Here is a 1,016,183-nt window from a genome sequence, read left to right as displayed (position 1 = left end):
TAAATGATAAAGGCGGGCGGGGGCGGGGGGGGGAATCCCATGAACATAGAAGGGAGATAAGTGAAACAGAGGAAGGGAATTGGGGGAGGGAGGAGGCAGGGGACAAGGGAGGAAATGCAGAATGAAATTGACCAAATTATGCTGTGTACGTACATGAATATAGCACAGTAAACTCCACCTTTATGGGTGTCTATCAATCACTGGCTAAAACGAAAAACAATAAGTAAATGGAAGAAAACCCTTAAAGTCAGGGGAAGGGAAGAGGGCAGGGAAAGGGGAAGCCCCAGGATGGTGATGGAGCATGAGTATGTCAAAATGAACCCACTGTGATGTGGAGCTGTAATGCACCAGTAAAAACATTTCTCACCATACAAGGAGGAGAAAAGATCAGAAACATTCTAAATAAGAAGACAGAGGTACAACATCTTTAAAGTACTGAAACAACTGTCAGCCTGGAATCCTAAACCCAGTGTGCAAGCTGATTTTATGTGTCAACTTGACCGGGCTGAGGGATGTCCAGATAGAAGATAAAGGGTTTCTGGGTGTGTCCATGAGGGTGTTTCTGGAAGAGATTAGCATTCAAGTCAGTGGGCTGAGTAATGATCTGCCCTCTCCAAAGTGGATGGACACCATCCAGTCCACTGAGGGCCATTCTGAAGAGAACAGCGAGACAAGGAAGAATGAATTCTGTCTCTTTTGTGAGCTGGGGCTTCCATCTTCTGCCTGCAGGCATCAGAGCTACTGTTTCAGGATTTATACCAGCAGCTCTCCCTCTCACCTTCCCCCAGTTCTCTGGCCTTTGGCCTCAAACAGGAATTGCACTGTTTCTTAGGCTTTTGAACTCAGACTGAATGACATCACCAGATTTCCCTTTTCTCCAACTTGCAAATGTCATGACATGGAACTGCTTGTCCTCCATAGTCTCATGAGCCAATTCTCATAAGCAATGTCCTCTTATATATATATTTTATGTATCTTATATCTCTATATCTATCAATCATCTATCTGCCTATCCTATTGGTTCTGTTTCTCAGGAGAAACCTAATACACCCAGTATAAATATCTTTTTAAAACTGGCCAGGCATGATGGCATACACCTGTAATCCCAGTGGCTTGGGAGACTGAGGCAGAAGGATCCCGAGTTCCCAGCCTCAGCAATGGTGAGGCACTAAGCAACTCAGCGAGACCCTGTCTCAAAATACAAAATAGGGCTGGGTATGTGGCTCAGCGGCCAAGTGCCCTTGAGTTCAATCCTTGATACCAAAAAAAAAAAAGGAAGGTGAAAAATAAACAGACTTTTTCACAATTAGAAAAGTTGAAAGAACTCATCACTAGCAGATCACATGCTTAAGGAAGTCTTCTAGACAGAAGAAAAATGATTCCAGGTGAAATGAATCTACACAAGGAATGAAGAATACTGAAAATGGTGACTATATGGACAAATATGCCCCTTCTGGCTGGTCTAAAGGCAAAGGCTCCTACCATGAATCATGTCTTAAGACTGGGAAAGGAAAGGAGGGAAGAAGGGAACAGGAGAAGAGAGAAGCAAAAGAAAACCTGCTAACGTGTCCTCAGGTCCCACAGCCTCGTGGCCAACAGTGGCCTGCAGAGGCAGAAGTCCCAATGCTCACAAGCTTATCAGGGATGGGGTTTTTTCCAGAAAAATTAATTTCTTCTCAAACAGGAGCAAATAATCACATCAGAACAGAGTTCTGCTCCAGCTCAGGTTTGGGATAATTGTCTTTCTTCCATTAGAAACAAAATAACTTGCTCAAACCTTATCAAATCATTTCACTAAGGCAGAGGTCTTCAAACATTTCCTGACATGAAAATCACCTGGAGGCCTTGCTAGGCACTTCCAACTCTGCCTTGGGTTCCAGCAGATGCAGCAAATGCTGATGTTGAATGTGACCACAGTTACTATGTAGTCAGGCACCAGAACACAAGGGTTCTGCTTCCACAGAAAAGGTACTGACGGGAAAGTAGACACAACAGAAGGTACCAGCCTAGTTCCTGCAAGCACACAATAGATAATACACACAAAACCAGCTGTCCTCGTCACAGCACATGGTTGTGAGTGGTCACAGATAGTGTGGTCATCCCTCACACGATTAACAGTGTAGCCAAGATGGTCACAAAAGGGAAAGTGCAACTTTTGTTCACCCTACCTCAGTCTTTTTCTTATTGTCCATCTTTACCGGATGACAGTCATCTAGTTTCTCAGTTACCTCTTTCTGCTTCTGCCTTCACCCGCACTTCCATTTCTTTTAATCAAGGCTTTCTCTGAGTAATCAGGCCCCTCATCCTGCAAAATAAGCTGGTGCTAATGGAAGAAATTTCCTATAGCCTACATAGCCCTATTCCCCTGCTGGGCAAATTCATTGTCTCCTTGGAGGGACAACTCCAACAGTGTTTCTTCTTTTGAGTGTGAAATTGTCTATTGACCCATCAGCAAGAGAGAGTGGGGCGGGGAGCTAAATATAATCAGGTACCTCATAAGCCTTTCTGAAAATCATTCTTCCTCTTCCGTATCTGGTTGTTATCATTCCTGATGTAGCATGGAAATGCCTTAGAATGTCTCCCAGTGTTTGCAATATCTTCTTTATATCCTCTGATAAGTTCCCTAATCAATTGATTTACTCTTTTGCCTATTTTGTATCAATTCAGTTTCCCCAAATCTTCTCAACTGTCTTTAAATAGGTCATGCTATCATTCCATTACTCCAATTACACTCCACTGTAAGCAAAATAAAAACAAAAGTTCCATTGTATATCATGTTACTTGTTTGTTGTTGAGTAGATGTTGTGTTTAGTAAAAGATGGGGCTTCCTAGTCAGTACCAATGTCTCAGGGGGTGCACACTTTGCCCACGATTCTTCTGACGTTGGACTGTGCTTTGGCAAGTCACTAAGGCCAAGCAAGGCACCTGCAGATGCCAGCCCTGAGTGCCAGTGTAGGTAGTAGTCAATGTTGTGTCCTTGTACATTTCCCGTGTAACTTGCCTTGTTCCTTCAGAAATAGTCCCCTCTCGCCCACAACTCAGATGAGACAAACTGGATTTGAAAGAGCTGGCTGCAACATTAAGCTACGAAAGCAGCAAAAAATCACACAACACAGACGAAAGTTTTTCAAATTGAGGGCGGGACAGCTCTGTGACCTTAAGGGCTGTTTTAACAAAGGAGTTTTGACAAGAATGTTCTTCACCAAATAAGCAAGGAGTGGGCTGACCTAGTCCCAGTGGGTAACGCCCAGGGCCAGGGCCAGGAGAAAGCAGACGTCTTTGCCACAGCCCAGACAGCGTGCCATGCCAGACCAACACCCCCATGGCTCCAGGCCTGAGGATGAGAGGATGCTTCATATAGCTCCGGGGGTGGCCCCCCACAGTCCCCTGGGAACACTGCCCTGGGATCTACTTGATAAGCTGTGACACTAAATGGGAGTAGATTTTATTTGGCTTTCACTAATTTAGGTCCCAGTTTTTACAACGCAGTTACATATTTGGGAGTGTCTTACACACAAGACCCCCATGAAGACACTAGCATGAAAGAATTCAGTGCAGCAAAGTCTCCCCACTGTCCCCGTCTTCCTTTCTATGGGCTTCTGGATCGAGTTAGAGCATCCGTTTTGTGTCTATAAACTTCCTCATCCACTTGTTATCTCTATATATGGCCAGTCAATTGATAGCTCTCTTCCCAAACTAGTTTTTACCTTAATTATCTAGCCATTTTGTTTCCATCTTCTGGACCATAGAGTCAGCCCATCTGGCACAGACCACAGCCTTTTCTGTCTTCCTTGAAACTTCCCGAAGCTCAGCACATTGTGCCAATTGGCTTGGTCCTTCTGTGAGGGAAGGTGGAATCGAAGGCAGAGCCCAGCATTCAACCTAATTTCAGGTTCTGATGGCATTGCCACCCTTGGCCTACAAGTAGTCTTTGTTTCTTACTGCAAATCCTGCCAGAGTTGTTTCCTTTTAGCAGAGGCTTGCCCTTGATCTCAGTTGACACAGCCATCCCTTAGAACAGTGGAGAACCAGTATTTGCATTGCCACGTCCTTGTGAATGTAACAGTTTGGATTTTTCCTTGAAGTGCCCCTCTTATTTTATTTTTAAATATTTTTTTAGTTGTAGATGGACTCAGTGTCTTTTTATTTTATTTATTTATTTTTTTGTAGGTGGTACCAAGGATCGAACCCAGCGCCTCACGCATGCGAGGCAAGTGCTCAACCACTGAGCCACAGCCCCGGCCCCCTTGTTATTTTAATTGGGTCAGTTTCTGGGTCATTGCTCTGGAATGTTCAATGTTTAATCCAAAAGTCTATTAGAAGCCTTGTTGCTATGGCTGAAGGCCCCAGACTTTCCACCATGAGCCTTTCCAACTAAGAGAGGTCTAACTAGATAGAAAGCAGTTGTTTTTCTAAGGCTACACATTAGTCTGTGTCCCCTGGAATTCCTTACATTAAAATCCGACCTCTGGCTGATGCACCATTCCTGACCCCATAGGGATCAACCTCAGTTTAAGATCCAAAATCCACAGTGAGTAATGCCACTAAAGAAAATTCTGGGAATGACAGGGTCAGCTATTTTAATTGTCCTGTATCAATCAGAGTTTCATCAGAAAATGAATTATTCTGATTGATACAATTCAGCATATGGAAATTATTACAGGATTAGCTCTTCTGTAGTGTGGGACTTGGTGGAGAAGTCTAAAAATGCTGTTTTTTCTGTGTCTTAGGGAAACAGAATTGCTATAAATTGCTGCAGATCATGGGGCTAGCAGTCAGGGATGGAAGAGGAAACCATTCCAAGGAAACAAAACAGGCTCAGAGTAAAGGGAACAAGCAGATGTGCCCATAACATTTGAGATTTGCTATGAACCAGTAACTGCTATATGTATTTGATGGCCTCCTTTTTAAACAGGAGTGTCCTTTGTGATTATCTTATCCCTGTCTTGCCATTGAATGTTGGCTGGGAGTAAGGTTGGCAGATAACTCTTTTTAGTTACAAGTTTCTGGATCAAGAGGAGCCATCCTGGAAGGGAACCTAAAGACCCTAAGGACCCCCATCCCTGCCTGAACCTGGTGATAAAGAGGTCCTACACTTCAAACCAGAGTCTAATTTCACAGTGTAGGAGAGTTTGGGAGGAGGAGGTAAGCACATAGTGCATGTGGATAGAAGGCAAACAGCCGTGGCAGTGGTGGTACTCTTCAGCTCTCATCAAGATATGAACTCTACTTCCTCTCTTCTTAAACCTGGGCTCTCATTGTATCTTTCTTCCACCAATAGAATGAGAGAAAAGTGATGCATGATGGTGGGGGCTAGTCTCAAGAGGTCTTGCAGCTTCTGTATTTGCCCTTGGAGTGCTCTCTGGAACTGCCATGCTGAGGAAACACCAGGAGAGAGAAGCCCCGCCATCACAGTGGACGTGACTCACCTAAGTGCAGTCAGCTGAGTGAGCCCAGGCACGACCTGAAGGACCACCCCATCCACTCATGAATTATGAACATCAGCCAGTGGCTTTTGCTTTAACCCTCTGGGTTTGGAGCTGGTGTTTTCAAAAGATGGTGCCCACATTATGTACCATCTGCATGCTCATCTTACGGTGGTACCAATGCTCCTTCCAACTGGTGTGGCATCTACATCCCTTTCCCTTGAACCCAAGTGGACTTTTTTGACAATCTCAGCTAACAGAGTTTGGCAGAAGTGACACTATATGGCCTTCTAGGCTGTCATAAAAATATTTTCACTTCTGCCTGTTTTCTGGGGGTTTCTATAAGATACCATGCCTTGAGAAAAGCAAGCCACACCCGGAGGCCACATACAGGTGTGCTGCAGGAGGTGGCCCAGCTGAGGTCCTAGCAGACAGCCAACATCAGCTGGTGGTGGTAAATGACTGCAGCCCACAGCCCACATGCTGCCAGGTTGGTGCCACATGAGCCAAGATGAACTGCCCTGCCACACCCTGTCCACCTTGAATATTGTGAGCACAATAAGTGGTATTGTTTCAGTGAACTAAGTTTGCAAAGGTTCTTGTGTAGCAAGAATATAATAAGGATTATATTAGCCATGGATGGATACAAAGGCCTGTAGAAATCCTGCAAGTCACAGTACTATGGCTTCCTTAAGCCTTTACACTTTCTCTTTATTTCTGTCACCACTATTTTCATTTTCCAGATCTATGAAGATGATGAGTTCATGGGAGTAAATTAACAGTAATGGAAAGCAACCTAACACACTCTGTAGCATGTGCAATTTAAATCTGTTTCTCAGTAAAATTATCAATCACTACAAATCTTGATCACTCAAGGGCACTTAGAAACATCTTTATTCCCAGAGGTACAGAAGGCTTTGCACTGTACAAAGCTACTTTTATTTGAGCATGACAGATCAATATAGAAACTATGTAGTTAATTAACTGTGGAAAAAATGTTTAGCAGGTACATTACCCTCTATTTTTTCCTCAAACCTGACTTTCGGTGGCATAGAATAGAACAAGACACTGCTTGGTAGGGCTCCTCTTGGTTACACTGTTGCGATATGTCTTATCCCCTTCATACCCATGAGTTGTATCTGCTTAAACATATTTCATGGTATTTTATTGATACACACTTCACATACTGTAAAAAATCAACATTTAAAAATGTTCTAACAATTGGTTTTTTGGCATATTCATCAGGTTGTACTGACATTACTACTATCTAATTGCAGAATACTTACTCCAAAAATAAACCCCTTACACATTAGCAGGCACTCCCCATCCCTCCCCATGCCCAGTCCCTGGAAACCATGAATCTACTTTCTGTCTATGAATTTACCTACCCTGTTCATTTCATATGACAAGCTCGCTCAATGTGTGGCCTTTTGTGCCTGAATTCTTTCATTCAGCCTGATGTTCTCACAGTTCATGTACTGTAACATCATGAAAACCTCAGTCCTTTCTATGGTCAAATAGTATTCCACTGTATACGGATACCTCATCATTCAAAATAGCCACTTTTGGGGTAGGGAAAAAAAAAAAGTATTCAGGCAGTCCAGCATTTACCACCAGGAGGAGGTGAAGAGCATCAGACTCCTGCTCTTCTCAAAAAGCAGGCAGCACCAAACATTTACCACCAGGGGGAGCAGAAGAGCACCAGCGATTCCGGTTCCCCTCAAATTCCTCACCAGCCCAGCATTTCTTCTGAGAGTTGATTTTGTAGCCTCTCCTTCGGTTTTAGTTGTTATTTCTGGAAAAAACAACTAGAATAATCAGATGCTGGGGATGGAATCCAGGGCATGATGCGTGCTAGGCAAGCACCTTAATACTAAGCTATGCCCCTGGCCCATGTAACTACTTTTAACCTAAATACAAAACAGGAGAGGGATTCTCCAAAGAATGTTGCTATTTGTGAACAGCAGACCATCAAGGGTGGCACATATGTCAGAGTGGACTGGGGCAGATTCAGAGACTGGGAAAGAGGGAGTTTTAAAGACCAAGTGAGCAGGAGCATCACATCAGACTCTGAGAAAAAAAAAAAAAAAAAAAAAAACTTTGGCCAGAATAATGAATAACAAGAGCAGCATTATTCACTAAATTCATTATCACTCATATATGCATTATTATAACTGTTGGTCCAAGTGTGGACAGACAGTTGCAGTACTTTCTGTGTAAGGTTTCAGTGGTCTTTTTGCAAGCTTATGGTTCTGGTAGAGATTTTTGTGCTACTATCAGGCGCTCAGCTATGTGAACCTTTCCTTCCTGACCTCTGGCTTTGTTTATTTTTACTTGGTTTACTTTTGTTTTGTTGGGGTTGACACAGGACCCCATCTTGATTCCGAAGCCTTTGTGTTCCTTTCACATAGCCCTTCGTGGCCTGATTTCCTGGAATGAAAACACCTTCTTTATGTACTTGACCTAGGGCTGCTCTGGTTTGAGCATGTTCACCCCTGATTCCTTAAGTGGTTTGTAGCTTTCCTACTTCCTGGAGAATTTAAGAAAGGCAAACAAACCATTCCTCTTCCATGCTTCTCTTGTCAAAAACAGAGAAGTGGCAGTGGTGCTGTCCCTTGAGCTTTTGTGACACCAGTTTTTCTTGTCACTTGGGTGTGCACACTGTCATGGCTTTATTGCTGACAATGTCACTAGACTGAGGAATTCAAGCCTCATAGACTTTATCTACTCCCTACTGTTACCAAAAGCTCAGTCCTTGTCCCTGATGCTAATCCAATAACTAGGATGTGTTTTTTAGGAAAGAGAATTTTTATTGCTTTGCTCACAAAGAAGAAACCAAGAGGACACCTGTTCTGATATCCTATCCTTGCACACCAAGGGCAGGGCCCTTACCATCCCCAACTTAGACTATTCTGACTCCTTACCATGCAACTGCATAAATGCCTGTACACACAGAATCTCTTCCTTCTGCTTTACCTCTGACAGACCAACTCTAGCTGCAAGATTGTAAAATAATCCAGAAAAGTCACTTGTAATGGTCAATTTGAATAGTCAGCTTGATTGAATTAAGAGATTCCAAGGATTGAGAAGTTTATAGGTGTGTTAGTGAGGGTGTCTAGGAATGATTGGCATGTGGGATGGACAGCTGAAATGGAGACCCTCCCTAAGTGTGGGCAGCACTGTCCAAAAGGATGTTGGCTTGGATGGAACAGAAGTTGGAAGAACAAGGAAGAAGCAGGAGATGCAAAGCTCAATTCTTCTTGAATCAGCGTTTGATTGCTCTGCAATTTTCTGAGGATATCAGCTTCACTTCTTCACTCTGGAAAGTGGACTCTGCCAGTGATTCTCTAGAAGCCTTTGATCTCAGACTAGGGTAGCACTGTTGGTCCCTCCTGTTCTGGGGCTTCAGCCTCCTAGACGGCACAACTACTGGATCTTCCAGCTCTCCAGCCTGCAGACAGCCACTGCGGACTATCCAGCTTCTGGTTGCATGAGCCAACCTGATAAATCCCCTTTTTATAATTATACTTCCTATTGATTCTGTTCCTCTAGGGAACCCTGACTAGTACAACATTCAAAGGCCAGATTGTTTTCCAGTACTTCTTTCTCTTAGACAGGTTTATACCAATAGGTGGCCCATTCATCCAAGATATATCTTCCCAAGGGACTATCAGTAACTTCAATATATCATGGCCCATGTCTTAAAGGGCCAGTTACAGATAAGACAGGGGTGGGGGGATAAATAGAGAAAGAAGAAAGAAAAGAAAGAAAGCAGAAAACACACGGATAACCAGAGAGGACCCCCAATCCATGGCTGACAGATGGGAACCTACAAAATAGAGAGACCTGCTCATACAGAATTTCTTCCACCTACTTTGTCTCTGACAGATCAACTCCAACTGCAAGATTGTATAATAATTCAGAAAGCCATTCAAAGGTCAGATCATTAAAGTAGAACATCATCTTTTTCTAAGGCTTATACCTATAGGTGGCCCTTCTTCCACTTACTTTACCTCTGGCAGACCAACTCCTAATTCAAGATTGTACCAAAAAAGAGGCCTCTCTCTGTCTATTGAGAGATGGCCTTTGTTTGTCAGCTCTGACAAATAAACTCTCATGTGTATCTCTAAAAAAGAAAAGAAAAGAAAAGATTGTACAAAAAAAGAAAGAAAAGAAACACAGGGAAAGACAACCAGAGAGAATACCCGAAATCATGGACATTAGATAGAAACCTTTAAAACAGGTCAGCCAATATCTTTCCCAAGAGACTACCTATAGGATCAACACAATATTGACCATATCTTAAAAGGGACAGCAACAGATTGTCCTAATACCAACATATGAGAACCCAGTGTAAAGGTAAAATTTCTAAGCTGATTCTAAGCCGCAAAGCCTGAGTTAAAGTGTAAAAGACCGGGCATTGTAAAGTTTCTAAACTGCAAGGCCTGGGCTGGGGATGTGGCTCAAGCGGTAGTGCGCTCGCCTGGCATGCGTGCGGCCCGGGTTCGATCCTCAGCACCACATACAAACAAAGATGTTGTGTCCGCCGAGAACTAAAAAATAAATATTAAAAAAATTCTCTCTCACTCTCTCTTTCCTCTCTCACTCTCTCTTAAAAAAAAAATTTAAAAAAATAAAAATAAACTGCAAGGCCTGGGTTAAACAGTAAAAGACTAGATATTGTTAAAATTCCTCTGCTACCCCCAAAACCTGTAATCCCTGTAGCTGTTAAGACAATACTGGAACTGCCCAGTAAATATTTCCACTGACTCCCTGGTTGTCTAATAACCTGGGATTCTGTGTAGTTTGTCACATAGTTATTTAGGACCTAAACCAATCAGTTTGAATGTGTACCCCACTTAGAAGTGACCAATTACCCCTGCCCAGCCTGTTCCCGCCAATGAATGTACTAATCATGTCTCAGAGTTGTTGTGCAATTTTCCTGCGCCTCATGATGATTTGTTCTGATGTATGCGAAGCCCTCCACCCTCCCCAAAAAGTGTACTTAAGCTCTGCTTGGCCTTTGCTCTGGGCTCTGGGCTATTTTCCCTTCGTGAGTGAGCCTAGAGCCTCAGCGCGCTGAATTAAGATCCTTCTCTTCATTAAAAATCCCCTTATGCATGTTACATGAAGCTGGTCTCTTGTGGTCTCTTCCTCCGACGCTTCGCCGGACCCTTACACTAGAACTGACCAGAAGGGAGGATGTGGCTCAGTGGTTAAGGACTTCTGGGTTCAATCCCTAGTAACTATATATGTGTGTGTGTGTGTGTGGCACAATAGAAAAGCAAATTGGTCAGTATGGGCCATTATTTATGGTAAAAATATATTCAGACTTCTTACTCTAAAGTAAGAAAAAAATAATAGTTTTTTCAACCTATAAAAGATAGTATATGGCTGTTACACATGGTAAGTGCTGTGGAAATATGCAAATCTGCAAGAGTTAACAGAATAAGAGGTATCAGGAGTGTCCAGACAAGGGATAAAGGCCAACCAGGTAGGTCAGTATGGATAGCATTTAAGATGAGATTTGAGCATAATGTACAGTGGAAGGAAGTGAGAGACTTAGCCAAGCTGGTATCCAGGAAAAGGTAGTGGCACCCAGAAGGAAGGGGAGAGCAGAGCAGGAGCTTGCTGGGCATGCTGAAGGGACCTCAGGAGGCCAGTATGCCTGGCTGGGTATTATCCAGAGCTCGGCCCTTGTCCCTGGTGCTCATCTAATAACAAGAACATAGTTTTAAGAAAAGGGAAAATAAGTTTTGTTGCTTTCCTAGCAAAGGAGACACACAAGGAGTCCTGTCCCAGAGGCTGAGAGTCTGTCCATCACCCGGAGCAGGGGGTTTTGAAGTGGCAATTCAAAGCCCAGAATCCCCACACTGTGTGGAGTCTGACTTGGTTCCTGCAGTGGGTGTGTGCTCAAGGACAGGTCACTCTGCCTAGGATGGGGAAGAAAGATAATCTGTTTTCTCCAAAGTTAGGGAGGGGGAGAGAGAGGAAGAGAAAGAAACATGTCTATTTTAAAATTAGTCTCAGTGGCAGAGCTGCAAGGGCTCCTTCCAAAGCACAAGTGGACACTGTTCCAGGGCAAATGATGGGGAGGAAAAGGAAATGAGGTCAAAGCAGAGGGGTGCCAGAGCACATGGGGGAGTGCTTCTCAAACTGAACTCCCAGCACAAGGCCCAGCTTTTCACCTTCCCGAGCTTCCAGGTGACCTGAGGGACAGTTCTAAATTAACATACATGTGTATCTCTCTCAATGCTGAAGAATTTCAGAAGAGATATACAAACAATGGAACAGGATGTTTGCCCCAAATCTGTCTCCTTTCTGGAGCAAGATTTGAAGTTGAGAAGCAATTTACACTTCAAAGGGTGCTGGCACCTGGAAGGTTTGCATCAGAAATCGGTACTTCAGGGACAGCTAGTATAAGCACTTCAGCTATCTCTTAGGTCAATATTAGTGTCTTAAGGACGTTAAAGTGAATTTTCATTCCCTCTGCTTTCTGATTGTCATGTCTGAACAGCCTTCCTCCTCCATACCCCTCCACCATGAAGTGCCTCACCTCAACCCCATCTATGGAGTCAGCTGATCATGCACTGAACCTCCGAAACCAGTAATATAAATAAATGTGTTTAAAGAATTTATCAGAAGTCCTATGTTTTACGGAACAGACAGATAAGGATGGTGGGAACATGAGGCTAAGAGAATAATTCTCTATAATGGCTCACTGTGCTGACCCCTACACGCTTCATTGACTAAGAAGCAATTTACCTTCAGCCCTGACCAGCCTAAGTGGAATATCATATTCCTCAGCAAACTACCTATTCTCTGTGGGAGAAATGCAGGCCCATGATAATTTTGATAAGAGGAACCTAGGTTACCCAGAAGGAGGAGACTTTTGTAACAGATCCTGAACTCTGGGAGATAAGCATAGTTTCTCCTAACTATAACTTCTGTAAGAATGTATGGTTAAGAATCCAATTATAACCAGTCAGCATGGGCCAAGTGACCTAGAATTGCATGACAGTGGGGACTTAAAAGTGTTAGACCAGGACGCAAGAAAAGACCACTGACTCCAATTAAAATCAAATTAAAGCAAGCTTATTATTTCGACCGGCCGGACTGCCTTTTCCTCCCAAAACGGCAGGAACAAGACAGCCGCCCCAGCTTTCCTACAGCCCAGCTTTATAGCCCAGAAAGTTACACAAAAGGGGGGTTACAGATAACAGGACTCTGACAAGCATCACACTAATGGTAGTTTACATTTTTTGCTGGCCCCAACATCAGAATTTATGAAGCCCATTAGAGCCTCAGAGAGGGTCGTTGTCTGGCCAGGGAAGGCCAATATTTATGAGGTGTCACTAAAGTTTCAGAGAGGGCTGCTATCTGGTCAGAGAGCCAGGCATGGGTGAGTTCAAGGCACGGGCAGGCATTCCAAGCAGGCTCAGAATTTGCAGTAATTTATAGTAAAGCCGAAATTAGCTTTTCATGGCTTTGTGGTGAGAGGGCTCCCAATTTAATAAAAGATCAGGTTGGGTTTATCAAAAAGTCTGATGTCACTCTGCTGTCAGTCAAAAGTCAAGAGATAGACTTTGGTGGGACTTTGAAACTTCTTTGGGACCCCCAATAAAACTGGAGGGTGGGAGAGTCACATTGTCCCTCTCCTCTCTGAGTGGTCTTGTAAGGGACCAGCGAACAACGGAGGAAGAGACCATCAAGAGACCTACTCATGCAACAGCAAAAGGGGGTTTATTGCAGATCCAGCGCACTGGGGCTCTGTGCTCACTCAAGAAGGGAGAGCGACCAAGAGCCCCGAGCAGGGGTTAAGCAGTGCTTAAGTACACTTTTTGGGGAGGGCGGGGGCTTTGTGTACATCAGAGCAAATCATCATGAGGCGCGGGAAAATTGAACAACAACTCTCAAACATGATTAGTCCATTCATTGGCGGGAACAGGTCGGGCGGGGGTGATAGGTCAGTCCTAAAGCGGGGTACACATTCAAACTGATTGGTTTAGGCCCTGAGGTGCCTATGTGCTGAGCTGCACTGGGCCCAAGTTGTTAAACAACTAAGTGGTCAGGAGGAATTCCTACACATATCTAATGGGCAGTCCCGGGAATTGTCTTAACAGCTACAGGAATTTCAGGTTCTGTGTGCAGTTCAGAAACTTTACAATACCTGGTCCTTTACATTTTAACTCAGGCTTTGCAGCTTAGAAGCTTTACAATACCTGGTCCTTTACATTTTAACTTCAGTTTCTTTTACCCTTTCAGTCTTACCCTCTCCCTTTCGAGTGTCCCCTTCCCTTTTCCTCTCTCTTCAATAAACTCATGCCTATTACTCTGAGAGACGTATCTGAAATCCTTATGACTTTTGATCGCAAGAATTGGGGTTTGGAGAGGGGGTCTTTGCAGTCCTCAGTTTCTTAGAATGCCCCAGCTTCATAAAACAAGGAGAAACCACCCAGCTGAAACTCGGAAACTGGCATGGGATCTCGATAAAGGCAACTGAACCCAATGGAGCTCTGCCACTGAGCCACACCCCAGCCCTGTACTTATTTAGGGTTACTTCTGGACAGGGGACAGAATTAGCTATTTGTTTCCCTTTGATCTGAAGACATCATGCAGTCCTTTCTTTTTTTATTATTTATTAAAAAATTTTTTTTATTGGCTGTTCAAAACCTTACAAAGCTCTTGACATATCATATTTCATGCATTAGCTTCAAGTGAGTTATGAACTCCCATTTTTACCCCAAATACAGATTGCAGAATCACATCGGTTACACATCCACATTTTACATAATGCCATACTAGTAACTGTTGTATTCTGCTACTTTTCCCATCCTCTACTATCCCCCCTCCCCTCCCCTCCCATCTTCTCTTTCTATCCCAGAATTGCATGGAAATGGAGAGAGACCCTCATTCTTATACAAAATTACATATAAGAGGTTGTGAGGGGAATTGGAAAATAAACAAGGAGAGAAATGAATTACAGTAGATGCAGTCCTTTCTTATCCATCGCAAATCTTTCCAGCTACTGCTACCGGCCAGCGGGGACGTGAAAGTCCTACACTCGAAATAACTCGGGCCGGGCCGCCAAGCCGTAGCCGCGCCGACCGCCACTGGGCACCGTGAAGACGTTGGGTGGCCTGGTGCCACGCAGTTTCACAACCTCTACGTAAGCCCACTTCGTTCTCCTAACACCCTAAGCAGGCACCGCCAACGTCAGGAACAGCACTACCGCTTCTCTCGGGTCTCCTTTCCGAAGCCCCGCGACCCTGGTCTGTCAGTCTCCGATCTGCAGGTCCCGGGACCTCTGACAGCCTCCGCGCGGTCCGCGAAAGCGATTGGCCCGCGTAGCACAGCCAATCGGTGGCGCGGGGCGGGGCGTCGCCTTCCGAAGGTTCCCGCCCCGCTCCACGCTCCTTTTCTCCGCCCCGCCCCTCGCTACTGGATCTGTTGGAGGCCACCGGTGGCCATTTTGGGTTCGGGCGGAAAAGAAATTAAAAGTGTACGGTGAAGAAACTGAAATTTTAAATCAAGACAAACGCCCATTCAATCCGAAACGTGATAGAGGTGATCTCTCCACGTGACATAACCAACTTAGCTGCGGAGGGCCGTGATGGAAACGTAGGGCCGTCCTGGCGCCCACACTCAAGATGGCAGCGGCCTGAGAGTCACCTGTGCGGCGCTCTACCTCGGTTCCGGGTTCGTTCGCCTCAGTGGTGGCGTCGGTGGGGGCGAAGGCTGGCATTCGGGCCGTTTCCGGGCCCGTCTCTGTGGTGTCCGAGAGACCCAACCCCGGAAGGCTGTGGCGTGGGGGCCGCGGCCGCACGGGGAGCGAGGGCGGTTGGTGTCGGCAGCAGCGAAGGGTCGGAGCCGGGGCCGGGCGCCTCCTCCCCGCCGCCCTCCGCAGGTAAGCGGGAGCCTGGCCGGGTGGGGCTGCCGTCGCCGGGGCGCGGCGCGGAGGGCAGGCCGGGACCGAGCCCGGGCGGCGGCGGCAGCGGCTCCGTGCTGGGGCGGAGTCGAGGCTTCCCGAGGTGAGGAGGTGGCGCCGCCGGTCCCCGGAGCCGCGTCCCGCGGGTGTGAGGCCCGCCTGCGCCTCCGCCTGGGCGCTCCGGCCGAGGCTGGCCCTGGGCCCCCCGAACTGGGCGCTAATGGCGTGTGGGTGCCGGGAGCGCGCCGGCAACAGGTCCGGCGAGGCCGGCCCGGAGGCGGGGGCCGCGGTGCCCGGGCACTCGCTGCGAGCCATTGCCATTGCCACCTTTAAGCTCCGGCCTCTGGGACCTGGTAACCTCGGTTAGTTGCTGGCAAGGACCTGGAGAGAAACGTTCCCCGGGGGAAGCCGGTTTCTTGGTGGGGTGTAGGAGCTGCCCAGTGACCTGGAGGAGGGCTTCCCCGATCCACAGGTGGCCACCCGGAAACCTGAGTGCCGGCCCAGCCAGCCAGAGGAGGAAGACGGGCACGCAGGGCTTCCCTGGGAAGATGACGGAGGGGCAAGTGAGACCGGAGACCCCACCTTTCAGCGCAGAGTGGAGATGACAAATTTTGCAAAATATCTGTCATGTGGTGTTAGGCTATCCTTTTCTACCTTCTCATGTCTTATAATCTCAAAGCTTACAGGCAGTATTTTGTGTTTTTCCTGCAAACAAGAAAAAAATCATCTACGTGTTATATATCTTACTTTCAGTAAGTTGATTTTAGCTGAGTTATTTTTAAAGGTATTTATAGTAGTAGTACCTGTGCTGTGCCTCTTTGGACAAGTCGTTTCAAGAGTTAGAATACTTCTTCAAGCCATTCTCAGATAGCAGTGGTCGGTTTGAACTGTATGTAGGCTTTAACTACTACACTGTCCGTCTGACACTGATGGTATTTGTCATTATTACCCATGCTTTCAGAAAAGTAAAATGGCAGATTTTCTCTCAAGTTCCTCGAGAAATTAGTGCACCCTCTTTTAACTTGCAAGTGATGTTTCTTAGGGTCTTGGACCTAAAACACATGGCTATAAAAAATTGCTGGTTTTAATCTCTTCTTTAACACTTTCATAATTTTAATCAATTATAGTGGTATTCATGGTATTAAATCAAGGCTTAATAAGTGAAGTGTAAAGCCCTGAATCGTGGTAATCATCCTATCTCTTTAGGGACTAATATTAAACAGCATGATTTTCTGCCAAGAGGACATTGATTTACTTGCAGTTCCTTATTCTCAGTTTTTCCTTTATTGTGTATTGAGGTTGAAAGGCTAAATTTTTTGGCTGGAGAGAAGGCAATTATGTTTGCTTCAGATAAACAGTTTCAAAGTGGCACTTCTGTAACCTTCCTCTAGTTTAATTAGTTTTTCAGGCAGCATTTTAAAGAGAAGTAGAGTTTTCTTCTTATGAAATGGCAGTTGGTTTCAAAGAACCTGGACCCACGTGGGCTATTTGAGGGAATGGAGCTGATTGTAGGGTATCAGTTAGGCAGTGAGGGAAGTGAACTTGAAACTGGGGTCCTGTAGCCTTGAGCTGGAGTATGCTAAGTGCCCCTAAAACATGACCATGCTCTTCTCCCAGTTTTTGTAGTCCTGCTGCCAACCACCTACTTCTGTCCTTGCCAAGTTTCTGCTTTCAGGTGGCCTTGGCTTGCCCCAGTCCCAGCCCACCTCATGGCATCCTTCACCTTTAGCTATGCTACTCTTAGATAGAAAGCTCTCTTTAAGTTCAGGTTCTTGGGGGAGTTAGTGATCTGAGCACTTCATCTCTTCATTCAGGCCTGGGTCCTACAGAAGGCTCATCTATGAATTGACTGCCCTTTGGCCCATAGTTGCCACTGGACCCATTAACTGTGCCCAGAAAAGGGGAGGGTGCAAGAACCTAGTGTCCAGCTCAGCTTCCCTATTCTGCAGGAGGTGGTCACACCTGAGCAGCACCCCCACATTTCCGTAATAGCAGAATTCACCTCACTTCTCTCTAGTACCTGTCATCCAAGTAGACAGGTGACTGTCGCCTGCGGTTGAGGTATGGCATTTTTAGCATTGTTTTTACTTCTTGTTCTTAGGATAAGTTGTTAGGTGGGTAGGAACACAGTGGATTTATTACAAAGCAGAATTAGTTCTGACATTCAGAAACATGCTTGGATTTTGAATGTTTAATTTAGATAGGTTTAGTCCTTGTACTTACTGTGATTCTTATATAATGGTGTATGTACTTCAGGTTCTGTGGTCGATATGTGTTGAGAGCATTACATGGATAACTTAGAAATTGTTGGATGAACCTCAGCAAGGTAGAAAAAAATCCAGGTAGAGTCTATGTATAATCATTATTTGGTTTACATGTTCCCCCAAATTATAGATTTTTAACAGAAATATTTACAATTTTTGTGGAATTTTTGGCTGTGCTATTTAGAACTAGCAATTTGCTTGCCACATGACTAGAATTAGAATTCTTTTATTTTTAAATTTTTTCGTATTATGGTAAAGCCAGAACTAAAAACTGATTTCACAAATATTCCAGACATTTGTTGTTTGGCCTACACAGGTTTAAAAAAAATTTATTTTTTGAGCAACATTGAATAATATTGAAATTCCCCTCAAAATATCTGATTCTCAGTTTCTCATCATAAGTGGTTGAGCTGAGCTTTGTGAAAGCTATTGCCTTCAGAATGCCAACTTCTCACAGTAGTTGCCAGTGCGCTCATAGTAGGCCCTTTGCTGCTCCACCATCCCTGCTGCACTCCTGGTACCTCTTGCAACTGTGAATTTGTATCTCTGATGTAAAGAATGACATGTTCATATTATAGAAGATTTGGGAGGTCTCTTGTGTTTATGTATGTATGTATGTATTTTAAAGAAATTGTATTGAAGTATAATCATATAGAAGAGACTGAACATAACAAGATTTTAGAAGTTTTGACATTTGTCATCACCCTTTGGTATGTTTATAATCAAAATACTGAATATATCTACCCCGCACAAGTTTCCTCACACACCTTTGTTCCTCTGTGACCCCTCTCTAGGCAACCACTTACCTGTTTTCTGTGATGAAGCAGTTTGCATTTTCAAGAATTTTATGTGTGTGTGTTTTAGCTTTTGTGATTATATATTTTGCCATTTCTCCTTTTTTTAAGCATAACTTTAAAGAGTTGTGAGACTGTACTTTTTCTTTATTGTAATTTGTGTTTCTTCAATGAGTTATGTTTTCTTTCCCATTATTCTACTGCTCTTTTAATCTTTTCCTTGTTTCTATGACGTACTGTTAATGCTTTGTATTTTGTTTTCCTTTATAGTTACATATTAGACATACAGAAGTTCTATTGTTTTTGAATAACCAAGTTTTACAACATTTCCTTTGTGAGGCAGGATTGTAAGTTGATTAGAAATATGAGTTACCTTGTTTTATTTTTTGGTTGCTTTCCTAACTAACTGAAAGTTCCTGTATGATGGGGGGTTTGGGTGAGTATGATAATTGCATGTAACTGGTAGGTGATGTACATTTTCTCTGGATTTGTTCGGTGTTCATTAACAAGCATTGTTGTTAACTTGCTGAGCAGTTAACCATTTCTGTTGTCAAATGTGCTAGTTACAAGGTTGCAGAAACAGTTTGGCTGTTTCTGGAGACCTTGAACAGCTCTGCTCCCATTGCAGATAGAATTCATATTTGCCATTGTTTTGTCTTCTTTTAGTTCCCTTTGGCTTTGAAGAGGAGCTGCAGAACGGCCTTGCTGCCTAAGGGATGGGATCAGAGAACAGTGCTTTAAAGAGCTATACGCTGAAAGAGCCACCATTTACTTTGCCCTCTGGACTTGCTGTTTATCCTGCTGTGCTGCAAGATGGCAAATTTGCTTCAGTTTTTGTATATAAAAGAGAAAATGAAGACAAAGTTAATAAAGCTGCCAAGGTACCTTAATAGGTGATGGCTTGATAGTTAGTGCTTTTTACTATCTTGTGTTCTGTTTTTTAAAAATGAAATTAATAGAGATCAAAGGAGGTAAGGCATAAGGAATAATATCATTGATGGTCTGTATCAACATAGTTATCCTTATTTTGTGGGTTTATTTCCAACAGATGCCATAACTGAACCCAAACCTCATAAAACTCCTTGCAGTGGTTTCTGTCATCATAGCTAATTTTTTTAATGAGAAAAGAAAATGATTTTTCATGGCTTATCTAAGAGGGAATTAATCTAGTTTAGCAAAAATGCTGTAAGCATTGTCATATTAATTAGTTTGTTGATGAAGAGCTTGAAAATAAAATATTTTAGGAACTTTGTCATGTTTTTCTTTTCCTGAGACATTGTGATGTCCCAGAGAAGAGTTTTACACTGGTGTGTTGAAAGAAAGAATGTTGGCCCTTGGCTCTAGTTCTTGCTGAGGGACCTTGGACAGGTTGCTAACTCTGGAGGCTTTAGTTTCCTCCTTAGGAAGAAGGTTCTTGTTTATACCTAGTCAGAGCTGCTCCCGGCTGAGGGGCCAGTGCGCTGGCATGCTGTCTGAGCACTGTCAGGGGCCCTCACGTCTTACAGGAAATAGTTCTAGGGCTGGGGTTGTAGCTCAGAGGTAGAGGACTTGCCTCACATGCTCAAGGCTCTGGGTTCAATCTCCAGTACCACCAAAAAAAGAAGAAAAAGAGATATAAGAAACAATTCTACCTTAGATTGGAATATCATTTAATGAAATAAAATAATCTCAAGTCTTTCATAATTAGAGAAAAGAAAGATGTTAGTTGATATTTCCTTGCCCTTTGGCAGACTTAATTTTATCTTTAGAAGTTTATAAAAGAAAAAATACAGTGGTATTCTTTAATTAATTCTTGAGTGTTTAATATGTCAGGAGTATACCGTGAGTCACTTTTTTATATCAATTAATGTGAAACATGGATACCTATTTTATATAGCTCTTTAAATAATTTTTAGTTTTTTAATGGTTATAAAAGGTTGTATTAGTAATATAATTTTGGCATTTTATTGGTCATAATAATTATTTGATTTTGTGTCTTAGGTTAAGTGTGAAATGAACAGTTATAAGATAGTTCCCTAGGAAAAAGACATGTGTAACAGTCTTTTCATTCCCTCATTTACTCGTGCATTTCTTCATTCACACATGCATGCTATGCTGGGATTAAACCCAGGGCCTCACACAGGCTAGGCAAGTGCTCCACCCCCGGGCTACACCCCTAGCCCAGAATACATTTTCTTGTAATATTATGTGGTAAAAAAGTATAGCTAGTTCTTTTGCTGGGTAATTTTGCCTTTTGGTAAAGCCACTTTTTTCTCTTTTATCTATCCCATCTGAGAATTGTTAATAATTTGTTGATTGTAATTTTGCAAAAGAGACAATTTAAAAAGATAATAATTGGTTAATGTCTAACATACCTCTTGTGTTTTCTTCTAATAAGATTATCCTCCCCCCCCACTGTCCCCCAATCCAGTACTGGGAATTGAACCCATGGGTGCTCGGTCACTCAGCTACATCCCCAGCCCTTTTTATTTTTTTGTTTTGGAACAGGATCTCACTAGTTTGCCCAGGCTTGACTCGAACTTGCCCTCCTCCTGCCTCAGCCTCCTGAGTTGCTGGGATGACAGGTGTGTGCCACAGCACCCAGCTGTTTTTAATTTTTTTTTAAATAGCTTAATTGATCATATCTAGTCAGATACTAGAATTTATAATTTATAATATTTGTTTTTTCCTTCAGACTATATGATTTTTAAAAATCATATCCGGCATATGTACCCTGAAAGTCAAGTAAACCAGAACATCAATTTTTTTTTAAATATATATTTTTTAGTTTTCTATAGATCTTTATTTTCTTTATTTATATGCGCTGCTGAGAATCTAACCAGTGCCTCACACATGCCAGGCAAGTGTGCTACCACTGACCCTCAACCCTAGCCCCAGATCATAAAATTTTTAAAGGGAAAACACCGAAGATCTACTCTGTAGCTTTGAAACTCAAACTTGAATCACGGAAATTTGAAATGGCAACAAAGTGATAAGGAAGTTACATTGTCAGAATTCTATTTCTGATTACCCACAAACTAGGTCACAGTACTTGAGACATATATAACAGTCAGTATATTAGGTTTTAGGAGTGTGATGTCCTTGATATCTGAAATTTTGAAGCAGTTAGTTATCTCAACTCTCACCAGTCTTTGAGTTCTTCATCCTGCCTTTGAAAGTTATGATGACTCTTTTAAGCAGATAGTGTTTTCCTTGGCAAATATTATTGGGTAGTATTGTTCTTTCTTTACTATTATAAATTCAAAAAATGATACAGATAGTCAACTGTTATAAATAGATAAATATATAACTGTGTGTTTGTGGGTGTATGTAACTGAAATGCAAGTAGAGCTCTGGTCACAAACCAATATGAAAATATTTAGGCCCGTAAGATCTCATTTGGTCTTGAATTCCTCAGCTGTCATTAATAGTGCTTACTGGTGATTATGACTCATTTCTAACAGCCTGTTAAGAATGATAAATTCTCAGTCAGAATTTGGTTACGGTTGTTTGTTATAATCAAAGTGCTTAGTTAAGGCTTTGTGGTAAAAACAACTCCTCAGTCTTCATACAGGAATCACATATCTGGGCATAAGTATGTAGCTGTCATCCAAGTACATGATTTGGTGTTCTGGGAGACACTGAAGGGCTCTGGCTGCATAGTGGAAGGGTTTGTTGAAGTATTGGAGAGCCTGCACTGTGTGGGCGTGACCAGCTGTGTCTGCCGTTGGGCAGGTGGTCTCTTCCTCACATCGACAGGCTCCTTCTCTCCCTTTCCCTTTTCCCTTATAGGCCTTTCTTACACTATTTACAACATCCAATTCATTGTAAACCAACTTGCCATGTAGTTAACAGTTACAGAGGGTATCTCTTCCCCTCTCATGATCAGATCCTGGTGTTCTCACAGGGCTCCTGCTCAGTGTCCATTCAGAACTTAAGACGTATTTGCCTGTTCCTTAGGTATGATGCAGCCATCAGACAGAATTAGGCATATCCTGGTTCCCACCATGCTTCCCAGACCTGACTTTCTTGCTGTTTCTCCTCTGACGCTTGTAGTCATCCACATTTCTACCCAGACTAATTCTTTATCCATTTTTTATGTTTCCTGAATTTTATTCCTAGTTTATGACCTAACCTTCAGACATGGTACACAAAGACAGACTCTCTCTACATCTTTGTCCCAGATGTGCATCTTTAGGGAAGAAGGAATAGTATTTTTTTCTGAAAGATTATTACTCTCCAGTTTAGTCATCTTAGCTGTTTCGTTATATTTATTTAACGGTGTGAAAGTGTAGATTTTTTTCCTGTTTTAAAGTGTGAAGGTAGATGTAAGCTATAGATAAGAACATTGAGTCAGTTAACTTTATGTAGTTCTCAAAATGATGTAGCAAATCAAGAGCAGAACAACAGTGGAAAGTTAAGCCTCTAAGGCTTGAATTAATTTCCTAGATGGTTGGGTCTTTAGTGATTCCTGAAAACGGGAGTAGTTTATATTCAGGGCTAGACTCTCACACTGAGGAGCTCTGAATGGATGGACATAGGTAAGTACAGATAGCACAGATGTTGGGAGTTGTATCCATTAGTAAGTGACCTTGCTCAGCTGTGTGCTTTAGAGGTGAGCGCCTGGAACAGGGAATAAATCCAACTGGAATCCTAACTCTGGGGCACATGCATTCAAGACATTCAACAAGTTACCTCCACCAGAACAAGAGCCATTGATTTGCTCAATTGGGGTCACTGAGAAAATAACCAAGTTGCCCTCCCCAGGTGCAGCCTGTTCCCCTTGTTCTTAGAAGCAGCAGAAGATTAACCCAAGAAACATTGTGATTTGATTAGCTGCTGGTCCTTCCTGTGAATCTGCATGGTTTTGCAGAATATTGACTGTATTCAAGGGCAGTGACAGATGAGGTTCTTGCTAAGTGTCTTGTTCAGAATCATGCAGTGCGTCATTTCTTCCTCTTTTCTTTTATTATAAACAAGCAGGAACTCACTTTGGAGCAAGAATTTTTCTGGAGTATTTAGGGTAAAAAAAAAAAAAATTAGCAGAAGCAAAAGTGAAAATCAGGTGGCCACTTATTAACTATTCCCTGTTAACACTGAACCAGGCGGCTCCTACTGTCTATCAAGTCTATCCTGAGTGCTAAAAGGAGAACGAAAGAAGGGACCTGAAATCAAAGAAAGTGATCAGAGCTCTAAGACAAAACTGAATGAAGAATTTATCTTGAGCAGCCAAAAAGGAAATATTTCATGTTTGGTTAAAAAATTATTTGAAATGATTCTTAAAATGAAAATGTGGGGCTGGGGTTGTGGCTCAGCGGTGGAGCGCTCACCTTGCACATGCGAGGCCCTGGGTTCAATTCTCAGCACCACCAAAACAAATAAATAAAACAAAAGTATTTTTTAAAAAATGAAAATGTGGTGACTGGGCATGGTGGTGCATGCCAGTGGCTGGAGAGGCTGAGGCAGGAGGATCACAAGTTCAAAGCCAGCCTCAGCAACTTAGTAAGACGCTGCCTCAAAATAAAAAAATCAAAATGGCTGGGAATGTGAGTCAGTGGCTAAGCGCCCTCATGTCAATCCCTGGTACCAAAAAAAAAAAAAAAGTGAGATGTGTGTGTGTGATTTTACATACAAACTAGCTCCAAATATAACTCTTAGGATGTTCTCTTCAGCTAACCACACTCATTTGACCAACTGGCTAGCACCAATTTTGGCTTATCTGCATGTCTACTATCTTCTTTTTGCATATGTGTGAATTGTTTTAAATGCACACAATGGCTCATATACCTCTAACCTCAGCAACTCAGGAGGCGAGGCATGAGCTTCTCAAGTTCGAAGCCAGCCTCAGCAACAGTGAGACCCTGGCTCAAAACAGAAAATAAAAAAGACAGGGATATAGCTCAGTAGTTGAGTTCCCTTGGGTTCAATCCCCAGTACCCCCCAGATAAAATAAATGAATAAAATGAAAATTAAAATATTAGAGAATCCAACATGCTCAGAAGATTCCTCTGTGGAAGAAGTTTATAATAGGTTGAGCCACTGATAGAAAAATTGTAGCAAGGCTGGGTTATGGACTCTGATGCTGTCCTCCTTTCAAGGAGGTATTTAGAACATTCAGTATCAACTACTTATTTGTGAAAATGAAACCTAGTGTTAAATTGAAGGTTATGCTCTCAGTGAAATCCTCCTTTCCATCTCCTCCCAATCTAATGACCGGCTTCCAAGATTTCCCCCCTGTGACCTGAGGCTAGTACAGGGTAGACCTCAGAGCTTGAAGGTCATAGCATTTCAGCAGCTTATGTTTTGCTGTAAATAAATGATAAGTTATTACCTGGGGTGAGAATATTAGACTGGGGAACTCTTTAATTAAGTAATTCTCATAAAATATGCATAGGGATTTTCCCAACGGGGCTGTAAAAGGGCCAACCAGAGAAGGAGAGACCCTACAGATTTAATTGACCCAGCCCCTGTGTTCAGAAACAGAAATGGCTTATGCTTGTCAGGAAGGTGTGTTCACTGTCTCTGCTAAGGAAAGAGGTGAGGGAGGGGAGGATCTCATACTGAGGACTTCTCAAAATGGGGTTCCTGCTTGAGGTATTGTGCAACATTGCAGTTGTGGAGAAAAAGCACTGGGAATATCTAAGTCTTTTGGTACTTCTGTTTTGTGTTTTACAGTATATGTAGTTCATGTAGAATATGAAAAAAATACATAGTATGTAGACCAGGCATGTTGGCACATAACCTACCATCCCAGAAACTCGGGAGACTGAGGCAGGAGGATCTCAAGGACAGCCTCAGCAGCTCAAAAAGGACTAGGTATGTGGCTAAAGTGCCCTTGGCTTCAATCCTCAGTATAAACAGCAACAACAAACTAGTATACATATATAAGGTACTTAACTGACATTATTTATTGGTGAGGAGTGTGAACACAAAAATGGTAGTCACTTTTATGTATAATAAAAAAATCAAAAATTTAAAAGAGACTTTAAATATTTTAAGGGGATTAAATAGGTGATAAATAAGAAGGTGAGAACAATATTAAAATGTTTTGTAAAAGAGTCACATTTGTTAATGGTCTATAGCAGGTCTGCAAACTTTTTTTTTTTTTAGGTGCTGGGGATTGAACTCGGGCATTTAACCACTGACTCACATTCCCAGCTCCTCCTTTTGTTTTTTATTTTGAGACATTAGGTTGCTGAGGCTAGCCTCAAACTTGTGGTCCTCTTGCCTTAGCCTCAGGAGTTGCTAGGAATATAGGTGTACACCACCATGCCCAGCTGGGGTCAGCAGACTTGAGCTCAGGAGGTTTTTACGTTTTTAAGAGACCGTATGGTCTTCACTGAACTTCTTAACTCTGTAAATTAAGTATCTGGCCACATTTATGTTTTCAGCCACTATTTTTTTAATGTTCCAACTCATTTTTCCTCTCGTTTGGAAGTTAAATTATCTGCATTAGACTTTTTTGTTCCTAATACTCTCATCATTTTTTAGAAGATACTTTTTTTTTTCTCTGTTCTTCAGATTGTTTAATATCTTCAGGCTCATTAACACTCATTCCCTTAAAAATTCATGGCATTTCCACAGTCCTTTGTATGTTGGGTACAAATGTTGGGTTGCATCCTGAATTTGCTGCATAGACTCTTGGCTCTGTTTTGACACTCTGAGGATGTAGGTATATTTGATACAGCAGGGTGTTAACCCCTTAGGTTTGGGCCTTGAGTTTTTGAACTACGCCCCTCTCACCCTTCCTGGGAATGCAAGTTCAGATCTCAGTTCTCTTCCCAGCACTTTGCTGCACCACCTCGGTTCTGTTCTGTGCCTATTGTTCAGGGATAGCCTCCTGGCACTCCAGCCTGCAGGATTCCTCTCTTGATTCTTCTGGCCAGAAGGATGGTGGGACTTTGCTGGCCGAGCCTTTGTCACCTCTGTCACGCCGCCTTCAGGGGATGCCTGCCTCTGCTGCACAGTGGCAAGAAGAGCCAGAGCTCCCAGACCAGAAGCTGGTCCCACACACATTGTCCTCCAGGCTTTTCGCCCCTCTGTTGCCTTGTGAGGGTTCCGCAATGTGTTGGGAATGTATCGCGGTACTTCCTGGGAAGGCTGGGCACAGAGGGCGGGCACTGCCCTAAGGGAAGTGCAGGTCTGTGGGGTGATTTAGCTGTTGATAAGTTGAATGGAATGAGAACAGTCTGAGATCCCCCTTGTCTTGGTGGAACTATGGGGAAGGGTAGGAGCTAGGGAGACCTGCAGGGGCGAGTGTGCGGCTTCCCTCTTCCCGCATGTGCGTGAGGCTGCTCTGGGTCCAGTCGTCGGCTCCATCAGCTCTTCTGTTTACGTTTTACAGCACTTGAAGACACTGCGTCACCCCTGCCTGCTGAGATTCCTGTCATGTACTGTGGAAGCAGATGGCATTCATCTGGTCACTGAGAGAGTGCAGCCTCTGGAAGTGGCCTTGGAAAGGCTGTCTTCTGCAGAGATTTGTTCTGGGATCTATGACATTCTGCTGGCTCTCATCTTCCTTCATGACAGAGTAAGTGACCTGTACAGTCCAGCTCAGGGGCTCTGACGGAGCCTGGGGGATGAGTGTGTAGTAGTGCTGTAAGGCATGGTATATGTGGAAGTTGTAAGACAAAGAACACGTTGAAAGGGCAAGATGGAGACGCTCCAGGTATCTGTGCAATGGGCAGCACATTCTGTCCTTGGGCAGTTATTGGTACAATTTTATTTTGAGGTTACCGTGGTCTCCCCCTAGTTTTGGACAAGTTTTTACCTGAAAACAGCCTCAGCTGGTTCCTGGTTGTGTTTTGTTTTCATTGGTACCAGGGATTGAACGCAGGGGTGCTCTGAAACTGAGGAACATCCCCAGACCTTTTGATTTTGAAATAGGTCTTGCTAAGTTGCTGAGGCTGGCCTTGAACCTTCAGTCCTCCTGCCTCAGCCTCTTTAGTTGCTGGGATTTGAGTTGTGTGCCACCATGCCTGGCTCAGTTGATGCTTGTTAAAACAAAAAGTTAATATTAGTGTTGCTGTAGACCACAATTCCTATTTGTTTTTAGGAATTTTGTGCAATTTTAAAATTTGAAGAAATGACCATTTCTTAGAGGCAGAGTTTAGACACATCCTATCCCACTTGGGTGGGACCAGTTGAGAGACAGCCTCTGAATACTGGAGTAGCCAGGCTACCTGGCCTGTGGTAACGTTTACTATTATTATGGTTCCTATGTTTATTTCTGATCTATGTCTTGACAATTTTATCGAGCTACTATTTCTTGTTTGTTTGTTTTCATCTCATACATGCTGGGCAAGTGCTCTCATTGAACCATCTTCCCAGCCCTAGAGCTATAATTCCTTAATGATGTTTGCATTCTGACACATTCAGATCTTCAGCAGTTCTCCTTAATGAAAAAACACCAGTCTTAGGTTAGAGACATTTGCGTAAGACTCATTTCAATGCATGCTTTCATTTTTTTTCTATATGGAAGACAGACTCTCCAAATATTATGTGGGATGTATAACGTCTTAAAAACATGTTTACAAGTTCATATGATAACTAACATTGTTAAGCTTCTCTGGGGAGGAACATCTTTATTGGAACAAGGCGTGCTGATAGTAGGACTGCCTGTAGGGAGAGTCCCTCTTCGGTCCTTCAGCGAATTCTCTCCAGAAGCTACTATGGTGATTTGTGTATTATTGCAGAGATATTCTTTGGGCATATAAAGCAACCATCTTTATGCTTATTTATTTTTCCTCAAATGAAAATACCATATATACTATTCTAAACTTTTCTTTATATATATTTTAGAGTGTTCTGTATAAAAATATGTACAAATTTGATCTCATGGGTAGAAAATTTAAAGAGCTTTTCCATCTACTGAAATGATTTCTGGTTGGGAAAATTCTTAAATACTCAAACCTTGTTCTCACTTTCTCCTTTTCTCTTATTTGAACTATTTTTTATAGTTTTAAAATCGACTCTTCTGTGGTCTGTGGGGCATTTCTGCTGGTCCTTCTCATTCCCTTTTCTTCTTCTTCAGGCAGAATTTTTTTAATGCTTACCGATAAGATTTCAGGTGAAGTGGATCTGGGTTCATGATAGAATGTAGGTAAGAAAGAATTTAGAGCAGAAAATGAATAAAATAACCTATGAGGGCAAAGATAAATTTTATCTTTAAAGGCACTGGTGCAAGTGAGCTAGGCCACAGGACTGGTGGATTCGTGTTAGGGACATCTGGGTCCCTATTTCCAGGTGGGGCGTGACTGGCCTGCGCTGGCTGGGTGTCTTCTCCTGCTCAGCAGGCAGGGAGGGGCCAGGAGCTCCCCAGGGCACTCTCCGCTTCTTCTGACCTCATTCCCTTGGTAGTTTCCGATATCAGTCCACAAGTGGGAAGATCTTGTCATAATCTTTTTTTGGTAACTAGTAGTTTTTTTAAAGACTTCTTCTTCAAAGTTGGAGTGGCAGTCTTCTTCCTGTTCTTTTTTTTCCAGGGACACCTCACACACAACAATGTCTGCTTATCATCTGTGTTTGTGAGTGAAGATGGGCACTGGAAGCTAGGAGGAATGGAAACTGTGTGTAAAGTTCCTCAGGCCACTCCCGAGGTAAGCCAGGTGATAGGCCTCTTTCCCCTGAGCACTGGTGGCATCCTCTGTGTGCTCTTGCCCTCGCACTGCCCCCCAGGGTCAGTGCCATGCTGGTCTGGAGACTTGAACTTTGTGGATGCCCATGTTCATGGAGTTGTAGGAAGCACTAGGGGTCATGTTCTCTTCTCGTGTTATAGATGAGGAACCTGAGAATGAGGGAGGTGAAATGGTTTTGTTCAGATGTTGTAATTAACCGCCTGCCTTTCTGCTCCTGAGCTGCAGTGCAGCACTTCCTTTGATCACGCCATTCACTGCTTCATGTTTAAATTGCCTCTGTGTGTCTGATTCTGCCCAGCAGCTGAGCCTCCTGAGGGTAGCTCCTCTGACCTTACCTTTCTACCTGCACCTGGCCGAGTGCCTGTCTCGAGTTAGGCATTCAGGGGTGCTCCTTGAACATATGCTGTGTCCAGCGACTAGAGTTGGGACTTGTGCATCTTCACTCCTGGCGGCTGGGCTGCTGCTCCTGGGGTATAGCCTGTGGTTTTATCGGACAGATCCACCTGCGGTTCTTTTTAGAACTGGACTGTTTTTCTGTTTTACTTCTTCTTTTCACCATTTGCATGTTTCTGATGGACTTACTCTGTCTATAAAAAGTGAAAACCACTCCCATCCCAATCCCCCTACTGACATGGTGGCTCAGTCTAGCTTTCAGCGTTTTCCTGCGTGCTGTCTGGTGCTCAGCTGTCTGGTGGGCACCTTCCTGGACTCTTGATCAGTCAAATGCAGTACTACCTGAGTCATCCCTCTTGGTGATGGCTGCCTTCTCTAAAGTCTCCCTCCTGTAGTTAGCATGGCAGGCAGCACACGGTCCTGTGGGTTCGTCCCACAGAAGGAGCTTCTTGGGGTGGTGCACAGGCCCTCCACGGTCTTCCCAGCCCGCCTCAGCTCCAAGCAGCACTTGGAGTGCTCCTGCTCTGCTCGCACTCTGTCACGAAGCCGGGCTGCTGCACTGGCTGTTCGCCTCACTCTCTTCTTGCTTGTTCTGCCATTCTGTTACCAGGCTGCCTTTCTTCCCCTGAACTCCCTGAAAAGTGCCAGCTCATCCAAGATCTCGCTTGAGTCTCCTCTCTGTGAATCCTTCCTCCGGGCGTTGTCCTACCCTACAAAAATCCTGTGCTTCACTTACTGAAATCCCTGATGTACCTTCTAGGCTGTGAGCATGGGGTTGGGGGCAGGGAATTTGTGGCTGTCCTTTGTATTCCTAGTGCCTTAGATGATGTTTATTGGATAAAAGCCCTTCTTTGATTAGGTGAATAAATATGCTCATTCTATAGATGTTAGTTTTGTTTCCATAGCTTATAAAGTTTCATCTGCAACAAGACTTCCACCTGATTTAGTGAAAAAGACAAGATTGATAAGCGATGTATCCTGTGCCTTTTTTTTTTTTTTTTTAAATGGGGTCTTACTGTGTTACCCAGTCTGGCCTCAAACTTATGGACTCAGGCAGTGCTCTTCCCAGCTTCCTGAGTAGTGGGCCTACAGGTGCACACTGTCACCAACAGCTGAAGAGCCTTTTACTTCTTAATGTCTATGCGGGAAGAGAAAGAAGTATTTCTAATTTCTGTATAAGGAAATCAGATGCACAGATGCCTCTCAGCAGCATGGGGTGTGTGTGAACCAGCTGGAAGGCAGGGAAAGAGGACTGACTTTTATGTTCACTAAGAATTGCTCCGTGCCAAGTACTGGTTTACATTTTTTAATCAGGAAGATTTTAAATTTGCATATTGGATATGTGACATTGATGGAAAGGTTTCATTGCTGCTGTTTCTATTGCTCATGGCTTTTATTAATAGGTTTAAAAGGTTGCTTTGCCAAATGCGTAAGAACTGCTTTTCTTGATTTATTTTTCTGTCTAGTTTCTGAGGAGTATTCAGGCAGTCAGAGACCCAGCGTCTATCCCTCCTGAAGAGATGGTAAGATGATATGCGTCGGACGTGATGAAGGCCCACTTGTGCAGCTGAGCGGGAAACTTCTCCCAGGCCTTTATTAAATTATGGATGCCTCGTGATTCCTCTAGCCTTGAGCTTCTAGGATTAATCTTACTACCACAGCCAGGGAGCCAGCTTACAGTTTTTGGCTGTATAGGTCCTGTGCTATTGTTTAGAGATGGAGTGCCCCCAGGGTGAACAGGGGATGTCACATCCAAAGCACACTGGTTTTGTACTTGACATAAGCCGTGAGGTCAGGCTAGCCCTTTCCTTTGCATCACCCCTGTCTTTGCCTCCGTCTGTCTCGCTGGCCCTTGCTTGGGATTCCAGGATGTGTACAGAGTGGTTATTAATACCCTGTTTCTGGTGAAGAAAGATTCTATTCACAGATAAATTCAAAAGCAGATGCCCTCTGTAAGTTTGTTCTTATAACCACTATAAATGACATTAATCCCTAAAGACATGTTTAGTGTGCTTTATAGGAAATACAAACCAAGTATAAACTTAATATGGACCTTAGACTTAAATCAGGTTTATTCATGGCATACACTGGTGTTTTTCAAACTGGTGATTTGTGGGTTTTAAGATAGTTTAAGGGTGTCTTGGACAGTATTTTGAAAAAATTAGAAAATAGAGTGAAAGAAATCATTACTAGGCATCTTAGTATTGTTTTGTGAAACTCGTTTTCATTATGTGTGTGTTTATATGCATACTGTGTTATGTCTGCACACTGTATTGTAAGATTGACTTTTAAATATGTTTTTGAAAGCCACAAACATGTATTATGTTGTGATCTTTTTATTTTCTTTTTGATCCTATTTCATATTTTAAAAATCTTTGATAAATTTCATTTGCTAATCATTTTTAAAATTTTTTTTCCAGTATTAAGTCCTGCTTTTTTTTATTGGTATATCTCACTTACACAGAATGGCGTGTTTCATTGTGGCATATTCACACCTACATGACCACATTACTTGATCAGTTTCACTCCTCAGTACCCCCTGCACCCTCCCCTTGCTGGGATTATAGGTGTGTGCCCCTGTGCCTAGTTTATTGTTGGTATTCTTGATGACTTCTGGAGTGAGATAAAATGTCAGTGTAGTTTTGATTGCATTTCCCTGATTGCTACAGATGATCAACATTTTTTATATGGTATACTAATAGTTTTGAAAGCTATAACTGAGTGTGTGGTACTGTGAAGTTAGATTTGAGTCTAATAAATGCAAACATGGGAGAGAGTTAGGAATTGTTTATAATGCTCTAGTTTTAAAAGTATTTATTGCTTCTAGTCTCCAGAGTTCAGCTCTCTCCCGGAGTCCCACGGACATGCCCGGGATGCCTACTCGTTTGGAACACTGGTGGAAGGCTTGCTCACAGTCTTACGTGGACAGGGTGAGTTGGAGTGAATACTGCGTCCACTGACTAAGTAAGAAAGTAATGCAGGCCTGCCCAGCGTAGAACTCAAGGGACTTCAGTCTTTGATCATAGTAAGGGACCTGTTGCTTACCATGTAATTTGTTTAGAGCAAGTATCAACAGCAATAAGGAAACAAGCTTTGCATTTCATTAGTATCAATAGTGAAAAGAATTTTAAGTAGGAAGCACTTTGAACTATACCTTTCAGTCTCCTGTGATAACCTTATTGATAATAATATTTTATGGTCTAAAGACTGTTCCTTAGTGAGCCAGCCAATAAGTAAATAAATGCCATAATGATTAAGATATAGTAGTCTGAATAATAGAGTAAGACTCAAAAATATTTTCTTGTCAGGCTTAACATTTTTTGGTCTTTCAAGAATTTTTTGGTTTATTTTTTCTTGCTGTAATTTGCCCACTGCTCTTTCCTTTGATGGCCTCCTGAGGCCCAGGCTATTAAAGGCTTGGTTTTCTGTTGTCTGTCTCCATTCTCTCACGGCATGCTCGGCGGCCTGCGTCACTCTCCAGCGAGTTTACAGAGGTGCATGCCATGCGGGGCCCCTTACTGGCCTCGGTGTCACTTGCCAAGCCTTCTGCAGTGCTGATGTCACTTCTTCTGCTAGGCTTTGGATGTCACCTCTTAGCTCTAAATCGTCCTCGTCTGAATACTTGAACAACAAGGCATCCACTGTGTTCAGGGAACTAACTACTCTCCCATGCCCCTAGCATGGGGACAGTTGTGTGCCATCGTTGGAAGAATTGAAAATAGTCATTCAGATAGTTGTGTCCTGTGGATGAGGAACCCTGGTTGAGAAAGCCCCCTCCCACCTGCTACTTACTCACTTCCTGGACCTGAGTGGAACAGCCAGGAAATGGGAGGCTTGGGAGGGGAGGCACTTGGCCTGGCTTGGCTGTGTTGGCAGGCTGGCTCTCCACGTGCCACGACCTGGGCTTGAAGCGAGCAGGAAGCGGTTCAGCGACAGCCGGGCTCTGTTTGTCTGGGCTTTTACAGGTGGCTTTGGTCTCACCAGTCTGCAGCCGTAGAGGCCCTGAGGAGGGCGAAAGCTGGACTAACTGTCGCTCTGGATTTCAGTTTCAGCGGACGTGCTCTCCAGCTTCCAGCAGACCTTGCTCTCAACTGTGCTGCATCCCATCCCTCAGTGCCGGCCGGCGCTCTGCACCTTACTGACCCACGACTTCTTCAGGTGAGGGCCTCGGCGTGTTCCACTGCTGCCGTGGCTGGGGGCCGGGAGGACCAGAGGAAGCAGTCCCTGGTGCTGCTGATTATCAGGAGGCTGACTGGTGTTCACGGGAGAAAAGAGGGAGACGTTGGATCCGTCAGGTTCCCATCAAAGACGGGAAGTTTAGAAATTCTTGGTTGCCACGGAGGTTGGGGTTCGGAAGTCCTCCCGCTTCCTCAGGCTTGGTCATGAAGAAGCCGGCCTGGGTCCGGCGGCTCCCAGCTCCAAGCCGACTGAAGCAGTTAACAGACTGGCCTCCCTGTTCTGCTGCCATCGCATGACTGATGAGAATCGGTTATTTTGAATTTTTCTTATTGGGAGGCGTGTGAGTTCATTTTTCTTTAGGCAGGAGATTTCTCTCTTCAGTAATATGTGTGGAAGAACAAGCAAGTTCGTTTAGAGGGAGCAGTACAATGTAACTTAATCGTTTTCTGGATTCAGAGGTGTTTTTGAACTTCTCTTCAAGGTTTGTTTTAATTGTATGTCCTTCATTTTTTATTTCCAAGACTGCAGAACTTACCAAGTTAGTTCCATGCTCATAGCTTTTATTAGCAAAGCTAACTTTGTTGGTTTTGAGACTTAAGTATCTTTTGTGTTTGCAGTTAGGGAGGTGGGGAGATGCAAGGGGAGGGGGAGAGTTACCCTAGGTAGTACTAGGGAGTAGAACACTAGTAAACAAGTGTATGTGTGGTTATTGGGATTCTTTGTCCTGTTTCAGAGACACTGTTCAAAACCTTTACCATTGAGTTGTTGTTTTTTTTTTTTCATTTTTTTAAATTGAGAAATACAAGAGGTATATATTCACCTTTATGAGTCTTTTAGCCACAGTATTTCCATGATTATTATTTAATGATTATTATTAGTATTTAATGATTATTAGGAATTCTTTATTTCCTTTGATATTAAAGTCCTTACAAAGAATAACCCTTCACAATAAACAGAGTCTCCCATCACTGTGTGATTAACAATATCCTGTTAAAAACCCTTCACATTAAACAGAGTCTTCCATCACTGTGTGTAATATGAGTTCTTTATTTAAAATTGCCTGTTAGCGAGGGAGAAGAAAGCCAAGAAACCAGCCCCGTGCCCAGAGTGGGGAGGTCTGTCGGGAGGCAGGGTCCTGCCCCGCCTGACGGGTGGCCTGGTTCTTGGATTTGGTTGAGACATTTGAGTGCCCTGCTCAGGAGCTGGAGTAAAAACAGTTGGCCCTCGGACACGTGTGTTTGCAAGGCTGTGATCTCCTTACACGTGGGTTCTCTGTTTGCAGGGCAGAAAGTTTTGACAGTGTGAAAAAAAACTTTACAGATGAATTTTAGCCTAGAAATGTTGAAAAAAAATCAAGAAAGAGGTGTGTCATAATGAGTATAATACACTTAGGTAATCTGTTGTCTTTTACTACCATGAAGCACACACAAATCTGTGATAAGAGTTGAAATGTGTCGAAACCTCCACACAGACCATATAATGGTGCCACTTGAGGTTGAGATGTAAGCAGCTAAAAAGATGCAGCGTTAAATCATGAAACCAACCACAGGACATACGTCCCTCCAACGACTGCATGTCACCTCCTTGTGCTGTTGCAGTGAGCCAGTGAGGTTCACCTGCCTGAAGTGACTTGTGAGATTGACCTCCATATGAGCAGTTCATCTCTACCAAATTGCGTACTATAGTAAAGGTGATCTCAACGTTCTTACGTGTTTTCACCATGTACAATACTTATGATGTAGAAAATATATGTTATTTATGCTATCACTAAGGCTTTTGGTGAATAGTGGGCTATTAGTAGTTCAGTTTGGGGGAAATCAGGAGTTATATGTGGGCTATCAGCTGCCTGGGGGTGATGCCTTAACCCTGGGCTGTTTGAAGTCAAGTGTATGAGGAAGCCAGATCTGGAGGCCCCTGGCAGTTGTGCCCACCAGGCCTGCTCTGCCTGCTGTGCTCAAGCCCTGGGCCACTGTCCACAGGGCAGATGTGAGCAACACTTCCTTGGAGCCCAGGGTCCACAGCTTTGGGGCTCTGGAAACTACATAAGAAATTGACCCTGCCTTACCAAAAAAAAAAAAAAGACTAACTTATAGCAAGAAAAACGAAAAGCTTCCTGACTTTTACAGAAATCCCACTTTTCCCAGTCAGTCCTCTTTCATGGTTTTACTTCATCAGAGGAGAATTGGGAATCAACACATATTTTGTAATGATAATGTCATTTCTTAAGGACATTTCATTTAACAATATCCTGTTAGAAAAAAACTTGGGGGATGATTGTGACTTTTAAGACCATTAAGCCTGTTAGCATATGTGCGTTTGTATCGTTTATATCCTCTTTACAGATCTCTCATGTTCTTAAAATGGTGCAGTCTTTGGTTATGGCTTCAATATTTAACATGCCTACTCTAATATTGAACTACATTATTTTTTCTTTTTGGCATTTAGAAATGATTTTCTAGAAGTTGTAAATTTCTTGAAAAGCTTAACATTGAAGAGTGAAGAGGAGAAAACTGAATTCTTCAAGTAAGTTCAGGAAGTTGAGACCTTAAATTTACTAACTTAGATTTAGTCCCTGTAATCACTTGAGGAGATCTGGAGAAGGCGAGGCTGTCATTTGGTTTATTTCAGAACATTATTGAACACTTCCTACATGCCTGGCTTTCTGCGAGCCCTGGGGGAGCAGCCTGGTGAGGGAAACAGATACCCGCCTGCTAGTGCTTGCACAGGGGGCGAGTACAGCAGGAGAGCTTGGTGGGAGCAGGTGCTCCAGGAATGCTGTTCAGATGGGGCCGCAGGAAAGCAGGCACCAGGGCAAGACCCAGGTGACTCCTGTGGGAAGCAGGCAGCTGCCCTGCTGGAGGGCAGAGTCCAAGGCCAGGCTAGGCAGGAGGCGGCTCTTGTTCATGGCAGGAGTGTCCACACACAGTCTGAGTATTGTGTGCGTCGGGCACTGGGTCCATGGAGGTGTGAGAGCATTAGGTGGACCCTGGGTGAGACCTCCCAGGAACGTAGCGAGAAGGGTGGCCGTCACACTGAAGGAGCCAGTGTCAAGGAAGGGCTTTCTAGGGATGGAAGAGAGTGAGAAGGGGATGCTGGGGCAGAGGCTGGGCGGGGTGGCCTTGGGAGGAGGTGGGGGTGAGGGTGGGTACAGCCCGCCGTCTGTGTTGGTGTGGGGGTCTGAAGGGTCAGGTGATGGTGTGGAAGTTACAGGTGTAGACACCGGGGACTCGCATGAGGGGGCTTGCTTCTAAAAAGATGGAGGAAAGGTTATCTGTTAAGGGTGGTTATGAGGAGGGATGTTATCCCTGTTGCTACCTATCTTATTTCTCAATAGAATGCTTTTATGTATGTTTTAATCAACAAGGTTAGAAATAAAAGCCTGTATTTTTGTTTACTTTGAAAACTTTAGATAATGGAATATCTTACATTTTTTAAATCTGAGAAAGTATCTGTATCTAGGAAGCCTCTGGCTATCAGGGGGTCTGGGGGACACTTTGGCCACTTATCACTTCATTATAAGGGGTAATCTGTTGCGAGAGCTCCCTAGCTTGGTGAATAGTGTGGCAGCTGGCTGGCCATGGTCACACTTACTACATGTGTCTTAGGGTCCTGGAGACTGCCCCGCTCCCCTCACCTTTCCCAGCTACCTCTGGAAGTGCACCACTTTGGTAGAAGTGGGAGGGAGGCCACGAGGAGCTGACCTGTGCAGGAGAGTTTAAAGAGTGTCGCCATTAATTTCCCAGGCTTTCCTTTGCTTTTTTGTCCTCAGATTTCTGCTGGATAGAGTCAGCTGCTTGTCAGAGGAATTAATAGCTTCGAGGTTGGTACCTCTTCTGCTGAATCAGTTGGTGTTTGCAGAGCCGGTAGCTGTCAAGAGTTTTCTTCCTCATCTGCTTGGCCCCAAAAAAGGTGAATTCTTTTTCAGCGTGGTTTTGGTGATCAATAAGTTTTGTGGCTGTTGGTCCATTTTGGAGCAGAGTGAAATTACTGAATGGTTTAGTTCAATGTTGGTTCTAAAAGTAGAGAGCATTTGTTGGCTTCTATGGATACAAAGCCCACAGGATAAACATGGAGCACCTTCCCCAAGGGTCAGGTTGATGGGTGGTAGTTACAGATGTAGACACGTGGGACTCAGGTGGGACACCTTGGGGAAGGTCTAAGGTAAGGTGTGTACCTGCAAAGAACTGTCGCGTTTGCTCTGAGTCACTTAAGCCTGCACCCTTGACTTTCCAGAGCAAACTGTTTATTTTCCATTTTCAGTGAGGAGGCTGAAAATCACTGAGCTCAGTTTACTACTTGGCTGCAGGTTTTTTCCTGAATGTGGAATGGAATTATTGCTTTGAAACGTTATAACTTTATAGAACTAAAGGGGGTAACACCTCAGGTTAGGAGTGCAATGTGAATTTTACACTACAGAATTTTTTAACTAGGATCTGCTTTAAAAATTAATTTTCTTAAACAATTTCAGTTCAACAAATTATATTAAACCCAGTGTGGTGGGAAGTTGTTTTATCTTTTTATATCTCTTATTCAGTGTCATTCCTTCAAACCTTGGATTGTCCTTCTTAGCTCTTTCATTCTGTTACTTGGTGGATCTCAGAGAGGGGTGAACCTCTGAATCACTTCATTGCTTCTTTTGAACGCTCAGGTGTTTGCCTGTTGCTCTGGGCCGGACTGAGTCAGGACATGGGCATACTGAAAGGCCCCCGATGGTCCTCAGCATTCCTGTTTGATAACTGTTCTCATCACTGCCATACTAGACCAAAGCTCTTGGCAGCACTTAACTGCTTCTAATTTTGCAAATATAATCGCCATGATATGATATGTCCCTAATCTGATCTAGTATGAGAAATTCCTCACTGATTGAACATAAATTTATCAAGTTGCTCATTCAGAATCCTGTTGAAATACAGGCTTTCTGTGTGTTGTGAAGTGTGCTCTCCACTCTTTCAGAAACATTTCCACAGTTTAACCTGGAGTGGTTTTAGGTCGATAGAAGAGCCCTTCTTTGGCGTGGGGCCTAAGAATTGAGAAGAGTACTTAGTACCTGTGTTCTGGGCTGTTTATGAACTGTGTTCAGGACTTTGCACTGAAACCATTTACTTTCTCACCTGTAACCTCCACTTTTGGGGGTAGATAATGCACGGGGAGACACGCCTTGCTTGCTCTCGCCAGCCCTGTTCCAGGCGCGGGTGATTCCCGTGCTGCTTCAGCTGTTCCAGGTTCATGAGGAGCACGTGCGGCTGGTGCTGCTGTCTCACATCGAGGCCTACGTGGAGCACTTCACTCAGGAGCAGCTCAAGAAAGTCGTCCTGCCACAGGTCAGAGACCAGGCCAGAGCCTTCCCCAGGCCATGAGAGGGAGCGGGCCAAGGGTGCTGCTCATCTGGGGGCTGGAAGGAAAAAGAGGGTTTGTGGTGTCTGCTTAGAAAGCCTTGGAGGCAGAGCTTGGTGCGAGGGTCTCCTGGAACGCTGACGGCTGAATTAAAACCGCGTTCCCTTCCCCTCGCACAGGAGGCCCTGGAGCCTGTGGCCTGTTGGCCCATCTGTTCGGCTGTACTGGGGATTGAACCAGGGTGCTGTACTGCTACCACTAGCTACACCCCTGGGCCTTTTTTTTTTTTTCCGAGACAGACTCATTAAGTTGCCAAGGCTGGCCTTGTACTTGTGCTCTTCCTGCCTCATCCTCCCAAGTAACTAGGGTTATAGGTCACAGGCCCTGTCCTTCTGTATGACATTTCCACATGGCTCTTCTAGTAAGGAAGGGGGACTTATTTCATGGCTGCTCTTGGCTAACAGAAGTCATTTATGCCACATCCTCCTGGTTAAAGTGAGTCACAGAAGTCCTTCAGTGTGGGTCGCTGGGGAGTTTGGTTACCACAGCCTAGACCTGTGTTCATAGTGCACCTGTGTGCACTACCACTCCTGGCTCATACTTGGTCTTAATGTGCGAGAAACTAATTGTTTGCTAATTTATTTTTTGGAGAAAATGAACAAGAATTATTTGGGGAACATAAACTGTGATTGTCCACAAGTTATTGTAACATAATTATTATTAGTGTAGAGAACATGAGAGTATTCCTGTCGGTGGTTTTCAGACTGCTTATCACCACCAGGGAACCTTATTATCTGCCCACCCAAGGATCCAGGCTTGTACCAATTCCCTGTCGCTGCCGTAACAGCTCACCCGGCCTGCGTGGTGACAGCCACAGCAGCGCAGCCGGCTCTTCGTCCCAGAGTCTGAAACCAGGCTGCCGGCAGGACCAAGCCTCTGCAGGCTGTGGGCGAGGAGCCTCCTCTGCCCCTTGGGCGCTGAGGTGCTCCTGGCAGTGCTCAGCAGTTGGCTTGCGGGCACATTGCTCCATCCTGCCTGTTGTCACCTAGCTGCTCTGTGTCCCAGATTTGCCTTCTGAAAAGGTCACCAATCTATCAGAAGGACACCTGACCCACTATAACTTCCTTTACAAATCACATTCTATATAGTTATGAATTTATAGGAGTGCTCTTCAACCCAGCACAAGGCTTAAAAAAAAATTAAAGATACCAATTCCATGGTGTCTCTCAAATAATTTTCCTGAGATTAACACTCTCCGTGTTCCAGGATCTGATAAGCAAGAAGGATGTTTCAGTTGTCTGTCGCTGTGTGTCACAGCACCTCCAAACATGGTACCTTAAAGCGATAATTCATTTTATCAGTCCTCTTGATTCTTTGGGTTGACAGGACTCTCCAGAGATCCCCATGATGTCAGCCACGGGCTTCAGTCATCTGGGCCCCCCAGGCTGACACACTCCGGATGGTCTGTGACGTGGGAGAGGAGGGTGAAGGCTAGGCCAGCAGGGGCTCTGGAAGCTGGACCTTTCTCTGAGTGTACGAACTCTCAGTCACAGGCCCTGTCCCTCTGTATGACATTTCCACGTGGCTCTTCTAGTAAGGAAGGGGGACTTATTTCATGGCTGCTCTTGGCTAACAGAAGTCATTTATGCCACATCCTCCTGGTTAAAGTGAGTCACAGAAGTCCTTCAGTGTGGGTCGCTGGGGAGTTTGGTTACCACAGCCTAGACCTGTGTTCATACCTGCAGGTAGCTGGAAGCTAAAGGGTGTCTGGAAGATTTCTAGCTCTGGAATAGATTTGTCCTAGGCCTTAGATTGGGCTGTGGTAGGAATGTGAGCAGGTGTTCAGCAAGCAAAAGACGACAGAAGCTCTCATGTCTGAAACACTGCTTCCGCTGCAGGAGAATGGCTGGGATGCCATTGGAGAGTTCACTTTGGTAGCAGGTGCAAGTGGACCGTGAAGGGAGATGAGCTAGGAAGCTGTTGGAATAGTCATCTGAGAGAGGGCAGGACGGGGGCAATGTGGTAGCAGACACGGAGGGCACAGAAGGTGGAGGGGCAGGACTCTGGTTCCCACTGGATGGAGAGGTGTGGGGAGGATGGGTCTGGGGCTTGGGTGATTGTGTGATCCCAGCACCAGTCTTGCGCTCAGATGCTCAGACACAGGCTCTAGTTCAGCTCTGCGGCCTGCCTGGAGAAGTGCCCAGTGTGTCGGCACTAGTCCCAGTCTTGCTAGTCCTGCTGGAAACCTGTGATCCCCTGTGCTGCAGACTTGGGGCTGGAACCCAGCACTGCTGATGCCCTCAGGCGGCCTGTCGAACCTGCCTTGTGTCTGGTCAGCAAAGATGCTTTGCAGGTCCTCCTCTTGTAGGGCAAAACCTCTCCTGTTATCTGCACATGACTGTCTTAGTTAAGATGCTTTGGATTGCAAGTAACCAAAATCCATGTTAAACCAACCAAAGTAAAAGGAATTTAGTGAAAGGACTAAATGTGAAAGGATGTTGGGCTACATAAGTGGAACCCAGTGCCACAGAACTCCCCGCTGTGTGGGCCCCACTCTTTCTTTCCTTTTGCATCTTTCACTTTTGAAAATGCTCTGAAGACCAGCTCTCATTGTCCTGGGGTGCATATGGCCAAGTCTGGTTGTCCCGTAACTTCCAGGTTACTTTCCTCATTTTAACCACAGAGGTAACCAGTTTCTCCAAATTCCAGCTTAAATTACCAGGCAAGAGGGGCTAGGGTTGTGGCTCAGTGGTAAAGTGCTCGCGTAGCACATGCGAGGCCCTAGGTTCAGTCCTCAGCAACACATAAAAATGAATGAAGGTATTATGTCCAACTACAACTAAAAAATAAATATTAAAAATATTAGCTCATTTTGGGGGCAGGTGTTATCTGTGTCATACAGATAATGTCATACAAAGATGTCCAAGGTTCCACCCCTGGATGTGTAGAGCTGGGAAGAGAGGCAAGGACCAGGAATGGACTATGAAGTGCCCAAGTTGGGTGGTTCTGAGTGTGATTGGCAGCACATGGCCAGCCTGAGTGTCAGGTTCTTCAGTGAGTTGAGTTCAGAGGTGAACAGTTAACACCTAAAATTGCTTTTGTAGCAATTTAATGGAGTAATTTTGTGTTGGTTTCTAATGTTATTTGACTTTTTTTTAATTTTATTTTTATTTAGTTTTTCAGGTGAGGCACTGGGGACTGAAGCCAGGGGTGCTTAACCACTGAGCCACATTTCCACTCCTTTTTTGATGTTTTGAGACAGGTTCTCACTAAGCCTTTAGGTCTCATTAAGTTGCCAAGCCTGGCCTCAAACTTGCAATCCTCCTGCCTCAGCTTCCTGAGTTGCTGGGATTGTAGGCGTGCAAGTATGTCTGGTTCATCCGAGCAAGCACATTCTGAGTGCAGCCCAGTTGCTTGGCTACAGAGAGGAAAGACAGATTCTGTGGTCATCTACACTCCTTTCCTCATTGCCTCATAGGTGTTACTGGGCCTGCGTGACACCAGCGATTCCATTGTGTCAATTACTCTTCATAGCCTCGCAGTGCTAGTCTCTCTCCTTGGACCAGAAGTGGTTGTGGGAGGAGAAAGAACCAAGATCTTCAAGCGTACTGCCCCAAGTTTTACTAAAACTGCTGACCTTTCCCCACAAGGTAAGAATGATTGAAAAGTCTAGCTTTTTTTTTTTAATTGGATTTTCAATGTTACACAAATAAAGCAGGAGGGTACATTCAGTTAAATGATAAAGAAGTATAAGGAAAAGGTTGTTTCCCTTTCCTGAGTCCTTGTAGGGGTGGAGGTATCTACTTTTCCTATCTTTTTTGAAGCCTACACAGGGGCATACATAGATGGATTGTACACATCCATTTACATGGCGTCTGAGGGAACCGAAACAGCACCACACATAGGGCCACAGCCTGCTTTCATGGAGGGACTCGTGTCCAGGTCAGCACATACCCGTGTGGATGATTCTTGGCCTAATAGTTCATTGAATTTAATTCACTCTCTCACCTACTGACTCATGGATAGCGCATCTATTTCTGTTTTTGTTTTGTTTTTCATTTTTTTTAACTTTATTTAATTTATTTATTCATTTTTAATGTGGTGCTGAGGATCAAACCCAGGGCCTTGCACGTGCGAGGGGAGCGCTCTACACTGAGCCCCAGCCCCAGCCCTGTTTCTGGGTCTTTGATCACCATAAGGAGTGCTACAGTAGTCACCCTGATGTGTGCGTCTTCGTGCAGTTTGGGTGTCACGGCAATAGAATGTTGTCTTAGCAGGAGACCCCTGGGGTGGAGGCATATTACATTCTAGTGGACAACATCAGTTTTCAGGAAGATCGAAGTAGTTCTTTAATACTAGACTTTTTAGTTCCTTTGATTTTTTTTTCATCTCTTGGGTGAAAATCTGTTGATTTTTAGATACTTAAAAGAACTTGGTGTCAACAACATCATTGCTTGTTACTTTGTATACCTTGAATAGGGTGGAATTATCTAGCTGTTGACGTTCTGTATCCTGAAGTATTCAGATACATGATCCAAGCTACTATGTAGTCTTAATTATTATATTTTTTAAATTTTTTATTCTAATTATACATGACGGTCGAGTGCGTTTTGACACACCATACACGATCACAATATAAAATTCCTGGTATCTAACTCCATTCTGATTGTCAGTAGATAGCATGGGATGGTTAGCAGCAAAGAGCTTCATGTAGGCCTTTGTCTAATATTGATACCAACCCAATCTTTAAAGCAACATTGGTTTCTGAAGTTTGGGGAGTTCAGTTATTCTTAGTGCTGATGAAACCAGGGTTGCTGTGGTTAAAGGGGTGCCAGGGACAAGGCCAGAGATGCTCTTGCCTCGTTGTCAGCTGTGAAATGTACATACTGAATTCAGTTGGTGGTGTTACCAATTGTTTTAACAGATTACATCAAACAGGAGAGGTTCATTTTTACATCATAGGGGCTGCGGGTATAGGATAAGACTTGGGGATATCTTGGGGCATGTTTGCACACTGGTTATGCGAGAGCGCCCACTCCTCACATCTGTCTTACAGGGTGGAGTTATCTACTATTGACATTCTGTTTCCTGAAATATTCAGGTACATGATCCAGATTACTGTGTAGTCTTTTTATCTTTCTAAATTTTATTTGTTCTAAGTAGTTATACAGGGATGCGTTTTGACACACCATACATAGTGGCATTGTGTAGTCTTAATGAAACACCAGAACAGCAGTACCAGATAAGAATCTAGAGGATAGAGAGGTGTAATCCTGGTGACTGAGTTGGGCTCCTCATTATGAGACCCAGTGAGCCCTGGCAGCAGCCCGTGTGCCCAGCTTAGTCAAGTGCAGCTCTTCTGTGCAGTGATGAGGCTGCTGAGGAGGAGACAGGTCTAGGGATACCTCTTAGACGGTACCTGCATGGTCAGACGACAGGTTAGTCGTTCTTTCTAAAAGGAAGCCATGGACCTGCTCAGAGGACACTGGGCAAGGGAAACAGGAACTTCCACAGAGGAGACAGTGGTGCCAGCAGAGGGCAGGCTGCAGGCTGGGCGTGAAGGAGCTGGGGGCTTGCCAGTCGTCGTTCATCCCAGGCCCTTCCACCCACCCTCACTTCAAGGCAGAGGAAGAACTGAACCAAGTTTTGCTACCATCTTTTTGACCAACGTCCAATCACAACATTTTGGTAAATTGTAAAAGACATTTTCTTGAAACACCTCCACCCCCTTGGTTTGGGGTTAAATATTCAGAGCATAAAATTCAACCATTTTTAAGTATATACTTTTGTAGTATTCAGTAGATTCATATTGGCTGTAACTTTTTTGCTAGGTATCCCAAAGGTTGTATTTGTTTAATGCTGGAATCCCTTCTATTCCATCAGCATTGTGGAGTGCACATAGGGGTTAGGCTATCTGTTCCACGACAGGATCGTGTCCTGGAAGGTGTTCTCTTCCATCTGTGTTAGTTAAATACACCTATTTCCTTTAACTGCTGCTCATCAAATGTGATAGATCTAAAAGAAATTTACTAGCCCTTTCATTTTTTGAGTTTTTATTTACCTTCAGATTCTCCTCTGCATGTTGGCTGCAGCCAGCACAGTCAGATCTCGCCAGCCTTGGAGAAACCTTCTAGCATATTCCCTAAGTGCTTCCTTTCTGGCAACATGCCCATCATCAGCAAGAAGTCCATACAGCAAGATTACTACAGTACTCTTTTACAGACAGGTAGAAATACTAAATTTACAGTTTCCATTGCTTGGATGAATGTTTTTTGAGAGTAAAAAAATTAAGTTTAAATTGTGAAAATTTGGTTAGTGGTCATCTCATGTTATCTCCCCAGACTTTTGGGTATGTTTCTAGCTGCCTCCTGGTTACTGGTAAGAAGAACGAGTCAACATTACTTGTATTCTTTTTTGCACCATATGCTTTATTTGGGGATTTGATGCCTCAGTGCATCTTCCAAATTGTACCAAGAATGATGGTACCCAGAGATGTTAAGGGGCATGCTAAGAAAGGGTTCTGTGGTTAAAATGTTTGGGAAAATGGTAGCAGAGTTGACACATTGCCTACGGTTTCTCAGCACCCTAACTATACTTGTAAGTTAACATGTTAGGCAAACTTATTTGAGCACACTTTGTTCAAGGTGTATGTATTTACCATCTTGACTTGGCTTAGGGTATTTGTATACTTATTTATGGACAATTATGCCGATAAGCAAGCAGTGTGTTTGGAATATTTCATCCTTGTCTAGTTTATTACATGACATGCTTCCATTGAATTAATAGTATGTAAGTACTGTACAGGAAGTGGGTAATTTGTATGGCATCTTTGGTGTTACTTGCTGCAGGATCTCTTGTTGGTTTGGTATGCATGGATAGGTCCAAGTGATCAGAGCTATAGTGTATTATGCTAATCCCACACCCCAACATATTGCCTGTTCTTACCATTTCGTGAGAATTCTTGTACATATCCTCACAGGTGATCAGTTTTCTCAGTCTGTTAAATTTCCCATGAACGGAATCTCAGATGTCAAAAGTACTTCAGGAGACAGTGAAAATTTCCCATCAGACCCTGAGAAGTCTGAGGAGTGGCCTGACTGGAATGAGCCTACGGAGCCTGAGAACCAAACCATGGGCACACAGATCTGGCCTCCAGAACCCTGTGATGCTGCTGCCGAGGAGCCCAGAAGTGGAGGGGCTGGAATAAACCTGGGAGTTGGGATCCCCGCTGCAGTACCTGTGACTTCAGGGGAGCAGACACCCATCCCTGCTTCACTGCCCCTCACTGAGGAACCTACACCTTTGAAATCAAGCCCACCCCAAAAGACCAGTTTAGCACAGAGTGACTCGGACAAAATCAAGCCACCAAAAGTGCTGTCACAAGAAAGGCCCCTTAAACTTCCATCAGAACTTGGCTTAGGAGAAGAGTTTACAATCCAAGTGAAAAGGAAGCCAGCACAAGACCCTGAGTTGGACTGGTTTGCAGACATGATCCCAGAAATTAAGCCTTCAGCCACGTTTCTTATTTTACCTGAACTGAGGACAGAAACGGATGATGTCTCACCTGGAATGCAGTTTTCCTCAAAATTTGCTGCAGCAGAAATGAATGAAGTGAGTAGTATTTTTTGGATTAAGCTGCTATTAATATTAAATCAAGGGGTTTCCCTCAGGTCCCAGTTCATAGTACCCAGCACGTTTTCCCAGTGAAAGGAAAGAAAGATTACTGTACATGGTGGTTAAAATGTTCAAGCTAAGCAAGTTGGTTCCTAGGAACAGCATTCTTTTTTCCCCAGGAGGAGGTGCCTGGGCACAGTCTTAGGCGGTCTGGTTGTCACATGAATAACCTTGTTATTTGGAAAAAAGATTAAGCAAAAAGTAGTGTTACTACTGGATTATAGGGTTGTGAAAAGTTCTTCCAGGGCTGAGGTTCTCCCGTGCTGGAACCTAAGCAGTCTTGCTTTTCAGCTTTCACTTAGCATGAAGCACGATATTCTGGCATCAAAAAACAAGTGCTGGGTCTTTAAAAGTTTCCACATGTGGATATGATTTGTTCAGTGGGTTGCTATTGGTGTGCTTTGTTGCAGGCAGAGGCTGAAGGCTGGGGAGAAGAAGGGGAGCTGAACTGGGAAGATAATAACTGGTGACAACAGGTATGAGCTGAACTTTAGGAGCAATGATTCCTTTTAAAAAAAATCAATACCTCAAAACCAGGCTGTGTGGACAAAGCCCTTTTGCAGCCTGTGCTTCCTATGCCGGGAGCTCTCTTCACAGTCTGTGCCAACTGACGTGAGACCAACCTCAAGTGCTGACTAGACGCGCGCAGAGTGGTCGGGAGGCTCAGCACAGGTTCCTGGGAGGAGGAGCCCGTGTGCATTTGACTGAGGCCAGTTTCCGTGAAGAGCAAGCGGGCGAGGCCAGGCCAAGCGGACTGCCTCTTCCAGGACAGTCCTGGAAGTCAAGACGATAAATATAAAAACCCAAACTGGTTAGCTTAATTTTGTGCCATTTCTTGAACAGTGAGAAGAATAGTCTATTATGAAAATACAACTTAAAAAAATTTAGCTATAAATTATAAATGATTTAAATTGCTACGGTCTCCTTAGGCAGCTTATTTATTTGTTTACAGTAGTCCTGAGTAAAAGGCCCTTTGTGGACCGGGGCAGTCACTGACTGTTCACGTGTATTACGTTGTACCAAAGTTCTTAATGAGAAATATCCCCCACAATCCTGTTCTCTACATGTCAATAAAGACTATTTTCACTAGATTCATCTTTACAAAAGCTGTTTTATATGTACTAGAAAATGTACAGACATAATTAAATCAGTGTTTTCATTTACAAAATGTCCTGGGAATTGAGAGAGGATCAGGCTTGGTCCTGTCTCCCGAGGATGCAGACGTTCAAGTTTCACCCTGGAGCATGCGTTTCACCTTCAAGATCCTTTCTTGCAGTGTCTCCACTTCCTCTAGAAGCCAGGCTGGAGCAGGAGCCTTCTGCAGCAGGGACTCTGTTGTCTGCAGGGCCCCTGCTGCTACTCGGAGTGCCTCCCTGTGCTCTTCTTCCAGGGGGACCTCCTGGCGGGCTCTTTTTGCACAAGGCTGGAAAGGAGAAATGTGAGACCATAATGCCCATTCTAAAACCCCTCCTCGTCACTGATCACAAGGACAGGAGGGCCCTTCACCCCACCTGGTTATCTGGAATGCTACATGAAGATGCTTTGGTTTGTCGCAGGATTCAAGATGTTAGTTACTACAAGTGTCGTGGTTTGTTGGGGGTGTACATGAGGATCCTGTCCCAAAGGGCTCCTGATGAGAAGTGCTGCCCAGATCAGTAATTCCAGCAAGTATTCTTTAGACAGAGCCGAGTCTGTCTTAGGGTCCCCCTGCCCCCACCAACACTTGTACTTAACTCGTTAAGAAAATATCAGACTTCTACAGTATCTATCACACATTGCACAGGGACAGGGATGAAGGGTGGGGCCAACAGCTTCCTGAGGAGTGTCCCAATGAATACATAAGGGTCCTATTTCTACAACAAACATAATTGCACTTCAGAAATTTCAGAGATAAAAGTTAAATGTCTTACAGACAAGTTATCACCAAAACTACTGTTAGTGATAATTGTGACTAAAACACTGATCCTATTATATGGCTTATCCTTCCAAATGTATTTACAGTGCCCAAAACAATATTCTGAATATCAACACTAGTGTTAATTTTCTGCTTTTCAGTAGGTAAATGTGATTCTTAAGACACCCCCCCAAAGTTATTAAAGAGACTGGTTTGATGAATGAGGCAGGGACTGTCTAAACACTTTAAAAGGCAAGTGGTTTCTTTTGTGGTTCAGTAACTACATTCTGGGTACAGTTTGTGAACACCTCACCCCTGACCCCCATGGTTACTACCATTGAAAGGTGTGTTTGGTACGATGTTTAAGACGTCGTTTTCTCTAGCCTTCCTGTTCAGTGTGTTGGTGACCTTTCAGGCAGAATACATGAGACTTTCCAAAGAGCAACTACCATAAAACAGGAGAATTTTACATGTCTAGATCTGATGTCTAGATCTGATTTGAAATTCAACATGAGGAAAAGCACTGAACCAAAACTACTTTGCTATATTAGTTAATAATAAGCACAGAGCTTCTTGGCGCACACTGGAAAGCAGCTCATACCTCTGAGGACGACCCCTTTGCTATTTCTGCGGTCATGTTAGCAAAGGGTTCCCAGAAAATGTCTTTTTCCTGTTTCACGCGTTCCACTTTGGCAGCTTCCGTTTCCTCCACAAACCTAGTCTGCCAAAGACCATGAAGAGCCAAGGAAACAGCAACAGATTAGCATTCTCTACTAGACGGCAAACGGTGTAATATTCAGATGATGAGGAGATCAAGTCACTTAACCTGTGGGCTCATGGGGTGTGGCTAAAAACCCCTCTACAGTGTTTTCTCTGCCCTATAGCCTTCTTTCCAAGAAAAAATGGTGGTCTGCCAACCTTAAAAAATAAGCTAAGCAGGAGCAGACTGGCAAGAGAGATGTGTTCATGGACTTAAAGTACAGCTTAGATGTAACACAAGATAGGTGTCAAATGTGAGATACGTGAAGTATGTCATACATGCAGGTAGGTGTACTTACGTATATTAAACATATAGTCTATTAAAGTAAGTGCTTATGAATAATTTTTCTTGGATTTGTGACCTTAGAATTATTTCCATTAGTACTCCCAACTATCCCTTAAATTACAACTTGGTGATAGCACCATCTTAAAGTTTTCAAAGTATATACAAACATGGGATCCCTATGATTCAAAATTTTGGTTCTAAATGTAAAAATGCCTTAAATATAATGTCACTATCTTGGCCTCAATCATTGAACAAAAGCCTAAATTATACTTAAGCTACAATAACAGATCCTCAGAGCCTATATAATTAGCTGCATCTAATTATGATTAGTAACAGCAAAGGGACCCCCACGTGTCATCTTGCTGCCTGGACTATCAATGCCACTCTGTCCCAAACTACAGAGGGACTTCAGGAGTTTCACTTCTCTCACTTGTAATATGTTCTCAATTGTTTTAAGTGCTTGGAACTGAAGTGTCTCGGAGTCCCCCCGCCCCCCCCCCATGTACTAAGACACTTTGGAGATGGGACCCAAGTCTAAAAACAAAATCCATTTATTTATATTTCATGTGAACTTTAAACATTATAGCCTGAAGTTAATTTTATGCAAGATTTTAAATGATTTTGTGTATGAAATAGTTTTATAGTATGGAGTTTTCCACTGTGGCACTCAAAAAGTATTAGATTTCGGAGTATTTTGGATTAGGACTGCTCTGAGCATTCTGAAAAATTTAAGCTAAGTTGGTTATAATTACAGTTTCAGAAAAGAAAAGGTAATTCCATAATAAGTACCTTCTCCAGAAAGGATACAACTTTGTTTCTAGTTTCTTCAGAACATAGACACTGTGGAACTATTTCTTCATGATTTGTTCCCTATTAAAAGATTAATAAACAAGATCAATTTTAAGATTATTTCAACAACTTGCAAAGACAAATGAGTTGTAAGAGCTACCTTATTAAAACTTTAAGAAAACAGTGCTATGGGATATTCAAAGCTCACAGTCGGCTGTATTGCCACAGTGCACGTCTAGTGCTGAGACTTCCCCTCTGTTCAGCCACCAGGGGAGCAGCAGCCCGGGGAGGAGTCACCTTCCCTAGGACCCAAACTAGGAGGTTTCGGTTCTTCAGCTCAGGACAGTTCAGGATGAGATGTACCATCATTCAACCCAAAAACAGTCTGGAAGACAGTGTCCGAGTTAGTCAAGCCACTGTGAAGGCCTGTCCAGGGCTCGCTAATGATTTCAGAACCTCCCACTTCTCTAGGCCTTATCTGAGATCCTGTAGAGCACACGAGTCATTTCCTCCAGCAGAAGTTTTACAACTAAGGTGCAGAGCAGCTCTGTAAATAATTTTTGGACTTTCTTTGGTGATGACTGACAAGTCTGTGTTATAAGTAATTACCTCAGCAAACTGAGTAAAAGCCTCCAAGGTATGTTGCTCTAGCAGCCAGTTCCTGTCAGCTAGCAGTAAGCCAAGAATACAAGACAAGCTGGGCAGAATTTTGTCCTAAAAAGAGAACCAAACCTTATTAAGTACAGAAAAAGAAACCCAGTAGAGTACATTCAGATGCCCACAGTTGCCAGCCTTCTAGATCCCTGTCCTTCTGAAGGTGTGTGCCCAATATGGCAGCTCACTGCACTCCTGTACTCAGTCCTTCCCATAGCGATAGCTTCCCATTTTGGATGGCTATAGGACCCAGAGCCTTTGCACTGCTTCCCTAACATGAGGCCTGCTCCCACCTGGAGGCCCACGCTTGCTGTTGCCAGTGCCCAGAAGACTCTCCCAGATGCTGTGTGGCTAGTGCCTCGCATACTTCCCTGTCACCCTCCCCCAGTGAGGACCCCTCTGACTCCCCTCAGATGGGGCCTCTGTCCCCCTTGCTTTGTTTTCCTTCACAGCATCACTTCTGTTTAACGTGCTGCCTGTCACGTCCTTGTGTGCTGCCTCAAGAGGCAGAGACTGGGGACTTGCCATTTACTAGTTCATTGTATCATCTGGGACTAAAACAACACCCGAGGGCCGGGCTGCGGCTCATTGGCCAAGCGCTTGCCTGGCACGGTGAGGCACTGGGTTCAATCCTCAGCACCACATAAGAATAAATAAATAAAATAAAGGTATTATGTCCACCTACAACTAAAACATATTAAAAAAAAAAACCTGACGACAACCACTCATTCATTTTCTTAAATGAACAAATGAATCAATCTTATCTCATAGCTTTAAATGTCCCGTGTGCTCAGAAATCCTCAAAATTTCTTCAGGCCCTGGCCTCTCCCCAGAGAACGTATCAGGCATTGAAATTTCTGGTGATAAATTTGTTCCACAGGTTCTGGCCCATGCAGGGTTCACAGCTGTGCATGAATAGAGCAGCACTTTGGGATAAGCCAGCTCAAGTGCAAATATCTTTGGATACTTTTGCCAAAAGAATTGGAAAGAAGCTGTCAACATCTACACTTGTGACTACAATGACGTGATAGAAACAGATGGCATACTGAAGTTTATTTGTGAATAAACAAGAAGTCTTTAGAAATTAATGTTTTGATGCCAAAGATTTTTAATTAACAGCATGCTTGGATTATAAAATAAAGGCCTTAATTTTGAGCTCTTTTTGTAGACTTTCTCTTGGAGGTAAGAATAAAAAAAAAAGTCAATTATCTAAAATCGCTGGAATTTCAGCAATTTTAGTCATACAGGAATAAGAAAGGGAAAACTCTCCATTTATGAGGAGCTTCTTTTGCTTTAAGGTCTGCTTTAAAACTCAGTAGGCATGCATTGCCAGGCCACTGCAGATGACCTTGTAAGTGAGCAGTCACAAGTCAGCTGTAAGTGGGAAACATTTTCTACAAGTCTTTCAAAACTAACAGGTGCCCATTCATAAATACAAAACCTAGAAAAATAACTTCTATAAATGAAAATTTTTCTAATTACACTATTGGACAGAAGGCATGAAAAAGCTTTCTGCCTTCAGAAACTGTAGCTGAGCCCAACTGGTTATGAGCATCTTCTATCTCAGACTACAGATGAACTCTCTGTATGTCTATGTACTTTTCTGAAAGAAAATGAGTTGTTCTGACAGTCACCTTCTCTTAAGATAAATGTTTCTTTCCCCTTCTTCACTGCCAGTAATCTACAAAATTTCAGAAGTCAAAAGTCCTTCATCATTAAATTCAGCAAAGTAGCAGGATACCTAATCAACGTAGCTCTCCTATCCACTAATAACAAGCTGCTGAGAGATTTTTTTTTTTTTTTTAATCAGTACAGGAACAACAGTTAACAATATTATTACCTGGACAGCTTGAGGTATAAAAAGTTTTCCTAGAGAAGATACAAAATCCAACATTGCCAAACGCACATGGTCAGGAGGCTCCAATTTAAGTAGGGAGGTCTGCAGAGTCACTACCTGTGGAAAGGAAAACCACAGCTGTGAGTGGGAGCAGCACTGTGCAGGCAGGCACCCACCTCAGAGGTTGAGAGGCCATTTCAGGATCCTGGCCACACTTCTGCCTCCCAGCCTGGGGGCAATCTCCATGTTCCCAAAAAAAGGCCACACACCAAACCTTAAAATTATTTTGTATTTTAAATTCTATTGAGAGAAGTTCACTATTTAAAGCCAAGACTTGCAAACTTTTTCTGTAAGTTAGGGCTAAACAGTTAGTACTTTAGGTTTTGCAGATAACATAATTGATACCTGTATGAACAAATACATTGGAACCTTACAACTTTTTTTGGATATTTTTTAAAGATGGGCATACATTTTTAAGATTTTCAGTAATTTTTCAAAAAGAATATTAAAACTTTCAGAACCAGCAAATTCAAATTACGAACAATGAGTCAATAATTTTACTGTATTCTCATTTTACTTTAGAAATCCATGTGATAAAATAATAAGAAGAGTACACCTACTAGTAAGTACCTAAGCTAATTTCTCTACGTACATGTCATTGACAAGAGGTGCTAAAAACAAAGCCACTGCTGGTTTCAGTTCTTTCTGTCCCACCCCACCACATTCAAAATGACATGTCATTTCTTCCATCATCTTCCTAAACAGGAAGAGTTACTTTCTAAACAGTTTTTGTTTCCCCCTGACCTGAGCTAAAGCTAACCTCTGACTTGGAGGACGGATTCTGTGCAGTATGGACTTGTTCAAAAGCCGCTAAATCGTTTCAGACAAGATGAAGGCATTCCCATCTCCCTCTGCCCAGTCTCTAAGGAAGGGCATAAGTGGAGCACCACAAGGGCCCCCTGATAGTGGCCCAGGCTCTGAGCTCCCCACCAGACGGGACGCAGCAGCACTCCTCTCCTTGGTCTGAGCTGTGTGGGGTGCCTAGGAAGAGACTGGGGTATGGGGCTCAACATGGGAATTGACTCCCAGCCTCAGGGCTTATTTTGGGCAGTTAACAGCAACCACAAAAGTTCAGACCGCTCAGTAGTGAAAAAAATGTTTCCCTTTTCCTGAGGTGACAGAGAAAAAGGCTGGGACAACTGGAGGAGGAAGGGTGAGACGTGCCTGATAAGAAGCCGGAGCCCAGACACTCATGTTCAGTTTAGCAAGGAAGGCGTGACACAAAAGCAATGAGCAGTAATGAGAAAGGACTTCCTCGGAAGTGACACTCCTTGGTCACTATTCTTACCTGACTTATGAGCTGAGGATCTAGAGTCTGAATGAAAAATCCCAACAGAGGGAGTAAAAGGCTGAATGTCTGCTGAACACAGGGCTGATCGATTACCTTAAATGAGAAAAGATGGTTTTAGTGAAGATTTCACTATGTACGTGTCATCGACAAGAGGTGCTAATAACAAAGCTTTTGCTTTCAGTTCTTTCAGTTCGACCCCACCCCATACAAAATGATGTCATCCCTTTCATCACTGTCCTAAACAGAAAGTTTAGTTTTTTAAACAGGAACGGCCCCTAGCAGTAGCAACTTTTCATTGAGCACTTATTATACAACAGGCAACAGGCTTCGTGTTTTATGTTTATTACCTCACCTATGCCAAATGATACCTCCAAGAGGAGAGTTTATCACCTTCACTTCACTATTAAACTGGGTCACAGAAAGTAAACAATTTGCTCAAGATCACCTGGCTAGGAAAAAAATCCATGATTCAATCCAAGATTCAAGTCTAAAGGAGATCTAATTAATACGAGTTTACAGTGGCAGACTCGTATGCTCCCTAGTCTTAAAATTCCATTTCTTCACAACTATTGTTTATGTCACACTATAATAAACTATATCCATCCCTAGCACAGAAAGGCTGAGTGAATATTTATTGAATGATGTGTGAGCATTGGAGGAAAGCATTGTTGAAGTTAAAAATGCTGTAGGAAGGTAATCTGACCACTGATGATGAAACAGGATCTGCAAAATCATTTCAGTTATTTCCCAGAACTATAAATGCTGTTTCCATCACTGCTACAGATCACATATTTATTTCTACCTTTGACTACAAAGAAACAGAACATACTGAGATTTTTAAATTAAGAAACTTAAGTTTCCAACCATGTGTAGGAAGTTATCATTCTGATTTTGACCTGATGGCTTAATCTTTTGGCTTTGCTAGGAAGGAGGAATACAAAGTAGCCACGCGTGCTCTTCCACCATCAAGTCAGAGCACACTCCATGCCCAGAAGATCTTATGAGAGGCCCGAGAATCAGAGGCAGACTATGTCAGCCCAAGAGAAAACAGAAACCAATAGCAGAGGAAATTTTTAAAACAGGGTCCAACAAGCCGTAAGAATAGATGGTCACTGTGACTTTACTAGATTGTTACCATAACTCCGTACACTCTCTGAAAAAGAACTGCCTGAGTGTACATGTCAGTGCTTTCAGTTTGCATCACAAGTAGCTTCTCAAGAAATTAGACATATTTTACTTTCCAGGGAAATTTTCGTCCTGTTCTCTTTTCAATATTTAAAATTTCTTCTTCCAGAAAATGATTATTTGCTTCACTTACCTGTTTAATGTTTAAAAAAGCCCAAAGCTGACTCCCAACTTCCATAATTGCAGTTTGTTGCCCAATATCCAATGTCTCACCAGCAGAATTACATACAGCAAGCAAAGCAGAGAGGACTGTGTTCTAAATTGAAGAGAAGGAGAAAGGACCCGAGTTCAGAAACCAGTTGGACTAAGGACCAGGAGCCCAATCTTTCCATTAGGATATGTGAGTTACTTAGAGCTCTTCACAGAAATCCACGCGGAGTGATGCCAAGAGCCAAATCCATCTTTCTATTTCTAGTGATTTATTTAATACAAATATGTTTTTATTAAAACTAACTTTCCTTATACACAGAAACATTTGCTTTTTATTTTTCTACATATTTTTTTTTCCTTTCAGGCTGAAAACATAACAACTTAAAACAGTACTATATTTTAAGTAATTGTTTTTTACTTTTTTGGTACCAGGGATAAACGCAGGGGTGCTTAGCCATTGAGCTACATCCCCAGCCCTTTTTAAAATTTTTTACTTTGAGACAGGGTCTCACTAAGTTGCCGAGACTGACTTTGAACTTGCAATCCTCCTTTTTCAGCCTTCCAAGCCACTGGGGTTACCAGGTGTGTGTGCACCCCTGTGCCCAGCTGAAGCTACTGTATTTTAATGAACAGGTTTGAGCAGTGGCCAGTGTGGTCAGCCTAATTTAAATTACTGTGCATTCAGTAATCTTTACAGGTTACTAGATTTTTATTGTTCCTATTATTTTAAAATTGGAGATTTCTCAGCAACCCTACATTTAATAACCAAATGTAGTACTTAGGAAGTATACTACTTGGAAGCTAAAACTTAAAACTCTCTTTTCCAGACTCACTGTTGTCTACGGGTATATTCAAATCTCCTTCTAGACAGGATGGAGCTGTTGGTGGTGTGGTGTGATGGGGGTAGGGGTGAAGGCCATATAAGAATCCAATAGTAACAATGATTGTTTAATACATTAAACAACCATACTTTACTTTATGTAATTACCATACAGCTCCTTATTTAATATTTTCCTACTTCCTTTTAAAAATAAACATGCTCAAAAACCTGCTGAACAAGTTTTGGTCATACTTTAAAGGATGATTCAATTTTAGAAAATTGGTGATTTTTCCTAATATAAAATAAAAGAATTTTTGTCTCTCTTAGAGAAAGTAGTGCACATTAAGAGACTCAGCCTCTGCCAGCCAAGCTAGCTGGGCACTATAAATTAGTTGCACATAAAATACAAATATGTGACCCACTTCCTAACTAGGTATTTACAGTTTTTCTAAAACAAAGGCATATAACAGCTTCCCTTGGATATATGTAAGTATCTTAAGTTATCATAATACTTAAGTACATTACATAGAATATCAGAACATTTACTGTCAACATGGAAGCCCATATCCTGAGAAAACCCTAAACTCTTCAAATTGTCTTTGAATGTCCTGCCGCCATCCTTCCTTGATTTTTCTCCAATTACCTTTTGCTACATGTACCAAATCTAGTCAACTTGCTTTATCTTAGTTACGTATTTTCTACTCCTTACAGTATATGAGTCTCTTTTCCTATGCGAGTTAATATACTTTTTATCTTTATAAAACATACATAGTTTTTATATTTTATAAGGGAACATTCTAAGTAGAAAGATCCATAAAGGCTCAGGGGGGCGTCATAAAATGGAAGTTGTATGTTGTTAAACCCATCTGTCTACTGCAGAGATATGTCAGCAAAAGTACCACAAATTAAGTATTGAGTTTCAACATGTCTTGAGTAACAGGGGAACACTGCCCCCAATATAATTTACACAATCCAGACGTTAAGCTTCTCAGAGATCCCTACCAACCTGAAAACCTCGCTGGGACCTAAAAGCAGAGTCTGTCTTCTTATCACCAATCTCAAGCAGAACTCAGTGAACAGCTGATGAATTAAGTGACTCATCAAAATCATCTTACCAGAGAGCTGAGCTCTCCCAGAGTGTGATTGCTGCCCAGCCACTTCTTGCACTCTGCAACACCCACTGTGGCCACTTCACGCACAGCCTGTCTCCTCAGGTCAGTAGATAACGCCTGGAAGGAAATACACTGCCACACAGGCACATTTTCTGCTTCTTTTGGAGGAAATTTTTGGACAAACTCCACCTGAAATAAATCATTAAGGAAATCAGAGTAACATCAGACAATTGGATGATGAGATGCATGAGAACCAAGAATTGATTTCCATATTTAATTCATAAAAAAGCATTTTGGGCTGGGGATGTAGCTCAGTGGTGGAGTACTTGCCTAGCATGTATGAGGCCCTGAGGTCAATGCCCAGAACCACCACCAGAATTAAAAAAAAAAAAGAAGTAAATAAATAAATAAAATATAAAAATAAAAAAGCATTTTGACTGCACAGTAACATCACTAGTAACATCACCAACGTCACCAAAACGAGCATGCATTTGTTTCCAAAATGAAAAAGTTAAATGAAGCATGACATAAACGCACTAAGAAATGTTAAATAGCATATTATTAGTCACATCAGATACTTTATCTTGTTCCTACCCATTAGATCTAGTAGTTTCCTAAATACTCCTCACCTTGTAAAGTCAAAAGTAATATTCCAGTATACCCCATGCTTACTTAGCCAGCCCTTCCAGCTCGGTACTTTCTCAACTGACCACAATAAAGAATACAGAGAAGCACATGGGTCAGCTAGCTGTGTTCCTGTTACAGGACATACCATACGGTTGCACAAGGCAAGCCACACATCTGGTCCATCCCACCACTGAGATGATAATTCAAAGAGGCATGGATTAACAAGAAGCAGTACTATTTTATTAAAATTCAGGAACCAATAGACTACATAAAAACGGGAAACATAGTTCTAAAAACAGTTAAAAATATCAGTTTGGGTGGAAAAAACAATGGTGCACTTAATTACTAAAGTGTAATTCAACTAGGAAATATATTAATGTATTTTTTAAAGAAAAGAAACAATTCAATTTATATTATCTAAAATGGTCTTATTATAGAAAACTCTTCCTACATCAAAAACTTTTTAAAAGTCCCCTAAGAGTCCCCAAATTTGATAGTGCCAGGCACAGTAGCACACGTGCCTCTAATACCAGCAACTCAGGAGGCTGAGGTAGAAGGATCCCAAGTCTGACACCAGCCTGGGCAACTTAGAGAGACCCTGTCTCCAAATAAAAAATAAAAACCCACATGGCTTCAGGGAAAGCAGAGAACTGTGCTGACTGGTGAACGGGCTCCTGTGGGAGGGAAGTACCTCATGTGGCACAGTCTGTTTTCCTCGGTGGTGAAGGCTCACCATACTAGAAATTTTCCCTTAGATGCTCAACTTATTTACTATGAAAAAATAGAAAACATCGTTCAGAACATAACATTCTAGCTCCTCAAAGTAAATTCAGAAGAACAAAGGATATAGAGCCATTTCACTGCTAAAAGCAATAAGCAGTGCTAAAAAGCAATAAGCAAAGCCATCAGTTGGTTAAAAATTTATGATTAGAAAAAAACTAATGCTCAGATCATGCTGACACTTAAATTGTGAACAAAGGAAGGGAAGAGTGAACTTAGCACTCAGCAGCTGCCCAAAGAGGATGGCAAAGATGGGGTCCTTGCCTGGTGGGGAGGGGCCATGAAGAAAAAGAGGCGCTTCAACAGCACTGACAGGTTGATGAGTTGATGGCATTCTCCAGGGCAGGATTTTATCTGGAAAAAGGCAGGAGGGAGAGAAGAGGCTGATTTAAAAGCAGACTTGTAGAAACTTTTTAAGATCTAAGGTACCAGGAAAGCTTTTATTAAAGGAAACCTGACATGAAAATCAACTGACAAGGCTCGCTATTGTAGCTCAGTGGTGAAATGCCTGCCTAGCATGTGTGGGGCACTGGGTTCAATCCTCAGCACCACATAAAAAGTAAATAAATAAAGATATTGCGCATCCATTTTCAACTAAAAATATATTAAAAAATAAATTTATTAAAAAATAAATAAAGGTATTGGTCCATTAACAACAACAAAAACAAAAACAAAATCAACTGACAAAAATCAGTATGTTTTGTGTAGGATATGTGAGAGGTTTAGTATAGTAAGATCTAGACTATCAGCCACAGAGACATACCTGTTGGCCATTATGCATATTCAGACTTCACTGGATTTAGTCTGTAGAATCCTTAAAAGGTAAACCAAGAGCTAGGTGCACTGGGGCACATCTGTAATCTCAGTGACTGGAGGGCTAAGGCATTTGAAGCCAGCAAGACCCTGTCTCAAAATGGAAAATATAAAGGGTTGGGGGGTGTAGCTCAGTGGTAGAGTGCCCCTCGTTTCAATCCCTAGTACCCCCCAAAAAAAAAAAAAAAAAAAAAAAAACCCAAGAAATATAACACAATCATTCTACAAAGAAACAAAACAAAAGGTGGATAATGGGATCACATAAGATCTTTATCAAATGCCAAAGGAAAAAAATACAACAAAAAGATCATAAGGCCACAGTCATCTCGCATGGAACACATCAAACACCTCAATTTAAAAGCAAAAAACTGTCGACATTAAAAAGGTTAAAAGAATCACTATTAAATGATTTTCTCTGTATACCCACTGACAAAATAGGACTTCTTCTCCTGAAGCATTGATTACTGTCAAACAGTCCCTCTCTCAAAGCATGCTGGCTGACAGAAGTACAGCAAGATCAAGAGTCAGTGACATCATACAGAAAAGACAGAAGGGAGAACTCCTGGCCAACAATGTTACAACCAACACTTATTTTCTATTTTGAATTCAACTTAAAATTTATTTTTAAAAAATTTCTTCGCACTTAATCTTATCTTTCTTTTCTAGAACAATTAGTGGAACTGAATTTAAAATTTCGAAAAAAAAAAGAAAATTTTTATGTAAATTACACTAATAAATAATATGTTGTTATAACATCTTTCTCAATTCACCAGCATTAATGCGGAGCAAAGAAACTGTCAAGACAATTTCACTACCAGACTGTTTTTCCTTATGCTATTCACATTCTTCAACAATGTCATATTCTCAGAGAAAACATATGCAAAGTAGATGTCTCACTCACTAGATGAGCCACAATGGTGACATGGTATGCACAGAGCTCTGCAGTCCCGTATCTGCAATACAAAACAGAAGGCTGTCATTTTTCTTCAATTATTCAGAAAAGGAAGGAGATAAACTTTCAAAAAGCACTAAATACTATGATGAAGACATCAAAACTATTTAAAGGTTGAATATACCTCATCCATGTTAGGACCAGAAGTGTTTCACTCAGGATTTTTAGTATTTACTTAGTCAAAATGAGATATTTTAGGGGTGGGACCGAAGTCTAAACAATAAGCTCATTATGTTTCATATACTCCTAGTGTGGAGGTAAAGTTATGCCATATTTTAAATAATCTTGTACATAAAACAAGGTTTCATGGTATGGCATTTTCCACTTGAGACATCATGACAGTGCTCAAAGTTTCACTGATTCAGGAGTGCTCATCCCATTTTTCTGGCTAAAGAATATCACAAAATTACTACTAAATGCTTATCTATGGGCTTGTACCAAAGAAAGAAAAGAGGAAACTTGCTTCCTATAATTTAGTGCTGTGATATCAAGTCAAACCATTTTGAGGTGCTATTAATGGACTACTACTACGGTTTTTCTATAACGTCACAATTATAGAATCATTTATTGTCAGTCACTACTAAAAAAAACCCCAAACACCAAAATGCTAAGTATTCTGTACCGAGCAAGGAAGCACCATGCATCCATTGCCAACAAGGAGGTGATCAAATTAGCACTAAGCACAGCATTCAACAGAGCAGCATCCTAATGGAAAACAAAAAGTTAGCTCATAAATATACTAAAGTGCATGATAAATTATCATTAACATTACATTTCTCCACAAGAAATCATTATCGGAATATAGTAACAGATTCTCAATGACAAAGTTTTAATTTCTAATATCACAAAGAACATATGATGACATTCCCTCAGCATTTAATAAGCACCAAATATATGTTAATCATTGGGTCAAGCCACAGAGAATCAAAACTGGTTTTACATGTGGTAATTCAATCATTAGGACCCACAAGAATTCTTTAAGTAGCATGAAATCTTTAAAGCAATGAAAATAAAATATATGCTTAGTTTTTTTCCTGCCTTTAACTACTCATACAAAATATTTAATATATGATAGCTGTACCCACTGTATAATATCTTAACTAATTCTAATCCTTCATTAAATTCTAGGAACTTTCCTAGAATTTAAAAAAAGTCTCTCTTCTAATCCAATTCTATGAAAAATAAAAAACATGCACATTATGTCTAAGGCCTATTTACTTCTTTTATGAAATTAAGTAAAATTCTATACAAGTTCTCCTCTACTCACAATGTTTTATCATACTTTCCACTCAAAATGTTTCCCAAGTATTTTAGCTATTTAATCTAAAATCTATAGGAATCGAGGATTACATTCCAAGACACCCAAGTTAAAGGATAAAATATGCAGTTGAGGGAATAATCATTAACTTTCTTCTACACTTGAATCACAATTTCAGTGAAAAGAGCAGAAGTGTAACTTCACTTGTCCCAGCAAGCAACATGCTCACCAGCTCAGGAAACAATGAGGGATGAAAGGAAGCAATGAAGGCACACAGATGAACACAAACATGCTGGTACAAGGTGACTGCCACCTCGGGTTTCCCTTTTCTCTGCACTCCCTGCAAATGAACAGGTAGAGAGAGTTCACCAGAACACTGCTCGAAACTGTGGAAAATGGCCTTGAGTAGAGATCTCCTGCAGGGAAGTCAGAACATTGAACCCAATATTAATAGCACTTATTATTTAGCAGGTAAAATAATAATATATCACAGGGAAGGTTATTTTAGCAAGGCAAGATCTCAAGAGATACAATCAGTAATAGCTGCTAATATATGTGAACATGCACACATGAAATATATTCACTGTTAGAATAAGTTACAAAAGGGATAAGAATTTTCTTGGACATGATTTTCATCATTCACCAACTTGTTTATCATTCACTGAGTTATACAAAGTCAAAGTTCCTCAGGGAACTGGAAAGAAAGCCAAATTAACTATTATAGATTTAAGAAAGAAAACAATATTATATATAATTCAGGGAGGAGCCATTTTAAGATAGAAATGGTGGAGGAAACTTTCATAAAGAATTTAAATAGCAAATTAAAAATAGGTAAAATATAAATAGGTAAAGACAACGAAGCATGTATAAAAAGGCAGACACAACTCACCACTTTGATGTGTGTGTTAGAAAGAAGGAGAGGATGAAGAGAAAAAGCAGAGGATGGCTTTGAAGGCAAAACTGAGAAGTTTTGAGCAGGAGAAAAGTAAGTTCAGAAGGGGCTGGAGAAAGGGGTAGAGAACTGGTGCATAACAATAACCCAGGGAGCAAGGCACTTTGGCCTGGGCCATGGTGTTGCTGGGAGGCGAAGGACACTGCAGTTCCCAGGAACTAACTGGGAGTGCCCCTCATTGGGCTAATTTTATATGCCCTTGTTTGCATCTACTCTACTACAGTCAGTGTTCATGGCCACTGGTCAGAAACCAAAATATTTTTAGTATCTGTTACAGATAGATATACTTTATAGCTATTTTTATAAAGTAGTTTTTCTACATAGTTACTATTAACTAGAATATCTGACATAGAAAATATTTAATTTTAAGACATTCCATATAGTAAGGTATTCTAAACTAAGAGTAATAGACAGGACTGGACAGGAACAACACATTTGCTACCTGGCTGCAGCTTCTGGGACCTGGCCTTCTGTGCACCATAGGGCCTGCACGTCTTCAGGCTGAGAGGGCAGCTTCTCCATGACAACCACCAGGAGTAGGCACTGTGGGAGCTGCAGCTCACAGGGCAAGTCTTCCAGGTGTGGAACCAAGTTACACATTAAGATCCAACAAATTGCTAACAGAATGCCCAAAATATTTTCAGCAGAAATTTGATTGTGTTACATAAAGAAATTAGAGGCATGATATTTTTAATGAGAAATGTTCAATAAAAGTAGAGAGAATTTTTTTTAGTTGTAGATGGACACACAACATCTTTTTTATTTTTATGTGGTGCTAAGGATCTAATCCAGTGCCTCACACATGTGAGGCAAGTGCTTTACCACTGAGCTACAGTCCCAGCCCCAGTAGAGGGAATTGTTTTTTTAAATTTTTTTTTTTTAAGTTGTAGTTGGACACAATACCTTTATTTTATTTAATTATTTTTTATGTGGTTCTGAGGATTGAACCCAGCACCTCACATGTGCTAGGTGAGCGCTCTACCTCTGAGCCACAACCCCAGCACCCCCAGTAGAGGGAATTTTAAATAAATAATTTTTGAATTTTATGAAAGAGGGACTACACGAGGGGAAATACCCATATCTAATATGTCATAATTAACAGGAGATGACTTAACATTAAATCTGCTTTGTAGCTTACCTGATTTATTGTCCAAAACTGCTTGTGCGAAAGGCTGGGCCGTGAGCAGCTGACTCACCAGTGTATCCAGGGTCACCAGGAAAGCCCCAGCTATTTCTTCCTGCTGTGCTTTGGAGATGCTGGCTGCATACAGGCTTGGAGGGAACTTGCTAGAAAGAACACAGCTCATTAGCAGCTACCTCCTCAATTCAGACAAAAGTACTACAAACTAAGGTTCCAGCAGTAAAAAAATGCATATTTTACATCTGTTTCTATAAAGCAGCAATATACTTGAAGTACTGAATTGATAGTAGGATGTATGAAGACCTCTGAACTAAATGTTACATAATTCTATAAAATTAAAAAGTTCATAATCTTGGAGAAATCCTTGTAAGTGCCTTTTTTCTTTTCATTTTTGTTTGTGTGTGTGTGTGCTGTGCTAAGGGTCAAACCCCCGGCTTTGTGCATGCTAGGCAAGTGCTCCACCACTAAGCTACATTCCCAGGCCTTTAGTATTGTTTTGATGCATTTTAATTCCATTTGACAAAAACAGGGTAAGTAAAAAACAAACACTAAATCAATAAGTGGAACACTGTGTGTGTGTGTGTGTGTGTATTAAAAAGATACTTCTGACAAATTCTGGCTTCATTTTATGTCTATTAAAAGTTGTTTGGGGGATGCAGCTCAGTGGTAGAGTACCTGCTAGTGTGTGTGAGGGCCTGGATTCGATTCCATATACCACAAAATAATGGGTGTGCCAGATGGAAGCTAAACTTTGAAAGCTAACTTTTAAGCTAGCACCCAGAGACAATAAAACTCTAGAAAATAGTCACTTTCTGTGATTATGTTACACAAAAATAAAAATGAACTTGAAAATATTTAGCCATTATATCTTGAGCTATATATTTTTATATCATCCTCTCTCCCCTCTCTTTTGGGACTAAACTTACATGTATGTGAGTTTAATTTATGTTATCTCAAATGTAACTATGTGCTATTCTGCCCTTTTCTGTGCTCAGTCAGGAAGTTCTACTAACTTCATTTTAAGTTTGCAGTTCCTTTCTTCTATGTTTAATCTGTAAATAAACCCACAAAATCAATTTTAATTTCAAATAAATAAAATTTCCAAAAAGTTTTTTGCCTTCGTTATTATCACATCAATTATTTATTACTTGTGTGTCACTAGTTAAGAAAGCAAACGTAAGTAAACTCACATGGAATCCACCCTTCACAAGATTCCCTCTCTACTTATTTATTTATTTTTTTACCTGTGTAACTGAAGATAAAGCTGATGCAATATGCCGCAAGAATCAGAAAGGAAAGGAAGAAATTCCTGAAATAAAATAATTTTTCAATCTTTGTAAGCAATATGACTTTCTAATACATATCTTGTCCCAAAAGCATGCAAATAAAATAAAATCCTAGATATGCCATATTTTAAAAAATGTACATGATCATAAAAAGAAAGATGAGGCTGAGCAGGTACATAAAATTCTTTACCATTACAAGTACCATCCTACTACAATTAGCAGCTATCACTTACTGAGCACCTACTATGGAACCACACTAGTACCAAATGATATTACATACAGTACTTTCAGTCTTATCAAAAAACTTACTATATATTATTATCCTCATTTTACAGAATAGAAGATTGAAGCTCAGATATCAATAACTTTATCACATAGCTAAATAAGACTGGGATTCAAGCCAAGTGTGATTCCTCTATCCATTATGACTATCTCTTAGAAACTAACAGTGTAGATAGACAGACGTGGTGTGTGCCTATAATCCCAGTGGCTCAGAAAGCTGAGGCATGAGGATCGCAAAGTTTAAAGCCAGCCTCAGAAACTTAGCAAAGTCCTAAGTAATTTAGTGAGATCCTGTCTCAAAAAATAAAAATAAAGGGCTAGGGATGTGGCTCAGGGATTAAGCACCCCTGGGTCCAATCCCTGGTATATAAAAAAGAAACTGTTATATGGAAATAAAAATGTAAGACAGGGCATAATTACAGAAAATTTTACCTTCTATTCACCAAGTGAATCTTAGATGGGTGACTGCCCCTCAAGTGCCATTGGTGCACTTCCCAAGCGTACCTCTGCCCCTGGACCCTGGAGTAAGACCCCACAAGCTGCAGGAGCCCAGCGTAAGAGGCAGATGACTACTGTGAGAGGTGACTGCCAGAGGACCAACAGAGTCCACATACAAGCAGAAAACAACACACTGGCCAGTGTGCTGGGCGTGGCCAGTATGCTGGGCAACATATTCAGTCCACTCCACCAACTCAGGTGTCACTGCCGTTCCCATGACTCCTACTCTTACAATTAAGACGGTTTCAAGTCTGGACATTTAAACTTTAACAAACTAATTTAGAAATATGTAGAAAAAATTTTTAATGGTATTTAAAGGTAAATTGAATTATTTTCTGAAAATTGATTTATGCTTATGAAAATATTTTTTTCAGATGTGAATAAAAATGATAGTGCATGGGGGTGCATGGCTATAATCCCAGCTATTTAGGAGGCTGAGGCAGGAGGATGGCAAGTCTGAGGCCAGCCTCAGCAACTTAGTGAGGTCCTAAGCAACTTAGTGAGACCATGTCTAAAATAAAAAATAAGAAGGGCTAGGGATATAGTCCAGTAGTAGAGCACCCCTGGGTTCAATCCCCCCAACTACAAACACATAACAATGATGATGGGAACAAGTTAAATAATACAACAGATATTCAATATTTAACAACTAATAACATAAAACCATTAACAACCCTTCAAAATATACTTGATAAAATAACTTCAAAAGATTAATTTTGGTAGGAATAGTAATAGCAGGACAATTTATAATTTAGTGTAGATTTTACATTTATGCATTATAAAGGAAAGAGCCTTTACCTTAGTGTAATGCAAAAGGGAGTTGGCAAAGAAACGACATAATTTAAGTGTTTTCTGGAATAATCTGTAGTCAGTATTATCCTGTTCCAGAAAAAGGACATAAGGAGTTATAATAAAAATACAAATATGTAATTAACTTATAAATGAGGTATTTTCTAAAAACACCTCTTAACAAATACAGAGAGTATAAAAATTTCCCAGGAAAACATTATTATTCTCTAATATTTTGGCAGGAGCATATAAACACACACTAAATGACAAGAGATATATTTAAGAAAATAAAATTCTACATGATTGAAAACAAATAGTAGCCTAATAGCAAAGAGGCAATCTTTCTTGTTGATTTTAAAGGGAAAGAAATTTAAATAATTTATTATTCATTGCTATACAGGAATCAAGTTAATAGTCAAAAGAAAAAGGTCACTAATATATAAAAGACATGAAAAGGCAGTTCTGAGAAAAGAAAAAACAACCAATCAATAACTAATACTGAAAAAACCCAAATGACCACCCAATCCCCATATCATGTGAGAGGGGGAAGGACGGAGGGCTATTTGATTAAAAAGCCAAAGAGGAAAGAGGTTGACAAGCACTTTCTTTTACCACTGGTGGAAGCATGAACACCACACTCTGTTCATTTTTATTAAGAGTGGAAGTGTTAAAATATCCTTTCTGGACCTATCTCATAGAAATACTGGTACTGCTATGAAATCAAAGTTCTTGATACTGTGAAAACTGAAGTGAACCAAATGTTGGCAAAAGGCTAAAGATGTTTATGGTACATTCATAAACTATAATACCATACAGTTATTAAAAAGAATAGGGTAGATATATTGTGTACAGAAAACTCTAAGATTGATGAAGAGTTTTAAGTTAGTGCCACAAAATTAAATCAAATAGATACATTATCTTCAATGTTGAGAATTATTTTATATAAAAATAACTTACCTTAATGTTAATGTTGAGTATGATTTTTTTCAATAGCAAATCCTTAATTAAACCCAATAAAATTGGAATCACATGATCCATTAATTAAATAGGATCCTTCATTTTGAACTTTACCAAAACTAACTGAAAAGTTTTCCTCAGCAGAAATAGAGTAGATGAAAATTCACCTTTTTTTTTGCTCAATTTGCACATGAATGAGTGCTATGTAAGTATAAAAGCTGAGTGATTAAAAATAAATCTACACTGACCGTAAAATGAATTTTTTTCAGCCTAGATGTCATATCCCCCCAAGAAACCGTCCATGACTTCATGATTGGGTCCCTACCTTATACTCTACTTCCATGAGCCAACTAAGATCACTCTGTTCTAGAAGCACTTAGAATTATCTATTCATCTTGCAAGCTAGACTCTTAAGTTATTTAGGGTAGAGGATGTGACTAACTTAGTACCTACTACATTTCTTGGCACATAATAAGCACTCTGGAATTACTTTATAACACCGACAACTGAATGATAAGGCAACTTATTATCAGTTTTTCTAATTTTTTCTCTCTCACTCACAGAGAAATTGTATAAGCTTTGGTTGACATCCTAGTTTTTATTTCATTACTAAATACCATACTACTATTTAAAGAGCTATTACTTTGATGTTCTTAAAAGCAAGTGAATAACACATATGCATTAGTAGTCCCACCTTGATTTACTCAACTTTTTAAAACAAAGTTTGCACCCCAATGCCAACAAAGAAGGGACAGGAAATATAAGCAAGGAAGACCATTTTCAGTGTTTTAAAATGTGTACCCATTCTTCCTTTCTTTAAATAAAATACTGATGAAGTCCAAATGCAGCAGACAATAAATCTAAGTATAGGCACCAGATATAAAAGTATGTGCTTATTTTCTGAATAATACAAATTTCTCAAATCATTACATGAACAAATGTTGAAATCACAATGGAAACTAAATTATATGTAAGGGCCTTTCAAATAAATTTCTGGCCAGATGCAGTGATGCACCTCTGTAATCCCAATGGCTTGTAGGGCTGAGAGAGGAGGACTGCAAGTTGAGAGCCAGCCTCAGCAACTCAGCAATCCTGTCTCTAGATAAAATACAAAAAGGGCTGAGGATGCGGCTCAGTGGTTAAGTGCTCCTGGGTTCAATACACGGTACCAAAAAAAGAAAAAAGAAAAACAATCACTATGGCTAAAACACTGTCTACTGAGAAGTCTAATTCAATATTTTCTTTTTGAAATTAAATCCAAGAAAATAGAGAATAAATAATAAGTACCGTATGGATTTGGGGCTATCATGGGCTGAAATGTTGAAGTCCTAACCCCTAACACCTCAGACTATATTTGAAAATACAGTCATTGCAGACTTAATCAGCCAAGACAAGGTCATGCTGGAGTAAGGTGTGTGCTTAATCCAGTGCGCCAGGTGTCTTCGTGGAGAGATGTGAGACACAGGGAAAGACATCATGGCAATGGAGGCAGAGGCTGGAGTTCTACAGCCACAAGCTGAGGAATGCCAAGGGCTGCCAGTAACACAGAAGCCAGAGAAGGGTGGACAGGTTGTCCCCTACAGCCTTTGAGAGAACCTGGCCCTGCTGCCACATCGTGGATTTCTTGCCTCTAGTACTATGAAAGAATACATTTCTGTTGTTTTTAAAAATGCCATTCAGTTGTGGTCATTTGTTGTAAGGGGCCCAGCAAATTTAGGAGCTGTGTTAGTATGCCAGATTATTTATTATTAAATCTAATGGTTTTATTTTGACATTTTGAAAGCAAGGTGCTGTGGTCTAAATATTAGTGCCCTTTCCCATGCGAATTCCCTTGTTGGAAGCTAATATACAATGGGATAGACATAGAGATGGCGTCCATGGGGAAAGAACAAGTCAAGAGGGCTCTCCTCTCACCAGCGAGATCCGGGCCCTTATAATAAAGAGGAAGGGAGCTAGCTGCCTTTTACCCCACGAGGCAGCAAGAAGCAGGACCTTTGAAGCAGAGAGCAGCCCTCACCATACACGAATCTGATCCTGGATACCTAGACTCCACAACTGTAGATACCTAGACTCCACAACTATGAGAAATAAATTTCTACTATTTTTGAATTTCCCAGCTTAAGCTAGTTTTTGTTTAGTAGTCTAAACAGATATAAGTGAAAATTACTGGAAAACTTTTGATTCCATAAACATGAATAGTGAACGACAGAGAGCACTGTTATTCAGAATACAGAGTTAATAGTAAAGAGCTGGGTCCATATCAGAGCTCTGTTTCAGCTAATGGACAGTGTGGAGCTGGCCACATTTATCAGCCCCACATCTGCAATTTAGTTTATGATTTTCTTATGTAAGACAAACATTTTACGTACATACAAATAGCACCTGCATTGGTCTCTTCTCTTGCCACTGTAAACTATGCTGGGGCTTGGGTTTTCCTCAACTCACTCCTGTCCAGGAATCTTTGCTAATTTTATTCTCCAAACACCAGCTGTGGAGTCTGCAGTGTCAATAAAAGCAAGAAGGAAATTGAAAGAGGTGGGGGGTTGGGGGTTGAAGACATACAGGGTGTAGGAGACAAAGGTGGAGAAGGGGACAACCTCCCTCCAACGGACAGGATGCCCAACCAAATAATTCCTCCTTTCAACAAGGTGAGGGGAACAAGGAAGGGCAAATGAAGGAAGTGGGAATAAAAAAGGAGGGGGAAGAAGGGCTCTAAAGGAAGGACAGGACGAGAAAAAGAGAAGAAAAAGGTCAGCTCCTTCCTGAGCCATTCCTTACTTCCTTCTTAACTCCTTCAGAACTCTCTTGAGGTAGGATTTGTCCTTCAAGATCATCCCTGTTCCAGAAGATGCTACCAGTTTGGGGACTTAGAGGAATCTGGCACCTCCACCCCCACAGCTGCTTGGCAGGGAAGAACACAACACAAAGGAAGTCCCTGTATGAGCCTGCAGGTCCACAAAGAGGGGTGTTGATATTTTAGGAGGAAATATTTATTGTCATGGTTTGGATAAGACATCCTCCAAAAGTCCTTGTGTCCATGCAGCAATGTGTGGAGCAATGACTAGACTAGGAGCTGGGACCCGATCGGTCCACCCTGGCCTGAAGGGACTGACTGGGTGGGTAACTACAAGCAGGCGGGGCAAGGCGAGAGGAGGTGGTACATGGGGACAGACCCCGGAAGGGTGCATCTTCTCTGCAGCCCCTCTCCTCCCTCTTCTCTTTCTCTGCTTCCTGATCCCACCAAGAGCAGAGTAGCTGTCCTCTGCTGGACCTCCCCCATAACGTGCTGCCTCACCTGGGGCCCAGAGCATGGAGTCAGCCATCTAAGGACTGAGACCACTCAAACTATAATTCCAACAACTGTATTACAGATGTTTAGAACTCATCTATTTCCTAAATGGTATGTCAATTTAACACTATAACTTCTTGAAATGAAACTAAACATAAGTTTATACAAGTTTTAAAAGACTGATACACATACACACCACTAATGGTTGCATGCATTGGTGAAGGAAACAGAAAGATTGTGGCTATGTGAAAAAATTCTTAACTAAAGCAGAATTAGGATTATAATTTACTCTAAATAAACACAGAATTAGAACTTGTTCTAGGGTGGAAAACAATGAAAGAATTCTGAGGCAAAGACCTTGACCACCAGTTAGTGCAGTGTGGACAAGAGGGTAAGGTGGACTCCAGAGACAAGGGCAGTCAGGATGCCAGGCAGTGTTCTGAGTGACAAGTAACTACAGTTGTGAATAACCCCACAGACCAAAAGAAGGAGTAAATCAAAACCTTTTTAGAATGATCCATTCGTCCAAATGAGACTTAGTATCTGCCAAGGGATAGAACAGTACTGCTTAAAGTGTTGTTAGATTGTACCTGCACATTTGACTGAGTCATCTGCTCAGCTAACTGCAGACAGGAGTGGAAGGAGGAAAGAATGTCTTCACACAAGCTAGTAATGACATCCTTGTGTTTTAACTGGCTCTTCAAAGCTGACTGGTGTTTAAGGCTCTGCCTAAAATGAATAAAACGAAAAGAATACAATCACAAGTAACATAGCAAGTAACTTAGGGCCATAAAAATATCTGCTTTATATAACACTTTTAAAAACCACAATGCATAATATGTATTAGAAGAGTATACCCAAGATGTGCTAACTTTATATCTGAAGCAGTTACTTGTTTTTTCTCTTTGTGTAAAATATTAACTGAGCTCTTACTATGTGGGAGGCACTCTTCTATGCCCTAGGGATAAAAAAGTAAATCAAGCTGGGCATAGTGGTGCACACCTGCCTGTAATCCCACCAGCTCATGAGGCAGGAGGATCAAGAGTTCAAAGCCAGCCTCAACAACGGTAAGGCTTTACACAACTCAGTGAGATCCCGTCTCTAAATAAAATACAAAATAGGGCTGGGGATGTGGCTCAGTGGTCAAGTGATCCTCAGTTCAATCCCTGATACCCTCCCACCCCCCCAAAAGTAGATCAAATAGATACCATCTCTGCCTTGTGTGTATAGAACTTGTGACTTGTGGTCTAGCATAAGAATATTAAATAATTGTAAATATATTTAATTATGGTTGTGATAAATGCTGAGATGGAAAAGCCAAAAGTGCTACAACAGAAAAAGCTAATCTTGGGCTGGGATTGTGGCTCAGCAGTAGAGCGCTCGCCTAGCACGGGTGGGACCCGGGTTCAATTCTCAGCACCACATAAAAATACAGGCATTGTGTTGTGTCCATCTACACCTAAAAAATAAATATATTTTTAAAAAAAGCTAATCGTATTCTTAAGGCTATCAAAGAATGTGATCATAAAGATGATACTTAAGCATAAAACTGAAAGAAAGCTGGAGTCATCAAGGTGCAGAGTGGGAGAGGGGAGCATTCTAGGCAGAGGGAAAAGCTGTGAAAGCCTGGGCCTAGAGAACTTGGTATATTTGAGGAATGAGGAGCAGGGAGACAGCAGTCTGTGAAGGAGGAAGAGTCCAGGGAGAATTAGGTATTACTTTGTACAATGGGAGAGATGTAAACAGTAGAGTGACATGACTTGATTTACTTTTTTAAAAGATCACTCTAAACGCTGAGTAAAAAGTGAACTGGAAGGGGGCAAGAGTGGCACAGACATGACGACAATGATTTTGGTGGCGATGTGGCTAACATGTTGGGCACAGTCTCAGCATTTTAAGTGATGAACTCAATACTCACTATAATTCTATCAAAAAAGTGCCACAATCGTTACATTCATTCTCAGAAGGGCCAATTAAACACATGCCCAAGGTCTCAGGAAGAAAAAGTGGTTTCAGAATGAACCCAAGGACATGCAGTATGGCTCCCAGGTGACATTCTCAACTAATACACTATTTCTTATTGGCAACTTAATGCCTTAATGATACAGAAAAGCACCTAAGACAACAAAGAATGACCCCCAACCTTTCACCTTTTATGCACATGTCTAATAGAGGTTTCAATGATGCTGACATTGTGACCATGTCTTTCCTCACTCCTACGAACCTGATGAATGTCATAGGCATTCTCCCTGAGAAACTCTTCCCAGCACTCCAGTTTCAGAAAGTCAATATTACTTTATAAATGGAAATAAGTTGGAAGAATCCAAATGTGCATAATGAAGGGATTGCAGACAGTTATAATTAGTTACTAATTTGCCCAAGCTTATAAATACTTGATAGTTGTTTAACAATAATACCTACAACCAAGTGGTTAAGGTATAGTCTGATTCAAGTCCACTGCTAGCTGACTCATTTTTCCATGTTAGAGATGGTAGCATAAATAAGTCCAAATTGGTACGGAAGCTACATATAGAATCTCTTTATTGCCAGATAGCATGGCCAGTGAACAATATACACACCACACAAAATTGTTCAAAATGCAATCTAAGAAACCATGAATAATTAGGATTTGAGATAAATGAAATATTTATAAAAACTAACAAACTTACTTAATTATAAACTTCCAAGTATTGGCATGGAATGCTTGATCCATACTGGAAATAACAGAGCAGATATCCAATAGTGTATGAATAACTACAAAGAAAGATAACAGAGCCCTTAGGATAATAAAATGTCATTTAGGGTGTTTCTCCTACATTTAAAAGTATCAACTAAACATTTCAATATTTGATTGAATTAAAATAGGTAATGCAGTTTCAAAGTAACTGTGTCAAAATAATCATTCAAAAAAGTGCCACACTTTTGACTTAATTTTTACAAACTATGGAAAATCAATTTTTAAGATTCAACTTAACCTATGACTTAAGACCAAAAACATCCAGTAGAAAAGCTGTGCCCTATTATAATTGAAATATTCTATAGACACGATTCTAATCCAAATTGACAAACTAAGAAAAGGAAATCTAACAAGGAAGGATTAAAGCTAATATACATGGTATTTGTGTAAGGTTTTTATCTGCCTATGGCAGATAATTTTATAAAACTGGCCACCACAGCTTACAATATCCATACTCTTCCACAGTAACACTAAACATTGTCCCTTGACTTGATTTAGCAAAGGAGATAATAATAAAATTGAGACAAGTAGAAATTTGCAAAGTAATTGCACACCAGGAATCGCCCTCTCTTGCTGCTCCTGGAACTCTTGTCCATCCTAAGGTGACTGAGCCTGTGTTAGTCCCTAGAATGAAGTGCCACACAGGACTTTCTCAATGCTTCTGCCTCTGCCAATAGCCAGATGTGCATGAAATTACTGACTACAAATATATCAGTGAGCTAGTTACGCTACCTGGGGCAGAAAAGGTTATCTCAGCTGATCCCTGCCTGTACTGCAGACTCACAGACTTGTGAATGATTCAAACATGGCTATTTTAAGCCAACAGATTTTTGGGGTGGTTTGTTACAGAGCAAAAGAACTTAGTACCCTACACAAAACAAGTTATGAAAATAATCTTTTTTACACAAGTTTTGAAAATAATCTTTACCCTATATATAAGACTATTGTTTTTCAAACTCTGGGTCATAATCCATTAGTGAGGGATGAAATCACTTAAGTATGTTACAATCAGCAGTTATTTAAAAATTAAATAGCATGGAGTGCATCACATATGAAACAGGAATTACTTGGTACATGTGCTTTTATATATACTGGGAAGGAATGTAAAAATACATTTTGCAAATTTCAAAATTTGTGTGATTAAAACTTTATCCAGCAAGAATTCAATTATTTTTTATGCAGAATGAGTAAAAGATCCTGAAATCACTAGAAACAATGTTGGGTCTAATATTTTAACTGACACATGCATTACTGTTATTTCACATCATCCACTATAGAGTAACTTTTCATCACTTACCTATTACCATATTCAAAATGTCATCATTCTCATCTACTGAAGGGTCCATGCAAACCATGTCCAGCAATTCCATCAACTGCTTCTGAAGAGAATAGGCCTCCTTGAAAAGAGCCTGGAGAAGGTCTGAAACAAGGTGTAAACACCCAGAATATACAGCTTCACTATTCTGATTCCAAAAATAAAAAAAATGAAAGAAAAATCAAATCATAAAAAGCTTAAGATCCATTTTACTTTAACATATACTATCAGAGATCAGAAATGTAATGCAATGCTTTTAACTTATCACACATTCATAAAACAAATATTTCAGTGATCACCCATTTTACATGTGCTTAGACAGTTGTAACAATGTGTAAGATGATTTGTGATTTTCATGATCCAGCAACTCTAGAACTAATAACATTTGAAGACAACATTAGGTCAAGTGCATGACATTTTAGCAAGTGACCACCAAAGAGAAGTATCAATGAGCTAGCAATTTTCATTTACCCAACAAACAGCAATATAAAAACTGCCTGTGCTTTACAAATTCTTGGCCAGCTTTTGTGCCTTAAAGCTGTCCCTGGAATGTAGAAATGGACCAAATAAGGGTCAACTCCCTTTCTAATAGGAAGTTCATTAAAGCGAATGATCACTGACCCACAAATGCTATATGTCAGGCAATTTCAGAATCCCTGTCACTGAGTATAACTCCTGATCATTTCTTTCTTTATAGAGAAAAAAATACATAAAATGAACACCAACAATGAACTCTCAAAAGACCATTTTTTATGTCTTCCTTTTATCCATTTACTTTGAAGCATTTGCACACACACTCTTTTTTCTAAGGAAAAGTCTATCCTAATAACCTTGGCTAAAATGCAAAACCTTATGTACAAACACTGTTTTACTCAGCCTCTTTGCCCATTGATTCTAGGCTACTTAAAGTATACACAGACCATTACTCACCTTACAATGTACAAAAGTACTTTTGATTACATGAAGGACTGAAGAGGGGAGACTCTGTATACTTTCTAGGATGATGGATTCCTGTGTGGCACAGACATGCTGAACACATCCTGTAAGAGCTCCTAAGACCTGCACCATTGTCTGGAAATAAGAAAAGAAGATTTATCCTAAGTGTATATTTTTGTGTGCAATAAAAAGGTATCAGACAGTATGCTGAATGTTAGGGATAAAACAGTAAACAGATAAAACATACTCTGTTCCTCTTCTCACAGAACTTCAATCTACCCCAGAACAATAACACTGGAACAACTGGCCAGTCACTTAGAAACCTAACCCACACTTCAAAATACACGGCAAGTATTCCACACTTGCCTCAAAACTTCAGGTATCTCGATATGTCTCCTTGTAAGAATGCAAATATTTACTCAACATAAGCTGTATAAAAAATCGAGAATTCAGTATTCCTATCTTTAAGTTCATAAACTTAAATCCAGCATTAGGCCATTAAACAAAGACTATATGGCTAATCAATATAAGCATAAAAATTTTCACTCTCCCTAAACTCCCTCTCTCTCCCTTTCTGATACATTTGACTTACCTGTAAAATATTCCTTAAAGTGTTCTGGATTTCTAAATTTTGGCTTGACAGTCCTCTGGCTTGACTGGTTAATTCACACATCATGTCATCAAATAACTTTACAGTCTGTAAAAACAAATTAGGTTATAAATGAATAGAAGAAACAAAATTCTCTAGGAAAAGAAAGACATATCTGTAAAGAAAAAAAAACACCATGATTTAATTTTGTATTAGCAACATCAACAGGGTACGTATGGTCCAGCTTAATAAAATGAACCTAATTAAATAAAAAATACATGTAAAAAGTAATTCTATAGGGGCTGGGGTTATTGCTCAGTGGTAGAGTGCTTGCCTCATGTATGTGAGGCACTGGGTTTGATCCTCAGCACACACATAAAAAGAAATAAAATAAATAAAGATATTGCGTCCATCTTAAAAAGTAATTCTACAACATAATCCCTAAAAAAAAGCCCCCCACAAAAAATAATTACTTTCTGTTTCTGTCGTTTGAGTCTACAAACAACAAAAAGTCACTTGAGGTTTATTTGAGGCATGCAAGAAACAGAAGCACTACTCCATACACTTAGAAAACGACTGCCTTGAAACACCCTCCACTTGGCACCTTACAAGGACACACTCTGGTGTGGGAATGGATTTATACTGCATCACCCAGACATCATTCACTAATATTTGAACACTCTGCCTTTTGACCAATTCAAGATCCCCTTCCTACATGAGAGGTAGCATATGTAACCTCGTTACTAGCTTAACTACCCCAATATCTTAATAATCAGATTTTTCTAAACTCTTTAAACAGCCTAAACCCTGTAAGAACAACTCAGTCAACAAGGCAATAAAGCTACAGAGGACATCGTTTCGTGCAGGTCAGTGAACTCAGATTCCTGTTTTCACCTATATAACAGCAGGAACGTTTTTGGCGGTCAGTAACAAATTCTAAAAGCTTTTCAGATGGAAAATAATCCAGTGACTATGAGTAAAAGGAATTCTGCTGATTGTCTGCTTAAAAGCCAAACTTAAAAATCCACTCCAATAAAGGCCAAGCAATCATAAATAAATCGGTTACAATCAGCACCAAAGCACCTTTAGTTCCTTCCACTTTGAGAAAAAAAGTGTGGCTACATTTTTTTCAGAGAACATCTACAGCTACAAAGTAGTAATATAGTCTGTGAGCTTAATATTTTTTCATAATTACTTGATTTTAGTTTTTTTTTTTTAAATTTCAGTTTTCCCCCCAAGACTTCTTTAATAAACTTTGGTTTCCATTTTGCCAAACACTGACATTTAACAATTATCAATAAATACTACAAAGATGATAAAGAGATTTAGCAAATTTCCATCACCCATTCCAAATTTTCATTAATAGCTTTAAAACACAAGAGTTTTTAAAGTTAACCACAATAATTTGAATTCAATTAGCAAAAGATCTATCAATCAGTAAAGGATCTGAAAATAGTTTTAATCACCTCAAGTTTACACCAATATCATCACATTTTCACATGAGCTATTTTTATTACTTATTTGTACTTCAAGTATGTTTGTCCAAACTGAGACTAGATTTTATTTTTATTTATTTATTTATTTTTTCGTACTGGGGATTGATCCCAGGGGCACTTAACCACTGAGCCACATCCCCAGTCCTTTTTATTTTGAGAAAATATCTCACCAAGTAGCTGAGGCTGGCTTTGAACTTGCAATCCTCCTGCTTCAGGCTTCTTAAGTCACTGGAATTACAGGTACATGCTACCATAGCTGGTCTGAGGCTAGATTTTAACAAGCTTTATGACATGCAGATTAATATAACAGTACTATACCTTTGGTAACACTTGAGAAAAGAACGTCTGTTCCAATGTCAGGTGGTTCATATGAGGTAAAAACATTTCTATCATAATTTTCAGGATTTCTATAAAGCAAAATAGCAACATACCTTGTAAAAACACTAAATCATGTCAGTTAATAGTCATTACTTCTTACCAAGTGTGAGAATATGTAAGTATTGCCAATCAAAGCTCTGTACAGTGTCACAATGACATATTCTATATGGAGAAACTATTAAGCATTTAATAGCAAAAGGTATCTATAACAGCAAAAAAGAAGACAAAGACAACCTATATAGGATCTGTCATTAAAATATTTTATAACATTAAAAAAGTTCACAATACTTTAAACAAGAAACTTCCAAAATAATAAATATAATCTCAATTTTAATATATACATAAATGTCCAAAGAATAAGATAGACTGACAAGAACATACAGGAAAAAGAGACAGCTTTCATCAGAATCTTAACCACTGCAGATTAGTGGATGTTTTATTATCTTTTCTGATTTTCTGCATATTACAATGTTCTACAATGAATATGTATATCTTTTATATTCAAGATAAAAAATAAATTTGCTACTTAAAAAATTAGACACAACAAAAAATACAGATCCAAAATTATAAAATTCCACAACTCAGTAAAACACAAATAAGCTAATTCAAAATCTGAGTAAACTGAGCAATCTACATATAGTCTTAACTCTAACTCCTTTAAGAGAATAAATCTTATCAAGGAAGAATGATAAAGAGATGAAAAGGAGAAAGTCAACTTTCCCCAAATGACAAATTTGTCATCACCTGGACAATCAATCGGCTTTTTATAACTCAGAAAGTACATTCTAAACAACATCAATCCTGTTAGATGCTGAAGGTTACTAAGTAGACTTATGTTTCACATAAGTCTAATGACAACACTGAAAACTGACAATGTACACATATGCATAGCAACGGATCTTTTGGCATTTATCCAAAATGGAATTTAAAACTCTAAGCATTGTAATTTGAAGGAATTTGTTCATTTTAGGTAATGGAAGGTCACAGTGGCTGTAATACAGAAAATGATTAAAGCTGAAGGGAACACAAAATTGTAAGGACACATCTATTAATATATGTGGAATTCAGACCTAATGACATCAAAGTAAATCATACAATCAAAATAATTTTACTTACCAACATGTTCAATCCAACTCTCAGAATGTTGATACATAGAGTAAAATAATTAAGGAAGATACAGTATCACAGTAATAGGACATTCGTTACTGAGAATAAGTTCAAAAAGGACCCTTCTTGGAATTTAGCAAGAATCCATGAGAGAATGAAATTAGAGACCGATTCCTGGCCTATTTTTACTTTAAAAAACTTAATGTTTATTCGGTAAACAAAAGTAATGTGAGAATACTTAAAGGAAATATCTTCAAAACTATTCAGGGATAAACTTTTCACTCCATGTGTAGTCATGAAATGCTTTTAAGATAAAAAAATATTGTTACTATATGATACACGCAGTTCTGGTTTCTAGTAAAGACATTTCTGTCTCCTCAGCATTTCTACTTTGTTGCTTGCATACCTGTCTTACCAACATTACCAGTCTGAAATACTTCTGCACATAGCAGGGGCTTACAAATATTTTACAAATACATTCATTACCTATGTTCAATACCAAAGTTAATATAACTACACTACAAACTACATTGGTTCTAGAAATGTTTTACTGTAAAAACCTAAAGATCATTAAAGAATATGCAACAAGTAACGAGGATGTCCATAACCCCATCACCTAATACAAGAATTGATTCTCTTCTGAAATCTTTGCATTTTTACAGCAAACAAAATGAAGTACAGGTACAGTCACAAACCTATTTGACTTCAGTTGGGTAGAATTTGCCTTAAGGAAAATGTCAGGTTTTTATTATTCCACAATTCATCCTAAATTATGATTATGTAAACATGCAGGTGAGGGCTGGACAATAATATGTACAATGCAAAATACGAAAACGATTATGTTGGGGTGACAGGAATATGGATTTGTTACACTTTTCTTTCGTTTGTTGTCAACAGTGAAAATACTACCTCCTACTAAAAAAATAGTGTCTGAGACTTCCAACCCTTTTGACACTTGCACTATTTTCAGCACTTTACTTAACACTTATCACAAGCCAGGCAGTTCTCAATACTGAGGAAAAAGCAGTGAGCAAACAAGTCCTGCCCCTACTTTACAGTGTAGTGAGGAAAAACAGGGCAGGGAGAAGCAAATTAAACAATTTCTATTAATGATGCTCCTCTCTAAAAAACTGAACAGGGCAGCTGGGCAGTGGCATATGCCTGTAAGCCCAGCAGCTCAGGAGGATTGTGAGTTCAAAGCCAGCCTCAGCAACAGGAAGGTGCTATGCAACTCAGTGAGATCCCTTCTGGGGATGTGGCTCAGTAGTTGAGTGCCCCTTAGTTCAATCCCTGGTATGCCCCCCTCCACCCCCCCAAAAAAACTGTACAGGGCAATGTGATAAAACTTAAACAGACTGGGTTTGGAGGATTACCTTAAACTGAGGGCTCCAAAAAAGCCCCTTTAAAGAAGTAACATCTGAACCAAGACTTGAATAAAGAAATGCCCAAAAGGCTGGAGAAGACTAGGAAGGCTCAAAGTTTCTGAAGCAGGTGAGCCGGATGTATTTGTTGACATACTGTAGTTAGCCAGTGTGAGAAAAGCGCAAGACTCAGATCATGGGAATTTAAGGTAAGTTTGGATTTTTTCCCTAATTCATTAAGAAGCCCCTGCTGGCTGGGGATGGGGGGGGCAGGTTCTTTTTTTGAAGAATGGATTTTAGGACATAAGTAGAAACAAGGAAACTATTAATAATAGTCCAAGAGGTAGAGTTTGGAGTCAGAGTGGGATACAGATAAGTGGGTTGATTCAAGATATAGTTTGTCAGAAAGAATAATTTGCTGATTAATATGAAAATAGAGAGGATTCAAGGTTTTGGTTTATAGAATCATTTACTTGGATAAGAAAGCTGCAGAAAGAACAAGTTTGAGTTTTTTGTGTAAAGTTTGAGACGCAAAGCAAGGTAGGAATATTCACTTTCAATTTACTGAATTCCCCCTAGAACCTGGAGCCTGGCTGCTCATTTTTGTTTCCCGCAAACCTGACGCCAGGCCTGCCACTCAGTCCTGAACACGGTGTTCTCCGAGGGGGAGGCTGGCAGCCCCCCGGTTGGAGCTCCGGGACGGCAATCGCGTCTCTGCACAGTGACTGAGGAAAGGCACTGGTACCTTCTGGGATCTTGCTCATGCCTCCCCGAATGACTTGTTTGTGATATTAATATTTATATTGGGCTTTAGCTGTAAAAAAAAAAAAAAAGTCATGTGTACAATGTTCCAATGATGGTCATTTCTTACTCGTTCCTTGGAACTCGTGGGGCTAGGGCTACACTGTCACTTTGTCACACTCACAACCAAGCCTCATCTGCACAGGCAGCAGCGGCCCTCGGCACTCACCGCTGACGGAGGCCAACAGCGGAGGCAGCCCTACCCAGCGAGGCCGAAAGGCCAGGGGAGAGGCCTGTCCATCCACTGACCGTCTCTCAAAGCCGTGGCCTCGCAGCCTCACTGCGTCCCCGGACCCCCGACTCACTCACCCCCGCTGCACCGCCAAGAGCGGCGGCCAGCGGCCCCGCCCACTCCGCGCGGGCCTGGGAGCCAGGGCGGACCCGGCCCGCGCCACGGCACGACGACGGCGCCCCCGCCCGGCCCTCAGCGAGGATATGAGCAGCCGAGGCAGGACCGACGGCAGCTCGCGGCGGCACTGCGCCTCGGGCCAGCCGCGCAGCTCCTCCAGCGGAGCCGCGCGCTCCTGAGACATGATGCCCGCGCCGGTTCCACCGCTCCCGCCGCCGCGCCGGAAGCCCCGGCCTCCCGGCAGCCCTTGCGAGGCGGCGCCAAAGCGGGCACCACCGAGAGCCGCGGCCGCGCGCCCGAGGAAGCCGGCCCCTCTAGGCCCCGGAGGACTCCACTCACTGGTGCGCGCTCGAGGCCCGGCCAGGCGGGCAGCGCGGCTCTCTCCGCCCCGCGACCCCCGGTCCCGCCGGCGGCCAGCGTCCCCGCGGCTAGGTCGTGGCTTTACTCGGAGCTCGGTGCTTCCGGGAGGTGAGGCCGGGAGTCCCTGGTTCGTACTCTTGGCCCCGCGGGGCCCTGTGAGTGCACGGGTGGGCTCACGTTGGCTGGACCTCGCGGGAGGTGGCCCCAGACCCTGTCACCGGTGTGCCCCCTGCGTGCCCCGTGTCACCCGTGTGCTCACCTGGGTCACCCAGGTGAGCCCGTGCGTTTTCACCTGCATGTCCCTCTGTCACTCAGGTGCTCAGGCTCCTGGTCTGGAAGAACGTGCCTGGTGAGAACCACACTTGCATGTTTTTAAAGCGATGTTCACCTTCCAGACCACAATCTTGAGCTCTTGTTTTTGTTTTTAAGGATTTTTGTTTGTTTTAATTTCAGATGGACACAGTACCTTGATTTTATTTATTTATTTATTTTTATGTGGTGCTGAGAATCGAACCCAGTACCTCACACAAGCACTCTACCTCTGAGCCACAGTCCCACCTCTTGTTTTGGTTTTAGTACCCAGGGGTGCTTAACCACTGAGTTATATTTTTTATTTTTTATTTTGAGACAGGGTATCACCAAGTTGCTGAGGCTGGCTTTGAATTTGTGATCCTCCTCCTCAGCACCCTTGTTTTTTGAGGCAGTAACAAAATGAAGTAATTCTGAAAGTTTAGGGAGTGAATAGTTTTGGTTTCAGTCAGGATCACTGAAAGACAAGTTCCTAAGCTGTCCTGTCTGAAAATCCTGGACTTTGTTCGGTGGCAGTGGCTGTTGCTGTTGCTCCTCTCTTGTTTTTACAGTTTATTTTCTTCCCCAGCTTCTGATCCTTAAGGGGTGTGTGTGTGTATCTTTTCTCAAATCTCCTTTCTCCCCCTACAGCTTTTTCAGAAAAGGCAGCTGATTATGGGGTTGTGTGTTTAATATTTCACTTTAGTGAAATGTGGCATTTTGCTTTAATAATTTTATTTATTTATTTTTCTCTAGGGCTAAATTCAAAGAGGAGCAAAGACCTCTAAAAAGTCTTTGGAAATGTGTTTGTAATGGTGTGTAAGCAGCTAAAGAGGAATTGACCCCAACAGAACTAACTGGATGATTGAGGCAGGTTTCTGTGTGTCATCAAATCTGTCCAGAAATCGAAGAATCTTCCTTTGAACTCCAGGCTGGTGTGCATTTAATAAGAGGATGACCTTTCAATTTAATTTCACTATAGAAGACCATCTGGAAAATGAATTAGCGCCTGCTGGGGATGGAGCTTTGACTCTGAATTCCTCAAAAGCATCATCAGGGTCAGTAAGTCGAAAGAGAGAACCCGAGAACAAAAAATGTTCAGAGGAGCACCTGGGGAAGCCCAAGTCAGTGGGGAATGCAGCTCCCCCTCCAGAGGCGGATCCACCCAGTGCAGCTGGGAGCTCAGAGGGCTCTGGGCCACATGACGATCGGCCTTGCTTGAGACTTGCCAAAGAGCATGCTGTGCCTAGAGATTTGAAGAAAGTGCTAGAAAATAAAGTCATAGAAATGTTGCCAGGTCTCCAGCCTGTGAACATATCAGTAGTGAAAACCACCTTGTTGAAAGAGAACTTCCCTGGAGAAAACATAGTTTCAGAAAACTTTTCTTCACACTCTGATCTGATTACAGGTGTTTATGAAGGAGGCTTAAAAATCTGGGAATGTACCTTTGACCTCCTGGCTTATTTCACAAAGGCCAACATGAAATTCGCTGGGAAAAAAGTGTTGGATCTTGGCTGTGGATCAGGGTTGCTGGGTATAACTGCACTCAAGGGAGGGGCCAGAGAAATTCATTTTCAAGATTATAACAATCTGGTGATTGAAGAAGTGACCTTACCTAATGTAGTGGCTAACTCCACTTTGGAAGAGGAAGAAAATGATATAAATGAACCAGATACAAAAAGATGCAGGAAGTCAAGGGTAGCCCAGGAGGTGTGCAAGTGCCGGTTCTTTTCTGGGGAGTGGTCTGAGTTTTGTAAGCTTGTGCTAAGCAGTGAAAAACTCTTTGTAAAATATGACCTCATTCTCACCTCAGAAACCATTTACAACCCAGACTATTATAGTGCTTTGCACCAGGCATTCCACAGACTGCTGGGTGAAAATGGGCGGGTGCTTCTGGCCAGCAAGGCACATTATTTTGGTGTTGGTGGAGGTGTTCATCTCTTCCAGAAGTTTGTAGAAGAAAGGGATATATTTGAGACTAGAATACTCAAAATAATTGATGAAGGACTAAAGAGATTCCTAATTGAAATGACTTTTAAGCAGCCCGGTTAATATTCATGGAGTCTCCTAAGTGAAATAAACAGAATGACCCCAGACTTCTGTTTTGCTATTGTTTTTTCTTGAAATTATGGTGTGTCTTTAGTTTTGTTTCTTCAAATACTAGACCAACTGTGTTAATAACATTGGATTTGCTAAGGGAGACTGAGCAAGTGTCCTTGAGCATTTGGTGAGATGACCCAGTAATCATCTTATAGGAAAGTTCTGTTTTCATTCTGTTTGCCCTTTCTGCCACCTTGGACTTTTCTTGAAGTTGTCCCCTGGAAATCCTGCCATTTCTTATCTAAAGTTTGTGAATTTCTTCCCAGTCTTTTTTAGTTTCTTGTTCACACAAAGTACCTGGTCAGATTTTTAAATGGTACACCATTTCTAAATGACACTGAAACTGAATGTTAGGATGAAGGCCTTTTATAACTAGGAAGGTTTTATTTTCATATTCATTTACCTAAGATGCTGAGCAGTTGAATTCATGTTAAAATGAGGAAACAAGAATCTGATACGAGTATAAAAGTGATACAGAGAATTTAAAATTAACCTCTTGTAGTTGAGAACTTAGGTTCTTGGTAAGAGAAACGAGAATAGCAAAAGATAATTCTTGGCGGGGGGTAGACTCCTTACTGGTTGTTCAATCCTGGTGGGAGGGGGGCAGCATTTTATTGCTTTTGTTGTTTTTAGTGCAAAAGTTTTCACATCACCTCTAAAATTGACATCTGCTATGCTATCTATAATTGTCAGTTTATTTTCTTTTTTAATCTAATCCTCACAAACTTTAAAAAAAATCCTCACATGCTTCTTTTTTCCTTTCTCTTATTAGTGCATTAGGTTGTATATGAGAGTTGGCTTTATTTTGACATAATCACACCTGCAGGAATTTTATTTACTCCATTTCAATCCCCAGTGCCTTCTCCCTCCCCTCTGCCCTCCCCCATTCCCCTTCCTCTGCTCTCTGGTCTACCTTGCATTCATTTATGATGCTTTAGAGCTGTGGTATAAATGCTTTTCACTGGTGTATTTATACATGCATGTAGTGTAATTTTGTCAAATTCATTAGGCATTTTCTCCTGTTTCCCCTCCCTCCTTCCTTCCCCTCAATTACCTGTTTCATTGATCTTCCCTCTGTCTTTACCATATCAATACCATTTTTTGTTTCTTGGAAGTACTTTAAATAATGCTACATCTTAGGTTTAATTAAATGTGGTATTTATTGGACACCTGTTGACTAGGGACTCATATAGCATCTTGCTTCATAATTATAACCTTATCAGATATATTGGTGATGACCATGACAGCTAACAGTTTTTAGCATATACTATGCGCACAGCTGTTCAGCTTTATACATAATAACATTTAATATTCCAAACAGCCCTGGATTAGGATGTAATTACTGTCCTCATTTTAGAAATAAATCAAAACTCAAAAGAATTCAGTAATTTGCTCCCAATCACATTCCTCACGTTGAACTGGAATCTCAACTGAAGCCATTGGAAATTATACTTTTCACCACCTCCTGGTTTCAACCCCATCAACGCCTGTTTTTATCACAAATATTTCTCAACATCATGTATTATTCTGAAGAGGAGGTCAGTTAAAGAAACTTGTATCAAGCCTGGTGTTGTGGTATACCCCTGTTATCCTAGTGACAGCAGGCTGAGGCAGGAGGGTCACAAGTTCAAAGCCAGCCTCAGTAACTTAGATACCATCTCAAAATAGGCTGGGTGTGTATCTCAGTGGTAAAGTGCCCCTAGTGCCATAAAGAAAAGAGTTTATATCATTAAAGAGTACACACACATCCTTAACATATATAGGGTTACATGTACTGTTTCTAACTGTGACATGAACAAAGTCATTCATAATCTCTTTGTATCCTATCAGGTAAGTGCATGGGGGCAGGCAGTGAGTGGCACACTGAGGCCACCGAAGGCAGGCAGTAGCTGGTGCTAGACCCTGAAGTGCCCTTGTTGGAAAGCCAGCTGCAATTCCAGACCCACCCGCTGGATAAGGTGGTACAAACAGGCCCGGCCAGCTGCCTGGGCCAGTTGGTCCCAAGGCAGTGAGAGAATCCTGTGATACGTAACAGGTGTTTTCAAGAGAAGCTCTCCAAGATGAATGAGCCCTCAGTAGGTCACGCGGGAGGCCTGTCCAAGAGTAGTAGAAACAGGCCATGAGCAAGGTTCTGGACACAAGTTCAGTCTTTAGAGGGGGAGTCCAGCATATGTAGAAGGTATCAAAAAGAAGCCCAGACCTTCGCAGGTAATTCTGAGGTAACAGGTCGTCCAAAGGGGATACACCTAACCAAGACAGCTGGCAGGAAGAGGACTTGGGATGTGAGTCATGCTACAAACCCAGGAGAGGGATGCTTACTTAGATTTCTTGTGCACATAATTTAATTGTTTAAGGAGATATATAGGCTAAGACAATGGGTTTTGTAGTCTAATACCTTGAGTTTAAAATTGTTTCCCATATCACAATGAATCTCATTAATGTGTATAAAGTGTGTTAATAAAAATAGATTTTTAAAGCCCTAAAATTTTTCCATTTCCCTCTTGTGAAACAGGGCTTATAATAGTATCTCCCTAACAAAATTCTTTGGAGATTACAACTTAATGTTGAGTGTCATGTATCCTATTACACATTTCCTGTGTAGAAATGAAAGTTATTACTTCCAAGAATATTTAGTCACCCTGTTTTCCTAAACAGATAGGAAGTCTTGCTCACTTTTGTGAAAAGTTAGATTTGTACCTTTATGTTTTACAAATCCCATCCCAGAACTTGGAGAAAAAACTAAGTTCCAGACTTTGCACTGCCCAGCATCAATCTCCACTCTGTCCCACCACCCACCTCCTCCCCTCCCCTCCAGTTCCTGTAGAGTCCCTTGGAAGCTGTGGCATTGCAGATGGTTAGGAATGGTGAGACGGTGGAATGAGATGGACATCGTTACCCTACATGCATGTACGAAAACACGAACGGTATAACTCTATTTTGTATGTAAAATAGAGCCACGAAAAATCCTGTTCTATATGTGTACCATGAATTGCAATGCATTCTGCTATCATGTGTAACAAACTAGAATAAATAAATAAATTTAAAATTTAAAAAATAGAATGGAGAAGGGTGTGTGCCCTGGCTGAGTTATGGAGGCACGGACACCTGCGTGCTGTGTTCTGCCTGTGGGCTCCCTAAGTTCCAGCTCACTGTCCCACAGATGGCTCTCTGCCCAGGGTTCAGACCTGGGGGTTAGGACTGTCTCTGTGCTGTCTGAGAGCCATGACTCCCTGTGCCACGTGCAGTGGCCGGTGACACACGTGTTGTAGGGCCTGCAGGTGTGTGACGGCCGCTCAGCTGGAGAATGAGCTGAGTGGAGCACCCCTGTCTTTGCTTTTCAGCACCCTCCATACGGTTTCATCCAGGTGCTTCATAAGCACTAGAAAAAGAGGACAGCAAGAGACTCTGACAACTCGAACTGGACCCTCTGCCTCCACTTCAGCCGGAGGCGCTGCCCTTGTGTGGTGTTTATGGTGGCACTGCGCTTGCATGAGGTAGGGCTCTTTTCTGAGTAAAACCACATAATAAAATTGCCCACATATTTGGGCGCAGCCCAGCAGAAAGGGTGCCCTCTGCCATGAAGGAACCATTTATTGTGGTCCAGGACGCAGCTTCTCTTCAACCAGCTTGTTGAGGGGAAGACCTGGTACATTTATCAGCACTAGATATTCCTCACGATTCCAATTTTCGCCTTTTTAAGAAACTAAAAGTGAATCCAGATAACCCTTAAAAGTAAGTTCTTCATCTACAAGGGAAGTTGTCTGAGAGAAGTATTCTCTCAGGATAAGAATTATTTCTTTGTTTGAAATAAAAAACTATAATACTGACAAACGGCTTGACGACTTAGGAATTCCTGAAGGGGCCTGGGGAGGTGGCTCAAGCGGCAGCGCGCTCGCCTGGCAGGTGCGGGGCGCTGGGTTCGATCCTCAGCACCACATACAAATAAAATAGAGATGTTGTCCACCGAAAACTAAAAAGTAAATATTAAAAAATTCTCTCTCTTGGGCTGGGGATGTGGCTCAAGCGGTAGCGCGCTCGCCTGGCATGCGTGCGGCCCAGGTTCGATCCTCAGCACCACATACCAACAAAGATGTTGTGTCCGCCGAGAACTAAAAAATAAATAAATAAATATTAAAAAATTCTCTCTCTCTCTCTTTAAAAAAAAAAAAAAGAATTCCTGAAGGGCGTGGGACGTTTGCCCCTCGCAGAGCAGGACAGTGGTTGATCCACTTGTGATCTGCAAACACGCGCTGGGGGGGGTACTGTGGCCCCCCTTGTCCCTAGCTCTTACTGGAGAGGTGGGAGGGTACCTGTGAGGTGAGCCTTTGGCTCTGTGCCTCTGAGGCCTGCACAATGCAGACAGACGCACTCTGTCTCGCCAATCCCCAGACAGTTTGCCACGCTGCTGCTGGACCATGTGGTGCCCTTAGGCTGAGAGAAGAGGTCCTTCCTCCAGGCGGAGTCAGCCCCTGGCAGGTTCAGTCTCCTCACCTCCTCGGCTCCTCTTGGTATTCCTGTGGCTTAGTTCTACAAAATTCTCATTTTCCAACTGACAGGGTATAGAAAAATGGGCAATGGGCTGGTCAACACCAAGAAAAGAACTAGAGTACTTCCTGGGCCCACCAGGCTTGGGAAGGGGCTGTAAGAGATGGTTTTTCTCCTTGTAATGATTTGGTGATCACAACAGCCTGTCCTGGGGCATCTAGCATGGTGAGGAGAACTGGGCTTTAGTTATTCTGCAGCAGGTGAATACAGGGGCCAGTATCCCCCTGGGAGCCTCCAGTGCTCACTGGACATCAGGGTGAGCACTAACTCCAATGGCTGCTGGAACCTGTCCTTTCAGCCCTATCCAAGAGTCTCAGAGCTTCTTCGGCTGTCCTGGGTGCACTACAGCAACAGCAGTAATTGCGATTCTGAAAGCCTCCAGCTCCCCCTGTAAGGGTCCGGTGAACGTCGGAGGAAGAGACCACCAAGAGATCGGCTCATGCAACAGCAAAAGGGATTTACTGAGGATCCAATCCAGCACGCTAGGGCTCCAGGCTCACTCAAGAAGGGAGAGCGGCCAAGAGCCCTGAGCAGGGGTTGAGCAGCGCTTAAGTACACTTTTTGGGGAGGGCGGGGGATTTGCATACATCAGAGCAAATCATCATGAGGCGCGGGAAAATTGAACAACAACTCTCAAACATGATTAGTCCATTCATTGGTGGGAACAGGTCAGGCGGGAGTGATAGGTCAATCCTAAGGAGGGGGGTACATTCAAACTGATTGGTTTGGGCCCTGAATGCCTACGTGCCAAACTGCACAGGGTCCAGGTTATTTAACAACTAAATGGTCAGTACCAGGCATTGTCTTAACTGCCTCAGGATCAGGTTCTGTGTGCAGTTCAGAAACTTTACAATACCTAGTCCTTTACATTTTAACTCAGACTTTCACCCCGACAGTCTGGCTGTAGCTCTAGCAATTTTCTGAGACTACTCTCAAATCCCCAGCAGGTCCCCAAAGTAAAGGTAAACTTCTGGTCCCAATAGCGTGGTCACGGATCATTCAACAGCCCAGGCACCTCTCAGATCTTTCTGATGCTGCAGAGAAGAATCTTATATGCTCATGTAGACAACAAAATGGACCACTGGGAGGTTTGAGAAATTTATTTAGTCAAAGAGATAGAAGAAACATTATCATCCTCATCCTACTTTGTCTGGTCAAAGCTTGTCTGAATTCTTTATGTGTATCTAAAATTTCTAAGAGCTCTTGGAATTCTTTACCTATTTTAGACTCAATAACATCTAGCAAATTTCTTTAATTAGATTCTGAACTTTAAGTAGCATGAAAAAGTATTCAGGTGGGGGGGTGCTTTTTAAGGGAAGAGCGTAGGGAAGTCTAGTAGAATAAAGCCTAGAATTCAAAACACAGCCAGTGGGCTCTCTAGCCCCCACTGCCCTCTCCACAGTCTCTGCCAGCTTTTTTATTATGATTGTTTCCCACTTTTCTTTTGTTTAAAGATTCTTTAACGGAGACACATTTTTCAGCCATTCTTTTTCTTCCCTGAGCTTTCCACAGAGTGAACTCTGTTTCCTGTTTTCTTAGACATCCTCAAGCTTCTCCAGGACTTTGAAAATGAGAACCATAAAGATTCTCTCATCCATGGAAAATACCTCTGAGGGACGTTTTCTAGAAAGGGTGGTCCAGATGTGCCTGACACTCTGTTCCAGTTCCTTTACCAGAAAATGCGTTAAAACCCTTATCTTAACATTAAAATAACTGCCCTCCTAACTTTCTAATGGCTTTTCATTTTCCAAAAGTGGAAAGGACGGTTTCTTCTATTACCTCCCCGCCAATCCTGGAGCAGTCTTTCATCTTGTCTATTAATGTAGTGCAGCACAAGAGCAATGATCTCACACGCAAAACCATTAGCGACTGGTTCACCCTGGTAATGTCAACATTTGCCGTCATCTCTTGCTATCATGTAGGTATTTTATTCCATTGCTTAAAAATAAGCAACAAAGCCAAATGTCAGAAGCCAAATGTAAATAATTTAGTACATAATTGGTTTAAAAGACTTCCTGAATGAGCTCACTGTTGGGTTCTACATAAACAAGCCTGTACAGTTCTGCTCTCTGGAGTATTTTAACAGCAGGAAGAATTGAGTCCCTTCTGGCAGCTACCCACTAGGTTCCAGTACCTTTGTGTTTAATTTTCCCCATACCTATAAAGCAAACAGAATTCTACCCTACTCTGAAGTCTGCGCACATTATCATTCCACAAAGGAATCACTGAGTACTTATTGTATGTAGAGAGGGTAATTTCCATTTTCAATAATTTCAGTAAAAGAAATGCCTTTCTTTTTTCTTCTTCTCCCTTTTTCTTTTCTTTTCTTTCTTTTTGGTACCGGACTGAACCCAGGGGTGCTGAACCACTAAGTTCACCCCCAGCCCTTTTTATTTTTATTTTTTTTGAGACAGGGTCTTGCTAAGTTGCATAGGGCCTCACTAAGTTACTGAGGCGGGCCTCAAAGTTGTGATCCTCCTGCTTCAGCCTCCTGAATTGCTGGGATTGCAGCACTGTGTCTGGAAGAAATGTATTTTTCATAAGAAGAGTTATGTACCAACTCAGCACACTGATGGCTGCATCTTCTTCTCCTGGACCTGTTGTAAAAGCAGAACGATGAGGAGACACATCCCAGTGGCTCATGTCTTGCCTTGCCCTTTCACCGTGACCTGAGTGCCTCCTTCCTTAATCAAGGGACTTTGTCAGAGTTATCATGTGGGGGGGGGGGGTGTCAGAGAGGAGCCAAAGGGAGACAGAACACTAGATGACTGACAGCTTAGAACTCAAGCTCAGTCATCTGGTATGAAAGAAGAGGAGAGGTGCACAAAAGCCAAACTCAATAAAACTAAGGGGACAGAGAAGGAGAGGAGAAGGAGGAAGGGGGGCGGGTAGGCAAGGTGTTATTCCTTAAAGCTGAGAGAGGGAGGAAGTGCTGGGAAAGCAAGATGGTAGAGCCCCCAGGAGAAAACTGGGCAGTCGGTGTCCAGAGGTTGCCTGGAATTCACACGCTGGCTGAGCTTTAACAAGTGACAGGGACACATTGCAGATGATGCCAGGGACAGGGTTGGCCAGAGCCCAAGGGGAAGCCTGGGGACAGCCTGAAAGGACTTGCTGTGCCCTTGCACATCACATCAGTTGGGGTTCGGGGTGGTGGGATGGCTGTGCTGCACATCGTAGGTGAGTCACCTACACCCCAGTGTTCCTGGGCAGCTCGGCCATGAGGGTCATCCTCGTGTCTGCTGATCAGACATTCTAGCACTCCAAAACTGTTCTGTAGGGGACAGACGAGGCAGGGCACTGAAGATAGCAGGAGACAGGTTCAGAGGGCACAGCTTTCGCTGTAATCAAGTAATCCCCTGAACCCCGAGTTCAGGTTGTTTCAGAACTTTATACCCAGCACTTGCAAACACCTTCTACACACCGCCATGCTGGAAAAAATGTTTGTGAAAAACTAGAAAGGGGCATCCAGCACCTGGAGTGCTGATTTCTTCCAGGCCAGTGGCCAAGTAAAATAGAGCAACAGGAAAATAGGAAGTTTACCTACATTGAACTCTTTTGTAGAGACACTTTTGCCAATAGTCCTAAAATCAATTATGGTGAAGATTTCTGGAGAAGCTTGGTTAAGATTTTCTGTGAAGGAAGGGGTGCCATTACAACTGCAGTTGGCTTATTTACACCAACTCTGCAGCGTTATCCTTTAGAGTTCTGTAGAGAAAGTCATGATTTAAAAAAAAAAATCTCCCCACAAATACATATCAACTTTCAGTCATGTGTCAGGCACAGGACTTGAGATTGGAATATAAAATAAAATGATCTGTTTTTGTGTCCTAGAGGAGCTTCTGAGCAAGGTTGGAAATAGTAACAACTACTGCACCTTTTGCAAGAATGCTGCACCTACTGCTGCTTCTCTGGCAGGGCCATCCTTTTGAGTTTCAGAGGAGGACCATGACCCTGTGTGCAGAAGGCTGAAGGGGAAGAAAATGGGTGGATGTTTGCCCAGTTTAAATCATCTGGTGAAAAGCGGTTGTGTTTTCAGACAGAAACAGAACTTAGAAAGTTGATCACAGACCCAGGAAATCCTGTCTCTCTTTTTTGACTCAGGATTTCAAGAATGAAAATGGTTTCTGATGGTAAGGGGACAGAGAAGGGGACAGATGGCCCTTAAGAAGTTTAGGTGGGGTACAGGAAAATGAGGTTGGTGAGCACTCTTCCCTCTCTCAACTGCCAACTCTGAAGGGCAGGGTCTTGTTTTATTAGGGAAATGACTGGTTTCCTTATATACATACATGCAGGCAAACAATGAAGACGGATAAGGAAAACAGCAAATAATGACAAGGTTGGGACATTGCTAAGAGAGAAGAGATGCCTTTGAAACAGGGAGGGAAGACTTCTAGAAGAGGCAACATTTGACCCCAGACTCAAATGTAAGTGGCTTTTTGTCAGACTGAAGGGGGAGTGGGCTTGGGAGGGTGGAAAGCTGAGCACTTAGGCAGGCAGAAGGACTAGCCCGTGAAAAAGCCGTGCACTCTGAGAGCGTGTTAATCGCAGTTTTGTGCAGTATTTGAGCACCTCCTGTCTGCCAGGCGCGTCTCTGGGTGCAGGGGTAGCGGAGGAGAGTCTGGAAGTGCTGCTGGAGTGTGGATAGCAGCCCAGGAGCGCGGCTCCAGGTCACCCGCTCTGGGACCTCTGTTGGATGGAAAGCTGGCTGGGCGACTGATAAGAGCTTCCCAATTAATCATTATTCTAGTTAAATATCTAACTAAATATCTTCAAAAGTTCATTTTGTTAATCTAGATTACATGCTTTGCGGTCACTTTCTTAAAAAATGGCATTGTTTTAAAATAGCCTAACACAGGTCAGTACTTCACTTTTAAATTTTATCCAGAAACATTTTCCAGGATCGAGCCCAGTGTGTTTTGAAAGCCTGTGTACATCCCAGTTTCAAGGAAGATGCTGCCTTTCCTCTCTGTCAGGCAGATAAGGAACCTCAGCACACACACGGTCTGGCCATGGAGTGTGTCTGTTTCCTGCGGGGATGTGACTGTGATGCATTTGAAGGGGACTTCAGGCTCAGGTGGTGCGCTCATTTGAGCCTAGCAGAAGGAAGGGCTGCTAAGCTTAGCGGCCCCCAGGGAAGGGCTGGAGAACTGTGGCATCTTCAGCTTAGAGTGCTGCAGCTTTCTGCTGCTCCCCAGTTGCCAGGCACATCTCAAGACCGGCACCACAGAGCAAATACACGCACCCAAGAAAGGAGCCGACAGTCGGCTGGTGACAGGGCTCTGGAGTAGGCCAAACACCTGAGCCAGGCCCTGTGTGCCTGTTTAAGTGCTGCATCTCTAGCAGATTCCCCCGTGGAAGGCTGGGTATTCATTCTGCTTACCCCAGTGAATTGTGTGTTTCATATGTAGTATTGTACATTAGCGTTTCATGTCAACCTGGGAATTTAGTCCCACTTGAAACCTCCACGATTAATTTGTGCTCCCTTTTTGTTTCCACCTTTGACCAAAACAATATTCCAACGTGGCCACTGCCAATGCTAAGTTAATTGCTTCCTTTGTTTATCTCTCCCCTGTTCACCCTGCCAAATGCTGACCCATGCGGTACATACCACCCGGGGATGGTTTCCAGAGCACCGATTTCATCCCATGTCTTCCCTGATTAAAATCTCAGCTGATTCCCATTTTCTAAGACAATCATCTCCTAAGTGAGTCTAGAAAACAACTCATTGTAAAGCAGGAAGAAAACACTAGGTCATATAATTGTATCAGTTTTCAAATTTAAAGCATAAGAGAGAAATGAATTCTTGATCTCCCAGGGCATAGGATACACCACAAGGTCAGTGCGACCTTCTAAGGCTCTGCCACGTTGACTGTCACTGTCTTTACTCACCTTGTCTCAGGACCATACAGACTGTCCACAGGGACAGGGGCTCAGGACACCATAAGGCAGTCATGAACGTGGGATGGTTGTGGAAGAGTCTCCGGGGGCTCTTGAGGAGGACTGGCTGGCGTCCGGCTGCTCCACAGCTGCCCGCCCTTGCAGGCTACTGGAGGAAGGCCCAGGTGGCCCAGAATTTTCCATGAGTGTCCTCTCAAAGATAAAGATGGAATCCCTTAGCCTGCTCTCGGTTTAGCCGAAGCTACCGTTTCCACCCTGTTTCTGGAGCTCTGCTGTCACTATTCCTCCCCAAACAATCTCTCTCTTGTTGTCAAAGGTCACTCGCCCCCGTTACCCCCACCCAGCTCCCTTTTTCTTTCTGTTTTAAACAGTCCTACATTTCATTCAAAGCCTACCTTAAACCCGAGGTCCACGAGACCCACTCTAACCTTTAATCCACCTTGAAGTCTCTTTCTTTGAACTTCTCATGAAGGTGTCTTTATAAATCTCTCACTGAGATGAAAAGCTTGACATCAGCAGGACCGTACAATTTGTCTTCTAGACCAGGAACCGTTTGAGAGTGAGACAGTTTCAATGATTTTTCCAGGATAACAGGGTAAACCAGGTCTGTTCTGGACAGACCAGCACAGGTGGCTCCTGCTGAATGCCCTCTCAGGGAGGTCCCAGCTCTTCAAAGTCCCCATGATGTACCTTAAATTCTTCTACTAACTTGTGATTTCCCTAAACAGGAGTTTAGTAGATATCTATTTACTAAAGCAATATTACCAAGGATTCATTTGCTAAGTAATATTTACTAAATAAAGTCTATCTGAAATTCAATTTTAATTGTGCCCTGTATTTATACTTACGCCTACAAGGTTCCTCAGTCCCTCAGATATTTTCTTTGATGGGTCCATCTAGACTCAAGCGAGAAATCCAGCGGCATTTAGGTGTATCAGGGCAACTGTTCATCCAGTTTCCTTGACAAGTGGATCAACTTATAGAAGGGGGACAATTGACACAGAACAATCGGATTGGAAATAAAAACATGCCTCTTTTGGGGGAGGAAATTACTTTCACCCCAACCATATTGCTGAGTGGGTTAATTGGTATGTAGGAATTTTCTCAACTTTTACATGCAAAAAATGAAAAAACAAACTAGCTCTCTAATTCAACAAAGGATAAAACATTGAACCATGGCATAGAAAAAATCCTCAAACAGCCATCATACTCTCAAATCTTGCTAAAAGTTAGGGAAGGGCTGAGATGGGAAAGCTGTTGAGAGGAAAGGAGCATCTCTGCCGTGTTTTGAGGGGGTCTCTCGGCCTCTCCACCTGGTCACATTTCCAGGGGGGTCTGGAGTGGCCGGTGTCCAGCGGAGTTTCAACTCAGGCAGGATGCAGTGTTACTCGGTAGTCAGCTGTGCCTGGATGGGACGCCCCGTTCACACCCATTCCTCAGGCAACACCTCAAGCTCTAAACCCAGAAGCCTGGCCCTTCCTCTGTGATGTCCCTTTACTGTGATTTTATGCTGATTCACGCTGCAGTCTCTTCCTAGGCACCAGTGCTTCCGAAAGGGCCCATGGCACAATTTCCCTGGGCTCCACTGGCCTGGTGTCCCTCCCCAGCACCATCTTTTCCCACAGGGCACAGATCCAAGATGCCAAGGTCATTCTGAAGCGAAAAGCAGACAGAAACTTCTCCCACCTCCTTTTCTGGACCACGTTCCATTTGCGCAAAAGCTTTTTCAGGTTTTTAAATTTTTTTCTTTTCTCTAGCACAACACCCACCGCCACCTGCTCTGGATCTATCATGAGTTCCTTGAAGATCAGACCAGGACACAAACTGGGGGAGTGTACCGTGCTGTGGCTGGCAAGACTTCCCCCATCCATCACTGAAGGGCCTTTTACAGAGTCAGACTTTCTTGAGGAGGTCAGTCCTGTACTGGATGGAATTGCCAAATAAGCTACAAATATTTCACCAGACATCCTAAAAAAGCAATCTTCTTAAATTCAATTTGAACTTCACTCTGTATTTGTGTTTGCCAATTCTGATAGACCTACTCCTAGGAGGTTCCTCAGCCCCTCACAGAAATTTTTCTTTTGGTGGGTCCAGCTAAGACTCGAGCTAGACACCCAACAGTATTTAGTTATACCAGGATAACTAGTATATCTGTATACTAGTTATCCTGGTAGATCAACTGATAGAAAGGAGGCCAAGAAGCAAGTCAAATGACAAAGGACCGTCACTTTGATCTTAATAAAGAGAGTGACCATTACTTGTCATCAATCACTGGGTAGCAATAGGCCTCCAAATCCCAAAGGGGCCCAAGACTGGAACAGTGAGAGATGAGCGAGAAGCCAGGCACAGTCCTGGAGACCAGAGGTGAATGGAGGGAGAAATGGATGGCGTCCCGTGTTGGGGCTTGGCCAAGTGACAGGAGCACCTCGGATCTGTCAGCGTGGAAGTCAGTGGTGATGTGGTAGAGTGATTGGGATGAAAGCCGAAATGCATTATATTCAAAAGAAATCGAGAAGAGGGAGCCTGGGGGCAGAAAGCACATGGAACTAGTTTGATGAGTTTTTCCATAAAAAGGAGCAGAGAGATGAAGCAACACCTGGAAGGAGAGGGGATCTGCAGGAGGGCTACTGAGGCTAGGGGACAAAACAGAAGAGGGGATGTTTGTGCACCGATGGGTCAATACAGCAAAAGGAGGAGCGAAGCGACGGCCTAGAGTTGGCAAGAGCTGATCCAACGAATTAGTGGCGCTGTGGGCCTGAGAGCCAAGCACAGAGGAGGCGTCCACGGGAAGAAGGTCGTAAAGCACAAGGTACGGGTGTGGGTGAGGCAGAGGGAGTCTGCAGAAGTTCTTCTGATGGCTTCTGTCTTCTCAGGGAGAGAGGAAACTTAATAATGAAGGCAGGGAAGGAGATTGCAAGGTCTGAGGAGAGAGCGAAAGGTGTGGGACAGTCACGTAGAAGAGTAGAAAATAAGTGGAACTTGGGGAATGTCATAGGATTGACAGAATAGAAGGGGCTGCTTGGAGTTGCTAATTACGAATTTGAAGGGACATCAGGATTTGTAGTTTTTCTTCAACAGTGACCAGCTGCAGGGGAGAAGAGCCACAGTACACAGAGTGGGATTTAATAGGACTGAACTTTGGATGAAATTCAGCAAACCATCTGTTTGTAGGGTAGCATTGGGAAATCCTTATGCCTGGACCATTTCTCCTCCCCAGTGCAAGAGAACCACACTGGAGTCCTCAGGCCCTGGAGGGTAGCACTTGGAAAAGTCCTCGCGCTGCGTGCGGGATTAGGATCCGGGATTAGGATCCAGGATTAGGGTACGGCAACTCTGAGGTGTAAGGTGTGATCCAGTGGAGATGGCCCCTCATGAGAAACCCTCCTGCTCAAATTTCTCCTCCTTAGTGCTTCATATCTTTTTGCATTTGGCTGACTTGGATAAAGATGAAAAAGTAGTTTGGCTTCTACTGGGGGGATTTTCAGTCACGGTTCAGTGTTTTGTGCCTTCCTGTATCAGAAGATTGCTGTTTCCTCAGTTTTGACTGTTGATGAGAACAGCCGTAATACCTGGTCTCTGGGGCTGTGAATATTTCCAATCTTGGATTAACCCATCAGCCACATTTACCAACTCTGTCGGCAGATCTGCTGAGAGAAGAGAGTAAGACACTTTGTTCCTGACTTAAGGCCTTAAAATATAATTGTGTAGAAAACAAATACTAAAGCCTCTGTACTTAAATGGCAAATGACAGAAGAAAGCCAGGGTCTGGATGTTTAGGACAGGCTTCCAGAGGCAGGCCCTGAGGCAGAGAAGGGCTCAACTGGGGTCAAAATGCAGTGGCCTTGAAGAAGGGAAGGGAGAATTGAGAAGAGAGGTCGCCCAGCTCAAGGGGCGGGACCACTCAGCCTGGCAGGGCCCTGCTCCTGAGAATGGTGGTTGCAGCCACGTCACAGAGTGCTGAGAGCTGCCTTTACCCCGTGACAACTGAAAGCCAGGGTGTTCCACCCTGGCTACATCCCCACGTCTTTGGTTGTTTAATTGGGGGTGGGGTGGGGATTGAACCAGAGGGGCTTTACCACGGAGCCACACCCCAGCCCTTTTTATTTAAAAATAATTTATACATTTATTTATTTATTTGGTACTGGGGACTGAAACCAGGGGTGCTTAACCACCGAGCCACATCCCCAGCCCTTTTCATTTTCCACTTTGAAGCAGGGCCCCCCCTGCTAAGTTTCTGAGGCTGGCCTTGAACTTGGACCCTCCTGCCACAGTCTCCCTTGTCATGTAATAACAGACGTGTGTGTGACTGCAACCAGTTCAGGCTACATTTTAAAGAGGGCTGGGAATAAGTACTGTTTCTACAATGCTTCTTGTGTGACTTCACTGCAATTTATAGTCTTCATCCATATTTTTTAAACATCTGTTTCCAATTTTTCAGTATCACATGGGCATTCTTATGTGTAACCCTGTGTGTATACTCATAATTATGTTGGCCAAATAGGCCAGAGTAAATAAAGATTTTTAAAGATGTCTGATCTATATTGCCCCCCAAAATCTACATGGATTATTGAAGTATGCAAGTATCTTTTTCTAGAAACATTCATAGGTCAGGATTCTTACAACTTATTGCTTAGTTTTGGGGAATAACAGGGGACTATTTTCTTGTTCAGCATGTATTTCTTTCACTGACTGTGAGGTTAATGATGTTGAACTTTCTCACATATGTATGTGGATAATTTAGACTCTTGTTTTGAATTTCTTTTTCAGTAGTTGATTTTTCTATGGGGAAAAATCATTGTTTTCTTTCTGCTTTGTAAAGGCTCTTTACATATTATGCATATGTATTTGTCACAAGTGCTACACATATTTTTCATGTTTGCCATTTACTTTTGAACTTTGTTTATGGAAAAGTTTCAATATAAATTTTTTTAAAATTTTGTAGTTATAGATGCACAGCATGCCTTATTTCATTTGTTTATTTTTATGTGGTGCTGAGGATCAAACCCAGTGCCTCATACGAGAGGCAAGTGGTCTTCCACTGAGCTACAGCCCCAGCCCCTAAAATATTAAAAAGAAAAACCCCAAAAAACAGTTTTTCAAAAACTTTTCACTTATGATAACGCACTACATTAAAAATGTTCCATCAAAAGATTAGATGAATCAAAATTCATATTTCTTTAAGTATTTAATGGTTTCTTTTCTTTTTTAAAATGTAACCTCTCTGGGACGTGAGGAAGGAGCCAAGTGTGATTTTCCAGCCTCTCCTCCTCTGATGATCTAGACCTAGCCTTTCTCTGGAATTACGCAGGTTTGTCCTGTTTTAAATCTTCATCCTTCTGAGTGTAGTTCTTATCTCTCTATTCTTTTTCTTTTCTTTTTTTTTCTGCCTGTTGCTGACTTGTATTAAATAGTTACAATCAATGTACTTTTATAGTTTTGTATCCGGCAGGCCGTGCTTTTCCTGCTTTCTTTTCAAACCTTTTCTGGGGGTCTTGGGGGTGCTGTGCTATTCATTCTTCAAACATGATTATTTTTCCCAGGTAAACTTTTTAATCATTCTGACAATTTATAACAATTCCTTTGATATTTTGCTTGATATTATGTTAAATGTGTAGATTAATATGAAGATAAATTAAAACACCTAGAATATAAATATTCTAATACTAATATATGATACATTTGCCTGTTTATCCAAGACTTTTTTTCCTAAGGAAGGGCCTTATTTATGTTTTCCAGTTTCTGCAAATGTGGTACAAATTTCTTCCGTTTATTCCTATGTATCTTCTATTCTTTTTAAAGTGTTAAAGTGAATGGAATTTTTCCACTGTATTTTTAAATTGCTAAGAGGAAGAACTATTTTGGACATTTCCTTTTTATGGTAAACTTGCCTTCTCTTGGCTTTATGACTCTTCTCTTTCCTGGAATACCTCAGATCACCCAGGGAAGCAGCCCAGAGGAGAGAAAGCTTGGGATTGGAACCACACTATTGGTTCTGCACCTTTGCCACTGTGTGGCCTTGTTCTAGCCGGGTAACTGGATCTAGCATTTGCTAGATCAAAAAACTGACCTCATGGTGTTGTTATGAGAATTAAGTGAAATAATTAATATGTGATAAATATTTACTAAAATCCAGTCCCTAGAGTGATGCAGTCCCTAGGGTGATAGAGGCTTCCTCTTCCTAAGAAAAAAAGGAATACAGTATTGAGTGAAGGTTACAAAGCAACCTTTTCTTTATTCTTTTAATTTTTCATTTGTTTTAATTAGTTATACATGATAGCAGGATGCATTTATGCACTTTGATATATCATACATAGATGGGGTAAAATTTCTTTTTTTTCTGAGTGTACATGTTGTAGATCATATTGGTCATGCAGTCATGTTGAGAGCCACTCTGGAAACACAGGCCCTTAGGTCCTGAGCAAGAGAAACTGAATAATTATTGCTCTCAACAATAACTTGGGCTTTACCTCTGCCCGGATGATGAGGCGTGGCTCTAGGATAGGTGTTACCTGGTGGGGTTGAGTTACACTCACCTGTTCCTTGGTAATCCTACCCTTTGCCCTTTTGGGGGATAGAATGTTCCATGGAACCTCCCTTTGTGTGTTCCCTATATTAGAATAAAGAATTCCAGTGGCTCTCTCTCTTTCCACCGACCCCTAAGGTCGGAGAGCCCACTGGATTTGAAAAGGTACTTCTGTGAGTTTGTGTGCTTTGTTCACCATTTTCTTAAGTTATTGGAATAGTCAGATTTGGGAACCCAGCATAGGTCGCCAGCTAGGATAGATGGTGATAAATGGAAGCACTGCTGGGATGTTTTAAGGTAATTGATAAAATGTATACAGTTAAAGTGTAGTTCTCTCTCATAAGCACGCTTTTTATGACTTATTGTGAAAGCAATATGGATTTTTTGTGTGTTTTGAAATGCTTTAGATAAGAATTTTTGAATTTATATACTGGAAATTAATGTGTAGAGAATGAAGAGAGAGAGGAGAGATTGTTTTATTTGTGGGATGTTAAAATTCCAGAAGTTCTTTGCTTCTAAAAAAATAAAGTTTTTTTTTTTTAAAGAGAGAGAGAGAGAGAGAGAGAGAGAGAGAGAGAGAGAGAGAGAGAGAGAGAGAGAATTTTTTAATGTTTATTTTTAGTTTTCAGCGGATACAACATCTTTGTTGGTATGTGGTGCTGAGGATTGAACCCGGGCCACACGCATGCCAGGCGAGCGCGCTACCGCTTGAGCCACATACCCAGCCCCAAATAAAGTATTTTTAAATTTTTTATTTGAATTTGTACTTTCTAGAATTATTTAGACAGTTTGAATTGGGCAAATAAACCTGCTGAGCCTCTCACTGCATCCTTACCAAAAATTACAACGGAGTGAGCTATAACTCAGCTGCTCTCACAGCCACTGTTGCCTGAAAAGCCACCGCTAGTTCTGCCCCTTTCAGGGCCCGTCCAGCCAAAGGCAGGCTCCCCTGGGGCCCACTGGCACCATGTCTACCACTGGGGCCCATTTGGGGAGTTTGAAAATTGTTTATTTTCATTTTTATTTTTTGGGCTTGCATGAGACAACCCACCCACAGCTCCACGACCCCGCCATTCGGAGAGCGCTGTCCCTGCCCTGATTCGCAGAGGCCGGAGCCCAGTTGCTGCCACCTGCCTGGACTCCGCAGCCCCAGAGGGATTGGCGACGCCCACGTGCCAGGGCAAGGACACGTGCAATGGAGAGGTGGCAGATGAGCCCGGTGCCTGGAGCCCAGAGCGATGTGGCCGCAAGTGACACAAGGCTGACAAGGGTTTGCAGAGACAAGGGCTCTGCCGCATTATCTAGACGGGTGATCTAGACAATTAAAACCTTTGAAACACAGACTTGTGTATAACCCAACTGACTATAAAAATTTGAACTGATTAATTCTAGGATATTTCAGCTTTCTCCCTGATTTCTTATGCTGATATGTTGGGATGACAAAAACTTACTCGCATTCCAAGGAGGTCATTATTTGCCTAGTGGTTCTAAGTGTTTAGACAAGGATTGATTTCTTAATGAATCAAATTCATACATTCTTGAACAAACAATACATACTTAAAATTAAGTAGATATTTTAAAATATTACCTACTGAAAAGAAAGATCAAAGGGAAACTCTCAGACTTCATATAGACCAAAACAAATTCAAAAAGTTCCAATTTGACACTTCTCCTTGGAGACTATATTTGATTCAAAGACATCAGTGATGATTACTACTGATTCTTACATATTGCTTCTATTTGTGGGATTTGGGAGAACATTTTATTAGAACTGGAGCACTCCAAATTAAAATCATACATTAGTTTTGAGCAATAAAAGTTACAAACTTTGTGGGAAATTCATTTGTATTATATAAATTCTCTGACTGGACCTCTAATCCATGAAACATTGAAAGACTTGTATATTGCTCCCTACATGGGAAGTAACCTTGACCATATTTTCTAAAAGACAATTAAAAGACACCTACTCAAAGGATACTATTCTGAGATGTAGAGATATTTTGAGACCTTCTCTCAGGAAGAGATTGAGGGTTCTTTTTAAATTGTCCATTTGCATGTAACATCAACATGGATCAGTTAGTCAATATACTGGAAAATTACAATGATCAATGATAGGTATCTCATTTTCATATCTAGCCTAAACTACTCTTAACAGAAAAGTCCTTAAAAAAAATCACACACTGGATAGAAAGATCAAAGGGAGCCTCTCAGACTTTATATAGACCAAAACAAATTCAAAAAGGTCCAAATACATGTATTATAATATTTCAAAATTTATGTCAAATGTCTGACCTCACCTAAAAAAAGGTATTATGCTAGTACTTAGCTAAATTTTAAGGTAAAATACCACCCAAAAGCAATTTTGGGGAGATTTATCTTAACTTATTTGTTAATAACAACATAGGGACAACCCCGATGGTCTGTCAGGAGCACAGACAACTCCCCAAAACAGGAATCCGACAGATGAACAGGATGCCCATCAAATGACTATGGTAGGTCCTTAGACAAATCCCACTGTGTTCACAGAAAGACTCAAAAAAGACAGTACGGCACCCTGGATTTATAGGGGGCCACCCATTTTCAAAAGACGAGTTTATCATCCAGTCAGCCCTAGACATTCCGAGGGACTTACAAAGGTTAACATCGCTCTAACCAAGTTTGAACATTACGCCACAGTTGAATGGAGACCAAACAAAGGAAAGGCAAACATACAGACAGACAGAGATGAAAATGCTAATCTTACCCCAAGAAAAATAAGCTTCTCGGTTAAAATTTTACTCCTCTTTTAAGTTATAAACAGATTTTGGAAGCCTCTAAACATTGAAACAGGGCCTTACTTTGAGCCCCTGTCGACAGTTTGTCACTGAAGAAAATAACCCTAAAAATAGTTACCCTAAAATATTAGACTGACAGCCATAAATAAATCAGCTCAATAGTCGATAACTTATTTTTATAAGAAATTTAACATGATAAACCTTTTCTCTAATAATGTGAGATGATGCCCTACATACATTGATATCTTTGAAATTGGTGAAGCCATAAATTATACTTAATTAATAGAGCTAATTTTACTACATTAAATAAAGTTATTAAGGATGCTTATATAACTGTTTCTTTACACACAAAGATCCCTAAAAATGCTATTGCTAGCTCAATGTCATATAAAATTCTAAATTAGATCACTGTCTTAAACAATACTATTGACTTGTTTTTAACCCATTAATATTTGAGATACTAATTCCCCATACTTGATGAACATTGGATTTGATAGCAATAATAACAGTTTTTCATTGATTGTTAAGTAAAAGATTATTCATCTTTCCATTTCATTTCTTATTAATGGTAAAAAACCAAAACATCTTTTCTATGCTTATTTAACCTGTATTTCCTATTTTGTGCAGATGTTTATATATTTCTAATGCCCCTAGTACAGGCCACAGCTCCTAAATTAAAAACTCTGTCACTAGCCTCATCCCAAATTAAGATAATTATTTATGTTAATCTAGAGCTAATTTCAAAATACAAAATTTTCATACACAACATTGTATTTTCCATTTTTGATAATTCTAGTAAAGTCAAAATCAAGTCATACAATTAATAAAGACTAAATTTCTATTTGCCATAGTCCCTTTAAATAATTTTTGTCAAAATTCAAGACCAACTAAAGATGTTAACCCTTTTCTTATTATTTAAACACTTGTACTATTGTCTATAACTTAAAATAATGATATTATGACTTATGCAAGCCTTTTATCAAATGTTAATAAAAAAGTGGGGAGACAGGACCCCATATGCACACACTAGATCTTACAAAATATTTAAATTTTTTTCTTAAATTGTAATATTGAGAAGCTTACTGTTACTAAACATGATTCAGTAGATTAAATCAGATTTCAAAGGAGAGTTTATACCTGTCATCATGAAAATGACTGAAACCTGGTAAATTTCCAGCTACAGAGTTTACAGCCATGCAACTTCACGAGCTTATCAGGTAAGTAAAAATTATGAAGAGACTCCTGTGGACCCACTTCTCATGTCCACCTTTAATGTTCCTTGCAATGTGGACTGGAAAGTCCACCCATGAAAGTAGATTAATTGTCCTGACTGTAATGGCCAGTTATACCTGTATGTCAATCCTATGGTAAACAGGCTGTCTGGGAGTATATTTTGAGAAAAAAGACAGCATATGAGAAAACTAAACCAGCCAATTATGCTGGTCTTTAGAAATTAAGACATATATCTGGATAATTATCAAAATAAAAAGATTATTGAAATAGAATTTTCCTATACAGGCCAGTTATTTACATAATACATCCACCAATGTACTGTTGCCCTAATCATTCTACACTCGAAATTGACACCTTTCCAAAGTGGATGATTGTGCAAGTGTCTTGCCAGTGTAACTTAAGGTGTCTAGAAATAGTGACTAAATCTTAGGCTGGTCTCCTAGAATTACATGAGGATGCCATAACTCCTAGAAACTTTAACCCTCAGTGAGATAGCATCCAAAAAGATGTTTGATGGTTGACTTTTGCCTCCAGAATTTCTACATTTCTGACAAACCTAAAAGACTCCTTTAATGTGAGAATTAAGAGAAAGGATGATTAATATCCTGTAACCTATAAAAAATGCAACTTGCATAATTTTATCACCAGTTGTAGTAGAGAGAAAGGTCACTGATCCTTCACCAGCCTTCCTTGTCCTATTGCCCCCTGGAATGCTGAAGTTAACAGTCAGGCCTTGAAGCAGGTGCATGCCATTAACCAGACCTAGGCAGCTCTTGATCTCATGATTCTTGAAGTGACTACTTAAAGTGTCATTCATTGTTCCTACAATTACAGCCTTTGTGGCTATGTTTCAAAACTTACAGCATGTGGATTTTCTCAATAATTTGACTTAAATTACTTTGAAGATCCTCTTAAGTGCTAATGGAAGGACTGGAACTAAGTTGAACACTCTAGAAGCCACCATAATGAATAATGCACATGAGCCCTCTGCTCTATGGTCTTAGGGAAGGCTTAAATGCCATGCTAAATATAAATACGTCTGTGTTCCTATGGCTAAACACAATGCTTCCCAATAAAATTGGGGAAAGACTAAAAATCTTCTGATGTGTGTTTGGCAGAATAATAATAATAACCTGGATTTTTCAAAGTTAAGACCTTAATCCTAAAATATATGCTGAATCTTTCTATATGATATGTTATTGAAATGATATGTTTTCTACTAATTTATTTTGTGTCTCAATAGTAGGTCATGACGACCTTGGACCAAGAATCCAAAAGATATAACTCCCCAATTGCCTGTATATATTAAGAAAGGGGGAATATGTCAGGAGCCATTCTGGAAATACACGCCCTTAGGTCCTTGAGCAAGAGATACTGAACAATCATTGCACCCTGTGATAACTTGGGCTTTACCTCTGCTCAGATAATGAGCTGAATGAAGCTCTAGGAGTAGGTGCTACCTGGTGGGGTTGAGTTACACTCACCTGTTCCTTGGTAATCCTACCCCTTTGCCCTTTTTGGGATAGAATGTTCCATGGAACCTCCCCTTGTGTGTTTCCTATATAAGAATAAAGAATTCCAGTGGCTCTCTCTCTTTCCACGGACTCCTAAGTTGGGAGAGCCCACCCAGATTTGAAAAGGTACTTCTGTGACTTTGTGTGCTTTCTTCACCATTTTCTTAAGTTATTGGAATAGTCAGATTTGGGAACCCAGGATAGGTCCATCCTAGCTGGCGATACAATCACACATATGCATAAAGAAAAATGTCTGTTTTATTATCCTTCCTATCCCCACATCCTCTCCTCTCCCTCCCCTCCCTTCACTTCCCTCTACCTAATCTAAGGTAACTCTATTCTTCTCTAGTGCCCCCCACCTTATTGTGAATCAGCATCTGCATATTAGTGAAAACATTCAGCTTTTGGTCCTTTGGGATTGGCTTTTTTTGCTTAGCATAGCATGATATTCCCCAGCTCCATCCATTTACTGGCAAATATCATAATTTCATTCTTCTTTAAAGTTGAGTAATATTCAAATTGAATAGATTTACCACATTTTATTTATCCATTCATCTATTGAAGGACACCTAGGTTGGTTCCATAGTTTATCTATTGTGAATTGAGGGGCTATAAACACTGAGCTGCATTACTGTAGTATGCTGATTTTAAGTCCTTGGGTATAAACCGAGGAGTGGGATAGCTGGGTCAAATGGTGATTCCATTCCCAGTTTTCTGAGGAATCTCCACACTGCTTTCCAAAGTGGTTGCACCAGTTTGTAGTCCCATCAGCATGTATGCGTGTGCCTTTTCCCCCACATCCTCGCCAACATTTATTGTTGCCTGTATTCTTGATGATTGCCATTCTGACAGGAGTGAGATGAAATCTTAGGGTAGTTTCAATTAGCATTTCTCTAATTGCTAGAGATGGGGAGCACTTTTTCATATGTTGGTTGATCAGTTAATTGTATTTCTTCTTTTGTGAAGTCTATTCAGTTCCTTAGCACATTTATTGATTGGGTTATTTGTTTTATTTGGTGTTAAGTTTTTTGAGTTCTTTATATATCCTAAAGATTAATGCTTTATTGGAGGTGCATGTGGTAAAGATTTTCTCCCAATCTGTAGGCTCTCTCCTCACATTATTGATTGTTTCCTTTGCTGAGAAGAAGATTTTTAATTTGAATCCATTCATTTATTGATTCTTTATTTTATTGCATGCACTTAAGGAGTCTTGTTAAAGAAGTCAGATTCTAAGCCAACATGATGAAGATTTTTCTACTTTTTCTTCTATTAGGCACAGGCTCTCTGTTCTATTGCCTAAGTCTTTGATCCACTTTGAGTTGATTTTTGTGCAGGGTGAGAGATAGAGGTTTAATTTTATTTTACTACATATGGATTTCCAGTTTTTTCAGCACCATTTGTTGAATAAGCTATCTTTTCTCCAGTGAATGTTTTTGGCATCTTTGTCTAGTGTGACATAACCATATTCATGTAGGTTGTCTCTGTGTCCTCTCTTCTGTACCATTGGCCTACAAGTCTATTTTGGTGTCAATGCCATGGTGTTTTTGTTACCACAGCTCTGTAGTATAGTTTAAGGTCTGGTATAGTGATGCCTCCTGCTTCACTTTTCTTGCTAAGGATTGTTTTAACTATTCTGGGACTCTTATTTTTCCAAATAAATTTTATGATTGGCAAAGCAACTTTTAATCTGAAATTTCGTGTCCTAAGAGAACAAATTCAAGAGCAGGGAGACTTAGGGATGGTGGCTGATAGATGAAGGGAGACCCAGAAGGTCCCAGTTGTTCAAGCTTCCCGCCTTGACCTCTGCATCTGGAATGAAGTAGGCAGCCTGCTGTTGTCCAAGCAGGGCTGTCCCCTTTTGAAATTACGCTTACATAAGATACTAAGAGTTTCATGGTGTATCAGATCATTTGAGATACAGGGACCATGATACCCCTGTGACTACGGAAGGAGCAGACGCAAAACAGAGAAAAGTTTTCTATGAAGTTTCATTTCTCTTGCACGACATTTCTTCCCAGTAATGGCTCTGGGAAGGGGAAGCCATTTGCAAACGACCAACTCTGTTTTTCATTGAAGGGTATTTCCTATTAGTCACTGACCATTGTGGCTTATAAATATGACCATTGTAAGTTTGCTGACTGCACAGCAACCCCCCAGAGCCTGGTCAGCCCTCGGTAATCTTAGGAACTAGACAGTTTTAGGAACAAAAGGTCAAGAGGTAAGGTACAGCAGCCATCAGACTGGGGAGAAGGAGCTAACACCCTTTGTCTTCCCACGTTTGACACTGAAAAAATAAATCTTGTTGAGAATTGTTTTCCCATCGCCTAGATTAGTGAAATGCAAGAGGGATCTTCTTGTCATTGACAGAGCTTTGGAAACAGTTAGCTCCAAGAACCTCAGTGGAACTTGAGCTTTCTAGATGGAGCCTCAAGTTTTCTAGTCTGAGAAGGAAGAAATTTTGCAGGATTATTTAGCCACAACCAGGGAAACACCAAAAATGTTGCACTAGATGTCAGTGTCAATGGTCACAGTTCAAATGCTGAGCACAGGATGACATCCCGTGTGTGGGACCCATTGATGTCAAAGTTAGAATAAAAATCAATTGTCTTTATGTGCAAGTTACATTTCCTCACTCTTCATCATCTACTCAACTTCCCCTAACTGGGCTTCTGTCAAAGTGCTTGCCAAAGGTGGCTTTCCTGTGCTCGCATCCACCTGTCCAGAGTTGATGTCGCTTCCTTATAGCCCACTCCCTGGCCCTGTGGGATGTGCGCCTCAGGTGCTGGAGTCCTCCCCTCCTCATTGGCTGCTGGGTCTAAATCTCCTTTGCCAATTCCTACTTCCCTGTCAACTGTACCAATGAGGCCCAGAGTTCTAGGCCTTCATTGTTACTCTTTCTTTTTTTTTTGGTACCAAGGATTGAACCCAGGGGTACTTAACCTCTAATCCACATCCCCAGCCCTTTTTATTTTTTGAGACAGAGTCCCACTAAGTTGTTTAGGGCTTCAGTAAGTTACTGAGGCTGGCCTTGAACTCGCGATCCTCCTGCCTCAGCCTCTTCAGTCATTGGGATCACGGGGCATGCACCCCTGTGCCAGGCTTCTCATTGTTTCTCATCTAACCTACTCTGAGCATCTCACTGACTGCCGTGGCTTTCCGTAGGATGCATACGTAAATGATTCTCGAGTTAGTTTCTTCATCCCTTTCCTGTCTGCTGAGCTCCACTAGCATACCATCACTTGCTGGAGATCTCCACTTGGATGTCTAATAGGCCACTCAGAATTAATCTGGCAAAATCGAGCTTGTGGTTCTTACTTTCCCTCCCAGCCTCCTTTATTTCAATGTGTAGCACCCACTCATGCACTGTTCAGGCATAAAGGTGGGATCCATTATTAGTTTTCCCCTTTCTTTACTCCCATATGTGACTCACAAGCCAATTCATTGCTTCTTCTAAAATGGATCATAAATACATGCCACTTTAATTTCTTTCTATTGCTACCATCCAAGTCCAAGATACCATGCTCTCCAACCGGACCCACCAAAATTGTCCCTAGCTTATTGAGCTCCCGCTTCTTTCAATTATTTCTTCAGAATTATCTTTTAAACATATAAACATGACATCATTTCTAGCTTAAAACTTCCCATGGTTCTCAAGCACTCTCAGCATAACACCTCATTGCCTCACCATGACCTGAGGGGCTGTACCGTCTGGCCCTCTGTGACTGCAGGCTCAGCACTTACCCTCTTCCCTCCTTGCTCACTGCACTGCAGGTGCACCTTGAACAGGCCAAACTTGCTCCCAGGGCATTCACACTAAAGGGTCTGTGCCCACGTCTTGGCTCGCGAAAGGCTTTTGATCCATATTTGTTGAATGAGTGAATAAAGAAAGGGCTGTGGCAGCTCTAAGGTGTAGCCCAGGGGTTTCCAGATGGACCTATTGGGGTAGGACTTCCTTCCTGGTCTACCTCACTGCCCGCTTCCCTCTGGATACCTCTCGGCCTTGGCTTGTGCGCCCCCCCCTTCTGGACTTGTGCACACACTGGCTCTTCTTGTTGCCTGGGCTCTCCCCTCCTCTGCATCCTTCTTTGCCTGGCTAATTCGTCCTTAAGTTTTAAGCCTTAGCTTGGACTTCACTTCCTGGTGGAGCGGGGTGGTGCTATCTGGTGATCTCATCAGGCTGCTTCCTCTTCAGAACAGAAAGCTTCAAGTCTTCATTTTAAAGCCCAAAGGTCTCCTTGTCTTCTTGGAAGTGGATGTTGCCATAAATGGCAGTACCAAGAAACGTGTTGGCCGTTTGGACTGAGACAAGGGGGTGACGATTCTTAATGAGTACATTTTAAAAGTCGCCTATTATCAAAGCAATCAAAAAACAGTTTTAGTGACTAATATAGTAATAAAAATGGAAAAGGCTGGGTTAGACAAGGTGTTTCCTATGCAAACTGATGGCTTTGGGTCCCTTGCCTCTGCCCTTGGGTCCCCCACTTTCCACTGCAGATGTTTTCTAAGGGGATTATGTTCGGGAATTGGTTGCTCATTGCCAAGTTTCATGAGCATGTTACTAAGCTGATGTCAGTTACCAGTTAAGCTGGGAAATATTCCTGAACTTGAGAACGGAAGCTCATCGTTTGTGGAGGGCGTTCCTTTCTTTAGGGTGGACAACTGAGGAGGAAAAGCCAGTAAACATCACCGTATCTACGAGTCCACTTGGATGTAATAAGTATCTTTCTTGAGTGCATTAAGTTCCCCTGTGCACAAAACTTCTACCACAAAAGACTACTTTGTAATCATCTGCCACCTACAGATTGGCGAATGCAACCTCGAACATGACTGCAATCCACTTAAAGCAGGAATCTTTTTATACTTAGGCATTTAATAAATGTTTGTTGAATCTGATTTTTTATTGGTGCATTATACTTGTATTCGGGAATTATACTTGCATTATACTTGGTGGGATTTGTTGTTACATGCACACAAATAACAATACAATTTGGCCAACATCACTCCCCAGCATCTTCCCCCTCCCTCTCACTCCCACCCCTTGGTCCTTTTTTCCTCTACTGATCTCCCATTTTTGTGGTGGGATGAATTTGTTGAATTAATAGGCTATTGAAGAAAATTAAAAGGGAACATCAACAAAGAATTTTTAATATAATATTTTTATTATAATATTAAAAGAGTGTTCTGAAATTTAAAATAGGTTAAAATCTTGGAACTGCTGGCCTTCAAAACTAAGAGCTGAACAAACCTTTATTCTTTATAAATTACGTAATCTTTGATATTTGGTTTAAGTAGCCAGGCATGGTGGCACATGCCTTTAATACCAGTGACTTGGGATGCTGAGGCAGGAGGATTGCAAGTTTGATGCCAGCCTCTGTAACTTACCAAGGCCCTAAGGGACTTAGTGAGACCCTGACTCAAAATAAAAAACAAAAAGAGGCTTGGGACGTAGCTCAGTGGTTGAACACCCCAGGTTTAATCCCCAGCAAACCTCCTGTCGTTATAGTAACAGAAAATATATAAGGCAGCTATCTACTAAATCAGGTAAACTTATCAATCTTACGGCATTAATCTTTGGGTATACATCCATTATTTTAAATTTATTTTATTGTAAAATAATTATGAATTCATAGAAAGTCGCAAAAATATATACAAAAAGTCCTGCGTCCACTTTCCCGGTTTCCTTCAAGGTAACATTTGTATAACGACAGTGCACTAGAAAACCCAGGGGGCCACATTGGTGCAATTCACAGAGCTTCCTCAGATGTCCCAGGCTCATGCTGCTGTGCACACGTGTGTGGGTTTTGTGCCATTTCATCCTCTGTGCAGTTCACACCACCAAACCACAACCACAACACAACCACACTACCACCACGCCACCACATCACAACCACAACACAACCACACCACCTTCACACTACAGCCACACCACCACCACAACACAACCACAACACCACCACAACACAACCACACCACAACCATGCCACCACCACAACACAACACAACACCACATCACCACCACAGCACAACCAACCACATCACAACACAACCACACCACACCACCACATCACTACCACAACACAACCAACCACAACCACAACATAACCACCCCATCCCACCACCACATCACCATCACAACACAACCAACCACAACCACAACACAATCACCCCACCCCACCACCACATCACCACCACAACACAACCAACCACAACCACAACACAACCACCCCACCCCACCACCACATCACCACCACAACACAACCAACCACAACTGCTGAGAGCCATTGCCAAGTAGGAATGACGCATCGTAATCCTTGCCAGCGTACCCCATGTTAAATGGACTTGCCTTGGAAATTTGCTGCGACCTTGCTTGTGTTTGAGAAAGGTGACCCTGCTCAATGACCAGGGTGGATCCAGGATTAGGGTGTATCCTGCAGGAAGTATCCCCGTCCTTGGGTTTAGGGCATGACAATAGGAGTTTTAGGGAAGTTGGAGGTTGAAGATTATTCCTGCTGGGAGTAGGGCGTGCCTGCTGCCTGAGTTCCCGCTGAGTTCTCGTGGAGAGAAAGTATTTAGGACGTGAATTGTGTGTGTAGGAGGGGGGATTGAGATTGCCCCTGAACCTGTGTGGAGGCAGTGTGAGATCGGGAATAAAGAATTGCTGTTTGAACCTACAAAGCTGTGTGGTGGCTCGTGATTCTGTGCCAAGCCGAGACATTGGCATTTGGCATATGGTGGCCCGTACGAGGGAACGAACCCGCGACCTTGGCGTTATCAGCACCAAGCTCTAACCAATCACAACACAACCACCCCCCCCCTACCACATCACCACCACAACACAACCAACCACAACCACAACACAACCGCAAAACCACACCACCACCATATCACCACCACACCACCACAACACAACCATACTACCATACACCACCACCACACCACCACCATACCACCACAACACAACCAACCACAACCACAACACAACCACACCTCCACCACACCACTACCACACCACCACACCACCACCACAACATAACCATGCCACAACCACACCACAACCACAACCACACCACCACAACCACACCAAATAGCCCTTCGCCTTAAGGCTCTGGTGCTTCCCTGCAGAACTCCACCCGCCCGATCCACTCCCATCCACAGCCCGTGACCCCTGCTCTGTGCTCCTTCTCCACGGCTCTGTCATCTGTGACATGCTGCCTGGGGGACCAGGGAGCAGGGCCACTGTGAGATGGGCAGATTGGCTTCCACTCTTTCCGCTTTCCCTGAGGTCATCTGTGTTACCACAGGGACCGTCCTCGTGCTCCTCACCACTGCTGCGCAGCACCTCCTGTGAGATCAGCTCTTTCCTCGCTGAAGTCCACTGGGAACACTGCAGGTGCTTCTGGGGACTTTATGCCCAGGGCTCCCATCAACAGACCCTCTGTACAGGTCTGTGTCCTCTCCATTCCTCTTGGATGAATGCTCAAGCGCAGTTGCTGGGCTGCCTGGTGAACACACATGTGCCTTCTTAAGAAACTGCCAAATGGTTTCCAGGCCTGCTGACCATTTCCAGTCCACCAGATTTTGGTCACACGCCTCTCTGAGCTCCAGAACTTTGCTTCCAGTCACCTCCAAGGAAAACTCACCTGAAGCTCTCCTGCCTGGCACTCAGCTCATTCGCCTCGAGCTCCTTCTCTTCCCAGCAGGCCACGCACAGTTCCTCTGCTACTTCTGTCTGGACCCCCAGAGCTGTTCAGTCCCAGGCCAGACACTGGCAGCCACCTTGGCTTCCTCTCTCAGCTCTTCCCTCATTTAGTCTGACCCTGGGATTGCCCTGTTTTATCTCCTGTCTCTGAAACAGAGGAGGAGACAGACCACCATTCTCCAGGAGTCATCGCTGTCCAGCACTCACGTAAGGATGTCCTGAGGTGGGCTATTTTGTCAAGTTGAGAGCAGGTCGTTTGCAGCATCGTATTGGGTAAGGCCCAGAGAGGTGGAACAGACTAGCTGGCCACACACAGCCAGGCCTACAGGCCAAGTGAGTGCCCATCTAGGCATGCAGAGGGAGATTGGAAAGGAAAGACCTATTCTGGATAGAGCCCTGACCTTGGAACTGGGTAGAAAGAGTAAATGAACTTTGATGCATCTAGGAAACAGCTTACCAATGTGGAGACTGTTCAGAAGCATAGTGCAGAGGGTTGGACACTGTTGGTTATGATAATTTGCAGAATGGTCTCTAGGAGTCACTAGGCATCTAGTTAATAGTTGTTCCCTAGCAGGTGAGTAGCTGAATATCTCCACTGAAGATTTCTGAAGAAGATGTTAGAGTTCCTTTTGTGATGAGCTCATGTGCTTGTTCCTGGCCGGCACTCGAGATTTGAGAGGCTTTATTGATTGACTACGCATAAATTAATGCCACCCCCCAAAGTAGGTCCTCCTTGTCTAAGGAGCAAATTATCTTTCAGTCAAATTCCAGAGACACACTTAATTCCCATCCAGTTGACATGCTGAAATAAAGACCCTGCCAGTGCTGAGAAGCAACAGGAGGAACTCGCCTCCAGAGTCAGGTGTCCTCCATTTAGTGTTCCCTGCGGATCTCCTCTTCCCTCTTCCCTTCCATCTGGGTAGCCAGCTCCACTTCCTGCGGAGCAAAACCACTGGCCCTATTGCCCTTCATATAAATGATCATTAAGAAGTTTCTTGGGTTGAAACAAACCACTAATTCCTGTCCCTAGAGACGATGCGGTGTGAGTACTTGGCATAGACGGAGGTGAGGAAACCAAACTGGAGCCCTGACAATAGGGAATATGTTCAGGAAATTCCCCATTTAAGCTCATTTCCAGCTGGCTTTGTTCAGCTGGTGCCATGGGACACTATAGAGTCCCTGAAATTGGACATTGACACTGTTATTTCCTTCATTATGAGCCAAGTTCCATCAGGTTACTGTGACTGTCCCTGGCAGTCTCAAAGGGCAAACCTCACAGGGCTCAGCCTGAGACAAGTGAGCTGGGCAGACTTCCACCCCTTGACTTCTCGCTTGGGTCCCTCTCATTTGCCCTCCATCTTTCTTCTGGCTGCTCAGGGTCAGGTTTTCACTTTGCACAGAGCAGACATGGGATGACATGGTAGTCTTCTAGAGAAACCAGCGGTCTGTGCAGCTTGGCCATCCTTGGCCACCCATCGTAAAATGATCTAGAAAGAGCATCTCTCTGTCTCTCTCACCATCTCTCTCTCTCTCACCTGCACCTGCACTGGCTTTCCGTTGCTGCAGGGTCACATTACCACAAATATAGCATCCAACAGGAGCTTATTGTCTCTCATTCTGTCGGTGGGAAGTCTGCTGCAGTCTCCCCCGGCTGAAATCAGGGTGTTGGTTGACTGGGTTCCCTTCTGTAGTCCCTAAAGAAGGATCTGTTTCCTTGGTATTTGAGTTGTTGGCAGGATTCAGTTCATCATGCTTATTGGACTGCTTTCTTAGCAGCCCTCAGAGGAGGACTTGGCCCAAGGCTACCCTCATCCCTTGCCTGTGGCCCCTTCTTTCTCATGCTTCAGATTTCTCCCCTCTTTGTTCTGTCTCATTCTTTCTAATCCAGTCATGAAAGGTGTTCTGCTTTTAAAGTCTCATGGTATTACACTGGCCCACAGGGATAATCCTAGATGATCTAGAAGCTCTAAATACATAATCCTATCAGTGTAGTTCCTTTTGCTATGAAAGGCAGTTTATTCACAAATTCCAGAGATGAGTGTGTGGTATCTTAGGAGTTCCAGTTATCGCCTACCACACTATCCAAGGAATAAGACTTTATTCATTTATTCAAAACTTGCTTTTCGTGCCTCTACTAGACGACCTGGGAGGCATTGGATACTCTGTCATGTCTCTCTAGTGTGTGGTGATGGAGAACTTGACCTTGAGCAATTTTATTGAATCTTCTCTTGAGCCCACATTGCCCACAAGGGGAAGTGGCTGGAAGAGAACCGATGACATAAGATGGCTCAGCTTCAGTGTTCACAGATAGGGACTGGGTGTGACATGAGGGTTAGTGATATGGAAGTGCTTCTCTGGGAGTTTTCTTTCAAACAGAAAGAACCTGTGTGACAATTTGCAGGGCCTGTGGTATGAGCCGTGCTGGCAGGAAAGCAGACATGCACATGGGTTTTGTTGGATAGGAGCTTATGGTTTAGCTCTGGATGTGCCCCTGCATGCAGGTCAAGACTTTTCAGGACACTATCTTGTATGATCAAAGTCAAAGCCAAGCTTCGCAGCACAGGGAGCCTGAGAAAGGCACAGCCTCATGAGCCAGGGTCCCCCTATATGTGTCAGCAGCCAGGGGAGGGGAGGGTGGGGAAGGGAGCATCTGCGTGGAAGAAAACCAAGGTGCCAGGGTGGCTCGTCCCTTGATGGGCTGTGGGTAAAGGCTGCACTTCCTTATACATCCTTTCTCTGTGGTCGGTTATCTTTCTTCCTTGAAAAAGAAAATACAGAAGTTAGATCAAAATGCTAATGTTAAAACCTGGACAATACTAAATGCTGGCGGCTGTGGAGAACAGGAGCATTCTTCTTTGCTGGAGGGCATGCAGGGTGGGGCAGCTGCTGCAGAAGGCAGCATGTAGCCCCTTACACCAAACACACTGTCCACACATGACCCAGCTCTGTGAAATCCAATCAGAGCTGTTAAAAATGTCTGCCCCCCACAAAAACCTGCCCCAAGGGGTTTGCAACAGCGTGATTCATGATTGCTGACTGGGAAGCAGTCAAGTTGGCCTTCAGCAGTGAGTGGAGAAGTAAAGTGCGGTGCATCCAGAAATGGACTATTATTCAGTGTTGTGAAGAAACGAACTCTCAAGCCGTGGAAAGACGTGGAGACACTTAAATACCTATTACCATGTGACAGGCCCCACGCTGTGTGGTTGCAACTGTCCGACATTCCGGAAAAGCAAGGCTTGGAGGCAGCAAAATGACCAGTGCTTTCCAAGGGCCAGTAGGGGAGTGGGGAAGGGGCACAGCAGGAACGGGGGCGCAGAGAATTTTTAGGGCAAATTTTAGATCCACGTTTTAACTGCTCTGCACGTTACTGCATGGTGGAGAGGTGTCATTATGCATTTGCCAAAGCCCACAAAATGTACAAAACCAAGAGTGAGCCCTCATCTGGATTCGGATGTGGAGAGCAGGGGGTGAGGGGGAGAGAATGGACACTCTCTGTACCTTATACTCCACGGTGCTGTGAACCTAAAACTTTAACAAGAAATAAAAGTACTTTTAAAAATGTGATTTCTACTAGTTTTTGAGCTCCTGATTTACTCCAAACACAAATATAGGCTTTGGTGGGCATCTCTTGTAGTCACAGTCGCCCCATGTGATAGGGTCACCGTTGTTGTTCTACAGATGAAAACGTGCTGTTATTGTGAGAGGTCCTCAAGGCCACCTGCTGATAACTGAGCATCTGGGATTGGGAGCTTGCTTATCTGGCTCCAAAGCCCAGCCTCACTTCACTGAGCTATGCCAGGGCCCCAGGTAGGCTCCAGTGGAGGTTCTTTTGTAAATACAACAGAGTGCCTGTATTTAACAATAAGGGGACACTTGATAATGGTCACTGAATTTTCAAAGAGAAAAACTGACTTAGGAAGTAAAAACATAAAAATAAAAAGAACATAGCTGAGAAAACAAGAAATAAGGAAAACCAGGAAGCTGCTGGAAACTGCTCAAAGGCAGCCACACGCAGAGCTCCCAGCTCCCCCCGCACCCCCACCGCGGGCGGGGGAACGTCCCTTCAGAACACCTCTCCCATGGGGACAAGCTGGGTGCTGGGTGGCACACCAGCAGCCAGGCTGAGGGGAGTCCACACTTGGAGGATGGAACCAGCTCAGTGTGGAAGCACGCCCCACTCTTCAGACTTCTGCTAGAGAGCAGACCAAAGCCCAGAGCATTCCAAACCTCCCTAAGGGCAGAATAGAGTCCCTGGATGGACAGAAGGCAGGGTCAGTGAGCTTGCAGTTGGTGCAGTAGGAATGACCCAGCCTGGAGAACAGAAGATGAGACACAAGAGGGGCAGAACTAAGGGGGGGGGGAGGCAGCAAACCGTTCCTACTGACCACACTCCCATTTCTACATAAACACACAGTGTGCCTGCACAGAGTCCTCGGCCTTCGGGATGAGGACATTTGGCCCAGGGCCAGGGGGTCTGCTGTTCCTGTCCTCCGTGGTGTGTGGTTCATTCCTTCACCTTTTGTGACCCGTGTTTCTAGTGCCAGCCACTGTGTTAATTGCTGCATAAAGCAATAAAGTAGACACTCTTCTCGCCAGAACATGAACCGAGTGGTATAGAAGAGACGGAGGCCAAGGGCTGCTGGTCACTGTTTTCTGAGGTCCATTGGAGGAACCGTCTGGCCACTCCCCACCCCTTACCTTAGAGAACTGGGCAGGAATTGGCCGTGGGCCATCTCGGCTCCTTCCTCCCTCCTCTCTGGGGTCTGCCTGCACACCGCTCATCTTCTGTTCTAGGCATGGGTCTGCCAGCAGGACGAAGCACAGGCTGCCCAGTGAGGTCAGCACCTGGGAGGGTCAGCCTAACCTTGGGCGGCAATGTTTAGAAGCCAGTTTGGTGAAGACCTCAGCCAGGTTCACAGAAGTGCATGTCTATACTAACAGTTATGGTGTACAGTGTTCTGTGACTTACGGGTATCACAGTTTGGGGTGTTTTTCTTTTTATCTTTTTGCTATTACAAATAGCACTGCAATAAATAAATTTTCTTTTTGTTTGTTTATTTATTTATTTATTCGTTTGTTTATTTATTTATTTATTTTTGTACTAGGGATTGAATCCGGAGGTGCTTTACCAATGACCTACATCCCCAGCCCTTTTTATTTTTATTTTGAGGGCTTTGTTATGTTGCTTAGTGCCTTGCTAAATTGCTAAAGCTGTTCTTGAAAATGGGATCTTCCTGCCTCAACCTCCTGAGTTGCTGGGATTACAGGTGTGCTCTACTGCAATCTCTAATGAATAACACACACACACACACACACACACACACACACACACTTCTACATGGGTATTTCTAAACAATGAAATAGAATTGCTGGGTTAGTGGACAAAATTCTCTCAGATATGGACAAAACGGCTACCAGAACATAGGGTAAAAATTTTGCTTCCACTAAAATTTCACAAAATATTATCTCCTCATTTGAACTATTTGCTCAGTTTTATAAAACTTGTAGGATCTGTTTAGACTTCTCCATTCATCCATATCTCAATATTGTTAGTTGATGATAAATCCCTGGGGACTGTCAACTGTTTGGGCAGTTGCTGAAACAATTGCTGAAAAAATGTATTATTTTCTACTTTCTCTTATACTATCTCCTTAATGAGGTACAGGCAACACAAAGATAACCAGTTTTCCAATTTGAGATTTTTGAAATGTGGATGTTAAAACTAAACAAGGCTTATCATTAACCAGGCAGTGTTTTTCACATCCCGAGGGTGTGTTTGTGGAGGAGGAGGATAAGAACAGAAAGGCAGTCAAGAAGGAGAAGGCCATGTACTGTCGACCTGGCACATGTCTAAACAACTAGTCTGTTACCCTGTCTTCGAGTACTTTTTCTACATAACAATGGCAACTTGCACGGGTGCAGGCTGCAGAGTTATGGGACACTCGAGAGACCAGTGAGGCACAGGGCACAGTCTTTCTGCAAATGAAGAGACCAAGTATCAGGGGCACAAATATCTTCCCAGGATCACATTGCAAGTGGCAGAACAGGGACTTAAGGGTGGTTTACCTTTCATCTTAGATGGGCTGGAAAGACATAAGGCTCCCTGTCCTCTGCCTCCATTGGCATAGGAGTAAGCCAAGCACAGGGGGAACAGAAGCTGGGGGAGGGAGTTGGTCATGACTGTTTCCGCTCAGGTGTCTGCTCTTGAACCCTCTTGTGCTGTCTGCTAAGGACCTTCCCAAGGTCTCCTCAGAGTTGGTGTGGCCACATCCACACTGGACCTGCAGGGGAGCACTGACCCTTCCATACTTGGGTGTGAGGAATAAAAGGTCGAGAGCCAATTGTTAACAGTCTTCCTGGGGCCAGTTACTGGGCTAGACTCTTCACTGTTATCTCTTTAAGACTGAATTGATATCTTCATCCCACACAAGAGGAACCTGCCAAAACTACAGTAAGAACAGAATCAACAACACATGTCTTTCTCCTTCAAGGGGCAAAGACAAGTGGCAAACTCTTTTGCATTAAAAAAATCAAACTGTTGTGGTGTGAACTGATAAATAATCAATAAGAGTGTAAGTGATGGGTTATGGATTAGTAAAAAATATAGATTATGGATATAAGATTTTCATAAGTGAGATAAGAGAATTATAAAGCAAGAACTATCACAGACAGGCCTAAGACTCCATTTTGCTGCCTTCTACAGAAAACTGTTGCAAGAGCTGTTTCTGAGAGTCTGAAATGAAAGCTATTTTCTTATGAAAAAAATTCTTTTTGTACTTTGTACCCCACAGATTGTACCCCACTCAGGACACAGCGGTGGTCATGGGGAGCTACATCTTGGGTTTGAAAGCCCTCGTGGGTTTACATGACTTTGAAGTAGATTCTCGCTCGCCCTACTGACTCCCACCCAAATTCAGGATGCAACTGTCTAGCACCTGCTTGACCCAGGACTGTGGTCAACTGAACTGCAAAGCTAATGCTTTTTTGGCTTCTGTTTATCGCTTGCTTGCTGACTGGAAAATTCCAGTCTGCCTGCAGACCACAGGTCCCACTTATTAATGCTTTAATGGCTAGCTTACATGCTGATAAGCAAGTCACTGAGTTGTGGTTTTTGTCCTTATATTCTCCTTGAACGGACCAGGAAGCTGCTGTCCTCCCACAGAGCTTGAGTCTCTGCAGTGGGTCACAGTCCTTGGCCAGGTAAATAAAGCTCTCTTTTGATTTGAAATTTGGACTTAAGAGGCTTTCTGTGGCATTTCCCCATAACAAAAACAAAGCATTGGAAATGGTAAACAAAATATTAAACAAGATTCTACCATTTTAACACAACTTCTTTGTACATAATTTTTTCCCTAGGAGCACATATTTTTCTAGAAGTTGCAGTTAGGCTATATATAAATTTTATGTTTGGCTTTTAAAATTTAACATCTCTGGACCTGATGTGATGTGCCTATAATTCCAATTACCTGGGAGGTGGAGGCAGGAGGAGTGCAAGCTTGAGGCTAGTCTCAGCAATTTGATGAGACCCTGTCTCAAAATAAAAAGTAAAAAGAACTGGGGATATAGCTCAGTGATAAAGCACCCTTGGGTCCAATCCCCAGTACCAATAAACAAATAAGTAAATAAATAGGATTTAGTACCCCAATCGTCTGCCAGGTTCCTGTAGTCTTCCTCATGGGTTAGCAGTTGCACAGTAAATGGCTTCCTAATGGGCAGTTAGGTTGTTTCCAGAGTTCGGCTGCCTAAATCAAAGTTACGGTGTGTGCCTACAGTGTTTTTCTACTATTAGATTATTTCCTGAGGATAATTTCTTAAGAATCATACTGAATAAGAAGACTGTAAACACTTTTATAGCCCTGGCCACAGGGCACCACATCATGAGGCCAAAGGACTAGATGACTCCCAGTGACACACACAAGGAAGTGTCGATTTGGACATTTTCAAAGAAACCATGCAGTTGGGCACCGCTGGCAACTTGGTGAATTAGAAACCCCGAAAGACCCTCAAGCTAAGAGGACGCAATGCAAAAATCACCCACTTGAATAAAGAACTGAGCTGACAAGAACCTGAGGAATGGGAGATCCTCCAAGGAGTCCAAACCGACACCCCCGGAAAGCCACGGAGCTTCTTCCCCTGGGTCCCTGGAGCCAGCCCACAGGAGCGCTGGTGCTGTCGCCTCCTTCCTTCCAGGTGCATCACACTGGGCATGCACAGCTCTGCGCTTGGTCACAGGTAAGAGTGGGATCTGCCAGCTCTCCCCACTGCAAGGCACCCTGCGCCCTCTGGGATGAACAGCGCATCTGCAGGCTGACGCCTCGAGACTGTGACCACGCTGCTCCTCAACCACCTTTACCCCACGTGGCAGAGCCATTAATAACACAAGCCTAGCTGAAGACCACAGTGGTGACTGACTGTTCTAGGGGTCTGTCACACCTTCTGTATTTACTGTTTGGTGTTCTCTACTTCCCCTTTGGTGGCCTTATGGATTCTTTTTGTTGATTCATAACCCATTATTTGCAAGATTGTTTCTGCCACTCCAGGTCCCAGCCATGTGGCCAGCAAGGCTGACTGCAGGCTGCCTCATGTGTCCTTTGATGAGTTCTGTGAGTTTTCAAGTACTTGCTTGCTTTTGGCACAGCAAGAAATGCCAGGCTGTTTTGTTCTTGAACTGATGGAGACCAGAATGTTGTTTCTCTTCTAGTAGTGGAGAATGTATGTGGAGAGAAAGTTCCGGCAATAGTGTGCTCACTTATACTAGGATATCACGGAAACTAGGCCTCATCAGTGGGCAAAACCAGGGCAAATGCGTCTTTAAGCTATTGAATTATGTGGTGATGGCACTCATTGCCAAGACCATAGTTCTATCTTTCTTCTTCCACAGTGAGAATCTTAGTTCCCAGGAACATGGATGCATTTATTAATTTACCCCAGCCTATCATATACTCCCCCCACAAAAGTGCTATATCAATAGCATTAACAATAAAATCCAATTCAAGATATTTGTGCAATTCCTTCTGTCCTTAGAACCAATCCCCTGAGTGTGTTCCATTGGATTATTTGGATTATTTTCATTTGGATTATTTTCTCTCTTTTCTGAGTTTATGTTATCACTTTGATCCACTGTTAGGTTCAATTATAACTTTTGGTATTCAATTTTAGGGGTTGTCTTTTTTTCTTTTCTTTTTAACAAATTTATCCTTCTTATGCTTATTTTTATAAAAATAAGCATATTCATAAACATTTTTCTTTTTTCCTCTTTGTATATCCTCTTTGGCTTCTTTTCTTTTTTTTTGTACCTGGAATGGAACAGAGGGTGCTTAACCTTTTGAGCTACATCCTCAGTTCTATTTTATTTTTGTTTTAAGAGAGGGTCTCACTAAGATGCTGAGACTGGCCTCAAACTTGCAATCCTCCTGTCTCAGACTCCTGAGTTGCTGGAATTACAGGTGAGCACCACTGTACTGATTTTGCTTTTTAAAAAATAATCAATTAATTAATAATGGGGCCGAACAGCATTTTACTATATGGATATACCATAACTTATTCAATAGTCTCCTATTTTGCCCATGTAGGTTGTTCCCAATAGTTTGCCATTAAACATCAACTCACAGTGTAAGATGAACACCTTGTACACTTTTTAACCTGAGTACATCTTCATGACAGACTCCAGAACTGAGATTCCCAGGTCCTGTACTCTTTTTCCCAGGTCCTCTCCATACAGATGGCACTGCTGCACACCCACAGCCGTGGGGTATGAAGCCCAACACTCCCCACCAGCTTTACCGAGGTCTGCTGCCCAGATTTCCAGATACCACTCTGTGGCTTGTCCTCCGATCATCTCTAACCTCCTTCCATCCACTTGCCCTTACTTTTAAAATGTTTTTACTTTGCAAGGACTTTCTTTGGTTCTGTCCCTAGGAATGGCGCAGGCTAGGAGTCTATATTTGCCTTGACCTTTTATCTTTTATTTTTTTTTAAGAGAGAGAGAGAGAGAGAGAGAGAGAGAGAGAGAGAGAGAGAGAGAGAAAGAAAGAAAGAAAGAGAGAGAGAGAGAATTTTTTAAATATTTATTTTTCAGTTTTCGGTGGACACAACATCTTTGTATGTGGTGCTGAGGATCGAACCTGGGCCGCACACATGCCAGGCGAGCGCGCTACCACTTGAGCCACATCCCCAGCCCTTGACCTTTTATCTTGACAACATTTTAAGAAAAGTTATTTATTTGGATCTGTCTGTCCAAGAAAGGAATGTTTGGCTTCATATACATAAAACACTTAACTAATAATAACAGCTGTAAAAATGATTAGTTATGAAAAATTCAGAAAATATCATGTTGGACTTTGCAAAAACAGAGCCAAATTTATTTTAGGGACCCATATTCAGCAAAACAAATCTAAAAACAAGCTTTCCTTACCTTGAACTTTTACATGGTTCTGTACAAAAGGAAAAATGAGTGTCCAAATCAGCACCAAAGGTTGTAAGATTGGTGGAAAATAACAGGATGACATTGTACATTTCTGGTCATGTAGGTGGAAGGCTGAGAGAATCCTACTCTTGTAAAAATCTGTGTTCTGATTTTTTTACCCAAAGGATCATTTATTCTGGAGGAAAACCAATGTTTACAGAAGCATATTTTAGTGGTCTCTTGGCTTATAAAGACTTGGTATTTGCAGCTTTGACTATTGGATGAACATGAAATCTGGTAATTTGTAATTTGCAGAAACTGGAATTTAAATTCTAAGCATAGCCCACAGAAAGGAAACTTACAAGTTAGTTACAATGTCTCTTTGCTGGTGCATGAGCTACTTCTCTAGGGCGCTGTTGCCCTTAATTATAGATACATATTTTATAGAGAAGGGGTGGAAGCTATGCTTTTCCATTTAGATTGTTCTCAGTATTTTGCTATTAAATTATAGGATAATGAATAACCTCATGCACATGTGTCTTCATATTGTTAGGGACTTATCAGAGAACAATACTGGCAAATATGGAGCTAGACTGATAGGAGGTCCCTCCCTACTCTGCAGGGCTTTCCAGGGCTTTTTTTTTTTTTTTTTTAACATGTGGCATGTGACTCTTCAGAAGGGAGCTCTGCTGCACGATGTTTCCGAACTTTTTTGACCTTGGTACTTTTCACTGAGCACTTCTGGAAAGCAAGAGAGTATCGATCATATCTCAGAAGTCATCACTGTGGTGCCGTTTATACAACTGAGGATTCTGGAGGGGGTTTGGCATCCATGTCACAGGAATGCCACCTGTCCTTCCTGCCACCCTCCAGAAGTCAGGTCATTCTTCCCAGAGCCTCCAGCGGGGCGTGGCTTTACCACGGGCAGCACCCACTGCTTGTTCCCCCTCACTTCCTCCAGGGCTTGTTCCCAAGGGAAGACGCTCCATAAAGAGTCTTTATAAGCCAGAGTCTGCTTTAAGATGGAGGGGTTTACTATTTCCATTCTGGGGGTCCATCAAATTCCTAGATGCCTCTGACATAGCCAGCAGTGGTCATTGGTCTCCGAAAGGTGAAGTCTAACTGGAGAATCTCCAGTCTCCTCACCTGCTATGCTGAGTGACTAAGTCAGGTGCTTCTGACCCTCTCATCTGTCTGTACTTTTCTCTTTAAATCACAGCACTATGTAAACATGTGCCCTTTTTCCAGAGAACACCCTCTTCTGCACATGCAGAAACTGCAGCTCACACAGCCAGTCCTCTGTAGTACCAGAACGTTCTGTGGGTTTTGCAGAGGTGCGTGACTGCAATGGCGAGGCTTTGTCTCTGTTCTCCACAGTTGCCCAGCAATTCAGAGAGATAGACAACTTGGTCTACTGGACAAAGAAGACCCTGGGATTAGACTTTGATGCAACTTTCTGGATATTTCAGGGGGTAGGTGGCCCATTCCTCACGACTCTGCAGCTGCCTTATTGCTCCCGCGTATTTTGCAGCAGATCTTATGGCACACAGGGCTCCAAGTATGCTCTTCACTTCCCAGAGCCCATCAAGGCTCTCTAAGGAAGGGACGCATTCCAGTTACTAGGATCACAGAGCAAGACTCCCATGACAGCCACCGTAGCCAGGCTGACTGGAGGCATCTTTTCACGAGACATGGCAATAAAGCTGAACTTTTTGAAAAGGCATTGTTCATCTCTTCCTCTCTTCCTATCTGTAAGTAGCAGAGATGAAGCCTTGCTGGCCTGGGGACATTGCCCTCTGTATTCCCGTAACACTCCCCAGGGAAGGATATGTGGAATTTTGAACTCAGTTTGCTTTCCAAAATCAACATTGTTCAACATGCAAAGGAGCCTTTGAACATCATAGGCCAAGTAAGCTGACCCCCAGAGCAGGGAAGTTCTGCTTTGAACGTTAGCCCAAATCTTCTCTGGTCCCCTCTGGACCATGCGTGCCTGTAGCTCATCGTCAGATTCATCATTTCATCACCTTGGTGCTCTGCTCCATGGTAACAGTAGCTTTTCAAACAGTGACATTGACAAACCAGGTGGAAGGGGTGCACCTGGCCAGCCTGACTGCTGCCACTGATAGAAGCCGACTGCTTGTGGGTGAGGCAGCAGAGCCAGGGTGCTGGAGCAGGCCAGGTTTGCAGGCCAGGCACAATGTCCCCTCATCTATCTCTCAGCCTCATCAGAAAATAAGTCCATTTCTTCCTTTTCTGCTAGCACAGGCCAGTTTTGATAGAAAGTCATAACCTCCTAGAGTTGGTGGTCAGCCTCAATTTACACTTCTCATAAAATTCTTAGGTGTTTTAAAAAGTATCATTTTCATTCATTTGTTTTATCTGTGCATTATAATTGTACATAATGGTGGGAATCATTATGCCATGTGTATACATGCACACGCATAATTTGATCAGTCTCATTCCCCAGGACCTTCTCTCTCTCTTCCTCCCATGATCCTCTTGCTCTACACTATTGATGCTCCTTCTATTTTATTATTAGTATTTTAAATCCTGTTTCAAAATTATATAAAAGCTCTCCTCAATGTGGCCTGGTTGTACATGGACGAAGCATAACTTGGTAGATTCACTCCCCAGTACTCCCCCAGGCTCCACTTCCTCTACTCTGTTGGCCCCTGTATTCCCGTGAGGTCCTTAAGGAGGCTCTGCATGCTCTAAGCAGGACTTCCTCCTTGAGCAGATCTTCTGTCTGGACACATGACTGTCTCTGAGTCTGGGCACCACTTCAGTGCAGCTGTGTGCCCTGGAGATGCAGTCTGTGGGCTGACCACCTCTGGCTGTCCCCTGGACGAGGCTCTGGCTGCATGCCCCCTCACTCTTTATTCCTAAGTCCACCTCGGGGTGGCAGCGACAGCTTTCCCTCTGTGGTAGGGAGAAAGTAGGGAGAAGGAGCACCATGCTTTCCTCCCAGGATGCCATGGAGCCTGATGCCTGTGATGAGGATACAGGAGCAGGGGTCCCATCTCACGTGACTCCTTTCCCTCCTGCCATCAGCACATGGCTTTGACCATTTATGAAAAGCCAGGCTGGGTCAGGGGCTGGGGAAGAAGCAAATGCCCCTGAGAAGCCGGCGTCTTGATTCCCAAATCACCAGCACCCTTCAGTCTAACTAGGGCAACGGCGACTCTGGACAGAGGCGTGGAGAGGCGGGGTGCTGGACGGGCCTCCCGCCTATGTGGGCACTTGCTGGGCTGCTGGAGCCCGCTGCAGACACTGGGAGGCTGCGGAGTCAGGGTAGGGCAGCAAAGCCGCAGGTCTCTTAAAGCAGAGGCAGAGCGACAGGCAGGAGCACACGGGGTGGCACAGAGGAGTGGGTGTGGGTCCCAGTTCTGCCACCCACAGGCTACGCAATTTTTTTTTTTTTTTAATTTGCCATGGGTCAGCCAACTTCCACGTCCTGCCCCAGAATCTCTGAAATAGTAACTGTGTGTGGTTTGCAGCCATTGACTGTGTAGTAAGTCGTTCAGGGGATGATGGAAAACAAGCAGCCCACCATGACCCACACAGCGTACATGCAGATGCTGTCACCTCTGAACTCAAGCCCTGCTCTTCCTTGTGGAGCACTTCCTCTGGCCACAGGAGTCCATCTGGAATTAACCACCCCTGCAGGGCAACCCTGCCCCAGGACTGCTCTCTTGCCCCTGCTGGGGCATTCTGAGATTTTCTGCACTGTCCCCTAGAGTTCCCTGAGAGACTGACCCCTGGTTGCCCACAGGGTGACTTGATGATCAACTCACCTTCTGTTGAATTCCTTCCCTTCCTGGTCTCATCCTCTCACACCCCTGCACTGCTTATTGGGGTCACCTCCCAAGTACACAACTGGAAGCACTTCCGTGTCTTAGGATCTGCTTCACAAACTCCCAGCCGAGGACACTAAGCTTCAGAGCTGCGGTGAGGGAGTTCTTCTTTTTGTCACTATGACCATAAGGCCTGACAAGAAAAATGTAAAGGAAGAAAAGATTATTTTGGTTCCTGGTTTCAGAAGTCTCCGTCCATAGATAGCTGACTCCATTATTCTTGGCCCCAAGGTGAGGCCAAACATCAAGGGAAAAGAACATGGCGGAGGAAAGCGGCTCAGGACATGACTTCAAGGAAGCAGAGAGAGGACACCACTCACCAGGACAAAACAGTAACCCCAAAGGCACGATCCCAGTGACTCCCATCCTCCGGCCACACCCCATTTGTCTACAGTTACCTCTACTTTTAACCACTCACTATCTGGTCACAGCTCTCTTGATCTAATCATGTCATCTGGAAACCTTGCAGTCTCACACCTGTGCACTTGGGGGGACACCTCATCTCTAAACCATAACAGTTCTACAACATTTTCTCATATGAATACTAAGGGTCACTTCCCTGCTGAGGTTTGCATTAAACAGATATGAAGTGACCAAGAGGACACAAGCTTCAGAGTCACACAGATGTGGCTTTGAATTCCAGCTCTGCTATTTAATAACTGAAAAGTTCAGGTGAGTATTCACCCTGTCTAGGTGAATAACCAAGTTTCCTTCTCTGCAAAATGGGACTCATGTCTGCCTTTCACTTTGTAAAATTTGTATGAAGCAATGTACGTCAAGTGCTTGTCTTCAGAGGCACTATGTGTGGAGCATGACATGAACTGTTTTCTAAAAACTTCATAGCTAAGAAAAATAATGAAAACTTGGGGCTAGGAATACAGCTCAGTTGGTAGAGTGGTTGCTTCCCATGCACAAGGCCCTGAGTTCAATCCCCAGCACCACTAATAACAACAACAACAACAACTTTGTCTTAAAATAGTGGGCAGCAAAGCCGCAGGTCTCTTAAGGCATAACATTGTTATGTGGTAGCTTCACAGCCAGCAGGGCTGAGGTCCAGCACCCTTGGTTCCCAGATGGGGAATTTGAGACCTGATGAGGCAAAAGAATCTTGTTCCACGTTACAGAGCTAATTAGTGCAATTGAAATCTCTTGTGCTAAATCACTGCATTTAATATTCATTGTTATCAAGTTAATCTTGCTATTTCTAAATACTTACCTAATTAAGCTATCAATGATCAGTTTTTGTTAGCAAAATTTTTTTTTTAAAGAGAGAGTGAGAGAGTGAGAGAGAGAGAGAGAGAGAGAATTTTTAATATTTATTTTTCAGTTCTCGGCGGACACAACATCTTTGTTGGTATATGGTGCTGAGGATCGAACCCGGGTCGCACACATACCAGGCGAGCGCGCTACCACTTGAGCCACATCTCCAGCCCCTAGCAAACATTTTAATTAAAGTATGTTTCCACTTACAAAGGTTATTTCAATTTCTTTTTAAATTTTTTTTATTTATTTCAGTCATCAACTAGGGAGATCTAGAAAATTCAGGATGTTCTCCTACTTCACTTCTTTGAAATCACCTATTTTTACTTTGGGGGTAAAAGTACCTGTTTTCATCATCATTTGGTGTCCTTGTAGATCTATTTGGATTTTTTTCATTTTGTTTGTGAAAGAATAAATTCAAAGTGATGCTTTAAAAAGTGACCAGGTGGACAATTCTGATGTGAGTCCTGAGAACAAGCTAATAATACTCCTTAAGGAAACTTCTGAATTACAAAATAAGCAGCACGAGGGGCCAAGGACTTTTCTGAAATCAGGGGTATTTTTTTCTCTCCTGTTAACAATTGTCAGCGGTCCATCCACATTCAGGAAAAGTCCTGTTAATTAACCTGCCCACCCGTACTTTTTCTTCCGCTCTGGGAATTCACCAGAGTTGGCTCATTTTGAAGATATTCCCATTAGTTAGTCCTTAAATCCCTACACAGAGAGCAGAAGCTTCCAGATAAGGTGCTGCCAAACAGGAAACACAAAATACAATCCAAATTCTAAGTCTCAGAATCATCCAGGAAGCTCAAGGAGAATTAATGGAATTACTGAGTCCTCTGTGAACAGAGGAGAAAAGAGAATAAATTAATAAATATACATATACACACTTGTGTCAATTTGTCAGGGACTCTTCCCTTTCTTTGTTTCCATGAATGAAAACGGAAAACAACAACTCATCCTAAATATCCCTTGTATTTACCCAGCACTGTCAAAATTCATTTCCCAAGAGTAGGATCCATGATTAACTTTAGTGAACCTCTGGTCAAAATGCTGGTACCTATGTATATTTGAGCATCCCAAATGGACTTTATCAGATATTTCCTCCAAATTAGATACTCTGGGTCTATACATCTCAAGGTGTGGTGAAGTCAGATTGCCCCATCAGAACCACCTCAAATATTCGTTTGAAGCACGAATTCCTGAGTCCTACTTGGAATGATTAAGTCAGTGTCTCTAATTATTGATCTGAAGTTGTATATGATAAATGAGATGCTCAAGTGATTCTTCTTCATACTCTAATCTGAGAACCCCACTTCTTCATTGGGTGTGGAGACCAGAGTGGGAGAGAGCTGGAGTTCCTAATCCACTCAGATGTTCATCTGTCTACAAACCCCCAGTGAGTGACTCAGCTTTCCTGAGAAATGAATTTGCAGGGACCTACACCAATTCTGCATCAAATGTACTTATGTTTTTATCAGATAAGAGCTGCCACTGTGTAATGTAGTTGTACACTGATTAGTTTTATTCCACAGTTTTCTGTGTGCAAGAATTTCATATGTTCTGCTTGTATTCTACAAATAAGATTGGGACTTGATTAGGATTCCCCCTTTACCTAAGTCTCTGCCAAGGTAACTTACATATTATCAAAGTGTATATATATATATATATATATTTTTTTTTTTTTTTGGTAGTGGTGGTGGTTTAGCAAGGCTGTAAAAAATAAGTACTTTGAAGTGACATAAACTTCCCCAGAGGAAGGAGAGCGGGAAGACCCAGGAGACAGGCTTCCTAGTCTCCCAGTGACATTGGCAGTGAGGACCCTGACACAAATCGACATCTCCATGGAGGCTCTTTCACTTGTGGTTATGGACAGAGCTACTTTCCAACAGACCCCTATCCACAGATAGCCACGGTTAAGATTCTAGCATTTGCTTGGGACCCCAATCCTCAGGCTGGCCCCCCTCCCTCCTTCAGGGGTGCCCCTTTGCCATGAAGATGAGAATGTCTGGGCCCAGGCACAGAAGCAGGGGTGGTTAACATCTCCATGTCCAATTGAAGGGCGTGGGGGGCGGGACAAGGGACTTCCAGGAAAAGGGAAGATCAAGTGGGAACCCTTGGCGCCTGGGAGGGGACAGTGCAGCTCAGGAGGCGCAATCTGGGCTGCGCCTGTGTCTGCACTTGTTCTTTTTTTCCTTTCCTCTCCCCCATGGAGGGGTGGGGAGGGATCCCCAAGAGGGAGGTTGTCCCAGGGACACTCAGCCACATCCTCAGAGCTTGGGAGACACAGTGGAACGGAGGCCCCTCTCACTGGCCTGTTTCTTGGGGGAATTTTGAATTGTGTAGAAGGCGGTTAACAGTCAACAGCTCCAGCTACTCAAGTCTCTCCCCATTAGCCCTCCCACCCCTGCCCAGGTCAGAGCCCTGGGGAGATCCTGACAGCACCAACAGGGCAGCTCAGAGTCCCTCTGTTTCCCTCCCCTGGCCCCTGCAGTCCTGGGGCCTCTCCAAGGGAGGTCAGTCTGTGGCCTGTTCAGTGACCCTGGGAGCCTGAGGAAAGCCCTGCAGCTCCCAGCACCCACTCAGGGACAGGGACATAGGAAACACTCTGGCAGAGTGCAGGATGATTGTTAGGGTGAGTGGATTTACCCCTGGTTGAAACATCTGTGTGCTAATTACCTTCCTTGCCAATCTCTTCACCCCTTTCTCCCGTCCTTCCTCTGGTACTGAATTTCTCCTGGAAGCTTCTCAGTGCAAATTTCCAACAATCATGTTGCCCTTTGGCCTTGGAGGGAACTTGCTTTTGAGTCAGGTTCCCAAGAGAGGTGCAGCTGAGGGTGCAGGGCTCCCTGCAGGCAGAGCCAGGCCTGCTTGGCCTGCACCCTTGGTACACTTTCTCCCTGTTTATGAAACTGATCGGTGCCACAATTATGTGAACAACATTACAATAAACAAAGTCTTAAAACATTTTAAAGACCTAGACTTTATGCTTTGGAATTAAAAGTCTTGCATCTTTCAACAGAAATGCAATACAAAGGAGAATTAACTTTGAGGGGTAGCACTTCTGACATCACTGTAATTTTTAGCATTGTAAATATTACCAGGAAACTTCTGGATGCCTTGGTGATTTCCTCCTGACTGGATTTGGACAGTCTCCTGTTGTTCACAGGATGTGAGCCCTGCTATAAAGGGCCCAGCAGAGGCAAAGCTCAACAGGGCTTGGCTTGGCTGATTTCACATCACAAGTGCCAGAGGATCAGGAGACAGAAGCATCCCAACACACCTGAGCAGTGTGAGCCAAGGAGCACCGCGCAGAACTGTAAGTGCAGACTCCTTTGCAAGAGCAGCCTTGGGCCATGAAACAGATTCATCAGAATAAACTGATGTGTAAACAGCCTCTGGTAAGAGATCTATGCACGCCTTAATTGTGGTGTGGTTAAAGCCTGTCTTTTCTCTTTCACCTAAATGAGGAAGATCTTAAAATTTATTCATTCATTCCAGTAGCATCTCTCAAATAAGTTGTGGCACTGGAATCCTTTATCTCAAATCTTATGCTGGTGCCTAAACACCAGGCTCAAATGACTTGAGTAATTGGCTTCCTAACATTTCCTTCTATAATTAATTTTTCTCCCCAGGAAAGAATTTCAAGTCCAATCCATCGGTGAGAAGAAGTCCTGAGGCCATGATTGCTTCACAGATTCTCTCCACTCTCACTTTTGGTAACACTGGACCAGGATTTCTCATCTCCTCCCTACTGACATTGTAGACCAGGATATTCTTTCTCGTGTGGGGCTGTCCTGTGCAGAGGGAGTTTAGCAGCATCCCTGGCCTCTTCCCGCCTGGCACTAGGGAAATTCACTTCTTAGTGTCATATTTCCATATGTGTAAAACGTTGATCAAAAATGGCCTACGTAGGCACTGTGACAATTCAATGGTACAGTAGTTTAGGTACATGTGGGGACATCTTGACAAACTTGAAGTAGGCAACAATCTGACTGCACTGTGTGATTTTATATTCCAAATATAAAATTCCAAAATATGTTATATTCGGTTGAAAAGTGCCTCTCACAGCACCTGGTGGCTCATACTAAGGGCTCAATACTGCAGAGTCACCAGCAGAATAACAAATTTGTTACGAAGGTGGGGACAACAAGCCCTGGGGGTGACTGGCCACAGAAATGATGCACAGGAAACTCTGGTTTCTTTAATATTTATTTCCTCTTCTTACTTTTGAAAAGGTGAAAAATTTTTGTCACCCCAAATCTAGAGTCTGGCATAAATAAGACAGTAAAGACCCAGAGAGCTAGAGTTAAGCCCAGGAGGACTAAACGCTGCCATTCTCTCTTGTTCCACCCCTAGTGCTCCTCATTAAAGACAGCGCGGCCTGGACTTACAATGTGTCCAGGATAAACATGACTTATGATGAGGCTAGTGCTTATTGTCAGCAAAGGTACACACACCTGGTCGCAATTCAAAACAAAGAGGAGATCGAGTACCTGAACGCCACGTTGAGCTATTCTCCAAGTTATTACTGGATCGGCATCAGAAAAGTCAATGGTGTGTGGATCTGGGTGGGGACCCAGAAGCCCCTGACCAAAGAAGCCAAGAACTGGGCTCCAGGAGAACCCAATAATAAGCAGAAAAACGAGGACTGCGTGGAGATCTACATCAAGAGACCAGAAGGTTCCGGCATGTGGAATGATGAGAGTTGCAGTAAAAGGAAGCTCGCGCTGTGCTACACAGGTAGGGAGCCACAGGCAGCCACAACCTGACGACTCACAGTGGCAGCCACTGGTCTCCACCGTGGCCACTTTGCTCTGAAAGATGTGATTTGAAAACCGGGTGTTCCTGCCAAGGCCCTCCTTTACTCCTTGGCACAGATGTAGGCAAGAACGTGTGCACATGTGTAGTGTGAGCGCACGCGGGGAGGCCACACCCCTATAGAATGCCACATAGATGCACCATGGCAACTCAGGTGCTGGTTTGCTTGTGGCAGGGGAAGAGTCTCGTGGCGTGTGCTGAGGGAGTCTCTGTGCATGGTGTTGTTGCACCCCTCCTGACACCTCCAACATTAACATCAAGTATGCGAGATGAACCTGGAGCTCAGGTTTGGCATTTTGTGAGGCACCATTAAAATCTCCGGCACCCCATAACTTAGGTGACGTCATTACATGCAGCTGATCCTAAATTGTAAGGAATTTCCCACAAGCACCACAGCATCTGTCCTCACGGCTGTGTTTCCTGCAGCTGCCTGCACCCAAGCCTCCTGCAGCGGCCATGGGGAGTGTGTAGAGACCATCAACAACTACACCTGCAGGTGCCACCCTGGCTTCAGTGGACTCGAGTGTGAGCACGGTAAGTGTGTCCTCGCCTTCTCTTCATTTGAGACAAGGCAACATCCTCCGCTCCGGCTGGTCTGGAGTCGGGCCTGCATGTCCTCCTTTCCCTGGACCCAGTCATAGCCTGTCTTCCCCATCCCCCCAACCCCCTGTCCGAAGTGAAAGCTGGCAGAACTGACTTGGGTCCCTTTTCCAGCTGTGACCTGTAAAGAACAGAAAAACCCTGAGCATGGGAGGCTGGTTTGCACTTCATCCTTTGGGACCTTCAGCTACAGTTCCTCCTGCTCCGTCAGCTGTGACAGTGGCTACCTGCCAAGCAGCATGGAGACCACCTGGTGTACATCCTCTGGGGAATGGAGTGCTCCTCTTCCCACCTGCAGAGGTAAATCTCCCTCAGAATGTAAAGGGCGTCCCCAGCTCACCCTTCTCTAACCCAGGTTTCCTTCCTACTCCTTGCAAACCCCAAGGAGTCCCCCCCCTTCCCCGAGCATCTTTAGTAAATCTTATTTACTTGGTTTGAGGGAGGAGGTTTATATTCTGTGTTTGAAGTGGGAAGTTCTGAGGTTCTGGTGACTTTCAAAGGAGACTATCATGGAAATGCAGAACCGCCCTGCAGAATCCTAATGCCCTCCCTTCTCTTCTCCCTTCCCTGTCTGCCTCGCCCTGCCTGGGACTAGCTTAAGACAAGGACCGCCAGCAGGCTCAGCATCTCCTTTTTCTGTCTCAATCTTATTTTTCTGGAGAAGAGACAAAAAAATTCCGTCCTTCTGATCCCACTCAATTTGTATGTCAGCATTGTTATTATCACAACTAGTCAAAAATCCTGACCAGTAGTCTACTTTTTATTCATTTTTGCCTTTTTATAAATGGAGACCATTTTGCACAAAGTAGAAATAGATAGGAAAAGATGGAAACATTGATAAAAACAGATAATAGCTTCATTGTGGGTGATTATGTTCCCAAGCATTGACTTTGGGATCTGCCCAAATGTGGTTTCCTCACTGTTATGGATTCCAAGTTAATAGGAAGTAAAAATAGGCTTCTGTGAAATTCATGGAGCTCTTTCAACTCCCCAGTGGTGGAGTGTGCTGCTTTGACAAATCCAGCCAATGGAACCATGGATTGTGGCCTGGGCCCTGGACGCTCCCCCTGGAACACCACATGTACATTTGGCTGTAAGGAAGGATTCGAACGAGTGGGAGCTCAGAACCTCACGTGTACCTCCTCTGGGAACTGGGATGACGAGAAGCCGCTGTGTAAAGGTAGAGTGTCCATGTTGGATGAAGTAAGCATTCTCTTTCTCAACCTACACTTGAAGTGGGCAAGCCAGCTTGCTGATATAAATGGGAACACGTGTTTCAGCTGTAACATGCGAAGCCATCCACCGGCCTCAGCATGGCTCTGTGCACTGTAGCTACTCCACAGCTGGAGAGCTCACCTTCAAGTCCTCTTGCAAATTCAGCTGCAAAGGGGGCTTCAGGCTGCTGGGACCAGCCCAGGTTGAATGCACAGCACAAGGGCAGTGGACACAGCAAACACCAGTGTGTACAGATGAGCCAGGGATTCTCTCCTTACACTTTCCATTCTAAAAGAGCAGTGATCTTCAAGCTTGTGCAGGGAAAATGAAAGCACATGTCCATTTTAACCACAGATGTCAGATTTGATGAGTGACATTCATACCTGAGACTCATGTAAAAGAACCAGGGAAAGGACTATATATAATAGCATGAGCAAATGCTTTGCTGGTTTTTAAAAATGCTATGTTAATATACTTTGTAGACAGAGGCATGGAATAGGCAGAATTCTTAGTCTAAAGAAAATCACATTAGAAAATTTAGAAAGCAGAATGAGAACATGACCTGAAGCTGAAACTCTTCTCATTCTTCCTTTCTTCTGCAACTGCTAGTATCTAGCAGTGATGGGGAAGCCCCCTGTGTGGGTCAGGTGGGAGATGCCTTTGCACACACATGAGCACTGAAACTTAACTCCAGGATATTGGAGACACGCAGATTTCTTATCAGGCACCAGCTTCCTCATAGCAAATACAGCATGGAATGGTTTCCAGGGGCAAAGAGCTGCAACCCCAAAGCCAGCTACAAGCTGGCAATATTCCTGGTGCCTTCTTCTCTTCCTTTCTTTTTGGCCATCTGCCCGCATCCAGGATCTGTAATTGCCCTCTGGACGCATAAAATCTTTCCTTTGACTTAACTTCTTTTGCATGTCAGAAGAACAGTGCTCAATTCCCAGTTAACGGCTACTGTTTAGTAGATGCCGTTATAGGTGAGGGCCTGGAACTCAAAGGAAACAGCCATCTTCCCAGTTGGTCAGGGAATAACAAGGAGTCTCTACTTTTTGGGTGTTGCTTAGTCCTAAATGAACTGGGTTGTTAAACACCAAATGGCCTGCAGTCTCTCAGTGGTATTTTCTGACCACCGTTTTGAGCCTTAGCTCTCCAGGGTGGAGCTTTATCCAGCCCAGAGTGAGGCCAGGTGGTTTGTCTTTCTAGTGCTTCTGGAGACTCCAAAATAGATCTAGCTTGTAGGTTCTCCTGGAAGCCAGGATTTTCTTTGCAGAGGAATCCAAAAGGCTCCAGTGTGGCCTCACAGGGGACTGGGACAGTGAGAGCCCACATGCAAAGATACTGTCTTTTGTTTCTACTTGGCTTTAAGACAGAAGCTATTGGGGAGCCCGGGGGTGGGGGGCTGCCTGGAGACCCCTGCAGCCACGTGGCACATGGGGCTCCACAGGGCTCACTCTTGCCTTGCAGCTGTGCAGTGCGATGCTCTCCCTGTGCCCCTGAATGGCTCTGTGAAGTGCTCTCCTTCCCCTACTGGAGAGTTCACCTACAGGTCCTCTTGCACCTTCCACTGTGACGATGGCTTTGACTTACATGGATCAGCTCAACTGGAGTGCACATCTCAGGGGCAGTGGACACACGAGGTCCCCTCCTGCCAAGGTAGGGTGAGTTCAGACTTGAGGATGCAGGTCACATGCCTCATAAGATTGTGAGCCTCAGTGGTCTCAGGGGGCTTGATTCTAATTTCCCACATGCTGAGTTGTATGTAGTGTTCATAAGTTAGGCTTGTGGTGACTTGGGCCACTTTACAAGTTTGCAGCAGATGTTTCCTAACCCCCCCACCATGTGCCTGTCATTTGCAGTGGTACAGTGTTCAAGCCTGGCAGCTCCAGGAAAGGTCAACATGAGCTGCAGTGGGGAGCCTGTGTCTGGCACTGTGTGTGAGTTTGCATGCCCTGAGGGCTGGATGCTCAATGGCTCTGCAGCTCTGACATGTGGTGCCACAGGACACTGGTCTGGGACGCTGCCTACCTGTGAAGGTAATGCATTGGTTGATGCTGGTTGCTGGGAGACCAGAGAGAAGCGAGGGAGCTGTCTTACTAGAGCAATTAAAGAAGCACTGGGCCCATATCAGAGTGGCTAAGCATCTGCACATATTTAAGCTCATGGAGATAGGAAGAAAATGGTAGATGTGGCATGTGGACGTAATGGATAGAATTCTAACAGTGGCAAAGAAGACCTGGAGGGGAAAGGAAGAGGGTGAAACAGAAAGTGTGTGTGGGGGGCGGGGGGTGGCTGAGCAAGTACAGCAGAGTGTCCTGCAGGGCAGGGTGAGGGGTGTGAAAGAGCTGGCAGGGTAGAGTTCTGCCTGGCAGAGCTGGGGCAGCCAAGGGGAGCTAAAGGGCAGGTTAGCCACCTCTGCCTCATGACTTGAACCAGATGGGGCTTCTGCTCCTGGGAAAGAGGTAATAGAAAAGGAGAAGTGGACGGACAGAAAGACTTTCAAGCCAGCTCCTCATGCCCATCCTCCCCTCTGTTGCCGCAGCTCCCCCCGAGTCCAGCACTCCCTTGGCAGCTGGACTTTCTGCTGCAGGAACCTCCCTCGTGGCACTGACGTCAGTTCTCCTCTGGCTTCTGAAATACTTTCGGAAGAAAGGTGAGGGAGCTTATGAATATACTCCAAATATGTTTTCTCATTGATGAGTTATAGTTTCTCTTATAAATTTAGACAGTTACTAGATTCTAGTAATTGTACAAACACTAATATACTGCTTTATAATTAAGCAAAAGTCTTAGGAAGAGTTCATAAAGCAACATGAAATTTGAAGTATTTTAGGAAATATAAATGTTAGCTGTGTTAACATTGCTCAACTCCAGGAGGTGCTACTTGCTTTGAATTCTGTTTTGTCTCTGGAGTTGTGCAATGGGACTGACATGATCTGTGCTCCTGGGAAGTTGGATAAATGCTTCCTTAAAAAACTATTTGGAATACAGTCTTGTTTTGGGATATTGCCTAAGGAATATGTGAACACATCTATTCACACTCATGGTTTGTTTGGCTTAAAGAGTATTGAAAAACACGTTATTTATTTATTTTTTAAATCCTGGTTATTGAACCCAGGGGATCTTAACCATATGATCTTAATCACATGCCCAGCTCTTTGTATGTTTTATTCTAAGACAGGGCCTTGCTAAATTGCTGAGGCTGGCTTTGAACTTGCAATCCTCCTGCCTCAGCCTCCTGAGTTGCTGCGACCGCAGCCATGTACCATCTCACTCGCAGAAAAATGCTAAAACTACTTCAGACATTTAAAAAATGAGAAAGTCTATGTAAAAAACAATTCCTGACTTGGCCTTGTCCTTTTATTGTTGTGCACTCTGCATTTGCCTTAGTCACCAGGTTATATTGTGTCTGGATTGGCAATGTCCTTAAAAGCCATTTGGTCTAAAGGAATTGTTTTCTTTCTCTTGCAGCAAGGAAATTTGTCCCTGCGAGGTAAGTTGCATTCTTGTACAAAGCCTTCTGTGAACCTTCTGAACATTTTCCTCTCTTCATGTGGAAACAGTGGCTTATTGCTGTTCTCACCTGTCCCTCAGCAGCTGCCAAAGCCTTGAATCCCATGGAAACCGCCAGGTGCCTCTGGACTCCATCTAAGCTCAAAGGAATCTGGTAAGACTTGCAAGTGGCATGTCATGAGGGAGCGCCTCCCTAGGCATTCTGCTCATCCTTGGGCCCCTTCCAGCCTGCATTGTCCTCAGGACCTCTCCATCTCCATGGCACTACTGGAAAGGTGTTTTGTTTCTTTGCAGGAGAGGGAAGAAACAGAGATCTGGCTTTCTTGAGCCATTTCCGTTATGAAAGACAATAATGATGGTGACAACTGACCCTTATGTGGCACTTACTGTGCCCTAGGAACTGTTCTAAGCTAGGAACTCCATGAGATAGGATGATTATTCTATTTCTCCTGACTTAGATGGAGCAGAGGAGGCAGAGAGAAGCTAAGTGACTTGCCTGAAGTCTCAAAGCTCCTAAGTGGTGTAGCAGGATTCAAGCACAGGCAGTCTGGTTCTAGAATCTGTGTTCTTAAACATCTGCTCTGCTTTGTGAGGATTTGGAAGGGTCAAGTAAAGTCCCTTGAAATACTTAAAAAAATATTATATTATTTTTGTGCAACTTTAGGTTTATGGAAAAATTGAAAAATCTTAGAGTTACCGTCATCTTGAACTAGCATGATTCATGTGATGCAATTGATGGATCAGTAGAGATGCATTATTATTAGTTAAAGTCCCCAGGTTACTTTAGTGTTCACTTGTTGTGCTTTCTGCAGGGTTTAACGAGATACGTGATCACCTGTAGCCACCATTACTGTGCCGTAAAGAATAGTTTCCCTGTTCTAACTGAACAGCACTTGATGTTGCTATTTGGGTGGCCCCATCCAGAATGCACAGTAGCCTGTGCTGGGATGTGCATTTTGTTGTCACTTACAGTATGTATTATGCTGAAGTTTTCTGGTGACATGCACATTTGCTTGCGCTTGCAGGAACACTGCATCCCGGGAACTAGACTGAACCACTGAAGACAGCAGAGGTGTCCTGCCCCCTGGCCTTCCTGGCCCATTGTCCTATGCCTTGACAGCTGGGACCATGACTTCAGTGGATTAAGTTCAGAGCCAAGTGCAGTCTTCCACCAAAAAGACTCAATCTTCTTGTTCCTATTCTCAGGACAAAGAAATTGCTGGCTAGGCTATTAGAGGAGAGGGTCTTCTTCAAAGCGAGCTGAAGAAATCAAGAGTCTGGACTCAGAATTCCTTTCCTAACTCTCCGTTGGAAGCTCTGAATCTCAGTGGAGAAACAATGTTTTCTGGCTCTGTTTCTCTTGTCCCTCACTGTGTTGCAACTGCTAGTTACAGAATTGCATTTAGAGGAGTACATTATAATTATCAATAGTTTACAGGAAACCAATTGTCCAGTGATATTTGGCTTCCAACTTGGGGGTGGGGGATACATGACAAGATTTTTAATGGCCAGAGACAACTGCACAAGAGGCTGTTGGTGGTGCGAGGTGCAAATCCTACTTAGTACTCAGTGCTAGGATCACCAAGCATGGTCCTGATCATGTCCCTGTGGGACTCAGGGCTTTTAAAGTGTTCTTAGAGGTAGTAGTCTTCCTATTTGCCTTGAATATAGTATGCTCCTCCTCAATTCTTAATTTAGAACAAGGTTTACAAGGGACTTTTGACATTTGACATTGATTGTTGACTATGATAGGGTAAATATTCCTGATCTAGGTTGCCACCTCCTTGTTTATTAACAAATTTAAATTTGCATTTGCTGTAGATTTATGTAAAACAAACATGCAAACAAGTGTGATGTTCTGAGGTTTTATTACAATTGTGTGGGACATGATGCTCTCAGGAGAGTGAAAGCTGAACACAGGGTTTGATTCTTGTTACCATAGTTTTACACAAATTATTGCTTTCCATGATGAAAGTTCCATGAGGCCAAATTTTCTGATTTGATAAAAGCATCATAAATGTATGAATTGTCAAGATCATTGTAAAGTCATGTGTAGCTAATAAAAAAAAAGCATCAACACAAACAAATGAAGGTACAATTTTGTGACTTTCTTTGTAAAAATACATGTAGACATATTGATGTGCTTTGCCCTCCTACAAGGGGGTTTGCCAAATGTCTGATGTAAATACAATTCTTTTGTATTATGTAAGATTTTAAATTCGTAGGAATTCACCATGTAAAGCACCAAGTGGATTTTTACAGTGAAAAGTGTAATGATTATTTTTAGTTGTTTTATTCTGTATATTAGTATTCCTGGAAGAGAGTGTTATGTTTCTAAGGAGAGTTTAAAATTCCTAAGGAACTTCCAGGTATCACTGACAATGAGACATTCCTGGTCAGTAAGTGCCAAAGCTGCCCACATCAAAGCTTTCCCACATTTCTTTTAACTTAGCATGTTGAAGAGGAACATTTCAAGTAAGTGCTGCCTGAATGTTGGCAGTGGTGGAGCCAGCAGTAAACGGGAGGTGTGATAAAGATGAGAAAGCAGAGGTTTCTTAAGGGGCAGAAGGACTCAGGGAAGGGGGACTATCGTGATCAGATTACATATGGAAAGAGTTATTATTTTTTTCTGAAATTGCTCAAATGTTGTAAATATTTACATATTCTGCATTAGAAATAACTGCATGAAATATAAATTTTAAATTATGACTTAGAGTAGTTTACAGTTTTAATGTGTTATTTATTTAAGGTTTTGCCAGGTTTATTATACTTGACATAGCAGTTAAAGTCTGACAATAAATATGTGCATATTTATCTCTGTATAGGCTCTTTCTTAAAACTTTAATTGCAGCTGGGTGCAGAGGTGCATACCTATAATCCTAGAGGCTCAAGAAGCCAAGGCAAGAGGAGGAGGAAGAGGATCACAAGTTCAAAGTCAGCCGCAGCCATGTAGCAATATCCTATCTCAAAATACAAATAAAGACATAAAAGGGATGGGTGTGTGGCTCAGTGGCTGAGTGCCCCCGGGGTCAATCCCTGGTATCAAAAAAGAAAAAAAATGCATCGAAATAAAATGTACAAATGAAATATGCCTCTTTAAATTTTGCAAGATCAAGCAACCAGCAGCACAATCTAACTCCAGAATATTCTATCACCCCCCAAAGAAACCTGTCCCCATTAGCAGTTTTTCCCCATTCTTCTCTTCCTCCTGTCCCTGACAACTACTAACCTGTTTTATGCACCCATGGATTTACCTATTCTGGGAACTGTGGGAAGCCATTCTAACACGTGATTGGGTGACTCCCGTTAAGGGCCTGAGGCGCTTTGGCTATGTCGAAGTTTTCCGGCCCTTTCCTGATGAGAGAGCCCATCCGTGTGGGGGTGTGCCTGACCACTGACCCTGGAGACCCAATCACTGACCCTGACCTTGGAGTGCAGCCCCCCCCAACCTTCATTGGATGGAATTCTCCCCTGAATCTCTTGTTCCCCAATAAAAGGCTAGTCCCCGGCGTGTTCGCTCTCTCTCTCCTGCTAGCCTGGAGTAATCCCTGCTGCCCTGCTGGGCGGCTAGAGGAGCGAACCAGAGAGGGGAGCCGTCTCGGACCTAGCAACAGATATAAGGTAACTGAGTCTGTGTGTTTTATTTCGATCTCTTCTAACTAACTTTATGCCTAGAACCTCATTAATGAAACCATTGCGCAGGCCGCGTGGTAGAGGGAACTTCACATTAGCAGACTCACAGGTGACCATCTGTCTGGCTTCTTCCACTTGGTGATGTCCCCAGGTCCCCCTGCTGCAGCACGCATCGGCACCTCCTCTGTGTCCTGGTGGAGTCACGTTCCATTGCAACACACGGCACACTTTGCTTCTCCACTTGTCAACCCATGTGCCTTGGGTGATCTTCTCTTTCTGGCTCTGTGACTAATATAGTTGTGAATGTGCAGGAGCATGTGTTTAGGTAAGCTTCATATTATCCATTTTTTGGGCATATTCCTAGAAATGGAATTGGGTCATATGGTAACTGTTTCATTTTTGAGGAAACAGCAAACCCTTTCCCAAAGGGCCTGCATCATTTTACAGTCCCTCCAGTGATGTACAGGAGTTATAATTTCTCCACACTCTGAATAGCACTTGCTATTGTCTATCTCTTTGATTGTCATCATCCTAGTGTGTGAGGTGGTTTACACAGAGGCCCTTGCTTCAGAACTTTATGGTATATGAAAAAAAGAATCATATCCTAAAAAATTCATTATGGCCAGAGAAATAAAGCCCCTTTTCTGAAGTCTTTGCCTGCTGCCAGTCTCAATTCTACATTGCTTATGCTAATCAGTTCATGCTCATTTAGACTTCAGACTTCATTATCTTTTAAGATTAGACCAAGAGTATTTTCTTTATTCCACCCCAAGTATATATGTTCTCTCATCTGGAGCAGTGTTACTCCACAGGCCTGCTGTATACTGAGTTGAAAAACACCTGAAGGATCTCATTGTTATCAAAGAATCAGAATATCTGAAATCTCCAAGAATATAGGGTTTAATTCTTGACCTGGTCCCTCTGGCTAAAACACTTATGGCTGACTATAAGAGTATCATAGGAAAGAACTGTTTTCCCTTGAATTTTATATTTCATGTTAGCTTAGAAGTATTATTTAAGAGAAAAAGAAAAACAGAAATATGTTCTACTAATCAGGGTGCTGAGAAAACTGGAAATCCATATGCTGCGTAATGAAATTAAACCCCTGTCTCTCACCCTGCATGAAACTCAACTCAAAGTGGATCAAGGACTTAGGCACTAGAACAGAGACCCTGCACCTAATAGAAGAAAAAGTAGGCCCAAATCGCCACCATGTTGGCTTAGGAACTGACTTCCTTAACAAGACTCCTAAAGTGCAAGAAGTAAAATCAAGAAGCAATAAATGATATGGAATCAAACTAAAAAGCATCTTCACAATAAAGGAAACAATCATGAACATGAAGAGAGAGCCTATAGAGTGGGAGAAAATCTTTACCACCTACACCTCAGATAGGGCATTAATCGCCAGGATATCTAAAGAACTCAAAAAACTTAACACCCAAAACCCAAATAATCCAATCAATAAGTGAGCTAAGGAACTGAACAGATATTTTACAGAAAAAGAAATACAATTGGTCAACAAAATATAAACAAATGTTCAACATCTGTAACAATTAGAGAAATGCAAATTAAAACTACACTGAAATTTTTTCTCACTCTAGTCAGAATGGCAATTATCAAGAATACAAGTAAAAATAAATGTTGGTGAGGATGTGGGGGAAAAGGTACACTTATACATGGCTGGTGGAACTGCAAATGGGTGCAACCAATTTGGAAAGCAGTATGGAGATTCCTTAGAAACTTGGAATGAAATCACCATTTGACCCAGTTCTCCCACTCCTCAGTTTCTACCTAAATGTGACACAGTCACATCAATGTTTATAGCAGCTTAATTCACAATAGCTAAACTATGGAACCAACCTAGGTGCCTTTCAACAGATGAATGGATAAAGAAAATGTGTTTTATATATATATATATATATAATGGAATATTACTCAGACTTAAAGAAGAATGAAATTATGGTATTTGCCAGTAAATGGATGGAGCTGGAGAATATTATGCTGCGCAAAATAAACCAACCCCAAACAATCAAAGGCAGAATGTTTTCTCCCCTATGTGGATGCTAATTCACAATAAAGGGAGGGGGGGGCTAGTGAAGAATAGAGGTACTTTGAATTAGACAGAGGGGAGTGAAGGGAGAAAAGGGGGCATGAGGATAGGAAGGATGGTAGAATGAATTGGACATCATTACCCTAGGTGCATATATATCTACACAAGTGGTGTAATTCTACATCATGTACAACCAGGAGAATGAGAAGTTATACTCCACTTATGATGCATCAAAATGCATTCTACTGTCATGTATAACTAGTTAAAACAACAACAACAAAAAGAATGTAAAAGAACGAGTGTAAAAAAGTTCATTGAGAGCCAAGAGAATACAGATACACAGTTTAAATGAAATTAGGAAGACAATGCAGGACACAGATAAGAAATTCAGCAGAGATTTTGAAAAGAACTAAGCAGAAATCCTAGAAATGAAGAGCTTAATAAATCAAATATAAAATACAGTTAAAAGCCTGAAAACAGACTAGTTTTAGCAGAAACTAAACTGCTAAACTGAACTTGAAGAACAATTTGTCCTAATATCCCAGATTTAAAAAAATAATGGTGAGATCATTCAAACTCTTTGGGACACCATTCAATGAACAGGCATCTGCATTTCTGGAATACCCAAAGCAAGGAGAAAAAAGTGAGGCTTGTGTAAAACCTGTTCAATGAAATACTAGCAGAAAATCCTTTGATCTTGGTGAAGACATGGATGTCCAAGTACTGGAGGCTTACAGGACCCCAAACAGACGTGGCCAGAATACATCTTGACCACAGCATCCCAAAGCTCTTAAAAATAGAAGACAACAAAAGTTTTATGAAATCAGCAAGAGAAAAGTGCCAAAAAGAGTATCACCAATGAGATTAAAGCAGATTTCTCAGTATAAACCCTACACGTGAGTGGGAAATGGAATGGCATGTGTGAAATCCTGAAAGAAAATAACCGCCAGTCAAGATTAGAATGTCCAGAAGGCTATGCTTCAGAAAGTGAGGGAAATAAGTCTTGCGACAAGAAAAAAGGGAGGGAATACAGGAACCCAGACCAGCTGTACGGAAGAAGTGAAAGAAAGATAGCTACCATTGTGAAAGCATGTGACAGCGTAAGTCCCACGAGAAGAGGGGACAAAAAGGAGAAATAGAAAATAGCATTATTAATAGAGTGTACCATCAAACCACAAGATGGAAGAGGAAAAAAAGATGTTTAAAGGACACAAATCCTTACGCATCAGTGACAGCCTTGAATGTAAGCGGACCAAGTTCTCCAGTTAGAAGATAGGGACTGGCTGAATTGATTGAAAATTAAAACCAAACAACACGTGGCCTACAAGAACCCACTTTACCCATAAAGACACACAGACTATAAGTGAAATGAAGGAAGTGATATTCCAAGCACATAGAAAACTAGTTACCTGAAGGCAAAAACTGTAAGAGGTAAGTAAGTCACCGTGCAATGACCATGGGATCAGTTCAACAAGATGTCATGGTTGTCCATCTACATGCACCTCATATCAGAACTCCTAGTTTTATAACAACAGTAACAGATGTGGGGAGAGATGTCCTCCAATAGAGCAATGCTGAGGTTCTTCATTGCACCAGTGGACAGATCATCCAGACAAAGAATCAGAAAGAAACTCAGAGTTAAGATGCACTCTAGACCAAATGGACCTAATGAACATCATCTCCAGAAAATGCTTAATCCTGTTGGATCTCACTGAGCTTTTAAAACAAACATTCTTTATCATTTTTTTCATAAGTACATTCAACTTTCTCTAGCAAAGGCCATGTACCGGGACACATAAGTCTTGAACCCCCCCCAAATTGACATCACATCCTATATTTTTTTCTGATCACAATGGAACAAATCTACAAGTCAATAAGAAACTAAATTTTAGAAATTATACAAATGCATAGAGACTGGACAGTACTTTTGAACAGTGAGTTTTCAAGGAAGTTGGAAGGAAGTTAAAACATTTATCAAAATAAATGATATGGAAACACAAAACACCAAAACGTGTTCAATGCAGCAAAAGTGGGAGCGGCTTTCACAAGCAAGGAGTGCAGGGCATGCAGAGCTAAAGAAAGGAGCGTGCACAAAAGAGTGCATGTGCAAGGCAGAAAGGAGGCCATGTACCCCAGGAAGCATCTCACAGGCTTAGAAAAGCAAGGACAGACCAAACTCGAAATTCACATATCAGCACAGAAATAAACAAAATAGAGACTAAAAAGAATACAAAACATCAGTGAACCAAAATGGTAGGGTTTTTCCTTTTTTCTTTTCTTTTTTAAATAAATGACAGCAGAATGCATTACTATTCATATTACACATATAGAGCATAATTTTTCATACCTCTGGTTGTATAAAAGTATGTTCACACCAATTTGTGCCTTCATACATGTACTTTGGATAATGATGATCATCACATTCCACCATCATTGCTACCCCTGCCCCCTCCCTTCCCTTCCACCCTCTTCCCTAAGGAGAGTTCTTCTACTCCTCCCTTGCTCCCCCTCCCTAACCCATTATGAGTCACCTTATATCAGAGAAGACATTTGGCATTAAATGGTAGGTTTTTTAAAAATAAAAAATACTCAACAAACCTTTAGCTAAACTATCCAAGAAAAAGAAAAAAGACACAAATAAATGAAATTAGATTTTTAAAAGGGAGACATGACAACAAAATGAAATTAAACTTCTTTCTCTCACCATGAACAATATTCAACTCAAAGTGGATCAAGGACCTAGGAATTAAACCAGAGACCTTGCTCCTAATGGAAGAAAAAGTAGGCCCAAATCTCCATCACGTCGGATTAGACCCCAAATTTCTTAATAAAACTCCTGTAGAACAAGCATTAAAACCAAGAATCAATAAATGAGTTGGATTCAAACTAAAAAACTTCTTCTCAGCAAAACAATCAGTGAGGTGAATAGAGAGCCTACAGAATGGGAGCAAATCTTTACCACAAGCACATCAGATAGAGCACTAATCTCTAGGATATATAAAGCACTCAAAAACCTTAACACCAAAAAACAAATAAATAACAACAACAACAAAAACAAACAAATAAACCAATCAATAAGTGAGCCAAGGAACTGAACAGACACTTCTCAGAAGAGGATATACAATCCATCAACAAATATATGAAAAAATGTTCAACATCTCTAGCAATTAGAGAAATGCCAATCAAAATTACTCTAAGATTTCATCTCACTCCAGTCAGAATGACAGCTATCAAGAATACAAACAATAGTAAGTGTTGATGAGGATGTGGGGGGAAAAGGCACACTCATACATTGCTGGTGGGACTGCAAATTGGTGCAGCCAATCTGGAAAACAGTGTGGAGATTCCTTGGAAAACTGGGAATGGAACCACCATTTCACCCAGCTATCCCACCCAAAGGACTTAAAAATCAGCATACTACAAGGACACAGCCACATCAATGTTTATAGCAGCACAATTCACAATAGCTAAATTGTGGAACCAACCTAGATGTCCTTCAGTAGATGAATGCATAGGGAAACGGTATATATACATAGTGTAACATTACTCAGCATTAAAAGAGAATAAAATCATGGCATTTGCAGGTAAATGGATGAAGTTGAAGAATATACTGCTAAGTGAAATTAGCCAATTCCAAAAAAAAAAACCAAACGCCGAATGTTTTCTTTGATATGAAGATGCTGACTCAAAATGGTGATGGGTATGGGGCAGGGAACTTGGGAGTAGTCGAGGAATTTTAGATAGGGTAAAGGGGAGGGAGGGGAAAGGAGAGGGCAAGGGGGTAGGAATGATGGTGGAATGAGTGAGACATCACTACCCTAAGTACATGTATAAGACACGAACGGTGGGGAAATACTTTGCATACAATCAATGACTTGAAAACTTGTGCTCTATATGTGTAATATGAAATAAACTGCATTGTGTCGTAATGCATAACGAATTAGAATAACTAATTAAATGAAAGGGAGATATGACAACTTATACCAAGAAAGGATCATTAGGAATTATTTTGAAAAATTATATACTAATACGTTGGGAAACCTAGAAGAAATGGACACATTTATGGACCCTTATGACCTGCCAAAATTGGACCATGAGGTTATTAAAAAAATTAACAAACCAGTAACAAGTAATTAGATTGAATCTCTCAACAAAGAAGAACCCAAACCAGATGACTTCACTGCTGAATTTTACCAAACTTTACAAAAGAGCTTAGGTCAATTCTTCTCAGAAAGTTCCATGTCTAATCACAATGAAGTGTTGTTTGGCCATAAAAGAAGAATAGGTTCTTGTCATTTGCAGCAAAATGCATGGAACTGGAGGATATTGTGGAAAGTGAAATAAGCCAGATATATGTTTCCCTCTCCTTTGGAGGCTAAAAAATTTGACCTGAAAGAAGAAAATGATTATCAGAGATTGAGAGGGGTGTGAAGGATGTGGACAAAGGGAGGTTGAATTTGATCAATGAACACTGTATGGCATGTACGGAAATATCACACTGAACCACATTAATGTGTACAATTAATATGTGTGATTAAAATATAAAAACTAAAAATGAGTCCCACGGTGAAATAAAAAGGAGTGGGGGGTGAGTTAACAGGTTGGGGGTCAATGGGGTAGGAATAAAGGCATCACAGTGAGATATTGAGCAACAAGCCAGCAGGAACAGGGACAGAGGTGGTGGGAGGACGTCTTGATCATGTGACTTTAGAGATGCTGAAGTCTCCTGAGGTGTCAAGGTGGAGGCTGTGCTCAGGGAGGGGTGGCTGACCTTGACTTAGAGAGTGAGGATCCTGCTGTGGGACAGGTGTTCAGTGCATGGTGCAGTCACAAATGGCTGTGGGAGGTGCTTCCAGGGACAGGAGGACCAGGAGCCAGGTGCCAAGGCCACCAGTGCATGAGGAGTTGGGGTCACCACCATGAGGACAGTGACAAGATGGCGCATCCTGGTGCGGTGAGCTTCAGAGATCCTGGGTTATTTGATTGCTGCTTCCTTTTCTTTCCAGTGTGGTGGGGAACAAAGGTGTGTAAAAGGGCCCCATCAGAAAGCAGGAGGCCCACCCTGCAGAGTGTGGAGAAAATGTCACTGTCCTGAGAGACCAGCAGGGGAGACATGTCCCCAGGAGGCAGCGGTTGCTATGGAGGAAGGTAGAGGAGGTTTGGGAGAAGTGCAGCATAGGGGTGAGCTTGCCGACTGTGAAGCAGGAGTTCCAGGGGCAGCAGGGGAGCATCTGGGAAGGACCTCGAGGCTGTGTGGAGACAGGAGTGTGGTGAACCGTCCAGGAGGTGGCCTGACCCCAGGTGCAGGGAGAGGCGCTCTGAGCCGTGTGGAGGTGTTTGGATAGGGCTGTGGAGGGGAGGCATCTGAGGAGGGGTCCCACGGTGGCCTGGAGGGAGGACTGGCTGTGGGTGGGCTGCATACCCTTCCTCCCAGGCACCTGAGGGCACTGCTGTGGGAGCTCCTTGCTGGGCGAGGAGCCAGTGAGCTGAGGCCCTCTGAGGGGCAGGCTGGGAAAGCCGGGGCGATGGTTCTTCTGTGGTCCTAGGATGCTGCTCTCAGTGGCCCCCAGAGGCTCCTCCCTCCACCCTCAGGTGGTCACTGGCCTTCCAGCAGTGGCTCCTCCCTCAGGGAGTGGTGGGTTGTCATGCCACCAGCCCCACCTGGTGGCACAGCCCAGTAAGCCCCTTCTCTTGCAGTCCTTCAAGTGGCTGCTGACAGGTGCCTGTGACTCTGCTGCCCCAGCTCCTCTCTTCAAGCTCAGTGCACACTTGGCTCGATTTCCACATTGAGCTGAAGTTTGTGTGATGAAACGCAGCCGTGATGAGGGGGACAGTCCAGCACCTCCACAGCACTGTGCGACCAGCCCCTGTCCTAGTTCCAAAGCACTTCCATGAAAAGCCCTGTCACCTGCTCCCTCAGCACCGTGGGCCTGCAGGCCAGCTTCTGCTCTGTGGCTCCTCCTGTTCCAGGTATCCCACAGAATGGACTTGTCCAGGGTGCGGCCTCCCTGCCTGGCTTCTCTCACTTAGCATGGTTTCAGCTCTGGTTCCTGTTACACCAGTGCCAGGACTGCATTCCTTGAGAGGCAGAATAACATCCCATGGCGTCACATACACGCTCTAACTCTACCCCACGTCTCTCACTGTGTTCTCAGGAAAACTGTGTTTGACAAACACAAGATCAATCCACATGATTCAAATGAACACATGAAAAATAACTTTGCTGAGATTCAAAAGCCACAGCTCTGGATGGACTCAGTGTGGGGCTAGGTTGATGTGGTCCAAGTAGCTAGAAGTCTAACTCCATATACAGAGAGAATTTAAAATGTACAGAAAAGTAAATCAACTGCGTGTGTTTGACAGTGTTGACTAAATAATCACCTCCCTCTCCAAGACATCTTTCCCCTGCAAAATTTGGTTGGGATCTAGGTCGTTCTGCCTGACAAGACCTGAATTGAAGGAAATCTCTGGGAATTTATGCAACTCTGAGGCTTGAACCAACTTGTCTGGGTGCCAGAAGACACAAATTGGCTTTCTTCAGAGAAGTCTGCATTTATGTGTGGCTTTAAAAAAATAGAAATATCTACCAAATAGAATAACAAACAAATAATAAAATCAAACAAAATACACTTTCTGGTTCAGAAGTGAAATAAGTTTTATACTTCATAAAATCCAACAAATAAAATGCATTTTATAGTTTAGAAATGTGTGGACCCCAATCCTTCCCAGGGCAGAAAGCCTAAACCCCTGGACTTCAGGGATTCACTTCAGGGGGTGCCATTCACAAGCTTCTCCACTAGGAGGCGAGCAAGGAAAGGAGGAGAAGGAACTGGATTTTGTCAAGTGAGCCAGGTAGCTCTTATTGAAGTGTGACAGACACCTTTTACTTGTTTGAAACAAACAAACAAATTAATTAATACATGAATTTATTTATTATATAAATTATGAAATTTAAATAATAATTTTGAAATAAAGTGAAGTTAGCCAATCCCTAAAAACCAATGCCAAATGTTCTCTCTGATATAAAGGGGCTGATTCATAGTGGGGTAGGGAGTCTGAACAAGAGAGGAATAGACAAACTCTAGATAGGGCAGAGGGGTGGGAGAGGAACGAAGAGGGCATGGGGTTAGAAATGATGGTGGAATGAGATGGACATTATTATCCAAAGCACATGTATGAAGACATGAATTGGTGTGAATATACTTTATGTGAACCAGATAATATACCAGAGATGTGAACAACTGTGCTCTATATGTGTAATATGAATTGTAATGCACTCTGCTGTCATATGTAAATTTAAAAAATGGTCTGAAATAGAAGTTTGAACTGTGGTATTACCAGGGCCACCTACAACAGGTAGCCAGGAGTTAGTCTAGATTTAATAAGGAGATAGAGGAGGAGGAGGAGGGAGGAGGAGGAGGAGGAGGAGGAGGAGAGGAGGAGGAGAAGAGGAGGAGAAGGAGGAGGAGGAGGAGAAGGAGGAGGAAGAGGAAGAAGACAACAGCATGAGAACAATAAAGGGCGGCAGCAGAAGGGAAGGAAGGAAGCACAGGACAAGGGAAAGAGGGAGGAAGATGGAAGTGGGAGAGGAAGCAGAATCCAACCTCAACACCTCACTGGTCCCAGGGAGAGGGGCAGAGGCCAGCTAAGGAAAGGGGTGGGGGAAGAGGTGAGAGTAGAAGAGGAGGAAGGGGAGGGAGGAGGGAGGAGGATGTGAGACTGGGTGGAGAGAGCCCTGCTGGTGACACTCAGAGCCCTCCCCTGGAGCAAGCAGGCTCCCTCCACAAGGACCCAGAGAGCCCAGGTGCTGAGTGCAGAGGCTGAAGGCTGTGGAGCCAGAGAAGGAGCCAGCAAAGCCATGGTGAGCCTTTGGCCCAGAGATTCCAGACACGCAGAAACTCTCCTGGGGCTGGAGGGGCAGGGGGCACGGGACAAGAAACAAGCCATTTCATTTTTGGTTTTTAACATGCAGAAACCAAAAATGCTCTCAGTCTCAGAATGTGATCCTAGGGTGTCAGGTGGCCGATGTCCTCCCCTGAGAGTCTCTGGTGAGAGGGAAGTGGTGCTTGGGCAGTGAAACACGGTGCTGCCAGAGAGGTGTCCTCTGCAGAAAACATGGCCCTCAGGGTTGCAGAGAACCTGGGATGCTATCATTCAGTTCTCAAAAGTTTATTTCTTATTTAAAAAAGAAAATGAACTGCTTTGCTTCTCTGGAGTCTGGTTATGTAATTCTCTTAGGTATTTGAAGCATTGACTGATCAAGATCAAGTGTGAGAAGACAGCAGTCGATCTATACACCAAAGGTCATTAAGCACCAAGGAAGACTTAACAAATATACAAATATTCAGTAATTTGACCTGATAGCTCCATAGACAAGCAGGCACAAAAATTACTGGGCTATAGAAAAGCATCAGAGCAATGATGATCAGCAATTTGAGACTGAAACATGAAATCAAAATGGAACAAAACTGCAGGAGGTTTGGGTAGATTTGGTGTGACTTTTTCTCCCTTGTCTGGGAAACCTCTGATGGGGGACAGGGTTTGTGCATTTGTGTGTTTTATCTGGAACTTTCAGAAAGTTGCAGGTACCCCACCCCTCCCAGGTGCTTTAAACCTGTCTCCAATCTAAATTGTCCTGTGTTTTATTGCAGATATTTCAAAGGAAATGTCAGAGTACACAGAGGGGCTTGTGGATCACCCAGTTGTGGATCTGGACAGTGCTCTGCTGGGGTACGTTGTGACAGCCACACATTGCTAAGCCTTTTAATTTATGTTCATTTTCTCAAACATCCACTGAGTGTGCATAGATGCAGGGAAAATTATTAGGTGGACCTCTACCAATTCCATCCCTCTGTGACCTCTCTCTTCTTCCTCAAGCCCTTGGTACTACCCCAAGAACCCCCAACCCCAATCTTGCCTGCCACAGCCTGTGCTGCAGACTCCAAATCCCGACAATCCCACAAAAGCTTTCAATTGAGAATGAATAAGGTTATCGAATAAAGCAATTTCTGCAGTTCCAGTGTGAACTCCTTCAGGGCAGGGGACTTGGTCACCTTTTTGGTCCTCCTCTCAGTGATGTTGGAAGTTTTCTGTGAGTCTCAAGATGCTCCAGCCACAGCTGGGACCTTTGCCCATGTCGGCCTTTAGGAAATCATCCCAGGATAAAATAGTAGACTATAAGTATTGGAGTTTTATGATATTATACTTCAATTCGTTTTAAATGATTGACAATCAATAAGAAAATGAAATTTGAATTTCTAAAATATGTTAGTTAAATTTCTCATAAAGGAATTTTGAGAAAAAAAAAACATTTTACAAAATAGACCTAGAAAGTCATTGCAACCATAAAAAACAATGCCACGAGGAAGATATCCCATGTTCAAGCAGAGATCTTGGTTCTGCTTCCCATCTGCTAACAACTAGGGCTCGATACTGAGTGGTCACTTACCCTCCTGGGCCCTCAGCTCCTCCTCTCTGAGTGGCAGCTCAGCCTGGAGACAAGAGCTGGGCTCTTCTCAGCTGAAACACTTGAGTAGACATGCTTCCTGCTCTGTCTTTCAGAATTCCTGGCACATCATGGAACTGACTGTTGGACCTACCACTATTCTGAACAACCCATGAACTGGGAAAGTGCTAGAAAGTTCTGTAAAGAAAGGTACACGGATTTAGTTGCCATACAAAATAAGAGAGAAATTGAGTACCTGGAGAAGACAGTGCCCTTCAACCGTTTTTACTACTGGATAGGAATCCGGAAGATAGGAAACATATGGACATGGGTGGGAACCAACAAGCCTCTCACAAAAGAAGCAGAGAACTGGGGACCTGGGGAGCCCAACAATAGGGCCAAGGAAGACTGCGTGGAGATCTACATCAAGAGGATGAGATATGGGGGCAAGTGGAACGATGAATCCTGCCACAAACCAAAGGCAGCCCTCTGCTACACAGGTGGGGGACCAGGCCACGAGGAAGACCTGAGCTAGAATAATCAGACCTACCCCATGGGAGTGCTGGGAAGGGGAGCAGGAGCTAGCTCACTCTGATCTGCTTCCTGTCCCCCAACTAGGCATGGATCAGGTCACTGCTGAGCATTTCTGGTGTGTGAAGCCGGTTCCTACACCCCACATCCATATCCCTAATTCACGTCCCATCCAGGTGCTAAGTACATTATATGGGAGGCAGGGAGGAGGAGTTTGACAGCCAGGGCCCCTGATGGAGGGCAGGAAGTGGACACCAAGAGCAGGGCTGGCTGAGAGCTGGGCTCACCTGGCCTGTGTCCTCCTTGTAAAGCAGCAGGAGCCTGGGCTGAAAGCTGCCTCCGTGACCTCCTGGCACAACACTGCACAGGCTTGTTGGGTGGCTGTCACAACAGTTCCAGCCCAGCCAGGGTTTTTCCAAGCTGTATTTTAGGATTTTATCACTGAAACATGGTTCATTTGGTTCCTCGTAAACTGGAATCTCTGCTCCTTTAGAAATTTGGACTTTTTATCTTAAGGAAGGACTCCAAGCACAGTGCAGAGGTGGGTGAGGCCCAGCCTTCATTTACCCATCATTACACTGAAAGCCAGCCATTTCAAGAGTTTCAGTGTAAGCAGCCTAAGCAACATCTCTCCAGGTGTCAGCATGTTACTCTCAGCAAGTTGACTTTAAAAGCACATGTGTCCTGGGCTGTATGCCTAGCATATTTTATAAACTGAAATTTTAGCATGTGATTTTTATGCAAAAGTGCTTTGAACATATAAATAAACCTTTCCTGCTTATTAAAATAGTGCAGATAAGCAGTTACCTATGACTAAAGAAATATCTATTAATCCTAAAAGGCAATCAATTGAGACACTGTTTCTCTGACCCTCTTAAAGCTTCTTGCACACCCGGGTCATGCAGTGGCCACGGAGAATGCGTGGAAACCATCAACAATTACACCTGTAACTGTGATGCTGGACACTATGGGCCCCAGTGTCAGTTTGGTAAGCCCCTTCACTCCTTTGCAAGTAACAAGACTCACTGTAGCTTATGATGGAAGTTGGTTGGGATGAAATGATACTAGCCATTCTGAGAAATGGGAAGTTGTGATCAGAAGTTATAGTTTTGCAAGGTGTTATCTTTCTGCAAAGATTCCACATGTCGGTGTAAGGTTCAATTCACTTCACAGGTGTTTCTGATTTCTACAAGAAACAGGTGTATATTGAGCGCTAATGTAAGGAGTCAGGAGATCGATTCCTGCTCTCAGGGAGCTCACAAGCTGATGAGCTTAATGACTTAATTAGAGTTCTTTAGTCTGAAAGAAATTGTACACTTTACCCTTAGGAGAGAGTTACCCAGAAGGCAATCTCACTTTTTTATAAAGTGATGACAGGGAAAGCCAGGAGAAAAGTTCATGATGATTCATAGCGTATGTCAGAGATGTGTAACAGCAAATTCTCCATGTTCACTTGGGCTAAGTATTTCAGGAGAAAACAATGGAAGATCTGTCAAAAAACCTTCCCTTAAAAGATTTTTGGTTAGTTAAGGGAAATCTTATCTGTTCACAATTGAGTGTGAGGGAGACAAGCTGCAGTGAGCCCAGGGCCTGGAGCTGCTGGTGAAGGAGCCCAGCCTTATCTGCAGTGAGCAGCTCCTTAGCGTCTTCCCCGGCAAGTGGGCAGTTAACCTGGAAGCACATGGTGGGCGATGGAGTGGCTCTTCCTGGTCTTTGTCAGTCACTCAGAGGCAAGGAGGTGGAAATGGAAAGGAGGGAACACCCAGGTTAAAGCCAGGCCTTGACCCTGCCACCCACTACTGAAGGAGACACGCGATACTGTGACTGATGTTGGTAGTTTCAGAATAAGTTTTAAGTGTCTGATGTATAGAATAGAAAATTATTGACAAAAGCAATATTTGTAAAGAATATGACTTAAAGCCAAAATGGATTCACATGTCAACTGACTGTAATAGATCCAACTCATTTTTCTTAATCTCTGAGCCAAGACTGCTACCTAAAATTTTACTCCTGTTCTGGAACTTTATTTTTTAAACCTTATATAAGTGTATTCACATTCCTCTATTTCAAACATTTAGGTTTTTTTTTTTTTTTTTTTGGTCTTGCTTTTCATCATGCCTTTCTTTTCTGTTTCTGTTTCAACATAACATCACTCGTCTGGGTTCCTACATAGGCAGGAATCCCAGCTCTTTCACACTATTAACTTCAACTTCCATCTTTTCCTATGGCTTTTCATGTCATGTCAAACTTTCTTACTTTTGTGGACCCACAGATTTCTCTTTGGACTGAAAAATCTGTCTTGGGCCCTCAACTCCAAATATGTGAAGGATTTCTTTGGTGATATCTAAAAGAATATCAAGTCAATTGTCCCAGCCAGCTTTCCTTTAGGCCCTCTTTATCTGCCTGTAGAGCTACCATGCTCACAGGCACTGCTGTGACAGTCTCACCTCCCCCAACATGTATGCAAGGTCATCCGTTATCAATATTCAGAAATTATGATTTTCTCCAATTTGTGTCCTGTTGTCAACTCTGTCACTGCCCACATTGTCTTTCTTCTAAATGATTGACATATTCTTCTAGATGTGATCCATACCTTTAAATTTACTTCCCTCAAATATATTGCTCATGCCTGCTAACAATTAAAAAATCATTAAATATAGCCTACATGTGTGACCATCCACCCTAATATTTGTGCTTAACACTTGTCCTACAGATGAAATCAAAGCCCCTCAAGACCTAACATAAACTTGATCTTGGTCCTCATTATATTAACAAAAAAAAGTGAAGAGTATTTAATCTGAGTTCCTATATTTCTTCCTAATCACATCAGACATCATTCTCTGTCACCTCTTTCCTTCAAGTACCATCAAAATACTTGTGTTTTTCCATTTGCCAAGTGTGTTTTTTATCATTGAATTTTCTCAAGGGTTCGTTATCATGTTTAACACGTGGCTGACACTATTGTTCATCTTCAAGACATAGTCCAGGAATCATTCCTTCCAGAAATATTTTCTTGGATAGCAAACTAGGCACATGGTTATCAAGTGGAGACCTTGGATTCACGTCCAGACACTAGGCTCTTCACCCTTCCCAACACTGTATCTTTCCTTATTGAAGTGGTCCAGTGTGAAGCATTGGAGGCGCCAGTGATGGGTACCATGATCTGTAATCACCCTTTGGGAGACTTCAGCTTCAGCTCACAGTGTGACTTTGCATGTTTTGAGGGAACAAGCTTACTTGGTCTGGATAAAATAAGTTGTGGGCCATCTGGAAACTGGTCCTCTACAGAACCAACCTGTCAAGGTGAGTAACTTCCAACTAAATACTATATCATGATAGCCCTGGGTTTACAGTCTGAGAAAATGCAGAAGAGTCTTGCTCATCTGTGCTCCATCTTCTCCATGTATTTATTCTCATTGTTTCCATGCTTGTTGAGAGTCACACTGAAAGCTTCTTTAAGATCAACAACTGCCTTATTCCTGGTTGCATCTCTGGGAATCAGGTTGTGCCTGGAATACATTAGGCACTTTTGTGTGTACCTGAATTGAATTGGACCATTTAATTTCCTTTGATTCAGACTTGTACTGAATGTGGAAAATAGAAAAATTCTCCTCATTGCCTGAAACCAATTTTCACTGAAATCTCAGGACGAGGTCAGAAGGAGAGCTCTATGTTGATCATAAGGAATAAGACATGAGACACACCACATTTTTCACAGGCCATGAAAGGGCATGAAATGTACAGGTTGTGGTTTCCAAGTCTGAATCTGATCTTCTGTTTCTGGAGAAGGTAGTCAAAAGTCAGTGAGCTAAACTTCTGCAGTGGACCTACAAGAACAGAACAGAGGGCAGGAGGATTCCTGGGGTTTTACCATGCCCCTTCCAAGAAGTCTTCTTATGCAAATCCCTGTTTGCTCTGAAATTTTGACTCCCAATACTCCAGTGTATTCAGGCTCTGGTGTGATAGTTGTTCCCCAGCCAAGGCCTTCACTCCCACTTGAACTGGTCTGGGTTTAAAATTCTCTCCCCAGATAATGCCAATGATACAATGTGAAGATTAGTGAATATTTAGGTAGGACTTCTGAAGAGCCAGGATCTGTTCTAGGGTTTTGACTTATAGTTATCAAATAACATGTAGCTCCTACCAACTCCATGAAGTCAATACACTTATCAACATTAACCATTTATACATGAAGAAACTGAGGTTGCAGGCTTTAAGTGATCTTGCTTGAAGACATAGGGTTGTCAACTGAGCTGGGATTCAAACCCAGGCAGCAGGTCCTCTTAACCCTTCCCAACACTGTCTCTTTCCTTACTGAAGTGGTCCAGTGTGAGGTTTTGGAGGCCCCAGAGCTGGGCAGCATGGACTGCACTCACCCTGTGGGAACCTTCAGCTTCAGCTCACAGTGTACCTTCAAATGCTCTGTGGGAACAAAGCTACTTGGAGATGGTAAAACAAGATGTGGCCCACTTGGAAACTGGTCATCTCCAGAACCAACCTGTCAAGGTCAGTGACTTCTGATTAGTGGCTTTGCCATTGTAGTTCTGGGGTACAGTCTGAAAAAGCCCCCCCAAAGCTCTGATCTCTTTCCATTGCTCCTCATGTTCCTTTTCCCTTCTCCCACACTCTTGAGTCCCTTTCTGTAGTTACCCATGTGTCCCAGCACTGGGAGCCTCATGGGGTCCACTGGTGACATATCTGTGACTGCATCTGCTGCACTCAGGCTCTGCCTGCAATCAGGCACTTTTCTTGTGCACCTGAACTGAATCAGGTAACAATTTTCCTTCATTTGGACTTGTACTCTTTATAGAATTAGAAAAATTCTCCTAATTCCTTGAATCTATTCTTCATTGAAATTTGAAGAGCAATATCCAAATGAAAGCTTGTATTTGACTCATAAGGAATAAGACAATATGTTGTAATTCTTGCCGGAATGGCATAGAACGTTCCAAATATGTAGCTTTTGATTTCCAAGTCTTCTTTTGGTCTTCTGTGCTAACAATCAGAGCAGAGATATAGACACATTTTCTGAGGAGGATTGTAAAAAAATTCAAAGAACTGAATTTCCTCTTAGCTTAGGAGAATAATGCAGGCTCCAGGCCAGAATGATTTCTAAACTTTATGTTCTCCCCTTCCAAGAGAACAGAATATGGAGGTGTGCTCTTTCTCAGAAACTCCAAATCCCAACACACTAAAGTACCTCAGGGGCAGAGATCTAATAGTTACTCCCAGCCACTCTGGTCTTCCCACTTATACTCATCAGGTTTAGGTTCTCTCCCCAGATAATGCCAATAGCGCCAATGTGAAGAACAGCTAACATCTAGTTAGGGCAAGCCATGTGTGTTCTAGGCGTTTCATGAAGTAATTCAGTGGCATGTGGCTCTCCCACCAGGGATTAATACAGTCATCATCTTTGTCCTTTTGTAGATGAAGACACTGAAGTTGCAGGGCTCAAGCGACCTTGCCTGAGGCACATGGTTATTACCTGGCAGAGCTGGGATTCAAATCTCAGCACAGGCCCTCTTAACCCTTCCCAACACTGTCTCTTTCCTTACTGAAGTGGTCCAGTGTGCGGCTTTGGAGGCCCCAGAGCTGGGCAGCATGGTCTGCACTCACCCTTTGAGAGTCTTTGGCTTCGGCTCACAGTGTACCTTCAAATGCTCCGAGGGAACAAAGCTACTTGGGGATGGTAAAACAAGATGTGGCCCACTTGGAAACTGGTCATCTCCAGAACCAACCTGTCAAGGTCAGTGACTTCTGACTGGAGGCTTTGCCATGGTAGTCCTGGTTCATGAGAAACGCAGAAGTCCTGCTATCTGTGTCCATGCTACTCCATGTTGCTCCATGTATTTCATTCTCATTGCCCCCACATTTCTTGAGGTCATCTACAGTTACCTATTTCCCCTGGCACTTTCTTGTGCACCTGATCAGATTGAATGATTTACTTTTCTTAGTTTGGACTTGTACTGACTGTGGAATATAGAAAAATTCTCCTTGTAGCTTGAGACCAATCTTCACTGAAGACTCAGGACGAGGTCAGAAGGAATGAAAGGGCATGAAATAGCATGAAATGTACAGGCTGTGGTTTCCAAGTCTGAATCTCATCTTTGAACCACCAGTCAGAGCAGGAAAATTGATAGTGAAGAAGGTAGTGAAAAGTCAGTGAGCTAAACTTCTGCAATGAACCTAAAGGGAATAACAGCAGAACAGAGGGCAGGAGGATTCCTGGAGTTTTACCACGCTCCTTCCAAGAAGTCTGCTTATGCAGATCCCTGTTTGCTCTGAATTTCTGACCCCCAACACTGCAGCATACTCAGGCTCTGTTTGTGATAGTTGTTCTCCAGCCAAGGCCTTCACTCCCACTTGAACTGGTCTGGGTTTAAAATTCTCTCCCCAGATAATGCCAATGATATAATGTGAAGATTAGTGAATATTTAGGTAGGACTTCTGAAGAGCCAGGATCTGTTCTAGGGTTTTGACTTATAGTTATCAAATAACATGTAGCTCCTACCAACTCCATGAAGTCAATACACTTATCATCATTAACCATTTATATATGAAGAAACTGAGGTTGCAGGCTGTAAGTGACCTTGCTTGAAAGCACAGGGTTGTCAACTGAGCTGGGATTCAAACCCAGGCAGCAGGTCCTCTTAACCCTTCCCAACACTGTCTCTTTCCTTACTGAAGTGGTCCAGTGTGAGGCTTTGAAGTCCCCAGAGCTGGGCAGCATGGACTGCACGCACCCTCTGGGAACCTTCAGCTTCAGCTCACAGTGTACCTTCAAATGCTCTGTGGGAACAAAGCTACTTGGAGATGGTAAAACAAGATGTGGCCCACTTGGAAACTGGTCCTCTCCAGAACCAACCTGTCAAGGTGAGTGACTTCTGACTGGAGGGTTTGCCATGGTAGTCCTGGGTTACAGCCTGAAAAAGCCCTGAAGAGCCTTGCTGTCCTGTGTTCCTGTTGCAGCACATGTTTTATTAACCTGCACTTGTTGAGTTCAGTTATCCATCTGCCCTGGCACTGAAGCCTTCTTAAGATCAGTGGTGTCTTATTCATGCCTGTGGGGCTCTCACTATTCCTGGAATATATCAGACACTCTCTGCACACCTGAATTAAATTGGATGATAGTTTTCCTTCATTTGGTCTTGGACTTTATTGGAAAATAAGGAACTCTAGTAATTTGAGTCTCATCTTCATTGAGTCTTAAGGGGAAGGTCAGATGGATGGCCTGCCTTTGATCACAAAGGAAGGACATCAGAAGTGCAATCCTTGCCCAAATGGCATGAAAGGGCATGAAACATGTAGCCATTGGTTTCCAAGTCTGAATTTGATCTGGGACTAACACTGAAAGCCTGGGAATTGATACAGTTTCTGGAAAGTATTGTCAAAATCCAAAGAGCTCTCCTCTGCATCTGAATTAAGGATAGTAAGAATGGAATGGACACCAGGATTATTCTAATGCCTTTTCCTTCTCTCCTAAAACATCTATTACCCTGGCCATTCTTGGTCTGAACCTCTCACTGCCAACTCTCTGGTATACTGAGCTCACATCATAGTTATTCCCCTTCCAAGCTCTTCGTTCCCACTTACTTTGGGAACGTGACTTTGAATCATCTGTCCAGATAATGCCACAGATAACAATATGAAGAAGAAACCCAACACTTAGGACTTCTTAAGAGCATTACTCTGTTCTAAGCACTTGACTTACAGAAATTGAATGATATATAGCTCCCGGACTAGCTCTATGAGGTTAATGCACTTATCATCTTTGACCTTTTATAAATGATTAAACTGACGTTGCAGGGCTTAAGTGACCTTGCTTGAGAGTACGTGGTTGAGCTGGAATTCAGATCCTGCAGCAGGTCCTCTTAACCCTTTCCAACACTGTCTCTTTCTTACTGAAGTGGTCCAGTGTGAGGCTTTGGAGGTCCCAGATCTGGGCATCATGGACTGCACTCACCCTCTGGGAACCTTCAGCTTCAGCTCACAGTGTACCTTCAAATGCTCTGTGGGAACAAAGCTACTTGGAGATGGTAAAACAAGATGTGGCCCACTTGGAAGCTGGTCATCTCCAGAACCAACCTGTCAAGGTCAGTGACTTCTGATTAGTGGCTTTGCCATTGTAGTTCTAGGGTACAGTCTGGGAAAATGCAGAACAATCTTGTGATTCCATGTTCCAGTTGCTGCATGTATCTCCTTCTCATTTATTGCCTAGGTTTTGAGTTTGGTGATCCATCCACCCTGGTTCTGAGGACTTCTTCAGATCAGCAGTGGGTGTTGTTGTTGTTTTACTTTCCCCTCCCTCCAGTCTTCCTTCCTCCTCGTCCCCGTCCCCTTCTTTTACTGATCTCCCTTTGATTTTCAAGAGATCCCCCACAATTTTCTTTTCCCTTTTCCTCTTAGCTTTCACATATGAGAGAAACCATGTGACACTTGACCTTCTGAGTTTGGCTTATTTCATTTATCATAATGTTCTGAAGTTCTATCCTTTTTCCAGCAAATGGCATTATTTCATTTTTCTTTATGTTTTATGAAATATCATTGTGTGTGTATATATGTATATATATACACACACAATGATATATGAAAATATAAGCCATATTTTCTTTATCCACTCATCCATAAGTGGAAACCTAGGTTGGGTCTTCATTTTGTTTTTGCGAATTATGCTGCTACAAACATGGGTATGCTTGTATCACACTATCGTATGCAGACATTATTAATAGGACAAGTACTGAGCAGTGGAATAGCTGGGTCATTTGGTTTCCATGTCTAGTCTTTTGAAGAAGCTTCCTACTGATTTCCATAATGGTTGTACTATTTTAGAATCCCAGCAACAGTGTAAAAGTGTTCCTTTCCCCCCACATCATCATCATCATCATCATCATCATCATCATCATCATCATCATCATTATTATTATTTACTGGGATTGAACCCAAGGGAACTTAACCAATAAGCCATATCCCTTAATTTTTTGTTTTGAGACATGGTCTCAGTAAATGGCTTAGGGGCTAAGTTGCTGTGATTCTCATGCCTCAGCCTCCTGAGCCACTAGGATTACAGGTGTGTGCCACCATCCCAGCTGTGTTTGTATTCTTGATGACTGTGATTTAAGATTCCTTTTTTTGTTTTGTTTTAATATTCTTGATGATGATGTCATAAGATGAAATATCAGTGTAGTTTTGATTTGTATTTCCCTAACTGCTAATGATGTTGAACATTTTGTCATAAATTTCTCGATCATTTGTATTTCCTCTTTTGAGAATTGTCTGTTTAGTTCAATTACCCATTTAATAATTGGGTTATTTGTTTTTCTGGTGTTAAGTTTCATGAGTTCTTTATTCTGGATATTAATACTCAATCAAAAGAGTATCTAGCAAAGATTTTCCCCATTCTATAGGTTCTCTCTTCACATTCTTCGTTGTTTCATTTGCTGTGCAGAAGTTTTAAAATTTGATGCAATCCCATTTTTTTAAGACTTGGCATTATTTTCTGAGCTTTAGGATGTCTTACTGAGAAAGCCGTTCCCTGTTCCTATATGTCTGAGTGTTGCCTCTACATTTTCTTCTAGGAGTAGTAAAGTTTCTAGTCTAATTCCTATAGGTCTTTGATTCATTTTGAGTTGATATTTTTGCAAGGTGAGAGAAAAAGATGTAGTTTAATTCTTGTTTATATGGATAACCAGTTTCCCAGCACCATTTGTTTCAGTTTGGGTGATTTCTATTGTCATATCATCATGTTTTCTGTTTCTTCTGTCAGGTGTACTATGCTCACTAAATGTGTTTTAAATTTCCAATATTTCCTGTGAATTTTCTCTTATAGTTGGCATATCACTGTCAGCATTATTCATCCTGTGTTGCATGTCGTCTACCTTGTCCTTTGGAGTCAAATAGCTTATTAATAATTATAGTTATTTTTAATTCCAAGTCCTTTACTTCAAACATGTGAACCATAACTGAATTTGGTCCTGATAATCACTTTTAAGTTGCAGACTCATTTTCTCTTGCCTTTGACATGCTTTATAATTTTTTGTTGAAAGGCAAAATCATGAGGTAAATAGTCCTTTACTATGTGTCTATTTTTATGACAGTACCATACAGTTTTGCTTTTTTTGGTTTAGAATCGCTTTGGCTATTTTGGGTCTTTTATTCTTCCAAGTGAATTTTTTCAATCCTGTGAAGACTGTCATCAGTATTTTTATGGGGATTGCATTGAATCTGTATATCACTTTTGGTAATATGGCCATTTAGCAATGTTAATCCTGCCTATCCATAAACATAGGAGGACTTTCCATCTTCTGTGTCTTCAATTTTTTCCTTCAAGTTTCTATAGTTTTCATTGTAGAGGTCTTTTGCCTCCTTGGTTAGATTTATTCCTAGGTATTTTATTGTTTTGAGTCTATTTACTGTGAATGGAATTGTTTTCCTGATTTCTTTCTCAGCAGTTTCATTGTTGGTATATAGGAAAGCTATTGATTTTTGTAGGTTGAATTTGCAGAATTTGTTTATTAAGGAGTCTTTTGGTGGACCTTTTTGGATCTTCTAAGTATAGGATCATATCATCTGCAAACAGCTATGTTTGACATTTTCCTTTCCTATTTTTATCCCTCTTATTTCCTTCTCTTGCCTAACTGCTCTGGCTAGAATTTCTAGTATATATAAATTAGAGTGGTGATAGTGGGCATCCTTGTCTCTTGGTCCAGATTTTAAAGGGAATGCTTTTGTTTTTTCCCAGTTATTATGATGTTGATTTTAAAGGGAATGCTTTTGTTTTTTCCCAGTTACTATGATGTTGATGTTACTATGATATATATCTTTTTTGATGTTGAGCGAGGTTCCTTCTATTTCTAACAGTGTTTTTTTTTTTTTTAATCATGAATCTGTGCTGAAATTTGTCAAAGGCTTTCTCTGTATATGTTGAGATGGTTAAGATTTTTTGGTCCTGAATTCTATTTATGTGATGAATTACATTTATTGATTTGCATATGTTAAACCATCCTTACATCTCTGGGGTAAAACCAACTTGATCATGATGTAAAATCTTCTGAATATCTTGTTCAATATTATTTGCTAATATTTTATTAAGGACTTTTGCATCTAAGTTAATCAAGGATATTGGTTTGTAATTCTCTTTCCTTATCTAGTGTTCTTATCTAGTTTGGGTATGAATGTTATATTGGTTTCATAGAATGAATTTGGAAGTGTCCCATTCCTTTCCATTTCATGGAATAATTTGAAGAGCATTGGCCTTAATTCTTCTTTAAAGGTCTGGTAGAAGAATCCATCTGATTATGGATTTTTCTTTTATGGAAGTTTAAAAAAATATTATACTAGTTACTGGTCTGTTTAAATTTTCTATGTCCTTTTGATTCAATTTTGACAGATTGTATGTGTCTAGAAATGTATCCTTTATTCTAGGTTTTACAATTTGTTGGAGTATAAGTTTCCAAAGTAGTCTCTAATAATCCACTGGATTTCTATGATGTCTTTGGTGATTTATTCTTTTTCATCTCTGATTTTATTAATTTAGGTATTTTTTTCTTTTTCTTTTGGTTAGTTTGTTAAGGGTTTATCAAAATTTTTTATCTTCTCAAAGAGCCAACTTTTTGTTTTGTTGATCCTTTGTGTTGTTTTTTTAATTTTCAATTTCATTGATTTAAACTCTTAATTATTTTCTTTCTTCTACTCATTTCATGATTTGTTTGTTCTTCATTTGTAAAGGGCCTTGAGTTACATTATCAGGTTATTTATTTTAGATCTTTCTAGTTTTCTTCATAGGCAATCATAGCTATAAACTTTCCTCTTAGAACTGGCTTCAGAGTATTCCAAAGGTTCTGGTATGTTGTATCATATTCTCATTCGAATCTTAGAATTTTTAAATGTCCCCTGATTTCTTCTATCACTCATTCATCATTCAAGAATGTATTGTTCAATCTCCATGTGTTTATATAATTTCTGTAGAGATTTTTGGTGTCGAATTCAAATTTCATTCCATTATGATCTGACCAGCTGTAAAAAATTATATCAATTTTTATTTGTATTTACTAAAAGTTGCTTTGTGGCATAAAATATGGTCTAGTTTGGAGATGGTTCCATGAACCACTGAGAAGAAATTGTATTTGCTCTTGTTGGATGAAATACTCTATAGATGTCTGTTATGTTCACTTGACTTATTGTATTTTTTCAGGTACAAAGTATCTTAACTGAGTTTTGACCTACCCAATGTTGAGGGAGGTGTGCTGAAATCACCAGTATTATAGTATTGTGTTCATCTGAGGCTTCAATTTGTGTAGTGTCTCTCTTATGTAATTAGTTGCACACATGTTTGGGGCATAAATATTTATTATGGTTATATTTTCTTGTTGATTGTTCCCTTTACCAGTATGAAGTGACTTTATTTGTCTCTTCTGATGAATTTTGACTTGAATTCTGCTTTATTACCATACGAGATTAGCTATTCCTGTTAGTTTTCAGGCTCCATTTACATGGTATATAAATTTCCATTTTTTCACTTTCAGACTGTGGCTGTCTTTGCATGTAAGGTGAGTCTCTTGAAAATAGCCTGGAGGATCTTGTTTTTATCTGTTCTGTCTGCCTGTGTCTTTCAATTGAAGAGTTACTGCAGAGAGATGTTTATTAATTTCTGCCATTTTGATTTATTTCTAATGTTTAATTTGGTCCTGTTTCTCATTTGCTTAGCTACTCTTCAAATGATATCTGTTGATCTTTGAGCTCTGGTGTTTGTTTTTTATTTCTTCTGTTTGTAGTATTTCTTTAAGTAGGTTCTGTAGTGCCAGCTTAGTAGTCATAAATCATTTTAGTTTCTGCTTATCTTGTAGTGTTCTTATTTCATCTTGATTTTGAAGTATGGATATAGCAATCTTGTTTGATCTTTATTTTCTTTCAGAACTTGGAACACATTTCAATACTTCCTGACTTTTAACGTTTGTACTGAGAAATCAGAAGTAATTTTGGTTGGCTTGATTCTAAATGTAACCTTAGGTTCTCTCTTGAGGCTTTAAAAATTCTATCCTTGTTCTGTACATTAGGCATTTTAATTATAATGTGTTGTGGAGAAGTTATTTTTTGATCTTGTCTATTTGGGGTTCTGAATGTGTCCTTTATCTGAATATCCATCTCACTCTCAAGGTTTGGAAAATTTTTGGTTGTTATTTCCCTGAAGAGGTTATCCATTCTATTAGCCTGTATCTCAAAACCCTCCTCAATTCCAGTGATTCTTAAGTTTGGTCTCAATATTGTCCCAGAGTTCTTATTCATTCGTAGTTACTTATTTTGCTTTCTTTAGTGTCTGAATGTTCATTTCTGGCCACTTTGTCTCCCAGTCTGAGATTCTGTCTTCACAATGGCTGACTCTATCAGAGAGACTTTCAGTTGAACATCTTATTTGATTTATTATGTCTTTCATTTCCATGGTTTCTGTTTGGTTCCTTTTCTTTCTTTTTTTTTTAAAGAGAGAGTGAGAGAGGAGAGAGAATTTTTTTTTAATATTTATTTTTTAGTTCTCGGCGGACACAACATCTTTGTTGGTATGTGGTGCTGAGGATCGAACCCGGGCCGCACGCATGCCAGGCGAGCGTGCTACCGCTTGAGCCACATCCCCAGCCCTGTTTGGTTCCTTTTCTATATCTCTGTCTCTTTATTGGATTTCTCATTCATATGCTGTACTAATTTCCTTAATTCATTCAGTTTTTTCCTGTGTTCTCTTGGAATTCATTGATCATTTTTATAATCATTCTTTAATTGATATTTCATTCATTTCATTATATTTGGGGTCAGTTGCTGGTACTATGTATGACCTTTATATGGTGTTCACCTTGTTTTTACATATTTCTTGTATGTCTGTGTTGGGTTTTATGCATCTGTTGGGATGAATTCCTCTTATACCCTTACTTTGGGGTGTGTGTGTGTGTGTGTGTGTGTGTGTGTGTGTGTGGTGTTGGGGATTGAACCCAGGGCCTTGTGCATGTGAGGCAAGAATTCTATCAACTGAGCCATATCCAAAGCCCCATATTTTTAGGATTTTTTAGGCATGTCCTTCACTTGTAGTGATGTAGAGTGATCTAGATTGGGATAGGATAATAGGTGTGGTATCCACAGACTTCGCATTAATTCTTTCTGTTTTTACTGTAGGGATAGGTGTCTGTGAGTAGGACCTGAGGGTCCACTCCTAGCAATTCCTACTTGGGGTCTGGTTATTAGTTTGTGTTTTTGTATTTTCTATTCTTTGTACTAAAGTATAGCTAAAGTTTGGATGCCATTAAATTGTGCAAAGAAGTGTGCTGTCTTTTGGCTGAGTTTTAGTTCAGCAACAGAGTCTCCACTCTGTGAACTTGTAGTCTCCCAGCACCTCATAGAATAGGGGAAACAAACAGTAGCAACAACTGATGCAATCAATATATAGCATTAAAATAAATGCTCAGTTTCTACTATGACATATACATTAATGACCACAAAAACAGGAATGATAGTGTCAGCAATTACCAACAGCAAAAATAATTAAGAACCCAAACTAGATCTAGCATTAAAGAAAGCAGAACATGTCAGGTGTGTTATCCACAGTAATGATAATTGCAACAACATGAATGGTGAGGGCAGGAGTTATATAAGCAGTAGTTACAAAAGATGGGGAAAGTCCAGTTCATTTAGAGAAAAGGAAGTGTGATAGGATGGTAGAAGAGAGTTTACATATTCAAAAAGTAACAGAGAGAATGCAGAAGAGATACAGCAGATGATGCATATCAGAATGAGGAGGAAAAAAAATAAGAAAACCAAAGTAAAGGGAGATAGAAAGAGAAAATTTTGTTCTCATATGCCCACAAACACAGCCTTCCCAGGCTTAGCCCCTGAGTGTGTTCACACCCTCCATTTCGGATTTCTGACCTGCTTCAAAAAACACACGAGTTGCCAGACCCAAAGGAAAAGTGAATTGGGCTCTGCTTTGTTTTTCTGGCTTGAAGCCCCCTGGGTACAATCTTCTCCAGGCCTGTTTCACTCATGTTCTGCTAGGCACAACCTAGGTCATGAAGTAGGCACTTGGGGGACAGTATGGCAATGCGTGCTATGACCTCCCAGTCCTGCAGCAGCAACTGCAGCATGGCCACCTCAAGGTGGCTCTTGCTTCAGCTCTTTGCCTGCTGGATGAGAAGCACAGAGCACTTTCCTAACATCAGTTTGCAGCATAGCCTCTGGAGCAGCCAAGTTCAGGCTGCTTTTCTCATCTACAGGCTTTTTCAATCCAAATCTGTGCCTGTGTTCCTCTCTGTTATCCCTCTCCTCTGCATGAACCAGCCCACTGCTGCAGCTGACTTGGCTCTAATGTGCTCCTTTATGTTCTTTGTTTAATTAATCCAAATTTCTGAGTCTCTAAGACACCATGACTGTCCAGTTTTGGAACTGGAGTTAAATCCCTACTTTGCTGAGAGGCGGTACTCCTGTACTTGCATCCTGAGCCATGGAGTAATGGGAATGCAGCTTTCCTCTAATCTACCATCTTGACTTTCCAAGATCAATAGTGTTTTCTTCATGGTTGTCTATGTGGGACTCAGATATAACTGGAATATATTAGGCACTTTCTTTTCACCTGAGTTGAATTGGAAAGTTCAATTTCCCTTCATTTGGTCTTGTACTAAGTGTGGAAAATAGAAAAATTCTCCTAATTTCTTAAGACCAATCTTTATTAAATTCTCAAGAGTAAGGTCAGAATTCTGGTTCATTTTTGATTGAAAAGGAGTGAGAAATGAGAGTTGGAATGTAATAGTTGTCCAAATGTGATGGTAAGGCCTGAAATGAGCCCACTGATTTCCAACTTTTCACTTCATCTTCTGTACTATCAATCAGAGCAGGGAAATTGATGCTCTTTTTTGAGAAGTTTGTCAAAATCCAAAGAGCTAAGCTTCTGTAACTGAGATAAGTAGAATAAAGACAGAATGGAGGCCAAGATGATTCCTGAACTTTCATCTTTTTCCTGCATTGAAGACTCAGTTTGGAGACCAGCTCTTTCTCTGACCCTCCTGCTCCCAACAGTCAAAAATACTCTGGCTGAGGTTAGAATTATTTCCCAACTAAGCTGGTAAGTCACCTTTAATGCAATTTTGGTTTTAAAAATCCAATTACTGCCAATGATGTCAAACTAGCTGATATTTAATTAGATCTTCTATGAAGCTGTGCTGAATTCTGAGTCCTTGATTTACAGTAATTGAATGGCATGTATTTCCCACACCAACTTCATGAGATTAATATAGTTATCATCGTTGACCTGTCATAGATGAAGAAATTGAAGTTTCAGACTTTAAGTGACCTTGCTTGAAGGCACTGGGTTGTCAACTGGCTGAGCTGGGATTCAAACCCAGGCAGCAGGTTCTCTTAACCCTTCCCAACACTGTCTCTTTCCTTACTGAAGTGGTCCAGTGTGAGGCTTTGGAGGCCCCAGAGCTGGGCAGCATGGACTGCACTCACCCTGTGGGAACCTTCAGCTTCAGCTCACAGTGTACCTTCAAATGCTCTGTGGGAACAAAGCTACTTGGAGATAGTAAAACAAGATGTGGCCCCCTTGGAAACTGGTCCTCTCCAGAACCCACCTGTGTAGGTGAGTAACTTTAGACTAGAGGCCTTGCATTGGTCATCCTGTGCTTATGGTTTTAGAAAATGGAGCAGAGTCATGAAGAAGTCTTTATTTACTTTTGGATCATAATTTAATATGGCATAGATTGTAATGTAATGTTTTTCTAAGGCATCATTCTAACTAACATCAAAAAAGAAACCCCCCGCAAAAGGGTTGTTTGTCTCTAAATCCAACCATCAGTGCGCAATTGGGTTACAGCAATATAATGTGGTTACGTTTTCATTTTATTTTTCTAATTGCCATGGTGTAAGCAATCAGTCTTGCTGAAGAGTTCAGTTTTGTTCCTCACCTCTTATTAATACTTGTTTTTTATATGGTGTCCTACTCAATACCAACCAATTTTCTTCACAGGGTCGGAAGTCTTTCTAGATTGTTTTATTTGGTGTGTCTTAACATATATTTTTGCTTTTCCTCTCACATGAACTACCAGGGAAGTAACACTGCTGTAAAAACACACAAAGCAAGCTGGATACAGTGGCACAGGCCTGTGATCCCAGTGGCTCGGGAGGCTGAGGCAGGAGGATGGCAAGTTCAAAGCCAGCCTCAGCAAAAGTGAGGCACTAAGCAACCCACTCAGACTCTGTCTCTAAGTAAAATACAAAATAGGCCTTGGAATGTGGCTCAGAGGCTAAGTGACCTGAGTTTAATCCCCAGTACAAATAAACCCACAAAGCAATCTCTTCATCTCTTCACATTTGAAATACCCGTAGATTATTTTTCCTTTTTAACTGCCAAGATTATCCGCACATGGAAGAATATTAGTGCTTGTCTGCATGTGGGAAGTTCTGATGACATTTTCTACATTTATCCTCCTGAAACACTGGTTTAATAGTTCAGTTCTTAAAAGAAACATCAACATCCTTTATCAAAGTCCATCTACCAAATTTTACAGAATTGGGATTGTAGAGTTGGGATGTTTTTCAAAGCTTCCTGAGTGAGCTCTACAACAGGAGAGAAGGTGGAGATTCTGCACATTTGTGAGAATACTCCAGGGTGCTGTTAGGCAAGGTGTGTGCCCTGCTGCTTCATCAGGGCTGCTGGGGCTTCACCCCCAACCTACCACTCATCATCATTCCAAGAAGATAAAGTCTGGAAGCATCACCAGAAGTAACGTCTAGAAATGGGGACTGCTATATGCCTGTGGATGGTCCCATCTTAGGTCAGATGGCTTTGGCTAAAAATCTTTGGTCAAGGGAGAAGTTCTCTGCTCCGAAGTACTATCTTGAGTTCTTCTGTTCTTTCTTTTCCATTGAAGTGATTCAGTGTGAGCCTCTGACAGCACCTGACTTGGGGTCCATGGACTGCACTCACCCCCTGGCCAACTTCAGTTTTACCTCCACGTGCACCTTCAGCTGTTCAGAGGGAACCGAGCTAATTGGGGAGAAGAGAACTGTTTGTGGATCCTCTGGAATCTGGTCCAGTCCTCATCCAATATGTCAACGTAAGTTCGCCCAATACACAGAAGACTTGAAGATGGGCTGATGGACACACAGACAGTGGGACACATCTACTAAACTTGATGCTTCATTTTGTACAATACAAGTTTGTATGCATTACTTTACTATAAAATGCTTGGCTGTCCTTGTCTTCTCCTCCAGTGACAGCCATTTCTGTTTTTCATTCTCAACACTTCCTGTCTGAACTTTTAAAATCCAACCCGCTGTCTCTGTGACTTAGCTCTTCTCCATTGTTCTCTTCCTCTGCTCTCTGACTTCTCTTCTCTGTTAGTCCCTTGAAATGCCTCCTCAGAGGTCATCCGTGACCACCTAATTCCCCAAATCATGGATTCTTCTCACTTGCCCCTCAGCTGATGTCTCCCAAGTCTGAGCAAGAGCAGGACTGTCTTCTTCACCTTCCTCTCTCCTCCACCTGACAGGTGCCAGCAACACTTGCTGGATCAAAGGCACATTAAATTAGCATATGAGAGGATGGCCATGAGGTCTGCCCCACATGCCATCTGCACAGGCTACAGAGGGCCTTCTGGGTTGGGGTCTGTTGAAGTCACTAGAGAAGCTAACCTCTGTGTGTCTAGAGTGCAGTGGGGCAGGCAGAGGAGCGGCAAGAAGGCCTCTGAGCCTCAGGTTGTCGGGTACGTTTGCTTTGCAGCCTGGCTAGCATCCATTCCCTCATCTTCCTCAAGCCAACAGGTGCCTGTTTGGTACCTCTGGGAACTTCAGCCTCTCAGCATCCTGTATTTGAGAGTCGGGTGGAGGCATTGTGTGAGTGCTCAGCAAAGCAGCTCGAGGATCAAGGGCCCCAGTTGGACCCTGTGCCAACATGGGAAGGTAGCTTCCTTCATCAGGAGGTATCCAAGGCAGGTTTCTCACATTGGAACTTTTTCAATAAAAATGAAACTGCAAATGGACTGAGTTTATATTCACAAAGGATGTGTAACTGAGTCCTTTTCCTTGTTGGGGAAGGAAGTGGAAGGAGGTGGTAGGCCTACATCACTTGATAGAACACTGCAGGTCTTGGTACATAAACTCTAGTGCTTACGATTGCACGTGTGCTTAAAGTAAAAACACTAGTAGTTTCCTTTGACAAGTTTCCCAGGTCAATCATTGGCTTCTCTTTTTCCTCAAGCTGTATCTGACTTTGTAGATCTTCTCCGTGTTTGAGGTCCAACCTTTGAACAAAGCTCAATACAATGATAACCTTTTCTTGCCAAGATTTTGTAGACATTCCCAGGAATTCTACCAAACACCCATCAGGCGACAGGGAATCTCTAGGCACTAGGCTAAAGGCTGGACCATTCTGTTTCTGTGGTAGACTCCTGGGGGGCCTTTACATGCATCCCATCTGTCAAGGCCATCAAGGGGCTGTAATGGGAAGCTAGGAAGGAAAACGTCAAGAATCAGGAGCTGCACCAAGGAAATGATGCTGTGGTCTCATATGTGCCTTACTGGCTTCTGTTTCAGAACCAGACAGTTTCTCAAAGATCAAGAAAATTCTTGTTCTTCATAATTCACTCCTCATTTCAGTGGCAGCCATAGTCACTGCATTCTCTGGGTTGGCATTTATCATTTGTGTCACTAGGCGATTAAGAAAAGGTAAGTGAATTTAACTTCATATGAAAATAAAAGAAGTATAAAGTTAAAAAGAAAGAAATAGCCTCACAGGAAATTGAGTGTATTAGATTCACTTGAAGCAGGATGCCAAGCTTAAAGTTCTAGAAACATCAGTCCCTGGAGACATGTAAATCAACCCAGGACACACCTCCATTAAAGCAGGCTGGCTGACTTGCTTTGCATTAGGCAAATTTTGAAAATGCTGTTACCTTGTAGACATCTTGCTAGGGGGATAACAACTAACTGAGATGTTTACTCTTATTTAACTGTGAGATAGGGAGGCATAATCTCTGTCCTCTAAGCACCTACATGCCTCTGATTTCAGTTTTACAGTGTCACTGGGAAGTGAACCTAACATCCACTAAGGTTTTCAGGTGCTGCTCTCAAAAGCCTGACTTCTTGAAGAGTCCCAGTCCTGTCTGTCTGTTTCTGGACTGTCCCTGGGGGAAACCCCCCATCTTCTCCCTGCTGTCTGTCACCAAGGAAGGCCACAGCTGTAACCAATAACTCCATGTGCACCGACCTCCAGCCTGAGCTGGAGAGGAGAAGGCAGAGCAGGACTGCCCTGAGCAGCTACTGTCTGCTTCCTGGTCTCAGAGTGGAAGACCAACAGAGCAGAGAGGCACACAGTGTCACTCCCTGTTGCCCCCTGCAGGGCCCACCCCTGAAGGTGGGCAAGAGTCTGCAGCAGGCCTTGGTGTTCACTGCCACATGTGGCCGACTCCCTTGGCAGAACCATTCACAGCTACAACTCACAGGCACTGGGCAGCTTTTAAGATACACCTGTTTCAAGTTCAGGGGCCATGGACAGCTTCAAAGCAAGTGCAGACCAACTCCTCTGTGCTAACTCTCTGTGGCATCAATGGGTTGACATTTAAGTTTCCCTTCCTTCCAGTAAGGCAGCATGTGTTCTGTCACTGGATGTGGGATGCCATGCACAGTGGCAATTCCAGGAATCTTCTCCTCCAGTCCCTGGTCCTGCACTCTGCTCCAATCTTTCATCCACAGTTAAGGAGATGCCAGATTCATTTTCTCACCAACCTGAAAGACATGGAGGGGGCACAACCTGGGAGGAAGAACCTCAGTAACTAAAACCTGAGAGCACTGAGCAGACACAGTGTCCTCCCTGCTGCTGTGAATTCCAGGGGACTGGATTCCGCCATCACATTCCCTCAGTTCTTGGGGAAAGAAGAGTGACAGCTGCCTGTCACCAGTGACCATTCCTTCCAAGGAGACGTCCAAGCCTGACCTCAACTGTCCTTTCTTTCTTCCTGCCTTGGGTGATGAGGGCAGAGCCAGGGGCCGGAGAACAGAGTGTTAGTTACACCTGTGCCCTGCCCTGGGATGTGCCCTGCCCTGGATGTGGAACTTTAAGGACTTTGGGGATGAAAGTCACCTTTATAAGGAGGATGCTTGTCTCCAAATTCTTAGCTTTTAGCCCGAAATTCAAAGAATAGAATCAAGGTCATGCGTTTTTCACGAGGGGTGAGCTGGCTAAGACTCTTGTATGAGTAGGTGAGAAAGGCAGTAGGATTGTTTTTTACGTTTTTTACCTGGGAGTCATTTCTGTACAAGATCTCAATCTGATAACTTGAAAACTGCATGCCCCTGCTGTGGGAATCAGTATGGGGCAAACAGGAAACAGATAACGGGCACTTAGGCTAGTTACAGTTATGCCACCAAGAGCCAGAGCCCCAGAGATCCCTGACTCTGTGGGAAGTCAGAGTTAATGCAACATGTAGATGTCTCCATTTGTGAATCTTCTACCAGGATCTCTGACTTTCATATAAGTGGCTTTCTCTTCCAAAGTTTTAACTGTAAGTTGTTTCTTTAATGTATGGAGAATATATTGCTACAGAGACAATGCTAGACATGATGGCTTGGTTTTCAGTCTAAATTCACAGAGCCTCAGCTGATGTGTTTAGAATTAGAAGTGAAAAATAATAATTGTATTCATATACAGGATGCTTCTGAGAATCTTTTAGATGGTTAGGTTCAAAAATCTGGTGAAAGGGAGCAGATGACGAGCAGCTGCCCTGAGATGTGAGCTGACAGGTGGCTGGGTATAGTGGGTGTCCCCAGCAGGCAGTTCAGCCCAGATGTCTGTGTTTGTGAGCAGCACAGTGAGGGATTGAGCCATTAGGCTCTGCATCCATAGCCTGCTGTGCCTGGGAACCTACCATGGTAGATTGAAACTGCACACCAAGCTAGAGGGGCCTTGGGTGCCTCTAGACACGTGGGGGTCCACCTAACAATTGCATAATATATTTCAAAACATAGTTTCGGGGGTGGGAATCTTCCTTTCCCCTTACTTTAAAAATTGAAATTGTCTTCTTTTTGTTGATGCCATTTCTCTTTTCTATTTTTAGGCACGAAATCTCAGATAAGGTAAGTTTTATCAGTGAGTAATTTCCATATTTGTTGATCGTTTCTCTAAGTAGAAAATGCTTCTTAAAATATTTTTTATTGTTATGGCTAGTCACATTAATTCCATGGTTAACACCATGGGAGACTCATCTAAATGAAGTTTTTAGGTAAAGTAATAAATTGCTAGCTTCTTAAAATTTGGGTGTCTTTTTTTTTTGGTGCTTATAAAGCAAAATATATGAATGTGTAAATAACTCTCTATTAGGAAGAATTATTGTGTAAAGGGAGCTTTTCCTGATTGTCCCTGATGTTTCTTTAAGTGTTAGAAGCATTGTGTTGTTTTTTTCTGTTCTGTGTGAACACACATGGAGACTTCACATGGTCACTGAGAAACACTCCATCCCACAAGCATTTATTAAGCAAATAGTATACATCACGCCTTAGGAAGAAAGTACAACCCCAGACCCCAAATTTAATATATTAAATCTTTTTTTTCTCACTTTGGAATTGAAACTCTAGTGCTTTAATTGGAGAAATATTGCAGAATGTTGAGAAGAGTTGAGGACACATGGAAATGCATGGCCCATCTGGCAGCACTGATGATGGCCAGAGATTTCAGATTTACGAGTTTAGTGGCTTGCTTTGGAATTTTAGAAAGGTGAGAGTAGGAAAAAACAACTGCGGAGATGAGACTTGGTAAGGTACTCAGTGCCCAGCTGGACAACGCAGCTGCTATTAAAATGCTGCTTGTGAGGGCTGGGGATGTAGCTCAGTTGGTAGAGTGCTTGCCTCCTATGCACAAAGCCCTGGGTTCAATCCCCAGCACCACAAACAAACAAACAAACAAACAAAAATGCTGCAAATGAAGCCAAATGATTCCTGAAGAAGCTGGTGCTTGCTCAACCACCCTACCAGCCACCAGTCATCACTGAGAAAATCTTAGCGTTCAGGGGGCTGTAGCTCAGAGTGCAGCAGAGAAGCCGGGGAGACAGGGCACCAAGGCCAGATCCAGAAGCTGTATATAAGGCACACTAGGAGCAGGGCCTCATGCTGAGCTCTGTGGGACGTCACCAGGGACACTGATGAAGTGTGTGCATCTCACATCTTGTGGGGATCACCCTGCCCAGAGTGCAGACCCAGAGGTGGGTGAGTCTGAGGCAAAAACACCAGTCTGGAGACATTTGGAGTTATGAGGTTAAAGCTCAGGGTGCCCGTTTAGAGAAACCACAGTGAGGCTGGACTCATGAGGCGACAAGAGGTAGGATCAACAGAATGTGGTGCGTAATTGGCAGAGAGACACAGAGAGAGAGAGAGAAAAGAGTCAAAGAGGCTGCCTGAGTCCGACCTGGGAACTACTGAGGGTGGTGTTTACCGCTGAGACATGAACATAAGAGAAGGAGCAATTTGGGACGTGAAGATCTCAAGCTCAGGTTTGTACATGCTGAGCTTCAGGTGTCTGAGGGTCACCCACAGCATGTTGGGTCTCTCCAGCACAAGGGGCAGGAGATATGGATTTGGGGTTCTCTCATTTCAGGAGGTGACGACCATCACAGGAGGGTGCACAGGAACCCAGGGACAGTGGGAGCGTGGGAAAGGAAGAGGACCTGGGAGAGGGTGGCAGCCAGAGGAGCATCAGTATCTAAGTCAGCTAAGGAAGGAGGAGAAGGAGACGGGCCCAACAAGGGGAGGGAGACTCGGGGGCCACAAATCTAGGGAAGAAGGAAGTGGAAATAGTCTCGATGTGGCTGGGAGAACAGCAAGGTTCCAGGGGCTATAACATGGCATCCCTGGGAGAGCGTTCCCAGTGCAGACACAAGATGAAGTCAGAGGGCAAAGGGCTGAGGAGTCACTGGGATGAGGAGGGGAGTGGAACCTGTGTTTATGCCTTTAAAGTCGGGCTCTGAAGGAGGGTTGTGGGGTAAGTGAATGGGGACATAGACCAGGGGCTCCCTTCTATTTTGGCATTGTGGTGTCTCCTACATGAAAGATGCAGTTTTCCCTCTGGTGCACCTGGAAGTATTTCTTTGTGATTAAAACCTTTTTCTGCTCCCATTTTGCCCCATACTCATCACTGTTCCTTTGTGTGTGTGTGTGTGTGTGTGTGTGTGTGTGTGTGTGTGTGTGTGCTTTTTTCTTTTGGATTGGTGCTGGTTGATTTTGGTGCTGGGGCTTTACCCCAGCTACATCCCAGCATCTCACTAAGATGCTGAGGCTGACCTTGAATTTGCTGTCCTTCTGCCTCAGCCTCCTCAGTCACTGGGATTACAGCCATGTGTCACTGTGCCCCGCAGCTCAGTCTTTTGCTACCTTCTCTGTGGGGACTCTCAAGTCCATGGAGTAAAGGACGGCTCTGGAATGATACCTGACTTGCTCAATCCTAATTCTTTGTTTCCAGTTTCAATTCAGTGTCTTGCATGTCCACACAAATTAAATACAGTAAAAGTTGACACATGTGTAACTACAGTCTCAGTTTTAATGAAGATCAAACCCCATCTCTGTCCTCCATGTATCTGAGGGGCGCTACTCACATAGAAAATTCATAAAATTGATGGTATCATTGCTTTCCAATTGCATTAAATCAAAGGGCTCTGCTCACGCTGAAGGGTCCCACTGCACTGTAGCTCACCTGTGTAAGGGAGGCCATCCTATCCAGCCACCTGCAGCCTGCCCGCCTCCTCGGCCATCTCCCTTCTCAGCTGGCCAACTTCCACACGCAGCATCTCAGCACTAGACAAAGGAGGGGACACGGTGATGGCCAGAGCTGTTTGGAAGTTGTGGGTGCCTCTGTCTCTTCCTATGAGACCCATCCACACGTCTGAGTCCCTGCTTCTCTCTGAGCACTATTGTTAACACACAAGAAGCTTCTCTGAAATGCTGGCTGCAGGTGGCATCTCCTCAGCTCTGCAGGAGAGGGACTCCCTGACTCCTGCTGAATGCCCCTTCCCCTGCCCCAGGTCTCCTACCACCTCCCGCTTCAGCCCTTAGACTCCTGGCAGCACCCGCCCTCGCCCTCCTTCTTCACTAGCTCTCACCTTGGCCAGCCAGTGGCAGTCTCCCCTCCCTGGCGTCCCTCTACAAGGTCAGTCTGTACCGGGCATTTTTGGACTTAAGTATAATCTAAACTTCTAACCCAGTTTGTTTTTTAAATTGTAATATGTTCTGATTTCTTTCCAATAAAATTGGATGCTCCTTAAAGGCAGAGATTGTGCCAGATCTCCAGAAAGTCCAGTTGGTTGCTTGACCCTCAGTAGATGTGTGTCCAAATGAATCAGAGAGAGCATCAGAAAGTGCGCCCTTGAGGGCAAGTTGCAGCCAACCTCTCTCCATGGCAAGTGATGAGACTTCACCTGATCAGGGCTAAATTCTCAGGAGAGAACAGGCCCCATCAGAACCTAGTCAGAAATACCTCCTTGCCCCATGGCCAGACCAGCCTTCCTACGACTTTGTGCTTCTTAAGAGAAGCAGCTTTGGGTAAGGATTGCACTTTCCCTTCCAGAGTCATTTCAGGTTCTGCATTACAGCAAAGGCTAGTGCCAGAGGCTCTCCATCTTGCATAGCTGCAAGGATGTGTCATCCACATTCAGGTGGCTCCTGGGGCACCCTGAAGTTGTGCAGTGCACAACCTGCACAGACTCACTGCCTGCACTGGCAGCCCTCACTCTGAGTGCTGTTCACTGGGACATCAGGGCCAAGGACCCCAGTGGAGACTGCTTTGGGGAGTAAGATGTGTGTGGTTTAGAAAGTTATCCGCAGGCGTCCATGTTTCCCCCAGTTCCTGCTCTCTGACAGCCGACGTGCCTCTTGGCTGCCTCTCTTCTCCCTCTTGACTTGGCCATTGTCCACAAGTGCCATGGAACAGACAGGAAAAATCTGCCATCACCAAGCAGCCACAACCCATGGAGGGACAGGGAAACAGGAGTGGTGGCGAAACTCCACCTCCTTTGTCCCGTGGTCCTGCTGATCTCGTGGGCTCCCAACATCTCCTGACGCATGCAGCCTCTCTGGGGGCCCTGAACAGAGTGTGGCTGGACTGAGCTTCCTCTGCATCTGGGCACGAAGCTTGTCCTAGTGCTGTTCTGCTAGTGGTGTGTCCAGTGCTGATGGATTAGCAGTAGTCGTCACCAAGGTGATGATAACAGTGTGGTCATTTAGAAACATGATTCTCTGAAACTGGTCTCAGTCGGCCTCCAAAGGCTTCAGGAGAAAGCTGCCTTTTCCTGAGAAGCCTTCAAGGGAGAGATGAGAGCCCACAGTGTGGGAGGAGCTAAGGAGTGCAAGTGTGGAAGTGAGGTGTCTGTGTAAGAAAACTTAGCTTCTGTGAGGCATGAGAAGGAAAGAAGAGAGAAAGAAAGAAATGTAGACATAGGTAAAAAGCACTGAAGGGTGGACTCAGACATTCAGAAATGAAAAACAAAACAGACTCTGGTTAAATGTGGGTCATGAAGATGTTTTAGGAAAGCCCCTCCTTTGCTGTTTTTCTTCAGTGTGAACTTACCTCTTTTATTGTCAATTTTTTTTTAGTTGTGCATGAACCTTTATTTTTATTTATTTATTTATATGCCTCCCACATGCTAGGCAAGCGCTGTACCACTGAGCTACAACTCCTGCCCCTCTTTTATTCTTAACAAAAGTATGAGTCAAGGATATGATCAAAATGCCCATGAACTCACAAAGATAAGTTAGAGACTGGAGTGGGAAAAGCTCCTGGTCTAAATGCTTTTACAAATGTGGGTTTGAATCAATTCTGACCTCTCAAAAGAAAGCAAACTCAGTTTAGTTTTGTCAGTGCTACTTTGATCAAACCCTCATGCTGGGCTGGGGTCTTGGCTCAGTGGTGGAATACTTGCCTCACACATGTAAGGCACTCGGTTTGATTCTCAGCACTGTATATAAATAAATGAAAAAAATAAAGATCCATCAACAACTAATTTTTTAAAAAATATTAAAAAAACACCCACTTGCAGATTGGCAGTCCTGGGTCAGTGCTGAGGAGCCCAGTGCTGTCTACTAGGCTCACTTGTGTAACTGTGCTGGCTACTAAGCCAGGGCATCTTCAGGGCAAGCTCATACATTAATGCACCTTCATAGTGTCTTTTCCTGTGTTTCATCTAAACTTTTGTGGAAAAATGTGAAGATCTAGCCATGATCCTCACCACCATGAGATCACTCTAACTCTTCCCATTTGGGGTCCTGGGTAAACTTGGTTCATGTCGAATAGACATGCCCAGAAACACTAGCATCCACTACCTTAATGTGTCTGTCATTTTAACCTTTTACTATGTTTGAGCTTGAAATAGAGCCCTTTATGATTCAAAGTAACTTTAAAATTAAAAGGAGCTTCTTGATAATTGCTTTTCTGCATCTGGAGTTTCCTCCTGCTGAGAATGGAAACTGAGAAGCCCAGGAAACGCATTGTGTCAAGTTTCTCATTGGCAGACCCACTGCATCTATGTATGGCCCTTTTCCTGCCTCCTGTCCCCTGGAACTCCCCTTTTCTTATGCAAGATGCTCACACACCTGAGCCCCTCCAGAGACTGAGGTTGGAGACAGACCCTCCCTATCTCAAGGCCGACTTTGAAAATGCCTATTTTTCTTCACCAAAATTTGTGATGAATTTTAGTGGAGTCCAGTGGTGGAAACTTTGTTCCCAGTAATAGTTTTTGTTAAGCATCAGGGAGAAAGAGTCCCCACCTCTGGGCCCAGCAGTCTCCATAGAGGAGACTAATGACACTTAGGAAGAAGGGGGTGGACTGCTCATGGCTAGAGGAAAGTGCAGTGGGAATTTCCGGGGAATCCCAGGAGCTGCCTGGACATCTTCCATCCCAGTTACTCCCTTCTTTACCGCTGCAGCATCAAAGGCCTGTACAGTTTTGTGGGTGAAAGAGGAAGGTTTCAGAAAACAGAGGGGTTCCAGCCTGGAGAGCCACTGTAGGGTGCCCTGAGAATTTGACCTGCACTATTAGGGCCTGAAATAAGCCCTTCACCCTCCATTGGGTAGCCATTTGGGGGCTACACCTGGGAGTGTGTATAAAATGCTGACAGCCAGATTCCCAGCTGTTTTGTCTTTTTGAGGAGAACCATGTGGTTTGATTTTGGTTTCATTTCTTGTTTTTCTCCATGATTAAAAAGGAGTTAGTATCCACTGGAACACTGAATGTCTGTACATCTAAAAGCACACTCTGATTCAGGCAGCTGTTTTGTTTGTTACTTGACAACTGACTTGAAAAAGACCAAAATGTGATGGCTGCAGCAACAGACTTATCTGCATAAATCTTCAGAGGAATATACCCCACTCCCCATTCCGGCCACTTGTCCAGGAGGAGCAAGTAGTTATGGCCTGGTCTCCCCGGTACCTTGAGCTGGTACACATACCCCTTGGTGTATAGGGCTTTCTTAGATGCAAAGAAGGAATCTCCAGCTCATAGTGAAACATTAGGAAGGACTTCCTAAAAGCAGCATATTTAACTGACCAACACTTTTGACATTTCATTAGCATGACTCTTTCTTCAGTCATCAGAAAAGCCTCAAATAAATAAATAAATAAATAAAAATAAAGCAAAACTTAATTAAAACATACCAGAGCAAACAGCCCAGGGTTCTCGAAATCTCTCTCCCTGAGATACCCAGGATAACTTTAGTATGAGCTCCTATTTTGTTTACTTTGCTTAATACACTTTTTGATTCTTATTTCTTATTCTAATTTTCAAAATTGCTTATTTTGTTTTATTTTCAAAAATGCCCTTATTAAAAAAGATTCATGTTAATGTAAAGACTCTGTTTGTCATTGCTTAAAAAATGAAATGAATGTTAATTAGCTTCCAGTGAAAACTAATTGCAAGCCTGTTTTCATTTGATTTTAATGTTCCTTCTAAAAAATTCTCTGGAAACAAACATCAGACCCTTTTTTTAATGTAGAGTAGAAAATTAGTTTATGTGGTGTTGCTTGTAGAACAACTCAGAAACTTTCCATTTATGGTTTCTGTACAAACTACCTGTGTTTTACTTTTCTAATCAGCGAAGTTTTTCACTTCTTTCTTTTATAAAATGCCCTTCAAAGTGATTAAATGTCTCTTGTGCTCTGATGATATCCAGAGCCTAGTTTGCTGCAGTTAAATGTTGTAGAATCTTTTTCACTAGAAAAAAGGACTATTTCTTTTGGCAGTGAATGTAGCTCTGTGTTTCTAATTTGATTTCATATCTGTTTACTTCTTCAGGATTTGTATTACTTTTGAATGTCTTTTATTTTCTACCTAAAAACATAGGATAGTAATGTCTTTTAATGTTTTTATTTTTGTGCATTATAATTTTACATAACGGTGGGACTCTTTGTTACATATTTGTAAATGTGCACAATATACCGATATAAATCGTTCAGTAGAATCCCCAGGTCTTCCCTATAGCTTTTCCTCCTCTCTTCCCTGGGGCCTCTCTTCCACTTTACTGGACTCCTTTCAGTTTTTTTTCATGATAGCCCACCCCAGCTTCTTTCCCTTTTTCTTCTCTAGTTCCACATGTAAGAGAAACCCTACAAACCTTGACTTTCTGAGTTGACTTATTTTGCTTAACATAATGTTCTTAAGTTCTACCCATTCTCCTGCAAATGACATAATTTCATTTTTCTTAATGACTGAATAAAGCTCCTGTGTGTGTGTGTGTGTGTGTGTGTGTGTGTGTGTGTGTGTGTGTGTGTATGTTTGCTTAGAACTGCTTTAGCTATTCTGGGTCTTTTATTCTTCCAAATGAATTTGAGGGTGGTGTTTGCTAGTTCTGTGAATACTGTTATTGCTAGGTTAATGGGGATTGCATTGAATTTGTATATTGCTTTTGGTAATATGTCAATTTAGCAATGTTAATCCTGCCTATCCATAAACATGCGAAGTTTTTCCATCTTCTTGTGTCTTCTTCAATTTCTTTCCTCAATGTTCCATGGTTTTCATTGTAGAAGTCTTTCAGTCCCTTGGTTAGACTTATTTGTAGATATTTTATTTTATTGTTTTGAGGCTATTGTGAATGGGATTGTTTTCCTGGTTTCTTTCTCAGAAGATATCATATAGGTATATAGGAAAGCTATTTATTTTTGTATGTTGATTTTGTAACCTACTTTGATGAATTTATTTATTTTGCAGTCTTTTGGTGGAGCTTTTTGGACCCTTCTAAGTATAGGATCATATCATCTGCAAACAGTGATGTTTGACATTTTCCTTTCCTATTTTTATCCTTTTTATTTCCTTCTCTTGCCTAACTGCTCTGGCTAGAATTTCTAGTAATATATAAATTGGAGTGGTGATAGTGGGCATCCTTGTCTTGGTCCAGATTTTAAAGGGATGCTTTCATTTTTTTCCAAGTTACTATGATGTTGGTTTTGGGTTTTTCATATATAGCTTTTATGATGCAGAGCTAGGTTCATCTATTCCTAGTTTTTCTTCAGTATTTTTACTGTGAATGGATGCTGAAATTTGTCAAAGGCTTTCTTTGCATATATTGAGATGACTAAGATTTTTTGGTCCTTAATTCTATTTATGTGATAGATTACATTTATTGATTTCCATAGATTAAAACATCCTCACATCTCTGGGGTAAAACCAACTTTATATGAAGTAAAATCTTAATATGTTGTTGAATACTATTTACTAATATTTTATTAAGGATTTTTGCATCTAAATTATTCAGGGATATTGGTTTGTAGTTTTCTTTCCTTGATATGTTATTATCTAGTTTGGGTATGAGTATGACACTAGCTTCATGGAATGAATTTGAAGTGTTCCATTCCTTTCCATTTTGTGGAATAATTTGAGGAGCATTGGCCTTAGTGCTACTTTATAGGTCTGGTAGAATTCAGCTGAGAATCCATCCTGTTCTTATTTTTGGAATTTTATTTTATTACTGTATATTTCATTGCTAGTTATCAACGTGTTTAATTTTTCTATGTCCTCTTGATTCAATTTTGGTAGATCATATGAGTCTAGAATTTTATCCATTTCTTCTATTTGTTGAGTATAATTTCTCAAAATGGTCCCTAATGATGCTCTAAAATTTCTGTGATGTCTGTGGTAATATTTCCTTTTTTATCTTTAATTTTATTAATTTGGGTCTTCCTCTTTTTCTTTTAGTTAGTTTGGCTAAAGCTTTATCAATCTTGTTTTTTTTTTCTTTTCAAAAAAATCTTTTTTTATTTCATAGATTCTTTGTATTATTTTTATATTCTTTCTCTTATTAATTTTAGTTCTAATTGTAAGTATTTCCTTCCTTTTTACTGGTTTTGCATTTTTTCCTTGTTTTTCTAGGGCCTTGTGATGCATCAGTAGATGGTTTTTTTTTAATTTATTTTTTTAATTTGGGATCTTCCTGATTTTTTAATGTAAATACTCATAGTTGTAAATTTATTCTTAGAACCACCTTCATAGTATCCAAGTACATCTATTATGTTGTGTCACTATTCTGTTTGATTCTAAGAGTTTTAAAATTTCTCCCCTGATTTCCTCTATCCATAATTTAAAAAATGAATTGTTCAGATTCACATGTTCATATACTTTCTGTAGCTTTGTTGTTGTTGATTTTTAATTTTATTCCATTATGATTTGATAAAATGCAAGGGATTATTTTGATTTTTTTATTTAGTAAGAGTTGCTTTATGGCTAAAAATATGATCTGTTTTGGAGATTATTCCAGGAGTAGCTGAGAAGAAAGTTAATTCAGCTGTTATTTGATCAAATATTCTGTAGATGTCTGTTAAGTCCATTTGATTTGTAATACTTTTTAGGTGAAAAGAATATTAACTGAGTTTATGTTTGGATAACTATTTATTGGTGAAAGGTATGTTGAAATCACCTAATATTATTGTACTTGGGTCTATCTGAGTCTTTAGGTTAAGTAGTGTCTGTTTTATGTAATTAGGCACACCAACATTTGAAGAATGAATATGTTCTATTGTTATATCTTCTTGTTGGATTGTTCCCTTTACCATTATAAAGTGACCTTCTATGTCTCTTTTGATTAATTTTGGCTTGAAGTCATCTTTGAGTTCAAGCTATCTATGAGTTGCCACTACTGCTTGTTTTTTTTTTAAATTGTGTTTGCACAATATATCAATTTCCATCCCTTCATTTTCAACCTTTGCCTAAAGTGAGTCTCTTACAAACAACTTAAGTTGGTTGGTTCTTGTTTTTTGGTTCATTCTACCAGCCTGTGTCTTTTAATTTGAGCATTTAGATCATTTAGAGTCATGTTATTATATAGAGATGTTTATTAATTCCTGCCATTTTGATTTATTTCTAATGTTTAATTTGGTTTTAGTTTTCATGTGCTTACTACTCTTCAAATGATATTTGTCCCTTTGCAAGATCTGGAGTTTGTTTTTGATTTTCTCATTGTGTAATATTTATTTAAGTATTTTCTGTAGTAGTGACTTAGTAGTATTCCTGGATTCTTTAAACTTTTGCTTATATTGGAAGTTTTTTTATTTCCTTTTTAATTCTAAAGGATAGGTTTGCTTGATATAACAAACTTGACACAGTTATTTTGTTTCAGAGGTTGGAGTACATCATTCTGAGTCATCCTGGACTTTAGAGCTTGTACTGAGAAATTAGCAGTAATTTTGATTGGATAGATTCTAAATGTGACCTGACATTTTTCTTCTGAGACTTAAAGTTCTGTTTTTGTTGTGTATGCTAGGAATTTAAATTATATTGTTTCATGAGTCCTTATTTTTTCGTTACTGGTGAGTGATTCCAGGAGAGTTTAACCACTGAGCCACATCCCTATCCCCTTTTTTATATTTTATTTTGAGGGTCTCACTGAATTACTTAAGGCCTTGCTAAGTTGCTGAGGTTAGCTTTGAACTTCTGATCCTCCTGCCTCAGCCTCCAGAGCCATGGGATAACAGGCATGCACCATCATGCCCAGCTGGAGTGCTTTTTGATCTTGTCTATTTAGGGTTTTGCATGCCTCCTGTGTTTGGATGTTGATTTCATTCCCAAGGTTTGGGAAACTTTCTGTTACTGTTTCCCTGAATTAACCCATTCCATTTGCCTACATTTCCAACCCTCTTGGTTACAGTGATTCTTACATTCAGTCTCTTAATATTGTCCCAGTGTTATTATATATTATGGCCATTTTGTTTATTTTCTTTTCTTTAATACTGTCTGAATGTTCCAAATCAGTCACTTTGTCTTCTGTGTGGTCTGCTGTATTAGAGAGACTTTCAACTGAACATTTTATTTGACTTATTGTACCTTTCATTTCAAAGATTTGTTTGCTTTTTCAATGTTTCTATCTCATTGCATTTCTCATTCTTAACCTGTACTAGCATCCTTAATTGAATCAGTTATTTTTATGTGTTCTGTTGGAATTCATTGATAATTTTTTTATAATAATTCTTTGAATTCTTTATCAGGTATTTCCTCCACTTAAATACCTTGGAGTCAGCTTCTGGTGAATGAAGAACTTTAGGAGGTGTTATGTTACTTTGTATTTTCATATTTCTTATATTCCTGTGATGGGTTTTGTGCATCTGTCGGAATGTGTTTCTCTTCTATGCTTAGGTGTAGACCTTTTTGGGATGCAGCTTTCTTTTGGCAAAGTGTTAAGGTATATTTTGTGTGTGTGTTGTGAAATTTTCAACGTATTTCCAAGTGGATTTTATAGTATAGTTTCCTTGCTTGTTTTTTTTTTTTTTTGGTAATGATTAGTGTATTTTGATATAGTGTGTATTGTGTCAGAGCTTGAGGATACCACTGTCCTGGTTGGTCTCACAGGAATGGGATCTTTCTTTTTGATCTGGCAATTGTGTTGTATACAGCAGGCTATGCAAGGCACACGTGTTATGATTGCTCTTCTTCAGTTAACAACTCTGTACATTCTACAAAGGAATGGTAACAGCCTGAATTGAGACTGTTCATAGGTGTGGTTTCCATAGGCTATACTAATTCTGTTTTTGCTGTATGAATAATGTCCATGAGTGGGACCTGAGTGCCCTACCAGCCATTCTTACTTGGGGCCTGGTCATTGGTTTGGGGGTTTTGTCTAACCTATTCTTTGTATTCAAGTGTCCTTGAAATTTGAGTATGGTTAATTTGTGTGGGGAATAAGGTGCTATCTCTTGGCTGGGTTTTGGGTGAAGTTCAGCAGCAAAGTCTCTACCCTTGAAACTTGTAGTGTCCCAGGAGATTCCCAGCACCTCATAGAAGGGGAAGGGACAAATAATAGCAGCAAATAACTTACAATATTAATATAAATTCCTAGTGCCTCCTATAATACCTAAACACTAATTATAACAAAACCAGGAATGGTGGGACCAGAAATTGACAGCAGAAACAATAATAGTTTTGAAATAGATCTGGCACTAGAGTGAACAGTAGGGGTCTACTATGCCATCCTCAACAACATGAATGGCAGAGCAGGACAAAAGGTCAGAATGTTCAAAATTGTGAACTGAGAGAAAGCAGAAGAGATGTAGCAAGTGATGGCTATAAAGACAGAGGAGAAAAAATAAATAGGAGGAACAAAGTAAGAAGAAAGAGAGAAAAAGAGAGAACAAGAGCATTTGGCCAGTAGAGGGATAAGAAAAGCAATTAACTGAAAAAAGAAATAATACCTCTAACCCTAAAAGACAAAACAATGAAACAAACAACAACAACAGCAAAACAAATAAAAATGATTAAAAAGGAAACTTAATAGCTATATAACTCCATAAGCAAGTCAACACAGCAACAACAAAAACAACACACACAATCTTGATCAAACATGAAATGGTTTCTGACCACCGAGGTGGTCAGAACTGTGGCAAGGATGGATGCCAGAATTGTATTTTCTGTTTTTTTTCTTGAGCTATGTACCCCTAAGAACCAGGGATGGGGGTTGTTAACCCCTTCCTCTTTTTGAATTACTCCTAAGCTGCCAGCTGGACAGGCCTGGAGCTGAGGCTGGTATAAGGTAGGACATAATGGGAAGTACTGTCACTTGGAGTGTTGTCTGGACAGACCAGATTGGTGCACTCCCAGGGTGGGGTTGCTGCAGAGTTCTAATTGAAAGGTCCTGTGGCTGGAATTTAGCTTTATTCAGGCCTCTGGGACTTTGGTGTTATCTTTTCTGCTCTGAGGAGATTAGATCAGCACAGCCCTAGGCAGGCAGATGCCAATCTCTACTGGGCATCTGGATCTCAATGGCCTCCCGAGATCTGCACTTGCAGGGCAGGGGAGTCAACCCTCAACAGGCCTCCCACATTTCAACACCCACAAGTGTGGCCTTCCCAGGCTCAGTCCCCATGTTTACATGCACCCATGAGTTCAGACCCTCTTCGGCAGCCGGACTCAAAGGGAAAGTGAATTATACTCTCCTCTGAGTCTCAGACTTCAATCCCCTGGGTCCAGTCTCTGGGCCTGCTTCACTCACTTTCTGCTAGGTACTCCCTGGCCACACGGCTGGCACCTGCCAGCACAGCATGGCAGTGTTTGCTAGGATCTCCTGGTTCCCCAGCAGCAAGCTGCAGTGTGGCCTCAAGATGGCTCCTACCTCACCTCTCCACTTGCCAATTGAGAAACAGAACACTTTTCAAATAGGAGTGCAGCCTCCAGACCAGCTAAGTTCAGGCTGCTTTTCTGTTCTACAGGTTTTTCTGTGCCCATTTTTGTTATTGTTTTCTGTTTATGGTATCCCTCCCCCTGGTGTGACTGGCAGGGCTGCCGCCGCTGGCTTGGCTCCAATGTACTCTTTCATGTCCTTTATTCAATGCGTCTGAATTTCTGGGTCTCTAAGAGTCTCTGTCCAATATTGAATTTCAATGCATTCCCTTTTTCACCCACCTCACTGAGAACTAGTACACCTGCTGCTTGGATTCTGAGCCACAGAGAGACTGGAAAGTCAAACTTCCTCTAATCAAACATCTTGAATCTCTTAAGTTTGGGAGTTTATTGTTAAAATCTTACATTAAAAGATTTTTAAGGATTGATGTATGTCTCTCTTATAGACAGGAGTCTTGAAAAATAATGAGTATTAGCCAGGTGTGGTGGTGCACACATATAATCTCAGTGATTCGGGAGGTTTGAGGCAGGAGGATTGCAAATTCAAGGCCAGCATTAGCAGGTTAGTGAGACCCTGTCTCAAAAAATAAAAAGGTCTGGGATTGCAGTTCAGTGGTAAAGAGTCCCTGGGTTTGGGGCTGAGGTTGTAGCTTAGTGGCAGAGCACTTGGTGCTGGGTTCAATCCTCAGCACCACATAAAAAATAAAATAAAGGTCTTGTGTCTTATCTCCTTATATCGCCTGTAGGCCTCACAATTCCTGGTCTCTAAACTGTATCTCACTCACCCTCTCCCTTTCTACTTCCTAACAGGGACCTTTGTTTCCAGAGGTCTTGTGGGTTGTGCTCTGGGGGCTGCGCACCTGTCTTGTAGAGCTATTTTGTACTGGGAAGTCACTATGCTGGGTTAACAGCTTCTGGGAAGAGGGGGGAATTGGGGATCATAGGTACTGCCCAGCCCATGTTCCGAACTGGGAATTGCCCCAACTAAAGATGACAACAAAGGTGACCCAAGATGGAGACGGCTGCTTTCAGCAATGGGAGTTGGGTTGGGTTGCGGGGGCTAGGCAATGGCACTGGGTGACGTGTTCAGAGATGAGCTCTGTGGTGTGCAGGGTTGTGGCTGTCGGCTGTCTTCAGTTCCTGTGCAATGTCTCCAGTGCAGGCAGGCTGCCCTACGTAGGGGACTATGGCAGTGGCCGCAGAATCCCAAGATGGAGGTGATCTGGGGAGTCCCACATTGGTAAATGGGGGTCCACACAGGAGTGGCAGCCAGAGTTCCTGTGTGTGGGTAGCAGCCGAGTATCCTGCATGGGATCAGCGTTTGGGATTCCTGTGCAGGAGGATGGCCAGGAGTCCTGTGTGGGTGCTGATTCCAGTGGTCCCGCTCAGGCACCCGGGAGCCCTGTGTAGGTGAGTAGTTGGGGGTCCTGCTCTGATGCTCAGAACTGGAGCCTTGCTCGGGAGCAGCTGTGGGGCTCCCTCTATCACTCCCAGAGAAGCAGTATTCCCAGGTCATGGAGTGACCAAGGCTCCTCCCTCTAGCCCGAAATCTTGGATCCTGGGATCTGTTTTATTGATACAATATCTAACACTTTAAAAACCCCATAGTCTGGATACAATGGTGTAAATCATGATTACTATCTTGACATACTGTCAAGGCAACTAAATCTTTTTGGTAGGTTATTAAGCTCTCTATGTAATAATAATCTTCTGTATTATTCTTGTCATTTTAGATAACATAAGCCATGTCTCTAGTTAAGGGGCAATCTTTATTCATCTGCTATCTCAAGAAGAATTTAAGGTTAAAAGTTTGGGTATAAAACATGTTCAAGACTGGCTATTTTAAAAGGGGTTTCTCAGTTATACTGTTTGCATTGCAACTTGGCTTACAAAGAACATTTAAATATATACACACATACCCATGCATACATATATGTATGTATTCTTAATTGGTAAATAAACATTGATTCTTATAGCCTGTATTACATTTTTTTCTTTTACAATTCCATGTAATGTACCTAAATTCTAAAGATGAAAATGAGAGGATTAGTTTTCTACACAATGAAATTAACCTTAGTGTGTATCAGGTCACTAGTTTACAGACAGTCTTTGATACAAATCTCTGACAGACTACTTCTAGAGACAAGTTGATTTTCTTTGATTAGATAAATATATTAGAATTAAAGAGATTATCAGTTCAAATCTACTATGCTGACTGGATTTGCTTTGTTCTTATTATTCTCTGTCTTTCAGAGCTTTTAAATATTTCAGGCTTTGTTTCCTTTAGGAACAAGTATCTGGATCCTTACACGGTGGAGTTCTATGATGGGATCTACACACCAATACAACAATAAACTGTCGCCAAGTGACATGACACCACAAGGCCGCAGGATGGAGGGATAACCCAAACAGGGGCTGAAACAGACCCCCTTTAAAACTAAAAGCAACTTTAAACAGAACTTCTTGATAACTGCTTTTTGGCATGTGGAGTTTCCTCCTGCTGAGAGTGGACACGGGAAGCCTCCGCCTAGCCCCAGGTACTAATGAAATGAACTGTGACATGTTTCTAATTATCACAGCCCAGCTGAATCTGCACATGTACATATCCGGCCCTTTGTCCCACCATCCACCTGTCCTCTGATGAAAGCTGTCTGTACACCTCAGCTGCTGCAAGATGGATCTTGGAGAAAGAATGGCCTCCTCTATCTTCCTCAAGGCTGGTTTTGAATAAAGCTGTTTTCCTTCACAGCCTTTGTTTCCCAAATTTTTGTAGAGCCAAGTAACAAGATGAGCCTCTCCAGAAATGCATACCTTAAACCAAGCATGCTCAGGAACACGCCTGCCCCTAAAGTGAGTCTCTACAGGCTCCCGGAATGGAACCCCTGCTTCTGTTCTCCAGGGAGGGCACTGCTTTGCTGAGAACTCTGGTGCTTCCTACTCATAGTGGTCATAAGTCTTTCTCCATGCTCTTGTCTTCTGCTCATGCTCTTTGGCTTTGTACTCACAAGGAGCAAATCCATAACCTTTGGATACAATTGGTTTTATGTGGATTTAGAAGAAACATGGCAGATGATGTACATGACCTGTTTTGCTTATTACTTCCAAAGCATTATGGGAACATTGTAGAGAAGTCAGTGTTTCCTTCTACAGCTCATACCCATAGCGATGGTCTCCTAGATTATCTACCCTGAGGAATACTTACTAAAGTTGAAAAATGTCATTACTCAGTTACTGAGAAAAGTAGAGGAACTAGGTGAGTGGCTGTGCTCTTTGACCTCCGTGTTCACTCTTCTACCCTTTGTATAGCACAGGTCTTGTGGCAGGTGGCCTCTGGGAGCCAGGAAGACTCCACAGCAGAGAAGAGCAAAGTGTGCATGTCTGAGTGCTGCTTCTGACCATACTGCCTTCATAGGCTAATTGTTTCCAGAGATTTAGTCTTGCTTAGAGCAATAATAAATGTTTATGCTTAAAGAAAAAGATTCCTTATTGTGAGAAAATTTAAGGTCCAGAGATTAGAGACCACTAATGAGCAGTGGCTCATTCCTACACTCTGCAGTACTCTTAAGAACTCAGTTTTGAAGACATCAGGCTTCTTCTCTTCAGCAGATGATATATGCACTGGAGATTCATGTGCAATAACACCTACAAGCAAATCAGGACCTCTGTCTCCTGAACTTTCATGGGAAGAGGAGAACTAGATTATATTTGTTTCCTTCCAGCTGTAATTCTTGATGACTGTGACTTCAAGTGTCCTCATGTCTTTGAGATTTAAGAGCAAATTAAGTGACATGGTGGCTTCACTGTACTGTGTGTCTTGGGCAAATTACCTAAGCTCTTCATGCCAGTTTCCTCCTCTAAAACAGTGGCAATGCTACAACATCCCTCACATGGAAGTTACGTGGATTAATTGTACACAGAAAGTATATACAAGAGTAAATGGAAATAGTAAGCACTTAATGTATGATAGGTACCACTGTAACTATAATAATTATCACTGTGATAATTGATTCCATCTGGGTTCTGGCTCCTAGCTGCAGTGCGGTCTTAGGAGCATCAGTCAACTGCTCTAATACTGCTTTTGACTTGAGCAAGAGTGGTCCCTGCTCAGGAGCCCATGCTTTGCAAGTCCCTGTTCTGGTCCTCCAGCTGGGCCCTTTCCTACAGTGTGGGAGGTTCATGGAAAGCTGTCTTCTATAGCCTGGGCTCTCCCTTATAGATCATGATGTTTAACCTGTCCCAGGTTTGTCTCAGAGTCTGTCTTGGCCTCTTCTGTGGTCTTCTGTGGACAGGCTGTGCCCCAGTGCATGCACCTCTGGGCCTGAGTGCCCATTTCAGGATCTGGAGAGAGCTTGGCCCTCTACACTGGTACACTGGGGTGTTTATATATGTAGAGGGCCCTTGGGTGAAGTAAAACTGGGTGGGCTGCAGCCTGGCAACCAGCTCACCCTGTGCTACTGTTTGGACTGGGGATTCCTAAATTGGAGCCCTTCCTCCAGGTCATTATGAAGGTATAGCTGTCAAGGTTGAAGACATTACTGCTCCATTCTTTGCAAATACCAGACTTAAGCTTATTTTTTACTTTCAGCTACCTCAACTGTAAGGTGCGAAGGATCATAGCTGCTTCATGCAATCTTGGTGAGGATTAAATATAACAATATGTAAAACAGTATTAGGACAATATGTTCAAGAAATTCCTATCCTCTTCTCTGGATTACTTAGACAGTAGTGACTGCTTGACTCAACTATTAACCAATTCTACTACATATGGAACTTGAACAAACTGATTATATAATTGACTGTAAAGCAAGCGTCATTACTGTTCATACAGATCAAAGCTTTCTGTATTTGTTATAAGTTAATAATAAGAAGAGTTATTTAAATTCTCACCATATTGGGCTTGGGATGTGGGTCAAGCGATAGCGCGCTCGCCCGGCATGCATGCAGCTCGGGTTCTTTTCTTAGCACCACATACAAACAAAGATGTTGTGTCCACCAAAAACAAACAACAACAACAAAAAATAAGTATTAAAACTCTCTCTTTAAAAAAAAATTCTCACCATACTTAATAATTTACAAATATTTAAATGACTCAATTTTTAAAAGCACAAAGATATCACTACAAAAATGATATGTAAAGTAATATACATTATTTAGTGTGATTTAACCATTTCACAATGTGCATGTGTTTCCAAACAACATGTTATAAATGAGAAACACATATAATTTTTCTAAAATAAAATAAATCACTTTTAAAATAACAAAGAAAAATTGAAAGGATTATAATTGATTAATCATAAAAATAGTTGGTATCAAAAATTTGGTGTGTAGCAAAAGAACAAAGAGAATTTTATAAGTCTTAACTTTTATTAGAAAAACAAAAAAAGGCTAAAAATTAAGTACTCTAAGAGAGAAAAATGATAGAATAAACATAAAGAAGTCAAAAGAATAAAGAGCAAAGTTAACAAATACAAACAAGAATCAAGAGAGGATCAACAAAGATAAAAACATAGCTAAACCTCTGCCAGACTGAATAAGAAAAAAAAAAAAGAGTAAAATATACAAAATTTATGGTACAAAATATATATCCAATGATATAGTAGGTAGTTTTTATGTATATTTTTAGCTATAGATGAACACAAATATCTTTATTTTATTTATTTATTTTTTTTATGTGGTGCTAAGGATAGAACACAGGGCCTCACACATGCAAGGCAGGCACTCAACCAGAGTACAATCCCAGCTCATAGTAGGTAATTTTTAATTAAACAACATTAACAATTTAATAAAAAATATATTTGGAAATAGCTAAAATAAATAAATCTTCCAAAAAGATTCTACTTATCGGATTTACTCCTGAAGAAATAGAAAGCCTGAAGAATCTCATAACCATTAAATATTTAGAATCTGGAGCTCAAACTCTTTCCACAAAGAAAACAATAGGTTCAGATGATTGCGCAGTATTCAAACCAAAACAGATTCTTCCAGGTAAATTTAACATTTTCTAGAGAAAGAAACAGAAAGGATACTCTACAAATATTCTGAGCCAAAAAATATTCTTGATTCAGACTAGATACTCAGCAACAAAGAAAAATTATAGTGTAATCTTACTTATTAATATATGTATAAAAATCTTAAATGTAAAATAACCCAAGCTCAGTTTAGATTTGTTACTCAAATATAACAGTGGAACTACCATTGAAAAGGTCTCTGACCATAAATAACTGTATTAACAGATTAGAAGAGAAAAAACATAATTACCTCAATACTGAAAAAAAAATTCATGGTTTTTAAAAAGGAACATTTAGCGATCCAGAAGAGGGATTTTCCTTAACCAAGAAAGAGTTCCACCCAAACACTGAAGCAAACATCACCCTTAACAGGGTCTGTGCGAATCTCTACACTCAGGAGTGACTCGGTGGGCTGACCCACCATGGCACCCAGGAAAACCCACCAGTCGGATCGCCTGCACTGGAGCAGAGTGACCCACAGCCCCAGGAGCTAGCCTCTGGGTCTATCACCATTTTCCAGGAGAAGCTGCCCATCCCCCAGGCTGCTCCTGGCCAGTGATAGGGATACTTGTGATACTAGTGCAGCCCCCTGCTCCCTGAGGGTGAGGAACTCCTCCAATGGACAAATTCAACTCCAGGATTTCCCATCTGCCTGGTCAAAACTGTCTCAGACTCTACAACAGTCTGCAGGCTTCCGAAGCCCCTCCTTGCCTCCCTCTCCTCCCATGGCAGGTGTCATGCTGGCAGCCATTCTGACAGTGGCTCCTGCTTCATGGCTTCTGCCCTTCACAGGCATTTCTCCCTGCACAGTTCTCGAGTGCCTACTCATCTTAGTTCTGTTTCTTGGAAAGCCTGACTAGCACACTGTGTTGGTCAGCTGTGACAAAATACTTGGGAAACAATTTAGAGGGGGAAGAGTTATTTTGGCTCATGGTTCAGAGGCTGCTGCCCAAGGTTATCCAGTTCCATTGCCTTGGGCCTGAGAGAAGGCAGAGCATCAGGCACAGCAAAGCTTCCCACCTTATGGAGACTGGGAAGGAGAGAGACAGAGACAGAGCAACAGAGAGTGAGCACAAGGAAGGGGCCAGGGACCCGGTAGACCCTTCCATAGCATCCCCCAGAAGCCACTTTCCTCCAACAAAGTCCCACCTCCTACAGTTTCTACCACCTCCCCAAAATGCCATCCATTTATGAGTTCATCAGTGGATCAATCTACTGCATCCAATTACGAGTCTCTCAACAGATTAACCAGAAATCTTACTGTGCAATCATTTCCCCAAACCCCCAGCTCTAAGCAGCATTGCCCTGGGGACCAAACCACAGCAGGCCTTAAATGTGACCGCTCCCCCCCAACACTGCATTAGGTTCCAGACATCTGCCAGCGCATCACCCATCAATCTCTGATCCCCGACCCTGAGTTCGAGATGCACCAGTACATGGCTTTCCTTGAATTCACTGGGTGCATCCCCCCTCCCCTGAATCTTTATTTGGGCTATTGTTACCTTCACATTCCCCAGTGTCCATCTAAGTTTAGGCCATCCCGTGAGACCCAGTTTAGGATTACATGTACTCGGGAAATTCTTCTAAATATCCAAACTGGGGCAACACTCCCTCTACCAAAATTCGGCAGCAGCCTGTGGGATTATGGTAATGACCACAACTTGTCACATAGACCTTATTCATTTATATGATTCTACTACCAGATACCATTCCTCAAGAATGGTCACAGCTAGATAATGAACTCCTGAAAACTGCTCACATCATGTGCTTAATGAATGTTAGAATTAACTCCAGTTCAAAACCTAATGCACCCTTCATGCCCTGGAAATAAAACTTGCTAACATCTTCTCTCATCCCAGCAACCTTCATTATAGGGAAGATAGAAAGAACACAGGATCAGGGTGGATCCAAACCCTCCAAGTTCCAGTAACTGCAATATCATTTTTGCTTCCTACTTTCTTCAGGAAGGCCCCTACAGAATGCCTCCCCAACATGGTTTCAACATGTAATTAGCCTGGCATTCAGAAAGCTGTTCTATATCTAGCTTCAATTTCTCTTGCTGCAGCACCCGTGTATGTTCTCTTCTTTGGGAGAACTGCTGCAGGCTGATGAGACTGGCTGACTGTCGTGGAGGGGCACCAATGCTCTAGCGACTGTTATCCCATTAGCATTCATTTCTGACCATGTTTCAGTCTTTCCAAAATTTCAACAGAAGCTGGTGGTACTGCTGAATAACTGCCCTTGGGACAGGGGCAGTAGCTGTGCTGGTTCGGGTCTGTATTCTGCCCTGCGTGGTGCCGTTCCAGGCTGTGCCACTTCCTCAGAGAGAGAGAGAGAGAGAGAGAGAGAGAGAAGGGAGGGGGCCCTCTGGCAGGCTTCCCTGAGGTTACAGGCCACCACTCCCCTTCCTGCTCTGTGGAAATGCAGTGACCAGGCCAGGCTTCCCTGCAAAAGCCCCAGCGATGCCCCAGGTTGACCCTCTCGTGTACCAACCAGGGTTCACAAACACATGAAGATGTTGCCTGTAAGTAAATCTCAGGGAAGAAACCCAGGGGACACTGTGACCTGGGTCCTGACTCATGAACCAGGCAGCAGCCACATAGAGCAGAATGGACTGGACACTTGTGCCACAGGGTGGACTTGTATAGATGGAAGATAAGCTTAGCATCAGCCTCATAATGCTGACAAGCAACACGCCAAGAAACTCATTTTCCTTAGAAGCAACTTGTTATTACCAAACATTCCTGCTCATCTGATTAGACACTGATTCACCCATTGTTCATCAACCAGAAGAGGCTCTGATTGTACTCCATGCCTGCATCCTGATGTGCCTATCCCTGCTCAGAAAGTACCTGATGGACACAATCCAACCCTGGCTGCGGGACAGAGAAGGGGCACAGGAAGTCAGTTCCTGGGCTCTGAGTCTCCTAGGTAGTGAGTGAATGCTCACTGTCTAGGTACAAAAGAAACACTAACTTTTTTACTTGGGCAATTTAATTACCCTCTTCTTCCTCATTGTATTTCTGGGTATGAGAATAGTGAACTTGGATTTTAGAAAGATTGAGTCTGAACTCAGATCATGAGTATATAGCTATGTCTCATTTTTCATGCCTTTCAAATGATCATAGGGTGACATTAGCATGGTAGCTGAATTGAGTTTACTATCACTGATTCCCCCCACCAGAAAAAGGGACCACACACAAAAATAACAACATTGCAACACAAATGAAGAGGTCTACAGTACACCTGAGAAAGGGCTCATATCAAAAGCATACAGCTCTGTTAAGTGTTTATGATCCAAACACATCGCTGTAACCAACACCCAGGTTAAGAAACAGATCCCACCCATCCCAGGGGCTTCCCTGATCCTTTCTTAGCATTTTGTTTATGGGATCATCTATCTTTGTTGTATGTAGACCATTCACCATCATCGTTGTTTAGTAACATATTGTTTTTGTAATTTTTGATCAAATATTCATTTTCAACACTCATAATTTAAAATAGATATGCACTGAGATTAAGGCGCTCTCTCTCTCTCTCTCTCTCTCTCTTTGCAGAGGTGAGGGTACTTGGGATTGATCTCAGGTGCACTCAGCCACTGAGCCACATCCCCAATCCTACTGTGCATTTTATTTAGAGACAGTGTCTCATGAGATGCTTAAAACCTCTCTTGCTGAGGCTGACTTTGAACTCTCGATCTTCCTGCCTCAGCCTCCTGAGCCGCTGGAATTACAGGCATGTGCCACTGTGCCTGGCTAAGGCTCTCTTTTTCCAATTTCCTACAGTCCCAAATGGAGTTTCCTAAAAGTTCTGCAGGGGACTCTGCTTTAGAGAGGAAGATGCTGGGTTCCCGTTAGCCCTGGGACTCAGGTTTTTCCAGAATGGGAGGCCTGGGAAAGGCCTCTTCAGTTCATCATCCAAGTCTGCCAGGTCAGTCAGCTGACTTCCCATGTAGTCCCCTAGGCGCTAAATCAGGAAAGGAGCTGCTGCCTGGCTGCTCCTGTCTCCGTGGCCAGACCAAAGCCAGGCCGAGGCCCACTGTGGCATAGTTTAAATGGTCTCTAGTGCTTCCCACTCTCTTTCTAGCTCCATCACCTGCTGTCTGTCTCCTAGGGCTTCTTAAGAGGCCAGCCTGCAATTACAGCCCTCTTCTACATCCGTAGGGATACGCCACCTACAAGTGACTTGATTCAGTGGTTTGAGAGTGTTTCCCTGTCATGTCTCACCCCGTTGGCATCTCAGAGTCAGTATGAATGAGGCCATTTTCCCAGACCCCTGGTATGCAATGTGCCTTTATTTAAGAAGTATTTGGAGACTAAATATCGTCAAAGGAGAGGACTATAAGTTGACCAACCTAGTAATATAAAGGGAATCCTAGTGATAATTGAATTTTATAGGCAATGGAATGTGAAATCCTGTTATGGTTTAGATACACAATGTCCATTGAAAAAGCTCGTGTTTTGAAGGCGTGATCCCCAATGCAGTGAATTTCAGAGGGGGGATGTTCTAGGCAGTGATCAGGAATGTAGCTTCATCAGCAGACTGATTCATTGGATGGACTAATAATTTGAATGGACTACTGCATGGTAACTGTGGACAGGTGGACATGGTGGAGGAAGAGGTCATAGGAGGCGTGTCGTTGGGGACTCTATCTTGTCCTTGGCTTCTCTCTCTCCCTGCCTCCCTCTCTGTCCCCTTCCTGGCTACCAGGAGCTGAGCAGCTTTCCAATGCCATTTCCTTCCCCCATGATGTTCCTCCTCACCTCAGGCCCAGAGCAATGGAGTTGGCTGACAACTGATTGAAAGTTTGAGGCTGTGAGCTCAAAATAAACTTTTCCTCCTCTAAGTAGTTCTTGTCAGGTTTGTTGGTGAAGAAAAGCTGATAAATACAATCCCATGCCAAAGACTGGGGTCTTCTGGTACCATCGTCATTCTTCTGCAATGTTCATGCCAGTGGGAAGAGTTAGAAACCAGGGGCTTCTGTGTGCCCCTTGACCTGGTGTATTCAAGGTCACCTTGGGGAAGCATACCTTTCCTCACTTCGGAATATTGGTTGTCTTTCCCTTTATTTAGTTTTTTGGTATTTGCCTTACGCAAAGTATATACTCAACAATGCTATTGTAATATCCACCTCTTTTAGGGATATTGGCATAGTAATGGAGGATTCTATGTGCCTCAATCCAAAGAATAAATATCAAGCTTATTGGTTGGAATAAAAATAATAGTAGGCATTATTTTACATAGCATTTGCTAAGTGCCAGGGACTATATAAACACCATAGAGGCACTAACTTGTTTAATTTTTCTATTATTCTCTTTGCATGGATGAATCATAGAAGTCTAATAATTTGCTTAAGCTCACACAGTGGGTAAGTGGCAGAATTGTAACTAAGAACCAAATCTGTCTGCCTGTGAGTTCTCAATCATTATAATATAGAGATTCTTATATTGCATTTTATATTCACTTTTCTGCATTAACAATTCTGCTTTTTACTGTTCACAGTCTTTCTTTGCTGTATCATATATTTCATTAAAATTGCAATTGCTTATACCTGCTTCTGGCGCCATATTCTTTATTATTTCACTGTGCATTGTAAACAGGTAGTTGTGTAAAATATTGTCCCAATTCATATGTAAACCTTGGGGGGAAGGCTCTTCTCAGCTCATGGCTTTGTATTTCTCTGATGTGAAGCATTAATTTTCTTTACAATTTTGTCTGTGTGATTTTAACTCATTAATCCTTGCTGTTATTCACAAATCTGAAAAGGAATTTTAAGCACTCTTCTTGGACAACATGTTTGAGGCTTCCTAGGACAAGGACATAGGAGGAGGCCATTTGGAGTGGCAAGCAGGGACCTGGCCAGGTGGGTCCTCAGGGTTCCGTTTGCTAAGGTGGAGGTAAGGTCTTGGGCCTCATTTCTGAAGTTTGCATGAATGTGTTCTCAGGACACATCTGCTTACAGAGGTTAGTTAAATTAGGAGACAGGCTAGTCGGTGGCAAATTACTTAGTTGTAGGGTGGTGTAGGGCTTTCGTGTCCACATCTCTGTAGTTACTAAAATTTAAAGTAATACATTGGAGCCAAGAAGGGAGTTGTCATTCCGCTTATTCCACAGTCTTCCCAGACATCCTGCCGCCTGAAGAAACTGCGATAGCACAGGAGGAGTCTTTTAGAGGGCAAGTGTCCCTATCATCATATCACAGCTGCCATTCTGGACTCCAGAGCCCAATGGTGTTGGCATCACCCACACACAGCACTTGGGACTGCCACTGCTCTGACGTGGGCAGCTTTGTGCCAGGTGATGTGTGTTTTGTGGTGTTGCAGGGACACCCATGGCTTTGTGGAGGCACACCAAGAAATGAACTGTGCTTTCCGTCCAGAGAGGCCAAAATCTGTCTGATCTTTTACCCAAATGGAGTCTGGGAACTTTGCCTGGTGACATGGAAAGAAAATGGGCTATGATATCACTTATCAACCTTGTATTAAAAATTGGCTGTGATATTTACTCTGTGATTTTGATAAAGCAACTTATTTAATCCTCAGTTTTATCATCTGTAAAATGACAATCACACAGCACATAATTTCTATTTTAAGGCAGTTTTTCTTACCACTCTAAGGCCCTGCAGTTTGGTATGTCATTTTTTGGTCATTGTCAAATCCTTTCCAAGAACAGTGTCTAGCCAGGACTAGGTACTCAATAAACACTGAGTTAGTAAGAAATTCACTTCCCCGATGACCTGGGATGTGGAGCAGCTCTTCACGTGCTTATTTTCTATTTTCTTATTTGATGAGGTGTATATTAAGGTCCTGGACCAATTTTTTTAATACTTTTATTCTATTTATTCATTTATATGTGGTGCTGAGGATTGAATTTTTAATGGATTCGTTTATGTTCTTATTGTTGAGATTGAAGAATTGTTTATATATTTTGGGTCATAGTTGTTTATCAGATGTGTTGTCTACAAATACTTTCTCCCAGTCTGTAGCTTAGCTTCTCATTCTCTTAACATTATCTTTCAGAGTAGTTTCAATTTTAAAAAAAATTAATGAAGTCTTGCTTATCAACTTTTTCTTTTATGGGTTAGGCCTTTGGTATTTCACCTAAAAAGTCAACACCAAACCTCAGGTGGGGTTTATCCTGTCATCTTCTCAGAGTTTTATAGTTTTGCATTTGATGTTTAGGTCTGGGTTCCATTTGAGGTAAATTTTGCAAAGCACGTCAACTCTGTGTCTAATTTTTTAAAAAAATTATGGATGTCCAGTTGTTCCAGCACCATTTGTTAAAAAGACCATCTTAGCTCCATGGAACTGCTTTTACTTTTTTGCCAGAGATAGGTTGACTGGGCTTGTGGGTCTATATCTCAGCTCTCAGGGCTGCTTCCTTTACCTGTCTATTCTTTCACCAGCACCACAAGCTTGATAAATGGAGATTTATGTAAGTCTAGAAGTCAGGTGGTATCAGTCCTCTGGCTTTGTTCCTCTCCTTCAGGGTTTTGTTGGTTTTCCTGGTGTTTGGCCCCTCCATACAATTTTGGAAAGAGTTCAAATATACTCTATTATTTGGAAGAAAATTGAATGACTAACAGTATTTTAAGTGTACATACACTTATCTTTCTTTCTTTTTCTTTTTGTGGTGTAAGGTTGAACCCAGGGCTCTGCCCATAGTAGATAAATGATCTACCACTTAATCTTACCTGTAGCTCTTGTTATTTCATTTTGAGACAGGGTCTCACAAAGTTGCCCAGGCTAGTCCTGAATTTGTGATTCTCCTACCTTGGCCTCACAAGTAGCTGGGATTACAGGAATGTACCACCACACCTAGCTTTTAGTGCACATATACTTAGGCCTACTAAATCCACTCCTACTAATTTTTCCCAGAGAAATTATGAGGCCTATATAGGCAAAGATAAATAGCCTAGGATACTTTACAACATTGTTTATAGTATTAAGAAATCATGAAGATTATGGGATCTCTTAAATAAATTGTGGTACCTTATACAACAGAACACTATGCAGCCATTATAAAGGAAGATACTGACATATTCATAAACATGAAACATGAGCATGAAAATCCTTTTTGGTGTCGAGATTTTTAAGTTCTTCTTATATTCTAGATACAAATCCTCTGCCAGACGGTGACTGGTAGATTTTCTCCCATTCTGTAGGTTTACTCTTTACACAGTTGCTTCCTTTTCTGGGCAGAATCTTTTTTAAATTTGACGCCATCCTGTTTACTGACCCTTGGTTTTATTTCCTGAGCATCAGAAGTTCTACTGAGGTGTTGCTGGCTATGTTTATACATAGGAGTGTTTCCCTTTATATACTCAAAAAAACCCAACCCATTCAATAAAAGGGCAAATGAACTAGATGGTCACTTCTCAAAAGAAGTACAAATGACCAACAATTATATGCAAAAATATTCAACATCTTTGGCCATCTGTGAAATGTAAATCAAAACAGACTGAGATTGTATCACTCTGGTTAGAATGGCAATCATCAAGAATACCAATAATAATAATGCTGGTGAAGATGTGGAGAAATAGGAACTCCTATGCACTCTTGGTAAGATTACAAATTAGTAGAGCCACTGTGAAAATCAGTATGAAGACCCCTCAGGAGATGAGCAATGGAACCACAATATGACTCAGCTACCCTCTCCTCAATATTTAATTTAAGGGTAGCATACTATAGAAATATATTCATACCTGTGCTATAGGAACACAATACACAAATCAAGCCATGAATCAGCCTAGGTGTTCATCCACAGATTAGTGGATAAAGAAAGTGTGGTATTTGGAGTTTTAGTCAGTCCAAGAAGAACTAGGCTATGTCATTTGCAGAAAATGAATGGAACTGGAGAGCATCATGTTAAGGAAGTAAGTCAGACTAGAAAGTCAAGGGTCATTCATCTTTTCCTCATATGTGGCTGCTAGGGAAGAATAAAGGGGAGGTGGGGAAGAATCTCCTAAAAATAGAAGGGAGACAGTTGGTATAGAGGAAGGGGATGGAGGGAAGGGAGGCGGGGTGAGGAAGGGGAGGACTGGGGTTTGAAATTGGTGGGATTGCGTTACGTGCACGTATGGTTATGCACCTTGAAGCCCACTTTTCTATATAAGTATAATGTACCAACCCAAAAAGAGGAGTCCTTGATATATGGCTTAGTTTTAAACTAAAGAACAAAATAAAGCCTGAAACTATTTTTTCTTGAATTGTATTTATCATTATATGAAGTTAAAAATTTGAAGGTATGCTGATGCATTAAGAATGATTCCTTAATATGTGGTTTTCATTTTTTCTTAATGCCTTTCTGTATAGAATGGATCATTTGTAAAGAAACATATTTATCCATGTTTTCATGTCAACAAGACAATTTTATTCTGAATTTTTTAAATTTAAATTAACTGATGAGTTACAAAATTTGAAATTCTTATATTAAAGGGAGACAGTTAGTATAGAGGAAGTATAGAGTTGTACTCTTTGTTATTAAATAACTACAAACCCCAGTTATAAACGAGAATGTTCCTTAAGAGGAGAAGCACAAGCGAGTCCCTCAGAGCCCGTCTCCACTGTGCCTTTTCCTGCCTCTTGATGGCTCCGAGGAAAGCGCGTCCCCAGGAGGCTACTGTTCCTCTTGGTGGCACAATGCCACCTTATCATCAGCCAGGATCACAAAGTTATTCGAGGATTTAAAAAATGGACTTGATTTGATTACTTCCACCTAAGGGACTCTATGTGTGGCTGTCTTTCCATGTCTTTATTTCATCGTCATCTATTGTTTCATATGTATTTCCAAAGATTCCCATTTTGATAACTAAGATAGTTACAACAAAGGAACAGCTTTTAAGCACATGTGTGAGACTTTAGATGTAGTTCAGGATTACCTAGCCACTGGCAGGACCCAGGGGCGCTGGGGCAGAGAGGGGCTGAGGTCTCAGTGTCTGGGCCTGTCCTTTGTGCTGGGATCTGCGTTCCTGTGTAAGAGCTCTGCGGGGCTACATCAGGATGACTCAGCCTCAGAGCAGAGAAGCTACTCAGGAAGCCACTTCCAAAACACTTCTCCAAGTCTCTTTGGATGGACTCTCTTAGTCCTTTAGTTTTGTTATATTTTTGTTCAAATTGAAAAGTTGTGGAATGGCTAACATCCCTGGGGAGGTGTGTGTGTTGGGGACAGCAGGACCTGGAGATGGCCCCTGAACACAAGGACATTTCAGGAGCTGTAGGCTGCGGTGCTTGTGAGAGGTTGTCAGTCCCACTGGGGCTGTGCAGTAGAGAACACGTGGCTGCTGGACAGAAGGCTCCTTGGAAGGAAGAGGAGCTGGAGTGGTGCATCTGATAAACTTGAATCGGCTTTAGTGAGCGTGGGAAGGGCAGAGAATATTAGAACGACAATAGTTGGATCCTGAGGTCAAGGTAGCTGCGTCCACTGAGGGACACTCATGTCAGGCATGGTGATGGAGGCAGTGGTTGTGGGTACACGGGGGATTTGGCACCCAGATGAAAGCACATGCTAGCTGTCCCAGCAGAGCTTGCAGCACTGCATGCACTTTACCCACGTCTCTGTGTCCCTTTTAGTCTTTCAGAACACACAGTTCCTAGGACTCTACAACCAGTGCAAATGTTAAAGATGAGGGGAAAAATTCTGTTCATAAGAAACTCATTGTAGTTGAATAGTAGATACACATATGCACGAAGTGTATGTGCTCGCATGTATGAGATTAGTGATGTTGGACACCTTTTCATATACCTGATGGTCATTTTCATGTGTTTGGAGAAATGTCTATTCTGTTCTGTGTTAGTCAAATTTCTATTACTATGGCAAAATACCTGAGGTAATCAACTTATAAAGAGCAGAGGTTCTCATTCCATGGTTAGTTGGTACCATTTCTTCTGGGTTTTTGGCAAGGCAGTACCTGAGGGGTTATGTGGGTGAGGAAAATCCTTATTTTGTGGAAATCAGGATATAAAGAGTATAGAAGAGATTGCTTTAGTCCCAATATTCCTTTCAAGTATACGTCACAAAACACCAGAGATTTCTTGCATAGAATACCAGACAGAAATAAAGAGAAGGGAGTAAGAAGGACTTTTCTTTCAGAAACTACTTTTCAATGAGTCTGATAACCCCTGCACATTTTGGTATATTGTAGTGTCACTGCAGATGAACTTGAATTTGAATCCCATCTTTTCCACTAATCAACTGTGTCACCTTGAACAAAATATTGAAGTCTCCAATACTCAATTTCCTTCTTAATAAAATGCATGTCATAACAATATTTGAGTCACAGGTTGGTGCAGCTAAGGCCTTCCTGATGAAATTGTTGTAAGGATTAAATGAAATATAACTTTTAAAATGCTTAGCATAGGGTCTGCTCCAATAAATGCTCAGTAATGGTAGTTCATAAATATAACAAACAGCATATCTGCTCCACTTCCTAAGTGGCTTTTAAACAGCCTACCCATGGTGTTATTTGTGAACAGGTCGCCCCATTTAACTGTTTTAGTGCTCTGGTGTAGGTGATAATCCTTCTGTGGTTATCAAAGTCTATGGTACTCAAAGGGCCCAGAACCAATGTGCTTTTGGAAGATTAAAAATACCGTTCATAATGAAAACCACTTCCTAACTCATCTACTGATTTTGGAGCATGTTATGTGGTGCATGTCTACCAATGAGCTTGCACACAAGATTCTGACTTGTTCCACTGAGCCAAGGGTCCTCTCCTGCAGCAGCCGTCTGACCAGCTCCCCTCCCACCATCAGACCATCAGACACCCTCTTGCAGGTTTCACACAAGGCCATGCGGGTGCCACCTCTGCCACTTGCTTATAATTAGCTTTTATATGCCTGTCTCTCCACTGGTCTTGGAGCTCCTTTGGGAAAGGGACTGTGTCATTCATTTTTGTGTCTCCAGAGAGTAGCTTAAGTTAGAGCATGAAGGGACTCTCACCAAAGTATGTAGGATGAACACATGCATCCTCAGGTGGGATACATGTGTGTCAACATGGAGCTGAGATCCTTTTCCATTTAAGGCGACATGGGTGGAAATTCTTGTGAAAGTTCGTGTTTATTGTTTGGGACCTTTGCCAAGCTGACTGATTTCCTTGGCTTTCCTTCCCTTGCAAAGACTGCAGAGCAGAGATAGTGAAAAGAAATGCTTAAGCATCACACCACAGACCAATTTAAATAGAATTTCTACAGGAAGAGTTGGGAGTTCATGAAGCTTGTGCAAGATATTTTCCTAAAGCCACAAGAAGAGAGCTGGCACTTTTGTCCCTCCTAAGAGGGAGGGAACATGAGGACAGGGTCAGAACTTTGGGCAAAGAGACAGAGGACCCCGCTTGTCTGGGAAGTTTTGGTATGGCCATCAAGCCATGGGGAGGCTGAATCTACCACATCTGGTTGAACTTTCCTGAGGAATTGCCTCCTCTGATCTGGTCGACAACAGACGTGCACATGAAAACACTTAGCATGGCCTGGCCCGCTCTCTCACCTCACCAGCCTGCTCCCCTGCCCTCCAGCCACTGTGGCTGTCCCTGCGCTCCAGGCTCCTCCAGTCTTGACTACCTAGAATGTTCTCTCAGGCACTGTGGCTGTCCCTGGGCTCCAGGCTCCTCCAGGTCTTGACTGACCTAGAATGTTCTCTCAGCCACTGTGGCTCTCCTTGGGCTCCAGGCTCCTCCAGGCCTTGATTGAGCTAGAATGTTCTCTCAGGCACTGTGGCTGTCCCTAGGCTCCCAGAATCCTCTAGGCCTTGACTGATCTAGAATGTTCTCTCAGGCACTGTGGCTGTCTCTAGGCTCCATGACTCCTCCAGCCCTTGACTGACCTAGAATATTCTTTTAGCCACTGTTGCTGTCCTTAGGCTCCATGAATCCTCCAGACCTTGACTGACCTAGAATGAGACGAGTGGTTTTTGGTGAGATCTTCAAAAAATCACCCGTCCTCACTCTCTTCAACAGTGGAAGCTCATAATGACTCCAGAGTTTCCCCTCAGCTCATGCAAAAGACTGCTGTGGACAGTGGTCCTTGCAGTTACTGGTAGGGTGCTGGGATGGGGACCCTTCCCTGCTGCCTGCGTGCTGGTGGCTACTGTACTAACAGTAACTTCTACGAGCTTGCACTTGCTTAGCTATTGTTTTCAGTGTCATGCAGCAGATTTTAACAGACCTATTGCTGTAGTTTGAATGTCCCCACCAAGATTCATGCTGAAATTTAACCCCCATTGTGAGGCATAGAGGTGAGATCAGTAGAGCTCTGCCCTCATAAATGGATCAATGCATTCATGGATTTGTGTATTATGGGTATCCTGGAGCAGGTTTGTTATGAAAGCCAGTTGGGCTGTCTCTTGTATAGCCCCTCTGGCCCTTGATGACCTGTGCTGCCCTGTGGTTCTGCAGAGTCCACGCTAGCAAGAAGGCCCATGACATGTGTCTCCTTTACGTTGGAACTGCTGGCCTCCAGAATTAAAAGCTGAATAATTATTCTTTATTCTTTAAAGATCACCTAGTCTTTTGCATTAAGTTATAGAAAAATAAAATTTGTAACTGTTATCAATTTTATGGCCTTAACTTTAGGATATATATATGCATGATTTTCAATGTTTCATTTATAACTAATGATGTCGTCACAGGAAGATGTAAAATATATACTGCGTCCACTTTCCCGGTTTCCTTCAAGGTAACATTTGTATAACGACAGTGCACTAGAAAACCTAGGGGGCCACATTGGTGCAATTCACAGAGCTTCCTCAGATGTCCCCAGGCTCATGCTGCTGTGCACACCTGTGTGGGTTTTGTGCCATTTCATCCTCTGTGCAGTTCACACCATCAAACCACAACCACAACACAACCACAACACCACCACACTATACCACAACACAACCACAACACAACCACACCACCACCACACAACCACAACACAACCACACCACCACCACAACACAACCACACCACCACACCACCACCACACTACCACCACACCACCACAACACAGCCACCACCACAACACAACCACATAAATGTTCACTAAGAAGTTGCCAGATGTGGTGGTGCATGCGTATAATCCTAGCAAACTGGAGGTTGAGGCGGGAGGATCACAAGCTCAAAGCCAGTCTCAACAACTTAATGAGGATAAGCAACTTTGTGAGACCCTGTCTAAATAAAAACCTTAAAAAGGCTGAAGATGTGGCTAGGTTGTTGAGTGCCCTGGGGTTCAATCTCCAATACAAGGAAAAATCAGAAGGAGGGCTGGGGTTGTGGCTCAGAGGTAGGGTGCTAGCTTAGCATGTTTGAGGCCCTGGGTTTGATCCTCAGCACCACATACAAATAAAATAAAGATATTGTGTCCACCTATAACTAAAAAAGTAAATATTTTAAAAAAGGAGAAGCAGACATAGAATGAGATGAAGACAAAGAAGAAGAAGTTTCTTGGGTTGAAACAAACCACTAATTCCTGTCCCTAGAGACGGTGCGGTATGAGTACTTGGCATAGACGGAGGTGAGGAAGCCAAACTGGAGCCCTGACAATAGGGAATATGTTCAGGAAATTCCCCATTTAAGCTCATTTCCAGCTGGCTTTGTTCAGCTGGTGCCATGGGACACTATACAGTCCCTGAAGTTGGACATTGACACTGTTATTTCCTACATTATGAGCCAAGTTCCATCAGGTTACTGTGACTGTCCCTGGCAGTCTCAAAGGGCAAACCTCACAGGGCTCAGCTGAGAAAAGTGAGCTGGGCAGATTTCCACCCCTTGACTTCTCGCTTGGGTCCCTCTCATTTGCCCTCCATCTTTCTTCTGGCTGCTCAGGGTCAGGTTTTGACTTTGCACAGAGCAGACATGGGATGACATGGTAGTCTTCTAGAGAAACCAGCGGTCTGTGCAGCTTGGCCATCCTTGGCCACCCATCGTAAAATGATCTAGAAAGAGCATCTCTCTGTCTCTCTCACCATCTCTCTCTCTCTCACCTGCACCTGCACTGGCTTTCCGTTGCTGCAGGGTCACATTACCACAAATATAGCATCCAACAGGAGCTTATTGTCTCTCATTCTGTCGGTGGGAAGTCTGCTGCAATCTCCCCCGGCTGAAATCAGTCAAGTGATGGAAGTCTGCCCTGCTCACATGTCTCAGGCTGAGTTTTGTGAGATTTTCCTCTTTGAAACTATCAGTGACAGTCACAGTAACCTGATGGAACTTGGTTCCCTGCAGAAGGGTCTGCAGGCTGTAGAGAAGGTTCCATTTCCTTGGTATTTGAGTTGTTGGCAAGATTCAGTTCATCATGCTTATTGGACTGCTTTCTTAGCAGCCCTCAGAGGAGGACTTGGCCCCATTTCCCAAGGCTTCCCTCATCCCTTGTCCTGTGGCCCCTTCTTTCATCTTTGAAGCCATTTCCAGTGGGTAGAGTCATCTTCATGCTTCAGATCTCTCCCCTCTTTGTTCTGTCTCATGGTCTCTAATCCAGTCATGAGAGGTGTTCTGCTTTTAAAGCCTCATGGGATTACCCACTGGCCCACACGGATAATCCTGGATGATCTAGAAGCTCAAAATACATAATCCTTGGAATGGGGTTGTGGCTCAGCAGTAGAGCACTCGCCTAGCACATGCGAGGCCCTGGGCTCAATCCTCAGCACCACATAAAAGTAAATAAATAAAGATATTGAGTCCAACTACAACTAAAAAATAAATATTTAAGAAAAAACACATAATCCTATCAGCATAGTTCCTTTGGCCACGAAAGGCAGCTTATTCACAAATTCCAGAGATCAGTGTTTGGGTATCTCCATGGGTTCAGTTTTTGCCTTTCACACTATCAAAAGGAATAAGAATGAATTAACTGAGACAGAATCAAAAGAGCAGTTTTCATGAACTCACAGTGTCATAGCTACTCCCTGACTGAGAACAGAAGTTCTGCAGCAGCAAATTGAAGTAGGAAGATGGTGGGAAGAAGCCAGTAGGCAACTCAGTGATCTATCATCCAGGAGAAACCGAAAAATAAACATTAGAGAATCCTAAAAGACAACAGATGGTGGCAGTGTTGGGCATGCTAAGGCTCAGTGGAGAATGGGAAGCTCTCCTCCAATGAGCCAAAATATACTCTTCCACCAAGTTTAAGGAAAACAAATGCTGATGAACACATCTGCAATCAGAACAGATAACAAATTCAGAAAAGCTGAGGTGAGCCTACCTGGGAGAAGGTTGTGGAGCTCTCTGTCTCAAGAGAGACCCCACATTTCCCAGCACAGGTGGTTGCAATAGAGAAGCACTTTAAGGGACTCTGTTTGGTCTTCTCTGAAGACTAGGAATCCCTGTTGTTTACCATTGTTTTTCAGTTTTTGCTCATGTATGTATGAGTCCCATTCTTGATATACTCACTTTTTAAATATCTAAGACCAAATAGTCACTTAGACTCTACTCTTCATTGGATTACCAGGTGCCCCGGATGTGAATTAATCTGGGCATAAGAGAGACAGGGGCTGTTTTTACAGAAACCCGGATGGCCAGTTGATCAGTTTGCAGAATAGAGAAGAGCATAAAAGCACTTTTATTTGAAAGTTGCAGTCTGATCAGGATCAGATAGAAAGTGGACATTCTCCAGGGCACCTCCCCAGACTCAGAAGGGCTGGATGACACACTGATGCATTCACACATCTCTCCAAGCACATGGCCAGGGGCTCTCAGAATGAAGGGTGAAATTCAACCCAGATGGGTCTAAAGATGGAGCAGCTGAAGGAGCTGGCCAGACTTGTACCCCGTCCCTGGACACAACAACAAAGCCATTTTTAGAGTGACGTCTCTTGGAAAGCATACAATGTTCTCTGCCCATCTATACCTATGCCCAGGAGAGGTAGCCAGTGTTTTGTCAGAACTCTATCTATTTTGTCAATTAAATATATCCTCTCTTGACAACTCTTCTACTCTCTTCCATCTCTGTTCCTACCCATCTCTTGCATCCATTTTACTTTCTCCAATTTAATTTCTGTCTCCCTTCACTCATCATTTCTTTTCTTCTTTCCTTTTTGGTTTTTCTATTTAAAACTACATCTTCCAACTCAATTTAGTGTACAAACATTAATCATTAATGTTCTTATCCTATTGCATATTATTGGTCCCTCGTGTTTCTCCTGGCTTAACACAGTTGTAGAGATCTTTGGTGTTGACATTTATAGTATATGTTGACATGTGCTTTGCTACCACTATTACTTGCAGGCACTCTTTCCTCTCAAAGAGCTATCAGGATTGAAATTAATACTTTGATTATGCTGATTGGATGTGCTGAGCTAAGATATACCCCAGTCTACCAAGATTTATTGTAAAAAGATAACCTTTCTCCCAAGTAGTCTCACAAAAAAGGAAGAGGAATACATCTCAACAGATGCACAAATCTAGGACCTCTGGAAATATGAGGAAACAGGCCAACCAAAAACTTACAACCTCTGATAACTGAATTCAAAGATAGTTACACGGATGAAATCCCAAGCAAAGAATATTAAAAAGTTGATTATTAAAACCATTAAAGAGGGGCTGGGGTGGTAGTTCAGTGGTAGAGCATGTGCTTCAAACTTGTGAGGCACTGGATTTGATCCCCAGCACCACAGGAAAATAAATAAAGACATTGTGTCCCTCTACATCTAAAAAAATATTAAAAAGTGATTAACGAACTAAAAGAAGATATGAGGACTGAATCAAGCGGGAATATACAGGTTACCAAAGAACATTTCAATAAATGGATGGAAACTCTAAAAAGGAACCAAACAGAATTCCGAAAATTAAAGAAACAATAAGTCAAATAAAAACTTATTGGAAAGACTTACTGTTTTAGTCAGCTTGTTCATTGCTGAGATCAAAAGACCTTAGATAAGAACAATTAGAGGAGGAAAAGTTTGTTGGGGACCATGGTTTCAGAGGTCTGAGTCCATAGACAGTTGGCTCCATTCCTCAGGGGTCAAGGTAAGGCAGAGCATCATGGAAGAAGAGTGGAACAGAGAAAAGCAGCTGGAGACATAGCATCAGGAAGAAAAGAGAGATTAAGCTCAGCTCACAGAAGATACATATACCAAGGGCATGACTCCCACTGAACCACCTCCTCCAGAACACCCTATTTACCTGCAGTCACCACACAGTTCATCCCCATCAGGTGATTAATGCACTGATTAGGTTAAGACTCTCATAAACCAATCATTTCAACTCTAAATCATCTTGCATGGTCTCATACATGAGCTTTTGGGGAGACACCTAATACCTAAACCATAACACTCACAAATACTTTAGGCTATGTAGAAAACACAGCTTCATGTCTTCAGGGTGAGGTATATGAACTTGAACATTTACAATGCTCAGAATACACAAGAACTCTGGAACAACATTAAGAAACCGAATTTAAGACTCATTGATGTTGAAGAGGGGACTGAGATAAATGTTAGGGGTATTGGTAAAATAATAGCAGAACATTTCCCAAATCTTGGGATCTCCAAATACAGGATCTACACAGAACCCCAAAAAAGACAGGACAAAAAAAGAACCTCTTTGCGATGCTTTAAAATTAAAATGTCTAACATACAGAAGGAGGATAGAATTTTAAAAATCTCAAGAGAAAAATGTCATGTCACATTTAGAATAAGCCAAGAGTTTACCTAAGAGTAACTTAGGCTTTCTAATCAGAAAATATAAAATACAGGTTGATAGACATGAAGTACTCCAAGCCCTGAAAAAAGTAAATGACAACCAAAATTTCTACATCCAGGACATCTATCCTTCAAAATCAAAGAAGAATTTAAAAATCTTCTGAGATAAGCATAAACTAAAATAATTGAATATCAAGTCAGCATTATAGAGAACACTTTAAGAAATACTATACACAGAAGGAACCAATAACAGTTCCTGAGAGGATAAAACTCGCTGGAAGAATAATTAAGCCAATGAGAACTAGAACTGAATTAAACTAAAGAAATAAATCATAATGGAAGGAAATAATAAATATCTCTCTATAATAATCCTGAACTTAAATGGTCTCAACTTTTCAGTTACAAGTCAGATTGGCTGAGTGAATTAAAAAACAAGACCCAACTATAGGTTGTAGGAGACTTGCCTCACAGGCAAAGACATCCAAAGGATAAAAGTGAAAGGATAGAGAAGAATATTCCATGCAACTGGATTCCAATGCAAGCAGGAGGAACTACTCTTGTATCCAACAAAGCAGATTTCAAGCAAAAATTAATCAGAAGAGACGAAGGCCACTCCATGTTAGCAAAGGGAAAAATCTAACAAGAAGATATAATGATAATAAATATTTATGCCCCAAATGTCAGTGCACCTAATTATATAAAACAAACACTTCTTGACATAAAAGCTCAGATACAACCTAACAGTTATACAGAGTAATTTCAACACATCTCTCTCACCATAACTAGGTCATTCAGGTACAAAATCAGTAGACATTTCAGATCTAAAACATACTATAAAACAAATGGACCTCACAGACATCTATAGAATATTTCATTCAACAACAGCTAATTCTTCTCTCGAACAATAGGAAGAGATGGAGCACAAAGGATTTTTAAGGCAGAGAAACTACACTGTATGATACTGTAATGGTGGATACCTGATGTTATACATTTGTTAAAACCCATAAAATGCACAAAACCAACAATGATCCTTGTGTGAACTATAGACTTTGGGTAACAATAAAGTGTCAATGTGGGTTCACTAGTGATAACACATGTACTACTCTGGTAGGGAATGTTGAGATCAGTGAGTATGCTTTGTGTTTGGCAACATGGGAACACGCTATACCTTAAGTCCAACTATTCTGTGAACCTAAACCTTTGATAAAAAATAAAAATGATTTTTAAAATGCAATTTTTACTATATTTTTAAATACTATATTTATGCCAGACATCATGACAGGCTCTGTTGGTCATCTCTTGTCATCACAGTTGTCCCATATATTAGGTTATAATTTTTGTTCCACAAATGAGAAATATGTTTCAGTGGAGACAGAGTTTCTCAAAGCCACCCAGCTAATATTGAGAACTGGAGATTCTAAACTTGATTATTGGACTTCAAAGCTCCACATGGTTTTACTACAATATAACATAATTTACTAGTAAGTTACAATACATGTTCTTTTGTAAATACAATGGGGTCAACATATGTTAACAATATGACACTTGATAATGGTCACTGAATTTGCAAAAAGGAAAACTGACTTAGGAAGTATGAAAATAAAAAGAATATAGCTGAGAAAACAAGAAATAAGGAAAGACCCAAGAAGCCCCTAGAAGCTGCTCACAGGTAGCTGCACACGGAGTTCCCATCTTCCTCTCGGGAGGAGAACTCCCCTTCAGAACAACTCTCCCACAGGGACGAGCTGGGCACGGGGGAGCACCATGGCAGTGATTCTGGAGGGGAGTTCATACTTGGAGGGTGGAACCAGCACCAACTTGGAACCAGGACCCTCTCTTCAGACTTTTGCTAGAGAGCAGGTTAACATTCAAAACCTTCCTGGGGCAGAAGAGAGTCACTGGATAGACAGAATGTGAGCTGGCACAGTAGGAATGATCCATTCTGGACAGAAAAATCAGACACAAGAGGGACAGAGCTAAAGCAGTGCAGACCTGTGGCACACAGAGCCCTGAGAAAGCACTTCACTTCCCAGAGCCCGACAAGGCTCTCGAAGGAAGGGACGCATTCCAGTTATTAGAATCTTAGAGCAAGACTCCCATGACAGCCACACTAACCAGGCTGACTGGAGGCATCTTTTTATGAGACGTGGTGATAAAGCTGAACTTCTTGAAAAGGCATTATTCATCTCTTCCTCTCTTCCTATCTGTAAGAAGCAGAGATGAAGCCTTGCTGGCTTGGGGACATTGCCCTCTGTATTCCCGTAACACTCCCCAGGGAAGGATATGTGGAATTTTGAACTCAGTTTGCTTTCCAAAATCAACATTGTTCAACATGCAAAGGAGCCTTTGAACATCACAGGCCAAGTAAGCTGACCCCCAGAGCAGGGAAATTCTGCTTTGAACGTTAGCCCAAATCTTCCCTGGTCCCCTCTGGACCATGCGTGCCTGTAGCTCATCGTCAGATTCATCATTTCATCACCTTGGTGCTCTGCTCCATGGTAACAGTAGCTTTTCAAACTGTGACATTGACAAACCAGGCGGAAGGGGTGCACCTGGCCAGCCTGACTGCTGCCACTGATAGAAGCCGACTGTGGGTGAGCCAACCCATGTACACAGGCAGGCAGAGCCAGGATGGCTGGCATGATGCCCACTCATCTATCTCTTGCCCTCATCAGAAAAGAGGTCAGTTTCCTGCTTTTGTGCTAGCATGGGGGGAGTGTTAGTAGAAGGTTATAACCTCCTATAAATAGCTATAAATGTTTTTCATAAAATTCTAATAGGTGTATATTTATATACTTTTTAAATTTTTTATATTTTGGTACTGGGAATTGACTCCAGTAAAACTCTACTACTGAACAACATCAAAAGCCCTCTTTTTAATTTTGTTTTTGAAACAGGGTCTCAAGAAGTTGCTTAGGACCTTATTAAGTTGCTAAGGCTTGTCTGCAACTTGCAATCTTCCTGTCTCCCTCTCCAGAGTTGCTGGAATTACCTGACAAATTCTACAATATTTTAAGGAGGATTATTTTCATTCATTTGTTTTATCGGTGCATTATAATTGTACATAATGGTGGGAATCATTATGCCATGTGTGAACATGCACACACAGAAATTGATCAGTCTCATTCCCAGTAACTTCTCCCTTCCTCCCCTCCCCGTGATTAGATTGCACTACTACAGTGATCTCTTTTCTACTACTATTACTACTATTTTATTTAATTAGTGCTTTAAATTTATAAGTAAAAACTCTCAATTTAGCCTGTTCGTAATGGACGAAGCATAACTTGGTAGATTCACTCCCCAGTACTCCCCCAGGCTCCACTTCCTCTACTCTGTTGGCCCCTGTATTCCTGTGAGGTCCTTAAGGAGGCTCTGCATGCTCTAAGCAGGACTTCCTCCTTGAGCAGATCTTCTGTCTGGACACATGACTGTCTCTGAGTCTGGGCACCACTTCAGTGCAGCTGTGTGCCCTGGAGATGCAGTCTGTGGGCTGACCACCTCTGGCTGTCCCCTGGACGAGGCTCTGGCTGCATGCCCCCTCACTCTTTATTCCTAAGTCCACCTCGGGGTGGCAGCGACAGCTTTCTCTCTGTGGTAGGGAGAAAGTAGGGAGAAGGAGCACCATGCTTTCCTCCCAGGATGCCATGGAGCCTGATGCCTGTGATGAGGATACAGGAGCAGGGGTCCCATCTCACGTGACTCCTTTCCCTCCTGCCATCAGCACATGGCTTTGACCATTTATGAAAAGCCAGGCTGGGTCAGGGGCTGGGGAAGAAGCAAATGCCCCTGAGAAGCCGGCGTCTTGATTCCCAAATCACCAGCACCCTTCAGTCTAACTAGGGCAACGGCGACTCTGGACAGAGGCGTGGAGAGGCGGGGTGCTGGACGGGCCTCCCGCCTATGTGGGCACTTGCTGGGCTGCTGGAGCCCGCTGCAGACACTGGGAGGCTGCGGAGTCAGGGTAGGGCAGCAAAGCCGCAGGTCTCTTAAAGCAGAGGCAGAGCGACAGGCAGGAGCACACGGGGTGGCACAGAGGAGTGGGTGTGGGTCCCAGTTCTGCCACCCACAGGCTACGCAATTTTTTTTTTTTTTTAATTTGCCATGGGTCAGCCAACTTCCACGTCCTGCCCCAGAATCTCTGAAATAGTAACTGTGTGTGGTTTGCAGCCATTGACTGTGTAGTAAGTCGTTCAGGGGATGATGGAAAACAAGCAGCCCACCATGACCCACACAGCGTACATGCAGATGCTGTCACCTCTGAACTCAAGCCCTGCTCTTCCTTGTGGAGCACTTCCTCTGGCCACAGGAGTCCATCTGGAATTAACCACCCCTGCAGGGCAACCCTGCCCCAGGACTGCTCTCTTGCCCCTGCTGGGGCATTCTGAGATTTTCTGCACTGTCCCCTAGAGTTCCCTGAGAGACTGACCCCTGGTTGCCCACAGGGTGACTTGATGATCAACTCACCTTCTGTTGAATTCCTTCCCTTCCTGGTCTCATCCTCTCACACCCCAACACTGCTTCTTGGGGTCACCTCCCAAATACACAACTGGAAGCACTTCCGTGTCTTAGGATCTGCTTCACAAACTCCCAGCCGAGGACACTAAGCTTCCAGAGCTGCGGTGAGGGAGTTCTACAACATTTTCTAATATGAAAACTAAGGGTCACTTCCCTGCTGAGATTTGCATTCAGCAGGTTTGAAGTGACCAAGAGGGCACAGGTGTCAGAATCATACAGATGTGGATTTGAATCCCAGCTCTGCCACTTAATCACTGAAAAGCTTGTCTAGGTGAATAACCCAGGTTTCCTCCTATGCACTCCTCTTTTCACTTAAAAATTTGTATGAAGAAATGTCTGTAAAGTGTCTTCAGATGACACTGATTATCATATAGATCATGATATGAACTATTCTAAAACTTCACAGCTAGGAAACATAATGAACACTTTGTCTTAAAACAGTGTTTTCTCATAGTCATTATTAGGTCCTAACATCACAGCCATCAGGACTGTAGTCAAGCAGGCTTGGCTCCTAGATGGGGAATTTGAGACTTGATGAGGCAAAACCAACCAAACAAACAAAAACAACTTGCTCCCAGAAGTCACAGAGGTAATTAGTGCAAAATAGTAATCTCTTGTGCTAAATCACTGCATTTAACTTTCATTGCTATCAGGTTAAAACAGACATTCCCAAATATAAAATGCTTGCTTATCTAAGGAGCCACATCAACTATCAAGTCATAGAGATGTAGAAAATTTAGGATATTCTTCTACTTCTCTGAAATCTCCTATTTTTACTTTGGGGGGAGAAAAATAGGGCCTCTTTTCATCACCACTTGGTATCCTTTCTGATCCATTTGGAATTGTTTCATTTTGTTTGTGAAAGAATAAATTCAAAGTGATGCTTTAAAAAGTGACCAGGTGGACAATTCTGATGTGAGTCCTGAGAACAAGCTAATAATACTCCTTAAGGAAACTTCTGAATTACAAAATAAGCAGCACGAGGGGCCAAGGACAACAAGCCAGGGGGCTTTTCTGAAATCAGGGGTATTTTTTTCTCTCCTGTTAACAATGGTCAGCGGTCCAGCCACATTCAGGAAAAGTCCTGTTAATTAACCTGCCCACCCGTACTTTTTCTTCCGCTCTGGGAATTCACCAGAGTTGGCTCATTTTGAAGATATTCCCATTAGTTAGTTCTTAAATCCCTACACAGAGAGCAGAAGCTTCCAGATAAGGTGCTGCCAAACAGGAAACACAAAATACAATCCAAATTCTAAGTCTCAGAATCATCCAGGAAGCTCAAGGAGAATTAATGGAATTACTGAGCCCTCTGTGAACAGAGGAGAAAAGAGAATGAATTAATAAATATACATATACACACTTGTGTCAATTTGTCAGGGGCTTTTCCCTTTCTTTAGTTAGAAACGATTCACTTTCCATTTGCTTGGGGACCCCAATCCTCAGGCTGGCCCCCCTCCCTCCTTCAGGGGTGCCCCTTTGCCATGAAGATGAGAATGTCTGGGCCCAGGCACAGAAGCAGGGGTGGTTAACATCTCCATGTCCAATTGAAGGGCGTGGGGGGCGGGACAAGGGACTTCCAGGAAAAGGGAAGATCAAGTGGGAACCCTTGGCGCCTGGGAGGGGACAGTGCAGCTCAGGAGGTGCAATCTGGGCTGCGCCTGTGTCTGCACTTGTTCTTTTTTTCCTTTCCTCTCCCCCATGGAGGGGTGGGGAGGGATCCCCAAGAGGGAGGTTGTCCCAGGGACACTCAGCCACATCCTCAGAGCTTGGGAGACATAGTGGAACGGAGGCCCCTCTCACTGGCCTGTTTCTTGGGGGAATTTTGAATTGTGTAGAAGGCGGTTAACAGTCAACAGCTCCAGCTACTCAAGTCTCTCCCCATTAGCCCTCCCACCCCTGCCCAGGTCAGAGCCCTGGGGAGATCCTGACAGCACCAACAGGGCAGCTCAGAGTCCCTCTGTTTCCCTCCCCTGGCCCCTGCAGTCCTGGGGCCTCTCCAAGGGAGGTCAGTCTGTGGCCTGTTCAGTGACCCTGGGAGCCTGAGGAAAGCCCTGCAGCTCCCAGCACCCACCAGGGACAGGGACATAGGAAACACTCTGGCAGAGTGCAGGATGATTGTTAGGGTGAGTGGATTTACCCCTGGTTGAAACATCTGTGTGCTAATTACCTTCCTTGCCAATCTCTTCACCCCTTTCTCCCGTCCTTCCTCTGGTACTGAATTTCTCCTGGAAGCTTCTCAGTACAAATTTCCAACAATCATGTTGCCCTTTGGCCTTGGAGGGAACTTGCTTTTAAGTCAGGTTCCCAAGAGAGGTGCAGCTGAGGGTGCAGGGCTCCCTGCAGGCAGAGCCAGGCCTGCTGGGCTTGTGCCCGCCCCTCTGTCCACTTACTGCCTGTTGCTGTTGTTGCTGCAGAAAGAACAGGGCTGGACACAGAATGAGGACTCAAAGGGTTAGAGACCAAAGTTGCCAGTCTAGGACACATGTTTGTAAATGAAATAGGAACAGATCACAATTGGGTTATCTCTATTTATACCTCCAAATTAAAGAAAGGGAAGAGATTAAATGTGTACTTAGTTATGAAAAATTCAAAAAGCAAATGGATTACCTAGGATTTTTTAAAATATTTTTTTAGTTGTAGATGGACACAATATCTTTATTTTATTTATTTATTTTTATGTGGTGCTTAGGATCAAACCCAGTGCTTCACACATGCAAGGCAAGCATTCTACAACTAAGCTACAACCTTAGCCCCTATCTAGGACTTTTTATAACCAATTTCTACATACAAAATACTTATCAGGCCCTTCACTAATATGTCAGATAAATTTTCTCTTGAGGTTTGGCTACAATGCATGTTTGACCATGCTTTTTTTTAAAAAAAAAAAAACAGAGGATGTATTCCTAATTTATTAAAAAAAAACAACCATATAGACTGTGTATGATCTCATATACCAAGACAGACTGTGTACGACTCCAGCATTGCATCCACCCCTTAAATCTGAGTCAACGCTGAGTGATTAGCTTCTACAGGTGTTGAGAAACAAAGTCATATCTAGCAATGACAAGTGGGACGCCAAGTTGGAATGACTTCTGTATCTGGAACAGAGTAGGAAGGTGGCTTTCAATCCTGGCTAACGTAGGCTTTCTGACAGAGGTTGGATCAAACTAGTGAAGGTTTTTTCCTTGTTTTAATCAGTGTATTCACTGAAATATCCCTTGTTTTTTTCTAGTTTGGTCCAGGATTGGTACCTTTGTGAACACAGAAAGCTGAAGAACACACAAGACAAGAGGAAAATGAGGCCTTTCCCACCTTGCCCCCATGTCGGCCGAGAGGCCTTTGCAGACAGCTGTTTGAAGAAGATGGATTCATAAAAGTTAACTTGACTTGAACTCTAAACCCCAGGAACATGGGAGCAGAAATAACCCACTTGCTGTCACTGTCACTTAAATTAGATAAGATGCCAGATGGGAACGGATGTGGCTGTATCCACCCAAAAGAAGTGCCACTCTGAAGAGCAGGAACGTAGGACTCTATGTACATCCCTCGCAGTGGCATTTGAACACAGATGTTGAAAATTCTGTAGGAAAAAAGAATACTGTAGAAAGAGTCATGACAAAAAGTGGAAAATGTTGAAAACAATCATGAAGGATATAAAATTTGCCTCAAAGTTTCCAGCTCAAAGGGGTCACTGTTAACATTTTGCCCCAGTTTTTATTCTTTTCAGTTCACATTTTAGGATATTTTTAAATAAAATTTGTGTCAACTAAATGTAGTTTTAAATCTTTATTTTTCCACAGACCTAACTATGAATATACAAATGTATTTCCCATGTTTCAGTTTGTGAAAACAAGGGCTGTTTCAAATATTTAAGCGGAAGGTATTACTCTAAGTAACGTAGCTGTAGCCAGTGTGCAGAACCTGAGGAGAAATGCTGCCTTTTGATGACTCCCCTGGGAGTCAGTGCACAATAAAATGTGTTAAGTTGGTGGCTGAACAAGAAAGAGAAAGTGACTGTTCATCTATTATGGATAGCTACGGATGAAAAAATTGAGGATAAAGAACCACAGACAACAGAAATCCTTAGGTAATTTGTGTTTATGAAACTGATTGGTGCCACAATTACATGAGAACCACAACGATAAATAAAGACTTAAAACATTTTAAAGACCTAGACGTTATGCTATTAGAATTAAAAGCCAGGCGGCTGTGTCCTGTTAGTAAAAGTGTATGTAAAACACAAAGGCAGGACAAGGGAGAATTAACTTCGAGGGGCAGCACTTCTGAGATCATTGTAATTTTTAGCATTGTGGATATTCCGGGAAAATTTCTGGATGTCATTGGGAATTTCCTCCTGGCTGGATTTAAACAGTCTCCTGTTGCTCACAGGATGTGAGCCCTGCTATAAAGTGCCCAGGAGAGGCGAAGCTCAACAGGACTTGGCTTGGCTGATTCACATCACAAGTGCCAGAGGATCAGGAGACAGAAGCATCCCAGCACACCTGAGCAGTGTGAGCCAAGGAGCACCGCGCAGAACTGTAAGTGCAGACTCCTTTGCAAGAGCAGCCTTGGGCCATGAAACAGATTCATCAGAATAAACTGATGTGTAAACAGCCTCTGGTAAGAGATCTGTGCACGCTTTAATTGTAATGTGGTTAAAGCCTGTCTTTTCTCTTTCACCTAAATGAGGAAGATCTTAAAATTTATTCATTCATTCCAGTAGCACCTCTCAAATAAGCTATGGCACTGGAATCCTTTATCTCAAATCTTATGCTGGTGCCTAAACACCAGGCTCAAATGACTTGAGTAATTGGCTGCCTAACGTTTCCTTCTATAATTAATTTTTCTCCCCAGGAAAGAACTTCAAGTCTAATCCATCGGTGAGAAGAATTCCTGAGGCCATGATTGCTTCACAGATTCTCTCCATTCTCACTTTTGGTAAGTCAGATTCTCTCCACTCTCACTTTCGGCAACACTGGACCAGGGTTTCTCATCACCTCCCTACTGACATTGTAGACCAGGATATTGTTCTTCGTGTGGGGCTGTCCTGTGCAGAGGGAGTTTAGCAGCATCCCTGGCCTCTTCCCGCCTGGCACTAGGGAAATTCACTTCTTAGTGTCATATTTCCATATGTGTAAAACGTTGATCAAAAATGGCCTACGTAGGTACTGTGACAATTCAATGGTACAGTAGTTTAGGTAGATGTGGGGACACCTTGACAAACTTGAAGTAGGCAACAATCTGACTGCACTGTGTGATTTTTTATTCCAAATATAAAATTCCAAAATATGTTATTTTAGGTTGAAAAGTGCCTCTCACAGCACCTGGTGGCTCATACTAAGGGCTCAATACTGCAGAGTCACCAGCAGAATAACAAATTTGTTACGAAGGTGGGGACAACAAGCCCTGGGGGTGACTGGCCACAGAAATGATGCACAGGAAACTCTGGTTTCTTTAATATTTATTTCCTCTTCTTACTTTTGAAAAGGTGAAACATTTTGTCACCCCAAATCCAGAGACTGGCATAAATATCACAGTAATGACCCAGAGAGCTAGAGTTAAGCCCAGCAGGACTAAATGCTGCCATTCTCTCTTGTTCCACCCCTAGTGCTCCTCATTAAAGACAGTGCGGCCTGGACTTACAATGTGTCCAGGAGAAGGATGACTTATGATGAGGCTAGTGCTTATTGTCAGCAAAGGTACACACACCTGGTCGCAATTCAAAACAAAGAGGAGATCGAGTACCTGAACGCCACGTTGAGCTATTCTCCAAGTTATTACTGGATCGGCATCAGAAAAGTCAATGGTGTGTGGATCTGGGTGGGGACCCAGAAGCCCCTGACTGAAGAAGCCAAGAACTGGGCTCCAGGAGAACCCAATAATAAGCAGAAAAACGAGGACTGCGTGGAGATCTACATCAAGAGACCAGAAGGTTCCGGCATGTGGAATGACGAGAGATGCAGTAAAAGGAAGCTCGCGCTGTGCTACACAGGTAGGGAGCCTCAGGCAGCCACAACCTGACGACTCACAGTGGCAGCCACTGGTCTCCACCGTGGCCACTTTGCTCTGAAAGATGTGATTTAAAAACCGGGTGTTCCTGCCAAGGCCCCCCTTTACTCCTTGGCACAGATGTAGGCAAGAACGTGTGCACATGTGTAGTGTGAGCGCACGCGGGGAGGCCACACCCCTACAGAATGCCACATAGATGCACCATGGCAACTCAGGTGCTGGTTTGCTTGTGGCAGGGGAAGAGTCTCGTGGCGTGTGCTGAGGGAGTCTCTGTGCATGGTGTTGTTGCACCCCTCCCGACACCTCCAACATTAACATCAAGTATGCGAGACGAACCTGGAGCTCAGGTTTGGCATTTTGTGAGGCACCATTAAAATCTCCGGCACCCCATAACTTAGGTGACGTCATTACATGCAGCTGATCCTAAATTGTAAGGAATTTCCCACAAGCACCACAGCATCTGTCCTCATGGCTGTGTTTCCTGCAGCTGCCTGCACCCAAGCCTCCTGCAGCGGCCATGGGGAGTGTATAGAGACCATCAACAACTACACCTGCAGGTGCCACCCTGGCTTCAGTGGACTCGAGTGTGAGCACGGTAAGTGTGTCCTCGCCTTCTCTTCACTTGAGACAAGGCACCATCCCCTGCCCCAGGTGGTCTGGAGTTGGGCCTACACGTCCTCCTTTCCCTGGACCACAATCATACGCTCTCTTCCCCATCCCCCCAACCCCCGTCGGAGGTGAAAGCTGGCAGAACTGACTTGGGTCCCTTTTCCAGCTGTGACCTGTAAAGAACAGAAAAACCCTGAGCACGGGAGGCTGGTTTGCACTTCACCCTTTGGGACCTTCAGCTACAATTCCTCCTGCTCCGTCAGCTGTGACAGTGGCTACCTGCCAAGCAGCGTGGAGACCACCCAGTGTACGTCCTCTGGGGAATGGAGTGCTCCTCTTCCCACCTGCAGAGGTAAATCTCCCTCAGAATGCACAGGACGTCCCCAGCTCACCCTCCCTGCCTCAGTTTCCCATAACCTCATCCAAACCCCCAGGGAAAGTTCTATTTGTGGTCATCTTTAGTAAATTTTGTTCTCTCAGTCAATATATGTGGTAGGTTTGGTACCTGCTACATTTTAGAGAGCCAGATATGAAGAAACCATCTTTGTTTCTACTTGGCTTTAAGACAGAAGCTATTGGGGAGCCCGGGGGGGGGGCTGCCTGGAGACCCCTGCAGCCATGTGGCACACAGGGCTCCACAGGGCTCACTCTTGCCTTCCAGCTGTGCAGTGCGATGCTCTCCCTGTGCCCCTGAATGGCTCTGTGAAGTGCTCTCCTTCCCCTACTGGAGAGTTCACCTACCGGTCCTCTTGCATCTTCCACTGTGACGATGGCTTTGACTTACATGGATCAGCTCAACTGGAGTGCACATCTCAGGGGCAGTGGACACACGAGGTCCCCTCCTGCCAAGGTAGGGTGAGTTCAGACTTGAGGGTGCAGGTCACATGCCTCATAAGATTGTGAGCCTCAGTGGTCTCAGGGGGCTTGATTCTAATTTCCCACATGCTGAGTTGTATGTAGTGTTCATAAGTTAGGCTTGTGGTGACTTGGGCCACTTTACAAGTTTGCAGCAGATGTTTCCTAACCCCCCCCCCCCATGTGCCTGTCATTTGCAGTGGTACAGTGTTCAAGCCTGGCAGCTCCAGGAAAGGTCAACATGAGCTGCAGTGGGGAGCCTGTGTCTGGCACTGTGTGTGAGTTTGCATGTCCTGAAGGCTGGATGCTCAATGGCTCTGCAGCTCTGACATGTGGTGCCACAGGACACTGGTCTGGGACGCTGCCTACCTGTGAAGGTAATGCATTGGTTGATGCTGGTTGCTGGGAGACCAGAGAGAAGCGAGGGAGCTGTCTTACTAGAGCAATTAAAGATGCACTGGGCCCATCAGAGTGGTTAAGCATCTGCACATATTTAAGCTTATGGAGATAGGAAGAAAACGGTAGATGTGGCATGTGGACGGAATGGATAGAATTCTAACAGTGGCAAAGAAGACCTGGAGGGGAAAGGAAGAGGGTGAAACAGAAAGTGTGGGGGGTGGGGGTGGGGGGGTGCTGAGCAAGTACAGCACAGTGTCCAGCAGGGCAGGGTGAGGGGTGTGAAAGAGCTGGCAGGGTAGAGTTCTGCCTGGCAGAGCTGGGGCAGCCAAGGGGAGCTGGACATGTCTAAAGGGCAGGTTAGCCACCTCTGCCTCATGACTTGAACCAGATGGGGCTTCTGCTCCTGGGAATGAGGTAATAGAAAAGGAGAAGTGGACGGACAGAAAGACTTTCAAGCCAGTTCCTCATGCCCATTCTCCCCTCTGTTGCCGCAGCTCCCCCAGAGTCCAGCACTCCCTTGGCAGCTGGACTTTCTGCTGCAGGATTCTCCCTCCTGTCATTGACATCATTTCTCCTCTGGCTTCTTAAATACTTTCGGAAGAAAGGTGAGGAAGCTTATGAATATACTTCAAAAATATTTTTGACATATTAGTTTTTTGTCATTGATGACTCGTGGTTTCTCTTTCAGACTTATACAGTAATAACAAACAGTAATGACTCCTTTATTATTAAGCAAAATCATAGGAAAGAGTTTATAAGGCAACCCAAAGTTGGAAGTGTTTTAGGAAAATAAATGTTAGTATGCTAGAATTGCTGAACTCCAGGGGTTGCTATTTGCATTGAATACTGGGTTGACTCTGGAGTTTAGTTGATTTGTGCACCCAGGGAAATGGATGAAATCTTTTCTTAAAAGATTATTTGGAGTAGAGTCTTAAATTTGGAGATACCTCCTAAGGAATACACAAACACATCTATCCAAGCTCATGATTTGTTTGTCCTACAGAATATTTTAAAAATTTTAAACTAAGTTTAGACATTTAAGAAATAAATATTTCCATGCTAAAAAATAATCCTGATTTGGGGCTTGTCATGAAATGCTGAACCTGTGACTAGTGGCTGCTGTCAGAAAGCTGCTGTGTCCTTTGATGGCTGTGCACTGTACATTTACCTTAGTAACCTGGTTGTGTTCCTGCTCTGATTGTTACAGAGTGCAGGGGCACTAAGTTTGCAAACCCTGATGATTGGGTCACATCCTGTCTGAATTTGCAATGTCCTTAAAAGCCATTTGGTCTAAAGGAATGCTTTTCTTTCTCTTGCAGCAAGGAAATTTGTCCCTGCGAGGTAAGTTGCATTCTTGTACAAAGCATTCTGTGAACCTTCTGAACATTTTCCTCTCTTCATGTGGAAACAGTGGCTTATTACTATTCCTACCTGTCCCACAGCAGCTGCCAAAGCCTTGAATCCCATGGAAACTACCAGATACCTTCAGACTTCATCTAAGCTCAAAGGAATCTGGTAAGACTTGCAAGTGGCATGTCATGAGGGAGCGCCTCCCTAGGCATTCTGCTCATCCTTGGGCCCCTTCCAGCCTGCATTGTCCTCAGGACCTCTCCATCTCCATGGCACTTACTGGAAAGTTGTTTTGTTTCTTTGCAGGAGAGGGAAGAAACAGAGATCTGGCTTTCTTGAGCCATTTCCTTTATGAAAGACAATAATGATGGTGACAACTGACCCTTATGTGGCACTTACTGTGCCCTAAGAACTGTTCTAAGCTAGGAACTCCATGAGATAGGATGATTATTCTATTTCTCCTGACTTAGATGGAGCAGAGGAGGCAGAGAGAAGCTAAGTGACTTGCGTGAAGTCTCAAAGCTCCTAAGTGGTGTAGCAGGATTCAAGCACAGGCAGTCTGGTTCTAGAATCTGTGTTCTTAAACATCTGCTCTGCTCTGTGAGGATTTGTGATGTTCAAGTGAAGTCCCCTGCAATACTTTTTCAAAAAAATTAATGTACATTTTTTGTGCAATTTTAATTTTATAGAAAAATTGAGCAGAAAATACAGAGTTCTAATATCTTACAGAGTTACCAGCATCTTGAACTAGCATGATTCAATTCATGCAATTGATGGATCAGTAGAGATGCATTATTATGAGTTAAAGTCCCCAGGTTACTTTAGTCTTCACTTGTTGTGCTTTCTGCAGGGTTTAACAGATACGTGATCACCTGTAGCCACCATTACTGTGCAGTAAAAATAGTTTCCCTGTTCTAACTGAACAGCACTTGATGTTGCTATTTGGGTGGCCCTAGCCAGAATGCACAGTCGCCTGTGCTGGGATGTGCATTTTGTTGTCACTTACAGTATGCATTATGCTGAAGTTTTCTGGTGACATGCATGTTTGCTTGCAATTACAGGAACACTGGTGCATCCCGGGAACTAGTCTGAACCACTGAAGACAGCAGAGGTGTCCTGCCCCCTGGCCTTCCTGGCCCATTGTCCTATGCCTTGACAGCTGGGACCATGACTTCAGTGGATTAAGTCCAGAGCCAAGTGCAGTCTTCCACCAAAAGACACAAAAGAGAAGAAAGTCTTCTGTTTCCTATTCTCAAGATAAAGAAAGTGCCAGCTGCTAAGGGGAGAGGATCTTCTTCAAAGCAAGCTAAAGAGACTAAGGCTCTGGACTCTCAGAATTCTTTTCTTCACTCTCTCTCTGTGGCTCTGAATCTCAGTGGAGGAACACTGTTTCCTGGCTCTGTTTCTCTTTAGCCCCTCACAGTGTTGCAACTGCTAGTTACAGAATTGCTCTCAGAGGGGAACATAATAATTATCAGTAGCTTACAGGGAACCAATTGGCCAGATATTTTTCTTCTAACTTAAGAAAATATGTATAGTTTTTAATGCCCAGAGATGTCTACACAGGAGGTTATTCGTGGTGCAAGGTGCAAATCCTATTTAATGCTCAGTTCAAGGATCACCAAACAGTCTTAATCATGTTCACTCATGTGCTTTTAAAGTGTTCTTAAAGGTTGTGCTCTTTCTACTTGCCTTGAATACAGTATGATCTTCCATAATTAACTCAGTACAAAAGTTAAAGGTACTTGAAAATTTTGTAAATGTTATTGACTATGATATGGTAAAGTTATTGATCCACCTTCTTATTTATTAACAAATTTCAATGTTATAACTGCAGTAGATTTATTTCAAATAATAACATACATGAATCAGGGTGACATTCTGAGAATTATACTACAGGTTTTTTAAAACATGGTACTATCACCAGAGTAAAAGCTGAATAGAGAGTTTTTATATTGTTACCATATTCTTTTCACCAATTTTTGCTTTCTTATGATAGCTTTTCTTATGATAAAAACTTCTAAGAGGCCCAATATTCTGATATGATAAAAGCATCAATAAAAACAAATGAAGGTACAATTTTGAGACTTTCTTTGTTTAAAAAAATTGTAGACACATTGATGTCCTTTACCTTCCTACAAAGGTGTTTGTCAGATATTATCACATAATTATTTTGTATTACATAAGGTTTCAATACATAAGAACTCATCATGTGAAGATCCAATCAGTGGATTTTCAAAGAACGAATGTCTAATGATTATTTCTTAGTTGTTTTATTCTGTATGTTAGATGTCCTGGAAGAGGGGGAAGCTTGTATGTGCGAGCATTATGTTTCTAAGGAGAGTTTAAAATTCCTAAGGAACTTCCAGGTATCACTGACAAGGAGACATTCCTGGTCAGTAAGTGCCAAAGCTGCCCACATCAAAGCTTTCCCACATTTCTTTTAACTTAGCATGTTGAAAAGGAACATTTCAAGTAAGTGCTGCCTGAATGTTGGCAGCGGCAGAGCCAGCAGTAAACAGGGAGGTGTGATAAAGATGAGAAAGCAGTGGTTCTTAAGGGGCATAAGGACTCAGGGAAGGGGGACTATTGTGATCAGATTACATATGGAAAGAGTAATTATTTTCTCTGAAATTGCTCAAATGTTGTAAATATTTATATATTCTGCATTAGAAATAACTATGATGCATAAATGTGGTTTGTTTGTGTTTTGTATCATGTTTTAAATTATGATTTAAAATATTTAACAGTTTTAAAGTATGTATTTATTTTAGCTTTTGTCAGCTTTATTATTCTGGACATGGCACTACAAAGTTTGAAAATAAATATGTGCATCTATTGTATGTGTATTATTTATCTCTGATATAGGCTCTTTCTTAAAAATTTTTATTGCATTTAAATAAAACATTTTTTTTTTTACAATATCTTTATTTTACACTTATGTGGTGTTGAGGATTGAACTCAGTGCCTCATGCATGCTAGGTGAGCACTCTACCACTGAGCCACAACCCAGCCCCTAGATAAAACTTATACACAAGAAAATATGCCTTTTTAAATTTTAAAAGATCAAGCAACCATCAACAGTATTTAACTCCAGAAAATTCTATCACCCCAAAAAGAAACATGTCCCCACTAGCAGTTGCTCCCCATTCTTCTCTTCCTCCTATCCCCAGCAACTACTAACCTAGTTTTCACCTATGGCTTTGCCTATTCTGGGAATTTCACACTAGCAGACTCACAGGTGACTGTGTGTGTCTGGCTTCTTCCACCTGGTGATGTCCCCAGGCCCCCCTGCTGCAGCATGCATCGGCACCTCCTCTGTGTCCTGGTGGAGTCATGTTCCATTGCAAGCACATGGCACACTTTGCTTCTCCACTCATCAACCCATGGGCTTTGGGTCGTTTTTCTTTTTCAAGCTGCTGTGAATAATACAGTTGTGAACATTCAAGTTCAAGTTTTAGGCTGACGTATGTCTTCAGTTCTCTTGGATATATGCCTAGAAGTTGAACTGTAGGGTCATATGGTGATGATGTTTCATTGTTGAGGACCACCAAACCCTTTTCCAAAGGGCCTACATCATGTTATAATCCCACAATCAATGCCCAAGGATTCAAATTTCTCCTCTCCCTGTTTAATACTTGCTATTGTCTATCTTCTTGACAATTAGGTATCTTGGTTCTTTGATTGGTTAATTCTTTTTCACTTTTGAGAAGTCTGCTTAAATGTCCGAGATGGGTAGCTCTCTGTATCAACTTGACTGGGGTATGGGATGCCCAGACAGCTGATGAAGCATTATTTATGTGAGAGTCTGTCAGGGTGTTTTTACAGAGATTGACATTACAATTGGTGGATTGAGAAAGCAGATTGCCTTCCCCAGTGTGGGTGGTCTCATCCAATTTGTTGAACAAGACGTTTGAGAACATGGAGGAAATGTGAGCTGGGAGATCCATCTTTTCTTACCCGTGGACATTGGCCCTTCTAGTTCCTGAGTCCTGGAGCTGGGATTGAATTATGTCACTAGGTTTCCTTGCAGATAGCAGATCATGGGAGTTCTCAGCCTCCATAATCTCATGAATTAATTCCTACAATAAATTTGTGTACACATGCGCACACACACACACACGTTGTGATTATCTGGAGAGCTCTCACTAAAACATATCCTTTATGACAACAGACACAAAAGCTTTCAAGAAAATATTACTGAATTGAATTCAACAACACATCAAATGATCATTCACCACCATCAAGTGGGTTTCATCCCAGGGATCTAAGAATGACTCAACATAAGCAATTAATAAACATTATACATCCCATCAACAGAAGAAGGATAAAAATCACATGATCTTCACAAAGGATGCAGAAAAGCATTTAATGAAATTCAACATCCTTTCAAGATAAAAGCCCTGAACACATAATGTTTGGGAAGATAATACCTAAGCAAAATAAAGGATATTTATGACAAGCCCACAGCCAACATCATACTAATGGGGAAAAGCTGAAAGAATTTTCTCTAAGATCAGAAATAAGAGAATGTGTCCACTCAAACCATTCTTATTCAATACAATACTAGAAATTATAGCCAAAATAATTAGGAGATACAAAGAAATAAAGGGAGAATGAAGGGAGTAAGTCACTTCCTTGTTTGCAGATGATAAGGGTCTAAATGTAGAAAATCCTAAAGATTCCACCAAATGACTGTTAGAACTGATAAATGAATTAGGAAAGTAGCAGGATATAAAGTCCACATAGAAAAGTCAGCAGCCTTTCCATACACCAGCAATGCATTTGCTGAGAAAGAAAACAGGAAAGAATTCCATTCATACAATAGCTGCAAAACTCTAAGAGAACACTGAGAAAGAAACTTAAGCAGGTGGAAGACCACCCTAATGAAGATCACAAAACAATGACAAATAATAGAAGAAGACATCCCAGAAAACAGGAAAGGCATCCATCCATGTTCATGGGTTGAAGGAATCGATATTGGTAAGATGTCCATGCTACCAAAAATCATTTACAGGTTCAATGTGACCCCCATCAAAATATTTCTTTCAGAACTAGTTAAAAATACTCCTAATATTCATTTCAAGCACAAAAAACCATGAATAGCAAAAAGCTATGTAGTAAAAAGAACAAAGCTGCAGGCATCACGTCTGTTTTTTTATTTCTTAATTTTTTTATTGCTCATGAAAATACAATGATCTTGACATATCATACATTTGAATCAAATGGGGTATAATTTCTCATTTTTCCAAGTGTACAGGTTGCAGAATCACATTGGTTATACAGCATTAAAGACAAACTCCAGAGCCATCGTAACCAGGACAACTCCTAAATCTCAAGAAGTAAATTCAAGAATCAATAAAATTAAAAAGCTTCTTCACAGCAAAGGAAACAATCAAAAACTCAAGGAGAGGGCCTACAGAATAGGAGAAAATTTGTGCCACTTGCACAGATAGAGCACTAATCTCCAAGATATACAAAAAACTCAAAAAACTTAACTCCAAAGAAACAAACAACCCAATAAATTAGTAAACAAAGACACTTTACAGAAGAAGAAATATGATCAGTCAACAAATATATGAAAAAGTGTTCAACATCTCTAGCAATTAGAGAAATTCAAATTAAAACCACAATGAGATTTTATCTCACTCCAGTCCAAATGACAATTGTCAAGAATACAAGTAACAATAAATGTTGGTGAGGATGTGGGGGAAAATGTACACTCGTACATTGCTGGTAGGAGTGCAAATTGGTGCAACTACTTTGGAAAGCAGTAAGATGATTCCTCAGAAAACTTGGAATGGAACCATCATTTGACCCAGCTATCCCACTTCTTGGCATATACCCAACAGATTTAAAATCAGCATACTATAGTGACGTGGCCACATCAACATTTGTAGCAGCTCAATTCACAATAGCTAAGCTATGGAACAAACCTAGCTGCCTTTCAACAAATGAATGGATAAAGAAAATGTGGTACATAAATAGGATGGAATATTACTCAGCTATAAAGAAAAGTGAAATGATGACATCTGCTGGTAAATGGATGGAGTTGGAGACTATCATGCTAAGTGAAGTAAGCCAGTCCCCCAAAACCAAATGTTCTCTCTGGTATGTGGTTGCTAACACACAATAAACTGAGAGGGAGAGGGAAGAATAGAAATTAACTGGATTAGAGAAAGGGGAATGAAAGGAAGGAAGGGGGAATGAGAATGGAAACGACAGTAGAATGAATCCAACACAACTTTCCTAAGTTCTTATATGAATACACAACCAGTGTAACTCCACATCATGTACATCCACAAAAATGCCTTCAAGCTATACATTATGTATGTATGATATACCAAAATACATTCCACTGTCATGTATAACTAAAAGAAACAAAAAAATTTGGAAAAGAGAGAGAGGAACAAATACCAAAGTAACAGAATAGAGATCTGAGAAATATACCTACTCATTTAAATCCCATTGTTTCTTGATAAAGAGGCCAAAAACACACACTGGAGCAAGAATAAACTCTTCAAGAAAGAGAGCTGGGTGAACTGATTATCCACAAGCCAAAGATTGAAAATTAACCTCTTACCTACACAAAAACAAACTAAATGGATAAAAGATTTCAATATAATTATAAAAACTTAAACTATTAAAAAATAGGTGAAACACTTCAAGAAATTGGTACAGGCAATGCCCCCCAAAAGCCCATAAAACAAAAGCAAAAAAGCAACAAATGAGATTACATCAAACTACAAAACAAAAAAACTAAAAATGAGTCCCACTGTGAAATAAAAAGGAGTGGGGGGTGAGTTAACAGGTTGGGGGTCAATGGGGTAGGAATAAAGGCATCACAGTGAGATATTGAGCAACAAGCCAGCAGGAACAGGGACAGAGGTGGTGGGAGAACGTCTTGATCATGTGACTTTAGAGATGCTGAAGTCTCCTGAGGTGTCAAGGTGGAGGCTGTGCTCAGGGAGGGGTGGCTGACCTTGACTTAGAGAGTGAGGATCCTGCTGTGGGACAGGTGTTCAGTGCATGGTGCAGTCACAAATGGCTGTGGGAGGTGCTTCCAGGGACAGGAGGACCAGGAGCCAGGTGCCAAGGCCACCAGTGCATGAGGAATTGGGGTCACCATGATGAGGACAGTGACAAGATGGCGCATCCTGGTGCGGTGAGCTTCAGAGATCCTGGGTTATTTGATTGCTGTTTCCTTTTCTTTCCAGTGTGGTGGGGAACAAAGGTGTGTAAAAGGGCCCCATCAGAAAGCAGGAGGCCCACCCTGCAGAGTGTGGAGAAAATGTCACTGTCCTGAGAGACCAGCAGGGGAGACATGTCCCCAGGAGGCAGCGGTTGCTATGGAGGAAGGTAGAGGAGGTTTGGGAGAACTGCAGCATAGGGGTGAGCTTGCCGACTGTGAAGCAGAAGTTCCAGGGGCAGCAGGGGAGCATCTGGGAAGGACCTCGAGGCTGTGTGGAGACAGGAGTGTGGTGAACCGTCCAGGAGGTGGCCTGACCCCAGGTGCAGGGAGAGGCGCTCTGAGCCGTGTGGAGGTGTTTGGATAGGGCTGTGGAGGGGAGGCATCTGAGGAGGGGACCCACGGAGGCCTGGAGGGAGGACTGGCTGTGGGTGGGCTGCATACCCTTCCTCCCAGGCACCTGAGGGGACTGCTGTGGGAGCTCCTTGCTGGGCGAGGAGCGATGGAGCTGAGGCCCTCTGAGGGGCAGGCTGGGAAAGCCGGGGCGATGGTTCTTCTGTGGTCCTAGGATGCTGCTCTCAGTGGCCCCCAGAGGCTCCTCCCTCCACCCTCAGGTGGTCACTGGCCTTCCAGCAGTGGCTCCTCCCTCAGGGAGTGGTGGGTTGTCATGCCACCAGCCCCACCTGGTGGCACAGCCCAGTAAGCCCCTTCTCTTGCAGTCCTTCAAGTGGCTGCTGACAGGTGCCTGTGACTCTGCTGCCCCAGCTCCTCTCTTCAAGCTCAGTGCACACTTGGCTCGATTTCCACATTGAGCTGAAGTTTGTGTGATGAAACGCAGCCGTGATGAGGGGGACAGTCCAGCACCTCCACAGCACTGTGCGACCAGCCCCTGTCCTAGTTCCAAAGCACTTCCATGAAAAGCCCTGTCACCTGCTCCCTCAGCACCGTGGGCCTGCAGGCCAGCTTCTGCTCTGTGGCTCCTCCTGTTCCAGGTATCCCACAGAATGGACTTGTCCAGGGTGCGGCCTCCCTGCCTGGCTTCTCTCACTTAGCATGGTTTCAGCTCTGGTTCCTGTTACACCAGTGCCAGGACTGCATTCCTTGAGAGGCAGAATAACATCCCATGGCGTCACATACACGCTCTAACTCTACCCCACGTCTCTCACTGTGTTCTCAGGAAAACTGTGTTTGACAAACACAAGATCAATCCACATGATTCAAATGAACACATGAAAAATAACTTTGCTGAGATTCAAAAGCCACAGCTCTGAATGGACTCAGTGCAGGGCTAGATTGATGTGGTCCAAGTAGCTAGAAATCTAACTCATATACAGAGAGAATTTAAAATGTACAGAAAGTAAATCAACTATTTATGTATTTAACAATGTTCACTAAATAATCACCTCTCTCTCTAAGACCCCCTTCCCAGGCCTGAACTCATGGAAAGCTCCTGATGCAACTCGGGGCCCGAACAAACCTGTCTGGCTGCCAGAGATACAAACTGGCCTTCAGAAGAGAACTCTGTGTTTGTCTGATTCAAAAGAATAGAAATGTGCATCAAACAAACAGAATAACAAAGACAAAATAAAAGACTAAGAACAAACAACAACAATAAAAAGAAAGTAAAATCTTTGCTAAAGGAAAAGAACATATGTATTTTATGACCAAAAAAAAATGTTTTAAAGTTGTCCACTCATGTTTTTGTTTAGCTGATATTTACTGAGTATCAGACCTGGAAATACTGAGGACTGATGTTATGGCTTAGATATAAGGTGTCCCCTAAAAGCTCATCTGTGAGACAATTCCAGAATTTTTAGAAGTGAAGTGATTTTATCATGAGAGGGTAATCTAATCAGGGGATTAACCCCACTACAGAGTAACTGGGCTGTAGCTATATACAGGCAGGGGTGGCTGGAGGAATAATGACACTGGTGGCATGCCTTTGAGCAGAGACCCCCCCCTCCCCTTCATGGTTTCCATGTCCTGAGATGTTTTCCTCTGACACATCTTTCTGCCATGATGTCCTACCTCACCTGGGGCCCAGAGCCATGGAGTCAGCTGACCATGGACTGATCTCTGAAACCATGAGCCAAAATAAACTTTCCGTCTCTATGTTGTTCTTGTCAGGTTCTTTAGTCACAGTGACAAAAATGTTGAGCCAAACAACTGATATCCTGAGAACCCTTACCACTGCAACACTTAAAAGCACTAGATGAATTATAATCAACTGTTGGAAATCTCAGACAAAAAGGATGAGGGAGCAGATCACGCAGGACCTCAAAGGGCAAAGCAAGGACTCAAGATTTTGCTCTGAGTGGGATAGGAAGCCCCTGGAGGGCTTTGAGCAGAAGAGGACAAGGCTTCTCATCTTCTGCCCTCTCACTCTCACCTACTCTGCCCCCATCCACCCTCTCCCCTCTAAGCTCTCCTCCACATGGCTGACCCCGTACATTGTGACATTTCATCACTGTGGGTTGGTTTGCAATAGGCTTGGCTAAGAGGCTCCTGGAAGAAACCAGGGAGTGGGAGGTGGGAGGCAAAGGGATTTCTTACCACTCTCCCTGGTTTGGAGGTACCTGCCTGCTTCCTCTACTACCACTCCTGAGGACTAGCTTTTCCTCCAGGGTTGCAGGGCTTATTAGTTCCAATAACACTATTTTTTTCTGCTTGAATCTTCAGTGCCAAGGGTAGGAAAAACTTCCACCATTAGTGAAGTGTTGGCTAGTGATGACAGGGAAAGCCAGGAGAAAAGTTCATGATGAACTGTTAACTGGTGTGGTGTAGGCCCGACTGGCTCAAGCTGCAGAGCAGCTGGAGGAGAGGACTTGGAGACCTTTGATTTTGACATTTCACAGGACTCCTCGACTCCACATTGTCCCCACTTTCACATGTCCTCAAAGTCTTGTTGGAAGCTCAGATTAGTGGTCAAGGGCATCAGGTTCAACTGACGGCCCAGTTCCAAACTCCAACTGTGTCTCTCACCAGATATATTCTGAGGTAACTTTTTTACTCTCTTTGATACTCTTTAAAATGGGAAATACTAAAGTTTCTCACAGAATACTATGTTTATAACAATTTAATAAGGTAATTAATATGGAGTACTGATGTCTATAGCCCATCATCATTATCTTTCTTAAAATGCAAATCTGATGTCATTGACTCTTCTTTTTAATTGTCTTTCATCATATGAGTTCTGACTCCATATGCAGTCTTATTTCCTTCACATTTTATACGTCAGAAATATAAAGATACTCTTGGGACCCCAAACCTCCCCAGGACAAAAAGTGATTCACTTCAGGGGGTGCCATTCACAAGCTCGTCCACTAGGTGGCAAGCAAGGAAAGGAGGAGAAGGAACTGGATTTTATCAAGCGGATCAGGCAGCTCTACTGAAGGGTGACAGACACCTTAAATTGTCTGGAATAGAATTCTGAACTGTGGCATTACAAGGACCACCTACAATGGATAGTCAGGGGTTAGTCTAGCATTAATAAGGAGAGAGAGGAGGGAGGGGGAGGAGGAGGAGGAGGAGGGAGAGGACAAGGAGGAAGAAGAGGAGGAGGAGGAAGAGGAGGAGGAGGAGGAGGAGGAAGAAGACAACAGCATGAGAACAATAAAGGGGGGCAGCAGAAGGGAAGGAAGGAAGCACAGGACAAGGGAAAGAGGGAGGAAGATGGAAGTGGGAGAGGAAGCAGAATCCAACCTCAACACCTCACTGGACCCAGGGAGAGGGGCAGAGGCCAGCTAAGGAAAGGGGGGGGGGAAGAGGTGAGAGAAGAAGAGGAGGAAGGGGAGGGAGGAGGGAGGAGGATGTGAGACTGGGTGGAGAGAGCCCTGCTGGTGACACTCAGAGCCCTCCCCTGGAGCAAGCAGGCTCCCTCCACAAGGACCCAGAGAGCCCAGGTGCTGAGTGCAGAGGCTGAAGGCTGTGGAGCCAGAGAAGGAGCCAGCAAAGCCATGGTGAGCCTTTGGCCCAGAGATTCCAGACACGCAGAAACTCTCCTGGGGCTGGAGGGGCAGGGGGCACGGGACAAGAAACAAGCCATTTCATTTTTGGTTTTTAACATGCAGAAACCAAAAATGCTCTCAGTCTCAGAATGTGATCCTAGGGTGTCAGGTGGCCAATGTCCTCCCCTGAGAGTCTCTGGTGAGAGGGAAGTGGTGCTTGGGCAGTGAAACACGGTGCTGCCAGAGAGGTGTCCTCTGCAGAAAACATGGCCCTCAGGGCTGCAGAGAACCTGGGATGCTGTCATTCAGTTCTCAAAAGTTTATTTCTTATTTAAAAAAGAAAATGAACTGCTTTGCTTCTCTGGAGTCTGGTTATGTAATTCTCTTAGGTATTTGAAGCATTGACTGATCATGATCAAGTGTGAGAAGACAGCAGTCGATCTATACACCAAAGGTCATTAAGTGCCAAGGAAGACTTAACAAATATACAAATATTCAGTAATTTGATCTGATAGCTCCATAGACAAGCAGGCACAAAAATTACTGGGCTATAGAAAAGCATCAGAGCAATGATGATCAGCAATTTGAGACTGAAACATGAAATCAAAATGGAACAAAACTGCAGGAGGTTTGGGTAGATTTGGTGTGACATTTTGTCCCTTGTCTGGGAAACCTCTGATGGGGGACAGGGTTTGTGCATTTGTGTGTTTTATCTGGAACTTTCAGAAAGTTGCAGGTACCCCACCCCTCCCAGGTGCTTTAAACCTGTCTCCAATCTAAATTGTCCTGTGTTTTATTGTAGATATTTCCAAGGAAATGTCAGAGTGTACAGAGGGGCTTGTGGATCACCAAGTTGTGGATCTGGACAGTGCTCTGCTGGGGTATGTTGTGACAGCCACACATTGCTAGGCCTTTTAATTTATGTTCATTTTCTCAAATATCCACTGAGTGTGCATAGATGCAGGGAAAATTGTTACCAATTCCATTCCTCTGTGACCTCTCTCTTCTTCCTCAAGCCCTCGGTACTTCTCCAGGAACCTCTAACCCCAATCTTGCCTGCCACAGCCTGTGCTGCAGACTCCAAATCCCGACAATCCCCAAAGAAACTTTCAATGGAAAAGGAATAAGGTTAAATAGGAAATCTGTAGTAAGACACTGCACCATTATTTAGCACTGGCTTTTCTGTTAATATGTCAGTGTACTTCAAATCAATTTCTGCAGTTCCAATGTGAACTCCTTCAGGGCAGGGGACTTAGGTCCCCTTTATGGTCCTCCTCTCAGTGATGTTACAAAGTTTCAGTGAGTCTCAAGATGCTCCAGCCATAGCTGGGACCCTTCCCCATTCCAAGTACATAAATGTCTTCTTCCTCCCTCACCTGAACTTTCGGCTTTGATCAACCAATCACATCTGACAGCATACACCTGGCCACCTGGCAACTCAGGGAGCCCAGCGTTCCTCTCATTTTTCAAGAGCCCTTTGAGTTGCCCCAACATATAGACACTATTTGCAGAGTGGCTACAGCAGCCTCTCCCATGGTAGAACAGGCATTGCAGTGGAATGGCTCCTCCCAACCAGTTCAGAGGTCACTGCAGGTGCTCTTTTCCCATTGGTCATATATGTCCTAGTTCTCTGATCATTTCTGACGTGTTTGACCAAGATTAATTACATTTCCTTTTCCCCTGACCTTCCTTTCCCAGAACCCTTGGGAGGCCGTGAGAACTGGCCCTAAGCTATGCTGGTGTTTCTCTAATATAGTCGCCCTCCCAAAGACAATTCCACGTAGGCTGAAAGCTTTGGGGGGTTTACTTTCCTAAATAGTCGAATTTCTCATAGATCCTGCCATGCTTAGAATGGTGCACATCACGGGGCGGGGTCTACTGTGTGTTTAATTTCATTCTTTCAAGGCCCTCCTATTTGAAACATCCATATGTTTATTAAACACCAACAGCCGAGTCACTCTGCATACAGAAACTGATGTGATCAATTTTACAATTCTACATAATTGAATTTGTAAATTAGCCTTTATTACTATGTGATTAGGTCTATATGTCTTGGACCACAACAAGCTTTCCCTGTTTTTTTTAAAAAAAGGTTTTTTTGGAAATGAAAGAAAGTACAGGAAAATATGTCAAGGTTCTTTCTGTCCTAATTTTGCTTCTCATTTAGGAGAAAGGAGAAAATGGGTTCATCCCAGGATAAAATAATAGACTGTAAATATTAGTTATATGATATTGGTTATATGTCATATTAACTTTAAATGATTGATAATAAAAAATGAAATTTGAATTTCTAAAATGCTAATTAAATTTCACATAAAGGAATTTTGAGAAAAAATAAACATTTTACAAAAATAGACCTAGAAAACCATTGTGTCCATATAAAACAATGCCACGAGGAAGACATCCCATGTTCAAGCAGACGTCTGGGTTCTGCTTCCCATCTGCTAACAACTAGGGCTTGATACTGAGCGGTCACTTACCCTCCTGGGCCCTCAGCTCCTCCTCTCTGAGTGGCAGCTCAGCCTGGAGACAAGAGCTGGGCTCTTCTCAGCTGAAACACTTGAGTAGACATGCTTCCTGCTCTGTCTTTCAGAATTCCTGGCACATCATGGAACTGACTGTTGGACCTACCACTATTCTGAAAAACTCATGAACTGGCAAAGTGCTAGAAACTTCTGCCAAGAAAATTACACAGATTTAGTTGCCATACAAAATAAGGGAGAAATTGAGTACCTGGAGAAGACAGTGCCCTTCAACCGTTTTTACTACTGGATAGGAATCCGGAAGATAGGAAACATATGGACATGGGTGGGAACCAACAAGCCTCTCACTGAAGAAGCAGAGAACTGGGGAACTGGGGAGCCCAACAACAAGAAATCCAAAGAGGACTGCGTGGAGATCTACATCAAGAGGACAAAAGACTCAGGCAAATGGAATGACGATGCCTGCCACAAACGAAAGGCAGCCCTCTGCTACACAGGTGGGAGACCAGGCCACGAGGAAGACCTGAGCTAGAATAATCAGACCTACCCCATGGGAGTGCTGGGAAGGGGAGCAGGAGCTAGCTCACTCTGATCTGCTTCCTGTCCCCCAACTAGGCATGGATCAGGTCACTGCTGAGCATTTCTGGTGTGTGAAGTCAGTTCCTACACCCCACATCCATACCCCTAATTCACGTCCCATCCAGGTGCTAAGTACATTATATGGGAGGCAGGGAGGAGGAGTTAGACAGCCAGGGCCCCTGATGGAGGGCAGGAAGTGGACACCAAGAGCAGGGCTGGCTGAGAGCTGGGCTCACCTGGCCTGTGTCCTCCTTGTAAAGCAGGAGCCTGGGCTGAAAGCTGCCTCCGTGACCTCCTGGCACAACACTGCACAGGCTTGTTGGGTGGCTGTCACAACAGTTCCAGCCCAGCCAGGATTTTTCCAAGCCGGATTTTAGGATTTTATCATTGAAACATGGTTCATTTGGTTCCTCGTAAACTGGAATCTCTGCTCCTTTAGAAATTTGGACTTTTTATCTTAAGGAAGGACTCCAAGCACAGTGCAGAGGTGGGTGAGGCCCAGCCTTCATTTACCCATCATTGCACTGAAAGCCAGCCATTTCAAGAGTTTCAGTGTAAGCAGCCTAAGCAACATCTCCCCAGGTGTCAGCATGTTACTCTCAGCAAGTTGACTTTAAAAGCACATGTGTCCTGGGCTGTATGCCTAGCATATTTTATAAACTGAAATTTTAGCATGTGATTTTTATGCAAAAGTGCTTTGAACATATAAATAAACCTTTTCTGCTTATTAAAATATTGTGGGATAAACAGTTACCTATGACTAAAGAAATATCTATTAATCCTAAAAGGCAATCAATTGAGACATTGTTTCTCTGACCCTCTTAAAGCTTCTTGCCAGCCTTGGTCATGCAGTGGCCACGGAGAATGCGTGGAAACCATCAACAATTACACCTGTAACTGTGATGCTGGACACTATGGGCCCCAGTGTCAGTTTGGTAAGCCCCTTCACTCCTTTGCAAGTAACAAGACTCACTGTAGCTTATGATGGAAGTTGGTTGGGACGAAATGATACTAGCCATTCTGAGAATTGGGAAGTTGTGATCAGAAGTTATGCTTTTGCAATCATTTACTGCAAAGGTTTCACAAGGCAGTGTGAAGTGGTTTTGTTTTGGTTTTGTAGTAGGGATTGACCCCAAGGACACTCTTTCACTGAGCTACATCCACAGGGTTTTGTTTGTTTGTTTGTTTGTTTAAGACAGGGTCTCTTACTGAGTTGCTGAGGGTCTTAGTAAATTGCTGAGGCTGGCTTTAAACTTGCAGTCCTCCTGCCTCTGTCTCCAGAATCTGGTATTAGAGGCTTGGGCCACCACTCCCAGAACATAAGTGTTTCTGATTACCATAAGAAACCAGGTGTGGAGTGCAAGCATTGAGCTCTACAGTAAGGGGTCAGGTGAGGGTTGATTCCTGCTCTCAGGGAGCTCACAATCTGATGCGCTTGATCTATTAATTGGAATCTAAAGTCTGAAAGAAACTGTACACTTTACCCTTAGGAGAGAGTTACCCAGAAGGCAATCTCACTTTTTTATAAAGTGATGACAGGGAAAGCCAGGAGAAAAGTTCATGATGATTCATAGCGTATGTCAGAGATGTGTAACAGCAAATTCTCCATGTTCACTTGGGCTAAGTATTTCAGGAGAACACCATGGAAGATCTGTCATAAAACCTTCCCTTAAAGGATTTTTGGTTAGTTAAGGGAAATCTTATCTGTTCACAATTGAGTGTGAGGGAGACAAGCTGCAGTGAGCCCAGGGCCTGGAGCTGCTGGTGAAGGAGCCCAGCCTTATCTGCAGTGAGCAGCTCCTTAGCGTCTTCCCCGGCAAGTGGGCAGTTAACCTGGAAGCACATGGTGGGCGATGGAGTGGCTCTTCCTGGTCTTTGTCAGTCACTCAGAGGCAAGGAGGTGGAAATGGAAAGGAGGGAACATCCAGGTTAAAGCCAGGCCTTGACCCTGCCACCCACTACTGAAGGAGACACTCGATACTGTGACTGATGTTGGTAGTTTCAGAATAAGTTTTAAGTGTCTGATGTATAGAATAGAAAATTATTGACAAAAGCAATATTTGTAAAGAATATGACTTAAAGCCAAAGTGGATTCAGATGTCAACTGACTGGAATAGATCCAACTCATTTTTCTTAATCTCTGAGCCAGGACTGGTACCTAAAATTTTACTCCTGTTCTGGAACTTTATTTTTTAAGCCTTATGTAAGTGTATTCCCATTTCCCTACTTTAAAAAATTGTAGGTTTTTGTTTTGTTTTGTTTTTGTCTTGCTTTCCATTATGCCAATCTTTCTGTTCCACTGAACATCATTCTTCGGGTTCCTACATAAGCAATAATCCCAGCTCAACTTCTGTTATTATTTCTCAACTTCTGTCTTTTTTTCCTGTGGTGCTTCTGACTCTGCATGTTCCCTTTGGTCAAATTTACTGACTTTTGTTAACCCACAAGTCTATCTGGTCTTTGAACTGAGAAATCTGTCTCTAGCCCTCAACTCCAAATATGCTAAGGATTTCTTTTGTGATGTCCAAAAGCCTATAAAGTCCACTGTCCCAGCTGGCTTCCCTTTCTGTAACTTTACCTCAGTGTGAGATAAACCATGTTCTAGAGCTGGAACATGAAACCACTGTGTACATGGACACTGTGAGACTCTCACCTCCCCCATTGTTTGATGCAAGGTAATGCACACTAATATGCAGGACTTATAAATTTCCAATATGTCTCCTGTCAACTCTTATATCATTACCCACATGTTTTTCTCCTAAATGACTGCAGTAGTCTACTAGATGAGCTCTCCAACTTTAAATTAGCTCTCCTCAAATGTACCACAGGCAGGTAGACAATTAAAAGTAATCAAACAGCACACATGTGACCATCTACCCTTATATTTGTGCCTAACATTTCTCCTACAGGATGAAATTTAAGCCTCTCAAGGCCTAGAGTAATCCTTAATATATAAGAGATCCTCGTTAAGTCCTATCTTTCTTCCTAGACTCATCTCACATCATTCTCTTCTTGCTAGTAACATCAAAATACTTGTTCTCCACTTACCAAACAGGCTTTTTATCTCACTGACTCTGCTCATGACCCTGTCTATCATTTCATAAATAGCCAACACAACAGTTCATTTTGAATACATAGTTCAGGGACCATTTCTTTCAGAAATATTTCTTTGGACTCTAAGACAGACACATGGCTATTAAATGGCAGTGGTACGAATCAAATCTATCAGGCCCTCTTAACCCTTCCCAACACTGTCTCTTCCTTACTGAAGTGGTCCAGTGTGAGGCTTTGGAGGCCCCAGAGCTGGGCAGCATGGACTGCACTCACCCTTTGGGAGCCTTCAGCTTCGGATCGCAGTGTGCCTTCAACTGCTCTGAGGGAACAAACCTAAATGGGATGGAGGAAACACACTGTGGCCCTTTGGGAAACTGGTCATCTCTAGAACCAACCTGTCATGGTGAGTAACTCCAGGTTTGGCCATGGTACTCCTGGGTTTACAGTCCGAGAAGATGTAGCAGAGACTTGCTAAGAAATCTGCATCCTCTTTAAGAGTGTGCTGTAACCTTAGATTGTGCTGTGAAGCTTTTCTAAGGGGTTATTCTTACTAAAATTAAAAATAATCCCCCCAAACAAAAATATGGTCTCTACAGTCATCTAACACTGTATAGCCTGTTTAGAGCAATACAACACAGCGATATTGTATTTTTTATTTTCCTCATTGCCATGGCATGAGCAGTCTTGCTGAGGAATAAATTTTGTTCCTCTCGTGTCAATGATATCTACTAGTTGGTGTCCTACTTAACACCAAAGAATTTTCATCCCACGATGGAATTCTTTCTTGATTTTTAAATTTGGTGTTTCCTAAGATTATCTTTATGTTTCCCATCCTTAAACTCACAGGAGAATAAGTTCTTTGAAAAACAAACCAATCTCTTCATCATTTTACATTTGAAATTAAGGGGTTTTTATTTTCCTTTTTAACTGAAAAGATTATCCGCACATGGAAGAATATTGGTGGTTGTCTGCATGTGGGAAGTTCTGATGACATTTTCTACATTTATCCTCCTGAAACACTGGTTTAATAGTTCAGTTCTTAAAAGAAACATCAACATCCTTTCTCAAAGTCCATCTACCAAATTTTATTGGATTGTAAAGTTGGGATGTTTTTCAAAGCTTCCTGGGTGAGCTCTACAACAGGAGAGAAGGTGGAGATTCTGCACATTTGTGAGAATACTCCAGGGTGCTGTTAGGCAAGGTGTGTGCCCTGCTGCTTCATCAGGGCTGCTGGGGCTTCACCCCCAACCTACCACTCATCACCATTCCAAGAAGATAAAGTCTGGAAGCATCACCAGAAGTAACGTCTAGAAATGGGGACTGCTATATGCCTGTGGATGGTCCCATCTTAGGTCAGATGGCTTTGGCTAAAAATCTTTGGTCAAGGGAGAAGTTCTCTGTTCCGAAGTACTATCTTGAGTTCTTCTGTTCTTTCTTTTCCATTGAAGTGATTCAGTGTGAGCCTCTGACAGCACCTGACTTGGGGTCCATGGACTGCACTCACCCCCTGGCCAACTTCAGTTTTACCTCCACGTGCACCTTCAGCTGCTCAGAGGGAACCGAGCTAATTGGGGAGAAGAGAACTGTTTGTGGATCCTCTGGAATCTGGTCCAGTCCTCATCCAATATGTCAACGTAAGTTCGCCCAATACACAGAAGACTTGAAGATGGGCTGATGGACACACAGGCAGTGGGACACATCTACTAAACTTGATGCTTCATTTTGTACAATACAAGTTTGTATGCATTACTTTACTATAAAATGCTTGGCTGTCCTTGTCTTCTCCTCCAGTGACAGCCATTTCTGTTTTTCATTCTCAACACTTCCTGTCTGAACTTTTAAAATCTAACCCGCTGTCTCTGTGACTTAGCTCTTCTCCATTGTTCTCTTCCTCTGCTCTCTGACTTCTCTTCTCTGTTAGTCCCTTGAAATGCCTCCTCAGAGGTCATCCATGGCCATCTAATTCCCCAAATCATGGATTCTTCTCACTTGCCCCTCAGCTGATGTCTCCCAAGTCTGAGCAAGAGCAGGACTGTCTTCTTCACCTTCCTCTCTCCTCCACCTGACAGGTGCCAGCAACACTTGCTGGATCAAAGGCACATTAAATTAGCATATGAGAGGATGGCCATGAGGTCTGCCCCACATGCCATCTGCACAGGCTACAGAGGGCCTTCTGGGTTGGGGTCTGTTGAAGTCACTAGAGAAGCTAACCTCTGTGTGTCTAGAGTGCAGTGGGGCAGGCAGAGGAGCGGCAAGAAGGCCTCTGAGCCTCAGGTTGTCGGGTACGTTTGCTTTGCAGCCTGGCTAGCATCCATTCCCTCATCTTCCTCAAGCCAACAGGTGCCTGTTTGGTACCTCTGGGAACTTCAGCCTCTCAGCATCCTGTATTTGAGAGTCGGGTGGAGGCACTGTGTGAGTGCTCAGCAAAGCAGCTCGAGGATCAAGGGCCCCAGTTGGACCCTGTGCCAACATGGGAAGGTAGCTTCCTTCATCAGGAGGTATCCAAGGCAGGTTTCTCACATTGGAACTTTTTCAATAAAAATGAAACTGCAAATGGACTGAGTTTATATTCACAAAGGATGTGTAACTGAGTCCTTTTCCTTGTTGGGGAAGGAAGTGGAAGGAGGTGGTAGGCCTACATCACTTGATAGAACACTGCAGGTCTTGGTACATAAACTCTAGTGCTTACGATTGCACGTGTGCTTAAAGTAAAAACACTAGTAGTTTCCTTTGACAAGTTTCCCAGGTCAATCATTGGCTTCTCTTTTTCCTCAAGCTGTATCTGACTTTGTAGATCTTCTCCATGTTTGAGGTCCAACCTTTGACAAAGCCATGGCCTCAATACAATGATAACTTTTTCTTGCCAAGATTTTGTAGACATTCCCAGGAATTCTACCAAACACCCATCAGGCGACAGAGAATCTCTAGGCACTAGGCTAAAGGCTGGGCCAGTCTGCTTCAGACCAACTCCTCTGTCAATCAATTGATTGATGTTTAAATTTCCCTTCTCCAGTAGACTCCTGGGGGGCTTTCCCCTGCATCAGATTTGTCATGGTCATCAAGAGGCTGTAATGGGAAGCCAGGAGGGAAAATGTCAAGAATTAGGAGCTGCACCAAGGAAATGATGCTGTGATCTCATGTGTGCCTTCCTACCTTCTGTTTCAGAATCAGACAGAAGTTTCTCCATGATAAAGGAAGGTGACTATAATCCCCTCTTCATACCTGTGGCAGTCATAGTCACTGCATTCTCTGGGTTGGCATTTATCATTTGGTTGGCAAGGCGATTAAGAAAAGGTATGTGGTTTTAAATGCTTATGAAAATAACACAGATTTAAAGAGAAAAAAGGAAAGAAAGAGGCTCACAGGAAATTGAGTGTAATAGATTCAATTGAAGCAGGATGCCAAGCTTAAAGTTCTATAGACAATCAACCCAGGACACACCTCCATTAAAGCAGGCTGACTGACTTATTTTTCATTAGGCAAATTTTGAAAATGCCTATTATATTGAAGACATCTTGCTAGGGGGATAACAACTAACTGAGATGTTTACTCTTATTTAACTGTGAGATAGGAAGGCATAATCTCTGTCCTCTAAGCACCTACATGCCTCTGATTTCAGTTTTACAGTTTCACTGAGAAGTGAACCTAACATCCACTAAGGTTTTCAGGTGCTGCTCTCAAAAGCCTGACTTCTTGAAGAGTCCCAGTCCTGTCTGTTTCTGGACTGTCCCTGGGGGAAACCCCCCATCCTCTCCCTGCTATCACCAAGGAAGGCCACAGCTGTAACCAATAACTCCATGTGCACCGACCTCCAGCCTGGGCTGGAAAGGAGAAGGCAGAGCAGGACTGCCCTGAGCAGCTACTGTCTGCTTCCTGGACTCAGAGTGGAACATCAGCAGAGCAGAGAGGCACACAGTGTCACTCCCCGTTGCCCCCTGCAGGGCCCACCCCTGAAGGTGGGCAAGAGTCTGCAGCAGGCCTTGGTGTTCACTGCCACATGTGGCCGACTCCCTTGGCAGAACCATTCACAGCTACAACTCACAGGCACTGGGCAGCTTTTAAGATACACCTGTTTCAAGTTCAGGGGCCATGGACAGCTTCAAAGCAAGTGCAGACCAACTCCTCTGTGCTAACTCTCTGTGGCATCAATGGGTTGACATTTAAGTTTCCCTTCCTTCCAGTAAGGCAGCATGTGTTCTGTCACTGGATGTGGGATGCCATGCACAGTGGCAATTCCAGGAATCTTCTCCTCCAGTCCCTGGTCCTGCACTCTGCTCCAATCTTTCATCCACAGTTAAGGAGATGCCAGATTCATTTTCTCACCAACCTGAAAGACATGGAGGGGGCACAACCTGGGAGGAAGAACCTCAGTAACTAAAACCTGAGAGCACTGAGCAGACACAGTGTCCTCCCTGCTGCTGTGAATTCCAGGGGACTGGATTCCGCCATCACATTCCCTCAGTTCTTGGGGAAAGAAGAGTGACAGCTGCCTGTCACCAGTGACCATTCCTTCCATGGAGACGTCCAAGCCTGACCTCAACTGTCCTTTCTTTCTTCCTGCCTTGGGTGATGAGGGCAGAGCCAGGGGCTGGAGAATAGAGTGTTAGTTACACCTGTGCCCTGCCCTGGGATGTGCCCTGCCCTGGATGTGGAATTTTAAGGACTTTGGGGATGAAAGTCACCTTTATAAGGAGGATGCTTGTCTCCAAATTCTTAGCTTTTAGCCAGAAATTCAAAGAATAGAATCAAGGTCATGCGTTTTTCTTGAGGGGTGAGCTGGCTAAGACTCTTGTATGAGTAGGTGAGAAAGGCAGTAGGATTGTTTTTTACGTTTTTTACCTGGGAGTCATTTCTGTACAAGATCTCAATCTGATAACTTGAAAACTGCATGCCCCTGCTGTGGGAATCAGTATGGGGCAAACAGGAAACAGATAACGGGCACTTAGGCTAGTTACAGTTATGCCACCAAGAGCCAGAGCCCCAGAGATCCCTGACTCTGTGGGAAGTCAGAGTTAATGCAACATGTAGATGTCTCCATTTGTGAATCTTCTACCAGGATCTCTGACTTTCATATAAGTGGCTTTCTCTTCTAAAGTTTTAGTTGTAAGTTGGTTCTTTAAAACATGAAGGATATTATAGAGACAATGTTATAAATGGTAGCTATGTCCCTAGCCTCAATTCACAGACCTTTAATTAATGCATTTACAAGGATAAAAGTAAAGAATAATCTCTGTGTATATATGATATTTAGTCTTCCAAGAATTTTCTAATTTTTATTGGATTCAGAAATCTGAAGATGAGGACAGATGACAATTTAGAGCATGCTGGCCAAGGAAGTGATCCCTGTCCTTCTTAGTTGGATGCTCCAAACCTTGCACTGCCCCTCCCTAGGAGTCTTGGTATCCAGACTGTAGCTCTCTTTTCCTGTACACAGGAGGGAAGGCTCCCCAAATCTGCTGTGCTTTGTAGGGCCCATCCAGACACACTGCTCCTGACACCATCATTCCTGAGAAGTCACAACCACTAGCCTCTTGGCAAAGAAGAAATAGAGGCAATGATTTTTTTTAGACCAAATCTCCAAAATCTCTTAGCAGGGATTAGGGTCAGAGGTCAGACTCCCATCCAGATATGTTCCCCAAAAGAACTAGCCTTCAGATTCATAAGACTGTTCTTTTCTCAGTTCAATTTTCCATCTGAACCAACATGCAGGGTTAGGACAGGGCATGAAACTGAACATATGGCCCCTTAGTTCCCTTTTCTTCAAATAGAAACTTTCTCAGTAGGAACAGATTTTTTGTCATCTATTGTTGATTTACTGTTCCTAAAAGAAAAAAATATATATTTCTATGAAGATAAACAAATGGAACTTGAAGTTAATTCAGACTTGATTCTCCCTGATCAAGTGAATTTGGCCCATGTCATCAGCAGGCTGATTTTGGCAGAAAGGATTTAAAGTCATAATTCCTGACACTTGAAAGGATTAAAACAGTAGGTGAGCATTGTCTGTGGTAAGCCCTGGCCTGGACGCTTTGAACCAGCATAACTGCTGCTGAGGAAGCAGCAATCATTGTCCCCCTTTTACAGATGAAGAAATTGTGGCTTACAGAGAACGAGTTCAAAACACCACGCTACACACAGGTGGCAAAATAGGGCTTGCACCTGGGTGGGGTGCCTCTAGTGTGCCAGTTTACAGCCACTGAAACGTGCAGCCCCACCCTCATGATTCTGTCTCTTCCAAGAGCTCACTGTTTCTTTTTCTTTTGCTTGATTTCCTCCAGACCCGAACTCTGTAGACCACTCATTAATTTGCTTATTTATATTCTGCTTTTTTCCAAAAGCATATAAGACAGTTGACAAAATGCATCCAACATAGCAAATAAAATCAGCTAAAAAGATTGGGAACCGAGGGTTAAGTTAGGACACAAAACTGTGTGTCATAAAATCCTATATACTTGAGAAGTGAGGATCTTGGCTCTGGCCCCAGATTTCCTTGCAGGAAATCAAAAGAAGGATCACAACCACAGTCACTGTGTCTATAGGGTAAAAAACGTCAGCTACTCAAGACACTTTGATGCAATTCCTAGTGAAAGTCTCTAGTGCATCCCACTGGGAAGAGGCTGATATACAATGGCACATATTCTTACAGTATCAGCAGCCATACCCCTTTGGGAAGAAGCCTGCTGTTTGAGAATCTGCCACGGTTTGAATTAGAGCATCAAGCCAGAGCCTCAAGTTCCTCCCATCACACATGGAGGTCCCCCTAACAAATGCATGGTAGGCCTCAACAGGCATTCGTGAGGGTTGGAACATATCCCTTCTCCCTTAGTTCAAAAAATTGAAATTGTCTACTTTTTGTTAATGCCATTTTTTCTATTTTTTTTTTTAGGCAAGAAATCTCAGAAATGGTAAGTCTTATCAATGAGAAGTTTCCATATCTGTACTCTTCTTCTCTTCAAATACTTCCTGTTATAGCTAGTCACACTGACCCCATACTAGTTATTTAAATGGAGGGGGTTTCTCACGTAAAAAATTTCCATATACAGTGCCAAATCATAGCCTCCCTTGAAATCTGTTTGGTTTTTTTTTTTTTTTTTTGGTACTAGTGCAGCAGAATGAATAAATGTATAAGTAATATTTTTTTAGGAAGGGTGTTTTCATGATCATCCCTGAAATTTCTTTAAGGGTTAAAAGCATCATGTTGTGTTTTTTCTTGTCCTATCTGAACACATATGGAGAATACATACAATCTCTGAGAAACACTCCATTCCATAAATACTTTTTGAGCAACTAATATACCCCAGACCTTAGGAAGAACATACATCCCCAGACCCCAGGGCCTCAAATGTCTAACACAAAAGGGTCGAAAATTGTGACTCTAATAAGCACTGATCTTCAGAAATGTAGAAAAAAATTGGGATCATGAATTCTAAACATAGTTTTTCCAAAGAAACAATCTATATTTTTTTTTAGTTTGGTCTTAAATCTTAAATCTTCAAATTAGAGAAACCACAGTGAGGTGAGGCTGGGTTCATGAGGTGACAAGAGGTAGGATCAATCGAATGTGGTGCGTAATTGCCAGAGAGACACAGAGAGAGAGAGAGAAAAGAGTCAAAGAGGCTGCCTGAGTCCGACCTGGGAACTACTGAGGGTGGTGTTTACCGCTGAGACATGAACATAAGAGAAGGAGCAATTTGGGACGTGAAGATCTCAAGCTCAGGTTTGTACATGCTGAGCTTCAGGTGTCTGAGGGTCACCCACAGCGTGTTGGGTCTCTCCAGCACAAGGGGCAGGAGATATGGATTTGGGGTTCTCTCATTTCAGGAGGTGACGACCATCACAGGAGGGTGCACAGGAACCCAGGGACAGTGGGAGCGTGGGAAAGGAAGAGGACCTGGGAGAGGGTGGCAGCCAGAGGAGCATCAGTATCTAAGTCAGCTAAGGAAGGAGGAGAAGGAGACGGGCCCAACAAGGGGAGGGAGACTCGAGGCCACAAATCTAGGGAAGAAGGAAGTGGAAATAGTCTCGATGTGGCTGGGAGAACAGCAAGGTTCCAGGGGCTATAACATGGCATCCCTGGGAGAGCGTTCCCAGTGCAGACACAAGATGAAGTCAGAGGGCAAAGGGCTGAGGAGTCACTGGGATGAGGAGGGGAGTAGAACCTATGTTTATGCCTTTAAAGTCGGGCTCTGAAGGAGGGTTGTGCAGCTAACTGGACAGGAACATAGCCAATGGAGAGTCTTCTCTCCTGCTTGATGACTCTATCTTGTCTTCAACTGTGTAGAAGGCATCTTGATAAGAAAGGGGTCTCTTTTGGGGGCTGGCCTCCCTATCTCTGTGGCAGGAAACCCGCAAGATGTAAAGATTTCTTTCATGCTCCCACCCACTGAGTGAAAGTTTTTTTCTGGTGCAATCTACCCAGAGCTTTTTTCTGGCCACAGGAACCACCTGTTTTAATTGCCACTGGGTGGAGCTGATCAATTCTAATTTTTTTTTTTTTTTAATGTCCGTGAGGGACAAAAAGAGTTGCTGGATGGCAGAGTATTAACATTAAGTTAATTATCAAGTTAAGCAGATTGCCATATTAGGTTTAAGGGTTCGATTATGTTTACAGTGATTCAATTAAAAGTTGTTTACTGAACACTTCATGTTGGAATAGTGCTAAGCTTGACTGAGCAACCAAGAGGAGTAATCCCTTGTCCCTAACCTCAGGGAGATTATTATTATCTAGTTGGGCAGTCAAGACAGAAATATAGAAAAAATTAGAAGAATACAAAGCATAGTATAGTAATGACTACTGAATTTTATATCTTAAAAATGAAAGACCAGTGGGCTTGGTGATCACACAAAAAACGTGTGTAGAAGGTGGAGCCTGGGTGCTTCCTGATGGACGGGTAGGCTTGGATTTATGGAGTGACTTGTGAAGACATTAAGGAGGGAAATGACATAAACAATGACATGGTGGTGTAAGCATGAGATCATGCCCAGGGCTAGTGAGTGGAGCTGGCTGGAGCCTGTGTATTATTGAGGAGCTGTGGAGGAGGGGCTGGGAGCAAAGAATGGCTCCCTGTGTTGAGTGCTTCCCCAGATATTCTAGAACGACCTCACAACTGCACAGCTGCCTTAGGACACCTTTCACTGTTCACCACAGTGACCTTGATTCATAGAATCACTGAATTTTAAATATGTAAAGAATGTTGGTAAGCATAATGTCCAAACTATTCATCACTGAGCTTATAATTAAATAACTCTCCTATAGGCCTTGAGCTAGCGACAGAGTTAAACTTTTATCAAATATTAATTCTATGTTGCTGATAGAATTACATACAAAATGAATGAATACTGCCTATAAGCCTTTGGAAAAGGTACTATTAATACCCCTGACACTAAAGAGACAGGCACAGGGAGCTATAGGCTAAGGTCACTAGTCTAAATGGCAGAACAGAGCCTGGTCTGCACCTGGGTCCAGAGGGCATGTTCTTGTGCTTCTAGAACTCGGGACTCTGGATTCCCAGGTTAAAGTTGTCAATCAAGTGGTAAGATGCCCTCCTCTTCCAGGAATGTGACATTTTTTTCACACTAAACCATTGTGTGATGGCACTGAGGAAGGGTGGGTGAAAAAGATAGGACATATTTCCAGAACAAACCTAAAGTAAAATGAAGTGATCACACTATACACTGTGCATCATTTTTAAAGTCTTGAGCTGACTCTCATAGTTCTTGGTGCACATTCCTGTTACCTTTTGGGTAGTGAATGAAGCACTCTCTGGGCATTTGTGGTTTCGATTCATGCTGGTTATTTTGGCTCTTCTGCAAACTGGTTCTGTTTGCCACCTCATTTGGTTTCTAGTGTCTAAATTCTACCTGAGTGAAAGCTACACCCAAGATACACAGGAAGATATGATGCCAACCTCAGAGGAGGGCACATGTGGGCCCATGTTTTCAGAAACATTTTTATCTCTTTTGGTGAGCAAAATTTGCAGCTGCTGAACTGTGGTTTACCCTGACAGTTCATCATGAGACCAGAGCCTCAGAATATAGCTCTCCTTTGAAAGGTGCTAAGATGTACTAAATTTGGTTTCACCCATCCTTTCCAAGAATGAGAGTTGTATCACAACAAAAATGTGGCATTTATTTCAGAAAACAAAATTGGTTAACATCTCTGTAAGGCTTATCCCACCATAATCAGGCATTTAGAGTTACCTCCATTCCCTTCCTGAGCTTTGATCTTCTCTGATTTAACTTCCCATTTGAGCATGTTGCTTTTTATCTTTCACTTCCCTGGCTTGCAATTAGCTCCAAACTCAGTGGATCTAGAGACAAGGGTTGAACCATAGGCCTTTGTCCAGGTGTGGTCGGTGAACCAGCAGCATGAGCATCACTAGGAAGCTTCTTAGAGATGCAGAACCTCAGGCCCCACACACCTACCGATCAGAGTTGATATTTTAACCTGAAAGTGAGAACTGCTGTTCTAGGACTCTTCCTGTTTGCCTTAAAATGGTCCACATCTTGCCTAAAATTTCCAGCTGACATAAGTTCCTTTTTCCTCTTCTTACCACTAATGAGTATTGACTTTTGCTACTAACATTTTAATTTTTGCAATTTTATACTCTTGTGCTTTTTTTCCAGCATGGATGACCCATACTAATCGACCCTCTGTGAAAGAAAACTCTTGAGGCACTGAAGACTCCTTGGTCCTTCCTCAAAGAGGCCTGCATGGTGGCATTCACTGTGTCCAGGATGCAGTGTTTTTCTTCAGTGCACCTGAAAAGGATTTCCACGTGTCAACAGTTCCATCTGCTCACATTTATTCCCTTATTCATCCCTGGGCTCCTATCCCCCATAGGTGTTTATATGGCTCAGTATTTTAATATCTTCTCTTTGGGGAAACCAATAAGAAAATAGGTAAAGAACTATTATGGAATAGTAAGACATCTGAGATTGTTCTTTGCTAACTCTTGTTTCAACTAAATGCTGTACCTAATGACAAATATAGCAAAAATTTTCTACATATGCAACTACGGCATCAGTTTTCTTGCAGATCAAACTTTGTCTCCTCTGTCCTCCATGTATCTGTGGGAGGACACTCCTAAGGCAAATTCATACAACTGATGTTTGATGCTTTCCAACTGCAGTAGATCAAAGGGGCTCTGCTCAAGGGGCTCTCCACTGCACTGTAGCTCACCTGTGTAAGGGAGGCCATCCTATCCAGCCACCTGCAGCCTGCCCGCCTCCTCGGCCATCTCCCTTCTCAGCTGGCCAACTTCCACACGCAGCATCTCAGCACTAGACAAAGGAGGGGACACGGTGATGGCCAGAGCTGTTTGGAAGTTGTGGGTGCCTCTGTCTCTTCCTATGAGACCCATCCACACGTCTGAGTCCCTGCTTCTCTCTGAGCACTATTGTTAACACACAAGAAGCTTCACTGAAATTCTGGCTGCAGGTGGCATCTCCTCAGCTCTGCAGGAGAGGGACTCCCTGACTCCTGCTGAATGCCCCTTCCCCTGCCCCAGGTCTCCTACCACCTCCCGCTTCAGCCCTTAGACTCCTGGCAGCACCCGCCCTCGCCCTCCTTCTTCACTAGCTCTCACCTTGGCCAGCCAGTGGCAGTCTCCCCTCCCTGGCGTCCCTCTACAAGGTCAGTCTGTACCGAGCATTTTTGGACTTAAGTATAATCTAAACTTCTAACCCAGTTTGTTTTTTAAATTGTAATATGTTCTGATTTCTTTCCAATAAAATTGGATGCTCCTTAAAGGCAGAGATTGTGCCAGATCTCCAGAAAGTCCAGTTGGTTGTTTGACCCTCAGTAGATGTGTGTCCAAATGAATCAGAGAGAGCATCAGAAAGTGCGCCCTTGAGGGCAAGTTGCAGCGAACCTCTCTCCATGGCAAGTGATGAGACTTCACGTGATCAGGGCTAAATTCTCAGGAGAGAACAGGCCCCATCAGAACCTAGTCAGAAATACCTCCTTGCCCCATGGCCAGACCAGCCTTCCTACGACTTTGTGCTTCTTAAGAGAAGCAGCTTTGGGTAAGGATTGCACTTTCCCTTCCAGAGTCATTTCAGGTTCTGCATTACAGCAAAGGCTAGTGCCAGAGGCTCTCCATCTTGCATAGCTGCAAGGATGTGTCATCCACATTCAGGTGGCTCCTGGGGCACCCTGAAGTTGTGCAGTGCACAACCTGCACAGACTCACTGCCTGCACTGGCAGCCCTCACTCTGAGTGCTGTTCACTGGGACATCAGGGCCAAGGACCCCAGTGGAGACTGCTTTGGGGAGTAAGATGTGTGTGGTTTAGAAAGTTATCCGCAGGCGTCCATGTTTCCCCCAGTTCCTGCTCTCTGATAGCTGACGTGCCTCTTGGCTGCCTCTCTTCTCCCTCTTGACTTGGCCATTGTCCACAAGTGCCATGGAACAGACAGGAAGAAAATCTGCCATCACCAAGCAGCCACAACCCATGGAGGGACAGGGAAACAGGAGTGGTTGCGAAACTCCACCTCCTTTGTCCCGTGGTCCTGCTGATCTCGTGGGCTCCCAACATCTCCTGACGCATGCAGCCTCTCTGGGGGCCCTGAACAGAGTGTGGCTGGACTGAGCTTCCTCTGCATCTGGGCACGAAGCTTGTCCTAGTGCTGTTCTGCTAGTGGTGTGTCCAGTGCTGATGGATTAGCAGTAGTCGTCACCAAGGTGATGATAACAGTGTGGTCATTTAAAAATATGATTCTCTGAAACTGGTCTCAGTCGGCCTCCAAAGGCTTCAGGAGAAAGCTGCCTTTTCCTGAGAAGCCTTCAAGGGAGAGGTGAGAGCCCACAGTGTGGGAGGAGCTAAGGAGTACAAGTGTGGAAGTGAGGTGTCTGTGTAAGAAAACTTAGCTTCTGTGAGGCATGAGAAGGAAAGAAGAGAGAAAGTAATGGAGGTAAAAAGAAAAGAAGTTGAAAAGTCGTGAGAAATTATAGAACATATGGGGCAATCTGCGCCTAGGAATAAAATTGAGAGTACGGGGTGTGATTCCGAGCACAGTATTAACCTTCTGGGAACCTTCTACACATGAAGGGGCTGGCAGTCAGGTGGCCAGCCCCTTTGGAAACTAGGTATGAAGAAAGAGCCACAAAAGTCAACATGGGGACAAAATATCTTGACTAAGAAAATATTTACATGAAAATCAACATGAAGGTAAGTATGAAAATTCTCTGGGAATTTCAACAACTTTTAGGGTTTGGGGCTTCCACAATTAGTAGTATTTAAACCCAGTGTATCTGGACTTTAGGGTGTGCAGAAGTTCTTCATGACCTCTGGGTTACAGTCCCCAGAAGCAGTCAAACCCTGGCTACGATGTTATCATCCCCAGCCAGTAAGGAACTGCTCTAAGTCCATATCCCTAGGAGGCGCCTGTGTGGTGAGCAAGTGTTGAAGGAGTAAGCAGAGGTGGCATGAAAGAGCTGTGTGTGCAATGCTAAGGGAAAAGAAAATTAAAAGTGACTCCAAATCTATTTAATTTTAATACTTTTGCCAAAATGGGTAGTTAAAAAAAATGTGTGGCCTCTTCCAACTTAAAACAAGGTAGTCCCAGAAAGCATTTGGAAAGATCAGGTTGTGTCTCTTCATCTCAGCTTCTCATTACTGGCCCCTTTATCAGGAGGACAACAGGTGATCAAAGTAGTTGTTGAGTGACAAATAACATGAGCAATTTCAGTCAGAAGAGACACTTAAGGTGTGAGATGAATTAAAACTCTAAAACACAAGAACAAACAACCAAAAACCCTTTACTATTGCAAAAAAAAAAAAAAAAAAAAGTGTTTTCGAAGCTGGTGCAGACATGGGGCAGAGCTCTTGGAGGCAGCATCCTGGGGGAGGAAAGTAAGGCCAGGTGGAGCGCACAGACACAGGAGCACTAGGTAAAAGGCAGCAAGATCCAGAGTCAAGATGGGACCCTAGAGGAAGTAGAAACCAGGAGAGTGGAGCACCTGAGCCAAAGTCTCTGAGGTCACAGACAGATGGTAGGGGTGATTAGAGCACAGCAATGTGCAGTAGCTTTGAATTCTAGCCCAACAGTTGTGGAGTTCATGCCAAGGTTTCTGGGAAAACTTGGGCGAAAGAGGGACAGGATTGTGACAATATTCTGGGAAGATTAACATGTCTGAGCATCTAGGATGAGAGAAGTGGAAGCAGGAGGGACTGATCAGTAGGTGTAATTATCCAGCATGACAATGAGGATGGGCCAGGGAGGTTCCACTGTGAAACACGGTGACGCCTTTGTTCTCTCACCAGTTGGGAGGGGTGAGGGCACAGGGAGGAGATTAAAGCATTCAGAAAGGAAGAACAAAACAAAGATTCTGGTTAAATATGGCTTATGCAAATGTTCCTTTTACAAAGATCTTCTAGGAAAGTCCCCCTTTGTTATTTTTCCTCTCCACGAACTTTTCTCCTTTATTCTTAATATAGGATCAAGTCAAGGATATGGTCAAAATGCCCATGAACAAACCAAGATAAGTTAGGTGACTAGGAATGGGAAAAGCCCCATGTCTATATGCTCTTACAAATGTGGGCTTTAATCTCTTCTGACCCCTCAAAACAAAGCAAACTGAGTTTAGTTTCATCAGTGCTACTTTGATAGAAACCTCAAGGCAGACTGGGCAGCCCTGGGTCTTTGCTGAGAGCCTAATGCCTGTCCACTGGGCTCACTTTCCACTGTGTGGTTGTGTTGGCCACGAAGCCAGACAGGCACTCAGGGCAAGCTCCTATATTAATGCATGTTCAGGCATGCTTTCTTTTGTTGGAGACACTTAAGAACTACTCTTGCTCTCCAAGGTCACTGAGCCACTCTAACTTTTTCTATTAGGCTCTTGGACTAAACTTGCCTCTTTATAATATCGAATTGAGTATGACTAGAATATTCATATGAGCCATCGTGAATATGAGTTCATCATGTGCCCTTTAGTCTTGAGCTGAGAATGACCAGAAATGTAACCAACATCTTCTCTTCTTGAACTATGATTTGAGCTAACCATGCTCAGGAACACACCTGCCCCTAAAGTGAGTCTCTACAGGCTCCCAGAATGGGACCCCCAGTGCTTCTGTTCTCCAGGGAGGGCACTGCTTTGCTGAGAATCCAATGTCTTCCTACTCATGGGGGTAGTAAGTCCTTCTCCATGCTTTTGCCTTCTGCTCATGCTCTTTGGCTTTGTACTCATAAGGAGCAAATCTATAACCTTTGGATACAACTGGTTTTACGTGGATTTAGAGGAAATAGGCAGAGTGCATGGCAGATGATGTACATGACCTGCACAGTTTTGCTTATTACTTCCAAAGCATTATGGGAACATTGTAGAGAAATCAGTTGTTTCCTTCTACAGCTCATACCCACAGCGATGGTCTCCTAGCTTATCTACCCTGAGGAATACTTACTAAAGTTGAAAAATGTCATTATCCAGTTACTGAGAAAAGTCGAGGAACTAGGTGTGTGGCTGTGCTGTTTGACCTCCATGTTCACTCTTCTACTCTTTGTATAGCACAGATCTTGTGGCAGGTGGCCTCTGGGAGCCAGGAAGACTCCACAGCAGAGAAGAGCAAAGTGTGCATTTCTGAGTGCTGCTTCTGACCATACTGCCTTCATAGGCTAATTGTTTCCAGAGATTTAGTCTTGCTTAGAGCAATAGTAAACAAATGTTTATGCTTAAAATAATATTTCTTGTCATGAGAAAACTTAAGGGTTCAGAGATTCAAAACCATTGCTTGTTCCTACACTCCACAATGCTTTTAAGAGACCAACTTGAGGGCTGGGGATGTGGCTCAAGTGGTAGCGCGCTCGTCTGGCATGCGAGCGGCCCGGGTTCGATCCTCAGCACCACATACCAACAAAGATGTTGTGTCCGCCGACAACTAAAAAATAAATATTAAAAAAATTCTCTCTCTCTCTTTTACTCTCTCTCCTCTCTCACTCTCTCTTTAAAAAAAAAAAGAGACCAACTTGAAAGTCATCAGGCTTCTCATCTTCAGTTAAAGAAAAAAATGATAGGATGAAACTAAAGAAATTTAAAAGAAAAAAGGAAGTAATAGACTTAGGAGCAGAAGTTAAATAGAAACAAGGAATAAGAGAGGATCAAAGAAGTCAAAGAAATATGCTGACCTCTGCAAGACTCAATGAAGACAAAAGAAATGTAGAACAAAAAAAATTTGTGACAGAACATATAGAGCATATAAAAGATATTTTTTAATTAAGAAAATATTAAAACAACAAAAGTATACTTGACAATAAACAACATAAATAGATTTATCAAAATTATTTTATTTATCAAAGTTACTCCTAAAGAAATAGAAAGAATGATGGTATCCTATAACAATTATAGAATTTGAATCTGGAGTTAAATATCAGGCTCAGATAATTTTACAAGTTAGTTCTACCAATATTCAAAAGCAAACAAAATGGATTTTTCCAATTTCATTTAATACTTTCTAGAGATAGAAAATGAGGAACTATTCTTCAATTTTTATGATTCAAGAATATCCTTGATCCAAAAACCAAACACTCCAATCTCATTTATGAATACATGTGAAAAATATTGAACTTAATAACTAGTAAATCAAATGTACTAGAAAATAAAAATGTAATCCATGATGCTTAGTTTAGACTTGTTTCTGGAATATAAGAGTGGGACTATTAAAAAACCTCTGACCACAATAATCATCTTAACTGATTAGAAGAGAAAAAGCGCATAATAACCTCAATATTGCCAAAAAGGAATTCATAATTTCTAAAAAGGAAAGGAACATTTAGCAATCCAGAAGAGGGATTTTCCTTAACCAAGAAAGAGTTCCACCCAAACACTGAAGCAAACATCACCCTTAACAGGGTCTGTGCGAATCTCTACACTCAGGAGTGACTCGGTGGGCTGACCCACCATGGCACCCAGGAAAACCCACCAGTCGGATCGCCTGCACTGGAGCAGAGTGACCCACAGCCCCAGGAGCTAGCCTCTGGGTCTATCACCATTTTCCAGGGGAAGCTGCCCATCCCCCAGGCTGCTCCTGGCCAGTGATAGGGACACTTGTGATGCTAGTGCAGCCCCCTGCTCCCTGAGGATGAGGAACTCCTCCAATGGACAAATTCAACTCCAGGATTTCCCATCTGCCTGGTCAAAACTGTCTCAGACTCTACAACAGTCTGCAGGCTTCCGAAGCCCCTCCTTGCCTCCCTCTCCTCCCATGGCAGGTGTCATGCTGGCAGCCATTCTGACAGTGGCTCCTGCTTCATGGCTTCTGCCCTTCACAGGCATTTCTCCCTGCACAGTTCTCGAGTGCCTACTCATCTTAATTCTGTTTCTTGGAAAGCCTGACTAGCACACTGTGTTGGTCAGCTGTGACAAAATACTTGGGAAACAACTTAGAGGGGAAGAGTTGTTTTGGCTCATGGTTCAGAGGCTGCTGCCCAAGGTCATCCAGTTCCATTGCCTTGGGCCTGAGAGAAGGCAGAGCATCAGGCACAGCAAAGCTTCCCACCTTATGGAGACTGGGAAGGAGAGAGACAGAGACAGAGCAACAGAGAGTGAGCATAAGGAAGAGGCCAGGGACCCGGTAGACCCTTCCATAGCATCCCCCAGAAGCCACTTTCCTCCAACAAAGTTGTTGAGAGCCACAGCCAAAGGGGCCCCAGCAAACTTCCACCTGCCAGCAAACTTCCAGCTGCCAGCTGATGATTGGCTCACAGCGGCCCCAGCAACATCTAGCTGATTGGATCCTCTGCGGTGATGCTCATTGGGCTGTTTCCCTGCCCTTTCAGACCACGGAGCTGCTCATTGGGGGACTTCTTTGGCTCCGCCCACATGACCCAGCCAATCGGCCTCAAGAGCAAGAGGATTGTGGGAGATGGAGAGGCTGGGGTCGGGGTGAGAGGCTTGTGGAAGCCGGTGGTGGCAGTTGGGCTCTGAGGGTTTTTTCCTGAGGAGCTGTTTTGTTTGGCGTGTGTGGTTCTAAAAATAAAGTTAGTTTCTCTTGACAAGTGGCTCCTGAATTGTGCCCAGCCAGACTGCAGCATCCTCCAACAAAGTCCCACCTCCTACAGTTTCTACCACCTCCCCAAAATGCCATCCAATTATGAGTTCATCAGTGGATCAATCTACTGCATCCAATTATGGGTCTCTCAACAGATTAACCAGAAATCTTACTGTGCAATCATTTCCCCAAACCCCCAGCTCTAAGCAGCATTGCCCTGGGGACCAAACCACAGCAGGCCTTAAATGTGACCGCTCCCCCCCAACACTGCATTAGGTTCCAGACATCTGCCAGCGCATCACCCATCAATCTCTGATCCCCGACCCTGAGTTCTAGATGCACCAGTACAGTTGGCTTTCCTTGAATTCACTGGGTGCATCCCCCCCTCCCCTGAATCTTTATTTGGGCTATTGTTACCTTCACATTCCCCAGTGTCCATCTAAGTTTAGGCCATCCCGTGAGACCCAGTTTAGGATTACATGTACTCGGGAAATTCTTCTAAATATCCAAACTGGGGCAACACTCCCTCTACCAAAATTCTGCAGCAGCCTGTGGGATTATGGTAATGACCACAACTTGTCACATAGACCTTATTCATTTATATGATTCTACTACCAGATACCATTCCTCAAGAATGGTCACAGCTAGATAATGAACTCCTGAAAACTGCTCACATCATGTGCTTAATGAATGTTAGAATTAACTCCAGTTCAAAACCTAATGCACCCTTCATGCCCTGAAAATAAAACTTGCTAACATCTTCTCTCATCCCAGCAACCTTCATTATAGGGAAGATAGAAAGAACACAGGATCAGGGTGGATCCAAACCCTCCAAGTTCCAGTAACTGCAATATCATTTTTGCTTCCTACTTTCTTCAGGAAGGCCCTACAGAATGCCTCCCCAACATGGTTTCAACATGTAATTAGCCTGGCATTCAGAAAGCTGTTCTATATCTAGCTTCAATTTCTCTTGCTGCAGCACCCGTGTATGTTCTCTTCTTTGGGAGAACTGCTGCAGGCTGATGAGACTGGCTGACTGTCGTGGAGGGGCACCAATGCTCTAGCGACTGTTATCCCATTAGCATTCATTTCTGACCATGTTTCAGTCTTTCCAAAATTTCAACAGAAGCTGGTGGTACTGCTGAATAACTGCCCTTGGGACAGGGGCAGTAGCTGTGCTGGTTCGGGTCTGTATTCTGCCCTGCGTGGTGCCGTTCCAGGCTGTGCCACTTCCTCAGAGAGAGAGAGAGAGAGAGAAGGGAGGGGGCCCTCTGGCAGGCTTCCCTGAGGTTACAGGCCACCACTCCCCTTCCTGCTCTGTGGAAATGCAGTGACCAGGCCAGGCTTCCCTGCACAAGCCCCAGCGATGCCCCAGGTTGACCCTCTCGTGTACCAACCAGGGTTCACAAACACATGAAGATGTTGCCTGTAAGTAAATCTCAGGGAAGAAACCCAGGGGACACTGTGACCTGGGTCCTGACTCATGAACCAGGCAGCAGCCACATAGAGAAGAATGGACAGGACACTTGTGCCACAGGGTGGACTTGTACAGATGGAAGATAAGCTTAGCATCAGCCTCATAATGCTGACAAGCAACACGCCAAGAAACTCATTTTCCTTAGAAGCAACTTGTTTTTACCAAACATTCCTGTTCATCTGATTAGACACTGATTCACCCATTGTTCATCAACCAGAAGAGGCTCTGTTTGTACTCCATGCCTGCATCCTGATGTGCCTATCCCTGCTCAGAAAGTACCTGATGGACACAATCCAACCCTGGCTGCGGGACAGAGATGGGGCACAGGAAGTCAGTTCCTGGGCTCTGAGTCTCCTAGATAGTGAGTGAACACTGAATAGGCTGATGGTACAAAAGGAACACTAACTTGTTCATTCAGGAGATTTACTTTAAATAATCTCCTCCCTGCTGTCACTGTATCGACTGGGCTTTAGAGAATAATGAATGTGGAGTTTAAGAAGCTTGAATCTGAACTCAGGTCAAGAGTTTATGTTTCATTTTTCATGCCTTTAAAATGAGAATAATGGGGAGATCAGGAAGATAGCTGAATTGAGTTTCCTTGCACTCCCCCTCCCACAAAGTAAACACAATAAAGAATAAACAACAATATTGCAACAGGAGTGAAGAAATATGCTAGAGAGTAGCAGGAAAGTGGTGAGACCCTAGTGGAGGTTGAAGCGAGAGATAAGAGGGAACAGGGAGAGAAGAGCAAGCTCCCTACCTCTCCCTTTCCCAGGTCATCTCAGAGCCAAGACTGAGTATTCCTAATGGGAAAAGGTAGCTACACACCCCTAGAAGTGCCCACAGCCTCTACCGTCAGCTGCACAGGAGATTGCTCAGCCCTAACAGTCCCCAGACATAGTCTGGAGTGTTGCTCAGAGTACACATGGCTGTATTGGCACAGAATAAGAGCCCACCACATAGTTCAGCCCTGTCCCTGTGACCTAAGCTGCTAAGGCTCAGCACTGTCTTGACTGTGGAATAGCTGCCTAGGGCTGGTAGTCACAGCATGCCTCCATTCCTGAGACTCAGCAACCATCCTACCATGTTCACACAGTGATGGCAGTGGCATGTCCCTTTCTGCTCAGAGCCCAGGCCCTCCATTTCTAAGTTCACACAGGGCCCCCTGCCCAACAAAGAGGTGGGCATGCACTGAAGTGAAACTAGAATAGAACCAGAAGCTTGGATGTGCCTGCACTCAGCTCAGTAGCCATCTAGCAGCAGCCCTGATTCCCTGCTGAGCTCACTATACATCCAAACAGCCTGCAACACCCCTGTGTGACTGCACCAACCCAACAGCCATCCAAGAGGGAACTCCACCCAGAAAGCCCATCCACCACACAGCAGACCAACCCATAGAGAGTAGCAGAAAAGTGTGTACCCAAATCCCACCTGGCAACCATCCAGCCAAGGAGCTTGCCATCACATTAGTGTGCCTGTGAGGGCTCAACAGCCAGCCAGTAAAGGTCCCAATCCCCCCCAGAAAGCCCACCATACACCTGGCTGGCTTGAAATGCCTTCATGTACCTGAGCACATCTCAACAGGATTCAGATGACAGTCCCTCCACCCAGTAAGCCTGCTACACAACAAGCTAACCTCAGAGTCCATGTACATCATACCCTGTCCGTCGGCCATCCAGATGGTGATTCCACCCCCAGAAAGCCTACCATCCCATCTGCAGATGCTTGTGCCCAGTTTGACAAACAGCCAGGCAGTGTCCTGCCTCCAGCAAAAACACACATAGCCACAGCCTAAGCCGCTGACAACTGCAGACACCACAGTGAAGACTGCAGCTGACAAAACTGCACAGACAAGAGTGAGAGTCTACCCACAATCAGAGCTAAATTGTCATAACCAGTCAACATGCCACACACATCCACAAGAAAAATCCTCTCCCTGTGAAGACAAAAAGTATCCCTAACATTGGAAAATCCCACTGTTTCCCTGGATGCTCAGATATCACGTAAGGATATTGGAACCATGAAAAAGCAAGAAAGTTTTCCTAGAGAACTCAATAACTCTCTAGTAACAGACCCCAAAGAAAAGGAAATTTGTGAAATTCAGGAAAAAGTATTCAAAATTGTCATCTTAAAAAGGAAACTCAGTGAGATATAAGATAGAAAAACAATTCAATGAAATCAGGGGAAAAAATTCATGACATGAATGAGTAATTCAACAGAGATATATAGCATAAAAAGAACTAAATTGAAATCATAGTTGAAGAATTCAGTGAATAAGAAAATATACAATTCAGAGCCATAATAGACTAGATAATATAGAAGACAGAATTTCTGAACTTGAAGACAATTTCTTTGAATTAATCCAATCAGGAGTGTAAAAAAATGAAGCAGTGTGAAAAAAAAATGTCTACATGATCTATTAAAGTATCCTTATGTTAACAAATTCTTGCATTATGGAAATTTCCGAAGGAGATGATGAAGAAAGGCATTGAAAGTATTTTCAGCAAAATAATATCTGAGAATTTCCTAAGTCTCAGAAGAAATGTGGACATCCAAGCAATGAATCTCAAAGAATAATAATTATACTTAACTCAACGGAGCCCTCTCCAAGGCACTTTATAATGGAGGAGTCAAAAGCCAAAGAGAGAATTCTAAAAGAAGCATAAGAAAGATGCTAAGTCATATGTAAGGGAATATTTATTAGCAGATTTCTGAGGAAAAACCTTGCAGCCCTAGAGAGAATGGAATGATATATCCAGTGCTGAAAGGAAAAAAAAAAAACTATAGCCAAGAATTATATACCCAGCAAAGCTATACTTCAGAATTTAAGAAGAAATAAAAGATACTCAGATGGCAACAACTAAACCAAATTTATAAGAAAGGCTTCAGGAAATCCAGGAAGTCTTACATCTGGAAGGCAAGGGACAATAATTACCATCATGAAAATATGCAAAAATATAAAACTCACAAGTAGCATAGATATACACTTGAGAAAGAGTAAGAAATCAAATCTTGTCACTGCAGTAAACCACCAATCCACAGTGATTAACAACAAGAGTGGAAGAAAGGAACAAAAGATAAATAAAATGACAAAAGCAAATAACAACATGACAAGGATAAGTTCCTTCACTGAAATGGATTAAATTCCTTAATGAAGAGATAGGACTACTGAATGGGTAACAAACAGGACTCAACTACATGCTGCCTACAGGAAAACTGTCTCACAGGTGTAGACACATATTGATGGAAAGTGGAAGAATGTAAAATGATATTCCACGTAAACAGAATTCAAAAGCAGGCAGGAGTGCTCACACCATATCAGATAAGGCAGACTTTAAGCAGAAAACAACAACAGCAGAACAACCATAAAGGGGCTGGGGTTATAGCTCAGTGGTGGGGCGTAGAGCACTTCACTTGTGCTTGTGAGGTACTGGGTACAATCCTAAGCACCACATAAAAAAAAAAATAAAATAAATAAAGATATTGTGTCCTCTGGGCTGGGGACGTGGCTCGAGCGGTAGCGCGCTCGCCTGGCATGCGTGCGGCCCAGGTTCGATCCTCAGCACCACATACAAACAAAGATGTTGTGTCCGCCGAGAACTAAAAAATAAATATTAAAAAATTCTCTCTCTCTCTTTTTTTAAAAAAGATATTGTGTCCATCTTTAAAAAAAACATAAAAAGAGATTAAGAGGGTCATTATATAATGATGAAAGGATCAGTTCTGCAGGAGAAAAAAGAAATTGTAAATATATATCTGTAGATACTAAAATGGGGTCACCAAAACCTATCAATCACTTACTACTATATCTAAAAGGAAAGATATATTCCAGCACAATCACAATTTGGTATTTCAACACACACGTTCATCAATGGACAGATTATCCAGACAAAAAAACCAACATAGATCTAACAGACATTTACACAACATTTCACCCACTATTTGCAGAATGCACACTTTTCTCATCAGCCCATGAAACATTCTCCAGGATAGCCCATATGTTAGGCCACAAAAAACCGTCTCAACAGAGTCAAAAACCTAAACACAGCGTGTATCTTCTCTGACTTCAACATAATAAAATTAGACATTGACCACAAGAGTAACTGGGAAAACTGCAGAAATACGTGAAATACCTAAAAAACAAGCCGTATGCCCCTGAGCAACCAATGAGCCAATGAAGAGGCTAAAAGGGAAACTAAACATGTTATTGAAACAAATGAAAATGGAGATGTTACATAGCAAAGCTACAGGATACAGCAAAAGGTGTCCCAAGAAGGAAATTTCAATCAATAAACACCTCCATCAAAAAGGAGAAAGATTTCAAATAGCCTAGAAGTCAACACAAGGAAGTGGAAAGGCCAGAATAAATCAAACAAAAAATCAGTTGAATAACAGAAATAATTAAGATCCAATCAGAAATAAACAAAATTGAGGCAAAACCCACAAAAGATCAATGAATCATCATGTATGATTTTGTCAAATGAACCCAACTATTATGTATAAATATAATGCACCAATAAAGAGAAAAAATGAGTGTCCCTTTAAATAAAAGATCAATGAATCAAAAAGTTATTTCTTTGAAAATATTAACAAAATTGACAAAGCACTGCACTAAGAAAAAAAGAGAGAAGACCTAAATACATAAAAACAAAGATAAAAACAGAGATAATGCAACTGATACAACTAGAGAAGTGCCAAAGATGATCAGGGGCTATTATGGACAAGTACATGCCAGCCCACTGGAAGACCTTGAAGGAATGCCTAAGTTCCTGAACACATACAACTCACCATGATTGAGCCATGAAGAAATAGAAACATTCACAAACCAGTAATGAGCAATGACATGGAATCAGCAATAAAAACCTACCAACAAAGAACAGCCCAGGACAGCATAGCTTAGAATTATACCAAACTTTTAAAGAAAAACTAACACCTATTCTTCTCAATTGACTCCCCCAAAAAATTGAAAGGGAAAGAATTCATTGAAAGTCATTATCCAAGACCAGCACAATCCTGATACAAAACCCAGACATGGCCACAACAAAGAAAAGAAAACCTTAGGCTAATGTCCCTGATGAACACAGATGCAAAAATCCTCAACAAAGCCAAATCCAACAAGATATGGAGAAGATTATACATCATGATAACTGGGTTTTATCAGAGGGATGCAAGGTGAGTCAACGTGCAAATCAATAAATGCGACACATCACATTCCCAGAGCAAAAGAGAAAATCCATGTGAACACCTCAGTAGATACACAAAAGGCTTTCAATAAAATTCACCATTCCTTCAGGATAAGAACTTATAGCTTCTCCAAATCTGTATGTTGCAAACCGAAAACAAGAACTGATCATTATCTCCATTTTATAGATGAGGAATTGAAGGCTCAGGAAAGTCTAATAAATTGCCCTTCCCTTCTCCACCACCAACTCCAAATATCAATTGTTGAGGATTAGAGAATGAGGTTTTGAAACCTATTTGCCTGATTCCAGAATTTGAGTTTCCCCCCACTATGTTCTCTATATCAAATACTAATACATGGTGTTTCTCCACTCATTCAACAGGTACTTATTAAATACTACAAATAGCAGATAACAAATACCTCATACTCACTGTGTAACAAGCTGGGGATGTAATGTGGAAGAAGAACAACCTGATTCTCTCTCCACCCCTACATGCAGAGAGCTTAGTGGAAAGAAAACCGTTCGGCACAGAAGATAATACACCTGGGTTTAGTGTGTGGCAGGCATTGTCCTAAGTGTTTTACACTCATCTATTTCTCAAACCAATCCCTTGAGGTAAATATTTTTATCTATATTTTACAAATGAAAAAAAACTGAGGAATAAGTGTTACTTGCTCAGGATTGCACAACTAGTCAAAGATCTGGAATTAGAATCCGGGGGTAGAGAGGTCTAGCTTCAGCACTTGTGCAAGGATCATATAAATTGTTGTTTCATGAGTGCTGTGATAAATGCTATAAAGCAAAACCACTGTGCTAAATTAAGAAACATAACATTGCATTAGTTTTTATGAAGATGTTATTGAAACAAACGAAAACATATGCATTTACAGATAGAAAGAAATCTATGATGATATATGCATACTTATATATATGCATGTGTGTTGTATGTACTTATTTACATAGCAAATATTTAACCACTATTGCCTTGAATGGCAGGATTTCAAGCAATTTTGAATTTTTTTATTTATTATATTTAATTTAAGTTATTAAAATAAAAATAATGAATTTTATCATCATAAAAAGGATAAAGGTATTTTAATTTGGGGGAAAAAGCATTATGTGCTATAAAAATAAGATTTCTATTTTTAAAAAACTTTTTAGTGGGCTGAAACAAACAAAAAAGCTAATGTCTAAAGGGGGAAAATTACAAGAAACCTTTCCATAATACTTACTTCTACAGTGAACATATAAATATTGAGAACCACATCCATAAAATTTCTAAATTTAATACTGAATAAGAGTCTTTGGGCTTCAGAAGATTTCATACTATACCAAAATTTTTGAGTGAAAATTCAGCAAATATTTAAATGATATTCACTGTCTTAAATCGAATCAGATGGATAGCAGGAAGATCCTATCATGGGTGAGGGCAAGGCCAACCAAAATCCTGACTCTCCCACTTCCCAGTTACATTAGGCTGTCTCATGGAGCTTCTGCCAGGCTTGGTATCCACCTATTACATAAGATGGAGGCAACCTCAGAACCTCAGTGTTGTGGGGAGGTTAAAGATCATCATGAGACTGTGTCACGCCTCTAAGGTACCACAGTCCAATTTCTCTTATAAAGATCTATATGACATGAGTGCTCCAGTTTATATCCCAGACCATCTCAATGCTCCCCGTTCTTTTTTCACGGGTGCATTATCACTACATAGGACACTGGGATTCACTGTTACATATTCGTACCTGTACACAAAATAACAGTATCATTTGGTCAATTTTGTTCCAAGTAAATCCCCCCCTTTTTTTTAGCAAAATGACTTGTAAGCAACATCTGGGGTCTTCCATTTATAGGTTTTGGGGACCTCCTGGCCAGCTCTGCTCATTTCAGGGTAAGAGATGAAGACAGAACAGTGGATGGGATAGTCTCCAGGGGCCCAGGGAGCAAAGCTTGGGGAAAAGAGGGAAGCCTGAAGCATCCATCCTGTAGCATATTTTACTTATTTTCAGACTATTTTCCCCTGGCAAGTTATAGACACTTTCTTCTGTATTTGGTAGGAAATAGGAACCCCCTTTCTCCTGTGGAGAAAATTGTCTTTCCCCTGTTTTCTGAGTGTTGGGAAACAGTGTATCAGGTGTTAGAGGCATAGCCTGTCTTCTTTCCAGATACAAAAAAAAATATAGGACACTTCAACTCCAAAGGGGTTGAATCAAGGAATAAATCCATGGTGTGATAAGTGGAGAATCTTAGCCAACGTTAGAACTACTTTCTGAATTCTTCACTCTAACTTCCCCGCAACTTTGCCCATTCTTAAAATGATCTATGGCTTCCTTTCCACAAAAGTAAAGCCATGATCAAGCCAGAAAGTTTAGGCAGATGGAGCAAGTCTTCCTTGTGGTATGAGAAGTTACACATCACCAGCATATAGCTATATAAGTTTTTATGACCCACACATCATGTAAGGAGCACCCGGGTTAAGAAACAGATCCCACCCACCCCAGGGGCTTCCCCTGCTGCATCTTCTGCCATTAACCACCCTGTCAAGGGCAACCCTCCCCAGATTTCCAGCAGCAACACTGATTGGTCTGCTGGCTTCTAGATTGTACCTAGGTAGACTCTTCCAGAATGTCTTCACTCTGTGGCCTGGTTTCCTTCATTCAGCATTTTATTTATGAGATTCAGCCATCTTGTTGTACGTAGATCATTCAACATCACTGCTGTGAACCACCTTGTTGTATCTGTGCTTTTAAAAAAATTTTTTTTTCCTTTTTAGTTTTTAGTACCAGGGATTGAACAACTTAACAACTGAGCCACATTCCCAGTCCATCGGCCCTTGCTCAGTCGCTGAGGCTGCCTTTGAACTTGTGATCCTCCTGCCTGAACCTCCTGAGTGGCTGGGATTACAGGTATGCACCACCAACCCTGGCTCTATATGTATTTTTTTTTTATCAGATATTCTTTTTCAACACTCATGGTTTAAAATAGATACAGACTGAGGCTAAGGCTCTCTTTTTCCAATTTCCTACAGTCCCAAATGGAGTTTCCTAAAAGTTCTGCAAGGGGACTCTGCTTTAGAGAGGAAGATGCTGGGTTCCCGTTAGCCCTGGGACTCAGGTTTTTCCAGAATGGGAGGCCTGGGAAAGGCCTCTTCAGTTCATCATCCAAGTCTGCCAGGTCAGTCAGCTGACTTCCCGTGTAGTCCTCTAGGCGCTGAATCAGGAAGGGAGCTGCTGCCTGGCTGCTCCTGTCTCCGTGGCCAGACCAAAGCCAGGCCCAGACCCACTGTGGCATAGTTTAAATGGTCTCTAGTGCCTCCCACTCTCTTTCTAGCTCCATCACCTGCTGTCTGTCTCCTAAGCTTCTTAAGAGCCCAGCCTGCGATTACGGCCCTCTTCCACATCAGTAGGGACACGCCACCTACAAGTGACTTGATTCAGTGGTTTGAGAGTGTTCCCCCCCCCCCCCCCGTCATGTCTCACCCCATTGGCATCTCAGAGTCAGTATGAATGAGGCCATTTTCCCAGACCCCTGGTATGCAATGTGCCTTTATTTAAGAAATCCTTGGAGATTAAAAGGTTTCTGAGGAGAAATTGAATGCACTTCTTATTTCTTCTTTGTAGGAAAGGTGTTTTCACCCTCTGGCTTTTTAGAACTTTTTAAATTTTCTGTACTTTAAAAATAGTATGCCTTAATAGTTTCATGACAGTGGTTTTGATCTCTAGCATTTCTTTTTGTTTCTTTTTAGAATTCCCATCGTTTGGCTTGTATTGCCCTCTGTTCTTGAAGCTGTTGACTTTATCTACTAGAACCCTTATCATATTAATCACAGTTGCCTTATGTTCCTGGTCTGGTGGTCCCAAAAGCCCTGACTCACCTGGGTCTCGTCTGGATGCTTGCTATGTCCCCTCCAGTTGTGCTGTCTTCTGGCAAGCCTTCTGATTTTTTATGGATAACAAGGTGTGATGCAGCCACTGGTTCCCATGAGGTTGCTGCTGCAATCAGCTATCTGTCTTTTTATATTAATTTTTTAATTTATATATGACAGTGGAATGCATTACAATTCATATTACACATATAGAGCACAATTTTTCATATCTCTGGGTGTATACAAAGTATATTCAAACCAATTCAGGTCTTCATACGTGTACTTTGGATAGTGATGCCAATCACATTCCACCATCATTGCTAACCCCATCCCCCTTCATTTCCCCTCCAACCCTTCTGCCCTATCTAGAGTTTGTCTCTTCCTCCCTTGTTCCCCCTCTCTACCCCACTATGAATCAGCCTCCTTATATTAGACAAAACATTCAGCATTTGGTTTTTTGGGATTGTCCAACTTCACTTAACATTATCTTCTCTAACTCCATCCAAAGTTTCTTCTCAGCAAAAGAAACAATCTGTGAGATGAATAGAGAGCCTACATCTTGGGAGCAAACTTTTACCCCTCACACATTAGATAGAGCACTAATCCCTGGGGTATATGAAGCTAAGCAACAATAAAAAAAATAACCCAATCAATAATGGGCCAAGGACCTGAACAGACACTTCTCAGAAGATGATGTACAATCAACAAATATATGAAAAAATGTCACAGTTCAAGACTGACAGGAGGATGAAGAGGCACAGCTGAACATTTTTGTCAGTCTTGAACTGTGAGGACAGCCCTTGTGCTGTGGCCTCACCTCTCCACAGTCCTGAGAAGGTCCACTCTTCAGTTTGTTCAGCTTTCACTTGTGGTTAGCAGGCACTGATGACCTCCAAGGTCTTCCATTCACTTGCTGATCCTCTCCCTTCCATGCTGTACTGCTAGCAAGTGCACAAAGTTTTCAAGATATGAAGTGGCAGGAGAGGACATCCAAAGACATTTTATGCAATGTCTTAATTTACATGTTATGACTCAAAATATAACATATTGGGTAAGCTCCATAGGAAACTAAGTAGTTGAAACTAGAAAAATGAGACTTTTGTGGTCTTTCAACTGGGCAAATTTCTTTAAGTGGCAAAGCCTGATTTGGCACTCTCATTCACTTCTGGCAGGGTTTCAAACTTATATTATTATTTGGAGGACAATTAAATAATATCTCTCAACATTTTAATTGCATATATTTGTTCGTTTCATTGGTTGATTTGTTGGGGTTGTGTTGCTAAGGATTGAACCCAGGGCCTTGCGCATGCTAGGCATGTGCTCTACCACAGCTACAGCCTCAGCTCTTTTTATTTTCTTATTTTTGAGAGGCGTTATTTCTCAGTTGCCCAAGCTAGACTCAAACTTGTGATCCTCTTGCCTCAGTCTCCTGAGGTACTACTATAGCTGCACCACTTTGACCAAAGTTAAGTGCACATATGCTTAGGCCTCTAAGTCCTAGGTAAATTATAAGACACAGATAGGCAAAGATAAACATGCTGAAACCCTTGGAAGGGTTGTTTAGGACAGCAAGAAATCACAAATATCAAGATTTTTATCAATACTGAATATTCTGAACAAATTATAGTTTATTATATACCAATATTATGTAGTCATTACAAAGGATGATAGATACCTATATTTAATAACATAAAATTATGAGCTTAATATATTGTTTAGCTTAAAAAACTAAAAAATAAAACTTAACCTATTTTCTTTAACTTTATTTGTGAATATATGAATTTTAAAATTTTGAAACCATCCTGTCATGTTAATAATGTATATCTTGGAGATATAGTAGAGGGTTGTTATTTCTTCCTTATGCTTTTCTATATAGCATGGATCTTCTATAAAAATTACATTACTTTTATATATTCATGTTAGCAATTAAGACTGTTTTCTTGTGGAAATATGGTTTTGTTAAATTGAAGGATGAGCTATAAAATTTGAAATTTTTATTTTATTAACAAAGAGTTGTACTCTTTGTTATTAAATAACTACAAACCCCAGTTATAAACGAGAACGTTCCTTAAGAGGAGAAGCACAAGTGAGTCCCTCAGAGCCCGTCTCCACTGTGCCTTTTCCTGCCTCTTGATGGCTCCGAGGAAAGCGCGTCCCCAGGAGGCTACTGTTCCTCTTGGTGGCACAATGCCACCTTATCATCAGCCAGGATCACAAAGTTATTCGAGGATTTAAAAAATGGACTTGATTTGATTACTTCCACCTAAGGGACTCTATGTGTGGCTGTCTTTCCATGTCTTTATTTCATCGTCATCTATTGTTTCATATGTATTTCCAAAGATTCCCATTTTGATAACTAAGATAGTTACAACAAAGGAACAGCTTTTAAGCACATGTGTGAGACTTTAGATGTAGTTCAGGATTACCTAGCCACTGGCAGGACCCAGGGGTGCTGGGGCAGAGAGATGCTGAGGTCTCAGTGTCTGGGCCTGTCCTTTATGCTGGGATCTGCGTTCCTGTGTAAGAGCTCTGCGGGGCTACATCAGGATGACTCAGCCTCAGAGCAGAGAAGCTACTCAGGAAGCCACTTCCAAAACACTTCTCCAAGTCTCTTTGGATGGACTCTCTTAGTCCTTTAGTTTTGTTATATTTTTGTTCAAATTGAAAAGTTGTGGAATGGCTAACATCCCTGGGGAGGTGTGTGTGTTGGGGACAGCAGAACCTGGAGATGGCCCCTGAACACAAGGACATTTCAGGAGCTGTAGGCTGCGGTGCTTGTGAGAGGTTGTCAGTCCCACTGGGGCTGTGCAGTAGAGAACACGTGGCTGCTGAACAGAAGGCTCCTTGGAAGGAAGAGGAGCTGGGGTGGTGCATCTGATAAACTTGAATCGGCTTTAGTGAGAGTGGGAAGGGCAGAGAATATTAGAACAACAATAGTTGGATCCTGAGGTCAAGGTAGCTGCGTCCACTGAGGGACACTCATGTCAGGTATGGTGATGGAGGCAGTGGTTGTGGGTACACGGGGGATTTGGCACCCAGATGAAAGCACATGCTAGCTGTCCCAGCAGAGCTTGCAGCTGCCTGCATGCACTTTACCCACGTCTCTGTGTCCCTTTTAGTCTTTCAGAACACACTACTAGGACTCTACAACCAGTGCAAATGTTAAAGATGAGGGGAAAAAATTCTGTATTCACCAAATTCATAAGAAACTCATTGTAGTTGAATAGTACATACACATTACACAAAGTGCACGTGCTGGTGTGTCGTTTGTATCAGTGTGGTCAGAGGACATACAGGATACATTTTCCCCATATTTTTATTGGTGCATTGTAGTTGTACATACATGCACATAATATAGCAATAGAATTTGGCCAATGTAACTCCTCTGCATTTCCCCCTTTCTCCCACTGTCTTGTCCCTTTCCTGTACTCTACTAATCTCCCTTTCATTTTTGTGAGACCACCACATCTTTCTTTTCCTTTGCTATGGCAGGAATTCCAAACTATTTATTAAATAAGACTAATGAGAGTGGTCATCCTTGTCTTATTCCAGATTTTTTATAAAAAATGCTCTCAAATTTCCTCATTCACTATGATGTTGGCCTTGAGATGTATATATATCTCCTTTATGATGTTGAGACAGGTTTCTACCATCCCCAGGTTCTTCAGTGATTTCATCATGAATATGTATTGAATTTTGTCAAAAGTATTCTCTGAATCTATTATTACTGAGTGAGTTTTGTCCTTAGTTCTATTTATGTGATGAATAACAGTTATTGGTTTGTGTAAGTTTAAAAATTTTTGCATTCCTGGGATAAAACTAACTTAGTCAAAAAGTACAATCCTTTTAATATATTGTTGAATATGATTTACTAATATATTTTATTTTGCATCCTAGTTCATCAGGGATATTGGTCTGCAGTTTTCTTTCCTTGATATGTCCTTCTCTGGTTTTGGTATAAGAGTGATACTGTTATGGTTTGGATATGAGGTGTCCCCCAAAAGCTCACATGTGAGACAGTGCAAGAAGGTTCAGAGGCAAATGATTGGATTATATGAATCTTAACTCAATCAGTAATTTAATCCCATGATAGGGATTAACTGAGTGGTATCTGAAATAGTAGAGTATGGCTAGAGGAGGCATGAATTGGGGTGTGGCTTTGGGTATATATTTGTATAGGGTGAGAGGCCTCTATGCTTTCTGATCACCATATAAGCCACTTCCCTCTGACACACTCTTCCCCATTGTTGTTCTTGTGACATCTGGAGCCCTGAGGAATGGAGCCAGCTGTCTATGGATTGAGACCTCTGAAACCATGAGCCCTCAAATAAACTCTTCCCTCTCTACAGTTGTGCTGGTTAGGTCATTTAGTCACAGAGCAAAAAAGCTGACTAAAACAGATGCTGATTTTATAGAATGAATTCTGAAGTGTTCCATCCTTTTATATTTCTTGACGTCATTTGAGAAGCATTGGCTTTAGTTCTTTAAGGGTCTGACAGAATTCAGCTGAGAATCCACCTGGCCCTGGGTTTTCTTTTTAGGACATTTTATTTTTTCCCCTTACTTCTTTTATATCATTTTTAGTTATTGGTCTATTTACATTTTTTGTATTATTTTAAATCAATTTTGGCAGATTATGTGTCTAGAAATGTATCAATTTCTTCTAGGTTTTTCAATTTACTGGTGTGACTGCTTTCAAAACATCCCCAATGATCCTCTAGGTTTCTATGATGTCTGTGATGATTTCTCTTTTTTCATCTCTAATTTTATTAACTTGGGTCTTTTCTATTTTGCTTTTGGTTAGTTTGGCTAAGAGCTCATCAATCTTATCTTTTTCAAATCCAAACCATTCATTTCATTGAAACTTTGTATTGTATTTTTTTCTATATTTTATTGATTTTTGGCTCTCATCTTGAGTATTTCCTTCCTTTTACTGTTTTTTTTATTTTTTATTTTTTATTTTGTTTTTTAGATCTTGTGATGCCTTGTCATCTTATCTGGGATCTTTCTGATTTTCTAAGGTAGAGACTTAAAGCTATGACTTTCCTCTTAGAGGTGCCTTCATAGTCTCCCACAGATTCTGGTATATTATATTGCTAGACTTATTTGAGTCTAAGAATTTTTAAATGTCTCCCTTTATTTCTTGTATCACCCCTTCATCATTCAAAAGTATATCTTACAATCATAATGAGTTTATATAGTTTATGTAGGGGTTTTTTGGTGTTGATTTCCAATGTCATTCCATTATGGTTTGATAAGATGCAAAGAACTGTATCAATTTTTTTTATTTGCTAAGAGTTTGGGGCCTAAAATATGGTCTATTTTAGTGTATGTTCCATGAGCAATGAAGAAGACAGTGTATTGACCTGTTGTTGGATAAAATAGTCCATAGATGTCTGTTAGATTCATTTGATTTATAATATTTTTCAGATACAAAAAGAGTCTTTACTGAATCTATGTCTAGATAAACTATCTATTGGTGAGAGAGGTCTGTTTCACCCTTTGTTATTGTACTGGGGTCTGTCTGAGGTTTTGAGTAGTGTCTCTTTCATGTAATTGTATATCATCAATTTGGGGCATAAATATTTATTATCATTGTGTCTAATTATTGAATTATCCTCTTTATAAGTCTTAGTGACCTTTTCTGTCACCTCTAATTAATTTTGGCTTGATTGTGTTTTGTCAGATATGAGAGTAGCTACTCCTGCTTGTTTTTTTCTGGCTCTATTCACATGGTATATCAATTTTCACTCTTTCACTGTAAGGTCTCTTCCAAATGACATATAGCTGGATCTTGTTTTTTAATCTGTGTGCCAGGTTATGTCTTTTTTTGCCCCATAGTTTTATTGAGAAAAAAGTAAAGTACAATAATATGCACATATTTGAAGAATGCAATTTGATCAGTTTTGACATGTACGTAACCAAAACAATCAATATAAATAGCATTTCTAGTACTTTTTTAAATTTTAAATTATGAAAACTGTGTTTCCTGCATGATTTATTACATCAGAAATCAATTATTTTAAGATTTGTAGAACCCCACTCCCACATCAACTAATTCAAAATTACACGGTGCACTTATAAATATCTCTGAGGTCAAGGAAGAAAGCACAAAAAAGTAAATAAAAAGTGCTTTGAACTAAGTGTTAATAAAAGCTTATAATATTATGATCTCTGGGATTAAACAATCCTCAAATGAACATATATAACTTAAACTACTTGTATCAGAAAGAATCTAGAATTCTTTTTAGAATCTAGAAATCTTTTCATATATTTCTTTTCCTACTCTTATTTTCAAATTAAAAAATAAGAGTAGGAAAAGAAATATATGAAATACAGAAGAAATAATACAGTGCTAAAATTTGATAAAAATCAAACAAGTCTAATAAAAAAAGCAAGAATATAAAAATTAATATCAATGGAAAATGAGCTATCAAAATAACCCTACAGATCCTAAAATATATTAAGATAATATTATAATTGTACGCCAACATATGTGATAGCTTACACAACATGGTCTTTATTACAGAAGGATTCACGTGCTGCTGAGAAGACAGTTTAGTTAGTCATTGATGAAGGAAATATTCTATCTATGTCTGAAAAATCTAAATTATTGATTGCATTATTTAGTTATATAGTTTCTTTGTTTAGTATTTGTCTGGAAGATCTATCCAGTAGTGAGAGAAGTGTAATAAAGTCACCTGGTATATTGTGTTGTGGTATATTTGATTCTTGAAATTGAGAAGAGTTTGTCTGAAGTGTATAGATGCTCCACGGTTTGGGGCATAAATATTTATGACTGATATGTTTTGTTGATGTATACTTCCCTTAAGCAGTATGAAATTTTCTTCTTTGTCCCTTCTGATTAACTTTGGCTTGAAGTCCACTTTATCTGATAGAAACCCCTGCTTGTTTAGGCAATCCACTTTCACCTTCAGTCTGTGCATGTCTTTGCCTCCTCTCTTCACTAGTTTTCACTTTTTTTTTTCATTTCATCTTCATGGAATATTTTGTTGAGAATATTCTGAAGTGCAGCCTTTCTGGTTGCAAATTCTTTAAAATTTGTTTATCGTGGAAGGTTTTTATTTCATCTTCAAATCTAATTTTGCTGGATATAGGATTCTTGGTTGGCATCCATTTTCTTTCAGAGCTTTGTATATGTTATTCCAGGACTTCCTATCATCAAGAGTCTGGGTTGAGAAATCAGCTGAGATCCAAATTGGTTTCCACCTGTACGTAATATGATATTTTTCTCTCATAGCCTTTAAAATTTTATCATTATTCTGTATGCTAGGCATTTTCATTATGTGCCTCGATATGGGTTTGTTGTAATTTTGCATTTTGGGGGGATCCTGTAAGCCTCTTGTACTTGATTTTCCATTTCATTCTTTAGGTTTGGAAAATTTTATGATATTAATTGAAAAGATTATGCATTCCTTTGGGTTGTATCTCCACACCTTCATCTATCCTGATAAATCTTAAATTTGGTCTTTGCATGTTATCCCATAATTCCTGGAAATTTTGTTCATGTTTTTTTAACATCTTCTCTCCATTGTCCACATTATTTTCAAGATTACAAATTTTGTCTTCATGCCTGAGATTCTATCTTCCAAGAGGTCTAGTCTATTGGTGATGATTTCTATTGAATTTTTAATTTGGTTTATTGTTTCCTTCATTTCAAGGATTTCTGTTTGTTTGTTTGTTTTTTTCAGAATCTCTAACTCTTTATTGAAGTGATCTTTTGCTACCTGTACTTGCTCTCTTATGTCATCCTTTACTTCACAAATCAGTTTAACTATGTACATTCTAAACTCCTTCTCTGTTCTTTCTTAATCCTTCCATTTATATTTCTCTGTTTTCTTAGAATTCACTAATCACTTTACTAATCATTATTTTGAATTCTTTGATATTTCACCCACTTCAATGTCATTGGAGTCAGTTGCTGATGAATTATAAACTTCTTCATATTTCTTACATTCCTATGTTGGATTTTATGCATCCATTGAGATTAATTTCTTTTCCACTTTCATGTGGACCTTTTTAGGGCATGATTGTCTCTTATCAATGATATGTCCTACAGTGATCTAGTTTGAGATTCCCTCACAGGTGTGGTACCCACAGTCTTTGTGCTAATTCTCTGTTTTACTGTAGGAATGGATGTCTATGAGTGGGATCTGAGGGTTCACCCCTAAGCAATCCTACCTGGGTCCTAATCATTAGATTTATGTATTTTTTTGTCTTGTTACTTCTATTAAAGGACAACAGAAGATGAGTGTTGTTAATATGTGTGTTGAGCAAGATATGCTCATTTTTGGCTCAGTTTAGTTCAGTGGCAGGGTCTCTATCCTGTGAACTTGTAGTGTCCCTGAGGATTCCCAGTACTTTTTTAATGTGGAAACAAACAATAGCAATAACAAATACAAACAATATACAGCATCAAAATAAATATCTGTTGCCTAATATGACATCTACCACTGTAATTACCACAAAGAGAGGAATGGTAGTATTATTGTTTAGATACAAAGTGTCCCAAAAAATTTCATGTATGAGATAATGGAAGAAAGTTTATAGCTTAAGTGATTGGGTTATAAAAGCTTTAATCAAATCAGTCAATTAAACCACTTGAAAGGATTAACTGAGTGGTAACTGTATGCAGGTAGGATGTGGTGGAAGAGGTGTGTCCCTGGGTGCCTGCCTTTGGAGTACATATTTTGTCACTGGTAAGTAGAGCTCTGTGTTTCCTGATGGCCATGCCCTGAGCTGCTTTCCTCTGTAATATTCTTCTGACATTAGTTCTGCTTCACCTTGGGTCAAGAGGTATGGAGTCCGCTGTCTATGGACTGAGACCACTGGAACCATGAGCCAAATAAACTTTTCCTTCTATAATTGTTCTTGTTAAACCTTTTGGTAAGAGTTATCAAAAAGTTGACTAAAACATGTGGGATTAGCAATTGTTAACAGCAAAAACAATAAATAACAGTGCATTAGATATGGCATTAAATAGTAAATGTCACCTACGTCATCTATGCCAGTAATAATTGCAACAATATGAATGGTGGGTAAAGGAGTTATATAAACAAAATAATTCTAAGAATTAATTCTGAAATTAATTCTAATTAATAATTCTTAATTAATTATAATTTAATTAATAATTCTAAATTAATAATTTTAAGAATTAATTCCAAAATATTCTAAAAATTAAAGTACAGTTCACTAAGAGAAAAGAAAATGTGATAGAAAGGTAGAAAAGAGTTCAGAATATTTTCAATATGTGAACAAAGAGAATGAAGAAGAGATGTAGCAAGTGATGATTATAAAGAGGAAAAAATAAGAAAAACAAAGTAAAGGTGGTGGGGGTGGGTTGGGATGAGAGTGACATAGACTGTTAGCAGAAGTAAGGAAAGAGAAACAAACAGGACAAAACAAAAACAAACAAACCCAGAACCACAACCCCTAAAATATAAAGCCAGAAAAATTATTACATCAAAAATGCTAAAAATGAGGAAAAATGAATGACTGGAGAGAGCTGGTATAGTCACCATTAGAGGCAAGATTTCCCTGCATACACCAAAAGAAAAAAATGTTGTTTACCAAATATTGTCAGCTCTTTAATCTTTTCTTATATTTTATCATGGGAAATGGCAGGGCAGTTAATTAGAAAGATTGTAGGAAACTGAACCAAATAACATTAAATTTGATGATTGGATAAGGACTTAAAATGAGTTGGTTCTCTTTCCCCTCCACCTTGATTTTTTTCTTCTGAATAAGGGTATTTTTCATGTTTGCTTCACATTTCCATGTTAAAAAAATACCCAGAAAATTCACCCAAACTTTTTTTTGTTTTGAAAGTGCTTTTAACCCAGTCTCAGTAACAGAAGATCATGCCAGGATGTCATTCATGTGTCCTGATGTTGATATAAGAAGTAGCTTAATTTAGTTTCACTCTTAATTTGTCTTTAGTTGCCAAAGATTTCTAGCATAGAATATCATCTAGGAAATCAAGAGAAGGGGGTCAGAAGAATTCTCTTCCAGAAAGCACTTTTTAATGAATCTGATTTAGTATATTGCAGTATCATTGCAGATGAAAGTAAATTTGAATCCTATCTTCTTCAGTAATTAGCTGTGTTATCTTGAGCAAAACTAGGAAGTTTCCAATCCTCAATTCCTTCTTAATAAAATGCACATCATAAAAATCTCTGAATAGATGGACCAGTTATGTTCATAGGATCTATCTGATGAAATTGCTGTGGATACTCAATGGGATATAGTTTTTAAATTGCTTAGCACAGGGTTGCACCCAATAAGAAGAACTCAGTAATTGTAGTTCATAAATATAATGGTATCACTGCTTGGTGGCTTTTAAACAGCCTACCCATGGTGTTATTTGTGAACAGGTCGCCCCATTTAACTGTTTTAGTGCTCTGGTGTAGGTGATAATCCTTCTGTGGTTATCAAAGTCAATGGTACTCAAAGGGCCCAGAACCAATGTGCTTTTGGAAGATTAAAAATACCGTTCATAATGAAAACCACTTCCTAACTCATCTACTGAGTTTGGAGCATGTTATGTGGTGCATGTCTACCAGTGAGCTTGCACACAAGATTCTGACTTGTTCCACTGAGCCAAGGGTCCTCTCCTGCAGCAGCCGTCTGACCAGCTCCCCTCCCACCATCAGACCATCAGACACCCTCTTGCAGGTTTCACACAAGGCCATGCGGGTGCCACCTCTGCCACTTGCTTATAATTAGCTTTTATATGCCTGTCTCTCCATTGGTCTTGGAGCTCCTTCGGGAAAGGGACTGTGTCATTCATTTTTGTGTCTCCAGAGAGTAGCTTAAGTTAGAGCATGAAGGGACTCTCACCAAAGTATGTAGGATGAACACATGCATCCTCAGGTGGGATACATGTGTGTCAACATGGAGCTGAGATCCTTTTCCATTTAAGGCGACATGGGTGGAAATTCTTGTGAAAGTTCATGTTTATTGTTTGGGACCTTTGCCAAGCTGACTGATTTCCTTGGCTTTCCTTCCCTTGCAAAGACTGCAGAGCAGAGATAGTGAAAAGAAATGCTTAAGCATCACACCACAGACTAATTTAAATAGAATTTCTACAGGAAGAGTTGGGAGTTCATGAAGCTTGTGCAAGATATTTTCCTAAAGCCACAAGAAGAGAGCTGGCACTTTTGTCCCTCCTAAGAGGGAGGGAACATGAGGACAGGGTCAGAACTTTGGGCAAAGAGACAGAGGACCCCGCTTGTCTGGGAAGTTTTGGTATGGCCATCAAGCCATGGGGAGGCTGAATCTACCACATCTGGTTGAACTTTCCTGAGGAATTGCCTCCTCTGATCTGGTCGACAACAGACGTGCACATGAAAACACTTAGCATGGCCTGGCCCGCTCTCTCACCACACCAGCCTGCTCCCCTGCCCTCCAGCCACTGTGGCTGTCCCTAGGCTCCAGGCTCCTCCAGTCTTGACTACCTAGAATGTTCTCTCAGGCACTGTGGCTGTCCCTGGGCTCCAGGCTCCTCCAGGCCTTGACTGACCTAGAATGTGCTCTCCATCGAGACTTCAGCACCAAACCACTCTCTCAGGAGCATCTTCTTAGGTTGAGTTCCTATTGTGCCATCTCACTGCAGCACAATCTTTCCTTTCTGCATTTATTTATGATGTTCTTTTTATTTACTATATGATGTTCCCCTCCCCCTAACAAAACTGATAGCTCCATGAGGATTTGTTCATTATTGAACCCCTAGGGTTAGCACAGGACCAGGAGCCCCAAAGGATTTTTCTATTTCTTGTATATGTTTATGCACCAGTGCAGTAAGATAAGTAGAATTCAGAGAGGGAGGCTGGAGGGTGCAGGGTCATTGTGTCTCCCCTGGTGTCTTCAATCTAACCAGCGACTCAGCAAGCATTTACCCAGGGCCTGTTGCCTTCTGTGAGGCACCTTAGGAGATGGACAATAGTACAGAAAAGGGTCTCTGCCCTCTGGAAATTTATAGTATAATCTGAAGAGATGAGAAAATATATTTGAACCATATATCACTGTTAATTAAATTATGTTACAATTATATTATATTTTTAAAGTTAACATAATTGGAAACAATCTAAATCATAGATTATATTTGTATGAGTAAACGGAATGCAGCCTGAATAGCTTTTAAACAAAATCAACAATTCTCCCATTCCTATTCCTAGAAATCCCTTTTTCTTTTCCTTTTGTTCTTTTTCCTTTTATTTTTTCCTTGCTTGTATTTTATGAATATGTGCATATGTGTGTACATAACTGACAAATAATAGTATATATATTTATGTTATACAAAATGATGTTTTGGTATATCTATACTTTGCAGAATGGCTAAACTAAGTGAAGTGACATATCAGTTATTTCACATACTACCTTATTTTGTGTTGAGAACAATTAAAATCTACTCTGTTACAATTTTCAAATACATAGCTCATTGTTATTAACTATAGTATAGTTCAACATATTATACAATAGATCTATTGAATTTATTCTTTCTAACTGAAATTTTGTGTCCTTTGACCCAAAGAGTCTCAACACCAGTCTCCACTTCCAGCCTCTGGTAACTTCTGTTCTACTCTCTGTTTCTGTGTGTTCAACATTTTTAAATGAACATGTAAGTGGAATCAGGCAGTATTTTCTTTCTATCCCTCAAGATATTAACATAATATCTTGAAGATTCATCCACATCATCATATTTGTCTTGTTCCTGTCTTACAGGAAAAGCTTTCAACTTTTACTGTTGAGTTTAATATTAGCAGTAAGTCTATGATATATGGTCTTTATTGTGTTGAGGTACATTCCTTCCATAATTAATTTATTGAGATTTGTTATCAAAAAACACTGCTTAATTTTCTCAAATGCTTTTTCTCTGCATCTATGAGATGATTATATGGTTTTTGCCCTTCATTTTGTTAAAGTTTTGGGTCATACTTACTAATTTGCATATGTTATACCATCCTTATATCTGGGAATAAATTGTACTGAGTCATCATGAATAATACTTTTAATGTGTTCTAAATTGAATTTGGATTACTAGTATTTTGTTGAGAATTTTTCTTCTATGTTTGTTAGGAATATTGGTCTGTAATTTTCTTTTCTTTTTTTAAAATTATTTATTTATTCTTATTTGTTATATATGATGGCAGAATGCAATTCAATTAATATTACACATATAAAGCATAATTTTTCATTTCTCTGGTTGTACCCAAAGTAGATTCACACCATTCATGTCTTCATATATGTACTTAGGGTAATGATGTCTGTCTCATTTCACTGTCTTCTTTTCTTCTTTGTATAGTGTCCTTGTTTGGTTCTGGTATTAGGATGATGGTGACCTCATAACATGAGATTGGATGTATTCTCCCCTCTCCAAATTTTTTAGAATAGTTTGAGAAGGATTGTTATTAATTATTTATGTTTTGTAGATTTCAGCATTGAAGCCATAAGATTCTGGGCTTCTCTGATTCAATCTCCTTACCTATTATTGATCTGTTGAGATGTGACGTTTCTTCATAATGACTCTTAGTGGATTGTATCTTCCTAAGAATTGATCAGTTTCTTCTAGGTTATCCAATATAATGGTTTATAATTTTTCATAGTAGTCGCTAAATAATCCTTTGTATTTCTCTGGTATCAATTATAATGTCTCTTTTTCACTTCAAGTCTTCTCTTTTTGTCATAGTCTAGCTAGTAACTTATTTATTATATCTTTAAAAAAAAACAACTCTAGTTTAACTGACCTTTTCTCTTGTTTTTCCAGTTTCTATTTTATATATTTTTGTTCTGATTTTTATTATTTCCGTCCCTCTACTAATTTTGGGCTTAATTGGTTAGATTATTTATTTGTTTTTTTTAATTTTAATAAATATGCTTCTATTTTTGTTTGTCTCAAGATACTTTTAAATTTTCCTTTAATTTATTCTTTGACCCATTCATTGGTTGTTTAGGCGCTCATTATTTAATTTTCACATATTTGTGAATTTCTCAAAATTTCTCATTGCCAAGTCTAGTTTCATACCATTGTTGTTGGAAAGATTTTCAAATTATTTCAAGCATCTCAAATTTGTTAAGACTTGTACTATGGCCTAACACATGATCTATCCTGGAGACTATTCCATGTGTATTTGAAAAGAATTTGTATTCAGCTGCTGTTGGATGGAATGTTCTGTATGTGTTTATAAGTGCCATTTACTTTAAAGGGTGGTTCAAGTCCATTGTTTCCATATTCATTTTCTGTCTGGATGATCTATCCTTTGGTGAAAGTGGAATGTTGGAGTCTTCTTCTATTTTAAAGTTATTGTTTATCTCTCTCTTCAGATATATTAATATTTACCATATATATTTAATTACATTGATGTTGGTTGCATATTGATAATTGTTACTTCCTTTTGATGAATTGACACCTTTATCATCTTGTAATTACATTCTTTGTCTCTTTTTACAGTTTTATATAGTTTCTATTTTAGCTGATATAACTATAGCTACCCCTGCTCTTTTTTTGTTGTTGTTTCCATTTGTATTGAATACCTTTATACATCCCTTCACTTTCAGTCTTATATATCATTAAAGGTGAAGGAATTCTTTTATAGGCAGAATATAGTTGGGTCTTTTTCAAATCAATTCAACAACTCTATATCTTTTGACTGGAGAATTTAATCCATTTATATCCAAGATACCTATTAAGATATAAGGGCCAAAATTTTGTCATTTAATTCATTTTTTTCTGGTTGTTTATAATTCCTTCTTCCCTAGTGGCATACTTTAATTCTTTCCTATGCTTTCATGTCACTAATCAGCATCATTTTTCTTTTAGCTTCAAGAATTCCCTTAAGCATTTTTTATAAGGTAAGTCTAGGTGATGAACTCCTTCAATTTTTATTTTCTGGAAAAACTGTTATCTCTTCTTTGTTTCAGAAGGTGAAGTATTCTTGGATGACAATTTTTTCCAGTCCTTTGACTATATAATCCCACTCTCTCCTGGCCTGATTCTACCAAAATTCACTAATAGCCTATTTTAAATTGCTTTGTATGTGATATACTTTTTTTCCTGCTTCTTGTTGCTTTCAGCTTATTCTCTTGGTCTTTGATTTTTGACAGCCTGATTATAAGTCTTGGTGTAGTCTTGCTTGAATTGAACTTGACAGAGACTTTTGAACTCCCATGCCTTAATATTTTCATATTTCCTCAGATTTAGGAAGTTTTTTAGTATTTATTTCTTTTAAATACATCTTCTGTCCCTTTCTATCTTCTTGAAATGCTAAAATGAGCATGTTAGATCTCTTGATGCTGTCCTATAAATCCTGTAGGTTTTCTTCTTTCCTTTTCATTCTTAGTGCTTAATCAAGTCTCTTGTTGAAACTTTCTATTGCATTTTTTCCACTCATTTTATTTTCACTCCAGAATCTTTTTATGCTTTCAATCTCTCCATTGAAGCTCTCATTTTGCCATTTGTTGCTTTTCTGATTTTGTAGAATTGTTTTACTTCATTCTCTTCTATGTTTCTGAGGCTCTTGAAAACAATTATTTTGCATTCTTTGTGATGTAGTCCACATCATACCTTTGGAGTCCCCTCCTGGAAAGTTATTGTGCCTTTTGGGGGTGATTTGATGATTTTTTGTTTCTTTTTGCCTTGCACTAAGCATTTGGTAGAGCAGCACCAATTCCAGACATAAGAGGTTGGCTTTAATGGAGAAACAACTTCCATTGGGCACTTAAAGAGTAGCCACAGCTTGGGGGCCAGGGGCACACGTGGGCTTGAGAAGTTGTGGCCTTGGTCTCAATCCCACAGTGGTACACACATTTGCTTCTTGACACAGGGAGGGGAGAATGTACAGCCATCTCCTTCTCTGGGGTTTTGCAGTGGATATGGCTATTTCTTTAGTGGCAAAATATGCCAGTATTACCTGGGGATTGGGCCACTGGGGGCCACCATGGCCAATCCTGTTATGTCTCTGTCTTTCTTCTTATTGCTAGCTGTGTCCAGACACTTTAGATATGCTAATCTCACCAGTGATCTTTTCTGTGTAGATATTTTCTGTTTGCTTTGCTCCATTGTGGTGCTGAAGATTTTTAAATGAGATTCTGAGACCTTCCAGTATATTCTGATTTGTGGGTAAATGTCTGATATTTTTTGTGGGGGAGATGAAGGATGATATCTTATACTCCACCATCTGACATCTTTTTGTTTTCCTCACTATAATCTAATATTATTGAACTTAAAAGCACATTATTAACAAGAACCTATCATTTTATATAACACTCTCCCTCATCCCCAATTGAATGAATGAATGTATATATGCATATATACATACAGTGATACATATATATATATACACACATTCATATATATATTTATATATGTATGTGCATATACATGCATTGATATGTATAATATGTATATTTCAATGACACAAAAAATGGCTAGAGAATAAAACTAAGAATGAGGAAAATGGAGGCAAGTTTCATATAAATATTATCTGTAATTAAATACCAATACTATATAAGGCTTTTGTTGTACTTACAGCATGGAAGGTATTGTTCCAAACACGTTAAATCATTTACACTTCAGTGTCTTTGGTGACTCCTACCCTGATGTATTCACAGGGCTGAGGAGACAGACACAGAGTGGTCAGGAGCCTGCCCAGCTCACACAGGCAGAGGAGCCAGGCAGTCTGGCTCTAGGGTCCGAATTCCTAATCCCTGCCTCGTGCTGCCTTGGAGGTTCCCATTCTTTCCTCTCCCTCAACTTCCTTTACTCATCTAAAGTCATTCTTCATGACTATTTCCTTTGTCAGCCTTTCTACTTTGACAATGTAATTAATCCTTTTTTTCCCAGTCCCTAAATATGTAGTGAAAATTCTGCCTCATAGTCCTTAATTAATCTTTACCTTCTGACTTTCTTCCAGATTTTTCCACTTTATTCCACTTTTAAATCTATAAGAGACACCTATTTGCACGCTGAGACAATCGTGGAATGAATAAAGAATATCACTTACAACTGACAACTAGAACTCCAAGAGGATACATTGAAGTTGCAGTTTTTTGACTTGCTACCAAATACTTGATAACTGATTTTGTTGTCTGAGAGCAATCTGAAAAGTAGTAATAATAACCAACATTTCTTGTATGAAATATGATATGTCAACAGCTTTGTAATGTTTTGAAGAACCAATAATAAAAAAACAACATTTCTTGAGTGCCAACTGTGTACTTGACATTATTCCAACCCCTCTCCATGCAATAACATGTTATAGGATTAAATAAAATGAAATTATTATTTAATCCTATCACAACCTTTTGAGGTAAGTTCTGTGTCATCATTCTGATTTGTATTTGGGAAAACAAAGGTGTAGAGAGGTTAAATTTGCCTAACAGTCAGAGGTGGAGACAGATGGGTCTCAAGCAAATTACCGGTTGTTCCAGCAGCCATTTGATCCAACACACTCCATGAGAAGAGTTGTTCAGGCACACATTATTTAATTTTAATAACCATTCCTCTTTTATACCTTCCCCCCCCATAAAAGAAACAGAGTTCCTGGTGAAAGAAGCAGAGTTCCTTTTAAATCCATATCTATTTTATGTCATTTAAAAACTGTTCCCAACAATCTTCTCCAAGCACCAAAAATCCCTCAGTGGATTTTTCCTTTCCTATCTAATTTTTTTTTTTGCTTCTATTTTTGCTTGGTTCCCTCAGAAGTCTACTGCAATTATAAACACTCACTGGCATTTCACAATAACTGGAATTGACACTGGGACTTTATGAATAATACAGAAGTCTCCCAAATGTATGACCTTTCGTTGAGACTCACATTGTAATCAAAGGAAACCTGCTCTGGGGATGCGGGTCTGTTCCTGCGTTGCTCAGCCTGGGATGTCCAGGAGTGAGTCACACTTGCCCCTGCCTCCAGACATCTCCATGGAAGGGGTGACCCCTGCCACTTTGGCGACTGCTAATTTACAAGCTGCCGCACTGCTCCTGCATTATCATCGTTCTGACTTCATGAGAAAGTCTATGGTAAATTTCTGGAAATCGAATAGGAAGTTGTATTTCTAAGCAGTCTGACACTGAGGGAAGGCAGCAAGACTATAAGAAGTGTGGGCTGGACAGGAGGCAGAAAGCCAGCAGAGCCGCAGAGGAGATGGTAAGTTCACTTTTCTTTTGTGTGGGAAATTGATGATTTGAAGTGGTTTGGGGCTTAATATGGGATGCAAAGGTTCAGAAGTGAGGAAAAGCAACATCCTTAAGAGTTGAGGTTGTTTCCATTTTACAAATAGAAGCCCTGCGGTTTACAAAGGCTGGGTGTTTTACCTAGGGCTGCACTGTTAGTCTTGATGTTGGGATCTCAGTCCGACCCCTGGTTTTTAGTGCTGTTCTATACACCAGAACTCACAGGGACCCTCTGGGAGTAGATCTTGGTGAACCTGCCATCTCCTTTTCCAGAATCACTCCTCTCTCTGGGATAAATGGAAGGCTGAGCAATGCCCTAGGGAAAGCCTAAACTGAATGGTTCCTAATCCTGAGTCCTTGCATTTCTTTCTCTGAGCACTAGGAGTTTTCTGGGACTGATCTGAAATCGGTTTCAATTTCTACCCCAAGAATCTATCCTGCTATATCTATAAAGTGGATATAATAATAGTATTCTGTAGTGTCACTATGAGGATTAAATAATATCATAATTAATAGCACTTAGCTCTGAGCCTGGCATATAGGTGATTAGAAAGTTTTAGCTATTATTGAAAGAAATTTTTTTGATATAGAGTGGAGTTTGGGATCTGGGGAAGATCCAAGATAAGTAGGCATTTTTGAAGTCAGAAATATTATTCTAGATATAAAAACATGTTTAGGGTAGATCCAATTTTACCCCCAATTTATTTGGGGTATCCCACATAGTCCCAGAATCCAAAGTCCTTCAGTCTGTGGCTAGGGAGGAACCAGACTGGTCTATGCTTTGGATAATTTCTATGGGACCAAAGAAGAAAGTAGTGCTTACATCTGGTCCGTCCCACTTCCCTTCTTTACTATAACACACTTTTCAATGCTCCTAATGAGGGTTTTCCACATTGGGGAAATCAGGGAAAAGAGGATGATGAAGATTCTCAAAAAGGAAGGAGCTGGAGCCTGCCCTAAGTCAGAACCACAATGACATGAAAGTGAGGATTACTCTTGTCTTATCTTTTGCATGTCCTATATCTGAATTGAACAGCTTGAAAGAGCAGCTGTTCCTCTCTCCCTTCTATTATCTTTGGTGCTCTCCTTTATTTCAAAGATGTAAACATATTGGATCAGGTATTATTTTTAGGATTCTGATAGAAGCTACAGTTCTTCCCAGATGAAAATACAAACATCACATAAAAAAACCCAACCTCTATAGACAACCACAGGAGGTTCCCAAACCTATGTGTGGATGCCAGAAGAACCCCACCACGTTGCCTTCTATGCTAAAGCTCAGAAGCTTCTCCACTAGCATCCTGCAATGAGGCTGGAACTCCAAAATGAAGAGCTGAGGAAAACAGCCCTAGACTTGCTGTACTATTTCAGCAAAGCCCTCTCTTCCTTTCCCCCACAAGCCTGTTTGGTTCTTAGGATTCAGGAACCTCAAAGTGCCTATGTAAGATCTGCATCATGTTGAGCATGGCTTTAATTAACTCCTAAGACCTGAGAAAATGAAGTGAAGGTTTATCTGGTGGGGTGATTTCAATCAGAGAGATCTAAAGAAGCTCTTGATTGGGATTTATAGTTCAGTTATCGATGTTGGTCAAGGCTTTAGTGAGCTAAGGAGCAGGTCTGAATTCCCTTTCCTCCATACCTGTTAATCACCTTAGGTCTATGGCTTCCAGTTCTTACTTTTCTTTCCATTATCATTTGTTACAATATAATGACCTGCTTCACCTTCTCTTGGACTTAGAATGTGCATCTTCAGAGTTCTGTATTATGTGGAAGTTTATTAGTGAAATCTTCAAAAATCAAAGTGACTTTACTACATAAAGGTGCTACAGAAAAAAGATCCAACCTACCTATGAAATCTTGGTTTCATAAATGACATTCGTTACATTGTTTTCTTGGTGTTTGACCCCTCTGATGGAAAACCAAAGCAGAAAGTTAGCAAAATCAAATGCAGAGCAAATCCTTCAAATTTGTTGGGGTATAGCCCAGCTATGGTCCAAAGTATATTTTAATTTTAAACTTATGTACGTTATTTTATGGTTTTTAGTGCTGTTCTATATACCAGAACTAACATTTTACCCTCTGTAATAGCAGTGAGTAGTCTAAATTAACTATGTTCTTTGTTTGATTCAAAGTGTTGATGTCCTGGGACCCTGCTGTCTTAATTATAATTTACTATTTGGCTTAGAGACAATCTATTTTCTCAGTGTATTTCATTTTCTACAGGTAAGCTGGGGCCACTAGTATCTGTGCCATACCATCACTACCACCAACAACCAGATATTAAAGCTTTGCTTCCAACAGATTATATAGATCTGCATCCTCAGTGACTCTCATATCCTCCTCCCTTTATGCATTTCCAGGGACACAGCCCAAGTCAGGCCCTCTAACTTCTACTAGGACCATTGTAATAGCCTCCTTTTTTGTAGCTCAGCCTTCCTGCTTCTAATTTATTAAAAATACCACTGTTAGATTCATCTGTTCATGACACTTCTCAGTTTAGAACCCTACAATTAGACTGCTGAAGATACTGGTATATGAGACCCACAAGATCTAGCCCTAAACTACCTTTTTAATTAACATCTAAGTCATGATCATTTTCAACATCAATCAGACCACACTGCTAATCTTATAGTCCTCCCTGTATTCTTATTGCACTTAGAATAAGATCTCATCCCCTTGTTTGGCTTCCAAAGTCTGGAGTGACCCATCAACTACCTTCTTGTGTGTTCTTCCCCCACTGCTCTCTCCACTCCAACAACACAAATGTCTCTACTTTCTCTGAACACTTCACTATGTTACTATGGTCCCATGTTACTATGGCCTTTGAATCTCCTCTTTCATTTGCCTTAATGCTCTTCTTCCTGCTTCTCACTTGGTAGGATCCCCACCCACCCACCCCGCCCTGGTCATTCTGCTATCAGAATAACCATCACTCCTCAGAGGAGGCCTGCCTTGGTCTTGTTGTCTTATGTAATCCCCTCACTCACTCTATCACATAGCCCCATTTAAATTCTCTGCCTACCACTTATTGCTTACATTTTTCACTTATTGTCCTACATTTTTCATGTTTGTTGTTTAGTACTATTGTGTATTTCTTGGGGTTTGTTTCATTGTCTATCTCCCTGAATAGAATGTACATTGAGTGTATGAGGACCTATACGTCTGTTTTCATCATTTTAGCCCTGATCCCTAGAAAAGTGTCTAATATATTTTAGGCACTTTAATCAACAGTTGTTGAAATAAATAATGGGAAAAAGTACAGTCAGTAACAAGGGTCACCTCTTTGGTATGGAGAAAGAGGTTGTTGGGCTAGCTAAGCTCCTTAGAGGTGGAGATGTAGACTTAGGGAGCTGGGCAGATGCAGATGAAGATGGTGGTCTGGACAAAAGAACAATTTGATAAGTGGTGCATTCTGTAAATTACAAAATGTTTTATTATAAATAAACTGTAGAATTTTAAGAAGGCAGGGAGTGATTGAGGAGTAATGGTAGGAAATGAGAATAGAGAAATAGGAAGAGGCAAGCATCAATAGGTCTTGCATGTGTCATCTTAAAGGGTTTGCAGGTCTTGTTTAGGGACCATGAACAACTGAAGAATTTTAAATATGAAACAATACACTCATGTTTTTGTATAGAAATAACATTCTGATTGCATTTTGGAGAAAAACATGGAGATAGCTGATTTAGAGGAAACAGAAGCCAATTAGAAGAAGACTGACCTGGTCCAGGGAAGAAATATTGACATCTATCTTAGCACATTTGTCATCAAGTGGAAGTTTAGAGAACGGCCAGGTCTCTCAACAGAAATGAAGTCATGAGGATCTGATGACAGATTGATGTGAAGGTTTCAGACAGGCAAAGTCTCTTCATCCTCCCTTTCTGCTCCCACTTGATGGAGCATTTGGGGTTTCTATGGCAGGAGATGGGGGCAGCTGGTCAGTGGTGCTGTCAGTGAGAGCAGACATCCTTTATGAGCCTCATGTGGTGCTGGAGCCTCACAACCAGTCCAGAGGGTTAGGTTGATTTTGCTCTCTCCACCTCCACTTTTAAGACTTGTTTCACTTGAATGTCCACCAGACTTCCTGAGACACACCACTTATCCCCACTTCCTAACTACATGGAGCTAAGTCCTGCTCATGAACTCTCACATGGGATGTCTGAGAGTCAGCCATCATGTCCTTGTTTCTCTCACCCTCACCTTCAAACAGAATGAGACAAGGTGTCAGTCCAATGTTTTCCAATTTAGCACATTTCCATCTTCAGCCATTCCCTTGCCAATATTCTTTTCTTTATTCATTCATCCATTAATACTTATTAACCATTCGCTCCACCATGGCTAGGGGATTCAGACCTAATCCTAGTCCTTGCTCTTGAGAAGCTCCTGCCAGCTGCTCCCTCCAGGGCTATGCTCACATGTTGGCTTTGCATTTTGATTCTGGATCTCATGTTCAGGAGATGGGTCATAAATGGAGATGCTGATTGGAGTCCTTTGACAAACAAGACCATAGGAGGCGTAAGGAAAAGAGAAGAACAGAAGAGAAATAGTGCCATGAAGGCAGGAACTCAAGGAAATATTACCTCTGCAAATGAAGGCAGAGTTGGGGTAAATTCAGAGAAGACTCAAAAAAAAAATTGCTCAAGACATTAGATAAGTATCCAGAGAAGAGCCAAGGGCAGTGCTGTAAGCAAAAGGAAGTATTCAATAGCATATATTGCTACAGAAAGGTCGTGGAAGGTAAGGGTAGATAGTCTTCATTTGGTTTGGTAATTAGAATGCTATGAAGGCATTCAAAAGAGCAGTTTGGTAGGCGGGAGGGGCAGTGGCTAGAGAGCAAAGGGGGAAACAAGGAGGTCAAGATGCTCCACTGTAAAGCAAGGAGAGAAGGCAAGACAAATCTGGGCAGATGGCCAGAAGGTCAAGGGAGGGACATTAACTCTTTCTCTACATGCGCAAAGCTGCGGTCTGCAGCGTGAACAAGTAGAGCCATGCTTGCCAGCTTTGTGGGCCACGTGGAAAACCATGAGTGCCTACTGGCCTCTGGTTCCCCTTTCCTAGGAAAGGGGAGGCAGAGGGAAAAACATTTGTTTTGCCCCCTCTTCACCTTGCAATCACTTCTAGTTCTTTCAAAAAGCAACATTAAAGATAACCAAGGTGCTTAATGAAGGTTTACACAGGCACAGGATGTTATTCTAATGACCCACTCTCAGATTTCTTTTCAGCAACTTCCAGTCTGAACCAGGCTGCCAGAGAGCATTAAAGATTAGCAAAGCACGTGGCTGCTTCTCCTTGAGAGGCATTTCCTTTTGTTTCAACACAACTTGCTTAGTAACAGGACAGAGTCTTAACTCTTTAGCACCCTTGACTCTTTTACACCTAGGAGCAAGGCCTCACAGTAAATAGGAGTTAGATTTTCCTTGGGAAGGAGGGAGTGCTTTTAGGCACACTGGTTTCAGGAAAGGATATGTGTAGAAGTAAAAAATCTGAATACAGAGTGACACTCCCCTTGCGTGTGCAGCCCTGTGAAGACTTCTTCTGCTATGGCATTTGGAATAGTATCTGGGGGTTTTGAATAGAATTATAGTACTATTAAATAGAATTATAGTAGCTGGTGATACAACAGAATCTAGAGAACACTCAGTGGATTTAAACCGCCATGAAGGGATTCACCATACTTTCTGTGCAAGTAAACATGATATTTCTCAGCATTTGATCATGGGTCCTGCACATGTCAGCTAAATAGTGTTCTGATTTATAAGAACATGAAATACTTTGATAAATACTTATCAAAACCAATATCTAGAAACCCCTAGATGGAAAGTGCTAGGCTTTTTATACATGACAAACCCACTGTGCCCTGTGTGAGTTGTATCCCTCCTGGTACCTGGCCAGGCTGTAAATCTCCCCACTTCCCGCCTACACTGTCCCCCACACCTGCATCAGCGTCACTGCAGCATGGGCTGTGGTAATTCAGAATTTTTATACAGGAGGAGTTTTAGGTGACAATTTGAATGAAAGAGTGGTAGAGTTGCAATTGTACAGCAAATGCATTGTTCTTATGGTGGTGGTGGTGATCGGGGCTCTGGAGGAACACTGGTACCCCGCTCAGCTTGGTTACCTCACACACTCTTCTACCCATAACAGCAGTGCCACATGGATTTGGAAGCCTGGAGGTTTATGAAGGTAAAGAGTGGAGCCAACAGAGCTCTTGTTCCAAAGTCAGCATCTGCTGCTGTCATTTTTGAGTGTTACTTAGATGCTCCAAGCTTATGGAACATCCAAGTTCAATATGAGGAAGCTGGAGAATATGAGCATTTCCAGAACTCATTTGTCTAAAAGCCACTTTTTAAATGTTAATAGATTAAATAAAATCTTAACAGAAGGAAGCCCATGAAAAATAATAGTTGTTACAGATCCAAGAGGAGTAGACTTATTATATATATTATTAAATATTAAACATATATACACATATGTATACTAATCATCAAATAGTATTATAGATATATGCTGAAACAGTAAACTAAGGAGATAAAATATGGGTCAATAATACAAAATAGATCATATAACAGCACAATATGTTGCTCTGTGGATCAAAGAATAGGTTAGACATTCTATGTAAGGATCAAAAAGTTCTTGCATGACTTCCTATTATTCTTTGGAATGGCATACCAGTTCTGAAAGGAATATTATTGCATAAGAATAATGACAGCCATATTCACATTTGAGTATCTTTTCCTCACATGAATATTAAAAATGTATCTTAAAAAATACTGATGGCATGAAGCTGTTACTCAATAAATACTTCTTGAATGAACAAAGAAATGAGCTCTCCTTCAGTCTTTTATAGTGCTCATCTAGAATTGCAGAGCAGTGAGAAACAAGAAGGGGGCAGAGGACTGGGACCACCCTCCCAAAGGCAACAGGACTATCTCAACATCATGATTACTAACTAAATTTTTTTGTCACATTGGTTGTATACAGATACTATAAAAAAGTTGTCTTTTCTTGTTTCAGGACAGCTGCCTAAAAGCCATCTGGATCCTGAGATCTCAGAGAGTGGTCTTTGGAGCTGCCCAACTCCTCTGGTTCGGTGCTTTGATCTCTGGTGAGGCTGACTCTTCACCTGGCCCTGAGTAATAGGGTAGAGCCCAGAGCTAAATGGGAGATGTTAAAAGCTGCAGTCATGGAACACTGCCCGAGCCCAAGTTCCTGGAGGAAAAATGCATGCACTATCATCACACCTCTGGTGGGAAAGGCACCAGAAACAACATAAATGGATACATTCACAACACTCTATACACAGGCCCACAATACTTCTAGTGACTCCCCAAAATGCTTGAAGTTTTTTAAAAAATAATTTTCTTTATAGTCAAAAGAAATGCTTTAGTACATAAAATTACTATATACATCTCTATATTGCCTAGAGTCCACTGAAGCCATGATGCAGCCCTGGCTCTGTCAGAATAAAATCTTCATAATGCCACAGCAGTGTCAGTGAGGGAGGGAAAAGTGTGCCGGCCTTCACACAGGCAGCAGAGAAACAAGGCCTTATAAACAGGAAATGGAGCCATTTCCAGTGCTGATTGCTTGCATTGTACACCTCTTCACAAGGGAACTGGCCCCTTCTGCCCCCTGAGCTCCTACAGGCTACAATAACAATGCTTTGCATCACAGCACCTGCATGTTGCTGAAGGGCAGAGTCTTACCACACTTGATATCACAAGCAATCACAAAGAAGGGCCTGTTCTAAGAAGGGATTAAGCAGACGTGGAGGAAGCAGAGTGATTTATACAACAGTAACAGCCAAGCGGAGTGGAATGAGCATGAGGTTACAAATCAGGAGACCTTCTTTCTAAACTTGGCTCTGGATCAACCTATTGTGTGTGTCACTTGTTCAATAGGTAAATTTATCAAAAGCCTATTAAGAGCTAACCTCTTTCTTGGTGCTCAGGACCCAGACCTAAAAACAAAATTGAAAAAAAAAAAAAAAAGACCACCATTAGGGATTCTCTGTCCAGCACATAGGGACCATAGCATAGCATAGCCACACAGAGAAGGAAGGTAGTGGGAGCCTAGAGGAAGAAACCCAGAGCCCATCCATGGAAGTCAAGGAAAGGTGGGGATGCAGTTTGCTGGGCATAAGAGTTCAGGATAGCCAGGATAGCAGGAAGACCCTGTGAAAAGGCTAAGAAAGTCAATGTAACAGGCAATGAGGCTGGACGTCCCAGACCACTGAGCACCTTATTTCCCATGTAAAGAAAGGGAGGATCATATTGTATACATCATTTAATTTGGGCTTGGACAAATTACCTAATATTATAAGGGTCCAGCAAAGTGTCGGAGGAAGAGACCATACAAGAGACTGGCTTCATGCAATTGGCAGAAGGGGTTTTATTGATTCAGCATGTTGAGGTTCCAGGCTCACTCAAGAAAGGAAGAGCAGCCCAGAGCCCAGAGCAGAGGTCAAGCAGAGCTTAAGTACACTTTTTGAGGAGGGCGCGGGGCTTTGCATACATCAGAACAAATCATCATGAGGCGAGGGAAAATTGAACAACAACTCTTAGACCTGATTAGTACATTCATTGGTGGGAACAGGCTGGGCAGGGGTGATTGGTCACTTCTAAGCGGGGTACACATTCAAACTGATTGGTTTTGGGGCCTGGATGCCTACATGCCAAGCTACTCAGAGCCCTTAGCTATTAAACAGCCAGAGGATCAGGAGGAATATTTACTGGGCAGTTTGGGTATTTTCCTAACAGCTACAGGGATTACAGGTTCTGGGGGTAGCAGAGGAATTCTAACAATACCTAATCTTTTACTTTTTAACCCAGGCCTTGCAGTTTAGAAACTTTACAATGCCCGGTCTTTTACACTTTAAAAGACCAAGCTTTGCGGCTTAGAATCAGCTTAGAAATTTTACCTTTACAATATGCCTCTTTCATTTTTGAAAGGAAAGGAGTAAATTAGTTGAGCTTTAAATTCTCATCCAACTCTAGCATCTTCTGATTTCAGGTCTTTAACATTAAGAATCTTCAGAAGAGTTCATTTTCCTAATCTGATTATACACATACTTTTAAATAAAATATGGAAATCACTCTTTTCCCCTAAAATAACTACATTAGACATAAAAAAGTCCTGTTTGGCATTCATCCTCTGGACAGGAATTCATCTGACTACGCACAGTGTACCTCAGACCACAGCCTGCTCTGGTTAGGGATGCTAACCTGGTCCTCGGTTCTTCTTCATTACAGAGCTAACAAACCAGAAGGAAGTGACAGCGTGGACCTATAATTACAGTATAAAAGCATACCCGTGGAATTACTCCCGGGCATTCTGCCAGAAACACTTCACAGATTTAGTGGCTATCCAGAATAAAAATGAAATTGCTCATCTCAATGAAGTCATACCCTACTACAGCTCTTACTACTGGATTGGGATCAGAAAGATCAATAACAAGTGGACCTGGGTGGGAACCAAGAAGGCTCTCACGGAGGAGGCCGAGAACTGGGCCGACAACGAGCCCAACAACAAGAGGAACAACCAGGACTGCGTGGAGATATATATCAAGAGTCTGTCGGCCCCTGGCAAATGGAATGATGAGCCCTGCGGGAAAAGAAAGCGGGCCCTGTGCTACACAGGTAGGGCCTGCATCAGTCTGGTAAAGTAAAGTGCTTTCCCTGCTGGTCCACATGACCACTGAGTCAATAGCATGGAGTCACAAAGTCAGGGTCATGAAAACGAAGAGTGAACTGGTAAAGTGCTTTATTGAGCATCTCAAAGAACACAGGCTGTTAGGAACCAAAGAGAATTCCATATCGAGCTCACCCTTGTCATTCTATGACTGATGATGTGGATGCTCAAGGGACTTGAGTTTCTTAAGATAGTGGAATATCACAGAATTAAAGGTAGGATTGGAAACCAGTCTCATACATTTTAGAGGAGTGCCAATAATTTTCAATCTCTTTTCTTATAATTTTTTGCAAGTTTTGCTGGGAAAATAGATGTTGAGGGTTGAAGAGAAGGGGAAACAGTGGCATACTGAAACAGCCAGTGGTAGCCACAACCATACATTTCCTTTGCTATGTGCAATAGTGTGAGGGAGGGCAGAGAGGGGTTAGATGGTCCCTGAGAGGCACAGCTATAACCAACATCTATTAAACACCTGGTTTTATTAGTTATTTTGCTCAGGTGTCACTTGTTCATGAACATTAGCTGCATTTCATCCTCAGGACAGCCTCATTGGTCAGGCCCTGCTATGGCTCCAATTTTGCTGATGAGGGGAAGGCTCAGTGATAATGGTCTACCAAGGTTCCACCCCAGTGGATGTTGAGGCCAGCGTCAAGCACACATTGACTTGAAAGTTGGTGTTAGTTAGATGCCTCTACATTCTTTGGTCTGCATTTTCATGAGACAATTTGGGAGCATGACTGAGGATCACAAATGCTTTATAGATTCTCTTCAACACAATATATCTTCAGGTCTGCTGGACTTTGGTGGGAAGGTGGGGGGTCAGGACAAGGAAGCAGGAACTGAAGGTAAGATTGTGTGAGTCTATTGGATCCTTGACTCTCCTGGTCCCAGAGTAAGCAGACATGCCTGAAAGTCACGTGCCCAGTGCCAGAGCTGATTCCACCTCTGTGCTATGGCTTCCTGTTTAGGGGAGCCCCTCTTGTCTGTCACAGCACAGCAGTGCTCTTCCCTGAGCAAGCATATCCAGGTGCTCTGAAGCTTCTTTGATAATCACCCAACAGATGCCATACCCCACTATATATTTTCTAAGTTCTTCAGATTTTAAGCTAACCCCCAGGACCCCTCAACAAAACACAGTACAGAATGGAATAAACAGCATAGAGTATTTCTTCTACATTTTCTTTCTTCTCATCCAAGCATTCTAGGTGAGGAAAAGCATTCGTCAATTCATTATCATGCAGTTAAATCTCATTTTATAAATTATCCATTTATATATTAATTAGCTAGTTAACAGCCATTTATGTATGGACCAGGATGGACATTACCAGGATATGTGCTCATCCTACTGCTCTCTGGGTCAGCTCTCATCCTTCCTGGGCCATGCTGTCCTAGAAGTGTCCCTTATTGGCTGGTTGTGGCTACCACTGCTGTTTCAATATGCCACTGCTTCCCCTTCTCTTCAACCCTCAACATCTATTTTCCCAGCAAAGCTTGCAAAAAATTATAAGACAGAAAAGAGATTGAAAATTATTGGCGGGCTGGGGATGTGGCTCAAGTGGTAGCGCGCTCGCCTGGCATGCGTGCGGCCCGGGTTCGATCCTCAGCACCACATACAAAGAAAGATGTTGTGTCCGCAGAGAACTAAAAAATAAATATTAAAAAATTCTCTCTCTCTCTCTCTCTCTCTCTCTCTCTCTCTCTCTCTCTCTCTCTCTCCTCCTCTAAAAAAAAAAAAAAGAAAATTATTGGCATGATGTCATTCCTCTAACTACAAAAATGGTCAATATCACTCACTGGTACAATGTCGCTTATCTAAGTTCTTTTCTAAGTGAGGTCTATTCCACCAGCATGGTGCCCTTGGTGGATGCTGCCATTGATGGGTGTTTTGTCATCAAAGAGGTAGAGGGTATAGGAGCCTTCTGTTCTCTGTGGGAGACAGATGAGAAACAGTCGTGTACTATAACAAGAACTTAGGTTTGTTGAAATAAATCTCTAAATACCAAGATTTTTTAGACCTGAGAACAATTTATTGGCGGGGGGGGGGAGAGATTGATTCACTGAATCATCATTATTGTCCTCCTGTTATTATTGTTAACCTGTCAGGAAGCCTGAATTGGGATGGAATAGAGAAAACTAGCTGGGTTTTGTTTTGTTTTGTTTATTTTCATTCTTACAGCACTGAGATTTACTCTCTAGGAAGCAAACCCTGGATGTTCTGAGATCAAGGATAGAGGCATTGCTACTGTAAGGCTCTGTTGGGGTCAAGGTCAGGTGTACAGGATGCAGGATGTGAACAGAAACTCTACCTACCAGTTGCAGCTGCTCCTGCATCTTCTCTCTACTTGGAACCCTTCCCAGGCCTCAGTGCAGCCTCACCAAACTCACTGGCTGCTGTGGGAATTTCCTCCTATAGAATCTTGCACGATTTACAGAATCATAGCCTCTCAGAGTTGAGAGGGGACATAGAGATGATCTAACATAACCCTCTACATGATAGACAGATTTCCTCCAGAAATCTACCACAAGGAGTGTCAACATGTAGCTAGGCTCAGTGCAAAGGAAAAGAACACCAGAAAACAGTCTAGCCACAGACCTTATCCCAGCTATGACCCCATTAAAAAAAAAAAAAAAAAAAACAGCACCGGTAGAAACAACACCAGTAAGAACATTCTCAGTGCCTTTGCGGTATCAGTTCTAACATGAACCTTCTACCACACGCATAGACACTTAAAGAGTTTTTTGTAGGAAAGAACCCGTGGCCCCTCTCTACTCTGTCACCTGAGGGCACAGACATCGTGAAAACAGCCATGTGTGCACTCGTGAAACGCCCTCTCTCAAGACGGTTTCCCTTAGCCATGACCAGTGTTAAACATCACATGTGGCTTCTCTGCTCCTCTACCCATGGTGTTGGACATAGATTAGAAGAATACAAAGGTTGAAGGGATCAGGCCATCACACTGGGCAAACTGGACCCAAAGAAGTAACTAGCCTCTGGTCACACAGTGAGGAGGCAGCAAGAGCCAGGACGCAGGTAGATGTGGCCCTGCCTCCCACGTGGCTCCTGTCCTCCATGCAGCAACATCTGGCCCGAGGCATGAATGCCCTTGGTTAGAAACCACAGCCCATTTTGTAGCAGGTCGAGGAGTTCCTCTGTGCACACATGTCAGGCTCGCTTGTCCCCTGTGTCCACATGCAGCAGTACCCTCCATAGGAAACACCTGATGCAGCATGAAATGGATGGTGCGTAGGGTGCCTCTCACAGGGAGCAGGCTGGCTCTCCAGCTGATGCTGGACCTCTGTTGCCTGCCTAACTCAGTCCTGCCTGAGAGAGGCCAAGCTGGCCTCATCTCCTGTGAATGCTGGCGATTCTGACCTTTCTGTATCCATGCAGCCTCCTGCCACGACATGTCCTGCAGCAAACAGGGAGACTGCATCGAGACCATCGGGAACTACACCTGCTCCTGCCACCCTGGGTTCCATGGGCCTGAGTGTGAATATGGTGAGGCTGCCACATTGTTGATATTATTTTAGCCATTGTTCTTAGGCAAAGGACAGTGCCACAAAGTAAACAACCCTGAAGACTCTCCAGCAAATAGAGACTGGTCCTAGGCCCTTCCCATTGTCTGTCTATTTCACTCAATTGGCTCTAGGCAGTCTCAGGAAAGTCACCTTATTCACAGAACATTCATTCATAAAATTTCAAAGAGGAAAAGGAAAATGATCAGGAAGTAAGACAAAGAGGGCCCTTTCAGGCTGGCTTTACTTGATTGAAATGAAAACCAGTGAAAGAATGATCATTTCCCAAGATGCAGGTGATAAAAAAGAAGACAAGGAGAGATGGGAAGCCTGTGTGGGAAGCTCAGAAAGACAGTGGATCAGGCCACACCAGTCACTACAGCTTGCAACAGGCCCAACAATGTCTGCAAGTGTACAATGAAAACACCATGTCTGTCCCCGCAGTTAGAGAGTGTGGAGAATTCGGCCTCCCTCAACACGTGTTCATGAACTGCAGCCACCCTCTGGGACACTTCTCTTTCAACTCACAGTGCACGCTCCACTGTGCTGAAGGGTACGAACTGAATGGACCCAGCCAGCTGAAGTGTTTGGCTTCTGGAATCTGGACACAGAAGCCCCCACAGTGTGTAGGTGTGTAGACGTCTTCCTTTCCATCCTCACTGTCAACTTGAAATTCAGGGATGGGGGCATGAGCTTTCTCCATTAAAAAAGGTGAGAAATAATGAAGATCTACATTAGATGGAAAACTCTAGTTATCTTTGTTATTTGTCAACCAGAGTAACAGTGACTTTGATTTTCATGGTGTCTTGTGCCTATAGAGTGATGTGGGCAATTCTTGATTCTCAGCAAAAACATTACAAAGGGACTCCTTTCCATTTGGTTATAATGTAAGCAAAGTAAAATGATGAAGATTGAGGGACAATAATTGAGCATTATTAATTTGATAACTTTAACTTGTTTCTGTAAGTGAAAAAGAAGAGATCTTTCCAAATAGCTATTGAAAGTACCATCTACCCAAGACCAGTGTGTAAGGGAGCTTCAGGACATACAGGGTGTATAAGGGTCACTGCACCCGGTCCTTGCCTTCATTGCACCTGTAGAAAAAACTGGCCAGAAGATGGAGAAGATGGCCAGACTTGCCAAAATATAACTGTCCTTCGAGCTGCTGCTGAGCTAGACTGGGTAAATCTGGCTTGGGAAAACAGTGTCAGACTAGAAAAATAAGAGGCTGATTTTACTATGGTGAAAATTAAAAGGGCTTCCCTTCCCCCAAACTCACAACCTACAACAGCTTCAGAATGGCCACATTCTTAAGGGATAGTGTCTATACTCTGAGTGGCACCAGAAGACCTACTGGAACAAATTTATAAAGACATAAGGAATAGAGGATGCTAAGTATAAAGCTTGGAACAGTGCTTGTTTTTAAGAGACTCAGGCCATGCTGAGGACAGGAGCTCTGAGTCTGGACAACAGGTCTCCTGACCTCCCACCCTCCTAGCTCCACTTCTGTGTCCAGAGACAGCCCCACCACTGCCCTCCAACTGTGGACATCATTCTCCACCTTCAGGGTCTCTTATCCTTGGTTGTTCTCTCTAGCTGTGCAGTGTCAGCACCTGGAAGCCCCTGACAACGGAACCATGGACTGCGTGCATCCACTTGCTGCCTTTGCCTATGGCTCCCGCTGTTCATTTGAGTGCCAACCTGGTTATCGAATAAGGGGCCTGGACACACTCCACTGCATTGGCCCTGGCCAGTGGACTGCGCCCTTACCAACCTGTGAAGGTAGGTTTTCCTTAGCAGCCCCCGGTGCACTCAAGAAGGTGTCATGGCACCATAGAAGGATCCAGGACTCTTAACATCAGGGTGACCTCCCTCTAGGCCCTGACTCAGAAGCAGGTTGTTCAACCTCCAGGAGCCAAGAGATGTCTCATCTGTGAAATGGAGCTAAGAATTCTAGTGCCAGACTAGAAAAATAAGAGGCTGATTTACTATGGTGAAAATTAAAAGGTCTTCCCTTTCCCCAAAGCAAGGCACTTTGTGAGGACTAAGTAAATAAAGACTATACCATGAAATAAATATAATGCATTTAGCACAGGGTTGTGCATGAGGTCAGCTTTCATTTCTGCCCCTCTTTTTCACCTTCCTGTCTCATTGGCATATACAAACTTCAGGACAAGGTCCTTATTGTGAGAAAGAGTTAGAGCAGTGGCCATTGGGACAAAGAGAAATTCCCCAACACATCTTTGGAGGCAGCATTTGGCAAAGGAGCAAAGGCTGTGTTTAAAGGAGAGCCCATGATGCAATACTAGGCAATTACATAACACCATGAAACTGCGTTCTGAGTCATTGCCTCACACCCTCGGCTTCTGAGGAGAGGGGTGGTGAGGAGTAGGATCCTGAAGGCGATTAGTGTGTTCCCAGACCTGCAGAGCCCCGCTTTGGTTCTGCTAGCCACGAGAAGTCAGGGAGATCACTTATCGTTTCTGAGCAACACTTTTCTCATCTGTAAAGCAAGAGAGAAGTCCTAGGGGACCTTTGATCCTTAAATGCCCTGATTCTGTAAACACCAGAGGTTAAAGCGGAGGGTAAAAGGATAGTCTTTATGCTCTGCCAAACCTCAGGAACTGCATGGAGATGACATTCCTCCAGGGAAGAGCATGAGGAAACATAAGAATGGAGGTCACTGGGGCCTAACTATACTCAAGAACTCACTTTGGACAGCACACCCTTGGCAACTGAAGTATATTAGGATGACATCCTGAGTTCCAGGGACAAAGCCCACTAGGGACCATTGCACTGCGACAGATCATAGTGTCAATAATAAGCTGTGCTACTTCTGTTTTTTCCTTATAAACCCAATCTTTTCCTGTATCTGCTCTTTTTAGATCCAATAAATATCTAACAAGCACCTATGATGTACCAAGCATGTTCTAGGCTCTGGGATACACCTGACTGCAACCCCAGCCTCTAGGAGACTGTGGTGTGACGCAGTGGGACGGGCTGTGGGAGCAGGTTGGAGGAGCTCTTCCCCCTAGTTAGGGTAGGCAGGGAGGCAGGTGAAGTCTAAGCTGAGACCTGAGGGCAGGTAAGAGTGAGCCAGGGAGGGAGCCTGGGAAAGGTAACTTCCCTTCTGGAAAGGGGAGGATTTGAGGTTCTGACCATCTTGACAATGTAGGTAGGAAAGAGGTAGCATCTTCCAAGTCTCTTCTGAAAAAGGACTGGGCCCTTCCGGTACCCAGTTGCAGACAATTTTTTTTCCCTTTAGCCCTTGCATGTGAGCCACTGGAGAGTCCTGACCATGGGAGCATGGAGTGCTCCCCATCCTCAAGAGCCTTTCAGTACAACTCCAGATGTAGCTTCCATTGCACGGAGGGTTTCTTGCTGAGAGGAGCTGATGTGGTTTGGTGTGCTGACTTGGGACAGTGGACAGCACCAGCCCCCATGTGTCAAGGTATTGCAACATCAAAGATTCTTTCTGTGCTTCTCAGGCATTAAAGGCATCAACATCCGCATTTAGCACTATCATTCCCTCACCACCAGGCACTGAGAGCCTACTATGTGCTTGGGCCTCTGTAGTCAGCACTAGGGTTGAAATGGCCAGCAGAGCCAGTCCTGTCATGGCTGTTCATTACAGCACAGTTAAGGTGAGGGCTGCTTTGATTGACACATATGGGGTGGGCTGAGGAGATCAGGGTTAGAGGAAAGGAACAGCGTGAACTGGTGGAGGAACAACGGTCCAGTTCTGTCATTGCTGTCAATAAGCTTGGGACTCGTTGAGTTTTCTGTAAAATGTGGATACTGCCATGCGCCTTACCTTCCCCTCTCTCTGGTGGTCAGAGGTACTGCCATCTGCCTTACCTTCCTGTCTCAGTAGTAGTTGTGAATTAATGTGTGTAAAAGCAACTTTAAAACTGCATCAGTTTTACAAATATTGAGAAAATGATACTACTTCACAGATCATGTGTCTGTGATCTAATTTGACAAAATGGTCCCCTTTTAATATTTCATGTTTTCAGTGTTCTGCTCTTACATGAGAACTGAGACAAAGAGAGGTCACTGGGGTTGTTTATTTACAAAGGACTCTCAACACAAAGTCATGTTCTGGAAATATAATATTGGCATTTCACTGCCACTTGCTGAGATTTAAGTGAATCCCCTGGGTTTATGTAGATTGTATTTTCAAAATGAGACAGAAGTTTGCAAATGGGCCTTGAAGAGATGTGTACACCCATGTTCACAGCAACATTATTTACAATAGTTACGATGTGGAAGTAAGTCAACTAAGCACTGACAGACGAAAGGATAAGCAAAATTGATATACACAGACAGTGGAATATTATTTAGCTTTGAAAAGGTAGAAAATTCTGACAAATTCTACTATGTGGATGAACTTAAGGATATCACACTAAATGAAATAAGCCAGTCCCCCTGCAACAAGTAATGCATAATTCTACTTCCATAAGTTACTTACAGTAGTCAAAATCAGAGAAAGTAGAACAATGGAGGAGAGAGGGCGAGGAGTTAACTGTTCAGTGGGCAGAGTTTCAGCTTGAGATGATGAAAGAGTTCTAGAAATTGTCAGCGTGATAATTGCACAACATTGTGAATGTGCTCATATCACTTAACTCTATGCTGTTTAAGTGGCAAAGAATGGATTTTATGTTGTATTACTTACTGCAATAAGCATTGAAAGTCAAAGGGAAAGAATGCAATGGAGGAATAGGCAGCCATGCACCATGCTGGTGAGACTTGAGGTGCTGTGAGGCGCTGCGGATGAATGGTTGGAGACAGACCCACAGAGCCTTGGTGCCTAAGAAGGATCATAAAGGATCACAGGAGACATTTCTGCCTTGAGGCATTACCTGTGTCCAATCATCCGGAACAGGCACCTGCAGAGGCAGTCTCAGTAAGCCCCTGGCAGGCATCCTAGTGTTCCCACTCGACAGTTGACAGTCGACAGTCGAGGTCTTCTGCTGCATGGCCTCGAGGACGCTACAGTCATCTATTACTGCCACTGCCACTCTGATGCTGCTGGCAGCCAAGATTTATGGAGCAGTCCCTACGACCTCATTTGGGTTGGCTCCAAGAGGTAGTTAGAGTTATTATTCACATTTTAAAGGCAAAAAAAGACAACAATAGAAGTCGTGTGTTCTCTCCCTATTTGAACATCTATTTTATATGTTAAAATCATGGTATAATTTGACCATGATGATAATTTTTCATTCATTCTGCATTTTTATTTAACATCATATAGTGAGACATTTCCCATATCTTTCCAAAGTGAAAGATGTGATTTTAGGGACCTTTAACATTCTTTTCACAAATCCACTATGATTTATTTTCAACTCCAGATTAATGGCATTTATACTTGTTTCAATATTTTGCTCTCGCAAATCTTATCTTGATAAAATGTGTCTCTGAATTAATTTTTCATTATGCATCTTGATTTCCTACTTGGCATCAATTCTTGGGTCCAAGAGTATGATAGTTCAAGCACTACTGATACATATTGCCAAAATGCTGAATAATGTGTTAGTATTCTGCTCAAAACCACTCAGGTGCACTGTAACTAAATGGCACTTTTTTCATCTTCCATGTTAAAAAGCCCAATTCAGGAATCCTCGTTCTTGGCACTAAGTGGTCAGGAACTTATGGTTGGACTCAACAAGTTCCTAGCTGCTTCTGTTCCCTGTGCCTTACTGTCTCCATTCCTCGCCCCTTAGCTGTGCAATGCCAAGACCTTCCAGCTCCCCACAGGGCCCAGGTGAACTGCTCCCACCCCTCCGGCAGCTTCAGATACCAGTCAGTCTGCAGCTTCACCTGTGAAGAAGGCTCGCTCCTGGTGGGAGAAGGCGAGCTGCGGTGCTTGGCTACTGGGCACTGGAGTGCTGCTCCCCCAGAATGCCAAGGTAAGAGCACGTCCTCCCAGCCCCTTGGAATTAAGTCATAGGCAATGTTCTTAAAAGCTGTGTTTTAGAGTTGGTAACTATGTAGAGTCCTCCTTGAAACAAGATGGAAAATCCTTTTACCCTGTAGCCTAAGGATCCCAAATGCAAATGTCTTCAGAGGCTCAGTGGATAATACAGGTGTCAGGATGTTTGGCAATAGGCCACAGGGAGCAGAATGGCCCTCGCTTACTCCTTGACAGGGCCTTTACCAGCATCTGAAGGCTCCTGTCATGAACACAGCAAACTGTACTCATAGGCTAAAAATAGTACCTGGAAAGAAAACTAGGAAGGAAAAAAAATCAGCTTCTAGGTGTTGGTCTCAAGGCTGATTTGGCATTTTCCTCCTGGGCACCATGAGGTGTAATGGTGGCTGCACTGAATAGGTATCTAGCTGCAGATATACCCCAAGATTTGCATAACAGTGGTGAAACACTCAGGATAAAGGGGAGAATTATGGAAGAGGAAGATACCACTTCAGGAACTGGAGGGTTCAGGGTTCTCAGAAGGTGTGCAGATTCAGTGTAATGCACTTGATGTTAAGAAGCCTGGGTACTTGTCATACTTTAACACCCTGATGAAATGCACTGCTCCCAGTCATCTGCAATTTGAAGGGTAGATGCTACTGCTCCCTTGCGCCTTACTCTCTCCATGCCTTCCTTTATCCTCCCCATCCATTTTCTACTCAACATATCCAATTCCTTAGTTACATTTATGGAAAACACATTTTAAAGAGAACTTTACAAAGCAAGATTTTTATTTACAAAAACTACTGAAAAATAAGAACACAGAAAAGAGAAAAATATCCTCTTAAATATCCCTACTGCCCTAAAATAGACATTCTTAACATTCTGGTGTGATTTCTTCCAATATTTTCTCCATTTACCCTGCATCATGCAATTAGTATTTTATGGTGTACATATAATTTCAACAATAAATTTGAATGGATAAAATGCAAAATATTTCTGTATTAATAGCCATGCCTTTCCCTTTGCACAGACTTTCAGTATCTAAGTGAAAGCAGGCAGATACAGGTTTTTATGAAGAGGAAACCACTTGCTATTCAGTCACAAAAGTTCACAGGTGCTAACACACACACAGCTCACTGTTGAGTTAGGCCACATATTAATGAACTAATTGATATAGAAAGGAATTTAGCAAAATTGAATGTCCTTTGTACCCAGGCACCAGAGAGTGTGGCCAGCCCCTGGAGCTGGGTCTGGAGAGTGCAGGTGGGCTGTGGCCTTGCCCCTCAGTGCTCCTCTCAGCCACAATGGGACTGGGCATGTTAGAGCCCACACAGCTTGGGGAAGAACTTGGGAGTCCCCAAGGAGGGTCACCACAGCAATTGGGACCTTCTGGGCTACCATGGGCTGTGGGCTGTGCAGGGCACAGATTTCAGCCCAGTGCTCCTCACTGCCCTCTCTGTGGGTGCTTCACAGCAGAAGGCTGCCACTCATTTGGCTTCCTGTGACCTTCCAGTTCCCTTCTGCTTTTAGTTCTTTGTTTACTCAACCCAACTCTGTCCTTTTGCGGTTGGGTGCACAAAAGTGAAATATCCCAGGAGGGCAGGGCAGGAAGGTGCCAGGAGGCCTGCAATCCGCAGGCTGTTGCAACTTCAGAGGGGCCTTACCAGAAACTCTCCCTTTTTACTGTCCCCCTCCCCACCACACCCACCCCCCTCCTCAGAAGGCAAAGCCACAGAGTGAAAATGGACTCAAGTGCCCCAGGGCCTCAAGGGCACCCCTTCCCTTTGTCCCTGCAGTGTCAGGACTTCTTTGACTTGTCTCCCCTGCCCCCCTCACATGCACATAGAACTCAGAAGACTTTTCAAAGGGCAGGAAATCATTAGGCTTTGGACGAGTTGATCAGATGAGAGGTCAAGGAATAAAGGGAAGAGAAAGGAAGAGAAGGTGCTCGAAACCACGCTTTTGGAGTCAGCGGCTGAAAAGTGGCCCTGGGACAGCCACACCACTGTCTCTACTCCAAAGCCACATGATGCTCAACCAGCACAAACAGCGAGGAAGAAACACCCACAACCGTGTGTTCTTTCAGTCTTACCTTTCAAGGTCTGCACCTTTAATCTGTGCTTTACAGCTTCCTTAATTGGTAGAGGAACACCTTGACAGCTAAATTAAGTGTTTTCACTCTTAATCCTAATAATACTTAATACTAGGAGCTATGTAATACTGTTCTCCCCATTTTAAGATATTGTGATTCAAAGAGGTCAAGTGACTTGTCAAATGAGGACTTGGGTCCTCAGCAACCCAAGCAAGACCCTAGCACCACAAACTCTATAAACTGTGGCAAAGAACTGTAAGACCTAATTTAACATTGTCCTAAGTGAACAAGCAATCAATTTTGACTGGTCATTATAGAATGAGACTGTGGGGAAGTGGTGGAATTAGCATTTGCCAGCAGCTGATGAATTATGTGCCTACTTTGTGATTTTTTATTATATTTTAAATTTAATTTTAAAGATGATTCAGTTAACTTCCTACATAGCTAAGGATATCTGCAAGGCAAAGATTATACTTTTTCCCATTTCAAAGATGAAGCAACTGAGGCTCAGAAAGGTTACTGTGCAGAGATACAATACTGATAAGTAACAGAGCCAGGGTCTGGACCCAGATTCCTCCCATCACCACGTTGGGAGAAAAGGAGAAAGCAATTTATCCTGTTTCCTTTTTCCAGTCACTGTCATTGTTTTCTGGGAAGGTCACTAGGTCTACTTCTGATGAAGGTAATCAAGGGAGCAGCACCTCCCCTCCTGTCAGGGGCCACCGAAATGCTCTGCACCACTGTCCTTCAAACACAGCACCCGCTCCCTTTTACAGTCCCTTCCAAAGCTCCTGGGGGCTGAGCATTTCAGAGCCCAAATCAAACGAAAGCTGCTGCTATTTTAGACCTCCACAAACTGAGAAAGCACCAGGAACTCAAACAATCACTTATCCATACGCTGCCCTGAGTATTCAAGGGGCAACATATGCACACGCGCGCGCACACACACACAGATTTCAGGGTGTTGAGTACTAACACAATCTCCTCCTCTGCACCCATGGTAGCCGTTACTTGCTCACCTCTGCTGAGCCCTCAGAATGGAACAATGACCTGTACCCGACCTTTTGGAGAGTCCAGTTATAAAGCCACCTGCCAGTTCATCTGTGAGGAGGGATTTTCTTTATCTGGACCTGAAAGGTTGGATTGTACTCCATCTGGACAGTGGACAGGCTCCCCGCCAAGGTGTGAAGGTATGTGCTTAGGTCTTTTCTTACCATTTTCAAATAGCAATATAGAATGGAGAATCATCGAGAATTGTTCTTGAACTAAAACAGCATGTGCTCCACAAAGCCTGGTAATCTAGTCAGTCTCATTCTCTCCCTCCAGCCCCCGAATGTTTAAATAAATTGAGTTAAACATTTCAGATTTATGAAATGTCTCATTCCTTCATAAATGATGTTGCTAGAATTCTGAAAGAAAGAGGAAAGACATTATCATTTCCATTTGGAAGATGAGAAAGAAACAGGCTCAGAGAAGTTAAGTAACCATTAGTAAATAATGAAGCTCAACTGTGTCACTGAAACTCGTTTTCTGCGAATCTTTTTCTGCTATACCAGCATTCATTCTTTCTCACACTCACCTTCACTGGGCACTGCTAAGTCCCAGACACTGAGCACACCCACGGATGGATGTGATTTTGTTCTGGCCTACCAGAACAAAATTACTATTTTATTACTCACTCCTCCCTCCATGTCTGCATGGATTGCAAACTCCTTGAGGGCAGGAGCTTGCATCCTCATCTTATGCCCCTGTAACAGCGAGACAGAAAACAATGGATGTGTGATGGACAGCCGAAGCTGACCATTTGCCAGTGAAATTCACTCAAAGCTTTACTGACAGTGAGTGGAATCCTCCAGGGCAAGGTGGAGCTTATCTATGTTCAGCTTCCCAAAGCATCTGGCTGGCTAGCATCTAGCAGGCAGGGTGCATGTTCTAAAATAGAAATGCACTGAATTTACTAGGTCACAGCTGCTGCTGAGTTTCAAAAGGCACTGTTGTTCCAATTTAGTGTTCAGTGTAGTCAAGGTAAGTAACGAGACCAGCAATAATAGTTAATATTTATTGCTTGTGTACTGCCAACTATTCATACATGAGCACTCTTAAGTTGGTTATTGTTATCCCCACTTCGAAGATGAGGAAACAGAGGCTTTGAGAGAAGAAGTAGCTGCCAAAGGCACTTAGTTAGGAAGCCTAGAGTCAGGATTCACCCAGGCCCAGTCAGACAACAGGTGTTTTTGCCACCATGCCACGCTGCCACCCAGTGGCAGGCTTCTAAATCCTGGGTCCATGGCTTAATTTACTCTTCATTACACAGGCAACAGTCCTAACCGCTGATCAGGCAGGAGAATATATCAGTAGGAATCCATTAGTATTACATAAAAAATGGCTAAAATATTATTTATTCCCCTTCATGCAATGAGTACTAATCTCCAAAGACTTATACTACCTCCCACCACACTATCATGTGGCATTAAGAAAGTCTCATCACCTCCAAAGACCTCAGTTTTCTCAATTCCAAAAGAAGAGGAATGTATGAGACCATCTTTGAGGTCTCTTCCCAGGCCATGAATTCTGCAAGGTAGGAAACATAAAATGCTACCGCCTGCTGTCCAAAAGATACACTGCAAGCCCCCTGAGGAATCTAGAATATTCTCGGGGCCAGTATTAGGGATTGAGCTCGTTCCTTCATTTCTCACTCACATTCGCTTATCTCATTGATGTTTATCACGAGCTCTATTTTACAATATTCCACTTTTAATGATGAAGGATCAAAAATCCCTAAAACAAACAAAAATCTCACAAAAGTTTCAAATCATCTATGTAACCAAATGGTTGTTAAACCTGTACTCTCTGAAGCTTATTTCCCTTCATTTCTTTCCAGTCCTCTTTCCCTTATAACAGGTGGCATTTGCCCGTCTCCTTATAGCCTTCCCCACCCTGAGTCTAGAACCAACCCTGAAAGAAACTGCATCTTCAGTCCACAATGGCTCTCAAAATTGTCTACCTTACCTGATCCTGATTCTGAGATCTGGATTTTGTACCTTATTCTCGCCTCATTCTCCAAACATATGTTCTAGATTTAGGCAAATGCTTGGTCTCCTTTCCCCACACAGCTGAGTGCTTGCATTTTTAACCCCTGGCACCATCTCAAGAGTTTCATCTCGCTGCAGAATCCTAGGATACTTCAGAGAGCCCGTTGAGGGTCACCAAGTACAGAGGGGCGCTGGGGTAGATGGAGCTCTCCAATTCTCTTTTTAGAGTGCAATGCAGGATTTCATTTTGGGGGTAGCTTTGAAATGTCTCCATCATTGTTAGAACACCAGTTCCCTGGGTTCCATACTTGGGTTCTGCCTATTTTTCCTAATTTCTTCCTGGTCCTTGCTCTCCCAGACCTAGAACCCTCTCCATGAACCTAAGTAGTCCTGAGGTTCTTCTGCCAACTCTCACAATTTGTGAGCACTTGTGTACACTTGTGTGTATCCCTGTATTACTGTCTGTGTAGCCACCTTCTTGGCACAGATGAATCTCTTCTGATCAATACACTGTTGCTGACCCCCGAACACTAGATTTGGTTCTGAACTTCTACTCCTAACATCCAGCCCCACCATGCTGAGGGACTGGTCCTGGTTCCGCTCTCAGCCCAACCTCTACCTTTATGCCTTGGCCCTGCTTATCCAATTCCTGAAATATGGCAAATGGGTACACTCCAACCTCTGTCTGGGGGCACATCTCTATCTGTTTCTTCGATCTCTTCATGGGAGTTCCCGCATTATTTATTTAATCATCTGCTTGTTTGCTTGCTTGTGTTTTAGTCTGGGGTTGGGCCCCCCTATTTTACTCAGGTTGGACTGAAACTCTTGGTCTCAATCCATCCTCCTGTGTAAGCCTCCCATGTAGGTGTGTTCCCACTGCACCCAGATATTTTTAAAGTTTGAGTTTGAGTTTAGAATAGACAACTCTATTACAATTATTATTTAAACTAGATCTTAACTCCAAGAAGTTCTTGAGGCCATATCCATTTTAAGTACAAATAAAAAAAATTAAAAAGTTAAAAAGTAAAATAAGAAATTGGCTGAACTAAAATAATATGAATCAGTATGTCTTAAGATAGTGACTGTGCAGTGAATATAATAATTCACAGAGGCACATGTCACCATGTATAGCCACTTGATGGAGTGCAGGGAAACACCGTGCAGACCCTTCACTGAAGAACTGCCTTGGAAGTCAACGAGAGGGCATTTAATGAAAGCAACTCTCATCTGTTTTCTACTCTTCTTATAGCCATTGGGATTTTGCCAATGTTTTGAAGCAAGGCCACTTCTTAAAGTCACACGCAGAGTTTATTCTCCAAGTGAGCCTCTACGCCTACATTGAGCAGCACCCTAGATAACTCCATGAATTTAATGGAGCTGTGTCTGCTGTGTGCCCACCAGATGCAAGATCTGAGTTGGGCTCCAGGTGCCTTACCAATGCTGCACTCAAACAGGAAAGCCAGAATCCTTGCATGGTTCGAGAAATCAAACCCTTGAAGCCATCTAAAGGGCTTGAGTTTGACAATGTGACTTTTACCTGAGAAGGTTCAGAGACTTCCATGGATGGAAAAGGTTGGAACGGCCACATTGGCAGAGCAAGACTGACAAAACTAAAACCAAAGCAATGATCCCTAAGTAGATTAATTCTGTAGAAATTCTCATTTTAGATGCTCAGTCACTTTATTCAATTTTTTAAAATAGTAACTTCTTGTATTCTTTTCAAATCAGAGAAAAAAACACACAACCTTATAAGAATTAGTCTAAATTAAAGTATACCCATTAACTTACTCATTTAGTCAACAAAAATTTTTAGAACTCTCTCCCATGTGCCAGGCCTTGTTTCCAGGGGCAAAGAATTAGAAGAACTTACACAGCCCCTGCTGTGCTAAAGCTCACATGGTGCATATTTCTGGGCTTAAAGATGTAATCATGGGAGATGCTGAGAAAGTTAGGTTAATGAAAATGTTCACAGATGACTTTCACCTGGAACTTACAGTAGGTATGTTTAGTAAATGTCTGGTGAGTGGAATTGATGGGCCAGACATGGAGTTGTTAATTACTACATCAGATTGTTGAATCTGAGAACCCTGGACTGACATTCACTGTTTCAAAGGATCCCTGCAATAAGGACCCACCATCTTCCAGTGCATGACCCATTACTGCAGAACACATGGACCAACATGAAAAGGCCAAAAGTCATACCCAGAGTTCTGATGCTATCCTGCAGGCACTTAAGTTAGCCAGTGTACCTGCCCAGTGAAACCCCACCCCACTCCCTTTTCCATGGAACAGCACAAAGGACTTGAAGAGGGATTTTAAAATCAGAATAGCTAAGTAAAATGAGCCTAACCGGACCAAGGATTCAAAGAAAGAACACTCAGTTTGTCAACAATTCAATATTCATTGATAAGTCATAGCTTGTCAGATAATTTAATGAGAAAAAAACAATGCTGAGAGAAAGACATAACTGCAATAATTTATGAAAACAATTTGGGGAGGAAATTGTAGTGAACAAACTAGAAATTTGTGTATTCATCCACTGGGCATGTGGTTATTGAGCACCAACTCTTGGGATCCTGCAGTAGAGACAAGAACAGGTGGTTAGGGGGTATTGGAAGCTTTCTGTACATAGAAGAGGACACAGCTGTCAGGACATGAGAGTGCATGAGTTCAAGCAGAAAGCCGATGAGTCTGAGGAGAGTGCACACTGTGTTCAGCAACAGCTGCAGAGAAGCCGTGGAGTCGGATTCTGGAGGACTGTGGGATTTTAATCAGTGGAAATGGAAAGAAATTGAGAGCAGTGTAAGCCAAGAACCAGAGCAAAATCACACCAAGTCAGGTTTGGAATGCCCAGAACTTAGCTGTCTTGAGGGGGATTCTGCACTTCCCACTGCTATGGAACCTCGGCATAAAAAATCAAGCTGGGGATTCAAATAGAGGACATGGTTTGAGGAAGAAGGTGATCGTTGCAGTTTTAGATGTACTGAATTTGAAGAGATGACAGGATATTCTAAGAGGAGTTGTCTTAGGCAGGAAGACGGTAGAAACAATCCTGGAGTGCACCCACCCAGATAGATAGTGGGAGCCAGAGGAGGCTCTGTGGTCTCCCGAGCGAGGCTGTGGACAAAGGAGGATGAAACTGTGAGCTCTCTGTGCCCTCTACATATCCTCTGCTCTGAAAGCCCACTGTCCCTCCCACTGCCCTGTGTAGTTGGAATGAGTGACCTAGCCAAACACCTGGAATACAGTAAGTGGTAAATAAATACTTGTTGAATATATGGATGGAGCACAGAACTTCTGAGTGCATTTGGTGATTGTGTAATTCTTGGCTTGGTACTCCAGCCCTCAAGTGCCCAAAACTCTTTGTCCCCCAGCAAGGCAGCCTTGACTATTCTCACACTCACAGAGAACTCGGTGTTAGCTCCCCCTGCTGTTTCTCATGTAACAAGGGCTTTGGGTTAGAGGGATCAGGCAGCGTAGAGTGCACATCTTCTGGAAGAAGGTCAGCACATCCCCCATGCTGCAAAGGTAAAAACAGATACTTGCTGGGACACTTCCATGTCGGGAGTATCCCCTACAATGATAACACACATGTGGCTCTCATAGGTGGCAGGTGCGTATTACACATCATTTGGGTTTAGCAAACACAACCCATGGGTTAAAATAACGTCTAAGGAGTGACAGGATTGTTTATGCTTATAAATAAAAGATATACTGATGCTTCTGTAGAAATCATGTTTTATACGGTATTTAGCCTCGTATTCCAAAAGGGCTTTGCTGAGCAAACCAAGTGGTGCCCATTACTTCATTGCCAAGAGTACAAGGGCTGCTGTTACCAGTCCAGTTTTGCAAATCAAGAAACTGGGGTACAGAGAAGTTAGTCATCTTCTTGCCACATAGCAAGTGGCAAAACCAGTGGCATCTCCTTTCATGTTGACCTTTGACCAGAGAACAATATCACCTCCCAGTAAAGCAGAGGAAGGCATACAACTGGCCCATGTGCGTTTAGCCTACTGAATTGCTACTTCTGCAACAACTCTTCTGCTGATTCCCTTTTCTCAAAATTGTTAACAGTGACCCTGCCCCCCCTTTCTTCTTGTGTAGGAGAATCATCTCTTCAGGGGCACTTGTAAACAATTTTCCTCTTCTGCTTTCCACACCTGAGGTTAATCACTTTAACTTCCTTACAGAAGTCAGTAGTGCCTCCCCCATGGTGAAAGGAGTGGGGGGCAGTTTCCATGTCAGCCTTAACTCTGACATGCTGCTTTTAACTGAGAGCTCTCTAAATTGAAATACCCTCTCAACACAGGTATAGCGTCAGTTTCTACCTCCAAGGTTCAATGCCCAGCCCTTGTTGCTTCTGGGCAGGGAACAATGACCTGCAGACATACTGGGGAAAACTTTGGCTTGGACACCACTTGCTACTTTGGATGCAAAGCTGGATTCACACTCACAGGAGACAGCACCCTCAAGTGCAATCCTTCAGGACAATGGACAGCAGTAACCCCAGCTTGCAGAGGTAAAGTGAAAAGCAGCAGGAGGTTCTGATGCTATCCTGCAGGCACTTAAGTTAGCCAGTGTACCTGCCCCAGCAGCCACTGCATGGGTGGAGTCCTCCATGAATTCCACACCCATCCAGTCAGCTGCACTGTGCCACACGCACATCTCTGCCCTTCCTCCTCATGATGGAGCTAATGCCCTGGTTCTCAAAGCTCTAAGGAGGAAACAAGCACAGATGTGTTAGAAACTAGAAGAATGCTAAGAATAAAACCAGCTATATGATTTGTGAAACATAAGCTACAATGTTTTTAGGTGACAGGATAAACACCTTGTATTTTCATAATAATTGGAATCTGGACAGTTACACCTATGTGATACTTCCTGGAGAGCTGTCACCCCATAAAGGAAGCTTAAAGTTTTATATCCCTTTCACCTTTACATCTCCCACAAAGCACAACACAGAGCTCTACAAATATCAGTACTGTCAATAATATTTACTTAAATTAGATATAATTCCTGAGCTTCCGTTTTCCATTCCATAAGTTAGAAAAAAGAACATGAAATTCCCTGAAAAAATAGTTTAAAGAGGATGATGGCCTCTACTTTCAAACTTCCAGCATCTACTATGGAAATAAACAAACTTCCAGTTCTAGCTGCACTGAGTGCTCATTAAGTATTTTAATAAGTACATGCTGACCTGCCAGTTAACCATTAGAGTACTAATAATAACACTTAAAAATAGTATTTTTGAGAGAAAAAAATTGCAAATAGTATTTTTGGAGGCAAAGTCAACCCCTTAGCAGATGTTTATTGGATGCTGCTGGCCCCTCCTTGTTCTTTGGCTAGCATTCTCTGAGGGGATACTTAGCATTGTGTGATATTGAAAGAGTGGGCGGGAGTGTGAAGTGGCTGATCTCCTTCTGACCTTTTCATAGCCTACTGTCTACTGGCAATGCTAGTCAGGTTACAGATGAAACCATGATCTCATTCACCATCATTCTTCTTGCTGTTTCTCCTCCTCCTTCTTTTCCTGTAGCCATCAAATGCCCAGAACTGCATATCAACAAGCCAACAGTGATGAACTGTTCCAACCCCTGGGGGAATTTCAGCTATGGGTCAACCTGCACCTTCCATTGTCCAGAGGGTCATTTACTTAATGGCTCTGCCAGAGCAGCATGCCAAGAGAATGGACACTGGTCAGCTACCACACCAACGTGCCAAGGTACACTTTTCATATGGTTTAAGAAGTCTTCTCAATATGAAAAATAAATCAGTATTTCTTCTCTCTATATCTGTCACAGTTGTCCTCCTTTCTGTCACAAGGTTTCCCCTTGCTTGATAAAGGTTTCACAATGAGTCAGAATCTCCTTGCTTTATGTAGAGCAGTGGGAATTAAATTCAGTGACTCTGTGTACATAACTGAGCACTTTCAGGGCTCAGATTTGTGAAATAAATTCCCTTGCTTACTTGTAATCTCTACTATCATATCTTGAAGTTTCAAAATATGTTAATCATGCAGATTCTGGTTTATTACCTCAGAAGAATTTTGTTTACCACTTACCTCTAGAAATATCACAGATCTTAATTATGCTCCACCTGTTTGCAAGCTTCAATTCAGCTCCAAGTTTCTCCCCTGCTTTTTCCCTAGCGCTTATTCTGATTACTTTCTGTTGCATTTCTGAATTTTTGATGGCCAAAAAAAATTCCCCATGGCTCATTTTATTTGCTCAAACTTCCATGTGTAGGCCCCTTGCATCTACAATGTCTTTCCTTTTATTAGGTCTTCTTCTGAACGCTTTGAAATTACATTTAATATTTAAGTCTTAGGAATATCATCCTGTGTGCTTCCCACTCTCTGATCATGGCTTTCTGACTTCCATATCTCCTTTCACAGCAGGCTTTCAGCACTGGCAGGTCTTTGGATGATCCAAGAACATCTTAGAGTTCTTGGGACCCTTTGAAGAGAACAACTGGCCTTTTGCACAGAGCACTTCTCATATCTTACATGTGCATGTTTTTTTTTTTTTTTTTGCAGAGGGGCCATTGACTGTCCAGGAGGCCCTGACTTACTTTGGTGGAGCTGTGGCTTCTACAATAGGTCTGGTCATGGGTGGGACACTCTTGGCTCTGCTGAGAAAGCGTCTCAGGAAGAAAGGTAAATAAGAACGAGTTTGGGGCTGGGGATGTGGCTCAAGCGGTAGCACGCTCGCCTGGCATGCGTGCGGCCCGGGTTCGATCCTCAGCACCACATACAAACAAAGATGTTGTGTCCGCCAAGAACTAAAAAATAAATATTAAAAATTCTCTCTCTCTCTCTCTCTCTCTCTCTCTCTCTCTCTCTCTCTCTCTCTCTCTCTCTCCCTCCTCTCTCACTCTCTCTTAAAAAAAAAATAAGAACGAGTTTTCTTCTTGCTTTCTTCTTTCATGTGATTTTGGATGGGGTGGTGAAGCCACCATTTCAATAGTTCATGTTTGGAAACATTTAATTAAAAGAAGGCAGAGATAACTTAGTGATCCTGAGAACTGACTGTCCAGCAAAATCACCTGGAGAAATTTACCAAATGCTGATGTTCCCACAGGGAGACTTGGGCATGAGCTTATAAATCTGAAGTTTTCAAAAGCCCTCCTTCAAAATTCTGAGAAGGCAGTTTTGCAGTTCAGCATTTGCAATCACAAAACCAAATTTTAAAATTGTCATGTCAGCTTCCTTCACTCATTCCTTTATGTGACAGTCATTTACAGTCTGTTAGGCACTGTAATGATGGTCCCTGGTATTAATTAAGGTTGTTATACCTGGTAGGTAGCCCATTCTGTGTTCCAGTGATAGGCTGCTTGTGTTTTTGTTCTCACACATGTCCCCCACTTGAGTCTGTGTGTTTGGTCAATACACACAGACTCAAGTGGGGGACATGTGTGAGAACAAAAACAGCAGCCTATCACCGGAACACAGAATGGGCTTCCTAAACCAGACTGGGGGTCAGAGAAGCTTGCTCAAGCTTAGCTTTGAAGAACAAATCGGAGGAATTTGATGAAGGGGGAAAATGGATATAGAGCTCCAGGAGAAAAAGTGGCACATGGCAAGATGTGAAAGGGAGGATACCTGGGAAAATGGTGTGTAGTTGCCAGTGTGCCTGAGTCCAGAGGGGCTTACAGAGGAGACAGGAAATGAAGTGTGAGCCTGTGGAGCAGCTGCTTTATTAGCCCCTGGCACGGGGAGCTAGGATGTCTGCATTTTCTTCTAAGAATACGTGGAGTCTGTGCAGGACTTAAGCAGGGAAGTGGCCAAAGGGATGAAGACTGTAAGGGAAATTCTTCAGCAGACAGAGAAGAATAACCTGGGAATAAAAGAGGGAACAGCCCATCTCTTTAAGAGTTAAAATTTGTCGTGACATGTGCCTGCACATGGTTACATAAACTTGTCTAATTGGGATCTTTGCTATTGCTCCTCATAGACAGTAGTGTGAAGCACCAAAGGTCAACTGAAGCTCAGATCCAGGTAACTGGAAGCAGCTATGTTGAAACCTTGGCTGATGTTGAAGCTCTCATTGCATCGAGGAGTTTCAACACCTATTCCTAACTTGCTGCCTCCTCACATTCAAAAACTACCCTTGCCATGAGCTGTTTTTCCAAAGCTCCTTCACATTCTCTCCTGTAAATGACTAAGATGAGAGACAAAGGATAATGCTCTGCTTAAAGACCATAAAGGTATACCAAGAGCTACAACCAATCCCTCCAAGCAAACTGTGTTTGATCAGATCAAGGCAGATGGCAGAGGCAAGAGCTCCTGGCAGCTAGATCCTAGTCTCCATGACCACAGGAATCATAGTATTTCCTCCTGCTTTTCCCCACCAATTCATTCTCTAGAGACATTTCTAGGTTGGAAAGGGACCACCAACCCCTTATCCTCCTGTATCTTTGATAATATACAAATTCGCCTGTTTAGGATGGGAGTTTTTTCCCCTGGTCTTATCCTAATTTGGTTTCATGCTTCTGGATATTCCATGACCAGGTAACAGGTGAATACCACAGCCACATATGAAGAGTCGACTGCCAGAGGCTGTGGTTTGGACTAAGGCCAGAAGTACCTGATCACATAAGTGACAGCGAGGGGAAACCCCCACTGCCCCGTGTGATGGGTTTGTGTGATCCCAGCTGGGATCCTCAGGATGCAGCAACAGGAGTCCCCCTAGGGTCAAGAGGCTGAAGGCCTCAGAGGCTTGAGGAGCTTTTCTTAACTGAAAAGCAAGAGGAAGAAGGTGAGAGGATTCTGGAGTTAAATACTGTGAAATATGGAATTTAGCCTAAAGTAGGTCCTCTCTCTCCGGTAGACTGCTCCCAATGCGCCTCAGAATGAGTCCACCTGAAAGTCATTCTACTGACTCTCCCCAGTCATTGCCATCACTAAAGACTGCCCTTCATCTCGCTTCTGTTTTTTTCTTTTAAACCAATCATTTGTGTTTTCCCACTTATTTCAGATGACGGGAAATGCCCCCTGAACCCTCAAAGGTGAGATGGAAATGTTCTTTGACTGAGTGGATTTTGTTAGTTTGACTTTCTGATTTGTGTCAGGAAGATCACACATAATGGCTGCCACCTTTGTATAAAAAATCTTTTGCTGTGTCCTCCTGACTATCCTGAAGTAAGATACACATATAATATATGCCGGCCACACTCCATGCTTTTAAAATCAGCAAAAGTCCTAATTCTCCTAATAAAGGAGAATAAAAGAGAAGGTGGTCATAGTAGAAACCAAATGCTAAAGCTAAGGTGCCCCAAGGCCATCAGAGCTTGTGCTACCTATAGTGTCACTAGGAAGCATCAGCTGGGGAGCTGGGCTGGTGGAATGCTGTGTCAGGGACTCAGCATCAGAGGCATGGCCAACACAGACCTGATGTTTCAAAGTAGCAAACAATCATGGTAGAGTTGCACAACCTACTGTTTGATGCTTTGTTCAATGATCTTCCCTTAATTCACGTGGCAACTGCATTGTAAAAGATGCAAGAAATGCTAAATATTTATATGTAAGTCTGTAAGTTCCAGGCTCAAAGATATCTGGCCTATATGAATGTCGAGTAGACATTCCAAAGCTGTGTGTGATGTATGACAATTCTCTTATATCTTGTACCTGTTTGGACATTTCAGCACCCTGACCCAGGCCTACTACGTCAGTAGAACTTCTGATCATTATGAAATAAAAGACACCCCTAGGGGGCAGTATCACCATTCTTTGAAAACTAATGCTAGATTATCAATTTATCAAAGCTCAGAATTTTGTAACTATTTCTTCTCACCAAGAAGGGTGTACAGCCCCTTAGAGGGCACAGCAGAAATTCTGCACATAAAACATCAACAGTAACAGAGTAAAATGCAATGCAAATTATCTAGAGCTGTTAAATAAGATCTCTAAAATTGCTTTAGCATTTTTTTTTTTCCTCTTACTACAACAGACAGAATTTCAGGGGCGGACTAGTAATGCAAAGTTTATGTAGACAATATGTGCAGGACTGTTGAGGACTAAGCATTACATGGCAAGTCATCCTTGTGTTTCTGTTCTTTAGCCACCTTGGAACATACGGAGTTTTTACAAATGCTGCATTTGACCCGAACCCTTAAGGTAAGTTAAGGGTTGATAAGTTAAGAAGATATTTTTGAAGGAATAGAATAATTTGGGAAAATGGAAGAATAAAACCTTGATTTCCTATATATAATCAAGTAATACATCTTAAGCAGGTATTGAATCTTCAGGCCATGAAGGAGATCGTATTAGCAATGGAAGGCAGGTGTGTCAGTAGAGCAACTGTAGTGAGGGAGTCATCAAGTCTTTCCATAACCTCCAGGATAGAAGTGCTCCAGCAGTATGTTCCTTACTCCAGTAATGTGACAGTATTGTTGTTGGCTGCTAGGTGTATTGATTGACACTGTGGCTGCTCCCTGACAACCTCCTCTGTTACTTGCTGGAAAAACGGGAACTGCTACCACTCTTTTCCAGAGCAGCACAGTAATAGCTGAGTTTCTTGAGGAAAGTAGCCTTGAGCAGAAAATCTGCAATCTAGAAAGAGAAGATTGTCTTGAGCCTCAGAGGAGAGATATGATGAAAGATTTCTTTTATTTTTTAAAGGAAAAATACTGATTTTTATTTCTTTTAATCTCATTTTCAGAGGCCTATCTCCCAACCTCTCAGGATCCTAGTTGGTGAACATGGAGCTTTCTGCTAAACTTGACTTAAACTGTAGCACAGTTGTGGCAGTTTTCTGTTACCCCCTGGATAAGGGCATGGACTCTCCTTTAGACCAACTCTGGATCAGAGCAGAGGACTGTGCCATGTTCTGACCTCCCCATCACCCCCTTCCTGCTCCACCTCTGCTCTTCCTCCAACACAAGCTGCTGACGCCAAGAGCAAATGTTTGTGCTGTGGTCTGTGGACTTGAACATGGCTGTCACTGGAAATACCAGCTAATCAAAGAGACCAGAGTGTTTGACTCACCAGGAGACCAGACTGGAGAAATGAAAATACCCCTTTATTTGGGGGTTAAGGAAGGCTTCTCTGCAGTGTTGGAAGCCAGGCACATCTCTGACTTCAGGAAACCCCAGCATGATCTCCCAGAACTCCAGTGGTTGCTGTCAATGAGGAGCCTTAGACCTCTGCTGCTGAGGTTTCCAGAGAAACCTGGGATGGTACCCAAGGCTATAGAAGACCAAGAATCAGAACAGGAAGCTCCATCTCACTGTAGATCTTATCAAAGGACCCAAAGACCAATTAAATGGATTTGCCCACAAATGCCATGTTCCTTTGTTTGATGTTTTGTTCAATAAGGTCTGTATACATCACTCTGTTGGCACCAGTTGTCCTAATTACAGCTCCACCTGTCAATGAGCTGGCAAATACATACATCACACTCCCTGGTCCAAGAGAAAGAGAAACAGAAAGTCTCCATTACCTTAATGTTTCACAGGAAAGAATGAATGTGTTTTACCTGTTCTTTAAATCACATGTTTAATAAATGGGTCAGTGAAAGTTATATAGTGTTTATCCAGAATTGATGCAAAAGTTAGAGAGCCAAGCACTGTAGTTGTCTTGTCATGGTGAAATGTAACCCAATGACTACATCATATAGACTGGGTACATATAAGCAAATATACAAGTTAAAATGGTAAAGCAGTCTAAAGATTACAAGGCTTTTTCAAGAATATTGATAATAACCTTGAGATTTAGGCACATGGTGCTTTAAAAAAAGTTTCTGAGTCATACTGCCTTTGGCATCCATAACTGCTTCTTGTTTGTCTATCACTAGGCTAGGTATTATATGCCACTGGTCTTTCCTGAGTCAGAATCTGCGCTTTGTGAAAGTCACTAGGGAATCCTAATGCTCTCTTGACTTTGGGAATCACTGGTTCACAAATCAAATGTACAGAAGTGTAAGACCTGGAGCACTTATAACCTAGTTGGGGTACAACAGAAACCCACACAGTATAATACAAGGTGAACAACAGAAGTGTATTATTTGAATAGTGGTGTAGGAGTTCATAAAATAGAAAAGTCAAATTTGAGTCCACCATCAGGGAGACAGGTAGAACTCTGAACTTTAAAGAATGGGCAAGCAAAAGAGGAAGGAAATTCTACATTGGTAGATAATATTAGCAAAAGGGGAAAGAGAAGACTGCGGAGGGGAGTTGCAGAGAAGCCTGGTGTCACTAAATAGTACCTCTTGGAGGTGTCAGACCACAACTTGTTGAATGAATTGAAGGCATAAAGCATATGCAGAAGCTTGGAGGCACACAGATCCAGGCACCCTGGGATGAGTCATCATGATATCTCAGATAACAGAATTCTCAGATCCTCTACCAACAGCAGAAAAAGATTTAATCACCCTATGTGAAATACATCCTTCAGGAAATATGAGGGACCCCGGAGACAGGAAAACATAATCACAGAAATAAACATGTGCTGTGTGCTTTCTAAGTGCTAGGCAATATTTTTTAATCCTTCCAACAATGCTTTCAGGAAAAACTGGTCTTAGCAACCCCATTGTGCAGATGTCAAGCCGCAGTCTGGAGAGTTGAGCCCAAGAGCACAATTAGTAAACAGAACTGAAATCTGAACTACTGATTATCTCAGCTAAGCTCTCTGCTCTGCTGTGTTCTAACCAGTAGCAAACCCTTATCAAGACAACTGTGCCTGGGTAGAAGTTGGCCAAGCGATCTATAGCAGTAGGCTTCCTCATGGACTCATTACCAATCTGAGGGTACAATATTTCTGTGCCCAGTATCAGACAAAATGCCCCTTTCCACTGGGGGTAGGAAGGCTGCAGAGTCTCAGTGTACTGGGAATTGCAGAGTCTGGTAAGCACAAACTCTGACACACGCACCATGGAAGGTGGGAGGCTACTGCTCCAGTAGCTTCAGCCAGGGAAGTGTGACCTGTGAATTCCTGGGCACTGTCCCTCCTATTGGATCCTCTAGCAAGATCTCTGCCTGCCTTTTCTTTACCTGTAGAAAAACAGTTACTAACTCTCCCTCTTGTCCCTTTCCTCACCAAGGACAGTGATCTTACCACGCCCCTGCAGGGACAAGCCCCAGGAAGCTGGGAGGGAGGGTGAGCCAGAGGCTTCAGGGGAGGAGGACACTGCCACCCACAGCCTCCCAGAGCTCACTGCAGCCAAGACAGTTCACAGTGCAGCACCAGGCACCTCAAGCTGCCAGGCAAGCCCTGCAGTCCCAGGGGGGCAGAGGGCAGGAGAAGGGAAGGAACCATGCTTCTAGGCTGCCCACACCTCTGGGTACTGGTGGTCCTGGGCAGCTGCTGGGCAGGCTGGGGGAGACACTGGGCTGACGCAGCACAGCTGAGGCAGTTCTACGTGGCAGCTCAGGGCATCAACTGGAACTACCACCCTGAGCACTCAAATCTAAGGTAATTCAGGTATGGTGTCCAGGAGGGGTAGCCAGGGTGGATAATCTAATGTTTTAGAGAATATTACTTTTATAATTCCACAGGTGTGTGTGTGTGTGTGTGTGTGTGTGTGTGTGTGTGTGTGTGTGTGTGTTTTCAGGTAAATAAGTACATTTAATCAAGTATGAAGAGCATAATAAACTTGGTGAGTGCTAATTTTGCTCCACTAACGTGGAAAATATTCAACTTGATTGTTTAGACGCTGCTTTCTTTTCGTGAGTTTGTTTTCAGTACAGTTTTGTTAGTAGTCTGATTGTCGGTTTAACATATTGATTGATTCACAAACACCAAGCTCCCTCATCTGCCTTTCCTACCAGCTCCCATTCCAGATTTTTACTAGTTCAGTATTTTTATGGCATTTCTAGTTACATATTATTTATTCCATTGTCACATAACTTCATCTCCTAAAACTAAAGTTGTGCACCTTGTACTTTATTTGAGCAGATAATTATTTTGAGCTGAATAACTACTGCCATCATTTTGTTGCTTTCTTAAAAATGACTTTTAAAACATCAGTCCATGTAAATGCGACACTTCAGTACTTTCACTCTGTCCTGCTTCATATTTGGCTTATTCATAGCTGTTCACGGTGACTCTTAATTTTTTCTCTCTTAATCACTTCCTGGAGTATGGTTTACCCTAGATATTTTGGTAAGGTTACTATTAAAAGGCATGTGTCAGTAAGAGGAGGTTTAAATAATATCAAACCATATCTTTCAGTTGCAAACTATATTTTTCCAATTGAAAAGTTAAAATGAGACTTCCTAGAAATTAACTAAATCATAGGGTCTATCCAATATTTCCAGCTAATCTTATTTTTATTTGTTTTAAATGGTAAGCCTCCTAGTGTGATCACGTTTATTTTTTAACTTAGCATCACAATTTAGATGATTGTGAAAACTGTGTTCCTCTTTTGCAATTACAGAACCAAAGCAATCTTCAAAAAAAAAAGTAATATTCTGAGAGTCTTTTCCATGTATCTCAGTAACTCTTTTTAAAAACTCCATTGTAACTAGGTTATATAAGAGGGCATTATATACTATCTTGGTCATATATACAAAGAAATTCTTTCTTTTAAAAGATAATAATTTTAAATATTGCATTTCTAGATGATTCATCCAAGTTCATGCCCACACCCTTAAGTGAACTGTTACTCCCTCAAACCTCATAGAAAATAACACTCTTTCTGACACTAATCTTGCCTGCTCATGGGTGGAACAGGAGCTCTGTCATAGCTTCCCTGTAGCATGTGGTGGTTATGCCTTGGGGTGGGGATGGATAGATGCAGGCCAAAGCATACAAACCAAAAGATCAAATGTACAATGTGAGGACCACATTGTGCTGGCAGGTCTTCCCTGGGTTAGGAAAGGAGGATGGGTCAATTGTTGACAAGGGGGCCACCTGCAGGACTTTCTCCTTTCAGAACCTCTGTCATTCCTGTGGAATATGGTACTGTAGTTATTATGATTCAGAACCCTGTTGAATGTAGAAATAAAGATTAAAATAGAGATTAACTGGGTCAAGACAGAGGAGAGGAAATGATTTTAACCACGTTGGATCCTGGCTTTGTCATATATCAACTGAATTTCCTTAGAAAGTTACTTAATCTTTCCAAGATAGTTTTTTCATTTGTTTCCAACAGGAATCTGAGTTTTACTCCTTTAGCTATCTCCAACCTCTCAAGCAGAAATAGGGTCCAACAAATCAATACAAATTTATAACATTTCCCAGTGGCTTAAAATTATAATTTGCAGGAAGTGTTTTATGAAAAATTGTATTTGACTGATCAGTTGCAAATAGCTCGCCTATTTACTTTTAAGTGACTTGATCATATTTTTAATCATTTAAAACCTAACCTAAAGTTTGAGTTCATACAATGATTTTAGGTTCCTTTTAAGAAAATTGATTCTGAGAATCATCATTAATTAGGGCATTCTAAACTTATGAAAGAATATGATCACAACATACTATTTTTGAAGAGTCCAATAATTATTTCATTAATTACACTTATTGTTCATATCTATAAAACACTGTCATTCTAGACATCTGAGGTTATGAGAGATATACTTGGTTATAAAATGAGTAGATGTTATATGCATCTTTCAAATTAATGTTTGTGTTTTGATTCCAGTTCAAATCCTTTTACAACTTTCTTTAAGAAAATAGTCTACAGAGAGTATGAAGCATATTTTAAGAAAGAAAAACCTCAATCCAGCATTTCAGGTAGGAATAAATAAATATATTTATTTATTTGCTTAATAAAAATATATATATTTATTTATTTGCTTAATCATTTATTTTAAACATAAATTTTTATGGATCATGTGTTATTTATCTGTGTCTAAAGTACCTATTTAGAATGTGTGTGTGTGTGTGTTTGTATATGTGTGTGTTTGTGTTTTTACCAGTATTGGATATATAGGATGTTGGCCCGGTGCACAGTGAGAGTGTGGGACCCCTTGCTCATGTTATTAAGAATTTTCAAAACAGTGACAGCAACGCATTAAAGCAAACAAGGATCCTTCTGATTAGGGGGTCCTTTCAAAAGGTACACATTGTATGCCCATGAAACCAGTGATGTTTTTGGTCTTGGTCAGAATAGCTAAACAAAACTTTTAGGAGTTTGACTTTTTACCCATTCATCTAACAATCCACCGTGGAGCACTGTTGGGGGCTTGGCATTGAATTAGGCACTGTGCATGCAACAGTGGACAAAGGGGGCTCAAACACATCTCCGCAGGGCTGTGGGTTGGTCTGAAAGGCAGATGTGTCTTAACAGCATGATCTTTTGTTTCAATCTGCTTTCCTGAATTCATTCAAAGGAAGTATGTATAGCTAATTCTTTGCATCTCTTTCTCATCTATATTGTTTGTTTGATCACAGAGACTAAGTGGATTAGGGGTCTAGGATCTTAATTATGGAACCACATCCCACAGAAATGAGAGAAACCATCAAAGAAGAGCTTCTTTCATTTGTGTTCCCTTGAGAATGATCCCAACACACTTCTTTAGCCAAACAGAGGCCTGTCATCTACCCACACTCAACCACCACCTCTCCAACTCATCCCAGTCTGCCCTGCCTCCTCTGATCTCCCTTAATCTTAAATCTTTCCTCAACTAGTCTTCCCTTCATTCAAAAATCAAAAACAACAAAACCAAACCATAATCAGGTAAATTCCTGAAAGGAAAGAAATCTCACCATGACCCTGATGACCTTTTCCTTTATTCTCCTTTCCTTCACCCCTTGAATGAGGAGTCTACATCATTCTCTCAGGTTCTTTTCCTTATATCCCTTCTCTACTATGGTACAATAAGATAGAGTTCATTGAAATTACTATCAAAGCAGGGTCCCTGTGACCACAAGGATGTCAGTGCCCACAACTTCTTTCCAGTTCTTTTACCATTGCCAGGATATTTAACACTATCCCTTCCCAAAGGTCTCTGTGCCTTGTTTCCCTCTGATTTCCTTTGCTTTTCCTTCTCAATGTCCCCAGTATATCTTACAACCTCAATCCTACCGCGGCTTTCACAACTATCTACCAGGGCCAGGTTCTCTCTGAAACTACGTGGTACATACCCTCTACCAGCAGAAATACCTCTGCCATCTTAAATATACCCCCAGCACCATGAACTAATTCCTACTTCCAGGGATGGTTTTGAAGATCAACTGAGCTAATAAATACACAGTAGTTATAATAATGTTAACACATATTAAGAACTCAATAACAAGTTAGCTATGTTATCATTATTGTTGCTATAGTAGTTGTTAATGTTATCTCTATTTGATTGTATATATCATTGTATTATGGCCATCTACATACCTATATTTCTTAACTCATTTATATATTCTTTGTATATGATCATTTACATATTCACTTATCCTTAAATAAATATACATCTAAATATTCTTTTCTTTTTTAACACTGTGTATTAAGAACTATGAAATTCTAGGTTCTAGGAAAATAAAAGTGGGTAAGACCTAGAGCCTGACTACCAGGAGCCAACCAGTTATTGGGGATGACCTATAATTAGAAAGGTCATGACAGAACAGAAATAAGGAAAACTATAATGAGAGATCTATAGTAGGACATCAGAGATCCATCTCCAATCTAGTAGTCATGAAAATCTTCCTATTTCTAACTTGATAGCTAAAGGGAAAAAAAAGAGAAGGATCCAAGTAGTGATTAGGGATGGAGATGCATTTTAAACCAAGGTGAAGCAGTACGTGTAAATATTCAGAAGTTAGAAGGCATGGTGTATTAGGGGAACAATAACTGGATCAGCATAAACATCAAAGGAGAAATTGACAAAACATGCAACCAGATGGGGACATGGCTGGATTGAAACCATAGAAAGGCTTTATCTTGAGGAAAATAGGAGGCTCTGAAAGGATATATACAGGAAAGACTTGGATTTGTACTTTAGAAGGAGAATGGGTGGGAGAAAGCCAAGTCCACACCAGAGAAACAAGTGATGGGACTTTGGGGTCAGTCAAGGTAAGAGGCCATCAGAGAAGCTGAGGTGGAGAAAATCAGATGATTCCAAAGATATTGAGGAGCTAAACTTGGTAATAAATTATATGTAGATAGTGAGGAAGAGAGAAGAATTATGATTGACTCAGACTCCTAATTCGAACAGCCGAACAGATATGCTGCCCTTCAATGATAAAGAAAATTTAGAAATAGGAGAAAGTTTTGAGGAAAGTCTTGGGGTTTGAGATAGCATTGGAATATCTACCTAGTGACTCAAATGAGAAGATGGTGGTTTGACCTTCAGAAGAGACATCAAGATAGATATAAATATTTGGGAGACATCAGAACCAAGATGGTAAATGAAGCTTTGAGAAAGTATGAGATCACTCATGGAGAGTTTAAGGAGAAAAGGTAAAATAATTCAAAGGAGCAACAACATTGAAGAGATGAGATCATTCTTTCCTGAAATCTGGCTTCAAATAGGAGGAGAGACAGGTTAGCTCTAGAGGAGAATTAGGGGTCTAAGGATATTTTGGAGTTTTATAAAACAGAATATAGAAATCTAATATATTAGGGAAGATTCCAATTAAAAGGGTGAGGCTAAAGACATCTGAGAGAGAATAATTCATGGAGCTAGACTTAGAAGAAGCAGGAAGTGCTGGGATTCAAAGCTTGGGCTGTCTCAGCTTTAAGAAGAAGGGCTATTGCCTTCTCTGGGGGATAGGAGGAGAAGTAGGTTGCCCATAAAGTTAGTTTGTAGCGTCGACACAAGTGAAGGATCTCCTCTGTCACAGAGCCCATTCATTTTCATTCTTCGGTTCCAAGCTTAGCATATGTAGTATATACTTTTGGACTGTTTAACGAAATTAAATTGTAGGTGGGTAAAAGGGAAAATCAGCTTGGAAACAGTCCTTAGGCCTAGAAAAGAGAGATTAGCAGGTATTTGAGGTTGTACCTTTTGTGGCTTTTGACAAGTTAACTAAATGTTTATGTCATACTGGGTGGGACATTCACTGGGTAGGACATTCACTGAGTGCCACAGTAATAGAAAGGACAGCTGCCAGCCTGCGCTTCCAAGCAATAAGAGAAGAATACTGTGATGGAAATCCTTTCAGACGATAAACTTTTACAGTAATTTTCTATTTAACCTTATTAACTATAAGTGGACCTTGAGAGTTGATGAATCAGCCTTTGGTTCATGTTTAAGTTCATTTCACTTTAAGTATTACTTTTCTGTCAACTCCTGCATATCTCAGATTGCATTTGTTTTAGGTGAACTAAGCATATTAGCATCCATTTTTATGCAATCTTTTCTTGAATTCCCAAATTTGTTTAACTATGATGCCCTGAAAAGTAGGAGTTGGTATTGTAGCTGAGACAAGGAAGCAGAGCTGGTGTGAAGGAGAACCTCAGATTTTGATTGAGAAGGTCTATATGTGAACACTGCCACTAACCATGAGTTCCCCAGCCTCCACCTGTATCATTTGTACCTTTTCTTTATTTTCTGCTCTGCTCATCTGGTAGGTATGGTTCTAGCTGACCCCTGAACAAGTCACAGTGTTGCACTTCTGCAGGGTGACCTCAGAAGTTGTTGTAATTGTGGATGGAGCAAGGCTAAAGTCCAGTGATATTTGTGGGCACTGGACAGGTGGAGGGCAAGGCTCATTATCAGAAATTTTATCACAGGCTTTAAAAGAGCTAGTGATGGGTTTCTGAATCTTTTCAAGGAAGATTATGAAATGTTTGTCTCCAAAAGAATTTTAAAATAGCTGCTCCTTGTATCATGTAATCCACTGTTCACTGGAGAGCAGGGGACTAAATTAGCTCATCTCATGCCATTCTTTCTACCTTCTCAATTCCATGAAACTGGGTACATGCTATGTTTCTTTCCCCAAGCTCCACGGTAGGCCTTTTCCCAGCAAGTTCTGGTACTGAGGGGGAAGGTGGAAAGGGCTTATGGAGGAGCTAAAGAGCAGCTCAAAAATATTCAGACATGTGTTTGCCTGCATGTATTAAGGAATCTGATTTGCATCCATGAAAACACCCTTTAGTTTTGCTTAACTCTGAAGAAGCTGGAAGGGAGCTGAATAAAATCTCCAAACCGTTCAGGTAAAATAACTTAGGAGACTTGTTCTGGGCATCTGGCATTTAAAGCCATGTGATGCCAACAAATGGATTAACCAGGCCAGGGAACCATGGCAACAAAATGTGACACAGGGTGCAATAGTACTGCCAGTACTGTTTGGCTCATGGGAAGCCAGGAAGATGGGAGTACCAGTGGGACTTCCAGGAGGAACCAAGATGGAAGGTAGCAGCCAGACAGAGGTCAGTGGTGGAGTCAGACATGCTCAGGAGCCAATAAAGCTGAAGAATTCTGGACTTTTCTAGGAAAGGGAGGGTCTGGCTTGCTCTGTGAGAAGTGGGAAAGAAAGCTTTAGCCCCAGAGTTTGAAGAGCTGAGTCCTAGTCCCAGCAATGCCACCAAATTGCTGATTTACCTTGGGCAAACCATTTACTCCTCCCTCCCAGACTTCATGAACCATCTCTAAAATGAATATGGAACTACATGACCTCCATGGTCCTGTGCAGAGCTAACATAAAGCAAATGAAAGAAAGCTTCAGGTATGGAGCAATATAAACCCCAGGAGTAGGAGTTCTTTCTCAGGAACAAGACAACAGTGCAGACAAGTGAGGGAAAGATAGGGCCTCTATATCAGAAATGATAGGTTACAGTTAACCATTGCTGCTGGAGCCAATCACTACAAATTTAGTGCCTTAAAAACAACACAAACTGGTTCACTCTCTTACAGTTACAATTCTGGAGGTCAGAAGTTCAAAATGGGTTTCACTGAGCTAAAATCCAGAGCTGTTTTACTTCTGGAGGCTCTGGAGGAAAACCATTTCCTGGCCTTTTCCAGTTACTTAAGCTGCCTGTGTATTCCTCCATCTTCCAAGTCAGCAGAGTGGCACCTTCTAACCTCCCATCTCTCTCCCTTTTGCCCTCAGCCTCCCTCATTTTGCAGAGGTTGGGACTAAACTGAAGCTTCTCACCTGCCAGTCTATAAACTACCACTGAACTGCATCCCCAGCACTCACCTTCTAAGATGCTCTTTCTCCCTCTTATAAGAACCCTGTGACTACACTGGGCCCACACCATAGCCAGAAAAACTTCTTCCTCCCAAAATGCTTATCACATGTGCAGAGTCCCTTTTGCCATACAAAGTAGCATACTAATATATCATAAGCATTAAAACATGGACCTCTCTGGGAGTGAGGGGACATTATTCTGCCTACCACATCCACCTAACAAAACAATCCCATAGTGTGTTCCATTTCAGAGAACAGCACTTTCATCCACCCAACTCCCCAAACCAAAACATCTCCATCCACAGCAACTTGATCTCCCTCACCTTCCACCCTGCTCTAGCCCATCAAGTCCTGACAAGTTAATCCCCCAAAGGATCTCTCATGTCCCTCCTTATCATCTCCACCACCATAACCTGAATGCACCTACAAACCTTTCTCAGGGAGTTTTCACACCGGTTTCTCCCAGATCATTCTCCACAAATGCAGCCAGAGATTATCCATATCTGGCCCATGTTGTATCTTGCTGCAAACTCTTTGACAGCTCTGAAAACTAGTAGGTCACAGCAAGTTTATATTGTTCTATACAGTAGTGACCACCACTACTGTCTAGAAGTCCTATAAGGCCCTGAGTAAGTGGGCCAGGGATGCAGTCTTCACCTCACCTTCCACTTTGCTCTCTTACCTCCTAAGCTTTCTATGGCCTCCTGCCAGTTATCCAAATAGGCTGAGCTTTCTGGCATCTCAAGGCCTTTGCACATGCAAATCCCACTCCATAGAAAGGCCCTGCCCATCTCTTGGCTTCTCTGCCCTTGAACTTCAGTTAGAGCATGACTCCCTCTGGAAAGTGTTTTCCAAACCTAACCCTCTCCCTGCGCAAGAGTGGACTAGATCCCCTTATCTAATACTTTTCACGATACCCTGTACTATTCTGCCATAAGGCTTACTGCATTTTATAATTACATATTTCTATAATCACTTGTTAAAATCTGTCTTTATACTGGGCATGGTGGTGCATGCCTATAATCCCAACAATTTGGAGGCTTAGGCCAGAGGATCACATGTTTGAGTACAGCTTTAATAATTTAGCAAGACCCTGTCTCAAAATAAAAACAATAAAAAGGGCTGGAGAAAAGCTCAGTGGTTGAGTGCCCTTGGGTCCAATTTCAGAATCTGTCTTTCCTACTATCTTACAAGTTCTTATAAAGGCAGGGAGTGTATCTTACTCTTCGTGCACTGCAGCAGTTCTGAAACCTGGAGGATGTGGACAATCAATATTTGTTGAATGAATGAATACAAAGTGGAGAGTGCAGGATGAAGAGGTAGTTTAAAGCTCAGCTAGATTTCTGTTTTAATGATGGCTTAGCCTCTCATTAATTGTGTAATATTGGGCAAGATATTTAAATTCTCCAAGGCTTAATTTCTTTACCTGTAAAATAAGAATTCTAATGTCTCTCTTAAAGATTTATTGTGAGGATTTAATGCAAGGGCCCAGGGTGCTTGACCGTCTGCGGGAGTGTGGAGGCTGCATGATTAACCATCACTACTGCCAGTGAATGCTGGTGGGACTCCATGACTGCTATCTGCAATTTCTAATAGGCGGAAACCAATCCCATGAGGCTTTATAGATGGCTTGATCCAGTCACTTGTCTGAAATGGGACTTCCTCTGCTTTCACTCTTCCTACCAGTTTATTCTCTTCACAGCTAGCATGGACCTTTAAAACATGTCTGCCCATCTCTGTTTCACAAAGCTCCAGTGACTTGCCATTTTATATAGAAGAAAATCCAAATTTCTTACCATACCCATGGGGCCTTGCATGATCTGCACCTCACCTCCACCTATCTTGTCTCTTCTCATTCTTCCCAGGCTGTTTTTCTCATTGTTCTTTGGATACAATCAGAAATACACTTCTGATTTAGGAATTATGAACTTGCCTCAGGGCCAGAGAGCTGTGTGAATTAGGCCTCTGGGGTCTCCTACTTCAGAGAAATATAAAGTTACCACTACTTCACATCCCTGGTGTAACTGAAAATGATCTTTCTTTTCTTGACCAAAGATAGCAGTCTTTCTGCACATATTGTGTGACACTACGTTGTGTACAATCAGAGAAATGAAAAGTTATGCTGCAATTGTGTACAATAAATTAAAAAATGCATTCTGCTGTCATGTATACCTAATTAAAATAAATTAATTAATTTAAAAAATAGCAGTCTCTAAGGAAAGGCAGTGGATCAGAGTGGGACCTGGTCAGAAAGGTCTCCCCTGCTCTCTTGACTTGCTCTGGGTCCAGCCAAGGATTCCACACCCTGTTTTGACTATATGTAGTGTAGAGTTAATGTGCTGACAGGGCCTTCTAAATTCAAGAGAAGCACATTAGCTTCAGGACCAAGAGGAATGACAACAATTGCTTCTGGAGTTTCTCTACATGTTTTTCCCACTTGGCACCACTGTCATTGATGATCCTGAAACACAAAATCTTTGTTTCCATAGGACTTCTTGGACCTACTTTATATGCTGAAGTTGGAGACATCATGAAAGTTCACTTTAAGAATAAGGCAGACAAGCCCTTAAGCATTCATCCTCAAGGGGTCAAGTACAGTAAGTTCTCAGAAGGTAAGGGCAATGGCATATTCTTATGTCATTTCAAAATTTAGAACTGGTATTATTAACTTTTGTGTTATTCTGGAAATATTCTTTTCCACAAATGGTAACTATAAAAATTGTTGCCTTTATAAGTTTCAGAAATGCAAAAATAAATAAATAAGCAAACAAACAAACAAGCAAGCTCTGGAGTCATCTAGACCTTAGGTTTTCATTAATTCTTGCTCCTTAATAGTTGGGTGGGCAAATTACCTAATCTCTCTGAATTCCAAAATGTTTATCTTAAAATGGGAATGATAATAATATGTACATTAAGTGATGGTTTAAGGTAGGGGTCAACAAACTTCTATAAAAAGGCAACTAGTAAATATGTTCAGCTTTGCAAGCCACAGATCTCTATTATAACTACTCAACTCGACATTTCGGTACAAAAGCAACCAGAAAGAATATATAAATGAACAAGCATGGCTGTTTGCCAATGAAACTTTATTTACCAAAACAGGTAGCCGACTGGGTTTGGCCATGAATTACTGACATAGTGACATAGGAATAACATAACAAAGGGGATGGCCTGGCACACAAGTAATACTCATGAGTGGTATTTGATGGTGGTGGCACTAGAAAGAGTAGTATTTGAATTTTGGACAGAGTGGTTAGAAACATAAGCTTTGAAAGAAGACTTAGGTTCAGACTTCAGATTTTTCATATTTTACAATTCTCCCCCCTCCATACATGATCCTACCTTCACAACTTCTTGGAGAAGAACTGAGTAGGAGAGTAGGAGAGTCCAAGAACTAGACTGTCAGGTGCAAATCTTGGCTTAAGACACTAATGCTGTGACTTTTGGAAAGTTACTTAAACTCTTTGTGTCTCGTCTGTAAAATGAGGATAGGAATCATACTTATCTCATACATGTTTGTTGTCATGAAATCTTAGAACAATGACTAGCATGTTTGTTGATTGCATATAGGCAATCAACAAATATTCACTATGACAGTAAAAAAGGATTTTTCAAATTGTGTGCAAATAATTTAATACCTGATAATTTGTGAGTTAGGAAATGATTTTACACCTATTATTTTTTATGTAAAGTACTGTTAAATTTATTCTTACTAAAGTGTAATAGACCACAGGTTAATGAACTACCTTCCCCACAAACTAAATCTAAAACTAAGTCCTTGGCTTGAGGAAAAACAATGAAGCATTATCTGTGAAACTGCAGCCATCTTCAAAAGCTAATTTGGCAATACTGGGAAGGGCAATGTCCACAGGATTCTCTTCTAACTTCCTAAAATCACACAGTGGCATAATAAACAACCACTTAATCTACTCTGGAGGTCTTCAGATGACTGCTTGAGGAATTCAGCAGTGCAGACCAGGAGAAAACCTCAAAATGTCAGTGTGTCCCTTGCAGGTTCTGATTCTAACAGGGGAGGAGGTACAAGTTGTGGACTTCGTTCCCCACTAGACTATTTGCACAGCAAATGGACCTTGCAACATCATCCCTCGCCTTTACCATTAATTTGCTTGTATATTCCACCCCCAGACCACAGTCTCTTACGAAAAATTACTTGAAATGCCTCAGCACTTCCACTGTATCAGATTACTGGCACTATTAGTTCCTCTGGTGCCATGAATCTAGGAGAGCCAAGTGTGGATGGGTGGAGAAAGTAAACTTTGTCTTGGAAATGAGATGTAAATCTAGTAAGTAGCCCCCTCATGGTACAAAACAAGCTTTTGTTCATTTTACTAGGCCCTCTGTGATGAAATAAGGCCTCCCCCTCTTCATGTCTCACACACCCTCACCTGTAGCCTTCCTCTGAGTTTTGAGACTTTTTTTCTCAGAAATGGGACAAACTAACCATGTGCTGTGACAGCTACATGGAAACCCCAATTCCTCTATCTCAGAGGTGAACATATGAGAGATGGATTGCAGGGGATCAAGACAGTGGGATAGGTTTGAGAAACAAACCACAACAGTCCACAGGACTAGAATGGGAACCCTTTCTGGCAGAAGAGATGACTTGTGGTTCATAATAATGCTTCCTTTAGAAATACATTTAATATGCTTTTAAATCAAGAAATAAAACATCTGTAACTGTACCTAATCATTTGCAACTTTTCTATCACTAATAGAGTTTCAATTTGAGGCTAAAATTTCAGAAACTATATGAAGCATGCACTGAAGGTGCATGGTATGGTAAAACTCATACCCTTGAGCACATTTTGTTGTTCAGTATGTTTCAAAGTTGTGTTGATCATTAGCTTTAGAACATTTGTTTCATATTAAATCTTAATATTATTCTTTCATTTAATTTATATTGACATATTTTAAATGTGTGAGTTGCCTTATTAGTATTGTACCACAAAATTAGTTTGATAATATTTAGATATCTCTTGGTAACCCAACTCTGTCAATTTAAAAAAAAAAATCCCCACTAGAGATTGTTCCTTGCATCTAAGTGTTACTAAATTCTATATGGAAACTTAATCTTCTAGGCTTTTCTAAAATATTTCAATGCTGGACATAATTAACATAATGTAGTGATTATATTTTTATTTTTCACCTAAATTTTAATTTTAGTATTATGTAGCTATTTCCTTGAAAATAGGATAAAACTTGAAACAAACTGCTGACTAGTACAAAAATTCTCAAAAATGTGAATTTCCCCTCAAAAAAGGCTTGCATGCCTCCTGCAATGGAATCAGGCTCTTTGCAAAACAGTCAGTATTTTAATTGCCCATTGCCTAAGTCATAGCTTCTAAAAGAGTGCTCTGAGTCTTTGAATGCATTGAACCATTCACAAAGTTTATTAAATGGAGAGGAAGGAGTTGTTCACAAAAATAAGTAAAGAGACAATTTAATGAATGAGCACCCTAATGGGCAACCAAAAAGGCTTTTTGGGATTTCATTTCCCCAAGCTTGTATGCACCATTTTACATTTTTAAAAAATGCTGAGAGCCTTTTGGAAAAATAATTAGTACACGTGATAAGAGCAAACAAATTTCAAAGCTGAATATGGACTGAGCAGGAAGCGAACAGAATTGAGTAGATATGAAACCAAGGACTACCCTCATGCAAAGAATTTATTCTAGCCCGAGGCTGAATAAGGACTTTTTGTGCTCTCACACAATAGCGTTCCTGCCCATTTTTCTTCTTTAGTCTTCACTTTTTCTTTCAATTCACAAAAAATGCATTTCAAAAATGTTCCATATAAATAGCTGTTTTTATTTCACACTTAATACTATATAGATTACAAATAAAAAATTAAAAGCCTCTTTATTCTAAAGGCAAAATAATTTGAAGAGAAAAAACAAAAGAACTGATAAAATTTTCCCCCAACTGTCTCATTAGTAGTCCTCACTACTTACTTACAGAATATCACCCATCTGCAAATCTGTTGTTCACCAATCATTCCATAATTCACCTTTAAAAATTAATTAAATTCATGCATTCAATCATCTGAAATTTTTCTTACATTTAACTGATATGAATGTGAAATTCTGAGTAATTTACTTTGCTCAATTATATGGATATTAATTTCTAAGATTATAATAACCTTTTCAAAATCTATATGTATATCAAAATATCATACTGTACACATTAAAAAATTTTGAAACCCAATATGTGTTTAAATAAACCTGCTGTGAACCACTGACCATTCATAAACAAGGTATCATAAAAAAAACTCAGTCATACGGCCGTACCTAGCACAAGTGCTCTGGGGCTTGAGGTAATTCCTAAATGTTTACATTGCTTGGTTCTCATTCAAACAGTGGTGTCTAATTGTAGCCTCTGCACTGAGGAGCCATACAAGAAATCTGGGGATAAGGCCCATCACAATTAGGCCACCAACACACACCCTCCTATTACCAGGCTGAGCCTGGGCACCTAGCTGTGGGCCCAAGACAGCAGATGATGATGTCATCATTGAGCTGAACCAGCGTACTGAGGATTGGTTAGGAAGTGGAGACTGTGTGGTATTTCCCCTTTGCTTTGACCTGTACTCATCTTGCTGGAGGTTATGAGTAGTCACACCCCTGGCGCTAGTTTTCATCACCTTTAGAATAGATGCATCACTGCAGTGGAACAGATGTTTGTGTCTCCCCCAAATTCATATTGAAATCCTAAACCCCAGTGTGATGGTTGAGGGGCTTGGCCTCTAGGAGGTGCTTAAGTCACAAGGGTGGCCCCTCAGGATGGGATTAGTGTCCTTACAAAAGGAACCCCAAGAACAGTTCTCCTGCCCTTTCCTGCTGGTGAGGATACAAAGAGAAAGCAGTCTGCCACCTGGAAGAGACCACCACCAGAGCCCCAATGTGCTCAATGCTGCCCTCAGGCCTCCAGCCTCCAGAAACATGGGAAGTGTGCTGTTTAGATGGACTCAGCCCAGGGTTCCTCTTCATATCAGCCCAAGGAAAGCAATCACCAATTTCACTCTTTCTCACATGTATTAAGAGAACTCGAGAACACTTAAGATATTTATCTTATCCAAAATAAAACATAGAGAAAGAGGCTGTATAAATTATAAAGCAACTGGGAAAGAAAATAGTTGGCTAAAATACAAAAGCCTATTGCCACAGGCTGTCAGAGTAATTATCAGGGGTTGGTCATCTTATATATATTTTTCGGTCCTCGTAACCCATCAAAAATAATTATTATTCCTATTATATCCAGGAAAAGGATTATGTTATCTTAAAATTCTGAATAAGAAAGCAAAAGCTAAAATAGGGCATTAAGAAACTTTCTAAGCTTCACATAATTGACAAAAGGTACAATCTCTGACCCCACAGCTCACATGCTTCTCACACAACCTAGGAGAAAGTATTGTTAATCATATAATCTCACGAATATTTAATTACAAATTGTGATGAGTGCTATTTTAAAAAGCTGTAGCACAACCAAAGATCAAGGAAGGGGGAGCTTATATTTCATCATATGTGAAAAGGATGAGTGCACATTTTTTCAGAGGAAGAAAGGTAAATTATCTCTCACCCTACAAAAAATATCATATTGTGTCCTTTAGAGAGCTTGTGAATGCAATGGAAAGAAGGCTGCTCTCTGGCATAGGAATGCCCCAAGATGTTTAAAAAGTTAGAAGGGTGCAAGCTTTGTGTTCGGACACAGCATTTTTTTTTTTTAAGCTCCATGAGGCCAGGAAGCTTTGAATCAGGGCTGGCCTGACTGACCACTGTGCAGCTCCACCCCAGCCACCTCAGGCCAGTTAGTGCACAGTCTGACCTCAGAGGGCAGCTCTCCTTATCAGTCTGTTTTTGCCCTGCTACAAAACCTCTTTTGTAACTTTTCAGAGATAAAGCTCCCTGTTTATCAGTAGAAAGTCTTCTTCACCTACTCTTTTATTTTTTTAAGGCTGAAATGTTATAACTCACAGGAAGTTACGTAAGCTTCTATCATTTCTCAGCTCCTGATAATTTTAACACTTAAATCCTATTTATCTTCAGAATGAAAGTTCAGCTTATGGTAAATATGGGTTATCAGACACTGCCAAACTGTCTTTCAGGGGTAGGAGGGAGCAACAGAGTCCAGTGTTCAGCTTACACTCTAGCACAAGGGTCACAGGCTCGGATATCCAGAGTGGCCAGGTGGGAAATTCAAAAGAACATGGGTTCAGTAGATACCGGCAATCAGAAAGTAGGAGAGCACAGCCCAGACACCAGTCCAGCCAAAGTGTATGCAGGAGTTTGAGCCTATGTTACCAGATCTTCAGGATTTGTTTTTGGTTTTGTTTGTTTGTTTGTTTCTTAATCTTGACATTGAATTTCTTGTTGCTTATTTCTTGTTGTAACACTGCAGCAACTTGGTGAGATAGTCCCATTATATCAAGTACGATTGTTGCATTGTGGGGTAGAAGCATCAATTATAGCAAGTCATCCCTGAGCTATTACCCTCAAAATCTTTTGGTGTTATTTCTTAGTGTTAGTGCAGATATCATTAAAAAAGTCATTTTAACAATATATCCCTCTTTTTGATGAAATTTTATTCTAGCTGTTTTTGACTCTTTGACATTTTATTTTAGAATGTTTTTAGTTGTAGTAGATGGCCACATATCTTTATTTGTTTATTTATTTTTATGTGGTGCTAAGGATGGGACCCAGGGTCTCACATCAGCAAGGCAAGCGCTCTAGCACTGGGCTACAGGCCTATCCCCATGGCTCTTTGACTTTGTATCTATAATTTTTACATAATTGTATTAGCACATTATAGTTATATATAATATTGGAGATCATTTGACATAATCATACATGCATGGAATATAATTTGCTCCATTGTAGTCCCCAGCACTTCTCTCTCTCCTCCCTCATGGGTCTTCCCCTACCTCTCCAATGGTTTTCCTTATATTTATTTATAATTTTTTAATTGATTTTCTGTAGATATATATAAAAGTGAATTTCACTGTAATATATTTGTATATGTACCCAGCACAATTAGATCAATTTCATTCCACTGTTCTTCCCTATTTCTATCCTTCCTCCCTCCTTCTCTACCTCCTTCCTCTATTCCACTGATCTCCCTTCCATTTTCATGGAATTTCACCCCCCCTACACACACTTTTTTCCCATATTTTGCTCTATCTTCCACGTGTGAGAGAAAACATTTGACCTTTAACTTTCTGAAGTTGGCTGGAAATCAGCATAATGATCTCCAGTTCTATCCATTTGCCAGCAAATGGATAATAATAATAATTTAATTATTCTTTATGGCTACATAAAATGTCATTGTGTGTATACCACATTTGCTTTCTTAAAATTTTTTGTTTTGTTTTGTTTTAGTATAGGGGATTGAACCCAGGAGGTACTCAACCACTGAGTCACATCCCCAGCCCTATTAAAAACATTTTGTTGTTTTTAAATTTTGAGACAGGATCTCTTTAAGTTGCTTAGGACCTCACTGAGTTGAGGCTGTTTTGAACTCATGATCCTCCTGCCTCAGCCCTCTGAGTTGCTGGAATTACAGGTATGTGCCACCGCATCCAGTCCACATTTTCTTTATTCATTCATCTTTTGACAAGTACCTGGGTTGATTTGAAACTTGGCTTCTGTGAATTGTGCTGCTATAAACACTGATGTGCCTGTACCACTCTAGTATGCTGATTTTAGTTCTTCTGAATAAATACCACAGAGCTGGGTCATATGGTAATTCTATTCCTAGTATTTTGAGGAATCTCCATTTGTTTTTCAGAATGGTTATAATAATTTGCAGTCCCGCCAACAAAGTATAAGTGTACCTTTTTCCCCAAATCCCCAACAGCATTTATTATTGTTTGTTTTCTTAATGATTGCTGTTCTAACTGCATTTCCCTGATTGCTAGGGATGTTGAACATTTTTCATATACTTGTTGGACATTTATGTTTATTCTTTTGAAAAATGTCTGTTCAGTTCTTTCACCCATTTATTGAGTTATTTGATTTTTTTCAGTGTTAAGTGTTTTGGGTTCATTATATATTCTGGATATTGATCCCCTGTCAGAGGAGTAACTGGTAAAGATTTTCTCCTATTCTGCAGGCTCTCTCTTTATGCTCTTGTTTCCTTTGCTGTGCAGAAGCCTTTTAATGTCATGCCACCCCATTTATTGATTCATGGTTTCATTTATTGAGTTTTGGGGGTCTAATAGATTAAGGAAGTCTGTCATATGCTAATATGTTGGAGTGTTGACATGTTTTCATCTAATAGTTGCAAAGTTTCTGGTCTGATTCCTAAGTGTTTCATCAATTTTGAGTTGACTTTTCTTGAGGACCTGATTCTTCTACATATGTAAATCCAGTTTTCCCAGGACTATTTGTTTAAAAGGCCATCTTTTCTCCAACATGTTTTTGGCATCTTTGTCAAGTATCAGATGCCTGTATATATGTGTTTTTCTCTGTATCTTTTATTCTATTCCTTTGGTCTTCATGTTTTTCTTGATGTCAATATCATGTTGCTTTTGTTACTATACCTCTGGTATAATTTGAGATCAGGAATTGTGGGGCCACCAGCATTTCTCTTCTTTCTTAGTATTTGTTGGCTATTCTGGGTCTTTTCATCTTCTATCTGAACTTTAGAACTGATTTTAAGTTCTGTGAAGAATGTCGTTGCTATTTTGATGAGGATTGTATTGAATCTGTACATTGTTTTTGGAAATATGGCATTTTAACTATATTAATTATTCCTAACCAACCAAGAACATGGGAGTTCTTTTAATCTTCTACAGTCTTCTTCAATTTCTTTCTTCTGTGTTCTACAGTTTTCATTATAGAGGTCTTTCATCTCCTTGGTCAGAATTTATTCCCAAGAATTTTTTGAGGTTATTTTGAATAGGATAGTTTTCCAGTTTTCTTTCTCAGCAGATTCATTATTTGGATATGGGAAAGCTATCAATTTATGATTTGTGTACATTAATCTTGTATCCTGCTAATTTTCTGAATTTGTTTATCAGCTCTGAAAGTCTTCTGGTGGAGTTTTTTTGGGTTTTCTAGATATATAATCACATTTTCAGCAAACAGAGATAATTTGACTTCTTCTTTTTCTATTTGTATCCCTTTAATTTCCTATTCTTGCTTGATTACTCTAGATAGAGTTTCAAGGACCATGATAACTAGGAGTGGTGAGAGTGGGCATCTTGTCTTGTTTCTGATTTTAGAGAAAATGCTTTCAATTTTTCTTTTCAATATGACATTGAGCTTGGCTTTGTTTATATAGATTTAGCATGTTAAGTTAAATTCCTTCTGTCTCTAGTATTCCTTCTTTCTCTAGCATTTTTGACATGAATGGGAGCTGGATTTTGTCAATGGCTTTTTCTGTATCTATGGAGATGATCATGTGATTCTGTCCTTAATTATTTTTATGTGGTGAATTATATTTATTAATTTGCATTCCTTGGATAAAACCCACTTGATCATAATTTTTGAATGCAGTTTGCCAATATTTAATTAAGGATATTTATATATATGTTCATCAGGGATACTGGTCTGTAGTTTTCTTTCCTTGATATGTTTTTGTCTGATTTTGGAATCAAGGTGATACTGGCTTCATAGAATGTATTTGGGAGTGTTTCCTTCCTTTCTATTTTATGTAATAATTTGAGGAGATTCTGTTTTTAAAAGAGAAACAAGGAATCCAGAGTCTAATATGATTATCTCCAAATTTTTAATGTTGGCATTTAATCTGCTTTAATACCATGAAATCCTAGCAAAACACATCCATGAGCTGTGATGGGGCTCTAACCCACAGGATCTTAAATCTTCAGAGTTCAATAAATATGCATGAAGCATTCTCTCCATGCTTCTCCATGTACTGTGGAAGATACAGAGATACTAGGACAAATACAAACCAGCAATATTTCTTGAGGAGCTTACACTCTGGCAATCAAAATGTATAAAATAAAAATACCTTAAAAATAATTATAATCTGGAAGGAAAATTAAATTATCACATAATATCACAAATATTTAATTACAAATTATGACAAATGCTATAAAAGAAAAACATGCAGCAGAGTTGGAGATAAGGGAAGGAGTAACCTAACATTTAAGTTGTTGTCTAAAAAATCAGCATGTATTTATCCCAAGGAAGAAAAAGAAGATGAGCACTGGAAGCAGAAGAGGTAGCATCTGCAACAACCCTGGGTCCTTGCAGATGGGGGACTGACAGGGAGCCTGAGTGACCATGGCACAGTGAACAGTGGAAGGAATCACATATGACAAGGCTGGAGAGAGAAGTGGGATAGACTTGCACATGGACTTGCGCATGGTAGAAATTCGTGCAGAAGTGATGAAGATTCAGCTACTTGGCTCTGCCATCACAGGGCTTCCATGCTGGACTCACATAGCACAGCAATGCAGATCACCTCGGGGCCAGTATGCTGAACACAGCACTGTGTGCCCGGTTCCCATACCCACCATAAGGGCCCAAACATAGGCTGACACTGTTGAAATTCTCACAGAGTTGTAAGGGGAACAGATTTTCTGAGGTGGGGGTCGGGGGAGGTACAGCTACACAGAGAATGGACAGTGCTGCAGCACAGACGTTTAAGATGGCTGTAATGAGCCTTCTCCATGTTTCAGATAAAGAAAAGGATGAGCAGATCAGAGAGAGACAGAAGATAGAAAGATACTTATCTAGAACTTTCATAGCTGCATAGATGAGGTTACCAACACATTAGACACTATGGAGGGGAATGTTCAGGAGCATTAATACATAGCAGTAGACACTATTCAAGATGAAACACAGAGATAAGAAAGAGAACAAAATGAACAGGGCATCTGTGAACTGTGGAATGATACCATGTAATCTAACATACCAAACTAGGTCCCAGACACGGTGGAGACAGGAAAAGAATTTGAAGAAATAACAGCTGAAAACTTTACAAATGTGAAAAGGACTACAAATCTGCAGATTTAAAGAGCCTTAACAAAACCATGGAAGGGAACATAAAGAAAACCACACCAAAGTGCATCACAGCCACAATGCCAAAAACTAGGGCCAAAGAGAAAATGGTCAAAGTGCTAGGAAAAAAAGGACACAAGGAGATCTGTCCATGTCAAGCAAAAAGATTCTCTCAAAATGAAGGCAAAGTAAAGACTGACTTGGACATACAAAAGCAGAGATCATTTCTCACTAGCAACCATAAAAAAAGTTAAAGGAATTTCTTTAGTGATAGAAACATTGTCTGAGTGGGATATTCAGACTCACAGAGCGTGCCGCAGTCTAGCTGGGCACAAATCATGAGCTACTCAAGCAGGAACGAACTTTATTTCCGAACTCCACCGTCACACTCCACACACGCTCCCCAGGAACCTCTCCCTGATGCCACCCACGCGGCTCCTCCAGGCACACACCACACCAATCGGAAATCCCTCCTCCGGACCTTCCCCAACCAACTCCAAAGCAGCCCCATTGCCCGACAGTAAAGGTCAAATATACAATACAATCAATCCAGCATCACAGCAATTATATATAGCTTAACTCAAATCATCATCTCAACGGCTCGCTGGCATCACCTTTCAAACATTCCCTCTGTTAAATGCCAGGTGTCATTCTGACCGGGCCGTGGCTCTCAGCAAGAGGGAATGAAAAATCTAGAAATCAGTAAATATAGAGAAGTTTTTTCTTTATTTTTAACCTCTTAAAAAGATAATTGATTATCTAAATATTAAAGCAAAAATAATAATTTATTGTGAATTCTACTGTATACATAGAAGTAAAATGGACGATAACAACATAAACACCAGAAGGCAAGAAATGGACCAGAGCACTACAGGGTCTTGTAGGTAAAGTGTCATGTCATTATTTGCAGGGAGTCTTGTTTGTTAAAGCTGTAAACTGTAGGACACTGCTAACAACAAAATGAGACCAAGGGGCCGACAGTGGGGACTTGAGAGAATCATTAAAAGCACTCAACCCAAAAGGAGGCAGGAAAGAAGGAAAATTAACAAAGAACAGACAGAAAAATAGAGCACATAGCAGGTTTTCAATCCGACAATTTACTGACATTCCAAGTGAGTGGAAAGAACACTGCAAGTAAGCTGTGAATTCTAAGATTGAATAAAATATCAAACTGTATACAGGATTCAAAAATCCACTTAATATTAGATACAAAGAGGCTAAAAGGCAACAAGTGGAAACAAAAAAAAATCTGAAAATAGCAAAAGGAGTTTTAAGAAAGAGGAAAGGAGAAGGCGGAGGACACTATCAAAGCATGATATAGGCACATATGGAAGTGTCACAGTGAACTCTCCAAATCTGCATAATTAGTATGTGCTAATAATTTTTAAATATTTGAAAGAAAAAAGAGATGAACACATGTGCTCAGTAGAACAGTTCATATCAACTAGAAAAGAAAAGTGAAAGAAATTACAAAAAATATATACCGTACCAACTAACTGTAACTGAACACAAAGCCATCTATAAAGTCATCCCATTTGTATGAGCTCATAGAGAAGCAGATGCCAGTGAAGGAAACAGGGGGCAGTTGCCTGGGCCTGGTGGGAGAGGGCACTGACTGCGAGTCACAAGGCAACTCTGGAGTGAAGGAAGCTGCCCTGCTCTATCCACTGTGCCTATAGCTATGAGCCTGTACACATCTGTCAAAACTCAGCAAATATTACACTTAAATTTGGTGAACTTTGTTATTTGCAAATTTATCTCAATAAAGATGATGAATGAAAGGGAGAGAGGGAAGGAAGGAAGGGTGTTGGGAAAAGTTGAGACAGCACAAAAGGAAGAAAGGAAGGCAAGTGAAGGAAGGAGAGTCTGGGGGAGGGAAGAAACGAAAATGAAAACATGTTTTCAAAAAGCACAATCCCTTGAGTAAGAACAGTTCACAGCGTCCTTTCCTCATCCTGAACATTTCAGTCTTGATCCTTGCCTGCCCAGAGCCATGTGCTGATGGCCTCCCCTCTACCTGAAGACAGTGATCGGGTTACTGAATCAAAGATCACAGTATCCCTAAGGAAATCCCTGCACCTGCTGCTGGTAGTGAAACTTTCACTGAATTAACGGAGGACCGCCTCCTACAGGGGAAACCGCCCAGCCCTGGGGCTATCTCAACTCTGCCCTCACCCCTTCCCTCCTCACTTGCTCCATCTCTACCACATCTTCCCTTAATTGTTGAAAGCCCCACCCAACCCTCTGGTCTTCTGCTGACTTTAAGCATCTCAGTTCCCCTTCTTCAAAAAGGAAGACCAATTTCTACATCCTCCACATCCTGCCAGAAAGGAAAGGAGAGCACATACGGGGATGTTAAGGGGTTTCTGGGTACACTTCAGGGGACAGACACACTTCCTGAGCACTAGGATGACTACACTGCTTATGGGAGCCCACCTGAGGCTCTGGGGGGAAAGTTGGAATGACCATATAACAGAGATGCATAAAGAGATTGATCAGTGCTGAGGGGGACTCCAGTTGGAAAGAAGCTAAAGATGTAGTACTTTCAGAGCCAAAAATAAACAATGTAAAGGGCCCCAAGTGTACATCCATCCCATGTTAACAGCAGCTAAATATAAGAGGACTCATCAAGCACCACAGAGAAAATATAACTTGTTCTCACACTTTGAGGTGATTTACTGACCAGAGGTATTTGAGTCTGTGATTATATTTAAATAATTGTTAGGATACCCTGGAAAATTGACTTGCTAAACCTTATCTAATTCACTAGTTACAGCTATTCTGTGGGCATAGAAGTAAGTATTGTGAATCTTTCCAAATTATAAAGTTTTACTATAGAAAGGCATATACCCTCCAGAGAGTTCATCTCAGGTTCCCAGGTTTGAGAATGATGCAAAAGTCGTCCTGTATCTGCCCAGATGTCCTCATGGCCTTCACTTCCCCAGGTGCATCTTACCCCGACCACACATCCCCTGTGGAGCAGATGGATGACGCTGTAGCTCCAGGCCAAGAATACACCTATGAGTGGCACATCGGCGAGGACAGTGGTCCCACACAGGACGACCCTCCCTGTCTCACCCACATCTACTACTCCTATGTAAATCTGATTCAGGACTTCAACTCAGGGCTGGTTGGACCCCTCCTTATCTGTAAGAAAGGTACAGATTCCACATCAGCAGATATGTTCTGGTGGTAAGGAGCTCCGTGTGGGATGCAATTTGGTACCTTGTACCTGCCTTCTGTACATCAGGCAGAGGGAGCGGGGTGGTGACCGATCATTGCTTGATAGTAGAAAACACCTACTGTTTGAGGGCCTGGACCCTACCCTGTTTATTTTAATTCTTCCTTTAGCTCAGGCTTGGATGCTCCTACCAAGTAAATGCCTCTCTGAGAGTGTATTCTGACATCATGCTTATCACACTGACCTCAGTGCTGGCCTTTCTAAAAGGGGACAGCAGCACGTATTCTGCTGAAGAGTTCTTAGAAAGAATGCAGGTGAAGGTATCTGACATGCTGGACAGAGCAGAGGCTTGGGTTGGTAATTGGTCTATAAATACATGAAACTACAGCTTCCTTTCTTATCATCAAGTTGAACACTTTGAGTAGCAGGTTTCAAACATACTCAAGCTGACTTTTTAAGAAATGTCATTGTCTAGGCTTGGGTTCTCCCTTTACCTAGGAATTCAGCCCATGTTCCCTTAAAACAAGCAAAGAGCCACAACAAACTATGCCAGGAAAAATAATGTGATGCCCTCACCATTTGCGGACACAGACATAGACCAGACCTACGCACAACTCAGTTATTCATTACACAAATACATTCTTTTCATTGCCTGTATACAGAAGATATTGTAATGGACACTGACACTTAAATTTTTTAAACTTATGAAAAGCCCCTTTTTCATTTTACCATTAGCAGCAATATTTCCTTATGTGAAAATGAATTACTCCTGATACATCCAATTCTCTAGTGGCCCATATCACATACAAACGAGATAGCTGCATTAAGCTTAGCGTGTGAGACTTTACCACCTGAGCTAAGGTAGTACGTATTGGTCTGATAAGACTCAAGGAAATGGATACTTATATAGAACAGTCCTTGATAGTCACCAAATGCTTTCTTTCTGTTCCAGGTAAAATTTACCTATAAAGCTGTCCCCCCAGACCACAAGGTGCCAAAATAAATAATGTGGCACCAGAAATTTAATAACTCTCAACTATTATTCCTTGATAAAGATGCTATTTTCAAAAATAACAACTCTTCAATTATATCCTTATGATTGTTTTCTTGCCCTAAACCCTTTGCTATCTAGAAAGCTAATGAGTCTTCAATTCAGGAGGCTACCACGTATTTTCTCTCAGGCACCCTAACTGAAGATGGGACTCAGAAGATGTTTGACAGGCAACACATACTGCTGTTTGCTGTGTTTGATGAAAGCAAGAGCTGGGCCCAGTCGTCGTCCCTGATGTACACAGTCAACGGCTATGTGAACAGGACGATGCCAGGTAACACATGAGCCATGCACTACCCAACCACTGTGGACTAGCTATACCTTGGCTCCACCACCTCCCCCAGGCACTAGGCAAGGAGGCCACTTCCTGTTTTTCAACTCCTATCAGAAAGCAACATCATCTAGTGCAGCATTTCTTAAGACTGTATCACCCTTCTTTTAAACCAGGAAAGTATAATATGAAAATTGGAAGCTAGCTAGGACAAGGACAGCCTTCTCTGGTGTGGTGCTCTGAACAGGCTTCACCTTGGCCTGTCTTCCAGAAAGACCTCCAGGGTGCCAGTTCAGTCTCCCTCAGTGAGTCTTGTGAACCTTGCTGCATTATGAACACACCTCTTCCAGGTCATTCCCCAGCAGGAATGGTCAGCAATAAAGACACTTTCAGTGAAGATGAACTAATAGGAGAAATCCCTAACATACAAATACATTATTTATTTCAAAAGTTGATGAATGAGTAATATTCAATGGCATGCAGAATGTTTTTCTTTAATTTCCATATATCAACAGACTCTGATGAGAAAGTAAAATCAGAACTACTGTTAAGTAGAAAATAACCTTAACGTCCACTGTATTCATCCATTTTCTGTTGCTGTAACAAAATACCTAAAGCTGAGTACTTCATAAATAAAAAGAGGTTTTCTTTAGCTCACAATTTTAGAAGCTAAACATCCAAGATTGAGCAGCCTCATCAGTTCAGCTTCTTGTAAGGTACATTTTGTCTGTGTCACAACATGGCAGAGAAGCAGAAAGAGAAATGGTCACATACAGGAGAGGTCAAATACACGGGTGGACTTCCTTTATAACAACTTACTCTGGTGAGAAGTAAATAGGGTCCTTCCACAGGCTTTACCTCTTAAAGGTCTCTCCTCTTCCCCACCACGACACTGAGGACCAGCCTTTAGCACATGAATCATTAGGGACATACTAACCACATCCAAACCACAGTTCTGCCCAGACCACCTCTCCTCCTTCCTTCTGGTAGAATTGATTAAGAACTAACACTCCAGGGTATATGGTAACAAGTCTGAGGACAAAATAAAAGCATTTCCCTAAAGAACACTAACTTCTGAGATGTCATTCTCTTTGTCTGAATAGCACAAATGGCTTCAGCTATAAAAAAAATAAATCATCAAGAGTTGAGGTCTAGGTATTGCTTATAAACTGAATTCTATTTCTTTTGACTCTGTTCTCCACCTGAGTTATTAAAAACACATTCTAAGACTCTGGGCATTGACTCTGAACTCCAAAATCAGGAGCTGGTAAACCTGAAGCTCAGTCAACCTTGGGAGGTTTAAGTCCACACCTCATTCTCTTCCCCATCTTAGGGTAGTCTCTACGTACTTACTTACAAAAATGGATTGACCATCTCTCTGTGTCTCGAGAGTGAAAAATTCCTGTAAACATATGCCGCCAAAAGAAAAAAAAAAAACTTGCTGGGCTCAGTATAATCCCATGACATCTCAGAAGTTAGTATTCTATAGGGAAATGCTTTTATTTTGTCCTCAGACTTGTTGACTTGTTACCATATGCCCTGGAGTGTTGGTTCTTAATCAATTCTACCAGGAAGTGAGGCAGGAAGACTGCAAGTTCAAAGCCAGGCTCAGCAACTGCAAGGTGCTAAGCAATTCAACAAGACTCTGTAAATAAAATACAAAAGAGGGCTGGGTATGTGGCTCAGTGGTTTGAGTGCCAGTTACTACCCACCCCCTGAAAAAAACAACTTGATGAGACAGAGATAATAATTTAAGTTAGAAACAAATAATTGGGGGTAAAAGGGCAAGGGAAGGGTAATACCATTAATAGAAGATTTGATGCCTATAAAACTCCCTGCCTATGGAACAGGATAAATTGAAATAATGTGATGAATGCTGATTCAGTTGCTCTTCCACATGAGCATTCCTTAGGGATGTAAGACTCCAAACAGCCTCCTACTTTCAGCTTGTACCAGTGCTGCCAGACTCCCTGCATTGTTATAGTGGTCTCCAGAACAGTACAAGCCCCTCAAAGGGTAGGAACTGATTCTCAGTCCCGTGATCTAGTGTCTGGTGATTATAGATCTGAAATTTAAAGCCCATGAGAGAGACAGAAACCAGGATTAAAATATCCTACTGAGCAAATAAGCATTTTTCCAGTTGCTGTGGAAGCAAAGAAGGAGCAAAACTAAGCTTTTGTCCTCAGTTCTCATTACTCCATCCATGAAATGCTCCCAGGGGCCCAGCATAATGAGGACATCCACAGCATTTTAAGGAGAGCCTGGGACCCAAAGTCAAACAATCAAATGTGAATGAAAAAGCAATAGAAAATCCCCCCTGTAGGCAGCACTTTGTCCCTGTCTAGGGAAGAAGAGGAAAGCTTTTGGATGCAGCCTTATTGGAGGTTCTCGTTGGATTCCTTCCAACTGAGAGCAGACTGGTGTGGCCGGCCACCCTGTCTTGCCCAGGATTCTACCAGTTCTCATACTGAGAGTCCTGGGTAAGTCAGGACAGTTGGCCACCTACTCAGCCCCCTCCGTGGCTTAATCCCTCAGCATTCCCATGTTTCTAAACTAATGTCCCCCAGCTCTGGGCTCTACTCTGACCTTGGTAACTTGCTGCTATTTACTGCAGTGGGCTATGACTGCTCCTTTTGTTGTCACTCTGTAGGACAGCACCACAACTGGAGCATCTGCTCCCCACCCCAAACTTCACAGAATGCCTGCCATAGAGCGGGTGCTTGCTGGGCATTGGGAAGTGAACTTTTACCACAAAACAGTGAACTGAATGCCTGTAGCAGCCTCTTCTCTCCTATTCTCTCAGATATAGCGGTTTGTGCCCACGATCATGTCAGCTGGCATCTGATTGGAATGAGTTCTGGGCCAGAGCTGTTCTCCATCCATTTCAATGGCCAGGTCCTGGAGCAGGGCCACCACAAGGTCTCCGTCCTCAACCTCGCCAGTGCGACATCCACTACTGCAAACATGACCATGAGCTCAGAGGGGAAGTGGATCATCTCTTCTTTCATCCCCAAACACTTCCAAGGCAAGGCACTCTTCTGACAGGCTTGCTTCCCTTGCACCAGCACCCCCTTTCACCTTTCAAGCCACCCCACTCCCCAATACACATGCCCTGGTTCCTAACAGAATTTAGATGCTCTGCTTCTAGACGTAGAAGGCTTGGGGATGAAGGAAGTGAAGGAATTGGCATAGATTTTTTTTTCAATGATGCAAAAGCTGAAGAGAGCTCTACTTCCTCGAAAGGAAAAAAAGAGGAAGGAAACAAATGCTACGGAGAGGAATTCTTTCTTGGGGGTTGTCAAATGTAGCCAAAAGGACAGACAGACACCCACAAACTATAGAGGCAACAAGGCTCCAAGAGTGCTAAAATTTTAACATAGAAACTACCCTGTAGGATGAGATGAGCACAAGCCTGACCCAGGGAGCTTGTCTGAGGAGTGCTGAGTGAATCATGCACAGCCCATATCCCAGGGGTGGCTGTGGAGAATGTCAAGGAAGTAAGGTAGGATTGTGGCATCATGCACACACAACCGCTGCTTGTTCTATCCCACATTTTTGCTTTAAAACTATTAATTGTAGGGATCATGTGTATAGAGACTAAAATCTAAGTAAATGATACCTCTATACAAATCATTTTGTTACCAAACTAATGTGTGTCAGCAACACATGCTAGGAAGAAGTACTCCATGGTATCCTTTGGTTTTCTTTTCACACTGAGCAACTAAAATTATGTTCAAAGTAACAAAATTGCCACAATATCCATGGAAGATACAGTTCCTAATAATAATATGACAAAAATAGAAATAACATTAATCAAGGATAAGCACCATTCTGTGTTATAATTTAATCTTAAATGACAATTTCATTAACTATGTACTGATGTTATCTTCATTTTTCAAAGACAAATAACAGGAAAAATAAGAATTCACAAGATCTAAATTATAGGGTTTGCTTTTACATTTTGTGATGCTGGGTGGGATAGGACACAGGGCTTCCCACATGCCGAGATTTACCACAGAGCTATACCCCAAGCCTTAGTCACAGACTTTTAAGGGCTTAGAAATTACAAGAAATCTTCCTGCTCCAGAAGAAACAAAGGGACTGTTCCCAGGTGTTTCCTCTAGCAAGGGTTGTCACTCTTACCTCCTCCCCTCCACTGCTTGGCACTCTTACTTCTGCAGGCCACAGACGGAGTTCCAAACCAAAATGCTCAGAAGTTTGGAAGCCTGAGCGTTACTTTCACTGTTATTGTTTAAATTTTCCCCAAATTCATTTTTAAAAATATGTGTTTTTGATCAACAATTTCTTTTCTCATGTTCTTTTCCTGTATTTATGTCCTACTACAGCTGGGATGCAGGCTTACATTGATGTTAAAAACTGCCCCAAAAAAACCAGGAATCCTAAGAAACTAACCCGAGACCAGAGGCGGCACATCAAGAGGTGGGAATACTTCATTGCTGCAGAGGAAGTCATCTGGGACTATGCACCTATCATACCAGCAAACATGGACAAGTGAGTGCCTGGGGTTTGTTTCACTCTGCAAAGGTTTGAGATCTGTTCTGCAGGGCCCGACATATGTGGGTGAAGTGTCACAGTGGACAGCTTTCCCTGGGGAAATGTGTGATTGTTTCCATTCAGATCTCCTTGTCAAAGTCAACCATGCATGACCCCAAACTAACTCAGGGAATTCAGCCCAGTAACAGCAATCACTGTAACAGCAGCCCCTCTATGAAAGCTTGCCGTTGCCAAGCACAGCACTCAATACTTCCTATGAGCTTTACTTCATTCAGTTCTACAAGTTAGGGACTGCTCTTGACTTTTTATAGGAGAGGGATTATGTCAGAGATATTAAGAAATCTGGATATGTGAATAGCTCTTGAGCAGTTGAGAAAGACTGAATTCAATCATCATAAGAGAAATGCAAATTAAGCCTCATTGGAATATTGTTTTTTAGCCTATTAGGCTCAGTTCATATGTCAGGCTGTGGAATATAAGTATGGTCATATATTACTGGTAGCAGAATACATTGTTAAAGCCATTCAGGAACTTGGGAAAATGTATCAAATTATAAATACATATATCGCCCTCACAGCCAGCAATCCCACTCTGGGAATTTAGCTACATAGGCCTTCCTGTTCACAGGTAGGATGATGGACATTTAGGGCATTCATTACTGTTAGCAGTAGCAAAAGATCAAAAACAACCCAACTGTCTAGCAACAGGAAGCATGTTTAATAAATTATGATATAATACAATGGAATACTGTGTATCTGCTAAAAGTCAAACAGAGAGAAAAGGATGCCAAATGTTCTCCATATGCTAATATAAAAAGTCCTAGAAGATATGTCACTAAGTTAGAGTCAAGATGTAGTACATAGGAAAAAACAGCCACCTTTTGTTAAGGGAACAGGGAGATAAGAATATTTATATTTGCAAGTAATATTTGCATAAAGATTCTGGAATTACACATATGAAATTAATATGTCAAAATTTGGGAAGCATATCAGTTTCACTGTAGTAAAATCATGGAAATATATGAGGAGGCTGATTCATAGTTGGGTAGGGAGGGGGAGCATGGGAGGAATAGATGAATTCTAGATAGGGCAGAGGGGTGGGAGGGAAAAGGAGGAGGCAGGGGATTAGCAAGGATGGTGGCATGTGATGGATATCATTATCCAAAGTACATGTATGGAGACACAAATTGGTGTCAACATACTTTATATACAACTAGAGACGTGAAAAATTGTGCTGTATAAGTGTAATAAGAATAATACATTCCACTGTCATTTATTTTTTTAAAAAATCAATAAAAAAGAAAATGAATAAATAAGTAAAATTTAAAAACAAGAAAAAAAAAGAAATTTGGCCAGATTTGCAGGTAAATGGATGAAGTCAGAGAATATAATGCTAAGAGAAGCAAGCCAATCCCAAAAAACCAAAGGCCAAATGTTTTCTTTGATATGAGGATGCTGACTCATAATGGCAATGGGGGCGGGGCATGGGAGTAGTAGAGGAACTTTAGATAGGGCAAAGGGGAGGGAGGGGAAAGGATGGGGCAAGGGGGTAGGAATGATGGTGGAATGAGTGAGACATCACTACCCTAAGTACATGTATGAAGACACGAATGGTGGGGAAATACTTTGTGTACAGTGACTTGAAAACTTGTGCTCTATATGGGTAATATGAAATGAATTGCATTCTGACATCATGTATAAGAAATTAGAAAAATAATTTAATCATAAAAAGATCCAGTTATAGAACATTAAATGATATAAATAAATCTCCAATATGTTATTCGTATAAGCCTAAAATTACCATACACTTTCATAATGGAGAACTCCAGCTTGATATAATGCTCTTTTAAAGCTTTTACCTTAAAGACTTGTATACCTGGAAGTTATGAACACGTTTAATATACAAAGAAGAGTAATAGCACCACAATTACATTGATGGTTTTATATTAACCAAGTTTAGCTTTTAAAGAAATAACATAATACAATATTCTAAAATAACAGTTGTTGTTTAATCAGTTGTTGTTTAATTTCTTTAAGATTACTTGCTCTAGGGCTGGGGTTGTGGCTCAGTGGTAGAGTGCTCACCTAGCAGGCATGAGGCACTGGGTTCGATCCTCTGCACCACATAAAAATGAAATAAAGATATTGTGTTTTCACCTACAACTAAAAAATAAATATTTTTTTAAAAGATTACTTGCTATAAAAAATTTAATAAGTTTTTATTTACTTAATATTAAAAACTTACCACAATGTTATGGGTAAAAAAAAAATTTGGCCAGGATTATATAATTAGTGACACAACTGAGATAGGAATCTCTGGGCCCCTTTGGCAATAATTAGTGTTTTTCACTGCTCAAAATAAATGCATAAAATTAATACTCTATCATGGAGCATCTGCTTTTGCCTACTAAGGCAGAAAAGAGCATCAGAGGAAAGTGCTTTATTGCTGGCCCTAAATCACTTATCCTGGTGGCTACAGAAGATGGGTGAAGGAGGTCAGTTTTGGGTCTGCACCTGAGATTGGGTGAATAGTGAGAGGGAGAGCCCAAGAGCTCAGAGAGCTATGATTAATAAAGATGGTGAAACTTCCTGGTTAGCAAAGTGCTTTGGGGGACTGAGAAGCACCTGAAAGCCAATAAGGGAATCGCAAACTGAGTGACAGGAAAGACTGAAAAATGTCCAGTGTGTCCTATCCTTTCCTGCAATGTGGCCCTTTTTCCAGGGGCATCTAAAGGTCTGCTGCCTGAGAATGACAGAAAGGTCTAATCTGGTACCTGGGACTCTACCAGTGGCGGAAGAGACCACTAAGAAGTTTCTAGTTTTCCAACAAGATAGAAGACATCAGGACCTTGCAAACTACAGAAATTTTTACAGAACTCGCATTTTAGCTAGCCCAAAAGCAGAACTTCTAAGCACAGGATTTCCCCATCTTACTGGGTCTGTACTTGAGGAAGTGGTTTAATTTTTCTCTGTTATTATTTCATTTCATTCTAAAGAAAATACAGGTCTCTGCACTTGGACAATTTCTCAAATCAAATTGGAAAATATTATAAGAAAGTTGTTTACAAACAGTATCAAGATGAGACCTTCACCAAGCGTGTAGAGAATTCCAATATCAAAGAAGAAGGAATTTTGGGCCCTATTATCAGAGCCCAGGTCAGAGATACTCTCAAAGTAAGTAACCTAAAGAACTATGAAAGAAATGAAATGGCAAAAAGAGATCACGGCATGCCTAGTTGTTTATATTTAAAAGAAAAAAGTGCTCATGCAGTTTTTAATTTAAAAATGATTAACACATTTTGCATTTATTTATAATCTTCTCAATAATTCAAAAGTCCTGGGACATATCATCAAATCACAAATGAAAAAAACAAAGAGTGAATGTATTGGGTGGAGTATAACAAGAAATCAAAGAAAACAAAGCCACAAATAAGTAAAACAAAATCCATATCATATGATCCTAAGAGACCACATGCAAATTTGGTCCTAAACTTTATGATAGCCAACTAGAAAAGGAAATACGCCAGAGGGAGACTTATGCAACCATAAAAGAACCACAGTTTTCTGATACTGAGACCTAAGAAATTCTGCCCATAGATCCTGCAAGAGAGGGGGCTGTACAATGTGGCAGACAGCATCTTTCACAAAATTCCTACAACTGTTGCAGAATGTAAACTGCTATGCAGGGTCTTTAAAATAATGTATCTCATATTTTGTCACAGTAAATACAATGGAGTAAAACCAATTCTTTAATATGGTCTAGGTATGTAGTTCTCTAAAGATTGGTCTCTGATGAAGGTAAATTGAGATATGGATTAAGAACTTGGAGTTTTCATCAGATAGTTCTTCTTAAATATTACATCATATCATTGAGATACATAAGAACTGGGCAGCAGGAAATAGAAGGTTTTAATCTTTGGCAAGATCCTAGGATATAGTAATCCACAGTTTACTGTGGATGATTTAAAGGCTTTGGTTATCAGCCATGCAGAAGATAAGAATAAGACTCTCATTGGAAGGTTAGAAGGCCTAAGTCTATGCTGTTCATTCCTAAACAGCAAAAGAACAAAAATATTCCTCACTTCTCCCCTTCCTCATTTCTGGTTCCTTCTTGGTACTCTACTAGGTATAAATATGCCTCATTGGGAATTCAAGGTCTGGCTATTTGTACCCTTCCAGAAGATGGCTTTAATGACAGTGGTCCTAGGAGATCTAGCAAGAGAGGGACCATGGCCTAGAGATGAGAAGGACCAGGTTTGAAATGAGGTGTGATCCAAACTAAAAGGAGACCAGGAACCAGGTGGAGACCAGCTTGCAGAGGGTGATACACTAGGAGGAAAAATGTAATCTCTCCCAGGCTGTCCTCTAAGGTCTTCCATTTAATATGAGTGTGAACTTCGCAAAGCCTCTTGCCACATTTCAGGAGAGGTTGTTGCTCAGATAAACAAACTAATTTTCTCCTGTGCATGTATAGGCACACGTGTGCACCTCAATAATTTTTCAAACAAAATTAGAAAATATTATAAGAAAGTCATTTACAAAGGGCACCAAGATAAGACCTCCACCAAATTCAAGGAGAATTCCATACTAAAAAAGAAAAAATTGGGGGTCCTATTATCAGAGCACATGCACACATACACGGTAAATCTGCAAAGATGACGTCCTTTATCAGTTCTCTTGAGTGACCTTAAACACTGAAGAAATAAATCTAACCTTGTAGATCGTGTTCAAAAATATGGCCAGCCGAGTCTACAGTATTTACCCTCATGGAGTGACCTTCTCTCCTTATGAAGATGAAGTCAACTCTTCCTACACCTCAGGTTGGAATCTTTCACTTCTACTGAAAGAACTAGTGGCCTCTGAGAGGCTTCTATATTTTTCTATTGCCCTCCTTGCCCTGTAGTATAACTAGTAAAGTTAATTGTTTACACACAGGGATATCCTATGAATCACACCCAAATCATTCTCACTTCAGGCAATTTGTCTGTAGTAATAACACAACATGGTAACCATTATTAATGTCATGGCGGCCCCTAGTGGAACAATACTGGATGACTACATGCTAATTCAAGTAGTGTTTCACAAATGGGAAAAAAAAAAAAAGTATCGCCCCCCCTCCCCATTATTAATTGGTTCTGATGAGAGTTAAAATATTTGTTTTTTGTTCATTATAATGAAATCATTTTCTATATGCAAACGAAACTGAAGGCACTTTCTTTCAGGTAGTCACACCATGATCAGAGCAGTTCAACCAGGAGAAACCTATACTTACAAGTGGAACATCCTAGAGCTCGATGAACCCACAGAAAATGATGCCCAGTGCTTAACAAGACCTTACTACAGTGATGTGGACGTCACAAGGGACATTGCCTCTGGGCTTATAGGACTACTTCTAATTTGTAAGAGCAGATCACTGGACAAGAGAGGCATACAGGTATTTTGTCTGTGAGGTAACCCCTCAGAAATTCTGGGAGTTTCTTCTGGATAAAACAAGCTAGATGTTCTTGCTAAATAAGTGGGTTTCCTTCTACAGAACAGTAATTTCCAGATAATTTTCTTTAGCATGTGAGTGATGACATTTACCATTTTGGTTATTATTTTTTAATTTTCTGTTTCATGTGGACTCTGACTGCACAAGGCAAAATTATAGTGTGATATCATACTTTGTCTTAGTTTCAAACCCCAAGTCTGTTAGTGAGGAAGTCACTTAGCTTTTACTAATTTCTTCATTTTATCAAATGGGCAATACCCCTGCTAAAAATTGCACAGAGAGGCTTGGGAGCTCAGTGATATATCACCTGGTAAAGTAGAAAGCTTAGCACCCAACTTTTTTCATTTCTAGAGACCCACAATAGAGTGACAGGAAAGACTCCATGAAAGCAGGTGCACTTGGAGACACCATTTCTAGTGAAGCTGTACCAGACAGTGGTCTTTCCCTGGTGAAACTTAATTACATAGAAGAATGTGATCAGAGTTGGTTTTCCAAGCTTATCTTCACTGAAAATTAATATCTCAAAGCAATAACCTAAAATTCCCACTTAGGTTTAGTAACAGTAAAAGAGGCACATCCCAAGGCATACTGAAAAAATAGATGCCTAGGAAAAATCAGAAATAGATACTTGGAAGATCCTGATATGTTAAGCAGGTGGGAAGAGGTAGGAGAAGCATGAGCCTTCCCTACTGACTCCTTCTGTTTTGGCCTCTGCTACTATTTGGAACACATGAATCAATCACACTTGAAAGGTGTTCAGTTAAGAGGTAAGAGACATGTAGCTGCGATTTTTCCTCAGGGATATTTTAGTCTCTGAATTTTAGATTCTTCTATTTGAGTTTGCTTACTAGCTTATTATTACCTCTGACAAATGCTTGGTACAAAACAGGCTCTCAGTGCCTTGAACTGAGCAGTCCCCAGGACAGCGCCCCTCTGGTGTCTGAAGAACTTGGTGTTCTAGATAGTCAGCAGGAACATTTGTCTCTGAACACAGCCCTTTCACCTTCCAGAAAGCAGCAGACATTGAGCAACAGGCTGTGTTTGCAGTGTTCGATGAGAACAAGAGCTGGTACATTGAAGACAACATCAACAAATTTTGTGAAAATCCTGATGAGGTGAAACGTGACGACCCCAAGTTCTATCAGTCCAACATCATGAGCAGTAAGTCGGGGCACTGTTTTTGTGCATCAGGTTCTAACTCCTGTGGTGGAAGTAAGCCTGTGACTAGAGGCAGAGACAGGGGTGTGAATATATGCACTGAAAAGCAGTTCTCTTATCCTTACTTCAAATTCAAGGACTTGGTGACAAAACCCTGGGGTGATAGAGTGCTTATGTAGGCACTGGGTTCAATCTTCAGTACCATGTAAGAATAAATAAATAAAAAAGGTATTGTGCCAATCTACAACTTTTATTTATTTATAAAAGAAAACCTGGGATGATGTCATTGCAGCCAAGGCTTGTTATGTTTTAAGCAAGAAGTCAAAGACTAGTCATCCTAGGCACTTCTTGGTCTCCTACTCCTAATGTGTATTTGTATGTGTGTGTGTGTGCCTGTGCATATGTATGAATACATGTGTGTGTACATGTGTGCACACGTGTGTGTGGGTAGATGTGTGTGCACATGCCCTGGGCAGTGAGGAAGGAAGCAGGGAAGGTGCTACAGGCCCTGCTCAGTGGTATTTGGGAACTTTACTCTTGTGCAGGGTGAATACTCCTTATTTAAGTATTCACCCTGCATACTTAATGCAGGGTGGAAACAAGATAGGTAATCCAAAACTGGTTTGTCAAGTCAAAATAAAGCAAAATGAGTCTGGGGACCCAAAAGTCTGGGAAAGGCAATGCATCAAGAGGTTTTAAGGGAGCAGCACAAAGTTCAGAACAGAAGGAATTCCCTGAGCTGTGGTTCAGCCATTTGCTGCACTTTCAAAGTTCACCGCCATGCCATGGGGAATCTGAGAGAACTTTCACTGAGGCAGCTAGAAGCAGACTTCTCCACAAAAGACAGGATCTCTCTTGTGCCTCAGAGTCAAGAGTCACCTTCTCTGATACTCTAACTCTGAGGATGAATTCTCCAAGGGCTGTTCACATAGCTCCAAATGACTGACAATTGGGGAATACCAGAACTGACAAGTAACATGACAAATCATTCTAAATGGAAGTTATTCTCAGCTTTCTTCACATAATTTCATTTCAGCAGTGAATGTAGACCAATGCTATCCAATAAAAATTACATATGAGTCACATATGTAATTTAAAATTTTCTGGTAGCCACATAAGAAGGAAAAGAGAAATAAGTGATATTAATTTTAATAATGTATTTTATTCAACCTACTGTATTCTAGACATTATCATCTCAAAATACAATCAATACAAAAATTAATAAGATTTTTGTCTTTGAAATCCAGCATATATTTTATTTTTATTGCACATGTTTTTCTACCAAATTTCAAGTGTCCAATAGCCACTGTAGCCAGAGGCCACCATATTGGACAGTGTAGCTATGGACCACACACAACCATCTAAAATAGGGTACAAACTAATAACATATATGTCAGTGGTTCAACATGTATGTGTTAAGTGCCCACTTGAAAGTTTGATCAGTGTCAAGCATTGTGCCAGTACTACAAGTATAGTAACAATCTAAGCAGATGTATGTCCTCTACTCATAGAAACTAGATCTTTGATTTGATTACCATGCTTAGTACTTAAGAAAAAAAGATGTTGCATAAAGCAGAAAATTATTAACTCAATACTTGAATGAAAACTGTAACTTATACAGATGAGATTAGATGACAATAAGAATGACAAAATATGCTGAACAGACTCTTTTAGGGGGACATTCATTTTTACTCAATGACCCATATTTCAAGAAGATGAATTTCTTATATTGTTATCCTAGGTAGAATTATCCTGGACAATATTCTAAATTGAACTCCAAGACAAAGCACAGTATATAAAATATCTACTATACATTTGACAAATGAATGAAAGACATTGTCTTTGTCCTGGTATCACTCACTTAGCTAACTTAGAGTAAGCTCCCCTGGGGAAGTCTACATTTGACCTTCTAGCCACATTAGACCTGGGAAATGTTATCTTGAATGACCACTGCTTTGACACAACCAGATGAATGCTGGACTTAAACAGAATGAGTTGCCTGCCCTTTGGGAGTTCTAATAGCCCTCACTCTTTCAGCTATCAACGGTTATGTGCCTGAAAGCATACCTACTCTAGGATTCTGCTTTGATGACACTGTCCAGTGGCACTTCTGCAGTGTGGGGACCCAGGATGATATTCTGACCATTCATTTCACTGGTCACTCATTCATCTATGAAAAAAGGCATGAGGATACCTTGACCCTCTTCCCTATGCGCGGAGAATCTGTGACTGTCACAATGGATAATGTTGGTGAGTAAGAGCGTGGACCCTTGGAGAGAAAGCTGACTTTGGATCTCTGGTAAGATCTGCTGAAGCTCCCCATATGCCCACCACTGGTGGGTCCATTTCCCTGACCTCTGCAGGCTATCCTTCCACTGCTTCTTCAGTTTCTATCTGGGAAGTTAATGACTTAAATAGGTTTAGTCCTTTCATTTGGGTTTCATTGATACAATCTCTGGGCCAAGTGGGAAGTAAAGACACACCACGGCAGAAGGATACAGCCTGACCCTGAGGAAGAAGCACAAATATTTCAGCCTCAGAGGAGCATTTCCTTTTATCAAAATGCACTTATCAACTTTTTAAGACTGCCATGCTACCCAGGGTCAGCAGTTATCAGATACAGTGCTTTCAAGGCTGCCTTGGGACAGCATTGGTATGTTAGATCTGACTTCCAATCCTGCTGTGCCACTCCATTTTTTATAACCTTGGACAAGTTATTTGGCCTTCCTGAGCTTCAAATTATTCATCTGAAAGACAGTGTAATAACGCCCTATAAAGCCACATCAGCCATGGGTTGTTGTCTGCACCAAGCGCCTGGCACTCCACAAGTCATGACTATTGGGAGACATCCAGGAAATCTCAAGTGTGTCAGAAATTTGTGCCATTTCAGAGACTCAAATTTGCCCTGGCCCCACCCAAATGATTTATTAGAGATGCCTAAATATGCCTTGTTTGTTGGAGTAGACCTCATCATCACCCCCTAACTCCAACTCTTAAACAAAATGCAGAGCTAACAGGATGTTAATGATATTCAAATCCATTTTATTCTTGATCCACCCCTTTGTTAATATATTCTCAAATAGTGACTCTAGCAATATCTGTGCTGAAGAGCTTTTTTCCCTCCCTAATCTCCATTAATATTTTTTAGTCTATATTCTGTTAAACAAAGGTAAGTACATATATCATGTCCTTGGATGCCACGGCAATGTTAAATTGCTTTAACATTTTTTTCTAAATATGCTATTCTCGGTTTATTTCCTATGTTATCATGACCAATAATCCAGTTCACAGACTGGCAGTGGTCCATCAACCACACTGAAGCATTCCCAGTTAAAGTTCACTGGAAAGAACTTGCTACAGTGAATCCTGGTGTTTTAATATCTTTTCCTGCACCTTCAGCCATCTCTTCTTTCTCTCTTCTAAAGGAACTTGGATGATAACTACCATGAACTCAAATCCAAGAAGCAAAAACCTAAAGCTGAGATTCAGGGATGTTAAATGTATCCGGGATGATGATGACGACTCATATGATTTCTATGAACCTATAGCACCTACAGTCATGGGTACACGCAAAATGCATGATTCTTCAGAAAATAAACAAGAAGAAGACAACCCTGACTATGATTATCAGGATAAACTGGCTTCAGAATTTGGAATCAGGTCATTCAGAAACTCATCATTGAATCAGGAAGAGGATGAGTTCAACCTTACTGCCCTTGCTTTGGAGGACAGCTCCGAGTTCATTTTCCCAAGTAGAGATACAGCTATTGGCTCAAATTCTTCTTCCCCAAGTAACGTTAGTAGGCTCATAGCTAATAACCTCACAGAACCTCAGAAAACTCTTCCTCACCCAGGAGCCACAAGAGTTGATCCTCCGAGGCGTTACCTTGTTGGCTTAGGTGAGAACTCAGTTATCAACTCTTCCATGACAGAGCATTCCAGCCCATATTCTGAAGACCCTTTAGAGGATCATCTGCAGTCAGATGTCACAGGAATAAGCCTGCTTCCACCTGGGACAAAAGGACTGAGAAGTCCAGAGAGAGACCAAGTAGCAAAGCACAGGTTCTCCTGGATGAAATTACCAGCCTACAAATTTGGGAGGCATTTAAACCATGGCAACACTTCTTCCAGAAGGAAACCCTGGAAGGAACTTCCTAGTGAGCCCTTACTCTTAAAACAAAAGAATCCATCCAAGACTTTGAATGGGAAATGGCATTTGGTTTCTGAAAAGGGTAGCTATGAAATAATACAAGACACTGATGAAGATGTGGCTGTTGGTAAGCTGCCAAACAACCCCCAGAATGTCTCAAGGATGTGGGGAGGAAGCATCCCTCCTATAGACAAACCTAACAAGCCTAGTGACCACCCAAAGTTTCCTGGAGTTAGACATAAATCCTTACAGATAAGACAAGATGGAGGAAACAGTGGGCTGAAGAAAAGACCATTTCTCATCAGAACACGAAAAAAGAAAAAGGAAGAGAAGCTTGCATACCATGTTCCTCTCTCTCCAAGAGGATTTAATCCTCTAAGAGAAAAGTCCTACAACACATTTTCAGAAAGGATATTTGATCATTCATTGTTACCCCCCAAATCCAATGAAACATCTCTTCTTGAAGAACTTAATCAGACATCCACATCTGCCAATTTTGGCTGGACAGTCTCACTTCTTGACCATAATCAAAACACTCCAAACAATACTAGCCAGACAAGCTACCATCCAGATCTTTCTCAGACAGTGACCCCAGAAGAGCACTATCACACATTTCCTATCCAAGACCCTGATGGAACACACTCTACTGCAGACCCCAGTCACAGGTCCTCTCCTCCAGAGCTCAGCCAGATGCTCGATTATGACCTGAGCCATGAGTTCCACCCTGCTGACACGGGTCACATGTCCCCTTCATTGGAACCTGAAGGCTGGCAGACAACTCTCTCTCCAGATCCCAATTACCCATTCCTCTATTCAGACCAAGGTCAGATGACCTCCTCCTCCCCAGACCTCAGCAAGACAACCCCTTCCCCAGACCTCAGCCAAATAGCTGTACCTCCAGTCCTTTATCAGATGCCCCCTTCCCCAGACCTCAGCCAGACAACACCCTCCCTAGACCTAGGCCAGAGGACCCTCTCTCCAGAACTTGGTCAGACAAGCCTGGACCCAGATGAGGGTCAGATAACTCTCTCACCAGAACTTGGTCAGATAAATCTGGACCCAGATCTGGATGGAATGACCCTCTCACCAGAACTTGGTCAGACAAACTTGGACCCATATGGGGGTCAGGTGGCCCTTTCTCCAGAACTTGGTCAGACAAACCTGGACCCAGATGAGGATCAGATAACTCTCTCACCAGAACTTGGTCAGATAAATCTGGACCCAAATGGGGGTCAGATGCCCCTTTCCCCAGGCCTCAGCCAGATGACTCTCTCTCCAGACCTGGGTCAGACAATCCATCTTCCTAAACTCAGTCCAACACTGCCTCCTCCAGATCTTGATCATACAGCTTACCCTTCTGAGTCTAACCAGTTGTTGCCTCTTTCAGAATTCAGTCAGACCTTTCCTTATCCAGACTCTGTGCACATGCCATCTCCTCTGCCATCTCCAACACTTGGTGATGCTTTTGTTTCCGAGGAATTTAATCCACTGGTTGTAGTGGGCCTGAGTGGAGATGATGGAGATTACATTGAGATCATTCCAAGGAAGGAAGTCCAAAGCATCGAAGAAGACTATGTTGAAGTCGAGTATGTCGCCTATGATGACCCTTACCAAACTGATACTAGGACAGACATCAACTCTTCCAGAAATCCTGACAGCATTGCAGCATGGTACCTCCGCAGCAACAATGGAAACAGAAAATATTATTATATTGCTGCTGAAGAAATATCCTGGGATTATTCAAAATTTGCACAAAGGTTTGACTAGTTTTCTCCTTCTATATTCTCACTCTTTAACTACTGATTTAAAAAAAAAAAGGAGTTCCAGTAGTGTGGGTAGATAATTTTGGGCAAATGACATTTATCAATATTTTGTAATATTTTCTGTGTCAATCCAAAATTAGTTTCTCTACTTTAGATATTACCTGGACAATATTAGAACAGTCACTGTGGGATGTCTATGATATTCTAGAGGTAAATAAGCCTCATCCTGTCTCCTCTTCTCTTACCATATGTGTTCTTACCCCCTCTTCTTGCTCCAGTTTCATCTATTCATAGCTATCAGCTAATCATTATGATTTAATTGAAGTTGGCTTCAAATCCAAGTTCTGATGCAGAAATCTCCTTTCTCATTTACTTGTTTACAACACAGAGTTTATAAAGGATCCATGCCCTTTCTTAAAAGATCATTTTCAACTCAGTATTGCTTAGGGTAGAAAGCCATATTTGTCTGGGCTCTATATTCTGGGATGAAGATACAAAGAGAGAAGAGAGAGGAAGAAAGGAGCAAGGCTTACTCAACTACAGATTCTCAGGGATGCCACAGGGTGACTGTGCATAAACTGTCTGGAAGTAGCTCATGACTCTTACAAAGCTACCTTTTACACCAATTAATTAAAAACAAAGTGTAATTAGAGAATGTAGACACAATGTATAGTATGACTTAGGAACATTAGCCCATTAATCTGATGCCTGTCATTTCCACATTAGAACTCTGTTTAAAATACTTTCTCCATGACTTCCTACTGAAAGGTAGCACCCATTACTCTATGGAAACAACCAGTTGTCCGAGGAGTTCTGAGGAAGACCCTGAGGGGATAGTTCTCAGGATCTGTGCAGAGTGGAAAGGGAAGGAATCAGCTCCTTCAAAATCGTGGGTCCCACTCAAGGCCTACAACCGGCTCAGAGTTTTATGGCTAAGGGGAAAAATACTGGAAAGAAGGCAGAGTAAGATTTTATGTTGATGGTTATGGAATATAACAAATATGATGGGCTTGACAGATGAGCTTTTGACTTATTTCCTTAGGCTTAGGAGATTTGAGAATCAGTGGGAAAATTTGACATCTACTGGCCCCAGACTGAGCTGATGAAAAAACATGGAGAATAATGACCTGTATTTACATTTTTAATTAAATGTTTTATGTAATGATTGTAGATTCATATGTAGTTACGAGAAACAATACAGAGAGTCCTTATATCATTTCCCTGTTTTTCCCAGTGGTAATATCTTGCAAAACTATAATCTTCCATCACAATCAATATTGTGAGGATGTAGAACATTCCATCACCTCAGACGTTCCTCTTGCTGCCTTTTTGTAGTAATGTCTCTTCCCACCACCTCCTGTCTGCTGACAATTCTATGCTGGACTCTATTCCATAATTTTTTGTCATTTTAAGAATATTACGTAAATGCAATATATAACTTTTGGAGACTGTCATTTTTCACTCAGCATAATTCTCCAGAGATTCATCCAGGTTTTTGCATGCATTGGTAGTTCATGCTATTGCTGTGTTCCATAAGATGTGCTGTGCCACAGTTTTTTGTTGTTTGTATATATTTAAGGTATAGGACATGATGTTTCTCTATATATGTAAATTTGAAATATCTCAGTCTGGCTAATTTACTTTTGCAATACCTCACATACTTACTTTTTGTGATGAGAATACTTAAAATCTACTCTTAGTGATTTTTAAGAGTACACTACACTGTTATTAACCATAGTCACCATGTTGTGCAATAGACCTCCTAAAATGAAAGTATTCTTCCCAACAAAGGAAATTGTGTATCTTTTGACCAACATCTTTCCTTCTTCAAAGTCTCTGATAACTACCATTCTATTCTCTAGTTTAATGTTTCCAGATTCCTTATATAATTGAGATCATATGGTATTTGTGTTCTGTGCTGCCTTATTTCATTTCACACAATGCCCTCCAGATTCATCCATGTTGTTGAAAATACATAATTTCCTACTTTTTAAAGTTTATGGTGCTCCATTGTGGATATATGCCATGTTGTCTTTGTCCATTCACCCACTGGTGGGCACTTAGGTTCATTCCACATCCTGGCTGTTGTGGACAGTGACTCAGTGAATGTGGAGTGCAGGGGTCTCTCCTCGTTTTCTTTGGATACATGCCTAGAAGTAGCACTGCTGGGCATGGAGTAGTTCTATTTTTAATTTTCTGAGGAACTGCTATACTGCTTTTCATATGGCTGTAAACTAATTTAACTCTATCTGTACCAACTAATTTAACTATGCCCTGTACCAACAGTGTTCAGGGTTCCTTTTTTTCCATGTCCTGTCCACACTTACCTCTTGTCTTTTTTATAAAAGACATCCTAACTGATATAAAGTGAAATCTCACTGTAGTTTTAATTTGCATTTCTTTGATTATTCGTAATGTTTAGCATTTGTCATATACCTGTTGGCCCTTTTGTATTTCTCCTTTTGAGAAAAACATATTCAGGTCCTTTGCTCATTTTCATTCAGATTATTTGGGTTTTCATTATCTCCTATTCCACAGATTGTCTCTTAAGTCTGTTGATGATTGTTTCCTTTGTCATGCACATTTTTAGTTTAATAAAATCCCATTTGTCTATTTTGCTTTTGTTACCTTTTTACAGAGTCATAGCCAAAACTGTCTTTGCCCAGACCAATGTCAAAAAGCTTCGTAGTAATGCATTTAGCAAAAGCAGCTTCAGAGAGTAGCCGCTTTCAGGGTACAAAACAATTGTCCACCCAGGCCCTTCCACAGAGGTGACCTTCTAACTCAGCTGGCCATTGTCACCTGACAGCCCAAGTTCTGCTTCTGACACTGCTTGGTGAATGACCCTGTCTGCCTTTGATATTAAAATCTATGTTAATATGTACTTATATTTGTTTATCTACTTAAGTATTTGATAAAAAAATCTCATGAATAAATCATACATAATTTACTACATATATTATAGAAATACTATAGGAGTCTACTGTATTTACTCTAATAATACAGTAACACTGTACATATAACTTTTAGGGACTGTCATTTTTTACTCAGATTCATCCAGGTTTCTATATGTAGAAATATGAGGAATTACTTGAAAGACTTGATATATTCCAAAGAATCGTAGGAAGACTTACCTAAGAAATGATATGTGAGTTGGAAGCTAGAAAATATTAAATGGCCTGCATTTTTATTTATTAATTCATCCATGAAGCATTTATTAAAGACTCTCTGTGCTAGATATCACATTCAGAAATAATTTCCTAAATTCTTTTTAACAGTGTTTAATCTCTTCTTTTAAATAAATACTATTGTTATCATTTCAGTGAAATGGACAATGAAGACACTGACGACATTCGAGAAGACACCACATATAAGAAAGTAGTTTTTCGAAAGTATCTTGATAGCACTTTTACCAAACGTGACCCTCAGGGGGAGTATGAGGAGCATCTTGGCATTCTTGGTCCTGTTATTAGAGCTGAAGTAGATGATGTCATCCAAGTAAGTCAACTTTTGAGTGCTACTAAGATCATCAGAGGAATTTCCACAAGCATCAGAGGTTGTAAAGGTGAAGGTGGTGAATGAGCTATTATTGTGATTTATTCTCCAAAATTAACAAATAATCACATTTTCTTTTCAAAGACTACTTGCTAAGCCATTTGACAAACTTTAAGAAAAAAAATTTAATGCTGAAAATAGTATAATTTGGAGGATATCACATTAATTTCTTGGTTTTCTCTTGCTTTTTATTTCTTTTTTTTAAGATATACATGTCAGTAGAGTATATTTTGACATATTGTACATATGTGGAGTACGTATAACTTATTATATTAGGATCCCATTTTTGTGGTTGTAAATGATGTGGAGTTTCAGTGATCGTGTATTCATATATGAACATAGGAAAATTATGTCTGATTCATTCTACTGTCTTTTCTATTCCCATTCCTCCTCCCTTCCCTTCATTCCCCTTTATTTAATCCAATGAACTTCTATTCCCCCCCCCATGTGTATTAGCATCTGCATATAAGAGAAAACATTTGGCCTTTGTTTTTTTGGGATTGGCTTATTTAACTTAGTATGATAGTCTCCAATTCTATACATTTACCAGCAAATGCTACAATTTCATTCATATTTTTATGGCTGAGTAACATTTCATTGTTACACTATACTTTCTATCTATCTAAAGCTAACCTATGTGAAGCTAGCATAGCAAACATATTCAGGAACAGTTCAACTGAGTTTCACAGCTATAGCAGAGGTGGCAGAGGCAATTAATAATAATCTCATGGTGTTTTCTTAAAAAAAATAGAGTGAAGTTAAAGAAAACCAGTAAGGGAAGTAAATATGTCTCTGAGCTTTCAGAAGGAAGCAAGTCCCCAGAGTATCTTCCCCATTCTGGTCATTTCTTTTAAAATCCTGTATCCAGCTACATGCCTTTAATTCTTTAATTCTTCCAACCTCTCCTGAACATTCAACCAATCAGCTGCTTCTCCAGGGCATTCCCAGTTAAACCCATTCATGCTTTGTTTATAGCACCTGCTGTCTCAGACTTGTAGCTTGGGTTCCTGTGTGTATGCCTCTCCTCGCCAGTAGCTTTTATAACGAAGTTTATCTCCCCCATCCTTCCTAACCTCTCTCAAAATAATGATGATGATGATGATGAAAAAGAAGAAGAAGAAGAAGAAGAAGAAGAAGAAGAAGAAGAAGAAGAAAGAGCCCTGAGTCTAAAATAATCTATTTTAGATCCAGAAATATAACCTTTTTATATCTATTTAAGCACTTACCAAATTTTCAGTGACTATTTGCTCCTTTTTAAAAATGCACATTGGAGAACAGGAATATGTATTAATAAGCTTTCTGTCACTGTGACAAAATACCTGAGAGGAACAACTTAAAAAAGAAAAGATTTATTTTGGCTCATGGTTTGAAGATGCAGTCCTGGGTTGCTTAGTTCCATTGCTTTTGGGCCTGAGGTGAGCAGAACATGGCAGGAGCTCATGGAAGAGCAGAGCTGCTCGCCTTATGGCAGCTGGGAAGCAGAGAGAAGGGTTGGGGCCAGGGTCCCAATATCCTTTTCAGGGGAACACCTCAGTGACCTACTGTTCTTTCTGCTGGTTCCTACCTCCTAAATACTCTACCACCTGCCAACTGTGCCACAGGATACTGACCAAGCCCTCAACACACAACCTTTGGGGAACTTCAGGATCCAAACCATAGCAGAATGCAAGGATCTTAACTACTCTAGTTGTTCCATGAAGACACAGGAGGCAATACTCTTCTCTCAAGATTAGGGGGATTTTAGTCACAAGAAACTATGGAAGGAACAGGCTAAGAGATGGTGCTGGGGCACTAAGATTCCCCACGTGGTATTTAAGATCCTCCATTATCCGGTCCTACCTGGTCCTCTTTGAGCCTCATTTTCCAAAAGATCCCACCGTTGGCCATGCACTTAAGCCATACTCAGATGCTTGCTGTCCCCCAAACTTGTCCTTCACCGCCCCCTCCTCACAGGCCTGTTTGTGCTCTTCTGGGAGCCTGAAATCTCTTTCTCCTCTTTCTCCCTCTGAGAAAAGGAGCACTACAGCACCTGCTGTCTCAGACTTGTGGCTTGGGTTCACATGTGTATGCCTCTCTCCGTCAGTAGTTTGAAAGCCTGTCACAAGCAAGGGCCTCATTTGCCTTCAGATCCCTAGAACTTATCTCTATCATTTCATTTGTTGATAATCTCAACACTGTGGCCTTGGGCCTGAGAATTCATGTTTTGTTGTTTCTGGGTAAACTATTTGAGTCCTATCTCATGGGATGATTGTGGAAGTAGATGAAATATTATAAATAAGTACTTCGCCATTGTAAGTGCTCTGATCTCACAACTGTCTAACTTGGCCTATCATGCTGACAATTTTTTTGGTTTGGATTTTTGTTAAGCTTAAGTATATTTGTGGATTGTTCTAGGTACGTTTTAAAAACTTAGCATCCAGACCATATTCTCTTCATGCCCATGGACTCTCCTATGAAAAGTCATCAGAAGGAAAGACTTATGAAGATGACTCTCCTGAGTGGTTCAAGGAGGATAATGCTATTCAGCCAAACAGCAGCTACACATATGTGTGGCATGCTACCGAGCGGTCAGGGCCCGAGAGCCCTGGCTCCGCCTGTCGGGCGTGGGCCTACTACTCTGCGGTGAACCCGGTAGGTCCTTCCATCCAAGGCTGTCACCATCCCCAGTCTTCCAGTCTGACTCTGTTATGTACAAGAATATTGGATTTCTGTCTTAAAAGTCTGCTTTTGCATGAGGACGTGGAAGGGTGTGTCAACCATCCACAGCTACCATAAAAGGGAGTGAGAAACATTGATTCCGTGAACAGGATGGAGGATTATTTAAATGGCCTGCCCCCATTAGAGTGCCTGAGTCTACAGAAAAAGTGTTTATTTGCAATTTTCTAGAGCCTTTTACTGCAGCAGTGTTCTGCTCTTTATAAAAGGACTGAAAGATTGGACTCCTTCATTTATCATTTCACAGTGTACATATAATCCCAGCAATATGTTGTACATGATAAATATATACAATTTTTTCAGATAATTTTTAAAAAGATTTCTTCATTTGAGGCACAGTAGGAAGAGCACAAACTTAGGTTTTGTGTGTGTGTGTGTGTGTGTGTGTGTGTGTGTGTGTGTGTATGTGTGTGGTCCTGGGGGTCAAGCCCAGAACATGCTACGCACATACTCTTCCACTGAACCACATTCCTAAGTCCTAGACTTAGATTTACATTCCTACTCTATCACTGTGCAACCCTAAGAAATTACTTGACCTCTCAGTCTCAGTTTCCAAAATTAAAAATGAGATAATAGTATGTAGCACTTGATAAATATTTGTTCAATGAATGAGGTTATATTTATTATCATAGAAGACAGTTGTCAGGATTAAATGAGATCCTACAGGCCAACTATTTAATATAGTACAGATGTTCAAACCTAGTACCCATTGTATTATCAAAGACATTGTTATCATCATTACTGGGATAAAAAATATAATCAGAGGAATGCAACAGAACTAAGTGAAAAGTCTCCAGGTTTATTAAGCTGATAATTAATAATTTTTAAATTCAGAGACTTTAAGAAGAGATTTCCTTTTCAATATGATTAGTTGCCCCCAAAAGAGTGAAGGCAATCCTGAGCACAGGTGAACTGTGCCATTTGGTATTCCTCTCTTCCAGGAAAAAGATGTCCACTCTGGCCTGATAGGTCCCATTCTGATCTGCCGTAAAGGAACACTTCACAAGGAGAGCAACATGCCCATGGACATGAGAGAATTTGTCTTACTCTTTATGGTCTTTGATGAAAAGAAGAGCTGGTACTATGAAAAGTCCAAAGGGTCTCAGAGACGTGAATCTTCAGAAGTAAAAAACTCCCATGAGTTTCATGGTATGGTCCTCTGACTTGAATCTGATCTCTGAATTAATCACACTGGGTCATAGTGATTCCTGCCCTTAGGTTTTCACAAGATTAGACATTAGATTTTCCGAGGAACCAGGAGTTACAGCAAAACTGAGCTCCTGAACACCTGGCAGGTGACAGGGCAGGTGAGGGAGTGCAAAGAAGGTCTGCAAGAACACACAGAGCTGCTCCAGGTAAAGGCCAGTGCACTTCAGCCACCAGCACGCATGGCAAAGGAAGGAGCATTACTCTACAATTTCAGTCATGACCTGGAAAAAGAGCAAGTATCTACACAGACGAGATGACCCTGTGTGTCTTTTCTAAAGAAGAATGTCCTATGTTCTTGCTCCAGCAGCTGTCAGGCAGCCACCATGCTGGGTAACCTGTGAGAAAGGAAATGAAGGGTGAGGAAACTAGACACAGGTAGCCAGAGGAGAGTGGCAAGAGAGCACGAGAAAGGGGTCACACTGGGAAAAGGACACCCAGAAACCCATTCAGGAATTTGGCCTGTATATTCCCAACTGAATTACAAACAGTTTTAGAGAAAGGCAGAATTTAGGATTTTGTGGCAGCTAAAAATATAAATAAATGAAGGGCAGGGGCCTGTAATTAGAAAATAATGAAGACTGATAAGCTCTGTTTTGAGAATTTGGAGAATGGAGGTATGGGGTGTAGCTCGAGATTTCTGATCTCTGAGGACCTGTGTGGGAAGTGGATCACTCAGGGTAACAAGCAAGTTGCTATTGCTTAAGGAAACAAACAAAATCCATTATATGCAACACTTCCAGCCATCCAGCAAGACTGGTGGGTCTCTCCTCCCTCTTCTACCATTCATGTGTTCAAGCTACCCTTCTTTTATCTTTTCTTGTTTTAAACCTTTCTTCTGTTTCTAGGAGAAATTTAATGATATCACCCATAAACATACTTTGAGGTAGAGACAGACAAGTAGTATGATTTACTATCTGCTCTGAAGTCCCACCGGTTAAGGATGAACTCTACTGATCATAAAAAGGCTAAAAAGTTCAAATATTAAAAAGACCCAATTAATTAGAGTGGATCGAGAGACAACCAACAAAACAGACTGAGAGCAGAGCTTTCTTTCCCTTCTCTTCCACCAGCTGTAGCCCCTCAGCCAACTGTGCTTGGTCTCAGGAACAGGAAGCACACTTTAGAAAACCATGGCCTCTAGAAAGGCACAGCCTGCAGAGTCAGACAGGGTGGTTCTTGGCTATGCCCTTGACTCACTAATTGCCCTGGAGAAACTGTTTCTTGATTTCATCTAAGAAAGTCTCAAAAGCGTCTGGAATAGCTTTAGTCCCAAGTGTGTTGCAGCAGTCTGAGTCTCTGTAATGTGGTATCCCCATGTTGGGTCACCAAGGTATTTTATAGACAGACCGCTCGAGTCCCAAGCCCCTAGATCAGTGCCTTCCTCTGCAGAATGTGCTCAGTAAATATGTGAACTGGTGACTAATGAGTGGATTCAATCAGCTCTATCGAGTATTTAATGAGTACCCATCGTGTCAGGTCTTCACTTCTGTTTCCTGATGGACAAGTTTGAAGTGCCCCTTAATCATCCCTCGAGATGCCTTTCACTCTCGTGAGCTCTATTTCTTAAACAGGAGTTAAGATGAGGGGTAAGAGATGGTGTTCTAAGGAAGTCCACAGCTGTCCCCTTACCTGATGTGATTTTAAGGATGCCAAAGGATCTCAACTCCTCCCACTCTAAAAATTCCCTTACTTGGCTCCAAGGAATTCCACAGCAATTCCTTTAATATAATAAGAGAAACTTTCCCTCTCTCTGTTCCACTTAAATGCTTGGTAGCACTAAGTTTTATTATTAAAATGTTGTGTTGTATTTGTAAGATGATCAAGTTTAGCAGGTGATTTTAAAACAGACAAACAAACACATTTCACGAAAGGGAGAGTGAATACAGCTGGAGAACCCTAGACACCCAAGCTGAGAAGAGGGCAGAGGAGCCACCACATCAAAAAGAAAATAAACACAAATGGCCATGGGTGGTGGGAACACTGAAGCTAAACTCCAACTTCCAGATTTATACTGGAACTCTCTGACTTCAGGAGGCCTCAGGGTGACAAGCTGCATGTCCCCTTACTCTCACCTCAGATTTGCATTATCTGTCCAGATTCATCTCCATTTGTTTGTGGCAAAGGGACATTTATACTATTAATGTGAAGGATAGATGAGTAAAGCAGAGAGGGAGAGGCACACTGCAGGGAAGAGTGGGGAACCTTGGAATGGGAGCTCACTGCACTCCTGGAGGCTGGTGCACAGGACAGAAGAAGGACTTGAAGGTTCTGGTTCTGTTTCAGCCTCTCACTGGTCTTAGGACACACAGGAGGGCCCTCTCTACGCCTGTGTGGGGCTAGAAATGTGGAGAAATGAGGAGGATGAGCAGTGGTATGTTGCCTCACATTTCCTTATCAAACTCCTCCTGGAGCATACAATTTTCAATTGATTGCAACTCTCTGTCATTTCAGCCATCAATGGGATGATCTACAACTTGCCTGGTCTGAGAATGTACGAGCAAGAGTGGGTGAGGTTGCACCTGCTGAACATGGGCAGTTCCCAAGACATTCACGTGGTTCACTTTCATGGCCAGACCTTGCTGGAACATGGCACTCAGAAGCACCAGTTAGGGGTCTGGCCCCTTCTGCCTGGTAAAGATCTGGGCAATGGAAGAGGTCCCTGCTAAGAAGTAGCTGGACAGGACAACCTTAGCATCCATAACTCCCCCTCCTTTTCTCCCTGTGCATCTACTACCTAAGGGGTCAGAACACAGTGTTCTGCCATAGATCCGAGGCAAAGCCACATACCAAACTGTTTACAGTGTATAAAAAAGCTAGTGTATGATGTGTGCAGCCCACACAGGCTAAATGTGTGACCCAATGTGGTTCAGCAGAGACGTTGTGTTTCTCCTGAGCTGCTGTCTGTTGAGCAGATCAGGTCTCCAGCCGATGACAATATGAACCCTAGAGGGCTGGGGCAGATGAAGCTTATTCTGTTGGGAGGGAGATTAGAAACTTATTAAGGCTCTGGATTCTTGAATTCTACTCCTGGCTCTATCTAATAGTTTTGGGTCCAGGAATCATAACCTTGTATGTAGATTTTTGGAGATAAAAGTTTTGTTTGTTTGTTAGTTAATGATTATAAAAGTTAAACCAAAACAAAGGTATTTATAGCTTTTCATATGTTGAATAATGAGAAAATGTAGATTTAAGCAAACCACAGTTTATCAGAGAAGACTTACCAATGAGTTGTTTGTAGGTATACCTGTTCAGATAGCAGATGTGTGAGCAGAACCAGTGCTGGGTGCCACTGATTCTCAAATGTCAGCAGGCATAGTAAAGACCTAGGAAGCTGGTTAAAATGCAGACAATAAAAAACAGAGGTTCTGTTCTCAGCAGTTTTGATCTTGGGTGGAATTCCCAAGCAGCCTCCCCTCCACAGAGCTGTCTGAGGAGCTAGTGAAAAGCTGTCCCTTGGCTAGCCCTTGGGTGAGGATACCATTATATGACTCTGCTTCAGATGCAGGCCCACAAATCCACACGGGCCTGGATTGGTGGGTGGAGGGGAGGAGGGGGTTCTTGTTTGTCATGCTCCATGACTGGCCAATAAATCTAGAAGGACCCACTCTATCAGGATCAGAAACAAAAGGGACTGGGTCAAACAGAAAAGAAAAGTTTCTTCTGTTTTGTTTTGGCTACCAGGGATTGAACTCAGGGGCACTTGACCACTGAGCCACATCCCCAGCCCTATTTTGTATTTCATTTAGAGACAGGGTCTCATTGAGTTGCTTAGAGCCTCACTTTTGCTGAGGCTGGCTTTGAACTCACGATCCTCCTGCCTCAGTGTCTGAGTTGCTAGGATTATAGGCGGGCGCCACTGCGCCCAGCTTACTGCTTCTGTTTTCACCAAGTATTAGCACATCAGCTGTACTTCCCAAGATTCTGAACAAGGATTGAGCAGCCAGCGTGGGCTGGGTTATCTAAACCTCCAAACTTGAATATCTGATTGGAGGCAGGAGAACTGGAGATCCCAGTTCAGTGTGTTTGAGGGGGATGACCACTGGCTACTAATTTTCACTTATAATCTGGGCACTGGCCACAAATCATATTCAACAGAATTTATGTACAATGTTAACTGGCAAAGGGTGATATTAAGTATCAGAATGAATAATCAGAGGTTGTTTAAACCTCATTCTTTCAGTGCTTTTCTGAAATAATTTTTGTAAATATCCAAATACATAAGCTTCTAAGAAAATTTGAAAACTATAAGGAAAGGGTGTTTGTTTTTATTTTCTTATTTTAAAAACAAAAAAGAGATGAAAAAGGAAGGAAAGGAACGATATTTTTGAGGCCTAATGATGAGTCAGTCACTCATGGTCACCTTGATACGTGGGACTATGAAACTTGGTTGTCCATGGATGACCTGTAACATCACATTAGATAAGTGAAAGTTGCTTTCTAGTGTGGTGTAATTCATTTTTAGTAATTTGTATGTGTGTTGTTGTTTTGATTCTGTCAGTTGCAACTTGTTTGCCTAGAGAAATGGATAACTCTCAAATTCTGTGCTTCAGCCTCTGTGATGTGGGGGTTTTAGGACCCCTGGAAAGCTGTCAATCACAATATTAACTTGTTCATCTTTGGGTGTATAATTTTGCCCTTACTTCTCTATCTGAGGTACATTTAAAACTCTTGAAATGAAAGCATCAAAACCTGGCTGGTGGCTTCTGGACACAGAAGTTGGAGAAAACCAGCGAGCTGGCATGCAAACGCCTTTTCTCATCATAGACAAAGGTACAACCCCAGAGCCACATCTTGTTCATTAGCAGGAGAGCGCCTGCTACTAGAATACTGATAACTTTTAGATTGCAAATGTTCGATCCTGATAACCCTCATGTGACAAAGGCGTATTTTGTAGCTGGAGGTGCTTTTGTTCTGGGCCAAGGTCTGATGGCACTGAAAACATGCCGAATGGTTCAGAACAAAGGCAGTCCTCTGAATTAGGGAATCATCCCTCCTCCTAATCTTTCCACCAGAAAAAATATATAAGAGATTCTCCAGGTTCCTAAAACAGAGTGGGGAAAAGGTAACAGGAATTACAAAATGATAGAGATAGTCACTGAACTTGGCATGTCAGTATTCAAGAGACTCAGTTTCCATCTGCCACCCTTCAAGCCTTCACTGACAGCTCCTGCTGAGCACCACTGTGCCATATCCAGGCCACACCCTAGCTGGCAATCTCCTCCCTGATGGTGTGTGAATAATCTGTAACTTCCAGGTCAACTTTTAAGAACACAGTCTCATGAAGGATAGTACTTAAGAGTTGTAAATAGCTTACTTTAAGAGCCAAGCAGGTAGAAATGGGTTTAAAAGCCAGCTGCATTTCAGGATTTCATTCTTTTCCTCTGGGGTGGCACTATTAAAATTAAAGCACCAGTCTTGCTAGTGCACTTTCTATTTTAAAATGAAATATATTTAAGTCCATGCCACATAAAGTAGGCAGAAATAGTTACCGACCCATCATAATATCTAGCCAAGGATCTTTTACTTTGTTGTATTTTCTAAGCAAAAACGAATCACTGTTTGGTTTTTCATAGAATGTAAGATGCCAATGGGACTAAGCACTGGTGTCATATCTGATTCACAGATCAAGGCTTCTGAGTATCTGAGTAAGTATTAACATCATAGCCTGTGAATGGCAACCCTATAATTGTGCAGTGTACACCCTGTGGAATCATACATGACCACACTGTCCACGTGTCCTTTCCAGGCTTTTTTTCTACCACAACATAACGAGACAGCTCCGTCTGGGGTGCTCATCGGGTAGTGGAAGGTACACGAGAACAGGTGCTAAAGGCCTGTTAGTTATAGTCCCCATTCATAAAGCCCCTTGCCTATGCCAAGCATTCATCGATTTAAGAAGCTTCACTGATCATTCACTTGGTCAGGGACATCTAAATTTCCTCAGGCGGCCTGAAATCCTTCCAAAATTGAGGCCTTGATCAAGAAGATGATGAGGCTCCCGTATGGGTCCCTCCTTTATTTTCCTGGTGTAGGGGCAGTCTACAGCAGCTATGCCAACAGAACAGAGAAAATACAAGCCTCACCTGTGTGAAGGAAAGGGTGGATGGTGATGGATGGCTGAGCAAACACAGGCTGAAACAAGATTTCATCACTGGGCTCTGGCTCGGTACCAGGACCTTGTCAACTGCTTGCTCTCCTAAAGGGAGCAGGTCCTGCAAGGCTCGGGTTAACTCACTTAAGAAACTGCTAGTTATTGTTATTGGTTTTTTTTTCCCCAAAAATCCAGTATAAGCTTTTTTCCTTCTTTTGAATTTAGGTTATTGGGAGCCCAAATTAGCAAGATTAAACAATGCTGGATCATATAATGCTTGGAGTGTAGAAAAAATTGCAACAGAATTTGCCTCTAAGCCTTGGATCCAGGTATGCCTTATTAACCTGATAATGTTTACTGCTATCATAAAAAAGTGACTGTGATATAATAATTCTCTTTGTTATTCTTTCAATGTTATAGAGGAAATAGCAACTAACAGAAATTATTTTCAATACTTTACATCTTCAAAATCAACCACCTAAGAATGGTTCTAATAATATCCCATTTTATAGGTGAAAAACTAAGACAGAGATTAAAAACTAACTTTCCAAAGTGTCACACAAATAGGTAGTGGTGTAAGCTGGGTTCAAGTCCAGGCACCATGTGCTCACATATGGATTGCATCTAGCCATTTTATGAATTTGCTGAGACCGTAAGAAGGTCGGCTCTGAAGAGAATTGACTGCACCATGTGCAGTTTAGGCCACGTGTGTCTCACTGACAAGGCCTTCTGCTCACGGGCATTCCTACACTGCAGGTGGACATGCAAAAGGAAGTCGTAGTCACAGGCATCCAGACCCAAGGAGCCAAACACTACCTCAAGTCCTGCTACACTACTGAGTTCCAGGTGGCTTACAGTTCTGACCAAACCAACTGGCAGATCTTCAAAGGGAACAGCACCAAGAATGTGATGGTTTGTATACACATTTCTGTCTGAATCTCAAGACTCACCCCATGGTTACTAGGACTGTGCCCTTTTTAAATAACCTTTGTGGATGCTAGAAATGTGAATGGCTTTCTAAGAGTTCTATGGAGGACATGATAGGTCTATAAGGATAAGCAGAGCTGCTGAAACTCCAAAACCCCACAAAATTTGAAAAAAAAATCCCTTTATCATCAAATAAAGCACCTAGATGTATCAGATTAGCAGACAATGTACAGCAGTGTGGAATGTCTGGTCTCATTCTTCAAGACCCTCATGCTAGAAATTGGCCACCAAGAGTTCTGATTTTATTTTGTTCTTCATTTCAATGTGCCTGAAGCAAACAGCAGGGTTATGCCAAGGATGCTCTGAGGTAGCAGGACTTTCAAGGGCACTTGGGGCCATGCCTGAGGCATGACTATCCCCAGCTGGGCACAGAGCCCTGGCTCCTGCCCGCTGCCCTGAATGACTCCTCAGAGGAAGTGACCTGAGTGCAAAGACACCAGTAACCTGTCTGCCCTTATGACACCTGTAACCTTGAATCTGCTTCATTTTATATCCTGTGTAAATCATCTACTATTTACTATTTTTCTACATTATCATTTAGCTATTTCTAATGGCTAAATTAGTTGTCATATAACAGATTAAATCATGAAAATCTTAAGTTATGGTTCTTATTAACCCACATTGGGAGGAAATCACAGACTGCAGTTGAGTCTGTAACTTACGGATTTCCGCATTTATACTCATGAGGGATATCACTGTAAAGTTGTTGTTTTTTTTTTTTTACTGCCTATTTTTGCTATCACAGTAATACCAAACTCATAGAAGAAACTGGTGAGCATGTGAAGAGATTTCTACAAATTTGTCTTAATTTTATAAGCATTTGGTAAAAATTTCCAGCAAAACCATCTGGGTCTGGGGATTTCATTTGGAGTTTTAAAATTATAAATCCAATTTCATTAATGGTTATAGTAATATTCAAATGATCTAGTTCATATTAGGTGTGTTGTGATACTTTGTTTTTAATAAATTGGCTCACTTCCTCCAGGTCCTAAGCCGCATGTAGAGGTGTTTGTAGGATAGGTCCCTTTCTAAGTCAGAGGGTCTGTACTGACAGTGCCTGTTTTCATCTCCTCAGTCTCACAATCCTAAGTCTATGGCTTCCCATTCAGCCTTGGCTGTTGTGGGTAGGGAAGGGGCCACTGTTTTTTTGTGGTGTTTGGCTTCTGTAAAACAGTTATTGTCTAAAACTTTTTGCCAGGATGCCTCTTCCTGGTACTTTGACTACAGAAAGCAGGATTTTGTTGGGTAATTTTTTGTCTGTACTCAAGGGTGTCTCCACTTTACCAACTTCTTCATCTCCAGACTGGGATATATGAGGCAAAGAGGAAACTCAAGGAGCCCACTCCATGTTGTTCCTTGGGCCCTGAGAACCCTGGTCAGTCTGTTCTTTTTTCTCCACCTTTCAGAGTCTTCTTATGTTTCTTTTATGTACAATGTCCAGGGGTTTTAGTTGTATGTAGCAGAGGAAACAAGGCAAAGTACAAATCTATTCCATCTTCCTGAAGTGGAAGTCAATTATTACTATTATTATTACTATCATCATCATCATCATTATTATTGGTTCTGAAGATTTAACCCAGATGTGCTTTAGCACTGAGCTACATCCCCAGCCTTTTTTGTTTTTTATTTTGAGACAGAGTCTCACTAAGTTGTTTAAGTCCTCACTAAGTTGCTAAAGCTGGCTTTGAACTTGTGATCCTCCTACCTCAGCCTCTGAAGTCACTGGGATTACAGGTGTGTGCCACCACACCCAGCAGAAGTCAATTATATTTTAAGATCAAATTGATTCAAATAACTCAGACCCATGAAACTTAATATTATAATACTAAGTTAGATCAAAATATTATTATAAAATTACTGAGAATTGTTACATGACTGATCTTTCCTTTGTTCTTCTAGTATTTTGATGGTAATTCAGATGCCTCTACAATAAAAGATAACAAGTTTGATCCACCTATTGTGGCTAGATATATAAGGATCTTTCCAACAAGATCCTATAACAGACCTACCCTTCGACTGGAGCTGCAAGGTTGTGAGGTCAATGGTAAGGTACAACCATGCATTATCTTCTCACTGAATCTCTAGGGCTCAAGATTGGGGGTTGTGCCTCCAATTCTAAGTAGAATTCTTAGATCTCTTCCATGAATTAGGCTTCCAGAAAAATCTCCATGATCAGAGACTCCTTTCAGGTAAACTCTTAGTGACCCACCATGGTAGGGTCCTAGGTTGAAATTAGCTCCATCAATCCATTATCATCAAGAAATACTTGAGATTCAAAGTTTGACTCTTCCAAAGTCTTCCTGGCTATACAGACTTTTATGTAATGAAAGTATCTGACCATGTTTCTAAGGTATCTTTCTGTACAATGACTGTTTTGAAATCTGTTTTCCAACTTCATAATCACATTCTATATTCTCTTTTGTACCTGTGTAGGTACTCAAGTCTTTTCTTTGTAAGCTGCTGTCTTTTAGGGGATGTAAAAAGACCACTGGTATTTTTTAAAAATCTAGATAATCACAAATAGACATAATAAAATTCTACTTCAGCTAGCAATGATGCTTAGAGTTTTATCAACTATTCTTCTCTGACTTAAAGCAGTGCTGTCCAGCATATTCCATTTCAAAGCACATAAAGAAAATAATATCATCTTCCTAACAATCTGAGCTAAACCAATAAAGCAACTGGCCCAGATTTGGCTAATCCTGACCCCACCCCAGCTGGCCCCCCAGGACTGGGGTGGAGGTGTCAGAACATAGGCACATGGGTCACTCTTGGTGGAAATTACAGCACACTCCCTAGGGACGGGTAAGGAGCGGGGACTCTTGGTGGAGAAAGCCGCTGAACCTTGGAATCATTTTCTTATCAAAGCAGATAATGGAGCAGAATACAAGTGACACTCATGAGGGATATGGATGTGGGTACTTTGCCAGTGTCCAAATAGCCCAGGATGCAACACCTCCATATAAAATACAACTTTTGTGCAGACAGGATTACTCCTTAAAACAGTTTTGTAAATCACTAGGGCTTTTTCTTTCCATTTGGTAAATGGTATAAATTGTAGATTTGTTCAGATTATACAGTCAAATTACCCTTTGACATTCAATTCTGTTAATTTATTTAAGACATTTCTTTTCTATGTAAGAAACATTACTTTGTTCTTACTTCACTTTCTTGTGTATAATTAGCATCGCAGTAGCCGTTCCTTTTACGATTTTTGTCACCCACCCCCAACTATCGATACATACCCCCCCAACACACATACACAGAAAGCAAGGTATCACTTTAAAATATGAGTACATGTTGTACTAGCAAGAACAAAGCATCCCAGGGTGGGCAATCAGTGAGGTTCACTCACTAGCTATGCTCCTTACACAGCCTGGCACCTGGGAAGTTCAAGTTACACTTTGGCAAAATTCCAAAGGATGCATAAAATGAGTCACACTCAAAGAGTTGATAGGAAAATACTAAATGGTCACTACCAAGGATTTGTTGTACTCTCTTTGTAGCGTTTGTTAGGAGAACCAGAGTGTTTTCTACATGCAGCCATGCATTGCTTAACAACAGGGATATGTTCTGAGAAATCCACCATGAGGCAGTTTTGTCTCTGCTAAAACCTCAAAGAGCATCCTTCCACAAACCTAGATGGTACGAGCCAATCACTTGATGCCATTTTGATTGCATCATGAGAAGCAGAAAAAAGATGTGTGCAGCTGCTGCCAGCACAACATGACATATTCTTTACAGTAAGCTATTTTTATTACATAGAAGGAGTACATTCTAAATAATGGTAAAAAGTGAGTACACAAGCCAGTAAATGTCACTATTATCAAATATCATGTACTGTTCACAATTGTATACACTGTACTCTTACACAATCAGCAGAACAGTCATTTATTTTGCCAGCATAACCACAAACACATGGATTACATGCTGTGTCATGAAACTGAGGGCTATGACCTCACCAAGCAACAGAAATTTTTCAGCTACATTATAACCTAATGGGACCTTCTGCACACATAATTGGCCATTAACTAAAAGGTCACCGTACAGCACATACAACACAGGGATAGTGCAGAGTACTGTCTGCCTCAAAGCAAAGACTGAAATTTCAGTCTCAATGAAGGAAGCAAGGGAATTTAAATATTTAGAACATGGTGTTTGGCATCACAGTGAGTTTAAACTCAGTTTCTAATTCTTTTGGCTGTGTTATGTTAGGCAAGTTACTGTTCTTGCTGTATTTTTGTAAAATGGAGATATTATGAACATTAAATAATACTCTTAAAGCCCAAGAGCAATGTTTAGCACAGATTCAATTTCAGTGTTGCGATCAATGTTTTTATTGTCACTTGGTTTAGAAGCTATTTCTTCTGCAGCATAAAACGCCATGCAGGAGATATTGGTGCTATATAATTCATCATGTTCCTTTTCTCTTGACAGGATGCTCCACACCTCTGGGTATGGAAAGTGGAAAGATAGAAAACAAGCAAATCACTGCTTCCTCGTTTAAAAAATCTTGGTGGGGAGATTACTGGGAGCCTTCCCTAGCCCGTCTTAATGCCCAGGGCCGTGTGAATGCCTGGCAAGCCAAGGTGATGCAGACCTTTAAAATGGAGTTGTGTTCTCCCCCATGCCCCAGAAGAAAACAATGGCCCCAGCACAGGGGGCAGCAGGAGTCTCCTCTCCTGTCTCTGCATATTAAAATCCTAGGTCTGAGACTCTAGGACATCTGCTAATCACTAGCTGTAGCTCTGACTTTCGTCTCTGTGGTTTGTGCTCTAGCCTTGACTTAAACCAGGAGGGGACAACATTTTTCTGCAAAGAGCCAGATAGAAAATACTTTAGGCTTTCTGAGCCATTCATTCTATCTTATAATACTCAACTCTGCTATCATAGCTTGAAAGCAGCCACATACATCACAAAAATGCACATGCATGATAGTGGTTTCCAGTTCCTGATTTAGACAACATTATAGTAATATAAAAAATAAAGACAGCTATCTCCCAAAGCTTTCCCAGATGATCCTTTAGACCTGTACATTGTAAACCTTGTTACTCCACCCTCCACCCCTTCAAAAAATTTGCTCTCTAATATAGCTTGTTCTTAGTCTTTGTGATTTAATGAAACCCAAAGATGAAATGCTAATTTTAAATTTTTAGTTCTGTCATTTTAAATCTGTAATTCTGGGACAGTTTCATTTAACCTTCTACTAGAATGAAATGGGTATATGCGTATACAGATATGTGTGTGTATGCGCGCACGCACGCACACATACACACACATTCTGAGACACGGTCTAGCTAAGTTGCCAAGACTCGCTTTGAACTCACCATCCTCCAGCCTTAGCCTCCTAAGCAGCTAGATTACAGGTGTGTGCCACCTGGCCCATCATAGTATTTAAACAAACTCACTTAAGGAAATACTTTCAGATAATTTAAAAATTTTCTGAAGGAAAATTAATTGCATTCATTCAGCAATTATTTACAGAGCACCAACTATATTCCTCACATTGTTGTGAATACCAGAAAATGAAACTAAATAAGTCCCTACCCTCAACCAGTAAGGTTTAAAACAATTATTGTGTAAATAATTACTGCACACTGAATAAAATACATCAATAGAAATTTATATATGTTGTGACAAAAACAAGAAGGAACAGGGAAGGCTTCTAAAAGACAATGAATCCTAAGGGTAAGACATAAAAGAAATACTCTGTGCATTTCTGAATATCTTGGTTTAAAAAAGCAAAGGCTGCAACATATTCCCTATCCATGTGTTTTTATCATTTCATAGGCTAACAACAACAAACAGTGGTTACAAATTGATCTGCTCAAAATCAAGAAGATAACTGCAATTGTAACACAGGGATGCAAGTCTCTGTCCTCTGAAATGTATGTGAAAAGCTACACCATCTACTACAGTGACCAGGGTGTGGAATGGAAACCTTACAGGCAGAAATCCTCCATAGTGGACAAGGTATCTTGGCAAGAGGAAGCATTCTGAAAACTAGGCCATGATTAGAAGGATAAAAGCATCTCACATTTTACAAATATGCACCAACTTGTACGTCTTTATGTCTTCCAAATCCTAGTTCTACTGGTGCCTGGTGTCTGAACAGGGATCAAGCACATCACCTTTTTGCCTTGACTGAGCCACTTGTGAAATAGTGAAGACAAAATACCAGGGGATGGTATAAGGCTTACTTAGTTCTGATTGAGAAAGATGGCAAAGGCCTCCAGAAAGCCTTCCACTGTGAAGTAATACCACATTAACATTGCCTTAGATATACTTGGTATTTATGACTGATTGAATGCCCCAGATTATAAAGCTTTGTATGCCATATTATTATTGAACAAACAACTATTATCCTTTCTGAGGTAGAGAATAGCTTTCTTGCAAGATTAGCTGCTCTTTTACATTCTTACATCTTAATAGGTGGTTTAAAATTCTACCAGAGGCAGCACCACCGAGATGGGCCTAGTATTCCAGGAAGGGGAATTTGTCTAAAGCCAAGATAAGAAGCTACACAGGGAGAGGGACTGAGAGCTACTTAATTCTCTTCAGGTGCTCAGCACTTATCTCTGTTAATGAATTTGTACTCATTTCTCACTTTTTAAACCCCTGGTGTCTGTTTTATTTCTCACTATATGAGGTTGTCCTCATAACAGGGTTAGTAAGCATCACTGCCATAACCAAATAGTGACTTAGCTTCTGCAGTATGTGTCAATCTTGGAGAACTTGCCAAGGATCAAAACAAAATAAAACAAACAAACAAAAACCTTACATGACAGTTTAGTTGAGAATATAGAGAATATTCTAAAAAAGATGAACAAAAATGCATGGCCATATTTTGATTTAAATGTTAGTAATAGCTAATCATTTATTGGTGTTCACTACCTGACACTACTGGCACTTGTCATGTGTACATTTTTAAATCTTCCATGTGGTATAATTTTATTATCCTCATTTTGCCAAGAGGAAATGGAAAATCAGAAAATATAACTTCTTCAAAGTCACACAGCTACAAAGGGGCTACAAGCAGAGATGGTTTTGTAGCTACTCCCCAGCACCATGTCAGATTTCACTTGACTCAGATAATTGGTGAAATGAAATCCTTTTTTTTCTTTCAATTTTTAATTATTTTATTACTGCCTCTCTATTCCCCAGGTGTGAATCCTTAAAGGAGTCTGCCTGGCTTGGGATTTCATGACTGAGGATCATCTCTGTGAGGGCATTGTTTGATGCCCTCAGTTTCAATGAAAATAAGTTTTTTAAAATGTATATGTTTTATACTAATTATACCAATATTAAAGATTTTCTTATTTTTCTTTCAGATTTTTGAAGGAAACAGTAATATCAAAGGACATGTTAAGAATTTTTTCAATCCACCAATCATTTCCAGGTTCATCCGCATCGTTCCTAAGACATGGAACCAAAGCATTGCACTTCGCCTGGAGCTCTTTGGCTGTGACATTTACTAGAGCTGATTATTTGAAAAATCAGAAGAGACTCTTTCAGACCTCCAATCATTTAGAGTGGACAGTGTGTTTTATGGCTATTTTAAATATTAACATTTTCCCATTATTTCTCTTTTCTTCTATTCTATTAGAGAATAAAATTTTATATAAGAAATTTTTATAATGCAATTCATTGTTGCCATTCAATGATTTAGTGGCTATTATTTCTACATTCATTTGAATATAGATGGGAAAATATCATGAACCAACAAAAAATGACATCTTTCACAATGATTAAAAATTCTATATAAAGAAATATTCATGTGGTTAATATGCTTCATTATAACTTTTTCAAATCCCATATGCATTAATAAAAGAAAGATTACTTTATAGACCTGGAAAACTTTCATTCTTTTGTTTTGCTTAAAAAAATAACCTATGATTTATGCACAAAGGAAAAAGGATTTTTAAAAATGGTTTGTTGCTCCTTATAGCAGAGTGAAAGACAATGTTGCCATGTGAAATGATAGAAGTCTAAAGTGCCCTGTCTTTCCTGTATGATGATGATCTGCTCCTTCTACATGAGCAAAGAAAGAAACATGATTTTAGTGTCCAACTGAACTTGTGTATCTGTCCTGGTCTCCCTTGGGACTGGCTGCAAGAATTAATGTTCAAACAGTTGTTAGACATTGTTATGGTTTGCATGTGAGGTGTCCCCCAAAAGCTCATGTGTGAGACAATGCAAGAAGGTTCAGAGGAGAAATTATTGGGTTATGAGAGTTTTAATATGATTAGTGAATTAATCCCCTGATGGGATTAACTGAGTGATAACTGAAGGTGTGTAGGATATGGTTGGAGGAGGGGGCATTGGGGGCCTGACTTTGGGGTATATATTTGGTATCTGATGAGTGGAGACTCTCTCTGCTTCCTGATGATCATGTGAGCCGCTTCCTTCCACCACACTCTTCCGACTCACCTCAAGCCCTGAAGAATGGAGCCAGCTGTCTTTGGACTGAGACCTCTGAAACCATGCACCCTCAAATAAACTTTTTCTGCTCTACAATTGTTCTAGTCAATCTTTTAGTCACACCAGCAAAAAAGCTGCCTAAAACAGACATGAAGCAAAACTAAAATAACTATGGGAGAAATAAACACGTGGCTTTGGCTTCATTCTGGCTGGCGTTGTCTTCTCACAGGTTCACCTAAGGGAAGGCTTATACCTGTAACACATTATTTAAACTGCTGGCTCAAAAGCAGCTGTTCCTGCTGTAACTGGCCCTTGGCCAGAAAGGCAAGACAAAGGCTGCAGCTGGAGTTATCAGGAAGTTCAGCTGAGTCTTCTCATCCTCTCCAAGTAGTTTCAGGTCTTCTCCTCACAACATGGCTTCCACACATGTCTTCTGATGTCTCCAACAGGGTAGGTGGACTTTTTATAGGTGGCTCAGGCTCAATAAGCAGGTGTTTGAGGATTAGGAAACAGATGCTTCCAGTATCTCGGAAGGCTGGACCCAGAACAGGTGCTGCCTCACTTCTGTTGCATTCTTTTGGTTAATGCAAGTTAACAAGAACAGGTCAGGCAAGATTCAGTGTAGGAGAAACTACTTAGGATGTGCATACCAGAAGCCATAATTCATTAGATCTTCATAAACTAACAGCGTTACCTTCAGGTGGGGTGAGCCCTGCAATGAACATGAGAACTTCAAAATCTCCCAAACACTGGCTTTCTAGTTTGTATTTCTGTTGTTTCTTTTATTTCATGATTCATGTCACTGATCCACCACAAGTGCTCTAAGTTTTTCATTTTGTTAAGAGCAAAACACAGTGTCTGAGAAGGGAGGGAGGGGTCAAGGAAGTAGGAAAGACGGTGAAATGAGATGGACATCATTATCTTAAGTTCATGTATGAAGACACGAATGGTGTTACTCTGTGTAAAACCAGAGATATGAAAAATTGTGCTCTATATGTTCAATATGAATTCTAATGCATTCTGCTGTCATATATAACAAATTAAAAATTTTAAAAAGAAAATTTTAAAAAGTGTCTGAAATTAAAGGAAATATTCCCTTTTATCTTCAGAGCTGGTCTCACAGATGTAGTCTCTGTTCATTAACACAGGGCCCATGTTCAGAAAGACCTCATACTTAGGTCAATACTGCTGTCATCCTCTTGAAATCCTTAAATTTTAAACAAGAAATCCAACATTTTAATTTTGCAACGAGCACCTCAAGTAATGAATCTGCTCTCTACTGCAGAATCAGTCAGGATTTCTCTCGATCTAGAAGCTACTGAGGCATAAAAGAGGCAATTAAAGCATATGGCATGGCATAATAGGAAGGGAAAAGATGGCAATGGGCCATAAGGTCCGATTTTGTTATTCAATATGTGAGAAAAATGAGGGCCCAAAGGTAGCAATTTGCCCAAGACTGTTTGTTGCTTAGGAGTGTCAGAGCTAAGACTGGAAACCAGAGGATCATACTGCCAGCTTCTCTTTCAGTCTCATTTCCCTCCCATAAAATGGAACTTACATTTATGATTCATGCCACCAGACAGGTAGACATGAACATTAACTAATGACTGTTAATTGAACTGGAAAACACCATTTGAGGATGAATAAAATGTTTGGGATACATCTGATTTTGAAATGAAAGACACTTCCAATTTTTATTCTTCTCTCTGAAGTTACTTAGAGGCAATTACAACTTTGTCTGCATATCCTCCACTGACATAACATACATAGCTGGTTTTATGGAAAAGAGTGAAATGACTCAGAGAGAAATCATGACTTGGGAGGAGAAATCAAGAAATAAGACCCTAAACATTATTAGTCATTCCAACTGAAAGTTGGGCAAGACAGGCTATGAGCGAATCACAAATACAAAAGGGCTTCAAGAAACATGGGGCCATTTCTTCAAGATTATTTCAGAAAATTCCAGCCTACTTTGAAAATAAGTTTGAATAAGTACCATTTTCTGAGTTTGAGACCATTATACCAATCTCAAGTAAAGCATTAGCCAAATAGTGTAGATCCTCTCAAGAGCCATGAATATTTCACCATTTGTTTCTCTGGTTATACCAAGAAGGAACACTTCACAGGCAATAGATTATGGCTGCACAATTGGCAATGCCCCAAAGCAGTGAGCCTAACACATACTTAAAAATATCTAAGAGTTCCATGATATCTTTTTTGTTTTTCATGTTTACCTCCCAATAGAGAGACAAATTGTATGGAAAATTCTGAATGACGAATTCTTCTAAGTTCTTATGTTCTTATAGCTTAGAGTAGAACAGGCAGTGAGACATAGACAAAATGACTACGTATGGAGTGACACTTACACTGTCAATGCCTGGGTAGCAGAAAGATTTTTCATACCCAGGTATTGTGCTGGGAAAGACTACAAAGCTTTAAGATTTTTCTACCTCTGACTTGTATGAACTGTCAGCACCAAAACATATGCATGTATTTTGCATTTTGGTATATAGGAAGAAAACTTAATAATTTTAAGTTTTTTCAGTTATTAAATTAAAGCAATAATTTTAATTAACTTCTCTAGATGTACTAACATTTTAATTTGTTCTTTAAAAAATATTAAGATATGCTATCTGCACAATATAGCACTATAATAAGCTTTGGAGGTGAGAATACACGAGAGAAATAAAAAGTCTTTTATTTCTCTGGTTCTTTCAGAGAAGTCTTTTATTTCTTTGACAGAGAAAAGCAGAGAATATAAGCCTACTAGCCTACTTGATTATACTCTAAGGTTTAGGTGTGGAGTGAGACTTTGAAAGCTTCTGGAGAAGATTTAATGTAGGTAACCGGAAGAGAAGAATAGATTTACACAATGGCCATTTGTGTAAACCCCAGAGGAGCAGAATGGCCTAGGGATTGATGAAAACCGAAGTATGAAAGCTTTATGCTCCAACTTGGGACCTTGTGAGCTTTTTCAAAATACCCCAATTTTCCCTATCTCTCTAACACAATCTGGTAACACACCTCCCTTTACTTCCTGTACCATGCTTATAAATCCAGAGTGTCTATAAGGTCAAAAGAAACAACAATAGCTACTTGAGTAGACCCAGCAATATTGGGATGGGTAAGAGACACCCACAAATGCAAGATACCCATAATCTGAAAGTTGTGAATGATTGATGGTGATGATGAGATTGAGAGCAGGTCGCCTTTGGAACATTATGGAAGATGATTTTGTTGAACATGATTTTAGTTTGCTTAGGGTGACTGCAGAATGGCACTGGAGTGGGGAGAAGACAGATAAATGTGTGTCATATGTGAGGAACTGACAGACAGATGAGATAATCACAAGGGATCTTTGGACAATGACAAGAGTTGAAGGTGCTTATGTAATGGTTTTATTTTGCTTTAGCACTAGTCCACATCTGAACCACTCCCAATTCATCAATTCAACTGCACTTTCACATTTTGCACTTTGGGACAGCTTCTCAATGTATTAAGGGTGATGTACAGATAAATTTGTACCCCACCTGCTTTTTATTGGCATGAACCTTGGTTACAGGTTTACTACTTTATTTATCTCAATTGTCTTGTATCAAAGTTCCTCAGGTACATTCCCATTGTGCAAACATCACCACCATCCACCATGCATTACTTTTTATTGCTACTCTATTTCCTTCCTGTAACGTGATGCTTCTCCCAGGAGGTGGTGTTTAACTGCACTTAGAGTTCTGGGGACTTGCACTCAGGTCAAGCCTTAATTATCCACTAAACAAATAATTGAATAATTTGCATGGACTTTCTTCAGTGAACTTAACTGACCTGACTATGTTTTTCTCAGGAGTACGGACAATTAACATTAGTTTACATACTGAGCCTAGACCTCATATGAGATTCAGAAAAAATATCCACACACAAATTGGAAAATTTAAATAGAATTAAGTAACATATTTCTCTACAAAAAAAAAAAGTGATTGGTTATCAATGAAGCAGTTGAAACCCAGAGAGGTGAATAATTTTAGCCAGAGACTAAACCAGAAAGAATGGTCAGAATGCTAGATTGTTGTATGCACTGTGAAAACTGTACTTCTTTGCAATGCAGCAAATAGGTCATTAAGAGTTATTAGCTAGTGATGATTGTGTGGTTTGCTATTTGCCAGGTACTATAAAGCATCCTCTCTGCCCTCTCAGCAGCCAATATTATAAATTTAAAATGCTCATATTTCCTTGGGTAGAAAGCTAATTGAAAAGTCAGTGCTCTTAGTAAAAATAAAATCCCAAATGATAACTTAGTTTTAGTATATATGAATAAATAGTATTTATCTCTCATCTCACCCCCCTAATATTTCAGGTTGCGTAAAAAATAACGTAAAATACTATTTGATAATATATGCTAAAGTAGGAGAAAAAGCAAAACTAGAGATAGAAACATAAACAAGGAGTAGAAAGAGGCCACCATGAAAATGCTTGCCATTATGTCCTTGATCTTGCTCTGAATGAACTTGGGGTCAACTGAGGATTTTTAATAGCCAATGCAGAAAGAAAAACCTTATTAGTTACATAGTACAATGTCCCCCAAAATATTCAAAAGCAGCACTCTTTCCTTGAGACTAAAATTAAAAATAAATTTCTCCCAAAGGTCCATAGAAAGAGGTCACTATGTAATGTGCACCATGCCTTTAGCAAGAGCAGATATTGTCTGTTCCCTGTGCAGCCCTCAGAAGTTGAAGACTTCCACCAAAGCACCATTCAGTAAAGCAAGTCTTCAGAGGCCACTCTTCTGTGTTCAACTGCTTGGCTCCCTGCTGGTCTAGCTATGCCAAAGGTAGACTTTCCAGGCTGTAGTGTAGTTTTCCTTCAGACCATGGCTCCTATTGTAAATACCAGATGCTCTAAGTCATGATTTTTGTAGGCATTTGGTGGCAATGAGCTCAAGCCTGTATATTCTGCAAGGTATAACAGCTACATTTTTGCAAAGCTGTTGTTTTCTTGTATCAGATTCTATTATAAGCAGTAGAAGTCAAATGTTTCAGAATGATTAATGAGGAAAATATGTAAATTGAGAAAATTATTTCCATTATCCTAACTTCTTTGCTACAAGATAGAAAAAGAGAACCATTCTATTTTGGTAGTAAATACCTCAATCTTCCATAGATAGCAACAAAGATATCAACATTCAAATGTTATATGTGTAGACATGATCTGATTCTTTTATACTTCATTTAGTACATATTAGCCATTTCTAGTAATCATCTTTCCTGAAAATGAATATAACACATTTGGAGTCTTTCAACTCAATTAATCAAATATTTATTGCTAACCATTTATAGAAACAGGAAGTTTTAGGTACAGAGCAGCATCTGACAGAGCCCTACTTATTTACAAATTTCTAATTGTTTTATTTTTAATTTTTGTTCCAATTAGTTATATGTGATAGCAGAATGATTCTAACTCATTGTATACAAATGAAGCACAACTTTTCATTTCTCTGGTTGTACATAATGCAGAGTCACACCATTTGAGCAATCATACACGTACACAGGGTAATAATGTCCATCTCATTTCACCATCTTTTCCATCCCCATACCCCCTCCTCTCCCCTCAATCCCCTCTGCCCAATCCAAAATTCTTCCATTCTTCCCTTGCCTCCCCCCCCCACCGCCCCCCGGCTTATGGATCAGCATCACATCAAATTTCTAATTGTTAAAGCTCCATTTGACTAAAACATACTATTTTCTTTTTAGTAGCTAGTTTCCTCCCACTCTCAGTACTGGGGATTGAATTTAGGGCACATTATCATTGAGCTATATCCTTGGCCCTTTTTGTTTTTTTATTTTGAGACAGGGTCTTGCTAAATTGCTCAGACTGGCCTCCAACTTTTGGTCCTCCTGCCTTGGCCTCCCAGTTGCTAGAGTCACAGATATGCATCACTGTGCCTGACCAGAGGCTAGTTTCTTAGCATTTTGTGGTTTGTTGTCATACACTCTAAATAAACAGCTTCTCCCAGATTTGAAATCATCTGGACTATACCCTAGATTATGAAACAAAATGCAATAAGCTTCCTCAAACAGGTGTTTGTTTTAGGAAGGGACCATTTATCACAGCTTGTAAACACAGTCAGGTTTATAGTTAACCTTTTTCCATCCTCCTCCCAACACATCCCTTCCCTAACATGTTACTCACTATACCTTTTCAACATTCACAAGATAAAAGGTTTTTCCCTATTTCATAGTAAGAGAACTTCTTTTGAAATAATTATGTTTGTTGTTTATTTTACCAAACTACATTTAGTCCTCCAGTGCCTAGCCACCTTTAAAGTACTTCCCTGTTTAAACTTGATGTCATGCTTTTAAAAACCCTTTCTGACAGTGTTCTGTTGTTCCTCACATCCTCAATCTACATGAACATAGAGGACATTAAGTGTGGTCTTCCAGAGCCTTCTCTAAGTCTGTATTCCACTCTACCTCAGCAGCCGGTTCCTGTGGGCAGAACCTAAGCCACAGCCTCAGAATAGGCCTACAGAATGTTGAACCCCATTTGGGCCAGAATCTCCCCCATGCCTCAGCCCTCGTCAGCCCTTAGACTCAGCCAGGCCCTCAGTTCCCTCAGGCCCTCTGCGAAATCACACCTCAGGGCTCCCTCAAGGCTTCACTTCTTTAGCTAAGCTGAGCACCCTGGGCTCATCAACCTTGCTTACAGACACTTGGGAAACTCTTGTTTCTGTCCTTTGCCCGTCTCCCCACCCCTGAGAAGTCTCCAGCCCAGCTTCCTCCTTGCCACACGGGGCTGGAGCACAGGAGACTCAGCCTGGCTGTCTCTGCACAGGGAATTGAGAAGGTCAAGGCACCTCAACTGAGACCAGTTGCTTGGGTCAATTATGTTTCTACAAATTAATATTTGATGAGAGAAATCAACACACCCTTGTTTCAGTTTATTCAGAATTTCTCAACATGTGACTCATTCACATGTGACAGTGAATGCTACTTTCAGAGGTTACAAGAGGCCGTGTGCTTTTATAAAACAGTACTTAACACATCTCCCCTAAAAGTCCAGATGCATTCTTAAAAAATAAAATAAAATAAAGCGTATCAGGAAAAAAAAAAAGTTCTTTCACTATTGGCATGGCTAAATAGTCCAGTTAGTTCTATTCTCACGTGGGTGGAAATCTGATTCCAGGACACTGAGGAGGCTGCTTGGCTGAGTCACAGATGGTGCATACAGGGCTGCCATCTCATTGGTGACTGTCTGCTCCCAGTATGCCTCTGGCAAGCTCCAGAACCTCCCTGAGAACTTCCCAAGTCCACACCCTGCATCCTGGGCCAAGTGAGTAATAGTTCTCAGAGAAAAATCCTACAACAGAGCTGAGATGGGCACCTCCATGTTAGAAGTCCACAGTCCTGAGTAAGCCCTTCCCAGCTATGCATACCTCTCACAGCTGGCTAGAAGCAGGCTGGACCCCTCCCCTTTTCTCCTCTCCTATCCAGGTAGGAGCCCAGCTGCTGCTGGCTGAGGAAGGCAGTTGTATTGATAAGAAGGGGAGTACAAACAGAATCTCATGCCCGGTCAGACTCTGCTCATCATACCCTGGATACTCAAGGTCACTGGTGTTGAGAAATGAGTCCTCTTCCAGGACACAATCTGTTGCTGCTGCTTGGCTGCAATCACCCAGCTGAATCAATAGAAAACTTCCTGGTTCTCTATTGAAAGACTTCCAAAAATCACCTAGCTCCTATCTCCACAGTACAGGAATCTGAGTGGCAAAGTATAGCCACTTATCCAGGGCACACAACCTATTTGTAAAACAACCTGAGCTAGAATTCATGGCTCCCACTTCCTAATCCAGTGCATTTTTACTACAATAAACTTCCTCCCTAGATTGGCCTGTAGAGTTGTTATGAGGTTCATAGACTCCTACCACCCAGTTGGGTGATGGGTGAAAGTCTTGTTTCTAAGAAAATCAGTTTCCTTTTCTTATTGATTCTACAGGTTATCGGTGTAAGACTTTTTTGTGAGAAGTGTTATAAGTTGGCTAGTTTTTAAACTTTCAGATGGAACTGCCACGAAGATGGCTTTTGGAGGTCCAGGAAGGTGGGAGGAAAGGGAAATTTGGGAGATGGTCCACACTGGAAGGAGATTTTTTTTGCCTTGGGCATCGACATTGAAAAATGCCAGCATTCAGTATCGGGTAGCCTCCTGAATATGGGATTCATAAAGGCTTCACTATGTCCACTGTGGCTGTACCATTCCAAATCTTCCATTGGCACTTATTCTATTCATTTTCAACAAATTTGTGCTGAGTGCTAGGACTGATATAAAGATGAATAAGACATCTGCTTCGAGGATGTTACAGACTGGTAAGGGGCAAGAGAGACAAATGTGACAGCTGTCTATATACTACTATATAAAAGGGGACAGAGGATGGAACAAGTGCCCAGGAGGTAACAGAGGAGTGGGCCAAGAGGAAATGACACCTCATTCAGTCATTCAACAAATGCAGATTGAGTGTGATCCTGCTGCCAAGCACTATTCCAGATCAGCAAGCAACTGTTGCTGTTGCAGAGTGTTTAACCTGATGTCTATTTCAGGGGATGGGAGAAGCAAGGAAGCAGGTAACATAGCAAGTAGTGATTGGTGATAAGACAAATGAAGCAGACCAGAGGACAGAGACTGGCCAGCATGGGACACACATTATTTTAAATAGGATAAAGTGATAATTAGGCAGAAATACGAAAATAGGGAGTGAGGGCATCATACACGTATGTAGGAAGAGAGTGTGCAAGGCAGAGGAACAGCAAGCACTAAGGTCCTCAGGTGGGAGTGTGCTCGCTGAATGCAAGGAATGAAGAAGCTAGTGTAGCTGGTCCAGAGTGGGAAGACGGAGAACAATGGGTCACAGTTACACTGAGGTAGAGTGAGCAGACCAAGTAGGCCTCGCAGGCTGCTTTGGTATGAATGCCCCACCAAAACTCATGCTGACATGTGATTCCTCTTGTAAAGTATTAAGAGGTGGTGATAGGTAGGACCTTTAAGAAATGATCAGGTCATGAACTCTATGCCCTCAAGTGGATTAATCCATTCATAGGGCTAATGGGTTTATGAGTTAATGAATTGTTTCAAGAGTGGTCTGTTAATAAAAGTTAGTTTGGCTCTGGCTCTTCCATGTGTCCCACTTACCACACGAGGCCCTAAGCAGCCTTGGGACTCTGTAGAGAGTCTTCACCTCAGCAGAAAGGCCCTCACCAGATACAGGCAAATGCCAGCACCATGTTCTTGGACTTCCAGAATCATAAGCTAAATCAATCTTTTTTTCTTTATAAATTACCCAGTCTGTGGTATTCAGTTACCACAATAGAAAAAGGATGAAGACACAGGCCATAGTAAAGCAGAAAAATAGCATAGCTAAGCAGAAGAATGGCATGATCTGCTTTATGCTTCATGGCTACTGTGGGGTAGACACAAAGGGAAAAGGTGGGGTCCCAAAGGGAATGAGGAAGATACTGCAGCAGCCCAGAGGGGAAATGAGGATGGCTTGGCTGAGGGTGGTAGTGGTGGAGAAGATAAGACTCCTGAAAAAATATTTTTAAAAATTCATATTAGTACAGGCTAGTAGAGAATGAGATTGTAGGGTTTATCAAAAGTCAGAAATAAGGAGTTTCTGCTTTATTCAATAGCAAAAGGGTTCTTTTTTAAAAATTTATTATTTTTAGTTGTCAGTGGATTATTTGTGTACTTACATATATATATATATATAGCTGAGAATCAAACCCAGGGCCTCACACATGCCAGGCAAGCACTCTACCACTGAGCCACAATACCAGCCCAGCCCAAGGAGTCTAATCAGAGATCAGAACTAGGGTAATATTAGGTTTGAATAAGATCATTTGAACTGTGGTACAGAGATTGGCCTGGGCTAGAGAGATACTAGAGGCAAGAAAACTACAATTGAAGCCGCCCATGGTGAAGTATGCCTGTAATCCCAACAGTGTGGGAATCTTGAAGGCAGGTGGATCACAAGTTCAAGACCAGTTTCAGAAATTTAGCAAGTCCCTAAGCAACTTAGTGAGACCCTGTCTCAAAATAAAAAATAAACAGGGCTGGGGATGTGGCTCAGCAGTTAAGTGCCCCTGCATTCAACCTCTGGTACTAAAAAGAAAAGAAAAAGTAAAAAAGGGCTGGGAATGTAGCTCAATGGTCAAATGCCTTGAGTTCAATAACCTGTACCACAAAAAGAAAAAAGAAACTAACAAATCTAATAAACGCAAGTAGAGGATTAAGGTAGTGGTTTAATTATATCTGAATTATGGTTATAACAGGTTGGTTCTTGTTGGGTATACCAACTTTTCACAGAGGATGGAATTTTTTGAGATGGGTGAGTGATGGCAGCATTCCAATTTAGGTGTCAAAGGGTGATGGAAGACAGACAGAGTCAGGAGGGAGGAATGAAGCTACACCGTGAACACTGGGAATGCTCCAGAGCACTTTCCCACAGGGACTTGTGGGTGTGGCAACGCCTCACCTGCAGGAACCAGATTCCCAGCCCCCACAGTCCAGCAGTTGATGAGTAGGCAGCCCTAATTTAGATGAGCTGCTCCATGACACAGCTAAGCTTTGGGGCAATGTCTTAATGACTACCTACAAAATTCTGGGTCAAGTATTTAAGAAACAGGGAGGAGAGTACTTGTGAGCTGAGTTAGTATTTTACTGAATAGCACAGCATAATCATTCAGTATATGATTACTGTCAGGACGCAACTTGGCTTCTGTTTGTGAAACAAGTTGTGAATATAGGGGAATTTCAGGGGGATTGAAATTCAGGGGACTACTCATTCATCATAGGAGCTCCCTGAGATTGTGGAGGGTCTTATCTTTTTTTGTATGACATTTAATGCAGTGCCTTAGGCTCCCAATGAACTCAGGTTGAGGGAATAAATGTGACCTTGAAAGATGAAGATTTTTTTGTCTTTCAGTGTTCCCTTCTATAAATTATAGGAATATGCATATTTTTACCTATTATACTTACAGGACTATAGTAAGAATACAAGTTCTAGTAAATACATTTTGAAAGGCATTCAATACTCTGTTTTCTAGGAGAACTGCTTTGTCGTGTGGTACCACTGTTCCTCCATATCTGCATGGAATTGGTTCTAGGACCTGCCATAGATAAGTCTGTGGATGCTCAAATTCCTTATATGAATGGTGTAATATTTATTTATAACCTGTGTAATTCCCTCATACTTTATTTACATAGCATTACATTGTGTTAGGTATTATAAGGAGGCTACAGATGAATTAGGTCTTATATTGTTTAGGGGAAAATGACAAGAAAGTCTGTATGTGTTCAGTACACACATGATTTTTTCCCCTGAATATTTAAAATCCACATTTGGTTGAATACATGGATGCAGAGGAGGGAGAGCAGGCCATATGCTGAGAACAAAGAAATGCTATCTGGGAGAGAGAGCACAGAGGTGGCCTGGCATAGAGGAGCAGTATGAGAGTGAGGTCTACACAATCAAACTATTTCAAGTTTGCCACTAACTCTCTAGGTGATGCTGGTAAATTGATTTACATTTCTTGGCTTCAACTTCAATATTCTTTCCAAAATAAGCACTCTATGATTACAATTATATTTTCTGAATCTCATCATCTCTACTATAGAACAAAGTTCAAACTAGGCCAACAACATTTTTCAGATTGTACCACATCACATGTCCCTTAACTTCTCAGTAACTTAAATGTCTTCCTCTGGAAAGTAATGCAACAGAAAAGCTGACCTTAATTCTTCCTTTTGCTCTAAAATTCTATATACCACTCAATAGGTATGAATCAGTGCTCTTTTCCTACCTGTACTACCCCACAGGATAAAAATGTTTCACTCCCCAATGCTTTGTAGATTCCTTCTAGCTCAGCTACCCCTGAGGTTTTACAATGAACCACTTAAGGCATCAGAATCAATTATCTACAGGGGACCATCATTCACCAAGATTCATGAAGTTTCTTCAACTTGCCAGATGCTATGCTAGAAAAACAGGAGACACTAAAACAAGGTTTATGGTATCAGTTTAGCAATTTCCTCAGGAAGATCAAATTTATAAATATCACTGAATCATTCTCTTTAATTTTTTACATTTCAGTGGCTTTCCATTACTTGATTCCCAAAGTATACATGTAGTCAATTAGATTTTGAAGATTGTTGCTTATATTAAGTCATTTATGCATCTGGAATTTGTTTTTATATGTGGTATGGGATTATTCAGATGAAAAAAATTGAGTCTGGAACATATTATTTTGCTATGCCATGTATTAAGTTATTCATCCTTTTTCCATTTAATTGAACAAAATAGCTGTCATTTATTAAATTTGCATATATAATAAGGTCTATTTATGGATTCCCTGGTCTGTTTCACTTATGTACCTATCTATTCTAATGATCTTGCCAAATTGATTTGATTTCAGGACCTTTAAATAATCTTCTGATATCCAGCGAGGCAAGTTCCCTCTCTAATCTTACTGCACAAAATTTTATTGGCTATTCTTAGACTTTTTTGTTATGCTATATAAAATTTAAGAAACTTTTGTATTCTTAATTGAATATTGTTTAGATTCAGTTGTATTAAAGTTATAGATTACCTTTTTTTAAAAGAAAAGAACATTTTTATGATGATATTTTCCCATCCAAGGACATGACCAACCATTTGTTCAACCCTTGCTTTATGAACTACATTAAGATTTACTATTTGTCTAAACACACTTTAAAATATATATATTTGAAAAAATAAAGGTTTGGAAGTTTTTTTTGTTTGTTTTTGTACCAGGGATTGAGCCACTGAGCTCTACCACTGAGCCACATCCCCAACCCTTTTTCTATTTTATTTAGGGTCTTGTTAAGTTGTTTAGGGTCTCCTTAAGTTGCTGAGGCAGGCTTTGAACTTGTGATCCTCCTTCCTCAGCCTCCTGAGCCTCTGGGATTATAGGTGTGCACCACTGTGCCCAGCCGAAATATGAAGGTTTCAATGAAGAGAAAAGATAAAGGATTTATAAAATGTAAAGGATTCTTATAAGTAGATAAGGATGAAAAGCCAAAAGAAAAATGGGCAAAGGGCTAAGTAGGCTACTTATAGAAGAGTAAATCTAAATAGCTGACAAAAACAGAAATATGTTCAAACTTACCCATAAATATTTTCAAATCTTTATACTAGGATTTCTCAACTTTTTACATTGCTTCTCATCTTGCTCAATGACATTCTGAGTAGGTAACTCTTTGTGGTGGATGTGCCTTGAGTATTGCAGGATATGCAGCAGAATCCCTGGCTTTCCCCAGTAGAAGTTGGTAGCACCCTCCCGCAAGTCATGACAATCAAAACTATCTCCAGATATTGACAAATGTCTCTGGAGGGCAAAATTCATTGCAGACTGAGAACTACTTATTTGCACCTACTAGACAAGCAAAAATGTAAAAGTCATACATCAAATTCTTCTCATCCTTCAAATATGACTTCTGACACCAGCAGTAGAAAATTCTGCTCATGTGATTAATTTTACCATAGATAAAGTAAAAACAAATACTCTCATCTGTTGCTAGTAAAAATGATAAGTTATTATAGCTTTTATGGAAATCAACAAAGCAACATCTATTAAAATGAAAAATGCTTATACTCTATCTCAGCAATTGCAGTCCTGGGAATAAATGCCATTAAAATTAAATTTAAAAGATATAGGTATATTGTGCAATGATGTTATTCGCAGTATTGTTGGCAGTGATTGAAAACTAGAAACAGAATGAATGGATTATATATGGTATATCCACATAATGGGATCTAGGCATTAAATATACTTTATTAAAGAGAATGTGCACCATAAATTATTCCTTAGTGAGAAAAACAGAAATGTGTACAACTGCATAACCTAATCTTACTTTTGTAAAACACACATCTATTACATATAAAAAGAAAAAAAATCTTCCAATATTTTATCTACCCCTTCCAAATAAGAGAACAGAGTATCTAGAATATATAAAGAACTCTTATAACTCAGTGACAAAAGACAAACCACCCAATAAAAAAGTGGGCAAAGGACTTGAATAGACATTTTTCTCAAGAAGATATACAAATAGTCAATAAATACATGAAAAGATGCTCAGCACCATCAATCATTGGGAAATGCAAATAAAAACTACGATGAGATACCATTTCATACCCATTAAGATGGCTATTTTTAAAAAAGGAAAATAAATATTGACAAGGATGTGGGAAAATAGGAACCTTTTATATATTGCTTGTAGAATGTAAAATGGTATAGTTTCTCTGCAGAACAGTTTGGCAATTCCTCAAATAAACACAGAATTGCCAATGAAACAGCAATCCTTCTCCTAGGTAAATACTCCCAAAGAACTGAAAATAGGCATTGAAACACTTGCACAGGAATGTTCACACCAGCACTATTCATAAGAGCCAAAAAGCAAGAACAACTCAAATGTCCATCAACAGATAAATCCATAAGCAAAATGTAGAGTATACACATATTACTCCACTACAATAAGGAATGAAGTACTACCACATACTACAATGTGAAGGGAACTTTGAAACATTATGCTAAACTAAAATAGCCAGACAAGAAGAGTCATATGTTGTATGAAATTTGTAAATTCATATTGATAGAAAGCACATTGTAGATTGCTAGGGGCTGGAAGGAGGGGGGACAGATACTAGTAGCTTAATGGTATGGGTTTTCTGTCCAGTTTTCATGGAAAGAGTGGTTGTAAATGTCTTGGAACTAGACAGAAAGAATGGTTCCACAATGTAGTGATACACTAATGGCACTCAGTTGCATACTTTAATATGGTTAATGGCTATTTTCATTTTATGTGAATACTACCTCAATTTAAAAATATATCCTATTTGCCTCTATATTAATTTCCTATTGCTATACAACAAATTACCACAAATTTACCATTTTAAAAAAATTATATCTCTTAACTCACAATTCTGTAGATCAGAAGTCCAGGTGGGCTTGAGTGGGTTCTCTGCTTAGTGTTCCACAGGCGAAAACTAAGATGTTGAGCAGGCCAAGCTCTTCTCCAGTTGCTCTGAGGAAGAATCCACTTCCCAGTTCATTGAGGTCTATAGCAGAACTCAGTTCCATATGGTGGTAGAACTGGGATCCCCACTTGCTTGCTAGCTGAGCGCCGGAAGCCAGTTGCAGTTGCTACAGACTGATCATGTTCTTTGGAGCACAGTCCCCCTCCAGCAGCAGCACATCAAATTCTTATCATTCTTCAAATCTCTCTGAAAACTTTGCATTTAAAGAACTCATTTATTGAATTGGGACCAGATGCAGAATCACACATTTGCCATAAAATGTTAGATAATCACAGGAATATCATTTCATCAAATTTACATGCTCCATCCCACACAAATGGATAGAGATTACACAAGGGCAAAGGCCACTAGGGTCATTTTTAGAATTCTGCCTATCATGATCTCTTACAGAAAAATAAGAAGATGACTTTTTTTCCACCCAATTCAAGAACAACTACTGTTTGGTTTATTCTTAGCATCACTTCAAAGAGGATTTGAAAGGCCTACCAGATTTATGTCCAAGAAAAATGACAGAACCAGTAGTTTACAGATTAGCATAATTCAGGTCTCCAAGTCTCAGGGAAAGGATAGAAATATGCTCTTTTGGTAGGTGGGCTTGTCTTTCTGAGGCTTCTCCTGGCCGGCCTTCCTTCCTTCCTTCCTTCCTTCCTTCCTTCCTTCCTTCCTTCCTTCCTTCCTTCCTTCCTTCCTTCCTCTCTTCCTCTTCTGGTCTCTCCAAGCAATTAATGTAAATGCAAAGCAATTGCCAACAGGACCACTGTTCTCTGGTCATAGTGAAGAGAAGCATATACTATGCAGGGGTTTAGGGGACTAGATAATTGTACTGCAGGAGATCAGTAGTTGTCAAATATGATGGTCTGAGGACCTTCATAATTGAGGACCGACCCTAAGACTTTGGTTTGGGTGGGTCTTTATCAAATTATATTTACCATACAATAAATGAAACCTGGAAAGTTTTTTAAACACAAAAGTGCACAAGCACACATTCTCTTAGTGACAATATCATTAGACATGATGTTGCTCTGGAGTGTAAAAGCAAATAAAGCCTTAGTATGATTACAAACTAGTTTTGACCTGTGTATCCTCTGAGAAGATCCCAAGGACCTTCAAGGCTTCCTGAACCATTCTTTGAAAAGATGAGAGGTATAAATACCATGGATTGTGTTTTTTTTTTTTTCATAGATTGAACAACTCGCATATTTTGGTGCATTCACATGCACAGTCACTAGTATGGTATTCCATCTGGCTTTGCTACTGATGCTCACATAAAAAGCTGGACTTCTCATAACATACCTAAAAGCAAAAGAGAAGGTCCAAAAATGTTTGCATAGGTTTCTGGCAGGATCTGTACTCTACAAATACTGCACAGGAAGAACTGCTTTACAGATGCAGCTTTGCCTGCAGTGGATGGGTAGTCAGGCTGTGCGTCAAGCAGAAAGCACCCAGGAGATGAGCGCAAGCCCTGGAGATTCCTGTCATGCTTTGTCTTTGAAAACTATGCCAAGACTCTTGTTTTGTTTTGAAATGAGATGGATCATGCCCGATTGCTTGGATGACTCAGAGTTTCCACTTTCTTCTGCACCGTAGATTACACTGTGCAGTTCAATGGTTCTCGCCACAGCTCTCGCAAACAGCGCGGCGGGGAAGCCCGCGGCCTCGGGGCTCCCGGGCGGTTCGGCGCCCAGGCTCGCTCTCCCTCACACGCTCTGGGCGGCGCGCGGCGCCCACTCGCGGCCCTGTCCCACTCGGGCGGAGGAACCCAGTTCCACACGTGGCGCTGGGGAAAAGGGCTGCCACTTCCCGCCTCTGCCCGCAGTGGTCGCCATGTCTTTCGAGGAGGACACCTATGCGGGCCTCAGAGGGACGGTGACAAATTGTGAGGGAGGTCACTCGCACCGCCTGCCGACACTGAGGCACAGGGGACGCCGAGCGGGAACTGAGCGGCCGGCAGCGCTGCCCGTTTCGCGAGCCCGCGGCCAGCCCCCTTGACGTCAGCGTCTGGCGAGGCGCCGCCGCCGACCAATCGGGGTGAAGCTGAGTGCCGGGCGCCTACCGTGATTGGCCCCGACCTGGAGGCGGCGGCGAGGGGGCGGGCGGTGGAGCCGGGCGGCCGGGAGGCTCTTCAGGACACGTGAGGGAGGCTAGGCTCCGCCCTGCGGCCGCCGGCCCGGAGCGGCTGGCCCTGCGGAGAAGAGGTGTCACTAAAGGTTGTAGGTGTCGCCACCTGGAACTCCCTCCAGTTGGCGGAGCAGAAGGAAGGGGCCGGGCCGGTCCCCTCCCCTTCCCGAATGGATGTGCCCGGCCCGGTGTCCCGGCGGGCGGCGGCGGCGGCGGCCACCATGCTCCTGCGCACAGCGCGGGTCCCTCGCGAGTGCTGGTTCTTGCCCACCGCGCTGCTCTGCGCGTACGGCTTCTTCGCCAGCCTGCGGCCCTCCGAGCCCTTCCTCACGCCCTACCTGCTGGGGCCCGACAAGAACCTGACGGAGCGGGAGGTAGGCGGGCGCGTGGCGGGCGCGAGGCGGGCGCGGGGCCGTCCCGGTCGCGGCTCCGGCGCTGTCCCGGGGCAGACGACCTGGGCCCTGCCCCTCCTCCTCTGGGTTTCCCTTCGCCCTCCGGAGTCAGAGCGAGCCCAGCCGGCGGCGGCGTGCCGCTGGCCAGTGAGGGTGGCGCAGCGGTGCGGCTTGGAGACTCTGCCCCAACTGGCCCGGCAGCCCTGCTGCGGGCTGGGACCCGGGTTTGACCGAGAGAACGCAGCAGGCTGTACTTTGGGCAAGGTGGGGGTCCGGTGAATACCCGAGGGCTGAGAGTAGGCAGCCACGGCTTTCCGAAAGGGTCTCCCTTGACCTTCCCAGCCCCTCCTTTGTTTACCGCTGATAGGATGGATGTGCACAAATAACGACAGTACAGGACAAGAATCCATCATTTTAATTTGTCGTATTTTCAGTTAGGTGTGTTTGTATCCAAAGATAGCCCTCCCCCCTTAAGTCCCATCTCCTGGGATAAAAGGAGATGGCATCACGTAAATTGGCACTTATAGTTCTTTCCTGCATTGTGAATTATTGCTTCAGATGTTAGTTTTGCTCTTCAGCTGTAGGTGAGGTGTTTGAAGGCTCTGTACCTGCTGTGATGCTCAGGGTAATTGAGAGCACATAATCCATGGTCAAGAACTTCTTGCTGGTTGATTACCCCCAGATAAGGATTTCAGAAGTGCATAATGTACTTTTTAAAAATATTTTTTTAGTTGTATATGTACACAATACCTTTATTTACTTATTTTTATGTAGTGCTGAGGATCAAACCCAGTGCTTCATACGTGCTAGGCAAGCGCTCTACTACTGACTACAAACCCAGCCAATCATAATGTATTTTAATGATGTGGTTAACTCTTAAAGTGCATCATCAGTTCCAGTATTTGGGTTTTGCATTAAGACGTATAAGATGAAAATAAGTTAAACCCAAAGTGCTACCACAGGGTCAAAATAAAGCAGATTGAACATCCTTTTCCTTGAATGCTGCAAAAGGTGTAAGCTGAGGTCTGGTGTTCTTTACCCTCCTATCAGTTGAGTGGTGGCTGGTTAGTTGTTCTTTTTTTTTTCTATCTCCCTTTCCTCCCACCCTGCCTCCCTGCTTCAGTTGCTATAAAATATTCATCTGATTTAAACCATACTCACCTCTTTTGAGTAGCAATTCAGTTACTTAGCATAACAGGTCAGAGCAAGAGGTGGCACTACAGGAGTCATTTGCTGACTGGCAGGATATAATTACTCATAGTCCAGTTTGTTGTTCCAGTGTGTCTTTTTTCCCAAGGGCACTTGAGAGAGAATTGAATCAGTGTTGAAATCCTGGATTCATTTAAGTGTCTGACATTGTTTCACCCCAGTGAGTGTAGAGATGACTTTTGCCCAACTCTACATCATCTGTTTCTCAGTCTTGTGGATATCCACACAAGGAACTGTAACAGTTATTCATCACCCATTTTAACTTTTTAAAATTTTATTTTTTTACTTGTAAATGGACACCATATTTTTATTTTTAATTGTTTATTTTTTTTATGTGGTGCTGGCACCCGAACCCAGGGCCTCACACATGTGAGGCCAGTGCTCTACTACTGAGCTACAACCCTACCCCCCATTTGAATTTTGATACTGGTTAAAATCAACAATAAAGTGGAAAGGACCATCTCTTATGAACAGAATGAATTTACAAAATTACTGCACCAACCTGAGAAGGTATGATTCTGGAGACCCCAAACAGCCACTGAATCTGAGGCATGGCCACTGAGGCAGAAGTAATTCTGCTTATGAGCAGCTGACAATTAAAGTTTCATATGAACTGCCATGTGATATGCAGTTTGTGTACCTTGCCGGAGAGAGAAGCACGTAGGGAAGGAACATGCCCCCAATGTTGATATTTGAAAGCTGATCTGTTTTGTCATGTGTTATGTGCTGTCATTATTCTGTGCTCTATCTTATCAGGAAGTTTTCTAGGGTGAACCAAATATGTTCAAGGGCATAGAAATGAAGCAGGGGTGAAAGATCCACTAAATATTTATTGCTTGTATAATAGAAACATAAGCATGCTTCTGTTATTGCATATTAGATGGGGAGGAAGGCAGGGTTTGAAAAGGAATCTAGTGATCTGGGAAGAAGGGTCCTCTGATTCTGAGGAACCTGGATTCAGAGCTGATTGTGTTGGTTATTGCAGTATGGCTCTGCTTACCCTGTGGCAAATCCCTTGATTTTTCAGATAATTAGTAACTAAAAGAGTGCTTGCTCTTAGCAATGGACAGTTAAATAAAAAATAGCACATAATTTATAAGTAAATACCAAATCACATTCAGTGACATATGTACTGAAGTTTGTGTTTCCCCAGAAGACTTCTGAAGGACCTGAACGGGTCATCTTAAGTAGAGCTACTATGACTGAAGTCCAAAAGATAGAATTTCCTCTATCTTTCCACTCTCCGAGGATTCCCCCCCCCCTTAAATTTTAGGAATAGCATAAACTTTAAAATAGTTACCACTTCATAAGTTTTAAGCAGGTTAAATTTTGACTGTGTTCTTATACTTTCAATAGAATAGTCCTTTTTTTTCTAAAAACTTTATTAACCTTATCTCTTTGTGGTATGTGGTTTGAAAGGCATTTTCTGTTTTTGATTTTTTAATCATTGTGCATATTCTTCCTGATATTCAGAGCCTACCTCCTTGATAGCATTATCTCCCACTACCTCCTTTTCCCTCTCCCCACTTCCACATAGCCAGGCTTCATTCATACTGATCTTATAGTCATAGGTCCAGCATATCCACAGACTACCATCTGTCGCGACCCCTCGCCAGCAAGGGAAACACGACACAGGATTCTTCTTTCAGCAGTTTATTCAGGACCCTTGAAGCATGATAAGAAAACAGGAAAGAGCGCGAGCGGTCGGTCTGCCCTGGCTTAAGTACCCAGCCCCACCAATGAAGTAGCACCACGACGTGGAAAAGTCTAATAGGTACAGTGCAGCGGAAGCAGGCCAGAGCCCAGCCCCACAGCCTTACAAGGAGTTGTTTACCTCTAACGACTCTAACTGCTAAAGAAGCAGAAGCAGGAAACCAGCGCCATTTTCAGAGTGCGGTCGCCAGCTCCCAACAGTTCCCCCTTTTCTAATTACAAGCAACAGGTAAAAGTAGAGGTCCTATCTCCATTGTGCAAAAGTGGCCGTAAATAATGGCACACTCCTGAGGGGCGCCTTCCCCAGGCGAGTCACCATTCCGACCGATGCCTTTTTCATGGAGGTGGGGCGTCGACATCAAACCCACATGCAATAGGACATGCTTTTCTTGGGACTCAAACCTAGAGCTCCCAAGTGCAGTGCCTTGCCTCGCATCCTGTGCTGTGTCGATCACTTGAGCATGGTGAGCCATGCTTGAGGGGATTGTCCTGCCTCCAAAGCAGCAAAGGCTTGTATGAGCATAAGATTCCGCACCCGCTGCCGCCTGCGCATACAAACCAGACACCACAGGTACAATACAATGGCAAGTACCAGGACCACAGCCAGTGCACCCATGCCTGCCCATTGTTTTGAAAAACTAAAAAATTTAGATAACCATGAGATTACATCTTTCATGGGAGCGATTTGGACACGCGTATTATTCACTCTAACAATTTCTTGTCTCAACAGCATAGTCAGGTTATCAAACTCTGCTGACCACACCCCTGTAAGCATAGCTCCCAGTTTTCTAGACAAATTAGCGGCCCTAGTCAAGTTATTGAAAGCTAAGGGAGTAATGCATAGTCCATCCATGGGCAGTAAATACCCATGAGTGAGCACTTGACTCAAAATGTCCACTTGGTCTTGTAGTAGATCTACCTGCTGGTTTAGAAGCACAATGCCACGATGTAGATGTTGATTCATCATAGTCTGAGTCTCCATGGCTGTTGCAGCAGTACCTGCAAGCTTGTTCACAGCATCTGCAGTAAGCACAGCAGTAGCGAGAGCCGCGGCGGCAGTGGCCGTCGCAACAGCAGAAGCTGCAACGGCCGCCACAATGGCTGCAGTTATACCAAGGTCTCTTTTGTTTCTTTGCAATAATACAGGCAAATTATCATCATCAATAGACACAGGTAAAGGCAAGTAGGAGGGCACACGTACTACCACAACAGAGTCCTCCAAAGAGGCATTCCAGCATTGTACAAGTCTACACGTCTGGTTAGAACAATTAAGTAAAGGAGATGAATAATTGAACATCAATAACATGAATGGGGGCCATACACACACAGGTGTTGGTGCAAACCTAAATAGGTCACTGCAATTGACTTTCACTTGCTCTTCAAAACTGCCAGCAGAAGTATTGTAAGTGTAGTTACATTTTTGAACACTACCTCCATCAATAAATCCGAGGGCATTAAGTTGTGAGCAGGCGCCCAAACGAGTGCATAATACCCAGGAGTCAAAAGGATTCGAGAAAGCAGCTTGAGTAGGATTATTATAAGTGAAATTGAACCCTAGAAAAGTAGCATTCTTGTAGGTGGTTATTAAAGGAAAGGTAAAGGTTTTGTTAGAATTAATAAACTGAGGGGTCAGTGAGCCCTGACATCCAGTCCAAGCTGGTGAACTAGTTTTTATGGCTTTACAACGGGGCAACAATGCTGGTTGTTGAGGAATAGAAGTATTGGCTCTCAATACCTTAGTAGGAAAAACACCATTGATTACAGTAGCATTACCATTTGAGCCCTGGGAACCATCACTATCAAACCAGCCCAAAGATTGATTGGTTAACATAATACAAGGTATGGAATCAGAGTAATTAACATGTACAGAGAAACATGATGTGTCAAATAATGAAACAGTAGAAAAGTTATCAATAGCTGCTACAGTATCCATAGGCAAGGTCGGCCAGTCCATGGTAGCAGAGCCATTAGTAGTGAAGAAAGATGGAAGTACACCAGCCTGAGAAGTTACGGGAAATGGATATGGCCACGTCTTTACCACCGCCCAGAGGAGTCGTTCTGCAGTCCAGACGACCTCATGTCCGATCACCATCAGGAGAAGCATCAAGCACCTCATCTTGTTCATCTTCATTCTTCCTTCCTGACGGAGCTTGAGGAACTTTCCACACGAGGCGCTCTGGCACCCACAACGGTTCCATTCGGTTCTGTGGGAAAACACAAACAGAACCTCGTGCCCATGCCAGCACGGGATCAGGCCCATACCATTGTCCAGAAAGTACATCTTTCCACTTAACGTGCCCAAAGTTCGGGGCAGGGGGCGAACAGTGCCTAGTCGCAGCAGAGCGCCCTTGGATGTCCAGATTCAAAAAATTAATAGTGAATAGAGCCAGGGAGAGGTGCTCTTTCGGGGTGTGGCCTAAGCCAATTCCCCCTTTTTGTTTTACTAACATCTCTTTTAGAGTCTTATGAGTGCGCTCTACAATACCCTGACCTTGTGGGTTGTAGGGTAAACCATGGACAAGCTGGATACCCATATGGTTGCAAAAGGAAGAAAATTGTCGTCCAGTATACGCTGGACCATTGTCCGTCTTAGTGGTCTGTGGTAATCCCCAGGCTGCCCAGGCTTCCAAGCAATGCGTGATAACATTTCCAGCCTTTTCACCAGACAAAGCAGAAGCATGGATAATGCCAGAACAAGTATCTACAGACACATGGACATATTTAAGTTTGCCAAAGTCGGGAACATGAGTGACATCCATTTGCCATATAGTTAAAGGCCGCAAACCACGAGGATTTACGCCCACAGAAGGGGGATGATGTAAAATGATACAATTAGGACAATCCAATACAATCTGCCGAGCATCAGCACGGGAGATAGTAAAGCGCTTCTGAAGTGCTCGTGCATTAATATGAAATTTACTATGAAAGTTTCTAGCTTGATCTAAGGAGGAAACAGGGAACATCCAAGAAGGACGAGTAGCAAGATCAGCTTGGGCATTGCCAGCAGAAAGAGCACCCAGTAAACCTGTGTGGGCTTGAATATGCAAAGGGTAAAAACAGGCGGAGCGATTCCAAATCAATGTTTGAAGATGGAGAAAAAGGGAAGACATTACTCCTGATGTGTGTATGGGACCCACTGCTTCCAACACCTTTAAAGCTTGAACTACATAAACAGAATCTGAGATTAAATTAAAAGGAAATGGACATTGTTCAAATACTTTTATGACAATTTGCAGCTCCACCCATTGTGGATTGCCAGGAGCAAACTGATGTTGGATAGGAGGTTGATCATTTACTACATAGGCTCCAATACCAGTTTTAGATCCATCTGTAAAGATATTTGCAGCTCCTGGGATAGGCGTAGAAGAAGTGATTTTAGGGAAAATGATAGGATGTTCTTTAACAAATGTAATAAGAGGGTGTGAAGAATAGTGATTATCTATTTCTCCTAGAAAAGAGCATCGTAATATAGCCCAATTATCCAGGTTAGCACACAAAACTTGAATTTGTTGACACGTATAAGGGACAATCACAGACGTAGGAGGAAAACTAAAAAATTGTATACTTTGTTGTATCCCTAACATAGCTAAAGAAGCAACTGCATCAGGATAATACTCAAGGGATTTTCCAGGGGATATACGTGGATGTATCCACAACAAAGGACCATCTTGCCACAAAACTCCAGTAGGTTGCCGTACAGTGGCGAGCACACATAATTGAAGAGGCTTATCCTCTTGAAGCCTGCAAAGGCTAGCATGTTGTATAGCCTTTTCCACTTTAAGCAATGCTGACCTGGCTTCCTCAGTAAGATGTCGAGGGGAAGTAAGATCTGAATCACCTTTAAGAATTTCATACAAGGGTTTTAATTTAACATTGGGAATATGCAAGTAGCCCCTAATCCAATTTATGTCACCCAATAATTTTTGAAAATTATTTAACATATGTAAATTATCAGTCCTAAGAGTTACCTTTTGGGGTGTAATAGTTTCACAAAAGATACTAGCACCAAGATAATCAATAGAGTTTCCTGTCTGTACTTTATCAGGTGAAATAAGCAAACCCTCTAATTGTAGTAAATGTACTAAATCAGTGTAAGCCACCTCCAACATAGGGAGTAACACCTGCCTTACATTCTTTAGTACATTGCTCAAAAACAAGTTGCTTAATCAAAGGCATGGCTCTATCGGGATCACCAAAGATTTTTCCCGCAGCATCCACCATCCTAGCAACAAAGTCTGAGAAAGGTTCTGTAGGGCCCTGTATAATTTTAGTCAGATTGCCAGACACTTCTCCTCTATTTGGGAGTGACTTCCATGCACGGATACAAATGTTATTAATCTGTTCATATACTTCAGGAGGATATCCCGTTTGTTGATTGGCAAACCTGCCCTGCCCCAAAAGCATATCTTTATCCCAGGCGGGGCGTCCCGCCGCATGATTTTGGGCAGCCTGCTCTACCGCGCCCTCTAGCATAAATGCTCTCCAGTCCAAATATTTGCCTGGGGAGACACAAGCGCGCACCAGACTAGCCCAATCTGAGGGGGTCATGCAAAATCTGGTAAGCCCCTCTACTTGAGTAAGAGTGAAGGCAGCATCTACACCATAAGTGCGAATGGATTCTGCCAAGGTTTTAATTATTTTAAAATCTAAAGGCTCATGGTATCTTCCCCTATTAGCGTTCTGAAAAACCGGGTACGCTAGTCCCATGTCTGTATTAACTATTCTCCAAACTTGTGTATGAAAAGTTCTCCTAGAGCTTTGGACTCCCCCACATATGGGGGCTGTGCAACAGGCACTGCATCTTCTTCTAAATTCTCAACCTCCTCTTCAGAATTAGATTTATCAAAATTAGATTTATCCCCCTTCTCACGGTAGGCTTTCATGCTTTGTGTCTCCCTTTTTTTCTTTTTCATTTTTATCTTACGTAGTTGCTGTAACAATATATCAAGGTCCTCAGAACTCTCTGAGTCGTTTGTGTCCTTGGGTGTTTTTAGTTCTGTCAAGTCTGGATAGAGCCTTCTCCTATTTTTATTTTCAGGCTCTTTTGCCTTTTCACTACTCTTACTCTTAATATTCTCTGCCACTTCACTATGTGACCCCTCAGATTTTTCCTCATGTAGTTGTTCAAGAACGGCCTGACCCTCGCCCACAGCTTCCTGGCATTTACCGTCTGCTATACATCCTCTAACCAACTTCCAAAGTGGTATAACGCCACCCTCTAAAGTACCTTGCTCATAAGCGAAATCCAGATCTCTCCCTAATTTGTCCCAGCTAGGAATCATAAGACTCCCCGAAAAAGCAAACCAAGGAGCCGCTATATCAGCTTCTCTTAAAAACATCTGCAAAGTGCTCTGCTTTACCTTAAGTCCTTTTGAACGTAGCAACCCATCCAGGGCCAACAAAATTGGGCTTGAAGAGGTAGCGCCCATAATGTTTTCAAAGCTATAAAGAAAGTGAAAGTACAAAAGCCCCGCTCTCTCTTTATCTACAGAGGAGCGTCCCGTTCTATTAGTTCCCCGCTCTCTCTTTATCTACAGAGGAGTGCCCCGCTATTTTCTTGCAGATTCCCACTTACCTGGGAAACTTTACCGGTGTACCACCCTGGCTGCTGAAAGTTCTGAATCCCGGGTTCGAGGAATATTCTTCCCCATACGGGCCACCAATTGTTGCGACCCCTCGCCAGCAAGGGAAACACGACACAGGATTCTTCTTTCAGCAGTTTATTCAGGACCCTTGAAGCATGATAAGAAAACAGGAAAGAGCGCGAGCGGTCGGTCTGCCCTGGCTTAAGTACCCAGCCCCGCCGATGAACTAGCACCACGTGGAAAAGTCTAATAGGTACAGCGCAGCGGAAGCAGGCCAGAGCCTAGCCCCACAGCCTTACAAGGAGTTGTTTACCTCTAACAACTCTAACTGCTAAAGAAGCAGAAGCAGGAAACCAGCGCCATTTTCAGGGTGCGGTCGCCAGCTCCCAACAACCATCCATTGACCTGTATTCCAACATGATCTCTGGAATAATCTTCCCATATATATCTGTTGATATCTTTTTGTAGCTTCTTTTTCATCCTTCAACATCCCCCTCAAAGCCATTTCCATCATAAATACTGTTTATATGTATGCATATTCCTCACCAGGTTCAGAACTCCTGGAGAGAGCATTTTACTTTTTTTTTTTTTTATTACCTCTAAATAGATTGAGAACAGTGTTGGCTAACAGGTGTTTATTAAATAGTTTAATTGAAACTTGATTCTAAAATAGAGTCTATATTGTTTTCCCTTAACTTTTTATATCTCAAAAGAAAGCACAAACTCTGATCCAAAGTTGCAAAAGATACTTTGAATAGAATAAAATCAATTCCCTTTGATCACATGGCATATTTTACCTGAGGTGAGAAGATGGGGCATAGACAATAAAGGTTTTTAATTTGTACAATTTTGCCTGTAGGAAGTTCCCCTTCAAGATTCAAAGTATTTATCCAAGAAGTGTTTTCTGGTGTAATAACTTCTGATGGTGTCATTGAAGAGAAAGAAAGGATAATCTCCTTTGGGAACCCAGTGGCTAAGCTCTGGAAACTGTCTGCAGTATTACAGTCTTTTATCTTGACAAATGTTCTATAAAAATACCTCAAGGGCTGATAGCAGCTTGGAAGGCTGAGGCTGGAGGATGTGTATTCAAAGCCAGCTTCAACAACTTAGTGAGGCCCTAAGCAATTTCATGAAATCCTGTCTCTAAATAAAATATTTTAAAAGGCTGGGGATGTGGTTCAGTGGTTAAGTGCCCCTGGGTTCAATACCCAGTACTGGGAGGGGACCCCTCAACTCCCAAAACCCCACTTCCATATAGATTGAAAAAGCACTTGCAGGCCTCAAGTACCCTAGGAGGCTCTGAGATCAATAATAGTTTTCTGACTGAAGAAACCAGGGGTTTCAGTGTGGTAGATTCAGAATATCTGGTTCTGAATGTCTGGTTTAGATCTTCCTTCTTCCAGTCCTCACTGTGTTGCCTGTGGATAGTTCACCTAACCTCTCTCTAAGACCAAGTTTCCTTGACTACCAAATATGGATGGTGAAAGCATTTACCCTGCAGTGCTGTTGTTTGGATCAGTTGGGGCTATTTTAGGTGAAGTGCATAGCAGGGTGTATAGTGTATCAGTGGGGACTCACTGTTAGAAATCTGGTGTTAGTGTAAGAGAGCCATTCACCAGGGATAGATGTCTCTAATAGGAGAAATGCAGGCCTATTAATTACAGTAGGCTAAAGACAACCCATCACCCACCCCTCTATGTTTTAGTTGGCATTCATTAAAAGAATAGGACTTTTATAATGAAACTTGACAGTTAATTATTTAGGGAAAACCATTATTAAAAGTTATATAATATGTCAAAGCACAATTACTGGAAGTGAAGAGGTCAATCAGTGTCCTAAAACAAAAGATGGAGTAAGGGAGCAATAGGAACTGTTTTTAATTTACTTTTTATTAACCTGCAATAATTATACATATTAATGAGGTACAATGCAGAAAAAATGTGCACATCATGCACCAATCAAACAGGGTGGTTTGCATTTCCCTCTCTTTACCATTTCTTCATATTTGGAGCCTTTGCCCACCACACTACTCCTTATTCATAAAAAGTGTGCTTGGTTATTATCCCACTGTGGTGTGGAAAGCCAGAACTTCTTCCTTCTGTGTTTTGGTACCTGTTATCCAGCCTCTTTTTATTCATCTTTCCCTCATCCTTCCCAGCATGTAACAATCTCTATTCTATATTCTTTGCACAGTTCCTGATACACAGTGGTTCAACTTAGGATTTTTTTTTTTTTTACTTTGTGATGGTACAAAAGCAATATACATTCATTTGATATCATACTCCACGTTTTTCATTTTGATCTTTTCGTGGGCTTAGCAATACATGGTGCCTTGCTCTCTAGTGATGCTGGTGGTAAATACAGCTCCCAGCTAGCCAGACAGTCACAAGGGAAAGGGGCCAATGCTGCATGTTGCTAGATGCTGCTGCTTGGTAGACTAGGTGTGCTGAGTGACTTGTACTTTCAAGTTAGAATGAGTTCATCAGAACCTAAGCCATCATAGAGGAGCACCTCTAATTACACAGCAAGTAGTAGAATTGTAATTCCAGCTGGAGCATTCTAGTTTCATGCTTGCTTTTATTTTAAATTATATTGCCATTTAAAATATGCATTAAAAAGAAAATAGCAGTAAGTTCTTGTGTACTATTCGCAGAAGGGTGATTAGCTAGAAGAAATGATTTTGAATGTTCCCATCATAATGAAATGATAAAACTTTGAGGTGATGGATAATCTAAGTATCCTGAATTGATCATTATACAGTGTGTACATTTACTGATACAACACACTGTATCCTATAAGTATGTACAATTATCTTTCAAGGAAAAAATTTAATTTTTAAAATTTGAAAAGATAGAAAAAACTACAATCTTCTTCCAAATTACAAATAAGTAAAAAAAAGACAAAAACTTGCCTATAATCCTACTATCCTGAGAGAATTGTTCTGTCAAGATGCTAGGACTGTTCATTCTCTCTACCTATTCCTTTGCTCTAAAAATTAAAATTAGAAAGATATAATTAGAGAGTAGGATCAAAGCTCCCTTGTCCTGTACTTCTTCTGAAACATTAAAGGAGCCTAGTATCTTTTTTTAAAAAAAATCAAGTAGATAGTTTGTTTTGAGGCACTTTACCATTGAGCCATATCCCCAGACCCTCCTTTTTAAAAATACTTATTTTTTAGTTGTAGTTGGACACAGCACCTCTATCTATCTATCTATCTATTTAATGTGGTGCTGAGGATCAAGCCCAGGGCTTCACATGTACTAGGTGAGTGTCTACCGCTGAGCCACAATCCCAGCCCACTCCCAGCCCTTTTTATTTTTATTTTGAGACAGGTCTTCATTAAGTTGCTGAGGCTGGCTTTGAATTTTCATTCCTCCTGACTTAGCTTCCTGGAATCACTGGGATTACAGGCATGCACCACCATGCCCAACCCAGAGCCCCATATCTTTTAAGCATGCTGGCTGTTAGAGTATAAAGATGAATGTTGGGTCTCATGTTAAAGAACCTACAAGACAGTAGTTCTAGGAAGTTTTTTTTAAAAAAATCTTGAAACCCCAAATATTTAAAGCTTCTTGAGAGGTATACAGCCATGGCTATGAACCAGTGTTATGAGTTAAATAGGGACACTGATATGAGATGGTATCAAGAGAGCTTTGAATATCAACTTCAGCAGTCTTCCTGGATAAGGAAGCCTGAAGAGCCTTGATGAAAGGGAAAGATTTTATTAAGAAAAAGATGACAGGGCTGGGGATGTGGCTCAAGCGGTAGCACGCTCGCCTGGCATGCGTGCGGCCCGGGTTTGATCCTCAGCACCACATATAAACAAAGATGTTGTGTCCGCCGATAACTGAAAAATAAATACTAAAAAAATTCTCTCTCTCTCTCTCTCTCTCTCTCTCTCTCTCTCTCTCTCTAAAAAAATAAAGTACAATAAACTGATTAATATATGTTTTTTTTAAAGAAAGAAAAAGATGACAGAGTAGAGATGGGGAAGGATATTTTGAACAGATATCTGAATTGTTATTGCCAAGGTTTCTTTGGTTGTTAATAATGTGGTATTTGAAGCATTGGTAGGTGTTTTATAAAAATAAGTTCTTTTAGTATTTCAATCACTAAGAGATTTTTATTCTCTCTTTACCAGGTCTTCAATGAAATTTATCCAGTTTGGACATACTCTTACCTGGTGCTGCTGTTTCCTGTGTTCCTTGCTACAGATTACCTCCGTTATAAACCTGTTGTTCTACTACAGGGACTCAGCCTTATTGTTACATGGTTCATGCTGCTCTATGCCCAGGGACTGCTGGCCGTTCAGTTCTTAGAATTCTTCTATGGCATCGCCACAGCCACAGAAATTGCCTATTACTCTTATATCTACAGTGTAGTGGACCTAGGAATGTACCAGAAAGTCACAAGTTACTGCCGAAGTGCCACCTTGGTGGGCTTCACAGTGGGCTCTGTCCTAGGGCAGATCCTTGTCTCAGTAGCAGGCTGGTCCCTATTCAGCTTGAATGTCATCTCTCTTACTTGTGTTTCCGTGGCTTTTGCTGTGGCCTGGTTCCTGCCCATGCCACAGAAGAGCCTCTTCTTTCACCACATTCCTTCTACCTGCCAGAGAGTAAATGGCATCAAGGTACAAAATGGTGGCATTATTTCTAACACGCCAGCTTCTAACCACCTTCCTGGGTGGGAGGACATGGAATCCAAAATCCCTCTAAATTTGGAGGAGCCTCCGCATGAGGAACTGGTAAGCTCACCCTTAAATGTTTTGTAGTTGCTGTTTTTTGAGAGCTGACTAATGGTGATAAGACAGATGGGAAACCCCCTCTTGCTAGATCTTGTTTTTGGATTTAAGTTTTGTCATGAGTGGGTTCGTTGATTCATTCGTTCATTAATTCAAGATACCATTGATTTATATTAAGAATGACAAATGTTCCCCTGGAGTGCCTGACCTCCAAAATTGAACTGACATAACATTGTATTACATGGCAGAAATGTCTTAGATGCCAGGGGCTATGTCTACTTCATCTTTCTGTCCCCAGTGTTTGATAAAGTATATAAAGCTAGCGCTCAGAAAAATCTGGCTAACAGATTAAATGATTCTGATAAATGTTCTATATCTACTTCCAGTTTCCAAATTGAAGCCCACAGTCTTTAAAGATAGAAAGTTGTTTTCCTTTTCTATGCTAAAGTATGTTACTTATTTTTCAAATGACACTTTGCCAAAGTGGGATAGTAATGAATAATGCAAAGAAAGAGAACAATTAAGATAATGGGAGATGCTAGAGGGAGGCTGCATTCTGTGTCACTCTGGAACCTGGGATTCAAGTAGTGGAAATACTGTTTTTCTGTGAGCAATTAGAGGACCCCCGACAGCTGCTTCACGCGGGAATCTCGGCCGCTGTGCTACACAGGTCTCCAGGCTTCATTGCGTGGCCTCAGCAGACTCCTGACCATCGGCTACACAAGTCCTCCAGTTGCTAGAGTAGGACCACTGGCATTAGCACTTACGAAGGACTCCAGGCTGCTGCTCCCACACAGAAAACCCTGCTGCAGCTCACGCATAGGAACTCTGGCTGCCCATTTTGAATGGACCCCCACCTACCAACAAGGGGCTTCTTTGGTTGCCTCCATCTTTAGTCACTGAAACCACTGCCACGGTCCCCTACACATAGTAGCCTGCACCTGGGAATGCTGCACTGATTCGGTGACAGCCACCAGCCACAATACTGCATGCCAGAGAGCTGCATCTCTGAACATTACACTCAAGGCCACTGCCTGGCCCCACCCAATCCCATACCCCATTGCTGAAAGTGGATGCCTCCATCTTGAGACACCTTTGTTGCCACACACTTTAGTTGGAGCCACTTCTAGCTTGGAACACTGCTGGGGATTAGAAATAATATCAAGGTACCGAAAGTCCCCAACTCACCCCACTCCCTGGCAGCCACTAACCCAGCACAGTGCTTGTAGCTATACAACCAGTCTGTAGTTTGTAAAACCTGGTCCTGAACTGCCCAATATAAAACAGCTTTCTGCTGCAGGTGCACAGCCCCCAGAGCACAGCCCACAAGACCTCTGGAAAGAAAGGTTCCTGATTGGGAAGTAGAAAGTGGTGTGTGAGATTCAGTTTAGAGACCAAATTAGAGACCAGGAATTGTATGGTCTATAGGTAATATAAGAAGATAAGACCAGGAGCCCACATCACACGAGTGGGCCCCAAAGGAGATCTTTGGGGTGCAGTATCCCACCTCCAGGAACCATGCCCCCAAGACCAATCCTCTCACCCTAATGACCTTCACCATCCTGAGGGTGGAGATGCCAGCAAACAACAGACAACCCACCTATTAGATGAGAAGGGAAGCAGAAAAGATACTGATCTCCAACAAAAACAATCCTTGTCTTTTCCTTCGAGATTTTTTTTTCTCCTGTCCTCATATCCCCAACATTTGTGAAACCAAGTACTTTTCAATAATTAGGCTACTGAGGACTGGGATACTTGAATAGAATATTACAGTGGTATTGTATCTTCTTTTATCTCCTATTTTTACTGTTTTATTTTTTTTACTTTTCTTAATATTTATATTTGGTTTTTGTACTTTACTGTCTTCCCACATAGTTGTATTTCAAAAATCACTTTTTCTCTTTTTTCCATCTACTAACCAACTTCTTAGATTCCTCTTTCATGCTTCCTAAGATCTAATAACTCTATATTTTCACCACCTACCCCTTCAGCATCTCATCCTACACCTCACCCCAGTTCATTGTCCACCATCAGAAATTGTAGACCCTTCTTGCAAATCATTTATATTGTAGATAATAATTGAATTTACCATTTCTGTATATTGACACAAACTGTTAATGTCTTAACAGCAGCTCTTTGTTTTAAGGTTGTATATTGTTTTATTGGAATCTGTTCACATTATTCTCCCCCTTAAAGGAGAGGTATTGGAAACCTGCAGGGACACTATAAGTCTATAGGGTAACACCTTGGATCCACAGTGCTAGAAGGGAAGACACACAAACAACATGAAAAAACAAGGGAAGAAGGTGCCCCCAACAAACCAAGATGAATCCATGGCCAACACAACAGAAGAAAGGATAGAGAAGGTGTTCAGGATGTACATAATTAAAATGTTCTGTAAACTAAAGGATGATACAAGAGAGCAATTACAGGCAGCAAAAGATCATTTCCATAAAGAGCTACATAAGCAAATATGGGAAGCAAAAGATTACTTCAGTAGGGAGTAGAGGTTCTGAAAAAAAGCCAAACAGAAATCCTTGAAATGAAAGAAACAACCAAATTAAAAGCTTAATAGAAAGCATCACCAACAGACTAGAACCCTTGGAAGACATGACCTCAGACAATGAAGACAAAATATATAATCTTGAATGTTGACAGTGAAGATGAAAAGAAACTGTGAGCAGAACATTTGAGAATTATGGGATAACATAAAAAGACCAAATTTAAGAATTATGGGGCTAGAGGAAGGCATAGAGTTCCAAACCAAAGGAATGAACAACCTAGTCAATGAAATAATATCTGAAAATCTTCCAAACATGAAGAATGAATTGGAAAATAAAATACAAGAGGCTTACAGGACATCACATGTATAAAATCACAACAGATCCACATCCAGGTGCATTATAATGAAAATGCTTAGCATACAGGAAAATGAGAGAATTTTAAAAGCCACAAGAGAAAGGAATCAGTTAGGATATCTGCAGTTTTTTCAACCAGACCCTGAAAACTAGAAGATCCTGGAACAACATATACCAAGTTCTGGAAGAAAATGGGTGCCAACCAAGAATCTTATGTCCAACAAAATTAAGCTTTAGATTTGATGATGAAATAAAAACCTCCCATGATAAACAAAAGTTAATTTTCTAGTTAGAACTAGAAAGCCTGTACTACAGAAAATCCTCTGTAAAATATTCTATGAGGAGGAAAAGAAAAACAACAATGAAAATTAGCAAAGGGAATTATTTCACTAAAGGAGATACTAATCAAAAGAGAAACCAAGTCAAGTTAAATATCAAAAATAAACAAATATAACCAGCAATACAAATCATGTCTCAATAATAACCCTGAATGTTAATGGCCTGAACTCACCAATCAAAAGACATAGACTGGCAGGTTGGATTTTTAAAAAGATCTAACAATATGCTGCCATCAAGAGATTCATAGGAAAAGATATCCACAGACTGAAGGTGAAAGGTTGGGAAAAATCATACCACTCACATGAACTGTGGAAGCAAGCAGGGGTTTATATCATATCAAATAAAGTAGACTTCAAGCCAAAGTTAATCAAAAGGGATAAAGAGGGACTCTACATATTGCTCAAGGGAACCATACACCAACAAGACATAACAATTATATATGCCCCAAACAATGGAGCATCTATGTTCTTCAAACAAATTCTTCTTAAGTTCAAGAGTCTAATAGACCACAATACAATCATTTTGGGTGACTTTAACACACCTCTTTCACCATTGGATAGATCTTCCAAACAAAAACTAAACAAAGAAACTATAGAACTCAATAACAATGAATAACAAACTTAAGAGACACATATGGAATATTTCATCCATCAACGAGTGAATACTCTTTCTTCTCAGCAGCACGTGGATCTAAAATAGACCCTATATTATACCACAAAGCAATTCTTAGCAAATACAAAAAGTAGAGATACTACCCTGCATTCTAATCATATTATAATGGAATAAGAAATCAATGACAAAATAAAAAATAGAAGCTACTTCAACACCTGGAGAATAAATAATATGCTATTGAATGAATAATGGGTTGCCAAAGACATCAAAGAGGAGATTAAAACATTCTTAGAGGTAAATGAGAACACGGATATAACATATTGAAATCTCTGGGATACTATGAAGGCAGTACTAAGAGGAAAGTTCATTGCATTGAGTTCACTCCTTAAAAGAAGAAAAAATCAACAAATAAATGACCTAACATTACATCTCAAAGCCCTTGAAAAAGAACATCAAATCAACACCCATAGCAGTAGAAGACAGGAAATACTTAATATCAGAGTTGAAATCAATGAAATTGAAACTAAGGAAATAACTGAAAAAAATTGACAAAACAAAAAGTTGGTTCTTTGAAAAACTAAATAAAATTGATAAACCCTTAGCGATGCTAACAAAGAGAAGGCGATAGAAAACTCAAATTACTAACATTCGTGATTATAAAGGAAGTATCATGACAACACTACAGATATACAGAAGATAATTAGAAATTATTTTGAAAATTTTACTCCAATAAAATAGAAAATATCAAAGGCATCAGTAAATTTCTAGAGTCATATGATTTGCCCAAATTGCATCAGGATGATATTTACAAGTCAAACAGATAATTTCAAGCAAGAAGATGCCATCAGAAGCCTACTAAACACAAAAAGCCCAGGACTAGATGGATACACAAGTCCTTCAAAGAACCAGTACTCCTCAAATTATCTCATGAAATAGAAAAAGAGGGAACATTTCCAAACTCATTCTATGAGGCCAGTATCACCCTAATTCCAAAACTAGACAAAGACACATCAAAGAAAGAAAACTTCAGACCAATATCTCTAATGAACATAAATGTAAAAATTCTCAATAAAATTTTGGCAAATTGAATACAAAAACATATTGAAAAGATTGTGCACCATGATCAAGTGGGATTCATCCCAGGGATGCAAGGTTGGTTCAACATACGGAAATCAATAAATGTAATTCATCACATCAAAAGACTTAAAGATAAGAATCATATGATCATCTCAATAGATGCAAAAAAAAGCATTCTGCAAAATACAGCATGCTTCATGTTCAAAACACTATAAAAACTAGGGATAACAGGAACATATCTCAACATTGTAAAAGCTATCTATGCTAAGCCCCAGGCCAACATCATTCTAAATGAAGAAAAATTGAAAGCATTCCCTCTAAAAACTGGAACAAGACAGGGATGCCCTCTTTCACCTCTTCTATTTAACATAGTTCTTGAAACTAGCATTTCTGTTCATCAGAGACAAATCCTTTGAAAAGGAAATTAGGAAAACTACCCCATTTACAATAGCTTCAACAAAACAAACAAACAAAAAAAAAACTTGGGAATCAACAAAAGAAGTGAAAGACCTCTAAAATGAAAATCACAGAATGCTAAAGAAAGAAATTAAACAAGACCTTAAGAGATGGAAAGATCTTCCTTGTTCTTGGATAGGCGGAATTAATATTGTCAAAACGACCATACTACCAAAAGCACTATACAAATTTAATGCAATTTCAATCCCAATGACATTCCTCATAGAAATAGAAAAAGCAGTCACGAAATTCATCTGGAAAAATAAGAGACTCAGAATAGCCAAAGCAATCCTTAGCAAGAAGAGTGAAGCAGGTGGCATCATAATACCAGACCTTAAACTATACTACAGAGCAATAGGAACAAAAAATAACATGGTATTTGCACCAAAATAGACTTGTAGACCAATGGTACAGAATAGAGGACACAGAGACAAACCCACATAAATACAATTATTTTGTATTAAACAAAGGCACCAAAAACATTTTTGGAGAAAGGGTTTCTTCAACAAATTGTGCTGGGAAAACTGGAAATCCATATGCAACAAAATGAAATTAAGCCCCTATATCTCCCCATGCATAAGACTCAACTCAAAGTAGATCCAGGACCTAGGAATTAAACCAGAGACCCTGCACCTAATAGAATAAAAAGTAGGTCCAAATCTTCTTGTTGGCTTAGGCCCCCACTTCCTTAATAAGACTCCTATATAGCACAAGAAATAAAATCAAGAATCAATAAATGAGATGGGTTCAAAGTAAAAAGCTGCTTCTTAGCAAAAGAAATTTTCAGTGAGGTGAATAGAGAGCCTACACAATGGGAACAAATTTTTACCACACACATTTCAGATAGAGTCCTAATCTCTAGGATATATAAAGAACTCAGAAATCTTAACACCAAAACAATAAATAACCCAATCAATAAATGACCCAAGGAACTGAATAGACACTTCTCAGAAAATGATATAGTCAGTCAACAAATATATGAAAAAATGTTCAACATCTCTAGCAATTAGAAAAATGCAAATCAAAACTACTCTAAGGTTTCATCTCACTCCAGTCAGATGGCAGGTATTAAGAATACAAACAACAGTAAATGTTGGCAAGGATGTGGGGTGAAAGGCACACTCATACATTGCTGGTGGGACTGCAAATTGGTGCAACCAATATGGAAAGCAGTATGGAGATTCCTTGGAAAACTTAGAATGGAATCACCCTTTGACCCACTCCTCGGTTTATACCCAAAGGACTTAAAAACAGCATAATATATTAACACAGCCGCATCAATGTTTATAGCAGCACAATTCACAATAGCAAACTGTGGAGCCAGCCTAGATGCCCTTTAGTAGATGAATGGATAAAGAAACTGTGGTGTATACTCACATTGGTATATTACTCAGCATTAAAGGAGAATAAAATCATGGCATTTGCAGGTAAATGGATGGAGTTGGAGAATATTATGCTAAGTGAAGTTAAGCCAATCCCCCAAAGCCAAATGCCTAATGTTTTCTCTGATATGAAAATGCTGATCCATATGGGATGGGTTGGGGGAGCATGGGAGAAATGGAGGAACTTTAGATAGGGCAAAGGGGAGGAAGGGGAAGGGAGGAGATAGGTAGGTAGGAAAGATGATGGACGTCATTACTCCAAGTACATGTATGAAGATGTACATATACACACAAAAAATGCAATAAATACTTGAAGTGCGATTATAAAGAAAGAGAGATGACATTTAAAATAATTCATCTACTCATTCTGTCTTTCCAGGAAGATGAACTGCCTCTCCAGTTTTTTTTAACCCCCTCTATCACATTATAAACTATAAGGGGCAAGTTTCATTGCATCCACACTGAATTAGTTTTAGTTTTTCTGGGACATACTTGGAAATAAGCCTATTAACATTCCAGCTTTGCATGTGGGCTCTGGCAGACTTAATACTGAGCTCTGAAAGTTGTGTAGACTAAATGAGAATAAAGAACCACCATGAACAAAGTCTGCATTGTACCTAGAGTTTACCCAGTAGTTTAAAAAATGGTCTCATATCCTTATTGAAAATTCTCTCCTTTTCCTACCCCATTCTTCATCTCAGGTTATTAGCTGGAGTTTAGGTTATTGTCACTAGGAGCCTGAGGCACCCTCTAGAGCCTGGTTGATACTCATCATGAGACTCACCCTTGATCACTAGGGAACCTACAGCCACATTTGGCCAAAATGACCAGGGATTGAATATCGATGAAATGCTGATTCCATCAGAATTTGTTAGCTGACACTGGAAAATCAACAAAGGGTTGCTGGGGGAGGCAAGTATATATAATCATTTAATAGGTCTCATATAATAGAAACAAATAAAATAACTCTTTTTGTCTGTTCCAAATGTTTTAAAATGGATTTGGCTGACTATATATACTTACGTATAATACATAAAAAATATATTTTGTTTTTTAATTTTTGCAGTGGTTGGTCTCAAACCCAAGGCTTCTTGCAGGGTAGGCGTAAGTGTATAATTTAAATATTTACAAAACCATAATTCTAAAGATTTTATAGATATTTACAGACCAAGTTTTTTGAATGTGAATAAGAAACAGGAATGATATTTTACATAGCAACCAGTATACACACATATATTTTATGTATAACAAAAAAAATCTTTGCAACATTATACTTTATACTGATACATTCCATTCTATTTATTTTTTTTATAATTCAGGTCACTGCTCACTAAATTCATATTTTACCTACTGATGAATTGTGACCTATGGTTTAAAAAATTCTGTCCTAGACCAACTTGAAATTTCTTATAGATGTGTGAAATGACATATTTTTATATGCTGAAGAGTTGTAAAATTTGGTTAGAGTTGATTCTGAGCACAGATCCTAGAACAATCAGAGCATATTAAAAGGGACTAGATCTCATCAGCCCTCTCACTGTAGAGATAAGCATTAGAATCAGAAATTAGCAATTTATGCAGAATTGCACAGATAATGCTCCTGTAATGCTCCTGAACATAATTTAAGAGCACTCATGAGATCCACTTCTCTCTATACTTTGATCCATAAAATCTTTCACGGGGCTGACACCATTGTCAGTCTGTCAGGTTGGCTATAGTGCGATGAAAATTAGGATTCAGGTCACTTCTGTGATATCCTAGGCTCTGCTGCTGATCCCATATCAGGCTGCTGTGTTGCTTGGAAGCTGTTCTGACTGGCCTGAAAATACTGCTGTTTTTCTTGGGCAAGCCTGAAGGAAAGTCAGACTGTGGATGGATACTGGAGATTGTAGACCATTTAATTAAGCCATAATTAAACAGTAAATTATAGTTGTATGAAATATTGAAGAGTGAGTAGTTTTATTTTGATTTTATAGAAAGGAAGAGTGAGGTAGGATGAGTCAAAGTGATAGTCCAGTCCACAAGTTATTTGTGAGTTCTTCTCAGAGCCTTTTGCTTTGGGGTCAAGGTTGGTAATATTGCAGAAAGAGGCATCACCAAAGCCAGTGGTTTTCTTTCATGATCAGAACTGGACTGAGGTGCTCGCCTTATAACTGGACCTGATATATTTTGAGTTCTTCATCAAAAATAATTAAGGGGGGCTGGGTTTGTGGCTCAGTGGTAGAGTGCTCACCTCACACGTGTGAGGCCCTGGGTTCAATCCTCAGCACCATATAAAAATAAATAAAATAAAGGTATTGTGTCCAACTACAAATAAAACAAATATTAAAAAATAATAACAATTTAGGGGATGAGATTGTAGCTCAGTGGTAGAGCACTTAGCTAGCATGTATTAGGCCCTAGATTCCCTTCCCACTATTCTTACACATAGTCTCTCTCTTCTCACAACACACACATGAATAATTCACACAAAACTACTACTTTAGCATATGGACTGGGATATCATTAATACTTCAGAGTTTACGTAAGATTTCTGGCAGCAGGGTGTAGTAGGTTTTGAAGATCAAGAAGTTAAGTGCAAATCCTAGTTCTAATACTTCTTGGGCAAGTTATTTAATTATGTGAGACAGTTTCCTTATTCATGTCATGTATCTATTATTTTTGAGTATTAAATGAGGCAGTAGAAAGCTCTTAAATAAGTATATCTAGTATGTACTTAGTGAATGTTAATTACTGTTATTAATGTTATCATTAGACATTGTGCCTTTACTTTAGATAGTCATTTGTGAGATTATAGAGTGAACTTCCCTACCAGGGATAAATGTAATTACTAATAAGTTTGTTTACTTATTTATTTATATAAAATAAGAAGTTTGTTTTTACAAGGAAAAAGAAGAAGTCTGTTAAATAGAAAATCCAGTCTCTGTCGTTGCCTTCTGTACAATTTCCATCAGAGTGTTTGAGCTGTTTTCTCTTGCTTCATAGGAGCCCAGGGCAGATCGTCTCCTTGTGCTGAAGGTGCTGTGGAATGACTTCTTGATCTGCTACTCTTCCCGCCCTCTACTCTGCTGGTCTGTGTGGTGGGCCCTCTCCACCTGTGGCTATTTTCAAGTTGTGAACTACACACAGGGCCTATGGGAGAAGGTGATGTCTTCTCGCCATGCTGCAATCTACAACGGTGGCGTGGAGGCCGTTTCAACCTTACTGGGCAAGTAGTGCAGGATGGCAGTAAGGGCTTAACTGGTAGTTAAGCCACTTGTGATTGGTTTTAGTCCCCCCTCCCAAATTTGAAGACCCCTTATTTTGAGTTCTGATTTATGTAGGAGAACTTAGAAGGGCTCAAGTGGTGGGGGACTATGACTGACAAACCTGAATTTTTTTATAAGCTTCAGGGAAAGCTGATAAATAATTTTCAGAATTGTTTTCTTTGTTTATCCAAGTTTCTCACTATCTTTGTTTTTATCACTTGATGTGAAATTTAAGTAGCAATATTCAATAATAGCTAATGTCACTTGAGTTTAATATGTGCTAGGTGCTATTCTAGTATCCTAATGTTCTACATATAGTAATTCAGTTTCACACCATTCCCGAGATAGATGCATTTATTATCACTATTTTACAATGGAAACCTGGTACAGTAGGTTGGTAACTTGCCTACAGTTGCATATATGGCAAGCAGTAAGATCAAGTCAAGATTTGAGCTTAGGTATAGCTTTAGAGTCTGTGCCCTTCACATTATAATTCCATTGTCTCTTTCTTATTTGTTGCCCTACTTAGACGTCATTGGAAGGTTTTATGTGATATCTGTAAACACTTATTAATGGTGCCTGGGAAAGCACTCCATATATTTTAGCTCTCAGCATCATTATCTTACCAAAAGGATAGCAGGCCCTTTCATATATACTAGATTGCACCTTGGTTTGAAGGAGACAATATGTATGCTGCACTGTTGTCAAACTAGAAACCTGGTTCTCTCTGACACTTTTCCTAAGTTAGTCTATTGTCATTTCTCAGTTGCTCCATGTTGTTTATTCCATCAAGTCCAAAATTCTCTGCCTGAGTTTCAAGGCCTCCATTAATCTTGAGCTGGCTGATTTGTAAAATTTGATAAATTAAAATATAATTTAATTTTAATTTATTGAAATGTGTTCAATAAAGTTCAATAACTAGATTATTGTCTTCTTGTTTTATAGGTGCTATTGCTGTGTTTATGGTTGGTTATATAAAAATATCCTGGTCAACTTGGGGAGAAATGACACTATCTTTGTGCTCTCTCCTGATTGCTGCTGCAGTGTATATCATGGACACTGTGGGTGATATTTGGATGTGCTATGCATCCTATGTTGTCTTCAGAACCATCTACATGTTACTCATCACAATAGCAACGTATGTATTTTGGCTTTAAAAGCAGTGTAAGGAAAATATGTGACAGAATTAAAAATTTTTTGATTGCTTCCCAAACCAAGAAATTCAGATTTGTAGTTAAAAGATAAGTGGGAGGCAGCATCATACCGTATGTGCATTATCAGTTTTTCTTTTCAGGAAGCATGTAGACAAGATTTGATTATTCCCTTTTTGTATATTCCTACTATTTTTAGATCTTTGCATGGAATTTACATTATTCAGCAACAAAATTTTTTCATTTGATTGGGAAGAGAACTGACATGGAAAGAAGGAGCTATTTCTCATAGTTAAAGATTATAATTATCCAGGAAGCAGTTCTTGTCTATTAATTCTCCTTTTACTGTTTTAAAAAAGTTTTCAGATTGCTGCAAACCTCAGCATGGAACGCTATGCCCTAGTGTTTGGTGTAAATACCTTCATTGCCCTTGTACTGCAGACTCTGCTCACGCTGATTGTGGTAGATGCCAGTGGCCTTGGCCTACAAATTGAGACTCAGGTAAGATCTCTCCTTTGGCATTAAAGATGGTCTGATGTGATCAGGGTGACAGAAGTAGAACATACTTCATGAAAACAAAGCCAAAAAACTTGTTCCTCCAGTTACCTCCTTGTCCTTAGTTCTTTTATGTGGAGGATGTTGAGATCATCATCATCTTTTAGATGAGGCCCTAGAGCATTCTTCAGTATAACTAGCCTAAAGGGACTATTTCAACTGAGACGTATTATTGATTCCTTCTGGGCTTAGTCCTTCTTTCTTTTTGTGGGGCTGGAGATCGAACTCAGGGCCTCACACATACTATGCAGATGCTCTCCCACTGACCTATAACCCCAGCTCCCTGCCCCCTTTTTAAAAAATATTTTTCTTTAGTTGTAGATGAACACAATGACTTTATTTATTTATTTTTATGTGGTATTGAGGATGGAACCCAGTGCCTCACATGCTAAGTGAATACCCTATGACTGAGCCCCAACCCCTTCTTTTTTAAAAAAAATTTTAGTTGTAGTTGGACACAATACCTTTACTTTATTTATTTATTTTATGTGGTGCTTAGGTGAGCACTCTACCATTGAGTGCAACCCCAGCCACCCCAGCCCCTTCTTAATTGATGCCTGGAATAGTATATCTCATGGTTAAGATGACATACCTCATTATCTCACAGCCCTCAACCAAATACCAATGGAATGACTTGCAGTGGACAAACAGCATTTTGATTCTTAACATGACCTATTGAGAAAACACCTGCATAGACACACAAAGACAATATGAATACCTTTGTTTGTTCAGGAATTGTATACTTGTGTATGCCTTCATGTATTGTGAACTTGTAGTTAGCATTTGCTCTGTACTTTATTACAGTAGGCAACTGAATCAAGAAGTGTCTATCCCCAGTCTCAGCCCAGCTCAGCCCAAATGATTCCTTCTCCATTATTCCCTCCATAAATGTCCCCATTATTACCTCCATAAATACTATCCAGCATTTCATATTTACATATTAGTTTTCTTAGGACACAAAGACCCAACATGTTAGCAATAATTAACTTTATTTTTTTTTTTAATTAAAGAGGTCTAAAGGAGAGATAATGATAATGGGTACTGTGCATTTAGTATCCTGTATGTGCCAGATGCTTTATATAGAATTTTCAAGGTGGTTGTCAGGAATGGATATCAAGAAATAAGTCTGAGAGATGTCAAGTGATTTAAGATCACACAATCAGTGTATGGAAGAGCTAGGATTTTAACCAGTGTCTAACCCTAAAACCTACTTTGGGATGGAGAATAGAAGAAAACTAAATTCCTGTCATCCTATTTGGTAAGGAAGAGTTACAGCCTATAACAGTTGAAGAACATATGGCTGACATTTAAAGTAGAAATTTGATAGCACATCCTTGTAGAAATGTGGATTTAAACTTGTGGAATGATAGAATTTTGTGTACTATGCTGAAACTAACTGCCATGATTAGTTAACAGGCTTCCTATTGGAAATATATCCAAATTTAAATGAAGTTGGCTCAGAGATTTAAGGCCATACTCTTATTGTGCCTTTGAACCAATTTATAAGTATTTAGTAAGTTATTTTAAGAATTAAATGATGATGATTTTGGTAAAATATAAAATCACATTATAAAGTTGCTTTAGGGAAGAGTCTTATAAAAAGTAATCCTATTACTACTGCCTTCTTCTGGAAAAGAATGGAAGTTCTTGATCTTTAGAACTTGATCTTCAGTTTGAGGATACCTACTTTTCATCACTGTGACAAGATATCTGATGGAATCAGCTTATCTGGGAAAAGCTTTATTTTTACTTTGCTGTTAGGTTTGAGGTGAAGCAGAAAAATCATGTGGAAGGGTGTGGCTGAAGAAAGCTGTTTATCTCATGGTAGCCAGAAAGCAGAGAGTAAGCCAGAAAGGAAGGGGCCAGGGACAAGAGATAGTCCCCCAGAGTACATTACCTCCCATAACCCACTCTTTTTAACTATGTCCTACCTCCTTATTTCCATCACCTCCCAGTAATGCCATCAAATTATGAATCCATCAGAGGATTAATTCACTGATGAAGTCAGAACCCCCATGATCCAATCATTTCCCAGAAGCCCTACCTCAGAATACTGTAGCCTGGGGACCAAGCCTTCAACATGTGAGCTTCTGGGGGACATTCAGATCCAAAGCATAACATAAACAAGAATAAGAATAACAAGAATAAGAATAATAGCAGCAACAACAATAAAAATAATATTATTCCTTTTATGTGTGTGTCTGTAGTACTGGGGATTAGACCCAGGGTCACAATGCTAGGTAAAGGCTCTACCACTTGAGCTACATCCCAGTGTCCACCTTTTTTTTTTTTTTCCTGAAGCAAAGTCTCATGTAATTTTCACGGTTCCCTGGAACTATCAGTCTTCCTGCCTCAACATTCTAGCTGGGATTATGAGAGTGCACCACCACATCAGCTAAAACAATATTATTAACAGCAGTAATACGCTAATAAATTTCTACATTTTATTGGCTTCTCCCAATAGACCTATGACATAGCAATTGGTATGAACTCCATTTTGTAAATGAAGAAGTCAAGGCTCAATGGTTAAGCATCTCATTCAGGGTCACAAAGCTAGTAAGGAATGAAGTCAGAATTAAGAACTGCCATGCTAGGCTGCTGCTTTGTGTCTTTAATGCCTGGCACATGGTGTAAGCATGCAATTTTTGAAGTTGTATTGAGAAACTCTGAATATACCTTTAATTATATATGATATACTCACAAACTTGAAATGAAACAGCTCATCTCTAATAATTATGCAAATTGCTACTTTTTTTCCTTTTTAGTTCCTGATCTACGCCAGTTATTTTGCATTCATTGCTGTGGTTTTCCTGGTAAATGGTGCAGTCAGTGTTATCAAGAAATACAGAAAGCAGGAAGATCAAGAATCAAGTTCTGCAGTAACTGCTTCATAATAAACTGCTGAATGGGCTGCTGCTTATGGCAAGAACTCTGCATAGCAACTGCCTGGATGTATTTAATTTTTTAAGGTTTAGGCAAATATTTATGAATATGCATATTTCATGGCTTCAAAGCAGCCACTTAACTAACACCTTATATTACTGGAGTATTATGGTCCTGTTGAGAGGAGCCAGTAGTGAAGTTTAATTTATGGATTATTTTTGAGAGCTAATTTAAGGATGACTTTTTTCTGATTCAGAAGTGAATTTGATTTTGAAAACTAAGTAAGTAATCAAAAGCAGTCAAGCAGCACATGTGTTATATACTTAATTAGCAAATGAGTTTGGTGTTGTATAGGTCACATGCACCTCTGTATCCACTAGCTGGACATTTGGCCTGGTGGGACAGGGCTTCAAAGAAGCCACACGATGTTACAAACCTTGAGAAAAATATGTCCTATCAGCACCTGCCTCTATTCAACTTCATTCTAATCTCTGAGTTACTCATTTGTTTCTACAGATGACAGTTGTTCTATCACTGGCAATATTTGCTCTGGTTTAATGTTCTGTCCTGTAAGGAGTATGTGTTCTCATTTTTAAGTTATTTTTAAAAATTCATTGTATTAATGTTTTTGGTTCCTATCTTGACCATTATGTATTTGAAAACTCTTTAGAAGTCCATTTTTTGCATTATTCATATGCTTCCCAGAGAAGCTCACTTAGAAAAGAAGACAAGTTTCAAGCTTGCTAGTAATCTAAATGAAGAGACATAATCAATAGGTTTGTTTGTCTTTTGTAATTCAGTATGAAGGACTATTAATTCCATGATGAAAAACTCATATGTGGGTTAAAGATACAACTAATCCATCTTGTTTTTTAATTCCCTTTTTTTTTCCAAAAAAAAACCAAAAACAAACAAACAAGTAAGTCTTTTTTCTTTAAAATAACTTCCTTGCATTTATAGCTTTTATATCATTTTTACTTTATATCTGAGATAAAGATGTCAGTAGGAGTTAGATTTTTCCAAGGCCTTCTTCCATAAACTGAGCCTCTTTTTAATTATTTCAGTGGGCAGGAACTAGGTTAGATTTGGTTCCTCCATTTTGTAACTTGGGTCTGCCTTTGTTTCTAAAGGCAGATCATCTTGAATATTTGTTTAAGTTAAAAGTTACTAGTGATTCCAAGTTACTTGGAAGAAAAAAGTTGTTCTGTATGTATTTAACTCTCAAGTCAATCTCCCAAGGGGCTGCTAATATTTGAGAGACATGAACACTATTTTAAAGCCAACTTTGTTGCCTTATTGTGAAAAAGAATCTAGGTACACACTTTTAGCTGACGTGTTAACTTTAAGAACAACACAGCTAAACAGCATTAATAATATTGTCAAGATTGCAAAATTGGTATGTTTGTATGATTTAAGTAGGAATCCCAGAAGCAAATGGATGGGGATAAAAAAAGATCATTTCTATTCACTTCCTTAACAATCAAGGGAAAGGAAAACAACTCTGACAATGAAGGGATGGGTAAGTGATGTCATAAAGGTAGCAACCTGCAATGTTATTTTTTGATTTTTTGCTCTGCTTCCTTTTTGCTTTATAGGGAATTGTTTATCCCCAAACAAGTAGGAAGGTAGTGTTTGAGGAATTTTATTTAATTTTGTAAATAAAATGGACTGTGGTACAATCAATTTGTTCATGTTACCAAAGCAATATTTCCCTGGTATTTAATTCACAGTTTGTGGCACCTAATCTGAGCCTTTACCTATTTAAGACAAAAATATGTTCATATCTTAGTGTGGCCATATTTGTAGAATGCTAAACCCAATGTGCTGGTTGTACTGTATACAGTTTTGCGAAGAAGCGAAAATAATTCATTGTACTTTTTATTCAAATCTGTATAGATTATAAAATTATTTTTATTAAATAAATATTTTAAAGTATATTTTCCCTTCTTAATCAAGATCATTTAAAATTTATCTTCTGCTTCAATAGGAGCTTTACATTACATATTTAAATCTTTTACTTTTTTCTAGGACAAAGTTTATATTAATCCTCCCCCTCTTCTGACCTTATAGTTAACCTTTCATCACCCTGTTAATTCTTCCATTGTTTTGTGATCTTACTCTTTCCCCTTGTTTCAGTTTTCATCATTTTTTTCTGGCACTGCACCACCAGAAAAAACAACAATCAACATTGCATTGTTGATTTTTCTTAATCTTCATCTTGGCAACTCTCATCTCTCTTTTTAAAGCATTCTTCCCTATAGAAAATGTAGACCTACACTCCCTTTTAATGTTAACCAAATTTTTTAAATAAACAAAATTATATCAGCGCAAGGGCTGAAAATATCATCTTGTTTTAAAACTCCTTAGCCTCTTTGTTCTACCCCCAAATATTCTGATATTCAGAGATGTAGCTTCTTGCCATTGGTTAAGAATCATTTATCATATCCTAGAAACCAAATCAGTTTTTTCTTTCAGTACTCACAAAAGAGTACTTTTGTTTAATATCCTATTCTAAAACCCACTGAAGGGATTCCATTGATTATCACTGAAGACTGGAAAACTGTTGTGCCAAAAACAAAAACATTTTAAAAACTGTTTTTTCTGTTCCTATAGATTCATCCTCAGTATCATATTATCTTTCAGATTATGAACCTTCTGAGCAGGGACCATGTCTTGTTTTTGTCCTTTGTTGCAAAACACATTTGGGTGCTATGTGAATACTGAATTATATAAATGGCATTTGATGAATTCAGCTATCTGCAATTATTTAAAAAGAACATCATGAAACATTAAAATGTCTATCACTGATCTCTAGTCCACCAGATGCTTTATTCAAGGTACTATGTTTGAATGATAGAAAAACATAGCCATGTGTTTGATTTATAACATCTTTCCTACAACTAACATTTTAGCATATTATACTTCAGGAAGGATATTTGTGGAAATCATCTTTGATTCCTGAAAAGGAAATTGTAATAATTCCTCTGCTTAACTTCAGTAAATAATGCTGTCAGAAGGATTTAAAATATTAGGTTTGCAATTTGGGTTTGACATGTTAGGAAAGTCATTGTTTTTATCCTCAAATTTCCTATCTGTGAGATGATACTTCAGGGTTGTTGTGAGGAAATGAGAGAACACATTTGAAATCACTGTCACCACAGGCACTAAGTAGGAGATTGGGAAGTGAACTCATTTCCCTTTACTTTGTTTACAGTTAGTTTTTAGCTAATTTCAGAATTGCACTCTCAAGTTTAGTTGCAATCAAAATGTAAATCATAAGCTTTTAAACCCACCTCCCTTCTTTTTTATTCATATTTTGAAGCACTTATGTTAATACAAAGATGAAAAAGTCATGGTTCCTGCCTCCACAGAACTTGAAATGTGTGACTGGAAAAGTTGTAGAAAGAATAACAAGACTGCAATCCAAGACAATCTGACAGGTACCATAATAATGAAAAGGCTTGGGTCAGGAAGAGAGCAAGGGCACTGGCAACATCAAAAGTGGTTCCTGAAGGAGGTGGAATTTAAGCTTGCCATGCACAGTTAGTAGGATTTTAACAAATTAGGAAAAGGTGGGGAAAGGCCCATAACTGTAAAGGTATGAGGGTCATAAAATGCGGGGCGGGAGAGTGGGTTTTATATAATAGGTAGCAAGGAATAAAGAAAGTTCTGGCAGCTGTGGACAGATTAATTTTATAGAGATACCTAAAATTGCCAGTTGAATTGCCATTGTAATTGGCTGTGTCTATGAGGAAGGACTTTGTGACTTATAGCAATGGAAACAAAAATAGGACAAGTGTCATGCTGCTAAATTAACATTATAGAATGTGCCCATATTTCACGGTGACTTAGAAAATTTAACCTACCCAAGATCACACATCTGTGAAGCAGAAAAGCCAAGATTCTGATCCCTTCTCTACTGTGAAAGCTGATAGTCACTTCCGCCCGCGAAGTCCCGCCAACGAGTCCGCAGTGGGAGAGAGCTGCGTGCGGGCAGTAGATCCCGCTCAGGAAAAAGCTCGAGCGAGGAAGAACGCCAGGCGGGAAGAGCAGTGGTCAGAGGGTGTGCGGACCGGCTCACCTAGTACGGTGGGCAGGCGGCAGACAGGAGAGGCGTGGGGTCCTGGTTGTAGGAGTGGAGTGAGAAGCGGCACAAACCCCGAGGCGGCGCTGCAGACCCTGCGCTCCGCGGGGCGGCCGCCGAGGAGCAGGTGCAGCGCCCCGCGCCTGCGCGGTAGCGTCCCCTGGTAGCCCAGTGGGGACTTCGGGCTCTGGAGAGCAGAGCCGGCCTGCGTGCTCTCTGCTGTCTGCAACTCCTCAAAAGGAAAAAAGAAAAAGAAACCCACATTGAGCCCTAGGGTGAATGTCAGATATTGGAAAGGTGGTCAGTGGCTCTCCGTGACATTCTAAATGTACAGGCCATCCATCCAAATTACCCTCCGAATTCGCTTATTACCAAATTGTCTTCCTTTAAATAAATGAATGAAATGGGGCAAGAGCCATTTGCCAAAGAAAAATCTTACCTTTTCGGGGCAAAACTTCACAGCTAAGAAAATTCATCCTTCTGCTCCCAATACTGAAATATAATAAAAACTAATTCTTAAATATTTGAACCCCTTAATTTTGCTCAATTATATGATATTGTTCCATCTTCTACCTCCTCAGCTCCTTTTGCTGTTTGTTTTTAATATTCCAAACTGCATGCATCACCATCACCATTCTGTTCCTGATGCCAGAAACCTAGAGGACCAACTTCCGGAGTCTTGGGAGCGTTGTCAAGCATGGGCCTTGAACTGTTGATCAGCACTCCCTGAGAAACGGCTACCTGGAAAGCTTTGCCACTATCTTGGGCTAAACTAGTGAAGAGACCATATGTCAGAGAAAGTGTCCCTGGTGGAAAATTGTCTAAGTGACCAACAACAGGCTTGTTTTACCTAGGATATTACAAGTAGTCTCAAATCCCTTTGGGAATATACTAAGTATATATTTAAACATATGCAATTTTATAACTGTCGATAGCTGTCAATAAATCAAAATGTACTTTCATTCAATAAATCAAAATGTACTTTCATTCCATAATGTTATTAACAGTAAAGAATACAGGTGAATATAAATATATAGGGACTATTAATTTAAAAGCATTTTTATAGCAATAGAGCCAACTAAAGAACATTTGTTAGATGTACCTGAGTCAGGTATTCTTTGCACAGCACAGGAACAGAAGACAGGGTTGATCTCCTTGTAGTCATAAATACTATTTGTATACCTTCTGTGGAGTCTTGGTAGTTTAGCTTCCCTCTTTAATTATTTTTTGCCTTTAATGTTTAATGCTTATGTATGGATAACAAGAAAGGGTAACTTTTGCTGTTATTCTGCACTGAAAAAAGCTAGACCTGCAGGATGGCTGAACGGATAGTACTTATTTGTGTTCAGCTAGATGGGTAGATATTTTCAAAGAGTAATTATCAGGTAAAGTAACATCACAATCATCAATTTCAAAAGCAAATTATGGTTGTGGCTTATTGAAAGGCTAAACTCATTTGGTTTATTTTCCATGCTAGTGTCTTTCCATTAAATTCTTCTATTACCCACTGATCACTTACAGAGTAAGCTAGAGCCCCACAGCAAAGAATCCCTTTAAACTAGGATCTGCACATAGTGCGGAACAGCTGAGCACATGAAAAAAGTGCTGAACAAATCTACTGAACACAGGAAAATGATTACACTCTAACTGCCCTAATTACTTTTGTTTTGGCTTTTTAAAAACAATATTCCCTGTATTACTGAACAACTTTTTAAATTCATAACCTATCTCATTGTTAATGTATCAGTTTCTAATACATCACAGTTGTAAAGCCCTGTGATCTGTAAATGAATAAGCATCAAAGGTAGAATGTATAGGTGCAAAATTCAGATGTTTGAATGACAAATTCAAACCTCTCATCTCTTTTAGTTCCCTTTCTTTCCAATTATCACATTCCAATTTCTGGGCAGATATTTAAGCTAATAAGAAAAAACTAAGCCAAAAGAGTATGAAAGACTCATAAGCTTTTTTTTTTAACAAATTAAGTTCTAGATAGACACAATACCTTTACTTTGTTTACTTATTTATGTAGTGCTGAGGATCAAACCCAGTGCCTCACACATGCTAGACAAGCGCTCTACCACTAAGCCACACACACAACCCCAGGCCCTCATAAGTTTTTAAATACCATTGTTTTCAAATCTTTTGCACATTTTTTTTTACAATTGGATTCTGGGTAGTTAAGGTAACTGATTTGCAAGGGATAGATGAATTCACTGATGTATTCCAAGTATATAGAATAGTGTCCAGCATGTAAGTGCTGAACAATTATTTGCTAAGTTACTTAAATTTTGACTGCTGAATCTGAATGGTTTATGTAAAATATACTATCTGGAACAGTTTTATAGGAGACATGTATGGCTATGTCTTCTCAATTCAACTTTTTTTTGTTACTCAGTTCAATATTGGCTTTTCTAAGTAAAGGCACTAAAATCACTTTTTAAAAGATCTGCTTAACTTTTCACTACTCTTATTGTACAATTATTTGTTTCTAAAATGAATGAACAATGCAGAAAATTGGGGCAGTGTCTGCTTCTGGGATCTTATTTTAAATTATATACATTCCAATTTTAGAGTATAACTAGTATTAAACAATAGAAGGAAAAATGTATAGTGCTATTTACATAAACACTGATTTTATGTTTGTAAAATACCAGTCTTTGATGAATCATAAATTTCAAATGCATTTCTACTGCCTATAACTGAAATTGCCATTTATTGACTTTAAAAATCATAAAGCCAGTCTAAATGAAAGACCCTGAATAGCAAGCAACTTTCTTTTCTTCATGTATGTGGTTTTTCCTAAATCACCTTGTTCTTACATTTCCTTAATTTTCTTCCCTTGAGCAGTCTCAGGGCTCTCATGCTAAAGGGGACAAGGAGAGGACATCAAATGACATGTGTCTATAGAGAGATGGGTATCTTGACTTGATGAATTCTAAAATTTCAGTGTGTCATTAGCAATACTTCCATCATCACTTCACATAAATCTTTCATGATACCTCTGATCATCCTCATTTACCAAAATTCTGCACTTTCCAAAATGCTTCATTTAAAAAATTTCTCTTCTCTGTAACCATCAAAATGCTAATTCCTTCCATAACTTCCACTCTCTTGATAAAGTATTAGGAGGAAATTCAGGAAAATAAGAATAATTCACTTTTTCACATAAAAATAGTTTATTAATTTTAAAATTCATTAACTATATTAATTTAGTAGCCATGTGAACTAAATAAATATGCTTTAGACACTTAGATGCCTGTATTGCTAAGTATACAGAAATGCCTAAAACAAGTCTCTATTTTTAGGAAACATGTATCTTAGTAGAAGGAATGATCCACTTTTCCAAGGACAGTGATAAATTTTTAAATAATCTTTTGGAAAGCTATTTGGTGAAAATAGTCACCATTTGGTGAGAATTTTGTATACATCATGCATGAGCTCTTGAGCTAAACATAATACTAAAGAAAAATACTCTATTTTGAAGATCAGGAAACTAGACTTAGAAATTAAAAAATATTTCACAAGTTAAACATCGGAAATAGAAACTGTATGTTAATCAGTTTTGGAAAATTAATTTTTTTATATTTTCAATTCTCCTGTTATCATTGGTCTACTCTTCATTAATTTTTTGTAAGATCTTTTTGGTTGATACATAATTCATATGCCATTCAATTCACCTTCTAGTAATCATCCACCCATTTCCCTCCAACAACTCCCCTGCTTCAGCCCAAAGCAATCACTTATCTATTTTCTGTCTCTATAGATTTGTCTATTCAAGATATTTTATATAAAGGAAATTACACAATATGTGGTCCTTTCTGACTCACTCCTTTCATATAACATCATATTTGTTATTGAGGTTCATCCATATTGTTCTATCAGTACTTCATTCCCTTAGAGGTTGCAAGTTCTTAGTTGACTTCAGAGTTCCAGAATAGTCACAGGAGAGAGATTCTGCTACTATGACCACTTCTAGGTGAGGAGATAGGTGCTACCGACTTCACCATCTTCATGGAATCCTCTTCTAGTACTTCACTCCTATTTACTGGTGTACTGCCCCTAAAGAAAAGGGAACAGTAAAACACCATGTCCCTGAATGACCCCTTTTTGTTGCCAAAATCCTAGCCAAGTTAAGAACACAAGAGAAAGTCTGTGTCAGAAAGTCCAGATACAAATCATCTTGAGGGACACTGGGAACTAGGGCAAGTTAAGTGTTATCCATAGAAAGCTACTTCCTTGCATGTTTTCCAGGACAAGTGCTCCAAGATGCTCAGACAAGCAAAGTAAGCAAGCTAATGTTCATGATGTCACTGCTTCTGCAGTCTGACATACAAAACCCTCAGGTGATGAGTGAAGAACCCAAGACACTGTGGAGAGGATCCAGTTACTTGTTCAGCCTGCTGACACTGGAAAAAGTTCCTGAGAGATACAAAGCACTACTTGGTGAAACTCTAAGGGACAAGAGGCTGCTTAGTCTGTCACCACTGAACACTTCTTGGGGCAGTCACTGATCTCTTGTAAGCTTTCTCCAATTAATCCTATGTTGCGTGCCATCTCTGAGCACTTTGTTTGGCCTTTCCAGCAATCTACCCCACTGCCCTGGCACAACTGCACTGTGAATGTGACAAATGGATATATCACATTTATTTAATCCATTTTTCATTTGATGAATATCAGGTTGTTTCCACTTTTTGATTATTAAAAACAATGCTGCTTTATCCAATTAATATTTACATAAACATCTACAAATCTGAGGTAAGTAGTCAAAGGAAAAATATTAAACTAGGATTTTGCAGCCTAGGATCTAATTCTAGCTTTGGTAGTAACTCCACATTCACTAAAGGAACCAAGACAAAAAAAATTGTTCAACTTTTAACACTAATCTTTTTTTTTTTTTTTTTTCCTTTTTCAAGTGTTTGGCCTGGGTTCTGAAGCAGTTAGAAACATTGGCTTCAATAATTATACAACAGCAAGTGCGTTCAATATTGTAATCCAGGGCTGGGGTTGTGGCTCAGAGGTAGAGTGATCGCCTTGCACGTGCCAGGCCCTGGGTTCGAGCCTCAGCACCACATTAAAAAAAAAAAATTAAAAAAATAAAGGTATGTGTCCAACTACAACTGAAAATTAAAAAAAAAAAGTGAAGAAAAGGTATTGTGACCAACTACAACTAAAAAAAAAAAAAAATTGTGATCCATTTCAACCTGAATTTTTTTTCCTTGAACTTAGTTTACTCTGTAATTTGGAGAATACCAAAAAATTCAATTTTATGTTGCTCCTCTTTGGAAAAAGTGTGCTTTCCGTCATACACAGTGATGGATATTCTATTAATGAACAATTTTAAAATAATCGGAACTTTCTAGATTGTATTGAGGAAATTCACTTCTTCACTTTCAGTTCTTATGTCTGCCTGGGAATGGATAGTTCCTAAAATCCTGTCATTTGTCACCACAATCTCAAATTCGCCTTGCTTCCTTTTTATACATAAAGACGTTAAAGGAGGATTTGAGAAAATTGTAGTTGACCATTCTGATAAACTTGAACTGGAATAAAAATCTTATTTCCTTTGTCAAACGTCTTGGGTAAATAAAATTTTGTTTTGATTCAGAAAAAAAAATGAGGGTCAAAATCAGTGAAAAACGAAACTGCTTTTTGAGATCAACGGTGAAGCAAATGACACACGGAAACGTACTTCCAGAAGGCGTCCTTATAAATTACCTGGCGGGTTACTACGCGAGGGAAAATTCACCGCTAGCGCTGACATTCTGCCAGGGGCGACTAGCGCGGAAATTCCGGGCGCAAGGCGGGACTGCAGTCTCCTAGGAAACGGCCGCGGGCTGGTCCTTTGTGTGCGCTGGGACGCGCACCTGGCGGGGGGGGGGGGATGCCGTCTGCGCCTGCGCGGGCCTCCCGCACCGCGGCGTCAGAGAGGCCCGGATGCAGGACGCGGAGACGCGCCGTTGCCATGGCATCCCCTCCTGGCCGCCGCGGAAGCGGGTGCTGGAGTCCCTTTCGCCTCGCTGTCAGAGCTCAGAAGCAGGAGGCGAGAACTCCCGCGGCCACCTCTGTGACCCCAGCCGCTGCGCCTCACACAGGCAGGAGGGGGCTGGAGGGCGAGGAGTGGGGCACGGTGCGGGACGGGTCCGCGGCGGCGGGGCAGACGCCAGGCGGGCGGGCGTCAGTGCAGCGGGACGGCGTCTGCGGGGGCCTCGGGGACCCCCGGAGCTTTTTCGCACCGCTGTACGGCCAGGTTCCGACCGCGAGAAGTGCCAGCTTCGTCCCTGGGAGGCAGGCGCCCGCAATGCTGGCTCCGGGCCGCTCTGGAGACCCGCCCCTCGGCCGTGCAGCGCGGAGGGCCGGAGGCGTCCCGGCGCGGGAGCTGGGGACCCCTGCCCAAGGGCTGTTTGTATTGTGCTCCCGCACTTATTTATTCTGCATTAAAGGCTTCCGCTTTGACGTTCTCTCAGTCCTTAGCTTTTCAACAAGCGTGCTTAGAAGGCTTCGAGGTAAGACCGCAGTCGGTGAATTCGTGACGGCTCTGACTGTCCCAGTCCCCGACTGTCACTCAACTCCGAGGCTCAGGCTCCTCACCGCGCGGGGGCTGACCGACACTCAGGAGGAGGGTTGATTTCAGTCTCTTCCTACATTTCTCTGTAAGAGAATGTAGGCTAAGTCACTTACATAGATTCTACTGTTGATAAATGCTGAAATCTAAATGTGGCCGAGATCCACAAGGAACCAAGTGTCAGGCAGTGGGTTGCCTGCGATGCGTCTCTGTTTGGCATGCTGACTGTGTACCATATGGACAGTATCGGGCATGGAGATTAAAAGAATCCTAGGGGTCGAATATCCTGTGGTGCATTAAAAAAAATAATAAGGGACTTGGCAACAAGAGTTTATGGTTTGTGTCCTTTGTTTACTTGAGGAACCGGAGTTACAGAAATAGGATTACATTTCAGATTTCATACAGCTACAGTTATTTCTCAGTTACTTCACCTATGTATGCTTTCCCCCTTTAAGTTACAATAGTAGCATTTAATAACACCTAATATGTTTGACTTATAATCATTGTATTTTTATTAATTATACCATTTCTGTTTTAGTTTAAACCTGAGTTTTCACATGGACAGGATTCTTTGTAAATAATAAAGCACAACTCCCCAAGTTTTCAGGAAACTGCTTTTGAGTTCAGAACTAGGTTTATTATAAAAATGAGGGAAAGCACTAAGGAGTCCCAAAGAAGTTTTGACCTAAAAGTAATGTCACTTAAACATTTTAATAAACTTTAGATACCTCGTCTGGAAAAGAGCTGATTATCCCAAGGCACTGTGACTGTGAAAAACACTACTATTTTTAAAATTTCAGATTATGAGTTTTACTTTATTCTACATCATTCATAGTGCCCTTTTTAAATTAGTAGGTAGGTAGACACAGCTTAAGGGATTTAGCTGGTCTTGCAGCTAGGAAGTCTTAAATAAACTTACTCTGAATATTGATTGGTTTCTCCAGGTCAAAATATTATTGCCCTGAACATCTGATTTACAAATTATGGAAGCCTTACTTTTGAATTCTTTAAGAAAGTCCATTTTGTATTTTTAGTTGAAAAGAAGTAAATATCTGGAAGGAATTATAGTACAACTAATACTTTAGAAATAATAATAATTCTCTAGTTGAACAGTTGAATAATAATTTTATATTTAATATTATCTGACAGTCCGTCCTATTTACTGTTACTGTCTTCTTGATAGTACAAGGTATGAAAGTTTTTAATGAAAATGTATTTTATATAGAATACATTTTATACTTCTATGAATCAACTTCACCAATAGTAAGAATTAGTTGATACTTATTAGAAAGCTCTGAGGGCTGGGGCTGTAGCTCAGTGGTGGATCAGCTTACCTTGCACATGTGAGGCACTGGGTGTGATCCTCAGCACCACAAAAAAAATAAAGGTATTGTGTCCATCTACAACTAAAAAAAAAAAAAAAAGGATGGAAATTGATGTACTCATTTTTATTTGAACATGAGCAAATGTAAATGGGTCAAACAAACAAAAATCATTTGCTGTGACCTGGATGGTGTTTTAATGATTGGCAGGGGATATGGAAATCCTTTTCTAATCCTCAGTCGTCTCATCTACCTTTTTAAACCTCCTTCTAAGATTAGTGTTTCAAAAATTGTAAGGTTGTTAGGAATGTTCACATATAGAAATGTTTTGCCATTTCAAGTCCCTCATTAGGGTATATGCAAATATGTTTATTTTGACATTCTATGTTAGGTGTTTATATGTCTTAATTAGCTTACCTTCAGTATTAATCTCCATACCATATTATACCTCTAAAGTAGATTTACATATACCTTATCTTTTAAAAATCTTATAGCATTTATTCTTTAACAAACAGAAAATGAATGAAAATAAAGATACTGATTCAAAAGACAGTGGAGAATATGAAGATGACTTTGAAAAGGACCTGGAATGGCTAATTAATGAAAAAGAAAAAAGTGATACCAACGTAATAGAGGTATGTATAAATTGCCAACAATATTCATAATAATTACATTAGCAAAGTGCTTTGTGATTCTTGAAGATTTTGACATATTAGCTCATCCAAACCTCACAAAAAGTTTTTGATATACTCGGACAAATAAAATTATTCCTGTTATAGAGATGAGAAAATTGAGGCATAGTTTAAATGTTACATTCTAAGGCATGGAACAACGAGGTAACGGGATTAAATAATACTTAAAATAATAATTATAAAGTTATAATTTACATTATTAAATAACAAAATCATGATTTATTGCTTTGAACATACAATTTCCATTTGCTTAGCATGTCAAATTCCTACTTTCAGGAGTGAAGTTGTGGGGTTATACTTCTAATGCCAATGAAAAATAAAAGAAATCCCTTAAAATATAATATTTAAGCTAACATTTGAAACTTTAAGACTGAATTAGCTGTTTAGAAGAAGGAAAATACAGAAAAAAGTAAAGGGTCAAAGACTGGCCATTAGATACTTCTTGGCAAAAGAGATTCATTAAATGTGGTCATATACTATTTATCAGAGATGAAGCAGGAAAATAAACCAGTTCCTGGATCATGTAGGTTCTTTCTCTCTCTCTTTATAAATATATAGTGTGTGTATTTTATATAGTATTTGTGTGTGTGTTCATGTGAGAATAAGTGGGAAGTAATGAGGAGAAGAGCTGAGACTGGGATATGAATAGGTGATTTTAGAAGGATAAAGATCAGAGTATTTAGAGAAGAACCCCGATTTAAGGGGATTAAGGAAAAGAACATGAGAAAATAAAAACAGCAGATATTACAAACTTTTCTTGGTTCCATTTTGCTTTCTTAGTGATGGAGAAGACAAATAGGGTAGATACTATTTTCAAAAGGCAACAAAATCAAAAGTGAAGATTTTCCTAAGATGGTTTTTAAAGGGAGTTTTATGAATTTGAACAGAAGAATAGTCAGAACCAGTAGAGGTAAAGATACCCAGAGTGGTAAGGTTGAACCAAGTTCTCATGACTGGAATGGTATGAGATCCAGAGCACAGGGTGATAGAATTGTCAGTGAAATATGAATAAGAAGCCCTTACATATTCCTAATCATAAAATTCACAAATAGAGAAAAATCTATTTTGATTTGTCCACATAATAAATGAACAATTTTATAAAAAATAGAACCTCATATCCTTTTTTTAGATGGTTTGCAAGAAAGAAGAGAATGCTAATGAGGAATCAAAAGAGAGTGAAACAGAAGTAGAACTCATGAAACCGCTTTCTGATCCTGACAAATCCTTGAAGGATGAGGTTTCACCAAGAAGAAATGATTTCATTTCTGTCCCAAGTATTCAGCCATTGGACCCTGTATCAGATTCAGATAGTGAAAACTCTTTCCAGGATTCCAAACTAGAAAGCCAGAAAGATCTGGAGGAGGAAGAGGATGAGGAAGTAAGGAGATACATAATGGAGAAAATTATACAAGCTAACAAGATTCTGCAGAATCAAGAACCTGTGAACTATAAAAGGGAGAGAAAACTTAAGTTTAAGGACAAGTTAGTTGATTTGGAAGTTCCTCCACTAGAAGACAATGATATGTACAAAAATTATTTTGAAAATGAAAATATGTGTGGAAAACTCTCACAGTTATATATTTCCAATGAGTTAGGATCAGAAAGTGTGCTGCTATCACTTACTGATGGAAGCTGTGAAGAGAACAAAGATAGGAAGATACTGGTAGAGAGAGATGGGAAGTTTGAACTTCTGAATTTACAAGACATTGAGAGTCAGGGTTTTTTGCCCCCCATTAATAATGCTAGTAGTACAGACAATGAACCCCAGCAGTTGTTACTCAGATCTCCCAATTCCTCTATCAATAGTGTCAAGAAAGAAGAGCCTGCAGCAAAGATTCATGCTGTCACTCACTCAACAGGAGAGCCATTGGCTTTTGTCCCTCAGCCACCACCCAACCCTAGGACTTGTCAAAACTTTGCTCCTAACTCAGACAGAAGTAAAGGAAACGGAAAATCTCATCACCGGACACAGTCTGCAAATACATCTCCAGTGACCTCAACATATTGTCTTTCCCCTCGACAGAAAGAACTCCAAAGACAGCTAGAACAAAGGAGAGAAAGGCTAAAAAAAGAGGTAAGAATACAAGTGGGAATTATATTGAAAATAGAGTATATTTCTATGATTTATAAATGCAACAAGAATTGAAATTATTGTTCAAAGTATTGGAGATTTTGCTTACTTTATTTTTTAATTGTTAAGTGTTAAGAATAAAACACAGGGGCTGGGGATGTGGTTCAAGCGGTATCGCGTTTGCCTGGCATGCGCGCAGCGCTGGGTTTGATCCTCAGCACCACATACAAATAAAGATGTTGTGTCCGCCGAAAACTAAAAAATAAAAATTCAAAAATTCAAAAAAAAAAAAAAACAAAACACAGTAGAATCATCTGAATTAGAAGAGTTTGCTATTTTGACAAAACATAAGGAAAATGCATTGGATTCTATTATTTAAAGATAATTTAATCATGGATTTGAATAATTCAGTTTGTTTAAGTGATAAAATTTTAGAACTGGAGAGGATGTAAGAACTTGTTGATGCAGCTCCATTTGATAGACAAGCCTAAGGAGGCTGAAGTTCAGCACCTTGCCCAAGCCAGTGCTGTGAATTACAGAACTATTACCTAGGCCTGACTCCCTGTGGAGCTGTTTCCTCTGTGCTCTGCTGTTTTGCTCTTGGTTGCTGTTTTATAGCTCTACACAACTGATTTCAGCATCTCCCTTCAAATTTAAATAACTCCTTTTTTATAACATCAACTGAATAATTCACATAAAAATTTACTTTGTTCTTAATCATTAAACACCTATACATGCACTATTAACTCTTTATCTTCATCACCCAGATTCAAAAATCATTTTGATTTTGGCATATTTAATTCATCTCCTCCTCTTTCCTTGGTTAAAGTATTTTAAAAGCAAGATCTAGAGAGCATGTCATGTCTTATTTTTTTACTGGTATCTTCTCTAAATGATTATGGCATTTCCTTTCATAATCACAATACTATTCATCACAAGTAATACATTTAACAATAATGTAGAACATTATAAACTGTAACATATTAACATATACCCACATAATTGTATATAAAATATATAAATTAAGACATTTATATTGCTTCTAGAGTGTGGTTTTTCCTTTTGCATAACTGCAATTTGATGGAAAATTGTATAGAAGAGCGATCTAAAGTACTCCCAAACATCATCTTTGTATTGTATCTCTATTATATAATTATAGGCTTTATAGCTTAACTTATCTAAAGTGAAATTTCTTCATTTTTCCCACTAAAAAATTTGAGGTCCTGTTTTTTAAGAAGGTGGAATTTTTAGAGGGATCCTTTCAGGGGCAGAGAATCCTGAGTTTAGATCTCAAAATATATATCTCTCCACTATGATAACTCATACAATTTTATTAATTTTTTATTAATATATTTTCACATACTTTCTACTAGGAAGAACAACGGAAACTAGAAGAAGAGAAAGAAAAGAAAAAAGAGAATGACATGGTATTTAAAGCATGGTTGCAAAAGAAAAGAGAGCAAGTTCTAGAAATGAGGAGAATTCAGCGAGCAAAGCAAATTGAAGACATGAACAGTAGAGTAAGTGAAAACCAATCTTGTTTACAAGAAGGGAGTCTGAATGTGAGACTAAGGACCCATGGAAGACATGGAAGAATAGTGAGAGGTCTGCAAAAGATGGAGCATGAGATGACTTTATAGTTAGGTTCTAAGAAACAAAAAATCAAATTATTCCTATTTTTTCAAACTTTCATAGTTGTGTGCGGTGGCACATACCAGTAATCCCAGCTATTTGGGAGGCTGAGCAGAAGGACCACCAGTTTGAGGTCAATCTGCGCAACTCAGCAAGACCTTTTCCAAGATGAAAATAAATTGGCTAGGGGTATAGCTCAGTGGTAGAGCACTTGCGTGGCTTGTGAGGCCTGGGTTCAATCCCTAGCATCTCAAGCAAACAACCAACCAACAAACAGAAATGTTCATAGCACAGAAAAACAGAAAACTACCGATTCATTTTTTAAAGATAGTATAACTTTGCTGTTCTATTGAAACAGATAAATTCTCTTTCACTCAGACAAGTAGACATATAGAAATATTATGTAAAAACTAGCAAGTTAGAGACACTGAAATATTTAAATCGTAAAAATTTTAAACAAAAAATCCAAGAGAAAGTTAAAACAATAAAAACCCATATCTTTACTACTTTAAAATAAAAAAATAAAAGGTAAAAATTGAAAATTCATTTTTCAGCTCTTCCAGATTCATCTCATAGTGATAACTATTTTTGACAATGTGATGCAAACCCATATGTTATTTGTATTTATTTATTTACTTGACCAAAATTTTATTATGCAGTTTATTTTCACTTCATCATGAATATCTTTCTAGGCCATTACATTTAGATCTCTTTTTTTCAAAGAGATACATGGTATTCCACTCTTAAATTTATTAAACCATTCCCCATTTGTCAATGTTTAGGTAGGTTCCAATATTATGCCATTAATAGTGCTCTAGTAAAGATGTACTTTCTATTGGAAAATATCTGTAATCTGTAGGAGAGTTTTTTAACAGTAGAAATGATAACTTTTGAATGTTCAGAGTGAAATTTTTGGTTAGCTATGTAAATTAACTTCAAATTGTTATTCAATTTATAGTCCCCCCCAACAGTATGTGAGAGTGAATGTTTACCATACCATCTTTTGGTCATCAAATAATAATATACATACTTCTATCTGAGTATGGATTTGCATGTTTGTGAAATAAAAATAATTATAGATATATTGGTGTCTACCAATATATGGTTTTTGGCCCAGAGCTCCTAAAACCCTTGTAATTTCATGAGCAGTAGGGGTGCTAGGTGTGTCTTTTATTCTGATATTTGGTCTTTGACTCTGGTTCCTGACAGGGAACTCTTAATCCCCTAGAAATTATCCCGAGTAATAGAAGTATCTTTTGTTCTAATGAGGTAACTTGTTGGTTCCTGGATGGGGCTGGTGAGAGAAAAACTAAGGCATGATTAGGGATTGGAACTTTCAGTTTCATACGCTAGTCATGTCAGAAGGAGAGAGAGAGGGGCTAAAGACTGAGTTAATAGTCCATCATGACTAGATGATTGTAAGGAGAGAACCAAGTGAAGGAGCTGGAGAGGAGAGGTGGCTCGACAGTAACACAGGTTGATTTGGAACAACCTGTAGAAGGGGTCCTGATGGGTCCTTCCCCGCCTATGGGCCACGGGACACCCCCTCCAGGCATGATGGACCCACCTCCCAGAACCCACAGGGATGTGAGGCCTTCTTTGACCCATGGCCACAGAGTTATGGAAATAGCTCCACAGAGTTGTGGGCCCGATTACCCAGGGATATTACCACAGACTTATTTGTTATGCTCTTTCGTGGAGTCTCACCATATTGTTTCCATCCCCGTACAGGACATCCTCCCCTGGGAATGCACCCCCCACCAAGGCCCTCTTCAGGTCCCTGCTTGTTTCCCACAGGCTGTACATAGTTCTTTTATTTCTTTGTGGCCTATGAGAATGGCTTATAATAATCTCTCAAAAGAATGTTATAAATGCACTTGATATAGCCATTTATTAAACACCCTTTGATGTATTGAGTACTTAATAGTCAAGAAAGATTGCCTTTGAAAAATTAGCCCTAATTTTGCTTTCCTAGAAAACACTTTACTATACCTTTGTACCTCAAAACTTCAGTAAGAATGAAATAAACATTCATATGTTGTTGGTTCAACAACAACAACAACAACAAAAAAACAGGTGTACTTGTGTTGGTGAGAAATGATGGCAACTGGGTTAAGGTTATAGCAGTAGAGAAAGAAAGGCATTTGAGGTATGTTTTAATGTATCAATTGAAGGAACTTGGTAATTGATTAAATAATGTGTTTGGGGGAGAAGTTATACTAATACACTACATTTTTTTTCTAAGCAGTTTGGTAGGGGATACTAATTTGGGGAAATTATCATTTTAGTTTTTAAATTGTTGAGTTTGATGTACCTACAAAAAATTCAAGTGAATATATTGTAGATTAAATAGAGAAGATTATGTAGTGATCAGGAGAGATGTTGAGACTGAAGATACAAGTGGAGAGACTAGTAATTTCAGAAATGGGATAGTTTGTGGGGATGAAAATGTGGCTATAGGCATGGGTGACAAGAGCAGAGGAGAGTTATAAGACAATAAAATCTGTGGTGGGGCTAGGGTTGTGGCTCAGTGGTAAAGTGCTTGTCTGGCATGTGTGAGGCCCTGAGTTTGGATCGTCAGCGCCCAAATAAATAAATAAATAAATAAATAAATAAATAAATAAATAAATAAATGTCTGCCAACAACTAAAAAAATATTTTTTATAAACTTGGAAATGGGATGGAGAAGACTTCTGATCCAGGAGTGATTAGAGGTGGTTACATTACCAGCTTTAATAAACACATTGGTATTAAAGGAACATTAGTTTATTTAGGGAGTAGAGGAATGCACTTTGGAAGTATGGCAGAAAATTTGTAGGTTCTATTTGAGAGAAGAGGCTGTTCCTTGGGGCAAATCAGGCTTTGCATAAGATAGGGGATTTAAGGCTAGAGCCCTCTCAGTGGGTCAGGAGGATAAGAGGATTTTGGAAGTTTTCATATCATTGAATAGGTTACAGAGAACAATCTAGCAAAGTTTATGAGGGAGGGAAGGAAGTAAGAATTGGGTAGGGAAGAATCACAGCACACTGCTGTAATGGTTTAAGAGTGTAGAAGACGAGAGGCACTTGTGTTTCCCAATCACTAATTGAGGAAAATACAGCTGTGACTGAACTGCTGACTGTTTCCAGGATGGACCTTCAGGCCTCATAATATTCAGCCTAGTAGAATTTGTGTTAGGTATTTGTAAAAATCAATGTATACTTTAGTATTCTTTTTTGTACTCTTTGTTAACAGAAATCATAACCTTGAATATCAGTTTCTGAAAACATGGGCTATATCAAACAACTTATTTCAAATAATTTTATGTAAGAATTCATCATGGTTATATATTTTCCTTTGCAATTACTATATTTAAAATTTTTTGATACATTTGCATGTCTATCTAAAAAACTGAGTTTAATGAGATTTCTGAAATATTTTAGTGAACTTCCTCCCTGCTGAAGCTTTGGTAGTTGATTAATTTGGCTTATTAAAACATTGTGATAAGTGCATTTTGTTTATTACTGCTGAGGGGCATTATGTATAATATGAGTCATAATTTCCAGAATGTATTTCCAGCATATTGTATGTAGAATGACCTTTTCTATATCAGATGAAAGAAAGATCCTGGGTGCCATTTTAGGAAAAGTAGCTAAAAATATTTTTTGGAGGAATAGCTAAAAATATCTTTCCTGCAATGAAATTTGTTTCCTTTGATCAGTAATATATACATTGTATGTGTGGGGTATATATACCTATATACTCTCTATGAGCACCTACTCCACCATTACTTCTAGTATCTTCATCACTCGAACCAAGAAGAAACCCCCATAATAGTCTTTTTGAGCTCTCCTCTTCATGACTCCTTTTTTCCTGATGCCCTGACCTAGAAATTCAACTGTTCTAAAAGCCCCAAGTTCCCATCTCTGTTTCATGAGCCCATGAGACCATTAACTGCTCTATGCCATTTCTCTCTTCCTATAATGTGGTCAGGAGAGTAAACAAGTCAGATGAACATGAGGCTGTAGCATGTATTTTTATTTCTGTCAATAATCACAACTGCTGCATATATTTTGTCTGGTTTTACAGATGATTAAGGTGGAAAGGAATCTGATGTTACTCCATTCATGGCTGGATGTAGAAATTTCAGATTCTATGGTCTTTTGCTTTTATTTCTTAATCAGTTTATCCATTAGTAATTATTTTTATTATTCATATTTAATCTTTATAATTCTTTGCTTTCATATTTCTAATATATTTATCTTCTAGTTCCCGCAATATAGAAAGTTATTTGCTATTACCTTATATATAATATTGATGATAAGACTTTTTTTAGTTGTGATTTAATTTGCTTTACATTTTAAAAGTGTAAATATTAGGGCTGGGGTTGTGGCTCAGTGCTGGAGCTGTTGCCTAGCATGTGTGAGGCTCTGGGTTTGATTCTCAGCACCACATATAAAAAAATAATAAAGTGAAAGTCCATCAATAATTTTAAAGATTTTTTTTAAAGTGTAAATTTTAATGTAATGAAAAGGAGATTCAGATTTCCTTTCAGGAAGGTGAGGGGCTTGGGATTTTTGTGCCATTTTATACCCCTTTTTTGTTTAATCTGAGGTTATCATTCCCATTATTTTAAATGAAAACTTTTGAAAATCCCTTAGAAGCAACATTTTTAAAATAGTTGGTGCTTTTTAAATAGATAATACAAACAATACAATGTAATTCAAAAGTTAAAATGTACCAAGAATTCTTTCTCCCAGCTTCCCCAGCTAATAAATTCCCCTTTTCCAGTAGTAACCAGAATTAGCAATGTTTTGTGCTTCTTTTCAGGAGTATTATCATTCATATATAAACATATGTGATATGTGGATATAAACCTAAATTCTATCCACGGATGTGTATGTAGATGGAAGTTTTCAAATCTTCCATTATGTGAATAGATCACAATTTACTTAATCATTCCCATTTGTTAACATTGCAGAAAGACCCTATTTATAAAACAGAAAAATCTAAAATTCAGTACCTTAGTCACACTGACTATATTTGAGTGCTTAACAGCCACATGTGGCTAGAGGCTACTGTATTTGGACAACACAGATACAGAACATGCCCATCATTTTATAAAGTTCTCTTGGTCCATATTATTCTATAGGAAGAGAAAAAAAATCAATGATTGATTGGATGATAGATATATCAGATTCCCCAGAAAAGTGAGAGAGAGAGAGGGGGGGGGGGAGAGGGAGAGGGAGGCCATGATAAAGGGGAAAGTAAAGAGAAAGGATGGTGTATTTATAGAGAAAGAGAGAGGGAGGAAGTTTTGGGGTATCTGGAAAAAAATATTTCAAGTAGTGTTAACAGTAAGAGCAAAGAATCTGAGAAGGGATTGTGTTTGGTATGTTCAATAAATAGCAAAAGAGTCAAAGTGAAGCTATAGCAAAGTGGCTGAAGAGCAGATTGAGTCAAGAGAAGTAGCCTATGTCCGGTAAAGTACAACCTTGTAGGGCATGGTAGGAGCTTTGGATTTTATTTTGAGATGAGAAGCCATTAGTGATTTCTGAGCATCCATGACACAATCTATTCCACATTTCAGAAGGATAATTCTGGCTGCTATGTGGAAAACAGATTGGGTAAGGTATGAAAGGCGAAGTACAAAAAGGGAAACCAATTATTAAAAGCAAAACTAGTCAATAGAAAATAATGGCATAGATTAGGGTAGCAGAATTTAGGATATACTTTGAAAGTAGCACCAACAAAATTTGCCCAAAGATTAGATTATAAGTTTTATGTTATGCTATAAATGATTTTTGAAAAAAAATATTCTGGTTTTTTTCTTACTTTATGAATCTATCATAAAATCAATAATTATGCATTGCAAAAAAGGGAAAAAATACAGCTAATTTCTCAAAGAACTAGTTGATGTAATGTATAAAGAGTTCCTAAATATCAAAAGAAAAGGATCAACACTACTAATAGACAAGTTGGCAAAGAATTTTTCTATGAAAAGGCTATGGATGTATTCTACCACACTTGGTATGAACTTTAAATATAATTTAAATGGCCTCATGTGACAAGTGGCTACTGTAGTATACAGAGCAGACACAGACTGTATAAGAGGGGGAATCTTGTTTTTGTTCATGAAACTCCATACTTATATGCCTGCCATGTAGTAAATATTTTATAAATATCTGTCAAGTAAATGAAAGAACATGGGTGCCCATCATTCCTCTCCATCCCTTAATCCTTGACTCTCTTGATCCATGATTCCTCTCCAGTTATTCCCAACCTTCCAGGTGTTCAGTAGTCACCCTTTAGATCCAGATGTCCTCTCCCTAAAGTTTGTGCATCCAAGATCTGAATTACATAAGTCTTACAAATTAGATGGGCACATACTTGCCAGTGTTGATTACAAATAAGAGAAAAGGTGAGATGGAGGAAAAGGTCTTCTTTGTCACACATCTCCTATTTGAGACAAGCATTAAATGAGTGTACCATTTCCTTTTATATTTTTAGCTAGACATCCACGTAAGTCATACTTTCCCCAAGGGTAGAGAGTTCCAAATATGTTCCTTTCCTCTCCCTTTTTTCCCCCCTAAATAAGAGCTTTTTCAACTTTGGAAAATTCTCTGAAGCTAATATCCTGATGCTGGTCCTCCATGATAGTAATTATAGTTTCAAAGATGGACTTACCAGTTAAGTACATTCTGACAGATATTTTTAAAACTTCAAAAAAGTTTGAGAGTTCAAAAAAAAAAAAAAAGGGCAGATGGCACCAGTGTTGGATCATATAGCATAAACTAGTTTTCTATTGAGCACCTTTGAAAATAGCTCCTTACACCTTAATTCCATTCACTGCCTATGCCCAGCCTTTCTTCAGTTCTTTGTTGTATGTTTATGTCTCTGTGCAAAATTTTTTTGACAGAAGGATCAATTTTGAAAATAAAACTTTTAATCTATAATCCTTGTGTGTGGGTTTAACTTTTGTTTTTTGTTCTGCAACACAATTTAGGAGCTTACAGATGCCAGGTAAGTTGTCTACCAATGAACTATATCCCTAATCCTCTCAATAAGACTTTTGAAAGAAAACAGATGGCAAGTGAGTTCAGGGTTGAATTTCCTTCAGAAGGGCAATCTGCACTGCTAATTCAAGGGTGATGTGGTCTGCATACTTGGAATGCAGGTAATGAGGTTGACACTTTTGGGAAAAATGGATGACCAGGCAATGTATTCTTGTAGGGTCCCATAGATGGGGACTCAGAAAGTAGTTTTGGTTTCTCTAAATTAATTAAACCCTGTTTAATAATCAGCAGGAAAGCAGAGATCCACAAGAAGCTTTTCGATTGTGGCTTAAGAAAAAACATGAAGAGCAGATGAAAGAAAGGAAGACAGAAGAACTAAGAAAACAAGAGGAATGCTTATTCTTCCTTAAAGGAACAGAAGGCCGTGAAAGAGCTTTTAAACAGTAAGTTCAAAGACACAGCTTTATTATTTTTTTTCTTTTTTCAGGCTAACCTACTTTCTTTCTAGTTATCTGGGTAAAACTGCATTACCTCATTAATTCTGAGAATACAGACCCAGCTTCTTAATTTTGCTAGCAAGCCTTGGGAAAAATGGGGACTAGTAAGTATTGAATCCACTTATTTGAAGTTTCATTCTTCTTTTTTCTCTCTTTTATAATCTTTTATTATAAAAGAAACAGTAAATGTGCATTGAGAAAACAGAAGCTATTTACATTCCTCACACAGAAATGATGACTGTTAGTTTTAGAATTCTATATTTTTCTCTACATGAAATTGTAAATTACTAAGTCACAGTGAATGTACTGTTGTACAGTTTGCTTATTTTATTAATGATATTATCTAATATCCAACCCTAACAATTTTTTTTCCAAAGCGATACATGAATGACTTAGAGGTAACCTGTTCAACTCATATCCAATTCAGGTTCATAGAAAACTATGATTTTTTTCTTAAGTCCATTTTATTCTAATAGTTTAGTTGTTTAGATATTTGTATCTGAAAAGAACCATATGTATGTATAAATGTATATGCTTGCTCACACGCCACATACACACTTATATACCAGCTGTATGTGTATGTAATTGTTTTGATTTTAAGTACCAAAGCACTAGATTTATTTTATTGACTAGATTATTTAGGATGCAGACTCTTCCTTGTTTTTTTGTTTTTTGTGGGGGGTACTGGAGATTGAACTTGGGGGTAATTCCACCACTGGAATAAATAAACTTCTCTTACAGTGAGTCATATCCCCAGCTCTATTTTGTACTTTATTTAGAGACAGGATCTTACTGAGTTGCTTAGGGCCTTGCTAAGTTGTTGAGGCTGCCTTTGAACTCTTGATCCTCCTGTCTCTGGGATTACAGGCCTTAACCTGTTTTGATGTGTTCATGCTTAGGCTTATTTTTCCAGTCTAAGGAAGAACTTATTTTATGCATTGAACAGCAAGAGCTGTATAATTTCCCTATCAAGAAAAGTGAGGCAATGTTTCTGAATCAAGCTAGTAGTATTTCTAACATAAGTAACATTTTAGAATATAGCTAAGTGCAAAGAACAAGTTCCTTGGGATCTAATAGTTTTTTGCTTAGAAAGCAATATTCCTAAAAAGGGTAGGACTTACAGCACTTGTAAAACATTGTTTATTACTAACAGCTAGTCTTGTTGGCAGTTTCATTATAGGACAGACTTCATTAATTAACTATGCCTTCTTGAATTTCAGGTGTAAGCCTGAATTTTTTCTCTTAATAGTTTGTGTTGTAACATTATTTCAATTGATAATTACTTTCCTAACCTTATAATGTGAAAAGTGAATTAAGGGGATGATTACCAAATATGATCTTGCCTTTTTTCTATAGATGGCTAAGAAGGAAACGCATAGAAAAAATAGCAGAGCAAGAAACTATGAAGGAGAGAACTAGACAGCTCCGACTAGAAGCAAGACGTTCTAAACAGCTACAGAACCACTTTTATAACATGCCAGATGCCAAAACTTTTCGGTTCACAGATCCTTACAGCTGAAGGTTTCTATTAAATACTTCATTTGGCAGCTGCTATCATAAAAATTTTGGATATTATTTTTTATGGCTCTTGTGTTTGGTAATACTCTAAATTATGGAAATGGTATTTATCTTTTGGTGATGTTGACAATAAATATGTTTTTTGTAACATTAAAACAAAATAAACTTCTCTACAGTGTTGAAAGGTGTTGTGCCATCTCTTAGTCTGTGAAACAAATAACATATGAACTTCATGTTTTCCTACATCTAAATGATTAACCTTTCTTCTACCTAGAAAGAACACAAGAAATGGACATATTTCATTAATTCTTACTATTGTTCACAAATTTGCAACAGAACATTTCAGAGAGGAGAAGTAACTTCTTTTTTTTTAAAAAACATTTTTTTTGAGAGAGAGAATTTTAATATTTATTATTTTTAGTTTTCAGCGGACACAACATCTTTTGTTTTGTGTGTGGTGCTGAGGATCGAACCCGGGCCGCACCGCATGCATGCCAGGCGAGCACGCTACCACTTGAGCTACATCCCCAGCCCCAAGTAACTTATTTTTTAAAAAATATTTTGTTGGTGCATTATAATGACATAATGTATTATAATTATGCATTATAATAGTGGGATTCATTGTGACATATTTGTACATGAACATAATTTGATCAATTTCATTCTCTTCAGCCTCTCCTATTCTTCCTTTCCTCCCTCCTCCAAAACTGTCTTCTGTTCTGCTGGTCTCTTTTCTGTTTTCATGATAATTATTTTTTTTTGCTTTTTTCTCTCCATTTTCCACATGAGAGGAAAGATATAACTCTTGACTTTCTGAGTAGCTTATTTTTTGTATACAGGAGTGTGATTCTGATAGCGTTGCTGGCCAACCCATTCCCGCTTTACAGCCTGTAGACAAATCGGGATTGCTTCATACCCTTCAGTCCAGCAACTCTACCCTGGGAGTGCACCGATACATTCTACTCCATCTTATTTCATACTGGTGAGAAAGGACGCTGAGAAATATTTCATCTAGCTTCAGTTAGGCCACTACAACTGGCAGCTCAGAAAGCAGCACAAAATGAGGAAGGGGTTAACAATCCCCTGTCACTGTTCTTGCTGTAGACACAGATCAAGAAGAAACAGATGGGGCTGGGGTTGTGGCTCAGCGGTAGAGCACTCGCCTCTCACGTGTGAGACACTGGGTTCAATCCTTAGCACCACATAAAAATAAATAAACAAGATATTGTGCCCATGTATAACTAAAATAAATAAATAAATAAAAGAAACAGACAGACAGACAGCTGGGTATAACCAAGACCATCCATTCTTGTCAACTATTTGGACTACTGTAGTGGAGACAATTTTGTCATTTTTATGAAGAATCATTTTCTTTTCTTGTGTGTGTGTGTATGTGAGTGTGTGTGTGTGTGTGTGAGAGAGAGAGAGAGAGAGAGAAGAAGAAAGAAGGGTAGAGAAGAGAGTTCAAGGCCCATGAAGAACAACCAATCCCAAAACTAGCAGAAGGAAGGAAATAAATGGCAGAGCTGGAATCAATGATATTGGGAATAAAAAAAATAGTACGAAGGATCAATGAAACACAAGAGTTGGTTCTTTGAAGATAAATAAGATTGATAAGAGCACTTAGTCAAACTAGCCAAAAGAAAAAAAAAGGCCCAAATTAATAAAATTAGAGATGAAAAAGGAGAAATCACTAGATATCTCAGAAATCCAATGGATCATTGGGGACTATTGAAAATTTACACTCTAATAGATTGGAAACCCAAGAAGAGATGGATATTTTCCTAGACAAATATGATATGCCAAAACTGAATTAAGAGGACAGAAAACCTAAACAGACCAATAACTAGCAATGAGATAGAAGCAGTAATAAAAAGACTTTGAAAAAAGAAAATCCCAGGACCAGATGGATTCTCACCTGAATTCTACCACACCTTTAAGAAGAACTAATGCCAATATTCCTAACATTAGTCTATGAAAGGGACAAATATTTCCAAGTTCATTCTATGAGGCCTTATCACACTCATACCAAAACTAGATAAGGACACAACAAGGAAAGAAAACAATATCCTTGATGATAAATAAATAGAAATAAGGACAACAATCACTTATTCATTTTAATGAATTCAGAGAAGGCCTATGACAAAATTCAGCACCCATTCATGATAAAAACACTGAAGAAACTAGGGATAGAAAACCTACCTCAACATTATCTGAAAAATCCAAAGCCAGCCTCACAGTAAATGGGGAAAACAAAGCATTTCCTTTAAAATATGGAACAAGTCGAGGATATCCACTCTCACCACTCCTGTTTAATATAATGCTAGAAATTCTAGCCAGAGCAATTAGGCAAAAGAAGAAAATATAAGGAATAAAAATAGGAAAAGAAGAAATGAAAGTATCATTGCAGGTATGATCTTACACCTAGATGATCCAAAGAACTCTACCAAAAGACTGATAGAGCTAATAAGCAAATTTGGTGAAGTAGAAGGTAACAAAATCAACATACAAAAATCAATAGCTTTCTTATATACCAACAATAAATCTGCTAAGAAATCAGGAAAACAATTCCATTCACAAAATAAATACATAAAATACCCAGGAATAAATCTAACCAAGGAGGGGAAACTTGTCTTCTTGAAAATCATAGAACATGAAAAAAGAAATTGAAGAAGTCTTCAGAAAATAACCTTCCATGTTCATGAACAGGCAGAATTAACATTATTAAAATGGTCATACTACCAAAAGGAGTATACAGATTCAATGCAATCCCCATCAAAATAACAATGACAGCTGGTGTGGTGATGCTTAGGAGGCCAAGGCAGGAGGATTGCAAGTTCAAAGCCCGCTTCAGCAACTTGTTGAAACCCTGTCTCGAAATACAAAATAAATATGTTGACTGGGCCTGTGTCTCAGTGGTTAAACATCCCTGGTACTTAAAAAAAAAAAAAGAAGAAAGCAAAACAAATATACAAATGAAAAAAAAAAACAATGACAGTCTGCACAGAACTATAAAAATAGTCCTAAATTTCATTTGGAAGAAAAAAAAAATCCATAAAAACACCAATGCTCTAAGCCAAAAGAGCAATGGTTGAGACACCACAATAACTGACTCCATATTATACCTCAGAGCTAGCCTAACAAAAACTGCATGGTACTGGTATAAAAACAGACACATAGACCAACTGTACAGAAAAAAAGACAGATAAACCCATATATTCCAGTTCTCTGCATGCACCAATTGGGTGTCCCATAATTCAGTTCATTCTCACACTACCTGGATATAATGCAGACCCGTGAATCAAGAGTGCAGTCTCATGAACCCCTACTTTAGATGCCAAGCAGTAGGTCTCCAGGTCAGTTTCCACAGTTATTTGCTGTAATGACAGGGGAACACTTAATGTTTTATCTCTTTTTAAGAGGCTATAGTCAGTAATAACAGATGAAAGAAATGCTTAAGCCAAAGTATAGAGGAAGGAGAGCAAAGCTTTAAGATCTTTCTGGGTGCTCCACCTCTCTCACTTCCATATGCTCAGTGATCTGGCGAACTCTTCAAACCTGTCCTTTTGGATGTTTATGGAAGGAAGCTTCCTGATGAAAGCATGGTTGATTAAATCACTGGCCCTTGGTGATCAACTCAACATTTAGGTACTCTCTTCTCCCTGGAGGTCAGGGAATAGGCCAAAAGTTTGACTCACCTGAAGTTGGAGGATTCACACCTCTCAATTAAAAGTCTACAGTGACATAAACACTGCATAATGAATAAGGGTAAATCATGAGGGTGAGTGGTATAGGATTGTTGAAAAAGAAGTTCATACATTGATGGATATTTGATTATATTTATAGATATATTTCTAATTATCCTAGCTCAAAGTTTCATTTTAATATTGACAAGCAGTGGTGAGAGTGGGCATTCCTATCTTGTTTCTGATCATAAGTGGAAAGCTTTTGTTCTTTAACAATTGAGTAGAAGGATAGCTGAGAGTTTTCTCTAAGTGCCCTTTATAAAATTCATTTTTCCTATTTTTCTGAATCTCTTTAATCTTGAGAGTATTGGGTTTTGTCATAGCGCTTTCTGTGATAAGTGAGATGATCCTGTTTTTCTCCTTTGTTCTTTTACTGTGATAATACTGCATTCATCTTCTCATATTGAACTACCACAGAATTCTTGAAATAAATCGCACTTGTTCATGGTGTATAACTAATATTGTATTGCATTTGGTTTGCTAGTATTTTGTGGAAGATTTTTTTTTCATATGTAAGCAATAATGTTGTGTAATATTCTTTCCTTCTTGTCTTTGGCTTTGTTATTAGGGGAATACTGGTTTCATAGAATGGATTAGGAAGCATTATTACCTGTTTGTTCCTTTTCTATTTTTTCTTGATAAGAAATGGTTTTAATTATTCTTTAAATGGTTGGTAGAATTTACCAGCGAAACTCTCAAGTCCTAGACACCTATTGGGTGATTTTGTTGTTTTTTTTTTTAAACAGACTTAAGTTTTTAGAGCAGTTCATAGCAAAATTGAACACAAGGCAGAGTTCTCATATACTTCTGGCACCCCTCCCCCAGACTTCTCCCTGATTAACTTCCTACACCAGTGTGGCTCCCACATTACCGATTTCCCACACCAGCATGGCGTACATCAGAATTGATGAACCTATACTAACACTTTATATCGCCCCAAATCCATAGATCAAATTAGGATTTACTCTTGGTATTGAGAACTTTTTGATTATGATTTAATCTCTTCATTTGTTACAGTATTTTCATATTTTCAATTCTTGAATCAGTCCTGGTAATTTGTTGTCATAGGAATCTTCCCATTTTGTCCAGTTTATCCTAACTGATGTACAGTTATTCCTTTTTAAAATTAAGGTTGGGAATAATGTCCCTACTTTCATTTCTAATTTTATTTATTATCTTGGTCAATCTGACTATAAACTTGTTAATTTAAAAAAAATTTTTAGTTGTACATGGGCACAATATTTTTATTTTGTTTATTTATTTTTATGTGGTGCTAAGGATTGAACCCAGGGTCTCACATGAGAGAGGCGAGTGCTCTACCGCTGAGCCACAACCCCAGCCCCTATAAACTTGTTAATTTGGGGCATCTTTTCAAAGAATAAACTTTCGATTTCTTTTTTATTTTTCTAGTCTCTGCTATGTCTCAAATGTTAATTTCCTTCCTTCTGCTAGCTTTGGGCTGTTTGTCTTTTTCTAGTTCCTTAAGATGTGATGTTAGGTTATTGAGATTTTTCTTTTTAACATTCAGCTTATTTACTATCACTGTATTATTCCTATTGACACTCTTAAACTAATAGCTGCATTAGTGTCCCACTATTTTAACACAGATAAACATAAAGTGTTTTTAAATTTTTTCTTGTGGTAAATATACATAAAGCTTACCATTTTAACCATTTTTAAATGTATAATTCAGTGGCATTAAGTACATTGACACTGTTGTGCAAATGTTGTCCATCTCAGAACCTTTCCATCATCCCAAACTGAAACTTTTGTGCCCATTAAGCCAAATTTTTTTTGTGCCCGTTAAGCCCATTCAGCACTCCCATAGTCCCTGAAAACCTCTATTCTACTTTCTGTCTCTGTAAATTTTTCTAGGGAGCTCATGTAGATAGAATCATAGTATTTGTCCTTTTGTGTCTATTTTACCTAGCATGTTTTAAAGGTTCATTTGTCTTTTGTGTATTTGTCTAGAAGTGGAATTTTAGGCCTTATGGTAATTATGTTTAATTTTTTGAGGAATTTCCATACTGTCTTCAGGAGCTGTTGCATCATTTTACGTTCCTACTGTCAAAGCACATCTTCACTAGCACTTGGTATCTTTCTTTTTTGTTCATAGCCATCCTGATGGATATGAAGTGGTAGTGATTTGTAATTCCTTAATGGTTAGGGACATTGAGAATCTTTTGATATATTTACTGACAATTTGTATCTTTTTTAGAGAACTAGCTATTTTTTTTGTGGGTTATTGGTTTTTTAGTTATCAAGTTGTAGATGCACAAAAGTTTTAAATTTTGATGAAGTTCAATTTATTTATTTTTCTTTAGTTGCCAGTGTTTCTGGCATCATAGCCAAGAAAAATCACTGCCAAATCCAATATCATGAAGATTCTACCCTAGGATTTCTTCCAAAAACTGTATATTAAGTAAACCTAAAGGAAAAGGAAAAGAAGTCGGATCTGGTGGTGCATACCTGTAATCCCAGCTACTCAAGAGGCTAAGGCAGAAGGATCCCAAGTTCAAGGCTGGCCTCTGCAACTCAGTGAGACCCTGGCTCAAAAACAAAAAAGGGTTGGGGATGCAGCTAAGTGGTGAAACACTTCTGAGTTCAATTTATGGTAGCACAAAACAACAAAACCCAAAAAGGCAAAGAATCAATTATAAATAGTAAAAGCTAGAATAGTAAATGAACTAACATACATTACTCAGGAAGTATGTGTGTGGGGGGTTGGAATAGTCACAATAAAGAGGTAGGGAAATTACTGCCACTTGAAACTATAACTCAGATGATTGACACAGAAATAATTAAATTGACATTAACATATATTTTAACCAGATTTATCTTTTAAAGATTTCTCTGACAGGCTCTTCTGCAACTTATATGTATGTGTGTGTGTGTATACACTTAAAAGGCAATAAAAGGGTACTTTATCATATATATATTAGGATTGCATTTTTTGAGTTTATACAATGTTCTAGAAAGAGTCTACCTTCACCATATACTATAAAAATCAAGTTGGATATTTGTTGTGTGTTGCCTTTGCCAAAAAGCACCGATGGTTATATTTCTTTTACATGTCAAATTGTGTCCACTTAGAATGTAGAATCCCTTGCATAAAACAATGAGAACATGTTTTGTGGAAGTACTTGTTAATTCGGCTCTAAATATTTTTTATTTTCCTAATATATAGCATTTAGTGTTTACTGTGTATTATATATATTTGTTGTCAAGGTCAATTGTTACTCATGGCTACTCTCTTCTCTCAAAGTGGAACTGGGGATCGAACATAGCACTTTGACCACATTGAGTGGGAGTTTTAAGGCTGAGAGTAAGGCCTGCCTGAGGCACATCATAAAGAGAAAGCAGCTCATTAGAAACTTTCATATAACAATGGTAAAGACAGCCATCCCTACAGGAGAGCACATTCAACATAGGAACACAGATAAAGATAACATGAAAAAACAAGGCAGTAAGAAGCCTCTAAAAGTTCAAAACTCCCCAACAACTAAATCCAGGGATAATGAAGTGTAGGGAATATCAAGGAATTCAGTTGATTACTAAAATGATCAGTACATTAAAAGAAAATATAAAGAATGCACTATGGGAGTAAATGCAGGATATGAAAGAACATTTCAATAAAGAGAGATATTCCGAGGAAAATAAACAAACCAACAAACCAGAAATCTTGGAAATGAAAAACTCTCGTTAAATGAATAAATCAGTTAAGTCTTACAAGCAGACCAGATCAATACTAGGGTTGGAGGATAGGATGCAGGAAATGGAACATACAAAGAAAAATAAACAACAAGCAGAATATGCAAAAGTTCTGGGGCAACATTAAAAGAATAAACTTAAGAATAGATGGCTTTGAGGAAGGAGACAAGATACAGACTAATGTCATGGAAACTTAGTAAGATAATAAAAAAACTCCCCAATCTTGGGAAGGACATGGATATAGAGGTATAAGAGGCATTTAGAAATTCAAATAGACACTGATTACAGATTAGGCTATAAAGCAAATCTTAGCAAATATAAACAAAAAACAATAGAAACAAAATAAACTGAAATGATATTTTGCATTTTTTTAGATCATAATGGTTGAAATGACAAGGAAAACCACAGAAACTACACAAATACATGGAGATTAAGCAATGTACTTTTGAATGATGAGTGGGTCATAGAAGAAATTAAGGGGGAAATTAACAAATACATACAATCCAACCAAGATGGAAACACAACATATGAGATTCTCTGGAATGCAAAAGTATTAAGAGAAGTTTATAGCTATAAATGTTTACATTAAAAAAAGATCTCAAATACACAACCTAATGATGCATCTTATTTATACAAACAAGAACAAAATTCACCCTAACTCTAGTGGAATGAAATAAGTAATAAAGATTAGAACTGAGATTAATGAACTAGAAACTAAAATAATACATAGGGTCAATGAAACAAAGGGTTGGCCTTTGAATAAATAATATTGATAAATCCCTAGCTAAACAAATCAAAAGACAGACGGAAAACCCAGATTAATAAAATTAACAACAAAAATAGGGCTATTACAATAAATTTTGCAACCGAAATCCAGAGGGTCATTAGGGTATATTTTTAAAATTTATCTATTAAAAAGTCTAGAAGAAATGGACAAATTTCTATACTCGTGTGACCTAAGAGAGGACAGAAACCTAAACAGACTAATTACAAGCAATGAGACTGAAGCAGTAAAATGCTTCCCATTAAAGAAAAGACCAGGACCTGATGGATTCACCAGGTCTTCAAATGCCAGTACTCCTCAAAGCATTCCATGAAACTGAAAGGGAAGATGTACTTTTAAACTCATTCTATGAAGCTCACATCACCCTCATACCCAAACTGGATAAAGATATTTCAAGGAAAGAAAACTATAGATCATAGATGCAAAAATCCTAAATAAAATATTAGCAAACTGAATTAAACTATACATTAAGAAGATTATTCACCATTATCAGGATCACTGCATTCCAGGGATGCTAGGAGGGTTCAACATATACAAATCAATAAATGTAATACACCACATGAATAGAATCACATGATCATGTCAACAGATGCAGAAAAGGCCTTCAATGAAATTCAACAACCCTTCATAATAAAAACCCAGAAAAAAACTAGGAATAGAAGTAATTTACCTCAATATCATAAAGACTATCTATAGCAAGCCTAAAGCCAATAAGAAGGCATTGCAATTTCAAGTTATACTACAAAGTCATAACAATGAAAATAGTACCATACTAGCAAAAAACTGACAATGTAAACCAGTGGAACAGACTAGAAGACACAGAGACAAACCCACACAGATATACTCATCTGAGTCTTGATAATGGTGCCAAAAAACATACCTTGGAGAAAAGACAGCCTCTTTAACAAGTGGTGTAAGGAACCCTGTATATCCCTTTAGAGAAGTATGAAACTCAATTCCTCTCATTCTGTACAAAAGTAAACTCAAAATGGATCAAAGACCTAACTATAAGACCAGAAACTTTCCAACTGTTAGAAGAAAATGTAGAGGAAATACTCCTACATACAGGCACAGGCAAAAACTTCCTGAATTAGATCTCTGTAATGTGAAATAAGAGAAAGCATAGATGATCTGGCCTCTAATTTAAAACCTTCTTCACAGCAAATGAAATAATTTTAACAGAATGAGGAGACAACTGACAGACGAGAGAAAATATTCATTAGCTACCCTTCCAACAAAGAACAAATATCCAGAATATATAAAGAGGTCCCAAAATTCAACATCAAAAAACCAAATAACCCAACAAATAAAAGGACATATGAACTGAATAGATACTACTCAAAAGAAGTACAAATGGCCAACAAATATATGAAAAAAATGTTCAACATCTTTGGTCATCAGGCAAATGCAAATCAAAACCAGATGAGTTTCCATTTTTCTCCAGTTAGAATGTGGACCTTTAAGAATACAAATAACAATAAATGTTGGTGCAGATGCATGAAAAAAGGAACTCTTTTACGTGACCTGTAGAAACATAAATCAGTAAAGCCACTATGGAAGTCAATATTTAGGTTCCTCAAAAATCTAAAAATAAATTTATCATATGATCCAGCTATACCACTCCTTGGTATTTACCCAAAAGAATTAAAGTCAGCATATTTTAAAGACACATGCATACCTATGTTTATTGCAGCACAATTCATAATAGTCAAATTATGATAGCCCTGAGTGCACATTAACAGAGAATGGGTAAAGAAAATGTGGTACATAACATATAAGAGACATGTATTCAGTGATAAAAGAGGACAAAATCTATCACATGCAGTAAAATGGATGGAACTGGAAACCATAATTTGGAGCAAAATAAGTCACCTGGAGAGAGAAGTACAGTATGTTTTCTCTCATATGTGGAAGTGAGGGAACAGAGAAACAGAGAAAAGAAGGGACTCTATGAAATGAGACCAGTAGGGTGGAGGAAGGGGATAAGGCTGAGGGAGGTATTAGGGTGTGAAGATCAATTTTTTTGTGTGTGTGTGCACAAATATGCCACAATGAAACCCACCATTCTGTATAATGAAAACACACACGCACACACATACACACTCTCACTCACACATTAGCCCCTTCACCCTTAGTATTTTTGTAAGCCTCTTTTGTAGCCTCCAAAATTACCATAAAAATGATTGAAACCTCTTCACCCTGTCTCCCAGGTATTATTTTTATGTAAGGGTTAGAAATTTTTTTCTGTAAAGAACAAACCGTCAAGGGTCTACAAGTCCTGCTGTATCTACTCTGCTGTTGTTCAAAACCAGCTTAGGCAATAGCAGATGAATGGGTATGGGGTGACGTTTGACTCATGGATTTAGTTTGTCTGCAGTAGTGCACCCAAATGAAACATTTTCTTACAGAAAATGAATAATATAAGAATGATGTAAGATGAATAATATAAGAATAATAATTTTGGGCCTCAAAGACAGGTAGAAAATCTTTTTGAGTCTTTTAGCATAAACATTGTGTTTGCCTGGATATTACCCTGTACTCTAAACATACCTACACGGTTTGCTTTCGTACCCTGAGATATTTATTAAGAAAGGATAATCTGAAGTCCAGAACATAAAATATCTTTGTAGATATATGATATGTAAAGAGGAAGTGACATTACCTTGTATTATAAGAACCCAACTCCCAAATAAAAATGACTCTTGGACAAAAAGCATCCCTCCAACATATGGAATATTAAAGGACAATAAGTTCTCCCTGGCAGTGATTGCAGCAATTGAAAGTTACATTTTCGTATCTAGTATAGGGATGAAATCGTCCAATATTTTTCTTTGTAGCAAGTAATGTGGTTGGTGAAGACTGAGAAAATAGATTATCAGATGAGCTTTCTGTACAGGTGACTGGATCCAAAATGCGTAGAACCTAAGGAAAACGAGAGGTAATATTAGACGTATGTAGTATGAACTATAAAAGCCTTTCATTTCACTGATATATGACTACCTATGAAGTTCCAGTTCACTAATATGGAATTCTTATAAAAATCACATCTGAAGGATGAATTTGAGAACTTATCCCCCCGCAACCATACATTTAACAAAAATTCCTAGTTATTATTAATTACACTGTTACATGTTTTTTTAAGAATGATAAAATTAATGCTCTTTTATGAATACTGACAGAAAAAAACAGAAAATGAGCTTACATCAATTCTACCTTGTGATGTCAATTTTTATCTTTAAGTAAATGATGTTCACTATGTCTTCTTTTAATCTTTCATTCAACTACTTAAAATCAAGATTTTGCTTTTCATTCTTTTATCAAATGCTATTTTGCAGTATGATTAGTTTTTATTTGTAAAATAAATGGCTTTTCATTTCTCTTTTTCCAACTTACATGCAATAGTTTGTGTTAACAATCATGTTTTCATTTCTTGGGTTCCATAATACTATCACTCTCCCTATTCTTCACTCTGACTTTTCCTATTTAGTCTCCTTTACTGATAATCAAAGCAGGAACTTTTGGATTGAAAATATTTCTCTAACATGTTTATAAGGATAAAGATAACACGTCTGGCTCACAGCTCTTCTATCTCTTGTTCATATTCTCCCAATAATCGTCACATGATGAATATGAGTTATGTTTCAAAGTAGGTAGGCAATGCAATTGGAAGGAAATTGTGAAAGCAACCAAAGAAAAGTCCTTCTCTCTGGAGGGTTATTCAAGAGAGCTTACAAGAATTGCTGAAGAGGCCCATTTCCCTGCTCTGATGTTGTCCAGAAGATTGTTTTATCCTTCTAAGTTACCACCACACCCACACCAGAGCTACTTTAAGAATATCCCAGCATCACTTAAAAGCCATCATTCTATTTTAGGACCTCTATTTTTCAAATAAACTGTGCTTTTTCAATTTAGTTTTTGAGATCTTTCCATTTTACGAAACCTAGTTAAATATAAGATAACATGCAAAGAAGAGAGGCTTAAAGTTACTTATAAATTTGGAGGGGAAAATAAAGTTTCCAAATACCCTATATATGTTGTTACATTATGGATCTTTAGAGAGAAACAAAATGCTTAAGAAATTCAACAGGAGACTGAGACATCAGAATGGATAGAAATGCTTCTGGATGTTAGGCTAAAAGTGACAAGGATTGATTTTTAAGCATTGTCCCTTTCAAAGATCATGCTATACATGGTGTGGAAGATGGGAAAAGGAGGTGGCATTAGGGCAGACAAGGGAAAAAGACAGAAAGGTAAATCAGTGCAATTATCTGATTAAAAAATAATAGCAACTGGCCCCTCTCCACTATGGAGGGATGTGCCTTTATTTGTCAGCTCTGACAAATAAACTCTCGTGTGTATCTCTGGGGGAAAAAAATGGCAACTTGAGGTAATGGGGCTGAAAGGTTCAAGAAATCCTAAGGAAGAAGTGTTATCAGTTTTGTTAAATGGGAAAATGTGATGGGATAAAAGACTAAGAGAACAAGGGAATCTTGATCAAGCCCTGAGAATCCCCAATATTCTGAAATAGAATGGTCAGATAAAAGAAAACACAGGAAATTGAAGCATAGGAAAAAAACAAGGGAAGAAAGTATTTTAAAAAAGAGGGAGTGGTCCATTACTTCAAATGTTCCTGGTAGCAACCAAGTATGCATTGACATAATTTCCCAAAAAATAGTAGAAAAGAGGAAACAATGTTTTTGATAAAGGTGATAAGTATAGTTCTAGGCACTGATTCATTCAGTAAATAGTTGAGTCCCTAGTATGTACAACAGATTCCACACCTTGAGGAAACAAAGACATATTCCCTACCCCTTTAGCAGCTCATGGTTTGGGATAAGGAAGGAGAATCAAACAAATATAAGCTAATGAAGAGCTAGTGCAATGGAAGCCTGCAGAATGCACATCTAGACTTGCCGGTGAGACTTAGAGAAAACTGACTCATCCAGGTGGTGCAGAGGCTGGGCAACAGGTCAGGTGCTGGGAAGCAGTCTAGGGAGATGGGAACACAAGGGTAAGTATGTGGAATGAGAAATGGTCAACACTGCTAGAATGTGAAGTGCAGAGTGGTAGGGGCACCTGTGAAATGATCTGTGAGAAGGAGGGATGAAAAAAAGATTACAAAACTTCTTCTCTACTATATGAAAAATTTAGATTCAATAATGAGGCAAATAGGGAGCTGTATGATTATCATATTGGCATTTAAAAAACAACGCTGTGGGAAAGTAGCTCAAGATGGCCTGGAGGCAGGTTTTTAAAAAAAAAAAAAAAAGCCAGGGATACTGACACAGTCGAGGATGTAAGTCAGGAGCTGGAACGTGGGAACAGGGCAGGTGTAGGGGTGTGTGTCTGTGTGTGTGTGTGTGTGTGTAAATCAGAAGGAACTAAGAAGATGGTAAAATTAACAGGAATGGAGCCTGAAGGAAAAAAATTAAAATTACGGCTACCATTAGTTGAGAAATTGCTGTATGTCAGAAACTGTTATGGCCTTTAAATGCATTGTTTTATGGAATCCTGAAAATACCATATACAATAGGAACAGTCACTAAGATATGGAATATAGGAAAGAAGGTTATTTTTCTTCTTTTTAGGGGGGTATACAAATGCAAAAGCTAGGAGAAAAGAGGTGTTCCAATTTTAACTGTCTGGATAATGAGCAGAAATGTGCAGATGTAGAGAACGTCTATAAAGAAGAGCTCAGAAAGAGTAATGTCACAGAAGTCAAGAGAGATTGAAGGAAAAAAATGCTTGATTGGGTAAAATATGATCACAAACATTCATGACCTCTGTAAGAGTACTTTTTAAGTACAGTGAGGCTGGGAGTCTTCAACACTTTGAAGTGGATGGCTTGCGAGGACAAATAGGCTGTGAAGGGAGGTGATGAGGCCATACCCAGGGCCTACTGAGAGAGACTTGTCTTTTAGATGGATGACACCTGGGCATATTCTTAACTGAAAAGGAAAGAGTCAACAGAGAGAGAAGGGATAACTGTTCATGGATATGATGTGCCTAGACAGCGACTATGCTTGGGGCAGAGGGGGAATACCTTTCCCTCAGAAAGAAATTAGTATAATGCTGGTCATCATACACGTAGGCTTCCAGACATCGACTGGGACTCTGGGGCAGTTTTCTGCCCATACTCTCTCCTTCTTCTGTGAATCATGAACCAAAGTCATCTGGTGAATGTGAGGTAGTGGTCTGATGGGTACTGAAACAAAGAAGGCAAACAGCCAAACTGACAAAAGACTGGGTTCTGAGTATACCTGGGGAGGACAAGGGAACAAGGCCCTTGAAAATGAAGTCTAGGCAAGCCAGAGAAGGAAGAGAAGTTGGGGCTGTGAGCTGATAAGATGAAAAAAATGTAGGTACCAAGAGAATAAAAATAATGATGTGATCAAGAAACACGTAGTAAAAATGGAAGAATCAGAGTTAGAAAGAAATTGGAGTCACAGATCAGAGAGAAAGATGTTAAAGATTTTAATAATGGAAGAATTCTAGTGAATAACAAGGTCTAACATGGGGACCTGGAGTTGGGTACTAAAGTTGTAAGGTAAACTTTGCTGTCACCCAGAACTATAAGATCATAGTATTTGATAGGTCACCTGCATGGGCCCTGAATTCATCCAGAACTGTAGGTACTTGGTCTACATTATTTGAATCTGTATTATTCAGCACTTTCCCAGCTTTTATGTGGGAATTACATAATTTCTTAGATTAGAAGTAACCTACTTAACTCACTAATGATTACTAAATTAAAAAACTGGACCTCTTTCAAAACAATTACATTTTTTTCCTCCTCAAAATACAGCAGTTATGGTAGGGAAAATTAAAGCTCAGAGGAGAAAATAATTGTCTTCAAGATCACAAGCTCATTAGTATGAAAATCAGGCTTAGATCCCATACTTCCCAACTCTCAATGCCAAGTACTTCCATTATAACATGTTGCTTTTCAGTAAAGGTCTAGATAAAATTCCAGAGATCATAATAGAAATTCCACAGATCATGAAACTATTTTACCTTTTCAGCCATTTTTTCAGCTGGGGAGCTGCAGAATTCAACTGTTGATGGTATCTTTTTCTGACTGCCAATGCCAACATTCCCCAGAAGATGAGAATTTAATGCTTTTGCTAAATTGTGATTTGTTAATGCAAGTTCTGCTGTGCTCTGAGGTTGTGCACTGGGGGAGTAAGTCTGCTCTCTTCCCCACTGTAAGGAGACCAAGAGCTCCTCCAAAAATCTGCATAAGATACACATGAACTCTGAACATTAGTGAGAAGACAATATATAAAAATCCATAATAATAAATAAATGAGAAACATATTTCTGAAATCATACACTGTCTTTCTCCTGTATCTTTCTCTCTCCAAGTTCAATAAACCAGGAAGTCTGGTCAAATAAATTAACAACAAAAAGCATCTGTCGATCTGAAAATCACTCAAAAAATAGTACATTTTTAGTTATTATATTTTAGTACAGGAGCTACTGATTTGTGCATCTATGGGTTTTCTTTTTTGGTGAGTTTACACTGATTTTGAATGCTAAACCAACCTACAATACCTGAGCTTAACCCTAGTTTGTCATAATGTACAAATCTTTTTCTATACTATTGCATTTGATTCACTAAATCTCTGTTAAGGATTTTTACATCTATGTTCCTTTGAGGTATTGGTCTATAGTCTATAGTTTTTTTGTTATGTCTTTGGTTTTCGTATTAAGATAATGGTAGTCTCATAAAATGAGTTAGAAATTTTTCCTTTCTCCTTTACACTTGAAAGAATTTGTGTAAACTTTCTTTCTTTCTTACATGTTTACTAGTATTTACTAGTGAATCCAATTAGACCCAGAATTTCCCTTATTTCCTTACTAGATGGTTTTTAACTACAAATGCATACCTAGTAGATTAGGACTATTTAGGTAATATATATATGTTCTAGAGTTACCTTTAATAGTCTATTTCATCTACATTACTGAATTTATTGACATAGAGTTGTAATCATCTTTTATGATTTTTTTTTCATGTCTATATAACCTGCAGGGTCATTCCTAACATTTAATGTGAATCTTCTCTTTTTACCATAATTAAACTTGCTAGAGGTTTCTTAAGTTTTTCTTTTTTTGAATATTTATTCTTGAAGTTTTATGTGGACAGAATATCTTTATTTTACATTTACATGGTGCTGAGGATGAAATCCAGTGCCTCGTGCATGCTAGGCAAGCATTCTACCACTGAGCCACAACCTCAGCGCCCATAAGTTTATCTTTTCAAAGAACTAACGTTTGGCTTTTAAATGCACTTTAGCTTTCATCCTTATTGTATTCTTTCTTCTGCTTATTTTGGGTTTAATTTTTTGAGGGAGATGAGACCTTTCTTCTTTTCCAAAATAAGCATTTAAGGCTATGCATTTTCCTCTAAACACTACATTAGCTGCCTCCCATGAATTTTGATATTTTGACATAGTAGGCTTTGTTCTTTTAATCACACATACAATTTACTCTTTTGACACTTACTGATTCTGTTGTTAATAATTCAATTATATATAGTGCAAGGAGCTTATTTTTAAGTAAGACTTTGTTGTTTTTTTTTTAAAGACTACCAACTTGAGTAGTTCTGGATATGGATTTGAAAACAAACTCTAATCCTATAGAAAGTCTTCAAAAAGATTACCTTCCATTGGAAAGACAGGTATATTCCTTGACTTCTAACAAGAGTTATATTAAACTACAAAACTACCATCCAAATCAGCTTTTAATTCCATATGTTTTTTCTATTACTGGTATAAATAATCATTTCCCTAATTAAGAACAGGTGAAGAAGCATGTCTATATTTTAGGTCTCCTACCTCCCATGACATCTGTTTTAAAGTGCTACTTAAAGTATATATTCAGTAAGTTATCAAATGTAGACACATTAAAAAAAACAAAAAAACAAAAAAACAAAAAACCATTCATAGCAACAAAAACTTCAGGAGAAACTAGAAGAGTTCAGTATGTAAACAAGCTCCGTACTTCCTGGTAGCTCTCATTTCTTGACGAAACTGCTCCCGTTCACTCAGGAGATCTTGTATAGCACTTTGTGCATCACGATTGTGACGCTGTAAAACTGCTCTGGAGCTGGTTAACTCATCTGCCATTACCCTGGAACAGATTAAAATTTCACATTCAAATTCTCTGATAATAAAACTGTAAAGAAAAATTAACATACTGCTTTGTAACTGGCATTTTCAAAAACAAACAAAGAAGATTTAACATAGTCAAGCTGTCTTGTTTTAAAATTTTCACTAAAAAAATTTAAAAATGTTTATGAGCTTAGAGTTCATTAAAGGGATTCAGTTAAAATATTTGTAAAATGACAAAGGAAATACTTAATTTTCTATACAATAACTTTTGAATTTACCCCAATCTTATTCCAGATTAATCATATTTGAAAAATAAATAAAACATTTTTAAATACAGAAAAATTTAAAGAGGAAGATAAAAATGAGTTATTTTTTTATTACTCAATTATAATTTGCCCTTAGAAAAATACAGAAAAATAAAAAGGTTTCTATAAGATGAAAACTAAGTCTTTCCTCTGGCCTAGCATGATGGAGCTTTTTCTACATGAGCACATGTAACACTATCTTATTCCTAGTTTTCTATTTTTGCGGCACTGGGGATCGAAACCAGGGCTTTGCACACGTGCTGAGCTATAACCCTAGCCTTTTTTAAAGTTTTACTTTTGAGACTTGAGTTTCGCTAAGTTGTCCAGGCTGGCCTCAACTTGTGATCCTACTGCCAGAGCCTCCTGAGTGGTTTGATGATTGGCCCAACTCATTTCCTCCAGTTTTGAAGAACCAACTTCATGTTTTCTAGTGATTGTAAATACTACATTTTATTTGACCAACTCTACTGATGAAACTGAAGCAAATTTTAAAGTATAGTTTTAGCTGAAAATTTAACACTAAAATTTAAAGTTTCAGACCATACTTATTACTAAATTCCTTAAAAGGAAAACAATTTTGACATTAATAGGTTAAATCAACTAAAATATCAATAATTTTTATTGTCTTTAGAATGTGATCATAGGTGTTGATCAGGATGTTAAGAAAGTTACATACTGCAATAACCTGTATGACATATGCATGACTCGCCTCTTAAACTGTTTAATAAGAACTATGGTTCAATTTAAGTCAATACTAATAAAATAATTTCTTCAAATAGCATACTATACTAGCACAACTAGAAAACAAATAAATGAAGAACTTTAAGAGAACAATCAAGTACTAGAAAGTATGAGAGATGTTAGTACGTGAAAAAATATGTGGTTCTTAAACTATAACGTGGATCCTTTGGGTGTTTTGTGAAAATTTTCTAGATGATTCATTAAATCAGTAATTGTTAAACATATAAAGTCCTTTTCTAAGCATTAGAAATACAGAGATGAATAACATCAGATCTTGTCCCCAGTAACTCAAAGTCCACAGGGATAAACAAAGAGTCAATAGATATATAGCAAGAGTTTCCCAACCAGTCCAGACACCTAGATTCGGACCTGGTTTATTACCTGTTAGACAGTAGCCTCATGAAGTATGCCATAAAAATGTTGTAATTTTTTTTTTTTTTTACTTATGATGGAAAGAAAAAGGTTGGGAAGCTCTCTTATATAGACAAAAGAACTATTCTCCAGATAGAAGGTGGAAAAAAAATGTAGTTTTGTCTTTTTTAGTTTTAATATTTACCAGATATCTGAATTTACAGGTTTGGTTTGATCTTAAACCCTGCAAGAGAAGCAATTTCCAGACTGAGAAAGGATCCTTCTATTATTTTCCTATTCAGGGAGATTGTGTGAAAGCCACATATTAAATGATGTATGAAGTACCATCTCAGAAATTTTTGTACTATAATCTACTTTCTTGTATTATGGTTTGAAAACCTGATAACAAAAACTAGTAAATGAAATACTATTTAGAATAGAAAATACCTGCTTGCGAGAAATTTACTACGCCACACATCACACTGTATGGACATACGTTCTAACTGTTCGGAGAGTTGAGCTGTGTTTCGACCTAGGGCTTCATTTTCTAAAATAAGCTGATTCTTTTCACGGGCTAGACGTTCAAAGTGATACTGAAGATCATCCCCCACAGAAGCCACCAACAACTTTTTTAACTCACGATTTACCTAGAAGAACATAACAAATACAATAAGCTCAAGGAAATGTCACAGATTTTTTGAGAGAGAGAGAATTTTTTAATATTTATTTTTCAGTTTTTAGTGGACACAACATCTTTGATTTTTATGTGGTACTGAGGATCAAACCCAGTGCCCCGTGCATGCCAGGCGAACGTGCTACCGCTTGAGCCACATCCCCAGCCCACAGACTTTTTAATATAACAAAATTAAAACAAACAACCTATGTTTAAAATGTTTTAAAAAATTGATATTATATATTAACATGCATAATGTATACAGCATTATCTCTATCTTTACATGTAGATAATGTGGTTATAAACTGAGCCTCTATAATAAAGTACAATTCAGCATGAAAATAAACTGCTTCCAGTCAACATAAAGGAAATGCAATCAGAAAATTAAACCAATACATTTTGCCCCAAAATGTGAGAGTATATTTTATGTGGATTTTACTTCAACATTTATAAGTTTATCTTTTTGTGTCCTAAGACTTTTAAGAGTTTAAGAAAAAGGAAGTAATATAGGATGTCAATAAGCATAATCTTCACATTGCTATTGAAAAAAGCAAAACAATTAAAACAAATGTCCAACAGGTATTGGTGCAGCCATTGAAGAACACTATTACCAATAATAATTAGAACGTTGTGACAAGGAAAATAATGACTGAAAAAATGTGGGTTACAAGACAAAATAAATTCAATATGTGTAGTTTTGAAGCCATATCTCGAAAGTGTAGTTATGGGTGGTACCATTTTCATTGTGTTTTTCTCTGGTGTAAAAAATGTTTATTATTTACCAGATATCTGAGTTCAGTTTTGATGTGGTTTTAAACATTGCAGGAGTGATTCTGAAGGAGAGGTTCCTTATATAAACCATTTCTCTACTTCAGGAGACTGTAGGACCATCAATAGGAGAAAGAACTGTATATTCAATAATATATGAAGTACTCTGACAAACTTTGTCAGATATCTTAATACTAAGATCTAATAAGAATGTACTACTTTTATACTTAGAAATTGGTTAGACATATTTAAAATATATTATTACCAGGTGTGGTAGTGCATGCCTGTAATCCCAGCGACTCAGGAGACTGAGGCAGGAGAACTGCAAGTTCCAGGTCTGCCTCAGAAATTCAGCATGGCCCCTAAGCAACTTAGTGACACCCTGTCTTAAAATAAAAAATGAAAAAGGGCTGGGAGTGTGGCTCAGTGGGGATATGACTCAGTCCCCTCCCCCAAAATTTATAAATATATATATATATGTTTGTGTTTATATATTAATTATTAAATATATTATGTGTGTTTAAATTACACGTTTATGTGTATTATTAAATACATTAATATAGTTGGACAAGAATCATTATGGTGTCACAAGACTAGTATCTGGCAAAAAAGACACAGTCCAATAGAGAAACAAGGGAGAGTTAAGGCAATTTTACTAAGATGTAAAGATCACAGCAATACCATCAAGCATTATAGATTGATTTGGTCACTCTTTGGTTTGGCACTTTATAACTGTAACCTACCTTTACAACCTACTTTTATAAGCACCTCACATATCCATCTTTGAGTAGGCTTAGTATAAGTTCCCAATAACAACTCTCTAGAAGCCCTCAGAGAGAATGAGAAATATAAGAGGAAAAATTTTAAAGAAATGATAACCTATTATAAATGACATTTCCACGAAGAAACGTAGTTTTCTATCCAGGCTTAGAAGGTCCAGGTGTAAAAAGTTGCCCCCCATTCAAGTGATTCAGGCCAATCTTACCTCTGTTTGTACTCGGAGCTGGTTTGAAAGACCTTCTTTGTCTTGTAGTAACCTTCTTTCAGAGTTCTTGAGCTTTTCCAATACAGTCTTCACCTCCGAGAGTTCCTTTCTAGGTTCTAAAACTCCTTCAGGCTGACCATGAAATTCTCCTCTATGATATCCTAGAGATTTAACCTTTCCATTTTTGTTGGGGATATCATGAGTTATAGCAGTTTTGGGAACACGTATTCTTATAGCTTCTACCTCCACTGCCTTTTCAGAAAGAATCTTTCCCAGCTGAAGAACTCCTGGGTTCTCTGAAGGAGCTGCTTTCTTCGGTGGACTCTGAAGGATGTGATGCTTTATGGACTGGACTCCAGAGGTGGTTTCAATAGATGTAGGTGGCTCTTCTGTTTCCATTCCATCTCCTGCTCCTCGGATTGGGGTTGAAGTAAGAGTGACTAAGAAAGGAGAAACAAAACTCGAATTACTAGAAAGAAATGCTAAGGAAATGTCAAGACTGCTTTTTTTTTACATTCAAACATATTGGCACTACAAAAATTTTTTTTTAAAAAGGAAAACATTCAGAGTAAAAAGTAATTTTCCAAACAACCATTTGTCAAGGAACTGAGTTTTCCAGGCTCAAACTGTCTAAGTGCATCTCTCAGAAGAAGATGCAAGACAACTGGAATCACAACATTTGATTTGGACTTCTTCTTAATATGATCCTAGGTCAATAATTTTTTTTTTTTTGGTGCTGGGGATCTAGATAAATAATTTAATTCTACATTAATCTCTATATCCTGATATGCAAAATGGAAATTAAGAAAGATATTATAAGGTGTAGTAAGAAAGAATGTAATAAGATCAAGTGCTTGGCACATGGTAGACGATAATTTTAGTTAAATATAAAACAAGTATCAGCTTTACATGTACACATTTACAAACCATTTATATACCTCAAAACAAATTCAAGTTTTTTGTGACCTCCTGGCAAAGAATGCTTTTGCACAAGGGTAAAGAAAAACATGTTAAACTGGAGAACTGATTAGGCAAAGACTGAGTCATATTTTTAAACCTAAGGGTTTAAGTGTTGTTTACAGAAGTTGAAACATTGTACTGTCAGATTAAACTTCTATAGAATTCACTTTCACCATACCATATTCAAATTATTTTACTGGTGTTCTGTTTCTTCCAGTGGCTGTCAACTTATTTTTAGGTATACTATATTCCCCATGAAGTACTTGTACACAATACTCAATATACACATGAGTAATAACAAATTTATGACAAAAAAAATATGAATGAGAATAAGGAAAGGGTAGAGGACAAGCACACAGGTCAGCAACGATGATCATGATGATCATAATAATGAACTCTGATGGTTATAGGTAGCGAACATGGTGCTTAGTGCCTGAGTTCAGACATTCTGAGGCAGTGCTGACCACTTCATTGGGAAGAAGTACTATCTAATTTAGGAGAAAGGATATTCACCTAAAAAGACAAAATGAGTATTGGAAATATAGATTAGTGGTAGAGCCTGTGCTTAACATCCATGAGGCCCTGGATTAATTCCTTATTACCACAAAAAGGAAATAAAAAAGATAAAATGTATTAAAGGGTAGGGGCTAAGTGAAAGAGTGCTTGCCTAGCACGTGTGAGGCCCTGGGTTCAATACTCAGCACCACATAAAAATAAACAAATAAATAAAATAAAGGTATTGTGTCCAACTACAACTAAAAAATAAATATTTTTAAAAAATGTATTACAGGGTAATGTACAGTGAGATGCAATAAAGGTATATTTTGATAGAAATTTTATTTCTACAAAAACATTAAAGTCAATCATGAATTACTGATTGCTCTTTAGTGACTTCATTACTGTTTAGCCAAATCTCATATTCGTGTGTGTATAAATTATGTAAATAACATATAGTAATGTTATATATTCAATATATAAATAATAACTAATATAAATAATGTAATCTCCTAAGACAAAGACCTGAAACAGAATTCTTAGTAAGAAAAAAAAATCACAAGTATGTCCTTAGTTTTGATTATTACTAAATAAAATATCTTACTATATCAAATATAAATCACACTTCACTGTAACCATACTCATTGAGTTTGGTAAGAGCAATAATAAGGACTTACTAAAATTAAACCTCTTTGGAGTTTCTACAAAGCCACATTGAGAGAGAGATAATTTGTGAACATTCCAAACTGAAGCAGACTGTCTTGTCACCCTCTTTCTTAGAATTACGGCCCTGAAATGGAGTTCTCTGGCCAAAGCACCATAAAAAAGGTAAGCATTCTTGGGGCAATGTTAAGAAAGTTCAAAAGTTACCTGCCAAGGTGTTTTAAGCAAAGGAAATATCTAACCAGAAAAACTTCCTGAGGTTTCTTTGTTAGGTCTACTTTTACTGAACTCAGTTTTCTTCCTCTTCCAAACTTCACTACACAGATACAAAAACTACTAAATAGAACAGATTGTCTTCACACACAATCACACATCTTTGGTTTCTATTACTATTTTTAAAATATACATTACTAAAGATATTAACAAGAATAAATTTACCTATATTATCATCACTATAAAATACTTATTATTTCAAACTACTTTGGTATTTTTATAATCATGATAAATCATAATCATAATCATAATAAATTTTATAAGTTTAACATTATTTTTCTGTTTTGCTATAATCTTCATATTTTTCATTTTATGGCTATAATATAGGGCTTCATGTTTATATAAGAATTCACTTATTATATTGTTGGATACTTGCTTTTATCAATTTTTCACTATAATAAATAGTGTTATTATATAATGGTTTAGTGAACGTTTTCATGCCTCAAGCTCTCGAATTCTGGATTCTTTCTTTCCTTCTTTTTTGAGACAACCTACCACTATATTATGAGGGTTAGCCCTGAACTTCTGAGTTCAACCAATTCTCCTGCCAGACCCTACCACACGGCTAGGATTATAGGAATGCACCACCATAACTGACTTGTACTTATTTCTTTCAAATAAATTACCAATAATGGGTCTGGTGAAGATCTGTATTGCCAAACTGTCTTCCAAAATCAATCTATAATCTATTAGTCTATTCCTTATGTTCTTATTTAGTTTTACTTTTTTGACATGCTCAATCCTATGATTTAATACAATTCTTAAAAGTAAAAAAGAACACATGTGAAGTGTTTAGAATGGTGTTTGGTACAATAAGCACTCATTGAATATTAGGGCCTACTGTGATCATCATTATTCTTATTTAAAGAAATTCTTGACAAACTTTGGGGTCTTAGAAATTTCATGTTACATTAGAGGGGAGGGAGAAAGAAATCTGGGATGGACTTAATGTGCTCTATTCATAAAATATGTACACTAAAATAAAATAGTGCCAATTCAATATGAAATATAAACATGTTTGGGATCTTTGAGACTGACTTGAATTTCAAAAAGATAAGCAAGTGAGCATTTCAGAAAGTGAGATAAAGGATCTCTATATTATTTAAAACATGCTGTAGCTTATTAGCACTCACTAGAATATCCACTGAACTACTTTAAAAATAAAAAACTATTCTCATGTTCTTAAAAATCTGGTTTTGTCTTAACTTTATTTAATGTGAATTTTATTTTATTAATAAGACATTCTGGCATTCGAGAACTTAGAATCAACTATTTATTAAGGATTAATAAAAACAACAAGAAAAAGATTACGAGAGCCATGGCACTCAGGCCCACTGAGGATGAAGATACGACAAGCAGGTGTGATACTTTGACCACAGGTGAATAGGATTTCTACGCAAGTCAGAACAGTTTTTTTTTTTTTTTTGGCGGTACCAGGGATTGAACTCAGGGGCACACAACCACTGAGCCACATCCCCAACCCTATTTTGTATTTTATTTAGAGACAGGGTTTCACTGAGTTGCTTAGCATCTCATTTTTGCTGAGTCTGGCTTTGAACTCATGATCCTCCTGCCTCAGCCTCCCAAGCCGAAGGGATCACAGGTGTGTGCCACTGCGCCTGGCTAAATTTATTCTTAACTTTATTTGAATTGTTCTACTCACTCAAGGTTTATGAATATCAAGGTTGTGCTACGTTATCACATGGCAGCTCTGTCTCACAACTGATTCTAGCTAACATGCAAGGGCAAGCTGGCAATGAGAGCCAGGGCTTGACATTTTCTCATCTGGTAGCTTACCGTTCATAATTCTATTTTCCCTGTGACACACATAGATACCTTTATTACATATGTACTGGCACAATCTAAGGCACATTCATGAGCAATTACCTTCTCTCAAGACCCTATGGTACCACCTCCATAATTATGAGTGATGTTTGAGTAAAGCAAAACACCATCCCTTGCTTTTCTGCACTCTTTGAGGGGAATCAACAAGACCACCACTATGGTACTCACCAACACTACCTCCACCTGTGAACACTTACCAGTGAACTAAATCATATCTAAAGTTCATGCCTCACTCTTATTGCCTCAACTCTTTTTGGTGAAATATAAGAACATAAGAAATAAGGTTGCTAGTCTAACATTTTAGAGTAGAGGTTGGCAATATTTTTTGTAAAGGGCCAGAGAATAAATATTTCAGGCTTTGTGAATTAGGAAGTAAAAGCAAGAATTCTAGTTAGGTATGTAACACAAAAGAGAAAAAGCAATGATTATTGATGAAATTCAAACTATAATGATTATGGAATAGAGTTGGTACTATAGATTTAATTATGAAAACAGCAGGAATCTTTTTACTTAGGATAACATCTGATTTATGTGGAACTCAAAGTTACTGTTCCCTATCATCAAGTCTGATCACAACCATTTTCAAGGAGGCCCAAGAGCCACATTTGCCAATCCTTGCTCCAGAATATTTAGGCAAAAAGTATGATTTTACAATCTGTCATTGAACAAATACTGTCATTTATTCATAACATTGTGAATCTACAGAGAAAGATAATCAATAAAAAAAAACCACAAAACACAACAAACAAATAAACAAACAAAAAGAGTCAGCAGGGAGAGAAGGAACACCAGACTGCATCAAAATTTAAGTTCCCTCTGCCATCAGACCCTGAGTCAGAATAATGTAAAAGTCCCCATTGCTATGTATTGTTTAAACCTGGATAAATCACTCAACTACATCCTCTTCCCATCCCCTGGAGCTTTCAGAAAAGGGAAATACTACAGTATTTTAGGATAATTTGTTTCTCTTGCAGACTAAACTATTGAAAGTTTCTTAGGGTAGAAATGTTTCCTATTTTTTATATCACTAGTTACAGAAATGGTGGTTGGCATGGAGACAATGAGTAAGTGCTAATGAAGCTTATCAATCTTTTACACACATTTGGAAGATTTCAGGTGTATGTTCAATAACTAATTCCTTTAAAAAGTGCTTATGTTTTTCCTTTACGCTGAACCATTAATTCCTAACTCAGTTACAGTCTGACAGAATTTTCCCTTAGAAAAGCTCTACCAGCAATGATATATCACTCTAATGATGTCAGTATTGCTCATATGTCTTCCGAGAGGAAGTTCTAGTATGATACCAAACAACCAATGATCAAGAACATAACCATGTTTCTCACCTGAGGCAGGTACAAGATATGCAGACAACTGACAAGGTGAAACCTAAGTACACGTCTTCTCAGGCCATGCAATACAAGTAACTTTTGTTCACTGTTAGCATTATATTAAGTAGGAATAGCACTAGTAGTTGGATTGTCTTCCTTATTAGATAATTAAGATCAAATGAAATAAAGTATATGAAAGTGCTGTTTTATAACTCTAATCCTCATTACAAATAACAATAAAAATAACAGTTTCAGAGGCACTGCAATAACAAGCTTTTAATCACTAATCATAATTTTTGCTAAATGCCATGCTAGTTGTTTTCACATTAGTTATCATTTTAATCGCTTTTATTTCCTATTTATTCTCAGTTTATTACTTTGATTAGTCTTTGATTTACTTATTCTAATACTTTTAAGCTGTTTTAGTGACTTGTGAAAAGAACAGTTGTTGCATCTAGCTGTATTAAATTCAATTAAGTACTTATTAGTGTGACCTTTCTTTGTTGTTTCCTGAACATATCTGAATCCTTTTTTTCTTTTATTTTTTTAAATTGTTTTTAGTTGTCAATGTACCTTTATTTTATTTATATGTGGTGCTGAGAATTGAACCCAGTGCCTCACACATGCTAGGCAAGTGCTGAACCACTAAGCTACTATATCCCTTTTTAAGGACTGAAATAAATAGAGTTTGCTACTGGAAATATGCTTCCTGAAAAGTTTGCTTCTAGAAAACTGCTTCCTATCTCTTATTAAAGGATCTGGCAGGAAGAACTTGACTCTATTCCCAAAATGAGCTGGGTCAGGAGTTTACTTTGGGACATGTCAAGATTGTTGTCTATATCTAACAAAAAAATAATTGTTGTCTATAAAATTCTAAATCTCAAGAGGAGAGATCTGAGCTACTGATAAATTTGGAAGTTGTTCTTACAGATAATTAATCATAGAAACTCTGAGAGTAGAAGAGAAAGAGAGCTGAAAAACACTGATATTTAAAACATAAACCAGAGAGGAGTCTGAAAAATAGAAAAGATACTGCTACAGCAGCAATATCCAAAATAATTTTGGCAATGATAGAAATATCATAGTTACCAGCCACATTTGGTTACTAAGTACTTGGAGGCTGTGATGGTTTAGATATGAGCTATCTCCCAAATGCTCATGTGTGAGACAATGCAAGAAAGTTTAGTAGTGAAATGATTGAGACTTTTAACCTAATCAGTGTATTAATCCCTTGATAGGAATTGAGTAGTAACTTTAAACAGGTAGCACATGGCTGGAGGCGATAGGTCGTTGGGGGTGTGCCTTTGGGGTATATATTTCTGTCCCTGGAGAATACAGCTATCTCTTTCTTTTTCTCTGCTTCCTGGTTCCATGTTATAACCTGTTTTCCTCTGCCACACCTTCCACCATGATGTGCTTCCTTACCTCTGGGCGACAGCAATGGGGTCAGCTATCTACGGACTGAGACCTCAATTGTTCTGGTTAGGTCTTTTGGTACAGCAGGAAAAAAAAAAAAAGCTGACTAAAACAGTTGTAGCTAATATGACTGAGAACTAAATGTTGATTTTTTAAAAATATTAATTTAAATTCAAATAGTCACATGTGGTTACTGTGTTGGGCAGTAAAGAGCAGACTGACAACACAGTGGTAGCTTGGAAGTCATGGAAAGAAAGAATTTCAAAAGGTAGGGAATGGGACCGAGGTTGTGGCTCAGTGGCAGTGCGCTTGCCTTGCACATGTGAGGCACTGGGTTTGATCCTCAGCACCACATAAAAATAAATAAGCAAAATAAAAATATTAAAAAAGGTAGGGAATGATTAAGAATATTACAAGCAAAGCAGGACTACAAGCTGACTAATGAACAAGGCAAGTGCTATAGGTAGAACTGTATCCCCCAAATACTTATGCTGAAGTCCTAACCTCAGTACCTCAGAATGAGGCCTTATTTGGAAAAAGGATCATGCAAATATAGTTAAGATGAAATCATACAGGAGTAGGGTAGGTCACTTATCCAATATGACTGCTGCCCTTATAAAAGGGGAAAGTTGGATACAGAAAAATGCACATGGAGAGAACTCCACGTAAACCGAGGATGGAAAAGCCAAGGAGCACCAAAGAGTGCAAACCCCAAGGAGAGGAACCCAGATCTTTTCCTAATGCCTACATAGAGTGTAGCCTTGCTGGTATACTTTATTTTTGTTTATTTAAATCCTGATCTTCTAGTGGATAGGTAATACATTGTTCAAGTCAGTTTTGTTACACTAAACTTTTAAAAGTAAGTGATCATCCAACAAATACCACCTAATGATGTTAAGGTTTATCTGAAGTACTGAAATATAAAAGTTGAATTACTAATTAAACATGAAGAGATCTGAAACAGAAATGATTCCCAAGGAATCTATGAGATTTACTCAACTGGCTGAAACATTCCTTCATATCATAAATTTCACGTCTTAAAAACAGGTACCATCAAAGTAAGGACACTTACCTTTGGTTTCTAAACTTTTAAGAGTAGTCATTTTTTTTTCTTTAATGAAAATGTATTTCAAGACTTCCACTGGGAATAAACCTAAAAACGTATACACAGAAGAGAGTTAAAATATCATATAAACACAGTTGATAAGTGTCTGTAGTTAAAAATGTGTATTTTAATTACTTCTGCTTTTAGAACCCATGCACTTAGGGAAATATTCTTCACATTCCCTTCTCACAGGTGATAAAAAAATTCGGCATAGTTTACTTGTAGATGCCGTTTTACCATCCTCACCAGTACAATCTAAACTGCCCAGAGGTGTGTCTTGAATTTTGGAAACGCTTAAGTTACTGCAAGAGCTTTTATACCACTGATAGGACAACAGGAATTTTAAAGTACTTATTCCCCGAGACACAGAGCGCATCCGTTTACACGTTTAAGAAGCAACGAAAGTACTACTCAAGATAATTCAGTTTGCCCCTTTTTGGTAAGACAGTCAAAATGGTGCAGTTCCTAAGGGCAAAGATGCACACCGCGCCTCCAGCCACGTCCGCACAGGCCCCGGGACTACCCTGGGCTCGCGGGGCCCTCAACGCGGCGGACGGCAGGCTCGATGACAGCCGGCGTGGCCACGCCAGGCCACCGACGGGACTCGACGCCAAGCAGCGCGGAGGCCCCTGACCGGCTTCCCAACTGGACGGGCTCGTTCTCGCCGGCGGCCCCGGCTCTGGACTTAGGAGACCCGCAACCGCAGGCCGGCCCGGGAGGTCGACCCCCGTTCCTCCCGCGACCGAGAACCCCGCGCCCTCCCATAGTTACCTAAGCCGGCTCAGGAACTTGCGCCGAGATCCTTCTTTCCCGACTCCGGGCGGCCCCACGTCGCAGGCCGTGTTGCTCCGCGTCACCGGCTCGCTCGACCGGCTCCCCTCCCACCTGACGCGCCCCGGGCCTTCCGTAATCAGGGGCGCCCCGCCCGCAACTTCCGGTTACTCAGGGTTTCGTTTCCGGAAGGCTTTTCCAGAAGAGAAAGACAATACTCTGTGGTGCGCTTAAACTCGAGAGACATTGAAAATACAGTGTAACACCTCTGTAAGCGAGAAGTGCACAGGAGCATATTTAAAAGTAAAACATAGCAATATATGGAGCCTAGCCGCTTACTAGCTTGAACTTCCGGGTCATCTGTCAATCGAACGCGGACGGAGGAAAGAAGAAGGCGCTTTCGTTGCCCTGGCGACACCTGAAGGGGCAGGCCCACCCGCTGCTTGGGCGGAACTGAGGTCTTCCAGCGCGGGGCCCGGATGGGCGGGGCTCTGTCGCCGGAGTAACCGGTTGGCGGCCTTGGTGATGCTGTGTTCCTGTCGCCACGGCCGGTTTTCGTCCTGAGATCCTGTAGCCATGGTGAGTTCAGGGAAGCCAGAAGAATGGCTCCAGGGTCGCGTTTGGCAGCGTCCCCAGCCGTCCCGGCACCTTCGCCCCGCGGGCTGTGCCCCGAATCCGACCAGGCCCTACGCAGGGTCTCGACTACTGCTGCGCGCAGTGAAGGGCGAGGGGAGGCGCTCCCAGCAGGGCGCCGGTGCCAGGGCTTTCCGCACCCGGTGAGCTGCGTGACTCTGAGGGCCCCTAGATGCAGCTTGCGCTCCCAGGTGGCGCGGCTCCCAGGCCAGGAAGGCCCCCGCAATGGGTGTACGTGCCCGTCACTCTCCTGGTCAGCGCACCACCTTCTAGGTGTGTCTAGGAATCATTTGGAAAGCTCCTGAGAATGAACAGGAATAGGGTTCCTGTGTGCATTTAAAAAAAAAAATATATATATATATATATATATACATATATATGTATATGTATATATATATGTATTCTAATTTGTTACACATGACAACAGAATGCATTTCAATTCATTGTTCACAATTGCAGCACAACTTGTTATTTCTCTGGTTGTACAAAGTAGAATCACACCAAAAGTGCAGTCGAATATGTACCTATGGTAATGATGTCCATCTCATTCTACCATCTTTCCTGCCACCTTTGGTTTTCTGAATTGGCTTTCTTTGCTTAGCATGATATTCTCCAACTCCATCCATTTTCCTGCAAATTCCATAATTTTTATTCTGTTTTGTATACACCACAGTTTCTAAATCCATTCATCTATTAAAGGGCATCTAAGTTGCTTCCATAGTTTAGCTGTGAATTGAGCTGCTATGAACATTGATGTGGCTGTGTTACTATAGTATGCTGTTTTGAAGTCTTTAGGGTATAAATTGAGGAGTGGGATAACTGGGTCAAATGGTGGTTCCATTCCCAGTTTTCTGAGGAATCTCCACACTGCTTTCCAGATTGGTTACACCAATTTGCAATTCTACCAGCAATCTAAGAGTGTGCCTTTTCCTCAAATCTTCGTCAACACTTATTGTTGCTTGTATTCTTGTTAACTGCCATTCCGACTAGGGTGAGATGAAATCTTAGTTTTCATTTGCATTTCTCTAATTACTGGAGATGTTGAACATTTTTTCATATATTCATCGATTGTATTCTGAGAAGTGTCTGTTTGGCTGCTTGGCCCATTTATTATTATTATTTTTTTAGTGTTAAGTTTTTTGAGTTCTTTATGTATCCTGGAGATAATGCTGTGACATAAGTGAGGCAAAAATTTGCTCCCAAAATGTGGACTCTCTCTTCACCTCTTTATTTCTTTTACCAAGAAGAAGCTTTTTAGTTTGAATCCATCCCATTTATTGTTTCTTGATTTTATTTCTTGTGCTTTAGGAGTCTTGTTAAGGAAGTTGGGGCCTAATCCGATATGATGAGGATTTAGAATCTACTGTTTCTTGTATTAGGCATAGGGTTTCTGGTCTAATACCTAGGTTCTTGATCCACTTTGAGTTGAGTTTTGTGCAGGTGAGAGATAGGGATTTAGTTTCATTTTGCTGCGTATGGATTTCCAGTTCTCCCAGCACTATTTGTTGAAGAGGCTATCTTTTCTCCAAGGTATGTTTTTGGTGCCTTTGCCTAGTATGAGATAACTGTATTCATATAAGTTTGTCTCTGTGTCTTCTGTTCTATACCACTGTTCTACATGTCTGCTTTGGTGCCAATACCATGCTTTGCAGTATAGTTTAAGGTGTGGTATTGTGATGCTTCCTGCTTCACTCTTCTTGCTAAGGATTCTTTTGGCTATTCTGGGTCTCATTTTTCCAAATGAATTTCATTATTGTTTTTTCTGCTTCTACAAAGAATGACGTTGGAATTTTAATTGGAATCACATTGACTCTGTTCAGCGCTTTGGGTAATATGGCCATTTTGACAATAATGATTCTGCGTATCTAAGAGCATGAGGGATCTTTCCAACTTCTAAGGTCTTCTTCAATTTCTTTAATGTTCTGTAGTTTTCATTGTAAAAGTCTTTCACTTCTTTTGATAGATTGATTCCCAAGTGGTTTTTTTTTTTTTTTGAGGCTACTGTGAATGGGGTAGTTTTCCTAATTTCTCTTTCAGAAGATTTATCATTGATGTATAGAAATGCATTTGATTTTATATCCTGCTACTTTGCTGAATTCATTTATTAATTCTAGAAGTTTTGTGGTGAGATTTTTTTTGGATCCTCCAAATGTGGAATCATATCATCAGCAAATAGTTTGAGTTCTTCTTGTACCGTTTGTATCCTATTAATTTGTCTAATTGTTCTGGCTAGAGTTTCAAAGACTATATTGAATAAAAGTGGTAAAAGATGGTATCCCTGTCTTGTTTCTATTTTTGGAGGGAATGCTTCCAATTTTTCTCCATTTAGGATGATGTTGGCCTTGGGTTTAGCATAGATTGCTTTTACAATGTTGAGGTATGTTCCTACTATCCCTTGTTTTTCTAGTGTTTTGAACATAAAAAAGTGCTGTATTTTGTCAGATGCTTTCTCTGAATCAATTGTTATAATCATATGATTCTTATCTTTAAGTCTACTGATGTGATGGATTATGTTTATTGATTTCTGTACATTGAACCAACCTTGCATCCCTGGAATGAACCCCACTTGATCATGTTGCACTATTTTTCAAATATGTTTTACTGGGTTCTGACCAATGACCTGCCCTGAAATCAATCTGTGGTGGATAGCCGTATTAAAAAGAAGAGGTAAGTGAGAATGGTGTCACTCAGTGCAATCCCATCAAATTGGGAGGCAGGAAGATTGCAAGTACGAGGCCAGCCAGGGCAATTTAGGGAGACTTGTCTCAAAATAAAATAAAATAATAAAGACTGGTGATATAGCTCAGTGGTATGGTACCCATGAGGTCAACTCCAGTAATGTGAAAACAAGAAAAACAAAAACCAAAGCAAAACAAAATCTGACATAAAGTAGAAATAGCATATTTATTGCCATGTAGTATGGGTAACTTTCATGAACTTTTTTTTTTTATTTCACACACACACACACACACACACACACACACATATGGTGTGTCTATTGGGTTATGATGTAAAAGATATTTCTTACTGTGAATCATGATCCATGAAATTCAAGATAATATATGTTTTAAAAGGCAAAATATTTGAAATATCAAGGCACACAGGTTCATCTTATTCTTGTTTTTACCAAGTGATGGTGCTCTTATTGTGTCATAGGAAAACCTTTGAATTTAATGAAAGCCTAAAATTGGCTAGAGTAAAATTTTCAAGTTTCTTTCTGCATCCAGATCTCTCTTCTGTATCATTTGCAATCAGTCCTTTCTGAGAAAGAGTGGGCCTTTTGAGAAGAAGAGAGAGCTGTCCTTCTCTGTGTGCAGCCTTGCCACTGGCATCTGTTTTGTAGCAAGGCTCATAGTTTTCCTGTGAGCTGCTGCTGATGGAGGTTTCTTGCTCTGCTGGTTTCTTGTGGCTTCTGGCCACTGTAATTTAATTAAATGATCAGCTTCAACCTGCTTCTGGTTTGTTATAGCTGTGGCTTCCAGCATCAGATTTAGGCTTTGGTCACAAATTCTAGAACCATCTTTGTCTTGTGAAACAGGCAACTATAGTATGTGTTTCATATATATTAGATAATATAAAGAATATCTAGTGTTAGAATCACTAGTATTAGAGTCCTCAATTTTTTTATGCTTAAAGAGAATAAAGAAAACAATTCTAAGACCCATTTGACTAACAAGGAATGTTATGTAGTTTCTAAAATATAGCATTTATTTGGATACTATTATCTCACTTGAACTGTGAATATAGAAGGACTTTAAATATTATCAGCCATATTCCATAAAAGTTAGTCTAAACCTTTGAAGTACAAAAGCTGTTTTAACAGTCCTTCCAAAGGCAGTTTCATGATTATTAAATAAAGAATAGGATTTTATTCCATGAATGTGTTTTCAGTTTCTAATGTTATTTGTAAAATTTCTTCTAAATAGCTTTCTGTTTTTGTCTTCAGCATCTCTTTCATGTCCATTCAGAATTCTTTTGATACTTGAACTATTAATTTGGAAGAATTGCAGTTCTAAAGTTCCAAATTTATTGAAACTGAATTACAAAGCATACAGCTTAAATTACAAATTTGAAACTTAAAAAATTAATTTTCTGCATGTATTTTATTAAGAGTAAAGTCCTAAGTCTATTGTATTCTTTAATAAAACCAGTAGTCTTCATAAAACTGAATAGCATATGATCAATATAACGTCCTAATAAGCTCTTTATTTTTTTCTTTCCTTTTTCTACATGGTCATCACGTTTTCTGTGGGGATTCTCACCTAGTACTTTTCTTGATGGTGCTTTAGCATATGCCTTTTTGTTTCTCATTCTTTTCTTATTCACCAATTAATCCTAAGTTTAAAAGGATATGGAGTGTTTTTCATTCTAGGTATTGGTAGCTATACATTGATTAGTAAGACAGTGCATGGTGGCCCATATTTCATGGAGTTTATAGTGAAAAATAGATACTGGAAAATAAATTATAAAGCATAAGTTGGGTTGCAAAAGAAAAATTACATGAGGAGGTGGAAATAGAGTGATCTGACCTAACTTGGGGGTGGTCAGGGAAAGCCTCCTTGATGATATAACATTTCATATTCCTTTTTTCATTAGTTAAGGAGAAAAACCAATGTATGTGAATAAATAAATGAAGGAAGCCCCTTCATATAGTGATAAGCATTCTGAGGAAAATTAAACCAAATAATGCCACAGTGGCTGGTGCCAAGAACAAGTAGCTTTGCTGATGTAGTCAGGGAGGCAATTTTTAAGCTGAGATGTCAATGATAATAAAGGAGCTTGCTGGGTATGCTGGTGTGTGCCTGTAATACCAACTGTTCTGCTCAGGCAGGAGGACCCCAAGTTCGAAGCCAGTCTGGGCATCTTAGTGAGAGACCCTGCCTCAAAATAAAATTGGAAAAAAAATAAAATAAAAAAGGCTGGGGGTATAACACAGTTGTAGAACCCTTAAAAAATAAAAAGAGTTTGCCAGGTGATAATGTAAAACATTCCATCACAAGCAGAGGCAGTGGTGAGTACAGAGGTACACTGGAAAAGCCAGAAGAAGAGAGCACTGCAGTGAAGATCTGAGGGGTTCAGCCAGAATACTGAGGTTTATGAGACTTGGGGAGGATTTTGACTTTTATTCTAAGTGTAGTATTCTCATACATTTTCCCATCTCAAATTTTTTATTTTCCTTGGATCTGCCTTTAAATTGTAGTCAAATTAGTTTGGCCTAACAGTGTCATTTTTTTTCTATCTATAACATTTGTGATTTTATAAACTTTGGAACATATTTTTCTGTCTTTGAGTATCAAAGACTCCCAAGTTCTCCCTTTTCAATTGCTGTTTCATAATATAATTGCCCTTTCTGACCTTTTCTCTTTTCATAAGATAGATTGTGGTGAACTTGCATATTCCAGGTGGCTGTACATCCAAGTTTCTATATGGTCATCATGTTTTCTGTGGGGATTCTCACCTAGTACCTTTTTTGATAGTGCTTTAGCATATGATTATTATTCTCTAGAAATATCTCCAGCCCTTGCAATGAACTCTGTGTTCACTTTTCTGCACAAACCATCTAAACTACTTAATTTCCAAAAGCCATTGATATTTTAAGGTTTTCTGTTAATTAGATATGAAAAACAGTAGCTATTAAAATGTACTGCTCAATTCATGCCTATTTTCTGATACAAGACACTTTGCCTAATTAAGTTGCTTTTGTTATCTCTGATGACTCATCTTGTGTGTTGTGCCTTCATATTTCTTCATTCTTTAAAATGTATCTCCATTTGTGTGTGGAATGGCGCTAGGTCTGTCCAATATAGCTAAATTTATGCCTTGTTTTTCATCACTCCAACATCTGCAAGTTAAGTACATATGTTGTATGTTTTATGTTTTTTATACATATATATATTTAAATAAATTTATTCTATTGTAGAAATATAGGAAGATATTTTGCCACTTTTGTAGATTTGGAAATATAAAAGTGAAAAAAAATCTCTTCTATAATATCACAACCAAACATAACCACTATTAATAGTTTGGTGAAATATCTCAGTCACATGTACATATACATGTGTATTTTCCACTTACTGTATCTTGTACATTTTTCCAGATTTATATTAAGAAGTACATTTTATTCTTTCATTTACTCTGATTTTAACCAATCCATTTATTGATTAGTTCTGTTAATACTATAAATAGCACTTTTTATACATGTCCATAGTAATTTTCTTAGTATAAATTAGAAAGATAATACCTGGGTGAAGGTCCATGTGCCTTTCTACGGATTTGATACATATTGACAAATTACTAACAGATGTTTTTACCAGATTTTGCTGTGCTAACATTGTGCTATGGTGCTACCTTCTGCTAAACTCTAAACTGGTATTTCTATATGTTGTATACATATATATAACAATAGATTTGACCTTTAAATAAAAATGCCACTCACTTTTCAGAATATTGAGAAAATGTTAAATTATTACATGCTGCATTGATGAAAGACATTGTAAATACTTACCTATAGTATTTCTCTCATAAATTGTTAAAATTAAAAGTTTATTGTCTATATATACTGAAGCAGCTAAAGCTGCCTTTCTTTAAACATTACTCATAGGTAACATGCAGTCCCCTCTTGTCTGCTTATTTGAAGAAGCAGCCTGTTGAGGCATGAAGGAACTTGTATAGAGCTAGTAATCTAAATTTTCATTCTTTATTCTAGTTCTGCTGCAGTATTTGTGAGCTGTGCATTGTATGATCTTCACATTCATTTTCTCCTCCATAAAATCAAATAATACTTTATGTTCAGATTACCTTTAGAGTATTCTGTGAGTATCAAATAAGGTAATGCATATGAAAATAAACTACACTGTACTATACATATAAAATGTTATTTACATATTAACTAGATTTCTACATAATGAGAAATTAGTTGAGGAAAATGGAAGGACAGTAAAATCCAAAACAAGTCTCAGAAATAAATATCTGAGGTTAGTAGTAGAATTAATAAGTTTTGTGGCTATAGAAAAATTAACTTTTATATATTAAATTCCCTTTTTCTCATTTTTTCTTATAGATTTATTTTTCTAATGGAAGCAATACAAGGCTAGAGAAAAGGTAGGGTAGGAGGAAAGATGGTCAGTTTTCAGTATCTCTCATACAACTTTTGGGGAATAGGGCAGCTAAACATGCCTGGTTTGTACTTAGTGGATATTAACATTTAAGACCCATGAATTTTTACTCAACTTAAATGGATTAGTTGGAAACTTTTACTTTTATTGCAGTTAGTCTTGAGATTTTGTTATTCATTTATTTAATTGTGAAAGTACAGTAAGGCCATTCAGACCCAGTCTGTTTCTTCTTACTAAGGTTCAGGAATATGGCTGTGGAAAAACTAAAAATTTCTCCACCTAGGGGCAAGTACAGTTCTATCATTTATGTCAGTCATCTTGATTTTAAAGTAACATTGAATTTTATTGCACATAACCAAAATTTTAAAAGGTGAATATTTGTATTTCCTAGACATAAAAATATTTTTTTTGTAATTAAAAAATTTTAAGTTTTATATTCAAAGGGAGAATGGCTTCTATAATAACATGACCACTTTTTTTCCTAGCATTTTCGCTTTCAAACCAGGAATAGCCTTTTGACTTTTTTCTTATCTTCCAGTTCCCTTCACACATAGATCAAGGCATATCACAGGAACACCAAGTTAAATTTGAAGTGTTAAGCAAGGACAGAATATAGTGGAAGCTGTCCTCTGGCTCTCAGAGGAAGGACTCCGCAGTGTGTGGAAGAGAGGGCTCTTTCAGAGGAGGGTTTGCTCCTGCTCTCCTGTATAATCCTAGGTTGGCTCTTGGAGACTCTCAGTAATGCTTTGCTTCAAAGACTACCTAAATTCTTATGAATACAAACAAAAAATCTGTAACCTGGAAAGAGGTTTAAATCAAAAGAGAATTTTGGAGAATGTACAAGGAGCTTGATGAAGTGAATCCAAAAGTTAAAAAAGTAAAAGTTCCTTTTACACACAACATATTAAACTTTTTTTTAAAGTTACAAGGAATAGGCTCATAAAATAATTTGATAGGATTTAAAAATTATTGTTTTTAGTAGTTTAAATGCTTTTATGTAATTTACTAGAAATTTCATAAAAATTACCTGTCAGAAAGCAAGTGAAGAGAATTCAGCAAATGTCCCTCATCTGTGAGAGCTGTTTGAAACCTGATTAATTTCATCAGTGGCTAAAAAGCAGAGCTTTAAACTTACTTGAGGCTGACTGGAGGAAATGATCAAGAAAGATTTTTCAAGAAAGGTTTTCTCTATACAAAGGATTAGAGAGAAATGAAATTGCTGACCTGCTATATGCCATCTTTTCATTAAAACTTTTAAGCTACTGTAATGGAGGGCATATGTTAAAACCAAAAAAAAAAAAAACCTTATTAGCTTATAAATCAGAACAAGAAAGCTATTTTTCTTAGTATTACCTATCAAATGCTAAGTGTATAATAATTTATTACACATGTTCTCTTCATGTCAGGAAACAATCTCGGTTTTTAAAAACAGCTAGGTTATACTGCTAGCCCTGGATTTGAGCTTCTTTAGCCTAGAATTTGCATTCTTTCTGGTCTACCACAGTCCAGGTCAAGATGCTTGAAAGTTTTAAAGTTCTTAGGAGTAGTTCTCTTCTGCGTTTATGTAGATATAGAATTAAAGAGCTTTAACTTTCTTGTTGAAAATATCGATGAAAAACATTGAGGATATGAATGATATAAAACTTTTAAAAAGGCATAATTTATATTGTACTTGGCTTATTTAATATATAAGTATAGGGTTAGAATGGTTGTAAAATGGGTGTGTACCAGGATATGTTGACATCCATATTGAACGTTAGGTGGCGCTCCTCCATCACTGGACACATTGTTTAGGATAAGATATCCTGTACAGATTTTATTAGTTGCATATTAATTGTAATCATATCAATGTGACATTCAGATGTCATTCATCTAGATATCACAGAAGTGCACAGTACCACAGATTATTTCTCATAAAATCAAAGACTCGCTTTTTCCTCTCATTGGAAAATTGTAGTTTAAATGATAAAAAGAATTAAGCTTGAAAATGGTATATTTGGAATCTTTTACTGTACCACAGTATCCTTTAACTAATTAAAAGACTCGAACAGTAGGTTATGAAACAAAAATACTGAGTCACATGTGATAATATAGGCAAACATACTGCAAAAAGAAGAAATGACTACCTAATACGATTTCTTCAGAGGATGCTGACTTCTAACATTTGCTGACGTAGACATGGCTTTGACCACTGTTACAGAGGTACATTCATGCTTGTAGCCTCTTGAATCTGCATCAGTTGACTATATACACAGTATTTTCTCTAAGGGCAAATATTCAAAAAGTATTCATTTCTTTTCTCATGAGTCTAATGGATCTGCAAATTGTAGCTAGTGCTAAATAATAATAATTTGTTATGCATGCAAATTCACATGTTATTTAGCATCTACAGCATTTGGTATATGAAATCGGGAAAAAAATGGAACCAGTCTGATTTATATAGAAGTTCCCTTCTCTCTCTCTGCATCTAGGGCCATTACAAACTATATATACAGCATTTTAAAAAAAAATCTTATTTAATAGTTTAAAATGCTCTTATGTAATTTACTTGGTGTCAGAAAGCAGGTGAAGAGAATTCACCAAATGTTTCTCATTACAAAGGCTTTTTGAAACCTGATTAGTAGCTAAAAAGCAAAGCTTTGTACAACTAGGTGTGAGTATAGGCTTGCTTATTCCATATTTTTCTAACCAATGGAAATAAAATGTTCTGAGGAAGGCACATTTTCTGTTTGAACAAAAGTAGAGCAGCTAAAAAGCAGCCTTCTCAAATTTCTTAGCAATGACACTGGTTCGCCTTGCAATTGGCTATTTTCCTAGATGAAAAAAGGAATATGAGAGAACATTTCAGGGTCCATCTACAACAAAGTAGGCTTAGAGCCTCCACAGTGGAGGCCACACCCTCTGTGTCTGCCCTTCTTATTCCACCTTCAGGTCATACTGGCCTGTTGTTTCTTGGTTTCTTGAACTCACCAAACCCCATCTCCTCCCCCATCAAAATTTTTATGCATTTTTTTCTGCCAGGGATATTTTTCACCTAGGTTTCTACGTGACTGGTTTTCTCAGACATCTCATGGAGATGGCCTTAATTATCCATTCTCATTGAAGGAGGACTCCCTAGCTCTCTGTACGTGATTACCAACATGTTTATTTATCATATTGTCTTTATAATCCTTATTATTCTGGGATTATGTTGTTTTTTACATTCTTTGAGGAGACAGAAAATTAGTAAGTAAGCTTCATGTCATCAGGGCCTCATCAGTTTTGATTATCCTAAGAGTCTGTTGTCGTGTGTGGCAAAAAGAAGGTATGAATTAATGAATAAATTTGCCTTTAAGGCATGGCCACTTTTTCATTTGATAACTGGTGGATTAATTCTGCTTTTAAAATTTACTCATTTAACAAATATTCAATAACATCTACTATGTCATATACATATACCTAGTTCCTTCAGATGTATCCTTAAACAATACATTCTACTGGTAGAGATATGTAATAAAAACATTATAACACACATGATATTTGAAGGGTTATGCTATAGGGAAAAAATGCCAATAAATGTTGGCAGTGCTGCTAGCTGTGGTGAGGATAGTTTAAAGGAAGGTAACCAGGGTCAGTCTTTAAAATGATAGTGAAATGTGCACACACCAACAGCTTCCCCCAATTGCTTCTTTTCCAGCGAGCACAAGCATAGGATTTATTAAAGAATAAGAACAGAACTCTCATGGGCAAGAAATACTGATAACAAACTTTGCTCCCTCAGAGTGCATGCGGCTGGAGGTTTATATAGCTCTTGGGTCACTGCTCTTGGTCCAAACTTACAACAATTAGGGCTTGGAAGATGTACTAATGCCATTGGTCCAAACTCATGTTAATTAGCATTAACATACTAACCCTGTCGGTCAACTCTTGGAGTCCCAACTTCCATGCAGTCTACCCCACTTCCAATTTCTCCACGCAGGTCAGGAGGCAATAGTTTGGGTCCTTGGATGCTCTACGCTCTCAGGTTTTGGGCTGCAGCGCCGCATGGAGCGGGCTTCTGTGGTGGGCAACTGTCCAGTGCTTAGCTGGCTGCTGAGGGGTGACAGGTCGACAGTCCTTGGCTCCCTGTGCCTCAGGCCCGCTGCACAGTGCTTGCTGTTGGAGCTCCAGCCCACCAGGCCATCCACAGGGAACAGTTGGCTGGCTGTGCCCCTTGGCAATCAGGAAGCTGTGTCCAAAGAATTCCATCTTCTTTGGTTAGTTTCCTGATTTATGCACATACTATGGAAATATTTATTTCTTTTGGCATTTTTTCACTCTTTAGGTAAAATTCAGCAGGAAGTAAGTTGAAGGTGCTTGTGTTAAGTGTCAGTTGGTGAAACACAGGAGCCTGTGTTGTCTATTGCAGCATCACCTCTTTTCTGTAAAGAAATGACAGTGCAATCTAAGATGCTGTCTTGAAATGGCCTTTTTAAAAAGAAATTAATATCTTGGGAATATGTGGAATTCTCATGGGAGAAGACATTTTCCTTAAACTCTATATTTTTGAGGCTAAAAATGACTGCAAGTTTGAGGATTCCCCCCACCCCCACCCCTGTGCTGGGGTAGAACCCAGGTTTTGACTTAATTTTGATTTAGTTCTTAAAGGAATTAAATGAAATAAGATAGAATAATTAGCTAAGCTTAATAATTCTTCTTCCTTTTCCTCCTTTGTCTTTATTACTGAGAAATGCTAAGCTGGAGTTGGCAAATGAGATTCTCCACTTGAAAGGTGTTTTACTTGAGCTCCCCTTCTGTTTCCTTTTACAAGGTAGAATTAGGAGGAAGGAATAACCTTCTGAGAACAATCTACCCAGGCTCAGAACTGGTTCTGGTCGCACTAAGATAAAGTTAATATTTGACACATTTCAATGTAGGAAAATACCTGGGGTCTTTGATAAAAAGCCCTAGAGGAAGACCCCTTGTAGAGGACAAACAAACAGGTTATTGCTTAAAATATAGCCTGTGGTAATAGGAAAATATAAACCTTTTGGTAGTTGGTATTTTCTATTGTACTTATCATGGTGGCATCTAAGTAAAGTAATAGGAATTGCTATGCTTAGTTGCCTACTATGTCTGGTAATACATTTTTAATGATTTACTATGTTCTCGGAATGCTCAAGACAAAATGAAGTTTGTTCTTTGGAAACCACTTTTCACTCACCCTTACTGGAAGCAGCTGGCTTGAGGCAGCAAGTTCTCAGATGCTGCCAGTTTCTGTTACAGCTGTATGTCATCCAGGGCGATTGTAAGTACATGGAGACTTGGACTAAATTTTAGAAACCCGTTGAACTATTACCTTTGTCGTCTACACAGTTTACTTCAGAATGTCTATGAAGTCCCTCGGAAGCAGATAATTGTCTTACAATTGGTCAAGACCAGTAACTGACTCTTAAACATACAACTTTGGAAAAATCAGACTTCTAATTAGTTCAAGAATTTTTCCATGATACAGTATATAAGTCTTAGTATGATTCATGCAAAGGAGCATGTATGTATGAGCAAAAATGTTTTGTTGCCTACTGTGAAGTAATCTTTCCTAAAATAGAGCATTATAAAATGCAGTGTACTTTATCAGTGCATTGTTAGAATTGCAAGTTTGGCACGTGCGGCCTGATTTTTGTTGTTGTCATCACTTTTTAAGATCTTATTTGCTTTCATAGAAGATTTAGTTAAAAGGACTTGGTTGCCAGTTCTGGAGATCTAGTAAACAGTGCTGTATGTAGGCTGCTTACTTCTACTGCCCTGAAAGGCCTCTTTTCACTACTTTTGAGCAGAGTCATTAAGAACATGAGATCTGGGATCAAACTGACTGGATTCACCTGTTTTTTAAGCTGGGTACTCTTGAGCAAGTTTCACTCTGATAACAAACTTTGCTCCCTCAGAGTGCATGCGGCTGGGGGTTTATATAGCTCTTGGGTCACTGCTCTTGTTCCAAATTTACACCAATTAGGGCTTGGAAGATGTACTAATGCCATTGGTCCAAACTCAAGTTAATTAGCATTAACATACTAACCCTGTCGTATTTAGGGATTTAACCTAGGGGCACTTTACCATTGAGCCACATTCCCAGCCCTTTTTTATTTTTTATTTTGAGAGGCTCTCACTAAGTTGCTTAGGGTCTTGATAAATTGTTGAAGCTGGCCTCAGACTTGTGATCCTCCTGCCTCAGCCTCCTGGGTTGCTGGGATTACAGGCATTTGCCATCATGCCTGGCTTTGGACAAGTTTTTAACTTACCTGATCCTTCATCATTATAACATCTCCCCCCATAATGTGGTTTAGATAACATACATAAGTGTTCACAACAGGGTTTAGCACATAGCAGGTACCCAATACAAAGTACTAGTTCTTGACCATTACCATTACTTTTCTTGTGATATTGGATTGTAATGAGTTGTTTACATGTTTGAGCTTTATGTTACTGACCTGTTAAAGTTGAGGATTGTTTCTAGAATTCACAGACTCTACCCAGAACTAGGCACAAGATAAGCAGTTAACTACTTTTGGAATGAGTGAGTGCATGAGTGGAGAACCTGATCAGATGTGGTCTGTGTTTGAACTACAGAAGGTAAAGCTGACATTGAGCTCTTATGGTGAGCACAGATGGGCAGACTTAGTTTTTGGACTATTTTAGTCTCATATTCCTATCAGAAAATAAATAGAATATCTTTTCATTTCTTTTACCTCCATAAATATGTGCTTAGTTATAATTTGTATACAACTATATTGATATACTGCATACATTGTAAACCATATATAATAAAAGCAATCTAGTGGGCTAAGATAAAAAAATAGTAATATAAATACTGATATTTTCTTCCTGACCCTTGCAGCGGGGAGATCCACTACTTCAGAGACTTGGTATATAAAAAGGTCTTTTAGTCAGACTTGAGTTTAAGTTCTGGTTCTGGCAACTAGTGTAGGTACTTAACCTGCTTATACTTCAGTTTCTTATTTTGGAAAATAATAAACTATTGGGGTTATTACAAGTTATGTTTTTGGGACATAATAAAGGTAACTGTTAGATGTTACACTACAACTACTACTAATAGAGTTACTATTATTATTATGTCTTTTGAAAATATTTTCTTTTGGGAATTTTTCATGAAGTTACTAATTTTTGTCAATAGTTTTTATATTTTTTATATTTCTAAATCATCACTTTTGTACTTTCAACTCAAATTTTTTGTCTCAGAGCCCCCAATATTACTATAAAATTGTTAGAAAATTTGCCTTCACACAGGGCCAAACATAAGAAGCTGTGACTTCAAAATCTATACAGTATAACTGTAATATCATCATTTTTGGAAAGAGCCTCTATTGTCGTATTCACTTTGGCTTGAAACCTTTAATGAATCTTTAATGAATCTCTCTCCTACCCATATCTTTTTTCTGTCATTGGATAATTACTGCTTACTTAAAAAGCCTCTTTTTTGACTGAATTTAAACAGCTAGTCTCCTCCTTTTAGATTTCTCCATTCACCTGTCCACTCATAATATTGGACAACATTTATTGAACACCTAATTTGCCAGATATTTTTCTAGACCTTAGGGGTATTTTCTCTGCCCATAAGAACTATGTCCATGTTAAGATGAATATTATTTAAGTATTAGCTTCATGATCAATTTCTTTCCTTAGAATGTTCACTGACTCAGGGATTCACCATTTCCATTGTTTTTAAAATTTAAACCTGTCTTTTTATCAAGTATGCTGTGTTTTTACTTAGCTCCGTCCTCTTGGGTTTTCAGTAACACCCATGCTTATTTCCAGTTTGCTTTCTTGTGGCTTTCTTCATGATGATTGTATAGATTCCTCTGCTTCAAACGCCCACACAGCCCATCTCTATGTTTATGTTGTATTTTTGTTGTTGTTTCTTGCATATTGGTCTTCATTTGTCCATTTGGAATGTGTGCAAAGCCCCTCAAGGTCAGGATTGTTATTTTTACTGTGTATATGGCTCTCTTCTCTCCCAAGACCCAGGGTCAAGTCTAGGAGGCTGCTTATTCTAGCCCTTATCGATTCTGTCTGTACAGCCTGCTACAGATCCTCCCAAGTAAAGGGGACCCACACTATCAGCGAATTTTAAAGGCTTCTTTGTTATATTATTGAAACAGGAAATCCAATGTTGACATTTTAGTAATAATGGGAAAGGAGAAGTAGGCTACTGTCCTTGTGGCACAAAGCTCCTCTTCTCTCCCTGATCCCTGGTGTTCGTAGAGGTTGGGGGAAGGTACCCCAGTTGCTGTCCTAGACAAATGGCCTACTAGGAGCTTGGGAAGTATTATTTTGCTTGTTCATTGATTAAATGTATGCTTGTTTGAATAAAAATAATATGATTTGGCTGATACACATCAAAACAACTTGAAACATATTAGTGACAAGCAGTGAATAAAATCCTAAATTAGTAGATGTGCAAGATAAAGCTTTTAAGAAGTGTAAGCGTAGTGGTAAGATACAGAAATAATAAAACCTGAAAACTTTAAAATCTTTTAGCAACAGATAAATAGGCATGTAAAAAACTTGTGTTAGGTGTTGTGTAAGTAATTTTCAGCTGCAGTTAGTTCTTAGATGAGTCTGAGATTAAAGTGTTGAACAGATATTGACTGAGTGCCAAGTTGAGGAAGGTACTTTGGGAGATATAAATATGAATGGCTTTTATTTTGTGTTCTGAGAAACTACAATTGTAAAAGGTAAGCTGTGTATATGAACAACTATAAATATGCTTCCAAAGGCCAATGCAGGGGGGTTTCAGAGCATTGAAAAAAAAAGTGTCTTTAATTTGTGAGGCTCCTGAGCAATTTTCTCGAGCAGCTAAAATTTGAACTGTGTTTTGACAAAAAGATATATAAGGATTTTAAGGGAACTGAGAGTTTAGAAGAACTATAGGGAGAGGATATATGGTATGTCATTGATCCAGGTCTGGAACATCGTTAAGACTTTATTTCAGCATGTTCAAAACTGAGACATGATTCTTTTTTGGTATGTTACTAGGAAAACTAAAGAGCCAGTTATTTACTATCATTTTAGAGTCTTTGCCTGCACTCATTTTAACTCTTCATACAGAAAGAGCCATCCAGTTCTTCCTAGGATGCGTCAGTAGATAAGAACTAGTTCCTTTTTTTTCTTTCCCTTCTCAAGTAGCAGTATGTATTCTAAGGGTTTTCTTTTGAGATTGTTTTCTTTTAAATGGTAGTCTTATATAAAAAATGGGTATCAACATACATCTTCACAATGGAAATCAGAGAATATCCTTGTTACTAGTGACACCAGGGCAACTACTGTACTACCACTACTGCTACTAGTACTTCTCTCCCCTGCATTTGTTCTCTAATAACACCCACCATTTATTGAGCAGGCTCTCCATATGCTGAGCACAGTATTAAATAGCGTACTCATTTAACTCTAATGATAGGCCTGTAGAGTGGTGAGGTCTAGAAAGGTTAAGTAATTTGTCAGAGGTCAGACAGCTACCTTGGACCACACGAGCCTGAGTGGAACTACAGCATGGGCATTTGACTTCTGCATGATATTGACGCCAGTCCAGTTAGAAGGTTCACTATATCCTGAGTGAGTGGTTTTTATTTTGGTAAATCTTAGACATTTTCTTCTTCTCCTTTTCTTCGTTTTTCTTAGCTTTTGCTCAATAAATAAAGGATTCAACTAAGGATATTTTAGTTTGTATCAAAATTAAACACTTCAGAACTTGGAAGAGTAAGAGAGTAACGTAGAGCATTGGACTAAGATGAACTATATAAATGTTCTTACAGTTGTTTAGACCTTAAATGTTTCTTTGTGTTAAGTAATAAAAGTACATGGAGCTTATTTGCTGCTATCTAGTAATGAGGAATACTGGGTATTTTAAAAGTCCAACGAAGATTTGAACTTGTATTAGTTTGTAGAAGATGGCTGAATTGTGACATGCCATGGGAAATGAGAGATGCTGCAGAGATTCATTCTCAATACTTGGGCAAATGGGAAAATATAAGGAGAAAGCTTGCAGCAATTTTTGTGTTTTATAAAAAATAATCTACCATGGACTTCATTGCTTGATGAAGAAAATCAAAACTTCTAAGTAGCATTGAGTTATGACTCATGGGTTCAAATAATATATGAAAATGAATATTCAAATGATGTACATTTTAACTAATATTGTTGGCTAGAGTATAACTGCTAATCTCAGTGAAATGTCATCTTGGTTCTGTAATTGGACCATGTTTTAGATAAGTAATTTCAGTAAAAGGGTTTTTTTTTTTTGCTCCAATTTTCTATGAGAATCTTAACTCTTTGTTCCACATAGCTCCAACCTAGTAGCACCATAGGTTATTTCCTTGTATGTTTACAAGAGAAGTAGTGTGTTCGTCTGGGCTCATAAACAATGGAAGTTCATTTCTCGTGGTTCTGGAGGCTGTAAAATCCATGATCTAGTGTCTGGTGAAGGCTCATTCCCTTCTTCTTGCTTTGAGATTAGAAAAAGAATAGGATTTTCAGTGTTTCCTGCCCTCCCGTAGGCTTATTACTACCAAGAAAAAAGAAATTACTTGGAAATATTTCTTGACTAAAAGTTTTACTTTACTTCTGATCCATTAAATGGAGATTCAGATAATTTATTTGAAAAGAATTCCATGCTTTATTTTGATATCAGAGAAGCCTTGATCTGAAATAACTTCTTATCTGTACATATTGATTCTTTTTAAAAATGAAATGTAAATCATTTTTGCTTTGCCTCTGGAATTGGCAGGCTCTTCCGATTCTACTCTTATTAACATTCCTATAATCCTTAGATTCCTGCATGGTTGTAGAAATCTAACCACATAATTATTTCTGAAAGTTAGAGTAGCTAAATGATATTATATTAGCTCCTTTGGACAAATAAGTGCCTAATAAGTGTAATGTCTAAATAGACTTTAAAAATTAATGTGAATGCTTTGTTATTATTTTGATATATTTGAATAATTATGTTATTATAACATCTTTGCTTTCTGACAGAAGCCAAAGCTCAGCATTTCATTTCTTACATCTGTACTTTGCAACAGTAATTTTGTGTTGATTAATGTAGTTTGAGATATTAGAATTCTAAAAATAATGGTATTACAAAATTTAAGAAGAAAATTGTTACTCAGTTTTTTAGTAAAAACAGTTCTATTACTGTATGAGCTCTCTAAAAGGCAGGAATTTGAATTTACTCTCATTCCTTTAAAACAATTTACGTATTACAGATTAATTATATCCATATCAAAATATATGCATACATGTGCTACATATATGTGTATATATGTAAATATATATATAAAGTAAATATATTCAGCAGTTTTGCTTTCATAAATATAATTTTAGTTACATTTCTCTTTTGTGGCCTATCACAAAAGGCCTATCATTCCCTTTTCCTTTGTATTGATTTTTTTTTTTTTTTTGCAAAGATCTTTAAAACTACCTAGACTAGCTGTAGCAGAGGCTGTGGCATTATGAATCAAGGTTGTTCTTCTTGGGTGTCAGAACAGGGTCAGTGATGGAGGTGTGTGTGTACAGTGCAGCTTGAGAGTCCTAGGGGTACTTCAAAGACAGCATCACTACTGTGGAAGACTTGGGCAATAAAAACCCTAAGTGCTTCATGTACCCCAAGTCATTTAGTTCCCACAGCTACCCTACAAGGAAAGTACAAGTACATCTCCTCTGCAGATGGAGAAACAGATTTGGAGAGGTTAAGTGCTGTGTCTAACATCACAAATCTCAAGGGTCTGTCTGACTCTAGAACTGTGATCTTCAACATTCTGAAGTAGTCTCCACCTGACCAGAGAAAACTGTTTATATCTTCCCAATTCTGTAAACGCATTTCAGGGCCGTGCCACTTGCTGCCAATAAGTGATGGCACACTCTTTGTAGTCAGCAATACTGGCAGAGCCAGCAATTTCAGGTGGTAGTTTTTGATTACCTTAGCGTCATCAGGAGTGGAATGGTTTATGATCAGTAACATTGAAATGTGTAAGGTCAAAGTACAATTATAGTTGGTGGCACAGCTTAGCAAATTTGCTTTTGAACTGAAAGATTGGATTGGTGTTTGTTCTTTTTTGTGGTGCTGGGGATTGAACCAGGGCCTTATGCATGAGAGGCAGGCACTCTACAGACTGAGCTTTATCCTCTGCCCCTGTTCTTTCTTTTTTTAAAAGTACATGCACATAGGAAAGACTATTAGTTTATTTTGATTCATTATAGAGCTGAGTCTTCCCTTCAAAAAGTGGCAAGGAGAGGCATAGTGGGATTCAGTTCTTCCAAAGCTTGGTTGTCCTTCAAATACTGTTTCACCTGAGATTCTAGCACAGTTGAAGTTTCTTCAAAATTACCTATTTTATCTTATAACTTGTGTGACTTTACATTCTTTTCAATAATATATATGTGTATGTAATAATGTAAAAATGTTTATATTACGTACATTAAGTAATTCTGGTGTTCTAGGAAGCTTCTCTTTTCTCTTTCTCACTGTCTACAAATATAGTCAATTCAAGACTTTTGGATATATTAATTCTATATGGTGTAGTTTAAGTGGTTAAAAAACTGAAGATAATTTTAAAAATAGATTGCTTTGGAGAAAGTTAAAAGATTTAGCCATTATCACTCATTTAGTTCTTATCATTATTAAATTACTATGTCAGCTTTCCGGCAATATCTCTATTAAATAGGATAATGAACAGTTGGAGGAATATCTATTAAAATCTTGTCAAAGAGGGCAGTATCAAAATTGGGGTAGAGCAGTCATTCAAAATGAACTTAGCTAAGTTGTTGACTCTAGGTATAAACGCTTATAAATTTCACTGGTGTACTCATACATGATAGGGAATTTTAGTTACATTTTTAAAATAAAAAGACTATAATTTAATCTAAAGGTAGGAAATAACATGGGTTTTAGTTGGTAATAGTGTATCAATTCTATTCATTAATTGTGACAAATGTACTTTACAAGTGTATGATGTTTGTAATAGGGAAAACTGGGTGTGGCACATACGGTAACTCTTTGTTCTGATCAATAACATTGAACACACTGTAAATCTAAAATTGTTCTAAAATAAAAGCCTATTTTTAAAACTGAGAAATGCTATAAACATAGGGAAATTGAAGGGTAGTATCCACATTTATTGCATTCACTTACTTTGTGATCTAGGCACTAGGAATTCCATGGTAAGCAGAGGTGGACATGACTCCTTGTGCTCATGCACCTTACAGTCTCATTGGAGAGGTAATTTTAAGCTACAGGCAAGGATACAGACCTAAACAAATGAAAATTCTTGACATGGTGACAAAGTCTGAATTCAATATTACTATTATAGCTCAAAACAGTGAACTTGGCTCAGCCTAGTGAGTCAGGATAGGTGTTTCTGAGGAAAGATGTTTGAATTGAGTCTGGAGGATAAAATAGAAACTAGGCAAAAGTCAAGGAGGAGGAAGAGATTCTGGGCAAAACCCATTAAGTAAGAAGAATTTGATCTATTTTAGGAATTTAAAGGTGGCCTTTAAGCTGGAACCCTGTAAGAGAGGGGAGGAGAAGCTTTCTAGTGGAGTTGTGTGGGTCTTTTAAATATAGAATCATGGTGTTGGCAAATAATGATAGCTTAAACTCTTCTTTTCCTATTCATATCACTTTAATTTGTTTTTTTAATGTCTAAAAAAAATTGTTCTGGCTATAATTTCAAGGACTATGTTAAATAGAAGTGGTGAAAGAGGGCATCCCTGTCTTATTCCAGTTTTTAGAGGGAATTCCGTCAGTTTTTCTCCATTTAGAATGATGTGGCATTTCTAGTGTTTTGAGCATGAATGGATTCTGAATTTTGTAAAATTCTTTTCCTGCATCTACTGAGATATCATGTGATGCTTGTCTTAAAGTCTGTTAATGGACTGAATTATGTTTATTGATGGTGAGTTAAACTTGCATCCCTAGGATGAACTCCAGTTGATCATGGTGCACTATCTTTTTAATGTTTTTGAATTTGGTTTGCCAGTATTTATTAAGAATTTCTTCATCTATGTCCATCATAGATATTGGGCTGAAGTTTTCTTTCCTTAATATATCTTTGGCTTTGGTATCAGGGTGATACTAGCTTCATAGAATGAGTTTGGAAGGGTGCTTTCCTTTCCATTGCATGGAATAATTTGAGGAAAATTTGTGTAAGTTCTTTTTTGAAGGTCTGTTAGAACTTGGCTGGGAATCTGTCTCCTCCTGGGCTTTTCTTTGTTGCTAGGTTTTTGATGGAATCTTCAGTTTCATTGCTTGAAATTGATCTATTTAAATTTTCTATGTCCTCCTGATTGAATTTGAGTAGGTCATATGTCTCTACAAATGTGTTGATGTCTTCAAGATTTTCTACTAGAGTATAAATTTTCAAAATAGTTTCTGATTATCATCTGTATTTTAATAGTATCTGCCATGATATTTCCTTTTACATTATGAATTTTAGTAATTTGAGTTGTCTGCCTTTCTCTTCACTAGCTTGGCTAAGGGTTTATCAACTTTATTTTTTCAAAGAACCAACTTTTGTTTCATAAATATTTTTTGTTTCAATTTCATTGATTTCAGTTCTGATTTTAATTAATGCCTATCTTCTACTTTGGGTTTTGATTTGTTGTTCTTTTTCTAGGGCTTTGAGATGCAATGTCAGGTCATTTATTTGTTGACTTTTTATTCTTTTAATGAATGAGTTCAATGCACTGAACTTTCCTCTTAGTACTGCCTTCATAGTGTCCCATAGATTTTGATATGTTGCATCACTATTCTCATTTACCTCTAAGTATTTTTTAAAATTTCATTCCTGATTTCTTCTTTATCCACTGGTTACTCAATAGCATATTACTTAAGTCTCCAGATATTAGAGTAGCTTCTATTTTTTATTTTATGTTGATTTCTGTTTTCATTCCATTATGATTTGGTAGAATTCAAGGTATTATGTTTGCTTTTTCTATTTGCTAAGAGTTGCTTTGTGGCATAAGATATAGTCTTAGAGAAGGATCTGTGTGCTATTGAGAACAAAGTGTATTCAGTATATATGTCTGTTAAGTCTAAATTATTGAATTTTTTAGTTTTATACTTTCTTTCTTTAGTTTTTGTTTGGAGAGTCTATCTAATGGTGAAAGAGGTGTATTAAAGTCACCCAGTATTATCAAGTTGTGGTCTGTTTGATTCTAGAATTGAGAAAGGATTGTTTGATGTACGTAATTGCTCCATTGTTTGGAACACAAGTATTTATGATTGTTGTGTTTTGTTGATGTAATTCCCAAAGACAGCGTGAAATGTCCTTTGTTCCTTCTGATTAACTTTGGTTTGAAGTCCAGTTTATTTGATATGAGGATAGAAACCCCTGCTTGATTATGAGATTTATGTAACTGATATTTTCCCCCCATTCTTTTACTTTTAATCTGTGGATGTCTTAGCCTATGAGTTGTGTCTCTTGGAGACAGCATATTGTTGGGTCTTGTTTTTTTAATCCAGTCTGCCATTCTATATCTTTTGATTGATAAGTTTGGGCCATTTATAGTCAATATTATTACTGATAAACAACTTTTATTCCCTCTCATTTTATTTCTGATTTTTAATTTGAATTAGTTTCTCCTTTGCTTGACTATTCTTCTAGTATATTTCCTTCCTTTGCTGGTTTTCACTTTTATTTTTCATTTCTTCATGAAATATTTTATTGAATATGCTTTGTAGTGCAGACTTTTTGGTTGTGAGTTCTTTTAAATTTTGTTTATCATGGAAGGTTTTTATTTCAGCAATTCTGAAGCTTAATTTTGCTGGGTACAGTATTCTTGGCTGGCACCCATGTTTCTTCAGAGTTTGTTATATATTATTCTAAAGACTCCTGGTTTTGAGGGTCTGAGTTGAAAATCTGCTGTGATCTGGATTTGTTTCCCTCTAAATAAGACCTGTAGTTTTTCTCTGGCAGCCTTAAAATTCTCTCCTTATTCTATACATTAGGCATTTTCATAATAATATGTACCTTGGTGTGGGTTTGTTGGAATTTTATTTATTTGGGGTCCAGCAAACCTTCTGTATCTGATTTTCCATTTCATTCTTTATGCTTGGGAGATATTCTGCTATTATTTCATTGAAAAGATTGTACATTCCTTTGGTTTATATCTCTGAGCTTTCATCTATTCCAATAATCTTAAAATTGGTCTTTATATATTTCTTGTTCTGTTTATGGTCTCTAAAACATCTTTTCTCTATAGTCAACTTTATTTTCAAGATTATATATTTTGTCTTCACTACCTAAAACTCTGTCTTCAAAATAGTCTAGGCTGTGGGTTATGCTTTCCATTGAATTTTTAATTTGGTTTACTAATTACTTCATTTTGAGAATTTTTTATTTTTTATCTTTATCTCTTTATTGAAGAGATCTTCCACTTCCTGTATTTTCTATCTGATTTGACTCCTCACACTGTCCTTTACCGTGAAGATTAGCTTAACTATATACATTCTAAACTCTTTCTCTGACATTTCCTGCACCATGGTATTGATGGATTCTCTTATTGAAGCATCTTGGTTTTGTTTGGGTCATTTGTTCCCTTGTTTTGTCATGTTCTTTGTGTGTCTACCGATCTAATAGTGTGGATCTGAGGCAGTAGAGTTTCTAACATGTGGTTTTATACAGTATCTGAAGGTTTTCAGTATTTCACCATTTGGGGGAAACAAATAATAACAACCAATACAAGCAATAAACAGTATTAAACCAAATAGCTCCTGCTATGACATCTACAATATTAAATGTCACAATAAACAGAAATGATATGATCAGTTATTGCCTATGTAAAAAAGAGTAAGTTTGCAAAAGTGTTTATAGTTTTGAATGGTGGACAGGGAGAGAACAGAAGTGATGTAGGATGTGATGATTATGGGAGAGGAGAGAAGACTGAAGTAAATAAATAATTAAAGGAAGAGTGAAAGAAAACAGTAGAGATATCCATGCACCATTAAGGTTATAATTAAACAGAGAAAAAAAGAAAGGAAAATAAAATTAAAAAAATCTCAATGAAAAGTTAAAGAATTGTTTCCAGTGGAGTTCAGTAGATTCTCAGCTTCCCTTTTCAGCAGTGGGCCATTTTTAAAAATCTTGTTGAGTAAGTCTGGTTATAGATGAAGGAATTGGCTACTTTTTCAATATAATATCAAAGCTTTTTCTTTGTAGAGAGATGGTGTTGTGAAAGTCTAGGTCCAAACTCCAAAAGTCATTCTCAAGAGCTTAAAAGTTTTGAAAGCTCCTAGAAATAGTTATTGTCTATCTTTTCTTTTGGTGTTTATTTATCCGATTTATTTGACTCCTGTTTAGAGTTGCAAGTTCTCCCTGCACCACATAATTAGAATTCAAAGGATTTTAGAATACCACTGCTCTCTATTTTTTTCTTTTATGATAAAAAATAATTGTTTATATTGTTTTGCCTGATGTTATGACAAAATTAGAACAATTAATGCCCACAATGAAAAGAGTTTCAAAGGGGCCACTTCTTGACAACTTGGTCTTTTGGGAGAGTGACTAATATGGTTCATCTTTGGTTTAGGCCCTTAAATCAATACTCTCTTTAATAGTGACTTTTACATAATTTTCTACATGTAGTGCTATTTAATGGGACAAAGCCTGGGTTTTGTTAAAATCTGTAGCACTAAGGTTTGAATTTTGTTGTATAACTTTAATCCATTATTCAAATTTTCTGAATTGACTATTCATGTCTGTAAAATTGGGATATTATCTATATTATCAGTTTGAGAACAAAATCATATAATGATATAATGAAGCTGGCACTTACTAGGTGCTCTAAAAATTGTTAAATTATTATTGTTGTTGTCAAGATCAAGGTTATCATTTATTTCTTAAAATTTGAATGACTTTCCTATTATTGATTCATTAAATATTCTGAAAAGTACTTTCCAGTGTGAGGAGTAGGAGAGGAAGGAAAGATATTCTAACAGAAGAGAGGATAAAAAGTATCAGGGAGGCCATTTTGTCCCGGCAGCAGTGGTCGCAGCTCTATCGCATTTTATGTTCCTGGCTGGAGGAAGCAGAGTTTTCAGCCGGTAGATTTATTTTAATGTGGCGCCCATTCAACGTTCGCTCCGGGACAGCACTCAATGAAGACCGGTGGAGTCTCAGAGCTTTTGAAAAGTTGGTTGAAGACAACATATCAGTGGCAAACAGCTCAAGTATGATATAGGCAGGGACTTGCCATGCTTCCTAGACTGGCTTCAGACTCCTGAGTTCAGATTTTCCTCTTGCCTCAGACTGTTGGGTAGCTGGGACTACAGGCATGCACCACCAGGACTGGCTTCCATTTTTGAATTTTTAAGTAATACTTAATATTTTTATCAAAGAACACTGTGAGCATATTCATGGGGTCCCTCTTTCTTTCTAAAAACTTGAAAAGAAAATTTGACCAGTGAGAGTTCAGCAGTAAGATAATTTTTTTTATAATAGTGTGTATTCTAAATGTCTAAGCTATAACATAACTCAAAAGAAGTCTTTGTCTTTCAGAATAAGACTGATTTTCTGGGGAAATGAAGCTATGTATCCCAGTTTTGAAAGGCTTGAATCTGCTGGGTCTTGAAAAATCCCATTTCTGGTGTGTAATTTTAGTTTATCCTTAAATAATCAAGGTTGGTCCTGTGTGTGTGTAAAAAATAATAGAATTTATTCCATTGTACAGTTATTTCTAGAAATATCAGTATATGTTCAGAATAGAACTGATTGTTGAGTAGAACTGATTCCTAGACTTATTTTTGAGAAATTACATAATTTGCTTATTATCAAAGCATACATTTTAATCTATATTGTCTTTTGCTCTATCTAATCAGCTCTAAAATCAGCTCACTGATGATTTTATGGCCACATGGAGTCATAGATAATGATGTTTTTCTACATATAATTAAAAATAGAATAACAGCATACTTAGGATTTGGATTTATGCAGATCTGGTTATTAAATGGCTTTTCTACAAGGATCTGTGCTTGAGAAACTTACTGTCAATAAAAGAGAACATAATTAAACATGAAAAAAAAAAGTATCAGGGAACATTTCTGATTTGTTGTTGTTTTGGGAACTGCTTGTTCACTGATGTGCATTGGAGTTTAATGATGGGAGAACAGGTTAACAACTGATCTAGAAGATACTTTCTTTGCTTTCATAAGTTGAATAACATTGTCAATGCCTCACATCCTCTATATTCTTATTGACATGTATTCAAATTATACTTATTTTATATCCTTATAAGACATTATTGTTATTTAGTGTAATCGTTATTTATTTATATTTACCCACATAGTTATTTTCCCATTATTCTTAATTTCTTCAACTCTTGTAATCAACTGGTGACATTTTCTTTCTTCCTTTAGAACCTCTTTTAGAGGGGGGCTGGGGTTGTGGCTCAGTGGTAGAGTGCTTGCCTAGCATGTGTGAGGTACTGGGTTCAATTCTCAGCACCACATATAAATAAATAAACAAAGGTTCATTAACAACTAAAAACATCTTTAAAAAAAATAGAACCTCTTTTAGACTTTCTTTTAATGTAGGTACATTGGTTATGAATTTTCTTAGATTCTGTTTTATCTAGAAATGACTTTATTTCATCTTTAGTTTTTGAAGGATATTTTTGCTAGTAACAGAATGATACATTGGCAGTTATTTTTAGAATTTCCACTTTCTTTAGAAAATGGATTCTGGCTTCCTAGTGAAATTCTCCATTCTGACATGTGTTTTCTACACCTATCATTGTTATTCTAAAGCCTTTGTTGGATAGATATAGGTATTCACAGGACTCTTTCTATTGCCTGTTCTTTTTTTTTTTTTTTTCCTTTTCCCTCTTGGTCTTATTTGGGGGTGTATCTGGTCTGGTAGTTTATGACTGGAGGCTGGTCTTTAGGAATGAAAGGTTGTGAAGTTTTTGAGACACAGGGGTGTGGGATGGGGAAATAGTACCTCAGTGTGGTCAGGGGCTAAGCATTGAGTGAACACAAAATTCTTTTTCAGACTTTGTAAGGGTTAGTTTACCTCTAGTTTACCCATGCTCCTAAGGGGTGAGTTTCTTGGAGCCACAACAAACTGTTAGAGTGTTTACCAGGGGTCTTCTCTTTGGTTAGTTTAAACTCTTTATTTAGTTTAAACTCTTTAACTTTTCTTTCCTCATCACTGTGAGATTACAAAAAGCTTTGCTGGCTTGAGTTCACTATTCTATGCTCCCTTTTTCTCCAGAGTCTTTGCTCTTAAATCTTGGCTGCTTTGAAAGGCCCACGTGTGGGTTTAGTGACCTTATCCCTGTGAAATTGCTAGATGTTCTGCTGGCTCCTCTATCTCCTGGCAGGAGCCCTCTGCCAGCTTCTTAGAGTCCTCAGGGTTAAAGCAACACAAAGATGGGCTCCCTGAAGTGAGCTTCCTGACTCCTGGATCTTGGTGCCTCCTACCTTGGCTGCCTTGGAAACTCTCCAGCATCTTCAGTACCTACTTTTCTAGTTGTTCTTAGAAAGTAGCATTGGTTTGCTATAAAGATGCTTTGTTCCTTAATTTATTTTCTTTGTATTAAAACCTTTTCTGGATAGTGTGTTGTGCAAAATTCTGCCACCTAACTTAGGAAAAAACCCTCTGTGGACTGCACAGCAGGGAGTTCCTTGAGACTTCCTTGCTGTTCTTCAGTCAGATTTGCATTGTGATCCCTCAGATCCCCCAGGCTTCCCTGTCCCTCTCACAGTGATCAACAAGTTTGGTGGCAAGGCTACTTGGGGAGATGGCATTACCAAGTTTTCATTTGCTATATTGGTTTTTCAAATGCATCATCATTTTTTCCATTTTATAATTTTATTTATCTTAGAGATTTAAATTGTGTTTGAGTAAATATTTTACTATGAATTTTAAAAAATAAACAACAAATATTTAAAGTTTTAATTAAAAGGAAAGTGCAATGATAAAATATAGTGAAACCTAAACTGAAACAACCTGAATTGTTAGAATAAATATGAAAAACTCCATGAAGAAAAACCTTTTGCAAATGTGATAATGTGTCATAAATTAAAAAAAAAATAATTAAAAAATGTGATAATGTGTCTTGGGCTGAGGTTGTGGCTCAATGGTACAGCATTTGTCTAACATGCATGAGGCACTGGGTTTGATCCCCAGCACTACATAAAAATAAACAAATAAAGGTATTGTGTCCATCTACAACATATATGTGTGTGTGTGTGTATACACATATACACAACATGTATATATCCATCTACTATATATATATATATGTGATACTGTGTCTTATTTTACATTTGTTTTGATTAATAAACATTGGATATTGTGTTTTTTTGGATGATTGTGGAAAAAATAAAAGTGTCTTAAAAACTGCTCATTTGCATTATAGTTTATGAACCTAATAGAAAAAATAAGAACCCAGCTAGATCATCAAATGGCAAATCCAAAATTAGCAACAAAACTCTTCAATTCCCTTTTTTCTTTTTTTTTTTTTGTGCTGCATTTTATTTTTTTTATTTGTTTTAATTAGTTACACATGACAGTACAATGATCTTGACATATAATACATTTGAATCAGATGGGGTATAATTTCTCATTTTTCTGAGTGTACAGGTTGTAAAATCATATTGGTCATACAGTCACGTATCCCTTCTTTCTTATGCAGCTACTTTCTTATTATAATGAAAGACCTTTGGAGCTGGACTATTTTTACTAACATACACAGTGGGAAATCCTTCATAATAGTCAAGGAAAAGAGGCCAATCTCTGACTTGCTTTAAAATTTTATTCTCTGTATTAACCTTCAGATTGTACCTCTTAGACCTCCAACTGTAGGAAGCTTAAGTGACCAAAGATACCAATGGTTATGCTCTGAAGTGCACTGCTGCTTCTGAGCTTTGGATCTGTCCCTGGGGCTGCTCCCAGCCAGTGACACAGAGGAGCAAGGATACTAGAACTGCCTCCTCCCTGGGACTTGGAACACTCCTCTAAGAGATAGCTGACTGGAGCACTCCCAGGTGAACTTGCTGAAACCCTCCTAGACTACACAGCAGGGAGTTCCTTGAGACTTCCTTGCTGTTGTCCAGTCAGATTTGTGTTGTGATCTGTCAGGTCCCCCAGGCTTCCTGTCCCTTTCACAGGAATTTCCTTTAATAAAATGCATGTTCAGCCTGTCTTGGCTTCTGTTTCTCAGAGGTTCTGGACTAACACATTCTCTTATATTTCTCTAAAAAGATACTGTTGTAAAATTATCAAGGAGAGAAACAATGTTTACTATAATTTTAATTCCAACAGTATTCTAGTATTCCTAAATTCTTAAGTTTAGGAAAGTTAAAACATCCTGTAATTGAATCTCTTGATTTTTTTCTCATATTAGTTTACTGTTAATTTGTATAAGCTTGCTTTCAGAAGGACTTGAATTGTTACAGTAGTTGGATTAGGAACTCATGTTCTAAAAAATGTTAATTTGCTTAGGATGATTGGATGGTTGGTCATGAAGCCTATTGAAAGTTCATAATTCATCTTTAAAATATCTAAGGAATCCAAATTAGCAGGAAATATTTCTGAGGGCATGATATTTTGTTAGGAAGGAGAATAGTTCAGTATGATAGTAGCAGATTGGTTTGTTGCAAATATTTGGAAATTCTCACTTTCATTTTATATGACAAGTGCTTATGTTTTATGTTACAGTGCTAAAATTCTTTTGTTTTTCTTTCCAGAATCATAGTGAGAGATACGTTTTCACTGCAGAGTGGTATGATCCAAATGCTTCACTTCTTCGTCGTTATGAGCTTTTGTTTTACCCAGGGGATGGATCTGTTGAAATGGTAAATGAACCTTTCTTTACTTGAATGTAGGCAAAGCAGATGAACGTGAGACAGGAAGAGGAGTAGAGTTACCTTTTATATAGTTGCTTTAAAAAAATATACTTCTGTTTGTATAAATTCTTTTTTTATTCATTATAATACTGATACAAGAAGGTAACTTTGTGCCTGTATTTTGTTTGTGTGTGTTGCTGGGAATCAACCTCAGGGCCTCATGCATGCTAGGCAATACTCCCCCATTCCGTGCTATTTTTTTATATATATATATATATTTTATTTTATTTTATTTTATTTTTTTAAATTTGTTTAGATGGAAAGTTTGGGTTGCACTCAAGTCCAGGGAGAGAACACCAGGACTTCTGTTTTTTGTTTTTGTTTTTTTTTTTTTTTTTGATCTGTCACATTTACCAAGGCATCCAAGTCAGAAAAGCCACTAGGCAGTAGTAATATGATTCTGGAGGGAGGAAAGATCTGAGATAGATCTGATTGTTAAGAATTTAATGCTTTACAAGTGGATCAGATCACTCAGAGGTGATGAAAGGAGAAGGAAGAGTGGGACAGACAGAGGGCAGATACTGATCAAGGTAAGTTATACATAGGAGCTCATCACCATGAATCCCATTCTTTTGTACAGTTAACATGCAGAGATGGTGCAGCCTATAATCCCAGCAACTCCAGAGTCTGTGCCAGGAGAATCTCAGATTCAAGGCAATTTAGTGAGACCCTGTCTCAAAATAAATAAAAAATAACAAGTGGCTCTGTGGGAGCCAGCGTGTTCCATGCCTATATTTTTCATATAAAAAATTGGAATATTTTTATCAGAAAACTTAAGTAGAATTATTCATGTTTTGGATTAAGCAATAACTGATAAGTGGTTATAGATAAAGGTATCATGGTCACAAATATCATCACTAAAAGTTGTAATCTCTGCAAAAAGTCAAATTGAAGAGGATCGAGGGCCCTTTTTTACCATTTCATTGTCCCTTTAAGAAGTAGGTCTATTTGGTATTAAGAATGTATATGCAAGAAAATAGAAATTTGAGCATGTTGGTCTTCCCTGGGATTTCATAGGACTAATTTGTTGAAATAATTTGGCCATAAACAAATCTTTGTTTAAGAATGATATATGTGTAATAAGACACTTTTATGTTATTACTAGGTTGGATTAGGAAGTACAGAATTTATAATATACAAAATTGGGATTTGGGTTGGGTATGGTGGTGCATGTCTGTAATCCCAGTGACTTGGGAGCCTGAGGCAGGAGGATTGCGAGTTCAAAGTTAGCCTCACCAAAAGCGAGGTGCTAAGAAACTCAGTGAGACCCCATCTCTAAATAGAAAATAGGGCTGAGGATGTGGGTCAGAGGTCAAGTACCCTTGAGTTCAATCCCCAGAACCCTCCACCTCAAAAAAAAAATTGTGATTTATGTTTGCAGCAAAAAATAACCTTTTTAAAAAACATTTTTTAAAGACCTTCATTTTATTTATTTTTTATTTATTTTCATGTGGTACTAAGTATTGAACCCAGCGCCTCGCACGTGCCAGGCGAGCGCTCTACCACTGAGCTACAACCCCAGCTCCCAAGAACCTATCTTTTAATATTCTAGAAGTAAGAATTATTTCTACCTCATGATAAGGTTAACATTCTTTATTGATAATTATAATTTTGTTGTATTATTGTTTTTGGTTCTAGCATGATGTGAAGAATCATCGTACGTTTTTAAAGCGGACCAAATATGATGACCTGCGCTTAGAAGATTTATTTATAGGCAACAAAGTAAATATCTTTTCTCGACAACTAGTATTAATTGACTATGGTGATCAATATACAGCTCGTCAACTGGGCAGTAGGAAAGAAAAGTAAGAAAATTATTATATAACTTTCTTTTTCATTGAAAACAGTATGCATGAGGCTTGGTACCATATTTCCTGTTCCTGTTGTGTTTTCACAATGTGGAGATTTTTCAGTGAGCCAGTTAAATGTTATGACATTTTTAGAATATTTTGGAGTAGATTCTGCGATTTAGTGTTCAATTAGAATAACAGAGTGATATCCGTAGTCTTAGGCAGTGATTATTTTCTGGGGGAAAAAAGACAAAAGTTTTAATATGCCCATCGTTTTTCATAACATGCATCTCACTTGGAATTAAGAATATTTTGATATACAAAATCTTGGTTTTAGGAAAAACATGACTTATGGGAGGAAAGAGAAGTATTAAGTGTTAAAAGCTCAATGCGGGGCTGGGGACGTGGCTAAAGCGTTAGCGCACTCACCTGGCATGTGCGGGGCCCTGGGTTTGATCCTCAGCATCACATAAAAATAAAATAAGATGTTGTGTCCACTGAAAACTAAAAAATAAACATTAAAAAATTCTCTCTCTCTCTTTAAAAAAAAAAAAAAGTTCAATGGAAACTCCAAAGCAAGTAAAGTAGTGGGATTGCAAGGAAGGCTTTGTGGAGGTGTTTGGGCTCCATGATGAAAGATGGATTGAATTTTTACCAGGTAGATGAAGTGCGGTGGAGTCCTGGCTAAATGGAGGAGCATAAGCAGGGGTAGAAGGCAAGAAATTGTACATCTTATACTGGGAGAAGCCTGTAGCTCTGCCTGGATAATGTGGTGGTTCAATTTTTGTGAATGTTTATTTTGTAAGATAGCAATCTAAGTTAGGAACAGTAGGTGTGAAGAAGAAAGAAGGAATGTGCAAGCCAGGCATGGTGGCACATGCCTGTAATCCCAATGGCTCAGGAGGCTAAGGCTTGAGGATTAAGAGTTCAAAGCCAGTTTCCGCAAGAGTGAGGCTCTAAGCGACTCAATGAGACCCTGTCTCTACATTATAAAATACAAAATACAGCTGGGGATGTGGCTCAGTAGTCAAGTGGCCCTGAGTTCAATCCCCAGTACCTCCACCTCTACCCCCCACAAAGAAGGAATGTGCATGGTTAAAGAAATGGAGTAACAGTGATGGGAGTATGCAGTGGCTGCTAATTGTTATATATGGCACAGTCTTGAATGATTTGCATTCATCTGATTTAGCCCCATGACATCATCTCCACTTGTAGACTGGGAAGTTGATGCTTAGTGATCTTAGGTAACTTGGTGAAGTTCACAGTAGAAACCAGATTTAAGCTCAAAGTCAGTCTGAATCAAGAATGTCAGGAGTCAACCAGAGGAACATGGGTAGGACCTGGAAGATAGTTGCTTTATTCTGTCTTAGTTCATTTTTGTGTCTCCTTTGGCACTTAGCAGACACCTGATCTGTGTTAAGTAAATGAATTAATAAAGAACAAGATAAAATTTATCCATTCTTTTTCTATTTCCTTCCTGTTTTAAATTGTGACCTCCTTTGATCTAGTTGACAAGGAAGTTCTTGTTTAGGTTGTCACTAATGTTGTTTATTCTTGAGCTTTATTCACAGAAATAACATGTCCAATAAATATCTGAGCAATTAAAGAAAGACTTTGAGTGTTGTAAAAAGGAAAAAAAAAAAAAAGAGAGAGAAAGAAATCATATTCAGGCATTATGAGACAGGGAAACTAGTTTGCCTTTCTTGTTCACAGTTGTATCCCCAAGGACTGTTGTGGTGATACCTACAATGCTAAATTATTTATAGGATATATCCCACAAAAATTATGAATAATCACATTATTGAAAATAGCTGCTGTGTCAGGAGGATATTTCCAGCTGGTGGCCATTCCTGCTTCCTCTCTTCATCACTCCCATAGCGTGTTGCTTGTGTGGTCAGCTTCCTGCTACATACCTTAGATAAATCAGCTTGTAAAGAGGAAAGGTTTCAGCCTTTGGCCAATTGGCCTCATGGCTTTAGGCCTGTGGTGGCACAGCACATCGCCGTGAGAGCAATCCGAAAAGAAGGTCATTCTCCTCAGGGTTGGGAAGAAAAGAGAGGAAGAGGAAGGGCCTGTGGTCCTACTATAGTCTTTGAGGACTTGCCCCCACTGACCTCAAGCCCTCCCACTAGGTCTTTCTTAAAGGTTCCCAGTTGTGCCGCAGGTGGGGAGTGTTGGCAGACCCTTATCTAAACATGCGATGTACAGAAGCAGCAGTCCAGTGTCCTCCACATGCATCTCTTCAGTCTTCTTTTTGTTTATCAAAGCTATATTTGTCATTCTGATTTTCCTCAGTTTTGGTTTAGAAGACATAGAACAGTTTGGAACTATAGCTGAAAAGCTGGCTTTATAGAAAATAAGAACTTTTGATATTGTGTGTCTTCTGAATATTGGTTTCATTGTTACCATAATGACAGTTTAATTTTCAGCTTTTACTTCTGAGTTGCAACTTTTAGAGACTAGAATTAAATATATTTGAAATGAAGTTTTAATTCTTTGGATATCTTTCTTGGCTTTGAGTTCTATGACTTATACTTTATATTATTTGGAGAGTTTTTTTTTGCATTTGTGGTGTGACTGTTGGGGTAATTAAAAATAGGGATCAGGGGCTGGGGATGTGGCTCAGGCGGTAGCACAATCACCTGGCATGCGTGCGGCCTGGGTTCAATCCTCAGCACCACATACAAACAAAGATGTTGTACCCGTTGATAACTAAATAATAAATATTTAAAAAAAATAGGGATCAATGGTAGAAGTATATGCATGAAAAGCTCCAAAAATCAGCAAAGTATTTTTATTATATATTTTACTGATTTAAATTGATTCACCACTTTTTTCTTCAGATTCTTTCCTAACTGCCTGTGGGTAGCAAATACAGCAATCTTTTGGGTGGTTTAAATTAATTTCCAAATCCAAGAGTTTCAAAAATATATTGTTTTATTTCAATGACATAAAAGTAGGCATGTGGAAAAACATGTATACCTCTCAGGGTCCCAGAGAAACATCTTCTACATAATAATTATAATTGAGTCTAATTTTCAGTTTAGTATAAACATCAAGGAAAAGTTAATGAGCTAACTGCATACCCAGCACCTTTCTTCCTGGAGTAAACCTGTAGAGAGGGGGATGGGTGAAGTTGCTCTCCAAGGAGCCCATTAGCTAATTGTGAAGCAATGATCCAAATAATTCAGTATAATTAAATTTAGCTCACAGATTATCCTCAAGTTTTCAGTTCCCTTTGAAGAAATCTGACATTTGATTCACATTTCTATTGTCTTTCATAAACACTTTATCACATGGATAAAGGTTATTAGCCCAATTATTTGAATTCATACCATTATTTTGTTTTTGCTATGATGAGGCTCCATCATAGCAAAAAAAAAATAATGGTATGAATTCTTTTGTTCTCATGGAGATGTACTGATATGATTCATTGCCTTGAAATGAAATGTGGGTAAATAGCAAGCTGTATTTAAGATGAGACCTTTGCTTTCCAAGGGTTTAAGAGCACTTTTCTTGAAGGCAAGGTGACTGACCCAAATTAGCTTTTGAATTTTTTAACAAAGCCCAAGAATTCCAAGTATTTGTTTAGCCTAAATATGCCTTATAGATAACACTTTTAAAAGTATTGAAATAGTACTTTATTTTTAAGACTTACATAGTTTAAGAATACTTGTGGATGAACATACATTATCTGGTATTGGAATTTGATTCTTTTTTTTACATTTTTTTATATTTGGAGATTTGCAAATGTCATCAGATATATATTTGAATAAAATTTATGGAAACAAAATGTCATCAAATCTTGGCTATTTAAACTTTGAACTAGCCTTGGGGTTCAGGTATTTTATATGTAAGCAGGATTATAGTATTGGGATATAATAGTGTATGAAGGAATTAAAAGACATTGAAATTAATAAATGCTGAAAATGGACCTCTTTCCTTCCCTCATCCCAACTGGAGCAGTGAAGTGTAGAATAATGTAGAAAGCATCCCTTTCTCTCCCCTGGCTGCTGTTGCACTGCGTGCCTCTTGCTTTCATCTCTGCTTCTCTGGCTATTTCTTTGTCATTCTGACGTCTTCTTAAAAGAGGGTGCTAAAATATAGAGCTGGCATTCCCCAGGTTTCTGTCTGAGGACCTTTTTTTCTCATTCTGTGCACCCTTTGAGGGGATTCTGTGTATACCTGCCTGGTTTCTGTTCTTGACTAAAAGGCTTAGGGGTCACTCCAGGTAAACTGGGCTAACTGGGATGCACAAAATAACCACACAAGAGGCAGAAATACCTTTTTCTTTGGGGTCGCTGTGACGGTTGGCTCCTCTGACCTTAAGGGTCCTCAGAGAGAGAGAGAGAGAGAGAGAGAGAGAGAGAGAGAGAGAGAGAGAGATGCATGCATGCATGCATGCATGGGCAGACCCCTTTTATTGAGGAGAAGCTATTCAAATGAGGCAAGATGTCAGGTTTCAGGGGGCTGAGTCTATCTTCATGATGTCCACTGTCAGCAGGTTGACTGACATCTAGGTAGGCTACACCCAAGCGCACAGTAAGATAAGGGGACACACAAAAGGTGTTTCCATGGAACATTCTATCCCAAACAGGGTAAGGGGTTATATTACAGAGGAACAGGTGAGCGTAGCTCCACCCATGGGGCTGTAGCAAGACACACCCATGCATGAGACACCTTCCCTGGAACCCAAGAAGGGTGGGAAAAACTCTGTCACATTTCTTCGACTGAGCTCCTCAGCATCCAGCCAGGGAGTGTGACTCAGTCACATGCAAGGTTGGTCTCCCACATATACCCATGACTTCAACTGTATGTTGCTTTCCAAGATTATATTATCAGCCCAGCTGCAAAACCAAATATTATAAATTTTTTTGTGTCTTTTCATGTGGACTTCACATAGATACTTAAACAAATTCAAAATTGAATTAATTCTCTTTTATTGAGAAACCTCCTTTTGAACTCCTAAGCTTCATATTCACTTAATCACAGTCTTGGAATAATAGGGATTCCTTGTCCTATTTGTATTTTAACCCAACATCCAGAAGGGAACCAAACTTTACCCATATACTTACCTCCTTTGGAAATCTCTTATTTCTCTTCTTTTCCTCCTTCACATTACATACCTTGTACCTTAAATCATCTTTTTTTCATCTTTTGAACTCTGTTAGTCTCCACTTTTCCCTCCAAATTATTAACTGATTGAGGATAGGTAAATTCAGTACATGAAGTATTTGTAGGTTTCTCTGTTCGTGTTGTTTCTTTTGGTTCTCTCTCTTTTGTTCTTTTCCTGTGTGTGTCTGTATGTGTGGTTATCTTTATGATGATGGCTGCTGTTTGTGTGCAAGGAGTGTTGTGTATGTGTGCACTGTCTATATATTAAATATTGGAGGTACAGAAATAAGAGAATTTTCTCCCTGAGAAGAATTGTGTTGCTTCTGCCTATTTTCTGTAGGCATTAGCAATCTGACCATTATCCGGGTTCAGAAATTAAGTTCTGAAATGCCTATGTGATGTGAACATGTGCTTTTGGTTTTACATTCATATTATAGCTATTGGTCCCAAATTATTTTAGGGAGGATAACCTATTGGATTCCATTCCCCTCTCCTAGTAATGTAGTATAGATTAAAGTTGAAATTTGTCACACAAATACTGGCAAGTCAAAAGCTGCTTTCATTCTCACTTTCTGGCACCCCTATTTTTTTTTTAAATTGTCCTCGTAATTACTTACTAACTAGTTAATTCATCTTTACTTTGAAAAAAATGTTTAAAAAGTATCTTACCCACTTCTTAAAAAAAGGTTTTTTTTCTAGTTGTAGATGGTTACAGTACTTTTATTTTATTTGTCTTTATGTGGTGCTGAGGATTGAACCCAGGGCCTCACACATGCTAGACAAGTGCTCTGAGCCACAACCCCAGCCCCTCACTTTGTTGTTTTAGTTTTTCAGTATAGGGATTGCTCTGAGTAACTGTCATTATTGCCAATCCGAAGCCTTAGCTATATTTAAGCAGCATTATAGTATTGGGATATATATAATAGTGTATGAATGAATTAAAAAACATTGAAATTAATAAATGATAAATGAATTTAGTCCATATCACAGGCTACCTTATGATAGGATGTTTTCCTTTATTCACGAGGGAAGCACACACTTTATGCTCACAAAAAAAACATAAAATAAACCATAAATTTAGACTTCGCTTGCCAGGTCTGGTGGTGCATGCCTATAATCCCTGTGACTCAGAAGACTGAGACAGGAGGATCACGAGTTCAAAGTCAGCCTCAGCAATTTACCGAGGCCCCTAAGAAACTTGGTGAGACCCAGTCTTAAAATGAAAAATAAAAAGGGCTGGGGATGTGGCTCAATAGTTAAGCGCCCCTGGGTTCAATCTCTGTTACCAAGAATAAACAAACAAACAAAATGTAGAAAAGAAAATGGGAGAGGTCCACCCCTGTAATCCTAGGTGAGTTGGTAAAAGTCTGAGGCCTCCTTGGTGGCATCTGAAGAGACCAGCCAAAGGGCAGTAAAGGCTGAAGATAAGGCTAAGGACTTTATTATAAAAGGAGCATCCCAAAGAAGACTGAATTCTCAGTCCCAGCAAGGTTCTATTGGTTTTAGACTTTTTAATTTTTTTATCTGTGATACTGTGAATCAAACCAGGGCCTTGCATATGTTAGACAAGTGCTCCACCACTGAGCTACTTCCCCAGGCCAGTTTTAGATTCATGCTGCTTCTTGTTCACAGAAATTGATGACTTTTAAGTGAAAGAACTTTGATTGTGCATAGGGGAGGAAGCGGGGAGAAGAGGCATGGGGGTAGGAAAGATGGTGGAATGAGATGGACATTATTACCCTAGGTACATGTATGACTGCACATGTGACGCAACGCTACATCATGTACAACCAGAGAAATGAAAAGTTGTGCTGCAGTTGTGTACAATGAATCAAAATGCATTCTGTCATATGTATCTAATTAAAATAAAATAATTAATTAATTTTAAAAAATAAAAAAAGAAATTGATGACTGTTATTATATTTTAAGAGTTAGGGTTTGTGAAATATTCTTCTAGAGTTTAATGCAATTTTTAGGTTAGGTTGGCTTATAACGGTTAAGTAAGGTGAAAGAAAAAGCAAAGACTTTATTTTTTTGGTACCAGGGATTGAACCCAGAGGTGCTTTACCACTGAGCCATATCCCCAGCCTTTATGTTATGTTCTTTTTGTTGATAAAAATAGCTTATTATGAAAACTGTTCTCCTGTATGGATTCCTTGAATTAATGCCAATATTGTCAGAACAATGAAGTGGAAGTAGCAGCAATTCTTTATCATGTAGATTGAGTTATTGCAACTGATCAGGTTTTTATCTTATACTTGCAAATATTATTCTTGCAGATTTGGTGATGGTGCACCTATTTAATAATAGTTACACTATTTATGGTTGGTAAAGAACACAGACCTAGGAGTCTTCTGAACTGTGTGTTTTGTCCTGAAGATGAAACTAATCATTTATGTGACTTTTCCGTATTACCTCTTTAGGCCTAGTTTCCTCATCAGTAAAGTGACATTGAGATTATGTCCATCTCCAAAATTCTGTTAATTCATAGACTTCAGAGAGTACATTGCTCTGTTTTATGCTCTTGGAAGGAAGCATAAAAGTCGGCATGATGCTTGCTATTTGTATACATCGTTCAGTGAGAGGACATTGGGCTCTTTGTGCATCACCCATTATATGAATAAAGAGTCAGAAGAAGAATTTATAATTATTTTTATGTGGAGCTGAGGATCGAACCTGGGTCCCACCCGTGCTAGGCGAGTGCTCTACTGCTGAGCCACAATCCCAGCCCAATCTGGGATGATTGTTAAGGAAACTACCACTCCTTGGGTGTTTTTTTAAAAAAAAAAACCTGAAAAACTGTTTATTTTCAAATTTATTCCTTATTTATTTATTTACAGAACATTAGCCCTGATTAAACCAGATGCAGTAACAAAGGCTGGAGAAATAATTGAAATAATAAACAAAGCTGGATTTACTATAACTAAACTTAAAATGATGATGCTTTCCAGGTAATTTTTTTTAAATCATTCTCAGTTATATAATGTCTGATTTCATTTGTTAAAAAAAACTTACCTATCTTTCCTTCCGTTGTCTAAAATTTAAAGAAAACTCTTCACTGAATGACAGAGTAGAATAGTAATTTTATCAGAATGAAAAAAATAAAACAGGTTATCAGATGCATAAATAATCATTTGAACTCTAAACAACTGGGAGTTGTCAGACAGTTCTTATGTAATGCTCTATTGTCTTCCACAGCCCTGTCTGCTTCTATGACATTAATGGTTGATAGTTACAATATGTTCTTAATACATAAGAATGACATACTGTATGTAAGTGATAGAAGAGGAAATGAATGTGATTATTATAGGTTTTCAATATTGATATATTTGGAAGTATTTGTATTTATCTCTTCTAAGTATATATAATGGGTAAATATGTCTGCTTACTACTGGGAACGCAATCCAATGTATCTAACCAGACATTTCCTAAGTAATTTGATGAAAATAAAACTTATTCTACTTAGCTTTATCAAAAAATAAAGTAACTCCAATCCCATGATAAAATGGTGTTTCTCCCTTGGGAATGGCAAGAAAAATATTCACAATGTCCAAGTAAAGAACAGAGAAATGGGACAACTTCTCCAAAGAAACTGAAAAACCACTGGGAAAAAGCGCAGTATCTTTCTATGACATTGGACACTTGTTTTTTTTTTCTTTTTTTATTTTCATACCCAGTAGGCAAAACAAAGACAGAAATATTCCAGAGGATGTAGAAGGGAGGTGGGGCATCTCTCGGGGCAGAGTTCCGTTTCCCTGGGGTCATATTCTCATTGGCTGAGTGTGACACAGAAGGGGCCTGTGAGTGGCAGTTAGGCAGAGCTGGCTCCAGTATTCTGTAATTTCATCAGTTCTTTTCTTTGGTTTTAATCTTTTCTTTGGTTTTGGTGCCTTCTTTTTCCTTCAAAAAATCATTGGTTCCTGAATTTCTATTCTGTGGGTCACTTGCATTTTCATCTCTGAAAACAGGGACAACAGGAAACAGTGAACATTCAACCCAGCTTCAATAGGTGTGATCCTGGAAATGCTGACAAAGTGCCCTTAGTTTTACGTCAACAGTGACATGTTTAAATTTGAAAGTTTTCTCCTATATGAAATCTCCCTGTTTCCATGTTATGTAGAGGCAGAGGCTTTAGAGCAGTGTCTATGGCCAGATTGCTTATAGCTATGGCACTTTCTATGCATGTGACTCTGAACATTCTATCTCGGTACTTGTTTTTTCATCTGAAGAATGAGGATCATGATAGTATGTATAGCTTAACGTGCTACAAGGGCTACATGCATTTAATGTGTCTACCTCCAGTGTTTTCATAGCATGGTGTCAAATGTCCCATGATAGGGATGCTGCTTGTTTATCACAAAAGCCTTGTAGCACATTAAAAAAAAAAAAAAAAAATCAACACTTTAGGAACACCACATAGTATAAATTTGTAGAGTTTTTTTGGAACCTTGAAATTTGTTAATTCCATCTGTGCATTATAAAACTCTTCAGCCTTTGGAAGGACACAAATGTGAGCCCTTCTAATTATTGTCTACACAAATATTTGTTCCTTTGTTGTCCCTTTTCCCTTAGTCAGGTGATCATTATCTGTTATCAGACCCTTTATACTGGTCCTTCTGGAAGCCAAGTTTCATTGTAAACAAACATTCTTGTGTCCACAGTGTCATAATAGAGAGCTTCCAAGTCGTGCTTTCACCTTTCCTTTAGTTGGAGTCTGACTCTTCTCCAAGGGCTTCCATTTCCTGTTAGCCCTTTTGTGTAGGCTGTTCACTCTTGAATATTCCTGTGTCATAAGGTCATGATGTAGCATCAATACTTTATCTCCCTCTGAAAATCTCCACGCTTTCACAGAACAGCTCCTTCTTGGAAGGACATGCCATACATTGTCCTCATTTCCATTCTTCAGGTCACAAACCCCACATTTATTCAGTATTTGGACATTTGGCTTATAATCTTTGTCTCTGTTGGTAGGGATGACTTCAAGATTTCTGTGAGTGATCATCAAGGTGGTTGGATTTCCCCATCTCAATGACTGCCACCATCTTTTCAGTGACCTACTTCCATGGCTACATCTTTTTCTTAAAGCATGTCCTGTGCATATCCTTTTCTCTGTACTTTCCCTGGGTAGTCCCATCCATGTTCATGTCCATGTCCATGTCCATATAATCACCTGCTACTTATTTATAGGTGAAATGCAGGTATATCTCTAGCTCTGACTTTTCTCTATTACCATCAATCTGAAAATGATCCTGGATTCAATCTGATTACCCCCCATTTCTCACATCTACCTGATATTTAAGTCTTTTTACTTCTGATTTCTGTACATCTTTGAGAGCCTTTCCTTCCTTACAATTCCCATTGCAGCTTAGCATAGGATCCTGCTCAACTTGTAAAAGCATTTAAATATATTACTGGCCAATTTGCCTACTTCTAAAGTTAATGTTCTTTAATGACTCTTGATAGGTTACTCCTTACCCAAGATTGCTTCCTTCTACTCTGGATATTGCCAATAGAGTGAGGCTTATCAGTAGAATGGAAATCTGAGCACATCTCCATCCTCTTAAACCTACAGTGGTTTCCCATTGTCTGCTGGAGAAAACAGGCTAGCTCTTTGGGGGAGTACATAACACCCTTATTCATCTGACTTAACCTATTTTAGTAGGCTCACCTCTTGCCACTTCTTAGGTTTCAATTACTTGAATATGCCTTGGCTCTTACCTTAGTGCCGTGATATCACTTAGCAGTGCGTTTATCAGAATAGATAATATGGTTAAGTGACACATGACAGTGTGCCTTTTTCTTTCTTTTTTTTTATGACAAGGGTATCAAGGATAGGAAGGGAATTACAAAGTTACAGTGCTATTTTTTAAAAAAAATTTATTGAGTTTTTGTTATATATATATGACAATAGAGTATATTTGACATATTATACATACATGGAGTGTAACTTCCCATTCTTGTAGTTAATTGCACATGACATAGAGTTTCACCAGTCATGTATTATATATGAACATAGGAAAGTTCTGTCTGATTCATTCAACTGTCTTTCTTATTCCCATCCCTTCTCCCTTCCCTTCATTCCCCTTTGTCTAATCCAATGGACTTCTATTCTTACCTACTCTCGCTGCCCCCTACTTATTGTGTGTTAGTATCCACATATCATACAGAATATTGGACCTTTAGTTTTTTGAAATTGGCTTATTTCACTTAGCATGATAGTCTCCAGTTCCATCCATTTACCAGTATAATATCATTCTTTGTGGCTGAGTAGTTCCATTGTGTATATATACCATATTTTCTTTATCCATTCCTCTGTTGAAGGGCACCTAGGTTGGTTCCATAGCTTAGCTACAGTGAATTGAGCTGCTATAAACATTTATGTTGCTGCATCACTGTAGTATGCTGATTTTAAGTCCTTCGGGTATATACAAACGAGTGGGAAAACTGGGTCAAATGGTGGTTCCATTCCAAGATTTCTGAGGAATCTCCATACTGCTTTCCAGAGTGGTTGCACAAATTTGCAGTCCCACCAGCAATGTATGAGTGTACCTTTTCTCCTACATCCTTGCCAACATTTATTGTTACTTGTACTCTTAATAATCACCATGGAATCACAGTGTAGCTTTAATTTGCTTTTCTCTAATTGCTAGAGTTGTTCAATAATTTTTCATATATTTGTTGGTCATTCGTATTTCTTCTTCTGTAAAGTGCCTGGTCAGTTCCTTTGCCCATTAATCAATTGGGTTATTTGCTTTTTTTGGTGTGAAGCAGCAGGCAGATCAGAAGAAAGAACTAACAAAGGGTTGGGTGGTGAAGATGCTAAACCCTTTCTGTCATTTTATGATGAAAAAGCTTTCTGGTGCCCTCTTGAATTATTGCCTCTCATCTGTTATTCACTAAAACAGATGAAGTGATGTGGTCTCTATTGAAAAGTAACACATCAAAAAATACCTCATTGGCCTATTACAAAATGAATTTGCACATATATGTTATGTCAGTTCCACACACACATACTCAAATACTCCCTCTGGCTGTGGAGACATTATAAAAATATACTACACAAGTACAGAGAATAACAATACATGAGGAGGGGGAAAAACTCACATGTTTCCAGAGCCCACTACATGCCCACCTCATGACTAAATTATTTATTCCACAACAATATATTGTACTAGATATGACCACCTTCATTTTACATATGAGAAGAACAAGTTTAGCATGGTGAGGTCAAAGAACAATTAGGGAAAGATAGGAAGATCTGAACCCAAGTCTCTGATTGCTTATGCTCTTTCTACCACTAACTGAAAATAACAACAAAAATCCAGACAGTAAAGAGTTCATAAAAATGTGACATGCATATATCATACAGCTGCTTAAAATGGGGTAAAATTGATATCTGAAAAACTCACACAAGAAGTAAATCAGAAGAAGCAGTAGAAGAGTACTAAAATGATGAATTCCAAACCTTTCAACACACACACAAACTTAACTACTACCAGGGAAAAGAACAACCACTATCTTTAATATAAGTGAAAAGGACTCCTTTAAGTCTTTTTCTCTTCCAGCATCTAAAATTGAAGCCAGAATGAGAGTGTGTGAATTTTCCTCCTTATTCTTATCTAATTCCTCCCGTATACAGCTTAGAAGGAGATAGATATTAGCAAGTGCATCACCATCTATAAGAGTTTTATATTGGTTTTATGAAGAAACTCACCATTATTTCACAAGGATTTGTAAATTAATTTTTATTGGTTTTTCTTAATCTTCTTTAAAAATCTTGTCACATCAAAGGTGCCATAGAAAAGGTAGCCTCTTCAGCAAATGGTGCCAGGAAAAGTAGAAATTTATATGGAGCAGAATAAAATTTAACCCCTCTCTCTTACTCTGCCCAAAACTCAACTCAAAGTGGATCAAGGACCTCGGCATCAACCAGAGACCCTGTGTCTACTAGAAGAAAAAGTGGGCCCAACTCTGTATCATGTCAGCTTAGAAACCGACTTCTGCAACAAGACTCCTAAAGTAAAGAAGTAAATAAAAAATCAGTAACTGCAATGATATCAAACTAAAAAGCTTCTTCACAGCCTTCATATTGTATGCTGGTTAGGACGCCAGTCTATTAGCTTGCTTTAATAGTGTGATGGGGTCCCTAACTTAGCTGAGGAACATGGACAAGTTGTCTTTGATTTCAGCTTCATCCCAACATGAGTAGTACCTCTTGTATTCATTTTAATTTTACATCTTAACATAGAAATGACTCATTCTTGCAAAATATTTAAAAGGAGGGGAATTTAACAGACTATTTGGTAAAACATCATTAATTAATTCACACACTGAGATATATATATTTAGAGGTTTTCATCTTTTTTAAAGATAAGCTAAAATAATAGTTTTCTTACATAATTCTCAACTGTTGTCATTTTGATTATTTTATAGGAAAGAAGCAACTGATTTTCATGTAGACCACCAGTCAAGGCCGTTTTATAAGTAGGTATTTAATTTGAGACTAGTGGTTCATAATGGAGAATATCTTGGAAAACTAAAGTTATACATGTATGGGTATGGGAGAGTTCTACTAGGGATTGAACCCAGGGTGCTCTGCCACTTGAGTTATGTTCCCCAACTCTTTTGCTTATATTATTTATTTATTTACTTATTTATTTTTAAATAGATGGACACAATACCTGTATTTTACTTATTTATTTATTCATTTTTATGTGATGCTGAGGCTTAAACCCAGTGCCTCACATGTGCTAGGCAAGCATCAACCACTGAGCTACACCCCTAGTACTTATTTTTTTATTTTGAGACAGGATCTCATTTAGTTGCTCAATCTGGCCTTGAACTTGCAATCTTCCTGCCTCACTCAGCCTCCCTAGTTGCTCGAATTACAGGCATATACCTCTGTACCTGGCAAGAATCATATTTTATAATTTAAAATTTTGTTTCATGAGAATAAGCTGTCAAAAGGACCAAAATTACATCTTGACAACTGCACAGAGTTCTTTTCTAAGAATTATTTTCTTTTATTAGATAACAATTTTTTGTCTCAGGCCAGGCATAGTGGTACACATCTGTAATCTCAGCTACTTGGGAGGTTGAAACTGGAGGACTGAAAGTTCAAAACCAGCCTGGACATCTTAAGAGAGACCTTGTCTTAAAATTAAAAAGGACTGTGGATACAGCTTGGTGATATAGTGCTTGCCTAGCATGTGGGAGGACCTGGGTTTAATCCCAGTACCATAAAAAAAGAATTCTATATGTTCATCATTAAGTAGCTGAAACTTTAATCTGAAGGAGATGATTTAAGTTACGAGAAGCATAGCTTTCTTGAGTGAGTTACAAATTTAGTAACGATTATATTGATGGAAATTTTTGTTGTGCTTTTAAAGTCTCTTACTGTGGTCGTCTTGTATGTATAAAATATTCATAGAACCCTTATATTTGAACTTAAATAATTTGATATATATTTTATTTCTTGAAAAATGGCAACTAATATATATTAGAAACAATCTGTATCCTGAATGTTTGCTATATAATTAAGTTTAAGTGAAAATGGTACACACTTAATTATTGACATACAAAGGAATGCTTACTTTCTAATAAGGATAAATGTTATTTTACTCAAACTGCTACAACAGACATGCCATTTGGTATCCTACACAGAGTAGTATTTTTAAAGCTTTTTACAAGAAAATTACTGTTACAGATTTTTAAAAATATTTTTATTGGTACATATTAATTATACCAAAGAGTGGGTTTCATTGTGGCATATTTGTACATGTATTTAACCTAATTTGATCAATTTTACTCCCTAGTACCACCCTTTGCCCTCTCCTGCTCCTTCTTCCTGACCCTCATGCTGTACCCTATGTCCCCCTTCTATCTTCATGAGACCCTTTTTTCTTTAAATTCCACATGTGAGAGAGAACATGAGACTCTTATCTTTCTGATTTTAGCTTATTTCACTTAACATAATTCTCTCTGGCTCTGTCCATTTTCCTGTGAATGTCATGATTTCATTCTTTATGGCTGATAAAAACTCCATTGTGTGTGTGTGTGTGTGTGTGTGTGTGTGTGTTTATGTGTGTGTGTGAGTACATACCACATTTTATTTATCCATTAATCTATCGATAGACACCTAAGATGGTTCCATAATTTGGCAATTGTGATTGCTATAAGCATGGCAGTGTATGTATCTCTAAAGTTTCTAACTCTTTTCTTACAGATTATTTTAAATCAAGCCTTATAAAATTTTCCCAAGTCTTGTTTTCTAGCAGATTTGTAGAAATTATTCTTATAGGTTCTTTTATTTCACTTTGTATCAGTGGATTACAAATCCTAGTTTAATGTCTTATATGTAATTAATATGCAGTAAAGTTTATTAAATGAATGAATTAACTAGTTGCCTAGTATTGGGAAATATGTAATTAAAGAATATCAGCAGTAACTAGATATCACTTCATGAAGCAATATCTTATGATATACTCTTCTCTATGTTATTACATGATAAACTTATATTCTTAGAATTCTGCATTAACAGGACTTTAGATCATCAATTTCTTGTGGGAGGAATCTTATAGTATATATTCTGATATGCAGTAGGGTATCATCAAATGCTTATTGAATGAATAAACATGGGTGTGCTACCTCTATTTGGGCTCCTTAGATCTAATGGTTGGTTTGCAGGGGTTTTGGGGGGTAGGTAAGGGCTAGCAAAGTATGTGCTAGTGGGTCCCATGGTCTTCTTAGAGTGGAGGGTGACTATCACTTCATACATGCTATTTCTTAGAAATAGTCTTTAAAATGAATTGGAGTGGTGAAGTACTGAGGGAGTTAGATGGGTAACATGGGAGTGTATGTACCTCTAAATTAGACAGGTTACATGGTACGTGAAGGAAGGAATTGTGTAAAACAGTCCTAAGTTAATAGGCACAAGGACTGTTACTCTCTGTTCCTCCCTCACAGTCCTGTTCTCTCTCTGATTTGGATGAGAGAGAAACATGGGCTCACCCTAAAAGCATGCTTCTGTCTGCTTACCGCAGTAGCGAGGATACTTACTCCTTTCACAGTTAACCTTGTCACTGCTGTGTTTGTACATGTGGAAGTGGAAATATAAAATGCGTTACTTTTTTTATTCCCTGGGGGATGGTGATTCATTACTAGATTTTTAATCAAGAACCTCTGTGTATGCTTTAATAATTTAATATAGGAAACTCAGTAGCTTTTGTATAATAAATATATATTTCTTGAAGACCCATTGACACCCTTTTTCTTTATCACTAAACCAAGTCAATGTTTATTTATAGAGAGTTCTTCATCACTCTTTGAATTCTGATAGTTCTGTGTACACACACACACACACACACACACACAGTCAATGAAATGGTCTTAATCCAATAAAAGTGATTTTTTTTGCTAAAACTAATTGATTTGACATTACTCCTATATTGACTTTTAGTGAATTGGGCTATTTCAAGACACTTAGTTTATGAAAACCTTATTCTGCTCATATAAAGCTCATTACTCCCAACAGTAGTTCTGAGATTTTAATATTCTTGTCTGTGTTGAAATATTCAGATTTAAATATATCTATGTGGTTAAGAGAGAAGTCTTAAGTTGGCAAAAGCAAACCAATCTTTTCCCTGTTTTATAGTGAGATGATCCAGTTTATTACAAGTGGTCCTGTTATTGCTATGGAGCTTTTAAGAGATGATGCAATATGTGAATGGAAAAGACTGCTTGGACCTGCAAACTCTGGGGTGGCTCGTACAGATGCTCCTGGAAGCATTAGAGCCCTTTTTGGAACAGATGGCATAAGAAATGCAGCTCATGGCCCAGATTCTTTTGCTTCTGCTGCCAGAGTAAGGTTTTAAAAAATATTTTAATGGTTAGTTTTGTGAAATGTTTTATATCAAAGTAAAGCATGTCTGCCATTGGTGATTCAGGATGGCTGTATACAGCTGATCTGGTACTGAGAACACCTTTGACATTGGGTCAAAAGATGTGTCAGTGATGTTTCCTTTGTGAACTGGTGGCCTGGTCATTCTCAAGATGATGCAATTAAGACTTGTATTTCTTATTCTAAAGACTTAAATTACTGAGACTCACAGTGTTAAATCTCTTGGATTCATGTATGAATACTAATTCATGGGAAGTAGATATTCAAAAAGAAGGTAGCATTTGATTCAGCCTTTCTTTGATTAAGACTCAACAGTAGGAATCAAGGAAAAATACTGTGGCTGGAAAATGCAGCATGTATGAAGAAATAAGAACCACAGCTCTTAACAACAAATCGAAAACATATATGTGGCCCCAGCAGCTTCCCCTTGACCTTGAGCTCCTGTTAGAAACTGTCTATAATTTTTTTTCTTTTACTGTCATGTTTCATGTTTCATTATTTTCTGTTTCTTAGCTGCCTTTGACCACTCATTGGAAGCAGCCATTCCAGTTTGGCTTTGTCCCCACTATTCCACAGAAACTGCCTTGACTGAGATAACCAGTGTCCTCTTAATTTAAAAATCCAAGGAAAAATTGTGCCTCTCTTACCTTAAACATTATCTCTCTACTACATTTGACACATTTGAGGGTCTCCTTTTGAATACTCACCCTATTTTAATTTTGTTATATCTCACTGTTGATGTTTTTCATACCTTGTAGACCATGATCCTTGTCTTGTTAATTGGTTTTTCTTCCTTCACTTTATTGTCTTTTTAGGTATTAGTATTATTCATGCTTCTTTCCCTGGTTTGTTTTTAATCTAGCTTTAATTTTTAGACTTCTGGACTATAAAATAAGGCAAGAGTTAGACCTGCATCATGGAGTTCTGAGGATTAATGAACTTACTTAAGCCTTTAGCATAGGGCCTCAAACATAACATTTAATGAGAGATAATAACCTTTGTAATTATTATTAATATTTAACTTTTATGTTGCTCCCCAAATCTATATCTATATATTCTACTGGACATAATGCCATTGTGTAGTCATGTACCACATGACAGTGTTTATGTCAGTGATAAGTCACATATCTAACTATTGTCCTATAATATTAAATTGCTATCTTCGTTAATGTAAATACACTCTGTGATGTTCACACAGGGATGAAGTCACTTAATGAACATTTTTCAGAATGTATTTATCCTGTCATTTAGCAATGTATGACTGTACAAAAACCAAGAGTAGTTTTGATATGCTTGAAATAGCCAGTCAGAAAAGGTAATGTTAAAAGAAGTCACCATTCCTATGGTAAAAACTATGTCATAGCTTTAATAAATTGAACAAGAGAGATGAGAACAAATCTTTATGGAAAATTATGAATAAAAGACTTGAAGATATATACTGTTCATAGTTGGAAAGAGTCAGTTTCATTGAGATATCAGTTCTCTCCAGGTTGATCCTATAACTTCAGCATGAATTCAGTCAAAATGCTTGCACAGGTTTTCATGAAGTTTAGCAAAATGTTTGGAAGAAACAAGGGCCCAAAACAGTTGAGACAATTTTGAAAAGGAAGAAGAAGGTATGGTAATGATAAGGTAGGACTTCATAAAACTGGGGTAGTAGCAGTAAAAACAGTGTAGTACTAGCATGGGAGTAGACAAGAATATTGATGTAACAGTCTAGAATGCTCAAGAAATTACCTACATGTCATGGGAATTTAATATCATTATGAATCAGGGGGCAAGGATTAGATCTATTAGTTGTAAGTTTTGCTAGATAATTTTATATGGAAAAAATATAAACTAATTGCTTAAGTCACTACATAGGGGTTCTCTTTAAACCTCCAGACTCACATCTAAGTGATCCATTCAAAACTGAACTGACCATAATTCACCAAATTATTTCTTTAGTATTCTGTATATTACTAGCAAAGACATATAGTACTCGTACTCTTTCTTCTACCTTCTGCATCCTCCAGATTCAATCAATTAAAAAGTCTAATAGATTTCCTTCTAAACATTTTCTTCTTTTTTAAAAAAAATATGTATTTTTTAGTTTTAGGTGGACACAATCTTTTATTTTATTTTTATGTGGTGCTGAGGTTTGAACCCAGTGCCTCATGCATGCTAAACGAGTGTTCTACCACTGAGCCACCACCCCAGCCCCTAAACATTTTCTTGAATTGCCCCCTCTCTCTCCATTCCCTCCATGGCTCTACTGTTTCTGACATGGTTTTCTGTTACAACCTGGTTTATACTTTTTTCATTCAAATACATCTTCTACATAGATTTCAGAGTAAACTCTCTTAAAATCCTTATGTTTCCATTGTCATGACTACTGAAAACATTCCAGAGTCCTCCCAGAGTCAAGTTTGATGCTCCTTAGTACGTTTACCATGCCTTTGAGTGATACCTCTTCTTGTCCCTTCTCCAGCCTTGCATCTTGCCTCTCTGTCAGACCCGCTGACAATCTGTAATTCCTGGTACAGCAGAGATGCTTAAGAAAGACACACACACACACACACACACACACACACACACACACACACTCAGTAGAAAATGAGCACCGTCTTTACTTTTTTCTCTCCTTCTTTTATACAGTATTGTTAATTAAAACAAGGGGAAAGAAAAAACATCCTTTTGGCAGCTTAATCCTTACAAACATGAATAAACATTCTCAGGAAAACTTTGTTTATGGTCACAGTGCTCCATATTTCTTATCAATTAACTTGTGGTTAGTTATTCCCAGGCAACACACACACACACACACACACACACACACACACACACACATATAAATTTTACAGTTGGCAAAACATTCTTTTATCTTCTTAAGACAGCAACAAGGACATAGTTCAAAGAGTTCATACTTTCTCACAGAACTCCTTGTTTTGCTAAGTACAGCAAAAAACTATTTGTGTGCATGAGCACATACCTCTCCCTGCGTGTGCCCCGGTGTTCTTGCTCAGTTGATATGCTCACTCTGCTACCTTGCCTTGGAATTCCATCTCTCCTTATACCTGAGTAATTTTTACTTGTCCTTTAAAATTCAACTCAGAGTTCTTTAGCATTATGGGTACAAAATCTTCATCCAGATTCATGATTTACAAATATTTTCTCATGGGGCATGTGATTTACATCTTCCATCTCTTCAACAGTGTCATTGGATAAGAAGCTTTTACTCTCGAAGTTCTGCCCTTCATGAAGTGTACTCTTTCATTATTGTGGTTTTGTTATATAACTAGCAAACTGGTGCCTCACCAAGGATCACAGATTTCTCTCCTTTGTTCTGGAGCATTTAGTTTCAGGTTTTACATTCAGCTCTGTGGTCCATTTAGAGTTATTTTACATATGCAGTAAGGTATGACCAAAACCTATTGTTCCATATCTGGGTATCTGGTGTTCCAGTGGCATTTGTTGAAGATGGTCCTTCCCCCACTTCACTGCCTTGCACCTTTGTTGACTGTATGTGTAAGGATCTACTTCTGGACTCTCTTCTGGGTTGTTTATCCATTAGTCTCCCTGTGCCAATTTCATACTTATTTTAGCAATCACAATTAAAATTCAGCAATAGATTTGAGTAGGCACTTCATCAAAGAAGATAGATGAGTGGTAAATAAGCACACAAAAAAGAGAGCATCGTTAGACATTAGAGAGATGTTGATTAGAACCACAGACTGACCATAGCAAGAGATAAGGATGAAGAAAAACTAAAAGTTACACTGTTGTTCGTAATTAGAAGACATACAACCACTTTAGAAGAGAGTTTAGGAATTTCCCAGAAAAGTAACCTATATATATATATATATATATATATATATATATATACCCTATGACACAACCATTCCACCTTGAAGTGTTTACTTAAGAGAAATGAAAGAAAATGTCAATGCAAAAAAGACTTGGGCATGAATATTTATAATAGCTTCATTCTCACACCATACTACCTGTTGCTTTTGTCACCTCATTTTATGGTTGCAGAAACTGAGACTCAGGGAGCTTAATTACCATGCCCACATGAGGACTCAAGCCCAGACACTGGCTCCTGAGCCCCTGTGCTTAGCTACCATTCTCTACCAGGCGTGCTAGAAGCAGGCACCTGATTTTCTTCAAGTGTTATGGACTTTTAGAATGCAATTTAAAAAGTATGGGAAAGAAAATTTGTCATCAACAATCCTTCAGCAAAGTTTTGAAGAGATTACCTACTTATGGCACATTCCTTCCAGCTCATACCTTTGATCATGTGTATAGTTTACACACTAAACATCATCTTACATTGTTTTAATTGCAACAAGGACACAGATTTTTTTCCATTTGCTATTTTATTATAACATTTTAGATGACTTCATATTTCATTAATGTTTTGAGTTATTTTCTGAGGAAAGATTTGTCATTTAGGAAAGTGGGTAAGAAAAAAATTTAAGTATGCTTTTTGCAATTTTCATCTGGGGAATTTACTAAACTATTTAAAATTACCAAGTACAGGTAAAAAGTTTCAAAAAACTTTTAACTGGAAATCATTTAGCAATATCTTATTGTTGTAATTAAGATATTAATGTAGGTTTGTCGAATGTTTTAGTGACGTTACCATGGGATCTTATTAGGGTGAAAATTCGAAGAAGTGCAACTGTATATTTGATGATTTGTTTAAAAATTATATGCTTAAACTTTATCAAATTGAATCTTATTCAAGTTACAATTTTTTTCCCTTTTTATGTTATATAATTTAGGGAAACATAGTGCCTAAGAATGATAGCAAAAACCCTTGTAAGGAGAGGAGTTTTATACAAAATATTTAGCCCCTCAAATCACAAAAGAATATGGACCTTCTTTAGTGACTTTACATTTGTTCTGTGAAGACTTTGAATTGGTCACCATAACAGTGACCCACTAAAAATATTCTTGCAAATGTTAGTTGGATTACTAGGTGGAATGGACATAACTAGCTGCACAGGTAAAAAGAGAAAGTACAACATAAAGCCATAAGATGGAATTGTTCACTTTTACAAAGAAGTGAAATACATATGTATACACATACACGTATGTGCAAAATCTGTATACTCTTTGTCTTAAATATTTGCTCATCATATGTGAGTATTTGGGAAGCTAACTACCATTTTTAAAAATTGAACAAGAAAATAAATTAGAATTAATTTGAGTTGAAATAATTGGCCAACTTACCAAGTTGTTAAGTAATTTGTTACACTAAATAGAATAATGTAGCATTGCTTTTCACTTTTGGAACTAGATATGATAGAAAAAGTTCAGGGCTTTGGAGTCATAATGACATGGATTTGAATCTTGACTTTGCCACTTGTTAACTTTTAAGGCCTTGTTACTCAAAATGAGCCTCATTTTTCTTCTGTTTTGTGGGGCTATATTTATTTTACTTGGCAAATGCAGAGCTTATAAGTTTCTGAATTTCTTCCATTCCAAAAGTATTTATTGAGGGCTACTAGTGAATAAAGTTAAGTGCCTGCTTTGAGTTTCTCTCACTTCTGATGGGGAGTGTCAGATAATAAACAAGTCAATAGACAGCATTTTGGGTGGTAAGTGCTTTGATGGAAATAAAGAGAAAGGGAACCGAAAGACTAGGTGGAAAAAGACTATGTTGAGTAAGGATGTGGAGTGCTAGCTAATGCAGGAAATCCTCACAGTCTCTAATTTGAGAGAGATATGAAGGAAATGGAGGAGAAAACCATGAAATTATCTGGGGAAGGGACACTTTAGGAAGAAAGACAACAATAAATGCAAAAGTTTTGAGATGGGAACATATCTGCTGTGTTCAAAGAACTATGCAGGGGCAAGGCTAATGATGCCACTGCAGGAACAAAAGTGGTCAAAATGGCTAGAGGTTAGGTAAGAGGTGCAGATCATATGAGCCTTGTAGGATGTCTAGGACACTAGACTTCCCTCTGAATGAGATGGGAGGGGATGGAGACACTGTATTGAAGAAGGGCAAGATCTGGATTTCATTCTGCTTAGAGTATTAAGAAGAAAGCAGGCAGGGTGGGGATAGGGATGTTGTGGGGAACATTAGGAGCTTACTGGGAGAGCTAGTGGAGGTGGTTCAGTTCTTGATATATGTTAAAGGATTTCCAGATAAGATTGTATAGGTGGGTGAGAAAAGGGGAAGGTGTCAGGGATCAATATTTTTTCTTTTCCTGTATATGTACTTGGGAACAGGGAAAACAGTGTGGCAGAAAAAGAACAGATTGGAGTGAAAGCATGAACTCTGTTTTGGATATTTTGAAGATGAAAGTCTGTTAAATGGTATTTCCAGTTACGAGTGTGGAGTTTAGGGAGGAGGTTGGGTTGGAAGTAGAAATTGGGAGCCAAGAGATGACAGATGGCATTTAAAGTTGTAGGAGTCAATGAGATCACTAGGAGAATGACTGTATATTGAAGACAGACTGTTCCCTGGAACTCTACCACATGTAGAGATCAGACAGACAAGAGAATCCATCAAAGGAGACTGAGAGAAGTAACCTTTGAGGTAGGAAGCATTCCAGGATTTGGGAATGATCAACTGAGTCAAATACTGTTGGGTCAAAAGGGTCAGTTCTGAAAATTAACCTGCAGACTTGGTAACATGGATGTGGTGAGAGATTTCCATGAGCAATTTTGGTGAAATAAAAACCTAATTGATTGAGGGTTTAAGAGAGACTGGAGTAAAGCCATCTCTTCTGAGTTTTGTGGTGAAGATAGCAGAGAAGTGGGAGCTTTGGAAAACACACACTTTCTCTTTTGCAGTTCTCCCATGCTTTCTTGTCCCACCAGTTCCACTTTATTCCTCCAGTGATTACCTGCTAGGCCCCTTGAGGTATTTCAGTTCTTATTTGTACCATAGGGTTCTCCAAAGATCTTGTGCAGGACAAAAAGTGGTAATTGATAATGTTATTGATCCAGAAGAGTGGCAGAGGCAGCAATATGATAAAGAGGAACTCAGTGTCTAAGGAACAGAATATTTTTTATTTTAATGCGTTGTATGTGTTTCTATCAGCTATGTTTCTAAGCTGTCTCACCACTGGAACAGCTCAAGCCTCTATACTGTTTGAACACATCCTCTTACTCTTTTATTAAAAAAACGTCATTAGAGTGGCATATCTTGTGATCTTTCAATTTTGAGTTCAGTTTAAAAAGTGAATTTTTTTTTGAGCCATGCATTGTTTTAGTTACTTTGGTGCCTACAAAGATATGCAAATTAGTTCCAGTCTTAAAATTTATAATTTGTAGAGGCAAATCACAACTTTGAGGTAGAACAGATGCCCCAGTCAGGGGCTTCAGGAAAAGCCTCCTAGAGGAAATGGTATTTAAAGTGGCCCTTTCTATATTACTAGGGTCTTGGAGCTTGATAGGGAATAGTGAAAATAATAGTAACAAAACATAAAGGCAGGAAAGCATCTAAGTAATTAAAAGACCTAATTAATGTACCATCTGTGTGGCTAACTCAGAATCCTGGGTTGTCATTTTAACAAATCATGTACAAAGCAAATAAGACAGCCTGAATTGAGCTTTAAAACATGGTTCACTTCATTTGACTTGTGCTAGAACTATCCTAAATTAGTTTTAACCAACTGTAGTTCTCAGACTCCTGAATGTTAATCTCTATTTCTAAAAAAATTTCCTTGTTTTTAATTTTATTTTACATATTTTAATGAAAATTAAAATTAGATCTGTGTCTTATGAACTATGCCCTTGGGAAAATAAGAACTTCAGTTATTACTTGCAATATCCAAAATTTAAGATCTTGTCAGTTATAATCAGAAACAGAATGATCTCTAATCTATGCTTTACTACTTCTTTATATGTTCTTTTGATAATAAGCTTTGAACAGGGTTAAGTTAATCAGTTACTGTTTATAAAACTCACATTTAGAAACTTGGAAACAAAGAATTTATATTATGAAACTTTGAAAGTAATTGCATAATCTACCCCCACCCAGAAATATCCTGTAAGTTAGAGAGAAGAGGTCCTATGGGTCACAGTCTTTTCTCTGTCTTTAGGAAATGGAGTTATTTTTCCCTTCAAGTGGAGGTTGTGGGCCAGCAAACACTGCAAAGTTTATCAGTTGTACCTGTTGTATCATTAAGCCCCATGCTGTCAGTGAAGGTAAGTGTTCCATTGAATACAGTAGCTCCAGTATATTTTGGTAATCGAACAGTTTGTTTCACTAATATTTTTTCTTCCTATATTTTACGTGATGAAATTAAAGTATCATTTTAATATTTCAATTTACTTTTTCTTTGAAGGTATGTAAATAGTGATGACAGGTTATAAGGGGAAACCTGTCCAAATCTGTCTTTATCTTTGTACATTTTTAGAAGGTGTTTCTTGAGTTGCTGATCATGGTCCTGCTCACTCCTGTTAATAGGTCTTGATTCCTTGACTTAATTTTCCTTCTGTCTTTCTAATCACTTAACTGTGATTCACAGAATTTACTTAAATAGCACTCCTAATGTTTAATTTAAAACAATGTCTACCATACCTGTATCATACTCTTCCTAAGACAGGTGGAAAAACTGCCTTCACTTCTCAGTATCCAAAAAAGCTTCTTGAGAAATATGTGTGTCTGTAGTGTGTGGGTGCACCCATGTATATATATGTACATATATGTGTATATGCTGTGAGAATTGGAAAGGTTCTTTTCTTTTAATCTCAATTCCTTCATCTGTTTATTTTAATCTGTTGTATGTGTTTCTATCAGCTATCCCAGATTTTTTTTTTGGAAGTGAGATGGGGAATAATTAAAAAAATCATCCTTATTAAATTAGAGTATGTAAATAACATACAGAATTGAATGATTTTTTTCCATTTTGTTTTCTAAGCATCAAAATGATTTATGTAATTTAAAAAGTGGAAAATAAAAAATAAAAATAAATAAAATTTAACTTTTCTGTCATCTATAGGTGGCCATTATTAGTATTTTAATGCATTTCCTTCAAATCCTTTTCTTCTGTATTGTGTGTGTGTATACAGGGGTACATCGAGACACATGAATGTAATTGTTAATATGGTGGATATGTAGATCGATAGGCTGTTGCTTTAATTTTTGTGGGCATTTTTTACCTTAAGTCTTTATGAATATTTTAATTTGTTTATTTAATATAAACAATTAAATATAAATATGGATGTAGTATACTATTTGAATACCTAGGTTGTTCCTACTTTTTTAATATTAAAAATAAAATTTTATAGAATGTATTTGTACATAAATATTTGCTCTTTCTAATCCTTTCCTCTGGCTAGTTTCCTACAAGTAGACATGTTGGTTGAAAAGATATAAACCTTAAAATCTTGTTGCATAATTAATAGTTTATTAATTATTTAGGCAATACTTAAATAATTTATAGATTTTGAGGTGTATAATTATATGGAACTAACATCTATGATGGCTAACACATTTATGGAGAACTTACCACATGTGCCAGGTAGCAGGCTGGGTGTGACCTTTTTCATTTTCTTTAGTTGTCAGAGCAAATATGTCAAGTTGGTGAATTTATTATTATTTTTCCAAGAAGAACAGTGAGATTCTGTGACGATATTTTCCCTAACTGGAATAGGGAAGCCAGGTTGACAACACAAGCTGCATTTTTTTTTAGGTTTTTTTTTTTTTTTTAGCATTCATATTCTTTCCTCTGTGATGTAGCATCCCAATATCAGCAAAAGCAAAGTTAATAGCATTTTTTAAAGGAAGTGATAGCAATACAAATGTCTAATAATCCATGAAAAAGTCCTGGAATCTCAAGTTGTACCCATTTTTCGTATCTATGGAGTAGTATGTGTATGTGTATATATTTATATATTAACATACATACGTGTGTATACACACATACATGCAACTTGTTACACTCATTTTTCTTACCTAGGGAGAGGTATGGATATGTGTATGTATTTATGTATTTACATATACACACGAATATGTTTATTCACACACACGAATATGTTTATTCACACACACAAACCTTATTACACTAATATTTCTTAAATGTGTGTGGGTGTATATATATATGCAAATAAGTGTGTATTTCATGTGTGTATATATGTGTGTATATACTTATATACAAGCACATTTCTCTAGGTAAGGAAAATTAATGCAACATAAATAAGATCTCAATTTTTATATTCAAATGTGCATTTTATTGTAAATTATTTCTGGAGAAGTCTGATTTTATTTTTTCCCTTTTTATTTAATTATTTATACATGACAATAAAATGCATTTATTTTGATATATCATATATAGTGGGATATAATTCTCATTTTTCTGAGTATACATGTTGTAGAAACATTGGTCATGCAGTCACATATATACTTAAAGTAATAATGTCTGTTTTGTTCTGTCTTTCCTATCCCCACATTCCCTCCTTTCCTCTCCCTTCACTTCCCTCTATCTAATCTAAGGTATCTATTCTTCTCTAGTGTCCACCCCCCCTTATTGTGAATTAGTATCTGCATATTAGAGAAAACATTGGGCCTTTGGTTTTTTGGATTGGCTTATTCACTTTGCATGATATTCTCCAGCTTCATCCATTTACTGGCAAATGCCATAATTACATTCTTCTTTAAAGTTGAGTAATATTCCATTGAATATATGTACCACATTTTTTTCATCCATTCATCTATTGAAGGACACCTATGTTGATTCCATAGTTTAGCTATTGTGAATTGAGCTACTATAAATATTGACATGGTTGCATGCTGATTTTTAAGTCCTTTGGATATACACTGAGTGGGGGATAGCTGGGTCAAATGATGATTCCATTCCAGTTTTCTGAGGAATCTCCATACTGCTTTCCATAGTGGTTGCACCAATTTGCAGTCCCATCAGCAATGTATGAGTCTACCTTTTTCTCCACATTCTTGCTAACATTTATTGTTGCCTATATTCTTAATGATTGTCATTCTGACAGGAGTGAGATAAAATCTTAGTGTAGTTTTGATTTGCATTTCTCTAATTTCCAGAGATGTTGAACACTTTTTCATATATTTGTTGATTGGTTATATTTCTTCTTTGGTGAAGTGTCCAGTTCCTTAGCCCATTTATTGACTGGGTTAGTTGTTTTTTTGGTGTTAAGTTTTTTGGGTTCTTTATATATCCTAGAGATTAATGGTTTATCAGAGGTGCATGTGGTAAAGATTTTCTCCCAATCTGTAGGCTCTCTCCTCACATTACTGATTATTTCTTTTGCTGAGAAGAAGCTTTTTAATTTGAATCCATCCCATTTATTGATCCTTGATTTTACTTCTTATACTTTAGGGGTCTTCTTTAGGTCAGATCCTAGGCCTCATTTCCCTCTAAGAATTTTTTATTTTGTCCTTGATTTCTTCTACTATCCATTCATCATTCAATAGAGTACTTTTTACTTTATCGTTGATTTCTAATTTCATTCCATTGTGATCTGATAGAATGCAGGTTATTCTCTCTGTTTTTTTTTTTTTGTATTTACTAAGAGTTGCTTTGTGGCTTATGATATGGTCTATATTTTAGAGAAGGAGTCATATGCTGCTGAGAAGAAAGTATATTCACTTATTGATGTATGAAATATTCTATATATGTCTGTTAAGTCTAAATTATTGATTGTATTATTTAGTTGTATAGTTTCTTTATTTAGTTTTTGTTTGGAAGATCTGTCCCTCAGTGAGAGAGGGTTGTAAAAGGCACTCGGTATTATTGTATTGTGGTCTATTTGATTCTTAAAATTGAGAAGGGTTTGTTTGATGTGTGCAGATGCTCCATTGTGTCAGGCATAAATATTTATAGTTGTTATGTCTTGTTGCTGTATGGTTCCCTTAAGTATGAAATGTTCTTCTTTGTCTCTTCTGATCAACTTTGGCTTGAAGCCTGCTTTATCTGAAATGAGGATGGAAACCTCTGCTTGATTAGACAGTCCATGTGAGTGATATGTTTTTCCCATCCTTTCACCTTCAGCCTGTGGATGTCTTTGCCCATGGAGTGAGCCTCTTGATGACAGCCTATTGTTGGGCCTTGCTTTTTAATCCCATCTACTAGTATGTCTTTTGATTGATGAGTTTAGGTCATTAACATTCAAGGTTATTATTGAGATATGATTTGTATTCCCTGTCATTTTGACTTATTTATGATTTTCAATTTAACTTATTTCTCCTTTGGTTGAATATTTTTTTAATGTAGATTCTCACTTCTCTGGTTTTCACTTTTTTTTTTTTCACTTCATCCTCATGGATTATTTTGTTGAGAATGTTTTGTAGTGCAGGATTTCTGGTTGTGAATTCTTTTAATTTTTATTTATCATGGAAGGTTTTAATTTAATCTTCAAATCTGAAACTTAATTTTTCTGGATATAAAATTCTTAGTTGGCATCCATTTTCTTTCAGAGCTTGAAATATATTATTCCAGTACCTCCTAGCTTCGAGAGTCTGGGTTTAGAAATCCATTGAGATCTGAATTGAATTTCCCCTATAAGAAATTTTAATTTTATATTTTTCTCTTACAGCCCTTTAGATTTTATCTTTATTCTCTGTGTTAGTCATTCTCATTATAATGAGTCTTGGTATGGGTCTGCTATCATTTTGTACATTTGGGGTCCTGTAAGCCTCTTATATTTGATTTTTCCATTCTATTCCTTAGGTTTGGGAAATTTTCTGCTATTATATCATTGAAAAAATCGTGCATTCCTTTGGTTTGCATCTCTGCCCCTTTATTTATTCCAATAACTCTTAAATTTGGTCTTTTCATGTTATCCCACAATTTTTGGATGTTCTGTTCATGGTTTCTTATCATCTTCTCTGCATGGTCAACTCTGTTTTCAAGATTATGTATTTTTCTTCATAGTCTGAGGTTCTGTCTTCCAAGTGGTCTACTCTTTGGTGATGCTTTCTATTGAATTTGTAATTTGGTTTATTGATTCCTTAATTTCGAAGATTTCTGCTTGTTTTTTTCCCCACAATCTCTATTCTTTATTGAAGTGATCTTTCACTTCCTGTATTTTTTCTTTGATTTCACTCCTTGAACTGTCCTTTAATTAACAGATCAATTTAACTGTACATTCTGAACTCCTTCGTGGACTTCTTTGCTTCTACTGGTGTTATCAGTGGCTTCTGTTGTTAAAGCCTGTTAGTTTGTTTGGGGCACTTTATTTCATTGTTTTTTCATCTTGTTCGAGTGTTTCCCCATCTAGAAATATGGATCTAAGCAGCACAGATTCTACCCTGTAGACCTATAGTGCCCCTGAAGGTTTCCAGCACCTTGCCTTTAATGGTGTGAGCCAATATCAACAACACCCAGAAACAATGTATAGCCTTAAACCTAATAGTTTCCACTAAGGCATCTACTGCTTTCTTACATTAAACCAAAATGATGAGTTCAATAGCTCTTTATAGTATAGACAGAAAATTTACTGAAATGATTCACAATTTCAGATGGTGGATGAAAGAACAGAAGTAGCATAGTAGGTGATGTTCGCAAGGGAGGAAGATAGAAGCAAAGATTCACAGGAAAAGTGGAGGAGGAGCTAACAGATTGGCCAGTGGTTGGAAAAAAGTTGGAAAGAGAATCCAAGAAAACAGACAAGTGATAGGAAGAATACAAACAAAGAGAAAAAAATTAAAGATATAAAAATACAACAAAAATGCAAAACACCATTCATATATCATTGTCCTTCATACACTGAGGCATAGAAAACTCCCTGATCTAAATATGGTAGAGATGTTAGTGAATAGAAAAATAAAATAGATCTCTGTGGAAAGTTGAACTGTCTTCATCAGCATTCAAAAGTTTCTCAGCCCTATCTCTGACATCTCATGGGATCTCCAGGCCCAGATCTGCCCTTGCAGACCCAGTCACTATCCCACCCATCTGGGCTTCAGATACCTCAGGCTCAGCCACATTGCAGTCCCAAGATGTCAGTGCTGCCCCTACTTGCAGAGAGACCACCAGGGATATACTCTCTCAAAGGAGCAACCCCGAGATGCAGCAGCAAGATAGGGCCTCCAGCACTCCATCAGGAAGACCCCAGACACCCCCACACTGGACCTGCAGGTCCAGTCCAGAGTCCCCAGACAGATGCTGTTGTGGTGTTAAACCTGCTGGCACCCTGGCCCCAGGCCCTGGTCTGCACCCCAAGATGGGTGCGGCCACATGCAACCAAAACTGGAGTCTCCCCACAGCAGTCCTCCAGGCAGTGGTGGCATGGTAGTGGCTATGGTTGGTGCAGCAGGTGGCAGGTTAGCAGCAGCTGTACTGAAATAGCTTTTGCAGTGGAGGTTGCAGGAGCAATTGCAGCTCTGGGGGCAGTGTCACCCAGGCGATCTACGCAGGGCAGTGACCGTATGCATCGGGGCAGCCGTGCCTGTGGTAGCAGCAGCACCCAGAAAGAAGACCTCCAGGCGAACTCAGGGTGGCAGCTACCATATCAGAGGCAGCAGGGATGGTAGAAGTGATGTAGGCGGCAGCCGATTGGAGAAGGCACCTTTGGCTTTCAGCAGCAGCCGTGATCTCAGAGGTAGCATTGGAGATAGACAGAGAAAAGACCTCTGGGCATGGCAGTGGCATCTGCAAGATCTCAATTTTTAACATAGTGTACATACATATATGTCTACAACCGTAACACACACACTTGACTATGGTGAGACAGTTGCTCATTTAAAGTCCTCACCTTTAAAAAATTCTTATTTGCTTGAAAAAAGTGACTTATATTCAAAAGAAATTAAAATGTCAGAATCTAAAAAAAAAATTCTTATCATTGGCATCTTAATATGTTTTATTAAGTTGGATTTTTATCTGATTTAATTTTTTCTAAGGAAAAATGTGATGCATGGCAATAGACTGACATAAAACTAGAATTAAAATAAATGCTAGCTATTTATCTTAATACAGATAAATAAAATTGAAATTAAAATTGAAATGTATAATGAAAGATTATGTAAAATTGAGAAATTTTTTATATCATTTTTATATTTTTGCATGTTTAAATCATTTTTCATGAGAACTTTCTTTAAAGATTATATGTGTTCCCCCACACCCAGTGCTGGGGATCGAACCTAGAACTTTCCACATACTAGGCAAGCCCTCTACCACTGAGTTATCCTCCGTCCATTTTTATGTTTCATATCCAACATAAGGTTATATAAAGGAAAAGACATTTTGGCAAAATCTATTCATATGTTAGAATGAACTTTGACATTTTAACTCTTTGATATTCTAAACTTGAATTTCAGGGACTCTTTTAAAGAAATGTGTAATTAACCAATTTTATTGCTTACTGTAGTAAGGACACAACCCTGATGGAGAAGGTCCTGGGTAAATACTGCAGTTTTGAGGTCTACCCTTAAGAAGCTTAGGGCTGGCTTTTCAGTGCAGTGATCTGATTGAGAGTGGGCAGAGTTCATGAGATTGTGTTTTAGGGTTAGTGATTCAAGGATCTTAACTATGTCTTTTAAAAACGCAGTTGTTTGGTAAATGAGTTGTTTGCTTAGTTGAGGGAAAATTGTGAATAGGGGATTGTTTGAGTAGTCTGTTGTTGGGGTAAATGAATTAAGGGGAAGTTCCTGAAGGAAACAATGAAGTTATTTACTTACTTAATCCTTATTTTTCTAGGCAAGAATTTCTTGGCGTAGATAGTCATGTGTATATAGACAGCCTTAATGCTTAGCTCTATTCTTTTTTTTTAATTTTTTTTATTAGTTGCTCAAAACATTACAATGATCTTGACACATCATACATTTGATTCAAATGGGGTACGTAATCTTAATTTTCCACGTGTACAGATTGCAGGATCACATTAGTTATATAGTCACATTTATACATAGGGCCATACTAGTGTCTATTGTATTTTGCTACCCTTCCTATCCCCCACTCCCCTTCCCTCCCCTGCCCTCCCATCACCTCTTTCTACCCAATCTACTGTGACACGTTTCTCTCTCTTTTTTCTTCCCCCTCACACCATCTTATATGTAATTTTGTGTAACAATGTGGATGCAGTGACTTCACTTCTCACTTCCAAGAGAGTTAGGGAAAAAAGAAAGTTTAGTTTGGGGGATAGATGGTAGGAAAAATAAAGTGTATTGTAGTCAGCTTTCCGTTGCTAGATTGACAAAATAACCTGAGAAAATCAACAGAAAGGAGGACAGATTTATTTTGGCTCATGGTTGCCATCTATGTTGTCTTTTGTTTCTATGCCTGCGGTGAGGTAGATCCCTGCACATGGTGGGGAGCTCATGGTGGAGCAAAGCTAGGCTCTTCATGGTGGCCAAGAAACAGGGTGGAGGGACAAAATATACCTTTCAAAGGCATGTCCCCAATGATCTATTTCCTCCAAGTAGGTCCCACCTCCTAAAGTTTCTGTCACCTCTCCAATGTTCATTAACTTAGGAATCCATAAATGGGTTAATCCATTAGTGAGGTCAGAGCTTTCATGATCACATTGCCTCTCAAAGGCCCCAGTGTATTGAGTACCAAGTCTTCAACACATGAACTTTTGGGGTATATTTACAATCCAAACAATAACAGTGCATGTGAGGCATTTGCAGTCTTTTTATGTATGCAGGTTGAAATACATATTGCCATTTTGGGAGTCAGATTGAAAGGGAAGAAAAATAAGATGAATGTTCTTGTGGGGTTTTTTTTACATTTTTAATTTTAAAAATATGCAACATCTTTATTTTTATGTCCTTATTAATTATGAAGTTAATTCCATCCATAAAATGAAATTTTGCTATTGCTCTCTTATCAGGCTATCTAGGTTTGAATTCTTGTTGTATCATTTTCTGATTTGTTAGATGAGAGCTATAATATGCTTCAAGAAGTAACTATGACACTGTAGGTAGAACAATACCCTGCTCTTAGGTAAGGCTTTATCAATGTTAGACATTGCTACTCTTCTACTACTACTGTTGCTACTAGTTTCATTATCTTTTAATTTTTAAGTGAAATTGAATAGTTCCTTATTAAGACAACAGTAGTTTAAAATGCTAGCAAAATACAACATCCACAGGGACAAAAATCCTATCATTAAAGAAAAAATACTTTAATATTTTCCCAAGTTGAAGTCTAGGTCTAACTTAAGTTCATGAAGCAGGATTATTGTTTAATTTGGTGAATTTAGTAGCTGTTTTCTGATTGCCTCTTATAATTGGCACTGGGCAGGAGGTGGTAGCCAAATTTGTGAGAGCTGCTTTTGCACACAGAATGGTTATACATTTTAGGCTTTCAAATTATTAGAAGGCTGAAATTTTGTTAGAAATTTTTCTTTCTTCTAACAGATTAATTCATCAAACAACTTTGTTGCATTATTCGTAGTATAGTGACTGAAATGAGTCTGGATGGCTTGAAAGTCTTATCTCAGCCTTTGAGTCAGGTGTTCTATTACCCTGTGAGAAACTGTGTAGAACATTCTTATAAGAGTAAATTATATTCTGTATCTCAATGCTGTGTTTTGGTTGTAAAAATTAATTGAATTTTCATGGAGAATACTTTCAAGCAGATTTTTTAAGAGATGGAGAAACTTTGGTGTTGTCTGTATTTAATTAACTATGAAGCAAATTATTTATTAGAATATTATGTAGTTTATAAATTTTTTGCCACAATTGCCTCTGAAATGCTAATTGAAATAGGACTGGTAGCAGAAAGGTCTTATCTGTCAAGTTTCTCACTTCTTAAAATCAGATTATTCTTACTCAGCCTCTTTTCAAGAGTTTTGATGTGCACCCTAACGGCAGTTTTGATGCTGTGTGCCGGAGAGCACTAGAAGACACATTCCACCAATGCATCCTCCTAAATTTGGGCTAATTGAGTTGGTTGACTTTTAGTATTAAATTTCCCTCATGTCATTCATGTTCCAGGTAACTGTAAAAGAGGTGTGAATTTTTTTGGTAAGAAGAGATTAAATTTAAGCATTGTAAATCTGTTTCAACAACAACAACAAAAATCATAGAGCTTAGCATGCGTTTTTGAAACATAAAACATTAGGAATAATATCCTATGAACTTCTGAGTTATGGGAGCTTTAAATGAAATTAATGATTTTTGATTTAGGAGGAATCTCAAGATTCTGCTAATCACTTACTGAAGACTCTCAACTTTCAGAAAGGATAACATTCAGTGGTTCTGAAGAAGTAGATGTGTATTAAGTTTCAAAAACTTCATTTTGAAATATTGAAAGTTTGTTTGCTAATCTGTCTCAACATCTAATAACCTTCAGAGGAAAATGGGTGTCTTGGGATTGTCAGTTGTAATGATTTGGGAGATAGTTGAGGACCCTCAAATCTTGGAAATGGCCTTTTCCAAGTGTAGAACAAAAACAGTTTCACTTTTATTACAAATTGCAGCTCATGTTTGTGAAGTGCTAAATACTTCACAAATTTAGAGAATTATTTAGTTGTCAAAACAAAGAGAGTAGGTATTACTTGAGACCCATAACAGAGAAGAGGCCTGGGCAGTGAGATGTTAACCTGTGTAAATCACACAGCTCTTGTGGGACAGGGTTGGGATTTGTACCAAAATTATCTTCATTCTATCACATTATATCATTCTGCCCCTGCATGGATTATCCTTTAGAGCTATAATACCATATATCAGGTTTAGTTATTAATCCCTTATAGGTGTGGAATCTAAACAAGGTAACAACCGGAATCCAGAATGACTTAATTCCATAGATGGGGATATTTGCTGTATTCCATTAATTTAAAGATTAATTCAGAAAACAAACTGGTAGGAAATTACATAATAATTAGCATGAAGGTTGATTTTAATTACTAACACCTTACCTAGGTGAAAAATATTCATAGCTTATGGTAAAATTTAGAGAATTACTACTATTCTGGCTGAGTTAAGAGATGAATAATAAGCAAGTTCTTGAGAATTGCAAAGTAGAATACCTCCCTAAAGCTTTCTTAGTTAAGTGGGAATAATATCCCCATACCCCACATCAACCTTGGGCATTGCACCCAGGGACACTTTATCATTGAGCTATAACCCCAGACCTTTCTATTTTATTTTATTTATTTTGAGACAGGGTCTCACTAAGTTTCCAAGGCTGCCCTTGAACTTGCAGTTCTCCTGGCCCAGCTTCCAAAATCATTGGGATTACATACAGGACTGTGCCACTATGCTTGGCAGGAATTAAACTTTTTATTTTGTAAAATATAATGATTTGACTAAAAGCAGAATTTTTTTTCCTTCTATTTTCTTTTTTATTTGTGATAGTCTGTTTTTCCTAAGTACAGTCTATGGGTTCCATCTCTATGGAGTCAACCAACTGTGGGTAGAAAATATTTGGAAAAGAATAGCATCTGTGATGGAATGAGATGGGCATCATTACCCTAGGTACATGTGTGACTGCACATATGATGTGACACTACATTGTGTACAACCAGAGAAATGAAAAGTTGTGCTGCAATTATGTACAGTGAATAAAAATGCATTCTGCTGTTATATATACCTAATTAGATTTAATTAATTAATTAATTAAAATTAAAATAAATGCACTGAATAAAAAAAGAAAAGACAAAAAAGAATAGCATCCGTACTGAATAGGTACAGACTTTCCTGTCTGTTCTTCCTGAACAGTATATAGTACAACAACTGCTTACACAGTGTTTACTTGTGCTAATTATTATAAATAGTCTAAAGGTGACTTAAAGTGTGGGAGGATGTGTGTGGGTCATATGCAAACGCTGCCATTTCATCCAAAGGATGCTGGTACCCACAGGTGCCCTGGGGTCCTGCATGGTTCCAAGGGAGACATGTGCGCTTCCTGCTTCAGCTCACTGCCCCCTTTCCAGAGCTACCCAGACCCTCAGGCTCCAGTTCTCCTCACTTGCTCCATTCTCAGTACCTTTTCATTCATCCTTTGATGCCCAGAATGTGCATCTTTCTTTCTACTCTCAAAATGTGGTTTCCTTATGAATACTAGCCAGACACCTCCCACCCCAGTATGGTAAGCGTCCAGACATCAGAAAATGTGGTCTCTAGGATTATGGGTTTTTTTATGATTTGTTTATGATTTATTGAACTCCTTTATCAACTTAGTACGTGATTAGGTAAAAAAAATTCTAATGTGTGCTTGAAAAGAAGGGGTTTTGGGCTGGGGATGTGGCTCAAGCGGTAGCGCGCTCGCCTGGCATGTGTGCGGCCCGGGTTCAATCCTCGGCACCACATACCAACAAAGATGTTGTGTCCGCTGAGAGCTAAAAAATAAATATTAAAAAAAAAAATTCTCTCTCTCTCCTCTCTCTCCTCACTCTCTCTTTAAAAAAAAAAAAAGAAAAGAAGGGATTTTGATGCAGTCTCCTTTCTTTATACTTAAATAAGTATTTTTTCAAATAGGTTGTTCAGATTGTAGTCTTTTACTTTTTTATCTGCTTGATCAAGATTTTTTTTTATCTAAAAAAATATCATGTTAATTCTCCTGTGTTAAAATGACCTGTTATTGTTAATGTGATTTTTTTCACTTGAATTTTCACTTTTTTGCTTTGTATATTCTAAGACTTTATTATTTGTGATTATTATATCTTTTTAGTCATTTTATAGTATTTCCCTTATTTCCATCATTTTTTATTGTTCACTTTAGAGGGTATCATATTTTTTTGTAATTTTTTTAACTTTTCTTTCCAATGTGTATCTTATTTTCATTATGGCTGACTTTGGTGATTTCTTTTTAAAAATTAGAAGAAAAATTTCATTTTATTCTAGTAGTCTTATTAATGTTGGATTTACTCTCTTGCCCTTTATTCTGATTACTGATCTGTCTGGATTCACTTCTTATTTATCTTGCTTAAAGTTTCCCCTGCCGGCAACTCTTTTCCTGTGCTTTTTTTTTCTTTTTATTTCTAGCTTTTTGTTGGATGGATAAAGTATTCTTATTGTCCTTCTTTATGTTTATTTTCTGGTTTGAAAACCGTAGATCAGGAGTCAGCAAACAATAGCCCCTGGGCCAAATGGGTGTAGCTGCCATTTGTGTGAATCAAGTTCCACTACAAGGCAGCCACACCTGTGCATTGCCTATGGCTGCTTTTATGCTACAGTAGCAGAGTGGTTGTGACATATACATATGGCCTGCAAAGCCTGGGTTATTAACTATCTGATCTTTTATAGAAGGTTTGCCACAAATTGTAATTTTAATTGGTTATTCCTAAAATTTAGATGTGTACTGAGCTCTATATTTTATTACTACAATCTGAACTTACTCCATTTTTGTCCTGAAATAAAGCAAAAATTTTAGTATGCTGTAAATAGCCACTTTAGTTTTTCCAAGTTATTGTAAGAATGTTAATTCTCTTATTCTTAGCCTTCGTTTCTTAAGCCAACTTTATTGACACATAATTTACATAACATAAAATTCATTTTTTTAAGTGTGTAGTTTTGGCAATACATTATTGCCTCAAACGCCCAGAGTCAAGAAGTATAGATTTAGTCTTTCCTGATGTCTTCATTTTGGAGACATTTAAAATAGATGGTTTTGATTGATTATTTGATAGCTTTATTGATTAATGCTGTGGTTACAAATGCCTTTGTAATTATGGTCTCCATCAAAGACAAGCAATGAAAAGTCACTGTGTCATTTATCTTCTGAAGTCAGGCTGTACTCTTCACATCTGACTGGAACAAAGAACTCTAGGCAGCCAAACACCAGTGCCTAGCAACTGTAATGTCTGCGTCAGGAACCTTAGGGTGTCTTCAGAGCCTGATGTTGTATTTAGTTAAAGCAGAAGATCTGTGCTTCTCTGGCAATATTAGAAGAAGCAAGAATTTAGAGGGAAGAATGAGTAAGCACTCGGTGAGCATCCTACTGCACTGGCAAGTATGATTGTAATGTGTGTTTGGAATGACTTACACTTTTATGCCTTTGACATTCACTTATTTTGTGATCTGGGAAACATTTCATGATCTTCCTAAATCCCCATATTTTTTATGTGTAAAACGGAAGTGACAGAATCTAGTTCATAAGTAAGTTAATACCTGTGGTGCACTTAGCACAGGTTGTAATGTAAAGCAATCAATATAATGTTAGCTGCTGATAATAGTTTTAGAGATCATATGATACAATATTTTTTTAATTTTATTTTTTAGTTTTAGGTGGACATAATATCCTTATTTTATTTTTATGTGGTGCTGAGAATCAAACCCAGTGCCTCACGCATGCTAGGCGAGCGCGCTCTCACTTGAGCCACATCCCCAGCCCCTGATACAGCATTTTTTAAAACAACTGAATCAATAGGGCTTTGTTATCTATTGCTAAAGAACAAATGACTCTGAACTAAGTTTCTTAAAAACAGTTTGTTATTGTTTGTAATCCTGTGACTTTCCAGCTGGCATACCTGGAGTTGTTTGTGTGGCTTTGGTCAGTTGGACTGTGGCTGAAGTGTACAGGATTGGTGCTCATCCTCTAGAGACTTTCCACATGGCCTCTCACCATGCAGTAGCCTAGGCTGGGCTTCTTATAGCAGGGTTGCTGGCTTCCTAGAGGAGCATTTAAAGACATTCCCCAATGTAGGGTGCCCATCAAGCCTCTGCTTACAGCATGCCTTAATGTCCCAATGTCTAAAGCAGCCACATGGTCCAGCCCAGAGTTGATATGGAGGGAATTCCACAAACATTTGAATAGGAGTTAGCATCTCTCTCCAGTGGTAGAAAGCATCTTAAGATAATAACTGTGAACCTGACCTGGGGTGATGTGCCACTACTAAGTGAGATGGTCCTTTTCTAACTTTTGAAGTGCCAGAACACTTGGGTACTATTTAAAATGCCTATCCCTGGGCCCTAACTTGAGAGCTTTTGTTTCAGTAAGTCTAGAGTAGGGCTCAGCTTGTTCTGATGAACACTTATGAGAGTCACTTTTCAGAAAATTTAAAGGCATGGAACACCTTCACTTCCTCTGGCAGAGGCAAGCCTTATGAAATTTTATACCTAAGGGAAGATTGCTAGTTTATTCTCTGTGGTAGGTTAAGAAGAATCACAGGGAAGGTTTGGGGAAGAGTCCGCTTTTGGTTTACAGTTGTTCCTATGACTCAGAGATAGTCCTCTGTGCTGAATTTTAGGTTGGTGAGAATTTCTTAGAGTGATGGAAATTTTGGGTTTCCAGGACATTCTTCTCTACCAAAGTAGCTTCTTGAGTACACATCAGCTTCAGTGTAGTGTCAATTTAATGGAAATAGTGGTAGAGTTTGCTTTGTGGCTAGGTGAGTCTCTTAGATTAGCTTTTCTCTCTATTAAGATTAGAATGTAATCCAGTTTTATGGAAAGAAATAGACTGGTAGAGATTAATACTAAGAAAGGACCTGCTAAAATAGGCATCTGAAGTTACTCTAGGGATAACTAAGTTATGGTTTTAAGCTTTAATAACTTCAAAAGTATCAATACTACAAACAAATATCATTGATAAAAGTAACAATTTACATTTATTTTTAATATATGGTTTTATTTTTAAATATTTTAAATTTTTGTTTCAATTTTGTAAAAATAAATTTAAACAATTTCTGTTTTTTCTTATATTTGTGTTTTAAGATTCAGCAGTTACCATTTAGGAAACTTGCTACACGTGCCTCTGGGATCTTTATATGTTGATATTCTAGATTCTAGGTATGCACAGACACTTTAGGAGGAAGAGAATTACTGTCAGCTTACATACAGAGCTTTGATGACCTCATTTATTTTCATGTCCTTGTCTATTAGAAGACTAAGTCATTTTAGAACTCATGATAATCCACAGTGAACATAGCTAGACATGACCTCGACTGAAAGAAAGCATTGCCTCAAAGAATTTGTAGCAAATACAGGGCCTCTCATTCCTCTCTGTGGCACTGGTCTCCTGGATCTACTGACCTTTCCTTTGCAGTGGTGCCTTATCGTTCCACAGTGACGTTTAAAAACAAAAAAGCTGAGGAAGTCCAGCTCATGCTTTAAGACTTTAGAAGATAATTCAAGTTACATGGCAGATTATAAGTTCTGAAAATATGACAAGGTAACTAAAATTGGTTCTTATGAAGAAGAAAGAGAAAGAAAAGATAGTATCTTATAGAAAGGTATCTGAAAACCTGGGGTTTTCAAATGACACATTGAAGGATGGGAGGAGTTGACACTTATGAAAATGTTGGTCATGGTCTCTATCATTGTTTTTAAGTGGATTAATAAATAGCACTCTTCTTTAATTTTCTACACACTCAGATATCTTTTTACTCTAGAACCCCTGTGGTTCAAATCCCTCACTTATTTTGGTTGTTAATTCATTTCTAACATGTCACCAACTTGCATCTCCTTCATCTTTGTGTTGAACGCAGCATGTACATGGTGGCTTCTGTGTGGCAGAATAGGTTACCCATTTATTTCTCCAGAGATCTTTCATGCTGGTCATCATGGAATACCCTGGTTTGCAGTGTTCCTTAGGATTTAAATGTAAGCAAATTGGAATGAAGTAGGATGGTTCTGGAGTGTTTAAGAAATCTTATTTTTCCCCCCAAGGATTTGTGCCATAAACTCTTTATTCTCCTTTCCTCATTCTTTATAATATCCACAATTTAAGAGGGGAAAACTTTAATCAAAATCTTTTTTAAGCATTGGATTCAATCAGAGGATGAAATTTCAGATGTTTTTACAAGGTTTTGTTTTTTTATCATGATTTTTTTACTTATTCTGATTGCTATTAATGATTCAAAACACATGCCTCAAATTTTCACAACTATGACATGAGGATAAATTAGGTAATGTATAAAAAACTAATTTGGGTTCTTTAGGAAAAGTCATTCCTCTAAGGAGAACATCTTATACTGATGTATAATTCAGTAAAATTGAAAGTTTTGGTTGAGAAATGTGTTCTTTAGATACTGAAACTACCAGAATGCTCCTATTAAGAAATAATGACCTCGTATGCACAAGGCCCTGGGTTCAATCCCCAGCACCACAAAAAATAAAAATAAAATAAAATAAAGATCATGACACCAAGGAAATACAGGGATGGGCAGTGCTAAGTTTAAGCCAGGAATTTGTCTCAGTAGCTGCATTTTTGAGGGGAGCAGGGGGATTTTTTTATTATTAGAATATATATAGTAGAAAATTTAGAAATCATAGACAATGTAAAGATCACTTACTTTTACTATCCAGAAATTCTACTTATTTTCTTTTTTGCTGGATTAGAAACTTCCCCCCATATATTTAATTGGTGTATTGTACATAATGGAGGATGATTTGTTACTTATTGTGCATGCACACCATATAACAATATCTTTTGGCCAGTATCATTCCCCAGTATTTGTCCTTTCCCTCCCCTCCTACCCCCCCCATCTTTTTCCTCTACTCTATTGCTCTCACCTTGATTTTCATGAGATCCCCGTCCCTTTGTTTTCTTTTTTCCTCTTTAGCTTCCACATGAGAAAGAAAACGCATGACCCTTGACTTTTTGAATTTGATTTACTTTGCTTAACATAATGTTCTCAAGTTCCATCCATTTTCCTGCAAATGTCATAATTTCATTTTTATTCATGGCTGACTAAAGCTCCATCGTATGTATATATACCACATTTTCTTTCTCCATTCATCCACTGACAGACACCTAAGCTAGTTCCATAATTTGGCTGTTGTGAATTGTGCTGCTATAGCCATGGAAATGCATGTATCACTTCTACTTACTTTCAAGTGTAATTTTCCTGACAAACACAGCCAAACATAGCAACAAAGGTAAATATCATAGTCTTGAAGTTGAGTACAGTAGGCAAGATAAAAGCAAAAGATGATATGATTCTTTTCACATAAATAAAGGCCAAGGTTACTAATATATGTCAAGAATGCGTATAAAGAAAGGTTATTCCAAAGTCAGGTAATAACCTCCTCTGAAGAGAAAAAGGGTAATAATTGGGGAGATGTGTGAAGGGGGCTCCTAAAGAGGACTTGCGATGTAGATGATGGTTGCCGCAGATGTTCACTTTACAATTATTAAATATAGCTTATCTGTTATATATTTTATTATTATATATGTGTATATATATATTTATATTTATTTTACAATGACTACATAGAAATTGAGTAGGGCGTAGATAGTATAGTCTCATTGGTTAAAAAGAAAAGGGCCATGTCTTGCCAGGTTTGGTGGTGCATGGCTGTTTTCCTAGCAACTTGGGAGGCAGAGATAGGAGGATCGCAAGTTCAAGATCAGCCTCAGCAACTTAGTGAGGCCCTGTCTCAAAAGAAAAAATAAAATGGGCTGGGAATGTAGCTCAGTAGTAAAGTGCCCCTGGATTCAATTCCTAATATCAGAAAAAAAAAAAAAAAAGAAGAAGAAGAAGAAAAAGGGCCATGTCTCTATATTTGTATATGTGTTGAGTATTTCTAGAAGAGCCTGTAAGAAATGACTAACATTGATTGCCTTTATGAAGGACTGAGATTCTGAGATGGGAGGGAAATTGACTTTCATGTGCATCCTTTATTTTCATTTTTTGTGTTTCTGATTTAGAACAGTCTTCAAAATTAAGTGATGAAGGGTAGATTAAGACAACAATTTAAAATTCAAGAAGTTTGCACCTTCATGATTTCTTTATAATTATTTTGCTTTGGAGTGTTAGGATTAAGAAAGACTGTGATTCAAAAAGTTAAAATCATGGGCTCTTCTGATCATATTATCATTTTTCATTGCTGGGAGGAGTGATCCTTAAGCTATTGTGTTTTTCCCATTTACCTTACTCACAGAAATGGTTCATACTTTAGTATGCAATAGGATAACCTGGAGGAGTTGTCAACAGATTTCTGGACCCACCTTCAGAGTATCTGACTTGTTATTTCAGGTTTAGACCCAAAGAAATTGAATTTCTAGTGAGTTCCCAGGTCATGCTAAAGCTGCATATGCTAGACTACACTATGAGACTACTAGACAGCAGTGCTGCCTTCTGTATCAACCTGCTGGGAGCTAGCAGAGTAGAAGTGCAGGCTTGTGCCCAGTGTGTGTTTCCAACAGACGGGGGGCAAGAATTACATAATTTGTGGGCAAGGATGTGGCATTAAGTCTATATTTAAGCCTCTTTATGAATAGCTATATAGGTCTTGCCAAAGCTCAGAAATCAGAGCCATTTAAAATAAAGACAAGAAACAGCTGGGTGTGGTGGCTCATGCCTATAATCCCAGTGATTCGGGAGGCTGAAGGAGGAGGATTGAGAGTTCAAAATACAAAATAGGGCTGGGGATGTCGCTCAGCGGTTGAGTGCCCCTGAGTTCAATTCCTGATAACCACCACCATCCCCCCGGCCAAAAAAAAAGAGAGAAGAAACAATGTTCTTGAAAGATGGTGCCTAAATTTGTGGATTTCCTTAACTGTGACTCATTTTAAAAATATGCAAAAGACTTTCTAGCTTTGAAAAGCGATTTCTTTTTAAAAGAAGACAACAGAATTAAGTTTAGGTTAATATATATATATATATATATATATATATATATATATATATATATATATATATTGTTGCTGTTGTTCATGTGAGTTAATGGTTCCAGTGTTTTTATTGCATTTGCCTCCAAAGCTAACAAATTTCAAACAATGAATAAATATATAGCATCTATATGATTTCATTTGTAAAAGTCTCCTAGAAACTCGAAGTCAGTTTCTGACTGTTGCACTAGCCCCAGAATTGCTCTTTTTAAGATTAGGACAGACCTTATCCCACCCACAAGGTGGCATGAAACAGCTTTGCTTTGTGGCTAACTTGTTTTCTGGAGCAACCAGAAAAGGGCTTTGACTGGAGTTCTAATATCATTAGCCCAATCTTATATAGTTTCCAGTTTCTGGCCTGCCATCCTACTACCCTATTTTGTTTTTCTTTTTCGTGAATTTTCCTTGTTTTAAACTGTTCTCTTATTTTAGTTCAGGTAGCTAACTTAGTTGCTTTTGCTATGCTGAGCCTCTTGTCTTCACAGTAAGGAGTGGTGTTTGTCCTTTCCTGGAAATCTTAGTTCCTGTAGGTCCTCTATTGGCCTTCTATTGGTGTAGACCCTGCTTTATTGTTTTCTACTCATTTAATAACATTTTGATGGTTTCCAGTACATACAATCAGTCACTATGTTGTGGGTACATATATAAAGCTCTTACATTGGTTACTCCTTTTTACTGCTTTGCAAAGAATTTATGGATTATATTGTTAGGAAACTGATAGGGAAAAATGGGTATTTTAGATCCGGGTGTGTGTAATTAAATGGAGGATCCAAAATGCTACTCGATGAATTAGGTCTCTTTTATAAGCCTACTTGATACCAGAATGGATTTTATGATCAGCTAATGGATTAATTTGAGATTCTAAGTGCATTACTAAGTTCTTAATTTAATACTTCAGCTGAATCCAAACTCTTGTTTGGCAAAATTGTAATTGTACAATTTTTCTTATTCCAAGGCAGAAAATCATAAAAGACATTTATAATGTGCTATAGTTTACATCTCAAGTGTCCCCTAAAGGCCCACATGTTAAAAGCTTTGTCCCCAACTTGGCACTTTTGGGAGGTGGTAGAAACTTTAAGAGGTTGGGCATAGTGGGAATTCCTCAGGATATTGAGCACATACCTTTGATGGTAATAATGGGTTGCCTACCCCTTCTTTTCTCATTTGCTGGCTGGCCATGACATGAATAGTTTTGCTCTGCCAAACATTCCTGCCATGATTGCTGCTTTACCTGTGGCCTAAAAACAATGGAGCTAGTTATCATGGACTGAAACCTCCCAATTGTAAGCCAAGATAAACCTTTTCTCTTTTAAAGTTGATTTTTCAAGTATTTATTACAGTGACAGAAAGGTAACATGCAACCAAACCAATCTCTGGGTTTCTCTTTACATTCAATTAAAAAATACTGGAAAATTATTAGTGAAATGGTATTGCCTAGTTACATGTTGCTGTCTGGGATACAGAAAACTTTTCCCCCTGGTTTTTATGCCTAGTGTTATTTGCTATGCATATTTGTTTGGATTAGTATTAAATTCCTTTTATTGAATTTAGTAATGCTTATGATTTCTTTTTTACTTTGGCATTGAAAATGAATCTAAACTCTAAATGTGTAGCTTTGATTTGGGTTTACACTGATTGTGTTTTAAAGACACTTTAGCCTTATTTTTTAGTTAAAATACCTTTTAATTTTGTTTCATTAGATTTAACTTTTTAAAAAATCACATTTCTTCAATAGGATTTAAATTCTGTTAATATTTAACGTAACTATTTATCTAACAATTTTGTTACTTCAAGCACTCTTGGCTATGTCAGGATTAAAACTTCTTTTCAAAGTTCTTACACATATACAATTTAAATTTTTTCTGTAAAAATCTTTTTGCTTCTTCCCATCCTTCATTTTCATTTCATTCCTGTTCATTATCTGGATTGTGGAGTGAAGTCTCCAGGTCAGGGTAAATTGCCTGTACAGTAGCCTGGCTGCTTCTTTAAATTTCAGTTTTATAAACTGTTTTGCTCATCAAAGTGTGCTTTTCATGGGCTTGTGAATAGAGTTTTGTTGTCATCTATACCCCGCTGTTGCAAGGAGAAGGTGAACACTGATGATTAAGGTGTTTTTTTGGTCTTTCCCCACCGTATGTGGGTGTATTCATTGGCTGCAGGTTTGCTTTGAGGTTTTGCAGGTAACTGTAGGGTATAGTATGACACAAAGAAAAATCTCAAGATTCCAGGCAAGACTTTGACATCAGATTATGTTAATTCACATAGATTTTGATGTAGAGACTTTTGGAAATACAAAACTCTTAGATTATTAGCTATATAAACCAATTTTTTATGTATTTTTAATTTTAAAAAATATTATTCATCTAACTTGTTAAATTTTCTCTTAATGTTGTTCTCTCTATAAAACATTTTCTTAAAATGTTAATATATAGTCAATGATGATTTTTTCCTCTGCCCTGTCAAATCTGGTAAACATCAAAGTGATTAATGAAGGAAATCTTCAATTCTGAATAATCAATAAACTAGGGGTGATGATAATCTGATTTAAAATTTACTATATATGCATTCTATATTATTCTCTTATGGATTTTATGCTATATATTCAGAAGATCTAAACAGATAAATTTCACGTTGTATGTATACCCATATAAATCTATGCATATTTTAATATACATAGATTTAATGACTTAACTGACATTTATGAGCTAATTAAATATTTTGATTATTCCATTATATAACATAATTTCAGGCTCTGGGGCCAGCAGACCTTTTAGGAATCTCTGAGGTTAAAGCTATTTTCATAATTGTATTAATTGGATTTTTATTGCTGTGACCAGAGTATATGACCAGAACAACTTATAGGAAGGAAGGTTTATTTGGGTTTATGGCTTCAGACATTTAGTCCATGGCTGTCCACTCCATTGCTCTGGGCCAGAAGAGAGGCAGAACACGGAGGTGAAGCATATGGCAGAGAAAACCTGCTCAGTTCATGGCAGCCAGGAAGCAGAGAGAGCATGAGAAACCAGATATAAGATATAACCCCCCAGGCATGCCCCCAGTGACTTTGCCAATTACCATGCAGTAGTCCATTCAAATAGTCAAATGGACTAATCCACTGATGAGATTTCACCTCTCATCACTGCCTAAAAGCCCCACTCTGAACCTTCTAACATTGGAAACCATGCTTTCAAAGCATGAGCTTTGGGAGACATTTCTAGATCTAAACCATAACACCTTCCCTCCCTCTCTCCCTTCCCCCAACTAACTTCCTTCCTTCCTTCCTTCCTTCTTCGGCTGTGGTTTTCAAGCTTTAGTGTGGTACAGAATCACAAAATTATGTTGATGATGCTGGTGTGGGGATTATTCTCATATAATCATTAAGTAATACAATGTATATCCTTAGTTTTCACACTCAGAGTTAATAATGTTATGACTTTACTTATAGTATAGAAACTTTTCAGTTGTATGGGTCCAGTTACTACCTCTCTATGTAGGCTTATGCTGTACTTTTGATGTGTATTATAAATATGTAGGTTTTGAAATCCACGAAGTTTTACTTTAATCAGGCATATATTTTTTCAAGAAATTAAGAGAAAAAATAATGTGTTTTTTTGTACTATCCACATGCTAACCTTTATACCATTATTTTTTCCTGAAATTCTGTTTTCTTCTCTTTTCCCTAAAGTTGAAATAACTTCCTTTAGCATTTTTTATACTCAGGTTTGCTGATAACAAATATCTTTGGCTTTCTTTATCTGAAAAGGTCTTTATTTTACTATCATTCTTGGAAGATTTTATAGTGACATAGAATTTCAAGTTGACAGTTTTAAGCTTTTCTTCCTATTAGCACATTTAAAAATTCAACTATATACTGGTCTGCATTGTTTCTAATAAGAAGTCAGTAGTTGCTGAAATAGTTGTTCCCTATATGTTCTCATCATTGCAACTCTAAACCACCTGCATCCTTCATGCTCTCTCTAATCGTACTGGGATGCAGTCTCACGTCACCAGTTTTCTGTATGGAGTTTATTCAGTCTTTCAGCCATTGGTCAGGTTTCTGCTCTGTAACTGCTTGTATAGCACACCTTGTGTTTCTATCTAAAATTTTTAAATTCACTGTTTTTCCTTGACTAATTTGGCTGAATTACTAGTTTTCTTCTTAAAGATGCTAATATTCTCCCAGTCTCTTAGATTTAAGATCTTTTATTTAGTTTTGTAGTGCTGGGGATTGAACTAAGGGCCTTAATTAAGTATGCTAGGCAAGTACTCTACCTCGAAGCTACACCCCAGCACTGGACTCAAAATCCTGAAGTAAATTTTTAACCCTTTTTTCAACTTCACACTCTATGAAGTTCAGTGCTGCTGTTACTTCTTGTTTGAAAAATGGCTTCTGTTAACTTCTTTTTTTGTGTGTGTGTATGTGGTGCTGGGGATTAAACCCAGGGCCTTGTACATGCAAAGGAGGCACTCTATCAATTCAGCTATATCCCCAGCCCTATTCACTTCCTTTTTGACTGCTGCCATCTAAACACTGGAGTCTAAAATAAGAGAAAATATTTTAAAATATATTGGCTTTTATTGTTTTCCCAATCAGCGTACTATGAATTCAAAAGTTCCATAGTTTTGATCTGAGGTGTTTTTCAAAAGCTCCTATGCCGCAGTCTGGCTGGGCACAATTCAGGAGCCACTTGTCAAAAGAAACAAACTTTATTTTTAGAACCACACACGCCAAACAAAACAGCTCCTCAGGAAATACCTTCAGAGCCCAACTGCCACCACCGGCTTCCCACAAGCCTCTCACCCTCCCCCACTCCTCCTGCTCTTGAGGTCGATTGGCTGGGTCGCGTGGGCAGAGCCAAAAAAGTCCCCCAATGAGCAGCTCCATGGTCTGAAAGGGCGGGGAAACAGCCCAATGAGCCAATCAGTTGGCAGCTAGAAGTTGCTGGGGCCGCTGTGAGCTAATCATCAGCTGGCAGCTGGAAATTTGCTGGGGCCCCTTCGGCTGTGGCTCTCAACATCTCCCCGTCTCTGTTTAAACAACAAGCATGTGGCTTAGGGACCGTGCCTGCCTTAGGTTGTCCAATAGTACATATGGTCCTTACCCATTATTGGATGAGCTGACCTCAAGGCGTCAGCCTCCTGTCTTAGGTTGGTACCATTGCAATTGGATCTTACTCGTCACTGACTACCGGTCCAGTATACAGCCACACCTGTGGAGAGGTCTTTGTATCAGCGGGAGGGTGAGGTTCTTTGCCTCACCTCTGTTGGCCCCCAAATTTTAGCTGAACGACCATGACAAGCAGAAGGGAGGAAGATACACCAAGCCAATTGACGGCTCCTTTTGGAAAAATTGTACCACCAATGACATCATCAGCAAAAATACCCCAACACTACCACAAGTGGCTGCACCAACAGATAGTTCACAATGCATACAGGTGAGTTCACAATGCATACAAGTGATTCATAGTCCAGGCAAGTTCTGCAAGCAGTTCAGTGATGGCTCCTTGTGGAAAAATTGTACCACCAATGACACCATCAGCATAAATACCCCAACACTACCACAAGTCGCTGCACCAACAGATAGTTCACAATGCATACAAGTGAGTTCACAATGCATACAAGTGATACATAGTCCAGGCAAGTTTTGCAAGCAGTTCAGTGATGGCTATTGCAGAAGCTGTAGATTGGTTTTATTTTTGTCTTCACCAGCACTGGGATGAAGACAGGAATTCTGGCAATAATGGCTAAAGAAAAAATTATATAACATTCCAGAAGGCACTAAAAGAAAACAATTTTCTTCTTTTTTTTTTTAGAAAACAATTTTCTTAAAATGTACCTTGTCTTCAACAGAATTATTAAATATAATGAAAAGGAAAGGTGAAAGTAAACAAACAGATCTGCTAACCTCTTTTTTTGTTCATATATTAAAACAATCCTCAACAGCTGTTTACTCAGTTTAAATTAAACCATTTAAATCACGAGGAAAAAAAATATTTGGATCCATTTTTTCATGAGCACTCATCATATATGATATATGGACATACGTACATTCAAACATAACACAAAACACAAGTGTGCACACATAATATAATACATACAACACATAACATAATAGTAAAGGCCTTATAACTTTTTACAGGTGAAATCTCCATTGCAATGTTTAAAAACTCTATAGTCAAAAAATAGAACTGATCAGCAAAACATTAACCTAGGTCTGTATGAGCTCAAAAAAAAAAAAAAAGAACTTCATGATATGGGAAAGGGCAATAATAAAATAGATATTGAAAAAAGCATCCTGGTTCTGTCGCAGATGTAAGGATACCCAGACTGGAGTTTTGGATATCAGTTGTTATGGATTTGAGCCAAATCATCTTCTTTTTGGTCTGTAGAAATCGCTTTAGTTAATCTTTCTAGAATCCAAATCGGCTGCTGTTCTCCCTGTGGAAACACATAAACAGACCCCCGACTCCAGACAATCACTGGGTCAGGACCTTAGTTAATCTCTCTGGAATCCAAATAGGCTGCTGTTCTCCCTGTGGAAACACACAAACAGACCCCCGACTCCAGACAATTACTGGGTCAGGACCTTTCCATTGTCCTGTTAGAATATCCTTCCAAAGTACCTTGGGCTTATGTACAATTTTTGGACACATATGCCTTTCTGCAGCACTAAGCCCTGATGAATCCAAATTTTAAAAGTTTAGAGTAAAAAGGGTTATTTTAAGTTCATCTTTGGGGAATATATACCCCTTCCCAATTCCTTCTTTTTGCTTTAATAAGTACATTTTAATAGTTTGATGAGCTCTTTCAACTGTGCCTTGTCCCTGTGGATTGTATGGGATTCCTGTTATATGAGTAATGCCAAATGTTGAGCAAAATTGTTTAAAAGAGGTAGAAGTATAACCAGGGGCATTATCTGTTTTTAACTGTTTTGGAACACCCACAGTGGCAAAATTTTGTAAGCAATGAGCTATAACATCTTTAGTTTTTTCTCCGGCATGAAGGGAGCCCATCAAAAACCCAGAAGAAGAATCAACTGTAACATGCAAATATTTTAATTTTCCAAATTCTGGCAAGTGTGTGACATCCATCTGCCAAATATGGTTAGTTATCAATCCTCTAGGATTGACTCCAAGATTAACTTGTGGTAAAAAGGTCACACAATTTTGACATTGTTTTATTATTTGTCTAGCTTGTTCCTTAGTTATTTTAAAACATTTTTGTAAAGTATTAGCATTGACATGGAACTTTTTATGAAAATTTGTAGCTTCTTCTAGTGTAGAGAAAATATGTATGTCATGTGTAGTTTTATCTGCTAAATCATTGCCCAAACTAAGGGCTCCAGGCAATCCTGTATGTGCCCTGATATGTCCTATAAAGAATGGATCTTTTCTGTCCCAGATTAGACTTTGTATAGTGGAAAACAAAGAGAAAACAGTAGAGGAAGGGGAAATCCTACCAGCATCTTCAAGGGATACTATAGCATTAACTATATACTGACTATCGGAAAATAAATTAAATACAGAATCTTTAAACATCACAAAAGCTTGTAATAATGCATTAAGCTCTACATTTTGAGCTGATTGTTTGGGTACTAAAAATGTAAAAGTTTGATCAGGGGTAACTACTGCTGCTGTACCATTATTTGACCCATCAGTGAATATATTTGGAGCATTCATGATAGGGGTTTTTCTTGTCATTTTTGGAAAAACTACAGGATGCTTAGACCAAAAAGAAAACAAAGGATTAGATGATAAGTGGTTATCAAATGAAACATTAGATTTGCACTTGATTATTGCCCAAGTATTTAACTCATTAGCTAACTCATCAATTTGATTCATAGTATATGGAGTAATAATTTATTGGGAGAAATTGCAAACAGTCCCTTTGCTGCTTTTATTCCTTTGAGTATTAATTGTCCTACAGTCTCAGGATACCTAGTAAGAATAGTGTTAGGAGAATAATATAAATGTATCCATAATAATGGACCTTCTTGCCAAAATACTCTTGTAGGAATATTTTTTGTTGGTAGTACAATAAATAATAAAGGCAAACTTATATCAATTCTATCCAAATGCATATTTTTTATATATGTTTCAATGATTTTTAATGCCTTTCTTGCTTGAGGCATTAACATGCGGGGTGAATTTGGATCTGATGGGCCTTTTAGGATATCAAATAAAGATCCCAACTCTCCTGTTGGTATACCTAGATAAGGCCTTATCCAATTTATGTCTCCTAATAACTTTGGAAAGTCGTTAAGTGATTTGAGTTGATCTACTCGTGTTTGAATATTTGGTGGACAGACCATGGTTGAGGATAATAGAACTCCTAAATAATTAATTGGAAAATTTAATTGTACTTTATCTATTGCTATCTCTAGATTATAATTTTTAAATAAGTTTGTAAGTGTGGCATAACATTCTAGCAATGTGTTTTTATCTTTGTGTGCTAATAATACATCATCCATATAGTGAAATATTTGTAGTTCAGGATTTTGATTTCTAAGTGGCTGGATTACTTTGTTAACATAAATTTGACACATTGTTGGGCTGTTAGCCATCCCTTGAGGGAGTACTTTCCATTCATATCTCTGATCAGGACCTTCATGATTCAGTGCAGGGATAGTAAATGCAAAATGTGGACTATCCTCAGGATGAATTGGAATTGAAAAAAAAACAATCTTTAATATCTATAACTAAAACATACCAGGTTTTTGGCAAAGCAGACAATTGAGGAATCCCCGATTGAATCCCATAATAACCATCTCATTATTAATGGCTCTTAAATCTTGCAATAATCTCCATTTACCAGATTTCTTTTTGATGACAAAAATGGGAGTATTATGGGGAGATACAGAAGGTTGTATATGTCTTTCCGCTAATTGTTGTTTGACCAGGTCATGGGCTGCTTGTATCTTTTCTTTAGTCAGGGGCCACTGAGGAACCCATACTGGTCTTTCTGATTTCCAAGTAATTTTGATTGTCTCAGTGGCCCTTTCTGAAAATCCAACCCATGTCTGTCTGTTCCTTGATCTATTTGTATTGGTGCTGCTATACCTTGTTCTTGTTTTTCTAATATTTTTCCTTTCCTAAAAGCTTGTCTAGTCATAATAGTGGGTGCATTTTGGTTGATGTTATTTGTTAATGTCAAACCTAATTGATCTAGGACATCTCGTCCCCATAAATTTACGGGAAGATGATCCAATACATATGGCTCTATAGTTCCTTCACATCCTTCAGGATCCTTCCAATCTAATCCCATTGCACTTCTGTGGGGATTAGTTGCCACTCCTAGGCTTCAAAGCGTTTGAGTGGCTTGTTGTAATGGCCAATGTTTTGGCCATTCTTGATGAGAGATGATATTAAGGTCTGCACCTGTATCCAGTAGCCCATTAAATTCATGTTCTTGAATATTTAGTTTTAGCATGGGGTGAGAATCTAAATTTAAAGAAAGCATAGCCCAATCTACACCTGTGGAGCCTAATCCCTTGGAACCTTTTTCTGCAGTACGACTGGAAAATTTATCATGTAGGCTGGGTATTATTAGTAACTGTGCTATTCTATCTCCTGGTGAAATTACTGATATACCCTTTGGAGAACTGGCTATAATTTTTATTTCACCTTCATAATCGGGATCAATTACCCCAGGACTTATCATAAGTCCTTTTAGAGTAGAAGAGCTGTGTCCCAATAATAAGCCTACTGTTCCTTTGGGAAGAGGTCCTTTTACCCCTGTGGGAATGATTTGAACTCCCATCTCTGGAGTTAGTACTGCTCTGGCGGAGGCGCAGATGTTCAACCCTGCGCTCCCTCTGGTTTGTCTGATGAGGGATCTGATGGGCAATGTGTCCTGGGCACTACCCTGATGGGGTTGCTGGGTTCCTCCAGTGCTCCGTATATTTGTGGTTTTGGGCCCCAGAGCATTGGGCCCCCCTGTCCATTTTTTGGCAATGGAGCCTGATGCCTTTCTCCACCATATCGTGGATAAACACCTGGTCCTTGTTCGTTTCTTTGATAATGGAGTACCCTCTATGGTGGTTTGAGAACGGCATTCATTAGCCCAATGTCTCCCTCTACGGCATTGTGGGCAAATACCTGGTATTCTACTCCTTTGATACCTAGTTTTGTTAAACCCTCCTCCTATGGAGCAATTCCTTTTAAAATGTCCTGTTTGTTCACAATTGTAGCATGTTCTTGGCCTGGCATCTAAAACCTGTTTTACTGCAGCTGCCACAACTTGTTCTTGTTCATTAAGGTCTCTACATAATTTAATATATGTGTTTAAATCTTCATGTTTCCATGGTCTAATGACTTCTCTGCACCAACGATTCGCTTGCTCATAAGCCAGTTGTTTTATTAATGGCATTGCTTGTTCTGTATTCCCTAAAACTCTGGTAGCTGTTTGAATAAGCCTATCTACAAATTCAGCGTCAGATTCATTAGCTCCTTGTATTACCTTAGATAATTGACCTTGTAAACGTCTATGTCCTTGTAAAGTCTTCCATGCCCTAACCGCCTCTGCAGCAATTTGTGCGTATATGCCAGGATCATATGCAATTTGTTGCTGCTGATCCTCCTAAGGTCCCTTGCCTAACAACATATCTAGATTTATCTGAGGATAACTAGCTGCTGCATTTCGCCTAGCTGTCTCCTTGCAAAATTCCTCATTGGCAACCTTCCATAACAGGTATTGACCTCCATTTAGCACAGCGTTACACATATTAGCCCAATCTGCTGGCGTCATGTTCAAGTTGTTAATGGATTCGACCATGCTTACAGTGAAGGGTGCTTGAGGACCATAGGTTGTTACAGCCTCTTTTAGCTGCTTCATTGTTTTGAAATTTAAAGCATGGTGAATTCGCTGCCCTCCTGCCTGAAATACAGGGCATGTTAATATTTGAGATCCTGTCTCAGGATCCCAACTATCAACTTCGGGGGTTGAGGACCTCCCAGCATATGCAGGTGGCACTGTTGGTTGAACACTTACGCCCTCTGGTGATAGAAAGGTATTAGTAGCAGTTTCCTATAGAGGTGGAGCTGTTGGTTGGACACTTAGGCCCTCTGGCGATAGAAAGGTGTTAGTAATAGTCCCTGTTGTAACTTTCCCCCTGATGGCTTTTTCTGCTCTAAGCTTTCTTCCTCTATCTGACTAGCTCGAAAGACCTTCTCTTTTACTTGAATCTTTTCCTCTTTCTGACTAACTTGAGATACCTTCTCTTTTAATTGAATCAATATGTTTTCTCCTTCCTCTACCTTTGTCTTAACTGAAGGTTTTGAACTCAGCAAACAAGATACCAATGTCCACAATGGCAATGTGCCAACTGGCAGAGTCCCTGGCTTTTCTTTTCTATTCTTTTTAAATCTTCACCATGATGATTCCATTGTGATATATTTAACAACTCCTCCTTAAAAAGCCATGGGCTACATTTTTGTATTGTATCAACGTATGCCCTAACTGCTCTTGATTTTACTGGGATGCCTCCTTCCTCTAACAATTTACTTAACACTCTTTCAGTTTGTTTTTTACTAATTTCTGATCCCATATTTCTAGTATAATACAACCCAACAAGATAACGCCTAACAAAACTGAGACAGAGTGAAACAAAATGGGAACAACACAAAATCATTATAATAGCTTCCTGAAATGTCCATCTATCCTTTCTCCCTATTTGTTCCTCAGATGTGAGCGGTTTTTCTTCCATCTTACACATCTCCAGGGACAGACAACTTAAAACAAAAGTGAAGCAAAACAAAAGAAGAATCTTAAAATGGCTACCCATCCTCTCGCCCTGCCTTCAGGGGCGAGCAGTTTACCTTTATCACTTACCCTCATTTGTTCCCCTTACGGGCCACCAAATGCCGCAGTCTGGCTGGGCACAATTCAGGAGCCACTTGTCAAAAGAAACAAACTTTATTTTTAGAACCACACACGCCAAACAAAACAGCTCCTCAGGAAATACCTTCAGAGCCCAACTGCCACCACCGGCTTCCCACAAGCCTCTCACCCTCCCCCACTCTTCCTGCTCTGAGGCCGATTGGCTGGGTCACGTGGGCGGAGCCAAAAAAGTCCCCCAATAAACTGAAAGGGTGGGGAAACAGTCCAATGAGCATCACCACAGAGGAGCCAATCAGTTGGCAGCTAGAAGTTGCTGGGGCCGCTGTGAGCCAATCATCAGCTGGCAGCTGGAAGTTTGCTGGCAGCTGGAATTTTGCTGGGGCTCCTTCGGCTGTGGCTCTCAACACTCCTGTGTTAATGCAGGAATATCAGATGTAAAATTATTAGATTATGAGCACTATAACCTAATCAGTCAACCCTAGTTTGAATGGACTGAGTGGGTCGTAACTTTAGGCAAGTGGGGCATGGCGGGAGGAGGTGGGTCACTAAGAATGTGCCCTGGAAGGGTTCACCTTCTGTGGACTCTTTCCTCTCTTTGGTTCCTGGCCACCATGAATGGAGCAGCTTCCCACTGCCATGATGTTCTGCCTCACCTTTGACCCAGAACAGTGGACTCAGCCAACTGTGGATTAAACCTCTGAAACCATGAACTGAAATCACCTTTCCTCTTATAAGTTGTTCTTTCTGGATATTTTGGTCCTGGCAGCAAAAAGCTGACTAACACAAAAGCTTTTACTGTTCCTTATATCCCTTATTCTTGCCTGTCACTATTACATTAACAATCTTATAAAAATACTGCTTTATTTTGAATTATACACCTAATATTTTCAGTTACTCCCCATTTCTTTTGGTAATTTATCATTTTGGAGAAAAGTCACTCTCATGAACTCTTAATTTTGACAAATTAGTCTAATTTTTGATAATGCAAATTAGATATGGCTAAACATAAAACTAAGCAAGTAAACTTTTGCACAAATAGATATATAACTAATTTAAAAGTTTATTACAAACTATAAAATGAAGAATATTTAAATTAATACCATTATGTAACAAAGGGTATTTATCAACATTTCAACATGAATACAGTACAGAGGTAGTCATGGGCCTGTTCTCAGTGATGACTCAACTGCTTTTCTGTATTCAGACATCTGAGAACCCTTTGTTTCCACAGCATGCTGTGGTACCATTTGGCCTTCCCTTCCCTTCATTTAAGAAATAGATCCACCTCTGTCTTTTTCTCATCCCTTAGTCTGCTATAATTGAAATGGCACTACTTGGCTACGTAGTGCTACAGTAAGGTAGTAACTAAAACACGCATTGAGACACCAGTACTACCTGGTGATCAGGGCTTCTAGGTGAGCATCCAGATGATCAGAATGTGGGGTGAGTGTGTGTGTGTGTGTGTATGTGTGTGTGACGGGGGTGGGGGGCAGGGTGAAAAGGACAAAAAGAGTTTTAGTCAACTTGAAAATAAGAAACTTAGAAGATTGTATAGGAAACAAATAGAATCTTAAAATCATTCCCGTGCCCCTAGAGTCCATAGATCCCATTATAGAAATCACTAGTCTGTAAGATAAAGGCCTTATCGCCCTGGCTCAGTCCCCTCCCTTTCCTGCCTTGTCTTTCTTTTCTACATTCTTACTGTGATGATAACATGCCACACTTGCCTGAATGCTTTCTCTGGCTATAGAGGCCCATCATCTATACCCTTTAAGGGCCATTCATGCTATTATTTCCTTGAAGTCTCTGCTCACCATTTCAGTGATAATTTAATTTTTTCTCTTCCTTTGAACACATCTTTGGTTTCCTTCTGTATCCAATATTTTGGCATTTTGGTTTTTTGTAATGTAATTTTAAACCATTTGATTTTCATGTTTTATATAGCACTAGACTTTTGGGACCTTAAAGGCAAAATAATATCTTAAAAATATTTTTTTTTTGCATAATCCTTAGGACCATTGTTGATATTCTTGAAACATTTTCTTGGGGAATCAAATAATTAAATGAAATGCTAAGTATTACAGATTTAGTTTTGTGGCAAAAATATGTGTTTTCATTATGTAGAATATAAGCAAAACAGGTTGATATGGAAAATTTGTATTTCTGAAAAACTAAAAAGCTTTACTTTTTTTTTTTTTTTGCATCTATTTGTTCTTCATTTTCAGGACTGTTGGGAAAGATCCTGATGGCTATTCGAGATGCATGTTTTGAAATCTCAGCTATTCAAATGGTAGGTACTTTGAAGTAAGCCATAACATATTGAGGATTAAAAAATAATCTTCAATATTTAAAAAATTTTTTAGTTGTTGAAGGACCTTTATTTTATTTACTTATTTATTTGTGGTGCTAAGAATCAAACCCAGTGCCTCACAAATGCTAGGCAAGCACTCTATAACCCCTACCCGTAATCTTTAACATTTTTTAATTGAATGCTCTCTGAGCACTTTTAAACTCAGTGCATTAAAAAGAAAATGTTTTCTGAACTCAGTAACCTTATAATAAAAAAGTTTTTTTTTTAAAGAAAAATTATCAACTAGTTTGTAAAGTCATCAATCAAAACTTGTAAACTAATGAGAAGATGAATAATTATGAAATCTTATCTAGGAGTGTTAAGAAGTCTTAGCCAAAACTTTCTAAAAATGTTGCTTGTTGGTGTATTAAGTGATTATAGGATCTACGCCTACTCTAAAAAATAATAACTATAGGAATTTTAGCTTTAAACATTGACCTAGCTCGAGGCCCACAACCTAGCACAGTGATTGGCTGTAGTACTTAATGAAAATAATAGCAAGACAAAAAGTATTAGTTGAACTTATGATGGAGGCCTGGGAGTGTAGTGGTAAGTGCAGTCTTTGACTTTTGGAACCAGAAAGATCTATTTGTGAATCTGAGTTTAGCTGCTTTCTAGGTATGTGACACTGACCACAGGTCAAGCATTCTGTCCCTAGCTTTTCTCATCTGGGTGGTAAAAACATTAATTGTCTGAATGAGTTATTCTGAAAATTAAATTAAATAGCTGTACACAGTACCTTGCAGAGTTTATAGATCAAATTCCTGAGTATTTAACAGGTTATATCTTCTGTTATTATTGCATTACATTAATAAAAGTTGTGTGAATGTAAGATAAAACACTGATATCAAATAATTCTCTTCCTGTAATAAATTTTGCCTATGATGATAAATCCTTTCAACTTGAAGTATTGTCTCTGTAGGAAGAAATTTCTCAGTAATCTTTAATCTTGGTAACAATGGAGAAACAATGTAAGGGGGAAAAATAAAATGAAAATTCAGAGGCAGTTTTTAAAATAGTAGGGTTTTAGTTCTTGAGATCTGAAGTGTAAAGTTTTACTACTAGCTACCTTTAAGTCCAGCCTGCATAGGAATGACTTGTTATGGACTGACCTTGTAAACATATTCTTATTCATAATGTTATGAAAGGAAGTAGCAAGTCCAGATGATGTTTGTAAGTGTTTTGTTAGAAATCTGACTACGAATTTCTCTGAATTCTTTGGAGAAAAACAATACTGTTTTTCATTCCCTCTACAAAATCTAATTACATTTCTTTAGTAATATTTCTTTCTTATACCTCTGATCTATCAACAAATAATACTACATTGCATAAGTTCTTTTTATCAAGAATGAGGTTTTATTCAGATAGGTATAGGGTAGCAGATAAGAACACGACCAGTGGGATCAGACTGCTGGGAGCAGAATGGCAATCTGGGAAGGGTTCATCGCTCTTCTGACTCTTAGTAGCCTTATCTTATCTAGCTGTGCCATAAAATTGTGAGAAGTAAATTAGATAATGCATGACATATTAAGTACTCAAAGGTTATAAATTAATAGCACATTAATAGATAATGCATGACATATTAAGTACTCAAAGGTTATAAATTAATAGCACATTTTTACAAAAGAGGAAATTATTCAAGATTCACATTTTGACGGAGAATATCATGCTAAGTGAAATTAGCCCAACTCAGAAACTCAAAGATCAAGTGTTTTCTTTCATTTTTGAAAAGGAGGAAGGAAGGATAGGCTAACATAAAGAACTAATCAAATATAAATTAATAGACATATGAAAAGAAGTCTAATAGAGTAGAGGAAGGAGAATGGGAGAGGGGAGGAAGGATGGGAGGGAAAAGGGAAAGGATCAGGAAGTGAAATCAATTTCCATGCATGTATGGATTACTCAGGATGAACCCGACTACTATGTATAACGATAAAGCTCTAATTAAAGAAAAAAAGTCTGAATGTTATCTCTGATAGCAGCAGTGCTGGACCTTGGGGGAAAAGAGTAAGGATTGAAGAGGGATCAGTGGAGGGAGGTAGAGGAGGCGGGGTGGGGGAGTGCTGAACGGAGCAGGTCGAGCCCCTTGCTTTTGTGATTATGTCAGGTTGTTTCCTGTGTTGTACATAACCAAAAGCAATTAAAAACAAATAAAGAAAAACAAATTTAAAAGGAAACAAAAGAATTTACATTTTGAAGTAAAGAATATATCTAAGGGATAATATATGGTGAGTGCCAAGAATGGCTAATTTATTTTTCTTTGGTTGGTGGGCTTACAGTTTTATTTTATTTTTTAATATAGTTCAATATGGATCGTGTTAATGTTGAAGAATTCTATGAAGTTTATAAAGGTGTAGTGACAGAGTATAATGTAAGTATTGAAGTAAATTTAAAGCAAAACCATTTGGATGTCTCAAATCTTGGGGATCTCAGTATAATTTAAAATCCTTGAAAGTATTTCTTAAATTATGATTTGCAAACTATACATATGAGAAGGGCTAATATTCAAAATATATCAGGGACTCAAGCAACAACTCTGTAGTTAGAAAATAAAACACCTAAAGTAAAAATGGACAAAGAATCTGAACAGATATTTCTCAAAAGAAGAAATGTGACTGGCCAACAGATGTATGAAAAAATGTTTACCATTTCTAATCATCAAGGAAATGCAAATCAAAAGCTGCAATGAGATATCGCCTCCTGTTTGCTACAATGGCTATTATCGAAAAGATTAATGATAACAAACCCCTTTAGTTAAAAATGCTGAAGAAACTAGGGAGAGAAGGAATTTACCTCAACATTATGAAGGCTATAGATGACAAGCCTAAGGTCATTATCATACTGAACAAAGAAAAACTGAAACCATTTCATCTAAAATCAGGAACAAAACAAGGATCTCTCCTCTTATCACTCCTGTGCAATATAGTTCTTGAAATTGTATCCAGAGTAGTCAGGTAAGAGAAGGAAATTGTAGTGTTAAAAAAAGGAAAATAAGTCAAACTACCTCTGTTTGCTAATGATATGGTCCTATATCTATAAGACTTCTAGTTCATCAAAGTATCAGGATATAAGATCAAAAATTTTAAAAAAATAGCTTTTCTATATGACCCAGCTATCCAAAATTTAAAAAAAAATAGCTTTTCTATTCCAATAATTAATCTACTGAGGAAAAAAAAATCAGGAGAACAATTTAATTTATAGTATCCTAAAAATATAAAATAATTGGGAATAAATCTAAGAAGGTGAAAGGCCTCCAATGAAAATTATAGAACATTGAAGAGAGAAATTGAAGAAGACCTTAGAAGATGGAAAGACCTCTCATGTTTGTGGATACATAGAATCAATATTGTTAAAATGGCCATACTACCAAAAGCAATACAGACTCAATATAATTACTATCAAAATACCAATGACATTCTTCATAGAATTAGAAAAAAGTAGTCCTAAATTCATCTGGAAGAATAAAAGACTCAGAATAGCCAAAGCAATATCAAGCAATGAGAGATGCTAGGGGCATCACAATATCTGTTCTCAAATAATACTACACAACTATAAAAAACAGCATAGTATTGGCATAAAAAACAGACATGAAGACAATGGAATAGGGTAGAAGAGACAGATACGAACCCATACAGATACAGTCATCTGGTACTTGACAAAGGTGCCAAAAACATATATAGGAGAAAAGAAATGGTGCTAGGGAAGTTGGATACCATATGTAGAAGAATTAAATTAGATTCCTATCTCTCACCATGCACAAAAGTCAACTCCTAGTAGATCAAAGACCTAAGAATTCAATCAGGAGCACTGTAACTTCTTAAAAAAAAAAAAAAGTAGGCTCAATACTCTGACATATTTGCACAGGCATTGACTTCCTTAATAAGACTCCAAAGCTAAAGAAATAAAACCAGATTCAACAGATCGGATGGCACAGCAAATGAAACAAGAGCATGAAGGAAAGCCTATAGAATGGGGAAAAATCTTTGCCAGTTACTTTTCTAACAGGGGATTAATATTCAGAATATATGGAGAACTCAAAAAACTTAACACCAAAACCCCAAATAACACAATCAGTAAATGGGCAAATGAACTAAACAGATATTTCTCAGAAGAAGAAGTACAAATGGCCCACAATTATATTTTAAAAATGTTCAATGTCTTTAGCCATCAGGGAAATGCAAACCAAAACTACACTGAGATTTCATCTCACTCCACAGTCATCAAGAATAAAAATAACAATAAATGCTGACAAGGATGTGAGGGAAAAGATACACATTGTTGGTGGGACTACAGTTTAGTCCAATTACTTTGGAAAGTAGTAAGGATATTCCTCAAAAGACTAGGAATGGTGATATGACCCAGCTATCCAACAACTTGACATAAATCCAAAGAACTAAAGTCTGCATACTGTAGGACACAGGTACATCAATGTTTATAGCAGCTCAGTTCTCAATAGCTAATCTGTGGAACCAACCTAGATGCCCTTCAATAGATGAATGGATTAAAAAAAAACCTGTGGTATTTATACACAATGGAATATTACTCAGCATTAAAAGGGAATAAAATTATGGCATTTGCATCATAAACCCTCCAGTATCAAAATGTCTCATATGGCCTGCGTGGTCTGACCTCCTCTCATTTCCCTCCTGGGTCTCTCTCAGTTCCTGATACTTTTGATCTTCATATATCCACACTGTTGTTCTGCCTCCATCTCATGTTTGTTTCCCTTTTACCTGCAGTATACTGAGGGGGAGGGAAGATTCACTGGGTGTTCCAAATCTGTGAGGCCACCCCTGATTGTGTATTTCATGTCTGTTTCATGTGCAGAATTGAAGTGCCAATCAGTGTACCTGTGTTTCCCTCCTTGTGCTGCTGTGCTAGTACATTTTACTTCTTACAGTACACTCTTAATATTTTTTGCTTTAAATAATTATCTTCTTAAGCAACTAAAAAAAAGACAATGTGTTTATATTCACCCACATGTTTAGTAGAGTTTTGTGTAGATCTCCATTTTTGTCTGGCATTTCTTCCTTTCTTCCTGAAGAACTTCCTTTAACATTTCTTATAGTAAAAGGCTATTGGTGGTGAATTCTCCCAGCTCTTCTTTTTCTGGAAAAGTCTTTATTTTTCTTTGTTTTTGAGAATTTAGATTGACAGATGTGCTGCTGTTTATTTTCATGCTTGCTTTTGAACAGTTTCTGTTCCCTGTCTTCAGATTCATTGTTCGTTGGCAGTGTCTTATCCTAGTCACCCCATCCAGTCTTTTTGTTTGTTTTTGTTTTAATAACATTTGCAGTGGGGCAACTGTGTGTCTTACTTTATTGTTTCCCTTCTCCTGAGGGCTGTGGTCTATGGTGCCTGTCATCCAGAATCTGAAAACTGTTGTTTCATATATTTTGTCTAGTTTCTAGAAATTTAAGATGGGAAAATAAATCTGGCCCCTGTTATTCCTTGTTGCTGGAATGCATTATGGTTTTTAAAAGCTTCTTCAGGAGAAACATTTTGTTTTTATATGTTAATTTTTCAGCATTGGGTTCAAGGAGATAGGAACTACCAGTGTGTGTGATACAAATAGGAAAAGAAGCCAAAGGTAACTTTTAACTCTGAAGGATTAGTGGAATAGTGGCACAATTAAAAGAGAAGGGGTAAAATATTATCAAATTGTATTAATTCTTTTATATTATACATCATAGGAGATGGTGACAGAATTGTATTCTGGCCCTTGCGTAGCAATGGAGATTCAACAGAATAATTCTACGAAGACATTTCGAGAATTCTGTGGACCTGCAGATCCTGTGAGTTGTAATTATTAATCTAGTTTGTATTATTCATTCACTTAATATTTAAACAGATTTGCTATTTTTTATTTATTCTTTTAAAAATAATTTAAAAGTGAATGTATACCAACATCTTTACTCAATAGTATTTTGAATAATAACATGTTATAATGTTCCAAGAAAAATAATTTTTACTAGCCTTGAGACAATATAGAATATATAGAAGCATTTATTCTGGCACTTTTTTATTGTTTCTTTTTGCTAAATTGTCCAAGTACATTTTGCAAACTTTATAATGAAACTTAAGGTATTATCCTTTGACATAGGAAAGACATAAATAGAGCTCTAAATGTGAAGAATATCAATATGGTGACATCATCTGAGATCCATAAGTAAATATGAGCAATGGAACTTGTCACTTGTCAATGATCTCAGAGTACACATATGAAGATCTCTTAGAGTGCTTAGACTTGCAGAGAAACAAACAGGTAAGGACCAAAATATTGATGTTCAGATGAAATTCAAATGTCAAAGTGTTACATAGTAAAGGAGCAATTCCTGTGCCTTGGAGGTAATTAGACTTTGTTAGAGAGGAGAGATGTAAATAGGGATTTCAAAGACAAATTGAGGAACAAAGAGAATGGGGAAAATGCTAATGCATGCACAAAGAAAGCAATGAAGAAATTTGCAAATTTTCTATGCTGCATAGCAGGAATATATCCCTGGCTTCAATGGGAAATGAATACCTGAAACACAAGGAAATATATTTTCTTAAATAGAGGAAATAAGGTAGAGAGTACTAGTAGATCTGATTGTGGAATGGGTAGCTTTACGAGCCACAATAGGAATGTAGATTCTGCATAATTTGAATTCTATATGGTAGGAAATAGGAATTAACTGTATGTATGTAGCTCAGTTTTGCGCATACTAAATTATTCCTTTGATGTAACAGGAGACTAGATGGGAAGAGGTTAAAGACAGAGGCTCTAGAAGTGGAAAGGAGCAGATCTGATGGCATTAGTAGAGCAAGTCATCAGGGTCTCCTTAGAGTCTTCTTGGGGAGAAAGGAGAGTAGATATAAATAACGCATTGAGTGGGAATGTGTGGCAGTTATGCCTGATTCTTTTGTGAGAACTTTGGAGAAAACAGTGGTAACGCTATTTACTGAGTCTTAAGATAGAAAGGGATACTTTTTGGCTTGAAGAGAAAGCTGAACTCAGTTGTTGCATTCTTCTCATTTTTAATTTATCTTTAATACATGGTAGGTATTCATTTTTAAGATTAAAAAATGTGAGAGAACAGCTAACCAAACAAATAGGAATAAATTAAAGAAATGAAAAGTAGAACAAAAAAGGAGTTTTTGTTCATTCTTTCAGTCTCTCATTTGTTCAGTAAATACTGTGGAACCTGTTCAGGTGTTTGTAAATATAAAGATAGAAACTTCAAGAACTGACAGCCTGCAAATGAACAACCTTTCTAGTGGCTAGTTTTATGCACTGTGTCACTTGCATTGTTTGCAGGTGTTATGGGAACTTGAATTATAGCACTTAGCTCAGCCCAAGGATGGGCAACAAGGGTTGGGGAAACTTCTTGAGGAGAATGACATCTGAGCTGAATTGTGAGGAGTGAGTGAAACATAACTTGGTGTTACTGGGGAGGATCACAGTGTCGCTTTTGGGCTATAGCAGGCTCATGACTGTTGTTGAAGCTGAAGTAAAGGCAGGGAACGCCAGGATGGCTTTGCTGGGGAGGAGGTGGTGAGTGACGCGGTATGATCATAGACTCTGAAAAGAAAAACATGCTGACTCTCTTAGGATGTTTATTCAATGAACATATACTGAGTGAATATTATGTGCTAGGTACCACAGTTGGTGCAGAACAGAGATAACTAAAACAAAGTGTTGTTCCTTATGGATCATAATATCATGATAGCTTAATTTGGAAACTTTCAGGCCATGAATCTTGCCTCATTAAACATGGCTGGAATTACTGTACTGTGGGTTTTCGTTTTTGTGCTTTCACTTTTGTTGTTTATGAGCCTCACATGGAAGGGGGGGGTGACAAATAACTTGTGTACGTTGATACAGCAGGAGTAGGAGCTGTTTATTGTAGGACAACAGAGCTATTTATACATTCCACACAGCTTATCTTAATTAGCATAAACTAGATACATCAGTCAACCAATAAGGAATCTCCACACTTAATGGCTCACTTTTGTTACTTCTCAAACCATTCCCTCTGGCATTTTGCCAGGCACCATCCAGACTTGTTTACGAACTCTAACATTTCTCTGGAAAGATACCCGGTGTTATTTTGACTTGTTTACAGACCTTAACATTTCCCCCTTTTGTTTAATTTAAATAACAACCATAGTGGTTTTTACACAAACACCATAAATAATCTGCTACAAACAGAAAGGGAGGATACAAAATGTTACAATACCAAGCCAATTGATGGCTCCATGCAAGAAGCCCTTGGAAAAATTATACCAGCAATGACACCGTTAGCAAAGATACCCAGTTAAAATTTGTTGTAGATTACAGTTTGTTGTCTCAGTCCAGGTAAAGCAGTGTCTCAACAGATTAACTCACAGTCCAGGTAAATCACAGTCCAGTAAGTTCTGCAGGCAGCTAGCTTAAATCACAGTCCAGGTAAGTTCTGCAGGCAGCTAGCTTGATCCGAAGTCTCATCCAGTTTTCAGCTGAAGTTTCGTCAGGTTTTCAGCAACACCACAGGGGTTTTAAAATTTTGAGCTAATTTAATATGTAAAATGTTAATAGTGGTTTTCTTTGGGAAGTGGAATTATAGTAATGTGTTAGTTTTATTTTCATGTATTTTACAAATTTTCTTTAAAGCACGTGTAAGAGAAAATAATTTTTACTTTATCATAAACCTGAAAGTCAACAGACTTTTAAATGCAGAGGCATCTATCTGTTAGAACTGACTCTCCTTTGAGTCTCGGGGTGCTGAACTACATGCTGTTTCTAAATACAGATTAGGCTGTCAGACGGGACCACACGCATTTGATGGGGGTTTCCAGGACACAAGAAGCACAGTGGTAGTAGTTACAAACCATGCTTCCAAAACAGTGAGATGTCCCTTTCTCTGTGGCTCAGACTTCTTTGTTTTATCTAGTTCTCACCGCTTCCTTTTCCCCTTTCCCCTCACTTCTCCAACAAATAAGTATCGAAAGCTTACTACATGCTAGTCGTTGTGCCAGATGCTAACTGGGTTTATATTTGTTGGAAAAAATTTTAGTCTTAACTCTAGCAAAAGACAGAATTGATAATTAACAAGAATTTCACTTTAAATTTGCATGTATGCCAACCTGTTCATGTAGTATTCATCTTAAAATAATTTAGAAATTCATTCTTCATTACCTGCAATTCCCATATCTAAAGAAAGATATTGTTACAATACATGTAAATGTAATTATTACTTGGAGGACTGCCAGGTACATAATGGTCATGCAATTAATGCTAGATGAATTAGTGAATAGACTGTTTTTATGTATACCTAACATCTGGTACTCACTCATTGGTTAAAATGTATGTGACCTACCAAAATGGGTCCTTTTCTTTATTCTTTTATAAGATTTAGACCTATTTTATAATTTGATTCAGACTAACAGAAACCAGTAAGTAGCTTTGTAACTTACAAGTTGCAGATTGACCTCATTGCATCATTGAAGCCTTTGCTGTTGGCAGATTTTTCTTCCTTGTGGTCTTATAGTTTTTTGTTCATGAACTCATTGTTTATGAATAAAATTTCTTCGGTATCTCTAGACGTTCTAGAAGCAGTATCCAAACAGAATGGTTCACAAGACAGCTCATTAGGGAAGCAGGGGATAGGGGATAATTGATCATAAATTTATATTTTACTATCCAAAGTAAGAAATTTTTAATAAAATATAATGTTTAAATAAGAATACATTTATAAATCTATTAAAGTATATACATATTTTGAGTTATTCACTTATTTTACTAATAGGGATACTTGAAAACATTTGGAGGCCAATGGAAAATATATCATATTTTTTTTTACAATTAGAGATGTATTCACTCAGCACACCATCCCCACATGCAGAAAATAAGTCCACCTGGGCAGAATTCCAGATTTGATTCTTGAAAGGTTTTGATTGCACTTGCTGAAGAATTTTCATGTTTAGTACAGTAGCAGTTTTCATGCTGAGCCATTAGGAAACTCAGAGTCACCAAAGAAGTAGTAAATTGTCTAGAAGAATTGTACAGATTACATTTGCTCTTGGACTGGTAGATCTGTTAAGCCAAAATAATTTAACATACTGTATTGGTCAGCTTTCTGCTATTATGATGAAATACCCGAGGCAATTAATTTTTTTTTAAGAGAGAGAGAGAGAATTTTTTAATATTTATTTTTCAGTATTCGGTGGATACAACATTTTTATTTATTTTTTTTTATGTGGTGCTAAGGATCGAACCCAGCGCCCCACGCATGCCAGGCAAGCACGCTACCGCTTGAGCCACATCCCCAGCCCCCTGAGGCAATTAATTTATAAAGGATTTTTTTAGCTCCCAGTTCTGGAGGTTCCAGTCCATGATCAGTGGCCTCATCACTTTGGGCAGCTGGTGAGCTAACTGGATGGCAATGGTGGAGAGTGGGGGTCAGAGCATACAGCTCAAATCACAAGCTAGGAAACAGAGAGAGACAGGATGGGCCAGCACTCCTCAATCCCCTTTGAGGGCACCACTCCAATGACTGAAAGACTTCCCACTAGGCCTCACCTCTTAAAGGTCCACAGTATCTACCAGTAGTGCCTGGGAGCTACCCCCTTTAACACTGGGACCTTTGGAGGACTCTTCGTATTCACACCATAGCACGTGAGCATACTTTGTTTCATGAAAAATCTATTCCTAAAACATATTATGTAAACCACATCATATAAAATGTAAAGGATCTTATTTAAAAGAATCTAAAAATTTTTGTAAAATGAATATCCACCTTCATCTGCCTTTATACTTTGAAAACCTTTACCCTATCACAAGATTGAACTGAGTCAAATGTTTTCATGTACAAAAAGTGGCTTTACAAATTTTGATTAAATTTTCATTCATTTGATTGTCAAAGTGGTATTTTTATCTGTTACTTAGTAGACTTTACCAATTTTTTTAAAAAAATGTAGAATTAGTACAATATTTTGAAAATGTAAAGTTTTTTTTACAAAGAGTATGGGGAATTGTATAAACTTGGAAGAGAAATATTTGGGAGCTGGTGTCTGTTGTTTCTGTCATCTACATTACTAATAGATGGTCATGTACTTTATTTACTGAAGATTTTGAAACCCTGATCATATTCTTTATTTTCATCCAAGTTTCTCCCATCAACTTGGACAAAATAGGATTCCTTTTGTCATTGATTTGTAATCGTCCTACGTCTCACATTTCTCCTATAACCATGCTCTTGTTGATGAACATCCAAAGAGAGAGAGAGAAAGCCACCTTTGCAGACTGAACCCTGAGATAGTAGTACTTGCCTTATTTCCTGGCTCTCTGGGTCTCCTGATCCCCTGAACCTTGCACCTGTGACTTGGCTAAACCTCCATTCTTTGGAGTCCTGGTCCTTCCCTTACTGACAATATTCCCACTTTATGACTTCTCTTTGCTCCACCCAGACGCCACTGTTGTCCCTATCATACTCTTTATGGCATTCTCCTCATTGTTCCTACTTGTGTCCTTTGGCCACACCCTGACAATTCCACCTTAGATCAGTTCAGCCACCTACCTAGTACATTCCTGTGTATGGAGGAAGTGTCTTCCTGACCACATTTACCTGCTGATTCAAGTCACACTGATATAAGTTATATCTCCAATCACAGCTGAGCCAAGACTGCCAACTTCAAGCCTTTATTTTATAAAAAATTCTTTTATTTTTCTCTTTCTACTAATTCTCATTTTAGTTCATTTTACTTGATACTTTTACAATGACTTCATCCTTTTCTCCACCCAAATGGCATTATCTCTTTATAGAGAAAAAGTTAGCTAATCTTGTAACTCTCTTTCTTTACATGTAGTTTTTCTATTTCTGAATTCACCTTCTCACTCTAGTTCTAGAGATATGAATTTTCCTTCTCTTTCAAAATTTTCCACCTATTATTTATTCTTTCCTTCTTATCTTTCAGACTTTATTTTGTCTTCTGTATTTTGATTTTTTAAATAATTTTTATGGTTATAAAAGTAACATGGACATTATAGAAAAGTTAGAAATTGATTAATGTTTAATAAAGAAAATGTGGCCTATTATTCCCATCAGCCTGAGTTACTAATTTTATAAATTAATTGGGATCAGACAGTGTATACTGATTTAAAGAGCATAACACTACAGATACTGAGATTTTCATGTGGCCTTAAATATTTTTCAAAAATGTGAAGACATATTTTGTGGATTTTAGTTTTATATTGTCTTATGATAAAAAATAATTTGAGAGTTTCCTTATAATTAATCGTTATGTAATTTTTGATAAATATAACCAGATTGTATTTGACACCAACTCTCAGGTTATCTGCGATAAGGGTAGGCTGAGGCCAGCTCCTAGTGCAAAAGGCCCTGCTGCATTCTCTGCAGAGGGATTTCCTTCTCTCCTAGTTACTTCATGTCCTTGAGAAGACTGGAACAGGCTGCTGGCATTGGGGTAGAGTTTAAAAAATTTAAATACAAAGTTTCAAGTATCTTAATGGCCAATTCTAGTATTTATTTTCAAGAAGAGTTTTGTGGAGAAATACAGGCATGTGTTATTTGAGGCACCGAGGCTCTAGAAGAATAGGTTGGACGGGATTAAAAATAACAACAAAAAAAGCATCCTGAAAGTATAGCTAAACTGTTTGCACGAGAAATAATAGGAGTTTGGAAATAAAAGGGAAGAGAGAAGCCAAGGCACCGTAGAGGCTGAAGCCTGGGAGAAGAGACCATGGTCAGAGACTGGGTGAGTGAGAAGATTTTTCAGAACAGAATTTCTAAAACCTAAGTCTGAGGCATTTGAGTTTCTGGGGTGTGTATCCTCTTTGTCTTCTCAAACTTCAGTAAATCTGGTTTAATGTGGAGCTTTGGGTGGTGGTGGTGTGTGTAGAAGAGGAAACTGCAGGGCTGTAGCCCATTCATTGGGCATGGAGGGAGAGTGGCAGGTACTGAAGAGCAGCAGAGTATAGCTCTGAGCTGGCTGAGCGGAGGTGAGCACTGAAGCTGCCACCAGCACCAGGTGGCATGTCACAGCAGAAGGCAGCAAACACTCTTTTCATGTTCCTTGGCTTTTTCTTATCAGGTGACTCATCTTTCTCCTGATATATTTAACTCTGAGACCAAAGGAATGCAATGGGAGAAGGGAAGCAAATAGAATAGACCTTATAGCTGGAGTAATTTGGGGCCAGCACTGTCCAAATACAATGTGTGTATTACACTTACACGTGTTACATCTGTAATACAGTACATTGAAATTTTTTAGTAATTACATTAAAACAGAAGTAGATAATGTCAACAATATATCTTATTTAATTCAATATATCCAAAATATAATAAGGAATATAATAATATCAAAATCATTAATGGGATATTTTACATTCTGGTACTTTATACTAAGTCTTTGGAATTTATCACACATCTTATGTTCAGAGCATTTCTCAATCTAAACTGCCACATGTCAAGTGCTTAATAGCCACATTTGGCTGTCATATTGTACAAGTCGAGCTTAGGAACATAGAAGCCCTCTTCATAGGCAGAGATTATCGAAGTGCTACATTTGGGTTTGTTATCAGACAAAAATAATAATAATAACAATAATAATAATAATAATAATATTGCTAGTTCCACCAACAGTGCAAGTGTTCCTTTTTCTCCACATCCTCTTCAGCATTTATTATTTGTATTCTTGATGATTGCCATTCTGACTGTTGTAAGATGAAATCTTAGTGTAGTTTTGATTTGCATTTTCATACTTGCTAATGATGATGGACATTTTTTTTATATTTGTTGACCATTTTTATTTATTCTTTAAGAAGTGTCTGTTTAATTCGTTTTCCCATTTATTAATTGGGTTATGTTTTTAGAGATCCCTATCTCTATTTTTAAGTTTTTTGAGAATCCTCCATATATTTTTTCATCTTAGGATGCCCCAATTTTTATCTCCACTGGTATTCTCTTTTCTTCACACTTGTTAACTCTTATCTTTTTATAACTATCTTAACAGATATGAGATGATGTCTCATTGTGGTTTCAATTTGCTTTTCTCTGATAATTAGTGATGTTGAGAATATTTTCATGTACTTGTTTTTAAAAGAGATTATTTGAGCTTTTTGCTATTGTATATATTCCTTAGCTACTTTGGATGTTTATCTGCTGGGTTTCTGTTCTCGAGACTAAAAGGCTCAGGTTTACTCCAATTGAACTGGGCTAACTGGGCTGCATGAAATAACCACACAAGAGACACAAATACCTTTTTCTTTGGGGTTGCTGTGATGGCTTCTCTGACCTTAAGGGTCCACAGGAAGAGAGAGAGAGCGAGAGCATGCGCTGACCCCTTTTATTGAGGAGAAGCTACTCAAATGAGGCAAGGGGTCAGGTCAGGGGGCTGAGTCTAACTTCATGATGTCCACTGTCAGCAGGTTGACTGACACCTGGGTAGGCCACACCCAAGGGGACACACACAAGGCACTTCCATGGAAGATTCTATCCTAAACAGGGCAAGGAGTTGTATTAAAAAGGAACAGGTGAGTGTAGGTGTGTGTAGCTCCACCTACGGGGCTGTAACAAGACATACCCATGCACCGACCCTCAAACCCAAGAAGGGTGGGGAAAGCTCTGCCACATTTCTGTGACTGAGCGCCTCAGCACCCAGCCGGGGAGTGTGACCCAGTCATGTGCAAGGTTGGTCTCCCACATTTATCCTTCATCAGATTTATGGTTTGCAAGTATTTCTATCTTTCCAGAGATTACCTTTCCATTTTGTGAATTGCTCCTTTGTTGTACGGAATGATCAGTTTTTGTTTTGTTGTTGTCCCATTGGTTTATTTGTGTTGCTGTGACATGTGCTTTTGGTGTTATGCCCCCCCCCAAAAAAATCATTGTCATAGACAAATGTGAAGGAATTTTCTCTCTGTTTTCTTCTAGGAGTTTTATGGTTTTTGTTTTTAAGTTTAATTCTTTAATCCATTTTGAGTTAACTTTTGTGAGTGTGTAAGATAGGGACCTGATTTCATTCTTTGAATATGGAAACACCTTTAATTGAAGAGACTGTCCTTTTCCTATTATGTGCTCTTGGCCTCACATCACATGTGAGTTGACCATATATGTCTGGGTTTATTTCTGGGCTCTTGACTTTGTTCCATGGATCTGTGTGTCTGTTTTTAATACCAACGTGATAGTATTTTGATTACTATTGGTTTGCAATGTAGTGTGAAATCAGGAAGTGTGATGCTTTTATGTTTGTTCTTTCAAAGATTGCTTTTCCATTTGGAATCTTTTGTGGTTCCATATGAATTTGAGGATTTTTTTAATATAAAAATAGATTTAGAAGTTTTGTATTTATTTTTAGGGGGAAATATAAGCAAATTTGTGGATTGCTTTGGTTAATATGAACATTTTAGCTATATTAATCCCTCTGATCCATGAATTTGGGGTATCATTTTATTTATTTCTTATTTAATATTTTTCATCAATGTCTAATAGTTTTCAGTATACTGATCTTTTACTTCCTTGTTTAAATTTATCACTAAATATTTTATTATTTTTACTCTATTGTAAATGGTTTCTTCATTTCTTTTTCAGTGTATAGAAACACAATTGATTTGTGTATGTTAATTTTATATTCTGCAATGTTATTGAATTTATTAACATCAAACAGTTTTGGTCTTTAGTGTGTCTGTATATAAAATCATATTGTCTCCATTCAGAAACAATGATAGTTATGTTCTGAGAAGCCACCACGAACTGATGAATATTGAACTGTTGCTCCTAAGGGGAATATAAGATTAGGTTCCTGTGAGCCTGTGGTCACAACATATGCATTAATGAGGTGACCAGACACAGTCTTATTTTATGAGGGTTTCTGTTTGAAGATAACTTATTCAGTCTGTACTGTTGGTTCCGTAACACTGAACTCGTGACCAGCACCACTGCGACTTGGACTTCAATGGTGCTCAGATTGTTCATATTTCCTCCATGAGGCACATGGCAGCATCCTCGAACCTGGGACTTTAGACAGCACTTTAGCTCTGTGCTTGGGGCCATTGCAATAGTGAATCACCAACAAAAATGAAGAGAGAGAGAGGGAGAAGGAAGGGGTGAAATGTGATGCTAACTAGTGTGCAAAAAGTGTTAACAAGTGAGAACTCAAACAACAAAGGCAGAGTGTTACCTTGTTCAGCCTCTACTAGGAACTTGCCCTCTGGTGACTCAAATTTTTGCTGCTCTGCACACATCTTCCAATCACAATAAATGTGCTTTTAGTTTTGACTTTGGGTTATGAATAAATTTTAGTTAGAAGGTAAATATGCAAAATGAGTCTACAAATAATGAGAATTGGCTATAGTCTTTACATTTTAAAAAATGAGTTTAAATGACTTTTATAAGGAAAAATAAGTAGCAATGCCTGCTTAATAAAATGTCTGTCTAAAGAAAAAAATTTCTCCCGAAAAGTAGGTGGTTCTAAGGGATTTAATACAACTAATTTGAAAAACAAAACAACAAAATATAGACTGGAAAATACTTATGTTTTAGGGTTGTTATTTTTCTTGGATTTCTTTTAATTTGGTGTTAAATAACTTCTTCAAAACTTATCAAAAATAATAACTCTTTTGTGAGCCTAGAAAGATGAAACAATGTGACCTAAAAGTTGATTAATAGAAAATCAGTTAACATAAAGCTACTGAATACAACATTAATATTTTTCTATGAAAATTGAAACTTTATTACTGGGAAGCATTTTCCTGAGAAGGCAGAAAATGTAATGCAGATTCACATGTCAGTTTACTGCCATTTCACATATTTTTCTGTAATATATGGTGTACGCAACTAAATTTAATAAAACCGTTTTCTCTTTTTTTGGTTAGCCATTAAATATTGTAGTGGGAATTTTGATCCCAGAACTTCTTCCCCTTCCCTTCTTTCTTTTTTAAAATTATGTGTGTGTGTGTGTGTGTGTGTGTGTGTGTGTGTGTGTAATTTTATTTATTACATATGTATGTCATTTTATAGCAACATGCAGTTCCTGTTTTGCTTTTAGAGTGTACTGTTTTCTAATGGAAGACACATGTATTTAGATACTAAGAATATTTCCTAGAGCATCTGAAATTACCACAGAAGTATCTAAACAAGCTTAGAATACAGTCTTCTTTAGATGAATACCAAATATTCTAGTTCCCAGGGGCCCCAGAGCTTCTAATACTGAATTGTGTTGTCACTTGTTGTTTGTTGTCACCCCACTCAGGAAGCAAGCATTCAGATACTGTTCAGGTTGACCCATGCATTTCTAGAATGAAGACTTCAGTCTTAAGCAACCAACAATAATTAAAACAACACCAACAATGCTTTATATGTCCAGGCATGGCTTCTAGGATAATGGAGAATATTAAAAAGACTCATTTGTGATTAAAACTTCCAAAGACTCCCAATGGCATAGACTTGGGGTAAGCTAGAAATAAGTTTCATTATAAGGGATTTGTGCCTTTTGCCTCTGTTTTGTTGGATTGGGATTTATTCTATTTCATTAAACTAAAATTATTAAATACATTGTGGGTATGGGATCCTCAAAAGTGATTGTAATAGACTTTGGCTTAGCCATGTGGAATTTTTAATCTAGTGAGAATATGATCATTAAACAAATGATTACAAATATGTCTATATTATAACAACATGTTGAGTGCTTTAAAGAAGTAGGATAATTGTGTCAGAGCTTATAACAGAGGTTCTAGCTTAATTGAGATGAAGGGATTCCTGAAAGATTCTCAATTATTCTGAATCCTGAGATAGAGAACACCCAGGTATGGAAGTCCTAAATCTTAGAAAAACCTAGTACATTCTAGGAATTCAAAACGAATTTTGGCTCTAGCTGAAGGTGCAGAGGAGAGTAGCCTTTCATGCAGTTGAAGAGATCATTAAAACCAAAGGATGAAAGCCACATTAACTAGTTTGTATTTTCTTCAAGTGCAGTGGAAATGCCATGGAAAAGTTTAAATGGGGGATTGATATGATAAAATTTGTATTTTAGAAGAGCACTATGACTGTGTGGAAAATTGATTGGAAGAGAGTAAAGTAATTCTGACTAGAGATGATGGGACCCTGGGCTTAGATGGTGATAGTGGAGCTTTCAACATGTATTTCATAAACAGGGCTGGCAGAAGTTGATAATTTGGATGAGGTCATGTGTAACTAGGTAGTATATCTACCATAGATGAAGAAATTCCTGATAGACATGACTACTATATTTTCAAACAGATACAGCAACAGATTAAAACACCAAAGCCTGTTTAACTTTAATCGTTATTTAAAAGTTTTTCCTGGCTATGGATTTAAAATTTAGGTACATATAAATAGCTTTTACTCTCGAAAGTAGGAAAGAGAAATGGAAATATGCATTCCATCTTAAGTTTAGACTCTAACTTAACTACCTATCAGCTTTTAGTAAATTTAGAATTCCTTGGTCTTTGAAGAGTTCTTTAGTATGTCTATTTTGTTTTGTTTTTCTTCTTTCTCTTCTCCTTCTTCTTCCTCCTCTCCCCGCCCACACCTCCTCTTTTGGTACCAGGAGCACTTAAGTACTAAGCCACATCCCCAGCCCCAGCTCCTTTTAAATTTTGAGACAGGGCCTCACTAATTTGCTGGCCTCTAACCAATCCTTCAGCTTCAGCCTGCTCTGAGTCACTGGGATTACAGATGTTCACCACCACATCTGACTTTCTTTCTTTCTTTCTTTCTTTCTTTCTTTCTTTCTTTCTTTCTTTCTTTCTTTCTTTCTTTCTTTCAAGAGAGAGAGAGAGAGAGAGAGAGAGAGAGACAGAGAATTTTTTTAATATTTATTTATTTTTTAGTTTTTTCTGCCGATACAACATTTTCGTTTGTATGTGGTACTGAGGATCGAACCCGGGCCGCATGCATGCCAGGCGAGCGCACTACCGCTTGAGCCACATCCCTAGCCCTGTTTTTTTCTTAAAATAGTGACTTGGCAATAATAAGATTTTACTCAGCTCCTTCAATGTTAATTTTGTAGGTTTTTTAACTTATTTTTTAAAAATGCCATATTCCACTCTGCTGTAACCAGCAGGTGTTACTTCTTGTTAGTTCTACTTTGGAGATTCAGAAGTGGGTGGCATTAGTTGATTAGAATCCGATAACAGATGGTCTATTAAAACATGTTTTTGAAAACCTTACTCAATTGAAATTCACCTACTATATTTTTCAAACCAGTAAGTCTTGAGTGTCTTTCTGTTACTTTACTCTCTCCTGTAAGTGTGATCCAGGCATATACAGGTTACATTTAGAAACTATCTTGGATTACTCTGAGTTTTGATCATCAAGTCTTCCATTTAAATAATATAATTGGCAGCTAGGAAATGTGATATTTTGCTAAGGTGTCACACTTAATACTGTAAAACATGCAAATGAAATGTTAGTTTAATCATTAAATACCATAGTATCTCTATTTTCAGAATCACAGAAATGGTTAGGAAAGAATTGATCTTCCTTTTCTTCAATCAGATTTCACCTTTGTTGTTTAAGTATAACAACGTATGTAAACTTTCACTGACAAAGTTTCCATTTTTATCCTTTCTTACTGCTTTTTACTCTTAGAAACATATCTCAAGGTTTCTAAAAGTCTCTTACATGTTGCAGAGGTAATATGCACAGTAGACCAGGTCCAAAACAGTTGTTTTCATGTCTCTGATTTATTCATTCATTTAGCCAGCCAGCCCACCCACTAGCTCACCAACCACTAACCAACCAACCATTTACTGACCTTCAGAATGCCTAGTATTCTTAGGTACTATCAATGAAAAGATGAACAATCCATTTTTCCTGAGCCAGAGGAATTTATTTCCAAAAGGAAAGAATTGTGTAGTCCTTAATTGTAATAAAGTCTTACAATTGCTGTGATATATATGTGAATTAAAAGGGGAAAAAAATAGGATCAGATAAGTCTGAGAAATGCTCGGGCATGTGCAGTATGACTCTTTACTGCAAGAATCTAGAGCATTTTAATGCTGACATGCATTGTAAATCTCCACAAAGGTCCTCTGGTATGAGATATTTTCCAATTTCTTGCCAAATAGTAAAGATGACAACCAGGATAAGAGGAAATTCCTAACTATAATTTTTGCTAAGCTGCCTGCAGAGACCTTGAAGAAATCATAAAGAACGTTTAAACATAGCTTTTACTTTTTAGGGAAAAGAGAAAGATAAGCAGAGCTACATAAATCTATACTTCAACATTTTAACTTCTTTGCTTCAGCATCTTTGTGTCCATATCCTCCCTCCCCCTGCAGAGGGTGTTCCACTGATGCAGGGATTTCTCTGCTTTCCTGCCTTGGATTTTCTCATCAATATTAGAGACTTACTCATCCTGGTACACTAAAACTCATAAATACTTGAGTTTTTAGGCCTAGTCTCTAACTATAAAATGAAAAGTATTGTCTAAAGTTAAAGGAATTTAGAAAAATATTTTTTTTCTTCTCCCTTCTGCTTCTGAGAAAATGGAAGTCCAGTCAATTTTGATTTGCTTCCCTTTAAAGGAAATCCTGAAACTTATCCCAGAGCAGATATTCTTATGCTGGTGTCTATAGACTATTAAGGTTTGGAGAATAGGACTTAGAGAGTCTGTGAACTTGGGTGAAAAGAGGATCCTGTATTTGTTTTACTAAAATCAACCAAAGATCAGAATTCCCATGAATATAAGCAGCAAACCACTATAGTAGCTATACCTTTACTTTGCAACCAGTGGAAATTGCATGTATTTTCATATTGCATCACAGTGTTATCTCACTCATGGCTATTTTTAAATTATAGGAGTCATTAGATCAGCTACTAGACCTTATTAAACAATTCTTGATTTAATTTCCTTTGCAAATCTATGTATTTTAAGCATTTAAAAACATTGCCCTGAGTAAGGTTCAAGGGCTTCATCAGACTGCCAAAAGAGATCCTTGGGACAAGACAAAGTACGAATCCTTGTCCTGGAGAAAGCCAACTGGAGCTCAAGTAAGGATCCCTGTAGTTAGACAATGTCATAGTAGCCCAGGGCAGCTTTTTCCTTTTTAGTCCTCTCCTAGCATTAATCTCCCGTACCATCTCTGTTCCAAGCCTCTGAGAAACCCCTCCTAAGAATTGTAGCCCATTTTTCTAAGTCATTCTTCTAACATTTGCTTCAGTATTTTGTGGGAACCAGTTACATCCTAAGAACTATTCTAGATACAGTGGTGAACAGAACAAACAATAAACCTTGCCCTCATGGGAGTAACATTTTATTAGAGGGAAATAGACCATGAACAGAATAAAAATGTAAAATAAGCAGTGTGTCTAATGATGGTATGTGCTGTGGGGAAAACGAAGCTGGAGAGGCAAATCAAGTTTTGCAGGAAGAGGAGGGATTTCAATTTTAAATAGAATGGACCCGGAAGGCTGCACTGAAAGGTCATACTGACACAGACTTGAAGGTGAGGATGAGTTGTTCAGAGCAGTCCAGGTAGAGAGAGCAGCAGGTGCCACAGCTGGAATGCACCAGGTGACTAAGAAGCCGGAGTTGCTGGAGTGGATGTGAGCAGAGCAGCCCGAGGAAGGAAGGAAGGAAGATCAGGTAGTGCATCCTATGCTACTGAAAGGACTTTGGCTCTTACTCTGAGTAAGATGGAGACCATGTGTAGTTCAGCAGAGGACCAACGTTATCCAAAAGGTTGAACAGTCTCTCTGGCTTCTCTTTGGAGAAATGAAGCAGACCTAGAGCAGGAGCAGATAAGCAATGAGTACCAGTGTTGACATGTGCCTCCCAGTGTGGCTCTAGAACCAGGCTGCTGGAGACTCTTCATCTGTTTCCTCCCCAATAAAATGGGGAAAAAGTAAGCCTGGTGAGAGGATTAAAGCAGCTTGTAGAGTCACTGTTCACTAGCTGTTAATCTTCCTTGCTTTGTTCAGAATGCCTTGGAGATGCAAGCTGTGAGGTACCGCATAGCTCTTTGGTAGCTGGTATGGGAAGACTGAATGAATTTTGGGGAACCTTATTCCTGCATGTTGCTTTCAGGTGAGAAGTTAAGTAAACTAGGAATCATTCAGTGTTTGAATCACTCAGTGTTCCCTTTGGAACCTTGCTGTCTCCATGCGTGTATGTGTTGGTGGTATTGAAGCTAAAATCACAAGAGGCTAGGGGAAACTATTGACACTGATTCTGATGATAGGAAGTTGGGAATTAATAACTGAATGAAAGAACTGAAAATATGCTTATAATAATTATTGTTTTTTAAGTGAACTGTATTGTTATTTGTCTAGTTACTCTAAAAAACAATAACATGCACACCATTATGCTAAATTAACTATTAGTGTGATAGTAAATAATAAATTTATTTTCATAGTTTTCCTACTTTGGTCATATAGAGTAATTTTATAGTTGTTCAGAAAATTAGATGGCAACTGCTTTGTGAGATCCTGGCCATGCTTGTTTTGCAAACTTTAAGAAGGAAAAGAAATTTTCATCATCTATAAAGGTGGCAAACTTGTTCAAGGAACTCTCATGTCAAATTTATGAGCTTCAATAAACATAGAATTCAAAATCGAATAAAAATTGAGATCTAACAGTAGTCAAGGCATTGCTAGATATTGCTGGAAATCTGTAAGAAAGAAAAGAGAAGTTCACAGATGATGGTAAAATAAACCAAAGAGTGAGATGCATACTCCTTAAAGTGGAGTAAGCGTAATTTTCAAAGAAAGGAACATTTACGTTTCCTTGGAGTAAGTGCAAAGGCTTCAAGGAGAATGTGACCTCCGAAGGAGGTGAACCTTGAAGAATGGATAGAATTTCTATAACTAAAATGGGGATCTGCATTTTCAAAGTGAGGGATAATATAACATAGGCATAGGGTGGCAAGATGGAGTAACTTAGTGTAAAGCATCAGGTGGAATATAACAGTAGATAATAAGGTTAGACAGCTTTTAGGATCAGAATGAATTCTAGGCAAACATGAAAAACCAGTGAAGGTTACTGAAAAAGCAGTACTGTTATATGACCAACATAGAGTTATGCCGCAGTATATAAGATTAATTGAAAGTTTAGGAGGAGAGGTTGCTATTGAGTCCTTTTAGAAATTTAAGACTGGTTGCAAAGGGAAAAACAAATTTTATAGGCTTTATTTAACCTCTCTTAAGCCTTACAGTTAGTATTTGCAATAAATGAAATGAAATGAGAACTCTTACATATGGTATGAAATCAGCAAGTACTGGGTAATTCTTAGCCATTCTGTTGATGATGATGTTATTCTCTCCAAATTTACAACCTCCGTTTTCCTTTCAAAATACTTTTCCTTCACCCACTTTTTAAACTGTGGTATTCCCTAAAATTCTATTTTCAACTGTTTTATTTTTTTCTATATGTTGTTCTTTGGTTATATCCATTTCTATAGCTGTAATAGCAACCAAAATGCTAATAACTCTTAAATCTGGGTTTCCAATTTGGAAATATCTCCTTACCACAAGACCCTTGTTGTCACTGACTCCTGGCATCTCTACAGAACAACACTATAGACCTCTTAAATTCAGGCAGATCTCCTCTTTCCTTGCAACCTCCTTCTTACCTCCAAAACATCATCCAACATCAGCTAAGCCAGGAACCTAGAGAAGTCTGTCTGAACTCTTGCCTTTCCCCATCCTCCATTATAGCCAGGCACGTCCTGCACGTTACCTTCTCAGACCCTCATAAATATTCCTTTCTGACCATCTCCAGTATCTATATCTTAATAAGTTACATTTGTATGTCATAACCATGTAATTAGTCTCCTTACCTTCCTTCAGAAGTACCTCCTCTGATCTGGCAACCACACTACTGCCTGAGTAATCATTCTGAAATGTAAATCTAATAAGTTATATCCCTAGTTCCAAGATCTACTTAGTAGTTAAAACTCCTTAGCAAAGCAGACAAAGTTCTACATGACATTACCCTTTCATATTATGTAGCAGTACAATATAATGGGGTCACTGTTTGAAAGTGAAGATTGAATTATCATTTAGGTATCGTGAGTCCAATAGATCAGGAGACGATTGCCATTGAAAAGATAATTATGGTTTTTGCTATGGTTTAAATATGGATAGTGTTCCCAGAAGTCACCAGGGGCGTGGTAGTGGGAGGTGTATGCACCTTTAAGAGGTGAGACCTTTGGAAGTTTCCTAGATCATCTAGGGTATGCTCTCACATGGAATGGTGGGACCCAGGTCTCTGACTGTCTCTGCATCTTGGCTCATGGTGTGAGCACTTTGCTCTGCTGCTCTGCCATGCTCTCCTTCCATCATGTGCTATCCTTACCAGAGGCCCAAGCCAGTGATGCTGCCAGCTTTGGACTTGAAATTCCATATCCATGAGAGAAAATAAGATCTCTCACTCCACAAGTAGCCTGGGTCAGGAATTTTGTTGTAGTGGCATAAGTCTTGACTAAGAGCATTCTTAAGAAGGGAGGACATACCATGCTGTGCAGGGCCATGAGGGGAAGCTAGAGCAGAAAGCAGAGGAATGGGGAGAAAATGTGGAAAAGAGCTTATGGTCTCTGTGGGAAGGACCCAGTAAGGCAGGGCAAGCAGGCTGAGGACTGGCTAGTTTGAAACTTTTCTATGTGCTCTGGGTTGTAGGACCTGTACCGTGTTTCCAAGTACCTGACCCTGGGGTGATTAAGACAAAGTATATTGATGGGGGTGTGAGTCTTGATAGAGAAGGTAGAGGTGGGTGGGTTCTGGATTGAATGACAGCTTCACAGGTGAATCCTGTACTTCTCTAGGAACTGGCTGGCCTTGGGAGAGGCATGCTCCACAGGGTCAGTAAGGCTCCGGATGGCAAAACTGGGAAATATGGTCCATGAGTTATTTCTTACAGATGATAAGAACTGTGAAATGTAGAAAGGTGTTCAAGACCCTAGTGGGTTCTTCACCCAGCTGAGACCAAGCCCCACCTCTACCATATCAGTGGTTTTCCTCCTGGCCAAAACTTAATTTTTTTGTCTGTGAAATTGTAGTAATGTATTCTGTGAGATGTTGTCATAAAGAACAAATAAGATTATGTAAACTCTCTGGTGAATATTTAATAAATATTAGCTAATATTATTATCATCACTGATATAATAAAGGTTAAGATGCTTAAAGTATGACCCTGGCCAAGTTTCAAGGGTGCAGTAGCATTATCTGTGAGAAATAAAGAATAGACACATGTAGCTTTAAGTGCTTGTAAGTATTATTTTTGTCATGTTCGATGTATTTCAGAGTCAGCTTTATAATTACCTATGAAAGTATCTTGTGAATTAATTCTTTCAGAGAGGTTTTTGAAAAAGGAAAGTAAGAAAATCTGTGTGTGAACTTTGCAAGATATAAATGTGTGATTTTTTTTTGAGAGAGAGAGAGAGAAATTTTTTAATATTTATTTTTCAGTTTTCGGCGGACACAAAATCTTTGTTTGTATGTGGTGCTGAGAATCGAACCCAGGCCGCACGCATGCCAGGCGAGCACTCTACCGCTTGAGCCACATCCCCAGCCCAAATGTGTGATTTTTTAACGGTTTTATTGAGATATAGTTCACATGCCAGTACAATTCAACCATTTATTAAAAACATATCCACTCATTATTATATAGTAATCACAGACAATTTTAGAGTATTCTCATCACCTCAAACCCTATACCTTTAGTTATCATCTTCTTAATGCCACCCTATCTTCAGCCCTTGGCAACCACTAATTTACTTTCTTTCTCTGTAGATTCCACTCTTTTGGAAATTTCATATAAATGGAATCAGAATAGGTGATATTTTGTAACTGATTTCTTTCATACAGCATAATATTTCAAGGTTTATCCACATTTTAGCATATATATGGTATTAAATTTCTTTAATGGCTGAATAATATTCCATTTTATAGATATTCCACATTTTGTTTTCTCAAATGATGGACATTAGAATTGTTTTTGCCTTTTTTATTACCGTGAATGATGCTCCTGTGAATATTATGTACAAGTTTTTGTGGAACAAGTATTTTCAGTTCTCTTGGGTGAATTCTTAGAAGTGATATTCCTGGGTCATATGGTAACTCTGTGTAGCTGTTTGAAGAGATGCCAGACTGTTGTTTTCCAAAGTGGTTATACCATTTTGCCATTAGCAGTGTTTGAGGATCCTAGTTTCTCTGTAGCCTATTAAGTATTTGTCATTATCTGTCTTTTTGCTTTTAGCCATCCCAAATAGATCTGAAGAAATACTGTGGTTTTGATTTGCATTTCCTTGTTGAGTGATGATGTCAGACATCTTGTGCTTACTGTCCATTTGTATGCATTTGTGTATCTTCCTTGGAAAAATATCTATTCAATTCCTTTGCCCAGCTTTTTAATTGGGTCATTTGTCTTTTTTACTACTGACTTATAAGAGCTCTTTAAATATTCCAAGTACAAGTCCCTTATCAGTTACATAATTTTCAAATACTTTTCCCATTCTGAGAATTGTCTTTTCACTTTCTTGTTGGTATCCTTTGAAGTGCACACATTTTCAGTGTTGAAGAAGTCTGATTTATCTATTTGTTGTTGCCGTTTTGTGTTTTAATGTTATATTCTATAGAAATGTCACATCCATAGGAATCCTTTGCCAAATCTAAGTTCATGAACATTTTACTGATACGTTGTTTTCTAAGAGTTTTGTAGTTTTTGTTTTTACTTTTAGGTCTTTGATGCATTTGAATTAATTGTTGTATATGGCATGAGGGAAAGACTAAACTTTGTTCTTAAGTATATGGCTCTCCATATGCTAAACAATGTCCTAACACCATTTGTTGAAATTTTTTTTCTCTTCCCCATTGAATTGGCTTGGTAACATTGTGGATATATAGGTGGTTATTGGACTGTCAATTCTGTTCCATTGATCTCTATGTCTGTCCTTGTGCCAGATATTCATTGGACTTTAGGCATTTTATCACCTTTATCTTTCTTTTAAAAAATGTTGACATTCAAGAAGATATTTTTTTTTCATTTTTAAGTAATATATAATTTTTTAGTTATGGTGAATCTAATTAGATCTCAGAAAATTGAGTCATCTAGAATTATTATATACTTAAATATTAGTATGAATTCTAGCTATTACATAAACCTGAACATTTTCTAAAAATTAATAGTTTTATTTTGATAAATAAAATATTTTTCCAAAGTGCTTTCTTGATTCATAAAACAATTAAATGTACAGCACTTCATTTGGCCCTAATAATAGTGTGGCGAGCTATAGGTACTTTTATCTACTGATCTCACTGTTACCCCGAGTTACCTGGGAGGAAGCTGAATCGTGAAAGCATGCAGGGACCTGTTCGGATCACTCGCTCAGCTTGCAGCAAGTCTGCACACGCTTCCTAACAAATAAGTCAGGTAGCTAGCTCTGTGGAGAGTAAGGAGAGGAGACAAAAGGGAGCCAGGGACAAGGAAGCTGGCTGCAGGCTGGCAGTGAGTGCTCTACGGCCCACGGCCAGAAGCTGGAGCTATGCTAGGAGTGAACACTCTTCTCTGGCAGCAGGAGAGGTTAAGTGTCACAGGAAGGCTGCAACAGCAGCCTAGCATGTCAGAGGCTCTAGGCTCAGTCTCCCCACCCTGATGGCAAAAATCATGGAGATGGCCTATAATAGTATAGAGATGGAAGGAAGATATTTTTAAAACTTCTTGAGACCTTTGGAAATTACCACTTGTGAACAAGAAGGAGCCTATCTGGACACCAGTGCCAGGCTTGAGTCAGGATCAGTTGCTGTTGGCATGACCAGATGGAGCCAGGCTGTTCCCAGCATATTGCTCGGAAGACATCTTGTTTACATTTTTGTGGGACACTCCTGCCACTTGCCAGGAGAGGGGGAGGGACTTTGGGCCCTTAAATGTGACCATGCAGACCTGTGCCACCTTTTCACCTTATGTGTTATTTTTTGTTTAGTGACGAAACAACCATTACTTCAAATATAATGAAAACTTCAACTTACAGTACATGCAATTTAGGAATTGACTATTCATATTATGAAGGAAGACTGTAGTTTCCAAAACAAATTCCTTTCAGAAGTACTTTAAAAAGAGTCTTCCCACAACTAAAATAAAACCTAACTTTAACACATTTAATGTAAAAAGTGAAATATATATTGGGGAAAAGCCTGCCCTGGTTTGCAGAAGGTTACACCTCTCAGAATAAACCAGTGTGATCTCTTGAGGTTCCTCACTCCATGGTCTTTGGAAACTTCGGTATCTGATCATCATTGCTGTTTTTAAGTAACCATAACTAAGTGGTTCATAAATAGTTTCTCTCAGCCCTGAGACCCCACCCAGAGCTCTAGGTATGTAAAATTTATGAAACTGTGGAGTATAAACGTATGCAGGAGAGGGTTGAGTATACCGTCATCCCTTTTTTATTATTTTCCATGTGCTGTCTTTCCTTTAAGAGTCCACCAGCTGCCCCAAACTTGTATCAGCCTTTGGCTTCCTTCAAATTCCTGTGCCCTTAATATCTCTGCCTTTCATCTGGAAGTTGGCATATGCTCCTTCTATAGTTATCTTTTATATGTGTTCTACACTTTCTGGTCAAGAAACTATACCTGAGTTCTAGCTTTTTTGTTTCTCCAATATCAGAAAAATGTTCAGACACAGTGTTTCTCAAACTGTACATGCATCAGAGACACCTTGGGATCTTGTTGAACTGAAGGTTGTGATTCCCTTGGACTAAGGGCCCTGAAACTCTGCATTCATGACAAACTCCCAGGTGATGTGAGGAAGTTGGTCCATAGGCCACCTTTTGAGTGACAAGTCTCTGGTAGCCTTTTAGCAAATTTCTGATAGTGATACTATTTGTTGAAAAACTGATAAAAGATTTAAATTTTGTTAAATGCTTCATTTTTCTGTAATATGCAAACAGCACTAAAAAGTGAAGTTTAATTCAGTCTGTATGAATTATTGAAGGTTTTGGATATCCTTTTTTCTTAATACTTTTCATCTAATCAGTAGGAATGGATTTCATCTTATCCTTTTAATAGATGCCAGGCTGGATGAAATTATGTTTTAATAACTTCTATTTCTGACTTCATTAGATTCAGACTTAAAAGCAAACACCTTCAGAAGACATTTCTGAGTTCTCCAGTCTTCTTTTAACTTTGGCTTTTGTTCAGGACATCTAGCTCTGAGGAGCAGCAGCTTTCCCACTAAATCCCCGTGTCCACGAGGGTCACATTGCAGAGTCAAGACTTAGGCATAAGTAGTTCTTCCTCCCTCACTGCAGTTTCACTTTGAATAGTTTCATTACTCATGGTCAGCAGTGGTCCAAAAACATCAAATGAAAAATTCCATAAATAAGTAATATGCTTTAGGTAAATTTTATTGTAGTGGACTGTTATAATCATTTTTTTTTATTGTTACCAATCTCTTACTGTGCCATAGGTTGCTATGTAAAAATGTAGTCTACATAGGGCTTGGTACTATCCATCATTTCAGGCATCCACTTGGGTCTTGGAACCTATTTCTTACATACAGATAAGGGGAAACTGTGAGACTATGATATACCTTATATATACCAATATACCTTATAAAAATCTTCCTATAGTTTAATACACTTCGACTTAAATTATTTCATGGCCCCTTTGGAGTTTTCTCTGGGTAGCAAGGCTTGTGCTGGTTCCTAAGTGCATTAACATCTGAATGTGCTGCTTCCTGTGCAGAGAGCGCTGGAGAGCAGCAGCAGCAGCTTAGTGTGCCTTGGAGTGTGCTGCATCCTCTTTGTGTCTTGTTACATGTGAGACTTTGAGTTGTACAGGCAGTACATAAAGAGCTCACACTTGAATTTATTTGAGAATGAATGGCTGTTAGCCAAAACAAGAATTTATCTTTCAAATTTTTTGCTTTCATGCGAAAAATCTCATTTGGTATACATACTACACTCTTGAGGCAAGCCAACCAAAAAGAATACAGGAAAAGGAAACTGGTTAACTTTCTCTATTAGTCTCAGAAGTACTTGGGCTAATAAATTTTGATAGTCTTGGGCTGAGGTTGTGGCTCAATCGTAGCACGCTTGCCTAGCATGCATGACACACTAGGTTCGATTCTCAGCACCACATATAAATAAAATCAACAACTAAAAAATACATACATACATATATATATATATGTATGTATGTATTATATATATATATAGAAATAAAAATTTGACAATCTATTTGTTGTATTCAAATCTCTTTATTGTGTTCTAAAAGTAGAATCCAGTATACAGATGATTATGTTTTAATAACTAAATTACGTAAGCCCATGTTCCACTGAGCCTGTGTACCACTGAGCCTGTGTACCACACACTGTCTTTAAAATAGGACTCGCTGTGACATAGCTTATTAAAAACATAGTGAAAATGGTCTTACAGTGGTTTAGTTAGCTTTATAAAAGTAACTATTTCAAAAATTGAAATACTGAATACATAAAATGGAAGTTTCATGATTTTTAAACATTCACTGTATGTACCTGCAACAGAAGTATTGGTAGTTACCTATTACTCCAATTGTTAAATAACTGTTAACATGAATGATTGTATCATGAGTCCACTCCATACAAGAGGATACATAAATTAAAATGAATGTGGAAATCAGGACAAAGAGTAAATGAGAATCCAAATGATAAAATGCATGCCACATTATGGTGGGAGAAGAGAGCATAACATGATTCAGTTTTTAGACTTCCATGCAGTCAGATGATAAGACTGATGGTGTCCACAAGGTAAACAAATGAGTAGCTTACAAAAAGCCCCATTTTTCCTTATACCTGAGAGAAAATTCCTTCATGGATCTCTTAAGAACACACTAAAGTGATTCAGCATGTACTGTCCTGCATAATGACTAGTTTCTTAGACTGCTCCTTGTAAGAAGCCAATAGTGTCACCCCAGTGTGTTGGCAATTGTAGAAAAAGTCAAAATGATCCTACCCCATGGTTTTTGCAGTATAGGAGTAGAATTCTAAAAGAAATGATGTGTTTGTTTTATTTCTTTTAAGAAATCTTCTATACATAATTTTTCTCTAAATCAAGGTTTTGATTAGTGTTAAATGGCAGTGAGTTCAAGGTTAAATGCCCTGGAAAGTAGCTGCAGTATGGTTATTGTGTGTCTCCATACAAGCACAGAGAGGCACCTGCTAGCCAAGCCACGTGTGCTTCTTTCTCTCTCTTATTTTGGTATTAAGGATTGAACTCAGGATGCTTAATCATTGAACCATATCCCTAGCCCTTTTAATTTGTTCTTTTGAGACAGTATCTGGCAAAGTTGCTTAGGGCTTCACTAAGTTGCTGAGGCTGGCTTTGAACTTGCAATCCTCCTACCTCAGCCTCCCAAGTTGCTGGATTCAACACTCTGCCCGGCTCCAGGTGTGCTTCTTGTGGAGACCGAGTATAGTATGAACATTCAGTTGAAAGGACAGACCTCTCACTGAAGTGAAATGTGCCCAGGCAAGACCTGGATGGTTTCTGGGAACTTGCATCCAAGTGACTGAACAATCAAATTCTAAAGCTTTATAACTTAGGTCATGACTATCTGGTTTTGGCCTTAAATTTAAAAATAAACAGGTATGATCAGATGTTTATTTCTGCCATAAGATAAAATACACACATTCAAACAAAGAAAAACAAAAATAGTAAAATACTTATAGAACTCATGTCCTATAGGTTATTTTCTTATGTATTTTCCAACATGTACTTGTTACAAAATGTACCTTTGGGCATTAAAAATGAATTAATTTATTATATAGGATATAGCATCAAAATTTTTTAAATAAGTAAAAAATAATGTAGGTTACTAGGAAGCCTGTGCCCAGACAGAGCTGCAACATGGTGTCTAGAGCCTGTTGCACTGTTTTGTTATTTGCATGAGTCTCAGGTTTCCACCCTACCGGGTGAAGTACGGTCTAAAAGCAACAGTTAGAGAAGTGGTCACAGTTCTTTCCTCATGCAGGAGAAATCTTCTGATTTTATTGAGATTCCCCCATGTAAATTCTGGTCATGGTCCTGTGCTGCCTAGAGTTCATCTTTACCCTTCTTGCAATTCAGTTTGTCAGTGTATTTGGTACATTTTAACCTTTTGTATAGTTTAGAAATATGTATATTTCATAAATCATGATGCATAGTTTCTGATTTCTTTAGAAAATGGAATGCCTAGAGAAGATTTAGTCCAATGCAGGCATCATATATTAAAAACCTCCTTGTGTGAGATGCCCTGATGCTGTAAGAGATGCTAAGATAAATACAGCACATCCCTGTTTCCAGTGGATTGATCACCTCTTGGAAGAGATTCCCAGGTTTTTACATGCTTATCCAATGTTAATTGAGTACCTGTCATATACTGGGCCATGTTCTCAGTATTCCAGATACAGCAGAGAATAAGACAGATATTATCTGTGCTCTCACACAAACCGACAACACAGTTGCAGTTACCACAAAAGCCACAGTACTTGAAAGGCCCATTGTAGCACAGAGCTGTTAACTGCAGCTGGGGCTGGAGGTCATTTCTGAGTGCTTAGAGTTTTACTGACCAGAGAAGAGGGGGAAACATGCAGGAAGGAATCACATGAACACAGTATGGTGAAATGTATCGCTAAGCCTCTCCACCTCCTAGAGTTTAACAAGGATTTCAGGTGTCAAAAGAATTTAAAGGTCTCAGTGCAAGTCATTTTTCTTTTATGTTCATAGGCTTTTTTTCACTTCTAATTTTAAAGCATAAATCGCACAGAAATGCCTGAGGAAATACAAGTAAAAGGCAGGATTGAGAAGTTCCTTATTTATCATGCTTTGCCTGTTTAGATGTTGGAAAGGGGAGCCATCAGCAGTGTTTGAGTCAGGGAGAAGCTGTATCAGTTTTACTCCTCTCTCATCTTGTTGAACTGAAGCAGTAGCTGGGAAGAGGGGAGAGATGTTGGCAGACCAAGAGGACCCTGTGAAACCCTGCTGCTCCTGCACACTTGGCATCTATCTCTAGGACAGCTCTGGTTGCACTGCAAGGGCTTTGGGGGAGTGTGTTGCGGCTGGTGGCACCAGCTTGCAGGGCGAAGTGGTTAGTATTGTGTCCCTTCATGTTCTGCCGTGGTGGGAGTAATTGTCCTGGGAAAACAGGAAAACAATACAAATCCCATCTTTACTGTTGTATTTTTACAGTTTGTTGTTAAACAATCCTCATACACACTGGCTATTGGTTTACCTGACTTCTTGTAAGAGTGTGATCTCTTTGAATAAAATCACCATCTTATTAGTTTTCATTTCCTTATCTCTAGGACCAGTATCTCATATATTTAAGTATCAATAAATACCTAGTGAATACATGGAGGTACAGATTAACAAATGAGCTAAATTAGGTGATGACCCAGTACTCCCAATTAGGTGTAGGTGTTGAATGAAGCCATTGGAAATAGTCCTGTGTTATCTAGCCTGAACATTTGAATGATAGTCACGCCATTAGGAATCAAAGAAGAGAAATGGAACTGGTGGGTAATTGGGAGGGAGGAATGGTAGGGAAGGTAATTGGTTTGATGTAGGACATTTTGTGCTTGAGGTGCTAACAGAAGAACAAAACTGTGGTTTGCCAGATTTGTTCCAATTATTATCAAGTGACAGTTTTGAAATTACTTTTCCTGTGGTTTTCCAGAATACTCACCTGTAGAGACTAGTTGGAGTTCAAACTTATCATTTATTTTTTAAAAGATTGTTTCATTCCAGTAGTATAACGAAAGTAGAATTTTTATAATGCATTCTGAACACTGCTTTGTCAGGGAGAAGCAAAGATCAGATAATCTAGAAGACAATGAGGAAATGGAATTTTTTTTTAACAGTGTGAATTTGATATTTCAAGATCATACTCACAGTTTACAATTCTGTCTGTTAGGAAGAGAGAATGAATGTGGGAGGAGCATAAATTTACCTTTAGAATGTAATGCCTGAAAATTTTTTTTTCTTTTTAAAATAGCTATTATAGGGGCCGGGGTTGTGGCTCAATGGTAGAGCACTTGCCTAGCATGTGCAAGGCCCTGGGTTCAATCCTCAGGACCACATAAAAATAAATAAATAAAATAAAGGTATTGTATTCATCTACAACTAAAAAATAAATATCAAAAAAATAGTTATTATAATTAATGACCAGAAGAAAAATGTCTTTCTGCATTAAAGATTTAGGCAAGAAAAACAACTACTTACTTCCTGAAGGCAACAACTTTAATCTAAATTATCCAAGTAATGTGATATTCTGATGTATTTAATACTCTCATTAATAGAATAATTCTGTGTATTCTGTATACAAATAAATGAGGTGGATAGATAGATAGGATGCCAAGGAAATATGCTTAATATTACAACTATCATGAATAGACTTTATTCTTTCCTTTATAAATGAGGATCTTGTCTCAATAGCATACATAAGAATGTGAGTTAATACATTATAGAGGGGTATATATTTTAGGACTAGGCTATAATAATAGGAAAATCCAACAAATAAGATGAAAGATCACCTACTATAATGTGATCTCTTGTGTTCAGAGTGAATTGGTCCTTTCTGCACTATGAATATTCACCAGAAGATTCAGTGGTTCTTCAGGCAATTTAGATGTGTCTTAATATCCCAACTGGAAAAATAATTCAGAACATGTACTGGTAAGTCCAGTGCTACTCTGATGGATTGCTCTCATCTCACATGTTTGCCACATGGCATTTTATATCTATGATATAAGCAGTAATATTATCCTCAATCAAGGTCGCAAAGCAAGTCACTTTCAGAGCTATGGGATTAGTGCTCAGAGTTCTTGATTTCATTCTCAAACAGGTGTGCCCTAGTTTGAGAAAATCTGTTATACAAACTACCAACTCACAAAATAGATGAAGTAATTGGTGATTACTTACATTTCAAAAGACTTCTTTTTAGAACTGCTTAAAACAGACATTTTTGAAGAGTATAATATAGCCAAAGGAGCTTAGACTATTTCTAACCAAACCAAGAAGCCTAGTTTCTCTGCTATGTCATTAATACAGTAATGCAGTACATAAATTTCATTCATTGTTTCATTCATTCATTCATTCACTCATCTACTAAATCATTCATATTGTTATTCAGTGAATCTTTCATGAGTATGTTGGATATACAAAGACTAAGACTTGTATACATGGCTGTCCTTGAGGCATTTAAAAGAGAGAGACAGATGTGTAAGCAAACAAAGGAAATAAATATTTAATGATACAGACAAGGAAGTAGTCTAAGCAAGATGGAAGAGTGAACTGTAGCAGTAGGGGTAGGCTTGGAAAATGAGGAAAGAATGCTGTGCTAAAGGAATAGAATTCACATGACATAGGCTGGGGTTGGCTTAGAGGTAGAGCACTTGTCTAGCATGTGTGAGGCACTGGGTTCGATTCTCAGCACCACTTATAAATAAATAAAATAAGGTCCATCAACATCTAAAACAAACAAAAGAATCCACATGACATGATAACAGATTGGATGCAGGGCTCCAGGAGAGAGATAGTCTTGGGATGACTTTTGGCCTAGGTTACTTGGTTCAACAGTGGTTTCATTCATGAGGAGAGGGAGTTTAAGAGGAGGAGGTATTGAGGGCGTATGGGGTAGAATTAGATTGATTTTGGATGAGTTGAGTAGAAGAATCTAATGGGATGTCCAGGTGAAGTTAAGCAATCACATATTCCAGGCTGGGATTCAGGAAAGAGGACTGGGATTAAAGAATCATCTGAAGGGACTGGGGTTGTGGCTCAGTGGTAGAGCACTTCCTGGCATGTGTGAGGCACTGGGTTTGATTGTCAGCACCTCATATAAATAAATGAATAAAACAAAGATCCATCAACATCTAAAAAAATATTCACAAAAAAAGAATCATCTGAAGAAGCATGAATAGAAAAGAATGCAGTCATCCATGGAGAGCCAGTAGATATGGAGAGAATAAGGAGTGAACCCTAGGCAGCAAGAAGGTAGAAATACAGGAGCTAAGAAGGAATTGTGGAAGGAGACTGGATTATGTGTTAGGTGAGCTGAGTAAAGACAGAATTTCAGGAATAAATGTTCATAATGTTAAGTATTGAGTAGAATCACAAATGGAGAGAATATGTGGACTTTTAGGTTGTCAGTGTCATTTGCCAAAGCAATTTAGGTGTGCTATGGGGCAAAACGTTTAAGAGTAAATGGAAGTAGAAACAGAGGAAAATAGATGGGATAGTAAAGTTGTTTTATTTTAATAATAATAAACACATCTTCACTTATATAGGATCCAAGGAAGAAGCTGTTGGGAAGAAGTTGAAAATATAGGAGAAAGGAAATTACAGAAGAAGAAGTTTCCTGATTTAGAGTGGCAAAGAAATGGGAAGGTTATATAGTAAAAGAAAAGGTATATATAGTAAAAAGTACCTTTTCTTTTGGCACTGAAGGGAGTGAGGAGGGTTGTTTCATTCTTGTATACATGAATTAGGTGTAGGAATTTCCCCTATAACCAAGTAGTTCTCTAGCCAAAAACTCTTACCTAGCAGGAGTATGATAGAAATACCATCAGAAATAGCAATAGGCTATTAAACTGATGTTAATATGGGTTTGCCCAATTTATATAACAGAGCACATATCATAAAATTTAAGTATATTTGTCCTATAATGGAAACATAAATCTCAGCAGTTAGTGGAACGATCTTGTTATCTTAAAGGCCTTAGTTCAGTGTACAAGACTGAATTGAATGAGGTAATGCCCTAACATGTTTTAACAATGTCTGGCCACACTGAACAGTGTACACTCGACGGGAGAAACAACTGCTGTCTTACACAAGGCACTTACATTGTACTTGCATTTTTTAAAGGATATATCATTTCATACATATATCATTTCATACATAATCCCCATATGCTGACAAAGCTGATAATGTTCATCTTTTACAGATGGTTAACCTGGTTATACTAACAATATATCCAGTACTAATGGAAGAGAATATCCAAAGATCCAACCAAACACCAATATCACTTCAAAAGATTAACTTCCTAAACTGTCCCAGGTTCTCTCTGATTCCCTATAAAATTGCAGTGAGCAGTCAAGATTCTAGACTAAGATTAACGTTTCTAAAACCGGCTAATCTTCCACATTACTGGTGGCAATGCTGTTCAATACAAATAAAATGTGAGCCATTTGAGATTTTAAATTGTGTAATTACATTACAGCTAATTTCTTTTATTATTATTATTATTATTATTATTATTATTGGTTGTTCAAAACATTTCAAAGCTCTTGACATATCATATTTCATACATTTGATTCAAGTGGGTTATGAACTCCCATTTTTACCCCGTATACAGATTGCAGAATCACATCGGTTACACATCCACGTTTTTACATATTGCCATACTAGTGACTGTTAGCTAATTTCTACTTAACAGAAAGTTACATGTGAAGCCTGAGGGTTCATAAACCAGATGTTTTAATTATTCCTCAAATACAGTCAATTCATGCAGTATCTAATGCAAATATATTTAGGCTGGGTATGGGAGCACACACCTCATTTCAGCATCTCGGGAGTCTAAGACAGGAGGACCACAAGTTCAAAACCAGCCTCACCTAAAGTGAGGCACTAAGTAACTCAGTGAGACCCTGTCTCTAAATAAAATACAAAATAGGGCTGGGGATATGGGGATGTAGCTCAGTGGTGGAGTGCCCCTGAGTTCAATCCTCAGTACCCAAATCCCCCCCCAAAAGGAAGTTTACTGTGAACTCTCTGCTGGTTCATTCTTGAAACTAGTAAATAAATAATTGAGTTTAATTTTGCAGTTACTCTTTCTAAATCCGAGGCATAGGTCCCTCAGACTTAGCAGAAAATAACCGTTGGATATCTTCCCTCATTTTCTTTCCTTCTCTGATTCTTTCCCTGTGTTTCATTATCATTTTTAGTTGTCACTTAGTCTGCTATTGCTTATCTCCCAGGAATACAGAACTATAGCTGCATGAATAAGTATGGGGTTGCACATTTGTGTCATCAGAGAGTCCCAGTAATGGCTGGAAACACGTACACTTGCTGTTTTAATTGTGGTGACTGCACATTGGCCTTTGATATTGTTTTATTACCCTGTTGTCTGTGAAATGAAGGCTTGATTAAAACAGGCTTTAGAGTCTTGTCTCAGCTATTTTAATGTGGCCAGGACTGAAGCTGTGATTGCCCTTCTTCATATTTACATACTTATTTCTATCACTACTACTGTGATTGTCCTGCAGTGTATATTTTTCCCTTGTACTTAAAGCTCCCTGGAATTAGTCTAGTGATGTACTGATATACACACCATGTACCAATCGTTATGTGAAGGTACTCTACACTTGATCACAGAAGTCTCTTTCTTCATAGTTCTAGTATTAGTCAATTTCACAGAGCTCTTTTTAATTTAATTTGCTTCTTAAATAAAAGGTCATTTTCATTCTTGCATCTCTTTCCTATATTGTGAAGAACTGAAACAGAATAGCTTATTATGGAAGCAATTTATCAGTCAGATAAACATATTATTCAATAAACACTGACATGCAAATACACACAGCTGTAGATAATTAAACCTTCTCTTGGTTTTCTATTTTGCTAATCATCATTCTATTTGGTGCTTTTGATTTTAATTAATTAATTAGTTAGTTATTAATTTGATCTTAGAGGTCATTCTTGAAGCCAGAATAATTCTTCCCACTGCAGGAATACCTGAGATGACTTTCTAGTCCTTATGTGCGTTAAAAGAACCAAGCACTTGATGGAGCTGAGCAGGCAAGGTTGTAGAGGGGATGAATATGGCAGAAATTTTGTGGAGTTTGAAAGGCTCTTGCATTAAGCTTATCCATATTGTTAGGATCTTTATAAAATACAAATCTTTAAAAATACAATTCTTATAGTAATGAACTGGATTTGTTGTGTGATTCCAATAGTCTGTTGATAAAAAGAAATATAATTATTGTTTGTCCTCTGACATAAGTTATAGTGGACTCTACCCTGAGCCACAGAATTAGCCTTATAAGTAAACTGAAAAGTTTCATTGCCTAAAATTTTCATATATCCATGTGGTTTCCAGGAAAAATCAGCATCTTCAATGTATAACATGTATTTCACAAATAAAGTAATTCACGTGTTTTGTATAACTTAGTGTTTTTCTTGTTAACACTATACTAACTTTAATCTGTATGTATTTACTAGGAAATTGCCCGGCATTTACGCCCTGGAACCCTAAGAGCAATCTTCGGTAAGACTAAGATCCAAAATGCTGTTCACTGTACTGATCTGCCAGAGGATGGCCTGTTAGAGGTAAGGGAAAGAAAGGTAGACCTTATGTTTATATCACACACTCAGAAATACTCTCAGCAGTTGGCATGTAAGAAACCATTTCATATTCTTCCACTGCACTGTTACTTGGACATCTGATAACTTCAGACTGTAGAAGACAAAACCATAGCTGGGCACAGTGGTGTGCACCTGAGGCGAGAGGATTGCTAGAGCACAGGAGCTCCAGCTCCAGTCCAGTCTGGGCAACATAATGAGACTTCATCTCCTTACAAAAGAAGTCCAAACTAGTGTGGTATATATAACTGGGCCAGCTTCAAAGAATTAAGTGTTTTTTTTTCCTGATTGCCATATATTATAGTTTAAAATAATTTAATAAGAAACTATAACATAACTGAATCTTTTAAAATATAATTTTAAAGCAGGCAATAGTATCTTTATTCTAAGCCATGAAAATATTCCAATGGAATTAAGAACTGCGGTATACAATGTGATAGCATTAAAAGTAATAGCTGCCACTTAGTAACTTTCTATGTGCCAGGCCCTACCATGATAAGTGCTTTTTATGAGTTATTGCTCCTAATTGTCATGGCAACTCTAATAGACTTGTAAAGTTAGATCTAGTTTTTCAGGAACACGCAAGTTAGACTCACAAAGATTAAGAAACAGACCCAAATGAAACAGTTATTAAGCAACAGACCCATATTTTGGCTTCTCATCTAGTGGAATAAATTAAGAAATGGTGATAAAAATTCTAAAAAAAAGAAATGTAAAAATTGATCTGATTTGGGGTTAAGAAAGTTGTTTCTAGACCAAAACAAAGAAATTTTTTTTAAAACAAGTTTAAAAAGTTAATTTTTAATTTATTAGTTGAAAAAAATTTAAATATCAATAGAAACTAAATGAAATTAAAAGACATATCTCCATGAATCTGTCCACCTCCATGCATGTGTGTCTCTTTTTATGCAAAACATACTTTTTTTTCATGCAAGACACAGGCTTATTCTATTAAATTTATTCCCACCAGTTTTGTTTCTGTTGTATTAGTTTCATCAAGATATTCTGCTATAATCCAAGATGTCATCTACTGAAGTCTTATCTAAACTGTGAACCTCAATATGAAATTTTGACATACTTGTGAAATAGAAAAATGTAACAAGTTTTGTTTTTAATTACCGAAAAGATTACATGTTTATTTTAAATTCACCTGTTTTATAAATATTCTCTTTTCCTTTTGTTAGTTTAGGGCCTATACATTAGGTTGGAATAGAGACTATTACTCAGTGAAACCAAATATTATTAACCATGAAATTTATACGCCTTGCAAATGTTATCCCAAGTATGCCTGTGGTTTTGTTCATACAATTTAAAATAGATTATTGCTGCCTTCAGTTTATAAAGACATTTACTAAATGACTAATATCTAATATCGCTGCATTGAAGATTTCACTGCAAATTATCAACTGTGCAGTCTGAAGAATTAATCAAAAACTGGAAGTTGGTGCTCTAGCAGCCTACTTGCGTATTTTTCTAAAAATTTGTTCTTTTTAGATATACATGATAGTAGACTGTATTTTGACATATTAATACATCCATGGAGTATAACTTATTCTAATTAGGATCCCATTTTAGTGGTTTTGCATGATGTGGAGTTTCATTGATCATGTATTCATATATGAGCATAGGAAAGTTATGTCCAATTCATTCTATTGTTTTTCCTATTCCCATACCCCTTCCCTTTCCTTCATTCCCCTTTGTTTAATCAGATGAACTTCTTCCATCCCCACCCAATTGTGTGTTAGCATCAATATGTCAGAGAGAGCATTCATTCTTTGGTTTGGGAGGACTGGCTTATTTCACTTAGTATGACAGACTCCATCCAGTTCCATCTATACTGGCAAATGCCTTAATTTCTTTCTTCTTTATGACTTGGTAATATTCCTTTGTGTATATGTATACCACATTTTCTTTTTCAATTCATCTATTTGAAGGATACCTAGGTTAGTTTCATAGCTTTGCTATTGTGAATTGAAGTACTATAAACATTGACGTGGCTGTGTCACTGTAGTATGTCCTTTGGGGGTAAACCTAGGAGTGGGAAAACTGGGTCAAATGGTGGTTCCATTCCAGGTTTTCTGAGGAATCTTCTTACTGCTTTCCAGAGTGGTTGGTGCATACTTGATGCAACTTGGATGACTCATCCTGTTATCGATAAAATGGAATAGAGAATGCTGACAGGGCCAGGGATGTGCTATTAGTTAGGAAATAATGATTTGCTGGCTTTATTTGTCTTTAAATAATAATTAATATGAAAGCACTTAAAGGCCAAAAGTCCAAGAGTTATCTGCCCATAGAGATCCAAAGAGTAGTTCAGGGTGACACTAAGACCAGCTCCCTTTTCCAGGAAGTACTTGGTTCTCTAGCACTGCTGGTCATTAAAGGAGCATCGTTTTGGGGTAGAGTGACCTTAACATTTATCACCCAACCCAGGATCCTTTTGAAAGGCAGCTCCTGTGGGACAGGAGGCATAAAGCTGAATGTCACAGGCAGAGTGAATTGCGAACAGCAAGAAGAGACAAAGGAGTCTTACTTCATCTTGCCCTAATGTGATGTTTACTGAGCTGTGTTTGTGTCACATGTATAGAGCTGAAAGTGTGATTTCGGTTTATATTTTTCCATCATCCATTATTTCCCATATGTATTTGTACAGTAGACAGTTTTAGCACTTGTCTCACTTGCCGGCATTGTGACAGCATTTTAAAATCAAACAGGACAATTTCTCTGTTCTCATAGAGTTCACAGTAAGTTGGAAGGTCAAAGGTCTTAGCATGAATATAGAAATCTGATTTCTTTTGATGGCTGCTGGTGGTGACAAAAGTCATTTTTGTAATTATAAGGCAGCACCATGTTTATAACATGAGACATCCTGGAATGTTCTCTCACTGGCTGTGTGCTCTGGCACTCTGTGGCAGTAATGCCAAAGCTCTTCAATTTAGGTGTGAAAGCATCAATGGAGAAAATATCCACCTAACTAGTAATGGAGAAATCATGATTCATAGCAAAGAATTTTTAAAGTAATACTGCCCACTACTTGAAAGGCTGCAGTAAAATAGATCTACTCATATTACTGGGACAGCTTAGGGGCAACAGGTATTAAAATCTTGGGGGTATTTCCCACAATTCTACTTTTTACAATCTAACCAAAGGAAGATTATGGCATCCTGACTTCAAAATGGAAAGTTACCTGCAGAGATGTTCATGGATGACTGCAGCAGATGAGTATTTGTAGTAATTAAAGTTGGAAAGAATATACATGTCTAAAGATAGCTCCTCTGTATCCCCGCTTGTGTGTTTTCAAAGCACTTTGCTTCTCTCAACAGTAATAGTATTGCCAGGAGTCAAAATAGCTCTGTCCTCTTGGGCAAGTAGCTTATCTTGCTGTGCCTATGAAGGTAAATAAGGACAGGGCCTGCCTTATCAGATAACATAGTACCTAACAAATAATAATTGCCCAACAAATGATCGTAATTAAGTTATTACTGTGCAGTGTCTCTTTGTTCATGTATTTCCACAAGGGACTAAGTACTCATAGGGGAGAGATTCTTTCCTGGCATGTAAGGAGATTCTTTCTTGCTTTTCAAAAAGTGATTTTGGGAAGAAAAGAGGAAAGAGTTTGATTAAATAAATTATGGTTCCTGCACTCAGTGAAAAATATGTAACATTTTCTAATGATGAAAATATAGACTCTCTACCAGTGGTACCTAACCTTGGCTGCACATTAGAATCACTCAGGCAGTTTTTCAAATACTGATGCTCAGACCCACCCCACAAAGATTCAATTTTTTAAAAAAAAAAAGTTTTCAAACTTCTAGAAAAGTTGCAATTACAATACAAAAAAATAAATGTTTTAAAATGAACATTTGAGAGTCAGTTGTCAATCTAATGTCCTATACTTCTAAATACTTTAGGGTATATTTTTTTAACATAAAAAAAGACCTTTTCAGTCATCTTATAAGTATCTGACTTAGGAGGTCAACATGGGTAGGTACATCACTATCCTAATTCTCAGAGTCCATCCCAGCTTCACCACTTGTCTCAATCAGGTGCCTCAGTAGCCAGAGCCAGCTCAGCATCATACACTACAGTTAGTTTTTTCTTTCGTCTCTTTCAGTCTAGAGCAATTTCTCAGTTTTTTCTTGACTTCCATGACCTTGACACCACTGAAAATAACAAGTAGGGTTCAAAGTGAATGTGTTCAGTTATGCCTTTGCTTGTCAGCCGTTGCTGTTGGCACAGCATAACACTCTGAAGCCACCCCCTCAGCCAAAAGATGCAGCTTACTTTCACACTATGAAAAGTTGTCAGTTTGGTCAATGGCACTCAGATTTGGAATTTCTGGACCTGGAACATTTCCCAAAACAAACCAAGCAATAAATAACAGTAACAAAGCCACACTGGAGATAGACATAGTGACCAACTCTTAAATTTTGCCAAATGAGGACATTAGAAAAAAATCATCTCCCATCATCATTTTGTTTTAAAAGGACATTATCACCAATAGCATTTACTTGTAGAATAAGGGCTGTCTCTTCAACTGGACTAATTCAGCTTTCCCTAACAGCTGACTTTATGCTGGGTACGCCCAGGCACAAGGGCTGAAGTGGCCTGCTGCAGGTTCAGCAGAACAGAGTTATGTTTTCTACAGAGAATTTAAAACAGTAATAGAATCCATCAGAAGTTTTTCTGCTTTTCATTATCACTATGAACAGGCTATCAGAGAGAAAATCCTGTCACCTCCCCAGGCGGAGTGCTCCTGCCATCTCCAGGCTCACCTCTTGCTTTAGATGCCCTGATTTTTCCCAGTTTGCCAGAAGTGGTGAAATGTCATCCTAGCTAGCACCATCCACAGAGTGTTGATCTTGATTTTATTCAAATCTGACATAGCATGTATATGTCATGTTTCATAGGTCAAAGGGAAATGCAAACTATTCAAAGAAAACTGTACAAATCTTAAGTGCACATACATAAAACGTAAGGAACAAAAGTCCTTTCTAGTCATTTAGAGAGGTAGAATCTTCTTGAACTTTTATACCACCCAGGCTCAAATATCAATATTTAAATTTTTTTGACTATGACCAATTGATAAATAAATTAGAATATTCTAATTTTCTACCTCAAAGGAAAAAGCCAAATATTTTCCTTCATAATATTAAGCCCTCCAACATAATATTGACTTAAAACTTAATTTTATCTTCTTCAATGATTAAGTTCTAAATTAATTGAAATTTGTGTTTTATTTAAATTTCACTCATTCATTGATAGGAATGTGTATCCAAGTATTATGGAGTCCTGTCCTCTATAAAGAATGGGGAGTTTGGATGGGAAAATAAGACAAAATGCACATGCAAACTTAAATTATTTTGTCCAGCATGTGGAAGTGTCACCATGCAGTGAGTGTATGGTGACGTGTCAGAAATAGATACTCAGCATAAGAGGCGATGGAGAGCCATGTGTCTGTGGTCAAAGGGACCAGGAAATGTTCATTAATGAAATGGCACTTGGAAGCAGCCTGGAGGAATAAGGCAATTTTCATACACAGAGAAGAAGAAAACCTGGCAGCTAATGTTGAATGTTTCTTTCTGATGATAATAATGAACATTAGGATAATAGTGATGATAATAACAGCTTCAGATTCCTCAGTGATACATACCAGGCACTGTGCTACTGTGCTCAAAATCCCTACTGGGTAGCTCCTGTTATTCCTTTTTTATACATAACGTGATTGAAGCTCTCATGACCAGGATCACACTGCGAGTAATGATAAATTTCAAACCCACATCTGCTAAGTCCAAAACATGCTTTTTTTCTAGAAAATTAGGACCAATAGGACAAAATGGTTTCCATTTGAATGCCAATTCTTAATTTATTCATAAGCTGCTAAAACCACAACTAAACAGTTTTTCCATGATAGTTTATAGGAGGTCTGCCATATTAAGGGACATGAGTTTATGGGTATGTACAACACACAGTGGCTGCTATGACTCTAGAAAACAGGAAGCCATCAAAGATACTTGACAGAGCAATGGCCTGATTGCAAACAGAGTTCCCAAAACTTTGCCCATGCATCAGAGTTTAAGGTGAACAGGTAATCGTAGTGACGGGAGCAGATACTGCAGTCCTTCATTAAGAAGTCTTGAGAACCATTTAAAAAACACCGCTTAAAGGTATCCATTTCTACTATAAATATAATTCTTGAATAATGCTCATCTCCTCCACTAACTTCTGTGCCCTATGAGAAAAGTGACCTTGAATCTTTTGCTTATTGCTCACCACCCCTTTAGTCCAGAACTATTCAAAGAAATGATAATGATAATAATTATAAGTGCTCACTTTATGCCAGGCACTGGGCTAAGTACTTTCGGAATAGCCAGTGCATTCAAAACTAGATTGTCTGGCTTGAAGTCTGCCACTTCCTAGGTGTTCGAGTAAGTTGATTCAACTCTTGTGCCTTGATTCTCTCATCTTTAAGGTAAGGATAATAATAGTACTTATCTCAAGTGATTGTGGTATGATATAAGTTAGTTGATAATAGGTGAATCAATAAGAACAGGAAGTGTTCAATTAAATTTTGGTTAATGATAATTACTATCATAATAATTAACAATTCTTGGTCTTTTCATTGAAAAATAAACATATTAGAGTCAAAGGAAACACTTTAACTTTTATGGCATGCTTGTCACATGTCAGGCCTGCCAGGCTCTTCCACAAATGTCATCCCAGCTCAGGTTAAACTCTAAGTAAAATTACACTGTCAGATTCAGCCTCATACAAAGTACACACAGATCTGGTTTCAAATAATATGTTTTTAGAAGAAATAAAGGGGCTTTTTATTCTTTTAGTATAGCCTTCAGTGATGGAAACACAAGCCACATTCCCTTGCCAACAACCCAGGTGCCAGTCTCCTTGCCACAGTGGGCTGAACTTGCTCCACTTGTATGTTGTTTTCTTCTTTCCAAGCTCTCTTTTTTTGGTGAAACTCTATTTCCTATCACCTGGCAGCAAATTGAATTCATGGATGATTTCCTTAGGCAGCCGAGATTGGAGAGTAAAAGCCAGCCGAGCTGTCAGGGAGGGAGTGGGAATACATGCTGTGTCTGGAGAAGCAAAACTTCCCATCGCTTGTTAAACACCACAATCAAAATGTCGTTCTGTCCCTACCACGGAATGCTTATCTCAAGTCTTTCTTGTTTTTGTTTTTTGCTGTACTGAGAATTAGTCTCTGGAACACTCTACCACTGAGCCATACATCCCTAGCCCTTTGTATTTTTCTTATTTTGAGACAGGGTCTCACTGAGTTGTCCAGGTTGGTCTCAAATTTATAGTCCTCCTGCCTCAGACTTCTAAATCACTGGGATTACAGGCATGTGCCACCATGATCAATTCTACATAATTTTCCACAACAGAGAAATTAAAAGGTTAGCAAGAGCACTTGAAATCCAGAGCAGTACCAGCAGTTGTTTATCTGTTAGTTGCATACTACTCACCAAAATACATCTTTTTGATAAGGATCCAAACAGATTAGTTACTCCTTAGATTCTTGAATTTGAAAATATTTGCAACAAGATTAAGACAAGTATTTTGTAATTGAATGAAGGTGATTAAGAATCATGAAGGGACTCAAAGTCATATACTAGAAAGAAGTTTAAGGACTGTCGTGCCAGATCTATGTAGTCTAAATTTGAGAAGATTATTTCATCCACATATAATCCTCTGCCAGTAGACAGAAATGCATAACCCAAATATTAACCTGAGTTAAATATATTTTACAACTAATAAGTAAATATGCTCCCTAGTGATTTTAGCTGACAGTTCTGAGGTTGAAAGAACTTCCACACAGCTCTGATAGAGCCCGTGGTGAGTATGGCACCTTGTAGAAAGGAATAACTAAGAAGAGGTGCCAGTGTGGTGCATGGATAGGGTGTGGCACTAATCATATCTTAGGAAGGGTGGCACAGTGCCCTAACTCAAGATCTGGTCTCCTCGCCCAACCACCCTGATACACATTAACACTGGGAACCATGGAGGTGCCCTGGGGCTTCCCTCCCTGGCTCTGAAAAGTGCCCAGGAAGATGAAAGAACATTCACTGTCCTTGGCTCTTGTCATGTGGCCCTGAATTCTTGCCTTGGATCTTCACACTGCTTCATTTTTTAACCAGTGACTAAGCATTTGCTGAGATAATAAATAACTCTCAGGTGACAGATTAAATCATTAGAGAAGACATAGAATGGAAAATAAAACATTGACCTAGCCAGACCCGCCTTCCTTTTCATTCATAAAATATTAGTGCCTCCCACTTTGATTTCAGAGTGAAAATTGTTAAACTCACTACTGACTGTTCTGTGTCTATTAGACAGTAATGGCTATTTCTGTTTTAACCAGAAAAAAATGGGAATAGTGTAACAGAAAGAAAACATAGGCCCAGAGTCTCCTAGAACAAATGTACTGAGAAGGTTTGAAGATTAAGGGTAGCTTTTAAACAAACTTGAAAGAACTTTGGTCTTTAAATGTCAAACGCCCCCACCACCACATAGAAGATAATTCTATGTAGATAGCTACCTGTGAAATAATTGTGAAAGAAATGATAACAGCTGCTGCTCCCTGCTTGCCTATGACTTGAGCATTCTTTTAGCTACGAAGGTAGCATCTCATTGACATCTGCAAAGCGTCTTGTCCACAGCGAAGTCACACTTTCTCTCAATGAAGGAATAAATGGTTCAAACCACCATGGCTGGTAGTTTTAAATCTCATGAGATACATGTTTGATATCATAGGACCTGAATATAGTCATGTTTGTGGCAAAATTTAAGATAGCTCTGCTATAGGATTTATTTGTGTTAATTTCTTTATAGCACCTGCTTATTGCTTTTGTATTTTTAATATACTGTGGCAATATTAACTAGCTTGTACAAAACATTGTCTTAAGTGTTTCATATGCACTAACTTATATTACTCTTTGAAAACCTAATGAAGTACATGTGGTCATCCCATTTATAGACGAATAGCTAATGTACAGAAATGTGAAGCAACTGTCCAAAGTCATTCAGTGGGAAGCTAGCAGAAGAGACTTGAACCCAGGCAGCCTGGCCCAGAACATGCACTGTCATTTCACTGCCCTCCAAGTACAGTCTCTTGAGTTCATGACAGAATGGGATGTAGAGTAGAGAAGTTAAGTCAGGGGAAGGTATTACAGGATATGCAACCAGAATATTTGGCCTCCCTCAAATATAACTAGGATGATTGGATATTTACTTCTGTTTTATTCTTATTAATATTTTTGTTCACTAACTCATCTGTTTTAAATGAAAAATATAAAATCAGTTATCCCTCAGTATTTCCTCAGTGATGGACCACTACAGTCTTTGAACTCTCCGAGGCATAAGAAGAGGTTGGGGACCCCCCATAATCATGAAGGATTCTTCTCTGTGTCGTTGTGCTCACCTGTCATGGGGGTGCAGTCAGTGTTTGTTGCATGACAGCATGTTCCCATTTGCCATTTCAGTGGCAGCGTGTCATGATTAACACAATCAGAGTGCTTTTACACCTCTTTGTCCTTGTGCCCGTACATGCATCTGTTAAAGCATTTGGTATCTTGAAAATCATTTCTTGTTTCTGTGTTGTTCTCCCTTCAGTATGATCCTCTGGAGAATAGGGATCATGTCTTATGCTTCTGTCCCGAGGTATTGGCAAAGCACCTTATTATCAGTGACCTGATTGATTATTGACAGATGGAAGGAAGGGAGGAATGGAGCAGGCAGGTGAGAGCCAGTGTCTCTGTATCTCTGTTTTACATGGAGTGACAGTTATTGGCTTTGATTGTTGGAAATTTTTGAAATATACTTAAAGATTTTATTTCTTGGGTTTGATGGTGCTCCCATGGTTTAGCCCCTGGGAAGAGGCCACTGGTCATCAAGCAACATGCGCATCCTCTTGTCTCCTGGGCATGCCACTCCATTTTGTTGCATAATTATTTCATCCTCCAAAGGATTTTTCTCTTTTGGTGAGTCATCTATAGTCACTGATGAGCACATTCTTTTCTTCTTAGTGTATATGGATGCCTATGTGAATTACTACAGGTCAAGCAGCATCCACACTGCCTCCCACAGTGTGGACAGAGGCTCAGAAGTCAGCCTTGGAGATTATGGCTGATTCTTTGAAAAGCCACAAACTGACTTGAGACAAATGTGAAGTGTACTGTCCCCCGACCTAACAATATTGAATGCTGTATCTCTCCATTTTACTCTTTCTTGTTCCCCCAGGGCTACTGTACCCTCATATTTCACCACATTTTCTCTCCTATCTCTATGTACTGTGTACTCATGATTGTGTTGGATCCTTTCCAGGAGTTTAAAAAAATCAATTTTCCTATATAATTCTATGGTTTTGCTTTTCAATACAGGTCAACAACATGGGAGACATTCTTGTTTGGTGGCTTTCAATCTGTTTTACTGCCTCTGTCATCTTCTATACAGAACTGTCTACTCCTTCAGCGATATTTCTCATCTCTGCAGGCCCTAGTGGGAGTTGGGGCTAGAATGAGGCTGTATGTGGGCTCTTAGTAGGTGCTTTGAAGAAGTGTTCTTCCAGGGAAGCTGCTGATCACCTGCTTTTCTGTGCCATCACTAAAGACAGCAGATGAATCTGGCCTGAGGGAGGAAGTGCCAAAGTCCGCGGAAACAGGATTCTCATTGGGTTCTCTCCAGGCACGCTGTAAAAGCCTCAGCTCATAGTCGGTTATGTAACGAATGGTAACCCTTCTAATGATCAGTACTGGTCCCTTTTGGTTTCAACCTTGGAGTTGCAAGTAGCTTATTCTGGGTAAAGGAATCACAGTCATGCTGGTTTAAAACAAAATAATAATAATAATAATAATATTTTTTTTTGCTTGAAATATCAATGTACATAATTTTCTGTACAAAGTTCTCCCCTTTCCTTGTTACACATTAACTTTCTGGTTACTGTATAATCACCATCTGAAAGCTAAAGATCTGCTGTTTACTAGGCACAAGGCAAAGAGAACTATAAAATGTACCTCAGTAGCACACAACATAGCTTCTATAAGGTCATTGTCATTGTAGATTTTCTGAGTATTGCCTTCAAATTATTTTAATAAAGAATCTATTGCTCTACTGTTCACAGAAACCCATGGTGATATTGAAAACTTGGACTAATATATTTTTATCCATTTTGCTAGGGGCTAAATAACTTTATTGTTTGTTCTGTATTGACAGCCTTTGTTGACACTTAACACAAGTATTAAGTTTACTCTCTCATATGCCAGTTTGTCTTCTCAAAGTTGAGAGATGTTATCTGTACATTCCCTTGGCTCTCCTCGCACTGTTCATTTTGGTCCTTCTTAGGTTAACATGTATTTATTGAAGGCCTGTTTGTACCAGTCACTATTTGAGACACTATTTAACACACAGTCTCTACTCTAAAAGAACTTAGTGGTCTCTAGGAAAGATTGTTATTGAAATTGGTAATTTTCACATCAGGGAGTAGGTAGTAGAAGGCTGATCTTCACCAGGTATCACTAGAACCTTGGAACCTGTATAAATACTTCATTTCCTAGCATGAGAATCAGATGAGGCTCCAGGAAGATAGGAGATCTGCTGCACATAATTGAGGACACATTTTTAAAACAAGAAAAAGGAAAGTGATGTTCCAGGCAGAGGGAATGATATGTGTGCTGGAAAGCCTCAGAAGGCTGTACTGGAAAGCCCCTGGGCTGGGGATGTGACTAGGAGGTAACGTGTTTGCCTCACACACACCAGGCCCTGGGTTCAATTCCCAGCACTGCAAAAGTAAAGAATACCATATTGTCCACTAGTTAGAATGAAGTAAAGCATTATTCAATATATTCATATTATAAGAAATTTGATACACATATATCTGTTCAACAGATTAAAGTTCTAGGAAGAATTATTTGGCCAAATCAAAACCATAAATTCATTCACTGAACACTTAAAACCAGACACTGTGTAGGCTCTGAGGAGACTGGTGAATAAGAGACATACCCGTGTCCAGAGTTCATATTCCAATGAAGAAAGCAGACCTTCATCAGATTATCACCAAAAGGAATGAGTCTGATTAGTGCCTTGTAGTAAGAGAAGGAACAACGTGATAGGGAACCTGGTGTAGCTGGGGGATGAGGGAGAGTTTCCTGAGCAAGTGACACTTGGACTGAGACCTGGAGAAGTGAGTGTCAGCTGGGAAAGGAGATAAAAGCTCTCCAGCAGAGAGAATGGCGGCTTCTAAAACTGATTGAGGGAAATGTTTCCTTTAGGAAGGGAAGCAAGGAGCACAGGGCAGCGGGGAGGACAGAGTGGGGTGACCCTGCGAGATGGAGGCTAGGCCATCAGTGGGAGAATGGGTGGTGACATGGTCAGGTTTGTATTTTCTAAGAGATATGACTGGCTAATGTGTGGAAATGGACCAAAGAGGGTCAAGTCGGGAAGAATTTTTAAATAACATATTAGTGTAGCAACTGAAAATACAGACATCATGCCTTTTAATTTAGAGCTTGGTATAAGTGTATAAATTGTGTCTGTGCTTTAGCTTCTCTTGTGGAAGATGATGAGACAGAACTTGTAGTTCTCAGGCTTCCCCACAAAGGAGCTGAGAACTTAACCCTGAGACCTGGGGCAGCAGCTTCAACCCTGAACTGCTCCCTGTGTGGCCCCAGCATGCCAGATGTGAATTAGCATTTTGTAGGTGTGCCAGGAGGTGACAGAGGTGGAGAAGCTCTGCTGTAATCCCTGTTTTTGCACTAACATTTCTTGATTCTAGGTTTTGAATAACTGAAATCCTAATTCAACCCCCTTGTTTCTATCAATGAGTAGAGCATGACCCAAAGTAGAAAAATGGGTCACCTATGATCATGTGGCTGGGTATACAAAATCAATCAGTATTCTTGGGTTTTTCTACTATGCCACATGCTATACCCTTTGTAATCAGTGTGATTGATCATTATCAGAGTTCCAAGAGTTTTTTCCCTTTTTTATATAAACAAATACATTTTTGATGACTAATAAATTATTGCTCCATGTTATTAAGCATCCTTTTTTCTAAAATTTGAAGCTTAAAAACTGAGAAACCAATTCCCAGAATAAAACTTCTTACCTTTTCCTGGATAAGTTGAAATAATTGCAAGACTAGCATTTCTAGGTTGCTCCAAAGTTTGCAGAAGTGATGAGTACAGGAAGTTAACTGAGCTTTTAATTACTTTTACTTGGTTTGAACTTGAGCCCAAAGGTAAAAGTTTAAAGTTGAGTTTAGATCTCACTGTGCCAAATTGGCTTCTTATAGCATCCATTAGAAACTAAAGTGAGGGGGAAGTCCAGAAGTATAGCAATTCTGGGCATATGCTTGAGAGTCTGGTTACCTGTGTTCAATTCCCAGAGTCTCTACCACCAACATTGTGACTTAAGGAAAATTACCTTTCTTAGACTCATCTTCCCAACTTACAGAATTGAAGTAATTACATTACACAGTAAGAATTAAATAAGGCAACATATATGGAGGACTCTATCATCAGAGTTCAATGCAGAAGAAAGAAATCACTCTAGCTATTTAAGAAAGGAATTTATATATACAAGGAAAGTCACTGAAAGGGCCAGACTGCTTCAGGAACATTGAATGCATCCTCACATTGCTATAACTGTGATCCAGAGCTCTGCAGTTATTCTTGCTTTCACCTCAGCTACGACTGCTGGTATAACTGCCTCTCATAGCCTTGAGAGTGGTATAGAGACCTGGACAGCTGCATCTTCTCCGGGCTTGCTTGCCAACATTCATGGCCAAAGATAGATGGCCTTGGGCCTTTCTCTTCCAGATTTCACACAGTGCCTGTTGGTGGAGTCTAATTTGTAGCATGAGCCCTAGCTGTAAGGGAAGTCTGGAAAATGTAGTTTGTTGCTTTGTAGCCACCAAATACAAGGATGATGGAGAGGAAGAGAGATTCAATCTTAGTGTCTGTAGTATCTGCCACAAAGCTAAAGCCTGGGGTCTGGCCTATGGCAAATGGCCAATAAGTGAAAGTTGCTATTTCTTGCTGTTATTGATTTATTAGTAGTAGGAGTATGGATAGTACTTAATGTCCACACATAATTTATTTTTATTCACCTGAAAATATTAACATGATTCTGTTTTTAGGGGATTCACTAAGGTAACAAATCTAAGTCTTCATCTGCATTTCAAACCCATTATATTTATTTATTAATTTATTTTAGTTGTGGTTGACACAATACCTTCCTTTATTTATTTGTTTGTTTGTTTGTTTATATGCTGTGCTGAGGATCAAGCCCAGAGTGTCACATGTGTGAGGCGAGCGCTCTACCACTGAGCCACAACCCTAGCCCCTCAAACCCATTATTTACAATATCTCCCTCCAGCAAGATAGTAATAAGTAGCAAAGCAAATTTCTATGCATTGTTTGGTTCAGTTACTACACAAATAATAGGGCTAAATTTAATTCACTCTTTTGCAATAATACATGCCTTACAGCACTGAAGTGTAAATAAATAGTTCATTGGTCTTATATAGGTGTCTAGGCACAGGATAAAACTTTATAAAATTATAAACTTTATAAAATTCCCTCTCCTGCCCCATGCAAGTATGTGTGTCTTCCAAATGTCCCATTAAACATCCAGAGATTTGTTTGTGTTTAAGGAAGGGAAAGTCTAATCAGCTGTGACTTATGAGGATATGCCATTACTTAGGCAACTAACGGAATGTGCTTAGAAAAGTAGTAGACTTGTCTTTTGAAGGCTGAAGGGTAATGTAATGTGGCTTTCTCCTGTTTTAATTCATGGCATAATTTTTCTCAAATGATCTTTATTTTGTTCTCTATTTTATGTTTGCTAACCAGTGAAAATAGAAAGAAGGATATTTATATTCAGAGTCAGTATAAGAAACTATTTTTTTAAAAAATTAGAGTCAATAAAACCAAAACATATTTTATTCATGTATTTATTAATAAAAATTTCTTGGGAGACCTACTTACCTATTCTCAAAATCCAGGAAACTGTCTAAATTGCTTTTTTTCCCTTTACCTTTTTATTTTAAGAGTCCTTAGGACTAATTATTGAAATAATGAAGGAATGTCTACTGACTAGGAATTGAACAAAAATAAAAATTTTCTTTAAAAGCGAAATTTATTATTGTATCTGAGTGATAAATTCCTAGAATGTCCTAGTGGTAAAATTCTGATAATATTTAATGGTACACTAATGCAAATCAAATAAATAGATTATAGAAATTACCTTCACTCCTTAGTGACTGTATAACAAAATATCACTGAATATTTATACCAGTATTATAAGTTCAAGTCAGATATTTTTAAATAAACCTAATGTATAAAATTTTTCATTTTGAGCCTCAGACTTTCTAAAGTCATCCAAATAAGGATAGTTTTTGTTTGTTTGTTTTTGGTAACAGGGGTTGAACTCCAGTGCTTAACCACTGAGCCACAACCCCAGCCCTTTTTATTTTGTACTTTTGAGACAGGGTCTCACTAAGTTGCTGAGACTGGCCTTAAACTTGTGATCCTCCTGCCTCAGCCTCCCAAGCTACTGGGATTACAGGCATGTGCCACCATGCCCGGTTTAAATAAGGGCTGTTTTTAAAGAAAGATACAAATAATAGATTTAAAACTTAAAGGAAGTGAAGAATGTTTTTTCTACCCAAGTGATACCTGTCCTTTGGGAATGATAATGCATTAATTAACAAGGACTTGGGGTTTCTCTGCCTGGTCACATCTCATGAAGGTGAAGATGTATTGTCCTCTTATGCATGTCCATGAGACCAGCCATGCATGCAAGTGCCATCTTGCTGGTCTGTCAGGTATTTTTCCCTAATATATTAAAAAATTAGATTCAGGTTGCCCAAATTAGAAACATTTCTCTTTACCAAATTAGTAAATGTAGACAAAAATAACAGGGAGTACCCTGCACTAGTAGATGACTGTATTTTTGTTTTATTATTTTGAATATTAATTCCCCAATTAGAAGCATGGTAGAGTTCCATACTATCCCTGATTGACTCAAAAAACTCCCCCTCTACTACTAACTAAACCTAATATAAAAGAAACAATGTTAGTTAAAGTTATGAAAGAGCACAGGTTAATGGTTTATGACTATAACAACCAGCACGGCTAATTTAAAGTGATACATATTTAATCCCAACTTCATTGTCCTTAAACTTTTGTCTCATGTTTAGCACTAAAATTTAAACCAGAGATAAGTTTCTCTGTCATTGTTGGTCTTCAGTTTTAAAAAGTAAAAAGAGGTTACATTAAAATGCTAAGATTTTTATGGCTTAGTTTTATTTATTAAAGGTTCCATTCGTAGGGCTGAGAGTGTAGCTCAGTGGTAGTGCACTTGCCTAGTGTGCACAAGGCCCTGGATTCCATCCCCAGCACCACAAACAAGTGCAAATAAGCTCCATTCTCTTAGTCTCCCGTCATTTAAATCACAGCTTCAATAAGTGCACCTGGTATACTAAAAGAGGTTATTCTGGAATTCCCTGGATGGAAGATTCAGTGAGGTCTTGCCTTATTGACCCCATTGCTTGGTTATGGGACTGAGATCCACTTTGTAATACAGTCGCTGACTGCCTGCTTAATAAAGTCATCTGCTTTTCACTGATAATTTTAAGACTTGGGCCCCCATGAAGCAAATCTCACGTACTCAGCTCCTGGGTGCAGAAACAACATGAGAAGCACATTGAGAAGACACCGAGTGGTAAACAGGACTCTTAAAAATATTACCAACAGATAATTAAATGAATTGTGATTTTTTGACCAAAAAGTAAGTAAAGTAAATACATCCAGAGTATTTTAGTCACTCTGACTCACTGTTGAACCACGCCATTTATGAATAACTGTTACCAAAAATTGACACTCTCGTAGGAGAAAGCTGGAAAATTTTCTGTGGATGCCAAGGCAAATGAGTCAAGAAGGTGGTGGTTAATTTTATATACAGTTGGCATTCTTACCCCGACCCACTCCCATGCAGTGTTTGACTTTATGTTAAATGTAACCCTAACATCCTCTTCTCTCAGTAGAATTGACATTCTCACATGAATTAAAAGTGCCAGATTCTGAATAGCTTTCACTGAGTTGATATCACAGATGTCATTTAAAAGAGTCAAGGAAAAGGCCTAATACCAAAGTATTTTCCCTTCTTCTTGGTATTCAAAAGAAAGAGGCCCCAAATGACAGTCTGTTGTCTTTTCTGCATTTGGTTTAGTATTGTTTTCTTTCGATGATCTATGTCCATGAATGAACTTCTTACCTAACAAACTAAGACTTGGACCTACCTAGATCCCAAATGACGGTCATGTTGCCAGCTCCCCAAATGCCCTATCCTGTCTTGTCTCCTGTTGTTTCTTCTCCCTTTCCTCCTCCTAAATTATTAGTACAGCATTTCTATTCCTTTTGCCACCTTGGACCGACTCCTTTACCTTAATCTTTCTAGGAGTAGCTACGTTCATCTGCCAGGACTATCATAACAGATTACCACAGACTGCAGAGTATAAACATTGGAAATTCATGTTCTCACAGTTTGGGGGCTAGAAGTTCAAAATCCAATGTTGGCATGGTTGATTTCTTCTGAGGCCTCTCCTTGGCTAGCCGATGTCTTCACATGGACTTCCCTCTGGATCTGTCTGTGACTTATCTCCTCTTCTTATGACACTAGTCACATTAGATTAAGGCCCACCCTAATGACTTCCATTTTAACTTATTTATCTCTATAAAAACTGTCTCTTCAAATATAGTCTCATGGTGAGTTACTGAGGCTAGGATGTCAACACATGAACTTTGGAGGACATAATTTAGCCCATAGTGCACCCTGTGATGGATTTCAAGAACTACTTCCCATCGTGTGGCATCAGGGGACCTGTAGTCGGAGGTAGTCTAGCACCAAAGGTGTGCCCTGAGTCTGTGCCTTCAGTTCAGCCTGAAGTTTGTTCTGTGAAACTTCTGGAGGAGAATGAAGTAAGTTACAGAGTGTATATGCCACGTTTTCTTTACCCATTCATCAGTTGATGGACAACTTGGATTGGTTCCATTTCCTGGCTTCTGTGAACAGTGCTGCAGTAAACGTGGGAGTGTAGATGTCTCTTCTCGATACTGATTTCATTTCCTGTGGATCCAGTAGCTGGATTGCTGGATCATGTGGAAGTTCTATTTTTGAGGAACCGCCATACTGTTTTCCATAATGACCATACCGGACTTATATTCCCACAGTGAGCAAGGGTTTTCTTTTCTGCACTTGTTATCTTTAGTCTCCTTGATAATAGCCGTTAATCATACTAAAGTGATGTGATCTTGTTGAGCTGTCCTTTCTTTATTGTTATTGGTACTGCTCAAATCCAATCACATCATCCTTTGCTGTACCTCTGTAAAGGGCTCCAAAGGACTTCCAGCTTCCAACAGTTGCTCATTCTTGCTGTTTGTTTGTTTTACTAGAATGTAGCATCCAGGAGTTGGATCCTTGCATTTTTTTATTATTAGTTGTATTCCTAGCATTGAGCCCAGTATCACCCTTATTGGTACTTCTCTGGTCCAGCCACATCATCCCTTTCCTATGCCTCTGTGAAAGCCTCCAAAATGGGCTTCCAACTTCATTTATTTTTCATTTAGTAATGTTTCTTTAATGTCGATAATGTGGCAGACACTGTTCTAGGAACAAAGGATTCAGTGCCATCCTGCAGCCCACTTCCTCCACTTGGCCAAGTGGAAGTGTTTTCATGAAGCAAAGATCAGATTGAATCACTCTTCTCCTTAAGATTTTTGGTGACTTTTAATATACTTAGGATGAACTCAAACTCGTTCCAAGGGAACCTGGCTCTTGTCTCGTCTCGTTCCACTGTCCTGTCTGCACATTTACTGTATTCCCGTCCGTCATCATGGATTTTTGTTTATTCTTTGACTTGTTTCATTTTCTCTCTTGGTCACACAGGCTTATTCTCCTCTCAGACTGTTGCTGCCTGCCTGTCTCCATGCCTTGACTATGCTCTCTGGCCTCTTCTGGGTGCTGCTCCTAGTAGTTCAGAGTTCTGTGAACTGAGCATTTCCTTGAAGAGGTCTTTCTTGACTACTCTTGCTTTTTCACAGCACATGGATGTCAAAGCAAAGGCTTTCAAAATGCTCTTCAGAGGATTAATGGCACTTTTTAGGCATTTTTCAAAATATATTTGCTCACTATCACTGTTTTTTTTATTACTTTATAAGTGCCAGTGAGCTAGATCTTTGCATGTCTCATTATTAGTTGTATTCCCAGTACTTAGTAATGCATTAATACCTAATGTATTAGCACTTAATAAAGTGTTGTGAAGGAAATATGGTACAGACTATCTCTAAATTGATACAGTTCTTCATGAACATTGTAAAATGTTCTTTCTTTCCCCCATTCAAATTTATATAATTCTGATATTGATCTCAGTAAACTAGAAATGTAAAATTCTAGTATTTTCTTCTATTACATAGAAAATAGAAAGTGATGTATGTGAGAGGATTGTACAAAATTTTCTCAGGTCTTTTTCAGTTCTTAATTCCTGTGATTCTGGTTTTTCAAACTAGTCAGTTAATCTTAAGTGAATCTAAGCAGAATAGCAGCATCCCAAAGTTTCCTTCAAATTTATCATTGTGTTATGATGGATTCAGAGAGTGGTGTGGTCAGAGAGGTCACCTGAGGTTGGAAAGAGCCTGTGAAATGCCCCCGGAGGAAATAGACACTTCAGCATGGTGTTCCCAAAGCCACTCAGGTGTACAGTGCTGTGGGTAGATCACTTCCGCCCTCGTTGGAGGTCCTGGGTCCTGGCCCTAGGCCCCATGCCTGCACGGAAGAGAACAGCGCTTAGCTGGCACCAGGGGACCTCTGAAGAGTGAGGACTGAGTGACTTGGTGAAGACAGAACTCAACGTGGACTCCTGACGAGTAAGGACAAGGTCAGGCTAAATTCTTGGGCTGGTGAAGCATGAGGAGGCTGACAGACAGGACAGGTGGTTCTGAACCCTCACATGGGGAAGATTCCCTTCTGGAAGTGTCCATCTGACTGCATTCTTCTGTATTGTTCTGCATGTTTTATGTGTCTTAATAGAGAGGGAAACAGTGGAGGCATGTGCTCAGTTTTTAGCACCCTGGTAAGGGAGAGTGGCCTGTGTGGTCCCAGCTATCTCCTGGCTTGCTTTACCCCAGGGTGGGAGAAGGCATGACAGATGCATTTAAACATCAGATTCCTTGGGCTCTAAAACTCCCTCTGCCTCTTTACTGGCTTGCCGCAGTCTGGCTGGGCACAAAATAACCGGGAGGTCACGAGCCACATGTAGGTTCAAACAGGAACTACTTTATTGCCAGAACCCAACAGGAACTCTCCAGAACTCCACGGAAACTCCGCAAGAACCAACGGGAACTCAACGGGAACTCAACGGGAACTCCACGAGAACTCAAAAGTAGCAGGTAGTGGGAGCCGCCTTATTGCCGGACAGCAGAGGTTTATATACACAACTGAATATACAGCTTGTTTCAATTTAGCATCATCCAGTTACAGCAATCAGTCATTATCTTAATAATTATACACAGCTTAACTTAATTATCATCATCTTAATGGCTCGATGGCGTTACTTCTCAACCACTCCTTCTGGCAAAATGCCAGGCGCCATCCTGACTTGCTTGTGGCTCTCAACACTGGCTGTGGGAACTGTTACAATCAGTAAGCCTTATAAGACAAGGCAGAAAGGCATTTACTTTTTGGTACCAGAGATTGAACCCACTGAGCCACATCCCCAACCCCCTGCCCCCACTTTTTTTTTTTTTTTTTTTTTTAATTTGAGACAGGGTCTTGCTAAGTTTCTTAGGGCCTTACTAAATTGCTGAGACTGGCTTTGAACTTGCAATTCTTCTGCCTCAGCCTCCCAAGCCATTGGGATTACAGTCATGTGCCACTGTACCCGGCGACACAAGACATTTAGAGTGGTGCTCTTGTTGTTATCATTGTTATGGTCATTGTCGATTGTATCTCTCTAGATTTTGGCTGCTAGGATCAGAAATGCCAAAAATAGAACAAGCCGGGTTTTCTCTCAGGAAACAAGGTAGGGTGTTCAGGAAACTGGTAGGGTGGCACTGGTTCAGCAGCTCAAGAAGGTGGGCCTCGGATCTCTGCAACCATCAGCCTTTCCCTGTGGTTGCATAGTGGCTGCCATCTCCAGCATCATGTGCTCGTTGTAGGCAGACTGAACGGAAAGGCAGAGGGTGAAAGGGCACAGCCAGCTGAATGCCCTTCCTTGCAAGGCACTTTCCTGTGAGCCCACCCAGTGACATTCCCTTAGAGGGCATGGATCAGAAATCGGTACCATCCCCCACTGTGTAATAGAGGATGTACTTTGCTGCCCCAAACAGAATCAAAATCATCTTCCAAAAAGTGAAAGGGAGAGTAAACACTGACAATGCCTCCAGGTTATTTTCAATGTTTTTATTGTCTTGAGACATCACATCCTCTTTCTCCATCGTAAAGTTCCCAAAGAGAATCCATAAAGAGAATATCTCCCTGCCCTAAAACACTTCTGAATCCATCAACACAAATCCTGAAAACAGCGCCATGGGAATATGCCAATAAAAAAAATCATCTATATTTAATTGATTGGATTTTTGTTTTAGCCCTTGATGTTACTATTCTGAGAAAGTGGTTTAAGAATATAAAACATTAGTTCAAATAAATTACCCAGACTTTTAATGGAGTCAAAGAGGAGTTATACCATTCAAAATAAAGATATAAACTAAGAAACAAACTATTCAAAGTGAAACCTTCAAACGAATAAGGCTTTAAACACTTCATGTTTCATGCCAATCCAGAACCTCACAGAACTTTGAGGCTCTTTGTGATGCACTGGTGCCCTGTCACACTGCCTCTTCCTGGAGCCACGCTCACTTTTCTTTTATTATAAGATTTGTTCTTAGTTGTTGATAGACCTTTATTTTATTTATTTATACGTGGTGCTGAGAATTGAACCCAGTGCCTCACACATGCCAGGCAAGTGTGCTCCTTCCCGCTGAGTCCCAGCCTTTCACTTTCCTTTTGAACAGGAACATGGCCACTCATTTCTCAGCTTCCCAAGGTCCTCCCCAGCTCTTGCTGCCTAATTGTTGATGCAAGCTAGCTGTGGTCTATGCTGCCTTGAGTCTGCATCCCTTCCCTTCTGTTCATGAACGTGGGTCTTTCTGATGTATGGGCATGACTGGCAGGAGGCTAATGTGGGCGGTGTGGACATGTAATCACCCAGTTCTTGTAGTCTACTGCCTGAGAGGGAGTGAGCGTCTTCACCCTGGAGGAGTTACAAGTATAAAACGAAGGACATTTCCAGTGGTGAAGTCCCATGCCGTCAATGTCACATAAACTAGGGACAAGAGCATGTTGGTTTCATGGGCTCACTTGAGCTGTGAGGCTGGATGAGGATGAGGCGGCCGTGGGCATCTAGCTGGGGATGTGTGAAGGGAGCTGTGACCAGCGCAGAGGCTGCTTTGTTCCACGACAACAGTGGCCGGGGGACAAGTTAAGGGCCTTGTGTCTTTTGGCACTAACTGGCTGGTCATGTCACCAGCAGCTGTCTCCCCAGGCCACTCTCCTCAGGAGCAGTGTCGTTTCCCCTCAGGAGCAGTGTCATTTCCCCTTACCCTGGCCACACAGGAAGCAGCCTGGAGCAGCACTCTGCAGACTCTGCCAGGCTGACTCTTTTCCTAGTAGCAATAAGGAGTGTTTCTAGAATACTCCTTTGCCCATCTTCTAAATAATTCTAATTTCTGTTTCCTACTTTTCTCATCTTGGGGCTTTTCTAACTGCAATGTTTATGAAGTGGAGCAACAAGAACCTCACAGAAAATGAATGTCCCACCGGTGGGAGTTTCTAAAAGGAACTGCAATGCCTTGGCTTTAACTCCCATCTCCTTTATGAGGCCACTCAGCACTGCTGGCCCCTAGACTGTATTTGGGCTTGGGCCCAAGTACTTAGGAGCCACCAGGCCACCCAGGATCTCTTTCCTAAGTCACTTTTTATGTTTATGGAACTCATCCTGTGAGCCTGCTCTGATGCCTTTCTTGTACATACCCAAGATGCCCCTTTCTGCCCACATTCCCCTTGCATCTAGGAGACCTTGTCCATTTCCTCAGCATGTAATTCATGTAAAGGTCTCTAAATTACTATTGATACTAGACTGGCAAAAGCCAGATTAAGCCAGAGATGTCATTCTTTGCTTTAGATCAATTATGATGGTTTCAGATGGGCTTGGTTCCAGCTCTAATTTCTGGGGCACCCACTTTGACTCTGTCCAGGACAGTGATCTGCAACCTAGTTTGCATTACAAGTGTCTGGAGCTATTTAAAAATGAGTCCTTCAGATGTGCCCAACACCTCATGAACCATATTTTGCAGGGAAGGGGTCCCAGTGTGTGAGGGGGTAAAGGAGGTATTGTGTGGTGTATGTGTGTATTTTTGTGTATGTGGTGTATTTTTTTGTTTGTTTTACTTTGTTTTGTAAAGCTTCATAGGATGATTCTGATGTGCAGCCAGATTTAAAAATCACTTGTCTGAAATTGGTCATTAAATCTACATTTTCTTTTATTTGGAGCCATTTTTTAAGGATAGAGTATGTTCTCTGTTAGTCACCTGTCTTCTGGAGGGTCAGCAGATGAGAATGTCCAGTATGGAGTGTCATGTGCACCTGTCACATCCTCTGCTGCCTGGTTCCCACTGAGATGGCCCATCCCATAGCCTATCAGTGCTGCTGTGGAGCACAGCCCTCCTGAGCTGCTGGTCTCAGAGTGGAAACATGGAGTCTGTGCTTGAGGAAAATGTATTAGTAGTAAATGTGTTGCAGCTTTATCATTGACTCATACACTTACCCACACATTCAACCCAATAAAGTTGATTTATTATCTTCAATTCTTAGCTTAGCAAATAATCGCAGAGTTTAAAATGACTTGTACTAGAAAATAGTAACAACTGAATCCTTCTGAGTACAAACCAGACCTCTTTCTGTTCTTTCTAATGATAATATATTTTATTACTTTTTTTAGAGGATTTCAGACTTAAAAGTAAATTGCAAAAATAATTCAGACTTTCCACAAACTCTTAGGTCCTATATTCAAATGCTAACATTTTACTTTTGTTACTCTTCCTTCTTTCTCTTTGTGCATTTATTGAAAGTATATTACAGACATAATTCACCTTTCTTAATACTTCAATGTATGTCCTTAAAAAGCAGTTTCTTTAATTTCCATAGAACACTGACTAGAAATCATGAAATTAACATCAGTGCAGTACTGTTATCTACATATAGATATTGAAATTTTATCCACAAACAACTTCTGTAGCACAGGAAAACACCATGTCTGGTACAGACTCTACTGGAGGAGCCCATGTGGTATGTGGTCCTCGTGTCTCTTACTAGCTTAGTCTGCAGTGTCCTCTCTCTGCCTTTGGGTTCGTGACCCAATTAGTTTATATCTGTTGCCTTCTGATGGGCAGGAACTGCCCACGTCTCAGGGTGTGATGAAGCTGCTCAAACACTTGGCAGACCACAACATTGTTATAACATTTGTGAGCCAAGAAAATATTTATTATATAGGAATTACTATCTGCTTGGCACTATTTTAAATGCTTTCTATATAATAACTCATCTATTCTTCACAATAACCCTATAAATTAGGGCATTATTATATAAATGTAAAATCTGAAGAACAGAGAAGTCAAGGAATGTATTCAAGGCCATCTAGCTAGGATGGCCAGGGCCCAGAGTCAGACTCCAAGCCAGGCTGTGCCCTTGGTGTAAGGTCTTAACCAGCATAGGTTAAACCTGAGACATTGTAACCAGAGTCATGTCCTCCAGCAAGTTATTAGCTCAGAAGACCTCAGTCTTATCAACTGCAAAACGGGATTAATTATGTGTACTTCGTAAAATAGTTGTAAAGATACACACAGTAATCAGTTAAAAGCACTTACTATATGGCAAGAACTCCATTTTATAAGGGTAAATTTTGAAAGGTAAATATTTAAAAATTGTACAAGACTTACAAAGATGTGGTAACTCTCAGATTTTTTTTTAATAAAGGTTTGGTGAGGAGAAAGGAACAGAAGCAATGATCATCTATTCTATTGTTTATGTTATCATCAATTTCTAATTTCATTCCATTATGATCTGGCAGAATGCAAAGTATTATCTCTGGTTTGTTTTTTGTTTTTCGTTTTTGTTTTTGTTTTGTATTTGCTACGAGTTGCTTTGTGGCCTAAGATATGGGCTATTTTAGAGAAGGATCCGTGTGCAGCTGAGAAGAAAGTATATGCAGTCATTGATGGATGGAATATTCTATATATGCCTATTAAGTCTAAATTATTAATGATATTTTTTAGTTCTATAACTTCTTTCTTTAGTTTTTGTTTGGAGGATCTATCCAATGGAGTTGGATAGTAAAGTCACCCAGTATTACTTTGTTGTGGTCTATTTGATTCTTGAGATTGAGAGGGTCTGTTTGATGTATGTAGATGCTCCATTGTTTGGGGCATAAATATTTACAACTGTTATGTCTTGTTGACGTAAGCATTATGAAAGGTCCTTCTTTGTTCCTTCTGATTAACTTCGACTTGAAGTCTACTTTATCTGATATGAGGATAGAAATCCTTGCTTGTTTACAAGATCCATGTAATATGTTTTTGCCCATCCTTTTACATTTAGTCAGTAGATATCTTTGCTGATGAGGTGAGTCTCTAAGAGACAGCACATTGTTGGGACTTGTTTTTTAATCCAGTCTGCCAGTCTGTCTTTTTATTGATGAGTTTAGGCCATTTATATTCAATGTTATCAAGAAACTATTTTTATGACCTGTCATTTTGATTTATTTCTGGTTTTTAATTTGAATTAGTTTGTCCTTTTTCTAACTATTCTTCTAGTATAGTTCCTCCCTTTGCTGGTTTTTCACTTTTATTTTTCATTTCTTCTTCATAAAATGTTTATTGAGTATGTTTCATAGTGCTTTCTAATTGTGAATTCTTTTAACTTTCGTTTATCATGGAAGGTTTTTATTTCATCATGAATTCTGAAGCTTAAGTTTGCTGGGTTCTTGAATGCATCCATTTTCTTTTAGAGCATGGTATATATTATTCCAAGACCTCCTAGCATTGAGGGTCTGGGTGGAGAAATCAGCTGAGATCCTGATTGGATTCTCTCTAAATGTTACCTGTCGTATTTCTCTGTCAGCCTTTAAAATTCTATCCTTATTTCTATGTTAGGCATTCTCATAATAATGTGCCTTGGCATGAGGTCCTATAAGTCCCCTGTATTTGAGTTTCCATTTGATTATTTAGGTTTGGGAAATTTTCTGATAGTATTTCATTGAAAAGATTGTTCATTCCTTTGCTTTGCATCTCGGAGCCTTCATCTATCCTGATAAATCTTAAATTTGGTCTTTTCATATTATCCCATATTTCTTGGAAGTTCTCTTCGTGGTGTCTTAACATCTTTTCTCTGTGGGAGGCCATCCTCACACATGATTTGAGTTACCTCCCCGGCTGGGTGAGAGGCACTTAGACACAGCTGTGTTAGAGCTTTCCCCCCAGGTCCGAGGGCTTGTCTGTGCAGAGGCATGTCCGGCCACTGCCCTGAAGAACCAATTGTCATCCCTGACCTTGGGATGCTGCCCCCCCTTAATCTTCATTGGATGGGATTTTCCTCAAAATTTCTTGTTCCCCAATAAAAGTCCACTCCCTGGCATATTCTCTCTCTCACTATCCTCTTCAGTAAACCTTGCCACCACATTAGGTGGCTGGAGGCTGGAGCTAGGAGGAGCCGTCTGGAGCTGGTTTTAAAGGTAATTAGAGTCTTGTTTCTTTAATTTAAAACTCCCTAGCGTTTTCTCACGATTCGAACCTTCTTTCATGAAGCTGGCGCTGGTCTCGGGCTAGATTTCTGTGTGTCAACTTTATTTTCAAGATTATATATTTTGTCTTCATCACCTGAAACTCTGTCTTCAAAGTGTTCTAGTTTGTTGGTGATGCTTTCCATTGAATTTTTAACTTGGCTTATTGATTCTGTCATTTCTGGGATTTCTGCTTGATTTTTTTTTTCAGAATCTTTATCTCTCTATTAAAGTGATCTTTCACTTCTTGTATTTTCTTTCTGATTTTACTCCTTCCGTCGTCCTTTACCTCGAAGATCAATTTGATTATGTAAATTCCAAACTCCTTCTCTGGCATTTCTTCCACTGTAGTGTGAGTGGATTCTGTTTTTGGAGTATCTTGGTTTGTTTGTTCCCTTACCTTTCCATGTTATTTGTGGATCTAACAGTATGGATCTGAGGCCATAAGAATTTCTACCCTGAGGACTTATAGTGTCCCTGGTGTCCCTGAAGCTTTATAGTGTCTCAGTACCTCACAACAGCCAATGCAAACAATACACAGTATTAAACCAAATAGTTCCTGCTATGGCATCTGCAATGTTATCACAATAAAGAGAAATGATGTGGTCAGTTATTGCCTACAGTAAAAACAGTGAGTTTGCAAAAGTATTTATAATTTTGAATGGTGGATGGTCAGAACCAAAGTGATATAGGTTAGGATATGATGATTATGAGGGAAGAGGAGAGAAGATAGAAGTAAAAAAAAAAAATTCAAGAAAGAGTGAAAGAGAAAACAATAGAGACTGGCTGTGAGCAGAAGAAAAGAAAGAGAATCAAGAGAAACAGATAAGTGAGAAAAATATATAAACTAAAATTTCAGAAAATAAAAATAAAAGAATACAAAACAAAACTGAAATATACTAATCAAACATCTAGTTCACACACACACAAAAAAAACTGATCCATGAAAAATAACTGGCTTCAAAAATGCTAGAAATGAGATAAAAACAAATATGAATAAGTATAAATATCCATGAAACATTCAGATCACAATTAAACAGGAAAAAGAAAGATTAAAAAAGATCTCATTGGGGCTGGGGATGTGGCTCAAGTGGTAGCGCGCTCGCCTGGCATGCGTGCGGCCCAGGTTCGATCCTCAGCACCACATACCAACAAAGATGTTGTGTCTGCCGAGAACTAAAAAATAAATATTAAAAAAAAAAATTCTCTCTCTCTCCTCTCTCATTCTATCTTTAAAAAAAAAAAAAAAAAGATCTCATTGGAAAGTTAAAGAACTGTTTCCACTGGAGTTCAAAAGACTCTGAGCTTCCCTTCTCTGTAGTGTTTGGTGGGGTCGTCTGGAATGGGATGCTTGCCCCACCCTCAGGGTGGGGTTGCTGGAGTGAGAGAGGTAACCCCATAGGTGGTACTCCTGGAGGCAGGGTTTAGGCTTCCAGACTTGCCCAACACTCATTTGAATCATTGCTTTTTTAAAAAAATATTTATTTTTTAGTTATAGTTCAGACTGTTGGCTGAATGCCAGTTGATCTGGACATTTAAATCAGTGCCCCTCAAGGGCCCAGCAGTTGCTGGTCCATGCTGGAAGACTGCAACCCAGGGATCTCCCCTTGGTTCCACTCAAGTGGTGGAGGAGCCAATTCTTAGTCCACTCTGTCACCTTGCTGAGAAGCTGCCTATCTGCTTTCTTGGTTTCACACCATGGAGAAGCCAGGAAAGCAACCTTCTCTATTATACCATCTTGAAATGCCAGCAGCTCATCTTTTTCATAATTTTCTCTTTTTAAAAAAAATTTAGTGGTAGATGGGCACAATACTTTTATTTTTATGTGGTGCTGAAGATTGGACCCAGTGCCTCACACATGCTAGGCAAGTACTCTACTACTGAGCCACAACCCCAGCTCCTCTTTTTTTATTATTAGAGCTTTATGGTGTACATAGTAGTTGATTTCATTCTGACAAACTCATACAGGTACAGAATTTGATTTCAGTGCATGATAGCCCCCTTTTTCCTCCCATCCCTCTTCCCCTTCCCCTTTCTCCTTCCCCTTCTCTATTAGACCTCCTTTCGTTCCTCTGTTAGTTGGTATTTGATTGATTCTTTATGTCGCCCATCCTTTCTCCTCCTTTCCTTTATTTCACTCTAGCTTCCACATAAGAGAGAAAGCATTTGACCTTTGATCAATCATTCTTAATATTGGATTTTTTTTTTTAGGGACTGAAGAGGGACCCCTTTTAAGGCAGAAGAGGTCAAATAATAACAATCAAGAAATAGTTTTAGAGCAAATTATTTTTAAAAGACCTGTGTGTCTTACAGTTAAAAAAGAAGGTACATATTTTCCATAAGGAAAAAGATCAGCCCCATTCTACCCTGGGTTGAGGAATAATTATCTTCCAGCTTTAGAAAGAGTGTTGTTGTCATTGTCATTAGTGGGTGGCAGTCAGGGGAACCAAGACATCTTTAAGAGAGTTCATGAGAACACTGGGTCCTCAGGATGAAGGAAATAGGTATATTTCATTTTAATGTGCCATTTTCACTTTGCTTTAAAACATTTCAAATTTGGCCTCTGGACCTATAGATAAGATAAGCAAATGTGAGGGGGACCTTCAGGTCTAAGTTAGCCCCACTTTGTCTTCTAACTCTGTAAGTAGACTTGATCTGCAGCCTCAGAGCTTCTGGCTTCTGGAGCTACCAAAGTATGCAGGAACCAATGTCAGGGTTTGACCACTGCCTCTGGGCCTTTGCATCTAGAGAATCCTAAATTTCCTTCACCTCTTCCTCACTAATGTCCACTTCTGAGTATCTGCGGCTCAAAGTAAGTAATGACTTGGAGATGGAAGACAAAGAGAAGGGAGTCCAGCAAAGATGGAGAAGCATTCAAAGCTCACTTGTGAGCAGCCTGCTGGTGGTCTCCGCCTCCCATAGCATCAGCCCTCTCCCTCCCCTGCTTGGGCACCCTGAGGTGCTCTCAGGGTCTCTGCTCTGTTCAGGTCTACCACAGTCAGCCTCACCCTTCTGCTTTCCAGACTTGCCCAACACTCATTTGAATCATTGCTTTTTTAAAAAAATATTTATTTTTTAGTTATAGGTGGACATTATATCTTTATTTTTATGTGGTGCTGAGGATCGAACCCAGTGCCTCACGCATGCTAGGTGAGCACTCTACCTCTGAGCCACAACCCCAGCCCAAATTATCATTTATTTTTAAAGCAGTCCTTTCAACCACATTTTCCCTTCAGCCAATAGGACAGCCATGCTAAATAGCCCTAGCTTAGAAACTCTTGGCTGTAAGCAGAATTAGTACAGAATAAAAATGTAGGGTCCTTTTTTCAAAATTCATTATGAATTTCAAGGCAGTGACAGAAGAATACAAACCAAACAGGGCTCTTCTAAGCATGTGGCCCTGTGTGACAATACAGATGGGTGGGCCCATGAAGCCTGAGCTGGCTCATAGCCAGCTCTGAGGGACCCATGTGAGTTGAAAACTCATTCTCTATTGAAAACATGGCTACATGTAAAACTCAGCATCATGTTATTGGGAAATTAACTAAGTGGTTTCTCAGATAAATTCAGATGACAAAACTTATCTGAAAATCTAGTGTAACAGTACAACACACATTTGCTATTGGTGCTGGAACTTCACAATGCGATAGATAAATTACCTCAATGTTTGACCATATTTGTCCTTATTTAAAAACAATAAACAAACAAAACAATTACTTCACAGGTATTTCTGATGCTCAACTAACATGAAGAACTATTTGAAAATAGATGTTACATTCCACCTCCAATATGTCTGACTCAGTTGTCTGGGAGGAAGTTAGGGATCACCAGCTTACCATGATGAGATGCCAGTTATTAGGATGTGCAAAGATTCTCTGCTGGACCCAAATGCTCCAGGTTCCCTGGTGGGCAGTGGCAGGATCAATAGGCCCATTTGCCAGTCAACTGTACTCAGGGTGAACTTGGGAAATTCTTCTGAAGCTTTTCTTAAGTCTGAGCTTGAATCAATAACAAAATTTACTTGTATTTGAATTCCATTGTTATGTAATTTTTGACATGTCAGTGTAATCATTAGCAAATGCAGAGACTACTGTGTAAGAAACCATGGAGCCAGCGTGGCCAAGGTTGGAAGATATAGGTTCAAGTTCCAGTCCTGCCAATTCCACAAGTTCCCACCTTATGTTACCATTGGGAGGTCCAGTCGAAGTCCAGGTCCTTGGTGTCACCAATGAAGAATTGAGCAAGACACACAGAAGTAACAGAGTGTAGATTTCTTGAAGGTGAAGATAGCACTCCATTAGGTAGAACAGAGTTGGTAGAGCGAGAGAGAGAGAGAGGAGGCCCTAATGTCTGGAAATTGGGGTCTTATATCCTGAACTATGGGGCATTCTCTTCCCTATTCAGACCTGATGGAAGACCTTAGCCCATTTTCTCCCATTGGTTATCCTATGATACCTGATCAGAATATTTTCCCCTCAATGGTTACTTCCATTGGTCATTTTAAAATTTGAACCTATGGTGGGAGTTGTCATGGTGATAAGTCGTCAGTGGCAGGAGTTGTCATGATAATGAGATTTATTGTAAACTAGGACAGGACTCTTTTGTCTTGTCCTCACGTGGCTTCTTTTTAATACCCTGTCTCCTCCATCTTAATGTCCCTGAACTCCTACCTAACACTACTTGGAGAGGTCATGGGACCCGAGTCTCAGGATACTCCAATGTAATGAGATGAGGTCATCAGCTTCACATAGCTGTTGTGAAGGGGTGGGATTAATGTATAAAATTAGACTGTACTTAAGTAATATAATGTAGTAAGACATTGTTCTTATTTAAATCTAACAGTGATAGAGAGTATAGAAGCCTTCAAATCAATCTTCAAAGTAGTCAGATATCATACCCATTGGCATATCAATTGTATATGAAGCTAAATTTTGCTGTTTCTCCATCTGTGTCAAACCTAACTCATCCTCAAAACTCAAATGTCAATCCCTTGATGAAGTATCTTGTCCCCACTGACAATTATTTCCATTACTCTCATGGCATAGATAATGATTTTATTTGATCGTGGGTTTCCCTCTTTCCAGGCCATGAGCTGTCCAAGAATCAAGTCTCCCCCATCTTTCAGTTATCATGGATATGTTGGTTCAATGAATGACTAGAAGGAGGGGAAAGCAAGTAGGTATAAAGGAGAACAGTTTAGACCAGCTAAGATTTTAATAAGAGTAAAGACAAAGATTTCATGAGAATGCTGCCTCCGCCAGCCAGTTCACAGTCGGTGCTGGAAACATGAGGTGACTCGGGGGAAATTTGCAGCTGAGAGGAAGGAAGAAAGGCTGGCTGTGGACAAAGGTTTGGTGGTCATGGTGTTCTCTCCTGGTGACAGGCTTCACTGTGTTCTGTACCACATCCCCAGAATGTCTGTTGGCTTAGCACTATGCCCCTGCCACCCACAGGCCCCTCTGCAGATTGCCAGAGCCTCCTCAAGGCCCCATCCTTGCCCACTGGTCCTGTGGGAACACTGGTTCCTGCGTCCCCTCCCTGCAGGACTTCATCCTCCACCACTTGCTAATTTCATGACCAAGAATTCCTGTAATAAATTATGGGCATTAAGGGGCCTCATTCACAGTTAATGAGAGTTCCATTCACAGGAATGAAATATTTGATCCCTGAAGCACTTAAACCAAAGTCACTTTATCAGTCATCATTGTGTCTCGTCCTGCCTGGCCTATAAAGGGCAAACTGTAGGGAGGGGAAATATGTGTTCCTTCAAAAAGGTAGGCATTTGTAGGCTGCTTGTAAAACTCCTGATTTTGTGAAATTCAAGTTGATAAAATACTGTGGTGGGGCATGGTGGAAATGATGTTAGTTTTATTAAAATATGGGCCTCTTCCAGGGTATGGGAATCATTTTTTATTAAATAAAATAGCTAGATTCTATAGTCAATACCTTAATAAGATACTCAATTCCTCAGAACAGACTGATGCTGAAAATCAATTAAAGAAAAATAGAGAATTAAAGCATGAGCCAAGATCCCTGCCCTGGCCCAACCCTGTTTGTTTCTCATTGAGTCAGATGTGGGTGCTGACTGGAAACATCAGTTGGAAGCATAATGGGCTTTTCTATTTCTTGGTCATCTTTCCTGGTGTGAGGCCCAGAGCACTACAGATAACATATCTGGTTAATGCTAGCCCCTCTTAAAAAAAAAAAAAAGTCAGGTTCTCTCTTAATTTGAGACCAAGGTCCCTTTATGTGATTAAAAGTGTTCTTGAATGTTCTTTGGGTGGTTTCTCTCTCTATGCATAAGGTCTGAGTCATAGATTTTCAAGGTAACCTCATTTGGTTCTCCTTCACAAGCCAAATATAGATATGGAGGTGTTACTAATCCTTTAAAAAGCCAGGGGTTTGAGCTATTATTGAGCTTTGAAGGATTCTGATAAGGGGACTTTTGTCTGTGATCACTGATGATGTTTTTACTTCAGAGGTGGATCAGTACCCTCTGGAAACAAGTAAGCCTGACAGGGCGCCATTGTTCCAGAATAGTAGGGTTCAAGTTTAATTTTGCTCAAACAGGTACAGAAGTGGAAAACTTTGGCTTCTTTAAATGCTGTGCTTTTAAAAAAGCAAAGGCCTTAATTTCAGCCACTTGCCGAGTTTCAGGAATTTTTACCATATTTAAGTACCATCCAAAGTTTCTTCCTACTATTTTTCTTTAAATTCAATCACTGCTACACATGAATAATAATAAATCATGCTATACTGCCATAAATGGAAACCTAGAATCCAGGTAGATCCATCCCTTCCATGCTTCGGAGCCCAAGGCCATCTCCCTTTATTTGAAAGGGAGATTCACCTGGGCATGCACACTGTGCTACCAAGAGAACCCCTTCTCCCTCTCTTCAGTTAACTGTTTCAATGCTTTGGATTCCACATGGCTGTCACACTCCTTTGAGAAACACAGCCTGTAGAAAGCTCATTCTCTTTCTATTCTGTGTGAGAAACTAAGTGTTTTGCTTGTTGGGACTTGCATAGAACCTCATTCTTGAATGGGATAAAAATACCCTAAGGAAGGGAGGGGGGCACCCTCCCTACACTCGAGGATTGTCTCATCTACTGAGGGTAGAAATATACTGATAACACAGAAAAAGAAAACATTTAGAAACAAGAAAGCCAGAACAAGCAAGGACGCAACATTCGAGTGTCAGCTGCAGGAGTCGTGGTTTGCTGACCTAGTCTTGGTGGACAGCAGTGCTTGGCACAGTGGTGAGGGGGGTGGGGGTGCGCTGTCAGATCTGTTGAGTCCAAGAATGCAGACTCTGTGCCCAAGTCTCCTAGCTACGGTAGGAACCTGCAGATCGTGGTGGGAAATGGGATTGCACAGTCTGGGTGGGTCACAGGAAGTGAACTTTGAGAGAAGAGGTGGGCCCAGAGCTGGTGTGGGCACGCATGCAGGCACGTGCACACAGTGCACAAGGCACCCAGGGTTGTATCCTCTGAGGTCAAGACCTTTGAATAGCTTCAGAAGTGCAAATTTCCCTCCCATTTGAAGAAATCCTCCCTTTCCTTAGACTTAAAGCCCCTTTCCTTGTCATTCATAAACAGCATGAATTTAAGATTTATTTACACCCTGGGAAGTGAAGCGAGCTGACACCCTACAAGACACATGCAAGGATTCTGAGCATCTGGTACTAGTCTGCATCACAGTTTGCTGCTGAAAACACATCAGAGTCTCAGGTTGTGTTTTTAAAGAATAAATAGAAAACAAATCAACAGGGTTAGAAGTGTAGAGCAGTAGGCAGGGCTGAACTGTTGCTGGTGTGTGTTTGCAGTTCCCATCACAGGACTTGGAAGAGGAACTCGGGTGCGGCTCACACCAAACTCCTCTCTCAGGCCTGGCCTAAGGCAGGAGGGATCTGCTTGAGCTGTCTGCACAGGCTTTTGTGAAAGGTTTCAATTTTCAGAAATCTGATGCCATAATTTTCATTTGGGTGTTTTCCACTGGTTACATGATAAGAAATTGTCAGCTTAGTGAAGCTTGGAAAACATTTTTCACAAAGCGGAGTCTTATTTTCTCTTAGACTAAAGCTAATTGTTTAATAGGAGTAAATAAGGACTTAGGCCAGGTTCTGAACCAGAAAGCACGGTATGAACCTTTTAAACTTACTGAACTACCAACTTTATATATATTTTTTCTTTTTTTAAAGTGGACGTTTATTTAGTGGAACACTAGCTGGAAATAAAATTTCAAGTTTTCTAAACCGAGTGAAAGTAGCACAGCAAAATATTTCTGAAACTGAACTTCAAATCAATGGTTTATTGATTCCCTGCCTCTTATTAACTTCAGGGGCTCTTTGGAAAGGGGTGCTTTGGCATCTTTGTGCAGGTGAAAAAGGCCAAACTTCTGTGAGGACTAAAGAAAGAGTGTGTCTGTCTTCCAGGTGCAGTACTTCTTCAAGATCCTGGATAACTAACAGTTCAGAAAGTATGGAAGCCGGACTGGGGCATTTGGACGAGAGTGATCACGCATGTGAGGAATGTGTTCATTCTTTTATTGTCCGTTGTTTTAACCTGACTGATACAAGATCAACAAGAGCACTGTACTCCTGGCAATTATTACATATGTTAGAACATGGATCTGCACTGTAGACAACATTTAACACCAGTCTATGGGGTACTGCATTGCTTTTTATAAAGTTCAAAATAAAGATTTATTTTCAAACAAGTGACTTTGGTTTATTTCATACATTACACTTTTTCTTGCAGAAAAAAATAAAATTGTACAACTGCATAAATATAAAATCCTTCCACCATGAAAATGGTTAAAACATTCATAAAGACACAGCACCAGCATGTGATGCCTCCAGAGAAAGAAAAAAAAAAAAAGAAAAGAAGAAAATGCACAAGCAAATGAGCCCTGCCCTTTGGCAGAGCGGTACAGGCCTGGGTCTCAGACAGCTTCAGAGCTCGCTGGAGGACAAGGCAAGAGAGGTCAAGATGGCGTTCTATGAAGCACAGCACAACCCTTCACCTTCTTGTGTTTTTCTGTAGTGTCATGTAAAATGTAAAGGGCAGTTCCCCATGACAGCCCACCCCCAGCCCCAGGGGAAAAAAATCAAGACTTAACATCACAGGAAAAGACTATGGAGTGTGTTAAAAACGCTCACTGATGGGCCATTATCCTTGAAAGAGCCAAACTGAGAAAAAAAAAGTACCATGCCAGTTTTATTCCCATTGAATATTTACACCTTGGACAGTAACCTTGCTCACATAAAGTAGAAAACAGATATGATAAAACATGGCTTGAAAAATGACCAGAGTATGCACCTACAGTACTGTACACTAAATAAAATACACAAGGCAGCAACACTCAGGGGCCAGAAACACTGCTACTACAGGTCAGTCACGGAATCATAATTTACAGTAAAAATGGGCACGTCCCAAGGCTCAATTTTTATTTTTCTTTTGTCATTTACAGTAGAATAAATATTTTGTTGCTATTGCTACACTTTAAATTTACATTCTAACCTATTAAATGCAGAAAGCTAGTGTAAAGCATATAGATTAAGTGTAGGTCCCATACGTATGACAGTTTGTTCAAGACTAGTAGGTTTTGTTTTGTATCTTTTTTAACTTATTAAATGGCTAGTGGGAAAGATTTGTGCTTGTGATCAGCTCTTAACTTCAATTTTTACATCAAAGCGTCCCTGAAAACGGTCTTTCTCACTGTACCCAATGTTCTCCCCATATGCCTTACACTCAATGCGAATCTCAGTGTCCAAGGTGAGGTTGGTGAACTGCACAGCCAACAGGGGCTGCAGGTACCTGGGCTGCAGGAGCTTGCCGTAGTAGGGATAATACTGCAGAGGAAAGCCAGCGTAGCCGCCCAGGCCAAAATACTCCACGTTCCCGATTTTATCCTTATCTTCGTCTCGCTAAAAACCAGAGTGAAAGGAGAGCTGAATGGTTCACGTCACGGATCTCCACTTTACAAATGAGATTCTCAACCCCACCAAACAGTGTGCAGACTTCTGCTAGAGGGAAACCAGCCATCCCCCCACACGTCTAGCTCAGACCTGGCTCAGAAGAATGGAACACAAAGCAGGAGAAGACACTGGTGGGGGGTCTGATGCTACAGAAAGAACGTATATTCAGTGTAATCCATAGGGCCCTTGAGAGACTGTCACAAAAGGAGCTACTCTCATTGTGCAAATGGGGAAACCAAGGTAAATACCAAGTAAGTAGTTCTCAAAGCCTGCACAGTCTCCTGGAAATGAGAGGTCAACAGTGAAAAATGTCCTGGCCTTGTCCCACCAATACTATCCCAGTGACACTGTCTCTCCAAAGGTGTATCTATATCTTTCTGATTTCTTACACTCGTTTCTTTTCTTGGTGCCAACATAAAACAAATTAAAAAATAATATGAAATTTTATTACTACTAATAAAAGGGAATTCCCTTTTATTCTAAATATCCTAAAATTCTATCTCTAAACAATTCATCAGGTATCTAGCCGGACAATGGGATGTATGTTACTTTAATCTTTAAAATTTTTTAAAGAGAAGCCCATACTACCAATTGTTAGGTGACACTATTCACTGAAGAAGAAAAAAATAAAAGATGGTCCCGCATTTTAAACAGAGAGAAGCACTTCTACATTCAGAAGAAAATTACTGAACACAGTGCCAGATTTCAGAAACGAAATGAGCGTGTTCACGTCACTCAGTACTGCCTTCAGTTTCGGTCAGAGCAGAAAACCGCTCATACAGAAGGGACAGTTCTGTACATCAGTAAGGAATTAATGACATGATGCTATTCTTTGTTGTGGAAGTTAAGTTCTCAATTCTATAAACCAGTATTCCAATGGACTAAATTCAGTTATCTGAATTTCTTATACCAATGGAGAAAAGCACACATGGTTTTATTCTTGTTGTACTTTTCTGTCCTTGTGGGAAGTTTACCCAGTATAATTACAACTCGAATTCCTGAGACTGACATTCAAAAAAAATGTTTCTTATTTCCTATATTAAAATGTTACCTCTTACCAGAAACAATCTCATCCACCCCTTCCCTGACCCATCCCCACCACCCTCGAGTGACCCACAAGTCCTTACTTTGCCAGTGCACTGAACAGGCAGCACATTTGGATTATACTTCATCACTGGGTAACTCTCCAGGGACTCGTTCTTGGGAGGCTAAAAATAAAACCCACTTTGGTCAGTAAGAATTTTTTTTTTAATTTCTAAAATATAAAACTGGTTTGCAGGTCAAATAAATATGCATTGTCACAATAAGTCAAGTGAAATAATAAAACACATCAGGATAGTAAAATGAATGACCCCTCCTGACCAATCTCGGAAAAGTCTCGAGTTTGTTGAAATGAAAGTGAACTAACTGCCCAAGTCCTGTGAGCCGAGGATCAGGCTGTAATGCAGCCAGTGCTGAATGGAACTTCAAGAGTGGCTGTCACTGGAGGACAGGGAAACATAAGAGCCAACCCAAAAACAATGCTCACGGTTTGCCAGGACATGGGAAAGGTGACTGACACTTGTTTTCACGCAGCCTGAGCTTTCCTCTGTGCCACAGAAAACAAGACCTCTGCAAGCAGGCTTTCCTTTTCCACGCTCATCCCCAGGGCTGGGGAGGCTGCCACCAAAGGAGTGCTCCCTACTAACTCGTTAACAAAGTCTGGTATGTCAAACAGCTGGAGAGCGCACTACCCTTCAACAAAGGGGTGCTGGGAAGGGGTGCAGCCTGATGGTGCTGCCACAGTGAACCTCTAGAGCTTCCAAGCTATATCCCTGGCCTGACTGCTCCTCAGGAAAGTGTGATGAGCACACTGCTGAAGACAGTCACCTGCTTGCTTCTAGTCTGATTAAAGTCAGACAGAATAGATGGTTCTGTACACCAGTAAGGAATCAACAACATGATGCTACTCTTTGTTGTGGAAGTTAAGAAAATGATGATCTAGATTAGAGTCTTTTGAAACTTCCTGCCAGCAATATATTTATCTTTAAAAAATGGGATAAAATGCTTATTGATCAAAGAAGATACCAGAATCTACTCTCAGAAGCTGAGGAAACAGGCACACCAAGTGAGATGCTGCAGTCCTGCCACCACTAACAAAGGTGATCCTAACAGCATCAGGGAAGGGCCCTGGAGGGAGTGATAAGTCAGGGGGCAATGTACGACCAAGCAGAGACCGGACATGCTGGGTACGACGGGGGTGGGGGGTGCTCCTCCCTGACAGGCACTCCAGCCAGGGGGACGGATCACAGCAAGCCCAGCTTTGCCTCTGCAAGCACCACTCGATGTCTTGAGGACTCTACAGAGATGAGCTGTGGTCACCTGTGGCCACACCACACCAATGCCTTTCATTGCTAACTAGCAATGATCCTAGAGCACTGCCTAGCAATGTGAACTATTATGGTCCCCACCACTCTTCTTCTGTCATATCTTTGTATAAGTGAAAAGAAGATCAAAATTCTGTGACAAAATACACTAATGCCTGCAGGAGCTTTGCCAGCCAGCCAGCCAGCCGCTCAGCCACGTCTATCTCTGGTGGCAATAAGAGAGCTTTGGTGGATCCTTCAGTTAATAAAACTTCTCATCTCCATGCTGATTTTCTTTTGAAAACATTATTCATGGGTAGCAAGCACTGTGGGAATAAACTAACAGCATTCATTAGGAGATTACTGAACAAAAGGGCAGATTTCAGAAATGAAATGAGCATGTTCACATCACTCAGTACTGCAGTCACTTCTGTCAGAGCTGGAAATGGGTCAAGTAGGCAACGCTCATGACAGGAGGGACACCTGCTAGAAACCACTTAGAAGTGAGAGGACAGCCCTGTTTCGATCATAATCTGGGGGAGAGAATAAAATAACTGACTTTATAAAAGCAGAGACGACACAAATAACTTTTTTCTTTCTTTTTAAAGAATTAATATATTAATATATTCTCACAAAATGGTGAGATAAACATTTATCAAATGTTTGTAAGTAATGTTTACCCATTACAGCTGCAGGAAGCCAACAGAATGGTTATAAAAGTCTGATTTAGGTGGGGTTTATTTGTTTTCTGCAATGAAGTCATCATTCAGGGAAAAAAAATCATTTTTTCATATTATGAAACAATAAATTTTTTGAAAACTCTTGTGGTTCCAGGAAGACCCAAACCAGAAATATGACTGTATATCCAAGAGATCTTTTAACTTAAAAAAAAAAAAAAAAGTGGAAAAAGATATTTTTAAGAGTTTTCATGTATAGAAGCTGTAATCGGGATACTTAGCAGAAATATTAAGAAAAGGGCTACAGGGCTCACTTCAAAATCTGGCTTTGCCACTCAATTTCTGTAACTAGAAAATGAGATTCACAGTTTCACTTCAGGAATTTCAGGGCAGATACAAAACTTTTTGGTGTTGCTCTATGATTAGGGTTTCAACTGAATATATTTTAAAACGCCCTTACTTTGGCTATCTTTTCACATCAATTAAGTCTTTACCTCAGTTCCATAATTTAAAATATCCCCACTTGCCTTTGGCTTGAAGCCCAGAACTCGGTTGAGCTTTATGATGATGCAGGGCTTGCCGTCTTTGTAGCCGTAAGTTTCATCCTCGAGTCCAGAGCAATTTCCCAGCCATTCAAGTCGGAATCTACAGACCTTTCGCTCTCCTCGTTCATGGTTATATTCTCCTCGTTCTTTGGGTTCGCTGGGAACACCTAAAAAACAAACATCATTTTGATATTATACCAGCAATTCCCTAAGCACCACGGAAAAAGGAGGAGAACCTTGTTCCTAGTCTCAATTTCCTGTTCTAAGGCGGTGCTCCTCTTCATATCATGCATAGCCAGTAGAGCAGAGATCTCCAGCAGCCTTCTCTCCTTTCACCAAGCCTAAGAAGATGTGCTACCACAGGTGAGAGCTGGCACTAGGCTCACTGCAAAGCCTCATGGCACCTGTGCTTGATGATCAGCCCCTATCTGGTCTCTGGCAGTATTTCCCTGCCTCTAAATCTAGGATTACGCAGCTATTTTAGAAGACAGAAAGGAAACCGGAGCATCCTTCACAAACAGTGTCGTTCATACAGGTCAACGTTGGTTTAGCTCAATAGCAGGGACGTTACAAGACAAAAGAATTGTCACTCATTTTTGGAACTGATAGTTTTCAGTCAGAATTTCCTAGTTTTGGGTCAGAATTATCCCTAATTAGCATGTTAAATAGTAAAAGGAAATAGCTCATCTCCTCATCCGTAGTGCTCAGCTGCCTAAGATGCATTTCACTACTGATCCCAAATAGGATCTATAAGTGTACCCTGACCACAGTCCCTCCTTCGTCCATCAGTGGGTCCTAACTCACTATACCAAACAGTCATGGTGGCCAGACAAGGCCCTGTGCTCTCTTCAGTAAGTAGGACTTTCGGGGAAGATTCGGAGAACACAACTACACCTCCGTGGACACAAGAATTAAAACTGTCATTGTCGTCTTTGGATCTCTATCATAAAAGGCAGTGGTGTCTAGGAGTAGGTTTAAAGAACATCTTTCAGATGCAGGAAATAGTAATATTTGAAGTTACACTGTCTCTTCCGTTGCAGCCTCCAGTTTAAAAAAAAGAAAAAAGCATCTTCCCAATATGGCAAGAGTTTAGTTTCTAATTATTTCAGAAGTATTCTTCAACCAGAAAGTAACGAATAGAAATGGGAAATTAGAATTAGTGAGAAAGAAAACCAACCACAAACATCTACAGTGAATCTACTTACTGCCACAGTCTTCAAAAATCATGTCGTCCTTCTGGGCCGCATCTTTGTACTTCTCCAGGAACCTCATCATGTTCAGCATGTAGGCCTCATAACTCTTGGGATCGTTAGGGCGAAAGGAAATTTCAGTCTTTTGGAGCTGAGGAATCTGTGTTAATCCTGGAGTCAGAAAGAGACAGGTTCCTCGTGAGAAGCCAAGGTAATGGAAAGCTGACTTTCCCTGAACATGTACACTTGCCACCCACACCTGGCTAAAAGCAGTGGGTTGAATTTTTGCCTCCCTGGGAAATTGCTTCTCTGGCACTTAAGATTAAGTACCTCAGTGTAATAATGAGTAATATCACATATCAAGCAACTTCCTGCCTGTTGCTCCACAGTAGGCACCATGTACACTTTATGAATGACAATACCAATTGCACCTAAAGGCTACGCAGTAGTTGGCTTGAGATCACAGCACGTGGGACCAGAATTCCAACCCAGGTGTGCAGTGCTCCAAAGCCTGCTTTTCCTCTAGGACCCTTGGGTGCACACTTTAGCTAGTAAGGTGTGAAACAAAGCTGTGAGCACCAAGGTCTTCTGTACATTCCAACTCCACATCGACACTGCTCCGCAGGCTCTTATGAGCTCACATGGATCTTTTAACCTGAACTGGGGTTTCTGGGGTATATGTGCAATTACCAACCCAGGTCTGAGCACATCAGTACCAGGCAAGGTAAAATTTGAAGTCTGTGTGCCTAGGATTTGCACACTCTGTGCCTCCCACCAAGCCTAGCAGGTCAGGAGAGCACCCACATCATTCCCCCAAATACTGGTGAAACACGCAGCCTCACAGGCACCACACCATGCCCGTCCATTCAAAGCACAAAATGTTTCAAGAATCTTTTAATGAACATGAATACGTCCTGAAGAATCCTAGTTTGCTGCTCTTAGAAACTCAAATCTACAAGTGGCAATAGAGACACAGATGTGAAGACAGTGGCATCATCAAAGTGGAGGTGGTGACTGCAGTAATTAAAACCTAGCAGCACCATCTGCAGGGCTTGAGAACCAGGCTTCAGCAGCCATGGCACCAAGTGGCTGTAATTTCTTTTTAGTGACTAAGGATGGCTCCGAATTTCACAAGTGGCTCCGTGGTGAGGGGGCTCTGTGAGCACACCTTTCCAAGGACACGACGTCCTAGGAGACTGGAAGAGCTGCAACTGAGAGAAGGATCTTGAGGGTGAAGATCTGGGCAGAAGAGAGCCCAAGGCCAAGACTTCAGAAGTGACATAAGAACCATGGCGAGAAGGATGAGGTGGGATCTGAAGAACATGGGAGAACAGCTATGATGGGGACGGAAGGGAGTCCCAGGGGAGGAGCAGCGTCTGCTCAGGAAAGCTCTTCTTTTTACAATGAAGAAGTTCACCACAATTGAACCTTTTGTTGGTATAGATCCTAAGCGACCTCTCTACATTAAATTAGGAAACTGCACTGTGATGCACAGTGCAAAGAACCGTGCACTTAGGATGACAGGTACCTGCAACAGTAAAGCCACCAGAGGGGTCCCCTACACCAATACAAAGCAGTGCAGCAAGCAGGCTCCCTGTGGAATGGGGAAGGCAGCTGGGGAGGGTCATTCCTGGCTTGAGTCAAGCTGACTCACCTGGGCCTGGGGGACCGGAACTCAGGAATGTGCAGTGTTCCTAGAATACCCTCAGGTCTAGAGAAAACAGACACACCTGAGAGGCTATGAAGAGACAGAGGCAAGTGCCTTGGCATCCGTCAGGCTGAAATGTCCTTCCACAAGACCTGTGTGCCAGGGCCAAGCATCACTGCAGACGCAGGAAGAGGAGGCAGCAATGGCCAGCCAGCGAGGTGACACGAAGGTAAGGTAAGGAGGCCCAAAGTCTGAACCAGAGGAGCTCCCTGGGGAGGGAGGGGGCAAGAACTGCAGCTGGCTCACAGAAGAAACAGTGTGACCAGTGACAAAGATGCACCCTGTGGCCCAGCAGCAGTGGCTGATGTAGCAAAAACCAAATTGCTTACAAAATGTAAGCAAGATCAGCATGAAATGTGGAGTGTCTCACTCAATAGATGCAAAGAGAGAGGGGGCCTGGAAGGCCCCACGAGAGTGAACGTGGGGGAACTGACTGCAAAGCCCTGTCCTGTCTCGGCCCCTTCCACTGCCCACCCAGGGGTCTGCCTCTCATGTGCTGGTTGCCTCTGTATTCTCTCTTTCAGGGGCCAAAGTGCCATTTCCTTGATATGTGTCTGAACAGTGAGGCTACTTCCCAGATTCTCCCACAGAAAAAAAAAGGACATGAAGCAGGTGGGATTGTGCAGGAGCTTCCCTCGCTCACCATGCCACGCCCAGGTCTCCACAATGAAGAGACCAGGTGACGTGTTAGACCCCAAAGTCAGCTCCCCTCAGTCAGTACGAGTATGTTTTTCAGGAGACTTAGAGCTGGGGTCTACACTGAGTTTGTGTTTACCCAGACACCTGTGCCAGCCTTTCCTATTAACAAGCACCTCTGTTAGCCATCACCTGAGGTCTGATTTGGGAAATGGTATTCTATGCAGTGACAGCACTGGCCCAGAGTGCTGCACAATTTGGCTCATATCTCCCTAGGAGAGGCAAATGGGAAATACAGAAAACACACAGTGGTCTCACACCGATTTATACCTGGAAGCTCAACTCCTTCTGTAAGCACAGCTCATGGCCCAGACGCATGGAGTCTGCATGTTACCACAGGAAAGAATGCAGACTGAGGCTGACTTGGAGAATCTTGACTGCACTCTCTACCGAGAAGCATCAAAAACTGACCAATCCAAAATACAGGGGCTGAAATGGTCAGTTAAGCACTGAGTCTTAGGACCCCTACAACCTGCCCAGCTGGTCAGATTGTAGGGGTATCTTGTCCTTTCCATTTTAAGTGATAGAAGTCTTTGGCAGAAGGAGCTAAGGAATGACAGCAAAGTCCCAGGAAGCTCAGCCAGGCTTACTCTCTGCTGTAAGGTCAAGGATTGTCCGGAGGGGTCTCAGAAGGTGGTGACCAACATAAGCCTTAGTGCTCGTCCTTTTAAGATACTCAACTTCTCATTCAAATGTTTCCAGAAAAGATGTACAAATAATTTGGGTTTAGGTCACACAGCTCCTGCAGCCACACGCTCACTAGGAACACGAGTACTACCTGCACACACAAGCAGTCAGGAGGCCAACCCAGCTCGGGGCCTTGCCTTGGCTCTTCTGCAGATCTGGTTTTTTTTTTTTTTTTTGGCCTCCTGTCTTTTCAGCTGTGTAGCATGGGATTTTCTCACCCTAGAAACTACCAGAAGTCAGTCCCCTGGACTATTCTGACCTGGACAGTCTCAATTAGGAGACTTCTCTGATGAGATCTCCAAACCCTGAGGGAAATTCCTCTTCTTAAAAGCAATTTCTCTAAAGCAATCAGATACTCGTAAGAGCAGGTAAAGGACTTTTGAAATGATCCAAACCTGCCAAATCATTTACTCCACTTTTATCAGACCACTGACAAGAAATAGAAAGAAACAGGACTGGACTTGGCAACTTTATTATTTGCAGTCCACATTCAAATTCCCCAGCTGTAATGCTTCCCAAGGACGCACAAGTCCCACCTATGGACTGGAATTCTCACTTGTTGTCTTCGCACTGGATGGGATACTTTAGGCCTCTCCCTTCTCCATTGCTCGTTCCTTAAAGATATAGTAATATTGAGAACAATGATGACCTTTGTTTGCAGTTAACTCGCAGAAGCCAGAGATAGCAGAACCCCCAATCACTGGCTTGTAGTTTCAAATTATAGCCCAGAAGACAGACGTGTAAGCCTTTGCTTCCCCCGTACCTGAACTCGAGTTTACCAGTTAACGTTAAACTGGCTGAGCTCTTCACGCTGCACCACTCTGGACCATAGGAGCATTTGCCTTCAGCTACACACCACTGTTTAATCAAGTCCCCTGAAAGGACTGAAATAGTAATGTGAGTGGGTGAAACTTTAATATTTGGTTCTCAATGAGTAGTTCAACTTTGCAAAAGATATGGATTTTTTAAAAAACAGCCCTGCAGCTCCATACTTTCTTTTTGGAGATATACACCAGAGTCACTTCCATACCCCGCCCAGGCACCAAGTCTGCCCATCTCATGCGAAACAAAGAAGGAATGCATTCCTCACCAATGTTCTAGTGGGTGTCCCCAGCAAACGGAGACAAATGAGGGGGAGAGGGGGAAAGGCAGCCAGGTGCTGTGCCACACCCCTTGAACCCCAGTGGCTTAGGAGGCTGAGGCAGGAGTTTCAAAAATTTGACACCAGCACTGGTGACTTAGCAACCAGGCTGGGGACGCAGCTCAGTGGTAGAGTACCCCTGGGTTCAATCCCAGTGCCACAGAGGGAGACACAAAAGAGGTTTTCCATTAAGAAGTATTTTGTTTCCAGTTAAGTTTATAATGTGGCAAGGTTATAATTTCTCTACTTGTGAGTCTGAAGTATTTAAACTAGAATGTAGCCATTTTAACCTTGTAGCAGTTAGCTCAAACAAATCCCAAAGCACAGCTGCTGGTAACTGTCACTTAATACATCTGATGAATCACTAGCCAAGTACTCTAAATAGGTATCATTTTCCACAGAAACCTCCAAGAGGCTACCGTATGACTAAGCGGGCCCAGGAAGCAGAGAGATGCTTTTAAATGTAACCACACATACAATGCATCCTTATCACAGTCTCCTATGCATTCCAAGTTGGAAAGTGATTTCCAACTAAAAAAAACAACTGTGGGGTGCTGTGTGACTTTACACACCCAGCCTTAAATGGCAGCACTCAGTAGGAACTAAGATATTTCTAGATTGTTTCTTATTTTTATTTCACATTATAGCAGTCTGGTCCTAGTTCAGTTTACCTAACAGAATACAAAGGGCACAGGAAAAAGGCCACTCGGTGTTCTCCTCGGTGTTCTCTGGAAACTAGTTGACTTTGACTCTCCTTGGGCCTCAGGGTCAGCCCATGACTCAGGGTGGGGTCAGCCAGGAATAAGCCTTCTGCCTGCAGACAGGGGTATTTCTAAGCTCCTCCTAGACACCCAGTCTTCTGTAAGGTCCCGGATGAACAGCTCAGTTGCTCCCTACGGTCTACTGAGGTGTTCAACAGCCCCGGGTGGGCAGAAATCTTTCCTCTGCCTAAGCCAAATGCTACACATTGGCTGAAGGCCTTCTCCAATCAAGAATTACCCTTTATCACCAGTCTTTTCCCTTCAGTTGTATATTAATTTTTTAGGCAAACAGAGAAAAAAGTATTTAGTTGGAATGATTTTTAAAAGCAGATACAATTCCACAGGAGCATTATGTCTGACATTGTGTACAGCTCATATTTGTGACTGTTCCCAGGACAAGAAAGAGAAAAAAGGACAAACCCTAGCATTTTATACTAATGATGCTTTTTTGTTCAAGGTCAAAGAACAAGAACACATGGTATATTTGACTTGTCTAAATATAAAACATAATACTAAGTAACTAACATCCTGAAGGACACTGCATTATGTATGTGACATCTGGTGAGGCCTATCCAGGCATGTGTGTGGGAAAAGACATGCTTTCCTGTTTGAAGCCACTGGATAATACATCCAGTTCATTTCCCAGCTTCTCTCCAGTCTGTCAGCTTTGAGTGAGCCCACAGTCCTCAGTTCCTAGGGCCGACCACTGAACCAACTGTCCCACCTAAAGGTCTGAGGCCAACACTCTTCCACTACCACCTTCCACGCTGCAGCCCTGCTTGGATTAGTGCCATCAAAAATCCCTAAGTGAAGCTTCAGGCTCCAGCGCTGTCTTCTGCCAGCACTCACCCCCAAGGGCTGGTACCTGGTCCTACTTGTCAGCGGTCTCGGCTGTACTTACTCATCTTCAAATGAGTTCAGAGGGGGACCCATTTTTCTGCAACTTAGATTAATCATTAGGCTTCTGCACACCCAAGAGTTGACTTACAAGCTGTATCCTTAGCTTTAGAAAGAAATAACTACATGAGTAGGTTAGTTGTCAAAGGTAGAGTTCCCGGCCGTGAGCCTTTTACCAAACCACAGGCTGGGTAGTAACTTCTAGAAACCATCATCAAAGCCACCTCATCCAATCTCCAGGGACAGGCTGCAGGATCATGTGGGGGCAGGAAGGGAGGAGAGGGAAAGCAAGAGCAGTTGATCTGCATATGTATTAGAGGAGAGATTATAAACCAACAGATTCTAGTTAGAGCAGGAAAAAAAAAAGAAGAGGAGTAGAAAAACACCTTATCACACTCTGAAATAACAATTCCTTCAAAGTCTAAGGAAACCAAATAGTTCTAATTTCCCCTTGGAAATCTTAGGTGAGAGAAATAATACAGTGTGATGTAGCTTGAAAACAAAAAATAAGTTTTTCTGAGACTGACATAATGACGTCTCAGGAATTCTACTTAAGCATGCTAAGATTTCACTGTGACGGCTTCTACCCTAATGGCTTTTCAGATTAGATGTCTTCCTTTCACAAACAAGATGAAATCGACACTGCTGATAGTGCACCGACACTGCTGATAGTGCACCGTGGTCTGCAGGTCTGCATCCTCCCTCCTCTCCTGCCCCATTCTGATACCAACAAGCCAAGAATATGACTCTTGCAAAAGGAGTTCTGTCAGCAGGGAGCCATCTTTTTTTTTTTTTCCTTTTTTTTTTTTTATTGGTTGTTCAAAACATTACAGAGCTCAAGACATATCATCTTTCATACATTCGACTCAATTGGGTTTTGAACTCCCCAAATACATAATACAGACTCACTTCTGTTACATACTCACATTTTTACATAATGGCATATTAGTGACTGTTGTATTCTGCCACCTTTCCTATCCCCTACTATCCCCCCTCCCCTCCCCTCCCCTCCCAACATCCCTCTCTACCTCCTCTGCTGTTGTTCAATTCTTTATAAAGAACAAAACAAAAGGTCACCCACAACCTGAAGAGGAAGAACAGGAGGGTACATTCACACCTACTCCAGGAAGCAAGCCACCTGGGAACCTCCCTGTACCCAGGATTGTCACATAGTGACCTTCAGTTCATTGCGCAGTAGCAAAGCCAAGTGACCTTGGTGGGGGAAGGGCAGTAGTGGGTAGGAAGGAGAGACCTTTCTATTAAACCAGCTTTAGGAGTAGCAGGGCCAGCAGAGTCAACAGGACAGGGCTTGGTGCGCGTGAGTGTGTGGGTGAAACTGGGTGTCTGTGCACGTGTGTGCTCAGCCTTCTCTGCACAGCTAAGAAGAGCACCCATCCCCAGACCCAAATGCATTAACAGACTGAGGGAGACGCTGCGATCACTATGGCAGGGCACTCCTGAGCGATCCACCTGTGGACGGGAAGGTGGCAGCTGTGCAGGTGTCGGTGGGTAAAAGAAGGCTACAGAGCCACTGCAAAGTCAGATTCTCTCCAATCCTTTAAAAATGATTTTTATATACATTTTTTTTCTTTTTTTTGGTACTGGGAATTGAACTGGGGCACTCAACCACTGAGCCACATTGCCAGCCCTTTTTATTTTATGAGACAGGGCCTCACTAAATTGCTGAAGCTGGTTTTGAACTTGTCACGTGCTTGCCTCCAGAGTCACCGGGATTTAAGGCGTGTGCCACCATGCCCAGCTAAAACGTGTTTCTTAATCCAGCGCCTTCCAAACTCCTTAGAGAAAGCTAAGGTTTTACTGACTCCCTGAAAATTTAAGTGAGCAAAGAAATCCCTGCCATATCACAACTCCTGAGAAAAGCAGCCATCACAGCCACACGTACCTTGACACCAGTAAGTGTACCTCCATAAATTACTAGTTGCCTTACATATATCACCTCATTATTCACACATGGTATTGCTCCCATTTTACAGATGAGAAAACTGAGGCTTACTGAGCTAGAAAGTATTTGAGTGGTGGGGATATCTGGCTCCAACTGCTGTTCCTTCTTAGGTCACAGTGACCATGGACCTATGTGCAATGGGGCTTAGGATTTCAGGAGGCTGCTTTGGTATTTAGGATAAGCAAAGTGAACTTACCAATCATCAACCATTTTTGAGCTACAAAAATAGCAACATAGTATGTCTCAACATCTCAGCTGAGACTATAGCCTTATGCCTTCCAGGGGGAGTATGCAGTTCTGTTCAATATCCCACATTGGTGAGACCTTTAAGGAATGTCACAAGCATTAACAGCCATCATTGCTTAGGGCCAAGAAACTGGATAGGTTACCCATTTTTCCTGAAACTTCACTTGCATTTTGTAGTGTAGTCTTTTCTCTGTGATTTGCATGTTTGGCCTATCATTGTGTCCAGTGTTACAGACTCAGAGACCCACCAGCACTGCACAATTGTCGCTGCTTAATTTGGCCACCACCACACATGCTATTTGGAAGAGATCTAATTACAAGGTATCCCAGTGTGGAGAGGGCACTCGACACCCAGTTGGGACAAGTCTGTTTTCATGCCTCACATTCAGCAGATAACAGCATTAGCTCATCCTTGAAGCCTTTCCCACTTCCTAGGTACATCTGACTTAAGAGTTTTCTCTCTTTAACCATTACAAAAATGGAGGTTTAGAGACATGAAATTGAAGCCAAAAAAATTGTCAGGATATTCTTCCACATATTTGTTCAGTCTACACATTTAAGGAATTGCTGTCACCTCTCCAAAATACAAATTTTTAAAATCTTTTCTGAATGGTACCAAGAGGAGACTCCAATAAGAGTCCCTTAGACATGCAGGGCCTTCAGTGACCCTTCAAAGGCGGCCAGTGCTCCACAGCCCTCCTTGAAGGTTACCATTATTTTCAAATAAATGTCACGTCCCTTGTAGAGATACAGGAAAACCCCACAGGGCAAGTGGGCAGGAGAACTTGGTCTAGACTCTCCTGATAAGGACATGGGTAAGGAAAAGGAGAGAGAAATAAGTTACTAAGACAAAGAACAGGAGACAACAGGGGAAATGGAGACCCAAGACTTTCCTGGGACTCAGACCAAAGGACAAGAACACATATTTCCCAGATGAGCAACCAACACTGCTTTGGAGAAGTGAGAGTTTGTCAGTGCATCCAACTGCTGTAGGCACACTAAATATAGGTACCAGGAACATGTCTTTTAGGCGGGGTGCTGGAAGGAAGAGGGAGGCAGGCAGGGAGACAGCAGGCTGGAAGAGACTGAGCACCTCACATGGTTAAGTCAAGGTCATTTGCAAATCCTTACAAGGTCAGATGTTCTGGCTATTTGTTTTCGAAGGTGAAATTTCCTTTTTTAGCAAAGAGCATGGAGAAAACTGTTTATCAAAGACTCCAAAATCTATATAGTCAAGAAATTTTTTTTTAAATCTGGGAAATAAAAGAAACTGCTTGGTTTTGTGGTCATCTTTGACTTCAAGTTCAAGAATGATTATAAAATAGCATCATTGTGATTGAAGAATAAATAGCCTGTAAGGAGCAAAACCACAATAAAAGATGTACACAAATTTATGTCACTAATGCCATTGTAAGAATTCTAACAGAAGAGGGCATGAAGAGGCACCGTGCTTTGCTAGCACAGACGCCCTGTGAACCATGTCTATTTAAGACCTGCAGTTTCTCTGCACATTGGAAAGTCTGCTTGAGCCCTTCCTAGAGGCACGCCTGTGACAGGTTAAGCGTTGTACAGACTCACCTAACGTGCTTTTCTTTTCCATCTCCCACCTAGCTTCATCTGGAAACACTCAAGGCTTTCTACAAAGCGGGGGACCATATGACTTAGCACCATAGGACAACATGTGCCACCACCACATTCCGAAGGTCTTCTTTCCCACACCAGGGAGGTGGACTGACAAGCCTGCGATGGGCAGCAGCACCTGATCTGGGCAGCTCAGTGCCATGCAGACAGCCTCAAGATTGTCACCTACGTCGAGTGTTAGTAAGCCCTTGCCCGGGGAAAACAAGGACAACAAGTCTTCACCACCTCCCAGAACAATCTCAAGGTCATTTATATGCGAGAACCCGGAAGTTGTACAATGCCAATGCCGCTTCTCTCTCTAGGTCCTGGGGATAGTGAGTTTTTGAAAGAGCGACACCGTAAATTCATGTTTACTGCTGCTTGCTGCCTTGTCCTGTCAGCCTCTGGCGTGGAGGTAGTGGGCCATCTATGGTGTGCAGTGACTGGTGTGGACACAGCTCAGCCTTACTAGCAGCACCCAGATTACACCAGGGGACTCATGTGACAGTCTGCAGTTTCTGTTACAATCTTTTGTTCACTTAAGCTGTTAGAGCTAATGGAGACAGTTAATTAAACTACAAAAAGGGTCCACAAAGCCAGTAAATAAAGCTCATTAAACAAGTAGGCATAAATATTAAGAAGTGAAAATGACTTTCCTCAAGGTCAAACTGAAGTCAGTAGCAGGACAGACTGGACCCCTGAAGTCACTGCTCTTCCCTGTGAGTAGATGACCCATTTCAGGGCTTCAAATCATCCCTAAAATAAGTTAGCTTTTTAAAACAGGAGCTGAAGTGCTTTTTCTAAAGGCTTTATCAGAATCATAGCCCCTCAAGAAAGAAAAAAGCATGTGTTAGAGCTGGGAAGGCCCCAATAGGACCCCACTAACCAAGCCCTTGAGGGTCAGGCATGGGGAGACAGGCCCTTCAGGCGACTTGCGCATGGCGGCACAGGACTGGCCAGAGGCAGGCTGGGTGCCGAACGACTCTTCACCCTCACGCCTGGGCTATGGAAAGACATCGCCACCCCCGCAGCCCCGCCTGCACTGCGGGCAGGCAATCTGTCTGCAGCAGAGAGGAGATCCTGTTTTTTTCTTTCCAGGCCTGGTGGAACAGTGTCTTACAGAATAATGTTCAAAGGGTTTTTAAAAAAAAAAACAGATCCTAGTTGTGGGGGTTTACCTGGTGGGGCCACCCGGTCCTGGTACGTGGGCTTAAATTCACTGATGGTGAGCAGCATCACTTGGATGGTTCCAATGAAGATGCCGGCCAGGCAGCCATAGAATATCACGTAGAACAGAAGGATCTTAACTGCAGGGAGAACAGAGGGACACAAAAGGCTGTGATGGAGTCATGGCTCAGAACCAAAGCCTAACGCTCCTGGATGAGAGCAGCTTCCTTCCCGGCTCCCCTCCAGCCTGCTTCTCCAAAGCTGCCTTTCCCAACACTGGTGGAAGAGGAAGCTTATTCTCTGTTTAGAGGTTTTGGAGGTAGAGGAATGCTCAATTACAACCAAGATTCTGATGGGAAGTAATTTCATTCCCAAAGGAAAAAATATCATGAAGATCACCAATAAAAATCTAGCACTAAATTTGCATGCTTATGCAATGCATTTAAAATATGACAGTATGCTCCCGTGGAGACACACTTTCTTTCCTTACTTATCCCTTGACACTGAACATGACAATCCAGGCTCTTGCTCTTCCGAACACTCAACACCTGAATATGCTGCAAGGAGGCTGAGCCAGCAATGCTCTCCTCTTCACTGCCTCTCCACCTTTGGTGTGTGTCACTGACTGAACACATGGTCTTTCTTTGAGGGGGACAAGACAAGGGAAAAAAGCAAACAATGGGAATCCTACAGTAAAAACGGCCAGCACATTTTTATTTCATCTTCTGACACCAGAGCAATGACTGACTCGAAGAGCTCCATTTTCTTTTTCTCATAGTTAACGGGATACCAGAAGGAAGGCTGAACTCGCTGCCAAAGAAGAAAAAGGGGAAAAAAATAAAACCACATGAAGCCCACAGATGAGAACAAGGCTATCAGTTACTGGTTTACAAGGATTATCTCCCCGATTAGCCGCATGGTAACAGGCTGTACCGGGCATCGCAGGGCAGTCCTTTGCCAGCCAACCACTCCATGCGAATGCAGCAGTGAGAACAAACGCACTGCAAGATTATCAAGTCAGAGACATGCCTGACAGAGTCGCCCCGGCTACTTCTAACAAGGTCCAGATCTCATGCATAACATGGAGGGTCCTTGGGAACAAAACACAGAACAAAAGTGTTATTGAGAACAAGTGCACAGGGTGGGAGGGGCCGGGGGAGGGGACACGGAGGGTGGGAATCAGCCATGTGGCCCTCTCCATGCATTTAAAACTTTCCCATCATGAAAAAGTCCAGGCAATCCCACTACAGAGCTATTAAAGCAAGGAAAACACACACAAAACCAAGCGGAAACATTTATTCATAACCTTTCTCTCCTCTTCCAAAAAAAAAAAGAACAAGAAAACTAGGAAAAGACACAGCATAGACAAGGAAGAGGGCAGAGGCTGCATAAGGCAGAACCACAGCCGCCTGTGGCGCCCTCCCTCCCAGCAGGACAAGGGTTAAGCGCTGCCTTCTGTATCCAAGCAGTAGTAGGCAAATGGCAAGGCTGTGACGTCAAGAGATCTGGAAAAATTTTCCAGTGAATGCCCCTAAGAGGTGCAAGAGTTGGTCAGTCAGCCAGAGCTCCCAGCTTGCTTCAGATTCTTCCCCATTTCACTACCCTCGAAATCCCACCTTGAATTCCTTAGCTCAATCATATCTGCCTCTTCTGACTGCTCATCCCTGCTTCCAGATCCCCCCCCGCCCGCCCCTTCCGACACAGAGCAAAGTATGTGCCCCAGGTTACAATTTAAAATACAAATAGAGCCACTCAGAGGGCACACTGATCCAACTCATTCTGCTCACAGGACACTTCAAGAGAAGTGTGGAACTGTCCTCTTTCTGCTCCGAGATGTTACTTAGCAAAACCTGCTTAGTTACTGCTCTAAGGCCACTTGGTTAGAGGGGAGCATGTGGGCCCGGCAGGGTCTATGCCATGAGCTCACCCAGACACAGGTCATCAGGGGACTGCTAAAAAAAAAAAAAAAAAAAAGGTTTGCTAAGCCCTGCCAACCAGCTGGGGTGCTGGGGTGGCACCGTGGGGTTAAGGGATACAGGTATTTTTCCCTTTTAAGCAATTTGCTTTTCTTTTTTAAAGAACAAGTAATAATAGAGGATTTTAGTTAGGGGAAAAAAACTGTATCCCTCAAAAAGTTACAGGCAGATGAAAAAAAAGGCACAGGACCAGTTCTACAAATAAAAACCCACTAATGCCTCCATTAACCCAGCTAAAAGGTGGAAAGCACAAGGTGATTTGCATGCTGTGATTTCTCCAGCAGGTGACAGGCTCGAGTCTCCTGCGTCCATCTTGGTGAAAATCTACCTATAAGCAAAACTGAGCCAAGGGCATCCTGCCCTCATCCCAAGGGCATCCATGTTGGGCCCGGAGCTGGAAAGGGGCATTTTCTCTGCACAAGACTGCAATTGCTGTCACTTTCCCTGCCTAACAGAGGCTCTGTCCTTTCTTATAGTGCAAGAAAAGAGCTAACCTTTTTGCAAAACAAAAATTAGACTTTTAGCCCAGCACCTGCACCTTGGGAAGGAAAGACAAGACGTGACTGTCTGCATTCACACATCAGTGTACTCACACCTTGCTGGGTGGATTATCAAGACACAAATATTCTCTCTCTCTCTCTCTCTCTCTCTCTCTCTCACACACACACACACACACACACACACACACACACACACTCTCTCTCTCTCTCATTCTCTCTTTCTCTCCTCTCCCCCCCTCCCCCCCTCCCCCCCCCCCCCCCTCTCTCTCTCTCTCTCTCTCTCTCTCTCTCTCTCTCTCTCTCTCTCTCTCTCTCGGTGGTGCTACCATATTAAATGTCAGCTTAAAGAACTAGCTATTCCATACTGCCTTACCCTCTAAAGCAAATATTATTCTAAGAAGCATGGAAAAATATATTTATGAAGAAGAAAATATACTAAAGGGCAAATTTCACAATATGCCTGGAGTCAGTGCAGCCCCTGGCCCTGTGATGGACAGCCGGTTAGACTACCAGAGAGGCTGCAGTTAGCCTGGGGAGGAGACCGCCCTCCGCAGTGCACCTCCCAGGCCTCAAGTTGCCAGGAGTTGCTAGGAGATGACCCTGGCTGGGAGCTGTTCACCCTAACACACTGCATGGTTCTTCAGGATTTCCCTTCCACATTAAAAAAAAAAAAAAACACACATTTATGCCTGAGACACTACGACGATAAGCCCAGTGAAGAACAGTCTCCACAAAATAAAATATAAAAGGAAATAAGAAGCCATTACTTCAGTGAGCTGCATTTTGTATGGCTCAGGAACACCTGTGCTTCCCTGTTCTTCAGAATGAGGTTTCACCTTGACTAACCTTGAAGTATGATGCATTTTTAACCCTTTACTTTCAGTCAAGGCAGACTCACTGAAGGCTGTATTCTTTTTTCTTTACAAAAATTATATACTCCAGATTCTTCCATTTCAAAATGTCAGCCAAGTACTATTTCCCTGACTCATTCTCCTGCAGATTCCCACAGATCCTCCCGAACGAGCACTGCAACAGCCCCTTTCAGGGCTGCCTTAGTGACTGCAGTGGTGTGCAGAGGTGTTTGTGGTGGTGATGATGATGATGATGAAGACACCAGAGAAGGAAAAGGGGGCAGTGATGCTGCAGGGGGGGGGGGGTCCTTCCCTCCCTCCCTTCTGCAGTCACGACTCATACACGTACCTACAACTCTGCCCTTCAAAATGACCTTTCTAAAAAATTGACAGCCTTTGGGTGCAGAGAGGCAAAAACAATTAAGGTATCTAATTTTCAATGGCTGGGGGAGGGGGTCCATCCAATGAAGCAACAGGCTGCACAAAATCCTGTAAGATGAGCTGTTTCTCCATTTGTGCCATGCATTTCTTACATTGACCCTTTACTGTAACCAAACCCAAGCTGCTGGTCTGCATCTGTCTGTACAGTCCTTAAAAATCCCAGACTTTGCTATCTTTCCAGTCAAGGCTTAGACGCTCCTGACATGCAGATTACTGGGCCATTTCTGGCCTGTGATGACTCTGGGAGAGGTCACAGGGGAAAACCAGGGCTATGATCATGAAATACTGCAGTATGGATGGATTCTTCTTCCCCTCTCCATTCCCCTTCTTCCTAAGCATATATTTGGTCTAGAAAAAAAGGATGCTACAACATACAACTTCACCTGCATTAGATGCGATTACATCATGATTTTCCTCTCAAGCCCAAATCTCGTTTTCTTAAGGACTTGGGCTATGGCTCCGGAGAGAGGCATAGCCAGTCTCCCAGAGCCTGACCATTCCCAGGAGGGAATGGCTCAAGCGATATCGGTAAGATGCACTGCAAATTACCAAGACAAGATCGCAACATGTACATGTAACCCTCTGCCTAGTCGGGACTCCGCATTTCTCACAGGATGACAAGCCCAGGCTGGCGTGATGAGAGGAGCACCTCCTACACGATGCCTCTCCACCCTGGTCATCACGGTGGGTGCGGAACTGTCCGCAGGGCCTGCGCAGGGGACGCGACGCCCAGGAAAGACAAGGAGCTGAGGACGCGAGCTACAGACCCCGTACTTACACCAACTGCCACCGGTCCTGCCCAGAAACTCCTTCTTCTCCGAGTTCCAGATGAATTTCTTCCAGCTGCCCTCTTCCTTGGCTTTTCCGCGGGCCATGGTGGCGGGTCAGCCGCGCCGGGAGGCTGCGGATGGGTGACTGCGGCGTGCGCCCTGGTGTCCGCTCCGGCTGCCGCTCGGCGACCGGGCCCGGCTCTCCGCAGGCTCGACGCGCCGCTGCCGCTGCGGCTTTCTGAGTGCTAGACGCGCGGTGGAGGAGCGGAGGCAGGAGCGGGAGGAGGGGAGGCGGCGGGGGCGGAGGAGGAGGGTGGGACGCGCGGCTGGGCGGCTCCGAGCCCGCACCTATGGGGGGCGCGCACCGCTCGCCGGCTCTCCGGTCCGCCACACACTCCTCTCGCCCTTGGGGGCGCAGGGACTTCACGAACCCGGTTGCCGCTCCCTCTGCCACTGGGGACGAGAGGGACCCCCGCCTCCTGTGACCTCTGCAGAGACAGTCAGGGGCAGGCGGAAGCCAATGGAAAGGGCGCACCAGCGGACTGCGGGACCGGCAGTAGCGCGCCGGCCACGAGCCGAGAAATTGGCTGCGGCGCACGCCCTACCTTTACTATATACCGCGCCTCCGGGGCCTGAGGCCCCGCCCACTGGCGGCCCTAGTGGCCAATCGTGGCGCGGAGAGGCGGGGCCCGAGTCTCGAAGGGGCGGGCGCCGGGCTGGCACAAAGGAGCAAGAAGGGGCCGGCTGGGGAGCGGGGGCGCGGAGAAAGGCGGAGGGAGCGGGAGGAGGGCTCCTGCGGCCGCGCAGCCCCCTCCCCGCTCCTGGCTGGGTGCTCACCGCCTTAGGTGGTGGAATAACCTGCACCTGAGTCGCTTGGAGCCCGAAGGATGCCGGGAACCCCGGGCCCACTGTGGTGACCCAGCCCTTCCTCCCGCCTGCTCTCGGTCTCCCCTAACTGTAGGTCCACCTCTCCTAGGCCCTGGCTGTGTGGGGGAAGGTCACTCCGGGACGCCCGTGACTCTGCCCAGCTCCGCCCCGCCTGCCTCTCAGCTCTTGCACCTGCCGCCCCCTCGCGCTCCCTACCCCTGCGGTCGCAGTTCCGGCCTGTCCCTCTCCTTCCAGGCCAACCCAGCCGGTAGCCCCAGTTCCTTACTCCTAGGCTGTGCTTCTTGTGGGCGGCCTGAACCACCTCGAGCAGGACAATTGCCAAACCCACTCAGGGCGGTAGCCTGGAGTGAGTCGTCCTATCGAAACCGGTTGTGGCTCAGGCCATCCTAGACCCCGGGGGACAATGTCTGCACGTGACCCGGCCACCCAGGACTCTCCTCCTGCACGTGACCCGGCCACCCAGGACTCCTCTCGCCAGGTCGGTGGCTGGTATTCTAATTGGCATGCTTTCACTCCCCCTTAGGGGCGCCCCTTGGGGGTACCGACCTCTTTGCTGAGCTGAAAAATTTTTGAAGCCAAAGTGCATTTGGGAAAACCCAGGTCAAATGGCAGAGCGTTGCAGAGCAGCCCTGGGCATGGAGTACCCCTTCCCATCCTGTATCTGCAGCTGCTAAAAAGCCAAACTCGTGTTTCCATTCCCCTCCACTGAGCCTCTGAGCAGCTTCACACATCATTCTCAGGGCAGTGACACAGCAGAAAAATGAGGGATGCTTCTGCAGTCACTGCAGAGAAGCCCCATCCCAAGAGAGGAGCATGGCCCATCCTGGAAAGGGGGACTTCCCAGCCCCATATCAAGGATTTACCCAATACAGAGATGTTTGTTCAGGCCACCCAAGGTTGTCCCCAAGGTCGACCTTGCAGGCCTCTGGACAAGCTTGACAAAATGAGCTCTTTCTCACTCATCTTTCTCAAGGCCCACTTGGAAGACCTGAGCAAACTTGAAAATTCCTGAAATTCAGGGGAGAAGCATCCACCTACTCATACAGCCCCAGAGGGGCTGCTGTGGGGCTCTGTCAAGGGTGACTGAGAATGGCCTGTTGGGAAAGGAAACCATCCCCTACTTTGCCTCTGCAGTGTTTATGTTGGCAAAGCCCCAAGTTGTGGTTGGTGGTAGGAGAACTAGAGTAAGAGGCTGCACCTGCAGATGTGGTGCCCCTGGTCCCCCTCCAGGCAGGAGTTATCTCATAGAGGAGTTTCCAGCAGAACAGGTCGCTGTGAAGGGCATGTGTTTGTTGAGTGTCCACTATAGGAAGAGGGAGTAAACCCTGTGGGCAGAACCAGCAAGAAAGGGTGAATGAGGGAATGTGGTGTGGGAAGGAGGGAGGTGATTGAGGGGAGGTTGCCCTTCCTAGGCCCCCCTGACCCCCCCCCCCCCACTCCAGGAGAAGCTTGTGGTAAAACAAAGTATGTACTGAGAGGTTCACAGTGATCAATTTTTCATCACGATCCCTTTTTTCTTACATAGAAAGTGCCCTACCTTAGCTCTCCAGGGCTGAAGTCTGATGCTGTGTCTGGCAAAGACAGGCTTCTTGGCTTTCTCTCCCGTCCTTGACCTACTGTCTTCCTCTGGCAGATATCTCCCCTCTTAATTTTTGATTCCCTGGCTTTGCTTTCTCTCCCTCCGTGCATGAAACTCTCCTCAGGTTTTGACAGAGCCCTGAGAGTCAGGCCTGCAGAGCCAGTGCAGCATACCATTCTAAACCACTGTCCGCTTGGCTTCCTAGAAACCTCCACGTTTCCACCCCAGCCGGGTATTCTACTGGCAAGCATGATCTCAGCCCTGTGGGAAGCAGAGACCTCTCAGTGGCTCACCTCCAACTCCACCTGGCTGGCCACTGTATCTGGAATTGTCCTACCCATCCAACCTCCTCACCACATGGTACCCTCTGGGGAAGAGCCAAACAGCCTGTGTCCGCATTCCAGCTCCAGTGTGTGCTAGCTGTGTGACCTTGGGCAAATCATTTGTTCTCTTTAGGGCTGTCCCCTCAGTGGTAAAACTGAAGTGATACATGGTAGCAAGGATGAAATGGGAGACGTGGGAAAGTGCTAAGCACAGTGCCTGGTCCATAACAAGAGCTATTAAGTAGCTAGCTTAGTTATAATTCCCTGTTTCCACTTGACCTTGTCTAACCTTGGGGCTGTTGCAATGAATTTACCACCTCTCTGATACTTACCCCCTGCCAGGATTCTGGAGTTCCCATCAAGCTAGTAGAAGGTCACCCTGACAATTCCCCACCCTCCATGCCACCTTTCCCCTTGCTTCACAACGTGCTTCCTGTTCTGTGACCTCTCTAACTCCAGTAATGAATAACTCAAGCACATAATGTCCCTTTGGGCTGTACTGGGCTGGGCTTTTGTTCCAAGGCCCCTTCTGTGAAGGGTGCTGTGGCAGCAGGTTGAAAGCAAAAATTGTGTGGCTCTCAGGAGAAAGGGGTGCTTCTGGCAGATGGGGTGTGTAGCTGGGTGTGGAGGGAGGTGTAGGTCCTAGGAGCTAAGAAGCTGTTTAATACGAGTTTGTGAAGTGCAGTGTTTCTCTGCAGAACAAAGGAGGAGAAAATTCAGTTTAAAGGCTCAGGATATTTTTCTGTGCAGGCTAGGGAAGAGATGGTTCTGGAGTCCTGTGATTGGCTCTCCCCAAGGTTAATGCTGTGTGTGGGTGGATGGAGGAGAGGCAGGAAGCAGAAATGGCAGCAGAGAGTAGAAGGGGGTTATGGACCTCTGTCCAAGTGAGGATGATAGGTTCTAACACAGAAAACAACCAGAAACTATTGTGGTTGAAACAGAACCTCTTGGAGGCAGAGCCAGGGTCCAGTGGATGAAAGCAGGACAAGGCAGTCCTGTTAGTAGCAAGACAACCAGTCAGAAATGGGACTGGGAGAAGAGACAGGACAAGTCATTCCCAGTAATAAGGTCCCAGGAAGGCTAAAATTAGGGTGCAAAAGAGAGGGTGCAACTTGGCAGTCTGCGTGAGAGAGACCCAGACCTGACAAACAGATCTCCCAAGCTGTTGGCTCTCTGACCCCCTTGACCCCACGGGCCCCACTGCCACACACAATGCAGTTGCTCTGCAGAGAGCTGCAGAGGGGCGGGCTGCCAATCCCACGCTCACACGTGCTCACACACAGTGGGGTGCTTTTCAGCCAGCCTGGAGTATTTTAAGTACGGAGTGAGGGGAGGGGGGATGTGTGGCACGGTGACTCATCCTGGCAGCAGCAACTGTGTGCAGTGCAGAGGAAAAATGCTCAATGGCGGGCTCTGTTGGCAGTGGGAAGCAGCCGGAGTGTGCAGCCCTGCGATGCAGAGCTTGGGAAAGGCTGCAGTCTGGTCACCATGGCAGGGGCGTGGGTGGACGCCTGGGTAACACCTGACTCAAGGCTGGGCAGAGTGCCCCAACCATCCATCACAGAAGGACGCCTGACTGCTCCACAGGGCATCACTCTGCTTCAGAATGGACCCTCTCGTGTTCAGTAGTAAAGCAAATCATTCTCCAAACTGGTTTTGGTCTCCTAGAGAAACCAGAGACCCTGGATGGGGACAAATAGAGTTATTCCTTTGCTGCTTTCATCTGCGGCCATTCTGGCACTTTCCTATGTCTCTGGGTCTGGAGTTGAAACCTTGTCCTATGTAAGGACATAGCGTGAAAATAATGAAAAGCTACCTTTTTACCTTACCCACTGGTATGTTGGACTCTTCTACCTTCAGTGGGAGTAATGGGTTATCTCGGCTGCCAGGTCCTGACTGGCAGTCTTCCTCAAGTTGCTCTCTGATGAACTGTTTCTTTTTTCTTTTTCTTTTTCTCTTTTCATATTGAGGATTGAACCCAGGGGTGCTCAACCACTGAGCCACATCCCCAGCCCTTTTTTATATTTTATTTAGAGACAGGGTCTCACTGAGTTGCTAAGTGCCTTGCTAAGTTGCTGAGACTGGCTTTGAACTTGCAACTCTCCTGCCTCAGCCTCCTGAGCTGAGGGATTACAGGTGTGCACCACTGTGCCTAGCTGCTGGGCTGTTTCTTAACAGGGATGTCTACAAACCATGAGTAGTGAGACCTGCCAGAATTCCTGTCCACCCCCGTGAAGTATACGGATGGACACATGGTTTTAGGAGGACCACTGAGGAGCATTGTCTCTGTAAGAAATCATGACTCCCTCAAATGATTGCCATTTGGCAGGACTAGGGCCCCAGGGAAGTGGTGCCAGATCACTGTTACAGCTTTCAGAGTCAGCTCACCTGCTCCTTGTGCTCCGCTAATGCAGGGAACCAACCAGTGCATTCTGTCATGTTCCAAGACTGGGTGTGTAGTTCAGCTCCATCCCCAGCACTGGGGAGGCTGAGGCTAAAGATCATCTGAGGTCAGCCTGGACAACAATGAAAGACCCCCATCTCCAAAAGTTAATGAACAAAAGTTCCTTTTCAGAATTTTCCACTTTCTTAAAAGGCAACCATTGAGCACTTTTCTGAGAACTAATCTCACTAAGGGTAGAGCCACTACCGCATTACCCTGGCAGATAGGAATTATTATCAGGAAACCTGCCTGGATCTCAGCTGGCCAAAATTCAGCCATCCACCCACATGAGAAATAAGCAAACCAAGCCATGTAGAAGGGGAAAACAAAATGTATGCAGTTTGAACAAACAGGGAGAAGCAGCTAGCTTGTTTCTCCACTGGTCCTATAGAAGGATCACAATTTATAGAAACAAAGGCCAGGAGATGTGCATATGTAGATTTGTTTAGGCTGTGGAGCATAAGAGAAACCAGGAGCTCTGTTTCAGCATGGACTCATCAGCCCCAGGAAGGATAGATGACACTGGGATGGGGGTGGATTTTTATAAGCCCCTTTCTGCAGGAAATCTGAAGTCTTCTAGAGATGAAAGGTATGCCTATTTTATGGTCTGCTTAATCTTCAACTTCTTACTGAAGCGATAGCTGAAGGCCAGGAGGAGTCATTGTGGATAACTCCTGTTTTAGTGCTGAAGATAATGGCAGAGGGCCTGGAGCTCAGGCTCCCATCTGCTGGGTCTGTGTAGCTAGCCAGCTAGTCTCCAGTCGAATGCCTCCAGGGGCTGTGTCCTCCCCACCTGGCAGCAGGACATCCTGTTGTTGGGAAACTCGCAGTAGCTCCTCATAACTTCTGACGGGTCCCTGTTCTCAGCTTTGGAGGACATTTTGAAAGGAAAATGCAAACTAAGCTGCGAGTCTGCTGAGTGTTCAACAGGGCAGCCCTGCATGTATTGAGAACATCTCTTCTGCTTCCCTAGTTTCTACTTTCAAGAGTAGAAGCTCTCCCGTTTCTCCGGACCTGGTGAGGTGGCATCTGACTCCCTCCTGGCCCTTTCTGCCTTCCTCTGCATAATTTCTTACCTGTTGGTGTCCTTTTTCAAGCAGGGACTCTGGTTCTGAGGAGCACAGAGTCTAGGGAACCTATACTTTACGGGTGATGCTACCCTTTTTCTCGGTTACTATTATACTAAAGCTATGCTTCATGTTTTCTTGAGCCAAGACCTCTCTTAACTCTGAAGTCAGATAAGTGTTTTAGAAAAAGATCTTGCACTTGCAAAAACAGACACACCCTCTCTCAAAATCTAATTCAAGTACAATGGATACACATGGAACACCCAGGCAGGGGACACCAATCCCTGGACTCCAGGACAGGTGACTGGGAATGCTCCTGTTTCAGGCACTGTCCTGGAGGTGGTGTGGGCCAGGGTCTGGAGGTCACGTTTTCTAACTTCTGTAGCCTTCACTCCCTAAAGCAACTCAGCTGCATGCTGAATTCCTGAATTTGTCCTCTCTTCTGACCAGCTTCCTCATTCCCCACAGTGCTACCTTGCCAGCTGCAGTTCTCAGGGCCTTCCTTGCTCACCATCTTGCAGCTGCAGACCCACTGCTAACTGGCAAAGCTTGCTTTGCTTTTAGTCTGGATTCCAGGCAGAGAGAGTCAGATCAGCACAGTTCATGTCTTCCTAGCAGGTCATAGGTTGCTGGGAAACCAAAGCCCTTAATGCCTTGGCCTGGGCTCCTCCCTGCAGTGTGGCCAGGATGTGGAGGGAGCCAAGCAGGATCAAATGGCTGCTGAGCCATTGGCTGGCCCTGGAGCACACAGCACTTACTCAGGTGAGCAGCTCGACAGGTAGGGGCAGACAGAGAGGAGAACCTTTAAACCTCATGAGATATGTTGGTTTTCTTCTTTCCGGAGCACTGTACCTTTCCATATCATCCTGGAAATATAGCATTTAGTTTGTAGGGATTAAACCAAAGGGAAGTAATGAAAAATGATTGTTTTATTTTTCTTTGGGGAGGAGCTGGGAGAAAGGAAAATGCAAACTAATTTGCATAAACTGGATTACAATTTTATTTATACTCATCTCTCTACAGAGTCACGAGGAGGGTTTTATTCTCTTGAGGAGCAAATCCTTTAGGCAAACCGGTTGTATCCTAGGCAGCCAACAGCGTCATTTTTGCATTAATAAATGATGGCATGCAGTGTTGCCCCGCTGGAAGCTGCTTCCACTGAAACGCATCCTGCAAACCTGGTGGCCTGTCCATCTATTCAGTGCCGCACGACCCACCTAGGCTCTCAGCTTCTGGGTTCTAAAAGCCAGTTCTGTGCGTGTACTCACGGGGTGCCATCAGGGGACAATGCCCAGGGAACTAAGTGGGTGGCCAGGAGATAGCACCACTGGGTCCTGGATCCCCAGGAGTTCTTGCTTCATTTAAACCTCCATCATCTCCTTAGAAGCTACAATGATGCATAATAGCTGCATTATCAGACTTTTCCTGTAAATCAGGTTCTATGCCAAGTACTTAATATGGATGACCTTTTATTTTCTATTAATGTTTTTACAACTTAAGGAGGTAACTCCTATTATTATCATTGTCATTTACAAAAGAAGCAAATAACTCCTACAGATTAAGTCCCTAAAGAGAGAAGAAGGAAGGCCACATTCAGACCAAGGCCATCTGGCTCAAGGCCCCAGTTTCAGAACCATTAGGTCTAACTGTGTCCTCAGAAGGAAGCTAGACCCATGGAAAGGGCAAGCATAGCTCAGGGCACCAAAGGGGTGCTACCATGCAAAGCCTGTCTGCTTTTTAGGTTAAAAGCTCTCCAAGGAAACAGGACTCTTCTTTGGGTTACAGTTTAAAAATCCTTTCTTGGACTTATGCCCTCATCCATCAATCATTCACCGATTACTCGCTGTGTGTGCAGCATTGCTGTGGAGACTCGGAGAACAACAAAGGCCGGTTAAGATAGCACCTGGACTTTCAGCAGTGAAGTCTGGGGAGGAGGAGGGCCACTCAAGAATGAGCGAGCAACAGTGCTGGGGGTAAAGATTATTCCACAATGGAGACCACAAACTTGAGGTGCAACGGGAGCTTAGAGAATGCTGACACCCTCGTGCAGGAGGTGGGCTCTGAACAGGACAGTGACAGACCAGGAGGAGCAGAGAGGAAGGAGCATTCCTCCTGGTTACTGAGGAGCAGTATGGTGAGCTGGCCGCAGAGAATCCAGGTGCAGCTCCTTCTCGCTGGTGGGGTCAGCCTGACCCTTGCCAGGGGTGCTGGGAGAGCACACGGAGGGGACATGCTCCCTCCTGAGCTTTGAGGAGACTTCCCGAAGTTGATGGCACTTGGTCGAGGGAGAGGTAGCCTCTAGAACAAGGGCAGGGCAGGCAGCGGGGAGCATGTGCAGACTCAGGGACGGGGGCTGTTTCATTGGGTAGATGGGGACAACATTTATTTGGTTTTTTAATTAAAAAAGATGACGCCTTCAGGGTGGGGTCCAGACGGCCCTCTCTGAAGGAAGAACTAGAGTGAAGCAGATCAGAGTTCCTCAGGAAACTCCAGTATCACTCAGAGCCCCCACTCACAGGGCAGGATGCAAAGGTACACAGCTCCTCTGAGACAGAACCTGACCTGCTCCACTCCTTCGCAGAGCTGGGTGACACTGGGCTCTGGGTCACCAGCCAACAGGAAAGTCAGAGGCAGCACATCCTTCCGGTTTGCACCCCCTGTAGCGTCTGTGTTGTGTTTACTGAAGGAAATGTTGACACACTCAGATAGTAGCCTTTCACCTGCAGCAGTCTCGGGATACTTGACACTAGCGAGGCTCCTGGTTTCTTAGCTTCCACGGGAATCTGGATGTGCAGGGAAGCGCTGGTCCTGGAGGCGACTTTTCTCAATGGCAGAACACAGCGCTGAGGGAGGAGCATGTCTCTCTGCCCACAGCGAAAGACAAGATGCTCCTCCCCATCTCTCCAGTGTGAAGCCAAGTGATCTGTCCTCCCAGACCAACTGGGAGCTTACCTGGTATCCAAACCTTCATGGTATTATTGACGCATTGTAGAACGTGTTGTAAGCTCCAATAAGTAATATCTAGAGACACCATCTTCTGGTAAGGTGGACATTTTTTTCATCCTAATAATAATTTCCTTTAACTGGCAGATTGGCATGGGCATTAAGTAAGGCTGATCAGGCTTGAGCTTAGAAACTATCAGATTTCTAAGAAGGCTATTTTTTCAGATGAGAAAAATGGAACACCAGTGTGGGAAAATGGTGAGTTGGTGGTAGGACTGGCTTCAGGTGGAGGCCTCTTGCCCCCTGGGTCATGTTCAGTTCCTATCAAGACTCAGCTTGGATCATCCTAAAGAAGCGGTCACAAATGAAGGTAGAGGATGGCATTCCTATATCTGAGGGATGCCCCCGCTCCCGCCTCTAGAAAAATCTTCACTGTGACCCTCCATTAAAAAGAATAAAGAAAGAGAAAAGAAAAGAAAGGAAAATCTCCATGGAAGTTAAAAAAAAATGAGGATAGTTTTGACTGGGAGTAAGGGAAACCCAAAATAACAGGGATTTCCGCAGCATATTGTTTCCCTCTTTCTTACATGTTCAGAAGTAGGTGGTCCATGTCGGGGCGATGACTTTATTCTGTTAAGTACCCAGGAAGCCAGACCCCTTCCAGCTTCCCCTTCTACCATTCCTCCTACGTGGCCCAGATGGTCCCTGGGGTGCCAACCGTCCCATCCAGGAAAGACAAAGGGGAAAGCCACCAGCACAGTTGCCCTCTACAGAAATATCCATCCTAGAAATGGCCCCAGGACACTCTGTTCCCATCTCACTACTCAGAACCTGGCCTCACTTAGATATAGGGAAGCCGAGGAAGAGTTTTTATTCTGAGTACCATGTGCCCAGCTCAAACTAAGAGGTTCTGCTGTTGTCTTTGCCATGGATGGAGGAGAGTTGGCACATAGGATTTACTATTGTCCAGGACTTTTCAAATACAAATCCTGGGAGGGAATCCTTATCTAACACTTTATTCTTCAATGAGATCAAATCGCTTTCTTTTGTGTTAAGAAAAACAATCCATTTTAAGAGTAAACCATTAGAGGAGTCCAGGCCACTGGGGTCACGGGAGGTGGCTCTGGAAGCACTGGGGAGCAGATCTGGAACAGATCCTAAGAAGTGTGTGGAAAACAGGTGCAGGAGAGGCAGGCACCGCCGGGGCTTGGTCTTTTGGCAAGGGTGGCCCTGTGGATGTCCTGTCCCCCACCTCCTCTGCTTCCCAGGGTGATGGTGGCTCCAAACTCTGCCAACCTCTCTGGGGGCCTGTGGGATGCAGACAGCTGTGGCCCATTCCTAGCGTGGGTAGTGGTGACACAAAATGTGTGATTTCCTCAGGCCCAGATGCCCTCGGCAGCCTCAGTTTTGGCTTGATGACTTGCACCTGGTCTCAGTGCAGTTCACTTTTAGTTGTGAATTAAGAACTACTTTTAGCAAATCCATGTCTTCACTCGCACCAGCCTTCCAGAAGGCTGGAACGTCAGGGTGACATTTGGAAGTCGGCCTGAGTTGACTACCATTGGAGTCCCCATTACTGAAGACACTGGGTAACTTTGGCTACTCCAAGCTCCCTCTGGCCCCAAAGCCTTCGCGTGGGCCATTCCCTCGTAGTCTGTAAGGTCCATCTGTCTCTCCTCTTGGCTGGATGATCCCTACTAAGCCTTCAGAGGAAATGTCCTTGTACTCAGGAACTAGGGAAAATGCGTGAGCCTGAGGTCTCCTGGACACTGTGATTCTCTCTGTGCCGTGTGTTGCAAGTGGGGTTCTTCAGGTGTGATTACTGACGTACACTTCAATGTCATGAGAAGAGACTCTCCATGTCTCTTCTGTGTCTTAGCACAGTGCAGGGTAAATATTCTGCAGGTGGTAATTTAGTTAAATGGATGAAGTGGTTCCCCCTGCACCTGTGTCTCCAATCCTAATGGAATCACATAGTGTCTCAATATACCAACCACCAGCTGTCCCTCAAATGTACCTGGTTAACTTCCTTGGATGCAGATTCCTGGTATTTATCCTGTCCTACTGAACCAGATTATCAGGATAGGGCTCAGGAATCTGCAAGGGAACAAGCCTCCCAGGTAATCGTTAACTTTAATATTTGAGACGTGCCACTGTAGGGCGTGTGAGGAATTTGGGGAGTCAGGACACAACATCATTAAAAGCCCCAAGCTGAGTGTAGGAATGAGCCTGCTGGATGAGACTATTGTGAAAGAGCTACCTCAGTGTTCTTAAATTAGAAAGAAGCACACAACACTATTTTACTCTTTGAGATTTGAAAAACGCCAGGGAAAATTTGGAGAGAGCCGTTTATGGAGTTTAGGAAGTCAAGGTTATGTGAAAATAGAGCAGTGTTCACGGTGGGTTCGCCATGGCACCTTTGCGCAGAGGTTTGCAAGAGAGAAACAGAGACTTGACTGTTACCAGTTACTTGTTCTCTCTCCTTGCCCCACCAAGCCCTCATCCCCACATAGACCCGTGACATAGTGCTGAGTCCTCCGCAGTACCTCAAGTCTGATTTCAAGGCTCCAAGCTAATCGGGCATGTAATCTCCTAGTAACACTGTCCAAACCAGGGAGTTGGCCAACTTTAATCTTTGATTTCTTAAAAAAAAAAAATACAACAACAAAAGCAAACAGCAGGGCATCCTGTGTGCTGAAGTTGAGATGCTCTAAAGGAGCCATTTAACTGCAAAGGGCAGGAAAGCCCAGAGCAAGAGCCGCACCGGGTGTCTGCGTTTCTCCCTTGCTGCCACCTTGTGCCGCTCCTTTTACTCCACTCCAGAGCGCTCCTCTTCCTCATCAGGTCCTCTACCCCGGGCCTCCTTGAGGGCAGGCTCCTGTCTTTTGTTAAGGATCACAGATTCTTTACCTTCCATGGATGTTTCCCCCTTTCTCTCAATGCCCCAGCACCCTCCTGATTTTTAAAAGTATTTTAGCAAAATCTTGGAAACTGACTGTCATTTCTTTTTCTTTTTTAAATAAGTCACTGTATTGTCTCACTAAATACCCAACTCCTGTTATTAACAGCTCCACTGAAAACAAACGATCTGGGAGCATGAATAAAGATAAAAGTACACCCCTGCAAACCTCAAAACATGAGAACCCAGGGGTACAAGTCCAGGACCTGGAGTAATTTGTCCAGCTGTGCCTATAGGTGAGCCCCTTGCCAGTGTGGACCACGTCTCACCTCTGAATTCTCCACAGTGACCAACACAGTGCCTAGAGCACAGGAGGTTCAGGAGGTTGCTTGAACAAATGGTGGCAGGAGGGAGGCGTCTCTAGTTTTAACCTGCTGGTTGCATGTAAGGTTGCCGTTTGGAGTAAACTTCTGAACCCCAAAGGTTCAGAACAGCAACCTGCCTGGCCAGGGGGTTCAGAAAATAGTATGAGCAGGAGTTACAAACCACTCCCTCCTGGTAGGCCATGATCTCCCAACCCAGCCCTTGGGTTCTTACAGATACGAGCCCCAACCCTTCAGGGATCTTTTCAGGTCATGGGAATGAAGAATCCTTTTTCTAAGAAAAAAGAATTTTGCTGACAAAATGTAGGGCATTCCAGCTAGAAGTCCCTTCCCAGTTAGGCAAATGTATTTCACCGTGGTGCTGTGGGAGGTGCGCGGGTGGAGATTGAGCATCTAGGTCTGGGAGAGTTACTTAACTCTCAGGCTTCCTGCTCTCATTGTGGAACTGGACACAATCATGACTGTATGTGATTGTCTCTGTGGAAACCTGAGGCCATTAATGTAAAGGGCTTAGGACTTAATAGAAGCTCAATAAATGATGGATTTTTGCACTTGAATCAAAGCTTCGTGAGATCTGATATTTTTGTCCGCTTTGTCCCTCCTGGCACTCAAGTCTGACTCAAAATAAGCACTTAGAATATTTGTTAAATAAATTATGTATTTGACTACTTGCTGCATGACAGACTGGATGTGCATCCCTGTCCTTTGAATATATTAAAATAGTATGGCACTGAGTGCTGCCATTAGCATCTGGCTGTAAGACTAAGCCATACCAGTGACAGTGGTGTGCTTTCTGAATATCATGTGGCAGTGGCAGGAGGCACATGCTCTGTGTCAGTAGATCTCAAAGCATAGTCCCCAGACCAGCAGTACCAGCAGCCTGAGAACTTGTGAGAAATGTAAATTGCAGGCCCCGCTCCTGACCTGCTGAATCTGAAATTCTTGGTGTGGAGGCAGGAATCCATTTCCAAGTCCTTCATGTGATGCAGATGTGCATCCGAGTTTGAGGGCTGGCACCCTGGCATGTATAAAAGGCTCCTGTGCTGTAGTTAGAAATGATCTCAGCATCTGATGTCCAAGAATAGATGACTTGCCCCTTGAGAAGGTGATCCACTGGGAATTTTAGAATATGATGCTTATAGAATTAATGTCTTCCGGGTGGAGGATTTTCAGGAACCTCAACCAAGCAACAGATTGTGAGTTCAAATGCTTCAGTGTCTTGTGGTGGGCAGCCACTACTAGAAGTGCTCCCTGTACTGCTGTTTTGCCAGGGTGCCTCGTTCACCCAGTGGTGGCAGCGTGGATGAGGTGGGCCCTGACTCAAGGCAAAGTCCATCTCTAGAGTGGCCCGAAATTCTTTTAAGATACAAGCCAGTGTAGCAGAGGTGCAGACTACAGTGGCTCAAGGAACACATCAGGCAGCCTAGAGGGGAAGGGTCGATGTGACATTGTCAAGGTCCTTGGTCTGCCCCTCTGTCGCTCTCACACCCCCTCGGAGCTGCCCCGTCTTGCATGTGGGAGCCAAGAGCACATCTGTGTTCTATCCTACCAAGCACTTCTAACACAGGAAGCTGTCGTCGTCCTCTTCTTTATCTGATAGTAAAACTAAGTTGCAAGGGAGAATGGGTTCTCTTGGAGTCAAACAATAAGGCTGGGGCAGAATATGGTTGTCTCTTGATTAATTACTGATCCATTCATGGTGGTCCTCATTCCCCCTTCTCCTCTGTCCACTGATAAGAATATGATTGAGACAGGCCATACACCATTTCTTTTGCCAAGGTATTAATAAAATTCCTAGTATTAATAATTAATAATTCCTGGTATTAATAAAAGAGTTTTTATTTAAATGTATTAAAGCTGATTTTTGGGGGGTGAGGGTACCAGGGATTGAACTCAGGGGCACTTGACCTCTGAGCCACACCCCAGCCCTATTTTGTATTTTATTTAGAGGCAGGATCTCACTGAGTTGCTTAGAGCCTCACTTTTTAAAATTTTTAAATTTCAATATGTTATACAACAGAATGCATTACAATTCATATTACACAATTTTTCATATCTCTGGTTATACACAAAGTAAAGTCACATCCTTTGTGTCTTCATACATATACTTAGGGTCAGGGTCATGATGACCATCACATTCCACCGTCTTTCCTACCGCTATGCCCTCTCCCTTCCACTTCCTCCCCTTTCCCCTTTGCCTTATCTAGAGTTCATTGAATCCTCTCACCCTTACCCCCCACACACAGCATATTATGAATCAGCATCCTTAAATCATATAAATCATTCACATTTGGTTTTTTGGGATTGGCTAATTTCATTTAGCATTATATTCTTTGGCTCAATCAATTTGCCTGCAAATTCCATGATTTTATTCTCTTTTAATGGTGAGTAATATTCCATTGTGTATTTATGCCACATTTTTTTATCCATTCATCTACTGAAGGACATCTAGGTTGGTTCCACAGTTTAACTATTGTGAATTGTGCTGCTATAAACATTGATGTGGCTGTGTCCCTGTAGTATGCTGTTTTTAAGTCCTTTGGGTATAGACTGAGGAGTAGGGTAGCTGAGTCAAATGGTGGTTCCAATCCCAGTTTTCCAAGGATTCTCCACACTGATTTCCATATTCATTGCATCAATTTGCAGTCCCACCAGCAGTATATCAGTGTGCCCTTTCCCCCACATCCTTGAGAACTCTTATTGTTTATATACTTGATAACTGCCATTCTAATTGGAGTGAGATGAAATCTTAGAGTAGTTTTGATTTGCATTTCTCTAATTGCTAGATTAGAGATGCTGAACATCTTTTCCTATATTTGTTGATTGATTGTATATCCTCTTCTGAAAAGTGTCTGTTCAGTTCCTTTGCCCATTTATTGATTGGGTTATTTGTCTTTTTGGTGTTACGATTTTTGAGTTCTTTATATATTCTAGAGATTAGTGCTTTGATGTGTGTGGTAAGAATTTGTTCCCAATTAGTAGGCTCTCTATTCACCTCACAGGTTGTTTTGTAAAAGCTATCTATGCTAAGCCCCAGGCCAACATCATTCTAAATGAAGAAAAATTGAAAGCATTCCCTCTAAAAACTGGAACAAGACAAGGATGTCCTCTTTCACCATTACTTGAAACACTGGCCAGAGCAATTAGATGAGAAAAATTAAAGGGATATGGATAGGTAAAGAAGAACTCAAATTAGCACTATTTGCTGATGATATAATTCTATACCTAGAAGACCCAAAAAATTCCACCAGAAAACTTCTAGAACTAGTTAATGAATTCAGCAAAGTAGCAGGATACAAAATCAACACCCATAAATCAAAGGCATTTCTGTACATGAGTAACAAATCCTCTGAAAGGGAAACAAGGAGCACTACCTCATTTATAATAGTCTCATAAAAAGATACTTGGGAATCAACTTAACAAAAGAGGTAAAAGATCTCTACAGTGAAAACTACAGAACACTAAAGAAAGAAATTAAAGAAGACCTTAGAATATGGAAAGATCTACCTAGCTCTTGGATAGGCAGAATTAATATTGTCAAAATGACCACACTACCGAAAGCACTATACAGATTTAATGCAATTCAATCAAAATCCCAATGACATTCCTCATAGAAATAAAAAAAGCAATCATGAAATTCATCTGGAAAAATAAGAGACCCAGAAAGTTAAAGCAATCCTTAGCAAGAAGAGTGAAGCAGGTAGCGTTACCAGAACTTAAACTATACTACAGAGCAATAGTGATAAAACAGCCTGGTATTGGCACCAAAACAGACTGGTAGACCAAAGGTACAGAATAGAGGACACAGAGATTAACCCACATAATTACAGTTATCTTACATTGGACAATAGTGCCAAAAACGTACAATGGAGAAAAGATAGTCTCTTCAATAAATGGTGCTGGGAAAATTGGAAATCCATATGCAACAAAATGAAATTAAACCCATATCTTTCACCATGCACAAAATTCAACTCAAAGTAGATCAAGGACCTAGGAATTAAACCAGAGACACTGTGTCTAATAGGAGAAAAGTAGGCCCAAATCTTCATCATGTCAGATTAAGCCCCAACTTCCTTAACAAGACTCCTATAGCACAAGAATTAATATCAAGAATCAATTAAATGGGATGGATTCAAACTAAAAAGCTTCTTCTCAGCAATAGAGCCTCACGTTTGCTGAAGATGGCATTGAATTCATGATATTCCTGCCTCAGCCTCCTGAGCTGCAGGAATTACAGGCATATGCCACTGTGCCTATCACTGAAGCGGATTTTACCACAGCTTTAAACACCGACAAAGCTTGATCAAGTTTTCGTTCCCTCCTATTAGTTATTAGTGACCTGGGAAAATTAATCTTCAGTTTTTTCCAAGTGGAAATATTCATTCCTTTCCAGTTCATTTGAGGATTAAAAGTGTATGGCAGTGCCTGGCACACAATGGCATGGCCTGATGAAGAGCCCAGTCCCCACCCCTTCTTCCCGCCTTCTGTAAGGCCCACGGTGAGCAGAACAACATGGAATTGCAGTGGTTCCACTGTCTTACTGGAAATTGTGCGTTATCAAGGCATAGCCCGTGGAAGTGTGACCAACCAGAGACAAAGCCAAGAAACGCAGGATGGATTAGACCTGGCCAGGTGCAGGGAGGATGGAGGCCAAACGTTGACTTTATTTTAAAAAAAAATTTACAAAATCTGATTGGGGTTTTTCTTGTGATTCCCCTTTGTTTATCATAACCCTTCACTAAACGCACCCATGATCACCCGTCTACATAGAGCGGCTTTGCCTTGTCTCTGCTGTGGCTCTAGACTTTGGCGTCTTGTGAGGTGGACTCTGTTCCTTTGCCAACGAACCCTAAGAGGTCAGAGCTGAGAGGGACTTTAGAGGTCATGTGGCCTGACCTTCTCACCTTGTGACTGAAGACACCTTCCTTTCTCTTGCTTGGTCTGCACCATGCCTTGTATACAGTGGGGGATTAATACATAGTGATCAAACAAACTGATGTCCTTGATATTCTTTTTTATGTCCTTTACATTCTTGATAATTTTCCTTCCTCCTCCTCCTCCTCCTCTCTGTGAGCAAGGATGCAGAAACAATTTGAAACTCTGAGCACAGTTGTCCTGTGTTTGATGCTGGCATTAACTGCTCCATAGGGGTCACTTGTTTGTATGAGCTTTTTCCTCCCGAAATGACCTTTATTTACTACAGTTCACATTTAGCCTAGAACATGAATCCAGTGTATTCGAGTCATTGTATGAACATTCCTGGTCCTTCCGTTGTCATATTAGACCTATATGATACCCCAAACAGCTTGTATGAATACTGTTGCTGTGACCTCCTGCACCACAACTGGGAGCCACCAGGCCAAGTTCACCTGTGCCCTTGGCTTCACGAGGATGCAACCTCGGCAGTTGTGTAGGGGCCTCAGCTTAGAAGGACCTAGGCGTGGTCCGATAAGGAATATGATCAAGATGGGCCTTACACCATTTGTTTTCGCCAGGGTGTGACTTTCCTGGTATTCATAGAAGAGTCTTTACCTAAATGAATTGAAGCTGATTGCTTTTAGGGGGTGGTGGGTATGAGGGATTGAACTCAGGGCCACTCTACCCCCTGAGCCACATCCCCAGCCTATTTTGTATTTTGTTTAGAGGCAGGTCTCACTGAGTTACTCAGTGCCTTGCTTTTGTGAGGCTGGCTTTGAACTCAGGATATTCCTGCCTTAGGCTCCTGAGCCACTCAGATGTCATCCTCTGGAAATTTAAATGATTGTTTAGCCGTGCCCTGTGTTTTCATTTTGCACTGAATCCTGCACATCCCGCAGCAGGTCCTTCCTGGTACCTCAAGTGCTTGAGTATCTCCTGTCCCTTCACATCTTCCGACCCCCCTTTCTGATGGCAGCAAATCACCTGCCCCCGTCTCAGTGAGACTGGAACAGCAGCCAGGACTTCAGAATAAACAAGCAAGTGTGCTCTTCAAAATAGATGGCTCTTCATGTGCATGGCAAGCCAAGGCAAGGGGACCAACATGTGTCAGTCACCTACTGGAGCCAACCAGGAGCGATGGATTTCCGTGTAGATCCTGCTCAGCCATCTCCACAACCTGGGAGATAGTGCAGTTCTGATTTTACAGCGTGGAGAACCCAGGCTCAGGAAGTTCAGTGACTCTGGACTGTCCAGTATCAAGCTGTAGGCTCTCTTGGGACCACCTGAAACCAGCATGGGAGTGGCCCATGCCCTTCAGCTGACAGTGTGGGGAAGTAGACCAGCCGCCGGGGGTCTCCAGTGTGCTCTGGGGTCTCCAGTCCAGACCAGCCTGCTGCACAGGTGGTGCCCAGCACCTGTCCCCGCAGGACGGAAGAGGACAGCAGGTATTCATTCAGTTACTCACCAACCGCCACATGGCATCTGCTGGGTACCAGGTGGCATCTGCCCTGTGGGATGAGACAAGAGTGGGAAAGGCCTCACTCTGCTCTCCAGAGGCCACAGACCAAGAGACGGGAGCAGACGCTTCATCCGCTCCACCCCAGCACTGGGGCAGCCTGCGCTCTGCAGTCGGCAGTCAGGAAATGGGTAGAAGAAACCACAGATTGGCGGCTGGGTGGAGTGGCTGCGAGTTAATTAAACCTGCAATAATTCACATCATTGGTTTAACAGCTAGCTCCGGCCAAGCCGCACCATCCTCTACCTTAGTAAAGAAGCGTACTTTGTGAAAAGTGACAAGAAGACGAGTTGAGTATCAAAACAGTTCTGTCCTGGGTCCTCGCCCGCTGCCTGCTTGCAGAGCTGGGAAGGGCCATTGATTGTTTAACTGCCAGCGGGGCAGGGAGGCCAGAGTTATGCTCAGCAGAGGCAGGAACGGAACACGGTTCTGTGTGTGTTTCCATGGCAACAGTGATAACAGCTTATATTTATAGACCTTCTATCTCCAAGGAGCTCAAAGCACTTTACAGACATGTTATCTCTCTTCTATAGGAGACCCGGGTGGGGGGAGTGAGGGAGAGGGAGAGAGAGATGTGTGGAGAGAGGGAGAGGGAGGGAGGGGAGGGCAGGAGAGGATGAAGGAGGGACTGAAGGACATGGTGTACTATTAGGCACATTTCACAGATGGTGCAGAGTGGGGAAGTCAGTGACCCACGGTGGCACGGTAAGCCAGCGACAGATGGTAGCTTGGATGGACCTAGAAGCTCATATAACTCCTGGAGCCCTTTCTGCTGGCCTTGGGCAGATGTCAGGCTTAGCTGCTGTCTCCCAGGCCCCTAGTTCTGTTCAGTGTCATCTGGGTGATCAGGTAACTCTGGGGACATCAAAGGCAGGCTGGATGTACTCTTATTGATAGGAAACACGGGGACAGCTCTTCCATAGAGTCTTGGGGGTAATGTCTGGACGGCCATCAGGGAAGGCCAGATTGTGTTCCCGGGGAGGAGAGGCCCAGGTGCCCTGAGAGCCTACGGAGAAAGTGGTGCACCACGTGCAGAGGGTCCACGTGCTCGGATGGAAAGGTCCTTAAAGGGACCCCATTTCACGGTGTCTCGGGCCCTCAGAGGGAATGCTTCCCGGGTACTTCTGATTGGAAGGTTATAGCCTAAGAAATTGAGAAAGCATTTTGTAAATCTCAGATCTACTCCTTCCTGCAGGACACACTTTGTATGAGGAAAGCCTGCAGAGGGAGGCTCTGCCTAGGTGTCGGAGTGGTCTCCCTTCCCTGCCTGGAGGAGGGCAGTCTTCATTCTGCTTTAGTCCACCTGTGCCTAGTCCCCACTTGTCACCCTCACAGACCTTCGATTCCCCTCTGGCCACCACCTCACTACCCATTTAGGCTTTGGAAAAGGGAACTATTTTCTCTTTTTAAAAAGAGTCAGGATGTGCAGAGCGTTCTGTGAGCACAGCCAGAAGTCCCCATGGCAACGCAGAGACACAGAGTCCTTCCTCCTGGTCCTCAGTGGGCTCTGTGAGCACAGTGCTGTTCCTGCAGCCATGAGCTCAGGCCTGAGCCAAAGATGCGCTCTTCTCTGGCCTTGCCCTGTGTAGGCTTTGGAGACTAAGGGGTGGTGGTTTGGGAGATGCCCCTCAGGAAAAGTTAAAAGGTTTGATGTGTGAATAGACTTCTGATTCCCAAAGCAAGGCCTGGAGGCTCTATCCAGAGAGTAGGGCTCTCTCGCCTTCCCAGGTGGGCCGCAGCCACACTGCCTTTCTTTCCGCCCTCCTCCCCCGGACCTTGGGCTCCAAGAGGGAGGAGGCCTGTCTTGTCTGCTTCTCTTCTGCAAACGAGCAGACCCAGGTCCAAGTGTGACCGATTCCTCCAGAGCACAGGAAACCACCCACCACCAGTGCTCTCAGTAGACACAGTAAGAAAACGGGGATGTGTGGAAGGACGTAAATGTCCTCTCATTTCAGACGTACGTGGTATGCTTCGATGCGGAAATGGCCCAGAGGACTCTTCTGATGGGAATTCCTAAGAGCAGCCCCGGAAACTGCTTGTCTGAAAGGGCCCATGTTCCCACAGGGCACTGGGGCTGACAGGTGGGGGTTCATTCTTTCTTTCTTTTTGATCTATTTTTAAAATTTATTCTAATTAGTTATACATGATAATAGAATGCATCTTGACACATCATATATAAATGGAGTGTAACTTCTCATTCTTCTGGTTGTACACGACGTAGAATTATACCAGTTGTGCAATCATATATGCACTTAGGGTGATAACATCCAATCCATTCCACTGTCCTTCCTGCCCAGATACCCCCTCCCCTCCCTTCACTCCCCTCTGTCTAATCCAGAGTACCTCTATTTTTCCCTAGTCTCCCCCCTCCTTACTATGAATTAGTATCTGTATATCAGAAAAGACATTCAGCCTTTGGTTCTTTGGGATTGGCTTATTTTGCTTAGCACGACACTCTCCGGTTCCGTCCATTTACTTGCAAATGCCATAATCTCACTCTTCTTTAGGGCTGAGTAATATTCTATTGTGTGTGTGTGTGTGTGTGTATATATATATATATATATATATCATATCTTCTTTATCCATTCATCTTTATCCAAACAAACTATGGTTGTTTCTATAGTTTAGCTCTTATGAGTTGAGCTGCTATAAACATTGATGTGGCTGCATCACTGTAGTATTCTGATTTTAAGTCCTTGGGGTATAAACTGAGGAGTAGGATAACTGGGTCAAATGGTGGGTCCATTCCAAGTTTTCTGAGGAATCTCCTTACTGCTTTCCAGATTGGTTGCACCAATTTGCAGTCCCACCAAAAATGTTGTATTTACCTTTATCCCCACACCCTCACCAACATTTATTGTTGCTTGTACTTGATAATTGCCATTCTGATTGGAGTGAGATGAAATCTCAGTGTAGATTTTTTTGTGGGTCAGGGTGTTGGGGATTGAACACAGGGGTGCTTAATCACTGAGCAACATCCCCAACCCTTTAAAAAATATTTTATTTAAAGATAGGGTCTCACCAAGTTGCTAAGTGCCTTGATAAATTGCTGAGACTGGCTTTGAACTCGAAATCCTCCTCAGCCTCTTGAGCCACTGGGATTATAGGCATGCACCACTGTGCCTGGCTCAGTGTAGTTTTGATTTGCATTTCTCTAATTGCTAGAGAAGTCGAACAATTTTTCATATATTTGCTGGTTGGTTATATTTCTTCTTCTGTGAAGTGTCTGTTCATTTCCTTAGGCCATTTTTTGATTGGGTTATTTGTATTTTTTGGGGGGGTTGTTTTTTGAGTTCTTTATCTGTCCTAGAGATTAACCCTCTGAGGTGCATGTGGTAACAATTTTCTCCCATTCTGTAGGCTGTCTATTCATATTATTGATTGTTTCCTTTGCTGAAAAGAAGCTTTTTAGTTTGATTCCATCCCATTTATTGATTCTTGGTTTTACTTCTTGTGCTTTAGGGGTCTTGTTAAAGAAGTCTTGTTAAAGATCTGGGCCTACTTTTTCTTCTATTAGGAGCAGGGTCTCTTTTCTAACAGTGCCTTAGTTCTTGATCCATTTTGAGTTGAGTTTTGTGCAGGTGAGAGAGAGGTATTTAATTTCATTTTGCTACATGTGGATTTCCAGTTTTCCCAGCATCATTTGTTGAAGACGCTGTCTTTTCTCCAGTGTATATTTCTGGTTCCTTTGTCTAGTAGGAGATAGCTGTGTTTATGTGGGTGTGTCCCTGTGTCTTCTATTCTGTTCCATGGGTCTGCATGTCTGTTTTGGTGCCAATACCATGCCGTTTTTGTTGCTATGGCTCTGAAGTATAATTTAAGGTCTGGTCCCGTGATGCCTCCTGCTTCACTTATCTTGCTAAGAATTGCTTTGGCTATTCTGGATCTCTTATTTTCCCAAATGAATTTCATGATTGCTTTTCCTATTTCTATGAAGAATGTCATTGGTATTTTAACACGAATTGCATTAAACTATATAACGCTTTTGGTAGTGCGGTCATTTTTGACAATGTTAATTCTGGCAGGGGAGTTTCTGACTTGGGTTCCTACCAAGGGTCAGTGGCTTCCAATATCATTGCATATAACCAAGGTCCTGATTATGGCCATGAGGTTCTGTACCTAAAGTCTGCACTCCCAATCATCTGGGGAGACTTTTTTCTCATTAACTGATTTAAACATTTTCTATTATTATTATTATTAGACCTTTATAGTTACATATAGCAGTTGGATTCACCCCGACAAATTCACAGATGCATGGAAATTGACAATGGTTCATAATCCCCCCCCTTTTCCTCCCATCCTCCATCCCCTCTCTTGGGGAGACCTTTAAAGATTCTGATGCCCAGATCCCACCCTGGCCCAACTCAGTCAGATTCTTTGCTAAGCCTCTGGATCTCTTCTCATGAGAGTGCACTTGACAGACGGGAAATCATCCATACTTACAGCATACAGTTTGGTAGGTCTGATATATGAAAACGCCCGTGAAGTCATCACCACTTCCAGACGGTGAGCATGCCCGACTCCCCTCTGCCTGAACCCCTCGTTTCCATGTTTCCTTGTGCCCCCTTGTTACCTGCTCCTCACTTCAAGCAGCCGGTGATCTGCTTTCTGTCACTATAGGTCAGCCTGCAGGTTCTAGGGTTTTATATCAATGCAATCAGAGGCTGTGTTCTCGACTTTTAAAACCTGACTTCTTTCCCTTGTTGTGGTTATTTGAGATCCTCTATGTTGTCGCATAGACCACAGGGGTTTTCTTTCAAGCTCACCTTCCCCTCCCCTGCTGCTGGGCTGAGAGCACCAGCCGAGCCCACACTCTGGGGTGCTGATGTGCTCCAGATGCCACCAGCATCTCGTTCAAGAAGGTTCTGAGCTGCTCTGAAGGCTGGTGTGTGTGGACCTTAGGGTGGCCGTGGTTGGCCAGGTCATGCCCCCTGTGGGTTCACTACACTGAGGGGGGCAGCTTCTTAGGATCTCAGCCTCTCCTCTCCCCTGTTGTCACTGTCTCCAACACTACCTCTACCTCTCGGGGGTCACAACACTCCTTGCCCAGGAGTCTGGGAGTGGCCAGGGGGCCAGGCAGCTAAGGAGCACCTGCCTCAGGAGCACCTGCCCTCCCTCCCCGGACTCCACCCCCAGCATTTGCATGGCCTTCTCCAGGCCAGGCTTTCTGCCCTGGTCACTGGAGTCCGCAGAGCTGGCATGAGCCAGGTTCTCAGCTCCCTGCTGTTTCCTTGCCAAAAATATATCTGCTACTGGAATTCCATGTGGAAAGTATTTGACAAATAGAATTTCTTGGGAGAATATTTTACTTTCCCTTATCAAAGTATAATGTGCTGAGGGCTTGGCCTCACCCGCTGATCAAGCGATGGAGATCTTAACGGATGACTCTAGGCCCTTGATGGTGTCCCAGTCCCTTAATTTGAACACCTTTAGAACTAGTAAAGACTCCAAACCAACAACATGCGAAGTGCACATGAGTATTTAAGATTCTGACTCCAGGAACTTCTTACTTCCCCAGTGCCTTTGTGGGAGGAGAAGTCCAGAGTTGATGCCTGGTGTCAGCTACTTTCTAACAACTCTCAGCCCCTGTGGAGTCATTTGAAAAGTTTGCTCTCAAAGAACTCCTCAAATCTTTAGAAGGCAAGAAGGAGATATGTGTCATATTATAGCAAGAACTTTTGATAAGGAATTTAAGGTGGATTTTTTTGGTCTCATTTTTATTTTGAAAAGCTGTGCAGGAAGCGTTTATTGTTTTGTTTTGGTACTAGGGATTGAACCCAGGGATGCTCTACCACTGGGCTGTATCTCCAGCCTTTTTGGTTTTTATTTTGAGTAAGGATCTTGCTAAGTTGCTGAGCCTGGCCTCGAACTTTGGATCCTCCTTCCTTAGCCTTCTGAGTCACTGGGATTACAGGCAGGTACTATCATGCCTGGTAGAAGTGCACTATTTTAGCAATGTCCTATTTGATAGAAGATATCTACGTATCCTTATTTATCCTCTATCTCACATAACTGATGTTATGATTGGGCTAGTAAAAACAATGATCTTCCTCTGAAAATATTTATTAAACCTACAGAATAAAGAAGACCTTGTCTGTACCTTGATTTATAAATTAAACTGCAGGACATCTTAACAACAATAACAAAACAAATCTAAAACCCAAACTTTCTTTAAAAAGACTCTTGGAATGAGCAAGTAAATTGTGATGGATAACGTAAAAAATAGGTGAGATTTATCCGTCGATTCATTGCTGACGGACATTGACCTCTTTATAGACTTACATTTTAACTTTTATATGAATATGTTGAGGGCAAGGTACAGAATCCAAGTGTGTCATGGGATCCTGGCACTCTGGAACAGGACCAGTTCTGAGAGTCAAGAGACTTGAATTCTAGTTGTTAAATGCTGACGTTAAGCAAAGTATGAAAAGAAAACTATGTGGTTCTCAGGTTTTGGAAAATGAGGGAAATTATACTTGCTAATCTAGTGGGTTCCTTATAGTTTAAATATTCTAGATTTTGTAAGTACAAATTCATTCAGTCATTTAAAATAGAAACTTCGCAGGGAAATAATAACTCTGCAGTTAGTGTGTGCTGCTACCAGGTGAGGTGATACTGTGTCCATGGGTTACGTGCTCCAAGTGGTATTCTCAAGCCATGCCTGTAGTGTATCTGAAATTTATATTATACTTCTATGTTTAATCCCCTCTGAAACAAATATTTGTTTAAACGTTAAGCTCAGCCATTATCATGTGCTCACTGACCAGAGTCGCGATCTGATTTTATCGATTTTCTCAGGCTGCTTGAGAATGCCATTCGTGTATTTGATCTGTGTGTGCTTGTTGGCCTGGCGTCCAGGCTGGGCGCTGGTGACAGTAATGGGGCACATTTCTGATTCCACGACTGTGAAGCAAAACTTTGTCCAATCACAAGAGGCACTTCCTGTCTCCTTAGGACAGAGGCGCTTTAATCACAGGAACCATTGGCTTAACTGCATGTTCTCTAGAAACAAACAAGACATTTTGATAAAGAAATGTTAAAGAATATTCTTAGTGACATTTTTTACTTTTATAACCTGCTGAGAAAGTGAAATATTCTAACAGCATCCTATCTGAAAACATTTATTTTTATCATTGTGTATTGTATGTTAAAATAAAATCATAAACATTTGCAAGACTTTTTCAAATAGTGTGAAGGACTTCCACAAGAGAAGACCCTTACCAAAAGTTTGGTTTAGGAGCTCAAAATTCAACCCTATTGAAGCAAGGATCATAACCAAGGATATTAGGTGAAATCCAGAGGACAGGCATCTGGTACAGAAACTTCTGGTGTGACCAAACCCGGCCTTGGACACACAGATGGCCGTTTGACTTTGGCGATGTCTCTACCTTGTCGGGCCATTAGAGTCAATTGGAGTTGGAAACTGCCATTTGGGTGGCATTTGATCTGTCTGTCTGTCTGTCTGTGGCAAGGCCCTTTCTTCTGCACCCATTCTCTTCCTCCTCTTCTTGGTCCAGGACCTTGGAGCCCCAGCCCCTAGGAGAGGCAGGCTGCCCGGGAGCCTCCTTCTTCCTGTTCCACACATCCCCAGGCTCTTGGTGTCTGTTTAATAAACATTAAACTTATATTTACTTTGCAAAGCATATTTATTAGTGTTCCGAGCACAGACATAGACGTGCCTAGTTAATCCAGTTGTGCAGGGAAAAAAATTAAGGCTCTCACTAAATAGAAACAATAAGGGTGAGGCGTTGGGCGCCTGGTTGGGCAGCTCACAGGACATCTTTTTGACCCTGCATACATGGAATGGACAGGCAGGGCAGTGCCTACCAGGACTAAGCCGGGGAAGGGCAGGGAGGGTGGGAGCTTATTAGAACCATAGGTGTCTGGTCGAAATGTTCCCCACCAGAACCTCCTCGTTACAGGAAAGAGGCAGGTTCCCTGAAGGGTGGCCAAGGACCTGGCCAACCAAGGACAAAGCCAATGCTAGACCCAGGCTTCTAACCCGGGGTATTCCATCATAACACACTGTCCCTTCCTTCCTCAGCTTCCGACACCGAGTGGGACAGAGGATCACAGCTTGCTCCTGATTTTTGGCTGACTTTGGACAAACTGCCCTCTCTGGGCACCAGTTTCACTTTTCAGATGGGACAGCGCCTGCCTAAGGAGACCCTGCTCTGAACTCAAGCTGTCTGTCCAAAAGGACTGCTCAGAGGGGCGGGTTTCTCCAGAGCCACCTGCTTGCTGTGCTTCGCTCCTGGACATGGATTTGCTTGTCTTCTGATCAGAGTTGTTAAAGGCAGCTTCACAGAACTTTCTTAAATTCTAGATATAAGGTGAATTCTCTAAGCATGTGAATTTTTTTCTGTCCAAGCTGGTTCCAAAATGGTCTAGCAGGTGGCTGCGCCTGATAAACCGGGGAAGGAAAAACAGTATCCAGCTCCAGGGCTCTCTCACCGGGACTGAGATGAATAATTTGATCAGGATACCACAGAAGAGTAACCATGGGGGTGTCTTCTGAAGGAAGCAAGTCTGAAAATGGAAATGGCGGGCTCTGGAGGACAGGAACACCAGGCAGAGGTCACCTTCTGGGATGCTGTACTTTCCTGGCAGCTGCCTCCGGGGCATGGTGTGACCGTAAGTCAACTTTACATTTCCACTGCACCAGATTTTCATTAGGGCCATGCAGTACATGGCCATCCCTACCCCAGATCATCTTCTCTACCCCACGTGAACCGCGGTCCCAGTGACTTCTACCTCCTCTCATTATTGACCCACTTTAAAGATTATTTTGAAAGTTAATAACCTGTGTCTTTTTAAAAGGCACACGTAATCCTCCTGCACCCAGAGATAGCTGCACTTGTCACCTGTTGTGTATCCCTGCCGTGTGTCCTGGATGAGAGTAGGATCAGCATACATAACTACACTACTGCATAGCACTCAAGAGCTAGAGCCTATGAAATACCAATCATGCTGTTTTCTGCATATTTTCTACAACCTACTAATACGTTCTGAGTAGATTTCCATGTTGACCATTATTAGTTAACATTATTAAAGTGCCACCGAGGTACACACACACACACATACTCACCTCACTAATGTGCTATGTACAGGCATTACATTGCCTTCCCGTTTTCCCTGTTACAAACGGCACTGAGTGAATGTCTCTAAATCCAGGTCTTGGGGGTGTGCCTTCTGGTGCTTTCCTGTGGTGAATTTCGGAAGCGGCCTTGCTGGGCCAGGAGGCTCCCCTCCTGTAAGGCTCTGGGTGCATGTCACCACACGGCCCAGAAGGCCAGTTCTGTGCAGAATCTGTGGGTGGCCGACTTTCTCCAGGTCCTAATAGCTGAGCATTGTCTTTACTTGACAGTTGATTGAGATACAATTAAAGAATCACAAAACTGACTTATTGTAATGAACGGTTCAGAGGTTTCTGCTACAGGTGTGCCACGGTCAGCGCAGTCCAGCTTTAACACGTGCCATCTCCTGAATCCTCCCTCAGCATTACCTTTCAAGATAATGAAATCGAATTGAATGTACTGAAATGGTCCGATTTTAAGTCCATCGGTACCAGTGGTGCGTACCAACACAAGTTGCTCCAGAACTTCTCCTTATGCCCTCCCAACAGTCCTTCCTCATCCCTGTCCCCAGGAGCAATTCTGCCACTGCAGGCTCTAGATGTCACATCAGTGGAGCAACGCCGTCCGTGCTTGGTATCTTTGAGCCTTATCCATGCTGTTCACGTGAGGGAGTGTGTTTCTGTTTATTGCTGACATTTTGCATGAACATGAAGTAAGTATGTTTATCTCCTGTGATAACATCTGCATTGTTTCTGGATTTGGCTACTGTGAGTGAGGCTTTGGTGAGCATTCCTAAGCGAGGATTTTGTAGACCCGTATTTTTAGCTTTCTCAGATAAACAACTGGGAGTGGAATTGCTAGATCATAGGACAGATGTCCATTTTAACTGTTTACGAGGTTGTGAAGCTATTTGCCAGAGTGGCTGGGCTACTTTACGCACTGGTCAGAGGCCTGCTTATTCTACATTTTCTCCAGTACTTAATGTGGTGAATGTTTCTATTTTAGATATTTCTGTGGCTGTGTAGTGAGATTTCCTCGTGGTTCACATTCTCTTCATAATAGCATTGCTTCTTCAATGAGTTGAAGACCAGAGAGATTGACTGCTTTTTATAAATGTTAATTATTAAATTTACCTAATTCACTTCATAAATGCGAATTTCCTTGAAAACCCATACATGAAATATTTTTAAAAGTTAAAAGAAAAAAGAAAAGAAAACTAGGTCTTAGGATCCATGTTTGTACATACCCAGGAGAGGCACAGTGTTTGATCCTCTTTTTTATTTTCATTTTCCTTTAACAAATGAGGGTAGGCAGGTGACAAGGTGCTCTTTGGTTATAGAATTAGTTATACAACCAGTATGTAATTATGAAAGGACAAAATAACAACCAATTTAATTTGAAGATCTTTATTCACTTTAGGTGAGATTCTAGAATTAGGCAACTCTTTATTGCTTGAAAGACAATGTTCCTATGGGTTGAGCCCATGATGTTGATTTTATAGACAAAAGTCTGGAAAAAGCAGAAACAAAGAACAAAAAGCAGATCAGCTATTTCAAAGCCTCTCTCCTTGTAAGTCTGGGAAACAAAACAATAGAAAAATAACTGATTTGTGAGTATTCGACTACTTGGGTGACCTTTCAGTGAAGAGTCACACAGAAGGGCCAGCTGGGACACTGGTGTTCCCCTCCTGGTTCTCCCAGGTCAGGCCACACTGGGTTTTGGTCTGCTGATGGCGAACTTTGGCCTGAGTGAGCCCTTTGGATTTTAAGCCTGGTCTGTTGGGGCCTAATCCAGGAGCTTAGTCCAAACCAATGGTGCCTGTCATTTTCATTTAACGAATACAATAGATGCTTAAAAATTCTATTGCATGAAGGAAAAAAATGAATGAAGTCAGACTCAAGGTCTGGGGCTCTTTCTGATGTAACTTCCTTGCTGCTCCTCATGTTTGGTTCCCTTCCTGCTCTGTCAGCAGCAGGGTTTCCGTAACACATTCCGCGGGGACAGAGGGCATTGAGTCTTGGTGGTTTGAGATCTTTAGAGAGTACCTGGGTTGGGCCCTGGTATGGGAGGAAGTCAGAGCCCACACTGCAGACTTATCTTTTTTGTTTTTTTTTCTATTGTTTATAGTTTGCCATATTTGTGCACGTGTGTGTGTGCCTGTGCACACATGTGCATGCTGTTGCTGTAAACTCCCTCCAAGCCCTTCTGGAAAGAGTCACAGAACAAACAAAACATAAGGCAGGAGGAATAAAAGGCCCACCCTGGCCCTACAGCAGGAATAATCTGCCTGGTGGGGAGATCCACCCATAGGGAACCAGGAGCTCCTGTAGGTGCAGCAGCAATTACAGCCCAGCTGCCACCCGGCCAGGACTTCAGGGAAGAGATCTGGGAGTGGACGCTAGGAGAGACTAAGATTTAAGTGACAAATATCACAGAATACTAAGCCAATACGGATGGGCTAAAAGAACAAACAGGGGTTCGCAGGATTAAAATAGATGAATCAGAGGGGGAGATAAATACAGAGGAAGACAGGGCAGGAGCGTATTTGGAGCGGAGGAGGAGCACACACCAGGAGACAGCGCAGCTGGGATGGGGCGGAGGGTGCCAACTGCCGGGAGAGCAGGGCCCAGGCAGAGAACAGGGCGGAGCAGCCGTGTCGGAGAGGAGGAAGGTAACATGCCAGGTGGTGGCCGAGCGTCTGCAGAGCTGGGGCCCCTGGAGTTTTTGACCAGGGGGCAGTAAGAGACAACACGTTAGCCCTGAGGATGATGTCTGCCAGCTGTCTGGGATCCAGGACATGGTGGGACACTGTGGGATGGGCTCTGTGATGGTCCCACTGAGATCGTTTCTGTTTTCACCCATTTTTCTGTGAATTTTATCACCTTGTTAAGATAGTGATTGAGTTTTTCAAATATTTTTCTTCACATTAAATGCTTGTACCTCATTAGAACAATTTTATCCACAGTTTTGCCGCCTTTATCACATAATTTTGCAAAATTCAAACTTAACAGAAACAATCAAGCTGTTAATTTCAATTTGAAAGTGTTTCACTCTACACGTTAAGCTGGGCACACTGCTAGGACCAGCCCTGGGACAGAGCCACTGTGACAGAGCTGTTGGTGGGTCCAGTTTACCAACCCCCCCACCCCAGACCCCATCTCAGGTGGCTCCCGAGCTAATACCATAGATAAGAAAACGGATATTGACAAAGGTCAGTCATGTCCAAGTGCACGGAGCTAGAAAAGTAAAGCCAGAATATTGCTTAAAAAGAAAAAAAAAAAGCCCAGTTAAGGTTTGGGGGAAGTAGCTCAGTGGTAGAGAGAGTGTCTGGCAGGTATGAGGCCCTGGGTTTAATTCCCAGCACCAAAACAAACACAACCACCAAAACTGAAAAGAAAACATTGTTTGAAACTCTAGACCAATCTCGCAGGAAAGCACTGTTTAATTTTTAAATATTCACCCTCTGAGAATCTGAGGGCCACAGGGGAGTGAGCTGCCCTGGAGCTCGGTTCAAGTCCAACCTTTGTGCTCTGTGGCTCTTTTGATGATAGTGGCTAAAATACCTCCGCCCCAGCTGCTCCTTCTCCCTGGCTCGCTGCAGATCACACCATGAATATGAGACCAGCAGCGCTGAGTGCCTGCCGCGTGAGGCAGTGCAGGAGCACATTTCCTGTATTGCCTCTGTGTGGCCTCTGTAGACCCCATGAACCTGGCCTAGTATGATCACCGTCCCACCCTACCAAACAAACAAACAAACAAAAACAAAACCCCATGCCCAGCAAGAGGCCCTGGACCTTGCCTGAGTCTGTGCAGCCAAGCTGGGGGCGCCAGGGCTCAGGCCAGCTTTGTCTTAGGTCCGGGCTCTTCCCGTTGAGAGGTAAGCCTGAGCCTGCTCTCTGCTCTTGTTTCCTGGCTTCCTGCAAAGGCCCTGGACGCCCAGGGATGGGAGTGTCCTGTTGTTCTTGAGCGTCTTGGTCTCTGCTGAGCTACAGTCCTGAGCAGCTTGGCCAGCAACCAGTCCTCTGGGAGAGCTGGGGTTTCACTCAGACTGTTCCTTGTGTTTTTTGTCCCTTTCTCTTTGCCAATATAAGTTAATGCCAATAAAAAAAGATGATTGACTCATGACAGGCATGCCAACAGTTACTATAGGGAGATAGCCTCGATAATGACCCTCTGTATTGTCACTCGGGATCTCAAAATCTTCAGACACAGTGCAGCCTGCAGGTCGCTGGGGCCTGTGGTCATCCCGGAAGAAGTTCAGGTGCCAGGGGAAGAAGGTAGAACAGAAGGGAAGTTCTCAGAGACTCCCAGAGGCTGTGAAGCAGGGTAGATCAGGAAGTTCTTGAGTTTGCCTTAGTAACAGACAAAGAGATGCAACTGAAAACTCTACCAAGTTCTGTCAGAGCCTGAGACTGTGAGAGGTGGTAGAAAAGTAATTCAATGCGTAGATGTGAGGGTGAGACTCACTGACTGAAGTCAGAATAATCAAATAGCTATGCTTTCAACTCCTCCTATGTAAGGGGAACGTAATACGAGTGACTGCTTTGTAGAATCTTCCCAATAATCTTGGGAGGATTATGAAATCATTCTAGAAAGACATTTAGGTAGCTACATTCCAGTTGGTGAAAGTCCAGCGAGAGCCAGTGTCTTCTAGCATACCCTGCTGCTACTGGGAGGAACGCACAGCAACGAGGGGAGCCCTCCTGCTGTTGTGGGGAAAAGTTATCGGTGAACTCCCACTCTGTGGTGGTGGGTGCATTGGTTTGATGGTGCTATGTATTATTGACACCATGGTAAAAGTGAAAAATGTGGAAATTTAAGGAATTTGTTCAAGGTCAGTTGGGGAAACCATGATTTGAACTCAGGTCTTTCTGGAACTTTCAGGAGATTCACTGTATTCACTGTATGGTAGCCTCAGCCTTGTGGCTCTCAGACATAGGAGTTAAGATGGCAGCTAACTCCTCAGCATAACTCCACCCTGCCAATACTCAGCTTTGCTAGAAAAGTGGAAAACTGACATGCCTGACAAGGAGGGATCTCTTTCAGGACCTAAGAGGAAAAGAAAGCAACTGGCTGACAAGGAGCAGAGAACCGTGAGCCTAGGAGAGGGGCCGAGTGGTGGGGAGAACTGGCATGAACTGGCAAGTGGATGCCCAAGCTGGAGGTGCCCGGCTGCTCCACTGCAGTCCATTTTAGCTGTGTTTGAAAGTGGGTCAGATCTTGCCAACTTTCCAGAGAAGATGGAGATTTAAATTTTTAAATAAAATCCTATTAAAAATTGTTTTGGAATGAAACCTTTCATCTTGAGATAATTGTAGGTTCACATGCAGCTGTAAGAAGTAGTAGAGAGGTCCCTTGTGTGCTTATCCAGTGCCCCCGGTGGTAATTGTGATGTGATTTAGAATAGAAATACGCATCTGTTTTTTTGTCTCCATATCCTGACATAGCTCCTAAAAACTTGGACTCTCCAAAGTAATAAGTGTCTTTTCATTTGCTAATGAGATGATTGATGGTTGGAACTTTCAGCCCTAACCCAACCTCTGGGATGGGGAGAAGGGCTGGAGTTGATATTTAAGTTGATCACTCCTGGGCAAATATTTAATTAATCATGACTTCATAGGGATCCTCTATGACACCCAAAAGGACACATGCAGAGATTCTGGGGTTGCTCAGCACGTGGAGAACCTGGGAGGATGGTGAGCCCAAGTGCACACAGAAGCTCCGTGGTGTTTCCTCCGAACCTTGCCTAGGCCTCCCCTGCATCTGGCTGTTCCTGAATTGTATGCTCTTAGAATAAATAGGAAAATGTAAGTAAAGTATTCCCCTGAGTTTTGTGAATCATTCCAGAAAATAATAGAACCTGAGGGGAGGTTGGGGGACCCTCTGATTCATTAATTGGTGGGTTAGGAGCACAGATGAAAATCGGGGGGCTGGAGGTTGGCATCTGAAGTGGGGGCAGTCCGTGGGACGGAGCCTTTAACCTGTGGGAGCTGATCTGCCTCCAGGCTGACAGGGTCAGAATTGACTGAGTCCTAGGACACCTAGTTGGTGTCTGAATTCCTGGTGTGTGTGGAAAACCCAAACCCAATTTTGGGGACCAGAAGTGAGCAGTTGAGGGTGGAGGAGGAAGGAGCAGTCAGTGTTTTGCTTTCTGATTACTAACACCTGTTATGACCAGGAGTGGTCAAGGCAAAGAACATGTCCATCTCTACAAGGTGCCCTCAGGGTCCACACACACACTTCTCTCCCACCCTCCACCTCTTCAGCTCTGGACAGCGGTTGGCCTTCTCTATTTCTAGAACATCTGCCATTTCTGGAAATACAACACGTGACTTTTGGGGACTGGCTTTGCTCATGGCATGACTGTCAGGAAGTTCACCAGGTGGGTGCTGGCTAGAACCTTGGGGCGTGGATGTCCTTCAGCTTCATCACTCTCCTGCTGAAGGACATCTGGCTCGGTTCCAGTTTGGAACCCTGATGAATAAACTGCTTTATACATTTTTGTACAGTTTTCATGGGAATGTGTCTATTTCTCTGGGATAAATGTCCAAGAACACAGTCGGTGGGTCACGTGGGAGTCACACGCCTCCCACCCACCAGCAGCGTGTGGGTGGCCCTGTCCCTTCACATCCTCATGGGTGTTGACTGTTGCCACACCTTTTACCTCAGCCATCCCTACTTCCCCTTGTGGTTTTAATTTGCATGTCCTAGTCGGCACACATTTCCTTGTCACGTGCATTTCCTCTTTGGTAAAATGTTTGTTCATGTCTTCTATCCATTTCCCAATTGGACTGTTTAGAATTTCAAGAGTTTTAAAAATTTATTTTAAAACAGTCTTTGGTTAGATATAAGATCTGCAAACATTTTCTCTCACTCTGTAGCTTGTCTTTTCATCCTTTTAACAGGGTCTACAACAAAAGAAATTTAAAAAAAAATTTATGGGGCTGGGTTTGTAGCTCAGTGGTAGGGCGCTGCCTACACAGTGAGGTCCTGGGTTCCATCCTCAGCACATCATAAAGTTAAATAAATAAAATAAAGGTATTAACAAAATTTTATGAAGTCAATTTTTCCTTTGTGTCTTTGTTATCAAGTCTAAGAACTTTTCACCCGATCCAAGTTCCTAAAGACTTTCTATGTGTTAATAGTTGTTTTAGTTTTGCATTTAAGCCTGATCCATGTGTAGTGTATTGTTGTGAAGGTGTAAGACCCAGACAGAGATTCATCTTTGTGCCAATGGATTTCTATTTAGTCTAGCATCATTTGCTGAAGAGCCTGTGTTTCGGCATTGAATTGCTTTCGCACTTTTATCAAAGACGTATTTTGATGTGGCTCTATTTCTGTAATCTTCATTCTGTTTCACTTATAAGTGTGTCTGTCCTTTGCCAGCTCCATTTATTTAGGTTTTTTGATCTCCATTGTTCACTTTTCTGCATTCAGTTCTCGGATGTTTTATTCGTGTTACACATATTTCCTTTCATTTTTACAATTGTAATGGTACCTTATTTTTAATTCAGTGTCCACATGTTCATTGCTAGTGTGCACAAACAGAATTGATTTTGTATGTTTACCTTAAATTTCAAGATCTTGCTGAACTTACTTACAAGCCTAGGGTTTTTTTTGTTGTTGTTGTTGTTTTTTGTAATTGTTATTCTTGCTCAGGATTTTCTAATAACCATTGTCCTTTTCTAAAAGAGACAGTTGCTTTCCTTCTTTTCTGATCTGAGTGCCTTTTATTTCCCTTTCTTGCCTTATTGTACTGGATAGTGCATCTGGTACTTCGGTGAATAAATGCCCTATTTCCAATCTGAAGGGAAGGCCTGCAACCCTCAGCTATTAGCTATTAGGTATAATATAGATGATCTTTATCAAGTTGAGCAAGTTCCCCTCTATTTCTATTTTTCTGAGAAGTTTTTAAAATCATGAGTGTTGAAATTTGTCAAGTAACTTTTGCATCAACTGGCTTAATCATGTGATTTTTAAATTTTTTTAGTCTATTAAAATGATAGACTGCATTGATTAATTTTCAAATAATGAACCAGGCTTGCATCTCTGGGATAATCCAAACGTGGTCATAGTTTATAATTCTTTTTCGTAGATTGCTAACTGTATTTGCTAATATTTTATTAAGAATTTTTGCTTCTACATTTGAGGGACATTTGTGATTTTCTCTATTTCGTAATGGCTTTGTCTAGTTTTGGTGTCAAGATTATACTTGCTTCCTAAAATGAATTGGGAAATATTTCATCCTTTCATTTTCTGGAAAAGACTGTGTAGAATAGATTTTAATTCTTCTTTAAATGTTTGAGACCAGTGATACTATTTGGCTTGGATATTTCTTTTCTTCTTTTAATTACTAATTCATTTTCTTTAGAATTTTGTGGGAAAGAAACAGGCTGGTAGAATTATTCACCTCAAGCATTTAAAAAATTTTTTTAATTTTAAAAAATGTGCTTTAATTAGTTATACATGAAAGCAGAATGCATTATGGGGCCTTTTGTGTAAGAGAAATGGTGTCTCCAAGAGACAGCCCTGAGCCTCAGGGGCTGTGGAGCTGAATGAACTCTTCCCCCTGGAATTCAAGATTATGGATTGCTGACCCTTCGGTTCCCTTTGGGTGGAATGTTTATAACTGGTTTCCCATGCCCGTCCCATCACTAAAGTTCAGGGCAGATGACTAAGTTTCAGTTTCACAGGTCCCAGGTAGAAAGGGAATTTGTTCCAAGATGGTGGATCATACTCGGTGTCTTCCTCATATCTGCTTGGACGACTTGGAAGATGAGAGTTGGGACTTTTCACTGATGAGATTTATATGGAATTGAGACTTTGAATTATGCTGTAGTAGATTGAGACTTTGGGGATGGGGGCGAGTGTATTCTGTGGAATAGAAATAACTCTCTTGGAGCAGATTGAAGCTTTTCTTCTCAGAATAATGGCCTCCCAATGAGTGGCCTCTCAAAGATGTCCACATTTGCACATCTGGAACATGTGGATATATGTGAATATGCTTACAGATGTGATTTATGGTCTCGAGATGGCAGAGTATCCTGGCTTATGTCACAAGGGTGAGAGAGTGAGAGAGAGAGAGAGAGAGAGAGGGTCAGGACAGTCAGGCCAGAATGATGCAATATCAGACCTGACTAGACTTTACTGACTTTGAAGATGGAAGGATTCACAAGCCAAGGAGTGTGGGTGGCCTCCAGAAGCTGGAGCAGGTGAGGAAGTGAGTTCTACACTAGGACCTCCGTAAGGTAACGCAGCCCTGACTCTCCTTGATTCATATCCAGTGAGATCCCTTTCAGATATCTAACTTCTGCACCTATAACAAAATAAATGTGGATTGTTTTAAGCTACTAAATTTGTGACACTATGTCACACCCTTTTCCCACCTCCACCCCTGGTTCCTAGCAGTGTTGGGCAAGCCCCTCTCCTCTCTGGATTAGGGGCACGCACGGCTATTACTGTGTCACAGGACAGGACACTGCCTGAGGACATGCAGTCTCTATCTGGCAGGTGCCCAGATTTGAAGCTCAGTCCTTTGAAAGTTCACTTACCTGTTCCCTCTGCCACCACCCAGCTCTTGCTGACAGGTAGGAGCCCATTCTCTTGGATGTCACACAGAGGCACTATGCTTTCGTGACCCAGCCTGCCCTTTGAACACTCTCTGGTGGATTTTGTGTGGAAGTTAACCCTGCAGGTCCAGAACTCGCTGCTGCTTTTTCAGGCTAAAGAACGTTGCCTCTGTAGCCTGAGCCCGCCACACGTCCCCGGCATCTGTGGTGAGAAGCAGAGTCAGAGGAGGAAGGGGTTTGTGACGTGAACTGCTCTGTGTGGGTTACCCAGGAATCTAGTGCCAGTTGGCGTTCCTCAGGGTGGAAGGCCCCTCAGCTGGGCGAAGCCGCCTGCTGGGGACTTCCTGGGGAGCAGAGGAAGAAACATCAGAGGGAAGCCCCTGAGGCCGTGCCCCTTTTCCCCTCCTCATTCATTTGCCAGGGCTGCCGCGACAAAAGGCCGCAGACGGGTGGCTTCAACAGCAGAAATGCGATGTCTCGCAGCATCGGAGGCTGCAGGTCCAAGAGCAAGGTGTCTCCAGGTTGGGTTCTCCTCAGCGCTCTCTCCTTGGCCACCCTCCTTCTGTGTCCTCACATGGTCTGTCCTCTGTGCCTGTGTGACCCTGGTGTCTCCTTTGGTGTCCACACTTCCTTCATAAGGACACATCCTTATGGGGCTACATTAGAACCACCCTAACAACTTGTTTCAACTTACCTCTTTAAAGGCTTTGTCTCCAAATACAGTCAAGTTTGAGGCTCAGATGATAGGGTAAGGGGAAGCCCCAACGCTTTTGGTTTGCCCTGGAGTCAGACCTCCCATTCAGGCCCACTCCTCTTCTGTTTTCTCATCCTGGCTGCAATCCCAGTACCCAGGAGGTTGAGGTCAGCTGATCGTGGAGGCCCTGGGGTTGGGGACTACAGCGCTGTGTGGATCAGGCATCCACACCCACTTGTTCCTGGCCAACCCGGGGACAGGTCGGTGACCCTGGCTTGCTACACCTCAGGCCTGCACCAGCATCCAAGGCTCTGCAGGCTACCTGCTCTCCAGCCTACCCCAGCCACCTCTCTGTACTTGGGGACAAGGGGCTTGGCTTCAGCTTCACTGAGGGGTCATGTGTTTTTTGAAAACTTGACCCCTACCCAACCACAAGTGACTCTTCATTGGTCTAGGCCAGTGGTGGTGCCTGCCCTTGCCTACTAATTATTTAATCATGGGAAGACTGTGCTGATTCTGGACAAAGAGGAGATATTCACTTTCTCTGCCTCTGCCTCTGCAGACGGTAAACAGCGGGTGGACTCTAATTCCAGCAGACCTGGGGACGGTGGGGATAGCTGCAGGACAGCTGAGCTAGATCCAGATGTTTCTGTCAGTGAGTTAACCACCCTGAAATCGCTATGCCTCCAGACTTCAAATTATGCAAAACAATAAACCTCCTGATTGGTAAAGCTACTTTTATTTAGATCTCATATCATTTGCTGTCCAAACCATCTCCTGTGGCCTTTGGAAAGTCAATGTTGGATGGAGACACCAAATGAGCGTTCCCTTCTCTCTCACTTTATACAATCCAACATGTTTGACTGGCTGTTCTGTCTGGTCTGTCTCCTGAAGAAGTGTCTTTGCTAGTGACCTTCAAAGACCTGGTCCTGATGGGAGCACTATTTCCTAAAGTGGAGCTGGTTTGAAAAGAGAACACATTCAAGAGATTCCTAAGAAGGATTTTCTTCTGTTTCCATGGGAAACAAAACTCACTGTCGATAATTTTAATGACAGGGAAGAGCTTCAAGTCACGTGTTCACTAACTGCTCGGGACTTTTCCCACCCCCACAAACAGGATGCCAGAGTGTGACTCTCATTCTGCTAAGTTGAAATTGAGGTGGGGACCTAGGCAGAGACAGAGAATGCCCCGTGGTGGGAATGGGGGTGGGGGCGGGAGCTTGGTACCCAGGTGCGGGGCCTGCTGACAGCACCCATCTGAACCAGGGCTGGGCTAAGGAGGGGTACCTTCACTCAAACTGACATAATTGAGCATCTGGTGTCTGCCAGACTCCGTGGGAGGTGCCTGAGAAAGAGGGAATGTGGTCATTGCCCACAGGGAGCATGCAGTCTCCACACGCCCCAGCCTTCAGCACCCACCCACTCCTGTCTGTCAGTCCTAAGCTCCTGCCCTGATGGTTCTGACTTCTCATTCCACTCCTAAATCGTGGTGTCGCTGGGTTGTAAATGTGCATGCCACCTGTTCCTACTCACATTTCATATGATTTCCTTATTATCAAAATTCAGAAACATAGTCGGTGTAAGGCTGTGAAGAGTTACTGAGCACCTACGATGAGCCAGATGGGGAGGGCTTTACCAAGATGAATGAGATGTCCTGTACTTCCAGGACACCACAGCTCACTGGGGCTAAATGATTTGCACACTCCAAGGCAGAGCAAGTGTCTAGGTGACAGGCAGCATCTGAAGGGTGCAGACAACACCTGCTGGGGGACTTTAGTGCAACCCGACACATATTTGCTGAGTGCGTTTTGTGCTAATCAAACTCCTAAGGCAGGACTGAGGGAGCTCGATTCCTCCCCTTCTAGGAGCCCACTATTAAGTAAAAATGCTGTAATCCTGTTAGTCATATCAGCTAGCGTTTATTGAACATTAAATATTATTACATACTTCCATGTGATTTCCATATAATAGCTCATTTAATAATTAATTCAACCCTGTGAGGCTTCGGGAGGTTGAGTAACGTTCAGAAGATCACAGGGTGAGTGTGACAAGTGAGAGATTAATGAAGAATCTAATCATCGATCTTACTTGTAATCGGTCTAGATGGGGAGCGCTTGGGATCTTTATGCGGAAGAGCCGTGGGAGTGAGTGGACTGGTAGTCCACCGCAGACAGCCGCATGGACTGTGGGGCCCATTGCGAGACGTTCCCGCAGGAAACCACAGAGCTCCAGAGACCTCACTCCCAAGCGTGGTGCAGGGCCTGGCGCTACTGAAAACGGGGATCTCGGGAAAGAAAGCATGACAGGGCAGTAGCTTTCCTCGGTCCACATGTGCTGAGCCGAGCGAGGTTAATTGAGGACACCTGGAATTAGGATCCCATGGAAATTTACCCTTGAACTAGGTAGTAAATCTCTCTAATTATGCAATCTAATTAGAGCTATCAACACAGCCAAGGGTTGCAAGGAGGGCTGCTTAGCATCCTAGCGTGGCTCGGCTCCTGCGGACCTGCAGCTTGGCTGATTGGGTGGTTTCTGATCTGTTTTATCATGTCTTCCTGAAGGCCCAGGGAGCTCTTCTTCTGGGCATTCCCAAGTCACCTTTTACACTGACACAACCTGTTGTCAGTCCTACCTGGGGCTAGAGCATGACTTCCTCTTGATGGGGTTTGCCATCTGTCCCCCACTAAGCTCTTGTCCTTCCTCTTGTGCTCTGTGGTTACTGGCAGGTATCTGTGGGATTGTGAGAAGGCTCTTTGACAAGGGGACCTCAGATGGAGCTCCGAGTCTTTGTAAAAACGGAGGACAGCACACCAGGCTCCCTTCCTGCCCTGCCTCTGCCGTCTGACCCTGGGCAAGCCCTTCTGTCATTCTTCCATCAGCTTGTCTGTCACTAGGAGAGCAGGTGATCATGTCCCACCTTGCACATCCTGTGCCTCTGGGCGGCCTCCCAGTGCCAGGAGAGGGGTGTCATAGCCACTCAGCAGGGGACAGGCACATCCACACTTGCTCTGTGAAAGAGGTCAGTCTTCAGCTGGCCTCGGGTGGCTCCTTTCTTCCAAGCTGACAAAACTTTTCAAATTTGGAAAGCAGCCCATGGGATTTGCCTGATGGAATATTGCGTAAATCAGATGATTCAAAACAAACATGCCACGAGGCGCTTTGATTTCAGAAATGGAAACTCACCCGGCATTATTTCCCTCACTGAGGCTCCCACTTCTCCACAGGGCCATGTGACCCTGGGCGAGGGAGACCAAGGGCTGAGGGGCGCACTCCATTGGCTGCCTGGCTGCGGACAGCCCTGCGCTCTGCTCTCCCTTGCAAACAGAGCCCTGATTGGCTTGAGTGCTGGTGGACACACTCTTTGGGGAAAGGTCCCTCCCGAGCTCCGTGGGGCAGACGAGTCTGGATTAGATGCTTCATTACAGAAAGTCATTCGTCTTGCCTGTATTTTGTCCTTAATTCTGTGCAGCAAGAAACGAGGGGAAGTCTCTGCTGGGGAATCTTTTGCAAGAGGTTCTCTTCGCTCTTCAAAAAGGATTTTAGGAGGAGTGTGCCCTCTTCTCCAGCCTCTCAGGCCACAGCATAAGATCAAATGTCAACCAGCTGAGCCTGGCAGAGAGAAAATGGAAAGGACCTGGGTCCTTGGTGCCATTTTCTTTTGAGCAGACTTGGAACTTCTGTACTCTGGAAGCTGTTGTTCTGAGAGAAAATGATTTGTCCCTTGCTCAGGGCACCTCTGGTTGGGCTGTCTTATGAACATATGCCAACACTGGCCGAGGCTGCTCATTGGCATCCCCACTTCCCTCCTGTCTGGAGAGGCTCTGGGAAAAGGGACCGAGGGCCAGGGCAGCCTCACAGTGCTTGTCTCTTACCAGAGCCTTTTGACCAAATCACTGAGCAGGTGGAGGAGAGAGATAGCAACTCCCCTGACACCGGGGCAAAGCCTAAAGCTGCCAGCGAAAAAACTAGATTTCCTTGACTTCACATGCTTTTAACTTTGAGATTCATGTGACATTTTAATTTTTTTCATAAAATATCTTGTTCTTAATGTGAAAATCATTTACCCACTTACTAGGTAAATTATCCAACTCCTCTTATCCTGCAAATTTTTAATTGAAAGTGATGCTGCACCTGCACCTGGCAGGACATATAGCAGGGCATGAGGACCAACAGGCCGAGCAGCAGTTTCCAGAAACAGTCTCTGGACAGAACTTGCAGACTGGTGGTGCCAGCCTCGAATTAGTCAGGGCAAGGGGAAGAATGCTGGGTGGCTGCAGCAACTTCCCCCACCTCGGTCCTCTGGCTGGAAACTCCAGGCGGGCAGTGCTGGCAGACGCCCGCACACCTGGCAGATAAGGTCTGAGCAGGTGAATCCCCAGACTGCACAGGTAACTCCAGAAAGGGTTGCATCATCACGTGGGGAGCTCAGGTGGCTGGCTGCAGCCATCCACTCCATACTAAGGGCATCATCTCACTTCCACCGAGCTCACGAACCTGGGCAGGTGGTGTTTTCAGTGAGATGTGGAAGGGAAATTTCCTGACATTATTTTGAGTATGTTCCCCTTACATTGCCCCCAACCACTATTTTTTGGTGAAGTGTAAATTCTCCTTCTGTAAAAACTCCCTAGAAAATAAGCTCAGGAAAGCCAGGGACTTTTCCTGCCATGTTCTCTGCTCAGTCCCCACAACTTAAGCCACATCTGGCGCACAGCACTTGCTCTGTAAGTGTGTTTTGAATGACTGACTTTCGAGAGATTGAACGGGGAGTCCTTGAAGGTCACATTGCATGAGGGAGGGGAGAGTACTGGGAAGGCAGCTAGAGTCTAAAAAGGGTTCAGACAGGATGGAGAGGAAAAGATGGAGATGGTGGTGGAGACATGGGAGGGGACTCAGAAGCATCCGAGGACTGTGACCCTGGAGGAGGCCAGCGGACCTCCTGGGGCCCACCACAAGAATTGTTCTCATTCTCAGGAACCACAGGAGGGACCCAGCTCATTGTTATCAGTGCCAGACTCTCTGTGGACCCGGCTCCTGGGTCTGGAGGAGGACATGCTCTGTAGAGCCTGCAGGGGACTGCGCTCCTCTCCTCAGCTCCTCACCCGTGGCGGGCTGGGAGGAATGAATGGCATGGGTGGCTGGTGGGAGAAGCGCTGAGCTGTCCCAGCCTGAGATAGCCAAGCTGGCACAGGGGAGGCCAAGGGACCGGCCGGAGGCCCTTCACAGGCCTTCTGTGCGAAGGAGGGGCCGAGAAATGGCCGTAGGGCCAGCCTCCCGCTGCCTGGTTGTCCAGCGGGCCTCACTTCCTCTGCCCCCTTGCTGTCAGCCACAGTGGACACTTCTACCTCTGGGTTTAAGAGCCTCTTGAGTTCTCGGGTTCCACTCCCCTTGCTCCCTCAGATACCCTGCCTCTCAATTTGAGTAGCCACGAGGGGGACGCATCAAGTCAAAGGTCCCTCAGCCACTGACCCCGGCTGAGACGGTCTCAGTGGGGGGTGGCGGTTGTGCCCACAGTCCCTGGGGTCAGCCTTTCCTAGCTCTCTGTCCCTGGACAATTCACTCACACTGTGGACTCTGAAGTCCTGCATACCAGAGGTTAGTGCAGAGCCTCCCGGGGTCCTGCCGCTGGTGTACATAAAGCAGGACACGGAGCGGGGCATGTAGCACGTGATCGTAAATGTCCACTCTTACTGTTCTTGCCTCTCCTTTCGTTCTTTGTATCTTTTGCCTAAATTGGTAAATACTTTCACCTTGGCGGGAATGGTAGGAGGCAGAGACATTTCTCTGTTATTTAAATCATTTGATAAATTTTCAAAAAATGGGAATTCCCACTACCTTTGGGGTGCAGGCACGTCACAATACTATGGAGTTTTTTAAAGCATTTAAAAACATTTTTTGGCACTCTTCCAAAATAAGGAAGAGTCTAATTGATTCTCCCCTTGACAAGCTCCACTAGGGGATGCAGTCACAGTTGCCAGCGTCTCTCCCTGACCCCCTTGTGCCTTCAGTCTTGAGCTGCCATATTAGAAATCCAGAGACCTGAAGGACTGAGTGGGGTGGCAGTGGGGGACAGGCTGTTAGGCCCCATAGTGGGTGGGTACAGGGACACGCCCAGGGAACCCTGGCTGCTCCAGCCCCTGCTCCACCTGTTTGTGTTCCTGGCTCAGCTACCAACGTGGGAATGAAGGATCCTTGAAACTGACCCAGCTCTGACCACCGTGTGACTGCCATCCCACAAGAGGCCCCAGATCAGAGTCGCCCAGCTCAGGGGCTCTCAAATCCCTCGTCCCCAAGACCCACGAGAGCTAATGGACAACAATTGCTGTTGTAAGCCGCTAAATTTTGGGCTGATTTGCTGAGCACTAATAGGCGACGAATACACACGTTTCAGCTGACCCATGACAGGTACGGGCGTCTCGGTTTACAAATGCAGAAACTAGGCTTTGGAACATTTAAACACATGGACGATGTGGCGAAGAAGATGCAGAGCTGGGACACAGGGTGACTCCTGCGTCTGTGCTCCGCCCACAGCTCCATTGGATACTGGACGAAGTGGAGAACAAGTAAGCAAACGTGCATTTTTCTGTATTTGTCCCCAAGCCTGTCAGTGTTCTAGAACTGAACACAGGATCACTTTGTGTTTGGAAGAACACCATCTGCTCAGAGTCCCCTAGCTAACTGCCACAAACAGGCCTGAGGCTGGGCGTGGTGGTGCCCACCTGCAATCCCAGTGATTTGGGAGGCTAAGACAGAGGATCACAAGTTGGAGGCCAGCCTCAGCAACTTAGTGAGACCTTGTCTCAAAAACACAGCAGCTCCAGTCAGCACTTCTTGTTGGAGCGCAGTTGGCAGGCCAGAGGCCCCGGCTGCCCTGGGGAGTCAGGAGAAGGCTGTGCAGTCCCCAGCTCAGGCAGGCCAGGAAGAGCCATCCGGCCCGTGGTGAAGAATGGCAGAGGAAGAGAGAGCAAGCAAGGCCCGGAGTGGGGAAACTGCTGAGAGGGAAACAGGGAGTGCAGCCCGTGACCGAAGTTCCAAAGAACGAGGAGCAAGTCTTCCGGAAGAAGATGGATGTGTGCTGCCTAGAGACCAACAACCGGGCTCTTTTGGAGGCGACTGGCCTGGGAACAGCCCCAGCTGAGGAAGGCAGCACAGTCCACGTTAAAACTGCCGTCTTGACCTGGGAGTGGAGGTACTTGTAAAATGCAGAAACCAATGTTCCAGAGAATTCATTCCCCTTCACAGCCATCAGGCACCCATTGTATGGGGTGTCAGGGGTCAGTTCACTGCTGAGCATCTTAATATACATAAAATGTTTTATGCCCCGGAGGAGTGTGAGGTCTGGAAGGTACTAACTGGCTTTGGAGACTGTCTGTCGGGAGCCAGGTCCAATGTTGGGTGACTTACTTAAATCATCTCATTTAATCTTGACACCAATACTATAAAATAGGCATTATTATCTTTACCAAAAACAGAGTAGAGAAATTAAATAACCTGCTTGAAGTTCTGTATGGCCAGCAAGTGCTTACATTTTAACCCAGGTTAATCCAATTCCAAAGCTCCTAGTTGGTCCTCGGTAGACCCGTCTCTCAGTCTTACAGGGTCGTAGTTATATTTCCGTGTGCAGGCTGAATGGAACTGTGTACAGGGAGCTTGGAGTTTGCAGAGGAGGAAGGTCCAGGGAGGAGATGTGATTTCACAGAAGTTTTTCCATGTGGGCCGTGAAGGACGAGGAGGAGTGCGGTGGTTGGAGAAGGGCTTTGTAGTCCGGGAGCTGCTGGAGGGATGGGAAAGGGGGCCTGGAAGGATGCACCAGGGTACCCTGTGGGCCTTGGCGAGCACTGGGGGTTTTAATCAGGGAGGCCACCTGGGCACATTTGCCTTGGGAGAGGCCGTCCTAGCAGCTCTGTGGGGCACTGCCAGGTGCAGGGAGCTGGGACGGTTTCCCTGCCATCTCATGCTGAGATGACAAGCACCATCTCTTTTTCTTTGCTTGCAAACCCTCACCTCCTCCTGGGGGTCCAAGTTAGTGAGTGCCCCACCATGCCCCCACCAATCAAGCCAGGAGCCTTGGCTGGCCGGGGTGTGGTGGTGCTGGCCTGGGTGTGGTGGTGCTGGCCCGGAGTGAGCTTGCACGGCCCTCAACTGACTTCTGTGTTTCCAGTTATGCCCCTGAGGCTTGTGCTGAACTCAGGGCTGTGCCGTCTTCTCTTGAGCTCTTTCTAATTGGGCTTTTGCACCAATTCTGCCCCTGGGATCCCTGTATTAGCTTTGTGCTGGTCTCCCAGCCTCTACCCTTGCTTGGACATTTTGCAGTCAGAACAATTCCTCTACAACAGAAGTCAGCCCCTCATCCTCTGCTTTTGCAATGACACCCCGACACCATCTTTAGCGGCTGCCCCGCCCCCAGCAGCCCGCCCCCTGGGTTTGCAGAGGCAGGGGCCACACACTTCTGTGTAACCAGTTCGCTTTCAGCGCTTTACATCTTCGTTGATAGTAATCTGAACTCTTTAGAGAATTTTTTTTATAGATCTTTATTTATTTTTATGTGGTGCTGAGGATTGAACCCAGTGCCTCACGCATGTGAGGTGGGCGCTCTACCTCTGAGCCCCAGCCCCAGCCCTCTTTAGAGAATTTTAAGTCTCGGAAATTCTTTCCGTGTCTCTTCTCTCATAGAAACCACTGTCTTCCTTTACACATAAGAAGTTGGCCTCGTGGTTACATGACTTGTCTATTGATAGTGACCATTTCTGACACCTCCTCTGTGCTGGGCACTGTAATGTGGCCGGTGCTTCCAACAGACCCATGAAACTGGTATTGTTCTCTGGGAGGCCCTGGGCTGGGAGAGCTTCTGTGACTGGTCTCAGGCACTCTGCCTGCACCAGGTAGTGCCAGCTGGGCTCAGCCCGACTTTGCATGCTGCTCCCCCAGAGGTGGGCTCTGTGAGGGGAGGTGCTGGGACCCCAAGCTCTTCTTAAACCTCTTGGTGCTGATCTTAGAAAGTTCTTTACTAATAAATATGACACAGTTCCCGCATCAGTGCAAGCTTGGTCTTTGCTTTCCTCTCAGCTACATCTGGGGGGAGTTCTTTTGGAGCTGGGAGAGACCCAGATGGCTGGACGCTCCCGTTCACGTTATCTTCTCAGGTGTAGAAGATTGTTGAGGCGTACCAGCTAGTTTCTGAAGCCATGGTTTCAAATCTTTTTCTTTCAGGACACAGATTTATTTTTCAAATCTTATTTTATATATAGCTCAAATAAAAATCAAGTAAGTCTGAGGGCTGGGGATGTGGCTCAAGCTGTAGCGCGCTTGCCTGGCATGCGTGCGGCCCGGGTTCGATCCTCAGCACCACATACAAACAAAGATGTTGTGTCCGCCGAGAACTAAAAAAAAAAAAATATTAAAAAATTCTCTCTCTCTCTCTCTCTCTCTCTCTTAAAAAAAAATCAAGTAAGTCTGAAAAGTGGTACCTTTCCCCAGGACGTCATTCACTTGAACAATTAGCCTCCTCATAAATATAAAAACCTGTGAACAAAGAAAATAGATTAAAAAAATTCATTTGCTGAGTGTTCACTGTCTGTGAACACAGTGCTTTGTGTTTAGTTTCTACTTTGTATGGTTTACATCCAGGTAATTTTTGAGCCCAGGTCCTTGAGAAACCTTATCTCTAAGAAAGCAAGCAGAACTGATCCGGGCTGAACCTGATCTGCTGGGCCAGCTCTCTCCGGTTCAGCCCAACATTCCTAATTTGTCAGATTCAATGAAACGACATCGTGTTCCTGTGCCAAAGCCAGAGGTGGGAACCTGAGACCTGGGGCTCTCTCCCCACGGCTGCTTTGTCTTCTCACGGGGAATGTCCCTCTTCACTGTCAAGCTGGGGCCTGTGTGTGTGTGTGTGTGTGTGTGTGTGTGTGTGTGTGTGTGAGAGAGAGAGAGAGAGAGAGAGAGAGAGAGAGAGAGAGAGCACGAGCGCTCTGGGCACCTCCCTCCCCCGCTGGACACTAGAGGGCAGGGGTGCAGGGTCCCAAACAGGGGTCTTTCCACTACAGTGTCAGTCCCCAGGGGGTGGTGACGTCATCTGGAGGTCCTTCCTCTTCTCAGCCCAGCCGAACAATTCCACTTTTCATCTGTCACAGGTCTGATCTCCTTTTCTCTCAGAAGCCACCGTTGGTTGCCTCTGCCCATAAGGAGTTTCTGATCCTTGACAGGAAATTACCATTGCACACAGATGTCCATCCTGTCTAGCTCCCTCTTTCCTTTAAAGGCCGCATCACATCTCATAATATTATTATTATTTATTTTTTTAGTTGTCAATGGGCCTTTGTTTTATTCATTTATATGTGGTGCTGAGAATTGAACCCAGTGCCTCACACATGGTAGGCAAGCACTCTGCCACTGAGCCCCAACCCAGCCCCAACAGCTCATTATTGATGCAGTGCAATTTGCTGAGCTCCCAACGGGCAGACTTTTATGTTGGCATTACATTTGGTATTATAAACAACATTGGAGAGAATATTAGGGTCTTTTTATCTTGATGTATTTGTCTACAAAGACATGTAGGGTAAGTGCCTACCATTAATGCTGTAGGGTAAAAGGCATTACACAGACCTGTTTTTCATAGCTATGACCGATTGAATGGGAGTGGTTTCCTGAACATCCTCACCAACACTGGGTATAGTATTTAGAGTTCACTTGGCGTACGTGTGTCAGACTGGGTTAGCACACAGCTGGCGAGGCACCTAACACCTGTAGCACACCTTCTGAAGAGAGCATGTTCACCTCCCCCACTCCTGCCTAGAACAGCCCACTCCGAGATGGTACTCAGCAGTGGGCCCTCTGGGAGGTGACTTGACCATCAGGGGAGGCCTCAGGACTACACAGTGCCCTTATTAAAGGACCCAGAGAGTTCTGAGCCTTAATCTTATGCTTTCCAGTCTCCAAAACTGAGAATAAATTTATGCTGTTCATAAACCATCCAGGCTGCTTTTGTTATAGCAGCTTGGCTAAGACAGTACCTTTTTATCCAGAGAGAGGACTTTTTTCCCCACATATTTTTATGGGTTCTTTATAGTTGCACATAATGGATTTGTTGTTATAGATTTGTGCATGTTCACAATTTTAGGACAATGAATTTTGGCCGAAGTCCTTCCACTTTCTTGCCCCTAAAGCGAGGACTTTCTAAATGCTGTGATATTGAACAAAATCATTTGAGTCCCAGTTTTCTTATCTGGAGAACGGGGCTGAGACCACCTCCCTCACCAAGATGTTGTAAGGGTTAAACAGCGCAGTGTAAATGAAGAGCCCAGCCCAGTGTTTGACAATGCCCAGCGGTTGGCAGGAACTTCTCTTTGTGTTCCCTGCACACAGTGGCAACCAAGTGAGGAAACTCAGTGTGCTACCATGGCGCCCAACATCTGCGAACACAGGCAGCACCCAGTACTTTCAGAGTGGGTCCATTTAATGCCACCACCACCCGGCAGTGATGCTGTGACTCTCCCTACTTCATGCCAACTTCAAGTTCATGCTAGTTAGCCGTGGCTTCTGGAACCCAGAACTGGGATCCTGAGTGCTCCGCCTCCTGCAGGTCAGTTGCCCACCTCTGGTTTGCCCCATGCTTCCTGCAGAGCGGCCTGGTGCCCAGGCTGGTCTGGCCTCCTCAGCAGAGTGCCCCGCCTCCCCTGGGCATGCCAGGACACTCATGAGCACCACCTGTCATTAATTACACAGTGATTAACAAGGACAGTAGAGGAAAACAACAAGATGTTTACTTCAACAAGGTTAAAACACTTGTAATTCCTTATTTCATTTATCCAAAGATTGGTTTGGTATGTACTGGATATTGTAGGAAGCTCTAGCTCTAGATCTCCAGCAGCCAAAATTTTGCATCAGACATGCGTCAGCGTGCCTTTAACAAGCCAAGAGCTTGGGTGTTTGCAAGTGAGTATGTAAAAGGGCGTTTTAAATAAGTATAAATATTCATAGTTTGTCTTCACTTTTTATAGCTTCTGTGTAGATGTTAGCAGGGAGAACTGTGGAAAGAATTGTGAACTCCAATTTTGAAATAGAGAATAACCCCCAGAGCCCAAAGGAGAGGTCATTTTGACTTAAACACAAACGCCTAATTTGTGCTAAGACACAGGTGATGGATGGTGCTGACCTCGTTCTCATTTCACAAATGGACATCAAGGCTGCAAGCACCTGGTGTGGGTTTACATTAGGACAGAGACAGATCTGTGGGGCACGTGCTGGGGCTTTCAGAAGGGGCTCTGCTCTGTGCGTTAAACAAATGTCACACTGTCACACAGGAAAAACCGAAAGGATACACAGCACAGTATTAACTCCATGTGGTGGGGTTAGAGGACACTTTTACATTTAAAAGACACCTTGCTGAATTGCCTGAAACATTTAAAAGAGAATTGATTTTTAAAACTATGCAGGAAAATGAAAACACCGTTTACTACTGACACGGTCCTGGCCCCAGTGTCCCACTGGCCCTTGGCTGGACTCCCTCCCCAGCTGACCTCAGTGGACATGGTCTTCCTCTCACTCCAGTCGAGGTGAGGGCTCGGGCTGCTGCTTCACTCCAGGCTGGCAGAGGTCCCTGTGTGTCACTGGGTGGTAAGAGAGCACTTCTGCCCCCTGACCTTGGCCTGCCCCCTGGGGTCAGCACATCACCCCAGAGTTCCAGAGCCCTGGCTGCCTGTCCTGGGGTCCTGGGAAAGCAGGCTTGAGAACTGGATGTCCAGCTTCTGGTCAAGCTCTGCCTCTTGGGCGGCTCATTCAGCCGGTTGGAGCCAGTTTCCTTATCTATGGAGTGCAGGTACTAGTATTATCATTTTGGGGTTTGTTTAAATATTGGAGATAATATATAGAGAGTGTTGACCAAAGCACTTGGCCTTTGCTCACCCAACAGCTGTTCTTTGGACACCTATTTATTTGCCAAGCACTCCTTTGGCCTTATAGAGTAAATGTACTTTTTTTTAAAAAGAGGAACATCTGTTTTATTTTATGTATTTTCAAGCAGTACAGTACCATGCACCAGGGTTTAAATGCGTCATCTCTGCCCTCCAACAAACAGGCGGTGTGAGCAGTCACCTGTGGCCATTGCAGCTAGCTTGGCCATTATTCATAGTCTAAGTTGTGTTTTGGGGGGTTTTGCTTTTTTTTTTTTTTTAAATAAACAAGATGAAAAGAACAAGCTTTAAAAAAAAGCCCCGTGATACCTATTCCATTTTATAGAAAAGATATTTTCAGGGGCTGGGGCTGGGACTCAGTGGCAGAGTGCTTGCCTGGCATGCATGAGGTGCTGGGTTCAATCCTCAGCACCACACAAAAAAATAAAAAACAAATAAAATAAAGGCATTCTGTCCGTCTACTACTACAAAAAAATATTGAAAGATATTTTTATTATTCATATATCAAGATTATAATTTAGGTTTATGAAAATGTCCATAGTTTCTAAGACTTATGCTCTTATTATTAAATGTGGTGAAAATAAGGAAACAACATTGAAACACATTTTTAAGAGAGTTAGAACTGATGCCATTCCTGTGTAACAGCGGAAGTTCTCACAGAGCTAATAGTGTCGAGAGTTATTGAACCCTTTTGCGTGCCAGGTGCTGTTCTAAATGTACGATGATTTAAATTTTCACAAAAGGGAGATGAGATTGAGGCACAGAGAGGTCAGGTAGCCGGGTCACAGGTAAAGTGGCAGAGGTGGGATTGAACCCAGGAAGCTGGCTCCAAGCGACAGCCCATGGTGTGCTGGTCTGTCCATGCACATTTTACTTGGTTAGCCTCACTTTTGAACAGATGGATTTATGAACAGCTTTTTGAAATCTGGCCTGCTCAGTAGTGGAGAATGTCCTGCCTAGACACTAAGTGCCAAAGGAGAAGTTGGGCGGCCAGAGCTGACCACGAAACACCACTGATTTCTTTGTTATGCTGTCCTCATACCCAGAGAATCCGAGGAAGAGGAGCTCTCATTGGATATCTGTTCTGTAACTCCCTTTTAGAAGTTTGTGTGGAGCATCTGGATATGGTGGCACAAGCCTGGACTCCCGGCGACTTGGGTGGCTGAGGTAGGACGATCACAACTTTGAGGCCCACCTGGATAACCTAGCAAAGAATAAAAATAAAAGTAATAAAAGAAGGGAGGCTAAGGAGTTAGCTCAGTGGTAGAACACCGCTGGCTTTAATCCTCAGTACCACGTGAAAAAAAAAAAAATTGGGGTGGGTGGTTGCACATAGGCTGAAATTCAAGTTGAATTTGTTAAACATTAATAGATGAGAAACAGTGAAGACTCTGTGTGACACTTGGAAGGGGCAGGAAATTGCTGAAGTAGTCAGCATTCTGGGGAAAAAAGCAAGTCAAAGGGATGAGAAATGAGAGGCAAAGCTAGTTCCTGGCTGGTGAGACGGTCAGGAGTGCTGCCCTCTGACTCCAGGGCCCGCTGTCTCAGGCTCTGTGGAGCTGTAGCCGAGGTGTCCAGCAGGCTGGCAGGACATCCCGCTCCAGCCTGGGAGGAGGTCAGATTGAAATTAGTGGTTAAACTAGTAAATACAGGGACAGGCAGCTCGTGACCCAGACGTTTGTATTGCTTTAGTTTGTACTCCAGGTTTTACGTCAGTGTTTATGTTTTGGGAATGAAAAGTAGCTCTTTGCTCTTAGACTGTTCCATAAACCATGACTTTTAAAAAATATTCTGATTTTTTATTAATTTTTAAATGACAAGTAAAAATTATATAGTTGTGGTATAAAACATAATGCTTTGATATGTGTATAAACTGTGAAATAGCTAAATCAAGCTAATCAACAGATGCCTTACTTCACATACCTGTGTGTATGTGAAGTACATTAAATATTTTCTCTACACATCTTTTTCTAATGATTCTTAAATATTTCCTCTACTAGAAGAAGATACATGTTCAATCAACAAATATATGAAAAAATGTTCAACATCTCTAGTAATTAGAGAAGTGCAAATCAAAACTACTTTAAGATTTCATCTTACGCCAGTCAGAATGGCAGCTCTTATGAAGATAGACAACAATAAATGTTGGCAAGGATGTAGTGGCAAAAGCACACTCATGCATTGCTGGTGGGTCTGCAAATTGGTACAACTAATCTGGAAAGCAGTATGGAGATTCCTTAGAAAACTTGGAATGGACCCACCATTTGATCCAGCTATCTCACTCCTTAGTTTATACCTAAAGGGCTTAAAATCAGTATACTATAGTAATGCAGCCACATCAATGTTTATAGCAGCTCTATTCACAATAGCTAAACTGTGGAAGCAACCTAGATGCTCTTCAATAGATGAGTGGATAAAGAAACTGCGGTATATATACACAATGGAATATTACTCAGCATTAAAAGAGAATAAAATCATGGCATTTGCAGGTAAATGGATGGAGTTGGAGAATATCATGCTAAGCGAAGTAAGCCAGTCCCCAAAACCAAAGGCCGAAGAATGTTTTGTCTGATTAGTGGATACTAATCTATAATGAGAGAAGTTGTCATGGGACAATGGAGGAACTTTGGATTGGGCAGAGGGGAGGGTGGAGAGGGGAAGGTGCATGGGAGCAGGAAAGATGGTGGAATGAAACAGACATCATTACCCTGTGTACATGGATAACTGCACATATGGTGCGATGCTACATCATGTACAACCAGAGGTGCACTTGTGTACAATGAATCAAAATGCATTCTGTTGTCATATACACCTAATTAAAATAAATTAATTAATTAATTAAAAAATATTTCTTCTACTTTTTCCTTAATGTAAGTTGTCCATTTGGAAGCTGTGTGTGTTAAGTGTTTTAAGAACACTTGAAACTTACTGTTAGCAATTTTCAAGTATACAATGTGTGGTCATTAATCACAGTCAACTTGAGGTACAAAGGACTCTTGAATGTATTCCTCCTAACTGAAATTTCGCATTCTTTGATCAATATATCTCTCTCCCACCAATCTCCTGCTTCTGGTAACCACCATTTTACTCTGTTTTTATGAATTAGACATTTTAGATTTCATGCATAAATGAGATCATTCAGTATTTACCTTTTTTTGTACCTGGCTTGTTTTGCTAAACATTAAAATAATTGGAATTTTTATTTTAAAATGTAATTAGAAATATTAAATCACCAGATTTAAGAAAAGTGTATCTAGAGAGAATGACTGACACAATGTTATTTAGCAATAATTAAATATTATCTCTACACATCTTATTCTAATGATTCTTAAATATTTCCTCTACTTCTTCCTTAATGTAAATTGTCCATTTGGAAGCTTCTGAGATTATACTGGTGATAAATAAATCCATCATGGGTCAAGGCAGTTCCAGTACAGTCTCAGAAGTATGATGTTAGTCATCTTGCTGTAAATTGCACAGCACAAATTCTCCACTTCTTTTCCTTCTGCCTCTGTGGAAGAGAGTTCCCTTCTCTGGCCCCCTCTCTTCCTACCAGACTCCCTGGGACGCTCCTCATGATTCGCCCTCTGTTCCTGGCTTGTCCTCTCCTTTTCTATGGGCTCTGTTGGATCCAATAGGCTCGTGTCCACTCTTCCACAAGTAACCTGAGAGCAGGCGCTGGGGGTTAGTTATGTTTGCATCTCCAAGCCTTCCTAACACACTGTAGGAGACGAAAGTTAGTTTCAGAATTAATAGGGGATGAGAAAGATCACTTTGATTTATTTTTCCTCCGGCTCTGACTTGGGGAAGAGATACCAACTGACCTCCAAGCATCTGGTTGCCAAGCTCGGTGAGTGCTCCAGTCCCTTCATGACGGTGGCAGTCGCTGGGTTTTAGTTCCCATGCTACCCAAGGGATGAGATGAGTAGAGCCGGCCATGCTCTTCTGTCGTTCTCGTGCCTAACTTTTCTTCTTAGAGGAGGAGAGAGAGCTGCTGTCTCTGCCTGTGTGTCTCTGTTAGTGCACGAGACCCTCATCTCCAGCAGTCGGGGGCTTCTCTACCCGCTCAGCTCTTGGACTCCCCTGGGAACACTTGCTGGACCTTTGTTCTCCCTGTGATCCCGTTTCTTTTGGGGGTCCTTACACATTCCAGGCCTCCTGCTGTGGTGTACAACCTGCTTCTGACAAGCCTTGGAGTTTCAAAGCATCAGGATAGACCAGACTCTGCTTCCTAACGCAGTGGGCGTCTCTTCCAGAATAAGCCATTTTAGGCTAACAGAAAACCTAACACATCTTTCTAAAAGTGTGATTTGGTGTATTACACATAAAGTCGCACATACGCAATGAGCTGCAAAAGCAGAACTCGAAGGAGGTCACCTTCATCCAAGAAACACAGGGAGAGGAGCTCCACCTGAGCCTTGAGACTGGGAGGCCTCATTGGGTTGTGTTGGGTTGAGTTGAGAATATCCTGTCTCTCATCATCCCGTCTCTCCTCAAGGCCGCAAGAGCAGAGGTTCATTACCTTTTTAAGCCAACAGAGCTGGAGCCCTGAGCACTCTGGGCTCCATAGTGGTCCAGCTCAGACCACCTCCCCAGCTGACCCTCAGGCTTCAAGTCAGTGTGACTTGCCACAGGCACCAAATCAGGTTCAATGGACTGACCAGGAGCCCAGAGGTGCCAGCCTGCTGGGTTTTGCAGAAGATGGTGACAGCTGGTCGACAAACCGAAAGGATAATGAGTACCCGAGAGACGCTGAAGTCTGAGGTGTGTGCCACCCGGGACCTTCTACCTTGGGGCCGAGGGCTGTCATCCGGTGGTGCCAATCTCCTTTTCACAGCCAGTTTTAAAACATCAAAGGAACTCAGGAACATGCCAGTGGACATCAGCCAGGCCAGCGCCCCAGCACCCTGATTCTTTGTTTGCGTGTTCTCTTCCTCAGCTCACATTTTAACTTGTAGAACAGATTCACTAGTGGTAAACGTGGGGAGCAGATCCTGCATTTGAACCTTGCTGCTTGGTCAAGGTGGGGGGCTTTTCACAAGTGGGAAAAGGCGATGGACTCTGGGAGCCCAGAAACACCTTAACACTCTTCTTTGTGACCTTCAGAAACTTACTTCCTTTCACTGTCCCTTGCCTAGAGAGACAATGCAAGCTTGGCCTTGTCCTGTAAAGAGGAGTCGTCCGACTTGGTGTGGGATTGCTGGTGCTAATAACTCACATGGCTCACTCTACTCTTCCTTTGCAGTTAATTGCAGCAGTCTGGCTGGGCACAAATCATGAGCCACTGAAGCAGGAATAAACTTTATTTCTGAACTCCACCAGCACACTCCACACACGCTCCCCAGGAACTCTCCGGAACGTACGCGGCTCCTCCAGGAACCAGCAACCAGAAATATCCATCCTCCGGCACCTCCCCAACCAATGGGAACTCTCCGGGAATCCCCGCGAGAGCTCAAGTGGAACTCAACGGGAACTCCGCCAGAACTCAAAAGTCATCATCTTGATGGCTCGCTAGCGTCACCTCTCAACCACTACTTCTAGCAAAAATGCCATGCGTCATCCAGACTCGGCCGTGGCCCTCAACAGTTAATATTTTACCCCAAATTTTATTTTTTTAAAAATTCAAACCTGGGCTGGGGTTGTGGCTCAGTGGCAGAGCGATAGCCTAGCATGTGCGAGGCCCTAGGTTCGATCCTCAGAACCACATAAAAATAAATAAATAAATAATGTATTATGTCCAACTACAACTAAAAAATAAATATTAAAAAAAATTCAAACCCATGCAAGAGTTGCAAGAATGACACGCAGCAAATGTCCGCCTCCCCTTCATTTGGGTTTTCCGGCTGTTGACATTTGCCGTGTTTGCTTTTTCTCTTTTGCTCCAGACACTTGCATGTCCACACGGTAGTTTTTGTAGAGTCATTTAAGATTTTATTTCACACAGAATTCAGTTACTGTGACCCTAAATATCTTTGCTTCAAAGGACAAGAACATCCCCTGATGTCACAACAATTCATTCACTGAAGGCATAACATAATCAGTATACAGACAAAATTCAAAGGTCTCTAATTGTCCCACTACTTAAAAAAAATTTTTTTTCCTAATTTTTCCCATCCAGGATAGAATTATAGAATCAAGAATCACTCATTCTGTTAACTGTCCTGTTTATTTAGTTTCTTTAAATCTAGAAAAATTCCTGAGCCCCTCTTTGTATTTATTTTTTTAGTTGCCAATGGATTTTTTTTTATTTTATTTTTTATTCATATGAACCCAGGGCCTCACACATGCTAGGCAAGCGCTCTACCTCTGAGCCACAACCCCAGTCCCTGAGCCCCTCTTTTTAAAAATCGTCTTATCATCTTGATATTTTTGAAAAGTTCATGCCAAATTGTTTTGTACAATGTTCCTTAATTTGGATTCATCTGTTTGCACAGACCCTGAAGCACTTTCCAGGCAGGAATTCTGCCTGTGTGACACGTGTCTTTCTCAGTGCTGCTCAGGGACGCCCAGCACCCCAGTGCCCACAGCAGTGCCGCTGACTTAGACTGCGTGTGAAGCTGGTGTCCACCATATTGGTTTCTCCCTTTAGAGCTACCTGTCCGGCTCCTGTTTCTAGTTAACAAGCGACTGGGGAGTGACAGAGCAAGCTTGCCCACCATGGGTGGTTGACATTTTGGTCTGCTCGTCTGTGTTACTTGCAGCTCATGCATCACTGGACAGTTCAGGACGACTTCCTTTTCCTCATCTCACCCTCCCAGCATGTGCAGGTCTCAGGTGTCCGAATCCATTGTCACCAGTGCTTCCAGTTCTTGTGGCTGGTTGTCTTTATGGGTTCACTGCTTGAGTGTAAGGATCTGAGCGGCCCAGGGTCCACCTGGGTGGAGCCTCCTTCAGAGCAGCTTGACTTTGGCTTCTGCCAGCAGAGGGACCAGGTCCAGCCCTCCACAAGGCTTTTGACCTTGAGTGGCAATGTCAGGCTGGGCTTCCCGCCTCAGTGCTGTCTGAGATCACTGTTCTTCCCGCAGAGAGGCCGGGAGACCCTGGCCTCCCTCTCTGACAACAGGACTTGTGAAAATCTTAAGGGTATTGCCCTGTGCCGTCTCACAGGGAGCCAAAGACGGGAAAAACCCACCTCAAGGTTGTGGGCTGCAGCTTTTTGTCTAATAGAATATATTATAAATCGAGACTGAAAAGTTCACACAGTTTTTAAAAGGAAAGTACCAGCTTTCACTGAAAGGGACAGAGACCGTACCATTGAGGGGGACCTCTGGCTCCTCCACTGTAAACCAGCCACTGGGAAACTCGGGGCGCTCTTACTGCACAGGAATGGTGACTCAGAGGGCAGGGCCCAGAACCCAGGGCGCGAGTAAGAGCCAGAGAAGAGCGGCAGACTGAGCCTTCATCAGAAACAGGCGACAAGGGCCAGACAGGATTCAGAATGACCGTGAAACGGAGGTTGCTGTGTGCCTCTGTTTCCCTGAGCATCCCCCGAGGGCGTGTTCAGCCACCAGATGGGTGGGCACGCGGGCCGGTCACCTTGGTTCCCTGGTGTTTAGGTGGAGGAATGGAGCTCAAATCACTGTACTAGAGAAACTCTAGTACATTTAAATAACTTGAACTGATGTCATGGTGGGATAAGACGTGGTGGGTTTGGAGGAAGAAATGCGTGTTTTGCAGGGGAGGGGCATGTGAAGTACTGTAGCCAGAGGGTTGACTGTATTTTCTGGAGATGGCTACAACGCATTTCCTATTAGTTTTACAAAGTGATCCTGATACCTCTCCCATTGAGGGGCAGGGTCTTGTCCCTCTCCTTGAGATCAGGCAGATGTAGGACCACACTGGCATTGAGGATACGGAATGCATAGTGCTACTGTGCCCTGTCTGGCTCTCTCCAGATGTTTGCTCCTGAACCCTAGGCCCCTGACTGTAAGCCCACATGGCTGCATGGAGCGGCAAAGTGCCAGAGTTCCAGTTTGCTGCCCTAGCTGAGGTCCCAGCAAGCAGCCAGTATTGACCACCAGCTCCATGAGCAAGTGAACCCTCAGGGGATCCAGCCTCCTGTGGCGAGTAACCCCCAGGAGTCAGGGCTTCCCAGCTGAGTCCGCACTGTGGTTCAGAGGTAAGCTGTCCTTTCTGAATTTCCGACCCACAGAATACATGGGTATAGTAAAAACATTTCTTGTTTTGTTTGTGTCATAAGTGCAGAGTAGCTGTGTCACAGCAACAGTGACTGAGATGTCGATAGAATTTGCATCTCGCTGGGGTTGTGTAAAAGCTGCACCTTGCAGCTACCCACCATTCTCATTGCCTCTGTGCGGAGGCCACCTTTGGAGGTGGAAGTGCAAGACAGAAGCGAGTAACTAGGCGTTCAGATGCGGCAGGGTGCCAGGTAGTGCCCAAAGAGAACCAGAGCCTGGACATTTAACACTGCTGGTCTAACCACTGTGTTCCAAAGTCAGACTCATTGGGCGTGTATTGAGCACTGAGCGAAGAGACGAAGAACATACAGGGTTAATATTTCAGCTTTTCCTTCTTAACAGGGCACTTTTATTTATATTCTCCACTTTAAGGTCTCAAGGCAATTGCCCATTGTTCCTCTGTGGACAGTTTTGATATGAAGCCACTTGACAAAATCTGCAGTCTACCTGCCTTTGGGTCATGTGTTGGCCCCCTTCTCCACTGCGGTGGTGACTGGAACCATTTGGGGCTGGAATCGCATTCCCTCCATTTCCCAAGTGGAACCTTTAACCCCCAGTACTTCAGGGTCGGACTCTTTTCGGGTAGGGCCTTCAAGAGGAGTGTGCACACTGTGAGGACCCGGAGGAGGGGCCCCGGTGGGCAGCGCCGTGGGGCAGGCCCTGTGGAAATGATGGAACGAGGGCCCCTTTAAACTCATGGGGACTGAGTGTGTGAGGAGGTAAAGGAGACCTGGGAATGGGTGGGCAGCAGAGCGGCAGCGTGAGGTGGCCTGTGAAGGGTCAGGGCAGAGGTGGCCAGGTAGGCAGACCAGACATGCTGGGCTCCTGTGGGAGGCAAGATTGGGCAGGTGGGGCAGGTGGAGATTATGTTGTCCTTGAAAATCAGGCCAGGGGCTTCTCCCAGTTCTTAGGCTTGATCTGCTGGCACGAGTGTCCCTTCAAGCACCCTGGGATCCATCAACAGACACGAGTGAGCTAAATCCAAGCTTAATATCATCTTCTTTTAAAAATACTTTGGAACACAAAATAATATTTAACTTAATGAATAAGAAATACTCAAAAGGAAAGCTATGGGTAAAACACTGTGCATATAATTGAGCGAGTTACTTTAAAGTAGACCAGAAAGCACTGAGTTGGCTTCTGAAGTCTCTTTTAGAAAGGCAAAATCCTCCTGCTGTCTAATGCTTACGGGTAGAGGAGGAGCATTTGGTCACCACCTACCCAGCTGGACCAGGGTGGGTGTTGCATTTTGGGAGAGCATGTCTTCTTCCTCACCACAGTTTTCCGGGAGCTCATCTAACCTGGCCTTCCAAAGCCCAGATGAGAAAACTGTCTTCCAGAGGCTCAGGTGGGGAGCTGGCAACAGAATCAGAATCCAGAAGAGCCAGTTTCTGCCTGCATGGCCCCAGGCGGTTGAGTCCCAAAGTGGAGCGCTGGATTCTAGTCTTGGGGCGGCAGCTTCAGAGTCTGATGGGCCCATGTGCCTCCTAAGAAGGGAGAACAGAACCCTGCTTTCCAGCACCTCTGGCAGAAGCTCCCCGGCCGTCTGTTGACACAGGGATTCCCAGGACCACTCTCAGGCCTACGGGATCAGAGCCCTGGAGTAGGGGCTGGAAATCCACATTTTAACAAGCAGGTTTTATTCATGTGATTTTTACTGACACTAAACTTTGGGGCCCCTGGCCCAGGGCAGGGGCGGATTTCTGCAGGCGCCTCTCTCAGCAGCCTTCCCTTGCCTCCTGCCCACGCCCTTCCCGTGTGGGCGCCTCCTGGATGCGCAGCTTGCTCTGTCTCACCACACTCTTCCTCTTTTGGCTGCCCAGCTGTTTCCCTGCCTCTTTGCTTCTCTTTGTGCTCTTACTTCTCCCCTAGCTGGGACGCACTCTCTGTCTCCCCAGTCATTCCCAGTGGTGCTGTCCCTGAAGGGGGCCCAAGGCGAGGGCCAGGGGCTGAGCCCAGAGAGCAGAATCCAGACCAGAGGCAGCTCAGGCTGCACCCCAGGAGCTGGAGAGGACTCCAAGCTCAAGGGAAGACTGGAAAAGCTTCAGGAGGTGGATGGCTTGTGGGGGAGGGAGGGGACAGATTCATGACACAGGAAATTCCATGAGGAAGTGGATCTGGGAGCCCAAGGTGGCTGCAGGGCAGGGCCAAGAGCCCTGTGCACACCTGTCCCCTGCCTTCCCAGTGGCCTGTGTGTGGGTGAGCTGATGAGGACGGAGGTATCAGGTGTGCCCAGCTGCACAGACACCTCCCCAGACATATACCCAAGCGCTTACTCTAAGCAAGGGTTTGTCCTCCATTTGTCAAACGGGAGACTTGATCGCGCAGGAATGGAGGCTTTTCCAGGTGTCTCTCGCACAAAGAGGTACAGAAATCAGGGTTCCAATGGAACCATACTTTAGCAGAATTGAGAATCAAAGCTTGCTTTGTTTGTCTGGTTCCACCCAACAAGCAGGTCTAGAAACACCTAGATAATTTATGGACCTGTGTGTACAAACTCTGCACCGAATAAGTGCTCAGTACCTGTTGGCTCTGACTTCTCCTTATTGTGTATTTGCTGTGGGTCTGCATTAATCATGAGTTAGGCACTAGGCTTGGCCTCCCGGACCTCTCACAAGGAGGTCTTTGTGTCAGAACACCTGGAGGGAAGATCACAGGTGCCTTCTGGGGCGGGTGTGCCCCGGGTCCTCAGGAGGCCTGGGAATACAATTGCTCCTGTAGCTCCATTTGGCTGTCCCTCACCTGCTGCTGGAGGATGTGGTACATTCCACAACCCCAGGGTGGGACAGCACTGGAGGAGGTCACAAGGCTCCTGTTCCTCCTCCTCAGTGCTCCCTGACCTCTGCTCCTTCTGGACTGAATGAGGCAGAAATCTGCTCTCCTTCCTTATTCCTTTCTTTGTGTCCCCAGGTGTCCCCCTGACCAACCTTTCGCCCAGAGGGCTGTATTCCTTAAGGCTGGGGTGACCCTGGGAGTAGGACCTGCCCAGTTGTCCCCACCCCCACTTCCAGGGCAGGGAATTTGCCGGGTTTTTCTGTGGATGCTGACTGTGTTTGAATCTGCTTCCTGATCTTTCACAAGCTGCCTCTGCACATTCCAGGCCAGCCCAGCCTCTTCCTCTTCCGCCTTCCCCAGGACCACTTGGGTCACCAGGGCCCTGGGATTTCCCCTGCGCCTCTGGTCTGCCTGGTCTTTCCTCATGCTTTCTTCACTGTTGCAGACGTTCTGTTGGTGCTCCCTTCTGCTGAGCTTCCAACCAAGGCCACCTCAAAATCACCACGGCCTTCTTGCTGGGCCGCCCCTGGCCCTCTGCTCCTTCTTGCTGGGCCGCCCCTGGCCCTCTGTGCTGCCCTTCTCTCCTGCGTCATCATTGGCTGTTTGCACCTGTGCCTCCCCAGGGCTTGAACAGGAGCACCTCAGGACCTTTAATGGTGTCCCCAAGGCAAGCCTCAGGGCTCCTGCACAGTGACTGCGTTTTGAGAATCCTAGTGCTGGCCACTCAGTGACCTGGAAGATGAGTAGCTGGAGAGGGAACTTGGGGTGCACTAATCTGCATGTCATCTGCATAGAGCACCAAACTTAAATCTCCAGGGTCAGCTGGACCCTGGAGGACAGAAGCTCCAGGTGGTGGGCTGCTGCGGTGGGGGTCGTGCCTGTGGTAGCACTCATTCGTTTGTCCTGTTCTCTCCTGGCTGCTTTCCCTAAAGGAAGGCCCCTCTGTTAATATTGAGCAATTTGCCACTTGTTTTATTCATGACACAATAATGTCCAACACTGACTTGTCCCTGGGTTACTATCTGCCCATGTTAGGATACACGGTCCTGAGCCGAGGTCCCATCTTCTGCTGCAGGTGCAGTGCCTGGCCCAGTCCGTGTGGATGAATGAGTGAAAGGCCACTCACCGCGCTATGTGTGCGTGTGTAGCACTCTGGCCTGGGGACTGGAGGTCCTGGGTGGGTAAGGTTGCAGCCACAATGCGGTGACAGATGCGGACACAGCAGAGCCCGGGGCCTCGGCGGGATGGTGAGCCGGTGCGGACGAGGAGGAGGTGAGGGCCAGGAAGGTCCTCCTTCAGGTTGAATCCTGAATGGGAGAAGCTCGACAGGCAGTTGGGGCTGGGAAGGGCATTCTAGAGAGAGAATGGGAGGGGAAGCAGGTGGGTCGCAACTGGAGCCTGGGTGTGGGGAGGCTGTGCAGGAGCTGGCCGCTGGGCAGGTGAGGGCTGTGGCTTTATTTTCTCTGGCTCCGGGCCAACACACAGACCTGAAGGTGGCATAGCCCTGCCTGGGGACAGTGGAGTGCCACCTGCGCTGATGGCCGGCCCTTGGCTCCTCCTGTCCCTTTCTCTCTGTGTTGTTCTGGGGAGCAGAGGAGAGAAAGGCTCTGGGCGTCCCGCCTAGCAGTCTCTGAGGCATGCCGCATGGGGAGCACTGGGCCATGCCAGTGGGGTGTGCCACTCTGGGCAGCCACCTAGGGGAGGCTGGCAGCTGCTTTGGGAACTCTGCTGAGCCAGCTGCGGGAGGAGGCGAAGGGGAGAGGAGCAGACAGCTTTCCGACCACTTCAGGCAACACCTCCTGACACCCTGTGTCCTTGAGCTGGTGCCCTTGGAGGTCTGGGTGGGGGAGCAGCAACAGCCAGCCTGGCTCCCCCCTCCCTCCCTTCCACTCTGCTTCCTTCAGCCAATCCTTAGCAAGTGTCTGCTCCATGCCAGACTCTTGACTCACTGAGAGGTGACCTTGGGCAAAGCGGTCACAGTCCACGCCCTCATGGAGCCGACTCCCAGCTGTGTGCGGACAGCAGACCCCAGTAGGAAAAGCAGACAAGCAGCTCCTGGGGTGATAGGAGTGAAGAAGAAACAGAGCAGATAAGAAGGACAAGGGCGATGGGCGCAGGGTGTGGGTGCTTGAGTGGGAGCAGGGAATGGCCTCACTGGAGAACCCCAGTGAAGCAGGTTAGGGGCTCAGCTCTGCTGAACACATGTAGTCCCAGGCAGGGGTCTGGTCTCCTGTCTGTGAGCCGCAGAGCCCGCTAAGGCCGTGGCGGTGAAACAGAATGATGGAGCTGTCCCCTCCGTGTGCAATTCCTTGCCACCCCTGATTCATCCCCTCTTCCCTGAAGAGCACGATTGTGCCCCGCAGGGATTTCACACTACAGATAGCAAAGAGTCACGTTCTTGCTTTTGTATCCCCAAATAGATTGCTTCATTCTCATAATTTCCTTGGGAACACAAGTGTAATGACATCCATTTTTGAGGGGAAGAATCAGATATTTAGAAATTCTTAAAACTTAAAGAACTATCAGTGGCCTTAAGAGCTAAAGTTTTGATTTGCCAGAGTCGAATTCCTTTTAATAATCCCTTCAAAACCGAGATTGTCCAGAGGAGAGGATGCCGAGGCCCTGTCCTAGAGACTACTTAAGGGGCAGGGTGGGGAGAGAGGGCAGCTGTAGGAGACCACAGGGGCCAGCTCAGATCTCCTTAGAAGGGCCTGCGTCTGCCTTCCCACTCTGGCTGATAGGGCGAGGAGCGGGACCTGACTCCTAGGTCCCCTCTTGCTCCCGAGGTGGAGGAAGGGAGAGAGCTGACCAGCAGTCTCCCCTTGCCTGATGGTTCACCAGGAGGGAGGGCTCAGCTCAGGGTTTAAAGGGGCCCAGAATTAGCTGAGTGGTGACCCCTGTACCTTGACCCTGGGATGAGGCAGAAACAGTGACCCGTGTGGAGGGGGCCGGTGGAGTCTCAGATGGGCCTTGACAGGATGAGGGCAGTGTGGACAACTGCCGCCCGCCATGGGCCCTTCTCTCAGGTCATCATGCCATGTCAACCCCCAGACTCCGATGCCACCTCAGGGGGAGGAGGACATCAGGGAAGGACCCCATTTAACTCTGCAGCGACTGCTCTTTTGACCTCAGTGGACTAGACCCAGGTTTCTGCCCACAGGCAGAACTGATGCCGGGAACAGAGCCGGGTTCAGAAGAGTGAAGAAAGCCCCAGTGTTTTCCAGGTGTGAATCATGTGGTTTCAGAGTGGCACATTCTTACCCACTACACTGCTGCTGACTCGATGGTGTCACAGAGAGCTCTTTAGGAGATTTTCCAGCTAAAAATGCATTGTCAGATTTGTGTCCTCTGAACCCAAAGATCAATTCTTCTGTGAAAAAAAGCGTGAGAAATTCCTTAGCTTAAAAGCTTGGCGTCCACAGGGCAGGTGGGAGGTGGGCCCCCTTGTTCTGCTACTAGCCACCCCCCAACATCCTGCTCAGTGTCTGGCGTATGGTGAGCACCCTGTGGTGCTCTCTGCAGGCGTTTCCACCCCGACGGGAACTTCTGCACCTGGTGTTTTGGATCAGGGAATAAAGGAAGTTTCAGGTTAGAACAGAGTGGGGCCTGAGCGGCCAGGTGGGTAGAGACAGAGAATTCAGAATCAGGTGGACTGTGGCTCTGCTGCTGGCTGGCCGTGTGAACTTTCTAAACTTGCCATTCATCTTTGAAAATGGGCATCATATCCGCCTGAGCCTTGCAGAGCTATTATAAAAACAAAGTGAAGTTTTGTTCTCATTTGCTGGGACCCCCAGAACAAAATACCACGGACGGGAGGCAGTGAGAACTTGTTTTCTCATCATCCAAGAACCAGAGGCTGCACGGCTTCTGTCTCGACTCGCAGATGTCTGCCTTTTCACTTTCCCCACGTGGCACCCCCTGGACTGGGTTGTGTGTCCTAATCTTTTCTTATGAGAAGGACAGTCACTATTGCGTGATTCCCAGGGGCTTTATTTCACCTTAGTTACCTCTTCAAAGGTTCCATCTCCAATCGCAGTCACACTCAGGTCCCGGGTGTTAGCGCTGCTCTGTACACACGTGGAGGGGTGTTGTCCCCCACGGTCTGAGGGAGAAAGTGCAGTGGCTGATCCTGCTGTGTGGCGTCAGTCGGGGGAGCTGTGTGGAGGCCTCCTCTCTGGCTGCCTGGTCTTTTTGAACATACCCAGACTCCTCCATCTCCTGACGTACACCTCAGGGGCCAAACGTGCCCATGCACACCTGCGCCTTCGTGAAGCCAGAGCGGGACGTTGGTGCCTCTGCACGTCAAGGGTGTCTGTCTGCATGTCTGACAAGAGGTCGGTACTCAAGTAGCTTCAGCTAAGTGAATGCTGCATTCCCCCTCTTCTGCCTGGACTTCCTTCGACAGTGGAAGGAGCCCGTCTCTTGGGCATCTCCACAGAGACAGTGTCTTGGAGAGGTTTCCCTCGCTGCCAGAACCCCGGGGAATGGGAGGGTTCTGTGGAAGAGGGGCTTCTGGAGTATTTGCCCCACCAAGAAACTGTGGGGCAGAGTACCTCTATTTGCTTGGTGATTCTTTCTTATAGAGCCAGGGTTTGCCCTCTGTTTCTGTTTTCTTTGTCCTTGAGGCTGTACCCACCCAAATGCTCTGTTATTGAAGAAGGGGATGGGAGTCAGGGGGCTCTGTGGGCCCATGGGGGGTTCCTGTGCTGTTGACGGGGGAGTGCCCTGGGGTGGGAGAAGCACCAACTCACTTCTCTGGTAAGGAGGGCCCAGAGCCTCAGCGGGCAAGGACATTTGGAGGCCATGACTGCCCCGCCTGTGTGTGGAGGTTTCCTGTGCAGCCGGCAGAGGGCCCTTAGGCTCCCAGAGCTGCAGGTGTCGGGATGTCCATGGGGGAGGAGGGCTTCATCGGAGGCTCCCTTCAGGGGACAGCGGGCGTGTGTGGCACCCTCACATGGCCCTTTGTTTGTTTTTAGAAAACCCCGCTTGGTCAGTGATTCCCCTTGGTGGCCAGTATCGACTGTGGCCGTCCTTCCGAGGGGAGAGGTAACGATTTGATCGTGGCATTTGCCGACACCAGGAGATGCTGGTTTCTTCAAAATCAGTTTAATTGAAGTCATCCTGGCACGATGATGAAGTGCACCTGGGAAAAGACACCCAGCACTGTTTCCTGACGTGAGTGTGTGCACACATGATGCTGTGATGGGCAGCTCTACTTCTGCTCTGCAAGTAGGCTTTCACCCTGGAAAGAGGGGGACTTCATTCCTGTAGTGGCGGTGGCCAGATGGTCGTGATGGCTATGCAGGAGGGCATAATGTGGCTTCTCACCCCCGATGAGGGGTGGTTTTAATTGCTCTCCAGAGTGGTTCTGAGGTGTGGTCCTTGGGCGGCATCATTAGCATTATTATGATGATGGTGTCATTCACGTCCCCAGGAACTTGTTAAAATGCAGGTTCTCAGGCTACCTGAGACCGTTCAATCGGAAACTCTGGGGGTTCAGCATGGAGCCTGAACGTGCTGGCGGCTCAGACTGGGTTTCACCGTGGACGCGGCCTCTTCATGGACATGGCTGGAGGCGGTTCCTACTGTTCTCTCTGCTCTGCTGGCTTAGCTCCAGTGATGGTTGGAAAGTTCCTGCTCCCGGTGGACCATGATTTGTTTCCCTTTGGGGCACCAGCATTGACTCCAGCCCCTGCCTTTGTCCCTCAGTGTGACAGCCGGAGGTGGCTATTGCACTCACATGACCAAGAGCAGAACATTGCTGAAGGATCAATTAGAGCTTATCTGGGGACACACACTGCTTGAATGCCTGCCACCTTTCTTTTTCTGTACACCTACCACTCATTCTTTATCTTTTCTCCACGAGTAAGACTGAAGGGGAACATTTTTTGAATAGGAAAAAAAAAAAAAGAGCGAGGGGCCAGGGCTGGAGGTCTACCCTTTATCTGGGAAGTAGTCCCCCTGCAACCCTGGGCCAGGGAGGTCTTGGGTTTGCTGCAACATCACACAGGTGGGTGTGAAACCTCTCCTAATTGAGCGGGTTTGACAGGAGGGCGATCCTTGCAGGTCAGGGTGCCCAGGAGGGTCCTGCAGACAGGAGCCAGCTGTGGTATGTGGTTAGTGAGCTGGGACTCTTCCCTCTTCACCCGGGCATCTCAGAAAAAAGAGGCTGAGGTGAAGGGCTTCTGTTCTCTGTTATTAGAGTGAGAGAAAAGAGATTCGTCTGGGAACAGGGGACCAGCGCACAGCACAGCGTGGCTGAGTGGTCTTCACCGACCATGGCAGCTCGCTCGACTCTGCTGGCCTGGCTCCTCAAGGCCAGGGACGGCCTCAGAGCACAGTTCTTCCTGGGGGAGAAAGAATTGGTTTATTGGCTTTCTTCTCATGTATGTCAAAGGTTCGGCCCCAGAGCATTCATTTTCCCCAACTCTGGGTCACAGAAAGGCGGGCTCCGTGTTGGGTCCTACTGTGCCTCCTGCTTGGTTGTCAGTAGGGTGGGAAGCGAGGGGCACTCCGTGTGATGCAAGAGGAGGAACAGGAAGACTTACCTGCACGAAGCTGGTCAAACTCAGGCCGAGCGAGTGGCCATCGTGCTGGCTGGAGCAAGAGTCAGATGAGGCTGAAAGGACCCGAGGGGCAGGAGAGCTTCTGCACACCACTACAGCAACTTGGAGGAACAAATAGGGGTACAGAGTTGATACCTAAAATTTTCATCGTTGGTCTAGGTAATGGCAAAGGGTATCATTTCCAGTCTACAAATATTTACACTTTCAGGAAAAAATGGGTTGTACTTCCAGGTATGATGAACGAAGACCCCAGTTGATGATCACACTCCTCCCACCCACAGGAAAACCACTGCAAAATCTGGACTAAGGACACACAGACTGGGTTCACAGCTGCATGGGAGGAAGACAGATGGCTACTAACCCCACCCTGAAGGAAAGGAACAAGTCTGACTCCGGCTACTGAGTGCAATGTGCGCATAGAAGCACCACAGACACAAAGCATGTGGTCTTTCAGGCCTGAGGATGAAGAACAGTGAAGTCAGGAAACCATAACCACTAAAAATAACGGAAAAATTCTGGAAGGGAAAGAACCAGAGAGAGGACCCCAAACACTGCTCACACGGGTCTTTGTTCTGCCTGGGCCAGCCAAATGCAAAGATCTGAACAGAGATTGGAAGCATCATATAAGATAACTTTGCTATTGAAACCTAGTTCAGAAAACACTTGCTAAGACAAAGGTAATGATGCACACTGGAGAATTTCTTCAATATAATGTTCAAAATGTCCATCAAGGAATCCAGAGTTACCTGACTTATGGAGAACCAAGAAAATGAAGCGTCTCCTCAAGGGAAAAGAAACGACTCAGGCCAGACCCTGAGATCGAGCAGATTCTGAAACTATTAAGAGTAACTATTATTACTATTTAAGAGTAACTCACATCTATCCTCCAGGAAGTGAAACCAAACCTATAGATATGTCCCAATACTGGGACTCGAACCCAGGGGTGCCTTACTACCGAGCCATACCCCAACGTTTTACATGTTTATTTGAGACAGTGTCTGATGGAGTTGCCCAGGCTGGTCTCCAACTTGTGACCCTCTTATTTTTTCCTCCATCCAAACATACTTTTCAAGCAGGTTCCTCTAAAAACACATGGATCTCATCACTCTTTTCAAATATCCATTTGAATCCAAATTCACCTCGTTTGAATATTCAAAAGTTACATAGACAATTCTTTTTTAACTGTCAGAAATTCCACAGTGCTCTTTCCTTCTTGCAATAAAATGCTCATTTCACTACTCCCTACAGAATCTTGTCCAAATGTAAAATAATTTTATTGTTCAAAATCTTATGATTACTCTATCGTAATTCTCCCTCTCTCTTAAAAGGTATTAAAATTTTGTTTTATAAATGGGCATAAGGCCCTAGGTGTTAAGAATGTCTAAAATTGAACGATAATTCTCTACAGTATTGCTGTACCGTTGGTTGAAGCATTATAAATGTGTTATAAATTTTGACAAATAGTCAACAGAACAAAATTTTATTGCAAATGTCTATCTTAATGAGACAGATAAAGTAATTTTATTTTAAAATTTGTTTATGTATTCTTGGATGAATATTATTTATTGATAATGTAAGCTAATGTTTCTATATTTCAAATGTGTGAATACTGAGGAACTTCATATAAATAAGATGAAACTGAAAGGGAGTTGTGTCAGTCACACTTAACAGTTTTTGCTTATCAAAAATAATCAATCCTTGGGCTGGGGTTGTGGCTCAGTGGTAGAGCGCTTGCCTAGCATGTGTGAGGCACTGGGTTCGACTCTCAGCACTGCAAAGAAATAAATAAAAATAAAGGTCCATCAACAATGAATAAAAATATCTAAAAAAATAATCCTCAATGATCCCTCATGAACATGTTCAACTTTGTAGAAAGCAAACAATGGTGAACTATTTGATTTGTGAAGATTTTTTTCTTTTAGGTCATTAGAAATATTTTCTTGTCACAGAAACAATATTTAAACTTGTCCCTGTGTCTGGTGCCCTGGATCCTCTCTCACGCTGGGTGATCACTGAAGGAAGTTTAAGTGGGCATCAGGAGTGTGCCTTACGTGATGCTGGGCGAGAGGTCGGTGTCGAGGGGAACTCTGGCACCAGCAGCCATGTTCTTACTCCGACCCAGGAGGGTTTAGACAGAAGGATCTAGAAATTGGCTCCACTGAATGTCTGCACTACTGTGTTCTTCCTGGAGCTCCACATCATGTGAGATCCTGCTCTAGTCTGAGAAGACCACTGACAGAGGAGCGCCAGGAGTAAGAGAACAGAGATGCAGTCTAGAATCGTCAGGCTTCTTTGCCTACCTGTGGAAGGCCACACACACACACACACAGTCTTTTGCTTGAAAAGGTAAGAAAGAACTGCAGACTAATCGCAGTCTGCAATTCAGCATAAAAGTGGGAATTCTGGGGCTGGTACAGATGAGCACAGTCTTATGGTTTGCATGTAGGTGCTCCCCAAAAGCTGTTAATGTAGGACTGTTTAGAGATGAGATGATTAGATTGTGTGAGGTGTAGCCTAATGAGTGGATTGATCCATTTGATGGGGGGATACTTTGAATGGACTACTGGGGGGAACCGTGGAGGTGGGTCTCTTGGGCTTGTATTTCATCCCTGGTGCCTTACCCCCTCTCTCTGCTTCCTGGCTCCATGAGCTGAGCAGCTCTCCTCACCACCGACCCTCTGCCATGAGGTTCTGCCCACCACAGGCCCAGAGTGGGAGCCTGACTTCTGAAACTGTGAGCCCCAAAACCAACTTTCCCCCTGTAAGTTGTTCTGGTCGGTATTTTAGCTCACAGGGACAAGAACTGACCAGCGCGAGTGGTATCTAAAGGGCAAATGACCAAAATGAAGTCTGGGATTTCCTGGGGAGACAGAAAGTAGCGTTTTCCCTCTTAGCAGTACAAAGCAGAACCTCACTGTGCAGAACTGCCAAGGAGCGAAGGTGGAGAGCAGCCACAGAGGGTGGGAGCAGCCGGCCGGGCAGGCGCCATGGTATGGGCAGGCTGCAGCGTGTGCATGGAGTCCGAGGATGTCTGCGGTGTGGACAGCTTCTAGGGTATCGATAACACCAGAAGGCAACCACCCACTTCAGTGAGGTTCGACCCAGGACACAGATAAGAAGACAAGCAGGAGAAGACACTGGGAACTGGCATGTGACTGAGGGCCCGAGGTGCTCAGCTGTGCAGTCTCTGGTTGCCCCAGGGGCGCAGGAAACAGGGTGCAGACTTGTGCCCTCGCAGTCGTCTCCCTCGGGCTGTGTCGTGTGACCCTGTGTCGCAGTTCTCATGGACTCCTAATTGTCAACTTGTCACCTCAGACAGTGCCTCATATCTCAGTCACCGTCTTTAAACACTGGGAGCTCTCTGTTTCTGTGTTCAGAAGAGGGTGTGGAGAATAGCAGTCACCATTTATTTAGCGTCTACTGTGTACAAAGCACTGAGCAGAGTATACCATCGACGGTGTGGCGTGGGTTAGAAAGGAGAGGGCTTTCGGGGCAGGCGGTGGTGAGGCTGGTCCTGCTGCGTCTCACATGCAGGAGGGTGAATAGCTAAGTCCTTAAACCAGACGCTAGGGCTGGGGTTCTTTTAAGTGGCAAAGCCTAGCCCACGCTAGCTCAAGGAGGAAAAAAGAGGGAATTTTGGCCATGGACCTCAGGAATTCAAGGAGTAATTCAGGTAAGTGCTGATCCAGGGCCCAAATGCTACCCCCGAAGACCTTTCTCCACTCTGCGTCCACCAGTGAGCCTGTCCTCAGCTTCCACCCTCCCACACATCCCCTGGTAGCTTCTCCAATTCCCATGTCCCCACAACATCAGGCACAAGAGAGGAGATCTACACGCCATTATTCCCAGAAAGGGTGGCCGAGTCCACTTGGACGGGTCCTATGTTCCCCGCTCTCTCTCTGGACCACAGCGAGGGCAGGAAGAACCAGGTTTGCCGGTCTGACTTCAGCCAGCTGGTGCTCATTTCTGGAGCTGAGAATGCACTTCACGTCAAACAGACTGCACAGCCGTTTCTCAGGGGAAAGTCTGGGTGCTGATGTCAAGCTGGGGTGCAGACCCACACAGTCCAAATGGCATGCAGAAAAAAGCTGAAACACGTGCTATTAACCTTCACAGAATTTTAAAATTAAATGTCTTAAATCATGTAGTGTTCTTAGTGGGGAACCTGGTAAAAACTCAGGAGGCACATAGTCATTAGGTCACAGTGTTAAGTGCTGAGAAAGAGACACAGGGAGTAAGCTCCCTGAATCCAGGAGACTACGCTGGACCCAGGGTGGACCTGAGGAAAACGTCTTGATGTTACTGCGTTCAGTCCTGGAGTGGAGTGAGCTTCGCAGGAACAGGAGGAGAGGGCATCCCCCTTCGCAGGAAAGAGGGAGTGTCCTGCTTTGGGAGCCATTCAGAGAGGCCAAACATTTTTTCAGGGATGTTGAATTGAAGGGTGTTATGGTTTGGATGTGAGGTGTCCCCCAAAAGCTCACATGTGAGACAGTGCAAGAAGGTTCAGAGGAGAAATGATTGGGTTGTGACAGCCTTAACCCAACCAATGAACTAATCCCTAGCGGGATTAACTGAGGGGTAACTGAAGGCAGGTGGGGTGTGGCTGGAGGAGGTGGGGCACTGGGGTCGTGGCTTTGGGAATATATTTTGTATTTGGCTAGTGGAGTCTCTCTCTTCCCTGCACCACACTCTTCCACCATGATGCTCTACCTCACCCCGGGCCCTGAGGAGTGGAGCCCGCTGTCTATGGATGGGACCTCTGAAACCGTGAGTCCCCACATAAACTTTTCCTCTCCTAAAATTGTTGTGGTCAGATCTTTTAGAAACAGCAGTGAAAACGCTGACTAAAACAAAGGGGGCGGGGCCAGATGGCTGCCTGCCTCCTTCCTGTTCTAACGTCCCAGGGAGGAACACTATGTTGTCGCGATACGCAGCGCAGCGTACACCACAAAGAGCCAGAGGGTGGGACTGAGCCAAGTGTCCATCGTTGATGAGCTGATAAATGAAACGCAGTATATTCACACAATGGGCCGTGATTCCGAAACACAAAGGGGTGAAGTACTGATACTTGCTAGGTCAGGGGTGAAGCTCAGTGGCAGAGACCAGCCACAAAGGACCCCGTAGTGCATGATCCTGGTCATATGAAATGCCCATAACGTACAAATCCCAAGAGACGGAAAGCAGAATGGTAGCTGCCCAGGCCTGGGGAGGGGGAGGAGAGGGAAAGCTGGAAATGGGCAGGACACTTCTTTTCAGGGTGATGAAGACATTCTGGAATCGACCGTGGTGATTGCCTAATTATGTGAGTGTGCTAAGACCATTGATGGTGCACTTTAAGTGGATAAATGGCATGGCCTGTGAACTCTCTCTCAATAATGCTTTTATGTAAAGAAAAAGTGCATGCAGAAGAAATTCTAAGAGGAGAACAGAGCTGGGGCTCTGCGGAATGAGGCTCGGGACTGTGCGTTTGACAGAGGGCTGAAAGAGGCAGAGGCCAGATGCCAGCACTAGACCCGGGAGGAGGCGTTCATTGCAACCACTCTGCACTGTAGATGCTGCAGCACGGGGACCTCGGGGGCGGGGGTGCCAAGGGTACTGGGTGCATCTTGGGGCCCCAAGGCAGGCCTCTCTGCTCCACCTCCAGCCCTTGGCCAGTCTGCACTGCATGGGCAGGTCTTCCAGATGGCCAGCCCCTCCATCGCCACACCCTGTCCTGGGCCCTGTCCTTTTCCCTGAGCCATGTCCTCTCCTGTTACAGTATCTCCTCCCCATTTTTGTTTTGTGCTTCCCCCCACGAGTTCTCTGTCCTTGGCTAGGCTGTTTCTTCTTTTATGATCATCAATGAGTCAGCTTTTGACTTTTATATTTCATTTATTCTTCCCTGGGGTCCTCTGTGACTCTATCATAAAGGTTTCTTATTTTAAATGGGAAGATTCACTAATACACATAAAATGAGAAGATCCAGTTTCTCAAGAGCTATTAGGATGAAACATTTTAGACAATAAGAATAAGGACAAAGTAACCTGGCATTTAGTTGAACATTTTATACTGTAAGAGTAAAAGAAATTGAAGTTAAAATGTAAAGGACCAGGCATTGTAAAGCTGCTTCTAAACTGCAAGGCCTGGGTTAAAAAAGTGAAGGACCAGGTATTGTTAAATTTCCTCTGCTACCCGCAAAACCTGAAATTCCTGTAGCTGTTAGGATAATACCCGAACTGCCCAGTAAATATTCCTCCTGATCCTCTGGTTGTTTAATAACTTAGGACCCTGTGTAACCCGGCACTAGGCATCCAGGGCCCCAAACCAATCGGTTTAAATGTGTACCCCGCTTAGGAGTGACCAATCACCCCCTCCCGCCCTTTTCCCGCCAATGAATGTACTAGTCAAGTCTAAGAATTGTTGTTTGATTTTCCCGCGATGTATGGTGATTTGTTAAAGGAGACTATGATGTGTGTAAAGTCCCCGCCCTCCTCAAAAAGTATACTTAAGCACTACTCAACCCCTGCCCAGGGCTCTGGGTCTCTCTCTCTCTGAGTGGGCACGGAGCCCCAGCATGCTGGATCAATAAATCCCCTTCTGCCAATTGCATGAATGGTCTCTTGGTGGTCTCTTCCTCCGACACTTCGCTGGTCCCTTACAATACAAGGAAGAACTTGAGGACTCCTTGAAAGGCCTTTTCTCTTTTGACTCCACGTGGCAGTAGGGGCGCAGGGGTATGTCTTACCTAGGGTTGGTTTGAAGAGTCCTACTAAACTCACACAAATGCTGGATTTCACATCCATTTGTCCATTCGGTCGTTCCTGCATTCATTCATTTGTTCAAAACCACTGTGTCATGAGCATCTGCTGTGAAGCCGGCACCCGTAGGTGTGGGAATATGAGAATGTGAGAGGCCCGGGTTCTCCTGGTGATGCACCCCAGCAGGTGGTGAGCGCGCACAGCCTCAGGAGTCATCAGGGAGCAGTGGAAGTCACTGTCACACCCTTTCACAGGACCTCTTCCTGCCCTGGCTTTCCAAGGAAGTCCCCCAAAGTGCTGGCGAGGGCTGAAAGGGAGGAAAGGCACCCGTCCAAGCCTTCAGCACCCAGGGGGAAGCTGGAGGAACCTCACTTGTTCTACACGGCAACACGTCAGCACCGAGGCACATTGCAGAGTCCTGGAGTATTTGAAAAATCATTAAAGTTCACCATTTCAAGTAGGTGTTTTAGTTAATTCAAATGGGGGTCACTCTAATTAAATGAATGGATCTCATTTTTTAAAGAGTTTAATATGAATTTCAATTGAAGAATTAATTTTAAAATTCATTTTAATTCAAGTATAAGATACATAAGAAAGATCTGAAGGTCATATGCATACAGGGGGTGATTTCACAGACTGTGCACACCTGCAGAGCCACACGGGGTGTGCTGGGCCCCCAGAAGGCCCGAGTGCCCCTTTCATTCTCTAAACTCGGATTTCAGGAGGGCGGATACTTTCTGGTGGATACTTGTTCCGTGCTAGGCTTGTTAGGCTCTTCTTTTAAAGATGCCATATCATATTAAGAGCACCTTTTATTTATTTTCATGTGCATGTTAAAGGATCCCCTGGGGGTCTATTTGATATTAGTCATTTGATTTACAAATCCTTCTTTTTCAGAGAGCCAGACCTGTCCTTCAGCCCAGCATTGTGGGCATTCCTGGAGTTTTTCCACAAGTACCGGAAATTTCCATAATGCCAGGGGCCTTGCAGCCCTGAGCAGGAGTGGGGAAGTGGAAGTTTCTGTGACGGCTGTGCCAGGCCCTGGAGCAAACCAGAGCCAGGATTTCTTAATGCATTTCCCCCTTCCTCTGGGGAGCACAGCGAGCCCTGTGCCCTTGGCCACTTCCCTCCTGTCCTTTTGGGATTTCATATGACTTGCTAATTCCTCTGAATGGTGAAGGTCACCGTAGGGTGAATGTTCCTTAGACCACTGTGATCACAAGGTTGCTAGAGAGGTTCACATCCAGTGTTCGGACTCTGTGCCCTCGAATTCTGGGAGCTTGTGGCAGGACTGTGGAGGGAAGAAACAAACCCAAAGGACCCGGTAGCAATAGGAATGGAAAAGGCACCTCTGTCCACAGGAGGACTGGCCTTCATGGAGCAAGGCCCTGAGGGAGGATTGAAATCCCCAGGAACAGTGTAGGTCTCAGAAACTTGGCCAGGTCTCAGAATTTCTGACAAGTTTTCTGTGTGAACACGCACCTGCCTCCCCCTGAGTTCTGATTCTCCTCCACTATTCGTTTGCTCCAACGCCAGCTGCGTTAAAGGTGCCGGATCTTCTCTCCTTCTTCTAGCCCCAGCCTGGATGTTCTGTTTCTTCCCCTGGGAGAGATAACTTTATCCCCTCCTTTCCTGGGAATTTAGAGGTCACCCGACACGATCTTCCTTTTTTTCTTCTTGCTCTTTTCTCTGTCCCTGAACACAATTTTCACATGTTCTTTATTTTCAAGCGTCTGAAAAGATAAAACCCTGCTTTGGGTCCCAAGACAGTTCTAGGTGCTCATTCTCCCATACAATGCTTCCTAGCCATCTACCACTTCCCTAAACAGGTTTGAAATATGCAAAAGTAGAAGCTGTAGTGGCACACACCTGTAACCCCAGCAGCTGGGGAGGCCGAGGCAGGAGGATGGCAAGTTCAAGGCCAGCCTGGGCAACTTGGCAAGGCCCTAAACAACTTAGTGAGACCCTGTCTCAAAATAAAAACAGAGCTGGAGATGTGGCTCAGAGGTAAAGCACCCCTGGATTAAATCTCCAGTACCCCCTCCCCCAAAATACACAACATTAGAGAGAATAGAATAATGATCCCCTATAAGCCGTTTCCGTGTTCTCTTTCCTTTCTCCTCTGTCACAGAAGTATTTAGGAGCAAATTCCATCACCACCTTGTCACGGCCACTGTCCTCACCCTGGCTGGTCACCAGTGTGTTTCACAGGATTCAGTGGCCCCTGAATGGGTCTCCCCACCTCTGCTCCGGCCTCCTTCAGTCTAGTCATGGTGCAGTAGCCACCGTCACCTAGTTAAGGTGCAGAATGGTGATGCTGAACCTCTGCTCTAGCACTGCCCACTGTTGGAGGTGGTAGCTGTCCTGCGGTTTCCTTGGGCTGTACCCACTCACTCCACCACTTCTCCACGCCACGTTTTCTCGTTCTTCTTTTGCTCACTGCACCCCAGGCACTGGGACCCTCGGTCCTCTGGCTCGAGGGCTCTGCACTGTGGTCCCTTCTGCCTGCAGCGTTCCTCTAGGCATCTGCGAGAGTCACACTCTGATTGCTCTTGGAGGTTGCTGAACTGTCACTGAAGAGAAGCTGTCCAGTTGTGGGAGCAGACGCCCGTTTACCTTCACATTCCCTTTCTCCATTCCTCCACTCTGCTTCCCACTCTCCCACCTCTCAGTGTCATTACTGTGTCCCTAGAGGGAACACTCTGTGCAAAGGAAGGGAGGCAGTCCTAAAAAGGAAGGTGGACGTGGTCCATATTTCCCCTCTGCTGGATCCACGCACATAGCATCTCCCACCCCCGCTTACCCAGCTTACCCATGCTGCTCCCTGATCTGAGCATCTGGGAGCAAACGGGGCGGGGGGGGGGGCCCGGGGATGGTGAGTTTTAACATGGAAGGGCATTTGGAGAAGCGACTTGTTTGAATCAAAGGCTTATCCAAGCTGTGACCTTCAAATGCCCTTCAAACTCTGGAGACCCTTCACATCCTTCCTAGCAACCACTTCTACATTCCCACCTCTGAGAAGACATATTTACCTTGTGCCTTTTGCAGCTTTTGTTCAGCTCTGCAAAAAGCAGCAGTGAAAATCTCTTTAAGTGTCAGACCAAAGAAAATTGGGCACGGCCTCCTGCCCCTGGGAGCAATGCTGCAGAGAACAATCAAACGGCATGTCCTGCTGCCTGCAAATAAACACACACAGGTCTTGCTCCTGTCACTGCTGCACTGCCTGCCACCGAGGCCCAGGGGAAATTAGAGACTGTCTGTCCCCAGCCAGGCTGGAGCAGGCTGATGAATTCCTCTTGGCCAGGGCTGCCTCCACCTCTAAGAACACAGGCCTGTGCCCAGTGGCTTCCACACCTGCCCACAAACAAGGATCGCTTAGAGGACATTAACAGATTTCTGGATGTTCTGAACCTGAATCTTTGGGTGGAGGCCCAGAAACCTTTATTTTAGCTAGCTCCGTGTGTGTGTGTGTGTGTGTGTGTGTGTGTGTGTGTGTGTGTGGTGGGGGTTTCTACGGCCCTCTGTAACTGCCATGCACCAGGGTCTGAGAAGCACTCCCCTTCCTTACTCTTCTCTAAGCCATCTCCCTCTCCTCCCTTTCTCTCCTTCCCACCTCCTTCTCCTCTTCCTCCTGTGCTGGGACTTGAACCCAGGGCCTGGTGTTGGCCTAGCTGCCCTCCGCAGCCTTCCATTTGCCTGAGCTAGGAGGCAGGTTTGAACAAATCCTACCTCCAATGAGAGGGAGAGGGAGGTGGCGCCTTCTCCTAATTCCTACAAACCCTGTCTGGCTCTGTCCCTCAGCCCTACACTGTGGGCACTTCCCACAGTTATCATCTGTCCCCTAACATGGTCTCCCTCTTCATGGTGGTGTGTGGGGTTGGAGGAGGGGACAACTGGGGGAAGTACCAAATGACAGGGAGCCTTGAACATAGCTAGGGAACAGGACAAGGGAGAGCGTTTGCCAGTGTTTAGCCAGGGACTGAGCACTGTGGCTGGGGGAGGCAGCCGCTCTCAAGGACCACCATCCCCTAGGAACAGGTGAGCATCAGTTGCCTGCCTGGGACAGTGACAAACTTTGGAAAAGAATCGCCGTGTGGCATCTTCCAGCTGGGGGCTTGGATCTGACTGGTTACTCCTCCTCTGCCTTTCCCCCTTCTGAGCAGCCTTGAACAAGTGCAGCGGTGGGGAGGAGGTCTGGGCCTGGAGTCAGACAGAATTTGTAAATGATGGTGCAGCTCTGGGCTCCCTCTTCAATCTTTCCTGGAAGAAGGAGCCAGTTCCCCAGGATTGCAGCCGGTTGTGGGGTTCAGAGCTGCTCCAGGGCTCCAGCCAGCCCTAGAGTGGAGCGTCTGCCTCTCCATAGGCTCCGATCAGATCGCGAATCCCGCGGTTATTCGTGGGGTGCCGGCTGGAGTCTAGGCGCTGTACCCTGTGGCCTGTAGATTTGATGGGGTAGTAGGCGGGCACCAGGGCCACAGTGACAGTGAGTGTGGACTCCCAGGACATGAGACGTGACCCCTGGGCACTCTCAGGCACTTTGCAGTATAATGCGTTCCGCCGTCACTAGGATCCTAGCCTTGCTGATGTCCGTTTTCTTATGTATGAGGAACTAAGGTTCGAAGCGCTCAAGAGAGCAGTCGGGCCCCAGCAAGGGACAGGAAGCTGTTGGGTTCCCTCAGAAGCAGAAGAGAGCCACTTGTGTCTGGCCAGTAAGTGGAGGCTGGCCTTCAGTGAGCTAAAGGAAGAGAGGTGTCTAGAGATCACCCACGAGGACACTTGTAGTGAGAAATTATAGCAATTACAGAAACAGGCTGAGAATTTTCTTTAATTTTCTATAAATTGCAATATGATACCAAGAAGTTCGACCACCTTCAATCGCTATTTCCATAAAGTCCTTAGGTACTCTTTTCAGATACAGCTATAAATTCCTTTCTGGGTCTGTTGGGCTTTGAGAATTAGAGTCAAGGGTTTATCCAGAGGCTGCAAGTCAAGTACCAGATCCCCTTAGAGAATCCTTTTTCTTTTTGTTAACCCAGGGCTGGGGGAGCACCAGGCAGGCGCACAGCTGAGCCACACCCAGCCCAGAGAAGGCTGCTTTGATGAAGGAGCTGCCTCCAAGCCTGTCTGTTCTGCTCTCAGGGCTGGGCCAGGGAGTGTGAGGAAGGGAGCAGAGCAGACATGCCCCTGGGTCGGCTGTACCCTCCAGTCAACCTGCCGTTAGCTCATCGGTCTCTCAACAGTGCTGGGCACACAGTGTGGGCTCTGTGAAGATTTGCTGAATGAATGGATAAGTGACAGGGGACAAGCACAGATGACACCTGGGGAAAATGTGCACACCAGGCACCTGGTGATCTCTGTGAGGTAGAAGGGAAAAGCCAGGGTCTACTTACTGGCCTGAGTAAGGAGGGATTGAGGGGGGTGCCCTGCCCGACTCCACGGGCACTGGCCTGTAGTAGCTTCTGGAATATTTCAATCCCTTTCCAGATGTCCCCTGTCACCCACCTTCCCTCCCTGTCCTCTCCTGATCTGCTCTCTGGTGAGGCACATGGAAAAAGCCAAAGGTTTCTGGCCTCGTTTAGCCTCACCACGGAGAGCTGGAGTGATGCTAGTCCTGTCCTTACAGACTGGGACAGACTGCTGGAGGAGAGAAGCAGTCTCCCTCTTTACTACTTACAGGGTCGAATCTCCTCCCTTCTGGTGCCTGGTGTGGAAACCCCTCTGTCCAGACCAGCTTCCTGGGTGAAGACTTGTCCTGCTCTGAGCCGGCTGTGGCACTATCTCAATTGTGAAGTCCTTGCCAACCTGCTCAGGTGGGATTAATGGCGTGGTCTACTTTGCTCTCTGTTCTTCATACGCAAGTGCATATACTGTTACATGAATGGAGGAGTGAAGGAGTCAAAAAGTCTTACCTTGCTCTTCCTGGTAGCTCGAGAACCTTGCCCAGCACTTGGTCCAATGACCACAACGTCACAGCACCCAGTGGACATTCAGTAAGTGTCGGTCTTGCTGGACTTCACTTTCCTTTTTCTCTTCTTGATGAAAGACCAGAACGTGTTAGTGCTGACTTAAGGGATTATCAGCTCTGTCTCACCACCCAGTGCAGGAGTCCTCTGTAAAGAGGTTTTATGGTCCCCTTGAACATCTCCAGGGGCAGACGCTTCCTCCATGATCCATTCCAACCACTCAAGCTGTTGGTGGAGCACTCTTTTATATTGGGTTAAAAATCATCTCCCAACAGAGTTCACCAATGGGTCCTACTCATCACTGCTCTCCCCTATATAGTTGGAATTATCCAGAATGAATCCATCATCCTCCATATACCATACTTGGGTATATGAAAACAACTATCATACCCCGTAATTTTCTCCTTTCCCAAACTGGACCATTCTATGCCAAGTTAAACGTCCCCAGGACCTCATAGCCCTCGTCTCTCGGTCAGCCTTGACTTGGTCCTTCCCTACCTTCTAGTCACCCACCCCGGCTTCTGCAGACTCCTCTCAGGACGGGAACCATGGCATTTCCCTGAGATTAGCGAGCACCTTTGCAGCTCCCGGTTAGCAAGCTGCATCTCTTCTTTGGAAACGTCTATTCAGATATTTGCCCACTTTTAACTGCATAATTGATTAATTTGCCTTTGTATAGTTTAGATATCAACCCTCATCAGACACAGGGCCTGTAGGTATTTCCTGCCTCTCTGTAGGTGGCCCAGCATTTGCCCCTTGTTTCTGCCCAGAGCTTTGGCTGAATGCAGCCCTTCCCGTTTATTTTTGCTTTGGTGTCATATCCGAAAAGTCACTGTCAGGACCGACTGTCAAGGAGGTTTTCCCCTGTTTCCTTCTAAGGAGTATTGTGGTTTCGGGTCTTATGTTCAAGTCTTTTTCCAGGGTGAGCTGATTTTTACAAGTGGTAGGAGACGGAGGTCCGTGCTCCTATGTTGAATGTGGGTATCCAGTTTTCCTGACGCAGTGGATTGAAGATACTCTCCTTGCCCTGTTGTGCATTCATATATTAGCTGACTGTTTAAATGTGGCTTTATTTCTGGGTGCTGTATTTTGTCACATTGGTGTATGTGTCTGTTTTTGTGCCAGTACTCTGCTGCTTTGATTGCTATAGCATTATAGTATATATATTTTTTGATCAAATTTCATTTTTTGCTGAGCATGTAATAATTGCACATGTTTAATGGGGCACAGTCTGATATTTCAGCACATGCATATGCACTCAGGGAGCAGATCAGGATAATTAGTAGTTCTCTCTCCTTGTCACATTCTCATGTTTGTTGTTTTGAGTTCCTCTCTTCTGGGTCTTCAAAAGATGGTCATTGTGAACTAAAGTCACCCCCTATGCTGCAGAACATTATAACTTATTCTTTTATCTAACTCACACCCATTATTCAACCTTCTTTATCCCTTCTCTCCCCACCCTTCCTGACCCCTGTTAACCATCATTCTATATTCAGATCCTTTTTCTAGTTCCCACACAGAATGGAGAATGTACAGTGTCTGTTTTCTTTGTCTGGCTTTGCTCACATAAAGCCATGCTGTTCAGGTCCATACATTTTGCTGCAAATGACAGGATTTTATTCTTCTTTATAGCTAAGTAGTATTTCATGTGTATGTGCACATCATTTTCTTTTGCTATTCATCCATGAATACAAACGAGGGTTGATTCCAAATCTTGGCCAGGTAAATAGTGCTGCAGTGAATAGGGCTTCAGTGTGTTCTGTTCCCTGATGTGGTAATTTTATTTCCTTAATCATATATCAGGAGTAAAACAGCTGGATCATATGGTAGGTCTATTTTTAGTTTTGTTAGGAGCCTGTGTACTGTTATCCACAGTAGCTGAACTAATTCAACTCCCGCCATCGGTGTATCAGGGTCCATTTTCTCCACACCCTCACCAGCAATTGTTATTTTTAAAAATTTTCTTGATAATAGACATTGTTACTGGGTGAGATTGTATATTACTGTGGTTTTGATTTGCATTTCTTTTGCAAATAAAAAAAATCAAATAATTTCTTTTTCTTAAAACCCATTCAAATTTTAGATTTTTTTTTTCTATTTCTGTGAAGTTGTTCTTGGAATTTTGCTGGAGATTGCATTGTATCTGCAGATCACTTGGGGTAGCTGGACATTTTTAATGACATTCATTCTTTCATGGGATATGTCTTCATTTATTTGTGTGTTCTTAAATTTCTTCTTATAGTCTTATAGTTTTCAGTGTATAGGTTTTTGCCTCCTTGGTTAAATTTATCCTTAATTATTTTATCATTTTGGATGCTATGGTAAGTGAGGTTGTTTTCTTTGTTTCTTTTTCAGACCCTTATTGGTTAGTACATGGAAATACAACTCATTTTGTGTTTGAAACTTTATTGAATTCATTAGTTGTAACAATTTTTTGAGGGAATCTTTAGAGTCTTCTATATGTAAGATTGTATCTTCTGCAAACAGAGACAACTTTTCTTCTTTCTGTCCCATTTACACGCTTTTTACTTCTTTCAGCTTTCTACCTGCTCTGGGACTCTCACTGCTGTGTTGAGTAGAAGTGGTGCCCCTGGGCACCTGGTCTTGTCCTGGTCTTGGAAGAAAAGCTTTCAGCTTTCATGGTTGAACATGATGTGAGCCGTGGGCTCGTTGTGTGTGACCTTGTTCATGATGAGGTACATTCCTCCCATACCTAATTTGTTAAGAGTTTTTTTTTTATCATAAAAGAATGTTGAGGGCTGGGGATGTGGCTCAAGCGGTAGCGCGCTCACCTGGCTTGCGTGCGGCCTGGGTTCGATCCTCAGCACCACATACCAACAAAGATGTTGTGTCTGCCGAGAACTAAAAAATAAATATTAAAAAATCCAAAAAAAAAAAAAGAATGTTGAGCTTTGTCAAATGATTTTTATATATTGATTGAGTATCGTACAATTTTATGATTTGTTCTCTTAATGTGGTGTGAGGGTCTTTCTTAACCAAGGTAAATGGGAAGTGGAGCAGAACAGGGTGTGCATGTCTTTCCCTAAAACTCTTCCAGTGGATGCACAAACACCCTAAGAATCGCACCCTCCAGGTAAGAACTGACCCAACCGAGAGCTGCTTTTGAGAAGGGCTTCCTTCCTCCGACCTGGGTGGGGGTCTACCTGCCTCACGGCCAGGGAAACCCGAAGAGGGCAACGTTTGTCCTCCTCTGCGTCTCCTCTCAGACAGAGCCTGGTGTGAGGCTCTGAGGTTTTTTTCCAGGAATATTCTGGAGCTGGCCCTACACCTCCCAGACTCAGAAGTTATTCTCGGCTTAGAGACGTGCACAATGAAGAACTTGTGAAAAATAAAACAGGGTGACAGAGGCAAACTGCAACCTGAAAAAAACCAGAAGTAGATGAAAGGAAGTGACTGTGGCCAGCGGAGGTCACTTGGTCAACACAGCACAGAAGAGTCATGAGTTTCAAGGCCTGAGGGTGGCCTTGTGCCAGAGGACAGCAGGCCAGGGGTTGGAGGGCAGGAGGCTGCAGTGGGGGAGGCTGAGCTGGGCTGACCAGGCTGTGATGGCACTGCTGCAGACCTCTCAGTGTGGGTGTCACGTGAAGGCAGCGACTCCTGGGACAGGGTCCACATGGGGCTCTGAGCTGGCAGGTCCTGTCTGCAGGGTCGCTGGGCAGCTGCTGAGACCTGCTCCTGGTTTACTCTGAGCTACCTGACAGATGGAGCAGGGTGGCTGGCCATTACCTGCAGCTCCCCCCAGGTGGGTCCCACGATGGGGTGGTCCCATGAAGGACACAGCTGGAAGCCAGCCTCCGTTGGTAGTGGGCATGCCAAGTGCTGTGCCAGACCTGTGGGAGGTCCCCAGCCCGTGTGGGAGGTCTTCCCTGGCTCGGATTCTGATTGGGTCATTTTTGCCTGGACCGCTCATGATCTCAGGAGGAAACATTCGTTTGTGAAACGGGTCCCTAGCTAACTTAGGTGTTAGAGTCTGTAAACAAGTCAGGATGGCGCCTGGCATTTTGCCAGAGGGAGTGGTTTGTGAAGTAACGCCAGCGAGCCATTAAGTGTGGAGATTCCTTATTATTGGTTGACTGCCGCATCTATTTTATGTTAATTAAGATAAGCTGTGTGGAATGTATAGATACCACTCTTGTCCTACAATAAATGGCTCCCACTCCTGCTGTATCAATGTACACAAGTTGTTCGTCACCCCCCAGCTATTTTGCTGCAGCCGGACTGCGGCACTTAGGTCCCACATCCCGAGGCTGCCTGCAGGCCTCCCGCCTGGGCACAGTCCTGGACCCACATCTGGTCAGGTGACCACCTCACGTCCAGGCCAATTCCAGGCCTCCTTTTCTTTCTCTCCCAGGCACTGGAGCTTCTCAGGTGCCAGTAGCCGTTCCTCCCGCCTCATTACGGCCTCCCTGCCCAGGGCACTGCGCTGAGCCCCGGTCATTTCAGTGGAGGACAGAAAGTACTGAACTGCCCGTTGGAGCCATCTGGACCATCTCCTTGGGTGAGAACCATTTTGCCAAGGCAATACTGCCCGGCCCACTGTCTAGGCAGAGGATTCTTCCTTTCCACAGAAAAACATCAATGGGATTAAGAAGAGGTTGGTTTCCCGCGCACTCATTCCTGTTTCTTTCTACATACCACACACCCTAACTGAAGTCACAGCCGGCAAGACTGGAGATTGGAAGAGGATCCAGCCCGCCCAGGAGAACTAATGCCGGGTAGGAGCGTGGCATGTAGACGAAGCATCAGAGGTCCAAGGAGATCTACACGAAGATCTAACTCAGGCACAATGATCCAATCAGAAGGTTAAACGAAGATACACGCCATGACTCTAAATACAGAGTCAGCTTCCTGGATTTTCATTTCTCCAAATTAATAGGATTATCACAATCTGGAAAAAAATGCCAATCGTATCGCCTTCAGGAGTCTGTGGAGGTTGGCAAAATGAAGTCTGAAAGGAAAAGACGTTCCAGGTCTCTTAAACACATCAAGAGGTCCACGGTCTAGATGGTTTAAAAAGGGACACCGCGGTTCCCTGCAAACAGACCCCTGGAAAGTGGCCTCCTGCTTGGGTGGGACGCTTGGCCACGTGATTGGTCTTCAGCCAGTGGACCAAGAGCAAACGCCACCCGAGCAGGGACCCAAAGAGCCCGTGTTGGCTGAAGCTTGTTCCTCTGCTGCCCGGAGCTGGGATCGTCCTGAGCAGCCCTGGGCAGTGACCCCGAGCAGGGAAGGCTCGCCCCGGATACTTGCTGTGGAGTGAGAGAAGAATGAAGGAAGGTGCAACAAGCAGTCATCGGATTAATTTTGTTAGCTATTTGAAATTTGAAAGAAGGTCCATTTGGAGAGCCATCATCTCATGGTGTATAATAAAATAAATTCCAGGTTAATTAAGATTTTAAAGTGAAATACTCAATCTTCAAAAGAAACTAGAAGAAAATATGAAAGATCATTTATTTGATAGCAAGAATTCACTAAGCTTAAGGCAGTGGGTGGAATTAAAAAGAAAAGAATGATTTAACCAATTCAGAAATCGTTTCTGTAGTTAAAAAAAGAAGAAGAAAAATGAAAGATAAATTTTGAATAGAATTTGCAAAAATATTAAGGTCTTAAGAGTCTCATAACGTGCTGTTATTCTCCTTTCAAGTTTGGAACCAGTTTAGGTATAGACACAGAAATTAGGCTAATGGTCAAAATAACAATTTTCTTGATGATTGAAGATAGACTAGAGTCTGGGGTTGAGAGGTAAGGCTGCTGTGGGCTTCCTAATACTGCACCCCAGAAGCAAAGGTGTCTGTCCATCTTGGGATGGCTGCAGGTGGCCTGGGCAGGGTCTGCCTTGGACAGCTCCCCTCACTGCAGAGGGCAGGAGGCAGGACTGAGCCTCTGTAGGAGAGATGAGAGCGGGAATGAGTTGAAGATGTCCTGCTCCTTATCAACTGGGTGAGTTTGTTCTTTACCCATGAAGATGAATATGAAAAAGAAAAAGGGTTAGTCCAGGGCAGGGATTCTTAATTTTTTTGTGTGCCACCACATTGGCAGCCTGGTGAAGCCTATGGATCTCCTTCTTAGAATAATGTTTTTAAATTCATTTAAAAGTAGATAGAATTACAAAGAAAGTAGATTCTGCTGAAATTCAATTATAAAAATATTTTCGTAGTAGAGTGAAATAAATCTTTCTTAATTAACCCCTTAAATTAGTTAACCCATTATAACCAAGTAGCAGATCTAATAACGAATGTAATTTTGAAGTTGCAATGAGCATAAAACTTATTTCAGCATCTGTGATGTGATTAGAAAAATATATATATAATTTCCTTTGGTGGCAAAGTCACAGTTGCTGCCAATATTGACATGGTTGGTTTCTTACCATCAAATCCTGATTTCAACTGAACGCCACGGACAGTAAATACAATATTTCCTGTTGAGGTTCAAAGACACAGCCTCTGCCCCTGTGAGACACGGCCCTCCACCCCAATTCCAGGGGACTCCAGGGAAAAGATCCTTTTTCAAAGGGAACTTGAAATCAGAAGGTTCTCCCTTAATACTGAAAATACAGGAGCCTCATGCAGGCAGTCAGAAAGGCCTTATGAGGCGGGTCAGGGTGTGGGGAACAGAAGGCAGCGAGGAAAATGGGAAGAGCCATTTAACTAAAAGCCCCCGGAGGCAGCAAGAAAGGATTGCTTTTTCTTTTTGCTGACTAGGCCGGATGCAACAAGCACCCACACAGACACGTACACATTTTCAAATTACTATTTTCACTACCACTTAAATTAAAACCGGCATAGTTATTTTAGAAAACATCTTGAATTATTTGTATTTTGAATCAATAATTCTTTCATTTTCTTTTTGTGCAGTTCCTGGGGTTAAACCCTGGGCCTCACGCATGCCAGGCAAGCACTCTACTATGGAGCTATGTCCTTACTCCTTTTTATTTTTGTTCGTTATTTTAATTGTGAGACAGGGTCTTGCTAAGTTGCCCAGACTGGCTTTTAACTTGTGATCCTCCTGCCTCAGCCTCCCAAGCGGCTGGGTTTATAGGTGTGCACTACTGTTAGGTAGCATTAGACCTGAGGCGGTCCAGGAGTTTAAGGAAATACCTAGTGCAGAACGAATCAGTTAGTAAGCAGCCCTCAGGGACACCACAGGTCTGACAAGACAGTCTGTCAGGACCTGCCTGATGTCAGCCCTATAATGATTCCTCTTACAAGAGGAAGATAGAGAAATTCAGGGGTAAGAACAAAAGGGCACAGATTCGTGTGCTCTGCAGGGCCTGGTTGCTAAGACTTCGTAAGCAAGACCCTGCACAAACAACACAGACAGAGGTTCCTGGACTGGGAAACACGATCGAGACCCGAGCCACTGACGTGAACTCTGCAGAACCAGTTCTGGTTAGGACCTGTCAGCCAGGCCCAGAACACAGGTCACTAAATTGCCTTCAGGTAGTTAGCTACACAGGCTGTCCACCCAGAGCCCAGAGGTGACGCTCGGGCCAGACCTTCTCCCCCTCCCACCCCACAGAAGCTGGGACACCAAGGAGGGAGCTGGCACCCTGCTCTCTGAGAGGACCTGCTCACTCCCTGAGGGTGCCCCCTTCTTTCTCTCCTTAAACTCTGATATACTTTTGCCAAGTCTCACTTCTCTTGAAACCCTTTTCTGCAAGAGCATAGACGCCAAGAACACAAGGCCATCGGTAAGACCTCATCTTAGGAACCACCTTGTCTCCATGGTCACAGCCGTACCGACTGAATCAATAGCCTCTTTAATCAACTTGATCTATTAGCATTTAATCTTAAACTCTAAGATCTTCTTCATGTTACTCGGATTACCCAAATCTTGACCCACCGAGTCTACCTACCAGCAGCTCCTTCTCTCACTAACTATCCCGGTCCCATGTGTCCTGTGTGCTCTCACCCCACAGGGACCTGGTGTGCACAGCACTCTCAATCTGTCGGGGGGCCTCTTCCCCTTGGGGAGGACTGGCGCCTAGCACAGGACAGTGTGTATTTGGCCGTGGACATTTTGACATAGTGTTTAGTGACCTGTGTTCATTCAGCTTTGGACCAGAAGCTTTTCTGTGTTCAGATTTTTGCTATTGAGTTTTTTCCTCTGGTCTTCCTACCTGTTCACAAATCTTTTGTTTTGAACTTGGCCTCCTTGGTTCATTCATTTTATGTGTGTTTCTTGAACCTCTATTTTGTGCCAGGCATGCTGCTAGGTATTAGAGATTCATTGATGAAGCGGATGAACTCATTCCCGTCCTCCTGGACTTACAATCTATTGCAAGGCTCATTAAACTGTAGACCATGGGACAAATCCAGCCTGTCACCTACTTCTGTGCAACCTGAAAGCTGTGAATATTTTTTTAATATCTTAAAACGTAATAAACATTGAAAGGAGAAAAAATTTCGTGGCATGGATAATATATGAAACTCAAATTTCAGAGTCCATTGACAAAAGAGTCATTTGAATGCAGCCGGGCGACCTCATTTGTTTTAAGCCACAGCAGCAGAGTGGAATATCAGCCACAGAAACTGTACGGAATGAACCTGAAATACCTACTGTCAGTTCTTCATTGAAAACATATTCTGCAGAGTGGGATATCAGAAAATAACTAAGCAAAGAGGAAATAAAACAATCCTGGCAAATGGAATAAAGGGGAAAATGAGCCCGAGACCCAGAAAGCCAGTTCCCTCTTGGCCCGCAGCAGATCCAGGGCCAGAGAGATCCACGTTGCCTGGAGCAGGACACTCTGGCCAGCCACCCTGGGTGGCAGAGGTGACAGGGTGGGAGGAGGCCGAGGTGCTGGTGTGGGAAGAGCTGGGGTGCTGCTCCTTCGGGAGTCGCCTTTCCAAGGCTCCTTCCCCTTCCTTTGCCAGTGGTCTACATTCTAAAGAGAAGTGGGCCAGGGTCTCCGGTGATGTCAGATCGGCCAGATTAGATGCGAATTCAGCCTTCCCTATTTTATTTCCTCGAGGCTGACAGACTGCCTCCTGGAGACTGGAAGGGGCCTCCAGCGACCCAGGGAGCCTCTCCGTTGAGATATTGGGTGCAATGGGACGAATGGCCACAATGTAAAGATGGTTTAAAATAAAGTCACAAAATTCTGTAAAGACTCTTCCCTTCTCCACAAGGCAAAGCACGTGAATGGCTGTGATGTTCATTTTGCAGAAAAGCTGTGCCTTGTCCCAGGGCAAGGTCAGCTGCAATATTCAAGCCCTGAGTGGGGAGGGCCTGCTCAGTGTGTAGCGTCCTGCCGTCCTGCCGTCCTGCAGCTTGTCTCCTACTCGCCGTCCTTTGTGCCCCTAAGTTCCTGAAGATGAGGCTCTGAGTCAACAGCCCCTCCCCCACTCCCTCAAGGTTCTGGTTCTTGAGTAAAACTAATTTCCTTCTCACCAACCCTCGTCTCTCAGGTATTAAGTTCCGAGTAGCCAGAGAGAGGTTGAGAGGCTTCCAAGGAGACACTGGTTCCTCGCGCCCCTGGGTCCTCGTGAGCCTGCCCCTGTAGCTGCCTGGTGGACAAGAGCTGAGTTAAGAGAAAACTGGAGAAGAGCAGAAGTCAATGTCCAGGGGAGAGCGCCACCCCCACTTACCCCAACCAGGACTCCTGGCAGAGATGGAGCAGGACAGACAGAGGTCCACCTCCCATGGACCCTAGGAGTGGGGACGACACGGGGTGAGACAAACTCTGGGCTTCCTGATCCGGTTTCCCCCAGGTCCTGGCCTCAGAGGATCTTCCCCCCCTTGCTCAGATCCTAAGAATGAATGAGATAATCGTCTGCAGAGCAACTTGTGCTTCCTGAAGAGAAGCGCCATTGCAGTATAAAAGCGAATGTGCCAGACAGCTCAGAGCAAAGGAAGCTGTAGACTGGGAAGAAACCTGCAAGATGTACTTGACACTTCAGAGTCTCGTACAAACGACTATGTGCCAGGTCAGGAGAACCTGAAGAGGCCGCAGTCCTCGCTAAACAATGGTCACAACCCCCAGCCCCGGGTAGCCAGGAGCGGTTTGCAAAATACTCACGCATGCCGGGTCTCCTTTCTTGTAAGGGAGGCTTTCACAAGAAATGGAAGCATTGTGACACGGTGGCTATTTTTATGTCATTTAAAGGGAAGAGAACCCCAGACACAGGAAGGGAAAATTGTAATCAAGTTCCCTCAGCTGTTAGACGACCGAGTAAGGGCCAGAGTCCAGATCCTGGGAGGCCCAATCCAGGACCTTCTGAGAGCAGAACACGGCCCTCACCTCGAACCTCCCGGCTTGTCACCTGTTCAGTGAGTCACCTGCCTCAAGTCATCCTCTGGCGCAGTATGTAGCTGCTTCTAAGGAGACTGGTTCCCAGGATGCAAACTCTTCTCTACTCTCAAGGTTCCAGAGTGAAATAAGTTTAAATTCCAATTTATCAAGTAAGTTTAAGGTTTTAATCACAAAGAAAAACTGCATAAAGTTTCTTTGAGACGATTCTCTCTCTCAAATATTCCCTGTCTAGCAGTGACTTCCGCTTCCCTCCGGTGTGGGACTTTACCTAAGTCCCTTTAGCCCCTCCTTGGACATACTTCTGCTTGTTGCAGGTGAATTGTGGACAAAAGAAGCAACCCTGGCCCTCTGTGGGGTGGGTGGGGGGAGGACAATAGGCAAAATAAATGAAGACTAATGTGTCTGGTGGTAATAAGGCTGAGGAAGAAGAGTTCTCAAGGGGGTACAGTGAGGTGCCGCTGTGGGACACAGGTCATCAGGGAACGACACGAAGGGGCAGACCTCATGGTCACCAGGACAGAGCTTTCAAGGTGAGATAAAAGGACGCACGTGTCCTGGGTAGGAAGTGCTGGTGTGTTTGAGCATCAGCTTCTGGAACGGTGTGAGGCGTGACCCAAGCAGGAGGAGCGAGGGTGGGTGGAGGAGGTGGGATGCAGAGAGGGGAGGTGGGAGAGGCAGGAACACAGGTTTCCAGTGAGTCTTCACAATGAATTGGCCCAATCTTCCTATTTTATAGTTAAGGAGATGCACAAAAAGAAATTTAACGATTACTGAAGGCTACCGCGGAGTAGTCAGAAATTTAAATCCAGAATTTCTGCCCCTGTTTTCCTTCTTTTTTATCCTGAGGATCCCTCTGCTCCCATGCTCCTGAGCAGTGAGTTTAGACAGATAGCTGTGCCCAGAGCAATCATATAACTTGACAGACATGCTTAAAGAGTAAACAGCAAGGAGAAATTCTTACAGGTAGTGGAATGAGAAGCAAATTACATTCTATGAGATGCATCTCCTGAGTCGTGCTTGATAATCTAGACAATGGAAAACTTTGGCTGTGACAAGAGGAAGAAAGGGCGGAGGAAGCCGTGGTAAGTCCTGGGAATGCCCAGCACAAGGACATACTGGCAGCCAGAGATCAAAGGGGCCTGTGAAGTGCAGCCGAGGCGACAGCCAGGCCTGTCCCTGGGGCCCACATGCAGAGGCTCTGCACCCGCTGTCCGGGAGATCTTCTGACGCAGCAAAGTGTGGTCCCGTGCTTGGCTCATGTCCCTTTGAATATGGTCACAGAAGCTGGAAGTAGGTGAATTTCTTTCCTAGGTGGCTTCAAGATTCTGGGAAACAGGGTCGCTCAGTCCCATCATGCCACAGAAACGCTGTCCTGTACTCACGTTTTCTGACGAGCCCTGGGGCCTCCGCAGACCGTCAGCTGAGCCCACCCCACACCCCTTCAGGCACGACTTGGCTTCTGTGCTTGATGGTACCAGAGACGCCTCCAGAGACTGGCTCCCCCAAGCATGGTCCCCTGTGGCTCCAAGCCAAGTCACCTGCTTGGTGTGGAAGGCAGGGCTTGGCTCATCTTCCTGCAGCCTTGGCGCTCAGGGATGACGGTGCCCTAGGGAATCACAGGGACACTGGGGAACTGCTCTCCTTCAGGGCGCGTGTGTCCCGGCGGCCCCTGTGTCCTCCTACAGCTGCTCACCAGTTTCCCACGGCGTCTTTATATGTGGAAACCAGTAGGAGGCTGAGCCCAGGTCCCAGGAGAGGTCTCTCTACAGCCAGGGTTCAGGGCAACCTAAGGCTCATGAGAAAAGGTAAGTGAGAGCGGGGTCCAGGAAAAGGAAAGGTGACATTCAGCCAGGGAGGGCGGGACGCTGAGTGCAGAACTGTGCTGGAAGACCCTGCGGTGGCCAGTAGGCTCCCTCACCCACGGGTCCAGCTCCTCTCGCAGCTCCCTCTCCGGGTGCTGCAGGAATCTCAGGGAACATCATCATCTTCTCAAAACACGTCTCCCTCCTGATTGTTGCTGCCTAAAGTCTCTTCACTTATAAGCAGAGAGGGGAACAAAGTTTGACGTGAAAACAAAACCAAAAAATAATGACAACAAAAAGAAAACCAAAGGCCTCCCAAACAATGATAAAAACCCCAGGAGGAGCAGATCTCGGCGGAATTCACTGCAGGGCAGCTTCCCGTCCATCCCTCTGAGGCTAGTTGTCATCAGGGAAGGGAAAGAAGTGGCCCCAGCTTTCCACTGCCACAGACGTGGAGACTAGAGGAACACACATCTAATTTCTCACAGATGGACAGTGGACATAGATCAAGAGGTCAGCAGAGCTGCGATCCTCACTGGGGGTCTGGAGGCCATTAGCCAAGCGTGGCCCTCAGCGGTGGCAGGACTGAGCGGCAGATGTCATTCGCAGCGCCCAAGACCACTGTTACCTGGGTTCTGGCCCCTCTCTCCTCTTCAAGGTCAGCGGTGATGGCTGAGTCCTTCCCACGCTCCCTACCTCTCCACCTTCCCCTCCACCCGCGGCCACTTCTGCTACATCTTTATGACGCCAGCCAGAAAGATTCTCTGCTTTTTAGAGCTCATGGGATTAGATTGGGTTCCCCAAATAATCCAGAATCATCTCATTCTCTTGTATCTGCAAAGTCCCTTTTGCCACATGATTTAACATATTTAGAGGGTCCAGGATTAGGTGTGAACGTCTCTGGGAAGGGGAATATTATTTGGCTTCCCACAGACATGGGGGGAGGAGATGAGATTTTAAAAACCCATTCTTTCTTTTGTTCCTTACGATGACCAGGAAGCTCTGGAAGCTCAGGTATGTTAAGGACTCTTGTCACAAGGCTAAACCTTTCAGTGCCAGGATCCGGGTGCAACTATGAGAACTCACAGACAAACAGAGCATCAGACCTAGAAGGGGCTTAGAGATGACCTGGAACGAATTCTCACCTGTCCCCCTGGCCCCCAGACCTAGAGTCCATGGACCCACCAGTGGGTGGAGAAGACAAGTGTGCGTGTGTAGAGAGCAGGCTTGGTATTTTATTTTTTTATTCTTATTAGTTATACATTCTATGATAGTAGAATGCATTTTGACATACTGTACATATATGGAGTATAGCTTCTCACTCCTCTGGTTGTAGAATTATGTTGGTTGTGTAAACATATATGCACATAGGATGGTGACGAATGACTCATTTTATTATCTTTCCTATTCCCATTCCCCCTCCCTTCCCTTCATTCCCCTGTCTAATTTAAAGTACTCCTAGTCTTCCCTAATCCCCCCTTTATTATGAATCAGCATATCGGAGAGAACATTCGGCCTTTGGTTTTTTGGGATTGACTTATTTCACTTAGCATGATATTCTCCAGTTCCATCCATCCATTTACAAGCAAATGCCATGATTTTATCCTCTTTTATTGCTGAGTGTCATTCCATTGTGTATATGTGCCACATTTTCTTTATCCATTCATCTGTTGAAAGGTACCTAGGTTGGTTCCATAATTTAGCTATTGTGAATTGAGTTTGCTATAAACATTGATGTGGCTGCACCACGGCAATATGGTGATTTTAAGTCCTTTGGGTATAAACCGAGGAGTGGGATAGCTGGTGGGATGGTGATTTCATTTCAGGTTTTCTGAGGAGTCTCCATACGGCTTTCCAGAGTGATTGCACAAATTTGCAATCCCACAGCAATGTACGAGTGTGCCTTTCCCCCCACATCCTCACCAACGGTTATTGTTACTTGTATTCTTGATAATTGCTACTCTGACTGAAGTGCGATGAAATCTCAGTGTAGCTTTAATTTGCATCTCTCTAATTGCTGGAGACGTTAGAATGCTTCTGTGGTTTCCATAGTAATCTCAGGGTGACTACATGGAAAAAGTGTTAAGCACAAGGTCCGATGTTTCATTGATTGGGTTTCTTTAAACATCATCACAACAGCCAACTGTGACAGACTTGCTTATATTGGGACTGGGGGTCTCCTCTGCAGACCCGGCTCACGTCCACTAGCAGCTTCCTCCATCCTGGCTCGGTTCGTTCATCTGCAGCAAGGTCATTCGGAGCCTGGTGTGAAGCTGACTGGATGTTGGCGCTGCACCCCAGGTTCTCTGACACTGTGCCCACAGGGCTTCCTAGACATGGGGACGTGAGACCGTTGGTGACACAGGGAGGAGGCAGGAGCAAGCTGCAGCCTCTCTCTCAGAGTTTGGCCATCTGGCCTCACCCGGTCAAGCCTGGACAGCTGGTTCCGTGTCTTGCTTTTCTGCACTGGCCTCCTGCTCTTCCTTATCTTCTGCCTTTTTCCACTCTTGCGCTTCCTTATCTTCTGCCTTTTTCCGCTCTAAGACTGACTCATGAGGTCATGGCCGCTCTGTGCCTGGGCCTCCTGAAACCAAGTGACATCCTTTCTGCCTCTCTCCAGCTTGGGAGCTGCAGTGCTACCATCAGTATCCCTGATGAAGGCAGCACCCTGAACTGTCGACTTCAGCCCCAGGATTTGTTTGACATCATGCTTTGACCAAGTCAACTAAAGAGCAAAACCCATTAATTATTAAAATAATTTACTGACCAGTGAAACACAGACAGAGCACTGCTTCAGTCATTGTCTGGTTATGGAAGAAGAGTAGAAAGTATTTAAAGCCATGATCCTTGCAACAAAATTTTAAGATAATCTTATATACTAGCAACAAAAATAAAAACAAAGCAGATTTTCTTTTAATCAAGGCAGGCTAAAATAGACAGTAAATTTGGGAGAAAATACTCTCTGGGATACATATGACAACAAGAAAAGTGGAAGCAAATGAAAAATAGCCATTCAAATAAAATTGTCAAACTCTGGCTTTGAGAGGCCGTGCTGAACAGAACTGTGTGCCCTTGCACATGTAACTTAAAACTCTGAGCTCTGATTTTCTCAACTGCAAAATCATAATAATGTCTTCTTCATTGTTCTGTTTTTGTACAATAAATGAAAAAATTAAATTAAGTGTATTTATAAATAATTATGGTTTAAATAAGAATATGTATTCCATAGTAGAGTACCTTGGAAAAAGTAGGAGACTTTAAACATACTGTTATTTTTATTAGATCGTTTTGTTTTCTTGCTTAATAACTATGAAGAACTCAAGATGTACCCTGGTCCTCAGAAAAAGAAACAAAGGCACTCGGGTCACCTGCAGGGAACTGTGAACACAGGAGGAGGCAACGTCTTCTGGTCCTCTGATGTAATCGTCACCTTGTGGGACTCTGGCTAACAGTTTCATTCACCCTTGAGCTGAGAGAAATGGAGGGCCCAGGTACAAACCTAGAAAACAAGGAATCAACTTAAGGAAGATGCCCAGGAGCCAGGCTGTGCCTTTGTGTGACTCCAAAGGGCGACGTGGACCCCTGAGGCTGGTGGAACCCACAGGACACTTCTGCACCACAGCCTGAAGCCCTCTTGTGCCGTCCTCACAGCCTGCAGTGGGTGGCCTCCCTGCTTTGCACGTGTTCATGGGAAGCAGTGACTGTTGCCTGCACCCTTGCCTGAAGAAGGAACCTCTCTGTGGAGCAGCGCTGCGGGGGCTCAGCACATTCCTGACCCTGCGCCACACAGAGCAGGTCTCAATCTACGTTCGTCGAGTGTGAATATGACTCATCTTTTGTGCAATTTGGTTCCAATCTGCAGTTTGCATTTTCTGCATAGTAGGACAGCACACAAACAGCTAGCTGGGCTAAGGCCTGCTCGCTGCGTCAGCAGGTATGGTGGCAGGGCCTGTCAGACCTGTCCCCTGGGTGGGCAGTGTCCCCAGCTCGCATCACAGGCTTACATCAACATGGATGCTAGTCTTGGAATAGACCACAGTTGTCCCAAGGGAAGAGAGGGCTGGTATTGGGGGGAGGACCGAGGGGAGGAGAGAGGCACAGGTCACCCTGGATGGGCACCACTGTTGCTGTACCAGTGATCCCGTCACGGGTCGGAAGGAAGTGTCCAGGCCTTGCTCTGCCTGGCACCACTTCTTCCTCTCCTCTCATGCCTTAGCGTGCCTGTGGAAGCCTCCCTTGGTCGACAGAGCTGGGTCTGCAGCTTGCCATTTTGCGCTCTGGGTTGGTTAGCCTGGGCTTGGTTTCTTGCAGGAAGGTGAGAATGATTAACTGTGACGGGGAAGGGGAAGAAGGCAAGCTAGGGTGGGTTTTCAAGTGGAGTGCCAGTCCAAGCCTGTGGAGGCGTTTTGGGTGCAAGTCATCCTGTAGCCAACTGGCGTTGCAGGGACGGGGTTGGGGAGTGGAAGTTACCAGGCTCTGCGGCTTCAAGGCAGTCCTCCAAGAAGAGCCCGCAGTGCCCAGTTCAGACCCTGCAGCACACCGGAGCTGGGGGACCCACAGAACCAGAGGGAGAGGACAGAACAGAATGCCACGTGCAAGCCTGGGTGTATCTTGAAGGGATAGATGACAACTGCGTTCAGAGCCCCGGGGATAGAACCTGGCACAGTGCCGGCACTTACTGGGCATTTGCTGCTATGATTAATTTTTTTAATGATTCCGTCCCAGTATTAGAGTCATTGTTCCCATGGCTTTGTTCCAAGCACGGGTTATGAACCCGAATGTAAATTACAGAAACTGCTAGGACAAAGACAGGAAGCGGTGGGGTGGGCCAGCCTGCAGCGCACCTGTGCCGTGGAAGACCCGGTGTTCAGATGGAGTGTTTACCAAGCAGCTTGCTCCGAGTCGCATGGAGCACAGCCTTGGAGAGGTGATGGACCGTCAGTGGGTGTTGCCGTGACTTCCTCCAAACCCTTCTCAGAACCTCAGCTTGGAGGAGTCCGGTGCCCACAGGGAAGGACTGGTCTGGCCACACGCTCCTGGCTCCTGGGAACTGGAAGGGCTGAGTGGCATGTGATGGGTGGTCTGTGCTCTGCACCTAGATCTGTCTCCCTGCCCATGACCCAACTAAAGCCGGACTCTTAAAGCTACCCAGGGCCCCAGAAACCTGCAGATGTTGTGTTCCATTGTCCCCAAGCATTTCCAAAAATGATGGGAAAACAAATAGCTGAGTTCTAGCTCCAGTTCTTGAGGTGCCAGCCCAGCTCCAGGAGACCACAGAGATGGGACCCTTGCTGTAGGCGGGTCGGGAGGCAAGGTGAGCTTGGAGCAGAAGGAGTTCCAATGGCCACAGAGCAGCATCAAACCCTTCTCTTCCAGGCATCTTCCAGCAAGTGTAGGAAGCCATCAACTCTCAGGCTTGCTTGGGAAGCCGAGGCGAACAGCACATTTGAGAACTGATTTGGCTCCATGTGTGCCGGGGAAGGTGGGTGGCTTCGGCTGCCTAGGAAACGGGCTTTGAATATGTGCTTCCTGGAATTCTTTATGCTTCTCCAGTAGCAGCGTTCCTAGTGTTCCTGATAAAGGATTCTTATTATTTAGCAACGGCAGCTCCCTGGTTTGGGTAACATTTGGTTGAACTCTTTGTTCGTGAGCTCTTGCAAACCCCGTGTCTCTGCAGTGCTGGGTGGAAAGTCCTCCTCTCCTGGCCTTTCTCCCTCCCCCAGCCGCACTCCCACCTGCAAGCCTGTGCATCTCTTTACTGTAGTTCCAGTTTGAGAGCCGGGGCTCTGGCAGTTAGGTGAAGCGCCATGCAGAACAGCTCTGTGGTGACTTGTGTGCTCCAGGTGTTGCTCAGGAGACCAGATAGTGCCCACAGGGTGTGGGCCTGGGCAGGGTGAAACTAACACAGCCATCCTTGGTGGATTTCGACCATGATGAAGGTGGCACAAGACACCGGGTTGAAACCTCTAAGACTTTGCACTAAAAGGAGCAAGGATGAGTCTTGGCCTGTCCTTACATTCCACCAGACCTATGATGGGGAGACCAGAGGGGATGGTAGTCTCCTTCCTCATCACTCATTGGTTTGCTCATCAGATCTTAGCAGCACATCTTCACCTCTGTTCACCAGTGATAGCCGTCCTCTCACAGGCGAAGCTGAGCTTCTGTGGGGCAAGTTGGGATTGTCTTCCTTGCTGGGAAGATGACCAGGGCAGCGTGAGCCTAACAGAATGTTTGTTCTCACACAGCACGTGATTCCCACATGGGCCCTGGAAGGTGAGCCTAGGCGGGAAGCACAGGAGCCCGTCCGTCCAGGGAGACTTCTCTCAGGGACTCTGTCAGTGTTTCATGCACACACATGCAGGCGCGCGCACTCGTGCACACACACACACACACTCACTCACACACACATATACGTGCATGCTCATACACCAAGTTTCTGCACTCAAGAATCTTGAAATACTCTATGGAGGTGAATCACAGATAGTTGAAAAAAATTACAAGATAATGTAAAAGAACTAGATTAACCCTTCTATTTTTTCATAGGGACATAAAAGTAGGTGTTCCTTTCCTAAGAATCTTGTCATCTTTCCAGGAAGATAAGACAAACATGCAAATAACTATAAATAACTCTCCATTATAATGTGAACTCTGTGAAAGCAAGAACTTCTTATTCACAGCTATATTCTTAGGTTCCTGACGACATGAGTTAATGTGAGTGTCCATAGATGAGACATTCAATAAATAGTTGCTGGATGAATAAATAAATCCCCAGTGGGTTTGGAGGAAGCTGTAGAGCATAAATGTGGAAGTCTTATATTAGTTATTATTTCTGTGCAACAAATTACTCCACAATTTAGCACATCGACAATCTGTGAGTGGTATATGTGGGCGGTACTGGTTGAGTCTTCCAGATTGCAGTCAAGTTATCAAGTAGGAACTACATCATCTGAAGACTTGGCTGAGACTGGAGGATCTGTTTCCAAGATGGCTCCCTTACATGGCTGATGGCAAGAGGCCTCAGTTCCTCACCATGTGGGCTGCTCCATGGGACTGTTCATCACAGAAGCTGGTTTCCCTCAAAGTGATTGGCACAAGAACAGTCAAGTTAGAAACATCAATATCTACTATAACCCTGTGTCGGAAGAGATATACTATTACTTCTACCATTTTTAATTGGTTACACATAGGCCAGAACTGGCACATATAGAAAGGAACAATACAAAAACATAAGTACCAGGAAGCATGGGTCAGGAGCTGTCTTGGAGGCAGGTTGCCTTAGACCCTAAGGATCTACTATTTGGGATCATATCTAAGGACTGAGATAGGCCAAGACTGAAATTTAGTTCATTATGTCATAAACATGAGGCTTATTAAAGCTTGGAAAATTATGTGTGATTTGATTTCTGGTATACTGAAAGATATTTTAGTATCCAGGGAGTTTTCTATATAGAAAAACATTATTTTGAACTATTTTATGCAAGAAATGGGCATCCCTTAATTAATATTAAATCAAGATTTTCACATTTTATATTTTATATATAATGCTCTCATATAATTTCTACCTTTCCCCCCCTCTCTTAGGATCCTTGAGAGCATCAGGAAAATAGGTAAGGAACGACACTGGCGATTGGAAATCCTGGGTAAACAGTGTCAGCTAGAGCTAGACTTATGAGCTTGAATTCCGTTTCTAGGAGCTAACCATTTTCAACAAGGCCCTAAATTTCCTTATGCTCAGCAGGACTAGTGTTATTGTTACCTCTTCCTCTTGTTTTGAGCCTTGTGAAGTACCCATGTATAGCAGTTTGCCCTGTGAGGCAGCAAAATTCAACTGTGTGCATGTGCATGTGTGTAACTGTGGACTCTCGTGTGTTCAGTTTGTTAGCCAACATAACTGGTTGATCATGACCTTTAAAATTATTTAAAATTTTCTTAAATTTATTTTAGTGAATGTATATTTATGTATAAATAAAATCAAGGGCACTTGTCGTACGTCCTTGTTCAGAAACCACACAGTCAGTGGTGCACTAGCAAGCTAACAGCACTCCGCATTGGGATTGTATGTTATGACTCACGCCTCCATTGCATCATTTCACCTTTTCACCAGCAATTAAACTTAAACTCTAATTGGACTTTCTCAATTTCTATATCCATGATAAGGAATTCCTATAATTGTGAGATATTGCTAGTGACTGCTAGTAAAAGGCTATCATTCCTCTTTTTTGATCCATTTAATTAAAGAATAGCCTAAAATTGCAGGGGATGCTGCTTAAAAACAAAATTGATGCTGAGGCTTGTGTAGAATTTAAAATGAATTTAAAATGTTGTGCTCATCATTAGAGCTCCATTGTCTTTATCCATTGATTTCATCTATTCAGTTTTCTTTGCACATTTTTTATTGGTGCATTATAGTTGTTCTATTCACATAAAGAAGTGCATCTAGGAAGTCTTTCAAAAGGAATATGATTTTGAATTTTTTTGTGCAAGTGATCATTCTCTAGTATATCCTTTGTGTAAATCTTTTAGATATATTGAGTTTCATTTGAAATAATTTTCTACTGTAAAAAGAACTAAGAACCCGTGATCTAAAGTATTAACACTGTAGGAGGAGTGGGGGAGACTTGAAAAGCAGGCTGAAGTCTTAGAAAGAATAATCTTAGAAGCTACAAAGGTATGAAATAGAATCTGCATTCAATGAGGTGTTTATAGACCTATACAGAATGTGGTCCTTCTAGCAAGGAGGAACACGCAAAATATTCTAACAGAGACAAGTGGCCAATACTGATTGAACCAGCTGAGTTCACTGAGACTGGCATATAGAATTGTTTTCCCACCTTAATTAGGAAGATACGATAGAATAGATTATTAAAGAATTAAATAAAGATACAGTAAAACAATATGGGAAACACCCCATTTGAGGCAGATGGATTTGATGTTCAGATGGCAGAGCAAGTTACAAACGGGACTTGGCCAGGCTTTCAGAGAAGCATTGCTCTGGACGTGGGCAGTGCCAGGACTCCTACGCCATTCAGGTCACTGTGTGGTAGCCAGTCTCTCTCGGTTGAGAATTTTCTAGTTTGCTGTGAACCTTGTTTTCTTAGGAGTACTCCTGCTTCTTTTGTGAATTGCATCTTCTTTTTTACTCTGAGAAACATTATACTGTTTTCTTTTTGTGCCTGTATCTTATTTATCCTCCTAATTTAGCTGTTCCACATAACTGCAGGTTTACCCTTTGACCCACATCTCCCCCTTTCCTTCCCACCTTGGCCTCTGGTGATCACTGTTTCTATGTGTCTGATGCTTTTAGATTCCATGATAAGTGAGATCATGAATGCTCTTCTTTCTGGCTTATTTCACTGAGCGTAATGCCATGAGCAACACCACAGTGATCCTGGAGAAGAGGTAACCACCGCCTGCCCATGGAGATGGCAGTGATTCATGGGCTCTCCCACTTGCTGTTAGTAGACTGGAGAAGCAGGCATTTTCATCCATCGCTGGTGAAAGGGTGAAAGGATACAAACTTCAGGGAGGTGACATCATCAGTGACCTTTTGACCCTAGGTTCTACTTTAAAGGTATCCTTCTAATGTCAAAAAAATATGTAGTAAAGAAAAAGGAAATCATTTCATTTGCAGGAAAATGAATGGAACTAGAGACCACCATGTTAGGAAAAAGAAGTCAAACTTAGAAGGTCAAGGGTCATATGTTTTCTCTCATATGCGGAAGCTAGAGGGGAAAAAGTAAAACAAAGATATAAATAAAATATATCCTTTGTGTAAACCTTTCAGATATATTGAGATATATAGATATATTTAGATATATCAAAGGGAGATCAGTAGAGGAAAGGGACCAAAGGTGGGAGTTGCATGGGTATGTGTATAAACATGCATCAAGGAGGGGGAAGTGCTGGGGACTGATCCTGGCCAAATTATATTGTTATATTGTGTGCATGTGCCAATATGCAACAACAAATCCCATCCCAACATTCTGTAAAACTATAATGCACCCATAAAACTGTGGAAAAACATGCAAAATATTATTTATTTCAGGATTATTTATACTGAAAAATAATTCAGTATTACCTAAATGTCTACTCATAGGAGACGGGTTGAGTGAACTATGGTAATTCACATAATCTAAAGCTATACAATTATTAAAAACTAAGAATGGTCTCTCTGAATTCTGGTGTAATTACCAAGATATCGTTAAATGAAAGAAAATAAGGTACAAAAGAACATAAAGTATGTTTCCCTTTTATAAAAAAGCAGAGGAAATTTTAAAATGCATATATTTATCTTTGAAAAAAAGCAGCACAGAGAGGATAAACCAGTAAACAAAGTTGGGTATGTACCAGGGGGTTGGAAGAGAAGTGAACCAGACAGGCTGCAGGGGGAGTGGCGTTGCTCCAAGAATATTTCTGCATTGTTCTGCCTTCCGAAAGCTCACGCATGTTCTACCTATTTCAAAAACATATAATTACGTCAGCAGGATGGGAAGGGAGGAGAACTTAACATTGAAAGAAAACGGAAGTACATGCGCCTCAGCTATTTCAAACGCATTGCGTAACACATGGAAGGGGAGAGAGGGACCCGCTGCTGGTGGCACCGCCTTCGACTACACCTTCTCTTGGTAGAGGGGAGCCGCAAACCAGCCCTAGACTTTTAATAGGTTCCCTTTTCATGGTGGAAACCACTTACAATGTGTTCTAGGACCAAGCACACGAGTCGATGTGTATCTTATGCACAAAGAACATAATGAAGTGGGGTGAGCCAGCAAGGACCCTGATCGGCAGGTGGCATTTAATGGTGCCTGGTGAACTCCTGGTGTCCTAACCATGCACGTGTTTGTGAAGATGTGTGTGCAAGCCTGCTTGTTCATGTGCATTGATTTGCATGGTGTGTGTACAAACATTCATCAATTTCTCAGCTTTGCCTGCAGACAGAGCCCAGAAGCAAAGGCCCCAATAGCAGCGAGCTCAGCCCACATCCAGACCTTAGTTTCTAAATACCAAGTCCCCCCAAATGAAATCAGGCTCCTTGAGAAATGGAAAATCCCAGGCTGGAGCAGGGTGGGTAGAAAGAAGGCTGTATTTTCTTATGTTAGAAAATAAGAACATTCTTAGACAAAAAGAAATGGCAAATGGGAAGGGAAGTTTGGGCTGATTGATTCCTATGTGTGACCTTTCTAGTATGAAGAGTAGAAGGGAAATTTACTGTGTGTATAAGCGACATTGTGGTGTTGAGAGGATGTAAGAGTCACTAAAGTGTTGAGAATTAATTTTTATATTTATGAAGCTATTTAAATATTTGGTGAGGTTCTTTTAGATAATTAAAGCACTTTGAAAGCAAATCAGATAGATTACATTGATAGATGCTTCTTAATATGCTTATGGGTATTAATTCTTTATTTCTAAATCAACTTGACCTGTAGTCTCCATAAGTGAGACAGGACACTTAAGTTTCCTAGACTAATAACTAGCATAACAAAACTTGTAGGGGAAAGTGAGATGATTAAGCAGCACCGGTATCAAAATTTGTTTCAGAAGCAAATATCAATGCAAACCCCCGAGCGACGACACTTTCTCTTTCACACGGGTGGACAGAAAGGCCTCTTTCCAGGGACACCAGCAGTATTTTGACAGTGCTGTGAAGGGCCTTCACAGCAGGTGAAATGAAATTTCCAGAATCCCAGGCTTTCATGCTTAGATGAGAGCGTGGCTGGTGTTCCCTTCCCCGGGGGCACCTGAGGGGAGGTCAGTGAGCTGCCCATCCACCCCGTGCTGTGCCTGGGAGATGTCCGGCCCCTACGCACTCCTTCACTCTGGTTTAAAAATAAACACCTTGTGGGGTCCAAGGCAGCGATCTTGGCTGGGGGACCCTGCTGGAGTGCTTACCCTGCAGCAGGAGACTAGGAGTGGATGTTCATCTGTAAGCTTCTAAAATATTAGCCTTGGCTCCAGAGGAGCTCCCAAGCCCAGTTCTGTTCCACGCAGAGGACATTCTAGAACAAATTCACAGGCTCTCCTCTCAGTGTGTTCAACATGCTCACGTGTGGCCGGTGGGCACAGGGGCTAGACCTGGAGATTGTCCCTGCTTGTTCCATGGGCAGCTTAGGCACCCTCTCCTTGGGTGACCTACTCTGTTCCTCGGGCAGTGCCCCTTCCCCGCCACAGGGCAGGTGATAGGGCCAGCAGCAGAGGAGAGACAGTTCTGGGCCCAGAAACTGGGAGAGTTTGTAGGGAAAAAAAAGAGGCTTTTCAGAGATCTGACCTCAGCATTCCAAAATCCCAACTTAGGACCAGCTTTTCCAGGATGGATTTTGTTTCTGCAGGAGTGGAGAGAGGACATGAAGAGCCCTGGAAGCAGCCGTCTGGGCAGCCTCACCTTGGGACAGCTGGGGGAAGTCGCCAGCGTTCACACAGATCCCCAAGTGTTCACACAGCGCGGCCACCGTGTGGTCTGTGTGATGCTTGATGCACTCAGCCCTGGAGACTGTGTCTGGCCTGGTGCGACTGTGGCTCTCAGCCAGCTCCCCCAGGCGCAGGGAAGCCAGTCCTGCTCCGAGTCCCCCGCCCGGGTCCTCTGCATGCAGAGACGGTGACCCTGAAGGACCCAGCCTCACACACCAGGCAGGCTGGGTGCAGGGCCGGCCTGGCAGGCTCGGGCAGGAAAGCTGGTGCCAGGGCTTGCCGCAGTCCAGCTGCAGCAAAATAACCAGGGGTGTGTGTGTGACGGGCAACTTGTGTGCATTGACACAGCAGGAGTGGGAGCCCTTTACTGTAGGACAGGAGGGGTATACATACATTCCACACAGCTTACCTTAATTAACATAAACTAGATACAGCAGTCAACCAATAAGGAATCTCCACACTTAATGGCTCGCTGGAGCCACCTCACAAACCACTCCCCCTGGCAAAATGCCAGGCGCCATCCTGACTTGTTTACAGACTCTGACAAGGGCTGGTGGAGGAGAGTGGCCCACTTGGGAGGAGCTAAGCTGTGCAAAACCCACCGCTCATTCCAAAGGCTGATGAGGGGTGGGAGTCAGACCGCAGGGCAGAGGAGGAAGGAGGAGAGGAAAGGGGAGGGGGGCAGTGCTCTGGGGGTCGGCTGATGCTCTTGAAGGCGGCCCGGGCAGCGTGTTCAGAACAGTCTCAGGTCTCACCCCGAGCCCGATGGCCCCGAGTCCGAGTCGGGGGCCCAGGACTTTGGGTCTCAGTTCTCCAGACGACTCTGTGGCCATCCTGAGTTGGAGAAGCACTGTTTGCAGGGACCCAGTTGTCACTTTGTGTTTTTTTCTCTCTTCCTACGATGACTGTTACTGACAGAAGTTTATTTTTGAACATAGAGATGAACATTAAGTACCTGTTCAAGCGATGCAATCTGAGAGGCGCCGCAGGATTCTGGGTGCTCCGACATCCCCGGGGCACGAGGCCGGCGCCCTCTCTGTTCTTGCTGGTCCAGGCTGTGAAGGGATGATTGAAAGGGAATCTAATGTGCTTCAGAGGTCAAGACCTGAGGCAAGAGGCTGGTGCTATTTAGGATTTTGCTTCAGATGCTTTTAAAAGAGAGCCCTACAGTGATAATGGGATGGACTGCTCGTAATAAAGTGCATTCTCCATCATGAGCGCGTCCAGGTGGGCAGCACTGCAGTTCACAGCCACCAGGAGCCCAGGCTCTTTCCGTCTTGTTGCTCTGCCCTAGTCAAATTGAATCTTGTGGTCCAATATGATGGCCTCAGCTCCCACCGTCACATCTGCATCCCAGTCAGTAGGAAGACAGTAAAGGAAAGGGATTCATTTTGAAATGAGTAATGATGAGGCAGGATGATCAGAGCCACAGAAGGGTACATTCCGGTACACTGGTGTTGGGTTGGTCTTGGCATTCCGGCCCTTAGGGACAGTCCTCCTCTTTTTCTGTTCTGTTTTGTCCCCAGAGGAGCAGATGGTTCATGATAGTGCGAGGGAGATGGAGTGGGATTAGGTTAGGCAGGGCCTGGAGATCCAGATGGGAATGAGGATGTCAGGACGCAGCCTCTGAGGGTGCTGGGGGGGCATCCACCCAGATGTCACCTTCTCAGGAACCTCATCTACCTGCTGCCGGGCTCTGCTGTGGGTGTTAGTCCCATGATGCCCAGGGCCTCCAAACCTTAGCTTTATGGGACAGTGACGTCTTTGGGGGCAGACCTCCTGTGTCCCAAGGCCTGCCACACAGTAGGCCTTCAGCCAACAGGCTGAGCAACGTGCAAGTGGACTACCTCCTCCCTGACTGCCCAGTGCACCTGAGGGCGGAGGCACCGGAGAGCCCAGGAGGTGCTTGGCTGGACCTCAGCGCTGTCTCGGGTCAGTGGAGGAGAGCCCAGGGGAGGAGTGGCCGGCCTCGGAGCCTCGGTGGTGGAGCACAGGGCAGTGTGCGTGAGAGTCCCCAGTGAGTCAAGCGCTTTGGAGAAGCCGTCCTGAGTCGGGTGTCAGAGGCCACCCCGACAGGCACACTGTGCTGCGTCTGCGCCTCTGCTGCAGACGAAACCGGCCGTTCTTAATCTAAAGCACTAACTCATGTGCTTCTGGATGCTTCCCTCCCCCTGCGTCCCCCACCCCACCCATTCACATTGGCATGTGGACGTGTTCCCACCGAGTGAGTCAGATGGGAACACTGGGCTATTGAACAGATGCCACTTTAAAAAAGCCACATCGCAGCCCTGCACAAAGCTCACCCGTCGGGTCTGCCAGGCAGCACCGCGCTGGTGGCAAGAAAGGGGTAATTTTGGTGAATTCAAGGAGATAAGATGACTGTAATTAAGGAGGACGCTGCTAAATAATCCCAGGAAAAAGGGAGGCTGTTTCGCATCCTGTTGTGATGTGGGAGGGCTTGTGGGGTGCTCTGAGTCCTCACCCTGCCTCCAGCAGAACACGTCTCTAACCAACAGGATCTTTGAAGGTCACGGTCACAGGGTTTGCTCAGAATACACTCCCAGGCTCTCTTTCCTCCATCCAGCCTTGGTTCCAGAGCTGGCCGCACCCTTGGCCCCTGTGGAGCACCCCCTTCCAGTCTGAAGGGCGCTTCTCGCAGGCGCTCTGTCTGGGCCCTCACGGGGCGATTCAGGTGTTCCGTGGCTCCTGTGTGAACGTCCTTATTATTTAATCTGTCCTGTCTTATCAGCCAGATTCCCTAATTAGGTTGTCGACTCCCCAAGGCTGGACCCCCCCAGGGTTCTCAGAGTGCCCGGGTGTGGTAGGCCCTCAGTGCAGGCCGGTTGGCTGATGGCCAGGGGGATGCGGGGGCTGCAGCCTGCCCACACGGGGTGGATCTGACAGGCGCAGCAGAGGAAGGCGGTGGACGTCTGCGGAGCTCCTGAGCTGGCCCCTGGCTGTGACCAGGCTGTCTCCACCAGGCACGTAGATTTCTGTGAAGGAGGAAATGTCGATTCAGAGAAGGCAAAGTGGGTGTCCTGGGCCAAGGAACTCTGCAGGGGTGAAGCAGGGGACCTGTTCCATCCCAAGGGGGCGCCTCCCTCAGCACTCCCACGCTCTCCTTCTCACTTGGTCAGGGCCAGGAATTCTGCCCGTTTCACCAGTAGCTTGAGACTTGGTCCCTGCGTACCCCAAACGCTCCTAGGATGAGGGGTGAAGGCAGAGGGGTGAGTGCTCTACCCCCCCCCCCCCATGGCCACATTCTGGTGCCCCGAAGCGGTGCCTGGGTTGGGAGCGGTGCACATGGCCAGGGTGATTGAGGCTGCTGAGGGCAGTGAGCGGGCTACATGGCCCACCTCAAAGTGTGGAGATTGCCTGGGGCTGTCCGAATGAGCCCGGGTGGTAACGGGGTCCTTACATGGTGGAAGAGGAAGACAGGAGGATGACTCCGCATGAGAAAGGCTTGATGAGCTGCTGCAGCCTGGAGATGGAGAGTGGGTGGTCCCCAGAGCGGGGAAGGGCCCAGGGAGACACCCGGACGTCTGACCTACAGAAGAGGAATAATAACATCATAATAATGTGGGAGCCCCTGGTAGAGCGCTGCTGGGAGCTCGTGCCCAGGGCAACGTGAGGGCTCCTGGCGCAGACTTCTGGCTGATCTGGGAGTGGGCTGGAAGGGTCTGCAGAGGAGAACAGAGTCCACTGGGCTTAGACCACGGGACAGAGGGAAAGGCAAAGAGAAGCCACCACGGAGGAGCAGACAGGAGGGCAGGGTGGACCCACCCGCTGCCTCCCTGGGCCACACACGGGCCTGGGCCACGGCAGATGCCCTAAGTCAGTGACTCAGCCGAACAAAGGAAGGGAAGCCCGTGATGGGGAAGGAGGGCCTGCGGGAAGGGCGGGCGAGAGGGGCGCGTGCAGACAGAGATGTCATCGGGATGGCTGGGCCGTGCTCCAGGGCGTGCCACCTGCCCTGGTGAAGAGAGGCCCTCCTGCCAGGGCTCGTCTCCCGCACCTCGGCTCTCAGCCAATGAGAAGCACCTCCTTGGGGTGGCAGTCCAGGCTCTGCGGTGGCCAGGGACAGGAAGAAAGGTTTTGCCAGAAATGGACTAGAAAAGTTCTTTTTCTGGAGAGCTCAGGTTTCCACTAATAAAACTTCATGCAGAGCTTGAAAGGATGAGGGGGGTGACCTCCTTTCCACCTGGACCGTCTTCGTTCATCCACCCACCATCCTCCCATGGTGGAGAGCAGGGTCCTCATGGCCGATTACTAAGTCCTCTCATGACAGGAGCCAAGATCTCCCAGTCTGTCGCCTGTCCAAACACAGGTGTTGTCCCTGCGCCTTGGTCCAGGCAATGCTTAAAAATGGAACCTATTTATTGACTCGGATGATTATATTAAACAAACCCATTTCCTCTAAGCATTGGAAATGTGAATCATGGAAAACAAGTCTCAAGTTCAGGACACGAGAGATGTCCGGTACTTTCCCCTTGTTACTGTCTCTTTCTCTGATCCTTTTCTATTCTCATTCTTTTTTCATACACACATACAGGCATGTACACACACACACACACACACACACACACACACACACTCACACTCACACTCACACACATATTCTAATAGCTAAATTTTGATCTACTTGCATCAAATTATCCATAACCACAGGTGGAGGCCAACTAACCCACACAATGAGATGAGATTGGGACCAATGAGGAGACCAGGGGTGACAGCAAGAACCCATGCCCCAGGCCCCCGGGTGTCCCTCAGAGCCAGGGCCTTTCTGTTGAATTACACCTGGGCGCAACAGACAAGTGGCTGAGGATTATGGAAACCCCAGAGCGCTCCCAGCACCTGCCTTCCTCCTCCTCTGCCTCCTCCCACCGCCTGGCCTCTGCTCTGGGTTGATTAATCAGGACTGTCATGGTTTTTCAACCAAGGTGGGTGGAAGCAGATGCTTCCATGTCTGTTTTGAACAACTGCACCAAGCTCAGGCACGTTGGTGTTGGTAGACCTTTTAAAAAATTAAAGATAAAAATGTTCATTAGTTGGGGAAATGCTATAGAAATGGTTATATCCATGCTATGAAAATAGTGTGGCAATTTAAAATAATGAATTAGCTTTGTTACACTGACATGGAAAAGGTGTATATTCAATGAGAATCAAGTAGCAGAATTTGATGTATAGACTCATCGTATTTTTATTAAAATACGTAGAAACATACATGGAAAGATAGGCACCAAATTGATTCTTTAAAGAAGTTATGTGCGTAGGGAGGGTGAAGGGCACTCGCACTTTTTTACTTCAGGAAGTGGTGTTTGACGTTTTGGCAAGAAGCACTTCCTCGAGGGATTTGAAGAATATCAACAGAGAAGGGAGTTGGCCTGGGACATGGGGCTAACAGGACGAAAGGGGACCACAGACCCAGTAGGAGTGGCTCAGCCGTGGTGACCGCTGTGCACAGGTCAGCCCTGAGCAGACCCGCAGAGTCCACACCTTGACCGACCCCTCACCCTCAGTTCCTGCCCTGGCCTCCTGTCGCCTCACTCACTGGCTGGGGGCTAAGCCTGGCTCCAAGACCCGGGTTCAGAGGAGTAGCCATGATTCCTGGGCACCCCGCTGTCTTCCCAGACCCCGGCTGTGTGGTGCATCAGGGCAGACATCAGGGCTCTCCCCCGCCACGCTGTCCTCCGCGGCGTCACCCTTACCCTCAGGCCTGGACTGTCACAGACGCCTCCTGAAGGCTCTCCTGCTGGTGAGGTCCTGCGTCTGGCCCAGCTCATGCCAGGGCCTTATTTGGGGTCGGATGACTCTCCCACAGCCCCAGTGTGAGGCTGGCCTCTGCACATGGGCAGGCCCACTGCCTAGAGGGTCACCACTGCAGGCTGCCCTGGGCCTTGCCTTCTGCCTGGGTAGCTCAGGTGTGGTCGGTTTTTGGAATTCAACAGGGACATGACTGCATCCCCTTCGTGACCTCTAGCTCTTCCCACTCCTTATAAGGCGGGCCCCACTCTGCCTCAGTGTTTCCCCAGTCCCTCCTGCAGGGTATTTCTCCTCGATAGCCCTGGATCCCGGAATGACCCTAAGGCCAAGTACCCCAAACTGAAACACAGTGTTCTGGCTCAGTTTCTCTAAGATGCTTTCTTGGGTGGCTCTGTCCACCAACTGGACAGTGCTCCAAGCTGCAAGGGATGATTGTAACTTTCTAGGACTTTTTATAGCTCACATTTCATCACTTGATCCTTTTCCCCTTAATCCCCAAGGTATTGAATGCCCAGATATGGAAGTGGGATCTAAAGCACAGAACCTTCCCCCTCCTCTTCCAGAAGCTGGGCACAGGCTGCCGTCCATCCAGAGCAGCAGGAAAACTGGCCTTGGATCCAGAAGCTTCACTTAGTGGATGAAGCAGACACCTGCCCTCTCTGGACCTTTTATTTTCCTCCAATTAACACTGAGAATGCCCTTTTGCAAGGTTCTAAAGAGGACTAGAGATAATATCCATGAAAAGTAGCTTAATGTGAAGCTGCTGAGGTTGAAGCACAGGTTGGGATCCCAGCTTCCTTCCCGCTTGGTCCTTAGCTACCCCTCCCATTCACACCTGCTCCCCCATCTCAGGTCTGCCTGGGGCCCACAGTATGAAGACCCTGCCCTAGACACTGCGAGTGCTCGCCTTGACCTCAGACTAGAACCACTACCAAGCCTCAGCCGAATTCACAGTGTGTGTGTGACCTGAGGGCAGGTGGGAGTACCCTGACCAAGGGTCCTGGCGTTCCCAGGACTTCCCTGCATCAGAGCAAATTCCTCAGGACCCAAAGAAAGGAGAAGCAAGTAGACAAAAGACAGCGGTTAAAAAAAAATGCCTGAAGTACTACAGAGAAGATTTGTGCCTGAGGGCGTTAATCACAGCATTCATTAAAAGCAGGAAGAGATAGTGTGGGGGAGCGAGCCGAAGTCCAGCCAAAGAGGAACAGTTAAAATCATGGTGCATTGGTTCACAGGGGCTCCTTGGCAGGCACTAACACACCTTGGGATGTAGGTCTCGTCATGAGAAAGGTTTCCATGACGCAGTGCTCGGTGGAAAATCATGGCACCGCATATTTACCCAGCAAGGTGGGAGGTATTGTTGGTGATTTTTTTTCTTTATAATTTTGTACAAGTTTGTGTTACTTTTACATCAGAGAAAAAGATCAGTAATCATTTTAAGATTCTATGGTTAATAAGAAAATTTAGCTTAGCAGGGGAGACCCAGTTCCCTAAGGATTCTGGAGAAGAGGCCGACATACAATCTTGGTTTGCCTGGGACTGAGTGTTCCTGCGATGTGCCACATTTAATGCTAAAACTGGGAAAGTCCTGGGCACAGCAGGACTAACTGGTCACCCCAACGTCAGTGGACCAGGTCCTTATCCTGGAGCTGTGGAGCAACAGCCTAGGCTGGAGTCCTTGGGGTTGGCACTGGCCTAGGATGCGTGGAGCCCGCCATGCCAGCACGGGCCTGAGGTGCAGAGGGCCAGGGCCTAGGAGAGCCAGGGCCTGGGCAGCCTGGCCAGGCCCAGTGCAGATGCCCACTCTGCATAGCACTGCAGCTTAGAACCCCCAAGCATCCACCATCTAACAACCTCCACCTCCCGCCCCCCACAGGGGTAGGACCGTGGAAGTGGGACAGACCTGCCTGGAAGGTCAGCTCAGGGCTGACCAGTAACATTAGCACTTTTCCAAACTCTGATTAGCAGAACTTTGGACCAAGAGCATCAGTATTTTTCCCAACTCTTATTATAACTTTGGACCAACGGTGTTGACCCAAGGGCTCTATACACCCTGAGACCATCAGCCACAGGTGATAATCCCTGTTGCGATCCTCTCTGGCTGTTGCCATAGTTTTTTCTGATCTCCACACCTGAATAAACCCTACTTCTGTCACTTTTGACTTTATTGTCCTGTGAATTCCATCCTTCTGGTTGGCAAGCTGAGAACCCTGAAAGAGGTTTGTGGTGAGTCCCTACCTCTGTTCCAACACGGGAGGGTCTGGCCCACAAGTCAGGGCTGCAGCACATCACTCCGTGTAGTGCCGAGGAATCCAGCTTTGTGGCCTGTGACTCTGGGATCCTTGGAGGGGACACCCTGCTGTGATCGGCCGCTACACTAAAGGGGGCTTTCTCTGCTGTCGAGGCCTGCAGCGTGCAGGGCCCCACCCCAGAGAATCAACTTCATCTCCAACTCGGGTTTTCTCTTACCGTTCTGTACCCAGGTGTGTACTGCAGCTGCTCTAGAGTGGAGGGTCACGGATCCAGGGGTCAGTGGAGAGTGAGAATCACGGACCTTGACCCCTAGGTTACATGCAGGACTGCAGCTAGAATTTCTGTAGTAGTTGAGCTGGGCTTGGTGCTAAAGGCCACCAAACACAGATTCCAAGCATGTCTCCTCAGCTTCGTGGGAGGGGACTATTCTCCAGACAAGGAGGCAGAATATGCGTGTGGAAAGGCCTGTCCTGAACTTGGGCAGTTTTCACTAACCTGTGGGCTTGTGCCATTAGAGAGGAACCACTTACAGTGGTTCAAAGGGGCCCTGGACTTCCCTTGCCGGAGATCGGGAAGTCCCTGAAGGAGCCCTACCTTGATGCTACAGAGTCTAGAGCTTCGGTCAATCTCCATGGGAGCCTCATCCAGTATATTTAGGTCCCTACCTTTTATGGAAAAATAAATATTTAGCAGAAGCAGATGACTGTGCTGGGGAGCGAACTGCCAGGGTCACGCTTGAACAATTCTTACCACCCCCCCCCCAGCAGTACTTTATTAAGGTACAATTTATATACATGTGGTGAAACGTCCAACCCCTAAGTACATAGCTCAGTAAGTGACGGCAAATGTCCACCCTGAATCTCACCTCATCAAGATCAAGACCCAGAATGTTCCATAAGTGCCCTACCTCTTATCAGAGGCAACAACTATTCTGACTTATGTTAGCAGAGATTAAACTGAATTAAATCGATTCAGAAATGTGGTTACAGAGTTTGGAAAAGAACTTGAAATAATGGAAATAATCATTGAGAAATGAAGACGAGAATGGTCGAACGTGATATACAATGGCTGTAGAAAAATGGAAGACTTCGGAAGGCAGAAAACTTGAAAAAAATCAAAACAAAGTAGAAGTGGAGAGATGATTGGATTTGAGAGAAGGTGACACATCTTGAAGAGGCAGGAGACCTACCGTATGGCTACTAGAGTCACTGTAGGGACACCAGTTATTATATAATCATGTTCCGTCTCCCCAGTTCCTCCACGTGGGTTCCTGACTTCTTTAAGCTCCTTCATAACCTCCACACAGAGACTACTTAAAAAGTCATTTAAAACTGAGGAAGAAAAGGAAGAAGAAATAAGGAAGAGAGTGCAAAGTAAGGAAAAAAGAAAATAAGAAAGAAAATGTGAACTCCAACTCTGAATCCATGAATCTGAGTAGATTTGGTGGGAGAAGTTGGCTTGCTCTTACTGGTTTTAGAACTCTGAAGTTTGCCATCTCTAGAAAATAATTTGCATTTTAAAAACATAGTTCTGAGGCCTCTAAGCCCCTTGCCCACAAGGTGCACAGTGACAGCCGAGGTGCACAGTGACAGCCGAGGTGTACAGTGACAGCCGGGTGGCAGTGACAGCCGGGTGGCAGTGAGGCTTGGGCTGCCGGTTCCCAGGAGAGCTGTGTACCTTGGCTGTGGGCCCACAGCTGACCGATACCCACAGCTCCTATTCAAACCATTGCCCTGTTGGTCCTGGCCACCTCCTACAGAGGACCCCAGTGTGGGACAGGTCTGGTGATGTGGGCTGTGGCCCCCTTCAAGGTGAGGTCTGGCTCAGCCTGGTTTGCTGATGGGCTTGGACACCTCTCCCCACTTCTCTCCTCCATGCCTGGGGCATGTTTTCTCTGCTTAGATCGATGGACACTTGGACATTCTTCTCCACTCCTAGTGTCCTTTCCTCCTTGGTCTCCTTTCTCAAGGTAGACACACTCCCCTTCGGCAAACTCCCCATAGTCTGTTGGTGACCTCTGGGGCTTTCTTTGGGAAGAGATGCAAAGAGAAGAAAGAGCTCCCAAGCTCTGCACTCAAGCCCTGGCCCCACGGTTTGTAAAGTACACGATCAGGTGCCCTCGTCTCTCAAAGACCCAGGAGAATAGCGTCTACCTCCAGGATGGCCGTGGGCTTTACCAGGGGACAGGAGACTAACACACACTTGGCGCGTGGTGGCTGCTGCCTGTCTCCAGATGGGCTGTGGGCTGACTCGTCTCTGGGTGAACTTGTGTTTACAGGATGACAATATCCATGCCATCTGTAGTAATTTAACACTGATTAAGAACTCAGAATGAGAGACAAATACATGGCACAGATCTGGTTTGAGATTTCTGACATCCCAGATTTGTTCTGTTTCAGAATTGAGAAAATACATAGTTTTTGCTCAAATCTGCACTAACTTTTTAATAAATAAAAAATTGAATATGCAATTTAGGTGGTGGCTGAGAAGGAAAATCCCATCTCTTTAGGACTCGCATGGCCTTATTTTGCAGAACTCACTTCCTTGTTGAATCAGGGCCTCTGCCAAGACCTCTACACCAGAAGGAGTCACTGAGACTCTCTGGTGAAGGAAAGCCTGGGTATTTCTTCCTGTCACACTCCAAGAAACCAGTCGGCCTCAGCAAGCAGGGGCCTCAGCGAGAGGAATGGTCAAGGGGAGCTCAGGGCGGGTTGGCTGCCATCTGCACCTGAAGACGGGGGTCTGGCTGACGCACTGGGAGGCTCCTGCTGCCCTGGGCACTTCGTACCACCTCCAGGAGCAGCAGTTTTCCTGCCCGTACAGTGAAGCGCTGGAGATTTCACCGTGCTTCCTGCCCTGGAGTTCACTCTCGGTACTCTCCTGCGCTTGTCATAGAGGCCCAGAGCACACGGGTTGCTGTGTGTGAGGGTGAGCCGTGGTGAGATGTGCAGGAGGACTGGCGGGCCTTCCCAGGTGACTGGAAAGAAGGCAGATTCAGTCAAGGATGGAGAATCCTGTTGTCCCTTGCTGCTTAGGCACCACTGACCCACATTTGTTTGCTTCTGAGAAATGAGATGCACCAAAACAGTACTTTCATGAAAACCACCGTAGAACACAGAATCCAAAGCAACAGGACCCAATGCACCGTTGGATACAGAAACAAGAAGAAAGCAGGAACCAGGCAGCCACAGTGTCAGGCACAAGAGCCAGGCTAAGGAAGATTTACCAGTTCACCAACTAGAACTGAAACAAAGGAAACACCTGTTGTGGTCACAGAGGCCAGAGACAGTGAGGGTGGGCGCGGGCAGGGGTCCAGGATCCACACGGTGATGAGGGATAAGCTTTACTGTTGGTGGGGTGGGGGACTAGATCAGCCCCTCCCTGCCTGGTGGGTAAGCAGGGGCAGAACCTGGTCTCTGGTTCAAATCCTGGCTCTGTTGTTTGTGGAAAAGTAACACCAGCTTCCCGGGTCTCGGTTGCCTGTTTGTGGAATGGAACTGATGAGCAGCCTCCTACTGCTCACTTCTTACTTCTTATTAATCTCACAAACACTACCGACAATTGAGAGTGTTGCAGCACTCCTCTAGGTTAACGGAGGCGAATGTTCCACCACAGCTCCTGTTTCTCAGGCCTCAGAACTGCCCCTCACACCTTCCGCACACGGGTCCTGGTGTTGCCACGTGGAACAACGAGGCGATACAGGTTTCATCCTGATTTGCCTCTTCGCAGCCCTTAACCTAGCAGTGATTTTAGCCTTTAGTTTCACTGCTTTTGATCAAACAGGGGCAGTTCTTCTAACTGCCCCAGATGCGCAGACGATCACAGGCTGCATTCCCGGGGCTCTCCCAGGGGCCATGCAGGAAGCAGGGAGCCCGGTGGACTTGGATCCACACGACATGGGGGCCTGGTTCTCTCCTGGTGCTGCCCCGAGTTCTGCCTGGCTGCACTCTTGACTCCTTGCTCCTGCTGTGAATCAGTGTTCTCACTTTATGAGCCAAATAGACGGGTTGAAGCTCATCCTCGGACTCTGCTCCATCCTCTGGTCCACAGGGATCCTGCTTGGTCAGACCCTCACTGCACTAACTGGGCCCAACCCCCGCTGGACCTGGTGGGTTTTAAATCAAAGTCAGTTTTTATTTGTTGAAAGTGCTTTGCTGGAGTTCTCCTAAATTTCTTGAACTCTGAGTGTGACTTGTCCATAGTAAGGGATCAAAATAAACTGCCCGAGTGTTGGTGGCTCTGAGATCCTTGATTGTAACATGCTCCAAAGTTTCAGGGGACACCCTCTCCACCGCGCTTTCTCAGGGCGTTGCTTTATTCTTATGGAGGGAGCTCTTTTAGACTTATTTAACTACGACTCCCTTGGTCCTGTGACCACTCCATGCATTCAGAGCAGCTAGGCCCCTTGGGTTTCAAAAGTTTCTTCTTCTTCTTTTTTTTTTTTAAAGAGAGAGAGAGAGAGAGAGAGAGAGAGAGAGAGAGAGAGAGAGAGAGAGAGAGAGAGAGAGAAGGAGAGAGAATTTTTTTATATTTATTTTTTAGTTCTTAGTGGACACAACCTCTTTGTTGGTATGTGGTGCTGAGGATCGAACCCGGGCTGCACGCATGCCTGGCGAATGTGCTACCCCTTGAGCCACATCCCCAGCCCCAAGTTTCTTCTTTATTAATAAAATGCCCCAAAGCCCAGGAGCTTGGTGGGTTTGGCATAGCCCCTGGACTTCCAACTTACCTAGCCTCTGACACTCAGAGGTCACCCTTCAACGCTCCGATAGCAATGGAGCATTGCTCAGAAGCATTTTGTCTGTGGGCAGAGGAATATTTACTTGTTGCCCACGAGGCTCCAGTGTTAGGGCTTCTTGCCAGCAGACCCCTTCCTCCCTCTGCACACATCACACTATAACAGAATTTTGTCACATGGAAAGGCAGTCCAAGAATATGCAGCCACCAAATATAGAAAAGGTATAAAAAGTCATGCTGAGTATCTAAACCACTTTCCTGGATTTTTGTTTAAAAATCGTAATTGATCATGATTTATTTTCTCTTTCTTCATTATTATTACATCTAATTTTGTATTCATAATTTTACATTTTTTCCCTGAAAAGAGATCTGCATGCTGCCTGAATCTTGGGCCCGTAACACCTGGATCTGCCTGATTCTTAGATAGATCTTTGTTGTTGTTGTTTAAATTTAAATACGGTGGCGGCGCGAGGCCCCTGGCGGCACAGGTTCCGTTACAGTGACAGCTTCCTTCTTATCCCAGGGCTGGAAGTCTTGATTTGTTTAGCTTCTTTAACATTCATGAAAATATTTTGAAATATGCCATGGATTCATTCGCCTTTTCTACTTGACCAAGCTCAGTTTTGTCTTTTTCTTAACGGAATCACATGTTATCCTATGTTAAAAAGAGTCTGTTCAAAGCCAGATGGAAGTTTCTGAAGCATTGATATTGTGCCTGATGCGAGAGTTGCTCACACCAGCCTCTCATGGCTTTAAAATTCTCCTGTGTCACCACAGCCTGGCACGTTTTTCCTGCCCTGGGTTGACCTGTGCTGCCAGGCAGGTGTGGTCTGTTCTAGAAGGTTGATGTGCTGGAGGCTGGGTCCTCAGTGGGGTGGTGTTGAGGTGGAGGGACCTTGGAGAGTTGGGGGATGTGCAAGGTCACTAGGTCATGGGGTGCTGCTCCAGGGGGATTGCTGCTGGTTGGCCAGTGAGTTCTTCCAGAACGGGCAACTGTTGTGCCTCCCGCCTCTGCCCGCGGCAATTTCCTTCCTGTTCTCCGCCATGTTGTGATGACTGGGCCTTCACCAGAGGCCAGATGTCAAGATTAGATAAATGTCGTGTTTCTCATCAAACTTTCTGCCATGAATTTTAGCTTCCATGGATATCTTGGGACAGTTTCTATAAATATGGTTTTATTGAAACACAACCATGATTGTTCTTTTCTTTTTTGGGGTAGTGGGGATTGAACCCAGGATCCCTTGACCACTAGTTATTTTTATTTTTATTTTTTTTTAAATAAAAAGTTCAAGGCTGGCCTTGAACTTGCTATCCTTCCTCAGCCTCCTGAGTTACTGGGATTATGAGCCAGAGCTATCACACCTGGCTCAGACCTATTCTTTATGTATTTTCTGGGGTTGCTTCTTTTGCTTCAACAGAAATATTGAGTATTTGCAACAGTGACCAAGTATCCCACAGATTTCTAAATCATTCACTCACTGGCCCGTTAGAGAACAGCCTGCCAACCCTTGCTCCTAAGAGCCAGGTGATCTGTACTTTAACAATTGCAGGGTTTTTCTGAACTGTTGCAGTCTGTATTTCATAGTGTTAGTTGGACTTTTATATCTTATTTTTAATAATGAGATTGTGAAATTTACAAAAGCAGATGATAGACCTGCTTCTTTGAAATGCCAGCTGTGTAAACTGTGTAGAGTGGATTCTCACATGAGTGTCCGGTAGATCTTCTGGGATACCATGGCTAACGGGAAGAGTCACGAGGACCTAGTGCACCCATGAGTTCCTAATAATGAGCATTTTGAGCTGGATTCTCTGACTCCTTTGTCTCTCAATTTCTTCAAACCCTCCACTCAGACCAGCCTTTTGAAGGACAGCTCTGAGTTTCTCATCTCTGGTTAAAAGCCAAACACAAGTGAAGCATGTCACAATCTCTGTGTTCTGAAGAACGAGGCCTGCGTTTCTTGGTCTGGCATTTGGAGTCATTGTGAGCTGGACTCAAACAGGTTGAATAAGGAAAGATGTGATGGTGAAGGTCCCTGGAGATGGGAACCAGCTGCTCTGGAAGAGTGGACTGTGTGGACACCGAGGTCACCCTGAGCAGAAGGACTTCGTGGCGGAGTTAACCGGCACTGTGACGAGTCTTAGGACGGTTGGGCGAGGAGAGCACCGGAGACAGCAGCAGATGGCCACCTGGTGTTTCAGCAGAAAGAAACTGGGTGTTTTCTAGATTCTTCCACACCTCCCTCCACCCCGCCAACAGTAAAGCTTATCCCTCATCACTGTGTGGATCCTGGACCCCTGCCCGTGCCTACCCTCACTGTCTCTGGCCTCTGTGACCACAACAGGTGTTTCCTTTGTTTCAGTTATAGTTGGTGAACTGGTAAATCTTCCTTCCTGGCTCTTGTGCCTGACACTGTGACTGCCTGGTTCCTGCTTTCTTCTTGTTTCTGTATCCAACGGTGCATTGGGTCCTGTTGTCCCTTGCTGCTTAGGCGCCACTAACCCACATTTGTTTGCTTCTGAGAAATGAGATGCACCAAAACAGTACTTTCATGAAAACCACCGTAGAACACAGAATCTAAAGCATCCTTTTCTTGCAATGCATGGGAAGGGCGTGTCCAGATTTACTGGCACCAGAAGACACTTCCCACCAGGTGCACAATCCCTTTATGGATGACGTCTCTCTCTCATTCCTGCCGGGCACATTCAGGATCAGTCAGTCTCCTCATTAGCTCATGACAGTATCTGTTTTTGCAAGAAGATCGCTTTTAATTTAATAGCCAGGAATATCAAATGGAAAATTTACTGGAAGAAACCTGGTTCGTGTAACGGTTAACATAACAAAATTTCAAATTAAATATTGCAGTGGGGGTGGCCACTCCTTGGCCAGTCATCCTCTGCAGAGTTACTCCCTCCCTTTACCTGACATTCTATCTAAATTTAAAGAAAAGCCATACATAAATGGGGACAATGTCACCAGCTAAATAAATTTTCTCTAGCTCACTAAAGCCAGACACCTGGGACCTTCAGATAATGTGGGAATGTGTAACGCCCTCCTGTCCTTTAGTCCTGTGCATCAGGTAACACAAAGCATGGACATGGCTGTGAGGTTTAACTTGTCTAAAGAGTCCCGGAGACTAGCCCGGGAGGTCAAGGTTGATGGAGGTGCTCCAACCAGAGGGGGAAGCAGACACCCTGGATGAGGAAGGCCCAACCCAGCACACAGCCCGCCTGCGTGTCCTCCTGCTGCACCTCCTTCTCCTCCCTGCAAAAGCATAGCCATCTCCCTAAAGTGTGGCCAGGAGGCGGAGATGGGCTCCCCCGTCTTCTTATTGCCCTTGAATCAACCTGATTCCCTTCCCACCGATTCTCATCTCCAGAGTGTCGGGCTTCTAGTGGAGAGCAGATGGACTTGGGACCAGCAACCACATCAAATAGCACTTCAGTTGTGTTTCTTCGAATACATTAATTTGCCTTATGGGAATCTATGTGAGTGTTTTCTTAATGTGACTCTGTCCCCTCTTGAATATCTGTTTTCATAGAAGTAACCATCAGGGTTTAGATAGAATGCCTTTGTGCTGTATGCTACAGGTTCCACGGACACCTGGGAGTCCTGTGCTCATCAGGTGCAAGGCAGTGGGCGGATTTCAACGTGTTTGTGCTCCACTCTGACAGCACGGGAGAGAGCCGATTTCTCCCCACCCTGTGCATTGATCTGAAGAACCTCATGAGGGAGACTTGCAAGTTTCTCTGGGGCAGCTCATATAGTTTGAAAAATCATTATCATGATTAAAATCAAATATGTGGATGCTAATTCCCAATAAGGCAGGGGGCACTAGGGAAGAATAGAGTTACCTTAGATTACGTAGAGGGAAGTGATGGGAGGGGAGGGGAGGAGATGTGGGGATAGGAAAGACAGCACAATGAAACAGACATTATTGCTGTATGTACATTTGTGACTGCGTGATCAATATGATTCTGCAACATGTACACCCAGAAAAATGAGAAATTACATCCCATCTATGAATGATATGCCAAGGTGCATAAATGCATTCTAGTGTCATGTATAATTGATTAAAACAAATAAAAAATTTTTAAAAATGTAACTGAAAAGAAAATCATTATTTTTATAATGAAAACTTCTGAAAGAACAGTCCACTAAAATGCTTTTTTCTGGCAAGACCACATCCCAAGATCACACTATATGTGTCAGTGATTCTCATGAACAAAGGAAATAAGTGGGAGTTTGTGGTTCCTCACTCTCCATTCCCTTTTCTTTGGCCTCTAGCCCGACGCATGGCCGACAGGATTTTACCTGACGCCTTGGGATACAGTCTGCATGTGGCCACTATAATTTTCTACTAACATTCAATAGTCCACATTGGTACTGGCAGAAGAGTGGTGTGCAGAGAAGACATTCAAATAAACAACGACTCTACCTAGTGAGTTAGGTTGTTTTTCTTTCCACATCTGATGTAATGGACTTGATAGCAGTTAGCTGACTGTCCCTAACTGTGGGGCACCATATTGAGTACTTGGAGTTGAACTCAGTAGTTGGTAAATTGGGCATTCAGTATGGTAGTAGCTGCTTTAAATGACATATCAAGTTGCTGTTATAGAGACCTTGGCTCATTTCTAACCCCCCAGCCTGGACAGCTTGTTTATAAGATCACTGGCCAAACTAGGTGGATTAAGAGACTAGAGGTGGCTAGATATAGGGGCCTTTCCAAGAGATCTCTTCGTACACTCTTCTCCAACTCCCTGTGGTTAATCCTTGTGTGTTGCTTCTTTGAGAAGCATGGCCAGTAGACTCAGGTCCTTATCTGAGAGAGCTTCTCCTTTCATACAAACCACAAGTTAAACATTTCAAGTTGGTCTCCTGGGAAGGATACCTGTTTTCCACCGACCTTTGGAGACATCTCTGTGTGGCTTCTTAATGGTGAAGCAGTACCTTCAGGCCACGTCATGCTGAGCCTTTGTACATAAGACTCAAAATATGGTCTTGGAGAGCTTCCCATGAGGTCACGGCTGTGATGATGAAGCAGGGTGACACTGTGCGGCTGGAGCAAGCATATTGGGAGAGACCCACCTTCTCGTCCACTTGGGACTTGCTCAGGCCAGATATCCTGATATGCGACTTCTCCTGAATGATGGAGGGCTTGTGGGGATGCCTGGAATTTAGAAAAAAAATATTTATTTTTTAGGTGTAGATGGACACAATGCTTTTATTTTATTTACTTATTTTTACATGGTGCTGAGGATCAAACCCAGGGCTTCGCCTGTGCTAGGCAAGTGCTTTACCACTGAGCTACAACCCCAGCCCCTGGATTTTTTATTTAAGTGAATCAGAGACATTTGGTTCATTGTGAGCCTATAGATTTCTGTGGTACCTTGGTCTGTCATGATCATGCAGTAACATTCTTGATGATCTCTTCTATGTCTATTATTTTTGTAGTTATACATTCAATTTCTTTTCTTTTTGTGTTTTTCTTAAAATTCTAATATGCACACTGTCCTTAACAAGTTTGTAATTAATCACTATCTTTTACCTCCATTGGGGAAGAAAAAAGAACATTGGGTCAATGGAAATCCAGTCACCCTTCATCATATCCTATATTTTACCTTATGTATTTTATTTTGATCTTGTGTACTTGCAAGGTTGAAAATTATTATGATTATATTATGAAATTCAGTGGTTGCTTAGAATTAAGGATGTTTTTCAATCCCTTTGCTCATATTTTCTTCTTTCTAGATTGAAATTCTTTTGTAACTACTCACATACTTAGAAATTCTTTCAGTAAGGGTCTCTTAATGGTAAACTCACACAGTATGAGTCTGAAAACATTAATTCATGTTCAGTCTTGAATGGTAGTTTGACTGGACATGAAATACTCAATTGATAGTTATTCTTTCTCAGCACTGAATACATTATTTCATTACTTTGATTTATATTATTGCTATTGAATGGATTGGAATTGGACTATGTGCTATTTCTTTGCAAATAATAATGTCTCTTCTCTTCAGATGTCTTTATATTTTCTCTTTACCTTTCCTGTGTTATGGTTTCAATGTGAGATCAATGTGGACATAATGGGTTTCTAAATTTTTGCATTCTTTTTTTTTCATCAAGACTAAACATTTTCAATATCTCGTCCAATTAACTTACCTCTTTCAGAAAACCTATATATATATATATATATATATATATATATATATATATATATTAATCCTTCTCATTTCATTTGTCTTGTTTCTTCATTTCCTATTTGTATTTTCCATCTATTTGGCTATCTGTGCTACTTTCTGGGTTTCAGATATATCTTCCAGTTAATTAACTTTCTTTATTCCTGTAGCTAGATTTCAATTTAATCTCTCTTCAGGGGCAATTTCAATGCATATATTTTTCATTTTAGGCATTCTTTTTTTTCAAAATATGTCATTTTCCCATGTTTTCCTTTGTGTAATTATTTTGAACATTTTAATTTTGTAGTCTCTGGCTTTTTGTTCAATTATAAACTCCTGGTAGGAGCCTAGTCCTAATACGTGTGTGTCTACAAGTATTTTGTAACTTTGGGCTGTGAGTTCACGTTCGGTGGGACTTCAATTACCTGAATCTTGCAGCCCCTTGAAGGTGTTTCCTACTGACGATGTTTGAGTTTGTTGCTATCAGGTACTTCTCGAGTGTTACCAAACTTGAACAAGACAAGTTAATTATGCTTAAAGAATCACAGGAGAAGACCTATTTTTTAAAAGTAGAATTACCTGAGAAAGAGGGCTTGGCTCTGCTTCCAAGCCAGGTGTCTTGAGTTTGATTCTCTTACAGGCATTTTCCTCAGGCTACACAGTACAGGATTCTCTCTGTCCTGCAAGTCAGATTGGCAGAACTGCTGGCACAAAGTCCTAGCACGGCAAAGAGCCTTCCCTTGACCTGGATCTCTCAAAACTCTATTAGACAGAAGTGTAAAGGTGGTACATGTTCCCTCCAGAATCTGAAATCCCTGAAAATGTTGTGTAAGTACTTTTGGTAGCAGGAGATAAATGGTGGATCGTTTTTGCTTTCCGTGTTGACAGAATCTAGATCTTCCTGTCCTCTGCCACTGTAGACAAGTTCCTGCTGTGGTAGGCTGCGGTAGCTTTATAAACTCACCTCTGCTCTCTGATGCACATTTCCTTATCAAAACACTTAGGTATAGTATTTCTACTTGACGATTTTCAGATCCTTTCAATGTTCATTTATAAAGACAGTGGACTTACGTGGAGTCCTCTAGAATGGTGTATGGCCAGGGCCACTGTGGGTTTAATGGTGGCCCAGCAAAATCTTCATGTGTCATATTATTGCTTCCACATTTTTCCTCTTCTTCATGTGAGGGACTCTGAGTTCATGAAATAATCAGGTCTGTAATCTTACTAAGGGACTCTGTGGTTAATCACACCTGGCCCCTGTCCATCAGTTCTGGACATTTCTTTTAGTGCCAAGTTGTTTAGTCCTCATAACAGATGAGCGAACGCCGCCCCAATGTCAGGATACCTGTGGGGGAAGGTTTCCTAGTGTTCTCGTGCTTGATGTCTGTAGTGTTGCAGTAACTTTTACGGTGCCCTAGGTCAAATTAAATATCCAACAGTTCTGTTAAGTAAGCAGTTTGATATGTATCCATGTCCTAACAAACTAGTAGTTAGAGGAAGAGAGGTACGTATAAAATGGAAGGAAAAGTATTTTTGTTCCATTCTCAAAAATTCTCAACTACTTAACCCACAGAGTGTGCACACGAGAAACATCGTATGTATAAATTGAAAGAAAGGAGTTTTGTTGTTGTTTGGGTCAATGAGTAATGGGACGTGTGTACCGCTCGGCCACTACTCAACTGGTCAAGTATTGGAATCATCTTGAACACTACTGCCCTCGATTCCTGTTGATTTCTCCATTCCTGTAGTCTTCTCACCAGCGTGGCCGACTAAGCCCCCGCTTTTCACAGACGTGCTGTTAATGAAGGTGTTGTGGTGGGATCTAATGTTGCACTGCACACCACCACACACCCCTGCAGAGGCTGAAACACGGCAGCCCACCGCTGTGCCTTTGCAGACTGTCACTGCGGGTGAGACTGCTCTGATCGCCATGCTGGCCCAAGGGTGTCAGGTAGTGACGCACACCTGTGTCTCGTGGCGGGACGCCACCTGTGTCTCTCCATCCCTGTGGAACCCCTGAGCTCCTCTCATCTCAGCATCTCCTCCCCTCCACCTCCAGAGAGCAGAGATTCCGGCTCCCCTGGGCCGTGTGTTTCCCAAGGCTGTGGCCACGGGGTGTTCCCAAGGCTGTGGCCACGGGGTGTTCCCAAGGCCTCTCAGAGACCATGGGGGGTGAGCCCGGGCAGATGGTCCAAACCGCCTCAGCAGTCTTCTCTCAAAGTCTCTAGATAACTCTTTAAAAAATATTTCAATAAATGAATGACCTGTCAGCTTTATTTCCCATGTGTCAATGCTGAATGTAGAATTCAGTCAGTGAGAAAAGAAAACAATAATACCTAAATTGGCATGTTATCTTTTTAAAATCTGGTAACTGTACCTATATTAGTAAGTTCAGACTTAGAATCATGCAGTTTTCTTTCTTTGTTCCACATGCTTAGAATCTAAACATTAGAGAAAATAGTATAAAGAAAAATATCTGAACCCCTAATAGTTAATATTGGTAAATACATTGTCAAATTGGCTTTTCTTGCTAAAATGCATGTTTCATAAACACAAATGTGTTCTCATTCCACATTTACAAACGTGCACACTTAAGAAAATGATATTTCCTACCTAAACACAAAATCATTACTGTACTTAATACACTTAACACTGATTCCATGATGTTACCAAAGCAGTTGGATTAGCTGTGTCACCAAGGGGTGCCAAGAGCCCCCAGGTCCCCCTTAATGCCGCTGTGTCCTCACTGTGTCTTCAGCAGGTAAGCGTGCCCACCCTGCACACCACGTGACCCACGCCTGCCTCCCACGTGTCCTCTGCTCTGCAAGCTGCAGCCACTCCTGGTGGCCTTTTGCTCTAGTCAGATTCCAGGTTTGATGAGACAGAAATCGGTGTAGTCAGCTTACCCAGGAAGGGACTTCTAGGAATGGCCTCCTATCTCTTAGTTGGGAGGCCACGGGTGCCCCTCTCTGGTCACTGCTGGGTCCCCCCTTTAACGCTGCTGTATCTTCCCATGTGTCCCTCCTCGCCACACTCCCAGTCTCTCAAGTCCTGCCCTGTGACCCCGACCCGCTAGGTCAGTCCCTCCCACAGCGGGCAGGGAGACTCATCTCACTGATCCTGGGGTGTTTCCAATCGGGAGACAATCTGGTGTCTGGTGCAGGTCAGATGCCCCCGAAAGCCGCCTTCGAGGTGAAGATTTCCTCTAAGAGTTTTTGATGGGTGCTGTTGGGATCAACAGGAAGAAACAGGCGAGGAAGGAGGAAAGGACTGGGGGAGTTAGAGAACCCAGGGGTCACAATGGCTGCTCAGAAACAGGGACAGTCAGCCCCGGGGAGCTTTACGCTGCAGTGCTCCCCCAGAGTCTCCAGTGCTCCTCCTGACCTGGCAGGAGTCTGCCATAGCCCATGTGGGCCTCAGGGCCGAGGCGGGAGGACTCCACACCGTGTCTGCACAAGTCACAACCAGCAGCTTCCTGGCACAACCGTAGGACACAAACCAATAAATCCATTAATCGTGCTAATAAAAATGACCTAATCCTAACTCTAACCCTGCGGGCCTCAGCCGGGGCCGTCACCACAGAGGGGTGGTGCCCTAGCTATCAATTGTCCCCTCTTCCAGCTGCTCTCAGAAGGAGCTTTGGATCACAGAGGGTGTGGCCAAGGGGGTAAGGTAACATTTGTCACACTGCTTGACAGACAGATGGAGAAGCGTCCACCAGTCATCGCACACGTGTGTGAATGGTTAGTCCATCTGCATGAATAATAATTAATGAAGTATTGTAAAGCGTATTATTTTAATGAAGAATTCAGCTCTGGCCGGTTGCAAATCAAAGCGCCAGATGCCTCCCGTGTGCCTCACCTGAGTGGGCCCTGTGGCCTGTCTCCTCACTCCCCTACCTTTTTTTGACCAGGTCATGCTCAGTGAGCATCTGAGTCCCGGCCCTGGCCTGTTCAATCACATAAACTTCAGAAGTATTTCCTTCTGCAAAGAGCGAAAGATGGAGCAAGAATAGAAGTTGAGTCCAACAAAAAATCTAGATAAGTCTCAGCGGAATCCTGAGCCTGCCCGGCCCATTCCAGACTCACTCCTGTTGATCTGGATAATCGCATCCCTCTCTGGACCGTCTCCACCGTCGCCGTCTTCCCGCTGTGGAACGAGCAGAGCAGGGCTAGAGATGATCTGTGGTGTCACCCGGCTGCTCAGGTGCCCCGGGCCCCGTCTTCTCAGTCCTGACATTGTTCCCCGACTCTCATCCTCACGGGGACTTCACCTGGCACGTCCCGACGCCTGTCTCGTCTGATCATCAACAGCCCACCCCGTCCCGTTCCCCACTCTGACCAGGGCTGCTGGGCACGGAGCCATTCTGTGGGGACGCTGGCAGGTTCCTGCCCCAGATGGCACCAGCTGTGCCCACTGAGGAACTCCCGCCCCTGACACCCAGCCCTGCCCCTGCCCGGCGCCAGGCCTCCGCCCCAAGGCCACTGGGCAGGCACTGGCCGAGGAGGAGGCAGGAGAGCGTCTTGGCGGTTCCACGTGGTTTGCTTCTGTTTCCCATCCTGTCGTGTCCGTGGGGGAGGCAAGGAGGAGAGCAAAGGGCAGGAAAGAGAGTTTCTGGCTAAAACCAAAGCAGGGGCGGGCAGCGGACGGCCACGGTGCTCCCTTTAGTCCTTCTCAGAAAGAAGCAGCGGAAGGAGCCCAGACCTGCCTCGTCCTTCAGGAAGGGGAGAGAGACCCAGAGACAGCGCTGGGCGGGCCACGCAGAACAGGGCCTGGCAGAGCCGTCCAGAGGGGCGGCTGCCTGCCCTGTGCCTCCTTCCTGCCTGTCCTCACGGCACAGGCCGCCTCTGGGCTGTTTGGATGAGCCCTCATTTCCCCGTTCTGCTCCCTGGAAGTCTACCATGGAGGTTCTGGAACAGCGCTCAACATCAGCGACAGTACCCTGACACCTTCCAGGCCCGAGGAGGGTCTGGGGAGGTGCTTCCTCATGTTCTGTCTGCTGGGACCACTCCAGGTGACCTTGGTGTCCCCTGGAGGACAGGAAGAGGACTCCCTGGTCCGAGAACGTGAGGAAATCTCTATCAATCTCATATTCACTGCCCTGAAGCTTGTGCACTTCGTGTTTTTACCACTTAGTGGTATTTTTAGTCTTCTCCTGTTTGTGTTCCTTCCGGGACTACAAAACCTTGCATTCTGTGAGACGCTGGCTCTCACGCTGTGCTCCCTGCAGCCCTGGGGTTACTTTGCAGGCACCCTGGGAGCTGCCAGGGAGGACCAGGGTGGACGGAAGGGGAGCCTAAGGCTGTTGGCCTGAGAGGTTGTGCCATTCACACAGACCAAAGAAGTTTGAGAATCACAACCAGTTCCCAGGCTGCTCCACCTTCACTGGTGGCCGGTCCCTGAATGCTTGTGGGTCACCTGGAAGGTGTGAGCCAGGCCATCACAGGTGCCTTCATTCCAGTCTTAGTTTCTAATGTCTGTATCACATGAGTCAACGGCACACTTCACACCATGACGTGCCCAGGTCACAGAAGGCTAAGGGGGGTTGGGGGGAGGCAGCATCACGGTTCAGGAGGCTGAACTGAGAGCCAAGGGGAGGGCGGAGACCAAGGTAGGTGGCCAGATGAGAAGCTCAGGTCCAGACAGAGGGCGGTTTCAGAGTGACAGGCTGGAGTGTCAACTTGGAGTGGGCTGTGTGGTGGTCACGGCAGGAGAACGGTGCTCTGCTCAGAGACGAGGATTTCCCCTGGTGGCCATCTTCCTGGTCAGCTTGGGACCATAGTTTTGCCACTGCGGGTTTGACAGACGCATGCATCCACGTGCTTCTGATGGTCATTCTCATCAGCAGGACTAATCGATGTGTTGGTGTGTGTCCTGCGGTTGTGCCGGGCAGCTGGTGGCTGTTGACTTGTCAGACAGGCTGTGCATCCCGCCGCCTCGGCCTGGGACTCCCCCTGTGCTGTGGCACGCGTCTGCTCTACAAGATGAGCCACTCGGGGCAGGGTCCGCCTGGGACCTCCATTCCACACCTCGTGGAGTCCCTCAGAGAGGGCACGGGCTGCCCCCCAGCCGGCTTCCTCCTTTTTACCCGGAGGTTCTGCCCTGACCTGCTTCACCTCCTGCCCTCCTCTGTCAGGTTCGACTGGACGCTCTGCGGGTCCAAGCCCCAAACCAACAGACCAACAAATGGGAACACCATCAGTCTCTGACCTAGTTATTCGGCTAAGAATAATCCCAGACGCTCCTGTGTCATTCTAAACACCTGAGTGCCCCTGAAGATACTTCAGTTAGGAAGCTTCCTCCCACAAGGTTGGCCCCAGTGCACTGAAACACAGTTAGTTGTGTAATACTGCTTCTCAAATAATTCATCTTTTTCACAAATAATTTATCTGTGCTGAAATCACAAAGGGACCACACTAGTACCAACCAACCAACAAACATAAAACCCAAACCCCAACCACACCAAACAAAAACCCCAAGAATCTCTTTACACTCTTTCCTAGAAATGAAAAATAAGTGCAGAATGTGGGATAATGTGGTAGCTGACGTGAACTCTGGAGATTAGCAATGGTGTAGATTCTGCTGGCTTTACTTTTATGCATCAGGGCGGTTAGGACCAGTCCTGAGCTCCCTGGGGGCCAGGTGTCGTCTGTCTTAAGTATGTTTCCCGTTGCTACCACAAAATGCCCAAGGCTAGGAAAGGGGTAAAGAAAAGAGGCATATTTAACTGACAGTTTTGAGGCTCAAAGTCTCAAACTGGGTAGATCCATTTATTCAGCTTTGGGTCAGAGAGCCTTATGGCGGATGGCATCATGGTGGAGCGTGTTCAAGAGGGAGAGGTTGAATAGTGCAGTGAGGAGGTGGAGAGGTGGGGTGGTGGGAGTAAGGAGGGGGGCAGCCCTCTGATGACAATCACGGGGTCCCACAGAGCTACATTAATTCCTGTGCCCTCCCTGGGGCTCCACATCCTAACAGTCCTACCAATGTTCACACCACCATTCTGAGGACCAAGCTCCCAACTTGGGTGTGCCCTGGGGGTCTCAGTCAAGCCATATCCAGACCTCAGGAGGTCCCTGCAATTCCGACTGCGCATTCCCCTGTGAAGCAGAGGCCGGATCCCGGTGAGCACGGCTTCCCTGCAGGTCTTGACCCGTGTGCTTTCTTCTTTGGCCAACACACCTCTTTAGTGATCAATAGCCCTGCTTTGTTTGTACCACAGGAAAAATGCCAATATCCAACCTCTATTCAGGGTGAATGGATTCTAATGTATCTGAAGTCTAAAACAGTTAACTCTAGAAAAATACGATTGAAAATGGATGCTCTAGCGTATTCTCTGTGTGTGTGTGTGTGTGCGCGCGCGCGCTTGAGATTTAGTGCTTCAAAACTGCTGCTGTTCTTGAAACCCATCTTCTGATGGATTGCCGCTGAGATTGTTACCATGTCCCTGCACTGCACTTCCTGTTCTGCATCGTCCAGTCCTGTCCTGTGGGGAAGCACTGATCGGTCCTTCCTAACTCAGCAGATTCTCTCCTCCCTACCCCCTGCACTCAAGTAAATCATGTTTTACTCATATATTGGCATAGTTTGGAAAGTAGAAGATCATAAAAATGATTAGTTTAGAGCCATTTTGTTGTCAAATACTTGCAGAGCTTCCACGCCCAGATAGATATTCTGTAAGAGTTTTATGTCCACTGGAGAATTTTTGTGGCCAGTTTTTCCTTACTTCATTTATTTTCCTGGATCATCTGCCAGTCCTGGAAGCTCCTAAATGGCAGAAGCCCCTTTTCATGCCCGCTTACTTGTGGGGTCTCTACTTCAGGATTCACGTGTGGTCAGGCCTTGGTGGTCAGGGCTGGGGTGGATGTGGACAAGAAGGGGACGCTCAGGACAGCAGGTGTCTGGCGCCACACAGGTGCACCATTGCTGCCTTGTCTGCCCGTCAGAGGCAGGAGCTCTGGCAAACGCAGGGAGAAAGCGTGGCCTCTGGTCATCTCTGAACGTCGGCTGTCCCCCGACTCTCTTTGCCTTTGGCTGTCTCTCAACAGCTGCTGTGGCTGGGGTCACTCTGTGGGATTCCATACTCACATGTTTAAAACCCCGAGAGTGGCACTGCGGGGCTCATCAATGCACATGAAAAACAGCAGCACAAAAAGGGTACATGACATGGCCCAGGAGGGCAATAGAGATGAAGAAAGGAGGGAAAGGCAGAGACGTCCCGAGAATGAGTGAACTTAGCAGGGCTGGTCACCAGACTGGACTCGGTGTAGTTCTAACCTAGAGATGGTGCTGAGGGCAGGTAGTGTCACCTCCACTTTTAGAATAAGGAGACAGGTCTTAGAAAGGTGAACTAGTGTGCCCAAAGTCCAGAGCTCAGTGGCCAAACCAGTATTCAAAGCAGGGTCCCCCAAGCCACCACACTGCCCTATCCCTTGGAGGAAATGCTGCACTTTGGAAAGAGCCAGTGACTTCTGGGTCCCTCCGAGTTCTTCCCAGCGCCCCTTTCCAGCACTGCTGAAGGACAGAGTCGTCAGACAGACGTGGGGATTCTGCTCATGGACATCCTGCGTGTCCTCCAGAGACCCTCCTCTGGGACAGCCTGATTGTCATGTCACAGATGGAACTGGATGGACGGGGCATCCTGACCAACAACGTGACTCAAGCTGCTTATGTAGCGACTCCTGGGCACATGATCTGGGGCCTCCTCACTCAGCTGCATTCCTGATCCCTCTGCGGCTGCAGGAGGGAGCTCAGGAGACCTTTCTTCTCTGTGTCTCTGGCCACTTGCCTTCAGCCCTGGGGCATTTATAGAAACCTCGAGGGGAAGAGGAGGCTGCACCCAAACTGCACCGGGTTGGCAGGTCGGTAGCTGTAAACTGCTAGGAAATTGCCAAGAGCCCTCAAGGTTTCCGTGTCTCAGCCAAGGGGCTGTTTACCCAAGAGGTTCAAGTCCTTCCAGGCTTGGGAAACACAAGTGATTCTTGGCTGACCAGAAACCCTATGAAGTTGTTCTGACAATCATTCTGAAGCCTCCCGTGGCTGTGGGAGGAAAGCCAGACCCCACCATTGGATGTGAAGAGGAGGCTCAGTGTGAACTTACTGTGATGTGAATGTCCACCCGCCCTGAGCCACGCTGTACGGAAACGGGAACCTGCCTAGGAAGGGCCAAACAGGCTTGGTTCTGTGGGCTCCTGTGGCCCTGCAGGACGTGACCCATTGCCTTCTGGTCATGCATGTTTAGCACGCATTCATTTACTTGTTGACAAATGGGGGCTGAGCACCTGCTCTGCACTGGGCTCTGTAGGAACTGAGCACGATGCTGAGCAGAAACAAAGGCACTTCTACTTGGGGGATCTTGCTGTCAATAGAGGACATACAGAAAGACGCAGCTTTCAGTGGTAAGAGGTCTGAAGAGAATGGTAACCAGGCTTTGAGAATGTACAAAATGGCTCAAATCTCTCTGCAGATCTAGAGCTCTGCTGCTGAGCTTTGGAAAACATGGACCACTTTGTGGACCTTTGGGATAGAGGATGGGTTAGGATGAGGACGTGAGCTGGTGGAGTGTGCCATACTAACCCGTGGTCCAGCTGGGCAGTCAGAGAGCTTGCTGGGCTCCAGCTCCTCACCAGGCTCTGCTTGGCTTGCACACACTCTGTAAAGGGAGGAGAAGCCCCAGCTTGCCCAGAGGCAGCCTTGGCCGCGTCGGATCCAGACCTTTCTCCATATCATCCTGGACATTGGTTTGACTCCGCCAGTAACCTAACCTATTTCTTTATCTGCTTCATTCAAGTCTTGGCTCCCTCCCTGACAGGCCGGTGCTGCCTGACTCTAAGCCTCCCTGTCCTGTTGTTGGCTCCTACAGAGAACTACACACAAGGTCTACACTTGCAGCTTGCTGTGGTGACAGCTGGAAAAGAGACGGGAGCAGGTCCTGAGTGTGAGCGGTGCAGTTCCAGTGAGAAACACACACTGTGCTCCTTCTGTGCGCCCCCCACCCCCTGCACACTCGAATCTGGGTGGCGCTGCGACACTTTCATGATGAGAGCTGCCCAGCTCTCTCCTGTGGATGATTTTTACCTGGGAAGTATGTTCTCCAGGAGATTTTAACACAAGAACGGCAGTTCTCTTCCTTGATCATGTGTGTCTGGGCTGCGAGAGGTGTGACACAGGAGCTGAAAGTTAACTAATAGGGAACCTGGGCTTTGTTTCCCTGACAACTTTAGTTCAGTCCTGTAAATGGAAAAGCCCCTGGAGGCCGGTTTGTTTATGCTTGCCCAGCTCCACTGGGCCATGTGACACCCTGAGGACTCGGGACAGTGCCAGAGAATAGAATCTGTGGCGTTTGCTTTAGCCTCTTCCCCCTCGAGTCTTGCCCACCCTCATGGACATTATACTGCAGCTGATGCTCATCCTCTTTGTAGAAAAGAATGGGGATGGAGGAATAGCTGGTGTCAGGACCCCCAGGCAGCACGTCAGCTGGGCAGGGTGCTTTGTGCAAGGTGGTTTGGGAATAGTCGGGCTGGAAGGCGGTCCTGCTGTTCAAGGTTGAAGTGGATAAAGGTTCAGTTGTCCAGGTGTTTGGGAGCACTGGAGACTAGGAACAGAAACCAAGCCACACACATGGACGTTGATCCTCGCGCTCACACTGACTTGGACACTTTACATGCCCAGAGAAGGCTCTACTAAGAACACTTGGAGACACAATAATCCACTTTTATTCACTGGAGTAATCTGCACTTGAGAACCTGGTGAGGTTTGTCCACTTTCCCTGCACTGGACATCTCATGGGCACATCCTGCAGGAGGCTTTATAATGCAGTAGTGGTTTCCAGGGTTCCTGTGACGGGCTGCCGAGATGGAAACCTTGGATCTCCCACATACTAGCCTTGAGTCCTGGACAAGCCTCTTTCTTTTTCCTGCCTCCGTTTTCTCATCCATGAAGGGCTCACCATGTACTGGGGGCTGTAGAGATGGTTAAAGGAAGACATCTATGTGAGGCTGAGAACAGCACCCGGGCCTACAGACGCCCCATGTATCTGACATTGCACTGCCGCGTGTTCCCACCTATTTGCCCCAGGAAGAGAAAGCACCTTCCACATCTTCTTCAGCCTTTGACAAGGATTTTGCCAGAGCCAACAAGGGCCAACGCTTCCCCGGCTCGCTCCATGCGACCCGGACATCTCTCTTTGGTGGCTGCTCCTTTACCCATTCGCTGGGGCAGGGGCTTGGGAACATGGAGAAGGGGGAGGGCAGCAGGAGAGGAGGAGGAGGAGGAGCCCAGGGCAGTGACCCTGGAGCTGTCGGCAGGCTGAGCCCCCATGCCGCCTTCCTCTTTCCCAGCCAGGGCTGTGCACGCCCCGGAACTGGATCCCGGATCCCGAGGGGCCAATCTCACAGGTGGTGTGCAGCCTGCCTCCCGCCCTAAGGCAGCCCAGCCGCACAGGGACCTGGTAACACTAGGGACTGGCACCTGCGTGGTGCAGAGATGCCAAGGGACACTTCCTTTTCAGCCTTAAGGTCAAGGTCACTGAAAAAACAGAAGGCTGGTTTTCTCCTGCCTTTCGGAAGCATTTGCCTTGGCATTTTAGAAAGTCAGCTCCAGACAGTGAAATTTAGGACCAAAATTGACTAAAAGAGCAAAGGCCCGGCATTCCCTTTGACTCTGGCGGGGGATTGAGATGTGGTTGTGGATTGAGATGTGGGGGATTGAGATGTGGTTGTGGATTGAGATGTGGGGGATTGAGATGTGGTTGTGGGCGCCCCTCCCCCCTGGGCATCCACGGGCTCCTAAGAAACTCCTTACTCCAGCCCCCGGGAGGCCATGCCTGCTGCCCTCTCCCAGCAGCCCCTCTCACCTCCCCCTCGACGGTCAGTCTTTCAGGGTTCAGCCTTGTTACCATGTGGACTTCCGCTCGGGGTACTCTCCCTCCCCGGCTCTCACCTCAGCTTGACCTTTGGCAAAAGCTTGCTCCCTCTTTTAGGCTAAAATACGACCTTCCTTGGTCACCTTGCCTGGCAGCCCCACCCCCTGCTGGGCATCCATCCCTGGGATCCATTTAGACACAATTCACATTTCACATTTAGCACCTGCCATAGGCACCCCTTTGTATAAAAATGGGGTTGAGTGTGTGTGTGTGTGTGTGTGTGTGCCCCTGTGTCGTGGCTTCCCCCACACCTCATGCTGCTCCTACAGAGGGGACCAAGTCTCACTGGCCTTTGCTTCCTCAATTCCTAGAGCAGCGTTTGCAGAGTTGGTGAGAGCCTCTGCGTGCATGCGTGGAGGAGTGATGGTGTGCGCCTCCCATGGAGTCCTCCTTCCCCTCCCTCCTCTGGGCCTCTAGCCTCCGCCCTGCCTTCTCTCTTCTCAGTTCTGTCTGGTCCTCACTGGGGGATCCTGAGACTCACAGTGGGTGTCCAGGTTCAGAGGAGCAGACAGTCCAGGAAGCCCTGGGTCAAGGCCACCCTCTCCCACTGTCCACAAGTGAGTGGCCTGGAACTCAGTCCTTCAAATGCTGTCCCTTCTTCATCCTCCTCCAGTGGAGTCTGGAGGCCGGGAAGGTTTGGCAGCACGGAGGAGGGGAGGGGCCAGCCGCACGCCCACCCCGTCCAGGTCAGGTGGTTGCTCACCTCCCTTACGTCTGATCTGTGCTGGTTTCATATTTTGTGGAAGGTTCTTCCAGGAATTTTCAAACCCTCCTCTTCTGCTGGCCATTAGTTCCCCTCAGGCTGGACCAACCTTTTTCATGTAAAAAGCCAGACTTATGAAATCCAAACGCTGCCTGCAGATCAGTGGCTGGAGCTGTGAGGTCTAAGAGATCCTTAATCCCCTTGGACAGATAACAGGCAGAGGCTTAGGTTGGCTAAGTGATGGGTCCAAGTTCACACAGCAGCGCTGTGAAACCAGGGCTCCAACCAGCCGCACGCACGCTGTCAGCTGTGAGAAGAGTCCCCTGGCTGAGCACAAGGCAAACACGACTGGATGTTAGCATTGGCCTAGGACACAGTTTCTTGGTGTTTGGACCTTGAAGCCATCTTGAAATTGCTGCTACCAGTATTACAAGTGTTGATTGTCTGCGACAGTTCTGTTAAATCATTCTGGCATTCTTATGGATTTTCCTGGAATATTCTATAGTTTGTACTTTCCAGAATATTGGTCAGGGTTCTATGACAATTGTAATATATTTTTTATTTCTCTTTTTTTAAACCAGTAAGTAAAATACCTTGTGATCCTTTCCATAGTGGGATGTGAAGTTTTACCTAATCAGGGAGTTGATATTTTCTGGGTCTAACATTGTGACTCAGTTTTCTGGATCTATCTCCTCCCTGTAACTGGGCCACCTGGGGCTGGGCTGAGCTCTGAGGGAGACTGCTCACCCCATCAAGGCCCTGGCTTCCCCCCAGCGCTAGAAAGAAGGAGAGAAGGAGAGAGAGAGAGAGAGAGAGAGGGGGGGGGGGGAGAAAGGAGAAAGAAAAGACAGGGGCAGGGAGGGAGGGAGGGCAGAGGTGCCTGGCACAGAGTGACCTCTGCGGCTGAGATTGAGGCTCACGTCCAACACCACACCCGGTTTCTAGAGGATGTCTCTTCGCATCTCTCTCTAAACAAGTCAGCAAATGGCTCATGGTATCTTTCAAAAACAATCATGTGAACACAAGCCAGGTTGTGCCTCTCAAGCTGACGTCATGGACGCGCCTCCCCAGCACGACCTGGGCCTCTCTTGCTGTTACTTGGGTTTGGTGTTTAGGAGCAGAGGGACTGGCTTGTGGCAGAGAAGGAATTCAGAGGCAGAGGCCTTCAGGAGGTGCAGGTCCTAAGTCCCTCCTGTCCTAGAATTATGCCTCTGAGTAACTGCTTTGTGCCTTTGATGGAGGGGAACAATGGCCAAATAGAGATAAGCCATCTGTGTCAATGATGGTGGGATTCTTTTTAGAGGTTTATTTTTTGAAAAGAGCATATCTAGAAAAATCATCTAAAACTAGGGTCCGTGTTTTCAGTGAACAGAAAAGTCTATTCAACTGGGTATCAGTTTCTTTAAACACCTCAAAGCTCTTGCCCTCTCTCTCATTCTCCGAAGCCCAAGATCCCAGGGCTGTAGGTGGTGGGTGTGTGTGTGGGGGGGACCAGGAGCTGAGCAGGTCCTCCCAGGCCCCTGTGGGCATCAGCTAGAGCCAGGAGGCTGTTTTTCCTTCTTCTTGTTCTCTTTCTCTCTCTTTTCTTTCCTTCCTTCCTTCCTTCCTTCCTTCCTTCCTTCCTTCCTTCCTTCCTTCCTTCCTTCCTCCCCCGCCCCTGGCCCCCAATTCTGCAGCTCCCACAACCGTCAGGGCCTCGGGCTCTTCACCTGGAGGAGGGGGCTACCAGGAGTCCTGTCCCTCATACAGCTGATTTAAGGACAAAGGAAAATGACCCATGAAAGCATCCAGCATAGCCCCTGGTAGATAATGAAGGTTAGTGGTGATTGGATGTTAATTTCCATCTCATGGGAAGGAAGATGGAAATGTAGTGGGTGAAGTGACTTGTAGAATCACCTCTGGTGCTGGTAATGGGATGATGGAATATCAACATAGATTCTGTATAAAGGTGAACTCTCTGCTGTTGGGAGGCAGTTGAGATAATTGGTTAAACAACAGATTGAATGTATGAGGGACAAGTGGAAAAGGAAAGTCAGATCTGTTAAAAGTCCACTTTTATTTTAATCGTTTGGCAAGAACTACCACCTCAAATAGTCCTTGGAGTTTTCTCTGGCAACAGAACCGATCTCAAGAGTCCTTGGCTCGTAGCAGACCCTTGACCAACCAGAGGCTCACGGTGAGTCGGTGGCCTGCTCGGCACCAAAGCTGTCTTATTGCTGAGAAGTGGGTAAGAAACCTTAGCCCCGGATCCCAAGAGGGACAGTGGGACAGTGCATGTGACAGGGCTCCTGTTCCACAGTGTGCTCCAGAGTATGGTCACAACCGTCCATGGCGAGGAGCTAAGGGACCAAGATGCCCCCGGACATCAGTCTGAGGCAGTGATGCTGCAGGCCAGACCTGTCGCCCCCTTTCTGGATGCAGAGTGTGGCTCACCTGCTGGCTGATGGCGCGGGATCCCCTGGGCTGCTCCTGCCCTCTGCCCCCCTGGCCACTCACGCAGAACTCCTCGTGGGTCCAGGAAGCAATCATTCCTCCCTTTGAGCATCTTGGGCTTCTTTTCAAGAAAGGAGTCTTTCTCTCCAAGAACCAGAATCTACTTCTTGTTGTGGAAATTTTATAACTTGTTGAAAATGTATTTTCAAAGAAAATCTTACAAAGAAAAATACGGAATCAGCTGCTGCCGCTCCTGCAGTCACTGGTGAACAGAGCTGTCCCTTCTAGGCAGTGGGGGAGGTCCGGGGGCCTCGCTTGTGATTGTAGGGGAGCTCAGTGTCACATGAGCTGGGAAGGACGTCGTGCCTCTGCCTGGAGCGTGTCAGTCCCCCACACGTCACGTCTTCCCTTGCCGCGTCCCAGGTTCTATTTCACCTTTGGCTGCAGAACATTATTCTCCTGACGGTCTTTGTGATGCCCCCGCACGCGCACTCCTCTGGGCCTGCGTGCCTGCCACTCCTGGCTCCCGGATGGTTTTCCTCTCTCTCCTACACCTCATGTGGCCAAGCCTACCTGGTCCTACAGACGTCACTGGTCCATCTGACCAAGGTGCCATTTCACCTCGCGTGGCCCCTTGGTGTTCCTCATGCCCTGTCAAAGGCCTCGCTCAGTTCAGATGCTTAATATGGTTTTTTTCCAAGTCAAAATCTATATCAAAAATTTTATTTTTAATATTTTAAATTAGTAGAAACATGTTCTAGTCTTCCAGGGCCTAAGATTTGTAAGACCACACTCAGTGACAAAACAACAGGGACTTCCTGCTTAAATCCAGGCAAATACCCAGTATTAGCAGCAATGCTCTTCTCCTTCAGCAAAGTCACATCTCAGTGACAGAATGACAGAAATGATGGGGGCTGCTGGATTCTCTGGGGAGAAGGGTCTCATGACAGCACTCACCTTGGAACAGCTCTGGCTGGATGAAGGGAACTGAAGGCCGAGCCCTGGGCTGCTGAGATGGACCCCTGTGGAGTCATGGCCAGTCCAGGAAGATCAGCTGAGCCAGGAACCCCTTACGGAGGAGCGTTGGGGCCAGGGCTGGTGCTCTCTGTCCACCTTGGAGTTCTTGGAAGAGCCTGAAAACATTCCCCACACCTTAGTATGGTGGTAAGGAAAAACTGAGTCTGCTCATGGGAGAAGTTGAGCACAGTGAGAATCTAATCATGGTCAGCAGTGACCACACCCAGCACTATTCAGATCCTGCCACGAGTGTGTGTGTGGTGTGTGTGAGTGTGCGTGTGTGTGTGGTGTGTGTGTGTGTGTGTGCATTCCCACATCCATAAAGCAGTCCTGAGAGAAAGACACTACTAATATTCACATTAATGGTGAAGAAGGTAAAACAGAGATATTAAATAACCGGTCCTAATGCACACAGGCCACGTGACAGAGCGAGGGCTGGACCTCAGGTTTGCCTTTCTGGTCTTCTCGTGCTCTGCTACTCTTTGCTCTCAGTATTGCTGGTCTACAAAAGGTGGCAGGAGGGGCAGGAAGTGAGCATCTCTATTCACATGATCTGAGGCCCGAGTACCTGAGTAGGCACTTCAGTTATTTCAGGAAGCCACTGAATTGAAGGCAAACGAAGTCATGAAGGGTGGGGTCGGAACCGTCCCAGGCTGGGGTTCACCTCCCTGGCACCATCTCGGGTGTGGTCCGGGAGGTGACCCCCTGTGGCAGTGTTTATGGTTCTCATTCTAGGTGACTGTTGACCATGTGCTTTCTTAAGTGAAACCCCAGCCACAGGCCAGCATGCCTCTTGAGTTAGGAAGACTCTGCACCCCAACATGGAAGAACAGGAAGGGGAAGGGAAAGGCAGGCCAGGTGGCTTGCCCTGCGGGATGTTGTCGGTGACTGCTGCGGGATCCACCCACAGGTTTCCTCTGAAGCACCGGGTGCCCGAGGCCGATGGTGTCTTTACCCTGGGAGTCTCTAATTCCCACTTGGTCCAGTGGAAGCACAAGTCATGGGAACATTTGCCGTGTGTGCAGGTGGGTTGGTGGCCTGTCCATCTCCCTCCAGGGTGCCCCCCTGGAGCAGAGGCACCGGAACATGATGAGGCTGACAAGTCTCTTTCCTCCCATGGCCCGGCCAGCCTGTCCCACTGGGATCCTTGGGGGTGATTACGGGGATTCTGGGAGGTGAAGGGGGGCAGAGTGGAGAGGGTGGGGGACAAGCCGAGGTCTGAACATGGCAGTCAGCCCGTGGGCAGCTCCTCACTCACCTCCGCACAGTCTGCAGACCCAGGGACCACCGTGGCCAGAGCGTGGGCTGGGGGAGCGCAGGGGCAGCGTGGGGCTGACGCCGGCTGCAGCTTCTTCAGACTGAATTAAAGGAGCTGTTTAGTGGGACTCCAAGGCGTCTGCCAGGCGCAGCCTCCTGGCCCTGCAGTGGCCGTCCTTCTGCAGAGATGTGGACAGGCACCCGCCCCCTGCCGCTCTGAGGAATCCGGGCCAGGGAAGGAGGCAGAGGCAGAGAAAACACAGGTCACCTTTCTGTGGCAGCCGAAGGAAGCTCTGCAGCCCTGAGGTGCCTAGGGAAAGCTCTGACTAGAGGGTCACTTCTGCCCCGAGTCCTCGTGACTCCGGGGTCACGGCCCTGAGAACAGAGGTGGCTGAGCTACAAAAGGAAAAATGGTGAATCGAGGACATCGTCAGAGGAGCTGGATGAGCAACCCTGGCCTAGGGCCTTGACACTTTGAAGGCAACAGGAAATCAAAGGGAGATGACCGGGACAGTACCCAGAGCAGGCACTGGCCGGCGAGGCTCTCACACCATCCAAGCATCAGGCATGGAAAGGACTGGGGATTTGTTTTGAAAGGATCTCCTGTTCTAAGGCAAAACCCACATTTTCCTTGTTGCAGGCAAGCAAATACCCAAAGTCACGGCCACCAGCGAGACCTAATTAGTAGAGTGTTAACTCATTACCCCTGACACAAACCCCCAGATGCTGGGCATGAGATGGAAACCAAAGGCCACTAGTGAGAGGCCGCAGCTTATGCTACAAGAAGACCCTCTTCTTCCTGCAACAGGCTTTAATTTACAGAGTAATGAACAGTCTGTAAAATGCATCCTATGAACGTTGACAGTTTTGAGTGTCTCCAACTTAAAAGGATTGGGTGTTTGCAGTCCCTTTTGTAGATGAAGAAAGACAGACCGCAGCCTGGCTCCCTGCGCAGCTGGCTCCTCCCACCACAGGAGGACGGACAGCTGGGAACCGGCCCATCCAGCCACCTCCTGGTGACAACAGCCCTGGTTAGGGTCATCCTGTGGGGGGATGGCAGAGGGAGCTGCAGTGGCCTTTCATGGCGTGTAGAGAATCCGCCACCTGACAGTAACTGAGGAGGCTTAGGGACTGTGCCGGCCGCTTTCCACGTATTGTCCGTATACTTGACTAAGAAGTTTGAACTATGAAGATCCCACTTCACAGAAGTGGACACCGAGGCACAAGGGTGACTTTCCCAAGGTCAGGCAGTGAGTGCAAACCCACATAGGTCTGTACGAGTGGGCTTGGGTCCCTGACACGGCGTCACCGGCCTGCTGTCAGTGCCACTGACCCGGGTTTGCGTGGACTTGGAGAAGTAGTAACTAACTCACTCATGGAGAAGTGGTCACTGTGTGTCAGGATGCCAGGGTTCTTGTCCCCGCTCTGCCACGATGAGCTGTTTCCAGATCTCACTTTCCTCGTCTGCAAAACCAAGGCTTCACGTTGCGTCACTCCTCTGGCTTCTCGGGAGTCAAGTGGGGTCCATCTCGTAAGGAGTCCTCTGTCAGGTCCCCGGGGTGTCCTCTCCGACACAGAGACCGGAAGACACTCTCTGGGCTTCTGAAACCCTGCAGGGCTCTCTGGTTGCCGTAGAAAAGCCAAATTTCCCAGGATGACTTGGATCAGGGCTTGAACGCTGCCAGGCCCCCGGGAATATGCAAAGCTGCAGTTCTCACGAAGATGCTCGTGGTGACCTGGACTTCCGATGGCCTCAGCCACCCCCAGGATGCTGCGAGGCCTTCGGGAAGCTGTGCTCACTCAGTGGCACCGAGAGCCGCCCCGACTCCTCTCCTCTGGCTGCTGATGTCAGTTTAAAGATCACAGGCACAGATCGCAGGTGCGCTCGGTTCCCACCACACCCTGAGGTGGGTTCCAGGCTTCTCCTTTTGTGGTTGAAGTAAAGCCCAGAAAACCATGTCTTGTGTAAGCTTCAAACTTCACAAGTAAAGACCCCAGTCCTCACCTACACCTGCTGACCCTGGACCTAAACGCCTCTTTCGGTGCCTCTTGTTTGGAGGACCACACAGGGCAAGTGAGACCCGACACCACTCTTGATCGTCCACTGGCCGAGCCTGAGCCCAGCAAATTCTGTTCTCCTGTCTGTTGAAGGAATTGACAACGGCACCCTCCAGGATGATTTCGAGGTTCGTAAAAGATACCTCAAAGTCATCTAGCCAAGCACCTGGCACCCAACAGATTCTCAAAGTCATGATGATTTTCACCTCTTCGTTTTTGAAAAACAACATGTTCTTTTTCTTCTAAGAAGTTTACAGTTTCGTGTAGCAGCATAATTACTCTGTAAATGAGAGCTAATATTTTAAAGGTCTCTAATGAAAATGATTTTCCTGTCACTAAGGAGTAAAGAAGAAGATAAATTGGAAAATTGAAAGACTGTTAATTTGATATGTCACTCTAATCTGGGATCACAGAGTTAAAATTTTCTTGTTATTTAAGGCTTTTTATTCTCTTAGTTTCTAATCTCATTTTCCATCTTTTTGAGCTCAGCTTTAAAAAGTGAATTCACAAATGATATAATACGCTAGTCACGCTGCTCCCTCAAGCATTAAGTTCAGAATGTAGACTCTAATGGCAACTCACGCACTGGAAAATCTGTAATTCAGCATATACAGCTGTGTGCACAGCGGAGCATTTACCCATTCTTGGTTTACAGAGTAATAAGCAAAAGACTGCTGGCTAAGAGAATAGACAAATCTCCAAGCTAGAATTTTGATTTTTTATATTACTATTCATATACACTATTGGAAAACAGGAAACTTTCTTCCGACCACCATCATTATTTTAGCTACACAAGTTGGGCCCCTTGTTGGATTTTTTACGTGATTATCAAAATTGGTCTCAGGTGCTGAGGAAGAGAAGGCAAAGTATGGTGTGCTGACCTACTGTGTGCATCAGGCTCTTGGCCTGGCTGCCGTCAATCCACCTGTCACTCCAGAGGAGCATGCAGGCTGCCCCGTGCACAGACACGACCTCTGTGCACTTAGACTTGCACCCTGGTTCCTTCACCATCTTTGTCAAGGAGCCAAGAAGAGGGGCGGGTTTGTCAGAAAATCCAGGACCTTGTTCACCGAGGAATCCTCTCCTAGAAGGGAAGAACGGGACTACACTTCCCAGAGGGCTGTCTAGTTGAGAAGAGGTAGAAGGGCAGAAGGGCATCCTGGAGCCTGGACACCGGGATCTAGTCCCCGCTCCCCGCCATGTCCTTTTGGGACTGTGGGTAGACTCTAAGCTCTTTCTGGGCCTCCGTTTTCTATTCATGCAAAGATTTTGGCTAATAAATTTCTAAGTGCCTTTCCAGCACTCAGACCTTATGGTCTAAAGTGAGTCTTTATATATGACTCACGTTACAAAAGAACAGCTCAGGCCTAAGACTTTTACATGAAGTTCAGTAGGTTTTAAGGTTCAGTTTTGATCATGTATAATAACAGCAAAGCAGAAATGACGAAAGATGGCAGATGCACCTCTCTAGATACGGGGATTAGTGTTAGCCAGAGAAGTCTGTTTTCTAGCATCATGCCGGGTAACATGGGACAAGCTGGGTGGCATAGCAGCTCCATGCCACAGCAGGTTCCCATGGCCCCAGCAGGCATGGCGCCTCCACAGTGGTCATCACCTAGGTTGAGGCTTAGGCCCTTTTCCCCAAGACACCTCCTGCCCCGTGGTGGATGCATGGTCTGCTTCGTTGTGGCCACCAGGGGGAAGAGAGGGGAATGGTCTCCAGGGGATGCATGCTGGAGAAGGCTAACGGAGGTGCTAGAAGACCAGACCTCCTTGAGGTTGGCGAGGATTCGCTAAGTAGAGATTGGGGCAGGAGGACCGAGAGGGGCTAGGCAGTGCAGCCAGGGAACATGCGTGGCCAGTTTAGATCGGGCAACTCTGACGTAGATGTCTTCTGAATCAAAACCAGAACTCTAAGGCTCCAGAGAAATGTGGACTTACGTAGATGTGTCATCCAATGTAAGTTGTATCAAAAAACTTAATTCCATCTAGTTTAAAGTAAATTTTATTCTGGAAATGAGGGTATTCACCAAATTGGTTATAAACTTGCTTTTTTTTCTTCAAAAAAAAAAGTCATTTTACAAAGAACACTCAAGAGAGGGTGACTTCGATAGCTTCAAAGAGGGGTGCTCACCTGTGACCAGTTCTAGAGTGTCACTGTCATCACATGACTTCAACAGTAGCAGCACCGTGTGGAGGGTGGGGCTTGGGTTGGGGGGTGTCCACTGTCTCACTGATGCAACAGAAGGGAGCCAGGGTCTCTTGAGTTCTCTGGTGTCGCCGACTTGGACTCTTCGTATCGTCCAGCCCCCGCTATATTTCAAAATCAAGATTGCTTTTATCAGTAATGCACCGAGGGCTGTGCTCACACTGATTCTTATCGTAGAGCTCAAAAGTTGTTTTATGGATTCAAAACTCTTCAGTTACTCAAAGAATCATAAAAATCAACCCATCCTCCCAGCTTCCCTCCCTCCCTCCCTCTATCCTCCCTCCCTCCCTCCCTCCTCCCTCCCTCCCTCCCTCCCTCCTCCCTCCCTCCCTCCTTCTCTCCTCCCTCCCTCCCTCTCTCCTCCCTCCTCCCTCTTTCCTCCCTCCCTCCCTCTCTTCTCCCTCCTCCCTCCCTCCCTCCCTCCCTCTCTCCTCCCTCCCTCCCTTCCTCCTCTCTTCCTCCCTCCTTCCCTCCCTCTCTCCTCCCTCTCTCCTCCCTCCCTCCCTCCCTTCCTTCCTTCTTTTCTCAGCAGTAACATGAGCATGTTACACATTTTTGCAGGTAAACCTGGGGGGAATAAAAGACAAATTAGGCCCAAATTTCTGCCTTCAAGGAATGCGAAGCCTCAGTGCATTGGACCCCAGTGGTCGGAGGCCCCGTGTGGCTGGGTGGCTCTGCCGTGGAGGTGAGAGCAGGATGGTTTCAGTCCCAACCTCTGAGCGCTGGTCTCCCTGAGTCCCTCACAGTCTTTCCAGAGAAACTTCTGAGAGGGAGGAGGGAAGGGTGACTGGGTGATGCTCACTTCCTGCCTCTCTTCACCTGGCACCTTGCTGGTCCCTGATGCCATTTCTGCACCACGGTGCCCAAGCCTTGGACCACGTCTTCAGAAAAGATACACTTCTCTGAAAATGTGGGACACAGAGGACCTGACACTGCCCTTCCTGGGCGCCTCCCTGGGCACACGCTGCCTCCATCTTACAGGAGCCCACCTCATTAACACACAGGGGAGGTGGGCAAGGGTGAGGCGGGAGGGATGACAGGGTGGCAGGGAGACTGGGGGCCGGCCAGGCCGGGGCACCTGGCGTCGGCAGGCAGGCTTCTCTTGCCACTGGGCAGCGCCTGCTCTGCTGCAGGGCTCCTGCCCACCACGCAGTCGGCTCAGCTGCCCTGCTCCACGCTGCAGGACGCCAACCTCCTGCAGAGGTGGGGATTGTCCCTTTCTCTTCTTTTGCGCTCCAGTACAGGGGAAAGGGAGAGCCGTGAGGATTGGACCACTTCTCTCAGAAGAGGCAGTGACAGTTTTGCGTGTTCCGCTGCCCCCCGTACCGCTGAGGCACAGTCCGGCCTCGCTGCACCCTGAGTCGGGTCATTGCTGGGCTCTCATCCAGGGCTTTCTGTGCTTTCTTTCCTGGGCTATGGCTCAAAAGTTAAATTACAGCCAGGTTCCATACGGGGCAGGTTTCAGGGGCTGTTAAAAAATCCACTCTTAAATGAAAATTAAATTTGTTCATCCAAGACCTTCTTGTTATTCTTCCGCTATTTCTCCTCTTATCAGTAGTGAAGGTAGTTTTAAGATTTAAAAAGACAGAGCTCCTGCTTTATAGGAAGTAGTGTTCTAAAAGGAACTTGTCTCTGAAGTCAATCCTGTAGATCAAAATGGCAGAATTGCAAAGTCAGGGAGAGAGAAACGGAAGACTTCTCCATCCTCACGTTTTCACAGTGTGAGGGGCGCCTGAGACGGAAAAGGAGATGGAAGCCCAAAAGGCATTTCCTAATTGCATTTTAACCTTCAGGGCCAGCATCTTTCCTAGGAGAGGTGCAGTGCAGCTACCTTTTCACATGATCTTCTTAAGAGTGAAACAGCCAGGGCTGGGGTTGTGGCTCCGTGGTAGAGCGCTCACCTAGCATGCATGAGGCCCTGGGTTCCATCCTCAGCACCACATAAAAACAAAATAAAAATACTGTGTCCACCTAAATATATATATATATAAAATAAGTATTAAAAGAGAATGAAATAGCCAAAGGATAATAATAAGGTCTCGGAAGAGAACATATTTTAATACACTATTTAAAATTATTTCTCATTTCAAATTATGGTAGATTTCTTCTAAAGATGGCCACCATCAATTCCTTCTTTCCCTGAACCAAATGATACCAGGAATGGTTAGATTAACTTTGAGGTATGGAGTAACTGGTGTTGAAACTGGGCTTTGAGAGATCAATAGGAGTTCTCCAGCAGATGAGGAAGGTGATGGAGGATATTTCAGAAAAAAAAATTAACAATATCAGTCAAGGTTTGACACTTTCTAAACTCTTTTCCTGCACAATATTCCCAGGGAGATACCACACACATCGTGCCCCACTTCCTAGCTTTTCTCTTTTCTTTAGGTCATGACCATTCTGCAAATGAAACCTTCCAAAAGACTTGAAATAATTCCATCTCCTGGCTACCTGAGCAAGTTCAATTTCAATCTTGCTGAGTTTGCCAGCTTTACCACATAGACCACCTTGTTCCCTATTTATGTTCAAGGGACAGTGGTCAGAGTTTAAAAATATAATTCTACAGAGCTCTTATATATCAAAAGTCCCACTTTTTTATAACTTCACAAAAAATTGATATCCCAGAATCCATTATTTCTCCCTGGTCTACTTCCCCCTTCTGTTCTTCTTTGGGGCTAGAATGATTTCACAAAGATCCTGGCCTTTAAGACTAGGCAAACTGGTATTGAATCTTCCTAACTGCATGTACTTGCTGTGTGACATTTAGCAATTTACTTAACCTTTCTGAGTTTCTATTTCCTCTTCTGTGAAATATGGATAATATATGTATCTCCTGGAATTAGGACAATGAAATGAAATGTCAATAGGGGATAATACAGAATAGATGCTCAACGAGTTCTCTCTTTCTGGGTCTCTAGGAAGCTCCCTTGCCTCTCCTGACTCTTTTCCTGTGCCTGTTTTCCTAGCACGTGGCTGCTGACCTTCTCTTTTAATCCCAGGTTCTTCTGTATTTTTTGTCCGCTCCCTGCTTCAGCTGTGACAGACTCCAGCCTCTCTAAAAACCTTCTCCTTCCCCAGAATCTTACCTGTCAAGCTCTAACTTGGAAAGATCCAAGAAAAACAGAAGGGGAGAGTGAGCTGTTTGACACTGGACGGCTTTCAGAGCGGTATCCTGGAGACAAGGCCAGAAAGTGATTGAGGGGAACAGAAAACAAAGAAGGAAAAGGAAAACACAGAGGAGACTCTTCAGCATAAATCACCTGCGGGGAGGGTCCCCTGCCTGTTGCTGAAGCTGCGTGCCATCTTATCACAGTTTCTTTGGACTCTAATTATCTTTCTGAAGTGATTTTTTAATAGGAGAATCAAAACATTCTCATAAATAAATCTCTCTGATACTTTTTACATGTTTTTAATGTTTTTCTATCAAAGAGCGACCCATATTTTAGCTCCTCTGCTTGCCAAACCTGTTTTATATTTTAGTTCCTATGGAGGTCCACAGCCAAGAGAAGCTGAGAATCTCCAGCTGGCTCCTTGTCTCCACTCTTGGGATAGAGTAGCACACTGTAGGCAGGTGAGCGGCGCTCTGCCCTGAGCACAGGAGCCCGGATCTTCAGGGACTCAGGACACTGGACTCCTCAGAACTGCCAGGTCTCCAGGGTCGTTCCTTCAACTGTTCCTCTTAAGGATCGCAGCTCATCATCTGTACAAATTTCCATGCACCTATGCAGCAACCAGAGAAAAAGAGTCCAAATCGACTAATGCACAAAAGAAGAAAGACGAATGGACAATGAACATGTGACAAGGACATTCTGCCTCACTGCTAAGGGAAGCAGTGCGACTTAAGACAGCAAGGAGGATCCATTTGGACTGATTTCACACAGATGGGGAAAAGCACTATGAGGGAGCCCTGGAAGATAAGGGATCTAAGTGATATATATATTACATGCTAAAATTGATGAGTGAGTTCAGATGGGTAGCTTTATCTTTATATTATAAAGGTTCCCAGAACTTTTCCTAATTGTTTTACCATCCGTTAATGTTCATTTCTTGAATCAATTTTTTCTTTAGTGTTAGTAAATGGTGATATTATAGTCTTATTAATTCATGTACATTTAGTAGCTTTAATTCTTTTCTAAAGAAAGAAAGATTCCTAGACTTTCTAATAGATGCATAAAGCCCAACACAAGAATACAAGAAATATGGAAAAAAACAACAACAATAAAAAACCAAGGTAACATGATACCTCCTGAAGTTCATAACTCACCAGCCACTGACTCCAAAGATATTGAAGTGTATAAAATATCAGATAAAGAAAAAAAAGAATGATTTTAAAATGATCAATGAATTCCAAGAGAAAACAGAAAAACAACTAAGCGAATTAAGAAAATCAATACAGGATATGAACAAGAAACTCAATAAGGAGATAGTGAGATTTAAAAAGAACCAAACAGAACTCTTGGAAATGAAAGACATAATAAAGCAGATAAAATGTTAAGTGAAAGGTCTCTAGCAAAGTAAACCATGCTGAAGACAGAATCTCAGAGTTGGGAGATGAAGGGGCCAGTCTTGAACTTTCAGAGAGAATTAAAGAAAAGAAAATAAGTAATCATTACCAGAAGATACAAGAACTCTGGGACAACATTAAAAGATCAAACTTCAGAATCATTGCAACTGAAGAGATTTGTAAAATGCAGGCAAATATAATGGAGAAATTCTTCAAGGAAAAATAACAGAAAAATTTCCAAACCTTGAGAATGAGATGTACATCAGATTCAAAAAGCATTCAGAACCCCAAATAGACAAGATAAAAATAGCCTCTCCACAATACACTGTAATTAAAAGGCCTAATATAAAGAACAAGGAGAGAATTTTAAAAGTCTCAAGAGAAAAATGTCAGGTCACATTTAGGGGCAAGCCAATTAGAATTATTTCCAGTTTCTTAGCACAAACTCTAAAAGCCAGGAGGCCTTGGAATGATGTATTCTAAGTCCTAAAAGAAAATAACTGACAACCATGTTTGCCATATTCAGAAAAGCTACCCTTAAAAATCGAATAAGAAATTTAAAAAAAAACTTCCAAGATAAACAGAGACTAAGAATTTCTCACTATTAAGTTGACACTGCAGAACTTACTTTAAGAAATATTCCACACTGAAGGAATAAAAAACAAATCCAAGAGTTCACAAATAGACAAATATTATTTGAAGAGTAGCTAAGCAAATAAGAAACAGTATCAAATTAAGTGTTAGAAATAAATCAAAATTGCAGGAATTAATAAACATCTCTCTAAAATAACAGTGAACGTAAATGGTCTTAACTTTCCAATTAAAAGACCAGGCTGACAGAATACATTAAAAAATAAGACCCAACCCTGTTTTTTGTCTACCTTACAGGCAGGCATCCACAGGCTGAAAGGGAAAGGATGGAAACTGTTAACCATGTGAATGGAGCCCTCAAACAGCAGGAGTAGCTTTATATCCAACAAAGCAGAAGTCAAGCCAAAATTAATCAAAAGAGATAAGGAAGGTCCCTTCATACTGGTGAAAGGAGCCATCCAACAAGAAGATACAGTGATAGTAAATATTTATGCCTCAAACACTTGTGCACCTAATTATACAAAAGAGACACTGCTTGAATTAAAGCCTCAAATAGACCCCAGTAAAATAATACTGGGTAATGTCAACACCCCTCTCTCATCAACAGACATAAACTCAGTAAAAATTCTTTGGACCAGAAAAATGTTATAAATCAAATGGACTTAAGAGACATCTAATCTATAGAATATTTCATCCAACTTTCTTTTCAGTAGCTCGTGGAAACTTCTCCAAAATAGATCATATTTTAGACCAAAAAGCAACTCTTAGACAAATACATAAATTGATATAATTCCTTGCATTTTATCAGATCATAATGAAATGAAAGTAGAAATAAACACACACACACTCTCTCTCTCTCACACACACACACCAAAAACAAACAAACAAACAAACAAAAACCCCTACAAATGCTATATAAACACACAGATATTGAATAACAAACTTTTGGATGATGAATGGGTGATATTAGAAATTACGGAGAAACTTAAAAATTCTTAGAATCAAACAAGAATAGTGATACAACACACCAGAAATTCTGGGACACTGTAAAGGCAGTTCTTAGAGGAAAGTTATAGCTACAGTTGCTTACCTAAGAAAATCAGAAAAATCCCAAATAAACAACCCAATGCATTTTAAGGCCCTTGAAAAAGAAGAACAAAAAATTACAAAACCAATAGAAGAAAGAGTCAGAATCAATGAACTTGAAAATGAAAATAACAACAACAACAACAACAAATAGTAATTCAAATGATCAATGAAGTGAAGAGTTAGTTCTTTGAAAAGATAGTAAAAATTGGTAAGCCCTTAGACAAACTAACAGAAAGAAAGAGAAGACCCAAATTAATGAAATTAGAGGTGAAAAAGGGGAAATCACCACAGACATCACAGAAACCCGGTGATGATTAGGGACTATTTTGAAAACTTACACTCCAGTAAATTGGAAAGCCTAGAAGAAAGGGAGACATCTCTAGACACATATGACCTCTCCAAACTGAATTAAGAAGACAGAGAAAACTTACACAGACTGATAACTGGCAATGAGATAGAAGCAGTAATAAAAAGCCTTCCCACAAAGAAAAGCCCAGGACCAGAAGGATTCTCAGCCAAGTTCTGCCAGACCTTTAGAAAGAACTAATGCAAACGACTCTCAGGTTATTCCATGAAATAAAAAGGGATGGAACCCCTCCAAATTTGTTCCATGAGGGCAGTTTCACCACCCAAACCAGATAAAGATAAATCAAGGAAAGAAAACTACAGACCTGTATCCCTGTTGAACTTAGATGCTAAAATACTTAATAAAATATTAACAACTTATACTTTTTTTAAAAGAGAGAGTGAGAGAGAGAAATTTTTAATATCTATTTTTTAGTTTTTTGGCGGACACAACATCTTTGTTTGTATGTGCTGTTGAGGATCGAACCCGGGCCGCACGCATGCCAGGCGAGTGCGCTACCGCTTGAGCCACATCCCCAGCCCCAACAACTTATACTTGACAACATATTAAGATAATTGTACATCATGACCAAGTTGGTTTCTCCCAGAGATGGAAGGTTAGTTTAGCAATGCAAATCAATAAATGTAATTGATCACATAAATAGAAACAAGAACAGGAATTGTTTGGTCATTTCAATAAATGCACAGAAAGTCTTTGACTAAATCCAGCACCCATTCATGATAAAAACACTTCAGAAATTAGGGATAGAAGGAACCTTGTGCAACATCATGAAGGCTCAATGTGGCAAACCCAAGGCCAACGTCTCAGTGGATGGGGGAAAACTGAAAGCATTTTCTTCAAAATTTGGGACAAGACAAGGATGTCTACTCTCACCACATCTGTTTAACATCATACTAGAAATTCTAGTCAGAGTAATTAGGCAATAGAAGGAAATAAAAGGGATAAAGTTAGAAAGGAAGAAGCCAAATTATCACTGTTTGAAGATGATGTGGTCCTATGTTTACTCCATCAAAATATTAGTAGAAATAATAAACAAATTCAGCAAAGTAGCAGATTACAAAATCAACCTGCAAAAGTCAATTACTTTCCCATGTACTGATAATGAATCTATTGATAAAGAAATCAGGAAAACAATTCTAGTCACAACAGCCTCAATAAACAAATGAAATAAAATAAAATAAAATGTCCAGGAATATTTGTAACTAAAGAGGAGGTGAAAGACTTCTACAATGAAAACTACAGAACACTGAAGAAAGAAATTGAAGAGAACCTCAGAAAACAGAAAGACCTTCCATGTTCATGAATAGTAGGATTAATATTGTTAAATGACCATTTCACCAAAAGTAATATACAGAGTCAATGTGATCTCCATCAAAAAACCAATGACATTCTTCACAAAACTAGAAAAAAAGCCCTAAAATTCATTTAGAAGAATAAAAAATCCCAGAATACTGAAAGAAATTTTAGACCATGAAAGCAATCCAGGAGCATCATAATACCTGACTTTGAATTATACTACAGAGTTCTAGTAACAAAACTGCATGGTGCTGACATAAAAATAGGCACATAGACCAAGGATACAGTATGGACGACATGGAGACAAACAAACACAGGTAACATTCATCTGATCCTTGACAAAGGGGCCGAAACATACATCGGAGAAAAGACAGCTTTTCCACAAATGAAGAGTGAGACTAGATCCTTGTGTCTCTCCCTGCATAAAAATCAACTGAAAATGGGTCAAAGACTTAGGAATTAGACCCAAAACTATGCAACTCCTAGAAGGAAACGTAGGGTCAACACTCCAGCACATAGACACAGGCAAAGCTCAGGAGATAGTGTCAAGGGTTAATAAATGGGATGCCAACAAATTAAAAAGCTTCTGTGCAGCAAAGGAAACAATTAAGAATATAGATTTTCTATATTCTATTTCAGAATATAGAAAATCTTCACTAACCATTATTCTGAAAGAGAATTAATAATCTGGGATATCTAAAGAACCCCCAAAGCACCAGCCCCCCTACAATTAATAAGTGGGCAAGTGAACTAAACAGACACTTCTCAAAAGAAGAAACACAAATGTCCAACAAATATATGAAAAAGTGTTCAACATCATTAGCAATCAAGGAAATGACAATCAAAACTACCTGAGATTTCATCTTACTCCACTCAGAATGACGGTCATCGAGAATACAAATAATCAATGCTGGAGAGGACGTGGAGAAAAAGGAACGCTTTTACACTATTTGTAGGATTACAAATTAGTACCATCTCCATGGAAATCAGTTTAGAGTCTCCTCAAAAGATTAGGCATGGAATTACCATGTGACTCAGTTGTACCACTCCCCTGCGTTTATTCTAAAACTCAAAGTCACCTACTGTGGCAATTCAGGCACACCCATGTTTATTGCAGCACAATTCACAGTAGCCAAATCATGGCGCCAGCCCCAAGGTCTGTCAATAGATGAGTGGACAAGGAATCTGTGGTGTCTGTACACAATGGGGTTTTATTCAGTCATAAAGAAAAGTGAAGTTTTGTCATTTGCCAGAAAATGGATGAAACTTGAGAGAGAACATTGTGTTAAGTGAAATAGGCCAAGGGTTCTAGGTGTTCTCTCATCTGTGAACAATAAATAGGAAAAAGGGAAAGAAAGTTGGAGGGGCATCTCATGAATTCAAAGGGAGATAAGTGGGAAGGGTAGAGGAGAGGGTAGAGGGGGAGGGAAGGGGGAGGGAAAGGGGAAATACGGGGGAGGGATATTGACCAAATCAGTGCTCCATGGGGTGCGTGCACTAATATGTAACAACTGTGTACCACCACTAAGCACAACCATGATACACCAATAAAAATCTGGAAGAAAAAGTGGAAATGTTGGCATGTAGATCACAACACTAAATGTAAGGAAAATACATTCCTCAAACTGAAGAAAAAAAGAAAAACTACTCCCTATCAATTCGGAAACTTTTGTTGTTATTCTAAAATGTGGTCACAAAGGAAAGCTGCAATAAATGCACATCCCCTATTTTTGTGCGCCCTGAAGTCCTACAAGCAGCACCAAACCCGGGGCAAGAAAGAGGGCCAGATTACGGCCTCCGAGGAGCAGGAGCCCTGAGAGGGCCTGCAGCTTCCTGGGAAAGGGCCGCTTTCCAGCCTGGGGCTGGGGAGCCCTGGGCACAGGGGGAAAGGAATCTACCAAAAATAACGGGACTACGTTAAAGGACCCCCGGGAGCTCGTCTGCAGGAACTTATGCTGGTGAAAGTTGGAGAACTTGGGCAATTTGACCTACGTTTCTAAAGTTTGCGAAGTTATAATACAGATAAAAAATAACAACAGGCAGAGAACCAGAAAACCTCCAGTCAAGATGAAGACAAATCTCCTGAAAGTTGGTAAGTTAAAGGAAAGAATGAGTGGTGTTTTAAAAGGCCACTCGGCTGCCGTGTGAAGGGTGGTTACAGGAATATACGAATGCTGAAGTCCAGGGACCGGGCACATGGCCATATGAAATAGCTGGCCTCTGGCCTCCCGACCACACGGTAAGAGGGCCGTGTCACTCAGTGGGACCTGCACAAGATTAGGAGAGAAGGACATCCAGCCACCCAGGGAGCTCTGAGGCCCAGATGGTGCCCAAGCCGTCTCCCAGGTCGAGTCTGAAATAAGTGGTTACCCCACCCCGAAGCAACCGCAGACCCAGTCGGAGCCCGGGGGAACCGAGACATCTGCGGTCAGCACCGACTCAGGCCTGGGCAGGCGTAACTGGCAGGAAGAAGGGAACATGGAGTCCAGCAGGGAAGGGACGCGTGGACGTGGGCTGGAAACCGAGCAGCCCGAGGCCAGAGGGGAAGGGCTCAGGTGTCTTATGTGATCTCTGCCTGAAAGTGGGAAGGTGCTGGAGGAGGTGAGAGGGAAGCCGTGAGAAAGGAGAAAAGGGAGGGAGGCGAGTGGAGGCAGAAGGAAGCCTGGCCGCGCTCGGTGGAGGATGGCCGGCTGTGCCGCTGCACTCCCGCAGAGGAAGAGCCTGGCTGCCCAGAACACGGGGCATGCAGAGCCACACCAGGAGCTCGCCAGCCAGGCAGGAGTAGGCAGAGGACAGTCGTGCTCGGGCATGTCGGGAAGATGATGTCAGAGCAGACGGTCACTGGAGCAGAGGATCGCAGACGCCCAGCTCCTGGAAATGATAAACTAATCCCTGTGCCCAGGGGTGAGTACCGTGCACTGGCTCTTACTGCACAGAGGTGCAGCAAAGGCTCACAGACCAGTGCCCAGCTCACCGCCAAGTTCCAGAGGACAGTGGATGCAGGAATTTAAAATAATAATGAACACAACATTCTTCTCATATACTAGTGGTGAGAGTTCAGTCAGCATAATCTTCCTGGAAATCAATTAAGAATGCATTTAAAGATCTTACAACGTACTTGTATTTTGAGCTAATAATTGTATCTTTGACAAGTTATTATAAGAAAATATTGAAAAATACACAATATATACACATAGTATACCAGAGTATTAATTAGTATAGAGAAAAGTCAAAACATAAATTTCTACCAAGAAGAGAATGATTAGGGTGTACACTAATGGGATATCATGTAGGAATTAAATGTTCACAAAATTGTTAGTAACCAAGGAATTGTTTAATCATTTGAGATTTTTAGAGAATAGAAAATAAAGAGTGTACATTTTTAGTTTTTTTAGATCCATATAGAAAGTATAGAAAGTGTTAGGTGCAAGAAAGGCTGAATTAAGTTGTCTGCAGGTCATGCCAAACAAAGTTAGCTGCAGGATGACCTGGCCACTCAGACTCTGTGTCTGGTTCTTTATCACCTGTTTGCTTCAAGCCCAAACGCCCAAGCCCCCTCTCAAGGCTGAAAATTTAACCCCCCTTGTGCCAACAAGGCAGCTTGCAGACCCAGAGACCCAATTAGATTTGGGCTATAAAAACTCCTTCCTGCCGAGCCCGTCTCTCTTGCTTTTGCTCTTGCTCTCTCTTTCTTCTCTCTCTCTCTCTCTCTCTCTCTCTCTCTCTCTCTCTCTCTCTCTCTCTCTTTCTCCCTCCCTCCCCCCCTCTCTCTTTCTCTCGCTCTCTCTCCTCTTTTGCACTGCTGCAATAAAGATCTCTTGGTCGCTCCAAGTGTTGTGGTCACTTTCCTTTCAGAAAGTATATCCAAAGCAGGGGAAGGCAGCATGCTTGTCTGTAGTGGTGTGAATTGTCCTTAGAAGCTTAACCAAAGGACATCTTATATGCAATACAGTTTGCTAGTTTAAATGCACAATTCCATGTGTTTTGACAGCAGTTTTTACCCGTGCCAAACCCCCCCACACACAATTAAGATGGGGGATATTTCATCTCCCCCAGGGCTCCCAGCTCCCTGCCTCCAGCTGCCTTCCTTCTTTCCGTGGCTAGAGTTTTGCCCCCATGGACATCTTCCAGAAGCACGTCTTGTGGCTGGTGGCGTCTGTGCAGCACACTGTGCAAGGTTCTCCTGTGCTGCTGCTGGTCAGGTTGTCCCTTGGCACTGCTGTGGGCAGTTCCCCATCGTGGTCAAGTCCAGCTTGGGTTCCCTTCCCAGCTGTCGCAAGTTTGCGTTGGGTCACGTTTCCCGCCATTATGAATGGCGCTGCTCTGCTGCAGGGCTCCTTCAGGTCTCTGTGGGCAGCTTTATTCCTCTCTGATGAACTGTGGGGATGTCATTCGCAGATTATCTGGTAAGTGTTGACTGCATTAGGAACTCCAGAATCTTTTTCTTTCAAAGTGGCATACTTTGTGCAGTGTTTGAGTCCCACTGTCCCACATCCTATGACAGGTGGCATTGACAACTGTTTTAATTTTAACTGTTCTGGTGGTTTCAAAGTGGTGACCCAATGTGATCTGAATGCACATTTTCCTAATAGCTATCGATGTGGAGCATCTTTTCACATTTTTATGTACACTACACAGGTCGTCTTTGGTGGAAAGCCTGCTCATTCTTCCCTTGCCCTCCTCCACTGTACATATAAGGATGTCCTATTGTTTTGAGTTGTGTTCTTTATGTTTTTTGAATATATGAAGTTATTTATAACATATGTGTTTTGTGAATATTTTTCCCAGCCTGTGACTTTTCATTTTTAACAGTGTCTTTTGAAGAATAAAACTTAGAAATTTTGTTGAAGCCCAACTTAAGTTTTTTCTTTTGGACTCATAGTTTTTTATGTCCTTTTTGTATCTTTTGCCAATACTTCTTACTTATCTTCCAGAAACTTATAAAATTTATATCTTAAAATTATAAAAATTAGATCTGTGACCCATTGGACTTCGTTTTTGTGCGTAGAGATAATTCTTTAAAAAACTTCTTTCATCACATGAAGAAATTCCCTTCTATTTCTGTCGTCTGAGAATTTTTATCTTGTGTGGGTGTTGAGTCTTATCAAATGCTTTTTCTGAAATTACTGAGCCAATCATTTGTTTGGCTTTTCTTTTTTACCTATTGCCATGATAAATCACATTGATGAATCTTTTGAAGTTCAAGCAGTCTTGGGTTCCAGCTAACCCACTGTCATGATGCATCTTTTACATGTTGTAAAATTTGATTTGCTAAAAAATTACTAAGGATCTATGTTTATGAAAAATGTTCATATCTAGTTTTTTATAGTGTATTTTTCTTATTTCAGTTTTAGGGTAATGTTAGCCTCTTAAGATGAGTCGGGACATATCCTTTTTTTAAAATTTTGTAACAGCTGATCTAGAATTGACATTATTTCTTCAATGAATGTTTGGTAGAATTCACCAGTGAAATTGTCTGGGCCCGAAGTTTTGTTTGGGAGAAGATTTTAATTGCAAATTCAATTTATTCCATAGATAAAAAGTTACTTAAACCATCTTTTTATTCTTAAGTGATAAGTATTTGCGTCTTTAAAATTTCCTTCAGAATTTTTTTCCCATTTTATCTGAGCTATGGATGGCATTGCATGAGAGGGTCCCTCGTGTTTCTGTGTCATCCTGTTAATGCCTGTGGGAGTGCTAATGACATTTCTCCTCATGTTGACACAGCAGAGTCTTCAGTGTAGCTAGAGAGTTATCTGTTTTATTGATTTTGTTGTATTTTAATCTGTGTTTCTGCTTTTTATTTTGTTGTGTTCTGTCCTTTACTATTTCTTTCCTTTCTCCTACTTTGGAATTTTTTTTTTTTTTGCTTTATTTTGATCAGAAAAAAAAAACAGTAAACAAAGCTCAGGGTGACAATTGAGGCACAGTAAAATCACCTTCTTTTCAGGTATTAAAGGTAAGAGTTTGAACAGAAGCCTGGAGACTCCCAGTCACCCAGGACTGCTGGTAGTTCAGTGGAGTCACAGGAGACCGGAGACGCTTCCTCATAGGACAGACAAAAACATCAATGTAACATAGCTACTGGCATAGGGTGGGGCAAGGAAAAATCCTTTTACTCTCCCCATCACACTTTGCATTACTTATTCTCAACGTATCTCATAAGTCACTTTCTTCACTTTTCTCAATTTGGAGAAAAAGAATGGCAGGAAGTGATGTCTATTCCTCACCTCCTGAGAACGTCTTGATGAAAGCTGGTGTGTGTTGGCCCGGTGCCCTGGGAAAGCAGCTGTGAAGCACAACAGACAACACACTAATTAGAACTCATCACCCCTGTCCACATGTCGGGCCAGAGTCTATGGTTCACCTGAGAGTCCTGTGCTTCATGACTGAGGGGACATTGTCCTCTGGAGCAACACACGTGTGTAGAGTGTCCGCTGGCGCTCAGCCCTGGGGCTGCAAGGTCCCTACTCTGGAGGACTCATCTGTTCAACGGGGATCCAAGCCATGCACAAGAAGGCAAGGGTCCAGGTGGTCAGAAGCTAAGGGCCAAACGAGTGGTGCAGAATTTTTGGAATTCAAAGGGTCGCACATGGTGAGGGCTGTGACCACAGGTCAGGGTTGCAGGAGTTTCACGAGGAAGGTGAAATTTATTCGCATCTTTAAAGGGAAAAAAATCAGCTGGAGGAGAAAGGAAAGAAAGAGAAATGTAAGGGATGTGAGCCAACTGATATGCAGAGAAAAGAATGTTTGTAGCATGAGTTTGAGACAAGAATGGTGACACTTGAGAGAGAGTTTATGAAATTGAGTAGAAGAAAAAGGAGAGAAATCAACAATCCCCTAAATGTGTTTTATGTTGTCTTAGCCGTGACCAAAATACCTGACAAGAACAACTTAGAGGAGGAGTGATTTATTTGGCTCAGAATTCCAGCAGTTTCAATCCATAGTTGGCCAGCTCCACTGCCCTAGGCCTGGGCAAGGCAGGACAGCATGGCTGAAGCTCATGGTGGACCAAGCTGTCAGCTCATGGTGGCCAGGGAGCAGAGGGAAAGAGGATATGGTCCCCAGGGCATGCCCTCAAGGACCTTTGTCCTCCAACCATGCCCACCTGCCCACCATTTCCACCACCAGAGTCCATCAGCCATCACTGGATCAGCCCACGGATGAGGTCAGAGCCCTCCTGGTCCACTCACTTGGAGCCCACCTCTGGACACTGCTGCATGGGGACATTCCGGACCCAGGTCAGGCTTGTGTGTGCTCACCATGGAGTGGCTGGACCTGCAGTGTCTTTGTCAGCGAAAGGGATGATTCTAATTTCTATGGCAGGGAACGCTGCAGATCAGAGCAGTCAAGTGAGTTGCCAAGATTCGGTCAGAACAGAAACCAGTCTCTCAACTCCATGCCAAGTCAGGGAATGGTGGGGATCACTCTGAAGGGGTTTGGGTCCCCTGTGTGAGCGCTGCAGGCACCCTGGAGGTCGGGGTGCTGGAATCTGCTCTCAGGAGAGCTCCAGCAAGGCTCACTGAATCAGAGAAGGACATGAGGCCCAGAGAGGCTGCTGGGCGGTCCCTGCGGAAGCCTCTGAGGTCCAGTGTGTCTTTAACTGCCCACGATTAAAGGACAGTCAGGCACAGTGCTCTGGAAAGGTGAGGTCAACTTTGGAAAATCAGCCACTGAAGATTAAGTCCTGTGCTCTGAAGATTCACGTCTGTCCGTGTTTCCTTGTCCTCTCCGCTATTCACCCTGGTCTCCTGCAGCAGCATCCGCAGACCAGGTAGATGGAAGGGAGGAACCTCCTGGCAGAATCACTGAGACAAAAAGAATGTTACAGACCAGCCAAACACACTTTCTGAAGAACTGGGAATGCCGAATTTGGAGAAAAGAGAAAGCATGTTCTTGTTATTCCGATGGATCACAATTCTGTTTCAAGCTGTAAGGAAGGTGGGTGTACCCTTTCGAGGCCCTCTGGCTGCCTGATGGCATCGTGGGACTGCATTATGAGGACCATGTCCTCCTCCTGGCTCAGTCTCTGGTGCTCTGCTCCTTGGAGTGACCAGGCTGCAGCGAGCGTGGGCCTCTGCCACGTTGCTGGTGGCCACGGCCGGGGACCGTTTCTGCTGATCTAAACAATGGACGATTCTCTCCAAGGGTCAGTCCACGTAGCCCGTTTTCAGCTGTTTATACCGCGGAAGCTTCTTTCCCCCCCTAGATCAGCATTTCCCAGACTTGATTTCAGCCCTAAAGAAAATCTTTATTTTTGGAAAGTTCTAAAGAAAATCTGTTCAGCTATTTTTGAGTTTTCAGAGTGAGAAAAGTCAATGTTTTATGCTTCTAAAAAAATTAAGTTCTTTGATTCTTGGCTCTGCAGATAATTAGAAATTGACTTCTGATGGAAAGTTCTAGCTTGGCATGTTTGTGGTGCCCGGCACAAAACCCTGGCACCGTGCATCGTCGGGTGATGTTGGTTCTGCTGAGTTTCCTATTGCTGGGAAACAGATGGCCAGGACACTTGGGCGGAAGCCACACTCAGCCTCACACTCTCCTGGGTGGAGCTGCACCCAGCCCAGGTGGCCCTGGAGAGGCAGCAGCTGAGGTCTCCCTTCTCCGCCGGGAGCTCGTCACCCAAGTCTGCCGGCGGGGGAAGGAGTTAGTGCTGGGCTCTCGGGACCCAGGCCCATGCTTTCTTTCCAGCTGTCTGCCAGTTCCACTCTCAGCTCCTGGAGGGTGCCCTTCTCTGCAAGAGGCACACAACATGGTTATTTGCTTCCTTCCTGCAAAGAAAGCACGAGAAACCCTGATTTGGAGGGCTCCCCTGGCGAGCCCAGCGGCTCCTAGGTTAGGACCGACTTGCTGGAGACCCTGAGGCATCCACAGGGTTCTTCCGCCACACACTGTGACATCATCTGAGGGGGGAGGGAGCCTCATCCTCATCCCACCCACTCAGGAGGAGGGACCCTTCGGGAGGGTCACTGGCCTTTGGTCATCTCAGAATCTTGCCACCCTACACCCTAAAATAAGCTCTTTCGAAAGAGCGACGGCCGTCACTGTCTGATGTCCTCTCGTCCTCCCCCCAGGAGGAGAGCCAGTCCATGGCAGGGCTCAGCGAGCCACAGACTGGCCAGACCTCGGGCTCCCTGGTTTGTGCTTAGTGTCGTTGGAGCTGGCGTGACACCCACAGTCCTCTGTGCTGGCAAAGCCAGAGGGCCACCAGGCTGCCCTTGAAGGGGACGTGGGCCCTGGCATCTTACTCTTGCTCTGTCACTTTCTGGAGACCAGGAGCTGAGAAGCTGGGCTCCTCCACGTCCTCCGTCCACAAGGTTCAGGGCAGCAGGGCCAACGGGCACTTCTCTGGGCACATTTATGATCTCAGGCGTACTTTTCAGCCAGGGAAAGCAGATCAACAGAGCTGCCACAGAGCGCAGGATCCTGAAGAGGGGTCCAGGCTGTGCCGCGCGCGCGGTGAGAAGAGGCGGCTCCCACTGCTTCAGTCCTTCACTCACTCAGCAAGCATCTCTCTGTCACCTGTCTCACCATCATCGTCCATCATCTGTCTGACATCTGTCATCTATCATCTATCTATCCTCTATCTGGCTATCATCTATCTATATATCGATTATCTATCTGTCTGTCTGTCTGTCTTTTCATCTATCTCATCCACACAGGGCCAGGCACTATGCTAAGCAGTGCAGAAGAATGACACATGAAAGCAGGTACTCATGTTCTTTGCCTTTAAGAAGATTTACAGACCAGTGAGACCGACAGGAAAAAACTCAAGTCAGAGGGGATAAACGCAAAGGCCCTGAGGCACGCAGAGCATCATGTGTTTGAAAAATGCAAAGGGCTGCAGTCTGGCTGGAGCCCAGAGTTTGAGAGCCTTTGGAGAGTTACATAAGCAAGCATATAATAAGAACCTCTCAGGCCGCGGTAAAGATTGTGCTTTAGTCTCATCAGCAAAGCAATGGCGTGCAGGAGTTTAAGCAGAACAGCATCATCAATTGTATTTTCAAATGATCCCCCTGACTGTGGGTGGGAGAATGTATTTCAAACTGCCAAGAATAGCTGCAAGGAGACCCCTTAAAGAGTGAGCTGAGAGGGAAGCTTAGCTTGCTGAGAGACAGGGAGAGAAGGAGGCACAGTTGGGGGAATCCAAAGTGTTGAATAAGGACTTGGCCATGAGCTGGGAGGAGACAGGGAAGTGTCCAGGAGCCTGCCCAGGCCTCTGGATAGTGCAATGCTGAGATTGAGGTCACTGTGAAAGGACCAGGTGTGCTGTGTGGGAAGGCGGGGTCATGGCAGATGGAGACTGAATTTGTTTTGGAAGCTGAGTGTGAGATGCTTTGATATATTTAAGCAAAGATATCAAGGGAGCATTTGTGTATGAATCCAGACCTTAGAATACAGGTCTGGCCAGGAGAGGGAACAGTGAACCCCACAGTAGTCACCTTCTGAAGCTCCTGTGGCAAACTGCCAAGAACATGATGACTTCACACAGCACGAAGCTTCACCCCCAGTTCTGGGGTCAGAGGTCGAAATGAGTGGCATGGGGCTCAAATCAAAGTGTCAGCAGGCTGGTGGAGGCTCCGGGTGAATCTGGGCCTGGCCTCTTTCCACTTCTAGAATTTGCTTCTGGCCTCTTCCTCCCTATTCAAAACTAATTGTCTAGCATCTAATTCTCTCTGTGTGTCTTCACATGATCTGTTTCTTATAGGACCCTGGTGATCACATCGGGCCACCCAGTTAGTCCAGGAGATTACCTCACCATCTCAAAAATCCCTAACTGAATCACCTCTGCAAAGCCCCTGGCCATGTGTAGGGCCCTGGGCTCCCAGGTTCTGCAGACTGCACATGGCCACCTCGGCAGCTGAGCCACCGTCCCACCCCTGGCAACCCTGCCTGCCTAGATGGAGGGTCATGTCCAATGCCAGGCGGGGGGTCATCTGACTTGCTGCACATGGGGCCGCAGTCCCTTGAAGATCTCTCCAAGACGGATGTGGGTATCCCCATTTTACAGATGCAGAGTCAGGAAAGGAGACTCGGAGGGACTTAGGGATTGCAGAGCTAATGGAAAGTCGAACCCAAAGAAAAGTGTTTTAAAAAGCCCATTTGTACAACTATCAGAAAATAACCTTGCCTGAAACTCAGCCCAGTTCCAGGAGGAGTCAGCCCAGGATCGTATGGTTCTGCAGCCCTGCCTTTCCCTTTATGCTGAGGCATTGCTTTTGTGGGATCCCGCCCCTTCCTGGGGCTCTCTGTCCTCTTCCAACCTGTTTTCCCTCATTCACTTTGGGCACCTGCTTAACTCCTGTTGACTCTCTTCTTATAGTGACAGTGGTGACTAAGAGGCACATTTGCAGGGGGCTGTGACTTTGTGTTGTATTTCTATGTGTTGTATTTGCTTTTTTAAGAGGAGCACAGTTAAGTGGCACTCAAAGTAAGCCATGCTGGGTGACAGAATTTTCCCCTCACCACGGCAAGTAAAGGATACGAGCAGAGAGTCCCTCCTGAACCCCTCACCCACCTGCCAGATTCATGGGTTGGGGACACAGAGACACAGGTTCATGACTGTGGCAGCCCTTTAGACAGGAGGTGACCTCAGAGCCCAGGGCCTTTACCACTTTCTGCAGAGGACCAAGGCCCTGGGATGTCCAAGGAGATGAGTGAGGTGCAGTTTCAGGCAATGGAGTTTTCAAATAGTAGTTCAAATTGGCTTTTCTAGAGAAATTTTTCTTTCTTTCTTCCTTCCTTCCTTCCTTCCTTCCTTCCTTCCTTTCTTTCTTTCTTTCTTCACATCAGCACCCTTTTCCTTGGGTTATTTCTCCCTCTCTCTACTCCTAATCATGGTGAGCTCGAGGAGGCCCAGTGGAGGGTGGCCGTGCTTGCTCTAGGTGTTTTTAGGATGAAAAGCCAGATCCGCTCAGCTCTACATGTCCCAGCCCAGCCCACCTGGGCTCCATGGACGTTCTTTGGCACATCGATCCCTGGGGAGGAGACAGCTGGAATGTGCCAGGGTGGATGCTCTGCTATCTTCCTGCCAAGTATCTGTCCGTGCCTGATGGAGGGATGTCTCAACATCTGGGGACAGGATATCTCCTGGGCTCTCTTTTTACCAGGGGCCTGACTAAAACTGGCCTGTTTTCTAAACCATTTTCCAGGGAACAACATGAAACATGCTCTGAGATGCAGTATTTGAAACTATGATTATCTCTAAAAATATGAAGATGTGCGGCCGTTGGGCTCCTGTGCACTCCCAGGTGGTGTTGGGCTGGACATTCAGTGTCGTGCTGCCCGGTGAATTTGCTTCAGAAAAAGCTGACCCTCTTTCCGTGTCTGTGTGGCACACTGAGATGTGATTCCGTTAGAGATCAGCCTTCCTGAAGCTCTCCTTTCAAGATGCAAACATCATTTCTCTGTCCCTGATGACAAATTACAAGTAGTCACCCGTTTATCTGAAATGTCAGTTTCTGAATTTTCAGTTAAAAGGGTTACATGGAAAATTCCAGAAACAAAAATTCCCAAGTTTTAAGCTACCTATTTTTCTGAAGAGCATGATGAGCTCTCACGCTGTCCCTTTCCATTCCTCCCGGGGTGTGGATGGCCTCTTTGTCCAGTGCATCCACATGTACACAGCCCCATTTGTCCACTGGGTGCCTCGGTTATCAGACTCACGGCCATGGGACCCAGTGCTGTGTCCAAGTAACCCTCACTCAACGTACAGGCCCCAAAGTGTAACAGCAGTGATGCTGGCAATTTTTACCTGCTAAAGAGAAGCTATAAAGTGATTCCTTTAAGGGGAGAAGTGGAAGTTCTCAAGTGAATAAAGAGAAAAATAATCTTATGCTGAGGTTGCTAAAATCTAGATACAATATGATCCCTTGACAGAGAGAGAGAGAGCTATCTTTATGTAACTTATCATCATACTTTATTATAATTGCTCTATTTCATTGTGAATATCTTACTTGCCTAACATATGCGTAGGAAAAAGCACCATGTAGCAGTGATTTGGTAGGGTCTGGGTGTCAAGCAGCTGCGGGGGTCTTGGAAGGCAGCCCCTGGAGATAAAGGGACTACCCCTGAAGGCTCTGCTCCCCACTTTCACTCACCAAGAGTCTCCTTGCTCACGTCAGGAGACCCCCTTTTCCTGCCTTTGGCAGACTTGATGTTAGGCGGCACAACATACAGACTTGCTTCAGTTGAACTGGACAATCTGCACTGTTAGATGTCATGGGGAACCCAGAGATGATAAATGACACGTCCCCGCCCTCCAGCAGCTCCCCGGTAGCCTTTCTCCAAAGCTCAGAACCACGCCTGATCTTGTCTCACGGAGAAGAGGAAAGCCTCCTGCTCCTCGGGCCCGGGTGCCTCTTGGACGCAGAGCTGCTGCTTCAGTGGCTGGAATCTGGTCCCTCCACCAGTGAGACCCCTGAGGCCAGGACGCTCACCTCCCAGGTAAACTCTTCCAGGTCAGTGTGCGTCCTGGCCTTCAGGTAGGAGAATCACGAACTCCGCATTCTTGGGAGGAGAGTCTGCTTGGCTCTGGTTTCAGAACAAAGTGGAGACACTCACCTTATTTTTTTAAATGGAACTGATAGAACATGGGAGAACTTTGAGTTCTGAAGAACTGTTGAAAGTCACTGAACGTAGCCAGGCACAATGGCACACACCTGTCACACAGTGACCAGGGAGGATGAGGCAGGAGGACTGAGCGCTCAAGGCCGGCCTGGGAAACTTAGCCAGACCCTGTCTCAATCAGATCAATCAAATCAAATTAAATCAAAGGCTGGGGATGTAGCTCGTGGTAGAGCACTCCTGGGTTCAATATCCAGTACCCAATTTAAAAGAAAAAGAAAGCCACTGAATGTGTAAGAGCACAGAATGGTCATTTAGTGAAAGAGCAGGGGGTGGGGGGAGAGCCTTTGGGAAAGACAAGTCCCTGTAAGGACCTGTTCTTTGCTACTCCAACTGGTTGGTTGGCTCTGGGGTCTGTGACATGACTTGACCTCTGCTTTCTAGTTCTAGGACAGCCAGCCTCTCGCCAAATACTGAAGGAGGTCAGGCTGTCTTTGGGCCTCTGCCCTCCCATGGTGCCCTCTTCTAGAATCTGCTGTCTCCTCGTCCTGTGCCAGATACCAAGTTCTCCATTTTATTTCCTGGTCAATTTGATTTCTCCATTCCCTTTTCTCTCTCAGCTCTGGGAATTGAACCCCAGGGGGGCTCTACTATTGATCTGCATCCCAGCTCTGAATTTTTTGCTTTGAGTCAAGGTCTCACTAGGTTCCTGAGGCTGGCCTCAAACTTGCAATCCTCTGCTTCAGTCCCCTGCGTCGTTGGGATGATAAGCATACACTACTGAGCCCACTGATCATGCCATTTCCCATCCCCAACAGATGCCTGTAGTTTGTATAAAGTGCTGATTGTGTGCTGTCAGGGTCTCTTGACTACTCATGTACACCATGCAAGCTAAGTCCTATAATCAGTTCTGCAGACTAGAAAAGAGATGCACACATAGAACTATAAATTACTGTGTACCTTCTACGCTCCAGATGCTTTCAATACATAACCACAATTTCATACAACTTTTCAAAACACTATTAGATCATTTCCTCTCAAAATACAAGGTATTAACATCAGAGAGGTTGAATAATTTTCCCAAGATTAGCAAATTGGCAAGATGAAGAGATAAATTGTAAGCAGGTTTATCTGATCCCAAAATGTGTTTTTCATAGCAATTCCTAGCAATAATAATGTTTTATTATTTTAAAGCATTGTTACTCTTATTAATTTTTTATTTCATAGTCTTCTAGAGAAAATTTACATTCTATGATGGGATTCTTAGAGATGTCATGTTTAAAACCCTGTGGATTAACATAGTAGTTCAATTTATCAGTAAGGATGCTTTTAGCTACAAGTTTAAAAGACCCGGCAAATGGCATCAGCAGCAGGTGAACAAGGCGATCCGTGTTCTCTGTCAGGAGACGCCCAGAGACAGAGGAGCGCCACCGCTGGTCAGCGCAGCAGCTCAGCTACGTCACCGCGGCCCCAGCCCCCAGCCCTGGTCTTCGGCTCAGTCATGGCTTTCGCCCTCTTAGGTGGCTCCCCAGATGGCACCAGATGGTACCGCTCTGTCTGTGCAGGTGTCTAAGCAGGTAACAACATTCAGAGGCAGAAAACAAGTCTGCTAGACTCACCACCTTTCGAGGAGTGAGAAAGCCTTCCCCGAGTCTCACTGACAGACCTTCCTTGACATCTCTTTAGTCAAAATTTTGTCGCATGCTCATGACTAAGCTAATGGCTTTCCAAGGGGATTGGAGTTACCATGTTCCACTCAATTCTCCTGGGGCTTTGGTATCCTCTGAAATAATTAGCTTCTCAAAGTATGAATAAAATCAGGTGATGAGGCCAAGGGACAGAGGAGAGTGGCTGGCGGACAGGAAGCAATAGTGGTGCACGTGTTCAGGCCCTGGGGTCTCGTGGGATAGGCATGGAAGTCGATTCTAGGTCACCACGGAGGGCCCTGGGCTTCCTTGAGCCCAGACCTGCTGGGAGGTTTGCTGTGGGAATAGAGAGTGTACATATTTGGGGAAGAATTTTCACCTTGTCTTACAGTGTTACAAAGAATCCAAGTTGATTGATTCAAAACCATATGGCGAAAATTCAAATCTGACTCTTCAGGGCCACTTGGGCTGCTGCACTATGGACCCAGGGTCTCCGTGGAGTCGCGTAGCCCAGTGCCCCAGCCTGGTCATGGTCTGGCTTCGCCCACTGTGGTGCCTTTTCCACGTCAGCAGGACTGGCCTCAGGGAACTCACTGCCTACAGTCCATTCTCTGTACAAAAAAGATGATTCTTTCCGTTAAAAAGTCATTTTAAAAACTGAAATTGCTGTGATTAAATAAGTGTATCTTTGACATAGTCACAAATGTACTGGGTAGAAAAAAACAGGTTTTGGAGTCAGACAGACGAGGTTGTTATTCCACGTTTACAAAGGCTCGCTGGAGGTCCGCGAGCCAGACAGTGGGTTTAAAGCCCCCACGCACATCTGTCAGTGCTTACCCTGGGAGCGCTTAGCTGGCCCCCACCTCCCCACGCTGGTGTCTTACCTGCAGCGCGTCCTGTGGTAGTATCCTCGTGATTGGGCTTAGTGAGGCAATACATGAAAAATCTCCGGGCTGAAAAGTCTTGTTGATTATTAAAATGAGTGAGATGACTTATGAGAATGATTTGAACTCTTTGAGACTCAGTGTGACCGTATCTACTTCTGAGGTTCATTAAGATGAAGTACAGAAAATTCAGCCCTGCTTCTACTTCACTCACTCAGTGTCTGACACTATGCTGTGGAAATCTTTGCCTTCCAAAATTCACGTTGAAACTTGGTCCCCAGCTTGAGGGTGTCGGGCGGTGTGTCCTGTGGGAGTTAAGACACGTGGAAGGAAGGGCTTTCTTGCCCTCCTGCCAGCTGAGTCACAGCAACGGGCGCCATCTTGGAAGCCGAGGGCAGCCCTCACCAGACACCAGCGCAGGTGCCTCGGACATCTCAGCCTTGGACTTCTCCTCCACTGGTCTCCTTTCTTCATGAAGCTGGAAGACTGACTGTCACCGAGTGGGTGAGTCTCACTCTCCCTGTGGACGCCACGTTTTGCAGGGTGCGTCTGGGCTCTCAGAGTTCTGGCTTCACCGTTTATATTCCCATTAAATCACATGCTTCTCAGGAGCAGAGCCAAATCTTACTTATTCTGTCATCAATTGATCATGCATCGAATGGGATGGAGGAGAGGAAAATGAGATCATTCCCGAGGTCTGCTGTGCCTTTTTTCCTTCTTCCTAAGCCAGAATCTCGAGTGTCTGCACTTTCTCTCTTAGCATGTAAGTCAGATCCGCGAAGACCAGCTAGCACTGGGCAGCGAGCACTGAGTATCTCACAGACCTGTTTCCTGTTTACTTTGCTCTGTCTGGGGCCAGGTTTTCAGTTTGCCATGCAGGATGGGGTTGTGTGAATTGTATTTTAGGTGGATTAACTGAAGCTGATGGTGACAGCTGTCCCTAAGCACACTCTGCCCAAATCACTTATTTGGCCTTTCCCTTGGTCACCTGACTTGCTTATAAAATATGGTATATGACACATGGGATCAAAGCATGATCCATTCTCTCTTCCCTTAACTAACCTTCTCTCTCTAATGCCATTTTAAGGTAAGGATTGGGGCAGGACATAAAAATTTCATGGCTTATGTTTAAAAAGCAAAATTAAAAAAAAATTCTTTGCAACCTGTTATGGATTTACCATAATGAATAATCCCAACGTTTTTTGCATTCTGTCTAGGAATGTTGAGGTCTTAGTTCAAGGCTCGAGTTTGGCTCCTCCTGTGGTTTTGCAGATGCTGACCTGCTTTCAGCCTGCATTTTAGCAGACCTAAGAGGCCTGGTCTACCCAGTGGCTGTCTCTGGCTTCCTGCAATCCCTGCTTTTAACCTTTGGCACCCTTGAGCGCCAAATAGTTTTCAAGGCCCTATGTGGGAAAGAGCCCCTTTCACTCAATACACAACTTCCCGAGGTATGAGAAACATGTTTGTCTAAGATCTAGTAACTCAGAAGCTTCACTGAACTGTCCTTTCCTTGAGCACAACGTAAAGCATCTGATGACTCCTACTTTTACTTCAGCTCGGCTTGGAGGGGCGTCCGTGGAAACAGCCTTTCTTAGAGCAGTATGGCCGTACGACTTTTTTTTTAATCTTTTTTTTTTTTAGAGAGAGAGAGAGAGAGAGAGAGAGAGAGAGAGAGAACTTTAATATTTATTTTTTAGTTCTCGGCAGACACAACATCTTTGTTGGTATGTGGTGCTGAGGATCGAACCCGGGCCGCATGCATGCCAGGCGAGCGCGCTACCGCTTGAGCCACATCCCCAGCCTGACCGTACGACTTTTGTTTGTATTTCTCAGTCTCCGTACTCACCCACCCTTCCCTTTACTGACCTTTCTCTGAACTCCTTCTGAGAGTAGAGTTTGATTGGGGCTTTGTTTTGTGCTTTGGGCAAAAGTTTTGGGTCAGCTGAGGTCATTTCTCATTTTATCTAAATCAGTTTGACCTCCTCTGATCTCAGTGGAGAAACTTCAACCAAAGGACATTCACACAGAAGTCTCAGTTTTCACGGAGTTTGTGCTGACAAAGGAGGGCATTTAACCTCTTCAACAATGTTTTATCAAATTTTTTTTTGTATAGAACGTCTACTTAGTCATTTAAGAAATTGGCTCCCTTTCCTCTGACTCTAGGAGCCTGTGGACTTTTGATATTTGCCACAGCTTTAATCTAGATGGTGTCTAGGGCAAGGAGGCAGCATCGGGGTGATAGCCGGGAGCCGTCAGCAGTCAAGAAGACTGATCTAGTCCTGACCGAGCTGGGATGTGCAGCTCGGGTGAGTCTCCAAAGCCCAGGCCACCCATCTCAATAAACAGGGGGTTAGAGGATCAGCAGAGATTTAAGGCTGCTTAGACTCCAGGTTCTGTGCTGTGATTGAGAGGAGCTCAATGGAAATCCAAACCCCTGAACAGACCCAAGGGTCCTGCACTGGCTGCAGAACTTGCCCTTTTCTGCCTGGTTAGTTAGGCGAGGGCACTGCTTGAGGTCCCAGAGACTGGAGTGACGTTGAGAGCCACAGGGGACTCTGGCATGTGGGGGCTGGCAGGCCACAACGGCTCTTCTACTAACCTGCTTCTTTTACAGGGAGGACGCTGAGGAACACGGGGGAGCGGTGGCTTGAGCCTTGGTGGGTCTCCCCCTCCCTAGCTGGCCTCAGAGTCTCTCCATGGTAGATGTGGCTAGTGTCATGCTTTGAATGATTCCAATTTAAAAAATCTCTCTCTGTGAAATATTGCCAGTCCGCTGGGCTGGCAACCTATGCTGGGTTCACCAAATCTGGCTCCATCCATAACCGAGAAAACGGTGAGGAAAGCACCTAAGCACAGAGATACCTTTGCAAAGTCCACCCGGCTCTTAGGGGTCCACTGGAAAGAGAGAGCTTGCACCTGGTTCCTTCATTTTTATAGAGGGGCACACAGAGGGAGGTTCGATGGTATGTTCTTTCCAAATAAGGCAAGGGTCAGGTTGCAGGGGGTTGAGTCTAGCTTCTCGTGATGTCTCGTGGTCAGTAGATTGTTGACATCTTGGCAAGTCACATCCATCTTGGGTGCTTGTGGGAACACAGGCGGAGTAAGAGGAAAGTGGCACGTGTGTTGGACAGCCCAAGGAGCATGTGACACCAGTCCAGTCCTCCCATATGCTCCAATGCTCATGGCTCCCCCCCACAGCCATGGCTGGACCGTGACAGAGGCAAGCCCATGAGACCATTCCCTTCTCTGCTGCGATTATAAACGCGAACCAGGGAAGACTGTGGGGCTCACCTCCCAGTTGCTCAGACACATACGTGAAAAATCTAAAACAGCACCGGTGTACTTTGTAGACACTGAATCTAAAGATTGGTCCCCCGTGCAGCAAGGTTCAGAGATGGGTTTGGGGGAAGTGCTTGGATCAGGAGGGCTCTGATCAGCGGATTAATCCATTCATTGATGAATGATTCAAATGGACTACTGAGAGGTGGGGGCAGGTCACTGGGGGCATGCACTGGAAGGGGTTCTCTTGCTCCTGGCCCCTTCTCTTTCCTCTCCCTGCTTTCCAGCTGTCCTGAGCTGAACAGTTTTCCTCTCCATACATCCTGCCTCACGTAGGCCCAGAGCAATGGAGCTGGCCAGCCACGGGTGGCTCGGAAACCATGAGCCAAAATAATCTTTCCTCTTCTAAATTGTTTCTCTCTGGTATCTTGTCACAGTAATGAAAAGCCAGCTAATGCAACCACCTTGTGTGAGGCCACGAGAATTTTATGTCTTCCATTTTTGTGCTGGTTCCACACCTGTGAGCACTATGTAGTAAGTTCAAGCCCGAAAAAAAAATGTATCTGGGTAGCTGTAGTCCAACTTTATTTTGGAAAATTGAATAGTCAGAATTGCTGGTGATGGAAAATGTATCAACCACATTAAAGAACTTGGTTTTGTATATATTCTCCACCTCCAAATTTGATTCATTTCCAATGTTTCTCAGACAGCGAGGACAGCACATTACATTTGATCAGTCGTCACATTAGCTTTGGATTTTACCACAAATATACATAGGCCCTTCATGATGCAATCTTGTTTGTCTCACATTTGGGGAGTGAAAATATCACATACGTGAGCTTTTCAGGGAATTAGTACCTTTATTTTCTTCAAAAAAGCAGAAACTTAATTTTAAGTTGATCATGTTTGATGGGACATTTGATGAAATACACATTTTCTAACTAGAGTCACTTTTGGATGTTTTCACATTTTTCGATGGTCAGGCTTCATTGTGAAGATCCATTGTCTCACAGCCCCTGTAGCACAGTGATCCCTTTGGGCTACCGAGGGACAGGGCCATTTGCCTCATGTTTGGATGCCCCAGGAAAATGCACATTTGTGTTCTGTTGTATTGGTGTGGATGGTCTGTCCCCTACGGGGCTCTATCATGGATAGCACCATAACTTTTAGAACCCTTTCACTCACCTGAGAACTCAGTGTCTGGGGATTCAATACCAGATACGCTGATCTATCAAACCATGGGAAGAATGAGCAATAAGAATCTGATAAAGACTTCTGTGACTCCAGTGGATGGAATGTTACTGCTCCAGATCTCTTCTATTCACTTTAGCAATAACTAGCCACAGGAGGAATTTTCTCTAGGGTTTACAGCCATATATTAGTTTCCTAACTGGTACTTTGGGTTAATTTGCTTACATTTTCCTAAATAATAAAAAAATCCCTTAAGTCATTCTTGGAGCTGGACAAGTTATGCATTATGAATGACTGGGTAAACAAATGAACAGAATTCAGCCACACAAAGCACTTTCTCCCACCATCCATTCCATTTCTGTGAGGCCACATGGTCTATGGGTCAGAGAACCAGCTTCATACCCACCACTACTTGGGGTCCTGCCCAGGTTCACCACTTCTTAGCTCCGAGTTGAGCAGTTCACTGAACTCTTATTTTCTTCACCCACAAAATCCATGTGTAATAATACCTGCTGCCTGTGAAGTGGAAATGAGGCGTGACAATGCATACACCGTTTTTCTCTGGGGCCTGGCATACGCTGAATGCCCAGGAAAAAGGAGGCCTGATTTGAAGCATGCCTTCCTCTTACCTTCTGGATTCCCTTCTCTGTTCCTCGGGGCTGGCTAGCTGCTGTCATGGGCAACAGCTGAACACCAGGGAACTCACAGAAGAGACGCTTATTTCTGAACTGCTCACAGCTCACTCGGCAGAGAGTAAGGGAGAGTCTCTGCTCCCCAGGGTCATCTGGAAACCCAGGTTCCTCCCAGTTGGGTTTCAGATCCCCTTGGGCCACAGCAGCAGATGATGGCCACATGCCTGTTGTGTGGCCCACGTGCTAAAAATGGCTTTTACCTGTATCAGTGGTTGGGTTTTAAATGATTATGAAAGCACATGTATGATTTCTTTGGTTTTGCTTCTTGTCCCACAAAACCTGAAATATGGACTTTTTGCCCTTTAAGGAAAAGTGTGTTCACGTCTTCCCGGGATCATAGAGCAGAATCCTCTGCTGGGTCCTTTGTTGGAATGTCAAATTGGACAAAGGGAGAAAGGCCAGGCCATGTGTGAGACTTTTAACATTTATTAGTGCCTTATGGTTTACAGTATACTGGGGTTCATGTCGACGTACTCACAAATGCATGTACAGGTTTGCAGGCCCTATGCTTCCTCTTCCCCTCCCCTCCCCCCTCTCCCCGTCCCTTCCTCTACTCTAGTGTCTTCCTTCTGTTTGTTTATTTATTGTCAGTTGGTGCATTGTGGTTATGTATAAGGTTGGAAGGGTTTGTAATAGACTCGGACATGCGCATAGCCTAACTGGCCACCTCCACTCCCCAGTTCTCCCTTCCCTCCTCTTCCGCCTCCCCGGTAGTCCCTGCTCCACTCCACTGCTCTTCTACTTTTGCAAGATCACAGGTAGGAGGTTTTCAGTAGGTCACTCTGGAAATCACATGCATTATTCTCAGCATGCTCTCTCTTTCATGAACCACACCTTTGGAATTGCATCTACAAAGGCTTTGCCATGTCCAAGGCCATCTGGATTTTCTCTTAGCTTCTCTTCTAGGAGTTTTGTAGTTTCAGGTCTGAACTTCATTTTGAGTTAATGCTTAGGAAGAGTGCAAAGTCTCTGTCTCGATTAATTTTTGCATGTGAATATAAAATTTATATAGCATCATTTGTTGAAAAACTACCTCTGTCCCTCTTTATTGTCTTTGTTCCTTTATCAAAGATCAGGTGGCTGTCTTAGGGCAGGACTGTACTCCTGTGATCTCATTGTCATTCCACTGATCCTTTGATTCCTTTGTGAATTCCACACTATTTTAATTACCAGAGCTACACCACAAGTCTTGGGGTAGAGTAGTGTGTCAGTCACCTGACTTTGTGGTTTCTCTTCAATAGTGAGCTGGCTCCTTTAGCTTTTTTATTTCACCATAAAAATTCTAGAATTAGTTTATCAATAACCATGAAATAACTTGTCGAAATTTTGATTGGGATTATATTGAATCTGTACATAAAATCGAAAAACTAAAATTTGGAAAATATTGACTCTTCTTATCCATGAACATGGAAAATCTCTCCATTTATTTAGACTTTTTTTTCATCAAAGTTTTATAATTTTTCTCCTGGAGATCTTTTACAAACATTGTTAGACTTCCATGGTTAGGGTGCTCATGTGAATGGTGATGTGTTCTTAATTTCAAATTCCACATATTCCATGCTAGTATACAGGAAAGTCATTGGTTTCGTGCCCTACCTTCTGTCCTTGACCCTGCTGTAACTGCTGACTAGTTCAGGAGAGTTTTGTGGTTGTTGATTCCTTTGATTTTCTGCAGAGATGATCTGTCATCTGCAAACAGTTTTTATTTCTTGGTTCCCTACCGACGTGCTTTTTCTTGTCTTGTCTTCCCTATCTTCTTTCGTCACCCAGGACTTGCAGCATGACTTTGAGAAGGGGTGGTGAGAGATCAGGCTCTGGTTAAACACTTTGTCCTAAAGGTGGGCCCTGGTAAGGAAGAATGCTTGGCAAACATCTTTCAAAATGGCCTCTTTCATCTTCTTCCTGCTGGAAACGTGAGGGGTCTTCTCCCATGTCACCACGAGGGACCTGGTAGAACGGGAGGAAAAACTCACAAACCCCTGCACCCTGTGCCCTGAGGGGGTTCCCTGCAGTGCTCACTCCCATCCACATTGAGCTCCCAGGAATCTCTCCATTACACTTTAAGTTTTCCTGCCCCCAAACTGGCTCCCATGGTGGGTCCTGCTTCTGGGTTTCTGCTCCAACACGTTGTGATTCTTTGCATTTGTCTGTCTCTCCAGTCAGAGGAACATGATTTGCCTGGTGACCTGACTTTTCAGGGTGTGTGTGTGTTTGTTTTTCTTATTGTTTGGATAGGAATGGAGAATCTGAAGCTCTTCCCTGCTAGTCTAGAAACCAGAAGTGTTAAAGAAGAATTCTTACTGAAGCCGCGTGGGCCTGGAGACATCTCTGAGGGAAAGGCTTTATATTACCTACTTAGTTTCTAACAAACATAAGTGTATGCTTATTTTCTGTTTTCTCCTCATGACAGTTTTTGTAAGTTATGTTTTTGTAGGAACTTGTCTATCTAAATTTTCAAATGATGGTTGTCACAAATTGATAATAATTTCTTCATTTTGTAGTAGCTGCAGGACCTTGATGACATCTCTTTTTTCTTTCAGGATATTGGTTATTTTTTCTTTATTCATCAATCTTGCTAGGTGTTTATCAGTTTTATTAAGCTTTTCTAAGAATAAACTTTTGGCTATGGTTAGTTATGTCTTTGGAACACTTTCTATATCATTGTTCTCTATTGTTTTATAATTTCCCTCTACTTCTTTTAATTTGCCTATTATTTTGTTTTGCTTTCCTCTTGAAATTATATTCATGCTGTTTTTAGTTTATTCCACTGTATATGTTTGAGGACTACAGATTTATCTGGTCTAATTATCACATTAATTGTATCTTACAAGTTTTAACATATATTTTAAATTATCCATTTAAAATATTTTTAATTGTTTCCTGATATTTATTTTTTTAAGCTAGGGTTTTATTTGGAAGAATACTGATTAATTCCTCTGTATTTAAGAAATTTTGTGTTATCTTTCTGCGATTTTTTTCTTAGCTTAACTCCACTATGGAATAACAAATATACTTCGAATTATTGAAATTCTTTGACATTTATTTAGAAATATTTTATGAGCCAACATAGGCTCAGTTTTGGTAAAAGTTCTAGGTATCTTATAAAGAATATGTATTCTTATATTGTGCAGCATTATCAATATAATGTATCTATATTCATTATTCCCTTCATACCCACAGATACTTTTTACAGAGAGAGATGCCTCTATATAGCTATAGGTTTGTGTCTGAGTCTCTAATTTTGTTTATCATGTCGTTGAAATCTTTTCTATGGTTGTAGAATTTAGTTTCTGAGACAATGTTGTTGAGTGGTCTTCTAGGATTGTAACATCGTCTCTCCTCCTTTTACTTGTATCTGTTTCTGCTTCTGACATTCAGAACTTATTCTAAGAGAGGTGTGCAAACGTTAGCATTGTTACATCTTCTTGGTGGGCTGGCCATTTGGCACTTTGAGATACCCCTTCTTGGAGCCTCGTCTTTTAGGCCAAGTCCACATTGTCTGATACACCGTAGCTCCACCGGCTTTTATTTGGTGGGTGTTTATAAATCATAGTTCTTCACATTTTCACTCTCAGCCTTTCTTTATATTTCATTGTACTCCTTGTAAAAACATATTATCATGTTTCTTTTTTTCATCTGATGTGGTGATTTTTATTTGTAATCAAAGTATTAATAAACACATATTTAATATAATTTGTAGGTAAAATCTTTCATTTTAAGTATGCATTTTCTATTTTAATTATTTGTGCCACACTTTTAAATTATCTTTTTCCCCCTTTATTTTCCATTAATCAGCATTTTTGTTATTTTAAATTGTCTTTCCCTCCTTAATGTTGTTTGTGACATATTTTTAAATATTCTTTTGAGCTGGGTCAGGTGCTGCCTGCTTGTAATCCTCTCGGGAGGCTGAGGCAGGAGGATCTCAAGTTTGAGGCTAGCCACAGCAATTTAGTGAGAACTTGTCTCAAAATAAAAAATAAAGGAACCAGGAAGGTAGCTCAGTGGTAAACCCCTTGTACCACACACACACAAATCCTATTGGTGGCTCTCACAGGGATTACAATAGACACCATGGCTAACATAAATAAATTAGTAGCTTTCCCACTTCTCTGAAAATTCAGAGCCGGTTTCATCATCTTGGAATTCTCCCCTTTACCCCTGCTCCTTTTATGCCCTGGTGTGGTGTTCCAGCTGTGGGTAGGACTGATCTCTGCGTGGTGGGATCGCTTGTGGGATGTAGTCGGCTTCCTTCTGGGCCCCTCTCCACTCCTTTCTGAATTTCACGCTTTATCTGAAGTCTCCCTCTTAATCCTGAAGGAGGTGTTTTATATTTCTTCACATATGTCCTGGCCACAAATAACCAAGACTTGGAGGCAGGGCAGAGGAGCCCAAATGTCTTCATTCCATCGTCACCGTGGGGACGCGTTCTCTGGGCACAGAGTCTAGATCAGCAGTTATTTTCTTCCATATTTTAAATCTGACATTTGTTGTTTTATTTGAGAAAACAGATGACAGTTTTATTTTGCTTTTTAAAAAGTCTTCAGTATTTGTTTTCTGACTGCTTTTAAGATCTTCTCTTAGACTCTGGTTTTCCACAGTGTGAGTGTCTAGACTGTGTGTGTGTGTGTGTGCACGTTTGTGTGTGTGTGTGTGTGTGTGTGTGTGTGTGTATCCTGCTTGGGTTCTAGAGCAGTTCTTGGAACATGTTTTCCATCTTGTCACCTTGTCCCTTTGAGTCCACCCTCCAGTCTGTAAACAGGGAATCTGCCCACATCATCGCCTTTCAAATCTTTCAAATGTGGCAGGTGAAGCCAGGCTCCTCTCCCTGGTCACAAGGCCTCGTGACCCGCCTGCATCCTTCTCCTCCTCGGGGCCTGTGCCATCCAGACCTGGCCTTCCCCTGACTGAGGTGCGTGTACTAATCCCACCACCATCTTCCATGCCTCTGTGTCTGGGTTTCTGCCACACCCCCTGTCTGGAACCTTCTCCTCTTATCTCTCCGTGTGCATACAAATCTCCATCCAGAAAACACCTTCACACCTTACCTTACACGTCAGCTCTTCCAGGAACGTCTCTGTGGCCCCAGGACACCCGGCGCCTGCACAGCCCACGTGGACCTCCATGTGGTTCTACCGGCTTCAGGTCCCCGGTTCCTCTTCCAGGAAGTAGCCTCCTCCCTGATGGCACTAAGTGCGAAGCTCGCCGGGAGCGGGAACTGGAGGTTACTCACATTTTAACGTCTGGTGCTTCATCCACTGTCTGCCACATTGCAAACAAGTGTCTGGGAACACGTTAGAGAGCATCAGAATAAACAGGCCCCACTGAATATCTCTTTCTCGGTATTTGCTGAGTCCTTCCTGTGTCCAAGGCGCTAAGCCAAGTACGTGACCCCTGATAGGCCCTTTTACCTTGGTGGTGACCCTGTGAGGTAGGGGCTGTAACCACCCCATTTTGCAGCTGAGGGTATTGAGGCTCAGGGAGGCCACACAATTTGTTCAAAGCTACAAAGCTAGGAAAGGGCAACGCTGAGTCTCACACCCAAGCCGCGGGACTGCGGGGCTCAAAGGCTTGCCCACACTACACAGAGGGCGGACGTCCTCAGCCACCTCTCCAGCTCTCGCCACCCCTGCCACTGTCCCCCAGACTGAGCACCGATGGCTGTGCTATCCCAGGAGAAGGCTGTTTCTGTAACACGGTGGCCCTCTGTAAATGCTTATCAAAGGGTTAACAGAATAAATGAGAAAGTGCCATTTTTACCACGCCTGGATTTAGCAGGCTTATTTCTGACTCCACCAGTATTCCTGAGGCAGTATGAGATTGGAATGGGTTAGATAACTTAAAATAAAGAAATGTAATTCAAATTCTCCTCAAGATGGAGGTGTGAATTAGACTCTTGGAGACAGAAACCGGCCTATTTTGGGCCACCTGCGTGGGTGGGTGAGTGGATTCTTTCAGCCTGTGACTGAACGTAATGATGCATTGCTACAGGCACAGGAAGGCGCCAAGCCCGAGGCCGGTGGTCCCCCTTTTCTGAAAGGAGAACAGGGACAGAGTCTTGATGTACTCGTCCACTGTGGCCTCCCCCCCCCCCAGCAGGCCGAGGAGCAGTGGGAATACCATGTGCCCGGGGGCCGACTCCCAGGGCACCTACCTTCCTCCCCCCAGGGCGGCTGCCTCAGGGCCACCTCAGAGCCCCTCCTTGGTGCCCAGCAGGACAGGGCACACATGCATGGCACATCCAGCTACCCACTGGCACTGTCCTGGGCAGCCTCCGGAGGCAGCCTCATCCTGCCGACAGGGAACCCCAGCTTGGCGTCAGCAGCAAGGTGGGGCGGCCCTGGGCCATAGTCCTGTCTCCTCTCAGCTCCAGCCAGGGCCTCCCTGGAGGAGGACTTTCCTCCACCCAGAAGGCAGGGTGGGTGGTCCGTCTGAGGGAGACTGAGAGGGTCTGTGGGTGTGGCAGCTGCTGTGCAGGGACAGCAGCCTCCATCCTGCACCCGACTCACTGCAGGGCTAGGTGTGGAGCTGAAGGAAGCCACTGTGACCACTGGGATCAAAGCCTGAACAAATCAGTCATGCAAATCAGCCTGCTAACTTAGGGGAGCTGAGAGGATGTGGACACTAATGTGCCCAAGAGACACGGAACAGACAGGTTTGGGAGACCAGGAGGAGTGCATTGGGGCTTTTATTTATTTATTGAGGACGTGAACTCCTGGCGATACCTGCGATCTGCCCAACAGGCTGTATTTTCCAAGCACATTAACGCCTGGTCCAGGTCGATCCTCAGAGCAGCCCATGAGGAGGACAGCAGCACTGTAACCCTTTTGTCCAAATGAGGAAGCAGAGATCCAGCTTTCAGCCACTCCTGTGGGAGCACGGGTGGGGCTGGGGCTGAGACTTGCTCTTCTGGTTCCAAATCTTTGGTCTTTCTACTGCAGTGAAGAATCCTGGCCTAAAAGCCCAGTGTATCTGGAAGATGACAGTCTGATTGAGTCAGCTCTCTTTCCACTCTGCTATACCTTAGCCCTGGGGTGGGGACAGGAAGGTTTGAGGGGTTTCTGCGATTGGCTTCTGTAGAGGAAGTCGTGTTGGATTATTCCTAGGACTGTATTCAATCAAGAAATCGTGTAGCAAGCACATCCCTGCACCCTGACCTGGGCAGGTGCCGCCCCACAGTGCAGCCTTCCCTCTCCTCCCACAGTCGGGGAGACTCGGGGAGCTGGCACCACAGGGGTAAAGTGGAAGTCTGGGGCAGGATCCTGGTTTCCAGGAGCCCAGAATCTAGCCCTAAGAAATGGAAACACACAAACGACGTCCCAGCTGTTTCTGAAAGTGCACTTCAGATGGAGCCCTGAGAGCCAGCGCAGCCACCGGGGCAAGCCACGGGGGCAAGCCACGGGGGCAAGCCACGGGGACAAGCCACGGGGGCAGCCACGGGGGCAAACCACGGGGGCAGCCACGGGGGCAAGCCAGGCACAGCTGAGGGGCTGAGTTGGCGGAGGCATCTGTTTCCGTGTGAGGGGATAACACAGGCCAAAGCTTAGGGGCTGCTGGGTCCCTGTGAGACAGCGGAGGTGGGGCGGGAGGGCCAACCGCCCCTCAGTCTCTCCAGGAGAAATGGGAGGCCAGGCCCAAGTGGAGGTGGGGCAAGGAGCAGAGGCTTAGCCTTGGTGATCAGGTGGTGGGAGCCAGTCTGTGCTGCTGACCTGACCTGGGGAGGGAGCCTTGTAGGGAGGTGGAGAGAGCTCGGATGCATTGAGGTGGGAGGAGACGCAGGCTTCCACCTGAGCCCTGTGCAGGCTGATTCCTGCCACTGATCTTCCTTTGAGAGAGTTCCTATTTTCTCTTCCTTTTCTTGCTTGGTGCATACTTCTTCTTATGGCGGATTCTGTATTTTTAGCCCAGGCAGTTGCTGTGGCAACCACTAGAGCGGAACATTTTGTTTCCCAAGAACAAATGCTTGCTTAAATATTCAAGCAATTTTCTGTTGTTCAAAGGGGCTGAGATTTTTAGCGTATTATTCAGACCATCTGAGTGAAATTGGATTTTCTCCTTTACTTTTAAGGGTTTCCAAGCTGTCCTCACACTTTTCCAGGTTGGGAGGGGGTCGGGATTAATGTTTGCGTCAAGTGTGGAAATCCCTCTTCAAAGGGGAATACGGCATAATCTTATGATGCCCCTCCACCCCGACTTTCTTTGGAAGATGTCAACAGTAAGTGCTGCAGTCAATCAGGACGCCGCTCGTTTCTGCACTTGTCCCCTCCTTGAGAAGGGAAAATGCAGTTAAAGTCCCCCCCGTGTAGCTTTTCAATAAACGGGTGCCATCCCTCCCATGTCCAAGGTGCCTCAGATGATGAAGCATTGAAAAATGGCTTTTTACTCAATGTTTCGACCTCTCCATACTTGAAGGAAATTGTAGGAATTGCATTTACCATGAGTCTTCTTTCCCCCCCAAGAGTGCGGCGTACACACTGGAGACTGTGGAAGGCAAACGTGTCCCTGTTTTGGTATCTGAGGTTCTAGATCTTATTTCAGCCTCCAGATTCCGTTCAAGCACATTGGAGTGTAAGGAAGGATCGCCCACACATCTAGATAAGAAATTCTTGGGTTTGGTCCATGAACGTAGATAGAAAAAAAATAACACCGTTATTTCTGCTAACTTCTAATCGAGGTTTAGCATTCCCTTTCCTCACCAACATAGGTAGCAAGTCAAAAGTCTAATAGAGACTTTATCTATGAATCCTGCCGCATTAAATTCTTGAAATGACACCAAAATTCCGTGCTTGCTCATCACTGCTTTGAAGTCACAATAGTTGTTAGATATGCCGTATAGTGCAATGTTCTTGCTTCTGGAGATAATACATGGTTTCTACATACTCAAAAAGTTATTTTTAGTGTTTTGAGAAATGTATTTAAATATAACCTCCTTCCTCTGAAACAGGCTCCATTGTATTTTATGCATTTAAAAACAATATTCTGGAAGAGGGTCTGCAGGTTTTCCAGACTGTCACCAGGATCCGTGGGACACGCAGCATCTTGCAACTCCCCGTCCACATGTCGGCACCCTGGTGTCGCCGTCTCTGCATCACGGCCAGCTGTGTCTTCCCCACATCATGTCACATTCCTTAGTAGCAGGATCTGGACCCTGTCAAAGCAGCCCTGGCTCTTTTGGGGAGGAGGGTGTCTTTGGCAGGAGCTGCTGGTGTGATTCACTGTCCCCTGGAGCACGTTCTGCATGCTGCTGTTCACAGCCTTTGAAAGCCACATGTGTAACTGACCAATGAGAGACAGCCCTGCAGACAGAGGTGGCATGAGGGGAGAGCAGGCCTCAGAGGTCATCGCGGGTGTTTCCAGCAGGAGGAGACAGAACAGGAAATAGTCTGGGCTGACTGGAAGCCAGCGAGGTGTTCTGGGAGTGGGAACCGTCCCCATCTTAGCTGCTGCAACACCCGGTGGTGTGATTCACAGCCGGACACTGGGGGAGGCTGGACACAGCACCCACTGCTGATGTCTGCAGAGTGCTGGCACTGCCCACCGCAGCTCAGGGCTCTCCACCTTGGTGACCCTCTGCTTCCCGGGTCTAGCGCTCGCTTCCCTGCTGTAGTTGAACCTAGAACCTCACTGGCCGGGATTCTGAGCCACGCAGTCGTCAGAAGACGAGGAGAGCAGGCGCAGCGGAGGTGAGAGCAGGGCACCCAGCCGCACCCAGCCTGGGCCTGGGCCCGCTGGACAGGGTGAGGCTGGATGTGGTTACACGAGCTTCAGTAGCCTTGGCCAGTGCCTTTGGGAAGCTCATCTCGCCTCCTCTGAGAGTCTACTTTTGCATTTACAAAGGTTCGGTTTTCAACTAAACTGTAGGATGATCAAGGCCTTCTCAGCTCTGATTCTTGGTATTCTGGGAATATGGTTCCTGAGAATTCAGTTCCTTGAAATGAAGACGGACTTGTCCATTATTATGTCTTGGTGGATGCATGGGACCCTGGGAAGCAGAGCCCAGGACAGTGGGCTGAGGAGTCTTCTCTTCTTGGTACTGGGCATTGAGTCCAGGGGTGCTTGTCCACTGGGCTACCTGTCCAGGCCCCTTTTTTTAAAATATATTTTTGAGACAGGGTTTTGCTAAGTTGCTGTCCTCCAACTTGTGATCCTCCTGCTGCAGCCTCCAGCCTCACTGGGGTTACAGGTGTGTGTCACCAGGCCCGGCTGGGCTGGGGAATTCCAGAAGACCTCCTATCGCTTACTCCACAGAGGGTGTCTGTCTTTCCCCTGCCGCATGATGGTGGGCTGCCATCTCTTTTTACACTCCAGCTTAGTTGACCCACCAGGTGGGAAGCGGTGACTAATTCCACAAGCCACACCTCAGGGTGCCATCACTTTATCTGAGACTCTTATCAGTTATTTGCATTCCTCCTGGAGGGTGTGGGAGGTAATTTCTGGTCAACCCCAGGCGTCCATGTGTGATGTAACCAGCTCACGGATCCTTTCATTGCTCTCAATCGCCTCCCCCCTTCTCCAGCTTTACCTCTGCCCCTTGTGAGGTGGAGGAAACAGGCCAAGGACATGAACAGCTCCAATACTCCCGGGAGGTCGAAGCAGAGTGGACTGGACAAGAGGTGGCCGTCGCGGCTCCATCAGGTCTCTTAGCTCTCCCGGGGGCTCCAGCCCAGGCCTTGTAGGAAGAGTCCCCTTGAGTCCCACAGGCAAGAGCGCCCTGGAGGTAGTGCCAACCTGCTTCCAAGGCTGACCTCACCATCCAGAGAGACCCCAGGAGCTTGAGAACAGGGATCCCGAGTGGTCAGCATGGAGCCCTGAGCAGCTGTCCTCCGTGGTGAAATGGTCCGGCACAGCTGGGAGACCTGCTTTAGCAGGACTGTCCAACAAGAAAGAACCTGACATTTGGTTTCCTGCTTCACAGAGCAGGGCCTGGTTTCCACAGCAGGTCAACAGTTCCCTTCCTGTCTTGAGAGCGGAATGCCCTTGGGTGGAGGTGGGGCGAAGTCGGGCTTCCTGGCACCTCAGCTGTGGTGAGGAGACCAGCCTCTGGGTAACCCTCAGATGCAGTCCTGAGGACATTTGCAACAGCCGCTCTTGAGAGCACTGTTATGTCCCCGTCAATGCCAGGGCCACCATTCAGAGGTGGAGATACATGGTTTTTGACCCCGAGACTTGGTAAGCTGCTCGGAGCGAATGATACACGTCTCCGTGACTTTCGTACGAGTCTGCAATGACAGCCCATCTTTTATGCATGAGAAGAGCTGTTTCTTTCTCTGCGAGTCTGAGAAGACGAGAAGACTTGGAATTTGATTGGTCCTGGAAGGAAATGGAGGAGTTTAATGAGTGAGTAGAGGGGAGGATTCCTGAGGAAGAGCAGAAACATCACGAGAAGCTGGCACTTGATGGGACACCCAGAGTTGAAAAGGGAAGGACATTATTTGAGCCATACCCAGAGTGGCAGTGAGTTTGATGGGTTTTGTTTGTTTTTTGTTATTATTATCATTTTTCGTACTAGGGATTGAACCTGGGGCACTTAACCACTGAGCCACATCCCCAGCCCGAGTTTGATATTACTGAGCAAAAGTCCATATAGAATTAGGTGTCTTTAAACAGAAAGTCACATAAAACAAGCTGTGTATTGGCCAGTTGGTAAAATGTGCAACCGGAGGCTCCGAGGAGCCTCGCCCTGTGTCCCTCTTGGGCCCCGAGGAAGGCTCTCACTGTGACTGCGGAGGCACAACCACCAGGAAGAGTGAGGACTGATGGTACCTGTCATCCCTGGATGGACGACACCACTGACTGCTCCGTGTGGTCACTACATACCCTGTGTCGGGCTTCATGGAGGGCGTGAGAGACACAGTGACCAGAGGGACAGACACACTCCCTTCTCTCTTGGAAGACGGAGAGTGTGGAGGGGGATGAAGGGAGGTTCGGGGTGCAGAGGAGGATGCGGCAGCAGGGACTCGGGTACAGACAGGCGCTCTGCCTGGGGGACTTGGAGGCACATGGTGACGATGCAGTTTGCCCCTCTTCCCACTGCACACGCTGCCTCTGGGGGTGGAAACTGCGGAGGAGCTGGAAGCCGTCAGCGTGAGTCACCTCACTATGCAAGGACTCTGGATTTTATTGAGATTCACTTTAAACTCCAGAGCAGAGAATGCAGCGAGGGGGGCCACTGCACATGGGGACAGAAATGCCAGAGGCACAGCTTTGGTCCACAGGCTGTCAGAGAAGGACCTGCCACACAGCAAGAGAAGTCTGTGCAAGCCCATTTAGTCTCTGAAACAGGTGATTTATAGAGAACACCTTCCTCCCTCCCTCTTTCTCTCTCTTTCCCCTCCCTCCCTCCCCCTCCCTCCATCCCTCCTCCCTGCCTCCCCCTCCCTCCCTCCTCCCCCCTCCCCCTCCCTCTCCCTCCTTCCTCCCTCCCTCCCTCCTCCCTCCTTCCTTTCCTCTTCTCTCTCTTTCCTTTTCTCCCCCTTCTCCACTTCTGCTGCTCTTCCTCAGGACCCTGGTCCCTCCCCTGGGCCATGTTCAGGGCCCAACGCCTGTTATTTTGACCCATCCCCTAGTGGCTGCAGCCGTGACCCCGTGTCTCTCATTTCACTGGCACTTTCTAGGGATCTGACCGTTCTTGGTGCCAGAAGCAGCTCCTGGGGGGCCGTGGCTACAGTGCTCTAGCCCTGGAAAGAGCTGCAGGAGACGCCCGTTTTCCTGGTTCTTCTGAAGGCAACAGCACCCTCTGGCCCCGGGCTTTAAGGAGGAGGCACTTCCCAGGTTCAAGGAGCAGGGCACACTGGAGAGCTGCCCTGGGAGCTGGGGATGGACAGACTGGCAGAGCCCCCTCGGGGAGGCACAGCGCTCTTCCCCTTGTCCAGTGGCGCGTGTCCCAGTGTGGCCTCTGTTTGGGGAGCCTTCGTTGCTTAGTTATGGGCCTCACAACCTTCAATGGTGGAACAGTGCTGTCCCACTTCCCTGCCACTCCTTCACCTGTGACCGCCCCCAAGAGGGACTGGGAATGAGGATCTGTAGACTTTCTGACGGGAAATAGACCCGAGGGAGAGGAAGTGGCGTGTCCAGGGCCCTGTGAGTGGCACAGCTGTGGATGAGAGTGACCTTAGAGGTGCCGGAGCGCAGGGAAACACAGGCCAGGAGACACCTTCTCTGAAGGACTCACTTCCTACCTTCCCACGGGCCGGGGGTGGGGTGGGGTGGGGGGCGCAGTCACCTGCCTTTCAACTCAGCTGGCTTCAACCACGTCTCGGATTCTGTGCTCTGTCCATCTCATTGCAAACATGGCTCATTCAATCCAAAGGAAGGATGGATCAAATAAAAATGATGTTAAGACTTCAACTGTAGGGTTGGACCATTTGATTAAAAAATTCCCTGATACCTTGAGATTCTCTATGAAAAGATAATCGAGCCTAGCCGTCTAGTTTAAAGGGAGATGCTGGAAAAATGGAACACACATGTGGAGGTCTTTCACAAATAGCCCTGTTCAAACTGGAACAGGTGGATCCAGTTCAGGTTTTCCAGATAGAAGGTAGGAGACCCAGGGGAACTGGAGATTCAGATAAACAGTGAATGGTGCTTTTACAATAGCATGTTCAAAATATCGCATGGGACATACAGACACTTAAAAACTTGGTGCCATCTATTTTTACTTGCTAAAACTAATTATGTGCCTTAGAATCAACAGCTGGTCCTGAATATAAGAAATATAAATGGTATCATAAATACAGTGCTTTGCCATGTGTTATGCTCAATAAATAATCATTCAAGTTGAATAAAGTAGAACATGGTCCTATATAGAAAACATATCCATTTTACAAAAGCTGTACAAAGGTTTTTTTCCAAGCGCTAGGAAGCAACACAGGGCCTTGTACAGGAGGCAAGTGCTCTACCACTGAGCTCCAACCCCAGCCCCGAAGAAGAGACTTTTATTCTAATTTAAAATTTGAAGAAACTGAGGCTCTGAGACTTACGTGAGTTTTTCAGGCTTGTACAATTAGAAGGGGGTATTGATGGCATACTCACCAAAGTCTCTCTGACTTACAAATAATTCTGTAGAAACATCCAAAAAGTTGAGATTTCTCCAAGTTAAGGAAAAAAAATGGTATAAGACAGATCAATTATGCTCCAGGGACAGGAAGTCTGTCACTTTGCCAATGGGAAACTTCGGACTACCCGTCAACTCAGGGGCTAGAGCAGCTTGAGGAGACATTTCTGTGCATATGGAGAGACCTGGAGGCCAGGTATTAAGTGCAGCACTGCCCACGTCCTGTGTGAAGGTCAAGGAGAGCCAGTGAAAGGAACTTCCTCAAGCTCCAAGCGTGAAATGTGGACAAAGTTAAGTATATGACTCACCTCAGAAGAAGAGAAAATCCACAGGTGGCAGAAATAAAGAGAACCCCAAAGTCTAAAGGAGAAGTGACTCATGGGACATCAGGTGTTGGAAGACAGTTCTGTGGGGGAGGGGGTCGGGTTTTCCTGCTCACAGTGCACAGTCCCTGAGGTCTGCCGTCATTTGAGTCATCCCAAGCAGCTCTATTGGAGGCTCCTACTGACTGCTAGGATTCTTGAAGGAGAGCCTGTCTATGCAAAAAGGATCAGAACTCCACTCTGACCTCAGGAAATATACCTACCTGGCCCACAGGGTTCAGGAACCCCAGATTTAGAAATCAGCCCACGACATCCCGCTGTGGCGCAGAACCCGGAGGCCCTGCAGAGGCACATAGGAAAATGCTTGGCAGGTTCACAGATCAGCCCAGCAGGACCCCCACCTCCAGGAAGGAGGGACTTATGCAGTTACAGGAACACAAGCCAATCCTCAGGAAGACTCACACAAAAAGAAAAATGGTCACCTGAGAAAGGAGATGTATTTAAAAGGTGTTCGCTTTAGAACACAAAAGAAGGGATAGAAATCAGAAGACAAAAGCAAAGTCGTGTAAAAAGAGAAATGCAGAAAAAAAGAAAAAGGAAAATACAGTTAGATGAAATCTCAGTGTAAATTAAACAGTAAGGTACCTGGAATGGAAGACGGATCTGAGCAAAGCATCTCCGCAGGGAAGAGGGTGGAGATGGGGAATCCCGAGGGGCTGAGGGAGGCGGCCCTGAGAGTGAGCAGTTGAGTGTGCACCTGGAAGGGGAGGAGACAGTGTTCTAAAGACACGGGTTTGTAGTTTCCAGAACTGAAGGAAGACGTGAATCCTCCCATTACAATTGTGTCAGCAACCCCAAGGAGGACGAATTTCACAGGGACGTCGCGGGACCACAAAGACAAGGACACAGAAAATTTCTTGTTACCAGGAGAAAACGACGGTTTCCTTACAAGGAAAACTGGCCGAGCCTCCAAACCTACTTCAGAAACAACAGAAGACAGAATGAGACGGAATAATGCCCAGTGTCCAGCCCAGCCGTCACGGAAAGGTACAGCAGCATAAGGTCATTTCACAGAAAGGAAGACAATTTTACTGATCATAGTAAAATTTTACTGCAGAAACCACCAAAAAAGGTGAGCTCCAAAGAAAGATTATTCCAGAAAGAAGGTTAGAGCTACAGAGAGCAATAAGTCAAGAAACTGGCCAACCCCTGGTGAACCCAAACCTTGTGGATTTTGTAAACAACCAAAGGGCCCATTGTGAGGAGTTAAAAACACGGTGGATGAATGATGGTACATAAAGATGAGGGGTTTGAATTTGAAGCATCAGTTTCTTCCACTTGGCAAATAAGGGATATTGATTAAAATTGGACTTCAGTCTGTATCTATGCTGAAGAGTAGAAATAAAAAGAAAACTGCATAGAAAATGAACAAAGAACGTGATAAATAACATGGGAGATAGAAAACACACAAAGAGAGGAATAAGTTCAGATATATAATTAATCGTAAATAGAAAGTGATGAAACTCGCTGTTAAAATGCAGAAAATTTCAAATTAAGTGAGAAGTATTCATTACTTATATACCTCAGAAGCAAGAACACAGAAGATTTTAAAGGAAAACTATTTTTAAACTATATAGTAGAAAGAAAGCAAGCTCATATTACAATATTAATATTCAATAAATCTAGATTTTAAGGCACAATATCAATAGTTGTAAAAGAGTTCTTTTTAAAGATTAAAAGAATAATTCATCAGGAACATATAACAATTGCCACATTCTACAAACGACAAAATCCATGATGGGAGATTTGTTAACCACTATCAGAAACTGATAGATCAAACAAATAAAAGCTGAAGAAGATGTAAATATTTTAATATTAATATTAGTGAAGCTAATTTAGTAGACATTTTTAAGTTTACCCATCAAATTCATAAAGCTATCCTGACTTTGACACATGAACAAATTTTTGTAAACAAACAAGTTTTTATTTATAAACACAAATAAAAATTTCACAAGCTATTAGGAAACTTCACCTGGTCACTTATTATTTTTAAAGTCCACCATGATCAAGGAAGGCTTACTCCAGAAAATCAGTAAAGTAACTGACCACAGTAACAACTCAAGGAGGAAAATCAGCCAAGCAACTCAAGGGACGCAGAGGAGGCATTTGATAAAAATTCCAACCCTCTGTGTTTTATAACAACAATTTATCAAATTAAACAAGGCAAGTGTCTTAACTTGAGTAGGAGAACCCAGCAGATGTGTGCAACCTCCAGAGCACTTAGAGCCACCAGATCTTCCCCCTGACGCGGGAAACACTGCAGAGGCACCCGCTACGGCTTCTACCTGTCCTGGTGCAGGAGACCCCAGGCCAGAGTGTGCACAGCCGTGGAGTGAGGATCTGATGGGAAGAAACGAAATCTCCCATCTGCAGACTAGAATGAAGACAAATATTTGAGAAACCTTGTAAATTAATAAGATCAGAATTAGGACATCTCTTTGCGGGTGAGGCAAGAGGGCCGTTTGCAGGACGCGGGTTTGGTTGACCCGGGAGAGTCCACGCGCAGCCCGCTCCGGCCCTGGCCCCGTCAGACAGCGGGGCCTGTGTTCCCGCTCCTCAGCTCAGTGAGGGCACTGGCGGCTTCCAGCCCCGTTCCTGGGTACTGTGAATTCACCAAGCTTTGCAGGAAGCTGAACGTTTGTGCTGCCTTTCCAGCGATGGGGAGAGAGGCCTTGGGGACACCTGGTGGTTCTGTGGGGTTCAGGCAAAGGACTCAGAAGAGCAAGTCCCAGGTTGATGTCCTGCGGACTGGGGGGCTGCCACGGGAGGGGCGAATGGCAGGAGGAGGGCCTGGCCCAGGAGGGAAAGGAAGGGATTCAGGAGCGCTGGGGCTGGATGAGGTCCAGGGGCTCAGCGGCGACCTCCTCCCTTCTCTTTCCCTCCCAGGGCTTCTCCCCAGGGAGCTGTGGCACACGGTGCCGTGGCAGGGCCAGTGCCCTCAGAAGCCCAAGGTGGCCTCTGACGTGACGAACTGTCTCCGGGGTTCCAGAGGCTCCACCGACAGGGGTCCTCAGCATGCTGGAGCCCAGGTGGCCCTCCGCTGGGGGGAAGGACGCTGGCTTTTGGAAAGGCTGACCGAGTGTTCCCCGGCCCCCACTCACGGAGTGCAGGGCCCGGTTCCAGCCAGCAGGTCGTCCCTGTTCTCCCAGCCACACGTGGGAACTCTGACCTGGTCTCAAGTGGCCACAGTAGGATGTGGGAAGCCATGGGTCTCTGGGTGACAGCTTCTCTGGGACCCTGGTGTCTGCCAAGGACAGAGGGACACAAATGGATCTGAGGTCATTCCATAGGTCTTCAGTGCTCCCACGATCTCACCCACAGCAAAGGGAATCTTGGAGAGTTATTAAATCTCTGTGCCTGGGTTTTTCCAGTCATTAAATAGTTAATAACAATTACACTGACGACATGGAGATCATAGGACAATAGAGCACCTAATGAACACCTCCCAGAGCTCAGAGTGCAATGCAGAGAGGAACAGAGAGCAGGGTGCTATGATCACTATTCTCAAGAAAATGGAATAAATACTGTGGAGAAGCTTGGGTTTCAGTGGACATGTGACGAGACCTGGGCTGCCCAGGTAAACACAGGGGCTACCTGGCATTTGTGTGCACTTATTTTTCTAATTAAAAAAAAATACTGAGACAAATTAATATTAAAAAAATCAGTATATTCATAATAGTGAAAAGTGACTGAAGTAAGGATTTGAAATCCCTTGGCCTCCCTTCCCCTGCACCCCCAAACTTGATCCTTGCTGACCGGATCTGGTTTCCCTGCCCTTAATCTGAAATGTGCTCCCCATTACACTTTACGTAAACAGTGAGCACACCTTCCAGGCACACAGAGCTTCATCTTTGTGAATCGCCGTGTCCTCTGAGCCTCCTTAGAGCCCTTGTGGGGTGCCTGCCACGGCCTCTGCTCTGTAGCTGCCCGGTTAGTACCATGGTACCATGACCCTCTGTGGGGAATCCAAGTCACAGTCCTACAGGAACCACAGTTGAATGAAAGAGATTATACACGTATTTCTGGTAGAAAGAGGAGCTGGGGAGTATTTTATACGGGAAAGTGTCACAAATCACCATGTTGAATCATTAAAATCTGGAGAAGCAGGCTTGCTCCAAGTCACACTAAGAGACTCCCAACTCTGGTACTGTGTCAAAGTCCACGGTTTTCTCCCGTGTGTGGCTGTACGGTTTACGGCTGCTCATTCCAACAGGTGTGTGTTCTGTAATGTTTAACCAGTCAGAGGAATTTCCCAGCCTCAGAGGCATTCGGTACGGACATCAGAGACATGTGATCGCCTGGGTAGATTCTAAAGTTCATGGCGTTACCAGTCGCTGGGAGAACAACCTTGGCTTATCAGGGTGTGTACCGTGGGAAATAAGGAAAGCTCACTCTTGTCACATTTTCCTAGAAACGCTCCAGGACTCTTGGCCTCCGGCTGCCCTGACCCCTCTGTGGCCCTGCTGTGGTGGCCCCACCAGGCTGCCTGCTCCTGCCCCCCTGATGGCTCCGTTATCCATTAACCGGGACAATGTGCGCAATGGCACCCCCGCCTGCAGGGGACTGTGGCCAAGCTCGTCACCCAGCGGAGAGCATGACGAGGGTTGTGTGAGGTGGGTGGCCTCGCCTCAGAAAGGGGCCTTCCAGAGGCCTGGCGGGCTGTGGGTGCGGCTCTCCTGGTGGCAGGGAGGGCTGAGGACCCGCAGTGAGTGTGTGGTGCTGCACCTCCTGCGGCAGGAGCTGCGTGGCTGAGCCCGCCTCCCTGCGGCTGCCCCTGCTGGTGGTGCCTGGCTCCTTGGTGGGGAAGGAGGAGGGACGGCTCTCTCCTCTAAGAAAAAGGACAACATGTGGCGTGTTAGGCCCTGGGCCTGGTCTCCTCACCCCTGTGGCAGGGAGGAAGCAGCCTGGGAGCTGGGGGCTTTGCAGGGCCACCTGCTGTTCTTTGGGCTGCCACTGAGGTGGGAGGAGGTAGCAGGGGGAGCCCCGGGCAGCTTCAGAAGTCAGAGCTGGTCCAGGCTGGAGAGGAGAGGGCAGTCCCACACCTCCAGCCTGCTTCACCCAGAAATGCTGACCGCCAGAGCACAGAGGCGCTGCCCGGGAGACGGAGGGAGCATCAGAAGGGAGCTCTCACTGAGAGAGCCCAAAGTTTTGACAGCCCTTTTATTTCCGGGCCTTCCTGTTCCCGTGGCCACCTCAAGGGCAGAGGCTGTGCCCACAGTGTTTGCTGTTCCGACCGCACTCAGCACTGCGCCCGCCGGACGCGTAATGGAAAATCAATCAGTGTTGTCCAATGACCTTCCAGCCACCTAGTTGAGGTGAAATCCCATCAAACCATTCCCTTCTCTGCAGTGTAAAAGCCACTCAGTGTTAACAATTAGGTTAACGAATAAGCAAACAAATAAAGCTTCTGCCAAGGAAAAAAAGGTGGAAGGAAATAAACAAAATATCAGCTCTCTTTGGGAATTGTGAGTGTGTTCATTGCTCTGCTCTGCTTTGGTGAACACTCTGTTTTTCCAACTTTCTTGTAATAAAAACGTGCCAACTTTTATTGTGAAAAGATCCTCAGCCAACTTTGTTTAAAGATGTGAAATCCTTTTGAAGTCTGGAGCAGGGCCGCTCTCTGCTGGGTGCGGGGTGGCTGTGGAGGAGTCACACGCTCATGTGGGTGCCTGGGTCTAATGGAGGTGTTCACTCATTTTTAACAGTTTAACCAATAACAAGGACAGGGAAGGCACTGGTGAGTTCTTCCAGAACAATAACGTTGCGCAATTCTTTGTGAACCTACGCAAGTGTGATTCCCCGGGGATCGATTCTGTGGCGTCATCTCTTTCTGGGTTGATCTCCTCTCCCCTGGATCTAAGCCCATTTTCTGTTGCCATAACCGAATGCCACAGAGAGAGCGATCGATAAAGAACGGGGTTTATCCAGCGCCCAGTGCAGTCCTTGGCATCTACAGGCCCTCAGAAGATATTTGATGAATGAAGAAACAAAATCAAACACCATTTCCGTTCTCGGTCACCTGCTAATTAACGGCAGCTGTGGCACAGTGAAAAGACAGCCGCACGTGAGAATGTGGGCTTAGAATTATAGTAGAGTGGGCTGTGGCCTAGTGGCAGAGCACTGGCCTGGCACCCACGAGGCCTGGGCTCAGCACTGCCCCAAATAAATAAATAAATAAACAAACAAATGAAAATCAATACAAGGTGGAAAACCAGAAAATTACTACAAGCAACTTTGAGAGACCTAAACCAACTTTCCATTTTCTGGGTCTCCCAAGGCTTTGCTTTGTAGTTCCTGTTAACAATTGTCATCTGAGATTTTGCTGTTTATATCCTGTCTATCAAAAATTCTGTGGTTTTGAGGTAAGAACAAGAACCAGTTTCTATGCAGCCATGGTAATCATTGCTTGTGGAAAACAAAACAGAATAAACAACTCTTTTCCCTGAGCTCATAAAAGAAAAGACGTAGACCTGGAGGTGCCTGCCTGACGTGGGTGTGACATTCAGGCCCAAAGCTCCCAGACAACCCGGCGGTTGCAGTAGCACCTTCATGACGCTCACAAGCTTTGGCAGAGGATCAACCATGTGCCAGTCACTGTGTCTAAGCGCTGGCCTGGCTCTTCCCAGGGGACCGTGAGTGTCCACGACTCTCGCCCTCGCCCCTCATCCCGGGGCACCATGAGTCGGGAGGGCTTCTCCCTCAGGCGCAGGAGGCAGCTCGGTCCTTGCCCCTGTCTCGCTGACTGGCGAGAGTCGCAGTCATTGCAGGGCTTCACAGAATCGAGGGAGCCATGAAGTCGCAGAGAGAGAGAAGAGGCTCTCACTATTAGATGGCTGGAGGCAAATAGGAAGGACGACGTGAGCCGTGGAGATCGGACGCAGGAGGCATTGATGCAGGAAGTACATAAAGGAGAAAAACAGAGGACGCCAGGAAAGGAAAGGCCTAAAGGGACCTGGGGAGGAGGCCTGTGGGGGCAGCCCCCGAGCAGTGTTCCTGGCCTGTGATCCTGGGGCCCAGGCCCAGGAGCCCGCAGGTGCTGAGCTCGCCTGGGCTCCTCGGACCCCGGGCCTTGCTGTGGCCACTCTTGTCTTCCTCTTGAGGCTCCAGCTCCTCTAGGACGGGCCACGACTTAGAATGAAAATTTTCAACTACTCCCCATCCGGTGGCCCTTTTACGGCCATTCAACTCAGAAATGAGGGGAAGTCGTTCATTCTGGAAGTTCTCCCCTGGGCCCACCTGGGTCACTGGGCGCAGGACATCACTGGCTCCTGGTTTGCTCTCCAGCCTCATCTCCCGCTCCTTCCTTGGCCACTCACATGGGGGTTCTGCCCTGGGCCTTGGCTCACTTGTCTCTCAGTGTAGGATGCTGTTGGCAGATATTCAGATGGCTCTGTCATTCAGGTCTCTGTGCAAATGTCACCATCTCCTAAGAGTCTCCTCCGACAAACTGAAGAACAGCTTCTGTTTCAGCCTTCAAGCCCACAGGCCGATTCTTATGCCCCCAATTGCTACCTCATTCTGTGCCTTCATTCATTCCTTCACACGTGCATGCCCTTGCCACTTGGAGCAGATGCACGCCATGCGTGTGTTGAGAGACATTTCTTTGAGTCTCTCACATTTCGTATTCCTTGCAAAAACTGACACGGACTGTTGCAGATTATCTCTCCCAGCACATTTGTATCATAAACACCCTGGAAGATGGAGATAATGCCTCCCTTTATAGCCAAGAGCAGGAGAGCTTATTAACCATTACAAAAGATTCAGGCTCCCTGGGCGCACAGATTCTCTCCTGTGCCACAGCCTACTCCATGGGCAACTGTCCTGCAGGTCCCAAGTTCAGATTCCCACAGCTGATTTCTATTCAAGAATGAATTGACGCTCTGTATCTAGAAAATGTGGCAGGCTACCTTTTACTTTGCAGGTAGGAGAGACACTTTCTAAAGGTAAACACTTTCAATGAGTCAACAGTCAATTGTTTGTTTATATCTTGATAGAGATCCCTCCCCACACTAATTCCTAGTCACTGTTGCCTCTGTGCTGCCCAGAACACAACAGACGGGTTCGGCCCTCGGTGAAGCATCTTTACACCCAATGAGGACTCCGCGTCACCAAGGGAAATTCTCCCACGTCTCCCACTCTGCATGCAGAAGAAGGTTGTCCCCCTGACCTTGTCCAAGTCCCTGGGGTTTCAGTTTTATTTGTAGAGGTTATTTATAGAGTGTTTTCTTTGTGCACAGGCAAGACAGAATTTACAAGGTTGTTTTCGGTACCTCCCTGATCCTCAGCTGTCTTGAGACTCTTTGATTCATAGGCAGTGGTGTGGCTGAGATGAGGAGGTCATTCATGAGCCTGGGCTGCTGTCTTGCCAGACTGAACCAAGGCTGTTTTTAAAGAGATACAATAATTTATTCACACTAGTAATAGAAACACACGCAGGAAATGTTACCACCCCCCAAATTCGTATGTAAAGGAATCTTTATAGGTCAATTTCCATTTTCTCATTCAGTTGTATGTGTTATTTTAGATATAATAGTATTTATTCTCATTGCTTAATGGAATAAAACCAGAGAGGTCACTGCCTCTTCTGTCATTCTCCACATGTTTGTTGAGCACCTATTATGCCCAAAGTGTAGTGTCGGGCTTGTACCCTAACTGAGTTAGAGCATAACTTGTGCCTTTAGTATTAAAAAAAATGTTTAGGTATTGGTATAAGCACTATTAATAGTGATTTTTATGAATTAGTAAAGTTTCTTTACATTTTCAAGGAAGTTTATAGCCACTTTAGGCAAAACTGTGAAGCAAGACATTGTCATCAGCTTCCCGCCCCCCAAGGTGAGACTTCTATTTGGAAACATGTGCATCAATATAGATCATTTCTGTTTTTCAACCCTTTAAGAGCCAACTGTCTGCTAATCCATTGCTGTGTTGATTGATAAACAAATAACCAAAAGTTATATATCAGAGTCACTTTTCTCAGAAGTTGCATATTTAAAGATGGCGGCATGGAGTCAAGATCACGCTCATGGTCTTCCCAAAGACTGTTCTCAATATCAAGGCAGTGACTAAAGTTGTGGAAATTTTGATCATCGTGACAGGTTGGGGTCAAAATATACAGACTTCTACATGCTGCCTCATTTACACTGCCTTCTTTAGTGTCCCAGCTGTAAAGGACCTGGAAATATTTTTAAAAAACAACTAAGCAATCCATCAAGCAAATATAATTATTTAAAGTCATGAATCACACTAGCAGCACCAAACTAGGTGAGCTGAAAACTCAAGTCTCTTGATGTGTAAGTCAGAGTTTTGGGCCATTTCAAGAATCATTGTTTACCTATTGCTACAAAGTAACTTAATTTCTAATTCAGAACAGGCATCAAGCTGATAGTTTATGAGTCTCATTCTATGAAGGAAAAAAAATCTCTAGTATTAATTGTGAATCAATGATATAGTACAATTTTCTCTCAAGTTACTTCAAAAAGAAGCGATTTTCATTACAGGAAGTAGAAAAACCAGCAGTTTCTAGTGATTGCTCTAAGGCCATCCTAAGTATTGGTGATGAGGTTATTCGCCCTCTCCTGGGGTATTTGCCCTAAGCCCCGAGCTTCTCCAATGGCCACGGAGTTCAGTTTTAAACTGGCAAATGAGCCTTGGCTTGAGAACAAACATATGAACAGAGCTAGACACCTGCTCTCAGGTAGGAGGAAGCCCCGGCTTCCCCACCCAGGAGCTTCCCCCTGGGGAAGGCCCAGGAGAGCAGTTCCACCCAGAGCAGAGGGTTGGGTGACCACGTCTTGGGAGCGGCCACAGGTGGTTTTGCTCCTTGGAGCAGGTCAGGGTAATAGCACCATCAGCAAATCAGAGCAAGGCTTTAGACTAAGGGCCCTGGAGGTGCACGGATTTTCCGCCTGGCATTTTTCTTGCTTTCAAACCACATATTAATGATGCTGACCTTTTTAGTAATTTGATTCAACAATGCCACAGCAGCAGCAGTGCTCCAAGCCTGACAGGCTGACGTGAGAAGCCAGGGAGGTAATTACTGCTTTAAGTCAAAGGACTCTCTGTGCTTCTGCCGCAGGAACATTCCATATGGAGTAGACACTCCTCCCTCCTCCAGGCCCACGGCAGCCTCCGTCTTCCTGTGGTTTGCTCTCCAGAGCTCAGGAAAACTGACCCTTGGCACCTCCAGGTGTAACCGGCGAGCTGGGGCCACCTCAGGTTTTCACGGAGTCCTCGGCTTGAAAGAACCCTTGCCAATCATCCCCTCTCACTTCCTTCTCCGAGTGGCCTTAGCCTGCTTGGATGCTTCTTCCTTGGGGCACCCAGCCCCTGGCTCCATAAGCGTGGGTCCCCGTCTTGACACCTGCACTCTTAGCAGGGCGTTCAGGGTGACGGGGGCAAGCAGACCTTAGACTCCTCAGCCTCAGCCTCCTGCCTCCAACTCGTCCTGTTCTCTCTTCCTGCTCTGAATTAAAACGTTTTATGGAATATCCATCAAGTATCCAACAGGTAGATTCACCGTTAGATAAAAGGTCCTGGGAAAGTGTGTCTTGGCCACACGGCCACCATGGCCAAGCCACACTTGGAATGGGAAAGAAAGAGGCAAGTTAAGATGATGTTTAGCTTAAAAATGTCGCCAACCCCTTGGCCGTCGGCGGGCCCGTCTTCCCTCCTGGCCACCCCTTATTCCTACGCGCTGCAGTTTTCCTGAACCGTTACATCAGGCTGGACAATTTAGCTTTGGGCTTGTCACCAGATTCACTTCCTGTCCCTCAAGTATTTTATCCTAGTTGGCTTTAAAACTAGAGGGTGAAGAAGCCCGCTTACTCACACTAAAACCCCGTCCTCCCAAGGTACTCAGCAAAGCATGAAGCACAAGAAAGAGGCCCAGCAACTTGAAGAAACTGCTTCCCTTTCAGAAGAGCTTCTCCTCCAGCAGGCTCTGGGGGGTGTGCTGACAGACGGGCAGACATCTTGCTGTCTCTAATCAAAAACCTAACTGAAGCATCCAAACACCCTCGTCAACGCAGCCTCGAGTTCTCGTCGGTGACGGTGGATCGGTGGCTGCTAAGTGCCGAGTTAGCTCAGAACATTCTGCTCCTATCCCGGTGATTCACATCCTCACTCTGCCAAGAGGAGAGCTTTGATGGCCTCGTTTCCCAGGCAAAGCATTTACGAGATCATCAACAACATCCCAACCGGCAACAGGGGAGGAATCCTGATTTATGACTTCTTAAAAGTGAAACCAAGAAAGTTAATGTTTCTCAAATACATAATTAGATTTAGGTTTCTACATGAGCATTTCAATGGATACAAAAGAAAAAACATGTATCAAAATTTCTTTAAATTCCCTACCATCCAGTTTCTAAGGACTTGATTTGCTTCATTCATTTTCTAAGCACTTAATTTTTAATGTGCTTATCAAAATAATATGCTTGTAGTCTAAAAGTTCTACAAAGTTTGCAATGAAAAACAGCAGTTCCACCTCTCCTCACTTTTGATTTCTACTCCTAATATATAACCAGTCAATTCCTTAGCTGTTTCTTATATTATTACTCTCCATCTGCTGGGTAAACATTACACTGCTACTTCTTGATTTTCCAAGTTTAGACCCTTGATTTCCTATAATAGAAATGAGGACTGAGCTCTGATATCCCTTCTCTTTTGCACATTTACAAATTCATACCAAATATATTTGTGTTAGTCAGCATTCCGGTACTGTGACAAAATGTCTGAAATAATAAACTTTAAAAGAGCAAAGGTTTTTTTTGGCTCCTGGTTTCAGAAGGTTTCAGTCCATGGGCAGTTGCCTCCATGGCTTTGGAGCCTGTGGCAAGTCAGTACCTCATGGTGGTAGCACATGGCAGAGAAAACTGGCAGCCAGAGGCCAAGTAAGAGACTGGGGTCGTAATATCTTTGTCATGGGCCTAACGACCTTCCACTAGGCCCCACCTCCTAGAAGTGCCACCATCTCCCAATGGCATCTCAGGCTGGGGACAAAGCCTTCAACACAAGGGCTTCTGGAGGACATTCAAGACCAAACTGTAGCAATATTTATATCAAAAAATATCGACTCTGTCATTATTCAGGATATACAAGGTCATGACCATATTAATAGACATCATGGCTGGGCCATGAGGGGTCACTGGCTTCTATTTCTTGTCCACGGCTTTGGTGGTCATTTGCTTGGTTTTCAGTGGTCTGTCAGTAGCTCACTTCCAAATTCCCTGCCAGTTCTGAAAGCGTCCTCCTGTGGTGAAGGATGTGTGAAATCTTACACTGTTTTTCCTTTCTCTTGTGGACAAGCCCTCGGGGCCTCCCCCACCCTCTGGCTGCTGTCCGCCCAGGTTGCAGAGAGGCTGCCCCCCAGCTATAAGCTTGGGCCTCCTCCAAAACTGTCCTTGGCCTCTTCCCGTTTGAATCTTCTCCTTGAATTCTAAATTCCAGCTCCTCATTTCCTATTTATTTCCCTCTTTGATGGAAAATCCTTTAATAACTTTCTAAACAAGCATACGGGGAGATCAATATCTTGAGACTTTGCATATTTGAACGGTAGCTTATGTGCCTATTAAGTGTTGGTTGGAATTTGAATTTCTCTTGGTATTTGAAAAGCATCTGTCCCCTGTCTGTGAGTCCTAGCTCCGCTGTCAACAGGCCCGCGCCATTCTGATTTCAAGCCATTGTAGGTGTCCTGGTTGGGGGTCTTGCTGAGAGTATGTGTGCAGGGCTCTGAAGCTCCCCCAGGGTGCCCTTTGACGCGAGGGTCTTCTCGTCCATAATGAAGGGTCCTGGGTGAATCTTGCGGTTTTAGCATCTGGAAGTTTTCTTACCCCATTTCTCTCTTCACACTCCCAAACTGTCCCCCCCGCACTTTCCCCGTCTGAAATTCCTGGATCTGGTGATTCTTCAACCTGATTTTCTTTTAGAGAATATCAGACATCAAATCTTAGATGATTCTCTGATTTTTCTGTCTTTTGCCTCCGGTTACCCACCTCATTCTTCTTTTTATTTCCTAAGAGATGCCCTTCACTTTCTCTCCCCACTCCTTGCCTTCAGGAGTGAAGGTCTACCATGGTTAGTTCTCCAGCGTATTTTTCCTTCTCTCAGTGTTCCTTTTTTATGGCACCCCATTTTTGTACTATGACTATAAAGGGTTAAATAAATTATTTAGTTAAATAAATTAATTTCGGGTTTTCAAAGTTGCCATTTCCTGCCAACCAGCAGAGTATCTATTTTTTCGAAGTAATTTTTTTTCTTTTTTGTCCATTCCTTTTATTGTGGTAAAAATATTTAACATGAGGTCTACCCTTGCAATAAAATGTTAAGTGTACGATAAAACATTGGTACTTACAGGCACAGCGTTGTAGAGCAGATCTCTAGAAGTTACTCATTTGTGTAACTGAAACTCGGTAACCTAGATAACTAGCAGCTCTGCGTTCCCCCTCTCCCGGGCACCTGGTGAATCCTGTAATGTTTGTCTTCCTGCGGTGGCTGACTTCACAGAGCATGGGTACAGATACAGAGGTAGAGCTATATGGCACGTGTTAGCATGCCTATATGCAATTACTCAATCCATTATCAAGTAACCCTATTCCCCAAACACACTCGTAGTCCTGAGCCACTGCACACAGCACACACCAGGCACGCACTTGTGTCTCATTTTCCGTGTTTATTCACGGACAGAGGTTGTTTCCATGTCGCGGTTGGGAACGATGCTGCAGTGAACAGGGAGAGCAGACACCTCTCTGAGACCCTCATTTCGGTTCTTCGGCTCCACCCAGACGTGGGATTGCTGAATCATGTGGTAGTTGTACTTTGAACTTTAAGTTTGGATTTTATTTCCTGAGGAACCTCTCCGTTTCCCACGGTGGTTGCACCATTTCCGACCCAGGGAGGGCCTGCACAGCTCTGTTCTCTGCAGCCTTCCAACCCTCATCTTTTTTTTTTTTTTAATAGTAGTCATCCTAATAGATGTGAGGTCACATCTCATTGTGGTTTTGATCTGCATTTCACTGGCGATAGGTGAGGGTAATGTCATTGATATCCTTGGTCATGTGCATGTCTTCTTTGGAGAAGTGTAGGTAAGGCCTTGCCCATTTTTTTTTTCCTGTTGAGGACTAAGGATTCCTTAATACTTTAGATATGAACCCTTGTCATATATAAGGTTTGCAAACATTTTCTTCCATCATTTGCTCTTTCTTCTGGCTTTTTCTTTTTGTCTCTTATTTTCCTTCTCATTTTGAAATGAGGAGACTTGCTTCCCAACTCATGATTAACTCTGAGGCACCTAATGCCATTCACCTGGGGCTGGATGGGGTGCAACTTGACTCTCTGAGCTCTGGGTGTTGTTTCATAATTCATTAAGTGTCTCCCTCTGCCCTCAGGTGGGCCTGGTGCCCCTAAATCCAGCTATTCTAGGTTAACTTCTCTCAGGAGAAAACCTTTGTTTTCCAGAGTAGAAAAGGTGGCTGCCTGCCTCTGAAGGATGAGTGAACCTGTAGAGTCTGAGCTGCCTTCACAAACAGCCTCCCAGACCTCCGTCCCCCAGAAAACCCTGATGTTCCTAAGCCCTTCTGAGAGCTGCAGCCCTGAATGTTCTTGCTTCACACATGAACTTTTGGGGGACACCTCATATCTAAAGCATAACATCACGTAAGACCAAAAATATGACCTTGAGACAACCAGTGAGCTACATATTAAAAAGTACAAAGTGTATCAATTATTTACATCATTGTTAGGGGAAGAACTTGAAAAAATACGCATATATTAAGATGCTTTTTGAAACTCCAACTAAGATTTAACTGTAGCAGTTTAGGGACAGTCAAAATGCTGACACAAGTTATTCGCTTTCCACCTGCCTGCTCCCATATCTTAGTCTAAGTCAGGCACAGGAGTCTCTGGAAAGGTCCAGAATTCAGCCATGCAATCCTTCCTTCCTTCCTTCCTTCCTTCCTTCCTTCCTTCCTTCCTTCCTTCCTTCCTTCCTTCCGTCCATCCATTTTATCCATTCGTCTAATTGTTTATTTATCATCCTGAACTGCAGTGAATAAGTCACGCTCTCTGTCTACAGAAACTACATGGACTAATACCCCGGGGTAATGACAGACAGATATGAGGATTTACAGGAAGAAGGGGCTCCTGAGACTTGGGGAGTTGAAAAGGATTCATTGAAGGAAGTGATGTCCAAATTGATTCTCCAGGATGACCTGAAGTTAGACAAGCGTCGGGAGGGAAAGGTCAGCGGTCACCAGGGATTACAGAGCGGTGACACTGAAGAAGAGCGCAATCCTTGGACATTGAAGCTGGAGAAGTCAGAGGCACATGGGAGAGAAGGTCACTGGTGCCACATGAAGAAGCTTGGATGTCACCCTGTGCCTGCAGAAGGAAAGCCACTGAAGGCTTTTCATGGTGGCAAACACTCCAAGCCCTCCCCTGATAGCCCCAGTACCCATACCTCTCCCTGGTGTGACAGTGGGAGCCGTCCCTCCAACAGTGGGGATTGACCCCTTTTGTTATTTCATTTTCCACTCTAATAGTGTGGTCACTGGCCTTCGGCCTGCCCAAGACAGACATAGGCAGTTGATGACCTAATCCCACCCCTTTGCTGCGTGATGGGACTTCCTGTTTAAGCTCAGTACATCAGTGCACAATGAAGCCTATCTCCCAAGCTCATTGCAATACCTGCATGAATGCCACTGTTCCTCTTGTCTTACAAAAAAAGCAAAACAGTAGCTCACACTTTATATTCCCAGTGGCCCTCAGTGTTTTCTATTTATTCTTTACATTTACAATCAATAAACATAATCATATGTCCAGAGGAATTAATGATGGATCTTTTTATGGTGTTAATTCCACCCCCAAATACATTTTGCACATTTGTTGAGGTCTTCAATCTCCAACTCGAAGAAATACATAAAGTGGGGATGTTAACCACTTGTCAGGCCAGTAGATGAGGCATCTGAGGTGGACTTTCTGTTACATGTCCTGCCAATCTTACCAAGTAGGCAGCCCCTTGCTCTCCTTGCTATCAGCCAAAATGGCTGAGTCTTTTCCAGGGACTTGATCAGTCCTGTGGAGGCTCTGGGCTGCGATATGCTGTAAAGATAACTGACCTTCTGAAGACACAGCGTTAAACCCAGATCCTGGCTCCTTCATTTGGCCATATCTTTGGAAGCATGTCCAAAACTATGGATTGCTTTAGCAAGTATATGCTGACCCTGGGCCACCCAGGCTTTGGGGTTACATTCCCTCCCAAGTTCACACTCTGGTCTCCTAATGTGAATCTGCTTTACTAAAGTGACTGTGAGTGATTCCAGAAGAATGAGCCTATCCTTGATGCAAGTTCAGGAGGAAGAGCGTGTGTTAACCTGAAGAGGGAGAGAAAGGAAAGGTATTCAGACCTCTAAGGACTGGATGGTTAGGGGTTGGAGAAGCACCAGGACTTCCTAGTTCATGGATATAAATACTGGTGACAACAGGGCGATTCTCATCAGCCTGCTACGCACGTCCATCAGAAGCTTCTTAATTTATAACATCTAAAAAGCGTTTGGCAATCAAAGTGAACATGCCTCCATGTGACAAATGTGGTTTTCATTTCAGTTCAGTTCCAAAGTGGTTTTAAATAGAGTTACAGAGCTTGAAATTGCATCGAAGCTTTCCCTCTATGTATGGCATGCCTTTGGATATTTAATGGCTTGAGTAGATATTTTATTAGCCCACAGTATAATTTAAATTGGAATAAGTAATCTAGATCAGTGGCTCTCAACCTTGGCTGCATTTTAGAATCTTCCAAATATTCTTATTTAGTAAACTCTGGATGCAAGCCTAAACATTCAGATTTTTATAACATCCCAGTGATACTCAAGTAGAGCCAAGGATCAAAATCACTAACCTCAACCCTCCATCTGCTCCATCCACCATGATAACACTATCAGTGGCCGCGCACTACACTTCTATATGTGGTACATTAATGCAATGCTTTAGATTATAAAGTTCATAGTTTAAACTGCAAACGTGAACCTCATGTCTATCTCCATTTAAGAGATGAGAAAAGCCAGGGTCTAAGAAGTTAAGTAACTTGTCCATGGTCACACAGCTAGTAGGGGCAGGGCTGGGGTCCAGGCAGGGTGGGCAGATCATTTGAAACTGGGGCTGCTTATCTCCATGGCCCAGGGTCTTATAAACTCCTCACTCTATGATGCTTTCTCTCTGCAAGCCTCTTAAGGTGCAGATTTAAAGGCTGAGAGACGACAATTCTACAATACACAAACATGATTTTCTCTTTCTGTGATTATGTCCTTCCTGAAACCTGCCTTGTGGAGACCCTCTGTCTGGGGCTCATCTCAGGCCATTTTGAACCTTGGAGATCTTTCTTGAAAGATCTGATTAGTGATCTCTCTTCATAGAACAAGATACAAAGAAATTTACCTGTGTTTATCTGGCCATACCTCAGCCTAAACTTGTCAACAATTGTGTTGGTAAAAAGGAAGTCTCTTGCCTTTCTCTGTCTCTCTGAAGCCCTGTGGTCTTGTTTTTGGAGTGTGGATTGGAGAGCTGGTAACACACCACCTGGTAAAAATGGCAGAGGGAAATACAAAGAGAGGCTGCCAAACATTGCTTATCATTTGTGCTATGGGTCTAACTGGGTCTCTCAAAAAAAAAAAAAAAGATATAGTCGGAATCTAACACAGTCTCTGAATGTGGACCCATTTGAAGATAGGGTCTTTATAGATAGGTTAGAATGGGGTCCCTATGGTGGGCTTTAAAGTCCAATATGACTCACGTTTTTGTAAAAAACGAGAAATTTGGATACTGAGAGACAGACATAAAGGAAGATGATATAATGTGTGGCCACCTGCAAGCCAAAGAGAAAGACCAGAGCAGATCCTCCCCTCACCACCTGGCAAGGCAGCAGCCCTGCTGACACTGGACCTGGCCTTCCCCCTCCAGACCCATGAGACATCGCATCCTCTCTGTGCCGAGGCCGCCAGCGGTGAGCGTTGTGCTGGCAGCTCTGGGCAGCTGACTGGGCAGTGAGTGGAAGGAGACAGCCCCCAGGAGAGTGGCCACATGGAGCCGCTGGGATTGTGAGCCTCTAGGGAGCCCCACGGGCTGTGTGTGCTCGGGGCCCTCTCGCGGGGGCTCCGAAGGAAGAGGGGTCTTGGGGGAGTGCCAGCAGCTGGCCTGCACCCAGCCTGGGGTGCTGGGCCTCTGTTGCCATGCCAACTGGGGAGGCCAGAGAGTGCAGAAGGGCCTGGCTCTCAGGTCCCCGGCCAGCACTGCCACAGGCAGGCTCGCCTGCTCGCCCCTTGCCCCTTCCCTCGGACCTGGTCAGCACACGGCTCCTCCCTCCATCTCACAAGGGGTGTCTTCGGGTTGCGTGCTGGGCACAGGAAGGCGACACCTCAGGCTCGGAGCCAGTCCGTGTGCCTGCCTCCTGGCTGGGCCTGTGCCTTACACGCGCGCGGGCACCCTTCGGTTCTCCGCAGCCTGGGTGGGTCGCCATCCGCACGGTCACAAGTGTCCCCACGGGAGCTCAGATCCAGTTGGGCTGTTTGACCACCCGGGGTTGGTCAGTGATGAGGTCACTGCCGGCGGCCTCAGCCAAGGGAATAAAGAGCCAGTCCTGCGGCTGTAGAGGGGCGCGGTCACCTCCCCAGGGGTGCCTTAGTCAGCAGGTGGACCAAGCACTCCATTCAGGCTGAGGAAGCTCTCCAAGCGGGAGCCTTGGAAGACTTGGCCAGGACAGCGCCGCAGGGCGCAGGCCCCGGGGGTGACTTGCTCTCCCTCCGCGCCCTCCCAGGCTCCGCAGGTGCTGGCAGAAGCTGACCACCTGGCCTCCACTGAGCCAGGAGCCCAGACTTTCGTCAACATAACTTGAAATTTAGGCTGAACATTTGTTCTCAATATTTCTTCCCGCTGAGCTCAGCCCCGTTGGAAGTAGGCCGCGACAGGAGCACAGGCGCCAAGCTGTGCGGTGGCACCGGGGGCTGGCAGAGCTGCTGCGCGGCTGCCCACTCCGAGACCTGAGCACAGGGCCACCTCCTCAGTGCCCGGGGTCGGGTCCGAGGAGGGACTGTGCTGGGAGGTTCCTGAGTTGTAAACCGAGTCTCCGCTGGGTGGTGCGGGCTCCGCCACCCAGTACGTGGCAGACCCGGACCAAGAAGGCGTCAGAGGTGGCTTCGGAAGGTGCTTGAGGAGTTTTCTAAACGTTTCGCTGACTGACAGATGCGGTGCCAGACTGTTGTCCTCCGTACTCTGTTTTCATCCAGAAAACTTATAACCTTAACTATCTCACACACACGCACACACACACACACACAGACTGGGTGTGGAGGTGCATCTCTGTAATCCCAACTACTTGGGAGGCTGAGGCAGGAGGATTGCCAATTCAAAGCCAACCACAGCACATTGGCCAGACTCCAGACTGTCTTAAAATTTAAAAAATGGAAGGGGCAGGGGATGTAGCTCAGTGGTGGAGCACCCCTGGGTTCAATCTCCAGTACCAAAAACAAACAAATGACAACAGCCACTAAACAAAAATACACACACACACACACACACGCAGGCACGCATGCACACACCCCATATAAAATACTCATTTTCTTTATTAAATGTCCCCAATATATATTATGTGAGGACAGGCTTGTTTTGTCTTGTTTTTTTTTTTCCCCCCTGGACCCTCCTTTGTAAGGCCTACTGGTCTCAGAATATGCCACCCGTTTTTAACTGCACCAGACAAGCCCATATCGCCTCCCTTTTGGCATCTCCCTACCTCTCTCTCTCTGAAAATAAATAAATTAATTAAATATAACAAAATTCAATAAACACATTCTGTGACCCGAATATCTCGTGACTTTACCTCTGGGCCTTGGTAGGGACTTGGTGTGTTGGTCAAGGGATTCTTCCCCTAGTTTGTGTAGTAATAACATGGCTGGTGTGTGCGCTGTGTCGTCAGCACAGTTGGATTGTCTCCTAATTCACTGTGTGCTTTGGTGCACTGTGGCAGAGTGTTCTTCTGCCTCATTGAGCTTCTTATTCTGACACACTTCCACTTTTAATGACTATTGTCAAGGACCGTCAGCCAGCTTTTGGCAACTCCGAGTGCTGAGGCGGGCAGGTGTTTTTGATGACGGCGTCGGTGAGATTATGCTCACTGTCGTCGGGGGCACTGAGGAGAGGGATGTGGTCCCAGCTAAACGGGGCTCACAGTGAGGACCTCCGTCTGGTGCAGGTGGCCCCTGAGGCTGCTGGCTAATAACATCACCTGCAGCAACTGCACCTAACAGCAAGCGGCTGGGGAGCTTTGCTTGGGTGGCTTCCGAGGCGTGGAGGACCCACCTGTGGTGGCGGCTTGTGAGTGAGAACGGGACCGGAGGCCCAGGAGCTCTGGGCTTGGGGCTGGAGGAGCTGGCTCCAGGCCCCAATTCTGCCACCTGTGGTTGATGGCCATCCCTGTCTGCATGGATGTAAAGGGAATGGCATCACCTTCCAGGGTTTTTGAGAGGATCAGGTTCTGGAGAAGCTGTGACAGTACCTCCCATTGAACCGGCTCCCTGTAGCCGATCAATAACCTCTGGCAGACCTGGGGCTCGGACCGTCATTTGTACCTCTCTCCCGAGCAGCAGGGCACTGAGGATGGCAATGGTTTTGTGTCATTTGTGTGGTGACAACCTGGGAAGACTCCCTCCACTCACATGCCTGCACAGCAAAGCAAGGTCGCACCGTCAGGGCCAAGGCTCAGAGCCCGGTTCCAAGGCTCCTGTGTGCCTCTTGGTCACGTGGGTAAGGGGAAGAAGCCGGCCTGCACCTGCAGAGGGAAGTGGGAACAGCGAGGAAACTCAGCGAGAACACAGAGCTGAAGACGGAACCTCGCGCGGAGGGAAAGGTGAACCTTCTATTAGATCCACCCTGTGTACTGGGAAGGAGGAAGGGAATTCGTATCCACTGAAAAGCATGAACATGGGGGTTTGGGGCAGATGGTGATAATCCAGGAGAACCAAAGGAGGAATCATCGAGAGTGTCTTGACTCTGTATTTTGAGATGAAAGCACAGATTCAATCAGTAGCATGAAGGAAGCTATGTTTCTAGAAGAACAGCTCGAGGGATTGTTTGTGGGTTGGTTGGTGGAGACTGAGAATTGAACTCAGTGTGCTTTACCACTGAGCCACACGCCAAACTCTTCTTATTTTTTATTTTGAGACAGGGTCTTTCTAAGTTCCTTAGAGTCTTGCTAAATTGCTGAGGCTCGAAATTGCAATCCTCCTGTCTCAGCCTCCCCGAGCTGCTGGGATTACAGGCCTGTGCCACCACACCTGGCTCTGGGGGATTTTTGTCTAAAACAGTATTCTCCTTTCGGTTGGAGTATCTCTTTGTACATAAGATTTTATACACACACTCACACGCACACACTCACACACACACATATGTGGTTTTCTTATTAGCAGGGTACTCCTCTATACATAGAAAGATAAGAATCATTACTACATCAGTAAATCAAAAAAGTTCTATACTGGAATTGTTAAAACAAGACACTGCAACATGTTATACAAGTTTATGAAGGGAAGATTAAAACCAGTAGCTATTTGACAAATACAGTGAATTTACAACTACAAATTATTGCAGTCAAGTTTTGAAAGGGTTAGTTCAGTCAGCAGTTGTAATAATTTAGAAATAAAAGTCAGGTTCTGCCAAGGAAGACAAAGCCTCCAGACATGGGTGACAAGGGGTGGGGCTCATCTTGGGACTCTTACTTTGCGGGGAGGGAGGCGGCAGGGTCTGGACCTGTTTTGGCGGTTGCGTTCTCACGGCTACCTGATGAATTCCTCAAGTGTTGGAGAGGAGATGACCAGCTCCGAGGTTTGGGTTCACTCCGCTGAAAGGCGGAGGAGGTAGGCCATGCACACTGTAGGCCTGGGGGAGGGAGAGGACATGCTGCGTTTGAGGCATCTATTGACATCCAAGATGCTGAGTGACAGTCCTAGGAGAGCTTTCGGAGCCTCCCAGGTAGAGTCCTGGCCTCAGACAGGGAGCAGCTCCTGGCAGAAAGGCCCGGCTTGGCTCGCTTACTGAAGAGACTCGGTGACAACCTGGCTGCTTCTCACAGCAGCTGGTGTCAGGTTTTATCCCCAAAGCCATATGTGACGCATACAGTGACCTTAGTTTTCGGTTTTCATGGAGTATGTACAGTGACCTCGTAACTGTAAGGAGTGTCTTCTCTCTGCTGGGAATGAATTCACATTCTATATTGACCATCACATATAGGTTGTATCTCAAAGACCTCCATTTTACTTACTGTTTTATTTGATCAGACTTTTATGACACCACATTCAAAGAAAAAATGTTAAAGGAAAAATATGTATAATTCTATCACCCTATTACAATCACATTGCTTTTCTCCATATTCCTGTACATCCCTTTCCAATTAAATAAAGGCACTGATTAGAACATGTTTGCCTTTAGGACTGTCTACACTGGTAAGCCAAGGAGGCCTTTGGAGCAGTTTAGCAGGATCTAGGACATAGTGTTAGAACCATGTGGAATGCAGATAATTGGAAGTGAATTCCATTGAAACAATACTCTATTTTAGTAATATTCCAAAATAGATGTCTTGAGATTTACATCTACCAATAGTAGCACCTATTCATGTGGGATTTATGTTTATGTGGTTGGATGGTTTTGCTTTGTTTTGTTTTTATTCTTTTCCTGCTCTCTAGACTACCAAATACTAAATACAACACCATATATATTTACTAGATATATACTGGATGTGTACTATATACTACACACATATGCACGCGCACACACACACTCATGTTTCATTTCTGATTTTATGTTTACAGCAAATACAGATAAAATAAATCCCTTTAAAGTAACCCAGGAAATACTGAAGCTTTCGGCAGCTAATCAATCTTCACTCCCCTGCAAACTCCTAATGACACTTCAACCAGATAAGAGCCTCAGATAAATTGTACCTTCCTCTATAATATTTTTTAAATTAAATCCACCTATAAAAAGCTAGCTCCTATGAAAACAACAACAGCCTATGGTTACCTTAGATATAGGTGGGCTCTCACAGAGATGATTGTAACAATAAACGTGGACAAACTCCAGAACTTTGGAATGTGAGGCACAGACAGGCCTCCTCCAGCAATGCACTGGCCTGAGGCACAGCATGAGGACCTGGGAATGTCCTTGATTATGCACCCCAGTGATAAAAGTGTTTTAAGTTGTCCCCCATTTAATATACATATTTATTTATAGTACTTTTACAATTGTAACAATGTTACTATTTCACTAAATATACAAAACAGAAACCAGATGTAGATTAATGTAGGCAGCATCCTGATCATCTCATCCTGCGGCCAGTCATTGTCTTTGTCCCTGGGTGCGTGCAGCCCACTTGGGAGACCCCTGAACATGGTGATGGGTGCTGTGGGAGCTTCTCAGGCTGCTCCCCTGTCTCAGTGGCCCCTGCTCTCAGCTCCAAGCTGCCACCTGCCCTGCCAAACACAGAACCACTGCAGTCAGTCGTTGTCATAGCAACTGGAAAGCGACCACCCCAAGTGGCCAGTTTCAGATTGGAGACAGGGATGTGTTGTCATGTCACTTTAAAGAAATGCAAGGGCCCAACAGACAGGTTCAGAATAAACCCAGCTTTGTAGGCCCCAGAGGTTTGCAGAGTACCCCAAGCCCCTCCCCGCCACCAGCAGCACGAGTGCCCTCCTGGAAGCAGCCCTTGCCTGCTCGCGGCCAGCGGCCAGCGGGTTCTCTTAGGCAGGCCTTTCCCTGCGTCTTCTGCCGGCCAGGGGCGGTCTGAGGACTGCCTGCACACGTGTCCAGGCCACCTGAGTCCTGGTTTCCTCTCACAGGCTCCTCACAGAGAACTTCCGCTCATTGCTCAAGTGTTTCAGCCTGAATGTGCCTCCTACATCCCTTCAGTTCAAAGAAAACTGCTGTCACCTGGGTGGACAGCCCAAGAACACAGCAGAGGGTGTCCTGATGGACAGGGAGACTGACGGACAAGGATCGGCAATGAGATCCGGGCTTCCGCTCTGTGAGAGGAGCACGTGTTCCAAGACATCACACCCTGGCCAAGCCGGCATCTTGTTGTACTGTTGACTTTGTCCATTTTGGTGACTGGGGTGGATCTGACAAGCTGAGCAGAAAGTCGTGCCCGTGCAAAGCGAAAGACCCTAAGTGTCAACTGTCACTCGTGGCTGGGTTCCTGGGTCAAGCAATCGAGTCGCTCTTCAAATCTCTTTAAGAGGAAGAGCAGCCCAGGCCTGAGCGGGGATTGTTTCCACTTGGATGTGAAGGCTGACCTTTTATTGGCTCTGAAATCCCATCTTCAGAGAGTGAATCAGTCCTGGCATTACGACCAGGTTTCACAAAGCAGTGGGCATTCCAACTCACTGCCCGTTGTGAAATCTGTGATAATAACCATGAGGCACGTACCTGGGACACACTGTCATTTTAGCTTTGACCTCTTGCTTTCTACCCAATAGAACATTTCAAATAGTCATTATTGACAGCTTAAATGTTAATAGCATTTCAGTGAAAATTTTGTATCTTTTTTTTTAATGAAAGACTTTAGCCAGTTTTCACCATCTTCAAAATCACAGATCCCATCAGACAGTTATTTTAAAAGAAGACTTTTAAAAAATTAAAGTTAAGAAAACTAAACTTGACTCACTCTGTTGGCACATAAGGGCAGTCTGGGTAGTTAGTTTAGCACACACAGAAATGCATTCCTTGCTGCTTAGTGGGCGCCGCGTGTGCGTTTACATGCACCGTTCATGCTGCAGGCTGTGAAGTTTAATGGTCATACGTGTTCACTTTCTCTTCCTGCTCACACTGAGAAGGAAGATGTGGAGTGGTACTTTTGCATCTTTGAAGATTAAAAAATAAGTGTCGACTTCCTGGGCATTTCCTGTTTGAACAGAACTAAGACCATCCATTCCAATCCAGTTGTGGGCAAGGAACTGGAAGGTGGTTCTAATGACTGACGGCCAGTCGGTGGCCAAGGTGAGGCAGGAAGAGACATCTGACCTTTGCCAATGCCCTTTAGCTTTCAGTGAGAAGGGCTAAACGCGGCTCCCTAGGAGGAAACCGGGCAGACGTTTTGCAAGTCCAGTGGAGGTTGAAGAAGTGGGGTTTCCCGGGTAGAGCTGACTCACCCCGAGTGCCCCGCCAGGGAGAGCTCCGCGGTGGGTCATCGCGCTCGGGCTGCACACCTCCTGTGCCGAGTGGAGAGTTCTAACAGCACCATCTGACGGAGACAGTTTCAGCCCCACACCCCTGCCCCATTCTCCTGGAGCAGGTGAACCACGTGAAATACATCCGATCTCAGTCTGACCGCTCACTCCCAGCCAGATTCCTCAGTGAACTTCTGTCTGTCTGCATAGGCCACCATCAAGTGCCTTCTGCTGGCCCAGCCCATCTTCAGTCTCAGCCATGGTCCCTGTCTTGGTCTCTGCCCTTCAGTCCACTGCGGTTTCTGTTCGCCTGGAGCTGCTCACGGCTTCTGTGCCTGTGTTCTGTCCTCCCCCTTCTGCTTAATGTCCTCCTGGACACTCACAGCCCCACTCCACTCTGCTGGTGCACGTCTGAGGCTCAGCTCTGAGGTGACACCTTCAGTAGACTGTCCCCGGCACCTCCCCTCCCCCGTACTTCCTAGATAAGGGGTCCCTCCTCCGGGACACTGTATTTCTTTCTGCATGATCACTGCTTTAAAAACAGAAAATTATAAAATGCTGTGTTACATGTCCACCTCACCTACTTTTTTGTGAGTTCCCGAGGGAACTATTTCACAGCAACCATAGCAAGTGTTTGGAATGAGGTCAACGAATGTCATTGGAGTGTATGCAAAGAGCATGGGATAGTATGTGGCACAGAGAACGGAAGAATGCCCAGGAACAAATGAGGGTTTAAAGGTCTTTCCTGACTCTGGTTCTTCTCACTGGGGAACCTCATGCTTCCCAGGAATGGGCTGGATAGTGGATGGTCACTGGACTTTGTAGAGGAGTTGAGGGAAGCTCCGGCCTGGCAGCTCTTGTGAAGGGGTGAGCTCATCTTATAACAGACTTGCAGAAAGTTTTAAGCACAAATGGCAGAAAAATCTGTCTCCCAAATAGCTTCTGAAAGCTCTCTCAGTATACAGCAGACAGCTGTTACGGATTCAAGGGGGGTCCCAGTCCTAACTCCAGGCCTTCAGTGCACGACAGTTTGATGCCTAATGCATCCACTAGAGGTCAAACTTGTAAGCACAGCGTCTCCCCTAGCAATGGTACTGAGAGCCTGGAAAACGGTTCCATTTCCTTCTGATGGTAGAAAAATTGCTCTTTTCTGTGTGTGGGTTGCATAGTAACCAGCCTCCAATCATAGTTTGGGAAGTAGGAATAAACTAATCCTCTTAAGGAAAGTGCTTTTCTCCTGGCCTGTGTCACCCCTCTCCTCTTACCAGAGATGGGTGACGGTAGCATTGGCAATTCAGAGCCCTGCCCCTGTGTGGAACGGCTCGTATGGGTCACCATCTGAAAGGAGCAGCGGGACCCGATCCTTTCTAGTACTGATGTGATTTTCTCTATTTTATTTTTATCATAGAGCTGTTGCAGGTTATAAATTTGGACATTTTTAAAAATTCCCTCTCCTTGTTCTCTCCTACCAGCTGCTATTCCAGGGTATCTGAAATTCTGGGGTCCATCTACTCTCTCACCCCACTCAAATCACAGTGTGTTATTTGCAAACTTACTTCCTGCAAGTTTCCACAAGGTGTTAATGATCTCTGACTTTCCCTTCAAATTGCGCTGTTAATTTCTCTGACAAAAACAAAATTTAATAACTTTATAGTCTTCTGTACTTGAGGAAGTCTTTTCTCCAGGACCATGGTATCTGATCCTTGTAATATGCTAGTTAGTCAGATAGGAACAGAGGTTATTTTCCTAAAAGTAATGAATGTGGCTTCACTCATACTACAGTGAAGGAATTCAGGTTTCAGTGCTAAGTGACTTTCTCAGGGTCAAAAAGAAAGTAGCAGGATGGAAGGAAGGTCCTGTCTTTGGCCCTCTGTGACCAATACCAGCCACTAAGGCATTTTAGGAAATGTGTTTCCAGGTGTTTGTCCTCATACATCGGTAGGTTCTCAGAGAGGAGTTAATCCACAGCCTCTGGGGAAGGAAATGTTTGTAAACCCATAAAGCTGACTTATTTTCTTCTTAATGGTTTTATATGTCAAGATCTTAATGTATTACTATCACACTGATTATTAGAATTAATTACTACGTAAAATGATAATACAACTTGCTTCACGATTATCTTCTCATTTGTACTTCTGATAAAATAGAAAACTGAAACATCATCTTTTCAGTGTTTTGAATAGGAGAAAAATTTTTTGCCAGCTATTCACCAATGGGTGCCTGATATAGAATAGAGAGAGAAAGAGAGAGGGGGAGGGGGAGGAGACTAGCTTAGATCTACATTGTATATAGAAAAATTAGCTCAAAGTGGATATATACCAAATGTAAAACTATGAATCTTACAGAAGATTTATAGTGACCACTTATTAGTCAAAGATTTCTTAGATATTATACCAAAAGCACAATTTGTAGGAAAATTGATCATTTGACCTTATGAAAATGAAAAAACGTTTACTGTGTGAAAGACCCTATAGGAGAATGAGCAGACGAGCCACGCAGTCTAGGGAAAACGTTTGCAATAAAATATCTGATGATGGTCTTGAATTCTGGACTTTCCAAACACAATTTTTTTTAAAAAAGCATCAGAAAGAATTGGATAAGATTTTAGCACAAAAGACCTCTGATAGCAAATAAGCACGCAGAGCGTGTTCAACAGTGCTTGTCAGGAATCACAGACCAGAGCCACCGGGATCAGCACCACGTCCGGCAGAGAGGCTGCTCCGTAAACAGGCCCTCACACCTCGTTTGCAAAGGGGCACAGAAGAGCTGGGGCAAAGCTGGGGGAGCCTCCACAGGATGGTATGACAGGGAGGAAGAAAAATTGGCAGCTTCATAAAAAGTCAAACACATATCACCAAGTCCTGGTCATTTCACTCTTGGGTACTTGGCCAAGAGAAATAAAAACATGTCTCAAAAAAAAAAAAAAAAAAAACTGTCTGTGACTGTGTCCATAGGAGTTCCATTTAACAGTAGCCCAAACTGGAAATGACCCAAATGTCTTTCAACTAGTGACTGGACAGTAAGTTGTGGCATATCCACACAATAGAATACTATTCAGTAGCTCCAAAGAATGAACTGTTAATAATGCAAAACACGGATGAACCTGAAAATAATTATGATAAGTGAAAGAAGCTAGACAATAAACTAGCACATGCGGTATGATTCCATTTATATAAAAGTCTAGAAAATGCAAAAAAAAATATAGCAGCAGAGTGGCCCATGCTCCCCTTTGCTGGGGCAGTGGGGAGTGCCGGAGGGGGACCAGCGAAGGGAGAGGACACCCACATGGCTGGAGGCCAGGCTCTTCTCTTGGTGCAACAATGATTTTGGAGGGGCATGTTCAAGTCAAAATTTATCAAATCACATATTTTAAATTCACATGTTTTACTGCACAACAGGCAAACTTCAACAAAGCTGTGCCAAAAAAACCAAAAAACAAAAAAACCTGTGATAGCAAATAAAAGACCAAACTAGCAGCCAGCCTGGCTATAGGCTGACTCCTAGCACTGTGGGAGGAGCCTGTGCGGCCAGACCCCTTCCAGTCTTCCCTGTAGGGCTCCCCCTCCCTGAGCAGAGTGTCATCCTCCCCGTGACCTTGAACTTCGCTCCTTTTGTGCCCACTCTCCTGTCACCTCTCTCTCAGTCTCTCACCAGAACTCAAATAAATACACTATCTTTGCTTTAAGAAACGAAACACGACCCTTCCTAAACTACACCCTGCTAGGTGCCATCCCCCCCCCCCCCGCTTCTCTCTCACACACACACACACACACACACACACACACACACACACCACCGCCACCACCACCGCACCATGCTCATACATGCATGTTCATGTGCGAAACAATTTCCCATATTTGAGCATAACCCTTGGTAACTTCCCCAGACTTTGTGAATTTGGATATAGCATATGTTCACTAAACTAATCTGCTGTGACAAAAGTTAATGTCAAATAGCCACATTTTAATACACATGGTCAGGGAGATCAAATAGACACGGCATGGAACGTGGCTCTGCCCCGCCTGACCATGTGACTTGGAGGGGGTGTGTTTGCTCCCTGTCAATGTGCTTGGATACCTGTTTGCTCTATTTCAAGACCAGGTCAGGATGTAGGACTTATGGCTCCTGCGTGTGCCCCCTCCTGATGGGAAGGCATTAGGCTCGCAATGCCAGTGGCTGCTCCTCTGCCTGCCCTGGCCTCAGAGGCTCAATCTCCTCCATGTCCTGTCGTCCTGGCTCTTCCGAGTGGCGGCTTGTTCCAGGGTGGATGAGTCAGCACAGCTCGGCGCCTCTCAGAGCCCTCCGCAACCCCAGCAGGTGTTCCGGGCAGCAGCGTCCACTCCAAGTGTCCACCCCTGAGCTCTGCCTGGACACGGAGCAGGGCAGCCTGGCAGTGTGTCCTCGCTCTCAGCGCCCAACTCAGCGAGACATTGACTTCCTCAGAGCAATTTCATCTCCCCACACTTAAAAAAAAGTCTGCCTTCCCTGCAGCCAATCAATATATCAATAAAATAAAATAAAAACAAACCCAAATCAAAGCCTGCACAGCAGTGATGTGTATCTCACGGCAGGGCTACGGTTTAGATGTTCCCTTGTATCGGTCTCATTTGTTTCTGGTTATAGAGAATAGTTTTCCTTGGAATCTCATGAAGTATTTAATATGGTTTGACTTATATCTGCTGCATCAACCTTGATGGCACCAGTGGAAGGTGGCCGTCACCCATGCTGTCACCTTTCTCCCACCTCCACAGATGGCTTTTCTCAGTTACTCCTTCTTGCTTGGGAATTCCTTTCCTTTTCGCCTATTCTATTCTGGAAGGTAGAAAAACAACGTAAAATGGGGTTCTAAAGATCTGTGTGTCGATTTCTAGCTGTGGGAACACAGGCGAAATATTGGAGCCTTGGTTGTCTGTCAGTTTACAAATGAAGGTCCTGGCGCCATCTCACAGGCCATTTGAGGACCAAATGAGGCGCTCCATGTGGAAGTTCTCTTTAAATGATGCTCTGAGAACAAGTGAGGGGCTGATGCCTCTATTATAGCTCTTATCACAGCCTGCCTTGATCCTCCTTACCCTCCGTGCATCTGCCTTGGGAATTGGCTTGAGAAACTCTGGGACAATAAGATGGTGGCACTCATCTCTTAATTCCCACCATGCCCATACACAGGTGCCCCCTGGGCTGTGTGGGGTTGAACATACTCAATGCACACTGGAGCCAGGCCCATCTCCTTCCAGAGGAGCAACTGTCTATCATAATATTGGTGATTCTCTAGCTATTCTCTAGATAGCCACAGAAAGTGAGTGCAGTTGCCTTTTTTTCCCCTGTGCACCAGGAAATGATTTTTTCAAGTCATTCCCTCTGACAGTGCCACGTGTCCAAAGCCTGCTGAGCAAGTAACCAGCACAATTCATCAAACGAGATTATAGGAATTCAGGAAACGGCAAGTCCTAATTAAACCAAAACAACAATCCACACCAGATGCATGCTCTATTTTCAAGCTACAATCTTGTCTTTATTATCCCACAGAGCTCTAGAGTCAGGGCTTGCAGCAGAGTGGCTGAGCTAGGAGCCAAACCAGGGTGACGGTCCAGCTCTTATGTTGGAATCCATATTGGAATATCAGATGTTTATATTCAAAGTCACGATATATTCCAACCAAAGAGGGAATGGCCTTCTCAGCTGACCATGGACTTCCTTTGTCCAAGGGGAAGAATTTCGTTATGAACCCTTTCATGCAACTGTTAAATAAGTCCTCAGGAGTAGCTCTGGTCCTCCTGGTAGAGCCGGGCTCATTCTCTCTGAGCTGCCATCACGCTCATGTCTGCCTAGCACACAGCATACTGGGAACAAGAGTGGTCACCGTGAGGTTTTGAACCTAAAGACCAGGCTAGTTAGCCAGCTGCGGTGGCACACACCTCTAATCCCAGTGGCTCGGGAGGCTAAGGCAAGACAATCGCAAGTTCAAAGCCAGCCTCAGCAAAAGCGAGGTGCTAAGTAACTCAGTGAGATCTGTTTCTAAATAAAAGACAAAATAGGGCTGGGGATGTGGCTCAGAGGTCGAGTGTCCCTGAGTTCAATTCCTGGTACCAAACAAAAACAAACAAACAACAACAACAACAAAAAACAGATTAGTTAAACTGGGTCAAGTGTGACCATAGTCCTGCCAACAGGAAACGTTGACTAGACCCCTGGATTTGACACTCAGCTCTGAAGAAAACTGTGGGCGGAGAATATGCCTGTGAGTCAGCATACCATGCACCATGACATCACGCCAACAGCATACAGACATGCAGGGTGAGAGGTTATGAGCACAGAGGAGAGGAGAGGTGGGAAAGGGAGGCAGGGGAGGTGATGGGAGGAGAGGGGCGGGAGGAGGCTGAGGTCCAGGTTTAACATGCATTCACTGGGTGAGCATCTCCAGGTGAGGCCTCTGGTCATCCTGAGTTGTAACTTTCCTCTTTGTAAAAAATTTGTTAATTTATTTGACAAACAATTTTAAGAATACTTATTATAAACCAGATGTTTTGCAAGATGTTGGAGACACAGGGGTAATTGTGACATTGAGGCGTTCTTAAAGTTTGCACCTAGAGTGAGCTACAGATCCCTGAACACCAGGGGAGGGAGCGGGTGGGATGTTTGGGGTTCCTCTTGAGAAGCAGCCGCTCTGGTCCTGGGGGTCAGGAGAGATGTCGGGGAAAATGGCATCCAAGAGGAGGCGGAGTGAAGGAGCAGCCGTCCATGGGAGGCCAGGCAGCCACAGGAAGGGGACTGGACAGAGGGGCAGCAGGCATGCGGACCACAGACCCGAGGGGCATTTCGGCATCTCCAGGGGGAGGGCGCAGGGAGGACAGACGGGGAGTCGACTGGACCCCGAGTGCACAGCTTCCTGTGGCTGGTCTTCATCTGGAGGAGAGAGAAGAGCCGCGGACACCTCCAACTGGAAGAATTCTACTCCTGTAGGTCTCAGCGTGGACACTCACTAGAACTAAGAAGGACAGTTAGGAAGCGGTCACAGTGGTCTAGATGAGGGACGAAGGACCTCTGAATCAAGACTGGTGCTGAGGATGAAAGGAAGACACCGGCAGCCACCAGGTTCCGGGAGAGCAGAAGCCCAGGAAGCCAGCCATCAGGGAGGGGGTGGGGAGTCCATGACCCGACCCCAGCAGTGCTGGCACTCAGGAACTGAAATGACACCACATCCCCTAATGCACACATGGACTTCAGGGAGCAGATGACCCAGCCTCCCTGAAGACCTCTGCTTACACGCTTGGCACGCACCTGCCTGCAGAGCCCAGGGGCAGAAGGTGTGTGTGACGGCGAGGACTGGGAAGGCCAGGGTTGGCACCGCGCTCCTCTCCTGCTACGGAGGCAGTGGCCTGGCTCTAACTCCAGTCCCTCGCCAGCTCTGGACGCTTTCGCTTTGCATCCTCCAGAACAGGATTCCTTCTCCCCCTGGATATTCAGACCCGGCCTCCCGCCTGGATTCTTCCCACTGCAATCCAGACACACTCGTCTGTCCCACCAAGAGCAGACGACTCGGCCACAGGACTCGGCCACTCTGCTTCCTTTTTCTGCCAAATGTCCTGGGAGAATGACCCCAACCCACCGACCCCCTTCTCCTTCCACCGCACTCCTCAGCACCACTTCAGTCTGGTATCTAAGGAGAATCCCTTTCACTCACTTTACAAAGCACCTTTTACACTTGAAAAACAGAAAAGAGAAAGGACCAAGAATCACATGCTAAGTGCCCCCGAAATTCACAGCCCCAAATTTAAACATGTTAACACTTTCACGTTGGCTTTAGAATTATTTTTCAAGAAATGAAACAACACTGCTGTTGACTCCACAGGTCCCAGGCCCTCCCTTCTCCGTCCACAGGGCGGGCACCTTAGCAGAGTCACGTGCGACCTCCCTGCTGGTGTCCTGCTCACCAGGCTGTCCCCAGAGCCTGGCACGGTGCCTGACAGGTAGCAGATGCTCAATAGATACTGTTAAATAAATAAGTAGTTGGGAAAAAAGAATAAGCAGTTCATATTTAAGTGTTTTGGGTAAATGTGGAAGGTTATTATTTCTCTGAGAATAAAACCGGGGAAGAACCAGGCATGAGGGCACACACCTGTGATCCAAGCAACCTGGGAGGCTGGGGCTGGAGGGCGGCAAGTTCAAGGCTAGTCTGAGAAACTTAGTGCGTCCCTGTCTCAAAATAAGCTTCAACAAGGGCTGGGGCTGTAGCTCAGTGGTAGAGCACTGCTGGGCTCAACCCAGTACCACAAAAAGATGGGTGGGTGGGGGGGAGACCTGGGGTGGAGGGGAGGCCTTTGGGAACAAGCAGGGCTGTGGACTAGTTGGGGGACTTGGGGAAGTAGGGCGCTTGTTTGCAGGCCTTTTGGCGGCCCACTTGCAACATGTTAGAAGTCCAGTGACAGGTGGATTCCACACACAGTAGGGCCTGCAGACTTAGGAAACATGCAAACGGGATGAGGGGAAAGTCAGACTTGGCGTTCTACTGTTCTTCACGCCTGCTGGTGGCTTTAGGAGTTACCCTGGGGAACTAGCTCCCTGCCATGGGCAGCTCCTCAGCGAAGGCGCCCAGCAAAGCAAGTGCGAGCAGGTTTAAGAAGAAGTTAGGACAGCAGGAGGGCCCAGTGAGCTTCCCCCCACTCACCTAAGTCACTCAATGTCACGTATCCAAGGAGTTCTGGTGACCAGAGGAGGTGTTCACTCGTTTGCCTGGACACACATTCAGCTAGCAAATGACATCACCGTATACATGTGTGGGCTGCGAAGCTTCTGAGAAAAGAACAGACCAGGAGACAGGAACCTGCCTCTGGCAGCTGACCTGCCCCTTGTACCTGTGTGACCCTGGAAAGCAGGTTCCCCGTGGGCCTCATTTTGCCGTTACCCAAAGAAGGGAAGACATGGGATGTCTCCAAAAGACTGCGTTCGTTAGGAGGCCCTGGGAGGTGAGTGGAAAAATCACAATCTCAAACTGGATTAAAAATAAATGTATTGGATCATAAAATGGAAAATTCCGGAAGTGAGCTGGCTAGAGATCAGGTTGAACTCAGCATCTCCAGAGGTCATCCAATGACCAGCTTGGCATCAGCTTGCTGGGGGCTGATTCCAAGGTGGCTGCCAGAGTCTCGACTGCGTGGCCCCTCGTGTGGCAAGAAGGCATCTGCACCGTGTTCCCAGCAATCATTCTCAAAGTTGCTGGCAGGGGCAGCTGAGGTGACCACCCACGCCAGCCACCCAGCCACCATGGCCTGGGGAAGGAGTGGGACTTCCTGGCTTGCCCCAGGTCACACATGCTCCAGAATCAGGGTGGAGAGATGGTTTCCCTGGAAATACACACATCTTTACACGGAGCTCTCAGGTAACGGGGAAGGGGTCAGGGAAATTCTGAACAGACAAGCAGCAAGTGCTCACTCTGGGTCTCAGCTGCACTGACAGATTCTGTCGGCTTCTTCTGACTTAGAGCATTAAGCAGACACCACGGAGCACCTGGAGCTTGAAAATCCCTGCTGCCTTTGAATTCTGCTGTAACCCTGAGCAGCACAGGGGACCACATCATGGTGATCAGACAGCAGATACAAACACATAGACCTCTAAGCCAGCCCCGATCCCCACCTCCTCCAGCCACACCACCTGCCTCCAATTACCACTCAGTTAATCCCGGTCAGGGGATTAAATCATTGACTGGGTTAAGGCCCTTGTAACCCAATCATTTCTTCTCTGAACCTTCTTGCATTGTCTTGCACACCTCACATCCAAACCATAGCAGTGGGAAAAAGGGTCAACACCTTATCATCACTGGGTCTCTTATGAAATGGAACAGGATTGCAGCATCAGATGACTTTGAAGTTTAAATCAAACAAGGCAGGAAGAAGTGGCACATCAACACCAGCTTCTTTCTTGCTTTTCCAAGTTTTCTACTCTCCTTTACCTCTTAGTCTTCACGTAGAAGTATAGAAAGAGAAGGATCACACAGGAATACATTAATTTTCATGTAGCTGAGTTTTCGTTTATTTTTAAATTGGGGGGGTATAGTTATTATAGGAAAGAACGCTGAAATCTTCATTTAGTGTCATATTTCAGTCTAACATGGACCTTCTCAATCCAGAGCTCATGGGTCTGACCCCACCTCTGCCTCCTGAGTCATCTCTTCCTAGGATGGTGAGGACAGTAGGATTGTGGGAAAGGATAACTCAGGATGAGACTGGCTCCGGAGAGCCCTGAGACCTGGGATTCTGCCACTTTTCTTTGAGTCCTCCACTAACATTTTAGTTCCAGACGGTGCTTTGGTCCTGTGTTCGGGTCATAATCTGTATGTTTAGAAAGGGCATCAGTGAAGGTCAAATTGAAGAGAAGACAAGATGAAAGAGTGAACCTCCGCATCAGGTCTGAGAAGATGTCCAGGAGTCTGTCAGCGGGAGAAAGAGATGGAGGACACACATGTGGAACTTTGGAGGGAAAAGTGTCACGGCAAATTTTCCAAAAAAAACAACGACTTCCATGCAGGGGATTCCGGTGAAGCCGGGGTTGGAAGAGCTGGCTTGTGGAATCCCAGGGCTGTGCCGAGACATCCCCCTTCGTTCTGTCCACCGCGAACTGTTGGAAGACAGGCTTCGTCAGGGCAGAGATGCCAGGCTTGTGTCTGGCAAATCAGTTCTCAGGGGTTGAAGATGGGACTTTATTCTATGTGGGTGGACAAAGCAGTGGTGCTGACAACCAAGGCTGCAGGAAGAGGCAGGTGGAGATCTCTGTTTACCACCGGCCCCACAGGAGGAGTCCAAGCCCTCACACGCAGCCTGTGTAACTCCCCTCTTTCCCAGCTCCTCCAACAGAACTTGCTTGTTTTATTTGTCTTTAGAATTCAGAGCAACTAAAATGCTTTTGGGGGGAAAGCAGCCACCAGATGGCTACATCCCTTGATATCCTTTTTCTGTCCTTGAATTTATGTCCAGAATTTACTAGTTCACTGGCCGAGATCTTCCCCAGGCAGGAAGAGCCACTTTCTCTCAGGAAGTTGTGCTTGTTTCAGTGTCCAGTCTCCCTCCTTTATCAGAGATTCCATGTCCTTGCTCAACACGGACGTGAGGCAACTCTGCATTCTGTTGTGGGAAAACATCCAGCAGATGGGAGACGTGTGGACAGTCCTCTGCCCTGGTAGCCAGGGCTAATGATGAGTTTTGGAGAGTGGTTGTAGTTTCACAATGTCGTGAGTCCCGAGTTCCTTCAAAATTCTTGGATGAACTCCATCTAGATTTAGGATTTATTTACATTTAATATGGCCACTTGATCCAGAAATTCTCTTTGTTTCTCTCTCTCTCTCTCTCTCTCTCTCTCTCTCTCTCTCTCTCTCTCTCTCTGTTCAACTAAAAACAAAGCGGCATATAGATTATCTTTCTTCTCTCCTTGGAGTTGACATCATTTTTGTGGGTGGAATTTCATTAAACTTACTCCATTGAGCTCAAAGGCATGAATACAGTGTTCAGACTTTGACTTTGCTGCACTAAGTCCCTGAATTAGCTGCTGGCTGAAATATTGCCCTTAAATTGAGATTGTCATCAAATAGCTATCAAATGAGGTGACCAAAACAATCTGACTCAAAAATAGCTTATCTGTTTTTGAACATGACCAAACTGAATCCAATGTGACATTGTCATTTCTCAATTAAAAGTTTACAGGTTGCCTGAAATCTTCTTCTTTCTTGAACATCTTACTCATCATACTTGATGTGCAACTGTTCACTTTCCGATTAGATCCATGAAGGTGCATGTGAGGTCAGGTTTGTATGCACGCTCCTTCTGTTTGTTCATTCATTGTATTAATTCAGCCATGATTCTTATTCTATTTCAAGCCACATACCCTGCCCTCATAAGGCCACTGGTTCTATGAAGTCAAATAAACATGATCTTGTCTCTTGAGAAACTGGAAATGAGTTGAGGCTCGTAATTCATAGCAGTCAGTGTGTTGCTCACGATGCTCAAGATGTGATCCTGAGCGTGATGGTTGCTAAGGAACAAATCAGCAGCTCGGGAATCATTAGGAAACGTGTCCTGGGAAGGTGACCATGAAGGACAGAGGATGGCACTGAGAAGGTGGCGCAGCGTGCAGGGGAAGCCACGGCAGGGACCCTCAGGTGGGCTCTGTGAGCGAGCGCAGCATGGAGTCTGCGGGATGCCTGCGTGACTGTCACAGATTGGGCTTCTTAGGAAACAGACTCTCAGGCGTACGTTGTGCCCGAGGCTGGTGAGCTCACAGCTGGCACGAGGACTTGTGGGAAGGAAGAGGAGCAGAAGGAAGGGAAGGGAAGGGAGGGAACCAAATCTGGCACAAGTGGGGCTCTGGTGCAGCCCCAGTGACGGAGACCAGGTGGCCCTCAGAGCAGCGTGGATCTGGGGAGAGGCCAGGGCTGGGCTCTGGGTCATCTCCATTCACCGGGTGAAGGCTGCAAGGGGAAAGCCACGCGGCTCTGGCGGGCAACTGCTGCCCACGGGGCTGCTCTGCAGAGGCTGAGGGCACAGGGCTGTCACCAACAGTACCTCAGGTGGGGAAGTCCCCTTGGCCATCACAGGGAGGATCTGGGTGGCTCACCACAGCAGCCATAACATAAACCTCCATTTTGAGCAACTGAGGATGTTTGAAGATCAGTTTCAAGGGCAAAGCTATAAATTCAGGTTTGGGGTATGGAAGTTGAAATCTGTGGGTCACCTGCAGAGAAACGCTCCAGAATGTCTGGCTCAGGATTCAACCCAGAGGCGAAGGTCAACGTGAGGGAAAACAGGCCCAAACCAGGCTGGAGAAGAAGGAAGGAGAAGCATGGAAAGCTGCGGCTCCCAGATCCAAGGAAGGCAGGGTTCAGGCAGGAGGCAGCGGGGCCCTGCCGAAGCAGCAGACCAGGAGCCCGGATCCTGCGCTGAGTTCTGCAAAACCCGCTGAGCTCTCGCAGATACCTGATGGGCCCAGGGAAGGAGAGGGAGCTTGGCTTTGAGGCGCTGAGCACCCCAGGGTGGGAGGCACGTGGCTGTGAAGACGGGGGGTGGCTCCAGTCCACGGGGGAAGGAGAACCCTGGGATGGCAGAGGGACCTGGGGTCAAGGGACGCTTGCTTGGTTTTGGTTTAAGACCAGAAGAGGGCCTGGGAACGCAGTGGGAGCGTTCACGGGACTGGGGACCGGGGCCTTCGTTGTCTAATGGGTGGGTGTGGACGGAGGGTCACAGAAGTGGTGGGTGCAGGGTTGGAGAAGAGTGACCAGGAGGGATTCTTCCTGTACTCACCCAACAAAGGGAGGGAGCTCTGTGGAGATGGGGGATGCTCCCTGAGAAGAGCAGGGAGGACCCTCCGGAGGCTGGAGAGAGCCGCGTCCTCTTCTCAGGAGCGCGAGTGAGGGTGCGCATCCTCACTGGGTCGAAATACCTGGAACAGACAGCTCAGCGGGAGGAAAGGCCCACTGGGCTCAAGGTTTCAGGGGTTTCCGTCAGGAGTCACTTTGCAGCCCAGGATGTCATGGTGGCACGTGTGGGGGCGAGGTCTGTCCCCCTCTTGGAGGCTGGGAAGCAAAAAGGGAAATATTCCCCCAGGGGCACGAGCCCTCCCCCAACACCTCTGGCTGGGGACCAAGCCTGCATGCATGGGCCTTAGAGGACACCTCCGAACCAGAGCAGAGAACCAGGGGGAGAGAAAAGGGCGAGTAGAGAGATGGGCAGCGTCTGATCACGGGCACCGTTGCAACCCTTTAAAAACCCGGGCTCTATGCTCTGATGTTCTACCACGTAGGAAACTGACTTCAGGAAAGCACTTGAGAAGGGGAGTGAGGCAGTATTTGTGTTTTAGAAAGTCCTCCCCGGTTGCAGTGTCGAGTGGACAGAGATTGCAACACAGGGTTTGGAGGTCAGCCAGGCTGCCCATTAGTCCAGGTGATGAGATGTGGAGACTCGACAGGTGGCAGGCCAGGAGAGCAGCGGCCAGGGGCAGGCTTCAGCTGCTGGTCTGTCTCTGCAGCGCGGATCCCCATGTCCTTCTGGCACGTAGTTAAAGAAGGAGACCCCTGAATTCAGTCGTGAGCGGAGGTGCCTGGGATGGCTGTCGGGCCAGGTCGGGTCTGGCACTGCCGGGATCCAGCAGCACCCTCCTTCCTGGTGGGCTCTGAGCGGGCTGCTCCTTAGTCTCTCAGCTGCTGCTTTAGAATCGGCAGATGCCATCAGGCAAAGGGACTTGGAATATTGAGTTGCATCTCAGGGATCCCTTGGCAAGACTTTGTGAGCTCTATAGTTCTCTAAACCTTTAAGAACATAGGACAGGTTTTTAAAGTACTAGGTTCTAGTAGTACTTGATGGTAAGACTGGCCCAACGAGCTGGAGTCGGAAGCTTCTCAGTCACCTCTCGAGGCTCTCATTTCTAGGACGTTAGAGAACAGAAGACACCTGATGAAGTATCAGGCGCACGTGAGGCCCAGCGGGTGCCGGCTGTTATTGGTACACAAGAAAGGAGCACACGTCTACGGGAGGAATTGAATATCCACCGGCAAACAGAGAGGGGAGGTGGCTGCGGGGGCATCGCCAGGAGGACACGTGGGGACTCGCTCCTGGGCACAGATGGAAGAAACCACCCGAGAGGTCACATTCCCCGAGGACCCAAGGGTGAGAAAGAAACATTAGTAGGTGCACAGAAATGAAATCTGGAGGCAAGTGGGTGGAGGGATCACATCTGGGTTTTAACTTCCTACATGAACATAATAGGAAAGAAAGATGATTTTCTGGAAGTGCAGGGAATGGGATCAATTTAGGTTTTAAGGAAAGCGGAGGAATGTGTCACAAGTACCGTGCAGAAAGCCCCGGAGTGGAGGGCACGTGAGTCCAGGGAGTCCTGGGCAGCAGCCCTGGCTGTGCGGGGAGAGGAAGTGGGCCCAGGGCTCCCGGAGGACCACTGAGAACAGGAGGCAGGGTCGCCAGCAAGGGCGGTGAGTGGAGCACAGGACAGGCAGTGACGAGAGGTGACACGAGGGAGAGGAAACTGCAGGTCAAACGCTAGGAGTCCTGAGAGGAGCCAGACTGTCACGTCCAAGGACAGAGGAGAGACCCTGGGAGTACAAGCCCCACTGACCAGAAGAAAAGTCCAGGAGCACGAAGACCAGAGACCAGAGGAGCACAGCCAGTCCCAGTCCCCCTCCTGGCCCAGGAGAGGGCACCCACTTGGTGGGACGAGGGGGCTTCTCCCACCAGGAGACATCAGGTGGACGTTAATGGGCCAGGGTTCAAGAAAGTCTATGAAGGACACGGTGGGGGTGGGCGTCACCTCAGCCAGAGGAAGATGAGACCCAAGAGCAGCAGAAACAGGACCTCGAAAGAGGTGCAGAGACACCGAGAGGGGAAATCAGTGGGCGAGGACACTGAGGCAGCTCCTGCCGGTGCATCCCGTCTGCTCCAGGAGGCAAAGCAATGGCAAACACAGGAGGAGACAGAAGACACAGGAAAGGAGCCAAGTGGACCTCTAGAGACGAAGACACAGTGTCCAGGTGAGGAGCCGTGACGGGACGGGCTCTGAGGGCAGAACAAATTCCCCTCCAAGTCAGTTACAGGAAGGAAAATGGGGAAAGCGGAGGATGGGAAGGGCACAGAGGCTGTGAGACAGGGTCCTTGGGGACCCCTGCAGGGACATGACCTCTGAGCAGACAACATGGCAGGACAGAGATGGAACCCCAGGAGAAGACATTGGCAAAGCAGGTTCCCAGCACTGTGGGGGACAATGGCCTCAGTCCAGTGCTGTAGGGCACCGTGGTCTTCAACATACTGCCACTTGCTGAGAGCTTTCTATGGGCCATCTCTGTTCAGGCTCCAGAAACACAGCGATGCTCGCGATACTGTCTGTAATCTGTTTGGAGAAGCAGGCACGTCCACAGGAGCTGCGGGATTCTGAGAGCCGGATGCCAGGTGCGCACTGAAGGGCACCACCTTCAAGGAGCGCTCCATGAGTTCTGGGCCCCGGATGCCGCTGTTGTCTCACCCAGGTCTGGACCCTGAGCAAGACGTACTGATGTTACAAGAAGTGCTGGGTTCAGGACCACACCATGCCAGGTCTCCACGTTATTCAGTATCACTGACTGTATCCCCACAAGCAGTGTTCGGGGACGCCAGGGCCTCCGGCTCCTGGAGAAGATGGCTCATTGCTGAAGCCCCTCTAGGGACCTTCCCCACGGACACCACCAACTACAAAACAAAGCATTGTGTTTTGCACCCACCAGAGCTCCCACACCCCTTTCTTCTATTAAACATGGCACGTGTCTCTTCCACTTGACTCTGGGCACAATGACGACCAGGAGTCTCACTGCTTTTGTGTGTGAAACATTCTCCTGGTCGTGGAAAGATACACGTGACTTGACCTTTTGCATTTTAAAAACACACAACTTGGTGGCGTTAATTGCACTCACAACAACGTTTGCCACTGCCACTGTGTATTTTCAAAGTGTCTTACGCAAGTTTTGGATCCTTCTCACACTGCATGGCCCGTGTGACTTTGATGATAATTACCGACCGACTTGTTGAATGGATGCTTGGTCAATGCATTGTCTGGAGCTTGGCAATGAATATGAGGAGTTAAGATTTCCTCTGCTGCGTGCAGAAAATGACAGGGAACAGAGGCTGCCAGTGGGAACCAGCTCCCCCTGTGGGGCGCGGCCACCCCTGAGGGAGTGTGTTCAGAGGGGACCTGTGCTGGTGGCAGCCACCAGGCAGGCTCTCGGGGAGACGCGGCATGGCGGAGACACTTCAGTCGGGTGGGCCTGGTGGTGGTTGGACTCCTACGAGCATTTAGGAGGTACTCACAGTGTCTGCATAAGTCAGTTTTCTCCCCTTGTCTCTAAGAGGAGAGCATGATGGTCCTATTGCCACCTTTAGGGCTTCAGGGAATAGCTTGATAATAAGGGCTCCTCACTGTGCCTCATTCACAGGCACACTTCAGGGAACCCGGTGTCTCACAGGATGGGACAGTTCAACGGGTGCATCACAGGGACTGGATAGTTCCACCAGTGTGTCACAGGGATGGGAGAGTTCCACAGGTGTGTCACAGGGATGGGACAGTTCCATAGGCTGAAACAGGGAGGAGAGGACAGATGGCAATAAAAATGTTAGGACACATGGAAGGTCCTCAGCTTTGCCGTGTTGTTTCCCAAATATGTTAAACTCGTGCCCTCGCCTGCTGGCACCCCGCCTCGTGCTGCGCTGTGGGGACAAGCCACCTGTCTGAGCTGCCAACCCAGAGGCACCGCTGTGCCCAGCTCAGAGGTCGAGGAGCCTGCCCAGGGCCTTCCTCCCAGCAGGTGAAGCAGACCAGATCTGAAGGACGGACCCAGGCCTTGCTCAGCCACCTGCGGGTCCTGGGACTGTGTGTGCTTGCATGTTTGTATTCATACATATGGACATAGCCCTCATATTAATTATTACAAAGAAAACTCAATGAGTTACTGACTTTTTCTCCTACTTGAAATAACTGTCCAGTCCTCTCCTAAGCAAGCAAATCCAAACAGAGCTTACGTCATCTCCCTCGAGGGCGGGAGAAGGACATTTTGTTAGGGAATTAGTTTCTGGTTAATTAACTCATGAAAGCTCTTCCCGCCATTGCAAGAGAAAGATGCGCTTTTGCCCAAGTGTTCTCCACTGCTGTAATCCTGGCCATTGTCATCAAGAGAGTGATGGTAACTGGGAGGAAAAAACACCTTGATAAAGTTGTCTGGTGGTTCCCATGCATTAAACAACAGTGTGAGCGAACTGCCTGCCTCAGGCTGGGGTCAGGAGAGAACCAGCAGAACTCAGCCACCACCCGCTCTGCCCCTGCCTCTCCTCACTCCTGCTCCACACTATTTGTGCCTGTGTGCCCTTGAAAGCATCTCCACCAGAGATGCACCAGAGATCCACTAGAGAAAGATGAACCAGAGATCCACCAGAGATGCACCAGAGATCCACCAGAGGAAGATGAACCAGAGATCCACCAGAGATCCACCAGAGATCCACCAGAGATCCACCAGAGATGCACCAGAAATTCACCAGAGATCCACCAGAGATGCACCAGAGAAAGATGAACCAGAGATCCACCAGAGATCCACCAGAGATCCACAAGAGATCTACTAGAGTTGCACCAGAGATCCACCAGAGATCCACAAGAGATCCACTAGAGAAAGATGAACCAGAGATCCACCAGAGATCCACCAGAGAAAGATAAACCAGAGATCCACCAGAGATCCACCAGAGAAAGATAAACCAGAGATCCACTAGAGATCCACCAGAGATCCACCAGAGATCCAGATGAGGCTAAAGTCACCAAAGAGAGTTTAATTTGAACAATATTAATAAATTTAAAATTCAGACTTTATCGGCACTTATAAAGGTCATGTGACCCACACAAAACCAATTTCCCATTTCCATGTTGCTGCGTTATTTCAATCCCTACAGTGGGCTGCCAGGGGGAGACACAGGGCGCTCAGAAACAAGGCTGGTTTAGAGCCGGGCTTTCATTAGGTACACACTGGGGAACCAGGGACTTCCTTTGAAATTCTGCCTTTTTTTCACCCTTTTAAATGTTTTTCTTGATACATATTTTTACATTTATGGAGTACAGTATGAAAACTTGATCTATGTATTTGATGTGAAATGATTAAATCAAGATAATTATCTCTTCTATCTCTGTGAATACCCGCCATTTCTACTTATTGGGAAACTTTGGACTCTTCTAGTTATTTTGAAACACATGCCAATTTGTCACCCTCTTGTGCCCTGGAGCACCAGAACCGCTGTTTCCTCTCGAACAGCGTGTTGGGGCCTGTTGTCGGACCTCTGCAGTCCCTCCCGACACTTCCCAGATCCTAGTGACCACTCTGCTCTCTACCATCTTTTAACTTCCGCAAATGAGTGAGGGCAAGAGATGTCTGTCAGTGCCCGGCTTACTCCCTTAACACGAGGTCCTCCAGTTCCATCTATGTGGCCACAAATGACAGGGTTTCCTTCTTTTCAAGGCTCAATGACATTTCCTTGTTATGTTCCTCACTGGCTTTATCCATTCATCCATCTGTGGACACCTCGATCGACCCTGTATCTTGGCTATTGTGAATAGTTCTACAAGAAGCCTGGGATTTCTCTTTGATATACTGATTTCATTTCCTTTGGATCTATACCCAGTAATGGGATCGATGGATCATATGATTGTTCTATTTTTGAGTTTGGGAGGAAGTTCCATACTGTTTCCAGGTTGGCTGCAGTGATTTCTATTTCCACCAACAGTGTAGCAATTCCCCTTTCTCTGCAGCCTTGTCAACATTTGTTAATTTGTATCTTTATGACAATAGCCATTCTAACTGTGGTGAATGGCTTTTCATCATGGTTGTGATTTGCAGTAGATGATTAGTGATGTCAAGCATTTGTTCATATATTCATCAGCCATTTGAATGTCTTCTTTTGAAGAAGTAGCTGTTCGGATGAATTGCCCAGGGTTAAATTGGGCGTTTTTCCATTGAGTTGTCTGAGCTCATTCTGTGTTCAGGTTTGGAGCTGGACAGTCTCCCAGTGTGTTGAGGCAACAGCGTTCCAAAGTGGGGCTTTCATGAAGTTATTGAATCCCGAGGGTGCTGACCTCATCAGTGGATTAATCCACTGGTGGATTAATAATTTGGTGTCCATAATAGGAGGTGGTAGACAGACACACAGACACACGGATCAAGCTTTCCTTTTTACCACCTGGTGCAGCCACAAGGCACTATATGCTCTTAGGTGGGACAAACAACTTCTTGCTTGAGAGTCTTGAAATAAGAAGGATCCCACAGGAGGCTTGAGAGGCCCGGTGACCCAGGCTGTCACTTCAGTTCTATTCATTCACACTCGTCCACCTTCAGGTCACGTAGCTCTGGTACTCTGGTGCATGGATGTTCTGCTTATAAATAAGCCTGTGCTCTGAAATTTCTCTCTGAAAATGCTGCCATGGTTGTTTCTCAGATCTTTTTGTGCCAATCAGGCACACTTAGGCCTAAGTAATTTGCAGTAGTTTGAGGTTTTTCCTCCATATCTGTCATTGAAATAGGACTCCCATAAACAGCAATAGATTTCAATTCATGTCTCCTTGAGCAATCATTTAGATTAGGACTTGTCACTTACTTTAGTGCATTTTCTGTACAAAACCCCACGAAGCTAGAGACTTTATAAAGAAAAGATGTTTATTTAGTTTTGAGGCTGAAACTCCCAGTTGAAGTAGCTTCTTCTCTGGTGAGGGGTCCCCTTGACTGAGTCACAGCATGGTCGATGGTGGGACTGTGTGCAAGGAGGAGAGATCACATGATAAGGCAGGAAGCCAGAGAGCAGAGAAGGGTGTCCTGCTTTTTTACAAACACCCACTCTCATGGGAACTGCTCGTTCTGCTAGTCCAACATGAATCTTTTCCACAGACAGCATCACAGTGACCTACACTCACCAGTGTCCCCAGCACACAGACCCTGGGGGACCTACCACGTCCAAACCACAGCAGGGCATTTTCTAGAAGGGCTACATAGTAAATCCCTTAGGCTCTGCAGGCCAAGTGGTTTCTGCTGCAAAAGCTCAGCAGTCACAGCTGCATGTGGACTAGCAAGTGGCCGTCTCCCCAGGGCCTTTGTATAGAAGTAGACATCTGGCAGGACTTGCCAGGCTGGGGCTTGCTGAGCCCAGCCCACTGGCTCTCCAATCCACCTACTTTCTTTTATTTTTCTGTGCTAGTTATTGCAGCTGAGATTTGTGACAGTTTATAAATTGTCATAAACTATCTCTACATTGGTGTGGTTTTCTTAAAATAAAAACATAAAAAAGTACTTTTCAATATTTTTTTTTCACATTTTTATAGATTAAAAACCACACAATAAATGCCACCTGGCTATACTTTAATTCTTTTTCTGAACACAAGAACATATATTCATGCAGTTATAACCCATATAGGAATTCCATTTTTCTATTTTGTGATTTATACTCAATATTATTTTGAAGAGCCATTGTTATGAGTTGACACATTATCTTGGTTATTTTAAAAAGTTTATTCAGTAAGTATTTCATTATAAATCTGGCTTGCTAAAAATTCTCCTATTGCCAAACATTTGGATTTTTTCCCCATGAGCTAAATAGGGCTGCTGTAAAATTCTTTGACACACAAGAGAGTTAAAATCCAAACATAAAAGCTATATTACTTCTGCTAGCTCTACTAATTATCGTGTCTGAAACATGATAACAGTACACTCTCAAAAACACTGCCAGATAATTATTTTTTAAAATGCAACTAGACTGTAAGCTCACAGGATGGCTCTATCACACGGAATGATGGGTCAGACTGCCCAGCGTGGCTTTCACCGAGATCTGTGACTTGACCTGAAATGGCTTTTAAAATTCTGAAGTTCCCTACAGACACTGCATATTCCTTTCCATATTCAACGGTGCATCTCAATATTACTATGTAAACTCAGATGTGCTGATAAAGACTTCAGTCTATGTCCAAATACTGTCCTCTGTACTCTAAATCAGACGGTTTTGTTAATACTGTCTACAACCTCATAATTAGCCTGCAGATGCCGTCACGTTCAAGCTCAATATTTCCTTTTCCCCCAAGGGGAAGGTTGAGACTGCAGACTGGCTGTTCAGGGCTCAGGGGCTGGTTGGTCAATCCAGGTCCAGCAGTGGGTTCTTGCCTTTTAGACCTCGGACATTGAAGTCTAAAGGAGCAGACAGGGACGGATGAGGCGTTGTGAGGACGTGCTCTGAGGCTGCCTTGGGGCCCTGGAGCACCTCAGAAATACAAATCAGGACAATCGAGACAGTCGGGCATCTGGACACATCCTTGTAACTTTCATTATACCTGATTTGCTTCTTCAAGCACTTAAGCTGGCAAGAGGTAGCTTCACAGAGAAGGTACACGTGGTCTAGGTCAATGCTCCTCAAACTGCCATTGGTAAAGAACATGTTTTTGTAATTTTTTTCAGTATGTTACCAACTTGTACTGTACTTTTATAAAATGTGATGGATATTTTATAAAGTGATAAAAATAATTATCAGAAAAATAAATGGAAAACAGACATGCTTGATATCAACCCTTAAGTTTTCATTGATTATTAGAGGCCACATTGCATTCTTTTTCCCTTGGATAGAGGACATACCAGATATGAAACAGAAAAATAGAAACAACACTTGATTTTAGCAAAAAGCCAAGATCTATTTTTTATGATCAGAATCAACATAAGTATATTTGTTATATAATTGTGTTGGACATTATATTAACTTGGTATTGAATACATATAATCAGAATAAACATAGCACAAATAAAATTACAAAAATGGACACATTATTTCACTGCAAGTGTGCCTATGCTTAACGAATATGGGCTTCATCCAGCACAGCACACAGGCCCCAGCTCCACACCTGGATGAGCAACACTGTAGAGGGCCGGGCTTTAGGGCAGATGCCTGGGCTTCTCTCTAACTGTGCAACTGGAGAGAACTTACTTTCTTGGCCTCTTTATTTTTTCATTGAAAAGTGTGGATGATAATAAATCAAATGAGGTCATTCTTCTGGTGGAGAGAGGCAGTGCAGACAGCGTGCTCAGGGCAGTACCATAGGATAGATGATGGCTGCATTTCTGATCAGGGACCTGTCAGCACAGGGCAGTTTCCAGGACAGCTGGTGGTGAAAACATGCTGCGGTATGTGCCTGACTTCAGTGTACCGTCTAATAAGCAGTCACAGACGTGCTGGAACCCCAGAACCACAGGCTCCTACAGCTGACAAGGGGCTCTGCAAGGGTGTCCAATACAAGCTAGATCTACAGTATCAACACCAACAAGAAATCATAATAAAAATCAAAATATCTCTGAAGTTTCCAGGAATAGAAATAACAGGGGATGTGCAAAATATTTAGATGTTAATGGTTCTTTTAAAAGACATAGAAAAAAGCTGGGCACACACCTATAAGCCCAGTGACTCAGGAGGCTGAGGAAGGAGGATTCAAGTTTGAGGTCAACCTGGGAAACTTTGTAATCTTCTGACCCAAAATTTTAAAAAATAAAATAAAAAGGGCTGGGGATGCAGCTCCGTGTAAAGCATCCCCCAGTTCTCTCCTCACTACTGGATAGTGAATGAATGATATTATAACTTGGTCAGTTCTCCCCTAAGTTCATCTATATATGCATCACGTTCCAGTATAAACTCTGGAAGAAATTTTTGAGAAATTTGACAAATTGACTCCAAAATTGTTGAAGGCCACAGACAAGACAAGATTGCGCCTGGCACTTTGCCAGAGGGAGTGGTTTGAGAAGTAACGCCAGCGAGCCATTAAGATGATGGAGATTCCTTAATGACTGATTGCTGTAACTGGATGATGCTAAATTGAAACAAGCTGTGTATTCAGTTATGTATATATATACCTCTGCTGTCCTCCAATAAAGGGGCTCCCACTGTTTCAGCCTTCACAAGTTGTTTGTCACCCCCCAGTTATTTTGCCCAGCCAGACTGTGGCACAAAATAAACATGGAAGAATGAAGATTGACAAAAAGTTAAGTCAGTTATGCACAAACATTAGGATAGAAAATGATTTTTAAAATAAAGCCCACCAGCACAATCTATAAGGCTGAAAATTGCTGGAGATTTCTATTCACTGTGGGCACAACAGACAGCGTTTGTTAACAGAGGCTGGCAGGTGAGGCGGGGCAAAATCAACGTGGTTAATATTTAGAGTCACAGAAGAAATTGCTACTAACCACTGGGGGAAAGGAAAGACAGGAAAAAGATTATGAACAGGCCATGCACAAAATTAAAGACCAAATAACTAAGTTAAATAGATTCTCAGCTTCACCAGTAATAAGAAACGTAGAAATGAAAGCAAATGTAATATACCATTTAATACTCAATTAGGGAAAAGTTTGCTCAGAGAGATTGTCAGGTCTACAGATGGCCTTGACTAGTCCCAGAGGCTCTTGAAGCTTGTCCTTTCTCGAGTTAAATGGAGATGATACCAATTTCAGAGGTCTGATGTGAAAACAAACATAATGATGTATGAAGATGTTTTTGTAAATCCATAAAATTCCACATAAAATGTCACTAGGTGTTATTGACATCTGAAATAAAGATAGGTTGAGATGTGGCCAGATATGGTGTGTGATTCACAAAGGTCCTGGGACACACAGACCCCTCAGGTCCTGGCTGTGATGATCTCACTTCTATAATCCTGGGGAAATTACTACCCTTTCCTGAACCTTAGTCCTCATCTTTGATAGGGACATTTTTATCTTCTTTTAAAAGTTATTCTTAAGATAAAATGAGGACAATGCATCAAAATCCTAATATAAGGATGTGTTAAGGTCTGTGTCTTGTGCTGTCGCTGCTGCTGCTGCTGCTGTTCTTGTTATTACTTTCTCATACATTTCATGCTCCACAACATTAAGCCTAGTGCTTTGCAACTAATAAGGGCCAAATACAATTCTGGAAGGAATGATTGATTTTTAAAAAATTCTGTGAGATCATAAAAAGATGGAAAATGCTGTAAATTTTTACAAGTTCCATTCAAATATCATGGCTTGCTATTTTTATTCTTGCCACAGATCTTGTGTCTAGAGCAGAATGAAGAGGCCTGAATACAAATCCCCTCCTGGGCTCATCCCGACTGTTCCTGCACTTCCGCAGGCTGAGGAATGTCTGCGGATGCTTCTTGTTCCATTGCACATGCCGCTGTCCTAGCCCCTCCAGCCCCGTGGGGTGGTGAGCTGGGAGGCAGCTGAGTCCAGCTGACAGCTCTCTGCACCCCCTGGAGCCTGGTCATGTGGGGCTCATGGTGATGTCTCTCACTGAATGTCCCCTGCTGATCAGAGTGGCCCGCCCAGCCCTGCCACAGCTTGGCAGAGACACGGTGAAGGCTCTGAACATAGGCTCTGCTCTCCTTCCCTCTGTTTTGAATCTTTTGAGAAAAGAAGCACGTAGGGTTTACATAAATAAAGGATGCTGTGACTTTCCCCCCAGGCGTTAATTATCAGCTGACAAATGTCAGGGCAGAGTGTGCAGGGAGCTGATGCTGAAGTAATTACAAGCACAGCCGGGCCCTGCAGTGTCACCCCTGCAGACACAGTGACGGTCTCTGCACACCTCGAGTTGCTCATCTAGGATCTCAGGACATTTGATATTAAACAATTCAGGATGAGAAGGCCTCTTTCTGAATTGTGGTATGTCTAGAAATGGACTCCCTTGCTTTACTAGTACTTTGTACAAACTGTTTTGATTTGCATCCTATCATTGGAGTCTCAGGATCACCTGAGGAGCGGGTGGTATTGTCCCCCTATTCACAGCTGAAGGAACCCCAATGAAGAAACTGGAGGATGGCAAATTAAGTCCCCGGGTCAGGCTGTGCCGCCATGGCGCTGACGTTCTATGGCTGTGTAACAAACGCCCCAAGACCTGCCTGCTTCAAACAACAGGCCCCGTGCTCTCGCCATTTCTGGAGTGAGGGATTCTGGCGCTGCTTAGAGGGGTGCCTCTGGCTCGAGGTCTGTCGTGAGGTCACACTCAAGCTGTGGCGAGGCTCCGCTGGGAGGATGTTTCAAGTACTCACTGTCATTGGCAAAATTGGTTCACTACCTGTGGGACAGCGGCTGCCCTCGGTTCCCTCCACATGGGCCTCTGCATAGTGCCTCCCCCAGCATGCAACCAGCTTCCCTCAGAGAGAGGGGGGGCGCCGGAGAGAGAGGAGTCCAACATGGAGCCGCGAGCACTCAGCACCCTAATCTTGGCCTGGCCTGTCCCCACTTCTGTGTGCAGTTCATTAGAGGTGGGTCAGGAAGCGCAGCCATGCTCCAGGGCTCCAGGGTCCCTGGGCTGACTTGGAGCCTGCCTCCCTGGCTAGATAGCGGGGAGGAGGCACCCAGCTCCGTCTGCTGTTTCTTGGGACACACCTGCTTCTCTGGCCAGGATGGCTCACCAGATGTTCATTTCGGGAACAAAGGATGCAACATAAAGTACCCTGCGAAGCGCACAGTAGGTGAGCGAAGGACGGACAGTCCCCCCACTGGGATCAAAGCTGTGCCGCAGCAGAGCAGGGGCCTTCTGGGAAGCTCAGGGAAGTGCAGATCCCAGGCCCAAGGAGCCTCCTGGAGGAAGAGCTGGCATCTGCCACCAGGGTTGACGGACTGACAGACGGGCAGGCCCCGCAAAGACAAGTGAGAAGGGCTTCCCAGCACCTGTGAGACAGACCTTGGCGGGACTGTCACCCATTCCACAGTACAAGGGCTGCGTGGGAGCGGTGAGGGTGAGGCTGCAGAAGTACCTGTGCTCGACCCCATCGGGTGAGAACCACCTGGAGAGACTCTTAAAATGCCCACATCATCAATTAAACTGATGAAAATCTCTGGAGTGGGGCGTGGCATCTGTTGAATTGCTCTCGGCCACTCCGAGGTGGCGTCAGGGTGAACATCCTGGGCTGCATCGTGGAAGGGCCTGTGGACTCTGCAGCCTACGCCTTCCTCCTGAAAACATCACGGCAGGGACTGACGGAGCTTTATGTCTTAGAAATATCATTCTACTCATTCAGACTGAAGATGAAGGAACTGGAAAACCAGTGACAAATTTTCATAAAAAGGAGGCCATCAGCAGGGCCAGATGCTACAGAAAAGCGAATGATGACAAGTTATGACTAAGGCATTCTGAGTGACGGTTACACGCCTGGCATCGTGCAACTCTTTCAGTGTGGAATTATTTTGGCAATAAATATGAGAACAGCCCTAACTCAAATAAGAACATCTATTATTTCATATACCAAGAAGTCTATGGAGAGAAGACTCCAGCAATAGGACCCGAGGGCCGGGGAGGCAGCGGGTACCAGGAGGGCAGCAGCCACCAGGGAGCTTGGAGCTGTCAGTCACCCAGCAGGAGGGAGGAGGTGGATGGGGGTGTGCTACAAAGGATCCTCCAGGTACCGCGCACCACCGAGGTGCAGGTGGCGGTTACTGCCTCTTCTTTAACAGATGAGGAGGTCACGGGGCAGGGGAGGCAGAGGTGAGGACCTGTCCAAAGACACACTGCCCAGGAGTAGAAGACCCAGGGTTCAACTGAGTCTGATTCTGAGGCTGTGGATTTTGGACGCCTCATAGTCAAAGTGACTTCCACCACTCCTGGTGAATGGGTCGAAGCCTAGTGTACCATTTTGGGAGGCATTTGTTTCCCACTCTGGTGCTCATGAGGCGCTCACTCTACCTGCCCACAGCTTCATCCGTCCACGAATAAGGACTTCTGCAACTTGTCCAGACCACTCAGACCGCTAGCTTTGCCTGGGAGGTATCAGTCATTCCTGGAAACTCGGATGGACTCAAGTGAGAAGCACTCATGTCTTCCAAACTGTGACCCCAGCTGCCCATGCACTGTGTGGCCAGGACCCCACATGGCAGGGGACTCATGGCGCATCCCCTTGCAGCACAAGGGCCCTGGAGATGGGGTTTCCTAGCTGGTTAGCAGGCTCTCCTGGCTCGGAGCCGTACTCTCGCTGATGATGAGATAGGCTATATTTATTACTTATTTTATCTACAAAGCAGCCCATCAATCTGCCGCAGAAGAATATTAAATCAGTACGCGCAGAATGGTTCTGAAGCTGGTTTGTTATTATAAACAGCTGTGACCATCCATGTTCATCATCTGACTTCCTCCAGGGCCTTCCAGGAACCAGGTCAGTGATGGAGCGGCCATGCTGGGAGCTCTCTCTGTTCGTCCCTGGTTTCCCCACGTCTCCTGTCTTCCTCTGACACCTGCAGCTCACCTTTGATGCTGCCCTCTGAGCTTTTCCATGAGAGTTTGAGCCCTGGAGCCACGCTCAGTGGTGGGATGGGTACAGACTGGAGGAGACTGGGTCACTGATGGACTGTTAGCCTTCCAGCTTCCACGGCCAGCGCCGTCCATACCCACGAGCATGCGCTGGGCACTCAGCATTTTACACGCTATCATGCATTCCAGTCTTATTTAACCATCCTGTGGTGTAGCTTTAGAAATCACCCTCCGTTTCCACAGCAGAGAAAACGGAGGCATGGAAAGATGGAGTGATTTTGTCCAGGATACAGAGTCAGGTAGCCACAACCTGAAATTGTAATCCAAGACCTTTAAAAAAAAAAAAAAGTTCAAAAGATGAAACTCTAAGCAATTCAGCTAGTCTGTCAAATGCCTACGTATGCCATAGCAATCTCCCTCGATTCATGTGTTTTACACGTGTGTCTAAATCTTGGTACTACGTCATAGGCTTAGATTTATCTGTTCTTTAGGTGAGTTTCTTCTTAAATCTCCCCCAATTTTCTCCATAGAGAAGGCAAAACTCCCCTTGTTTAACCAAGGCAAGAGTCTGGGGAAGGCTGACTCCTTGCACCAGTCCTGAACTGGTCTGAGCTGGAGGGACCCCAGAGGGAGGAGTCCTGAGCATGGAGCCCGAGTCCTGAGCAGCAGAGCACAGGAGGGGGATGGGGCCACCTACCTCGTAAGTAAGGAAGCAGGTTTTGTTTTTAATATCTAAAGACCAAGGACATGCTACTGTGAGACGTGGAGACGGGGAAGCCATAGACACAGGAGAGTTTCCACTCAGCGACTCTTCACTGTGGACATCTAGCAGGTGCTTCTGAGAAGGCCCCAGGCAGGTCTGAGGACCAGAGAATGACATCCTTTGCTGGCATAGGCTGGCCACAGGTAAAGCATGAGACATCGTCCAGAACCTCTCCCTAAGGAACAGTTCACCCTGTCCCCCCAGGTCACAGAGGAATATACGGCAGGGTCAAATCAACAACCCCAAACCACTGCTCTGCTCCTACGGGAAGGGAAGGAGACAACCGGAGCCAGATGCACCCACTGTTGGGTGGGGCAGGGTGCTCAGGAAAGGCTCACCCTAGAACTCAGTGCAGAGGGCATGCTAAAACAGCACCTGCCTAATGTCCCCCCAAGACAGACAGAGCAACCCTCTCAGAGGCACAAGGGTGAAGGCAGAGCTAGGGGACAGTGGAGTAGGGCTCAGGAAAGCCTCCAGGGCACCAGCCACCCAGAGAGCCCTGGAGGAGGCTGAAGCTGGTGGTGCCCTGGAGAAATCCACCGCAGGGAAAGGCTCGGCCAGCCTGGGTCGCATCTGGGCTTCTGAATCTGGGCTCGCGTCCCCACCCAGGCTCCAAGATGATGCAGTCTTTTCTGCATTCCATTCTGGAACTCAGCTAGACCCAGGCTGGCCGTTTTTCATGCCACCCGTCCCACAGTTCCTCAGTGCTGCTTTCTGGCTAGTTCTTCAAGTCTGTCTCCCATGTCCACACCCGGCTGGGCCATCCCCTGCTCCGCCTCCCCAGTCGGATTCCACACTGCTGGTCTCATTCACACCTCTTTTCAGTGAGCTCTTGTTTGATGTGACTTTGCGTGGAAAAGGTCGCTCTTCCTTGGAGAATTTGTTTGTTCTGGTAAGATGATAGGAGGTTACCAATGCTATACCATCTCAAAATAAAATTTCAACATGCACTTTGTTGAGTTAAATTGATAATAGGAGATTCTCAGGGGATGATACTTCCCCTCCGCCTATAGTTCAAGACAGACATTTCCCTCGTGTGTGGGGGTGTGGAGAGTGAGGGGGTGTTGGCTCCTGTTCTCTCACAGTGAAGTCTTTTCCCTTCTAGAGACTTGGACAGCTCTTGAGGGTCATGACTTTATTGACTTCCCTGGGTGAGTCGGCTTCTACAGGCCAAGGTCACAGGAAGGGACTGACTTCTCCATAAATGACACACCTCTGATATTCAAAGGAAGAGAAAATAATCAAGAGGGAGAGGAGAAAGTCTATCATGAGACCGAGGGCTGTCACACAGGACCCTGAGGAGTGAGGAAGAGGGGCTCAGTGGTGTTTGGGCAGTTTGTCCACCTTCAAGGTGTTTATGTCGATGATGGATCCTTAGTATCCAAGGGTCAGTGGACACCAGTGTCATTTGAACTGGGCCCGATGGATACCAACTGATGGGCAGACCCCCTCTCTCCTTTTGGTTCATTTGGCCAGATAAACAATGAAAATCTGATGCTGTCTTGAAAATTCTTAGGCCTATTGGATTTTACACACTGCCATGCTGCTCTCTTTTTAAAGAATCTTTAAAGTTTGGTGAGTGATGGTCATGTGACAAAGGTCACATTGGACTTTCTCGTGCAAATCATTTAAATGTGTGTCTTTCAAAGAAATAATTCGTTATGTGTAGCATCGGTTATTTAAGTCTCTCCTATGTGTTGAGGAATTTTTGCTGTGAAACATGGAAAGGGGCCAGGGTTCTATTTCTTTTCCTCTCTGGAGGGATATTTATATTAAATTGAATTAATTCTGCTGGTAGATTTACCCACTTCCAGTGTCTGACTGGCCTTCTACAAATATTATTTGAACCCTGTCATAAATATCCCAGGTTGGGTTCCCTGGGAAACAGTTCTCCGGGGAACTCTGTTTCTCAACCATCAGATTTATTTATAAAGCTTTTGAGAGAATGGATAGACGGGAAGGAGTCTCAGATCACTTCCCTCCTAAAGAGGGGACACTGAGGCCCAGTACAGACAGACTTCCCTCAGCCACACGCCAGTGACACAGCAAACTGAGGTTCAGAGGACCGGACTTGCCTCAGGCCGCTCAGCCAGAAAGCGACAGCCTGGGACCCCCCCCCCCCCCCAGGGCCCAGGCCTGGCAGCACAACACACCCAGGGGTGCTGAAGGACAGGGCAGCAGCACCGTGGGCTTGTCAGTGACACCTCAGGAGCTCAGAGGGTAGCAAGCAGCGGGTGGACCTGACCTCAGGGCACAGCGACTGCACAAAATCGCAGGTTGCAGGCCAGCAGGAGGGAGTTTTAGAGTCCCGCTCTGGCTCCTCAGAGTGAACCCGAAGTGCAGCCCCAGCTGGACAGAGGAGCTCCCCTGGGGACAGGCGCTGGCATGCTCTGTGTGAGCACCCTGCAGACAAGGGCACAGGACAGGCCCTGTGACTGACATGGGAAAGACTGACTCCCAACCTCAGCTTTGACGTCCCCCGGGGGTGAGCCTGGCCACTGCCTGGCCTGCCCAGCTCCCCGGCTGGGGACTCAAGGCTGTTCTGGTCACCGTCACAGCAGAGTGAGGATGACTAAAGGAGGCTGCATCTTCAAATGCCAACAGCAGCAGCTCTGTCCCTCAGCGAGTCTGTGGCTCCCACCTTGGCCCTTCCCCCTGGACAGGCTGGAGTTGGGGAGCCCCGCTGCTTCCCTGGGGTGGTGTGACTGGCGGCCCTAGCTGGTTTGACGTTACCAGCACAAGCCAGACCCTGCATTCAGGGCTCTAGGAAGGAACCAGTGAGGCTCTGGAGCCCTGGCTGGCGCAAGGCAGTTTCCACCAGCTGGCTGGCAGGAGGCAGTGAGTACAGGAACTGCCAGAGGCAAGATTCCTTCCAGGGATGGCAGGGGTGGGAGTGGGGTGGGGGAGCCTGGTTGTCCAGAAAGCTGGGCCAGGCAGGTTGGTTTTGTAGGTTCCCAGGGGCACCAGGGAGGAGTGGGAGAGACAGCACATTCTTCAAGGTTCAGAGCACATTCCTCAAGGTTACCTGTGGCTTGCCTCACCTTTGCACAGAGTGCAGAGGCAGATCACCCTGCAGGTCACCTGTCTCACCGAGGAGCAGCAGGCTCCTGTGGGTGCAGCTTTGGCAGAGAGGGAGCTTTAGTAACACCAGACCAAAGCCAGCCTCCTTGGCACCAGGTCCTTAGTGCCTGTTATTCCTCGGGAGCCTTTCACTCTAATTGCAATTATATAGTGAACTGGCTCCCACTTATCAGCAACCTTGACCCAGGGCCCTCTTGCTGCAGAACGTGGGCACCTTAAGGGCTGAGAGCCCTGACTGGGAGGCCCATAATGATGGCTGGGAACCTGCTCCACTGCTTGCTACTGAATGGCCTTGAAGCCCCAGGATCTCAATCTGCAAAATGAAAACATTGCTAATATCTCCCTATGCAAATGAGCAAATCCAATGTGACACTTGTCAGGAATTCTCTAATTGTCACTAATAGTAGTGACAGGTGCATTATCAACAGAGCCACAATGAAAAGCAAAGACAGAATACAAAATATTCTTCAACTAGAAAGGAGCACAGTATGCAGAACCATGGAGCGTGACCTTGACGGCATTCATTTGGGACAGATGGCCAGACCATCACTGATTAACTTCAGTCAGCACTCGGGCCCTCAGCTTTAGAACTGCATTTTAATGAGGAGGATTTTAAGCTTAGTTATCATATGGCTCAGGGGTGTTGGTGATAATTTCATTCATTCCACAAATATTTTTCTGCCTACCATGTGTAAAAGTTTTCAAAATAAGATAACTGACACATTCAAACTCCTGTGGAACATATCATTTTTGTCAAGTGATTGGAATTATTTGAGGTGAAGGCAGATTTCCCTGTGCATGGTCACCAGGTCCTCCGGCGTTGTCCTGCACCTGGGCACCCTCCGCTGCCCACTCCCAGGCGTCCCTTCTCAGCATGAGTGTCCTTCCTTGCCTCTCGGGGCCTCTCCTCTTCCTGATGCAGATCATGGCATGCCTGTCCTTGCTCATCTGTCTTTGGTCCCTTCGTGCCCCATGTGGATGGCTGAGAGCCATTGACTGGGAGAACCTGCGTCACATTTTACCAAGTTATCACAGAGACAATATTTCTTCATTCCAAAAATATTTGCAGCTTAGAAAAGGGGACGTTGGGGACTCAACACCTTGGCCCAGGGAAATGATGGTCTCAGGCACTGACACAGGAAAGTATTTCTGCTTTCCATTCTGACACTTTTTTTACAAAAGATGGGAGAAAGGAGGAAAAGAGTGTCCCAGAGGCGCCCTGGCCCCACCTGCCTTAGGCTGTGGAAGCTTTTAGCTTAAAAGCGCATGTGAATTAGAAGGGGCTGAGACCTCCAATCTGTCACCCCAGGGGACACTGGGCTGCCTTCTGGGTATGACAGGGTCTTGGGCTTTCCCCCTCTGGTGAGATGGCCCTGCTGGCCACCTCTTGCTCCCACTGACCCGGCTCCTATTCCACACGTTGGAGCCATCCTCAAAGCGTTCCACCCACTCCATAGATTTCTAAAAGGGCGTCGGTGACAGTGTCCACAGTGCTTCTTCTCGGGGCTCAGTCCTCGCCTTTGTCTTCCTGACATTCCAGAACAACGCCAAACAGGGCCAAAGGGGTCTCGCAAATGAATGTTCGTTCCCATTAAAATGTGGTTATTTTGTATAAATTTGCTGTCCAAGGACAAAGCACTGTCCCCCAAGGGAAATTGCTTTGAAATCCTGGTGCAAGTAGAAAGTTTGATGCATTAAGAAAATTTAATTTTATTTATAAAATATTCAATAAGAAACCTAAGGCTAATAATTTAAAGTCCTTTGATTTAAACGTTATAATATTGTATGAATTAAACTTCAAGACACCAGACTTTTTTTTATTTTGAACCGGTACTCTCTGGAATATTGAATTTAAACTTGGTGTTTTTGAGGGCAGAAGCCAGTGCCCTGCGTATTACCCCTTTTTGGTAAGAATTCATAGTCCCAAGATGCTAGGAGAGCCTGCTGGAGAGCAGGGACCCAGGGTCCATGGATGGGTTCTGTGTGTCCATCAATTCCCTGAAAGTAAATGCTGAAAGTCACATATGTGTGTTTTCTTCTAGAAAGAAGGTTTACAGTTCTCATCAGATTTTGAAAGTTCTTATTATCTCCAAGTGTTAAGAGCGTCATTTTGGAGATGATCTACTTCAACTTCCTCATTTTCCCAATTACTCACCAACCCTGAATGGCTGAGCAACTTACCTGCTCTCTCCAGAGGGTAAGGCAGAGCCAGGCAGGAGAAGGTGGAATTGGAGCCATTTCCACCCTCGGCAATGCCCCCGGAACTTTCAGACCAACAGTTGACACTGAAGATGGTTTTTCTAAGCGCCACTGTGAGGTGGCCTTCCATGCTGAGGAGTAGCTGGAGCATGTCTGAGTCATTTCCAAGGTCAACACGACTTGGCCCTGACCCGGGACAGGGCTGGTCCTGTGCTGGAATAAGCCCTGCCGGCCTCCCTCCTGCCCGCACTGGTCCCCTCTCATGCCCGGCCTCATGGCCAGTGCTTAGTCTCTGTTGAGGAGGCCCTGGAGCTGGGGAGGCACCGTCTGCTTATGTTTCATGGAGAAGAGGCCTGTAACCAGCCCTCATCTACCGCAGTTCTCACCCAGCCTGTCTGTCACAAGCTGAGAAGATAAAATGTCACAGAAGAGGAGGGAGCGGTGTGCAGGAAACCTGCAGAGGTTCAGTCTCCAGCCTCCCCTCCCGGTCCTCCTCCCCGTCCTCCTCCCAGTCTGCGGGATGCTGACTGTACACAGAGCTACAAATTGCAGGGCCTATAAAAATTAGTCTCGAGTGACCCACCAATGAATATTTGTTTCTCCCATGCATGGAAGCAGTTGCCTTCAGCTCGTGAGCAGATAGGTTGGACTTGAAAGGTGAAACTGCCTGTCAGCGGCTGAGTGCTCGTGATTCCTTTTCCTTGCAAACCGGGGGCACGTGGCCCAGTTCATCCATATTAATGCTCTCCTCACAGCTCCTCAGTCCTGTGAACTCTGGGAGTCGAGGCAGCATTCATTCTAGTGCGTCGACATTTTTCCTAGTGATTTCCCTCATATGGGAATTTTTGCTTGTGTGATTCAATCTCTTGTCCCTCTCTGTCTCTTGGCCACCCCTCGTCTGGGTGACTGTTGAACCTGTTTGCGTCTCGCTGCCTCCGTTGCTGCTGGGGAGACACAGAGCCTCTCTTCTAGTTTTGCAGAAGGAGCTTTCTGTCTTGAGCCGTCCTTTCAGATCAGTCCACAAGTGGCTTTGAGCCTTCTCTGTGTGTCCCCACTGACTGTGAGGAGCTCCTGGTGGGAAGACATTAACTTTGGGCGTTTCATAGAAGCTACTAATTTTAACGCAGTGCAAGACAGCTTCATGCTGAACAGAAACACTGCAAACACCGTGTCACGGCAGCCCTGAGAGCAGGGCCTCTGCGGTGATGAGGAAAGTCCCCGTGAGGAGGAGACACGGAGCTGAGCTCTTGTGGCACCCACGGTGGATAGGGGTTGGGCACTGAGTGCTGCCCACCAAGCCCTGAGCTCAGCACCTGCACTTCACCCCTGCTCACAAGGCTGCTGTCAGCACCGGACAGCTGGGTGGACACTGGCTGAGAGTCCAAGCAGCCAGAGGCAGTTCTCACCAACCCAGGAGCCTCCGCCCACCCCGCTCCCCCCGCCACCACACACCAGCTTATCAGAGAAGGTTTCCAATAGCCAGGAGGTGGAAAGCTTTCTGAGCTGTCCACGCTCACTGGACCAACTGTGGAAGGAAATGTGGTCTCAGGGCAGGTATTTGATGTAGCGTCTGGGGATTTCCTTCCACCCTCTAAGCCATTAGAGAGAGAGGAGGTTCTGCAACCCTGATCAAAGACTGCCTGGGTTTTCACTATGGCTGCACCTCACTTCCTGCCTGTCTCCAACCAGGACCAGAGGCAATAAAGAGAAATGGGGGAAATGACTCCTAGATCTTTTCATCCGATCGCCTTCCCACGTCAGTTGGAATCCGAGCAGGTGGATGGTGAACTGGCACAGAAGGGTGAAGCAGAGCTTCATCTGAGGAGCTTGACTTGAACTTGCCATAAGTGACAACCCACACTCCCGTCATTCTCTCACGACGTGTCCTGGGGCTGCTCAGGGTGTCTTGATGGGCAGCGGTAAAGGGGCCATCCACAGTGACACCTGTGGACTCTGTTAGGCCATCAGAGCCCAACCTAGGTGTTATCACCCTTAAATCCATTTGTAGCAGAATATCCGGCTCTTCAAAGGAGGCAGAGCAGATTCCCATGATTTCAAGGCACTGGGGAGACTTTTCCAGCGTATTCCTTTTCCAAGCCAGAAAAGTGAAGAGTGTGGATCTAGTTGGCCAGGAACAAGCCTATGCCCAGGAACCCACAGGGGGAGCCTGACTATGCAGGAGTTTATTAGGCAGCTCTCACTAACAGAAGCGCAGAAGAACCAGCCGACCGATAATTCCATAGTGACTGGAAGGTTTCTGAAGCAGAAGTTTTGTCAGTGCTAAAAAAGTATTTTGAAAAGAATATATTTTAAATGTAGAACCAGTGAATGTTTGAGTCAGAGATTTCTTCTCATCTAATTCAATCCCCTTATTTAACAAACGAGGAAACTGAAGCCCAGAGACTCCAGCAAGATCTAGTAAATGCTCTGCTTTAATAAAGGCACAAATACATTACATTCCTGGGTGGGAAAATGCAGGTGTGGAAGAGGTGTCGTCGTCTAAGTAGAGCACTCACGCAACCCTGCTCGGAGTGAGAAAGAATTACTTACAAGCAATCCAGGAAAGTCGTTCTAGAAATCAGTGCCCCTGAAGAGTTTGAGGCACTGGGGTCAATGCTATCACAGTGCCTTCTAGACAGGAAGGTAGGATGAAGGAGATAGAAGCCCGTCCCCGTAACATGTGAGGTACTATCACCCACTGGACCGCACACTTCTTGAGCATGCGTCCACTGCCCTGTGCTTACCAAAGGAAACGTTCTCTCCTTACGCTGTTCATGATTCCCACAGGCGGCTGGTTGGCGGATTCAAATTATTGACCCCATGCCTGTCACGGAGGAGAACCTCCAGACCTTGATGGTCATCCGGGCTCCTCACCTCCCATCTCAGCCCCAGGGACACCTGCTGCCTCAGCTCTTGTCCCTTCCAGCTGCGACACAATCCATGCTTGTCGATGTCCTGTGCCAGGGATTTGCTGACGTGGCAGAGCCTGGTTCCTTTCTTGTAGCCCAGGGAAGTCCTGCCCTTCCCACCACGTGGCCCCGCTTGTCAGTCTCAGGCCAGGAGAGGGACATGCCTACACCCAGGGTGCAGATGGAGACCCAAAGAAGGGAGACTCTTGGTGGGGGTCCTCGGGTGCCTGCTGCGGGGACGCACTGCTCGCAGCGGCTCGGCTTCCTCGGCGGAGCGGGGCTGCTGAAGTCGTCTGTCCACAGACACTCACCCTCCGTGTCTCTGGCTTGCAACGGGTGCTTTAAATGTGGAATTTTGAAATCACAGGTCTCTGGAAGCACCCTTTGATGTTTCGTGGGCCTATTTCAGGTGCTGAGATCAGTGTGTACGCGTGTGGCTCTTGATCACCAGACAAGTCAGTGGACGGGGATGGCAGAGTCTGGGAACCTCTTCTTGGAACTGTGCAAACCCACCTGCAGGTGAGTCAGAGAGAAGTGCCCCAGGGGACCCCAGGAGGCTGGCAAGGATTGTGCCTGTCCCCCGACCCCCAATGATAGACCCCTTAGCATCTAGATGCATTAGTTCTCTAGGGCTGCCATAGCACGTTACCACAAACCTGTGCCTTAGAACAACAGCAGTGTCTTCTCTCACCATTCTGGAGTGTACTTCCTCTTCCATGCCAGAAAAGTGAAAAGAGTATGTGTCTAGTTGGCCAGGAACCACACATACCAACCAAAGTGTGGTCAGGGCCCTGCCTCGCCTCCTCCAGACTCTGTCCCTGTGTGTCCCTTTCTTCTCTTATCAGACGTCATCTCTCAGCCCACAGGTCCAACCTCATCCAGGAGGAGTTCATTAAGGTGATCAGGACGATCAGTTAAGAACCTCGGGATCTTAACCTAGTTAATCTTGTGATTCTTAACTCATTGTGTATGCAAGATCTTTATCCCAAATGAGGTCACATTTCAAGGTTCTGGGTTGGCAGAAATGTTGGGAGGACACTATTTAACCCAAACTCCCTACACCAGGCCTTAAGAAAGCACCAGGGCTCTGAAATAACCGAGTAGCACGTCCTTGCCCAAGAGAGAGCCAAGACCTTCTGGGGACTCCGGGAGGCATCCTGAGAGCCAGAATGTCTCAGGATGTATTGATAACTAGATTACTGAGTTTATCAGAATTAAGCCACTTGTTAGCTACTGAGGATCACTAGTTGCCATGCATTTGATCTAGCCATACTGTCACACACAAAAAAAAAAATAGATACGTTGATGCAGAGGTGATCTAAGCAGGTTTGGGTGCATCTCATGAAGCACACGTGTGCTCATATGTAGGTGGAGAGGACGTTGAGTCTTGCAAGCCACTCCTTTTTTTTAATATATTTATGAGTCAAAAAGACCTGAAGTTTGAATTTTTGTGCAAATCCTTTTGATGCTTTTCTTTGAAGCTTTGCTTGTTTTGGTTTACAAAGCATAGCATTTTTTGCAACCTTGCCTCTTGGCTCCATGAACTGCATTTTCCCCCCAAAAGCTATCTCATTTGGGATGTTGCCACATGGTGTGCCGTCCATTGTTGATCATTTTCTCTGTAATGTCACTAGCCAGAAGGACACATATTTCAAGTCTTGCTTCAGTGACTCCTAAAAGCGCTTTTGAGAGGAGAGGGATATGCACTGAGAAAGGAGGAGTAGAACACACTTGTACTTCATGGATGGTGGCCTATTTCAATCATCCGTGCAAGAAGATGTGCTCCAGCCTCTACCATCAAGATAGAGTCTCTGATCTGGGCTCTGGGGAAACACTGGTGCCCACAGCAAGAACGTTCCCTGCTTTCAGATGGCTCATCTCCCAGCTCAGTGGACAGCAGCTGCTCAGACATCCTGGGGTCATCTGTCAACCAGTGATGTCAGGAAAGCTGTGCCTTCTGAGCTACTTCTTAATCTGAATCTGGTCTCTTGGGAAGCATCATACAGAATTTGCTCCTTGCTCCTGACGGTAGATGGCATTCATAGAGCTAGAGACTGAATGTGACCTCAAGGTCATTTGGTCCCTATTCCTGCTTTTGGTCACCAGACATCTGATAAGTATTGAATGTCAGCAATGTACCAGGAACCCACTCTCCACTGAAGAAACCCCAGTGTGCGTGAACAGGCCCAGGACTGGCCCTCGTGGAACTTACAGTCTAGTGTGGGGAGTCAGATGTTATCAAATCATCACACAAATGGATAGAAAGTCGTGATTGCCAAGAGGGCTGGGAAGGAGGTTTGTGCAGAGTGTAAGATGCTGGACTTTCTGTGTCCAGGGGGTCAGGAGGACGTCCCCAGAAGTCAAGATCTACAGAAGAAGGTTTCCAGTCCTGGGAGGACATGAGCACCCCGGGCAGAGGCGGCAGACACACAGCAGACCCTCTCCCGCTCCTCGCCAGACCTCGTCAGTCTGTGGAGGGCTCCGGGTCCGGGGTTCTGGCTACGAGCTCCCCAGGCCATCCCAGGCCATCCCAGGACTCTCCCCGTTTTGAGAGCGCGAGCACTGTGTTCTAAGAGGCCAGACAGACCCTCTCCCCCAGCTGGTGACCCGGGCAGGTTTCTCTCTAGGCCTTGGTCGCTTGTTTGTAAAGTTGGGGTGATGTGTCCGCTGAAGAGTATGGAGATGACATTCGCATGACGAGTGTGAAGGGTGTGCACAGTCCGACACGGACACAAGCAGGCAGCCAGCGGGGCCCGCTCCCTTCGCTCAGGAGGATCTCTGGGGAAAAGGATCCCGTGGGCTGGGGGGACCTGACCCACACACACAAGGAAAACCAGAGGGAGTCCCCGTGCATTTTCAGGAGAAGATTTGCCCTTGACTTCCTGAGGGAAAAGGCCGGACACTAGGATGAGAGAAGCGGTCAGGCAGGAGCAGCCCAGGCCAGCTACCCCTTAAGCCACTGGAATTACCCCAACCCTCAAGCAGCAGGCTTAGGAAGCCTCTACTTTGGAAGAAGGGTCAGTCGACAGCAGCCAAGGCTGTGTGCAGAGGCCCAGCCACTGCCCACCAGGGCTTGCCTAGCAGGAGTCAGTAACAGAACCGAGATTTTGACCCTTCTCCTCTAGTTCTTGCAAAATACGCTTTTTGTCTTAAGTAATAGGCTTTGTTCTAAGCACTTTCATGTATTGACTCATTAAATCGTCATGATAACTTGGACAAAAAGCATGTGCAAGTACGTGTGAGTGCATGAATGTGTGTAAACACACACACACACACACACACACACACACACACTCCTGCGGGCTCCGACAACACAGCAGGAAGTGCTGCAGTCTCCCAGTGCTTCTGTTTAGGTGCAGCCAGCTCATTGACGTAGGGAGTGGAATTATTTTGGTAGGTGTTAATATTGCAGCATTTTAAGAAGCTGGGGTAGAAAATAGGACTAATTAGTGCGCAGTGTGGGGCTCCAGGCTGCTGGGGGTGGAGGAGGCCGGCGGCTTCCTGTGCTCCAGCCCCAGCTCCACCGTCACTGTGCGTGGGCAGGGCCCGCGGGAGGCAGGTGGGCTTATGAGGATGACGGTGCAAGGCCCTGAGCCCGGCCCACGTGCCACACAGCCACAGGAGCCCCTGTGCTTTGCCCAGAGTGGACCCCGGGCCCCAGAGACTTGTCTTGTTCTGTCTCAAACCTGGGGAAGAGTATGAAGTGAGAAACATCCTCGAGAAATCAATATGCACCTTCGATTTTGCTCCTAGACTTTGCTATGCACAAAAGTCATGGAAGAGCTACTGAAAAGGGCCAATTCCAGGGCCCCATCTCCAGGGTCTGCTCCACTAGGGTGGCCAGGAACTCAAGAGTCTGCCTTTGCCACTTGTGCTTGATTGAGATGAAGGTGGTTCGTCTTCTCTGGAGGGAGTTTGGTTCAGGAACGCCCCTTTGGCCAAGTCCTGGCCCCTTTCGCCTCAAGTCAAGAGGATCAGAGGGTGGGGTTGCTCAGTGTTTGTGGTCCTGCTCGTCCAACACCGAGGATCAGCCTCCTTGCCTCCCTAAAGGACACATTCACCAAGTCTCTAGTGCCAAGTCTGGGAGACCTGGCAGGGCTCCTTCGGATTCGTGTGGGACAATGTGGGGTGCTTTGAGATCCTGAACTGGAACTGGGACACGTGGGTTTGCCGTGTCTGGATCCCATCGCCCAGTGCTCTCTGACTCTGGGTGTAGCTCTACCTCCCAGAGCCTGTTCTAAATAGGTAAAATGGAGATGGTGAAGCCAGCGTTACTCCCTCCTTTAATGCAAAGACAAACTGAGGGCCACATGGTGTGCCATTCATTGTTGATCATTTTCTCTGAAAATAGAAAAGAATAAATATTTATTGAGTTCCTACTACCTGCTGGATTGTGTATGCAAAATGCTACACAAATGAAAGGTAGTGTAGTTTGTTTTATAAACTTCAGATCAAACACCTATAAAGCTCATTTCAAGTTAGGAAATTTGTCTTGGAATGACGTCACGTACATGCTTTCTGATTTAATTGTGTTCTCTTTCCCCATGTTTGTACCCTAATGTCCCCAAAGGACTCTCCTTGAGCATGTGCCCCGGTGGGTCATGTGCCCCAGGTTGTAGAAGGTCTTCTGATACCTGTTGCTGGTCTCAGGAGCACACGCTGCGTTCCCTGCAGTTCATCTCCAGCAGCCCACGTCTCGACCCAGGACTGTAATAACGCACTCAGGCCTGGAAGCCTCCCTCCTTGGGCATCAGAGCTGATGGGGTTCAGTGTCACCCGTCCTGACACCCTCCCCGCCACTATCCTGGTTCCCGTCTCCAGCAATACGGCTTCTCTACCTGGGGTGCCCCAGAGCCTCCCAGCCTCCCCTGCTCTCTGCCTCCGGTGCTCAGCCTGTTCTGATCTTCTTCCCCAAGCCCCTCCATCACACTCACCCACATGATTAACGGAGCCTCTGAGAGTGGTGAAGCCACCCCCTCCTGGCCTGGCTCACTCCCCAAACCCTGCGGTGACTGTCCACACAAGAACCAGGCCGCCCTGCGAGCCCCAGGGCTGCTCATTACGCTGATTTACGTGATGATCCCCTCAACTCCGGTTTCTGGTACTTCTCTGAGGCATAATGACAACCTACATTTGTATCAAGCTCTGCCCTTTACGGAGGCCGGGCAGAACCATTACTTGGTGGGTCCCCACAATTCTCTTTGGGTGAGTGGCAAGTACTGTGATCACCTCCCATTGTACAGACACAGCAGAGGTCTCAGACTTACCTACCTCAGTGATTCTTAACCAGAAATGCTTTTGTTCCCAGGGGGACTTTCACAACGTCTGGAGACACCTGTAGCGGTCACACAGGACCAGTAGAGATACGTTGACGTCTCGTGGATAGAGGCTGGGCAAGTGTCCAACATTCTACAGTGCCCAGCGTAGTCTCCTCAACAAAACCAAACACATCATGACCACAGTAGAGAGAACCTGGTCTGCAGTCCTTCTGAAACAAGTTCAGGGGTGAAGCTCAATTCCCTCTTCTGCTGGCAGGTGAGAGTGCATTTCTCTGCGTCTGTGGGCAGGTGGGGTCTAGGACAGGTCGTAGCTCTCAAAGGTGGGCTGTGCCCCTCAGTATTTCAGAGAACTCAGCAACCCACTGCCAGCTTTCCTTCTTTCTGGATTCTTGTCTCACAGATTCAAAGAATGAAATCCACAAACCAGGATGAGTGAGAGAAAGAGTAGAATTTACTGAAGAAAAGAAACATAACTCTTGCACCGCGAGAGGGAATCCTGTAACAGATTTTCCCCAACCCATGAGCTAGCCAAGGGGTTTAGGTAGCACGTGGGTCACTGCTATTGCTCCAAACATAGGCCAATTAGGGTTGGGAAAGGTAACGATGCTGCTGGTCACCTCTTGAGTCCTGACTTCCATTCAGCTCTGCCCCACTTCTGTCCTCTCCCAGGGTCAGAGAGTGGGGGGCTGAGGTCATGGGATGGTCTATTCTTGCAGGTCCTGGCCTGTACTGCTGTGTGGAGCCGGCTTCTGCAGCCCCAGCTGCTCCATGCCTGGGCCTGGCTGCCGAAGGGTGACAGGTCGGCACCTGGGCTCACGGTGCCGTAGGCCCGCCATGCCTGAACGGTGGCCTCCACTGGGCTGTAGGTCACACTTTAAACCGCACTCTGCAATACTGGGCCCACTCTGCTGCCCACTCTGCTGCCCACGGCTGCTTCTGGGCAGGAGCGAGTAGGCTGGCTCTGAGGCTGCCAGGAGCCGCGTCACTTTGGCTTACTCATGGGGTCCTTACTCAGACATTTGGATTCCAGGAACCCCTACTCCTCCCAGGGCCATCTGCTACTGTTCTGAGGCCCTGCCACGGCTATTTGGCACCTGGGATAATAGTCTCCTCACTAAGGAAATCAAACCGAGGAAATCCAGTCCTGTGTGCTAGCCGGGAAAATTGACCTCTGGACCTTCCTCCACAAAATGGTCATCCTGGAGTTGTTGGAAGAGTCACTGGTCCATCGAAGGTGGAGCATGCAGGGCAGAGTAAGGCCACCTTATTCCACCCCCCAATCTGCTCTCCTCTTTCTCCTCAACTCAGTTCTCACTAGTTGTCCTGCTACCTCCAGAGGGGAAAACCCACCTCATGGGCATGACAGTGGGTTCCAGAAAGACCTAAGGAAAGCAGAGTCGTGCGGGTGGAGGGCTGGGCAGAGGGCAGACCACTAGGGAGTGAGGAGGTGCTCAGGACCTTCCTTAGCCCCACTGAAGCTGGAAGGAGCACAGGGTGGTTCAGCAGACGCTTGCCACGGAGCTCCTGAAAGCTCAGGACCAGAGAGCTCCGGCCACTTTTTATAAAACAGTGCTGGGGCCACAGCTCAGTGGTGGAGCACCGCGGGTTGCATCCCCAGAACCAGATCACACATCTAGGGCAGGGGGTGGCGGTGGTTGTACGCCTCGTGAATACACTGAAACCTTTGGATTCTGGACCTTAACGGAGAACTGTCTGGTATGTGAACTAGCTCAAGAAAGCTGCAGAATAAGGAGGAAAAACAGGAGAAGAAGGGAAAGTCAGTGGAGGAGGAGGAAGAGGAGGAAGAAAGAGGCAGCCGTCCCGCAGGCTTCGAGCTGAGGGCGGGAGGTGGCCTCTCCCACGCTCAGTTCCACTCGGGTCTTTGGCTGGGTCTGGAGATGGGATTAGCACAGGCAGGTTAAGAGAGGAGCGGGCAGGTCCTCAGCGCAGGTCCACGTGGGCATCCCCACGGGACAGTGAAGACTGAGACCCGCCAGAGCCAGACGCTTCTGTTCCCTTAAGACAGAGCGTGGTAGATGGCGGAGCATGGTGACAAAGGAGGGCAGGGACAGCACCGAAAGCAAGCACCTGGGAAGGCTTAGGGAGACAGTCCTGCTGCAGATCCCTCTGGCTCTGAGCTGCTGAAAGTCACCTCCAGAAAAAGAGGGTCTAGGTCCCCTCGTCAGGCAGGAAGGGGAAGCAGGAAGTCTCCTGCAGCCACACTTTCTTCAGCTCCACCCCTCGATACTCTAGGGAGAGATGTTTCCATTTCCTTCAGCTTTGGGGAGGTGCTAAGGTCCAGTGGTCACAAGCGTGGGCTCTGGAGTGACGAGGGATGAGTTGGGTCAGACAGGCTTCCCCACCTACCCACCTAATGACTCCTAGAATTTGGGTATCTTCTACACAGTGTTTTCCACTTTTAACGTGCTTTGGACCCCTGGGGGGCCTGTTAGGACACACACTGCCAGAGCCACTGATCCAGTAGGTCTGAGTGGGGCCAGAGAATCTGCATTTCTAACAACCAGGTGTTGCTGATGCTGCTCGCCCCAGGACCACACCCTGAAAACTGCTCATTAAGATTTAGTCCCAGGGCCTGTCCAGTGCACTTGGCAAAGAACTGCAGAAGTCCACAGTGAAAATTAGGTGTGAAGATATGAAAAACTATTTTATTTGGCAATTTCTAAATGTTGAGTTATAATTAGTGACCACAGTTTTGATGGAATGATGGGAGTGATTGCAGAGAAGGACCCAGAGGACTGGGAGTCATGTCCTTCCGGCTCTCGGCATTTGGTCCAAAACAATCTGGAACTGCAGTTTTCTTCTCTGTGAAAAATGCGTCCCCACGATGCCTCGTTGGTACGTGCCATAAAGTCGTGAGGAAGACAATCTGCTAACCTGGTTGAAACGCCTGGTGACTATCAGTGCATTAAACCAGAGTTCTTATCCCTGCTCTCGGAAACCACTTTCTGCCTGGCTTTCAACTCTAGCAGAGCCTCTGCCGTCTCTGGAGTCCCCCGAGGCACTGCAAGAGCTGAGCTGCTTTCCACGCTCTGCGGCAGGAATCTACACCCAAATAGGCCTCAAGGATGAAGCGTTTGCTTTGGCACATTACAGGAAGTCCAGTCACAGCAGCCCGGTTGTCAAACAGGAGGGGTCTGCGGAGAACGTGGACCAGGCAGGGCCTGGAAATGGTTGGAAAATAAATGGATGATAAGGATAGATGCTCACAATGATCTGCACAGTCTCATGGAGCTCTTTAAGGTTTACAATTTCTCATAAGCCATGCCCTGATTGCAGGATACAGCTCACGAGCATCAGGATGGTAAAAAAAAAAAAACAACACTTTAGAGTCGTGGTCCTCAGCCCTGACCATGCAGGAGAACCACACCAGGCGCTTTCCAAGGATGCCATCATTTGGGCCTTGCTCGGAGGCCTCTGGCCTGAGCGGTGTGGGGGTGGCTCAGACGATGGTGAGAATCACCCTCAGAATCTGAGTTCCCTCTCAGCTGGGAGGTGTCCAGTTTCGAGCCCTGGGCGGTTACTTAGGAACAGAATAGATTGGTGGGAGAAGGTGGCGCTGAGAACCAGACTGGGACTCACACACCTGTTCACCTGTTCATGATCATCAGGGCACATTCACACACACACACACACACACACACGCACATAAATGTGCACACACACACACAGTGGCTTAACTCTCAGGTGTGACTTTGGTTCTCCTTTGAGGCTACCTTGATCTGTAATCTGCCTGAATGCCTCTTGGGAAGTGGTCTATGGGTAGGGCCAGGGTGGGACGCAGAGGATAATTTTTCACCGACTCTACCTCCTTGAGAATAGTGGTTCTTGAACATTGGTGTGAATCAGAACCACCTGGAGGGCTGGGTTGGGGCTCAGTGGTAGAGCACTTGCCTACATGTGTGAGGCACTGGGCTTGATTCTCAGCACTGCATCTAAATAAATAAAATAAAGTTCCAACAATAACAACAACAACAACAAAACACTGGAAAACATGTTTAAAGTAGAAATAGAGCTCAGGAGTTGGCACTGAAGGAGATTCATGGCTCTTCAGGTATGATCAGTCGATAACCACAATGTCATGTACCTTATGATGCAGCAATCCCAATCCAGGTATTTACCCAAATGAAACAAAAAAGTTTGTTCACCCTTCACACAAACACCTGTACATGTTTATAGCACTTTGTTCATAATCATGACTATGTAATTTTACATAATTAACTTTCAAATCCTGAAAACGACCAAATGCCCTTCAGATGGTAAAGGTATGGACTACTTGGGGTTCATCCTTACCAGGGAACCCTCCTCAGAGGTAACAGCACGGTGGACCTGAAGAGGGGTACGCCAAGGGCAAGAAGGACACACGGGCTACGCAGACTTGATTCCATTCATTTGACATTGGAACAGGCAAAACTGCAGGGACAGAAAGTAGGTCACTGGGTCCAGGGACCTGGGGTTCGCAAAGGCCTGGCTGCAAGGGACAGAGGGGTGAGTGGGATTGACAGGACCCTTTACCTTGATTACGGTGCTGCTTACCCAACTGAATGCCAAGGATCACAGAAGGAGACTTTATTACATATAAATTGTACCTCAACAAGAGACAACTCAGTGTGAAGGAAAGGACAGTGAAGGGTAAAAGTGGTTTATTCAGACTTAACCCACGGTGTAATCTGAGAGCAGAGCAGTTTCTAGATGTGGGCGGGTCCGATGGCAGATGCTCAAGGGTGGAAATCATGCCGACTGATCTTTCCATGGGCACAGTACTTCCATAGGCAGCTGGGGCCTCCCGAGAGCCGCCCTGCCACTAGGACACCCACACTTGGACTTGGGGTTCAAGGTGTTGGGCTAAGACCAGGCGCCCAGGTTTGCAGGGCTCTGGGTGACGCTGTCCTTCTTCCCACTATTTTGCCTTTTGAGACAGCTCTGTGGACATCTCTGTGACAGGGGCTGTGTGGAGCACAGGTCCAGGGGTTGCAGTGAGGGGTGGCGTGGCAGGGGGTGGTGGAGAGACAGGGGCTTTCCCAGGCCAGTGTTCCTAGGGCAGAGGACCAGTTGGCTCTTGTCATCTGTCTATAGAGTCCTCCTCTCTCTGGGGACTTTCTCCAGCCCACACGCTCCCTGCATGTTCCTAGAATTCCACCTTAAAACAAGCTGGATGTACTTATGGCCAACTTCTCAGCCTGGAAAAGTTTCACTTAAGCGATGACACACTGCAGTTGGACCCCGTTCACCCACATCTGGAAGCCACATGTCGACGGCAGCTGTATAAAAGTCGGCCCTGCAGACCTAGGGTGACATTTTTTTGCCAAACGCCAGGCAAGCATGGACCTCACTGTCCTGTGGGTGCTCCTGCCGCTGGTCACCGTGGCCTGGGGCCAGTATGGCGACTGGGACCCGTACCAGCAGTACCAGCAGTACCAGGACTACAGCGATGACGGGTGGGTGAACCTGAACCGGCAGGGCTTCAGCTTCCAGTGTCCCCACGGGCAGGTCGTGGTGGCCGTGAGGAGCATCTTCAGCAAGAAGGAGGGCTCTGACCGGCAGTGGAACTATGCCTGCATGCCCACGCCGCAGCGCCTGGGGGAGCCCACGGAGTGCTGGTGGGAGGAGATCAACAGGGCCGGCATGGAATGGTAAGGGCTGCGGGTGGGGCCCTGGACTCTCAGGGGATGGGGTGCCCACCGCCTGGCACATCCTGCACCACGCCTTCCCTGCACCTTCCCCTGGCGTGCTTCAGGTGGGGCAGGGCTGCCCGTGGCAGACAGGACACAGACCCCAGGTGGCCACCCGCAGGTGGGCTCCCTGAGGTTTTGTTCCTTCCAGGGATAGAACCTACTCGTGATTGGGTCCAGGGGCTGGTGGGGTCTGCAGAATGGACACCACAGGAACTGAAGTTGCTTAAGAGACGTTATGGTGACTTCACACTGCCGTGACACTGGAACCCCATTTCCATTTTGTAAATTGTTTAACTATTTCACAAAAGCATTAGTCCACAGAAGTTGGGTGAAAAGAAGCAATTGGACCCTCCACACAGAGAGTTTGAGAAATACTGGTTTAGAGGAGTGACTGGGGAGAGGAGAGAGGACCTGGGGAGGAGGCAAGAGAATGAGTGGTTCTCCCGCCCTGCCTCCATGTTCTCTCAGTTGTGGGGACCGAGAATCTTCTCTGCCTAAACCTAGAGAGGGTTCTGTTGCGGGAACATAGTTACGGGAGGCCTCAAGAGAGAGGCCCTGTCCTCCCCTGAGGGTACGGGACGGGCTCCAGCGTGCACTTCCCCCAGTGGGAGCGAGTGGGGGTGACCGTCCCAGCCAGGTCCAGCTCCAGGGGCACTCGGTCAGAAGCCCATCCCAGCACCAGCTTTTCACAACACCTGGGTGGAGCCTGGGCTTCCGGGTCTGGGGCGGAGGGCGGAGGGCAGAGGCCAACCTGGGGAGACAGGCCTGGGGCGCAGGAAGTCCACTGGCCAGCTGCCAGGGTGTGTCTGTGGAGCGAGCCAGACGGCTCTATGGGGGCTGCAGTGGCACTGTGTGGAGTGGGGGTGGGGAGGCTCCATCATAAAACAGGGGTCACACGACCACAGTCCAAGAGGAAGAGACACCGGTGGGTGGAGGAGCCAGGCGAGAGGGGCCTCTGACAAAAACAGCTGCTGTTTATTGAGTGCTGACCCTCAGCAGGCACCAGGCTGAGCCTCTGTATGGATTATCTCATTTAATGCTGCAAACAAATCCATGAATCGTTCCATAGACAAACTGTGGTCTTAGAACTGGTGCTTCTCCTCAGCTGGGAAGCTGAGATTTGGATCCAGAAAGTCTTAGCTCCCAAGATGATGTGCTTAGCTGCAGTGACAGGCTCCGAGAGGCACTCCTGCCACCCAGCGAGGGCCCTGGCCCTGAAGCTCACCCTCTGTCTGCAGAGCCTGGGCCACAGGACTGGGGCCAGGCTAGCCCTTCATCCTGGGTGAGGCGGATCTCTAGCTCAGGGCCAGCCTGAAGGGCCAGCCTGGTTACTGCAGCTGAGCAGGGGCCCTGCTGGCCTGGGGAAGGGTGGGCAGGGACAGCTGTGGGCAGGGAGTTGGGCCCAGAGGCTGCCTGCACAGCCCTAGTGGCCTTCCTCGTCCATCCCTCTGCCTCCGGCAGGCAGATTTAACGATCCCAAACCCCTTCAGACCGATGGCTGGCTCCAAGATCAGGCCTGCTTGTGGACAGGACAGAGTCCAGCACTCCCCACAGCCAGGCTCGCTGCCGGCACGCAGCACGGAAATGACCTAGTTACACTGTCCCTCCAGGCCTCCGGTTCAGGCCCCTCATGTGGTTAGGGCCTCGTTCTGACAGCCTTTGTAGGGCAGCCGAACAGGAGCACTCAGCCGAGCTCCTCAAGCGCAGCAGGACAGCCCTGCACTGAGTCGGGAGGACTGGGCATGGATCCTGGTGCTAGTGACCATGTGCCACATGACCTTGGCCCAGGGCTCCACTCTCAGGCTCCCAGCTCATTGGAAACGGGCACTCAGCCGGGCAAGCTCTGCGGCCCAGGGAGGCACGGCGCAGCCTGGAAGTGCCCTGCCTTTCTTGCTGTCTGCGGATCCTTTTGTCCTCCCTGCCAGAGAGGGAAGCCAACGATGTCTAGTCTTCAATGTGCCAACTCACGGCTGGTTTGTCAGGAACCCCCAAGCAAAGAGGAAGGAGAGGACGTCACAGGTTTGGTTTGGCCCCTGGGAGTCCAGAGACAAGCTGACCGCCGTCTCCCCTCCTCCTCTCCGCACTCTGGTGTGCAGGGCCCAGTGACCCTTCCTTTCTCCCTTCCACCTGCTCTTGACCTTCTCCCCCTCTGCTAATCACAGGCTGAACATGCAGAACAGCCTCTTTTCCATGGGACTTGGCCGCCCCAGACGGATGCCAATTAACCCCCAGGTATTTTTTCAGATGATCATGACTTTGAGCTCAGACTCCAGTCTCAGTGAAATATTTGAAAGGAAAGAAATTGCTCACAGGCTGGGGAGCAATCACGTCTGCCCATTGGCTGCCAGCTCTTGTCCTTTCTGGGGGAAGCGTCTATGCTTGTGTGCAACTTGGCCACCTTACATAAGCAAATCAGCGTACGTTTTATTTTAAGAGGGGGAGAGTTGTGACAACAGTGTCCAGGACCTGCGGGAGAACCTTGCTAATAATGGGGCACCATCTAAAGGACACTGCCATCAGAGCCCCGAGCCAGTAAAGCCACGGTTCCTCCTGTTTCTCTGCTGAAAACCCTGTCTTGGGATGCCGGATTCCCAGGCCCAGACGCCCACCTCCACCACAATGATGGCCAGGAGGTGGGCTACTGAGGGCAGGCCTGAGCTACTCCAGGGGATGTTCGCTGACTTGGGTTGGCACGGTCCTGTGTAAAACTGGAATGTTCTAGGGAGGCTGGGATGCTGTGTGGTGGAAGGAGCTCTGGGCTGGGATCAGGGAGCCTGGACTCACGGCTCCTGTTGTGTCATCTCTCAGCTCCGCGGCCTCAGAGAACTGACAGAACATGGAGTCAGGGCAGGGAGAACCATTGCATTCTGCTTGCCTTTGCCTCCACGCCTCTATCTTCTGCTTCTTTCCCTGGCACAGGAAGAGAGAGGAGGAGAGGATACCCTCCTCACATGTCGGTAGAGGGCGTTACGGGATGTTACAGGAAAAGGTACCGAGCGCTCTAAAACCAGTCTGCAACTAGACCCATGCCCGGCTCATGACTTCCTACCAGTGGCAGCTCAGAAAGATCTAGTGAATGAGGCGTTTGATGAGGCCTCTTTCGGGCAAGGCAGATCTCACAGAACTGAATTTGGAGGAAGAGTGTCCTGTGTAGGGGCCCCGTTTATACCAGAGCTGAATTTATGAATTCGCCCACGACAGTTCAGACAATGAGAAGAGAAGCAGGGAAACTCCCCTCAGGGCTGTGTCGGCTTCCAGGCGAATGGGAAGCTGGACTTGTCAGGCGGGAACCTGGTTTCCACAGGTGACCGTAGTGAAGCCCAAGGCTCTGCACCGCCCCGGTCAGCCGCCCCTTCCTGGTTGTGAGCCAGTGCAGGGCCCTGCCTTCCCTAGGTCAGCACTGCCCACCCTCTAAGCTTCCTCTACTGCAGTAGCCGTATGGCCCAGGGGGTGCTGGTGTCCTTGGCCCCGTGAGCACACGGTGAGCGATAAGTCTCCTCAGTGCTGGAGGTGCCCCCAATTCCAACCCCGGCCCCCATTCCCTGCAAGGTCCCCGTGAAGGAGGTCACTTTGCTCTGTCTTTGATCCCCAGCCTTCCCGTGTGTGTCTACAACAAGAGCTTGGCTTTATGGTTCACACCTCATTTTGGTTTTCCACATGTGCCAAGATGCAGAATGGTCTTTGAAGACCTCCTGAGGATCTCAGAGACACACCAGGGGGATCGCCAACGCATGTTCCTGCCGCAGGATGTGTCCCTGATTCAGTTTGCATTCTCCCATGGTCTTCATGTCTCCATAATTTAAAAAGTAGACCACTAAACTCTTTATTTCAAAAGCTTTAAAGACCAAATGTCACACGGCATCTGGTTTGAATCCTGGAACAGGAAAAGGGCATTAGTAGAAAAACTGGTGAAATCCCAGTGAAGTCTGAAGATTGGGCTGGCTACTTCCTTATGAGGCACAAACACCCCCAGGTTCTGAAAGGTAGCCCCCAGGGCAGCGAGGATGGAGGGCAGACATCAATCTCGTGGGTTGTCTTTAAAGCTCTTAGGTCAGTGTGAAGCTTCTTCAAAATGAAAGGCTAACAGGCACATAAAACCGAAGGCTGTGGAGTACACCTGGAATTTAAAAGGCAAACTGACCATCGCCAAAACCGGGAATCCCAGGACGGAAAGGCCTGGGAGCAGTCACACCACAGATTAGGAGGTGGAGCCCCAGGGAAGTACAGTTGAGAAAGCAGTGAAACGGGACATTTCTGCAAGCTCTGTGGTCCTGACCCAGATCCACGTGGGGACGTGGGCCTTGTTCATACGCTCTCCTCCATCCTGTGCTTATGGTCATTAACTTCACAGACTGGAAGGATCTGAGGTCCCTCACACAGGGTCTGTGCTCTGGACGAGGTCCTGTCCAGCCTTGGGGGCCTTCACCACCGCAGTGGAAAGCAGGCGTACCCGCTGTGTCTGTCTGAACCCGGCAGACCAGGGCTCTGAAGAGGGAGACCCACCACCGGCTCATGGCTCAGGAACGGCAGGGCAGCCAGCCGGACGTCCAGTGTCAGGGGCAGGAGAGAGGTGCTGATCAGGCCGTGGTGTGGGCTGAGCCAAAGAAGTCATCGAATCCACGCAGGAGGACTTCTGAGGGCAAGAAGGCCGTGGGGAGAGCGGGTTGGCAGATCTAGGACTCCCCCTGACCTTCCTTCCCTCCAAGTCACTCTCAGTACTGGGAACCCGTTGTCTGGGAGCAAAGCGCTCTTAGCTCCTGTAAGGAAGGCACAATCCACTTCTTCCTTCAGAGATTTGCCTGTCCCTGGGCTCCTGCCCGCTACGATCCTCCAATCAGTAAGAGACTTGCAGAGTCGGGAGGTGTGCTTGTGCTTCTGAACGTCTAAGGACTTTGGAGTCAGACAGAAAATTCCCCAAACACAGCCCCAGCTCGTCCTTGACCCAGCCAGGCCAACCCTCAAACCCTCAGTCTCTGCATCTATGGGCCCCGCGGTGGTTGTGGGAATTAAATGAGGTGATGTGTGTATTTTACTGGCTGGTGTCCGTAAGAAAATCACCTAGCCTCTCTAAACCTGCATTTGCATTGCTGTGACCAACAATGACTACTCTGTGGAAATCGGGGCTCATGGGGATAAACATCACATTGTCCACCACTTACAAAGTTGGAGCAGAAATCCAGATTGTCTGATACCTACCATTTTGCTTTTAAAGCACCTAATTCAATTATGATCTCTAAACATTAAGTGCACGTCATCAGTAGCTTGTTACAACTTAAAACTCACTGAAGTAGCGTGGGACCTTGCCTGAAAGGCCTGGAATTGCTTCCAGGACAGTGAACACCTCTCACTAGATGCTCTGGATCTTCTTAGGGCCTTTGTGGTAGTCTCCGCAAGGTGTGTTTTTCCAAAATGGGCCAGGGCCTCTGTTTTAGGGAGGTGTTTGCCCTCTACCTTGTGCCAGGTCTTTCCATCCAGAGAAGCTGCTTCCTGCCTTGATGCCTGGTCCCGACTGCTGGCCTGAACCTGGACGTGGACAGCAGGACTCTCGCCTAGCTGCAGGCGGGAGCGGGGCAGACTGGGAACAGCGGGGCTTTGCTCACGCCATACCTTTGGAAGGAGGATGGGTCATAGGTGGTGACACTGTCACGCCACAGGCTGTTCAGTGACAGGACATGTTGTATGAGGTACCTATTGACCTGTCACAAGGAAGACAAAGCAGTGTGAGCTGGAGTGTCAAGGAAGGAGGACCTCTTGGAGTTGGGGAGGTGGGGATCTACTTTCTTTTTATTTTTTTTAAATTTCATAACTGGTCCCTTTTATTTATTTTTTATTGGTTGTTCACAACATTACAAAGCTCTAATAGCATTGCAGACGGCTCACAAACAGCGTCTCTTCCCCTTCACATGATCCTGTCACTTTGCAGAGATGGGTACATGTGTCAGCAGAAGGGTGAGATGGATCGTGGAGTCACTGGGTTTGGGCGTAAGAGAAAAATCCAGAACTCTAAAAGTTCCTTTGACCGGGCAACTGCCTCCCAGCTGGGTTTGCCCCTGCCCTGCCCTCCCTGCCCGCTGGTCCCTGCCCGCTGGTCCCTACCCGTGCTCCACTCTCCATCTGCTTCTTATCTCCGATGTCCACCACCACGAGGTCTGCTCATCAGTACCAGACCTCCAGCAAGGTTCCCAGACCACGTGCAACACATCCACAGAGCAGGTTCTACGGAACGTTTGTGGAAAGACTTAATGGACCTTCCACAGTTCTGTGGACCAGGTTTTGAGAGCCTGACAGCAACTTAAAGAAATATTCTGGGGAGGACAGTATCACCAAAAGTTAAAGCTTTAAGAGAATGAAGCCCTCCTGGTACAACTGCGAGCCCCATCCAGCTCCAGGAAATGGGAAGACATTTGAGGGCGTCAGGAGGCCACGCCACACGGCCCCCACATCTGGATCCCAGTCAGAACTGACCTGGCCCATCTCTGCAGTGGGGTCGGGGATAGGGCAGCACACGTTGACTGCACCTGTATGTTTGGGAGCTGGGAAGGAAACACCCAGCACAACCAGCTGTCCGTTGTGTAAGACTTTGAGGGCTCTTGACCACAGGGTGCTGTGTCCCTTCACCCCCTTCTTCACCCAGCCAACCCCACTGCAGCTGCCAAGAGGTCACACTTTCTGTAAGTCTAACCTGGGCCCAGCAGGGAAGGAGGGACCGGAGCTCAATGCAGCAGTCCACACACAACCCACAGGCTCACCCACCTCCCAGGTCTGGCTCCCGCTGTCCTTCCTGCCCAGTGGCCCTGGACTTGATGCAGAATCCAGACAAAATGAGAAAGCCTGGCCAGAGTGACCGGGAATAGGGCAATACGGACTTAATTTTCGTGCTCCCCCAGAGCTCACGGGCATGAGCTCTGGCCAAGGATAAATCCTAACTTGGATCCTGGACCTTCAGTCACACCTTGGCATTACGTCATGGAATCCTCTCAGTGGCTTAGGTGGGGCTCCACAGAACATGCTGAGGTCAGAGCTGGGCCCAGCACTCTGTCTGCTGACCTCCAAGGGCTCCTCTCTATGTCCTGCTGATTCTGTTTTGCTATTGCAGAGGCAGAAGAAATTTTCTGTCTGAAATTTGCTTTCAGAGTGATGGCCTGAGATTAGCCATTTTCAGAAAGGTCATTTTCTGAGAACAGTCTGAAAATGTTCTTGTCAGAGGAGGAGTAATTGCCCTGTGATTTTCCTCTAGAAAGCCTCTAGTCTCAGGTGGAGCAGGGCTAATATTGCTGCAGTTTGTGACACTGAAATTGACTCTCAGGCTTCCGGGGGACGGTGAGAGAGCAGGGGGGAGAGTGGAGCAGGAGGCGCCTCTCTGGGTGAGTCCAACTCACCTGTCCTGCAGACCGACCGCTCAGGAGAGACAAGTGGGTGCTGTGGAGTGAATCAGAGCCTCGGCACCCCCTTGCACCACTGTTTCCTTTGGAATTGAGCTGGGGTAACGGCAGCGATGTAGGCCCTCCAGCTCCCCCCGCCCGGTCAGGCTCCCCCATTTCCTTTCTGTAGGCCTGGCCCTGTGCCTACAATCCTGCAGCTGAGGTCAGTGTGCAGGTCTGAAGAAGCTTTGCAAACAGTGAGGGACAGAGAGAGCCGTGCAGGAGAGGGGCTGGTGGAGCAGAGCACCCCGGCGCCCCGCCCTCCGCAGGCCGCTGAGGGAGAAGGCGGGCACAGCCAGGCAGATGGCTCACCAGCTCCATGGAAACCCTTGGAGGAGTTTCAGGGCCTCGCACAGACTTGAGTGATGGGCTCTTACAAGTCACTTCTGCCTCCGATATGGGAAACGGCTGCGCCGTCACAGTTCATCCATTCTTCCATTAACATTGCAGGGCCAGGGTCAGGGCCTATGAGGAATGCAAAATAAAGATTAAATGACTGTTTCCCACAGGACTGCACTTCCTCTGGAGGTGATAAGACATAATAAAGCATCTGTGCTACAGTGTGGGTGGCCAGACTCCCACAGCAGCGAGCTCTGCCTCAGGGAGGTGGTCGCTAGGGTGTATGGGAGTCCACCTGTCACTCGAGGGGAGTGGCTTCACCAAGTGCACCCCCAGCGACTGCAGACGAGATGAATACAATGACAGCCTGGAGCTGGGTGCCGTGGTGCACACCTAATACCAGTGACTCAGGAGCTGAGCCAGGAGGAGTGCAAGGTCAAAGCCAGCCTCAGCGACTTAGCAAGATCCTAAGCAACTTGGAAAGACACTGTCTCTAACTAAAAAATAGAAAAGGGCTGGGCCCCAGATCAGTGGTTAAGCACCCTGAGTTCAGTCCCTGGAACCAAACAATAATATTAATAATGACAGCAGGAGAGATTTATTAAGCATCGAACACCACTCTCCTAGGAACCTTCTGTGCACTGTCTCGTGTGATCTGCACAGTGAGCTGGTAAGTAGGTGCAACTATTATGTCCACTTTACAGATGAGGACACTGAGGCCATTGGGGAAGGAAGCCAGGTGCCAGATGCCAGGGATAACAGTGGCAGCAGGGCCCTTGCTTGGAGCCTCTCTGCTACACCACTCTGCACGCCGTGGAAATGCATCACTCCAAGACCCCGTCCTGGAGGGAATGATTCTCACTACCAGCTCCTGAGCAGGCTCACTCTACCGAAAGGCAGCCTGACTGGTGCCGGGAGCAGGTTGGCAGTTCACCCCGTGCTCCTAGGCCTGGTGCCTGTGGGGTCCAGTCGGTCTTCTCTGGGCAGTGTTACCTGGGGTGGTGTGTGAGAAGGTGACACAGCGGGCTACCAGGCTGGCTGCCGGCCAGCGGGGAATTCGCGGAACTTGGCTTGCCCTCAGCACTCTGCTCAGCTTATCTTCCTGCGTCTATTTCTACTTAAGGGAACTTACTGCCGTGGGAACCCTGTCTGCTGAGGGTTGCTGAGTGCCCAGAACAATGGGAGCCGTGGCACCGTGGCTCCAGGGAGGTCACAGCCCAGCCCAGTCCTGAGGGCTCTGTCAGAGGAAAGCCACAGCCCAGCGCTGGAGAGAGGCAGAACCCAGCACCATGTGCTGATCCTTCTCTCCCCAGAGGCACAGGAGCTTGGCTCTGACTCTTAGGCTCCTGCTGAGGTCGCCTCCCCCCCACGTTGCTAGGAATTGGGCAGCAGAGAGCATGCTGGGAGACAGGCCCCAGAGCTACCCACGGCGCTCCCCCCTAGTAGCCCAAATGTGCCTGTGTGTGGTTGAGTACCCGGATACCGAACGAATGGAGAGGGAAGACGCCTTCCAACCAGGGATAAGCAACCTGATTAATGTCTAGATTCGTCAGATCTGCGAGTTCATTTCCAGCAATGAAAAAGAACAAAATAAAATCCAGTTGCCAACGGTGTTGGTCTGCGTGCCAGCAAGGCCTCTCCACGGCCAGCCCGGGCACTTACTGTCACCTTGCTTCTGACACTTTCTGGGACTTTTCTTTTCTGGGCTGTATCCCAGCAGCCATCAGGCTGAGTCACGAACTACCTGCTGTGCCCACTCTTGAAAGGGGACATCCAAGGCCAGGATGAGTAGAAGACGCCAAGACACGGAGGTGGCTAAAGACCTATTTTGTAAGGGTTTGTTCTGGGGTTGAATGTGTCCTTCAAAGTTCACGTATGGGACACTTTATCTCCAGATTCATGTAGACGGTATTTGGAGGTGGGTCCCCTGAGAGGCAGTCATGGGGGAGGGGCCCTATGATGGCGAATAGGGGCCCAAGCTGGCCCACTTGCTCTGCCTGAGATGCCCTCCACCACGTTAGGATGCAGCAAGAAAACCCTCACCAGAGGCGAGGACCAGGCGGCTGGATTTCCCAGCCACCAGAACTACAGAAACCTCTCCTCTTTATAAACCACAGACCAGGGCAGTCCGTGAAGGTCATGTTTGGGTAAGGTGAGAACCCTCTGAGCAGCACCCTCATCATCCCAGCAGAAAGGGGCAAAACTTTGGGTGCTGTGGGCTTTGGGGGATGGGAGAAGGTGGTGCTGGAGATGGGACAGAGGAAGAAACGTCTGCACTGCTCCAAGCCCACCCTTGGTAAGGAAGGTGCCGTCACATACAAGGGCCAGTTCCAGGAGCAGCACAGCTGAGCACCAGTGGAGCTGCTTCCTGGACCGTGGACGGGGCGGAGCTGCCACGTGTGAGGAGCAGGGCTCGGTGCTAGGACAGGAAGGACCCTGGAGGGAGCTGAGTTCCACTGGCCTGCTGCTCCTCTGTGGGGACTGCCCACCTCTCTGGCCTCTCGGCAGCACTGGGGCAGCTGGGGACCCTGTGGCACTAGGGCTTGGACAAGGCTCCTGGACAGCCCTGAGAACCTGGGGTGGTAGCCCTGGACAGAGCCCTGCACACTTCTGGGCTGCGATGCTGTTAGCAGAGAATAGTCCATGGACTTGAGTTCCTCAGTTCTCTGGATTTATATGTGTCTCCTCCTCCTCCTCCTCCTTCTTCTTTATTTGTTCTAATTAGTTAGGACAGCAGGATGCATTTCAATTCATTGTACACAAATGGAGCACAACTTTTCATTTCTCTGGTTGTAAGTGATGTTGAGTCACATCGTGTGTTCGGTCACACATGTACCTAGGGTAATGAAGTCCATCTCATTCCACCATCTTTCCTGCCCTCCTACCTCCTCTCCTCCCCTCTGCCCAAAGTTCCCCCATTCTTCCCATGTCCTGTCCCCCATTATGGGTCAGCATCTGCATGTCAGAGAGAACATTCAGCCCAACACTTATTATAGCTTGTATTCTTGATAACTGCCATTCTGACAGGGGTGAGATGAAATCTTAGAGTAGTTTTGATTTGCATTTCTCTAATTGCTAGAGGAGTTGAACATTTTTTCATATATTTGTGGATTGATTGTGTATCTGCTTCTGAGAAATGTCTGTTCAGTTCCTTAGCCCAATTATTAATTGGGTTATTTATTTTTTTGGTGTTAAGTTTTTTGAGCTCTTTGTGTATCTTGGAAATAGTGCACTATCTCATATGCGTGTAGTAAAGATGTTCTCCCACCTCTTAAGTAAAATGATTAATGTTATCTTTTACTTTAAATGGCCTGAAAAATATACAATGTTGCATTTGTAGAATTCATAACCACCCGTTTATGTATTCCTTCACCTAACTACATATCCATAGAGGTGTCTCAGGAGCAGTGTCCTCTAACTTCCTCCAGTTGAGAGACTCTGAGTCATTTGAATATTAATGGTGAGCATTTGTCATTTCTACCTAACTTCTATTTTTTGTATAAAAAGGGAACATATTGTTAGCATCAGGCCAGGGAAGGAGCAGGTGGTGTCTGGGGGATCTCGGGAAGGTCTGTTTGTGGGTCAGCGTCTTAGGTTCTGGGTCTGCTCTCTCCTCCTCAGGTACCAGACGTGCTCCAACAACGGGCTGGTGGCGGGCTTCCAGAGCCGCTACTTCGAGTCGGTGCTGGACCGGGAGTGGCAGTTTTACTGCTGCCGCTACAGCAAGAGGTGCCCGTACTCCTGCTGGTGAGTCCCTCCTGACCCTGGGGCTGCAGGGAAGCCCATGAGGATGAGGGATCGCATTAGAATTGCTGCACTGCAGGGAGCCTGCAGCTGCCCAAGGTGCCCTTCCTCCTCTGACCAGAAGGGAGACAACATGGAGCAAGGCCGGGCCTGACCCCAAGTGCCCAGCCACTTCCCAGGGGTGCTGAGCCTTGACTGAGGCCTGCCGACCGTGGGCCTGAGCTTCTTCCCTCCTCCATGCCAGCTCCCTGTCACATCCAAGGCTGCAAGACCCACTCGGGGGCCTGGATCCCCGCGTCCCCCTGGGAGAAACCAGCCCTGTCGTGGGTTGGTTCTAGGACATAGTTACAGACAGAAAAGGAGCTGCTGCTCCTTTCTGGATCCATTTGAAATCACAGCCTGTGGGGTTCTGTTCTTCTCCTCTCCTCGGCTCATGCCCAGTGTCCACCAACCTAAGCGTCCAGTGGACTGGGAGAATGTGTTTGTTATTCACCCAGATAACTCAGTCCCAGGTCCTTACAAGCCTGGTGTTTCTGCCTTGGACAAAGGGACCTAAAATGTCACCACACTTGAAGGCTGGTTCAGGCTAGTGATTCATCTCTGCAGTCTGACGCTTGGCAGGACCGCCTGGCGGGTTCTGTGTGCCTCTGCCATCAGCCAGTGCTACTCCAGAGGCCCGAGAGGCTTTCGGGGTCCCTAGGGAGAGAGACAGCATGAAGCACTGACAGGGAACCCAGAGTCCCTTCAGTTGAGGTCTGTGGCTGCCTGAAGGAGCAGCACCCTCCCCAGCCCCCCAGCTCCCCAACCTCCTTCCACAAAGCCTCCTGCACCTGCTCCTGGTGAGTCCCAAATCAAAGGTCCCAGCCAGGGAGTGGGTGGAAGGAGTCTCTGTGTGGTCCTCCTGCAAGCTCTCCTCCCTCTCCCTCCTCCCCTCCCCACAGCACAGCCTCTTTCTCTCTGAACAGCCTCAGTGCTTTGGGGGACAGTGTCTTTGGGGCACAGAGGGGTGATGCACTTAAGCAGGTTTTGCAGAAGTTTGCCGGGTCTGGAGCCCGCCCTCCCTCCAGACCATCCATGGATGATGGCTGGGAACCAGGTGTTTGAGGGCTTCCGAGCTTCCGATGCCTCAGTTCCAGAGGTGCACTGTCTTCAAAGAGAGGATGAAGGTTCCAGAGAGGAGAGGAGAGGGGGTGAGAGACTGCCAGCCTGCTGGGGCCTGAGGAGTGGCCTTCTGCTGTGTTCCTGCCCCATCTGCTTGTCTCAGGATGGAACTAGCCTCCCTCTGGCGTTCAAAGCCTTCACGATGTAAATAAGCACAGCTGGTCCTTGACAATTTCCTGGGCAAGGCTCCTGAGGAGTGACAGGGGACGGGGTCAGGTGCCTCTGACCCGTCCTGGGTGCGCCTCTTCTCAGGATCTGCTGTGTTCTGTGAGCCTGTGCGCCTGGTTGTTCTGCCCAGGCGTCCACGTGCCTCTGATTAATCAGGTTAGGGCATGGGCGGTCATGTTTCTGAACAAGATGGATTCATCGGGTTGTGTCCTGTCGCTGGGCCTGGTGTTGTGGATGTGTGCTGACAGGTGTGGGGTCATCCCGCCTCAGCACTGAGACTCAGAAGGGCAGGGCAAGCAGACCCTGAGGGGGGCCCCCTGGGTGTACCTGCACTTGGAGGGCTCTGCTTCTCTATGGTGTTAGAGCTGAGAGCTGCCCTGGCCACAGGAAATGGTGCCTGTTCAAGGAAACCTCGAAGAAGCGGCAGAACGGGCGTCTACTGAGCACCAGGGCAGGCTGTGAGACTCACTGCCCAAGCGTGTCTAGACATTTCAGAGTTAAACGGCCTGAGTCATGGGGTTCTAGAGTGTCTTTCTAAATCGGATGAGACCTCTAGGGCACATTTCTTCAGCATCTCAGCATATGGCCTGGCACAAAGTCGACCCTTAATAAATCTGTGAAATGAGTAACTGCCAGTTTCTCGGCCTAGGGACGGGCGCTGGGGAGGACTGGCGGCTGTGATGGAGCTTTCCAGCCGATAAAGACGTCTTTTGTGTGCATTACTTTACTGAATCCTTTTAACAGCCTTGCCGAGGGAAGTGAGAACTGGGTCCAGCACTTTCCCACAGTGAAATGCTGATGACTCTCTGACACAAGACCTCCCCTTACCTCACTGTAACTGGCTGGTCTCCCTCCAGGGAACTCGGCTCCCACAGTGGGGACCACCCTCTTCCCCTTGGAGAGCATCGTGCACTGTTTTGAACTCGCAAAGTGTCCAGCATCTCTGTGCTGAGAGCATTTAGGGATTTGGACATACCACCACTCTGGGCTGGAAAAAACAGACCACGAGCCAACTCCCAAATGAGTGCAGCATTTATTTGTTTGGTGGGAACCAAGGTGCTGCTCTGATGTGGGCCTGTGCAGTCTCTGGCTGGGCAGTGCGGCTCGCTCATCCTGGCTAGAGAGCACATTCCTGATGGATGCGGACACACTGTGACCCAACGGTCCCCGCCGGATGGGACGAGCATGTGAACTTGCATGTATTTATTTGTGAGGGAGAATTTAAATTCCTGGTCCAGTGGTCTGCAAACCTCAGACACATGTCCCTGGAGGCGCCCCAGCCCTTCAGAGACCGCTGGGCTCACTTCCACTCTCCAAGCAGGCCCAGCTGCTGCTCGTCGCACGCCAGCCTGTCTCCTGGCCGGGCAGAGACCGAGGGTGTCCCCGGAGCCAGAGGCCTGCACTGAGCAATTGTTTCCTTTTCTAAATGGTCTGCGGTCTTTAGTGGGTTCTCTGGAAAATATATATCTTGGCAGGAAAATCAGGCATCAACTTGCCTGACCCTTACATCTCCCTTCACCCCAGGGGTTCTGTGCCTCTCAGACGTCACATTCCCCACTCCTAGCTCCCCAATCTCCGTCCCCAAGTCCCAAGCCAGAGTGGTTCTCCCGAGGTCCTGGACAGCCCTAGTTAACAACAGAATCGGTGAAGCTGCCCATTGCTTTCTCTCCCCATCCAGAGCGTCCAGTCCAAGCTCAGGGCCTGTCCTCAGGTCCATACCTCAGTGCAGGACGGGGTGGGTCTGCCAGCCCTCTCCCCGTCCTGCTGTGTCAGGGACAGGAAGGACTCACAGGTCCCTCCGTTGTGCGTCGCCCTGCCCCTGGAGGGTAGCCTCTGACACCAGCTTTCCCAGAGGCCTGGTGGGAGGGCAGTTCTCTGTGGATTCCTCCCCAAGAGCTGGAAGTGTTGGGAATCCCCAGGGTTTGAGGCCCCACTAACAGCCTCACCTTGGGTGGCCCAAGCCACCAGGCCCTCCTCCTGCCCCACAGCAGCCCCTCTGGGCAGAACGGGTCATCCATTTCCTCAACTGGAGTGGCCGTGTCACTACTGAGCCATGTTCATAATTCAGACCTGTCCTTGCTGCTACACACGGCCAGGGCCTCCCCGCCACGTCCCCCTCCCGGGACTCACACCTCAGACACAGGAATTTCCAAGTCTGGGTCCTCTGGAGGCTGGGAGTGACAGGCCCCGCGGGCAGGTCTGGTCCTTCATTCCGCCTCGTGGGCCTCACCCCTCTACTGGGCTCCAGAGGCGACCATTCAGCTCTCACACAGCAGCTCCTCACCAGTCACCCGCGAACATGAGTGGATATACAGTGAGCAGAATTCGTAGATTTGGGTTGAGCTCCCGACGGGGAGGAGGAGGGCGGCTTTTGCTGTGGAAGGGAGCAGAACCTCACACACTGAAGCTGCGACCCTATACACAGAGCGGGAGCTGAGGGCAGAGGCTGCGACCTTTTTCAGAGGGCTGAGCAGGGCCATCTCTTTGCCCAGCACCGAGACGTCCCTCACCTGGTGAGGGAAGAAGAGACCTCCAGGAGCAGCAGCAGAGCCAGGAGGTGGTCACTCTAGTGGAGGGGGCCGTTGGGGGGACATCATGTGGCTGATGAAGTCAACTGAGTCACCACAAAGGTGCTTGCCGACCAGGCCTGGGCTGGGACAGAGCGCCAGAAACTCCGTTCCAAGAGAGCAATGTGAAGAATGCTCAGGGATGTTCCTCTTCCAATGTAAGCCGGAGATATCCCCGGGACTGTGTTCCCTGGGTCGTGACACTCACCGAACTGATGAAACAGGAACCCCAGATGCCACCAGAAGTCGGCCAGGGATGTCGGACACTCGCTCTCCGGTCCCAGCTCCAGGGAGCAGGCAGAGGTCTTGGTCCTCAGTCCCACTGGCCAAGCCCAGCCCTCTGGGGGTAACCAGGGTACTTACTCCTTCATGGGCACCTTTCTTTATACATGCACAACTGCAATGGGTTTTATTTTTCCTATGTTTGCAAAAATAATTTAAATGGTTCAGTTGCAACACCTGTTGGTGACACCAGGGCATCACCAAGGCAGACAAGGCGGCCTCGTCGACAGGTTCTCGTTCCCGCTGCTTTGCTGGAAAATCTCTGTAGAGAGGGTGGATCATGAGCAGGCTGGGTTACCAAGAAAGCGCTCCGTGATTTGCTGTCGGGATGGGGCACCTTCTTGCTGGCGGAGTGTGGAGCATCAAGCCTACAGGTGTGGGGGTCCCCTGACCTCCCCACACAGGCTCCGAGAAGGAGTGCGTGGGGCCACGTGCCGATGATCCTGAGCTCACCACGTGGCCATCAGCAGGAAGCACGACACGGTGACACGATTTTAATCAACTGCTGAATATGTGGGGCTGGTCTGCCAGAGGACATCAGAACAGGATATTTAAATCAGGCACTAGTCAGGTCCACAAATTCAGCAAAGCCACCGTCCTGACCTCCTCCCTCCGCCAGGCCAAGCTGAAGGCTTCTTTGAAATGTGGGTCAAGACTCAGTATGAAGTGGCTGTGCCAACATTTCCCTGAAGTGGCCTGGAAATTCACAAGAAAGCTGCACCACCCCTGTTCTGAGGAAGGCCAACGCCACATCCCACAGGCCCTGACCAGGGGGCCTCCTCATAGTGTCTTCCCCACTAGTCCCTATACCCTGTCTCTCTCAGTGTCTAGCTCTGAAAGTCCAAATTCTTTCTTCTCTCAGAGGAGCTATTGATTACAGGGCCTTTCATTTATTAGGAGAGAGAGAGAGAGGGAGGAGAGGGAACGAGGTCATCAACAACTAAATGGAGACATCCGTCTGGTTCAAAACTGCAGCCTCCTGGGCCACAGTGAAACACAGGTTCTCAGACTGGGAGATAGCTCAGTTGGTAGAGTGCTGACCTTGCATGCACAAGGCCCCGGGTTCTAATCCCAGCACCACAAAGAAATAGACAAGTTCTTGCTATGAGTGGTGTTTGGGAGGGTCTCTTCCTGCAGTGATGGAGTCATGTCTCCCTCCATGTTCTTGGTCTCAGAAAGTAGGAGTGATTTCTGTCAATACCCAACTTCTTTTACTATCTCCCTTACTCAGGGTTTTTAAAGCGATTCTAAACTTGACCTCATGGTTTTATGACACAAAACAAAGCAACAGCCAAACATCACACAAAACCAAAGCCAACTGGGACCAGTGAGCATGTGTTGCACCTTCTCCAGAACATTCTAGAAACCCCCTGGGCAGCAGCCCTGTCTACAGGAGGCTTCTCAGATGCACTGTCCAGCTGGGCAGGCAGCCTGGGTCTGTCTGTGATCAGACATGAAGTCAGAGTCCTCGTTAATGAAAGCATTACACCATCTTTTCCCCCTTGGGGCTTAAGGCTTCTTGATGTTTACCAAAATATGCAAGTTTTTCTTCCCCACTTAATTCCAAATATATTTAACTATCCAAGTAATCAGAGGGCAGATTGTAGTGGCCAATACAAACTTAAGAAATGAAAATCTAGCCTGATTATTTCCAAATAGTTTTGGCCATTGAATTTAGCCTGATTCACCATTGCCAGATAGTGAACACTCTCTTGGCAGAAGTGAAAACATGATTGGTTATTAACCTTTTTACCTCATGTGCAAACAGTTTTGTTCTGGAAAGCATTTTATGTTCCCTGAAATAAAAGGATTTCCCTCACAAAAAACTCGTTGGCAATATTCATGTTCCCTCATAAAAAACTCGTTGGCAATATTCATAATCCCCTCTTTTTGGGGAGGGGGTAAACATTAGCTCAGCCCTATTAGAATCTTCAAGGATCACAAAGCAGTGGGATTCAAACAAGGCCCTATTAGGTCCACGGAGGGGACAGTTAATTGACATTTTCATTAGAAATAGGAAGTCCATGGGGTCTGGGGTTGTGGCTCAGTGGCAGAGCCCTTGCCTAGCACGTGGGAGGCACTGAGTTTGATTCTCAGCACTGCATAGAAAGAAAGAAAGAAAGAAAGAAAGAAAGAAAGAAAGAAAGAAAGAAAGAAAGAAAGAAAGAAAGAAAGAAAGAAAGGTTGGTTTTGAAAAACAAATATTTAACAAAAAAAGAAAGAGAGAGAGAGAGAGAGAGGAGAAGTCCTGCTTCCAGGTCTCTGCAGAGGCCCCCATGGGCCCTGAACTAACAGCCTGGTTCCCTTCATCTGCACAGCAAGCAGACACACGCAGCCTGCTCTGGCCTGGGCTTGGCGTCTGATAGAGCATAATCATGTCTGGAGAAAGAACAATGATAGAAGGAGGGGAGATGAGCAATGTGGATGGAATGACCATGAGCCAGGGGTGGCCTTGGTTTCTGCTCCTGTCCGGAACTCCTGGGCTGACCACTGTCCTGCTGCACCCAAACCAGGATCCTCCAAGGACCCCTGCAGCTGAAAACTCAGGCTTCTCAAGATTTCATGACCCTCCTCACCATCTTAAGAGGAAGATCATCGGCCTGTGGTGGGGAAGATCTTTCCACCATCGATATGCAATGACCTGGTCAACCTAAACCAAATGGAATCACTGGTGCTCACTCACTAACTGTTTCCTGGGCAGCCCTGGGGATGTGGATAGACTTGGAGAACCCACTTCACACTGAAAAGACTCTCTTGGTCTGAAGACCCCAGGATCAAAGCCCTTATGAGAACCCAGGGGCTCTAGGTTTACTCTAGGATGAACCACAAGAAGCCTGCTCAAGAGAACCCTAGAATTGACCCTACCTTGGGGAAGAAAGAAGGGAAAAGAGGAAGAAGAGGAAGAAACAAATATCTTTAATGATTCCACATCTGGTATTTACCATAAGGTGGCTTCCATTCTTTTATAAGAACAGGAAACAGATTAAATGACTCTCCCAAGGACATTTATTTATTTTGCAAATATTTACTATGTACCAGGAACTGTTTTAGTTGCCAGAGAAACATACACAACAAAAACTTCACATTTGTGGAGCTTACATTTTAGTTGAATAATTTTGAACACTTTTTCAATTGTGACCCATGATAAGAAATACGCATTAAACTATTACACAATAGGTACATCGCATCAATATACATACACATACAAAAAATTTACATCTGCATACTGACTGATCTTTATTGCATGCAATGCATTCTCTGATATCTTCTGTTCTTTTTATTTCTTCCTTTTTAAAACTGGTCATAGCCAAATCAATTTTATGATCTAATAATGAGTCATGATCCACATTTTGTAAGCATCATCCCAGGTGGCTGGACTAGAATGTGACTATTTGATGTTGCTTCCAAGCCTGGGAAGTCTGTGCCTCTTCTCGTCCAGCCAGGAACTGGAGGGTGGGGGTGGGAGAAGGCTGCTGTCCCTGGGGTCTGGGGGGGCTTGGAGGGGGCTGTAGCCCAAGATGTCCCCCTCGCCTCTCTCCATTCTGTTTTCTGCTTGCTCCCTGCCATCATGGCCAGCTTGATCTTTTCCCCTGCCCTCTTTGTGCTCCCACAGGCTGACGACAGAATACCCAGGCCACTATGGGGAGGAAATAGACATGATCTCCTACAACTACGATTACTACATGCGGGGAGCGACCACCACTTTCTCTGCTGTGGAACGGTGAGATGGGAACCCCTTCCCTGGGGTCGGGGGCAGCAGAGGTAGGAAGCGGTTCTAGTTGAGATCACGCCTGCAGGAACAGCTGGCGGGGCTTTCCCTCCCGAGTTTCCTGCTTGGTCAGGGGCTAGCCCAGGAGTTGGCTGGACAGCAGGAGGCAAGGAGAGGTGAGCTGGTGTGAGGAGCTCTGTTCACAGGGCGGCTCCCCTGGGAGACGAGGGTGGATCCCGCCTGCTCCCAGAGGGGTCCTAAACCTGGTGTCCCTTGATGTCCCCAGCTCTTCCCCACATTGATTTCAGAGAGCACTTCTCTCACCAAGCATCAAAAGAAGAAGGCAAAAATTGTTGGCAGAGTGTCCACTGTCACACTGGACCCTGTCCAATCCTGACGCTACATGACCCCACTTCGGGAAGGAAGAGAGGAGAGGAGGGGCATGGGAGGGAAGGAATACAATGGCCTAGTGTCTTGGTCGGTGGGTAGCTGTAACATAAAACCTTAGGCTGGGTAATTTATAAAAAAACGAAAGTTATTGCTCACCTTCTGGAGACTAAGAAGCCCAAGATCAAGGTGCCAGCAGATTCCGTGTCTGGGAAGGACTGTTCTATGCTGTAAAGGACACTTCCTGTGTCCTTACAGCTCCTTTTCAGCCTCTGTATTAGGGCACTAATCCCAGGGGTGAGGGCAGAGCCCCTAAGACTTAGTCACCTCCCAAGAGACTCCGCCTCTTAATGCCAGTACACCAGGTTTCAGGTTCCAGACTATGAATCTGGGACGAAGCACTAACAGTCAGACCCCAGGGCACCCACTAAACATAATTACAATGAAAAAGGAATGCCTCAATCCTTGACAATGCTAGAATTTTTTTTATATGAAAGAGAAAAAAGAAGAAAGAAAAAAAATGAACTTTTAAAATTCCCTCTCTCATGGTCAGCTCCCAACCCTACCTAGAATACAGCAAGACAAAACAATAAGAAAACAAAAATCAAGATTCCTGCAGATATGTCCTTCCCCTGGAGCTTGGCCCAGTTCCACTATGATACAGAGAGGTACAGGGTAATTCAGGGGTCAAAGACTGGCTTGCCTACTTTTAATAAGGTGGTGGTCACTCTGTACAGAAATGAATTCCTAGAAAATGACCAGTGCATATTTTGCAAACCGAATAAAACTTACATTAGCTCATGAGATAACTATGCTGAATTTGAGTGTGACTTATCTTTTGTGTATATTTATGTTTTCAAATGAGATTACACCTCCTTTTACTGAAGATAACGTATTTAAGATGGCATAGAGTTTTTTTTGTTTGTTTTTTAAGAAAGACATTAAGTAGCTCTGGAAAAGCCCAGTAGATATTGGAGGCTCCATGAAGAACAAAACACCCACAGGAGAGACCCACAGTTATCAAAACTTAACTCACTTAGTTACCTATTTTCTAAAAAGAGCAACTTAGAGAATATTACTTAGAATGAAACTCGTTTCATCAATGAGAAGAAACAGCTGAATGATGTGACGCACAACAAAAATCTTTAAACAAAAGGAAGGCCAAGAACTCAGTGAACGAGGGAAACTGTGCCATTGGGCAGGGAGGTGTTCCCCACAGTGCAACAGGCAACTGCGCATAGTAGGGTGTCCAGTGCTCCTAACAATGTCTCCAGGTCAGAAAGAAATCGATTCTGCATTTCCTGGTTAAGAAGGCAGAAAGGAATGCAGTACAGAGAGAAGGGCATCCAAAATGATTGCAAAATAAATATATTTTGGCAGTTCAAATGTGCAATTCCTGATGGTTTGGAAATGTTCGGTCTTATGGATAACCTAGAATCATAGAAAACTGAGGAATGCATCATTGCATTGTTTAAAAATGAATACCACCCCCCCCCCCAAAATGAGTATACCCATGCAATTTTGCTGCTGTCGCTAATATCAGCAGCTTAAGGATCTCTAAGTTGGGTTTCTTGGCCCTTGTGAAGATGCTGAGGCCCAGGTTGGAGGGTATGGCCCGAGAGACTCCCTGGGCACCTGCCCGCCTTCATATGCAAATCATGGTGGTTCCCTTTTAGTAAAGAACTCGGGGACTGGCATGACCACTGTGGACATCTGGAGACAGACAGACAGAGGTGTGTCCTATGGTTCTGCATGTGAAGCCTACTCATTAGATGCCACTAGTGTCCCATCCCCAGTTGTGACAAGCAAAACTGTTTGCAGACATTGCCAAATATTCACTAGAGAGCAAATGCACCCCCGGATGAAAACCCTGTCCTGGAAGGAACCCAGAGATTGAGCCTGGGGGGAGAGCTTGCTCCTCTGAGGACCAAGTATCTCTCTTGGCATCGATTAGGCAATTAGTTAACTAAAAATTAGTTAATTTTTCTTAAAAATCAGTAGAAATGCTGGGCCGTAAAGTCTGATTTACTTCTGTTTCTTGGTACATAGGTACACAAGACTGGCCGCCAATCTGCTCAATATCTAGAACAAGCCATGTCCTCTGTGGACATTTGTAGAAACACACACCAATGAATAGCTGATAGATCATCCAGAGCCTCAGAGGCTTGCACTGGGCGTCTCCTCCCTACTGCCCTACGCAGGTACCTGGCAACGCTGGGAAGCCTGCGTGGGCTGCTCCAGGGGGCACATCGACCCCCAGAACCGGTGGTTATCCCACCTCCCGTTCAGAAGCTAACTCTGAGTCAAAGGATCCCAGGGTGCTTTGGGGGGTTTTGAAGGATTGAATACAGGGAAACTATTTTTGCCCTTTATCGGGACTGGGCAAAGGGCATGACAGCTTCGTCCTCTAGTGGGATCAGGGGCACCTTGCTGGGGGGCAGCATGGTGTGAGGTCCAGCAGACTTGGAGTCTGACTCCATCACCTCTTACTCGTGTTCCCTAAAAGCCATCCCTTAGCCCTCCCAGCCTGCCTCTGCCCCTCAACCCAAGTCACGTGAGACACTGAGAGAGCAGGCTGGGTGCCTGAGGGCTTCCAGTCCAGCCACCAGTGACACTGTTAAATGGGGCTGGGTCAGCAGAGCGTCGGGCAGGGTGGCACCCAAGAGATTGTTATTAAATGGCTGAATGAAGACATGGCCCTGTTCTTAGCAAGGAACCTTCCCTGACAGGTAGCCACACCGTGGTTTTCAAAGGTGAGCAATTCTGTGTCCCCTTGGGCCCCTCCCCACTTGCACTCAAGGGCCACTCCATTTCCTGTGTTCCAGAAGGCGGGCATTTCCTTTTCACCTGGGGAGGGGGGGGTCCTACGTGGTCCCCTCCCTTCATTTCTCTGCTTAGTGCTTTCTTAAGAGACACACAGGAGTGCAGGGTGGACTGGCACCGTGAGCGCTCAGTCAAGGGGGTTCCATGAGAACACAGTGGCCCCAGAGAGGGAGGCAGAGGGTGTCAAACAAGTGCTTTCACCATGTCGCTAGCCTCTGGTCCTTGAGGTGCTCAGGGGACGCTGTGGGGAGCTGGCCACCAGAGAGGAGCAGGAGCCTCTGTGTGGCTGGAACCTCACTGTCCCCTTGCAAGGGGCAGCCAGGCCTCCCGCAGATGTGTTGGTTCTCTGGAGACTTCAGGGACAAGTCCTCCAAGGACACGGTGAGCTTTGGTCGATCCTGCTCCCCAGATCCATCCTGCTCCCCAGCAAGTTCTTCCCCTGGTGGGTGGCTCCTCTCCCTGACGTTCCTTCCCACTGTCCCCACAGGGATCGCCAGTGGAAGTTCATCATGTGCCGCATGACCGACTACGACTGCGAATTTGCAAACGCTTAGATCCGCCTCTGCCAGACCTGGGCGAAAGGAAGGGGCCTGGAGTCCCAAGTGTCCTGCGTGTGACTTCAGCCGGAACTCCCCCCCTCCCCCCTAGCTGTTTCTGCCGCTCTTTCTTCTCCCTGATGCGGGAACAGCCGTGCCAGACGCCTGGGCCCTTCTCATGGCACCACATTTATAAGGACATCCACAATTAAGCCGCGTTTCTCGCTTTCAACATATTCCGTAGCAATTGTCTCCCATGACTGGCCACACGCCCTGCAGGGCATGTGCCCACTGGGCTCCCAGGCGCCTCCTGGGCCTGGCTCACCTTGCTGCTGCTTTACTGTAAAATGAGCTTTGAGTTCAGCACCGTGACCCGGGAGGGAGGGAAGGAGAGGGCGGGCGGGCAGAGCTTGGGGAGGGGTGTAGCACAGGTGCTCTCAGCTAAGTCTGTTGGAATGACACCCGGGTCCTCACAAAGCAGGCCTCTGCCTTGAAGTGACGTGTTTCCACCCCCCTCCACAGGGCCTCTGTGCTCCAGGGGACCTGCAGGTGAAAGGGGGGTGGAGGGGTGAGGGCGGAGTTGAATCTCCCCAACTCAAAGGCGAAGGTCCGTCTACCCCAATGAGGGTGTGTGCAGGGGCCACGGAGCCGTAGAATCATGTCAAGAGAAAGGTCAGAGAGTGGGACTCAGACTGGGAGCTGGGCAAGATGAGCGTGGCCGGGTCGCTCTGGGGAATGGGAAGTAGTGTGGGGTTACTGGCAGCCAGAGGCCAGCCCAGGACTCCCGGGGGGCTGGCACATGCCTGCAGCCCTGGGGCGGCTGGCCAAGCCTCCTGCACTGGGCCTGGGTGTCTGGGTGGGAAAGGTGGCCTTGAGGATTCCTGCCTAGGTTAGGGTGTCCTCTGCTGAGGTGAGACTCTCTCTTCCTCCTACATATGTCTGTCCCTGGCCCTTTGTACTCTCTTCCTCATAAAAGGAATAAAATTTTTAACATGACTGTGCTGCAAATATCAAGGGTCCGTCTTGCTCCCTCCCCCTCCCCCTCCCCTTTCTGATGAGTCATTCATTCATTCTGCAGACCCAGTGCAGCCTTGTGATTCGCCCAGGACCCTGGAACACAAAGATGACGCTGGCAGAGTCCGGATCAGATAGAGTGCCCGGGGCTGGCTTTACCGGAGGATCCCAGAGGCGGGGCACATTCCCTGCCTCTGAGCCTGGCTGTCTCTCCCCCCCGGCTTCCTTCAGCCATGCAGACCCCATGTGTCACAGCAGTTCTAACCACAGGAAGCCCCTATTTCCTTGAACCAAACAGTTTGCCTTTTCCCATCCATGCTGCCCTTCCTCTTCCTCTCTACCAGGAATGGAGGTACTAGGCAAAACCCCAGGCATGCACCTTCCACACGGCCCCCGAGGTGGCCAAGATCACGAATCTCAGTCCTCCAGGAGGGTGACTGCATCTCCCGCTGCCAGCACCCACCGTCTTGATGGGCAAGGTGGAGCTCACGGCGCCCTCCTTGGTCCTAACCGCTGAAATACTTTGGCAAACTTGCTTGATCTCCTCTGTCGTGGTTTCTGCCTCCCTGACAATTTTAATTTACAGTAAGAAGCTTCCCAGTGTTATCCTTCACAAAGGGAGCCATTAATATTTTAGTGCGGGCAGCGCTGGTTCAGGCTGAGAAGCAGCAAGGGGCCTGCACTGGGCTTGCGAAGCACAGCTGGCAGGGGGCCAAGCCCTGCGGCGGCTGCTGATGGCCTGACTGGGCATCCCAGGTGGAAGCAGAGGGCTGGCGAGAGGACGGGGCGGCAGTGGGGCTGGGAGGGCCCTGGAGACGGCAGGAATACTGGCCAGGAGACAGACCCACAGGCAGTGCCACAGAAGAGGCTGTGCCAGACAGAGGACATGGAGTTTCCACAGAGAGACACTCTGTATGGAGGCCAAGGACAAGGGCAGGAAAGCCATGGTCACTTGGCTGGAATGTGAACGATTTACACTTTACTGCTTTACATTAGTCAGCAGAAACTCAGTGCCACAGCGAGGCCTGAATCCCAGGTCCTCCGACGGTGGGTTTCCTGTCTCTAGCTCCCTCCACAGCCTTGGGTACGTCACCTGGCTTTTCTAGGCCGACTGTCTAAAAGGAGGATACGGGTCTAGGTCACCACAGGCTTCCTGGCCATTCCAGGAGGCCGTGAGCTCCCCCATCGGCCCTGAGTTGTTTAGAAGAGGATCTGCTCCGGCACCGTCCACCAGGGAGGAGCCTGGCACTGCAGGGGGGGGATGTGGGCCCTGCCCCTGGCTCTGGCAGACAGGGGCTGCATAATATTAGACAAATCCCCAGAGCCCTGGCCTCCCTCTGCCCATCCTGGAAAAGAACCCCTTCCCATACCCCTTCTCAAGACAGTGGCCACATAGAAAGATGGTGGGAGGAGAGAAGCGACCCCTGGCTCCAGGGCCTGCAGGCTCCTGAGGGGGAAAGGTGAGAGCAGCGGGTTCCTGAGGAGCCAGGTGGCCGTGGCCCTGAGGGACAAGAAGGACTTCCAGGGGCGGGGACCCACTGTGAGCTCTGGACTCCAGGTACCTGGGCACCCACATCCCGGCCCGCCACTTCCCAGCGTCCTGCGTGACCTTGGCCACGTCGCCTGCCTTTCCTGACTATTTTCTTACCTATAGATAATAACATCATGGGGCTGGTGTAAGAAATAAGTGAGAGCCCAATAAATAAGTGCCCAATAAACACAGTAAGAGAAGGCAAAGAGCAGTGCAAAGGTTAGGAATCGAGTCCTGCTGAGGGGGATTTTCACACAGGCCTGATGAGGAAACATTCATAAAACAGGTGGCATGAAGTTCAGCCCTCATTCATTCCCTTGCTCCGTCACTGATGCCACAAATTAAGGTCATATCATATACCAGCCTCCACACTAGGCCCAGGTCCTGCATTTCAGAGGATCAGAGAGTGGAGGAGTCAGCCACCAAACCAAGGCGGAGGCCCCACACCCGGCCCCAAGGAGGGAAGGGCAGCTCACTTAGCACCGTGAGACACACACACTAGTTTTGCTATCAACTGTAATTTATTATTTGTCTCTGGAACTCAGGTATAATCTGGGGCCTCTTGGCTTAGTTAGAGATCTAAGGAGGAGGCATCCATCCCACACACGCGCACACATGAACGAACACACAGCCCGCCTCGGCCTGGGCGGGCCTCCACTCACCCTGGCTCCTCATCCACACGCGCTGTCCCAGTGCTCCTCTGCCAGACATATTCATGTCTCCAGACACGATTATCTCAGCACTTTTCCATGTTCCTTCCAAAGAACAATTTCCACCAAACCATGAGCAGAAGCACAAACTCAAAAGCAAGAAAAACACCCAAAGAAACCTTAAAATCCAAGACATTTCCATCTTCCGTGTATTTTCTTGTTCACCCTGAAACTGGGGGTTTCCCTGGACTCCAGCTGGTCCCACCTCCAGCTGCACCTCTCTGGGGTCTCCACTGCTGACCATCGGAGAGAGCACGCCCAGCTCAGCGCACTCACCCACAGTCCGCGAGCCACGTGGTCCACCGTGCACTCTCCTCCCCAAGTCTCAGTCGCTTCTAGCTGAACCTCTCCTGTTTGGGTCTCTTTGAGAACAGCACGTTGACAAGGAGCGGTGCCTGAACCCTTTACCACCCTGGATCCGAGTGGGAGGTCAGGTGAGTGTGACCTGGACGGGACGGCGCCCGACCCGAGGATGAGTGGTCACGGCACCTGGTGGGTCGTTACTCAGTTTATTCCCTGGTAGAGCAGGGACAAGGAAACGCACCCGCCTCCAACGTCACTTTAGGGAAGGACAATAAAATGTTCACACACAGCTCGGATTTTCCTTCGGCTTTCAACCTCTCCCTGAGTGGAACATCACCTGAAGACTGGCCAACCCAAATCCTCCCTCCAACTTGAACCCTGGCCGTGAGGCGCCCCCGCGCTGAGCCCCCGGATCCACCGCCGTGGGCTGCTTCCTCTCCTGCCCGCTGCGGGCTGAGCACCCACAGGAGCCGGCTATCCACGTGAATGAAGCGCCCCCTCGGGGGACAGGGCTGAGGGGAACTGAGAGTGCACCGGATGCCCTCCTCGGGCTGCACCGCGCTGTGTTTCTTTGTTCTTCAGACTTTTCTGGCTTCCTCAACTAATAAAAAGATTTACCATTGATTTTGTTTATAATTGAAAAATAAAAGCACTTTACAATCTTATGGAACAAAAAAAGTCACCAGCTGCCAAGCAGCTCGGCCCTAGGATGGTGTTCCAGTGGGGAGGTGGCCATATGGTCACTTCATGGAAAGAATGAGATTGGACCACCAGACCCTTCCGTCTAACCAGCGCCTGGTGGGTTGTAATTGAATACGCAGAATTACCTGCTCTTTCCAACGGCTCTCGCCGTCCCCAGAGACGGCAGGAGCAGATGTTCTTCCTGTCATAGGCCAGTGAGGGACCAACATGTAGCTAGAAATCCTCCCCCAACCCCAGTCCTGTGGGGGCCAAGCGCAGCTCTGCATGGGGACACTGCCCACCCTGCTGGGTCCTCCTCTGACTCCACCTTCCTGTTCACCCCTGGAGGGCAGGAGTCCTGTCTCCCTTCCTCCTGGCAGGCTTCTGGGACCCAGCCAGGTGCGTTTCACAGCGGGCACCCAAGATACCTGCTGTAGGATCATCCTCGAGTCTTGGTGGGTTCCGGTTTTGACGGAGAAGACTTCTCAGAGCTCTAAGCAAGCAAAAATCGAAACCACGTGTTGAAAACCCCTTAAAAACTGAGAGGTTCTACTCAGAGCCAGGTAAGATGACGAGTGGCTCCGAGGGTCAGTGCCACCTTGTGCCTTGGAAGAGACCATGCCACAGAGGCCTGAACACAGTGCAGCCGGAGCCTGAGGAAGGGACTGGGAGGCAGGGAGGACTGGTGCCTTGGTCCCCACCAAGGCCGTTAGACCACACTCAGCAGCATTCACGCACTCGCGTTCCAGCAATCGCCTACCCTGATCTACCTGAGCCCGATGACCTCCAGGACAGACGTCACTGTCTCTACTTTACACCTCAGGAGGTGGAGCGGCCTGCCTAGGGCTGGCCGGGGGACGGGTCCCTGGCTCTACACCCACGTGTCCCGCCACCTGCTCTCCCTGCACATCACATCTGTGTCGTGCTTCATGGATGTGGCTGCCGTCCTTGGACAAGAAGCGCATTCCTCAATCTGTTAATTTCTGTCTCCATGGGCCTTCTCTGCCGGCAGACTCCAAGGTGAGCTCATTCCCCATGGAGAGGTGTTCTTGGAAGTCAGACCAGCTCTGAGCCAGCCTGCCCAGCGACCACACGACATGCAGATGGCCTCTGCCCGGAGCCTTCCAGGAGGAAGGAGCGGAAAACCGCTCACAGTGTCCAAGAGCACAGCCTGTGTGGGAGCAGGACTTCACAGAGGAGTTCTCCCCTCACAAAGGTAAGTCTCTGCAGAGGGGCAGAAAAAGCAGGAAAAGGTGGACAAGAGGTCTGGGGATCAGTCTTGCCTCTTGACAGTGTGACCTGGCTGCTTCTGTACAGAAACCCTGGCTTCCCTGCAGCAAGGGCTTAGCGATCACCAACCTCCATCCGGGTACAAACTGAAACAGGCCCAGCAGCCTAAAGCCCACTCTCTCAGAGAGCCGGTTGCTGTGCTAGGTGGAGAGGCCCTGAAACTGGGAAAGCTGAGGACCAGGAGGCGGCTCACAGGCAGGCACCCAGTGGATGACTGGCCCAGGGATCCCAGAGTAGTCTCAAAAGTAGGAGGGTCAGCACGGCTGGTGAACAGACAGCCCTGGCACCAGGAAGGGGAAGGAGTCCATGCCGTAGCAGAGAACCCAGCTGACCCGAGGGGGCCCTGCCGCCCAGGGCGCTCAGGGAACCTCACGGCTCCCGCTCCAGCCTCCAGGGGCAGCTCAGCAAGGCCAGTGGTTTCCTCAAAACACGGCATGGGTAAGTGACTGACGGGGACAGGCAAGGAACTGACGTGTCCCAGATCTTAGCTTGGTTCCTGCCCAGTGTTGAGGGGAGGTCAGGAAGAGGCCGAGATCGCATGCTGTGGCCTGACGGACTTCCATCTGTCCCTCGCAGCCCTCTGGACAGGCGTGCTGACCATCACTTGACAAATGGGGCCAAAGACTCCCCACATGGCGGGTGACCTGTCCAAGCCACACCGCTGAGGAAGTGAGCCTTGAATCCAAATTGAGCTGTGGTCAAAGCCCAGCTGTCTCTGCCCTGCCCACTTGGAGTCAGGGGTCTCTCTGGAGGGAGGAGAGAGCCATTTTAAACTCTGCTTTTTATAGTTCCATAGCTGCACATGGCACAACAGGAAGGAACGAGGCCGAAACTTATTCCAATATTTTAAATATTGTCCCGGGAGAGGGATGGTGTGTCAGGTCATCTGGAGAGTGCGGCTAGAGGGTTTGAAAGCAGAGGAGTGGCCCCAAGGCGTAATGCTGCCCCCTCCCTTTCCTCTTAATGTAGACCCCACCCACCACAATAAGTCAGGTTCAGCGTCTCCTTGTGTGACTTCTAAAGTGGTCCCTAACAACAGGCCCCCAATTCCACACACTCAGTCTGACCTGGATAGGCAGAGTTACCCCGACAACTGAGACAGAACTGTCTTTGCTTGCCCTACTCCTGGCTCCACAATTGCTTTGGCTCCTCACAGAGTCCCAGCCTTGCTTATCTTTGCTGTGAGCTCTGGGAAGTTTTCTGCCTGGAGACCCAGCATGCTCAGTAAGTACCACGTTCTCTTCGGCTGACTGAGCCCCGGGATGCCCCGTCCACTGGCAGAGCATCGGGCTGACCTCAAAGCTCTCCCCACCCCCCCGGTCCTAGGAGGCTCTTTCTCAATGCTCTCTTAGAGCCTCTTAGACATGCCCACAGGGTCACGGGAGACACATCTGCAGGCATCTTAGGGCGTGCCGGCAACCTGCTCCACAAACCAAGCTGACCGTGGAATTTGGTAGTAGTAACAGACTCTATTAATTTTCCTGAGATTCAGTTTTCAGCATGGGGACTGGGATGCCTCGTGTAAGGAAGTTACATAATGTGGCCCTGCTCTACCAGACATCGCGCAGAACTTACTTACTAAAAGAAAAGTTAAAAGTAAGCAAACTGACAGTAATGGGAACCCGAAGTCCTTCCGCACAAAGCCAGTCTCTGTGGCTGTGAGCTCCTTCTGACGTTACGTACACTTTGGTCCACACTGGAGTCAGTGAATTCAGAGCAGGTGTCTATCACCCGACTTTCCAAGTCTTTGATTCTCTTAGGTCTCCGAATATACGTACCAAATAATCACGATGACAAGAATTCATTATTTTTGCACATGTTCGGAGCTAAGCCTTTGACTTGGAAATTGATATGTACCTCATTTGAATGCTGGTCGCAGACTTCAAAGGTGGCTCTCACCAGGCTCCACCAACACCTGCATTAAGCCAACTCACCTTCAGAGCTCACTAGAAACCTCAGGGCCAGTCAGCCCTGCCCTGGCCCACATGGTCCCTACCCCAGCACACAGCAGCGCACCTAGCACAATGTTGGTGCTCAGTAGAGATTTTTATGAGGGCCTGGGGATGTCACTCAGTGGCAGAGGGTTTGCCTGGCCTGCATGAGGCCTGTGTTCGCTCCCCAACACTCACGATGACCCGTGGCTGCTGCTGTAGGTGGAAGTCCCCTTAGTCATCTGGTCTTCTGTCAATTCACACCCTCTCACTGTTGCTGTCCCCTGCACACCCCAAACATTTCACTCCTTGGGCCCTTTGGACTTCAACCCCACAGCTCAGAGGGAAAAGACCCTCTTTCCCTGCATTCCTGTTGAGAGGAGGCCATGCATCTGCGCATGCGCTGGGCACTGTGCAATCACTCCCTACCACCTTCACCTATTCCTGATTCTTGGATTTGAGCTCTTCTGTATAATCTCCTACTTCCTGCCTTACTCAGACCCTCTCACTGCTTCTGGGTCTCCTTAGCCCCAGTCTTTTCTTCAGGAAATCCATCCATCTACTGGGGGAAGAGCTTCCCAGGCACAGAGTCAGTAGGAGGAATCCTGGCTTAAGATATCTTCCAGGCAGCACACACTGCTTGCCACGACATAGCACCTTTTACCCGATCCCTCCCCAAGGTGCTCCGGCCATGCAGAAACGGCCATGTTTCCCTGCACAGACCAGGGCACTCCACACTGTTGTCAGTGAATTCAGAGCAGGTGTCTATGTACTGTTCCACCTGCCTCCGTGCCTGCCCTTCTTGGCTGGCTGTTGGGCTGTTTCCTGGCCCCCAGGTGGATTAATAGTCCCTTCCTGGTGCCACACACCTGGTCACACCCACCACATAGCACTGGCCACACTTCTGTGTTCTCCTGCTGTTGTGGAAAGATTGTAATAAGTCACCAAGTCCATCTTAAAGCAGGAGACGGAACCTTTACTCACCAACCTGTGAGCCAAGGGACAGGTTGCAAGTCTACACCCCTGACCTCCTCTTGGGGTTTGAGGACACCTTTTGAGTTCCAAAACCATGTCTTTAGTGGCTGTTGCTATAATTTGAAACCATAAATAAACATCATGAGATCTAAAATCATAAGCAGAAGGGGAGTGGGTCAAAACGTCCCTAGTTGAGAACAAGTTGGATAATGGTTTCTAACATCTAGACATTCACTCTCCGACAGGGTACACTGTCCAAGAAAAATGGGCACCAAAGAGAGAACACTTTTACACTGTATAAGAACTGCCATTTTGCGTCACCAAACATGCTGTGCTAAGAACTGTCGGTGGGCACCGAGGCGGGGTGCTCCCATGGGAGAAGCGTTTCTTACAGGACGTGGAGTCTCGGGGCACCGTGGAGTCTGTTTGGCCATTGCCCGCGTAGCCTGGCCTATAACACTGCCTTGATGGGAATTAGACGTTCTCTCTGCCCTTTGTCCTCAGTGCCCAGAAGGTCACAGACGATTGTATAAGAAGGCACTCATGAACTGTGTAGGTATTTAAAGAAGGAATACAGGGCCTTCCGACATCAGAGCATCTATCACTCCACGGAGAACAACTACAAGTACAGCCCATGCCCCTTTCCCCGATGACTGCCACATCTCTCCACCTGGTCTCCCCGCCTCCATCTTTACTCCTCTCCTTGGACTCACTCGCACACTCTGTGGCTAGATGACCTAACACAGATGGCAATGACCTTCATAATTGCTCTTTGCAAGAGTGTCACAGTGTGTGGATCCAAGTTCAGATTCAAGTCATCCACTGCTTCCACGGAGCAGTGTCCTCTGCACCTGGTCCTCTACCCCTGCCTCCGTTTTCCCTCCCAGGCTGAACACCAAAGACCTCAGGGCTTCCCGCCACACCCTGCACAGGAGCATCACTGCCTCTGCCTCATTTTTACAGCAATTATTTAATATGGAGCCCCACGGCCAGACAGTAAGCATCTTGAGGACATAGACTGTCCTACTTAGCTTTGAATCCCTAGAGCTAAGAGTTTCTGGTCCAAAGTTTCTGGTCCACTACTTCTTAATAGGTACTGAATTAACAGGATCTATGAATAGACACCATCATGGGTTGGAAGAAAAAAAATATACAACAAAGATTTGCAAAGGAAAACAAGATCAAGCCTGTTCCTGGGCTTCTAGCTCCAGGTATTCCAGAATGTTAGGGGACGTGCATTCCTCATCAAATGTTTTCAACTGAAAACAATATTTTATGACTACTCTTTAGTACCAATCAAACTCTGATGATATCATAAAATGATTAGAAAATGCAAATAATCTTTGTAAAATGCAGTTAAGTGCATAAAGCAAGAGTTTTTCAATATGCATTTTCAAAGTGAGTGATACATAACATTAACACCATGGCATTCCTTGGTATGATATGCAGCAGCCAATTGCCTATTCCAGCTCATTAGGCACCATGTGAGGCTTCCGACCGGCAAGCAAGGTTTCAGTCCATTGGTCAGCGAGTGCTTATTAAAATCATCTTGTGGGGACAGTACCATATTGGTTGCACTAGGAAATAATGAAGTAGCAGATTACTGATGCTCAAGAAGCTCACAAATTATTTAGGTGGAGCAAAGAGACACCCAAGAGCAATGAAGGAATCTATAAATCTGAAACTCAGAGATTAACCAACCACTGCAGACCCGACGAGAAGAAGGCTTAATGGCAAAGTGGAACTCGGGAAAGGATTTGGATAGGTGGAAACAGAGGGTTTTCACAGAATTTGAGAGAAAATCGTGCTTCCTTCACTTGTCACTCCATTTGTTTACCAAATATGCTTTGAAACTGAGAGTCTGGTGCCAGTTTAGCTCGGTCTTCCAGGGCCAACTTGAGGCTGGGCAGTGGGTTCTGGGTGTGACTGCTCCCACAGACCTGCGTGGGGTGAGTTCCTGCTCCCATCTTGCACGCGAGGCCCCTGGAGATGGCACAGCTGTATGAGACAGGACCAAGGTTCAAACCCTCTTCTAAAACCAAATCCCCAAGCCCTTTCCAGTATCTGAAGGAGGTAAGCGTCATATTTTGCCAAGAAGTATCCTTAGCCCTTCCACACTCCCTGCCACACGGGATTAGAAGATTGGCTCTGCCAAGGCAGACGAGGGCAGGTCCCATGACAGGAGGTGTGTCTTCTAGTGTGAAAAGTGCAGTCCTCTCTGGGCTTCCTGGGTTGGCACCATCAGCCTCAGGACTGAATTGTTCTTCAAGCCCCTAGTCCCGGCAAGGAAGAAACAAACAGTATGTCTTATTGAATCAGAGGCTTTGAGCATATGAGACTACTTAAGAGTAAAACAAAGCCACGTCTTAGCAAGCTCCATGTGACCTCATCCTTCCGTGTTATGGGATTCGATACGCCAAATCCCTGTTCCCCAACACCATTGTGTCCTCATTAAAGCTGCATTCCGTCTACCAGAGGTTCTACTAAGATGTAGTTAGATGACTCAAAAATATCCCTTAGTCTCCTCTGGCTTCTTTCGTATCTCTATACTCTCATATAACTTGCTATTTTTATTTCTTAACTTTTATTAAATTCCCGAGTGTATTATTTTGTTCTTATTTGAGCATCACCCACATTAAATGTCCACAGAATTCTCCACTTCCCCATGACACAGGGCACCTTAGGCTATTCATCTGAATCGCTATGAAGAGAATGTCAAAGCCCTTTTGGGGATGTTTGAGGCAAATTTCCAGCTTTAATCCAACGCCTCTGGGGTCATTCTTTTTCCCCAGGGTTAACCCTGAGAAGGCAGGGACCAAGATTCGATTTCTCAAGGGACCATTCTAAGAAAAGTTTGGAAGTATCAGAGTAAGCGAGACCTCCCAGGTGCAGCAAAGGGACATAAGCCTCTGATTTGCCTTCAGGCCGTGGGACCCTGTTGGGTTACAGTCCCATGGCCCACCTGCATCTGCAGTGTGTGACCTGACTTCTAAGAATGGCATGTGGTGTAACTGCTAAATTCTGAAGGACAACGTTGTAACATAAATTGCAAAAAAAAAAAAAAATTCTGCCCTAATTAGGATCATGGGTCTTATGTAAATTTATTTCAGAAAAGACAACCAGGAAAGAAATTTCAGAGTAATTGAGTAATCTGTCCCTTGATAATTGTACTAAACATACTGTAACCGAAAGTCGAAACGTATTAGTCACCAAGAAATTATTCTGATATGTGCAGTAAAAGAAAATTGAAAGGGACATTTTCAAATTGATAATGCCACAGAAGTTTGAGCAAATAGGAGCGTAACGTGTGGTGTTGACGTCTCTCCTGGTGCTGCGTGTCACGTCACATTTGTTCCAGGGGTACTGTGGGCTTGGAGGGCGCGTGCCAGGAGACGGCACAGGAAGGAAAAGGGGATCTTATGGTGGAGCAGAGCAAGTGGTAGAACCAGAATAAACCTGTACCGCCAAATAGGGAGCGCTGTCTGGGCCAGAGGGTCGCCGGTGATTCCCAAATCGCCAGTAGCTCCAGACGGGAACCCTGGATAGGGACCACATGTGGGCTCCAATTCCATCCGCGCTCTCTCGACCTCTCTGGAGCACGAGAAGGCGAAGCCACCTTCCAGAGAAATCACGGGTCTGTATGAAAACCTCCTTCTCCGAGAGAGACTTATAACGACTTTCTCAAAAGTAAAACTACTAAGAAAAACAAAATAACGTTTGAATTTGACCCCTAGGGGTCAACTGAAATTTCTGACCTGCAGAGACAAACCGTTGGGTTGGTTCGATGCGTTTTCCTAGTTTGGGCCACAGAATGACACGCATGAGTGTTTCCTTGAGTTCCGGGTCACTGCAGGGCCGCCTCCTCTTGACCAACCTGTCATCACAGCAGTTAGAATTGTCTCATTCCAGCCTTGGGGGCACAGTGACTCAAACCCTTCCTCGCTCGCTGCCAGCATGCCCACCTTTTCCAGGCAGAGGGTGACCTGTGCCAAGACCCAACATTTGGATTCTGCCCTTCTGTTTCTCTTCCGTTACTGTGTCATTCTTTTCTGGCCTCAACTCAGGAGTGGTTCCGTTAGGGGACAAGCTTTCTCTGGGTTCAGTCTCTGATGTCCATTGCTTCCCCAGGGCTGATGTCCTGTATCAGGACCCTGGTCCTCCCGACGATGGGGCTCAGCACCCCCTATTTCCCGCCTGCTTTGTGTCTGAATTCACACAGCAGTGGCCTCGACTTTGGCGGTAGGTCTACATTTCCTCATGTTTTTTATATTTCTTTTTGTACCTATGTCTCCTCCATGACCAGACTATGAAGTGCTAAAGGTCAGGACCAATGTGAACATTTTTTTCCTGAAAACGTCTGAGAGTCAATTTGTTCACTGGACCCAAAATATTTTACTGGAGGATCACATTTCGCTTTTTCAACTCTCTGCAGCAGAGCATTTGTTAAGGGTGTAATGTGCAATTTACTGTACGAAGGTCTTGACTTTTATTATCTAATTTAATACAACTACCCCAATGAGCTCAGCATTTTTGTTTGCCCGTTTTGCAGATGATAAAATGAAAGCTGGAGAGCAGTAGGTTAGATTATCCACATAAGTGGTAGAGATGAGATTCTAAAAGGCATATTTTCAATCACCTTAATAAATATTTCCTGCTTTTTTTATTTTCGTGAACTACTTGTTCCCTCCGGTGTTGAAGGGTTGTAAAAGATTTATGGCAGCAACAGCTAGACTCAGCCATCTTCCTGTTCTGCACCCTTGTGTCTGGGTTGGGGTGTGACTTCCCTCCTCTCTATTTGAACAGTGACACTCTTCAGCACTAAACATTGCAGTCACAGAGCATGAAATGTTGTTCTGTAGGAACTTGGTTTGCAAACCATTGCTAAGAAAATTAAAACTTGGAAAAGGGAGGAAGCAAGGATCCCTGCCGGGTGCTGAGAACATTCCTGGCAGCCAAGGAATGGGCTTTCTCCAGCACTTCTGCAAAGCCAGGGCTGGGATCCCAGACAGCACCACAAGACATGCTGCTGGGCTTTGTGAGATCTCGTCACCACTGAAGGCAGCTGGGTAAAACACGGCCGTCACAATCCCAGCGTCTAAAGCATCGCCCTGAGCCCCGGCTGGCAGCTCTGGGTACTTGTGCTCTGTTCCCACCACCACACTGAAAGTCTTCCCGGGTCCCCAGCAGTGTCCTCCCCTCCCTGAGTTGTGCTAACCTGGGCGTCATGGTGACCAAGGGACCGGAGGCCACCAGGCCAGGCTTGCTGGACCATGCCTTTCTCTGTCTTGACCCAGACTCTGTTCCTCATCCCTGGAGGTTCTCTTCTGCCCCCAAACCTGTCCACGGTTCACGGAACAGCTCAGTACCATGAAATACCATGCAGAAAAGCACGGGCTTCTTTCTCATGCTTGTTGTGGTTTGTTTTCCATTGAAAACTTTGCAGACTTCTTGAGTTGGCTGGTGGGCACCTTTATAAATGAGTGACACAGTCAAAGGCAGACTTTGGGACAGCAGGCTGCTAAGGCCACGGCTTCTCTTCAAGAGAAGACACTTCTAAAGAGCTTAATAAAATCAGCCTCCTCGGAGTCCTCAGTTAGGCTTTTTGCTTGCTCTTCTGCCAGCCAGGCCTCTCAGTCAGCGGTGGACCCAGGAAAATAAGCTACCAGGCAAGGTTTAGCCCTGCTCAGCTGGGTAAAAGACGGCAGAGGCCTCCTGCCGATTGCACACCTGGGTGACCAAGGTGGGGAAGGCGGGTCTGCACCTCGAGGACAAACAGGCAAGGGGGGAGGGGAAAGGGGACAGTCAATGTGTGTAACCACAGGGTCGACAAAGTGGACCCCAAGTTTAAAAGGCCACCCTACATTCTGACTCTGGCACCGAGGGGTGGGAGAGGATTTGGAACTCATCAGTAAGAAAGAAAGGGTTGAGGAGCCCTTGTTGCCAAGCCTTTGAGAAACAAAGAATTCCTCAGAGACACAGGGAAGAGAAGGACAAAGGTGACTCCTAGAGATCCAGCCAGGGCCATCCAGACTCTTCACGGGGGGAGCTGGTTTGCAGAGTCTCTGGTCTTCCTGGGAGGCCTCGACGGGAGCATTTCTCAATGCCATCAGGCTCAGAAGGACAGCCTCCTCTGCACACAGCCACATGCATGGCCGGGGACAGTGATCAGCCCATCCGAGGCCCACACACGTCTCCACCTGGAATCAAATGAACAGCTGCGAGAAGCATCTGCGTCCAGACTTCCAGGGACCTGTCCACTCTTCCCTTCTGCTGTGTGGCTCACCGTCAAGCAAGAGATGTGACTTTTGTCTTTAGAGTGAAGGGCGCTCTGTGTGCCCTAGGGATTGTGAGGCAGTGGGAACAAGGTAGAGAGAGAAGAGGTTCCTTGGGAAACCCAGGGCAGAGCTTGGTGAGCAGAGATGGTTACGCCAAGCTCAGAAGTGGGCGTGGGGGTGTCTCATGATAGGTATTCACCTGCCAGGTAAAGACAGCGATTCTTTTTAAACCTGGGGGTCTCTTTCTAATGTAAGAAGACTAATCGTTTCAGTTTGCCTGGGATTATTCTCGATTTATCACTGAAAATTTCATCTCTCCAGAAACCTTCCTTGGGACTTAGAGAGTCCCCAGGGCAGTAGATAGAGAAGATGAGGGGAAAAGCACAAAACCTAAACAGTGATCCAAAATTTACAGGCAGAGAGCAGGACAGCTTTAGTGTGAAGTGAATGTGAGCCAGGTCATCTGCTTCTGTAATGGTGTTAGGTTTGGTTTCCCTCCATGACCCCTGATTTTAGCAGTCAAAATTTGAAGTTTGCAAGAGTGATTCATTCACTGTCGCATTCCTCCAAGAGATGAGACTTGAACGTGCAGCTTATACGCATTGCGATTACTAATGTGGACAGTCTGGGTTTTGCAGTGCGGTAACCACAGCACTTTGCTGGTGTAACCTTTTAACAGTGTGCTGTTGTGACCACGTTTCCTGTGAGTTCAGACCGTGAGGATGGTTGTGGGTAGCTACAGCCAGAGAAAGGCCGAGGGGCTGTGCTGGTCTGCAGACAGATGGATCAGGGAAGGGTGTGCCCAAAACCGCACGCTGTGCAAGCTGGAGAAAGCAGGGGGGCTGGGTGTGATGGAGAGCAGGGAGGACGGGAGAAGGTCTTGCAGGGAGAGTCTCACACGTCCAGGATGAGGCCAGCCGTACTTCTGATGTCCCTTCAATGGCAGCCAATGCTCAGGTTGAAAACAGCAGCCGTGGGATTGGCTTGGGTGGGTCACACAGACACACACACATGGCCCTCTCTACCCTGATGTCCCTGTGAATCAAACAGAGTTGCACTTTATAACTCAGAGGTTGCAAATAAATGCCTGACAGTGAATTAAAGAGAAAATGTAGGTAAGAGATACACTGGCTTCCTACAGTGTGCGGTTGATCTGTCAGATCTGACCATTGGCCACCTTCCTGGAGTTCTCAGAGATGTATTGGATCAAGGAACAGGAAAGTGCTTCCCCACCTCTTCTGTACTTTGATCTGAACAATCCAATTTCAAATCTTTCTGGATTCTATGGAGATGCTAATGGAGCCACAGAAAACCCAGAACAAAAGAGTCTTGATATTTGCTTCCATGCAAACTAGACTGTTCTCGCCTCTCTGCATATTTGGCAGACAGTGCAAAGGCAAATTCTGTTCAGTTTAGGCTGACATTCTCCCTAAATGCAGGTCTAGATGATGGCCACCTCTGTTATGGGTCAGAGAAAAAGATCACGTGTCAGCCCAATATCTCAGCATTTTTGGAATGTTCTCATTTCAGCAGATGATACGGATACAGTGGCTTAAAAAGGGATGTCCAGAAAACTAGTTCAGACTTTTCTAGAAAGGGAGATCAATGACCCTTCCCTGTGTGGACGGGACTCGGGTCTCGTGGCTAGCACTTGGCAGGGGTGAGGAGGCGACGCTCCTGGGAAGCAGGCTGTGGAAAGGCCGTGTGCCTGTGCCTGTCGTCTCGGGTGCTGCCTGGCTTCCGCCCTGGAACCTCTCCCCCTGCAGAGGGCCGCTGCCCATCAGGACCCCAGGCTGAGTATAAAGCCCCACAGGATGAGAACCAAGCGCTGCCCGTGGCCAGGTGAGGGCACTGGACATGGGTCCCCCTTGCTGAAGTCCGAGTGCCTACAGCCCTGATGGACCGCTGGCTGCCATCTCAGGAGAGACCTGAGCCAGTGGCACAGAGCTAAGCCGCACAGGTCCTTGGAGTCAATAAGTAACTCACTGGATCTCCACACCGTAGTCCTGATGTCACCGGCTGCCGTGAGGGCACATAGACCCGGGGGGGACCAAGGAAGCTCAGTCCTTCCCGGGGACATAAAGTACATAGAGACCCCAGGATTCGACATAATGACTGATGACTTTTGGGACTTGGTGCACAAACACCTCTTCAAGCCTTTCCCCTGACAGGTCAAATGAGAGACCTCCTGAAACTGTCTTCATTCAGCTAGAATGCTTTTGGCCCTGACCTCCCAAGACACTTATCCTGCTGTCCTCCTAATTTAAAGAAAATGTTTGTGCTTCCTGAATGAGTCCAAGAAGTAATGGTTTGACCTGATAAACTAGCCAGCAAAATTTACAGCTGAATCTCTGTCGATGGTATGAGTACATGTTCCCAAATGGCCTGTATTAAAGTCTTGGTCCCAGCTCTTGGTGCTATTGAGAGGTGGTGGAGCCTTTAAGAGGTGGGGCCTGTTCCCGGGGGTGTGGCCTTGAAGGGTGTGGTCCTCTTCCTCTTTTTCACTCCCTTGTCTTGAGGTAAATTGTTTTGTTCCACCTGGTGGTCCCACAGTGACGTGCGGCCTTGCTGAGAATGAAATAGCAATAGGACCAACCAGCCGTCAGGTGGGAACTCCAAAACCATGAGCTCAAACAAGTATGTTCTTTTGATAAGTTGATTCCCTCAGGTATTTTGTTACAGTATTTTGTGACACTATGCAGGACCTGCACCTTCAAAAGCAGACACTATGCAAGACCTGCACCTTCAAAACCCTTGCTCACTCACATGAGTATAAGGGAGTCACCGCAAAAGCAATAGGTCATCTCACCATTCAGAAACACAGGGTGCCTCACCCCCACCTGAGCACAGGTTGGTGTATTCCCCGCTAAAGTTCAGAACCTTCCCAGCCCCACAGAAGCACCAGGCCAACACACTCCCCACGTCAGTATCAGGTAAGTCACACCCAGACCTGGCATGGATGTGAGCGAGCTTCCTGCCCTGGTGCAGAGACTGCCTTGCACCCCAGGGCCCCTCTGCTGCCAGCTGCATGCCATGCCCAAGTGGAACTTTTGGGTTGTCTCCAAGGGAGGATGCCTCTCCCTCGAGGGGCCCAAGTCTGCAGACCACTGTGATGGTCCTCACTACTCTCTACCAAGGGTCACCGTGATACTCCTCACTACCGTCCACCAAGGTCACCATGATGGTCCTCACTACCGTCCACCAAGGTCACCATGATGCTCCTCACTACCGTCCACCAAGGGTCACCATGATGGTCCTCACTACCGTCTACCAAGGTCACCGTGATGCTCCTCACTACCGTCCACCAAGGGTCACCATGATGGTCCTCACAACCGTCCACCAAGGGTCACTGTGATGCTCCTCACTACTGTCCAACAAGGGTCACCATGATGGTCCTCACTACTGTCCACCAAGGTCACCATGATGCTCCTCACTACTGTCCAACAAGGGTCACCATGATGGTCCTCACTACCGTCCACCAAGGGTCACCGTGATGGTCCTCACAACCATCCACCAAGGTCACTGTGATGGTCCTCACTACCGTCCACCAAGGTCACCATGATGCTCCTCACTACTGTCCAACAAGGGTCACCATGATGGTCCTCACAACCATCCACCAAGGTCACCGTGATGGTCCTCACTACTGTCCACCAAGGGTCACCGTGATGGTCCTCACAACCATCCACCAAGGTCACCGTGATGCTCCTCACTACCGTCCACCAAGGGTCACCGTGATGCTCCTCACTACTGTCCACCAAGTGTTCCTTGGACTCGTTTCCAAGCAATGGAAGAATTCCATCTCTTGGGTCCCTTAGAGTTGAAATGGGACATATAACTAGCACAGTCCAAAAATTGGGAACACAAAAGACATTGTCACTTAAGTGTGGGTCACTAGGACCCTCTTTTTCTTCCATTGTTGTGATTCCCAGCATTTGAGGTGGGGGCTGCTCCGCTGGCCTGGATCCCAGGATGAGGAGAAGAGAAACAGCTCCCTGCACCTGACAGACACATGAATCTTGCTGAGATAAGCCACTAGCATTTGTTTTGTTCTTATGCTGGTGAAATAAGCCAGACCCAGAAAGACAAGTACTGCATGATCTCACTTCTATGAGAAATCTAAAGAAGTCAGACTCGCAGAGCCAAGAGTGGAATGGTGCTTGTTAGGGTGGAGGTGGGGAACAGGGAGATGCTGATCAAAGGTCCAAACTTCCAGTTACAGGCCAGCAAGTTCCGGGGTCTGATGGACAGCATGGGTGGCGATGGGTGGGATAGTGGGTTTGATTGTGACAGCTGTCACACAACGTGAACATATATTTAAGTATTCAGATTCGTTTTGTTATTTTTATAGCTGCAACATAACCAGCCTTCCTCACGGATACTCTTGAAGATCCAAGATTTCAGATGAGGGCCTGCTGTATTCTGGCATTGAGACACATATAAAGGCAAATCCGAAACTGTCAAGAAATCGACAACCCAGTGAAAAAGCATGAGTCCCCACACCTCACTGTGCGTCTGTTGCCCAGTGGACGGCTGCACCCCATTGTGGACCTCCTGGACATTGGGCAGGAGTGCAGTGGGGGACAGTGAGGCATCTGCACAGCACAGCAGGAATCTGTGACTGCAGTGAAGATCGGAACTAACAGACCAAGACCAATTATCACCAAATGGGGCAGGTCATAGATGGCCTTCACCTGGTATCAAGCTCAGGGTATAAAACTGAGTGTAGATCTGCCCTCGCTGAGTGGAGTCCAGCCTCTGCTACTCTCATCCTGGTTTTGAGACCTGCTAAGAAAACCCCAAGAAACAACCAAGAGGTAGATGGAGTATGACCAACACAATTGAAGTGAGATGAGTTCTAGTCAGCGTTTTTATTGCTGTGACCACAAGATCCAACAGGGCCTTCCCTTTGTCAAAGTCCTCCTGCTGACCCAACGAGAGCAAATTTCAGGAGGAAAAGTTTTGGGGGTCTCACGGTTTCAGAGGTCTCAGTCCACAGATGGCTGGCTCCATTCCTCAGGGCTGGAGATGAGCAGAACATCATGGTGGAAGAGTGTGATGGAGGAAAGTGGATTAAGACATCACACCAAGAAGCAGAGAGAGCTCGCCTCGACAAAATATATACCCCCCAAGGGCACACCCCAAAGCCCCACCTCCTCCACCCACACCTCACCTGCCTTCAGTCACCACCCAGGTAATCCCATCAATCCCATCGGGGGATGAATGCACTGGTGGAGTTCAGGTCTCCTAACCAATCATTTCACCCCACATGAGCCTTTGGGGGACACCTAATATCTAAACCATAACACGTGGGGTTTGGGGATTCGGGATAAGCATCTGGGCCTGGCTGGATCACAGAAGGCTCCTTCCAGCAGGAGCTCTGAGGGACCACGTGATGTCACAGGTGTGGCAAGGGGTGGGAGTCACCCAAGGCACATCTTGCTCCTCTCCATGACTGTTCACTTGCCAAGTCCCATAATTATCCTCGAGCCTTTAGACTCTGCCCTCCACAGAGCGGAGACCTACACTGCAACCTTGTCATGACTGTACTCCCAGCACCCATAATGCAACTGCTTCATAAACATTCGTTAAGCAGAATGAATCATGTCCACCGGGTGTCGTTGCCTCTCAGGGGCCTGCCCTTTATCAAAGTCCTCCTGCTGGCCGAACTTTCAGTTTGGAGTAGAGAATCCAGGTAACTGCAAAATTCAGCTTGAAATCTAAAAATAGAACCACTAATTCCAGTCTCTCCATTTTCAACTGGTGATTGCTCTTTTTATTGTTATTTAAACTTGTGATGTTTTTCATCATGGGTTTTTGCATGCATTTTTGAGTTTTAAAATTATAACAGTGAAATATTATCTCCATTAATTACAGAGCTGTGCATATGTGTTGTCTTAAATTCTGTGCCTTTGTCTTAAATTCTGTGCCTTGGGCAATGTCTCACTCATCTTCCCCCAAACACAGTAGCCCTCCCTGGAGCTACCCTTACGTACATTTGCTCTTCCTTATAACCAGCATCCAACATCCCAAAAAGGTTGGAACCAAGCAGGACAGTATCAATATTAAAATGCAGTCACTTTTCGTTCAGTCTCCAGAACAAGATTCATTCTCAAAGAGGTAGAGTAGGTAGGTGGTCTTCTGTAAGTTCCTCCTCCTCCAAGATTTCAAGCCCCGGAGACTTAATATGGACTCTTTCAAATGAGACAGGTAGCCCGAGTAACTAAAATTGAGAGTACAAAAGAATTACCTAGGTTAAGCCCAACATTATAATGTTAGCTTTACTTCAGAACATGTTTAAATGTGGACTATTCTGCAATTGATATGTATCTTAGCATGCAAAATAGTATAGTGCAAAGGGCTGACGTGTTAATGAATGAGCCATTAGAAGCCAGCAGTAGGTTGAAAAGTGCCCCCCCATGCTACACCTTAATCCCAGAAATCCACCACCTTTGTTGGGTAGTGGTGGTGGGGGGTGTCTTTGCAGTGAGATCAAATTAAAAATCTCCAGATGAGGATTATGCTGAATGATCCTGGAGAACCTGATCGCACATGTCCGTAAGAGACAGGCGGAGGAGATTGACACAGGTGTGCAGAAGAGCAGCTGATGAGAAGATAGAGGTTGGAAGATGCTGACCTTGAAGACCCAGTGATGCAGCCACAAGCCAAGGAATGCCCAGTCACCAGGAGTTAGAGGAGACAGGGCCCCAGCCCGGCCCCGAGCCCCGGGAGGAGCACAGTTCTGCCGCCTCATCTCGGCTCCACGATGCCGACTTCAGACTCTGACCTCGGGGTGGTGAGGACACACCATGTCTAAGCTGGTGCTTGTGTGGTAGTCACCACAGCGGCCACGGGAAAATGACACAAAGCCCAAGCAGGTAGGGGACTTCGCTCAGGACTGACGAGGAGGAGAGGGGGAACTAAAGGGCCGTCACCTGCCCTTTCCACTCTGGCAGGTAGACTGTTTTTATTAGGTCCCCAGGGGCTAGAGGAGAAGATGGGAAGTGAGGGAAGAGAAGGTGAGCCCCGTAGGAAATCTCATTCCAGCGCTTCCCAGGGCCCTGGCAGACACCGGCTGCTCTCAGGACCCCGGTTTCCCAGGGGCGGCAGGGTTTCTAGGGCACGGAGCCGGCATCCTCCTCTCTGCCAGGAACATGAGTCAGCTCGCAGCAGCACGCAGCGCCTGGGAGGCTGCATGAGGAGCCAGCCTTTCAGGTCTTCTTTTCTCTGCTCCAAGTTTTCGGTGGATCAGCATAAAGAAAGATCCTGGAGCTTGGCAGGCAGAATCTATAGAGATCAATTAGCCAGGACCTAATTAGTTGAGGTGGTCGATGTGGCTGGGGGCTTGGCGGGCTGCTGTAGCGCCCCCCAGCACACTGCATCAAGGTGAGTTCCTGGGGTCTTCGCTGCCCAGCCAGGGACCCTGTTGTGCCTTGCTCTTCCAGCCCAGGGTGAAGGGGATGCATTCCACTGAAAAGCTCAGGATCCAAGAGCAGCCTCTGAGTGCAATCAAGCCTACTTGGCCCAGGAGCAACTGTGGAAGTAGGAAATCATCGGGTTGGCTCAGGAGTGACGTGGACAGATCAGAGACAGACCTGCTGGAGTGTCCGAGCTCCCCCGTCTCTACCTCCCTTTACGCGGGACCCAGTCACATCGGATGTCAGATTTGGCAGTTTACCTGACATTGAAATTGACCTTTCGACCTCTAAAACAGTCAAGTTGAAGCCCTTAGGGGTTTTCCCGGCCCTAATATCTGGGATTCTGCATCCAGGTAATTAGCATAAGCAGGACTCAGACTCCAGGACAGAAGCCCTCCTCCACGCCCCGACTGCATCCGTCAGGCAGGTGGGCAGAAGGTGGCCGGGCGGGTGACCTCGGCGAGGGACGGCTGCATACTGCAGGGTTCTCTGCTTTGTCGAGGTTTGTGAGCTGCGTTCTGAATCCCATCAACGTGTGTGTATCTGTGAGTCCTCGCAGAGCTCGGCTGCCGTGGGTGTCAGCTGGGCTGACGTCAACAGTACATGTGCTCTGCTGGGAGGGAGGAGGGTCAGCGAGAAGCAGCAACTCTCGGATGTGAACAATCACCACCCAGGAGGCCTTGTTTTCTTAAAAGTTCCCCACTCCCTTCTCTCGGCAGTACAGGGAAATGCAGTAATGGCACAGTAAAAACAGGCCAGCCCAGGCTCCCAGAGCTGAAAGCCAAATGGAAACGTGGGCTCCTATTCCAGAGCTTCCATGTTCCTGAGCCAAGCCACCAAGCTCGGGCAGGCCTCTGGCTGCTGGCTGTGGGGACCTGGAGGTGTTCCTGGTCTGGTCCTGGCACTCCACGTACGAGGAGCCACAAGGGCAAAGTCAGCTTTCTCAGTTTCCTCCTAGAGTGTGGGGAGCACTGTGACTCCGCTGGGCGGCCAGGGTTGGAAGAAGACGATGCCTGTGATCAACTGTCCCTGGAGCAGGACTCTGAGCTCTCAGCAGCCAGCGGCTGATTGTGCCAGAGATCAGGACAGCCCGGTGATGTCAGTGCAGAAACACCGTTTCCCGTGGCTTGGCTAAAAAGGGGAGAGGGGAAAGAGATAAAGGGACGTGTGGAGAGGGATTGGTCCTTTCTTCATGTTCTGATTGACAGTCACAGTGTTTTCTGTTCTGATTGTCATGGATGGAGCGAGGTCCCCAGGGAATCAGGAGCAGTAGACTCCAGTGGGCTTGGTAGGAGGACCGTGTCCTCCCGCCCAGGGTGCAGGGGAGCAGAGACGAGGAGGAGTGGCCGTGGCTGAGCAGAGGGGCCGGGACTTGGAGCGTCCTTGCTGAGGGCCGCCCTCCTGGAGGTGAGGACAGGGCATTCTGGGGGAGGCCTAGGTGTCCAGGAAGGGTGCTGTATGCTGGAGAAGTTGTTAGGGCAGCAGTCAGTTTGTCCTTTGTCCCAAGGGAGCTCACCTGAGACCCAGTGAGGCATTGTCAGGTGAGACCAGGGTCGGCAGAGACTGTGCAGCCCAGGAGACCAGGAAGCCGCTCATTTCCAGCAGCCCTCCTAGCCAAGTGGGGGGTGCGGGGCCGAGTGAGTGGGGTGAGGTGGCAGTGCCCGCTGAGGACCTGCGAGGGGCTGGCGGGGTGTCTCGCTGGGCCAGGGCTGAGAGCAGGCTCCTCTCTCCTGACACAGGAGTGAGGGCGTCCATGGCAGGGTGACTCTGCTCATCATATGACCACATTCGTGCACAAAAGTGGCTTAACCTGGGAGGCTTCCTGAGGGCCTGGCTCACACAGGCTTGGAGTGGCATCCCTAGCTTTTCTGCCTGGGAGCTGCTCTCCTGCCCGTGGTCCTCACCCAGGGGCTGGGTGGCTTTCACCATTTGCTCAGACCCAGACCCAAGTCACCCTGCACCCTCCCCTCCACGGCCCACCATCAGTGACCTGTCACCTCCACAGTGGAAGCAGTTTCTTGACCCGATCACTTTTACAGTCTCCTAGTCCAAGCACCGGCAAGCCTTTCTGTAAAAAGCCCCCTTTGGTCCCTGGCCATTATTTGCCAACCTGGGCCCTAGTCCAAGTCCTCTGGTCCCTCATCTTCAGTATTGATGCTCTCTGGAGTCTCTTTTTTTCACTGTAACCCTTTTGAAATAAAAATTGAATTGCATTGCTTAAGATCCTACGATGGCTTTCCGTTAGGCTAGACCAAGCTCTTGGCCCCATAGAGCCCGTCACCTGGCCCTGCTGTCCACCCACCCACTCCTGCTGCTCTCCCTTCTGCTAACTGAGCTCTGCTTGCACTGTCCATGTTTCTGTCCTCGGAAGTCCCCCAAGACTTTGGTGACTCAACTCTGAGCCCTTGTACGTCACTCTGCTTCAAGTGACCTTTTGGGGCCAGTGGCTCCTCTCACCTCTACCAGTGCCTCCTTCTTCTTGGGAAGCCTTTCAGATGCACCCAGCGGAAACACCCCTTTGCTTCCCGACCTTCCAAACAGCCCATGTCCTATTAGCTCGGCTAATTTCTTTACAGCATTGCAACAGTCTGAAATCATTAGTTTACCCAGGGCTTTACATAGCAAAATCTCTGCACATCTGTAAACCCCATGAGGGACAGGGGCTGTCCATTTGTTGGCATTGTCTATGACGCCTGCCACAGCGCTGGAAGGTGCTCAGAGAGTGTTGAACGCAGGGAAGAAGAGCTGAACGAACACGTGGCCAGCATTCAGTGAACTGAAGTTGAAGTCCAGTGCACGCGCCTCTCCACCCCTTCCTCATTCTCCCACACTCTGTTGGTACCAAATATCTGAAAACCTTTCAAGATTTGTGGAGTGACATTGAATGCTTGAAATTTTAATCAGGAAAAATGATCCAGGCCAAGCATCCAAATGTCTGAGTAGTGAATTAGTGCCTCCCTGCCCAGTAGCGTCATCGTCATACCTTGACCCAGGTTAGTGGTGCTGGCTTGGACCTGGGAGCAGGTCAGACACTGGAGCTGGTGGAACCTGGGGCTTCCTTCTTTCTCTCTCTCTCTCTCTTTTTTCTTTCTTTCTCTCTCCCTTTCTCTCTCTTCCCCCTCCCCTTTCTCCTATGGACCACTGAAGATCACTCAGAATCAGCAGAGCTGGTGCCAGAGCAGTGGACCTGGAGTCAGAAGAGCCAGGTGGGTCCTGGTTGGCTACCTACTGGGTGGGGTGACATCAGACCAACTGTTAGACCTCTCCACCTCTATTCCCTTCCATTCCATTCCATTCCCTTCCCTTCCATTCCTTTCCATTCCATTCCCTTCCCTTCCATTCCATTCCCTTCCATTCCATTCCCTTCCATTCCATTCCCTTCCATTCCCTTCCATTCCATTCCATTCCATTCCATTCCATTCCATTCCATTTCATTCCCTTCCCTTCCCTTCCCTTCCATTCCATTCCATTCCATTCCATTCCCTTCCATTCCCTTCCCTTCCATTCCCTTCCATTCCATTCCATTCCATTCCATTCCATTCCATTCCATTCCATTCCATTCCATTCCATGCCATTCCCTTCCATTCCATTCCATTCCCTTCCATTCCACTCCATTCCATTCCATCCCGCCATTTGTAAACCTGGGGGGATACTCTACAGTCCTGCTGTAAGGATGAGATGGCGCTGTGTAAGAAGGCTTCTGTGGCTGGAAGAGAGGGCAGTGTTGCAGAGAAGGGGCTTGATGGGGGAGTGGAGGACGACGGGGCGAGGGAGGACCGCTTGGGTGAATCTGACCAGACTTTCCTGTGTACACATGTGAATGTGCCACAGTGAATTTCATCTTTATGCACATCCACAAAGCTCTGATTTAAAAGAAAAATTAAAAAGTAGAAAATCAGTAAAACAGGGTAAAGGACCAGGGGAGGGAGGAGAAGAGGGAAAAGGGAAGTACTGGGAATTGAATTGGAACAAATTTTATTCCATGCTTGTATAATTATGTCAAAACGCACTCCAATATTATGTATGACTAAAATGAACTAATGAAAATGTTTTATAAAAAAAGGTTCTGTAAACTCAAAATCACTGCTAAATCTTGGTTGTTAAAAATACATTACCTGTTACTCTGGAGGCTAAGGTGGGAGGATCACAAGTTCGAGGCCAGACTTTAAACTGGCTCAAATGGATATAGCTCAGTGGAAGAGTACCCTGGGCTCTATCCCCTGTACTGCAAAACACATACAGACATGTATGATACATGTTCCTTTGCCTAAATGTCTGGGCTGTGCAGATCCCATGAGGGATGTGACTGTGGGCCTAACGTGCCACTCTTCTGGGCTGGGCTTGCAGCTGTCAGAAGCCTCCCACCCACAGCCGTCACCAAGGAACAAACCCAGTGGCACCAGTCACCCCCGGAAGTGAGCAGGGCAGAGGGGGTGCGAGGAGCAGACCGTGGAGCTAGCTAAATGGATGCTGCTAAATGACCTTGGAGAAGTGAGTAGCTCTGCATTTGGGGGAACTAACCTGTAAACAGAAGATGACAGCTTCTACTCAAGTGGAAAGTGAGAAGATAGGGGTGGACACCCCAGGCCTGGGCCCACTCACAGGAGGAGACAGGAAACGGAGTGACCTCCACTTGGCTGAGCTCACAGCGGCCAGCGCAACAGCCTCCTCTGTTCTGGAAGAGAGGGAGCCGGACAGTGTCCTCCAAGAAGCTCTGGGTTGCAGTGGGATGGGGGACGGCGCCAGAACCTGGGTTGTCACCTGCTGTCGGAGATAGGAGCACAGGGCCCGGGATGGCTGCCAGCAGGCTCCCAGGAGACGCTGAGCCCCAGGAACAGAGAGGGAAGGGCCTGATCGCTGGCAGAGTGCGGTCTTTCCAGTGACTTCTCCACCTTAACCCGATGAACTGCACAAAGTCGGCATCCTCCAGTCTACACCTACCCTGAGCCAAAGGGGTGACGTCCAAAACCCGGGTCCCATTCAAGCATGAGAGCCCCTAAGTTTGAGCAGAAGGAAAGTTCACATGGAGGTTGCACACTGCAAGGAAGGTTCTAGACCTCTGTACCAGACCTGCGGTGCCAGATCTGCTCCAGCGCAGTTTTCATTCAGGGGAGGCTGCTGAAGGTGCGGAATTAGCGCTAGGCAACAGGACTCCCGCTCTGCTTCCCTGTGCTCTTTCTTCCAGAAGGAGCTTAATTGTCCCTCCCAATTAATTTCTAACGGAGTGTATACTTAATGGCGTTAAAAACAGGCAGGCTCGCCATATAAGGAGACATCCAACGAGCGACGACCTAAAATAACGATCTTTTATTCAGAGAGAACGTGGGCTGCCTAAGCCAACCTCATCTGAGCCCCTGACAGGGAACAGGAAGCCATGAGACCCAGAGCACAGCTGGGGCAGGTCAGCGGTCCCTGACCTACAGGAGGGGACACTCATTCAGCTTTCCTCCCGTGCCCTGGACCTGTGACCCTTCAGAGCTGCTCAAAGCGGAGCCGGAGGTGAGCCCTCTACTCCCCGCCATCTGCCATCCCTGGACGTGGGCTGACTGGAGAAGGGACGGCCAGGGTGGCTCTCGTCAGCTGACGACCAGTCCCAGAGACAGGCTCATCAGGTCCTGGGGCACGGAGCTTCCGTTCACTCCCGTTAAACACTGTTCACATGTTTCCTCCATGAAAACCACTCGGGCTAGTTCTTGTTCTTAATTATTTTCGATTTTATTCCTTTTTCTCCGATTGTCATGCGATATCAAAAAACGTAGCTGACATGAGTCATTTTAAAGATACGATATTTTTGGCATTTCATGGTGTGAATCTTGATTACAAGTTGACATTTGTGCCTTTCTATCGATTATGTGGCACCCGCCAGTCCCTCCGGCTGTGTGTAGCTCAGTCACCTCAGCAGCAGCGCAGACAGACACAGGCCGCTGGCCGGGTTGCCCTTTACCAGGGCACGAATCGTCCTCGTCATATTCTAAAAGCGCAATGTCACAGGAAGTTACTTAACGTTGCAGACACTGGGTTTTCTTCACCTGAAGAATGGCCCAGACTTACCTGTCTTAAAGGAGTCCGTGGAAAACATCACAGAAGGAAGGCCCAGGGAGATGCCACTGAGTGAGGGTCAGATCACTGCAGGAGGCGACAGCACCCTGCTTCTGCACCCCACACCTGTAGGGACCTGGAAACCCTGGTAACCGCCTTCATGTGGGGGAAATCGCCTGGATCACTTCTCTCAGGAAAAGAAGAGAACTGCTCGGGTCAATGTCAGGTTGTGGTAATCACCAAATCTGATTAAATATCGAGTTCCAACAACCCAGTTCAGAGGGCTCTCTCCCTTGTGCACCTTCTGACAGCTGAAGGATACCAACCAATGCTGGGCTGAGCGGGATCTCAGGCAAGGCCAACTCCAGGGTCCTCAGGCGTGGGCACTAGTCTCCACCACACCCAGCATCCAGCCAGGAAGTGGCACTGGGCAAAGATACGGCATTCTTCAGAATCATGGCCAGGCGATTTACAGCTGCCTACAGTGGAGGCAGGGGGAGCTCAAGGTCTCCCACACTTTCTCTCTGCAAAGCCCCCATGAGCAGCCACAGCCCTGCAGCCTGTCCTGCCCCCCCTCCCCTCCCCGCCAAGGAAACTGGACCTCAAACAGGCAGCGCTTGCAGAGCATCACGTGCCATTTGTTCACTTTCAGACACTTATTGAGCACCTACTTGGAGCCTGGCACTGTTGAAGGTGCCGAGGACACCACCATGCACAAACACCCAGAAGAAGGCCCGTGGCCAGGGCAACCACACCTCACGGCAGCCCTGGGTTGTGGCTCTCAGACTAATGCACCTCACACAGAAGCCGAGGGACAGCCCAGGAGCGCCTGCCCCCGTGTCTGGCTTGGAGATCAGCAGAAGGACAAGTCCAGAGACCCCAGAGCAGAAGCCTGAAGCCAGCCCAACGGTGGTGGGAGCAACTCAGCCTCCGGAGGCTGAAGCCACAGCCTTCATTTCCATCTGGTTAATGACCCTTTCGAGGCTGTATGTGTCACCGCAAAGGAAACAATCAATAACGTGAGGAGAGAGCCTACAGAATGGGAGAAAGTCACTCCCACCTGCACCTCCGATAGAGCACCGATCTCCAGGACACACAAAGCACTCCAAAACCTAACACTGGAAAAACAAATCACCCAATCAATAAATGGGCTAAGAAGCTGATCAGACACATCACAGAAGAAATACAATCAATCAACAAATACATGAACATCTCCAGAAATTAGAGAAGTGCAAATCAAAACTACACTGAGATTCCATCTCTCTCCAGTCAGAATGGCTATTATCAAGAATACAGTAAATGTTGGTGAGGAGGTGGGGAAAAGGTTCACTCAGGCATTGCTGGTGGGACTGAAAATTGGTGCAACCCTTCTGGAAAGTAATATAGAGATTCCTCAGAAATCTTGGAATGGAATCACCATTTGACCTCGCTATCCCACCCCTAGGTTCACACACAAAGTTCTTAAAGTCAGCATAGTACAATGACACAGCCACATCAATGTTTATAGCAGTTCAACTCATAATAGCTGAACTATGAACTAACCTAGGTGCCCTTCAACAGATGAATGGATAAAGAAATTGTGGTATATATACACAATGGAATATCACACAGCCTTAAAGAAGAATGAAATTATGGCATTTGCCAGTAAATGGATAGAACTGGAGAATATCATACTAAGCAAAATAAACCAATCCCAAAGAACCAAAGGCTGAATGTTTTCTATGACATTCGGATGCTTATTCACAATAAGGGGGGTGGCTAGTGAAGAATAGAGGTACTTTGGAGTAGGCAGAGGGGAGTGAAGGGAGGGGAGGGGGCATGGGAGTGGGAATGAGAGTAGAATGAATTGGACATTATTACCCTATGTGCATACGTGATCACGTGACCTGTGTAGCTCTACATCATGTACAACCAGAAGATGAGAAGTTATACTCCATGTGTGTATGATGTGTCAATGTGCATTCTACTATTGTGTATAACTAATTAGAGCAAATAAAAAAGAAAAAGGTTGTATGTTATCTTTTATTTTGTTTTGCAACAAGACTGCCACTGCCCTTTCATACAGGATTCCTATGAGGAGAACCCGGTTCCCTGGCTGGATGAATCAGCTGTGCTCTCCAAGATGCCGTACTGTACCCTGGAGCCAGGCTCCTCCGGGCGGAGGCTGCGAGGGATCTGTCTGGGCTGCTCTGACAGGGAGACGAGGCTGCAGCTGGTCGCCTGGCCCCCCTCACCTGCTCCCCTCTCCTCCCTGCATCTTCAGTGAAGGACTCTTGGCTGGCTTCAGCCAGGACCAGACCCTTCCCCCTTAGAGTTGTGCTTCTTGGCTCCTTGGTCCTCAGTGTCTCTCGGGAACTTGAGCCAGAGGTCACTCAGCACTGGCTTCTGCAAGAACGTGGCTCAGGGCACTCCCCTCAAACACAGGGAAGAACTACTGGCAGTGGACCTCAGGGTCAGCTGCTTCCGAGACCATCGAGGCGGCGCGGCGTGCCCAGGCAGCGAGGGAGGCTCCTCTGGCTGCCCGCCCTCCCTCCCGTGAGCTCGGGTCCAGCTGGAGCCTGCCGGTGTGGCTGCGCGGATGTCCCTCAGGACCTTGACCACGTCCTGGAACACTGTGAGAGGCTGGGAGATGGTGGGTTTTATGTGGGAGCGTGACAGGGCAGAGGGACGCCCGGAGGGAGGGTACAGCAATCCTTCTGGGCGTGTGTCAGAGGCAGGAGATGCATCAAGAGGACCACCCTGACCACGGGGTGACTGGATGGGCACCAGCTCCTCACCAGGGGCCAGAGAACAGAACTGCAGAAGAAGGCGGTTCTCTCCTATTAAGCTAGAAGTCCTTGGACATTCGTCGCCCTGCCCTCAGACGTCAGAGTCCCTGGTTCAGGGCCTTCAGACTTGGGCACTTACACCATCGGGGTTCTCAGGCCTTCAGACTCTTGTCCAAGGACACCACTGGCTTCCTGGTCCTCGCCCCGCAGACGGCGGATCCTAGGACTTCATGACAGTCACGTGAAGCAATCCCCCCATGACTCTCCCTCCTTCCTTCCTATCTGCCATCCACTGCCCGCCGGCACCTCGCTCTCTGAATGCCTGTTTGCCTGGTTCCGTTCCCTGGAGAGTCTAACGATGGTTTTCAGTGACAAGTGGGTAGCGACCACTTCCCAGGTTGCCGCTGAGGAAAGGGGAGGAGGGAGATGAAAGGGCAGGATGAATGACCTCCTGGTTTACTCCTGAAATGATCAGGAAGCTCCTCAGAGACCCGGGCCCCCTCCCCGGAGGGGGTTTGCAGGTGAGGTCCTGACGTTGGCTGCAGGGCTCCCGCTCGGATCCAGGCCAAGCTCCCCTTAGTGGCTGGACAGCTGAGGTCCGCCGGCCAGGCTGGTGACCCTCCAGTGATGGGCCTTTTCCTCACTTGGTGTGTGCACCCATGACAGTGAGAGGTGCACGGGGGCCCTCAGGACTGTGGGTGAACCAAGGGCACCAGATGGCCACAGCGGTCAGTTTTCAGACCTTTGCAGTCACTGGAAATGGACTGGACCCCATGGGTCAGGAAGGGTGGAGTTTTACAATGGGGTCCGAAGGCAGATAGAAAGACCGGCTCTGAACGTGAGTGGACTCCTACGTATCCCGATATGTCCCCTGGCACCCACTAACTGAACAGGACACCCGCTGTCTGCCCCCCACACCTGTAGGGGCGACGTTGAGCCACCAACCTCTTGGAAAAACCAACCTGATGGGTTAATTCGGATGACAGGTCTTCATCATTGATGAGGTGTTCAGCGACCGAAGCTCTGTACAGGATGAGGAGGAGGCATTAACAGGAGCATGCCTCCTGCCCTCGGGAAGTTCACCCTGGAGTGTGGCCTGCAATGCCAGTCTTTTTACTGGTAACTGATTGGCGGGAGCGACAGTGACTGGGTAGAAAAGCAAACTGGGTTCTTCCAGTGGTGGCTTGCACTGTGCGGTCTCGCCCTGTCCAGCCAAGTCGGGGTCCCTTAACAAACCTGGGCCTGAATTTCTCAACTCTTCTGAGTACTCTTCATTTCCACTGCCTTCTTTTCACTTTAGAGCTTAGTCCTTTCACTTATAAGTTTTTACATCAAATTCATTCAAGGATCATCTCCTTCCTTCACAACCTGAGTGCTGCTGAGAGCTGTCTGTGGCTCCCGTGGATAGACCACAGACCCCCCAACAGGATGAGCTGTTATCCACTCGCTGGTCAGTGACACTGGCTCTTGTCTCCGGCTGCACCTTGATGTGCAATGCCCGCAGGGTCCCACTAGGTCTTGCTCCTGCCTGGACTCTGAGCATCCGTGACCTGGTAAGCCTTGGCCTGCTTGTCAATCCCACCTCCAGCCTCAGGCCACAACCCCGGGGGGGGGGGGGGGCGGGGGCACACACCTTTGCCTGACTCCCCGCTAAAGCTTGTTAGCATATTCAGGATCCCCAACCCCATCTCTGAGCCGCAGCAGATGCTGGGATGTGGGTGTGGGGGGGATGTAGCTCGTACTCCTGGGCACATCTTGGCGTCCCTCCTGGGCAGACTGTCCCACGTGCCATTTGTTCCCAGTTCTGTTTTTCTTATTCCAGTGGCACAAGACAGGTCAGAGTAGAGAGCCAAGCAGAAGACAGAGGAGGAGTGAAATGCCAGTAATTTCCTCTCACGTCCAAATTCCCCTTTTTTGCAATTCTTGGGCAGGCTTTCCCACGGACCTTGGATTCAAGGAGAGAAGTCCGTCCAATAGACAGGAAGGACAGAGCCTCTCCACATATTCTACGTCCCTAGGTGACCCTTTTCCACTTCTGGTCTCAGAGTCTCTTCCATTGGCAAAGGGGGAGGACAAGGGGTGGCCGGAGAGCCTGGCCCTCCACAGCCCATTCAGAAGGGATCTGCGGGTCCTTGAATTCAGGATGCTGGACAGAGGCTGGGCCCCACCTCAGGACCTTGGAGAGGCCGACTCAGTGCCTGGTCCCATGTGCCAAACAGGAAGCGCAGACCAGAGTATCTAAGGATGGGCACAGCCTAGCTGACCCCCATGGAGATGGAAAACACCAAGGAAAACTGACACAGCTGCCAAGGCTGGGGAGCGGGGAGAGGTGGAGTGGTGAGATGCAGAGAGAAGTCTGAGCTCAGCGGAGGTGACGAGAGGAAACCCAGGGCAGGAAGCCACATGGAAGGGCCGGGAGGCGCCTGGGACCCGGCACTGCGTGTGGGTGGTGTGTGGGTGGTATGTGGGTGGCCGGGCAGCCCCCAGGGCAGGAGCCACCACCCTACCCTCCAGTCTGCCCTTCTCCGTCATTTTGGCCCCAGAGAACATCTGTGGGGCCGAGACGGGATGAGAGCCCACAGCCCTGACGACCAGGCGCCCCCCATGTGCTTACGTCCAAAATGAAACCAGGAGCCTTGACTGCTCCGGCTCACAGAAGTGCACACGAGGACTCCTTGGCCAGCGCTTGCCACGTGGGCTCCATGATCCCTACGCTCCTGCTTGGAGAGATCCGTGGAGGCAGGTCTGTCCACCATCACCTCCTGCACCTGGAGCCACATGGGCATAAAGTGTGCAGAACGCCTGGTACAGGAGTAGACGTTGCCCACACCTGCACTCACCTGTCCACACCTGCACTCACCTGTCCGTGGCCCTCTGTAGTCCAGAGAAATCCGTGAAGGGAGGTTCTTTGCCGTGGGACAGCGAAGAGCCTTTGCTGTAACATGGCGTGGGACACGCAAGGGCCTTGGGCATAAGAGCCCTCCTCACAGAGCTCTCCAATGTGCCCATCTACATGACTGCTGGTGTCACTGCCAGAGCCACCACTGCCCATCTCAGTTTACCCCCCCTCCCCCAAGCTCATTTGGGCAGGACAGGCCCCTGCGAGGTCCTACTCCTTATCTGCAAATAAGATGCAATTAAAGCAAGTGAATCTAGCAATTCATGAGGGCATCTAAGAACAGGGGGTTAAATTAGCTCCCTCCTTAACTGGACCACATCTCTGCTCCCCTCAAATGCCTGGGGAAACCCCTGCAGGAGCAGCACCCCATGCAGAGCAAGGCACACTGTGTGCATCTCTAGCATTTGAAATAGGTGTTGAGGGCAACTGGGAATCTTGTAAGACTGTGGTGAGTACTAAATCAGATTATCTTTGACCTAGCACAGAGTAGGCCCTCCAAAAGCAGGTGTTACAACTGGGCAGACCCAGCAGGCGTGTTGTGAGAGATCATGAATAACATGAACAAAAAACGAGTTCCAAAAATATACTGAATTACAGGAAAGTATGAATCAGTGTCTGACCAGGCTAGATTCAGCTGACGTGACAAATCACGATAGACGAAGGTCAGTGGGATATCATTATATCATTAATTGGTCAAATATCAGTGAGAGAGACACTCAATTTGTCTTTGCCAAAAGTTAGAGATGGAGCACTTGATATATTTTAAGTGCTGGTTAGAAAGCCCAGAATAAAAATAACTGTTAATAACCTTGTGTTTTAAAATCTTTTTCATAAACATTTGTGCCTTTGGCTTGTGATTAGTCGCAGTGTATTGTCAGAGGACCCAGGTGGCATGAGAGGTGCTTTGGGGGGAGGTCCTTCAAGGCTGTCCCCTCAACAAATATTTATCCAACACACACTGACTGCAGTGTTTGCTCTAGATAATATTCTAGGTATCCTGGGGCTACAAAGAGGAGTTGGACAGTGGTTATGAACTCCCTCAAGGGTCTTATAAACTAGAAGAATAAAAAAGTATGCACAGAATGACAATTTTAAAAAATGTGGAAATCGACATGTGCCATAATGAATGTACTGATAAAAACCTACAGGAACCCTTGAGTAGGAGGAATTTCCTTCTATTGTAAGTTTTAATTTACATTTTTCCCATTGACAGGCGGTGGGCTCTATCTACTTATGTATATGCAGAGACAGGTGTGTAATTGGTTTTTAACAAATGCTTACTGAAGGGGTGAATTAGCGAATGAATTGGGCGAAGCTGGAGATTCTGCCGTATGGTTTTCAGGGTGCTGCTACTGGACTCTTCCTTCATTTGTATATTTCTTAGGAAATAATTGAATATTTCCTTGAGGCCAACTCCACGTTCTGCCTCATTTTACATTCTACGTGGAACCCAATCGGTACAGTTCATGCACAATGAATATTTTCTGAATAGAAGGAGTGAATTAATCGGGAAGATGCTCTCCCAATGCATGACCAGTAGGCAACTCTAATGTACTTGCCAAAAAGGGACAGAGCTCCAGGCAAAAAGGATAGATTACAAACTATATGTAAATGTGCCTCACTAAACTTAAAATTGTATGCTTGGAATTTGCCAAGAAAGGAGATCTTAAGTGTTCTCACCAAAAGGAAAAGAAAAGAAAAGAAAGTGACAATCATGTGGGTGTTGCAGATGTTAATTAGCTCGATCTCATCATTTCACAATGTATACATATGTCAAAATATCCAGCTATATACCTTAAATACACAGAATTTTAATTTATCAGTTATACCTCTGTAAAACTGGGAGTAAGAAGGAAGTCCCGATACGCCTGAAGAAAGAACTCACAGAGAGGCAGCTGCCGTGGGGACTTCCCAGCTCCACAGCAGCACTAAGGAACAGGCTCTCTCTGACCCCCCCATTGGGGCGGGTCATTTTCAGGTGATTCTACGTGAGCTGCAGATGTGACACCACCCAGACATGAAAACATTTGCAGAAGGACCATTTCCTCTCCGCATCTTTGTTAAAGCAAATTCGCTCTTCCGAGAAGTCCCCCAGCAGATTTTTTCTCATGTTACCAAAGTTGTCATTTGCCCATGTCCAAACCAAAGGACGTAGAACATGGGGTAGAGGACGTGAATGTTGTCATTTGAATGGGGCTGATGATTCCTAATTGTTGATTCAAAGAAAAATCTCCCCAAGGCTCTGTGTGTGCATATACAGAAATATGATTTATCAGAAAGAAAGCAAGATCTAGAAATAAGAAAACGTTCCTTCTTTCATGTTGTACTACTTTGCACTTAGAACACAAGCAACATGCAACTGAATTTCTTGTCCCAGAAGCGTCTTTTCTCACCGTCAGACCCGCTTCCTCACTGGGCAGCCTGCAGAATCACACGATGGTGACATCTAGCTCTCACTACCAACACCTGAACTCCTGCTCCCAGCCAGGTGGAGGGGCCAGGGTTGGTCACTGCCAGTGTTCGATGATGCAAGCAATACCCTCAAAGACACACACAGTAATAATTTACATTTAAATTATACTATCTAATTCCAAACTAGTTTCCCATTAAAAATATCAAGACTTTGCTCTTCCTGGTTGAACAGAGGTCAAATGTTGCTCTGTGTTATATTTATATGTCAACTAAATCCGCACAGGAATGTGCATTGATGACTTCCCATCTTCTTGGGAAATGTGTCAGCTGACAATATTAACACAGATCTGATATCTGTGTTAAAGATCACTGGTTTTGAAAATTTTCAGGTCATTAGAAAACTCCTTAACAAGGAAAAGTGGTAAAATTTCATTTCAATTCATCTACAATTAGCAGCAGAGTTGTTCAGTTGTTTGTAGGAAGGCATACGAGGTTCATGTAAAACAAACCAAGTGAGCGTCCAGCCTGCAGAAGAGCAAAGGTTCTTGCTGTCAGCATGATCTAGAGGGAAGTCCACATCACCATACTGTGTGGTGCTTCCAGACTGTGAGTTCTTTACCAGTGTCCAGCCAGCTACAGGGACTGAGCCCGCCTCCCACTGTAGTTCTGGGTCCGCCTGAATACAAGGAGGAGAGGGCACAGAGTTGGTTTCACTCTTCCTTCCAACAGACAGCATCAGGATGGAGAGACTTGGCCTTTAGCCTTCTAGACTTGAAGCCAAATATTCAGACAAGGCACTTTCTAGATGTTTGGAAAACCTAACTCCCAAGCCTTCCTACACCTGCTGCTGTCTTTTCAGAGAGCATCCTCCGCCAACACGAGCAGAAGATCAGAGAGGACCGAGGCAGTGAGCGCTGTCTACACAGATGTCAGGAGACTGCCCTTGTTTGGATCCCTGGCAACCTGATTAGGATTCAAGCCTGTGATTTATGAGGGGCAAAAAGTTCCCTATCACATTACCTATTCTCTGCGTCATCTGGCTTCCAAAAATAGGGACAGCGATTCTTTGAGCAGAAATAGATATTGAAATAGCTGTTAAACTCTCTGAGTGTCAAAGTTGTCAGTACCTTAACTGGAAATAGAGCTGTAGCAGGGACGAGTGGGAGGTGACTGTCCCTCGCCATGGAGGTGGCGCTCAGGCGTGGGGTTTCTTCTGACTCTAGGGGACACAATGTGGGACAGAAAGGAGCAATGGACCCACCGCTCGGAGGAGACCCGGTCGTCCCACCCAGTCCTTCTGTCTGCTAGCTGTGTCGGCAGAACCGAACCGACCATGGCCGAGGCTTACCTCCATTACTCACGAAAGGAATCGTGTCTTTATGTGCTCCAAAGAATTCGTGTGAAAAGCCAAGAGATGATGGAGCGGCGAGCCTCAAGCCATGAACCCACGGGCAATTGTCACTCCCCGGCTCAGGGACCAGCCCACCCCCAAACAGGGATGACCACACCCAAATCCTGCAGCTCTGCCAAGCTCTGCCTCTCCCCATCCCACCACACCCAGCCCCTCCACAGGCCTTAGCCAACACCTGCCATCTGCACCACACTGATGAGGCACCCCGGCCTCCTGACCTCTCTCTTTACACTGGTGAGGCACCCCGGCCTCCTGACCTCTCTCTTTACACTGAGGAGGCACCCCGACCTCCTGACCTCTCTCTTTACACTGGTGAGGCACCCCGGCCTCCTGACCTCTCTCTTTACACTGAGGAGGCACCCCGGCCTCCTGACCTCTCTCTTTACACTGGTGAGGCACCCCGGCCTCCTGACCTCTCTCTTTACACTGAGGAGGCACCCCGGCCTCCTGACCTCTCTCTTTACCCTTTGACCTACTAAAACTCCTTCTCTGATGACTGCCAGATGTCCCTTCAAAATCATAAGTCAAGACCTAAGCCTGGGTGGGTTCTCCTCCCTGGGAGCAGACAAGGACTTGTGAAATATTCTTAACAAGTCAACCTAAGCATAACCAGCTGCCCGCCCCTCCACCAGATCCAGCTCCTCACCATGGTGCTGGGCTGCAGCCTCATACGCTTGGCCCAGCCCTAGGTCAGTAACACATTCTCCTGGAAGCTTTGCATTTTTAGCTTTTATATTTAAGCCTCCAATGATCCGTGTCGAGCTAATTTTTATATATAGTATGAGATTAGATTTGAGGCCTTTTTTTGCATATGTATGTCATTGATTTTCACAGTATTTGTTATAAGGATTATTTCCCCCTCTGAATCATTATTTTTTCTTATGACAACTTCTCCTTTGTATAAACCTCACTCTTGTGATTCTTTGAAGATTCGGTGTCTTCTTAAATCTTCAAAAGAGGAATTGTCAAGACTGCTACCATTTCCTGTGTCTAGAAAGATTGAAAACAACCTACACGTAGCGAAAGGAGCATTGGCCTGAAATTCAAAAGATCAAAATTTCTAATTCTGCTCTGCAATTAACTACAAGTAGGAACTTAAACATTTAATCTCTTCAAATTTACATAATGAGATTTCAAGGGGGTTTAATATGATACTGCCTCCTGTATAATAAAGTGATCAATAAACGCCATTGTTATCATCATCACTGCTGAGATGATCAAAACTTTGGAAGCTTCTTTGGGGTTGCTTCAGGTCAGGCTGAAAGCTGGGGAAAATTAAGAATTCAAAAAAGGAACACAGAAACGTGTCTGGATGTGGGAATGAGGAGACGCCCTGCGGGATTCTGATGGTCTCCCCATCTGGAACGGGGCGGCTTTGCTGGCCCCACCCCCGTTCCACCAGTGAGTCTCCTTCCCCAATGTCCTCCAATCTGACCCAGGCTGCGCCTCTGGCCTCCCTATACAGCACAGAGAAGTGTCAGCTCACAGAGGCCACAGACACAGTCCTTCAACGTCGGGCTCTGTGAGCCTGGGTCTCCCACCCTGGTCTCCACCTCCGTGGGAGGGGCCCTGCCCTTCCTCATGGAAGCCATTATTTTCTGGGAAAAGCGGGCAAGGAGCAGAAATGCTGGAGGAGCGGAGAGAGCCCAGCCCCGTGTGGGTGTGTGTGGGGGTGGGGGACAGAGAGCACTGACGCAGAAGGAACTTGCACCGCTGTGGCCACGGTGAGAGGACACCGAGGGCTGTCTTGGGGACTTGAGTCCTCTTGGGTCTGCTCAGGGTAGGCTGAGCCCGAGGCCGCAGGGTGGATAAACACCATGACCAGCCACATTTGTTTATTCCTTGGCTGAAGACTTTGGCCTCGGCTAGAGGCCAGCGGCACACAAGCCCACGGCAGGTGGCCAGCTGGAAAGCACTCAGTGACATGGAGCAGGCCCTTCTCTCCCAGGTTCAACGACCTATAGTGACCTTCACTACTTGAAAGGCCCAAGTAGGAGACGGGACTCTTCCCACGCTACAGGAAACCTGCAGCACTACTCGGAAGACCATGACTTTCGCCTCTGAGCACTGATAAACTGCACAGGGGGACAAGGACACCGACCTGAGCCCCAGAGGACAGGCAGTGTTTGGAAAGAGGTGGACCCTGGTCCCTGGCATGCAGGTGGCCACCACAGACACCCAGCCTTCCAGGAAGAACACTGTGTGCCCCGGGGCACAAGTGGCTCAAGTCACACCAAGCACACAGAACTGGGGACACACTAAGAAGATTCTCAGCTTCTTCCACCGGGGGTCACACCTCAAGATCCAGACAGACTGAAAACGGGAGTGGACACCATTGCTAAGCTGGCCCTGCTTCTCTGACACCCTCTTGCAAAACCGCTGCCAGGGTGTGGGTGTTATAGTTAGAGCTTCGTCCCGGGGTTTTATAAACTGACTTCAGACCACTCACGTATCATCGAATCAAGCCCTTATTGAAGCACACCGGTGGCGGCTGACCAGAACATAAGGCTGTTCCCCTGATCAGCCCCGAACAATTGCAAGGACACTCCTTATAAGCCTGAAAACCACAAAAGGGATGTTCGGAGGTCCAGCCCATGTGAGCAAGCCAGGTTACAGAAGCGGGACCGTGCAGTCAAGGGCGGGAAGCCTAACCAATCACAGCCCAGTCACCCCAGTTACAGAAACAGAGCCCCGTTACCCTAGTTACAGAAACAACGCCCCATTAGGTAGTTCCGTGTTCTTAAAGGTTTCTATAGCAAAAGGAAAAGAACAACTTGCCCCGGTCATGACCCTTCTACTTGGCATGGTTGTTTTACAGGATAAAGTCACAAAACAAAATGCAGTCACATTTGCTTCACTATCACACTGGGAAAAGAGGAAGAGGTGGACCCTGGGAAGAGGTGGACCCTGGTCCCTGGCATGCAGGTGGCCACCACAGACACCCAGCCTTCCAGGAAGGACACTGTGTGCCCTGGGGCAGTGGCCGTGGCTCAAGTCACACCGAGCACACAGAACTGGGGCCGTAAAGGATGGCATGAGGAGGTAAGCACATAGTCACCTAGGCCACCCCCACAGGTGCCTGGAAAGTGAGGTGTCCCGGGAGGAAAGGCGCCAGGAGGGTACACATTGATACAGATGGGATGCTCCTGAGATCAAAAGCAACAAGGCCCAGAAGAGCCCGCCAGGTCCCGCGCTCTGGTTGCAAAGCTGATCTGGCCATCAGCTGGCAGCCTTCCCGACCCCGCCCAGTTCCTAGGCAAAGAAAGCTGTCACCAGCACACCCCACGTCAGGGGAAAGTGTCCTGAAGGCCAGGAACGGAGGGGAGCTGAGAGCCTTTGGGGCCTCCCCGGGCCAGTGCCAGGACCCTCCCAACTGGCTCTGGGAGGATGCTAACTCTCCTGTGTGTCACGACCTCCAAACACCTAGGTATGAAGACAAGCCCTGCAATAAGACCTTGTCCCCGCAGCTCCGCTCCAGCTGGCTCTCAGCACCTCGTCTGGAACCCTCAACCTCTCAGCTGCCTTCCGCCCTGGGCAGCTCAGCACCTGGGTCTCCATCTCCGTGGGGAGGGCCCTGCCCTTACACCTGACAGGCAGCATGTCTGAGCTCCGTCTGGGACCTGGGAAGGAGACTCCGCTGCCACACGTCGTGGTTCAGACCAGGTGCAAGACCATCTGGCTCAGAAAACAGACACACATCGACCTCTCAGGGCGGATCCCACGGAAGCTGCCGTAGGTCACTGTGGACAGATGAACGGCTTGAAACCTAACACTCATCCTTCAAAGTTAGAAGCAGATGTTTCCAGTCCTCTTGCTCCTGACCATGGCGGGTGGGCGTTAAAAAAAGGACTCCATTCGCCCACCCTGCACACACGTGCACACACACATACACACACGTGCACACACACACACAAGTGCGCGCACACACATACACACACGTGCACACACACACAAGCGCGCACACACACAAGCGCGCACACATGTGCAAACACACATACACACACGTGCACACACACACACACAAGCGCACACACACACAAGCGCGCACTTTGAAGAGGAGTCAGTCTGTACCCTGTGTGTCTGAGGGTACCCAGGGGCTGGCTCAGAGAGGGACCTGCCTCCTGGAAGGCACAAATGATCTGAGAGACTCTGGTGCTTCCCACCATCAAGCAGGGGCTCCCCAGGAGAGGGTAGGTTTCCACTGTGGCCCATCCCCCAGGTCCAGCTAAGGAGACAGTGCAGATAACCCATGAAGAAGCTGAATATAGTTGGTGGGCTTTCTGTGGGTTGCTTTGGGCTAGTTCTCCAAAACCACGAGGCACCCAACCCCGTGCCACCAGGAAAACGTTAATGGCCCAACCTGCGTTTATCCATCACCAGCCTTTTTATCCACCTCTCCCCACCCACCTGACCGCCTCTGTAGCTCTTCCGGGGAAGCTTAGAGGGCACATGGGTCTTTCTTAGACAATATTCCCCACCTCTTTCCTGTGCACCTTCCCTCTTCCGTGTTCCTCTCCAGGTTTCATCCGGGCGCCTGAGCAGCAAGCAGCGCTTTGGCATGATGTCATCCTACATGTCTCATGGTGTCCCCCACATTTGACCCCTGACCTGTTACATAGTGTGGATTAGGGATAAAATTCCTAAATCAAAGAATGATAATGCGGCTAAATCAAAAAAACACCAAGAACAAGACCAACAATCAACTAAGTAAAGCCGAGGTGTCTAAGTTGGTTGCTTAGAGCTTCAAGGTCACATTTTCATAGTAACTATGTTGCATGCTCATGTGATAGAGAAGAAACAGAATGACAGTGCCCTGTCACGGGTAGACTAGGCCATGGGAACTAGCCTCGTCTTGGTTCCTGTTCATCATGACCTCTTCTCCTGGTACCAGCAGCGGTAGACACAGCTGGCTTTTAATTGTTTGGGAGAAAAAAGAAATGCTTTTACTTCTATCAGATATTCATTTATCAAACACCTGCCAGGGCTAGGTGCTGCGCTGGGTGCTAGGAAGAGATAGGGTCCTGTCCTTGAGGAGGTTACTCTTGATTCAGCAAGAGACGCAGGTAAGTAAGTGCTCAGAGCATCAGGTCCTGGTGCCTCCTGTGTGGCACTAACAGGTGAGAGTCCAGGGGACGGTGAGTGGGGAGAGAGAAATCCTTTTGAAAGGTTCTATGGAAAACCCAGGGTCCAATGGGGGACAGGAGTCTGCCAGGAAAACTAGGAAGAGGGCCCAAGGGGGCCATCGGGGAGAAGCCCTCTTGAAACCGAACAGGGAGGGCCTCTCCGTCTACCCACTCCTCCTCCTGGGGATGTCTGCACCAGCCCAGCTCGCTCCCTCCACCCAGAGTGTCCACAGTGGCCACATCCTCCACATCCCTACATGGACAGCTAGGAGGCATCTCTCACAACAGGCAGCGGTAGGAAAGTACACTTGGAGGAGTATAAAGGACAGATGGCCAAACCCTAATTCATGAGCTCAGAACAAAACCTGGGGCTGCTGAAAATGTCGGAAGTCCCACTGGGGAGGTGAGATGTACGATTCCCTTAGGGAAGCCACAAGAGACAAGAGAGGACTGAAAAAGGCCCCGGTGCAAAAAAGAGTGATAGGTTAGGGCCTTGGGTACACCTGTCCGTTAACCAAGCCTTGGCCAGCCAGATGACACTTAAACTCTTTAGAGCAAGAATCCAAGGACAAATAGGCATACTCTCAAGGCAAGATGTTTAGGATGACAGGGTTCATGCCTTTTCCCCTCAAACCATTTATTTTTATTTGTAAGATAAAAATCTAACGAAATCTTGCCAGGCATGGTGGCACATGCCTGTAATCCCAGAGGCTCAGGAGGCTAAGACAGGAGAATCCCAAATTCAAGGCCAGCATCAGCAAATTATCGAGGCCCTGAGAAACTCAGCAAGAGTTTTGTCTCAAAATAAAAAATAAAAAGGGCTGGAGACGTAGCTCAGGGGTAAAGTGCCCCTGGATTCAATCCCCAGATCCAAAAGAAGAAGAAGACTTCAGAATCTCCCACTCCCACCTCCCGTGTGCTTCATGGGATACCTGAAGGCGGACGAAAGCCTCGCCGGACCAGCCAGTCCTCCTACAGTGAGCCAGAGTCTAGACTTTTAGTGGAGTGAATGAAGGTGCAGCAGGGCATGATGCCGTCCTACGTGACTCATGGTGTCCCCACGTTTGACCCCTGACTTTTCTAGCAGTGAGCACCCCTTCTTTGCAATGTGTCTTAACAGACAGAAAATTCAAAGAGAAGTGAATTTCAATCAAACTCCCTCTCAGCATGTGTTTAACAAATCTTTCCAATGTGAGGGACTCCAGCGTCAACTTTTTAATTTTCTTTGGTAAAAAGGAATGATTGCTCCTCAGGGATCCATGATCATAACATTTTATGTAAAGCCAAACGATGGAGCTTTCTGTCACAAATAAAACTTTCTTTTGGACTAAAGGGTTCCTGATGTGATCCATTTTCTTCTGGAAGAAAAAGGTCTGTACAGTCTTCCCACCTGTATTCTGCTCTGCTCTGGGAGGTGACAGGCCTGGGCAGTGCCTCGGGACCTGCTTCAGTGGCCCCACTTCCTCCAGCTGTCTGGGACCGTAGCGTCCGGAGCCTTCAGTCCCTCTCCTGAGTGTAGTTTAGAAGACTGTGAATGCCTCCTGGTTTGTATGTCGGAGATCTGGGGTTTCCATGGTCAGATTCTCCAACAGCCTCTGCCTGCCCCTGTTCCACAGGGCCAGCGGCACCAAGATGTGCTTTTCTAACAGTCAACACTCAGCACAGAGCGCGCTAGGAACCCAGCTCTTCCCAGGATGTAACCATGAGCAACCCCGCGCCTCGTGTCTGCACCTAAGATGCTGAGGCCTAGAGACGCTGAGCACAGAGAGTGAGAATTCATAGGCAGGGTGCTTGCCGGAGTCCACACCTGGCTAAAAACATCAGAAGATGGGCCTGGGGTCCGTTACCTGGGGCCTGCTCAAAGGCTGGCATTGTGGGAGAGGCACTCAATTAAGACTTCAGTTCTTCTGCAGAAAGGCATTAAAGGTGCACATAAAATGTAACAGCACAGGCGGACCCTGGTATTCTGAAAACTGACCTCGATTTCTTGCTACATGCCAAGGCAAACATGGAAAAGGCTCCCCGCGATG

The 1,016,183-nt window shown here is 43.0% G+C and overlaps 15 protein-coding genes, 11 long non-coding RNA genes and 1 other non-coding gene across 59 annotated transcripts; 14 read left to right on the top strand and 13 right to left on the bottom strand.

Moving 5' to 3' along the window:
• The first annotated feature begins 15,194 nt into the window (after window positions 1-15,194).
• Scyl3 (SCY1 like pseudokinase 3) lies at window positions 15,195-47,699 on the top strand. 9 transcript variants are annotated; one of them, XM_040277978.2, is made up of 15 exons: window positions 15,195-15,333; window positions 19,079-19,293; window positions 26,736-26,921; window positions 28,876-28,989; window positions 30,888-30,944; window positions 32,249-32,351; window positions 33,468-33,579; window positions 36,046-36,123; window positions 37,370-37,509; window positions 38,776-38,921; window positions 42,413-42,584; window positions 43,991-44,035; window positions 45,002-45,160; window positions 45,914-46,545; window positions 47,019-47,699. In XM_040277978.2, exons 2-15 carry the CDS (start codon window positions 19,129-19,131, stop codon window positions 47,076-47,078), a joined length of 2,169 nt encoding a protein of 722 aa, XP_040133912.2. In that variant the 5' UTR covers window positions 15,195-15,333; window positions 19,079-19,128; the 3' UTR covers window positions 47,079-47,699. The 9 variants fall into 9 exon arrangements, with proteins under 9 accessions (XP_040133912.2, XP_040133907.2, XP_040133914.2 ...); XM_040277973.2 differs by having other exon boundaries at window positions 38,737-38,921; XM_078022287.1 differs by lacking the exon at window positions 15,195-15,333 and adding an exon at window positions 15,433-15,457 and having other exon boundaries at window positions 38,737-38,921.
• Firrm (FIGNL1 interacting regulator of recombination and mitosis) lies at window positions 47,700-82,385 on the bottom strand. Of its 4 annotated transcripts, XM_078022282.1 has the most exons (24): window positions 82,228-82,385; window positions 79,637-79,677; window positions 78,461-78,549; window positions 76,650-76,754; window positions 76,052-76,192; window positions 75,104-75,269; window positions 73,739-73,823; window positions 71,660-71,798; window positions 66,833-66,913; window positions 65,213-65,277; window positions 63,966-64,114; window positions 63,270-63,399; window positions 62,105-62,291; window positions 61,240-61,322; window positions 60,567-60,618; window positions 59,117-59,206; window positions 57,449-57,634; window positions 55,497-55,619; window positions 54,176-54,271; window positions 52,831-52,944; window positions 50,946-51,050; window positions 50,337-50,417; window positions 49,104-49,223; window positions 47,700-48,031 (listed from the first exon to the last, which is right to left on the bottom strand). In XM_078022282.1, the coding sequence occupies exons 1-24, from the start codon at window positions 82,320-82,322 to the stop codon at window positions 47,834-47,836; spliced, it is 2,721 nt and encodes a 906-aa protein (XP_077878408.1). In that variant the 5' UTR covers window positions 82,323-82,385; the 3' UTR covers window positions 47,700-47,833. The 4 variants fall into 4 exon arrangements, with proteins under 4 accessions (XP_077878408.1, XP_077878409.1, XP_040133905.2 ...); XM_078022283.1 differs by lacking the exon at window positions 66,833-66,913; XM_040277971.2 differs by lacking the exons at window positions 79,637-79,677; window positions 82,228-82,385 and adding an exon at window positions 78,313-78,370 and having other exon boundaries at window positions 78,461-78,534.
• On the bottom strand, window positions 79,994-82,205 carry LOC144367105 (uncharacterized). The gene is made up of 2 exons (XR_013426344.1): window positions 81,959-82,205; window positions 79,994-81,802 (listed from the first exon to the last, which is right to left on the bottom strand). It is a non-coding gene; the product is annotated as an uncharacterized LOC144367105 (long non-coding RNA).
• Window positions 82,386-82,440: 55 nt separating the features above from the next.
• Window positions 82,441-84,882, top strand: Mettl18 (methyltransferase 18, RPL3 N3(tau)-histidine). 2 transcript variants are annotated; one of them, XM_013356174.4, is made up of 2 exons: window positions 82,441-82,606; window positions 83,543-84,882. In XM_013356174.4, the coding sequence occupies exon 2, from the start codon at window positions 83,741-83,743 to the stop codon at window positions 84,836-84,838; it is 1,098 nt and encodes a 365-aa protein (XP_013211628.2). In that variant the 5' UTR covers window positions 82,441-82,606; window positions 83,543-83,740; the 3' UTR covers window positions 84,839-84,882. The 2 variants fall into 2 exon arrangements, with proteins under 2 accessions (XP_013211628.2, XP_005319884.2); XM_005319827.5 differs by having other exon boundaries at window positions 82,441-82,625.
• Window positions 84,883-117,153: 32,271 nt separating this feature from the next.
• On the bottom strand, window positions 117,154-119,897 carry LOC144367004 (uncharacterized). The gene is made up of 2 exons (XR_013426217.1): window positions 119,771-119,897; window positions 117,154-117,830 (listed from the first exon to the last, which is right to left on the bottom strand). It is a non-coding gene; the product is annotated as an uncharacterized LOC144367004 (long non-coding RNA).
• Window positions 119,898-134,785: 14,888 nt separating this feature from the next.
• On the top strand, window positions 134,786-141,099 carry Sele (selectin E). Its single transcript, XM_005319883.3, is given in 12 exon segments — window positions 134,786-135,334; window positions 135,839-135,946; window positions 136,127-136,312; window positions 137,007-137,192; window positions 137,293-137,475; window positions 138,373-138,500; window positions 138,503-138,573; window positions 138,678-138,886; window positions 139,090-139,266; window positions 139,773-139,883; window positions 140,702-140,723; window positions 140,825-141,099. Coding segments are annotated over 12 exon segments (1,770 nt in total). The 5' UTR covers window positions 134,786-135,003; the 3' UTR covers window positions 140,883-141,099.
• Window positions 141,100-147,343: 6,244 nt separating this feature from the next.
• LOC144367352 (L-selectin-like) lies at window positions 147,344-182,205 on the top strand. The gene is made up of 9 exons (XM_078023289.1): window positions 147,344-147,526; window positions 155,078-155,156; window positions 155,988-156,371; window positions 157,283-157,390; window positions 160,723-160,908; window positions 174,303-174,488; window positions 175,966-176,097; window positions 178,485-178,503; window positions 182,067-182,205. Exons 1-9 carry the CDS (start codon window positions 147,344-147,346, stop codon window positions 182,203-182,205), a joined length of 1,416 nt encoding a protein of 471 aa, XP_077879415.1.
• Trnar-ccu (transfer RNA arginine (anticodon CCU)) lies at window positions 179,240-179,313 on the top strand. Its single transcript has one exon. It is a non-coding gene; the product is annotated as a tRNA-Arg (tRNA).
• A 43,341-nt stretch (window positions 182,206-225,546) lies between the features above and the next one.
• Window positions 225,547-259,363, top strand: Sell (selectin L). Its single transcript, XM_078023288.1, has 19 exons — window positions 225,547-225,672; window positions 225,989-226,072; window positions 226,743-227,126; window positions 227,631-227,738; window positions 227,919-228,104; window positions 228,414-228,602; window positions 228,808-228,984; window positions 229,501-229,611; window positions 230,326-230,347; window positions 230,449-230,504; window positions 241,362-241,504; window positions 242,295-242,373; window positions 244,086-244,472; window positions 245,382-245,489; window positions 247,826-248,011; window positions 249,057-249,242; window positions 250,774-250,902; window positions 254,495-254,513; window positions 258,235-259,363. The coding sequence occupies exons 2-19, from the start codon at window positions 226,036-226,038 to the stop codon at window positions 258,251-258,253; spliced, it is 2,526 nt and encodes an 841-aa protein (XP_077879414.1). The 5' UTR covers window positions 225,547-225,672; window positions 225,989-226,035; the 3' UTR covers window positions 258,254-259,363.
• A 34,569-nt stretch (window positions 259,364-293,932) lies between these two features.
• On the top strand, window positions 293,933-329,831 carry Selp (selectin P). Of its 5 annotated transcripts, XM_078022281.1 has the most exons (16): window positions 293,933-294,286; window positions 301,324-301,414; window positions 303,561-303,947; window positions 307,391-307,498; window positions 307,960-308,145; window positions 309,112-309,297; window positions 310,781-310,966; window positions 313,239-313,424; window positions 316,526-316,711; window positions 321,896-322,081; window positions 322,863-323,072; window positions 324,090-324,275; window positions 325,089-325,208; window positions 327,529-327,559; window positions 328,612-328,667; window positions 329,212-329,831. In XM_078022281.1, exons 1-15 carry the CDS (start codon window positions 294,284-294,286, stop codon window positions 328,664-328,666), a joined length of 2,307 nt encoding a protein of 768 aa, XP_077878407.1. In that variant the 5' UTR covers window positions 293,933-294,283; the 3' UTR covers window position 328,667; window positions 329,212-329,831. The 5 variants fall into 5 exon arrangements, with proteins under 5 accessions (XP_077878407.1, XP_021578352.1, XP_077878406.1 ...); XM_021722674.3 differs by lacking the exon at window positions 321,896-322,081 and having other exon boundaries at window positions 293,935-294,286; XM_021722677.3 differs by lacking the exons at window positions 321,896-322,081; window positions 322,863-323,072.
• Window positions 329,832-331,683: 1,852 nt separating this feature from the next.
• F5 (coagulation factor V) lies at window positions 331,684-396,533 on the top strand. 2 transcript variants are annotated; one of them, XM_005319829.5, is made up of 25 exons: window positions 331,684-331,961; window positions 334,132-334,223; window positions 342,047-342,169; window positions 355,486-355,698; window positions 356,903-357,046; window positions 359,847-360,068; window positions 361,390-361,555; window positions 364,554-364,731; window positions 366,278-366,377; window positions 366,780-366,991; window positions 368,059-368,209; window positions 370,244-370,456; window positions 371,632-374,113; window positions 377,443-377,617; window positions 380,069-380,305; window positions 381,331-381,538; window positions 384,050-384,229; window positions 386,252-386,368; window positions 387,172-387,243; window positions 387,915-388,018; window positions 388,446-388,601; window positions 390,576-390,720; window positions 393,114-393,265; window positions 394,467-394,649; window positions 396,008-396,533. In XM_005319829.5, exons 1-25 carry the CDS (start codon window positions 331,804-331,806, stop codon window positions 396,152-396,154), a joined length of 6,330 nt encoding a protein of 2,109 aa, XP_005319886.2. In that variant the 5' UTR covers window positions 331,684-331,803; the 3' UTR covers window positions 396,155-396,533. The 2 variants fall into 2 exon arrangements, with proteins under 2 accessions (XP_005319886.2, XP_040133559.2); XM_040277625.2 differs by lacking the exon at window positions 359,847-360,068.
• A 17,785-nt stretch (window positions 396,534-414,318) lies between these two features.
• Window positions 414,319-444,450, top strand: Slc19a2 (solute carrier family 19 member 2). Its single transcript, XM_005319830.5, has 6 exons — window positions 414,319-414,686; window positions 427,353-427,955; window positions 437,662-437,884; window positions 438,870-439,062; window positions 439,435-439,576; window positions 442,396-444,450. The coding sequence occupies exons 1-6, from the start codon at window positions 414,483-414,485 to the stop codon at window positions 442,522-442,524; spliced, it is 1,494 nt and encodes a 497-aa protein (XP_005319887.2). The 5' UTR covers window positions 414,319-414,482; the 3' UTR covers window positions 442,525-444,450.
• LOC120887589 (uncharacterized) lies at window positions 417,551-452,547 on the bottom strand. Its single transcript, XM_078022279.1, has 4 exons — window positions 452,316-452,547; window positions 446,595-446,829; window positions 423,202-423,358; window positions 417,551-419,830 (listed from the first exon to the last, which is right to left on the bottom strand). Exons 1-4 carry the CDS (start codon window positions 452,359-452,361, stop codon window positions 419,702-419,704), a joined length of 567 nt encoding a protein of 188 aa, XP_077878405.1. The 5' UTR covers window positions 452,362-452,547; the 3' UTR covers window positions 417,551-419,701.
• Window positions 452,548-452,553: 6 nt separating this feature from the next.
• Window positions 452,554-468,073, top strand: Ccdc181 (coiled-coil domain containing 181). 4 transcript variants are annotated; one of them, XM_040278304.2, is made up of 6 exons: window positions 452,554-452,692; window positions 455,000-455,119; window positions 456,306-457,250; window positions 458,621-458,767; window positions 466,166-466,317; window positions 467,728-468,073. In XM_040278304.2, the coding sequence occupies exons 2-6, from the start codon at window positions 455,003-455,005 to the stop codon at window positions 467,888-467,890; spliced, it is 1,524 nt and encodes a 507-aa protein (XP_040134238.1). In that variant the 5' UTR covers window positions 452,554-452,692; window positions 455,000-455,002; the 3' UTR covers window positions 467,891-468,073. The 4 variants fall into 4 exon arrangements, with proteins under 4 accessions (XP_040134238.1, XP_021578353.1, XP_077878398.1 ...); XM_021722678.3 differs by having other exon boundaries at window positions 466,163-466,317; XM_013356146.4 differs by lacking the exon at window positions 452,554-452,692 and adding an exon at window positions 452,968-453,103 and having other exon boundaries at window positions 466,163-466,317.
• On the bottom strand, window positions 462,882-498,074 carry Blzf1 (basic leucine zipper nuclear factor 1). 2 transcript variants are annotated; one of them, XM_005319835.5, is made up of 7 exons: window positions 497,923-498,073; window positions 497,119-497,199; window positions 489,067-489,506; window positions 487,088-487,287; window positions 485,134-485,262; window positions 483,145-483,364; window positions 462,882-479,052 (listed from the first exon to the last, which is right to left on the bottom strand). In XM_005319835.5, exons 2-7 carry the CDS (start codon window positions 497,147-497,149, stop codon window positions 478,867-478,869), a joined length of 1,206 nt encoding a protein of 401 aa, XP_005319892.1. In that variant the 5' UTR covers window positions 497,150-497,199; window positions 497,923-498,073; the 3' UTR covers window positions 462,882-478,866. The 2 variants fall into 2 exon arrangements, with proteins under 2 accessions (XP_005319892.1, XP_040133836.1); XM_040277902.2 differs by lacking the exon at window positions 483,145-483,364 and having other exon boundaries at window positions 497,923-498,074.
• Window positions 498,075-498,143: 69 nt separating this feature from the next.
• Window positions 498,144-663,894, top strand: Nme7 (NME/NM23 family member 7). Of its 7 annotated transcripts, XM_021722682.3 has the most exons (13): window positions 498,144-498,501; window positions 524,198-524,285; window positions 528,391-528,498; window positions 530,188-530,354; window positions 538,295-538,405; window positions 543,888-543,938; window positions 547,108-547,315; window positions 555,396-555,501; window positions 588,833-588,897; window positions 591,260-591,328; window positions 594,651-594,752; window positions 628,127-628,234; window positions 638,668-639,410. In XM_021722682.3, exons 3-13 carry the CDS (start codon window positions 528,496-528,498, stop codon window positions 638,800-638,802), a joined length of 1,125 nt encoding a protein of 374 aa, XP_021578357.2. In that variant the 5' UTR covers window positions 498,144-498,501; window positions 524,198-524,285; window positions 528,391-528,495; the 3' UTR covers window positions 638,803-639,410. The 7 variants fall into 7 exon arrangements, with proteins under 7 accessions (XP_021578357.2, XP_021578355.2, XP_077878401.1 ...); XM_021722680.3 differs by lacking the exon at window positions 524,198-524,285; XM_078022273.1 differs by lacking the exons at window positions 498,144-498,501; window positions 524,198-524,285 and adding an exon at window positions 510,834-510,936.
• Window positions 621,705-623,256, bottom strand: LOC144367102 (uncharacterized). The gene is made up of 2 exons (XR_013426340.1): window positions 622,596-623,256; window positions 621,705-622,045 (listed from the first exon to the last, which is right to left on the bottom strand). It is a non-coding gene; the product is annotated as an uncharacterized LOC144367102 (long non-coding RNA).
• On the bottom strand, window positions 634,108-641,722 carry LOC144367103 (uncharacterized). Its single transcript, XR_013426341.1, has 2 exons — window positions 641,391-641,722; window positions 634,108-639,106 (listed from the first exon to the last, which is right to left on the bottom strand). It is a non-coding gene; the product is annotated as an uncharacterized LOC144367103 (long non-coding RNA).
• On the bottom strand, window positions 663,705-685,905 carry Atp1b1 (ATPase Na+/K+ transporting subunit beta 1). Its single transcript, XM_005319836.5, has 6 exons — window positions 685,345-685,905; window positions 680,810-680,938; window positions 669,928-670,083; window positions 668,705-668,889; window positions 666,283-666,363; window positions 663,705-665,104 (listed from the first exon to the last, which is right to left on the bottom strand). Exons 1-6 carry the CDS (start codon window positions 685,439-685,441, stop codon window positions 664,841-664,843), a joined length of 912 nt encoding a protein of 303 aa, XP_005319893.1. The 5' UTR covers window positions 685,442-685,905; the 3' UTR covers window positions 663,705-664,840.
• A 66-nt stretch (window positions 685,906-685,971) lies between these two features.
• On the top strand, window positions 685,972-945,886 carry LOC120887449 (uncharacterized). Of its 3 annotated transcripts, none has more exons than XR_013426335.1 (5): window positions 685,972-686,702; window positions 712,339-712,928; window positions 937,677-937,786; window positions 942,576-942,802; window positions 943,577-945,886. It is a non-coding gene; the product is annotated as an uncharacterized LOC120887449 (long non-coding RNA). The 3 variants fall into 3 exon arrangements; XR_013426337.1 differs by lacking the exons at window positions 937,677-937,786; window positions 942,576-942,802; window positions 943,577-945,886 and adding exons at window positions 737,589-737,709; window positions 741,788-751,849; window positions 752,492-760,669; XR_013426336.1 differs by lacking the exons at window positions 937,677-937,786; window positions 942,576-942,802; window positions 943,577-945,886 and adding exons at window positions 737,589-737,709; window positions 741,788-760,669.
• Window positions 773,088-778,648, bottom strand: LOC120887451 (uncharacterized). Its single transcript, XR_013426343.1, has 2 exons — window positions 776,393-778,648; window positions 773,088-776,311 (listed from the first exon to the last, which is right to left on the bottom strand). It is a non-coding gene; the product is annotated as an uncharacterized LOC120887451 (long non-coding RNA).
• On the bottom strand, window positions 824,860-828,088 carry LOC144367100 (uncharacterized). The gene is made up of 2 exons (XR_013426334.1): window positions 827,529-828,088; window positions 824,860-826,386 (listed from the first exon to the last, which is right to left on the bottom strand). It is a non-coding gene; the product is annotated as an uncharacterized LOC144367100 (long non-coding RNA).
• On the top strand, window positions 878,359-880,787 carry LOC144367099 (uncharacterized). Its single transcript, XR_013426333.1, has 2 exons — window positions 878,359-879,945; window positions 880,531-880,787. It is a non-coding gene; the product is annotated as an uncharacterized LOC144367099 (long non-coding RNA).
• On the bottom strand, window positions 909,516-921,344 carry LOC144367104 (uncharacterized). Its single transcript, XR_013426342.1, has 2 exons — window positions 913,809-921,344; window positions 909,516-913,484 (listed from the first exon to the last, which is right to left on the bottom strand). It is a non-coding gene; the product is annotated as an uncharacterized LOC144367104 (long non-coding RNA).
• On the bottom strand, window positions 932,738-935,802 carry LOC144367101 (uncharacterized). The gene is made up of 2 exons (XR_013426338.1): window positions 934,341-935,802; window positions 932,738-934,157 (listed from the first exon to the last, which is right to left on the bottom strand). It is a non-coding gene; the product is annotated as an uncharacterized LOC144367101 (long non-coding RNA).
• A 1,867-nt stretch (window positions 945,887-947,753) lies between the features above and the next one.
• On the top strand, window positions 947,754-971,724 carry Dpt (dermatopontin). Of its 2 annotated transcripts, none has more exons than XM_078022278.1 (4): window positions 947,754-948,002; window positions 959,621-959,746; window positions 967,535-967,642; window positions 971,328-971,724. In XM_078022278.1, exons 1-4 carry the CDS (start codon window positions 947,887-947,889, stop codon window positions 971,392-971,394), a joined length of 417 nt encoding a protein of 138 aa, XP_077878404.1. In that variant the 5' UTR covers window positions 947,754-947,886; the 3' UTR covers window positions 971,395-971,724. The 2 variants fall into 2 exon arrangements, with proteins under 2 accessions (XP_077878404.1, XP_005319895.1); XM_005319838.5 differs by having other exon boundaries at window positions 947,759-948,197.
• On the bottom strand, window positions 952,047-956,304 carry LOC120887450 (uncharacterized). Of its 3 annotated transcripts, none has more exons than XR_005730700.2 (3): window positions 955,973-956,304; window positions 954,336-954,455; window positions 952,047-953,935 (listed from the first exon to the last, which is right to left on the bottom strand). It is a non-coding gene; the product is annotated as an uncharacterized LOC120887450 (long non-coding RNA). The 3 variants fall into 3 exon arrangements; XR_013426339.1 differs by lacking the exon at window positions 955,973-956,304 and adding an exon at window positions 955,619-955,941 and having other exon boundaries at window positions 952,047-954,209; XR_005730699.2 differs by lacking the exon at window positions 955,973-956,304 and adding an exon at window positions 955,619-955,939.
• Window positions 971,725-1,016,183: the final 44,459 nt, after the last annotated feature.

This window comes from Ictidomys tridecemlineatus, chromosome 10, assembly GCF_052094955.1.
Source record: "Ictidomys tridecemlineatus isolate mIctTri1 chromosome 10, mIctTri1.hap1, whole genome shotgun sequence".
In the NCBI taxonomy this organism is placed as follows: Eukaryota; Metazoa; Chordata; class Mammalia; order Rodentia; family Sciuridae; genus Ictidomys; species Ictidomys tridecemlineatus.
Note: the sequence above shows the minus strand (reverse complement) of the source record. Positions and strands in the feature narration are given on the sequence as shown.

Coding starts and splice junctions, on each gene's coding strand:
- LOC120887589 (XM_078022279.1), bottom strand. CDS start 452,361: ATGTCAGCGCTAGCGGTGAATTTTCCCTCGCGTAGTAACCCGCCAG. Junction 446,830..452,315: donor CTCGCGTAGTAACCCGCCAG/GTAATTTATAAG, acceptor TTTCCTTTTGAG/GAGTTGCAGACAGCAGAGAG. Junction 423,359..446,594: donor CCGCCTGCCCACCGTACTAG/GTGAGCCGGTCC, acceptor TCATGCTTCAAG/GGTCCTGAATAAACTGCTGA.
- Blzf1 (XM_005319835.5), bottom strand. CDS start 497,149: ATGACTACTCTTAAAAGTTTAGAAACCAAAG. Junction 485,263..487,087: donor AGTAAATTTCTCGCAAGCAG/GTATTTTCTATT, acceptor AATCTGTTCCAG/GGTAATGGCAGATGAGTTAA. Junction 483,365..485,133: donor GAAATGAGAGCTACCAGGAA/GTACGGAGCTTG, acceptor TATCTTATGCAG/ATTTTTGGAGGAGCTCTTGG.
- Dpt (XM_005319838.5), top strand. CDS start 947,887: ATGGACCTCACTGTCCTGTGGGTGCTCCTGCCGCTGGTCACCGTGGCC. Junction 948,198..959,620: donor AACAGGGCCGGCATGGAATG/GTAAGGGCTGCG, acceptor TCTCCTCCTCAG/GTACCAGACGTGCTCCAACA. Junction 959,747..967,534: donor AGGTGCCCGTACTCCTGCTG/GTGAGTCCCTCC, acceptor GTGCTCCCACAG/GCTGACGACAGAATACCCAG.
- F5 (XM_005319829.5), top strand. CDS start 331,804: ATGCTTCTAGGCTGCCCACACCTCTGGGTACTGGTGGTCCTGGGCAGC. Junction 355,699..356,902: donor CCTCCTTATCTGTAAGAAAG/GTACAGATTCCA, acceptor ATTTTCTCTCAG/GCACCCTAACTGAAGATGGG. Junction 390,721..393,113: donor GCAAGGTTGTGAGGTCAATG/GTAAGGTACAAC, acceptor TTCTCTTGACAG/GATGCTCCACACCTCTGGGT.
- Firrm (XM_078022282.1), bottom strand. CDS start 82,322: ATGTCTCAGGAGCGCGCGGCTCCGCTGGAGGAGCTGCGCGGCTGGCCC. Junction 79,678..82,227: donor TCGGTCCTGCCTCGGCTGCT/CATATCCTCGCT, acceptor TTAATTATTTTA/CTCTATGTATCAACATTCTG. Junction 55,620..57,448: donor TGGGAGAGCTCAGCTCTCTG/GTAAGATGATTT, acceptor TCTTCAATTTAG/AACACAGTCCTCTCTGCTTT.
- LOC144367352 (XM_078023289.1), top strand. CDS start 147,344: ATGTGTGAAATCCTGAAAGAAAATAACCGCCAGTCAAGATTAGAATGT. Junction 160,909..174,302: donor TCCAGAACCAACCTGTCAAG/GTCAGTGACTTC, acceptor TTTCCATTGAAG/TGATTCAGTGTGAGCCTCTG. Junction 174,489..175,965: donor TCCTCATCCAATATGTCAAC/GTAAGTTCGCCC, acceptor CTTCTGTTTCAG/AACCAGACAGTTTCTCAAAG.
- Ccdc181 (XM_021722678.3), top strand. CDS start 455,003: ATGAATGAAAATAAAGATACTGATTCAAAAGACAGTGGAGAATATGAA. Junction 455,120..456,305: donor GTGATACCAACGTAATAGAG/GTATGTATAAAT, acceptor TCCTTTTTTTAG/ATGGTTTGCAAGAAAGAAGA. Junction 458,768..466,162: donor TTGAAGACATGAACAGTAGA/GTAAGTGAAAAC, acceptor TTTAATAATCAG/CAGGAAAGCAGAGATCCACA.
- Scyl3 (XM_040277973.2), top strand. CDS start 19,129: ATGGGATCAGAGAACAGTGCTTTAAAGAGCTATACGCTGAAAGAGCCA. Junction 26,922..28,875: donor TCATCTTCCTTCATGACAGA/GTAAGTGACCTG, acceptor TTTTTTTTCCAG/GGACACCTCACACACAACAA. Junction 44,036..45,001: donor CTGTTTCCTGAAATATTCAG/GTACATGATCCA, acceptor ATTTACCTTCAG/ATTCTCCTCTGCATGTTGGC.
- Sell (XM_078023288.1), top strand. CDS start 226,036: ATGATTGCTTCACAGATTCTCTCCATTCTCACTTTTG. Junction 226,073..226,742: donor TCTCTCCATTCTCACTTTTG/GTAAGTCAGATT, acceptor TTCCACCCCTAG/TGCTCCTCATTAAAGACAGT. Junction 244,473..245,381: donor GGCAGCCCTCTGCTACACAG/GTGGGAGACCAG, acceptor ACCCTCTTAAAG/CTTCTTGCCAGCCTTGGTCA.
- Selp (XM_078022281.1), top strand. Junction 309,298..310,780: donor GCCCTTACCAACCTGTGAAG/GTAGGTTTTCCT, acceptor TTTTCCCTTTAG/CCCTTGCATGTGAGCCACTG. Junction 323,073..324,089: donor AGTAACCCCAGCTTGCAGAG/GTAAAGTGAAAA, acceptor CTTTTCCTGTAG/CCATCAAATGCCCAGAACTG.
- Nme7 (XM_078022273.1), top strand. Junction 528,499..530,187: donor GGGATGGATCTGTTGAAATG/GTAAATGAACCT, acceptor TTTTGGTTCTAG/CATGATGTGAAGAATCATCG. Junction 591,329..594,650: donor GTGTAGTGACAGAGTATAAT/GTAAGTATTGAA, acceptor TATACATCATAG/GAGATGGTGACAGAATTGTA.
- Slc19a2 (XM_005319830.5), top strand. CDS start 414,483: ATGGATGTGCCCGGCCCGGTGTCCCGGCGGGCGGCGGCGGCGGCGGCC. Junction 414,687..427,352: donor AGAACCTGACGGAGCGGGAG/GTAGGCGGGCGC, acceptor TCTCTTTACCAG/GTCTTCAATGAAATTTATCC. Junction 439,063..439,434: donor TTACTCATCACAATAGCAAC/GTATGTATTTTG, acceptor GTTTTAAAAAAG/TTTTCAGATTGCTGCAAACC.
- Atp1b1 (XM_005319836.5), bottom strand. CDS start 685,441: ATGGCCCGCGGAAAAGCCAAGGAAGAGGGCAGCTGGAAGAAATTCATC. Junction 680,939..685,344: donor CAGGACCGGTGGCAGTTGGT/GTAAGTACGGGG, acceptor TTCTCCCTGCAG/TTAAGATCCTTCTGTTCTAC. Junction 670,084..680,809: donor GGACCGGGTGGCCCCACCAG/GTAAACCCCCAC, acceptor TTCTGACTCCAG/GATTAACACAGATTCCTCAG.
- Mettl18 (XM_013356174.4), top strand. CDS start 83,741: ATGACCTTTCAATTTAATTTCACTATAGAAGACCATCTGGAAAATGAA.